The sequence below is a fragment of the Balaenoptera physalus genome (genome assembly GCF_965194825.1).
Source record: "Balaenoptera physalus genome assembly, chromosome: 16".
Taxonomy (NCBI): domain Eukaryota; kingdom Metazoa; phylum Chordata; class Mammalia; order Artiodactyla; family Balaenopteridae; genus Balaenoptera; species Balaenoptera physalus.
Window position 1 is genome coordinate 20,634,083 of NC_138898.1, and position 984,996 is coordinate 21,619,078.

The 984,996-nt window shown below is 45.7% G+C and overlaps 12 protein-coding genes, 4 long non-coding RNA genes and 1 pseudogene across 33 annotated transcripts; 4 read left to right on the forward strand and 13 right to left on the reverse strand.

Moving 5' to 3' along the window:
* Positions 1–230,682: 230,682 nt before the first annotated feature.
* On the reverse strand, positions 230,683–232,859 carry LOC309644984. The gene is made up of 2 exons (XR_014254690.1): positions 231,736–232,859; positions 230,683–231,235 (listed from the first exon to the last, which is right to left on the reverse strand). It is a non-coding gene; the product is annotated as an uncharacterized lncRNA (long non-coding RNA).
* Positions 232,860–237,671: 4,812 nt separating this feature from the next.
* On the reverse strand, positions 237,672–311,115 carry DHX35 (DEAH-box helicase 35). Of its 2 annotated transcripts, XM_082430173.1 has the most exons (22): positions 310,242–311,114; positions 302,680–302,813; positions 297,868–297,960; positions 292,207–292,284; positions 286,066–286,170; positions 282,519–282,580; positions 281,556–281,625; positions 279,565–279,624; positions 271,968–272,080; positions 270,916–271,012; positions 269,875–270,033; positions 267,227–267,437; positions 262,399–262,523; positions 258,810–258,864; positions 255,751–255,846; positions 253,609–253,703; positions 251,877–251,954; positions 250,224–250,353; positions 246,240–246,321; positions 244,159–244,230; positions 242,861–242,972; positions 237,672–238,893 (listed from the first exon to the last, which is right to left on the reverse strand). In XM_082430173.1, exons 1-22 carry the CDS (start codon positions 310,279–310,281, stop codon positions 238,849–238,851), a joined length of 2,112 nt encoding a protein of 703 aa, XP_082286299.1. In that variant the 5' UTR covers positions 310,282–311,114; the 3' UTR covers positions 237,672–238,848. The 2 variants fall into 2 exon arrangements, with proteins under 2 accessions (XP_082286299.1, XP_082286300.1); XM_082430174.1 differs by lacking the exon at positions 255,751–255,846 and having other exon boundaries at positions 310,242–311,115.
* Positions 246,332–624,040, forward strand: LOC309645411. Its single transcript, XR_014254879.1, has 2 exons — positions 246,332–249,182; positions 623,746–624,040. It is a non-coding gene; the product is annotated as an uncharacterized lncRNA (long non-coding RNA).
* Positions 319,055–338,923, reverse strand: FAM83D (family with sequence similarity 83 member D). The gene is made up of 4 exons (XM_082431969.1): positions 338,397–338,923; positions 327,076–327,243; positions 322,996–323,120; positions 319,055–320,606 (listed from the first exon to the last, which is right to left on the reverse strand). The coding sequence occupies exons 1-4, from the start codon at positions 338,871–338,873 to the stop codon at positions 319,631–319,633; spliced, it is 1,746 nt and encodes a 581-aa protein (XP_082288095.1). The 5' UTR covers positions 338,874–338,923; the 3' UTR covers positions 319,055–319,630.
* On the reverse strand, positions 342,459–444,328 carry PPP1R16B (protein phosphatase 1 regulatory subunit 16B). 4 transcript variants are annotated; one of them, XM_082430195.1, is made up of 12 exons: positions 444,021–444,325; positions 417,558–417,908; positions 368,499–368,569; positions 364,333–364,478; positions 361,063–361,166; positions 359,241–359,365; positions 355,090–355,215; positions 354,475–354,550; positions 353,673–353,802; positions 353,403–353,571; positions 350,464–350,499; positions 342,459–347,180 (listed from the first exon to the last, which is right to left on the reverse strand). In XM_082430195.1, the coding sequence occupies exons 2-12, from the start codon at positions 417,805–417,807 to the stop codon at positions 346,671–346,673; spliced, it is 1,743 nt and encodes a 580-aa protein (XP_082286321.1). In that variant the 5' UTR covers positions 417,808–417,908; positions 444,021–444,325; the 3' UTR covers positions 342,459–346,670. The 4 variants fall into 4 exon arrangements, with proteins under 4 accessions (XP_082286321.1, XP_082286323.1, XP_082286322.1 ...); XM_082430197.1 differs by lacking the exon at positions 355,090–355,215 and having other exon boundaries at positions 444,021–444,328; XM_082430196.1 differs by lacking the exon at positions 350,464–350,499 and having other exon boundaries at positions 444,021–444,319.
* ACTR5 (actin related protein 5) lies at positions 471,892–493,132 on the reverse strand. The gene is made up of 9 exons (XM_082430182.1): positions 492,696–493,132; positions 491,272–491,501; positions 489,175–489,344; positions 485,178–485,395; positions 484,319–484,501; positions 478,540–478,656; positions 477,674–477,813; positions 476,459–476,591; positions 471,892–474,007 (listed from the first exon to the last, which is right to left on the reverse strand). The coding sequence occupies exons 1-9, from the start codon at positions 493,092–493,094 to the stop codon at positions 473,750–473,752; spliced, it is 1,848 nt and encodes a 615-aa protein (XP_082286308.1). The 5' UTR covers positions 493,095–493,132; the 3' UTR covers positions 471,892–473,749.
* On the reverse strand, positions 506,955–512,387 carry SLC32A1 (solute carrier family 32 member 1). Its single transcript, XM_082429886.1, has 3 exons — positions 512,365–512,387; positions 511,226–511,873; positions 506,955–508,871 (listed from the first exon to the last, which is right to left on the reverse strand). The coding sequence occupies exons 2-3, from the start codon at positions 511,616–511,618 to the stop codon at positions 507,684–507,686; spliced, it is 1,581 nt and encodes a 526-aa protein (XP_082286012.1). The 5' UTR covers positions 511,619–511,873; positions 512,365–512,387; the 3' UTR covers positions 506,955–507,683.
* Positions 572,006–595,333, reverse strand: ARHGAP40 (Rho GTPase activating protein 40; the record flags this gene model as incomplete). The annotated part of the gene is given in 15 exon segments (XM_082432064.1): positions 572,006–572,099; positions 572,546–572,673; positions 572,798–572,869; positions 572,873–572,908; positions 572,912–572,930; positions 572,932–572,936; positions 574,902–575,126; positions 578,890–579,045; positions 579,366–579,485; positions 580,077–580,168; positions 581,695–581,793; positions 581,796–581,859; positions 584,212–584,329; positions 584,331–584,451; positions 594,940–595,333. Coding segments are annotated over 15 exon segments (1,533 nt in total). The 5' UTR covers positions 595,124–595,333.
* Positions 595,579–605,627, reverse strand: ADIG (adipogenin). The gene is made up of 2 exons (XM_082430418.1): positions 603,197–605,627; positions 595,579–599,421 (listed from the first exon to the last, which is right to left on the reverse strand). The coding sequence occupies exons 1-2, from the start codon at positions 603,321–603,323 to the stop codon at positions 599,309–599,311; spliced, it is 240 nt and encodes a 79-aa protein (XP_082286544.1). The 5' UTR covers positions 603,324–605,627; the 3' UTR covers positions 595,579–599,308.
* On the reverse strand, positions 605,768–711,372 carry RALGAPB (Ral GTPase activating protein non-catalytic subunit beta). 7 transcript variants are annotated; one of them, XM_082430066.1, is made up of 32 exons: positions 711,093–711,372; positions 707,194–707,296; positions 692,220–692,435; positions 688,504–688,706; positions 681,280–681,443; positions 679,518–679,704; positions 676,851–676,982; positions 666,281–666,459; positions 665,082–665,230; positions 664,739–664,955; positions 662,460–662,495; positions 661,019–661,220; positions 658,054–658,221; positions 657,418–657,532; positions 656,888–657,035; positions 648,386–648,450; positions 647,055–647,184; positions 645,105–645,238; positions 640,514–640,696; positions 639,107–639,258; positions 633,371–633,558; positions 630,938–631,044; positions 629,223–629,375; positions 626,861–627,070; positions 621,520–621,678; positions 619,744–619,909; positions 616,960–617,082; positions 615,569–615,705; positions 613,763–613,871; positions 612,909–612,987; positions 610,515–610,663; positions 605,768–609,704 (listed from the first exon to the last, which is right to left on the reverse strand). In XM_082430066.1, exons 3-32 carry the CDS (start codon positions 692,403–692,405, stop codon positions 609,511–609,513), a joined length of 4,524 nt encoding a protein of 1,507 aa, XP_082286192.1. In that variant the 5' UTR covers positions 692,406–692,435; positions 707,194–707,296; positions 711,093–711,372; the 3' UTR covers positions 605,768–609,510. The 7 variants fall into 7 exon arrangements, with proteins under 7 accessions (XP_082286192.1, XP_082286191.1, XP_082286194.1 ...); XM_082430065.1 differs by having other exon boundaries at positions 707,135–707,296; XM_082430068.1 differs by lacking the exon at positions 707,194–707,296 and having other exon boundaries at positions 645,105–645,226.
* Positions 640,744–645,096, reverse strand: LOC309645319 (small ribosomal subunit protein uS3 pseudogene; annotated as a pseudogene). Its single transcript has one exon. The product of its transcript is annotated as a small ribosomal subunit protein uS3 pseudogene (transcript).
* Positions 692,825–973,572, forward strand: LOC309645412. The gene is made up of 2 exons (XR_014254880.1): positions 692,825–694,908; positions 970,803–973,572. It is a non-coding gene; the product is annotated as an uncharacterized lncRNA (long non-coding RNA).
* LOC309645366 lies at positions 751,034–759,375 on the forward strand. 5 transcript variants are annotated; one of them, XR_014254819.1, is made up of 7 exons: positions 751,034–752,463; positions 754,280–754,522; positions 755,860–756,119; positions 757,204–757,356; positions 757,536–757,720; positions 758,830–758,929; positions 759,036–759,375. It is a non-coding gene; the product is annotated as an uncharacterized lncRNA (long non-coding RNA). The 5 variants fall into 5 exon arrangements; XR_014254820.1 differs by having other exon boundaries at positions 751,035–752,463; positions 754,275–754,522; XR_014254823.1 differs by lacking the exon at positions 751,034–752,463 and adding an exon at positions 752,474–753,355 and having other exon boundaries at positions 754,275–754,522.
* Positions 763,904–779,125, reverse strand: LOC309646074 (lipopolysaccharide-binding protein-like; the record flags this gene model as incomplete). Its single annotated transcript, XM_082432065.1, has 7 exons — positions 763,904–765,909; positions 767,387–767,454; positions 770,894–771,061; positions 771,958–772,290; positions 773,981–774,059; positions 778,207–778,362; positions 778,968–779,125. Coding segments are annotated over 7 exons (1,206 nt in total), but the record flags the coding sequence as incomplete, so codon positions are not given.
* LOC309645278 (lipopolysaccharide-binding protein-like) lies at positions 798,492–840,800 on the reverse strand. Of its 3 annotated transcripts, none has more exons than XM_082430235.1 (15): positions 840,613–840,800; positions 836,661–836,775; positions 835,373–835,501; positions 832,460–832,615; positions 831,789–831,852; positions 827,989–828,052; positions 825,584–825,675; positions 824,275–824,451; positions 822,842–822,901; positions 820,692–820,859; positions 818,865–818,932; positions 818,288–818,330; positions 816,253–816,316; positions 815,366–815,442; positions 798,492–801,632 (listed from the first exon to the last, which is right to left on the reverse strand). In XM_082430235.1, exons 1-15 carry the CDS (start codon positions 840,734–840,736, stop codon positions 801,525–801,527), a joined length of 1,509 nt encoding a protein of 502 aa, XP_082286361.1. In that variant the 5' UTR covers positions 840,737–840,800; the 3' UTR covers positions 798,492–801,524. The 3 variants fall into 3 exon arrangements, with proteins under 3 accessions (XP_082286361.1, XP_082286363.1, XP_082286362.1); XM_082430237.1 differs by lacking the exon at positions 798,492–801,632 and adding an exon at positions 804,165–805,151 and having other exon boundaries at positions 840,613–840,799; XM_082430236.1 differs by lacking the exon at positions 798,492–801,632 and adding an exon at positions 812,481–813,324 and having other exon boundaries at positions 840,613–840,798.
* On the reverse strand, positions 849,310–883,653 carry LOC309645273 (bactericidal permeability-increasing protein-like). The gene is made up of 16 exons (XM_082430215.1): positions 881,620–883,653; positions 878,960–879,159; positions 876,362–876,476; positions 874,962–875,090; positions 873,311–873,472; positions 871,709–871,772; positions 866,102–866,165; positions 864,638–864,729; positions 861,247–861,423; positions 860,166–860,225; positions 858,583–858,750; positions 857,407–857,474; positions 855,211–855,253; positions 852,335–852,398; positions 851,184–851,260; positions 849,310–849,703 (listed from the first exon to the last, which is right to left on the reverse strand). The coding sequence occupies exons 1-16, from the start codon at positions 881,688–881,690 to the stop codon at positions 849,665–849,667; spliced, it is 1,593 nt and encodes a 530-aa protein (XP_082286341.1). The 5' UTR covers positions 881,691–883,653; the 3' UTR covers positions 849,310–849,664.
* KIAA1755 lies at positions 914,737–960,712 on the forward strand (the record flags this gene model as incomplete). Its single annotated transcript, XM_082432066.1, has 14 exons — positions 914,737–914,967; positions 926,283–926,558; positions 930,221–931,544; positions 932,034–932,231; positions 939,944–940,067; positions 942,607–942,700; positions 943,617–943,703; positions 945,056–945,172; positions 947,079–947,177; positions 948,020–948,168; positions 950,886–951,024; positions 952,100–952,222; positions 952,874–953,092; positions 956,567–960,712. The coding sequence occupies 14 exons, from the start codon at positions 914,737–914,739 to the stop codon at positions 957,266–957,268; spliced, it is 3,882 nt and encodes a 1,293-aa protein (XP_082288192.1). The 3' UTR covers positions 957,269–960,712.
* Positions 973,573–984,996: the final 11,424 nt, after the last annotated feature.

Consider the following 984,996-nt stretch of genomic DNA (forward strand, 5'->3'; position numbering starts at 1 on the left):
TTCATCTTGCAAAACTGAAACTTTATACCCATTAAGCAGCAGCTCCCCATTGCCCACCTCCCCCCCAACTTCTGGCAACCACTGTTCTACTCTCCATTTCTATGGGTTTTACTATTTTAGATACTTCATATAAGTGGACTTATGCAGTATTTGTCCTTCTGAGTTTGGCTTCTTCACTTAACATGATGTCCTTAAGGTTCATCCATGTTGTCACATCCTGTCACATGGCAGGATTTCCCTCTTTTTTAAAGCTGAATAACACTCTGTTGTATGTATAGACCACACTTTTTTTTTTTTAAAGGTTTGCATTTTTTTTTTTTTAATTTATTTATTTATGGCTGTGTTGGGTCTTCGTTTCTGTGCGAGGGCTTTCTCTAGTTGTGGCAAGCAGGGGCCACTCTTCGTCGCGCTGCGCAGGCCTCTCACTATCGCGGCCTCTCTTGTTGCGGAGCACAGGCTCCAGACACGCAGGCTCAGTAATTATGGCTCAAGGGCCCAGTTGCTCCGCGGCATGTGGGATCTTCCCAGACCAGGGCTCGAACCCGTGTCCCCTGCATTGGCAGGAAGACTCTCAACCACTGCGCCACCAGGGAAGCCCTAGACCACACTTTCTTTATCCACTCAGCTGTTGGTGGACATTTAGGTGGTTTCCATAGCTTGGCTATTGTGAATAATGCTGCAATGAACATGAGAGTGCAGATATGTCTTTGAGATCCTGATTTTAATTCTTTTAGATAAACACCCAGTAGTGGGATTGCTGGATCATATGGTAATTTTATTTTTAAATTTTTGATGAAATGCCATACCATTTTGCATAGCAGCTATGCCATTTTGCATTCCCACCAACAGTGTGCAAGTGTTCCAGTTTCTCTATATCCTCACTAATGTTTATCTTTGTTTTGTTTTGTTTTTTTATAATAGCCATAGGTATGAGGTGATATCTCATTATGGTTGTACATTTCCCTGATGATTAGTGATGCTGAGCATATTTTCTTATGCCTATTGGCCATCTGTATGTCTTCTTTGAAGAAGTGTCTATTCAAATTATTTGCCTATTTTTAAATCAGGTTATTTGGATTTTTTGGCTATTGAGTTGTAGGAGTTTCTTATATTTTTTGAATATTAATCTCTTAACATGTATGGTTTGAAAATATGTTCTCACATTTAAAACAGTATGGTACTGTCATAAAAACAGACACATAGACCAATGGAACAGAATAGAGAGCCCAGAAATAAACCCAAGCACATACAGTCAAATGGTCTTCAACAATTGTGCCAAGAATAGGGAAAAGTCAGTCTCTTGAACAAAGAGTGTTGGGAAAACTGGATATCCACATGCCAAAGAATGAAATTGGACCCTGTCTTACACCATACACAAAAAATCAACTCAAAATGGATTAAATATTTAAACATAAGACCCAGAACTGTAAAACTCCTAGAAGAAAACATAGGGGAAACGTTTCATGACATTGGGCTTGGCAATGATTTCTTGGATATGACACCAAAAGCACAAACAACAAAAGCAAAATTACACAAGTGGGTCTACATCAGACTAACTAAAGAGCTTCTGTACTCAAGGGAAATAATCAACAGAGTGAAAAGACAACCTACTGAATGAGCAAGTATTTCTTATAGTAGAAACTCTTTCTGTCCATAAAACATTTATTTAAAACATGTCGCCCTCTGCCAAAGATTTCATACCTTTGGGTGGAAGTGCCAGACCAAAGACCCACTGATCTATAAAAGGGATCAGCACACTATGGCTTGCAGGTCAAATCTGGCCCACCACCTGATTTTAAATAAAGTTTTATTGGAACATGGCCATGCATATTTGTTTACATACTGTCTATGGCTGTTTGTGCACTGCGATGACAGAATTGTGTAGTAATGACAGAGCCTAAATATTTACTATCTGGCCCTTTACCAGAAAGGTGTGCCATCCTCTGATCAGTATCCCAAGGATTCTCACTCACCTCCCACACTAACTGATGTACCCATTCAGCAGAAATTTCATAAGCTCCTACATGCCAGGCAGTATCCTTGGACTTCGGAGAGAGCAGAAACAAATAAGATTGGAGACCCTGCATTTAAGGGATTGGATTGATTTTCTATTGTTAAATAACAAATTATCACAAACTTAGTGGTTCAAATAGTACCATTTATTATTTCACAATTGTGTGGGTCAAAAACCCAAGTGGGCTCATCTGAGCTCGCCGCTGAGTTTCAAGGCAGAAATCAAGGTGTTGGCCAGGCTGGACTCCTATCTGGAGGCTCAGGGGAAGAATTTGATTCTAAGCTCATTCAGGCTGTTGGCAGAATCCAGTTCTTTGCAGCTGCTCTAGATCTGAGGTCCTTTCTGAATGTCAGGCTGGAACCACTCTCTGCTGCTAGAGGCCACCCACATTCCCTCTCACATCACCCTCTCCATCTTCAATCCAGCCATGGCATATCAAGTTCCTCTTCTTTGAATCTCTCTGGCTTCCCCTTCTGCCAACTGCCAGAGAAAGTGTTTCTGCTTTTAAGAGCTCATGTGATTACATTGAATCCACTTGGATAACGCAGGGTAATCTCCCTGTTTTAAGGTCAACTTGCTATATAACATAACATAATCATGGGAGTGATATTCCACCTTATTCATTCATAGGCTTTGGGTATTAGGGTGGGACATTTTAAGGGCTATTTTAGAAATTATGCCTTCCATGGGGTATAAGTAATGTACTTGGTAGGATAAACTAACTAGCTATAACAAACAGACCCCTAAATTTTGGTGGCTCAAAAAATAAAAGGTATATTTATTCTCACATAACTTTCCAGAGGAGAGGTTCCAGGTCAGTGGAATTCTGTTCCAGTAGTCATTCAAATACCCAGGCTGATAGTGGCCTTGTCATCTTCAACACTCCAAGCTCACCCTACTTGCTGCCGTCACAATGGACCAAAAAGGGAATCGACACAGAGGTGCACATGTAGGGGGGTTATGAGTTAGGTCTGGACATGGTCGAAAGTACTTCTGCTCATATTCTATCCAAAATAAATTATTCACATTATCACATCTAATTTGAAGGGGAAATAAAAGAGGGTGTCTCAATGAGGAACCATGTATCTACCACTTTTATTACAAAGGAGGAAAGGATGGATTTTGATGGTCAGTAGGCTGTCACCTATCCAAGTAGGAATGAAGGTGCTGATAGCTATGAATTGACAACTGATTACAGCTGTGGCCGCTGAGACCATACATGTCAGTATATCCTAACTTTCTAAATACATAGTTCTTATTGCATTTTAAAATGTCAGTATCCAGGCCAGAGACATTGCCAGCGAGGCAGGTCTGGGGGCCCCTGGAGCTGGACTTGGGAGGGCTCTCTCTCCCTCTACTTTGTCCAAAATGTGTGGCAGCAGATGTCGGAGCAGAGAAACTCATCCATGGGCAGAAAGATCTGGCCTTGCTCTCAGAAGCTCCTAGTCTGAGGGGAAGAAGAGGAGGAGATGCAGGTAGTCCCCTACCCCCAGGAAGTTACCTTCTGGGGAAGAGAGGAACATGGAATAGGGCATGGCCCTAGGACCAATTAAAGCAGCGTTCCAGGTGGCCAGCTGAGGACAAAGCCTAGGAAAGCTTCCAAGATGAAGTGGGGGGACATCAGACCCCAAGAAGAGGAGTGACAAAGGGGGAAGGGAGCCTCCCTTAGGCCAGAACCCAGAGATGGTGAAGCCCAAGTGAGGTAGCCTATTCTAGGAGAATGGGAGAGTGAACTGAGAGGGTCCCGTGAGGGAGCGAGAGGAGAGAGGGAGGGAGGAAGAAGGCTGGTCGACTGGGTGCCGATTAGGGCAGCCTGTGGCCAAGACATCTTCTTACTCCATGACCACGTCCAGTGCTTTGTTTGATGTCTCCATCAGTGTCTGCTGGCTAGTCTTTGGAGGAGGACAGTGCTCTAAGGGGACCTGCACATCGAGAAGCTATCAAACATCTCTTTCATTTTCTCCAGTGTTGGCTCGGGGCAGGATGTCTCCTCTGGTCTGCAGCATGCTGTCTTCATAACTGCTCTTTCACTGCCCTGTTTCTCCCAAGTGCTTTGGCCATGGCAGCCTGTTTCTTTTAAAGGATCGCGGAGGCCTGAGGCCTGGGGAGAGTCCGCGCAGCAGGGGGACTCACACTGGTGGCTTGCCCAGCATCCCAGGAGCCAGCCCGCCCAGGTGAGAACAGGCATGGTGTGTCTTTCCCCTCTCAAATACTCCCAGGACAGCATACAGTTTGCCTGAGCCTTGCACACAAGGGAGGTGAATGAAGGTGGGAATCAAGTTCATGCTCCACTCACCAGCAGCACAGCATCCACCCCGAGGAAGAGGCACCTTTTACTGATTCGCCAAAGGTGCTGCCCAGGCAGCAGCCCCGGTTCCTCCCCTCATCCCAAGCCCAAGAGGGGACGGCATTCAGGGTCAGAGCATCCTGCTCCCCAGAGGAACACCCCCACTGGGTACCACTCTTCCTCCCCAGATGCCACAGGCTTGGCTGGTCCCTCTGAGAATAGCTGCATTCTGGTCTCTTAGAGCAATGTTTCTCAAACCTTAGCATGCCTTAGAATGATCTGGAATGCTCATTAAAACACTGGTGCCTGGGCCCTGCCTGCACTGTTTCTGGTTCAGTAGGGCTCGGGGTGAGCCTGAAAATTGGCATCTTTAACATGTTCCCAAGTGATGCTGCTTGGCCAGGGTCCACACTTGGAGAACCACCATCTTAGCTCCTCCTCCTGGTTCAGCAAGAGGATGAAACCAGCTTAGCGGCAGCTTCAGGGCTCCACGCAGCCTTGGTGTTCAATGCATGCACATTGGGCTTCAATGGTGGTGCAGCGGTTGAGAATCTGCCTGCCAATGCAGGGGACACGGGTTCGAGCCCTGGTCTGGGAAGATCCCACATGCCGCGGAGCAACTGGGCCCGTGAGCCACAACTACTGAGCCTGCGCGTCTGGAGCCTGTGCTCCACAACAAGAGAGGCCGCGATGGTTGAGAGGCCCACGCACCGCGATGAAGAGTGGCCCCCGTTTGCCGCAGCTAGAGGAAGCCCTCGCACAGAAACGAAGACCCAACACAGCCAAAAATAAATAAATAAATAAATAAATAAATAAACAAACAAACAAACAAATAAATAAATATAATTTTTAAAAAAATACATGCACATCAATTTTAGTGAATGGGAACAGTGAAGGGGAGATTGTTGATTGAATTTGGGATTCCATGAACAACTGGCTCCCTTATGTCCAGACCTATTAAGTTAATGGGAAGCTCAAGGGCTCGAGCAGCATAAAATGTGGAGAGAGGTAGGGCCTGAGAGTCTGCAGTGTTGAACTCTGGAGAACCTCCTGCCAAACCATCAGAAATAATAAAAATAAATAAGTTAATTTTTATCATTTTTTTAGATTCCATATATAAGTGATATCATATGATATTTGTCTTCCTCTGCCTGACTTACTTCACTTACTAGTATGATAATCTCTGGGTCCATCCATGTTGCTTCAAATGGCATTATTTCATTCTTGTTTATGGCTGAGTAATATTCCAAAACAGAAACAATCTCACAGACATAGAATACAAACTTATAATTACCAAAGGGGAAACGAGAGGAAGGAATAAATTAGGAGTTTGGCATTAGCAGATACAAACTACTATATATAAGATAAACAACAAGGTCCTACTGTATAGCACAGGGAACTAAATTTAATATCTTATAATAAACTATGACAGAAAAGAATATGACAAGGAATAGATATATGTATGTATAGACACATATATACATATATGTATAACTGAATCACATTGCTGTACACCAAAACACAACACTATAAATCAACTATACTTCAATTAAAAATAAATAAATAATAAAATTAATTTTTTTTAAAGAAATAATAAAACTAATAATGGGAACCACCATTTATTAAGCCTCTGCTCTGTGCCAGGCTCCGAGCTGAACGCCTTATGCCAGCATCCCAACACGGTTATGAAATGGGGACAGTGGGAATCCCTATTCTACATGGGAAGATAAAGGGGATCTCAGCCCCAGGTCCCATGATTGATGGAACAGCCCCGGGCTTCAGGCCACTTTCATTTGTCTTCAGACCCCGTGAGCTTCACCACCTTGTCAAGCTGCCTCCGCAGAGAGACTGAGAAAGTTGGAGGTCTGAAGCAGCTACACTCGGGGGAACAGTAGACCCGGCCCAGGGAGAGAAAGTGGTGTATGGAATCAAGCAGCCTGATTCCTAGACCTCAGCCTGCCAGGTACTAAGTGCATGGCCTCAGGCGATTCCTTTACCCTCTGTGCCTGAGTTCCCTGAGCTATAAAATGGAGATAAAAATTCCAGGCCTTTGAGATGTTGTTGGATCAGATGAGCATATATACAAAACATCTGGTGCAGTGTCGAGCTCTTAGTAAGAGCTCAATAACGTTATTCCCTCTCCAAATGGGCACCTACCTCCTCAAGTATCTATTTCAGAGTGACAGCTCAGAGGCATGTTTAGAAATTCTGCCTTGGGGAGTGGGGTAGGGGAGGGAATGGAGAGGCAGAACAGAGACTGACCTTCGAAAAGGTTGTTGCTACAGTTCCCGTGAGGCCAGCAGGAGTGGGCAGGAAGATGGGTTGACAGAACTCACAGAACCCATAACCACTTGCAGAATTCACTCAAGGACCGATGCCAGGTACCATGTCACTGGTAGTGGAGAGGGCTGTCTGTCCTGGAAGCCCTTATTCAGTGAGTGGCCATACCAAATTGGACACCCAGGGGCAGGAGTTGTATTGAGAGGATACCACGCTTCGCTCGGTGACTCCAATACCCAGAAGCCCACTGCTTAGGTCTCCTCAGATCATCCAGAAGAAAAGAACTTGGGGATCCCCTCATTGTCAGGCCAAAACAGTGGGCACTGGCGGGGAGACACCCCTGTATTCTGAATCACAGCTCTAGAACCAACTCACAATAGCCCTCACTTCTGTGAGCCTCAGTTTTCTCACCTGTAAAAGTGGGAATGATAAAAATGATGCCTATCTGAGGACGTGGAGAAAAGAGAACACTTGTACACTGTTGGTGGGGATGTAAATTTGTGCAGCCACTGTGGGAAACAGTATGGAGGTTCCTCAAAAAACTAAAAATAGAACTACCATATGACCCAGGAATTCCACTCCTGGGTATATATCTGAAACAAAAACAAAAGCACGAATTTGAAAAGATACATGCACCCCAAAGTTCATAGCAGCATTATTTACAGTTGCCAAGATATGGAAGCAACCTAAGTGTCCATCAACAGACGAATGGATTAAGAAGATGTGGTATGTGTATACAATAGAATGTTACTCAGCCATAAAAAAAAGGAAATCTTGCCATTTGCAACAACACGGATGACTTGGAGGGTATTACGCTAAGTGAAATAAGTCAGACAGAGAAAGACAAATACCGTATGATATCACTTGTATGTGGAATCTAAAACATACCACAAACTAGTGAATATAACAAAAAAGAGGACTTCCATGGTGGCACAGTGGTTAAGAATCCGCCTGCCAGTGCAGGAGACACGGGTTCGACCCCTGGTCCGGGAAGATCCCACATGCCGCGGAGCAACTAAGCCCTTGCGCCACAACAACTGAGCCTGCGCTCTAGAGCCCGCAAGCCACAACTACTGAAGCCCGGGCGCCTAGAGCCCGTGCTCCACAACAAGAGAAGCCACCGCAATGAGAAGCCCGCGCACCGCAACGAAGAGTAGCCCCTCCTCGCCGCAACTAGAGAAAGCCTGCGCGCAGCAACGAAGACCCAAAGCAGCCAAATAAATAAATTAAATAAATAAATAAATAAATTTTTAAAAATATATATATAAAACCAAAAAGAAACTGACTCACAGATACAGAGAACAAACTAGTGGTTACCAGTGGGGAGAGGGAAGGCTGGAGGGGCATGTTAGGGGTAGGGGATTAAGAGGTACAAACTAGTATGTATAAAATAAGCTACAAGGATATAGCGTACAACACAGGGAATATAGCCATTTTATAATAACTATAAATGAAGTATAACCTTTAAAATTGTACTGTACACCTGTAACTTATATAGCATTGTACAACTATACTTCAATAAAAAAGTAAAATTAAATTTTAAAAAAGTAAAGGAAATGATGTATGACCACCCAAAAATGGTGCCTATCTTCAAGGTTGCTGTGGGGATGTAGGTTGAGCCTTTAACATAAGTGCTTATTGCAAAGCAAGCTCTTATAAATATTAGCTGTTATTACCCTTGTTGTTATATTTACACCTGTGAGATCTTAGATAAGGTTAAAAACAACTGAGTCTCAGTTTTCTCATTTTAAATGAGTATGTTCATAACATTGAGCCCCATAAAATTGTTTCAAACTTAAATGAGATCATGTATGTCAAGCTCCTAGCATACAGTAAGCACTCAATAAATGTTAAGGATGATTTCTATCTGGAGGTACAGATGGCCCCACAGCTAGGGTGAGGCGCTGTCCCCATTTGCCAGAGACTGTTTAGTTTTAGCACTGGCAATTCCATGTCCTGTAGATCCCTCCGTCCCTGGCAAACTGGGACAGTTGGTCACCCCCCAACAACATGCCCGGCTGGGCCTTCTTTGCTCCCCCAAGCAGTACATGGGGAATTTCTGGCCCATGTCAACCTGCTTCTGGAAGCTACGGCCAGGCTCCGGATTGCCCTTGGAGTCTCAGTGGCCAGCGTTCTCAGGATGAAGGGGTTCAGCAAGGCTCAGAGAGGGCCAGAGTCAGAGTCTGGTCCACATATTAAGACTCCTGGGGTGACAGACCCCCCCCGCGCAGAGTGCAAACAGAGCAGCAGAAGCAAGGAAAAAAGGAGAGGGTCTCTGAGGGTACTGCTGGAATCAGAGAAGGCAGGGAACAGTGTGTTCCCGGAGATGAATAATGCAAGGCGAGGAGGAAAGGGTGGGAGGAGAAGCCCCTGGGCGCCCAGCCTTTTCCCAGCCAGGCTGCCGCGGAGCAGGAAGCCTCCCAGCTAAGCCTGGGAAGCAGTTATCACTGGTAGGTGATTAAGTTACTAATCCTTCAGGGAGAAGACATTTAGAGGCCCATATTAAAGCAGTGCGCGGCAAAATTACATTCCGTTTCAATTTAGTTTAGCAATTCCCGTGATTTAGTTAAATGAAAAGCAATTGTTCCAATTAATAGTATTGAATGTTATTCATCAAAAGTGTCAAAACAGCTCTGTGGCTGCATTAGTAACCCATTCTCTTGTCAGAGATATGGATAATTCCCCAGGATAGGATGGGGCAATGGTGGAGTATGGGGGCTCTGGGGAAAGGTCAGAGTCAGAGGGGGTATTTACATGCACATGTATGTACATGTGAAGGTCCATGTGCATGTGGCCTGTGTGCATAGATGAGTGTATATGTGGGTATACATGTCCAGCATACATACAGAGCCAAACTGTATCCAAGTATTCATATTTATATTTGGTATGTGCATACACCAGTGTGCTTAAGTGACAGGGCACACGTGTGTGTGCGCATGTGCTTGTCTGTTCCTGGGCATGCATGTATATAGGTAAAAATATGTGCAAATGCCTCATGTGTCCATGTATGTGTGCATGTGTGGGCTTGTGTACACAAGTATCTAGATAGTTGTGCATTCCAGTATATATGTGTGTGTGTGCAAGTGACCTTGCAGATATGTTGGTTTCCAAGGGGGTGCATTGTGAGCATGCGTGGGCATGCGCATCTTGAGGTACCTTCATATATATTGTAAGTGTGCTTGTATGTATCAGGGCAGGAGGTGAAGGGAGCTCGCTGCCTTGGTAGCTTAAGAGAAGACCCATCTCTTTCCATCCTTGTGTCATATGAGTGATCTGGCTTGTCTCTGGGATGCTGCCATTCAAATGCAGTTCCCATGAGGTCAGAGACTGTTTCTGCCATGCTCATGGTCATATTCTTAGGACTTAGAAGATAGCCTGGCACAGAGTAAGCTTCAATGACATATAGTCGTTGAATGGATTGGTGGATAGATGGTGAATGAGTAGATGGATAGATGGATGGATGGACGACGGATGGATGGATGGATGGATGGATAGATGGATAGATGGATGGATGGCTGCAGGCCCCTGGCTCTATCAGTAGTGGGTGGGTTTCCCGGTCTTCACTCTTCAGTGTGAATCCCAACCCCTCTGGCTTCCAGCTTCAGCCCTACAGCACATCCTTGGAAAACTCCATCCTGGGCAGGCAGCAGGCTCAGAAAGCCCCCAAGATGCCAGATTCAGCCAAAGCTAAGAGCAGAAAGGGCAGGGTCTTCTTTGGAGAAGCTGAGAAAAAGCTAAGCTCAGCACCACAGGGCTAACAGGAAGCTGGCCTGGCCAGACAGGCCCAAGGCCAAGAGGACACAGGCCAACAAGGGCCCTTCGGGGCTTGTACACCCTCAAGCCAGGGTTCTTATATCTGGCTTGTGTCCCTGGGCTGCAGCCACCAACTCCTGACTATGCCAGGCGAGTCCTTCCCTATCCCTGATTTCCTTCCTGCCCAGGACACCTGCAGGGGAAGCCACTTCCGCATCCCCGGCCAGATGCTGGTGAAGCTCATCGTTAGCCCATTCCCACAGACTAAGAAGATACAAGGAATCTACAAATGGCCTCCTAGCTCCGTCATCCTTACGTCCCAGACTTCCCTGGGCCTTGCTTCTCTCTGCAGCTGATCAGATTCTGGAAGGGCCCCAAGACCCAGAATGACCCATTTTCTGTGATGGTCAATCATCTTACCGTCAGTTTTGAGCTTTGACAGAGTTTAGCCTGGTCCACCTGCTGTCGGGGCCCGCCCCCTAGTGGCTGGCTCCAGCCCACATGCTGCCCCCACCCCCTGGCATCAACTCAGACTGGTCCCCCCCACCCTCCACCGGCCTCAGCCAAAAAGGACCTCTAAGTCCTTACAAAGGCTCCACGAAAGCCCCATTTCCCCCTTCGCAGACACAGACGCAGGGATGCCAGATCACCCCCCATGCACACAATGGAGGCCTGGCTGCCCAGAGTCTGCATAGCCCCCGACAGCCCCCGGGCTATCTGTGCAAGTGTCCATCCATCAGGATGGTGATTAAGCACCAAGAGGAAGCGTTAGGATGTGATCCCTGAACCCGCAAGGCTCATAAAGACAATAGCTGGGACCTCGGTGAGAGGCACCAGGCGTCCTGTCTATTTTGGGGCAGCCCCGAGCATAGCTGGCCAACACCAAGGGCATCCTGGGGCTCGTTAATCTGTGTGGGAGTGACTGAGACAGGATGGAGGGTCTGGGAGGCCTTCCGCCAGCCGTTTCCTCCCAGCCTGCTAGCTCTTCTCTGTACTCCACTCCTGGAGCCCCTGGCCCCGGCCTCCGGAGGCCCCTCCTTGCCCGCTCCCTGGGGTAGACCCAGCCACCTTCCTCTCCTTTCAAAGGCTTTCACTGAGAGCTTAGAGGCCCTGGCCTTTCTGGGATCCACTCTTTGTTTTCTCCCCGAGGGAGGCAAAGGAAGAAGTAAAACGCCATCAGCCTCATCCAGGCTGAGGCAACGGAGAATCTGCCTCGAAATAGCCTTCTAGCGCTCTGTTCCCACGGCCTGGGCTCGGTTGAGCCCGGGAGTAGCAAAAGGTTAATTGCTGGGGCCTTGGGCTCTACGGTGGGCTGGAGCCAGAGAACCAAGTGTTAAATATGCAATTGTTAGATATGCCTCTCCCCCAACCCCTTCTCTCCCAGTCCTTAAACCTTTGGTAGCTTGAAATTGACCACAGTGTAACTATTTACACCCCAGAAACTGGCAGACACTCTCAGACAAGCAGTATGAACAGGGGAGACATGGGCCCCTTTCACATCCCCTGGCTAGAAGTTCCACACCCAGATGACCTGGTTGGAAAGTATTGCTTGGGACAACATTAGGGCCACACAGACTTGGACTGCACACCGGGCGTGTAGTTCCTGGCACCTCAACCCCACACCGTTCGTCTTTGCAACCTCTAACCTTGGATGGGACGAGGATAGGAAATCAGTCTTCAGAGTCAGACTAGATCCTACCTGCAGCCTTGTTCATGTCACTTCACCTCATTGATCTTTCATTTCTCAACAGTAAAATAGGAGCCATAATATCACGTTCTAGGACCAGAACTTTATAGGGTTCCTGTGAGACTTGAATATACTGTGGCATGTGAAGCATTTAGCACCTTGAGGCCATTGTCGGACTGGCTGGTTGTAACTATGTAATAACCATCATCTGTTATTACCATGATTGCTATTATTACTTCCCTCATCGGGTATTTTTAGGCTAAAATAAAAGAAGAGTTGGAAAAACACTTGTATTACTTTTTTTTCTTTAAAATCCTTCCGATAACGCAAACCGAAAGTGGCCTGGTGCCTTCTTCAACTTTGCCTGTGCCCAGGTCCAAGCATAACGGTTGGCTGAGACTAAGTGGCCAATGACTGGCAGGTGACCAACCACACAACTTGGTAACTTTTAGGGAATGTGACATTTCTAACACCACAAAAGAGTCCTGCTGCTTTTCCTTCTCACTCGGGATACGTGTCTTAGTGCCGATTGTTCTAAACCCTATTTTCTTTCTTTTTTTTAATTTTTGAATTTTATTTATTTTTTATACAGCAGGTTCTTATTAGTTTTCCATTTTATACATACTGGTGTATATATGTAAATCCCAATCTCCCAATTCATCCCACCACACACCCCCACCCCCGCCACTTTCCCCCCTTGGTGTCCATACGTTTGTTCTCTACATCTGTGTCTCTATTTCTGCCCTGCAAACAGGTTCATCTGTGCCATTTTTCTAGGTTCCACATGTATGCGTTAATATACGATATTTGTTTTTCTCTTTCCGACTTACTTCACTCTGTATGACAGTCTCTAGACCCATCCACGTCTCTACAAATGACCCAATTTCATTTCTTTTTACTGCTGAGTAATATTCTACTGTATATATGTGCCACATCTTCTTTATCCATTCATCTATCGATGGACACTTAGGTTGCTTCCATGTCCTGGCTATTGTAAATAGTGCTGCAGTGAACATTGTGGTACATGACTCTTTTTTTTTTTTTTTTCACACACACACAGTGTATTTTATTTTTACAGGAGATAAATAGACTGACACGAAGCATTGTACATGGATGAGTGGTACATGACTCTTTTTGAATTATGGTTTTCTCAGGGTATATGCCCAGTAGTGGGATTGCTGGGTCATATGGTAGTTCTATTTTTAGTTTTTTAAGGAACCTCCATACTGTTCTCCATAGTGGCTGTATCAATTTACATTCCCACCAACAGTGCAAGAGGGTTCTCTTTTCTCCACACCCTCTCCAGCATTTGTTGTTTGTAGATGTTCTGATGATGCCCATTCTAACTGGTGTGAGGTGATACCTCATCGTAGTTTTGATTTGCATTTCTCTAATAATTAGTGATGTTGAGCAGCTTTTCCTGTGATTCTTGGCCACCTGTAAGTCTTCTTTGGAGAAATGTCTATTTAGGTCTTCTGCCTATTTTTTGATTGGGTTCTTTGTTTTTTTAATATTGAGCTGCATGAGCTGTTTATATATTTTAGAGATTAATCCTTTGTCCGTTGATTTGTTTGCAAATAATTTTTTCGCATTCTGAGGGTTGTCTTTTCATCCTCTTTATAGTTTCCTTTGCTGTGCAAAAGCCTTTAAGTTTAATTAGGTCCAGTTTCTTTATTTTTGTCTTTATTTCCATTACTCTAGGAGGTGGGTCAAAAAACATCTTGCCGTGATTTATGTCAAAGAGTGTTCTTCCTATGTTTTCCTCTAAGAGTTTTATAGTGTCCAGTCTTACGTTTAGGTCTCTAATCCATCTTGAGTTTACTTTTGTGTATGGTATTAGGGAGTGTTCTAATTTCATTCTTTTACATGTAGCTGTCCAGTTTTCCCAGCACCACTTATTGAAGACACTGTCTTTTGTCCATTGTATATCCTTGCCTCCTTTGCCATAGATTAGTTGACCATAGGTGTGTGGGTTTATCTCTGGGCTTTCGATCCTGTTCCATTGATCTATATTTCTGTTTTTGTGCCAGTACCATATTGTCTTGATTACTATAACTTTGTAGTGTAGTCTGAAGTCAGGGAGTCTGATTCCTCCAGCTCCATTTTTTTCCCTCAAGACTGCTTTGGCTATTTGGGGTCTTTTTTGTCTCCATACAAATTTTAAGATTTTTTGTTCTAGTTCTGTAAAAAATGCCACTGGTAATTTGATAGGGATTGCATTGAATCTGTAGATTGCTTTGGGTAGTATAGTCATTTCCACAATACTGATTCTTCCAATCCAAGAACATGGTATATCTCTCCATCAGTTTGTGTCATCTTTGATTTCTTTCATCAGTGTCTTATAGTTTTCTGAGTACAGGTCTTTGACCTCCTTAGGTAGGTTTATTCCTAGGTATTTTATTCTTTTTGTTGCGATGGTGAATGGGATTGTTTCCTTAATTTCTCTTTCTGATCTTTCATTGTTAGTGTATAGGAATGCAAGAAATGTCTGTGCACTAATTTTGTATCCTGCTACTTTACCAAATTCACTGATTAGCTCTAGTAGCTTTCTGGTAGCATCTTTAGGATTCTCTATGTATAGTATCATGTCATCTGCAAACAGTGACAGTTTTTCTTCTTCTTTGTCAACTTGTATTCCTTTCATTTCTTTTTCTTCTCTGATTGCCATGGCTAGGACTTCCAAAACTATGTTGAATAATAGTGGCGAGAGTGGACATTCTTGTCTCGTTCCTGATCTTAGAGGAAATGCTTTCAGTTTTTCACCATTGAGAATGATGTTTGCTGTGGGTTTGTCATATATGGCCTTTATTATGTTGTGGTAGGTTCCCTCTATGCCCACTTTCTAGACAGTTTTTATCATAAATGGGTGTTGAATTTTGTCAAAAGCTTTTTCTGCATCTATTGAGATGATCATATGGTTTTTATTCTTCAATTTGTTAATATGGTATATCACATTGATTGATTTGCATATATTGAAGAATCCTTGCATCCCTGAGATAAATCCCACTTGATCATGGTGTATGATCCTTTTACTGTGTCGTTGGATTCTGTTTGCTAGTATTTTGTTGAGGAATTTTGCATCTATATTCATCAGTGATATTGATAATTTTCTTTTTTTGTAGTATATTTGTCTGGTTTTGGTATCAGGGTGATGGTGGCCTCATAGGGTGAGTTTGGGAGTGTTCCTGCCCCTGCAATTTTTTGAAACAGTTTGAGAAGGATAGATGTTAGCTCCTCTCTAAATGTTTGATAGAACTCACCTGTGAAGCCATCTGGTCCTGGACTTTTGTTTGTTGGAACATTTTTAATCACAGTTTCAATTTCATTACTTGTGATTGGTCTATTCATATTTTCTATTTCTTCCTGGTTCAGTCTCGGAAGGTTAGACCTTTCTAAGAATTTGTCCATTTCTTCCAGGTTGTCCATTTTATTGTCATAGAGTTGCTTGTAGTAGTCTCTTATGATGTTTTGTATTTCTGTGATGTCCATTGTAACTTCTCCTTTTTCATTTCTAATTTTATTGATTTGAGTCCTCTCCCTCTTTTTCTTGATGAGTCTTTCTAAAGGTTTATCAATTTTGTTTATCTTCCCAAAGAACCAGCTTTTAGTTTTATTGATCTTTGCTATTGTTTTCTTTGTTTCTATTTCATTTATTTCTGCTCTGATCTTTATGATTTCTTTCCTTCTACTAACTTTGTATTTTGTTTGTTCTTCTTCTCTAGTTCCTCTAGGTGTAAGGTTAGATTGTTTATTTGAGATTTTTCTTGTTTCTTGAGGTAGGATTGTATTGCTATTAACTTCCCTATTAGAATTGCTTTTGCTGCATCCCATAGGTTTTGCATCATCGTGTTTTTGTTGTAATTTATCTCCAGGTATTTTTTGATTTTCTCTTTGATTTCTTCAGTGATCTCTTGGTTATTTAGTAACGTATTGTTTAGCCTCCACGTGTTTGTGGTTTTTACATTATTTTCCCTGTAATGATTTCTAATCTCATAGCGTTGTGGTCAGAAAAGATGCTCGATATGATTTCAATTTTCTTAAATTTATTGAGGCTTGATTTGTGATCCAAGATGTGATCTATCCTGGAGAATGTTCTGTGTGCACTTAAGAAGAAAGTGTAATCTGCTGTTTTGGGATGGAATGTCCTATAAATATCAATTAAATCTATCTGGTCTAGTGTGTCATTTAAAGCTTGTGTTTCCTTATTAATTTTCTGTCTGGATGATCTGTCCATTGGTGTAAGTGAGGTGTTAAAGTCCCCCACTATTATTGTGTTACTGTCGATTTCCTCTTTTATAGCTGTTAGCAGTTGCCTTATGTATTGAGGTGCTCCTATGTTGGGTGCATATATATTTATAATTGTTATATCTTCTTCTTGGATTGATCCCTTGATCATTATGTAGTGTCCTTCCTTGTCTCTTGTAACATTCTTTATTTTAAAGTCTATTTTATCTGATATGGGTATTGCTACTACAGCTTTCTTTTGATTTCCATTTGCATGGAATATCTTTCCCCATCCCCTCACTTTCAGTCTGTATGTGTCCCTAGGTCTGAAGTGGGTCTCTTGTAGACAGCATATATATGGGTCTTATTTTTTATCCATTCAGTGATCCTGTGTCTTTTGGTTGGAGCATTAATCCATTCACATTTAAGGTAATTATCAATATGTGTGTTCCTATTACCATTTTCTTAATTGTTACGGGTTTCTTTTTCTTTTTTTAATTTATTTATTTAATTTATTTATTTTTGGCTGCATTGGGTCTTTGTTGCTGCATGTGGGTTTTCTCTAGTTGTGGCGAGTGGGGGCTACTCTTCGTTGCGGTGTGCAGGCTTCTCTTTGCGGTGGCTTCTCTTGTTGCAGAGCACAGGGTCTAGGGGCGCAGGCTTCAGTAGTTGTGGCTCACGGGTTCTAGAGCACAGGCTCAGTAGTTGTGGCGCCCAGGCCTAGTTGCTCCACAGCATGTGGGATCTTCCCGCACTAGGGCTCAAACCCATGTCCCCTGCATTGGCAGGCAGATTCTTAACCACTGTGCCACCAGGGAAGCCCTATGGGTTTCTTTTTGTAGGTCCTTTTCTTCTCTTGTGTTTCCCACTTAGAGAAGTTCCTTTAGCATTTGTTGTAGAGCTGGTTTGGTGGTGCTGAATTCTCTTAGCTTTTGCTTGTCTGTAAAGCTTTTGATTTCTCCATCGAATCTGAATGAGATCCTTGCTGGGTAGAGTAATCTTGGTTGTAGGTTCTTCCTTTTCATCACTTTAAATATATTGTGGCACTCCCTTCTGGCTTGTAGAGTTTCTGCTGAGAAATCAGCTATTAACCTTATGGGAGTTCCCTTGTATGTTATGTGTCGTTTTTCACTTGCTGCTTTTAATAATTTTTCTTTGTCTTTAATTTTTGTCAATTTGATTACTACGTGTCTCGGCATGTTTCTCTTTGGGTTTTTCCTTGCCTGGGACTCTCTGTACTTCCTGGACTTGGGTGGCTCTTTCCTTTCCCATGTTAGGGAAGTTTTCGATTATAATCTCTTCAAATATTTTCTCTGGTCCTTTCTCTCTCTCTTCTCCTTCTGGGACCCCTATAATGCGAATGTTGTTGCGTTTAATGTTGTCCCAGAGGTCTCTTTGGCTGTCTTCATTTGTTTTCATTCTTTTTTCTTTATTCTGTTCTGTGGCAGTGAATTCCACCATTCTGTCTTCCAGGTCACTTATCCGTTCCTCTGCCTCAGTTTTCTGCTATTGATTCCTTCTAGTGTATTTTTCATTTCAGTTATTGTATTGTTCATCTCTGTTTGTTTTTTTCTTTAATTCTTCTAAGTGTTGTTCTTTAATTCTTCTAGGTCTTTGTTTAGCATTTCTTGCACCTTCTCGATCTTTGCCTCCATTCTTTTTCTGAGGTCCTGGATCATCTTCATTATCATAATTCTGAATTCTTTTTCTGGAAGGTTGCCTATCTTCACTTCATTTAGTTGTTTTTCTGGGGTTTTACCTTGTTCCTTCATCTCGTATAAAGTCCTCTGCCTTTTCATTTTGTCTATCTCTGTGAATGTGGTTTTCCTTCCACAGGCTGCAGAATTGTAGTTCTCCTTGCTTCTGCTGTCTGCCCTCTGGTGGATGAGGCTATCTAAGAGGCTTGTGCAAGCTTCCTGATGGGAGGGACTGGTGGTGGGTAGAGCTGTGTGTTGCTCTCCCAAACCCTATTTTCTTGATTTTAGGAGCACAGCTCCCAGTGAGAACCTGAGGAATGACGTCTACTCAGAGCCTCAGAGAAAAGAAGACTTTACCAGCTGCTTCTCTGGGGTCACATCAAAAGCAAACCTCAAAATCAGAAAAGGTTAGTTTTCCCCTGGAAGGAGCATCTCTGGCCCTTGGGTGAATGGAACACCCCATCTTTGCTCTTTAGCCCATCAATGGGATGCCTTGTGGCAGGTCAGAGGTACCAAGGACCATAGCCAGCTCCGTCATCCTCTCATATCTGCTCCAGCAGGCCCTGTTTTGGGGGGACCAGTGGGGCAGAGGATGGTTTACTGAGGAGAAGCAGAGATTAAATAGTGTAAGGGACTCATCTGGTCTCAAGCCCACTTCTGTGCAGCCTGTGCAGCAAATGCTTTCATTTCTTTGAGCTTCTGTTTCCATGTCTGCAAAAACAAGAATAATAATGCCATCCTCAAAATCCTGGTAGAAAGAGTCTGTGTGGTAAAGTTTATGGAAAGCCCTGGTGCATAATTAGTGCTCAGAACGTATCTGTTTGGTATCTTCCTGATCATTGTGCAGAGATTTTGCCTGAGAGCCAAAAACCATGTATTAAGTACGACTGTTTATTGCTTGTTGCCCAAGCAGAGCCCTGGGCCCAAGGAGGCAAAAGTCTACTTTCTGACCTGTTGCTATGGTACAGGTAGGATCTCTGTTTCACACAACTTTCCTAAGCCCAGCTAGCCAGGAGCGTAACCAGGAGATAACCTTATTGGCTGCCATGGTAGCTGAGCCTCGCAAGGGCAAGATGCCATGAGCAAGAAGGTAAAGACTCAAAATCTCAACTCTTTGGACTAGACCAAAAGGATGAAGGTCTGATAGCATCAATACTTAAGGAGAGAAGGACCACTTGAATCCCTGACCCTTCCCAGCACATATGTTAAGTACCCGCCTAAACACGTGGGCATATAGACCTGTGTGTACGCACATGCATGTGCTTGGGCAGAGTTATGGATGCACGCTTGCCCTGTGGACTTCTTATGAGTATACATGTTCTATGTACATGTACTTCCCGGGCATGTATGCACAGGGAATGGGTGCATGTGGATATATGTGCATGCACACACTTATGTGTAGGCATGAGTGTTTGGGTCCCTGTGTCATGCCAGCATGGGGTAACACTTATGAAAGAGTGAACGAGGTGACTGCACACTCCTGTGTGTGCCACTCTGGCCGCAGACCATGGCAGACCACTGCAGATGAATGAATGTGCAAACGTGTGCCTATGTACTTGCATGTATTTTTAGCAACAAAGAATACAAATAAACAGCATAAACAAGATGGTTGGGAGGAGGAGGGGTTTAAATACTTAGGAAGACAAACAACCCTCACAAGGACTTTGGAAGCACCCATTATGTACAAATAATATACATGCTAATTACAAATTACTCTTTTCTGCTCATTAAAGTGAAACCACTGTGCTTTATTGGTTCAGTTCGGGTTGCTTTACACACTGGGAAGTAATAAAAATGGCTTTTGGGTCAGGAAGACACCTGCGTGGGGCTGAGGAAACCATCTCAGGCTATACGAATGGTGACCCAGACCAGGGGCCAGGGCACTGACACTGACTCCTCTGTTCCCCCTGAGGCCCACGTTCAATCAGTCACCAAATTCAGTGGAACCCACCTCCTTTCCTCCATCTTCATTGACACCATTAGCTCAGGTGGCCGTCTCTCTTCTCTGACAGCCCCTGGACAGCAGCCCATACTGCTTCCAACTGGTCTCCCTGACTTCAGTCAGGCTCCTCTCCAACCCATCCCCTAAGATGCTGCTGGCAAATCTGCCCACCCCACTCCCACACTTAAAATCCTCCACTGCTTTCCCATCACTACCCAGTAAATCTCAACCCCAGAGCTTGTCCAACCGTTACAGGGGCGCTGAATACCTCTGCAGCCTCATTCCCAGCACTTCGCATCCAGTAAGATGGAGTGACTCTCAGACCGTTTCCCGAGCCCATCCTCCATCTAGTTGAGACTCCCAGGTCTGAGCACACATTTTTTCTCAATCCCCAGTGCCCTCTCCTTTCTATTCCTGTTCCACTGGCTGGATCTGCATGTTGGGCTCCTATTCCATCTTGGAAACCCCTGTTCTGGGAAACCATCCCCTGGTGCCTCTTGTTTCTTCCTAAATACTCCTCTTGTCTCCTCTATGCTTTGTACCCAAGCACCTGTTTATCTGTTTATTGTCTATCATCTCCCCAGCTAGACTGCAGGCAGGGGTTTTATTTATTTATTTATTTTTGACTGTTATGTGCATGTCTAGCACCTAGAACACTTTCTGACACATAGTAGACATTTAATAAACACGTGCTGAATGAAAAATTAATTAATATCTTTATTATACTGCTCAACCCTCCATATTATCACTGCAACTGATATATCTGCTTTACCCCCTTGAGATTAGGGTTTTTTAATTATGATTAAACACTGAATTGAGCTTCCCCTCCCCCCCCCCATGTATTCTCAGGATGTCCTTCTTGTCTCACCAGGATCACTGCTTTTTGATAACGGCTAGTTTTGAGTCAGTTCTGCTCTTTTCACAGACTAGAATTGCTAGGGTTCAGGTGCACCACCTAGAGGCTGAAAGGTGAAACACCTCAGAAAAGAAAGCCCCAGAAGAAGCCTTCTTGGTGGCAAGCAGGATGCAGTTACCCTAATCATTATTTCCAACACACTTACACTTGAGGATGGGTCAAAAGAGGCTCCCAGTCTCAGCTTCAGTGATCTGTCCAGAATCGGTCTTTGTCACACGTTCTGGGTCCTGGTCAAAAGTCCAGGCTCCTCTCATTCTTCCTACTATGTTCTCCCTTTGCACCCTTTCTGCTCTACTGACTTCTGTCCTGCCCATCTTGTTCAATCAAAGAAGTTCTCATAACTTAGAAACTCAAACAATTGTGTTACTTCTCTCATGCTCCATAGACCCATGTGAATATTGTTCATCCTCTACCTAATAGCTTTCTAGTTCCAGGCACCAAGAAGTAGGGACTTGGTAAACCATAACAATTTTCTGCTTACAACTCTTCCAAAGCCACTGGTTGACGCCACACTTTAATCTTCCTTATGTCCCTCTTCCCAGAGATACTTTTCACCATGACTTCTTATCCCTCCCTATAACACAGAAGCAGTGGTCAACTTTTAAAAGGCAACTTCTTTCACCAAAACCAAAATACTTCACTTATCTGGAAACTAACCATATAATCATTTGTTAATACATTAGCATCCTTCAAGACATGTCAAGAGTTTCTGAAGGCAAGATTCATCCTATCAATTTCTATATTCTAAGTTCCAACCCAGGCTTTTTTTCTGTAAATATGGAACATTTTGATGGAATGTTCTTCCAAGCTCAGGGGTCTGGGAGCACTTGGAGTTTCCTAAAATGCTAAAATGTGAATATGAAGATATCAGAGAGTACATGAGAAGGAAAAGTAACTGTTAAACCAACATAAGGAAAATGGGGATACCGGTAAATTGACCCAGTGCTTCAACCCTAGGAAAGGGTTTGCAAAGTTATTCACATAACTGAACAGCAGTGAATTTCTCCATAAGAGAGTGCAGATGAAGACTGTCAGAATACACCATAATGAAGATCCAAACAAAGGGAGAGATATACCATGTTCATAGATGCAGAGACAATAATCTGAAGATGGCAGTTCTCTCCCAAAGCAATCTATCTCTTAATTCAATGAAAAATCTGCCAAAACAATATATATATAGAGAGAGAGAGAGAGTGACATACAGCAAGTTGATCCTAAGATTCATAAAGATGAGGGGAGAGCAAAGGACAACCATGATAATTTTGAAGGATGAGGAGGAAGAAAAGAAAGAAGAGAATGAGGGTGAGAGGAACAACTTACCTTACTAGATATAAACAGTAATCATTCTTACAACTCAACAATAAAAAGACTCAGTTTAAAAATGGGTAAATGATCTAAACAGATATTTCTCCAAAGATGATTCATAGTAACCAATAAGCACAAGAAAAAAAAAAATGCTAACGTCATTAGTCATCAGCAAAATGCAAAAAAAACCACAATGAGATAGCACTTCATACCTATTAGGATGGCTATAATCAAAAAATTGTAAATTAACAAGTATCAGTGAGGATGTGGAAAAATTAGAATCCTCATACAGTGCTGGTGGGAATATAAAATAGTGCAGCCAACTTAAAAAATAGTGTAGTGGTTCCTCAAAAAGTTAAACAGAGTTACCATATGACCCAGCAATTCCACGCCTAAGTATATAGTCAAGAGAATTAAAAACATATGCTCATACAAAAACTTGTACACGAAAATTCATAGCAGCATTATTCTTAACAGCCAAAAAGTGGGAAATTCGAAGTGTCCATCAACTAATGGATGTATAAATAAATTATCATATAGATATACAATGGACTATTATCCAGCCATAAAAAACAAAATGGTACTCTTACATACTACACATGGAGGAACCTTGAAAACATTATACCACATGTATAAAATATCCAGAATAGACAAATCTATAAAGATAAAACATAGATTAGTGGTTGCCTAGGGCTGAGGGGGGGTGGGGAATTTGGAAGTGATAGTTAAAGAGTACAGGGTTTCTTTTGGGGGTGATAGAAATGTTCTAATATTGATTGGGGTGATTGTTGCACAACTCTGGGAATATTAAAAGAGAAAAAAAAACCAAATAGTACACTTTGAAAGAATGAACTTTATGATATGTAAATTATATCTTCATTTTTTAAAACAGTAACTATAAAGCTGTAGCAATTAAAGTATGCAGTGCTGGTGTAAGGATAAACAAATCAAAGACAAAGAATAAAAAGCTCCAAAGCCTACCCACACAAAAAGGAACTCAGTATGGGCAGAGTTGACATTATAGATTTGTGGAGAAATGGTTTAGTCAATAAGTGGTGTTGTCCATCTGGCTATGTATATGAAAAATAAAATAAAGTTTAATCCCACAGCCATGCCACTCACACATAGGAATTGCAAATAAATTGAAGAACCTAAGTGTAAAAAAAAATTAAGAACTGTAAAACTTTCAGAGGAAAACATAGCAACACAACCTTAAGACATCGTGAGAGTGAGATTTTTAAACAAAACCAAAGCACAAACCAAAATGAAAAAGATGTTATTTTTGTATATTAAAATTTAAAATTCTGAATGGATATGGATTTTAATAATGGAATAAAACTCACAGATAGAGAAAACAAACTTGTGGTTACCAAAGGGGAGAGGGAAGGGGAGGAACAAATTAGGGGTATGGCATTAACAGACACAAACTACTATATATAAAATAGATAAGCAACAATGATCTACTGTATAGCACAGGGAATTATACCCATTATCTTGTAATAACGTATAATGTAGTATAATCTGCAAAAATACTGAATCAGTATGCTGTACACCTGCAACTAACATAATATTGTAAATCAACTATACTTCAATAAAAAAAAGTTTAAATTTTGGAAGAACATATCATACTATAAAGTAAAAAGCAAGTACACAGTCAACAAAAGCTTGGTTTCTGGAATGTATAAAGAACTTTTAAAATTAATTTTAAAAAACAAACAATATAAAAATATGCAGAAGATAGGAACAATTTACAGAAAACACCAATGACAAATACGTGAAAAATCTCAAAATCAGTAGCAATGAGGGAAACACAAAACAATGATGTACTATTTCTCAGTCTTCATATTTTATTTGTTTATGAATTGCAGTGAGGATATGTGGAAATGGAAATTCTGATAAACTCTTGGTGGAGATATAAACTGGTACAACCATTGTGGAAAAAAACTGGCAGGATCTGGTAAAGATGCTCACACCATAACGCTTGGCTACTCTCATTTTAGATCCCCACCTTGGAGGGGAGACGAACAAAAATATACAGGGATCTATGAATAAGGACGCACTGTAGCACTCTTTATATAGTGAAACCCTGGACACAACCAAAGACATAAGGAAATGGATAAGGAAAGCGCAGCATGTAGCTGAAGTTCAATGTAGCAGTTTAAATGAATGAATCAGATCTCTGTATCAACGTGGATAAATCTCAAAGACATGACATTTATTAAGATTTTCAGAATTGTACATGCAGTATGATACAATTTGTGTAAATTTTAAATAATCAAAACAATATGCCATTTGTGGATACATATTTACATGTTAACTTTTAAAACATGGAAAGAAAGGATATACACCAACTTAGTTGGTAATTACCTCTGGGGTAGAAGGTGGTGGAGAAAGAAATTGTGTGTCCTTTTCTTTAACTATATCTGTAACATTTTATTTTTCAGCTAATTAATCCAAATATGGCAAAACATGAGTGTTTGTCACATCTAAGTGGTAGATTAATGGTTCTGTTCTATCATTCTCTATAACTGTCTGTATACTTTAAATAGTTCATAATCAATTTTAAAGAGATTATAGGGGCCCACAAGACTGAGGTCAGGAGACCAGTTAGAAATCTGTAGCAACAATGCAGGAAGGAGATGGCAGGAGCATGGACCAGGGTGGTTTCAGGAGCAGTGTCAAAAGTAGATGGAGTTGAGAGTGGGGACAATTCAGTAGGTAGAATTGAGAGAACTTGATGACTGATTAGATAGAGTGGATAAGAAAGCGAGAGAGAAGACTCAAAATTGTCATGCAAATTTCAGCTAGCTCAGTTGGATGAAGGCACGGTAACCGTTGACTGAGTTAGGAAAGAGACAAAGTGGAGATGATTTGGGCAAAATAATGAATTAAGTTAGGGAAATGTCTGATTTGAGATATCAGGCAAATAAATAGTCCTCTGGTCCAGTGATCAGAACCAAGACTTGGAGGTTGGACTTAGAATGTGGTTGGCAAACGAAGACCTGGAACAGTGTGCCGGGTGGAAAGAGGGCAAAGAATGAAACCCTGGAGCACCCCACAATGTAAGATCGTGGGCTAAGAAGAAGCTTGAAAATGTGACTGAGATGTGACCAAAGAGGAGAAAGGAAGACAAGGAGAAGGTGGGGGGCCCCAGAACAAAAACAAAGTGAGGGTTCCAAAAATGAATGCAGAGGTCAGTGCTATCTGGTGCTCCGTCATGTGAAATCAGGTCCCAAAATTCCTACTGGATATAACAATGCAGAGGCCATTGCTGACCTGGGAGTAGGAATCAAATTGTTGGGGAGGGACTGAAGAGGAGAGAACTTTGTCAGCCGGTGTAGACACTTGCTTTGAAGTAAGATTGCCTGGGATCCACTCCCACAGCAGTGAGTGCATCTGGGCAAGTTACTTAATCTCCTAATGCTTTAATTACATGTTAACTCACCTAGTATTCATTTATCATAGGGTTATTGTGAGGATTGAATAAATTACTACTAGGTGAGTTAGCACATTCACTATATATCATCACTATGTTGACAATAGTCACTAGATACACGCCACCATGAAATATGGTTGGGACAGGGAAAAAGGTAGAGTAGTAGCCACAAGCAGCATTGGGCCAAATGATAGTGGTTGGGTGAAAGATATTGAATATATTTACAAGCTGATAGAAAATTGATATGAAAAGAATTTGGGTAGTCAGGAGAAAGAGAAGAGATGGTTAATGGAGAGGGCTGCGTGGGGTTGGGTCCAGTGCACAAGTAGGGGAATCACAGTAATGTCAGAGGCAGTAAACCTCTACTATGGCGGGAAGGAAGACACACAGGATGGATGCAGGCAGAGATATGGTTGAAGGCGGGCAGACAGAGCGGAGAACAGAAAGTTGAGGGTGTCCATCCCTCTGACGGCTTCTATTTTTTCAGTGGCCCAGTATATGAGGTTGCCTTTTTATTGTAAAAGAGGGGAGAGGGCTTCCCTGGTGGTGCAGTGGTTAAGAATCCACCTGCCAATGCAGGAGACACGGGTTCAAGCCCTGGTCCGGGAAGATCCCACATGCCGTGGAGCAACTAAGCCCATGAGCCACAACTGCTGAGCCCATGTGCCGCAATTACTGAAGTCTGCGCACCCTAGAGCCCGTGCTCCACAACAAGAGAAGCCACCGCAATGAGAGGCCCATGCACCGCAACGAAGAGCAGCCCCCGCTCTCTGCAACTAGAGAAAGCCCACACACAGCAACGAAGACCCAACGCAGCCAATAAATAAATAAACAAATTTATTAAAAAAAAAAAAAAAAAGGAGAGAGATTGGAGATCTGAAGACCCCGGATACCAATGAGACACTTTGGAAACAGGAGAAGGAGCCAAAAGAGAGGCATATTTCTGGGTAGCACTGGGAGCCGGGGTCAGGCTGGAGACCAGGAATTTGCAAGGCACCACAGGCATAGGCATCCAAGCATCCAAGCAAACACCAGTCTCCTGTGGTTTGTCCATAATTTCCTGCCATCTGATAAGGGAGATACGGGAGCAGGCAAGGCTCAAGAGATCAGGTAGTTGCCAGTTGGCACCAAGGGGGTCAGCTGGGCCCTGACACACAGTTGGCACTCAGTGGCAGGAGGGATGTGGGTGCTGGGCAGGTGAGCAAGACCTGGAACTGAGGCACAAGACCAACTCACAGTCTTCACAAGGTTGACTTGCTCTGAGTCCCAGCGAGATGAGCTGGCAATGCCTACTAGCCCATTCCTGCTACAAGTGAAGACTAACCCAAGAGCACTCATTTACCTGTCTTAGAATCTATAAGAGAGCTGTTTAGACATGGAAATTTTCTCTCCCTGTGCTTTGAGATTCCAAATCAGTAGATTGAAGATGAGAAACTTGCATCTGGACTCCTACCAAAGTTTGGAAATCACTACTCCAGATACCAGGACCAACCTTGTCCTGTTGATGGTTGTCAAGAGGCTCAGCTGTGCAGAAGCCAGGACCCAGGCAAGGCCTTGGCAGATGGCACCATTCCCAAGCCCTGAAGGACAGAGGAAGCTGGTAGACCCACTGCATCTTCCAAGACATCAAGGGGTTAAAAAAAAGCACTGGGAACCTGCATACTTTTATTACATTATAGGGACGTTATTGCATTATAAATAATGCCACAGGATGCATTATTTATACATTTAATATCAGGCTTACTTATAAGTCAGATCTCTTCACTTTTAGATAAATACTCTGTCTGCAGCCCACCTCCAGCAGCCAGGAGCAGACAGAGTAGAAAGCACACTCTTGCTCTTTCAGACGGTGGAGGGAGGGCAGACACATGTCAGAGACAGCAAAAGCCCTGTGATGGGAAGCAGATAATGTCTTTATGAAAACTAACAGATGGCTCTTTTGAAAGCCCTTTCAGTTCTCCTTTATTCTGATAAGCACAGGGAAGCAAGATACACGGGAGAGAGCTTTATGGGTTTGTACTTATTGTCCTAAGAGCCCAGAGAGTTGGAGACAGAGAGGCGAAGAGTGCATGGGTGGGGTGGGGGGACCGAGAGGGGAGGATGCTTGGCTCCCCAATCCACTTGCTGCTGGTGTGGATCGGGGCACCGAACTAAAGCAACAGGAGCAATGATAGCAGCTCTTTCTCAAGCATCCAAACGTCCGTTCATTCAGAATATTCACCGTGACAGCTTTCCACATGCCAACTCCTAGACTAGGAGCTAAAGGAGACCCAGAGATGAGTGAGATGAGGTTGTCAAGGGTTTCTCGTATGAAGATACACCCACACAAAGGTAACCATGATCATGACATCGAGTGATCTACATCAAAAGCCAAGACAAAGAGTTGTAGAGTTCAAAGGAGAGCAAGGCTACCCCAGTTGTAAAACTTTGTTATTATTGTCATTATCGTTATCATTATTTTAACTAAAAATGACTCCTACATGTGTGTGTCAACCAGTGTGTCACAAATACCGCTTACTCAGTGCCTCGCTCTGTTCCAGGTGCTGGGGTGACAGCAGAGACCAAGACAAACGGAATCCCAGCCTCTCAGAACTCTCATGCCGCTGGGAAGACAGAAAACGAGTAAACCAACAGAGTCCTTCCAGACACTGAGAGCGTAACGAGGAAATAAGCAAGGACAAAGAGGAGTGGAGTTGGAGTAGGAAGACTTCTCTTAGGGGAACAATTGAGCTACAACCTGAATGATTTCACACTTTAGGAAAAAGGGGGAGACTGTACTGAGACCCCGAAGGTGGGTAAGATTTGCACATATAGAATTGGAGAAAAGGAGTTTTCCAGATGGAGGAAAACAGAGGAACACAGACACCAGTGGTAGAATGTGTAACAGTGGAGCTGGAAAGGAAGACACAGGAATGACGCGGGTGATCAGGTTGGCTGGGGGTCATACTAGACATCTGACCTGAGATGCCTACACTTCACTTTTCCGGGTGGGGTGGGGAGAGGGACACCAAGAGTCTCATAGAACAACTGAATATGGACCATAAGCAAATCTGGCAGCTATAGCTGGGAATGGATTGAAGAGCCGTGGGAAAGAATGGAGATGGGATTCATCAGAAAGCTGCCCAATCATCCAAGGGAAAGACACTAAAGGGTGCCCTAGACTGTCCTTTTTGGAGCAAAGCCTTACCTCTAACTCCCACGATTTCTCTGTAATCTTCTCTCCAACCCAGGAGCTCTTTGTGCATTTGGGATAGAAGGCACTGGCTTGGCAAGGACATTTCCTAAACATTTTTGTCTTACACCTTTCAGAACTTAAAAGTCAATCAATTGGGGCTTCCCTGGTGGTGCAGTGGTTGAGAATCTGCCTGCCAATACAGGGGACACGGGTTCGAGCCCTGGTCTGGGAAGATCCCACATGCCGCGGAGCAACTGGGCCCGTGAGCCACAACTACTGAGCCTGCGCGTCTGGAGCCTGTGCTCCGCAACAAGAGAGGCCGCGATAGTGAGAGGCCCGCGCACCGCGATGAAGAGTGGCCCCCACTTGCTGCAACTAGAGAAAGCCCTCGCACAGAAATGAAGACCCAACACAGCCATAAATAAATATATAAATAAATAAAATTTAAAAAAAAAAAAGTCAATCATTTGGAACTACATACACGCACACACACATGCATGCACGCGCATATAAACTGGTAAAATCCAAATAAGGTCTGTAGTTTACTTAATAGTATGTTACCAGTGTCAGTTACCTGGTTTTAATGATTAGACTACAGCTTTATAAGATGAGATCACTGGGGGATGCAGTATGAGAACATGGCCCACCTCAGAAGGTTCCAGTTTTGCGTCTACCTCTGCTGTAGGTGTCTGGTTTGGGCTCACCATAGAATCCAGCACCGAGCACCATGCCCAGCATGGAGCAGGTGTACAGAGACTGGCAGATGAGGAAGGTCAAGAGAAAGGAAGAAAAAAGGAGGGAGGGAAAGAGAGAGAGAAAAATAATGAAAGGAAAGAAAGAGGGAGTGAAGGAAGGACACAGTCAGCCATGGGGAGGTGGCAGAGATAAAAAGCAAAACACCACACTAGAGAAGCAGAAGCATCCCGGGCCAGAAGATTCCAGCTACGCCTACTAGCACATCTTCAAGGGTCAATAGCAGGAAGAGTGCGAAGGAAGGGGTAACTATGGGGGCAAGAGTGCCCTGGAGCGGAGGAGAAGCCCCTGCCTTGGAAATCCTAGATGGTTCCTGCCCTTCTGACAATGCAGTTCTGAAGTGGAACCAACATGACCTTGGTTCCAGCAGGGGAGGCCTGGGGGATGGGCAGCTCTCAGGGAAAATGGAAGCCAGTTGCTGGTGGTGCCTCCATTGTAGAACTACACAGATGCTCTACGATGACCCGAGAGAACTTCAGATGCCAGGAAGTTGTCCTTGAACCCTGTTATGGGCTGAACTGTGTTTCCCTCAAAATTCACATGTTGAAATTCTAACCCCCCAGTACCTTAGAATGTGGCCCTATTTGGAGAAAGGGTCTTAAAGAGGTGATTAAGGTTAAATAAGGTCATTAGGAGAGGTCCTAATCCAATATGACAGTGTCCTTATAAGAGGAGGAGGTTAGGACACAGACACACAATGGGAAGGCCACCTGAGGACACAGGGAGAAGATGGCCATCTACAAGCCAAGGTGAGAGGCCTCAGAAGGAACCAGCCCTGCCAACACCTTGATCTTGGACTTCTAGTCTCTAGAACTGTGAGAAAATAAATATCTGTTGTTGAAGCCCCCCAGTCTCTGGTAATTTGTTATGGCAGCCCGAGTAAACTAATATAAATCCCAACCAGCTGGCCAGGTGTGCATAATGAGAATATTCCAGAGGAAGGACTCTGAGAGAGACAAAGCCTGGACCCAAAGGAACAGTTACGAGAAAAGACGGTGTCCACGTGTGTGAACACAACCCTCCACTGGCCTCTGAAAATGGGGACAACGGGAAGAAAGAAGGTGATGTATTATCAGGAATAAGAACACACTTTGGAATCAGACAAAACTGGCTTCAAGTCCCAGCTGGCCCACTTCCTCCCTGGGTGGGTTTAGACGCGTACTCTCATCTCTCCGGTTCTCAATTTCCTCATCTGTAACATGAGGACAGTAAAAATATCCACGTGAGAATGTTGTGAGAATTCAAACATGTTAATGAATAGAAATCTCTTAGCTTATTGAGGTAGGAGTGGTGGTGGTGCTATCACTGTGGATTTCTTTTTCTGATGTTAAACAGTTTGTTATATAGTATTGCGAAAAAAGAGGAAGAGAGATCCAAATAAAGTTAGATCAGATTTTTATAGAAAAACGAGCCCATGACTTTGGGGGCCACCACTGCTCCCACTTGACCACTAGCTCTGTGACCTTGGGGACTCCCGTGGCTTCTTGCTGTCCTTGTGTGCATATTGAGACCAACAATGCCTGCCTCACCTGCCCCCTGGGGTGCACCCCCAGAGGACACCAGGTGCCCTGGACAGCACCCTACACGTACACAGAGAAGGGATGGCCGCTGTGTTAAGCCCCAAACTCCCCGCCTGCCCTGTGAGTCCTAATCTAATCGGGAGAGAGAGAAAGCGTGTCCCCCGCTGACCTCCCGGCGAGGTGAGCCCAGACCTTTCCTCTCAGCAACAACACATCCTCTCCCCCAGTTGCCCCAGCCCCAGGATCAGAGCCTCCCCTCTGCAAATCATGGTAATAAATATGATCTGAAGCAACTCCGGCTCTTACAGCCTTAATAAATGGGTTGCCATAGTGGCAAATTCAGACGCAGAGAGCATCTTTTCAATAAAGGCTGAGAGGGTTATTAATAACGTTAATGTAGTGCGTTACGGAGCTCAGGCACATGGAGAGGGTCTCTCACTCTCCTCCCCCAGCCCGTCTTTTCCAGGACTGGCCAGCAAAGACCACCCGGCTACGAGCACTGTGGGGTCGAGACGAAACCCCAGGATGGAGTCAAGCGGCTGGAGTTCACAAGGGGACACACTCCCTGATCTGACTATCCAGTGCCCTTCCCAGCACCCACTTTCCACGGGCTATGGAGGGTGCAGCCACAGAGCACAGAGGTTGAGAAAACTTTCTCTCAAGCTGTACAGACCTGGGCTCAAAGGCCAGCTGAGTTCTCTGCCGTGCCCTCCAGGTTGTGTTATTTAGAAGTGACTCACAAACATAGAGAACAGACTTGTGGTTGCCAAGGGTTGGGGTGGGGGTGATGGATTGGGAGTTTGGGATTAGCAGAGGCAAACTATTGTATATAGGATGGATAAACAACAAGGTCCTACTGTATAGCACAGGGAACTATATTCAATGTCCTGTGACTGACAAACCATAATGGAAAAGAATATGAAAGAGAATATATATATATATAACTGAGTCACTTTGCTGTACAGAAGAAATTGTAAATCAACTATACTTCAATAATTTTTTTCAAAAAAGAAGTGAGGGCTTCCCTGGTGGCGCAGTGGTTGAGAATCTGCCTGCCAATGCAGGGGACACGGGTTCGAGCCCTGGTCTGGGAAGATCCCACATGCCGTGGAGCAACTGGGCCCGTGAGCCACAATTACTGAGCCTGCGCGTCTGGAGCCTGTGCTCCGCAACAAGAGAGGCCGCAGTAGTGAGAGGCCCGCGCACCGTGATGAAGAGTGGTGCCCGCTTTCCACAACTAGAGAAAGCCCTCGCACAGAAACGAAGACCCAACACAGCCATAAATAAAATAAATAAATAAATAAAATTAAAAAAAAAAAAAAAAAAAGAAGTGAAAGGCCCCAGGTACTCCCCTCCATCTTACCCTGATCATTGATTTCCCATCACACTTGTGGTCAGGGCAGCTGACCAAACATCTCCAGTTCTCCACCTCCCGGGCCTATGCCCAAGCTGGACTCCTTCTGTTGGGCGGGGCCGGTAAATTTTGAGCAGAAATAACAAGTGTCACATCTGAGCCAGGCATTTAATTGTTCACACAAGACCTTCCAGAACCCTCTCTTCCCTTACGTACACTCAAAATTGTGGGTGCCCCCTGGCCTGGGTCCCTGAATGACTGATAAGCAGTGCTCCCAGGCTGACCCAGAAGGACACAAAGCATGGGCAAGAAATAAAACTTTGTTGTTTTAAGCCAGGGGTCACAAACTTTTGGGGCTTTGAGAGCTGGATGGTTCTATTGCAGCTACTGGACTCAGCCACTGTAGCATGAAAGTAGCACAGACAGGACATAAACAGACAGACATGACGCTGATGCAGTAAAAGCCGATTTACGAAAACAGACAATGGGCAGCCTTTGGACCATGGGCCACAGTCTGCTAAACCTTGCTTGAAGCCATTAAGCTTTGTAGCTTTGAGCCTGTCCTGACTGATAGGTTCTTATCCCCTCTAATCTCCTGTATTGTTTATTCACTTAGTACACGTTTTATCCACCATTCTCAAGTATAATGGAAGCACACTGAGGTCAGGAGTCTGCTGTATCCCCAGCTCCAGAAGAGTCTGAAATAGAATGGATACTCAAGAAATCTTCTTAAATAAAGATATGTTAAATCCTTAGCTGGGTGACCTTAGGTAAGTCACTGAACCTCCTTGAGCCTCGGTTTATTCAACTTGCAAAGTGGGGAAGTGTAATAGGCCCTGCATCCCTGGGTCACTGAGGATGCCCCATGGAATAATGCATGTTAAGTGTGACACATCTAAGTGTCCCATAAGTGGTGACTGATATTTTTTGTTACATCTGGAACAACAGCTTCCAAAGTCCAGCTCTAGAGCAGATTCTGCCTACCCACCGGTCTTCTCTGTACAATGGGGTTGCAGCGGCTGAGAATCAAGGTTCATTAATTTGAGCATGAAGCTGCACGCAGAAAGATTACTTCCTGGGGATACACCCTCTAAATCAGGCGTGGGTGAACAACTGCCATGGGCCAAAGCCGCTGGCTGTCTGTTTTTATAGAGTTTTATTGGAAACAGCCACGTTCATTTGCTTATATATTGTCTACGGATGTCCTCAGACTGCAGTGGCAGAGTTGAGTAGTTGCAATGGAGATAGTAGGGTCCTCAAAGCCTAAAATATTGACCATCTGGCCCTTTACCGAAAATGTTACCTACCTTTAGTCCACGTGACTATGGAATCAAGAAGGGCAAGTTGTCTTTCTCACCCAAGCTTGTGTTCGTATAGCTAATTTTCAGAACCCAAGTGCCATGGCTGACATTTTTATGTGTCACATTTTATTTTGGAAGACTCAACCCTGTACTGCCCCTTGAAGAGAGCTTTTGAAGTCCTAGCATGCAAAAACTCTCCACTGCCCGTCCATAATGGGACCACAAGGCCATCTCTCTCACTCATCCATCCATTTCTTTAGTCATCTGACAAACGTTTGCTGAGAACCTATTATACTACTGTGAACAAAACTGACTCAAGAAATAGAGACACAGATGTAGAGAACAAACATATGGACACCAAGGGGGGAAAGTGGCAGGGGGAGGGGGGTGAGGTGGGATGAATCGGTAGATTGGGATTGACATGTATACACTAATATGTATAAAATGGACAACTAATAAGAACCTGCTGTATAAAAAAATAAATAAAATAATATTCAAAAATTCAAAAAAAAAAAAATTGACTCCAACCAGCAAGGATTCCAACCCAGAGTTTGTCATTTCTCTTTCCAACTCTATTGTGTTGCCGATTAGGACTCCAGCTAACAGGAAAATCATATAATTCACATTTCTCCACTCTCTCCTCAAGGGTACTGAGGATCTGGCACAGTGCACCATTCATTCATTCATTCATTCATTCTACAAATAGACGTTAAGTGATTACTCAGCAGCAGTGACCGTGGCATGTGATTCCTGACTTCGCAGGCTTGTAGTACACGGCACATAATAAGTGCTGAACAAACATATGTTGAGCGAACTTACTTCCCAAATGCCCTGCTGGAGTTTAGATTCACTTGGCCAGGCCATTTGCTGTCAAAATCAGCACTGCGGGAAGAAAGGCCTTTAGAAGCAGCTATTTAGAAATCAAGGCAAAAGTCTCATCCCTATCATACCCAGCTATGTGATCTTGGACAAGTCATTGAAACTCTCTGAACTTCAACTTTTCACCTGTTCAATCAGCACCACATCACTTTCAAAAAGTGATAATAGCCAGTAATAATCATAGCTAATATTTCCCAAAGGCCTGGGCCATGCCACTCACAGTTCTGGGCAGTTTACATATGTCAACTCACGCGATGCTTGCCACCAGCCTGTGAGGTCAGAGCCATGAACACCCCTGGGTTACAACCGAGGAGACTGGCAGAGGAAGGTTGAGTAATCTACCCCAAGTCCCACAGCTACTGAGTAAGTAGTCAGCCAGTAGGTGTCCAACAAACCTTACCTCACTCCCCCTCCTCCTGCCCGTAGCTGTTGAAGAAGAACGTTCTGTAAACCAGCCTGTCTGCTGGTTCCAATGGTCCCTGCTTCCTCCAGTGTCGTTCCTCCAGTTCCCTCTAGAACTTCAGCAGACCCCACGCCCAGCTCACTCCCAGCTCCAATGGTTTCTGCTTGGTTCTCGGGACCCCCAGGTCCTGCCCAGATGCCTCTGGGGACACTGTGGGACCAAAAAGAAGCCACCCGACTGCTCGTTTCCATTTTACCCCTGTCTCCCTCAGGGACCATGGGCTTCTTCACCTTCCAGAAAACCTGTGGTGTACCGACCCATCCCTGGAGTCTCCCGGTCTCCATCATTCTGTAAAGACCACTGGCCTAGCTTTGGGCATATTTCTACAATTTGCTCAGTAACTGGAATGTATTCTGTTGAGATCGAGGGCCCTTCGGGTACATTTAGAGGTGCCACCCTTCTCCTCGTGACCTCAGCATTCGTGAAATTCAGTCCCACTGAACTCTGCCGTGTCAGCGGGGAGGTGAGTGCCCATGACAGGAAAGGCCCAAGTGTTGATTCTGGAGCCTCTGATGCTGTGTGACACTGGGCAGGCTGTTTACCTCTCTGTGCCTCAGTGCCCTCCTCTTTACCTGCAGGCAGTGGCACCAATCCTGGAAAACTACTTTTAGTAGTAGAGAGGGGCCCTAGCATGATGTTTGGAGTATAAAGTAAGCGCTGACTAAACAGAGGTTTTGGTGGAGGTGGCGGCTAAAGTATGTGCCTCTGTTAAAATTTTACCTCTGGTGACATTTATGACAATATTAGAAATAAAGATAATAATAACAATAACAGTAGCTAACCTTGAGTGAATGTCCACACTATGCCACACACCATGCTAAACCCTCGGCCTGCTATTTTCTCTTTTTCTCTTCATGGAGCCCTTGGGGGTGCCCACAATTGTGGTTCTGCAGGAAATTGCAGCAGAGAGAGCAAGCGATGTGCCCCAGATCACACAGCCCACAGTCACAAAGCCAGCTTGCAAACCCAGACCCCTCCCACTCCAGGATTGGAGGGCTGACCACCACCCTACACCTCCCAGGGCCCACCCAGCCCCACCCTCCCACGGGCCCAGACTGTCCTGTCCAGCCTGGCACCCTTCCACCTCCTCCCCCTGTTTCCTGAGCTGATGCCCGAGAAGTGACCCACGCCTTGCAGAGCCCCTGCAAAGCCCTCGGCCTGACCTCCATGTAATGAAGGGAATTAATACGGCCGAGCCTGCAGCCCAGCCGAGCCGCTTCCCAGCAGCCCCAGCCAGGCCTCTAATTGATTAGGCCATAAAGCCTGGGCACTAAATTGAAAGGAGCTGCACTAATTCTCTTTTATGTTAAATTTCTGTCTTTCCCCTTTATCGAATCCCCCGCCCAATGTCCCTTTCCCTCCCCATCACGGGCTTGCTGTGGGCCTGTTTTTTCCATGCACAGATTAAGTACCTAATCAAAATCTTGTCTCCCCTAATGGCATAAAATTGAAAGATAGATATTGCACTTTACACAGCTGATTAAACACTCGAATGTGGCTAAATGCTTAAAGGGCTTGTTACATTAACTAACTCTGTCATCTGCCCACTGTCTTGTAATTGCGTGTGCTTGGGCTGCTTGGGGGAAGCACAGCATGATGGCTTCCAGCCACCTCCTCTTTGGTGGCCTCTCCCGCCCCCCTCCCTGGGGCCCCCTGCGCCATAGCTGTGCCAGGGTACAGGGAGTCAGACCAGGAGTGGCCGCCATGCTCCCCACTGGCCTTGGGTGGTGGGGAACAGGGAGGCAGGACCTCCCCCATGCCCACACAGCAAGTGCCCTCCCCTGCTACTAACCTCCAGGCCAGTGTACCAAGGCACCAGACCCTCCCACCCCTCACTTCCCACACCCATCCAGTGCCTGATCTCTGGCCTCCAAGAATATAAATTTCCCCCAGCCCAATTCCAGAGGGAGATGTCCTGGGTGCATAAGGCCAGTGGTGTCCTAATCATCTGTTTTGCTTCACCTCTGGCCTTTGACATCCTTCCCCATCATCTCAGGTGCTCAAACCCACCTGTTTTTTGCAAACAAGGAACCTTGATAGTTATGACAGTGGAAGATGGTGGCTGAGAGGGGAGGCGGTGAGGAGCTCATTGGACACCTGGACGCCCCTGACACTTAGTCTCTGTCTTAACTCAGCACAGAGCGCTCTGGGGCCTCAGCCACGTGACCGGCAGGGTATATTAGTCAGGGCTCTCCAGAGAGATGCAGCCCATAGGATGTGAGGACACATACAGAAAGAGATTTATTATAAGGAATTGGCTCATGCAATCATGGAGGCTGGCAAGTCTGAATCTGCAGCGTGGGTGGGCCAGCAGGCTGAAGCCCTGGGAGAGCCGATGACGCAGATGAAGTTCACAGGCTGTCTGCTGGAGAATTCCCCCTTGCTCAGGAAAGCAGCTCCTTTTGTTCTAGTCAGGCCTTCAACTGATTAGATGAGACCCACCCATAGTATGGAGGGCAATCTGCTTTACCCAAAATTCCCCTATTTAAATGTAAATCTCATGTAAGCACACACTTCAAGTCAACACATAAAATTAATCATTACACAAGGAAGCGAGATCACACAGGAAATTGACCTACCTAAGTTCCCACAGCAAATGAGTGCAGGGCTGGGTCTTGATTCCAGTTGTCCTGACCCCTGGCCTTGCTTCTCACCACTGTGGCTCATGGCAGAGGGTAAAGGGCAGGGACAGGCTCACAGCTCAAGCCGACAAGAGGCAACCTTTTCTGCCACAGCTTCCAGCCCAGAGAAAAGACACGTTTCACAAAGGAGTAATCAGTTTTGTAGCATGATAGTTAAGGAAAAGCATGCACTTAACTGGATCAGAACCTGGTTCGATCCCTGCCCCAACTATTTGTCTTCTCAGAAACCTTGGCAAATTTCTTAATCTTTTCATACTTCCATTTCTTCATAGGAAAAATGAAGACTCCAGCAGGCATTCAACAAGTATTTATCAAACACCACCTCTATGCCAAGTTCTGAGCCAGGCATGGGCATTTCACAGTGAAAATGCAGGCCACTCCTGTCTTCATGGAGCTTACAGTTGAGAAGAGAAAGAAGGCATGAATGATAGAATCATTGCACAAATTAGAAAATTACAAGTTGTGATAAATGCGATGCCGACAAAATTAACAAACAAATAAACACCAGCCATGGCAACCGCAAGGGGCTCAACTACAGGGTAATGGGGTGGAGTGGCTACTTTAGACTGGGTGGCCAGGAGAGCTTGCTCAAGGAAGTGGCACTAAGCTGAGAGCTAAAGGATCAGAAGCAGCCAGCCATGTGGACGTCAGGAGAAAGTGTCCTGACAAAGGGACAAAGCAAAGGAACAGCAAGTCCAAGGATTCCAAGGCAGGACTGGGATGTCACAGGCCAATGTGGTTACAGAGTGGGGAGCCAGGAAAGTGGAGCTCAGCCTTGCCTCTGCATCCTCCCAAGTGTGTGCCCGGGCACTTGTCACCCATGGGAGCCTCAGTTTCCTCAACTATAAAACAGAAACCGTAACACAGGACTGTGGGGAGGATCCAAAGACAGAATGTCTGTCCTGTGCCCGCCTCAGCAACGACTGGGTGCCCGAGAGCCAGAAGCTCAGCACTGGAAGGACCCTGAACGTCAAACCAGCTCCAGGTAACGGAGGAGGGAAATCTTCATCCCTGTTCTCTATTTCTCTGTCTCTTTCTGTCTCTGACCTCAAGCTCCACTTTGCTCTGCAGTCTGCTTTATCCTCCTCTTTCAGACTGGCTTCCTCCACTGTATGTCTTCTGCCACCCAGCCCCCACCTGCCACCTAATAATTCGAATAAGTTAGGTTGTCAAGACACTGACTCCCGCCCCAACTGCACGTGAACTTTCAACTCAAACGCCTGGCACCACCAAAACCTGCCTCTACATCTCCAAGTTAAATTTGTCAGAGAGGCCACAACTGGTCGTCTTATCTGCAACCAAGGGGCAAGCCTTAGCAGGTGCTCCCTGATCCAATGAATATGGCAGCAGGAAAAACAGACCTGGGCACCTTGGGCAGCCAGTGGGGGGAGATTCTGCAGGGACAGCTTGCAGGCAGCCAGTCTACAACTTGAGCGAAGGGAGCCACAGGGCTTCGGCTCCAAGAAAACCATTCCAGTCCAACTATGTGTCATACCTCCCAGGGCATCCCACCTCGTCATGCCAACCTGACCAGATGCCAGGAAAGCACAGGGATCCTCTCTCTTTTCAGTGTCAACCTCTTCACAAGAGTAACACCTGAACCAGACCCTGCAGCCTCGATAGCTTGTAACCATCCACTCCCCATGGTTCTGTGGGAACTGCAGCCCTCCGTCTGTGAGAACCTCCTCCCTCCGTCTGTGGGAACCTCCCTCCCTCCGTCTGTAGAACCTCCTCCCTCCGTCTGTAGAACCTCCTTCCCTCCGTCTGTGGGAACCTCCTCCCTCCATCTGTGGGAACCTCCTCCCTCCGTCTGTGGGAACCTCCCTCCCTCCGTCTGTGGGAACCTCCCTACCTCTGTCTGTGGGAACCTTCCACTCCGGCCCCCCAGTAGCCCCTCCTTGCTGCAGCCTCTGAGGAAAGCGTTCATCTCTCCAACGGCCTCCTTTACACAGCTCAGTTGAGAGGATTATGGACTCCTCACTAAGTGCTTCACATTAAAGATTCATAGAGACACAATATCTATCTAATACGGCAGGTTGTACAACACAGAATCCAACGCAACGCAAAGCACATCGCTGAGAACTGGAGCCAAAGCGCCTCTGGTTGCTGAGGGCATCACGGCCGGTGCAAAGGGATGTGGTGGTTTCAGGAGCATCCTCTCCTCACCCCCCAACCTCTCCCCAGCTCACCCTCTTGACTCAGGGGCCACCCTGAAAGTTCCCTCATGCTGTGCACAAGAAGATACACTCATGTACATGCCCTCTCACACACGTGTGCGTGCACACTGAGTCACATGCACAGAATTACATACACTTACACATATCCACACACGCATGCACAAACGCTCATGCATCACATGCATGGTCACACGCATGCACATTTATATACACACACTCACATACATGCTCAAGCACATGCGTGTACACCCACATTCACACACTTGTACACACACTTCATAAGAGTGCACTCAGTCACACACACCAAACCAACAAAAACAATGATAGTAATGACACCATTGACTGAGAGCTTACCATGTGGCAGTCCCTCTAGATGTCTCATTTATGCTCCTGTTAAAGGGTCCTTATATCCATTTGACGTTAAGAAAAATGATCCAGAAAGACCTTGGCCAGGTTGCTTGTCCAAGGTCACACAGCCAATAGTGGCAGAAGCGGCATTTGAGCCTAGATGCACCATGCTCTCAACCACTGAAACACTGCCTCTTAGCAGAGAGACCATCACGCAGAGCCTCCTCAGATCCTTTCCGCAAGTGCAGAAGGGAATGGGGGAAGGGACAAATCAATCCGCATTTAGATATCCACAAAGTCCCAGAGACACCTCACCTGTGGATTCACACACTTGACAGATCCTGCTTCAGGTAGCTCTACCCACTTGCACAGATGCAAGAACTCACATACACACACACAGACATGTGCACGTGCGTGCACATACACACACACACATCCATGCACACAGGAAGGGTGAAAACCTTCCACATTTTCCAGGGCTGAGAGGTTTCCTGGAATAAAACCCAGATGGCCCCAGGCAAACCTGAATGAGTTGGTTAGCCTGCACAGGCACACACAGGGACACTCCTGGGTACCACACCCACACCCCCAAGTGCACACACTCACAAAGCTCAGGGTCTGGTGGGTGGAGCAGGGTTTGAGGTTGGGGAGGGGGAAGAGGGTCCTTAAGACTCTACCTTCAACATTTCAGGCCTGCAATGAGTTTATCTACTTGATTCATCTGCTCAGTCCCCCTCCTCGCCTTCCCCAGCCCGTCTTGCCTTCTCCCAAGGATCCAAGGAAGCTCAGTATGAATCAGGGCCACAGGGCCCACACCTTTCAAGAAAGCAGGAGCCTTCAGTGCCAGATTCACTCATAGCTGAGAGCAAGACACAGGATGAAACTCCCAGACCCCTGCCTGGTCCTGGAAAGATGTGCTTCTGCCCATCACACCCACACAGACACACATGCACCCCACACACTTCTCCCATAGCTTTCAGTCAAGGTGTGAACCCCACTCTCTGTCCCTCCTCACCCCAGGAATCACAGATAGAGAAAAGGGAGGGAACCCTCACTCTCCAGGACCTCCCATGGAGCTTGGTCAATGTGGGCTTCATTCCTGGCACAGTCCCCTGTTGGCAGCATGACAGGGAAATTTATTTCAGCTCCCAAAGCCATCTTCATCACAGGAAATGGCAACCCAAGCTTTGATATCTTTTACCCTGGCAGCTCACATCCAACAGATCTGGAATTTTATCTCTGCTCAAATAACCACATTCCCCACTAAAAGCCTGGTCCAAACCACCATCATCTCTCACCTGTACTATTGCAGTAGCCTCCTAATAGGTTTCTTTGATGGTTGTCACCTATAGTCTCTTCCCAAACAAGCAGCCAGAGTTCCTATGCTTAATGGCTTTACTAACATATAATTGGCATACAATAAACTGCATATATTCATATTTAAAATGTACAATTTGGTAAGTTTTGACATCTGTATATACCTGTGAAAGCATCACCTCAATCAAATGAACATATCCATCTCCCCAAAACGTTTCTTTATGCCCCTTTGTAATCCTTCCTCTTGCATCTTTCTGCTTCTCTTCTGCTTCTATCACTAGGCAACCACAGATCTACTTTCCTTTCTATAGACTAGCCTGCATTTTTTAGAATTTTATATAAATGGAATTATACTGTATGACTCTTTTGGGGTCTGGCTTCTTTAACTCATAAATATTTTGAGATTCATTCTTGTTGTCATACATAACAATAATTCATTCCTTTTTATTGCTGAGCAGTATTCCACATATGGCTATATCATGATTTGTTATTCATTCACCTGTTGATGAATACTTGAATTGCTTCCGGTTTGAGACTTCTATGAATAAAGCAGCTATGAATATTTCTGTACAAGTCTTGGTTAAATACCTAGGAATAGAATATCTAGATCATATGGTAGGTGTTTGTTTAATTTTTTAAGAAACTGCCAAATAGTTATTTAAAGTAGACGTACCATTTTCACTAACACAAGCAATGTATGAGCATTCCAGTTGCTCTGCGTTCTTACCAACACTTATGTTATCAGTCTTTTTAATTTTAAACACTCTCATTGGTATGTAGCTGTATCCTCTTATGGTTTTAAATTGCATTTTCCTAATGACTGATGATGTTGAGCATCTTTTCATGTGCTTATCTGCCATCCATGTATCTTCCTTGGTGAAGTCTCTATTCAAGCCTTTTGCTCATCCTTTGTTGGGTGTTAGCGTTCTTAATGTAAAGGTTAGAGAGTTTTTATATATTCTGCATGCAAGTCCTTTAGCAGATACATGGTTTGCAAAGCTGTTATCTTCATTTGTGGCTTGTCTTTTCATTCCCTTGACAGTGTCTTTTGAAGATTAGATGTTTTTAATTTTGAGGAAGTGCCATTTATCCATTTGCTCTTCTATGGATCATGTTTTTGGTGTCTTATCTAAGAAATCTTTGCCTAACTCATAGTCACAAAGATTTTCTCCTGTTTCCCTCTAGAAGTTTTAGTGTTTCACGTTTTATATTTAGATCCATAATCCACTTTGATAAAAATTTCGTGTATGATAGAGATATGGATCAAGGTTTGTAATTTTTGCATATGGATATGCCTTATCACCATTTGTTTAAAAAACTATCCTTTCTCCATTGAATTACCTACACCTTTGTCAAAAATCAGTTGTCCATATATGTACATGTGTGTATTTCTGGACTCTCACATTGTGTTACCTTTATGTATTTATCTATCTTGATGTCAGGACTTACTAGTTTGATTACTATAGCACTATAATAAATCTTGAAATCAGGTAGTTGTAAGCCCTCAAATTTTGTTCTTCTTTTTCAAAGTTATTTTGGCTATACTATATCCTTAGCATTTCCATGTAAATTTTAGAGTCATTATGTCCATTTTGATCAGCATTGTGTTAGTCTATAGATTAATTTGGGGGAAATTCACTTTTAAATAATATTGAGCCTTCTGACCCATGAACAAGTTATATCACTCCTTTTATTTAGATTTTATTTTATTTCTCTGAGCAATATTTTGTAGTTCAATATATAGATCCTCCACATATTTTATCAGATTTATCCATAAATATTTCATATTTTCAGGCTTTTGTAGATGATACTGTTTTTTAATTTCAATGTACAATTATTCATTGCTAATATATACAAATACAATTGATTTTTAGATATTGATCTTGTATCCTGAAAACTTACTAAATGAATGTGTTAGTTCTAATAGTTTTTAGATTTCATGATATTTTCTATATAAACAACATGTCATCTGTGCATAAAGACCATTTTATGCCTCCCTTTCCAATTCAGATGCCTTATATTCCTTCTTGCCTAATTGCACTGGCCAGAACCCTCAGTACAATGTTAAGTGATGAGAGCAGATATCTTGAGGAAAATATACAAGTCCTTCAATTTTCTGGAAAAGTTTGTGTAGAATTGGTATTATTTCTTCTTTAAATGCTCAATAAAATTTACCTGTGAAGCCATCTGGGCCTGGAGTTTTCTTTATGGAAAAGTTTTTAAATACAAATTCAATTTCTTTAATAAATATAGGGCTATTCAGGTTTCAGCATTCTCCTATTTGTTTTTCTGTTTTCTATTTAATTGATGCCCACTCTGAACTTTATTATTTCTTTTCATCTGCTTCCTTTGGGTTAAATTTGCTCTTTCTTTTCTAGTTTCTTAAGGTGGAAACTGAGGTCATTGATTTGAGTTGTTTCTTCTTTCCTAATATACATTTTTAGTACTGTAAATGTCCCCCCAAATACAGCTTTAACCTCGTTGCTCAAGTTTCTAGGTGTCGTGTTTTCATTTTCATTTTGTTAAAAATATTTTCTTACTTCATTCTTCAATCCATGGTTTAAGAAGTACAGTATTTACTAAAAATATTTGGGGATTTTGCAAAGATCTTTCTGTTAGAGATTTCTAATTAATTCCATTGTGGTCAGAGACAATATTATGTATGACTTGAATTCTTTTAAATTTATTGAGATTTTTAGATTAGTTTAATGGCTCAAAATATAGTCTATCTTGGTAAATATTCCATGTGTACTTGAAAAGAATGTGATTTCTGCTATTATTGGATAGAGTGTTCTATAAATAAATGTCAGTTAGTTCAAATTGGTTGATAATGTTAAGAAAGGTAGCGTCTGAAAATAGCAGGATCTTGAGTCCCTGAGTCATACTTCAAAGAAAGCTGCTTAGGAAATACACAGACCAGGAACTCCATCACTGGACTTTGCATAAATCAGAAATAAACCTTTATTACATTACATTGAGATCTGGGGTTTTACTTATCACTGAGGTACAGCCTAGACTACTCTCATATAGGGCCTCACTCATGAAAGGCATTATTCTAGTACCTCCCTTCCTCCAGTGGAAGATGCAATGAAACATGGAAGGGGAGAAAAATGTCTTTCCCCACTGGTATCCTATAAAATTAGCAGTGGTCAAATTACCTTATTTAAGCATCTATCCAGTCATCTCACACAATCTTGTCTTTCACTGTCATGTTTATACAAAATATATTTTATCAATAATTTGCTTATGATAATGACAGTATGTTGGATTCAACACTTGGCCCAGGGAGAAGTTTGTGAAGGGACATACTGATACCTTGAATCCTTCAGGGGAGACTTATTAATATGCGAGCTGGGGGCTTTGCTGGTGGTGCAGTGGTTGAGAATCCGCCTGCCAATGCAGGGGACACGGGTTCGAGCCCTGGTCTGGGACGATCCCACATGCCGCGGAGCAACTGGGCCCGTGAGCCACAACTACTGAGCCTGCGCATCTGGAGCCTGTGCTCTGCAACAAGAGAGGCCACGATAGTGAGAGGCCCGTGCACCGCGATGAAGAGTGGCCCCCGCTTGCCGCAACTAGAGAAAGCCCTCGCACAGAAACGAAGACCCAACACAGCCAAAAATAAAAATAAATAAATTAAAAAACAACAACAACAACAACAAAAAACCTGGGTCATCTTTAACTTTAAAAAAATATATATATATATATGTGAGCTGTCCCCTTTTAGTTTCCTCTTTGAGTTTGTCTCAAAAAGGGCTTCTACTATGGTCCATTTGTCCTATGGATGGATGGATGGGTGAATGAATGAATTGGGGGTGGCTGAGTTGTCCATGGAAATCCTCCTAAATGCAAGTAGAATAGAAAAGGTCCAGTCAACCCCTGGGAGATAGGGTAGCACTTTCCATACCAACCCTATCTCACATTAAGAAAGAATTGGAAACTCCTTTGTTCCCAGAGTAAGGAAGGCAGAGCTAACAAATAGTGAGCCATCACAGAATACTTTCACTAAATCAGGACTTCAGCCCTCTTTTCTAAGACAAATCAAACTTGTTCCAATCCCTGTTTATCCACGGGACAAGGGTATGTGACCCCCTGACCGGCTGATCTTTCTTTGGTTTCATGTAAATGGGGTCACCAGCAGACTAATGTCCAAAGCTGCGATGGGTGAGGTAGGTTTAGAGACCCCATACCCTTACATTCGAGAATCTTCTCCAAGTAATGGTTCCTGAGAGCAGCTCTATGGAAAATCCTTGGGGCAAAAATCAATTTCTTGTAATATAGCTGAGTATTGTAATTGGCCTCCCTGTTAACAATAACTGGGTCAATATATTTTGGCCTAGTATATAATATAATATATTTTGTAAATCTTCCTAAAATTGTGAAAGGAACTATCAGGCCGAAATCTAAGGGAAGGTTGGGCTGCATACTGGTATGGAATGCCTAAGAGGCTTTTGCCCTGAGGGTAAGTGCCAAACCTGGACAATTCGAGCTTCCATTTTCACAGCCTCACAGAATATATGAGGCAGAATACAAAGCCCAAAGTTCACTCAAAGTTGTGAGTCTATTAGGAGACCCTCCTCCATCACTTTGAGACCCCAAAGGTCTACATTGTCCACGAAAGGGTGAAGCAAAAGTAAACTCTCCCCTCTGCCAAGCCCCCACTACCCCCAGAAGACCTGAATAAAAAGTCGATCAGCACTGAGCAGAGCAGGAGTGGTTAAAGAGTCCTAGAAAAGTGGTACCACGAGCCAGCCCCCCAGTGATTTTGCAACTCAAAGTAAATCTTCCAGTAGTCAAAAAAAAGCTATAAGCCGTACATTTAGAGCACAGCGACCCCAAATTGGTAGTGTCTCCAGGGACATGGCAGAATCATACACAAATATTCTCTGGAGGAATGCACCTACAGTCTAGGCCACAAATATTCTCCAAAAATAATTTCCAACAGAATACCTAGGACAACACTTGAACTCCTCACATGCTAGGCCAGAAGCTCCAACTAATCCCCAAGATCTGGAATGTGTCCCTCCTCCCCCTCGGCTAACGTGGAGTCAACAGAACCAGGCTGGGGCTGGACTCCAGTGCATCTTGGTTTGATCCATGAAGAAGAGGTTTGATAGCAAGTTACGGTGGCAGCAAGATTGGGGGCAGATGTTTAAAACCACCCAAGATAGCACCATTCCGAATCTCCCTCAAGGATTTCAGAAGCACCAATTACTTAAACACAATTAATATGCTGATTACAAATCGTTCTTATTTATTGATTAAAATAATAAGCAAATCTTGGTTAGCCTAGTTCCAGTTACTATATATACTCAAAGGTAAGGAAACTATATCCATGAAAATATCACCAATAATTATGTTTCTGCACCGTCAGATTTTGATGCAAATCTGTCTTATGCGCACGTGTCCTAGAATATGTACCACGTTTTACACCATCCACAATAGACACCTGTCCTAGTTTCACTTTCCCTCTATGAAAATGCCTTAGGTTTGCTTTTAAGCAAATGTTTTTTCCTTTTTTTTTTTTTTAGCAAAATTATATTTTATTGCTATAAGAATGTACAATACTCACATCTCAGGGCTCGTTCTACAAATGCTAGATAAAATATTTTACATATTAATGCATTTAATCGATATTTAATACTCTAGTTATTGTTTTCTGATAAAAATCAATCTCAGGGGTCTGTGGGTATTAAACTTTGTAAGTCCTTTCATGTACAAATATTATTTTGGCCTCATGAACGATTGATACTTTGGGTAGATCTTGAACTATGGTTACAAAATCATTGATGCTTGCAAGGTTCTGCAGTGCTTCCCCAGTCTTCTAGGGACCAATATTAATGATAAGATAGCTGAATCTTTTTCCTTCACAGAGACTTTTATTTTCCTCACTTGGTTCTTTTTTTTTTTTTTAATATCTTTATTGGAGTATAATTGCTTTACAATGGTGTGTTAGGTTCTGCTGGATAACAAAGTGAATCAGCTATACATATACATATATCCCCTTTTCTCCTCCTTCTGTGTCTCCCTCCCACCCTCCCTATCCCACACCTCCAGGTGGACACAAAGCACCGAGCTGATCTCCCTGTGCCATGCGGCTGCTTCCCACTAGCTATCTATTTTACATTTGGTAGTGTATATATGTCCATGCCACTCTCTCACTTCTTCCCAGCTTACCCTTCCCCCTCCCCATGTCCTCAAGTCCATTCTCTACATCTGTGTCTTTATTCCTGTCCTGCCCCTAAGTTCTTCAGAACCATTTCTTTTTTAGATTCCATATATATGTGTTAGCATACAGTATTTGTTTTTCTCTTTCTGACTTACTTCACTCTGTATGACAGTCTCTAGGTCCATCCACCTCACTACAAATAACTCAATTTCATTTCTTTTTATGGCTGAGTAATATTCCATTGTATATATGTGCCACATCTTCTTTATCCATTCATCTGTTGATGGACACTCAGGTTGCTTCCATGTCCTGGCTAGTGTAAATAGTGTTTTAAGCAAATCTTAAGACTAGGACTTGGGTGCAAGTTATCAATTTGGGAGGTGATTTCCAAAAATACTGTGAGAGTTGGGAAAGTAAGATAAAAAGGGAGGGAAGGCAACAAAGGTTGTGCTGATGAACAATACAAATGCGGCTTATCCCATTGGGGGCCCTAGGAGAGACTGCTGTGAGCACAGCTCAGAGCTGGTCCTACTAGGGTGGGGTATTTATCCACCAGCTCCCGTCTCTCATTGGTTGAGGGTTGTTCCTGGGGCATTGACTCCCCTGCACTTCTGACCAGCCCCAATTTCAAGCCAAGTCACTACTTCAGGCAGAGAGAAACAGGAAGCTGGAGTAGACCAAGGGGATAGGAACAGGACACCAGCCATCTCTATACAACATTCATTCACTGGAGTAAATGGTCTACCAGAAGACATCCTCCACTCAGCCCAGCTGGATCTGACATCAACCAAAAGAGAAAGCTAACGTGTGCTAGTTACCCACTCACTCATTCACCCAACCAAAAATTACTGTGCGACCACTGTGCCCCAGGACCTCTGCAAGGCACTGGGAGTGGAGTAAGTACTGGTAAACTGTGACCTCCAGATCAAGTGTCTTTACTATCTAGTGGATGCTTCTCAAGCATTTTTACTTCTATTTCATACAACAAATATTAAGGTGAAATGACTTTATGGTTAAAATCCTGGACCCTGGAATTGAGACGACCATGATTCCAAGTGACCTTGGATAATTTACTAACGTAATGGAGACTCGTTCTGTTTATCTGTAAAACAAAGATGCAATACTATTGGGAAGACCAAAGATGACAATTCCGGTAAAGTATTTGACACAACTCCTAGCACTCAGTACTAGGTCTGTTGAAGAAGAGGAGAAGGAAGAAGAGTAATAAGATTGGGTATCTACCTTTGAGGGGCTCGGAAGCTAGAAGGAGACACAGTAACAGATAATTATAAAATAATGTAGATGTGCACTGATCCAGGTACTATTGCTACGTACAAACCATCCCAAAAACGTTGCAACAGAAAGCAACAATTTCATTATGCTTGTGGATTCTGTGGGTCAGGAATTCCAGCAGGAGCTCAACTGGGAGAGCTAAAAGGATGAGAGTGATTCAACGTCTGGGGTAAAACTCATCTAGATCTGGGTTGGCAAATTATAGTCCACGAGCCAAATCCGGCCCTGTCCATCTACTTATGTATTGTCTACAGCTGTTTTTGAATGGCAGCAGAAAAATTAAGTAGGTGCAACAGAAACTGTATGGCCGTCAAAGCCAAAAATATTTACTATCCAGCCTTTTACAGAAAGCCTTTGCTGACCTCTCCTTTGGAGGCATTTCCTTCACAAGACTGGTTGTTGCTATTTACTGTCCCTTTGGACCCCAGCTGGGCTGTTGGCTGGAACCCCTCCATGTGGCCTCTCACCACGACACTCCTTTGGGCTCCCTCTCAGCACAGCAGCTGGGTTCTTAGACTGAGCGTCCCAAGAGAGCAAGGCAGAAGCTTCACGGCATCTTTATAGTTCAGTCTCAGAAGCCACACAGCACCACTTCCTCGCTATTCTCTTGGCCAAGATCATCACAAAGGTCCACCCAGGTTCAAGAAGAGAGGACACAAACCCCACCACTAGGAAGAGTGACAAAGTCACATTGTAAAGGAACATTAGGGATGGGAAATGTTGTTGCTGTCCTCTTTGGCAAATACAATATTCCATATGCCAGGGCTTTTAAAAAATGGCTTGAAGCAGAAAGGAGGGTGCTTCTCAGGAATGCTTCCTGGAAGAGGTGAAGCTTAAGCTGAGGCTAAGAGAATAGATGAGAATCAGCCAGGCAAATGTATTCTTTGGTGATATTCAAACCTTCCCCATAGGGGCACAGGTGGGGTACCTACCCTAAATACGGGCAAGGGAGGGAGTATGTGTGGATGGATGATTCCTGAGCTGCTATGCAAGACAGCAAAGAAAAATGGACCAGGGCAGATGCCCGCAATATGGATTTAGGCTGGCATGGGATGGGAAGAATGATGGCACTGTGCCTGAAATATATATGGCAAAATGATTTACTAGGAATAACATCTAATGTTTGTTGAGCCCTTAATGTGGATTGAGCCCTATGCTAAGTAAGTTCTGTTCATGCAGTGTTTGACTTAACACTCCCAAAATCTGGTAGGGATTTTGGTATTTTTGGTTTTTTCTTTTCTGGGTTTTGTTTGGTTTTGTTCTGTTTAATATTGAATGATTTTTTTAAGACATTTGTTTCAAGGCAAACATATCACAGGTCAAGACTGACTCCAGCCTTTTCTGCATTTCCAGACAGGGGGCCTCCCACTTACAAGAGTCAGGGGACCACTCTGACAGTGCCATGGTATATTTTCTCCTGCGGCCATTAGACACAGCTCACAAAGCCGGGCACGGCCAGAGATAAAGCGTGTTGTTTTTCATGCCTGGAGAACTAAAGTGCTTGACTTACAGGCTGAGTTTCCCTTGTAGCAACTCTTCTGAAATACAACCCAGCCTATAAGCTGGTAGCACGTCAGGAGAACTACGCAGACCAAGGAAGCCCTCCTTTTTCCAGCTACAGAGAGCAGAAGTGGACAGGATAAAGCAAGGAGTCAGGCTCAGGCTGCTAGAGAGGGACCCCGCTAGCCAGGCCTCCCACAGCCCTCAGAACCTTGAATGTTTGCCCTTCACCCTCTCCGTACAGCCTTCCTGCAGCTCCTGGCTTGAGCCAGCCAGCCCTGGAACACCTGGAGAACTCATCATGTGTGGACCTAAACATGAGGACTGCCTGGCACTGTTAATGAACTTCTTCAAGGAGGGGGGGCTCTGTGGGTCCCAGTAAGGCTGTCATCATGGACCCCCTAAGCCTCCCTATGCCTGTCACTAGGTCAGAACTAGCCCCTCCTCCATCAGTGATGGGTAAGTCAACAGATGAAAGACTCCTTTACAACCTGCCCTTATCACACTGCTAAGCGTATGATCAAAGCGTTGGCCTCAAACCTTTGAGAAACTCGGACAGTCTTTGCCACATGTGGTGTCTATCGCTACCATTTGTGTTGGAGTACTAATGCCATTCATCTCATTTCAGTAAAAAAGCAATCTGGAAAAAGAATCAAAGATTCTGTGTTCCTTTCAGTACAGCCACCCATCAGCGGAGGCCCATGTGCAGCTGGACATCTGCCCACACCTGGCACTTGGAACCCAGAGTTCTCTGCCCAGGTGAGTCTTAGGCAGGTGAGTCAAGGGCATGGCAGCCAGTCAGAATCATCAAGCTCAGCATCTAGGATGCAGACCTCTGGGCCAGTTCAGACATTTTATTAGTGAAGCTTTTCTGAGAACCAAGCCTAATATAGATGAGATTCCATCCAAGATCACTTTGTGGACATCGAACCTAGACGTCTTTCTGTAGTAGAGGGGTCAGTCATGTCCTCCCTGCTCGTTCTCCATGCTGGGCTAGCACGGTCCATCCACAGCCTGGCCACGCGCAGGTGCCTCTCCCCCTCAGCCATCACTGATTGGACCAGGTCTTCCTGGCTGGACCAATCATGTTCTCCAACCAAGATTGTGAAAACCATGTCACGGAGAATGATACAGTTGCCTGTAGAACACCACACATAATCCTTCGCTTCATAGGAGCTGCCTCCATTTGTAATATACGTACTTCTGTGTGACTATTTGATAGATTAATGAGTCAATGAATTAATAAATGAATGGGCAGTTGAAGTGCAAGTTCAGGTAGAGTTGAGTCTAGATCAGCACTGAGAACTGGGAAAGAGATCCACGGGGCAGCAGAAATTGAGAGCCTTGCAAAGGAAGCAGGTCTCCAGAGGGGAATGGAGCAGGTAGACAAGAAGCCCATCCGTTGTTCCTGCAGATGAGTCATGCCAGAGTCCTTGGATAGCTCCAGAAATTTCTCTATCTGGGCTAGTTTGACTCGGCTCCTTGTCCTTGAAGTCACGTATTTCCTAAGTTTCTACACTCTAAACTTCTCTCTTCAAAACAAGATTGAGAGAGACACAACCTCCTCTCTAGAAGATCCAGTGGCCGCCCATGAGTACACCACAGCTGAATCTACACTGGTCCAACGTCCAAGAAAAAAAAATGCAAATACAGCCCCCAGACAGCTGATCGACCTTTAAATACACTGATGTTGTAAAACATCCTGACAACTGAATGAACAGTTTGTCTCACAAGACAACTCAGGCCTGGAGGAAAGATAGTCTGGCCTCCACAGTGTGTCCTGGGTGCCCCAGTTCTCCAGGATGAGCCGGGAGCTACATCTCTCTTCCAGGCAAGCCTGAAAGCAGGTGGAAGGGTGGTACCGGAAGCTGCCCCCTGAATCTCATTAGCTAAGTGTACCTGCTGACAGGTGTCGGCTGGCACTCCTCAGGAGAAACTCAGGCTGCATCCTTCACTGCCAGGACAAGTCATTCACACCAGATCCATCTCCTGGCACCACCCTGCCACTCCATGATGGGGCCGCTGACAAGTGAAGTAGGAAGACGTTCACACTTGTGTTTGCAAACTGTCACCTTTATAAAGCAGGCAGCATTTTTCTATTACAATTAAAAACACTTATGTCAAGTTTTACTTTTAATTAAATCCTGTGCCTTCGACTTGCTAAAGAGCAGCAGGGGACAAGTGGCCTGCGATGGTGCCAGAGGAAAATGTGAAAATCCAAAGGAAGCTTCCAAGGAGACTGAAGACATCTTTGAGAGCTGCTGACCCTAGTTGGAGTCAAAATTTAAAATTCTGTGGCCTTCATTCAGGGAGGTAGGTGGGAATATGTGGCATGTGGCAATCACTATAGTTCCCAACCCCACACTTCTTTCCTGCAAAAAAAAACCCCAACTTTGTTCAAATACCAGAGGAAGGTCCTTTGACCCCAGGATATCACTCCACACTAAACAATATGACATAGGGAACTCTGCTGGGGTTAAAGTCAAAGCTTTCTCTGACCTTATGAAAAAGAGGTGCTTGAAGAGGAACTGTCTGCTCTCACACTGCCCCCTGCTTCTTGCCTCTAAACATAGTGTGAGGATGCAATGCTTGGAGCTGTGGCAACCATTACGTGACCATGAGGCAAAAGCCAAGAAAATCACAGGGAGGACATGACTGTTGACCAGCATCTTCATATCTCTAAAGATATTATGTGAGAAAATCACACTCTTGCTTATTGAAGACAAGTTAGTTATATTTCCGTTATTTGCAGCTAAACATTCTTAACTGGTAAAAGTATGAATCAAGCAGCTGAGTTCATAGAATGGAAGAGGAAAAGTAGAATTAACTCTGATCCAACTTTCAACTGCACTAAGAATAGAATATAAACCCCTTTCCTTATCTACTGACTTCATCTTATGTCATAGCATTCTTTCATATCTTCCAATACACCATACTTGCCCCTGCCTCAGGGCCTTTGCACAGGCTGCTCTCACCATCTGAAATGCTCATCCTCTGCTTTGTGCCTGTCTGTCTTCTTCACGTATTCTCACCATCTGGGTCTCAGATCAAATGCTACCTCCTCCCAGAAGTTTTCCTGATAATCCAATCTAGAATATCACCAACTTCCCTCTTGGCATATATTACTCTGAGACTATTTGCTGACTTTTTATTTTCGGTCTCCCCCAGTGAACTCTAAGATCTGTGACGATAGCAACCCTGTGGGCCTTGCTCCCATTATATTTTCCATGTTTAACACAAGCCTGACCCATTGTAGTCCCTCACATTTTTTAAATAAATGAATGACCATGCTGATCACTGTACTGTTCATTCTATATATGTTAGCACATTGCATCCCATCCATCAGATGTGGTGAAGGTGCTTATCCCCATTTCAGATGAAAAAAACCAAGCCTCAGAGAGTTTAAGTAACTTATCCAAGATCGCACAGCCAGTAAGTAATGGGCCATGATTCAAATACAGGTCTTCTGGCCCTACAGTCCCTCTTCCACATTGCTTCTGGCTGAGTTTTGTCAACCAGACAAAAGAGAGAATTGGGCAAAACTTCCAAACTTGGCATTGAGGATTCTCAGGGTTATTAGCAGTTTCAGAGACAGATAGTAGAATACAAATCTTCCATGAGTTGCTGAATTCAAACTGCAAGCCCAGCAGTGACTCAGGGCCAGGATGCCAGAGAGCTCAAAACACAGAGGAAGTCCACAGCACCAGTAGCTAACATAATACCCCAAAACTCCATATGGTCGAGGAAGTCACTGCTGGGAGAAGTTTAACTTCAATTTGGAATTTTGTTTCCATAGCTCTATGTGTGTCTAATGCTATGTTAAAATAAAATTCAAAATTCTGCATAATCAAAATGGGTTAATTCACTCGTTTTCTAGAAACTGAGGTCTTGGGAGATTATGAGTCAGAGTCTAGCTGTGACTATAGATTATGACATTGAAGTCCAGTCTATGAGTCAGGATTTATAGGATAAAATCCCATTAACAGAAATTCTAGGCAAAGGGGAAAGAGATTGAAACTAACATTTATTAAATATCTAATATGTGCCAGGCCCTGGGCAACAGTATTTGATAAGCATTAACACATTTCATTTACCATTTCACTACCAAAACGCCTAAATCTACCTGATCGTTTGCTGCAGAGGAAGACTCTGACTGGGTCTTCCTTTGGAGAATGAGGCTTGTGCAAGGTCTCGGTGGCCGCTCTACTCTGGGCGCAGAGATCGCCGACCTGGCGTATAGATGGAGAGGGAGAATGAGTTGGTTTGGACTTGATACGTGCCAACCCCCATCAGAGTGATTCTGCAGTGTAATGTGCCTTGAACGGCTGTGCAGTTTCTGCACTGCACAAATCTAGGGAGTGCCTGTCCCACTGACTCTGGTGTGGATGGCACCCCCAGTGCCATGCAAGGCAAACCTGCCCAATCATGCATGGCATTCCTGTGCTTTAGAATTTCTGAGTAGTTTTGTTGTATTTTTTGTTAATACAGATTTCTGGGCCCCATTCCCAGAGATTTGAATCTTATTGTTCTTAAGAGGGGCCTAGGAATCTATTTCCATAAATACCCCAGGTGATTATGACGCAGGTCACCTGCAGACCACCCAATAAGAAACCCTCCCCTAGAAATGGCCATAATTTTTTGGCTTTTATAGTAAAGTCCGGACAGAAGATGGTATTCTTGACCTTCATTCCTTTCTCCAAAAAAGAGAGAACAGAAAGAATTCTCAGGAATTCGGAGTTGTAGTGAGCTGGCTTTCAGGGCAATATCCTGGCAAAAGATGAAACTAATTTCTGGGTCTTGCAAATATGAAGTCAAAAGTTTCCTGAATATCAACGAAACTATTGTCCAAGGCAATAGGTGGTGACCTTTGCTCAGGAAAAACCCGAGAGTTGGCAAAATCCCTATAAAATGATACCACGGGCAGGTGACAGTTAAGGGACCCACCCACCCCAGGGAGCAGAGATGGCGGCTGTTTCCAATCGCCAGGATTAACTGCTTGCTTCCTCTGCTTCTTTCTCGTAAATATGCTTCAGTATCATCTGCTGGAGGAATTTTTCCTCCCTCCCACGGATATATATCTTTGACTTTCTAATGGAAGCCAAGTGCAACTAAAAATTTTTTCACAGTCATTTTGCTTAATGCATTCTTATCCACACAGGGGGAGAAACTGCATCATTACGTTTATCCCTACAAGAAGGAAGGATAAACTCAAAGGGTTTCTCTCTAATTTTCCAGTCATTCAAGTTATATGTCCCTTACATACACGGTATGTTTCCATACCACTTCCATATCACTATGTCTCTGTTTACAACACCCCTGAATAGAATGTCCTCAGACCCATCTCTGCTTCTCGAAATATTTTTTTTATCTTTCCAAGCCCAGCACAATTGATGCCTGACCAGAAAAAGTCTCCAGTGAGAGTTAACTGGTCTCTTGCCAGCTTTCCAATCACAAGCCATCCTTCCATCTCATCACAATCTGCCTTTGTGCATGGCCAGCTGTGTACACACCTCTCTCTTTTGCTAGAACAGAAACTCCTTCTGGGTAGGGCCAGTGACCAGGTAGGTGCCAAGGAAATGTGTGTGGAAGGCAAGTTTGCTGTATATGAGTTTACGCAACTTTTGGTGATGTGGCAGTACAGTAGGGTCCTATTAATTCATATTAATTTGGGAGGATCTGACTTAATGAGAAACGGGGGTAATGTAAAAGAACAATACCTTATTTACTCTGAAAGTCATGTGGAAAATCAAATTAGTCCAAGAATATTGTTGAAGAGAGGCCTTGTCTTCTGCTTTAATGATTAAGCAAGACTACCTTGAACAGAGCACATCAGTTCAATAGCAGTAGTTTTCCTGGGTTGCTGTATCTAAAAAGCTAAGTGGCTACGAGTCAAGGTCTGAAGTCAAGTAGTCCTGGGCTTTATTTTTACTGCACTGCTTACCAGATGCAGTGACTTTAGCCAGTTGCTTAAACTCTCTAAGCCTCCTCAGTTTCCTTGTCTGTAAAATGGGAATAATAATAACAATAATATCTTCCTCCCAGGGTCTTTGTGAGAAAAGACTGCATCTGTAATGCATATCCCACTGTACCTGGCACATTGTAAGTGCTCAATAAATGTTGCCTGACATTATGAAAATTATTATTTAATCTGGGAGCAAGGGGTTTCCTAAATTTGAAGACAGTCTTGGCTCTGCACTGGGCCTGTCCTCAACTATAGAGAAAAAATTCTTTAGGCCTCCAGAGGTCTTCCAGCATCAGGATCCTGGATGTGGAGGTCTCCACCCCGGGGTGTCCTATTATGACCTCCCCAGCCAGGGGAGCAGGATTGCAAAGTGACAGCTGGCAGAATAGCCCCCATACCTCACTGCCCCATCGTCCAATCACGAGTACCCTTCAGGAATCAAGGAGATCAGCCCTCTTCCTCCAATGTCCTCGTGAGTGAAAACCCAAAGAATGCGAGTGGGTGTTACCAAATACAGGCTACAAATATGCAAAAACCCAGCAAGCTAGGCTCAATTTGATGGAAACCCAAGCCTCCCACCTTCCTGGCCAGCACATTTAAAGACACAAAACCAATCAATAGTGAGCTTTCAGAGGGTTGCTGCCAGTGGCTAGAAGAGAACAGATACGGAGAAAGTCCTAACGATGATAAATCCGGGCTCTGCTCCTCTCTGACTAATGTAGGCACTAAAACACGCCATGAATATCCTGCATTGAAATGTGTCACGCTTCTGAGGGACCAATCAATCTCTGGCTCTCAGTGGACCACATTAAAATAAATTTGTCACTGTGAGTTTATGAAATATTGATGGTGTTTTTTAGTCAGGGTGTTAGGAGGTGGAAAGGTGTATCAGAAGAGGGAGGCAAGGAGTGGGAGATTTGCTTTCATGAATTATCTCCAGCCTAGGAAAGGAAACATACACAGAGGCTAGAGGAAGAGGAAGCACAGAAGAAAATACATTGGCGTGGAGAGCAAAAAGCTTCCAGAATGAGGAAGCCCGGAGCCGTGACGTCTAAACTGTGCTATAAAGAATGCTGGGGACATATGTATACATATGGCTGACTCACTCTGTTATAAAGCAGGAACTAACACACCATTGTAAAGCAATTATACTCCAATAAAGATGTTAAAAAAAAAAAAAAACAATGCTAATGAATAGGTACTCCTGGCTGGGGGAGGGTTGGGTGAAGATGAGGGTTTCTTGGTAAAATAAGGTTGGGAAAATGCATATGCAAATCAACATCTTGAAGAGACAGGTACACATTAACATAATAAAGGTTCTGACAAGTCCTGCAGCCAAGAAGCTCATTTACATTTGTTTAACCTAACATTTCCCACTCACTTGGCTTGGTAAAACAGCATCTCGATGAACACTAGGGTTCATAGGAGATCAATATGGAAATGCTGGCCTAAACCTTGTTATGCAAAGTGTGGTACATGGACCCAGCATCAGTATCACTGGAGAGCTTGTTAGTAAGCCAGATCAACTGAATCAGAATCTGCATTGTAACAAGATCCTGGTGATTTATGCACAGTGAAGTATGAAAAGGCCCTGTGTAAGTGATTCACCAGAGAAAGAAGACCATGTAGGACAAACTGAGATATGCCTGGTGATGAAGGGCTTCTGCTTGTAATTCTGCCCATGGCCTGCACTGGCGACCCAGAGACTATCCAGTCTCATCTGGTTCTGGGGCTGTTTGTCAGCTAAGCATTCACTCACAGTGGCATAAACTCAGAAGACATTTCTTTTTCTTTTAATTTAGGCTGCACCAGGTCTTAAGTTGCGGCATGCGGACTCAAAGTTGCGGCATGCGTGCGGGATCTAGTTCCCCGACCAGGGATCAAACCCGGGCCCCCTGCTTTGAGAGCACAGAGTCATACCCACTGGACCATCAGGGAAGTCCCTCAGAAGACATTTTTAAAATCAGGTGTGCAGTGACCTCTCTTGAAACAAGTAGAAATGATGGAGACCCAGTGGTCTTTTGGCATTTGCAAAGCCAAGAGCCAGGAACACTTCCACCAGCACCAGGAAAGCTGAATCAAGGTCATCAGCCTTCTCAAACCCCCTCAGCCATCTCAGATTTGTCACTTGGCCTCCAAAGACTCTGCTGGTGTCTACCTGTGGAACCTGGAGTGGACAAAGGACAGGCGGCCCCGTTAGACCACGTCTGATGCATGGTGGGTGAGAGCTCAGACTCCAGAGGGTCACAGACCACTTCTACTACTTACTAAGCTGTGTGATCTTAGCAAGTGACTTCACCTCTCAGAATCTCAAGGCCCTGGCTGTCATGTTCACCACAGTTCCTAGCTCCTAGGGTTATTGGGTTATTGAGAGAATTCAGGAAATTGGGTCAGGAAAAAGCAAGGCACATAATGGACACTAAATATGGGTCTTCGCTTTATTTCTGTATTGGGTGGACCCACATGGACAACTGAGTGAATTGTTTTGCTTTTCTGCTCCCGCTTTGCCAGCATGAAGAGTCAGTCTGGCTCTGGGCTTTGTTAATTACCGATCAGTTGTCTGGTTGATTGAGGAGGCAGAACAAGATTCTGCTCCCTCTGGTGGCTCCTGAACTTCTTTGTCCCTTAGAATTGCCCTCCCCCTTCCCAGAAGGGAAGTGATGCTCAAGAGTCATGTCACACTCTGCAGACCAGCTCCCAAAGCTTCTTGACCTTGGTCCACTGACCCTCAGGAACTCCCCACTTCCCTGGAGAGTCACTTGGGAAAATATCTTGTTCTTTTCCTTAAACAGCTAAAATAGAGTAAAGAAAACACCAGCCCCTGGTACCCAGGGGGGTGGCCCTCTTCCTTCCTCTTCTGAGGATGACACAGCAAGGACAGGCTACACTGGGGTTCTCTGCTTCCACCCCCAGATATCTGAGCATACCCTGCTTCCCCTAAATCCCTCAGTTAATTATCCACTCTGAGTCTCAGTGTTCTCTTCTGTAAAATGGGGAGAAAGAGGTCCGCCTAACACAGCTGTGATAAAGATTAAATGACATAATGTATGTAATTGATTACTGTTTGATGCTTTATTGATGCTGACCAATGGATGAGGCGTGAAATGAACCAGGCACTCGAGAAGTGATATTAATCATGCAGTTGTTACTGTTATTTTAAGGATTCTTTGTGACATCAGCACATGGTAGAGAAGACCCGCCACAAAGTTTGTTGAATAAAGGAAGGACCTGACACATCAAGACAAAATAGAATATACTATGTTTGAGAAGTAGAAATAACAATTATTTAGTGTTTACTACATGCCTGGCAATGTGCTAAAATCTTTTACATACATTATTTCACGTAATCCTTAAAAATAACCTAACGAGTTGGGTACTATTATGATTTCTATTTCACAAATGAAGAAACTGGGGCACAAAGCGGTTAAGTAACTCACCTAAAGCCACACAGTTAATATGGAAGAACTGGGATTCACACCTCGGTCTTTCTGACACCAGAAACTGAGTTCTTGTTCACAGTTGTATCACCCAGGGCTTTACAACAGCTAAAACTGCATCCAGCCGCTGTCTCCTGTAAAAGGCTAAAATCACCCCCTAAATGACTCAAGCTTACCTAGAAAAGCAAAAGGAAAACCAAGTGCCCTGAGATTCCATATCCACCATCACCCCACACACTGATGGTCAGTCCCCCAGACATTGATGCAGAGGAAAGAAGTGGTCATGAGGATAGATGAGTTTATGTCCTTGACATCTCTCGGCAGCTGTGAGACTTGCGGCAAGTGAATAAATTTCTCTAAATCCCCATTTCCTTGTATAGTCATAAGAATTAAAGCAAGCTGTCCAGTAAACCAGCCACATTCCTATGTGCATGCCCAGTGCGAGGCAACATGGCGAGTTCCTGGGATACAAAGACTAGCAGAGCAATCCCTTTGCCTTGTGAATTCACAGACCATTAGAAGAGGGAGTTATTGGAAGAACACAGAGGATGGAGCAAACAGTTCTATATTGTAGAGGGGCAGTCAGGGAAAGACCACAGAGTTCACATCTGAATGGGCTCTTGAAGGATGAATAGGAGTTCTCTAGGTGGAGAGAGAGGAAGAAGCACTTCCAGGGAAGACTGTAGACAACTAAATGCTTCGTAAATCATAAAATGTGACTGTGTTTGCCCCAATATCTGACCAATGCCATGTCATGAAGAGGCCAATTTAGCTCATGCATCCAGGTTTGGGAACCCACAGTTGCCATGTAATGTGACACTCAGCCCCACTGTGAGGTTCATTTCTGTAGTCCCACTACGAGGGAGATGCGATGTCTTACACATTCCATCTGTGCCACTGGGGAGACAGGTAATGCTGGATGGCTAAGCAGTAGACAGTCTCCATCAGTTAAGTGACAAAATCAGCCCACCCAGGTGACTGTCATTATATTAACACACCAAGTAAATGACTAACCTGCTGCTTGACTTTTCAACAAGGCATGCTGTAAAACTCTGCAGATTGCAGATCGCTTTAGCCCCCTCTGTGCCTGAAACCCTTAGAAGGCTTCCTCAGTGAAGTTCCCACAGGAGCCATAAATGTGAGCAAAAGCAAAGAGGATTCAAAGTAACCCTTGGTTATCAGCTGCACACATGCCTAACTCCCAATGTGGTAGATTATATTATTCTTCAAAATATTCACTGCCCTTCCTAGGGGAGAATTATATATCCCCCTCCCACTGTGATTGTATTTGGTCATGTAACCTGTGCTGCCCCTCCCTGGGAGGAGATTATTTAACCCTGTGTTGTTGAAATCAAGAGTGGCCATTTGACTTCCCTTGGCCAATGAAATATGGGCAGGAGTAATCAGTGTCACTTCTGAATAGAATCTGTAGGAGCCAGTTCATGATTCACCATGTCTTTCCTTTCCCTCTGGCACAGACTGACAATGTCACATTGCCCCATGATGGCTTCTTCATCAGCCTGGATCCCAAAGTGTAGACAATGTGGAAGAGAACCATATCTAACATGAAATGTACATTCAGGGTGAACAAGAAATAAAGAGTTGCTATTTTAAGCTACTGAGATTGTGGGGAGTGTTTGTTACCACAGTGTAACCTATACTGAGCTGACATACATCCACCCAGCAGCATGGAATAAAAGAGAACTGAAAAGAATGGCTGCAGGTGTTTTTAACGTATAGAGATGCCACCGACTAGTAAAGAAGCAAGGTCGAAAGAATTTCCAGGAACTATACAGCACTTCCTCTACTCTCAGAGCAGTGGTCCTCAACCAAGGCCTATTTTGTCCCCCTCGGACATATGGCAATGTCTAGAGAAATGTTTGGTTGTCATGACCAAGATGACGCTACTGGAATCTAGTGGATAGAGACCAGGGATGCTGCTGGACATCCTACAATGCACAGGACACCTTTCACAACAACGTTATCCATCTCCAAATGTCAATAGTGCTGAGGTTGAGAAATCCTGCCTTAGAGAAAAACTGGGAAGAGGGAGGGGGGTAGTAGGCTATAGATCATATTTAACAACAAAAGTATGTAACATCTACATACCATTATTGAATTTACAAAATGTTTGCTCATGCATTATCTCATTTCACCTTTACAGTTCTCCTGAAGGATGGGTATTACTACCCCATCTCATCAACGCAGAAACCCAAGCCCACGAGCTTACTTGAAGGCACATTTATAAAGAGAGGATTAGAATTCTAACCCAGTTTTGCTGCCCCACTTCCCCACCATGTTTCATTAAACCATGGCTGTTTACAATGTCACTTCCTCCAGGACATAGATCAATATTCAGTCACTCATTCAGGGGCAGTGTCTAAAGACAGATTTGGTTAATTTCTAAGTCTTTCTAATCCCTTTGAACATGGGGTTCAGCAAAACAGGCACACTGCTTGGTGCATTTGTTTTGATAAATGTAGCTTTGTTTTAATTATTTATGATAATACCAAGTGCACACTAGTTAATTACCCTGGTATATCTTGTCAAAGTAACAATGCCTTGGAGAAGTCTCTAAACCAATGACCTCTTAAATCTTTGCTGAGAAGGGGAGCAAAACCATGGTGGAGTTTCTTGGTGGAAAAATCATCTATCGTCCTACCAATTAGCCAAGCCACGATGCTGAATGCTCTCTACTGGAGTATTCCAGTGATGCAAGAGGTTTTTGTTGCAAGAGGCTAATCAACAAAGGCTAACAAAGAAAAAGGCAAAGGCATGTCGACTATGGGAAAACAGTTATCCAAAAACACCAGTGCAAGTCAAACAATTCCTCACTGACAAAAACATGTTGTGCAGTTCCTATCAAAATCCCTTAACGCATATATAGAGAGCACAAAACTAAACTCTATTCACATTAGTCATCTGTGCCCACCCATCGCCAAGCCTCAGGCAAACTCTCCAAGACTATCCAAAGACTTCTAACTACTAATCCTGACAATTAGCCACAGCCTGAATGCCAGTAGGAGACATGAAATGTTAATAGTAACAGTAGACAGAAATCAATAAGTATTCTTATGTTGGTATATAGCTAAAAATAATTTTTTATCAATATAATTATCTATTATATGTTGCAGTTATTTTATGATTATTATTGCATTTGAAAGCTGCTTTTATGGCAATATATTAATCTGACAGAAGCTAAAATAAAGAATTGAGCGAGTATGGAAAACAGTATAAAGACTCTTAAAAAATTAAGAACAGAACTATTATATGATCCAGCTATCTCACTTCTGAGTATATATCCAAAGGTAACAAAATCATTATCTTAAAGAGATACCTGCAGTCTTCTCCCAGACTTCAGACTACACTACAGAGTTACAGTAATCAAGACAGTATGGTACTGGCACAAAAACAGAAATATAGATAAATGGAACAGGATAGAAAGCCCAGAGATAAACCCACGCACATATGGTCACCTTATCTTTGATAAAGGAGGCAAGAATATACAATGGAGAAAAGACAGCCTCTTCAATAAGTGGTGCTGGGAAAACTGGACAGCTACATGTAAAAGAATGAAATTAGAACACTCCCTAACACCATACACAAAAATAAACTCAAAATGGATTAGAGACCTAAATGTAAGGCCAGACACTATCAAACTCTTAGAGGAAAACATAGGCAGAACACTCTATGACATAAATCACAGCAAGGTCCTTTTTGACCCACCTCCTAGAGAAATGGAAATAAAAACAAAAATAAGCAAATGGGACCTAATGAAACTTAAAAGCTTTTGTACAGCAAAGGAAACCATAAACAAGATGAAAGACAACCCTCAGACTGGGAGAAAATATTTGCAAATGAAGCAACTGACAAAGGATTAATCTGCAAAATGTATAAGCAGCTCATGCAGCTCAATATCAAAAAAACAAACAACCCAATCTAAAAATGGGCAAAAGACCTAAACAGACATTTCTCCAAAGAAGATATACAGATTGCCAACAAATATGAAAGAATGCTCAACATCATTAATCATTAGAGAAATGCAAATCAAAACTACAATGCAATATCATCTCACACTGGTGAGAATGGCCATCATTAAAAAATCTACAAACAATAAATGGTGGAGAGGGTGTGGAGAAAAGGGAACCCTCATACACTGTTGGTGGGAATGTAAATTGATACAGCCACTATTGAGAACAGTATAGCGGTTCCTTAAAAATCTAAAAATAGAACTACCATACGACCCAGCAATCCCACTACTAGGCATATACCCTGAGAAAACCATAATTCAAAAAGAGTCATGTACCACAATGTTCATTGCAGCTCTATTTACAATAGCCAGGACATGGAAGCAACCTAAGTGTCCATCGACAGATGAATGGATAAAGAAGATGTGGCACATATATACAATGGAATATTACTCAGCCATAAAAAGAAACGAAATTGAGTTATTTGTAGTGAGGTGGATGGACCTAGAGTCTGTCATACAGAGTGAAGTAAGTCAGAAAGAGAAAAACAAATACCGTATGCTAACACATATATATGGAATCTTAAAAAAATGGTCATGAAGAACCTAGGGGTAAGACAGGAATAAAGATGCAGACCTACTAGAGAATGGATTTGAGGACACGGGGAGGGGGAAGAGTAAGCTGGGACAAAGTGAGAGAGTGGTAGTGTATGTATGGACCTATATACACTACCAAATGTAAAATAGCTAGCTAGTGGGAAACAGCCACATAGCACAGGGAGATCAGCTCGGTGCTTTGTGACCAGCTAGAAGGGTGGGATAGGGAGGGTGGGAGGGAGGGAGACGCAAGAAGGAAGAGATATGGGGATATATGTATATGTATAACTGATTCACTTTGTTATAAAGCAGAAACTAACACACGATTGTAAAGCAATTATACTCCAATAGAAATGTTAAAAAAAAAAATAGATACCTGCAGTCCTATGTTTATTGCAGCATTATTTATAATAGCCAAGATATGGAAACAACTTAAGTGTCTGTGGATGGATGAATGGATAAAGAAAATGTGATAGATACAGATATAGGTATAGATATAGATTCAACATATCTATAAATATATTGCCATATAATTCAGCCTTAAAAAGAAGGCAATCCTGCCATTTGAGACAACATGGAAGAAACCGGAGGACACTATGCTGAGTGAAATAAGCCAGACAGAGAAAGACAAATACTGCATGTTATCACTTACATGTGAAATCTAACAACAACAAAAAAAAATCCAACTCATAGAAACAGAGAGTGGAATGATGGTTGCCAGTGGTGGGGGATAGGGGAAATGGGGGAGATTGGTAAAAGGGTACAAACTTCCAGTTATAAGATGAATAAGGTCTGAGGATCTAATGTATAATATGATAACTATAGTTAATAATACTGCAAAAAAGAATTGAGTGAGAAATGCGTGGCATATGTGTGACTCCAGGAATATCTGTGAACTTTTTAAGCTACCTATTTCTGACCTTGACTTCTGACAGAGATTTTGACACAGGTAATAAAAAAGGGAAAAGGTGGAGTAGGCAGAGTCCATTGGAACTAAAAGATATTGATATTGATAAGATATTGGAGTCTTCCATCAATTTTCTGTAACAGTATTTAGGCAGCTTCCCGCAGTGATGAAGCCACTAATTTGCATAGTGGATGAAGAGCTTCCTCTTTAACAGATACTGTTGATGCCCTGCCCCACATCCCCTCGGCCTACCTGGCTTACCTACAGTGGCAGATGGAGATGTTTCCAGGACCCTGGCACTCCCCACCTGCAGTGCCTGTTCCTGCATCTCTTTTCTCTGCTGCCTAAGGACTTTATCTAACGGTCCTTGAATTCATTCACCTCTTGCAAGCACAAATGCCCCCATGTACAACCTACAACCGATGGGGTATAGAAGTCAGTGGATAAATATCCCAGCCTCCCACCATCCAGTGGGAGGATTTTAAGGTACATACCACACAGTATCTCAGCAGGTCCCCAGCAGGTTGAGCCCCAGTCGCCCATAGCTATCACCTTACACTCACTAGCATGCCATTTATTTGGCTTTTCTTCCTTCCCTGTCCTGCTTCCCCTACTTCTTCACTTGTGCTTTCCGGGATCACGAGCTAGATAAATAAAGGAGCCCACATCCAAGTCCTTGTCTCAAGAGGATGTGAATTAGGATCCTACCCTCCAGTGAAATCAGAACCAAGACTCCAACCCTCCTTGAGGCTCAAGGATATAAAAACATGGACAATGGACAAGGGTGAATGAGAATAAAGCCAGATGGCAGGGAGGAACCATGAGTTGGAGAGTGAATGCTGGGAAGGAAGAGAAACACTAGAGTGAGGAGGTCAATGCAGCCTTGAAGGTCTAAGGGTTGGAGAAAGTCTGCTTCCATGTACAGGTATGAGGCTGATTCCAGCTTCTCCCTTGACTAGAGCAGTACCTGCCCAGTGCCCATTACTCTTTTCTAGTTTCCTTTGAGGGAATTGCCTCTCGCTGTGTACATTCTTGGTGGAAGGGTGGTTAGACGTGACCACTTTCCATGTGGGAAGCGAAAAGAAATGATCCTATTTCTTCCTGCCCCTGTATAGTCAGGAGTAGGGGCAGGCTAATGCCTTAAGGTTAGAAGTCTGACACCCTCTCTGAGGACTTTAAGTCTTGGAAGAAGAAGGAAGGGGTGGAAGGGAATAAATAGAATCCACTCAGTACTGCAGAGCGCGGGGGCTCCAGACCAGCGTTCTTGCCATGAGATAGCTACCGAGCTTCCTGATTCATTTAACCACTGAGCTCTTGTCCGGTCTGGTCCGCTGGACTCTATCAATCCTGAGGTCCCAAATATCCCTCCATCAGATTTCCTATTGCCTGAATTGGGGCAAAATTGATTTATGTTGTTTAAAACGTGGAACCCTCAGCCAAATATGTGCAATACGTAGATTGAATCCTAGTCTAGAAAAACAGCTATAAAAGACCTTTTGGGGAATTTAAATATTAGATGATATTAGAGATTTATTGTTGACTTTCTTAGGTATGATAAAGACTTTAAAGGTAAAAAAAAAAAATCTGAAATCTGAATTGTTGTTTGCAATGTATGAGCACCTTGGTTGGGAAATGTGTGTGTGGGAGAGAGAGAGAGAAAGAGGAAGAAAAGGAGGAATACCCCTGAAAAAGTTCTACATCTAAGAACTATAAACTATTTGGATCCCAGGCAGTTTTGCTTTGCAATACCCATTGGATGAGCGTAAATGAGCAAGAGGAAGTGTTCTTTTGTCCCTTTCACCTCTTGGAACCATTATTACCTGGGCGGTTAAAGAAAATGCACTCTAAGTCAGTAGGAACAGGTAGGTCCAATAGAGCAATTAGTTTGCAAAGTCCTGGTACAACGAACCAAAGCATCCAGCTGGGGTTCGCATAGCACAAGAATGTCCTTCTCCTCACTTCAGAGAAGTGGCAATAGCACCAGGACTAGGTAAAAGAATCCAGCGTTAGAGTCCAAGCATGGAACAGCTACTCGGGGGGATGCCGTTGATGGTGACACCCTCAGGGAGATAGGACAAGATGCTCTAAAGTCAAGGTTTGTCAGTTTGTCTGGCGACAGAGAGAATGGCTACAGAGATGATGTATGAACACATGTAAGTGTCTCTAGAAATCCCCCCAAGCCATTTGGAAAACTGGAGCACAGAAGAGACTGACCTCCCCACAATCAAGCAGGCTGGGGTTTGGAGCATCTCAGATCCTTACTGAGACTGTACCCAGTAGACTAGCAAATGCAGAAGCATTCTGGGTCAATCCCAAAGTCAGAGTTCTTTTTTTTTTTAATTTTTATTGGAGTATAGTTGATTTACAATGCTGTGTTAATTTCAGGTGTACATAAAGCAAAGTGAAGCTTGAGTAAATTACCTTGCCCCTCTGAGCTTCAGTTTCCTGTTCTATAAATTATTTCACTAACTGCCTCATTAGGCTATTGTGAAGCTTAAAGTAGACAAAATATATGTTATGTTATATTATGTTATGTTACGTTACATTACGTTATATATGTGTGTGTTACTTATATAACCTACGTGTAAAGCCAGTGGTAAGGGTCTGGCACACATATTTGTAGAGCTTCATTGCAAATATGCACTGAACTCTTAAATAGATTCAAGATTTACATTTTTATTGAAGTGTAGTTGATTTACAATGTTGTGTTAGTTTCAGGTATACAGCAAAGTGATTCAGTTACACAAATATATATATATATATATTTTAGAATCTTTTCCATGATAGGTTATTACAAGATATTGCATACAGTTCCCTGTGCTATACAGTAGGTCCTTGTTGTTTATCTATTTTATATATTAGTGGTGTGTATCTGTTAATCTCAAGCTCCTAATTTACCCCTTCCTCCTCCCTTTCCCCTTTGGTAATCATAAGTTTGTTTTCTACATCTGCAAGTGTATTTCTGTTTTGTAAATAAGTTCATCTGTATCATTTTTTGAGATTCCACATATAAGTGATATCATATGATATTTGTCTTTCTCTTTCTGACTTACTTCACTTAGCATGATAATCTCTAGGTCCATGTATGTTGCAGCAAATGGCATTATTTCATTCTTTTTTATGGCTGAGTAATATTCCATTGTATAAATATACACCACAGCTTCTTTATCCATTCATCTGCCAGTGGACAGTTAGGTTGCTTCTATATCTTGGCTACTGTAAATAGTGCTGCTATGAACATTTAAATTAATGAAACTATAAGCTCAGAAGGACAGAGTATGACACACACCACCCCAAGATCACCAGACTGAGCCAGATGACTGGATGAGCTTGACAATTAACTATCCTCCATTGCTGCTCAATTTCCCTCCTTCCCTAAGTTGTGGTCTCATCCAAAGAGGATGCCCTGTTCCAATAAATGAGGCCTCTTCTTTCCTTGAAGGTAGGTAAGGAGCTCTGTGTCAAAGCCACCAAAAAGCCCTAAATTCAATCTGTAGGAGAAAACTGAAATCAGTATTTATCTGATCACAGAATTCACTAGGAATAAATGCAAATAAATCAATCTCAAAAAACTGATAGACCTAACTAGAGAAATTTAAAAATCAACAGCAAATTGAGAAAAATATTTCCAGCGTAAGTGACAAACAGTTAATACCCTTAAGTTTCTTAAGGGTTGGAGCATACTTAAGAGCAATGAGAAGACAAATGCTGAGATAGGGGAAACAGAGTCCAAGGACAGACAGAGAAAGTTCACATAAGAAGAACTATAAATGGCAAACAAAGAAGATTTAAAATGTTCAGCCTACCCATAATCAAAGAAATGTAAATCAAGACATAATGTGATTTCATTTGTAATCTATTACATTTGCAAAGCTTAAAGAAAAACTCAACGTTGGTGACAGCGGAACACGTTAGGCTCTCACAGACTGCAGGTGGGAGTATAAATCTGTTCAAATTCCTAAAGGGTAATTTGGCAATATGTATCAAGGATGCTGAAATTATTCATACCCACTTAAGGATTTCGTCCTAAGGAAATAATTGGAAATGTGAACAAATATTTATTTACAAAAGCGTTCATCATAAAATTACTTCTGGTGGCAAACAAATGGAAAAACCTAACTATAAAGCAACAGGGAAGTGAGGAAACAGCATATGGTTCACCCATATTGCAGAATATTAGGAAGTCATTAAGGAACATAGTGAACAAAACAGGTTACAAAACAATATGTAATATGATCCCAACTGTGTAAAAATAAAACTGTATTTGCGCATATTGTATGTGAAGAGGAAAAGAACTGACACCTAGGGTAAAGTGTCCTCATGAAAGCCTGAAAAGAAGGGAAATCACTCCAGACTCCTCTCTTCTCCTGGTGAAGGTATTTTGGCATGTCCAAAGAATGCGTTAAGCTTCCAGAGTGTCTGCCTAAACTTTGGAGCAACTTTCTCCATCAGAGACTCCCCTTATCCCAGATGACTCAAGAATTCCTTCTATCTGATCTTTCTAGTAGAACTTCTGAACCAGTCCCCAGTTCTGATAAGTAGATCAGTCTTGTGACTTGCTTTATCCTCAATCTCAGTTACACCCCCCAGCGATGAACATATAAGTAAGTGAATATCAAGTCAGGTCACTTGCAGAAAACTGAATAGGAGAAAAGGTTAAAAGCCCTGGAAGACTTAACATGCAGGCTACGGGGAGGGAGGGTGTAGAGGAATCTTCATTTGACACTTAAGATATGCAGGCCTTGTCCTTTGTGTTTTGTGTATATTCTCTCATTTAATTCATCCCATAACCCCACATGATAAGATATCACCACCCCCATTTTACAGGTGGGGAAATTGAGGTTCATAGCCTCTCTTACTCAACTACATACCCCACGGAGGCAAGGACCATGACTATTTTGCATACCAGTCTATCTACAGGGTTTAGCATGGAGTTGACACACAGTAGGTAGTCCACGACTAATTACGAAATCAATTATCGCAAAATACGAACACCAACTGACAAATGGCAAGGCCAAGACTCCCACCCAGCTCTGCTCTACCTATGCTACTGTTACAGTACACTGCTGAGGCTTTTCTCGGGTTTTCAAAGGGAATTTTTAAGTCAAGTCAAAACTTTTCTGGTTTCCTGTTCCCTCTGGAAGCATCCTGGTACGTTTTGAGGGGAGAGGCACATGGGGAAGATGAAACTGAAGAGCAGGAATAGCTCCAGACATGACTGAGGTCCCCACAAATATTCCCCATGGGCCTCATTACACATTTGAGCAAACATTACCTTCACTCACGGCTAAATTTCCTGTTTGCTTGGCTGATCAATTCCTCATCAAATTTTAATGCGGGGTTCAAACCGTCCGTGGTGTTTTAATTAGGCCTAAGATTGCAAAGTGTCTGAGGCAGGGCTGAGCCTTATCCAAATCCCCACTGACCGCTGGGGTGTTGCTAGGAGAAGTGGGAGGCGGGGCTGAGCAGAGCTGGGCTGGGCCAGCGCCAGGGCTCGGCAGACCCTCTGCCTAGGTGCGCTGTGCTCTCTAGCGGTGACCATCTGGAGAGAAACGGCTGTGCAGCCCCAAGAGCTTCGAACCCTCTCCTGATTCCCTCCAGCCCCTGAGAATTTGCCAGCTGCTTTGCCTCTCAAGAGTTCTTTCTTCCCTGCCTGCTTCCTTTCTCTTCCCTTCCTACAAAAGGAACAGGCAAGGAAACACTGACGGACACAAGCTGTGTGCCTGGCACTGTGATAGCGGGTTGGAAGAAAGAAAAATAAGACATAGGACCTGCCCTCAAGTGGTTCATAATGGAGGAGACAGATGTACACGCAATTCAACACGGTGGGAGGTGCGGCTCAGTCATCTATGTGGCACTGGAGGCAGGTGACACGGTGGCAGCCCCAGTGCCCAGGTCATTAGAAGGTCTGGCATGCCTTCATCAGAAGCCAAAGTAGCTCTTTTCAGAGCCAGAGAATGCGACATAGTCAGGGCATAAGGATATTGATGGATATTGATCAAAATGGATCAATGGGTAGATCTCCATGCTCAGTGTCCAATATCCCCTCATTACCACCATCACTTCCCCATGTTGACCCCTTCCTCATCACAGAGCCTCAGGAAAGCTTCCTCTAAGTTTTAAGAGATCAGGCTGTTGAAACTAACCACCCAGAAACTCTTCCATTTGGGAAGCCTGTCTCCTGTCTAGCCTGGGTCACTTGAAGTTGTAGATCAATTTGCACATTAGGATACCCAGCGCTCATTACCATATTCAAGGCTCTGAGAAGTCCTGCAGTAAAGGAACCTGGGTCACTGTGTTTAACCCTGTGTTCTCCAAGCTCATTTGCACATGAAACACTTTTTTTTCCCTTGAAACCCTAGTTAACATCTCCCTCTGTCCCTAATGTTTTCTGAATCTAGGCTCTGCACAATAAAACCTATGATGAGTCAGGACCAGCAGCGCTTTCCAAAGGACAGTGCGAGGTGAGTCACAAAGTACTCAGCATTATAGCCAATGGTATGTCAAAGAGAATGAAGTCATTGTTCATCTAATATCCAGACACTTTCAGCCCTGACAGCAAAGACACAACTTGATAAAAGACAACTCTAGTGGGGGACAGGTAGGGAAGGTTGCCCAAGATCAACAGAAGCAGTGAGAAGAAATTGAGACCTATTTGAAGGTTCATGGATTGATGCTTTTATTAGATTCAGGGAGGGAAACGGTGAAATTTATGTTTGATTGAAATGAATCTGTTTTTAAGGCATTTGCTACTAACAGAATATAATTAGCTGAATGCATTGGTTTCCAAACTTGGCCAAGCATCAAAATTACCTGGGGCATTCGTTAACTGCACCGATTCCTGGGCTTCACCCCTCAGTATTCTGATTCCATAGAACTGAGGTATTGCTGATGCTGCATTGTTAAAGTTCACCGTTTCCCTCAACTGCGTTCCTTTAGACACCATTTCCACGGGATGCTAACACATCTCACCCAAAAAGTGTTCAAAGTCATAATAACATGTGTTGAGCTCACAGCGTGTGCCAGACACCTTGCTGAGAGAGAGACAGAGACAGAAACAGAGACAAACACAGAGAGATCTTACTTGATTCTCACACAGCGCAATGAGATTACCTCCCACTTTCTGGACAAGGAAACCAGGTATAGCGAGATTGATAACTTGTCCACAGTCACACAGTTAATAATCATCCCATCCCTTAAGAGGCCAAAGGTGATGGCCAAGTGATGGGGTGGTGGTGTCACTCACTGAGATGGGAAATAGGAAATTGAGCTCTTCTGGGGATGAGGGAAAGGAGATGGTGTGTTCCATTTCAGACACACTGCACTTGAGGTGCTGTGAGATATCCAGGTAGAAGTGTCCACCAGGCATCATATGTATGAGTGTAAAGACCATGGAGGACACTTAGGCAGGAGTTAAAGAGCTGAGAATTGACAATGTACAGATGATAGTTAAGGTCACTCTGGGCCTCCATTTCCTCCTCTCTAAAATGGGAGCCTACACTTATCTTCAAAATGCCTTGTACAGATTCCTCAATAAGTTAAACATAGAATTACCATATGACCCAGTGTTTCCACCCTTAGGTATATACCAAAAGAACTGAAAACAGATATCCAAACCAAAATTTGTACACAAACGACCACAGAAGCTCTGTTCATAATAACCAAAAGGAAAAACAATCCAAATGATCAAAAACTGATGAATGGATAAACAAAATGTGGTATCTACATACAATGGAATATTATTCAGCTATAAAAAGGAATGAAGTATTGATACATGCCACAACATTGATCAGCAGATGATACATCTTGATGAGCCTTGAAAACATTAAGGTAAGTGAAAAAGCCAGACACAAAAGGCCACATAGTATATGATTCTATTTGTATGAAATGTCCAGAATAGGTAAATCTATAGAGACAGAAGGCATATGCGTGGTTGCCAGATGTTATGGGGAGTGGGGAGTGACTGCTTAATGGGTAGGGTTTCCTTTCGGGGTGATTGAAAGTTCTGAAACTAGGGGAATTTCCTGGTGGTCCAGTAGTTAGGACTCTGTGCTCTCACTGCCAGGGGCCCGGGTTCTGTCCTTGGTGGGGGAACTAAGATCCCACAAGCTGTGCAGTGCCCAAAAAAATGTTCTGAAACTAGATGTTGATAGTTGTACAACATTATGAATGTACTTAATGCCACTGCATTGTACACCTTAGAAGGGTTTAAGTGATAAATTTTATGTTATAAATATTATACAAGAAAATATATGCCTTATACAGAAGTTACAAGACCAAATGTAGATTTCAAAGGCATACGTGGAGGGGGAGAACTAGCGATAGGGCTTTGAAGAGGACTTGGGAAATTTGATGTCACCCTTGACAAACTACAGTCTAGTTCTGATGTAGAAAAAGCAACCACATAATTTCTGGTTCATACAAAAGTCATCTGTGGGCAAGAGGTGTGGGGAAAGGACTGAATAGATTCCTACAACCTTCATTCAATAAATTTACACTCTCCAAAGGAGAGCTCACTTAAAGCAAGTGACCATCTGCCACTCAGTTGATTTCTCTTCTTGCTTTCCCTCCTGGTAAATAGCTCCTGCAAAGACCCACTTGCTCAAGCCAGAAACCAGAGCACCATCCTTGTCAACTCCTTCCCTCTCACCTCCACTCTCAATCCATCAGCAAATTCTGTCAGTTCCATCTCAAAATCTATTTCAAATCGGTCCACCCCTTTCATTCTCCATTGCCATCACTCTCGGTCAAGCGCCGTCTTGCCTGGCGTGCAGAGCCCCCTCTGTCGCCTTGCTCTGCTCTTCCATCCTCCCATCCGTTCTCCCTGCACGGTAACCTGAGTGGTCTTTTCCTTCAAAAGGCAAATCTGATCATGTCAGAGGAATAGCATGTGGACCCCTCCTCCAATAACTGTTGCTTTGGGTCCAGGCTTTGCCACTCTCAGAGCCCTTCCTCTGCGATACTCTCAACCTGTACTCTTGGCCAACTGTTTGGAATTTGTATTAGTTGGCTCAGGCTGCCATGAAGTACCACACATTGGGTGGCTTAGATGAAGGAAATTGATTTTCTCACACTTCAGGAAGCCAGGAGTCTCAGATCAAAGTGTCAACAGAGTTGATTTCTTCTGTCACCTCTCTCCTTGGTGTGTAGGTGGCTATCTTCTCCCTGTGTCTTCCCTCTGTGTGTGTCTGTGTCCTAACCTCCTCCTCTTATAAGGACACTGTCATATTGGATTAGGAACTCTCCTCATGACCTCATTTAACCTTAATCACCTCTTTAAAGACCCTTTCTCCATTCTAAAGTATTGGAGGTTAGGACTTCAATATATGAATGAGGGTGGGGGACACAATTGAGCCCATAACAGTCTGCAACGTGCTAGTTGTGATAACTAGACTTTCACTCAGCTTCTCTGAGCCTAGGCTGCCCCTTCCATACAGATGGGCACTACCTACCTCTCCACGTGGCAAGCATCAGAGAAAACTCCCGGAAAGCTCACAGCTCCCTGCCCGGCGTGGGGTCAGCATTGATCCTGCGGGATTTTCCTTCAAGACCACTGTGGGTGGAGGCTGCCCTGTGAAGAGGCATTTGGATAAGCCAGCCCTACAGACCCCACCACCAGCTTCAAAGTGTTAAGGCAGCAGGCAGACTTATCGACTGGTGCTTCTTGGCGGGGCCCAGGGAAGCGTGACTGATTGGAAGCCTGTTCAGAGGAGGAGCCCGCTTTGCGGGCCTGAAATAAATAAGAGCCTGTCGATAGCTCAGATCCCCACGCATCGACAAAGTCTGCAGTCTCAATAGGCAATTAACACTTTACAGGGGCCATTACCCAGCGGCCTCCCCGCGTTTTACTGCACATTTTCTGCCATCAGCTCTGGTATTGAAGCTTCTAAATAAAAACATAAAAGTGAGCTAGAGCAGGCCAGCGCTTTGCCTGACTGCAATCACGGGGCCCACACACAGCAAAGAGATCATATTTCCTCTCTCCTGCTTGTGCTCCAACCCCCCTGCGTTCTCGATCCTGCACACATGCGTGTACGCACACACATACCTGTCCACACACGTGCGTGCAGGCCGTCTCCTGAGTGTGTCTGGGAAGACACCAGAGCATGCTTCCTAGAGGAGGGGGTGGTCTGGAGTCAGACTGCCTGGGTTTTAACTGCCTCCAACATATTAGCTATGAGGTCTTGTACAAACTGTTAAGCCTCGGTTTCTTCATCTGTAAAATGGGAATGAGAATAGAACCTACTTCCCAGGGCAGTTGTGAAGATTAGATGCTTTTAGCGCAATGCCTGGCACATAATAAGGCCCCCAATAAATGTAAAAGGGATCAATAATATTGTCATCATCATCAGGAGAAGAATGTGGGTCATCTTAATGCCAAACAAACTCAGCGCCTGCTCCTTCCCTTCCATTTCTCCCACAACCAATATCTTGACTGAGTGAGACACGTGTTCACTCTGGCCAGCTGAGTAGACCCCTCTTATGCCTCTTTGGGTTGCCCCAACTGATTCACATCCGGGGACCCAGACCCTGAAGGTCCACTCCAAAGATGCTTGTCTTTGGATCATCAGGAGTTAAATCCATGGACATAAATCTGGGGGCACAAATTCGAAACAATAATCAGGAACTCTGTGGGGCCCCAGTTTGTGGAAACCTCCTTGCACACTTGGGGTCTCAGAGAAGAATGTGGGGCTGTAGGATTGGCCAGAAGCTTTGCCTTCCAGGAGGACACTGCCAGTGGGGTAAAGCCCCAGTGAGGACAGTGGTAACCCCGTCAGAGGCACCCTGGGCTCGGGAGCATGCGGCCACTCCTGGCCTGAAACTGCTGTAACAATTACCAGCACTGATGCCAAGGAAATCATGGAACCAGAGCTGAGGGGCAGTACCGTCCAGGCCAGAGCTCTCACACTGCGTCCATGGAACCCCAAGGGGATGGGAATGGGGTGCAGCATCCACAGGGCAGTTCAGGGGCTGCTTCCAAACTCGAGAAAGCAGGTGGAAATAGTGGGAGAGGCCAAAGAGCCTCTACCCGACTCCGACTTCAGCAGCTCCACTTCTGTCTGTTAGGCCTTCTGGATTCTTCATAGAACTTCATGCATAGAAAGGGATCTGTGGTCAAAGCAAAGTGTTAAAAGTAATGATCTATTCAAAGGCATGGATGGGAAACTGTGGCTGTCTTAGGTGGTGTTCTTCTGGAAGCAGAGCTTGAGCTAAGGATTTGCATGTAGGGGGTTTGTTTAAAAGATGCTCTGACCGAAGTAATCTTCAGATTCAATGCAATCCCTATCAAAAAGGCCAATGGCATATTTCACAGAACTAAAACAATAATTCTAAAACCTGTAAGGAACCACAAAAGACCCCAAATAGCCAAAATAATCTTGAGAAAGAAGAACAAACCTGGAGGTATCACACACCTTGATTTCAAACTATATTATGAAGCTATAGTAATCAAAACAGTATGGTACTGGTACAGAAACAGACATAGATCAATACAACAGAACTGAGAGCCCAGAAATAAACCCACCCATATATGGACAATTAATCTATGACAAAGGAGCAAAGAACATACGATGGAGAAAGATGACTCTGTAGTGTATACACATGTTGAACTATAATGCTGTACACCTGAAACTTTATTATTAACTTCAATAAAAGTTAATGGGAAAACTGGAGGGCCACATGCAAAAGAATGAAGCTAGACCACTATCTTAGACCATACACAAAAATTAACTCAAAATGGATTAAAGACTTGAATGTAGGGCCTGAAGCCATAAAATTCCTAGAAGGAAACATAGGTGGTAACTTCACTGACATTGTCTTAGTGATGTTTTTGTGGATCTGACTCCAAAGGCAAGAGAAACAGAAGCAAAAATAAACAAGTGGGACTACATCAAACTAAAAAGTTTCTGCACAGCAAAGGAAACAATCATCAAAATGAAAATGCAACTTATTGAATAGGAGAATATATTTGCAAATCAGGTATTTGATAAGGGGTTAATATCCAAAATATATAAAGAACTCATACAACTCAACAACAACAACAAAAAATAAACAAACTGATTGAAAAATGGGCAGAGGATCTAAATAGACATTTTACCAAAGAAGACATGTACCTGGCCAACAGGTACACGAAAAGATGCTCAACATCACTAATTATAAGGGAAATGCAAGTTAAAAACACAATGAGATACCACCTCACACCTCTCAGGATGGCTATCATCAAAAAGACAAGGGACAACAAACGTTGGAGAGGGTGTGGGGAAAAGGGATCCCTCATGCACTGTTAGTGCAAATGTAAAATGGTGCAGCCACTTTGGAATACAGTATGGAGGTTCCTCAAAAAATTAAGTATACAAATACCACATGACCCAGCTCTTCTACTTGTGGATATTTATCCAAAGAAAATGAAAACACTAATTCAAAAAGATATATGCACCCCTATGTCCATAGCAGCATTATTTATAATAGCCAGGGTATGGAAACCATATAAGGACCCATCAATGGATGAACAGATAAAGATGTGGTATATATGTGTGTGTGAGTCTTTTTTGTAAGCCACAGAAAAGAATGAAACCCCACCATTTGCAACAACTTAGATGGACCTTGAAGGCATTATGCTAAGTGAAATAAGTCAGACAGAAAAAGACAAATACCAAATGATTTTGTCATACATGGAATCTAAAAACAGAAACAAGCAAAAAATAACAATGAACAAACAAAATAAGACAAAAACAAATTCATAGATACAGAGAACAGTTAAAGGGTTACCAGAGGGGAAGGACATTGGGGATCAACCGTATGGTGATGGATGGTAACTAGATTTGTGACAGTGATGACTCTGTAATGTATACACATGTTGAACTATAATGCTGTACACCTGAAACTTATATAATAAAAAAGAGGATGATTTTTATATATCAAATATTTGTGGCATTATCTTTCCATTTTTAAATGATTTTTATCGGACATTTATATTAATGTTCACTTAATTCAATGTTTTCTATTATTAGATGTCCATTTGAGGTATAGATCATTTTTACATGTTATTGAAATATACAATCTTGTCACAATATATTGTTTGATAATAATAATAAACCATGCCTTTATTCTTAAATCTCTTGTGTTACAGAAAACCTCTGAAATGTTCAGTATCACCCTAAAGTAGAAAATTTATTCACTGTATATATAATTACTGTCACTCATTATTTTAAAGTATAAATAAACGTATGAAAAATACAAAAAAAACCCTCTCATACTATAGACCACATCAAAAAAAAAATTGCAATAAAAAAATAAAAGGCGCTCCGAGAAAAACCGGTAAGGACGTGGGACAAGAAGGATAGAAGAGGAAAAAACAAAAGTACAATTTCTGGTGAAGTCTCAGCCTCCACCTGATCCTGCAGGGAACTCTGGGGCATAAGTTACCCCTAGATCACATCCAGCTTTGGGTATAGGAGCTGGGCTTTTGTACTTGCAGGCCATTCAGTCACCTGCTATGGGCCCCAATGAGGGGCAGGGGACATACACCCCCAGGCACTTCTGGCTGTGGGATGGAACACCACCCCGCACCCCACGCGCTTCTGCACCCCAGGTAATCCCCTGAGAAAGGTCGCAGGTGTGAGCAGTCATCAGCAAAGCCCTCAGAAGCACACAGAGTTGGTGAAAGGGGTCCATCAGAATCTGGTGACAATGCTGAACTTCACCTGAGCCCTGTGATCTTGGAAAACAGTGAAGGTTAAGAAATCCCCCTCAGCCTTTTGTGTCCCAGGAAACAGAGTACCGCAAAGAACAACCTGTCCCCATGTGACTTAGGGAAGAGTCACAGGTACCCCCCCTTGTTTTACCTTTGACAAGCCAGACACAGACCTTCCACATTCCTATTCTTTGCCTCATAAATGATTCGTTGAATAAAGTTTCTCCTTACTTGCAAATTCAGATTTATTTTGTATTGGACAGGGCACAACGGTGCCCACGACTGGGGCCATACAGACAGTAGCCGGGCCAGAACTCAGGCCTCCACTCCCAGATTCATCACCTCCCCTAGGACTGCAGTCCTCTGCGGTCTCACCCCCATGCCTTTATGTATGGCATCGCTCCCTTCCCAGGCTCTTATCCCCCCCTTAAAAATCCTGTCCATCCTCCCAAGCTCACCTCTTCCCTATGTCTTCCTCAGTACACGTGGACTCAGTAGAAACTTGTATTTATTGAATAAACATCACTCCACTTATTCACTTGGACAGGAAATAGCTCTAGGCTGTGTCTGAGATCCCAGGAGCAGCTTCATGGGCGTCCACAGGGTGATCAATAACATATCATCTCATAAAGACATACAGTCAGTTCAGGTATAAGGGGTTGCTTGGTAAGGCAGAAATTTAATCCTTTCACAAGAGTGGCTAGGGACTCATCTGGTTCAAAGTGAACCAGCAAACCACTCTGCCTTCTAAGCTCTGAGAAGAGCCACTTAGAGGACTCTCTCAGTTATGCAAATTATGTAGGAGGAGACATTTCACCCAGGGGAAAAGTATAATGCGGACCTTCCTCACCTGACACAGGGTACTTCTCCCAATGCACCTGGGGATGCAAAAATGTCTTGGAAGAAATGAGTCAATCTTTCTAGGAGCCAAGAATTTCCTGGGAAGGAAAGGATTGAAATCCCAAACCTGAGCCCAAGCATGTAGTGCAACATTACTGGAACATCCTTAAGTTGATTGGATGCTCTGCCCATTTTCAGAACAAAAGGACAATAAGGGTTCCAATAGAAGATTAACCAGAAGGAAGAGGGAGCTTGGACTGGTAACCCATGTTTGCCACCAGGCTGGAGGTTTTGCAGCTCTGGGACATGTAACCAAGGCTGTAACTCCTCTGAGCCCAGCCACTCTGACCCAACTTCAGAACCAGAGAACATGTGACTGTGAAATAGGATATCCAATGCCTTCCTCAATTCCATGTGCCCGCCCCAACTCTCTGAGCTTCTGACTGAGAAAAACAAAAATGGGTGCTGCTTCATTTCCACCATCTAAATCTTGCCTGAAGCTGTACTTTGTGATCCGCCCTAACAGGAAACATACAGGAAAGGGAATTCTGGACAATGCAGTTTAACTTAGCCAAGTTGACACATCATAAAACAAACCCAGATAAAACCAACCCAGTGAGACATAGCCAACACCCTGATCAAACCAGGCCTAAAGCCTGGATTCTCTGAACTAGTCAATTACAGCCAACAAATTTCCTCTGTCATTTAAGCTAGTGTAAAACTGGCTCTTTTAAAATTTGCAGACAAAAAGTATCATAACTGTTAGAGCCAGAGAATAATATCAGGGTCCAGCCCTGAGCCAGGAAGAAGAATGCGGAGTCTAAATATCCCAGAGAAGGAAAAGGAGTGCAGGATAAGAAAGACTGAGTTAGCTCTTACTGTACTAAGCTAAGCTAAAGAATCCTGTCCTAGAGAAACTTAAAGGAAACTTGTAGTCTGACACTAAGTGTTCCAGTCCAAAGAGCTAACCCCAAACTTTGGAGAAAGGAACAAATATTATATGATCCACTCCTGGGGCACTCAGGACTCTCCTCCACGTCATTTCTTGTAACTCTGTTCTCTGTGGTTGTTAAAGTGGTTCATCATCATTTAACTTTTCACATCAGGCTCTTGTCACTCTCATCACTGAATGTGACTCAGTGACTTCTACTGACTCAGATAAAGAGTAGGTCTCGGGCTTCCCTGGTGGCGCAGTGGTTGAGAATCTGCCTTCCAATGCAGGGGACATGGGTTCGAGCCCTGGTCTGGGAAGATCCCACGTGCTGTGGAGCAATTAGGCCTGTGAGCCACAACTACTGAGCCTGCGCGTCTGGAGCCTGTGCTCTGCAACAAGAGAGGCTGCGATAGTGAGAGGCCCGTGCACCGCGATGAAGAGTGGCTCCCACTTGCCGCAACTAGAGAAAGCCCTTTCACAGAAACGAAGACCCAACACAGCCAAAACTAAATAAATAAATTAATTAAAATTTTTTTAAAAAGCTACTTCCTTAAAAATCGAATATTAAGGTCCAAAATATGCAGCTATTTGAGATTTAAAAAAAAAAAGAATAGGTCTCTCCTAAAAAAAAGAAAAAAAATGGTCTCTCCTAGAAGAGAACATAGGCAAAACATTCTGTGGCACAAATCGTAGCAATGTTTTCTTAGGTCGGTCTCCCAAGGTAAAATAAATAAAAGCGAAAATAAACAAATGGGACCTAATCAAACTTATAAGCTTTTACACAGCAAAGGAAACCATAAACAAAACAAAAAGACAACCTACAGAATGGGACAAAATATTCGCAAATGCTGTGACTGATAAGGGCTGAATTTCCAAAATATACAAACAGCTCATACAGCTCAATATCAAAAAAACAAACAACCCAATCAAAAAATGGGCAGAAGACATAAAGAGACATTTCTCCAAAGAAGACATGCAGATGGCTAAAAGGCACGTGAAAAGATGCTCAACATCACTAGTTATTAGAGAAATGCAAATCAAAACTACAATGAGGTATCACCTCACTCCAGTCAGAATGGCCATCATCAAAAAGTCTACAAATAATAAATGCTGGAGAGGGTGTGGAGAAAAGGGAACCCTCCCACACTGTTGATGGGAATGTAAATTGGTGCAGCCAATACGGAGAACAATATGGAGGTTACTCAAAAAACTAAAAATAGAGTTACCATATGATCCAGCAATCCCGCTCCTGGGCATATATCTAGAAAAGATGAAAACTCTAATTCAAAAAGATACATGCACCCCAATATTCATAGCAGCACTATTTACAATAGCCAGGACATGGAAGCAACTAAATGTCCATAGACAGACAAATGGATAAAGAAGATGTGGTATATATATATATATATATATATATACACACACACACACACACAATGGAATATTACTCAGCCTTAAAAAGGAATGAAATAATGTCATGTGCAGCATCATGGATGGACTTAGAGATTATCATAATAAGTGAAGTACGTCAGACAGAGAAAGACAAATATATGATACCACTTATTTGTGGAATCTTAAAAAATGATATAAATGAACTTATTTACAAAACTGAAACAGACTCATAGACATAGAAAACAAACTTATGGTTACCAAAGGGGAAGGCGGGGGAGGGATAAACAGGAGTAAATTTGGGATTATCAGATATACACTGCTATATATAAAATAGATAAACCACAAGGACCTACTGTACAGCATAGGGAACAACAACAAAAAAGAATAGGTCTTAATAAATACTTACAAACATTAAGGAGTAATGATTAAAAGAATAGTCTTTGAAGGAAGTTAAATCTATATTCAAATCCTGGCTCTACCACCTACTGAATATAATATATTGAGCCAAGTTTCTTAATCCATCTAAGCCTCGATTTCCTCATCTGTAAAGTACAATAAGTCCTATCCCACACAGTTACCAAGAGGATTAAAAAAGATAATGCACAAAGACTCACATAGTGCTGGCACTTAATAAATTGTCCATCAGTAAATTGCTATTGTGACTATTCTTTCCACTACTATTTCAAGTGTTCGATTATTACTACTATAGAAGAAATATGACTTCATTACAAATGAGTAGGAAAATTTAAGGAAGTGGGAACTCTAAGATGTATTAAAAAGCATGATCTCAATCTACATTTTAATCTTTTGGAACAATCTCTAAGACACTGAATGAGGCGGAAAAGCCAGTTGCGGAATAGAGTATAGTAAGCTCACTTTTGTGTAAAACTGATATATAACACAGTATACACTCGTATTTACAGATACATCTTTCTAAGTGCATAGAATATGACTTGAGTAACACACAAGAACCTGGTACCAGAGGCTGCCTCTGACAAGAATGATGAAGACAGGGTGGGGCAGGTCGAGGAAGTGAAGGGACATTCACTTTTACATACTCTGATTTTTTTACCATGAACGTGTGCCCTGAATATTTATATCACAGTTACAAGTTTCATAAATGTCAACATTTGGTCATCTTTATTCTCTATAATCAGTAGTTCTCCAAGTGCAGCCCTCAAACCACCAGCCTCATCATCCTGTGGGAACTTGTTAGAAATGCAGATTTCCAGGCTCTGCCATAGATCTAGGGAATCAGAAACTCTGGGGATGGGGTTCAGCTATTTGTGTTTTAATCAGCCCTCCAGGTCATTCTGATGCACCTGAAGTCCAAGAATACGACTTAAATGACATTGGTTTGCTAATGAGTCTCCTTTCTTAGTAGAAAAATCTGTTCTTACTGGTTCGAACCTTAGCCTCTCTGGAGCAACTACTCCATCGCCTTGTTGCCTTCTCCCTGATTGGACCTGGGCATGGGGGGCTCACCTGGCAACATGGTGTAGGAGGGAAGCAGGGGGGTGCAAGTCCATGTCCTTCTTCTGTGCTCACATCCAAGAGGATCACTCATGCCCTCCCCACCCTAACTTCATGCTCTCTCCACAACAGTGACCCAAGCTCACCCACTCCCATGCCCTCCAGACCCCGGAGGACTTCAGGATGGTTTCCCACCTCACGTCAATGTGCGAAATAGGTGAAGCTGCCCTCAGATGCCTCCACCTAGAACCTCCCATACACATTGCCACTTTACTGCCAAGGGGCCTCTTGGCCACAGGGCTGCTTCCTGAAATTTGTCACTTCCCAAGGTACATCCCAGAAAGCCTGAAAGTGGTCTCTGCTACGCTGAAACTCTCCACATTTCATTTGGGTACTCTATGAGGAATTTGATCATTCTGGCAAGTTTTCCCAAAACTCATTCTATGAAGTACAGTATTAGGCACCTTCTCAGGGACCTACCAGTATAGAAACCCCTGATCTCACCATTGAGATCCACTCTTTCTTGGACACAGGTGAAACTTTGATCTCCTTTGGGCAGAAGAATGACTTTTGTGCCATCACCAGTCTTCCTTCCTCCTTGTTTCAAGGCATAAAGTCTATGTTGTAAGTTCTTCAGACTTTGGCTCTTGGGGATTCAAAAAATTCTTTTCTTTCTTAAGTTCCTGGCCCTTGCAATTGAAAGCTATGGCCAATACTATGGCCTTTGCTAAAGACCTGAAAATGCATGTTAGCTCAAGCAAACTTTGTTTTTCTATACCGTTCCTTCTCTGTACTCCCCATGGTAGTTCACAGTGACAGCCTGTAAAGGAGCAGGAAAAGAAAGCAGAAAAGAATTTAACACACACACATACACACACACAACTAGGGAAAAAAACATATATCTGATAAGAGTCTAGTATCCAGAATATATAAGAATTCTTACAACTCGACAACAGGAAGACTGACAGTCCAATTTAAAAATGAGCAAAGGACTTGAACAGACACTTTTCCAAAGAAGAGATACAAATGGCCAGCAAGCACATGTCATTAGTCATTAGGGAAATGCAAAACAGGTGTTCAAATAAAAACTTGTACAAAAATGTTCATAGCAGCACTACTTGTAAGAGCCAAAAGGTGAAACAATACAAATGTCCATCTGCTGATGAATGGACAAACAAAATGTGGTATATCCATACAACAGACTATTATTTAGCCATTAAAAATAATGAGGTGCTGACACATGCTACAGTGTGGATGAACCTTGAAAACATTCTGCTGAGTGAAAGAAGCCAGGCACCAAAGGCCACATATTATATGATTCCATTTATTTGAAATGTCCAGAATAGGAAACAGAAAGCAGATTAATAGCTGTCAGGGGCTGGATGTGAGGGAGGAATGAGGAGTGACTGATAATGGGTATGGGGTCTCCTTTTTGGAGTGACCAAAATGTCCTGGAACTAGATAGTGGTGATGGTTGCACAACATTGTGAATGTACTAAATGCCACTAGATTGCACACTTTTATTTATTTATTTTTATTGAAGTATAGTTGCTTTACAATATTGTGTTAGTTTCAGGTATACAGCAAAGTGATTCAGTTATACATAGATATGTATATATCTATATTCTTTTTCTTATTCTTTTCCATTAAAGGTTATTACAAGATATTGAATATAGTTCCCTGTGTTATGCAGTAAATCCTTGCTGTTTATCTAGATTGTACACTTTTTTTTTTATTTTTATTTATTTATTTTATTTTTGGCTGTGTTGGGTCTTCGTTTCTGCGCGAGGGCTTTCTCTAGTTGTGGCAAGCGGGGGCCACTCTTCATCGCGGTGCGCGGGCCTCTCACTGTCGCAGCCTCTCTTGTTGCAGAACACAGGCTCCAGACGCGCAGGCTCAGTAGTTGTAGCTCACGGGCCTAGTTGCTCTGCGGCATGTGGGATCTTCCCAGACTCGGGCTCGAACCCGTGTCTCCTGCATTGGCAGGCAGATTCTCAACCACTGCACCACCAGGGAAGCCCATAGATTGTACACTTTTTTTTTTTTTTTTTTAATAATGACTCTTAGGTGCTGCCTTTGGGTTAGGTTTGTTTTTTTTTTTTTTTAAAGGAACCTTACTTTGTGTGGTCAAAGTTGGCTAAGATTGGACAGATTTATTTATAAGGTTTATTTATTTATTTATTTATTTTGGCTGTGTTGGGTCTTCGTTTCTGTGCGAGGGCTTTCTCTAGTTGTGGCAAGTGGGGGCCACTCTTCATCGCGGTGCGCGGGCCTCTCACTATCGCGGCCTCTCTTGTTGCAGAGCACAGGCTCCAGACGCGCAGGCTCAGTAGTTGTGGCTCACGGGCCCAGTTGCTCCGCGGCATGTGGGATCTTCCCAGACCAGGGCTCGAACCCGTGTCCCCTGCATTGGCAGGCAGATTCTCAACCACTGCGCCACCAGGGAAGCCCTGTACACTTTTTAAATGTACACATTTTTTTAAGTGGCAAATATGTTAAATTATGTCGTGTGTATTTTACCACAATAAAACCCCATAGTCAAATTACTACTCCACTCTATGTGCATTACTTTTAAAATTCTATTTATCGCACACAACCACTCAGACAGCTCTCAACGGCTATCAGCAGAGGAGCAGAGATAAAGCACTGTCCTCAGACAGCTCCTCTCAGAACGTGGAGTCAGAATCCCTGGTTTGAGTTCACGCTCAGCCACTTCCTAGGGGCACCTACCAGAAGCAGTGTTATGTGTCTGTCACACTATTTCCTCTCCCTCTGAACACAGAAAGACTACTTTTTCCAGACTCCCTCATGTTCAGGATGGGGGGCATGTGACAAAGTTCTTACCAATGGGAATGTGAGCCAAAGTGAAGTGTCACTTCCAGTCCAAGGCTGTTCTTAACTCACAGGCGGGAGTTCTCCACACTCTCTCTGTCTGATCTTCACGGCTGGACATAAGAACCTTGAGAAGACAGAGTTACAAGATGGGAACATCCAGGGTCCCTAAGTCACCTTTCAAGTAGAACCATCAAGAAGAGCCACCTGAGCCACATCAGACCGTGACATGAGTGAGAGGTAAGCTTTCACTTTGTAAGATCACTGAGACCTGGGATTTTGTTACCACAGCATACCTTACCTTATACCGACTAATACATCAGCTGCGTGGCTTTGAGGAAACCAGGGAACCTCTCTCAGGCAATTTCTTCATCCTCGTTCCCCACTGAGCACCTACCTCATAGGGTTATTATGAAGTTTAAATAAGATAATCCACATAAAATGCGGAATACAATGCCAGGCACATGCTAAATGCTCAATAAAGTTTAGCTGTTTTTCTTTTTATTATCAAACACATTAACCATGATCCCGCTATGCTAACATGACCACCATCCATATTTTTCCTAGGCAGATTTTTACACAAACATAAAAAATCATTTACACTATTCCATATATTGCTTTGATTTCCACTTGGGATTTGATAATAAGGATTTTTTCATGTAACTGTATAGTCTTCCTGACCACCATTATCATTTATTACAAGCATTCTACTGGGAAGCTGTAGAATTGAAGAACACTTCATGCTTCTGGGTTTAGGACTCCCAGAAACCCTTTCTTAATCCACGGATTTGCCTACTAACAGTTCTCAAGCTCTCCCTGCACAATAAGAAATTTAGGTCTTTCTAAAAGTTATCCAGGACCCTCTGGCTGCAAGCAAATCAGGTGCCATTTCATCAGTCAATTTAAATCTAATGTCAGGTTCTTTTAACAGCTAAATGCTTCTCTAGGATCGGGCCCATCCCCTGTGAAGCTAGCATGGCATGTTTCCAGAAGGTAAAACGTGCTCTGACTGCTTTACTTGCAATATAACTTGGCTTCCGTCAAACTCCAGTTATTCTTCCATGTTAATAAATGCCACATGGGAAGGTGGAAACCAAAGGTCATATGTGTATGTATGTATATTTATATGCAGGTATTAAACATGCATGGAACATATGTAATCCTTCAACCACTTATTCATTTAATAGCTGTGCTGAAAATTTTACTGTACCAAGAGCTGGAAATATACAAATATTTCATTCTCCCCGAAGAGGATGAGGAGATGGGGACCAATGACATCTCATGGATCTCAGAATAAATGCCAAAATTCTTACCATGTTTTCTAATGCCCTACATACTCTGCCCCCTTGCTGACTCCCCTCAGCTTCAGCTCTGACCAAGTGATGGTTAATTTCATGTGTCAACTTGACTGGGCTAAGAGATGCCCAGATAGCTGGTAAAACATTATTTCTGCATGTGTCCGTGAGGGTGTCTCCAGAAAGGATTAGCATTTGAATCAGTAGTCTGAGTAAAAAAGACACCCTCACCAATGCAGGTAAAATAATATCAACTCCATTGGCACATTTGACGAGAGCAAAAGATTTACATGTTATGGTAGAGAGAACAATGCCTGCCCCCCCCAAAAAAAATGTCCATGTCCTAATCCTCAGAACCTGTGAATGTGTTAAGGGTACATGTCAAGGGTTGCAGATGGAATTGAGGTTGCTAATCAGTTTACCTCAAGATAAAGAGATTATCCTGGATTATCCAGATGGGCTCAATGTAATACAAGGGTCCTTAAATCGGGGAAAGGAGGCAGAAGAGTGGAAACCAAAGAAATGACTTCATGAGAAATATTTGACCAGCCATTCATTGTTGGTTTTGATGATGGAAGGAGGCCATGAGTCAAGGAATGTGGACAGCTTCTAGAAGGATGAAAAGCCCGGAAATGGGTTCTCCTTTAGAGCCTCTAGAAGGAATTCAACCTTGTCAACACCTTGCTTTTGGCCCCATAAGACCCATTTCAGACTCTGACTTCTAGAACTATAAGGTAATAAATCCGTACTGTTTTCAGCAACTAAGTGTGTGGCAATTTGTTACAGCAGCAATGGGAAACTAATGCAGATTTTGATACCTAGAATTTGGATGTTGCTCTAACAAGTACCTTAAAATGTAGAAGTATCGCTTCCAAGAGAAGGATACAGAGTTTGAAGACACGGAGGTGTAGAGGGTGAGGGAAAGGAAGTACAGCTCCTAGCATGAGAAACTGGAAGGCCACAGTTAGAGCTGGTTTGGAGCAAGTTACACTCACCCCTGGTAGTCATCCAGGGCAAAGCTTCCTAAGAGCTAGAATCCTCAAAATAGCCTCTCTACTGAGCACAGAGAGTTCACACTCTCTGATTTCAGGGTTTGCTGCTTCCGTACAAAGCAAGACAATCTCAACTCTGTTTACCCATTAAACATGACCCGGGAGGCATTTGTGTAGCCTTCCTCAGTGACAGGAAGAAAAGGGTTAACCTCCTCGCTGGCTAATGCGACTGTCCTCCTAGCTCTCTATGGGGCAGAAATCAATGAAAGCTGTTTTCATCCAAGTAAAAATAAATCTTCATCACCTTTGTAAAGAAAGAGAAGATAAACAGGCAGCGTTCTAAAAATGAACTCCCCTATTTAACAACTGTTAAGTGCTATTTCTTGAACAATACCAAAGATGACATCACATTCAGGTTATAAGGTGGGTATCATCAGCTGCTGATTAGGGAGCAATTGAAAAGGGGGAGGAAAGTAAATGAAGATATATAAATAGATTCAAAAAAGTTTGTGCAGAGAGCTCTCTGAATGTGTAAGGCATTTGGAAATGAGCAAGCCAGCAGCACATTTCTGACATCAGGGGCTGGTATCAAAGAGGATATCCAGGTACCACCACATTCCACTTGATGCCTCCAGCATCATATCCTAGGCTGGGTGGCCTCTGTTACTGACCTGTGAGGCAACGTGAAACCATAAAAACCTTCAGCCCACATGCCTTCTGTTTTCTGCCACTCTCACATCTCCCATCTTTTCCCTAAAGCCTTTATAGTACAACTTCCAATTTCCCTCCTTCTACTACTGAAGATGCCTGCTTGAGGGCTCTCAATGGCTCCATTTTCCATATTGTTGGAAGTATTTACTCCTTCATGACCTGTAAAGAGAACATACATTCTCATTGACTTTGGGCTTGACCATGTGACATGCTTTGACCAGTGGCCAGTGAACAGATGTGACATATGCTATGTCCATGCAGAAGTTAAGATGCATTCCAAGTTTCTACCTCTTAAGATCTCTTAATCTTCCCTTCTGTCATAAGAATAGAGTGTCCTAGATTAGGATGTCTCCTTGACTCCCTCAACCTGAATCCCAAAATGAAAGTCACTGAACAGAGCTTCAGCCAAACCGCAGCTGCTAAAATGTAGTATAAGAGAGAAATAAATTTGTGTTGTTATAAGGTACAGATATTTGAGGGACTGTTCGTTACCACACCAATCGAAATCTGACTATTACACAGCCCACTTCAATGACTTCTCCTCAATTTTTATCCTGCTCAGTCCCTGCAAGAGCATTTCCCAAAGTGTATCTTCAGAGCCAAAGTATATCTTCAAAGTATATACTGGAGTAGGATAAAATCCTGCATAACCACTCTTGGAGATTCACGATGCCCATCAGCATATTAAAGGCTCTGAGAAGTCCTGCAGTATATGGTAGTGGTTAAAAGTATGAGATCTGGAATTGCCTGGATTTGAATCCTGGGTCTACTACTGCTTACTAGGTGAGTGGCTTTGACAGATCACTTCACCTATTTGAGCCTCAGTGTTCTCATTTGAAAACTGAAGATAATGAGAGTACCTTCACAGGGTTATTGTGAGGATTAAAGGAAATAATGAAAATGAAGTACTAATGGACTTTTGTCCAGGTCACAGAGTGACCCATCCTTCTCCAAACTCATATAAACGGCATATGAAGTATTTTAAAGTATTAAAAACATATGTATAATCATGCTCAGAAACAATATTCAAATCTCTTTGGACTAGGAATGGGATGAAATTCCACAGTTCGGTGGGGAACAGGGAAAGGGAGGTTGAGGGTTCACCAGGCACTGAAGCTAGAATCAGGTAGTGAGGTTGAAGAGCCCAATTCCCACAGAAGAATGGGACTGGACATTCTTCGTGCACGGCAGGGAAAAAGAGACAGTTTCACAAATGAGGCCAGGGACATGACTGTGCCTCCCCATGCCCTGCAAACAGAGGTTGAAATTTTCCATCATTTACCCAAGAATTTGAAGCTATAACTGAGATGTGGATGCATGGTGGAAGGAGAAAGCAGGACACGTAAGTATTGATGAACCTGGTACATGTATCCTGTGACTCAGGGGCTGGAGCTGTTCTATCCCCAGGGAGTGAGAGCTCTGAGCTGCTAGTGTAAGACCAGTTTCTGAATTGTGGACAGTTGAGGCCAGGCAGAGACAACCATGATTCCATGGTGAGTGAAGGGAAAGCAGCGTAGGAGCTCACAATCAAGACAGACACACAAACAAAAATTACAAATCAAATTAGAGAAATGAACATCTTGATAGGGATCCAATAAATAAACAATGGGAGAATTCATATCTGAAGAAAAATAAATAATATAAAACATTTTTAAAGATGTGTAAAATTTAAAAAGAAATATAAGCATAGCATGTTATCAATTTTTATCATGTTTGTGCATAACACTCCTACATCAGTAGCTGCAGCTACAATTACTCTTTTGCACTCCAGTTCTATATTTTCAACCTCTAGATAGCTATCTGGGGAAAGTTGTTCAACTTCTTTAGGCCTCAAGTTTCCTATTCTGTAAAACTAGGTTGTTGCTGGGATCACAAGATAATCTATGTAAAGTGTTCTGTATAATGCCTGGTACTTAAGTCAATTTTCAATAAATGTGAATTACCATAATTATTACTAATCTTCCAAAAACAATAAAAAATATTGAACAAGACAAGACTCAAAGCCTGATGGGCCTCCACTGAGGACCTGCTTCTGGGCTAGCACTGAACTATATGTCCAAGCTTGAACAAGAAATTCCACCGACTGGGACCACTTCTGAAAGAGATTTGGATGACCCAGATATATGGTTTATTCAAGACTGCATCATGCAAAAGCAGAATTAATCTGTTTGAGTCTGTTTTCTACAGAAAGAAAAAAAAAAAAAGACTCTCATGTTATAATATTTCTCCTGTTTAACAGTTTGGACTAATTACTGAGGTATCACTTTACTGGACTCACACTGCAAACCAAACCCAATGGGCTTCCCTGGTGGCGCAGTGGTTGAGAATCTGCCTGCCAATGCAGGGCACACGGGTTCGAGCCCTGGTCTGGGAAGATCCCACATGCCGCGGAGCGACTAGGCCCGTGAGCCACAACTACTGAGCCTGCGCGTCTGGAGCCTGTGCTCCGCAACAAGAGAGGCTGCGATAGGGAAAGGCCCGCGCACCACGATGAAGAGTGGCCCCTGCACTGTGATGAAGAGTGGCCCCCACTTGCCACAACTAGAGAAAGCCCTCGCACAGAAACGAAGACCCAACACAGCCATAAATAAATAAATTAATTAATTTTTTTAAAAAAACCAAACACAAATTGTAAACTTCTACATGGAGAAAATGCAAATAATTTGTGCAATTACACAAAAAACTTAAGTCATGTTTAAAAGAAACCTCAATGAAGAAAAATGTGACTCTGACTCCTGTTCTAGACTCTAATGAGACTTTTATGAGACCATAAAGAAGGCAAATTAGATACCGATATAAAGCATTTTACATCACAATAGATAAATCTGTCCTCTTGAGAAGTCATCCTAGGCCATGTTTCCTACATACTCTTGGTCTTCCAAGGACATGGGATTCCTGATTCCTACATCTGAGGCACATTTCCAAACCCCAGTGGGCCGCTTTCTTCACATCTGAGATCTCAAGGACTTTGCATAGTATTTACCACTTTCTACCCTATATAAATCATCTATTGCTATGTCATAAATTGCCCTAAAACTTTTCAATTTAAAACGGCAATAAACATTTATTATCTCACGTAGTTTCTATGGCTCAGGAGTTTGGAAGCAGCTTAGCTAAGCGGTTATGGCTCAAGATGTTTCATGAGGTGGCAGTCAAGATGTGGGCCAGGAAAGCAGACTTGACTGGAGTGGAGGATTCACTTCCAAAACAGCTCACTAACGTAACTGGAAAGCCATGCTGGCTTTAACTTTGCCACATCCTTGCCTTACAGACCTCTCCATAGGCCTGGTTGAGTGTCATCATGCCATGACAGCTGGCTTCCACCAGAGTGAGTAATCCCAGACAGAGCAAGATGATGACTCTCATATCTTTTGGACGTAGCCTCAGAAGCCACACTCCATCATTTCTGAAATACCTGTTTATTACGGGCCAGGCTTATTCAATTTGCGAGGGGATTGAACAAGGAATTTCCTCCCACAAGGGGGTTACACAATGAATATTAACTAGTAAGAGTCATAAAAGACCATCTTGGAGCCTGGTTGCCACAATGCACCCTCTGCTCCCCAGTGATTTATGCTACTTTCAGGTAGCTCCCCACATGCAAAATGCATTCTCGCCTTCCAGAAGCCCCTAAACAGTTTTATCCCATTACAGTATCAGCTAGAAATCTAGGACATCTTCATGTAAATGAGATCAAGGTGCAGGTGAAGTTCTTCAGGTCTGATTCATTACAGTTCTCAATCTGAAAATCTGTGAAATAAAAGGACAAGAAAAGAACTTAAACATGAGTCACTTGTCCGTTTTGGTTCTAAAATCCAACAGGGCACATGTTGCCAGTTCCCTGATTAAGAATCAAGGCCTAGGAAAAATTCCTCGAAGCTCCTGGCTTCACCCTCTGGGCTCTTGATCATCTAAGTATCCTTCCTTTACTATAAAATGTAGCCCACGTTTGAAACTGCATAGTTTTCTCATCCTGTGTCCTACCTGTAGAAGCTTCAGTGTCCAAAGTCCTCTTTTCACTTTGCACTACCTCTGTCCCTTTCAGTTCCAGCCGGCAATGTTTCTTCAGTACATTTCTCTTATTTTGTGGTTCTCCTGTTAAATTAATTGAAGTTAACACCATTAGACAAAAGGCACACTTAGAAACTTCATCAAGTTAAGCTCAGCTAGATGCTCTGTGAAGACTTAAATGGGTGGGATGGGGGAGGGAGGGCGGTCCGAGAGGGAGAGGATATATGTATACATATAGCTGATTCACTTCACTGTACAGCGGAAACTAACACAACATTGTAAAGCAACTATACTCCAATAAAATAAATAAATAAAAAGATAAGCCTTTGTCTATCTTGAGTTTCTGCTGAGACTTGAGAGACAACACTCTTAAGCTTCTTATTAGCACTTTTTATTTACTAAATAGTTCTCTTAAGTACCACTTTAGAATTTCCTGAGGTCTTTGCAAAAGACTTAATCACCACGCCATAAATTTCATCTTTAGACCATGTTTTCCCAGAAGTGCCTCAAATTTTATATTTGTCTATTCCTTAATTTTAGCATCAGTTGCCACCCAAAGAGGCTGGAAACTTTCAAAACTACATAGCCCTGGTCCCTTCTTATTTTACAGTCCTTCCTTTAGCTTATCTCTCTCCCCTCACATTATACTAAAAGGAACAAGAAGAAACCAGGTGGCTCCTTCAACCCTCTGGATATCTCCTTAGCTAGAACACCCAATTCAGTAGGTACCTTTTCTACTTCTCACATTTCTGTAGGCAACAATGTTGCTAAACTCCAGCGCTGCAACTAACAAGGATCCCCTTTCTTCCAGTTTCAAGTAACATTTCCTCAGTTTCGTGTAAGTTTCATCAACATCCTCCTCTGAGCCCATCAGCCTTCTGTTAACAGTCTGTTCAAGGCACTTTAGTTTTATACTCACACTCTCCTCAAAGTCCTTCCATCTTCTGCCACTAACAATTTCCAAAGTCACTCCCATAGATGGGCTATAGAAGCACCTACTTCCGGGTACAAAAATCTGTACTAGTCATCTATTGCTGCATGACAAATCAATCAAAAACTTAGTGACTTAGCACAATACACCTGTATTATCTCACACAGTTTCTGTGTGCCAGGAATTCAGGAGTGGTTCAGCTGGGTGGTTCTAGCTCAGGGTCTCTTCTGAGGTCTCAGTCAAATATTGGATAAGACTACAGTTATAAGAAGACTTCACTGAATCTAGAAGATACAATTCCAAGATGTCTCACTCATATGGCTGTCGCATTTATGCTGGATGGTAGCAGGACCCCTTCGTTTCTCACCACATAGACCCCTAAGTATCTCCCCAAAATTCATATGTTGAAGCCCCAACCCCAATGTAATGGTATTTGGAAGTGGGGCTTTAGGGAGATAGATAACTAGGTTTAAATGAGGTCATGAGGGTGGGGACCCCATGATGTGATAAGTGTCCTTACAAGGAAAGGAGAAGACCAACGCTCTCTTTCTCCACCATGTGAAGACACAGTAAGAGGCAGCTGTCTACAAGACAGCTTTGTGTAGAGGGATACAGGCTCTACAAACAACAAAAACCAAATGACTGAAGCCAAACCACAAGGAAGAGACAGCCCCACAGTCCAAACCCAGGCTTTCATACTCCACATACCTGAGTTTTCCCACAACACCATGGCCTTATCATGCAGTGGAGGTGGAGAGTGTGATGTCAGAAGTTAGGCAGTGTGAAAGTGGCGATAAAAGGAAAAGAATCCAAGGCAAAGCTTACTAAGGTCACCATCCTGTAGCTCAAGTCTACCAGGCCCCACTACCCAGAAACACAAAGACCCCAGGCCTTAGCCAATATTCTTCCCGAACCTATATCTGGAGCAGTCACATCCCACCATCCCCACTGGGGGCCAGGGCCCTTCTGCTCAGAATCCTGTAGGTTAGCTGAACCCTCAGAGTCAGACACATGGGTTCAAATCCCAGCTCTGATTTTTATGAGCTGTGAAGCTTTGGATAAGTTACTTCACCTCTCTGAACTTTGTTCTCTTTTAAGATAATAGGAGTTCCTGCCTTATAGGGGTAAAAGCAGTTAACATACCAGCACAGAGCTTAGCATAGAGCTTGGCACATAGTAAGGACTCAATAAATGGCAGCCCTCGTTGTTCTTTTGTCTGCCTGGTCCCTAAATCTCTGGTTTGGCTGGCTTAATTCAAATAATCACGCCAACTCTCTGTGCCTTCTCAGAGGGCCTTCACACAAGCAGATGTCAGAAATCCCAGCCCAGGACTGCCTATGTCATCTGGATGAAGCCCAACATCTGGCATGAATGCTTTCCCCCAGAATGTTTTCATGGCCTCCTGTGGACCTGGGGGGTCTTCAGCCCCCTCCATCTGCCAGGCCAGCTTAGTACTCCCAAAGCAGCCCAAAGATGCTCCACCCCTGGGCCGCTGTAGTGGAAGCTGGCCTCTCTCTGCCCCAGCACACAGCAGCTGAGCTATCTGCTCACACCAAGGACACAGCAGTTCATTCTGAGGGCCACCTCCTCTGTGCTCCAACTAATTCACTCATTCCACATGTAACTATCAAGCACCTACTAAGTGCCAGATCCTGAACTAGGCACTAGGAATACAAGTTTTGCCCTAAAGAAGCTCACGGTTTTGTAGTAGGGATAGATTTTTTAAAAAGAAGAAGAAAGATAATACTGTACATCAACTATAGATCAATTAAAAAAAAAAATCGAAGAGCCCATCTTAGCAGGTTTTTAAAAAAGAAAAGGAAGAAAGAAATTATGAGCTACTGTAATTAGTACTGGAATTAAGGTATGCATAGAGGTCTTTGGGAATGAGAGAAGTAAACACCGAACCCAGCCTTGCAGCAGGGGTAAAGGAAGAGAAGGCTTCCTGGAGGAAGCGTTTCCTGAGGCAAGAGTGAAAGACAAAGAAGAATGAACAGGCTAGAGAGGAGCAAGAAAAGGTGCTCCAGGGAGAAGGCACGGTGTGAGCAAATGTGTGGAGGTACTACGTACCGATCTTGGAGCCACAAACAGTCGGTCGACTGTCTGCCTGGCACCAGTCCCATTCTGAGACCTGCCACACACATCCACACAAGGGAGCCGCCATGTTTCTAGGACACACTAGTCCCTTAGTCCGAGTTCACTGGGCTTGGGTCGTGTGACATAAAATGGGCACAGGGACCCCCACCCCTACCCCGAGGGATTTTACCTTGAGGCAAAAGCGTGGCTGAATCTGTAAGACGACAAGCCCAAGAATTGTCACAAATCAGGTTTCCAGCAGCCAAATATGGTGATTTTCAAACATGATGTTCCTCTTATCAAGAGATGGATCTGTGGTCCCTCCCCTTGAACCTGGAGGAGACTTTTTTACTAAATTGATGCATAGACTGTGGCAGAAGCAACTTCCAAGGTTCTGTTAGAAGAGGCCATGCATCTTCTACTAATCTCTTTTGGGACACCAGCCTTTGGAGCTCTGAGCTGCCATGTAAGAATTCTGGCTACCCTAAGGTTGCTACACTAGAAAGACCACACAGAAAGACCATAGAGTGGTAGAGAAAAATGCTGTAGGAGCACCAGCTATTCCAGCCCCCAACCCAGGGGTCAGATATGTGAGTAAGGAAGATGACTTTAACCTCAACCGACCTCGGACTGCAACAACATGAAAGAACCTGGACATGAACCAACCAGTTGGGTCAAGTTAACTATTAGAACAATGAGAGACAGTAATAAATGTTGTTGTTTCATGCCGCTAAGATTAAGATGGTTTGTTATGCTATGGTAGTTAAACAGAGCATCAGGAAAGCCCTTATGTGGTGAGAAAGGATGAAGCTGGTGAAAGCCCTTACGTGGTGAGAAAGGATGAAGCTGACGTGTTAGAATAGATGGAGAGATGGAGGAATTGCTTGACAACTTGGTCTAGCTGTTTGGGAACTCTTGTCCCTGCTCTCCCTGAAACAATCCTTAGATTTCTTGAGCCAGTAAGTCTTCTTATAACCTAAGTTAGCTCAAGTTGGATTTATGTCACTCGCAACCAAATTAATACAGGTGATTTGGGATAAGCCCAAAGAGCTTGATGTGTTTAAAGCACGTATCTGGAACTGGGGGTCAGTGGGAGGTGGCCAAGAGTGAGAGATGAAGGAGAGGACGGAATCCCAGGAGACATCATTCAGGAACTGTAGGACACCACAAGGAGTTTTGTTGTGTTTAATTTATATCTCATCTATCTCCACAAATGATATGGGGAGACTACCAAGGACGTTGGACTTTATTATAAAGACAATGTCTAGCTGGTGAACAAATTTCATCCAAAGTATGAAAGGTTCAGATATGCATTGTGGAAAGGTCAACCTATCACTTTAGATGATGTGTTGGAGAGAAGTGAACTGGTCAAGAGTCTATTGATGTAATGGAGGGAAGAAATGATGAGGGACTGAACCAAAGTGGGGCAATGGGAGAAGAATGAGAAAGTAGTAAGCATTAAGGTAGAATGGACAGATCTGGAGTCCTTTATGAGAAGGAGGAAGGGAAAAGTTTAAGATGATTTCCAAGTTTGTGGCCTGAGTATCTGAAGAGGTAATGATGTCTTTGCCAAAATGCAAGAGGAGGATCAAGTCAGGAGGTAAGGATGATGGCTTGAGCTTGTATATGCAGAGCTTGAAGTGTCTGTGAGTATGAAGGGCAAAAGGTCATGCATTAGTTCATCCATTTAACACATTTATTAAGCACATGTTTTATGCCAAGCTCTGGCAAAGTGTTGGTGAGCAAAATGGGTATATCGCTTGCCCTCATAAATTTTAGAGTCTAGAAGAGTAGATAGAAATTAATTGAACATGTACATATATAATTACAAACTCTCAAAGAATGCTATGAAGAAAAAGTAACAGAAACTATAATGGCACATTACAAGGAAACCTGATGGAGTCTGGGGATATATTAGTTCCTGTGATTGCCTAACAAATAGCCACAAAATTCAGGGGCATAAAACAACTATAATCATTTATTACCTCTGATGGCTTCTGAATTCCTAAGAGGCACAGTGAGAACAACTTATCTTTGCTCCATGATATCTGGTGTCTCAGCTGAAAGACCCAAAAACTGGGGGCTGGAACCATGTGAAGTTTCACTCATTCACATGTTTGATGGGCTATGTTGGCTTTCCAAGTGGTCCCTCTGCATGGGCTAGTTGGGCTTCCTCACAAAATGGTGGCTGAGTACCAAGGACAAGTGGAGAGGGGGAAAGAGACAGAGAAAGATGCTGCCTTTTATGACTTAATCTTCAAAGTCATGCAGCATCTCTTCTGCCACATTCCATTCATCAAGGCAGTAACCGAAGTCCACCCAAGTTCTAAATGAGGGAACACAAACCCACCTCTTGACGTCAATGTCACATTGTAAGAAGAGCATGTGGGATGGGATATATATATATATTACTGTGGCCATTTTTGGAAAAGACAATCTACCACAGAAGAGGTCAGCAAAGACTACTCAAGAAAATAACATTTGAGCTAATATCTCAATGATAAACATGAGTCAACTAGTGATGGGATGAAGATGGCATATTAGGGGCAGTATACCTAGCAGAGGGAACAGCATGTACAGAGGCACTGAAGTATAAAAGAGAATGATATACTCAAGAAGCTGATGGAAGGCCGGAGTAATTGGAGTGAATTTGACATAGAAATCGAAATCTCTAAGAAAGGCTAATGTTGGAAGCAAAAATGTGGAAGCCCAGAGTAGATGGCAGTAGATGAGACCACATGGGATAGTGAGCAAAGAGAGAGAACAGGTCTCATAGAAGCTTGAGTTTGCTTGGACCTAATGCCCTCTGCCAACTTCCTGCTGCTAAAATATGATTAAGCTCAGAACTTGTCTTAATTCTCCAGACCAGTAGAAGCTGGCTGCCTTGCTTTGCTACCTAGCTGTGATAGCCAGCCTCCAAGATGGCCCCTGAGGAGCCTTGCCTCTTGGTGTTCACATCCTTGTGTAGTCCCCTCTCACACTGAATCACCTTGACTTCTATCACTTAGAAGTGAAAGTGTATGACTTCCAAAGGTAAGTCACAAAAGAATTGCAGCTTCTGCCTTGGATTGTTCACTCTGAAAAGACAGGCCATCATGTCATGAAGCCGCAAACAGCTCTCTGAAGAGGCCCATGTGGTGAGAAACTGAGGCGTCCTGCCAATAGCCGGCACCAACTTGCCAGCCATTTGAATGAACCACCTTGGAAGTGCGTCCTCATCCCTAGTCAAACCTTCAGATAATTCCAGCCCTCTAGTCCTTAAGACCTCAAGATGGGGCCTCAGACATCATAAAGCGGAGACAAGGTATCCCTGCTGTACCCTGTCTGAATTAATGACCAACAAAAGCCATGTGAGAAAATAAATTATTATTGCTGTTTCAAAACATTGAAATGCTGAGGCGATTTGTTAACACAGTGATAAATGACTACTACACTAGCCCTGACCCTTTGATTATCCTTCTTTACCTCATATTTCCCTAGTATAACCAATTCCATGAGACTCTTTGAGCTAGAAGAGATCACCCAGTCAAAGCTTGAATCCATTTAGGGCCTTCCAAGCAAGTAAACAAAATCATCTCCATTTACACACCTCTAGTGACAGACAACTCACTACCTCCCAAGGCAACTCATTCCACTTAACGTCAGGCTCCTTGTAAATTAGAATCAAAGGTGAGTCGTCCATCCCAGTCACCACTCCTTATGGTCCCTTCTTTCCCGGGAGCAGTTCCTGACCCGGTGCTGAAACCAGACCCCCCTCAACTAAAAGATCAAATTACAATTCCAAAAGGCATGCTTGCATTGGAAACATCAGCAAGAAAGTTCCATTTCCCTGTATCTCTAAATGAAAAAAGACTCGTCAGTTTGGAGCAATTAGCCGTGGGAGATGATGACGGAGCAGTGAGAGTTGCTGCGAGGGGGCAGAGTAGCAGCGGAAGCCCCAACTCAGACAGACACACCGCAGATGGCACGACGAGATAACGCCTTTCAAGTTTCAGAAATCACCTTGTCAACAATGTTTCCAGACTTGGAAATTAGCTGAAGTCATCAGGAGTTCCTGGCAGCAAGCCGCAGGCGCCTTGGTGGGGGCCCCTCATTTGATGTTATGCATTGGTGTGAAAAGAAACTAGCAAGGTCCATGGAAAAGGTTGGTGGGCCTGCTGTCTCCTGAGGCTGCAGGAAGGGCAATCCTAGAGCATGTTAAGGCATTTATTTGGGGTCAACATTCAAAAGCCCCAAGCTTCTATCTCCTGTCCCAGTAGTAGGGGATTCACTCCAAGTTTCAGACCCTGACCTCCTCCTACTCCATGCCTTGTAGATTGATGTTTCCTCTTTAGAGGGTAACAGAAAGCAAAAGTGATAAAGTCAATCACCCATGTCTTAAGTAAGAATTACATTATTTTTGACAAAATCATGCTTGTTAAAATAAAAAATGCTCTCTTTGCTGAAGATAAAGCCCCATCAGACGCAGTCTATACCAACTGTCTGACCTTTCCATTACAGTCACCCTGCTCCGGCATCCCCACCCTAGAAGAGCCGAGAAACAAAATCAGAAGCTGGTACCTTGCTGTCCAGGACATCCAAGACTTCGGCAAATTACAGTGATTGCAGGCGGGCAGGGTGGGGGGCCGGGGGAGGTGGGAGTTAACTATTGTTACAGCCCTGGTTGGTGCTGTAAGCAAGCATGAGATGCAGCATGGAGTTAAGATTACATATCTCATGGAAGGAATGTATAGTCTAGGAGAAAAACCATCTTTATCCCTGCTGCTGAAGCACCTTCTCAATGTTTTTTCCTGGAGGGAATCAGGTCTATTTCCCAAATCGCAAAGTGGTACTTACTAGAGCAAAGGAAAGAGGTAAATGATTCTCCCTGGGAATTCAAAAGGACAACAGCTAAACTTGAACATGTGCCTGTGTGTGGCATTGGAAACAAGGTTTGCAGAGAGTAAAGGTGGGAGGTAGGGGGTAGAAGCGCTCTAGTGGTTATGGTAATTGAGATCATTGAGACTCAGCTGGAGACTTCCAACCAAATCTACCAATCCTGCAGCAAGTTTGAGTCCCAGAAGATATCCGAGACCCTTGCCTTTCTCTCAAGACCCTGAAAAATTGGGGGACATTTGCCATTGTAGGACACCCAGCAGCTGGTAGACTGCTCTGGACAGATGGATGAAACCCCAAGAGGTGAGATGAAAGGGAAAGGTGAAGTTAAGGATCTTGTCTAAAGAATGTGATGTGAGCAACCTAGGGTCTTTATGAAGGTCAGTCTGCTGGGACCCATTACCAGGCCAGCTCCTGGCACTGAGAAAAGGTGAGAGGAGCAAAATCCAGGAGAAGACAGCCCTGCCTCTGGGGACATGTGGCGTTAAGGACTCCAGAGAGAAAGTCTCTTATCTTCAGCCAAATGTGGGCTGCAAGAGGAGGGGAAGCCTGCTGAATTATTCCCAAGACTCTCCCTTCTGCATACTTCTTCTGGGGGTCAATTGCAGCCAAATCTGTCTCTCCTCATGGGTCAGAGATGGAAGGGGGGAAACTAGCCTTGACTGCGCACCCTCCGTAAGCCAGATCTTTTGCATATATCGTCTCAGGTTATCCTCTCAAGACTCTCGGCCAAAGGACAGCTAAGACAACATCTGAATGGAGTCTGTATCGCGCTGGTAGAGACCCTGTTCTGGCTGCCCCAACCATCACCAAAGTCGGCTGACCACACCTTAAAGAGCTCCTGTCAGTCACAGGAAGGGACTGAGCTTTATCTCTGATTCCAGGTCTAGAACAACCTGGGCAGGCTGGCCATCAGAAAATTAAGCAGGAACTAACAGCCCAAAGAAACCAGGAGAGTTTGGATTTCTGCAAATCCCTAGGGGACTTAAGGAAGGCTTCGATTGGCCTTTCTCTAAACCGACATCACCTGGGAACCTGTTAGAAATGCAAATATCACTATCTTTTTTTTAAAGATATTTACATTCCCATATTCGCTGCAGCACTATTTACAACAACCAAGACATGGAAGCAAACTGAGTGTCCATCAACAGATGAATGGATAAGAAGATGTAAAATAGACAGGTATAGATGTAGATACACACACACAATGGAATATTATTCAGCCATAAAAAAAAAGAAGAAAATCTTGCTATTTGCAACATAATGAATTGGACCTTGAGGGCATTATGCTGTTAAATAAGTCAGACAGAGAAAGAGAAACACTGTATAATCTCACTTACATGTGGAATCTTAAAAAAAAAAACAAAACTGAACTTACAGATACAGAGAACAGATTGGAGGTTGCCAGAGATGGAGGATGGGGGATGAGCAAAATAGATGAAGGTGGTAAAAAGGCACAAACTTCCAATTATAAGATAAGTCCTGGAGATGCAGATGTATTTAAAAAAAAAAAGAAATGCAAAGTCTTGAACCCCACCCTAGACCTAGGTAATCAGACGTTCTGAGGGCGGGGCCCGGCAGTCTGCATTTTAACAAGCCCTGTAGGTGATCTGACACATGAGCACGTTTAAGAACCACTGCTGTAAACCTAGGAGCTCAAGTTAACGGCACCTATTTCTTGGGGAGGGGACACAGGCCCCCGGAGCTGGAATGGCAGGAGCCCTTTGAATGTAGGCAGCACCCTCCAACCTCCCCTTCCACACGATCCACACACTGGTCTGGCTGAGCCACATCCCGGCCCTGCCTGGCCCTCCAGCCTCATCTCAGCTGGGACACACGGGGACACTCTGGTCTCTGGAACTCTGGGAGGACACAGAGGATGGCTGTGCTCTTCCTGGGTGCTGACAGCAAAAGAAAACAGGGACTCTGTTCGAGAGATATTCGGACTCCAGGCTGCTGTTTCCCCCAAGACCCCCCAAGAGTGAAAGGCTCAATCAGACAAGGTTCCCATACTCCCCAAAGCACTGCAGGAGGCAGACACAGGGGCCCAACCCAGAGGCACCGAGCCGAGAGGCCTGGCACCCCTGAGGAGGCCCAGAGGTGCCAGCTCGGCAGCTGGCCCTGGATGGCAGCGTGCTGCCTGGTGACGGATGGCTTTCAGATGAGGGTGCTGTGCAGGCTGCCAGCGGTGCCCGTGCAGGCCAGCGATCAGCAGGGCTGCTTTGCTCCCCTCCCTTCCCACACATACCTGGAAACATCACACCTCCAACGAGCGGCAATTATTCTGTGCGGGAGACAAGCCGGGACGGGACAGGACCGGGGAGCTGCCAGCAAGCTGCTGTGCCCTGTCTGCCTTCCCTGGAGGGTCGGCCAGGCCCTCACAGTCTACCAGCCAGAGATGCACCAGCTCGCCTCCACCAACAGCCCTCGGGGGAGGTAAACGCAGGGACTCTGGTGCATGGCAAAGGGCACTGGACTGAGGGCCGGAAATACGGGTTCAAATCCCAGCTCTGCACTGACAGGCTGTGAGGCCTTTAGCAAATCTTGTCACTTCTCTGGGCTTCATTTGCCACCACTGGAAACCTGCAACTACTCAGAGTTAGGGTGAGAAGAGAATGAAATGGCTCGTGTGAAGTGCCTGGCACACGGCAGACACACGACAAATAGCGATTTCTTTCCCCTGTCCTCAGCTGTCCACCTAGACCCTGGGCTTCCCCCAGGGAAACCCCACGTATGATTACTAAACAGGCACAGAGCACCTCCCCCAGGCCAACGAGGTCCCCCCGAAAATGGGTAAGTATGGGGGAGCAAGTATCTTTCCATGAATCATTCAATCTGGAAACAGCCTAATGGTGGCAAAGAAAGGAGACCCGTGCCGGCGACTTGGGTCCAGGTGGTCGCCTGTCCCCTGTCTCACCCCTGCCCAGTCCACAAACTCCAGAATGCCAAGAGACGACCTCTAGAAGAAATTTCAGATCACATCCCTGTCCTATTTTTAAAGCCCCAGGTGGCTCCTTAGTGCCGACAAAGTAAAAATGCCTCCTCGTGGCATTCAATGTCAGTTTCAAATCTGCTGAGTCTCACCCCTCATCATGAACCTCCCTCTTCCAACCACCCAGAAAGCGTGCCTTTCCCAGAATGCACCAGGACGTTCCAAGACTGGGCCTTTGCACGTGCTGTCCCCCTACCTGGAAAACCCACCTTGAGCTCTTATCCATTTAAGGCACTGACCCTCTATGGCCCAGCTTTAGAAAGACATCCTTCAATGCCCCTGCCCCAGGCATAGGTAGTTACATGGGCTTTCTTACACCCAACATAACTGTCTATCAAGATCTTCCACCCATAAACATCTGTTTGATTTTTGGTCCTCTCCATCACTGAGCTGTGAGCCCCTCCAGCCCAGGACCATATTTGAGTTCTCTCACATCTCTGACTCCTGCAGGGTGTCTGGCACATAACAGGTACTCTATAAATGTTTCAGTAACTTCAGCCGAGTGTTCACTTACACCCCTATAATCATACCCATCACACCGTGGGCTAATTATGAAGCCACAGATGACTGACCCACAATGAGGAGAGGGATAAACAAAGGTCCTGACCACACCTGGTCATCTCCAGCCCTGAGCAAGTTCTTCTCAAGGTTCAAGATGGCTCAAGATTAGAGGGTAGTGTGCTGACCTCTCATCCCCCTGCTGTGTTAGCTAATGTCCAATTCTGACTCAGTTTATCCTTCTATGGTCAAACCTAAAGACCACTTGGAAACAGTACATTTCATCCTGGGGGCTTAAATCAGTGCTTCGGCCCCTCTGGGAAGGCTCAGAGCTTCATCAACTTCCTGAGAGCCTTAGGCCAGCAGCTACTCTATTTCCATGACCAGCCCCTCGCCTGATCCAGGTGGCCCCAGGGGTCACCGGGAAACTTGGAGAATCAAAGAGCCCCGTGAACGGAAGAGAATTTTATTAGGGTGCAACTCATCTGTCTACTCACTCAGTGTTTAATTTACCTCGATAGCCTCTTTCCCCAGCTTGAATGCTTCTAGTGACAGGAAACTCACTATCTCCAATGACATCTTATTCCATCCTTCATCAATCAGCCTCTTGGATGTCTCCAGGTCCTACAGTTTTCCATAGATCAATGGTTCTCATCTCCTCAGGCCTCCTTCTTTCATAAAACGAGGAACAAAACATCCTTCCCCAAATCTTGACAGATTTTTGAGGGAAGTGAAGAGACTTACATTTCACCTGGATACCTCTGGGTCTGACACTCTCCTTCCATTGAATTCTCATTCTCTGCCCTGCATCTCAGTTCTTGTGATATTTCTATTAACACTGTGTGAGAGCACGTTGATTTGGGGGTCTGTATCATCCTGATTATTTATATGAAGTCAAGCATCAACTAAAATCCCCAAGACATTAAAGACCTGCTAGGCTAAGCCAGAGTTTCCCTAGCCAGGACTGGGGTCATTGCTTCTGCATCCCAACACAGGACACTCCATTATTCCTCCACTGATTCACTTTTTAAGATTTGGCCCCAACCTGGCCCCACGGGTAGCCAAGACCTTTTCAGATACAGATTCTTTCATCTAGCCTCTCTTCACACTTTTTCTTTTTCATCTTTATTTCATCTGTGAGTCTCATCAGTGGATTTTCTATCTCTTCATCCAAACCATTCATTAAAAATACTAAATAAGATCACAGCTGAGATAGAGCCCATAGGCACTCCAATCAAGACCTCTCTGCAGGATGATATCAACTCCTTAATCTGCTCTAAATAGGTAAGCTAGTCATTAATCTACTGGGATCCCCTAAAATCCAGTCCATATTCTCAGTCTTCTCCCTAGGAATAGCTGAAGATTCTATCACAAGTTCTGCTGAAACTCTGCTGAAACCCAGATCAACAATCTACATCATTGAACAGACATTACTAGAGATTACTGGTTTGCCACCCAACACTCATTCTTCCTGACTTTTGCAGGGAGGCAGTATGCCAAGATACTAACTACTTTTCCCAGTTTCCCTTGAAAATAACAGTGGCCATGTGACATATTCTGGCCAAAGAGATCAAGGTGGAAATTATTAGGTGGACCTTCCAGGAAAGCCACTTAAAAGAGGAAAGACTCAGAGGACACAGGTCATTTGCTCTTTGCCCTTCCTGCCTGGAATATTGATGTGACACTGCAGATGGAGCAGCCATCTTGTTACCATGAGGGAAAAGCCAAGACAATCACAAACTCACCTCAGCTCTAAAAGTCTCTGAAACTGATGCTAAAGACCATCTGCCTCAACTAAAACAAGTTGAGTTTTATGTGTCAACTTTACTGGGATGCCCAGATATTTGGTTATACATTATTTCTGAATATTCCTAAGAGAGCATTTTTGGATGAGATTAATATTTGAGTTGGCAGGCTGAGTAAAGTAGATTTTGGGTGGGCCTCATCCAATCAGTTGAAGGCCTGGGTAAGAGAAAATGGCCGACCCTCCCTCAACTAACAGAGCATTCCTCCTGCCTGATTGCCTTCAAGCCGGGGCATCAGATTTTCCTGACTTTGAATTTGAACTGAAACATCAGCTCTTCCTAGGTCTTGAGACTGCTGGTCTTCGGTTTGGAACTATACCATCGGCTCTCCTGGGTCTCCAGCTTGCTGACTCGATAGATGATAGCTAGATAGATAGATAGATAGATAGATAGATAGATAGATAGATAGATAATAGATAGATAGATAGATAGATAGATAGATAGATAATAGATAGATAGATAGATAGATAAAGTCCCATTAGTTCTGTTTCTCCGGAAAACCCACCTCTGAAAGATAAAGTAAGGAATCTGAGGAGGCAGGGAGAGCCTTCTGACAGCAACGAAGGTCTGTCCCTATGAGGGAGAAGGAGATGGAAGAAGGATTAGGTATAAAGGGTCTTGGATTACAGTGTTGTGCCCAGTCGCCAGGAGCATGGGGAGTCCTAAAGGCAAAGTTGCCTGGTGGAGGAGCCTGGCATCCTGCAGGAGTAGCTCTGCTTTAGTAGCCCTGCTGTGGTCAGTACTGCTGGGAGCAGCCCATGGGAAGCACAGCTCTGACCCAATCATGGTGAAGCATCCAGAAAGGAAGCAGCCAGGCCATCAGTCAGTTGTGTTCCCACAGCAGGAGATCTGATGATGCTTTTTTGGCGGGGGGGCACACCACACAGCTTGTGGGATCTTAATTCCCCAACCAGGGACTGGGATTGAACCTGCGGCCATGGCAGTGAAAGCGCCGAGTCCTAACCACTGGACTGCCAGGGAACTCCCCTGATGATGCAATTTTTACGGCCATCACAGAAGACCTTTTGTATGTCTTGGCGGGTTTCTTACTCACCCTTCTCCCCGGGTTGCAATATGCTTTAGGGTACTTGACATCTCTTTGACTATATCTTTGGGTTCTTTTCACATCTTTCAGGGCATCAGCAAAAGTCCCTTTCAATATCTTGTTAAAAACTTTTGAAATATACCAAATCTGCACTCAAAAGAAAATCAATATTTCTAGCTGCTTTCACAATTTAGTAAGAGATAATAAAAGCAAACAAACCAAATATTATTTTGGTAAGTTAGAATAAACTTTTAAAGTATAATTCATAAACATAAAAGTCACAAGCAATGAATTAGTAGAAAGAGAAAACATTAGTAGAATTTTTTTTTTAATCCAATAGTTGGTTCTTAAAGGAAAGGCAACAACTGAAGAGGTAAAATCATTAGCTAGTCTAAATTTTAAATAATCCCCAGACAAAACACAAATACTCCAAAACAGGAATGAGAAAGATGATATAACCACCGATTAAAAAAGAAGCTAGGGCTTCCCTGGTGGCGCAATGGTTAAGAATCCGCCTGCCAATGCAGGGGACACAGGTTCCACCCCCTGGTCCGGGAAGATCCCACACGTGCAGAGCAGCTAAGCCTGTGCGCTACAACTACTGAGCTTGTTCCCTAGAGCCCGCGAGCCACAACTACTGAGCCTGCGCCCCTAGATCCTGTGCTCCACAACAAGAGAAGCCACCACAATGAGAAGCCCGCGCACCGCAACAAAGAGTAGCCCCCGCTCACTGCACTAGAGAAAGCCCACGCGCAGCAACGAAGACCCAACACGGCCAAAATAAATTAATTTAAAAAAAAAAAAGCTAAAAGAAAATTACAAGTCAAAGAGATGTCAAGTACCTCATTTAGGTAGTGTTGCCTGGGGAGGCCTCTCCAAAGAGAGGTGACATTTGACCTGAGACTTGAATGGGGTGAAGAAAGAAAGTCCTGCAAAGACCTTGGAGAAGTCTTCTTCAGGTGCAAACAAATTTTTATACTTGAGGAACAGAAAGAAGGCCACTTCCAGATGAGAAACCAAGATGCTGAAGTATTAAACATCTTGCCTAAGGTCGCTCTGCTGGTAAATGGTGAAGCTGGGGCCTGAACCCAGAAGTTCAAACCCAAGAGCCTGAACTTGTCACCAGCACACTGGGGGGTTTCTCTTACCCGCTTCCATTTGTGTCTTGAGAGTTTACAGGGACGCTGACCAGTTATTATCAGCTGTCCTTTCCTGAGTGAACTCTGGGCTTCCAGAAGAGCCTCCAGGTCAGTCCCTGGAGAACCAGGGGCCCGGAAGTGACATCCACTGACCTGCCCAGGCCCCAGGGTAGGATATCAAGGAGGAGTCACCATCCAGCCCTTCTGATGCAGCCACGCAAGTGTGATGGGCTGAACTAAGGTGAGACACTCAGGGCACAAAAATTAAGGAGATACTCACTCTTTTCTTTTTTTTTTTTTTTTAGTTGAAGTATAGTTGATTTACAATGTTGTGTTAATTTCTGCTCTACAGCAAAATGATTCAGTTTTACATATATATACTTTTGTTTTTTACATATTCTTTTCCATTATGGTTTATCATAAGATACTGAATATAGTTCTCTGTGCTGTACCCACTCTTAATGTTACTCCTGCATTTGTGTTGTTGAACCCAAGTCCGCGTGCCCGACGCACAGTGAGGCCAAACAAACTGAAACGGCAGAGTTTGGAGCAGAGAAAGGTTTATCGCAGGGCCATGCAAGGAGAACAGGAGGCTCGTGCTCAAAAGACCTGAATTCCTCCATGGTTTGGGGAGAAGAGTTTTTATAGGCAAAATCTGGGGGGAGGGCTGCAGGGTGTGTGACCTTCCTCTGATCTGTTGGTGGTGAGGTGACAGGGCGGTGCTCCAGGAATTTCAATCATCTGCCTCTGGTTCCAACCAGCCTGGGGTCCGTGTGCCTGTGCTCAGCCTGAAGTTACCATCCTCCACCTGGGTGGGGGCCTTAGGTCCTGTAGGAGAACTCAGAGATACGTATCAAGTTGTTCTGTATCCCTTGAGGAGCCAGGAGCCTGCCCGATTGCTGCATTATCATTTCTGCACTGCCTCTCCTTTGTTTCTGCATTCCCTCACTCCTCTAATTAGTAACTCTTTGAATCTGCCCTTTGGAACTCAGGGAAGGTCTAGGAGGCTGAAGCCTTTTTCCTACAAACAAGAAATGGGTACACAGAAAGGCTTTTGTATCAGGGAGGACCCCGCTGGGTCCTGCTCTGTTTCATTTACACAGCCTGAGAGTGGAGCCTCCTTAACTTCTGCACACTGGGCCCCTCACTTGCCTCACCGTAGTGCCAGCCCTGTACTTGTGCCAGAAGCAGGATGTTACCCAGAGACCTTCAGGTACAGGACGTTGTCATTCTGGCGGCCTCCCGCTGGCTTCCACTCTATCCCTTAGGCTGCATCTATTAATCCCAGGTCACCTGGGCTCAGCCAGGTCTGTCTTCAATACTCTGGGGCTGAGGTCACAGCATACCCAGTGTCCCGACCATCCCAACCAGGACCATGTGTCAGCTTAGCAACTCCGCCATCAAAGTGGCTCCCCCTGGCCATGAGCTCACAAGGACTGTGTGTGTCCCTCCAGATGACAGCTCTTTTACTTCTGGGTGTCACAGCAAGAGCCAGAGAAGGAGGCAGGTGATAAGACTGTAAAGTCGTGTTTCCAGAAATGCCAACCAACTTTTTCTGACACCGCACCTGGACCTCCAGCCCCTTTGCCAACTTCCCCATTGTTTTATTATAATGAGCAACAAGCTCATTAATAACCCCTCCCCCTGAGTCCCAGCCACAAGGGGAACCAGCAGGTGCAAGGGGCTCACAATTAGTCCTTTATAATGCGTGGCTGGCAGTAAACCCACTCTGAAGCTGGAACAGCAAGGACCTGGCTCCTGGTAATGTCTGCAGCCACTGGAGTAATTAATGGCACAGGCACAGAATGGAGAGAGAGTATGTTAACTCTTGAGCAGCCACTGAGCCCAGAATTCTTGGAAAATTGAGGGGGAAGGATTTCGCATGCACTGGAAGAAAATGTCCGACTTCTGTCTCAGTCTCCCTGCCTGTGTCTCTGGTGTTTCTCCTCAATAAATCAGGCCCCTATCATCACCTCTGTGAAGACAACCCAAAACTTTGTGTTCTACCCTGTCTTCTCACTCCTACATTTCCAACGGGTCCTGGGATATTCTATTGGCATCAGTCCAGAACTGAGACATCTGAATGTAGGTACTGGGACCTTTCCCAGGAAAGAGCAACCTGGGGCTCAAGGGACAGTAGTGAGGTTAGGAGTAGTACTATGGGGGAACAGGGAAGTTCTCAAACTACAGCTGAGCAGAGGGGACTTTCCAGGGGCATTAAACAGGTATGAAAATCATAAATGTATAATGAACCCAACCTCCACAGTTGTATGGTTTTCTCCAGCAAAGAACGCTGAAGGTAAAGTAGGACTGGCCAGGGAGTGTATCACAAAAGTCATGGAGTCGTGTATCACCATGGGGCCCAGATTGGGCATGGAGGAGAGTAGATTCAGGAAGAGCTGGTGGTCTGATAAGACCATGAACGTAAATACTCATGGAGTAAGGTCAAAGAGGAAAGTCAATGAGAGTGAAGGAAAGGAAAAGGAAGGAGAACAGAGAAGGAACTCTGAGAAGCTAAAATTTCAGAGGCCAAGAGTTCAGATATAATGACCAGATCCAGACTATAGCCATGGTTAGCTGTCAACAGAGCCATCGCATTGTATAACTCCAGGGAACACCAATCATATAGAATTCAATGAAGTTGTGCAATATGGTGGCCCTGGTGGCTGAAGAAGAGTTAAAGTGAAGGTCTTTGTCAATGAAGAGGCCAAGGAATGGTGTGGCAAGGGCACTGGATGGGTGGCCCACATGAGGACTGAAGATGCCCTGGATGATGGTGGGATTCAAGACAGAGAGAGACTGTGCTGGAGGAAAAGTATGACCTTGACCCCAAGCAAGCCTGACCTCGACCCCAAGCAAGCCTGACCTCAAATACAATTCCACCAATTGCTTATTGTATGTCCTTGTAGTAAATCTCTTAGCTCCTCAGGGTTTCTGATGCCTCATATTTAAAATAGAATCAAGTACTTAACTTCAGGGTGGTAATGAGAATTTTATTTTATTTATTTTTTATTTTTTGGCTGCACCATGTGGCTTGCGGGATCTTAGTTCCCAGACCAGGGATCAAACCCGGCCCCCCGGCAGTAGAAGCACAGAGCCCTAACCACTAGACCACCAGGGAATTCCCCGAGAATGTTCAAAGACGTTTTATGTGCAGTAGGGGGCTGTTCTTGGACTTGTTTGCTGTCAGATAAGTTCCCTATTCCCCTGCTTTGCTCTCTAACATAAAGAGAGCTGACCTCTGACTCAGATCCAAGGTCAGCTGGTTTCCAGCAGGGTTGGGCCAATGGGAAGTATGGATGGGAGATTGAAAGGCAGAAGGAAAGCAAAAGAGGTATTTCTTCATCACTTCCTTCCTCCCTCCTCAAGCAACATCTCTAGCAAAGGCTGAATCTCCTCCATGGTTTTAGCTCCTGTGAAACAGATCATTTTAGGTTCTAACTTCTGCCCCAAGCTCTGATAACCCCATCTCCTTTTCTCTCCAGCCCTGGCAGTTGTAGTGGCTTTCTACTATTGCATAAACTCTTGGTGACCTCGCCATTTCCTGTTTAGCTTCTCAACTTTTCCATCACTTGTGTAATCAACTCCCTAATTAAATTCCTTCTGTTTTAAATATTTAGAGAGGTTTCTGATTTTCTTCCTGGATCTAACAATTACAAGTGCCTGGTGTCATGTTGGCACATAGGGGGCACTTAAATACTTTGTACTTATTTTAATTATGTTTTGACCGTTGTTAATACTTAGTTGTCCAAGACCTTTGTATGTATTCACTCCACCAAAGATGGCAGTCAGGATGGGAACAGGGGTGGCTAATGGACAATTACAGGGCATATTATTTACTTGGACCTCTGAATCTTACCACTGGAACAGTGACTGAGGGCTTTGACTTTAAATCCCTGGTGCCTAACGCAGGGGCTGGCACAGAGTAATTCCCCATAATTGTTATTAGACTGACTTGAAGTCTTTCCAGTTATGTAGTCAGAACAGCATCTTTTATTAAGTCGGGAGACCCCTGAGTTCAGGTTGCAGGATCTCACCTGTGTGTGCACTGAAATTTTTTAAATTAGGGCTATATCAGGAGATCCAGGATTAAAAGGGCAAGATGACAGAGGCACTCATCTGTGGCATAAAATCTAAAGTTATGCCAAGAAAACTCAGCAATCAAGATACCTAATATTATAATGTAGTATTTTTAAAAGATCATCATTAATGCAAAAATCCATGATGAACAAAATAGCAAAATTTGAATAAAGATAGGATTAGTATTTCTTTTTTTTTTTTCACACACACACACTGTATTTTATTTTTACAAGAGATAAATAAACTGGCACCAAGCATTGTAAGTGGATGACCACAACAAAAGCAACAATGATTGCAATTACCAAACACGAAACACACTCATACTATGTTATAATATTGACATTCAGTCCAGTAGGATCAGTATTTCTGATTTTTCCTTCTGCATCAGGCTCCAATACGGTTCAGCACAGCACTGACTGTGACTGACTCACTGCTTCTTGTGGTTCCTTCACTGCTGCTTCAGGCACCTGATGTCTCTAGAGCTAAGATCCAATCCTCCCCCACCAGCCACACACCACCCCTGCCAGACACACACACTGCTGTCTGTGGACTCTGGAGCAGGGGCGGTGTCTGTCCTATTCCCTGCTGAAACTGCCTGGCACATACTAGATGCAAATTCATGTGTCTAATGAATGAATGCACAAATCCTCTTCTCTGCATTGTGGAGATTCCATCAGGGTCACCACTAAGATATTCTAGCAATGCACTTCTAAAAGAACAAAATCCAAACTCACTAGGAATCAAAGAAATGTAAATTGCAACAAGAAAGTGCAATTTTTCACTGCTAGAATTAGCAAAGATTTAAGAGATTGACAATACCCAGTATTGACGTGGAAATCAAGAAAAAGGCATTCCTATGCATTACTGCTAGGGCTGCAAATTAATATAGTGGTTCTGGAAAACAATTTAGCAATATGTAACAAAAGCCCTTCAAAAGTACATTTCTTTTGACCTAGCAATCCCACTTCAAAGAATTTATTCTAAGGAAATAATTAGGCAGGTGCCAGAAGATGTATCTTCCAGGGTGTTTCATCCCAGTATTGTTTATAAACAGCAAGAGCATTCAAGCAGCCTAAAGATCAAGTATTGGGCTTACTATTAACATTAGGAAATAGTAATAAATAAATAAAGGTATCATATGATGGAATATTATGCAGCCATTTAAAATGGTGATGTGGCTCTGTATGTACTTAAAACAGAAGGATGTTCATGATGTATTAAACAGAATAACAGATTATAAAATATATACATAATGTAACCACCACTTTTAAAGTATATATGGAGAAAGTCTGGAAGGCTGAATACTAATGGTGATTATCTCTAGGTAGAGAATATTAGATAATTTTAAGTTTTTTAAGACTTTATTTTTCAGAGCAGTTTTAGGTTCACATTGAAATTGAGAGGAAAGTAAAGAGATTTCCCATATACCCCCTGTCCCCACACATGCATAGCCTCCTGCATTAACAACAGCCCTCACTAAAGTGATACTTTTGTTTCCATTGATGAAGATATATTGACATGTCATAATCACCCAAAGTCCATAGTCTACATTATGGTCTTGTTCATTCTACAAGTTTGGACAAATGTATAATGACATGTATCCATCATTATAGTATCATACAGAGTATTTTTACTGTCCTAAAAAGCTTCTATGCTCATCCCTCCCCAACCCCAACCCCTGGCAACAACTCATCTGTTTACTCTCTCCATAGTTTTGCCTTTCCTGGAATGTCAAATAGAACTCCCTGAAAATAACATAGGGGATAACCTAGATGACCTTGGATGTGGTGAAGACTTATTAGGTACCACACCAAGGGCATGTCCCATGAAAGCAATAATTGATAAGCTGGACTTCATTAAAATTTAAAACTTCTGCTTTGCAAAGACAATGTCAAGATAATGAGAAGACAGGCCATGGGCTGGGAGAAAATGTTTGCAAAAGATAGATTTGACAAAGGACTACTATCCAAAATATACAAAGAACTCTGAAATCTCAACAATGACAAGACAAACAACCTGATCTTAAAATTGGTCAAAGAACTTAACAGATACCTCACCAGAGAAGATCTGCAGATGAAAAGCGTACAAAAAAATGCTCCACACCATATGTCATCAGGGAAATGGAAATTAAAACCACAATGAGATATCATTATATACCTAATAAAATGGCCAAAATTCAGAACACTGACACCACCAAATGCTGGCAAGGAGGTGGAGCAACAGGAGCTCTCATCCATTGCTGGTGGGGATGCAAAATGGTACAGCTGCTTTGGAAGATGGTTTGGTGGTTACAAAACTAAACGTCCTCTTACCACACAACCCATCAATTGTGCCCAAAATATATGAAAACTGATGTCCACACAAAAACTTGCATCTTTTTTGCAAGCAGTTATATCCATAGATGCTTCATTTATATTTGCCAAAACTTGGTAGCAACCAAGATGTCTTTGGCAGGTGGATAGATAAATAAAACATGGGATATCCAGACAGTGGAATATTACTCAACACTAAAAAGAAATGAGCTATCAACCCATGAAAAGACATAGAGGAAACTTAAAGGCATATTACCAAATGAAAGAAGCCAAACAGAAAAGGCTACATACAGTGTGATTCCAACTGTATGACATTCCAATTTTAATTTTTTTAACCTTTCATTTTTCCGAATTCTCTAAATTTAACACAATGATCATTTATAACTTGTGTAATTCTAAAAGTGAAAGTAACGTATTCAGTGTTACTATCCTATTCTGCACGTTGTGGGGTGAATTTCCCAGCAGGGTATGGGCAAGTTGAAACCTCCATTATCACCTTCATCTACATGGAGCTTCCTTTGTTGTCGAATCAGATCAGATAATATGGTGCAGATTCTTCTCCACATAGGACAGCCCATTTGTTCTTCCTTGGCCAATGCCCCATGATTTTCCAGAGGTGTTTCTGAGACTGGGTCACCATTCTTGAATATCCAGATCTCTCTTGTACCAAAGATCCCAAAGGTCACTTTTTTTTCATTGAAAGGCTCATCCTGTTTGCTATCTCAAGTAAACCTTGCAGGTCCCAAGCCTGTTTTATCATTTAGGAAATAAGGATAAGTATTTACCTCACAGGTAGACTAAAAGACAAAATTGTGGAAAGGTCTCAGTGTACATTAAGTATATCAGGCAGGATAAGCTGAGTAACAAACAATCACCAAATCTCTGGGTTGAAACCAAACAAATTTATTTCTTACTACACAACACATCTATCATAGGTCAGTTGGGACCTCTGCTCCACATGATTCTCCCTCAAGGATCCTGGCTGAGGAAGACTCCATCTCCATGATTTCACTTTGCCAAAGCAGGGGAAAGAAAGCAATGGCACCTAGTGCACTAGCTCTTAAAGCTCCTACCCAGGAAATGTCCATGTCATGCCACTCTCCTCTCATTGGCCAAAACAAGTTACATGACATCTGAATTCAAAGGGGATAGCGAAATACATTCCTACTATACATCTAAGAGGCTGGAAGCCAGAAATATTGGTGAATGGCAAAAGTAACTCCCACAGTAGGCATTCATGAATGTTTTTTGAATAAAAGGAAGTATTTATTTCAAACCCAGCTCTGTGGCAGAGAGGTCTATGATGTGTCAGGCGTTGTGATACGTCACGTTTACCGTGTGAAATGAATTTGAGTGATTCTTACCAAAGCCACACAGCTAGTAAAGGCTAGAACTGGATTTGACTCCACAGATTGTACCCTACCCATCATGTCTATGCCTGTTTGCACCGTGCCAGGGTTTCTTAACTTCTGCAAGCCTGTTTCCTCCTCATCTTTCAGAAGCAAATGATATTGACTGCTTTGGGTTCATTCTACAGGAGGGATGAAACGCCCTGCTGTGGTTGGCACAAAGGCTCTGTGAGATGGGGCAGCGTGTATTGTCCAATGTCTGGTCAAAATGGTGCCTCAAACATCACCAATCATCAGAGAAATGCAAATCAAAACCACAATGAGATATCATCTCACACCTGCCAGAATGGCTATCATCAAAAAGACCACAAATAACAAATGTTAACGAGGATGTGGAAAAAAAGGAATACTTGTACACTGTTGGTGAGAATGTAAATTGGTGTTGCTACTATGGAAAACAATGTGGAGGTTCCTTCAAAAACTAAAAATAGAACTATCATATGATCCAGCAATTCCACTGCTGGATATATAGCTGAAGAAAATGAAAACACTAATTCAAAAAGATACATGAATCCCAATGTTCATAGCAGTATTATTTTCAATTGTCAAGATATGGAACAACCTAAGTGTCCATCAACAGATGAATGGGTAAAGAAGATGTGATATATATACACAACGGAATACTACTCAGCCATAAAAAAGAATGAAATTTTGTCATTTGCAACAAAAGGGATGGACTTGAAAGGTATTATGCTAAGTGAAATAAGTCAAAGAAAGACAAACACTGTATGTTATCACTTATATGTGGAATCTAAAAAATAAAACACACTAGTGCATATAACAAAAAAGAAACAGACTCACAGATATAGAAAACAAACTAGTGGTTACCAGTGGGGAGAGGGAAGAGAGGGAGGCACAATAGGGGTAGGAATTAAGAGGTACAAACAACCATATATAAAGTAAATAAGCTACAAGGATATGTTGTGCAGCACAGGGAATATAGCCAATATTTTATGGTAACTATAACCGGAGTATAACCTTTAAAATTGTGAATCACTATGTGGTACACCTGAAACTTAGATAATATTGTAAATCAACTACACTTCAATAAAAAGGGAGGGAAATCTTCTGTGTACATAATAGGTATAAACTTTATTACCATTAAGTTTAAAGATTGTGGAAAGTCATTAAAACTTTCTGAGTCTCATTTACCCTATCTCTAGTAAATGGAAAATACAATACAGATCTTACAGGTCACTGTAGGGAAAATAAAAAACAACGTATATTAAAATTCTTTTAAAATGTTAACCAAAATAATGGTACCCAGAGCGGCCCTGGAATTTCTCTCTGTGTTCACAAGTTGGGGAGAAGGGTGGTGAGAGAGAGGATATCCGGTATATTCTATAGTACACAGCCGATCCCTGGGCCACGCAGTTACTGAAGGATACATGTGTCCTCACTCAGTCATTGGACTGAATGTGTCATCATCTAAGAGCATCACACAAGTCCTGACACGTGAATCCGGCTGTCCTCACCATCACACATATACACACACGCACACTCATGCACAATCGCCTCTAGACAGCTCATGTTCACTTGCACTCACATCATAAATACCATACTGAGTCTCTGCCACATGCAGCGTGAACTCATGCAGTAACATGTACATTCAACCCTTTAACCTGATTTATTGCCATCCACGTGTGCATGCATTCTGCGGAACCCTATGGAGTTGCCATTCTGTCGGCAATTCCTTTGGCTGCGCACACAACCCTGGAAAGTCACACACGTGCACACAACCATACGTGCACCCATACCCGTCACGTGCACGTGTGCGCACGCACACACACACACACACACACACACATACACACACACATACAGCATGTAGGCATGCGCCACCACTCATACAACTTGCTACTGGTCCCCCACCCATCGCCTGACCCAGGCCATGGGCTTCGTAGCAGTGAATTCAATTGCTGTCGCTGCCAAGGCTGCTATTAAAACTCAGTTCTAACCATCCAGGAAATCCGTCACCAGGGCTTGGTCCCTGCGGCCCTGGCTTCACCCAGCAGCTGTGCTCAACGTCTGCTCCACTCCCACTCCATCCATCTGCTCGGCTGGTCTTTAGCCCCAAACACTCCACTTTCCCACTGCCCTCGCCCTCCTGCACGGCCTGCTGCCCACCAGCTGAAAGGCTGCCCGGATGTCATGAAGCCCCGCTCTCTGCCTGTACTCCTGCCCCACCATAAATCTCCGCACACAAGGAGACTGCTACTGGGAGGTAGGGGCCCATGGGGCTCAGAGCTGCCAAAGGGCTCCGTGGAAATATTTATTGAGCACTAACTGTTTATCTTGCCTTCTACTAGGCACTAAGGCTATGGTGATAAAAACAGATGCAGTCCCTGCTTGTATGGGTCTCACCATCTGGATGGGGGAAATTTTTTTTTTTTTAAGTACAAAATAAACATAAAATTCCAGCTCTGTGAAGTGCTATGAAGCAGAAGTGCATGGGAATGTAGCATATACCACAGGCTACTCACCTGTAAATGGGATCAGAGTACCAACTCACAGTGCTGATGTGAAGATTCAATGAAATAATATGTACAAAGTACTTATGAACAGTACTTTTCATAAGTACTATGAACACTTTTCTTGACGCAAAGTAAGTGCTATGTGTTGTTTGCTCTTTTATTATAGTTATATCTCCCATATAGAGGGAATTAACATAATCAGAGAGATTATGAAAGTGGCAGCTAAGGTGATAACTGAAGGATGAATAGGAAGGAATTAAGGAGATGAAGGGAGATGGGCAATAGGAACATCATGTGCAAAGGTCCTGTGGCAGGCCATTCCAGCGGCTGGTAGAGGCTCAGGTGGGCTTCAGTGCCAACAGTGAGGAGGCAGTTGTCCAGCCTGGGGCTGGAGAAGCTGACAGACACCAAATTTGCTGGGCCTTGAAAGCCATGGTAAGAAGCTGGCATTTATGACACATTGTAAATCAACTATACTTCAATAAAATAATTTTTTTTTAGAGTTGGCATTTATGGAACTTAAGCTAAGTGCAGTAGAAACCCAGTGCAGAGTTATAAGCAGTTATATGGTCTCAGTAACAGTGTGAAAGACCAACCTGTCTGAAACAGGGACAGTAGATTAAAAGGGGGCTATGTCAGCCTTCAATGTGACACCTTGAGGGTGGTGACCATCGTCAGAAATTCATTGACGTAATCTGGGGAAAGAGTAGAAAACATGAGGGAACAAGCCCAGGGTGGGATTAACTCACTGGCAGGGGGCTTCCCCAGCGCATGAAGAAACACAGCAGGGCTGTGTCAGTGACCATCTGGGGACTGGAGGTCCGGGGTGGGGGCATGAGGGCAGAGGGGACCTTAGGTCCATCAAGTAGGCGGCAGATTGATAGTCCCAAGACTTTAGTAAATGTGGAGCAGGATTCAGGCAGCAGACAGAAATGAAGGCCTGGGTCCTTGTTCCTGGGGAAAAGGTTGCTGGTAAAAACAGAGCTGATAAAGCTCAGCAAGTATCAAGCCTCCAGGACGAGATCAGGAAACTAAGGCAGAAACCCAAGTCATGAGGTGTTCCCCTGAGAATAAGTCTCTCTTCATATGATTTCATCTTATTGGGTGGGAGAAGCTGCCTGGAACTCTGTGTTGAGAAGGATTCTGAAGCCAAATTTAAGCTTGGTGAGAAAGAGTGTTGAGATTTATTGACATGCTCATTATGGGCGTGGAAGGTAGGAACAGGTGGTGTGTGTATATACCATGAATTTACTACCCCTGGCTTATGAGTGTATTCATCCAAACTTCTGTGGTTGAGTGATAGAAACCCAATTCAAAATCGCTTAAGCCAAAAAAAATAGGAACATATTGGTTCATAAAACTGGGAAGTCTAAGATGTAGAACTGGTCTGAAACGCAGCAGAATTCAAGTGATTCCGTTGTCAGAACTCTGTCCCTCTCTCTCAGTCTCTTGACTTGGCTCACTTGTTCTTTGTTATGTCCTCAGGTAGGCTGCCCCCTCCTAAGGATGAGCAAGGTAGCTTATGGTAGCCCCAGCTCTGTCCTATCCTTAAGGCTCATAGTCAAAGAAGTCACTATCATCTTTCATGATACAGCCAGAACAAGTACCAGCAAAGACTCTGGTTGGCCTGGCCTGGGTCACATGCCCACCCCTAAGCAGGAGTGGTGTCAGCTATATGGGCAGAGCAGGACATCTGTAAACAAAAGTTAGGTAGTTTCCTAAAAGATTGGGAGCTGGGCAACAAGTTTTATGTTGCCAGCCCATGATGTCACATGTGTGTCAATGAGGCTAATTCCGGGCTTACTTATTGAATGTGTCCACATGTTCCTCCCTCCAGAACCTGCTCAGCCAGTGGAAGCTTTGCAAAGCTTGGGCCAATGAAGAGAGCAACTCTCACCGAAGCTGTAGGCACCATAGTCAAAGGTACAGAGCTGAGGAGCTGAAAGAAAGAGACTCTCCAGAAAAGAGAATCCAAGCATGTCACCAAACCAAGGGGACCAGAAGCAGGAATGGCAAGGCTAGCTTGGAAAAGGTACAAGAGAGAGAAGAAAGCAGAGGCCAGTGGGTCAAGGGAAGAAGCAGGTGGGCAGTCCTGGTGCCGCCTGGGAGAGAGGCATGACGGGCTTTTACCTCCCTGTCCTTCCTCCTAATTGACACCAGCCTCATTCCTGTCCCTGGAATTTTGTTTGTCCATTGGGGCTTCTCCAAGGCATTATTCATCAGTCTACCTGTTTCCCTAGATTTTCAACCTCTCCTACAACACTGGCTCCTTTCTCTCAACATATAAAACAGACTCAAGTCTCTCTCATTCGAAAAAATACAATTAAAATTCATTAATAAAATAAAATAAAATGCCTTCCCCCACCCCTGCATTACCTTTTACCTACAGTAGCATCTCCTGTGGTGTGTTAGATATGTGAGGTGTACTCTAGAGCAACGCTGCTCAAATTCTGGTCCACAGACAGGTGCTGTCTGTAAATTGGTTATGATCTGTAATAGGTAAGAACAGCAATTGATAGCAAGTATTTTTAAAACATAATAACAATTTGACAGAGTAACTCTATGTTCGTTGAACCTAATAAAAATCATGTCTTTTGATTTCATGTTTCCAGTAATTCATTTTCATTGTATTTTACAAAAGTATCAATGTGCAACAGGTTGAAAACTAAAAAGAAAAAAATACTGTTCCTCCTACACAGGTGGTTTGAGAAACACTGTTCTATAGACTCCTTGTTCTATGATATATTCAATGTAAAAATAAAATTAGAATGGGTTACTTAAGAGTAAGTAAGGGAACCAAGTGGGTACCAAGGAAAAAATGTTTAAGTTTCATAATCCAAAAGAATCAGGGTATTCCTCTCTGAGACTGTCAAAGCACACCAATTTATTAAAGGCATTCTCTGTAGCATTATCTTAGAACCCCAAGGTTTGAAGAGAACCATGCTAGATTTCAAGACCAACATTCTCTATTTTATTCTCCAAGCATTGTTCCTGGCATTCAGAAGGTATTTAGTAAATATTGGTCTGAATAAACCCACTATACAGATTGGCTCCTGTTCCAGCTATCTATTGCTGCGTAATAAACCACCTCAAAACTTAGTAGCTTAAAATAATTATGTATCCTTCTCTCTCAGGTTTCTGTGGATTGACTGGGCTCAGCTGGGCGGTTCTCACTTAGGGTCTTTTGTGCAGATGTAGTTACATGGTGGATGATGGTATAGTCATCTGAAGGCTCAACTGGGCTGAACATCCATGATGACTCCTTCACCCATATATTTGGCACCTAAACTGGGATGGCTGGAAGAGATGGGGGCTGGCCAGCCATCTCTCCCCACGTGGCCTCTCCAGGTGGGTAGCTTGAGCTTCCTCACAGCATGGCAGTCTCAAGGCACCTGGACTTCTTGTATAGCCGCTGGCTTCCCCTAATGCAAATGTTCCAGGAAAAAGGAAGTAGAAGGGTTCAATTCTTTTAAAGGCTCACTAGGCCCAGAAATGGCACAGCATCACTTCTTCCATATTCTATTGGTTGAAGCAACCATGAGGCTAGTCATTCCACCTCTCAGTGGGGGAGTAACAATTTGCAGCCGTCATTTTCTACTGCTGCCTCCCTGGCAATATTTCAACCACTAAGTACCAAAGATCAGGGAGAACAATTTTGGAGTTTTTAATTATAATTATTATCATCACCATCATCATCACTTACTGTATACCAGGGTTACTATGCTTGGCACTGAGAGAGAAAGAGACAGAGAGACAGAGAGATTCCCATTTAACCCTCACAACCATTATTCTCATTGTATAGAAAGTGAAACTGAAGTTCAGAGAGGTTGAATCATTTGCCCAAGGTCACACAGCGAGGAAGTGACAGAAATAGGACACAAACCCACGTCTACGTGACTGCAGAGTTCACAGTCTCGACCACTGACTGATCCACTGACCCAACACCTCTGATCCTTCTCAATTATTCCTCTTCCCAATATTGTTTGGTTCACACTTCACTCTTCCCCAGAAGACTCACCTAGCCTGCTTGGCTTTGCATCATGAAGCAAATCTGCTAATAGCTCCTCCTTACATTTTTTTTTCTTCAAATAATGCTCTGTTCATCAGCAATGAGTTGCGAATGACCTGATAGCTCAAACTGCAAGTCATATTTCTGCAGGGAGCCCAAGAGGGGCTGCCAAAGTACCTCTCAGCCCAGCCAGGTTGAGCAGGTAATTAGATTGAATCCTCCCTTTGGCTCAGTTGCCTTCCCAAGCAGACTGGCTATTGAGCAATCCATTCTCCAGGCACTAATACATCACCTGGGAGCGCTCGGCCGTGATGCATGAGCTGGGCCATCAGCGGAGCCCACGACGGTTGGGTGTCATTCATCACTGCAGGAAGCCGATGGAGCCACGAGTTACGCAGGCTGTAGTACCTTCCAGCCCCACTGGGGCCAGAGCCAGGAGGACTGAGGCTGGAGGAGGGAGGTACAGAGCTAAGAGGACTTCTCTGGGAGATGTGCCAGCAACCATGGGTGCATTCTGTCTGAACCACTTCAAAGCAGGGAGATGTCTAATGGAGTCTGCAGCTGGGACAAGGAGCATATAAGGAAAGGAGAATGTAATAGATAAGATCACGGGTTTTGGAAATCATACTTGCCTGGCATGTGCCCTTGTCCTGTCTTTTCCCTGCTCTGTAAGCTCAAGCAAGGCATTCACCTCTCCGGAGCTCAGATTCCCCGTCTCATTTCAGGTGCTCCTTTACAGTTCTCATGGTGGTTAGGCAGGGCCACGTGACAAGTTCCAGTTAGTGAAATATACATGCAAGGAGCAAGAGTCACATCTGACTGAGGCAATGAAAGGCCCCCATGAGATTCTCACCCTCTCTTCCCCTGCCGTTAACAACCAAGGAGCCTTGTGTTAAGATATCAGAACCACGGGATCAGAAGAGCCCGGATGGCTGATCACCTGGAAGATCGATGCCCTGGAGGGTTGCACAGACCCTCTCTGGCTTGAGTCAGCAAGAGATAAACCTTCGTTAGGCTAAGTCATTGAGGTTGCGGGCTGTTTGTTACCACAGCATAACCTAGCCTATCCTGACAAATACTCTGTATCAGAGGTCGGCAGAGAGCAAGATGATAAATATTCTAGACCTTGTGGGCCAGATGGTCTCTTACGTTCTTTGGGTTTTTTGTTTGTTTATTTGTTTGCTTGGGTTTCTTGTTTGTTTATTTGGGTTTGGGGTTTGTTTGTTTATTTCTTTGCTTGTTTGTTTACAATTCTTGAAAAATATAAAAAACATTGTTAGCTTGTGGGCCTACAAAATAAGCTACAGGCTGGATTTGGCATATGGTGATAGTTCACCAACCCCTTGTCTTAAATCATAAGATTGCTGTGAGAATTAAATGAGATGTCAACATAAACATTATTTAAATGTTAGCTGCTACTACTGTAATAGTGGTAATTATAATTGTCTATAAATAGTAGATATTTACGCCAGACACTGCTCTAGACCCTGGTGAGTCTCAGTGACAAGATAATAAGGAGCTTCCTTTGGGGTTGTTGCTGTTATTTGTTGTTATGGTGGTGGCAGTGGTGGTGGTGATTGTAATGGGACGGGGGAGGTGTAAAAATTTGAATCCAATCCACAGGGCCTAAGTCCTTGTTTCTGCTATGATTTGGGACAACTATCAGGTCAGGGGTCTGAAAGATGCACCCTCTTGTCCAAATCCTGTGGTTTCCAGGGACAAAATTATCTGGCCTTTCCATGTGACCCCCATACCGCTAATAACATTTAAATAGCCCAGGTTCACATGGCATCCCGCCCAATGTTAACTCCCTCCTCACCGCACACAGCCCAAACCAATGTTCCTAGGCCCCCTGTAGCTGTGGGAGGCTCAAAGCTGCCTTGCTCACCCCGGTGCAGACAGGTGTAGACCCCTGGACTAGATGGTGTTTGCGCCCAGGTTTTTCTTGGATCAGGAGAAACCCTCCTTCACGTCTATGGCTTCGGATGTGGTTTCTATAGTAGTCCACAACCTGCATTTACCAAAGGCCTACTATGTGCCAGAAACAATCCCAAGTAATCCTCATGACTCATCAGCCATGGGTTGCGTTATTCCCATTTTTCAGATGAGGAAGCTGAGGCTCAGAGAGGTGATGAAACTTGCCCAAGGCTACATGGTACATAAGCGGTGACCAGGGCATGCAAACACAGACCAGCATTTACTCACTCCAGAGTCCATGTGTTCTTCCTACAAAACCACGCTGCCTCTACAGAGGAAAGACTTATGCCCCAGAGAAACCTGCCCCAAAGAGGCACTGATTCTGAGAGCCATGCCCACTTTGTGGGGTGTGTGGGAATTTACCTTAAAATACTAGCTAGCCAGGCACAGTGATCAACACGTCCTCCATCCTGTGACCATGGCAGACGTGGCTAATTGATCATAACACTCTTTCCCATTAAGGCCAGATTTAAGTTTCACAGAGAGCACCAACCATTACAGTGGACCAGGGTTAGGACACAAAGCTGAGCTAGACTGTGAGCTTCTTGAACGTAGGGATGTTTGATTCCTTTCTGAAACTCCGCCACCTGTGCAAAGCCTGGAACCAATAGCTGCTCACCCAGCATGGGGCCTGGCAAGCTCTAGATGCTTCCTGATTGCAAAATAAAGGCAGACAGACTTCTCTTTGGGATTCTGGTGATGGGAGGATGTGGTCACACCTGTGGTGACTTGGAAAGTTGATAGCTCATTACGCACTTCTAAGAGCATCCGTGGATAAGCATGTTCCTCCTACAAATAGCACCGCCATCCATCCAGATGCTCAAACTGGCAACTAGAATCATCCCTGCCTCCTCCTTAACCTCATCCCCTTATCCAATCCATCAGCAAGTCCTTCTGACCCAAACTCCCAAACACACCTGAGATCCAACCATTTCCCTCCATCTCATCCACCTCCTCACAGCCCAGGCCACCATCCTTTCTTCCAGAACAACTTTAGCAGCCCACCTCTCATCTCCCTGCTTTTCCTCTTGCCCCTCTTCCATCTGCCCTCCATGCTGTAGCCACAGGGATATTTGCAAAAGGAAAATAAAACGATGCTATTCCCCAAAACGCTTCTCATTGCTCTTAGCAGAAATCCCAATTCCCTCTCATCACCTTCACAGCCCTGTACGGTCTGAGCCCTGCCTACCCTTCCCACACCACAGGGTACCACTCTCCCACTTTCCCACACAACACCCTGGTCTCCTCTCGGTGTCTATGACACACCAAGCCCTTCCCACCTTGGGGCCTCTGCTAATGCCTGAAATGACCTTCCTTCATTCTCCACAGCCAGCTCCTTGGAGGTCTTTGGAGAGGCCTTCACTGACCCTCCCCATCTAAATAATTCTTCTCACCCCAACTTGAACCTCATCACCACATTCATTTCCTCCTTAGCACTTACCACAAGCAAAACATTCCTTTCATTTATTTGTTTACTTGTAGATGTATTACCCTTACTGGGCTGTGAGCTCCATAAGGACAGAATCTGTGTCCACATCACGACAGTGTCCCCAGGGCTCAGCACAGGGCCTGCCACATAGCAGAAGCTCAATAAATATTTGTTGAATATTTATAATCCACAGCAAGGAAACCTCCCACCAGGGTCCACAGCTCCCCGGTCCCTGACATATCCCTGTGCCACCATGCTCCCAGCCCTCACAGTCACCTGCTTTCGCCAGCCACTGTCACTTTACCTGCAGCTCTCTCCCCACACGGACTTCTGAGAAAGGTCCAGAAGCAGAAAAAGTGTCCTCTGTGCCTTTGTGTCCTCAAAGCCCAGGACAGTGGGCAGGTGCACAGGAAAGGTCGATGATGAAGCAAAAACCCCGCTGTGAAGCAGCATCGCAGGCCAGGTGGGGGGAGGAGGAGAAGCGGCAGAATCTCGCTGATGTCATCTGAGAGTCCCCTGAAGGATCTTCGAGAAATCAAGAAGAATGTTAGAGAAGCCAGAAGATAAATAATGTATTGATCTTCCAAGAAAAGGAAACCGTCAGATTCAATCCCAAGAAAAATTGTAGACCTTCTTATTAACTGGTCCGTTGGTAACTAATTTACCAAAAATGAGGCAATTACTGAGATCTAAGGTCCATCCCTGGAGAATGTCAAGTGAAACTATTCTAATTTCCTTTTTGACAAGGTGCCCATGCTTGGGACAGATAATAGCTGTATTTTAGACAAGTATTCACTCAACAAATATTTATGGAGGGGCCACACTATGCAGGCTCTGTGCTTGCAGTGAGGACGCAGTGTGAATAAAAAGGGCAGAACCCAGGTCCTGGTGGCGGATGCACGAGGTGTGAGGCAGGGCCAGCACACAGCCAGGTAGCATATACGGTCTGACCAACGGCAATGAGCTCACGGAGAAAAACCGGGCAAGTGAAGGGGATAGATTGATGGGGAGGGAGGCCAGAGCATCCAGTAGGGTGGTTGGGGAAGGTCTCACAAAGGGGACGTCTTGGCTGAGATTGAAGAAGGTGGGAGAGGGAGCCAGGAAGATACCTGGGGCTTGAGCATCCCAAGGAGAGAGAAAAGCCTGCACTGAGGCCAAGGTGTGTGTGCTAGGTTGTATGCGGAACAGCATACCGGTGTGGCCAGAGCAGAGGGAGAGGCGGGGGGGAGTGGGGGGAGTGGATGGTATGGGACGGGGATGCAGAACAAGGGCGTTGTAAGGATCTGGCTTTGACTGAGAGTATATAAGGCAGGTAGCTGGTTCAGTACAGCAACTCAGACTCAACCAAGATAGAAGAACATGCCCCTTAAATGTTTCTTGGAAACGTTAATGAAATAAACAAGTGAATGGGAGAATATGTTCAAAGAGGGCTTTTGCAATCCAAGACCCAGGTCTGGTACACAATTCCTATGACCCACCAATTTCACTCCTAGGTATATACACAACAGAAGAATGAACCAGGTTCACCAAAAAGCCATGTTCCAGAATGTTCACAGCAGAGCTGTTCACAATTGCCAGAAATGCCCAACAACAGAAGAACGGAGAAGTACCTTGCCGTGTGCTCACACCATGGGATATGCCACAGCGGAGAATGAATGTTACACAACTTCATGCCATAACATGTGTGAATCTCACAAAAACGATGTGAAAGAAAGAAGCCAGAAACAAGAGTTTTATACGGTATGATTCCATCTACAAAAAGTTCAAAAATGGGCAAAACCAATCTATACTCTTAGAAGTTAGGACAGGAGGACTTAGCTCTTGATCTGGGTGCTGGTCGCACAAGAATGTTCGGTTTGTGAAAATCCGTCAAGCTGCACATGTATAATCTGTGTACTTTTCTCTTTGATGCAACGCTTCCAAAAAATTGCTAATGAAAATAGTTTAGTTTAGGTAAAACCAATAAATTAGCCTGACTGATTTTAAAAAAAAGACCTGGGTTGATTCAAGTTCTATTACTTATTAGCAGAGTAACTGGGCAAATCACACAGTCTCAGTTTTCTTGTCTCTAAAAGGGAGGCCCCAAATAAAACCTACAGAGTCTATCATAGCGATACTGTGAGGGTCAAATGAAAAGCACACATAAAAGTCCTTTAGAAAATATCTCTCACGGTACTGATGTTAGTTGTTACTAATGAAACCTCATGTTGGGAATGCTCAGGATTGTACAAGTCTCTGGAGGTGGACCATGGACTTCATTCTTGCCATGCTATCTTACAGCTTTGTAAATTACTTGTGTGAGGACTTAGAAGGTGAACACTGCCCTTCAGGCTGAGAAATAACTGATTTGGCAGAATCAAAAGGAGCTCAGCAAACAGGAAGATTGGAACAAAACCAACAGTAAAAATTCAACAAGGATAATTCTAGGGTCACACATTGGGGTCCAAAGCATGCATCGCCTAAGCATAGCTCCGGCTCAGGGAAGGAGAATTCGGAACCCTGTTGAGCCTCCCGTAAATTACAGGATTGTTTTGACAGCAATAGGAGCGTGGCACGTGAGAAGGGGTTCCTCTTCAGTGCTTCATGCTGCGCAGAGCACATCTAGAGCCCCAAGTCCCCTTCGGGGTCTGCCCTTCCCTGTCCCAACCCAAACCAATGAGGATGAGACCTGTATGTGGCAGAACATCAGCAAGGTTCTAGCAAGTGACTGTGGACATGGTTTACACTGCCCTTCCCCACAGACCTGGACTCCTGAAGGTGGTAATGAGGACTTCGGGCCTCCCTACCTCCACTCAGCATGAGGGTCCATCACCGATGCCTCAGTTTCCTTCAGCAGAGATGGGGCTGCAGTGAGTGAGCCCCATGGCAGACAGAAGGTATTTGGCACTATTATCAGCCCCTGGTTCCAGTCGAAAGAAAGGTCCAGAGACTCAGGACCAATGGGGGGGGGGCAAGACAGGAGACACTGGTGGCCAATACCTGGGACAACCAGTCACAACCCAAAACCCCTCCCTTGGACCCTGTCTTCTGCCATTTTCAGTCACCGCCATGTCTTTAGGGAAAGGTGAGCCGGGAGTCTGCCTTTGGGACACACCTGCTGGAGGTCATCCCCAGACCCAGGGACTCACACGAGAGTCATAGCTGGGGTGGGTTCAGGCTTGTAGCTCCCTGAACCTCAGCAGGAGGCAGATAGAGAAGAAGAGGAAGCTGGGACTGGATGGGTGGAGGCTGACCGCCCAGCTGTGGGCCTGGCTCCGAGGTGGGGAGGTCAGCCATCCAGGATCCAATGTCCAAACAGAGATAAAGCAAATTCAGCTCTACTCAGCCTAGATCAACATCCAGATGGGTCTGACCCAGAGCAAGACACAAGACAGTGCCTGGGGATAGAGCAACAGGGTCCAGGGGGGTGGGGAAGTGTCAAGAGAGGGCCAGGAGTCAGGGCCCCAGCCAAGCAAAATAGAATGAGAACAGGAACTTGCAGACCTGAGAAACCATGAGAGCTGGTCACTCCATCAATTGGTAAGTTTTGAGTATAACCACATGACCAGAGCCAGAGAAATCGTGCAGTTTCAGGTAGCTGAGGAAGTCTAGTACTTGGTGGACATTAGGTCTCCACCAGCATTGAGGCCAGCAGGCTTAAGGGCCAGGAGTAAAGGCAGGCCCCCTGCCCTGCTAGCCCCATCCACATGGAGCCACAGTCTTTAATGGGATCTGCCAGGTATGGCAGGGCTTCTGGAAATGATAGTGACCCATCTCAGGCCAGGGACCTGGCCCTGCCCTGCAAACCCTGTCACCAGCTGTGCACATTGGATATTGAAACCTCCCTCCAGGAAGCTGGCCGTTGCAGAAGAAAGCCAAGTCACATCTGTTTGCCAAGCGGAAGAATTCCTTTAGCAGAAATCTTGGAAAAGCCACTCTTGGAGGCAGGGGTCACACAGGCCTTTCCACCATCCTCCAGAGCCACCCTCCACTGGCTCCCAGAGTCCGATCCTTCTGTCCAACTCCAGCACTCTGTCTCCTCAGCAAATGGTCACCTTGCGGATGATCCCAGGGAAGCCAGAACTCTCCCACTGCTTGTTCTTTACTGAAGCCCACGAGCCTAGAGCCTATGCTCTGCAACAAGAGAAGCCACTGCAATGAGAAGCCCATGCACCGAAACGAAGAGCAGCCCCCGCTCGCCGCAACTAGAGAAAGCCCGCGTGCAGCAACAAAGACCCAGTGCAGCCAAAAATAAATAAATACATCCACTCCTATTGTTGTTGTTCTGTTCCGACTCTAGGGCATTTCCAAAACTCAGAGAGACTTTTCCACATCGGCTGCTTTGGACCATGGTTTCCACTTGTCCATTCCCAAGGGAAAACTCAACACCCACGATTACCCCTGGCCATCAGAATCTGGGTCCCAGGCTGCTCTCCATGGTGGCGGATGTTGCTGTTGTGTTACTTCTGTGCATGTGTTAAAATTTTAAAAATCATAACAAAGGTTGGCTTCTGGAGTTGCACAAGCTGAGGCCTCACAATGCTTGCTGTCGTAGAGGAGCTGATTGCCCAACTCCATTTATCAAAGTGTCACTTCTCTGACAGGCCCTAATAAATATCCTGCCAGAGACCCCGCACCTGGCAGCCGTGCCACTCGGCAACACGCCGCTAACCTAATTTGCTAATTGCTGCTTTCCCCATTAATTTTAGTCCTGTCTTGTTTGGTGTTGACATGGAGGAAAAAGAAATAGGGTGGAAAAAACAGACAGGAAAGAAAATATCTCGGGGTCCCCCAGCATCCACCCCATCGCTCACACTCACACCTAAATACCAACTTCCTTCCCCTCTCTTTTTCTCATCATGGCTGGTGGAGATTGAACATTTAAAGGTGCAGGGGCCAGATTTCCCAAACCAGAAATCAAGACACATGCCTGATAGTGGGATTTAAGGTTTGACACCAGGGCAGTGGTAGAAATGCAGGGGATCGATGGTTACTGTAGCTAAAGTCATTCTAATCAACATCATTGCATTTTGAGAAGAGATCAAATAGGTCATCAAGGGGTTAACAAGTCCAGCTTATCAGTCATCAAATATGGCCACATCCCAGAACCCTCCAGCCCCAGGTCCCTCATCCCAGCCCCTCTCCCTGTCACAGGGGAACTCTGCCTACCTTTTGGTCTCATTCTAAGCATTGATGTCCAAAATAATGGCACAGGATAATGACTTAGGGCAGAACTTCCCAGCCAGGACTGACTCTCTCAGTCACTTGGATTAGCCACAGCCCTATTCCTTTAGCTCTTCAACTCCCACCAAAAGCCCCCAGGGATGGAAAGGTTTCACTGTGGGTTGTTTGATTATAGATCATTACAAATGAGATAATGGGTTCAAAGTCCAGTTGGAGAGGAAAAGGCAGGAGTGGAGGGAACTCCAGCCACAAGCAAAGAGGAAGGAAGACACTCTCTTCTCAGAGATGAACAAAAGTTCCCATGTGAAAAAGGGGGATAGCTGTCTCACTCACCCAGGGGTCTGAAGAAGACCTCCTTTGCCATCTTGGTCCATGTGAGCCTTGGGTAGCCAGCTGGGGTCCGACAGTGGAGAGGTAGAAGCTCTGGTGCTAGAGGCAGAAGCACCAGCTTAAATGGTACATACATTTAAAATTTAGATAAACTTTCCACAGACTCCATTTATCATGTGTCCTTCCTTATTACAGATTTCATTAGGGGCAAACCAACAACAGCAAACAAGACAACTTATGGCACTGCAATTTTTTATTCTTAAGTTGACAAAGATAATGCATGCTTGTTGTAGAAAAATCGACACCTTCAGAAAGGTCCAAAGAAGAAACCAAAACTTCCTCGGTGTCCTGGCGCTCAGAGACCACAACCCATCAACATCCAACCCTTTTATCACTGGTGTACACCCACAGGAGTGTGAGTTATTTTACACATGGATCACGCTATTTCACCACCTGTTCTTGCTTTTGTACTCACATATCAAGGAGCTCTTCCTGTGCCACTGAAAAATATATCTCCATCCTCCTATTTAACCATTTATCAAAATGTATTTAGCTAGTCCCATATAGATGGACATTTAAGTTAGTTTCTTTTTTTTCCTATCCATAACGTGGTGGTGATTCTCCTTATATCTACAGCTTTGTGCATTTGTTCTGTTATTACCTTAGGATAAACGGCTAGAGGTAGAAGCACCAACTTAAATGGTACATACATTTAAAATTTATATAAACTTTCTCACATTGTGTCTCCAGGTGAGGTGCATGAATTTACATTGATCCCCTACCATGCATGAGTTTCACTTCCCTACAACCTTGAAGAAATTAGTTATTTTTAATGTTTAGTCATTGTCAAACTTCTGAGTAAAACATGACCTGGTTCTTTCTGCATTTCTTGGATTCTTTGTGAAGTTCAGTATGTTTTCATGTTTGCAGAACATTCAGATTTATTTTGTGAATTACCTTTTCTTTGCTTTTACTTATTTTTGGTTTTATTGTTTTCTTTTGTTTTTGAATTTTTGAATTTTATTTTACTTATTTTTTTATACAGCAGGTTCTTATTAGTTATCTATTTCATACATATTAGTGTGTATATGTCAATCCCAATCTCCCAATTCATCACACCACCACCACCCCCCACTGCTTTCCCCCCTTGGTGTCCATACGTTTGTTCTCTATATCTGTGTCTATTTCTGCCCTACAAACCGGTTCATCTCTACCATTTTTCTAGGTTCCACATATATGGGTTAATATATAATATTTGTTTTTCTCTTTCTGACTTACTTCACTCTGTATGACAGTCTCTAGATCCATCCATGTCTCTACAAATGACCCAATTTCATTCCTTTTTATGGCTGAATAATATTCCATTGTATATATGTACCACATCTTCTTTATCCATTCATCTGTCAATGGGCATTTAGGTTGCTTCCATGACCTGGCTATTGTAAATAGTGCTGCAATGAACATTGGGGTGCATATGTCTTTTTGAATTACTGTTTTCTCTGCATATATGCCCATTAGTGGGATTGTTGGGTCATATGGTAATTCTGAGTTTTTTAAGGAACCTCCATAATGTTCTCCATAGTGGCTGTATCAATTTACATTCCCACCAACAGTGCAAGAAGGTTCCCTTTTCTCCACACCCTCTCCAGCATTTGTTGTTTGCAGATTTTCTGATGATGCCCATTCTAACTGGTGTGAGGTGATACCTCATTGTAGTTTTGATTTGCGTTTCTCTAATAATTAGTGATGTTGAGCAGCTTTTCCTGTGCTTCCTGGCCATCTGTATGTCTTCTTTGGAGAAATGTCTATTTAGGTCTTCTGCCTATTTTTTGATTGGGTTGTTTGTTTTTTCAATATTGAGCTGCATGAGCTGTTTACATATTTTGGAGATTAATCCTTTGTTGTTTCGTTTGCAAATATTTTCTCCCATTCTGAGGGTTGTCTTTTCGTCTTGTTTGCAGTTTCCTTTCCTTTCAAAAGCTTTTATGTTTCATTAGGTCCCATTTGTTTATTTTTGTTTTTACTTCCATTACTCTAGGAGGTGGATCAAAAAAGATCTTGCTGTGATTTATGTCAAAGAGTGTTCTTCCTATGTTTTCCTCTAAGAGTTTTATAGTGTCCACTCTTACATTTAGGTCTCTAATCCATTTTGAGTTTACTTTTGTGTATGATGTTAAGGAGTGCTCTAATTTCATTCCTTTACATGTATCTGTCCAGTTTTCCCAGCACCACTAATTGAAGACACTGTCTTTTCTCCATTGTATATCCTTGCCTCCTTTGTCATAGATTAGTTGACCATAGGTGCATGGGTTTATCTCTGGGCTTTCTATCCTGTTCCATTGATCTATATTTCTGTTTTTGTGCCAGTACCATATTGCCTTAATTACTATAGCTTTGTAGTATACTCTGAAGTCAAGGAGTCTGATTCCTCCAGCTCCGTTTTTTTCCCTCAAGACTGCTTTGGCTATTTGGGGTCTTTTGTGTCTCCATACAAATTTTAAGATTTTTTGTTCTAGTTCTGTAAAAAATGTCACTGGTAATTTGATAGGGATTGCATTGAATCTGTAGATTGTTTTGGGTAGTATAGTCATTTCCACAATACTGATTCTTCCAATCCAAGAACATGGTATATCTCTCCACCATTCTGTGTCATCTTTGATTTCTTTCATCAGTGTTTTATAGTTTTCTGAGTACAGGTCTTTGACCTCCTTAGGTAGGTATATTCCTAGGTATTTTATTATTTTTGTTGCAATGGTGAATGGGATTGTTTCCTTAATTTCTCTTTCTGATCTTTTGTTGTTAGTGTATAGGAATGCAAGAGACTTCTGTGCATTAATTTTGTATTCTGCGACTTTACCAAATTCATTGATTAGTTCTAGTAGTTTTCTGGTGGCATCTTTAGGATTCCTTATGTATAGTATCATGTCACCTGCAAACAGTGACAGTTTTACTTCTTCTCTTCCAATTTGTATTCCTTTTACTTCTTTTCCTTCTCTGATTGCCGTGGCTAGGACTTCCAAAACTATGTTGAATAATAGTGGCGAGAGTGGACATCCTTGACTTGTTCCTGATTTTAGAGGAAATGCTTTCAGTTTTTCACCATTGAGAATGATGTTTGCTGTGGGTTTGTCATATATGGCCTTTATTATGTTGAGGTAGGTTCCCTCTATGCCCACTTACCGGAGAGTTTTTATCATAAATGGGTGTTGAATTTTGTCAAAAGCTTTTTCTGCATCTATCGAGATGATCATATGGCTTTTATTCTTCAATTTGTTAATATGGTATATCACATTGATTGATTTGCGTATACTGAAGAATCCTTGCATCCCTGGGATAAATCCCACTTGATCATGGTGTATGATCCTTTTAATATGTTGTTGGGTTCTGTTTGCTAGTATTTTGTTGAGGATTTTTGCATCTATGTTCATCAGTGATATTGGTCTGTAATTTTCTTTTTTTGTAGTATCTTTGTCAGGTTTTGGTATCAGTGTGATGGTGGCCTCATAGAATGAGTTTGGGAGTGTTCTTTCCTCTGCAAATTTTTAGAAGAGTTTGAGAAGGATGGGTGCTAGCTCTTCTCTAAATGTTTGATAGAATTCACCTGTGAAGCCATCTGGTCCTGGACTTTTGTTTGTTGGAAGATTTTTAATCAGAGTTTCAATTTCATTACTTGTGATTGGTCTGTTCATATTTTCTATTTCTTCCTGGTTCTGTCTTGGAAGGTTATACCTTTCTACGAATTTGTCTGTTTCTTCCAGGTTGTCCATTTTATTGGCATAGAGCTGCTTGTGGTCATCTCTTAGGATGCTTTGTATTTCTGCGGTGTCTGTTGTAACTTCTCCTTTTTCATTTCTAATTTTATTGATTTGAGTCCTCTCCCTCTTCTTCTTGATGAGTCTGACTAAAGGTTTATCAGTTTTGTTTATCTTCTCAAAGAACCAGCTTTTAGTTTTATTGATCTTTGCTATTGTTTTCTTTGTTTCTATTTCATTTATTTCTGCTCTGATCTTTATGATTTCTTTCCTTCTACTAACTTTGTGTTTTGTTTGTTCTTCTTCTCTAGTTCCTTTAGGTGTAAGGTTAGATTGTTTATTTGAGAGTTTTCTTGTTCCTTGAGGTAGGCTTGTATTGCTATAAACTTCCCTCTTAGAACTGCTTTTGCTACATCCCATAGGTTTTGGATCATCGTGGGTTTTTTGTAATTTGTCTCTAGGTATTTTTTGATTTCCTCTTAGATTTCTTTGGTGATTTCTTGGTTATTTAGTAACGTATTGTTTAGCCTCCATGTGTTTGTGTTTTTTTACATTCTTTTCCCTGTAATTGATTTCTAATCTCATAGCATTGTGGTCAGAAAAGATGCTTGATATGATTTCAATTTTCTTAAATTTACCAAGGCATGATTTGTGACCCAAGATGTGATCTATCCTGGAGAATGTTCTGTGTGCACTTGAGAAGACAGTGTAATCTGCTGTTTTGGGATGGAATGTCCTATAAATATCAATTAAATCTATCTGGTCTATTGTGTCATTTAAAGCTTGTGTTTCCTTATTAATTTTCTGTTTGGATGATCTGTCCATTGGTTAAGTGAGGTGTTAAAGTCCCCCACTATTATTGTGTTACTGTCAATTTCCTCTTTTATAGCTGTTAGTAGTTGCTTTATGTATTGAGGTGCTCCTATGTTAAGTGCATATATATTTATAATTGTTATATCTTCTTCTTGGATTGAGCCCTTGATCATTATGTAGTGTCCTTCCTTGTCTCTTGTAACATTCTTTATTTTAAAGTCTGTTTTATCTGATATGAGTATTGCTACTCCAGCTTTCTTTTGATTTCCATTTGCATGAAATATCTTTTTCCATCCCCTCACTTTCAGTCTGTATGTGTCCCTAGGTCTGAAGTGGGTCTCTTGTAAGCAGCATATATATGGGTCTTATTTTTGTATCCATTCAGCAAGCCCGTGTCTTTTGGTTGGAACATTTAATCCATTCACGTTTAAGGTAATTATTGATATGTATGTTCCTATTACCATTTTCTTAATTGTTATGGGTTTGTTTTTGTAGGTCCTTTTCTTCTCTTGTGTTTCTCACTTAGAGAAGTTCCTTTAGCATTTTTTGTAGAGCAGGTTTGGTGGTGCTGAATTCTCTTAGCTTTTGCTTGTCTGTAAAGCTTTTGATTTCTCTGTCAAATCTGAATGAGATCCTTGCCAGGTAGAGTACTCTTGGTTGTAGGTTCTTCCCTTTCATCACTTGAAATATATCATGCCACTCCCTTCTGGCTTGTAGAGTTTCTGCTGAGAAACAAGCTGTTAACCTTATGGGAATTCCCTTGTATGTTAATTGTCGTTTTTCCCTTGTTACTTTCAATAATTTTTCTTTGTCTTTAATTTTTGTCAATTTGATTACTATGTGTCTTGGTGTGTTTCTCCTTGGGTTTATCCTGCCTGGGACTCCCTGCACTTCCCCGACTTGGGTGGCTATTTCCTTTCCCATGTTAGGGAAGTTTTCAACTATAATCTCTTCAAATATTTTCTCGGGTCTTCTCTCTCTCTTCTCCTTCTGGGACCCCTATAATGTGAATGTTGTTGTGTTTAATGTTGTCCCAGAGGTCTCTTAGGCTGTCTTCATTTCTTTTCATTCTTTTTTCTTTATTCTGTTCCATGGCAGTGAATTCCACCATTCTGTCTTCCAGGTCACTTATCCATTCTTCTGCTTCAGTTATTCTGCTATTGATTCCTTCTAGTGTATTTTTCATTTCAGTTATTTTGTTGTTCATCTCTGTTTGTTTGTTCTTTAATTCTTCTAGGTCTTTGTTAAACATTTCTTGCATCTTCTCCATCTTTGCCTCCATTCTTTTTCTGAAGTCCTGGATCATCTTCCTATAATTATTCTGAATTCTTTTTCTGGAAGGTTGCCTATCTCCACTTCATTTAGTTGTTTTTCTGGGGTTTTATCTTGTTCCTTCATCTGATACAAAGTCCTCTGCCTTTTCATTTTGTCTATCTTTCTGTGAATGTGGTTTTCCTTCCACAGGCTGCAAAATTGTAGTTCTTCTTTTTGTCTTAGAGTATTTTTTTTCCTAATAATTTACAGGAGTTTTTTTAGAAATTAGGTATGCTTTTTCTCTACCATGTACAAATTTTTCATTTTTTTTCCTACCACATAGTTTATTATTTCAAGTTTTTCTATAGTGCTTATTATATGATGGTGGAAAATCAAGAACATTTGCTCATAATGAAATCTACAATAAGGAAGTACGTGAGATAAATGGAATCTATGGACGTATTCACTCTGTCCAGTATGGGATACCAGCTGACTACCCAAAGTTCACATGAACCAAGATGGAGAAGGGGATCATTTCAGACCTCTGGGTGAGACAGCCCTAAAATCTATCATTTCCCTGTCTCTGGTTTCATGTTCATCTTCTCCTTCCCTAGGTGGATTAGACATTTCCTGGTGACCTGACTTCCAGGAAGTAGCTGCTAGAGCCAATCGCAGAATTGTGCTCAAATGCAAGGCTATGTGAATAACCCCACCTCCAGGGTTCTCAGCTCAACAAAAGTCAGCTCTCTGAGAGTTTGTGTATGGTTCCAGGCTGGACAGAGCCCCCAATTCTTTGTCCCCAGATCACAACACAGACTGTGTATTCTCACCAAGAAGGGAGGTTTGACTGGGAGAGGGGAATGTAGCAGGGGGAGGAAACAACTAAGGAGGGACCACAACATGTGAGTAAGTCAAGTCCTTTATTGATGGTGGAGAATGAAGTATAGGTGGTCACATACACTGGAGGCAGAAGACTAAGGACAATACCCACCCATGCAGGGGTGTGTGTGTGTGCACTTCAGCCTCAGAGTGTCCACAGATGTGTGCACAAAGCTATGCACCAGGCACATGGGGGGATGAACGAGGCTGATGTGAACATGTCCCAGAACATCTCTGTCCAAGGATGCCCATGGAACCATCTAACTGCATGAAGACCAGTGTGCCTGGACAAAGATTGGAGACATGTATGCTATACATGTGCAGGGTTGTAAAATCAGACATTAGACCCAAGGAAATAACTCTTATGAATATATTCCAGATTCCCACTCTCAGTCCTAGAGGGACCGAGACTACATCAGGACTGAGACCATCCTCCTTTATACACCTAGAAAACTTCTATTCTTACTGTAAGGCCCAACTCATTTGTCCCCCTCTTCCCCTACTAGCCTCCATGGAAGAGACTACCACAGGACCTCTGTTCTATAATACTTCCCAGAGCATATTCCAGTTATTTGTGTGCCTATATTTTCCCCCTGACTAATCCATGACATCCTCCATGTCGGGACTCACAGGCTTGCATTTTATTTCTCTCTGTTCCACAGGATCAGGTTCCCGACACTCAGCAGGTAGAATAAACATTTGCAGAATGAGCTCTTGAATACGGTCATGCCCTCATAGGGGGCTGGGGTCATATGTTCTTGAATCAGATGTCAGCTATAATGCAAAACAAAGATATATGGACACTCCCAGTTCTACTAAGTCAGTGACAGCAAGAAAAGAGGTATATATGCCTGGGCTTGCTTGATCAAAACAGCCAATAAAAGCTCCCGGGGCCTCCAGATATGTCAAGCAGGTGAGCACTGAGAAGCCATCTTTCCTTTCGCCAAGTCTAGAATAGGGGTAGCAAGCTGTTTCTTCAAAGACCAGATAGTAAATCAACTATAGTTCAATAAAATAATTTTTTTTAAAAAGACAATACAGTAAATCATTTGGGCTTTGAGTGTCATATGATCTCTGTGGCTTCTACTCAACACTGCAGTTTGAAAGCAATAATAGACAATATGTGAACAGGTGAGCATGTCCAGTAAAACTCCAGAGTCTGCCAACCTCTGATCTAGAATTCTGAAGAAGAGAAAAGAGAGCCTCAGACCCACACCAGTGACAGCAATATCCCAGGATATCAAGATGGTCTAACCCATCAGCACCTTTTCTGAGACCACACAGTCAGACCCCACCCTAGCATTCAACATCATGCCAAAGTAGACACCTGCTGGAGACTGAGGACAGGGCTGTGGAGTGTGGTTGCCCAAGCTGTGCATAAATCCAGGAGGTGTTGTTCAGCTAGACTGTAATATGAATGGTACCCTCCGTGGGCTGGACAAGGTGTCAACCCTGCCTGAGGGTCACCAAGGAGCCCTGTGTTTGTGAGAAAAGTTCACGGGCTGGTGGGGGGGTCCATTTGCTAGTTCAGATACTTGAAGGACAAGGGTGTCTCCCCCAAGATAGGGGCTGCGAGCTACTGCTTATTTGGAAACAGTTTGATGGGGACTTTCACATTGCATAGAGAGTTCAAGGATAAGGGTGGTCAGGGCTGGAAGGTCCCTGAAAGCAGTGGGTCAGAGACTGTGTGGTGGCAGGGAACCAGGGGATGCAGCAGAGGGGAGCTAAGTAAAAGCTATTCCTGTTGAAGCTGAAAGGGCATGTGACTTGGGGACAGAGGACTGCCTGGCTTCCTTATGCCTCTGCTGTGAGCCTCCTGTTCTTGGCCTCAGGTTTTTCAAGACCCAAGGGTCAATAGGAGCCTCTGGAATATCCAGCCCCTCACCCCACCTAGTGAGCATGGGATGACCCTGGGGTGGAGGCGGGATACACCTGCATCCTCATAGGTCACAGGGTCCAGCCCCTCAGAGGCAGCACAGGAACCACCTCAGGACTCACCCCACCCCAAACCACCTCAGGACTCACCCCACCCCAAACCACCTCAGGACTCACCCCACCCCAAACCACCTCAGGACTCACCCCACCCCAAACCACCTCAGGACTCACCCCACCCCAGCACCCCAGAGCCTGCCACAGATGCCCCTCATCCCGCCCAGGATAAGCCGGCTGCCCGGATCTCCATTAAGCGCCGCTGAGCTTCTTTCCAATAGCTACAGATGAACAAAATATTGTCCTGTTCCCAGTTACGTTAAAAGGGCCTAGTAAAGAATAATGGCAAAGATGCTCACAGAGCCAAAAGCTGCTCTTGATGGCCCTTTAAGCGAGATTTACAGCAGGCATTTAGCAGTGTCCCTGGAATGTTTGCTGGCTCCGATCGGTAGGAAGTATGTGCAGGGCACCTCCCCGGATCAGCAGGCAGGGCCATCCTTCATCCCCGGCAGTTCTGCCTGCCCCCTGCACAGTGCCGATTCCCCCATGGGCCCTGCCCAAGTCCATTAGGCCCCTCTCTGGGCTGCCCACTAATAATCCCAGCTGTCAGGTGCCTCAGGATGAGGCCAGCGAAAAGCCCGTCCTGACAGGGGGGCTGGGCGGCAGTGAGAGTTACTGGGATCAGAGAAACTGAGGCAGGGATGGGGGGTAGCAGAGAAGACAGAAGTCGCAGGGTGTCCCTGGACAACAGAGGGCCCTGTTCATTTGTTTATTTAATATGTATTTATTGAGCGCCTGCTATATGTCAGGCAAGCTGGGTTGAGAGGTGCCCAAAACTAGCATGTTTGCTCCCTGCCCTTAGCAAACATTATCCAGAAGCGAAGGGACATATTAAACTACGAAGAACAGTAAAATACAGAAATTGTTTTGATAAGAAGAGCCCAAGGTGGGGGCAAATAGGTCCAGGCTTGACACCATCCCTGAGGACACGGGACTTTCCTAAGATACGGATAGATACAGATCTATCCATGGCAGTCTATCTATTGCTATCCAATATGGCAGCCACCGGTCACATTCCGCTGAATGCTCGAAGTGTGACTCGTGACAACTGAAACTGAGCTGCAAGTATAAAATGCACACCTAACACATATACATGGAATCTAAAAAAAAAAAAAAAAATGGTCATGAAGAACCTAGGGGCAGGAAAGGAATAAAGACGCAGACCTACTAGAGAATGGACTTGAGCACACGGGGAAGAGGAAGGGGAAGCTGGGACGAAGTGAGAGAGTGGCATGGACATATACACACTACCAAATGTAAAATAGATAGCTAGTGGGACACAGCCACATAGCACAGGGAGATCAGCTCGGTGCTTTGTGACCACCTAGAGGGGTGGGATAGGAAGGATGCGAGGGAGACGCAAGAGGGAGGAGATATGGGGATATATGTATACGTATAGCTGATTCACTTTGTTATAAAGCAGAAACTAATACACCATTGTAAAGCAATTATACTCCAATAAAGATGTTAATAAATAAATAAATAAATAAATAAATAAATAATAAAATGCCCACCTAATTCCAAAGAAAGAATGCAAAATGTCTCATGGGTGATTTTTCTGTTGATTACATGTTGAAATAATAAGATTTGGGATACTTTGGGTTAAGTAAAATGTATTATCAAAATTAATGTCACCTGTTTCTTTTTATGCTTTTTTAATACTGCTACTAGAACATTTGAAAGTACAAGATGTGGTACATATCTACAATGGAATATTACTCAGCCACTAAAAAGAATGAAATAATGCCATTTGCAGCAATGTGGTTGGACCTAGAGATTATCATACTAAGTGAAGTAAGAGAAAGACAAATATCATATGATATCACTCATATGTGGAGTCTAATTTTAAAATAATGCAAATGAACTTATTTACAAAACAGAAACAGACTCACAGATTTCGAAAATAAACCTATGGTTACTAAAGTGGAAATGTGGGTGAGAGGGATAAATTAGGAGCTTGGGATTAACATACACACACCACTATATATAAAATAGATAACCAACAGGGACCTACTATATAGCACAGGGATCTCTACTCAATATTCTGTAATAACCTATATGGGTAAAGAATCTGAAAAAGAATGAATATATGTATATGTATAACTGAATCACTCTGCTGTACACCTGAAACTAACACACAGTAAATCAACTATACTTCAATAAAATAAAATTTAAAAAAAGAAAGTACATGGCTGAATCCCATTTGTGGCTGGCATCATATTTCTATTGGACAGCATGATCTAAAGGATGAATAGGAATCAGCCAAGTGAAGGGGATGAAGTGCAGCAGTTGAAGGTTTAGGAAGACAATCCACCTTACTAAAAGAAAGCCAAAGTCTGGCTCCAACCAATAAGCTGGGCTCCAGGCAGAGACGTCGAGGCAGAAGTGCCTCTGCTAGACTGTGCAAGCACGTTGGGTGTCTGAGGCAGGCTGTAACTCCGTAGGTAAACTGATGCCTAAAGCCCACACCAGGATGGTGGGTCTCTGGCTGCACAATCCCAGTCCCATCTAATTGTTCTGCCTCAGTTTCCTCCTACCTTCCAGCTTCAGCATTCTGATTTTCCCTCTGCCCTATGAGGTGCAGACTTGCTCTCGCTTGGAATTCCCTCAGTTCTGCCCAGCACCTACCATGTGCCCATGCGTGTGGCTTACCTTCCCTGCCAAAGAGGATGAGCAATGCAGCGTATTGGATGAACAGTTACCTTTTCAAACCAGAGCAATCTGAGGAATTACCATGAGCCTAGCACTGTGCTCTGTCCCTCACTTGAATCCTTGTTTAAGCTTCACAAAGATCCCATTAAGTAGATGCTCAGTGGTTAAACACAATAGAAACTCTTTTTTTCCCCACAAAGATATTTGAGTTTCTACTTCCCAAATACAAAGAACATCAAGAACAAAAATGTCAAATAGGTTTTATTTCATATGCCACCTCCAACAGATTGGTGGTAGTGATTGCCTAAAGCACTGTGTTCAAAAGGATTCAGTGGTGCAACAAAACAGAGTGACTGATTGATTAATAATGTCTGCCATGGAAGTATGCATGCTTGGTATAGTATAGGTGATTCTTGATCTAGGTTTAGGTCAAATCCCATAATCACAAATAAGAAAGTGTTCCAAGCAGACCCGTATTCTGGAATTGAATTTACATCCTCAGGAGCTCGTGGGAGTGTGTAAGGATTTCACTTAACATCAAAGAGACATCATGACATATCCTCAAAAAATATACCTAGACCCTAGAGATCACACTCCACTCTGTGTCCTATTGTCTCTGCATAACCCAGCAAACATTTATTTCCCAAACATTTGCTTTTCCATCTCCATGTGAATTGCCCTCCTCGCCTTTAAAGTCTCAAAACACTACCCCCAACATCCTCTTTTGTCTTTAGTTGAAGATGGTATTTAAGGCGAGGGTTTTGGTAATTTTGGTGAGTTACTCAGTTCTCCTGGGTCTCTTCCATGTATACATGTTATCAAACTTTTGTTTAACTTTCTTCTGTTAGTGTGTATATAGGTATATATACATATATATGCACTGATATATATACCTAGATCTCAGGCTGTATTAAGAGTAGTTACAGGGAGAGAATCCTACTGAGCTATACCAATCAGATTACCTCTAGACCACACACTTTAGAGGGACATAGTTATCCTGAGTACATTCAGAAGAAAGGGACTAACTTGGAGAGGGATCACAGAACTGCATTATGTGGAGATCAATAGAATGATCTGGAGACCCAGTGGCATGGCCATTCTCTTCAATATACAATAGACTTGACTAGTTCAACAAACATTAGGTATGTGTAAGGCATGGTGCTAGATGCTGGACATAAAACAATAAAAGTGGGGTATCTTCCATCGGCCCCTCCAGATTCACTTGCTCCCTCCCTTCCCACCCTGCTCTGCACCCCAAGGGCACAACCTTAATGAAAAGCAACAACAGACTCCCCTCCCTCTGGCTTCCAGTTGGGCTCAGCCAATAGGAGGTCTGAGGGTGGGAGGAGAGTGAAGTCATGCTATTTGTCAAGTTGCTGCAGGTTGGCTAGACCAAAGGCCTCCACTCCTGTCAGGTGGCCCCCATGTCGCTGCTTCCTCCGAGTTCTGGTACCATTCTCTTCCTCTGACCTTTAGTCATTGGGTTAGTAACAGCTTCTTGAGTGCACCATTCCTTATTGTTTCCCTTAAATCTGCCCGCTCCCTTGTAAATGGTCCCTTTATTAAACTCAAACTATGAAATTCAAGTGTGACATCTATTTCTTACCAGGAATAAAACAGGCTTGGTCCCCAGCCTAGTGGAGCTTACAGTCTAGTGGGAAAGACAGGCCACAAATAGGGAAACAAGCAAATATAATTACCAATTATGGTAAGTGTAATAAAGATAACAACTTGACACAGTATGCAGCAGGGGGTCGGGTGTGCCAAATACAATGGGGGCTTCAGGAAGGTTCCTGAGGATGTGGTGTTTAAGCTGAGATCTGAAGGATAAGAATTACCTGAGTGAAGGGCTGATCAAATATCATCTAAGACCAAGGAGGGAGGGATGAATCTGGCCCCTAAATTCTCCAATCTAGAGTAAACTGCCTTAGGAGATAGAGACACTCTTGTGGAGGCTGGTAGTTTCCTTGGTAGTAGCAACACCAGCACAAGGATTTATTTGCTGGAGACAGGGTGGGCCAATGGTGTGCTAGAGCCAGCTGGTCCTGGGAGGGTCTCCCCATCCCTCTCGTCCCCAACCTGAATCTTGATACAATACCACACTCCTACCAATCACATGGGTTGGGAGAACAGAGATGTAAGAGTACTAAGCTGTGTGTGACAAAAGAAGATGAGCAAAATAACCCCCTTTCTATGCCAATTCCATGGAGGCAAGAGGAAGAAATGAATGCCAAGTCTGTGAGTACAAAGGGTTTTTAACACACAGTAACTCTGTCCACTGTATGTGAGGGCAGGTGTCTAGAATCTGCCCCAGTCTCTAAAACATAAGAGGGAAGAACCAGGCGAATTCTGCTTCTCCTGAAATAAGGAATGGACCAAGGATTCCCTTCTTCTTCCAAAGCTGGAATCTCAGGGATCAGGTTCTCAGCCCTGGCTGCCCTTTTGAATCATCTAGAAGGGTTTTTAGAAGCACCAATGCCAGAGCTCCAACCCCAGAACTTCTGGTGTAATTGATCAGGGGTCTAATGTAGTGCAGATTGAGAGCCACAGCTAAAAAGAGTTGAAAACACAGAAGCCAGCAAAGAGAAACACCAGGGCATCCCAAGACACCATTGGAATGGGGGCTATCTGAAGGAAGATTCTCTAAGCTACTGTCAAACTTTAAAATGAGTCAGGATCACATGGGTGCTTGAAACGCATGGATTCCTAGGCTGCACTCCAAAAAGGGTCTGATTCCACACATCTTAGATGGGGTCTAGGAATCTGCACACTTAATAAGCTCTCAAGTGGATTGGGGAAAACAAATGGAATGGGAGAAAGTGCTAAATACCCAGATGACCACCAGAGATCACCTCTAACACTTACACCCCCAATAGAGAGTTTGGGGGAAGTCAGCACCAGGACAGAGGGAACTGCTGGGCAGGCGACATCCTGGAATCTTCAGTTTTGGAAAGTAAAACTGTAGGGATAGAGTATATACAGCTAGGTTGAGGAGAAGCTTGAAAAGTGGAACGATTGATTCCTGGCAGGTAGAAAAACGTGAGGGAGGCATTAGCAGCTTGGGAGGTGGAGCGTGAGGACGTTAGATTGAAGAAGTGAGGTCAAGAGGAGGAGGATGTAAACAGTCACGCCTTCATCCTTTGCAGTCGTACATGGAGGGGGAGGGAGGAAGAGTGGACTTTGGTCCTTGAAATTCAGAAGTGGACACTGAGCATTTACATCTTCTCGGCATTTTAGATTCATTTAATCATGTAATTATCAAGATAATAGGTGAGGAAATTAGTATCATCCCCATACGATATAGAAGACAACTGAGGCTCAGAGTGGGGAACTGACTTGCCCAGCCCCACGCTGCCGGGGCATCGTGGTACCCGGAGGACTTAGCACGGAGGTACCTGACTGCAGGACCAGCACTCACTTGGTCACTCCAGCCCCTGACAAGATGAACTGAGGGAATATGACACCATCACTGTCATTACTGAAGGAGACAAGGAATCTGAGCTCCATAAAAAGAATTGCTCAGGGGAAGAAAGGACCCAGTAAAGGATGGACTAGGAAAAATCAAGGGAATTATAACTAGAAGGACTTTCTTCCATCCACAAACATTTGAGTGCTTCGTATGTACCAGCCTCTCTCCTAAATACTGAGGACACAAAAGTAAACAAGAAAAACACAGTCCTTAACTTCATAAAGTTTACATCTAGACCAGGATGGCAAATTAATGACGTTCATCCATCACTTCCCATTCCCATATCCCTGACAGACATCACTAATCAACCGCAGCATCCTGGGATTCAAATTCCCTTTAGGTGACTGCTGTCAATCAACTGAGGGCAGGCAGGTGGGATGAAAACTCTTGGTTTGCCATCCCTGATTTGGACTTTAGGGTTTAGACAAGGATTTTCTGAGTACCTCCTACATGTCAAACATGCTGGGGATTTGTAGAGTGTGATGTCCCCATGTTACAGATGCGGGCACTGCCACCCAGATAGGACTTACAAACAGGACTCTGTAATGATCTGCGTCAGTGGGTCCTCATACTTAATCCTCAGAATACAGGAGCAAAGGTTTTGGTGGGGTTTTTTTCAGCTTTATCAAAGTATAATTGACAAATAAAATTGTAAGCTATTTAAAGTGTGTATCATGGTGATTTGATATACCTATCCATTGTGAAAGGATTCTCATGACCATCTAGTTAGTTAATACATCCATCACCTCATATATTTATCTTTTTTTTCCTGCCTGTAGTGAGAACATGTAAGTTCAACTCTCTTAGCAGATTTCAAGGACACAATACCGTCACCACGTTTAACATTAGATCCTCAGACATTATTCACCTTATAGCTGAAAGTTTGCACCCCTTTACCAGCCTCTCCTTGTTTCCCCACCCCACAAAGGAGCAGGAGTTTAAAAGTCATGTCAGAGATCTGCTGGGGGGAATCACTACACTGCAGGCTCAGCAGGAGCCCTAGGACCATGGCCTCCTGTGCTGGGCTGTGCTTTCTCCCACTCTCCAGGCTGCCCACCAGCCTCTGTGCTGAGCTCCTGCTTCTCTGGTCAGATACTCCTCTGAGCATCTTCTGGGGTGTGGAGTGAGAAGGAAACGGCGGGTTCCATTGCTGCTGGGTCCACCCAACATGGAGGAGGGAGGAGGGCCGCTCATCTGCCTGGGTCTCTGGCATTCAGCCCGGATCCTGGTGCAGCCTCAGGACCTTCCACCAAGCCCACATCCCCCAGCCGTGCTTCTCATATTGTGCTGTGTATTAGGATCGCCTGCAAAGCTCTGAAAACTCCCACTTCCCCATCCCATCCCAGACCAGTCACATCAGGACCACAGGAGACCCTGCCCCGATGTTTCTAAAGGTCCTCCAGTGATTCTAGCGTGAGGTCAAGTTTTGAGACCGCTGTCCTAGAGTGTCCAGCTTTTACCATCTCCCCTCTGTGGGCCATGGGAGGACAGAGCTGCCAGCAACTTGCTCGGAGTCGAGTCAGCTCTGCGAGGTGATGTCCGAGGCGGAGGCAGGCGGCCAGACTACCAGCTGCTCGCCCTCCAAACCCCACCCCCTGCCGGGCTCAGCGCCCAGCCATGCCAGGCCCGCTCCCCAAGGCGCCAGGTCCTCCAAATGAAAACAGGCGGCCAGAGTTCAGGGCTCGCTGGCATTCTCCTGGTAAGCACCTTTGGTTCCAGGCTCAGAGCTGCTAATTAAAGAGCTGTGATTAATGAGGAAGCACTCCTGGTCCCCATCTAGGATGAGAGGTCCTGGGGATGCTGACTTTGCTGGAGAAATCTGCAGTCAGATTCCAACGAGAGCTATTTATAGTTCAAGCCTGGGAGGACGGTGCCTCTCCTCCTCCTCGCCTTCCCTCCTTCCTCCCCTCCCTCCCCACCACACACCACGATGGAACAGAGAGGTGGAAATATTTACTGAGGAAGAATTTTTGAAGGAGTAAATCTTAGCACGGAGGCATCCATATTAATCCATCTGAACACACATTCCATCGACATATATTTATGGAATGCCTACTAAGCGCCAGGCTGCAGGCCAGCTAAGAAGGTTGCAAGCTCTCATTAAGAGCAGCCTGGCCCTTGTTCTGGTGGAGATTGCACTGCAGGAGAAGAGTCATTACCAAGGGCATCTACAGGTACGCGGAAAATTGTAAATAGAGGCAAGCAGTCCATGGGAGAGGACCACGGCTCCGTGAAGGGGCTGAAGAAAGAGACCCTCACCATGCTGACAGCAGACCACCCTCCATCGTTACCTTTAATGAGGAAACAGGGAGTCAAGGTCCCACAGATAGTCTGTGGCAGGGTCCAAATTCAAGACCAAGGGCGGCTTCCCAAACCCATTCATTCTTCTTCCCGGCCACATAGCTGGATGACATTTGGTATCTCCAGTCTCTGTAACCTCGGTCTCCCTTTGGGTTACACAGAGTCCCGGCCCATGGAATCAGAGGAGTGACAGGCGCCGCTCCCAGCATGGCCCTCAATGTGCATCCTCCAGGCTCTGGATGATGAAATCCAAGTTGACCTTGGAAGCCACGTATTGAAGGCCCAGAGTCTCCATCAGCCTGGACCCCTGAATGGCTTTGCAGAGCAGACTTGGACTTGATGTGAGCAAGAAATAAACTTCATTATCCTGAGTCCCTGAGATGTCAGGGTTTACCTGTTATGGCAGCTAGCGTCACCCAAACTAATAAAGCAGATCTGCCTGCTCTAAACATGATGTCTACCGCCCCTTAGGAAGAGTCAGTGACTCCCTAGCACATTCTATAAATAGGCACCTCTGGGAGTGAAGGGCAAGGATGCTCGGCATCTTTCATGGACACTTTCTCAGCAGGCCTTGCTCACAGAGTCTCTGTGAATCAGCCCTGAAACACCCTCCGGTCCTGGTCCTGCTCTCCACCCCCTCTTGCAGCTGGAACCAAGGTGGTCCATCCCCAAACCATCTGGGGATGGAGGAGACAGAGGGTGAGAGGGCAGAAGAGGTGTCTTCCTGGAACCAGATCAGAACCGTGGCGTGAGTTCTCCCACAGAGGTGATACCCTCGCACTGTGCTTGGGCAGCACGTGGTTGGAAGGAGCCCTGGAATTCGAGGAAGAAGACCTGGCACGCATCTTGGGGAGGCCGTTGGGGGAGTGGCTCGGTCTCAACTGCCTCCTCCATAAAGTGGGCACAATATCTGACCCACGAATGACAAAAAGCTTCAACCTACCTGCAAACAGGCAAGTATTGTAGTTCAGAGAGGGAAGAATGTGCAGAAGGACCAGAGCTGACGAGTAGCTGTCAGCTTGCTGATCAGCCAACCCCAAAACCGCTCTATGTCCAGCCTCCTCAGTATCCAAGCTCCTAAATTGTCCTCCTTGTTGAAGACAATTCCAACTGAGGTTTGTGTAACTTGTAGCCAAAGGCATTCTGACCCATCTATTATAAGACAAAATATTTAACATCTCTGTGATTCTATTTACTCAGCTGTAAAATGGGAACATCATTCACTTTTTTCAGTGAAGATTTCTAATGGGACAGTCATCATAATCATACCTACCTTGCCAGACTTTTGCAGAGGCTACTTGAGCCTGTCCTTTAAAGAGCTATTCACATTCAAGATCAGTCTGCAAAGCTACTGCCCTGACAGAGCTGTCAGTGTCCGTACAGTTTATTTTCCTCAAGGGTTTTCACAGCTTTTATAGACTCCAAGCTCTCTGTTTAGGTGAAATGTTACTCAAAAGCCCAGCATCCCATGTGGACCTAACAGGATGACAGTTTTGCTGTTTCTAAGCTCAGCAAGTTTCTCAGGATGTTGGTCAACAGGCAGGCTCGTCCAGCTCCTCTCTGCTTGCTCGCAAGGGGTTGGTTACCTGAGTCTCTGGGAGTGAACGGCCTGTCCTATTCAAGGAGAGGAATTCACAGGACTTGAGACCAGAGAAGAGGAAAGAGCGAGGCCTGGGTTTGGTCAAAGGCTGTGATGGTGAATTTAACATGTCAACTTGACTGGGCTGAGGGATGCCTGATACCTGATAAAACATTACTTCTAGGTGTGTCTGGAGGGGTGTTTCTGGAAGAGATTAGCATTTGTATCAGTAGACTGAGTAAAGCACATCGCCCTCGCCCTTACCGGCATCATCCAATCTGTTGAGGGCCACTGAATAGAACAAAAAGGCAGAGGAAAGACGAATGTGCTCTGTGTTTGTGCTGGACGTCCATCTTCTCCTCCTCTTGGACATCGTGCTCCTGGGTCTCAGGGTTTCTGACGTGAACCAGGTTTTACATCACTGGCTCCCCTGGTTCTCAGCTTTCCTGGGCCTCTAGCGTGTGGACAGTAGATCATGGGGCTTGGTCTCCATAATCCTGTGAGCCAAACCCTCAGAATAAATCTCTTTCTGTACATCTATCTATCTATCTGTCTGTCTATCTAACCTCCTATCCATCTATCTACATAACTAGATACACAGCTAGATAGATAGATACATAGATACGTAGATAGACGATAGATAGATAGATAGATAGATAGATAGATAGATAGATAGATAGATATTCTACTGTTTCTGTTTCTCTGGAGAACCCTGACTAATACACTAGTACCCCAAAACTTCAGTAAAATGCACGTATCTCCTCAATTCTTGGTATGAGTGCTAAAGAAGGGGCTGACTTTCAGACTGTCACGCAGGGAGGCCATGTGTAAAGGCGGCTGCAGAGCCCAAAAGAACCAGAGTGTCAGAGGTAGGGGAGGCCCAGAGAGGAGCAATGACTTCCCCAAGGTCACACAGCGCTCAGGGGCAGAGCTGGGTCTCAAACGCAGGTGTGCTTGCTCCCAATGCAACGCCCTTCATGCTCCACAGCTGCTGTGTCCTCAGTCACCCCCACGCCCCTGCCAGTTTCCTTCCCTGCTGCCCAGCCTTGTCCCCAGGGAGACGTCATGTTTGGGAACGGAGAGTCCTCAGGACCACGAGACTAGGTGAGGCTGAGCCCTGCTTGGTGTTGGAAACTGGTGTGTGCACAGTGTACATGCATACACACACACACACACACACACACACACAGGTGCACTCCTCCCCGACTGCTCTTCCCTGACCCCCTTGAAACTGCACAGGTGCTGGTCCAGCCCTGGGAACCTCTGGTGAAATAAGCCACCCTGAGTTGACTACACTGCTCAGGTACAGAGATTTCCCGTGACCGTTCCCTTGGCTCCTGAAGCAGTTCCAGGTCCTGTTTTCTGGGCAGGTGAGGTGGCCACGGCCTTGAGAAAGGTAGCCATAGGGCTCCTGTCTTAGGCCAGGATTCCCCGGAAGCAAATCCTGAGACCAGATCTGAGAACACGTGGTTTGTCTGGGAGGTGAGCCCAGGTAAGTTGCCAGGTGTGGAGAGAGAGACAGGGAAGGGAAGATGGTGTCCATTCATGACCCTATGGGCCACGAGGTGCAATCCACTGGGAGCCTCGAGGAGATGGGGTAGGACAAGCCTCCGAGTTGTCCCAGTGGAGGGGCAAGGGAGCTGGGGAGCTGGGGTACTTTCCACCAAGTCCCATCCTCAGTGGCCAGGGTGGCTCCCCGGGACATTACCCGTCAGCATCCCAGGCCGCCCTGCGTGCAGTCAGAGGAATCATCTTGGCCGCATACAGAATAAGACTCCACGGGCGGAACCAGGATCAGGGAGGGCACACGGGGGCACCAACAGCATCTCCCGAGCACCCGTCCTCCACGCCAGCCATCCTGGACCTCCCTCAGATCACCCACCCCATCCTCTTATCTCCCCAGGGCCCTACCTTTAACTTCATAACTAAGACCCTGAACCTGGCGTCACATTGCCTGGGTTCAAACACAGCACTTAGAGGTCGTGTGGCCTCCCACAGTCTGCAGAAACTCCCGAAGCCTCATTTTCCTGCTCTGTCGTATGGGTTCATTGTGCCCGGTCACACAGCTGCTGTGAGGGTTGAATAAGATGATGTATGTATCTTTTTCAGCAGCGGTGCCTAGCACACAGGGAGCAGTTGGGAAATATTTCCTGTCACCCATGCATGCTGCGGAGGGTGACCCCTGTACCTGGGCACCTTGCCCGCAGGGTGTCACGTGCAGCCGGAGTCCAGCCTGGGTCCTCTTCCCTCGGCCACACACCTCAGGGGAGCTGCACCTGCTCACAGGGAGATCTGCCCTTCCGCATTGCCCACCCAACGAGGCCACCTTTTAGTCACATTTTGGCCTTGAGACGGTGCCTTTTTCTAACTCTCACAAAGGTGCTACCTTATGCACTACCGGTGGCCCTAGTTATTATTGTTGTTATTATTACTGCTGCCGTTATAAGCTAATTAATTCATAGGAGGTGTCCCTTGCTCAACATTCTATAATAACCTAAATGGGAAAAGAATTTGAAAAAGAATAGAGGCGTGTATATGTATCACCGAATCACTGCGCTGTACACCTGAAACTAACACAACATTGTTAATCAACTGTACTCCAATATAAAATAAAATTTTTTAAAAGTAAATAAATGAAGTGCAGGGGAACGGAGGCCAGTGTTTCAATAACTGCTTCGCCTGACCAGAAGCGTGTCTCTCGTAGGTTAGGACAACTTAAGAAATTATTTTGGTCAAGGATCCTCCAGCCCGCTACATGGGAAGGATCACAGCAGATTCACTTGCTTCAGGGCCTTGAAGGAGCTGAGGGGGCGGGGCGTCCAGGAGCACCTGGGGCTGTGAGCTCTGTCCATCATCCACAATTCCCAACACACCAGTTGGACAGTCGAAGAAAAGTGTTATTGAATGAGCTGCCAAGGAAATAACTTTACCCAGGACTTCTGGGGAATTATCTGTTCTCTTCCAGCCCTGCATCCTTAGTCCCCAGTGCGAGCTGGATGGGGTCTTACAGACTCCTTGGGAAATGATCTATATGATGGAAGAGATAGAAGGGAAGATAAAAGATTGAACTGATCAATGTTTTCATTGTGTCAGTTCCCCCCCAGCCCCGTTCCAGCTCACCCTCCAGGGGGCTCTGGCCGAACCCCCTCACGCTCTGGAAGATCCCAGCCAGCCCCAGGCACACAGCCCGTCTCCTCTACGTGGTTGTCAAGGGCTCTCCAGCCCTTTCTCACAGACCTGGGAGCCCCGCTCTGTCCCTCCAATTTCTTTACGTCTTCCCCGAGCCTCCTCCAAACCCCTCATGTTCATCATTCAAACAGACCACACTACCTCTGCAAACATCACACGTTTCTTTTTTGCCAGCCGGGGGCCCTGAGCTCATCTGGAGTTTAATACTTCTCAATTCTGTTTTGCACTTGAAAGAGATATTTTCAGTTTTCTTCCCCCAGCCCCCAAAAGTTTTCATAAAGCCATCTCCCCGAAATCCCACCATAAGAGTTCCCTGGAACTCCCCTCCCTGTTTAACATGGAGGTGCAGGTCCCTTGCCCTCCAGCACCCAGCCCCAGCTCTGCATCCCCAGGGAGACCAGAGGCAAAGCAGGAACTCAGAGCTCCCCCTGGGAGGACTCAGGCTGTCCCCAGGGAACTACCTGCCCACACCCGTCCTGAGCCCACCCTCCTGCTCTGTCCCTGGCAGGTTGGCCAGAACAGCTTCTCCCTTCAGTCCAGCACAACTAAGTAGGGCACCAGGGCAGGGCTGAGCCCCTCACTGCAAACCACCCATCCCCTGAAGTCTCTACATTCTTCCCTCCCTTGGGCGAAGCCCACAAGAGCCCAGTTCAAACACCTATGCTACCTGACTGGAAACCTGTTTATACACACATGCTCACACACACTGTACACACGTACAATGACCAGGAACACACAAACACACATACACACAGAATCCCCAAAGCTCTAATGATAAATAAGGGAAAAGAATTATCAGAGCTTGCACACATACACAGCACTTGCACACATGTGTATTTCCCCCCACACCCATGCACATACACACGACCATGACTACACACGTCTGTGAGTATGGTCCCAGATACCCACCTGCACACACAGAGACTCACAAGTACAAATGCACGACGCACACGTGGTAACTCATCCACACCTGTGCACATGCACACACAGGGCTGCACACACATCCACATAGCACATGTGTACAAGCACGTGCACACACACCCAGGTGCATACATCCTGGGCGTGCACATACCCAGCCACACTCAAGCGCTGCTCTGAAAGCCCAGATGAAGGGGGAGTCCTGCTCCAGACCGGCTGGGAGGCAGCGGATGTTCCAGTCGAGTCGTAGTCATTAGCTCTCTAATTAAAGTCCTCTCACCACTCACTGGCCACGAGGACCTGCACACCAACACCTGGCGTGGATCCTGGGCATCTCTGAGGCTGCAGATGGGCCAGGCCACTGTCGCCACCCGGAGGCTCAGCCTGGGTGTAATTAGAGATGGGGACTCAGCTGAAGAAGTCACAGCCAACCAGACGTTTCTTTTTCCTCTTCCAGGAGAGATGGTCTTGCCAGCCCCACAGCACTTCTTATGTCCTAATTATACCTCTAGCTCTGGTTCCCGTCCTTGCCCTGCCACACCCTGCATCCCTATCTCACACACACACACACACACACACACACACACAGGCAGAGCTGGGGGTGGGGGCCCCAGGCCAGCACAGGCCTGCAGCTTCCATCACTGCCTAGCCCAGAGCCAAAATGGGAAGAAGCGTAAAAGCCTCTACCCCACCCTCAGCCACCTCCCCAGGCCCAGCCCTGGGCCACTCCCCACCCAAACAGTGTCCCTTATAGCCCCTCCAGGCAGGCCCTTTGCCTCCAGCTGGTCAGTATTAGTTTGCTAGGGCTGCCATAGCAAAGTATCACACACTGGGCAGCTTAAGCAACAGAAATTCATTGTCTCCTGGTTCTAGAGGCCAGAAGTCCAAGGTCAAGATGTCTGCAGGGGAGGGCTCTGAGGCAGCATCTGGTCCAGGCTTCTCCCTTAGCTGCTGGTGGTCTGCCAGCAATGTTTGATGTTCCTCGGTTTCCTGGTAGATGAATCACCCCCATCTTTGCCTTGATCTTCACATGGCATTCTCCGTAAGTGTGTGTCTGTCTCCGAATTCCCCCTTTTTATATGGACAACAGTCGTTTTGGATTAGGGCCCATTCTAATGACTTCATTTTAACTTGATTCCCTCTGTAAAGACCCTCCAAATAAATCACATTCTGAAGCACTGTGGGCTAGGACTTCAACACATGAATGGGGGAGGGGAGACACAATTCAGCCCACAACACTGCCCTGTTGTTGGTCCTACATATACTCTCACACCTTGTGACCCAGCCGCATGGCCTTCCTGCCTCTCACTATGGCTCTGATCCATGGTTCTGGCCAGCAATGGGTTAATGCATTTTTCATCAGTTTTCATCTGTTCACTCACCCAGGCAGTCGGTGGGTATTTACTGAGCACCATCCAGGTGCCAGGCACCATCCTGGGTGACCAAGAAAAGACAAGGACAATTAACAAGTACAGGGAGAAGAGTCCCAACGTGGGTCGAATGCCATGGAGGACGTGAACTGGGCAGAGAATGGAGAATAATGGGGCGAGGGGGGCAATTTGGGGGGGGGGGTGGAGAAGGTTTTTCCAAGGAAGAGATGTTTCAGCGGAGGCCCGAAGGATGGACGAGAGCCCACTGTGCAAAAATATTCAAAGAACATTCCAGGCCAAGGGGACAGCAAGCCTGCAGACACTGAGTCCAAAGAGAGCTCATCACATCCTGGGCTGGTCTGTCCCAGGCGCCAGGAGGAGGCCTGTTCTGAGCAGGAAAAGTATGACCTACCCTCGAGGTGCCCAGAGCCTGAGGGATGGGATGAGGTGGGAGGAGCTGGTGAGGACCAGATCACAAGGGCCCACAGGGCCACAGTGAGGAGTTTGGATTTTATCCTGAGAGCAGAGCAGGGGCAAAATCACCCCAAATCTGCTGTGGATTCGGGTGCTCATAGTAAAATATTTGAATTCCATTACTTCCAACGCTGATCAACATTCAGCCCTGCACCTGTAAGAAATGGATTAAACATGGCCTTGAGGCAACTTCCCGGCCTTAAAACTGGACCCTAAGGAGCCCCTGAGACTTGGGTCCACAGGAATTTCCAGGAGTTCCACGATGCAGAGGTGGGACATGATGCAAATCGGTCAGCAAACTCCAGCCCCAGGACAGAGAGGGCAGGATTCGCCCACAGATTTCCTGCATCAGACAGGGGCCCCCCCGCTCTGGGCCCCGGAACACACCAAGCTTCTTCCCACCTGGCACCTCTGCACTTGCTGTTCTCAAAGCCAGAACACTCTCCCATCAGCTCACCCGTGGCTGGTTCTTTCTCCTCCTTAGGCCTTCACTTAAGTGCCAGCCACTCAGAGATGCCTTCCCTGATCACCCCGTCTAAAGGTGGTCCCCTCAGTCATCCTCTGTTACAGCCACCTGCATAGCATTTATCATCATTCCATCACTGGTTCACACCTACATGTCTGAGTTACCCACTCAATATAAATTCCCTGAGGGCTGGCTATATATCTATCTTGCTCAGGATGGAGGGAAGGAGGGAGAGAGTAGGAAAAGAAGAAGGGGGGGGAAGGAGGGAAAGAAAAAAAGGAGGAAGGAAGGGAGGAAAGAGGAGAGGGGCTGGACATTCACATGGTCTAGAGCAGGTTCTCAACTTCACCGCTACTGTCATTTTGAATTCAGTTAATTGTTGTAGGGAACTGTCTGGATGTCCAGAAGCATCCCTCCTCTCTACCCATTCGATCCCACTGCTCCTGGGCTACACCCAACCAAAACTGTCTCCAGATACTGCCAAATGTCCCCTGGGGGGCAGAATCACCTCCGTCTCAGAACCACTGGTCTAGATGTTTTCATCTGCTTTCCACAGTTAAACTCTCATTTCAATTAATTTTATGTAGAAGCCCAATACTATGTGAAACACATTCCAGTGGAGCTGCCCTAAGGCTTTGTATTTGTCAGCAATGCCACACCAATGCTGCGGTAACAGCTGCCCCACAACGCAAAGGTTTCCAACAACCAGCCTTCGTTCTCACGTGCCCAGGTCCACAGGCTGACTGGGTTCAGCTTTTCTAGGTTCCGCCTGCAACAGAAAGTTATCTGCACTTGGCTTCCGGCTGCAAACTGGGTTCAGGTCTGCTCCAGCCACAGTCATGCTGGGACTAATGGGTCTTCATGACAGTGGATCTCCAGCAATGTAGAGGGTAGGGCAGACCACACGAGCATGTTCACAGCTTCTTCCTGTGTCAAGTCTGCTGATGCTTTGGTGTCACCTGAGCAAGACTAACATCCCAGTGGGACAGGGAAATGTGACTCCACCCACTGAGAGAGGTGAGTGAATATTTGCTGAACAATAATCCGTCTATTCTAAGCTTAAGAACATGCTGATCCAGAGAGCTGGGGCTCGTGGGCAAGACCAAGCCATGGCCCTGCACTGACTTCTCCCCAGCACCAGTGCCTCCCCGACCTCTTCTCAAGGCTCCCGAGAGCATCACAGGCCTCCAAACACAGGGACAGTCCACCAGCTCCCAGCTCACAGTCACAGGTCTGTGTGCTCGGCCGCATTCCACGTCCTGGCTGTCCTGAGCACTTGAAAGTGCAGCTTTCATTCAGCCAATACTTTTCCAGTATCTCCTCTGTGCTGGACGCTGTCCAAGGCACTGGAGATCAAGTGGTGACCCTGGAGCACACAGCCAAGTGGGGTGAATGACCCCCTCCCCATGGGGGCAGCCTCAACAGTCCACACCAAGGGTGCTGTCGTGAGCCACCCTCTCTTCCCTCTCTCATGAACGCTCCTGGCATCAATCTCTTCTGAATCTGCCTCTGGGGCTCAGAAGGGCCCTTTTCCTGCCGCAGCTCCGACCCCTCAAACAGGGATCTTTCTGATATGGCAACGTGTCTCGTCAAGATATCACCATGTCTAAATCGAGGCTGTGTCAGCAGCCCCATGAAAATGAATAATGGCCGCAATTATGACCCATATAACAGCCCAATAAAACCTAATTAAAATGATCCACATCCCATCTGCCAAGTGCAGGGCGAAGCAGCCAGGGAAGGGTGGAGGCCCAGCCAGTTCAAGGAGAGCCAGAAACTGAATAATAATAATAATATTTATATTATAATAAATACATTATATAATATTAGCATATATAAGACAATATACTCATAATAATAACACGATCACTGCCACTAATATTTATGGTGTGTTTACATTGTGCCAGCCCCTGTGCTAATAGGAGGTGTCGTGATACATTGGATATATATCATCCCATTTAATTATCACTAACTTGCCATAAATAAGTGCTAGAATTATTCCCAGTTACAGATGAGGAAACTGAGGCACAGTGAGGTTAAGAACTTGCTCAAAGTTAAATTGCCAATAGGTAGTGGAACTAAAAGTTCAGGCTCTAGCAGTGCCTGGCATGTAATAGGTGTTCAGTACTTATGTGCTGAATGCGTGAATGGGTTTGGCCAAGATTCATGTCAGATGTCAGGTAACCCAAGATGCCACACAAACAGCCAACATACGTTTATTCAGCACCACCTCAATCTAGGACTTGTACTGGAAACAAAGTGAGGAGAAAGAAAAGCCAATCATTGAAATCTGATATGATTACGGCTATAAGGGAGGTATGTACAAACACAGTGAGTACATGGATATGGCAGGGAGGACTTAATTCTGCCCAGGAAATCAAGGAAGACTTCCCATAGGAGGCAGAGTCAAAGCTGGGTCTTAAAAGATGGGTGAGAATTTGCCGGACAGATAAGTAGAGGAAGGCATTCTAGGCTGAAGGGACCATGTGTACAAAGTTATAAAAGGAGCCCAGCAAATTCCAGGAGTTGCAAAGTTACACAGCATGACAGTTACAATGGCCTGGTCTGGCTGGCACGGGGCATGAGAGCCAGGTGTGTAACAAGAGGGCTGGCAAGGTCAGTGGGTCAAGATTATCATTCACCTTTTAGGGCAGGCTCAGGGATTAAGATTTTGCCCCATGAGCAATGGGGAGCCTTAAAAGACTTCAAAGCAGAGGAGTGACTTGGTCAGATTTGCTCGCTAGAAGGAGTCCTTGGGTTGCTGGGCTAGGAATGTCTTGGGGACAGCAGGAAAGCACAAATCCTGCACCTCACGTGGGGGCACAAACCTTTTTATTAGAGATGAACCTTAAAACAGGCCCAGCATGGGCATCTGGGCAGCGCCAGCACCTACCCCTACCTGCCATGACAGCCAGAATTGGACCAAAGCCTACATAAGGAGTGAAATGCGCAGATTGTCTCTAAGTGGTTTTCCACGAGCCTCCTCTGTCCCAACCCCTGGGGGAAATGACTCTTGTAGCCTGGGTACCATCACAGGTCCCCACCTGCCCCAAAAATGGCGGGAGATGGTACCCACTGTCTCCTGCCTGGAAGCCTGAAGTTCAGGAAAGGGCTGACTCCTTCAAATGGACGGGTCTTTAAAAAACCAAGAAGTCCTAGTTCGCAGGCGCGTGAGACAAATTGGTTAAAAAAAACGATTTCTGTCGTTGCCTTTGTCATTTCAAATGATTCTGCCCCTTGACCCAGGAAGAGGTTCCAAATGCATAAATAGAGCAATAATCTTCAGCATCAATGTTTTGATAATATGAAAGCAGGGGGGGAGGGGGAATACATATTATAAACACCACCTCTGGGAAGCACGGACAGAAAAAGTTATTAAACATTCCATCACAACCTTGGAAGACAGTACTGTACACCCCACCCGGCACGGAGTTCCTAATAAAGGCGGCATCTTGGAATTTGTCACTCTTCAATGCATAATTCACTCATCAAAAAGCAGCGGTAATACATTGCATTTTCATAAGGGTCTCTGAAGCTGTCTAATTTCCCTGAGCCGCAGGACGGCGGGAGGCTGTGGCCACTCACTGAGGACCCTTTATGCATTATGGATAGAAACTTTGCAATTCAAAGTGACAACTCAGCCTCCCCATCACCAGCCCCACATCACATTAGAAGGCCTAGAACTAAAGGACAGGTCTGCTCCCAAACCTTAAAGCCATTTGGTATCTAGACGTGTGTGTGTGTGTGTGTTAAAGTGGGGAAGGAAGCAGAAATCATTGTCTAGGTCTCACCAAACGTAATCAGAAACCCAGCCAGACCTGTCACTTGATAGCATACTTGTGGGATGTAGGCAATGAATAGATGGGACCAACTAGCCCTGGGCCCCATACATGCCTCCAACACCCTCCTCAGGTCCTGAAATATGGATCACAAAGTTTGCAGGTACACAACACCGTCGGGCCACTGGAAAATGGATTGAAATGTCTTCACCTGGCCACCGCACAGAGGATGCAAAAGCAAAGAAGGAAAATCAGGCAAAGAGATGGACAGTCTTGGGTAGAGACAGGTCAGTGTGGTAGAAGAGCACTAGACCAGGACGCAGAAGACCTCAAGTCTGGTCTCACCTCTCACAATAAAATCAGGACACCCAAGTCAAGTCACTCAGCCTTACCTGGTATAAAAAGTGAAAGCAGGATGAGTAGAGAGAATTGGGCTCGAACACTGGTTCTACCACTGATTCATCTGCTGCATGGCCTCTAGAGCACCCAGGTCATCCCCTCCTCATACACATTTGGCCCCAGTGGTCAGCGTGGACAATTGTCCTTTCTCCAAGGCTCCAGTCCTTCCCTGTCCTACATTTTATGCAGAGGATGCAGAGCTGAACTGCTTGGATTTGAGCCCCAGTTCGGCCCTAACATCTCTAGGCCTCAATTTCTCCATCTCCCAAATGGGAATAAAAATATTACCCACCTCAAAGAGAGGATGACACCCTATCAATCTAAGGCAGAGGTACTGGAGGAAAAAAATGTGGCACAGAGATGGAGCTCAGAAATGACAGGCAAAGGAAGGGATCAGGGATGGTGCCATGTATGGGCTGCTTCAGGTCAGGGCAAAACAGCTCCTGGGAGGATGCCTTCACTGGCAGGTGCTAGCCAAGCCCTGCAATGTTGAAGGGTGCCATGCCCCACTTCTGCTCCCAAATACACTGGCATCCAGGCTCTCTGATCGCTTTCCTTGAGGACCAGTTGTCAGTAGACAAGACCACAAGAGCCAGAGAAGCGTTCAGACACATAGGGAGCTGGGTCTACATAATGACCAGTGTGGAATATCAATAACAAGTTCTAATAAGAAGAAGAAGGAAAATATCCCATTTCTTCCTCATAACCATCCCTGAAACTATGGAGCTAGTTCTTCTCAACACCCCTGTCCTCAAGGGGTCCCCAGTGCCTTGGTGGTAATAAACGAGCATCCAAGGGTAACAGAGGTGAGCCCCTTTTACCAGCCAGCACCTCTGGAGGCAGGAGGCAGACTGTCTTGGTGAAGACTTCAACAGCCACTTGAGATCGACAGGGAGGACCCAAGGGCCTGACGGGGAGTCAGCAGAGGAAAATAACTGAACTTCTCTGCATGTGACAAGGAAGAGTATTTTTTTTAACATTGAGAGGAAAGCGCACGGGAGAGTGAAAAAGGGAAATGGTTGAGAAGGGAGGGAAGAGAAAGTTGGGGGAAATGTTGCCCTGTGACATCGGGTAAAGCCCTGATGATGGAGGAGTTTGACGTTATTTAAGAAGAGGATATTTTCCAGTGGTGTTAACCCATCATCCCTAAAATACATCCTGAGTTCTACTACACATGGCACTCCATGAACGCTTAGGAGGAGTGGGGTTTGGGCTGAATGTTCCAATTGGGTTTGCAAGTGTTCTTCGAAGATGAGAGGCCCAAGGAAGAGGGGTCACTGAGAATGTAAGACCCAGAGGGAGAGGCAGAGAACTTGGGTGGGTTTTGAATAAACTTTAGACATAAAATGGAAGCTCTAATCAATCTTATCTAGAACTCAAAGGACCAGGAGAAGCCAGTTGATATCTGGTGTCCACAAATAATCTCCATCCAGAGTGTAGTCCTATGATGTATGCAAGGTTCAATGGGATCACCAAGGAAAGAGAAGGTAACTGTGGACCTTGCCAGATGAATGAAAGTTTTTCAGTCCGTGAGCCCATTTATTCCAAGAAAAGGAAATGGCGTAATCAAAAGCACGCAGTTGTAAACGGGCGCCATGTTTGAGAATGGAGGCTGGTGCAGAGGACCCGGAAGGTTGGGAGAAGACAACGGAGGGGAGAAAGTTGGACATGGGGTGGCAGAGGGCCAGACCAGGACATATCAACAGAAGCCTCACTAAGGAGTTAGAACTCGGTCTAGAAGAAAGGGAGGCATCCTTGAAGCGCTCTCAGGAGTGGCCTGTCATGGCCAGATCTGTGTTACACGAAGTTTGGAAAAGAGGAGGGACTGGGGACTGCAGAGGCCTGCCCTAGGGTTGTAGCATTTTAACAAGCAAACAGCAATAACAGCAAAAATAGAGAAAGGACCTGAACACCCAATGTGCAGCACAGAGAGTGCAAGTGGGTAATAAGCATCTGGAAACATACTCAAGGTCACTAGCCATCACAGAAATGTGAGTGACAACAACCACAGGTATCCAGTGAGGATATAAACACCACACTTGGAGTGATAAGCTCCAACTCCACACTGGCGTTTGCTCTTGGGATAAAAAAAAAGAGCAAGGGCATCAGGGAGAGTTCAGGGAGCTGCAAATGTGTCCACAGTGTTTTATGGCGAAAAGGAAGCTGAAGCAAAAATGAAAAACAGTAGTCGGCCAAGTGCAAGGTATGTAAACCTTCATTTTATTAATTTCCATATCTTTCTGAAGGTTCATAATAAAATATTTTTTAAATAAGGACTCATTTTTCTGTCCATGTCAAAGGTTAAAATAAAAGAATTCCTAGTGATGGGGAAGCAGTGGGGAAATGGCAAATTCCATGTCCTGCTGGTAAAATAGACATTGGTATATTTCCAAAAGACAGTTTAGCAAAATCTAGCAAGTGTTGAATGTTTGTGAACCCTTTGATGTATCAATTCCACAAATGGGAATTTTTCTCAAGGAACTTATTATGGATATGCCCAGAATTGAGCTTTATAAGAGAAAAATTTTAAATAATATAAATGTACAGCAATACTCTATAGCCATAGAAGAAGTTGTAGAAAGACATCTAATGATATGGAGGGATGTATGTTATATGTTAATTAACAAAAGAAAAGCTTGACATGTCAGTATGTACATACAATTCCCTTTTTGAAAAAACAGGTGCAGAAACATAGATAAGACACTGGGAGGATACACAATGAAATGTCAGGAGTGGCCCTTTCTGGGTGGAGTAATCATGAATGATATTTCTTTCTTTCTACTCCCTATCTTTTTCCCTATATACTCCTTATATAAGTTAAATTAATAATAACTATATAAATTAAAATAGCATATTTCTTTATCAAAAATTTTTAAAATACTATCTCTGTCCCTGTATCAATCAGCTCAGACTGCCATAGCAAATGCTATAGACTGGGTAGCTTAACAACAGAAATTTATTTCTCATGATTCTGGAGATGGGGAAGTCCAAGGTCAAGGTGCTGGCAGATTCAGTTTCTGGTGAGAGCTCTCTTCCCAGCTGGCAGATGGCCACCTTCTCCCTGTGCGCCCACGTGGCCTTTCCTCGGTGCTGCACATGGAGAGGTCTCTGGTATCCCTACTTATGAGAGCACTAATCTCATCATGAGGGCCCCACCCCTATGACCTCATCTAACCCTAATTATCTGCCGAAGGCCCATCTCAAAAATAATCACAGTAGGTGTTAGGGCTTCAACATATGAATGGGGGGGGCGGGGGAGGACATAAACATTCAGCCCATAACATCCCCCATATACATAATCTGAATCTAATCTTCAGGGGAAAATAAAAACAAATTAAAGAACATTCTACAAAACTTTCCTAGACTTTTCAAAAAATGTCAATGCCATGAAAGACAAGGAAAGTATGAGGAAATAATTCCAGGTTAAAGGAGAGAAAAGAAACAGGACAAAGAAATGTGATATTGATCTTGGATCAGGAAAATGTGTGTGTGTGTGTGTGTGTGATTATAGTTATAAAGGACATTATTAAGGTAATTGGTGAAATTTAAATACAGGCTACAGATCAGATGATAATATAGTGCCAATGTGGTTCCATAATATAAGTGTTTTGGGAGATAATGATGAAGTACTTAGGAATAAAGGGTCATATGCCTGAACCTTACATTGAACTGGGTCAGCAATAATAATATAACAACAATAACAAATGTACTTAGAAAGAGAAACAAAGCAAATATGACAAAATATTAATGCTTGGTGAGTCAAGGTAAAGGGTATACAGGAGTCTATTTTACTAGTCTAGGAATTTTCCTGTAAGTTTGAAATGAAAATAAAATTTAACAAAAATTCTTTCCAACAAATAAAATAAAAATCCAATTTAAAAAAATAAGATGAAATAAAGGACTGGGTCATGACATGATGGAGCCAGCTCATACTGGCTTACAAGAGCAGATCGTTAAAGTTTCAGGAATTTGTCAAGCCAGTAGCTTGAAATTGGCCAAGGTGGGAGTATTGACACCACAGAAATTGGCAACTGTTACAAATCAGGGCTTTTTTTTTTTTTTTTTCAGAGAGCCAGTTGCTGTCCAAAACCCCAGTCAGTGGAGGGCCCGTTCTCCTCCGTGGCTGATGGAGGCAGGGTCATGCCCTAGTTCTCTTAACCTCATTCAGTCCTACGCCCTTCCACCATGTGATATTTCTTTTTCTAAGCAGCTGTCGGATTTAACATCCCCTGCAAGCTTCCTGGCTTAACGAGGGCCTCTGTTTCCCCAGTATCTGGGGAAGGTCAAATCTCTGAGTCAAAGAGATTATGGTGGCTGTGGTGGAACCTCTATTCTTCACATCTCACCACGAGTCCTGCTTCACTGTGACATGTTGGGATGGATACAGACGGGACGCCGTCCCTTTGATGAATGAAATCTGCTTCGAGAGGATGCGGTACAACCCTGCTGTGTGGGAGGATCTATAATCATTGACAGAGTGGTCATGGACCCAGCCTACTTCATTCTCAAGCCCAAGCACTGTGTCCACAGGGCTCAGACACCTGGATTCTTGGAGTTTGAAGGATAATTGATGGAATTTATTGCCTTTGCTGTGGATGGTTGGTGATCGATGGGTTTCTTAGGTTAGGTCCCCCAGGAGCAAACCCAAAGAGGAAGATGCAAGGCCAAGGTGGGGATCCCAGAAGGCACCGGGTAGAGGAATGTCAAGGTGAGGCAGAGAAGGGAGGAAGCCAACAGAGTGTGTTACTGAGCTGTGCATTGCTGTGACCAGTGAGGGTACAATCTCACTGCCCCGTCCGGGGGCTCCAGGAGACCCTGGGGAACGAGCCTCAGTGCTATCTAACCCCAGGGGCAAGAAGCTGGGTGTTTAACCTCCAGCCCCCAGGCTGCAGGCTGGCCCCCAACATATCAGGTCCTAACCCCAGGAACCCGCAAATGTTATTTTATATGGCAACAAAATAACAGATATGATTAAGTTAAGGATTTTGAGATGAGATTTTCCTGGAGTACCCAGGTGGGCCCTAAATGCAGTCACAGGTATCCTCATAAAGAAAGTCTGAGGGAGATGTGACCAACAGAAGAGAAGGCAATATGACCACAGAGACAGAGCTGAGGGTGCTGTGGCCACAAGCCGAGGAACGCCGGCAGCCACCAGACGCTGGAAGAGGCAAGGCATACATTCTTCCCTAGAGCCTCCAGAGGGAGCATGGTCCTTCTTGATTTCAGCCCAGTGATATCGATTTTGGACTTCTGGCCTCCAGAACTGTGAGAGAATAAATTTCTGTTGTTTAAGCCATCAAGTTTGTTTACGGCAGCCATGGAAAACTAATACGCCCCCATCAGGCACTAGCTGAGGGCTCGTCCCAGGGCATGAACTGTCTACACTTCCAGCCTTCCCCAGAAATGGCAGAGCCAAATCCTTCTGGCAGAGCCACAGATGCGTACAGCAGGATGCTCGTTGGCACCTCCCGGAATGATGAGTGCCGGGGGAACGGGGGCAGGTCACGGACAACATCAGTCTCGGGCACGTGGCCTGGGTTGGACTGGATCACTGCAGTAACCCCTGAAACCGAACAGAGCAGGGGGTTCTGGTTGGGCTTATCTGTGTGGCTGCCAGGTTAAGTCCTCACCTTTCTCTGCAATGCAAGGGGACAGCCTAAAATGCCCAGGTATTGGAAGCTAAAGCCACAGGGAATCATGGGGTCAAAAGCTCAGGAGAAAAGAACAGGACAGAAATGCCTGCACAGCACTATTTACAATAGCCAGGTCATGGAAGCAACCTAAATGCCCATCGACAGACGAATGGTTAAAGAAGTTGTGGTACATATATACAATGGAATATTACTCAGCCATAAAAAGGAACGAAATTGAGTCATTTGCTGAGACGTGGATGGATCTAGAGACTGTCATACAGAGTGAAGTAAGTCAGAAAGAGAAAAACAAATATCGTATATTAACGCATGTACGTGGAACCTAGAAAAATGGTACAGATGAGCCGGTTTGCAGGGCAGAAGTTGAGACACAGATGTAGAGAATGGACATATGGACCCCAAGGGGGGAAAACTGCGGTGGGGTGGGGATGGTGGTGTGCTGAATTGGGCGATTGGGATTGACATGTATACACTGATGTGTATAAAATTGATGACTAATAACCTGCAGTATAAAACAAACAAACAAAACAACTAATACTAAACTTTCATTGGGTTATTTGTATGGAAATATGTTAATATAAATGTTTCAGACATTACATGAAATTTCTAAAAATCTTATATGTTCTGGTATAATGTTATGTCATAATTCTAGTTATTACTTTAAAATGTACATCTCAGAAATAACTAAAAAAAAACAAAGTTATTATAAAAAAAAAGAAATGCCTGCACATATGACTGGGGTGGGAAAAAGCCTGTACGCAGCCTCCCCAGGTGCCAGACCTGCCCCTGGATGCCACCACCCATGTCTTTGAGTGAAGGCTTTGGAGGAGAAGATTGTCAGCTGTTCCCATCTTCTGACACCCAGTTGTTGATAAGCGTTATATTAAAAAACTTTCCAGGGCTTCCCTGGTGGCGCAGTGGTTGAGAATCTGCCTGCCAATGCAGGGGACACGGGTTCGAGCCCTGGTCTGGGAGGATCCCACGTGCCGCGGAGCAGCTGGGCCCGTGAGCCACAACTACTGAGGCTGTGCATCTGGAGCCTGTGCTCCGCAACAAGAGAGGCCGCGATAGTGAGAGGCCCGTGCACCGCGATGAAGAGTGGCCCCCGCTCGCCACAACCAAAGAAAGCCCTCGCACAGAAACGAAGACCCAACACAGCCAAAAATAAATAAATAAATAAATAAATTTAAGAACAGTTTTTAAAAAAAAAAAAAAAAACTTTCCATAGTCAAACACGTTTGGGCAAAGCAGAATCAACCAAGGTTAAATCGATGTACTCTTCAAGAGAGAAATGGTATGCTTCCCAATTTTTTTTTTTTTTTGCAAAGCATCTCATGGGATTTGTTTCATGAAACACATCTGTGAGAAGTGATGGCCGGTTAGCTGATCAGATAGGGCCCAGCAGGGCCCCGGGGAAAGGGGCATGGGTGGTACGGGTGGGAAGAAGAGGCTGCCCAGGTCGGGGGTGGTTATGATGCTCTGAGACCCTGGCCCAGGCACCTTAAAGTGTTGTTTCCTCTCCCCTCCCCCATCCCAGGAGGAAGGTGTCATGGTCCCTGTTTCAGAGATGAGCAAACCCAGGTTCTGAGGAATCAATGGGATGGTGAAGGCCAAGCAGACCGGGCAGGGGCCCCAGGGCAGAGTGGGATGGGTAGCAGCTGCCTCTGGCTGGACCGGGATCATCTGAGGCTGATCCAAGGAGTAGGAAGGTGAGCTGCCCTGGGGTGATTCGTAACCCGGCCTGGGGGCTTTCACAGGCCAGGAGTCAAGGACAAGGATGTGTGGGACATCCTGGCTGAGTGACGAGAAAGAGCAAGAAGTCAGCCCCCGCGGAGCAGCTGGGCCCGTTAGCCACAATTACTGAGCCTGCGCGTCTGGAGCCTGTGCTCCGCAACAAGAGAGGCCACGATAGTGAGAGGCCCGCGCACCGCGATGAAGTGGCCCCCACTCGCCGCAACTAGAGAAAGCCCTCGCACAGAAACGGAGACCCAACACAGCCATAAATAAATAAATAAACAAATACTTTAAAAAATAATGACTCCCTTCTTTAAAAAAAAAAGGAAGTCAGCCCAGTCTGCTCCCTTCCCCATTGTGTGGGCAAAGGCCCCCCTGCCCCCCCTGAATGTTGCTTGGTTTCCTTGGACCAAATCTGATTGAGTCAGAAGGACCATGAATGGGGGGAATGTCTGGTGCTGGGGGGCTTCCTGTCTCTATTTTTGCGGGACTGGTCTCGCTTCTGCTTCATCATCAAAGAGAATGAAGTGAGCTGACAGGTACCAGGGCTGGCAGGTTAAGATCAATGACTGGTGCATGTGCATTTTGGCCCCCGAACTTCTGGCTTCACAGAGGACCCCAGCTCACAGCCCCTCCAGCATCACTACCCTTGACCCCCAGCGTCTGGTCAGCCCAACCAAGGCGTGCAGGTGCCATCATGGCCTCTGAGCCTGCCTGCCCCTCAACCAGGTCACCCCGCGCAGCACCTTCCTATCCAAAGGCTGATCTTGTTAAAGACGCAGTGACCGAGAGAGGCAACAGGACTTTAAAATGCAGCCTGTGAAGGTCAGAATTCTCCATGCCTGCTTCAGAGAGGATGTGCTGGCTGGTTTTGGCTGGGGTGCCTGGGAATAATTAGGCCCAGAGAGTCAGCTGAGGTTGGAGAACAAGATAACAGCCAAGCTCCAGGGACGGAAGGAAGGGGAATGACTCTGTCCTGCAGCCTCAGACAAGAGCCACAGAGGAGGGGACATGGTCTGAACTGCTGTCCTGTCCCTGGCATCTTGCTGCCCTAACTGTAGTCCCTGGGCCGGCCGCATCAGCGTCACCTGGGAGCTTGTTGGAAATGATGAATCTCAGCCCCAGCCCAGACCTGCGAGATCAGAATCTGCATTGTAACAAGATGTCCAGGAAATTTGTGTACATACTCAAGTTTGAGAAGTCTTACCCACGCCGTCTGAGCCTCTCTTTCACAGGAACTGGAAACAAGAAGGAAGCTGATGAGACCTCACACTTCCTCCCATCCAGTAAGTGGGGACCACTGCTGAGACCCCGGAGGGGTCACTTTGCCACCCTCTTCATCATCACTTGACTCAGTGGTCCCTGGCCTAAGAGGGTCCGGGTGGGAAATCGGCCCCTTCTAATCACCAGCCCCACTTGGCGTGTGGGCTTTTCGGGCCCCTTGCCTCCGTCTGCCAAGAGTATGGGGGCAATCCCTCCACCCCAAACTTTTGTGTCTTTGTAAAATGTTTAGCGAAAAACTGCCGACTATGTAAATCAGAGATCATTAGAGGTTGGGTTTTTCCTTAAAGAATGGATTCAGCAAAATGCTGTTTTCTCCCCGGCTCTGGGTCTCTATTTAGGGGATTGGAGCTCTGTTTATTTATTTATTTATTTATTCATTAGCTGGGCCCACAGTCAAGGAGAAGGGAACAGGGCTATTAATCTTTCCTGTCATCCATTCACAGATGTGGAGTTCACACCACAGCAAATGTGAAGTCAGCAGTACACAACCACAAGGTGGAAATTTCAAGAGAAACAAGCTTGGAGGAATAAAAAAATAAAAAAATAAAATAAAAAGGGAGTGGGGGCAGGGTTGGGGAGAGAGGGATACAGGGAGAGAGCACATTTCAAATACAGCGTCTGTGACTCCCTGGGCGCTTGTGTGTGCCTGAGAGTAATCTTGTTCCCAGCATGGAAGTGCCATTGATATGTTAATAGTAATTTTCTTTTCTCTTCATCCTAAAGAAATGAAGTTTGCAAACGGATTCTGATGAAGTAGATCTGGGTGTGAGTCTGGGTGGGGGTGTGTGTGTGTGGTACATAGAGCCTGAGACAGACACACACACTCGCACACACTTATTCCCTTCTCTGCCTACTTATGGCACCTACTTAGTAGATTCTGGAAACCTCCATGGAAAGGCAAGTAGTTGAAGGCTGTGACAAGGTCTGAGAAGGCATTGGTATCCCTTTTGGGAATGAGGTGACTGCCAGCTCTCGGGGTGGGGAGACGGTGTCTAGGCTGCAATGGCCATGTGTTTCGCTGCAGTGGAAACCCAGCAAGGGCTCCCATGGGGAGCTCTAAACACAGGGAGACCCCACTGCCCAGTGTTCTTGAACCAGTGCTGGGAATGAGGCAGTAAACCAGAAGAATCAGCCCTCAAGCTTCCAAGAGCAGACACCTTTCTAGAGCCGGCAGGGCTCCTGACTCCATTTCCTTCTTGCTATGTTCCTATCTGGGGGGCCTGATACTTCAGCTCCTTGCTTGTCAGCTCTTTCCCACACTGGGCCTGGAGTGGGTGGGTGGCAGATTCCCAGAGCACACTGCCTTCTTAGAACATTCCAGGGACCCCAGTGCTATACCCATCACTCAGGCCAGATGCACTGTTCATTGATCCCAGCCTGGCCCAAACCTGATTTCATCTTTTACCGTGAGCTGCTGCCACTCCCCCTGGGGTCCTTCCCAGCTCCCCACCTGCATTTCTCCTTCCCACTGGTCTGAGATGCTGAGTTCCGGGCCACACAGCCACATCCAGAGACGGTCCCATCTCCGATGCGAAAGGCTGAGTCCAGTTTTGCATGGCGCGTGCCCAGTACCACACTGAACAACAGCAGGGGAAGGTTGCCTTCCGAGGTAGCTGAAATTAACGTCTCGCATCAGCATGTGAGCGCCTTAGGGCAGGGGAACCATGTTTATTCATCCCTGCTCCTTGACACTTGGTGGATTCTCAGAGAACATTTGCTGAATTGCATTGAATTCTGGTTCAAAAGCAAACCTGATGAAAAGGCAGGCTGCCTGGGGAGAATGGTTAGGTTTGTGCCGAAAGTACTGTATGAGCTCAACATTCTCCCTGGATTGAGAAAAGGATAAGTATGTTGGCTGATCAATGGAGGGCTGTGTTGAGCAGGATTTTGAGGCTGTGTCTGGACTCAGTGGGGAAGTTTGGTGATCCCCTGGCAAGGCTGCCCTGGGTACAGGAAGGGGAGTGACAATGCTGTGGCTCGCACTCAAGTAATGAAGGGCGGCTGCCTTGAGTCATGGAGTTTTTACCATGAGTACAGATGTGCAGATCATATTGGCCCCAAAGAGGTAGGGCCTGATGACAAAGGGCCTAGGTTTGATGCATGAAAAGGGGAAGAATGGCCAGACATAGAGCTGAGGCCCACAGCCCAGGGAGCCCTGTCCCAAGCAGTGGCCCCAGTGGGAAGGCTGAGTGTGGGCACAGGATGCTCTGGGGCTGGAATAAGTCTTAAAATGCCTATCACGGAGATCACCAGTTAATCTTGGTCACTTGACAGCCCAGAGACAAGGCCAGGGAGTGGCCCCAACTTTCTAACCAGAACTCACCCCCAGCACTCAAAGGATGTGCAAGCACACTTGATTCACGCTTCTGTCCATCCCTGTCTCCATAAATGCCAATTTCTTTACTGCCACATCCATCTTCACATGTGTAAATCAGAAACAGTAAAATCCGGTCCTGAAAAAGGAATAAAGAGCAAACAATATTCATATCATTTGCATAGTGCAAAGCATACCCCCTCCTCCCAATGATAAATATCAACTTCCTCAATAGCGATCAGAGCCCCAACATGCTGCCAGCACTACCTACAGCCTCTTCTTTTGGCTCCTTACTCACCCTAGACTCCAGCTACTCTAAGCTCCAAACCCCATGTTCACTCTTACCTCTTGCCTTTTTTCATGCTTTCCTCTGTCAGCGATCTCTCCCCACCTTTTGCTGAAATTACTAAACTCATCCTTTAGGTCTCAGATTAGACATTGCCTCCTCCAGGAAGCCTTCCCTGATCCCACCCCACTTCCAAAGCCATACACTTACTTCGGTCACAGGGCTATCACGCTATATTGTCATTGCCTATTTATCTCTTTGCCTTTTTCAATGGACTACTGATTGGCATTTTTTTTCTGTAAACAGTCATTAGTAAATAGTTTAGTCATAAGAGGCCACATGGTCTCTGTCCCAACCACTCAACTCTGCCCTTGTCACCAAAGCAACTAGAAACAACATATAAACAAATGAGCATGGCTGTGTTCCAATAAAACTTTACTTACAAAAAAAGATGATGGGCCACAGGCCAAAGTTTGCCCTACACTAGATGATGAGCTTCTCAAAGCAGGAAGTGTTTTTTTGTTCAACTGTCCCCACCACAGTGACTGTCACAGAGAAGATACTTAATGAACAAAAGAATGTTGTTGAAAAAAATCATTTGCAACCCCTGTCGTCACCTGATAGGATTGAATTAACCCGTCGTATCCCTGAAGTTTGGGGAGGGCTGCTTAGACATCGGACCTAAGTCTGAGTGTGGCTGGGACCATTTCTTCTGCTGGAGAGTGACACCAAGACTGGTGAATGCACTGTCTCCAAGGCTAGACCCCAGGAGGCCATGCTCACCTGTTCCTCACTCTCCCATCTTGCCTCTCCCCACCCATTAGGAACCTGTCATTCAGGCAGGTGGGCACCAACGCCACTTCCCGTGGGTACATATGCTTCTCTAGGACACGGTTTCCACTGTCACTGGGCAATTCCATGCCCTGCCCCGTGCCAAGCACAGCCATTGCAGATGCTCTGGGGCCAGTAGGGTTTCCAAGTCCCACAATGAGGGGCTGTGATTTGGGGGAGAAAACCCGTCTCCCCCCCTCATATTAACTTCCCCACAGGAGACTCACAGTAATTAATGCTGCTTAGTCCCAATAATTCACAGAGTTTTACTGAAATAATAACTCTCCCCAGGAACCAGTCATGAGTCAAAGGTGAGGAAGGGGGCCAGGCAGGGGATGAACCCAGAGAACTCAACTCATGCAGTAATCAGGATTACTGCTTCTTTCAAGGAGTGAGGTTTTGTTACTTGGATAAGCTCCTTGACCTGGCTCTGTATTATCTCAGAAGGAGCTCACATAAGAATCCTCGGTTTCGGGCTTCCCTGGTGGCGCAGCGGTTGAGAATCTGCCTGCCAATGCAGGGCACACGGGTTCGAGCCCTGGTCTGGGAAGATCCCATATGCCGCGGAGCAACTGGGCCCGTGAGCCACAACTACTGAGCCTGCGCGTCTGGAGCCTGTGCTCCGCAACAAGAGAGGCCGCGACAGTGAGAGGCCCGCGCACCGCGATGAAGAGTGGCCCCCGCTTGCCGCAACTAGAGAAAGCCCTCACACAGAAACGAAGACCCAACACAGCCATAAATAAATAAAAATAAATAAAAAAATAAAAATTAAAAAAAAAAAAAAGAAAACTGGGATAAAGTCACTGACATACTACAACATAGCTGACTACCCCAGAAGGTCCCTAGGTCTTTTTTAAAAAAAAAAAAAAGAATCCTCGGTTTCTCCTGTAACTAGCCTCCTGCCCATCCAGCCCAAAAGTCTATCAGACACTCCCAAATACATATGAAACTTGACCTGCACACAACTTAGATTTAAGCGCAATACGTCAATCTCCAAACCCCTCTAGGTAAATACAGTTGACTGCATCGTTGGTCCCAATTCTTACTTCACCATGTTAAGATTGTGCATCTCACCCTTTGCCATGTAACTTGCAGGCCTTCCTACTGAGGGAGAAGCTTATGCCTCTGCCCCGTTGTTGTTTGGCTTGGTAACATGACTCACTTTGGCCAGTAGAAGGATAGCAGGCCTGACCAAACAGAAACTCAAATGTGCAAGGACTGTTTGCTTGCCCTGTAAGCTCCTCCCATTCTCTGTTTGAAGACCATGCTTTCGGGAGCTGCTGGTCCAAGGAGAATAAAGTTTGGTGGAGCAGATCTGAACCCAACCCACTTCCTGGAGTTCAGCCTGGCCCAGCCAAGACCAGCTGAACCCCAGCCAACCCACAGACAGACTCATGAGGAAGAAAAGTAAATGATTGTTCTTTTTTGCCACTGAGTCTGGGGTGATTTGTTATGCAGCATTATTGTAGCAGTAACCAAATAATAAAGTAGGAAACTCTCTGCAAATCTTCCAGATTAGTCTCTAGGGACTGATTTACAAGGTGACCAGAATGCTTGGGGATACCTGCTGCCCCGTGCTTCCCCAGTAACAGCTCTGACCATTTGAATCTAGCTCTATATTCATCCGGTTACTGGGAAGGCACTGAGCTTTGGAAGCCTTTGGTCTTCGTTCAGTTTTGGCTTTCTTTAATCAGGTCTGGAGCTCTGCAGAGGCTCCCTTGTCACTGCCGGCTTTGAGGAGGGGGTCTGAGTTAGCATCTTTTAAAGCTGATGGTAAAGCCACTTGCCTTAACAGACAGCCCTTATGCAGGGCCACAGGGACAGAGCTAACCTTGAGTCAACTGCTTATGGCAAATGAATGAGGAATTACTGTAATTGGCCTTGATTCCATGATTCCCAGCAGAGTGTAGTCCTATAGGTGAATCAGAATCTCTGAACCTTATGAATTGGGTGAGCCCATCAGAGTGAATCCGAAATGCAAATTTTTGTCATGATAGGAAAACGTATTGAAAAGTTATGATCGATTTGGGGGAAATGGTGGTAATTGTTCACTTCCCCCTATCCATGTCCCTTTGCAATTTGACTTTGCAGGTCCTCCCATCAAGACAGAGAGTAAATTTCCCCACCCCTTGAATCTGGCTGGGCCAGTGATTTGCTCTGACCCATGGAATTTAGAGAAAGCATGTTGTGCCACATCTAAGCCCAGGTCTCAAGAGACATTGCCTGCTTTGTTCTCTTGGAACCTAGCCCAGCCTTTATGAGAACAAACCTGGGTTAGACTGCTGGATGAGAGATGGCCTAAAGCTCCAATGAGTCATCTCAGTTGAAGTAATCCTAGACCAGTCAACGCTTTAGACACCTGACTGAGTCTGGCCAAGACCAGAAGAACCACTCAACTGAGCTCAGCCCATTTTGCCTATTTGGAGAATCGGGAGCTCAGATAGTCGTTGTTTTAAGTCAGATTTTAGGGTGGTTTTTATGTTGCAAAACTGTTACAGATGCCATTATTAAAAATGCATTGAGAATTCCCTGGCAGTCCAGTGGTTAGTACTCCGCACTCTCACTGCTGAGGGCCCGGGTTCAATCCCTTATTGGGGAACTAAGATCCCACAAGCTGTGCAGCACAGCCAAAAGGGAAAAAAAAAAATGCATTAAGACCACCTCACACCCATCAGGATGCCTACTACAAAAAAAAAAAAAAAGAGAGAGTATAATAAATGTTGGCAAGGATGTGGAAAAATTGGAACCCTTGTGTACTGTTGGTGGGAATGCAAAATGGTGCAGCTACTATGGAAAATGGTATGTGGTTCCTCAAAAAATTAAAAACAGAAGTGCCATATGATTCAGCAATTCCACTTCCAGATACATACCCAAAAGAATTGAAAGCAGGGTCTGGAACAGATATTTGTACATTCATGTTCGTAGCAGCATTATTTACAAAAGCCAAAAGGTGGAAGCACCCTAAATGTCCATTGATGGATAAATGGATAAGCAAAATGTGCTATATAAACACAATGGAATATTTTTCAGCCTTAAAAAGGAAGGAAATCCTGTCTTATGCTACAACATGGATGAACCTTGAGGACATTATGCTAAGTGAAATTAGCTAATGACAAAAAAAGACAAATATTGTATGATTCCACTTATACAAGATAACTAGAGTAGTCAAATTCATGGAGGCAGAAAGTAGAATGGTGGTTGCCAGAGGCTGGGAAAGGGAATTATTATTTAATGGGCATAGAGTTTCAGTTTTGCAAGATGAAAAGAGTTCTGGAGGTGGATGGCAGTGATGGTTGCACAAGAATGTGAATGTCCTTAATACCACCACAGTGTACACTTTAAAAATGTTTAGATGGTAAATTTTATGTTATGCATATTTTACCACAATTACGAATAAAAAATGCATTCGGCCACTGGTGGGATGTCAGGTGGTTTGGAGAGGGCTCAAAAGGGAGGGCCTATGATGTCAACATTGGATGTTGAATTAGTCAGGATTCTTTGGGTTGCAAGTGACAGAATACCAATTCATATTAGCCTAAAGCAAAAGATAAAATTTTCTGATGTAGCTGAGAAGACCACATGCCCAGGCAACTCATAGAACTGGAGACAGATCTTAGCAGCAAGACTCGGTCACCAGGTCTGGCTTCCTCTCCTCTTATCTCTGTCTTCATTCTCTCCTAGCGCTCTGGCTGTCAGCAGTCCCTCACCTCCCTCCAGCACAGTGACTCCCAAGGAAGACAGCTTCTCTCCCAGTTCCTAACTGAAAAATACTGGGGAAGGCATGTGATTGGTTTGGCTTGAGTCCCACATCCACCTCTGGACCAATCCCAGTGTCCAAGGGAATGGGGGATTCTTACTGGCCCAGCCTGGGTCATGTGACCTCTGTGGTCAGGGTTGGGGTGAGATTTGCTTCAGGGAAAGCAGATGGGGTTGCTCGCAGGGGACACGTACACAGTTACTACAGACCATAACAGGGGCCATTCTATTAGAGTGAAGGTCATTTGGAGCCATCATCTCCACGACTGACCAAAGTCCATATACCCAGATTCTCAATACAACATAAAGGTAAAGATCCCAAGCTTTGGGGAATGTTAGACATGATTATGAGGCTCAGCTCCCTCACCAAATAGCAGTGTGAACTTGGATGAGACCTTAGCCTTTCAAAACCTCAGCTTCCCCATTGACAACATGGGTTTAATATCACACGGTTGGTATGAGGGGGAAACTGGGGATGTTTGTAAATCGTCTCTCACTGTGTCTTGTACCTCATAAGCATCAAAAATTAAATTTAGAATAACTGTGATAAAAATTATTACGAATATTGCCACCAGCCTGTTCTCTTTGCCATGTGCTGCATGGAGAACCAGGAAGCAGCTCTCTATGGCAGGCCGAATAGCTTTCACTCACTCAACCCCCATCTGAGCACCTCTGTAGGTAGGTACACCCCATAGCGTGGTGGGTGGTGGCTTTTGTAAGCTTACTGCCAGGGCCAGGACTGGGTTCAGGAGAGTGAGGGATCTAGGGTGTCACGTTTAAGGAGGCACCCACCCTCGAGGTTGTGCAGGTACAAGCTGAGCCCCAGAGAGTGAGCGTCTCTGTAAATGCCGTGCCCTAGGCACCTCCCTTGGCCTCACCCTCACTCATACCAGTGCTGCGAACTGCATTAGAATCATTTGGGGATCTTGTTTAAAGGATACTCTTGAGCCAAATCCAGCCCTAGAGAACCAGGGGGGCCTGGGACTTTGAGAAGAAGCTCTCATCCCCAGTGATTTTTCTGTGGTCAGCCCAGGCCTGCACCTGGAACTGGCTTTGAGACTGGGGGCAGCTGTGTACTGATGCGGGGTTTGCGGAGCCAGAGGGTTTCTGCAGAGATGCCCTGGGACACCATGGGGTGGAGGGCTGAGTTGGCAAGTGAGTCGCACCCCACCCCCAATGCTTCAATTAGGCTTGAGCTTTTTACATATTGGACTTTCACATGGGATGTCATTTGGCAAAAGAGTGCTATTGCTTAAAAAAAAAAAAAGCTTGAAAACTTCTGGGCTGGAAGTGGGAGAGAAGAACTTGGGAAACTGTTCAATAAGCAAATGACCAGCCTCTCCGAGCAGGTCACTCGCTCCCCACCCCTCTCCTCAGCACCCTCATCTTTCTTTCTCTCTTTCATCCTGGAATAAACCCCTCCCTGGAGTCCAAGGCCTGCCCCTCCACAGCTGGCGGGGAGTGGCTGAGCCTTGCGGGCCTGCCAGCTCCCATGTGGCTGCCATCAGAGACTGGCCGGGCACGCTGCCCTCTGCCCAGCATGCCGCCCCCGTAGGACTGACCCAGGGCAGCCTCGCTCAGCAGCCTCTTTGAATGGGGCTGGGGGGTCAGGGCAGGGAGAAGGCTCAGTCACGTGCACTTGGCCTCGGGTTCCCACCCCAGAAGACCTGGGTCCCCAGGTTCCCATGGGGAGTCCTACTTCTGCCAACCCAGTGATTACAGCAGAAGAAGGACAAATTCTGGGGATGAGGGAGGTTCCATTCTGATCCAACGGCGCCCAATCCAGCCGGGATTTCTCCTTCCAGTCCTTTCTCCTCTGACTTAAAAAGCCAAGAACATTTCCATGGGATCTCATTTTTTTTAAGCATTTTTCCTATAAACTTAGAAATTTCTTTAAGTTTTCCTTTGAATTATTTTTAAAAAGCTGTTTTTAAAAAAAGAAGCAGGCTCACAGATATAAAGAACAAACTAGCGGCTACCAGTGGGGAGGGAGGAGAGGCCATGAAGGGGTAGAGGAGCGGGAGGTACAAAGTATTGGGTGTAAGATAGGCTCAGGGATGTATTGTACAGCACGGGGGATAGAGTCAATATTTTGTAATAACTGTAAATGGAAAGTAACCTTTAAAAATTGTTAAATAAAAAAAAATTTCAAAGAATAAAGAAAGGAAAAGAATGCCGTTAAAATATGTTATTTCGATGCTTCTGAACTCAGAGACTAGGAAAACTATATCTTCTTTCCAGTGCGTCATCCTTGATCTCAATGCTGCTGATTTCAATGCTGATTTCGGAGAACTTAGTTTCATTTCTGCAACTTAATTCTGCAACCTTGGAGATAAATATCTAAGGGTTTTGTGATAGGAGGGTTATTGTTTTGTTCTGTGTTTTAAGAAATTAACTAAAAAAAAAGCAAAGAATCACAATGGGGAAAAGGCACCTCCACGAATAACCACTAATGAATGAATGCCATTGTCACCCCGTTCCAGGTTGCAGACACCAAAAAAGGAAAGATCAGCTCTAGAAATGCACAGAAACCACCTTGTTGTGCCAACCAGGAACAGCCTCTAATGCTTCGATCAGACCGTATTTTAGTATTAAAACAGAAATGGATTATATCTACGAAAGAGACACGAAAATGACTTGACACTATGTACGCAATCTAATTCAAATCATGGGCCCCTAATCGACATTTAATTGATGCAATAATGCTTGTTCATGATGGTAAATAAACAAAATATATAAATGGAAACATCTCCTTTTATGTTTAATGACTGCTTAGCAGCTATTTGGGTCAGAGCTACTGAGCCCTAATAAACTAATACTTAATAATCAATTGAAATGCATTTCTCTGGTTATTGCGTTATTAAATCGGGATCCAACTCCAACTGTGGAGTGTTCCTTCCACTGGGAAGAAAATGGTTCAAAAGGGAAGAGGCTGCAATGACAGGTCCCCGTGTACACTGTGAGTTAAAAGGAGAGGTTTTTCTCTCTCCCCTCCAACAATTAGATGCAGCTCAACAGGAAGGCTCATGCCCAGCTTGCGTGTACCCTGGGCCTTATTGCCCTAAAAGAGAGTCTGTCTCCTTTCCAGGCTTGATTTTCATTAGAAATCCTCTCCTATTCCCTATTTTACAGGGTAATCCATGTAAATAAAATAAGCCATGAAAAGTGCTTACAGCAATGCCTGGCATGTAGTAAGTACACACAATTGATTTTCATTATTATTATAGTTATTATAATCTTAACTTGTCACTGCTCTCTGAGCACGTGTAAAATTCTCTCTCGGTCACCTCACCTGAGTTATTTTCTATTTTTCTTTTTTTTCATAAAAGCAAGCCTCGTTTTCAGACCACACCCTGCCGTCCCAGCCAGCAGCTCCCGCAGCTTCCAAACCATTGCCCAGAGGAGGGTCACAGCTGGCTACGGCTGGGTCTGACTTCAGGGCCACCTCCAGCTGGAGCTCTGAGCCTCCTGATGGCTGATGGCATCCTTTTCTGTGTCACTTCTGGCCCTCACGCTTCCAGGAGGTGAGACCTGTGTTTCAGGCCCCAAACTGGGCTGCCAGATGTCCCCTGGGACTGACATGCCAGCTCTGTTTCCCGTCCCTAAAGCTTTCCCAGAGCCCAGCTCCAGGTGGCTGGGTGCACAGAGGGCCAAGCCCATAAGACATTCCTTCCTTATCAAGGCAGCCTCTAGCTCCTTGGCCAGCCTCTAATCCCTCTCCTCTCCCTTCCCCTCCTCTCTAGCACAGCCAGCGTGACTGGAGTCGGCCTGCCCAGGGTAAACAGGAGACCCCGAGGTCAGCTGCATAGGTACAGAGATGAGGAAGAGGAGAGTTGGGGGTGGGGGCAGGCAGAGGAGGATGACAATGATGAGATAAAGCAGAGACCATTTGGAGCCAGTGGAACATTTAAGGAAGAGACTAGCCGAGTGACAGTGGACCTGAAGCCCATTGGAGACGCTGGGCATGTGCTTGATGGTCCCAACGCGCCATCGTGTGGCCAGTCTATGTAATGACCAAGGGGGGGCCCCTCTAGCAACCATGTAGTCTCGTCTTCTTCTAAGTCCCTGGCCTGGGACCAGAGTTGTGCCCAAGCCCCTCCTTTAGACCTCAGAAGCCCCACTACTCGCCCACTGGGAGTGCAGAGAGGAGAAATAGAAGACAGAGGCCAGAGGAAGGGCTCAGAAAGTGTGCCCAGGGAGTCTGAGAGGCCTCATAGACAAAAGCTGACTTGAAAAGACCAGGAGCTCCTGGAAAAAAGGGTGTCAAGAGAAAGTCCCATGTGAATAGAAAAAGCACAGCTACAAGGATGAAACCCAGAGGGTCTCTACTGGAACTTTGGATTCCCAAGATACCTTGGTGCTGGGCATCTGGAGGGAGGGAGAGAGCCAGAACCAGGGAAGAGAAGGGTCCAGACCTCTCTGGGGTCAAAGAGCTCCTCCCCATCCTCCTCTTCCTCCACCTTTTCCCCTCCTCCCCCTCCTCCTCCTCCTCCCCCTCCTCTTCTCCCAGCAACCCAACACAGGCTAGGAGAGTACCCTCGATGGGATGGTGAGAAGCCTTAGAAATAGAAAGAGCATCCCCATGGCCCTCTTCAGCTCTGAAGAGCCATCACCCCTGCATTTATCCCCATGATCTTGCCAGCTTTGCACAACCCCATTTCACTGATGTATTTGTTTTGTTCCAAGTCCATATGCTTCCTTTGGGGAGGTTGTTATTAAACACTCAGGTTTGGGAGTCAGACTGCCTAAATTTTTATCTCCACACTATACCTTTACTGGCTGTGTGGCCTTAAGCAGGTCACTCAACCTCTCTGAGCTACCATTTCCAGATCTGTAAAATGGAGAAATTATAGTACCTTCCTTCCAAGGTTGTCATGAAGGTAAAATGAGATAACATACATAGTGCTAAATACTTTCACATACAAAAGCTAATTCAGCTCCCAAAACATCCCACAGTGACATGGGTACTACCATCTCCCATTTTACAGATGAGAAAACTGAGGCTCAGAAAAGCTGAAATGATTGGCTGGAGGTCACACTAACAGTAAGGGGCAGGGATGGAAGTTGAGCCCGGGTTTGTCCAATTTTAAAGTTTGCGTGAGTGTTCATTGACTATCTGCCCTTCTAGACTCTGAGCTTGTTGAAGGCAGATATTTCATCGCGACTGTCTCTATTCTCCCCTGAACTAGGCTCGGTGACTGGTACGTGGAAGGGGCTCAATGCATGTGTATTTATTGATTACCCACATTAGCACGGAGTCACCAAGTACACCAGGCTTGCTCAGGCTGCTCTAAACCTCACAGCTTCCTCAAACACCCCAAGTCCTTTCCCATCTCCCAACCACTGTAGGAGCTGTTCCACCTGCTGAGAATTCCCTTCCCTCTTGACTCCGCCTGAAAAACAGAGACCCAGGCCAAACTTCCCTTCTTCTGCAAGGGCTTTCTCTGCCCCTCCAGGCACAGCGAGGCTCCCAGGAGAACTGCAGAACATTATTAGCGCATGAATCATATGGCAGCATCGTAACCTGTCCACCCACTGGGTGCTCCACTAGGCAGAGGGCTCCTGGGGGGCTGGAGCAGTCTCTCCCTGCAGGTGCATCCAGCTTGGAGCACTGAGAAGTATGGTGGGTCCTTAGTGAATGTGGGAGGGAGGCTGGAGGAAAGGAAGGGGAAAGGGAATAAGGGGAGAAGGGAAGGGTAAAGAGAGGGAATAAGGAACTGAAAAAGGAGGGAAGAAAGGATGGAGAGTGTGAGCGAAAGAAGGAAGGAAGGGAGGGAGGGAGGGATACAGCTGCCCTACTTCTCACAGTCACCTTATGGGGGCTTCTTTCCTTGGCAGAGGAAAGGGGCTCACCTAGCGAGGACGCACGTGCGCAGCACACTGTGTGCCAGCCACCTGGCCCTATCCCAGCGCATCCCTCCCACCAATTCTCTCCTGTACCCGAGGCTAGTGCCTGCACGCCTGACTCCAGATTCTCTCCGAGTCGGCATTTTTCTTCCCATGCTGGGGCACAGGCGCAGTCTCGGGGAGCAAGCACGCCTGCCACGCCTGTGCTGACACACAACTTTTTAGAGGAAGGGAAAACGAGCCTGGATGATGCTGGGGGTGGGACTGGGTCCTGCCAGCTCCCCCAGGCTGGGCAAGAGGGTTCTAGGGTTTCTCTAAGGGTGGCTCCCCCTGAGGACCCAGAGAGCTCTTCTCCCACTGGTCCCCACCTACTCACTCATTTTCCCCTGCTCCTCCTGAACGCTGAATACGGTGAAGATGTTTGGGGCATGCGTGCTGGAAGGAGCAGACACACAGAGCGAGGGGTGCACAGGAAAGAAACCCTTGGTCCCCTCCCTTAGACAAATGTCGGGGCAACACTTTCTCATTACCTGCAAACAAACCCTCCAGAAATACTGCAAAGATATGGCATCCAAAGTTCAGCAGCACTAAAACAATTTGACAAAATAAAATGTCCTTTTAAGAACATTCTATTAGCCTGCTGGTCCCTCTGTGGATGATTTATTTGGGTTTTGTTCTGCTAAAACAAAGTTGGTGTCCTATCTTCCTTGAGGAGATGAGGGCAAGCTTAGTTCCCACAGCTCTGGGGGAGGAAAAAGAGAATGTCCAAGTCCCCAACCTGGGTCCAAGCTGGACCCTGAAACCTCAGCCCCAATCAGCAAGAATGGAAGTAACAAGAAGCAATAGCAGCCTTCACATACTGCGGGCTTAGTACACGCCACACACTACTGAGCCAAATGTTTAAGTCATTTAATCCTCCCAAAAATCTCAGCAAGAGGCTGTTATCCTCATTTTGCAGAAGACAACTCAGAGAAGTGAAGCAACTTGCCCAAGGTCACACAGCCAATAAGTGATGACTCGGGTTATAAACTTTGCCCACACCCTGATTCTGAACGCTTCTTGCCTTTTTCACGTTTCCTCTGCAAAACGTCCATTGGTGGGAATTGCCAAAGATAAGCCTAGTGACAGGGGCTTAATAGTAATTAGGAAGGCTGGGAGGAACCGGGTGGAAAAGGAAACCAATTAACTTCACCTGGAGGCCACATTAGGACAATCAACGCTGGCTGGAATAGCTCTGCCTTTTCCTGGGTCTGATCCCAGCTCCCTCTCCACCTGGCCAGATGGGCAGCCCTCTGATTCTACAGCCCTGGACCTGATGGGAAACAAGAGGTGGGCATGAAGCTAGCAAATAATTGCCTTTGGGACAGAACCATGAGGTCAGAACCCATGTGATGTCAGAACAAAGTAGAGGCCACAGACTGGGGTGGTGGGGCTGGAGGAGGTAAGCTCAGGCCTCCCCAGATGGAGAAAGGGTCAGGAGAAAGGTGAGACCCCCACCGGGAACTATCCTCCTGGATTTCCTTAGAGACACCACCCAAGAATCAATGGCACCACAGATAAATGGTGACCTCTGAGCTTCAGCAGATCAGAAGCAGTGGCACCCAGATAAGCAACCCTTCACCCCTAGGGCATGAAATCCTGGCTCTTTGGACTAAGACCGTGACAATCTCACTTAAATCGCACACACTGTGCTTTGGAAGGGGATGTCATATTAACCCTGGAATAGAAATAAATTTTATTCTATGTGTCATCTGTGATCTATTGGTAATGACTGCCTGGGCCTAGGGCCACAAGAACGTGCACCAAGATCAATTAGTGATGTCTGCTAAGGATGCAGAGGAGGGGCCGTCCATTCAACAACCGTGAATCAATCTGCTCTTGTCCATTATCTTATCAGAGTGATAGAAGGAAAGGAACATTTTGAAGAGATGGCACATGTGGGTGTGTCTAAGGCCAGCCACATCCACCCAGTGGTTGAAGGGTGACTCCTATGAGTCCCTGTGCCAGAGTGTCACCAACTTACCCAATATTCTCTCAATAAATTCCTTTGCTGCTTAAATTAGAATTCAATTTTTCCTTCCTGAACCTAAATAAGAACTCTAACTTATATACTTTCTCATTCCTTCATTCCTTTAAGACACCATTAATACAAGAATACAAGGCAGTTTATATAGGAGTCTTATTAAAGGCTCATAGATAAGAGAACAATTATAGAACAAGGAACAACTTCAAATTTAATGCTGCACGCGGTGGTCCCTAAGAGTATATTATGCTCGCTCGCTCTCTCTCTCCCTCTCTCTCTCTCCTCTCCCTCCCATCCCAGCTCCCATCTTCCTTCTACTCTTTAACATGGAAGGAACACCTGTCTTTTCTTCCTCACATTGTTTCCTGGGACTCTCAGAGTTCTACCCAAGCTGAGCATATAATCATCGTTTTTTCTTGCCCTCACCCAACCAAATCTGCCTTCACCTATGTCAACCATGAGGACCATGAAAGTAGCTGTCCACAGCCTCCCACATTTGAGATGAAGGCAGCCCCTTCCCTAAAATGCAGAATTGCAACCATTTTATTTCTAAATAGCTCCTCTTCCTTTCCATCCTGCCACCTTAGCCTGTCACCTGGGATGAGCAATATTATTATTATTATTAAGCAAGTGGAAATGTGGGCCCAGGTGTGACCACTGTCCCAGAAGCTCCTCTCTCCACACTGGTGGTTCGAATCTCAGTTACAAGCTGCAATCTCCCAGAGTACTTTAAACAATACAGATGCCTGGGCCCCATTCCCAGAGATCCCAATATAAATGGTTGGGGTAGGGACCTGGCCGCTACCCAGGTAGGTCTAATGTGAAGTCACAGTACAGGGCCTCTGCTCTTTACTGTCGTTGTCACTCAGAGTAGCAGACTATGGCACCTGGACCCATTTCCTCCACCTGGAGAGCATTCAGGTAGACCATATTTCCCAGCATTCCTTGCAATTGGGTGTGGCCAAGTAACCAAATTCTGGCCAATAGAATGTGAGTAGAAGTAACTTACACATCTAAGCCTGGCCCATGAAAACCTTCTGTGGAATGCTCTACACTCACTTTTTGCTGGTTGCCAAGATCCTACAAGATGGCGGAGCTCCTAAGTAGAAGACACCTGGATACCTGCATCACCATGTAGAAAACTACCTGCCAAACTCCCAGCTGGACTTAATGTGAGAATTAGACATTACCTTGCTAAGGTATTGATATTTGGAGGGTTCTCTGTTACAGGACCTAGAATCACTTTAACTCATGTTAAGGAAGTACTCTGTGTGGATTATTCCCTTGGAGACTGGGCCAAGAATTTCATTGGCTCGATGGGAGATATTTGGTTATTCCTTGGATGTGTTAAGAGACTTCACCCCCAGGGCCCCCATCCTAACACTCTCTCCATTGATGGGAATTCAGACATGGAGCATGATAGCTGGTCTGGACACTTCACCCACCTGAGTGGAGCCTCTTTGGGCTGTTTTCTTAAGCTTCAGGCCCCTCCTGCCCATGACCCTCCAATTCCAATGGCATTCCCCTGGTTTCTTGGACACAAGGTGTTCTTTCCTGCCCCTGGGCCTTTGCATCACTGTTCCTTCTTTTAGGACTCTCTTACACTCTTCCCATGGCCATCACCTCCTCCCTCAAGTCTCAGCTCAAATGTCACCTCCTGAGATGCCTCCCCTCTCTCCCTCATCTCAGTTGACACCTTAGTCATTATTTCTGTGACAGCATCCTATTTATTTCTTCATGGCACTGGTCTCAATTTTTAATCACACATGGATTTGTTTTCTTCCCCATGGTCTGTCTCTCCCAGTAGACTAAAGGTTCCTCCAGGAGAGAGGGATCTTTTCTTCTCATGACAAGCACAGCACCTGGCACAGAGTAAGGTGTTCAGTAATTATTTATTGAATGGATGATGAATGAAGAGATGAACATCTCCAAGTCAGCCTAGGGATGCAGGCTTCACAACACCTGCTCCCAGTTCTGGAACTCATGATGAAGTCACAAGGTCAAGAGTTTACAGACCACAGCTAACCTCCCACTGGCTAGGGCACCAAAGCCAGAGCTGGGGCTCATGGTCAAAGCCAGAGGCAGACCCAGGAGCAGTGTAGTGCACACCTCTCAGGGATTCAGTTCACATCGCTGACCGTGTGAAGGGTCCCTGGGGCTGTGCAGGGCACCACCTGTATATCACACAAATCCCAGCTCTACGTGCAGTCAGGCAGGGCAAACAAAATACTCTCAGACAGATCACTGTTGTGCACTGCTCTGGAAAACTTTGTTCAGCCTTTTTCCCAAACAAAATCATGAAAACCAGCACATAAAAATGGAGCTGCTTCAGATGAAGTAGAAGAATCTGTAAGTCTGCCCTGGAGGACTTCAGAACAGTTGAGAGTAGGAGGATGAGGCAGATATGTCGCATGGAAGGGGTGACTATACCGCATGGAGAGGGGGCCTATGACCCAGGGACAGGGCACCTATGCCCCATGGAAAGGGCACACATGCACCGTGGACACGGTGACTTTGCCCATGGAGCCGGGCATCTTACTTCCCCACAGGCTGAGTTGGGTCTCTGGAGAAGATGTTCTCAGACACTAATAGGAGACCACACCTGCCCTGGGCCCAAGGCAAGTAGCATGGACTCCTTGTTGCACCATCACAGGCCTTATGTACCCAGCCTTCTCCTCCCTTCCCCAAGCTGGGATCTCCAACCCCCAAAGGCCCATGCCTGGACCATCTCCAGCACATCTGAGTCCACTCCAGCCCTCACCCCCACTGGGTCTCAGAAGGAACAGGCAAGAATTTGCAGGAAGCTACTGTGAATAAAGGGGGAATATTGAATCCACTGTCTTTTACTGTTATGATCACTATCATCATTTTCATTACCATCATTACCATCCTCATCTTCATCTTCATCTTTGTCATTACTACCATCCTCATCCTTATCCTCATCATTGTCATAATTACCATCATCATCATTGGCATCTTCATTCCTGCACCCACTGAAAATCTCTTTCTCCATAAATTCTATTTGGGGGCATTTGGTCTTTCTCTGTAGAAGACTTTACCAATTTCCCTTTCGCTCTAACATCTTCCCCATTATATAGGAGATATTTATATTTGTGTACCAATGCTATCTCTCCTTTCTTGAGAAGATTCTGCTTAATTCTGAGATCATATCCTTCCCCCAGTTTTTGCTATTGAAATGTTCTTTCTTTTGTAAACTGATAAAGATCATGATGATAGTTTTTTATAAATGTCCTCACTTAGAAAAGACACGGCTTGGGCTTCCCTGGTGGCGCAGTGGTTGAGAATCTGCCTGCCAATGCAGGGGACACGGGTTCAAGCCCTGGTCTGGGAAGATCCCACATGCCGCGGAGCAACTAAGCCTGTGAGCCACAACTACTGAGCCTGCGCGTCTGGAGCCTGTGCCCTGCAACAACAGAGGCCGCGGCAGTGAAAGGCCCACGCACCGCGATGAAGAGTGGCCCCCGCTCGCCACAACTAGAGAAAGCCCTCGCACAGAAACGAAGACCCAACACAGCCAAAAATAAATAAATAAATAAAAATAAAATTTAAAAAAAAAAAAAAAAAGAAAAGACACGGCTTCCCTATGTCTGTCTCCCACAGATGTTCTGTTTGTTTGCTTAATTTTTTTGGTCTGTGGAAAGCAGAAGTCTAGAAACCAAGGCTCTCCTGTCTTTTGATGTCCCCCAAAACACAATATGGTACATGAGTGTCACTGAGGGATGCAGGGAACTGGGGACCCCAGAGGCAGGGCTGATACCTGCTTGGGATGCTCAGCGAAAGGAAATAACGTTCATCCAGCTTCAAGCCAGACAAGAAACGAGTCAGGATGGAATCCGGACCAGAGCTGAGGTCTCTGTGCTACTGCCCCTTCCCAAGCTGCCTATAAAGAGCCTGAGCTCCCAGGAAACCCCAGGTCAGCATCCCCCCTCCTCCCCAGAGCCCCACTGTCCTCTGATCCTGCTCTCCCCTCCCCTCCCACAGGGCGGACGTCCAGCATGTCTCACCTGCCCCCATCCTGCAGACACACCCTGGGAGTCAGGACTGGGATGATTACACCGAAAAGCCCCATGCCATGACAGGTATGTAATTATGCACTGAGCAGCTTAGCCAGCAGAATCCGTTCCTCTTCCCTTGGTGAGCGACACATCAAATCTAAGTATGAGAGGAAGAGAGAGAGGGTGGTGGATTCTGCGTCTCCTGCTAAAAACTCTGGCGAGAACCAGAAAGGTCAACTGGTCCTCCCAAGCCCCACCCCAGGCCTGAAGACAGTGAATGGATAACATTGCAGCCTGGCTGGGGTGGAGCACAGAGGTGTTCTCGTACCCAGCACCTACTTCAGGATGCTCGGGGGAAAGAGGTGACATCTGGGTGCAGGATCCAAGGGTTCCATAGAAGCACGTCAGGGTGCTTCTATATACAATAACTCGCTTAGTCCTCACAACAATTCTATTCGGCAAGGCTACAATCATCCTCCCTTTGATGAGGAAGGTGGTTCCCTCACAAAGAGGGAACCACCTCGGCCGTGGCCTGGAGTCACACTAATGCACGTGGAGCGAGTGTCCCGCTCTTGGGCAGGCTGGAGGTGGCTGCCAGGAAAAGAGTTGGGCTTTTCCTGATTCTCAGGCTGGGTGATCTTTGTTGCTACCTGAGTGAAGTGTGGAGGAAGGAGTTTACCTTAAGAAATGGGTACTGAGGCAAAAAATGACCTACCCAGGATTCCACAGCCAGCAAATGGAAGAGCCAGGATTTGAACCCAGAGTCTGGGGCCCCCACTCTTGACCCCTAAGCCTCATACTGGCTAGTGACAGGAGTGGTTCCAGACCCTGAGCTGCCATGACAATAAGCCTACCATGGGCTGAGCCAGAGGTCATGGAAATACAAATGCAAGGCCCCTGTATTTATCAGATTTCTGCTGTATTCATGCTGCCTAACAAACAACCCCAGTTGCTCAGTGCAAAGGTCTGTGGTCAGCAGGGCTACTTTTGCTCCTGACCTCAGGATGCCTCCAGGTCTGCTCCACGTGGCTCACATTCTGGGACCAGGGACTAACTGAATTAGCTTCTTTTCACGGTGAATGGAAGATGCACAGATGCACAGCTGAGCAGGATAATACAATTACCACAGTCCTGAACCCCAACTCTACCTCTAAATGGTCCACTCTGCTCCTTCCTCTCAGCCACCCAGTTCCTCCTATAATATATGCCCAGTGCCCCAGGAAATATGTCCTCTGCCCTTGACACAGATCCTCCTTCATTGCCCCTTCCCTTGGACCTTGGCCTTCTTCCTAAACTAAAATCCTGCCTCACAGGCCACCTCAGGAGAAAGCAAAGCCCAATAGGCTGGCTCTGCTAAATGAAACACATGGGTCCAGGTGACAGAAATGAGAAAACACAGTTTTACTTACTCCCCTAAAACTCAATGACATCTCAAGCGTGCCTGAGCTCTGAAGGGGAGGGTGGCCCCCACCCGCAGATCCTGACCCTGGTCCCCAAGCCCCATGAACCAGTCCTTCTCAGAATTAGGGCTCCAGGACAGGGCAAGGGATGCACAAAGCTGAGAAGCCACACTCAAGAAATTATCAAGCCGGAAATCTTCTTCTTGATCTGGGTACAATGCAGGGAGGGGAGGAGGAGAGAGGGCCCTGCTGGCTTCCCGGGTCCTTAATTTGAGGCTCCAAAAGAAAGAAATAATAACAACAATAACCATCCCTGCTGCAGCCACAGCATTTCCCGCCCATGAAGGCGTCCGAGAAAGTGCTGACGGGGACGGCTGACAAGCCGTGTGCATTGTAATTCACACCATAACAGCATCTCCAGGGCTCAGGGATTTCTCATTGAAAAATTATGTGATGTCTTTTTGGAAACCCAATACTGAGTTATTGATATCGTGAAGGCAGCCGGCTCACCACTTCCAGCTTATTAGCTATATACTTTCTGAAGGGCTTTTTTCTCCTCTAATTTTCAACTTGTTTTCCCCTTTTCAGTTTAAATTGGATTATTGTGCTTGAGTGAGTGTCTTGAGTGTGTACCTGGGGAGCGGGTGTTCTGTACCCCTGGGAGTACGTGTCCTTATAAGCATGTCAAGATGTGTGTGTCTAAGTGTGGTTTTCCGCTAGGGTGTAAGTGAGAGTGTGTAGCTGGGTGTGCACACATCTCTATATGCTTGGCTGTGTAAGGAGTGAGGGAACTTCCAACTCTGCACATCTGTGGGCATACGCATGTGCAAACGTGTGCATGTGTGTGTACCTTCATGACTGGTAGCCATGTGTCTGTTGTGTATCTACATGTAGAGTTGTAGGTGTACCATATAGACGTGTGTGTAGGTGTGTGTGTAAGTACGGATGTGGTGTATGTGTAGGTATATGTGGGTGTGTGTCGATATATCTTTGTATCTGAGTAGCCACGTGTATATCGGTGTATGTGTCTATATAGCTGCAGGTGTATGTGTAGGTATGTGTCTAAGGACATATATAGGGGTAGGCGTAGGTGTTTGTGGGTGTACGTGTAGGTGTATCTATCTGCGTAGCCATGTGAATGGGGGTGTGTCTGTATTCTGTCCACATGTCCAGGTGGATCTCTGTGTTTTGATACGCATGTTCATATATGTATACCTATGTGACTTCACATCTCTATGTGTCTTTGGGCCTGTACACGCATGTCTGCGAGAGGCAGAATTGCCGTGTGTTCTAGGGTCATGCAGCCTGGGGACGAATACTAGTTTTGCCTCTTGCTTTGTATGATCTTGGGCAGTTTTCTTAACCTCTCAGGAACTCAGTTCCTCATCAAAGGGAGGATGATTGTAGCCTCGCCGAATAGAATTGTTGTGAGGACTAAGCGAGTTATTGTATATAAAGCGTCCAGCACAGAGCCCAGCAGCGCTCAAATAACAATTTATCACATCAGCATGTGTGTCAGAGGGGGCAGCCCTACACTGAGAAACGGAAACTTCTCTTACCAGCTCTTACCTGCTCGAGCTCCAGGATGTGATTGAAATCAGTTTTGTGCCTAGCGGCCCCATGCAGAGCCTTTGCAAAGATGCGTCTGTGGAACTGACAGCCTCTGTTGACTTTGAATCACACTGCTGGGTGTTGGACACACACCTGGCCTGGCAGAGGGCTACAGAGGTGAGTCAGGTAGTGTGTGGCTGCCCAGGAGCTTAAGCCAAGAAGGGTATAGTAGGCGAGAGGTCTAGAATGAACTATACAGGGTACAGAAAGAGCTCTGAGATCCCACAGAAGAAGACTTCCACCCCAATTTTAGGAGGGGAGTAACTTCATACAAGTGCTAGCTCTCCAGCTGGGCCTTGGGAGATGAGAAGGATTTCTGCAAAAATCCTGGGAGCCTAGGAAGAGGGAGGTGCTTGTAAGTTTCCCCTGAAAGCTCCTCTCTTGAGTTCCCAGAGGTGGGCAGGATCTGGGTACTCAAGGGCAGGCGGTCAGAATCCCAACTTTGGGAGTTTGGTGGGGCTGTATCTGAGTTTAAAGATGTATGTGACCCAGAGAGGGGAAAGGAAGATCCTACCTGACTGAGGATGGATTTCTCACCAGCCTGGTGTGGAGCCGCGCCAATTAAATCCGGAAAAACGAAGAGGTGTGCCATTCAGCTGCTTGCACTCAAGGGCACCACGTCTCCAAAATCTGGTGTATATTTTAGACCAGCAGCGCATCTCAATTCGCATTTCATGTGCTCAACAGCCACGTGTGGCTACTGGCCACCATATTGGACACCACAGTTCCAGACTTCCAAAAGCACAGAGGCCTGGCAACGTCTCTCCACAGCCCCCAAATGCCAAGTTCCAGTGCTGGGGGTTGGTACAGCAGAGGGGCGGGCACCCAAAGGGCTGAGCTGCTTTCCTGGGAGATAACTTTCCTTTCCTCTTGCTGATGCTGCAGCAGCCGGGCAGGACCCAAGTTCAGGTCTCAGGAATGGGGCCCATGGGTGGAACAGCAGAACAAAAAGGGCTGCTGAGCAGTGGCTGCGGCCAGATGCAGGCCTGGTGGGGAGGGGGAGGGGGAGGGGAGGGGAAGGGGGGAGGGGAAGGGGAGGGGCGGGGGAGGGGAGGGGGAGGGGGAGGGAGGGCAGGAGGAGAGAGCTGACGGCCTGGACCGGACAGCAGCAGGGTCAAGGACTTGAGATGGTGTTCAGAGCAGATTTGCGGGGCTGGAGGAAGGAGAAGGGAGATGACAAAGTAACGTGTGAAATACCTACCGTGTGCCAGGCTGTTGAAAGTTCCTTCGTATGGGTCACCTCATTTTGTCCTCCCAGCATCCCTGTGAATCTGTTATTTTCAGTTGAAGGCGGGTGTTTGGGGATCACCATGGGCGTGGAGGGTAGGGAAGCATCCCTGCTGGACAAAAGAATAAAACAGATTGTCCCACTTAGGACACCAAAAATGCACCCTGTTGAGAAACACTTAGAGGGATTAACCTCATTTTGTAGGTGAGGAAACTGAGACTCAAACAGGTCAGGTAAGTTCTAGGCACACGGCAGATGTTCCATAAGCAAGTGTAAGATGAAAAAATAAAAATGACTTGAACACTTACTTGATCCCTGGGACAGCTCTGTATTCCACCCCTGGTCATCTCCACAGGAACCCCCAGGATCCAGAGGAAACATGAGCCTGTGTGTCCCTTGGCCCCCTCTACACTAATCATCTCCACCCCACCCCATGATCACAACTGAACCCCAAACTCCCTTCTCTGTCTACAGCCATCTTGCTCCTGCTGAGGGTTGCTTGAGTGGAGGAAAGAGGTTTTCAATTTGGAATCAGAAAACCTGGGTTCAAAGCCCAGCTCTTTAGTCAACTGGCCTTGGGAAAAGCCATCCATCTTTCATTCATGCTTTCATTCATTCATTCACTGCAAACTTGGGTGTGGTTAAGAGCCAGTGCTCTGGACTGAGAGAGTACTGCTCTGCCACTTACTAGCTGGGGGGGTGAACTTGACAAAGTTTCCGGACTTTTCTGAGCCAAATGTGTCGTCTTTCAGAAAACAGGGTAATAACATGACCTACTGCTCACTGCACTGGACCAAGGGTCAGCCGGCAGGTCAGACGTTATCCAGTGAAGGCTGCGACGTACTGTGGGCTGGGATGCAGCATGAACCCACCCTCAAGGAGCCATCACTCTAGCATGTGGCGGGGCAATGAAACAGCCACCACAGTGCCCGACTCATGGTAGAAATGTCACTGCCCACCTGCCCCCTCCCTCCTTCCTCTCGTCCTTTCCTGTTTATCTCCCAGGGATCCTGTGCATTACAGAGGGACCTCCATTGCCTTAACCCCTAATGGGACCAATGGCAAGTGGAAATCAGGCTCTTTGACACGAACGTGGGAGAGATGTGTTGGAGCCAGGAGGCCAACAGGACCCAGAATTCCCAAGTGTGGTCAATCCTTTAGGATGGACGCCCAGACCACACTCTGCCCACAACCTGCTCAGAACCCAGGAGGGAAGGACCCCGACACAGCTCTGGGCCGTTTTCTTCTTCCCACTCGCCAGGGTCTTAGCATCAGGGCTTACTTAGCAAGCTGGGGCAGCCAACAGCCCACACGTTCCAGAATCAGCAACTGATCTTATACTCAGATAACACAGCACAAACACCAAGTTGAAAAAAAAAGTCCTTACTTTGGATTCCCACTGATACCCCAGATGAGAGCACACACACACACACGCACACGCACCATTTTTCTTTTTGCATCTTACAGAGAAAGGGAAAGGCCCCAAGCATTCCATTCCAACTCCTTTCCATGGGAAAGGTGTTCCATGCTGTGCCCCAGTGGGTCTGTGTGACTGAGTTAAAATGTGCTGTATTTTTTTTATTATTAGATGAATTGCATCATTAAATTACATTATAAAAGCTAAAAATGCACCATTAATTTTCAAAAACAATAGTAAATATATCTCATTTCTAATACATGATTCTGCATTTAATTTTTGCCCCGGGGCCTTGCCTTTTTTTTTTCCCAGCCTCACTGTCTCCCTTTATGTAGACGATATAAATGGAGCTAAATTGCCAAAGAAATTTTTGCCAAATGTCTGTAATGTGAAAATAAATGAATTTCTAATTGGCTGTTGCAAAAAGAAAAATTACTTTTTGATCTCAGCTCAGCCAAGCAAAAATCTACCTAGCTGGAGTAATAAGATGCGGGCACATTGCAGGCAGTGAACAGAGAGACAAAAGGCCAGCAAAGTGACTCTCAGAATGAAATTTCTTCTCTCTCCTCCCTGTCTCCCTCCAGCGTGCCAGGAAGTTTGCTCTGGAGCAAGCCCACAGGAGGGGCCAGGCAGGGGATCCAGCCCCGCAGGAGGCCAGCTCTCTTCCTCATCAGGGACCTAGGACCCGGCTGTAGCATCACTCAGTACCCTCCTGTTCCTCCGCTGGCTCTGCAACCCTAAGCAAGTTACTTGACCTCTCTCAATCCCCAATTCCCCATCTGTAAATAGTAGTCCTTTCTACCTTTTGTGGGCTTGTCAGGAGGTGTGATGGGTTGAATTGTGTTCCCCCCAAAATTCATATGTTGAAGTCCTAGCCCCAGTATCTCAGAATGTGACCTTGTTTGGAGTTAGGGTCTTTACAGAGGTCATCCAGTTACAATGAGGTCATTAGGGTGGGGCCCTAATCCAATATGACTGGTGTCCTTATAAGAAGAGGAAATTTAGACACAGAGACACACACACAGAGGGAAGATGGTATGAAGAGACACAGGGAGAACACAGCCATCTACACACTGAGGAGAGAGTCTCGGAACAGATCCTTCCCTCATGGCCTTTAGAAGGAACCAACCCTGCCACCACCTTGATTTTGAATTCCAGAATTGCAAGAAAATACATTTCTGTTACTTAAGCCACTAGTCTTTGGTACTTTGCTACAGCAGCCCTAGCAGATTAATCCTGTTTTCTCCACATCTGAATTTCTGCTGCAAGCTTCAAAACAACCTGCCCCTCTAGGGCCACCCCTTAATTTCTTGTCCACTGAACACACAGTTAGTTCTTTCCCTCCTACTTTGTACAGACTGTTCTCTCTGCCTGGAATAATATCCTTCTCCTTGGCTCCATTTGAAGGACTCTTATTCTGCCATGAAGCCCCATCTCCAATGTCCTCTTTTCTGTGAATGCTTCTCTAGCTGCCCCAGGCTGAGTCAGCCACTCTCCAGACTTCCCAAGGAGCTTCTAGAAGGAAGGGCTGAGTTCAAGTGACCCAGTTATCCTGCCTTTCCACTAAGGCTTTGAGGATCAGCAAGGCTCCCCACTTCTACTCCCTCACCCTTCCCTTCATCTTCCTGGGCACAGTCAGAAACTTTATCTCATTTACATTTGGAGAGGAAAGAAAAAGACAGGCAATCTGGACACTACTGTCAGACTTATTTTACAGAGGAAAAAAATCAAGGCTCAGAGCAGTGAAAGGATTTGGCTAGGATTGCACAGCCAGGAAGTGATGAGTTAGGGTTCAAACCCATGCAGTGTGGCTCCCGAGCCCAAGTTCGCAGCTGATACGCTTTCACTGCCTCTCAGGAACATACCATGATCCAATCTGCATTTGGACAGACGGCTCCACTGCTTTCCCACAAAGACCCAGGGAGGATCCCCCTGGACCCTTATCTTGCCCAGACCAGGGAGGGGAGGGGAGGGAGGAGAGCTGGAGACCAGACAAGACCTAAATGGACAGAGGTAACCAGAACAGAACTTGTTCCCAACCAAAATCCCAGGGTCCAAACTCCCCTCCCGAGAAGCTCCCACCTGGGACTATGGCTCAGATCACAAGATTTGGGGGGGGGGGGGGGACCTTGTTGGGAGCAATAATACAGGCAGTGGCTTGAGTTGTAGGCTCAGAGTTCCTAGGATCTGACCGGGGCTGGGCAGGGGTCCCAGACAGTGGCTCTCCAGCTGAAAAACGTGTGTAAGCAGAAAGCAGGTCAGCTAGGCATGGGGGCAAAATGGTTAGCAGTGGTGTCAGACAGGGTACAGGGTCCGTGCAAGATGGAAAACATTCCTGGACATCTGCAGACCTCTTCTGGCCAGGATGGGCTTAAGGTGGGGTTTAGAAAGACAAGCCCCCCAAGAAACCTCAGGAATAACTATCACCCCCTCCACTGCTGCACGAGAGCTATTGAGGGGAAAGCAAGTGGAGTTCGCACATTGCTCTTCCATTTATGAGGACTTTGGCTTCTTCCGGAGAGGGATCTTAGCAGGGCCAGCTGTAAAGGAGCAGACAGGGGCGGGGCTGAGAGGCAAACAGAGAGAGAAAGAAGTCATGATCCTGAGTCTCCATCCCAGTCCCTAGAGCTGCGTTCCTGCAGCATCTCCTTCAGTCCTGCCAGCTCTGTTGTCTTGAGTTTCTGTCACTTGCAACCAATGAGTTCTGTCCATTTCTCCTACACATGAGTTTCATATGCGTCCTGCCCTTATAACTGCCCCCACACTACTCAGGCTGCCTGGAGGGGCTCTGTTGCTTGCAATAAAGAGCATCAGGTCAGACCCCAGACTGCCCACTGCCTCCAGCCCCTTCCCGACAGCTCCCAGCCCGCAGACTTGAAACAGGCTGGCCGCTGACCTGAGGACGCCACAGTGGCCGAATTTTGAGCCACAAGCCAGGCAGTCTGTAAAAACAACCTCTTTTCCCTTTTGTGTGCATATTAATTACCCTGAAACAAGTGCAAAACCAACCTCATTTATTATGATTGTTTTGAGTCCGTAATGGCAGTCGCTGCGAATAAATCCCGTTAACCCAGGAAAAGGATTTATGGCCCCAAATTTACACCAGCCGTTTAATCATAGCACCTTTGCCGCAGACAGACTTTCTCGAGAACAATTTGCCCCACGATTTGTCAGTGGGAAAATGGCCTCATATAAACGTTTGGAGGAAATAAATGCTAATCCACAGCTCACTCTTTCATTCTCCTAATTGCCCAGGGAATTTTAAGGAGACAAACTTATTTACTCACAGCAGGAAGTGAGCTGTAATAAACCATCACCACTGTGGGCTGCAATCGGTCCCGACAGGGAAGGGGGAGGAGGCCTGGGGATTTACACAGAGCGGGGTGGCTGGGCGAGGCCACTGCGCCAGGAGATGGCCCGCTGGCTCAAACTCTCCTGCATTTTAAAGAGTAAAAGTCCTTACGAAGTGAGAGAGTGGCATGGACATATGTACACTACCAAATGTAAAATCGATAGCTAGTGGGAAGCAGCCGCATAGCACAGGGAGATCAGCTTGGTGCTTTGTGACCACCTAGAGGGGTGGGGTAGGGAGGGTGGGAGGGAGACGCAAGAGGGAGGGGATGTGGGGATATATGTATACGTATAGCTGATTCACTTTGTTATAAGTCCTTAGAGCTGAGTCAGATAAATGGCTGGGCCGATACATCTGTCCCTCCCTCAACCCACCCTGGGCCTCCCTAAACCCCAAGTTGGCTACAGGAAGGATTCCTGGGAAAGGGGGTCTCCCCACAAGCTATGCTGAGGAAAGGAGGAAGGAAACCCAAAGCCAACCAAGAGAGCTTGCAGGGAGAGGTACCCACTGGGTTGGAGGCAAGGCAAGGAGGCCAAGCTCCCACTCCCACGGTTCTAGGACTGGGCATCTGGGGACCTCTGCCTCGTGCACTGGGCAGTGGAGGGTGAGACCACCAGGCGATTCCAAGCTGGCACCATGGTGGAGGAGAGGCCCAGGACAGCTTGCTGGGGGAGACAGGGCTCACACCTCCACAACACTCTTCCTAGGAGACTCAGTGGCCTGCTGTGGGCTGTCCCTCTCTGATCCCTCTCCTCTGCAGGGGCCCAGGGGCCCTATTCCAGGATGAGAAAGGCTCTCCCTGCCCCCATGGCATCAGAGCCAGAACTGCTGAGAAGTCTTCCTATAACATAGGATGTGACCCACATATCCCTACGTGGTGCCATTCTCAGGAACCCCAGTGGGAATGATGCCACCTAGAGTTGTACAGCGTGCAACCTGTGCAACTGCTCATGGTGGACTTGTCAGATACTGTCTAGGGACCAAAATATTCAAAATATTCAAAATATTCTCGTCTTCATCCCCTCCTGTCTTCCCCTGGGCATGAATGTAACTTGCCAAAGAACAGGGAAGCCAGGGTCCCACCTCCAGACTTATACCCTTCCTACCCCGCCTCTCGACTTCTCTCCCTTGCCCTCACCTCATCCCCACTCTCCCCAACTCTGATTTGATCATATTCCTGCAGATAATCCTCAGAAGGGCATAGAGTGCCTGGGTTTGAATTCAAACACAGCCAGTAACCGGCTGTGTGGCCATGGGTGCGCTAATCAAACTTTCTGTGCCTCCTTTTCCTCCTCTGTAAAAAGGGGATTATGATATCACCCAGGGTGTCTGTGAGATTAAGGGAGATAATACACAAAGTGCCCTGGCATGGCATGATGGTCCATGGATGGTTATTCTGTAGGCAAGGATGAGGGGTCCCTGGCAACCTCTCTGCACTCTTTGCACTGATAACAACTCTCTTAAAAATTTTGTGGGTTTCCAATGCATCTGGTTGAAGTTCACTTCTGTTGAAACAGCCTTCTTTCTTCTCTTCTCTCTTGCCTTCTCTCTCTCTTTTCCCCCCTTTCCTCCCCCCATCCCTTTACTCACTTCCTCCTCCCCTCTCCTTTGGACCCTTAAGAGTCTTCAAAGCAGTTTTGTCTGGCTGAGATGGTCTATTTGTGCCCCTTAAATCTTTAAGAAGTCTTAACAAGGGGTCTTACAGCCACATCACTGATTTGATCTTTAGCCTCAGGTCTCATCTCATTTTAAGAATTTTTAACTTGCTGGGGAGATGAGAAACAGTTTTGTTTCCTGACCCCTGCAAGTCTTGGACCTTCTATACTTGTCTAAAATCTGTTTACAAACCAAACCTCTCCTTATTTAGCTCATATTTCGCTTCTCACATTTTATCATATGCAGCTAGGAGAAGGCAATTAACCTTCCGTGGTTTTGACATTCTGTCTAAATATCTTCTTGATAGATCCACGTTTATAAGTAATATTTTCTATCTTCCAAGCTACCACAGGCAACAGATTTGCCAATTGTTCCACCCCTACATAACACAAGTCGCTGTTTCTCTAGCCTCTAACAATCTCTCACCATTTCCCCAGCTTTTGCCTACCACCCAGCCCCTAAGCCAATGCCAAATGCTTAAGGTTTTTGTTACAACAACATCCTATTCCCTGTACCAAGTTCTGTATGAATTATCCAACGTTGTGTAAGAAATCATCTCAAAATTGAGTGGTCTAAAATAATAATGACTTATTATTTCTCACAACTGTACAGTTTTACAGGTTCTTTTGCCAGTGCTCTTGTCTGGGATGATAGAATCTGACTTCATAACAACCCTAACAGTTTGGAGCTCTAAGCTTCATCATCAGTCTACCAACATGGGCTGAGCACATGAGAAGCTCTGCCTTTGGGACCAAATATAACAGAGCAAGAAAAGAAGATCAGTGCTGTAAGCCTCCTCTTTAATGCAGTAGGAACCACTGAAGGTAATGGGATCTGACGTTGGGAGATTCATTAACAGAGGCATTCATCAACAGAGGTGTAAAGCAAGGAGGTGACACTCTAGCTCTACATTGCCCTTGACCCACCTTGAACATAGATTCCACATTTGAAGAGGGGCTTGGCCAGACCCAGAGATGCTGAAGATTCAGCCATTATGGTGAGAGAAAAGAAAACATCATCAGAAAAGATCAAATGGCAGAGATTGGTTAGAAACAGTTCAACCAGCAGAGAGAAAGACTGAGGGGAAAGGATCTCATTGCTCTGGACCTTAGCTGCCTTTGTTTTGGGAATCTGTGAGTTAGTTATTTTGCTTTAAGCTTTGTACACAAGCCAGGCTCTGTGCTTTGTGCCCACATCTTTTCATAACAAGCTGCATTAGTCAGGGTTCTCCAGAGAAGCTACCAATGGGATATGTATATATACAGAGGTTTATTATGAGGAATTGGCTCACACAGTTATGGAGGCTGAGAAGTCCCACAATCTAGATGTCACAATCTAGGTGTCCACAAGCTAGAGGCAGTGGTGTAATTCAATCTGAGCTGGAAGGTCTGAGAAATAGGAGAATGAATGGTATAAATCCCAATTCAAGGTCAAGAGAAAATGAGGTAAGATGTCCCAGGTGAGACAGCGAGGCAGGAAAAAAGAGGAAATTCCTCTTCCCTCCACTTTTTGTTTCATTCAGGCTCTCAATGGATTGAATGATGCCCACTTACATTAGAGAGGGCCAGTTACAAGTCCACCAATTCAAGTGCTAATCTCATCCAGAAACAACCTCACAGACACAGCCAGAAATCATGTTTAATCTGGGTACTCCAAGGCCAGTCAAGTTGACACATAAAATTAACCATCACACAGACCTAGGAAGTTGGAACTTTATTACCTTCATTTTAAGGGTGAGGGAGCTGCAGTATTTATCCACCAACTGTCTGCCATCAGTTGAGGGCTGCTTCCAGGAACATTAAGTCTCCAGTACTTTTGGCTCCCCCTATACCCTGAAAATGTCCCCAAGGCCAGAAAAGTGCCCAGGCAATGTCAGGTGTTTGCAGAAAGTAGCCTTTGGCCTCTTGAGGTGGATCTTATTAAGAGGTTATGGGCAAGGAACCAAGAGCGTCCACTGCACTCAGGGAAGTGACTTGTACATATCACTCGGCTAGGATGCAACTGAGACGTATCGGAATACAGTTCTGCCAGACTCCAAAGTGCTCCATCTCGACCGAACTGTCAGGATGTGGAGGTTTCCAGACTGGGGGTGAGGCAATGAGAGCCACCAGGACCAAGGCCAACCCTCAGTGGAGGCTGTGATTTGAGGCGTGAGGTCAGAGCATCTCCTTTGGAGCTGGTTCAGGGAGCAAAGGAGGCCAGCTTTCTGGGGGGATCTGAGGTGAGGGCAGAGACTTGGGATGGACAGACAGAGGGGACGACCTCATGATCAGAGTTCGTGGAAGATGCTGGTAAAAACAGCTCCAGATTATGGGTGCTGGCCATTACCAGGCCCTATGTGGATGCAACCGCCTTGTGGAATCTTCACAGGGGCTCTGGAATAAGGACGGTCACATCCTCTTGCAGCTGAGAACCCTGAGGCTCGAGAGATGGTCCCAACTCACAAAGCCAGCAAGTGTCAGAGCTGGAGTTTGAACCCTTCCGTTCATAGTGGCAAGAAATATTCGTGGAGCCCCTTCTGAGTGCTATTCTAAGCATCAGGAACACAGCAGCAAACAGGAGTCCAGAGTCTGGTGGAGAAGACAGACCCGAGAAGTAAACAAATAGACAGTGTGCCAGATGATGACTGGTGTTACTAATAATGATAAGCCTGGGTAAGGGTGATAGTGTGTGCCAGGCAGAGGCAAGGTCCTGGGGAGCAGCACCACTGCTGCTTTATGCGGAGTGCCCAGGGAAGGCCTCTCTGACATCTGGCCACAGGAAGTGAGAGCGCCAGGCAGATGTCTGGGGAAAGGGCATTTGGGATGCGTGTACAGCTGGGGCAAAGGCCCAGAGGCCTTTAAGGAAGAACAAGCTTCAGTGAATTGACCAGAGTGGGTCATGAGCAGGGGACAGCAGTAGGAGGTGAGGAAGATAGTGTGCGCCCTTAAAGGAAAATCCATCGTGCAGGGATTTGACTTACCCTGAATGAGAGCGAGACAAGGGCAAGACCATTTTCACAGGATTCCCCTGGATCTTCCACACTGCCTGGCAGGGTCCCCTGAGCCAAGGCTGGGCGCTCTGGTTGAAGGCAGGAAACCTTCCTCTCTGCCCCACCCCCACCTTGGGCACCCTTGCCCCCAGCTCCCCAGCCCGCTGGGCTCCCAGCTCTCTCCCCACGCTCTTAGCCCATTGGCCACCCTCCCTTCCCCTCCTCCCCGGAGTCACTCACTTCCCCAAGACAAATGGCAGTTTCTTCCTGCCCATCTATCACTGCTCCCGGGCCCATCCATTAGCGGCCGCTCCCCCATCCTGCCCCCAGCCCCGCCGTCCTTGCTCGGGGACGGGGTCCATTGATCAGAGGCCCATCTGCCGCTTGTCACATCCAGGCAGCCCTGACAGCGGGAGACAGAGCTGTTGTTGGCCAGGCCAGCCTGAGGCTAAGGGAGAGATGAAACTGCCCCAGCCAGGCCTGGGACCAAGGCCAGGACCCCGACTGGGAGTGGGGGGCTGGAGGGGTCAGGGTAAGCCCTCCCCAGTCAGAGGCTGCAACCTGGGGTCCTGCAGGGCAAAGTGGAAAGCAAGCTTCACAGGACAGGCTTGCAAAGGCTCCCACACCCCCTCCACGTCCAGGTCTGCTCCAATCTGGATGTGCAAGGCTGGGCGGGGCGCCGATCAAAATGTTGAGGGCCCTCCCCTCCTGAATCCAGCTCTCCCCAGACTTCTCCATCGGCCTCAAATCCCAGGCCAGACTGAACCTGGCACATTCCCTCACCCTGACCCTCTTCTGGGTTTCTCACCAGTAACCCCCTGGCCTGGATGTATCCACTGACACCCCCCACCCCCGCCAAGGTCCTCTCGCCAGGCTCCTCCCCCACCAGTGACCCAGGAGGATGCCCTCTGGCTTCTGGCTGGATTCAGACGATGGGAGGCCCTGCAGGAGATCTGGAGGACGGAGGAGAGAGGTTGGGGTATTTATCCCCTGGCTTCTGCCCTGCAAGGTCCCCGCAGGTAACAGTGGGCTGGACATGTCCTTCAACCCAAGGCCCCAGCTCTGCCAAGGAGCCCTCTCCACACGGCTCCACCGTTGGGTAATCACCCTCCTTGGCCATTTGCCTACAGGTTGTAAAGGCTCCCCACGGCGGCCATCCTGGGACTCTGAACCATCCTGCTTACATGAGAGTAAACAGTCCCTCCATTAAACTGCTCTCGATGAACTGGTTTGGAAGTGCATCGGTTTTTTGCTCAGACCGGGATTTGTACACCTGCCCTCCACTCCATTCCTAAACCAAAATCCCAGGCTGTGTCCTGGACACTCCCCACCCCTCACCCCGACTCCGCAGACCTGCCTAGACGCCTCCCTAATGCCCCCATCATCCCTCGCTTCCTCCCCATCATCCATCGCTTCCTCCCCAAGTCTAGGCATCTCTCCGCGCGTTACGCCCACAGCCTCCTCACCCGGACATCACCCCCACGACCCCCACGATGATCCATCACTCGCCATCGCCCACCCGGCAGAGGAAGACCTTCTCCCTGGGGCCAGCAGTCCCCCACCCTTCTCTCCATCACCTCCTCTTTTTGCCCACATATTCTCCTTTGCTCATGCTGTTCCCTCTACTTGGAATGCGTTGCCCCCATTTTAATATGGTTAAAGGTATATATACCTGGTCCCATTAGAAGATGAGATGCCAAGGAAGAAAAGGAGATTCTGCTGGAGGAGAACAAGGAAAGCCCCTCAGGAAAGGAAAAGGGGAGGCTGCAGTGCCCCCCATCTTCCAGGCTTCGTAGCCCCCACCCCAGACCCATTCCTTGAGCACATTAGACCGGCCACTGCCCTTTCTCCACACCCCATGTCCTTGGCATCAGTTCCACTCCTGGATGGGACCCCTGCCTGGGTCTTGTCCAGTCTCACCTTCCACATGGGGAGTCCATGGGACCAAGGGTCATGCCCTCCGGGAGCCCACACTCTTCCCCCCAGACCATGGTCCAGGTACCTGCACCCCAGAATTCCCTGCTGGGATGGCCCCAAGCTCACTTCCAGGGTCCGCAGGTCCATCCCCTTCCCCAGGTCCATTCTATTCCTCAGGTCCATCACCCCAAGATGGACCGCACCTGGCCTGGGGGGTGGCCCAAGAACAGCAGTTTGGTGGGTGTAGACGGAGGTCAGATACAGGGCTGGGGAATCCACACGCATGCACACACCACCCTTCACTGAGCGGGACAGAGCCCAGAGGAGAGGGACAAGCCAAGAGCCTGCAGTTCTCTTTGGACTCTTGCCCCAGGCCCTACGGATACTCAGGGTGAATCTGTCCGGGGTCATAGATTGGGGTCAGCATCCTCCTTGCCCCACAGAGCTGCTCCCAACTCTATCCCTCTTCAGCCCTCGTATAAAAATCCCCACACACTTGCAGCTCTCTGTACCCAACTGGCTGGCTATGTAACTTGCAGGGCCCAGCAAAATGAAAGTGTGGAACCCCGTGTTCAAAAAGCAAGAAAAATGTGCCATTAAAATATAAAACGTTTTCCTTTCTGCCAAGATCTCTCTCTCTCTCTCTTTCTCTCTTGACCTGCATGGTGTTTTTGTCTGCGAGGTAACATCACACTCCTTCAGGGATGGGGACCCTAGCTAGGCAAGTACAGACCCTCATACAGACCTGGGACCCCACACCTTGATGTGACTCCTGCACACATGCACGACCCACTGGCTACCAGGGTCCCCGTCCCGCCAGCTGCTGGATCAATGCAATGAGCTCCAGCTGGAAGTGGGGGGGGGGGTCAATCACCCCTCCCCAAAGGCCTGCTGCTTAAACCCACAGTGGATGCGTGACCCCCAAAGTACAGCAACATCTGCTCCAGGACATACTCAACCCCTAGACGGGGAGTTAGAGAGGCGCCAAATCATCTGCCACTGCCAGCCTGGGGTGTTCATGGCGGCCGCTAAGCCCACCCTGATGCTCCCCAGGACCGGGACCCCGGTACCGGGGGAGGTGAAGAGGCAGCGGGAGACAGGTCTGGGTGTGAGCAGAGGCCCCAAGCCCCCAGTACACATTCAATTGTCCCATCACACTTCACTTACAAAACGCAAATCCAAAACCAAAATTATGAAGAATTTCAAGACAGCAACCACAGAGCATGGGGCCACTCTTAGCACAGAGCCCTGTGTGAGATCATGCACAACCAGCCCTGCCCATCACCCTTCTCTTCTGTGGCCCAGTCTCTGCCCTCCTGGCCACATCCCCTTACGTCCTGAAGACTTTGGCCCTGGTTCAGGCTCCTGTTCCCTCAAACTCTGCCATCATCCCCAGAGAGTCACCTCCCACGTGGACAACCCATCCATCACCCTGGCCCCCAGTGACCGACACCATCGCCCCACTCCCTCCCATGGTCAGATCCCTGCACAGCTCAGCCCAGAGCTGGACAGAGAGGCTTTGCAGAAATCTCTGCTTGATGACTCGCTAATATCTGCCTCCTGTAAGTTCCTCGGATTTTCCCAGCAAAGCTCTCCAGGCTCCAGGGAACAGGTTGGCTCCCTCAGACACCTGGCCTTACACAGGATGTGACTACCCTGAGAAAACCATAATTCAAAAGAGTCATGTACCAAAATGTTCATTGCAGCTCTATTTACAATAGCCAGGACATGGAAGCAACCTAAGTGTCCATCATCGGATGAATGGATAAAGAAGATGTGGCACATATATACAATAGAATATTACTCAGCCATAAAAAGAAACAAAACTGAGTTATTTGTAGTGAGGTGGATGGAGTTAGAGTCTGTCATACAGAGTGAAGTAAGTCAGAAAGAGAAAAACAAATACAGTATGCTAACACATATATATGGAATCCAAGGGGAAAAAAAAAAGGTCATGAAGAACCCAGTGTCAAGACGGGAATAAAGACACAGACCTACTAGAGAATGGACTTGAGGACACAGGGAGGGGGAAGGGTAAGCTGGGACAAAGTGAGAGAGTGGCATGGACATATATACACTACCAAACGTAAAATAGATAGCTAGTGGGAAGCAGCCGCATAGCACAGGGAGATCAGCTCTGTGCTTTGTGACCACCTAGAGGGGTGGAATAGGGAGGGTAGGAAGGAGGGAGATGCAAGAGGGAAGAGATATGGGAACATATGTATATGTGTAACTGATTCACTTTGTTATAAAGCAGAAACTAATACACCATTGTAAAGCAATTATACTCCAATAAAGATGTTTAAAAACAAAAGTCATGTACCAAAATGTTCATTGCAAAAAAAAAAAAAAAAAAAGAAGCAGAGTTTGGAGTGATGCTCTTTGAAGTTGGAGGAAGGAGCCACGGGTCAAGGAATGTTCTAGATGCCAAACAAGATAAAGAAACATTCTCCCCTAGAGCCTCCTGAAGAAACAAAGTCCTATGGACACCTTGATTTTAGCCCATAAGACCCATCTCAGACTTCTGACCTCCAGAACTGTAAAAAGATACAGTTGTGTTGTTTTAAACCACTAATTTTATGGTGATTTGTTAGAGCAGCAAGAGGAAACTAATATAGATGACAGTCTTCAGACACCCTCTTCTCCAGACTAAACTCACTCAACTGCTATAAACCAGGGAGTGTGATCCCAGCAAAGGTGCTGGAAATACTAAGCTCTCAAAAACTGTTAGCAGATATTATTATTACTGTTGTTGTTTGCTGTTTCCAGCCTGGGTTGATGCTGCCCCTAGAGAGACATTTGGCAAAGTCTGGAAACATTTTTGGTTGTCACACCTGCAGGGACACTACCTAGTGGGTAGAGGCTATGAATGCTGCTAAACATCCTACTTTGAAAAATACAACTCCCCCCCACAAAGAATGATGCTGCCCAAAGAGTCAGTAGGGCAGAGATTGAAAAGCTACTGGAGCTGATACTATTTAAGCCCATCTATTCATCGGTTCAAAAAAGCTTTCAGCTCCTACTCCTGCAACTCGCATTTCTACCACAAGGTGGCGCTTGGGCTAGCGCGTCTCTTTCCTATACCCGCGGATAATTCAGAGCCTAGATTAACAAATTATTCTTCCATTACGCTTTTCTATCAAAAGCCGTGCACGGTAAAATAGCAAACCGTGTTCAAAGAGCTACATGGAGCTTCCTCTTTATACAGAATATCATAGAGCACATCTTCCCACAATCTCCTCCTTTGTTCCTCAAAACATTTCTAAGGCACCGGGATTGTTCTTCCCATTTTATAGAAGAGGAAACTGAGGCCCACAGAAGCAGTTCTCCTCTCATACGAAAGGCCTCTCTCATGGTGTTATCACCTGGTTGTTGTCTGGGGCCCTCCTGGGCTTGGGGTTCTGGCTCACTTGATTTAAAGCCCTGATTTCACAAACTCCGAGAATCCAGAACCCTCACTGCGTTTGGGGAATCCCCCAGAACTGACCCACCCTGGCTTCTGTGTGCCCTGTATTCATCCCCCTGAGCCGCTAGAGGCTCAATACCTGAACCCAGTGGTTCCCAAACATGTCTGTGTGTTAAAATCCCGTGGTGAGCTTCAGAACGTTCTGGTGCCTGTGTCCCACCCCGATGGTGAATTAATCTGGAATGTTTTAAAGATTCCCCAAGTGATCCCACTGTGCAGATAAGCCTGGGAACCACTGCCTTCACTGGCATACTCTAAAATAAATGCCGTTCTTTTCGAGCATCCCACTACTTACTAACTGTTCTGGAGAGTTGAGGGGAAGGAGCAGGAGGTCTTCCTCCAGCTCTGGGACCCACGCACTCACACCCCCTCCTTGGGCAGGCAATGGCCCCATCTCTGCCTTTAAAAGTTTGTCATAGTCACACTTGTCAAGGAAGTTTCTGCTTCCGTAAAAATGCAGTGCTTTTCCCGGAAAGAATTACGATGAATCAGATTTCTTTACTTTGTTGCAATTATTTATAAGGTAAAACACCATCCAGGACAGAGGTCCTCAAACCAGGCTGTATGTGAACATCACCTGGTTTTAAGAAAACCCCAGTGCCTAGGCCACGCCCCAGACCAATTACATCAGCACCTCTAGGTATTGATAAAGCCGCTCCAGGTGGTTCAACATGCGGCCAGGCTTGGGAACCAGTGGTCAAGACCCTGATACTTCGAGTGTGATCCTGGGGCCCCCAGCATCAGCATTGCCTGGGAGCTGGTTAGAAAAGCTGAATCTCAGGCCCTACCCCAGACCTACTGCGTTTTAACAAGATGATTCCTGTGCAAATTACAGTTCCAAAAGCATCACTGTACAACCAAAAGGAAGTCGATGGACACACCTGGGTACGACCTTCAGCCACTGGCCATCCCTGCCAGTTCAAGTTCACCTCCTGTTGTCCTCGCATGCCAGCCCCCTCCTGGAAACAGTGCTGTTTGAGGACTGCTTGTTCATGAGAGCCCAAGGGGGTGGGGGGGGTGCTTTTCATAAACCACTGTGTTTACCACCCATTTTATCTCATTCATTTAATCTCGGTCAATGTGTCGAGAAATTTGTGTCCAGTGTTTTCTGTGTACCAAGCACCGTGGACGTGCCACGGGGAACAGGAGAGGTGCTCCGGTCCTTGTGGACTTTACCTTCTGATGGACACGAGTAAACCACCAAATGGACTCTAAAAATTTCAAGTTGTGCTGAGTCTGAAGAGGAAACCAACAAAGACCGGGCTAGAGAGTAAATAGGGGCGCTCACAGCCCCTTAGGCAGTGGCTGGGCAGCCGCTCTGACAAGGTGAAGGCAATCTGGAGCCCAGGCATGGGAGGGAACCAGCCGTCCGAAGCACAGGGAATTGGGCAGTAGAAGCAGAAGTCGTGACATGGCAAGTGATGGCTGTTCTGGAAACATAAATGAGGCCGATGTGGCTGAACCAGAGTGATCCAGGTGACAAGGTGGCACAGAAAGATTGGAGAGATGGGCAAGGAGCACACAAGACCTGGCAAGGAGTCAGAATTTATCACATATGCACGTGGAAGCCTTTGAAGTCTTCTAAGTAGGGGGTGTAATGGGATCAGTAATGGCTTAGAAAGCTCCTTTTGGCTGAGGCCACCAGTGTCCAAGGAAGAAATGACAAACTTTGAATCCAGGAGACCAGGGTTCAAGTGGAGGGGCATGACCTTCCTACGCACCCGATGCTGTGATGTGCACATCAGCCGAGGTGAGCCGCAGGGTAGGGGAGGGCTAGGAATATGTGTTCACACCTTCAAAGGGTTACCTGAATGTCTGCTATGCTTTTTAAATGCAAAGTTAAACAAATCCTAATGAAAAGGCTGATTCCCTGGAGCCTCTGTTTCCAACCTGAGACAGCCAGCCAGAAATTGCCTTTTGGAAGACACAGACCCATGTACCTGCAAACAGTGGGACAAAAATGCCAGTTAAAAGCTAGTTGAAGGGTCTTTGTCTCAGGCCCTCTTCTCTCCTCTCTATGGCACCTCACCCCTCCCCTGCCTCTAGACAAAGGCGCCTGAAAACTCTAATAAGGAGAGGGCTGCAAGTTCCCACGGGTTTCTAGCAGGGCGGCTGCATTAAACAGCATGGCATCATTCACATCGAAGTCCATGAGGATGGCGCACCCCGGAGTTGTGTTACTCTACACAGAGATACGGGCTAGGACGTGGGGTCCTAGTGGAAGAAGGGAGGCAGGGGAGCTTAAAGTGTTTGCTGATTGGATGGCAAAGAAGAGATGATGCACATCTCGAGGGCAGACTAAAGAAACTGGACTGTCAGAGGGACAGAGAGGCTAGTGGTTTGAGAGAGGGCTGTGAGACTAGAGAGAGACTTTCATTAAGTTGGGAGAGTCTTGATGGGAAGGACCCAAGAGAATCCTCAAGAAATCAGGAAGTATGAGAGAAACTATTATCTCATCAGGATTTTATAATTTGTTGATGACTAGTTTATGAGTCAAGGTTCTCTAGAGAAACAGAGCCAATAGGTTCTATCTAAGAAGATATAGATATATATAAAACAAGATTTATTATAAGGAATTGGCTCACATGATTATGTAGGCTGACAAATCCCAAGATCTGCTAGTTGGAGACCCAAGAGAGCCGATGGTATAGTTCCAGCCTGAAAACCAGGCTCAAGCCTCAAGAAGAGCCAATATTTCAGTTCAAGTCCAAAAGCAGAGGGAAAAATTATGTCCCAGTTCAAAGGCAGTCAAACAGAAGGAGTTTTCCCCTACTTGCTGGAAGGGCAAACTTTTTATTCTATTCAAACCTTCAACTGATTGGATGAGGCCCACCCACACTGAGGAGGGCAATCTGCTTCACTCAGTCTACCAATTCATGTATTAATCTCATCCAGAAGCACCCTCACAGACACACCCAGAATAATGTTTGACCATGTCTGGACACCCCATGGCCCAGTCAAGTTGACACATAAAATTAACCATCACAGTTATTATGGTTGGAAATGTTTTCCTGTGCTTCAGAGATATTTATGTTCATTCTTTGATGAATTATAGGGTTTTAGCCTTTGGCCATTCTATTAAGCACCAGTGATTTTCTTTATCAACTTATAGACATTAACCTTTTGCCAGGATGGATGCCAAAAAGGTTTTTTCAATTTGACCTTCGACCTTTGCTTGGTTGATATGTCTTAAAATTCAGGCATGTAAACATTTTGCAAACTAAATCTGTCCATTGTTTTCCTTGGTGGTTCTATCCAAGGTCATGGATAAAACCCTCCTGTTCCAGAGATCAAATAACTCTCTTTTTATTCCTTCTCCTAGCCTTTTACTGTTTTATTTTTTTAACTTTCAACTGTTTCACCCATCTCTTTTTTATTTGTTGGACTCTAGAATGAGATGAAGATCTAAATTGACTGTTTTCCAAATAACCAGATTTACAGACAGCTTTACTGAATAATCCATCCCTATTCTGTTGATATGTGACCCTTCATTTCCCATGAGTTCTTATTCAGGACTATCTATTTCACTCGATCGATTTGTCCGCCCAGTCTTATGCCAGTAACATACTGGTTTTATTATTGTAGCTTTATAATGCATTTTAATACTTGGTAAGGCAAGCCTTTCTCCAAATCGATTTAGGTGATCTCATCTTGGGTTTTTTTCTCACATGCGCTTTAGAATCCGTTTTTACCCTTTTTTCACTTGTCATCACAGGGATATGACTTTGACATCCATGGGGGGTGGTGTTTGTGAGGACACCCCAACAAGCTCAGCTTCCTGAGGTCCCTAACTTAGGGGCTGCCCTTCCCAATGAGAGCAGGTGGCCTGTGGCTCACAGACTCATTGGGAAATACAGGCTATTGTGGCCAAGAAAGCAGGGGTAGACCTGTGTGTTCTTTCCCCCAACTACTTTAGTGTTTCTCCTAAATAAAAGTCCATTTTTACTCTTATAGGAGCTGAGCTGGGAGATGTTTTACACCCCAGTTCTCACCCGCCATGATCTATGTCCCTTTTACAAACTTATCTCTGGGTTTTTGCTCAGTTTATAAGCAAGGGGCAATCCTTCTTCCCTAAAGCCTCCTTCCACCACAGTCTGGAGGAACCTTGAGATTTCCTGCCGATGATTTAAAGGGCTATAACACTCGCAGGCTAGATTTGTTTTAGTGTCCATAAAACTCAAAAATTTCATAAAACAATTGGTGAAAATAAAATTACCAAAAAATGATATAGTGCCAGCAGACTGTATAATAGTTATGGGAGAAATGGAGACTGTGATTCACTGGGGGATAAAAATGACAATGTATTTATTGCAGTGCACTGACAAGAAACTAATTTGTCCCTTTTACTTTTGAGACAGGGCAAGAATTCCAATTTTTCTCTTCTTGCTGTGACTCTGACAGGGGAGCAGAAGTTGGTAACAAATGGTTCTCGGCTTCGGGGGCTGTGTGTGTGTTTGTGTGTGTCTGTGTGTTTGTGTGTGGACTAACATGAAGGGTTTCAATAAAAACAAAACTGTGTTTCTTGCCTTACCTTGGCCTATGTCTATCTGAGCCTCAAAAATACTTCCTTGGGACTTCCCTGGTGGTGCAGTGGTTAAGAATCCTCCTGCCAATGCAGGGGACACGGGTTCAATCCCTGGTCCGGGAAGATCCCACATGTCACGGAGCAACTAAGCCCGTGCACCACAACTACTGAACCTGTGCTCTAGAGCCCACGAGCCACAACTACTGAGCCTGCGTGCCACAACTACTGAAGCCCACGTGCCTAGAGCCCGTGTTCCGCAACAAGAGAAGCCACTGCAATGAGAAGTCTGTGCACCACAACGAAGGGTAGCCCCCGCTCACCACAACTAGAGGAAGCCCACACGCAGCAACGAAGACCCAACACAACCAAATAAATTAAAGAAATAAATAAATTTATTATAAAATAAGTCCTATAAGAAAAAAGTTTCCTTAACCTAAAATATATGTGTAAGTTTGTGTATTGCATGTATGTGTGTGAGTGTATTGTGTATGTGTGAATACGTGGGTGTGTGTGTGTGCATGTGTTTGTGTGCACATGTTGTATCGGGCCATTATCTGCAACGGTTGAAGAAGGTAGGTGGTAGAAAAATGAATATTGTTTTACCAAGGAGATGTGTGCTCTAAAGAAAAAAGGAAAAAAGAAATGTGCCAGCAAAAATAAAATAAATGAAAACTTAGGCTGAGGGAAAAGGATAGAAATCAGACCAATGGCTGTTTAATGGTGGGGGGGTGTGTGGGAGGTTAATCACAAGGGAACTCAAGGGAACCTTCCAGAGTCAATGGAAATGTTCTGTGTCTTAATTGGGGTGGGGTTCCATAGGTGTATACATTTGTCAACAGTCATTGACCCATAAACCTAAAATGTATGGATTTTATTTTATATAAATTATACCTCAATAAAGTTGAATTTTTTTTAAAAGTCCTTAGACTAGAAGACAGGAGTAAAGGGAAGGAAGTTGCTTCTAACCTGATGGATAATGATTGTGGAGCCCAGAAGTCAGTCCCTGAGTGAATGAGTGAATGAGTGAATGAATGAATGAATGAAGGGCCAAACTTAATTCTCCCCAAAGACAGAGTCCCCTGTTCAGGATGAAGTAATCTATGGACTGTGGCCTCTGGGAAGGTGTTATTACACCCACTTTACAGATGAGGCAATTGAGGCTTAGAAAGGTCACCTGACTTGGCAGGTCACGCAACTAATGAGAGGCAGCAGAGAAAGTGACCCAGCTCAGCTCGGCCCAAATTCCTCATCCCAGTGAAGAGAGGTGGGGTTAGCTTAGGGTGACCCCTGCCAGGCCGATTGGAGTCTTCTCAGATCACAAGGTGTTGCTCACACCTGCTGGTGCCTGGGGGGTGGGGGACAGCCCACCTAGACTCTCAGGACTCGGATACCTTCTTGCCTACCACCCCGCAAGTTGGCTCCCTGCAGGAAGCCCTCTCAGCACACTCCCCTGGGATTCTGAGGAGACATAATGAGGGGACTGTAGGCAGAGGTGCGGACAAGACAGAGGTGAGGGCACTGGGTGGGAGGGGGCGTTGCTGCAACTATACACCTGAGCTAACCCTAATCTCTGCACCTGAGGGGCGAGAGAAGGTTAGGAACAGTGCACTGGAATGCATCCCCCCAGGAGGGCTGCCTCCATGGAAGAGGAGCATGGCTGCAGGGAGGAGCAGGGGACAGGAGGATGGACCCCGGCTCTCTCTCCTCCTCCCCTCCAATCCTGCTGGGGCTCCTTGAACACCCACCCCCCATTTTGGAAGCAAGAGCACAAGTAGCCTAAGAGACACAGTTCTAGGGGGCAGCCTCCCAGGGCCCAGAAGAGGATGGAGTTGGATGGGTGGGGGCAGAGCCCTGACGGAGCTGGGGCCTGTGCAGGGAATCTGGGAACAGGCCTTCCTTGGATCCCCCAGCTCCTCACTTAAGCCCTGATGAAAAAATAAAAGACAATATTTTGGGGTGAGATACAGGCAGGCAAGCCACATAACCTACTCAGAGGTAGGCATAAAGTCATTCAGGGCGCAGAGAGGATGTCCAGTCAGGGTTCCGCCTCAGCCCAGCATGCTCACCTGAGAGAGGGTCAGAGCTGATCTGCTTGGTACCTGCAGAACTTAATTTTATGTGTCAACTTGACTGAGACCCAGAGTGCCCAGATATTTGGCCAAACATTTTTCTGGGCATTTCTGTGAAGGCTGTTTCTGGATGAGATGAACATTTAAATCAGTAGACTGAGTAGGGCAGATTGCCCTCCCTAATGTGGTGGGCCTTGTCCAATCAGGTGAAGACTTGAATAGAACAAAAAGGCTGACCTTCCGCCAAGTAAGAGAGAATTCCTTCTGCCCGATGACCTTTGGATTGAACATGAGCTTGTTTCCTGCCTCAGACTCAAACTGAAATACTGGCTCTTCCGGGATCTTCAGACTGGAAAAACACCACTGTCTCTCCTGGGTCTCCAGTTTACAGACTCACTCTGTGGATATTGGGACTTGTCACCTCCATAATAGTGTGAGCTGGTTCTTTTTAATAAATCTCCTCATATATTATATGCTTACAACATATGTAAATTTTACACGAACACGCACACACATCCTTTTTCTGGAGAACCCTAATACAGTGCTCCTTGGTAATGAGGATGGGAAAAGGGCTGGATAAGGTTAGGGCAAAATTTTCTACTCCAGGCAACCAAAAAAATGGTGTCAGGGCCAAACCTGAGGCTGGATTAGTGAGTAAGCTCCCGATATTAGAAGTCAAAGAGTCAGTGAGGAGGCAGAGATGAGATGGGATCTGTGGTCCACATCTACGGGTCCTGCCTGCCCCACTTCCATTGCTCTTTACTCTGGTTCCAGCACCCGATTTTATTCTGAGCACCAGCCCTCTCTCACTCTCAGGTCGTGTGGTTTGTGTGACTCAAAGCTCAGCGTGACCGCAACGAGAAGCCCGCGCACCGCAACGAAGAGTAGCCCCCGCTCACCGCAACTAGAGAAAGCCCACGCGCAGCAACAAAACCCAACGCAGCCATAAATAAATAAATAAATAAATGTAAAAAAAAGATACAGACACATTTGCTAGCTATGTAGTCAATGTGCACACATGCAGACAGGCAGACACACGCGGGTATCCCTCGCTTTGTTTGCAATGTGTACACCCAAGGTTATCACACGAATGCACACAAGCAGACACACCTAGGTTAGATTGCTCGGTAGAAAAGGTGCCCACACATGCAGACATACACAGACGTGGGCACACAGCTTTGGGATCTGTATACAGTGAGCCCACAGTAACCACTCACACACGCACAGGTGTCCTGGCTGGGAGAGGTCTGCTTGCTGGACACGCATTGTACGCTCATTCCCACACCGTGAGTCCACACGCACACACGTTCCAGGTAGGTGACTCCCTACCAGTGTGTGAACACCCAAACAGATCCACACGGGAACCGTGGAATCGTCTCCACTGGGCGGTTTTCTGCTTCCAGAAAGATAAATGTCATCCTCTCATAGATGAGTTGCCGACCCCACAAATCACTGCTCCTCGGCTCCGGTGCCCTCCCACCCCCCGACCCTCCCCCATTACTCATCCAAAGAGGAAATGCAAAGAGTAATAATAATGAGACAAGGACAAATCACCGGGCTGGGTTGGGGATGGCTCCACTCAATAAAGGGCCGTTTCCTTGGCAACCAGGGCAGGTCCTGGGAGGCAGGGGTCTCTGGGGGCCCCCGCAATGGGTGAGTGAGGGGAGCTGCAGGTCAGGACTCCATCCCTGCACCGTGTCCAGCAGAAGTTTAGGGAACCCTGGATCTAGGGGAGCAGGCAAGTCCAACCTCAATCCCAGGCACACTCATAAATTCAGCTTTCAAAGCACACATGCAGTGAAACGGAGATTGATGACCATCTGTCACATTCTGTATTCTACATTAAATGGTGCAAATCTTATCTTTTTTTTTTTGGCAAAAGCATATGTTTTGCTTCTAAAGAGTTAACATTTCTAAGAAAAATATTTTAAGATATTATTACATGTGCTAGATGCTTGTTTTTCAAATTTTAAATGATATGAAAGTATACAAAATAAAAAGTGAAAGTCCCTCTCTTTTAAGCCCAGCTCTACTCTCCAGGTAGCACTATTACTCTAGAACTTTCTATGGGCACATACAAATATAGATACGCCCAGCAGGGTAATAATACATCTACCCCTTCCATAGAACTGACTACGTGCCAGGCACTGTTTAAGCACTTTATATCCATTAGCTCTTTGAAGACTCCTAATAACCCCATAAAGTAGATACTATTATATCCCATTTCCAGATAAGAAATCTGCAGCCCAGAGTCCAGTGAGTAGCAGAACCAGGATTCAAACCCAGGCACTCTGGCCTGGAACCCAAACTCTTATCTACTGCGCTCTCCTGCCTCTTGTAACCCCTAAGATGCTCATTTCCATCTGGGCTTTTTGACTTTCTGTATAGACGCCTGGAGATGATAAAGCTGGAGGGTTTGGAGGGGGTAGGGTTCCAAGGCTTGTAGTAGAGAAGGGAGGCAGGGGAAGAGGGACGGGGAGCTACAACCTGGGAGGGAGGGCTGGAGGGTGCCCAGGGATGCTGGCATCGACTGCCACAACCTCACGAAGAGACCCGGCTTGGCCCAGAGGAAGTGGAGCTGCCCATCTTCAGATAAGCGTGTGGTTCAGGAACACCAGCAGAGGCCACCTGGATGGAAAAGCAACCTTCCTTCCCGTTTTGCTGGGCCACGTCAGCCTTGGGGGTTCTCATCCATTTCCAGCGGAGGAAGGATGCCCCCCTGCAGTACCAGCAGGGACTTTGAGCCAAGCATGTCTGTGAGCTGGTGGTTGTCCGTGTGTAGCCACCCCCATCCATTCTCTGCCCGGCTCTGCCCCAGGAGCCGACGTCAATGGACAGCACCCGCGCCAATTGGTTTCCGGAGGAGAGATGTGAAAGGCATCCATCCCCAGCTCCTTCTCTGCCGACCCTCAGTCCATCTGTCCCCTCTAGTCTGTACACTCTCAACGGGAGCGATTTTTCCCCCAAGGGGGTGACCACTGGTTTTCAGGGAGTGAAAGCCTCACATATTATGATGGCTTGTGACCTTCCAAAGAGCCTCAGCACAAAACCAGATATTCAGAACATCCGTGATATTGACATTTTATGGGGCAAGGAGGGAAAAAGTCTCCAAAGGCTCCTCCCTGGGAGGGGTGTATTTGTTTCCCAGGGTTGCCGTAACAAAGTAGCACAAACTGATGGCTTGGAACAACTAAATTTGTTCTCTTGCAGTTCTGGAGGCAAGAAGTCTAGAATCAAGGTGTCAGTGGGACTGAGCTTCCTCTGAAGCCTCTAGGGAAGAACCCGTTCTCGCCTCTTCCAGCTTCACGTGGTTGCTGAGATCCTTGGTGTACCTTGGCTTGTGGCAGCAACACTCCAATCTCTGCTCCCTTCTTCATGTGGCCCCCTTCCCTGTGTCTCTGTGTCCAAATTCCCCTCTTCTTATAATGACCAGTCACTGGGTGAGGGCCCACCCTAACCCAGCATGATCTTGTTGTGGACTGAATGTTTGTGTCCCCTCCACCCACCGCCAAAATTCATATGTTGAAGCCTAACCTTCAATGTGATGGTTTTAAGAGGTGGGGGCTTTGGGAGGTAATTAGGTCTAGATTAGGTCATGCAGGTAGGACACTCATGATGGGAGTAGTGCCCTTATTAGGAGAAAACAGAGCAATCTCTCTCACTCTTCATGAGGAAAGGCCATATGAATGCACATCGAGAAGGCAGCCGTCTGCAAGCCAGGAAGAGAGCCCTCACCAGACACCAAATCTGCCAGCACCTTGATCTTGGTCTTCCCAGCCCCCAGAACTGTGAGAAATAAATGTCTGCTGTTTAAGCCCCCTAGTCTATGGTATTTTGTTAGAGCAGCCTGAGCTACCTAAGATAGAACTCATCTTAACTTGATTACCTCTGCAAAGACCCTATTTCTAAATAAAGTCACATTCCTAGGCATTGGGGGTTAGGACTTAGACATATCCTGGGTGGGAAACAAATCAACCTACAATGGGACAATGTTGAATAGTGGTTGAGAAGCACGATTCTGTGCCTACAGCTCCTTCGAGGAGCCCCACTTCCTGTCCTCTCTGCTCTCCTCTCCCTGCTGTTGCCAGTGCCTGGATGCCTTCACAGCCCTTCCGGGCTCCTTTAATCCCGCCCACCCTCTCTAAATAGTCTCTCCATTAGATTCTCTTAAATTAAACCCTAACACTGTTCTAAGCCCTTTATATACATCACTTTCTTGCCAGGACTTGACTGATCCAATTCAATTTCCAAAAATGGTGATGTGGCACTTTGGAAACTCTCAGACATGGCAAGTGGAGCTGTTCATTGGTGCAACCACTTTGGAAAATAGTCTGGCAGTATCTGGTCCAGTTGAAGATATACATGCACTGTGACCCAGATCTCCTTTCCTGGAAATTTGCCCTAGAGAAAAGGGGCCCATTGACTTCAGGAGACATGGAATAAAAATGCACCTGGCAGCATTGTTTGCAATAGCCCAAAACTGGAAATAATCCAAAAGTCTGTCAAGTGGAAAATGGTTCAATTATAGCCATTGTCCTGTTATTATTATAAGATAGTCGAGCCATACAATGGAATAATACTCAGCCAGGAAATGAACTGCAACAACACACAAAAATACAGATGAATCCCCAAAAAACATAACATTACATTTTAAAAAGTAATATGCAAAAGAATATATATGATATTATTCCACTTATATAAAATTCAAAACAGGCAAAACTAAAGTATATTATTCAGGGATACATACTTAGGAGAGGAAAATTATAAAGAAAAGCAAGGATAATGCAAAATTTCTCATCAGGACTCTTCAAAAGTTTCAAGGTGATGAAAAACAAGGAAAGATTTCCTTGTCGCAGACCCAAGGAAACTAAGATGACGTGACAACTAAATGCAATGTAGGATTCTAGACTGGCTCCTGGAACAACAACAAAAAAAAAGAACTTGAGTAGAAAAACTAGTAAAATCCAAATAAAGTCTATAGTTTGGTTCACAGTATTGTACCAATATGACTTTCTTTGTTTGGTAAACATACCACAGTTATGGAAGATGTTTTTATTAGAGGAAGCTGGGTGAGACATACACAGTAACTCTCGGTATTTTTTTTGTAGTTATTTTATCCACCTAAAATTGTTTAAAAATGAAAAGATTTTTTAAAGCAATAATGATTCTTGTAAAATTAAGGATAATAGTTACCTCTTGGCAGGGTTGACTCTGGAGGAGAATACGGAGGGCAGGCGCTCTTCAATTCCTTGACCTGGATGGTAGGTGCACACGTGTTTGATTTAAACTGGACATTTATGTTTTATGCACTTTTCTGTATATTAGTTATTTCTCACAACATTTTAATGTTAAAAAAAGACAAAAGAATGATATCACTTCTATGTGGAATCTAAAATATGACACAAATGAACTTATCTACGAAACAGAAACAGACGCACAGACATAGAGAACAGACTTGTGGTTGCCAAGGGGGAGGGGGTGGCAGAGGGAAGGATTGGGGGTTTGGGATTAGCAGATGCAAACTATTATAGAGAGAATGAATAAACAACAAGGTGCTACTGTATAGCACAGGGAACTATATTCAATAGCCTGTGATAAACCATAATGGAAAAGAATATGAAAAAGAATGCATATATACGTATAACTGAATCACTTTGCTGTACAGCAGAAACTAACACAACCTTATGAATCAACTATACTTCAATAAGATAAATTATTTAAAAAAGAAAAGAAAGTTTTTAAAAACTACTATTAAACAAAAAAAAAAGACAAAAGAGATTATCGCTCACAGCAGAGATGTGGATTAGAAACCCACAGCTAGTGAAAGAGGAAAGAATGGTGATGAAGGCAAATAAAAACCTCTGTCTGGTAAAGAGAGAGAGAAGGGGACTTCCCTGGTGGCGCAGTGGATTAGACTCCACACTTCCAATGCAGGGGGCCTGGGTTCAATCCCTCGTCAGGGAACTAGATCCCACATGCATGCTGCAGCTAAGAGTTCACGTGCCCCAACTAAGGAGCCCACCTGCTGCAACTAAGGAGCCCACCTGCTGCAACTAAGGAGCCCACCTGCCGCAACTAAGACCCGGTGCAACCAAATAAATAATTTTTTTTTTTTAAAAAAAGAGAGATCGAGGGAAGGAGGGAGAGTGGGAGGGAGGCAACATTGCCTTTACCACAAATGTCCAGCATATTCACACCCACTCTATACATACAGGTGTTTGTACACAAACAGTGCAACCGCTCATTATTCTGCTCCCACGACAATAACTCATCAATATCTTCCAAGTCAGCGCATGCTCGGAACAGGGCTCATTGTTAATCCCACCCCACCCCCATCCCCAGATGGATACTCAGGTTGTCCCCCGTGTCTCTCTGAGGCACACCAGGCTGCTACCTGCCTCCTCGCACACAACCCTGTACACCTCGGCGAGGCTTTCCAGAGACTCGGTTTCCCCAGGTGGAGGGTCTGTTCATGGTCAGAAAGCTGTTGTCAAGAATTCATCAATATGGGACTTTTCTGCCCTGTTGCTTTTTTTAAACTATTTTTTATTGGGGTGAAATATATATATAACATTTGCCATCTTGACTGTTTTTAAGTGTACAATTCAGTGGCATTGATAACATTCATACTGTTGTGTAACCATCCCCACTTTCCATCTCCAAAGCTTTCTCCCCCCAAAACTAAACTCCCATCAGAAGTAGCTCCTCATTCGCCCCTCTCCCCAGCCCTGCTCACCTCTAGCCCACCTTCTGTCTCTAGGAATTTGCCTGTTGTAGATATTTCCTAAGAGTGAAACACAAAGGGCAAATATTATGTGAACCTTGTTGCTTTTTATCTCCCCCTCCCCAGACACTCTCCCCATCTAGTCACCAGCCTGCCAGAGGGGGCTGAGTGGAAGAAAACCAAGAGGGGAAATTCTGGCTTTTAGGTTCAAGAGGGAAGATGCAGAAGAGTGTCTATTGAAGGAGTATTTCTTCCTGCACCCAGGGAATTAAAACAAGGAAAATGGTCTGAACTAGGAGGAGGGGAGGGGTCAGAGAGTGGAAGAGAAAGTTAGAAGTGGATGAAAGCCTCCAGGAAAAGACACATGTGTTGCAGACTGCTCGGGGTTAGCACTAAGTATGGGACCTCTGGTGAGATTTGGGATCTGAAAGCAAAGGCGACCTGGGCCCCATTTCCAGTCCGCAATCCTCAGTCACGCTAGCAGAGTTGGCAGAAGGCAACATATATCAGCCTGTATATCACTCTAAGGCCACAACTTTTCATGGCTCTGGAGGAGCCATGAGTAGCATGGAGGAACAGTCCAGTGTTTCTGTGCTTCTCAGAACAGAGCAGTGAGTTGTCAGACAGAGCGGGGGTCTCAACGCCACAGACAAATCCATCACTGGCCGCAGACACCGCCACAGACACCATCCTGAGGGGAGGGGTGACGACCCAGCCGAAACTGACTACATAAGCACCCAGCAACCCCAAATACAGTGCCTCCCAAGGAAGAAGGGGGTTAGAGAAGAAATTTTAATTGGCTGAGGACCCCCTCGAGTGGTGAGTTTATCTTGAATTAACTGGAAATAATTTTCCGTCCAACTGGTTAATTTTCTGCATAACTGGGAGGGAGGGGGCGGTATTGCGACAGAAACCAGATTCAGTTACAGAATAACAAAAACTTGCATTTCTTGCCCAGCTGAGTTTTGAGGGCTAAGAAACCCAAAGCCATCGCTCAGATTTTAAATCTCAATGGCATTTCTGAATTTTTCTCCATAAGCGTTGTAACGATTTGTGCTCCCCTAACGGACATGCAAATATGACATTTCCCCACACCCACGCCAACACCCATTGCCAATCTGAAAGGTACATGTCAAAAAAAAAAAAAGTTCACTTCTTTCTGCCCGAACAATCAGTTACATGCACCTGTCCATGGCACGATGAATTCTGTCCACACCAGCTCTTGGTGCAGAAGTGGGAAAAGAATATCAAACCAATGTTGATGGATTTGGAACGGCAAGTTTCTGGTTGGGAAAATATCGTGGTTCAGGGAGAGGTGTTGTTCCTTCGGGGGTTGTGAAGATCGTGTCCAAGGCAACAACCACATGGAGATGACTTTACTGGAAGAGAGCTGGGATGCTCTAGGACAGAGCCCAGGAGATGCTCCACCCGCCCAGCAGCCAAGCTTTCAGCATCCTTCTCTCTTGCAGACCCATTTTTCTACCAAGGATCATCACCATTGATCAGGATACCTACCTGGGCACCCACTCTAGGTCCTCTGCCATCAGTCGAGACCTTTACCTCTTTCTTTGCACCAGTGCACAGACTCTCAAGGTTGGAGGAGGCACAAGTTCAACTATGTAACAGATGTTTAAACTCCTCTATGGCCGTATCAGTGATGGAGTGCTCCTTCCTTCCCAACACAGCCCATCCCAGCCCTGAAGCCCTGACTGTAGAAAGTCCTCGTCACTAAGAGCTGGAGGCTGGGTGTCTGTAGGTTTCACATTCCTCCAGGGACACAGAGTGAGTGGAAGCCCCTTTCACACATCAATTCTCATTTCTTCAAGAACGGCATTCTACCCACATATATGTTATAAGTTTCCTAGGGCTGGCATAGTAAAGTACCACACACTTGATGGTTTAAAACAACAAGAAAGTATTGTCTCACAGTTCTGGAGGCCAGTCCAAAATCAAGGTGTCAGGAGGATTGGTTCCTCCTGGAGGGTCTGAGGGAGAATTTGTCCCACGCCTCTCTTTGAGCTTCTGGGAGCCACTGGCAATACTTAGCATCCCTTGGCATGAAGATATGTCACCCCAATCTCTGCCTCTGTCTTCACATCCCCTTCTCCTCTGTGTTTCTCCTCCTTTTCTTATAAGGTCACAAGTCATTGGATTTCGGGCTCACCCAGGTAATCCAGAATGATCTCATCCTGAGATCCTTAATTACATCTGCAAAGGCCCTTTTTCCAAATAAGTTTATATATTAGTCTGTTTGGGCTGCTATAAGGAAATGCTACAGATAGGGTAGCTTATAAACAACAGAAATTTCTTTCTCACAGTTCTGGAGGGTGGAAGTCTGAGATCAGAGTGCCAGCATGGTTGTGTGTGGGTCCTCTTCCTGATTCATAGCCATCACCTTTTCTGATGTCCTCACATGGTAGAAGGGGCTAAGGAGCTCTGTGGGATCTCTTTTATAAGGGCACTAATCCCATTCATAAGGGCTCCATCCTCATGACCTAATCACCTCCCAAAGGCTCCACCTCCAAATACCATCAATTTTGGGGGTTAGGATTTCAGCGTGAATTTGAGGGGAGACACAAACATTCAGACCATAGCAGGTCACATTCACAAGTTCCTGGTAGACATATCATTTGGGGTTCCATCATTCAACCCAGTACACACTCCAAGCTCTTTATTCTGCCAACAGAGCAGCCTCTGTCTTCCTGCTGTTCCTCAAGTTGCAAAATGTCAAGTCCATTCTAATCCCATTGGTACTGGTATGGTCCACCTAATTGCTCCATATACCAGTAGACTTTTTCTCTTCACTTTTTCTCTCCCCTCCTCCTTGCTTTCCACATCTACATTTTTTCTCTATTTTGTACATCTGGACTTTTTAGATACGGTTTTCCAGTCTCCATTTCTCTCTCCATTCCCCCCACAATAATCATAACTGTCATTACAAATGTTGCATCTTTGGGGCTATAGGCAGAAGAAGTGACGTTAGTGAAAAATGCAGAAGAAAGAGTTTAACCCACAAGCACACATGCTCCTCCCTCAAATGCACACAGTGTGTGTTATTGCAGGTGCACATACATGTAGCAGGTGTATGGCCACATGTGTGCGCACATAAGTGTTGTAATATGCATACATGTGCATGCATGCCATGTCGCCATGATACATGCTTGGCACTTGCACATGCATGCACAAACATGCAGGATGCCTGGGTATGTATATGTGCTGTAACATGTCTGTGCATGCATGTTGTGTGGACGTTATACATGCTATAGTATTGCACATGCATGCACAAACATGCCCAGGCACATTTGTACACATATGTGCTGTAGTGCGTGCATGTCTGTGCACACACATGCCGTGTGTAAATGGTGTGTGCCATAGCCAGCGCTCACGCCCACACACACACAGGCTATGTGGGCCCCGGGGTTCCATGGTCCAGGCCCACATCAAGCCAAGAGATGTGGGTCAAACAGCAGCCAAGCCAGGCCTCCTCCCGGCCAGTCCTCCCTCCCACTGGCCTCAAGAAACAAAGACAGTTTAGCAAGAACTCCCCAGCTAAGCGGTTTTTTTTTAAGACCTTCAGCCAGCAGCTGCCTGGCTGAGCTGAACGTCTCACTTTATTAGTGAGTTTGGCCTTGGGTGTCTGGCTGTTTGATCAATCCTGCCGGGGGTCAGTGATATTTCCTCCGGACCCCCCGCCCCCGCCCCTGCATCCCTGCGCACCCGATGAACAGCGGTGCCCCTGGACTGCTGATCACCTATTGATTTTCCAGCTGGAGGCTGCATCCGCCGCCAGCTGCCATCTCCAGCCCTGTCACCCGGACCCCTTGGTGACTAACGGATCCCCCGGGCCCCTCCCCAACCCCCCCTCACTTCAGACCCAGCTCCCCTCCCCGCAGGCCCACCCTGCCCAGCTCGCTTTCTCTGTGTTCAGGCTCTGCCCTGTCTCTCAGGGCTGAGTACTAGGGCCACAGACACCAAAGTCAAGGTCTTTTCCCAGTGACTCCCCCTGACCAACCCAAGCAACCTGGCTTTGAATCTCAACTGTGTGACCTTGGGCAAGTCACTTTAAGCCCTGTGTGCCTCAGTTTCCTCATCTGTAAAGCTGGGGCATATTAGGACCTACCCATCATGTGTATAAGCCAGCAGTTTCTAAAGTATGTCCTGTGGACCTCTGGGGGTCCCCTCCCAGAATGTCCCTAATAGTTAAAACAGTGTTCGTAATAATACTAAGATGCTACTTATTTTTTTCTGCTCTCAATTAAAGATTTTTTTTTTACTCTTAGTGTAGTGTTCCAGCAACTACATGAAATGTGATATCACAAATCTTGAAGGCAGAAGCAGGTATGAAAACCCAGCTGTTTTCTATTAAGCCTGACATTATAGAGATTTGCAAAAATGTAAAACAATGCCATTGCTTCCTTCTCCCTAAAATGTTTGTGTTGGGAAATATAGTTATTTTTCATAAAATATTTATGTTAATATGTAATGTGTTTATTATGGTGATTTTAAATAAATAATGAACAAATATTATTACAGTTTCTCAGTTTAACTCCTCGAATGGTAAATAGTGACAGATACAGCCCACATTAACAAAAGCTCTGAGATCCTCAATAATTTTTAAGAGTGTAAAGAGTTCTTGAGGCCAGAAAGTTTGAGAACTGCTGATACAAGATGCCAGCACAGCACCTGGTCACTGCAGTATTATTATGATTATGATTGAGTAATTATCATTGGGGGTAAATATCAAGGGGCGATTTCCCCCCCTGAACTGGGGGTTCTCAGGGGTGTGGGATGGGGAGGGGGGTTGCTGGAGACCCTGATTAGGGATTTAGTCCCTGCAGCCAAATGGCAAATGTGGGTCCCCTCTTCTGGCTCCGAGAGCTCTCCGTCCTCACCTGGCACTCACTGTCAGCTTGGGTTGCTCGGCCCTACTGCCATGGGAAGGGAACACCTGGCTGGCCTGTGACCAGGCCCCTGGTGTTGCCTGTACCACGTGCTGCAGCCGTGCTCAAAGTCACCCAGAGGGTGGAAGTTGGTGCCAACAGGGCAGAGGAGGGTAATAATAATAGCTCCTCCTTGCTTAGCATCCAGGTGTGTCAGGCACTGTCGTAAGCATTTTAGAAAAGTTAAGTCATTTGATCCCTGCAACAATCTTATGCGGTTGTTTTAAAATGTGCCTGGGATTTTGTTGTAATCAGGTATGCTAGCTTGACAGACAAGGAGACAATGTCTTAAGAAGAGTTTACTAATCACAGTTTCCAAGAGGAGGGGGCACGTCCCACTATGCAGGGCCACATGGAGAAGCACCAGAGTCAGTCTGGAGGCAGAGGAGGGAGGGGAAAGCATGGGCCAGAGCCTTTATTGTGGTTTGCACAGGAAGGAATGGGCGAGACAAGGTAAGCAGTTCAGGGTTGGCTGGTTTGAATAATTTAGTGGGCTCCAGGCTACCGGGGCTGTCACTAACTGTCTGATACCTGTACCTGGCCCTGGGGTGATGGAGGGCAGGGAGAATATCAGCTTGGTGTGTAAGATAAAGGAGACGATTGGGGTGTGGGCTCTGGATTGATGTACTTGCAGGTGAAAAGTGCGCTCCGGCTAGTTGTTTACTAGGAATTACCTAGACCTGGGAGAGGCAGTCCCTCCCTGGGCTGCAAGGTACCCAAGATGCCAAAGCATCATAAAACACACACACACACAAAGGCATGAATAATACAGAGATGTACTATTATTATCTTCTTTTTAAAGCAAGGGGCTAAGTGTCCTGCCCAAGACCCACAGCTGGGAGGTGGTGACAGCAGGTCTTGAACCATTGCACTGTGGCTCAAAGGCCAACACTGCTCACTGGCTGGTCGCCAACAGACCGGGGCCTGGACTGGGCCGGAGCCAGGTCCCAAGAGCCCTTGGCTGTGGCCATGGCCTCAACCTCCTGGCCCTGGCACAGACGGGCACCGTTCTGTGGTCAGGCTGTAGATCTGAGCACCATGACCTTGGGCAATGCTCCCTGGTGGGTGCCATTCCTCCTGTACCTGGGCCACTACACAGGCACTTTGGCCACTTCAGGCTGCAGGAAGGATGGCCACAATGAACAAAAATGCAGACAAGGGATGCTTTGCACATCCCACTGGCCCCTCAGATTTACTACTGCCCACCTGCTCCCCATACCACGTCCCCAGGTCTGCAAGGACCCTGACGGTGGGGCAGGGGGCTGTGAGGGTGGCCACCTCCCAGAGGCGGGCCTTACACCCTTCCTCTGCCCGCCCCAACTCGACTCTGAAGGATCCTGGCAGGCCCCATCAATAATTAGAACTCCATAAAGGTTAGCTGGTACTGTCTGATTTCTGTTGTTGTTTGTAGCATCATGAACTGTAAACTGGGGAGAGTCATGTCTTACTCCGGGAGGTGGTCAAGATTCAAGGACCTGCGCAGGGCAAGTCCAGCTCTGAGCAGAGTGGGCAGAACAGGGTCTCAGTCGTGGGCGGTGCGGGCGAGGCTCCTTCCTTTCCGAGGCGCTTAGGCCGGGACCAGGGCAGCGGGAAGCGGGCCCGGTGGGCAGGTGGCCAGAGTGGGCCGGGCAAGGACAGGGGTCTGGCCCGCTCTGGGCACTCCCCGCCTCAGGACCCAGAGCAGGACTGGGGAGTCCCGGCCGCGGAAACGCGGGGCGCCAGCGCCCCCTGCCGGCGGCAGCGTGCAGCACCGGCCCGAGCGTCCCGCCGCCTCCGCCTGCGCTGGGGGCGCGCGAGGTACACTAGGCTCAGCAACCGGGGCCGGGACTCGGGGCGGGCACCAGCCTCGCCCTGCGCAGGGACCGTGGCTCTGCAGGCTGGCCCACTGCCGAGAGCACGGGCAAGCCCGGGGGGTGGGGACCCAGAGCGATAAGCATCCGCCTTGGCTAAGGCCCCTGGCCACTGAGCCTCAATTCTTCCTTGCAAGGAACAAAGGAGCGGGGGATTATCTTCCCCCAAGGCAGTGTCCTTGCAACCTTGTCCTTGACGGTGTCCCTGCCTTCCCTCCAGTCCAGTCCCGACCCTGCCGATCCCCTGCCCCACGTGCGTGACACTTTCTGTAATTCCAAATCTCAGTATGTCATTCCTCCACTTAAGACCCTTCAGACGAAATGGTTGTCACATAAAACCTTGCTTTCCTGTTAGAATGAACACGGGTCAAACAGACCCAATTTGGCGGAAAATGGAGCTGACCAGCTCAGGGCCACCAACCCCTTAGGAATCACGGGGGCTGGAGGCCCCCAGAGCTTCAGGCTGCTTGGCCAGAAGGGGACCCATTCTCCCAAGGAAATAGCCTTACCAAGGTGGGTTCCATTTCCAGACCAGGCTTCAGAAGCCCATTTAGCCCGTCATGGCCTGGATCTAATGTGGAAGACTGTCGTGTTCTGGGGGCTGCATAGCCATCACCCCAAAACTTGGTGGCACAAAACTACCACTTTATTATGCCCACAGGTTCTGTGGGTTGGGAATCCGGACAGGGCACAGTGGGGATGTCTTGTCTCTGCTATCTGGGGCCTCAGATGATGGTGATTCAAAAGGGGCTTGGACGATTTGGGGCTGGAGGATCCACTTCCAAGATGATGTCCTCACGGTCAGCCTGGCCCCGGGCCGGGAGGGCTGAGGCTGGGTTCCACCTGTGCCTGCTGGCTGCCCTCTCCAGCGTCCTGGCCTCAAGTAGTCGGCCTCCTCGGGTGTCGGCTAGATTCCACCTCAAATTCGGGAGATGGGTCCCATCATCCCAGCTGGAGGGAAGATGGCTGAGAAGGAATTCCCTGGACAAGTTACGGCAGCTGGGGGGCCATGAGGATGGTGCCGTGGGAAGATGTGCAGGAGACGGCTCAGAAAAACATCATGAGTTGGTTCAACTCTCACTTTTCAAATCCAGGCACTTACAGGGAATAGAGGGACATGCAGGAAATGACAAGGAGATCAGGGCACTGGGGCAGAGCTCTTCACACTGCCCTGCCCCTCCATGTTTGCTCTGCCAGGGTGAGGGAAGCAAGGTACCAAAACACATCCCTTTCCCCTCCGCCCACTGCAAGGCTGGGACCGCCAGGTCTGGGGAGTCACTGCCTCCATGTGGCCAGCAGAGGGCAGCACAGCCCCACTCTGCGGCGACAGACGCTGAGCAGATTGACAGGACCAACTGCGGGATGGAACTGAGGGCCACACTGAGGACCCTCCACATCTCTGGCTAAGGATGGGGTGCAGCCTGAATGTGCAATCATCTTCCAGCATGTGAGCTCCAGGCAGCAGAGACTGGGATGTGTTCACTGCCATACCTCCCAGGGCCCCATCTGAAGAAGACGATCAGTACCTAGTAGAATGTAGGGGTGAGTGGGGTGAGTGTGTGTGCAGGTCTGGGTGGGTCTGTCCCTGATGCCACCGCTCACCTGAAGTGTCCAGCAGCCCCACACAGCTCCTGCTCACACTTGCTCCCCGCGGGAAGACCCAGGGTCCCGAGCCCCAAGGTCAGGGAGGCTCCACTCCAGGCCTCCGTGGACGCCTCACACTCCCACATCCCTCCCCTTTGCTCAGACTCTGGCCACCTCTGCCCATCTGGGCGGCCCTCATCACTGCATGCCCTCCTTTCCTGGGGTGTCTTTGCACCTCTCTTATTTAATGAAATGAGGCCTCCTTGACGAGGGTGTGGGAACCTGCAGATCATGGCAGACTGGGGAGGCTAGGATAGGTATGCAGGGAGGGGGCAGCAGAAAGCCTTCTGGGACACAGTCTCCCTGAGAAGAGCAGAGGCCCCAGGTCACTGAGCAGCTCCTGGCCCGGGACCTTTCTAGAGCCCCACGATGGCGCACGCCCCAGCAGCACCACACACTTGATTGACTGATGTTCTAACTTATTATCCTCATTGGACAGATAAGGAAACTGGGACGAAGACAGAAATTGTATCTTACCAAGGGTCACAGAGTTGTCTGATTGTGAGACTGGGGGTCTTCTCCAGACACAAATGAGTATATTTTGAATTATTCTATTTGTATGAAATTCTAGAAAAGGCAAAGCTAATTGATAGTGGCAGAAAGCAGACTAGTGATGCTTGAGGCCAGTGGGGTGGGGGTGGGGAATTATCTAGAAAAGATCAGGAGGGAAGTCTTTGGATAGAAGTGTTTATACTTGCTTTGGGTGGTCATTTGGGGTTTGTATATTTGTCAAAACTCACTGAACTATCCAAATAAAATGAGTGCCTTTATTATATGTAAATTATACTTCAGTAAAAGTTCTTCTTTTTTTGTTTTCTGGGGTTTTTTAAAATTTTTTAATTTATTTTTTTATTGAAGTATAGTTGACTTACAATGTGTTAATTTCTGCTGTACAGCAAAGTGACTCGGTTATACAAATACATACATTCTTTTTAATATTCTTTTCCATTATGGTTTATCCCAGGATACTGAATATAGTTCCCTGTGCTATACAGTAGGACCTTGTTGTTTATCCATTCTATATGTAATAGTTGTTTATTCTATATGTAATAGTTTGCATCTACTAACTCCAAACTCCCAATCCATCCCTCCCCCACCCCTCCCCTCCCTTGGCAACCACAAGTCTGTTCTCTGTGTCTGTCTGTTTCTGTTTTATAGGTAGGTTCATTTGTGCCATATTTTAGATTCCACATATAAGTGATACCATATGGTATTTGTCTTTCTCTGTCTGACTTACTTCACCTAGAATGATAATCCTTAGTTGCATCCATGTCGCTGCAAATGGTGTTGTTTCGTTCTTTTTTATGGCTGAGTTGTTTTCTGTTTTTAATCCAGGTCTTCTGACTCAGATTTCAGTCCACTTGCCCCCCACCACTCAGGAGACATCCAGTTGTGCTATCACGGATCTGTGTCGTCGTGGCCTGCAAGAGTTATTCATGGGTGTCAGAATGCCATCTGGGCACAGACCAGGAGAGCAGTCAGGAGAGAGTCAGGATGAAAGCAGGACCCTCTCATCCTAATTCTGGCTGGAACAGACTAATCAATTGGCAAAGATCAAATGTCAAAATTTTACACCATCTTTGTCCCCTCAGAACTGGGCCAGGCATTGTCATAGCTCAGGATGGCTGACCTTGGTTAATAAAGCTGGGAACAGGAAACCTGCCCTGTTTCCTTGGCAGATGGGTTTCCATGACCCTCCCTTCCCCCCTCACCCCCCACCTCCCCACCCCGTGCCTCCACCCACCCTCCCCCTCTACCCACCCCCGCCCCGTCGCCACCAGGACAGGTAACTGTTCCAGAATCTCAGTAATTGGGATGAGTAACCGTTCGTCCTTCTGAGTCTGCAGCCCAAGTCAGGAACACCCAGGATGATTGATAACATCCTTTCTCCAAGCAATGAAAAGTTTAGAGTAAGACTTACATTTAATAAGTTCCCTGGTGGCCTCTTCGAATTTGCATGTTGCCTCGTTAACCTGGCCCAGATTTCTCCCCCTACAAGGCAATTCTCAGAAAACCAGGCATCGGTGCTCATTAAACTGGTTCTAAATGTCCAGCAAGCCAATAACAAGGAGAGAGGGAGCCCCACCTCGGGTCAGCAAACACAGCTGAAGCTCACAAGCTCCTCAGATGATCAAAGATCATCAAAGGATTTTCAAAGCCTTGGCGTATCCTGTTATTTTGGCCTCCAGGCTGACTCGGGCAAGAAGGCTCCAGAAGCACAGTGCCAAGAGCTGAAATGGAGGATAACGGTCCCTGTGGGCTGAGAGCATCAATTCCATCTTAAGGATGCTGATCAAAAGGAAGGACTCACAAGGATATAATGTGTCTTGGAAATATGGCTAAGCTCTGCCCAGATAAATCCCATGAGCTACCATCCACTCTGGCGTCTGTCTATTCATAAATTTGGGGAGGGTTTTTCCAGTGAATTCATTTGCCTCTCCTGAGAGGGACCACAGGGGCTGCATGCCTTTCCTTCCTTGGTGGTCATCCAAGGCCCGCTGCTGTTGCAGGTTTTCAGATGGCCAGTGAAAACTAACTCCACAGTGGAGGTATGTAGAGTTTTCGTTAAAAGGGTGTCACAACGAGAACAACAGCTGAGTAGGAAATCGCTGTGATGGAGAATGTAAGCATTAAGGCAGGTCATGTGGTCCTTGGAGCATCACATCCAGGGTAGAAGAGGTTCCAGCACAGATCTGAGCTGGAAGGCCAGCAGCAGGCCCACTGAGGTCAACACTGGTAAGGGTGGCCAACACTGCATACCCGCCGTCTGCCTGGGCCCTTGAATAAGAAGGGACACATGTCAGGACTTCCCTGGTGGTGCAGTGGTTAAGAATCCACCTGCCAATGCAGGGGACACGGGTTCAAGCCCTGGTCTGGGAAGATCCCACATGCCGCGGAGCAACTAAGCCCATGCGCCACAACTACTGAGCCTGCGCTCTAGAGCCCACGAGCCACAACTACTGAGCCTGCATGCCGCTACTGAAGCCCGTGCGCCTAGAGCCCGTGCTCCGCAACGAGAAGCCACTGCAATGAGAAGCCCGCACACCGCAACAAAGAGCAGCCCGCCTCACCGCAACTAGAGAAAGCCCGTGTGCAGCAATGAAGACCCAACACAGCCATAAATGAATGAAAAAAAGAAAGAAAGAGAAAGAGAGAGAAAGAAAGAAAGAAAGAAAGAAAGAAAGAAAGAAAGAAAGAAAGAAAGAAAGAAAGAAAGAAAGAAAGAAAGGAAGGAAGAGAGAAAGAGAGAGAGAAAGGAAGGAAGGGAGGGAGGGATGGAGGAAGGAAGGAAGGAAGGAAGGAGAGAAGGAAGGAAGGGATGGATACATGGCCTAAAACCCAGGTCTCTTGCAGATGAACACCTGAGGTGACTTCTTCCATCCTATCTTGCTTCATTTTGCTTTTCATTTTCTTTTGTCCCCATTCCTCACTCCAATCCTCCCCTCACCCCCCCCACAGGCAACCCTTCTAATGTGCATCTTTTCGTTTATACAGGTTTTTGCAAACGCTTTATTGTTTCTTGTGCGCATGTATTTTCAGCGTCTGTACATGGTACTACAGCATCTGTTTCTTACTTTTCTCACTCAGCTGCTTTGCAGGTCTGTGCTATATGCTGTCTGTGGCTTGAAACGGCTCCGTATACTCCATGACTCCACGCTGCCATCCACCGAGTTTTCCCGCACATTCTCCTGGCGATGGGCATTCCTCCTCCCCACCCCACCCCCGCCATCTCCACCGCTACCACCCTCCCACCACAACCACCCTGGGCGAGCCTCATTACACACGTCTCCTCATGGATCCAGGTGAGGATTCTGTTGGGAACATTTACCCAGACATGGGATTTCTGGATTGGGGGACAGGCACACACTTCACTTGATGAGTTGTGCCAGATGGCTCTCCATCGGTCCTCAAATCCCTGCCAACACTTGGCATTACCCACCTCTGCAAGTTTTGCTAAACTGACGGGTGCAAAGTGATAACTGAATTGTTGCTTTAGTTTTGTGTTTCTCTGATGATTAATTTGAACAGCTTTTCATAGGCTTGGTAGACTTTGGGGTCTGCTTCTATAAATTGTTCATTCCCTTTTGCCCATTTTTTCCAGTTGGGTTGTCTTTTTCTTATTGTATATTGCTTGTACATTCTTGACAGTGAATCTTTTGCTGGTTTCAACCATTGCAAACATCCTCTCTCCCGCTCTCACACCTACTGTGAGGCCTTTTGCCAACCACAGACACAAATTAAGCAAACTAAGATATAAAGGAAGAAAGTAACTGAAGTAAAATGAAATGGGAAGTAAATTGTTAAGGTGAGTTTAAAACTAATAAGTTAAAATGAAAAAAATGAAAAGAGTTGAAGAAAATATTTATAGAACAAAAACAAAAAAGTGAATGAGATTTTTTGAACCTAAAAGTACAAAATAAAAGTTAGAAACAAATAAGTAGAGTGTAAAGAAGACCAAGAAGTTAAAATAAATGTGAAGGTAAAAATGCTTTTTAAAACAGTTTAAACATGAAGCAAATCACATACATCTATATATTTTTTTAAACTTCATGGCAAAAAGGAAAATAATGCAGAAGCCAGAGAAATAAAGGTTAAAGGGACAAAGCATACACACACATGAAAACAAAAAACAAAGAGCTAAGAGTAAACACAGGGCAGGTACTAAGAAAACCTGACTGTACTTCAGAATTGAAAACAAAGCAAGTGGAAATGGAGAGAAAAAGGCTCAAAGGAACCAACTGAAGGCAGACTGGTAATTCCTTACCAGCCAAATCCTGCCCTTGGGGGCCCTGGGGTCCAGGTGCAGTGGGCCGGAAGCAGGGTCCTGGGCTGCCTTTGGATCATGTAATGGTTCTACCCATCAGTCTGGGGCCAGGGAAAATCCTGGCCAGGACCTTTGTATTCAAAGCCACTGCCTAGACCATGGTCCACGGACAAGCTGCAGGCAGCAGCCCATGCTGGGCCTTCGCCTGGCTACGGAGATTCTGGGGCATTCTCCCCAGCGAGCCCCTCACCACCTCACCAACTCCTTCGTGCATCTCCCAGCCTCTCTGGCTCACTCCCTGCCTTCAGCTGAGCCCACAAGTGAGGCTGAGGCCACAGATGCCATAGGGCCAGGGAAAATGATGCCCTGGAATCTCTGGCAGGCGAGAAGACAGCCTGTTCGAACAAGTTCAATACCACCCAAGAACACAGCAGGCAACATCTCCGTGATTCACCAGAGGTGCCAGAACATCCCCCTGGCTTGCCAGACAGAGCAGTGACCGTGAGGATCCAGGGCCAAGCCCTCTCCAGGGCACCTCCACCCAGACTAGCTACTCGCCCCCAAGTGGCCGGCTTGAGTATGAAATGATTTGATTGGCTATTTCCAGTTCCAATGACAGGAAAAAAGAGATTAAACAGATAGGAAATCCAGAGTTCCATCATCCTGTTTCAGCACAAGTTGAAAGGCTGAGGACACATCCAGGTGATTCATTGGAGAGTGGAAAGTGTCTGATCTTACCTAAAGGTGAAGTAAGGGATCTGCGGGCTGGTCCTGCTGCCTTGAATCCTTCCAATTATGTAAAGACAGGTAGTCCTCCTGATGCTCCAGAAGTTCACTTGCAATTCAGCTGCTTGGCAAGGCGGCCCATCTCCCCAGAGCTATGATGCTTGGTGCCGATGTTGCCAGCTGGCCCACATGGTCCACTTAGCCCACAGTCCAGTGGTTCCTGGACTTGGGGATTTCATCAACCAGTTTTTGTTTTTATTTTGAATTGGTTTTTAATTGGGAGACTGATGTAAGATTGTTGATGTTTTATTTTTCCAAGGAAAACATCTTTTTAAACTACCATCTAATATCACCATCATTTTCTAAAAGAAAGAACATTTTGGCACACACACAAAAACTAAAGGATGGGACGATCTTTTATATAGAATAACTTTAAGCTTTACGAAATGCTTGTTATTACATTTGTCACTTGGAGAGGGCAGTCAGGAAAACTCATCGTGGGCCGACATTGGGGCCCACCATCACAACCTGCCTGGAGTTGAATTCCAACCCCCCTGATCAGAGCTTTAGGGGAACAGGCCAGTGGTCTTGGGGTGGATCCTGGTATCACTTAGAGTAGCACCTGTATAAAAACTGTCACTCAAGTCTGATGCTCCTTCTGACTGCCCAGCTGGCGGCTCACCTCCCTCCCTGGGTTGATGTCCTCACGATATCTGTCTCCTCTATCAGTGGTTCCCAATCCACCACATGACTAGAATCATCTGGACTGGAGCTTTTCCAACTGCAGACTCCCTGGTCCCACAGTCAGAGATCTGGTTCAATAGTTCCAGGATGGGGTCTCTCTCAGTCATCCGAATTTAGGCACCTCAGACCTGTGCCGCACCACTCAACCCCAAGAAATGAGTGACCAGAAGCCGTCAGCACTGCGTCCTGAAAAACGGAGCTGGGAACAGGGACAGAAGGCAAGGGAACCCAGACTGAATGGAAGCACGTGGGCCACCAAGGGAAAACAGCACTGGTCGCAGGCTGTGCTGATGCCAGAGCGTGGAGCTGGGGGACTGGGGGACTCTCCACGTTCATGGCACGTTCATGGCCAAAGTGAAAGGCTCAACTGGGAGGGGACAGACAGGGCAGCAGAACGTGAGCACGATCTGTATGTTCACAAGGAAGGGTCTTGTCGTGGGGAAGCTTCTTTTGGATGCTGCCTGGCTTCTAACTACCGCCGTGGCCTCTGCAATCTCTCAACGCAGTCATCCTCGTCCCCTGCCTCCGTGCTGGTCCCCTCACCCAGTCACTCGTCATCAAAGGCCTCCACCCCCGTCCCTGTGCCGTGCACGCAGCCCAGGTGCGCAGCCAGCACCTGATGACTGTACTGAGACAGGCAGGAGCACTGGCTGGACCAGGGGCTCCTCGTGATGGCTCCATCCAGCCCTCAGGGAGACCAGCTGCAAGAAGGAACCAGCGGAGTGTGAACAAGCACAGAAAGCGCCCATCCCTGCGCCTCCGGGACACCACTCCCCTCCACCGCCTCACCCGAGCAGCTCGCTTCAGAAGGAAGACACTGCAGTACTGTGGAAATTCCACTAACGATATCCTAAAACCCATGTGGGGCTTGAGGGGACTCATTCTTGTCGAATGACTTGGGGACAAAGTCTTGTGAGCTTGCTAGGCCATCGGGCCCTGCTGGCCTCTCTCAGCCAGGCTGGGTCATTGCTCTCTGATGAGGTCACGTGGTCCTGCAGATACATGTAAGGAAGGCCCCAGGCCAAGGCCGTGATTTCGTGGTTGCAAGCCTCTGATGGTGATGGTTCCTCTCCACACACGAGGCTGCGACGTGAAACAGGGTACAGAGCTCAGAGGCGTGCCCTGGTGTGGGTACAGGGGCACAGATGTGCTTGGGCTCAGGGACGCACAGGCAGAGGCGGCCAGTGACGCCGCGCTGGCTCCGGGCTGCACCCAGGACTGCTGTATTTGATCTCCTGTTTTGATCTGCGGTCTCACCCACCAGAGGATGTGGATTCTCCACCTTTCCTCCTTCCACCCCAACAGAAGCTCTTTAGGATCAGCCCTGGTCCTAAATTCAGACTTTATAAAAGTATTTCTGACCTTTCTCCACAAGGATCCCAATCGGAAACCGGGAGGAATTGGCACTTCCTTGGGACTTCATTTAAACAACATCCCATGTTTGCTCTAACAAGCTCTGGAGGGCATTTGGCCACATGATCTTGCTTTATGGGGCTTCCTGTGGTCATGTGACCCCCCCAAAGCTGCTGTGTGCCAAGCATCTGGTTTCTTAGCTAATGTCAAGCCCTCACTGGGAAGAATTAATTGGACCATCTTAAAATACAGACCACGAGAACCATGGATGGGAGGGAATACATTTACTTTAAGTATAAAGGTTTACTATTATTAACAAGTTATCACTATTATTTACATGTTTATAAAACAGAAATAAAAATGACATACACACTTGGTGCCAAAAGTGGCTCATCCAAACTAACATCAGTACAAAAATAAACTTTCGAGCTACTTGTTTTTAAAATAAATGTCATTGAAACAGTAAGGGGAAAACAATCTGTATCAGTCATGGGTTGAAATGCAAACATCATCACAGCAAAGCAGCCCGGGGGACAATGACACCAGTGCCTGCTGGAAGAGCCCCTGACCCCATCTGGCATTCTCACAAGAACCCAAGGAAACAAAAGGCAAACGTACAAGTTATGTTCCTGAGCTACAGAAGCTTAGGGCCTCTAAACTGTTGTGAATTTCTGCTACAGAGGATCCGGGATGGGCTTTGAGCTGAAGAGCTTTCACTAATGGCATCAGGACATGGTACCGTGCACGGATGGGAAGCTAAGCCCGCTTGTGAAGCAGAGAAATCCTGTGTTAACAAAGCACAGCACACGTGGGTCCTCTCTGTCAATCGCCAAGCCTTGCAAGTCTCCTGACCGCTGGCAAATAGTGACACGGGCAGAGGGAAAACAGAAGCTGCTTGGTTTGGGGTCCCCTGTGCCCACCAGACACGCCCCTGGGTGATTCTGACAGAAATCCACCATGTTTCCAGGGTCTCAGGCCTTCATAGATACACGCTTGTTCACACCTGGCCGCGGACCTCAGTGGTCAACGGAGCTGGGACCCCAGCAGGGAAAGCAAAGCCAGCCCAGCAAACCCTCTGCCCGCCTCCACGTGGTGCTCCAGCCCGCGGCAGCCCGCTTTCCTCCTCGTTCCCCACGAAGCTGGGCCAGGGCTGCACGCCTGGTGGCAGTGGCACACTGGGCCAGGGAGGGTGCTGGGTGAGCAAAGAGCGCGGGCCTTCCAGCCCCGGAGAGGCAGGATGCCCTCCCAGGCACAAACTCCTCTGGGATCCCAGCGAGGAATGCAGATGCTGAGGGGCGGGAAGGGGCTGTGAACGGGCTGCAGCCCACTTAAGAGCCGATGAAGGGTCCACAGGAGCCGACACCAGCTCCCCAACCCTGGGGCGGGGGGGCGGCAGAGTGGAGGAGAGGGCACCAAGCAGCCCCTGCAGCGCCAGCCCAGCTCTGCTCACTGGTCCTGGACCTTGGCCCTCTTGGCTTTTAGGGACAGGTGCTACAAGAGAAGAGAAAATGTCATCGCTGGGGTCGGTCAGACAAAGGAAGCAGACTTCAACATGGTTCCCACGGAAGTGACCAAATCAAAGCTTCCATCTGGCCCACACCTTCTCAGTAAATGCCCTGCCCCTCAGGCAATAGAGGAAAAAAGCCCAAGCGACCAACAAAGGAAACGGGCCTTCAGTAAGCCACACAGCCCGAGGTCAGGCCACCCTGGCTCAACCTGGGCCCCCAGGGCTCTGCGGGCAGCTGTCAGTGAGACACGGCTCTCCCTCCAACCCAGGCCCCCCGGACAGCACTGCAGCCCAATATCCGTGCTGCTCTGGGGCCTGGGCTCGGGCCACAGATCACCGCGCGTTTCCTAGAATTTCTTGAGAACGGTCAAGGGAAGGTCTTCTCCCCTTAGGAACAAAGAGGTCAGCCAACTAAAGTCAGGTACCTGAGCTCAAGGCCCTACTCTCATAGAGCCCTGCGCAAGAGTGGGGAAGACACACAGGAAAAGGACACTTCCTGGTGACACGTTTTTCTTTTGGAAATGTCACTCTATACCAGTATAAATAACCCAGGAAGCATAACATTATAATCATGGGCATCAGATAATAGGACTGGGGGAGACAAGTATTCTTTACACTCTAAAGTAAAGCCAAAAGTGCTAGAAATCCTAAAATATGCATTTGAGGCAGGGAGTATAAACGGAAGATTTCAATAAAGGTCCTCTGTTCACCAACTGAGGTATCCCTGATACCCCCTTAATAATCATAAACCAACAACCAGGAGATACCCCAGATGTGCTGCCCTAACACGCAGCAGGATCTTCACACGAGGAATCCCCAACCCCCCGACTGGCAGCAGAGCAGGCCCGCCAACCCCCAGCATACTCCATGCCCAAACCCCATTCTTAGTGCACCTACAATGGCCTCAAGACAGCCATCCCCCTCGCCGACAGAGAACTGCAGGCCCTGAAAGAATGCAGGTGCAAAAGAAGATGAAGCACCCCACCAAGCACGACAGGATGGTGGCCGAGTGAACAGGACACAGGGGTAAACGAGCTGCAAGAAGCCACACTTTCTAACTGCTTATGCCCAAGAAAGGACCAGTATGGATTCTTGCAAAGGCCCTGGTGAAGAGCGATTTCCCTAGATTCCAAAGGTATCTCAGAATCAGGAGAAAAAATTTAAGGACTTGAAAGGCAAATCTCTGAACAGGAGGCCCCCCTGGCCTTCCCCTCTCCAGCTGTGGGTCTTCCTGAATTTCTCCAAATTCCCTCCTCTGTGCACTTCACCTGACGTGACCCCTCCCACTAATGGTAGACACCCACAGCCTTAGCTTGGGAATGGGGGGTGAGGTCATCATGCCTATAGGACCATTTCTGGTGCTCATTTCTGAGGAGAATGTTGAGTATAAACAAAGCTGACTCTGGACCATTTCAGGCCTCTTTACAGGGTGAGGGCAACACTCTGAAAAACAGTGGTAATGGAAAGTCACCAAAGATGCCAGGCACAGAGCCGGGGAGGATCTGGGGGCTGTGCACGGCTGCGAGGTGCTACACTGTGCTCAGCAAGGGACCGTCCACCGTGCATGGGCAGCCACTGGAGAGCGGCAGGGCTCTCGGAGAAATCAATCCATTTTGGACAAGTTAATAGCAGAAGTGCCTTTGGACTGTTTAGTTAGGGAGGGACCAAGTTTCTTGGGGTGTGGGAAGGGTTAGGGCCCTCGCCTGTAAAATGAGGTCGTCGACCTAGGTGATTTCTGAGGTCCCGGCCTCTCTAAAAATACTCTGATCACAGGCAGTCATCAGAGCGGAGCGGAGGAGCTGAAAAACAGGCATTTGGAGAAAAAAGGCAAACTTGGCATTGTCATTTTCTCCCAAGTTCTGGGGCAATCTGCTCTTTAACTTTGTGTGTTTGACTGAGAGGAACTGTCATTTTGACTCCGCTTCTAGGTTAATTCTGTTCTCCAAGAGTCTAACTGAACCTGAGGCCACTTCAGAATCACCCTTCTCTAAGTCCCTGATTCCTGCTACTCTAACAAGCACCCTCACGGTGCACCCTTCTCCTTAACCTCTCATCTGCATGTCTAACAGCTGCTCTTGGACTTCTGAAGTCTGCTGCTTTCCACCTGAGTTGTTTGCAGGAAAAAGATTTTCTTTCACTTCAGGTTTACTCTTATCAGCCCAGTACAGCAGAGACAACACACCGCGTTTTTCTCAGTCCCTGCAGTTGATCTCATTTCTAGCTGAAATATCTGGATGAGGATATGTGAAGAATGATACAGGTTTGAAAGGTTTTTTTGTCATATTGTTTCAGATTTAAATATCATAAGATTTTAAAAGGACAATTTCCCTTAACATTGCTGGAGGGAGAGGGATGAGAAGGTCTTTCCATTTATAGGATCACAACTCAAATGTTTTGAAGAGTTGAGCAAGTGAAATAAACAAGTGAGGCAGGACCTGGAGAGAGTCACTCACCCACCGCAGGCAGCCAGCCATTCCTCAGCCCCTGCTGACTGCTGCCAGGCAGCAGCTCAGGCTCAGAAACTCAGCAAATTTAACATTTCTCTCAAGAGAATCCTGAAATCCATATTTAATGTGAAATCTCCCAATTTTAAAATATACCGATCAAGCCAAATTTTGGTTTGAAAACACGGTAGTCTGGTTACAGCCTTGATGAAGTAACAGGTTTTGGTTTCCCTTCTGTGGTAAGCAATGGTGAAACTGGACAAAATGTCTGAAGCAATCACTTTCAGGCACTGGGTAACAGCACAGGGCTGCGATCCTTGACAGGAAGGAAACGCTCGAGGTGAGCTTTATAGTCATCCCAGGTCTCTGCATGGCCCCCCAAACCTTGTCATAGGGAAGCGAACCCTAAATAGAGAACAGCGTAGCTGGGCAGAGGCAACACAGATCAGAGTTCAGAGCTGCTGAGCTAGCTGGAATCTGCAGGACAGGCCATCAGAAAGGAGGAGCTCCAGAACCCTACATAGAGCTACCACCCTTAAGTCTTTGGCTGAAAGCTAAGCTGCACATGTGAAGGCCAAGGTTCCATGAGGCTGGCAGAGACTAGTTACTGGGGAGTTGTGACCTGATATGGAGATTTGGAGGTTTGTACAGTGCTGGAGACACTGGAGCTCTGACCAGCCAGAGTGCAAAGACCTCAATGAACATCCTAGGCATTCAGTTGAGGCATCAAAAAGCCCATGTCTTAGGAGTAGGGCTACTCTAGACCTGCCTGAAAAAGACTAAAATCAGGCCTTGGTGGAATTAAACTGATCTGCCAGTACTGTCTACTAGGAAAAAACTCAATATTCTATAAAAACAACAAAATCAACTTTTCACAACAAAGCACCTATAATGTCCAGCATACAACAACAAATTACTAGACAAGAGAAGCAGGAAAATGTGACCCATAACGAGGTAGAAAAACAGTCTAAAAGCAAAATAGATCAGAGATGACAAAGATGCTGAATTAATGCGCACGTCTGCCGTGGAAGAAGAGCATATACTATATACACAGCGATGCCGGCGCTCGGCATCTCCCACCATGCGTTTAAACCGCCTCGGGTTTAAGCTTGCACATGTGTTTACCACCTTGGCGAGGCAATCCTCATCAGAAAATATTTGTGCTGCTTCCTGTGAACACAGTCCAGTGTGACAGAACTTCTTTGGAAATGGTTTAGAAGAGCAGAGGGAGAGAGGAAGAGCTGAAGATACATTCTCTTTTTTTGTCATGTAAGTTGGAGGGATTTATGTTTAAATGCACTTCACCATGAGCAATGGTACGGTGCTTTCACCCAGAACGGTCTGGGACCATGGTGATGGCCTTTCACCCTATGTACCATTGTGGGGTGGGGGGAGGGGACAGCAAGTTTAGGACATTAAACTGGAAAATAAATGTGTATTTAAAAATACAAAGAGGCAGGTGGCAGGTAACAGGTGGTTCTGGGGGACAGGCTCGGCTCATTCCTACCGTTCCTTGTTGATAAAAGTGAGGGGCCAGCTCCAATAACCAAGCAGATTCAATGGCGGTCACATCTCTCATGTAATACTTGGAGGTTTGGATAACTTCATTGTAGATAACCCTGAAACAAGAAGAAAACATGAGCTAATTTCCTATATCTTACGATGAGAGTCAGAACCACAACAATTAGAGATGACGAGTTTTTTCCCCTTTACCTTTAATGCGTTTCTATCTATTCTGTGTGCCAGGCACTACACTAAACAAATGCATTCGTGCTGCTCACTTAAGCCTCATGACCTGAGTGGTGGGTACCAGTGTGTCCATTTTACAGAGGAGACTCTTAAGTCCTACGTGATTTCCAGGACATCTCAGTTATCAGCACAGGACCCTCTGGATCCTTATGCTTTTATTTACAGAACTCTGAACAGCGCCTAATGTATTAGAAAATGCAGAAATAGAAGCAAAGCCTCACTGATTCTGAAAGGAGCTGGGAATTAACTGTAAAGAGACACAAGGGAACTTTCTAGAGAGATGAAAGTATTCTATATCTTACTGGGAGTATGGGTTATGTGGGGAACACAGTTGTCAATACTCTTCCAATCTATATAAATTATACTTCTATTAAAAAAGGCTTGCCTGAGGCTGAGGTAACAGACACCAAAGAGCCAAGAAGGTAATTTAAATCCCCAGATTTTAGGAGTGCATACATTAATATAGATATCAGTTTCCAGGGACTTCCCCGGCGGTCCAGTAGTTAAGACTCTGCACTTCCACTGCAGGGGGCATGGGTTCAATCCCTGGTCGGAGAACTAAGATCCCGCATGCCACGCCATACGGCGTGGTATGGCCAAAAAAAAAAGATATCAGTTTCCAGAGCAAGTATTATCTCCTCCCTGAAGCAGCCAGCCCTGACTCCCTGGCACATGAAGTGCCAACCTCAGCCACCTATCAAATACACCCCTCTATCAAAGCCTTTCTCCCCAGGTACTGGAACCCATCTGTGTCTGTCAGGCTGTGGGCTGGGACCTGAATTCCTCTCTGCACAACTGTGCCCAGCGCAAGGACAGAGCACCTAGTCCGTGGGTGAACATGAATGTTTGCCGAGTGGATGAGTGAACAGAGGAATAAGACCACTGGCTTAAAAGGATCCTTGATAGAGCAGAAATTCTATAGCCGATCACAGTAGAACAAAGTCAGCAAACGTGTACTGGGCGCCTGTACTCCAGGCGCTGGGGACCCAGAGACGAACAAGAACTAGGCCTTGCCTTCAACACACTTACAAGGCAGAGGAGCAGGAGGGGGCTTACCAGCGGGGCGGCTTCTCTGCGTAGAGGACCGATGCAGGGTGGATGTGCAATTCATGATCGTCACGGATGGTCCTTGGGAAGCAGAACAATTTTGTCTCAAGTACATTTTAAACACTTACAGCAAGACCTTCCCACAGACGCGTTTAACGTCATCAAAAATGCATGCAGGTTGTACTTCACACATACAAAACTATTCTCTCCATCTTCTCTTGTGCCCTTTATGATCCCTCCCCCGCTGTCACTCTAGAAATCAAGAATAAATCACGCAAAAAAGGGAGAAGAAAAGCAACACATGGACATTCAAAAAAATAACCGAGAAATACATTGCTCTGCCTATGTTTATGTTTATCTTCTGTAGGTTCTCTTTCAAAAATTTCCTTGAGGACAGAAATAATATATACGATTACGTCTATAAACTTTTCTGTTAAACAAGGTTAAACAGTAAAGATAAATAGTAAAGATTGTCTAATGGGGGAGATTATAATAGGAGAAAAAAAGAAAGCTCAATATTGGACTATCCACTTCTCTGAGATAATATTTCAAATTCCAACTCAGACTTGATTCGATTTAACTCAAAAAATATTTACCACGCACACAACTATCGGTAAGATGAGCTCACAAGAGAACCGTAACGGATTAGGATGCTGCTGCCGAAACCATAACTACAGAGCGCTTCTGCGGGTGCCCGGGACCTATGTGTCAGGCAAGTGCCTCAAGGCCATGACCCAGCTCATCTCTGGCGCTGAAATAAAGCCAGCGCCTGGGGTCCTGGCTGTCCTATCAGATGACTGCCACTGAATTTTGTCTCAAAGGGACCAACCACCGCGAAGCCTATTATGTAGCCTGTATTTTTGTTGAGGACACTGGCGAAAGAATTCTGTAAATGCTCGTAGAAATTGCTAATTAATACTCTTGAGGAGAGCGGGGCAATCAAATGACAACAAAATAACGGCACTCACTGGAGAAGATCACAGGCCTCTCCAGAGCTGCCTCAAACAGGGACAACCCATTGCTGGGAGGGGAGCTCGTACAATGGGCAACAGAATCATGATATGATAGGCTAGACTACTTGGCCTGGAGTAACAAACAGAACACACTAGAGAAAAATGTAAAGTGCTAAACTGAGGATCAAACAGTCAGCTACTAGGATACTAGATGGAGGAGACCTGGCTGCCAAAAAAAACAAAGAAGCCCAATGCAACTCTGGGCTCATTAACAAAGCCCAGTGTCCGGGACGGGACATCATGGTGACTGCAGGATCACAGGCCCGTCACACGTTCTGAGGGGAAAAAGCTAATGACAATATATGGAGGAAATCCAAAGACAAGCTGGGAGAAAGCCTTTTGACTGCTCCCTTATTAAAGAAGAGATCGTCATGATCACCGTGCTTTAAACCGGCTACAGTGAAGTTATGGGACTAAAACGAGCTCAGAAAAGACAGACTAAAAATAACAATTCCAAGAACTGGAATGATTCAGTTAGAGAAAAGAGGCCTAAACTATGTGTTAGCTTTTACCACATTTGAATATACTAGAGGTTATCGGAGGGCATCAATGCTCAGTGATTTTTCTATGCCTAGAAAATGGAACTGGAAGAGACAGGCTGAAGTCTGTAGCAGTGCAAGGGGTGGCCAGCACATGAAGAAACACTTGCCAACATTGAAATGTGGCCACTATCTATCTGGGTAGCTGCAGTTCTGCAGATCTCTAAAAACATTAGGAACTGCCCAAGGGCAAAAGTAACTTCTCTAGGAAAGATCATCTTTAATGGTTCCCTCTGGTCCTATTATTCTCTGATTAGAATGGAAATATTACCAGCTTCCAGACTTGTAACTGTCATCCTCCTACAACATGTAGATGGGCTGAGTATTTGAGAATCATTTCCATAAAGTTAAGACATGTCACTTAAAGCTATACAGCTAACCTCAATGCATCTTCAGAAAGAGGCATGATACAAATAAAGAAAAATGATTTAATTTCTCTACTTTCCCTGCATGTCACCTTGCTGTGGGGTTTGGATTATTTTTAAGATTTCAATGACTTAAGTGACTTCACAAATGACTTCACAAAGTATCATGTTACCTATAAGCTCCAGTAGAATGAAACCTCGCGGCATTTGCAAAAAATCCAGAAACAATGCACCTCAGAACCGGATCTGGATCACCTACACAAGGTAGCAAACAGAGTGATGGATGAGATTTCTTCTGCCCTATGCTCTGTGCGCTCAGGCCTGTGCCGTGAGGCCCACCCCAGGCTGCTTCGAGCCACCTCGCAACCATCTCCTGAACGGGTCCCAGCCCCACGCTTCCCAGTGCTGGACACCTGCCCTGGCACCATCTATGGAGGTCCCCACCCTCCCACAATGGCTGCTGAGGGAAATACGCTGGACTGTTCCCTTAACCTGGGGCCCCCAACCCCTCCCCGGGCCACAGACGACAAGACCAAGGCTGAGCACCAGAACCTACAGAGCGCTCCACAGGCTGGCCAGTGACCTCGGAACTCCTTTTTAGGAGAGCATTTTGCAGGAATGATGCTCCTTCCATAAGACACAACCTGGGACACTAACACTACAATATTATTTCTGTGATTATAGCTACAGTTTGTAATTCTTCAAAATTTTCAAACATCTCATTTTAATTGGTGGCTGTGTTGCTATAGTAAACATCTTCCAAGGATAAAGCCTGCCCATTTATTAGATGATTTCCACAGGATATATCCAAATTGTTGTGCAAAATGATAATGTCATCTCTATGGCTTATGATATATATTGCATCAATTCTAAGACCCACTCTTTTTTACACTTTAACTCACTGAAATCAGGACAGCAATTGTATTATAATCGGCAGCATTTTTTTCTTTCTTAATAATACATAAAATAATGGTGTGTCTTACAAATGATGGTGTCTTGGATCCAATAAAATATAGTATGTTGGTAAATAAGTTCCCAAAAGGTGGTATAATTTACAAAGCCATCAACAATGTATGAGAATGTCCGTTTCACTGCATTCTTACCAGCAACGTTCTAGCAAAAAGGTACCCCTTCTTTTATTGCACATTTATTTGATTACTGTCTATATTTCTTCTTTTGTGAATTTTCCATTCCATTCCTTTGCCCATTTATCAACTTGGAAACTAGTGGGGGTTTTTTTTTTCTTAATATGTTAAACAGGGAATTCCCTGGCGGTCCAGTGGTTAGGACTCTGTGCTTTCACTGCCGAGGGTGCAGGTTCGATCCCTGGTCGGGGAACTAAGATCCCGCAAGCCAAGCAGCACGGCCAAAAAAAAAAAAAAAAGCTAAAACATTATTAAAAAATATGTTAAATAAACTCATTCTGTCATAAAGTTTTTAATTTTTTATCTCATATCTGCTGGAAATATTTTTCACTGTTTGCTTTCTTTAACATCTAGAAGTTTTAAATTTGCATGTAATTTATTGAATTTCCATGATTTTCTCTATTGTTCTTCAGCACAGAACTGATAAATCTCAAACCTACATTTCTAACCACAATTTGATCCTAGATTCAGTCCCTTCTCTCCAATTGCCCAAAATAAATTTCTATGTAGAACGTGCATTGTTATCAGGACGATATCACTTCCAAGGGGTAAAAATGGGCTCTTGAGGGCAGGGTAGTAGGGAATCTTAGATCTTACAATGATTGTGGCCCTCCAGAGCTCAACCCTACCTTACAAAATCTTATTCCTTAGTATTTAATTTCTCTCGTTAGGAAGAGTTGAAATTCAATGTAACTTTTCTCCTGGCTGAGGGGTTCGATAGGGACAGAGTAAAGGGACAAAGGAGGTGATTAAATAGTTAATCCTACTAGGGGATTGTAAGTAGAGAAAAAGTATGGGAGACCCCTGTAAGTTAATGATCACTCAAGAAAGCAGGTTTGCTTAACCACAAAACCAAGCCGGCTTGCTTAGCAACAAAACCGTGCAACAGAAGCATGAGACATGCCCCGAAACAATAAAACAATGGTGGAATGAGACCCACATCCTGCCCAGTGAGCTCAGTACGTTAGTGATTCTCAGGACATGCTTCTCTGCGCACACTAAAAGCAAAAATGTAAGGACAGGTGACATTATACTGAAACCTGAGATGATTTACCCTATTTTAGTATACGTTACCACCTTTTTGCTCATTTCCACTGTGCCATGACAGTCCCAGTTCCACCACGTAGGGACAAGAAAACTCCCCCGCCTGACGTGGAGGAGGAGCTGATGATGGAAGCTTGACGTCTACTCAAGAATGAGGAAGAAGGTGGTCTCCTCCCCCTCCCCGCTTTTCCTTTGATTATAAAACTGTAGCCCACTAAGTTCTCGGCGTGGCACCCTCTCGCCCGCCTGCTTGTAAGCCTCACAAGCGTCCTATTCTAATAAATCACTTCTTATCTATCACTTTGCCTCTCACTGAATTCTTTCTGCACTGAGACATAAAGAACTGGAGCTCCTCAGAGCCCCCCAAGACACACTTCTGCTGTTTCAGGTTGACAATGAAAAGCAGGTTAAGAAACAAAGATGCAGACGCACGTTGTCCTCTCTCTGCTGGGCGACAGGTGCTTGACCAGCTTCTCCCCAGTTAGTTGCCCCTGTGAGCTTCCTGTTTCTATTGATGACACCAACGTTACCCAGTCACCCAGGTTTCAACTCTTCCCTCTCTTGTGAGCTTGGTCATCCATCAGTACTTTCTGGGCATCTTATATGCTCCTCTCTCCCAGCACGTGTCTCCACAGTCCTCCCTGCCTAGCAAGCCCTGTGCCACTGGTTTCTAATTCAACCAGTAAGCTCAACTGGACTTCCGCCACCACTCACGGCCCGCTGTGAAGGCTCCCAGGCCAGAGCCCCAAGCTGGATTCCTTCTTCCCTGCATTCCTACTAGAGCCCCCATTGCTGTCCGCCACGATCGCTCAAACGTCTACTCCTGTAGCTTCTAAGACAACTGATCATCTCATACTGCAGTAGTGGGTCTCTGTAGGAATCTCTCCCTTCACTGCACTGTTTCCTGAGAGTAAGAACCATGTCTTCGTCATCATGTAATTAGTTGCTCTTAATATAAAGGCAAAATAAAGCTCTGGAATAAAACTGCCTGAGTTCTGATTCCACTGTACACTCACTGCGTGGGACCTTCGTGCAGCAAGTCACTCGTCGCCTGAGCCCACTTTTCTCATCTGTAGAACGGGGATAACAGCAGCGCGTGTTTCACTGGAGTGCTGTCAGCACTAAATGAATTCACGTATGGAAACACTCGCAACACCGCCAGGCCTATTACAGGCGCTTCAGAAATGTTAGTGAGCGCTAGTGGTGCTGAGAGCGTAGCTGGGGGCCTGGCACCCCGGAGGTGCTCGAAAGACAACCGCTGAATGGCTGAGCAGACACATCTCCCCCTCAGAAGCCTGAGCCACACAGACCTGGCTTCGCTGGTTACCAGCTGTGCTGTCCTGAACTTAAGTTAACTTCTCCCTGGGACCTAACAACTCCTCTGTAAAATAAGGATAACATCACCCACACCTCAGAGTAGGAGATTAAGTAGAGAATATTAAGTAGAACCCCTGCCATGGTGTAACCTAGTGTGTCCTCAGTAGTCACTGTCACTACCGGAGGCCAGAAACTGTGTCTTACACAACACTTCCATCTCACCCCAGTGCCTGCCTAGGCTAAACACACGGCACTTGCTTTAGTCATACCTGTAACTGAAAATAAAATGCAGTTTATGTGAAATGGCCATAAATGTTGTCCACTTAAAAGTCATTTTTCTTACAAAGCCTACATGGGAGAATTAACCACGTAATGTACAATGATGTGAATGTTTATGATTCTTAAGTGTTGTCAGGGCTTGTGAAATTTTTTCCCAAGAACAGCCCTCAGAAATAAAAATGGACCTCTTTGGGGGGAAATATGCTACTTTCACATACAGCTTTTCACCAACACAGGCAATTCAAAACATGAACGCGGTGTGGGTCCAGAGTACACTGTGCTGCCTCGCACCAGCCCAGCCTAAGAACTCCAAGAATGCAACTACACAGAGCAGAGAAAGGGGCGTCACTGGTGGTGGCAGTGTATTCTTACCTTCACTGGATTTCTTGGGCACTTGAAACTTGACGAGAAGCTTTTTCAATTGCTCCCTCACTGTCACGGCTCTGACGAGACCCTTGTAATTCAGGAAATGCTCCTGACACCACTGGGAGTTCTTATTGTGCTACAGGACAACCCAGATAGAAGGAGAGTGAGAAGAGCACAGGAAAGTTCTCAACTGAGGCTACGTGGCGGAGGTCATTCATCTCTCTGCCCCCGTTTGCTTGCTCAATGGGACAAGATCTTCAGATCGTAACGGGCCCTTGTTTGCCCCATCTCTCTAAACAGACGTTGACCACCCTGCTCACCATCTGACTGCTCTCTGATCTCACTCTCTGTGCTAAAGGGCAAGTGAGAACTTAGTGACAAGCAGAACTGTTTTCAATCTTAAATACCCACGGGAGTGGCCAACTATCAGACAGAACCCCTTCCCTGCAGTTCTTTGCAAATCAACGTTCCCTCTCTGGCAGGCTTGAATTTATCACTTTGACAACAGGCAAGTAATACGACACTTGCTAATTTAGAAATAATTTGCAAATTACTATTATTTAATCCCCAAAGTATGATTTTTCTATCAACAGTACTTAGTTTTGTTCTATATTCTGAAGTATGATCACTATATCCTAAATTATTGCTGTGGGAATGTAGCTCTGAAATTATACGCCAGGGAGGAAGGTGTTTTTACGTAAGAAAATATAATTCAAAGAGCACTTTCCCAGAAGGCAACTACAGAGTAAGGCACTGTAGCCCTGGCCCCACTCTCTACTGGTAGAGGACGCTGGAAATGGTGCACTGTTTTTGCACAAGCGAATTTTAAGCGACTTAATCCACAATTAATAATCTCAATAAGAGATTCGGTTTTCTTAAAACTGTTCATTAATGTTCATCAATAATCTCACTTCAAATCTCTGGGAAAACAAAAACTTAGTATTTCTCCCCTTCTAAAAGAAATTATTTAAGAAGTAAAGACAAGATACTGAATATCTGAAATGTCTCATTTCCCCCTTAACATCCTTTCCTTTATATAAGAAGTTTATATATTGTTTTCTTTTCTCATTGTTTTCATCATCATTAGATCTCTCTTTTCAGCTATTTTTAGTGAGGACTTTAAGCTGTATTATTTGCTCCTAGTTTTACAGACTATTAAGAACAACAAAAATTACCATCACCATGGCTAAATCTGGGTAGGGTATGTAAGTATATGTGGATCCCCGACTAAATGTCTTCTCACAGCTTGTCTGGCAGCCGGAGGAGTGGTGGCTGTGTGAAATCTCAAACTCACGTAAACAGCTTTGAAGATTCAAGACCACAAGTTACTCTCAGCCTCATTCATTTGCAGAAAATACATCAGAACTTCCTATTCAAATGTCAGACAGTGTTGTCCAGGAACATGGGGTGGGTGTGAGACGGAGTGAGGAAAGCGTGAGCCAAGGAAGGCCGAGCCTCTGACCCACTGCTGGGGGCCACATCGCTATGCAGGGGAAGCAAGAAACCACCACGGATTAGAAGTTCTGGCAATAATCTAATAGGAAAATAGAGGCCTGCTGGCCCTTCTTTTATAAACTACACTTCCGGAATCCCCGGCCCTAGATCACTTCCAGTGGCCGGGTGCGTGGAGGGGGCCTTCTGAGCGGCAGCTGTGCTTACCTTGATGAACGCTTCATACACATTGAGCGTGGTAAGATGATCACCCTCCTCCACAGCGAATTTTCGGTGCACTCGAATCTGGAGAGAATAAACGCGACGTTTAGAAGCTGACTCTTCTGAGCCTCTTGTCCTGGAGGCAACATTACACGATGAATAGCTCATGGCTTGTAGAGTCAGAAAGACCTGGTCTGCACCCATCCTGACTCTGCCGTTTCCTGAAAGACCTCAGATTGGTCACTTAACCTTTCTCAGCCTGAATTTCCTTATCTAGAAAATTGGAATATTAAACTTGTGTATCAAGACTGCTATGGGATTAAGATAATCCACCATAAAGTACCCGGCACAGGTGTCCGATAAATATTAGTGCTCTTGTCCCTCTCCTCCTCTATCCAGTCAATATCTTCTCTTTCAGAAGAACTCCTCCCAGCCCCTGATAGAAAGAAGGTAAGCTCCAGAAGGGCAAGGGGCCGGCTGTCTGGAGCATGGAAGACACTCTATATTCCTAAGCCACCACTAGCTGTGCAATCCTTTCAAACCCTAACTTTTTCTTTCTGTGAGATCCTGGGCAATGCCATCTGCTCCCATGGGTTCAAGGAACGGCGTATCCAATATATATACAAGTACACAAATACACTTATTGTCTTCAGAATTTGCTCCCTGTATCAAGTAACACATAATTCACCTTCCTTCCTTCCTTCCATTTATTCAATAACAGATATTTCCTGAGCACCTACTATAGGCCAGGCACTGTTCTATGCATTTGGGATATAACAGTGAATACAACAGTGGTGGGAGAAAAACAACAAACAGGATAAATAAGCAAAATATATAGTATGGTAGGTGGTAAGAACAGCTAGAGGAGAGAAATAAAGCAGGGGCAGGGGATGGAGACGGGAGGGGTGTATGTTGCAATTTTAGACACAGTGCTTAGAACTTCACTGTCCTCGTCTTGAAAATGAATTTGCCTGTCCTGAAGTAGGATTGTTAAAAAGGCTAACAGAAGAGCAAACAAACAACAGAACCATCCAGGCACGAAAACTTCGTAACCTGCAGCTATGCAACTGTCAGGGAAGATGGTAACGGTCCATAAGGAAGTTTCTCTCTTCCCTGCTACATTCAGCCCTCTGCTTCTGCTTCTCGACTCTTCCAGCAGGAACCGGCTCTGAGCTCATCTTGGGCCTCCCTCCATCAGGATGCCTCACTTCCCCGGTGCTCTTCAATAGTGTAATTTCTCCTTCACAGTCTTTCCAGCGTTCACCCTTCTAGTTGCCACAGATGCCTGGGCCTTTGGGAGGGCCCTGTCAGCAGCTTGACTTGCCCAGCCTGCTGTGCCCCCGCACTGACTCCTTATATCACTAACGTGCCCACCAAGGTTGCTCTCAGAGCAGCCTTTAAAAAAAAAAAAAAAACTTCCCTTAGGAAGTCAGTAGGACAATGGTTAAGATTTGGGGCTTTGGACTGTGAAAGGCAACTCCATCAATTCTGGCTGTGCAACCATGCATAAGTTACCTAACTTCTCTGTGCCTCCGTCTCTAAAACTGATGATAGTAGTACCTCCCTCCCAGGTCCACGGTGAAGATAAAATGACATGACGCACGTAAAATGTTTGGCACAAGGTCAGGCACACAGTTAACCCTCAAAACATAAGCTGCTCTGTCACCAGCAGTTCCTGGGCAGTTTTAACAGAAGAAAGCCCAAAGTGAGCGAGACTCATATGAACAGTCAGACTTACAGCCTGAGACTTCTGGTTTGAGGGGACCACAAAGACATTCTGGATCTGCATCATGGCGGCAATGCTTAGAATTTCCTGAGAACAGCCGAAATTTCCTATAAACCAAAAAGCATCTTTGATTTCAAACATACAATGTGTCAGTGAGAAGTAAAAGACGTTTCCTGACATTTTCCTTACAGCACATTGTAAACTAAGATCATCTATTTACACGTAGCTTGATTTTTAAAGCTTGTAACATATAAACACTTCACCCTGCCAAATGGGATATCCTATACATGGTCCAGATGGAAGGAGGCCTGGAGGGACCCCACTCCGCGGTGGCCACACCGAGGGACTCTGCCGTGAGGCTCAGTGGGGGCCAGCTTGGCCCCATCACTAGGGCAGGTCAGCTCCACACCTGCTCCCTACTCAATGTGGACACCTAGAATCCTGGCACAAAGCCTGAGAGGGAGAGGGGGCAGGGCATACGGGGGCTGTGTCCCTCGTGCTGTCCCTCGGCTCCTGGACCCTTCTACGAGGCGGCCTCCCTCTCGGCAGGGCTCATTTCACCCGGCAAGCCCGAGGCATCACTAGACCAGGGAAGCACGCTGTGGGCTGCAGCTGCTGCCACCTGGACACAGAGTCTGCGGCAATCAGCCCCCCAGGGCATCAGACAGAGAGCCGAATGGCACCGCATGCTCCCCACAGCTTCTGGCCTCGTGAGTGACCTACTTCCCCAGCCCCAGGCTTAGAATCCTGTTTCTCAGTGTAAGCCTGGTTACTCCAAAACACAATTACAGCTAACTTTCACCACGCTTAGTCTGACATACAGCTTCGTCTATTGCCAGTGAATATAAAGTTAGACAAAAGCAAGAAACAATGAGTATTTCCCTTCTCTAGGTTACTGGGGGGTGGGGAGCACAGGGAAGCGTGTGACAAACCACAGTCTCTAGAGCAGCGGTCCCCAACCTTTTTGGCACCAGGGACAAGTTTCATGGAAGACAATTTTCCACGGACCGGGGAGGGGGATGGGATGGCTCAGGTGGGAACGCGAGCGATGGGCAGCGGCAGACGAAGCTTCGCTCGCTCGCCCGCCGCTCACCTCCTCCTGTGCGGCCCGGTTCCTAATGGCCTCAGACGGGTACCAGTCCGCGGCCCGGGGGCTGGGGACCCCTGCTCTAGATGATTTTGATTTCTAAGTATTAGAAGATCTCCAGGTTATACACTTTTATCCCTTAACTCATATTCTCACAAAAATCTGAAGGTGTCAGAGAAGCTGGGACCCTTGTGCCTTGGTGGTGGGAATACAACATGGTGCAGCCACTGTGGAAGACGGTGCGGTGATTCCTCCAAAAATTAACCATAGAATTATCAGATGATCCAGCGATTCCACTCTAAGTGTACACCTCGAAGAAGTGAAAGCAGGGACTCAAACACATACTTGCACACCCACGTTCACAGCAGCATTATTCACACTAGTCAAAAGGTGGCGGCTCCCTGGGTGTCCACCAACAGAGCAATGGTCTATCCATACAATGGAATATTATTCAGCCTTTAAAAAGAAATGCTGACGCATGCTACAGCGTAAATGAACCTTGAAGACATTATTATACCAAGTGAAAAAGTCAGTCACAAAAGGACAAATATTGTATGATTCTCCTTCTATGAGGTTCCTAGAACAGTCAAATTTCATAGAGACAGAAGGCAGAATGGTGGCTGCAGGAGCTGGGGGAGGACAGAATGGGGAGTTAGTGCTCAATGGGTACAGAGCTCCAGTTTGAAAAAAAATGCAGAAGTTCCAGAGACAGATGGTGGTGGTGGTTGAACAACAACGTGAATGTACTTAATGCTACAGAACTGTACACTCAAAAATGATTAACATGGTAAATTTTATGTTCTGTATGTTATACCACAAATTTTTTAAAATCCCTGTTAAAAAAAAAAATCAGGTGTCAGTACTAGACCCACAGGAAACAAACAAAAGTGTTTACTGAATTAATGACGACTGACCTTGAATCACAAGTTAGCCTCATGCCCCAAACCTTAGATGAAAGCTCCTTCACTGCTCAAAATGTATTGTGCTCTCTTCCCCAGGGTGCACAGAATTTGGGAAACAACTCCCAGACAAAATAAAATCAATGAGGACTGTTGGTCTCCACCTACCTGATTCAAGCAGCATTTTTGCAAACATGGGATTCAAAGGAAACTCTGCTATTCTCATGCCAAGCGGCTCAGTTAGGCGACAGTCTTTGTCCAGCCCTGCCGTAAGAACAGCAACAAAAAGCAGAAGGCATGTACCATGGTGCTGGAAGATGTACAGTTGTTGGGAGAATAAAAGATGATGTATGCTAAACAAAGGTATCCGACCTCAACCTGACCCAGAGTGCTGTTACAATAAAAGAAGAAAAGGTTTCCTCAGTGCTCTTGAATGCTCAATTCTGAAAAACTGATACTTCCGATGGCCTCCATGCGAGGACTTAATTATAAGGAGATAGCCTCACAGCCTCCTCCTGCTCCCACCCTCCCCAGAGACTGCTCTTTCCAAGGGACCGACAACCAGACAGTGCCAAACACAAAGGGCACTTTCCGTAGGGTCCCCAGCAGCCTTTGACTCTGCTGACCACAGCTCCCTGGAAACACTCTTCACCAGCTTCCATGATCCCCCACTCCCCTGCTTCTCTGCCACCTCTCCTGCTCTTCTCTCTGCATCACCTCTGGACCTTTTTCCATGGCCAATTTCTGAGAGGCCACAGATGTCCCAGGCCTCTCAGAAATCTGTGAGCAATTACAAAGCTGATGACTATGAGTCTAAACACACGCCCGGCTCTCTCTTTGGTGCCAACACCAGAGCTGTTTACCCAATTGCCTCCTGGGCTGTTTGCTGAACTGGGCTGACTCCTTCAATTCCTCACATCCCTCCTTGCCTCTTTACCAATAGCCAATTTTCAGGTAGTGGATTCCCAAGATAGAGACTCTCGTTTTACTACGGTTTAGACTAGTCCCAAGATGGAGCATTAAAACACCTGCTGCAGACCTCAGGGCAAGACAGAAAAGGTCATTTCTCTTCTGTTCCCATATAATCATCTCTTTGAAGGTGATAATTCAGCTTATAAATAAATTTAAGTTGGGTGTTTCCCTCTACCTCTTCCAGCTTAGTTACAGCAGTGAAGACATTTAAAATATTTTAAATTTCATTCTGTTTGGAGGAAAATCAGTCCAAATGAAAAACTTCTAAATAGGGGATATTCTCTCATACACATTTCAGATTATCCCAGGAGCCTTTGCTTTCAAGTTCCTATCACATGCTTGAGAACAGAGGATGGAAACCTTTTCTGGCATATGCTCACTCAGGGCTGATGTGATGTAGACCCTAAAGGCCTTTTAAATCATTGAAGATTTTTTTAATCAATAATTGGCTATTCCTTCACAGGAAGGTATCATAAATATAATGAAGATGGACCCCTACCTCACCCTATACAAAAAAATTAACTCAAAATGGATCACAGATCTACTAAATGTAAGAACTAAAACTATAAAAACTCTTCAAAGAAAACCTAGGAGAGATCTTCATGCCCAAGGATTAGGAAATGATTTCTTAGGTAAGACACCAAAAGCACAAGCAATGAAAGAAAAAATACATAAACTGAACCACATAAAAACTTAAGACTTTTGTATTACCAACAATACCATCAAGAAAGTGAAAAGCCAACCCACAGAATGGGAGGAATATTTACAATCACAGATCTGATGAGAAACGTGTATCCGGTATATATAAAGAACTCCTCCAACTCGATAATAAAAAGACAACACCCCAAGTAAAAATGAACAAAGGATCTGAATAGACATTTCTCCAAAAAAGATATACAAATAGCCAATAAGCATACGAAAAAGAGCCCAGCGTCATCAGTCATTAGGGAAATACAAACCAAAATGGCGAGACACCACTTTATACCCACCACGGTGGCTACAGTACATAAAACAGATAAATAACAAGCATTGGCAACCCGTCATTATGTGGAGAAACTGGAACCCTCACACACTGCTGGTAGAAGGTCCACCAAAAACTTGTATGTGGACACTTACAGCAGCATTATTTATATTAGTCAAAAAGGGGAAACAATCCAAATGTTCATCAACTGATAAATGGATAAGAATAATAAGTGGTATATCGATACAATGGAATATTATTCAGCAATAAAAAGAAATGAAGTATCAATACTGCTACAACATAGATAAATCTTGAAAACATCATGCTGAATGAAAAAAGCCAATCACAAAAGACCACATACTATTTGATTCCATTTATATAAAATGTCCAGAATAGGCAAATCTATAGAGACAGGAAGTATATTAGCGGTTGCTTAGGCTGGGATGGGGGAGAGGGAATGGGGAGGGAGGGCTATTGGGTTCAGGTTTTCTTTTTTGGGTGATGAAAATGTTCTAAATGTTCTAAACTTGTAGTGATGGTTGCACAACCCTGTAAATATACTAAAAAGCACTGAACTGTACATTTTAAATGGGTAAATTATACAGCATATGAATTACACCTCAATAAAGACGTTGAGAACCAAAAAAAGAAAAGAGAAAGAATCTCAAAGAACAAAACCTCCACTGAAATTTAATACTGAACTGGATATAACATTCACCTGAGGCAACATTCACAGAAAAGACACAAACTTCCTGAAGAGGTAAATTCAGGCCACAGTTTTCTCTATCTTAAGGTAAATACCGCATTTTCAAACAAAAGAATAGAAGTTCCTCCATAACATGCTGTTTCCTTGCCCAAACAATACCACAGCCTGGTATTCTACCCAATTCTCCACAGGGAACTCCAGGAGTGGAAGGAAGGGGAGTTAGGGAGAGAACACAGAGCCAGATTTCAGAATGGGGTCGAGGGACACAGAAAAAGGCCCAGAGAGGTAACATGTGAAATACTGGTAGAGAATCTTCCAGATGTCTCTTGGAAGTGTAGCTGTGGCGATGGTTATTAATAGCTTCTGATGTACTGACAGGCTTTATAAATTCATTGTCATGACTGGACCTCATTAATCACAGTCCCACCTTCTTCTTTGGATGAGCTTACGTGTCACTAAGAGGATCATACATATGGGGAGAATCAATCCCAGCCTTGAAGATACTAAGAGCCCTAGAGTGAATACAACCTAACTAATATCACATATTAATAAACAGATAAGAAAACACAGAATAAGAGACGGGCATACCTCCCAGAGCATAGAGTAACTCCAACGCCTGAACCATCGACTGTGCTGGAGGGGGCTGTAAAAAACATAAAAACCCTCCTAAGTTAACTTCATCAGGTAACAGCCATAATAATGTGACTTTCCTGGTCAATCCACTCTTCTCTCTAACATGCCCCAGACTTCCCAACCTCCACGCTTCTACTCTTGAAATGTCCTTCCTCTCCCTCTCAGCACCCTTAGTACTACTTGGTCTTTTATCTCAGCTTGACTAAACATTTCCTTTGAAGCTTTCCCTCATGCTCCCCTCCATCAGAAGCGATGGGTTCTTACCTTGAACTACCTCTTTGCTTTCCCTAAACTCTCATCAAACATTTCTAGTTTTTACTTCGTGTCTCAGCCTTCTAAGAAGCCCCGTGACACTGCAGTATTGGTGGATGATTCATCTTTGCATCACCCACAGCCCTGCCCCAGGCCCTGCCTATAGGGGTAACTGACATAGGTTAAATTTGAATTCCTGAAAATAAAAGAGAATGCTAGAAATCTGAAGCTAAGCAAAGCTGATATTGTGACCTTCAGTCTGAGTCTCCGGATCCTTACTATGTTCTTTCCTTCCACGCACCTTTACTGAGCATCTACTAAGTACCAAGCATCATTACTATCATCTTCTAAATTATTTCATCTATCAGCCACATAATAAAATTATAGTCCTTTCACAAACTGCGCAGTTTTTTTTTCTTAAATGCATTCACAACAAATGTATTTTAAGTATCACGCTGTTTTAGTTCAATTTTACAGATGAGGAGAGTGAATAACAAAAAGTAAAAGACATTTGAACAAGATCCTAGAGGCAGTTGGTGGCAAAGCCAGAGACTGAATTCAGGTCTCATTCTTTCCACTCTACCCCACCCACTGACTGCCAAGGAACAAAGCTGTACTTCTCAAAGTTGCGCTGACTGCACGCACACACAGATGAGGGTAGGAACTAGACCTGATTAACTATACACTGGGGATTCAACAAGTCACTGTTGACTAAATCATGTAACTGATTCACTAGCCTTTCCTCAGCGCCCACGACATCCTACTTTACAAAGAGGCAACATACACAGAGCACCTAAATGGAGGAGCTTAACCCCTCTGGGATCTTTTATTACACTGAGATTACATGAATAATGGATAGCTCAAGCACTGAATGTGGTTCTGAATAATTACAGAACAAAACGGACAGGAGTCTCTTCGACTCCTTTCAATCTCTGAAGAGACAGGAGTCTCTTCGACTCCTTTCAATCTTTGGCCCTGTTTCCAGTCAATCACCAAGCCCGATGAATTCTGCTCTTAGAATTCATCATCAATTAAAAAAACCCACACCTTTACCCGCCCCCTTCTCCAATCACATCCGGAGTATTTTCACCTCAACACACATTTACTAGTATTTCTCTATGGCTTCATCTGATTCAGGATCATATGCAAACGCTGTTTCAATGTAGTTGGAAGGACTGTGTGTGTATAATTTTAGCTTGTTTTTCTCACTGCCTGCTTTTCTGTTCCCTCTGTTTCTTGTACCCACGGACACTTCACAGAAAATACCCTGGGACAACAGCATACTATTCTGACAAGGTCATACACTGAAATAAGCAACTTTCTTACCACTGGGCAACTGAGTTCTTTTAGTTCTTTGCTACTGTAATCATCACTGCTAAATATACAAAATTATATGCATCCTGTGATTTCAACTGTGAAAAAACACAATTTCAGGAGGAAATAACCAGAAGGGAATATATGAAGATGAACTTATATGTATTTTCCTCATTTTTCAGTTGTCTGAAAGTTTATAATTTTCATTATTATATTTTTAATTTAATATAAAATGATACTATAAACATTATCCTACATGTAAGTTCTTTGTTTCTTTTGAATTATTTTTTTCAGGAGAAAATTCCCTGAGAAGAAATACCAGGCATTTCTACAGCTCATAAAATAATGTCAGAAAGTCCTCCATGAGGACTGAAACAGAATATAAAACCACTTTCCCCAAACTGTGTCAGCTTTGGATTTTATCATTTTTCTTTATGTTTGATCATTCAATTAATGTACAGTGGTACAGCTATTTCAATTTGCATTTATCTCTCCTAGAGAAGCCAAACATGTTCTAACGTTAGTTACTATTTGTGCTGTTCCCTTTCCTTTAGCGGGTATTCGATGTATTCACAAGGACGTCTGAAAACTCTATAGTTTTTGAGACACTGATCTGTCCTTTTTGCCCTTATGTTTTCCTTTAATCTGAGACGTGGAGCTTTTCATGAGCTTTTGATTTGCATATACTGTTCACTTTTCTGTATAATTTCTTGTACTATATACCAACATTCAAAGCGTATATTTTCTCCATACTTATGAGAAATAAGTATGTTTTCTTTGGGAGAGCAGATGATATTGTTACATTTTCTTCTTTCATTTGCCCAGTTTATCATGACATGCTACATTAGGGACTTAGCATCCAGGAATCTAGCCTTGTTACACATCATATACCAACAGAGTTGGGATATAATAAGGAGTTAAAAATGCAAGCTTTCAAATCATAAAAATTCAAGAAGAAAACATGAGTGAATATTTATTAACTGACCTAGATGTGGGGAAATGCTTCAAAGGCACAAGAATAACAGAAGAAATCACAGAGGTAAAGATAGAAAGATATTACTATCTTTGCTTAGAATGGCTGCACATAAACAAATAAACAAACAATAAAATACAATACAATCAGAAGAACTGTTTGCAAGAAATACTATAGACAAAGGTTAATGTGTTCAATAGTTAACGGACTCTTAATCACTAATAAACACTAATTCTAACAGATAAATGGCTTATCTGTTAGATAAGATTATGTAGATTTCTTCTTATATTTCAGAAGAAATATAAAGTGGCCAATAATTTTTTTTTAATCTTATGAGAAATCAAAAAAGATAGATACAGATAATATTTTTCCTCCTTCCCCCCCACCAAATCAAATTAGCAAAACTCTAAAAGAAAATAACAGGGCATGATAGGGGTATAGTGAGTCAGGCATTCATGCACTGCTGGAGTTTATGCCTGTAAAGGAATTCGGCCTTGTATCAAGGATCTATGAAATGACCATGGCCCTTTGACCCAATAATCCCACTCCTGGAAACTGACCTTGGGAAATAATCAGAAATGCAATCAGCCATAAGGACTTTCCCTGCAGCTCTATCAGAGCCCTCTTGGCTCCCCCAGTCATGACACTTGGGCACCTAGGCCTACACACACACTCCTGCCCTGGATAACTCCACCTCTCCCGACCTGCTGAGATCCCACTTGGGTTTCAGGTCTCGCCTCAGACATGACTAAGTGGGCTGCGGGCCTTTCCTTTGTCTCTCAGAGCACTGGGCACAGGCACTGTCATTACCCACTTACTTGTCTCTCTCCCCCAACAGACAAGAACAGAATTGTGTCAGCCTTGTCTGGCTGTATTCCCCTGAACCCTGCACACAACACACAAGCTAAGTGAAAAAACCCAGAAAGGCAGCATGCTCTGTATCAATGTCCTGACACTCCCCTGGGAGCACTCTGGCCTCCCAGACGGACAGAAGGCAGGACTTACCGACATGAAGTGGAACCTGAGGATGTTGTCGATCCCCAGCGCCTTCAGCTGCAGGATGACGGGGGCCAGATTGCTCCGCTGCATCTCAGGAACGGTGGATTGAGGCAGCTGGTCAAAGGCTTCCTCTGAGGATAAGAAATCAGAACTGTTTGGGATCAAATGTCACAATCAAATGCAATCATTATGCCAAAGAACAGTTCTCCTTCTCTAACTTTAATGAGAGGCTCTAGGAGTCTAGGCTCAGATGCATATGATATTGTGATATAAAGTTGTTTCCTATTTAGGAAAGATCCTTCTATTTTTTAAATACCTTAGATAAATACATTTGAACAATATTATCTTTATAAAAGTTTCTCCTTTTACTTTAGAATGCTTTTTAAAATGTGCTTCTTGGACTTCCCTGGTGGCGCAGTGGTTAAGAATCCGCCTGCCTATGCAGGGGACACGGGTTCGAGCCCTGGTCTGGGAAGATCCCACATGCCGCGGAGCAACTAAGCCCATGCACCACAACTACTGAGCCTGCGCTCTACAGCCCACGAGCCACAACTACTGAGCCCGCATGCCACAACTACGGAAGCTGGCGTGCCTAGAGCCTGTGCTCCGCAACAAGATAAGCCACCGCAATGAGAAGCCCGCGCACCGCAATGAGAAGCCCGCGCAACGAAGAGTAGCCCCCGCTCGCCACAACTAGAGAAGGCCCGCACACAGCAACGAAGACCCAATGCAGCCAAAAATAAATAAATTAATTAATTAATAAAAATAAAATAAAATGTGCTTCTTGTTAGCAAAACATTAAATCAAAGCAACAAGTATTTGCTGAATCACTATGGGTGGCCAATTCCCATTCCCTCTGCTTGGGATGGAGTAAGTCAAGCAGGCCAGAACTACACATAAAAGCAAAGAACAATTTCAAGATAAATCACCAAATATAACCAGAACATAACCAAAGTATCTCCAAAATATAAAACAAATGACCAATCCTTATAAAGAGCAAAATTTGTCCAAATCTAACTTTCTAAATTGAGCCAGGCACACACGTCACTCCCAGAATCTGATGCTGGCCCAAACAGATTAATGAATGCTTACATGTGCCATCAGGAACAAAAGGTGTCCTCAAACAGGAAAAAGCACCACTAGGTTCAGAGGTGCCAAGATGGGAGGGGCAGGAGAGGGGAGAGGGAGGAAAGGGATTCTGGGAAGCCTTTTTATAAAAGCTAGATAAAAAGGGTGGGGAAAAAACAGGTAGGAAGAGATTAAATCCTTTTTGTGTATATTCAGAAAGCTTAAGGATCATATAGAGGAGGATTACATACAAAATCCTCCCACATCAGTCAACACTTTAACTGTGCACACCCTCTTTCACACAAAGGTGGCTCAACTTCCATTCAGATCATAAGTCTTTAGTTAACTAGAGAAAAATCAGAACAAAACAAAAGGTGTCGTGAAGAAATAGCACTACCACTGAAGGACTTCAGAAAGCTTTAATTTGAGAAAACAGACAATAAATACTCTGTGAACTGACTGATACAACTTGCCAGATGCTTGGGTCTACTTGGAAGGTTCTGGGTAACAGGCAACAGCAGGAAGTTCCAAATGGGATATTCCCTTCAGGTTTCAAGAGTGTTTGGGGGATAGCCTTTTGGTAGGATAACCACATTTGCCAAGCACACTGCTGACCAAGGCAGAAACAAAGTTATCAGATAAGAGGACGATCCTGCTGAGAAGACGCTCACAGGATGTAGGTGTTTCCTAAGAGTTCAATGACGCTCAATTAAACTCTACTGAGACCTCAAGTACACAAGGCATTGGGCCAAGAGCTGCAGGAGCTGTAGGCCAATGGCTCTTGAGAAGTCTCAGTGATTCAAAGGGGCCTGGGACCAAGATGAGGAACAGGCTAGGTCCCAGTGAGGGGTCCTCCCAAAGAGAAATGGAGGCAGAGGGAAGAAGGAAGGACAGATGGTGGGAGAAGGCATTTGAGGGCACTGACACGTGAGAGAGGACTTCAAGGATAAGGAGGATCTGTTGGGCAGAGGAAACAGCCCATGAAAAGGTATCAAAGGTTTGAGAGGTGGATGTGGGAAAACAGAAGGTATGTCCAAGAAGAGTGCAGCTCAGCAGGGATGCAGTGTAGGGAGGGTGCTGGTGGACAACAGGAGAAGACAAGCTAGAAATAGTCCCGTAAGGCCCTGGGAAACTGTTAAGGGTCTGAGCAGGTAGCACCCTGCTCAGAGCTGCGTTTTCTGGAAGCAGGCTAGCGGAGAAAGCCTAGAGGCTGGATCTAACGTAGCCCATTACATGGCCTCTCCTCAACCTCACCTCCACTAAAACTGCTCATGCTAAGGACTCCAGTGACCTTTTAACCAAATCCACTTGCCAATCTTTAGTCCACAGTCTACTGTTTGATTTCTTTGGAGCATGAGACGATGCTGGCCATTTCCTCTTTAAAAGTAACTTGAGTTCCTCAAGTTAAACAAAGAATTACCATATGACCCTGCAATTCCACTCACTCCTAGGTGTATACCCAAAGGAATTAAAAACAGGTACTCAAACAAGTACACGTACATGCTTGTTCATAGCAGCACTATCCACAATAGCCAGAAGGTGTAAACACCATCAACTAATGAATAAACAAATTGTGGTACATCCATACAATAGAATATTATTCAGCCACAAAAAGGAATGAAGTACTAATACAATGTAAGTGAACCTGGAAAACATTACGCTGAATGAAAGAAACCAGATGCAAAACATCATATTATATGATTTAATTTATATGAAATATCCAAAACAGATACAGTCTTCCCTTGGTATCCACAGGAGATTGGTTCCAGGACACCCCTCTCCCCCACTGCAGACACCAAAATCTGAGGATGCTCAAGTCCCTTATATAAAATGGCACGGTATTTGCATATAACCTACACACATCCTCCTGAATACTTTAAATCATCTCTAGATGACTTATAGTACCTAATACAATGTAAACGCTATGTAAACAGTTGCTGGTGTGCGGGCAAATTCAAGTTTTGCTTTCTGGAACTTTCTGGGATTTTCTTCCCAAATATTTTCAATCTGTAGTTGGTTGAATCTGCAGATACGAAGGGCTGACTGTCAATCCAGAAAGACAGAACAAAGACTGTTGGTTGTTGGTTGTCAGCGGCTGGGGGCAGGGAGAAATGGAGGAAAAACTGCTTAATGGGTTAGGAGTTTTACTTTGGAGTGACGAAAATGTTTTGAAACCAGATAAAGGTGGTGGTTGCACACTGTGAACCGTAATAAATGTCACTGAACTGTTCAAGTTAAAATGGTTAATTTCGTGTTATGTAAATTTCACCTTAATAAATTTTTTGTTTGTTTGTTTGTTTGTTTTCTTAAAACTTCGTCCTCCCCGTATTTCAGTTCGTCTTTTAGCCCTGGTTCTCCTCTTTGCACTTCTGTCATTCCTTCTTAGCACCTTCAGTAGAAGACCCTCACCTCTCTGGTTTCAGGCTCTGCCTTCCCCCTCCCTCCCATGACTCCTCCTTACCCGCTTCCTCCCCTCCAAGCACTGGTACATTCCACTCCCTCTGCCTGGTGTGCTGGAATCTAATCTCCACTGCTATCCCTTCACCTGGATTTACTAATGGGCTGCCAATAAGATTGGGCTCAATTACCGACTGTGGAGCCCTCTCCAACAGGATAACTCCCTGCTCTCTGCTTCCAAGGCTCACTCCATTAAGGTGACCCTATCACACCATAATATGCTGATCTGCTCATGAGCCTGTCTCCACCACCAAGCTGTCAGCCATGTGGCCACAGACCATGTCTCACCTGGCCCTAGATTTCCAAGCCTTGTCTCCATGCATGGCACAGAGCAGGTGCTCTGTAAACATTTGCTAAAAGAATAAATGATGTCAAGGACTGAACAAGGACGACAGTAACCAGAAAGCAAAGAAGAGATAAGTGGTAAACCCCCCCGGATCTGGTACATGATGGCAGACGGATATTAGACAGAGGAGGGAATGAAAAATGATTTGAAAATTAAGTCTGGACAATTGAGAGAAACCTTGATACCATCGCCCACAAAAGAGAAGTACAAAGAAGGAAAGAGCAGCTCTGGGGACATCATTTTCTGTAGGTAAGGCTGTCATCTAGTTGGAGAGAAAGCTCCTTAAGAGCTGGGACAGTCTTTATTGTCATTTCATTTTGCTCCCTCAGAGCCTAGCATGGTGCATGGCACAGAGCAGGAGTTGACCAACTAATTGCTTTCTATCAATGAGTCTCAGGAGAGATCCTGTCAGTTTAGCTCTGCAAAGATGCTCTGAACCAGAGGTAAAGATGGAACCCAGCGGCGGGGGGCGATGAATTGGGAGATTGGGACTGACATGTATACACTAATGTGTATAAAATGGATGACTAATAGGAAAATAAATAAACATTAAAAAAAAAAGATGGAACCCAATGCGAGGACCCACAGGATTCAAGGATCCCAGAACCAGAAAATGGCACACAAAGCTAAGGGAAAGGTAAGAAAGACAGGACCTGAGCCGCAGGGCCCAAGTTACATGTCACATGGCTACAGAGAGGCTGAGGCACAGACATTAGGTTAGAAAGGAGATGTCAAATAACCGGTGATTCGTGGTCCAGCTTTGGCCAGCAGGGAGCAGTAGCAAAGAAGTGCCACATTTGGAGTGAGGAAGGTGGCGGAGGCCAGATTACCGAAGGCCTTGTGAGGGAAGTCTGGATCTTATATTAAGTTCTGCCTATTACGGTAGATATCTGTAATATTCTCTGATGCCCAGGCTGAGTATTAGAAAGTCAAAACCCTTTTAAAAAAAAAAGCCAAACTTACCTGTATAAAGGCGGTAACATTTTCCTGAGCGGCTGCGGCCACCACGTCCTGCTCGCTGGCTGGCTGATGCCTGGGACACTGGGACCACCACCAAGCACTCAATAGCTGTCCTGGGGTTGTAGGCTCGGAGTTTCACAAAGCCACAGTCAATCACATACACAATCCCACTGATTGTGATGGAGGTTTCTGCTACATTGGTGGCCACTATCACCTAGGCTCCCCACAGGAAGGAGAGTAAGGATAAAAGTTATTTGGTTCTTTTCACTCAGAATAAACTAATCAAAATCCTAAAAGATTTTAAGATATTTCTGACAGTGCAGAACCTGTGAGAGGCAGTTTGGTATCCTGGATAGAGCATGATGAGTTTTAGGGTCAGGGCGCCCTGGGTTTGAATTCTCCCTAAGTGTGGGACCTTGAACAAATTACTTAACCTCCTGAGCATGTTTCCTTGTCTCCATAATAATATTTACCCTCTCCCGGGGCTCTTAAGGGGATTGAATGTGAAATATACATGAAGTGATTACAGCCTGGTACCTGGAGTACTTGGCCCAGAGTGACATTCAACAAATGTTAGTTTTTACCTTTTGTACAACTTAAGTAAATCACCACCTTGTACATGTCTGGTCATTTGCTCACTCACATTCTAACTGCTTTCTGAGGGTCTGCACGTTGCCAGGCACTCTTCAAGCTGCCAGGAATGTATGATGGACAAGAGTCTACATTCCAGTATGAGTGTTTGGGTACAGAAATAATGAACATAAACAAGAGAGTGACTGGGAAGAAAATGCAACAGGGTAATACTCTAATATTATGTAGCATTCAATGTATACATCACATATTATAATATTATAATAATGGAGTGTGCTACTTCAGGTTAGATGGCCAGGGAAAGCCTCTCTAAAAGATGATTTGGGGCTGAGACCTGAGTACTAAGCAGCAGCCAGCCCTACAGGGATCCAGGCAGAGGAAGCAGAAACAGCCCATGCAGCCAGAGACCAGAGTAAATAAACACAAGACGAGCTTCGGCGGGAGGCGGGGACCAGATCATGCACAGTCTCTGGGCCACGTGAGGGGTTTGCATTTTATTCTAAGGGCACTGGGCGCTGCCCCCGGAAGGTGTGAAGCAGCAGGAGACGTACAGATAGCACTTAGAACTTTTTTCGGGCACTTTTACATCAATCATTTTATAAAAAATCTTCCTACCGTTTTTATGTACTAGAGTCAGGATATGAAACCATCTATCTAAAAGTTACTGTTATTCATGCTTTACAGCTGAGAAAACTGGGCCTCAGGGTTGAGTAACTCATCCCAGGGCACACGGTAACCCAGGCCTCCTGACTAGTTGGCTGCGGGTCACGTTTGACCGGACAGACTTGAGCTGCTCCGTCCCAGTGGCCAGGAGGCAGGGTGCCCTCTTGCAAGTGGCCTGAAGTTGGGAGGGGATCCTCAGACCTGTCGTCCCTCACCTGCTGTGTTCTCTGCCACCTGCTGATAAACAGCTACTCTAAGCTGACTTCGGGCCAGTTCTGTACCTTCCTCATCTGACGGAAGGGAAAACAGAGCAAGGCCCAGGGAGGCGATGAACAGGAAGCAGACTGGCTGCCTGTTGGCTCCTTTAAACCGATGCTTCTCACCACGCCCTTCCCCACCCCAATTTCAAGGCCAAGGATGTTTAAGCCACACCTTGAATTAACTGACTCAAACTTGGCTCTATAGGCAAACTGATGCTTCAAACAAATGGTTTAGAAACCATTTTGTAGGAACTAATCTAGTGTTCTTGACAGAGCACGATCCACCGAGACAGTCCTTTAAAGTCCTTCTGTGGGGCAGGTTTAGAAATCTTTGCAACACATTATTTATTGTGCACTTTTAGATCTCCTGCACAGAAACATGGACTTTAAGTTCTTAAAGAGACCTTCCTATTTAGCAAGTTTTACTTCAATTTAAAATAAATCTTTCCATATACCCGGACAAAACTGTAATTCAAAAAGATACATGCACCCCTACGTTCACAGCAGCACTGTTCACAACAGCCAAAACATGGAAACAACCTGAATGTCCATCGACAGATGAATGGATAAAGAGGATGTGGTACATATATACAATGGAATACTACTCGGCCATAAAAAAAGAGTAAAATAATGCCATTTGCAGCAACATGGATGCAACTTGAGATTATCATACTAAGTGAAGTCAGTCAGAAAGAGAAAGACAAATACCGTATGATATCACTTATATGTGGAATCTAAAATATGGCACAAATGAACTTATCTAGGAAACAGAAACAGACTCATAGATATAGAGATCAGACTTGTGGTTGCCAAGGGGGTGGGGGGAGGGAGAGGGATGGACTGGGAGTTTTGGGTTGGTAGATACAAACTATTACATTTAGAATGGATAAACAACAAGGTTCTAATGCATAGCACAGGGAACTATGTCCAGTCTCCTGGGATAAACCATAATGGAAAAGAATGTATGTATGTGTGTGGCTGAGTCACCTTGCTGTACAGCAGAGACTGGCACAACATTGTACATCAACTCTACTTCCATAAAAAAAATTTTTTTTAATAAAATAAAATAAATCTTTCTAGTGGATAGCAAAGGAGCACCAACGTGATTATAGTCCTTGGTCCTCGGGTTAGACTCACCTTTCTGACAGTGCGTGACACCCTTTCAAACACTTTCATTTGCTCAAAGGAAGGCAGTCCCGCATACATGGGGAGAACCCGGAGGTGCCTCTTCATCCCGGTCCGACCCAGTGCTCGAGCCTGCTCTATCAGCATAGACACAACAGTTTCTACCTCTTCCTAAAATCATCGAACCAGGAACCAAAGAAAATGAGATCAATTTGAAGCATGTCATTTTATCATACTGCAAGAAAATGAAAGTTGGGATGAGGATTTCAAATGTGGTCAGATTCATGACTGTCGGAGCCATCACGTTCCACGCTGGGGTGGTATTTAATCAAATGCTACCGAACAATGGTGCCGACGGGGGTGAAAATTTGCAACTGTCAGGTTAATCACTGAAATCTACACTATCTGCGGTCAATAGAAGAATTCCTGATACACCAAAACTATGACTTTCACTGAGTTTTTTTTTTTATGCTCTGTGGCAAACAGCGTGGCATACATATGGACAAGTTGTGGCATACAAAATCACTATAAGCTTTCCCTAGAAAAGATCACTGAACCATGGAAAACGTTTGACAGTGGAAATGATTACAACTAGAAGGTAGCTCTGAACAGAGCTACAACCCTGCGTGAGCATTCGGGCTTGTTCAGTTGTTTCTCCAGTGATGTGCCTACTTGTCCCCTCCAGGATGAGCTGCAAAGGTATCACTGGGAAAAGGGGCTGCAGCGACAACAAGCATGCACGAAATGTACCTCATGCAGGATTCAATTCTGGTATCACAACGGCCCACTGAACTCTCTAATTTACTCTGGAATTGGCTAATAAATTTAAAATACATTTAACCCTCTGCAGACAGAACAGGCAGGAACTAATGACTCTCTGGCAATTGAGTTAATAGATGAATGACATCAAACAATTTTTTATGCAATCAAGTAACCACCAAAATACAATAAAACATGAAATCAGTGGGTAAGTAAAGTAACAGCCCTCTGTATAAATTTTGGTGCTGCCTTAACGTGTCTGCTCACCACAGAGAAAAGGTCCGATGGAATTACCTGGCCAGTGAGAAATGCTAATATGTCTCCATCTCCCTCTGTCTGGTGAATTTTCATCACAGTTTCTACAGTTGATTTGATATAATCTGGAACAGGACTGAAAAGATGTGTGAGATAAATTCATCACTAGAATATGCTCATTAATTATAGATCAATTACCCTAGTAATCTGGCAGCGAAGCCTCGTGAAAGTTAAGTTTGGGCCTGCCCAGCAGGTAATCAATTTATGAATAATTATTGATAAAAAAAACATTCATTCTTTTTTTTTCTTTTTTTAAATGCGGCATTCAAAAACAATCCGTAATTACATGTAAACTATGATTTTTGGCTTTATTTGCAGAGACATAAAAGCAATAAACCCATGCAAACAGATGTCCCATCTTTAGCATGCAAGGATGCCTGGCCAGGGAAACTGGATCTATGGTCCCAGTGCTGAATTCCACACTCTATTTCCCCTCCTGACCACTGGCAGCATGTCTGACAGGAGCTAATGGGTGTCCTGTCCCACTAGAATCACTCAGAAGTCAAGCCCACAACTCTCTGCATTCATCTGCCACTGGCCCAGGCTCCTGGTCTTTGTCTGTCCAGTGAGTAGGGGAAGGAATTAGGATGACTCCTTCCTGTCCAAGGAGGCTCCTCCCGAAAATGTCAACCAGGCCTTCTTGCTAAGATGTAAAGAGCTGAGAAGCAAATGATTCAAATCACTAATACTGCCCAAGCTGACAGACAGCCTAGTAAAGCCCAGTTCTGACAACTATAGAACCCTCCTCCCTGCGACACTGTTACCATTTTGCTCTTTCCAGCTGAGCCCACGGACCACAGAGTCATAGAAACCTGCACATCAGTATGGAGAGTTTAAACTAAATCCAGCAGTGATACTGAGCAGGGTTCCAGAACACCCTATCGATGATGGGAGGTGCAAAACACGCCCGCCCCTCCTCAGCAGTCTGGCACATCGCCCTCAGAGCCGCAAGCAGATGCAACTGCTTCTCATCCCACAGAACAGGCCTAGTTTTCTAATCGCCCTCATTAAAAATGCAAGGATCATCAAACCTTTGTAGATAAAAGATATCCACTGGAAATGTTCGTCCTTCTACTGTAAGGATCACGCACGTATCCCTGGCTGGGTCACTGGTGTCATTTTGATTAAAGAAATCCCAAAATTTCTAAAAGAAAAAAAAAAATCAATTCTTCATTCCTCTCAAAAAAAAAAAAAGAGGGGCTTCCCTGGTGGCGCAGTGGTTGAGAGTCCACCTGCCAATGCAGGGCACACGGGTTTGAGCCCTGGTCTGGGAAAATCCCACATGCCGCGGAGCAACTAGGCCCGTGAGCCACAACTACTGAGCCTGCGCGTCTGGAGCCTGTGCTCCGCAACGAGAGGCCGCGATAGTGAGAGGCCCGCGCATCGCGATGAAGAGTGGCCCCCGCTTGCCACAACTAGAGAAAGCCCTCGCACAGAAATGAAGACCCAACACAGCCAAAAATAAATAAATAAATAAATTTATAAAAAAGAAAAAAGAAACCAGGAGCAAGGTGACAAGTCCAGGCTGTGGGGAAGAGGGTTTAAAAACAAAAAAAAAAAAAAAAAGGTTCATAGTAACTCATGGAAAGTAAGAAAACAATATAAAACTGGTAGAGCAGGGGGTGGGGAGTAGGGATTGGATATATATAATACAAACTAGGGGTTACAAAATAATTATTAAAAATCATATTTTTATTATTGCAATTTTGGAGAATCGCATGTCAATGACAGACTCTTTACTGAAGACTTGATAGAAATGATAAAAGTTAGATTTCCAAACTGCATTCAGCAGTGCATCTGAGTCAACATGCAGCTGTGCTATTGATCTTAACCCACCCACACCCGCCCCCCGAACCCCCATATTTTGTTTAACAGAAAATTAGGTCAGAAGGTGTAACTGAAGTTAAATATGGATTAAATCAGGTTGATGTGTAGCTCTGATCTGGAAAGCACAGCTCTGATCACACAAGTTATCAGGGTATAGAGGAAGCGTGTACGTCTATGAACAGTAGATGTGTCCCTGGTAGCACAGTTACAGATCTGCATGTACTCTATATGTACGGGGACAGAGTCCTCCCCATCTTTACATGCCCCACAGGAAGCAGCACAACACTTTGTATGGGGCAGGTCGGCAAGCATTCACTTCTCCGATGCTCCCACAGGACCCTGTTGAGAAGAGTGGCTCTTGGCAATTCCTCCCGAATAGGTGGCCACGTCCTCTTCAATGGCACTTGACCACCAGACCTGCAGTCTATAGGGAGGCCTGACGTGAGAGCGCTGGCCAACGATGGGGGAGGGAGACTCCACCGAAGATGCCGTCTTGGGGCATGTGACCCAAGACACACAGAGAAGTTGAGACCGAGAAGAACCAAGTGACCAAGCCAGCAGGCACGGAGTGCTGGAGGGGGGCTGCTGTCTAGCTGCAGGGGCACAGACATCCAATAAGGTGGAGCACGCCATTATCTGACTCTCAGTGACCTTCCCGTTCCCCTGAGGCCTGGCCCGGCATCACTTTCTCTTCTCCTAGGAGGCCTGGCCATGTGATCCCAAGGCCTGTCTTCTTTAGTTCCCAGGTATCTTCCCTAAACACACCCACGCCTGCTCCTGGGAACTGGGAGCCCAGGGGTGCCCTGAGGACCTGCATCGAGCACAGTGTGAAAGGGCTTGGAGGAGCACTTCTAAAAGAGTCCACTGGATTGAACTACAAAATAGCTGGATGCTACACGTTAACCTCAAAGTTGTGTTTGAAAAGAGTAATAAGCACAGGCATAAAAAAACAAGCCTCAGGCGAAAACAAAAGAACTGCGCTGTGCTATGAAGAACCACACGGCACCACTCTCCACGCTTCTTTCGGGTAAATTCTCTGCAAGTGACTTCAGCCTTCCTGTGTCCTGTGGTGTGCACAGCATGGGCACGCTACAAGTGATGCACAAACAAGGGAGAAGAAACTCCACCCCACTCCCCCAAAGAGTGAATAAGCCAGGGAGGAAGGCATGCAAAGGACCAATCATAACATAAACCGAGGCCCAATGACTGGATGACCAGAAAAGAGCTGCGAGTTACAATTTGGGGAGGAAAAAGACCAATAATGACTGGCTGTAGGGAGGGCTTCCTGGAGGCAGCAGTATCCCCTGGCTAAGCCTGAAAGGATGAGGACGATTATTACCAGCTAGGAAGGAGAAGAGGTACCCCCTTCCTAGGATGACAGCAGAGTGTAGACTAAGATGTAAAGGGGCCCCTGATGGAGGAGACAGCTCAAGGTCTAGGGCAGGCCCGTCTCATCTCTGAGTTGGTCGTCTTGTTGACAAAACGGATGAACTGCTCTCTACACCCTGCAAGGCTGTTGCTCCTATAAAGTGTGTCTGACTGCACTTGGCACAGGTCTGGCCTCGAACAGTACTCAGTAAGTGATTGTAGTGATCATTCTGAAGTGGTCCAAATGTCATACTGCACAGGCACTTTATTAGATGGGCAAGACAAGGGCAGCGAAGATGGGTGTGAGGTGATCAGACCTGTTCTGCATCCCTGACTCTGGAGGCCATTCTGGAGAAGGGCAGGGGCGATCAGAGGTTGGAGCCCAGACGACTGACTAAGGAAGCTATTACAACAGCTCAGAGGAGAAAGAATGAAAGCATGAACGGGGGCAGTGCGAAAGCCATGCATTCCAGAGGTGTGACAGATGGGACCTGGCCACTGTGAGTGTGAGGGCACACGTGCATGCTGGGGACAATGGAATTACTTCTTACTCCATCAGGGGCAAAAACTTCCTAAAGCTAAAAAAAAAAAAAACACACACACACAAAAACACAGAAGAAGCAACTTCCTAAAGCAATGGATGTCCTGAGCCCAGATGACTATGACAATGAGAAAGGGACCGCCGTAGAGCCGCTGAGAGCCACGAGTTTGCAGCAGTCGCGGGTCTATGAGTTTCATGGTCTGTGACTAGCCCGCTGCCGGCAGCCCAGGCTGGAGTGAAGGAGCCCAGTTACGAGGCCAAAAGTGGAAGCATCCGCTGAACCAGGGGCCGTGAAGACGGACAGCCTGGAGAAGGAAGAGCAGCCAGCAAAGGCGCCTGGGGAAGCCATCAAGGAGGCGGAGAGAGGGGAGAAGGCGGAGCTCCAGAAGCTGCAGGCGGAAGAGGAAGATCTTAAAAAAAGGCTTGGCAGACAGGCTTTCTGGACCAAAAAGGCAAGCAGAACGGGGAGGAGGATGAAGGCTTAACGCTGTTGTGAGAGGAGACGGCTACACCTTCTCTGTTAAGGAATCTGTGGTGCTGAGGGGTAAAGACAGGGAGTTACTCCTTCAAGAAATCAAACTCAGCATTAAGTGAGAAGGCATGAGATTTTTATCCTTAAGATCTTTATCTTTTATCTTTATTTGGAAATACAAAATATGGATTAAAAGCAAATAAATATAGTATCAACAGTGTATGCATCTTGAGGCAGAATGAAAGACCAGGAGGAGTGAAATGGGTTCAACCCACCTAGAAAATAAAGAGTTTAAGTCAAGTTTCAAAGACATGGATCACACTGACACAGACACACGGTGAGAAACATAAAATGACATACAGGAAGAGGCTCGTCTATGAAATGGAACGTAAACGACGTGGACGTCTGGTGCACTGCCTTCCCAGATCACCAGCTTCCTCCCGGCAGCGGCTCTGATCTGACCCACAGGACTGGACCCCAACAACCACGCCGACATGACCTGCCCACCCCCGGCCCATGCAGAATGGTCCCAAGTGGATTCCTGACCCCAGCAGACCCCAAATTCCTTCTCGAGGAATCTGAAAAGAGAAATTATTCTCTCTTCAAGCTGGACCTGTGACAAAAAACTGTGGGAGTTGTCAGTGATCCTATTTTCTGCCATGTGAATGGAAGCCAATAAAAGAAAAACAATACCATGTGATACAATGGTCAATAACTACTTCGTAATTATACCCGGTCATATTCTGTAACTGCTGACTTAATTAGGCTTACAAACAGCTAAACCAATCAAGGCGACTGTTTGATCAGCTCCCGTCAAACTCCACTTGCCTCTGCCTCCCAGCCGCCCTCACTGGTGTCCTCACCTGCAGGCTAGGCCACCCCAGACCCTGAGCAAAACCAGAGCGGGTGGTATCTATCCCTCCAGGCAGTGGAGCTTGGAATGAGTCCGTTGCCCACAGACCCAGTGGCCGGGGGACCGGGGATGAGCTCTGGCCCCCCTGGGCCTCCAGGGCAAAATGTTACCTGAGCCACACCCACTCCCATGCCCACGCCCACACACCCCTCCTCTCTCATCCGCTTCAGCCCATTCCTTCCTCTTCCTCACTCTCTCTCACCTGGGAACACATTCCACGCCCCACATGTACCCACACCCACCTGGGTCCCCCCTCACTCACACACAGACCTCACTCCCCCTCACTGGCTGAGCCAGGAAGGGATGAAGAAAAGGACGGCCCGAACCCACCCAAGGACCCCGTGAATGCTGCTGACATCCCGGCAACCCCTGCGTCCTAGCGCACTCAAGGTGTGACACAACTCCTACATTCCACTTCCCCACCTAAAAAAATCACTTCCAGGAAGTCCGTCTCTATCAACGACAGTAGGCAGAAAAGAAAGAAGCTATGTTTTTAAATCTCCATGCCACACCAAAGGCAAAAAAAAAGTAAGCAAGAAATAAGTATTAACAATGATTCTAAAAAAAGACTTGGATGTTATAGATTTCAAGCACAATAAAAACTATTGGGAATAACTTTTAAAAGCGGGGTGGTGACGAACATAAGAGGTAAAATAGAGAAGATGTTCTGGGCAACTTAGTCATGGAGGAGATAACAGGAGATGAGGTCAGGTACAGCCCTCAAAACAGCATTCCAGCCAGTATCATGGGTGAAGGGCGTAAGAATTCATTAAAGAGGGCAACAGAGAGCTTTAACCCAAGAGTTATGGTGGGCAGGCCTAAGACAACAGACTCCTACAGCCCGTGAGAAGGTCCGAGAAACCGGCCAGGGCACGTGCAGGCATCTCTCTCAGCCATGCTGAGTTTTTTCTCCCTCCAAGTTGTTCTGCATCCCGGAAGCCACAGGGATACCAAGAGCCAGGCCCTTTTCATCTCAGCTGCATTACAGAACTGCCCTCCTGACTGGGATCTCCACATCTGTTCTTATCTCTTCTACACAGCACCCAGAGAGATCTTTCTAGAACCCAAATACAATCAGGTCACTGCTATGCCTCATACTCTGCTGGGGCTCCTGACCAGCAGGGCGAGTCCTTCCTCCTTCACGTGGCCTGTAAGGCCTCCCATCATCTGACCCCTACCAGCCTCTCCATTTGAATCTCCCATCGCTTTCCATTCAACTAAGATTCATTCAACCCAAAGTCCCTGCTCTGTTGTGCCAGACACTGCTTTAGATGAAAGGGGATAACATAGAGTAAGTCAGAGTCCCAGTCTTCATGGTGCTTACATTTTAGTGACGGGAGACATACGATAAACAAACACCCGGATATGCATATGTTAGCTAGTGAGAAGTGCTAAACAGAAAAAACGAGGAGAGTAAGAGAATGGAGAGCGACAGGGACACTGTTTTAGACGGTGGTCAGGAAAGGCTCTCTGGGAGCCAATATCTGATCAAGACTGGAATGAAATGAGTGCAAAGCCATGAGAACGTCTGGGGTAAGAGTGGTCTAGAAAGAGGGTTCCCCCCCACCAAGAGCAGAAGCATGCTTAAGTTTTTCTGAGGAACAGCAAGGTGAGGCAGGAGTGTAAGGAGCACTGAAGAAGCTGGAAGGAGACAGAGAGGTGACTGGGGGCACATCACCCCCCGCAGGGGACCACGGGCGAGGTATGACTCCCAGCCCCTTGAACACATGGTTTCATGCCCCTGTGGTTCTGTGCATGTTTAGGATGCACTGCCCCACCCCTGCCCTTCTGGTGAACTTCTGTGCATCTTTCCAACCCAGGTGGGATGTCCCTCCTCTGCGAAAGCCTCTGGACAACCTCCAGATGACTAGCGAGTGAGCACCCCCTCCTTGGCTGTCTCAGCACCTTGAACAAAGTGAACCGCAAATATCTATTCATGTGTCTGCTTCCCGGAGAAGTCAGGAGTGTATGAATCACCTGTAGCCAGAACTGTGCTTCTGTGCTGTGTGTGTGTGTGTATGTGTGTGTGTGTGTAGCAAATGGTCAAAATTATGTGTTGAGTTGAACTGCTGTCTGAACTAAAATATTAGTCATTAAGAGAAAAATGGGGGGGGGGGGCGGTTTGAGGAGGGATGGAGTGGGAGGTTGGGGTTAGCAGATATAAATTTTTATATATAGAATGGATAAACACCACCTGCCAACGCAGGGGACACGGGTTCGAGCCCTGGTCCGGGAAGATCCCACATGCTGCAGAGCAACCAAGCCCGTGCACCACAACTACTGAGCCTGCGCTCTAGAGCCTGCAAGCCACAACTACTGAGCCCACGTGCCACAACTACTGAAGCCCACGTGCCTAGAGCCCGTGCCTGGCAACAAGAGAAGCCACCACAATGAGAAGCCCGCGCACCACAACAAAGAGGAGCCCCTGCTTGCCGCAACTAGAGAAAGCCCGTGCACAGCAACGAAGATGCAATGCAGCCAAAAATAAGTAAATAAATAAATTTATTTAAAAAAAAAGAACGGATAAACAACAAGGACCTACTGCATAGCACAGAGAACTATATTCAATATCCCATGATAAACCATAATGGGAAAGAATATTAAAAAGAAGAATATATATATATAACTGAATCACTTTGCTGTACAGCAGAAATTAACACAACAGGGGCTTCCCTGGTGGCGCAGTGGTTGGGAATCTGCCTGCCAATGCTGGGGACACAGGTTCGAGCCCTGGTCTGGGAGGATCCCACGTGCCGTGGAGCAACTAGGCCCGTGCGCCACAATTGCTGAGCCTGCACTCTGAAGCCCATGAGCCACAACTACCGAGCCCGCGTGCCACAACTACTGAAACCTGTGCGCCTGGAGCCCGTGCTCTGCAACGGGGGAGGCCACCGCGGTGAGGGGCCCACGCGCCGCAGCGAGGAGTGGCCCCTGCTCACCGTGGCTAGAGGGAGCCCACGTGCAGCGGCGAGGACCCAATGCAGCCAAAAACAAATACATAAATAATTTATTTTTAAAAAATCTTTAAAAAAAAAAGAAATTAACACAACATTGTGAATCAATTATACTTCAATTAAAATTTTTTTTAAAAAAAGAGAAAAATAATGTAAACTTAGCCATAAAAAATTATAGCATGGAAATTATTATATGTACAGGGAAAACTTCAACTGTACCCCCAGTATAAATGCTAAAGTCATAAATTCAAGAAATATAGCCTCCTACTAGAGTAATAAAAAGAAATTGCCTTTGTAGGGGAAAACATAGTATGTAGAGAAACAAGGCAAATAGGTATAATTATGAACTCAATTAATTACAGGCTAGTTTCCACCCACAAGCTGAAAAGGAGTTTCCTCTAATCACATGGAATCTAGGACATCGGATGGTCCCATAAAGAAAGTAGGCCATCCTGCCAAAGATAAGCTCTTGCTGCAGGTAGCTTCCCAAGGACATGTCCAACAATCCCAGTGCTAACCGGGGACAGAGGGCGAGAGGGGGAAATGCTCATACCTCTGCATCCAAGGTGGCTGAAGCCACAATCAATCGAAGATCCCCTCGCTTTTTCTGAATCTAAAAAAGAAGACATAAAAAAAGACAATGATAATAGTGCGATACTTACAGATGAGATAATCTGATATCTGAAATTTATTACAAATAATCCAGTGTGTGTACTTTTTTGCGGGGGGTGGGGGGGGAGCTTAAGGATGAAACAAGACCAACCACAAATTGATAACTGTTAAGTCATAGGTGAAAAGGTGGCTCATTAGACTATTCTTTTTAACTGTGTAAGTGACAAAATTTTCCAAGATAAAAAGCTAAAAAAAAAAAATTGGATAGAGAGTATAAAGGAGCTTTAAAACCTGAATCTGAATTTACCAGAAGTAAAACCATTTTTTCCTGACACCTGGGTCTCTGGATAGTCAGAATCTATGTATATACAGTTAAAGTATGAAAAAATACATCAAAAGCAAACAAACAATAAATGATAACACCAAGACAGAAATATGGACAAAAGATACTAACAGTTATTCAAAGAAACAGATGATCAACAGGCATAGGAGAAATGATCAAATAAATTATAGCAAAAATGTGTAACAACGAGATTATTTTTTCATCCTTCACATTGGCAAAGATTTATTTTCAGTGTTAGCAAAGATTCAGTGAAATAGGCCCCCTTGTTATACCATTCCTCAGAAGGCAATAACCTGGTGGGATAATTCCTCATAAGTATCAAAAAGTCTAAATCTTTGGCCAAGGAATAAATTAATAATGAAAATAACAATAACAACAGCAGCTAGCATATACTAAATTATGTGCCATTCCAGGGTCTCGGAGTACAGTTGTAGAGCATACGCACTGCACAAAGAGGCTAGGGGCCTCTGAAATCCAGCCCACCTTCCCCTCACCCAGCTGTGGACATCCTCCCAATGGGAAAGTTACCTCATAGTCTATTTGTGGCCCTGTGTCAGGTGCCATCCTAATAATTTTACATTTTCTGAGTTTAACCTCACAACAGATTATGTCATAGGGCAGCTCTAAGAGAACACTCTTCAAAGACAGAGAGGTTCTGCCCAATGCAGTAGCCACTAGCTACATGTGGCTATAGAGCCCTTGGAATATAGCCAGTGTGACTAAAGAATTGAATTTTTTATTTTATTCTATTTCAACTAATTAAAATCTAAGGTGGCTAGTGGCTATCAGATAGGAAAGTAAACCAGCACAGAGAGGGAAACTTGTATCTGTCCCATTTTAGAGATGAATAAACTCAGCACAGTCAGATTTGAAGCCAGGCAGTCTGACCCAGAGTCCATGCTCTATCACCTCTTTCTAGACTCCTGTGATTGGGAATTTGTCCAAAGAAAACAACCAGAAAATACAGGAAGGGAGTAGAGGATGCAGGTAAGGTTGAAACAAAATTGGCTGTGGGCTATAACTGTTGAAGCCAGATGATGGGCACATGGGGGTCATTAAATCCTTCTCTCTACCCTGGGGTATGCTTGAAATCTTTTATAATAAATAGCGAAAGAATGAAAAGAAACAGAAATGCAACATATTTAACTACAGGGTGCTCCTTGCAACATCATTTAAAATAACTTCAAACCTGGGAGCCATATAAATGCCTAACAGTAACGGACGAGTCAAATACTTTATGGTAGAGACGTGATTATAGAGCCACTAAAAATAATGTCTTCAAAGAATATTTAATCACACAGGAAAATGATCTTGATGTAACGTTAAGAGAAATACGCAAGAGACAACTTAGAACATACAATCCAATCCCCACTTTGCCAAAACAGACGCATGTACACACACAAAAAGATGCACAAATTAAAAAGAAGAGAAGGAAACATACCAACATTGTACCGGTGACTGTCTCTGAATGAACAGGATGACAGATGATTTTCATTTTTTTCCTCCGTATTTTGTTGGATTTTCTAAATTGCTACAATGACTTTCCTAATCAAACAACAAACGAAACAAAAACAAAAGCAAAGCTATACCTTTTTCAGCAGGCCAATGGCAATGTCGGTGTACAAGGTCCTCTCGTGGGCTTCATCCAGCATGATGGCACTAGAATCAGAGGAACAATCTCAGTAAGCATCAAACCAACCACTGCACAAGCCCGTCCAGACCATCAGAGGGACTGCTGGGTATTCAGACCATCAAAGGGACTGCTGGGTATTCAAACCATCAAAGGGACTGCTGGGTAGTTAGCCCCCATGCGATCACCTTGTAGCAAAAGTAACGCTAAATAACTCCTCTTTGACAAGGAGGTAACTCTTAAGCTAATAAAAATGATGACATCAACATATCTTGGTGAAGAAAATGGTGTATTTATTGCTACTTCTAAAGAGTTTTACCACCCACGCTGGATTCCAACAGGATCTAATACATGATTTTAAATTCCAATATAACATGTAACCCCACAGAGCACATAAAAATCGGGACACAGCCCACCCATCCAAAGGCTGTTAAACTGCAGAAAACAGCACGAAGAGGCACATGGTCTCAGCTGTGCCACGTGTGTACCAGTGAGTCAAATGTGATATCCTTTCCCAGAATACCACAGGGCCTGAGTGGGACCACTTTAACACCATGAGCAATGGACAGAGACACACAAGGAAAGGGAAAGTATAAATAATTATTTGGACTCTGCATTCAGGCATTTGTTACATTCAACAAAATGCTGCCAGGTTCTGTGCTGTGCCTCTGCTGTCACCCTCCAGCAAGATAAAAACAAGTCAACAGACTGTTCAAATAACGACAGGGATTTTAACGAGCCCAGTTTTGACTGTCTGTAAATTCTGAAAAGAACATCAAGGGTGGTAACAGCCAAAGTAAGGAGAAAAGCTTTGGGAAAGCTGAGCATGGTCGCGAATCCCATCTATTAACACAAATGCTTCTCAATCTACTTGTGTACTTTTGAAACTTTAGGAAACTTATCACAGGAAAAACACATTTACCTGTATTTTGTTAGCAATGGATCAACCATCATTTCCCTGACCAGCATTCCATCGGTCAGAAACTAAAACACAGAAACACAAAGGTTTAGAAATAATTCAAGAAGTTCAAGTACAACCAAAACACACACAACCTCATCACCAGTGTGTGTACAAGACAATTCCCACCAAGGACTGTGAGAAAATGCCCCAACATTTTGGTTATCAAGCAATGGAATGGTTCACAAACAAGATTTCAAAGATGGGATCCTCAGCTGGGGCTTGCAAATCTTTTAGCAAAATTTCACATGCATTCACTCTGTGAGCATTGGCTAAGCCCCACTTCCTCTGAGCCTGTACCACTGGTACTGCTGCTGATGAACAGGCAGTGAAGACAAACCTGTGTGTGCCCAGGGGGATGCTGTGAGTCTGAGATCACCGTTCCTACAACATCCCCAAAGACCGTAGACTTGCAGCTCTTGAGGTTATTAACCTCAACTTCATTTGATATTATTTTAGGGAAGCTGGATGGGGTTGTGGTTAGGAACACAAGCTATTGTGTCAGGCTGCTGGGAGTTCCAATCTCGGCTCTACATCTTATTAGCTGTGTGAACCTTGGGCAAGTTACTTACCCACTCTGAGCCTGATTCCTCATTTGTAAAATGGAGAGAATAAAAGAATCCACCTCACAGGGTTATTGTGAGAATTGAGTGAGACAGTACATGTACAGCGCTTAGCACAGGCCCTAGCACACAGAGAGAGCTCAAGAATGGCAGCTATTACCATTTAAGCTTAATGAATGTTTATAAAATGCTTCAGAAAAATGCAGTAACAATTAGATGCTGTTATTCTCACCCAAAAACAGTTCAGTACTTTAACAAAGTTAAACATTTCCCTCACACACTGTATCTTCGCATTTTTACTTTTTGTTTTGTTTTTCAAAGCAGGGTGCATTTCCATCATATTTTTCTTGGACCTGATACGAGCTGCCACATACACACATAGGAGTGAAAATGAGAACTTGCCACCAATGACAGACCACCAGTCAAGAATTGGGTGCCCTGAAATTACTACCCAATGGAATACAAAACTTTTCATGAAAGACCCTCTAGAAAGAATCATTTGGTTATGCAGTCCACTGAAACTTATCTAAAAATTAGCTCGTGTAAATATATTTGATGGTATAGAAGAATAACCCCTTTACCTAGCAAAATGAATGTCAAAGGTAACAAAATACAGAAACTTAGAAAACAAGGCCCACATTTTTACAAATCACTACATTTAGATCATCTATTTTCAGCTTTCCTCTGTTGCAAGCTGAGGTAACTGAGTTTCTAACAACCAATATTCATTTCATCAGAGCATTTTCATTCATTGTTTACAGTACTGGGGAGACGCTGATTCGCACAGTGGTATACACAGTGGACACTGCTGAGTTGATTTACACTGATTACTATTGGTGCTAATTATTTTACTAGTAGCAATGAGGTCAAAGAACACACATATAAAATCCATGATCATGTGAAAATGGGAAAGTTCTAATTAGTACAAATAACATTTGTGAATTCTACACTTTATCAATTTATACTATTGGGTGGGCCAAAAAGTGCCTTCGGTTTTTTAATAAAAATAAAAGACATATTTTTCATTTTCACCAAGAACTTTATTGAACAATGTATTCACCGTTTTGTTCCACTACCTTCTGCCATTTTTCAGGCAACTTCATAATTCCATCTTCCCAAAACTTTTTATCTTTTTGAGCAAAGAACTATTCCAGGTGCCTTTTACAGTCTTTCAGGGAATTGAAATGTTTTCCATTAAGAGAATTTTGTAGGGACTTCCCTGGTGGCGCAGTGGTTAAGAGTCCACCTGCCAATGCAGGGGACACGGGTTCTAGCCCTGGTCAGGGGAGATCCCACATGCTGCAGAGCAACTAAGCCTACAAGCCACAGCTACTGAAGCCTGCATGCCTAGAGCCCATGCTCCTCAATGAGAAGCCTGCGTGCCACAACAGAGTAGCCCCCGCTCACCACAACTAGAGAAAGCCCGCGCCTAGTAACCAAGACCCAACGCAGCCAAAAATAAATAAATAAATAAATAAATTTATTAAAAAAGAACGAATTTTGTAAAGACCGAAATAAATGGAAATCCAAAGGTGCAATGTCTGGTGAATATGGCGGATGAATCAGAACTTCCCAGCCAAGCTGTAACAGTTTTTGCCTGGTCATCAAAGAAACACGCGGTCTTGCAGTATCCTGATGGAAGATTATGCGTTTTCTGTTGCCTAATTCCAGATGCTTTTCATAGAGTGCCGCTTTCAGTCGGTCTAATTGGGAGCAGTGCTTGTTGGAATTAATCGTTTGGTTTTCTGGAAGGAGCTCATAATAGAGGACTCCCTTCCAGTCCCACCATATACACAACATCACCTTCTTTGGATGAAGACCGGCCTTTGGTGTGGTTGGTGGTGGTTCATTTTGCTTGCCCCACGATCTCTTCCATTCCACACTGTTGTACAATATCCACTCTTCATTGTCTGTCACAATTTGTTCTAAAACCGCAACATTTTCATTACATTTAGGTAGAGAATCACATGCGGAAATATGGTCAAGAAGGTTTTTTTCGCTTAACTTATGTGGAACCCAAACATCAAAGCTAGTCACATAACCAAGCTGGTGCAAATGATTTTCAACGCTTGATTTGGATATTTTGGGTATGTTGGCTATCTCCCGCGTGGTATAACGTTGATTGTTCTCAATTATTGTTTCAATTTAATCGCTATCAACTTCGACCGTCTACCCGACCGTGGAGCATCGTCCAGCAAGAAATGTCCAGCACGAAACTTCGCAAACCACTTTTGACACATTCGATCAGTCACAGCACCTTCTCCATACACTGCACAAATCTTTTTTTTTACGTTTTTACCTTTCTTGAAATAATAAAGCATAATATGCCAAAAGTGCTGCTTTTTTTTCTTCCATCTTCAATGTTAAAATGGCTATACAAAAATTCACCAATTTTGATGTCTTTTTAACACACGCTGATTATGATAGCTGTCACATACAATTTATCAAAACTGTCTCGAGTGAAGTTAAGGACAACTAAGTGCTACTAGAGCCATCTTGCGGAAAAAAATGAACAAACCTTTTGGCCCACCCAATATTTGTTCCTGTTTTTAAGTCTTTTACAGGTAAGTTTCTATATTTAGTGAGCTAGGTGGATTGGTGGGAAAACAATAAAACAAACATGAGAAAGGTCAGTTTTGAGTTCTGGTTCCATCACCAATGCACACGTAATGTCAGGTAGGTCATTCAGCCTCCCAGGTCCTCAGCCTCTTCATCTGGAGAACCAAGGGGACTTAACTCTACTTCCAAGGTCCTTTCTGGGCTAAGATGCGAGGACTCGGAAAGAGCTCTGCACCTCCCAGCAGATTAACTTCCCTGAGGGCCAGGATGCTCTCATACACTTTCTGCCACAGTATCAGTGCCTCAGTCAGCAGCGATGGCTGCATGTTTTTATCTCCCCCCAAAGAATCTTCCTTATTCACAATAGGAAAAGCAGCTCCGCACCTCACCTTAATTCTCGTAGCCAGTGGGTTGGTGCAGTCATCAAAGCGGATGCAGTAGCCCACCTCGTGGCCCAGCACCGCACCCCTTTCCTCAGCCACTCTCCCTGCAACCTTTGGGAAGAAAGATCATGCTGAAAATAGAGACACAGAAATTACTGCCCAGAGCACATACTATGGAAAATCTAAAGGTCACTTATTCTTTAAATAGTATGTTGAACACAGTGGGAAATGAGAAGAGAAGGGGCAGGTTATTAGAAAACTAGTGTGATAAACTTTGCAGCTCTCAACTTTATGTATCTCACCTCATTCTATAATTGACTTGAGGCAACTGATAAGAATAAAAATGGAATCATGTAAATATGTTACAGATCAGGATCAAAGAAATTACAGACAAAATTCAAAAGATCAAAGTCAATGAGAAAATTTTTAAAACACAGATATGCCTAAGTTATTTAAGTTGAGCCACAAATTCAGCTCTAGATTTCCTGGTGGGTGAAGCAAAAAGGGAAAAAGAAATTTCAAGATCCACCCTATTCCTAAAGCTTTCTTTAGCACACCAACTAGGGACAAATTTCCATGTCTTCATGCCTTGACATAAAACAACTTCCACTAGACCATGAAGGCAAGGGAACAAGAACGATCAAATTCAATACTTGGCCATGTTCATTTCTCTTTGGAAGCAAAAGAATAACGTTTCCAGAGCAAGATAATCTAAAACAATTTGCAACAGTGTCCCAGCTACCGAAACTATTAAAAGGGGAAATAGAGACAAGAATGCAGGTTGAAAACTTTTCAAAAGGCAGATGAGAAGATTAACAAAGGATCCAAGTTAACGTAATAAAGTAAAAGTAGAAAACAAAATACATAATGTATTATGAAGACCATAAACTACAGATATATTTTTCACTTACCAATAGATGACAAATAAAAAGTGAGGGTAGGAAAGAGAAAAAAGAATCCAACCGCAAGATCTCCTACTACTCCAGGAGGCCATTCAAAGGCTATTAACTTATTAATAGAAAATATCCGAAATACTGAACAAACATAAAAGTGGAAGAACAATAATGCTTATAACTTAGTTTAGCTTGAAAGAAAAGAGAGTTTAATGCTCATTATGTAAACTATCTAACTAATAAAGAACGAAAGGGAAACAAAATTATAGAAGTTTCCTGGGGACCTCGCCCACCAACCAACCCCCATGCATCTCATCTCCTCCTTTCACAGGTGAGGCAACCTCCCCATGGAGTCCCTGCATCCTGAGTTTGGAACATGAGCTGACACAGGAGGTGTCCTGAGGCAGAGCTTCCAGCTACAGCCACCGGGCCGCAGCAGCCCCAGGCTCAGGAGCCCAGAGGCTCCCTGCACGCAGCTCTGCGAGCCTCGCACACTGGGCGTTATCTGACCATTGGTGTTTACGAAACTGAAGAGGAGATGAAGATCGGAAGTGGTTCTGCCGGATGACTTGAAATTACAGATCTAAGAGGCCAAGACAGAATCCGTCATCGAGCAGCTGGTGAACACCATGCAATCTTTCAGAATATCTTATGAAACCAGAAATTCATCCTACACTGCTCTCCCTCTGGAGGTTATAGCTCCCAATAACCAGTGTTTCACAGGGACAGTTTTGTTATTGTTATTGTTTCAATTTCAACCCTACAGAACATTAAACTATCAATCTTGAAAAATGGTACAAACAGCGAATGTGTGCATAGAGATACTGGAGCTTATGGGGGAAACCGGCTCGTAAGAATGAGCATAAATGAACCAACCTCTCCATAAAAATGTAATCATTTTATGAAGCCAAACATATTTATTCTTATTACTTCACTATTTGTATACATTTGCTACAAAATGGATTTTAATTTCAAATTCCTTTTTAGAAATTTTATCAAGTATGATCACACCACTGGACATTTGAAAGGCCATATTCTGTTGGCTCTTTAATAGATTTTACCTCTACTGTTTAAGTTCTAGTCCCAGTAACCTCATCAATTAGACTGGATAAACATATCTTTTTAATAGAAACAAACAGAAATAGGAAAAGGAGGTCAAAAGAAAAACGAGTCACCAATCACTGAGCACCTCCTATGTGCAGGTGCTGTGCTCCAAGCCTTCACAAATTTTATCTCATTAAACATGTACACAGTCCGTGAGGTGGGCAAGAGACCCTCTTTTTTACAAAGAAAGAAACTGAAATAAGACAGGCTTATAGCTTGTCCTGAATCATAGATCAAGGCAGGACCTGGTCTTGAAGTCAAACCCAGACTATATGAGTCCAATGAACATACTCATTAAGGAACTGCCTCTCGCAGAGATCCGCCAATGGCTTGTGTAATCTGTTCTTAGGCTCTGAGACTGTTTCCAGATTTTAGTCTGCACACAAAGTACTTTCTGAGATGTAGCATTTCAAACTGGACAGCTCTATTAATACCGCACAGCTAATTTATATACTCTTTGTTCTTTAAGAGAGAGCATGTGGTTTCTTGGAAATTATCCATGGCTACAAATTTGGAGGAAAAATGCAAATTGATTAAGAGCTGGGATTCCAAACCACAAACAGAAAAAATTGTTCAAATGTTTTAAGTAAGTGAATCACCTTTCATGACATAAAAGGTTACGTCTAACATTGCAACCTAGCTGCCGAAACGTTATCTCCATTTTTACACACACACAGAAGACTTGGGAAATGTTTACCAATAATGTCTAACTTTGAAGACAATTAAAATGAACTTTGGGGAAAAAGAATTACACAATAACTAAAACTCAATAAGGAGTAAAAATAACTCAAGGAAATAGAATTAATTTCTTGTCCAGGTAGAGATGGCAAAATAAAGGCATCTTTGCCCCCATTTCCCTAAGAGCTAATTTAAAACAAAAAAATAAATAAATAAAACATATTACCAACCAAAACCTGCATCTCCAATGAAAGAAGGAAACTGGCACAAGCCCAAACAATAAACTAGGAAACACAGCTGCCAAATACTGGGAGGTCTGAATCTAGACGAGAGGCCCAGGCCTCCTCACAACCAGAGCGGGCTGCTGGCTTCCTTAATGTAAGTGTCACCTCCTTAAAAGGCAGGGCTGACAAGCCTTGTATTAGGAAGACAAGAAGCAGTAGCGTGTTCAGACCCAGGAGACACAGGAAATGTCTCAGTGGAGACCCACTTTGACAGCAAAGAATCACAAAGGAGGGGGAGTTGAAGGAGAAGGTAGGCAATCCAACAGCAAGTATCAATCCCAAATCAGAGAGCCCAAAGAATCTTATCATGAGCTGCAACAGACCTCTCAAATCACTAAGGAGTGCTGGACCAGATCCTCATCCTCATCCCCCACCAGCAAAGGACAATAAGAGATTTGGTGACAGGCCAGACCAGAACCTCACAATTCTGCAGCTAGCAAATGAGCCCACTCAAAGATAAGTAGTTATCATAAAAATATCAACACAGCCCACTGCATTAAAGCCAACTAAGAAAGAAGGAAAGAAAGGAACATGAGCAAAAAAGCTGTTTAAAAAAGAAATTGCAGGGCTTCCCTGGTGGCGCAGTGGTTGAGAATCTGCCTGCCAATGCAGGGGACACGGGTTCGAGCCCTGGTCTGGGAAGATCCCACATGCCACGGAGCAACTGGGCCCGTGAGCCACAATTACTGAGCCTGCGCGTCTGGAGCCTGTGCTCCGCAACAAGAGAGGCTGTGATGGTGAGAGGCCCGCGCACCGCGATGAAGAGTGGTCCCCACTTGCCGCAACTAGAGAAAGCCCTCGCACAGAAACGAAGACTCAACACAGTCATAAATAAATAAATAAATAAATAAAAGACCGTGAATTTCTATAAAAAAAGAAAAGAAAGAAATTGCAAAAGTATTACCCAAAGAAACAGAAGTAGAATTCAGCCAAAGAAATCCAGTTTCAAAGAAGTCACAAGCTTAAGCTAAAGCAACTTAAAGAAGAGACAAAGTCAAAGCATAGTTGAGGAGAAACAAGGTCTCAAATGTACAGGTCAGAAACCAATCTGTGGACATCCTCCAAATCTCACAGCCTGAACATGAAAGAAGTTACAGAGAGGCTTTTCCCAAATGTGAGAATAATCCCCCAAATTTACACAATGCTACAAATGCTACAAAGCCAAAGGAGCTTCTCCACAGTATCAATAATAAAAAGCAAATCTAAATCACCCATGCTAGAGAAACATTAAAATACTGCTCTACCCTCTCTGAAGGAAAATAATGGGAAATCGTTGTCAAGTGAAGAGGTGGTCAGTGGGGACAGAGCCAAAAATTGCAGGAAAAAAGATTTAGAGAAATGTGTCAGTTAATAAAAATACTATGTTATTTTCTGGATTTTTAAAAAATGCTTGTGGTATTATCAGCTTTCAAAATTTGTAATGTATTGTAATATCTCCGCCCATTCTAAATATTCACTTCTCTAGCTAGTAAAGAAACAAAAAAGCATTCAAAGAAGTGATTATGAGACCCAGATAAAGATACAAAGGAATCAAAGTAGAATAAATTTGTTTATTGTTAAATAAACAATCATGAACATTGTGGACAGGCTTGAAGAAATATCACAAAACAAACTGGAAAACAGATGATTCCAGAGAGGGTGATAAATACTAAAAAGAGACAAAGGGGATCTAATATACACTTAATTGGTGCTCTTAGAACAGAGAAAAAAATAAATGGAACAGAAAAGTGTGCCAAGAAATAATGGATGAAAACCTGCCTGATATAATGAGATTGAGCCTGAAGATTAAAAGTTCTTCCACATTTAAGAAAAAATGAGACAGAACAATCAGCATCAAGACATATCCTGGTACAAAAACAAGCATGTTACAAGCATTCAAGCAGAAAAAGTAGGCCAGGAAGGTAGGGAGTGGAAAAACTCCACTGGACCTCAGACTATTTCTATACAGTGATCCTCCAGGCCAAAAGACAGTGGAGCAGTGTCTGCACAGCTCCTAGAGAGGATGAATCAAGAATTGTATATCAACAAAGACCACAATCAAACATTCTCAGGCATATAAAATTCAGCCAAGGGCTTCCCTGGTGGCGCAGTGGTTGAGAATCTGCCTGCCGATGCAGGAGACATGGGTTCGAGCCCTGGTCTGGGAGGATCCCACATGCCGCGGAGCAACTAGGCCCGTGAGCCACAGCTGCTGAGCCTGCACGTCTGGAGCCTGTGCTCCGCAACAAGAGAGGCCGCATTAGTGAGAGGCCCGCGCACCGCGAGGAAGAGTGGCCCCCACTTGCCGCAACTAGAGGAAGCCCTCGCACAGAAACGAAGACCCAACACAGCCAAAAATAAAAAAATTAAATTAAAAAAAAAAAAAAAGAATTAGATTTAGAAAGGAAGTATTTAAAAAAAAAAAATTCAGCCAATCAAGAAATAAAGTGAAATGAGCAATTCAAAGTTGGCAAAACCTTGGAAAATTATTAGTGATTATTAAACTAGGATTAAAGTTAAATACCTGTGGGAGTTATGATTACAGAAAAGAATATATATTTATAAATCTTGAAATAAAAATTATAGCACTGCATTTATCACAAATGGAGGGAGGAACAGTAGAAAGAATCAGTGCGCTAATTTACTCTTGTGATAGGCAACTACCTATAACGTAGTTCCAAAAATAAGTAACACCCTAAAGCTTTTTGTAATCCTTTTTCTTAATTTTCAAGCTTTAATAAATTCTCTTGTAGAGAAAAATTATTTATCCAAAGTTCAGTAATTACTCCTATTTCACTGAAGTTTCCTCTTTTGTTAAATTCAACAAAAGCAAATATATGTCTATGAACCCATTTTTATAAAATCATTTCTATCCATCCAGCCAACCATTCATTTTTATGTGAACATAGAAGAGAAACTTGAAATGATGTTCACAAATGTTCACACTGTTTTTGCTGGGTGGTGAGATTCGGGTTTTGTTTTGTTTTGTTTTTAATTACTTTTTTCATTTTGACTTCTGTACTTTATTACTACATAAAAATTCATAATGTACAGGTATCAATTTTACAAAAATAATCATAGTTCTTTTTCAAGTGAAGAATTAAATTCTTGAGGAGCTGCAAATCATATTCATTTGCAGCTTTTAGGAAACAAGGAAAAAGTCACTGAAATAGAAGACACAGAGTCTTTACAACAAAAGAGAAACTCACTGTAACAGCAGCCACTCTTCGGGGCTGGGTCACTCCCACCACTCTTCCTTCGGCTGTCCAGCCAGCTTCTGCGAGGTACTACAAATAAAATCACGTTTCAGTATACACCTGACACCACTTCTCCAGAAACAATCTCCCCCAAGATGACCCTGGATTGTGTTAAAATCACTGAGAAAAGAATTAACAGATGGTTCTTCTCCCAGCAGAGATTTAAAAAACTATTTTGCAAATGAGGCATCTGAGGTTTTGAAATGTTAGGTCATGTGCTTAAGTTCACAACAGAGGTGATAATCAGAAGAACTAAGGCATAAATTCAACATTCTGACTCCCCAGTCTTACAAAATTTCCCCGTACTACAGCTCTCTCAAGGAATAAAAAAACTATCCACGGGTCACTCAGAACAGTGCTAAATCTGTAGAACAAAGAATTTTAAAGTACACACAGAGACAACTCAATAAATATCAACCATACAAAATATTTTAGTCAGAGTAAATAAAAATAATTAGATTCTTTTAAAAAGACCAATAAAACAATATTTGTTATTGCAAAAAAAAATCAGACTTTATATACATGTATATATCCCATTACATTTTATTAGTATACATTAAATTTGATTATATGTATTATCTGATTTATCTCTGTATTTATTTGCCACATATACTTATTTCTTACGTATTTATTTGATTATATGCTTTTTAAAATCCAAAATGGATAACAGGGGCTATCAGAGTTACCTGTTTTCATAATGTCTAAATTGTTTTACAATCAATATGTATTACTTCTATAACAGAAAAAAGATTTAAAATGCTGTTACATACATGTATCTGCTCACTTGTTCAAAAGAAATAAAGGAAGGACAAACTAGAAACTAAAGAGAAGAGAATGGTTGACTACGGAGGCTTGGTAGGAAAGGGGTGGAAAAAGGGAGGAATGAAAACATGGCAGCAGGGACGAAGAGGGAGGGGCAATGCTTTAAGGAGAGCTTTTTGTGTAGCTCTGACTCTCAGAACCACAGTCATGTTGCACGTACTCTTCAAGAACCCAAATGAATACACAAAAACAACCAGGATGTGGAGGGAAACCAAAAGAAATGCAAACACTATCAAATGACCCTTTCTGTATTACAAGCGAATAACTGATCGCACTGAAGGGGGTGGAGAAGAACCAACCTAAGTAACTGAAAACAGTCTTATCTTGACTGAAGGCCAGAGATGGAAAGAACTGTACCTAAATGCTGTAATCTACTCAGTAAATGTTAGGGGTATGGGTTAGCAATTCTGAAGCTATTTTATATGTCCGTTAGAATTTAACAAATAAATAAATACATTGTAGACAATGGAGTTTCTCACTGTTGAAGAAGAGTTACAAATAAGGAAAGGCTAGAATGAGCCCTATGATGTGGGATTGGAATCAACGAAGTATCAGCATAAATTCATGATTTTTAATATATATACAGATTGATACAGATATATAAGAGGGATTATGTAGGGATTTAGTATTCATATATATATTTCCTAAACCTGCCCACTGAGACTTATAGCAATGACACCTCAGTAACAATGAGCACGCTAGCGCCCAAATCTTGACTTTTAAACACCGTTCTCCAATAAAAGGAACCAGGGCTCCTTGGAGAAGTGGTTGATCCCAAGGCTAGTGCAGGAAAAACGTAAGACAAGCCTGAAACAGTTTGTGTTACTAGAAAGTAAGGAAGTGTTCAAAAAAAATGAATGGAGGCTTTTAGAAAGAACACAGGAGCCAAACTGAAAGAGCTCCTAAATGACCAAAGGTGGACCATTCTGACCAACAAAATAAATAATGGTAATATTGGATTTTAACCCATAGAACAAAATAAATATCCATGAATCCATACCGATACACATAAATAATTGAATAAATAAATAAATGAGGGAGAAAGGACAGTTCCTCCTTACAGAAGATTCCATTTAATAAATGTAAAAGGAAATAGGAATAGAGAAAATCATTCATTAGGGAAACACCTGAGTAACTGCTGCAGACAAGATCTACTGAGGGATGCTAAAATTAGTAGGTGATAGTTTGAAAAGCAGATTATTTGCAGTCTAAAAATATCTCCTCCAAGATATTTATCAACTACAAAGGGAAAGACAGTAACTTTACAGACGAAACCTGGCACCTTAACAAAGTGATCAAATTATCCTCACCAGTGGTAAGACCACCATGTCAACCCTCTTGATACGATGCACTAAGAAGGACACATCATTTCTATGGGATTCTTGCCAAAAATGCATGAGCTCATTCTAGTCATGAGAAAACGTCACACGAACCCAAACTGAGGGACATTCTATAAAATAAATGCCTGGTACTCTTCAAAAATGTCAAGGTCATAAAAGATGAAGAAAGAATGGGGAACTTTCATAGACTGGAGGAGACCAGGGAGAAGGATCCTGGATCTTCTGGGAAGTAACTTTGGTGGGGAAACTGATGAGCTTTAAATAAGATCTGTAGTCTGATTACTGGTATTGTTACTGTCCTGCTTTCGATTATTGTAGTAGGGGAAGCGGGGTAAGGGGTATACGGGAATTCTGTATTATTTTTGCAACTTTCCTGTTAGTCTAAAACTAGCTAAAAATAATAATTTAAAAAATGCCTGTAAGGAACAGAGTGTTTTAGATAATGTAGGTTTTTTGCTATCAAAACTGTGAAATTTCTCTCTTGCACTGAATACATACACAAAATACTACCAACCACCCCAATCAACACAAATGCAGAAACAGAACTACAAGAATAATGGCTAAGATTCACCGAGTACATCACTAAGTGCCAGGAACTGTCTGGTATGCATAACCCTATTTAATCCTCACAACAAATCCAATGCGGAAGGTAACAGCATCAGCAGCAATTTAGAGATAAGGAAACAAAGAAGTCATATGCTTTGTCCGAGGACACAGGTAAAAATCTAAGAGCTAGGATTCAAGCTCAGCAAACCAAAGCCATATAACCAGAACACAGTTCTACCATCCAAAATAAAACACACACACTCTTATAGTCAATTTCTTAGTACTAGTGTTAAGGGGAAGAAAAGCAATTTGCATAATAATAAATCTGTCCATGAAGCCAGACTCTCAATACACCTGGGATTTAGACTTCTGCCTGCTTATGGTTGCTTACAGGTGGAAATTTAAAGATGCTGCAAAAGCAGGTATAGTGTTGACATCAAGAGTCAGTGGATGTGGCTTCCCTGGTGGCACAGTGGTTAAGAACCTGCCTGCCAATGCAGGGGACAAGGGTTCGATCCCTGGTCCGGGAAGATCCCACATGCCACAGAGCAACTAAGCCCGTGTGCCACAACTACTGAGCCTGTGCTCTAGAGCCCATGAGCCACAACTACTGAACCTGTGTGCCACAACTACTGAAGCCTGCATGCCTAGAGCCCATGCTCTGCAACGAGAAAAGCCACCGCAATGAGACGGCTGCGCACCTCAACGAAGAGTAGCCCCCACTCGCCGCAACTAGAGAAAGACCACGCGCAGCAACGAAGACCCAACACAGCCAAAAATAAATTAATTAAATTAATTAATTTTTTTTAAAAAAAAGTAATTGTGATGGTTGCACAAATCTGTGACCATACTAAAAACCAATGATGGGTGGTTTTAAAAAATATTTTAAAAAAGGAGGCAGTGGATGTCACAGAGGGAGGTTATTGAATTCCATCTCAGTTCCCTCCACTCTTTTTAAGGGTTACCAAATCTGGTCTTCTTGTTAGAGTGGGATTAGGAAGAACTCCACCCACTAGAAAATGGTACTAATAAAAATTGTTATAAAGAGCTTGTTTTCACAGTCCATTGTTTTGACAGAGCTCTAGGCAAAAATATCACCTAACTTCCACATATAGTTTGTGAAATTTCAAAACAGTTTGTTGACAAAAACCTGCTCATATTCTTGCCATGACCTTTAGTTCCTCAGCCTTTCCAGTTTTCCTAGGCCGTAACTCATATTTAGCTCCACAAGAAGCTGGAAACTGTGACTGTCTCAGAGAAGTGGAACTGAGTGGTAAGGAAGAGAAATAATCCTACCACGGGAGGGAGAGCAGATATTTGGGCCAATAACATAATCTATTTTCACCAGCAAAGCTTAGGAGATTCACTTTTTACCACTTATTCCTTTGTGCTTTTTACATTTTGTACCATGACTGTATTTCCTATTCAAAAAACACAATGCTTATTTTTAAAATACAGTTCCTTAAAAATAATTAGGGGCTTCCCTGGTGGCACAGTGGTTGAGAATCTGCCTGCCAATGCAGGGGACACGGGTTCGAGCCCTGGTCTGGGAAGATCCCATATGCCGTGGAGCAACTAGGCCTGTGAGCCACAACTACTGAGCCTGCGCGACTAGAGCCTGTGCTCCACAACAAGAGAGGCCGCGATAGTGAGAGGCCCGCGCACCGCGATGAAGAGTGGCCCCCGCTTGCCACAACTAGAGAAAGTCCTTGCACAGAAACGAAGACCCAACACAGCCATAAATAAATAAATAAATAAATAAATAAATAAAAATTTAAAAAATAATACAATAAAATAATTAAATTCAGGGACTTCCCTGGTGGCGCAGTGGTTAAGAATCCGCCTGCCAATACAGGGGACACGGGTTCGAGCCCTGGTCCGGGAAGATCCCACATGCCGCGGAGCCACTAAGCCCATGTGCCACAGCTACTGAGCCTGTGCTCTAGAGCCCACGAGCCACAACTACTGAAGCCCGCACGCCTGGAGCCTGTGCTCTGCAACAAGAGAAGCCACTGCAATGAGAAGCCCGCGCACCACAACGAAGAGTAGCCCCCACTCGCCGCGACTAGAGAAAGCCCACGTGCAGCAGTGACCAACACAGCCAAAAATAAATAAATAAAATAAATTAATTTTTTTTAAAAATCTATATTAAAAAAGGAAAGAAAAACCTGCAAGGACTCTTATCCCTGACCACTTAAATACCATTCTTCACCCTCCAAGTCGAAACTCTTAAGACACACTTTGACTTCACCCTATCTTTCCACTCTTGATCTTACCGGTCCACTCTGTTGAGCCCCAAGCACTTCTCCACCCCAATATCTCTAACCACAATATTCACTGGATGAGGACACCTTCCCAGCCAACTCCCACTGATCATTCAAGGTCTATTTCTTTGTCTTTTTTTAATATTTTTTCCCCAATTTCAAATGTCATTTCTTTTATGAGGCCTTTCCTGATCCTTCTTTCCACTTCTATCCACACCAGATAAAATTTTGTCCTGTAAGAGAGGTTTCTTCCATAGCACTGCATAATTCTATAACAGTCAATCTTTATTCACAACTATAGCGGCATCCATCTTACACCACCTCTTCAACTGCAATTATTTGAGAACAAAAACTATGCATTACACCTCTTCAAATGAGTTCCCGTTGTTCCTTTCAGAGTATGGCTATTCTATTATTATTTTAGAATTATAATAAATTGAAGATTACCATTACTTCTTCTAATCAAAGAAATTAAAAGTTTAATAAAAGTTCAAAAGTTTAATAAAAAACATCTAGTTGGGTTGACTATTTCCTCTCTGAGAGGAGATCTTAAAAATGCAAAAACATGGTAAAGAGAGTTCTCAAGTTACAAAATCCTTCCAATCAAATCTAAGTACAAAGACACATTTAAATGTACTCACCTGTGGAATCTGCGTGCTTTTCCCACATCCTGTTTCTCCAACAATCACCACTGTTTGATAGTTTTCTATCAAGTACAATATATGATTCCTAAGCTGAAAAAATATAACCAAACATTGTAAATAGATATACATTTTCTCAAAAGACCTAAACAAAGATATTTAAACATTATGAAATGAGCTGTTTGCCAAAGGGAAGGAAATTTTAAAAAGAACTATCAAAATATATTTCTAATATACATCAAAATACATTGCAGGTACTGTTGGTGTCAGTACAAGGTGATACAACTGCAACTGAGTGTAATAACTTATCAAAATATATAACACACATACCCTTTGATTCAAGATTTCCACTTATAAGAAGTTATACTACAGACATCCTAATACACATGAACAAAGATGTATGTACAAGCATACTCACTGCGTACTGTTTATAAGAGCCAAAAATTCAAACAGCCTAAATGTTCATCAACAAGGGAGTGGTTACACAGCTGTGAAACACTTCAATAATGGAATAATATACAGTTGTTAAAAAAAACAAATGTCTATTTGTACTGATGTGGAATGGTCAATGAGGTCTGCTATGGTAAGAAAGCAAAGTGCAGAAGAGTGTGAATGATACACTACTATTTGTGTTTTTAAAGAAAGGGTAGGGACTTGCCTCGTGGTGCAATGGTTAAGAATCCGCCTGCTGCTTCAGGGGACGCGGGTTCAAGCCCCGGTCTGGGAAGATCCCACATGCCGCGGGGCAACTGGGCCCATGTGCCACAACTACTGAGCCTGTGCTCTACAGCCTGCAAGCCACAACTACTGAGCCCGCATGCCACAACTACTGAAGCCTACCCGCCTGAATCCCATGCTCCGCAACGAGAAGCTACCACAATGAGAAGCCCGCGCACCGCAATGAAGAGTAGCCTCTGCTCGCCGCATCTAGAAAAAGCCCACACGCAGCAACAAAGACCCAATGCAGCCAAAAATAAATAAATTAAAATTTAAAAAAAGAGAAAGGGTAAATACATATATGCTTCTTTATGTATAAGCTACTTTAAGGAAAAACAAAACAGGAAACTGGTAACTATACTGTCTCCAGTGAGCAGAAGAAAGTGGCCGGGGAGCAGGGGCGTGAAGGAGACCTCTGAATTTTGTTCAACATGCATGTATTACTTAATTTAATTTTTTTTCATTTATTAACTTGTGAAAACAAACAAAAAGAATATGCTTTCATCTCTACCTCTATGGCCAAGTTCACAATATAGCAACCATAGGTTACAACTATATTTCAACTGGGCCTTCCTTAACCCATTCAGTGGGAGCAGAAACACTGATTTGGCCACTGAAAAGTCACAGATAATTCCAAGATCCCATGTACTTAGCTTCAGAATGTATTTCTGTACCCACATTTGATTACAGACACACCCGACGATCTGGAAAGTCATAAAGGTATTCCATAAATTCCTGGTTTGGAATGAAGTAAAAACCTGCCAAATTCTCCCACTCTGATCACTGCTCAGCTCATCCGACTCCACACCAACAATGTGTTTGGTGAAGACTGGGAGAGACAGGATGCTGCCTTCCCAGCTAAATAAGGTATTGACTGTTTGGGGTTTTGAATTTAGCATTATTTAGGGTCTAAATATGTAGTTCTCAAATCTTAGTATAAAAATCTTTTAGGATATTTGTTAAAAATGAAGATTCCTAGCCCTACCCTCAGGGTTTCTGACTCAGTAGGGCTAGGGTGAAGCCCAGGAATCTGCATTTCTACAAACACCCAAAGGAGATTCTGCTGCAGGTACTCTGGGACTCATCTAGATGCTTTCCTGTCGATTGCTTGGACTCTGTGCTTTCTCTTGTTTTGGGCAGGGAAAGGGGAAAGGTTTGGGCTCTTCACAGGTATTTTGTAAATGATATTTTGTAAATCCATCTGCTGGATGGATGGTTGAATGGATGGATGGATGGGTGGGTGTTCAGGGAAAACTTGAAAGAAAATTTGAATACAGAGAGAGACACACATGGTATTCCAGGAAAGGGAAATGACATAAGTAAAGGAAAGAAGATGGAAATAGGCAAACTATATGAACTCTATTCGAGGTGTGCTAGAAAATGCTCACGAAAGGCTCCAGGTTTGACTTGGAAATGAATTACAATAGGTGTAGTTAGGGCCGCACTGTGAAAGCCTTGAACGTAGAGCTAGCATCTGGACTTTAGCCAGGAGGCAGTCCATGCTATAAGTGTTCCGAGAAAATTGGGCAGCAATATACAAGATTGATTTAAGCATGAAGAAACTGAAGGCATTAACTCATACTTCATGTGCTAAATACAAAGCATTGCAAATGGAGTCTGACGTGTGACATTCAAGAGAGAGATGACAAAACTATTTCCAGTTTGGAGACTGGGAGAATGACGGTACCCCCGACAGGCACAGGCAGGGAAATCAAGGAGAGCTGGTGCAGAGGACCAGACTGAGCTTCAGCGAGGTTGAGGTTAAGGAAGTAAGAGGACAACCTTGCACAGCACTGTTCAGGGCCCAAAGAGAACGCCGGCCTACAGGAGGTAGCCAAGGGGAAGGCTGCCTTGAAATGGCATTGGGGTAAAGGGGGGTGAGCCTTCAATTTACTGCTGCTTTAGTTTCAACTTCTATTTTTAAAGCTATTTTCACTGGGACTTCCCTGGCGGTCCAGTGGTCAAGACTTCGCCTTCCGATGCAGGGGGTGCAGGTTCGATCCCTGGTCGGGGAGCTAAGATCCCACATGCCTCAAAACATAAAACAGAAGCAATATTGTAACAAATTCAATAAAGACTTTAAGAATGGTCCACATCAAATAAAATCTTTAAAAAAATTTTAAAAAGGAATTTTCACTTTTAGTTTTAATGGGGGCAGCGGTGGTGAATGGGTAACTTTTTATCCTTTTGGTCTCCTAGCTTTATCTTTAACATTTTATGAGATTGTAACTATGCTTAAGCTCTGCTTTGATTTTTATCAGTAACTTATACCCTTTTTCTTACCATTTTAATTTCAATGTTATTAATACCTTCTTGCTTTCTTTTTTTTAATGTTATTTCATTTATTATAAGTACAGCTGGAGGATGAAGAAGAGTCAAGAAAATTAAATACTCAGTAAACAATAATCATCCTTGTACTTCAACGTTTACTACATGTCAGGTATCTTACTAAATGCTCTATGTGGATTATCTCATCTGGTCCTCGTAACAATCCTATGAGGAAGGTACCATTAGTCCCATATGACAGATAAGTAAACAGAAGCTCAGGCAGTGAGCAAGGCCACACAGCACACAAATGATGAAGCCTGGGTTTGAACTCTGAAGTCTAGCTCGAGTCCAGACACTTCATCACAGCTCAAACTGTGTCCCTCAATGGTGAACCTATGATCTTATCTCCTGAGGGTCAAACTGGTTTACATTCACACGAAATGGATGAGGTTAATCTCCTGCAGAAGAAACCCAGCATCTATCAGTACAGGAGTAACTAAAACGTTTGGGGCCACAGAAAAGTCTGATCGAGGTGACTTGGTGAAATTCAGAAGGCGGCTGTTTCATATCCATTTGGAGAAAGAACGTATTAATAGAAGAGGCATTATTAGCACAGTCTAGACAAAAAAACTCCCGAAGTGCAAGGACTCGGGCAGCTTTCACCCAACACTGTCCGGAAGAAAGAGAGACACAGGTGCTGGTGGCCCCACTTACTCGGGTCATTCCAGAGACATCATACAAGGCAGGGACAGTTCATCACCCTTCATCAGAGGCTACAGGAAATAAATATCCTTCAACTACATCTAAACCATCCTTGGCTCTGAGCCCACTTCCTAATTACAATTTGGCTTCCCATGTGGACTTGGCAACGGGGAGAAAAGTGTATCCATGGACTGTATTATCTGTACTGGAGAACCACGGCTCACTGTAAACAAATATACTCTTAATTCTAGTTTACACTTTGGTCTCTTATATGTCCATTTCATGAGATTAATAAAATCACGTGTCTGGATGTGCACATGGTATGTAATAACCATACCAAAATCCCATCACTATCTCAGTGGGAGTTAATCTCTTCAACAGAAACAACCTCGTATTTCTAATTAATCTTGGGTAAAGAAATATGCCTTTAAAAAGAAAGCTAAAATTGGCCACATGTTGGTAATTTGTTGAAGATGGATGCATAAAGAGTTCACTGTGCTGTTTTCTCTACTTTTCTGTATGTTTGAACTTGTCCATAACTGAAAGCAAAGAGGGGGAAAAAAGAATGTCATTTCATTTCTTCCAGTTTTTCCAATATGTTAGATCTAACCAAAAAAAAACTGTAAGGACTTTCCAGACTTACAAAGTTAACTAACACACACATATTTTGAACAGACGATCCCTTCAGATAAGGGTATCTCTGAGCTCGCTGCATTCTAAAGGATCATTAAGAGTAAGAAGAGATTATTCACTTCAGTGCCAAGTATAAAGCTACTGCCGGGCACTTCCCTGCTGGTGCAGTGGTTGAGAATCTGCCTGCCAATGCAGGGGACACGGATTCGATCCCTGGTCCGGGAAGATCCCACATGCCATGGGGCAACTAAGCCCGTGCACCACAACTACTGAGCCTGTGCGCCTAGAGCCCATGCTCCACAACAAGAGAAGCCACCGCAATGAGAAGCCCGCGCGCCGCAATGAAGAGCAGCCCCCGCTCACCGCAACTAGAGAAAGCCTGCGCACAGCAACGAAGACCCAACCCAGCCAAAAAAATAATTAATTTAAAAAAAAAAAAAAGCTACTGCAGGCTGCTTCAGGCCGATGACTGAACATACTTATTTAATGTACCTTGAACACCGGCAGCTTCTGCCTCTGCTGCTCTATAGAAAGGGCGGCATAAGGATTGTAAACAACAGTCGTTGCAGAGTTTTCAGCTAGACTTTGTCTCTCTTCAGAGATGCTGACACCCGGTCCCTCTGTACCTGCAACAGAAATGTTTTTTTCAGATTCTCTGGTATAAGGAACAGAAAAATTGTGTGAAAGTTACAAATTCAGGGCTTCCCTGGTGGCGCAGTGGTTGGGAATCTGCCTGCCAATGCAGGGGACACGGGTTCGAGCCCTGGTCTGGGAAGATCCCACATGCCGCGGAGCAACTGGGCCCGTGAGCCACAATTACTGAGCCTGCGCATCTGGAGCCTGTGCTCCGCAACAAGAGAGGCCGCGATAGTGAGAGGCCCGCGCACCATGATGAAGAGTGGCCCCCGCTTGCCACAGCTGGAGAAAGCCCTCGCACAGAAACGAACACCCAACACAGCCATAAAATAAAAAATAAATTAATTAATTAATTTAAAAAAAAATTAAAAAAAAAAAAAGTTACAAATTCAAAGATGAAGATATACAACAGAAGCACTGCATTTTAATCTCAAACTACCAAAAGGTATTAAACTGTAATTTCAGGAAAGCATCTAGAAAGGCGCCTACGAGACTACAGAAGAGCCTCACTGCGGTGTCAAGAACAAAGGAGATGGCACACCTATTGGGCTCCAAACTGGCCACACGCAACTGTACATTACAGAGGACAATGTATTGAGTTCTGGCCACCATGCTGCTATTATTACCAAACTCTTAATAAAAGTGGCAGAAACCTAGTGGGAATTAGCTGAGGCAAACGATGAATCCTATCACCGTAGGATGGCAGCAAGGTTCAGGGTCAACAGGCACCGACCGGGGACTCAAATGCTGCCTGGCCTTTTTCCTTCTCTCTCTGTCCCTCTCGACAAGCTCCTTTCAGTCCCTGGGGCTGGCTTCTCTACAGGAGCTGGAATTAAGGCTGCTTCCAGGGTCAGAGCTCAGGCTCACAGTTTCTCCACCAATCACTCACTCACTCACCCAGCAAGGATGGACGTGCCAGAGATACAGCAGTGAACACTACAGATGCCGGTCTTACCCTGGTGCAGCTTACTTGCTTCTCTTATTCTTCCTCCCAAAGGAACATAACTTAGTGCATAAAGTGGTAATGAAGAAAGACCCAGTGAGGGGAACCGGGAGTCCCAGGTGTGTGTTGTCTGTTTGGGAGATGAGGAAGGCTCTTTTTCCCCCAGCTTAGGGCCGCTGCCCAGCCTGATCCAATCAACCACGGCCCTGGACTGGGGTACAATAAGTGGCAGCGCCTATCTGAATCACAGAATTGCAGTGGTTGGTTGGGAAGTGCTGGGCCAAGAAGCCACCGTGCTGAGCAGATTAAACACCAGATACCCACCGTGGCTTCTTGGTAAAAACAACGAAAAACTGGGCCTCAGGGTGGTGAAGAATAGGGAAGCCATATCCTCCCATGAAAAGCTGTTCAACGTACAACTTTTAGCCTGAAAAGGAAAATGCCTTAGGAGGAACATGGGTTCAATTTTTATCATCAGCCTCTGTAACTTTTCACACCAAATTGTTCGTGCAGCCCAAGACAGAACTCAGAGTAATAAGTAAATGATACAGGGTTCAGAATTCAACTCAACATAAGGAAGTTATCTCTAAAAGTTAGACTTGTTCAGTACAGGGGTATGCCACCTTTGTGAATCAATAACCACCCCCGCCAGAAGTTCACAGCCTTCTGTTAGGGGTGCTACAGGGATAATTACCCAATACTATCACCTCCCGGGTTTTCTGAACTCAGAATCTGTGATGCTATGTGAAAGTACAGAGGCTTTGTGATAAGAATATTTAGCCCAGTGATTTATTTTTACATTTTTGAGGGGTCCCAGATCCCTTCGACAATCTAATAAAGGCTATGAACTCCATCTCCTGAAAAACACACCAGAATGTAATTTATCAGAACACAAAATGCTGGAGGTCCAGAAACCCCCTAGAGCTAAATTTAGAATCACTGCTGTAGATCTCTGATCCCTTTTCCTTTCGTTTCTAGGAACATAGTTGTGTTCCGGAGGTCCAAGGTTGCCAAAAATCAGGTAAGTGGGGCACTGCTGTATTGTTTTGCCAAAATGTTGACCTTCCTTTCAACAAGATAAAAGATAGAACAGGACCTGGAATAAAGCCTGTGCTCAAAGAGGTGAGTTTCCTTTCCTTTCTACCCTTATTATCACTACCTCTGATTAACTCCTTGTAATCTTCACCCAAGAGAACTAGCGCAAAGAAATAGCTTATCCTCATCAGCTCTGTTTTTGTCCTGAATTCCCTCCTTTTCCAAACATTCTAAACCTTTACAGCATGTCTAGAATCTTTTATTTTTTTTTTAATTTATATTTATTTTTGACTGCATTGGGTCTTCGCTGCTGCGCGCGGGCTTTCTCTAGTTGCGGCGAGCGGGGGCTACTCTTCATTGTGGTGCGCGGGCTTCAGTAGTTGTGGCTCACAGGCTCTAGAGCACAGGCGCAGTAGTTGTGGCGCACGGGCTTAGTGGCTCCGCGGCATGTGGGATCTTCCCGGACCAGGGCTCGAACCCGTGTCACCTGCATTGGCAGATGGATTCTTAACCACTGCGCCACCAGGGAAGCCCCTACAGCATGTCTAGAATCTTTTAACATTGCTCCCGCAACGTCTCTTACTTCCTCCCACAGCAAGGTTTAATCCATCCAGGTGTCTTCCTGACTACCCCATCCCTCCTGTCTCTAACCTACAGCCAAGTTCACCTCAGTACATTCAGTTATGAGGTCTTTTACGAGAACAGCTACTGTCAGTCAATGAGGAGCATGTCTCCTCCATACAGAAGACTTCATTCAACCAAACCAGGCTGACTTCCCCGCCATATATACATCCCACGGGCCATGCTGGCTGCCTATGGTTTGTTTTTTCCCTTGGGAACATTCTCAGTGGTTAAGCAAGTAACAAGTTTCTAATTCTTGTAATTCTTATAAACCATTTCCCCATCTATCAAACAAGGCTGATAACAGCACCGCCCCCCACCAATCCAGCAGTCCCTCTAACCCAATTTTTCAGTTTGAGTGGTGACCCATTAACGGGTTAGGAAACTCATGTAGTGGGTCATGGCTAGCACTTTCTAAAGATGAACCAGAAATAGAATAGAAAGTACCAGAGTGCACCCCAAGAAGCAATATTGTTTTTGTACAACTCTTTTTAGTTGTGTGTGTGTGTGTGTGTGTATGCACACACATGTGCATGCATGCTGAATCACAACACAATACATTATGTGCACCCACGCTGGGTCACAACACATTTCTTACTGTATTATCAGGTCAAAAAATCTTCAAAGCTGTTGTTATAAAGCGTTTGCCAGGCACGTTGTCAAACATTGATTTTATCATTAAATATTTGTTGAATGAAGGAAGGAAAAAGGCCAGGCCCTTCTGATCCACTTGTACTAGCAAATCAAGTCAAACTTTTTTCTACAAAAAACTCAGGCAGCTCATACAAAGATCTTAAGGCAGAGATCACAAACTGGTAGAGATCACAAACTAGTTACTCAAGGACCCCGAATATGCCACTGTTAAAATGTTTGAAATCATTCATTTAAAACATGTAAAAATTTCCCATTCTAATCTGGATATTGAGCCCGTATGACACCAACTGGGTGGAACCATGTACAGCTTCCTGCTTTAGATAGCATGTGTACGCTTCAGTGTAATCAATACTGTACACATATCAGTGTACACATGCTCTAGTTTGCCACAGTTCCCACCACTCCCTATTATTTCCACCCAGCACCTTCACTTATTTAGATTGTCCCAGGGCTTCCCTGGTGGCGCAGTGGTTGAGAATCTGCCTGCCAATGCAGGGGACACGGGTTCGAGCCCTGCTGGGAAGATCCCACATGCCGCGTAGCAACTAAGCCCGTGTGCCACAATTACTGAGCCTGCGCGTCTGGAGCCTGTGCTCCGCAACAAGAGAGGCCACGATAGTGAGAGGCCCGCGCACCACGATGAAGAGTGGCCCCCGCTCGCCGCAACTAGAGAAAGCCCTCGCACAGAAACAAAGACCCAACACAGCCAAAAATAAATAAATAAGTAAATAAAAGTGAAATTCTAGATTGTCCCAGAGGCCCCCTGTAGCTACCTGAGCTTGTGACTCCCAGCCTATAGGACATATTCATCTAGCCTTACACCCAGTCTCACTCACTTCCCTGACCTTTACCGTGTATTTCCCACATCCTATTTTAATATCTTCAACTTCAGTTTCCTAATCTGTAAAATGAGAGTAATACCTCCATCACAAAATACTGTGACCAGGACTTCCCTGGTGGCGCAGTGGTTAAGAATCTGCCTGCCAATGCAGGGGACACGGGTTCGATCCCTGGTCCGGGAAGATCCCACATGCCGTGGAGCAACTAAGCCCATGCGCCACTACTACTGAGCATGCGCTCCAGGGCCCACGAGACACAGCTACTGAAGCCCGCACGCCTGGAGCCCGTGCTCTGCAACAAGAGAAGCCACCACAATGAGAACCCATGCACCGCAACAAAAAGTAGCCCCCGCTCGCCGCAACTAGAGAAGGCCCACACACAGCAACGAAGACCCAACGCACCCAAAAATAAATAATAAAAAAAAAATTTTTTTTCAAAGATATTGTTACTGCTTAATAAGATGACATAAGTAAAAGTGACTAGCACAAAGGGCCCAGTAAGCGTGCACTAAATCCATTCCCATCTCAGTGAATGACAACAGTTTACCTACAACAGTGGTTCCCAAACTTTGATGCACACTTGAATTACCTGGGGATCTTTAAAAAATACTGACACCTGGTTCTTAGCCCCTCCGGACTTCTGATTTATTACCATAGGGTATGACTGAACAGCAGGAGTTTTAAAAGCTTCCCAAGTGATTCAACTATACAGCAAAATTTGAGAACCACTTACCAAGATAGTCACCGAACCCAGAAATCTGAGTCATTACCGACTTTACCTTCCCCTACATCTGCCTCTAAAATCTCTCCCATTAAGGTCCCTCCCTACTGCTCACATGCCAGAATTGAGGTTTTCAATATCCCTTCTCGATTTTAGTAGCACCTTCTCTTAAGGGTGTCCCTGACTCTAATTTCCTCCCGCAAGCATTCTGCTCACCAAGGTCAGAGTTATCTTCCAAAAATAAACCTCATTGTGTTACCTCCTGTTTAAAAACAGTGAAACCCAAATTCTTTAACTTGCATGGAGACTTCTCACGATGAGGCCCCTACTTACCTTTCTGGCTTCATCTCCTACTACGCCCCAAAATACACCCTGCCACTAAACACCACGCTACTCAATTATTTTGGTGTTTTGGACACTGCTGAGGCACCATCCCACTTTGCCTCTGTTCATGCTACACCCTTTAGAGCTCCATTCTCCTACCTCTCTGCAGAACAAAGCCTCATTTGTGCTTCAACGTTCACCTCAAAAATATCACTGTCTTGATGAAGTATTTCTTTTTTTTTTTTTTAAACTGACTTTTTTGGTTTTTATTTATTTATTTATCTTTGGCTGTGTTGGGTCTTCGTTTCTGTGCGAGGGCTTTCTCCAGTTGCGGCAAGTGGGGGCCACTCTTCATAGCGGTGCGCGGGCCTCTCACTATCGCGGCCTCTCTTGTTGCGGAGCACAGGCTCCAGACGCGCAGGCTCAGTAACTGTGGCTCACAGGCCCAGTTGCTCCGCGGCATGTGGGATCCTCCCAGACCAGGGCTCGAACCCGCGTCCCCTGCACCAGCAGGCAGACTCTCAACCACTGCGCCACCAGGGAAGCCCTTGATGAAGTATTTCTTATCCACACACTCAAACTTTTCCCCTCTTCTATACTTCCAAGTAATTATAGTAGTTAATATGTATCTAGTGCTAAGAGCTTGATGTGTATTATCATTTAATCCTCAAAACAATCCTTTGGGTAGGTGTCATTCCCAATTTACAGATAGGGTAACCGTGATTTTCCCAAATCACCAAGTTAGTAAATGGCAGTCAGGATGGTCTCTACAGTCTGACCCTAGTAGAACTCATCTTCCTTACCACCGCCTTTTTCTGCCTCACTTTAAAATCTCTTAAAGAGGATATCCGACTTCATATTATAATTGCGAGAGACAGAGTATAAATCTTGAGAGCAGAGCAGAGCCCTAGTCATCCTATTTGTCTCCTAACCACAAGGCGAGGTGTTCAGTAAGTATAACTTCAGTGAATGAACTAAATAATGGAATAGAACTCTTAGAATAATCCCATGTTCTTTAACCAAAAGATTAGCTGGTCTGATTTTCAACAATTCATTTAGGCCTTTATTGTACTTAACACTTCGACCTGTTATTAAAGGCTTGAATAAATAAAATAGAGGATATCTCATTACCTAATGGGATCTTAGCTTTGGCTGCAAATAAAACTCAGGATGGATAATTGGCTGATGACTTAAATGCTGAATCATAAAATTATCGTTAGGGGACAAGCTACAGATTTTAAAAAAAGAATTAACACAACCCTTGCTTAGGTTTATCTTCATCATCTTTGATAGGCACGTTCAGAATTTCTGGGAACCACTCTAAAATACCCCTTAAAAGCTTCCCTTATATTACCTTCTCTGTCTTATTTCATTTTTGCTGCAATATACAATACTGTGCACATCCAGACCTGCGGAGGTGCAAGTGGTGGGGAAAAAACAAGCTGGTAACCCTTTAAGAAACTTTTGTTTTTCACAGGAAACTGATGGAAGAGGAGGAAGGGTCTGGCACGTAAACATTCAATAAAATCCTGACTAATGAGTAAATTCAAACAAAACAAGCAAATCAATTTGCGGCTGACAATGGTGTTAGCCTGCAAGAGGGGGAGTGGGTGACAGCCAATACGAAGGGGAGTGTTCACTTTCTGGCAGACACGTGGGGCGGACAGAAACCCAAAAACAGACTAAGATACTTTCCCTTTTAATGATCACTTCCTCTACATCAAACAATGCGTCGTGCTCGTTATTCCAGCCCACAGGATAGATGTTACTATTCTGCCCATCTCAGAGATAAGAAGACTAAGGCTAAGAAGGGTTAAATGACTTGCCCAAAGGAACTCTGCTACTCTACGGCAGAGCCGAGAATTCGAACCCAGGCAGTCTGATTTCCTAACATGAACTCCTAAACCCCGAGCAGCAGCCCCTGTCCGGCCCCAGCGTAGCCCCAGGGCGGTAACAGAACACGCGTGGGCGCTTTAGCGTTTCCCCATCGCACGGGTTGGGCAAGACAGGCATCAGGAGTGAGGAAAACGAGGCCTGGGGAGGCTGAGAGACTGGAACGAGATCACACAGTAAACTTCTGCCCCAGCTGGGGGCGGATCCCTGAATCCCTCGGGACCACTGTGGGCGCCTAAGCCGCGGAGCCCACCAGCTCGGAGGCAGCGGTGGCCAGCTCGCTGAGGTCAGGCCTGCGAGCAGGGCCGCAGGCGCCAGGACGCCGGCCGCGGGGCCAAGACCGAAGTCAAGCTGCCGCATCTGCCCAGCGTTCCGCCAAGGGCCTTACCGGGTCTCCAGAACTTCACCGGTCCCACGGGCGCAGCCATGCTGAGGTGAAAGGTCCCGAGGAAGGCTCCACCCCTCCTTTGCGCACAAGGCCCCGAAGGGGCCGCGGGGCGTGGCCCGCGAGGAGCCCGGGCCCGGGAGGTTCCGTGGTGTTACGGCCACGCCCCCGTGACTACCGCCCCCTCCGAGCCACGTGATGTGCGTTTCAGCCCCGCCGCGGGGCCCATGTGACCCGACCCGCCATATTGGAGAAAAGGGCGCGCTTCTCCGCCTCTTTAGCGTGAGGGACCTGGGTTTTAAGTGGCCTCCCTAGGAGCATGGCGGTCCTTGGGTGGCGGCCGCACATCTCGGGAAGGGCGAGCTTCGGGAAGGGACCGCTGGCACGAGAGTTTGTCGCCGCCTGCGTCACTCGGTGGGCAAGGAGGCAGTGTATCCCAAATTAATGTTACGTTACAAGCTATCACAGCTGTACTATTTCTTTTTTTTTTTTTCAAGAGTTGTCATATGCAAGAGTAACTATAACTAAGGGAGTTCAGCACAGCCTTAAGGGGCAGAATTAGAACCAGAGGGTGGCAACGTATTTTGGAGCTGCCTCCAGCAGTGAGTTTTCTAGCTCTGCAGGTGCGTGAGCATAGGCTGCAGACTACCTCTCAGGGCACTGGAGGCAGGATTCAAGCTATGTTTGCAGAGTTAGAATAAATGTTGTCATTTTCAAACTTGAGACACTTATATACTTACTAAATTTATTTTATTTATTTATTTATTTCTGGCTGCTTTGGGTCTTTGCTGTGCGCGGGCTTTCTCTAGTTGTGGCGAGCGGGGGCTACTCTTCGTTGAGGTACGCGGGCTTCTCATTGTGGTGGCTTCTCGTTGCGGAGCACGGGCTCTAGGTGTGCAGACTTAAGTAGTTGTGGCGCGCAGGCTCAGTAGTTGTGGCGCACGGGCTTAGCTGCTCCGCGGCATGTGGGATCTTCCCAGAGCAGGGCTCAAACCCGTGTTCCGTTCATTGGCAGCCGGATCCTTAACCACTGCGCCACCAGCGAAGCCCTGTACTATTTCTTTTAGTCTCCAGATTTTCAGATTGGAGGATAATAATAGTAACTACCCCTAGGGTTTTCTGGTTCAGTAGATATTGGGCGCCTACCGTGCGCCCAGGTACTGCAGTTTCAGCCTCTTCTTTCACAGAGCTTGTGTCCAAGGCGGCGGGGTGTGGGGGGAGGATGTCGTGGGAGTAAATGAGTAAATGCTCGATAAACAGTAGTGTCTATTATTATCAGTAAATAAAACAGTGGAAACAGTATGCAAGTCTTTAGGGACCTTGAGAGTAATGCTGAAAAGGGGAAGGGGGAATGGATTAAAATAAGAAACTTAGAAATGGGTAGAATTGTTAGGCTAGGACACTAGCCCAATGTTTCCTCTAGTTTGACTACTCATGATTCAAATGCTTGTGAAAAATACAGATTCTAGACCCCAATAAATCCCGAATCAGAATTTCCAGGGGCATGGCCTGGGAACCTGCATTTCGAGCCACTCCACAGATGATTCTTTCCAGCAACCAGTTTGAGAAAGATTCTACTAATCCAAATGAGAGCTAATAAGCTCGAGTAATAGGAAATGTTTAATGGATAGGCAACTAATTGGAAGGAAGTGAGAGGCTTCAGAATCTATGCACTTTAGAGCTGTGAAGAAAATTCTGCATTCTTTTGAGAGCAATGGCATAGTCATGGAAATATCAAGGGTTTTGGAGACAAGTAGACATGATTTGGAATCCTAACTTTGCCATTTCCTAGCTCCTGGCTGTCATCCAATCTAAGTTGTAAAATGAGGTTTAAAAAGGTTGTATTAAATGAGAGAACACGTAAAGCCTTACTGTGTAAGACACAGCAGGCATTCAATGTTAGCTCCTGATAACTCAAATAGAGCAAATCCACCAGGGGAAAAATCAGACTTTACATACATACACCCATTTCCAAATATCCCTTTTGATTTAGTTCCATAATAATGAAAATAGGGTTCACTATTTTCAGTGATCATCACTGTGCCTAGAATTCTCCATCAATCCTTTAATATCCTTCTAAGAGTCAGCTCTAAGAAGACTTCTCTAAATTCACAATCCAACTTAAGTATTCTCCCTCTGCAGACCTGTGTGCTCACTTTTGTGATTTAACACTTATTTAGCTGAACTCTACTTAATCTGCCTGCACTATTAACACTGGGAGCTTCTTGAGAACAAGCATCATATCATATTCTTATTATAGCCCAATAATAAAGTGACTATTGAGTAATGTATACATGAACACCATGCTTTATACTTAATTTTAATTCTTAATGACATTGATTCTTCCTTGTTTTATTTTTGTCTGATTTTCACTAAGGGCCCAAGTATACAAAACAGGGTTTATACATAAATACAAGGGAAAATGAAATAAATGCCACTTTTTACGATTCCTGTATTTTATAAATTACTCTATGACTTATATGAAGACTTCCTATTTACAAAGAGATCGTATAGTAAGACATGCCCAAATTACTGGATCATAATCTTAAAGCTGGAGGAGACTTTAATTGTCTAGTCTAAATTCTCTGTTTTATAGAAGAAAAAACTGAGGCCCATGGAGGTTAAAAGACTTCATCAGAATCAATGAGCTCACTTAGTATCAGAACTGAAACTAGAATTCAGGCTTTCTAATTCCCAGGCCAGTGGTTTTCAACCACATGGACCATTTAAAACCATTAGAGCTTAGCTCTCCTCAATGAGAATTAGTTCATCTCCCTCAGAAAGTTCTGAGCCCAGCAGTCTCGAATGGATTGTTTTGCTTTTGAAGACTTCTACTAGGGAAAATACCTAAGTAATAACCTAGATGTTGATGATGTGGTTTTATTGCCACAAACTAGGAATGGTCTCAGTGGACACTCTTACCTTTCCTAATTAACTATTTTCAGAAAGAATGGCCTAAAATAACTACTCTAAAAATTAAAACCATTATTTCTTGAGATGGCATCCAGAATTTATTTAGCTTATTGCCAACAATTACATGAAAGTTTGATCATTGTGTTACATTTTGCAACTTCCAAATGATAGATTTTCCACAAAGATACTCCTCAAAATGTTCCATAGGTACATTTTAGAAGTTTTTCTCTGCCTATGGTGGTTAACTGGTACTTTCTGCTTTGAAGTATTTCCCATCCAACCGTCTTGGCCATGTTTAGGAGACATAGGATTTAGGAGTTTTCATCTTTGCACCAGTTAAGGCTTTTATGTAACAAGTAGTAAAAAACCCAATCCATTCTCTCATAGGCAAAAATGGCTCTTGTAATCTAAAAAGTCAAAGTAGTTCTGATTTGAGACACGGCTGCATTGGGACACATAGGACATAATCAGGGCTTGCTTCTGATCATCACATTCTGCCTTCTGCTGACCCAGGTGTCACATAGTAACTAGATGGCCATGTCAACTCATGTCACATCCTCTCAGCATCAAGACTCTTTCCAAAAATTCCCGGCAAAAGTATCTGGCTGGTCACATATCTATCCCTGAATCAATCACTAGGGCCAGGGAATATGGCATACTGACTAGCTTAAACCTGGGTCATACGCTCCTCCCCAAATCAGGTGTGCTCAGCTTCCAGAACCACATGGACTGAGAGCTGGAAACAGAATGGTTCCTCAGAGGGATTTCTGAGAGTGAGATTATCAGAGGTCGAATGAATGAAGCAAAAATAATAGGTAGCCATCCATGTACTCACATACAGTAAATCCCCTACATACGAACCTTCAAGTTGCAAACTTTCAAAGATGCGAACATGCGTTCACATATCCAATCTTAAGTTAGTTCACGTGTCTGGCATACATTGTCAAGTGCATGCATCCTCTACAAGTGGTTGTGCTTTTGTGTACTTTACAGTACTGTTGCTGTGCAACACGAGGAGCTTACTAATGAAGACCTGATGGAATTGGAAGCCCAGAGAAAAGGACGAAGAGAGACAAGAGGAAGAAGTAACTGAAGAACTGAAGAGATTCACGACGCAGGAAATGGCAAGGGGATTTTCTTTATTTGAGGAGGCACTGTTAGTTTTTGAGGCACAGGACCTGAACATAGAACAGTACACAAAGGTTGCAGCAGCTGTTCAGAATGCAATACAGTGCTACCGTGTCATCAATGACAAGAAAAAAAGAGCTACTACCCAGACATCACTGGATCGTTTTTTCAAGAGGGTAGATAGAATTGAATCCAGCAAGGACCAGAACCTGAGCCATCAACGTCAGGCGTGAGTGAAATTGCAGCTTGCCCTCCGTCTCCTATTGCTGACGATCCTTCAGCTCTACCATCTCCCACCTCCTCTCCCTCCAGTCAGTAACTCTTCTTGCCTGTTCACTCAATTCCAGCCCAGCCCCTGTATGCCAGCTGTTGTACTGTACTACCGTACTTTTCAAGGTACTGTACTGTAAGATTAAAAATGGTTTTATTTTTTGTTTTTTTATGTATTATTTCTGTGAAAAATATTATAAACCTATTACAGTACTGTACTATATAGCCGATTGTGTTAGTTGGGTACCTAGGCTAACTCTGTTGGACTTACAAATTGGACTTACGAACGCGCTCTAGGAATGGAACTCGTTCGTATGTAGGGGACTTACTCTTAACACTAGAACTCTTGGCTTCCTAAGAAAAATCCTAACTGCCCTTGGGTCTCCTCCATGAAGCAGATCAGAGAGAGCTAGCTATCCCCCAGCCCGAAAAGAGGTAGTTCTTTGCAGAATTGCCTTTCCTGAATTGTACTACACGGGGATTTTCCACTGCATCTAAGGTGTAGCCCTCAGCAACTTGTACCATATGTAAACCTGTCTGGTTTTTTCACTTGCATACAAATGATCGGGTTCACACAAGTATTAGCATAAGCAAAAGTGTTTACTCAGCTCCAAGGATTTGGGTACAGAGGTGTGGAGAATCCACTAGAAGAGACTCAGCTAAATACTAGGAGAGTCTCTATGATGTTGGCTTGAGGAATTTTGCGCGTCTATGGAACTGGACAAGTTGGGGAGGGCAAGGTCTGCCAGGTGCTTTCTAGATAGGATGACTGTATGCTTGCTTTATTGTTCAAATTGGGATGCTTCGGAGAGTGAAAGCGGGGAGTTCACGGGCATAAACTGGAACTCTGCCAGGCAAACTGGGGTATATTTCCAGGTCATGTGGCACCAGGGAACCTAGAATAACAATGCCTCTGTGAACATACTCAACATAAGGTACGTATTCCATGCTCACGGAATACATCTGAATACATTCAACTCCTTTATAGCTTTAGACAACTGCCCTTGTGGGGTCTGGTGTTTGGGCACACCCCAGAACATCTGTCATTGTGTTTATTATCTGAACACTTCACAGTATCAATTTTATGAGAATCCTTGTGAGAAATTCTTACCTGATCTCAGAATTGTTCTTCCTGTACCTGGAGTTACTTTAATCTTATGGACACTGTGGATGGTGGATCTGACCAGTTTTCTCTTTCTGCCTTGGCTACTGAGAAGCTTAAGTGTGTGGCCTGCCCAAAGTGAGTGTGTCGGTCATGGTGGCATGCACTGATAGCCTCCTTCCTGATTCTTTTTTTCATCCCTGCTCTCTGGTTTCTTTCACGTTAACTTTTCACTTACGTGATCTTGTACCTTAGGTTTTCTTGTTAGTTGCTTGAAGTCCTGTAAGTAGAAAACAGATACTCCCCAACCCAATGGCCCACAGAGGTGGGGTGGCCATCTCTTCAGCTGACTCCTTCAGTTTTTCAAGCATGTCGACCTGCCATCTGATTGGGTTGAACTTCAAACTGTATGGCTCTCTAATTCAAACTCATCAGGGAGAAAACCATGAGACAGCAGAGTCTGAACACTGACTATTTGATGATACCGAGAAATTTTTATCAAAGTTGTTTAGGTGTGATGGAGGTATTGTGGTTATGTTTTTTTTATCTTTCAGACATATATACTGAAATCTTTACAGCCAAGTCTGTAATGGCCAAGTCTGACATTAAACAGATATGGACATATAATTCTCTCCCAGGGAGGGGCAACACATTTTTTTTTTTAATGTAGGAGAAATACACTACTACTCAACCTCTACTGTAAGGCTGGCAGCCCTGAGAACTCCTTTTTTAATGTAGCATGTTATGCTGGAGCCCTGAGAACTCCTTTTTTAATGTAGCATGTTATGCTGGAGCCCTGAGAACTCCTTTTTTAATGTAGCATGTTATGCTGGAGCCCTGAGAGCTCCTTTTTTAATGTAGCATGTTATGGATGTATTCCTGCTTCCAAAGGAATGAGGAGCAGACCTTTCCGCATGCAAGACAATAACATATTTTTGAACCAAACAGTCTGCCATACTCACCCTCCCCTCCCCTGGAAGTAGGGCCAATAAGTCAACATTTTAAACAAGGACCCCAGCTGACTCTGAGGTAGGTGGTCCTCAGATCTCACCTTGAGAAATTCCACCCTATAATGATATTCTTTCCACACTCCAGAGCCAGAAAAGCTTTGCTTACTCTGAGAGACCAGGCCATTTTCTTAGGATTCCATATACCTCTTTTTCTTATTTCTAATCGCTGGCAACACTTTCAGAAAATAATGGCTTTGCATCCTATTCCACAAAAAGAGGGCTCTGTAGTCGAGTCAGTTTGTAATAGGCCATATACCTGGCCTCCTCTTGAGAAAGCCACCGTGATAATTACCTCATTCCAAAGTCTGAGTAGTCCTGCAACAAAGAATCCTGTTTAAATTTATTTGATCCATTTCCCAAACTGAACGCAGAGACTTTTTTATGAATGCCTATTAAAAGCTCCACAGAAGCCAAAAAAAGGAACGAAATTGAGTCATTTGTTGAGACGTGGATGGATCTAGAGACTGTCATACAGAGTGAAGTAAGTCAGAAAGAGAAAAACAAATATCGTATATTAACGCATGTATGTGGAACCTAGAAAAATGGTACAGATGAACCGGTTTGCAGGGCAGAAGTTGAGACACAGATGTAGAGAACAAACGTATGGACACCAAGGGGGGAAAACCGCGGTGGGGTGGGGATGGTGGTATGCTGAATTGGGCGATTGGGATTGACATGTATACACTGATGTGTATAAAACTGATGACTGATTAAAAAAAAAAAAACTCCACACAACACACTGAGTTGAAATTTCAAACGTACCTATATTTGTTAATGAGCTTAAGTTTTAATGTTTTCAATTCACCATTGCATTAACTGCCATCTCTCAAGGTACACCCAGGAATCTCCTGGCGGTCCAGTGGTTACAACTCCACGCTTTCACTGTCGAGGGTGCAGGTTCAATCCCTATTCGGGGAACTAAGATCCTACAAGCCACGTGGCATGGCCAAAAAAAGTTTTTTAATTTAAAAAAAGGTACGCCCTCTAATGCCTCCATACTCCCTGTAGAGAAATAGTCATATCACAGAGCACTGAACTCAGAATCTGAAAACCTGTGGGTAAATGCTTGTGTCACCATTTACCAATCATGTGACCTTGAATATGCAACTTAATCTGAGCTTCAGTTCCTTCACCTGAAAACTGAAAATAACAGCTGTCCAATCACTGCATTGATGAGAGGGTCACAGATAGCACATAGGAAATTATCTAAAACTGTAAATGGTTTCAAATAACAATATGTTTATTTGAGGCTTGGGCCAGAATTGTTCACAACCAGACAGGAACCAGTTGTCCTGCCTGCTTCCCAGTCCAAATTATGGCATTAACCCAGCAAATAACCTGGTGACTGGAAGGGAATCCTGGCACACACATGGAAACCCACAGGCGGGCTCAGGATCTGGATGCATTAGCACGTGTCTATGTGGCAGACAACACCCTCCCCTATTACAATCTCTTCTACTCCAGTCAAATCAGAAGAAGGAGGAAGCCATCACCTCTCTTCCTTTCATCTGCACACACAAAGGAGACTAAACAAAAACAGGATTCCATAGGCATACCAATCCTGATTAGCAGGGTGTAGAAACCAGTCGCATTGCCTGCCACTGGACTAGGAATCTGGGATAATTGTCAGTGCCCTCTTTCGCCCCTACTCCAGGATATTAGATTGTTAAATCATGGTCAATACACCCATCTGATGAAATTAGGCTCATGGGGCCACTACAGTTAATATCAGGGTGAATCCAGGAATGAACACTGAGGCCTCCTTCTCTGCAGAGAAGAACAGAACTAAGGTCCTTGTCTAAATAGCTCAAGCTTCTTCTTTGAAAAAGACAAGCTAGAGCACGTGAAGAAACCTGCGATTTCTGGCAAGTTTCCTCATTCAAACTATAGAGCTAGTGACATCAATATTCATATCGCTAAGGAAGGTATGACCCTGACGCTTGTTTTCTGTCATCTCTTATTTATTTATTTATTTATTTATTTATTTAAAATTTATGGCTGTGTTGGGTCTTCATTGCTGTGCGCGGGCTTTCTCTAGTTGCGGTGAGAGGGGGCTACTCTTCGTCGTGGTTTCTCTTGTTGCGGAGCACGGGCTCTAGGCGCACAGGCTTCAGTAGTTGCGGCATGTGGGCTCAGAAGCTGTGGCTTGCGGGCTCTAGACCACAGGCTCACTAGTAGTGGCACATGGACTTAGTTGCTCTGCGGCATGTGGGATCTTCCTGGACCAGGGCTCGAACCCGCGTCCCCTGCATTGGCAGGCAGATTCCTAAACACTGCACCGCCAGGGAAGCCCCCATCTAACTTTTAAATGGATATTTTCTCTTTTATAATTTGGATCATCTACTTCTACACCCCAAGACTATTTAAAAAAAAACAAACAAAAACTGCACAAATAGATATTAGGTGCATTTACTTGTAACACACTCCTACAGTTAAACAGAAAAGTGCCAGAGAAAAGAAAAAAACAAAAAAACGGACATGAGCAACCACCAAACAAGAGTTGTTTACATCTGTTTAATGCTAAGAACACAGATATCCTAAAGAAGAGATAAACACTTAAGAAACAGAGTTTTGAGTTTTTTCCTAAACAGGATTTTGATCATGAAAACTAGAGTTCCAAACCTCAAAAACAATAGGGCATACAAACCTAGAAAAATGCAACACATATTTTATCTCTTATCTGAATTACCTGAGAACCCTGAAACATTCTCTCGAAGAGAGATCAGTATTAAAATCGTGCAAAGAAACTGTACCGATAGTGTTGAAACCATAAAACCAAGACCTGGCTTATACATGATAAGAACAAAATAAAAATAAAGCATGTAAAATAATGTGCGGTTTACAGAATTCAAAGAAAATCAGGGTGAAAGAAAGGCAATTAGGACAGGAGACATTCTATAAAGCGGGAAGCTCCGACGATGTCTACTGCAAGCCTGGGTGAAGCCAGGCGCCCTGAACGTGTGGAGCAGTCACTGATAGGAGGGATAAAGCGTGATTTCTCTAACAGCCAGCAAATTAGCTGATGATCTGGCAAAACTTCCAGAATTAAAACTGAGGTAGTTTTCAGTAAGGAACGTTCTCCTGGAAAGCATGGCCAGCACGTGGTTGAGCCGGGACCTGATTCCGGCAAAGTGAAACTGCCGCTCTTTATTCAACTTTCTGAATGAGTCCCTAGAGCACAGATCCAAGTGGGGGGTGCTCCAGTACTTGGGGTGTCCAGGTGTGACATCATTGGCTCTGAGGGAAGTCTGGGAGCCAGTGGAACTGGCCACAGAGCCTTGGGAGGACAGAGAGGCGGAAGACCTCAAACTGGAGGATCGCGACACAGACACCTTTGATACTGCTGACGCCTCTTTAGCCTGGGTTCCCAGAAAGGAGAGAACATTCTCGTCCATGTCAGTCTGGGTGGTGGCTGACGCGGTCTGGACCGCGGTTTGGGAGCTCACCACCCTGGTAGCAACTGCAGTCTGGGTGCCAGTGCACGCCGTGGCCATGCTGGCCTGTGTCCCCACGTCACTCATGCTCACGGCGGGCGTCTCCTCTCCTGGCTCCGTCTGAGTGGTGGCATCGGTCGCCCTCCCGCCCTCCGGCCTGTCTCTGCGGCTGCTGAAGCCGTCCTCCTCACTGATGGTGGAGGCCTCGGAGTCCTCGCGCCCGGCCTCTGCCTGGCCCTCCTCACAGCCCGGCTCGGCCTTCCTGGGGGTGCTCGAGAGCCTGGCCAGCCGTAGCCGCAGCAGGTTGCCCAACGTGAGCTCCTTGCACAGTGGTTTCTGGTCGATGAGATGGTCAAACCTACCGCTGATCCGGAAGCTGGACAGGAGTTTGGAGCTGATGGGCTTTGACTGTGCGTACAGGATTCGGAACTCCAGGTCAAAATGTTCAACCACTTGGCCGGACAGAATGACCAGGTTGCTGCTGTTTAATTTGCCGTCCGTCCACGTAAAACTTGAGGATTAAAAACAAACAAACAGAAGCAGGTAAGGATGAGCGATCTTCATTTACTTATTGTCAACCTGAATATAAAGCCCAGATATCCTGAGACATAAGTCACAACTCTGGTGACAGCATACCTGCCATGTAGTGTGACTGCAAGTTGCCTTAACACAGTACATAACCTAGGAATGCGTTAACACAAGAGTAAAAAGGCCACTGTTCAACCAACAGGCTAAAATTTACACTCCTCAGCCTCAGAGTTGCTAAAAACTAGAAAGGGTTCCTAAAGCACTTAGGCCAGCGCCCTTACTGTGAGAAGCGAGGAAGGTGCCTAGCGACGTCACAGGGGGAAGCTAGTGGCAGAGCCTAGACTGGGCCCCGGTCCCTCCTCCACGCTGCCGTTTTCACAAAGGGAGACAGGACTGTCATTCTAACGACACTGTTGCTCAGTGCACGTTTAGAGCTGACAAGTGGCCGTGCGCCCCTGCCTGTCCAGCGTACCTCCTCCTTCCCATGGTAACAGAGCCCTGCCCGCTCCCAGCCCAGACAGCTTCATGTATGCACCCTCTCCAGTCACAACAGAGGTGGGCAGGTGAGCCAGGCCGGCCGGAGTATCCTATCCCCTGGGATGCGGGGACCTATGCAGGGTGGGCATGTGAGCTAGCGAGAGCCAGGGAATTTTGCCAGGACTGATACCAGTGCAGAGAGAAAAAGTCTCCCTCTTTGAGAAACAGCTACTAAAAGGCCACGTGAGGAAGCCTGGATCTTTGCCTGCAAATGGAGAGCCTGACAGAGCAAAAAGATCAACTAGAGAAAAGCAGAACCAGGAGACAGTGTTCTGATGAATGCATGGCCCCTACGTCAAGGTGAGCTGAAAACAAACGGTACCTTTCTACACTTTCAAGTTATGTGAGCCAGTAAATTCCGTTTTGCATACAGTAGTTTGAGTTAGCTTTCTGCACTTGAAGTCACCGCACTGATACAGAAATTCGTATCAGGAGTAGGGTGTTTTACGTAAGAAATCATAAAACATAGTAGCAACTCTGTCTCTTGCAACCGAGAACCTAGGCTAATGCAAATTCACCTTGACAGCTGCCTTCAGAGCCTGAGAAGAAAGAAACCCTCAGTGAAATCATGTAAACAGGACACCTAACACCAGGATTTTAAAATGTCCTCAACAAATAGAAGCCATCCTCATCCTCATCCTCAATGGTAGCATATTTCATTTGTAGGGGGTAATTTTTATATTTTAGAACAGCCAAAAAACCATTTGGAGCTAAGTTTGGGTAATACAGATAAATCTTACTTTGGGTGAAAATCTAGTTTCCTCCTGTTATTTCCAAACATCTTATGAAAGAAAGTCTCCAAGAAGAGTTCAAATTTTATTCCAAGCAATGACAGTACTGTTTGAAAAGAAAGACACCAAGAGTTCCTTGATCTGCTGGCCTCACCTTGTACAAGCCTTTGCACACCCACCTTTACCCAGGGCTGACACATAGTTATCACTCAGGAATGCGTGCTTCTTCAAAAATATGTTTTTCTATCCTTCTTTTTTTGGGGGGTGGGGGGGACGTGCAGCATGCAGGATCTTAGCTCCCCAACCAGGGATCAAACCCATGATCCCTGCAGGGGAAGTGCAGAGTCTTAACCACTGGACCGCCAGGGAAGTCCCCGTTTTTCTTTTTTAAACTGTAGAGACACACTTCACGTATAACATCAGAGTCTAACACAGAGGTGGCAAAACACACCACCATCAGAGAGACCTAAGTAAAAATGGTGTATCTTAACCTCTGGAGATCGGTGTTTAGCACCCTTTATCTCCACCCTCCATTCAACTTCCCTGCTCTCTACCCTCAGATGCCAACGTGAGACTTCAAAGGTGGAGCCAGAAGCATGGATCGGTACTTTCTAGACTAAAGCACCAAATCACAAGGCTTGAAGCAAGGTGAAGGATTAAAGTAAGGAGGCAGCTTCAGCTGTGCCCTCCGCACTGAGGCTGATGCCTGCAACTGCCCTTCTCTTCAAGTGGGCAGGGACGAGGGGGGTCAAAGGCCCCAAGGAACAGGAGTTGAGACTGTTCCTGTCTCTGTTAAGCCCCAGTTCATCCACTGTAGCCCTGGCTGAGCCTTGAATCTAGGACTCCCTCACTGTTGGGTCTCCAGGCAAGTTTCAACCTCTGTACTTTAGGTTTGTGGACCACGAGGCAGGGGAGGGGATCCCAGCCCGACCACCTTCCAGAGGAGGAGGCTTTGATTAATAGGCTCACACACACAGATGCACACATAGCAAAAGGCTTGCCCATAGAGGCTCACGCTGAGAGGAAAAAGCAGCTTTTACCTTTATATAGCACACTTCCTCTAAAAAGTTCAGATTACTAAGCATGGACGAGTCAGAAACTCACCTGTAGGAGCCTGTAGCCACACGAATGCCATCAATCAGTGTGAACTTTTCATGAACCTTCCCAACAATTTTAGTTCCTGACCTCGTATAGTAAATATTTCCTGTAATCGTCCGAACTGTCATCAGCTGTTGGTGGGGGAAGTGGGAGAAGGAGAAATGAATGATCTGGTGAGCACATGATAAAAGAAGCCTTAGTTTACAATTTCCAAACAGACAAGCTTACTAGCAGATCAGCGGTTCACGGTTACCATTCGGTAACAACACCCACAGCACACAAGCCAGATGATTCTCAGGACTCAAGTAATGCTACTTCACATTTAGTTCATCTTCTTGCATGCTTTTTTATGCATGCATACTTATTTTTGAGACCTTCGGTTCATGTGGACACATGCTCTAGAAGATTCACTTTTTGGAGACACTAAACAATAGAATCCAAGAAATGACTTTGAAACAAAATGTGGGGGGATAAAATCATCAAAGAAAACATGCCAGTGATAGATAACATTTTAACAAGGGTTTAAAGAAGCTAAGCTGATGTTTCTCCTCCTCTTTAGTTTAATAGCATTGCTAATAAATAATAGCCCAGGACTCCCCTGTGGCGCAGTGGTTAAGAATCCACCTGTCAATGCAGGGGACACGGGTTCAATCCCTGGTCCGGGAAGATCCCACATGCTGTGGAGCAACTAAGCCCATGCACCACAACTACTGAGCCCCCATGCCACAACTACTGAAGCCCGCACACCTAGAGCCAGAGCTCTGCAACAAGAGAAGCCACCACAGTGAGAAGCCCGTGCACCACAACAAAGAGTAGCCCCTGCTCGACACAACTAGAGGAAGCCCGCGTGCAGCAACGAAGACCCAACACAGTCATAAATTAATTAATTAATTAATTTTTAAAAAAAGTAATGATTAAACACTATAGCAAGACATAACAACATCCAAAGAAGTGAAAACCTACATCTACACAAAAACCTGTACACAAATATTCATAGTAACTTTATTCATAACAGTAAAAAACTGGAAACTACCCTAATGTCCTTCAATGGGTGAATGGTTAAACAAACTATGGTTCAACCATACCATATGATACAGTTCAGCAATAAAAAGGAACAATCTATTGATACACACAACAATTTGGACAGATCTCAAGGGCATGAAAAAAAGCCAGCCTCAAAAGGTCACACACTGTATAATTCCATTTACATAACATTCTCTAAATGACAAAATTACAGAGATGGGGAACAAATCAGTGGTTGCCAGGGGTGAAAGATGCAGGGGAGGGCACGGAGAGGGGAGTGAATGTGACTATAAAGATGCAGCATGAGGGAGATCTTTGTGCTGATTGAATAGCTCTGTATTCTGCTGGCAGTGGTGGGTACACATATGTATACATGTGATAAAATGGCACAAAACAATAGACACACATGGTACCCATGTCAATTTCCAGGTTCTGATATTATGCTGTAAGTTACATAAGGTATAACTATTGGGGGAAACTGGGTGAAGGATACATGGAAACCTCTATGTACTATCTTTGCAACTTCTGTGAATCTATCATTACTTCTAAATAAAAACAAAAGACAAAACAAAAAAATTAGGGCATAGCATAACATTGTTTCTGCGATATTCTTACCAAAATGCGTAATATGAATTTAACCATGGGGAAACATCAGATAAACCCAAATTCTACAGAAAACTGGCTAGTATTCTTCAAAAGCATCAAGACTCTAAAAGACAAAGAAAGAGAGGAACAGCTCCAGATGAGAGGAAGCTAAGGAGAAATGACAACTAAATGCAAGATATGGTCCCAGATTGGATCCTAGATAAGAAAACCAGCATTCATGGAATGATGAGTGAAATTTATCATGTCTACAGAGTAGATGATAGTACTATATCAAGTTTATTTCCTGATTTTGAAATTTGTACTGAGGTTTGTAAGATGTAAACATTTAGAAAATTTGGGCAAAGAGTATTCAGGGATGCCTTATATTATTTTTCTAACTCCTTTGTAAATCAAATTATTTCAAATGAAAATTAAGACACACAAAAAAATCTAGAAACTTCCATAGAGGTGCACATGGAGCTGGCAGGGGAGGGCTTCCCGGACAATCCCTGAGCAGAGCTTCAAAGGGTCAACATATAATAACAAGCATAAAGAATATCACTGTGGGCAGATTTCAGTGTGGTTTTGTGCATCTTTCCCTTTGGAATTTATCTGAATGCTATGTAGGCCTCCGTGATTGTGGTCAAAGCGCTTTTTTTTTTTTTTAATTTAAAAAAATTTTTATTTTACATTGGAGTATAGTTGATTTACAATCAAAGCGCTTTTGAGTGCCTGCACACAAACGTGTGACCAAGCTCCTGCAGGCAGGACACCCAACATTCTGGACCAGCCGCAGCACCAGGGCAGAAGAAGTCACCCCCACTTCTTCTGGTGAGGGGCAGATTCACCAGCACACACAGGCCCTGGTGAGAGAAGCCACCATGGCAAAGAGGTGCTTCCCGAGGAAGAAGTTAAGACGTGATGAACATGGGTGAGGCCAGAAAGACAGATCTCCTTTTGACCCTTCCTAGAGGATCCAGACACCCACGAAGGCAGCAACCAAGTCAGCAGGCAACTGAGTCAGCAAATACTCCTAGATTTCTGCTGAGTGGATGAATGAGAGCCAGTCACTCGATCAAAGCCGTGGCCGGGCTATTCCGTGATGTTCCTGCTGCACACACACCGCCTCAATTACAGCAAGAGCACCTTGATATTAAACATCGACACCTTCAATTTCTTCACCAGGCTCTGTGGCAGAGCAGGCATGGACTGAACATCTGGTTAGATGACGATGCGCTTTCCAGGCCTGACTTGCATTTCCCTTGGGTCCACCTGACACATTTTTAAATTGACTATCAGGTCACAGGGCTGACTGTTTCATTCCGTCTCCAAGCTCCAAGCCTTACCTCCATCATGGATTTGCTTTGAAGCACTCGTGACAAGTTAGTAGCTACCTAATTAAACCCAATCCTGTTTCCTCTTGAGGGAGAACAACGAACAAGAGCTCTCAAGAGAAGTTAAACAGTCAAAATTGTGTAAACCAAATTGCTTGATAATAACAAGGTGGTAAAAGTTCACGTCCCCTACGCGGTAGCCTATAGAACCAAAGTCCAACCTCTTCATTCACTTTGCTCACCGCTTTGTTTCCAGTACCTGGAACAATGAGTAGCTCAGAGTAGGTACTCACATAGGTGAGAAACTAAGTTGATGAATTAAGGTGATGAACCAAGTTGATGAATTAAGTTCCGAAGCTCTTAAGTTGCTTAATTTTGAAAAAGTGAATGCGGTAATAAATGATTATTTTTCTTGCCTCTTTCTACTGAAGAGAACAAGCTTGCTAAGTTACATAACCTTACATTTAAATACTTAAGCTCAAATTACTTTCATGCTCAGAGCAAAGGACATAAGTCTAATTTTATAATAATGAGAAACGAGAGGCAGCATGTGACAGTGATTTAAGAACACTGGGGCTACAGGCAGGCCGACAGATGGGGAAACTCCATCCCACTACTTTCTAGGTGTAGACACTGGGCTCTTGGTGTCACCACTTCCCAATATGAAACACAGGCATAATGCCGCTCACCTGATGGGGCTGCTGTGAGGATTTAAGTTGCATAACACTGTCAAGAGCCTAGGACGGCGCCAAGGACCCAGCAGGACTCCGTAAACGGTGGTCCTTACAGTTAAAATTGGAGCCTACAAGTGCTGCAGTCAAAAGCAGCAGCTTCACATCTATAAAGTGATGTGTATAAAATTGATGACTGATTAAAAAAAAAAAAAAAAAAAAGCAGCAGCTTCCAAGGCAGCCTCGTGCCATCAACAGACAAGCTCCCCATTAACAGGCATCGTGACGTGAGGGAGAGGCCAAGGTCTGAACCTGACTCTGTCTTTCTTTCCTGTGAGGCTTCAGGAGAACGACTTTTCTCACGGCCTCAGGTCCCTCCCTTACAACGGGGAGACCACCACCAACGGGGAGATCACGGATGCTCAGTCATTATTTGCTGATTGTGGTGAAACTAGAAACAGTGTAACACAAACCTTTTCCTCTTCAGGATGAACTTTCATATCCATGCACATATCCAAAAACTGAGAGAGCAGAGCCTGGTCCAGAAGGATGTAGACAGCAACTCCCTGTTTCCGACAGATTTCCTGCAGGTCTCGGAAGATGTCGATGTCCGTGAAAACATCCATAACCACTGCAATCACCTAGGGCGCGGGGCAGAGAGAAGAGCCAGCAGTCAACCCACAAGGACACCACCTTACAGCTCGTTGTCTGGACTCTGGACCCCGTCTCAGAGCTGGGAAAGGATCCCTGTCCTACAATACCCTTCCTTCCTTCTCCTTCTGCGGTATCAGTTTTCCTCTCACCGTGGACTCTCGTCCGTCTCCAAAGACGCTCAGGCCACTGTATGCTACAAATCTGGACTTGACCCAGCCACTCGCCTCCACACTGCAAATTTCTCAAAACTATAGATTCATCCACTACTTTGACCTCCTATGAATTTGTTCCATTCAACTCTCTTCCTTTACTAAAACCCCCGTCTCACAAGCTCAGCTCAGACCAGCAAGATATCTAGGTTCTGCAGCTAACCCACCATTTTTAGACACGTGACTTGTTGTCTATATCTGTAAAACAGGTATGTAAAAACTTAGAGTCTCTCTGAGGCCCCCCTTCTGGGTAGACCAGTCTCCAAGTCTGATTTTATTGTCTGATTTTGGATCGTAATATGATTTTCTATTATAATCTAGAAAGGGTCACCTCATCCACCACCAACTCATGGCTTGAAACTGATGGAACCAGGCGAGTCGATTCTCCCTCCTCCTGCCTCTGTCGCTGCACATCACCTCTTCATGACGTCTGCTCCCTACACCTGTCAGGATCGAACCAAATGGCTTCCAGAGCGCCAGCCCCTCCTCTGTAAAAGGTGGTCTCTGAAGTTCTCTGGTGTCTGTCCGCAGCGCAAGCCCGCAACAAGAGCACAGAAATATGTCCTAAGGATGCTGCCCTGCACCTTGGACCAGTCCTTTCTGCTCCCCAACGACCCGGCTCCATTTGTGCCTCCTAATCAATTTTCCCCGCTCAGCACACACTACAGTTAAGGGCCACCTCAGCCACGTGGCCTTGGGCAGATTACAGCTGCTTCGAAAGTCTGTTTCCTCCGCTGCAAAATAGATTTGTCGTGAGCATTAAATGACTATGCTACATCAAGTGCCCAGTACAAGAGATCCCTCTGGTATCTGTTCATTGATTCACTTGACCAGTCCAGAGCTTAAGCCGTCCAGACAGTTCAGTGCAGGGAAACATCTCCCAGCTCCTGGCTTTCCTGCTTAAAGAAAGGCCGCTCCAGCAGCAAAGCCTCTAATCACACCCTCTGCAGGTTTGAAAGCATGGCCATCAGCTAATTCCTGGCAGGTCTGCGGGGAAACCAAAACATGCAGGTCTCATACAAGCCCCTGCTGGTCAGAGCCAGGACTGTCACCTTAGGAAACCGCTCCCCGAAGCCAAGGTTTGGAGCTCTGCTGCAGGCTGGAGCTGCAATGTACCGCCCTCCTCGGAACCTCATCAGTAAAAACATGAGTCTCTTCCAATTACATTAACTCCTTTCCTGAACGTTAAGGTGACTGACTTACAGGTCTGTGAGAGCAGAGGCCCCTCAATGGGACTGATTAATCTCTGTGGGCCCAGAGGACTCAGGCCAGTACCCGAGAGTCATTACCCCTTAAGTATCTGGGTATCAAAGAAGTGCAGAGGGGCTTCGCTGGTGGCGCAGTGGTTAAGAATCCGCCTGCCAGTGCAGGGGACACGGGTTCGAGCCCTGGTCCAGGAAGATCCCACATGCCACGGAGCACCTGGGCCCGTGAGCCACAACTACTGAGCCTGCGCTCTAGAGACCACGAGCCACAACTACCGAGCCCACATGCCACAGCTACTGAGGTCTGCGCACCTAGAGCCCGTGCTCCACAAGAGAAGCCACCGCAATGAGAAGCCCGCGCACCGCAACGAAGAGTAGCCCCTGCTCGTCGCAACTAGAGAAAGCCTGCGTGCAGCCACAAAGACCCAATGCAGCCCCCCTAAATAAATAAATAAATAAATTTATTTTAAATTTATTTTAAAAAAAGAAGTGCAGAGACAAAGAGATGATTTTACTGTCCATCTCTAACACCTCAGAGTCTTGTCCACCAGGAGGAGGGACCCAGAAATGCCAGCTCCCAGGAAGTCATTGCTGTGAGGGAGTCTGGGAAAGACAATTTATCTCTCTGGTTCCCTTTCTCCAATGTTGCCAAAGCCCCAGCTGTGAGCTATTCTTGGCAAAGGGTATAGCTAAACCCCACTGGAGACAGTGATTTAGAAAATAAAAAGTGTTCCTTCTAAATTGGTGGCATCTTCAGAAGTTTATATCCTCCAATGCATTTTTATACATCCTATTTGGAGATGTATCTATCCCACTAATTCAGGCCAAACAACTTACTGGTTAAAAGCCAGAAAGGCGTGGGCACAGATCCCAGCTCTGTGGCTTACTGCTGTGTGACTCTGGGCAAGTTGCTTAATCTCTCTGAGTCTCAGTTTCCTCCTCTGGAAGATACGGATGATATCATCTAGCATCTACATCAGAGGGCTGTTGTGAGGATTAAATGAGACTAAGCATGGAAAGGGCTTGGCTCAGGCATGAAACAGGTGTTCAAATGCAGCCAGCACCTCAGAGTCTACTGTGGGCTGAACCCTGTGCTAGGTAGAAAGATGGCTATAAAGGATTTGACATGCACCTGACTTACCCACAAAGAGAGGACACGGGCTGCAGGGAAGGAAAATGATACGTACTGTAACAGGCAAGGAAATCAGGGGAACACTTTGGGGGAGGGGGAGACAGTATAGCATCTCCCTTGCAGGCGTAGACACAACACAGGCCCTCAGATGTTTACCAAAGGAGAGCAAAGGAGGATTCCTGGAGGAGATGGCCTTTGAGTCGAATCACAAATCAGGACGATTTGGACAGGGGAGAAGCAAAGGGGAGGGCATCCGGCAGGAAGACACATGATGACAGAGGAAGATGTAGGAAATGGTGGGGTACGTCCCAGTCTGGCTGGAACGCAGAGTATGCATGAGAGGGAGCGACAGGACGTGACTGAGAGACAGGTGAGTGTGCAGGACGCCAACCAAGGTGTCAGGATCATACAGGCCACGGAGGGGAGGAGGTTTAGGATGAGTGATGAGTTCAGTGATGAACCCAACAGGACAGAAGAAGCTGATGCTGGAAGTGTTGGTTGGAGATGTGGCCCCCCTCCTGCAACACAGGGCCACGTACCTAAGTACCTGAAACACAGCAGGCACTTAGGTAGCTTTTTAGGTTCAGCGAATGTTTAGGAGGACTAAAGACTGAAAGAATAAAAATCAGCGATAGAGGTTTCGACGGTGGGCCAGGCGGGAAGCCGTGAGGGTCACAGAGAAGGGAAAGGGGCCCGTGGGAGAGGTAAGCAATGTTCTCCCTGGGCTGAGGGAGGAGAGATGGGGGTGGAGGGAGGGTGATTCCGGTCCACACAAACAGGAAACAGAAACAGAAACTATCTTGACAGAGAGAGAGGTTTTGAAACTGATTTTGAGGTGGCAGTAAAACCTCATAAAGGGGTTCTGAATACACACATGTGAGAATGAGAGTCGAGCTCATAAGAGAAAGTGAGAGAAAATCAATCCGGGGTCAGTCCCCGTCCTCAGGAGAGACAGGAGGTGAGCGCGACGGGGCCGATGGATGTGCACCCAGGTGCCACTGGGACAGAGCCGAGGAAGCGGGCCCAGCTGGCCAGGCTAGAGAGGGCTGGAGGGTTGCTGGAAGTAGGGCCCCAGGAGCGGGGCCCACAGCATAAGGCACCTGCCAAACTGAATTTTGATTTATCATTTAACAAAACAATTGTGTGAACACCACCTTTGTTAGGTAGTGAGTCAGTATCTAATATGCTGTTAGTTTCATTGTTTGGTTTTGAAGCTTCAACCTTTCCTGTGTGTTGAAAATAATTGGGTTTGAACGCCCACAGGGTACTTAGAGGGTAGATGGAGATGCTTCTCCTCTGACTCCCCCTGCACCCAACATCCCCTCCTCTTTCTAGAGCAGGACCCTTAAAAGACTTCTGGAGGAAGAACAGCCCTATGGGTGGAAGCAGTCAGCAGGAAGGCCCTCCTTCCTTCCAGACCCCATCCCCGCCCCCATGCAACCAAGCCCGGCGCAGCTGAACTAGACCTGGGGCTTCTCAAGTCTGTGAAGGGACAGACTCTTCTCTGAACTGAGCAATGACCTGGGCTCATTCGCTAGCCAGCTGAGTGTCTGCTTTGCAGGGCTGGCCACATCTCCTAGGTGTTGGCGTCCATGCTGCAGGCTGCTGGGCCCTAGAAGTGCACCTGGACTTGAAAGCGGTCATCACTCCCACTCTCCGAGTCATACTGCGGGATGGACAAAGGAGAGACACGTGGGCAGGCGGGCATCCCATGCCCATCAAGTGCCCACATGGTCACGGTGGGTATTGCCCTGTCCCAGCCTATGCTACAAAGAGCCTACCCGCTCTCTTAGAGCTGGAAAGCTCTGCAAGTGGTGGCTTTTGAGTGTCCGATCCAGGGTCAAAAGCCCATCTGCAACTCAGTGCACGTTGGTCCTAACATGACTCCTAAAGAGGAAACACCCAGCTGTCGGAGGCTGGATGGCTGGTCTGCCGCCAGTCCCCACGCTGTTCCTCCTCTTCTCCAGCCACATCTACAGCAGCCACTCCTGCATCAAGTCCCATGTCATCATCGCAGGTGACAAAACCTCAGGCCTTACCTCCCTCAGTCACTCCCAACTGTCCCTCGATGATTTATACCATGGGACCCGGTGATCCACGTGGTTACGGGTAGCAGTCCCTGGGGTATTCTGCACAGACCCTGTTTATGTTACTTTTCACGCAGAACTGGAATCTTTTCTGTTTGCCAGAAGCTCTAAAGAGGTATCTTGAGATTTGAAAACCCCATTAATTGTTATCTCCAATTTACTGATAAGAAAAATAAAGCGTGCAGAGGTTCGGTGACTTGTTCGAGGTGACACACTTAGGCAAACGCAGGAGCTGGAATTTCAGCCCAGCTGACCCCAGAGCTACCTATTAAAAAGTGTTAGATTGGGACTTCCCTGGCAGTCCAGTGGCTAAGACTCCATGCTTCCAATGCAGGGGGCACAGGTTCGATCCCTGGTCAGGGAACTAAGACCCCACATGCTGCACGGTGCGGCCAAAAAAGAAAATAAAAGTGTTAGATTAAACATTATTGCAAACAAATCTAACGTTCAGTCTTCAAATGATTGAAAGCTTAGACTAAATCCTGGAAGGATCAGTAGAGTATTCCATAAAGTATGTGAGATTGAGCCCATCACAAAGGATGATCACTAAGAACACAAAATAACTTGCAGAGCAAACGTCAGGCAACTTGAAGTGCCCTAGGACAGCAGGCACTTCTTTCTGCAGGCGGTTTTGCTGATTAACTCCGAATTGACTAAATCGGGAAACCTTGGGAGGCAGAGATGCTACATGAACAGGCTACAGAGTTAGACCTGGACGTGGATGCAGGCTTCTCCACTTCTGATCACCGTGTACCCTCTAGCAAGTTACTTCCGTTCTGTTGGCTTCTACAACATGCAAATAATGCTACCCGCCTTGTAGTGTTTGCAGTGGGTTTGGTCAAGAGAGAACACTTGACAGTTCCTGGCACACAGAAAGCCCTTATACGGCAGCTGTCATAGTCTTAGTCCTAATTCCGCCACCGACCCTGCCTATTCATATTTTTCGCCAGTGTATCTTTGGGACAGATACACAGACATGGAATTGCTAGGTCAATGGGTAAATACAACTGAAATTGTGCTGAATATTGCCAGATTCCCCTCCACAGGTTCTATCATTTGCATCCAAACTTTAAAAAAGCCAGGAGGCCTACTACTTTTCTTCCTGAGAGAACTTATCCTTTATCCATAAAGGAACCAGAGAATAATTCTGCAGCTTCTCTACTGCCCAATGGATGCCAGGTGAAAAGAATAAAGAAATGAAATGGCAGACAGAAAACAGAACAGTGGTTGCCGGGGGCTGAGAGGAGGAGGGAATGGGGAGTTATTGTTCAGTGGGAACAGAGGTTCCTCTTGGGAAGATGAACAAGTTCTGGACCTGGATGGTGGTGATGGTTGCATGTGGTGATGGTGAATGTCCTTAATCCACTGATCTGTACCCTCTAAAAAAGTGCTAAATTTTGTTACATATATTTTGCCACAATTAAAAAGAAGAAAGAACTGAAATGGCGAAAGACTCCGAAATCCTTAACCTGACACATAGAACCAAAAGGAAGGGCTAAAAAGCAGCCACACTTAGCCTGGCGGGCAGCATCTCACACATCGGTGAGATTTCCTAGGACAGTGGTTCTGAACCAAGGGCAATTTTGCCCCTCAGAGGACATCTGGCAATGTCTGGGGACACTTTTTAAAATTGTAAAATATATAACATATATAATATTGCCATCTTAACAATTCCTAAGCATACAATTCAGTGGCCTTAATTACATTTGCAATGTCGTCAGCCCTCACCACTATCTGTTTCCAAAACTTTTTTATCACCCCCAACTGAAACTCTAACCGTTAAAGCAGTAACTCCTTCTTCCCCCGACCCCCTCCCCAGGGGAGACATTTTTGAACGTGATGACTGTTTTTTGGCGGGGCCAGTGCTTCTGGCATCCACTGGATGGAGGCCAGGGATACTACTCAGCATCCTACAATGCACAGGACAAACCCTCAGAACAAACAGCGTTATCCTGTCCGAAACGTCAAGAGTGATGAGGCTGAGAAAGCCTGCCCTGGATTCCGAATAGGAACTGATCACACTGCACAGGTTCAATTGCAACTCAGAGGAGGACTGTGCAAGATCAGGAGGGCCTTAATTTGGATACATCCACGCGCACACGGCGGGGCCTCCAACAGAATCCTCAGTTGTTACTCCTCCTAGGAGGCAGGACTCTTTGTCAACACGATGACAGCTTTTTACAAATGCTCAGGTTATCAAAAGGATGCCCAAGGGTGAGGTCATAGCAAAAGTGCCCCTTTGGAACAAAAGCTCGTAGGGGATGGGCGGCTGCTAAGAGCGATGGCTCTGGAGAGTGCAGGACCTCCTAACAGGGTGAGCTTTGTCTGTGAGCTCCCATCCGGACACGAGGAATATCCCAAGAGCCTCGGCAACGGCACATCACCAAGGGAGGGCACACAGCACTTCCAGGCAAGGTCTCCACTCCCACCCAATTTGTGGGGGCCAGAGCCCAGCCCAACGCTGATTCACGTGGCAACAGAGACAAAGAAATGAATGACTCATCAACAAATACAGTAGCACAGGGATAGATTCTAGAGTACGTGTGTGAGGGAGAAATCCTGTGTAGTTCAAAATTCTCCTAAGAGCAAACAGCTCAGCTCTCAAGAAGTCCAGAGGGGGGAAAAAAAAAAAAAAAAAAAAGTCCAAAACAGTACTTCCTCCAGCTTTGGTGAAGCTCAACTGAGCACCAAGTCAGCTTGTACTCAGAAGCCACGCTGTACATAAACCGTGTGCTTCCAGGTGCTGTACCTCCCTCAGCGCAGCAGACCCACGCTTTGAAAGGTGCGCAGGAACTGAGCCAACGGCAGAACTGGCATGTTCACAGCCCTGGTCCCACCCGCCCTGGGACAAGTCCTTGCAGAGCAGACAGGCAGGCAAACTCACTTGCTGAATGATCAAAGGTGCACGTGAGAGGTCTCCGCTGTACCCACTGAGCACTCCTCAGTGCCAGAGGCCCTACAAGCCTAAACGGCTCCGACAGCAACATGAGTCCTGGACGAGGACCCACCCCAGAACCGGCCGTTGAGGCCGCAGAGCCAGGATGAGACCCCACCATTTACCAGGTGAGCCTGGCTTCTTGTGCCTGTACCCTGCCCACGCCAGTCTCCCTCGCGCCAAGGGTAGATCTAGTCCTGTCATCGTCATTTTCCTTTTTCTTCAATATGCAACATGGAAATTAAAAGTTCAGGTCTTAAGAAACCCTTAAAAACCCCCCAGCTTATTGAAAACTACCAAAGCACCAACCCTCCCTCATGGCAGGGGACCCTGCGGAGTGGTGAGTGGTCGAGAGCCCGGGCTCAGGGGCCAGGCAGACGGGCTCACGCCCAGCTCTGTCCCACACTAGCCGTATCTTGGGGAAGCTACTTATCGTCTCTGTGCCTGGTCTCTGAATTGTGGCCTCCTGTTAGGTTGGGGAGGGTTAACTGAGAGAGTCCAGGTAAAGGGCTTAGCACAGAAACTGACCCTTTAAAAGTGCTCAATCACACCGTCAAGCGCTTTCGCCATCTGAACACAGACGCAGAATGGCTTCTCATCTCATCCGGAAACAGCCTGAGACCTACATCTCCACAGTCCTCGCCATCATAGGTACTGGACGTCAAAGGATGTATTCGGAGTGACACAGCCACTCCTGTGTACACAACCCACACCTCTACCTGGCGCAGCAGCGCTGGACCAGCCACCAGATTAGCTCTCTAACACCTGTCTCCTCCATAGATCTCCGTCCACCTGGGGACAGTGACGCCTCCTTATCTCCACATGGCACAAGGCAGAGCGTGGTGGCCGACAGCGGTTAAGAGATGCTGTGCCTCGGTTTGAGTCCCGGCTCTGTCATTCCCTGGCTGTGTGACCTCGGGGCAACTTAACTTCTCTATGCCTCAATTTCATCAGCCGCAAAATGGAGCTAATAATCGCACCTACCTTAGGGTTACTTGGAACAGTGCCTGGCAGAGAAAGCATTATGTTTTGGGTTTTTGGTTGTTTTTTTTTTTTACATAAAAGAGATAGATGGTGTCTGAGACCTCAAGTTTAGCGTGTCTCAAATCCCACTCATCTCCCCATCCCTACCCTCAGCCTCATTCTTCTCCTGTATTCTAATTTCGTAGCATCACCACTCACCCAAGCTAAAAAAACTCAATTCTTCCTATACCTTCTCCTTGGCCTTGCCTACTCTCCTGCCCCTTCACTCACTACCCTTCCGGTCCATCGAATGACCAAGTCCTGTCGATTCTACCTAAAATTCTTCCCCTGCCTAAGCCCCAGCACTGCCTTAGCACAGACCCTCTTCTCATATGCAGATCCCTATGCCCCTCCTTACAACCACCTCAACACCAGTCTCACCCCTCTCGAACCCATCCTCCTTCCTGCTCTCGCCAGCATTTACTGCTCAGGAACACCAATCTGATCAGCTCCTCTCCTCCCTCTAAACCTTCAATGGCTCCCCACTGCTCCTTCCAGTAGCGTGCGAAGCCCTCGACGGTCTGGCATCAGTCTTTCCCTTCAGCCTTCTCTCCTACCGTTAAACCCCCACATACTCTCTGCTCCAGCTGTGAGGAACTTGGCTGCCTCCAAAAATGCCAGGTGTTTTCACACTTCTGGGCCAGTCCCTATCCTCTGGTCCGGCAAGCCCCACCCATCCTCTTGGACCCAGCTCCAAGGTCACCATCACTCCTAAAGCTTTCTTTCTTCAGCCTGCAGCAACTTCCTCACTGCTTCCCACCAGCAGACTGTCAACTCTCAAGTGCAAGCAAGGATCATGTCCTTCACCTGTGGCCCCAGCCCCTGGGGCACATTGTCCAATACACAGTAGGCTCTGAATAAGCAAGCAATCTGGCATATGGCAGAGACATTGAAAATACTCATCAGATTTAAAGGTAACATACCACCTTTCTCAGTTAAAACTGCCCAGGTTCCAAATGCAGAATCTTGAACATATAAGTGTGTAGCTGGACTAGGGCACAGAGCAAGGCAGGAGGTTCTACCCAGGAATGCATTACAGAATGCCTACAAGACAAAGGTGTCCGAGCATCAGCCTTGAGCCCCTTCTAAGGCCGGCGTGAGTTGATGGACAGTCTTCCCTCTGGTCTTAGCTCCAGTGCCCCTCCACTACCACTAAAAATTGGATGTAAGCAAGAGGCTAGGGCAATTCCTCTCTCTTTCATGGAGACCCGTTCATTACTTTTCTCAAGTTCCAAGTGCCCAAGTTCTCCCCCTAGACGTGATCGTTGGGAATGCACACTTATCCTAAAATGGTGTCTTTTTCCATCTTTTCAATCTTCCCGCTGAACCCACAAGTGTCTGTTGCATCAAAAGGACCCTCAGCACACCCAAAGCACCGCAGGACTGATAATAGCCCAGCTGGAGCCCACACCTACTCCCACAAAGGCAAGGCACTAGCCTACTGTACCCCCTACCCACTGCAACCCCACCACCGGGCAAAGGGCACCCGGCGCAGTAACACTGGTAAGTCAGGGCTTGTCCCTTCTTGGCTCCTTCAACTGCCTTGATGCACAGGTATCATAACCACAGTCAGACACACTCAGGTACGAGCCCTACCAAGTCTTACCGTGGCCTGGGGCTTTACCTGCCATGTCTCCGGCACAGGCAGACAGCCAGGAAGCTGGGCACTGCCAGTCAGCAAGCGAGGTGGCAGTTGATCATGGCTCTGGAGAAAGGTGTCTGCTGCCACACCCTACCCGCCCCTCCCACCTTCTGGGCCGCATTCTTCCTCCCAGACCCCTAGTACCCAGCACCCTGCTGCAGTCTCATCCTGGCTGGCGGGGAGACAAAACCTCCCACTGCACCCCAATACCTTGTCACACTAAGAGTCAGACAACTGCACCAAAACCCACTGTGAAGAGAGAGATGACTTAACGCAGGGGTATCTGCATTTTCTTTTTTCCAGCCTATGGAAATGCAAACTCCCTTCCCCACCCATTCACTGAAGGAGCAACTTCCCCTCCAGGCCGGCAGGAGGGAAAAGGGTCGGGGCTCACTTTGCCACTCTGGTATGTATCTGCTTTCTACAACAAAAGACACGTGCAGGTGACTAGCAATGATAGATTTCTAATGCCCCGCAGTTGTCTCTGGGGACAACTTTCAGGAATTTTCCCCTAGGTTATGCGCTTCTAAGGTATTGCATCTCCTAAGAAGCTCCTGAAAGTGGGATCTAGAGTTGGCTGACAGCCAGTCTGACAACTGGTTTTAACTGAAAGCTGGAACTAGCAGGATTTCTGATCACCCTCCCAGGGAATGTGAATGTTAGGAGTTGGAACTTGGGCACAATCCGCATTCTTGGGGACCGAGACTCCTCCCACTCTCCCCTGCCACGAGGAGCGGCCAGGGAGGAGATCGGGGATCCGAGGGGATACACGCAGAGTGGGGCGAGTCGGGGACCCCGGGACCACCCGGCTCGCGCTCCTAGCAGACCTCAGTTTCCCATTTTTGAAGGGAGTGTCCCGTCCGACCGGGGACCGAGGTGACCCGAGGAGCCGGGCCGCGGCGCTCACCTCTCGCGCCGAGCGGAGCTGCTGGCGCAGCGCGTCCTTGCAGCCATAGGGGCCGCGGGCGCCCGTGCCGCGGGGCTGGAAGTGCGCCTCGACGCGCGTGGCCCCGCGGTAGGCGCCCTGATAGAAGGAGGGCCAGCCGAGCTCCAGCAGCGGCGGCTCCAGGTCCGACTGCTCAGGGAAGTAGGTGCCGGAGGAGCAGTCGTGCGACGAGCCGAAGGAGTCCTCGGCCCCCGCTGCCGCGCCCTCCTCGCCGGGCCGCTCGGCCGCGCTTAGGATGGCGCGCACCTCGTCGGGGTTTAGGAAGCGGCCGAGGCGCTCGCGTCGCAGGAAGGCCGCGAAAGCGTCGGGGCCGCCCGCCACCAGCTCCTCGACCGCCAAGCGCCGCTCCTCGCTGTACAGCTCGGCCGGGTTGGGCGGCCCGCACGGCGACAGGCAGGCTGCGGGCAGCTCGTCCAGGCCATCGGACCGCAGAGCCATGGCGGCGCTCGGACACAAGCCGACTCGGGCCAGTATGGGCGTAGAGGACACTTTATAGGCACCTTTGAATCTAACCGGCCCGCGCCATTGGCCGCGCCGCCCCGCCCCGGCTCTCCCATTGGCTGCCTTGTTGTAACGGCAGTGTCCGGACGCAGTGCACGCCTCTGTGACTCCGCCCCCTGACGTGCTATTGGCTGCCCCGCGGCCCGGCCCCGCCCCGCCCCACAGCCCTGCCCCACCCAGCGCCTCCGCAGAGGCGCAGGACTGCGGCCGAGACCACGTTCTTGCTCCGTGGTTGCTCAGCGGAACTTTATCTTGGCGACTAAGTTCCTGTTCCGAGGTAGCGTTCCTGCTCTGGTCCTGCGGGGAGCCGAGTTCATCAAGATCAACTAGAGAGCGGATGTCAGGCCTGAGTGGCCGTGGTACCCGGGGCGGTGGGGCAGGCAGGGAGCCCGAACTGAAGCCGGAGAGCCCGACCACAGCCATCCTCGCGCTCCCCACGCCGGCCGCCCCACAGCGCGGCCCTACAAGGCCCAGGGAGGTCAGGAATGTGAACTGGGAGGAGAGGCTGGGACCTGCTCGAGGCACACTGACCCACTGACCGTGCTTCTCCGGGTCTCTCAGAGCTTGGGTGAGGCCAGCTACTCCCCAGCATTGAAATCATTCATTCATTCGTTCAAAAATACCGGTCCGTCATAATAGCTACTCCTTTGATTACACTTTCAGGTAGCTTTCTCTTCTCTCACCTGATCGTTTTCTTTTAAGATTTTTTTTTTTTTTGATGTGGACCATTTTTAAAGTCTTTATTGAATTTGTTACAATATTGCTTCTGTTTTATGCTTTGGCTTTTTGGCCGCCAGGCATGTGGGATATTAGCTCCCCAACCAGGGATCAAACCCGCACCCCCTGCATTGGAAGGCGAAGTCTTAACCACAGGACTGCCAGGGAAGTCCCTCGCCTCCTCGTTTTTTTTTTTTTTGTTTTTTTTTTTTAAATGACCCAAAGAACCAGATGCGGTAGATGTTTTTTTAAACTTTTTAAAAAATTTTATTTATTATTTATTTATTATTTATTTTTGGCTGTGTTGGGTCTTCGTTTCTGTGCGAGGGCTTTCTCTAGTTGTGGCAAGCGGGGGCCACTCTTCATCGCGGTGCGTGGGCCTCTCACTATCGCGGCCTCTCTTGTTGCGGAGCACAGGCTCCAGACGCGCAGGCTCAGTAGTTGTGGCTCACGGGCCTAGTTGCCCCGCGGCATGTGGGATCTTCCACAGGGCTCGAACCCGTGTCCCCTGCATTGGCAGGCAGATTCTCAACCACTGCGCCACCAGGGAAGCCCGTCTCCTCGTTTTTTGCCTGGCAAAACCCCAAACCTGGTTAAACCCCACTCTCCACCTACTTTCCTCCTGCACCCAGGCCGCCATACAGTGCAGGGGAAAAGAAAGACACAATCACGCCCACCAGTTGTGCCTGAAATTCATGGTCTCAAGTGGGCCCTTAAGGTTGCCTGCTAGCCTCTATTTCCCTACTTCTCTCTACCTTTTCCTCTCTCATTCTTACTCTTAGAGTTTGCTTTCTATTTCACTGAGAAAATAATAGCAGTCAGAGAAGATAGTTCCACATGCTCCCACCACATCTTCCTACCTGTCTGTATCTCTGCCCACATACTGGGCCTCCCGTTGCTATGGATGAACTGTGTGTGAGCCTATCTAACGCCAGTCCTTCCATTTGGGCAGTAGTTGCCAATCCCCCTGCTACTAACCTATGTCTCTCCAGCAATTCCCTCCTCTTTCCTGGATCATCAATTTCCCTGCTTTACTGGTTCATTCCTATCAGCATACAAACATGCTGTAATATTTTTCATCCTGCAAACAACACTCTCATGACCCTACATCCCTCTAGAGCTTCCTCCCCATTTCTGTCACTTTTATAGCATAAAGCCTCAAACAAGTTGTCTATACTTGCCATCTCCAGCCTTCCTCCCATTCTGTCTTGAATCCTGTCCAATCAGGCTGATTCCTACACTGGCCAACCAAAACCACTTGTCAAGATCATCGTGAGGGACCTCCCTGGCAGTCCAGTGGTTAAGACTTTGCCTTCCAATGCAGGGGTTGCAGGTTTGATCCCTGGTCGGGGAGCTAGGAACCCACATGCCTCATGGCCAAAAAACCAAAACATAAAAAACAGAAGCAGTATTATAACAAGTTCAATAAAGACTTTAAAAATGGTCCACATCAAAAAAAAAATCTTAAAAAAATAAAAATATTGTCATGAGCTCCACGGTGTTAAATCTAATAGCCAATTTTCAGGCCTCATTTTCTTTGTGTAAATGAGAAGACATATATACAACTGTAAAGTGCTTCATAAATGTGGGACGTTACCATTATCATGTATCAATATACTTTTTTAAAATAAATTTATTTATTTTATTTATTTTATTTTTGGCTGCATTGGGTCTTCATTGCTGCGTGTGTGTGGGCTTTCTCTAGTTGGGGTGAGTAGGGGCTACTCTTTGTTGCGGTGCGCGGGCTTCTCATTGCAGTGGCTTCTCTTGTTGCAGAGCACGGGCTGTAGGCACACGGGCTTCAGTAGTTGTGGCATGTGGGCTCCGTAGTTGTGGCTCGCGGGCTCTAGAGCACAGGCTCAGTAGTTGTGGCGCACGGGCTTAGTTGCTCTGTGGCGTGTGGGATCTTCGTGGACCAGGGCTCGAACCTGTGTCCCCTGCATTGGCAGGCGGATTCTTAAGCACTGCGCCACCAGGGAAGTCCTCAATATACTTTTTTAAATGGATGAATGTCCCCTGCTACAAAGATACTTCTGTTCTTCCCCTCTCTCCCGATACCCAGCCTGTTTATGAAATTTTTCAAGCCCAAGTGTGGAGATTTCTGTGTGTCCCTGCTCTGGCAGCCAGCATCCAGAAGGGTCCGAGACAGCATCCTTTTTCATCCTCTTCCAAGACACCAACAAACTTCTGTATGTGATGAAAACAATGACCACTGTCTGGGGCTGTGCAACCATAGAGTTTGTCAATCTCTCTATTGCTTAAGGTCAGAAGTGAGAATAACCACGGTCTCACCTGCTGAATTGTTGTAATAATGTGAAGTAGTATGTAGTATTTTACTTCCCCACTATAAACTGTATGAGGAGAAGGACTGGGGTGGAGTGGGGAGAAGAGGATAGGACAGGTCAGTGCACTCCAAGAAGAGAACAGAAGAGAAGGGCAGCCCTGTTACATATAAATGTGTCATCAGACAACCATTTGAAAGTGTGGGGGAAAATGTTATATGAGCTTATAGGGCTCCATGTTAATTTCAAAAGAAGCATTTGACAGAGTGAAGCTCATTTTCAACCACCCTTCTTTTCTTGACTTCAGCAGGTTTCACCTTCTTGCAGTCTAGAAAGATACCTCTCTGTATCTGAGCCCTCAGAGCTCCCTCTGATTCAGGGGCCAACTGGGAGAGCCCTCTGTGGCGGGATCAGGGACCTGGAACCCTCCCCTGCCCTTTATCCCGGGCACTACCGTTTTATGAATTCAAATCATTAGGGTTCAAGCAAGCTCATAGCAATGACCACAGCCACACTAAACAGGTGTTATTAAAAGGAATTTAATAATCTTAATTAAAAACTCTTAACAGCGAATTCTGTCACAGGCCTTGGCAGCTGGGAGCAACTCCAGGGGTGTGCCCCTCTGGGATGTGGTCGAGTCACAGTCTCGAACACGGGACTCACCACTGCCGCATGGCGTGGTGCTACCTGGAAGTTACTTCAATACAATATCAAAGATCCACGAGGATTTTTTTTTAAAAAAGTTTTAAATATATTAGACTCTCTTGATTGCCATTTTTACACAAAGCTGCTGATACAGTATACAGAGTTTTAACTTTTTTTTTTCACATAAAATACATTTTTCTTAAATGTTCTCTGTACATCAGTGGCTTCTGGTCTGGTGAATTATTGCGGAGGGCTGTGGGTCTGCAGACTTTTCCTGGTTGCACAGAGCCAGGCCCCGCACTGTGGCACTTGCAATGCCCATGGGAAGCAGGCCCTCCGGCCAACTGGCTAACAAGAGACTGTCAAGGAAAGCTTCTAGCAGAGGCGGTCACTTCTGCGGAGTCACCCACTGACCACATGACTCTTTGCTCTTATGTGCCCTGGGGGAGGGGAGGCTGTCCCCAGGCCACAATAGCAAGAGTTAAATACAGTCCTTCTGGGCATCCTGTAAGGAGCGCCCTCCTGGAAAGTGTCCCAGTATTCTGCTCTGGGAAAGCAAGTGGGAGGGAGAACTCAAGATCAAAAGATATCTGACACCAACAACCAAAATGGTCTCATGTTATTACAAGGCCAGCAAACTGGTGGGTAGGACAGGGGACACAGCTTTGTTAACTTTTCTAAGCCTATTGAAATTGATCAAACAGTACAGAGCAGTTTCACCAATGCTGCATATTTGATGGAGAATTACATCCTGAAGTCTTCAGAAGACCTGGGCTTAGGGTGCACTCAACTTCCTGGAGCTACTCTCAGGCCAGAAACTCACTCTCTGGTGATAGCCACCAATTTTCAGTTGTTTGGGGCATAAGGTGGGAGCAAGGGCCAGAGCTTACAGGGAGCCATGTGGCACATGCTTTAGAAGTAGCCTCCTTTAATCTGCCAGGAACTGCCACCAGACCTGGGTCTAAGCGGGAGCTGGGCATCTGGTCGACCTTGCCAGCTTTCTCCCTGCTCCTTGATTCACACCTGCCAGGAATAGAGGCAGACTCCTGAGGAAAGTTTTCTATATTAAAGGAGAAGCTCCTTTTCCTCCCAATATCCGTTGGTGGGGCAGGAGGACTAGGTAATACATGAGCAAAAATGAGGAAGAGACGATGAGCTCAAGAACCTGAGATGCGTTTGGCAACAAATTCCAGACTCCTTGTTCTTCTAGACACTGACTTCAAACTGGTATTATACAGTGGCTGAAAGATGCTGGCCTAAAGGCAGTTATCCTTGAAAGTCCCAGGTGGACTTGGGATGGTATCTGCCTGGAACCCAAGATCCAGCATCTCCATTTAGGGGCATCCCGGGGTGGCGATGTCAGCAGCTTCCCAGCTAAAGGAATTCATACTCTAGGGATTCTAGGAGCGGAAAAGCAAAGGGTTGCTGGACTAGGACGCAGCCTTTCTGTCTCAGGTGAATTGAATGGGGCTGCTGGTGCTCATGGTCCTCAAAGGATGGAAATGCAAAGAGCGATCTCCTCACTCCCTCATTCCTCCTTCATCCCCGGAACCTAATATAGTGCCTGGTGAGTCACAGCTACTCAATAAACTACATGAGTGAATAAATGAACGACCTTGGCCCCAGCTTGTCCCTCGACACCGAGGAGACCCACAGGGAAAGTTCCCCCGGGTGCTTGAAGGGAATGGTTTAATCCCTGACTGAAAACATGAGCTAAAGCCCAAGAGTCTGCAGTTCGCTCCTGTTAGGGGACCAGCTGGGATTCCCAGCCTTCTGGGTGGGAGAGGAATGGCCCAGGAGGCAGGAAGCAAAGGAGGAAGGAGGGAATAGCCAGAAGGGCTCAGAGCGGGTAATAAATACCTTCAGTCTCTGGCCCCCGAGCAAACAGATCTGAAAACGTAACACAGCTCTCTCCTAGGAGCGTGTGTCTTCCCTCAGCACCTCCCAGCTCGCAGCTCAAGTCGGCTCAAGAGGAATTTCAGTGTCAGTCTGATCTGAACACTATTTTAAAGCCTAAAAGGTACGTGTGTTTTGCATCATCCCTGCCCTGCTCCAGCCATAGGATGAGATGACGGAGAGTCAGCCCCAAACCCCAGGGATGTGGCAGGCGTCACGCACACGACCTGCCTTTCCACCCTGGCCTGGATCTGTCCTGGAGCTGGGGTGGGAGTGGCCTGGTGCTGTGACTCTCCCTGCATCCAGGAGCACCGTTCTCTGACCCAGCTGCCCTGCTCCTGGTAAAGCATCAGCAAGGCCCTTGGGATCCAGCTCTGCCTCTGGGCTATGGGAGCCGTGGCGGCCACAGTGGAGGACTGGGACAGACAGGCGACCTCATTACTAGGACTGTGGCACAAGGGGGCTCCTCCAGCCCCAGCCTCTGGCCCAGAGTCTCTCGGTGAGAATTTCTCATAAGCTCAGAAAGAAAAGGGTTAAAGGAAACCCAGATTTGTCCCCCAAATTCCAGAATCTGGACCTCAGGGGCCCCTTCAGAGCTCTAAAGAGGTAGTTTGAGACAAGTAAAGGGTGCACAGAGCAGGAAACCAACCTGCAGTTAGTTATACCAGAAGGTTTTGGCTGAGCCCGTGGACAGCGCCCAACTCATGGGCAACAATTTCAAAGGGGCTCATGAGAGAATGCAGTGGAGAGATGGCAGGCAGCCTGTCCCTCTCCAGCATCAGAAAGATTGGGGCTATGAAATAGTAGAGCTGGGGCAAGACCCAACTCCAGCCCCAGCACCGCTCTCCTGAATGCAGTGCAGGGTGTTGGACCATGTGCACCTTGGATTTTCAGCCTTGGGCTGTCACCACTCTGGCAGGAGCAGGATGGGAGCCCCCGAGCCAGACAGGAACTCACAAGGGCCAACTGGCAAACCCGTCTCACCAAGCATTCCAGAAAAAGCAAAGCTGGGCTGGGAGTGCTGAGCATTCACTCTGGGAGAGGCAGGGGCCCCAGCAGCCCCCCCACTGCTCACTCTGATGGCTTAGTCTGAGGAGGGCCGGCTGAGACAGGCTGGACTGAAATCAGCCGAATATTCACAAAGGTTGGCCAGGGCGCTGGGCTCTGTCATGGTTACCAGAGATGTCTGCAGAAATTAACAACATGAACTCGCCTCTCTCCCTGGAAAAGCCCTTCCAACTGAAGTTTCTCGCTTAGCTTCATTTGTCCAACACCAGTCAGTAAAACCTAGTGATCTTGATACTGTTCAGGAAAGAAAGCTAATTCAGTGGACCCCCTTCCCAACCTGGAGCTTTGTAGCCTAAAAGAATTCTTTTATCAAATGCACTTTTGGAAACGCTACCTTTGTTCTCTCTCCCCTCCATTTTTTTGATGCTTCTATCCAAGAGCAAAATATGATTTGGATTATTCCAGGATTGGAATAGCCGGGTTTTCCATCTCGGCCCCTGGGCACTCACACAGCTGGCATTTGGCACAAGCAAGGCTGTGGGGAGCAGGCCTACGCCCATCTCATCCACGCCATGTGGGTGCATAGCTCCCTCTGGACGCAGAGAGGACCTCCTGCTCCTGCCGGATGTGGATGACGATACAAAACCCTGGAGGGCTCCGGGCAGGATGACAGGTATCAGCTTAGCAGCCCTCCTCCCCTGCTAAAGCCATGTTGGCAGTGGCGACAAAACTCCTGAGTCTTAACTTCAATCCTCTTGGGAAGAGCCCACAAATTCTCAGTCCCACCTGCTTCCCATGAGCCCAGCTGTGTCATCCCTACACATGTTGATTGTGTGTGCGTGTGTGTGTGTATTGATATGTCACATGTGAGTACTGGTCCAGAGAAGCCTTTACCAACAACAGAACTGGAATCCCAGCCCGCCCTCCCGAAATCTGACAGCAGGATGAGTCAGGAAGCCACTAGGGGCCTTGTATTTTGATGGCAGACAATGCGGCAAGAAGCAGAACGGTGGGAAGTGGTGGTGCTATGGGCAGCTGGCTGAGAGGGGAGGTTAGCCTTCCTCTGGAAAGCAGAGCCCACCTCCCCCCAGCTGCCCTCTGAAGCCTCCCCAGCCAGGGCTGCTGGGCTGGCCTGGATTCCAGGGACCCTCTCCCCAAAGCATCCCTCTCCTCCATCCCTCAGGGTCTAGGAGATGCGGCAGCAGCCGTGGACCTTCTCCTCCATCTCCTCCATGGGGGCCTTGAACTTCAAGAGTGGGGGGTCTCCACTGGTGACTGTGTAATACACCGAGGTCCCATTGCTGCTGTACGGGGAAGTTCTGCCTCCGATCAAGGGGGCCTTGCCTTCGCTGCTGCCCTCACCCGTCCTGGCCGTGCCGCTACCCAGATGGGTGCTCAGGAAGGGGTGGCTGAGCAGCTTGGCTGCAGCCCGCTGCCGCTTCAGCTCCAGAAGCGTCTGGGGGCTCTGTTCCTTGTAGCCACTCCAGGGCGGGGTGGCATCGGCCATGCCAGGGTTGCCATAGGCCATGTTGTAGTCCGGCACCTCATGCACTTTCCAGACGTCCCCGTTGGACAGCGCATACTGGTAGGTGCTGACCGGAGCCCGGAGACCGTTCTCAACAGGCACGTCCATTTCACTTCGTGGGATCTTGGTAGGAAACTCAGAGAGCAGCACGGGCTTCTCCAGCCTGGGGTTCTTGAGGGTGAGAAGGACAACGTTACCAGCTGGCTGGAAGATCTGAACCCATACCCCACGTGCGCCTCTGCTGAAAGCAGATTGTTTGGGTCTGTCCTCATCCGTTTTCCCTACCTGGGTAATAAGACCTCTATTTTCCTCTGGGGAACTCACCAGTCTATGGGTTTACATAGAGTTGACCAACTCCCATCTTTGCTCCCGGCGAAAGACCATGACCCCAGGCCTGGCCAATCAATAAACTCACTACAGGAATTGGTTCAGAGGTGGGTTCCCAGTTACATAAGCCAATGCATCTCTTTTTTGTGTCAGTCGATTTTAGTTGGGTTTTTGGTCACTTGTAATCCTTCCTCTTATCCCCTGGTAGATCTCCACTACAAATGGAAGAGGCTCTTACCCAGAGATCTTTTATACCCAGAAATCCCTGGGTAATAAGGACTTTAAAAGTAGCTGCAGCCTAAAAACTATGACTGAAAGGTAGATTCATCTGACAGTGACAAAAATATAAAGCATAGCAAAAATCACAAAGTCAAAAGACACATGAAAAACTAGAAATATATTTACAACCTATAAGAGAGAAAAGGGACTAATTTCCAAATGTATAAAGAGCTCTTAAAAGTCCATTTGAAAAAGCCCAACTACCCAACAGAAAACACAGGCAAAGGACATTAATATGCAGATCACAGCAAAATGTAGATCTATATAGCATATAAATATAGGAAAAATATTCAATCTCACAAATAGTTAATGACATAAAAATTTAAACAACAAAATATCATTTTTACCCAGCACATTGACAAATTTTTTAAAAATATTTATTTATTTATTTATTTATTATTTATTTTTGGCTGCGTTGGGTCTTAGTTGCGGTACGCGGGCTCAGTAGTTGTGGCGCGCGGGCTTAGTTGCCCGGATCCTGACCAGGGATCGAACCTCTGTCCCCTGCATTGGAAGGTGGATTCTTAACCAATGGACCATCATGGAAGTCTCAACAAATTTTTTTTTTTTGGTTGGCGGGGAAGTGCACTGAGTGGCTTGTGGAATCTCAGTTCCCTGACCAGGGATCAAACCCGGGCCTTCGGCAGTGAAAGCGCAGAGTCCTAACCACTGGACTGCCAGAGAATTCCCGACAAATATTTTTAAAGTTTGTTATTATTCAGTGCTTGCAAGGGTGTGCAAAGTACACAGGAGTGTCAACTGCCACAACTTCTTTGGAGGACAATGTCACACCATCCACCAAAAAAAAAAATTTTTTTTGTTTTAAGAAAAATATATACTTTGCACAAGCAAGCCCATTTCTAGGACTTTGTTTCACAGATAGATTCCCTCAGGGGAGCATGGAAACCATCATTAGGCAGGTGGGAAATTATGGCAAGTACTTGTATTAGACTGTTCTGGAGCTGGTAGGAAAAAATGAAGGAAGTCTCTATGTGCTGACTTGTGATTCCAAGAATCTGATTTCTTGGAAAGATCTCCAAGAAATATATAATTAGATTAAAATATGGTAAGGAGAGGAATGCATCCCATAGAAAGTTTCCATTTATGTGTGTGTTTCTTCTGTTTATTCAGTGGCTTCTTCTGAACTATGCAGGCACACTGATGACATACGGGATGGGGGGATGCAGATTCTTGATGGTCTAAATCAGTGCTTCTCATACTTTCATGTGCATATGAGTCACCTGGGGCTTTTGTTAAAATGTATATTCTGATTCACTAGGTCTGGGTTGGGACCCAAATTTCAGCATTTCTAACAAGTTCCTGCGAATAATTTGAGTAGCAGGGATGGAAGACACACGTTCTCAGCCTTGAGTGCATATTGGAATCATCTCGGAGATTTTAAACACTTATACAATGCCGATCTGAAAAGCAACATACTGTGTGATTCAATCAACATACTGTATGATTTTGGAAAAGGCAAAACTTTGGAGACGGTAAAAAGATCAGTGATTGCCTGGGGTTGGGAAGGGATGAATAGGGAGCATCAGGGATTTTTAGGGCAATGAAAATATTCTGTATGACACTTTAATAATGGACACATGACATTATATATTTGTTAAAATCCATAGAACGTACAACCAGAAAAGTGAACCCTAATGGAAACTATGGACTTTAGTTAATATAATGTATCAATACTGGCTCATCAATGATAACGTGTATACTACACTAAAGCAAGAGGTTAATAATAGTGGAAACAGGGGGGCATGATAACGAGGGTATATTGGAACTGTCTGTACTTCCCACTTATTTTTCTTATTTTTTTTTTGGCTGCATCGCAGCGTGTGGGATCTTAGTTACCTGACCAGGAATCAAACCCATACCCCTGCAGTGGAAGCGTGGAGTCTTAACCATTGGACCACCAGGGAAGTCCCCCCGAACTTATTTTTCTGTAAACCTAAAACTACTCAAAAAATAAATAAATACATAAAGTCTATTCATTAAATAGATAAATAGGGACTTCCCTGGTGGCGCAGTGGTTAAGAATCCGCCTGCCAATGCAGGGGACAAGCGTTCAATCTTTGGTCCAGGAAGATCCCACATGCCGCAGAGCAACTAAGCCCGTGCACCACAACTACTGAGCCTGCGCCCTAGAGCCCGTGAGCCACAACTACTGAGCCCGCGTGCCACAACTACTGAAGCCCGCATGCCCATGCTCCACAACAAGAGAAGCCACCGCAATGAGAAGCCCACGCACTGCAGCCAAGAGTAGCCCCCGCTTGCCGCAACTAGAGAAAGCCTGCGCGCAACAATGAAGACCCAATGCAGCCAAAGATAAATAGATAAATAAATAAATTAATTAATTAATACAATGCCTGAGTCCCAAGCCTGGAGATTCTGATTTAATCAGTTGGGACTGCAGCCTGGACATCAGGTTTTTTAAAAACAAATACAAAACACCACCCCAAGGTGATTTTCTTGTACAGTTAAGATTGTGAACCACTGGTTGAAGAGACGGGGTTGTCTTATCACTGCTGTGCCTGCTATCAGTGAAGCAGCTCTGCCAAAACTATGTACCCAAGCCAGCCCTGGGGGTTAACAGCACAGAGCCTTGGCAGCAACCTGACTTGGGAGTCAGGCTGAGAAAATACACCCTTAGATCAGTGGTTCTCAAATTCGTGCATGCACCATAATCCTCTGGAGGGCTGGTTAAAACACAGAGTGCTGGGCCCCAGCCCCAGGGATTATGATTTGGTACATCTGGGGTGGGGCCTGAGAATGTGCATTTCTAACAAGTTCCCAGGTGACACTGACACTGCTGGTCCAGGGACCACACTTTGAGAATCCCTACCTTATAGACTATCACGTCCTTGACAGCACCTAAGACCTTGAAAGGTAGTAGGAACAAAAAAGGAAGGAGCTTTGAGCTTTGTAGCTGTATCCTGTGATCTCCTTGTTCCCTCTGGGGCTGGGACAGGGACCCTGGACCCTGACAGTTTCCCTGGGACAGGACTTCTGAGCACCTGGGAGAGGACTGCCTGCTTCTGGCTATGCCATCTCTGTACCCACTCTTCTCCTCCCCGGTCTGAAACCCCAGCCCCTGAGGCCAAGTGGCCCATCTAATTGCCTTCACTCAACCCCAAACAAACCTGAGCCTTGATGAGGAATCCCCAGAAATTAACAACAACAAAAAACTCAGGCCTAACTCAGGCTGGTCTCCACCATCTATATCCCCCCACCCTATTCCCTACAGGGCTAATGGTTTATGAAACTACATCAATGAGCACTTCTGAGAGAATCCTGGGGCCTGTGAGATCTAAATAAACACAAGGAAAGAAGCAGGTGTGGAGAAGGAGGGGCGGTTGCTTCCCTGAGGGTTTCTTTAGGAATCTCAGTCTCTCCTATGAATCAATAAGGAAAAGATAAACAACCCATCAAAAAAGGGCTAAAGAACAGATGAAGCACAAAGAGATAACCAGTTGGCCAATAAGCACAAGAAAAGGTTCAACAGCATCCACCATCAGGGAAAATCAAATTAAAAATTTGAGCTACACAGCAACCCCACCAGGATGGCTCACACGAAAAGAACTAACTATACCAACAGTTGGCAAGAAAGGTGCACTCACTGCTGAAGGGAGAGCAGACAGGTACAACTGCTTTGGAAAACTGCTTGGCAGGATCTATGAAAGGTACATATAGCCTACTCCGTGACTCATACCGCATTCCTGGGTAAATACCCTACAGAAAACAGTGCTTGTGTCCACCAAAAGACACATACAAGGATGTTTGGAGCAGCTTTATTCAAAATAGCCCAAGCTGGAAACAACCCAAATGTCCACCAACGGACGAATGGGCACATAAATTGTAGAATATGTAAATTACAGAATTTACGGAGCAATGAAAAAGAATGAACTGCTGCTGAATGCCACCACGCGGAGGAATCTCGGAGACACAAAAAAACCAAACACAAAGGACCATAGACTGCCTGGGTCCATTCATATGCAGATGCAGGTGCAAAACTAATCTTTAGTGCTCCAAGTTAAATAGTGGCTACCTTTGGGGCGGGAGAAGTCCTTGGAAAAGGGAACATGGGAGCCTTCTGGGATGACAAAAATGCTCTATACTTTCATCGGAAGGTATGCGTTTGTAAGTTTATTGAAAAATTCATTTAAGATTTGTGTACTTTACACAAGTTACACATCAATCACAAAGAAAAAATAATTAAAGCATAGCTGGGAGGCATTTGAAATGTGATTCGATTTTGATCTACAACTCTTTTCTCTCCCAACCCCCAAGCTTAGGGAAGAGGGAAGACAAAAGCTCCACGTGTACCGGCTCCATCCCAGCCAGTGCTTTGATGGGGATTCTCTTGAGTAGGTGCCTTCTCTCCAGCTGGCAAGACAAGCCTTCATGTGACCTCCCTGTTCATGCAGGGAAGCAGGGTCCCACTGAGACGTTTTGCATCCCTCCAAAGCAACACTTGCTAGAAATGTTTTCAGCCGCTCATCGTGTAATGGAAGAACCACAAAGGCAGACCCCTACTGGTATGGTCAGCCTCTTCCTTCTTGTCCCCAGCAATTCTGCTCTGGTCCCAAACCTGCTCACTCCTCGCAGCAAGGCTGCAGCCATGCATGGACCTGAGTGTATCGGTACTGAGTCGAATAGTGTCCCCCCAAAACTCATACCCACCCCACATCTCTGAGTGTAACCTTATTTGGAAGTAGGGTCTTTGCAGGTGTAATCAGTTAAATTAAGATGAGGTCACATTGGATGAGACCTAGAGGGGTGGGATAGGGAGGGTGGGAGGGAGACGCAAGAGGGAGGAGATATGGGGATATATGTATACGTATAGCTGATTCACTTTGTTATACAGCAGAAACTAACACAACATTGTAAAGCAATTATACTCCAATAAAGATGTTAGGGAAAAAAAAAAAAGATGAGGTCATACTGGATGAGAGTGGGCCCTAATCCAATGACTGGTATCTTTCTAAGAGAAAACAGAGATACACACACATATACAAGGAAGGCCATGTGAAGACAGAGGCAGTGACTGGAGGCCTGCTAGCAAAAAGCCAAGGAATGCCTGAGCCGTCAAAAGCTAGGAGACAGGCATGGAACAGATTTCCCTTCTGAGACCCCAGAAGGAGCCAACCCTGTTGACACCTTTATTTTTAGACTTCTGGCCTCCAGAACTGGGAGAGAATACATTTCTGTTGCTTCAAGCCACGAAGTTTGCAGTAGTTCGTTACAGCAGTTCTCAGAAACTAATACAGCATCCTCTTAGGAAAGTGCTTTAATGCCCAGACCATTGGCTCCTCCTGGAGCCGGCTTCCTAGACGTCCTGCCAGCCCCTTACTATTTTTCCAAAATTTTCTTCCAACCTGATGTCTCAACACAATTCTCAACATCTTGTTATATTTCCCCCGAAGAAGTTGTAGTGCCCTCTCTCCCAGGGTGGCTGCCTTACTAAATCTCTCTTCTGGGAAGCCCAGAACTAAATCTCTCTTCTGCTGGAGCCCAAGCAGGCACATGGTGATCACTCACTCCCTGGCAATTATGAGTCCCTACTGTGTGCAAGTCTCCCAGCTCCGACACGAACACACCCTACGCTTGCCACATTAACCACGGTAGCTGCCCACATCAGACAGGATCCAGCTGGTTTAAGGGCACTGGCCAGCTGACCTCCCTCTGAAGGCTCTGAGATGAAGAAGCAACACCAGGCTGGGACCCTGTCCCCCTCCCATGGCAGTGACCAAGACGGGGGCCGGGCAGGAGGCAGGCACTCACCGGGTCCTTATTCTCTTGGTCTGTCCTGGTCTCCCTGATGTCCCCATTGTAGGTGGAGGTCCGCTGATCCTCGGCTGCGCTCCTCTGCTGCCATAGTATGGCCTCTCCCTCATACTCCTTCCTGTACAGGTTGGTTCTGTCCGACAGGCTGGCTCGACGCACCACCTTCCTAAGGGGAGTTGGGGGTGGGGGGAGATGCTGAGAGGTTGCATCCAGGCGCCATGGGTGGGAGCATCCTCGGGTGCCCCAGCTGCCCTGCCCCTGACTCACCCGCGGCTGCCCGCACTGGACGTCCTCCTGCTCAAGGATGACTTGTGCCTCAACTGCGACTTCATGATCACGTCATGCTTGTGTTTCAGCTCCAACAGCAGTACCTTGAACTCTTCCTCTTCACACAGGTCTGAAGGGGCAAAGGAGCCCATGGTGGGGGATAGTGCAGGGGGCTGTGGCCCCTGAGGGCCCTCCAGACCAGAGGAGCTGCCACGCCAACCCACTGAAAACTCCCAGCATCTTTTGGGACATGGGAGGAGGGGAGAAAACAGTGCCAGCCTTATTTCCTGGGCTACGACTCAGTCCTTAGAGGAGTGTAAGAAGAGGAAACTCACGTCCCATGTACAGTCCCAATTCCCAGTTATGACAGAAGGATTCAGACACCTTTGATAGCTTCCAAGAGGAGTCATTAATTCTCCACAAAAAGTATCAAGAGAAACAAGCAGGTACCCCACGTAGCCCAAGCAAGAACTTATGAAAAGATACTGAAATCATACATCCCTACCCACTCAATCCACTTCATCCTTTAATTCAGCCGTCTACCTATTCGCTGAAGCAGTCATCCATCCATAGACTCATCCTCTACCCACCCATCCTCTTATTCATTCATACATACATTCATCCACTTATCCATCCATCCATCCATCCATCCATCTACCACCCATTAATTTATTCATTCATCCAACTATCCATCCACACACCAACCCACCATCTATCCAACCATATATTTAACCATTTATCCTCTATTCATCAAAAAATCGATGAATGCTTATGTATGCACCAAGTGTTGTCCTGAACTTACCTATTGGCATCTCATCCATGGACGTCCTAGCACTGAGACTGGCCCCATGGGACACCAATAGCTCTGCCATCTGCATCTGAAACACAGGAAGAAGCCCAGGTTCCCCCCTGCCCAGGGCTCAGAAAGCCTAGGAGGTGGAAAGAGTGTTCAAAGCTTCTTAGGATGTGATCCAAAGAATGGTGGGGCAAAGTTGACTCCCAGGGAAGCCTCTGCCCCCTAAAGCCAGGAATCCCGGCAAATGCAATTGGCTTGACACCTCCTCCAGCATGTCTGGGCCATACCAAGGGACAGAAGAAGGAGTCAGCTATAACTCCAGAGCTGTCAGGTGTTTAAAGAGGAATGGTGAAAGCCACAGAGATTTCTATCTGGGAAACAAATGGAGAAACTATTCAAGGCAGAAATGTGGGGAATTTTCTAGCAAATTGGATTGTCGTCTTGTTAGGACACAACTCGTCAATCATTTTTGCAAACTCCCTAGGTCTTTTCATATCCCACATACTAGCCGTAGCCAACACCCTAAGTGGGTCTTGTGTTCTTTTGAACCAACTTCCAGCCCAAAGGACAGCAGGTTGACCCTGTGCTGGCCTCCTTCACAGCCCTGTGGGTGACAACTACCTGTCCCCAGAAGGCGGCCGCGTGCAGGGGCTCCCAGCCATCCCAGTCCTTCACATCCACGCGCACCCCGTGGTCCAGGAGGAGCTCGGCTGCCCGCAGGTATCCATTGGCTCCAGCTATGTGCAGCTGAAGGAGAGGAAAGACATGAGCATTCCCCATGGGGCTGGTCCCTCATTTGGAGGCAGGAGAGCCCGTTCCCTGACCCAAGTCCCAGATCATACTTGGGGCCAGCAGAATGGAATAGAATGAGGTGGAAATACCAGCCACGTTACAGAGCATTAGTAAGTCTGCAACATGGAACTAGAAGGTAAGGCAGACAGGCAAGCCTTTCTCCCCTGTCTTCCAGCCCTATAGTTAAGGCAACAGCATTTACTGAGTCCCTACTCTGCATTGAGCCCTGTAGAAGGGGTCTCAGAGGTCCAATAGGGTGGTTTTAAAGTATGTCTACAAATTCTTTGACACATCTCTCTTTAAAAGATGAAGCTTAGGGAATTCCCTGTGGTCCAGTGGTTAGGACTCCGCGCTTTCACTGCCGAGGGCCTGGGTTCAATCCCTGGTCGGGGAACTAAGATCCCGCAAGCCATGCAGTGCAGCCAAAAACAAAATTTTAAAAATTAAAAAAAAAAAAAAAGATGAAGCTTAATGCCTCCCTTCTTGAATGTGGGCCAGAACAAGTGACTCACTTCTAACAAATAGGATGTGGTGAAGTGGTGGAGTGTGATTTCTGAGGTTATAAAAGTCATTGCTGCTTCCACCTGAGGCTCTCTTGCATCAGTCACTCTAGAGGGAGGCAGCCATCATGTTGTGAGGACCCTTAAGCAGCCCTAAGGAGAGAGCCTAAGAGATGAGAAACTGAGGCCTTCTGCCGACAGCCAGTGCTAACTTGCAGCCATGTGAGTGCACCATTTTGGAAGTGAGTCCTCCAGCCCCGGTCAAGCCTTCAGATGACTGCAGCCCTGGTTGACATCTTGACTGTAACCTCATGAGAGATTCCATGCCAGGGCCACCCAGCTAAGCTGCTCCCAGTTCCCTGACCTACAGAAACGATGTGAGATAATAAATATTTATTGTTGTTTTGAGATGCTACATGTTGTGTTAGTATGTTATGCAGCAATAGATACCCAATATATCCAATAAGGGAAAGCTCATGTTGAGGCCCCATCGTTCCTACCTGGCACCATTTAAGGTCTCTGGTGATGGATACCACCTTGCAGACCTCAGTTGTCCACTTGCCCAATCTCCCAGAAAACACATAAAGTGCTTAGCACGTAACGAACCCTCAGTAAGTGATGAACATCCTTAGAGAGCCATAAGTGACAACAAGATGCACTGTGGGAATGGATGGAGGAGCGAGAAGGAGACGAGGCAAAGAGAAACCAAATGCCCAGCCAAGGTGGGAGACAGGTGAGAGCCCAAGGAGGCCAGCAGAAGCCAGGCTGGGAGGAAATCAGAGCACTCTCCGGGGGGGCCAAGATCTGGGGCAACAGAGCCCCAGCCAGTGGGATGGGGAAAGCATGGCCTTCAGAACAGAGCCCTGATGGCCAGATGCTGCATCATCCTGGGGTCAGGGTGCTGCAAGGTTCTGGCAAATGGAGGTTTTCCTTTATTTTTTAATTTGTAGAAAAAACTCAGGGTGTGATCTGGTAGAGGCACACGTGAAAGTTGGTATCATTATCTGATTTATAAATATCTGCTGCTCGCCAGTGGTTGAGAATGACACACAGTTGGCCAGCCAGACACTACAAGCTGTGGGGTCACATACATGGCTAGGAATAAAAAGGTATGACTGGGAGAGCAATATTGGTGGTTTTTTGTTTTATTAAAGTACAGTTGATTTACAATGCTTCAGGTGTACAGCAAAGTCATTCAATTATACATATATATATATATATATATATATATATATATATATATATATATATATATTCTTTTTCAGATTCTTCTCCATTATAGGTTATTACAAGATATTGAATATAGTTCCCTGTGCTATACAGTAGATCCTTGTTGTTTATCTATTTTATATACAGTAGAGTGATAATGTTAATAATAATAATGTGTTAATCATTAGCATCTATTGAGAGTTTACAGACTCTGTGCTGAGCGCCTACATGCAGAATCTCATTTAGTCCTCCCAACAATGCTTAAGGAAGGTACTATTCATCTCCCCACTCTACTGGGAAGACCTGAGACCTAGTATGTGCCCGGCCCATGTGGGTGAGCCACTATGAGGCTAGCCCAAGCGGAGCAGACCCCTGTATCTAGAGGGCTAAGCCACAGACCCAGAGGAGCTCCAGCTATGGTGGGCAACTCCCTGATACAGCCTGGCCATGATTTCATACAGCGTTCATGCAGCAGTGTTCAATCCAACTACCTGACTCTATCCTTGAGTTCTGGGCTGAACAGGTGATCTGAGCAGGGACCTTGTTCATAGAAAAGGGCATGAGGTACATAAACCTAAAAATAGAACTACCATACCATATGATACAGCAATTCCACTGCTGGGTATATATGTAAAGAAAATGAAAACACTAATTTGAAAAGATCCATGCACCCCAGTGTTCATAGCAGCATTATTTACAATTGCCAAGATATGGAAGCAACCTAAGTGTCCATCAAAGATGAATGAATAAAGAAGGTGTGGTATATAGAGACAATGGAATATTACTCAGCCATAAAAAAGAATGAAATTCTGCCATTTGCAGCAACGTGGATGGACCTAGAGGGTATTATGCTTAAGTGACACAAGTCAGACAGAGAAAGACAAATATGTTATCACTTATATGTGGAATCTAAAAACTAAAACAAATGAATGTATATAACAAAACAGAAACAGACTCACAGATATAGAGAGGGACGGGGGAGGGGCAAGATGGGGTAGAGGATTGAGAGATACAAACTATTATGTATAAAATAAATAAGCAACAAAGATATATTGTACAATACAGGGAATATTGGCTATTGTTTTCTCAGAACTTTAAATGGAGTATAATCTATAAAAATATTGAATCACTATGTTATACACCCAAAACTAATATAATATTGTAAATCAACTATAAAATAAATAAATAAATAAATAAATAATTTTTAAATAAAAAAAACTTTAATTAAAAAAAAAAAAGAAAAGGGCATGAGGCAGAGGGTAGGGCTCAGGAACAGGCAGGAGAAGCCCAGTTGTCACACCTGGGCCACCAGGTCAGGCCTGAGGGATGGTGAGGGAACTTGGTACTGCTGAGCTCTACCTGGTGAGCTGAAGATTCTGAAAGCCCTGAGTGCTCACGATCACACAGACCACAAGCCTAGGGCAGGGCCCAGCCATGGGCAAGGTTGTGGGTGGTGGGGTGGGCTTCCAAGGCCATGCTCCAATTTTCAGTTTAGAGGCTGCAGAAGCAGACCTTCCGCAATACTGCGCTGTATCATGCTATGAAAGCCTATGAAGAAAGATCAAGAAGGTTTCCCAAGTCACTGACACTTGAGCTGAAAGGGTGAGTGGAGCTAACAAGGCAGATTCGAGAGAGAGAAGGTTCCATTGTTCTCCATCTCCAGGGTCTAGTACCGCATGCGGCATAGAGGACGTGGATGGGTTGGCGAACCGATGGATGGATGGGTGAACCGGTGATGAATGGGTGCCTGGGGGTGTCTGGGCTCTGAAGTCAGGGAACCCAGAGGAGAGGCTGTTGCAGCAACATCAGGGACAGCCAACGAGGCAAAGCACTGGGGTGGGAGAGGGGACACTAAGGCAGGGGAATGAACAGGGCAAAGCAAGATGACCTGGGTGAACAGATGAACATGGCACCAGTGCTTAAGCGGGAGACATCACAGGAGGAGGCGGAAATAATGAACTCAGGATGGACACCTGGAGCTTGAGGTAAAGGAGAAACTTAGAGACAGAAGAGGCGAATGGCAGAGCCAAGCCTCCCACCCAGGGCTCCCGACTCCCAGCCCCAGCTTCTCAAAGTGGCTGAGCCCCACTCTACTAACTTCCCACATTCCAGGGGCACCCCTGGCCCCAAGAGGTGGGGGAGGTCCAAAGCCATGGACAGGCCCCAACTGTATAGGCTTGGCCTCCACCGGCACTGGCCCAGTTCAGTTCTAGCTGGTCTGGGTTCTGGTCCTGACCCCCCAGCCCAATCCAGCCTGGCCCCTCTCCTCACCAGTGTGGCACCCTGGGCATCTATCCAGTCAAGGTCCTGGCCGGCTGCGATCATACAGTGAATGTCCGAAATCATCTGCTGCTCAGGAGCTGCCCGCTTCTCATTGATTTTCTCTTGGGTGATGCCTGCAGTGGGGAAGGGGGGATCGAGTCAGCATTCCCAGGCAGAGAACCCCAGGGGGAGCGGAGGGGGGGCAGATTGGGGAGGCATGGCTCCTGTCCCCCAGGGTCTGCCAGTCAAGGGGGTAGATAGATATGCTCAGAGATCATTTCTCCCAGGCCCAGTGAATACAAACACCACGTGTTGGGCCACAAACAACGTCCATTCCTGCCTGGTACCCAGTTGGCATTGTAGTAATATTGATTACTGTTACACACACAGTTCTTCTACCCCTACCATCCACCTACCTGCCTCCAACTGCTCAAATACCTGGCTCCATCTCATCCTTTAGGTCCAGCCTGGACCACCTCCTCAGCTGGCCTCCCCTGACCACTCTATTTGACCAGGTCTCTGTTAATTTCTTCTATTTTGTCTACAGCTGTGTTTGCAGCACCAGGCATGATGCTCAATGAATCTTTATTACGGCAATGACTGAATTACTGAACATATAACTTTTGAATGGAGAGCTGAATAAATGTGTCCCTCGAGATTGAGGGACACAGAAGCACATTTCAAGCCTGAATCTCTGGCTAAAAATTTAAGTATTACTAGCAGCTGCTAATGGTATTTAAGGAGAGAGTGATTTACTCTGAAAAAAAGGTCCATGAGATCAAGCATTCTTGGATAGAATTCAGGGGAGGTCTATAAACTTGAAAGGAGAAAAAGAATGACCTGTTTATTTTCATTAACGTTTAAATGAAATGTAGCATTTCCTTCCATTAGAACGTATGCCAAATTCACAGTAGAACTGGCAGCGCCTGTGACTTTGTCACCAACAGAAACTGTAGGTATTTTCATATCATGTTATCTTATTGTTTCATGAATCAATAACGTTTCTATTTCACACATTTAAAAATATTTCGGAAGCTCTACTTTAATAGAAGTGGTTTCCTTTATAATCCTATGGCTTTGATAACTGCATTTAAAAATATTATTCTGAGAAGGGTCCATAGATTCACCAGACTGGCACAAAAATTGTTAGGAAGTTCTGCAGGTGAACAAGGAAAGTGCCAGGGCCAGGGAATGGGCAGGCCAAAAGGGCAGTTCCCGCAGCCATCTGGGAAGAAACACCAGCGCAGAGCCCGGGCAGGACTTTGGACTGCAGTCCAGGGTCTGGATTTGAGATTTATTTCTAAAGAGGAGGTCCTTCAGGGGTATGCACTGGGGTGGCGGGTGTGGGCAGATCTCTCTGATTGCTGCATTCATTTCCTCTCTGAAGCTCACTTGTAAGCTGAGAACAGCCCACATCTTGTTTATCTAGGGTCCCTGGCAGCCCGCGTGGTGCCTGGCACAGAGCAGGCAGCTGCGAATGTTCTTGACTTTGTATTATTTTTCCCAAATGGGAATATATCTTTATTGTGAATGTTTATGGAATTGAAATTGTCACAGCTGACGAAGAGACCCAGCCAGCTGAGGCCACCCGTGTGTGTGGTTGACACAGATGAGAGCAACGCCCCCCTTGTGCACAGCACGTTTTCCAGGGTTGTTCTGTGTCCGCATCTTGCCCATCACATGGGTAACAACCATCGTGGGACCCCATCCCAGTTCCTGAGCACTGAGCAGGCGGTGGGCACATTGCTAGGTAACTCGTTCACCTGCATTGATGTGAGAGAGCCGCAGCCCCGCACTAAGCCCACTTCACGGCAGGCGGCCCCGCCCTTACCCTGGTACGCCATGCACGTCTCGATGACATCCAGGGTGGGCTCATCCTCGCAGAGGTCATAGGGCATGTTCCCATCAGAGTTGACGGCAAGCAAGTCAGCCCCACTGCAGAGAGAGGGCCAGGGTGAGGGCCAGGTATGTGCGCAGAGGGTTGGTCTGGCTGCCTCTACCATCCAGCCTCTCACTCCCACCCCACTATGCACCCCAACATCCACAGCCCGACTGCGCTGCAGCCCAGCAAGGATCGCATCTCCAGGATCTCAGGGGCCCCAGGTGGGAAGGGGCCAAAATCCCAGGAGAGCTGTGCCAGCAGACTTCCCCCAGCTTCCCACTCTGTTGAACCAGCAGGCAGGCACTTGGGCACAGATGTCAAATAGAAAATACAACATTAATGGCGGCAGCACTGCTTCCCAGGCATCTGCTTAGAGCCAGGCTTGATCTAAGCCCTTTACACTCATCATTTGATATAATCCTCGTAATAGTCTTCTTGGTTCAGTATTATTGGCCCCATCTCACGCAAGGGAAGCAAAGACTCAGACAGCTTCAGTCACTTGTCTGAGGTCACACAGCCAGGACGTGGGAGGGTCAAGACTCAAACCTGGCCCAGCTCTTTTCACTTCTCCTTGTCCTAGTTCAGTCTTGGACCAAGTGCAGAAGTACCCTCAGCTATCCCCTACCTCTTCCTCTAAGTAAGTCCCTGCCCAAAAGGCTGACCAGGGTAGGGACAGGACAGAGCCTTGGGGCTCCATGGCAGAATCTGCCTTTTGGGCCACTGGTTCCTACGTGCGTGGTTCTGGGATGCCCTGCGGCAGCATCACCCGGGCACCACTGAAATAAAATGCAGCTTCCTGGGCTCCACTCTGGACCTCCTGAAACAGAGTCTCTCGGGGGTGGGGTGGGTGGGGTTGAGGATTACGTATTTTAAACCCATGATTCTGGTACACATCGGTGCTGGGCACCCACTGTGCCAGGCTGGCACCACCCCATTCTCCTCTCGCACCATCCCAGATTGGACTGTGGCCACCTGATGCTCCGGCAGACTTAACCACACCCAGGCTCTCATCGGAGGTGTGGGCATGGGCCACCTGCCAGTCCTTTGGCCTAACAGCCCTCCACTGTGACCTCTCTGAGCTCCTGTGCACCGTTGGGTAAGCTAATCCACCTCTCTGAGCCAGGGCAGCATCTCTATCCCCCCAGTAGCCACCTGATGGGCCCTGGCTGCTCTGCTGAGACCTCTGCCAAAGGTCTCCTGCCCTCGGCCACTATTCCTGAATCCCTGCACTCAGATGCTCTCCTGGGACCCCAGCCCATGGGTCTCTCTCCGTCTTGGCTCTGGTACTGAAATCACCTGATTTCCTGTGTGGTTCCTCAGGACTTTAGCTTCCCTGAGTGCTCAGTGCCCAGCACAGGGCTTGGCCCAGCTTGAGTGCCCTCCAATCATTAGATGAATTCAATTAAATACGCTTGAAATTGAATGGTGCCTTTCCTGTGTGTTTATAGAAACTAAGCAGACTAGAAGGAATTTCAGCATGGGAGAAGACTGTCAGAGCTCTATAGAGGGAAACGGCCTTACTCCTGGCAAAGGGATTGTTACGTGGTGTCCCCCAAAGCACGTTCTGCCCCAAAGAAATGCAGGTGGGCATGATTTGGGGGGACAGGGGCAGAGCCAAGGAAGTATGCTTGCTTTTTCTTTTTATAGCAAGCAAAACAACAATGGCAACCACAGGGCTTCCCTGGTGGCGCAGTGGTTGAGAATCTGCCTGCCAATGCAGGGGACACGGGTTCGAGCCCTGGTCTGGGAAGATCCCACATGCCGCGGAGCAACTAGGCCCGTGAGCCACAACTACTGAGCCTGCGCGTCTGGAGCTTGTGCTCCGCAACAAGAGAGGCCGCGACAGTGAGAGGCCCGCGCACCATGATGAAGAGTGGCCCCCGCTCGCCACAACTAGAGAAAGCCCACGCACAGAAACAAAGACCCAACACAGCCAAAAATAAATAAATAAATAAATAAATAAATAAAATTAAAAAAAAAAAATGGCAACAACACATAAGCACGGAGGAAATGAATTCAGACTCATGGCGACAGACAGAGAAAAAGAGATTGAAAAAAGAAAATGATACCCTGATACAAAGACAGACGAAGACACTACAAGAAAACTACAGACTGATATCCCTTATGAACACTGATGCAAAAGTCCTCAAGAAGATACTAGCAGGGACTTCCCAGGTGGTGCAGTGGTTAAGAATCTGCCTGCCAATGTAGGGGACACAGTTTCGTTCCCTGGTCCAGGAAGATCCTACATGCCTCGGAGCAACTAAGCCTGCTAGCCACAACTACTGAGCCCACGTGCCACAACTACTGAGCCCATGTCCTGCAATTACTGAAGCCCGCGCGCCTAGAGCCCATGCTCCGCAACAAGAGAAGCCACTGCAATGAGAAGCCCGCGCACCACAACGAAGAGTAGCCCCCGCTCGCCGCAACTAGAGAAAGCCTGCACGCAGCAATGAAGACCCAACACAGCCAAAAAAAACCAAAAAAAACAAAAAAACAGCAAACCAAATTCAGCAGCCTATTGGAAGGATTATACACTGTGACTAAACGGGATGTATGCCTGTAACACAAGGATGGTGAAATTAAAAAAAAAATAAATTTATTTATTTATTTTTGGCTCCATTGGGTCTTCGTTGCTGCACACAGGCTTTCTCTAGTTGCAGCGAGCAGGGGCTATTCTTCGTTGCGGTGCGCGGGCTTCTCACTGCGGTGGCTTCTCTTGTTGAGGAGCACAGGCTCTAGGCGTGCAGGCTCAGTAGTTGTGGCCCACGGGCTTAGTTGCTCCGTGGCATGTGGGATCTTCCCGGACTAGGGCTCGAACCCATGTCCCCTGAATTGGCAGGAGGATTCTTAGCCACCGCACCACCAGGGAAGTCCCAAGGATGGTAAATTTTATGTTAGGTGTATTTTACCCAATAATATCGGGAGAAAGAAAGAGAATGAAAGGAGAGAGAGAGAGAATTAAAAGAGACACAGTGGAAAAGACAGAGTGAGACCAAGGAGGAAAGAGACAGAGATGGAGAGAAAACGAGAGAGAAAGACACAGGGATGGAAAGGAAATGTGGTGAGAAAGAGAAAGAGTGGCAGGCACCAAACGAGACAGAAAAAAAAAAGAGAGAGAGAGGAGATGAAAGTAAAAAAAAAAAAAAAAAAAAATAGAAGTTGGAAAAAACCAAAGGCAGAGGGAAGGCTGTTCCTGGGGGAGAGAGGGGCACGTACTACTGAACGAGGATTTTCACCAGGTTGATGTGGCCGCAGGTGGCCGCGGCATGCAGGGGCGTCCACAGCTCGTTGTCCTTGGCGTTCACATTGGCACCGTGGGAAAGGAGCAACTTGACAATTTCCTCAAAGTTGTCAATGCAGCACTGCAAGGTGGACACAGGCAGGGTCAGCTCCCGGCAGGGCCCTGGGTCGTGACGAGGGCACACCAAGTTCCCCCCCCGAGAGGCCACAAGAAGGACAGCAGAGCCAAGCTGCCTGAGTTTGAATCCAGCTCCATTACGTACATGCTGCGTGATCTTGGGCAAGCCACTTAACCTTTCTGAGTCTGTTTCCTTGTGAGTAAGTTAATAATATACAAGATAAAAATATAAATACAATCAAAAAATAAAGTCGGCTATAAGATGTTTTGCAAATGTGGGTGGAATGGGATGAAATTTGGAATGAGGCTTTAAAACCTTTTCTTTTTAATTTCAGAAGGCTTCCTTCGAACAGAACTGTATGGAGAACTCTTAGATAACCAATCAATTCAAGCAGGGCTGCTCGGGCTGAAGCAGGGGCATGTGCTGGTTGGGTGGGGATGGGGGTGATGGGGGAGATCCCCCTTGACAGCAGTGACTTCCTAGATCACAGTTTGGAATCTCTGACTTAGGAATTTCTGACCCAGAAGCTAGTTCTTGGGGAAGTCCCAAGTGACCAAGCCTCGCCCCCCAAAACCAAGCACTGTGTGAGGCTCTAAGGGGCCCTAATACAGTCCCTGCGAGGAGACAGCCGTGTCTGTGCTCCTGCTTGTCCACACGTGGGGCAGCCCCAGGGAGAAGGCAGCCCCCGGAGAGATGCAGGGCTCCAACGGCCATTGGGGCTCCCAAACTCCAGGGACGGAGGGTGAAAGATTCCAAGGGGACAGAGGGGCCTCAAGCCAGGGCCATGAGCAGCGAAAAGTGAGGACAGAGGAAGTAGAAGACAGGAAACCACTTTACAGACTACAGGATGCATCCCAGGTGACCTCTGGAGAAGCCAGCAGGGGACAAAGTGTTCGGCACTGCCCATCCAGGGAAGCGCTTACCCCTCGGTGCAATGGGAGATGTTGCAGAGTTATACTCAGAGGAGCAGAACAGTCAAGCTTGTTTTTTAAAAAATCCCTCCTCAAAAAAAAAAAAAAAAAAAAAAAAAAATCCCTCCTCTGGCTGCATGTGGAGAAGAGATTGTGATCACAAGCTTTGCAGGGGAGAAGAGGCATAGTGAGGAGCTATGTTGAAATCACCCATTTAAGAGATGATGGTGGTCCAACCTACAGAAGTGACCGTAGGCCTGTGGAGGAGTGACTGGATGCCAACAGAAGGAGCGGGGGCACCTGTGGGAGCCCACAGCCCCAGGTAGGTGTGGGGATGGGGATGAGGCTGGGGTGGTACCACGGCCTCCACCCCCATTCTCAGCAGAACCAGGGGTCAGTGCCAGAGGGACAGATGGGAAAGAAGCAGCCATTTGCACGGATGGTGCCAGGGACCCAGGTTCTCTTTCTGCACCAGCCGATCTGGGGTTGGCTGGCTCTGGGGGCACCTCTCCGGACAGCAGGGGCACGTGTGACCCAGTGGAGCTGGGTGGTGCCGCAGGTAGTTGGGAGAACCATGCAGTGACACAGCAACGCCGGCAGAGGGCACCAAACGCACCAGAGTGAGGCAGTGGGGAAAAGCGAGGGTCCCCAGGCTGTCACCGGGAGATGGGTTCGGGATGGCCCGGTCCATAGGCGGAGAAGCAGCCCAGCCCCTGGGATCAGGGGACAGGAGGGCCAGAGATCCCACCCTGAGGGCTGCAGGAAAACATGAGGATGGGCGGGGCGGTGGGTGGGTGGGAGGATTATGCACCCAGAATTGTAGTCGTGTGAGAAGGATGCCCATGGGCTGGACCAGTCTGTACCTGAGCAAGGGCTGGGTTGGGACCTGGATGCAGGAGTGCAATGGGGGCTGGTACGTGATGGAGTGGGCCGGCCTCCTCTCCTGCATTCCCCAAGGTGGGCAATGACACCTGGCATTGGATGACTCCTCCCACCCCGTCACTTCCCACGTCCAATCTATCACCAGGTGTGGATTCCATCTCCTGCATCGCTGTCCCCATCCCCACTGCCTTGGCTGAGGCTTCATCACCTCTCTCTGCCTCCCTGTCACTCTCCTTCCACACACCTCAGCCAGAGAGAGCTTCTTTGTTAATCCAGCCACGTTGCTCTCAGTTTACAAACCTCTGAAAGGCTCCCTGTTGCCAAGAGCAGAAAATCCACAGAAAGCTCTCCTTACCGTGCTCCTTCGTTGTATTGGAGCAGTAGTGACAATAATGATGACACCAATAACAACAGCCCCAGCAAGAGCAGTAAAAATATGTCACATTGTCAATAATAAGAGCTAATGCTTTTTGCGGAGTTACTAGGGCCACGCATCTTGCTAGCCATGCATTGCCTCATTTGATCCTCAGAACAACACTTCCAGGGCTCCATAGCCATGTGGGGCTAGAGGCTACCGTACGGGACAGTGTCGATACACAGAACATTCCATCACCATAAAGGTTCTATTGGATAGTGCTGCCCTGAACTCAGTTTCCTGAGCTGTAAAATGGGGATAATAATATTTCAAAGACTTGCTGTGATGATCAAACCACACTTCACATAAGTGAAGAGGCTTTGCCAAGAAGTGAACATGTGACAAATTCTAATAATAATAATAACTAATATTTACCCAGCGTCAAGTGATGCTTATAGGGTTTTTATGTGTATTTATTTAATCCTCACAACAACCCAACGAGATGGATACTTGTTGTTCCTCTTCTACAGATGAGGAAAGTGAGGCACAGAGAGCTTAAGTAACTTGCCCAAGGTCACACAGCTAGAATTTGTGGCTGCATGAAGCCCTGCGGGACAGGAAGAGAAGCCAAGAGGACACATGGGGAGCCCCTGGGCTGATGGCTGAGGGTGGAGACTTGTCCCCAGGGCTTATGGGTAGGAGGGTGGCCAGTCTCTCCTGCCCTCAGAGGGAGATGGAGAGGCTCTCCCCAGCCCAGGGTTCCAGTAGCCTGGCCTCCCACCCGCCAGGCTGCATTCAAGTCCACCTGATCAAAAACTTGGTCCAGAGCACAGGGAAGTTCCGTGTGTTCACTCGTTAACTCAGCACACACATATTGAGCACCTACTGTATGCCAGCATGGGGCGCAAGACTGGGATACACCGATGAGAAAGAGACATGGGCTCTGCTCTTGTGCAGCGCAGAGTCTGGGTAACGGGAGACCAGCATTAAACAGTCACGCTAATGGATGAAATGACAAAGGGATGCTCAGAAGAAAGGATATGGATATAACGGCAGAGCTCTCAGGCTCTTGCTGAGCACGCACCCGAGCGCTGGGTGAAGTGCGACGGGGAGCAGTACCTTGTGTGTGCAAGGGACCGAAAAGTCAAGTGGCTGGAGGCCAGGCAGCCAGAAAACATGGTGGGCTCAGCAGGGGCACAGGGGAGTTCCTTACCCCCAGCGTCATGGAAAGACACCAGAGCACTTTGAGTAGCATCAGCAGATGTTGGGTCTGAGCATCCCTGTAGCCACTGCTTGGAGGATGAATCAGGGCAGGGCTGCCTGAACGCTGGGGACTAGTTAGGGGGCTGTTGCAGCATCCAGGTGACAAATGACAGCCAGAGCAGCCCCTCCCCAGACAAAGGGGCCTGGGCCCATCTCGCTGCCCTAAAAAGGATGTGTGTTTTGATAGCACATGATTCCTGGCCAGAGTTCATGGCTGTGTGACCTTAGGAAGGTCACATAAGCCCCCTGTCAATCACTTTTGTCACGGGGGTGGATGGATGCCTTGGTGGGTGTGAATAAATGTGCTTCGTAAACTGTCAAGCTCCAGACAAACTTGCTTTGTTTGTCAAACCCTTTGCCAGGCAGTGAGGATGCAGTGTACAAAGGCTCCCTGTCCGCGGAGGCTGTGTGTGCCACACATGTGGGCATGGGGCTCTGTGGGCGTGTCTGTAACAGACACACTCGTCTCCAAAGCAGACAAGAGCCTTTCAGATGTGGCAGCTGCGGCTCCCCTCCCCCTCCTCCCTGAGGGCTCTGGGAAGGAAAAAGCAGGGAGATGGGGCACCTGTCCAGGTGGAGAGCAGGGAAGCAGGGGCCCCAGCGGGTCCTTACCTGGTGCAGGGCTGTGAGTCCATCCTCGTTGCACAAATCAGGGCTGATCTTATTCTTCAGGAAGTAGCGCACTGCAACAGAGGGGACAGGAGTGACTGTCCTGTCACACTTCAGGTGTGCAGGGATGCGGGGGACCCAGATAAGACCCACTCTCCCCCAGGTCCTGACACAAACAGTCTTGTTTACTCCTTACAACAAGGGTGAGAGGTAAGTGTCAAAACCTCCCCATTTCACAGATGAGGAAACTGAGGCACAGAACACAGATCTCTTGTCCAGGATTTCCAAGAGGTGGAGAGCATTGTCTGTCTTACTCTGCATAATAATGACAGGAGCTAACGGTTATTGAGCACTTCCTGTGCGCCAGGCACAGAGCTAAGCGATTTACATTTGTTGTCCAGAGGGAGCACATTCTAGTCGCTGAAAGCATACACTCTGGTGTCCAATGGCTTGGGTTCAAATTAAGTGCCGTTTTTATTGGCTGTGCAACCTCAGTCAAGACACTTCCCTCTCTGTGCCTCAGTTTTCTATTTTATAAAATGGGGATGATGTTAATCCCACCTCACCAGGACATCATGTGGAATAACTGAGGTGAGCTGTGGCAGGGTCTTAGCACGGTGTCTGGCACATGGTTTGAACGTCAGCACTTGTTATGGAGGTTGTTATTATTTTTATTAACACTGCAGGTCCTTGCACCCATAAGTGCCAAATGCCCCTTCTTTGGCCCTACTGAGCCTTGAGGCTTTAAAGCAGAGGCTTTAACTGCCCTCCATCCTGAGACCTTTGTCTAGTGTGTGTGTGTGTGTGTGTGTGTGTGTGTGTGTGTGTGTGAGTGTGTGTGTGTGTTTGTGTTTTCAGGGATGGCGGGAGGGGGGAGGGAGCTGGGGCGTGGGAGGGCAAAGTGAACTCTAGCCACAGCCTCCAATCCTTCTTGCTTAGGACCAGTTCCTCCCCTTTTCCACGGGGACCCTCCCTCCTTCTCCATCCTCCCCAACCCATTCAAGCCCTAGTTCCCATCCTGGACCCAAGGGCAAAGGGAAAGAGGGAGGGTCAGCACACACATACTGGTAGTACATCATCGTATCAATACATTCAAGTCCACCTGCCCAGAAACTTGGGCCAGAGCACAGGGAGTCTTCAGTGCGTTCATTCATTAAGTCAGTACACACATATTAAGCACCTACTGTATGCCAGCATGTGGAATGACGCTGGGATACACCAAGGAGCAAGAGACATGGGCTCTGCCCTCGTGTGGCTCAGAGTCTGGGTAGCAGGAGACTGACATCAAACGAGCGAACCCACCAGCCCTGCAGGCCCCTTCCCAGCCAGCAACAGGAGCCCCTGCCATGGCCTCCAAGCTTTAGGATATCCATCTCTGGCCAGCCTCCAGCTGCACAGCTCCCATGGGGCCAATGGGATGAGTCCATTGAAGCCCATGGTTCCTCTTCCGGCCCATCGTACCCTTCCCTGTTCAAATGGCTCCAAGCCCGAAGGTAGGGCCTGCACAGGCCTCTTCCCCAGATCCACCTTCCCAAGGGTGGACCATGCAGTGGGAAAATACACCTCTAGGCTGAAGGGGTGACAAAGGGGTGGCCATTTGCAGAGCAAATGGAGGAACTTGACTACACAAGCTGGCTTGTGTGTGAGGCCCTCATGATGCCAGGGACTGAGGCCTGGGTCCTGCAAATGGGAGGAGCAGGCTGGGCCTGGCCCCTCTGAGCCCCCTCCCACTCCCACCCAGTTTGGCTTCCTCAAAACACGAGCCAAACTGCACAGCCCCTAATGCCCGCTGGGGGTGCTATCTCCACACTACAGCCCACCACCCGCGTGATGGGGCAGGGACACAGTGGTTTCCTCCTAGATTTGCCTCTGCTGTGCAGTAACAAGCTCGAGGGACCTGTGAAGGGCGGAGGGAAGGCCATCCATTCTGCAGGCTGAATACCTGCTCGGCAGCCCCAGCGGGTGCTGGGGAAGAAGATGAGGTCTCTGGAGCAGCGGGGATGGGGGCCGCCTTCATTAGTCCCAGCTCCCGGACCCAAAGCCCCAGTGGCACCCTTAGCCTGAGTGTGAACAGAGACCCCTGTGAAGGGGAGGTTGAGGCCTCCACCCAGCCTCCTGGAAAGAGGTGACATCTCCGGCAGACTTGCCCTAGATGCTTTCATTGCTGCTGGGGGTCAGAGTGACAGGAGTTTATACCAAATACAGCCAGGTCCTCTGGAACCACCAGCCACATCTAGCTCATATGGCTTTCAAATGTTAACTCATAAAAATTCAAAATTCACTTCCTCAGTCGCTCTGGCCACATTTCAAGTGGTCAACAGACACAGGTGGCTACCATATTAGAAAGTGCAGAAATAGAACATTTCCATCTTCACAGCAAGTTCTATTGGACAGTGCTGCTTTGGGGCATTATACATGGAAATTAGCCCCATCACCAAGAACTAAAACCCTTCTGTGGCTCCCCATTGCTCTGGGAACAACGTCCAAAACTCTTACTATGGCATAGAAGGTCTGCACGATGTCTTCCCTGCCTGCAGGCCTCCATCTTGCACAATTCCAGGGGGAACCATTCACACTGTGGTCTGTGAGACTGGCACCTCCCAGCCCAGGGCAGAGCAGTGCACAGCTTGCTCAGCTGTACACAGGACTCCTAACCTACCTGCCTCTCCAGTCTCACTTCTTAAACTCCAAACACCTTCCACAATGGTCTTTTGTCAGCTACAGAGTCACCATACTTCCTTTGGCCTCTGAGTTTTGCATAGCCTGTTCCCATTGCCTGGAAGATGCAATCATCCACCCATCCATCCACCCATCCGTCCATCCATCCACCCATCCATCCATCCATCCATCCACCCTCATCCATGTATCCATACATCCATCCACCCATCTACCATCCATCTACTCACCCTCATCCAATCATCCATCCACTCACCCACCCATCCACCAACCATCTATCCACCCACATCCATGCATACACACACACACACACACACACACACACACCTGTCTCACTCCTCATCCTGTGCATCCCACCTCAAACTCTCCAGACGAAGGCACTCCCCCTAGTCTGCACGCCCAGAGCTTCTCTACATCTCATACATAGCCTTATCACAACCATAATTACGTAACAATTTGGGTAATCATGGTAGACTTTGGGTCTGCCTCTGTAGGGCAGGACAGTGACCTGGCACTTGCTGCTCTTTCCTTAAGGCCTGGCACGTGGTAAATCCTCAACAACCTCTCCAGGACCCTGACCTAATTGGTAGCCCCTTAGCTCAGTCCAAGTTCACGGCTTCTCCATCTCCGAGCACAGCAGACCACCCTGTATGCAGTGCTGACCCGTACGGCTCGCATCTGGAGTAGGCAGTGCTGCCCGCAGGGTCCTCCTACCAGGATGGTCGGTAGCTGCTCTCAGCCTCAAGTCCACGTTTGAAGACTATGGCAAAGCCACTGACCACCGTGGCCCAGCCTGTCCACGGGCTGGTGGGGTTGTCCTGGGCCTGACAGCTGGCCTTTGGGAGAGTAGAAGTGACCATGATGTCCCTGTGCAGGATGGGTTTCTGGAAGGTTCTCCTTTGGGAGTGGGGGGTGGACCAGGCTTCCGGTCCAGGAGACACTCTTTGAGGCAAAAATTAAGCATCAGCTTCCAAAAGCAGCCTTTGTGTGCAGTAATTATTAGGGTGTTCTCTGTGTGGCACGGGAGCCTAAGACATGTAATTAGTCCAATGTTGGGCAGTTATATTCAGCCCAAGAAGTGGGACAAGTCATCCTCATCTCTAAGGAGCTGTCGACAGTCATGAGCCAAGGCCCCCTCCGTGGTTCTACTAACGCTTTAGCTGGGAGCCTGGCTCTGGACACAACTCACTGGAGCAAAGACCCCACCACCCAGGGCCTGGCCAGGTTTTCCTGCCTCTGGGGTTCAGCAAGAAAAATGATTCTTCTATCAACAGTGTCTTCTTACTGGACGCCTCCTATGAGCCCAGGTCAATGCAGAACCACTTTCTTTCATGGGTTCATGTCTAATTATTCCTCTTATGGAGAACAGGAGACAGAGGAGACAGAGGGTCAGGGAAGTGCAGCTCACAGCCACGTGCAACCGAGTGGAGGAAATCAGACCCTCTGATTTCTAAGCCCAGGCTCTTAGCCACAAGGCTGCTCTGTTCTGCCCCTGAGGCCAGGAATGTGAACCAGCATTGCTGGAGTAACCAGAGCCGGGCTGAGAGCTGGCATGGGGAGGAGGGGGAAAGGAGAGTGGACAGAGTGACCTCTGCTCTGCAAGCATCAGAGGCCCTCGAGTCCCAGGCCAAGCCTCTTCTTGCAGACAGAAGGGCTCAGTGATCCACAACCAGGACAGAAGAAACATGGCAGCCCCGGGGTCATGGTCAGACATCTCAGGGGCCAAATTAAACACAAGGTTGCCTTCTCTCATTCCCTCCTTAAAACCCTCTGGTGGTTCCACATTGCTCTTAGAATAGAGTTCAAAATCCTTCCTTGGCCTTCATTGGGGTCAGCAAACTATGGTGCAAGGGCCATATCTGGCAGGCAGCCTGTTTCCATAAATTAAAATTTCTTGGAACACATCCGCACTCATTGATTTACATACTGCCTGTGAATGCTTTTACCCTACAACACCAGAGTTGAGTAGTTACAGCAGAGATGTATGGCCCGCACAACCTAAAATATTTACTATCTGGCCCTTTACAGAAAAGATTTGATGACCCTGGTCTTCACGGTCCTGCATGGTGTGGTCCACCTACAGGGCTACCACCTTGTACAATTCCGGGGGGCACTGTTCTCAGCATAGTCTATGGGAATGGCTAGCTCTGGAGTTGTGCAGTGTGCAGCCTGGTCAACCTGACCTAGCCATCTTGTGTCCCTAGCCCTCCAGGCTCTTCTCTTGCTCTCCAAGCACCTTGCACAATGGAGGTAACTGGCTTGGGGGAATCTGAGGGGTTGGCTGGGGCTCAGGGAGGACAAAGACAAGAAAGGCATGCTCTCCTCTCCAGCTGGGCATGTCCACCACTTCTCCTGATCGCCCACCCTCAGGTCTGCCCCCAAAGCACCAACACCAGGCTTGCCCATCAGTTTGTCCAAGTGACCCTCTGTCCTCACGCATTTCTTTAGCTGTGGCTTTAGGCAAGTTATTCCTTCACTCTGTGCCTCTGCGTCCTCATCTGTAAAATGGGGATCACAACAGCATCTTTTTTGTGGGGTTGCTGTGAGGATTAAGTAAGACAATGCCCGAAAGCTACTACTATCATTTGTATTAAAAATAAAAATAAAAAACAATCACTGAGCTCCAGCCTGGTCCCACCCTGTGCTGGGTGCTGGACATGTAATCATGGATATCTGGCATTTCTCAAGAGCCCTTGACCTGGTCCTAAAAGACAGAGGTCATCTCTCTCCAGGGAGCTCCGAGCATCTGCTGGTTCAAGGACCACAGTGAGGCCACAGCCAATATCCCCACCACCCCCCGTGAAGGCAAGACCCCACTGAGATGGCAAAGAGGTGGCTCCCGCCCTCCCCTAATGTATTCCTGCTCCTGGCGCCAACCCCGTCGCTCCACCCACACCTCCCTGGCAATCTGGCTGGAATCTGGGCCAAGCAGGGCCATCTGTTCCCCTCCGTCTCCAGCTGTAGCGAGCGAGGCTGAACCAGCCCATCTCGGCAGGAAGCTGGTGGCGGCTGCCTTTGGGGAGAAATCACTGCTGACAAGCTTGTGTTTTCTTTGCCACCTGACCCACTCCACCCCACAGAGCAGACCTCCTGACCTCGGGCTGGTCAGTGACGTGCAACCACAGGTGTGGGTCCTGCTCCTGCCCTGGGGGATCAGGGACAGCAAGGCAGAGGTGTCTGCTTACTGGAGGTGGACCTTGGACAATCTACATCTGCTGGGGGCGCCCTGGGGCTGAGCTGCTGTCGCCTGGCCACATGACTTCCACTATCACGTTCACGGGACACCCACTCACCAAGCCCTCCTCCCTTCCCGTCTCGCTTCCTTTCCCACCCAACACCCAGGAACGAAGCATCATCCTCCCACTCCCTCCTAGGCGCTGACCTAGGAGGTCAGATCTAGTTTCTGACTCTCCACACCCCTACTTTCTCCCACCCCCTCAACCCCCCTCCCCGAAACCCTCACCAATTCAGTCACACTGGTTTCTTCCATTTCTTAAAGCAAAGCAAAACAAAAACTGAGCTCCTCAAGGCCTTTACACACACAGTTTCCTGCACCTGGAGCCCTCTTTCTTCCCATACTTGGGCCAGCAAACTCCTCTTCTTCCTTCCAATTCCAGCTGAAATGTCACCTCCTCTGAGAGGCCTTCCGTGATCACCCCGATCTCAATCGAGTTGCCTGAGTTATTCTCTCCCATAATACCCTGCATTTCTGCTTCACAGTAGCTCCTACGGCAATTTATAATTATAGGGTCATTAGTTAGCATATATTAATTATATAATTCTTTGTTTAGTTTTGGGGGCTCTATGAGGGCAGGGAACCCCATTGACTGGTGTCCCCAGTGTCTAGCATGGAGCCTGGCTCAGAGCAGGGGCTCAAGAAATATCTATTGCAGTGAGAGCACCTGAAATCTACTCTCTTAGCAAATTTCTAGTACTCAATACAGCACCATTATTAACTGTAATCATCATGCTTCACATTAGGTCTATAGATGTATTCATCCTACATAATGGCAACTTTGTACCCTTTAACCAATATCTCCCCCCCCAAAAAAGTATCTATATGAGGAGATGGATATGTTAATTAGCTTGACTATACTAATCTTTCTCTCTCTCTCTCTCTCTCTCTCTACATATATATATATATAAATAAACATCACATTGTGTACCTTAAATATATACAATTTTTTTAAAATTTATTTTTATTTATTTATTTTTGCCTGCGTTGCGTCTTCGTTGCTGTGTGGGCTTTCTCTAGTTGCGGAGAGCGGGGGCTACTCTTTGTTGCGGTGCGTGGGCTTCTCATTGCAGTGGCTTCTCTTGTTGCGGAGCACGGGCTCTAGGCGCGGGCTTCAGTAGTTGTGGCTCGCGGGCTCTAGAGCGCAGGCCCAGTAGTTGTGGCGCACGGGATTAGTTGCTCCACGGCATGTGGGATCTTTCCGGACCAGGGCTCGAACCCGTGTCCCCTGCATTGGCAGGCGGATTCCCAACCACTGTGCCACCAGGGAAGCCCAAATATATACAATTTTTATTTAAAAAAACCTATTGTGTGAATGAACAAAGGCAGGAAGGAATGGAGGGAGTGTGCAATGCTCTGGGGGTCCACAAAGCTGCTTGTTCAGGGGGGCCTTGGGACGGTGGGACATGGTCTCCCCCTGGGGACACGTGCATAGTCCTGCAGACACAACACAAAGAGTGTGACTTGAGGACGGAAAAGCAACAGGCATGGATTTTGCATAGAAATGAAGCAGCGAATACCCCTCCCCAAGCCTCCGGTGGCAATACAGCCAGACATGGCAGCTGACCGTAGAAGTCCATCAGCCCACCTCCAGGCCAGGCCCCAGGCACCATCATGACCCTCCCACCCAGGATCCCTGTCCTCACTCCCTCTGTCCTGCACCTTTGGTGTTCTTTCTACAATCCAGCACTGACTGTACACCAGGCACTTTGTCTATCAAATCCATTAGTCTTCCTAAGCCAGTTATGAGGACTAATGACCTGCTATTATAAATTAACTGCCTGGTATCATCACCCCGATTTACAAATGGGAAAACTGAGGCTCAGGCTTGAACATGTGAAATGACTTGCACCAGGGCACGTGTCTGGGAATGGCAGAGCTGGGATTTTAACCCGGATCTGGCCACCTCCAAAGGCTGAACACTTAACCACTTTGCTAAAATTGCGCCAAACAAGGACCCGGGGAAGGGAAGGTGGGCAGCAAAGAGATGTGTAAGATGGATGCAGACATTAGCGTGAAGAAAGCCATTGACAAAAAGCTAGACGAAAGGTCAAGACCACTGCCAATAGTTCAGTGTTCAGTACATGATAATAAAGACAATGATCGCTAACAGTCATCCCAGAACCTTCTTGTTAGAGCAGTTTGCAGACAGGACACTGGGGCAGGAGGTTAACACTTAGCCTGAGGTCCCGTGACAAATGAGTGGCAACTCGGGGGCTGACTCGAGCCTGAGCTGCACCACTTCCTCTGTTTGTCTTCCTGCTGCCTCTCCATTCTAGGCAGACCCACCCCATCCCTGATGCCAAGCATCCTCATGGCCGGCCTCCGGCTGCTGCACCCCACCCACTAGGCTGCACCTCCTCCATGGAAAATCGTGCCCCCCGCTGGCCCTGTTTCCTCCCCTTCCTCACATCCCAGGTCTGCTTTGCTCAGTCTCATGGGGTCCAGCACCTGGGGCCTGGTCAAACCAGCTCCTCTGGCCCTCCCTCCCCCTCTGTCCCTCCTCAGGGTGCTGTCAGGGCTGCAAGGGGCCCAGCCTACTGCTTTAACCATGCCAGAAGGGCCAGCACTCTCAGCCTCTTTCCTCTCCTCCCAAGTCAAGGTTGTCTCGGGTCCTCCCTCAGTGCACTGCACCTCCCAAATCGTTCCACCGAGCAGCTTCAACCTTTCTACCCACCACTGCTCATCCCTGGAGCAGAAAGAGCCAGAAATAGCTGCTTCTAGGGAAGCCCAGCCGCCTTGGGCTGGGGGTGGAGTCAAGTCTAATGGTTTCTGCAGGGACTGGTGCAGCCCATCCCACAGGCAGGAAGTTCACCCCTGGATCCCGGGCGATGACTCAGCCATGGTGGAGGGTGGGCTCAAAGTCACAGCCCCAGGCCCAGGCCCCAGGAGCCAGGCCTTGCTCTCCCTTAGGCAGCCACCCTCCAGGGCCCATTCGAGAAGAGGGGTCAGACAATAACAAGTGTTGGCAAGGATGTGGGGACATCGGAACTCTCATACATTGCTGGTGGGAATGTAAAATGGGGCAGCTGCTGTGGAAAACAGTCTGGTGGTTCCTCAGAATGTAAACATGGAGTTACCATATGACCCAGTGATTCCACGACTAGGTATAGACCCAAGAGGAATGAACACGTATGTCCACACAGAAACTTGCACACAGATTTTATAGTAGCATTATTTACAATAGCCCCAAAGTGGAAACAAGCCAAATATCCGTCAATGGAGGAATGGATAAATGAAATGTGGCATAGTCACACAGTGGAATATTATGTAGCCATAAAAAGGAATGAAATGCTGATATGTGCTACACCCTGGATGTACCTTTGAAACATCATGCTAACTGAAAGAGGCCAGTAATGAAAGACCACATATTGTGTGATTCCATTTATAGGAAATGTTCGGAATAGGCAAATCCATAAAGATAGAAAGTAGATGAGAGGTTGTCAGGGGCTGAAGGGAGCAGGGAATGAGGAATGACTGCTCATGAATACAGGGTATCCTTTTGATGAAATTTTTCTGGAATTAGTTAGTGGTGATTATTGTACAACCTTGTGAATGTACTAAAGACCACAAATTGCACACTTTTAAGAGGGAATTTTGTAGTATGTGAATGATACCTCAGTTTTAAAAGGAAAGCAAGGGGCTCCAAGCTGACCTTGAGCATCCTGCTGTAAGCTCATTCCCCTGCCAGCCTGGGAGATCTGTGAGGTCAGTACAGCACCTGTTGCACTCATCGCTGTACCATAGGGCCGAGGATGGTAGCCAGTACACAGTAGGTATTCAATCTTTGCTTAATGGAAGGGAAGGAAGGAGGAGGCCACTGGCCACTTGCGCTGTATATGATCTGGCCTCTGTTCACGTCTCCTGGCATCATCCGTCCTCACCACCATGGACCCTTTCAGGACCACCCATGCACCACCCTCTCTCTTGCATTTGTAAACCTTCTTGTGTGCTATTCCCTCTGTCTGTCTTTTTCTGCCTTCACTTCACTTGGCTAATTCTTAACCAGGTTTCAGCTTAAATGTCACTTCCTCCATGAAGCCTCCCCAGGCTAGGCCAGGTACCCTTCTCATGCGCTTTCTGTTCCCTCCACAAGAACACTTAACACCATAATGTAGTTGTGTATGGATTTGTCTGTGTCTTTACTAGACTATCAGCTCTGGAGGGGTAGAGGAGTAGGAACCACAAACTTTCTAGCTATTGTGACATAGGCTCCTGGTCAATATGTGATGATTTCAGGGGTCAGGAGAGCCTGCCTGGCTTATACTCAATCCTCAGAACTGGCCAGAGCATCCTCCCTTGGGATATTTTATGCTTTGTCCTCTGGACAACAAGGCTCCCAGGCTGGGCTAGGCCACAGACTTTTCCATCTCAGAGAGAATCTTCATCCCTTGGCTTATATAATACAAAGAGGCCAGCTTCTCTCTTAGCATCTCTGATGTCCACATGACTGTGAGGACAAGATGGCCAAGAGTGCACCAGACATGAAGCTATAATCTTCGCTTTTCTAGAGGCTCCATGCCCAGGGCACATGGCTGAGCTGGGCAGGAGTTTTTGACAGAGACTCGTATCAGCTACCCAGATGTCTCTGGACATATGTAACTTATATCTAGTACTAGGTGTGTGCCAGAAAAATGATTTCAGACCCTTTAGAATATAAACTCTATGTGGGCAAATCTTGTCCGTCTTCTTATCTGGGGTATCCAGCACCTAGAGTAAGAGCTCAACAAATATTTGTTGAGAGAATGAACAAGAAAAATTGTTTTTCTTCTGTAAGAAGATAAAACTGAAGATACCAGGGAAATTTAACAAAATATGTACAAGATCTATATGAAGAAAACTACAAAACTCATATGGATGAAATTTTAAAAATTAAATAAAAGGAGAGGTATTCCATTTTCATGGATAGGAAGACTCAATATTGCCAAGATGTCAGTTTTTCCCAACTGGATCTATAGATTCAATGCAACCCCAATCAAAAATGGGTTATTTTATGAATACTGACAAACTGATTCTAAAGTTTATATGGAGAGGCAAAAGATCCAGGATAGTCAACACAATATTGAAGGAGAAAAATAAAGTTGAAGGACTGACATACCTGACTTTAAGACTTAGTATAAAGCTATAGTAATCAAGGCAGTGTGATATTGGTGAAATAATAGATAAATAGATCAGTGGAATAGTATAGAGAGCCCAGAAATAGACCCACATCAATATAGACAACTCTCATCCATTGCTGGTGGGAATGCAAAATGGTGTAGCCACTTTCGATGGCTTCTTACAAAACTAAACATACTCTTACCATACAATCCAACAATCACACTCCTTGGTATTTACCCAAAGGAGTTGAAAACTATGTCCACACAAAAACCCACATACAGATATTTATGGCAGCTTTATTTATAATCACCAAAACTGGGAAGTAACCAAGATGTCCTTCAGTAAGTAAATAGATAAACTGTGGTACATCCAGACAATGGAATATTATTCAGTGCTAAAAATAAATAAGCAATCAAGTTTAAATGCCTATTACTAAGTGAAAGTGAAAAGCTACATACTGTATGATTCTAACTATATGACATTCTGGAAAAAGCAAAACTACGGAGACAGTAAAAGGATCTGTGGTTGCCAGGAGTTGGGGAGGGGGGAGGGATGAAGAGGCAGAGCACAGAGGATTTGGGAGGCACTGAAAATACTCTGTATGATACCTTTATGATGGATACATGTCATTATATATCTGTCCAAATCCATAGAACATACAACATAAGAGTGAACCCTAATGTAAACTATGGTCTTTGGATGATTGTGATGTGTCCTTGTAGGCTCATCAATGGTAACGAATGTACCACTGTGATGGGTGTTGTTGATAATGGGGGTGGGCTATGCATGTATGGGGCCAGGGGGTGTATGGGAAACCTCTGTACCTTCCCTCAATTTTGCTGTGAAACTACAACTGCTCTAAAAAGTGAAGAATAAGTAAATAACTAAGCAAACAAAAAGAAACCAGGGATAAGCTACAGTTAATCCTCTTGAAAAATGCATAGTCTTTCTGAAACATGAGGGTGGGAAAGGAATCTCTTCATCATGTAGGAGCAGACATTTATGTACTAGATTTCCTCCAAGGGATGGAGAACTACATTTACCTCATCTAATGTGAAGAAGACATGGGTCTGCAAGGTTCCTCCATCGAAGCTCCAGACTGTGCCTGTGTACACTGCCCTCTGTCCCTGTCCCTTCCTCCCCTTCTGTCAGCTCCCTCACCCCATAGGTATCTTGTGGGCTCCCTGCCCTCCCATCCCCATAGTAATTTATCTCAGGGACTCAAGGCAAGGATACTGCTGGTCCAGAAGCACGACCCTGAACTTCCCCATTGCATTCATGAACACATCAGACCCCAGCTGTGCCAGGTCCCTGTTCTTCATTAATTCTGCTTCCAGAATTCTCCCAGCAGCTCCTCTTGCAGCTTCCCTGCAGACCCAGGAACCCCATCTCCCTTCCACCCTGCAGAGCCTGGCCGCCCAGGAACTCTCCAAGGTATTAGCTTTTATCCCAATTCCCCTCTCCCCAAACGCCCTGCACTCCTCTTCTTGAATTCCTGTTGCTTCCCCAACTCCATCTCTCTCACCTCATTGCTCTTTCTGCTTCTCGCTCCTTAATTTTTTTAAATAGCCCAATTATATCGTATCTCCAGGGAAGCAATAGATAAAAAATATTCCCAGGCCTGCAGGTAGGCGCTGCATACACAGAAACACTAAAATGGCTTCACAGCCATCATAACAATATCTAGCGTTTGTTGACTATTTTCCACGTGCGAGGCACTATGCTGAGACGTTACATGTCTCATCCCAGTTAATCCCCACAACAACCCTATGACTTAGGTGCTATTATCAACTGATTCAAAAGAAAACTGTGATTTGCTCAAGCTCACTTAGCTAATAAGTGTTGAAACTCATTTCTGGTCTGGGTGATTCCAGGCACAACTGGTGGCTCTGGCATAACTAGTGACAAAAGATCCTCACCCAAATATAACCAAGAATAAAATCCATTCCTATCAATATTTAGGCAGAGAAAACAAGTTTCCTATGAAGGGGGAAATTCCTTTAGCTCCCATCTGCCCACTTTGAACCTTCCGTCTGGTTTCCCTGATCCCCCTCTGCTGTCCCAAAGCCCCCCACTTCCCATGCCTGTCTGCCCAGTTCCCAATTTCTTCCTAAAGATGCCATGTCTTGCTTCTCTCCCTCAACACAGAGTTATACAGGACAGGGACAAATCCCAATCTGGGCTTCCTTCCGCCTGTCTGACCGAGGAAATTAAACAAGATCTTTGAACATTTTAAAGGTAACCACCGGAGAAATTAAAATCAAGATTTATATCTTCCAGATCAATGGAAAAGATAAAAGCAAATAAACATAGTATTCCTGAAAGTCACAAAATGAAAGAAACAACAGAAACACAAATGCCACAAAGCATGAAACTAGATGACCAAAACACAAACGTTGTAACAATAAACAAAATCATTTATCCTCCTCTACAAAGCAGTAGAGATTCAGTTGCCTAAAAGAAAAAAATTCAACTATGTGCTAACCAGAGATACATCCCAACAAAATAACAGACTGAAAATAAAAGGATGCTCAAATATAAAACAGGCAAATGCAAACACAAGGAATGAGGGGGTGGCGACATCACTGTGATACAGAATAGAATTCAGGGCAAGAAGAGGAGGTAATTAACTTTAGGTTGATTTTTAAAAAATAGTTCAAAATAAAATCATAAACAGAAAGCAGATCAGTGGTTGCCCGGGGCTATTGATGAGGTGGGGAAAGCGAAGTTGTTAGCAGTTAGGAAAACTTATGAAATCATAATCAGTAAAGCAAAACTCAGTGCAACACAAATTATCAGTACATAAGTCAAAACCACAATTTTGACACCCTAAAGAAAAGATCAGGTGGGGGGCGGAAGGGGAAGACTTATTGACAAGGATGTTCACAGTAGCATTGTTTATATACACTGCTTATAATTGAGAAATATTGGAAGCAACCCGAATGTTTAAACATTTGAGACTGCTTAGGTAAAATATGGAACATCCATATAATGGAATATTCTGCAGCTGGTATCGTAAAGAATTTTTAATGACATAGGAAAATGCTTGATATATAACATAGAATGGAAAGACAAAAACCCAAAACTATACATTCAATGCAATCTCGATTGGAAAGGAAAAATGCATTGTGTCCACACAGACCCACACTTCTCATTGGGAAAAAAATTAAGATATTAACTGTGGCTATCAGTGACTTTTATTTTATGGTTGCCGGAATTTTCCAAACATTTAAAACCATGTATGCACTACCTTTATAATTAGGATTTTCTAATTTCACTATAAAACTAAAACCATACACAGAATGGTCGCCAAATGGTAAGCACTCTATTTTTGCTAAGAGTTTCTAGGGCAGAAATGAGGTCTCAAGCTGGCTGACCCCATGAAGGAAATGCTGAAGCTGGGATTCCCGCGTTGGGTAGGAAGTTAAACAGCAGCCAACAATAATAATAACCCCTTTGTTGGTATTGCAAAGAGGTTCACAAACTATGGTCCAATGGCCAAATCTTGCCACTTTGAACAGTTTGCATGTTAGGAATGCTTTCTGTGTTTTTTAATAGTTGGGGGAAAAAAAATCAAAGAAGAATATTTTTTGACTCATGAAAATTACATGACAGTCAAATATCAGGGTCCATAAGTGAAATGTAACTGAAACACATACTCTATATATTGCCTATGGCTGCTTTCTCTGTGGTAACAGACTGTACCACCCACAGAACCTACAATATTTCTTATCTGGCCCTTTGCAAAAGAAGTTTGCTGATCTCTGGTGCAGCGCTTTTCCGCTAACAAAGCATGTTGAAAACCACAGTCACTTAATTCTCACAATAAAAGTCTCCGGTAGGAGAGGAAGAAATCAATGAATGTCCAAGGCGGACCGTGGGATTGTGGCCAGGAGGCACGTGAGCAGCTCAGGCTCAACATCTTCACCTGCCAAGGAATGAAGGGGGCACAAGCCCCCAAGAGCCAGCTGTCACTCACCTTTCTCCCCACCGTCTCACCTCCCAGCCCCAACTCAGTCGCCTCTGCCCTCCAAAAGCAGTCGCGTTTCCTGTCAAGAGCGTGACCTTCTGAAACCTGCAGAGTGGAGGCTGCAGCTGCAAAAAAGATGGTATTTTTATCCGGACCCTGCTTCCTGTTTGCTGGCTGGGGGTTTTATTTGCTGGTGTTCTGTTTTGTCATTTCTGATACAGACTCTCTCCCTTGTCACATCAGAACAGAGATGTCTGTCCTCAATAGGGTATGCTGCCTTTCACCAGGCCCACCTGCCCCCGGGTCCCTGGTCCTTTGTCCTCTCCCCTCCTGCTGCACCATCTCCTGTGATGTTGAGATACCCATCTTCTGCCTGCTCAGGAGCAGAAATCAGGGCAGCTGGATGGGCAGGGGGGAAACAGGAGCATTTCTGCTGCAGGAAATGGAAAAATCCACTCTCTTATCAGAGAAGAGCTGGCTGGGCTAGGAGGGGAACAAGTTTGCAGGTTTTCCAGAGTTTCTGGAACCCACTTCTGGAACCCATAATTTTTTTAGCAAGGTCTGGTTGGGGAAGGACCAGGGCAGCTGCTGGAGGTAGTTAAGTTTGGGACTTGGGAGTCGTTTGCTGGGAATGTCCTCCCCTGGGACCTGGGGATCATTTGCTGGAACTCCCAGCAATAGATAAAAAGGGACTGCCTTCAACCCTCCTGCCCCCGGGACTCAGCCAGATGGGGGAACAGAGAGCAGATACATCAGTGTCTAACAAGTCGGTGATGGCAGGAGCTCACATTATTGAGCCCTTACTGTGTGCCTAGCACCGTGCAGGAATTAGCTCACTGAAGCCCTACCACTGCCCTGGGCAGGAGGGAGGCAGCCGCTCTGATTGATGCTATTTTACAAACAGGGATACTGAGGCACAGTGAGTTTAATTACCTTGCCCCGAGCCACTCATCTGGTAAGAGACTCCAGTAGCTCCCCACTTGAACTCTGGGCTTGCTCTGCCATGATGATTTCATGTCTTAGAACTAAACCTGACCCTAGGTCTCAAGAGCTGGGGATCTGCAGCCTGGAGCATTCCTGTTCTGCCATCACACCCAGCACCAGGCTCTGAGCCAGACAGATAAAAGGGCTAGTCTGTCCTTTGCTACAATCACTCCTACCCCTGGAGAGAAGCCACCAAAATGTACCGCTGAGGGACAGGCAATCTACCTAAGCATTGCGCCTGGCATGAAAACACAGGTGGAGTGGCTAAGAATTCAGACCCCTTTTCCCAGTGATCTGACCTCAGGCATGTCACTGCCTCTATCTGAGCCTCAGTTCCCTCACCTGTAAAAGAGGAATTATAACCTCATAAGGTTATCTGAGAAGTAGATTATAGAGTACTGATATAAATAACAATAGTAGTAGTAGTAGTATTTAGCTAGTTGGCTCTCCCCATCCCAGCAGTCATCCCATAGGAATGTGGAGCCCAGCCTTCAAGCTCCAAGGCACTGAATGGTGGCTCCAGGTGGTGGACATCTTTGGAGATCTTGTGAGCTGACCACAAGGTAGAGCCAAAGGGCATCCTGGGTGTGGCATTCAGTCTCCAAGATGCATCCCTTCCTCCTAAGATTTCACACGCTTGTGCAGTTGCTTCCCACACTGAACAGGACTGACTGACATGGGTCATCATAGGATGGCGTGTGACATAGGTCATCATAGGATGGCATGTGACCTGTGAGGCTGGGTCACAGAAGACATTGCAGGTCCCATCTTGCTCCTTGGACCACTCACTCTAGAGAAGAAGCTGCCATGTTGTGAAGACACGTAAGCGGCCTTGGAAAGACCTCATCATGAGGAACTGAGTCCTCCTGCCAACAGCCTTGTTGGAGCCATTGTGGAATCAGAGCTTCAAGCCACAGACAAGCCCTCAGATGATGGGAACCTCGGTTACATGTTGAAGACAACTTCGGGAGAGACCCTGAGTGGGAAACACTCAGCTACCAGCCCGGGCCTCCTAGATGCCCTAGAACCTGCGCCCTCTCCCCTCGGAGTCAGTCAAATTTCTGTTAACCAGGGAAATTCTTCGCTAAACCCTACAGCTGACTAAGGGTTTCTATTTCCGCCCACAGTGCTGAAAACACGTCAGTCATCACCTGGGTCTCCTTCCTGTCCTAGGGGCACAACCCCATCTTCCCCACTGCGTGAGGATGGGACCAGGTCTCGAGGCACCTTCCTGAGCTGAGGGTACCAGGGACCTGGCTGGAGAGAGGTGGGGGAGGAGACAGCGGCCACATACAGCTCCCTAACTCACAGACCTGAATGTGCTTCTCTCCTGCTCAGAAACCTCTCACGGCTCCCCACTGCCTCCACGCTGTCAGAAGCCAGCCCAGTGGTTCTCACGGTGCGGTCCCAGCAGGAACAGCAGCACCTGGGAATTTGCTAGAAGCATAAATCCTGTGGCTCTACCTCAGAAATACTGAATCAGGAGTTGGAGGGGAAGGCCTGACAATCAATGGTTTAACACATGCTCGCGGTGATCCCGACGCCCCTTCTCCTCTCCCCTCATTCCTTTCTGTGTCTTCTGTGCTCTAGAAACACCCAACTTCTCTTCCCCCTCCCCCCCCCAAATATTCACTGGGTCCCAACTCTGTGCCAGGTGTGAGTACACAGCAGTGAACAAGGCAGACACCAGCTCTGCTCTCCTCAAGCCGGCACTCTGCCCTGCTCTCAGTCTGGAATATTCTTCCCTTCTTCCCACCAGCCAGATCCCCACCCAGGCCCTCACGCCAGTGCAGGAGACGCTCAACAATCACGAGGCAAACATTAAATGAGCCGATGAATACGTGACTGAATGCACCACCTCCTTGACCCTGAATTAAGTGCCCTCAGCAGGCCGTGTGCACCTCAACCGGAGCGCCCGTCACCCTTCACGGTGGCCCACGGAGCACTCGAGATGTGCACAACCCGGACTGAAATATTTGTGCTGCGAGTGTAACACGCGCACTGGACTTGGAAGATTCAGTACCAAAAAAAGATGGGGAAAATGTCTCAATAATTTTTTGGACTGATTATATGTTGAAAGAATAGATTGAGTTAAAGAAAGTATACAAATTAATTTCACCGGTTTCTTTTCTACTTGAAGGTGCTACTAGAACATTTGAAATTAAGTATGTGGCTCACATTTTTGTTTTCTATCGACCAGCACTGAGCGGGTTGTAAATATTTAGTCCCAGGACTACGGGCTCCTGGGGCATTTCTGTCCATCTATCTTTCCTCCCTTCCTTCTGTCCGCCCTCCCTCCCTCCCTCTCTCCCTTCCTTCCTTCCTCGAATTCTAACCTCCACCTCCTCCTTTCCACAAACATTTATTGGACATCTGCTCTAGACTCCCACCATGAGACCTGCCACAAAGTAGGTGCCAAGCCGTCTGCTGAATGAATAAGTCAATGCTCAGAATGCAGACTGACCAACAGGTGACCCTGGGGGAATTTCTCTCCCATTTAATTCCCATACCTGCTTGTTTGGGTGTAGTTTTCCCATCTCATTTCAAAAGCAGCCAAATTCCAAAGATGTCGTTACGTAACTCGGGGCTGGGGTCAGCTTTCCTCTTGCATTTGGGGCTCAGGTGCCCTCATGTCCCAGCGCCAGGACTCTGAGTGCAATACACTTTGTTCTTGAAGCTCCAGGAGGCTGGCCAGGGCAGGGATCTGGGCTTGGAGCTTTAGTGCCAAGTTCTCCAGTGAGGGGAGGGCAGCAGGCGGAGCCATGCACTGCGCCCTGCCCAACCTCCACCGGCCCCCAGGGGCCTGGGAGGATGAGGGTACACGTGGGTCAGTGAGACCCAGGCTTCAAGCCTGCTTTGGACCCTGGACAAGAGTCACTGTGGAGGAGCTGCTCCTTGGAGCTGGGAAGGCGGCAAGAAGGCTGGCACGGTGCGTGGCCTTTCCTGTCCCCGGGACCCACTCGCAGCTAACACAAGGTCATGGCCACTGCACCATGGCCCAGCAGCCAGCAGCAACCTCCCTGACGCCTTCCCACTGGTTTCACACCCTTCCCAACCTCGCACTGAACCACTGGAGGCGTTCCCTGCCCCAGGGCCCTTGCTTATGCTATGATTTCTGCCTAGAATGCTCTCCTCTGGCTCAACCTCGATCTTTCCACATGGCTGGCTCCTTCTCATCCTTCAGGTCTCCTAAAGGTCGTCTCCTTGGAGAGAACTTCCCTGACTGTCCTTACTAAACACGTCACAGTCCTTTTTTCTTTACCAGAGCAACCTTACCTGTTCCTTCATAGCAGGGAATTTCACAGTAGGGGAGTGAATTGCCACCTTGACCTTAAAGAATCTTATCTTCCCTTTTAATATACTCCATAGATCATGACAGGAATTTTCAGGCACTTAAACCGCACACCTCACATCTCCTCATGTATAGGCTGAGAGCAAGAAGTCTCATATGCAAGAGTCCAGGCTGTGATTCCGTTTGCATGATGTTCTAGAACAAGCAAAACTAACCGTATACTTCACACCCACTAGGGTGGCTATAATCAAAAAGCAGACAGTAATAAGTGTTGACGAGGATGTGGAGGAATTGGAACCCTCATACAGTGCTGGTAGGAACATGAAATGGTACAGCTGCTATGGAAAACAGTCTGGCGGTTCCCCAAAAAGTTAAACATAGAATTACCATGTGACCTAGCTATTCCACTCCTAGGTATATACCCCAAATAATATAAACCCCAAGAACTCAGACATATATATGTACACTCATGTTCATAGCAGCACTATTCGCAGTAGCCCAAAAAATAGCCAAAAGGTAGAAACAACCCCAGTGTGTATATACATTAGGTCACAGAAAGGAGTGAAGTACTGACACATGCTACAATGTGGATGAACCCTGAAAACAGGATGCTAAGTGAAAGACACCAGACTCGAAAGGTTACATATGGCATGACTCTACTTAGATGAAGTTTCCAGAATAGGTAAGCCCATAGAGACAGAACGCAGATTTGTGGTTGCCAGGGGCTAGAAGGAGGGGAGAATGAGTGGTGACTGCTTCATGGGCACGGAGTTTCCTTATGGGGGGATGAAAAGGGTTTGGAAGTGGATAGAAGTGGCTGCAAAGCACAGTGAATGTACTAAATGCCACTGAATTGTTGACCTTAAAATGGTTCATTTTATGTTATGTGGATTTCACTTCAAAAAACCCCAAACCAAAACCAAAAATACAACTAACCTGTAGTGGTTAAAAAAAAATCAGAACAGTACTTGCCTGGGAGGAGGTAGAGAACCAGCTGGGAACGGGCATGAGAGAATTTTCTGGAGTGATGGTAATGTTCTAGACCACCACTGCCCAGTAGAAATACAAGATGTGGGTCACATATGTAATTTTAAATTTTCTGGTAGCAACATTAAAAAAGAAACAAGTGAAATTTTGATAATATATTTTATTTAACCCAGTCACTCCAAAATATTATCATTTCAACGTGTCATCAATATTTTAAAATTCTGTATCTTGACTGTGTGTGTAGCGGTCACACAAGTCTACATCGGTGATTTTAAGAGATTGCAGAGAGCTAAATACACACACAAACGCACGCACACACACACGCACACACACACACACATCAATGAGGGTATGAAAACTGGCAAAAACTGAGTCCGGTTGACTAATTGTATCAATGTTAATTTCCTGCTTGTGCTATTATAGTTTTTGTAAGATGTAGTTACCATTGGGGTCAACTGGGTGAAGGGTAGAAGGGATCTCTTTGTTTTTGTTTGTTTTTTTTCTTCTTTGTTATTTTTTCAGTCTGCATGTGAATTTAAAATTATTTCAGAATAACAAGACATGGGATTCACCCACTGGGGTGGGACCTTGGACTCCTGAGATCAGGGGCAGAAGTGCCTGGTCACAGGCACTTGCCAGATGTACATACTGGGCTGAGCCAAACCAGACCCAGCCCTTGCCTTGCTGAGGGTCACCAGGATGCATGGTAACCAGACAACCACTCAAATAGAGGGAACCATGCCATGAGGGTGCATGGCAGGGACCCAGCCCAGTCAGGGGATCAGTATGGCCACAGGCCTGCGACTTTAGGGCTTAAAGTCTCCCGATATAATCGAACAATGATGACAGCTGAGAGCTGACATGTATTGGAGTCTTCCTCTTTGGTGGACATGTGCTAAAGCCAGGCTTTATTTAGCTCTCAGTACAACCCTTTTAAGTAGGTATTATTATTTCCATTTAACCAAAGGAAAAACTGAGGCACAAGAGGTTGAGTGATTTGCCCAAGGTCACCCAGAAAGCAGAGGAGACAGGATTTGAGCCCAGAACGTCTCGGTCCAGAGCCCCGCATCTGACCCATGCACTTCGGTGACTCTCAGGCTGGACCACACAGGAAGCTGGTCCTCTGTGCCTGGTGGATCTTTAACCATCCCCACCCCCCGGAACCACTTCCTCTGTCATCCCCATCAGCACCAGGTTGAATGTTTGAGCATTAATGCGCTGACGAGGCCAGAGGAGCTGTGACCACAGTGCACTTTGACCATCAGCCTTAGGGTGGGCTACAGCCTGTGTGTGTGCATGCTTGTGTGTGTGTGTGCATGTGTGTGTGTGTGTGTGTGTCTGGGCCCAGCCTTGCTCTCTCCTCAAGTCCCTTTTAAAAACAGCACTTTCTCCATCAAGTGATGAACAGATAAACAAAATATGGCCTATCCATTCAATGCACTACTATCCAAAGATAAAATGGAATGAAATGCTGACACACACTGCAACATGGACGCGCCCTGAAAAGGTTATGCTAAGTGAATAAAGTCAGACACAAAAGCTCACGTTATCGTATGACTCCATTTACACGAAATGTCCAGTATAGGCAAATCCATAGAGACAGAACGCAGATTGGTGTTTGCCAGGGGCTGGGGGGAGGGGGGCGCAGAGGAGTAACTACTAACGGGTATGGGGTTTTGAGGTGATGAAAATGTTCTGGAACTAGGTAGCACAACATTGTGACTGCACTAGATGCCACTGACTTGTACACTTTAAAATGGTTCATTTTAGGGGCTTCCCTAAAGAAGTCCAGTGGTTAAGACTCCGCGCTTCCACTGCAGGGGGCCTGCATTCGATCCCTGGTCTCGGAACTAAGATCCCACATGCCGCGTGGCATGGCTCCACAAAAATTTAAAAATAAAAATGGTTAATTTTATGTTATATGAATTTTACTTCAATTTTTTAAAAAAGAAAAACAGTCGTTTCCAGACTGTGGGGAGCTATAACTCCACAGCTTGTGCCCCGACTTCTGACATAACCAGGCAGAGCTGGGCTCTGGGTCGGGGAGGCCCACCCTCCATGCCAGGCCGCCCCCTGCATGCCCAGCTGTGCCCTCCCTGTGGGGAAAAGATGAGCCTTGGCCTGCACCTCAGACGTCCGTGGCGTGAGGTGAAAGCAGGCGGCTCCGCTTTGTGCCAGGTCCCCAGAAGCTCAGCATAAGAGCACTGGTGAGCCACTGCCTGTTTTGGGGACACTTACTAAGCGCAAGGCGCTGGGTATGTCACCTTGGTTAATCGTCACCAGAAGCCTGAGATATGTGCTGCTCTTACTCCGTTTTACAGAGGAGGGAGAGAGGCTCAGAGGAATCAAGTTCACTGCTGAAGTTCACCTAGCAAGGAAGTACTAGAACCCGCGGGCCCCTCCCTTCCCACCGCACACGCACTCGGCCGACAGAGGACCGCACACCCAGGATCTGAGACTTCCTCTCTTCCCCAGCGGCCCATAGCCTGAGTGATCCCCCTCCCTCCAAAACCAGAAGCAGGAATCAAGCCTTCACAAGCTTCTGAAACACGAGTGCTGCTCTCACAATACAGACAGGCTCTGCAGGGGCAGGTTGGGATTGCACTAGAAGCCAGGAGCCCTGGAGGGAAGAACACAGGCCCTGACTTCTGGCTGTGTGAATTCTGGGCAACGGACACCCTCTCTGATGAGTCTCAGTCTCCTGATCTGCGAAGTCAAAGGGCTTTGGTACACAGGTGGTGCTGCAAAGGATGCAGCAGCGTGCAGGGTGTGGGGTAGGTGTCTGTCAGAGGTCAGAGATCTGTGTCCCAGGGCAGGGAGCAGGCTGAGGGGCCTGGGGAGACAGGGTGTGCTGGGGCGAAGCTCCTACTTCTTCCCCCGGTCCCCTCACACCCCAGGACCCACGGCTGTCTCACACTTGCCGGGTTCAAGTAGGTGTTTCTCTGGGGTCATACAAGGGTAGAATTTGTCTCACGCTCCAAATCGGAAACTCGGGCCGTCCTGAATTCCAGCCTGGCTAAGGGGACAGAGCCTGAGAGACAGAGAGCCCCGAGGGACTGGGGCTGAGGCCACCGGCATGATTTCAGGCCAACCCAGCCCATTAAATGGTGCTTTCCCAGCCAGAAGGAGGCCAGGCTAATTAAGTGGAATGTGCCAGTCTGTAAATCGATTTCTGCGTGCCAGGAGCTCCCAAAGTGGGTCAGAGACTGTTAGTCCCTCAGAATCACTCGGAAACGCCCACTTCCTACCTGCATCTCAGAGGCTGGCTCTCTGCAGACACATCTAGGCGCCACACCCTCCCCACCCTGGTACCCGGGTTCAGGTCACTGACCGAGGTCTGACTCTCCAACTGCCCAGCCCACCCCAGTGGGCACTGCTTTCCTCTCCAGAGAGGCCGATCCCCCGGTTCTCCCCAAAAGGCTGGGCTCAGAGGTTCAGAGCGAGCTGTTTTTTTTGTTTGTTTGTTTAATTTATTTTTATTTTTGGCTGTGTTGGATCTTCGTTGCTGCGCATGGGCTTTTCTCTAGATGCGGCGAGCGGGGGCTACTCTTCATTGTGGTGCGCGGGCTTCTCATTGGGTGGCTTCTCTTGTTGCGGAGCACAGGCTCCAGGCGCATGGGCTTCAGTAGTTGTGGCACTCGGGCTCAGTAGTTGTGGCTCGCAGGCTTAGTTGCTCCGCGGCATGTGGGATCTTCCCGGAACAGGGCTCGAACCCGTGTCCCCTGCGTTGGCAGGCAGATTCTTAACCACTGCGCCACCAGGGAAGCCCTCAGGGTGAGTTTAAAGTCACAGCTGGTGGGGGGGCAGGGTAAGGTTTGGGGGGACATGGCCATGTGTCATGGACAGTTCAGGGTCAAGGCCTCTGGGGCTTCGAGCCCAGCTCATGGACAGGGCCCAGCAGAACCCACTGAGTTCACCAATGAGAAGAGAACAAACCAGCCTGAAACAAAGTCCAAAAGTGGCATCTTGGGGGCTAAAAATTACCAGCTGGAAGGTCCAGGCTGAGGGGCAAGAGCTACACAAGACCTTCAACAGAAGCCATCAACCATGGCCCAGATAAATGCTGGGGACATCCTAATAGTAATAAAAAATTCTGTTTATCAGGGATTGCTGTATGCCAGGAAGTGTGCCCACGCACATGACATACATTTCCTTCTTCAAACCTCACAGCTTCCTGTTAGTGTCCCCATTTTACAGATGGTGAAACTGAGGCTCAGAGAGATGGAGTGACTTGCCTGAGGCCACGGCAAAATCAGGGTTGGACCCCAAGCCTGGCTGAATCGCAAATCCTCCCTCCATGTGCTGTCCTGCCTCTTGGCTCATGGGAAAATCTCACAGTGCATCCTCGGTGGCCAACCAGGCTGCGGGGGCTTCACTAAGCCTTGGAGTCTGATGTGACTCTGAATTGAGTCGGTGTGGCGAGCCTCTGGGGTCAGCACTCAACACAGTCACGCTGCGGGAGCCTGTGGACATACCCTAAGGCTCAGGGCCCTGACCAGCGGGGATGCAACGAGGGTGGGCCTCATGGGCGTGGGCATGTCCAAAGGAGACAGTGACAAGGAGTCAGGCTCCAAGGGGACTTGGAGGGCTTCATAAGTCAAAGGAACCTGGCTAAGCTGGAACTTTCAGTAGAGGGCAACCATCTGACCCGGGGGCAATGGTGGCTGTTTGGCCTGAGGGGGGTTGCGAGCTGAGGGTACAGTCTGGCTCTTCTTGGCCAGTTGGGGAGATTCTAAGAGGCTGCAGGTGGGAGGGGTGAGAACAAAAGTGAGAGCTGACAGCGAAGTCTGGGAGAGCGGAAAGGGAAACTGGAGATGAATAACGGGCATCGCTCTGCTCAGGTGCTGCCTCCCCACCTCCCCACAAAACCAGCAGTACAATCTGCATGTCTTCCCACCGAGAAAGCACAACAGCCACGGCAAAATGAGTGCAAGCTGATAGCCCCCCCGTACTGCTCCCAGGCCACAGCCCACCCAGAAGGTCCCTTGTGAGAGATGTGCAGGAACCTGGAGGTCTTTCCAGCCTGAGGAGGGCCTGTGAACCCCTCTGTCATGCACAGTCTGACCTGGGATTGCTGCAAGAGGGGGGCAGCTTGGTGTGGCAATGAGGGCACACATCAGAATGCTTGCATTCAGTCCCCAGATGTGCCACTACCTAGCTGTGTGACGTTGAGCAAGTTACTTTACCTCTCTGTGCTGCTGTTTCCACAACTGTGGAAACGGGGTGACGATACCTCTCCTAGATCATTATGAGGATTCAATGGGTGAATAGTTATGAAGCACTTTAAGTTTCTGGCACAGAGCGAGTGCTGGTAAGTTTCTTTTTTCACCCCAACTTTTCATATTTAAATAGCTTTCTTGAGGTATAATTCACAGCCATACAATCCACCTATTTAGAAGGTACAATTCAATGATTTTTCCCCCTGTATCTACAGGGTTGTACAACCATCACCACAATCAATCTTAGAACATTTTATCACCCCAAAACGAAACCCCATACCCATTACAGACACTCCCCATTCCCCACTGCCACCCCAAGCCCCAGGTAACCACTAATCTGCTTTCTGTCACTATAGACTTGCTTCTTCTGGGCATTTCCTACAAGTAGAATCATACAATATATGGCCTTTTGTGTCTGGCTTCTTTCACTTAGCATGTTTTCAAGGTTCATCCACGTGATAGCATGTATCATTTCTTTTTACGGCAGAATATTCCATTGTGTGCATAGGCCACATTTTGTTTATTCACTCATCAGTTGATAGACATTTGGCTTATTTCCACTTTGGGGCTATTATAAATACTGTGGCTATGAACGTTCATGCACAAGTATTAGTGTGGACATATGTTTTCAATTTTCTTGGGTAAATACCTGAGAGTAGAATTACTGGTTCTTTATGGAAGAACAGCTGGATTTAACTCTCACAATTTCACTGAGAGAAACTTTATTATTATTATTATTATTATAGCCACTGTCTAGATGCAAAAACTGAGGTGTAGACAGGAAAGGCAACTTGCCCAGAGTCACGCACATAATGTATCGAGGAGACAGAACACGACAGAACGTGGAAAGCGTCTGGTTCTTTCCATCATCAGAGTCAAAGGGGGCATGGGGAAGGGGCCAGGGCTAGGGGGTGGGCAGGGAGACAGAAATGGAAGCGTGAGAAGCCCACGCCCTCACCTTCACCTGGAGCAGTGGGGCCTGCTCTGCAGGAGCCCACAGTCATGCAGGGAGTTGAACCTATCAACAGGGATCTTTGGGCTGAGGCAGAAGGAAACCAGCCAAGGTCATGCTCTACAGACCAGAGGGGAAATAAGAGGCACATCGTTGCTCTGTGGTCAGACCAGGGTTGTCTCAGGACCAGGAAGTCAGGGAACTTCTCCTTTTCCACACCTTTTGTATTCTGTGCTGCGGTGGGGAAGGCCAAGAGGGGCAACTCACATCCAGGGAGACCCCTTGGTGGTGTGCCTTCCAGGGGGCCTCCATGGCTAGCAGGCTCTAGTCCTCGGCTTCTTGGAGAGTCCAGAAACAGTCTCTACTTCATGACCCAGAGCCACGGCAGTCTCTAAGCCCCAGGGGACCAATGAGAGCCAGACACCCCTCTGGGTAAGTTCAGAGATTTGATGAACAAGCCCACTGCCCTCTCCATGGTCTTGTGGACCTGAATCATATCCCCCTCCTCAAAATCTCATGACCCAAAGAGGGTGTCAGCCACCAGGCCCATTCATTTGCCCAAGAAATTGGGTTTAAGTCTTTCCCTCTGACTGGGATTCTCCCCTCAAAATGGTACATCCTGAGTCTGCCAGGATCTAGGGACCCCAGAGCTCTCCCCATCAGCAGTGAGCTTTCTCCCAACATGGCCAGCCCTCTGGAATACCCACCGCCCAGCCTTGGGTGACTCCTGTGTCCCCGCCTTGGGAAATCCCTACCAGCTTCTCCAGCATTGCACGAATCCTCGGCAGCACCAAAGAAGCCAGCCCTCTGGCCTGACAACTTGAAAGTGCTGCTATGGACTGAACTGTGTCCCCCCATCAAAGTCATACGTTGAAGCCCCAAGCCCCAACGTGATAGTGTTTGGAGGTGGTGCCCTTGGGAGATGATTAGGTTTAGATGAGGTCATGTCATGATGAGATTAGTGCCCTTCCAAGAAGACACACCAGAGAGCTTGCTGTCTCCCTCTCCCTGCCATGTGAGGACACAGTGAGAAGGCAGCCGTCTGCAAGCCAGGAGGAGGATTCTCATCAGAAACCAACCATGCCGGCACCTTGATCTTGGACTTCCAAGCCTCTAGAACTTTGAGAAAATAAACTTTTGGTGTTTAAGCCATCCAGTCTATGGTATTGTGCTGTGGCATCCTGAGCTGACAAGACAGAGTCCCCAAGCCATGGCCACCAGCAGACTGGGCTCAAATGACTTGGGGGATTTGAGACCCCCATCCACTATGCCCTGGGAGACACCCAGGTCAATGCCATGATCAGTCACTGAGTGCCATTAGTCAGAACACACCAAGGCCAGAAACGGAGTTTGAAGAAATCTACAGAGTTATGTGGGCTTTATGAATATATTTTCAGCTACAGAGACAAAGATGGTAATATTTGACGTGTCCCCAAACTTACCTACCGATCTATCTGTAGAAAATCCAACCCCTTCCATTAATTAGAGCTTAACCTTAAGCTTTTTTTTAGTGAAAAACAGTTTTACCAACGAAGAGCTTCCCAGAGTGAGTGGCCTATCTCGGAGACAGCAACAGGACACCACGTCATACATGACATGATTGCATTCTTTCATGAAATAAGAACAGGCTCTTTAGGACCCAAATGTAGATTTTGAATTAAAGTTTTTTTCTGAGGCCTGGAATTATTGCCATATAATCTTTCCCAGGCACCTGGTGTCACAAAATGCTTTTGAAAACATCAGCTAGGTATGACCCTTGACAAGGTGTCTGTCTCGAGGTGTGCTAGAAAGGACAGAAGAGAGGACAAGCTTTCCACGCCCAGGAGCTTTCTCTTCCTATGTCTCATCCTATACAGATGATGGAAATTCACCATGGACTATAAATGTCTCAGTGCAAATGAGGTCTGATTGCCAGTGGTGGGTGCGCCCTGGGAAAGACTGGTTCTTTTTTTTTTTTTTTAATTAATTAATTAACTAATTTATTTATTTATTTATCTATGGCTGAGTTGGGTCTTCGTTGCTGCGCGTGGCCTCCCTCCAGTTGCGGCAAGCAGGGGCCACTCCCCATTGCGGTGCAGGGGCCTCTCATTGCGGGGGCCTCTCTTGTTGTGCAGCACGGGCTCTAGGCGCGCGGGCTTCAGCACCTGCAGCACACAGGCTCAGTAGTTGCGGCGTGCGGACTCTAGGGCATGCGGGCTTCAGCAGTTGTCGGGAGCAGGTTCTAGAGCACAGGCTCAGCAGTTGTGGCAGACGGGCCCAGTTGCTCCGTGGCATGTGGGATCCCCCCGGACCAGAGATCGAACCTGTGTCCCCTGCATTGGCAGGAGGACTCTCAACCACTGTGCCACCAGGGAAGTCCCAAGACTGGTTCTTAATTGTGCCTTTATCTGACAGACCTTGTTAGGAATGAGTTTGGAACATGGCTGCTAGGCAGCTGCATCCACCCGCGGGTAGGGGCCATGGGCACTTGTTTTGTTTCTCAGTTTCCTTCCTCAAGCAGGGCGCTCTCCCTGAGGCCTCATTCCTGGCCCAGACCTTGCTAAGTGCTGTTAAATGGTGAAATGAGAGGACTAGCCTCTTGAAGAGGGATAAACGCTCCACAGGGGTGTGATCCATGATTGCAGGATAAGGCTTAGAGTGCAGGTGCTGATGTCAGACAGTCCTGGCTCTGCCTCTTACCCGGGCAAGTTACTAGACCTTTTTAAGCCTCAGTTTATCCATCTGTAAAATGGAACTACCAATAGTACTTGCTCCCACTCCAGGTCTGGGACTCTTCTATTGTCCCACTGCAGTAACTCCCACTTTGTACCTCACCTTCATTATCTACTTACATCCTCCAGCTACTCCCTCATCACTCAGTTACTCCCCTTCTCTCCCGCTACTTCCCCATTCCCTTAGCTGCTCCTTCATTATTCAACTCTCTGTCACTCACTCACATGGTCACTCATCCCACAGTTACTTTGCCACTCCCCAGCTTCTCTCTCACCCTCTTATTATCTAGAGTTATATTTTTCTAACTTAACACAAGCTTGGAACAATCAAGGGAATCTTGGCTTTTGTTGGGACAAATCTGTCCTAGTCTATATATACTTATCTCTGCAGGAAACTGTCTCTTCCTGGACCAAGCAGCTGATGTTTAGAGATGGAATGTTTCCTGCCTATTATCTTAGAGGCCTTTGGTCTGGGTGACAGGGAGTGGGAAAGCAGAGCCCACATGGTACAAAGGCATGGAACATTGCCAGGCAGAGCCAGGAGTCTCCACCACACAGGAGGAACCTGGCGGGTTGGTTGGCATAGCCTTGGAGCAGCTCTGCTGGTTCCAGGTGGGATGCTGAGGCAAGAGGCTCCTCCCCGTCACCAGGGCCTTGCCCCTAACCACCCCTGCAGCTCAGGATGCTCTCTCCTAAAAGCTGGGAGAGCTTCATTATGGATCTGATTAAATCATAAGGAATCTCATCCCAAGCTTGCCAGAAAACAAGCTATTTTCAGCATCCGTGGGCAGCAAATGGAGAAGAGAGTCATGAGCTGGAAGAAATGACTGTGTAGAAACCGAGCCCATTCAGATGAAGATTGGCCACCATGCCTCCTTGACAAAACATTAGATGCCAAATAACTCGGGAGAACTTTTGTGACATAATCTACAGGTTTTCGTCTTGTTTTGTTTTGTTTTAATGACAAGGGAACAGATCATGTTAACTCCTAAGGGTTAGGGAAAGCAATGTATAGAAGCCAATTAAGGCCCCTCCAAAGAGCTTTGTAATTATAGATGGGTTTTAAACATTTAAATGGCTCAAGCAAAACGAATTAAGAGATGACACACGGAAACCAGGAAATCCTGGGCACCTTGAGTCCTATGGTTTCAGTCAATGGTCTGACAGAAGTTCTTCAGGGGGCAGGTCCTTTCGTTTTAGGGACTCTGAAAGGGCTCCCTCATGTAGGCAGTTTTTAAGTGTTACATTATGTGGGGTGGCCAAAGCCTTTCACTTTCCACTGGCTTACGATGAAAATTGATGTAAAAAAAAGTTTTAAACTCTTTTACACTAAAGTGTAAATGACTACAACCAGAATATTCTCATGTAAATCACTGATAAGAGGCTGGCACTGAGTAAACAGAGTTAGAGAAAATGAGAGTAATTATGGCAGTAAGGGTGAGCAGAAGAAAGATTAGAAAGAAAAGGGAAGAGATATTAACCTTGCCTCTGGTCCACTGTGAATGAAGCTAGTGGCAGATGATAGTAACAGCAACATTGACTACGTTCACTGTCCAACCTTTAACCTTCACAGCCCCATCACCACAGTCACTATTCTCTCCACTTTACAGATGTGGAATTTGAGCACAAAGAGATTAAGTAACTCACCCAAGGTCACAAAATGGAGATTAAAACTTAGTTTTGTCTGACTCCTTGTTCTTAAGCTCCAAAAGCTCCAAAGTCTACCTACCTCTCTGCAAAACTTCCCAACTTTTCCACCAAGGCCCCCCATTTGATTCAGTTCCCCTGTGCCATCCACGTTTTGAAAGATTTTATCTACTGAGCACACTGTATTTGTGAACTAATAATTTGTTCCATCTGGTTGATGATTATTTTTCTGTTCCTGTTTCTGTTTCAACATTGATCCAAACTTTAATCCCAATTACTGGGGATTCAACATAATATTATGAAATCACATAAATCAGTCATGGCTATGCAGCTAATAAGCAATAAAATTAAATAAGCATAAGCACTGTTCCCCAGCACTGAATTCTGACTGCCACATGGTTTTAGAGTCAATGTCAATCACATACTTGGCATACTCAACCCAGGACCCAGGGTTCCCAGATAGAGGACTCTGGTAACAGTGTTTGGTCCACCCAAAACATCCCAGACATTTCCAGGGAAATCAACAGCCAATCACAGTGTTTGATCCATGTCCAGGGTAATCACATTGTGTTGCTAGAATTCCAGTCTAGGGCAAAGCAAAGTCTAGAATGTGTATAGATTGTAACAATAATGGCCCCCAATGAATCATGCCTTTTAGTACCCACATGCTGTATAGACTCCTCCCACAGTGACTCTGCGCTTGGCCATGTGACTTACTTTGGCCAATGAGACATCAGCAAACACGATGCAGGCAAAGGCTTGATAAATGCTTGTGTATCAGAGCTTGCCTTCTTGAAACCCTGACCCCACCATGCTAGATGAAGTCCAGGATGAAGCACCACATGGAGAGAGAAGCCCAGCCATCCCAGCTAAGCCCAAACACTGGTTTACCTGGCAGCTAACTGCAGCCTCATGAGTGAACCCAGCCAAGACTGGTGGAAGAACTGCCCAGTCAATCCAAAGAATCATTGAAAAATAAGAAGCTGTTTTAAGCCACTAGGTGGTTTGTTTCAGGATTTGTTATACAATAATAGGCAACCAACCAGTACAGCATAGTTCTTGATGATGACTCACCCAGAGGACTGCCATTACTATCTTCATGGTGCCCAGGGACCCGAAAGAGTCATTAAGCCCAAAAGCCTGTATCCTAGGGTTTCTCTTGAGGGACTGGGAACCCTCACTCCTCCATCAAGATTTAGGTTTCATTTGGCTTTTCCCGTGTAAATGACAAAAGTTCCATTTCCCTCTCCTGGACTTAGTGGGTTCCATATCTATCCTTTCTTAGTCTTCCCCTCTGCTCTGGACACAAATTCCTCCATCAAATATGGTAGACAGGATGGGCAGTGAGACCAGCTCTATTTGTTGGCACAATCATGGGATGAAGGCACTGGACAATGCAATACTCTGAGCAGATTCTGGAACATTCTTCTATTGTTCAAACCCCAACCTGCTTCCCCATGGTTGATGACTTTGGCTTTGGTGATTGTTGAGAGGAGGGCTTAGGGTTTGTGCATTTAAAGAGTCTCTGAGTTTCTTTGACAGAAATACTGACCATTTTCTCACTCCATTAGAAGAGAAACAGTGGTTCCTAGAAGCCAAGCAAGAATAAATCATGCTAAAAATACCTCATTTATCTCCTCCACAGGGTCCCTAGACTGACAAATGCCAACGTTAGGAAATGTCTACACTTCAGTGAGCATTTGACAAGCCTCTCATATATCTCCATATCAACACCCAGCGAAATGCTGGTGTCATGGTGTGTCAGGTTTAAGAAGGTTCCAGGAGAGCACCAAATTGGTTGAATCCCCCAGAATGGCATCACCGTGGTTTATCAGTCTATTACAAGTGGTTTCTTCTCCCAAGAGTAATCTCACACTATCCAAGCATATAAGGCTATTGAATAAAACCACAATGCCAGTTTCACGTGAGAAAGAGAATTGTCTTGCACGTCAGAAATTCATTTAAGCGTGATCGACTCATTCTGCATCTGTAGGCAGACCTGACTGGCACACCAAATTATAATCAGAGGGTTGCAAGGAGATACATAATCATCACATTTAACGGCATTACGTCAACATGGGTTGAAGTCTCCTTTTCCATAATCAGATTGTCCTTAGCAACGGGATAGTAATCGTCAAAGTTGTTGGTCACACTCTCCTCTCCCTTGGACAGTATTTAGATCTCACTGCTCATAAATGATCCCCTAGCCTCCTTTTTCTAGGCATCTGGTTTTTTTTTTAAATCCTAATGTTTATAATTGGATTCAATAGACATAGAATTACACTTGAATAAATATAATCAAACTAACAATGGAGGGAAAAAGGAAAAAAGTACAAAACTGTACACATTGTTGAAAGTGTGTATATATGTTGATTTAAAAGATTCACTGTTATACTTAGAATTCGAGAAAGAATAGATAAATGTACATGTATAACTGAATCACTTTGCTGTATACCTGAAACTAACACATTATTAATCAACGATACCCCAGTATAAAATTAAAATTTAAAAAAAGGATTCACTGTTATACTTAGAACTTTCTGTCTTTTTGCAATTATAATAAAACAAAAAGTTATGAGCAGAATACTGATTCCCCATATTAAATGCCTATATACACTCTTTGAAAAAATAAACACTATTATATCTGTATTTAAAGCTTTTAATGTAAAAAATGAGCTTGCTTCTTGCTTATTAATATATCTACTTAAGTTGAATTGACAACAACAGTACTTGCAGGGCATAACTTTTACGTATGATGCTTCCTTGTTTTGTTTTAATGACATGCAGTATAGAAATCAGTTTAACAGCGGTATGTTGAAGGGAATGGAATAAGAGCTTTCAAACTGGCTTCAGCAAACTCAGAAGCATATCAAGATCATAACCTTTTTCATAATTGTTGTAAAACTAAGGGAATATATTGTAACAATCTGTAGAAACTTCAGTTTTTACGCTTCAATTTTTTTCTACCATTGAAAAACACATTGCATTCTCTCTTTGCATAGAAGTATTGATATTATTAAAAATCAGACAAATAAGCAAGTCTGTCTATCAAAGTGTACAAATTACACTTTTTAAAAGGTGAGAGACGGACTTCCCTGGTGGTCCAGTGGTTAAGAATCCGCCTTCCAATTCAGGGGACATGGGTTCGATCCCTAGTCTGGGAACTAAGATCCCACATGCTGCAGGGCAACAAAGCCCACGCACTGCAACTACTGAGCCCATGCACCACAACTAGACAGGCCGCGTGCTGCAACTACAGAGCCCATGTGCTCTGGAGCCCCCATGCCACAACTAGAGAGGAGCCCGTGCATCGCAACAAAGAGCCCATGCACTGCAACGAAAAGATCCCGCATGCCGCAACTAAGACCCAACGTAGCCGAAAAGAAAAAGAAAGGAAGGAAGGAGAAAGGAAGGGAGGGAGGAAGGGAGGGAGACAAACAGGGAGGAAGGAGGGGAGGAAGAAAGGAAGGGAGGGATGGAGGGAGGGAGGGAGAAATTCTGTAATTAAAAACAAAAAACCTCTATAATCCTAATTCCTTGAGATAAATACCATACAAAAAATTTAAAAATAAATAAATAAAAGGTGAGAGAAAACTGGTTTCTTTTTTTTTCTTCCCCCCATTTTCCCCATCTCACAGTCCTTAGTAATCACTCTTCTAGTCTTTGTTTCTATGAGTTTGGTTGTTTTAGATTCCACATATAAGTGATATCATACTGTATTTATCTTTCTCTGTCTGACTTATTTCACTTAGAATAATCTAGGCATCTGTTCTTGACAAAGCTCTTTTTATAACATTATCTACTGTGAAGCATGTGAATACTGTGCTTTCTCCAAAATGACTTTGCTAGACTCAGCTCCAGCTTGGCCTGGCCTGGTCTCTTATTCACTATTGAACCACCAGTGCGGGTCTGAAGATGTCCAGACTGTGTTCCATGAATGTCTGTGCAAGAGTCTCTACTCTGATTCATGACATGTTTTGTTATAAGTTAATCCTCAGAGAGAACTCTTCTTTCAAGTTTCTGTAGAAAAGGAAGGTGTTCCCACATACCAACTACAAATAACAGTACAGTTAAGTTCATTTCAGTTGAACAAATATCCCCAGTGGGTAATGATTGCCTGTGATACCTTAATATGAAGGCGGTCTCTGGAGTTGTGCTCCCAAGCTCTTGTCTTTGGCCATATTCAACATTTTTGTCAAGGATTTGAATAATGGTCAAGGCCTGTGGTGTCCTATACAGTAGCCTCCAGCCTAACCACATTTACTACTTGAATTATTTTAAATTAAATAAAATTGAAATATTGGTTCCTTAGTCACCCTAGTCACATTTTAAGTGCTCAATAGCCACATGTGACTAGCAGCTACCATACTGGACAATGCATTTCCATAATCAGAAAAAGTTCTATTGGACAATTCTGAACTAGAAGGCAAATGTTCATTGCATTTATGAACAACATGGAGTAGAAACTGTTGATGAATTTTTCATTTGAAGTAGACATATTTAACTATGGCCTGGCCAGCATCCATTTTCCCTCCTTCTGGTAATAGCATCCCAATTTTCCTTGGGGTAGGTACAACATACTTGCAAGCACCAGTCCATGTATTTTGGGAGGAGCTGACTCCAAGGGTGGACATATGACTCAGATCAGACCAATCATAGCTTTGTACTCACGCTCTAGCCACTGTGATTGGCTGAGAGGTAAGTATATAGCCAATCTCAGCCAATGAGATTCAGTTCTGGGATTGTTGAACCTATGACATGATTGAGAGGAGAAATAATTCCTATTGGTGTTGCAAAAAAGATAGGATATATACTTCAAACTGCTGACAGTCATCTACTCAGAGACATTTTTTGGTAGTCCCCTGTATACACGTGTTAGTTTGAGTTGGATTTCCTGTCACCAGTCTTAATTTATCATTCAAGACATCCAAATTATTTGAGCAGGGGGATAATGGGCTCAAAACTCAACAAGATTGCGACTTCCCTGGCAGTCCAGTGGTTAGGACCCTGCACTTTCACTGCTGAGGGCCTGGGTTCAATCCCTGGTCTGGGAACTAACATCCCACAAGCCGCACAACACAGCCAAAAAAACAAAACAAACAAAACAAAACTCAACAAGATAAATTTAGAGCCTCAGCTTCAATGTTGAAAATCACCTGTGTGTCCAGGAAGGCTGCTGGGGTGCTGCTGATGTTGTGCCTCTTGATCTGAGTGCTGGTTGCATGGGGACCCTCAGCATATGAAAGTGCAACCAGTTTTTCCCCTTTCTGTATGAATAATACACTTCAACAGATAGTTATTTTTAAAAAAAGATCAACTGCATTAGGACCAGATGGGGAAGATGTAACTCCACTAATGGGACACTGACCCGAGAGCTTTAGTTCCTTATAAACTCAATATGAGTCAACAGTGGCTGCCCAAAAAGCCAATGGAAACTTAGTCATACTAATAGACACACTCAACCTGAACGAGGAAACTGACAGCGCCATTCACCCTAGGGTGGGCCAGATCAGACTTTGGGGAAAGATATAGACAAAGTAGAGCATGTTCACAAATCTCAAAGTCACATCTCATAAGAGTCAGTGGGAGAAGAGATGGGAGGAGATGATACAGGCAGGACAGGCTGAATGAAACCCTGGAATGAACAGGGTTTGAATAAACAGACAACCCTACGATCTGCAAATAATGTTATTTTCTACACAGAAAACCCCCAAGGAACCTACTGAAAAGCTGAGACTCAGGCGCTCAGTGGCCTGATACAAAGTTAATATACAAAAACTTAAAGCCCGCCTTTCGAGAACTAAACAGAACTTACATGAAAATAAAAAACAAACCCTATGGCTTCCCTGGTGGTGCAGTGGTTGAGAATCTGCCTGCCAATGCAGTGGACATGGGTTCGAGCCCTGGTCTGGGAAGATCCCACATGCCACGGAGCAACTAGGCCCATGAGCCACAATTACTGAGCCTGCGCGTCTGGAGCCTGTGCCCTGCAACAAGAGAGGCCGCGACAGCGAAAGGCCCGCACACCGCGATGAAGAGTGGCCCCCGCTCGCCACAACTAGAGAAAGCCCTCGCACAGAAACGAAGACCTAACACAGCCAAAAATAGATAAATAAATAAGTCAATAAAAATTAACAAAACAAAACAAAAACAAACCCTAGAGCTTTCCTAAAGGACATAAAAGAATATTTTCCCAATAGAGACATGTACTACTCACCTACTCAGAAAAACTCACTATGACAAAGATCAGTTTAGCCCAAATTAACTTTTTAAATTGTGGTAAAATATACATAACATAAAATTTACCATTTTAACAACTTTTAGTGTCCAGTTCAGTGGTATTATGTACATTCACATTGTTGTGCAACCATCACCACCATCCTCCATCTTCAGAACTTTTTTCATCTTCCCGAACTGATACTCTGTACCCATTAGACAATAATGTCTCTTTCTCCCTTCCCATCAGTCCCTGGTTAAATTTTTTTTCAATTTTTCTTATCGTGGTAAAACACACATAACATAAAACTTACCATCTCAACTATTTTAAAGTGTACAGTTCATTGGTATTAAATACATTCACCACCATCACCACCATCCACCTCCAGAACTCCTTTCATTTTGAAAAGCTGAAACCCTGTGTCCGTTTATAATACTGATCAATTTTGGAGGAATCTATTTTTGAGCTTTGCAGGGAAAACTAACCCAAAAGGTCTTAAATATTATGTGAACAGCCGAAAATAACCAGGAACATTTTGAAAAGGAAGAGCCATATGAAGAAGGACTTTTCTAACATACATTAAGCCACAATATAGAACTACAAGGATCAAAACAGTGCAAAACTGGCACAAAAACAGATTGTTAGAACAGAATAAACAGCTTGGAAAGTTACCCTTCTTCCCAGATAAGGGTCTAAAGTATGAGGGTGGCATCACAAACTCACGGGGAAGGGAAAGATGCTGAACAATTGATAATTCTTTGGAAACAATGTAGAGATAGACAGTTTTTTCAGTTATTACTTTGTACTCAAATGAATTCCAGAAGGATTACATATTTAATTTATTTAAATAAGGCCCCAAAAATCTAGAACATAAAGGGTAATATACATCACTGGATGAGGAAACACTTTAGAGCAAGAGTCAGCAAACTTTTTCTGTAAAGGGCCAGAGAGTAAATATTTTCATCTTTGCAGGCCTTATGGTCTCTGTTGCACCTACTCAGCTCTGCCATTATGCTGTGAAAGCAGAGACAGTATGTCAACAAATGGCTGTGGCTGTGTGTCAATAAGACTTTATTTACAAAAACAGATGGTGGGAAGATCTGGCTTTCCAGCCATAGTTTTCTGACCCCTGTTTTAGAGGGATAAAAGCAAAGAACAAAATAATTGGGAAAAAAAGCAAATATCATTAGGCTTGGCTACATAAAAATTAAGGACTCCAGGGCATAAAATATATATATGATAAACAAAATGTTAAAGCAAACACACACACACACACACACACACACACACACACACACACACATAATGCAGGAAATATCTGCACCATACATGACAAGAGAGTTAACATCTCCCCCTCTGTTTTCATTCTTCCCCTTTCCTTCTCCCCCTCACACACAAACATATACAATCATTGAAATCAATAAGAAAAAGAAACACAGTAGTAGAAAAAATGGACAAAAATCTAAACAGAGAAAGAAATGACCAGTAAGCTTATAAATAGGTATTCAACCTCAAACATCTCAATTGTATGCATATTAGGACCACAGAACTATTTTTCATATATCAAATATATCAGCAAAGTGTGTTTTTAGTGCCACTGACCCGTGTTGATGGGGAAGGCAGAGGTCAGGCAGGCCTGGTACCCACTGCTGATTGGGGTGTAAACTGATGTAACCTTTCTGGTGACCAAATAAGCAGTTTATATTGAAGCTTTGCATATGTTATATCCTTGAGTCTATTGAGCCTCTGAGAAGCTACTCTAAGTAAATCATCAAAGCTGTGGCCAAATACTTTTATACAATGATAATCACGATGGCATAATTTATAGTAGCAAAAATTAGAAACAACCTCAAATCCAATAATATGGAAAGTGGTTCCATAAATTATGGTACACTCAGACAGAGCTGTATGAGGTTGTCATTTAAAATCTCTTTTCCAAAGACTATATAAAGACAATAAAATAGTCAACCTCTAAGCAACATTTGACTCAGCAGACAGACTTTTCTTCTAAAATCACCTCCTTCCCTAGGCTTCTGAGATGCCACACCATCCTAGTTTTCTTTCTTCCTCCCTGGCAGATGGCTCTTGGTCCCTTTTGTTCTCTTCTTCTTGGCTTAACATGTAGCTATTAAGGTGTCCCAGGGCTTTCTCTTGGGGCCCCTTCTTTGCTCTATCTTACTTCCTACATGATCTCAGACAGTCCCTTCACTTTAAAAAGGTTGCATTTGTAAGCTGATGACTCCCAAATTTTTAAATCCATCCCTGAGACCACCCCTTGGATGTTAAAAAGGCATGTCAACTTGGATGGCCCTGCAGAACTCTCGATTCTCTTCAAATTCCCACCTCCCTCCCACCCCAGTCTTTCCAGTCTCAAAATACGGCACCATCATCCACTTAGGTGCTCAAGTCAAAAACCAAGGGTCATCTCCAAGTCCTTCCCTTTGTCACCTGACACACAAGCCCTGGCGGCTCTACCTCTTCGTTTCTCCATCTCCACGGCCAACACTCAGGCTGTCACCTAAGCCTCTGAGATAGCTTGTGATAAGGCCTCCCTGTTCCCACTCATGCTCCCATAGGAATAGACTCCTACTGTCTCTTCTCCACTCAGCAGCCAGCAAAGGCTTTTCACAATCTATGTCTCACCACATGCTTCCCCCTCTCAAAACCCACCAGTGGCTTTTCATCTCAACCCAATTAAATGTACACGTCCTACCACAGTCTTCAGGGGTCAATGTCCCCCAGGCTACCTCTCTGCCTCCATCTTCTTTCCGTCCTCAAGTTCATTCCCATCCCATGCCTTCATCCCGTTCCTCCAGATTCCCACGTGGCTGCCTCTTTCTCCACATTCAAAGGTCAGCCCAAGTCACCCCCTCAGAGGCACTCTCCCTGGTGTCATAGCTTACAAATGGTCTCCCACCCCAGTCCTTATTTATACCACTACTTGGCTTAGGTTCTTCAAAGTACAGAGTAGATGACTAATTTTGTTGAACTGACAAATGTTAGGGTGAAAGTTATTTTGTAAATACACAGTCACTCTGTGTTTGAATGCGGATACCAAGAGTGGAGACAACTGGCATGAGTACACCCCGTGTGTGCCCCCCAGAACATGGACAAACAATGGTTATCAGTCTTTTTCTCTAAAAAGGACAAAGAGATCCTCTCACTGATAATGTTTATTGCCAATGATAGAATTTGAGCTTTCAGGCAAAAACTTGTATCACCACCATGACCTTATAGTTTCCCAGTACTTGGAAGAATTTTCTGGTGAGATTAGTGTTGAAAATATAAATTTTTTATTGAAGTATAGTTTATTTACTATATTGTATTAGTTTCTGGTGTACAGCACAGTGATTTAGTTTTGGGTTTTTTTTGCAGATTATATTCCATATAGGTTAGAAAGTATAAATTTTTTATATTGTATAATGAAATGTGTCAACATTTAGAAGATCTGTATAACTCAGTCAACCAATACTTTATTTTTTCCTCCAGGTTTACTGTGATATAATTGACATATAACATTGTGAAAGTTTAAGGTGTATAACGTGTTGATTTGATACGTATATATTGCAAAATAATTACCACAGTAAGGTTAGTTAACACCTCCATTGTCTCTGGTAATTAACCTTTTTGCATATGTGTGGTGAGAACATTTAAGATCTACTCTCCTAGCAATTCCAAATATATAATATAGTATTGTTAACTATAGTCAGCCTGCTGTATGTTAGATCTCCAGAACTTATTCGTCTTATAACTGGAAGTTTATACCCTTTGACCCCCACCCTTACCAGGCCCTAGCAATAACCATTCTACTCTTTTTCTATGAGTTTGGCTATTTTACTTCTACATGTAAAGTGGTATCATACAATATTTGTCTTTCTCTGACATTTTGCTTAGCATAATGCCCTCGAGTTTCATCCATGTTGTCCTAAATGGCAGTATTTCCTTCTCTTTTATGGCCAAATAATATTCCATTTTGTGTGTGTGTGTGTGTGTGTGTGTGTGTGTGTGTATATATGTATGTGTATATATATATATATATATATATATATACCACATTTTTTTTATCCATTCATTCGTTGATGGACATTTAGGTTGTAGTGAATAATGCTACAATGAATATTGCAATGCAGATATCTCTACAAGGTAGTGATTTCATTTCCTTTGGATATATACTCAAAAGTGGGATTGCTGGATCATATGGTAGTTCTATTTTTAATTCTTAAAGGAATCTCCATACTATTTTCCACAGTGGCTTCACCAATTTACATTCCCACCAACAGTGCACAGAGTTCCCTTTTCTCCACACCCTCACTAACACTTATTATCTCATCTTTTTGATTAATAGACAATCTAAAAGGTATGAGGTGATATCCCATTGTGGTTTTGACTGGCATTTCCCTGATGATTAGGATGTTGAGCATCTTTTCATGTTCCTGTTGGCTATTTGTATATCTTCTTTGGAAAAATGTCTATTCAGGTCCTCTGCCCATTTTTTAATTGGATTATTTAGCTTTTTTGCTATTGAGTTGTATAAGTTCTTTATATACTTTGGATATCAACTCCTTATCTGATATATGGTTTTCAAATATTATCTCCCACTCTGTAGGTTGCCTCTTCATTTTATTAGTTGTTTCTTTAGCTGCACAGAAGCCTTTTAGTTTGATGTAGTCCTACTTGTTTACTTTTGCTTTTGTCGCTTTTGTCTGCTTTTGGTGTCATATCCAAAAAAGTGAACTAATATTTTCTAACAGACCAATACATTATGTTGAAAAAGTATGCATGTATAAAAGAGCCATTCAGAATGTAAGACAAACCAATGGATTTTAACGTAATAGCATAAGAAAGGCTAAAAATTGATCTAGTTTCAGATTCCACATTGCAATTAACCTTCAAGAAACTAATACCTGTTGCATTTGATTGAGATTTCAAAGAATATCCACATTTATCTGAAAAAGCAATTAAAATATTTCCTCCCTTTTCCAACTATATATCTGTGTGAGGTAAGATTTTCTTCATTTACTTCAACCAAAATAACATATCACAACAGATTGAATTCAGAAGTGGATGAGAGAATCCAGCTGTCTTCTATTAAGCCAGACCTTTAAAAGATTTGCAAAAGCATAAAACAAGGCTACTCTCCTCACTATTTTTTTTCATTTTGAAAATATCATATCTTGATTATTTGTGAAAAAGTCTAATTTACTTTCCTATATGAATATTTAGTAGAATTTTTAAAATATTTTGATTAAAATTATATATTCAAAGTCTGAGTCAGTTTTAAGAAAACTTTGCCTTAAAATAAATGGATAATCCAGAAAAAAAAAAGGAAAAAGAAAATATCATTTCTCATAAAAAGATTTACGTCAACATGTGTGGTGGTTTTCAAACATGTCCACAAATTCTCCTCCCTTCAAGAGGTAGAGCCTAATTCCCTTCCCCTTGAGTGTAGGTTGGACTCAGTGAATCACTTCTAATGGACAGAATATGGCAGAAGCAATGGTATGTGACTTAGAAGGCTAGGTCGTAAAAGGCACTGTGGTTCCCTCCTCGCTCTATCTCTTGGGTCACTGGCTCTGCAGGAGGCCAGCTGCCATGTTGAGAGGATGCTCAAGCAGCCCTAGGGAGAGGCTCGTATGGCAAGAAACTGAGGCCTCCTGCCAAGAGCCATGTGGGTGAGGCATCTTGGAAGTGGATTCTCCAGCCCCAGTTAAACCTTGAGGTGATTGCAAACTTATGAGAGACCCTGAGTTAGAATCACCCAAGCTAAGCTGCTCCAGGGTTCTTGACTCACAGAAATTGTGTAAGACAGTAAATATTTATTGTTTTAAGTTTCTAAATTCTGAGCTCATCTGCTATGCAACAACAGATAACTAGTACAACAGTTAATGAATTTATATTTATGTTTTAGTCAGTGAATACACATTTATTTTAATTCCTCAGTTTTAATTTCCAATATGGTAAATACTGATATAGAACCCAGTTAAACAAAAGTTCTTAGGGGTTCTCAGTTTTTAATAATATAAAGGGCCTTTGAGACCAAAAAGTGTGAAGACTATTGTCCTAAACTCTGCAAATTGCTCCTTTATTAAGCTTTTCTCAAATTATCCCACGTGAGAGCAATTTCTGTTTCCGATCAGAGCTCTGACTGACAGAACGACACCAAAATATTATCAATGATTGTGGCTCTTCAGTAGGAGGACATGATTTTATCTTCTTCTTAATGTTTTCTTTTCTGTACTTTACATTTTTTCTACAAATGAGGATGCATTATTTTTATAATTAGGAGAAAAGAAACTTCCCTTTTCAAAATCATCAAAAGTGAAAGTTAGAGCTGTGTTTTCTTTAGATGAGTCAATGGTTGAAGCTTGGCTTGCAGAGCCCAGGTGTCCGCCAACGCACCTGGGAGTTGGGGAGAAGTTTATGGGGGTGGGGTGGGGGAGGGGAGATGGCTGAGGAGCCAGCACCCCCCGCCTACCTCAGCCAGAATAGTTCCTTCATGTGCTTTACATATTGGGTTTCTGCATAATATTGCATTTAAAGAAAAGTTTCCACTTAAAAAAAAAAAGTTTGAAAACCTTTACCACGAGAATAACAGCTGAAGAGTTAAAATCAGGCTATAGAAGAATCACTCAAACTTCTTCCTCAATGTGAACACAGTTTCCACAAAGGAAACCCTGCATATTCTGAGGGAAGAACAGAAGCCCTGACAACTTAATAAATGTTTGGTGGTGTCAAGAGAGGCTGGCTCATGTGGCCATGGAAAGAAGTTACAGGGATGAAGAGCTTATCCAGGGACCCCCCAGCACTAAGGGCCCAAGAGGCCAGCAGAAACATCAGGGTCCTTAAGGCCCACAGAGACACAGATCAGAACCACAAGTGAATGGTTCTCTTATTTTCTTTAAAAAAAAAAAGCAGGAGGTACCAGGACCACCTGGTGGTTAAAAGCATGGGCTTCAGGGACAACAGATCTGGGTTCAAGTCCCAGGTCTGACACTTAAAACCTATGAGATCTTGGCAAGTGACATAGCCTCTCACAGCTTCAATGTAAGGGTACAATGTACAATTTCACCTGTAAAATGAAGTCTGAGAACGTAAAATTGTGAAGCCATTTTGCAAAACAGTTTAGCAGTTTCTTAAAAGTTAAACATAAATTTACCACGTGACCCAACAATTCCATTCCTAGGTAACTGCCCAAGACAAATGAAAACATATGTCCCCAAAAGGACTTGCATACAAATGTTCTTAGCAGCATTACTCATCATAATCCCAAATGGAAACCATCCAAATGTTCATCAACTGGTGAATTGGTCCCCAAAATGTGGCACATCAATACTGCAGAATACTATAGGGCAATAAAAAGGAATAAAGTCCTGATGCATGCCACAGCCTAGATGCACCTTGAAAACATTATTCTAAATGAAAGTAGCCAATCACAAAAGATCACATAGTATATAAGTCCATGTAAATGAGATGTCCAGAAAAGGCAAATATATAGAGGCAAAAAATAGATTTGTGGTTGCCTGGGGCAGGGGCTGGAGTAGAAACTGGGAATGACTACAAATGGACTCAAAGTTTCTTTTTGGGGTGATGGAATATTCTACAACTAGGCTGTGGTGATGGATTCCCAACGTTGTAAATTTATTGAAAATCATTGAACTGTACACTTAAAATGGGCAAATTTGATGATATGTAAATTAAACCTCAATAGAGCTGTTTTTTAAAAATGGAGTTTGACTCTCTGCCTCAGAGGGTTGCTGGAAAGATTAACTGAGATAATGCCTGTAAAGCAGGCAGCCTGGTACAAAGCAAGCACTTGGTAAATAACAATAATGATGACAATTAGAATATACACTAATAATAGATTATGTAAGTGTAGAATAATAGATAATGCAGGATAACAACAATTTATATCATATGTACTTCTCATTTAAATTTTTTAAATTAAAGTATAGTTAATTTACAATGTTGTGTTAGTTTCCGGTGTAGAGCAAAGTGATTCAGTTATACATATATATGTTTTCATATTCTTTTCCATTATAGTTTATTACAAGATATTGAATATAGTTCCCTGTGCTATACAGTAAGACCTTGATGTTTATCTATTTTATATACAGTAGTTTGCATCTGCTAATCCTAAACTCCTAATTTATCCCTCCGCCTCCCTTTTCCCCTTTGGCAACGATAAGTTTGTTTTCTATGTCTGTGGGTCTGTTTCTGTTCTGTAAATAAGTTCATCTGTGTCATATTTTAGATTCCACATAGAAGTGATATCATATGTATAGCATATGTACTTCTTACCATACCACTCCCACATGTGTCAACCCAATTTAATCCTACAGGATTAAATTAAGGCAAGTGTACTATATCATCCTTGTTTTTACAGATGGGGGAAACCGAGGCACCAAGAAATTAATGAACTTTCCCAGGTTGCGCAGCTAGTATATGGCAGAGCTGGGATGGGGAGTCCTGGATAACTAGCTCTGGAGACTATGCTTCTCTCCACGACACTGCACTGCCAAGGCCCCTGGACCTTGGACCCAAGTCAGCTGTGTACTGAGTTACTGCTCTACCTAGTGATAGGGGAAAGGGTACAGAAAAGGATCAGAGACAGCTCCCCAAGAAGGTACCACAGGACTTAAACCTGAAGGGTGTAGGACTTAGTCAGGGGAAGAGTGTTCCAGACAGAGGGAACCGCATATGCAAAGGTGGAAAGGTAAGAGAACGCAGGGCTTGGGCAGGAAGCCAGAGGAGGTGGAAGTGGCTGGAACTGATACCCAGCAGTGGGAACATGGGGCTCAGGCAAGTCCAAGGCCATGCAGGGTCCCTGGTGCCCGGACATTAGCCTGAGGCGATGCGGAGCCAGAGAAGGAAAGTCAGTGAGTTCCCCAGCACTGCCTTACTCCAGGAATGACTCACATCACCCTGGCAGGTGGAGGAGGTTGACTCAGCCACTGCTGTGAGCTCAGGGGAGCGGGGGAGCTGCTACCCCACGTTCCCATCCCACTGTCAGCTAACGCCCCAGCAGCTGCCCCGGCACCAGCTCCCCAGCATGCAGAAGCCGTCCTAGCCAGCTGGGAGCACCGGGCTTGGTCATGCTGCCAGGAAGCTGAACATAGTCTGGTGACAGCGCCTGCTGGCGGCTGGCAGCTTCCACACCCCCGCTCAAAACCCAGATAACTGTGGACCCCAGGGGCACCTCTCACCGCACTCCAACTGCCTGCCATGGGGCGCAGTGCTCTGGCCCTCCACTCTCACTTGGCTGTCAGGGGAACAGCCTGGGGGATCTATCACTTTTCTTATTCAGATTTAATATACAGATAAACATTTGCATGTGTGCACAAAACATTCACTGTGGCAAAAGCAAAACTACTGAAAACTTATATGCCTAACAAAAAGGAAGTAGTTCAAAAATGCTGGTGAATCCATACTGCAGAATACTACGAAGCAATTAAAAAGGAGAATGCAGATCTATTATCCCATTGTACTGGCATGAAAACACCTCCAAGATACACTGCTGGGTAAAAATAAAAACCTACAGAATAATGTATCGAGTATATTATCACTTACATAAAAACCAAAACAAACAAAAATCACAAACTAGCTCTTTATTTCGCCAAGTCTACAAATACGTAAGTAAGAAAAATGCCCAGAAGGAAGCACATCAAACTAAGAGCAGCAGTAATCACAGAAGGAAGGGAGGGAGGGAGGGAGGGAGGAAGGAAGGAAGGAAAGAAGGAAGGAAGGAAGGAAGGAAGGAAGGAAGGAATGAAGGGAGGGAGGAAGGAAGGGAAGAGGGATGGACGGGACTTTTTACTCTTTACATTTCTATGTAGTTTGATTTTTACCGGAAGCATGTATTTGGGTTCTTAAAAACATTAAAGTCTTAAAAAATAAAAATAAAAAAAACATAGGGAAAAGTGTGTTAAAATGATCACCATGCTGGTGCAGGGTTCAGGGTCACTTTTCAAAGAGCTGTGACATCCAGGATCTTGTCTAATTCTTGCTACACCCCCTTGAGGGCAAGCGTTCAAAACCCCTTTTACAGATTAAGAAACTGGAGCCGGAGAGGTGAAACAAGCCGTTGAAGGTCACATGCAGGGCCGAGGGGCCCCTGGACCTTGGACCCAAGCCCAGCACTCTTTCTAACCTGTACCCGTGGGAGCGCGCCGCGGTGCGGGCCAGGGGGCGGGGGCCGGGCCTGGGGAAGCGGAAGGCTGGGGGGAGGCACGAATGCTCCGAAGCAGCCGGTCATCCGGCTCACAGAGCCTCTGAAAAGCCCCTTCAGCGAGGGGAAAGGGGCCTCAGGCAGGGGAGAAGGGGGTGGAAGATGAGTGTGAAACGAGGGCTGATGCAGCGCCGCCCACGACAAAATCAGACGTCATGACGTGCCGCCCACTGAGTGGGAGGTACCCGACGCGTCACCCGGCAAATGACACGTGGGAAGTAGCCTCGCAGGGCCACGTCCCTGGAGCCTGAGATTTCACGCCTCTCTCACAGGGGCTGCTCACCCCGGCTCTGGCTGCGCTTTTTGCAGCTGACTGGTTCCGGGAATGCCTCCCTACTCAGTTCCCAGAGCTCTCTGTAACCAGGGCAGAAAGGGAAGTGTGCTTCTCAGAGGGTTCTAGAACCTGAGGACCCTAATACTCTTGTAAACCCTAATACTCTTTGGAGTGGTAAATGCCTCCACCCTTCAGTTCTTTTATTGGCTGCTTTAGCACCAAGTGTCTGGGGGCGGGGGGGCGTGTGGAGACAGGAGGCCAGAGGGACCCAGGAAACATGGCTAGGTCCCTCCAAGGACAGGCAGAAGGGATTCATATACAGGGAGGGACCAGAGCCTGCTGAGGGGAACACGGGATGCATGGACACATCTCAGCTGCACAGTGAGCAGGCGTGACCCCCTCAGAGCATGCTCAGAGAAGAGGGCTTTGGCCAAATCACCGATCCTCTGTTCACTCTTATAATGGGGAGCAAACCCACGAGGCCATGAAGCCAGGAACAAGAGCCTGGATCCTAGGAGTTCTGATTCCAGCTCTCCTCCCTTGGTCAAGTTCCTGAACCTTGCTGGGTCTCAGTTTCCCCATCTGTAAAATGGGTATTATTGTACCTGCCTCTTTGGTATCATGATATCTGGATCATAAAACACATAATGACAATAACTGAATAAAATATAACAAGTACAGGGTATCCATAAAATCTGGAAACAGATTATAGGAATGCATATATGTGTTCATATTTATTTATTCATCCGTTTTACAGAGTGAAAATGTCCTAGACAACACTGTGTACATTCGTCTCTGTTTCTAGACTTGCTGGACACTCTTTAAATAAATGTAATTTTATACAAGTATAATTTTATATAAATGTATATAAATATAATGTAATAAAATATAGTAACAATATAATAAACTAAAACATACTAATCACTTACACAGTAGGAGGGACCATGTCAAGGACTTGCAGGTATTCTCTATTTTAGTGTTCACAGCAAGCCCTGGAGGTGGATACTATTATTATCCCCATTTTACAGAGGCAGAAACTAAGGTACAGGGAGCTGAAGAGGCTTGGCAGGGTCACCCAGGGGATAATTCCCAAAACCAGCTTGAGACCTGGGTCATCTAACCTCAGAGCCTATGCTGTTCTCCACCCCTCTAAACCATCTACCTCTAAAGTGAAGACCGAATAAAAGGGACCAGCAGACAGTTCTGCCGTACAGAGGAGGAGCTTAGGAAATGCAAAGTCCTGTGAGTACTGAGCTCCTGGAGGAGAGAAACCAAATCCAACTGGTTCACCACCATATCTGGAATAGTAATGCGCAAGATGTAGGTTGACCGTCAATATTAGTGGGAGGGAAGGAAAATGAGTATTCATTAGCCAAAGGCTGGTATTCTTGTTTTCAAAAAGAAGTCTCAGATTTCAGAGCCCTTCCTAGGAGCTTCCATCTCCTAAGATGTGTGGGGCTGCGCAAACGTGGGCGAGGGCCAGACCCACCCAGCTCTCCCCTCCACTGGCACAGAACCCAGAATCCAAGAGGCCCAGGGGGCCACCCACCAACCAGGACCAGGAGTGACCTACCTTCCTCAGCGTCGTTCCTAAGCGAGGCCTCCAGCAGGGCCACGCTGGCCTCGAAGGACACCTTCTTTCGCCGGCCGCCCGTGCTGCGCTTCCGTTCGTGCTTGCGCTTGCGATGCTGCAGGTCCTGCTCATACTGCGCCCACTTCTTCAGCTGCTGGGCCCGGCGCTTCTGGGCGGCGCGCAGCCGCTCCAACGTGGGCACCTTCTCCAGCAGCTGCAGCTCGGTCAGCAGGTCCACGTGGCTGGCCATGGCCTCCGCGCCTCCCCGTGCCCTGGCTGGAGGCTAGCACAGCGCGCCGGGGGCCGGGGCGGCATGGGGGCTCCTGCGGGGCTGGGGCCGCATGCTGGAGCCTGTGGCGGGGAAGGGGAGAGACACACATGGACAAGCTTGTCAGGCTCAAAACTCCGATCTGATGATGTCACCCGGCCCCACGTTCCAAACGCTTTTTTCCCCCTATCTTATTGTTTTTCTTTTTTTTAAATTGAGATACAAATGACCTATGACATTATGTAAGTTTCAAGTGTACAACATGTTGATTTGATACACTGCAATACGATTACCACTGTTAGCTAACACCTCCATCACGGTCACATAATAATCCTTACTTTCGGGTGGTCATATTGTAATTTCATATAAGGTTGTTCTATTGTTATAACACATACGGGGGTTCTTTTTATAACACAGAAGGGGTTTATTGTTAGTTTTAAAGGAATGAGGATTATATTTTGAATGTCTCTGTATTAATGACAAAATAGGTTAATATTGACAGATATAATCCACATAAACGAAAGCTCTTTGGGAACCTTAATCTTAAGAGTATAAAGGTGTCCTAAGACCCACAAATAGCTGCTGAACTATTGGGACCTAGAGAACCTTAGTTGAAGTTTTCCTCTTTGGATGACTTTTTAAAAAAAATTCACACCTCTTGCTCTCATCAGTTCTTGGGCAACATGAAGTCAACAAAATTTCAGTGTGAAGCCAAGTGGGTGCTGTCTTCCTGTAAGCACAGACCCTATGGGCTCTCAGATGCAGAAGGAAAAGGTCTTGCAACAACTTGAGCCTTTCTAAGCCTGTTTTCCCACCTGTAAAATTTTGTATCCACCTCCCAGAATTTACAGGATGTTCAAGGAAGAAAGAGCTGACCAAAAAAGTTATACCAAAGAGAAACAAGTTATAGCAAAGAGAAACAAGCTTGGAGGAAGAAAAGCAGGGACACGTAAACACAGCACATCTGGGAACCCATGGGGGCAAGGCTGGTGGAAGACTGCAGGATGCTGGGTACAGGTCTACATTTATGTGCTGTGGAAATGCTCACTATCACAAAGGGGATCAGCATAGCACTGGGCTTCAGCAAGTGATTGTTAATCTCCTGGGTTCCCTGCTTCACTCTGGAGCTGCTGGTCCTCAGGAGGCTAAAGACCAGGATGCAGCCTTCGGCTGGACCCTCAGGAGCTCAGAATGTTCTTCAGGTCTCTCCCTGAAGAGACTGGAGCATACACAGGAGGAATGGGGAAGGGGTTGGCTTGGCAATATTCAGAGGGCAAAGGCTCCTGGGGTCTGAGTGGACCTGATCTCAAGGGTAAACATAAGCCAGGGACTTCCCTGGTGGCACAGTGGTTAAGAATCCGCCTGCCAATGCAGGGGACATGGGTTCGAGCCCTGGTCCAGGAAGATCCCACAAGCCACGGAGCAACGAAGCCCGCACGCCACAACTACTGAAGCCCTCGCGCCTAAAGCCCGAGCTCCACAACAAGAGAAGCCACTGCAATGAGAAGCCCGCACACTGCAGCAAAGAGTAGCCCCCGTGTAGCAGTGAAGACCCAATGCAGCCAAAAATAAACAAGTAAATAAATTTATTTTAAAAAAAAAAAAAAAGGATAAACATAAGCCAATGGCAAGGCTCAGCAGGAAACAAGCAAACTGCCCTTGGTTGCCTTTTGTTTTGTTCTGAGTATCTTGCAATGCTTTTTCAATTAAACTTTATATTTTGAGATAATTATAAATTTACATACGGTTGTAACAAATAATGTGGAACGATCCCGTGCAAACTTTACCTAGTTTATCCCAAAGGTAACATCTTGCAAAACTACAGTACAGTGTCGAAACCAAGAACCTGACATTGATACAACCTATCAATCTATTCAGATGTCCCCAGTTTTATATGTACTCATTTGTATGTGTGTGTGTTGAGTTTTAAGCAATTTTGTCACAAGTGTAGGTTTGTGTATCCACCACCACAGTCAAGATACAAACAGTTCTATCACACAAGGATCCCGCATCTCCCTCTCCCAATGCACTCCTGTCCTTGCCCTTGTCAATCACTAATCTATTCCCCATCTCTTGAATTTTGTCACTTCAAAAATGTTATATAAAAGAATCAGACAGTGGGTAACCTTTTGGGATTGACTTTTTTCACTCAACATCCCTTGAGATTCATCCAAGTTGTTTTGCATAACAGTAGTTCATTCCTTTTTGGTTGCTGAGTGGTACCTCCACTTTATGGATGTGCCCCAGTTTGTTTATCCATTCACTCATTGAAGAGCATCAGGGTTGTTTCTAGTTTGGGGCTAATATATTCATGTACAGGTTTTTGTGTGAACATAAGTTTTCAATTCTCTGGAGTAAATACCCAAGAGTACAAGTTTCATAAGAAATTGTCAAACTATTTTCCAAAGTGGCTGTACCATTTTTTCATTCCCACCAGCCATGTGTGAGTGATCCAGTTTCTCTGCCAGAATTTGGCGTGCTCACTGTTTTTTAGTCATTTAGATAGACATTCCTTTTTAAAAGTAAGGAGCTCAGAAGAGTTGAATTCACAACCATGCTGTATCATCATGATGGTCAGAACTCACTGGGAGCTAGTGGACCACATATTTACTTTCCCCCACTTCTTCAAGGAATCAAACAATGAAACCTGCCCTGCGATGTGTTCTGGTTCAGAGATGGATTGAGGATCAGCTCTGCCTTCTAGGAAACCCAAGTCTGCCTGTCTGTCATCTATCTGTAAACTAATCTAATCCTTCTGATGACCTAATGAGATAGGTACTATTATCATCCCCATTTCACAGATAAGAAAACTGAGGCACAGAGAGATTAAGTAAACTACCCTACATCACACAGCTAGAAAATGGAAGACCTTTTCTGCCTAAGGTTATCAGAAAAGGCTCTCCAGAGTAGAAGGCAACTGATTTGAAACTCCAAGGATGAGTAGTCCACCAGGTGAAGAGGGCAGACATGGGAGCTTGGCAATGTACAAAGGCATGGAGAGGGGCTGAACACCATGGAGGAAATTCTGGGAACCAACACGCACAAACATGGCTGGAAGTGGATGGGACTGCCCAGCCCAATGGGAACAGAAGTCTTGTGGGAAGCAGTGAGCAACCTGTGGTACAAGGCCAGACAACCAGAAAGTCCCCTGTGGTCCACATCATGTTTGTGTGTTTGCTTGGTTGGTTTTTGGCCCACACCATGATTTACAGTATTGTCATTCATTGCTAACTTTTAAAACTTGAAGATTTTATATCCAAAATCAGATTTTCAGCTTTTCTTAGAACATCTCCGTACCTGGCCACACTGGGCTTACGTGGCAATCATCAGCAGGTTTGGAGTAGGACTGTCCCCTTTAGATGGGGCCCATCTAATTTCCCATAGTCCCCACTACTTCCCCCCCCATTACTCCTACCTGACCTCCTTCACTAATTGGCATCACTTGCTAGCGCCTATGGTCATTTCAGTTTGCAAGCCCTGCCTTAGGCGGAATGAGACAGCAGTCTCCAAATATCCACAAGTCCAATCTGCACAAGAAAGAGAAGATAGTCTGTGAGTCTCCCCAGTGCAGAACAGGACCAAGGCATAGGGGAACAGTGGTGTGCACCAAAAAAAACAGGCACCTGGCCTCCAGAGCTGTCCAACAAGCAACTGAACAAGGGCTTGTGGTCCAGTGGCTGTCTCTGGAGGTGGCAAATTCTCCGTCACTCACCGGAGAATACAATTTCTACTGATAACAGATCAGCCTAAGTGTTCTGTACAATTTCGTTCAGCCCTAAGATTCTGTACACAGATGGTTACTCATTTCTTCATTATTAAGTATTCACTGATCACCTACTAAGTGGTAGGTACCAAAAACATGCTAAGACTGAAGATAAGAATAATCATATCAATCACCCTGTTAAAGCCCTTAATCCTTTTCCAAGAACTTCCTCAGCCATCATCCCAGCCAGGTGTTTCCCTAAGTGTAGAAAGAGAACCCATACCGAGGGAATTTTCAAAAGTTCAGGACAAGACTTAATATAACATGGAATCAGAGACACCAAGTTACCTCCTTTTCATTTCTTTTTCAGTCTATCAGATTGTCTCCAGAAGAAAGTGCTAATAGTTCGTTGGTAATAGACATCTTTATAACCATGTTTATAACCATGTCAATTTCCCTCCTAAACAAAGAGAAAGCAGGCCTCAGGCTAATAGCCTTGGGCAAGAAATGGTATCTAAGACAGAATGTAATAACAATGATTTTTTTTTCCCCTGTGGATTTGGTTTCACAGTTAGTGTTTATTTATGGTAGTGAAATAAAATTTCCTTTAAAAATAAATCTACTTCAGTGGAAATCTTACAAGGTGATAGCAAAGAAAAATTAAATAATGATGGTATTTCGTCCTGGCAAAAATCGTGATTGACATTTGGGAAACCGTCCTGGTCACTGATCTTCAGTGACAACAATCTTATAAAAGAAGCACTCATAGGAGCTCATTACTTCATCTGACAAACATTTATTGGGCGTCTATCACATGGCCAGGACTGCACTGAGAGCTAGGTATACAGCAGGGTAAAGACAGGTACAGTCCCTACCCATTGGATGGATGACAAAACAGAGGCACAAGGGAGTGGAGGACACACTCACGGGATACAGAGACTGAGCAGTAACTTGAACCCTGGGCCTGACTCCCAGTATAGTGCTCCCTCCTTGGGCCTCAGGGTGGTGGGCCCCATGCAGACAGAAGGTACTCACTGCTGTGCCTTCCCTGGCTTGGACAGTTTGCTTGGGTAAAGGAATTAAGGGCAGTTGCCCAGCCCCCTGGAGAAAGGTGAGAACAATGCCTCCCAAGGGCCAAAAAAGGGGGCCAGAGCACATTTTCTCTGACTTTGCTCTCTCTGCCAGCTCCCACCCGGCTCGCCCCTCTGGGTTCCCTGGAGCTGGGGCTCCAGGACAGCTCCCTCTTGACTGCTGGTTTTCAGGTGACCTAGTTTCCCCCAATAGACCCACACACCTCCTCCCACCCCCGTCCAAGAAAACCCTGCTTGGTCTAATTAAAGAATTGCCATCAGTGCTGTTAACACAGCAGCTGGGCAGCCCCCAAGACAGGGCACTGGCCTGGGTGCTGGGGCAGCCCACAGAAGTCCTGGCTCCTATGAGCTGTGGACTGGCTCTGTCGTGAGAACCGGTGCCCCTGCCCATACTTCCAGGGATAGCCCTGGTTGGTGATGGGGACACAGCCCAAAATGCCAGGACCCAGGAGAGCAATGGCATTATCAACTCTTTTTTTTTTTCTCTCTCTCTCTCTTTTAAGGGTAGGGGAGTTTTTATTTATTTATTATTTATTGGCCGCTGCGCATGGCATGCGAGATCTTAGTTCCCCCACCAGGGATTGAACCCATGCCCCCTGCAGTGGAAGCGTCCTGGAGCCCTAACCACAGGACCACCAGAGAATTCCAGGCATCATTAACTCTTAAAGGAGATCCCCAAGGAGGACCTCACTGGAGGAAAACCAGCTCCACGGAGACATACTGAGCCCAGTGTGTTGTGGGAGCATCCGAATGGACCATCTTGAAGAGAACTGGGCACGATGTGGGCACGCGAGCTAATGGAATGGCTAGGCTAGAGACGCGGGTGGGGGAGGGGTCCGCAGAGGCCAGGTTGGGCTGAGGTTATCCAGGAAGTGTGTGCGCTGTGAAAAGAGGAATCAGAAGCAAGGGGAAAACAAAGTACGGTACTTGATAATTTTTCCAACCAGTGGCTGTGTCAGGTCTGGGTGGATGAACCAAAGTAGCCCGATTCTGGGCAGCCCCAAGTCTGAGGCCAACGCCCTTGACCCTCAGTGAGGCAGGAACAGGCAGTTGGAGTAAGCCTTGATTCAGCCTCTGACTGCTGTCTGACAAAGCCGAACTGGATTCCTGTTGGTGTATCCACTAACCCTCGCTGCCGCAGAAAAGGAAAAACAAGCAGCGTAGGGAAGCAGGGGCTGCGCTTGGGGACGAGGTGGAGGAGGGCTGGACAGCGTGCACTGCAGAATCCCTCCCCTCCCCCCAAAATGAAAAGAAGGCTATTATAAGAGTGTTGTTTGGGGGATGATATGTCTCTGAGGAAACGAGAAGAAGAAGAAAGGCATGGGCCCATTGAAATACACAGCTTGGTGATGGTCTGTGTAGTTCCCTATCACTCCGTGCTGATTGGCCAGAGTCCATGAGCCACAGCCTAAGCCCAGCCAGAGTGATTGGCTGGGGGGAGGCACATGACCTAAGCTGGACCAATCAGAAGCTGTCTCTTCCCATGCCTATGAACGGGAAGCATGAACCCCAGTTGCTGCTGGAAGCCGGGCTTTGGATAAGGCCAATACTCGGGAGTCAGAGGAGGGAAACAGGGTCCTTTAATTTAGGGACCTCTGGACTTTATCTCCTTTATTATTTAAGCCAGTTGAATTGATTTTGTTACTTGTAGCCAAGAGTACCCTAACAGACATTTACGCTACTTTTAGGGATGCAGGAATGGGAGCCCCAGAAGGAGATGTTGCCTGAATCAGAATGAGTGGTCTCTTGCTGGGGCATATCACCAGATACCTCCACTTCCCCTAGAATGGCCATCTTATGGCCCTCCAGGCCCAAGCTGGGGGCCAGCCTTGAAGAAGGGTGGGAAGGCCAAAGCCAGGTTTCCACGGCAGCCCCGCCCCCTGAGGTGGGGGAAGGGGACCCAGGCCTTGCGACGCCTCCATCCCAGAGGAGCGGCTGGTTGACACATCTTTGGACTCGAGCCCAGTGCCTTGAGAAAAACAACACGAAGGAAGGTGAATTCAAATTGAAGAGACTTTAAAACATGAGTCAGACAGTGCCTCAAAGTTCACACTGTTAACAGAAAACGTTAAGTTTTTTTTCTTGTTCTTCAGCTATTCTTCTCCAGGGAACCTTGGCAGCTCCCTGGAGGAAGGCCGTGAGTGCTTGCGCCTCGTGCTTCCTGTACCATTGAGCACGAGGGAAAAAGCAAAACAAAACGCTGCACCGGCTTTCCCTGCTCCGAGCTCACTTGGGACCCACTTTCTCTCCTAAAGGATGCACACCTCCGCCCTCCCACAGCACGTTCCTTTGAATAATAGCGTCATTTCCCCCTTCCTGCTCACTCCCCACCCCCCAGTATAAAGATGCTTTACTCATGAACAAAGAGACTTCTGGGGCCCTTGGTGCTCCAAAATCTGAATTAGAAATTAGCCTTGTCCCCCCACCAACTCCATTCTCATGGGATTCTGTAGACTTTCTGTTCTACCCTTGCTGTAATGAACCTTCTAGATTTCATGCACAGGCATCCTAGACAGACATCCTGGTTTTAAATCTGTTGTGGGACTCGGGTCCCTGAGGGTCTGCTCCTTAACTCTGCCTCTCCCAGCTGTGCTCCTTCATTCAGACCTCTGAGTGGTGGCCCTGGGCTTGGCCTTGATTTGTCACTGTTCTCTGAAGCCCACTAACTATAACCTAATTTGGCAAGACCTTGGGGGGTGGGGGGCAGGGATGGAGGAGAGGGGAGGGTGGCAGGACTCGAAAACCACAAGTTCAACAAGAACAGAGCGATCGATCAAGTAACTAAAGCATCTTGAGCTCTCTCAGGAAAAGAATCATGTCCAACATTGAGATAATAGCCCAGTTGACCTCTGTCTGAACTGGCTGGGCCATTTTGGTAATATAAGACCAGGCTTTAATGAAAGCCATGAATGAAAGGATTAGATTTGTTCTCTAGAGGGCAGAGTTGGGATCATAAACAGGCAAAATGAAGAAGTAGGATCAGCCCCGCACTTTCCTGGCGGAAAGTGGTTAAGACTCCATGCTTCCACTGCAGGGGGCGTGGGTTCGATCCATGGTCAGGGAACTAAAGATCCTGCATGCTGCGTGGCGCAGGGAGAAAAAAAAAAAAAGTAGGATCAGCCTGGAATGAGGAAGAACTGTCTAACACTGGTGATTCAAAGCCCAGCCATGGTGTGATGCTGGGGTCCCCACCACCAGGAACTCCATGGTCACTCATGAGGGTGCAGAGAGAGAAGGTCCATATCGGGTTGGAGGTGGGACTGGCTCAGTGAACCCCAGTCCCAACCTGGCAGACAGATCATCTGTATCAGCAGTAAGACTCTATCATGTATATTTGCAGCCCAGCACTTGGTAACCACCAGGCTAGACAGTGTGGAAGAACCATTGCAAGTAGATATCGATTGACGATGTTTTAGATTCATTTCTACTTGTGAAGGTGAGGCAGCTGTCTCAGACTCAGCTCTGAGAAAACTTCCCAGGAAGCCACAGCTCGAAGGGGTGAAGGAAAACCCGTGAACACAACCATCTTCCATGCTGAGCTTCTCTCCTTGGACCTGAACCCACAGAGAGGCCCACCTACTTATGGGTAAGAATGCCACTGTGGAGGCGGCTGCAGGGGACAGAACAAAGGTGCCAAGGATGGGGCACATGCGAAGATGACATGATGTCTACGAACGCATTAGTCAGTCACAGTCACGGTGCTAAGCCAGCCAGTCTTCTAAAGAAGCTTATGTAATAGCTAAGCACGGGGAAACGGGAGTCAAATTACACATACTGCTTCTCCAGGCTTGGGGGAGTGTGGTCCACCCCCTCCCTTGCAGAGAGATAAAAACTCCCTTTGCAGCTAGAGGGATCATTTTCCAAAGGAGGCCACGTGTGGCCACAGAATGCCCTCCTGGTTTACGCATTTATTAAATAGGGGATGGCTATTCACACTGACTAAGGCTGGAGTGGCCTCTGCCACCTCTGCCACCTCTGCCTCCCTCTCTCAGCATGACATCCTTGGACGAGCTTTCCTCTGTTGTGCCAACTCTTAGGTTGGTGGTGGCTTCTTGGAGCACTTTGAGGACAGAGGTTATGAGGCCACATGTGATAACAGGAGGAATGAGGGCTGTGATTGATTAGTAATGTCTGCCACAGATAAAGGCGTGGGAATTGGCTGCATGCATACTGAGCATGCAACTCTGTTCTACGTCACGCTTGCCTACTTGGATTTCAATACTTGCCTTTGCCCCGCAGTTCAAAATCCTCTAGTCTCAAACACAGACATCTGGAAAGTTATCAGATTGAGTGGAAGGGCCCCTCAATATCAATATATCATTCAACCAAGAACAAAAGTCACTGTGGCCTCAGCGGTAGACAGGAATCAAGAATATCTTAGGTTCTAGTAAGAATTTCTCCAATAACTTGCCCTAGGGGGTAGAATGAAGACCTGTCCTCCATGACTCCATCCCCTTAAATTGACTGGATCCTGGTTCTAGGAGGCAGTATGCTGAGCCAACTCAAGCAAAGGTTGGCAGCCCCTGTGCAATTGCCACCCCTCCCAACCCTGACCCTGGAAAGTAGGGAGGTAAGTGTCCTGCTGGTAACTGGATGGGGTTAAAGAGGGAGGGGCAGGGATCACTATCAGCCAGGGATCACTCTCTCATCCATCCTAGGCATCCTGGGTTTCAGAGCATTACCAACATAAAGGAGGAAGGGGACTGCGGTCTGCGGAAGCCCCTCTCTCCACTTCAGAGACCTCAAAGATATCCCTAGCGAGCTATCTCCTTCCCTTTAGCCAGGGGTGCTCTTAGCCAATTAGGAAGTAGCTGGGATGGGAATTTTAAAAAGCTTTTCACATAGTTTGTTCATGGAGGTTTGGAGAATAATTCCAAGGAAACAAGGACAATAAAAAACAGAGAGTTGGACTCAAAGGAGAAAGTCCTACGCTGGAGGAAGAAAGAATGAGGAGACAAAGGGCTAAAGCAATGCAGACAATGGGTACCAATTAACTGCACAGCCAGTAAGTGGTGGAGCTGGGATCCGAACCCAGGTCTGTCTAATTCCATTGTCTACATATATTAAAGGAGAAGGAACCAGGAAAAAACTCTAAAAGAAGCACAAGTGCTTTAAAACATCTTCCTCATGAAACACAAGAAGATTTCAGAAAATCCAAGGTATTAATCATCAAGGAGATAAGAGGACATTTCGACTAACAAACCAGACAGATCAACTGGTAATAAAGCAAATACTTGCTGACATCAGTAGAGAGTAAAAACATATGCTTAATGAAACTAAACATAAGTGGGACTTCCCTGGCAGTCCAGTGGTTAAGACTCCTCGTTTCTAATGCAGGGGGCGCGGGTTTGATCCCTGGTCAGGGAACTAAGCTCGCACATGCTGCATAGTGTAGGCCAAAAAAAAAAAAAAAAAAGTAAAATAAGACCGATCCACTTAAAAAAAAAAACCAAAACTAAAACATAAGCATCTCAGAACTTATAAAATATGTAGATGAAAGGAACCCAGAGATAAAGAATGCAGGGTAAAAATGGCAGCTTCTGTGCACAGCACATCTTCCACGGGTCAAATTCTTTACATGTAACATCTCTTGGAATCATTGTGCCAACTCTGCGGTAGGTGTTGTTCCCATTTCAAAGAGGAGAAAACTGAGACTTAGAGAGGTTAAGGAACCCATAAGTAGGGCTATTCCAGTTGTCTATAGCTGGCATCTTTTCTGATTGCTCAATCATATGCCATGATGGTTAAGTATTTTTTATTATCTCCCCTGCTTGAAAATAGAGAAAATGTCAGACAGGAAAGATGGCCCACAAAAGCACGACTAGAAGCAAGAAGAGAACTCTTTGCAGGAAAATAAATGAAATCTATGCAGAGTGAGGATAATTGATTACAGTCATAACTTCCCTTACTATTGGAGCTGTCATCACCTTTGGAGGCTTAGGCAGGAAATATATGTATCTCATCCTAAATTTCATAAAACTGCCTTCCAAACCCTATGAGCTCAGCCCCCTATGACTACTGTTCCCTTTCTTGGTGAGTGCTTTCTCATTTTCACTTTACCCAACAGCTCCCAAACCAGATTCATAACAGCAACTGTCTTCTCTCCTCTACTCTCTGGGAGATGAAGCTGTCAGTAGAATAAATCAGGAAGTTTCCAGACACTCAGCATTTGGGTAAATGAAGTTTCCATCCAATACACAGGCTTTGAAGTCTCTCTGTATGGGATTTGTGACCTTCCAGGTCACCATGCAGAGAGAAGCAAGCCGTAGTAACCTGCCTTTACATTACTTTCGTTCCTCCCCTCTTTGATCTCCAGCCAAAGTCCCTTCACTTTGATTCCCTCCTCTTGGCTCCTCTTGGGTGCACAGAACTCCAAGCATACCTCTGCTTCCCCTCTGACCCCTTATTTCCATTGAAAATTCTCCATAAGCCATAGATTCAATCCCTTGAAAGTGATGTTACTGTCACAATTGAACTTATCTCCTTGTGTTGAAATCTCAGGTTCACTTTGTTAGAGACTTTGGTCTACACTCAGAGCCCTGATATAATTTCAGTCCTCTCACTCATCATTTTCTCCAGCAAATTGCTAAACACTCTTTCTATTTTATGCCTGATGTCATCAACAAGTAACTAATTTCAGAATTTTCTTCTGGCAGTTTTCTCCTCTAATTCACTTCCACTTTTAATTTAAAGCTGCATTCATTTAACCAATCAACAAATATTTATTACCATCTACTATGTGCTAAGCCATAAAGCATGGGGGTCCTAAGGGTCCCTTAATGAACAAAACTATTGATCAGAAAAGTTCTGCTCTGGTAAAGGCAGAGTAGCTCTTATTGGACCCACCCCCTCACATATAACTATTGTGAACTCCACACCACACACACACACACACACACACACACACACACACACACACACACACACACAACCTATTGGAAGGCACTAAATTTGTTCAACCACAAGCAGACAGAAACCGGAGGGGAGTCAACACATGAAAGAAAGAAATTTGCACTAGGTGAATTCCATGTTTTTGTAGCTTTTTATCCGAGGGGAGGCCCCAGTCAGTGTTGTACCTGTTGGCTACAACCTGGATGAGAACCTTTGCTCTTACCGTTTGAGGAATTAAAGGACAGAGTCAGGTAACTACAGTTGGGAAGTGAAGAGAAAGCATCCCAGAAAAGAGTCACAGATGGTAGCCCCAAATGCTGAGTATAGATTCCGTCCAAATCTCTCTGAATGATGCATGTGCAGGGCAGGTTCCAAGCAGCCCAACTAAGGCTAAAAGAACTGAAGAAAGATTTCAGCTGCTGCCTACCCAGGGGGAAACTGAATTTAGAGTTTGTTTGGTCAAGTTAACTGACTGATTTTTTTTTAAAGTCATTACTGTTCTGAGGAACATAATAGAACCAAGAGTCTCTTCAAGTCTCATTCACGATGTTCAAGATGTAACCTAAAATTACTAGAAAAAAAAAATTTTTTTAAAGCAAACAGGAAAGGGACTTCCCTGGAGGTCCAGTGGTTAGGACTCCATGCTTCCACTGTATGGGGTGTGGGTTCAGTCCCTGGTCGGGGAACTACGCTCCACATGCCTCAGCGTGGCCAAAAAAAAAAAAAAAAAAAAAAAAAACGGAAAATATGACTCAAACTCAAGAGGAAAGGCACAATAGAGATCTACCCGCAAAATGACCCCTTATTTCCTTTAAGGGTATAAAGGAAAGTATGCTTGTAATAAATGCACAAATAGGAAATACCAGCCACAACACAGAAACCACAAAGAAGAGACGTGAAACTATTAATCAGATTAGCTAAATCCACGCCAACACCTTTCTCTGCATCCATGTGAGTTGTGCTTTTCACTAGAGCCAGTTACATAGTTCTAATATTGACTTCAATGACTTTTTTTTTTTTGGAACACCTTCCAAGTGCCAGGTCTTGGGCAAGCTTTGGGGAGCAAAAATACAACATAAAATATTAAATCCTGATCCCAAAGACCAGATAATTTCATCTGATGACATCTGTATAGACTACTTGTCACTTCTCATGTCCTCCCTTCTCTTTCAGGTCTTAAATTGGAAGAAGAGATTGAAGTCCTGTCATGGGCTCTTCCCAGCTTCCAGATCACTCCTGATGGAACCATTTGCCCACATAAAGCACACATGAATGAGGCACAGGCTGTCAGGTTTAATACACCTCTACATTCTCCTTCCACAGCAAAATCATCCTCCCCTGCTGATTAGACAGATCAGATCTATAAAAAACTCTGGGTACAGACGTCAAAGAGAGTCAATGGGGAGGCACTTGCCATTATAACACCTCTTTATACAGTTCCATTAATGCGTGTTTTGCTTTTTCAAAACCTGGCAGGAAAGAGGTTCTCAAACTTGGCTACAAAGTTGGAATCACCTGGAGATGCTGGGAGCTTATATTAAGATCGCAGAGCATGACTACTATATATCCACCAGAGTGGCCTTTTTTTTTTAAAGACAGAAAGTACCAGTGGTTGGCAAGAATTCTTATAAACTGAGTGGGAATATAAATTGGTACAGCCACTTTAAAAAACTGCTCAAGCAATATCTTCTAAAGCTGAACATATGATGCCCTATAATCTAGCAATTTCATTCCTAGGAATATACTCAACAGAAATTTCTATATACATTTACCAAAAGGCATTTACAAGAATGTTGACAGCACTATTCGTAATAATCCCAAAGTGTAAACTATCCAAAATGCCCACCAAGAGTAGTTTGAAAAAAAAAATTTTGGTGTACTCACACAATGGAACGGATGAGTAATATACAATTACACTTGACAATCTGGATCTCTCACATTGTTAACCAAAATAAGCCAAACACAAAAATGCATACTATATGATTCCACTTATGTAAAATTAAACAACAGGCAAAAGGAATCTATGTTGTTATCAATCAGAATGGTGGTTTTGGAGTGGGGGTGACTGGGAAGGGACTGAAGAAGGGCTTCTCAAGTGCTGATAATATTCAGTTTTTTGAGCAGGATATGGCTTACCTGGGCATGTTCAATCTGTGACAATTCATTCACTTAGGATGTGGGTACTTTTCTGTGTTTGCTTTACCTTAATAAACCATTAAAATTTTTAAAATACGGGGTCCCATCTCAAGAGATTCCAGTTTAGTTGGGCTGGGGTGCAGCCAGGCATTGAAATTTTTAAAAAGCTCCCCAGGTGGGTCAAATATGCATCCAAGAACCACTGTGTTAGAACTTGGCAACCCTCTTGACTATTTATTTCTTGGAGCAGAAAGAGCTGCTGCTTCTCCAGAAAGTTTAAAGCAGGATGTTTTCTGTGGATCACTTGTAGCTCCAGAGGAGGTTAACAGGTGTTACAAGGAAAAAGGGTTCCGTGGTGAAATAAACAATTTTACAATTTTTAATGATTAACTCTTATTGAACACTTACTACATTCCTGGAGCTAAGCTAGCTGCTTTATCTACACTATCTCATTTAATCCCACAATAAGCCTATGAGAAAGGTACTATTAATCCTCATATTACAGAAGAGTAAACTAAAGTTCAGTGAAGTTAAGTAATTGCCCAAGTTCACACAGCCAGTAAGTGACAGGGTTAGGATTCAGATCCACATTGGCCTTGACGCTGAAGCCCATGCTCTGAACCACTGCCCTGATTTGCCTCTCCAGGCAGCACTTGTCTGCAGGACTTAACAGAGCTTCCACTTGGCTAATGCGAGCTGTGGGTTGTCAAGGCAGGAACGTGGGAGGCAACACTTCCCAAAATGGTCTCCTTGCCTCCATCTCTTACCTTCCAACCCACAATCCACACCACTGGCAGAGTTTTCATTCTGCACCCAAGTCTGATCCTGTATTTCCCTTGTAGGGAAGCATATAATGTCTCCCCAGTGCCTGTAAAGTCTAAACTTTTTAGCCTCAGAGACCAGACCATCCAGTATCTGGCCTTGACGTGTTTAGCTTTACCTCTGGTCGTCCTAACCTCCCTCCCACCCGCCTCCCCCCCCCGCCAAGTCCACTAAACACTCAATTTTCCAGCTACACTTAATAGGTCTGGTGGATTCACACTCCGACAATGGTACCCACCATTTGCTGAGACTCTGCTACGTGTCAGGTACTGCCCATAAATTAAGTTTAATCCCTACAAGGAGCCTTTAAAAACAGGTCTCATTATCTCCAGTAGATAGAGTAGGAAATGGAGGCTCATCTTGACATGCCCAAAGTCACAACTAGGGAGTGGCAGGCAGAACTAGGATTTGAACACAGATTTAGATTTCTCCTCTACAAAGCCCATGGAGTTTTCTCTCCGCCTCACTCCCCACCTCACCTTCATTCATGCTGTTCCAAGGAGTGGTAGTACCCTTCTTTCCCTCCACCTGGCAAGCTTTTCCTTGTTCTTTGAGAGCTAGCCCAAGTGCTGTAATGATAATATCTATCATCTCTTAAGTGCTTTCCAGGCACCGTGCTCAGCACTTGACTTGCCGCGTCTCATTTACACGATATTGTCTCCATGCTCCTTTTATTCCCTCCGAGTTGTTCTTTATCGGCCTTGTGCCAAACGGGTTTCTCTCTCCTCTTTAGTTCCAAAGCATTTGACCACCTCTCTGTTGTGGCTCTCAACTAGTAATTGTTAGTTTCAGATCTGCCTCTTCCATTGGACTAGACGCTCTCGAAAGACAAGGAATAGATGTTACTCACCTTTTCATCCCACCCTAGAGTCACCCAGCATGTGGTAGATTTTCAATAAATGGGAGAGGGTAGACAGGAGGGTGGGAGACCAAGAGACTGAAATTCACTGACATTATTCCATCAGTCGTATCATAGGGAGTGGTCCTCTGGCTTGGAACCAGAGCTATAGAATCAAACCAGACAAAACAGACCTGGCTGTTGGAGGAACGTGGGGGCCAGACCCAGGATGTACCTTACCTGGCCCCTGCCTTGCAATCCATGGAAGGATGAGTTAGGACTGTCTCTGGCTCCACAGTCTTTTTTCAACTCTGCATGCTTTGCAATTGGCTCCAGAGATCCTGGCTTAGAAGCTTTGCTGTAAAGTGATGGTTAGTTTCATTCCACAGCACTGTTTCAGATATTCTCAGCTGCTCCTTGCCGTGTGTTGTTCTTAAGGTACTGCAGTGAATGAAGAGCTATCCAAGACAGGTAGCCCAAAGAAAATGCATAGCTAAGGCGTGGCTCCCGCAGGTGGGAAGATCAGGTGGTCATAACCCCTTTCTAAATGGATCTATTCTTTTTGAGTAGGCGGCCCTTTTACAAGACACAGACATCTCTGATGCTTACTCATTCATTGAACGCCCATTCTGTGCACCCAATCTACAGTGGGCACCGTTCAGAGCACACGTCCTTGTAACCCTTGGAGTAACCGCCAATTCATGCCACCCACGTCCAACTTCTATGAGCTCCAAGGCTGTGGATTTTTTTTTTTTTTAATTTATTTTTGGCTGTGTTGGGTCTTCGTTTCTGTGCGAGGGCTTTCTCTAGTTGCGGCAAGCGGGGGCCACTCTTCATCGCGGTGCGCGGGCCTCTCACTATCGTGGCCTCGCTTGTTGCGGAGCACAAGCTCCAGACGCGCAGGCTCAGTAGTTGTGGCTCACGGGCCTAGTCGCTCCACGGCATGTGGGATCTTCCCAGACCAGGGCTCGAACCCGTGTCCCCTGCATTGGCAGGCAGATTCTCAACCACTGCGCCACCAGGGAAGCCCAAGGCTGTGGATTTTTAAAGCCAGCCTTCTGTTCCTTTGCTCTTGCTCTTTCTGGACTAACATACACATTTGCCCAGGTAAGAGTGATTGGTAATCAGCACCAGCTGCAAACTCAGCTGGGTTTCTGCACAGCCTCCCTCAAACAAACCTCATTAGTAAATATGGAAACCACCAAAAAGTCTATTTCAAAATTACTTATCCTTTCCTAGCTGCCCACCTCTTCTGCTGCCACCACTAGGGGTAAGCAGCATGATTTTTCTGCTTCTAACAAGTCATTTTCTTCTGAGGATTTCAAGTATCCCCCCTCCCACCAGGACATAGTGTATGCTGTATTTTACAAATTCGTTTATGATAGTCATGAAGAGTTTATCAAACAGAACTTAGCTTATACATTTCTATAGCACAGCTTTGTTCTTATGTTATTTGCCCACGTGTCTACTTCCTTCAGGAGACAGGGACCAACCTAAGGGCAGGAGCTGGTTTAATTTAATTTTATGTCTCTAATTCCAAGCATCAAGCCAAGTAAAATGTAGTTCTTGAATATTTAACAATCTTTATGTAGCCATGGTCTAAAGGGTCATAAAATCTGAAGTATTGTGGAACTTGACCTAGAAACATTCTTTCTATTTTATTCCTATCTGACTGGCAAAAATTAGTCACTCAGTGTTGGAGAAGGGGCTGGGGCAATAGGCATTCACACACATGGTCGAGGGAATAGAAATTGGTTTTCGGGACTTCCCTGGCGGTCCAGTTGTTAAGACGCCGTGCTTCCACTGCAGGGGGCATGGGTTTGATCCCTGGTCAGGGAACTAAGATCTTGCATGCCGTGCCAAGGAAAAAAAAAAAGAAAAAAGAAATTGGTTTGGCCTCTTGGGAGGACAGTTTGACAATGTCATAGTTCAAACTGCAGGGAATTTTCCTTACAGATAAAATCATACCAGTGTACAAAGATACATGCTGGGTAAGCAAGGATGTCATAGCATCATACACTTGTAGCAGGAAAAAAACCAAAATAATCTTCACTGCCAGCAAGCGACTAGAAAACAAATTATGGTAAATTTTTATTACAGGAATATCATGTAGCCTTTAGGACTGAGGTATATCTATATGTGTTGACATATGCTAAGGTAAATTAGCTGAAAAGGGAAGTTTCAGAAAAGGGTTGTACAGATGTGTTAAAAGAAAAAAGGATAAACATGTAAATGCATGTGGATTTGTATATGCATAAGAAATTTATGGAAAGACATAAAACATTCAGGGATTTCTTCTGGGGAAAAAGAAATGAGTGTATGATGACTGGGGAAATTTCCCTTTCCATTTTCCACATTTCTGTACGGTTTGAATTTTAATAATGAGTTTGTCTTCTTTTTATAATTAAAAAGCATAAAATACAGCAATAAGAAAACAAAAGCTTGATTTCATACGTTAAAAAAAAAATGAAATTCTGGAGAAACTCTTCCCTGTTTCTTTATAAGGCAATAGGCAATGACTCTAAAGCGTATTTTCTCTGCCCAGTTCATGGGGGGGGCCGATGATGACTACAGAGTTCCAGAAAAGAATCTGGGGACAGGAAAAGTCACCAAGAAGATCCAACAGCCCTGAAGAAAGTAAGTGTGAGAAGGTGTGCCTTTTACTTGCTCTTGGATGACAGGAAATAAAGCCAGTTCTGACTGAGACTCTGAAATATTCTGGGAGCCAAGAAATTCTGAGAACTCACCAGGCTGGCATGGACACTGGGACCTGTAACCAGAGCCAAGAAGCAAAGGCTAGGAATACCTAGGTAAGTAATAGACATAAGTAACCAGGGTGAACAAAACAACAGACCCAGTCCCCTGGGATGTAAGTGACACAGGGCTCTGTTCGCCTATCCCCTCTGCTCTGAAGCTATGACTCCCAGGGACTGACTTCACTGACACTAATGTAATAATTATTGTTAGTATGTATCGAGTACATCCTATGTGCCAGACACAGGCTAAATAATCATAGTCTCTCATACGATTATTATTCCTATTTTACACATTGGTAAATTGAGGCTCAGCAAAGTTAGCAAATAGCTTCTCAAGGTTACAGTTAAGTGGCAGAGGCAGGGATCCAGCCGAGGTCTGACTCCAGAGCCAGCCAAGGTCACTGCTAGCCTTTCCCCCATCTGGGGAAGAACTAGAGAAAGGCACTCCCTCAGGGCAGGGACAGCTTACGAAGTGCAACAGCATTTTTTGCCCAGAGTCAGAGAGCATCATGATTAAGTTCAAGGACTTGGAAGCTAGATGTCCTGGATTCAAATCCTGACTCCACCACTTACTGGCTGTGTGACAAGGGCAAGTCATTGAACCTCACTTTCCTCAGCGGTAAAATCAGGGTCGTGGTGAGGTCACCTCTTAGAGTTGCTAGGAGGACTAAAAGTTAAATAGTGCTCGGCTCATAATAAGTGCTAAATGTTAACCATCATTATTAGTATTAAGAAAAAGATGCCCTTCCTTCCAGGTAGATGCAACCCTGCAGGGTACAGAGCTAGGCAAGAGGAGCGGGCTAGCTTTAAATTTTATTTATTTATTTATTTATGGCTGTGTTGGGTCTTCGTTTCTGTGCGAGGGCTTTCTCTAGTTGCAGCAAGCGGGGGCCACTCTTCATCGCGATGCGCTGGCCTCTCACCATCACGGCCCCTCTTGTTGCGTAGCACAGGCTCCAGACGCGCAGGCTCAGTAGTTGTGGCTCACGGGCCTAGTCGGGCTAGCTTTAGGTCCCTCCCTCAGCCATGTGCCATCAGGCTATACACAATGCTACGACTTTACACCGGGCCTCCTGAGCAATTAACTTCCACGTGCTGCCAGCTCTTCCTCTTGGCTTCCCCTCTGCCAGCCTGGCTGTGAATCAGAATCACCTGGCACACTTTTTAAAAATACAGACTACCAGGGTCCCACCTTGGCCGGTTCTGACTCAGGTTGGCTGGGCTAGGGCCAAGGGATCTGTGTGTTTAACAAGCCCTGGGTGACCAGGTGGCCCAGGGGTAGTGTGTCCCCCGACACACGTTTCTAGAAGCCCCTCACACCTGTTCTGGCTGTTTCCGTTGCTCCTTGCGGGCAAGCAGCCTTTCCTTCAGGCTTGGTCCCAGGTCTGGGCACACAGAGAAGGGGAGCAGTAAGTCCGCTCCCCTGCAAACCAGCCTGCAGAGCGGATGGCTGGGCGAACAGGCGCGACAGGCTGACTTTGCTTGAGTGGGTGATACCAGGGACCCCTCACCTGTAGACTTGGGGTTCCCCAGACCCTTGCTCCCCAAAGTGCAGTTCACAGACCAGCAGAATGGCTCCCCCTGGGAGCTTGTTATAAATGCAGATGCTCAGGCCCCAGACCTAATGCATCGGATTCTGCATTTTACAGAAACCCGAAGACTGTGAGCAAGTTTGAGGCCTGTGCTCAAGATCCCCTCCCCCATCAGAATAAGCTCTAATCCATGTGCACCTCTAACCTGTCCCAACACCCTCTGGGGACAATCTTTTCTTTCAAACTCCCAGAGAGCCCTGGAAAAACAGCCTGGTCCTTTCAATAGCCCAGATCCAGGCTCAGCAGCCGGCCTGGGGCTCATGATGAACCTTTGCTTTAATGAATTATTTCAAAGTTCACATGAAAATAAACCTTCCCACTAAATTGAAAAAGAGACAACAACTCTGGCCTCTATGATTCTGGGGCGTAAAACAGTCCCTTCTTTTGTACAGAGTCGTGACCCCTACTTCCCTGGCCAAAGCCATCCAAAGACATCAAATGCCCAAAGAAAACAAGCCATGTCTTCCTGTTGGCCAAGCTTCAAGTTATCGGGCAGATTTCACACTGGAGCTTGACCTCATTAATCCAAGGCCTATCACATTGCTGTAAATGTCAGTGGAAAAATAGCCATTCAGTGGGTTTCCTTCATTCCACCAGAAAGGGAAAAAAACAGGAAACTGACAGCAGCTGCGCCCCAGCTTGGCAAATCCCAAGGGCCCAGCTGACAGGGCGTTCCTTATGAGCACCTACATTCCCCTGCCCCAGCCTGCTTGTCCAGATAAAGGTGGGTCCTGTGTCTGTATGAGCAAAATGCAGCAGTGATTGTAGCAACCATGCTGATAATTCGGGCCCCCTAGCACCTGCTCGGGAAGGAAAATAGCTTGGTCTGAATTTCTTTGGCCTGAATGACCAGTTGGCTGTTCATCATTCAAGTTCATCTGAATCATTTCTGTCCATTCAAAATGTCCTGCAAGCCAAACCTCTGGGACTCCAAGGGACAGACATAAGGGCTTCCAAATACTCATTCATCCCTTCAATGCGTACTGATTGTCTCCTGTGTGCCGGCCATCATGCTGGGCAACTGCGGACACTGGGCTGAATGAATCAGACACAGTCACTGACCTTAGGGGCCTCATGTCCAGTGTAAGCTTTCTCAATTTTGGCACTATTGACATTTGGGATGGGACAATTCTTTGTTTCGGGGGTCTGCCCTGGGCACTGTAGGATATCTTGCAGCATTCCTGGCCTCGACCCACCAGATGCCAGTAGCTCCCCGCCCCCTCTGCACTTTCCCACTTGTGACAACCAGAAATGTCTCCAGACATTGCCAAATGTCCCCTGGGAGGCCAAACTGCCCCCAGTTGAGAACCACTGGCCTAGTGGGAGGAGACAGAGTAAAAGAATAATGGCCACAAATAACCATATAATCACAATTATGATAAGTACCATGGAGGAAAATTTTGTGGATATTATACCAATATATTATGATGTGGAAGTCAGTTTTATGCATGATTACAAATCCTTATGACAACTCTGAATTGTATATATATACATATACATATATATGTATATGTGTGTGTGTGTGTGTGTGTGTGTATGATCTGTATCTCCGGTTGAAGAAATTGAGGTGCAAGGAAGTGAATAGACTGGCCAACGCCCAAAAGCTAGTGAAAGGCAGAGGCAGGATTTGAACCGTGGCCCTGAACTTTGCCTCCTGTAGAAAAGGAAATTCGAGCCTTTGTTTTGATGTCTTCTGTAAACAGGTAGGGTGTGTGGTCACGTGATGCTCTACCCAGCCATCCTAAAAGACTCATTCCTTCCTGGGGTCACCGTGGAGCTCAACTGCCACCTGCTACATCAATCGAGCTGCAAACTGCCTGCATCAAGGCACGTCTGTGGGACCTAGCGGGCCAAGGAAGGACGTCCTGAATTCTGAGACATCCAAGAACAGCCCCCCATCGCCAAGTGCCTGCACTCAGGGCCTTCCCAAAAATCAGGGTTGGGAGAGAATGGGGCAGTCCCCAGGTACCCAGAGCACACCCCACTGTGATCCATCTCCAAGATGCCTACAGCCCAGCATCCAGGGGTACTGCCAGACATCCTACAGTCAGCTTTAGATATTTACCAAGGGCACGCGTGAGGTGGTACACATAGCACAGAGCAACTTCGGAGACCTCTAGACATGAGTTCCTGCCACTTATAAGCTGAGTGCCCTTTAGCAAATCACCTCATCCTCTGTGCCTCAGTTTTCCTTTCTGTTCAATGGGGATAAATGCATCTACTTCAATAAATCAGTATGAGGATTCGATGGCAATACGAGCAAAGACCTTGGGCAGTGACCAGCATCCAGAAAAGTACTTGGTACCTTATTATGGTCAATAAGGGAACGAGATCGTGATGCTTCCTCCACCCACGTCCCCTTCCTTCAAGTGAGAAACGTCCCAGGAAGAGAGAAACAGGCGCAGAAGTAGCAAAAGCATCTCTGGAAGAAGGAGGGGACCTCTGTGCTTTCCAGGTAGAAGGAAGAGGAAAGAACAGTTAATGTACTGGCAAACGTGCACAGACCAGCCCTTCCTCGCCTGCAGAAGTTAATTCTAGACTGCAATCAGACAGCTCCGTTAGTTGCAGGGCGCCTGCTTCGGGTGAGCAAGCGTTTATCATTCGGGGCCCCTTGGCAGGATGGCCTTGCTCCCTGGCCTTGCCTCCTGCCCCTCCCTAAGTCACACCCTACGGTGACGGTGCTCCAGCTGTAACTCCTGCTCACTGCTCTCCGAGACACCAAGCACTTTTAAGCCTCTGTGCCTTTGCACAAGCTGTTCTCTTGGCTCAGGCTGCCCACCCCCCTATTAGCCACCACCTGGAAAACTGTCTCTGAAGGGCTCAAATGTGCCCCTACTGCAAAATTTGCCCACCTGCAATTGGTCGCTGCAGACTAATAATAATAGCAGCCAACATTTGCAAGCACTGATTAATATCTAGAAGGTTCTGAGCCGAGGTTTTTGCCCATGTGGTCTCACTTTTCTCCTCACATCACCACCCTAGAGGTAATGCATCTGTCCATCACCACCCAGCTACAAGGTGGCAGATTCAGGAATGAAACCTGGGTTCGTTAGCTGAGCCCCCCTGTTCATCCATCCCTCTACTCTTCATTCCTCTTCTTGCCAGTGAAGCTGGGTCCTCACTATCACCTTTTGCCCGTAGATTGAGAAGCCTGAGAGCTGCCTGATTCATCTTGAAATCCCTCGCTAAGCACAATAGCTAGAATGGAGTAAACATCTGTTGAATGAATCAACAGATCCTGCAAAATGGCAGCCAGATGAGAAAAGCTAAATGACAGACTTCCTAGAGACAGGCCCATGCTGGACTTGAATTCCCAGAAATCAGCACCACCCCCTCCAGGCTGAGGGGCTTTCCCTGTCCTGTTAGCTAGAGGCAGAAGAGTTCTGACTTCCCCCAGACTCGGGGGGTGGGGGAGTGAGGGTGAGAGGGGGGGAACCTGTGAGAGCCCAATGCAAAGGAGGAAATGGTGGTGATGGTGATGATAATCATTTCCTGCATTCCTGCCCATACCAGGTGCTGCACTAAGCACTTTCTGTGCATCACGGGCTCACAGAATCCTCACAACCCCACAGAGCAGGCATTACTATTACACCCATTTTACAGATGAGAAAACCAGGAGTCAGAGAGAGTAAATAATTTACCTAGGTCACAGAGCTTTTAAGTAGAGACTTGTAATTTGAACTAGGCCTATCTGACTCCCTTGCTCTTTAAATTTTGTGGCTTTCTGTAGGAGGCAGGTTTGTCCAAGTCCTCCTTAAATCCCAGTGTCTAGGATATACTCAGGATAAAGAAGGTCATCCTAGCCTCTGCTGGAAGAATGCCACTTGGGACCCACTGTACACCAAGTGCTTCAAGTCCTGGGTGCAGAGGGCATGGGGGTGGGGGTGGCTAGATTGGCAGAGGGGTCAAGGTTGAGTGAGGTTCCTGATGGTCCAAACACAGCACAGGAATCCGGGTATGTGCATTCCGTGATCCATAAAACCATTCTGGCTGCAGTCTCTGTTGGTTAGAGAATGTTGACGCTGGGTATGGAGCAGGTTTTGAGAAGAACCTGGGGCCCTAGTTTCCAAAGAGTCCACATGAATTCTGCAGAAGGTTACTGCCTTGGGGAAAAAACCACCTTTCTGCGTCAGCATCCTCTTAGCCCTGTGGCTCAGGCTGCCGAACAGACTTAACAGCTGGATTAGAAATTTAACCTCCCCTCCAGCATCAATTACCAAAGAGAACGAAGTCTGAGCACGCACTGGGTCTTGCCTGCCATGTCCCTCCCCGCCAGGGAAGATTCAGAGGGTGCAAGGATGCAAGGAGCCCCAACCCAGAGCCCGCCAATGAATGGCACAGAGGGAGGAGACCAAAAGAGGGCTAAGCAGGATCAAGCGGTCTTCCTGAAGGAAGACATTTCAGAGGCTGGCAAGAGCTGGGACCAGGAGAGGGGTCAGGAATGTTCCAGGGAGGAGGACACTGTTGGGTAGACTCCAGTTCACAGAAGAGTACGAAGTTGAAGGTCCAAAGTGTCTGGTTGACATCTTGCCTCCAAAATCCTGGCAGCAGGTGGGAGATGAGGGGCTGGGGGTTGTGTGGGAAAGCCCGGGAGCAGGCTGAGAGCTGAAAGAACTCACCAGCGCCCACCAGCCGCCCGCAAGCTGCCTCTTTATGACAGAGCGGAGGGAGGAAGATGTGGAAACTCCCCCAGCCCCTGCAGAACCACCCACCAGGGCTCCACTTCAGCTCCTGCCTAAAAAGAGACACGCCCCACTCCAAACCGTTCTGAGAGGCGCTGGTATTAACATAGGAACGTTCCCGCTGCCGAGCTCCGCTGCACCCAGCACCTCACACCGTCCTCTCGCCATCCTCCCACGGCCTGATTAGCCCCATTTCCTAGAGGCAACTGAGGCTCCGAGGCCAAGGGCCTCGCTCTCGGGCAGAGAGCTAGTCACTGGCTGAGCTAAGAAGCTTTATGACCCGTCTCGGAGGAGGCCTCCCTGATGGAGGGTTTTCCTCCGGTGCTTCACCAGACACAGGAAATGGCAGGGCCCACAGGGAAGTACCCCCGCTGGCCGAGGTGGCTAACGGCAGGCCCCTTCCCGGGGGCGCCCTGCGGGCAAGGGCGCCTGATACCTCGGGGGTCCGGGTCCTCCACAGAGGGCGATTCAGAGGCGGCACCTGGTGCCCGGGGCCGCTGAGAGCTGGTGGGCGCTTCTGACAGTGAGAACAGGGGCCCATTATGTGGAATCCAGTCACATGGGCGCGCAAGCAGCTCGGTTTTCGGTTCTGAGAAGCGCTTATGGAGCCGCGTCTCTCTCCTTGGGCTCCAGAGATGCCCGGGAGCACCGGGTCTCGGGCTTTTCGCGCCGCCCTCCCGGGAGGGCCACATTCAAAGCTCCAATTATCCGCCCGAGGCTGGGAGCTGCACCATCAGCATCTCCCGCTAAGCCAGTCCGGACTGGAGAAGCGGGGGGCGGGGAGTCGGCCTCAGGGAAGGAGGCGGGCAGAGAACGCCCCCCCACCCCTGGCTCTCCACTCGGGACGGTCTGGGCAGTTCAGCCTGGGCGCTCCGGGTGACCTTGGGGAGACCCCTCTGCGCGACCTCTCCGGGGAGGGCTGCACAGTTTCTGCCCATCCTAGGCGCTCGGGGGCGCTCCTCCGGCAGGAGTCGATGCGCGGGACTCGGGAGGAGAGGAGCGCTCCAGGTGCGGGGGACCGAGCCGCGGGCGCACGGCTGCCCTTCGGAGAGGCCGGGAACAACCACGCGCGGGGTCTCCCCGGGGCCGCGGGGCGCTGTCAGCTGGATCCCGCAGGAGGCGGGTCTGCACGCGGGGTCGCCGGCCCTGGGGACCTTTCCCGCCCAGGCAGGAGTCCTCCCGGCGCCCTGCCACCGCCTGCGGGCACCAAGCGCCGCCACGCGAGGGGGCGGCGCCCCCGTGCCGGGCCCGAGGCTGGGCGCCGGGGCTGTCTGGTGCTGGTTGTGGCTCCTTCTGCCCGGCATTGCGCCCCCCGGCAGACGGCGGCCCAAGAGCCCAGAACCCGCGGAGGAGCCCCCTGCCCGCCCCAAGATCCGGCCACGGCGGCCCCAGCCAACAACCTGCCACTGCGCCCCGTACCCCGGCCTCATCTCTGGCGCGCAAGACCCGGGAGAACGCCCCCACCCCAGCCCGACTCTCGGGTCCTGCGCTCCCGGTACCCGCCTTTCCAGGCTCCCCCCACACCCCCCAAATTACCTTCTGCCGCCAGCCCTGAGCCAGAGCTCCCCACACACCCCCAGCCAGACCCTCAGAGGCAGGGGCCGCCTCCTCACCGCGATCCTCATCCCCCGCCCTGTCGAGCTGCAGAACGCAGGGAAGCAGGCGGCGCCGCCGGGGAACTCACCCGCTCTCCCGAGCCCTGGCCCGGGCGGCTCCCGGCCGTGGCTCGGTCCGTCCGTCCCCGAGCCGCAGCTGCCAGTGCGGCGACAGAAGCCTGCTCCGCACGACCGCGAGCCTCCAGCCCGCCCCTCGGCTCCTCCCCCGAGGCGGGGCCTGAGCTCGTGGGAAGGGAGTGGGCACGCTCTACTCTGCCTGGCCGACGAGGCAGCTCCGGGAAGGGTCCTCGCGTCTCCGGGTGCTCCCCACGCCTTCACCACCCTACCCTTTGAGCAGTTGCAAATTGAAGGCGGATGAGACGCGACCAGGGTTCGGAAGAGTTTTCCTTACGGGCTTCCTCCCACCCTGCAACACTACTAGCTTGGAAAGGGGGAAGCCCAGGACTGGATTCTTGCTCCCTTTTGATGGAAGGGCATCAGGAAGCCCAGAGAGCCGCAGTAAACCACCCAAGGTCACACAGCATTAGTCCAAGTGCCAGCAATTCAAGTCTCCTACCTTGAAGCCTGAGTCAGAAGGCTTCCTAGGACGTCAAGGAGCCCAACTAGGCCTTGCCCTGGGGGCAGGTTTGTGGGATCAGGTCCCCCAACTGAGGGGTGGGAGACGAGAGCCACACTAGTGGGAACATGGGGGCTGTGGCCTGCGACGTAGAATCGCATCATTTACTCTTTCCGGGAAGAAAGGAAGTGAAGTGAAGGAGGAAGGAAGTGGTTGTACCTCCACTGACGTCTGCCACTGTTTGGGAGGTACAGGATCTAGAAAGGGGCTGCCTCCCTGAGATAAAAAGTAATACACACCCGGTGGCTTCTATCATTGAATTCAATCTTCTTTCCTGGGCTGAAGACCCCTCCACTCAGCACCATCTTTTCTTTACAGGACAATGGATTTAACTATCTTTAAGTTGCCGTTGAGAAGACCCTTCTCTCCACCCCACCTCCACCCCCCAGGAAGAGGAGAGAAAGTTAACAAACAAAAGGGAAAAAAATCCATCCCCAAACATTCTCTGGAATCCACACTCACTGAACACGGGCTTTAGAACAATAGAGTTCTCTTCTGCACAAAGGGCCTTGTTTCCTGAGCTTTCTCAGCCTCCAGACTAGAACCCTAGGCACCCCAGGGCCAGCCAGTGGGGCACAGAGAAGGTTTAAGTTTGGGGAGTTTGGGGGTGATACCCAATTAATTCAATTCAATTTCTTGTTCAAAGAAATCCCTTACTCATTATTATATGGCAACGTTCTTCTGAGGCTGACAGTATAACCTGAGTTTAGTGATTTCCTGTTTGCTGAGGAGACTCCGTGACCTTTCTTGGGGAAGTGAAAGCCTCTGGATTGGGCTTATTCTGGGCCCCAACCTCCCCAGTTTCTCTGAAAGCTCCTCCCCAATTTGACCCCTGGCTTCCTCTCAGTTCATTAATAATCCAGTTGTGAATGACACCGTTTCAGAAGAGCAATTAGAGAGCAGGACAGGTAGGGAAGACTTAAAGTGATGTTTAAAACAACCCAAGGGGACCATTGTTCGCTGCAGAATGTTTCCATTGATTTATCATGAAGAGCTGTGGGCTGAGAGGGCGGGAATCCGTCTCTCCAAGGCATGTGCAGAACTTGGAGCCTGCTTCCTGAAATGATGCCTTGAGTATGGGCCCAAATCCCCATGCTGTGCTGTTCATTTACACTGCTCGCAATGTTTGATATCCAAAGTTCAAGTATACTCAGAATCAGGTGGAAGACTTACATTTCCTGATTTCAAAACAAAGCTACAATAATCAAGACAGTGCAGTACGGTATAAGGATAGACATGGATCAATGGAATAAAACTGAGATTCCAGATATAAACCCTTATTTTTATGACTAATTGATTTTCAACAAAAGTGACAAGACAATTTAAAGAATAGTCTTTTCAACCAATGGTGCTGGGACAACTGGATTTTCATATGCAAAAGAAAGAGGTTGGACCCCCTACCTCACACCATATACAAAAATTAAAACAGATAAGGCTGAAACATAAGAGCTAAAACCATGAAACTCGCAGAAGAAAACATAGACATAAGTTGTGACCCTGGATTAAGTTGTGGTTTCTTAACTATGACACCTAAAGCACCAGCAACAAAGGAAAAAATAGACAAGTCGGACTTCATTAAAATTAAAAACTTTTGTGTATGAAAGGACACCATCAAGAAAGTGAAAAGATAACTGTAATGGGCTGAATTGTGTTCCCCCCAAATTCACATGCTGAAGTCCTAACCCTCAGTACCTCAGACTGTATCAATAATTCTGTTTGGAGATAAGGTCTTTAAAGAAGTGATTAAGTCAAACTAAGGCCCTGAGGGTGGGGCCCTAATCCAATATACCTAGTGTCCTTATAAGAAGAGGAAGAGACACAAGGGATGCTTGCACAGGGGAAAGGCCATGTGAGGACCCAGGAAGAAGACGGTCATCTACAAGTCCAAGAGAGAGGCCTCGGGAGAAACCAAATCTGCAGACACCTTGATCTTGGACTTCTAGCCTCCAGAACTGTGAGAAATAAATTTCTGTTGTTTAAGCCACCCAGTTTGTGGCATTTTGATATGGCAGCCTTAGCAAACAAATACAATAACCCACAGAATGGGAGGAAATATTTGCAAAGCATTTATCTGACTTGTATCTAGAATATATGAGGAACTCTTACAATTCAGTAATAAAGAGGCAAATAACAATTTAAAAAATGAGCAAGGAATCAGAATAAACATTTCTCCAAAGCAGATGTACAAATGGCCAATAAGTACATGAGAAGATGCTCAACATCATTAGCAATCAAGGAAATTCACATCAAAACTGCAATGAGGGAATTCCCTGGGGGTCCAGTAGTTAGGATTTGGCACTTCCACTGCCGGGGCCGGGTTCAATCCCTGGTCAGGGAACTAAAATACCACAAGCCACGCGGCCAAACAAAAACAAAAACAAAATAAAACCAAAAAAAGCACAATGAGATACAATTTCACACTCATCAGGATGGCTATAATCAAAAAGACAGGTAATAACAAATGTTGACAAGGATGTGGAGAAATTGGAAACTTCATACATTGCTGGTGGGAATCTAAAATAGTATAGTTGCTTTGAAAAACAGTCTGGCAGTTCCCCCCAAATGTTAAACATAGAGTTTCTGGCTGACCCAGCAATTCCATTCCTAGGTATATACCCAAGAGAAGTGAAAACAATGTCCACACAAACTTGTACACAAATGTTCATGACAGCATTATTCATAATAGCCAAAAAAGGGAGACAGTCCAAATCTCCATCAAATGATAAATGGATCTGGAAAACATAGTGTATCCATACAATGCAATGTTATTTGACAATCAAAAGGAGTGAAGTACCAATACGTGCCACAACATGAACCTCGAAAACATGCCAAGTGAAGGAAGCCAGTCACAAGACCACATATTGTATGATACCATTTCTATGAAATGTCTAGAAGAGGCAAACCTATAAAGACAGAAAGTAGATTAGTAGTTGTCTAGAGTTGGGAGGGGGTACTGGGGACAAATGGAGAGTGACTGATAATGAGCACTGGTTTTCTTTTTTTTTTTAAGTGAAATATAATTGACATATAACCAGTTTCTTTTTGGTGTGATGAAAATGTACTAAAATTGACTGGAGTGATAGTTACATGACTATGAATGTACTAAAAACCATTAAATTGTATACTTTAAATGGGTGAATTATATGGTATGTGAATTACATCTCAATAAAGTCAACACTGACCATGTCTAAACCTCTCTATTCTGCCCCAGGCAGGAAAGTCCCTCCTTTTATTTTGAGGCCATCTTTGGTCCATTAGACATTAGGGTACGGTCTAATGCCAACGAACATTCTAATAGACTGTGGAAAATGTTGGAGGACCTGAAAATAAATGGATTGGCTCCAACATATAAAATCTGAAACATTGATGTTTACAAATATAGAATTAAATATCTACACAACTTTGGGTCAACCAGTCAACTGCAACTCATGCCAACTCATAGTTACATATAAATTATACGGAAGGTAGAATTGGGGTGAATTATATGGTTGCTGTGATGTGATGCAAAGTCTCCAGAAGAAGGAAGGTCTAGAGATTTCTGAGTGTGAAAAAATGAGCTAATCCAGCCTCAAAGGGATTCACTTTAGTAGTTATTTGATCCACTGGTTCTTAATGTCAGCCGCTGGGCAGGTGCTGGGCTGGCTGCATTCATTCACTCAACAAATACTTAATCCAGTGGAGAACAGTATAGAGTTTCCTTCAAAAACTAAAAATAGAGTTACCATATGATCCAGCAATCCCACTCCTGGGCGTATATCTGGAAAAGACAAAAACTCTAATTCAAAAGATACATACGCCCCAGTATTCACAGCAGCACTATTTATTATAGCCAAGACGTGGAAGTAACCTAAATGTCCATCAGCAGATGAATGGATAGAGAAGATGTAGTACATATATACAATGGAATATTACTCAGCCATTAAAAAGAATGAAATAATGCCATTTGCAGCAACATGGATGGACCTAGAGATTATCATACTAAGTGAAGACAGAGAAAGACAAATATCTTATGCTATCACTTTTATGTGGAATCTAAAACAATGATACATTGAACTTATTTACAAAACAGAAATAGACTGACAGACATAGAAAACAAACTTATGGTTACCAAAGGGGAAAAGGGAAAGTGGGGGAGGGATAAATTAGGAGTTTGGGATTAACAGATACAAACCGCTCTATATAAAATCAATAAACAACAAGGACCTACGGTATAGCACAGGGAACTATATTCAATATCTTGTAATAACCTATAATGGAAAAGAATCTAAAAAGCACAATGGGGACTTCCCTGGTGTCACAGTGGTTAAGAAGCCTCCTGCCAATGCAGGGGACACGGGTTCGAGCCCTGGTCCGGGAAGATCCCACATGCCACGGAGCAACTAAGCCGGTGCGCCACAACTCCTGAGCCTGCGCTCTAGAGCCCACACGCTGCAACTACTGAAGCCTGCGTGCCTAGGGCCCGTGCTCAGCAACAAGAGAAGCCACCGCAATGAGAAGCCCGCACACTGCAACTAGAGAAAGCCCCCGCGCACCGCGCAGAAACGAAGACCCAACGCAGCGAAAGATAATAAATAAATAAAAAGCAAAATGATTCTCATATACACACACACACACACACACACACACACACACACAACACTGTAAATCAACTATGCCTCAATCGTCCAGCGCCTGGCCCAGAGTAAGCCTGGATAAGTGGCTGATTCTGCTGGTGAAGATGTTGTCTCCAGGCCAGGCCCAACCAACAGAAGTGCAGGAAGTGCAGAGGATGCCCCATGGGCTCAAGCGAAGATGACCAGGTGGAAGAAAGGCATCCCGGGTAGGAGTCCGGGCTCTGCCGTGAACTCGCTGGGCAGTCATTTCCCCTTCCAGAGTGTCGGTTTCCTGGTCTGTGAAACTCCGATTGTACAATACTCGCTTGTCTTTGTGTGTGTCTTTTTTCCCATGTCCCCGTGCTTTTGAGGGAAGTGACCTTTCTTTGACCTGTTTTGTAAGCGCCCCAAAGAAAGAGCGCATAAGTGGCGTAGAGAGAACACCAGATGTTTTCGGCTGGCAGGTGAGCTCAGTCCTGTGTTGCTGTGTGTTCAAGCGGAATGAGGAGCAGGGGAAGTAGGGTTTTCCTTTTTATATTCCGTTTAGAGAGAACCGTCTTAGCCCGGCGGCTCTCAACTTGACAGCACGTTGGAATCACTAAGGAAGCTTTTTTTTTTTCTTAAGAAATTTGTTTACTTAGCTTTAAAGTTAGGTTAACAATTCACACAGAATCAATTTCTTATATCACAGTGTGCAATTGTTTTTTTCTATAATGGCTAATGATTTACATTTATTCTTTTTTTTAATTCAATTTTTTATTCTATATTAGAGTATAGTTGATTTCCAATGTTATATCAGTTTCAGGTGTACAGCAAAGTGATTCAGTTATCCATATATAAGGAAGCTTTTTAAAAATTTCGATGCCCAGGCTCTCCCCCAGGGGGTTTGAATCAGATTCTGGAGGTGGGGCTCTTACTTTTAAACATACACACAGATCACAAATACTCCCCAGTGTTGTTAAAAATGCAATGTGCAGCCAGGCTAAGGGTCACCCTCTAGGCCTGTGCTTCTCAAACTTTGGGGAGCACAGAATCACCCCACGGAAGGAAAGGAAGAGGGTGTTAAATGCTGATTCCTAGGCCTGTCCTTTGCACCCCTCTCTCCCTCTTGAGTTTAGGATGGGGCCTAGGAATGGTATTTGATGGATTCTCATGACCAATTTGTCTTAGTCAAAGCCTCCAGTTGCCATGATAGCAACACCCCAGGGTTTCCCAAACTCCCTGAGTAGAATAGTTGCCTGGGGCACTTATTAAAAATACAGATGCGGGCTTCCCTGGTGGCGCAGTGGTTGAGAATCTGCCTGCCAATGCAGGGGACACGGGTTCGAGCCCTGGTCTGGGAAGATCCCACATGCCGCGGAGCAACTAGGCCCGTGAACCACAACTACTGAGCCTGCGCGTCTGGAGCCTGTGCTCCGCAACAAGAGAGGCCACGATAGTGAGAGGCCTGCGCACCGTGATGAAGAGTGGCCCCCGCTCGCCGCAACTAGAGAAAGCCCTCGCATGAAACGAAGACCCAACACAGCCAAAAATTAAAAAAAAAAAAAAAATACAGATGCCATTTTACAACCACTTAATCATTGATTGAGGAGGCAATTCATCCACAAATGCTAGAGCCATTGGGTAGAAAGTTGGGTAACAGAATATTCACATGGTTCCAAAAATCAGATCATTTACTGATTAAAAAGGGGGAAAGTGTACCTTCACAATAGAAACACCCAGCAGTCTCCCCCTTAGCCAGTGATCAAACCCAGCACCGACCTGACATTGTGTGCCCCTTTGCGATGCAATAAGATGTACTTGACATCTTCTATGTCATATTCTTGCCAAAAATACTTAACCTGATTTTAATCATGAGGAAAATTTAGACAAATCTAGAATGTGGGGCATTCCACAAGCCTGGACTCTCTCTTAAAAAGCTAATATTTTCTAAGGTGGGGAGTTCGTCTAGATTAAAAGAGATGAAAGGGACATAACCAAAAACAGATATATAATGTGTGGACCTTGATTAGATCCTGGATTGAAAAAGTAAATAGCTATAAAAGAAATTTTCTGGACCATGGAGAATTGAACTGTTGTTTGTAGATTAGATGACATTTCTGAATTAATGTTAATATTCTGAGACATGATAATGGTATTGTGGTGACGGAGGAAAAGGTCCTTATCTTATTCTTAGGGGATGCCTGCTGAGGAGAGGGCAAAGGAGGGAGAAAGAAAAGCCTAAATGGGCCAAGATGTTAACAATTGGTGAATCTAGGTGAAGGGTATTCAAGGGTTCCTTGTGCTTTTCTTTCAATTTCTCTGCAAGTGGGGTATCTTTTCAAAATAAAAAAATTCAGGATATGGGAAGGAATGCAGGTTCCTGAGCCCCTCCCCTTGGAGATTCTGGTTTAGTATCAATAGATCCAGTGTGAGGCCTGGGATCTGTATTTTTTAAGGCGGGCTGGGTGTCGGGGTTGGGGGGCGGATTTTTATCTGGCCCAAGGATTCACCATCCCAAGAGGTGCCCCCAGCAACCTCCTCTTCTAGCCGCCTTTCAGTTCCTCCAATGCCCCACCGGGTGCTACCATCTCTTGGCACATTCTGTTCCCTCTGCCTGGCCTGCTGTCCCCTCGTTCTCTGCTTAACCTCCACCCTTTTTTCAGATCTCAGCCCAAATGTCACTTCCTCAGAGGAGGCTTCCTAGAAGCCCCTCAGTCAAACCCCCTGGTTTTGGTTCTCACGGTCCCAGAAGCCACAGCTGTAATTGTTCACGTGGTTGTGACTGTTGGATTCCTGTCTGCTTCTCCCATCTGACAGTGTTATAGGCTGAATTGTGTCCCCACCCCATATGCAATCCATATGTTGCAGTCCTAACCCCCTGTACCTCAGCATGTGACCGTATTTGGAGATGGGGCCTTTAAAGAGGTGATGAAAGGGAAATAAAGTCCTCGAGTTGGGCTCTCACCCAGTATGACTGGTGTCCTTATAAGAAGAGGAGACTTGGGAGTTCCCTGGTGGCCTAGTGGTTAGGATTCAGGGCTTTCACTGCCGGCACCTGGGTTCAATCCCTGGTCGGGGGAACTGAGATCCCTCAAGCCATGTGGTGAGGCCAAAAAAAAAAAAAAAAAAAGATACTAGACACAGAGAAAAGACCACGTGAAGACAGTGGAAGAAGACGGTCATCTACAAGCCAAGAAAAAAGGCCTTAGAAAAAATCAACCCTGCTGATACCTTGATCTCAGACTTCTAACCTGCAGAATCATGAGAAAATAAGTTTCTGTTGTTGAAGCCCCCCAGGGTGTGGTCTTCCGTCATGGCAGCCCTAACAAGCTCATACATAGATGGTGAGCATCTCTGATCAGGAGCCATGTCTGTTTTGTTTACCGCTGAATTTCCGGGGCCTAACAAAGCTTGGCACACGGGAGGAGCACAGGAAGGACTTGTTGAATGAATGACGTGACCTTTTACAAGGCTGTTGAGGGAAAACATATTACGGGTTCTGGCTTACACTAGGGCTTCAGTAAACAGCGCCTGAAAATGCAGCTAGATAATATTTTGTAAATTATAAACTCAGGTTTAGTTTGTCTTCCCTCAATTGTTGTTTTGTTACTCTTTGCCTCTGGGGAAGGACAGACACCACCCAAAGGGAAAAAAGTGGTTCCTCAGTACTGAATTGCAAAGAGAGTCTGTAATATTCACAACCCAGGTAGTCACTGGAAAGCCAATGCGCTTTTCACATGTTGCTGCCTCCGACAAGAGAGGAAAGGTCTTTTGGAATTCTAGAAATCTAGGCTTGGAAGATAAAGACACAAAACCTGAGGAAGAAGGCAAGATGTTTATCCCCAAATGACAGATTGGTTGAAGAGATGCTCAACTTTAGAACGATTATGGAAATGCAAAGACAACATCCAGGAGAGAAAAGCTGACAGCTGTCAGAAATGGCCACAAAAAAGATCTTTCCATACTGGGACAAGTTAGGACTATGAAACAGGAACCTCTGGGGTTAGGAGACCAAACACTGGTACCACTGCCTTGGAGAGGAACTTAGCATTATTTAGGAAGTTTGGCCCAGCAACTCCACTTTTAGGGTACTTGGCCTGGAGAAAGCCTCCCACCTGTGTAAGAACAGGTATTTCTTGGCAGCTTTGTCTGAAATCGCAAATGACTGGCAACGTTCTAAATGCCTGCCGATAAGGAAGTGGACACCAATGAATTAAGGGGTATTTTAATATGATGGAATTCTAAACAACAGAGAAAATGAACTGAAATAAAGCTACCTGTATCAACATAGACAAATCTGGAAAACAAAATGTGAGTGGGAAAAAAAAAAGCAAGTTGCAAATGGATACTTTCAGTGTGATACTTTTATATTTTCAAAACAAAATAGCATCCAATTATGAAACTTACACAGGCGGTAGAATGGCCGCTGCAGATCCATTCTCCATCCTTCACTCTGCTCTGCATCACTGGGGGTTAAGCTGTAGGGATCCCCTTGTATTCTGGCTTCTTTCAGGGTTTGGCCAAAGGGAGGCACCAGCAGGAGATCAGTGGGCAGAAGAAACGAGACCATCTGAGTTGGCTGTGTCCCTCTACTGAAGACCATGGCTCCCGGTGGTGGCCCCCTCCAAGCTTTGGTAATTGCTCACTCCCCTTGTCTCAGTTTTTGCATTCATAAAGTGGGCATGATAAAAAAATACCTACCTCCTAAGGTCATCGTGTGGGGTTGGTGAGGGTAGGCTTCTGGCACAGTGCCTGGTAGGTTATAAACACTCAGCAAAAGTTAGCTTGGATTATTATTAATCACACCCTTTGTCCATTCCTTCAAAGAACATCTTCCCTCTTTCTTTCTTTTTCCCCCTCTTTTTTAAACATAAAATTCTCATGGCTTCCTTTAATATGACTTGAAATTTCAAAATACAGGTCCACAAGAAATCTCTCATCTGAAACCAAGGGAGCCAAATGTGCTTTGGAATTCAGAACTTTGGGGTTTTATAAATGTAATGTGTTATATGTACTTTATATCAGTGATTCACATACTTGAACATGAATCAGAATCACCAGGAGAGTTCGGTGAAGCACAGAAGTCCGGGGCCCATCCCAGAAGTTTTTTTTTTTGTTTTTTTTTTTTTTTTTTAGATTGATTGATTGATTGATTGATTGATTGATTGCTATGTTGGGTCTTCGTTTCTGTGCTAGGACTTTCTCTAGCTGTGGCGGTGCGCGGGCCTCTCACTGTCCCGGCCTCTCTTGTTGCGGAGCACAGGCTCCAGACGCGCAGGCTCAGTAGTTGTGGCTCACGGGCCTAGTTGCTCCGCGGCATGTGGGATCTTCCCAGACCAGGACGCGAACCCGTGTCCCCTGCATTAGCAGGCAGATTCTCAACCACTGCGCCACCAGGGAAGCCCCATCCCAGAAGTTTTGATTCCATAGGTCCGGGGTGGAGCCTGAGAATTCCTGTGTTTTACAAGTTCCCAGGTGATGCTGCTGCTGGCCTGGGGACCACACTTTGAGAACTAATGCGGTCTACTATATACCATCCCCGGGTCAGCACCCCATAACCAAACATTAATATTTCTGCTGTGAAATGTTAATGAAAGAATATAAATAGCCTTATGTCCGTTCAGATTAGGTTTAGTTACTCAGTGAGCTTTTGTAAACCGATGAAAAACCTTTCAGTTTTCAGAGAATTTTGGATTTTGGAAGAGAATATAAGGAATTGTGGAGTTATAAATGAAATCTCATGACCAAAGATGAAAGCATACAAAAAACAGTAATGTTAGATTACGCTCTTTTTAAAAACTACACTTGACCCACCGCCAGCAGGAATTGTGAAATGTTTGTAGAATGAATGAAGGAAGGAAAATGTTTCTCTTTAAAAGAGAAAACAGTGCATGTTTTCTATTGGCCACCAGGTGGCAGCAATAGCTCTCTAGCACAGTTGGTGGCGGGGCTGGGGCGGTGGGTTGGCTTGTACTGGATGGAGAATGGTGCTTTTTGCTTTTATATGAGAAAGCCGGGCTGGTGGTAGCTGCTCTGGAAGAGTGTTTGGGAATTGCTGTTGCTGTGTTACACACTATCCCAAAATTTAGGGGGGTAAACAACCATTTTATCATACTCATGAATTCTGTGCCAAATTCCAAATTTGGAAAGGGCATGGCAGGGACAGCCTGTCTCTGTTCCACGTGTCTGGGGCATCAGCTGGAAGAACTCAACAGTTGGGAGCTGGAATCATCTGGAGGCATCTTCACTCACATGTCTCACGATTGGTGCTGGCTGTGAGCTAGGACCTCCGCTAGATGGTCAGCAGGAGCCCCTACATAGGCTCTCTCGATGCGGTCCCTCTGTGTGGGCTAGCTTGGGCTTCCTCACAGCATGACAGCTGGGTTCAAGCATGAATGTCTCCACCCAGCTTCAAGGGGTGAGGACATAGACCTCCACTGGATGGGAGGAATGTCAAGGTCACTGTATTAGTTTGCTAAGGCTGCCATTACAAAATACCGCTTAAACAATAGAAATTTATTTCTCACAGTTCTGGAGACTAAAAGTCCAAGAAAAGTTGCCGGCAGGTTTGCTTTCTCCTGAGGCCTCTCTCCTTGGCTTGCAGACGACTGCCCTCTTGCTGTGTCCTCACGTGGTCTCTCCCTTGTGCTCACACACCCTGTGTCTCTGTCTGTCCAAATTTCCTCCTCTTATAAGCACAACAGTCAGATGGGTTTAGGGCTCTAATCCTCAATGGCCTCATTTTAACTTAATCACCTCTTTAAAACCCTATCTTCAATGCAGTCACTGAGGTACTGGGGTTAGGACTTCAGCATATGAATTTGGGGGACACAGTTCAGCCCATAACAGTCACACTGCCAGAAGATTATGTGGGGTCGGAGATGTTACTACGGGTGTCTTGGGGAAACGCAGTGTGCCCTGACACCCCTCCTTCAGTTGCCCCATGCACTCCAATGGCATCAGAGTTTGTTAATCACATTGTACTCATCCTACCCCTATGCCTTTGAATACACTGTGTTCTTTGCCTGGGACACCCTTACCTGCCATTCTCTAATGGGCACTCTTATTCACCCATCCAGAGCATCCCTGACCCTGTCCCCAGTTGACCACCATTATCGTTACCACCAGCCTTGTCACACTGGTCACAACCACTGCCATTTATGGACTGCTTCTTTGTGCCAGGCTAAGTTCTACTGATCTTATTTAATTCTTGCAACCATCTGTGAGGTTGGTTTTACAGATGAAGAAACCAATGGCCGGAGTGAGGAAGTTATTAGCCCAGTGCCACAGAACAAGTAAGTGGCAGAGTCAAGAGTCAAACCCAGTTCTGCCTGCTCCAGAGCCTGTGTTTGTCACCTCTTTCCTTATTGGGCCTTTGATTACCTCCTCTGTGCCGCTCCCACCCCTGGTTCAACCCTCTCATCAAAGCATCAGTCCCCTGCAATAATTCACATCGCACCAGCTCTGGTCCCATCTGCTGGTCTCACCTGCTTATGCCTGGGCTGCTCCAGGGAAGGTCTGACCTGAGCTTATGAACAGGCTGAGGGCCAAGCATGCCTTGCACGTTACAGTGTATTTACATTACATGGTAACGCCATCACGCTAATGGTTCCCAAGGAACCACACCTCCCGATATCCACACTTTTGTGTAGCTCCCTCCCACGTTGACTTGGGGTTTGTCTGTGTGACTCGCTGTGGTCAGTGGGACATCAGCAAATGTGATGAAAGCAGGAGCTTGAAAAGTGCTGTGTACTGAGCCTGGCTCTCTTGGAACACTGCCACCTTGTGGACAAAACTGGGGTAGATTGAGGATGAGCGACCAAGCCCACCGTGGCCACGCCTCCTGGTCCAGGAATCCCAGCTGAGGCCTAGATGTCCCATGGTCTTAAGCCAGTGTGCATGCTTTGTCTTGTTTTTACAAGCCTGTGTTTTTATCACAGATTTGTCTTCTTCACTGGCCTCCCAATCTCACGGATTGCCTTCCTTTGCCCAAATTCATACAGCTTGTGAGTGGAAGCTCCAGAATTTCAACCCAGATCTGTCTAGAAAGCTATAATAATAACAACTACAACAACAATAATATTGTCATTATTAAATAATGTTATTTATTAATTATTATAAAATAATTATTATTATTATTTTACATTCTTGCTCTAATCCTGTACTGTATATCAAGGACGTTATAGATTTTAACTTTATTTTAATGTATTTTATAATTTTATCACCAAATTCTTTTCTATGTTTTTCATGATCGTAAACTATTCTTTAATTTCCTGGTTTTTCTCTTTTTGTTGGAATGGCCATGATGTTGCTTCTCTGCAGTCCAGTTCTCTGCTCTATTATATCAATATAGTATTTTGCATGTTTTCTTTTTTCTCTTGTTCTTTTGCTCTAGAGCCAGTCTTATGGTTGGTCTGTGCATGTTTGTAGCAGGTATAAGCCAGATCCATGAGGTCCAGCCTCAAAACACTGCTGTCATCATGCAAGCACGGTCCAGCCCACTCCACCCCCAAATGTTACAACTCGACTTTTTTTCAAACACCATGAAGGGAAATACAAAATTCCCAGAAACTTACTTAAACCCTCTTTTCTGCCCTATCCACTTACTTCACATGCCCAAAGTCCTTGCCCCCTGCCCAGCTCCTGCCTCTCTCTCCTCTGACTCTCTCTCTGTCTCTCTCTTTTCCTTCCAACGTCTTCCACTTTCTTCCAGTGTCTGCACTTCTGTCTCCCTCTCCCCATTTCCTGCGTCACAAGACTTGCTTAATTACTTGTTGACCACATGACACTACACATGTCTGTGATTTTATACATTAAAAAATCCAGAGCTTCCCTGGTGGCGCAGTGGTTGGGAATCCGCCTGCCGATGCAGAGGACACGGGTTCGAGCTCTGGTCCAGGAAGATCCCACATGCCGCGGAGCAACTAAGCCTGTGAGCAACTACTGAGCCTGCGCTCTAGAGCCAGTGAGCACAACTACTGAGCCCATGCGCCACAACTACTGAAGCCTGCGTGCCTAGAGCCTGTGCTCTGAAACAAGAGAAGCCACCGCAATGAGAAGCCCACGCACAGCAACAAAGACCCAACACAGCCAAAAAGAATAAGTGAATTAAAAAAAAAAAATCCAGTAGTGGGGCTTCTCTGGTGTTCCAGTGTGTAAGACTCTGCGCTCCCAATTCAGGGAGCCTGGGTTCAATCCCTGGTTGGGGAACTAGATCCCACATGCATGTCACAACTAAGAGTCTGCATGCCGCAACTAAGAAGTCCGCATGCCGCAACTAAGAAGTCCACATGCCGCAACTGAGTCCACATGCCACAACTAAGAAGTCTGCATGCCACAACTAAAAAGATCCCACAAGCTGCAACTTAACATGCCACAGTGAAGATCCCATGTGATGCAACTAAGACCTGGCACAGCTAAAATAAATTTGAAAAAAATATTTTTAAAAAATCCAATAGATTCTCCATTCAGGTCATTAGAACTAATAAGAGTTCTTCAAGGTTGTTAGATACAACATCAATAAACAAACACCAATGATAAAAATCAATTATGTTCTTATATACCAGTAACAAACAATTAGAAAATGTCCTTTTACAAAAGATGCCATTTACAATAACAATAAAAGCTTACAAGGTGTCTAGGAATAAACCTGCATGATATCTTTATGGGGAAAATTAGAAAACTGTAATGTGAGACATTAAAAGAAACTTAAATGTTTCATAATTTAATAAAAGGAAAGTACACAAAATAAAGAACATATACAAAATCCATGTGAAGAAGATGTATATCCCATTATCAAACCAGGCAAAGGATGTGAATGGGGAATGTTCAAAAGAAATATAAATGACCAGAAATCAAAGAAGTATTCACTAAAGCCACAGTGTGATATAATTTACTGATTATTAGAAAGAGCACTTAAAATTGTAAATATGTAGGATTGGTCAAAGTGTGAAAAAATGGGTGGATACCTTTAGGGAGATTATAAATTGATATTGTTTTTGGACAGTGATTTGACAATATTTGTCGACATTTAAAATCTCCTTTGGTCTGGCAGTTTCACTTGTGGTAGTGTATCCTTCCTGAATATGTGTGTATGCAGGGATGTTTGTTGCAGCACTATTTGTAAGAGAATCATCTTGGAAACATTTATTAATATGCCTTCAAAAGTGGAATCATTAAATAAATTATGGCATGAAACATAATGGAATACTATTCAAATGTTTAAATGAATGGGTTGCTTCACAAAGAATGGAAACATATGAATGCAACTTTCGAAGTCTATTATGTGAATGAAGGAAAAAGGCACATTCCCATTTTTGGTTCGAAGAGTCAATAAAGAAAAGATATCATCTTTCATCTTTCAATCTATAATTTTAATGGGATGCAAATAAGTATTCCAACAGGATTATTTTGGAACTTAACAAACTGACTCCAAAGATTATGCAGGAAAATCAAGAAAAGTCCTGGAGAGAGAGAGAGAAATTTGAAAAGATAAACTCTGCCACATCTCAAAATGTGTTACAAAGTGAGAGTAATAGTTCATTATGAATTCAGGAATAGACAGAGAGATGAATGGGACAGATGTGTGAGTCTGAAAGTAGACCGAAAAAATAAGGTCATTTAATAAATAATAAAGATGGCATTTAAATCAGTGGAGAAAAGATGGATTACTCAATAAATACTGTTAGTACAATTGACTAGTCATCTGAAAAGAAATTCCACTGGAGCCCTACCACAAACCTGCACAAAGATGAATTCCAACCGGATAAATAAATCATGGTACAAGCACACAACAAAATACTATACAGCAATGGGAATGAATGAACCATGGCTATGTGCAACATGGATGCATAGTAAAGACAATGTTTAGAGATGCATAATTGGGTGGTCAAACTATAAAGGGCATGGAAAGGAATACTATAGAAATTGGTATAGTGGTTTCCTACAAGGGGAAAGGAGATTTTGATCGAGAAAGATCATACTGGAGTGTCCTGGTGGGGAAGGCGAGTAGCAGTGTTCTGTTTCTTGACCATTGTGACTGCACAACTGTTCATTTTACAACTTGTTAGATTGTCCATTTATGTTTATGCCATTATGTAGTTTATTATTTACATAAAAATGTTTACAGTAACTAAGTATATAGGAAGAAAAAGTAGGGCTTTGTCTTTGTTTTTGTTTTGTTTTTCGTTTTCTCAGTGTGAGCAAGGCTTTTCTAAGGATAACATGAAACCCAAAAGCAATTTTAAAAGATTGCTTGATTTGAGCCCATAACAAATTCTGCGTGGAAAAACACCTCCACAAAGTCAAACAACAAACACCCATTATGGGAAAACGTTTGCAATTATATCATATTTCTTAGTATAGAAGAGCAGAGACTTAGAGGGTGGTTTTTCAGAATCTTGTGAATGCATTATTCATTAAACAGAATATAAAAATCAAGACAGGAAAAAGAATGTGGCAGCTGTTTTTGTATTGATGTAGGGTAATCTCCAAGGTATACTGTTATGTAGTGTGCTAATATCTGTGTAAAAAGTGTACGTATATGTGGATATCCTGGATGCATTCTCCTGGTGTTTTTTATCATCTTTGTGGCAGATATACACACATTTTTTTTTTGCACATATGTTTTTAAAGGATGGAAGAGAAGCAACTCCACATGCAGTGATATTGAGTGATGTCTACAACAAACCGCTACAGGACAAACAAAAGAAGCTAGACAAGAGTAGTGTTACTTTTGTTTCTTTTAATGGAAAACTTCAAGCACATACAAAAAGTAGAGAGAGAAGTATATAGTGCACCATTATGTACCTATCCCCCCTATTCATGATAAAAACCACATGGCTATTCTTGTTTCATCTACACCTCCCTCCCACTCCCCTCCACCCCACTTGATTATATTGGAGCAAATCCCAGACATACCATTTCATCTGCAGATACTTCAGTATGTACCTCCATAAGCTCACTCTCTCTCTCTCTCCATACCACTGTCATATCTAAAAATTAAAACCTATCAATAATTCTTTCATACAATCAACTATCCAGACACTATTCAGCCTTCCCAGATTTTGCCAGGAGTTGATCTTCTTTACCAGTTGATTTATTAGCACTGGGGTCTGCAGGTCTACACTTTGTATCTGTGTTACGGTTCAAATGTCTTTTAATACACAGGTCCCCTTCTTTTTATCCCCTTTGCAATTTATTTGTTAAGGGGAAAAATGTTTAATTTATAGGTTCTCCCACTTTGTCCCTTTCCTCCCTTCTGTGCAAGTAATTTGATGGAAGAAAAAAGAAGAAGAAGAGGAAGGTTGTTTATCCTGGCGAGTTCTCTGCATTCTGGATTTTGCTGATGGCAACCCTATGGTGTTATCATGTTTGTGACAGATTTTGCTCACTTGCCCCATTCAGGTCCACCTTCCACTCTTCTTCACATTGCTCTGCCCCAGTAGGCTTCATCATCCAGGCTTTCTTGTCCTCTGGTTTCAGTTGGCTTTGGCCAATAGGGAGCCCTGGTAGGAGTGGGAGGGAGGGAGAAGAATGAGGTCAGAGTGTTTATTTCCCCGACTCCCTCTGTGCAAGGCCACCTTGGGTTGGCTGTGCTTCTTGACTGAAGGTAACTGTTCCTCTCAAGACAGCTGTTCCACACAACTGCCTCCCCTTCCAGGTTCTGGTAATTCCTCCCTCCTACTGGCAAAGGCTTCTCTGTCCCTCATTCCAGGATCCTGCGCTATCCTTCACGTTCTGCCTTCACCTTTGCAATAAACCCACTTCTCATTTTCCTAACCTGAGTGCACCGTCTGCATCCTGTTGGGACTCTAATTTATACAAGGTTTCTCTGTCTCCAGTATTTCCAATAAACTGGCAGTTAAGTCTGAAGCTTGATCAGATTCAGACTAAACATTTTTTTTGTAAGAATACTTCAGGGATGATGTTCAATATGCTACATCGTATCACATCGGAAGGCACACAATATCCATCCATTACAAAGATCCCCATCAGCTTTTTGCCAAATGGTTTTCAGCTGTCGTTGATCTCTGTCTCTTGCCATTATCAGGAGTTAGAAAATAATGGTATTCTATCAGTCTTTCTTCATTCATTAGCTGGAAAAACTCTATAATGAAAAACTCCCTTACCATCTACTTGGTTACCACGGGGTCCAGTTTGTACAGGAAAGGCAGGATCCACGCCTGCTTCTTCCCCTTCTTTCTCTTTATCAGTTTTCAAATGATGAGCTGCATCCTCCAAATGTAACCAATGATGAATTCATGGATTTCGATATTTGATGTTCTAACCCTTCATTTTTGTTCTTCCTGATGTTCAAGTTGTCCCATTTTTTGGCCAGTGGGTGGGAGCCACTGAGTTCTTTTGACGTGATCCCAGGAGTCTTCAGGAGTCTTTGATCATTTCCTCACTTTCTGATGCAACAAGATATTCCAGGCTCATCTTGTATATTTCCTGCCCCAGAACTGGAATCAGCCATTTCTCCAAGGAGCCCTGGTTCCTTTTAATGAGAAATGGTATTTGAGAAGCCACATGAGGGATATTCCTTGATACTGGGCCGTTCATTATTTCTAGATCATATTTCAGCTAAGAAATTAATACTTTTAGAGAGAAAATACATCATGTGCTCTTACTGATATTCGTGATTCAAATTTAGGATTACAGGACTTGAATTTTTTGATTTTATATTTTTATGCCTTGTAACTTATGCTGAAAATCTTGGTTCCTAAACACATTCACATAATTACTTACATATATATACATAAATATTTATATCTTCACAGTATACCAATGCTATTACTAACAACATAATTACTGAAAACAGTAAGATTTCTTTGCAGTTCTTTTTTGTTCTTAGAATATATCCCACTAAAGAGGTACATTCAACTACTGGGTTTTTTCTCTTTTTTCTAAAAGTCACTTAAAGTCACCTAATTAAAGTCACCTAATTAAAGACTTAAAATAAGACCTCTCTGTGTGAGTAAGCTACCAACTTGATATCTAATAATTAACTTCATTTTTTTTACTTTGCTTCTGATTTTTAAGGCTTGTGCTTTTATCTCGATTGAAATTGGTTTGTTTCACAATTGTGTATAACATATACATGATTACAGAGCCAACTATAGAAAGCATGCACTGTTCATTTAAAATCATAGTCATAGGAGAAAGAAGGAAATTGCAAAGCTCTTCTAGCCAATACAGACAACTTAAAAACAGCTGTACCTTCATTTTTAAAAACAGAGCTGTCAAATAAAATGTTATTACTAGGGCAACATATAATTAAGCAAGGCTGCCAATTTTTTTTAAGATTTAAAAAATTTTATAGATATCAATTTTTTTAGGATTTTTTAAAAACAGTACATGATTACATTTCTCTAAAACCCAAGTGACTTAAAAGAATCCTTTGTTACATTTAACATTTGCAACCAAATTCAGAACAGGATGAGAGCCCATATTTTATCAGAACAGGTTCTTTGGGCCAGTTTTCTACGGCTCTCAGGAGACTGCTTTTCCAAGCTGGCAGGGGAAGAGGGAACATCTTTCTCATCTGAGATACTCTTCACTAGGAATTGTCAATAAGGAGGACCTCCAGTCTCAAGGCCAAGCCCTGGAATCCCATTAAATAGCAGGAAGTGAAAAGAGCAAACTCAAACTCAGAATATGTGAAAGAAAAGGGCAGTGAGAAGTTTTAAGATTCTGCCTCCAGAATTCACAAAGAGCTAAAACCAAGTTATTTCAGGTTCCCAAGATACACCTCTGCTCTGACTTTCTTCATCCAACCAGATTTCTCTGGAAACACTTTAAAATTTGGTCCTTCTCCAAAATCAGCCCCAATTCAGAAAAGAACCTTTGGGAAATTTTGCATGTATGTCATCATTCATGCTCCCCAGAAAGCTGCTAGGTGGTACCAAAGAATCTGTCCCATAACCCGTGCCTTGGCACACACAGAGGGGATGCTGGGATTAACTGGGTGTAGTTGGTAGGTCCCCAAATTTCCCAGTGTATCTCAATAATCTTGTAAGAGATTTCTACTGTCAGATCCAGAATGTGGGAAAAGCTGCCAAGAAAAGGGGAAGATCGTCCTGCCCCGCACCCCGCCTGTCTTAGCATTTGGGCGAACCTTCTCACCATGGCTAAAGGACTGTCTATGACAAAAGCTGACAGGATCGCTATCAACAAAAGGATTAGTTCATACTCTTGGAATGCCCTTTACTATGAATAATGATCAGGGCACGGATACTGCTGGACTATAAAGCCTTACAGATATAAAACAATGATGAAATCCAATCCAAATTACTGCTGAAGTGTCCCAAGCTGGGGAATGATCCAGCACGGAAAGAGGAGCTTTACCTCCCTCCACCATTAAAAGTAAAGAGTTTCCAGAAGTCCGTCCAGGCTGGGGAATGCCCATCAACCCGACTCCCAGGCAATCCCCAGATGGTTGCCCCGGCTGGGAAAGGTCTGGCATGATAAGATATAGCCCACCCTCAGTCAGATGTTTATCAAAACGTTATGCAGGCTGGAGAGTGCCAAGGAGCTGAATTCATCCCCCAATTCTTGTTGTTCAGGTTGGGGAATGGCTGTCAGGAGAATCCCACTGCATTTCCTCTGGAACAGCTAGGCACCAGCCAGAGGCGAAGCCCCCTCCCCCATCCTGTTCCGCATTCCTGAGAAGAATGTGCAGGCTGAGATTAGTGGCCAAGGAAATGTCCTCCTCCTGTCCCAACTTTCCTGTCCCAGGAAGAGCTGACAAGGAGGTAAACGTAAAAGACCATCTTTTTAGATTTCTCCAAGACTATTGACTAAATAAAACAATATTAACAATGTAATTTGGAACATAAGTAATAGTAAGTAATATAAATGATTGTAAAACATTAGTAATAGTAATAAGAACATAAGTAACAGTAAAACATAAGTAGAACATAAGTAATAGTAAAACACATGATACCGAAGGCAAATTCCCAAAGCGGCAAAAGGAGTTATACATGGTAACATTCTTACATTGTATGTGAAGTGTTACACATTAATTCATGGCAGACTGTAACAAATTAAGAATGTAGACTGTAATCTTTGGAACAACTACCAAAAAAATAATATAGAGAGGCACAATTAGATAGAGATGAAATGGAATACTGAGAAATTACACGTGGCTAAATGATGTGCCTTGGTCAATGAAAGTTGAGTAGGTGTGACATGTGTTACTTCTGGGTGGAAGCATTTCGGAGCTGATACTTGACTCTGGAAGTTCTATTTTCTTGCTTTGTGTTGAGATGGCAGGATCCTAAGATGGTGTGTGCAGTGATTGTGCACAACAATTCCCCCCAACCTACACACACGCTGACATTCACTGAACACACAACATAGGAAATAAACCTTGTGTTAAGCCTCTGAGATTTTTGATATTTGATGGATACACTTGCATTCCTGGAATAAAATCCATTTGGTCACCATATAGTATTTTTTTAATGTGCTGGTAGATTCTGTTTGTAGATAATTTACTTGTGTTTACTTCATTGATATCTTTAAGTGAGATTGGGCTATGATTTTCTTTGTGTGTGTTTGTGGAACAGGGCCGGGGTGGGGGGAGGTGGTAATCTATCAGATTTTGATAACAATGTTATACTCATTACATCAAAATAATTTAGATGGTTTCTTCTGTTTCCTGTGTTCTGAAAAAGTTTAAAGAACATTGGAAATATCTAGTCTTTAAAGGTTAATAGAATTCTGTGAACTTAATTGGACTTGGAGTTTTCTTTGAGGGGATAGCTTTGGGGTACCTTTCTTTAGTTCATCTACGGAAATAGGTCTGTTTGGACTTTATGTATCTCTATTAGGACCAACTACATTTTTCTAAAAAATTAACTATTTCACCTAGATTTTCAAATGTATTTGCTGAGACTTGTGCAAGGTAGTTATACTTTTTTTCCTATTTTGATAATTGTTTCTTTTTTATTTTGTGTATTTGTGCTTTCTCTATTCTCTCTAGTAGTTTTAAAATTTTGTTGGTCTTTTCCTAGTAGGTTTTCTAGTAGTTCTTAAACTCTGTTGAATTACAAAAAATAATAACAGCTGATTTATTTTACCATTTTTGTTTTTTAATTATTCGGTTTCTTTTATCAACTTTCTGGTCTTATACATTTCTGTTAGAGTTGGATGCCATTTAATTTTTCTTTATTGTGTAAGTCATCTTGTCTTTTTCTTCCTAGAGGCCAGAGGGTTTCTTTTTTTACCAGCACTTAGAGTTTGACATAATAATTTTGCTAGGATCTTTCTTAGAGTTAACACTTCTGAGTCAGTTTTCCCAACCATGCACATGGTGTGTCTTTACAGTATTTATATTCAGGGAGTTTTCCTTTCAGAGGGAGGAAAGTTTTACTGAATTACCATTTTATTTATTTTGATTTATTTAATTATTTATTTTTGGCTGCGTTGGGTCTTTGTTGCTGAGCGCGGGCTTTCTCTAGTTGCAGCGAGCGGGGGCTACTCTTCGTTGTGGTGCACGGGCTTCTCACTGAGGTGGCTTCTCTTGCTGCGGAGCACGGGCTCTAGGCTCACAGGCTTCGGTAGTTGTGGCACGGGGGCTCAGTAGTTGTGGCTCTCGGGCTTAGGTGCTCCATGGCATGTGGGATCTTCCTGGACCAGGGATCGAACCTGTGTCCCCTGCATTGGCAGGTGGATTCTTTTTTTTTTTTTTTAATTAATTAATTAATTTATTTATGCCTGTGTTGGGTCTTCGTTTCTGTGAGAGGGCTTTCTCTAGTTGTGGCAAGCGGGGGCCACTCTTCATCGCGGTGTGCGGGCCTCTCACTGTCGCGGCCTCTCTTGTTGCGGAGCACAGGCTCCAGACGCACAGGCTCAGTAATTGTGGCTCACGGGCTCAGTTGCTCCGCGGCATGTGGGATCTTCCCAGACCAGGGCTCGAACCCGTGTCCCCTGCATTGACAGGCAGATTCTCAACCACTGCGCCACCAGGGAAGCCCGGCAGGTGGATTCTTAACCACTGTGCCACCAGGAAAGTCCCTGAATTACCATTTTAAATATTAATTTTTTCCACTGTTTTCCTTCAATTCCTCTTCAATACAGGTCAATATAGTTGAATTTTCTTCTTCGACTATATTCAGTTTGACTCGATTTCCATTGCCTCTTTTCCTTACCTATAACTTTCTCTGATTTTCTTTCATTTTTTCCTTTCTTTTCAGTTGGATATCTTCACCCTTGTGCATCTTGAATCTAGGTTTATGAGATAATTTTTCCTTTTTATTCAGTTTCTTTGCTGAGTCCTGCCAGTTCCTGTTCCACATCTACCTCTGCTCAAAGTTTTTCACTTGCTTTGTGACTTCACTTGCATTGGCTTGTCTAATTTTTTTTTTAAGATTTTTTTTGATGTGGACCATTTTTAAAGTCTTTATTGAATTTATTACAATATTGCCTCTTTTCTATGTTTTGGTTTTTTTGGCCGCAAGACATGGGGGATCTTAGCTCCCTGACCAGGGATCAAACCCACACCCCCTGCATTGGACGGCAAAGGCTTAACCACTGAACCGCCGAGGAATTCCCTGGCTTGTCTAATTTTAATTCATGCTGGAATGCCGCATTACAGTTTTCTTTTGCCTGTAGTGGCTATTTCTTTTTTTTTTTTTTTTGGTTCTATCTACTAAAAAGTATTGGTCTTTTCTTACTGTATCCCCATAAGAGTGCCGCAGTTTTATTAATGTTCATATTTGGGCATGTTAAATTTACCTAAACGGCTATTAGCAGGAGGATGTGGACGAGGAGCGGGGCAGGGAGAGGGTTTGGGTTTTCTCAAGGGCTCCCCCTCCTGGTGCTATAGGGAGAGACAAATTCTTTACTATTGGGCACCTTTTTGTGGTCAGGCTTCCTCTGATCCAAACTTGCTTTAGTAAGTCTCGAATTGCCAGCCCCTTCTGTGCTTCCCTTCACGCCACCTCTGGCTTCCACGGTGCCTCCCTCACCCCCAGAAGGGGTGCCTTTCCAAGACTGTCAGCTCTGGTCCTGTGTACTTTCCAAGCCCCTCCCTTTCTTCTCCATCACTGCCAGTGCTTACTGGGGAATAAACCTTTGTTGTTATCCAGATTCTGATATTGTTAGGACTCCTCCCTCTTATGGGCAACTTATTTGCTTCTTTATGGCTTAACAACTTCCCATCCATACTCAGATTCTTTCCCAGACTCAACTTGGCCATCTGTTAGTTTCCCAGGGAGGCCATAACAAATTATCACAAGCTTGGTACCTAAAACAACAGAGACTTATGCTCTCACAGTTCTGGATACCAAATCAGGTGTCATCGGGCCACACTCTATGAAGGCTCTAGGGGAGAAGCCATCCTCACCTCTCCCAGGCTCCTGGTATTCTTTGACTTGTGACAGCGTTAACTCCCATCTCTGCCTCTGTCTTCACATGGCCTTTGTCCCTTTGTTGTCAAATCTCCCCCTCCTTCCTCTTATAAGGACACCATTCATTGTATCTGGGGCCCACCCTATATCCAGGATATCGTTATCAAGATCCTTAACTTAATTACATTTGCAAAGAGTCTATTTCCAAATAAGGTCACATTCACAGGCTTAGGGCCTGGACGTATCATCTGGGGGAAGAGGGGACACAGTTCAAACCACTACACACACCACCCTGACTTTCCCCATAGCACAGACTCATCTTGAGCTCATGGTGACTTTGGTCAATGAAAATGTGGGAGACGTCTCCTGAGTCACCAGGACAATTGGATTCCACGGGGGTCCCTGGGCCTGAAAGGAAAAGGGGCAGATGGGCGAGCGGCAGTGAGAAGAGTGCCTGGGCCACGGTGGGTGCTCAGAACCAGAAGCTGAATTGGAGAATAGAGGAGAGGACTTTATGGAAGGAAGGGAACAGAAAGGGAAACACCAGAGTCTGTCTGTGTGACTTCCCAGGGCTCAGCTGTCTTAGTCGAGTTCTGATGCTCACCTGGCCTCCCTGACCTTGGCTTCTCCCCAAGGTGAGGCTCCTAGCCACCAAGCAGAGTGACAAGAGGACAGAGGTTTGCTGGGCAAGGGGAAATCCTGGGGCTGCCCTGGTTGCCAGGGGCTGCAGGAGGCTGAATGAGGGGAAGCAATGCAAAGAATGAAGTGGGGGGAAGGGGAAGGCTCAAGTCCCAGAAATCCCCAAGTTACCAGAATGCACTTGGGGGAATTATTTGCCTGTTTTTCCTATTGGGTTTTATCCAGCAGCCTCTGCATATGCCTGCTTCTATAGGAATGGCCCACAGGGTTTTGAGGGCCAGAGGGGCCAGCAGAGAGGCCAGAGGGAGAAGAGGAGGTAAACCTGTTGCTAGAGGATGAAAGGATCTGGCTTCCAGCTCAGGGTCCTCCCTTCCTCCTGAGCACAGCCATTCCGAAGACCATCAACCCCCATCCCAGCATTTCAGTGAGGCCAGTCCTTGGGAGGGCCCTAGGGAGAGGCTAGGAGTCCAGGTACGGCTGCCTAGCCTAACGTTCTCCTTTGCTCTGCCAAGGTACTGGACTTAGCCCAGAGCCTAGAAGTACCAGACCCAACCCATTCCTGGATCTCATCTTCATCACAGCTCCTAAATAATGATCTCCCAAAAGCCAGGCACTGTTTGTCAATTTCACTTCATGATTCTGTCGATTTGTGCTTTATACACTTTGAGGCTATTTTATCAGGGGCATATAGGTTAGGTTCAGGCTCATTCTTTTTGTGAATTGTTTATTACTAAGTAAAGTTTCTCTTTCTAATAATACTTTTTGCTCTAAAGACTATTTTCCTGATGTTACTATTGCTGTAGCAGATAAGCTGCTCAGTGTTCATTTGCCTGGTTTACCTTCCATTCCTTTACCTTTTATCTTTGTATCAAGTTTTCAAAGCATCTTTTGCAAACAGCTTACAACTATATGTGTATTTTAAAACCAATCTATTTCTTTTGTTTCTTTTGATAGGCCCATTTATAATTAATACTTGAACTCATTTATACCATTTTATTTTATACTTTTTATTAACTAGGCTACCTCTTCTCCCCACCCCACCCACTCCCAAACTTTCCTTCTACTACTGGATTTGGCTTTCCCTAATGTTTATATTTACTTGCTCTGTTTCTAGTCTCGCTCAGGTTACCCTTGCTGCATTAGTATTATTTATTCAGGGAGTTTATCCCTGGTTCCTCATTTCATGAGGGCCCAGGCTACATATCTGGTCCCTGGTTAGGCATTTCAAAACTCGTGGTCCCTACCTACCCTTAGGGCTTATTTCTCAAATAAGCCCTGAAACCTCAGGCTTGCCTCAGTGCCAACTTTTGGTTACCAATCTGGCTATGATTTTTTGTACTCATTTCTGATTTCCAAGGTTTTCTGTGATATCTATGATTCTAAGTTCAGCATTACAACTTTTTAAGTTCTACTTTATCCCCTTTTTGCATAACTTTGTAGCAGGTGCAAGGGGGTCTTTCTGGGTCAGCTTAGTCTGCCATTTTCCTGAAATCCTTAAGTGATTTCATTCATTATCTCATTTACTCTTACTACAGGATAAAAGGAATTATTCCCATTTCCTAAATGAGGGGATAACTATCTGTCACACTGTTCTCTTTATTTCATATTATTTAAAAAATTTTCCTCCTTAACAAATCCCCAATTAACAAGAAGTTAATGGGTTTTATTTTTATTTATTTTTAACCTACACTTTTAGTTAGAATAATGCTAGCTGCTGTAACAGATTAGGCCAAAGTTCTCAGTGGCTTAACACAGTAAGTTTATTTCTCACGCACTGAAGAATCTGCAGGGTCTCTGCTCTAAGAAGTCACTTAAGGATTCAGCTCCCTCCATCTTGTGGCCCCGTGCTCCTCTTGGGCCTTAGACGGTTCTCTATTCAGCCACACAACATGGAAAGAGAGGCTCTTGTGGGAGGTTCATGGAAGCCAGCCCTGGAAATGGTGTATATCTCTTCTGTCCATAACCTAGTGGCCGGAAGTCAAGCGGCTACCTGTTTGACGGCAAGGGAGGCTGGGAAATGTAGTGCAGCTGTGCGCCCAAAGGAAAGGGAGATGGATTTAGTGATCAGCCAGTCTCTCTGCCTACATTTTTTAATCCTCTGTTCTACCGTTTTCTAATTATCTGGAAATGATTTAATTACAAAGTTCTCTAATGATAAACTTCATCATATTCATTTAATCCCTTAGGTAGGCATGAAATAATCTTTGCATATGGTATTTGTATGAATTCAGTTTCTCCATTTCTTGGTTTAGTGTTCTCTGCCTATATTTTAACACTTATATTACTCTTAACTTCTATTTTCTTACCTTTTCGCCTTCTTTGTTGCTTTAGTAAAACTTTTTATTTCCAGAAATGCCAATGGAAGGCAGTGGGGGCAGAAGGAGGGACACCCCTACCACATCTTAGCCGGGGAGAGCGGCCCTAATCGCCCTAGGTGGCCACCCAACCTTCAGGGATGCTCTGACTCAAACCCAGAGCCGGGCTGAGCCCCCACGCCAGACTCTCCCTCCCCTGGGCTATCTCCCCCTCCCACAACCCAGACAGAAGCCCGAAGCTGGGCTATGGGAATCTATTCCTTCACGGCTGCCTTCAGATCATTCAGCTACAGTCACACCCACCTTCTCTCCACGAACAGTCCTGGCAGGGTCACAGAGAAGACTTGAGATGTCTCAATAAGTAGGGCTCCCCAGCTAAGGCGAAAGCCCTCAGTGTGGACCCGATTTGTTCCTCTCAACAGAGCGCACGAGTTAGTCACAAATTGTCTTTGTTCACAGATTTAGTCATTCACTTATCTACACAACCAGTTGGTCATTCATTCAAAATCCTGTGAGCCCACAGCACCCTCCAGGCCCAGCATTGGGCTGTGGATACTCCAAGCTGAATGAAACCCTCTTCCTGATCTTGGGGAATGCTTTACAGTCTATAAGAGACCATCTGGGGGCAGAGAAAAAGCTCTCGGTACCGTGATGAGTGCTGCCGGTGGTCTGTGTGAGGAAGGGCTGAGAGGTGTCAGCAGAGGTCAGTGTGAGGGCTTAGAGATAAAGCGGGAGAGCTCAAGGTCCAGCCTCACCGCAGCCCCAAACCTCCTCAGTTCCAGGCTACGGGCACCCCGACTAGGCCCGGCTTCACACTTGTTGTTGGACGACGCTGTAGCCCAGCTCACCTGCCCACACAGGGTCTTTCCCCACCAAGGCTGGACTTCCAGGGCAATCCTTCCACCTCACCACTGCTGTTCGGGCTGTTCAAAATGTTGACTGTGGGAGAAAGACCCCTGTCTCCCCAGGCCTACGACAGTTAGCTCAACTCCTCTTCCCAGAAACGTGATATGGAAACCTCTCCCACGAGGCGGGTCCTGCCTTCTTCGCATCTGTCCTTTCTTGGCAGCTCACGTTCACTCTCACCATCTCATCCGGCCTTGGGCCCAGCTGTGGACGGCCTGTGGCTCCCCGGCAGGGACGTGGGGGGTCCTGAGTCGGCCTGGATCTTCCGCTTCCTCCTCCACCACCACTGGCCCTTCCCGGTCTTCGGTATCGAAGCCCCGGAGAGCTGGCGACGCAGGTGACCATCCTTGGTGAACTGCAGCAGCAGACTGGTTCTGAGGTGGCCTCCTCAGAGGGGTGGGCCAGACATCCCATGGGATTTAAACGTACGGATTCTGTGACAAGGACGCTAGCAGCTCTGGAGGCTTCTGGGCTCAAGTACTGGGTGTGTGTGAGAGTTAAAATTCTCACCAAGCAATCTCTGTATAAGAGAGGGGTTATCTGTCTGTTTACGATGAGGCTGCAAAGGTCCAGGGGATGTGAGGCTGCGGCGAAACTGAAAAGGCTCCACGGCTCAGCTTTTCCAGTCTGTTTCTTTCTTCGGAAAGACCTGAAAAGTTAAGCAGCCAACACACTCACAGGAAGAGAAGTTTTAAAAACTGTAGGAAGACCTCATATCGTGGAAAAGTTTCCAGCAAAGAAAGTACGAACAAGAGTCGGGCCACTAGCCCCACACCTGACCATTCAGAAGTGGGCACCGGGCAGGCCCTGACGGAGTGACTTCGTACTATCTGGTTCCCCTCTTTGGGGCCCCTTATCCTTATTTCTAAGCAGAAATAGAAGAAGGAGGGAAATATTTCTAGCCCCTGAGAGTTCGTGGTTGATTGTTCTTAGGATATAAATGTTACCTTTTTACCTGTATGTGAAAGAACTCCACCTGCTGGGCATTCGCACAATTTTGGAATAAATTTAGAAGACTATCTACACTGACAATATAAAATTTAAAGGATTTTTTTAAAAAAAACAAGGCTTTAAAATGTGGTAAGAAGGAAGCCTGTGCAGACTGCACACCTCCGTCCCCCACCCTGTCTTCATTCACCGCGGAGGGAAGTGAAGGCCACGGCTCATCCACGGCTCAGCAAAGACAGCAGGCCACCTAAAGTCCCTTCACCGCCAACGCCCCCAAAAGAACACAGTTGCAGAGGGTAACTCCCAGTGGCACTAAACTGTTCTCCCCAGGAGAAATCCATCTTGCAGCCAAATGTTCCCAGCAGACTCGGGATGGACACAGCTGGCAGAGTCACCGTCCTGTCACACTGGCCGACGTGGCCCAAGGTCCCTGGAGGGGCCCCTGTGCTACGCCTGCTCGCCGGGCCCGCCCCCGCTGGCCGCCGAGCCTTTGCCGGATGCCTGGGCTTCCGTGGCGCGTGAGGCCTGCTTGGGCAGACGGATGGGGACGTACACGTTGGAAGCACAGTGCTCCTTGAGGTAGCCTCCTCCCTTCTCTTCATATTCCTTCCTGGTGATCCAGACGTCCTCGTTGTCCAGGTGGTCCAAGGCCCAGTCGCGAGCACCGTACCAGGCGTCCAGCACAGGGTTCGAGGCCAGCTGAACCTGAAACATGAGCAGAGCAGTCACTGGACGGGCGTCTCCCATCAGGGTCCGAGGACTGAATGTTCAGCAAGGCCAGCGACAGCCCCTACATTTTGTCCCCAGAAATACACACGCAGGAGGGCCCCCTTTAATTCCAAGACGGGGCAGGACTACCTCTGCACCCCTTAAACAGAGCTGAGTGAAATGCCCCAGACTCTTCAAGAAATCACGCAAACACGCAGAGCCCACCAGACACGACCTCACCGGATACGTGGTTATCAGCGACTTTACCAACACCAGACCTGCCACTCTGGGTGGGAGAGGCACCAGCTGCCCCGCCTCCTGCCCCATGCTGTAGACCACAAGCTGTCAGGTGGAGAGACCTGGAGGGAAGGCCTTCCTGGACCTGATCCCCTCTCTGCCAGCAGAAGGAAGCAGAGCCCGATGCGAGGTGGCTCTGGCCACGGGGGCAAAGGAGCCTCAGGGGAAATGAGAGCAGAGAGGCTGACCTGGGCTCCCCATGATGCTGCCAGCCCTCGGTTTCCACTGCTTATTAGGGGAGCGAGGCCGGGGCCAGCAGCCCTGTGAGCGCCCCTCAACTAGGCGGAGCTGAGCACCGGGCGGACCACTCTGCAACTCAGATCGGGCCTCCTCTTCTCTGCAGTCGCCCGTCTGACCTCCCACCTCCCTCTTACCTGCCCCACCCATAGAAGTCCCAGGATGGAATGGTGGTTTGAGAACTTTCTGGAGTAAAGGGCAGGTGGAATCAGCACAGCTGGAGGAGGATGAGGTGAGACTTGCGAGAAGGAACCATCAACAAAATCAGGGTCACAAAAGCCCCGACCGCTCTGGCTTAGAAAGTGTGGGTGACGTGACGAGTGTAAGGCGCTCACTCTACTCCCTGCACGGGGGAAGGGCTCACTGCGATAAATCACGAGGAGGACTACATGTTGAATCCTGTGAGTTCTTCTAGCGAATCGTGGAACCTGGAGTGTTCTTAGGGACCCTCAGCACAACAGCTGACGTCTGTTTATCACACGCAGGCTCTGTGCTGAGCACCTGGCAGGCGAGGCGCGCTGCATGCTGGTAACAGGCACCAGGACGACCCCCTCCGTACTGCGGAGAAAACTGAGGCCTGGCAAAATTCAGCGACGGCGGTGGCGGAGTCAGGACCGAAGCCCAGAGACCACCCCCTGAACGCACAACATATCGTGCGGCACAGGGGGCCACAGCTGAGCCCCCAGCAGGACACAGAAGCTCTGCACCACGCGTGCCGTGCACACGGCCCTCCCCCGCTCCCCTGCACAGTCACGAGCTCCAGCCACACTCAGCTGCTCACCAACAAGCTTCCGGCCCGCGAGCCTTTGCTCCTGCTGGTCCCCGTCCGAAATGTTCTCTCCACCCCGCTCCCCTCCACGCTATCTACCTGGCAAACACCTCCTCACGCTCAGAAGACCCACCTCCAAGAAGCCTGCCCTAGGTGCCTACGTCTGTATGCCCCTCGCGCTGTGGGCTATCCCGGCCTATTCATCTGACTGCTGCCCCCTCAGGCAGCAAGCTCCTTGGGGCCGGGGCATCTGGTGTCTAGGACGTCTCAGCATCCCAAGGTGCCTGGTCCACAACAGGAGCTCAGACTTGGCGATCGGGAATTTGGTAGATAAATTGTGGGGTTTCTTGGTGATCAGGAATTTGGTAGATAAATTGTGGGACATCCACATCATACAGTCATTTTTTAAAGTATTTTAGAAGAATAATGACACGGGAAAACATTCACGACAGGTTAAGAAATTCAGGTTACAAAGCAGTATACACTCAAGTGTGCAGAAAATATGTGAAAGAAAAATCTCCCCAGCCAGTCTCCTAGAGAATGCCTTATTCTCAGTGTACACTCTTGTACTCTCTGAATTTTTACTATATGCAGGCTTTCGTCAATTAAAACAAAGAAGTACGTAAAATACGATTTCCATTCTGCTTTAAAAATTAAACATAGGGCTTCCCTGGTGGCTCAGTGGTTAAGAATCTGCCTGCCAATGCAGGGGACACGGTTTTGATCCCTGGTCCGGGAAGATCCCACATGCCGCAGAGCAACTAAGCCCATCGCCACAACTACTGAAGCCCATGAGCCTAGAGCCCATGCTCCATAACAAGAGAAGCCACGGCAATGAGAAGCCTGCACACCGCAACGAAGAGCAGGCCCCACTCACCACAACTAGAGAAAGCCCGCAAACAGCAACGAAGACCCAACGCAGCCAAAATTAAATAAATAAATACATAAATAAAAGTAAAAAGAAAAAAGAAAATTAAACATAGATTGAAGACCAGAAGGAAAGCCACAAACGTGTTAATAGTGGCTATCTCTGGATGATGGAATTATCAAGTAATTTTTCTCATTTACACTTTACTACTTTTGTAACCAGAAAACAAATAATTAAGGCTATTTTCAAAACAGCTGGTTACAAGGACAATTGGTACCTGAAAGGAAGACTGAAAGGGTCTCATCTCCAACAGCTCCTTCTCGATTCTGACCTTCATCCCAGGATACATCATGTTCCCGCCAGTGAGGAAAACGTTCTGAACCAGCAACTCCTGAACATCCTTTGGGTACCTGGGGACAATACGATTCCTCTGCTCTAGTCCCTCCAACTTGAATATTTGAAGAGAATATGGATGTGGAAATGCAAGCTCTCAGTACAAAACAGAAAAGGTCTACGCAAAAAGTTAAAAAAAAAAAAAAAAGCCTTCCATTTTTCATTTGTGTCTTTACAGAATGCCAAATAGCTAGCCAAAACCTTAATTTGAATGGTCAATCCATTTCCTTAGCATGATTAAAATATTATGCCTTTCCAATACATGTTTTTGTAAAAAATTGACTTTATTGAGGATTACTTTAAATACATTTGGATGAAGTCTGACAAATTTATATACCCATCAACAGCAGTAACCATTACACAGTAACCATCACCACAACCAAGATACAGAACATTTCTATCACCCCCAGAAGTTCTGCCTCTCCTTTTGAGGACCCATCTCTCCATTTGTGCTTTTTTTTTTTTTTTACTACTAGTTTTATCTTATTTGTGTTTGCTCACTTTCCCACCCACTGCTAGACAAAACTCAAAGCCACTCTTAAGTAGCTGCAATGGCTTTTCTTCCTTGCTAGGTGTAAGTTTCCACCCTGTTTTAACCAATAGCAACCACCGTACCACAAAATTGTGTTCCCTACTTGTCCAACTTGTATTAGGAAAACTCACACTGCAGGAAAATACCTGTATACACGGATGTGGGGGAGGCATGTTCTTGTAGAAATGCAAACTCTTAAATACATAAAATGCAAGGTGGGGAAAAAAACTAAGTTCTGCACGTTTCTAGGGTGATTTAGAATCACTAGTCTGCAATAATGTGAAGATTTATAGGAAAGCCAATGCACATATATCATGTTGCCCAAATTTTTGAAAGAAACTCTTAAAGCTCCTCAAATCAAGCATTTACACGTTGAGCATTTACACGTTCAGAAATGAATTAGAGAGCCCTAACTCTGTGCCACGCTTGGTGAGAGAGAAAGAATACCATCTGAGTGCTGCAAGTCAATGAAAAGGAGATGTCTGGCCATCAAATCCACTGTTCAATTCAAAATTCAAGGAAATGGTTCAGGAAAATAGAAGTAAAAGAAAGAAGTTTCAGTCTCACCTGTCCAGAATGTACTGGAGGGTCTCAGCTATGCCGGCCTGCTCCTCCCCGATGAGAGACGGCTGGAAGATAATTTCTGGAGCTCGAATTCTTTCTGTCCCAACAAACAGCTGATGATATGCTGCCAAGTTAAACACGGGCTTTAAAAACCCAAGGTTTAGAAGATATTTTTAGGCCACGAGAACAAACATCCCAGTTGCCAGTTTCTTCTAACTGCATTTCTTATTCCAACATAGCTTCTGTCCTTTGTGCTGGAATAACCTCTCCCCAACTCTCTTGATTTGATAATTCAATTTTCTACCTTCTTCAACCTTTGGATTATAAACCGCTACACATCTGCTTCATGAAATGGTCCCTGAGATGCAGGGAAAGAGACTTGGTGAAGAGCAGCTGAGAAATGCTGGTACTGGAAGACCAAGTGCCTGGCTCAGTCCCCAGTGCCCGCAGAGCCAGGAAGGGCTTCTCCCAGGTGTGTCTCAGCCTCACACCAGTCTACCTGGCTGCCATTGTAATGACAGAAACACAGACCCAAATGAGAATGAAGCATTATAACACTGGCTTAAATTTAAATAAAATCATTAAAAGCTGGTCTTCAGGTCTAAAGTCCCCAGTTAGTTGCCCAAATGCTTCCACCCAGGAGACTGTTTCTCACAGATGCACAGAGCTTAGTGCTGGAACCCCAAACAATCACCATGGGGGGGAAAAAAAACCCTGACTTTGGAAGTTTTCGGTACTAGTACTCTCCCTTCTAGAAAATACAACTGGTATTTTAGGGAAAAGTATTCCTAAAGAAGCAGACTAAACCTGACTGGTCATTTATGTTAAGCTTCAAAGCATAAGCAAGGTGGAGGCTACGGGAGGCCAACCTGGACCGTGGTCACCGGCTTCTCCACTTCGGGCGTTTCCTCCGAAAACAAGGGCTCGAAATCGTTGATGTTTTCCACGTCTTCCAGAGATGGTTCGAGCTGCCCCAGGTCAGGGGTCTGAGAAGAGAAGAAACACAAGTGGACAGAACCTGTAATTCAGCGAGCCTTAGTTCTATGAGTTCACTGTCACCAAAAAGAACTGGGATCTTGCCTAATGTCCTAAAAGTACATCCACACATAAAAACTATGAAAAAGTTTCTAAACTGTTAAAAAAAGGAACACACGTGAACACAAGATTAAAAGACTAAAAAGCCAGGGATGAGCTTCGCTCTTATCCCCTACCCTTCCCACTGAGACAAGCCTCATCAACTCCCACCTTCTCTGAAGGCTTCTGAGGGGCAGCTCCAGCCTGGCGCCCCGGGGAGGACTGGCTGCCTGCACCTGTCACACCGCCACGCACAGAGCTCTGGGGGAGAGGGTGTGAGAGCCGGTGTCCTACAAAGCAGCTTAGACTACGGGTAAAATCAAGTCAATCTCTTAATAATTAATAAACATATGTGCCAACACTAACAGGCTTAGCAATCAGTCCCCTTGAGCGCAGGTCCACTGGGCTGGAGATGTGACTGAAGGCTCCAAGGCGGCCAAATGCCTCCCATCCATGGAGGCCTGCAGAACAGGCTTTCCTCTTCCACGACAATGACCCTGGGCGGGGCCTAGACACGCCGGCAAGGTTCCCAATTGAGGGTTTAGGACACCTTTAATTTTGACCTGAACAAATGAAGTTGGGAGGGTGGGGGGATAGTTCTGGATGATGTCCTTGGGCATCTGTCATCCTCCCACATGAAAGGCAGATGAGTTGTACCTTCCGGACTCAAAGGGGAGAAGTTTCAGGAAGGAACTCTGTTGCATTCCCTGGAAGGAGGCTCTAACAGTGACAGCTATTGTAGAAAGGACTATCTGATGAGACGGCGTCCTGGGAGGGTTCGAGCAGATTCAACACCAACCGCCAAGGCTGCCTGAGAGGAGAGCCCTCCTCACTCTCAGAATCTATGACGTACGTAAATTACCGACATAATTCAGAGTACTTAACTGCACTTCTCTAGAACCTATTCATATCAGCTGCAAAGGTAAAATGCAAAGTCACTCTTAAACAAGGCAATGTCCCTTGACATACGCTCTCTGGCTCCTCCCTCTCGGGAGCTCCCTCCTGGAAGTCAGTGGCTGCGCTGAGAAGCCCCAAGCGCACGGGGAGGCCGCACGTGGGTGCTCAGGTCTGCGGAGTCCAGCCTCTGAGTCATCCCAGCCCAGATGCCAGGGAAGTGAAAAAACCCTCCAGAGAGTTCAGTTCCCAACTGTCCAAGTCCTCCCAGCTGAGGTCCCAGAGACCCCCGCTCCACTCTGTCTGAACTCCTGACCCGTCACATTCATGAGCACAGTAACACGGTTGTTGCCTCACACTGCCGAGTGTGGAGTGTTTTTTATGAAGCAGCAGATACGTGAAACAAGCTTCTGGTGAGGCAGGAGTAGAGCGAGCCCCAGACCGCTACCAGGCCATCCCTTTGTCCCCGGTCAGCAGGTGTCTTAAACCTCTCCTTACACGCTTCCCTTCGGTTCCACCCAACCCCTCAGCAGTGGCCTTCCCCAGGCATTCTTCTCTTCCCACTCCCTGTGTGATTCTAGGTCCTTCCACAGCTGGGTCCTGGACAGTCCTGCCTGGTGTCCCACAGAGACTCCAGAGATGGGGGGCTCAGAACCCAGCTCATCGTCTCCCTAAGCTCGGTCCCCAGCGCCACCTCCCCCTGCTGCCTTTCAACCCAGCCTCAGTGACCGGAGACAATCTAGACCCGGACTGCTCGGGTCTCTCAGCTGTGCTGCTCCTAGCTGTGCAACCTTGGGCACGTTTCTTTCCTCGCCTCAGTGTCAGTTTCCTTATTCATAAAATGGGAATGAAGACAGTACTCACGGAATTGTGAAAATTAATCAAGATGATACTTGCCCAAGTGCCCAGCACAGGGTCTGGCACATGTTCTGTTATCATCAGCAACTGCCACTCCTGAACGACACCAGGATCTTTGGCTCCTTCCTTGGAAGTGTGTCCTCCTCCACCTTCCACCCCAACAGCCACTGACAAACTTCAGGCCACTGACAAAAATCAGCTCTCTTCTGGATGACTACACACATTTTAATCTTGTCTTCCCGCCTCCAGCCTTGCCTCTCCCTAAAGCCATCATCCTAACTGCCACCAGTTATTTTCCTAAAATAAAATCTCATCAGGTTATTGCCTTGCTCAGCACACTCTGAAGGCTCTGTCTGAAGGATAATATCCGGGCCGCTGGATAAAGACCTTAATAGGTGGCCATGGCCTCCCTTCCAGCTTCATCTCCCACGCTCTCTGTGCCCGATGTGCCCTGCTCCCTGCACGTGTGCTTCTTTCCATCTAAAATGTCCTTCCTTCCTCATTTGCTATCTGCTGAAATCAAATAATCTTTCAGGGCCCAGCTCAAACACCCCAATCCTTTCTCAAAACTCCTTCTGTATTCCCACACGCATCTACCACCACACTTGATAAGTTTTATTACAGCCTGAGTATGGTTCTATAGCCCTATTTTTTGAGGTACCAAGGAGGACAGGGATTGCGTCTTAGTCACATCTGTACCCCTAGTCCCTGGCAACCCTCAAATTTCTCTAGAATAAAGAGGATTGCAGAATGTCTGGGCTTCAAAAGGCTTCTTCAGCTGTGACAAAACTATTATTATCCACCTTCATATCTAGCTATATTCAAAAGCAGGTTTTTTAAGGTGAGAACCTTAAAAATAAGATAATTTCTAGCTCCACTAAAAATGATAAAAAGATACTTTCCTTATCCCAATTCATACGATTCACAGAGAGGAACAAAGCTGGTAATTTCAATGCCGACAATACGCATCTAAGACAGAACATATTTCTCTACCATGGCTGCTTTCTCTCCCCCTAGGGTTTGCCAGGGTCTCCACGTGTACTGGGTGGCATGCGGGAACGTAAATATGACTGTTCTTTTGGAACTGAACAGGGCAACAGTTTGCCAGAGTCCCTCAGGGAAGATGCAGCATGGTTCCCTGGAACAGCCTGGAGCAGCATGAAAACAAGCAAAGGGCAGCTCTGATCTCGGCTCGTCAGGCCAGGGCACGCTCTGTATTTGGCCCATTGTCTTCTCCAACAAACACGGGTGCTTGCAAGCAGTGCTCCCGCCTCCCATCCCCTTACGCTGCGCTCGTAGTGACGCAAAATCAGCATCTTTTAGTTTAAATACTTCATTAGGAGGTATTTTAAAGTATATTAGAAGTGTTTAAAATTTTAAAAGTGTTTAAAATATTCTAAAAGTATATTAAAAGTATTCAAAAGGAAGCCTACTCATTTACAACATCCTCGTCGAACACCTGCAGAATACCGAGGGCTGGCATGGATTGGTCTGTAGGAAAAAGTGGATTTTATTTTTATTTATGTATTTTTTTGGCCGCGCTGTGCATCACGTGGGATCTTAGTTCCCCAACCAGGGATCGAACCAATGCCCCTTGCATTGGAAGCGCGGCATCTTAACCACTGGACCGCCAGTAAAGTCCCGAAAAAATGGATTTTAAAAAACACTGGAAGTTAAAAAATGTAGCTGTTATTAATCCAGTGCAGCCATTACTGCTTAGATTGCATTTCAATATGAACTGTGGTCCACATAAATCTGTTCTCTCCATTCTAAAAGAATTATATTGTTGGAAAATATAACAAATACTTTTTGAAAGGTAGAACTGGCTGGCCAGTGTCATGGCCAAATTTATTCCATGAATGTTACTGTAATGGATCTAATCTCTAACAATCACCCTGACTATTAAAGCTTTGGGGACAGATCGATTCATCAAATTTGTTGTACGTAGGGAAACCTTTTAAAGTACAACATTTCAAAGTCACCCCAAGCCCAGAGAAATCTGAATATGTACCCTTAGAACACAGAACAAAGTAGGGACTTAATAAGTATCTGCTGAATGAATAAACAGAGTGATTGAATCAGGGCATGTAACAAATGCAGAAAAATGAAACAAGAAAAGGAAAAACTGGTTCCCTGACTGTTTGGGAATCACATCTTCACAGTTGCTTGTTTTTTTCTTTTTAAATCTGAACTCTCCCATGTGCATGTGGCTTAGTGGTCCATTTCTGATATAAAGATGCTGACGTCCTGTGGACATGTTGATAAGCATGATAAAACTGAGTACAGATGAATAAACAACAAAGGCAATGTGGACCTGGATCCTAGGAAACAACAGCTCAAATCTGAAACACAGAGCTGAAAAGGAGCAAACTAGACAAGGCACATTAGTTCTCTGGAAGCTGATCTGGGACGCTGTGCGAGAATAAGATGGTGGTCAAGGCACTTCTACCCTGGATCTCAGTGATCCAGCACGCTGTGCCGAGGAAGCCTGACTCAGGATCCGCTTCATCAGTCACGCATGCTCAGTCACTGTCCTCACGTGGTCTACAGCCTGTCGGAGAGGTGGGGAAGGTGAGGCTGAGAGCAGGAACCGAGAGCCAGCCTCCAGCTGAGACAGTCACTGCAAAGCAGGCTGCCTGCCGAGCCAAGGACGGCCCTGAGGTCCCTGGTAAGCACCACACTACACCCGGCAGCAAACTGGAGTCTTCCACAAGACTGTTTCTCTCTAAAACTACAGGTAAAGTTGATTTAAAAACAAAAATCAACAGTTGGACTGGCTAATCTTGCCCCACAAGTGTCAGAAGGCAATGAACTAGTTCCTTTGTTTTAGCACTCTAGAGATGACAGATTCAGCAACAATGTGTCCACTTATTAACACTTTCGTCCAGTTCTAGAGACAGGAGCGCCAACCAGTGACTTGGGGCCGAGGTGTGACCTGCAGGCAGCCCCTTCACCATGCGGGGCCCAGTGCGACGGTATGAATTACCCAGGATCCTATTTCAGCCCCGCCACCTGCCCTTTTGGCCACATCAACACTAACAGCCCACTGGAAGGGAAACGAAAAGGAGAGAGAAGATCAAAGAGTCAATGTTTAGTAACTAACAAAAGGCTGATCTTAAATCAACCCACAAATATCTTAGTGAGCATGTCTATTAGCGGCTGTAAAAAATTCCTAACTATACATGAAGCACGATCCCCTGTCCTTAGGGAGCACGGAGATGGAAAGGAGGTGCATGAAAGAGCAACCACGATATATTTAATAGAAGATCAGAAGAAAGTTAAGGGGGCATATGACTAACTTTCCAGGAACCATCAGAGGGGCAGGTTCAGGTTCAAGATGGGCCACATGATAGGTGTGTGTATGTCCTGCCTACTCTACTTGCACACATCCCCTTCCCAGGGGCCAGAGCTCTACCAGCTGAAACACCTTGGGTCAGAACTTCACTTGGTACAAGGTCAGTGCCATCCCTGCCCCCACCCATGTCCCCGTGGATATCACACACCACTCTGCTCTCTTTCCCCCGAGTCTGGTCACAACCCCTTTGATGTCAGCCTTCTCCGGCCACTCCTCCCGCCCTCCGAAAGGGCTGTTCTCTCTACACCAGTGATCACCAACCTTTCTGGCACCAGGGACCGGTTTCATGGAAGACAATTTTTCCACGGACGGTGGGGGGATGGTTCCAGTGGTAAGGCGAGCTACGGGGAGCGGCAGATGAAGCTTCACCCTCTCGCCCACTGCTCACCTCCTGCTCTGCGGCCCGGGGGCTGGGGACCCTTGCTCTGCAGCACCCCGCGGGACCTCCCTCCCGAGGCCCACAGTACCTCTGGCTTGCTGTCCACCACGTCCACCTCGAGGCTGGCTTCCGCTTGAAGGATCTTCTGCTTCGCCTGCTCCACTGCGGCACTGAGCTTCTGTATGTAGGACTGCAGCTCTTCCGGGGAGTCCATGTTCAGCTCTATCAGGGCCTTGTGAAACTGATCCATCTGGCCGTCCTCTAGGAGCTCCTGCAAGCCGAGCAGTCACAATCCATCCTCAAAGATGTGCGTCGGGGAAATCGCGCACGGGAAGGAGAGATGGAACTTAGACACTGGACAGAGAACGATGGCGGGAGAGGGCTCCCCGAGCTCCCTGAGCCTGCCCCCCCATAGAACCACCCACCCACCGCCACCAAAGCTTCGCAACGAAGCCCTCCTCCCCAGCCATCTCTGGGCTCCCGTGCGGCACCATCTCAGCACCACCGGAGCAGGCAAAACTCATCTATGGGGACAGACGTCAGAAATGTTAGCTTCTGGGTGAGAAGAGATGGGAAAGTTACTAAGAGGAGGCTGAGGGAGGCTTCTGGGCTGCTGGTAATGCTCTGTTTCTTGGCCTGGATACATCATGTGTTTCAGTGGTGAAAATTCATTGAGCTGGACACTTAGGATTTGTGCGCTTTGCATCACGTGTGCTACATTTAAACCAGAAGTTAAAAATCAAACAAAGGGGACCACAAGGATAAAATAAATCAACAAGGCCAGGTCCACAGCTCTCAGGTCCTGCTGCTACACCGTCCTCTACACGCACGATCTCTACATGGATGACCCCCCCCCACCAGACCCCTTCTTGACCCCAGGTCAAAAAGATGCATGACGCATTTTATGGAGCGAGGCTGAGGTCCCGCCCTGGGGGGTCCGCTGTCACCTGCACGTAGAGCAGCCGGTCCAGCCGCTCCTGATCCAGCTGCAGCTTCTCCTCCCGCCGCCGCGCGTTCAGCTCCTGCAGCCGCCGCAGTTGCTGCTGCCGCCTCTCCTGCTTCTCCTCGGACGTCAGGGTGCTGCCCAGGAGCTTGCTGGAAAACGGGAGCTGCATCTTGTGGACATTGTTCTCATAGTAATCGGGGCACCGCCATTTCTGCAATTCTTCAACAGAATGATTTTGGAAGTTAGGAAACGGAAACACTATTAGCACTGATATTAGAAAGTCGGCACCAGGGTTCCAGGTGCGGGTAAGATGGAGGAAGCACACTCCATCCCACCTCTGAAGCCACCCAATCGGCGAAACGCAGCTATAAGACCTGGACACGATGCCAACACACCTGCTCTGAGCGAATTGCTAAATAAAGTTCTTCCGACAGAAAGGATACCATCTAGAGCACCAGGAATGAAGGGAAAGCAACAGAAATGATGAAAATCTGATTAAACATAGTAATTAACCTCCTCTTGAGCTCCTTAAAATACATTGACAATTGGAAGTAAAAACCATGACGACGTCTGATGGGTTTCCAGTGTATGTAGATGCGACACAGAAGACAAGTCCAACATAAAGGAGAAAGGATAAAGGGGCCTCTGGGGACTTCCCTGGTGGCACAGTGGTTAAGAATCCGCCTGCCAATGCAGGGGACATGGGTTTGAGCCCTGGTCCGGGAAGATCCCACATGCCGCAGAGCAACTGAGCCCGTGAGCCACAACTACTGAGCCTGTGCTCTGGAGCCCGTGAGCCACAACTACTGAGCCCGCGCACCACAACTACTGAAGCCCACGCGCCTAGAGCCTGTGCTCCATGACAGGAGAAGCCATCGCAATGAAAAGCCCGCGCACCGCAATGAAGAGTAGCCCCCGCTCGCCGCAACTAGAGAAAGCCTGCAAGCAGCAACGAAGACCCAACACAGCCAAAAATAAATAAAATAAATAAATTAAAAAAAAAAAACGGGGTCTCTGGCGTGCTGACATCTCCACGTTCCACTTGAACTGGTAAAACAGAGATTCTAAGAAGACTGTGAAAAGCCTATTTACTGTCATCTCTAGAGCAACAGCTAAAAAAACCTACACGAGAAATATACAGTGAAAAACACAATAGACAAATTAAAATGGAATACCAAAAAAAAATTTTCAAACGTTCAAATAACCCAAAGAAGGCAAGAGAGAGCAATAAGAACAACAAAGAGAAGGAATAACAGAAAACAAATAATCAAATGGTGGACCTAAACCCAAACATAAGAAGAATTAAATTAATTGGAAATGGTCTTAACATATCGATTAAAAGATAGAGACTGACAGAAGGGATCTTTTTTTAAAAAAAAGGACCCAACTATTAAGACACTTACTTTGAGTATAATGATACAGGTAGATTAAAAGGCCGGAAAGACACACCAATCAAAAGAAAGTTGGAGTGGCTATGTTAATGTTCAAGCAGACTTCAAAGCAAAGAAAACTGCAAGGGATAAAAAGGACACTATATAATGGTCAAAGAGCAATTGCCAAGAAGACGTAAGAATCCTAAATGTTTACCTAACAAAAGAGCTTCAGACACTTGAAAGCAAAAACTGACAGAACTGAGAGGAGAAATAGGAAAATTCACAATTATCCCTGGAGATTTCAACACCCTTAATAATCAATATGGCTTGATGGAAAATGAAGAGGGGTATAGAAGAACTGAACAACACCATCAACCAACAGAACCTAAATGGCATCACAGAATACTCCACCCAACAACAGCAGGATACACATTCTTTGCAAGTGTATATGGAATATTCGCCAAAGCAGATCGTGCCTGGGTCCTAAAACAAATCTTCACAAGTTTAACTGATACCAGACAACATAAGTTCTTTGACCATAATGAAATTAAACTAGAAATCAACCACAGAAAGATAACAAGGAAGTCTCCAAACACTTGGATATAAAACAATATATTTCTAAATAATCAATGGTTCCAAATAAAAAAGGCTTGAGCGAAATTGGAAAATATGTGAACTCAGTAAAAAAGAAAACATAACATACCAAAATCTGTGAAATGTAGATAAAGCACTGCTGAGAGGGAAATTCAAGCTTTAAATGCCTATATTAAAAAGAAGTTATCGGGCTTCCCTGGTGGCGCAGTGGTTGAGAATCTGCCTGCCAATGCAGGAGACACGGGTTTGAGCCCTGGTCTGGGAGGATCCCAGATGCCGCGGTGCAACTAGGCCCGTGAGCCACAATTACTGAGCCTGCGCGTCTGTAGCCTGTGCTCTGCAACAAGAGAGGCCGCGATAGTGAGAGGCCCGCGCACCGCGATGAAGAGCGGCCCCCACTTGCCGCAACTAGAGAAAGCCCTTGCACAGAAACGAAGACCCAACACAGCCAAAAATAAATAAATAAATAAATTTAAAAAAAAAAAGCTCCCAACTATGTTAAAAAAAAAAAAAAAGAAGTTATCATAATAATCTAAGCTTCTACCTTAAGAAACTAGAAAAAAAGAGCAAAATAAACCTAAAGCAAAAAAGAAGACACCAATGCAATCACCTAAATAGTCCTACTTCTATTAAAGGAACTGAATTCATTCAGAAAAAGAAATCCCCAGGCTCAAATGGTTCTACTGGAGAATTCTATCAAACATTTAAAGAAAAAAATAATATCAATTATTTACACAGTCTTTTCCAGAAAGTAGACGAGAACACTTTCTAGCTCATTTAATAAGACCAGCATTGCCATGATACCATAACAAGACAAAGACAGTACAAAAAGTATAGATTAATATTCCTCACGAATATACACAAAAACCTCATAAAATTTACCAAATTGAATCCAGCAATATATTAAAAAATAATATACATGAATAAGTGGGGTTTATCTCCCCAAATCAAGGCTAGTTCAAATTTGAAAAGCAATCATGATACTCTCCTATATGAACAGTCCAAAGCACAAACACCATAGGATCATATCAGATGCAGAAAAAGCATTTCACAAAATTCAAAATCCATTCATGATAAAAATGACCAGCAAAACTAGGCACAGAAAGGAACTTCCTCAATTTGATAAAGGACATCTGTAAAAAAAACTAGAGGTTAAAAAAAAAAAACTAGAGGTAACATCATATAATTAATAAGGAAAGACTAAAGGCTTTCCCCACCACAAGATCAGCAATTAGGAACAAGGCAAAAATGTCCACTCTTACCACTCCTAAAGAAACAAAGGCAAACAGACTGGAAAGGAAGAAATAAAAATGTCCCTATTCCCAGATGACATGTCTACCTAGAAATTCCCAAGGAATCTACAAAAAAGTAGAACTAGTAAATTTCACAAGGTCACAGGATACAAGGTAAACACATAAAAATTAATTGCATTTCTATACAATAGCAATGAGCAACTGAAAACTGAAATGAAAAAAACAAGGAAAGAAATAATTAGGCATAAATCTAATAAACCATGTACAGGTCTATACACTGAAAATTATAAAATGCTGATGAAAGAAATCAATAAAGACCTAGATAAATGGAAAGACATACTATGTTCATGGATTAGAAGCCTCAACATAGTAAAAAAAAAAAAAAAGTCAATTCTCCCCAATCTGGATTTAACATTATATCTGAATCTACATTTAGAATGTTGTAGTTCTATATACAAACTGATCTACAGATTTAATGTTCTTTCAATCACAATCCTGACAGAACTTTTTTTGTAGATATGGACAAACTGATCCTAATATTTATATGGAAAGGCAAAGGAACCAGAGTAGCCAAAACGATGTTGAAAAAGAACCTACATATGCAAGTTATCAATTAATTGAAAAAGTCTGTTAGGAAAGCAAATACCAAAAAGGGAAGGGAATGCTAAAAAGTACTAAGAGTAAAAAAGTGAGCGAAAGAGTCACCCTGGGAACAATTTAAGGAACACCCCAAAGGCAGACAACATTCAAAAGCTTCAAGCAAACATCCTCTTTGTACCTTCCACATAATCCTCAGCGATGTAGCTGTGCTCGTGCAGGATCTCCTCCATGCGGCTGAGAGTGATGGCTGCCAGGTGCCCAGGATACTTCAGCTGCAGGAGACGCTGGAGGTAGCCAGCTGCTTGGCTTCCTCCCAGGTTGATGCGTTTGCAGTTTTTAGCATCCAACCTACAACCAAGGGATGGAAACAGCACTGAAATTTTTGGCAATGTGGAGGAGAAAATATGGAGCACGTGCACTAGGGCGGAGGATAGTTTGATGTAGACTAATAAGGAAGCAACTGACCAGCTGGGGGAAATAAAACCTAACAGTTGGAAGGAACTTTAAAGTTGCCTTAGTGCAACCTCTTACCCAATGCAGGCATTCCTAGACCACATCCAAACAGACACATGAACATTTAACTTCTGGCAAGCATCTCGGAAGGTAACTTCTGGCAAGCATCTTGGAAGAACTCATCTGCTCTAGGAAGGGCCTAGAAATATGCATTTTTCCCCAGGAATATGCATTTTGACAAGCTTCCCAAGTCCCTCTAGTGTAGGCCAGAGTTTGAGTACCCCTCCCCTAGACACTCCACTTCTACTTATGCAAACACATTAAGTAATCACATACACATTGGCTTATTGTAATCTCCTAAGAGAACCACGTCCCTCTGACATGAAGTGAAGGGGAGGAGAACCAGAGTACCTTTATTTTCTCAGTGTGAGAAAGTTAGAGGAGCAGAGCACTAGGAACTTGCTGTGTACTAAAATGTCACTGCTATATCACACCTCACCAGCAGATGCCAGCATAGAACGTGATATGCCCCAATCTGATCATTTCTTAGCCTTTGAGTAAAATCATTCTCTCAATATAACATAACATAAAATAACAATATTATTTTTAATTTCTGCATATTCTGGTTATATAAGATAGAAAACTCTATAGCAGGAGTGTTTGGTAATGTCTAAGAATTACTTTTTTCTTCATAAATTTTTGTAAGAACTTCAAGAGAAATTCCCACTATAGGGCTCAATAAATTCAACAGCATTTATTTTCACTTAAATATTCAGACTGTTTTACAAAGTGCCATCACCTACATTATCTCGTTTCGTTCTCAAGGTAACCCTGAGAAACCAGTTTTTCCCAAGTTTATATGTTAGGAAACTAAGTAAAGAAGTTAAGTACTTCATCCTCAGCAGAGCTGCAAACCCAGGCTTTCAATTCCAAAGCCAGGCCTTCTCTCACTACTTACACACCCTCTCTATCTCTATGCAAAGAGAAACCTTCTCAGGAGAGCATGATGCTGGCCTAGTCTCTTTTTTTTTAATTTTTAATTTTTTATTGAAGTATAGTTAATTTACAGTGTTTCAGGTGTACAGCAAAGTGATTCAGTTATATATACCTTCTTTTTCAGTTTCTTTTCCATTATAGATTATTACAAGATATTGAATTCTGTGTGTATATAGTAAATCCTTGTTGTTTCTCTGTTTTATATATAGTAGTGTGCATCTGTTAATCCCAAATTCTCAATTTATCCCTCCCTCCCCGGCCTAGTCTCTTTATCAGACAACGAAAACCCAGCTATAAAACAAGACTTTAAACATGACAGAAACTACCCTCACTTTTTATAGAACTTGAAAACATCTACGAAGTACCTATTATGTACTAGGTACAGTAGTTAAAAAGAAAGGTCTAAATAATTGTCATTAAATAGCTTTAAATAAAAAAATAAAAAATCTCTTATTAAAAAGTGACTCCAGAACACAACAGTCTAAATTAAATCTATTTAAATAATTTACTCAGAACATTTTTATTGAGCACCTACTACCTACAGGTACGGTGTTAGCCATCTCACCATTAAGTCAGAATCATAAAGTTCTAGAATTATGGATTTGGACTTCAGGGACCATCTACCCCAACTCGATCCAGGAGGTCACAAAGGATGGACGATGAAGTGACATCTATACTCACACAGTGAGGGAGGTCAGAACTAAGCCCAGAGGCCAATTCATGGTCCTGTCCTTGCTCTTTCCACTCCACCTTTAAATCAGGTGCCCAATAAATGTTTTCTGAATGCTTCTCAAAACAGCACCCAAATGCCATAAGTGCAACTCACCTCCCTTCTAAGATGGGTAAAATATGTGTACACTGGTATCCAGATGAAATGATGAGCCCGCTGGAAATCAAGTTCTTTGGATTATTGTGGTAGAAACTGAAGAGGCTGTCTACTCCATAGGCAACCGTAGGAATCCCATAGCACTCAAAGAGAAGCTCGGACATCATCTGTCGTGAATACAATGGGTTGCACACGGCTTCTGTCAAAACTATGGGATGATCGACACAGCCCTACTTGGAAAGAAAAGAGTAAATTGGTAGGTGCTAAGAGAATACTCCTTTTAAAGCCTAAAAAGAAACAGAAATCCTTATTGCAAGGGCTCAACTGGCTTTTGGTCTCCAATCAAAAAACTGAATCAGAAGCAACTGTAAAACATCCATCTTTCCTGGAAGTTGCTTTGGAAAATATGAAAGTAGGGTCAACTTAAGTCAAGCCCCATCCAAACTGTCAGCCAATCATCTGGCTCCATCTTCAAAATATCTCCAGAATCCAACTGCTTCTTATCACATCCTCAACTCCTCCCTCATCTAAGTCACCATCATCCCTCACCTCCTAACTGCAACAGCCTTCTAACTGGTCTCCCTGTTTCTACCCTATGACCCCGGCCAGTCCATTCTCCATACAGCAGCTATGGTGATCCTTTTGGAACATAAGCCACGTCCCTCTTTTGTTCAACACCCTGCAACGGCTCCCCATTTCACTCAGCGTAGAAGCCTATAAGGTGTGTGACTTGTCCCCTCATTACCTCTCCGACTTCCTCTTCCACTGACTACCCTCCCCCTCACTCTGGCTGCCCTCAGTTAGGATTAGGGTACACTCCTGCCTCAGGGCCTTTTTACTGGCTGTGCCCTCTCTCCGGAATACTATTCCCTCAGATATTCACAAGGACCGCTCCCTCAATCATCTCCTTTAGTTCTTGCTCAAACAACACCTTGTTCCCGAGTCCTCCCCCAACCATCTTATTGAAAACATGCAACCCTCTCCTGTCCTTCTATCATGCGACAGAATATATTACTTAATTCTATCGTTTATTGTTTGTCTTTTCATACTAGAGCGACTTTCCACACCCGCTCCATAAGCACAGGAGATTTCGTGTCACGTTCACGGACGTATTTCAAACACCTAGAAAAGTGCCTGACACAGAGTAGATGCTCAATACATATCTGATAATAAATTAATGTATTAACAAACGAGCCCGAATATGTGCTCCAAGAGAAAAGGGCGTTGTTTTTGCTCACTGCCATACCCCAAGCGCCTAGCACAGGACTTACACACGTTAGGCACCTAATATTTGATCGACTGACTAAATCAATGACTAAATGACAATCAGAACTACTGGAATGACTATTATCCCTCGGAGAGCGGAGTGAGCGGGGACACGACCTCACCCCTCCCCTCAAGCCTAACCCCACCCCACCCTTCACCTGTGAGGAGACACCCAGATGCTGGAAGCTGTAGTCAAGCAGCAGCTCCTGCAGCTCCAGGTTCACCGGCACGTTGCGGTCGAAGGGCGATCGCAGCATCCAGCGCAGCGGCTCCAGGCTGCCCAGCGCGTTGCCTACCTGCGGACCCGCCCCGCCCCGAGCCCCGCCCCGCCCGCGGGCGCACACGGCGCGGAACTGCAGCCGGGGCTCGGGGCCCGGGTCCGGCCCGGGGCAAGCCCAGCCTGCGCGGGCCTGGAACGACCCGTTGTCCAGCACCAGAGGCACCGGCAGTGGCCCGTGCGCCACCGGACCGGCCTCCAACACCGGATCCGGCGCGGCGCGGGCATCGCGGAATGGGAACACGTTCGTAGGCGGCCCTGCTGCACTGGCCGCCGCCATCTTGGAGTGCGCGCGCTGGCCCCGCCCCTCGCCGCAGCGTCCGCCCAAACGCCGCGAAGCCCCGCCCCCGACGCAGCGCCCGCCCAGACCGCGCGAGACTCCGCCCCCGCACATCAGAGGGGGTTCTCCAAGCCTCCTCTCCTCTCTAAGCCCGGCCGGCCTTTCCACGTAACTCGCCACTGGTGGCCCAGGCCGCCTTCGGGATCGCTAGGCCCCGCCCTCCCTGGCTGTGGCTTAACCTCGCCCCCACCATCCAACCTGACCACGCCCCTTCGCTGTAGCCGGGACTCTGGGCCAGCAAGCCCCGCCCCGAGTGCGTAACGCCAAGGGCCCAGCCCCTTCCTGGCCTCCAGAACTGAGCTCCGCGGGGCTCCCTTTTCCGCTTAGCCACGCCCTATTGGCCGGGTATCATCTTCAACCGCCCTTGGCTCCGCCCCCACATGATTACGTCGCCGTTAGCCTTGCTGTCAAGGAACCAAACTCGGGGGCACCGACCGCTCAATTTCTTGACCAAGGAGCTCGCTACTCAGGCGTGTTCACTTTGTGAAAATTCATCAAACCGTCCTCTTTACGATTTGTGCACTTCTCTGCACGTGTGTTATATTTTATAATACAATATAAAGTTTTAAAATAGATTTATTTATTAAGACCTACAGACTGTACCCTCTCACAGACCTCAAACGCTGAGAAAAGGACTAATTGTTACCTACTACGTGCGTATTCTCTTTCTTCCTTTTTGTGGTATAATTCCCCTGCACGGTCATCTAGTTTGTTGTGATCATGTGACTCAGTTCTGGCCAATGAGGGTGGGAGTGGAGGTAATTTGACCGAGACCCGCCCTCTCCCCCCCCACCCCCGACCCCCGCCTTAGTTTTAGCTCTAAGAGGACTGGGCACGTTCTCCCCTGCCCTATTTCCCCCTTTCCATCAGCCAAGGGGGTTGCAAGAATTAGAGCAGCTGCCTTGCCTCTACCCTCCCAGCTCTGGAACACTTTGAGAGATAAAAGCAGGTTAATTATAAAAGGTGGTTGTAAATAAACATCCTTAGCAAGAGATGAGACCCCAAAACGTTCTCAAGAAACTCTAGGAGCACTTCTAGGCCAAATAGGGAGCCAGTTAGTGGCAAAACCAGATTAAAGATGTTGCCTTGCAACACAAGCCATTTTCGCAGACATCTGAAGGAATCCATCATTAAACTGAGAAAGTGGGAAGGAGCAGAACACAGTAAAAATAAGTGAATGTAAGTTTAAGAACTACACCTAAGTATACTGATACGGAAAAATCTCCAAGATAAATATTTAAAAGAAATAAGGCAGTGCAGTTTATAGGAAACTCCCTTTAAGAAAGGGGGTGGGGAGAAAATATATATGTTTTTGCTTGTATTTTCATGCAGATGGACAAGAAACTAAGAAAAGAGTTCGCCTGTAAAGGAAAGGGACAAGGTGAGTGTGTCAGGTGTGGGAGACTTTTTCACTGCATACTTTTTCATGTACTTTTTATTTTTTAACCATGTGAAAGTATTACCTTTTAAGGGGGGGAAAAAGCACTATGTATAGGCGATGTAGATTGGATTATTGTTCCCAGTTCTTCACTCCTCTATAATAGGATTATAGAGGAGTGAACATCCGTACCATCTGCCATGTAACTTTGTTGGACCTCTCTCACCGTAGACACTGATATTGGGCTTGGCCATGGGACTCACTTTTAGCCAGTGGACTGTTAGCCAGATGTGATCTGAGCAGAGGCTTCAAATGTGCTTGTGTGGCTTAGACTGCCCTCTTACTCTCCTGCTGTTAGTCATGAGAAGAACATGCCCTGAGTCTAAAGAGGATGAGAGACACATGGAGAAAACCCAACACAAACTGTAGCCTGGAGCCAAGTCCAGCCAACCTGCCACCTAAAGCTGGGCTGTTCCATGGATACCAGAAATGTTTGTTTTTATAATCCACTGAAATTCTGGGGTTGCTATGCAACATTATTGCAGGAAAAAACTGACTGATACACTCGACCAATGGTGTTCAGTAGTTCTTTCTGTTTTGATGGGAATGTTCTACGATCTGCAATGTCTAATGCAGTAGCCACTAACCACATGTGACCACAGAGCACTTGAAATATGAGCAGTGCGACTGAGGAATGGAATTTTTATTTAATTTTAATTTACGTTTAAGCTTAAATAGCCATATATGGCTAGTGGCTACTCTGTTGCACAATGTAGCACCAGACGAAATCCATGTTTGTATTTATTTGCCCATGGAAATGGCTAGAAGATAGATCAGAAGCCTACTGTGTTAGTTTCCTAGGGCTGCCATAACAAAGTACCACAAAGTGAAATGGCTGAAAACAACAGAAATTTATTCTCTCACGGTCCTGGATGCTAGAAGTCCAAAATCAAGGTATCAGCAAGCCCATGCTCTTTCTGAAAGCTCCAGGGGAGAATCTGTTCCTTGCCTTGCTCTCAGCTTCTGGTATTGCTGGCAGTCTTTGGCTTGTAGACCCAACCCTGCACTCTCTGCCTGCATTGTCATGTGGTGTTCTCCCTGTGTCTCTCTCTGTGTGTATCTCTTTTCCTCTTCTGATAAAGATACCAGTCATATTGGATTAAGGACCCACCCTACTTCAGTATGACCTCATCCTAACTAATTACATCTGTACCTCTGCAACAGTCTTATTTCCAGATAAGATTACATTCACAGGTACAAGACATTAGGACTTCAACATATCTTTTTGAGGGGCACAATTGAACCTACAGGGTCAACACTAAGTTTTGAGGGAATTGTATTGTCAAGAAACCACAAGCCTGGGCTCCAAAATTCTATATATATTTGACTTGTAAGGTAACGCTAGGATCCCAAACCTGCACCAGGAGGAAGCTGAGTGTGAAAGCTGTGCCACCCCAAGGAGGGCATACTCTCTGAGATCCCCAGGAGGTTCATGGACATGAAAGAACTTCTCAGAGGGCAAAGCCAAGAGCACTGAGAACAGTGGACAATGGAGTTCCCCCAGGAAAGGAGAGGCAGAGAGAGCTCTAACCCAGAAGTTACTCCACTGCCAGGGAAGGAAATCCATAAATTCCTGACCAGCACATTTTGATCATTGCTATCAACCTATGACTGCTGTGTGGGGAGCTTGCAAAAGTGCTAATGCCTGGGTCCCACCCCTAGAGATTCTGCTTTCATCCTATGTGGTGAGACCTGGGCATGGGGAGCTTTCTAATCTCCCCAGATAATGGTAGAAAGAAGCAAAATTTGAGAATCAGTGCTCCAGGGCCTTGCACCTCCAAGTGTGGATTGCAGCCCAGCAGCCTCACCATTACCTGGGAGCTTGTTAGAAATGCAAAACCTCCAGCTCCACCAGAGATCCAGTGAATCAGGAACATGAATTTTAAGAAGATTCCCAAATGATTCACATGCATATTAAAATTTGAGAAGCATGGGTCTGGACCTCTTACCAGCTCTGATTTTTATGTGAGAAGGAAATACAACTTCTGTTTTGCTTAAGGCACTCTCATGTTGGTCTCTGAACTCACACACACACACACACACACACACACACACACACACACCACTACATATACACACTGCACATTTAGGTGATCAGACAATGCATATGCTCTTATTCCTGAGGGAGTCTGCACAGCAGGACTCAGATGATAGAGCCATTAGAAAACTGTTCCAAGGAGATATGTGCTTCCCAGTCTGCCTGATGCTTGGCCAGGAGGGTGTGACGGGAACGGGCATCAAATTTGGCTGTTGAAGCTCAATATCAAAAAAACAAACAACCCAATCAAAAAATGGGCAGAAGGTCTAAAAAGACATTTCTCCAAAGAAGACAGATGGCCAAGAGGCACATGAAAAGATGCTCAACACCGCTAATTATTAGAGAAATACAAATCAAAATTACAATGAGGTGTCACCTCACACCAGTCAGAATGACCATCATCAAAAAGTCTACAAACAGTAAATGCTGGAGAGTGTGTGGAGAAAAAGGAATCCTCCTACAGTGTTGGTGGGAATGTAAATTGGTGCATCCACGATGGAGAATGGTATGGAGGTTCCTTAAAAATAGAGCTACCATATGATCCTGCCATCCCACTCTTGGGCATATTTCTGGAGAAAAACATAATTTGAAAAGATACACGCACCCCAATGTTCATTGAAGCACAATTTACAATAGTCAAGACATGGAAGCTACCTAAGTGTCCATCGACAGATGAATGGATAAAGATGTGTTTTGTATATATATATATATATTACTCAACCATTAAAAAAGAATGAAATGATGCCATTTGCAGCAACATGGATGGACCTAGAGATTATCATACTACGTGAAGTAAGCCAGGCAGAGAAAGACACATATATGATATCGCCTATATCTGGAATCTAAAAAAAGGATACAAATGAACTTATTTACAAAACAGAAATAGACTCACAGACATAGAAAACAAACTTATGGTTACCAAAGGAAAGGTGGGGAAAGGGATAAGTTAGGAGTTTGGGATTAAAATATACACACTACTATATATAAAATAGATAACCAACAAGGGCCTACTGTATAGCACAGGGAATTATACTCAATATCTTGTAATAACCTATAATGGAATAGAATGTAAAAAAAATACATATATTTATATATATGTATAACTGAATCACTTTACTGTACACCTGTAACTAACACAACATTGTATATCAACTATATTTCAATAAAAATTTTTTTAAAAAAGGAAAAAAATTTGGCTGTTGAGCTGTGATTCATCATGGTGGACTAAGACCTTGTGCTCAGCCTGGCTCAGGGCTCCTTGAGCCCACTGCCTGGGAAAAGGAAGAGATATTATGTAGCTAAGGAGGCAAGCAGCAGACTTGGGCTAGAGACAAGGAACTTAGCACAGGGTTTGCAGCTTCTCCCCAGATGCTGCCAACGCACCAATAGGCTCATTGGATAGAGGGGATGCTGTGGCTTTTTTTTTTTTTTTTTTTTTGGCCGCTGCACAGCTTGCAGGATCCTAGCTCCCTGACCAGGGATGGAACCCAGGCCCTCGGCAGTGAAAGCATGGCGTACCAACCACTGGGCTGCGGGGGAATTCCCTGCTGTGGCCTTTTAGTAGCCTGTCCCTTTGCACATACTGTTGACACAGCCTGAGATGCTCTACCCTGTATCACCTGCCCCTAGAATCCCACTCATTCTTCAAGGCCCAGTTCAAATGTTACCTTGGTCTTTCTTTGCTAGGGGACCGAGCAGAGCGTCCCATAAGATGCTTGCCATGGGCAGGTTCCCTTCACCACAGATGAGTGAGAGCCCTGATTGGTGGAAATGTGATAGGTAAGTCAGTGCTCTGTCTTCCACTCAGCCCTCAGAACAAGACATTTGCTCCAGCTGAAATCCCTGGTAAAATGACAAAGCCCAGAAGAGAGAAATAGATAATAGGGTCTGGGAGATCAGCAGTCCCTTCAAGAGTTTCACAAGGGCTCAGGCAGCTTTGAGATTTTGAGGCTCCTTTCCATTACATAGGTCCTCTCACACTTAGATTTATCTGGTCTTGGGAAAACAGAGTTTAATCAAGATCAACATTTTTATTGAGGGTGCCCTTGACCCTCAGCTAACATTGGAAGTCTCTTGAACTTGAGGCTTGGGCCAAATAACATTATTCTCATTTAAGTCTCCAAGACTTAAGACAAGGGCCCTGCAAAAGATACTGTTGGAGCCCTGGGCACTCCCAGCACCCATGCACACCAGCCCACTGGCTTTTATGTAAGCTCTGTGCCTTGCTGTATGAGGGCTTTCTATGACTGTAGGAACATGCTGGGGTTGGCACAGAGCAGCCTAGAAATGCTTGTGAGTTGCCCCCATGAGCCGCCCTCCACCAGTAACTGATGGAAATTGGGGAAAAAAATACCAATTAATTGAATTGAATTGAATTGATTATCCAATTACGCACAGGGGCTTACTTGCCCATAAAGTTCCCTTAATTTGCTTTCTTCCTTTCCTTCTCTTCCCCCACTTCTCCACTGTGCTTCAGTACTTCCTGGTATCAGTTCCCACGTGAACTACTTGCATTCAAATTCTTGTGTCAGGGTCTGTCGCTGGGGAGACTCAACCCAAGGCCGCCGTCTTTCGGTCCTCATCTTCATTGACCTGTTGTTGAGCTTCCTCTTTCTTCAGCTTCCCTTGGTCTGCCTTACTTACTGGTGTTCTTAGACATCCCTCTTTATACATCCCCCTTTAGAGTGGATCCTTCATTAGAACTGTTTCTCAGTCCTGGTCTCACTTTTCTTTGAAAAGCTTCTAGGTATGTTTCTTCTACTCCAAGCTCTGAGATTTAGAGACAAAAGATACCCACATCCCCATTCCTGGTCCAAATCAGATGCTATTTGTCCAGAGAAAGGAAACAAATTTTTGTCCTTTCCTGCTTCTTACAACCTGTCCTTCTTCAACCCCAGAACATCATTGTCTTTATTCTTCCCCTACCTCTCTGACTATTCTTTATCAGACTTGAATTCTCCTCTTCCTTACCCTCCTTTGCCTGAACTTGAAATATTGCTGTTCCCCAAGGTCCTTGACCCAGTGCTTTTCTTATTTTCATCCATCCTCCTGGTTGACCTCAGTTGGGCTGTATCCCGCAGGCCTGCAAGCCTTGTAAATGCCCCAGCCTTGAGACTAAAGAAAGAGTGCAGAGACAGCAACAGAGACAACAGTGTTTTATTGGATAGGGGATCTTACACATCTGAAGCAAAAGGTCCTGGAGTGATACCCCACCCCTTGTATGACAGACAGCAGGTAGGACATGGCAGCAATCTTCACTACTCGGGGGTGGGGTGTGAGGGCAGAGAGAAGGAGGCTACGATTTTTTTTAATTCAATTTTTATTTTATATTGGGGTATAGTTGATTTACATTGTTTTGTTAGCTTCAGGTGTACAGCAAAGTGGTTCAGTTAGACATATACATATATCCATTCTTTTTCAGATTCTTTTCCCATATAGGTTATTACAGAATATTGAGTAGAGTTCCCTGTGCTATACAGTAGGTCTTTGTTGACTATCTATTTTATATATATTAGTATATATTAGTAGGGTGTATATTTTAATCCCAAACTCATAATTTATCCCTCCCTGCTACCTTTCCTCTTTGGTAACCATAAGTTTGTTTTCGAAGTCTGTGAGTCTGTTTCTGTTTTGTAAATAAGTTCATTTGTATCATCTTTTTAGATTTCACATGTAAGTGATATCATATGATATTTGTCTTTGCCTGACTTACTTCACTTAGCATGATCATCTCTAGGTCCATGTTGCTGCAAAGGGCATTATTTCATTCTTTTTTATGGCTGAGTAATATTCCATTGTATATATGTACCACTTCTTTATCCATTCCTCTGTTGATGGACATTTATGTTGCTTCCATGTGTTGGCTGTTGTAAATAGTGCTGCTGTGAACATTTGGGTGCATGTATCTTTTCGAATTATGTTTTTCTCTGGATATATGCCCAGAAGAGGGATTGCAGAATCATATGGCAGCTCTACTTTTAGTTTTTTTAAGGAATCTCCATACTGTTCTCCATAGTGACTGTATCAGTTTACATTCCCACCAACACTGTAGGAGGGTTCTTTTTTCTCCACACCCTCTCCAGCATTTATTGTTTGTAGACTTTTTGATGATGGTCATTCTGACTGGTGTGAGGTGATACCTCATTGTATTTTTGATTTGCATTTCTCTAATAATTAGTGATGTTGAGCATTTTTTCATGCATGTTTTGCCCATCCATATGTCTTCTTTAGAGAAATGCCCTTTTAGATCTTCTGCCCATTTTTTGATGGGATTGTTCTTTTTTTTTTTTATATTGAGCTGCATGAGTTTTTTGTATATTTTGGAGATTAATCCCTTGTTGATCGCTTCATTTGCAAATATTTTCTCCCATTCTGTGGGTTGTCTTTTTGTTTGTTTATGGTTTCCTTTGCTATGCAAAAGCTTTTAAGTTTAATTAGGTCCCATTTTTGTATTTTTGTTTTTATTTTCATTACTCTAGGAAGTGGATTAAAAAAATACTGCTGCAATTTATCTCGAAGAGTTTTCTGCCTGTTTTCCTTTAAGAGTTTTATAGAATCCGGTCTTACATTTAGGTCTTTAATCCATTTTGAGTTTACTTTTGTGTATGGTGTTAGAGAATGTTCTAATTTCATTCTTGTACACGTAGCTGTTCAGTTTTCCCAGCACCACGTATTGAAGAGACTGTCTTTTCTCCATTGTATATTCTTGCCTCCATTGGTGTAGATTAATTGACCACAGATGCAAGAGTTTATTTCTGAGCTTTCTATCCTATTCCCTTGATCTATACTTCTGTTTTTGTGCCAGTACCATATTGTTTTGATTACTGTAGCTTTGTAGTATAGTCTGAAGTCAGGGAGCCTGATTCCTCCAGCTCCGTTTTTCTTTCTCTGGATTGCTTTAGCTATTTGGGGTCTTTTGTGTTTCCATACAAATTAAAAAATTTTTGTTCTAGTTCTGTGAAAAATGTCACTGGTAATTTGATAGGAATTGCACTGAATCTGTACATTGCCTTGGGTAGTATAGTCATTTTGACAACATTGGTTCTCCCAATCCAAGGACATGGTATATCTTTCCATCTGTTTGTGTCATCTTCGATTTCTTTCATCAGCATCTTATAGTTTTCAGAGCACAGGTCTTTTGCCTCCTTAGGTAGGTTTATTCCTAGGTATTTTATTATTTTTGATGCAATTGTAAATGGGATTGTTTCCTTAAGGAGGCTACCATTTATAGGGGAAATTAACATCAGGTTGGCTCATCAGTTACCAGGGAAACTAGCGGCTGGGGCAGGGAGCAAGCACATAGGTAGTTACTGATTAAGCCCTATGATTAGGGTACAGGTGAAGCAAGGACTGGTCAAGCAGGGGATGTACAGAGAGCAAAAGAACAGCCATCTTGAATGGCATGACCATACAACCTCATACTTTCCTGTGACTCCAAAACTATTTATGTGTTGATGATCCTTTTGAAAAGAAATTACTTATTTACTTATTCATTTATTTGTTTGTTGAACAAAATGTATTAAGTACATTCTGCATATCAGATCCTGTGTTAGATAGTGGTGATACAGTAGGGAGCCCAGCAGAGACTATGCCCGCTCTTGTGGAGCTTACTGTGCTTAAAGTTTGTTGCCATAGACCCATTTATCCTTCCCTCTTTTCTTCCTTTCACCTATTGATCCATCCACTGATCCACCTTTTCATCTGTTCATCCCCCGACCCATTCTTCTGTCTATCCATCTTTTCCTTCATCCACTGATCCATCTATTAGTCAATGGCTCATCTACCAACCATTGACCTTCAAAGCACATACCCACTGACCCATCCATCTACTTGTTCATCCATCAATCCATTGACCTAACTTTCTCTATATTAGTGATCCCAAACCAGTGGCACATCAGGAACTTAAAAATCTGAATCTAGGGGTGAAGGCAGGGATCAGCAATCTCTGAAAACCTCCCTATTTGATTCTATTCACCTTGCCTGGCACCTAAGGATGTATATTTGGGAATCACTGTCCAAGATTAAAAGCACTGTGAATACAGGAGCTGTCTTAGTTTAGCTTTCTTGGAAAGCAGACACTGAGACAAGGACTCAGTTGTAGTTAATCATTTGGAAGGTGATCCCAGAAAGGACAAGTGAGGTAGTAGGGAAAGGGAGACAGGGAAGGGGAGGGGAAGCCAAATAAAAGGTGCTTTGATGAGCTTGTGGACACATGAGGTTCAATCCTGCTGGGAACCATCTGAGATACCTTGAGGAATAGACCACAAATAATCCCAATATAGGACAGGAGCCATTCATTTTTTGCCAGTTGACTGGGTGTTTGGGAGCTTTTAACTCCCCAGCAATTCCAAGTTGTTCTTCCAAGGTATTCTAGAAAGCCCTCGGGCAGAGGAGAGAGAGACAGATGGAGAGAGGCACTTTGTCATGGTTCGCTGTCAGGTTCCTGAGAAGTGTCCACAACTTCTGGTGAACTCAGATGCACCTAAGGACATAGGATAGGGCATTGACCCCTACCACAGAGGCCATGTCTATCTTGTTTATTGCTGCATCCCTAGGGACTAGAACAGTCCTTAGTCCAGTGGCCTATAGTAGGTGCTCAACAAATATTTGATAAATAAATCCTGTGCACCTACCAGAATTTGTGCCAGGTACTTGGAAACAATTCCTTTAATTGTGCTCTCCCTTTGGACTGTACTTCCTTCTCCAATCTAGAGTCTGTACCATCCCCTCTGCATCCTCAATCTCTCTACCCTGTTTTCACCCCATCCACAGAAGGTTGCTGGGAGCTGCTGGAAGCTCATATGGTTGGGCCCTCAGCACTGCTGGATCATCCCGCTGGGTGTCCCTGGCCAGAGGACCCTCCTCGCCTGGCCCCTCCTGGACCCCATAACTGTCAGAGGTGGTACCCACAGCATCACTGTAGCATCAACTGTAGCCAGACTCTTGAAAAGTCTCAGTCCAAACTTCCAGGGAGTAGAACTCATTTCCCAAGCCCTACCTCACACCCAGTGCTGACACTAGTGTGAGAAAGTGAAGCATTTGTTTAGAGAGCAAAATATAAAAGGATGCCAAAAAATTCAATAATCAAGATCAAATTTTATGCAATCTTTTTAAAAATCAAAATTCAAAAGTGAACCAGGTGTTCAAAATAACACGATGAACAGATAATAAAATTTAAAGACAGGATTGTATTGCTGATATTTCCTTTTGCCTCAGACTCCATATGGCCGAGCATTGTGCCACTACTGGACCTGTGCTTATCTCAATGTCACGCTTACTGACCCTGCCTGCCTAAGTATTTGGGAGGGAAATAGTCTGAGGTCTTCAATTCTTCAGTTACATTAAAAAATGGATTATTGAATGGATTGATGGATAGATATAGGATAGATAATCCAGCACCATAAAATGTTAATTGTTCAAGTTAAGCTGTGGAATTCTTTCACCTTTTCTGTATGTTTGAACTTTTTTTTTTTTTTTTTGTAATTTTGGAGAAGAAAAAATAAAGAGCAGTGGGAAGGACCCCCCCGAGGCTGGCTCCCTGGGGTTAAACCAGCTCCACCCCCTTAACCCCTGGATGTCCAGGCCTGGCTTCCCCACCACACCTTAGCTTGCAGTGAGGACATAGTGGTCCAGCCAGCCTACCCCTCCTTGACCTGAGCCTGTCTCTGGCCCTGCGTTTGAGATCCCTACTCCCCACCAATAGAAAGGCCTGGATCCTCTCCACTTCCTGACTGGTGCCCGTGGAGTCCGGTTGACTCCCTCCTTCCCTCCAAGGCCCCTAGGTGGGGAACATATTAGTCCCTGGGGTAGGGTTTGTCATTTAACAAAACATGTCTTTTGATATAGCATCCTTCTATGTTTTGGGGGGAAAAAAACCCATCGAAATGTCACTTGAAATATGGAGGACCTAAAAGTAAAGCACTAGAGATAAGCAATCATTATCAACTGGGCGGGGAGGTGAGAGTGCGGGGTGGCAGGGAGGGAAGAAGCATTTAGAAATCTAAAAGTGGAGAACCTTCTCTCACCGCTGGGGAGCGAAGCAGGGCTGGCTCGGGACAGGGTGGAGGCTTCCTCCGGGATCTTGGTGGTTCCCAAAGCACAGAACTGTGTCAGGGTCCGAAGGGCGTGGAGCCAGGATTCGTCGTATGAACCGATGGGAACTGAGGGAACCCTGGTGGGGGGGGGGAGGGAGGGGAAGGGGCGGGTCCTAAGGTGGATTCCCTCCCTCCTCAATTCCTTCACTGAATGAACCTTGCCGGCCCTATCTGCCTCCCTCGAATTCGGATTGCGAACTCACAGCGGACCCGAGGAGAGCTCAGGAGTTCTTTTCAACTTCTAGCCATGCACTTTGGTGTTGGGGGGTAGGGGTGGGAGATGCAGAGATGGGTCGCATCTTCTCCTGCTGCCTATTTCTCCCGTCGGCCTGAATGCGAGTCTGGGGATGGGTGTATTGCCCACGAGGGGGCAGGGTTTCCCTTGGGGCGCCTAGGAGCTTGGCTCTCCCGCCTCTGCCTTTCTGGGCCCGCGCAGGGTGACGGGTGGGGGACCCGGGCTCCAGGGAGCTGAGCACAAAGCCGGGAGCTACGATGCAGTGCAGCGGCTCCAGGCGAGTCCGCGGAGATGGCAGCCGCTGTCCGGGGCCTGCCTGGTGTCTCATTTGTCCTTTTAAAGACGGGAAGGACGGAGCTGGTGCAGCGTGACGCTCCGTCCTTCCCTTCCACTGCAGAAGTCAGGGCTTTTTCTGAAGGCTACAGACCGAGCTCCGACTCAGATCGTACCCGAGGCTGGGTGGACCTGCCGAGGAGCAGCGCAGGCGGGGCAAGGGCGATGAACGGTCAGTTCTCCCGGCCTGGGAGGCATCAGAGGGCGTAGAGGGGTGGGAAACTGAGAATCCTCTGGTCAGCTCTGGATCCTGACTCGAGACAATAGTGACAAAGGGGCATCAGGTGGATGACAGCGGACATCTCAAATGGCCCGTTCAAATCGTCAGAGCCGCAGGCGGCCGAGGGGACCGAACTTTATCCCCCTTGCGCTTCCACACTTGTTGGATGGCTGCAGAAGCAGGGCGGTGCGAGGTCACCTCTGTCGCAGGCACGCGCTCAGGGATGGTCTGCACACACAGGCAAGCACACGCATTCATCAAAGCTCGCACAAGACACAGATACAGCCTCCCACCCCCAGCCCCGCACATCTTCGTGTAGGCGCTCTCTCTCACACAAGCACACACTCACCCACGCCGTGGCAGCGGGCAGGGAGAAATGGCCACCGTGCATAGGCATTCTCCCCGTTCTTTCCTGTGCGCCCATTGCACCTGGAGAAATCGTTCCAAACGAGGCCTCTGCCTTGGTGGGAGAGATCAAGAACCTCCCACCGTGGCTTCTCTCCCAGTGAGAACGGCCTAGCCTTCCTGAGCTCCCAGATTCCATCTGGAGAGTCTGACCGTGATCCATTCCACTGGACCCAGGACTGGCGCCCCTGGAAGCAACAGGAGGGCTGCCCTTGCAGTAGGATCTGCATAAAAAAGGACAGGGTCCTCTGGGTAATTTAAGCAAACACATTCTCAAATAGGCTGCCCAAGAAAAGGGGAGGCTGGGGCATAAACGGCTCTGCCTGGTGAATCTAAACAGCCAGATCTCTTCACTGTGGCTGTGTAAACCCCACCTTGGACTTGAGCGGGGTTCTCCAGGGTGAGAGATGACTGGAATGCTAGGTTGGCAAACCCTGGGAAATACACAAGGCCCTGCTGACTTCCTTTATAGCTCTCTTCACAGCCGGCAGTCATACTGTGGATTTCAGAGTCCCGATCTATTGCCTGTCTCTCCTCTACTAGACTGTAAGCTCCAGGAGGGCAGGGCTGAGTTTGTTTCTCCTGGCAGCCAGCAAGGTCCCAGCCCTGGTGGGCTGTCTATAAATATTTGTTGAACAACTCTGTAGGGCTTTTGTACATAAGCAAAACTTTGTTTTCCTTCTTTATTTTAGGATTGGAGTTCGAGAGCGTCCACCAAATTCTCAGATGGCTCCAACCCCTGGGGAAAGATTTGGGAAAAAAAAAAAAAAGCCTAGTCCTGGCGGCTGGGGAGCCAAGGCCACACTGAAACCGTGGGCGCACCACATGCTCCTTTGCCTGAGTCCCCCAAGCACTCAGAAAGCCTCCCCTTGGTGCTGACCACCCCTCACGTTCCCCGGAGCTCTGCAGGGACCCTTTAACTACAGCTGCTTCTCCATCCCCACTTGCTTCACGGGGCGGGCCAGAGTCGGTTCCCTCGCCAACCAGCGCCAGGATTCCGGCGGGTGCGAAAATGCAGAACTGAGACAGGGCCGCGAGCGCCTTTGTTTCTTCTTTATTTGCGGATATAATTATGCACCGCACTCTAAATTAGAGATAGTTTTTTTTTCTGATATACATTTCATCTTATTCACCACGAGCACACCACACGCACAGTAGAACAGTTCCACAACCTGATAAATTGCACGAGATGAGTTTGGATTCCTGAAAAGCGGCAGGCAAGCCGGCCCCGCCGGGGCTTCTCGCCTCCCCGCTTCGGCGAAGGAAATCGCCCATCCGAAACGGATTTCCCGGCCAGCCTTTCCCGCTGAAGGGTTGAAATGTCTCCGGAATGGGAATCGTTCTTGCTGGAAATGGCTAGACGCTGCAGATTCCAAGCACTGATGGCTGTGAAATGTGCCCGCAAGGTCAAGTTTCTGCGCCTGCGAGTTGCGCCCCCTCTCCCTCCCTTCCCTCCCCCCCCCCGTGACAGGGACCAAAGTGTCGGGGCCCCTCCTGAAAGGACAGAAAACCCTGCCCACAGATGCGCCCCCGCCTCCCCCGAAACCAGGGTGTTGTGGAAAAGAAAGGACAACAGAAACGCAGACGCGATGGATTGTGGATCCCTATCCCCTCCCGCCCCCAACCCCCAAAATCAGAGACGGGGAACCAGAGATGTTTAAAGCTTGGCTTCCCAAGCGCGGCGGCAGGGCGCACGGGTTTGTTGGGGGAGGGGTGAATGGGGAGGGGGGAGAGCGCGGGAGGGCGGCCGGGGCTGGCCCTAGCGCCCTAGTCCTCCGCGTTGGTTCGGTAGGCCTCAATGAGGCCCTCCAGCGAGTGCACGAAGCCGGACACGCTGCAGATGCCGCCGATGACGAAGATGGCGACGTCGAAGAAGACCTGGTGCCACAGCAGCTTGCGCCAGAGCAGGCGCAGGTGGAAGAGGCTGGGCAGCAGGAAGCAGAGGCCGGCGCCCGTGAGGCTGCCGGTGAGGCCCATAAGCAGCGCGAAGTGCGGCACGTAGATGGCCATGAGCAGCGTGAAGACGACCAGCGCGCAGCGCAGCGTCAGGCCCCACGACTTGAGGCGCCCGTCGCCGCCGTAGCAGGCGGGAAAGAAGGCGCGGCTGCCTTCCTGGAAGAGCGACTTCTCCAGCACCTCGACAGCAGCGAAGAAGGGCAACGGGTAGGACAACAGTGCCTTGGCCACCAGGAAGATGTTGACCACGGCGCGGATGGAACCGGGCAGGTTATCCGTGATGACCTCCTTGGTCTCATCGGCCCAGGTGAGGTAGGCGACGAGCGCGAAGAGGCCTTTGAGCACGCAGGCGGCGATGTGCGTCCAGTTCATCATGCAGTGGAACTCGCTGGGCTGCTGCATATTGCCCTCCAGCGAAGGCAGGAAGATCTGCGACGTGTAGCTGAACACGATGATGCCAATGGAGATGGGAAACTTCTTGACGTCGATATAGAACTTGACCTTCTCCCAGGCCCAATCGCGCGCCCTCGATAAGCAGTAGGCAATGACCAGAATGTTGATGACGAAGTGGGCCAAAGTGCACAACAGGCTGAACTTGGACACCGCCTTGAGGTTCTTAAGGAAGGCGCAGGGCAGCAGCACCGCCGTGGCGATGATGGACCAGGACTTCTGCGACACGGGCAGCCCTGGGAAGCTGTTGTACATGAGGTTGCCGCTCACCACCACATACAGGATGCAAGTCATCACCAGCTCGATGATCTGCGCCACGTTCACTACGCGGCCGCCCAGCGTGGGGAAGCGCGGAGCGCAGCAAGCGTTGGCGATGGCCACATACGAGTCCCGCACGCGTACCACCTCGCCGTCCTCGTTCTCCTCGTACAGGCATGCGATGAGGATCTTGCCAGTGTAGCAGCACACCACGGCGGCGAAGATGATGAGGAACAATCCCAGGTAGCCGCCGTGCAGGATGGCGTAGGGCAGGCCCAGCACGAACATGCCCTGCGGGACGAAAAGGCAACCAGACCCAGGAGCTCAGTGGATGCGGTATCGGAATACGGGGTCTGGGGGAGTGACTTAAGGGTGTAGCCGGAAGGGGGCGCTAAGTGCGAACTGGGCCTAAGCCACTGGGAGGAGAGGGTAAGGATAGGCTGGAGTGGAGGTGTAGAGCGGTCTAATGGGGAGCCTGGGTATTGAGTCAGAGGTGGAGAGGGGGGTGTTGAAGGACAAAACTGAGAAGGAGAGGTGTGCTTAATGGCTGGGAGGTAGGGAGGGGGCTGAGTAAGGGGTCAAGCCGCAAAGAGGGAAGGGGTACGAGGAGATACCTGGGGGTGGTTCGGAAAAAGATGAGAAGGGGCTGGAGGGGGTTGACCGGAAAAGGACGAGGAGAAAGGTAGAGAGCTGGGCCTGAGCCACTAGGAAAAGGGGACACAGAATCTAAGATGGGGCTGGAATGGGGTGCAAGGAAGCCAATGAGGGAAACGCAGGTGCCTAAGGGCCGAACTGGAGAAGGAAACCGTTGTAAGCGGCAGCGGGAGAGAAAGGAGACAGGGTAGGGAGGAAGGGGGGCTGAGCGTGGGGCAAGCGGCAGGGAGGCAAGAACAGAGGGAACGTGGGGTTTGCTGGCGAAGTGCTTTGGGTGGGGTGAGGCCAGAGGCGTGGGCACGGGGAGACAGGGTTGGGCAGTCTTAGGGCCAGGCCGAAACTGGGGCGGAGAGACCAATCCCTAAGGAAGGGGACTAAGTGGTAGAGGCGAGCAGGATTAGGGGCCTACGGGGAAAGCGCAAGCGCTTTGTGAATGGCGAACTCAAGCGGGAGTCAACAACCAGAACCTGCGGGATCGGGCGGGCAGAGCTGTGGAAGAAGGGTTTAGAATCCACATAGGGAAGCAAAGCTAACGAAATCCAGGGTTCCCGAGGCTTGCAGGCCTCCAGCCTTCCACCCTGGCCTCCATCAAGGCCTACGGAACGGGGCCTTTAAAGATGCCCCAGGTGAAGGCAGGGGCAGCAACCGAAGCTGGTGCGCTCCCCCCCGGTCCCTGGTTGCGCTTGGCCATCCGGCCCGGCCCTGGAGCGGAAGGCGCCTCGGGTCTGGTCACTTACTGAGCAGGGCCCCGAGGAGCCCAGCGGAGCCCGGGTCCCGGGACAACCCCATCTCGGCCTCCAGCTCCCGGGAAACCCACGTTCTGCGCCCCAACGACCTGTGCGCTCCAGGGACGCCGAGGGTGGGAGATGGGATGCAAGCCGCAGGGCCCGGGGACGCGTGGGGCGGAGGCCCTCTCTGCCCCTCGAGCTGCGGCCTGCTCGCCTTCTCCAGCTCCCGGGGTCGTTGTGCAGGTTCCAAACCCGCTCCCGGCGGAGTCCGGCGCCGCCTGGTGGGGACTGAGGGTTGAAGTAGGGGTGACGGGGTGGCGGGCCTGGAGACCAGAGGCTGTTCAGAGCATCTGGAGGCGGCTTCGCCAGGGTCACACGCGGAGGAGCTTTTTGCGATGTAGCTGGGATTTTGAGCAAGAGTGGTGTCTGTGCGCAGGTAGCGCTGAGGTACCAGGGACCATATTGTGCTTGTGTGGTCATACGTATGTCTGTGTGTGTGTGCATGTTTGTCTATACCTGTTTGTCCCCAACAGGGCTGCACCTGAGAGAGCGGGTGGATCCTGTGTGCATGAGTCTGTGCATGTGTGCGTGTGTTACGTTCAGACGGGTTTATGTGTGTGCCCTTGGTATGTACAGGTGTTTCTGTGTGGGGGAGGTGTAGGAGTGTATGAAGGTGCATTTGAGGATAATTCTGTGGTCTATATATAGATGTATGTCATGTGCAACTGTGACCGGCGTTTCTTCGGGGGAGGGGGGCTGTGGGCATGTGTGCCTGCCTATGTACATGCGCGCTGTCTATGCGTGTGTGTCTTGTGTGTCGGGGGAGAAGACTCCCAACTCAGTTCTTTCCCCCTCTCCTTTTCTGCCGAAAATGCAGCTGTGAATCCATTCCGGAGCCCCAGGCCATACTGTTCCCTCCAATCCTGATTTTCTTTCTCCCTCACCCCTCCCCACTCCCCCTCCTCCTGTTTCCCTCGCTTCGGCAGGGTCTCCGGGAAAGCGTCTCTGACCGAACCTCAGCCTAGCTGTCCGGCGGCCGGGGATGCGGGAGGGGGCCGGATGGGGTGGGGGGAGACACCACATGGGGACGTAGATCCCCGCGCAGGGCTGGAAGGGATGGGGGCAGGCGAGATTCCTGGTACAGGAAGGGGTCTTGAGGCTGAGATCTCCAGGGGACTCTACTGCGAGTAGAGTAGAGCCTGGTGCGCAGATCTGGGGCCGGGTGGGGGGGGGGAGAGGCAGAGCTGGGAATCCCGCGCTCACCTGGATAGCGTTGGTCACGTTCCAGCCCGCCTCCCACGCCGTGATCTTGGGCTTGTCGTGGCCCCCGAACTCGCCACCAGCTCCCAGGGCCTGGTCCTTGGAGCCCGAGGGCGGCAGGGGCGCGCCGCCACCTCGCTGATAATGGATGTCTCCCTCGACGGGCGGTTCAGCGCCCTCGTCCCCGCAGGACTCGCCCTCGGTTTTCAGGATGTCCATCTGCAGGCCCTGACGGTGCTCAAAGTCGAGGTCGTCGCAGTGCGCGAAGCCCACCGCCTCCTCGTCGGTGGCCGCCTGAAAACCCATCCTGGCGAACATGCCGCTCACCTTGGCCTGGGACTTGTTGGACACGGACGTGGCCACGTTGGACAGCTTGCTGCGGAGCAGGGTGGCCATGGCGGCAGCGGGGCCCGAGAAAAGGACGGAAGGAGCTGGGGACGCGGGGGACGCACGGCAAGGCGGTGAGGGCCACGGGGGCGTGAGACCGCTATCTTCGCTCACTTTCCCCGCGGTGCCCCGGGGCGCTCTGTCTCATGACCCCCTCGGCTGGCGTCTGAGGCTCGCTCAAGGCCGACCCGGAGGGCGGGCAGCGGGGCTGGCGGAGCGGCGGTGGCGAGTGCACTGCGGAGCTGCCGCGGGGCGCGGGCTGGGCTGCGGAGGGCGGCGGCGGCGGCGTCAGAGCAGCTACGCGAAGCTGGCGCGGCGCCCCCAACAGCGCGCAGCCCAAAGCGCTCCCGCCCCTCGGAATCAGGCGGGGGCGGAGGGGCTGGGGAGGGAGAAACTCCGGGAGGTAGGAGGAGTGAGGAGAGGGCAAGGAGAAGAGAAAGGGGGCACCAAGGGACTCCGGAGAACCGAGATGGGGACAGGAGAAGGGCGCCCACGGAAGGGAGCAGGAGGGAGCGCGCGAAGGAGGGGTGTGGAGGGCGGGGTGGGGGCCGGAGTGCTGCATTTCTGGAGGAGGTGCTAAACTCCGATCCTGGCCCTTCCCACCTCGCCGCCGCAGGAAGGGAGGGGGCCAGAGCGGGCAGATCCTCTTGGTCCCCTGTCCCTGGCTACCCCCTCCAGAGTTCGCGAGCCTTTCAGCCCCAGATCCTCTGGCCAAGGACTGGTCTAGACGCCCAGAAAGGCAGCAGGACAGTTACCTGTCTCCGGCGGCCCAGGCCGTCTGGGCATCGCTCTGTCTCCCTGGCACCCATCACCAGCACTTCAACCTGGTTGCGAGCCCCCCTTGAAGGCAGAAGTGTCCGGCAGAAGTGGAGGAACGCTCTCAAGAAGGCTCAGCCCCGGTCTCGGTCACTGGGGCTGTCTCCTCCCGTCCAGGGACGCCGAGATGGAAGTGATTCTGCGGGATGTTCGCCACCAACCGTTCTCCAAACGTGTGCATAATGAGGGCGAAAGGTTGGCTGTTCGCTTTCTTTTCGTTTGGGGGTCTGGAAGGAGGAAGGACTGAAGGCACCTGTCAACAGCCTCGAGGCGGGTCTGCGAGTGCCCGCGCCGCGGAGGGGCGCAGCTGGTGCCTGGCACAGAGGAAGGAAGGGCTCGCGGCGGGCCCAGGGTGGGGAGGCGCGCTGTGCGCTCCGGCCCTGCTAGCCCGGCGGCTGCCGGGGGCTGTGCAAACCTACACTGTTTCTGTTGAGTGGGTTGCGTGTAGCTCGAGAGCAGGAGAAAGACCCAGAGACAAAGACCGACACTGTACCAGGTATTGCTACGGGCTGGAGCTGAGCGGACTCCGAGGGTGAGATTTGGTAACCATGTTTATTCTGTAAATGCATAGTTTTGCGCGCATTTGTGCCTGTGTGTGCGCAGAGCTTGTGTGCTGGATTGGATGTGTATATGTATTCCTGAATGGGTTGCTTGCGGTTTTGCCTGTAGGAGTCCTTTTGTAGTTGTGTCTCCGTGCGGGTCCGCGGTTCGGTGTGTTCCCAGCTGGACTCCTGCCCCGGGCTCTTAGGCAGTAAACAGCAGCGTCGGCGACCTGGCCGTCCCAGCCTAGGTGCAGGAGGACTAATGGCTGTGACTGGGGGTGGAATGGGGAGAATCTGAAGGAAAGGGAAAGAAAGGGGCTCCCAGTGACCCCCTTCCCAAGACCCAGTCTCTCTGAGAACCCCAGTCTCCTCCTCCCCTGCTGTATTTCTAGATTAGCTCAGGTCAGCGCACAAGTAGGACGGCCTGAGGGCTTTGACCATCGAGTTGGAGCTGCCAGGAGAAGACAGGCTTCCCCTCTACCTCCTACCCCTCCCTGCCCACCCCCCCAGCGCCTCACAGTCTCTGAGAAACTCCTCTCCGGATACGGAACCTCCACCACACTGGGCAGAGATGCTAGTAATCGCTCCCAGATACCCCCTTAAATTCCCCCAAGAGCCTGCCTGGCAGAAACGAAAACAGAAACCCTCTGCCCTAGCGTGAAGCATTCCCCACCACCACTATGACAAGAAAACCTCTCCATAGAGCCTTCTCCCAAACACAGACCCTCCAAATCATGATAGGACTCAGAACAAAGACAGGACAGAGATCCTTCCCCCAAACACAGAGATTCACTCCTCCAAAGAGGCTTTGAAAAAAACAAAACAAAACAAAATAACTGATCTCCCATCCCGGAGATTTGCCCTAGAGACAGACCCTCCCCACCCCAAACCCCAGATGCTAGGGAGAGAGAGCCTTTTCCCTACAGATTTCTATAGACAAAGATCTCTGTCTCCTAATCTTCATCCCTCCCCTTCTGTTCTTGGTGAAATTCTTTAGTTGCACAGGAGATAATCTGGGCAGAGACAAGAGTTCCCTAGGGCTCCCTTCTACCCTGTACATACCCAGACCTGAAGATGGTCATTGATGCCTTCTTTGACAAGTGATTCAATAACACATATGTATCAGTTGGTCATTGCCAATTCGTGTGTGGATTTTATGAGGGTCCGGAGTGCTTATCCTCTCTTTCCTTTTCCCTACTGGTGTTCACTGTTGTAGGACCCAAGGTGGGCTGTGAAGTTCTTGTAGTATTGAGAAATGAGGTCATTCATTCACTCATTTATTCATTCATTCAGCAAAATTTCTCAAAGCTTATTCTGTGTGTGACTCTCTTTTGGCTGAAGATGACACAAGCACGGTCCCTGTTTCTGCTTCTCACCCCAGTTCTTGGGACTGCGGGTGGGGACCCCAAAGATCACTCAGGCCAATCACCCTCTCTGCAATGCTTCAACCATCCCTAAAACATCCCAACAGAGCCTCACTTTCATTCCCATTGCACAGAGAAGCAAACCCAGGCCCAGCGGGAAGGTGTCCTGCGCAAGGTCACGCAGAGTCCAGGGTAGAGCTGGGCTACCCTGAAGGAACCTTGATGCTCCTCCAGTGTGCCTTCGCCTCCATGACCTCATCTTGCAAAGTCCTGCTCCATCATGTACTAGCGGTGTGCCATCGGATGACTCACTTAACATGTCCTAGCTTCCATTTCCTCATCACTAAAATGTGAAAATAACAACAGACTCCTGGAGTTCTTGAGGGGATTCAACGAGATTGTGTATATCAAATTCTTAGCATGGGCTAAGGGTCCCAATACGTGGTAGCAATTATTTTTTTATTATTGTTGTTATCGCTGTAACCCAATGGCCATTTTTCATTGTTTGGGGGAAAGTGAGTGGACGAGAAAAAGCCTGTGATCGGGGCTGAGAGTCGAAGTGAGTTGAATGCACACTCTCTGGCTTTGCCACATCTCCCTGTCCTCACCCCTTCCAGTCCTGGGCTGACCTGGAGGGAAAAGAATGAAGGGCAGGAGGAGCGCAGAGGGCAGGGGGCCTGGCAGGCAGCCCCAGGAGATGACCAGGACAACCTATCTATCTGGGATCGAGCTGGGCTGTGCTCTAGTGAAGCCATCAACTTCTGAATTCTCCTGCTTGCTCCTCTAGGGGCACCCTCGGGAGGGGAATTTGCAGCTGCTTGGCCCCCTGAGTTGAAACACAACATGAGCATACACACATCCACTCACACACAGATAATGACAAGCCAGTTGACAGATGCACAAAGAAATGAGGACCAACGCACAGATTCAAGTACATTAGCAGATTCACACAGCTTAACAGAGCAACACACACAGGTCAGAGACAGGCCAGCACATACACACACTGACAGACACCCAGACACAGGAACACACACACACACACACACACACAGATTCACAATGAGACCAATCATCAGGCACCCACAAAAGCAAGAATACCCCTATGTGATCATGAAAGGGAAAAGAGGAGAGAACAAAGAGAGGAAAGGGGCAGAGGAGACATAAAAATGAACATGCTAGAAGAGGCAGCAGGGAGACAGAGCAGGACGTGCTAGACAGAGACAGCAGCCGGGGGGCACAGAAGAGACAGAGCTGCCACAGCCTTACACTTGGCCGATGTCAGAACCCAGAGCTGTGACTAAGATAATGTGGATGGCGGGTGAGGGAGCAGGAGCTGCCCCTGCTGCCTGTCCTGGGAGTGGGGACGGGGGTTCTCCTCCCAGGGCCACACAAAGTCCCACCCTCCTGGGGGACCTGGGCTGCCTGAGAGGGAGCAGTGAAGGACTCCCAGGACTCCTGCCAAGTCCCATGAAGCTAAACCCGTATTCTGGATTGGTCCTGCCACCCGGACCAGGGTCGGGGGGGTGGGGTGCCGTGGGTGTCCCTCTTCCAAATGAGATTATTCTATTTTTGATGGCTTCAGTAGCCAAAGGGTTAAACACCTGGCTAGCAGAGATGGAGGACACTTTGGGGGAATAAATAGGGTTAAATAGAACTGGGCTTATCTCCCAGAGCAGGCAGCACCATGGGGGTGGGGCATGGAGCCCTTGAATTAATGGCCTGGAAAGCCAACATCATGAGCATCGTTTCGGGGCTGAATGATCACAGACAGAGCCCCCCCCCTCCTCTTCCTTTTCCCAAGCATATTCTGTCCATGAGCCTTTTCCTGCTACAGGGACAGGCACTGGCTCTATAAATCACTCTTCCCCCATCAAGCTAGTGCATTGGCTTGACAAAGTCATGCCCATGTTGCCTCAAACCAGAACCCAATTTCCTGATGCTGAGTCCACGGGCACAAGGGCGGGGAGGGGGCAGCAATCCATGCCCGGAACAAAGACCCTGGTCCTTTTCCCTTTGGTGAGACAAATCAGGGGGCACCATGGATGGCGAAGACGCTGCCTCTGCTAGCTCAGGGTGAAACATATTAAAATGTATTAATGACTTTGTAAATATTAGCAGTTTCCCTTGTTGAAATAGAGAGCTTGCCATCTCTGGAGGCATCCAGGCAAAGGCTGGATGTCCTCTCAGAGATCATGTGGAGTCCTGCCTCAGGGCAAGGGAGGCTGGATTTCACGAGTTCTGGGCTTCTAGGCTCACGCCTTTGTGTGCATGGCTCTGAGAAGAGACCAGGGAGCGGGGGACATTGGGGACCCAGGCCTGGCCCTTGGCAGCCTTTGAAACCAGAGGAAGCTGCCTGGAACTGAAGCAAGAGCCCTGGACTGAACCCTTAGACCAAGGGTTCCTGCCTTTATGAGAACACAGCCTCCTATTACACTGGGAAGCAGGGAGAATGACGACCTCATTCCCCACTGGGTCCCTAGCACACAGTAGACACTGAATAAACATTTGTGGGTTGGATTAAATCCATATCACAAAACCATTTCCCCCCATGAATTTTTATTATAATTGGTTGAGGAAACACACATAGGCAATGGCCAGAATTTAGCTCTGAATTCTGAATTCTGTAGCTCTTCTAAACAGATTCATCTTTAATGCTCACATTACCTTCGACATAGTAGGAAGCCAGTCATACATACATGTGTGAGATGTGATTTTTGTTCAGAGAGGGCTTGGGGTACACACCCAGATTCAAAGACTCCTTGCAAGACCTCTCAGCAACCCTTAGGAATCTGTGGGTCACCAGTTATAACTGGGAGAGACAGCTGTGGTGGAGGCTCTGACTCCAATGAGCCCTGCTGCAAGGCCCCTGAACTCCAGGAGTGCAAAGGTGCTGTGGGTCTGACCTCCTGGACCTTCAAACCTGTTGGTGCAGAGCTAACCTTTATTGAGTGCTCTTTGTGTGCCAGGCATTGTTGAAAGCACTCTGGGGATTGCCTCCTTAAATGCCCACAATCCTTAGGTTAGGCTACTGTCACCTTCAGAGGCTGCAGGCAGGGACTGGGGGAGATGGTGCTGGATGGGCACAAGCAGGGAAAAGGGGAAGGTTGGAAGGATTATGCAAAGTGAGAGATGTTAGATTTGGAGGGCCAGGGGAACTGGAGGTGATCCTTGCTTAGAAGGGTTAAGGGCTAGCCTCTGCTGGTCAAAACTTTCACTCACCCAGATAGCCTACCTTCCTGAGTGATATGGATCAAATTGTGTCCACTCAAAATTCACTATGTTGAAGCCCTAACCCCCAATGTGACTATTTGGAGATAGACCCTCTATGGAAGTAACTAAGGTTAAGTGAGGTCATAAGGGAGGGGCCCTGATCCAATAGGATTAGTGTCCTTATAAGAGGCACCAGATCTTGCTTGCTCTCTCCGCTATGTGAGTACACAGGGAGAAGGTGGCCATCTATGGACCAGGAAGAGAGTCCTCACCAGAAATCTTAATCTGGGACTTCTAGCATCCAGTACTGTGAGAAAATAAATGCCTGTTGTGTAAGCCACCCAGTCTGTTGTATTTTGTTATGTCGCTCAAGCTAAGACACTGAGTGATCTGCCAACCCCTGACCAGCACTACCTCAGTGGCCTAAGATTTTTCTAGGTCACAACCTCTTTGAACATCTAATGAGGCTGAAGATCCTCCTTCCACAAACACACACAAAATGTCACACAGAGTTTCAAATCCTCTATTGTCCACTCATGATAACTCTATGGCCTCCAGTCTAAGGGCTAACTCTAGAAGTTTCTTTCTCTTCCAATTCTGCTGAGAGCTGGAGTCAGGTGAGATATCAATCAGGTGAGATATCAACATTAATATTTAACAAATGCTTATTCTATGCCGGGTTCTAGAGTAAGTGCTTTGTCTGTGTTCTCTCACTATTGCCTTAGAGCATCTCTCTGAGCTTGCGTTGGTTTCATGTCCATTACAGATGAGGACTCTGGCATACAGAGAAGTTAAGTAACTTGTCCAAGATCTCACAGCTAGGAAGTGGAGGATCCAGGATTCAAACCCAGGATCAGAGCTGACCTTATAACCTCCACACTCTAGGTGAGTCTGCCAGGAAGAGCTTAGGCCTTGGACTCCAGGGAGGGGCTGAAGTCCAGATCTGGCTCCCACTGGCGAAACAGATCTCCATGTGTGCTCTTGAGCATTCTTCCTGCACTGAGAGGTATATATGTTTACTCTGGTCACCCTCATCTTCCTCCTGACCACACAGGCAACTCCTCTGGGACAGGAGGTTGGGAGGCACAGGGACAGGCATACAGTAGGTGCTCAGAAGAGCTTGTGGATTTCACTAAAGTCTGAGTGGCCTTTGAGGGCCAGGCCCTGTATCCTGGGCTTTCCAGCCTCAAGAGCACATGGCTCTTCCCCATGGGATGGCTTAGCCTAGTACAGCTGATAAAGGCTCCTGGGACATTGACTGTTTCTTAACTTGGGGTGTATGAACTCTCGCCCAGAACTGGTTAATTTTATGTTGTATCATTTTATATCTAAAGTATCTACCAGCAAATTCTAGATCCCCTGGATGACCAAATACTGCTTTAATTGTTGTGGGCCTTATGACAAAAGAACAGAGGGGGGCTAAGTGCTGAAGCATACAGCACAATACTCACTGTGCAAGTGGCGATTTAATTTCAGCGACACATCATCCATCACATTAAATTAATCGTGTCATTTTGAAATTTCTGATTTTGTAGCTTTGTTTGTATCATGTGGGTACATTGTGTTTGCTTTTCCAGTTGTATAAAGCTAAAAGGATACGGATTTATACTTAGCTTTATGTTTGTACATATTTCAGTAAAATCATAATAAAGATAATTTGTCAGTTGTAGGGAGGGGGCTGTGATTTTTTCCCCTTTGAAAAGCAGCTCGTGTATTAGTCAAGTGTGAGAAGCACGCGTTTAATTCATTCTGACCAAGTAGAAAATAAGCTTCACACGTTGGTGCCCCCCACACACAGCCCCGGCCACCTGCATGGGTCCCCATCCTCCGTTCGGCTCCCCCACTGCTGCCTTGGAGGGGGAATATGACAGCGTAATGAACAGTTGTACGACGTGCTATAAAAAGGCAATTAAGGGAACTATTGGACTGGGACAAGCCAGCGTGACCTGGTTAATAGCTCTGAGCAGAGCTGGGCCGTGGGGAGGGGGAGGGGAAGGGGGGGAAGGGGGCTTGCTGCTTTACAGTGAGGAGTTGAGCTGATCCGCCGCCCACTGCCTGCTAGGTACTGAGGGCACCCGGGCTGGCCTCACGACTAACGGGTCCAGGGACAGCCTGAGGGGGATGTTGGTTCAGAGCTCAGCTCCAGAGTCTACTCTGCCACTCCTGGTTGAGTGACCCGGGCCGGTGACTCAGGGTCTCTTAGTTTTAGTTTACTCATCTGTTAAATGGGAATAAAAATGATTGTCCTAGAATGATGTCCTGGCAGTGGGAGGAAGGAGTGGGTCATTCATTATTTAACTGGTCAGTGCTCAGAGCTGCCTAGGGAGTCCAAAGGAAGATTTGGAAGAGGCTTTTGCTTTGTGTTTAAGTAGGATATTCGATACAACACAGTCCGTGTGTGTGTGTGTGTGTGGGGTGTGTGTGTGTGTGTGTGTGTGTGTGTGTGTGTGTACTGTGGTCAGCTCACCCAGGCTCTCCACCCTACACGGGATGTGAGTTCTTTGATTGGATCTCCTGGAGTCACCCATGTGGTCATGCATTGTGAGGTCACCCCTCCCCTTTGGACCCTCTCTCATCTCCTCAGCCCTTCAGTCTCTGTGCTCCCCACATGCCCCTATTTGTGAACCATCTTTGGCATATACCAACCTTTAGGATGGAGACAGAAACACTTCCTGCCCCATCCAAGCACATCCTTGACCCTACTTCACTGTGTTGGTGGAAGGATTAATGAGACAGCACTTGAAAAGTAGGTAGCGAAGCACCTGGCACATAGTACGTGCTCAATAAAAGCAAGCTACTCTCATAAATTAACTATATTTCAATAAGAATTAAAAAGAAAAGCTTATCTATAAAAAGCGAGCTATTTTTGTGGTCACAATGAGAAAAGCTCTGGGTTTATATTTAACACTTAGTGCAGTGCCTGACACATAGTAGGTGCTGAATAAATGTTTGTAGACTGAATTAATGAATGAAACCCCACTTGGTCCCATTATCTACTATCTATGATTGTACATTAACCCCTCTCTGAGCCTGTTACTCATTAGTCAAATAGGGATGTGATCCTGCCCCCTGGTCAGAGAGATGCCTTGCAAACTGTAAAGTCCTGCCCACTGTTGGAACCGGTTCTATTCACCTCCACACCCACCCCCACTCATCTGTGCCTGGCACCTGGATTTCTGAGAGCCCGGGGGCTCAGCCCCACAGCACACGCATTTATCCTAAAATAGGAAACCAGCACACACATTGGCTGCATGGCCCCCTCCCCCTCCCCACAGCCTCAAATGGAAGTGAAGCTGACAGGCAGCCAGCGACAAAGGAGCAATCAGGAGTCATTATGGCTTATTTAGGGTGGGCTTGGTGATTGGCTGAGAAGGCCCGCTCGCTCCTCACTCAAGAGGAAGAGGGTCTGAGCAAGGCAGCTGGAAACCAGTCCCTCGGCTACTTCTCTCCAGCGCCCAACCCCAAGGGGGGCTGTGAGAGGCAGGTGAGTCTCAGAAAGAGACCCTGTCCTCCAGGGAGGTGGTGGCACTCCAGGCCTAGGCACCGACGTCCCCAGCCACTGAAGGCTAATCTGTGGGCCTGATGCTGACTTGGTAGAGTTCTGAAGCCAAGTCTGGCCATCTCTGTCACCCAACTGCACTCACGATGAAGTGCAAACTCCCTCCCCTGCCCGTGCAGCTTATAGGACCCCGTCTGTCCTGACCCCCGCCTGCCTCAACAGCTTCCTGTCCAGCAGTAAAACTGGATCTTCGTTTTCAGAGAGTGACCTTCTTCCTACCCCCACTCCCACTTACTCTCATTTCTGTGGCTGAGAACCCACACTGAAAGGCAGGCAGGGCCGCCTTCAAATAGAATTTCCACCACTTTGTAACTGTGTGGTCAGGAGACTCACTCCACCTAACAGGACCTCAGTAACCTTATCTGTCAATGAGGATAATCAGATCTCCCTCCCAGGGTGGCAGAGAGGATTACATTAAAGGAGATAAAGCAGCTAAAATATCTCACATGGGGACTTCCCTGGTGGTCCAGTGGTAAAGAATCTGCCTTACAATGCAGGGGACGCAGGTTTGATCCCTGATCTGGGAACCACGATCCTACAGATCCCACATGTCGCAGGGCAACTAAGCCTGTGCGTGCCACACCTACTGAGCTCGTGCGCCTCAAGTAGAGAGCCCGTGTGCAGCAACTACAGAGCCCACATGCTCTGGAACCTGCACGCCACAACTAGAGAGAAACCCGCGCACCGCAACTAAGACCCAATACAGTCAAAGACAAAAATAAATAAATAAAATTAAAATATCTCACATGTAATACACCCTTCACGAATATTAGCTTGTATTATTATGCATTCTTAGGTCACTGCTTAGATGCCACCTCCTCCAGGAAGCCTTCTTCGATTCCCCAAGTCTGGGGTTTGCCCCTCCTAAGTATTCCAACCACCCTCTGTGCTTTGCCCTGCCCTGTGGCAGGTACAGACAGGTGTGGCCTGTGTCTTACTCGTCCTTGTATTCTGGAGCTCAGCACAGAGCCTGCCACGGAGGAGGCTCTCCGTGGGCCTCTGGACAAACTACTGTCCTGACAGCCAGGACCAGGTGGGGGGATGCCAAGAACCCCTGGCCCCCAAGCCCTGAGCCAGGGGGAGGTGGGGCTGAGTCCGCAAGCCACCAGTCTATGCTTCAGTGGGACCTGTCTCCTCATCCCAGCCCCTGGACCATTATCCAGACTGTACTCCCTGCTGGGATGCCTTTCACCCTCCTCTTGGCCTCCAAAGCCTGTCTTGCCCAAGGGACTTTCCAGGACCACCGACCACAAAGTACTGCGTAGAAAATAGAATTTGCCTGTCTGCCCCACACAGATGGATTGCCTCTCAGGGTGTGTATTTGAGCTAGGTCTGTGCTCTTTTCATAATAGTAATAGCAGCTACCACTTACTGAAGTCTTACTTTATCCATCTAATGTGCTAAATGCATTATCTCATTAAATGTAGCATCCCATTAAATGTAGTATCTCATTTATCCTCAACCTCAGCCACTAGCTTAGTCTAAAGGGGTGTTGCTGGAAGGATGCTGGGGTCTCAGGTAATTATGGGAGGACAGGAAGCAGCATGGCCCCAGGGGATCTGGGACCAGGGACCCCACCCCCCCGCCCCCATTCCTTACTTCTGTTTCCTTAATATGTCACCTTTGTTTTCTTCTGCTGCAAACTGACTGTTTCCATGTCGAGGGAACATGACTGCCCAATAGCTCCCAAGCGTCCAATGTCATAGCTGTCATCACCAGCGGGAGACTAGCTGTCTGCCAGCTCAAGTCGAGTGTCTGCCCTGCTGGCAGGGTTGTTGCGAGGATTAAATGAGATCATGTGCATTAAAGTCTCGTGCCTTGTAGTAAACGCTCAGTAAATGGTGGCTGTGATTAATATTGTGGTTGTTGTTATTATTATTACCAGCTTTGATCATATTCAGCTTAGGAGGATGTGACACTCATAGGCAGGGATGTGAGGTTGGAACCCATGAGATTTGGGTCTGTTCATCCTTGAAACAGACCCTGTTCTGAAAAGGGCATTTGCTCACACTAGAGACCATGCCCCAGACCCAGCCTGTCGCCTCACCAGGGGGGTGACCAGGCCCTAGGGCAGGGCTCAATGGACGGGGCTCTCTCCAAGCCTGCTGGAAGTCTCCCTTTGACCTTGATCCTGGCAGCTGCAGACCAAAACTGGGGCTGTCCTCTTAGGGACTCGCAGCCTGGGCTACTTTGTCTGTTAAATGAAAGTCACCGAAAGGCAAGGAGGCCTCTTCCATGCAAAGATGTAAAAGCCAAATGAATGCGCTCTCCAAAGGGCCTCCTATAGAGGGTGTCCCTCGATGTCAGAAATTCACAGGCCATAGGCCTGCTTGAGGCAGGAGGTCCTCTCTGTGGGGTCTCTGGGTCTAGATCCCATAGACAGGGAGAAATCCTTGTACCTGAACAGCACCCAAGGCCCTCGGAGTGGGACCAGTCAGATCCAGCCCTGGCCTCCTCTCTCTGACTCCAGAATCAACTCTGCCCTCAGGTGCAGGTGCTGCAGGCTATGCCCCGTCCCACCCTCCCACCCTCCCTTCCCCCCACCAACATCCCACCACCACTCTGTTCTCCCAGCTGGGCCTTCAATGTTCAATGCTGGGTAAAAGCATTGGTGCAACCTCCATATTGGGCTATTATAAATGTAACCCTGATTTCAGGGGACGCTCCCTGACCCTGGAGATCGGAGAGGGTGCCCACCTGATTCCACGGCTGGCAGAAGTCTCTCTCCAAGATATTGAATCTTCCGATGTTTCTCAGCAGGTGGGTCTGGGGGGAGGGTCAATGAGGCAAGGACGACAAGGTTTCCTTCTTTTTGCTCCTTGGCCCTTTGTATTTATGCTCTTCTCCTCTTCCCCTCTCTCCCCACCTCCAAGAGGGCCTCTGATTCCCCCCAAGAGTTCTCTCCTGCCATCCGTAGCTACTACCATCATGTTGGGTGCAGAGGCTACAACAAGAGAGATGTGGAATTTAGGGAAACAATTCTGGAAAGCTCAGGGCTCCTGGGAATTCGCCTAATGCTATCTGGCCGAAGATCGATAGGTGAGGAGATCTCCAAACCCTTAAGTAAGCTAAGTCCTTGAGAAGATGAGCTGTAACTAGGTATTAACTAAGCATTCTTTTCCGTCCAAACAAGGGAGTGACTTATTCAGCATTTTCTTGGAGCAGATATTTCCTCTTTCTGTTGTTTTGCTCTCCTTTTTTGATTTACTTTTCATTTTACATGGTTGCGAAGAAATATATATAAAATGTATATAGTGAAAAGTCTCCCTCTGACTTCTATTTCCCATCCGCCTACCTTCTGATTCTCCCCAGCCGCTGTTACTGGCTTCTTTCCATTTGCCTATACAACAAATATAAATATGCCAACAAGTACAAATATATATTCTTATTGTCCTTTTCCTTTTTTAGTCACACAAAAGGTGGCACATTCTACTCCCTGTTATGCTTTTGGGGTTAATTTTTTGCCCAATTTATCTTTGGAGATCTTTCACATCAGAATATAGAAATTACTCAGCATTCTAAAGGAGCTGAGAATAGCATTCTCTAATTATTTTTCCTTCCTTCTTTTCTTTATATTCTACCGCTTCCCCCAAATAGATATGCCATTCATTCATTCATCCGTTTATTCAGCGTTCACCAATCGTCTGCTCTGTGCAGGGTGCTGGGGCAGCAGAAATGAATTAGCCCAGGTCCACTTCCTCAGGGCTCAGAGGCTGGTGGGAGCCAAGTCACCCCCAGCAAGCTGTGAGTGGGGAGGGGGCAGTCCCGGGTTTACTCTAGTCGTGAGTGACTTGTCTTTTGTAGGCCACTGGTCTGGACTGGGTTTTTCTCTTTCTTACCTTTACTACACCATGGCCACACACCCGCCAATCTGGCTTTCTGGATGGCCAGAGGAGTCAATTTCTCCTATTCTGGGGCAAGGATTTTTCAACTAGGTTTGGGGCGGGGCGGGTATTTCTAAGAATCTCTAGCAAGGGTGTGTGTGTCTGAGTTTTAAATTTATTTATTTATTTATTTATTTATTTTTGGCTGCGTTGGGTCTTCACTGCTGCACGCAGGCTTTCTCTAGTTGCAGTGAGCGGGGGCTACTCTTTGTTGTGGTGTGCGGGCTTCTCATTGTGGTGGCTTCTCTTAGAGCACGGGCTGTAGGTGTGCGGGCTTCAGTAGTTGTGGTGCGCAGGCTTCACAGCACAGGCGCAGTAGTGCACGGGCTTAGCTGCTCCGTGGCATGTGGGATCTTCCTGGACCAGGGATCGAACCCGTGTCCCCTGCACTGGCAGGCGGATTCTTAACCACAGCACCACCAGGGAAGTCCCTGCCTGAGTTTTAGAAAAGCAAATTCATCATCAGCATTTACATGGCTCCTCTGGAAACAAACAAAAATTCCCATAATGTTCTTAACACAAAGCACAGAAAATAATACCTGACTGTGGTGTTGGCAGGTGAGGGATACAGAAGGCAGAGTGTGAAGATTCAGAATGTGCCTGAAATTTTGTGAATGAACAGTTCCTTAGTTCCTTGTGGTGTTTGTCATGAGCCTGGGGTGCAAATCGTATGTATTATGACCCACTTTATGCCTCTGGTGCATTTACTATTTTAAAGTTATTATAGAACGAGGATATAATAGCAGCTACCTTCTAAAGTCACATGGCTGCCGTTTATTATTAAATGCTTCACATGGCACACTGTCCTAGCAACCCTGTGAGGTGAATATAACCATCATCGCCGTATCATAGATGAGGAAACTGAGGAACAGAGAAGTTAAGTAACTTCCCTGGACTGAATGAGTAGTAAGGGACATAAGTGGGTCTGTACTCCAACCACTACATTATCCCATTCCCTGAGAGCCCATTTCACTTCTCTGGGCCTCACCTTTTCTCATCTGTAAAATGGGGATTAAAAAATTACATCAAAGGACTGACCTGAGGATTTTAAGGGATCATGTCTGTAAAGTATGTAGGACACACTGCCGTGAATATCACCTTAGATGAATGTCTACGGTACTCCTCTACTCAGGCTGCCAGGAAGGGCTTACTTCTGAGCAGGGCCCTGAGAAGATGGTATTGCAGCCAAGAGTCAGAGAAAGGTGAGGGATGAGGTGCCCAACGAAGCTCATTGATTTAATAAACTCACCTCTGCATCTCAGCCCTGTTCCCCGGGTCCCCTGGAGCTCATCCTCTGCTGAGAGGGCCAGGGTCCCTCTGGGCAGGGAAGTCTGTTTTGGTCCCATTTCCATTACACACTTGGCTGAGCAGAGGGGGAGAGGAGCCAGCGGCTGCCAGGCAGTAATTAATTGCCTATTTGGACTCCTGCTGTCACCTAGATGGAGGATACAGGACAGCTCTTGCCTGGGCCTGGGCCTGGGCTGGCTGATGGCTGGGAGGGGAGTGTCCCTCCACGTCTTGCCTCCACTGTCCCCTCTGAATCCATGCCCAGGCCATCTGGGGAGGAACTATGGCAGAATAAAGGCACCTTCTGTCCACTTTGACAAAAAGACCTTGTGGTTCTGGCCAGGGTACTTGAGACCACTGCAGGGTGCTCTGTCTTGGGTACTTTCTCGAAGGCATTAAGGGTCACTTTGCTTTAGCCTCTGAGAAGCGGCTCTTGTGAAGGGAAGAGCATCCAAGACCCAGAGTTTTAGGACCCTGTGTTCTCATCCTGGCCTTTCCATCCACTGGCTGTGTGACTTTGGACAAGGCACTTGCCGTCTCTGAGCAACCACTTTCCTCCTCTGGAAAAAGGAGTGGGGGAGGAGGCAATCATACTCCTGTGGGCTTGTGCTTTTTTCTGCCTCCAGAATCCATTCTCTTGGAGAATCACCTGCCCCGCTCCCATTTCATAATAATCCTCCTTGGTGCCTATGGTATGGGTGGGGTCAACGCTGCAGGTCCCAGGGACAGAGATGTGACCCAGGGGATTTTCTTCGAGCACGTTTGAGAAAAAAATCCTCTTCCTTACAACCTAAAGAGGCCTGAATAATACAATTACCTATCCTTGAGGGTTACAGGGGTAAACTGTGGAAGTAATGTAGTTGATGGTACTTTGCAAGCCTCAAGGCACAAGGTGCATCTGCGAATAAAATCATTATCATCACCATTGTCAACATCATCGACATCATTGTCATTAACATCATTATCATTGCTATCACTTGGGCCCAAAGACCTTTGCTAGAATGAAATGGGTTTCCTAATCATTTGGCAGTGGCTTGCAGGAGACTTGGATTCGGAGGCTCACTGGATCTCAGTGGGAAGGATTATCTGATCAATTAGTGTTGTCTGCCCTGAGTGTAGCAGGGGATAGTGCTATGTGTTTGGTCATTCTTTATTCACCTCTCCTGGGTTGGAGATGAACACTCAAGGTTAAGTGACATTTCTGGAATTATAAGCAAAAGCAGGTCCTCAAACTAGAGACCAGACAGGGGCCAATAGGTACAGGGGTGAGTTCACCCAGTCAAAGCCAGAGCTTATTTATGGGAGACCTTCCTGCACCAAAAGTTTGGAGATTGGCCTGCACATGAGAAGAGAATTAAAGGAGTGATCCTAGGCAGAAGAAGTGGCAGGAAGCTCAAAGCGGACAAGGGGAGGTATGTAGGCTGGGGGTCTGCAGTTGAGCCCCCTCTGGCCTGGGTACTACTCTGCCTACCTGGCCACTGTTGGTTGGTGGATGTCTCATCCTGCATCCTCATTTTGGAGTTTGTGTTTGGGTCAAGACTTATGGACTAAACATTCTGCCTCTAAGAAGAGCTCTGATGAGGACACCCATGGGAAAGGCTACAGCTGGAGGCTTCCCCTCTGCAACCCTGCAGCTAAGATTCCCATGACCCCCTCAGCCTCATCACCTCCAGGGTTTCCATGACCCAGGTCCTCAACACAAATTCCTGAACTGGCTTGTCCTGAGCCCCCCATGGCTGGATCTTGCAGGATCCTGAGTCTTTACAAATCAAGCACAGTCAGGTCTGAGCAAAAAGTCCACTCCTGGCCACTGCTCTGGCTGGAAAAGTGGCAGAGGTTTTCTAATTGATTTGTCTCATGGTAATTATGTTTACAATGCTCTGACTATATATATCAGGCATAAGCAAAGCATTTCCTGCTCATTACTTCAATGGACTCTCACAGCAGCCCTGCCAAGCAGGTATTAATACTTCCATTTTACAAAGGAGACAGCGAAGACTTAGAAAGTTGAAGTGCTTTGCCCAAGGTCACAGAGCTAGTATGTGGCAAATCTGAGTTTCCACCCCAGGACTGTCAAACCCCACATTTCTAAGGAGCCCAGGGGCAGTGCCAGCCTCACCTCGCTCCCGTGCATGTGCCTCAGTTCTCATCCCCCAGCGTCTGAACGTCCAGCCACCCTTCTCTGTACCGGGCACATGCTGAGATGGCAATCGGGGGCATGCTGGGCCACTTCTTGTTCACTGACCTGGGAAAGCTCCGGGCAAGGTCTAGGAACAGGGAATGTCAAGTGTGGAGGGAGTTAGGGAGCAGAGAAAACAAATTGGAAAGATAGAGCTGCAAGGCGGGATGTGATCACATTGTGTTCTAAATACCAGGAATCAGGAAACCATTGACCGTGACCTGCAACAAGGTCATAGAGTGGGGCTCACGTTAAGTAGCTTAGCTGTAGAGTAATGTGGGGGAGAGGTCCCCCGAAGAAACAGTCTCGTGACCAGAAGAACAAGGTGGGAAAAGGGACGTCCTAGCTTAAGGGTGCTTTCAGAAGCGTTCCGGAAAGAGGTGACACCTGGATTGAGCCCTGCGGGCCTAGAAGGAGTTGTCCAGGTGAAGAGGGCGTGGGGAGGGCGATATAACAAGGCTCAGAGGTGGCAATAGGTGCGTTTGGGAAATTGCAAGTATTTCATTGGCTGGACCAGGGAACACACAAGGAAAGGACACAGGGCCTTCAGTACATAAGGGAGGGTCAAGCAGCTTAGGCTGGTGAAGAAGAGGAGGGATTGGGGAGCTGACCTGGTACAGAGCCAGACGCCTCCAGTCAGAGGGGACTGATGGGCTGGGGCTCGGGGCGGGGTGAGGATGACAGCAGGGAGGGGCAATGTTGTGACCCCACCACATGGGGTGGGCCAGAGCTGGGGGCCAAAGGAAGCAGCCTCTAGGGAAAGAGGGGACCTGGAGAGGGCTGGGCTGATGGGCTTCTGGGCAAGGAACCAGACCCAGTAGCGTCCTGGAGGGCAGATGCCGGAGGGAAGCACGGGGGACCGAGGGAATACCTAACACAGCCCAAGGCGAGAGGGTTGTGGAAGACTTCCTGGAGAAGGAGAGATCCAAGAGTTTTGCAAGATTAAAAGTTGAGGGCTCTCTGGTACAAGTTTACCAACTTGTATACTGGAGCACTCTCGGGGCAAGGCTGTGGCTCAGTGGGTAGGTGTGAACAATTCAGGCAGTAGATATAATGCCTTTCCATCGCGGTCAGAATTAGCCCCTTGCCCGGGGGAGGGGGACTGACTACAGCCGCTGGGACCTGGGGGAAGCAGGGGTTGACACCAGCGGTTGGGCAGGGTGGCTTTGAGGAGGAAAAGAGACCAGTGAGGAGGCAGGTACAAGAATTGAGAGGCAATGAAGTCGGACCTTGGGAGATGGCAGAGGGCAAGGGAAGGAGGTGCCCTCCATGCTGGAGACTGTCCCATCACCAAAACCGGTCTGCTTTCATGGAACTTGTGATCTAACGGGGGAGCCAGACGTTTGGTCAGAAAATCAAACAAATAGCCCTGGGCTGTGGTGTGCGATGAAAGAGAGATTCCGGAGCTGTAACAGCCGTTGGGAAGGGGATGTAACTCATTCCAGGAAGTAGGAGGTGAAGACAGTGCTCCCGGAAGAAGAGCTGACCCTACATCATGGGTGTGGAGTACAAGGAATCATGCGCATCCTTAAAGCTCAGCCCATCATGTTAGCTTTTCCAGAAAGCCTTCGCTGGCCTCCTCGTGCAGAGACACATGCTTCCCTCCCCACGCTCCCCCTGTCCTGCATTACTTAGGACATCACTGACACTTAGGTGTCCACCAGCCCCAACAGACTGGGCCCTTCCAAGGCTGTGATTCTGACCCATTTGCCTTTGTCCGCCTTCCCATCCCCAGCTCCTGGCGCTGGCAGAGAGTTGATGCCACTAAGTGTAGGTGTCACAGCCCCATTACAGGTTGGGGCGGGGGATGCATTTGTCATCACTCTTGTCTTAGTTCGGGTTCCCCCCAAAGCGAGAACTTGGGTGCAAGTGGTTGAGTTGTGAGGTGATCCTAGGAAACTCAGTGAGGGAGTGGGAAGGGAGAGAGCCGAGGAAGGAAAGATGTACTGACAAGTGGGTTGCCGCTGTGGACCACTGGGGTGCCATCCCATTGGAGACCCTCAGAGGAAGCGTGTGGAATGTGTCTCAGAATTTTCCCACCAAGAGACAAAGTGGAGTATTAGTCCATTGATACCCAGCACCACCCTTGCAACCCCCAGTACTTCCAAGGTGCCCTGTGAGTGGGCTGGACCAACTCTTATGGCACCAGAGAAAGCCTTCAGGCTGAGGACAAAAGTGAACCAGCACTTGAGATGGGAAGCCGCCAGGGAGCCCTGGAACTGTCCACCAAGGCTGGAAATGAGCTTGGAGGTGGCCAAGGGAATGTAGGGCGGGGGACATCAACAGTCTGCTACCATTGTCCACTCCAGGCTCCAAGCCATCACCAAGCCACTCCGCAGTCATCTTCTGAGTTCAGACACAGCTTTGGAATCCTCACCATGGTGCCCTCGGCAGCCATCCATTCATCAGGGGAGCATTCGAAATGAAACATATTTGCTGTTCTAGGGAAGATGCATGGACCCACGGATCAGACCCAGAGCCCCCAGTTTCCAGCACTGTGGGAAAGGCTGGAAAGGGGCTGTGTAGACTGAGAAGTACTGGGAGTTTGTCAGCGAGTGTCATTGAAATGACCTCAGAACAAAGTCCAAAGTCTCTGCTCACTGGGGCTGACCTTTGGGCAGCTGGGTCTCATCCTAGAGTGGTCTTTTTTTTCATGCAGTACATTCCGGCAGGAAATTTCCAAAGCAGATGGTGGGGCTACCCAAGGGAGACAGGCTGGGTCTACCAGAGAGCGGCAGCATCTGACAGCACAGGCAGCGCTTCTGAACCGTCTGAGCAGAGACATTCCATCCAGATGGAGCAGGGAGGAGGCCTCCAGAACTGGAGCTGCTGGAGGTTTCAGCAGATCCTGCCCAGGCCTCCTGCTGCCTCCCCAGGCCAGGAGCTAAGAGGGTGGCTCTGGAAGATGTCTCTGAGTGGAACTGCCAGGCCTGGGGATCTTACCCTGTGGCCTCAAGAACAACGTTTTGGAGGTGGAAACTTCTAAGTATCCACCAAATTGACCAGAAACCGCAAAGACCAGATCGGAAACAGGTATAACGACATAACCTTCTCTACTTAGTCCTTGGGATCGTGAGCAGGCCACTGTAGCCCCTCCCTCCAAAGCAGGGGAGGGTCTAAAACAGCCAGTGGGAGGGGAAGCCTGGGACTCCCCACCCCACTTGTTTTTCCAGTGGGTCAGCTCCACCCAGCACCCCTTGACTCTTCACACTGAGGAGATTTGGGGTTCCTTTCTCTTACCTGTCTTTGGCTGGGCCCCCGAGAGGCCAACTCTGAGACAAGGATGTGGGTGCTGGGAGTTTAGATGGCGGGTGATTCCAGGAACCTCAGTAGGAGAGCAAGCAAGAGAGAGAAGGGAAGAGAGCTAAGAAACAAATGGGAAGGGGTTACTGAGCAGGTTTTGCTGAGGGCAGCTGGGGACCCCTGGGAGACAGTACAGAACACACCTGTGCTGCCCGAGGAAAGAGGGATCAGGACATTTATTCCCCATCATCCGCTGAGGGCAGCTCGGTGCAGGGGATGGACTCCCAGGCATTCCGGGCTGCCCCAGGCACCAGCTCAGGGGAAGAGCCCATAGGACACAGCGCAAACTGGGATGGGGATTTCTCATGAGATGTGGGCAGGTACCGATGACACCTGCTATATCACCCTTCTCCGTCTTTCCTCCCCTTTCTCCTTTTTTCCTTCTCTTCTTTCCTCCTTTCACCTTGAGATCCTTACCGTGCCTCATGTTCTCAGCACCTTTTCCAAGAGTTCCTGGAATCTAATGTTTCTTAAAGTGTGGTCCCCTCGATACCTGGGATTTTTTTGTTAAAAATGCAGATAGCAGGGCCTCAGCCCTACTAAACCAGTACCTTTGATTACAGGCCTAGGAACCTGCATTTAAACAAATATCCCAAGGGAATCTGATACATGTGGACGTTGCTAGCCTAACCCCATTACAGCAAGGTGACAGCAGGGAATTTCCGGTCAGTTATGGAATCTCCAGGCCCTGCCTTTGCCCCCACCCGACCACCTGACTTCTTGGGCTTGGATTCCACTGTCTTGACTCCCTCCTTCTCTCCAGGCTCCTTCTCTCGACCAGCCATTGGGATGGCTGCATCTTGGGTGTTGCCTCTGCCCTTGATGGGTCCTTTGTAGGATTTAGGGCTTGGACCTTCATTCAGCAGTCGAGAGGTGGTGCCCCACCCCATCTACCATCCAGTCACATCTGCCACATCTGGCCAGATGCTCCTGAGGGTATCCCTGGTCCACGGGGAAAGAAATCAGATGGAGGTCGTTCTGTTCACACCAGCAGTCACAACAAGGCGTCCTACTAAAACACACTGTGCCCCAGAGTGGCGCACGACTTCAATGTATGTAGCACAATCCCCAATTCCAGGAGTGTCACACAGGCTGACCGCTGTTCTTGTACCTTTGTACACAACCAGATGGCATAATATAGCCATGTACAAACTCAGGGACAATTTTACACTGTGTGTGCACACAACACACACAGAGGAGAAATCTCACAGCAAACCACCAAATCACCCATAGTAGCACACCATCTCACAATAACATGTGGCACGCAAATGGTCACAGCATGAAAAAAACACTTTAGAGTCTGTGGTGACATAGCCACACACCACATAATATAGTGGCACAGCAAGATGGTGTCACAAACACACACACACACAAACACACACACACAGAGTAACTCAGGCACAGCAGCAAACACAGACACTTACATACAGGCAAAAAGAAACCCACACAGAGCACAGCCTCAGAGAAGCACATGGTCACGGTCATGGTCTTAATGTAACATCACACTCTGTTGAAAGAATAGACCATCTTACAGCCTGGGGCACAGAGAGGCAGCAACACACAACCCGACTCGACTGACTCGGCCACAGTCAGACGGAGCAGGGCAGACACGGGGTGCAGTGGAGACTGATGGTGAGGGGAAAGGTTGCCTTTATTTGAACAGATGTCTACTAAAGGAGCAGGGGTTTTATTTAGCTGCTTTGATGAGCTAATGGATTCCAGTAGCTGTGAGCCTGGGGGATTCATTACTGGCCCCAGGAGCAATTGCTGCGCCTACACACGCTTCCACCCTCACTGATTTCTCACTTCCTTGCTAGCGTAGCCAGCCTCAATCCCCAAAGCCAAAGCCCTATTTGAACAAGAAGGGCAGAAGCCGAGCAAATATTTGTGTCTTCAGGCCTCGCTTGGCACTCACTGGGATGAGGTTTCCTTCTGGGATCAAGAACAAATTTTGCCAGACAGATTCTGCTCGACTTGGCCTGGGTGGGAGGCCAGGGGCTCAGGCTGAGCTCTGTCCTGCACCCCTCAGGTCATGCTGGGATGGCTCATTTCCCTCTCTCCCTGCACTCACCTTGCTGCCTCTCTCTTCATTCACAGCCAGCCTCCCTCCCCTAGAGGGGTCTATATCCACTGCTTTACCTCCCATCCACTCCCAGCCCACTGTAATCTGGGACCCACTCACCATTCTTCCAAACTGCTGCATCTGGAGCCTCTAACATCATCCTCATTCTCCTTGACAACTCGGTGGCCTGTGCAGCTTTTGGCCAAATTCTATCCCCTCACATCTGATTCCCAGTGAACACCCATCTCCTGCTTCTTTCTTACCTCTTACTTTGCCCCTTCCCATCTCCTTCCCAAGCTCTTCCTTGGCTGCTGCCCTTATGTGTTGGTGCTTTCAAGCTCCCAGTCACTGAACCCCTCTGAATGCTCCCAGGGGAACTTGGAAACCGACCATGTCTCATGCAATCTATTACCCCTTCTGCTAGCGGTCAAGTGTGCAATGGTTAAGAGCACTACCCCCTAGATTTCCTTGGTTCAAATCCTTGCTTTGACACTTGATGGCTATGTGGCCTTGGGGAAGTTACTTTGCTTTTCTGTGCCTCAGTTTTCTCATCTGTAAAATGGGGACAATGATAACTTCTGCCTCATAGAGTTTTCTGATGGTCAAACGAGTTAATATATGTAAATTGCTTAGGACGCACCCAGCACATAGTAACTGCTACATCAGGGTTGGCTGTTATCATTACCTGCGACATGGTGATAATTTACACACCTGCATTTGTAACGAAAGAGAAATATGTTTTGTTAGTTGGTCTCACGGAGCTTGAATGCAAAGGGAGATAAACAATGAAAGACTAACAGTTATCCCCCAAAGCACAGGCAGATATGACTGAGAGTCTCTGAATTTATGAACAAGCAGGTGGTTTCACCCTTGGGAACATCTCCCACTGTGGAAGCCAGCTTCCAGGATGGCCCCTAGTGATTCTCACCTCCTAGAATTCATGCCCTGGTGCAGTTCCCTTTTATAGTGGGTAGGGCAGTTAAACCATCTGGAGGAAACTCTGTCCCTCTGCCACCCCACACACACTCCACTCCCTCAGCAGCCTCTGTGGGGCAGGGAGGTGAGAAGGAAACCTCTATTCTGTTATCATCCTTTAACACTTGTGCTCTAGAAATAACATGATTAAGTCCAGAGAACAAGGATTGGAAAAGTGGGTGCATAATGGGGGCCAAGGATCCCTGGGTGACAGGAGGGAACTCTGGGGGCCTGCTGAGAGGAGTGAGCTGTGGCGAGGCGTAGGGGTCAGAGACAAGCTTCACTTGCTGCTGCTTTGCCCTGTAGGCTCTCTGAGGACCCCTCCCTAGGTGGAGAGGTTGCTCATATTTCCCTTATCTCTGTGAGCCAGTGACAGCCTGTCCGCCAAGGCCACTGATCTCATGGCGTTGTTATCATCCTGTGCCTGTCACCAGCCAGGGCTGTGGGGCTGTCGATTTCTGATGAACAGCACCTGAGCGCCAAAGGGACTCTGTTCTTGGCCTTATCTCCGGCCTGTGTATCCTGCTTGGGCTCCACGTTCACGGTCCCAGTGGAGCCATCACTGTACCAGTAGCAGCCCCTGGGGTACCCAGATAAGGCACTAGCTGTCTGTACCCTGAGCTCTGAAGTCAATGGCTGTGAGGAGGGGGTAACACCCAGACTGGCGTCTCCAGGCCAGGTCAGTATCTCCAGGCATCTTTCTGGGGGCACTGTGGCAGTTCTGGCCATGCCAAAGGCACAGAACTAAGCTTGGGGAATGTCCCCAGTTTCAGCATTCACTAGCTGTGTGGAATTACACATCTTTTCACTTAGGTACAGTTTCCTTCCCCAGCTGAGCAAGGGAGGAAAAAGAGTCAGCACCAAGGACAGCGCATCGCAAGGCTTTCCACGAAAAGGTGGAAGGAAGAAAAGGGGGGAGGGAGGGAGGGAGGGAAGGAGGAAAGGAAAGAGGGAAGGGGGAGGGAGGAGACAGAGAATGGTGAGGGAAGGGGAAGGAGAATTCTTTTGCAGGTCAAATAATGGTGTGTTATTTTGGGGTCTGTACTTTTCAACTTGCTCAGTGGTTGAAGAAAAGGTTGACTGTTTGGCCAAGGCAGAATGAGTGAGGCTAAGTCTTTCCGATGTTAGACAGGAAGGACTTGGGGCAGTTAGAGATTCCACATCAATATCGGCCAAAGAAGGAACTTGAGGGAAATGACAACAATAATCAGTTAGTTTACTGTGTCATGCTCTCTGCTAAGTTCTTTATGTGCTGCAACTCATGTAATCCACCCACCAACCTTGTGATATAGGTGCTATCATATCCCTCGTATTACAAATGAGGAAACAGAATATGAGTGAGGCTTAATAACTAGACTGAAGTCACACTATAGAAGATGGCAATGCCTGGGACTAGGGGAGAAATTCCTGCTTATCTTCCCCTCCATTCCACCCCTTCCTGATCACCCCCCACCCTCTTTGAGTGTCTTGTATCTCTTTGAACTTTCAATACAAAACTGGTCTCTCCTTAACTCATTGGCTCACGTATCCTCATGTTTGCAGAAGGGGAGTTATGTTTTCCATCGTGTAACTTAAAAAGCTCTTTTAGATTTTCCTGGGCTGGAATCAGCCAGTGCATTGTTTGGTTCCCTATGTTCTGCAGCAGGGAGGTTGCTGATCAGGGAAGGCCCCAAGGTCTGACTTGCAGTCACTCTGTGGCTGATTCCCAAGGAGGGGTGATGTAAATGGACCTTTGACAGCATCAAATATAAGGTTATCTCAGGAAAGCTCCATGTGCCTTTGGCTGATCCAATGTGAAAGGAATAGCTAGGTGAAAAGCAGTATATACCCAAGGTCAAACTTTAGCTTTGCTGTCAACCTTCAGTGATTTTGAGCAAAACACCGCTTCTCTTCATAAATCATGGAGGCCCCACAATTTCAAACAGGGAAGATACTTGGCACATGCTACTGAATAGGTGTGAGTTTTCTCCATCTAATTTTCTTTGTAAAGTCAAGAAGGGCTTCACTGCCTTGTAGCATAGCCCCATCTCTGTGTCTGAGGCTGTGTTCTACACTGAGGATGAAACTGGAGGTGGAGATGTGAGGGGGAGCACCTGCTAGTGGGAGATTAACCTTGGGCAAGTTGGGAGTAGGTGAACAGCAGATGGAAAAAGGTTTGGGTAGCCTGGATAAATGAGAGTTGTCACACACTCTAACTCTTTGGGGAAGCTCAGAAATCCTCCCTCATGCACATAGGAATCTCCAGGGACATAATTCCTGGTGATCTGGTAGATCTGACTTATAAAACTTCTAAGATCTTATCTGATATCTGGCTTAGTAAGCCAGAGAATGTAGAGGGATATCTTGAAGGGTGAATCAGTTAATAGACAGATAATGCATGCCCAAGAATTCAAGCTTTGCAGACAAAGATCCAGGTTCAGATTCTGGCTCGGTGACTCCATAGCTGTTTGACCTTGGGAAAGTCACTTAGTGTCTTCATCTGTCTGAGGACAGTTAAATTCAAGAGATCTGTTTAACCCCTAAGTTGACAGGTCAAGTAGACCATTGGATAAATAGGGCTGGACCTCAGAAGCGAGGACGGGGCTGGAAAAATTAACATGGCAGCCATTGTCTAAAGATGATATTAAAAGCTATGAGAATGAGTGAATTCCCTGCAGGAGGTTGGGAGAGAGATGAGTTACTTTGAACAAGTTGCTCAACCTTTCTGTGTCTGTTTCTTCATCATCAAAATGGGGATGATATTAGTACCTTCCTCATTGGATTGTTCTGAGGGTAGGATTTAGAAAACTCTTGGTCAAGCATTTAGGGTCTGGTATATGTTCAATATGGAGACTAATGTTATTAATCTTCACCCACCCCTTCAAGACAGGTGTAATCATCCCCATTTTACAGACAAGGAGACTGAGGCTCAGAGAGTCTAAGGTTTCATGGCAAGTGTGCAACAAATCAATGTCTACATGCAAAGTCCATGCCACACTGCTTCTAGCCTTTGGGGGAATAACCTATGAACACATTAAAAAAACTGAAGGTGTGAGTTTATGAGTCTTGTCAGAAAGGACAAAGCTGACCCTCCAAGTGGCAGTGGTAGGAGACTCTGGGCTTGGAAGAAGGTGTGATTGGGTGGAAACTACCATAGTCTTTAGGATGAATTCCCAAGACAAAACCCCAAGTTATGTGCACACTCAGTTTCCCATTTCACACGTGTGAATGCTTCCTTGGCAGTCAGTGTTTTCAGTGATTCCAGCTCCTCCCAGTTCCAGAAGCCAATGAAGCAATGTCCCTGCAAGGAGTGACTTAAAGCCAGTCCCATTTGCCTTCTCAGATGAGTCAGTGAGGCAAAAAATTTAGACAATAAAGAGAGTTAATGACAGGCCTCCCCAGCTGGCTGAGCTGGCCCTTGGGGAGAAGGAGTCAATGAGCTCCTGTCGCAGCTGTGCTGGCTCCTCAATTTCTCCATCTTCTCGCTCCTGCACAGCCCCTTTCCCTGCCTTGCTTGCTGCCTTGGATACTGATTGCAGCAACTCAAGCAGCGAAATGAGACCATGCAGGCTCTGGGGCATCTCTAGGTCAGTGGCGTGAGAGGAGGGGTGGAGGGAGGAGGCAACTTGGTTCTCTTCGCAAATGATTGCACAACTTTCCTAGCTCCTCAAAAGAGGAACTTCCTCGGGAATACCATGGAGATGACATACAAACAGGATCCCTGGAACTCACGGTTAATAATACCATTAACAATAACTAACACTGGGGGGGGGTGTTATTATGTCAGGCACTGGACCAAGTGTATTACATGCAGTACCTCATTTAGTTCTTACAACAGCCTTCCAATGCTGGTACTATTAGTATTCCCATTTTGCAGATGAGGAGACTGAGCTCAGAGAAGTGACATTTTCCTAAGGTTATACAACATGTACTTGGTAGATTTGGCTTTCTTTTTTTTTAATTAATTAATTAATTAATTTATTTTTGGCTGCATTGGGTCTTCGTTGCTGTGCACGGGCTTTCTCTAGTTGCGGTGAGGGGGGCTGCTCTTTGTTGCAGTGCGCGGGCTTCTCATCGCGGTGGCTTCTCTTGTTGCAGAGCACGGGCTCTAGCCGCGCGGGCTTCAGTAGTTGAGGCACACGGGCTCAGTAGTTGTGGCTCACGGGCTCTATCTAGAGCACAGGCTCAGTAGTTGTGGCACACAGGCTTAGTTGCTTCGAGGCATGTGAGATCTTCCCGCACCAAGGATTGAACCCATGTCCCCTGCATTGGCAGGGGGGATTCTTAACCACTGAGCCACCAGGGAACTCCTTGGTATTCCTTTTTTAAATTTATTTTTTATTGAAGTATAGTTGAATTACAATGTTGTGTTATTACTGCTATACAGTATCAGTTATATATATTCTTTTTCATATTCTTTTCCATTATGGCTTATCACAGGATATTGAATATAGTTCCCTGTGCTATACAGTAGGACCTTGTTGTCTAACCATTCTGTATATACTAGTTTGCATTTGCTAATCCCAAACTCCCATCCCAACCCTCTCCCACCCCCTTCCCCCTTGGCAACCACCAGTCTATTCTCTATGTCCCTGATTCTGTTTCTTTTTCATAGATACGTTCATTTGTGTCATATTTTAGATTCCACATATAAGTGATATCCTATGGTATTTGTCTTTCTCTTTGTGACTTACTTCACTTGTACTTGGTATATTTGGGATTCAAACTCCAAAGTTCAGGCTGGATTGCCTCTCTCCTTACACTTTGTCATGTAGAACAATAAGTCAGTTTCACTAATTTATTCAAAAATTAGCCAGTCTGGTGTGGTAATGGTCACTAAACCAGGTGTCTATTATTCCCTTATTGGCCCTATGTTTTTACCAGTAAAACCTTGGGTTGTGCATTTTCTTGATACTGGCTCAACCACCTGGTTGACATTCTTGTGTTTGCGGTCAACTAGAACCTTCAAATCTTTCTCATATGAACTGGGACTGAGTCAGTATTGTCCGGCCTGAATTCATACAAAACACAATGATCTCAAGAGATTTTACTGCCATAGGGAATTGGTTTCCTTCCCCTAAGTAGTCCAAAACAGGGGTATTACATTTAGATTGGATTTTACTTTTTCCTGTTTTTTTTTTTTAATCAAGGTATAACTAACACACAATAAAGTGTTCTAATCTCAAGTATACATCCTGCTTGGTGAATTTTCACCCAGATCAAAATAGAGAATATTTCCCCTATAGGATTCCCAGTCAATACCTCTACCCCAGAAGTGATCACTATGGGTTTCACTTTTAAATTTAAAACATCCACAATTACAAATTACAGCTTTTGCAAAATGAGATTTAAAAGTGTAATAGAATCCTTCTATCCTGGAAATTAAAATTGTTCAACTTTCCTTTTCCTCAACTGTTTCTAAGCTTTGAAAATCTATTTTCCTCCTGAGATTTGACAACTTTTCAATGTCATGTCTTCTATTTAAAACGTACTTTATATGTTTGTATAGTTTGTATTTAAGTATTTAATTCATTTGGAATTTATTTGATTAGTCCTCTGATGTGAAGGTCGAAACATATTTTTTTTCCTAACCAATTAACCTTAGGCTATTTATTGACTGTTTCTCTCTAAATTGATCTTTGAAAGTTCTTTTATTATAAATTAAATAATTATATGTAACACATTTCCCATCCCCAAATTAGAATGCTAATGATACCCCCCTCACAAAATGAGAGTGAACATCAGATTATGTGGAGTAAATTAAGTATAGGATCTGGCACAGTCACAGTTCTGGCACATAGTGGGTTCTCAACAAGTGGTAATTCCATCGCCTCCCACCCACTCCCGTAGACACTCTCCTCCTCCATGTTTAAGGCTCTGTAACTATGGAAAGAGGAAAAAATTTCTTACAAGACTGCCCAACAGGCTAACCTGGAGGTCAGATGTGCACCTAGAAGGTAGAAGACCTCTGATTTGGATGTTTATAGAGATACTATTTATTTCCTGAGGGCCTAGCTGTTGACCTGATTTGGATGTTTATAGAGATGTTATTTATTTCCTGAGGGCCTAGATGTTGGATCAATTACTCCCAACTGACAGTTTTGAAAATGATGCCAGTGCATGATAAAATTTTCTGTGGCTCTTAGTGAAATGATTAAGATAAGTACAATGAAGGGAGTTTTTATAAATTCATTTTAACTAACTGTATTTTAGTCTGAGATTATGACCCTCCTACCTTTTCAGTTTTTAAATGTGCTGATTTTTATTAAAAGATGGAGAGAGTAGGTGATAGTTGATGTTCTTAAATGTCTTGTACTTGGAATTGTCCTTGATCATTTTTAACTTTACTGGTTCACAAAATCCTTAAATCTTGGAATAACATCAACTTTGAGGTTCATTGCCACATCTGCAAAACAGAATTCAGTGATTCTGGGTTGACATTTTTTCCATTCCTCAGAGCACCACCCACTATACATAGTAGGTAATCAGTAACTTTTGCAGACCTACTGAATGAATAATATTGTAGTATAACATCTGGCTGTGTGTTTATCATTGACTGGAAAGAAACTGTTGAAAGAGGCCAAACTTGGTGGACTGAGAAGTATGCACCAGGCATTTACCTCTGACAAGCTTTCCTCTCATATCCAGCCGTCAGCACCTCGGACAGCTCAGCTACAATTACACGGGTCTCCGAGGAAACCTATCTAAACACAGACAAAGGCATTTTTACATCATCTTTTCTCTACTTCATTATTTAAACAAGAACCTCTTGTTCATACACAAGCTTTCCTCTTTGCTCGTTTAAACCTCCCTCTCAGATTGTTTGCCTCATGATCTGCAATTCCCCAGCAAAACGGCCAGCTTCAACTCTGAGCTTCAGAAATGCCAATTTTAATTAAAAGTGCAATTTTCAAATCCACCTAGAGCTCAGATAGATACGGCACACTTGCTGCCCTGTGATCTTTCTGGCTTCTTTGTTGATTAAAATGGGTGCTGCTCTAAGTGCTTTGTCAAATCTTCACAAAAACGAGAAGAAATTGACACTTACACCTTTATACCAGCAAGAAAGTGATATATTAGATTCACCCCTATTGCCACAAAAGCTTGCTTTTGGCTTAAAGACAGCAAGAGGCCAAGAGGTCCCTAGTGATAACTCTGTTTCGATGCTTCAGCCTTAAAGGCTTTCTCTCCAGCTGGTGGTGGTGTAGGGAAGAGTTACTATGCCATTTTCCCATTGACTTCTCCACCCCTGTCTTCCTAGACAGTTCCCTTTGTGCCTATGCAAGGACTTTGAGCTTTTAGGGTAATGGTTCTCTAACTTTAGTGAATATAAGAAAAGCATTAAAAGCTCTCTTAGCAGATTCATTGGCTCTACTTCCTAGAGATTCTGATTCAATAGGATTTGGGTATGACTCCAGAATCTGAATTTTAATGAAGCACCAGATGATTCTGATGAAGGAAGATCATACTCTGAGAAAATTTGTTCTAGCAATTCCCAGAAAATTTACCACAAGGATCTAAGCTGTAGAGTGGGTGAGAAACCCTGTGTAGGGAATCTAGAGGTGTGACCCTGTCCAGCTCTGATATTTGCATTCTGGTGTGCTTGAGCAACTCATTTCCCCTCTGTGTTACTATTTCTCTATCTTTATAGATGAAGGATGCTGGCTTCAGTTCCTGAGACCACCTCCAGCCCTCCCATCAGCATGCTGGGCTTCTCATGGACATGACCAGCGTAGAGACCCCTCATTGAGGCTACAATGATATTTTCTTTTTCTGCCCTTTTTTAACAAAAATTATGAAATATGCCACACATCTAGAAAAACTTATGACATAAATGTACACGGTTATTTAATAATTCTAAAGTAGACATCGGTGTAACTACCACTCAAATTAAAGAATGGAAAATTGCCTGAAACCACCCATGTGATCCTTTACAATCATGCCCCCATCCTTCCCGTAGAATAAGTCACTATTCCATATGCTACGGTCATTTATTTCCTTGCTTTCTTTTATAGTTTTACCACATTTGCATGCATCCCAAAACAGTATCTTAGTTTTGCCTACTATGAATTTAATAAAAATGGACTCCTGTTGTATGTATTCTTTGGTGTCAATATAAGAAAGATTTATCCATGTTGCTATGCATGGCTATAGTTCATTCATTTTCACTGATGTATAGTATTCTATTGTATGATTACACCACAATTAATTATTCTACTGTTGATGGGTATTTGGGTTGGTTCCAGTTACTAGCCATTACAAACCATGCTGCTATGATCATTGTGTATGAATCTTCTAATGTTATGTACATAACTGTCTCTGGAAAGTAATGGAATTGCTGGGTGATAGGGCTTGCATATCTCCAGCTTTTCTAGATAATGCCCAACTGTTTTATAAAATGTACCAACTTGCACTCCCACTAGCAATGACTGAGAATTTGTGGTACTCCTCCTTCTCTCCAGAATTCTATGGATACTCTCTCTTTTCAGAGTCTTTGAACATGCTGATCCTTCTTTTTAGAGCATTCTCTTTCCCTATTTTCTTATTTATCTTGCTAAGTCTAGGCAGTCATTAAGGACTCTTAATCCTGGCAGCCTTCTCTGACTCCTCAGATCTGGGTTATGTGCCCCCCATACTCCCATAGCCCCCTCCACTGTCCTCTCCATAGTATGCATCACATGTATTGTAACTTCCTATTCACTCGCCTGTCTTAACCAACCCCCCCACCCTCCCACTCATACACCAGACTGAAGGATCCATGAAGGCAGGGGGTGTATCTTGATCTAATGCAGTGCCTAGCACACAGCTCAATACATGACTGTTGAATGAGTAGAATCCATTTCTGCCCTCAACTCACGGCTCCCCTCAACCATTGAGAAGCCAGGTGAGCATTAAGGCTTTTCATAGAATTGTTGCCAAAACAACATAATAACTCTGGGGAAATTAATTGTTAGATCTGGCTCTTTCATTAGTAGCTCATCAAAGGACTGTGAGCCCCCAGGGGGACTCTTAAAAATAAGTAACCGATCAGCATGGAAGAAAGGGCATCCTCTTCCCAGCACATCCCCCCACTGCCACCACCACGAACACACAAACAGACACACCTCCTGCGAATTGCTGGGCCTGGCCATTTAACACAGTTATTACCAACACCCACTTAGTGAATTATGAGAAACAGCCTCGAGAGAGCTTTCAAAGATCTTCAAATGGATGTTTAAAAGCCTGCGGTTTCTCAGACAGGCTCAGCTAATGGCATTTATTACTTGGAGGATAGGGTATTTACATAAAGCTGGATTTTTATTATAACGGTCAGGTGGTTCCCGAGAGGGAGGGTGGAAGGGAGAAGGGAAGGTGAAGACACAAACCTTCCACTTAAATTTGATTTGGACAGATGCTGTCAAACTTAGGGCAGGGGTTGAGTGGGGTGATCCTGGGGCAGGAGAGGCCAGCTGTGGGGAACAAGAGAGTCAGCACGCTGGACAGCTCAAGGTGTTTGCCATTGATCTATTGGCACACGCTCAGACAGTTCTTTCCTACTAGGGTCCTTCCATGGATGATTTATGGATGTCCCTCATTTATCCCAGCTGTAGTCTGGAGTGAAGATAATCCAGGGTATTCACTATCTCCTGGCTTCACCAGCGGTTCTAGGGATTCCTATGTACTCGTCTGCATGACAGTGGTGATGAAGACGAATTAAAGCCAGCTGTTGCTGACTTCAAGGAGCTTGAATTAATTGTCTATTTCTGGGCAATAAACCACCCCCAAAACTTTGAGGCATAACACAACAATTATTTATTGTGATTCTGCTGATTGGGTGATTCTTCTACTGGCCTTTCCTGGGTAACTTACACAACTGTAACGAGCAAGTGGATCCTTTGGGGCTGGGGGATAAGACAGCGAGTACAAATTTAATGAAGGTGATTCCAGGAATGAGTCTGGAAGATGTGTCTTCCAGGTGGCCAGCACTGAGAAGAACATTTTAGGAAGAAGAATCGGCATGTAAGCAAAGGCCTGAACTGGCTGGGGGCTGTTTGGGAGCCATAGAGATTGGGAAGTGGTTCTGAACGGCCAGGTCATAAAAGGGAGAATGATTTCAGATGACTCTGGGGAGGTGAGTAAGGCACTGGATACCATGTAAGGAACTTGGCCATTATCTTGTAGATTTTGAGGAGACCTGGAGTGACAAATATTATTTAAAAGAATAATTACCAAATATCAGGCACATTACTGAGCATTGGAAATACAGCATTTAATCCTTGCTATTATCGTCATTTTACACATGAATAAAGCGAGTCTTACCCAGGGTCGCATAGCTAATAAGTGGTGAGGATGTGATTCAGAACCAAGAACCTGGCTTTAGAACTGGGTATTTTCATCGCTATATTCCATAGTTCTTCTGGGGGACCTTGGAGTTTGGAGTGTGACAGGTAATGAGAAATGAGGCAAAATTAAATTTTCATTTCAGCAAAATGGGGGAAGATTCCATAATTAAATAAATATGGAGGGCTTCCCTGGTGGCACAGTGATTAAGAATCTACCTGCCAACACAGGGGACACGGGTTCGAGCCCTGGTCCGGGAAGATCCCACATGCCGCGGAGCAACTAAGCCCGTGCTCCACAACTACTGAGTCTGTGCTCTAGGGCCCGCAAGCCACAGCTACTGAGCTCCTGTGCCACAACTATTGAAGCCCGCGTGCCTAGAGCCTGTGCTCCGCAACAAGAGAAGCCACCGCAATGAGAAGCCCATGCACCCCAACGAAGAGTAGCCTCCCCTCGCCACAACTAGAGAAAGCTCGCATGGAGCAACAAAGACCCAACGCAGCCAAAAAATAATAAAATAAAAATAAATAAATAAATATGGAGAACGCTGGATCAAACAAAATTTATCAAGTTTCTTTACTGCTGGCCTCAGAGCCTAACGTGAGATACAAATATGCGCTAGACAGTAAGCTCCATGAGTGCAGGGATTTTTTCCCTCTCTTATTGACAGCTCTTTCAATCCCCAACACCCAGAGTGGTGGCAGACATATAGTAGACGCTCAATAAATGTGCACTGAATTAATTAATATTGGGACTCTCCAAGGGCTTCCATATTCCAAAATTATTTAACTGTAGAATAGTCCTTTACCATGACTTATTTTTTCTATTGAGTCTTCAAGGAACAATAATGCTTTTAGAACACAATTGAGAAATTTAGCCTGAGAGTACATGAAAATTAAATCTAATTTTTATTGTGTACCCACTGTGTTTCAGACACTTTCCTTTTTTCATCCACTCATCCATGCCTCCAGGAAACACAAACTAAGAGCTTGCCACTCATCAAGTCCCCTACAAAGTACTAGGGGACAAAGATAAGAAGACATGTCTCATGCCCTCAGGAAGAATCCAGTCAGAGGGCATTTTCTCATTTTACATAGGATTTAATTTTATGGAATTTGCAACAATCTTGTGCAGTTTTCTAACTAATTAAGAGACCTGAGGCTCAGAGAGGTGAAATGACTTTCCTAAGGTCTTAGCACAGCCAGGTGAAAATGGCTGGCCCTTGCATGATGGACATCCCTCTCTTACTCACTGGTGGAGGAGAGAAGCAGTGGATGGCTTGGACGATACCACTCCATCTACACCATAGAATCCTGGACAGTCTGGGGCCAGGGCTGCACTGTTTCTTCAAACAGGTGAACTGAGGTTGTCACTGTTTTTTCCTGATGTGGGAATAACCTGCTTCTCAGTGGTTGGACCATGAAGGAGAATTCTGAGGCAGAGAAGCAGCTGACCCCAGATTGTGACTAGGACCTCCTGGGCCACCCAGTAGGTGAATCCTTGCTGCAGAAGCCCATTCCTTAGCCAACACACATCTTCTTGCTGTGGAAGCAGGTGAGGTATGAGGAAGTTCCTCCCATCACCAAAGGTTCCCACCTCCTGTGGTCACACAGGCACACACATATATGACTGTGCACACATATGCAGAGACAGGCACAAACATGTGCATAAAGACTAAAGCACAGAGGCACATGCACATGCACACCCATAACAGGGCACAAAAGTGCATGCACACAAAGAGCACACCCATATAGATGCACACACGGGGGTCTGCACATGCATGCACAGTCACGTACCTAACAGCCATCTCTCCCTCTGGGGGACTCCATGCTGAAGTCCCTCCCTGGAAAGAGGAGGTGACGGGGGATGAGATGAGGCAGGGAAGCAAGGCAGAGTGGGCCCATGGGAGTAGGTGACATGCTGTCCCTAGACAAGGCAGCTCTAGCCCAGGCTGGCTGCTTTCAAAAGTCTCTCCTTTCAGCCACAGGTTGCCCACTGGTTGTGAGGCCTCAGGACACCTGGCCTCTTGGAGATGCCAGCTCTTATAACAAAGCAATCACCTTGACAGGGGGAAGAACTTAAAAGAGGTTCCCAGGATCAGGGGTACTTGTGCAACCCCATTTAACAACCCTGAAATAAGTTGAATTAACTCCATCATTTTGGGAGTCAGAATTGCCACATCACTTATTTCCTAAAATTAAATGTGATCAGTTTCAAATCCGCATCCAGCTGGCCAAGAAGAAAATTCAACTAGTCATATTGAGCTTTCTCCACCTCACCTCTGCCTCTGCCAGTTGAATTGAGGTCATAAGGGTTTACTCAGAGCAGGTCGCTTGGGGAGAATCCTCTTATTCTCCATTCCCACTGGTTGCTATTGAAATGCTCATTGTTCAAACTCATATACAGTCATCTCTCTGTGTCTGTGGCGGACTGGTTCCAGGACCACCACCACCCTGGTCCACCCCAGGATAACAAAATCTGCAGATGCTCAACTGCCTTGTATAAAATGGTGTAGTACAGTCGGCCTTCTGTATCCACAGGTTCTGTATCCGCGGGTTCTGCATCCGCGGACTCAAACAACCTGTGGATACCGAGGGCTGACTGTAGTCCTTGAAGACATGTGGTTCTGAGGTCTGAATGTCAACCATGTACACAGGGACCCTTGCTGGGTCTGAAAACCCTGATGCCCTTCGTAGAGACAGGCTCCCAGGTGGCCTTCCTTAGCATTCTAGAGCTCTAGAAGTCGGTATGCAAATTGTCACATACAAAAACTCCCTGAATGAGACTCACAATAGTGTCCTGGAGAACAATCAGTTAAAAGGAAGGGAACCACTGAAATATGTCTTCCTTTATCAGCCCGATTCTCCAACAAAATTGATCGACTCCACCACGCTTAATTCAAATGAAATGCACGTTCTCAGCGCTATAAAAATAACTTTATCACAGTCAAGAAGAGAACGATTAAACGAAATGAATATGTGGGTGATTGAATACAGGATGTCCAGTGACAGGGGATGGAGGATGAGGATTGCTATCTCGGTTCAGCCTCAGCTGGGCTTATGATGCTCCCAGGGGCTGCCCCATCCCTGAGCAGAGACAGGATGGCCACAGGGTAAATGCTGCCCCAGACATACCTGGCAGCCATCACCTGGCACACCGACTGGTTGGCTGGGCTGGCCCGGCCACACCCGGCCTCCCACTGCTGTCAGCGCAGAGAAAGCAAGATTGTGGTACCTGGGGTCAGACTGACAGGGTTTGGACGCCAGCTCTCCCACGTGATAGCTGTGCAGCCTTAGGTAAGCTGGCTAACCCCACTATGCCCCCCTTTCTCCTTCTGGAAAACTGGGATAATGATAACAATGGGGGCTTCATTGAGTTTGCTGTGAAGATTAAATGTTGTAACACACCTAAAGTAGAGTGACAGTCCCAGTGGAGGCCAGGGTCAGCTGACTCAGTGCTGGTGTTTCCACTCACTCAGATCTGTGCGGCACTGGGCCTGGCTGGGGGCAACGTGGAGCCTCTGATCCCTTGGGAAGGGGATCATCTTAGCTGGGAAGAGCCTTGCATGTGGCTGGGAGGATGCTTTCACCCTTTCCAACAAGCCAGAGCATTTACCTACTGTGCTGTGACGTGGTAATAGTTCAGCTTCTGGAGACAACTTCTTGGGTTCAGATCCTGGTCCTGCCACTTACTAGCTATGTGAATTTGGACATGTTATTCCACCTCTCTGAGCCTCAGTTTCCTCATCTGCATAATGGGGGCACCAACAATCCTTGGTTCATGGGGTTGATGCAAGGACTAAATGAGGTAACTCATTGCCCTGGGGTGAAGGAGGCACTCAATAAACATAGCTATTACTCATCTATTATTGCGGTGGTATCTCATGGCACCACTTCTCACATTCTGCCTCTAGAGTTTATCTGCTAGGTGTTGAAGTGACCATTTATTCATTCATGGATTTCTAGAAGAAACTGCTATTGAGGGCTGGGCCTGGGATTCAGTGATAAACCAGCAAGGCCTGGTCCCTGCACTGCCTCTTTCATTCATTCAACAAATATCAGCCAGTGCTGCTCCAAGACCTGGGAATGCCGCAGAGAACAGAAGGAAACCCCTGCCCTTAAGGAGTTCACAGCCTAGTGGGGGAGACAGACAAGAAACCAATGGACAAATCCAAATACAACTTCAGGTGGTCATTACTGTGGATAAAGAGTGGGCAGGGGCAGGGCAGGGGGAGCCATGGGGAAGGTTCTGCTGAATCCAGCAACATTCCCTCCTTCCCTGCTTCTCAGGAGTGGTGCCACCTTCCACGCGGTCACCGAAGTCACAATCCGGAGGTGTCCTCAGCTCCTCCTCCCTCTCTCCCTAAATATAACCAGTCACTAGCTCGGTAGATTTTACTTCCTAAATAGCTCTTCATGTCTTCTCTCTGTCCCCGTGACCCACCTCTCCCAGGTTTCACAACACCCTCTCCTGCCAGAACAACAGCAGCGTCCTGGTTCCTGGTGCCCTGGACTCCAGTCTCCCCGCCCCATCCCTCCAGCCCCCAAAGCCAGAGGGATCTTTCTAGAACACAAATGTGATCAAGACCCACTACCCACCCCAACCTCGTTTCCCTGCAGATCCTGTTGCCCTCAGTTACAGCCCCATGTCCTTTGCCTGGAATTCAAGGCCCTCCAAGACAAAACCCCATCCACCCCGGCTCCGGGGATGTGGACTCGCCTCCTCCAGGAGGCCTTCCCAGATCTCATAGGTGAGTTTGGGGTCCCTGCTCTGGCGCTCCCAGAGTGCCTAAGAATACCTCCCAGATCTTAAATAGGGATATCCGCGCTGAATGAAGAAGCGGGAGAGCTCTGGGCTAGGAGTGCGGAGACCCGGGTCCCGCGACTTGGCGTAGGACTGATCAGAACTCACCCCCAAACTCCCTTCCGACCCGCCACCCCAGTCTGAATAATGGGCTGGGCGGGGGGCGGGGGCGCTCCCAGTCGGCGACCACGTGCCGCCCCCAGTGCAGCGCTCGCCCTGGGCGCCCGGGAGCCGGAGAACAAAGAGGCGGACGCCCGCGCGCTTGCCGGAGCCGCAGCGCCTCCACCCCGGCCCCTAACGCCGAGGCTGGCGCGCTCTGCGCCTGCGCGGGGCGGGCGCTCGCCACAGGCCGGACTACGGAGGTCGGAGGTCGGGTCCGGCGCTGGTTCTCCAGTCCAGAAGTGGGATCTGGGGGAGGACCGGGGGCGGGCCTGGACGCGAGATAAGGAGGTGCTCACTCGCTCGCTCGCTCCGCCGCCATCCGTGGACGAGTAAAAAGCCCTGCTTTGCTTTTGCTGTTCCGCTTGGAGCCGTGCGGAAAATTGTTTGTTGCCGGGAAAATGAGAGCCCTGTGATTAAACAACGGCAGAAGGGGCAAGGACGCCGGTCGGGGGGGCCTTTAGCGTCCCCTCCCTCCCCGCCCTGGGAGAATTGGGGGCGGAGAGAGAGAGAGAAGCTAAGCCTGGGGCCCCCCGCGGCTGCAGGACCTGCCAGACTGGGCCCAACCTCAAGTGTTTCCGGACATACAGCGTCCTATCAGGGCACTGGGGTGGACCATCCTTTCTGACTCGCAGGGTTGAGTAAATCCTGACTCCTCACCATGGCGACGAGACCGTGTGGGATCGGGCCCCGCCCCTGCTGCAGCCCATGCCCACCATGGTGCCCTTTAATGTGCCCCACACATCAGTGTCCTTTCTGTTTCCTGGACAAGCCAATCGCTTTCGTGTCCTCGGGTCTTTGCACGTGTTCTTCCCTCTGCCTGGAAAGCTGTTGACCCACTCTGCTTGACGGGCTCCTTCCCTCTCGGCTAACTGTCACCTCCTCCAGAAGCCCTCCCTGAACATCCTTTAGGAAGTAGAATCCCACACTTCTGTTAGTCCCTATACCACCCTGTTGATTTTCTTCACTTTCAAGGCATGGCAAATTTTGTAATTAGACACTGATTGATTTAAAGCTTCATCAAAGCGGGACAGTCTCTTTCTCCCTCACTACCCCTCTCTCAAGTACCCAGCTGAGTGCCTGGCCTGTCTTAGGTTCTTCTCTTTTTCCTTCTCCTCCTCTTCTCGCCTTTCTCCTCCCCCTCCCCCACCTTCTTCCTGAGAAGTGAAGGCTCAAGGGAGCTATGATGGAAGAGAAGGTGGCAGGGTGGACAGATCAAAGAGCGCATCTCCTTGGCAGGTCAGGTCAGGAAAGGCGGCTGCTCATGGTGGGCGGGGCCTTCTCTGACCTGACTCCCGAGGCCCCCATGGCCAATCCAGCCTCAGACTCTGAGAACCTGGCGCTGAAAGGCTGCACTGCCCCATACAGGAGCCGCAAGCCACATGGCTACTGGCCACATGAAAGGTGATGAGTTCCACTGGAGATGTGGAGCAAACATAAAATGCAGACGGAACTTTGAAGCCTTAGTGTGAAGGAAAGTATGTAAAATAGCTCATTAATAACTTTTTATATTGATTCTATGTTGAAATGATACTATTTTGGATCCATTAAGTTAAATGAAATATATTCCTAAAATTAACTTCACCTGTCTTGTTATTTTTTAAAAATATGGCTACTAAAACATGTAAAATGATATATGTGGCTTACATTGATGGCTTGCAGTATATTTCCTTTGGACAGTGCTGGACAGAGTGTCTGATTTACTCCGTAGGCCTGCGCCTCGGCCCCTAGCCAGCAATATTCAAGGGGAGGGGAATAAACTCTACCTCTTGACAGTGAGTGTGCAAGAGTTTGGGGGCAAGTTTTAAAGCCACCACAGTATCCTTTGGCTCTCTACTAGCCAAGTAAAAACACTCTGGGATCAGGAAGATCTGGGTCCAGTTGGCTCCACCATGCATCTACTCGGTGCCCCTGGACAAGTCACTTCACCTCTCTGAACCTCAGTTTCCCCATCTGTGAAACATGGGTAATATTATTTGTCTCACAGTTTTTTGGAGGATTAAATGACGTATGGATGGCTCTTGACACAGTGAGCCCTCATAGATAGCTGTTGGCATCATTATATTATTTAAAACACTCTGAATGTCATCTCGGGAGAGGACCTCTGTCCCCTCCCACCCCCTCCCACCCTCAATCTCTGGGCTCCCAGCGGAACTTCAACAAACACAATGGAAACTGAATGAGGACAAATGGGAGCTGGGGACAACGCCTGCACCCACAAACCCCAAGCAGAGCACAGGTGGTGTCTTGGCTAGCCTGAGACCCTCTCAGAAGCGACAAAGATTCTCTCCTTGACCGAACTCCAGCTGCTTTCCTGAGCCCTCTTCTCAGCCAGGCCGCAACCTTGGCCTATAAAGACTTGAACAAACACTAACATAGTTTCTAACAGCTCAAGGCCACTTCCCTAGGATACCTTAAGCCCCCCCTTAAAGTGCCTGCCTGAGAAAACTCAAGGCTGCCTAATGAATTGACCGTTTCTTCCAACCAACACCTAAAAATGGGCCGCTGTCTCCCTGCCTCTGCGGGAGGGTGGGAGCAAACCCAGATGGGTTTCACATGGACCAACCCCCAATTCCCACTTCTTGTAAGTTTTCACTGACTCCACTGAGCCCCTGTTCACCACCCCCATCCCCTCATTCTCCCTTTGACACGACCAGTCACCTCTGTACAAATCAGGGTTGAGTTCAGTTCACACTGGACCCTTTTCCTTATTGCAGTAGTACGTTACTGATTAAAAAACATCCTTACCACGTTCAGCCAGCGTCCAGCTTTGTTTATCTTTGACAGATGACACTAGGGGAAGTATGCAGTGGCCTGGTTGATCCCAGTTCTGGGTTCCATGGCTCCAAGGGCTACCCACAGCCCCCAGTCTCCTCCAGGCCTCTTTCTGAATGCTCAGGCTTCTTACCCTCCGGATTAAGGCAGAGTTGCCTGCTTTATTTATTTATTTTTTAATATTTTATTTATTTATTTTTGGCTGTGTCGGGTCTTAGTTGTGGCATGAGGGCTCTTCATTGCGGCGTGTGGGCTCAGTAGTTGCTGCGCACAGGCTTAGTTGCCCTGAGGCATGTGGGATCTTAGTTCCCTGACCAGGGATTGAACCCGCGTCCCCTACATTGGAAGCCAGATTCTTAACCACTGGACCACCAGGGAAGTCCCAGAGTTCCCTGTTTTAATCATCTACAACTCACCACCAAAAGTTATGCTTTATCTGTATGCCATCTGTACTATTAATTATTTACTTAATATTTTTCTTTAAATTGACTCAACTGGTACTATTTTCAACTATTTTACTAAATTTCAACTATTGCTGTTTGCTATTTTTACATTTATTTAATAGGGAATTCATATTACTGCCATAAATGGAAAACCAGTATCTCTGGCCATAAATGTAAAATACCTATAAATACAATGAAGCACCACAATGCTACAAATCTCAAATCAGACAAGGCTGCTTGCTTTCCCCTTAAAAAAAGGAGATTGGAAGTGCTAGGCTGATGTTAAAGACACACCAGCACCAAGCTGCTACTTTCTTCTCTGCCCAAGCAAAATTGAAATATGACTAATGAGGGCATGTCCTTCTCACAACAGGATTTACCTATTTGAAGCCAGGACATAGCACTAAACTGTGCAGGTGGTTTAAAATCCAGGCGTGGAAGTGGCGTATCGGGTGAGTTCATTAAGGGCTGATCTTCAGAGCTAAATAATAACAGGACTAGTCACAATAATAGAGATTACTCATTGTACACTTATGTGCCTTACACCGTGCTGGTCACTATAAATATTAGTTTGTTTAATCCTCGCATCAACCTCAGTTTATCAGTGCTTTTAACCACTGCGTGGTATCTTGCCTCTCACATTGAAGAAGGATCTAGCATTTGCATCCAACATGGAGATGCTGGTGACAGGGGCTGCCGGGAGGGCTGAGAAGATGCAGGGCCTGCTGTGGGCCATGGCCTCTTGGCTCCCAGCACCAGTGGCTTGATTGCCTTCAAAACCAGGCTTCCCATTTACAAGTTGTGTGACCTCGGGTAAGTCATTTAACCTTCCTGAGCCTCAGTTTTCCCATCTGTTAATGGCGCCAGCTTGAGGGTCTCCCCTCCTGGCCTGACTCAGATTCAAGTGGAAACTAAAGGCAAGAAAGCCCTTTGTCTGTGGTCCATGTGTTGGTGACTGGCCTAAGAACATCTTGCTGAAGATCACTGCAGAAACTCCCTCCCCAAAAATGCAATATAGAAGCCATACAAGCGAGTAAAAAAAAAGACGCCTAATAAGTAATAAGGGCAAGCACCTAGTACTTACTATATCTTAGCACTGTTCTAGGTACTGCACACATATTGACCGATTGCTACCTCACAACAATCCTACAGGGGACGTGTTTCTTATTTTCATCCTCGTTTTGTAGAGTGGGAAACTGAAGCACGGAGAGGTTAAGCAACTGGCCCAAGGTCACCCTGTGGGAAGTGGCAGAACTGGATTTGAACCCAGGCAGCTGGGCTTCAGGATCAATCCCCTTAACCACGACTCTGCTGCATCTTCACATTTACAGTAGACAAACTAGATGATCCGGTAGCCAACACAGTTGGGGTAAATCCCCTGTCTTAATTAAGCCCTGATTGGTTTATAGTAAAAAAAATCTTCTAATTATGATGAGAAAGGGGAATATCTTTAGGCAAGTCTTGTTGACTCTCCGTTCATGTGATTGCAAGTCCTCTAGTCGTGGTTGGCAGGGAATGATGAAGACTGATAACAGCGGCGCAGGAAGAGCCCTGAGCTCGTTGCAGAGAAAACCTGAGTGCTACCGATTTGCAAATGTTTGCCCTCCCTGGGTCTCCAAACACAACAACAACAGCGACAACAAGCGTTCCCAGGTGTCAGGAACTGTGCCAGGCATTTTCCATGCCTCACAATGGGCTTCTGAGGTTTGGATCATCACCTTCACTTAGGGGCTGGAGCAACTGAAGCTCCCTTCTTGGGAGGGTGGGCAGGGGGTGTTCCTGGCCAGAGAGGGAGGCCCAGGCATTCTCTGGGTAGGGAGGGGGAGGGGCGGGGCCAGCCTGGTCTCTTTCACATCTATGAATAGTTAAAAGGCAATTACGATGCTAATTTGCAGAGCTAATGGCTACAGTCCCCAGTGAGGGGGAGCTGGGAGGTACTATCTGCCAGAGCTGCCAGCCAGCGCCCTGCAGGGACAGTTCCCTTGAGATCCCTGGACCATGGCCGAGTCTAGGCAGAGACACTGGCTCCTTGTCCCCAAAATGTAGTGGCCCCTGGTCCCAGACAAGACTCAGCTCTGCCAGGTCCTTCCTCAGTGTCCCTCAGAATGAAAGCAGTGCTGCTTGGACTTCAGGCCAGCAGTCAGGAGGGGGTTGCAGATTCCAGGGGCCATGAAGATGCTCAGGAAATTTTTTTCATCTTCCCCCTCCCTGGAACGAAAACAAAAAGAACAATAATACTCACAAAACAAGATGTCGTTATCTATTGGAGGCAGGCTGCCTGTGACTCACTAGCCGTATGACTTTGGGCAATGTATTTTATTCCTGTTCCTCGGTTTCCTCATCTGTAAAATGGGGATGAAAAAAATGCCCATCTCATTAGGCAGGTATCAAGTTTAAATGACACAATGCCCATAAAGCCCTTGGCGTGACACTGGAACTGGAATGGAGGTGACTGTGGACAGGGTCCTGGGGATGTCACGTTGAGTAAGATGCACAAGATCCCAGCCTTGTGGTGGAGAAAGAGACAGTTAAACAAGTGATCAGAGAACAGCATGAAAGGTGCTACAGCGGGGAAGGTCGAGGGGGCTGTAGGCTCATAGTGATGGAGGGGCATAATCCAGATGGTGGTGGGGAGTGGCAGGCAGGGAGGGCTTCATGGAAGAGGGGGCATCCCAGGAAGGCCAGGTGTGGGAATCAGTTAGTAGGTCAAAGACTGGGGTGAAGGAGTGGAGGATGCTTCCAGGGGATTCCTTCTCCATCACTATCCCATCAGCAAATCCATCAGTGCTTGGCGGAGCCCTCTCCAGGCCTCACACACATGAAGTTGGCTCAGAAGTCACATTTCACTTGGAAGTCAGGGCTCGAGGACTGAACTGTAGGAGTGGTTGATATGATACTTGCACACATCATGGACATATCAGAGTAAGGGAATTACCCACAGTTACCCGTGATGACATCATTGTGACTGATGCTGGAATACATGGCAAAAGTGTCCCTCGAGTGGGAGAGAGAGACAAGGACAGGGGCTGCCAAAAGAGAGTGAGGAAATTGCTTCTTCCACTGAGCTCTTGTCAAGGGGTGTCCAAGAAGGAGGAAAACTCTGGAGGCAGCAAGGGGGAAGCCCTAGACCTGCAAACCACCCGGAATCCCTCCATGTCACACAGAAGACCCTCCATGGCTCTTCCCTCTGCTCTTCCTAACCCAGGGCTTCTCAAAGGTAAGCGTGCACCAGAACCATCTGAAGGGGTTGTTAAAACAGCCTCTGGCCCCAGCCCCAGAGTTTCTGATTTAGTAGGTTTGGGGAAAGGCCTAAGAATTTGCATTTCCAAGTTCCCAGGCTGCCGATGCTGCTGGTCAGTGGATCACACTTTGAGAACCCATTCCATCCCACACCCTCTACACACCACAGCTTTGCCCCACCCCATGCCTGTTGGCCATGATCAGCGGCTTTTGTTTTGTTTTGTTTTGTTTTTTAATCTTTTGGCTGTGTGGCATGTAGGATCTTAATTCCCTGACCAGGGATCAAACCCATGCCCCCTGCATTGGAAGCGCAGAGTCTTAACCACTGGACTGCCAGGGATGTCCCAGTCAGTGGTTTTGATGTGTGGTAGGGGTCAAGAAAATCTGACCCAACCTCACAGAATGAGACAATGGAATTTTGAAATGAATTGAATACAAGACATGAACAAGACAAAACAAAAACTAAGCTAAAATGAACCCTCTGAAGCTGCCCTGCTAATTTATGTGGAGCTCTGAAACTCCGGGTCTCAAAGTATGAGTGCACACGTGGGGTCCTCTGCTCCAGCCCTCCTGAAACCTGCCTGAACACCCTGTTTTCCAGCCTCTCTCCACACCCAAGCAGGCCAAGGAGAGTTAGTCACTGAGGCCAGCAGACAGTGTGGGCTCAAGAGGCATATGTATGACACATATGTCTATACTCTCCTTGCCTACCCACTGCAGACATCACTAATCAATCACAGCTCTCTGGAACTGACTTAGCTTCAGAATGTTTCCCAATATGGTCCAGACACCCATTTCCAAATAAGCAGAGCTGGTACCCAAATTTAAAACTATGTGGTCTGGTCAGGAACCAAGATTGCCTTCCTCACCTCCTTTTTTGACCCCTCTAATTACAAATGACTTCTAGTCATTATCTGCTTCTGTCTCAGCTCCTGGTTCTATTCTCTTGTGTCTCTGCCATCTCTTGATACCCCTCAGCCCTCCAGCATTTTGGACTTCAGCTCTTTTGGGTGGCATTTTGCTTTGGCGCTTAGCACAGGGCCCAGCAACATCAGGTACCTAAGCCATGTTGTTGATATCTGGGAATCTATGAATGAAAAAAGTAAGTTTTCCTGGTGTCTCGGTTATTATTGCCTAACAAGCTGCTCCAAAACTTACTAGCTTTCGGAGAAAACCATACTCTGAAAAGATACGTGCTCCCCAATGTTCACTGCAGCACTATTTACAATAGCCAAGACATGGAAGCAACCTAGATGTCTATCAACAGAAGATATGGTACATATATACAATGGAATACTACTCAGCCATAAAAAAATGAAATAATGCCATTTGCAGCAATGTGGATGGACCTAGAGATGATCATACTAAGTGAAGTAAGTCAGGCAAAGACAAATATCATATGATATCACTTATATGTGGAATCTAAAAAGATGATACAAATGAACTTCTTTACAGAACAGAAACAGACTCACAGACTTCAAAAACAAACTTATGGTTACCAAAGGGGAAAAGTAGGGGGGAGGGATAAATTACAAGTTTGGGATTAACAGATACACACTACTATATATAAGATAGATAATCAACAGTAGATAGGACCTATGTATAGCACAGGGAACTCTACTCAATATTCTGTAATAACCTATATGGGAAAAGAATCTGAAAAAGAATGGATATATGTATATGTATAACTGAATCACTTTTCTGTACACCTGAAATTAACCCAACATTGTAAATCAACTACACCCCAATATAAAATAAAAATTAATTTAAAAAAACTTACTAGCTTAAAGCGAGAATAATTTTATTTGCTTGTGAGTCTGTGGGTCAAGGATTTGGCAGGGTTCAACTGGATGATTTTTCTGCTTCACATGCCATCATGTGACTTTCTCATATGGCAAATGATACAGATTTCAGGAGAGCCTTTCCACATGGCTGCTTGAGCTTCCTCACATCATGGTGGCTGGGTTCCAGGAAGGGGTATTTCAAGTGACAAAGGCAGAAGCTGCTGATCTCTTAGGACCCAGTTTCAGAGTTACACAGTGTCACTACTGTCCCATTCTACTGGTCAAACAGGCCACAGAACCAGCCCTGATTTAAGAGGAAGGGAAATAGACTACACTTGTCCATGAGAGGGGTGGCAAAGAATTTGCAGCCACCTTTAAGCCACCAAATCTGGGGAGTTTAGGGTTATGGCATCCGGTATGTGCTCAATAAATATTTCTTCATGAATGAAGAAATCAATGCCATTGCCAGCACTGGCCGGGGCTCCCACAGTTCACACCCTATCACCCAGATCCCCGGCCTGCCCAGCATTCCTCTGCACAAACCCAGACTCAGCTCCTGGCCCAGCTGCATGCTACTGTGATTGGTGGATTCCTACACCCAGCCTGGTACGTGGGAGGCAAGAGGGAGGTGCAGGCCTTAAGAGTGGGAACCCCACCAAGGGGTATGGGTAGAAGCTCCCTGGAAATTAGTCACACTCGGGGGCAGGGAGTCAGAGCTGCCCCGGGTCCGTTTCCATCTCACTGATGTGGAATTGGAGAAAATGCTGATTTTTTTTTTTTTCTTTTTGAGCACTGGAGACGGAGAGCAATCTGGGTTGCTATGCAACCAGCGCCTGTGCCCAGCTGATAACACCAGAGGAATTAACTGTCCTTGTCCTGCTCAGGCTCTGGAGGAGGGGACTGATGCTGCTTCCCAGCGCGTCGGCCTCAGCCCCGCCAGCTCAGTGTCCGGCCCAGCTATGGACGGGGGAGTCCGGAGCCAGGTCCCGGCCTCTCTCTTGCTTCACGAAGAGCACCCAAGGGAGAGTCCCTTGCCTTGTGCCAAGGGCGGCACCTCACAGAGTATGAGGAGGGGGCTGCCTGAGGGACTCTTGGACACAGGGTATCTCTACTTCTTTCATCTGCTAACGAGCTGTGAATTAAAGACAAACAGAAACTCAGAGGGAGGCTGGAAAGAGGGCAAGGCTGGTGAGGGGTTGGCCCAGAGTGAGGGTAAGATGGGCAGAATGAGGCCAAATCCTGGGGCAGCAGAAGAGCACGGATGCTGCCGCAGCGGGGCCCAGCCAGCTCTGCCCGTACAGCAAGCCCCCCAAGGCCTAAGGAGGCAGGCCAGGCAGGGGTAGGATGTCCTGGTGGGCAAGGGAGCCGGGGTCAGGCGTGGTAGGGCCTCGGCATCCTCAGAAGACCAAGGACTCTCATATCCAGGGTCTAAAGAGCAGAGGGCAGCCTGTCTGGGGACTCAGGGGAGATCCTCAGGGGGACCCAGGGAGGCATACTTAATGTGTTCATCTCCCCACTAGACTGGCTCTTTTTTTTTTTTTAATTTTATTTATTTATTTATTTTTGGTTGTGTCGGGTCTTCAATTCTGTGCGAGGACTTTCTCTAGTTGCGGCAAGCGGGGGCCACTCTTCATCGCGGTGCGCGGGCCTCTCACTGTCGTGGCCTCTCTTGTTGCGGAGCACAGGCTCCAGACGCGCAGGCTCAGTAGTTGTGGCTCACGGGCCCAGTTGCTCCGCGGCATGTGGGATCTTCCCGGACCAGGGCTCGAACCCGTGTCCCCTGCACTGGCAGGCAGATTCTCAACCACTGCGCCACCAGGGAAGCCCCTAGAATGGCTCTCTAAGGGCAAGGAACATGTAATATAAGGGTTTCAGAGTCAGACCTGCATTCAAATCCAGTCACTTATAGCTGTGGGGCCTTGCGCCAGCCACTTCACCTTCCCAAACATCACTCTTCTCAGCCACAAAAAGGAGAATAACAATATCTCCTCTACAGAGGATGGAACGTGATCATGTATCTGGTTGAACCACAGTAAAGCTGCTGTTTCGGGGAGTGAAAACCTGTCAAACATCTGCTCTTCCGTTTGGTTCAACCTAAAGTGTCCAGCGCTGAGCAGTGTCCCGCACCCAAAACGCACTCAGTAAATACAAGCAGCTATTGATGCCTTTTGATGTACTGGGTAGTGGTCCAGTGTGTATGTTCAGTGGAGGAATGAATGAATGAATGAATGAAGAAAAGCAGGCTGGGGACAGAGCAGGGGCTGAGTTGTGGGTGGCTGGTCCCCGGGGCCCAGAAGATGCTGACAGGTGATGGGGGTTCCTTCCCTGGGTCAGCAGGGAGCGATGATCCCAGGGAACCAAGTTCACAGCCCCTGCTTGTCTGCTCTTCCTCGCCCCTCATCCCCCTCCCCCGCCCCTCCCATGTGTGCCCTCTGTGTTTATTTCTCTCTCTTGCCCCACTTATTGAGCAAAAGTTTTGTTTTCCGGTTACCACGGTTACCATTTACTTACTCTGTGCCAGACTCCAATCTAAGCATTTTGCAGGCATTAGCTCATCTGCTCTGAACAACCACCTAACTTGAACCTTATTTTTAACCCTTTGAGGTAGGGTTTTTAATTTGTTGTTTTATTGAGGCATAATTGTACATAGAATAAAACGCACCCATTTTCAGTGTACAGTTCAGTGAGTTTTGGCAAATGTATACATCCATACAGACACCACCCCAATCAAGAGGCAACATTTTCATCACCCAGAAGGTTCCCTCTTGCCCCTTTGCAGTCAAACCCCTCACTGACTCTCCCACCCATCCCTCCAGCCCCAGCTGCCACAGATGTGCTTTCCATGACTATAGACTTGTTTTGACCTTTCTAGCATTTCGTATCATGGGAATCACACAGTGTATACATTTTGTGTCTGGCTTCTCTTATTTATCATTAATTTCTTCCTTTTAATTTCTGAGTAGTTGTTATGGATTAAATTGTGTCCACAAGCGTTGCCCCCAAATTTCAGAGGTTGAAGCCCTAACCCCCAATGTGATTGGATTTGGAGATAGGGTCTCTAAGGGGGTAATTAAGGTTAAATTAGATCATAAAGGTCTGAGGTCCTTATAAGAAGAGGAAGAGACACCGGGGATGCACACGCACGGAGGAAAGGCCGTGTGAGGACGCAGCAAAAAGGCAGCCTTCTGCAAGGCAAGGAGAGAGACCTCAGGAGGAACCAAACCTGCCTCATCTTGATCTTGGACTTCCAACTTCCAGAACTGTGGGAACTGATGCCTCAGCTGGAGCCCAGTGGTCCATGCCAGGTGGAAGGAAGCAAGTCAGGGGGAAGTGCCCTGGGAGGTTCCTGCAAAGCCCCAGTGTCTTTGCCCTCAGACACCAGGATGCACTGACCTTCAGCAGGAGCCCAGCTGGAGGAGTGGTCAGTGCCCCACAGGCTGAGGAAAACTGGGGACTGGAGAGAAGATCCACAGAGGGAGACTGTCCAGTGAAAGACCTTGCTGAGAACTCAGTAGGGCTGGCACGGGACTGGCTCTGCCTCACTAAACCTCAGTCTGCTTGTCAGTAAAATGGGCATGATAATTCTCTTACTGATCTCACACATAGGGAAGGAAAATGAGAGGAAGAGAGTCCCATCTTGCCATGCCAATGAAGTGGGGAGGGGGGACTGATCATCCCCATTTCACAAATGAGAAGCCTGAGACTTAGGGAAGAGAAGGGACACCAGGGTCTGGGCCAGCCCACCAAGAAGCATCCCTGCTGCGGGCTGAGACACTGCGTCTAGGTCTGGGCTCTGAGAATGGCTCTGGGCCTTTAATGCCTCCGAGGCCTGCCTCCCCTCCAGGCTGTAAGCCCTGGAGTCTGGGATTGTGTCCAGTTTCCTCATCATTATATCCCCGGAATCTAGTAGGATCCCTGACACAGGGTACCCAGCCAATATTTGCAGAATTAGTAAATAAATGAATGAACGATAGCCATGCTTTTCAAAGGGGTATATGAGTAGTCTGGCAGAGTACCAGAGGGTGCCCCTTCTTGGAATGTCCATTTTATTCAGCATCTGGGGGAAATAATCATGTAACAGTTAACATCATTTTGGGGGGTATTTTAAAATTGTGGTAAAATATATATATACCAGTATGATGGTTTCTTAAAAAATTAAACATAGAATAACTGTATGATTCAGCAATTCCACTTCTGGGTCTATACCCAAAAGAATTGAAAGCAGGGACTCAAACAGATACTTTACACCCCTGTTCATTGCAGCATTATTCACAATAACCGAAAGGCGGAAACAACCAAATGTCCATCAATGGACGAACAAATAAACAAAATGTGGTCTATACATACCAGGGAACATTATTCAGCCTTTAAAAGGAATGAAATTCTGACACATGCTACAACATGGATGAACCTTGAAGACATCCTGCTAAGTGAAATAAGCCAGACACAAAAGAACAAATGTTGTATGATTCCACTTACACGAGGTACCTAGAGTAGTCAAATTCATAGAGACGAAAATAGAACGGTGGTTACTGGTAGAGGCTGGAGGGAGAGGGGAATGGGGAGTTACTATTTAATAGGTACGGAGTTTCTGTTTGGGAAGATGAAAACATTCTGAAGATGGATGGTGGCAATGGTTGTACAACAATGTGAATGTGCTTAATGCCACTGAACTGCACACCTAAAAACGGTTAAAATGGCAAATTTTATGTTATGTATACATTTTGAGTAGTGGTAAAATATACACAACTCCACAGCATTGAAATCATCTTCATGAGTGATCAGGGTCACCCTTCTGTCTAAGTGGGTGGGCCCGGGGGTCATGGTCATCTTGCACTCTGAGTGAGCTCTACCAGGAGCTCCAGGCCCCAAAGTCCAGGCTGTAAGCTGGATGGAGAAGGGAGGGAGGAGATGGGGTGATTTAAGGGGGCCTGACCAGTAAGGTGATTTTCCCACTAACCCACCAAACCTGCCAGCCTCATACTTCATTTCCTTCACCAAATATCTCTTATGTGCCAAGAGCAGATTTACCAGGTGCGACAGGGCTGAGGGGCACAGAAGCAAACCACGCCCAGGGTCTGGCGTCTGGAGCATCTAAGCCAAGAGGAAAGGCACAACGCCCACATCTGTAAAACTGGAGTAAACTTGCTCCATGAGGTTGGAAGGGATGAAAGTTGAAAAGCTCTTTGCACAGGGCTTGGCCCACAACAAGAGCGTATGAGATGCCAGCTGCTTTTTTTGTTGTTGTTGTTTTGTTTCTTTTAACTCTCATAGGAGGTAAAGACAAACAAAGTCATTTGGCCATGGGGTGCAGGGTTCTGTGAAAGGAGAAGCCAGAGAGAGGGTTTTTTTTTTTATATTAATCAGTCATCAATTTTATACACATCACTGTATACATGTCAATCCCAATCGCCCAATTCAGCACACCACCAACCCCACCCCACCGCAGTTTTCCCCCCTTGGTGTCCATACATTTGTAAGAGAGGGTTTTTTTGAAAAATTTCTTTCCAATATAGGAGAAAAATCTCACTGAGGCAGCAAAGCAGGGTCTTGGCTAATCATGATTTCTCTGCATTTCCCCACCCCCACCCCAATCAAGAGCCTGGTCTAACATCAACCGCTGCCCCCTCCTACACTTTGTGCCCCCAACCCCATGACTCACACTCCTCAGAAGTGATTGTTCACCGGCCTCCTCAGTCCAAAGCTCTTGATGGATTTGGTAATTGGAGTAATTACGGTAATTTTACCTTAAAGACAGGCAGCTGCAGATTCCCTATTGAGGACCCCCCCTCCCTGGGCCTCCTGCCAGCCAACGTTCAGGGACAATGAAAGTGGCTCCCCTTCCCCTCTCCCAGAACGCAAAGTGGCTGGTGTGGAAAGAGGGGTTCTCAATAGAAGGCATCTCCCACCCTCTGAGCAGCCCGCGGAGGGGGCAGGGGGCAGCAGGATGGGTTTGCCAGGAATCTTTTTTCGTTTCTACCACCCTAGCTGTGGTTCCAGTGACTTGCAAAGCACAGCAGTGGACCTTGGCTTGTTCCCCATCTAGACTTGAAAATCAGGACAGGAGACCACCCTTCCCGCCACCCGCAGTCTATGGACGAAGTCCCTTATAGATCGCAATTGCACGTATCCTACAGAATCCAGGTGTGAGGAGCAGGCAGCGGTGTGGATCCCGGGACGTGCAGGGGGAGAGTCACCTGCCCACAGCCAGGTACCAGGCAGCACCCTCCTGCCCTCACCCCCCGCAGAGCCTGGGCTGCCCTTCCCCCAGCGGCAGCCAGAGGAATGTTCACCTTCACACCAGTGTCCCTAAGAGCCAAGGGCCAAGTGCGGGGAGGACTTGGGAGGCGAGAGCTCTTCTGATTTCAAGGTTAGAAGGCTTCTCCGAGAGGAGGGACTTGAATGAAGGCCTCGAAGAATATACGAGACCCCTTGGGAGGGCCTGGGGCAGTGAGGGGCACCAACCAGAGCCCAGAGCAGACCAACAGTCAGTCCCATGCGAGGGCGTTTGGGGCCATATTTAGTTTTGCTAAGAGCAAACCTGGGGGCAGTCTCAGAATTCCCAGGCCGGTGGTTTGGTAGATTTAAACCCTTCCAGTCTTCCCAAACTTCTTTGGATCCATTTCCAGCCCCTGCCCAGTCTGCCCACTGCCCCCTTGCCCCCTCTCAACTCCAGCCACGCCAGCCTTTCAGTGTCTCCTCCACGCTCTGTTCCTCCGCTCAGAGGCTTAACACGCTCTGTTCCTCCTGCCCAGAGGGCCCTTCCACCTCTCACCTGTTCATCTTTCAAGTTCAGCCTCCTGGGAAACTTCAGACCTAGTCCACTTCCCCTCTCTTTCGTTTCACGCCCCACAACTGTAATTAGCAATACAATGGTAAGTAGCAAATAGCAATTTGTGGGATGAGTTATTTTAACATCATTCTTCCTTCCCTAGATGGTAAACTCTGAAAGGAAGGTCTGTGTTGATTCAACGCTCCATCCCCAGTGCCTGGCTCTCAGTAGAAATTTTTGCTGATTGCATGTTGGAAATTTTCAGCAGGCAGAAATGGGGTGGAAGTGCATTCTCAGAAGAGGGAAAAGCACAAGCTAAGGCTCTGAGGCCAGAGAAGACAGAGTAAGTTCAGAAAATGTGGTGCCAACATGGGGAGCAGAGGAGGAGCAAGGGGACAGGTGTGGAGTGACTCTGCTGTAGGTGGGGACAAAGGGTGGGAGGAGCCTGGATGAAGTGGGGGAGGGTTGGGGAATCTCAGGGAGGGAGCCTGATCCATCCCATAGCCCAGCTGCCCCAGACCACCTCTCTGCCCCGGCACGTGATGCTCCAGCAACTACGCCATGGCTGAGTCTTTTCTGTTCCCTCTATCTGCAAACCTCTTCTCCCAGCTCTTCTGATGGCTGGCCCCTTCTCCTCATTTCGGTGTCAGTTCCATTGTCACCTCCTCAGAGAGGTGTTCAGTAGCAGACACTCCGTGCACATTGGCTCCACGCACGCCCCTTCGCACCTACCACCATAACAAAACAAGGCTCCTTAAAAGAAACATGATCTCGGCCCAAGTCCAGACGGCAAAGAGCCTGCAGAAGCTGGGCACCCACTGTGAGCTGTGCTAACCCAGCAGCAGGGCTGGTGTGAGATCATCCGTCACCATGACGCCACAGGGTGGGAAAAGGTGAGCCCTCGGATAGCGCTGAAGATTAATGGGGAAACCAACATGCGATTAAACTCGGCTCCTCCGCTGATGGCTGACGGCCCTCTGTGAGTACAAAGTTAGCACAGCCAGGCCTGGGCTCCCGGCACCCACCAAGGCACATGCTCCTCCTCCTGCTAAGGTTAAAGGATTGTCCCTCCAACCACAGAGCTCCCTGGGATCCCAGCCCTGCTAATGAGGGGGTGAGGCATGCCATGGGACCAGAGCAGGTGCTGAGAACCATGGGGGAGATAATATCGTTACTCACCATTTCAGGCCGCCTGGCTCTTGTTGATAATTAATAATAATAATGACAGCCCTGAATGAGCACTTGCTATAGGTCATTTCCTCATTTTCACACATCAAACCAGGGAGGTAAAGTCAGGTAGTGAGGACAACAGTTTCTGGAGGAAATAGAGGAGCAGACAGGGATTCATGTATCTGTTCATTCATCCAGTGGATTTTTACTGAGCACCTACTATGCACCATTATATCCACAAAGGTGAGCAAAGTCCCACATGGTCTCTGCTTTCATGGGGTTACATATTAGTCAGGGTCACAGATGGGAAAAACTAATTAAATATGATAATTTCAGGTAATGATAAATTCTAGGAAGAAAATTAATTAAGGTGATGAGAGAGAGAGAGGAAGAGAGGAAGCAACTTCAAACAGTTCAAAGAGGATGGTCAGAGAAGGCCTCTGGAAGGAAGGGACATGTGAGCTGAGACCAGGAGGTGAAAGAAGCTGGCTGTGAGAGTAGCTGAGGGGGGAATGTTCTGGGCAGAGAGAACAGCACGTGCAAATGCCCCAAAGCAGGAATGAACCTGGTATGTCTGAGGAATGGAAAGGAGGCTCATGTGGCTGGCTCTGCAAAGCGACAGGCAGGGTGGGTGAAGTGTCATCAGAGACAGTGGATGGACCTCATAGGCCAGGGTAAGGAGTTGGGATACTACTTTAAGTGGTGTGGGATCCCTCTGGAAGGTTTTCAGTAAGAGGGCTTTTAATAGAATTGAATTTTTGTTTTACAAGGGTCACTATGGCTGCCGTACAGAGGATAGATAGGAGGGCAAGGAGAGAGAGTAGTTAAAAGGCATGGAAGCCACTGAGACTTTGTACCATCACCACCACCACCACCACTGCCATCAACATCACCACCATCATCATCACCACCACCATCATCATCACCACCATCACCACCACCATCATCACCACCATCACCATCACCACCACCATCATCACCACCATCACCACCACCATCATCACCACCACCATCACCACCACCATCATCATCACCACCATCATCATCATCATCACCATCACCACCATCATCATCACCATCATCATCATCATCATCATCGTCAAAGGCATCTAGATGACAGAGGCTTGGACTAGGATGACAGTAGGAGCAAAGGAGTGAAGTGGGGGGATTGGGATATATTTTGGTGGGAGGTCCAGCAGGGCTTGGAGGTGGTCTGTAGGGGGCAGGGAGGAATTGGGGAACAGAAGCAGCAACTCTAGCTGAACCCAATATGGAAAATCTACCCAATCTCCCTACTTCTGCTCTCGACTGTCCTCTCTCACTAGCGCCTACCAGGTCCTTTTCCTGCTTCAGGCAATCGTGGTGTGGCTGAAGGAGCACTGGATTTGGAATCGGGCATCCAAGATTCTCATTCTCAGTGTGACTTTAGACACACGGTTTAGCCTCTCTGAACTTCAGTTCCTTCATATGTAAAATGGGACCATGGTAATACCTATTTCATAGGACTTTGGGGCTACTGCTGGGCTAAACTCATGCTTCATCCAGTCTATGCGCTTCGGATGGGACTTCTGGGGAAACTGAGACCGCTTAAAGGCTTGTAACCTGCTACAATCTCCACATGCCCCGCCAGGCAGTTCTAGGATTAATGTCGATCCCTCCTCACTAAGTTTTCTTGGTTCCCTCTTTCTGCTTCTGAGGGTGTTTGCATTGTGGGAGGTGGGGAGAGAGAAGGGGAGACTGACAAAGTGATTATCATGGAAATATTTTAAAATATAGATATTTAAGGCAAAATAGTGTGGATTTGTAGTCTAAAATAGTTAAGAGCTTGCATCTTGACACCAGACTAACCTGCATTGGTATTGAATCCTGTCATTTATTGGCCATAATAATATTGTGTTTCAGAAGATTGTTGTGAGGATTAAAGGAGTTAACATATGTAAAGTACCTGGTACGTACTTAGTGCTTAGTGACCATTAGCTGCCGTCATCACATCCTCACTCAAACTAAAACACTGGATTATGGTGAAGATTAAGTTTATAAAACTCTCGGTATCGTCACTATCATCAGCATCACCATCATCATCGTTATCATCATCACTACTATCCGCAGCTGCAGCAGAAGTACCAGCATCACCATCATCACCATCACCATCGCCATGATGATCACCAACATCACCATCACACTCATTCTCATCACCATCATCATCATCACCTTACAGGGTCAAGCAGGTACTATCAATGCACCAGCAATATCCTTTCATCACCTACCATTTCAGTGTCCAGTGGTTAACTTCTAATTGCCAGCATCTACATCCCTTTACCTGAGGGCTATCTCTGGCTACCAGAGCAAACTATGCCTGTGCTCATGCTGGCTGGAAGTGCCAGGGAACGAAATGCCCACCCTTGTCAGGAGGAGCCCTCAGCCAATCACTCACAGGAGCTGATGAATAAATACCCAGCTTCCTTGCCCTCTGGGTGTGGATAACTGACGAGTATCTTCTCCATTGTTTCTCAGAGTTCTCCAGGAGAATTAAGCTCTGGTGCCCACAGTGGTAACTTGCTTGATGATGCATCCTTTTATGGGCTGCCTCCCCTTCTTAACTTCCCACTCCCTTGTGTTTCCTGGGATCACTTCGTGCACTTGAATCATTGTTTCAGGGTCTGCTTCTGGGGGAACACAAATGAAGACCTGGATTAGTGTGAAGATTAAACTTATAAAGCTCTTGGCATATATTAAGGGCTTAATAAATTCATTGTTGAATGAATGAGGCTTCACCTGTCCCAAGGAGACAGACCCAGGATAGGGGAAAGAGGAAGAAGAGACCTGGGACCATAGGAGAGGGGTGGGACAGGATCCCAGAGAAGCTGCCCCTGAAGCCCCCCACCCTTCAACAATTGTCGTCATGACTCCATCCCTCCTCCTCTGATTCTCTTCCTGGCCCCTCTGTGTGGCTGCAGGTTCAAGGTGTGGACAGACCACGTTGAGAAACACAGCAAGACATCCTCATCACCAAGCTCCCATGTTAGCTCACTGGAAGGACAACACCCACTGAGAGCTAGACTGGGGAGAAAAAAACTTGAATGAAGTAAAAGTGACATTTAACTTATGCCCTTAATGTTCAAACAGAACTTAAATACCATTTTACAAAATGACATGATTGTCCAAAGCAATATTTAAAATATGGGCACTGTGAAGGGAAAGGTTTTTCCTCTTTCCAGTCCCCTCTGGGGCTGTTCCTGGCCACAGTGCCTGCTCCCCTTCACTGAGGCCCAATCCTCTCATCTTTCACAAGGGCTCAGAAAGGGCAAGAGGCTTGCCCAAGGCCACAGAGCTCTCCTGGCTTCTTCTCCAGTTCTGTCCACTATACATCATAGGGCCACTCTCAAAGCAATTTTTTCCTGGAAAAAAAGAAAAACCTGCCCCTTGATAGGGGTGCTATATTTTTTATTCTCCTCAGGGCTGGGAATCACAGACAAAAATCCATGCAGGTCTAAGTCCCCAAGAGGTGTTGGCATACAGCAAGCGTGGTGTAGGAGCCCACCCTGGAGTGAGGGCTCAATGTGTGTGGTTCTACGGGGTCCTTTGTGGGTTCTGAGAGGCATTTCAGAGACGAAGGTCACCTTGGAGGACAACCTAGACCTTCTCCCTAAGTAGCTGTGCTCCCACGCCGAGTACACCCAGCCCGTAGCGGCAGGGATGTGGTATCCAGGCTGCTCCTTTGAGTCCAGGGGCTTAGGTGGGGTTCTGTTTGATGACCCCCACTCGCCATGGAGGTTGGTGCAGTACAGATCTAAAAGGTGGGCATCTGGGTCCAGGCGATGCTCACCTGTGGGAAGCAGGGGTGAAGGAGGTTGAGGTAGGAAAGACCAGCCTCCCTCCCCGCAGCCAAAGGGAACCGCTCTGATGCAATTTGTGCTCCAGAGCCCCCTTGTGGCCATGGCTGGACATCACCCCTTCTCCTCCTTCCCGCCCTCCCTCCCTTGGAAGGCTTTGCCTGAGGACACTCCCTCAAAGCATCACTACACCCTAAGCCTTGTCTTAGCCTCTGCTCCTTAGCTGGTGGCTCTCAAAGTGTGGTCCTTGCGTTAGCAGGACCTGGAAACTTGTTAGAAATGCAGATTCTCAGGGCCCAGCCACCTGTGTCTTAATAGCCCTCTAGGTGATTCTGATGCACCACTCAAGTTTGAGAATCACTGCTCCAGAGAATGCAACTGAGGACAGATGCCCATCCTCGGTCCCCACAAAGCTGGGGACTCTCAGAGCTGGACACATGTTTACAGAATTCCTTAAGGAATCCATGGTCACTGGCCCGGGAGGAGGTCCACTTCAGCTAGGCTGGCCCAGAAGCATCAATTTCACTGGAGGTACTGACAACTGTCACACTAAACAAAAAATTCTGCCCGCTCCGTGTCTGATGCCAGCTCCAGGCAAAACTCCAAACTCCAGGACGGAATCCTAAGGCGTGCACAAGCTGACCCTTGACCTCACAGCAGGGTTCCACTTGGTTTCACGGGAGGCAGAGGCCTGAGGGGGAGATTCATCCCAGGGTGGACTCTGGCCTCCCCCAGAGGGGTCCAGTGAGCCCTCAAGGTCAAAGAGCTCCCAGTGACCCGGGCTCAGACTCATTCCCCACAGGGAAACTCACTGATATTCCCTCTGACTTCGTGGAGGAGGATGTCGGCTGACTTCGTGGACCTGTTGCTGTAAGACAGAGAGAAGCAAGCCACTGGCTCTTCTAGAGGCAGCAAGACCAACCACAGCGTATGGAGCCCAGGACTGGAAGGGGCGGCCTCACTGATTCTTGGTCACAGGTGGGAGATGAGACATATGGACCCTCCTGAGAGAGCCGGAGCCCAGCACCCAGAGGCAGGGAAGAGGCAGCTGGACGGCACTAGGAGAGGGCCAGCCATGGGTCCCCTGCCACAAGGCCCCTTCCTGCTGGGCATCAGAATGGAAGCTATGGGAGTGGTGGGATGAGGGGTGACAGATGAGGACAAGAGCCTGCAGTGAGGGGCAAATTCCGAGTCAAGATGGATTATGAATGTTGTAGGAGTATGTATGTTAATTATAATTAGTATATAAGTATCATATAATTATCATATGATAATTATGGATATCCTGAGGTCAATTCCAAAGTCTGTCCCCAGTTTGCTGTGAGGCTCTGAGCAAGGCCCTTTCCCTCTCTGGGCCTCAGTGTTCCCATCTGTACAAGGAGGAACTGGACTAGACACTTGCTAAGGACCAACAGTCCAAGAGTCCTTTGTGCCAATTCCATCAAGGAGGCTCCTGAGAGCTCAAGCTGTTTCTTACCTCCTGGAGTGACAGCGGCAGATCATCCCCATAGATCCTCTTCCAGCTCTTTGGCCACACTGACTCAGGACCTTTACACATGCAGTTTTTGGTGCCTAGATGCCTTACCTCATTTCCCACACTATACCAGGTGCCTTGTTTTACATTCACATTATTCCCTGTATTTCTTATACAACCTAATACAGCTTGTAACTTGATATTTACTTTGTGGCTATTTGACTCATGTCTATGTCTTCCACAGGGCTGTGAGCTTGTAGGTCCAGGGCCCCTGTCTGTTCTTTTTCTTGTGATTCTAGCATTCCACATTGTACCTGGTCTAGAGTAGGCATTCATTAAATACCTGTGAAATGAATGAATGAATAAATGAATGAATCATGGCTATTACCATTACGATTTGGAGCCAAGAAGTTCTCTGAGAAGGCTGGAGAACCCAGCTCTGACCACCCCAGAAAGGGAAAGGTCAACAGCAGGCACAGCTCCCCTCAGTGGCCTTCAGCTCCGAGGGGCTGACCTCTCCCTGCACCAGCACCCTGTTTCCTGCAGGGGAGAGGCTCCTGTAACGGGGGGAGGTGGCCTGCACTCAGAATACAGGGTGTACACACACAACACACCCACACCAGCTGCTTGTGCACGGATCATATGTCCACATACACAATGTCCCCTAAAGCGTGCATACATAAACACAGGCTATAGAAACATGTGTGCACATGCGTTCACCCTCACACACAACAGAAGTGCGTGCAGGGCACTTCCAGACGCACCTCCTCTAGGTTTACATAAATACACATGATGCACAAGGCGACACTGCCAACTTCCCCATTCTGGACTCCTCCTGGAAACACTCAGTATTCTTAGAAGTCCCTTCTCTTCTACTGCCCCCCTCCCCACCCCAATCACTCGACACCCCACAAAGCAAACCCCACTTTCCCAACCCTTGGCAAAGCACACAAGTGCTGCCTAAAAATGAGGCAGGGGTGATAGCTTCCAGAAGACCCCGCACCGCCCCACCGTTTCCTCCTTGCTCAGCCGCGTCACCTCCCTCGTTTCTGAGACCCCGCCTCCTCGCTCGCTGCGACGGGCCCGGGACGCCCCCTGGTGGCCACAGTCGGCAGCGCCGTTCCTGGCAGCCTGGTCGTGAGTCCCGGCTGATGCAGAGGATGTGAAGGCACGGCCACCAGGTGCCCTCCCGCCACCCCTTGCCCCTTTCTTCTTCCACCTGTGGGGGCGGGGCGGTGGTGCAGGGCTCACTTACCAACTCGGGGCCGTCCATCGCCTCGTTCCTGTCTGCGTGCATCCTTCGCAGCCAGGTCTTGAGTCCCTCATCTCAGAGCTGGGGGCACCGGCGAATGCTGTCGTTCAGTTTTCACACCTGGGCCACCAAGAAAGGCAACCTGGCCAGAAAGAATCAAGTCTTAGCAGGGGGGTCGGGCTGCTGGGGTGAGAAGCAGAGCCGCCAGGGTCACTGGGGCCTCTTCCCTGTCCCAGCGTCCCAAACAGAGCTTGGCAATATGTATCTGTTGAACTTGGGGCTGAAGCACTAGTTTGATGGGAGGAGGGGGGCCATTTAGTCCCTAAAGGGGGCCATGGAGTAGGGGACTCTGAGAGAAGAGCCCACCCTTGGGCTTCCTGACAGGGATCTCCCAAGACAGAGGCTGGAGGGTACTGCACCTGCTGTGGGACAGGTGCTCATTGTCTTACCCAAGCAGGGGTGTCCCCAAGAACACACCTGCAGTGGACTAAGGCTTTGAGAACCCCAGCCAGCCCTCACTGGCGGATCCCCAAAGACCCCCGGATCGACCCATACCCCTCTGTCGAATCAGAACCCAACAGACAGTCAGGAGAATCCAGACTCCATGGACCCTGATAATAAAGGGCATGTGCCCTGGGCTCTGACAGAACTGGGTTCCACTCTGGGCTCCTCTGTTTACTGGCTGTGTGACACCCAAACAAGGTGACACATATGAGAGGGCGAGGAAGAGGATTCTTCTATTTTACTTTATCTACATCTGTGTTGCCTGAAAGTTTTACAAGAAGTCATGAAGGTATTTCTTGAATTTAAAAAACTGCATACAATAAGAAGTGTTTTAGTAGTCCCATCAGGCCAGATAGCTGAAAGATCACAGAGAAGAAAGGCACTCTGGGCATGTAGGAGGGTACCTGTGTGGGGGAAGGGTGGGAGTTCTCAGCAGAAGAGTTGACTCTTGAACTGGGTCTTGAAGAATCAGAAGAGGGTACCAGCTTTCTGCTCTTTCTAAAATGGAAGGGAATTCCAGGCAGAGTGAACTACCTAAGCAAAAACGCAGAGGCATGCAGTGCAGGATGAGTTTGGAGAATGAGCTGGCATTTGGTGCATTTAGAACAGAAAAGATTGCCTGAGTTTGGAGGGGGGAGAAACTGGAAACTGTCAGAAAGCTTCACTTGTGGGTTTCTGGAATTAAAAAAAAAAAACTATCTTATGACTTTACAGATGAAGGGAAGGGTAGGAGGGAGGAAGGGAGAGAGGGAGAGAGTGAGAGAGGGAAGGTGAGAGAGAGAAAGGGAGGGGGGAAAGGTGAGTGGATGGATGGATGGATGGATGGATGAATGCGTGGAGGGGTGGATGGATGGGTGGGTGGATGGATGCCTGGATTGGGGGGTGGCTGGGTGGGTGGATGGACTGATGGATGGAGGTGTATGGATGGGTGACTAGATGAAAGGACGAATGGAGAGATGGATGGAGGAGGCTGCATGTCTAAGTGAAGTGGCCTGACAAGCAGCGGTGGCGGTGCTACCTTGCGCTCATGGGAGTGCCGGCCGGGTCTTCTCTGTGCTCCCGCTCCACCCTCAACTTCCACGGGCCTTGGCATGTGACCACAGATAGACCACAGAGGGGTCTCTCTCCCTACTCTTGCCCCTCCCTCTTGCTCTGGATTGTCACTCAGGGCAAGGCTCATGGTGGGGCGGGGGTGTCCTGGTCCTCTGACTCCGGCCTCGGCAGCCCCTGTGCTCCTGAGCCTCAGGGGTGGGGCTTTCTCAGCATCATTAACGCTTTGATGTGAAGGAATCTTTGCGGGGGCTCAGAGAACACCCATAACCTGGGGTACATCAGACGGCAGTGGACTGAGGTGTGGCAGTGGAGACAGAAAGTGTCGACCCCTCTTGGATGCGAAGGCAGGGGGAGGAAGAAGACTCTGGCCTACACATAGGATCCAGCAAAGGTCCCACAAGAGACACAACTAGGGATTTGAAAGGACAGCACCCACAGTCCTGGAGGGCAGGGGCATCAGGACAGCTGTACCTGGAGGAAGACGGGGCCTGTCCCTGCTACCTGGGTGGACGAGCCATCCCCTCCATTCGTGGTTGACCACAGCACTCACCGTCCAGGGCAGATCCTGGTATTGCGCTATCATCCGCACCACCTCAGCTGCCCCCTCTGCCAGCTGCTTCTCTCTGCCCCTGGGGAGTTTGGGGGGCCCCCCTCGGTGCTGGAAGAGATGAGGGGCCATCTCCGTGGAAACGCTCCACAACATCATCTTGTTGCTCGGCTCCCGGGCCACTGGGAAGAATTCCAGGAGTGCCTGGAGGGGGACACAGAGCCTCCCTCAAATCTCAGCACATCCCTGGTGCTCCCTACCTTCCCCAGAACGTCATGCTGCACGACCTGGGGACACCTGGGAAGAGCCAGGGACTGGAATAGGGGTTTGGGTTTCAGCTTTGCCATCAGCCCATCCCACAACCCGTGTCTCAGTTTCCTGCTCCTCAAAAAGTGGCCCAAACCCTCCCACTTCCCTGCTCCCCCAGATGTTACTGAGACATCTGGGTCAGACCACAGCTCCCAGGCAGGAAAGGACCACAACTCCAGGAAGTGGGTCTTTTCCTGGAGAGCCTCACGTCAGCTCCTTCTTCTGAAGTCTGGATCTGCCCAGGATGCAAAGGAAAGAATAGGGAAGCAGAGACAATGGGAAGAAAGGGGGAAGATGAAAAGAGCTACAATGTATTAAGTATTCTTTGCACTCATGGCCCCTTTGTTAGCACCTTACATACTTTTATCTTCTCACTTAATCCTCACAACAGCTCTATAAAGTGGATTCTATTATTGTACCCATTTTGCAGAGAAGGAAACTGTGGTTTGGAGAATGTGCCCAAGGCCACATAGCCAGTAAGGCTGAAGGGAAGGAGGAAGGAATGGAAGGATGGAAAGATGGATGGATGGATGGATGGATGGTGGATGAGGATGGATGATGGAAGGCTGAAAGGATGGAAAGAAGGAAGGGCAAATACTGAAAAGTATTACATCTTCTACTCTATGATTCCTCATATGTTAGCTCTTGTAATTCCCCAATCACACAAGATGCTATTATTATCCTCAGTTTACTGAAAAAGGAACAGAAATTCTAAGAGGCTGTCTCTGTAACCAAAGCTAAGACATAAGGAGAGGAGGTCCCTTGAGCCCAGCACTACCTGGTTACAAAGACCTCTCGGGGGCGCCTATGTTTACATCAGACAAGGATTCCAGTAGACCTGGTGTCTCCTCACAGCCTCACGCTCGAGGTGCATCTTGAGTTCGACCCAAGGACAGCCAGGAGAGCGCGGGGAGCTAAGTGAAGCCTACATCCAGCCCCAGCCCCCAGTGCTGAGCGCCCACTCTCATAACACACAGTGGGAGCTCCCTAAGAGTGTTTCCCAAACAGGTGCCCCAGAGAATACCGTCTGTGAACAACTAAGTTTGGAAAATGCTATATTCTCTAGTCCCACTTGGACTTTCAGGAAGTCTTAGCATATCAAAGGCTCTGAGAAGTCTTGTAGGAAAGAATGATCCTTAACTTTGTTTCATTAACTCAATGTTTACCCATCTTATTTGGATACAGAGCCCCTTTTTCCAGTGACACCTGTTAACACCACATAACACTAATGTTCGCAGTGCCCACTCCGGGAAGCACCATTTCCTTCCAAGACCCATCTGCTTTCTTTAGGGAAAAAGTCTCAGGAAAGACTTGGCGGGACTTCCCTGGTGGCGCAGTGGTTAAGAATCCGCCTGCCAGTGCAGGGGACATGGGTTCGAGCCCTGGTCCGGGAAGATCCCACATGCTGCGGAGCAACTAATCCCGTGTGCCACAACTACTCAGCCTGCACTCTAGAGCCTACGTGCCACAACTACTGAAGCCTGCACACCTAGAACCTGTGCTCCTCGCCAAGAGAAGCCACCGCAATGAGAAGCCCACACACCGCAGCAAAGAGTAGCCCCCACTCGCCGCAACTAGAGAAAGCCTGCGCGCAGCAACGAAGACCCAACGCAGCCAAAAATAAATAAATAAATACATTTATTTTAAAAAAATGTCTTGGCCATCATGGTTGGTGACCATTGCACCCCAGCACCTGGCATAGTTGTGGAATGAATGAATGAGCACATTTGGAGCCGTTATTTTGGGTGTAGGCCGACGTGGTAGAGGGAAGGCAGCTGGTGGTAACTTTTCCTTCAGGATGTTTCTGCTGGGTTCCGGGAGGATCAGGACGAGCAGGTGAGGGCCTGCAGGCGCTGGGTCAGGTCCGGGATGTCTGCGGGAAGAGGGAGGGCTTGGTCTCCCGTCCCTGTGGGAGGTTCAGGACCCACCCCTCCCTGGGGTTGGAGGCCCCTTCTCGAGGAGGGGAGATTCTAGAGCTGGAAAGAACAGGAATGGCCAGGAAACCTTTCCTCCTAAGGCCTGGAACTGTTTCCCGGGCTAGTGTAGCTCAGACAGAGGCCCGGCCAGTGCTGGTCTCGAGGTTCACTCTCTGTACTGTGTGAATAAAAAGTAACACACATGTGTGCATGCACACACACATTCACATGCACTCACAGACATGTGCACACACACAAACACATGCCCAGATGTGCAGCCTCAGACCTATGGCCCAGAGTCAGAAAGGCAAGGAACCAGCCATCACCTCTAGGAAGTGAATAGCTCCTGGAGACAAGGTTTAATGAAAACCTTCGTGTTTTGAGGGTTGGAAAGGAAAAGCTGTCCCACGCCTGAGGTCAGGATCTCTGGGGTGCAGAGGAGGTGGAGCTGTAGAATTCAGAGGAACAGTTCACCAGAGCCAGACCAAACCCATCAGTGGAGAGCCAGCTGGAGCCTGGAGAACAGCTGTGTGGGGGACACAGAGGCTGAGTGCCTAGGGTTTCGTCCCTCAGATCCTGTGTGGCCTTCATTCATTCATTCACTCACTCAGCAAATACCATTAAGCATCTTTTAGGTGCCAGGCTCCAGTCCGAGGACCCAGGACATTGTGGTGAAGGAAACGAAGAGGCAGGTTTGTGGAATGTATGTTTCAGGGGAGAAGACAGACAATATCAAGCAAAGAAATAACTAAGTAGCTTCAGACACTGATTCATACTAAGAAGAAAATAAGCAGAGAATTATAACAAGTGGTGCCTGGGTGGGCAGGCTTGCCAGGACAGGAGGGTCTCTTTCCAGCCCTGACATTGAGCTGACATATGAATGCCGAGATGCAGTCAGCCTAATAAAGGGTGAATTTCCAGGCAGAAAGAGCAGCAAGTGCAGGCACTCAGAAGAAGGAAAGAGAAACGGGCACGTCGAAGCAGGGGAGCCTGGACGGGTGGTGGCGACAGAGAGGGGCATGAGATGGGTACGGAGTCAGAGTTTATTCCCAGTGGGTTTCAGAGGGTTTGAAGCTGTCGAGTGACCGGCTCTGATTCCATCTATATGAGAAGCAAATGTTGGAGAGGATTTCTCAGGGTCCCTGCCCTCTGCTTGGGAGTGGAGATCAGACTGCCTGAGCTCTGAAGCTTTTTGGAGAATCACAGAGAGAGAGAAAGAGAGCGTATCCTTGGGTTTCCCGCAAGGTCAAACGCTTTATTCTTCTGTGAAAACCAGAAGTGACTGTGTTTACTCTCTATGGATTGGGAGGAAGTCCAGGCAGGAACTTATACATGTGGGATGTAAACAGAGAGGGATCCATGTGATTCATGCCGGTCTGCAGACGGGCACACAGACGGACGGATGTGCACACATGTGCCCACAGACACACAACTAGACAAACCCAATAGGCTCAACCCCGTGGATATCGTGAAGGGAAGAAAACCGGTCCAGTGGAGACTGATAGGGACTGTGGTGGGCAAACCCTTACCCTCCTCTCCTCCCCTGTCACACTACACACACACACACACGTGCATACACACACAGCACATGCATGGACACACATCCACACCATACACATGCACACACGTGCGTGCATGCACACATGCACATGTACTTAGCATGCACACACATAGTCAAATGTGCATGCACTCACAGCTCGAGGTCACAGGGACAGTCCTGTCTTCCCACCACTTCCCCTCTCCAGCCAAGGCCAGTGCCATCAGACACTCTTCCCCCCAAACACAAAGGGCTGGGCATGCTCGCTGGGCACCACAGGGAAGGCCTGGAGGTACTCCGCAGTGAGCAGAGGAGCCGGCAGTGCCTGGATGGACATTTGGAGCAAATCAGATGCGTCGTTGTGATTCAGCTTGTGTTCCAGCCCCTGAAGGAAGGAGGGGCGCTGATGAGAAGTTGGCTCAAGGCTCCAGTAAAAGTCACTCTGCCACTCCTCTGGGCCTCAGTTTCCTCATCTGCAAAGTGGTGATGAGAGGATTAAATGGCCTAATGTGTGTAAGTCACTCAGCACAGGGTTTTGCTCAATAAATGTGAGTGGTCTGACTCCAGGACCCGCACTCTCAACCCCTCTGCTGTATTCTGCCACCTTCACCCTTCCAAACCCTCCTGGAATTCCATGACCCAAACAGATACCAAAGACAGAACACTGATAAACCATGAAATGGATTCTCTCCTGGCTTAACGCACAGAGGAGGGTGCTGGGAGACGCAGCCTCAAAGAAGTGGGGAAGCCAAACCATAACTTTGACCCTGGCACCCTGAGAATGCCCGACGTGTCCAGCCCTCTCTCTCCCAAACAGGACAGCAGCTGTGGGAGAAAGAAACCAATGTTTAAACCAGCAACCATTGGAAAGCGGGATTCAAACATGTGTGTTTGTCTCCCATGAAAACCAGAAAGAAGAGAGAGTTTGGAGGAGGTTTCCCTCAAAATGAGAAGAACAGCTTTCTTGGCCGCTGCCATGAGCCAGGGATTGTTCTGAGAGCTTTACGTGCATTTATCTCATTTCATCCGTAATAAAAGGAGCATACTGAAAGAAAGGCTCATAGAGGTTTAAAAATTCATCCCAAGGGTGACTATAAGTTACACGTGGACTAACCTCCGTGCTGTTCAAGGGTCAACCGTAATAATTTGACTCTCTTCCAATTGAATGTTACATTCTGTTATTTGATTGTGCACAAAATTTTTAAAGTTTAAGACATTATTAAAGACTCCTATGTTAAAAATTCAAAAAAAATTCATCCCAAGTTTCTCAGCTACCAAATGTCAGAGACCGAATTTGAACCCAAGTCTCCCGATTCTATAGTCCACACTCTTATCTCCCAGGCTAGACGTCTCCCAATAATGGCTCCAGAGCCAGCCTCTCAGGGGCTAAATGAGCCCAATCTGGGGGTAACTTCCGGCTTGAAGGACCAGCGGGATCTGGGTGCTGGGGAGGGATCTGCGGTCGGCTTCCAGCAAGGTGTCGAGGGACACGCTGAAAAGGCAAGTTTCTGCAGAAGTCAAAGAGCAGAAGGGGCATTTCACTTCCTGGAATGACGGCTGGGCTCCAACCTGCGAGATCTCGTGGGTAACTAGAATCAGACTCTTTTCCCTGCGTGAGGACTGAGCTCTCTGGAGGATGGTTGAGCTCAAAATTCTCCACATCTCTCCAACAGAACCTTTGGCCTCAATGATCATGAAAACGTTAGGCGCACCACAGAGCAGAAAATCTCAGCTGGATAAAGAGGTGTTCAAAGGAAAACGTGCTGCAGCCCCAGGGAGTGCTGGGTATGACATGTGACAATGGCCTGGGGTAGAGGGTCTAGGTCTGCAAGGACAGGCTGAGTTCTGAAGAAATGTATTTCCCATCCTGCCTTGCAGTCTTCTTGGGCAAATTCCTCCTTCCCAATCTTCTCTAATTTCCTTCCTTCTCCCTTCAACCACCTACGTGTTTCTCTGCGAAACCCCTACCCCTGGCCTTTCTTATCCCCCATCCTCTTGTCTTTGAAGAAGCAAACAAAAAAAATCACAGTGTGTAATGTTGACGGTGATGCAGTGAGATGAACACTCTCATACACTACTGAAGGCTAATATATACCAAGAACCGAATAAGTATATTCTAAAATAATCTAAGATGCATTCAAAGTTGTGTGTGCGGCCATAGTGATTGTGTTTTATAATAGAAAATCATGAAATAATAAATGTCCACTAATAAGAAATGGTTAAATAAATCACATCCACAAGGAGGGAAATAGTGCCCTGATTAAAAATCATGTTTTCAAAGAATGTTTAATAGTTGTGGTAAATGATAATACTGTTCCAAGTTCATTACCCCTCCTTGTATCCATATCCTTTGCCATGTGAATTTGCAATCCTTCCCATAAAAGAAGCAGGAGGTACTTTCCCACTCCTTGCTGGTCAGTCAGCTGATAGCTTTGGCCAGTGGAACAGTAGATGCCGTGATGCACACAGAGGTTTAAAATGCGTGGTGTCGTAGGCTTTGCCCTCTCGTGCCCTCTTGCCCTAAGGACAGGCTCCAGATAGCCTCCTGGTCCCAGGAGAATGAGAGAAATATGAAGCAGACCCAGACCCTGCCAACAGCCTAGATCAGCCAACTGACCCCCAGTTCACCCCCAAACAGAGTAAATAATTGTTTTAAGTCATGAGTTTGGGGGTTCTTATTATGTAGCATTACTGTGACAATAGCTGAATGATACAGTGACTGGAAAGTGTCCATAATTCTAGAATATTTAGTGAAAAAAGGCTATACACACACATGAAAAACAAAAAGGAAGATGATACCCTGAAAGTTAATAGAGCTTATATCTGAATTGCATTTTTCGTTTTTGTATTTTTGCTCTATTTCCCAAATGTCCTACAACGAGCAGGAATTGTTTCACATGCAAAATTTTATATATATATATTAAAAGAAATATCGCAGCTAAGCATGTTTTGGTGGAACATTCCCCAGGCAGCTCCCTCGATGAGAAAGCTGGGACTTTAGCCTCGGGGTTTTTGATGCGCTGGGACCGCTGACCTGTCGCCTTCCGTTTGCCGGCCTTGCTCTTTTTCAGGTCCAAGCCCAGGACGTCACAGAGCGTGGTCAGCTCGATGAGGGCTAAGGCAGGGACCTTCTGATATCCTGTAAGGACAAGTCTCCTACCCTAGTCAGGCCAAGTCTGCCCTTGGGGATCCTAAATTTCTAGGGAGAAAAGGAAAAACACTCGTTCAAGCCATGCAGCAGTATGTGCGTTGAGGCTCCCCCGTCCGCCCAGGCAACCAGGAAGAGGAAGCGCAGAGTGGAGAAGAGCAGGGGCTCAGGACTCCATCCCAGGTTCAAGTCCAAGCTCTACCTCTGACTGATGGGGTCACATTCTGAGCCTCTAATTCCCCGTTTGTAATCATAAAATCGTGCCTACCTTGTGAGGTTTTTGAGATGGTAAAATGGGCTAAGGGGTGTAAAGAGCTTCGGGTGCCGGAGGCCCCAGTGAATGGAAGATGCTTTTACTACCTGCATTCCAACAGGAGGGGCGGGAGGAAAGGGGTCACCCCACAGGCCTCTCCTCATTGTGTCTATTCAGGTCCTTTGTTGCTCTCTCTCACCGAATCTGTCCCTACGCTTGGCCGTGCCACGCACAGCTCCAATGCTTCTCTTCCGCACTCTGCGTAACGACAGAATATTAATTGAAAAATAAATGATGTTAGACTGCGCCACCTAGAGGCAATGGTGGGGATCTGCAGGCATTCCTGCTATCAGAGGTGAAAAATGCCGAGAGAGGGGGGGACAGATTTCTTTAGTATTACCAGAAGACTTAACCAGAATATTCCCCAGTGCCCCATTAGAGTGCTAAGAAGGGGAAGGAATCATGCTGTGGTTGTCGGTGATAATGCTGTGGCTATAATACAGCCTAATGCTCGTTGTATGGGCTATGGAGTCACACTCTCTGGGCTCGGATTCTGACATTACCTGTGAGTTTGGGTAATTTTACCCTTTTGTGTGTCAAGTTTCTCATCTGTAAAATGGGGCTAATAATAGCATCTACTTCACAAGGTTGTTGGGGATATTAAATTAGATAAAGCATATAAAACACAGTTCCTGAGGGAATTCCCTCATGGTCCAGTGGTTGGGACTCTGCACTTTTGCTGCTGAGGGCCAGGGTTCAATTCCTGGTGGAGGAACTAAGATCCCCAAAGCCACGCGGCCAAAAAACACAGCACCTGACATATACTGAGTACTCAGTCATTATAACTATTACTATTTCTTAGTTTATTTATAGATAATTACTGTCAACATAACAGAATGAAATTCAATCATGTATATAAAGTACTTGGTCTAATAACTGATCCACGGTAAAAGGTCAGCAATATGTGGTATCCTTTAGCATTAATTATTATCATCATTCATAGCTGAGTGGGGAAAATCAAATTACCAAGATGAGAAGATAAGATAATGTTGAACATTAATTATCTCCGATGCTTTAGGAATAGAAAGTCATTATTTAAAAATTTTATTTGATGAACTATGGTTACATAAGATATTAACACTGGAAGAAAGTAGGTGAAGAATACATGGGAACTCTGTACTATTTTTGCAACTTCTTGTGAGTCTAAGATTATTTCAAAACAAAAGGTCTAAAAGAAGCTTCCATTCGAGGGAAAGACAGTGCTTTCACATTGGAGTGGGGTTCTTGTGGGGATGGAGGGCAAATTTCTTAAGCAAGAGGGAGTAATGGTCAATCTGCAAGGCTGTGGGTCAGGCTGCTGGGGGCTCAGTTAGCTCCATCACTTCCCTCTGAGCTTCACTTCTCTTTTTTCTGTCTATAAAGTGGGAGTACAATGACAGCACCCATCTCGTAGGGTGAGGTAAGGAAACAAGCCAGTGTGTGTGAATGATGCCTCTGGAGCAACTCCTGGGGCAGGGAAGCCCTCAGTAAAATGTTACCTAGGATTATCCAGCCACATCAAAATATGATCAACGAAGAACCTCTTCCTTCAGCAGCATGAGGACCTGGGAAAGACTCTTCCTGATGAGAGATCAGAAGCCTGGTTACCCTGGGGGGAGGGGGGATTAACTGGGAAAGGACATGGGGGAGCCTTGGGGTGATGGGAGTGTCTCATATCTTGATCTGGCGGTAGTTACCCAGATACCCACATCAAGATGTGCAAGGTAAATATCTGTGCACTTTACTGGGAGTCTGGGACTGTACTGGGACAACTGAACATTTGGAAAAGAAAAAAACTAAGAAGTTGGGTCTCTCACACCAGACACCAAAATTAATTTTTAAAACACAACTAGAAAAACACATGTAGGTAGATAGTTAGTTTGCTGGATGAGGGAGGACTTTCAATGCATAAAAGCAAAGAAGAAAAGGATAAATGAAAATAAAGAAGAGCATAACTGAGTGTAGTTCCCTGCTTCCCAGTAAATATTTGTGGAATGAACTAAAATAATGCGCGATTCAACAACTGTCTGCTGGGTGCCCGGCAGCATGGAAAGGGTGAGGAGGGAGGGACGTGATGTGCTGGTGCGTAAAGGCAGGGCCTAGCCACCAGCCCTCTGGGCAGCAACATCACCGGCACAGGTGCAGGTGCCTTCCGGGGGCCCCCTGCCTCTCTGCAGAAGCAGCACAGCTTGTTCGGAGTAAGCGGAGTCCATGATGAAGGTTTCCCCCGCCAGCCTGCACCTGCAGCCCTTCAGACTCTGCTGCTGTGGGGAAACAGAACAGAGAGGCTGTCAGGACCGCTGGCTCCCTACCTCCTCCAAGCCCAGAGCCCCAGGAAGTGATTTCCCAGGCTTGTGCCCATGCTCAGGCCCAGGAACCTCAGTAACAGTTGCCTAGGATACGGGGGCTGAGATCGTGACTCAGGGAAGCAAGTTCTTAGGCTGAGGACTGAGGCCTTTTGGCCCAAGAAGTGATTTCCAGGCTCAAGCTCAAAGCCCCAGGATGGAATTAAAAAGCTTAGAGCTCAGACCCACTGCCCCAGGAAGTCGTTTCCTAGCTAAGGCCCTTGCCCCAGGAAGTAATTTCTTAGCTAAGTCCCTTGCCCCAGGATGTGGTTTCCTAGCTAAGGCTCAATGCCCAGGAAGTGATTTTCCGGGCTGAAGCCCATGGGCCTGATGGGAAAAGTCCACTCAAGGGCCCAAGTTTTCCCCTCAGGGTCCCTTCCTACTGCCCTCAAGCTGGAAAGGCAGACAGACAGAAATGCCCAGAAGTATGCACATTCTCTCACTTCACAGAGCAGCCCCTCTGTGGAGCCAGGAGGATTCCCAGGGCCCTGGAGAGTGAAGGTCCCTTATGTGGAGGAGACTCAAAAGCCCCGGAACTGAGGTGGTTCCGTTTCACACCCAAGTCCCCATTCTCTGGAGACATCTCCTTTGCAAATTACAGACAGCTTCCAGTTAGTCACGTGGGAAGCAGATGGTACTCACACACCCCAGGGAAATAGGAACCACTCACTACCCTTTCTTCATAGATGGAGCGGCTGAAGCTCAGAGATCTTCCCAAGATCCCGTTACTGCTAAGTGGGAAGGTGGGCATTGGGACCCAGGACTTTCTGCTTTCAGTGGCTATCATTTCAATCGCTGGGTTATGCCACGTCAGATCTATTCCAAGAAAGAAGATGCCCACAACCTATCAGGTTTCAAGTGCCAGCAGGATATATAAATGACAATAAAAAGTATGAGAGTTGCACTGATAATGGCTATAGAGAGAGAGAACCTAAGCTTTCAGGCCACCCAAGGATGCACAGTGGCAACGGGCATATACATATTGGCCTACACAGCTGACGAAGACCTAATGTAAAATGGGGACATAGCGCATGCAAGCTATGCAGTTAAAGAAACCTCAGCTAGAATTGGAGTCGGAACAGGCCTGTAGGGGGAGCTCTCACACCCTGCCATGCATCACCAATTGCTCCGAACAGGAAGAGACCTATGCCTACAACTCCAACAGGAAGGGGCCTCTACTTAATATCCGTCAGGAAGAAGAAAATTTCTCTCAGCTCAGCCAAAGACTGTAGCAGCCCAACCAATAAGAAGCCTCCATACTTTGGTCTTCCGGCTTCCTCTGAGGGGCTCTTTGGTTATCACACCCTTTCCCAATTTCCAACTTTTCCCTATGAAAGCCATTTTCCTTTCCTTGTTCTCTGGATTTGCCTGTGGTCCCCCATAGTTGTGTATGCTTGGTCTGTTCTAGGCACTGAGGTTACAGCAGTGAGAAGGACAGGCAATGTCCCTGGCCTCATGACTTTACATTCTAGTGGAGGACATCAACAAATGCACAAATAAATGCACTATGTGATGTCAGGTGGTGATAAATGCTCTAACAATAAATAAAGCAGGTCAAGGGGCTAGTGAGTGACAGGGCAGGGGTGCTGTTGGTGACAGCTTTCCAAGGAGGTGACGTTTGAGCCCAGTTCTGGTTGGAGAGAAGACGCCAGGCAGATCCCCAGCGGAAGAGCATTCCAGGCAGCAGCAGCAGTGAGGACAAAGGTCCTGAGGCAGGAGTGGTCCAGGAACCACTTCGTGGTCCAGGAACGGCAAGGAGGCCAGAGTGGCAGAAGTGGGGAGATGGGAAGGGGGGGTGGGAGGAGGGGAGGCAGAGCGGGGCACAGGGCCAATTCTGCAAAGCCTGGTAAGCTGTGATGTGGTGGTTTTACATGTCCCCAAATTCTTTGACTCTCACCCCATTAAGAGATGGGGGTCTAATTCCCCTCCCCTCGAATATGGGCTGGACATAGGGAAATAGGATGTGGTAGAGTGATGTTGTCTTTCTTCCAAAGCTGGGTCATACATGGCAAGACATCTTCTGTCTGGTTCTCTCTCTCTCCTCCTGCCCGCCCCCTCCCCCAAACTCTTGTTCTTAGAACCCAGTCACCACGCTGTGAGGAAACTCAGGCCACACACAGAGGCCTAGAGTAGGCTTTCCAGGCGATGGTTCCAGGTGAGGCTCAGCTGATGGTCACATCCCCCACTAGACACAAGAGTGAGAAATCCTTTGAGGCGACTCCAGCCTCAGCCACCATCTGACTAACTGCATGAGGGTCCCGGAGTGAGAACTGCCTAGCTGAGCCCTGTCAACCCCCATAACAGTGAGATATAATAATAATAATAATAGTCGCTTTACACTGCTAAGTTGCTAAATTTGGGGTGCTTTGTTACGCATAATACATAATGGGAAGCTACAGTTGTCTATTATTCTGAAAGAGATGGAGACACATTTGGAAATTTGAGCCTAGGACTGAGAATTCCACTGGCATGTTCGCTCCACAGGGGAGACTTTGGTTTGTGTTCATACACACAGGAACATTATTCAACCATAAAAAAGAAGGAAATCCTGCCATTTGTGACAACATGGGTGGACCTTAAGGGTATTATGCTAAGTGAAATAATTCAGACAAAGCCAAATACCGTATGATGGAATCTAAAACAGCTCACAGAAACAGAACTCATAGAAACAGAGAGTGGAACGGTGGTTGCTAGGGGTTGGTGGGGGCAATGGGGAGATGCTGGTCAAAGGGTAACTCCTAGTTGTACAACACGTAAGTTCTGGGGATCCAATGATTAGCATGGCGACTACAGTTAAAATACTTACACATTGCTAACAGAGTAGATCTTAAATGTTCTCACCACACACAAGTGCTAACTCTGTGAGGTGATAAAGATCTTAATAACCTTTTGTGGTAATCATCTCACAAAATATATGTGTATCAAGTCATCACATTGAATACCTTAAACTTACACAATGTTATATGTCAATTATATCTCAATAAAGCTGGGGAAAACACACGTAATGTAAAAGAACAAAAGTTAAAAGTAAAAAAGATGGGCCAAATATTGGGTAAATGTTAACACAACGGACGAGATATCAATAGCACTTTCAGATCGAGAAGCATTCTAAGGAGGGAAAAAGAGTAAATCCACAAAGAACCTATGACCGTGAGGAACCTTTATGCGCTTCATAGCAAGGAAAATAAGAACGGCTAGAAATGTGAGATTGACAGAAACACGTGGGCCTCATCATCTGCCATTTCCCCACGTGAACGTTGCTTTCCAGTTATGAGTTGTCGAGTTCTCCAGTTTCTCTTAGACCTCCGTGTCTTTGCATAATTTGTCCCCCCAGCCAGGTCTGGGTTTCCCCAATCCTGGCCACCATATCCCTTTTACTTGAGATCTGGCCCACTCTTACTGCACTAAAGGCAGTCTTACAACAAGACCTTGGCGAGGTAAGGAAGGCATATTGCAGGAGGCCGTCAGCATCTCGGGGCCAGACGAGGACAAAGGGACATCACAACGTCACAGGTGAGTGGAGCACAGATGTGGTGGGCCTTGTGGCTACCTCCCCAGCATCTTTTCCACGCATCCCCCATTATAGCAGCTGTGACCCCCCCCCCAAGCCTAGTCACAGACACAGGTCCAGGTAAGCTTGAATTAAGAACTGTTGTGTGAGTGCCTGCCGATAGGTACAGCGTTTTTTTAAGGGGATGAAAATGTTCTAAGATCGATTGTGATGAGGATTACACAACTCTAGGAGTAGACTGAAGACTGTTGGATTGTGTACTTTATAATGGGTGAATTACATGATATGTGAATTATAGTTCAATAAAGCTATTGTTTAAACAAAAAAAAAAAAACAGAAAAGAACCATTGCGTGCATTCCTCCAGCCACAGGAATTGTTTCAAGAAGATAAAGCTCAGGACTTCCGTTGGGAATTCTGAGATGTAGACAACTTGCTGAAGACATGTGCGAAAAATAAGCCGCCTCCAGGTGCTGGCAGTCACCCAGCGGGGATCTGGGCTTAGAACAAAGTGGATATCATGCACAGCTATAAAAAGAAATTTTAGAAGCGGGGCCTTAGATAATATCTTGAGCAGTCGAATCATAAGAAGTTCACACACAGAGTGCATTTTATTTGAAATATCCTTACCTGGGGAGGTAGCTTGTTTTTTTTTTTTTAATATATATAAATTTATTTATTTATTTATTTATTTTTGGCTGTGTTGGGTCTTCGTTTCTGTGCGAGGGCTTTCTCCAGTTGCAGCAAGCGGGGGCCATTCTTCATCGCGGTGCGCGGGCCTCTCACTATCGCGGCCTCTCTTGTTGCAGAGCATGGGCTCCAGATGCGCAGGCTCAGTAGTTGTGGCTCACGGGCCCAGCCGCTCCGCAGCATGTGGGATCCTCCCAGACCAGGGCTCGAACCCGTGTCCCCCACATTGGCAGGCAGACTCTCAACCACTGAGCCACCAGGGAAGCCCAGTAGCTTGGTTTTTTAATCCATGCCCTTTTGACAGATGCTTGGATTGCTTCCATTGGGTCCAGATCATGAATAAAAAGCATCCTCATATTTATTACCTTGTACCTTTGCACAGAGGTAACAGTGGAAGAGAGTCGAAAGTGGAATTGCTGAATCAAAGGGTTTGTATAAAATTTTGACACTTCCTGCCAAATTGCCTCCACCCCAGAATTGTTCTATTGGATTTGTCTCTGTTTGTTGTTGTAGTTGTTATAACCTGGAACAGGGGGCCAATTTTGCTCCTGCTGTCTACCTGGCCTCTGCCTCGTGGGGTCCTGTGCCCTGGAGTCTCTGAGGCTGTATTTTGCCCTCAGCCTGACACCCCACCCATGGATGTCCCCCCAACTTCTGGAGGTGTGATCCAGTACCTAGGACCAGCATCACAGGTGTGTGACCTGGGTAGTCCCACAGGATCCCAGGCTTAGGAGGAGCCCATGCTGGGTTTAGTGCTCTGCTATCACCATCTTGAAATTCTTAATAATTTTTTAACAAGGGCCCCCATGCTCATTTTGCACATGGCCTGTCCCGCCAGCACCTTACCCACAGGCCCTGGCTTGTGCCTTTCCCCCAAGTGTCCTGTCTACACGCTGAGCTCCACCCTCCCATCCTGAAACATCCTTGAAAGTGGTAAAGCAAAGCAATCTCAGGTCTGCCAGTGCCTGAAGGAAGAGGCAGGGCACCAGCTCTCCCTGGGCAACCTCTTGGCCAATTTCACCAAGCAGAAGCTTAACTGGAGACTGATTCCCAGTTAATTATAAAATTGGCCGTTTAGCTTGATTTATGCTTTTCGAGACAACTGCCAGTCCGGGAACCTCCTGTGTCCGTTTGGAAACCCCTGCTGGTGCACAGCACGATTTCTTTAGTTGCTTTGTGATTTGCTTGGAAATTATCGGCCTCTGGGTGTTTTCGTGACAATTTGAAAACTGTGGTGACTAAACCAAAACAAAAGTCGTTACCTTTGTCCCTGTTTTGACAGCTAAGCAGGGAGAGGGGAGTGATCATTTCTTTGGGTGAACTTTTTGAGGAGGGCAGATGGGACGCAGGAAGGGACAGAAATGAAATAAAACCCTAACAGTTCCAATGGCATCACTGTCCCAAGGTCACATGACGCAGTGCTGCAGTGAGTCCCCCGTTTCACCAGAGAACAAGGGCACTCAGCACATCCACAAAATATGTTCTGAACATCACTAACAGCCGATTTTTTGTTTGTTTTATTTTCAGTGTTTTACTGATGTACAGTATATGCAGAAAAGTGCACAGATCCTCCGTGTACAGCATGAATAACTGTCTCCTGTTGTCATTTTGTTTCCAGTGTTTCCTGAGCACTTACTACATGCCCAGCACCAGACATGCCCAGGCATCAGTTTAATATTCACAGGTGGGTGCTATTGTCCCCAGTTTACAGATGAGGAAACAGACCCAGGAGTAGATGGCCCACCCATACATACCCAGCTGGCAAGCAGCAGAGCCAGGATTCGAACCCACGTTGCAAGCCCCAGCTCCAGTGCTCTCAACTGGTATGCGCTGTGGTTTCAGGAAGCCCTTAGGTATGAAGGAAGTGATCTGAACCCATTCTTTCCCCACCATAAACTCTGATTCCCCTTCTGAATTCCTGGTCTCACCAGGTGTTCCCTTCAAGTGCGCTGAGGGCCACTCCTGAAAATGCTTTCTTGTAATTCCCCACATTCAATTAACCACTAATTAATTCGGCCCTTCATACATCTCTTGCATCCACCCACTTCCCCCCATTCCCACAGCCGCCATCTTGGTTCAGGCTACCCTCCCCTCTTGCCTGGACCACAGCCTCATCACAGTCTCCCTACATGGCTTCTAGGTACCCTTATCTGGTTCAGAAAGATCTCCCAAGCTCTCGAAGCTGACCTATCAGTCTCCTGCTTGAGAGTACCCTGAGGATAAAATCCAGATACCTTAAGATGGCATGGGTCTGGCCTGACTCCATTTCCAACCTCATCCCCCGTCCTCTCTTCCTCCCTCTGCCTGGAGTGGCCTTCCCTCATCTGCCAGTTCTTCCTCAGGTCCCTGCCTGAAAGTCACTTTCTCAAAAAGACCTTCTCAGATCCCTTACCTGGATTAGGTCTCTGCTATTTTGCTTTTGGATAACACTCATTCATTCTTCCTGGAAATATCGATGGATTGTCTTCTCTAGTCACTGCTGTCTCCCCAGTGCCTAGAACACTGCTGGCAAGTAGTAGGTGTAGTGTATATAGTATACGGTCCCCGAGTTCTTTGACACCCTGCCTATGGAGAGGTGGGGTCTACATCTGCTCCCTTCAAACCTGGCAGACTTGCAACCGCTGCAACCGACAGAACACAGCAGAAGTCAAGCTCTGTGACCTCTGAGTCGGGTCATAAAAGCCCCTACCTGGCTCTCTCCCTCTACTTGCTCATTCTCGGTGGTGATGCTGAGAAGCCCAGGTCAGGTATCAGGTCACCCCTAAGCGCTCCGGGTAACAGAGCCAGTTGAACCATACCTTTGAGTCATTTTGGTCTAGGTTTCTGACATATGAGTAGAGAAGCTTCTAGATGTTTCCAGTCCCCAGCTGTGAAGTCACCTGCAGCTGTTCAGTCTTCCCAGCCAAGGCCCCGGAAATCATGGAGCTGAGACCAGCCATCCCCACTTGCCCTGCCCCAATCCTGACCCACGAAATCCATGAACAGAATCACATATTTGTTGTTTTATGCCACTAAACATATTTTACAGTGTTTGAAAAGTTCTCCCAACAGAGTCCTAGGTGTGCAGCTTGTGTTGTCCCTCTGTCATTTAAGTTAATACCGGATAAACCAAATTATTGTTATCAATTCATTACCCCTCCCTCTAATTAAGGCATCTGCCATTCCTCCAACAGAGGCAGGGGCTACTGTCCCCCTGGCCCATCCACTGACTTGGGCTTTGGGTGCATGACGTGCCTTGGTCAGTGGAATGGTAGCAGACTTGAGGCTGTGTGGTGGGGCTGGCCCTCTTGCACCTCCCATCACCATGGGAAGCGCTATCCCTGGATGGCTGCAGCCTGGGTCCCAGAATGAACTCACGTGGCACAGGCCAGAGCCCAGTGAGCACTCACAGCTTGAGCCTAGGGCCAGATCAGCCAACCCTCAGCCGACCATCGACACATGGCGTGAATAAGTGTTGCTTTAATAAATGGTTGCTGGTGAGTTTGGGATCATTTGTTACACTGTCATAGCTGACACATACAGTGTATTATTGAACAACCCTAACAGTTTGCCCAGAGGAGCAGAGGGCCCACTCTCTCCCACTCACACACATTCCTAGATGCTAGATGCACATGACACACACCCACACCATGTCCCACCCTATCCCCAACCCCCAGATGAAATTACACATCAGGTTCTGAGTCATGTGAAGGGTGAGAATCAAGCCTCTGAGAGCAGAGGTTGAAAAGTCAGTCTCAGGGCAGGGCATAGCCAAGTGCACATGCGTGTGCCAGGGAATGTGTAGGTCCATACTCTCCCATGAACGTGTATGTGGTCATGTGTGCCAATAGGAGCTTCTGAAGGAGGATCTCTCCTCTGCTGCTTTAGGACTTTCCAGGAAGTCTGGATTCTCCATGCCCACACAGGTTCTCTCACATAACTTAGTATATGACTATGATGTGGATGGTGCCCCTTTGGATGGAACATCTTTATGCAGTACACAACCTGAACAACAGTACACAGCAACACTGCCATCTATGAAGCAATCCTTGTGGGGACCGTGTGGGGGCCAGACAGGAATGAGATCTTATAAAAGGCAAATCCTCAGTTAACATCTTGAGTATCATCTTAACTGAGCCCCTAAAACCCCTATAAGGCAACAACTTTCCCCTTAAGACAAGAAGGTTTATTCCAAGCAGTGTGCTCATTCTTTGAATTGTCCAGTGATGCTCTCCACCTTTCTTCCACGAAGTAATTCTGCTAGAGCTGATGTCTGGGTTGTAAAATTTTCAAACATGACTATTTTGTGTTATAGAAAACAAGAATGAAAACATCTTGAAATAGAATCAATATAATTTAGCTTCTTGAATCCGATCTGAGGCTGGGCCAGGAGACAGAGAAAGGCACAGCTGTGGGTGTTCCCTTCAGCTGGTCAAGGCAGGTGAGAGCCAGAGAAATAGGAGACCTGCCGGGCCAAGAAGCCGCATTCTAGGTGTGAAGACCAGACCCACAGACCAGTGGTTCTCAACCCTGACTGTGCACTGGAATCACCCAGGCAGGCTTTCAAAGTCCCAATGCCCAGGCAACACTCCAGACCAATTGCACCAAAGCCACTGGAAATGGGACATGGGCACCTGTATTATTTGAAGCTGCCCACTTGATTCCATTCTGCAGCCAAGGCTGGGGAGCAGTGCTCGAAGCATCATTATGCCACTTGGGTTCAGAGAATTGCACAGAAGTTTTCAAGAGTCGGTTGAAACGGATGGATTGCATCAAAATTCTCACATAGCACTTCTGGGAGGAGCCACCTGCATTTCTGAGATGGCTGAGGGAGATTACGGTACTGCCTGTGACCTCTGAGATGACAAATGTTCCCAAGCAGAAGATCAGGATCAAACAATCTCCATTTGAAGTAGCAGAGTGGCTACTACCCCCACTGGATGTTAACACATTTAATATAGCTTGCCCTTGTTTGAACATAGGGAGGTCTCTCATTTAAAAATCCTCTAGCTCCAATCCTCTCCAAAAAAAATCAAAAGAGAGGATAATCCTGGGGCCCCATCCCTGAGGGACAACAATTTGCTAAAGCTGAGCAGTGGCTGTCCCTTCAATGGGCTTCCCTGCAGGGCTTGTCAGAGAGGTTCTGGAAGTTCCCAGGGGGTTGGGGCTTGCCCTGATCCTTGCTTTGACCAAGGTCATAGACACGAGTCTGTCCCTGCCTGAGTCACTTAATCAGGCTATTTTCTATGCTGTGTTGGCCAGTGCAGTAGCCACTAGCCACGTGTGACTACTGAGCTCTTGAAATGTGGTTGGTATGACTGAGAAAATGAATTTTTATTTAATCTTAACTAATTTAAATTTAAAACTGGATGCTTGAAAACTTGGATATGTGAATCTACTCTGCCAATTCTCAGTCTTTGCCCGAGAATTATTGAATTAGAAACTCTGGTCGGGGGCAGCAATCTGGTCCTCAGGTGGAAATGAGGAGAGCAATGGGGCTCCCTTGCTGCAGGCATGTTCTGAGCTACAGCATTTTTTGGAGGGCAATTGGGCAGGAACTATCAAGATTCTAACTGTTCCTTTAAAACCTACAATTACCCTTCTAGGAATGAGTTTTACCCACACAAATCCCCAAAGAGGTTCATTACAGTATTGCTTAGAATGGTTAAAAATTGGAGCCAATCTATATGTCTAAATTAGCCAGGAACTAATTAACGAAAGGATACCCATAAAAGTGGATTCTGGGAGACCATTAAAATGAATGAGTTAGATCGTTATGTTACTGACATGTAAAGATGTCCATAACATTAATTAAGGGTTGAAGGGAAGCGTAAAGGCACAACCACTACCATGATCGTATTTGCGTAGAACTATATAGGTACAGCTTTATATATGTCACAACATTCTCCCAAGGTATATGTCTAAACCTTAACAGTAGTAGGTTCTGGGAAATAGGCGCATATACTTCTGTACTGTTTGAATTTCTGTTAGAAACACATTGTTTGTAATATGCTGTAATCACAGTCGAGGAGAAAGGACGTTTTAGAAACTCTGATCTGGGCAATTCCCTAGTGGTCCGGTGGTTAAGACACCGTGCTTCCATTGCAGCGGGCATGGATTCAACATGCAGTCAAAAAAAAAAAAAAAAAAAAATGAAACCCACTCCACCCCTTGGCGGTAACCTTGGGCCATTTACTTGACTTCCCAGAGCGTCTGTTTCCTCATCTGTAGGATGAGAGGGGAACTCTTGCTTCACAAGTGTGTGGTGAGGATGAAGTGAGATGAAGCACGCCCCCAGCACATATGGGTCCTCAACTTGGTCCCCTCGCCCCTCGGGCTTGGCCCTGAGACGCCAGTGGCCCAAACCTTCCCTCTCCTCTCCTGGGATTCCTGTACCTGCAGCCCAGGTCTGCCCAGCGCCAGGCACAGCGCCCCAGGCGCCTGGCGATGAGGGCCCGTGGGATCTGGGGACACGGTGAAGCCAGGGCCACCAGGGTCATCTGGGCAGCAGGGAGAAGGACACACACACACACACACACACACACACACACACACACCCTCCTCCTGCCTTACCAGACAAAATGCCAGAAAGGGGGCCTCAATCCATCCCCTCAGAGGCCTGGGGTCTCAGCCTCCCACCCAAGCAGGGAGGGCATCTTTCCACAGACAACCCGTACACACACAGCCAACAATCCTCCGGAGCTGCTAGCCTTCCAGGGGCCCCAGGGAGCTGTCTGCCCCGCCTTCTGCTGCGGGCGCCCCCGCTCCCGCTCCCTCCCGCTCCCGGGAGCACGAGCAGACGTTCTTCCCCCAGAGCCAGGCTGCGCCCGCCCCAGGAAGCTCCTCCAGAATGGCTGGGGGCGGGTGGCAGACGGGGTGGGGCTTGGTGGCTTTTCTGGGTCAGCAGGAAGCCGAACAATGCCCCAGTAGCCCCTACAGACAGCAAAGGGGCAGTGGCACTAAACGGTACGTGGCACTCCACGGAGCAGGGCAGTTGGAGAAAATGTCAGACAAAGCCGGGGGGAAGCTTCAGCCAAAGGGGAGGTTTGTTATTAAAAGTGTTTATTCGATGCCAGGAGAGTCTCCAGAAAGCACAGCACTGACAGAAGCTCGTGACAAAGCATGTGTGGAGAAAGGGGCATGTGTGTGTGTGTGTGTGTGTGTGTGTGTGAGACACACACACACACACACATACACACACAGAGACAGAGAGAGAGAGGGAGAAAGATAGGGGTGGTGGGGAGAGACATGCTCCGATTTGTGTTTTGGATGGATTGTTCTAATAGGGCAGAAAAAAGCAGAGCCAGAGAGAACAAAGTCCAGGAGACCAGCTAATAATTCAGGTGCTAATAATTCAGACTCATTCTCTTGCCTTTGTTTAGAAGTCTTAATGGTGGCTGGTGGCATGTGGGGTGAGAGAGAAAGAGGGGACACAAAGATGACACCCAGGTGATCCCTGAGAGGGCCTGTCCCCTTCTCCAGCCCATCAACCCTGCTGCTTGCCCGTAGCCAGCAGGGGTACAAGGACAGGGGGTTTCTTGAAAGGTCAGAACATTGTGTCTCCTCCATATTCTCCTCCAACACCCCAACCTAGAGAAGAACTGGCACAGTGGATCGGGGACCAGGCGCTAGAGTCACGGTCCAGGTTCAAATCCCAACCCGACCCGTGTGACGCTGAGCAAGTTGCTTGACCACACTGTGTCTCAGTTTCCCCATCTGTAAACCAGGAATAACCAAAGATCCTACCTCACAGAATGCTTGTGAGGGTTAAAAACCATCATGTGGGACTTCCCTGGTGGCACAGTGGTTAAGAATCCGCCTGCCAATGCAGGGGACATGGGTTCGAGCCCTGGTCTGGGAAGATCCCACATGCTGCGGAGCAACTAAGCCCGTATGCCACAACTACTGAGCCTGCGCTCTAGAGCCCGTGAGCCACAACTACTGAGCCCACGTGCCACAACTACTGAAGCCCACGCGCCTAGAGCCTGTGCTCCACAACAAGAGAAGCCACTGCAATGAGAAGCCCGTGCACCACAACGAAGTGTAGCCTGCACTCGCCGCAACTAGAGAAAGCCCGTGCGGAGCAATGAAGACCCAACGCGGCAAAAAAGAAAAAAAAAAATCGTGTGTATAAAAAATGCATAGTGAAGCACCTGGCACACAGTTAGCACCCACTAAAGGTGAGCTCTTCCTATTGTAACTAGGCAAATGGTAGACAATGTACATAGTTATAAAATGAACATTTGTTATTAAAATCAACCTGAAGACTAATCAAGGAGTGAGTTTGAGGGAATTCCCTGGTGGTCCTGTGGTTAGGACTCGGCACTTTCACTGCCGGGGACCCGGGGTTCAATCCCTGGTCAGGGAACTAAGATCCCGCAAGTTGCGTGGCATGCAAAAAAAAAAAAAAAAAAAAAAAGGTTGAGTGATTTTGAGGTTGATTTCACATACAGTGAGTTTGAAATTAGAGAACAGAAGTTCAGAGCAAGATCCCCAGCCCTTTGAACAGGTGGGAAAGAGATTCCCAAAGGTCAGGATGGCTCAAGGTGGTGCCAGGGCTGGGCCCGGGCTGCACAGCTTGTCAGAAGAGTGGACTTGGTCAGGCCCAGCAGGTTTCTCAGGGGCCTGTCCTCACAGGCCTCTGAGTTCAGTCGGCAGCTTCTCCCCAAGGGCCGGCTTACACTGTCTTCACGGGCTCAGGCTCCTCCCTGGGGGGACTGGGAGGTGGTCTGTAACAGAGAAGAGCCGGGTCTCTGGAGGCGTTCGTGCGCCCATCAGTGGAGGAGACGAGTCGGGGGTCCCTGGGGAGCACCTCACTCGCCAAAGTCCTCTCCCCTCCCCAGCGAGTCTCCCATCCACCTCGGCCGCTGCCGCAGCCCCGCTGACTCTGGGAAAACCAGGCTGGGAAGCAGTGGAACATTGGACCTAGGGTGACAATGAGATGAAAGAGTAAGAGGGAGACAGACCCACGATGGGGCAGGAAGGGCTCTATATCAGCGTCCGAATATCTCCTTTTCTTACCCCATTAATTGTACGCAAACAGGATGGGCTATGTGATTTGTGGGGCCCACTAAAAAAAATGAACAATGTGGGTCCCCTTGTTCAAAAACTAAGAATTTCAAGAGAATTCCCTTGTGGTTCAGTGGTTAGGACTCTGGGCTTTCACTGCCGAGGGCCAGGGTTCGATCCCTGGTCATGGAACTAAGCTCCCACAAACCACGTGGCACAGCCAAAAGAAAAAAAATAAATTAAGAATTTCAAGACAGTGACAGCAGAACATTAAATGAAGCACGAGGCTCTTCTGAACATGTGACCTTGTGGGACTGCACAGGTGACAACCTGTGAACCTGGCCCTGAGCACAAAACTCTGAGTGCGTGTCCAAGCGTGTGTTTTCTGGGGAAAGGGCTCTTAACTGTCAAGGTCATGACCTGACAAGGTCAGTGTGACTGAGGTTAAGTGAGGGTCCTTGCTTCTCGCCACCACCTCCTTTCTCCACTCGGACAGGCAGGGGCTCCAAGAGTGAGACGTACGGGCAGACCTTGGGGTAGGGCAGGCCATGGTGGCCCTGGGGACAGAGAGAAGTGGATGCATGAGAGATGGCATTTAGGACTTGCTGATGGACTGGACGTGGGTGGGAGGAAAAGAAAAGCATGACGGCTGACTCCCGGGCTTGCGGCTCAAGCAACTAGACCAACCAACGGCAGTGATGTTCATGGAGATGGGGACCAGCTGGCAGAAGATCGGGTGCTGTGTTTTGCTTTGTTGGGTAGCAAAGGGAATTAAGAATCCCATTCTAGCCATGGAAAGGCTTCAAGGGGACAGATAATAGAGCTCAGAAGGGAGATTAGAGTGAGATACATTTGGAGTCACTGGCATAGAAATGGCATTTAATCCCGTTGGGATGGATGAGGTGTCCTCGCTGTTCAGTGAGGGTAGAGCTCTGATACTTGGGCACATTATTTAACTGCACTGACGCTCTGAATTCCCATTTGTAAAATGAAGATAAGAATAATATCTTCTCCGTAGGACTTCCGTAAATGAGCTTGTGAATGTTTGGCGCGGGCTCTGGTACCTATTAAACACTCAATGGATATCAGCCATTATTATTACTATTACTACTGTTATCATGTCTTTCTCCTTCCTTTTACAAATATCTGTGGAGCCTCCATTGTGTGTCAGGCATTGCTATGGATGCTTTGGAGACATCAATTATCGAGCATGTCAGGGGTAATAAGTGCTATGGTAAAAGAAAACATAGAGCAGAGTCAGAGTGGGGAAGAGATTACAGTATTAAGGAGGGTGGCTGTCACTGAAAAAGTGACATCTGAGCAGAACCCTTTGAGGTGAGGCATGTGTGGGGAGAAGAGTTTCAGGCAGAGGGAACAGCCAGTGCAAAGACCCTAAGGAGGGTGATGGGAGGTGAGGTCCTAGAGATAATGGGTAGGGGGGCCTTTGTAAAGAAACTCTTCACGGCAGAGGTGACTGGTCCTCTAACGTGGCAAAAACAGGTCTCCCACACAGTAAGGCAGAAGGTTCTCTGACATGGCAGAGACAGCAAGATTTCCAACATGGTAGAGGGAGCAGAGCTCCAACATGGCAGCCGCCCTAGGCTTTGGGCAGCCCTGAGGCTCCTGTTCCCAGCCCCCCACCTCTTAGAGGGGCCTCACCTGGCAGAATAGGCTCACTAGCAGGGCCTCTCCTCCTCTTGGCTATGGCGCGTCTTCTGGCAAAACTTGGCGGGGCCTTTGCTCCAGGGCTCCCAATCAAAGCAAACATCTGAGTCATTTTCCTCTGAATCTGTGGAGGGACAAGACAAGGCCTCTTCGGTGGTCACATCCTAGCTCCTATTTTCGATGCTAAAGGAGTCCCCTGCCGGGCCTGGGCATCCCCTGCAGCCTTATCTGAGGCCAGGGTGCCAAGGCAGAATCCTGGCAGGTGAGACAGCCCCAAGACCTCAGGAAGACTTTAGGGCCTTGAATGGTGACCAGGGACCAAGAAAGAAGGTTGGCCCATGACACATCCACCTTCTAGAAGAGGAAGGACCCTAGGGGTGAGCAAATGACCTACCTGTATTGAGCATGGTCCAGGAGGGGACACTGAGGAGACACAAGCCCACCCACCCACCTGTTCATCCATCCGTCCACCAGTTCATTCATTAACAAATGTCTGAGTATATGTGTCCAATGGTTTCCCGTACAGCACTGTTTTATGGTGAAACACACACACACGCACACACACACTAAAATACCCTGGAAACCGTGTGTGTGTTTCCACACGAGAGGTCTGGGTGATGAAGTGTGGCACACTCACGTGTGGCATGTCATGAGACTTTTAAAACACTCGCATTAGATCTGTATCTTTTAACTTGCTGGATGTCTATGGTATATTACAAGAAAGTTGCAGAGAAGTATATGGTAGAATCCCTTTTTTAAAAAAAAGAACGCCCCCTTCCCCACCCCAAACCCCCCCCACCAGGGATCAAACCCAGGACCCGGTGGTGAAAGCACCGAATCCTAACCACTAGACCACCAGGAAACTCCCTCGGCCTTTTCTTGGTCTGAAATCTGAGGGGCTGTCTTCAACCTCCTCTACTTCTCTGTAACCAGTGCAAGAACTTGAGTATACTCAGAAAAATAAGAATCTCCCCCTTCCCCCTCTTTTCTCACCTTGCCTTCCCGAGATATGCCGTGTTAGCAAGCTCAGGTACCCATCTAATAACATGTGTAGGTTTTCCTGCCGCTGGGAGGTGGCAGCGCTGGACGCAAAAGCAGGTCCCAGCTCCACAGTCCCGTGCGGTTCCATGGGGGCCCTTGTCCAAAGGCAGGGAATTCGGAGGCTTCATCCTACCTTCCTATGTCAGGCTGGGGACCAGCATCGCCCTCCCTGGCCGGCTTCTCCAGGGCTCAGCTGCCAACCATCTTTTCTTGCCTCTGCACCCATCTCACCAGGCAGCTCCCTCCTCCTCCCCACTTGCTCCAGCCTCCACTTGGAAAAGCTCATTGGCATCCCCACATCCTCATGGGCCACGTGGCACTTGCTGCTCAACCTTCTGCCTTCTGGGCTCTGAAACCGCCCTGCTGAGCCAGGCCAGGTGGGGGTGGGGAGAGGGGAATCAGAGCTCCTCTTGACGGCTGTTCATACTGGATTCCAGGCCAGACTGATTCCAATCAAGAGATCCACGGCAGAATAGAAAACCCCAGGCCAGGGTGTCCCGAGCCCCAGCCCCGCAAACCCTGGCAGGTCCAGACCCTGGGTTTGAGCCAATTCTCAGCACAAAGACAGAACACAGTAATACTGAGATTTCCAAGAAGACGGGGACCCTGAGGGAGGGCTGCTTGCCTCACTTCAGGGACAGTTTCTCTTCAATGCAAAATCAACAAAAGGACCTGTTTCAAACCACCGCGTGAGACGTCGGTGGGTAAACAGCCTCTCAGGAGAAAGTCTGAGAGGGGGGTCGGACAGGGCAGGTTGTGGATGGCTTAGAGATGGGCCTCCAAGGAGAACGAATTGCTGGAGGAGATTAGTGCCTTGGACCTCAGGGAAGGTGTCCCACCTTCCGGAAAAGACATCCAAAGCCACGCCTACACTTCCTCCTACCTTGATAAAACCGACACTGCCTGAATTATTTCTCAGCTTCCAAGCACCTGCTATGTGCCATGTGTGTACAGGTACTCTGCCCCTGACATGCATCTCTCCACGGCCCCAAAGGGTAGGGACCATTATTATCTCCATTTTGTAGGTGAGAAAACTGGGGCTCAGAGAGGATTTGCCCCAAGTCACACAGCTGGTAGGTGTCAGAGCCCAGGTGAGACACTGGACAGTCGGCACTCTTAAGGGTGTGGCCCTGGACAGGTAACTTCTCTCCAAACCTCAGTTTCCTCACTTGTACGATAAGGATTATTTCACAGGGTTAGTCTGAGGATTAAATGAAATAAGGTACACCAAGTGTTTAGCACAAGGCCTAGCACAGTGTTCAAAAAAGCTATTGTTATGAATGATTAAGGGGCAAAGCTGAAACCCGGCCCACATCCCCTAGACTCTGGAGAAACGGGATTTTATAGCCACTGCAGGCAAGGGCTCTGCCTCCTACCCAACACTGGCCCTCAGGGAGGGCTGCCGTCCACCCTGGGAACAGAAGGAGAACACACTTTAAACAAACATTTTCTGGAAGCTCTCGCCAGGAACGCCTAAGAATTGCACAATTGCCAGCCCCTACATGTGAGATCATGGGGCAAGTGGGGGTGAACTGCTCAGCTTGTCTGAGCACCATCTGAGCAGAGCTGGCAGCACACTCAGTGCCCTCCCTGCCCAGGTGGTCAAAGGTCATGGGGCTGCTGAGCAGGAGGTGGGAGGTCAAGCAGTCCCCAGGAAGAGGGCCCTAGGTGACGGGAGTGCTGGGGGAGACGGGACACCTGAGGAGCAGAGTGTCATTCCTGCCACGTGGCCAGGCTGTCCCCCGTCCCCACCGGCCCACCGCTTCCAGCCTCTCTCAGGCCTGCTTCGCCCTGCCTCCCACTCCTCTGGGTGGCATGCTGAGCTCAGGACAGATGTCGGTCAGCTTCCGTGATCCTGTGTCCCACAGAAACCCAGATCCTCCCTGATGTGTGGTCTGGCAGGAAACTGTGTGAGTGGTCTCTGGGCACCTGCTAAATGCTGAAGGCTGCTGTACCCATCGAACTGGTTGTTGACTGCAAAAGCACAGGGCTGAGGGCCGAGAGGGGCTGAAAGCCAGCCCATGCTCTGCTCACTGAGCCTTGTGCCCTGGCTGCATTCACAGGAAGGGACATCTTTTACTAATTCATCTGCCCAGAGGGGCCACCTCTTTCTGATTTGTACCAAAGACCTTATGTGCTAGCTGTGGCCCTGAAGGGACACCTTTTTGTGTGTGTATTTATTTATTTGTTTATTTATTTATTATAAAGATTCAATTCCTTCTAAATTAATGATTGGTCACAAAAACAGAAAGCATTTACTGCCATGCTGAAACATACATTTTACATTTGACACCATATTTCACACAAAAATTAGAGTTCCATTATTCTGTGTATATATATATAGTTTACATACACATTTTGATAATAATAGCTTCTATTACCGGTGGTACATGACTACTGCTTCTTCAGAAATAATATGAATTCTGTATACACGATAACCAATTCCAAGTACATTTCTGCTCCAAGTTTATTTTACCACAAATATATTTATATTATAGCGCAAAAGTAATAAATTGTTTTATTTTCTATCTAGAATATCTTAACTAAATTCGCAATCACATTCACAATAATTTCATATGTACCAAAGACCTTATATGCTAGCAGTGGCCCTGAAGGGACAGATGTGCACACATACATATTGTTTTCCAAACTCAGGATTCACTCTGGGACTCCAGGTTAAGAAACGCTAAACTACCAAGTCAATGCTTTCTCTTGCAGGTGACTGCTTGTCAACTCGGAGCCAGCAGGAAACCCCTCTGACTGAAGGACAACCCTCTCTCGGCAGTTGTTTTGGGACTCCCACCCTATCCCACGTCCTGCCCAGCCTCCAGGATTAGGGCCCGACCTGGGCAGCTCACCTTGGCTGAGTAAGAAGTGTAGCCAGACGATCAGCAAGAACAACAGCAAAGCCACGGGCAGACAGAGCCAGAACACCAGGAAAGAAAACGTCAGCTCGTTCACCAGCGGCACCAGAGGGTACTTCATGGTGTGTGTGTGTGGCTAGGCCAGGCCGGCCTGGGCTGGGCTGGCAGAGATGCCCTGGGGACCTGGTGGGCCGAGCCACGCTCCGCTCTCAGCCCAATTGTGACTGAACGGGTGATGTAATAAGGAAACCACAAGGTCCTTCAGGCAGCTGAAGAGAGAGCTGTTTTGGACGAGTGGGCAGAAGCAGGGGTAGTGGGACAATCTGACTGAGAACAAAAGCCCAGCCTTCCAGGCCTGGGTTTGAATCCTCATAAGATGCTGTGGGTTCACGTGACACCTCCCCGACCCTCTTGCAGAATGGAAATAATCCTTACCTCACCAAGCTGCTAAAAGTTAGAAAAGTGGATACAAATTGCCCCCAGGTGGGTGTTCATATATCTGAGGTCACATGTTCCTTCTGGAGCCAGCAAGGCCCTCAGTAAATGACTGTTATTTAATCTGGAAGCTTCTGCATCTCTCTTTATTACGGTTTTCAGTGAAGAGCTTCTAAGACTTTAACCTTGTTCCTTTATCTCCGAAGTGGGCAAGACACCCCCAAATGCTAAGCTTCTCTCTCCCCCTCGCCTCTGTCATTCCTTCATTATGGAGTAGTCAGTAAATCTCCACGTCAGGTCCCACGACAGGAAGGAGGCGCTGGACCTCCCAGGGCCTGAGAGCCCCTAAGCTGGAGGGAGACTCTGGCCAGGCTGGGAGCCTGGTGGGTGCGGGAAGTCCACACGAAGAGTGGCTGCTGCTTGTGGAGGGCAGGAAGGCAGAAGCGTGGTATTCTCCAGCTGGCCCACCTGCCTCAGCCACTGCCAGCAGAGGGGCGGAGGGGGCTGGACGGTACTTATGAGACATGCCGATTGGCATGCTCACCCTGCTCTGCTGAGTCAGAACCTCCAGGGGGTGAGGCTCGGACTCCACACATCAATGGGCAACCAGTCTGAGGCCGACTTGCTTTTGAGACCACGGCATCTCGTGGAGCATAGGTTGGAAAGTCAGGCAGACCCCGTTCCAGGCTGGGGGAGCAGCTGTAGGAAGTGGGTGGTAGACCTAGGGGAGACATGGAGTGGAAGGACCCCCTTAGAGGAAGACACTGGCCCAGGGAGAAGGGTAAGAGGGGTCCAGCCACAGTAAAAATGGGGGCGGGGACAGCTGGGGTTTGCAGGGCCAGTGTGTTTAAAGGGAGTCTTAGCCCAGCTGTGGAATGACCTGAGTCCCCAGCAGAGGAGGGTCAGGGCAGATGGTATTAGAATGTGCATCCATGAAACACGGTAGCCTGGCAAGCTGTGCCACTCAGGGCCCAGGGGCCAAGACCAAGAGCTGGGTGGTCTGGGTTGGGGTGATTTCTTGGCACTGTTGTTTGTTTGTTCGTTTTTGGCTGTGCCAGTCGTAAATGTGGCCCGCAGGATCTTTAGTTGCAGCATGCGAACTCTTCGTTGGGGCATGCAGGATCCAGTTCCCTGACCAGGGATCGAACCTGAGCCCATGCATTGGGAGCACGGAGTCTTAGCCACTGGACCACCAGGGAAGTCCCTTGGCACTGGGTTCTGAAGGGGCTGGGGTCAGAAAGAGCTGAGCAGCACAGCTGAGAAAGGCTCGAACACACATATCCTTGCCAGACCCCAAAACAGGGCCACCGTGCAGTCAGCCCAGGGCTAAGCCCCCCTGGCCACCAGAACCCAGCAGCAGGTCCTGTGGTGAGGAGGCAAGCAGGTGTGGACACACACCTGCAGGGGAGGCAACTCGCAGCCCTGGCTTCCAGTTGCAGTTTGGGGGGTCACGCATTGTCACGTGGAGTCAGTGCCAGGCTGGAGGGGTGGCTCTTGGCAGAGTCATGCACCACAGCTGTTTGCTCAAGTGGTACCACGCCCCCCCACGTGTGACCTAGGCATTAGGTGTTAATCTGGCCCCATGGAACCTTCTGCAGCCAAGACCCTACTCAAAGGGCCAGTGGGCAGCGGGAGGACCTCCCCCTGCATCTCTGCTTTCCTGACTGGCCAGCCCTGGCAGAGCTCAGATCTTCTGCAGGCAGGGAGCTCAGCTGGCATTTCTGTTCCCAGGACACAGAGAGCCAGCCAGCCGCTCAGCAATTGCTAGCCTCTGTAAGGTGGGTCTCTGCTGGCAGTGCTTTAGTTACACAAGCTCCTTCCAGCCTAGAAGGCCAAATAATTTTCTTTTTAAATTTATCAAATTTTGAGTATTTCATGATACTCTACAAAACCAGGGTGAAAACCTACTGATCTAAATTATGAAGCACACCCATGCCAGAGGCAAACCAAAAGCACACATGACATTTTTAGATAAGAATCTCCTTAAAATTTAATTGACTAAATGTATTACATTCAATATTCCATGGGTTTCTTCTGGACAAAGGGGCTGCATAAATACAAACAAGCCTCTGGGCCTTCTTCCCTAACTGACGAAAAGGAAACACAGGAGGCGAGGGTACACAGGACACCTTCATATTTACATTTCGCCTTTACTTTACAGTTCAGTGCCAGAAATATTTACAGAAAATACAATAAGAAAAAGATCATGTCTTGGCAACATACCAAAATTCATACAAATTGTGTATATGATTTCAAGCAAATAATGATACTGCTTATTTTTTAGCCACAACTGCCAAGCCCTTCAGAGGAGAAAGATGTTCTTGGTCACTGCAAGAGATAAGGACTTGGGAAACTTGGTTTGCTTCAACAAATATTTATTGGGCGCCTACTGTATGCAAGGCACTGTGGAATCCCAAATTATACCTTTCCCTCACCATTAAAAAAAGAAAAGCATCTGAAAAACATGAGTTGATACTCCGAGAAAAACACTATACAGTACATGGCTTCTTTAGCTACTGAGAACCCACAGTTTGATTCCACATTGAACGGGTGGATTACCTCCAATCTCTCCATCTCGGGAAAAGAGGCTGTCATGGAAATCCCTAAAACAGACCACCTAACGCAACTTACCATTTCATGTAAACATATAAATCAATTCTTTTTAGGAAGATATAACCTGAATGGGTTTTAAAATGCTGAATGGAGAACTACCAGCAGGAGTGTCAAATTACCTCCGATACATTTTTTACCATCTACATGTCTTTGAGCAAGGCTGACTCCCACTTTCTTTGGGTAAAATTCCACCTTCCAATATAAATAAATACTCTTGAAGACACTGCTTCTCTAAAAATCACTCCGCAGAGTCTGACAAATGCTTCCTCAGTGTATACAGGAAGTAACCACTCATGAAGGCCTCACACACACAACCTGTAGGGAACTGACATTACTGGCCAAAGATGTAGGTATTTTGTTTTTATAAATGAGTCCAGAGGAGAATGGGCGGCCTCAGGGGACCTGAAGACCTGGAAATGGAGGACAGCATGCATGCACGTTGTGTATACATTGCCAGGACGGGAGGGGGTCAAACCACCATGTAACTATCCAGGTCAAAGGGCCAACGGACAGGAGGGGGTCTTAGGAGGAAGCACTGGACAAAAGAGAGCCGGCTGAACAGGAAAAGGCAAAAGCCCTCCTCTCTGTCCTCAGTGCTCCCAGTCAGAGAGGGGGAGACAGCCCCTACCCCCCAAATGTGAGAAGGGACTACGAGGGGCTACCTGCCTCTGTCCCCTGGGTAACGCTTTCCTTGTCAACAAATGTCACACTCATCCACACCCTGGTGCACCTGTCACATGCAGCAACTAAACTGTTTAAGCCAAAGACCAAAGTGGTCCTGGCTTCCCCCCAAAGGTTCTGAACCTATGTTAGCAAATTTATCAAGTGGACTACTAAAGATTATTATTAGGGACTAAATATGCTCCTCTGGCATTACTGTACTCAACGTGACTTTTACAAAGGCAGTTGAGAGAACTTAGTGACCATGAACTCAAACCCACACTAGTGAAAGGTCCAAGGGTCCTCACCACACTCCCTTTTTAGGTAGATGTGGTTTTGAGCAGAAGGAGTCAGCACCTGACGAGGTACGTGTACCCCACACTCTGTGCCGTACACACTGGGGTTTCATGCCTTTGGGAGCAGCACAGTCCTAAGTCCATCCCTCCTTCCCTGGGGGACCACAAAGTCTCCCAGATCATAAATGCATTCAACATGGTTGTTCACTGACTTATCAAAGCCATTAGAATTACAAAGAGTTGTCAGAAATTAGAGCAAACTGAAGCAACAGGAAGGCCACCCCAACACGCACACCACTGTACATTTTGCTGACAGCAGAACTATGCCAAAGGTAAAAGTGTTATCTGAAGAGTCACACTGAAGAGGTACACCTACATCAGTTATTTTTAACCTCTGGAATGTTATAAGTTGCACATTAATTTATAGCCTTCTTTGTCCACATCCATCAGAACAAGGGCCTATTTTTTCCCATGAAATGTCAATCCTGAATTTCCAAGAAAGTTGTTAAACCTCACTTTACACCTGCTGAGCTACTAAAACATTTTTAGGGTAGAACGTGCTAATCATACAACCCCCTCCCCCATGCTACCATCTGGAAACATCAATTTATTGCCCAGATTAAAAAGAAAATCAATTACTGAATAATATTATACCCTGAATGGAAACTGGAGTCATAGAAGGAGGAGGTTACTTTTACCTGAGCTTAAAACAAACATGAAGAAAAAGGTACGGCAAACTTAAAACCAAGAGCTGCTATGCCGTTTCTTGCTCACAGATATCAACATGTACTTCTGGAATAGAAATATCTGCACAGGGAATTAGGTCCTATACTATTCCCCACCCTCTAATTAAACTACCAAAACATCAAACCAAACAGACCATTGTAGGCCTGACCTACAGAATCTACTGACATCAGAGTTCAAGTGGGAAATCACCCCTTATACAACTGTGATCACTCCTCTTTGGACTTTTAAATGTCACTTATTTTCTTAACATAAAATAATCTTAATAAAGAAGAAAGCACACAAGAATAGGAGAAATGAGCAGTGTATACGCTAGCACTGTAACAGGAATCCTTGTAAGGAGGTTCTGGGTCTGGCCACCTCAAAACATTTATCCCTGGCAGAAAAGTAGCAGCGAGGTAACAGAAGTATTTCAAAAACCCGGGCAGGGATTTGTTGTGCCTTCAGCCAGCAAAGTCCAGAAAATATGACAACAGCCATTTCTAAAAGCAAGCCACCCAAGGAGGTGGTCACTAATGTTTGTCAATTATGATGAAATCTAGTAGCTCTCTGGGAGAGATCTGAATTAGTAGCGTTGAGAGGCTATTTCCTGAACCCCAAATTAGAATCCTTCATAAACTACTGCAGTTTCCTGCTTGGTCCTGAAATAAGAGACAATGGATGAAACCAAATAATGTTTAACCTTTGCTGTGAATTTATATTTCTTAATATTTAACCAAGAAATTACCAAGGAATTACAAATGGTTAACCTGTCATAATGTCACGGAGCTAGACAATAACGGAGAGAGTGGAGGCATCAAAGCTGTCTTCTAACTTAACTCCACAAACTCCATTTGTATCCTCATTAAAGGACTGGGCCATGCTTCCATTTTAGATCTGTTCCTGGGCCGCCCAGAAACTGAGGCCTTCAGACAGACCTTTGCAGTGATGAGAGTAACTTTTTGAAATGTGGAGAGAGACTATGAAATATTTTAATCTCAGACTTCTTATCTGAGCAAAAAACACTTAAGTTCTTTCCCGTCAGTATGACATTTGGATGACAGCTGGATGACAAATGGACCTACGAGTGAGCAGAAAGTTGAGGTTTCCTTCCTTCTCCTCCATGCTATCAACACGAGTCTTTAAATGTCCTGGAAGATTCTGAGACAGATTTTACTTTTGAGCACAACCTCCTAAAAAGTGAGGTATAAAACTATCTTCAACTTCTAATTTGCAAATTTGAAACTACCAATGCACATGTTTAACTGAGATGCATAAAAGCCTTTCTCCTCAAAAGGCTTATATTTAACTAAAATTGCCACTTTTAGAAGAAAGTTTATGGCTAAAACGTATATCATCATTACCAGCAGGAATATGATTGTGTCTGGGAGCCCATTTCACTAAAAAGCCGAAAAGTCTTCTCTCAGATGGGTTTATAATGTGTCTCTTCTATTCTGGTGATTAAACAGTAAGCTCTTGGGGAGTGATTTGTTTTATTGTTACAGTGATCACCTATCAAATTGTTTTGCTTTGATATTATAGCTCCAAACTAGAGTTCAATAGTCCTAGACAGACAGTGGTCTAAGAACTACAGTTCTTGAGTCCAACCTCCTGAAAAAGTGAAGTATAAAACTCTGGCTCCAACTGCTTGTTCCGGTACTTGTTGACAATGTCGGTGATCTTCTGTTTCCGGCGGACATGTGGTGGACTGTAGGAGTCACTTTCCAGTCTCTTTCTTCTACAAATGTTAATTACAGTCTGCCTCACCAGAAAACCTTGAAAACAGAGGGTTTTAGTCAGCTAGGTGAACTATCAGTATTCAAGTGAACTATTCTCTGCAAACTCAAACTATTTCATTCCATTTTCAAAACTCCTTGTCCCCAGAGAGACAGAGCTCTACTAAGATACATGGAAAAACAAAATCAAAATCTAGCCTGACAACCCATTTCCTGCCCTGGACTGTAAACAACTATGCTCGTTTTCCAGGACTGGAAGTTTGTGAATTATAGTTGTGCTCGTACTTAGCAGATTAAGCACACTTCAAAACAGAACCAAACATGCTTCCTTTTAACAAGAGCCACAGGATTTTCTACACGTGGGACCTACTAAGTAATATCACCATTTCCTTATTTATACTTCTTTTTGGTTCATGAAAATGTTAAATAAAAAAAAAAAAAAAAGAAAAAAAAATAGAAAACTCAATGGGACTTCCCTGGTGGCGTAGTGGTTAAGAATACGCCTGCCAATGCAGGGGACACGAGTTTGATCCCTGGTCCGGGAAGATCCCACATGCCGCGGAGCAACTAAGCCCGTGCGCCACAACTACTGAGCCTGTGCTCTAGAGCCCGTGTGCCACAACTACTGAAGCCCGCGCGCCTATAGCCTGTGCTCCGCAACAAGAGAAGCCACTGCAGTGAGAAACCCACTCACCACAACAAAGAGTGGCCCCTGCTTGCTGCAACTAGAGAAAGCCCACGCACAGCAACGAAGACCCAACACAGCCAAAAATAAATAAATAAATAAATTTATTTTAAAAAAAAGAAATGAAAAGAAAATTCAATCCTTCAGCCACATATGAAGCTTACCGAGCGCTCGCCTACTGACAATCATCCCATCCACAAGAGGGATGACCATGTTAAATTTTCCAGTGGCTCCTTGAATTTTAATCCGGAATAATCCAGTGTTTAAAGGGTGGATGAAGATGACAGGAACTTCTTTTTCAAGAGCAGTAGATCTTAAGAAAAGAAAAAACTCTTTTTACCCCAGATATTCAAGAGCTGAAGTCCCCCATGTGTAATATAAGAATACCAAGGGGACTTACTGCCAGGCAGTATTTGAGAAGAGACAAGTGATCAGTCTGCTCAGAACCTTCTTTCTGGGAGCCCATGGTGAAGCTCCCCACACCAACACCTGACCCTAATTACCTATCACTGGGGTTGGCCTTTTGAAGCTGACCAAAAAAGGGGCTAAAAATTGTGCTTAGAAAACCACTGGGGACACGGGGTGGAAGGAAAGGCCAGAAAACGTATGGTGGGAACCATCAATAGCAACCAGCCATGGGACTTTTACTTAGTTCCTCCTTCTTGTGGGGACAAAAGCGCGGCTGGCCAGAGGGCAGGGAATTCCGCCACAGTCAATGCTGGCACCTCAGAGCAGGAGTGGGAATACAGCTTAGGCTCACTATGGGAATCCCTGATACGATCTTTTCAGGGGCTGGGGAAAGAGGTCGGGAGGACCTTAGTCTGGGTCAGTTGCAAGTGTCCTCCTCAGCAGAGGTGATAAATGGCTGAATCCTATCACAGTCAAAGCCCTCAAAGTCTCTGAACAGGTAACACAGCTGCCAAGGTCAGCAACCGTACCTTTAGAAGACTGAATTACACATCATGTGTCGGGGCTATGCCAATGCATCTAGAGGTACCCATGTTACTCTTCGATGCTATATGCCAGGGTTTTGGTTTGTTTTTGTTTTGCAACACAGTGAGCTTTCTTTCTAAAGTGATTTTGGCCAAAGGGACAGTGAGTCAATATTTTAAGACATTTAATAAAAATCAATCCTATACTAATTCTGTCCCCAAGACAAATTCTAAACTTTGCTAAACTACTAGTAAAACACAAATTTTACAGTCCAATCATATTACAACTTTTGACCTAAAAAGATTAAAACAACAACAAACAGTACAAGAGACTTAAAAGTTCTCTTCCAAACTAGTTCTAGAAAAGTACCCCTCATGAAATCTATCCTGGTCTCTTCAGCAAGTCACTGTCATGGATGAAAAAAAGAAAAACAGGACTGTTCTGTATTAAGAGAGACTGCAGGAATTAACACCAGATGGATGAAATGGATGCTGGTTTAAACAAACCAGCTATAAAGACTATTTTAGGGAAAATAGAGAAATTTGAATGTGAGCTGGCTACTAGATGAAATTAAGGAATTGCTACTAACTTTATTACTGTGATAATGTTATCTTTATCTATTTGAAAAGTGTTCTTAATCTTCAGAGGTGCATATTTAGAATGTTAGAAAATCTGTAATTTGCTTTAAAATACTTTAGCATAAAAAACATGGGGACTTCCCTGGCAGTCCAGTGGTTAAGACTCCGTGCTTCCACTGCAGGGAGCACGGGTTCCGATCCTTGGTCGGGGAACTGTCAATAAGATCCCGCATGCCACACGGTGTGGCCAAAAAAAACCAAAACAAACATGGAAGTTTTAAGAATGACTTGCCCTATTCTAGAAATTTAATATGATAATGTTAAAATAAACCACCTTTACTGACTTCATTTCTACAACAGTAATCTAAATTCATCTCACATGCAATACAAACCAGATCATGGAAACAGAAGGAACTTATTCAAAGTTAAAATATCAAGTTTAGCTTGATATAAATTATTTGTTTAAACCAAAGACAAGCAAGCAAAAAGCTTTAAATGGTAAAAGCTGCACAGATACATTCTTACTATTCTTAGAATCATATTATTCTGTTTTTATCCTTTTTGTGCATGAAAAGTTAAAATAAAAATCTTAATATTATAATAAAGTTAGTATTATGTTTTACTTAGAAATATTTTTCCATTAAATAGCTCCTATGTGATGAGGATATTTTAACTGCTATCTATCCAGAATGTTTTGACCAATTTAATTCCATTATTTCTATCTAATATTGCTACTCTATTATCAGCCTTCATTAATACTTAATTGCCTCCACTTCTCCGTCTTTCTTTTTGCCTCAGATAAATTTAAACAGCAATTAATTATGCCATTTAAAAATCCTTGCTAATTTGATCACCTTGTGCATTAATCTACAAACTTCTCTCTTTGATTCTTTTCCCCTAATTATGTTTACTTCTTACTGCCTTCATCCCTTTTGTTTCATTAAAGTCTTTATCTGTTAATTAAACTGCAATCAACATATTGTAAAAAATAGGTTTCTCTACGCTTAAACACAATGCTGATAAACTTCAAGCAAGTAAAGAGTGTACCTCAGAGAAGTGCTACTATTTGCAGTAGTTTCCACACCAGTACTGATTTCTGTCATCAGGTCTGAGAGGGGAAAGTTTTCTGGAAGAAAATCATAGCATTACAATTAATATCTCCCTCCTAGGAAACCTATTTTCCTAATCTCTTCACATAGTGGGCAACAAATATATGGACTGCGCTATCCTAAAATACATAATCCTAACTATTCTTCACAAATTAAAAAAAAAAATTCTCCCTTAAGACATATTTTAGATAAGTTCATCTAAAGCAGAGAGTTTTTACAGAACATAATCTATAGTCTTGGAGGGCTTGGAAATAGCTTTAGAAGTTCTGGAAAGCAACTATCACACTTTCTTATAAACTCTGAGCTGGATGAGATTCTAGGATAAATACACATTTCTAATATTCTTATGCAGCTTACATAAAAATCATGAGAAACATATCCATAGCAGAATCCCTAAGGACAAATTAATCTTTACACTAAAATAAGACAGTAGGGTCTGTGGAACGAGGGTGAGGGAGGTGTTCCCCCTTCTCCTTTCCAGAGGTTCTGGGGTAACTGGGGGCTACATGCAGTGGGACCAAGTGGCCACAAACCAGTAACTGTCATACCAAGAAGAGCTAAAGGCTTTTTGTAACCATGAGTCTCATCAAATCTTCACAACTATGAAATAAGTGCTGGATCACTCATTTAACAGATGAGTGACCTAAGGTTTAATGAAATCCAGGCTTGCTGAACTCCAGTCCCAGCTCTTGGCCACCATATAGGGCCTATGCTGCCACTCACTTTAGACATTTAACAAGTCATCATCATCCTATTATAATCTTATTTATGGACAAAGTCCTTACACAGTACCTATATCATCATAGCGTTCCACCCAGACTACAGAAACTCTTGTCTCAGGTCCAAGGGGAGGCACAGGGCGCCCCTGAGGCAGCTTCTTCATTCTGGAACTGGGACTGAGCTATATGAGGCAGAGAAAAGCAGAAGAGGGGAAGAAAAACAAACAAATAAAAAACACTGGCTTAACAAAACTACAACCATACATTCATCAAGCTACCCAGTGAAATAAGGATCATGTCATGGGAAGTCACTTCTGGAAAAAAGTATAAAATACGTTTGCAGAAAAGCCCTTCTTTGGTTCCTCTGTTTATCAAGTCTCAAACTAGAACAAGGAAATGAAGGTCTAGAAACTTCAAATGAAAAAAAGATAAGGAACACTAAACAATTATAGTTATAAAAATAAAATTTGATGCAACGTCTTAATGAGTGCTTAAAAAGGATCTGAGTCTATCTCTATGGTCAGAAAGCAGTACGATTTTTCCATCATAGCAACATCACTGATTTGCCTGGGGATCCTTTCAGTGTTGAATTCTTGTCAACAGCTTTTCCTGTATCTACTGATATAATGATATGATTTTTCTTTCCTTAAGTTTGTTAGTAGTCTGCAAAGTATGTGGTATATAAAAACATGGTGCTTTAAGAGTTGTCATTCTTTGGATTTTAAGAAATAACCAAGCTTTATGTGTTTTATTTCTTTTTCTTATTTCCCTGCATAAAACCTCTACTATCTTGTGAAGAGAAGTAGTGAGAGCAAACATCCTTGCCTCCATTTGGGGGAAAAGCTTTCAGAATAATGTGTAAGTATAATGTTAGCTGCAGGTTTCTAGTAGAGTTCTGTTTCAGGTTGAGGAAGTTCCCTTCTGATCGTAACCACGTTGGCATTCAGAAAATGAGTAGCAATCCCTGACTATTAGATCTGACTAAAATTCTGCATTACCTGACTTGTTCTTCTCCAAACTGTGTTCTGTGAAACCTTTTTAAAGGTAGCAACTCATGATTTTCAAAATCAGTCTACTTCAGAGAGTTTTATATAAGTTAACTTTTTTTCCTAAATCAATTTTAAAGGTGAACCTCTCCCATATTCTTTTAAGCAAATACTTACGTTAAAAATAATTGTAATTGTAGAAAGAGCCAAATTAAACCCCTTTACAATGGAAGAAGGGCTTCAGAAAAGTTTACACTACACTTCGTCTTTTTTATTATTTGTTCTAAATCAATTTTCTTACACCTGTAAACTGATCCTGTACTCTTGTTATCACTTACTCGGTCACTTTCCAGTAAGGATTAAGACATAACATGAGGGGAGAACACAGATAAGACATAACATCTGATTAAGGTAAGAAAAAAGGATAAAAGTAAAATGCTGTCTTCTTGTAGTAGCTGCTGTGTTGCCTCACTCAGTGCATTTATTCAAACACTGGGCGATTCTTCAAAATGCTATCATCTGTGTGTTGTCAGACTTAAGTTGAATTTTGCATGATTAATGCTATGAAATGTATAGTAACAGTTGTACCATTAGTGGATATTTTAGGGACCAAATAAAAACCTAGGCTTGAGACGGAATGGGTGAAAGAACCGAGCATGGAACTGAAATGGCTAAATCAAGGAAAACAACAAAGGCTGAATTAGAATTAAATATTTGTTGCAAGCTGAAAAAAAGAAAATCATAAGAATTTGATTAAAAAAAATTAAGATACTAATGAATCAGTACTGCTATAATTACTCTCTGGGTTAAAGTTAAAAGCTTTTCAGGTGCGATTCTATAATTACTTCCATTTCACTACAAATTTTTGGAGGTTTATCAACAAAGTGACTTACCCTCTGTGAGGAATTAAGATTGTCTGTGTGATTAGGGAAAAGCTCAAGCGTCAGGGATGGCTGTTTCAGAATTCCTGGCATAAGATCCATATTTGAATCACTATCTTGCTCTGAGATGTTACTTTCCAACGAATCAGCTATAGCGTAAAGAAAAAAAATAATTATAATCCCTACTACTTCTTTAGAGCAAACGTGTTTATTAAACTAGTTATGCTAACACTCCAACCTAAGTCACTTAAGCAAAGCATTGCTTCTACAGCAAGGGCTGGCAAAGTTTTTCTGCAAAGGATCAGGTAATAAATATTTCAGGCTTTGCTGGCTATACAGGTCACTACTGCATATTCTTCTTTGTATTTTATTTACAACCCTTTAAAAATGTAAATACCATTCTTAGTGTTCTGAATTTTGCCTGTGTGCCGTAATTTGCTGGCTCTGGCTCTACTGAGCTGGTGCAAACAGGCTGGGCCAGAGACACCAGGCAGGGACTCAGTTCATAGAGGACAGATGGCGCCTGGCTTCTGGAATTCAGGTGGTAGATCACAGCCTTGACATGAAGGCAAACAGCTGCTAAGGCACTGACCTAGACCATGGAAGGCCCCTCCTGCCAGGGACACAACTGGCCCCAGAGTAAGAGACAGAGAGGGGCCTAGAGTGCAAAATTAAGGGTCCAAATACAAAGGTTAGGAGGCCGCTAGGTAGGCTAGGGTACAACAAGTCATTAGCCTAGAGATGAGATCATCCAAGTGTGGTGTGCAGCATCCTATCCTATGGATGGTCTCAATGAAGAAGCTGAAGTTTTCCACCTACTGCCTGGTCAGGCACAAAGAAATGAGTTTAATTTGCAGGAAGCAAAGGTTCTAGGCAAAATAAGACTAAGAATTCAGACTGAGAAGTAATGATCACTCCTGATCCTTGAGAAGAACAGGCTTAATCACCACCTTTTCTAGGCTGAAGTTTCTCCTCCTCAGTGTTAGAAGATCAGCCAGATGCCATCATGAGAGCCTTCCAATTGCAGTATTCTCTGGGGTTCCATATAAAGGCTCTCACATGGAAACAAGGAAGCAGGTGAGGGCTTACTCATAATTAGAGAAAGAAATGAATAAACTGGAAAATAGGGCTTCTATGTATTAATCAGATTAAAAAAAGTTAAAAAATGGGCCAAAGTGGATCTCCTTTATTTAAAAATTATTATTAGAGGGTCAGTCTTCTTGTTTTTAACTACTTTCCTTTAGTTAAGAGGGGATAACATCCTGTACCTCTGCATAATCTAAAAGCTATCATGCCTTCGAAGCTGAAGAATGTCTTAGATGACTTCAGAATCTCCCCCAATGCAATACTACTGCACAAACCAGTGAATACAAAAATAGTTCCATACAAAAAAATGCCCTTACTTAAGGACTCCACAGAAGAAGGAACCACAAAAGCTATTTCCGTAAGGGCATCAGCATAATACAGCACCTTCTTCTGTCCGTTGAAAATGCTAGCCCCAGCATCTTCAGAGGAAATCACTTCATCTAGGAATGAGAAACACTACATTACTGCTCTAAAAAGTGGGGAAAACCAATATCATCCTGCTTCATGAAATTTTAACTGGTTAATAAAGTGATAATAAATAGAAGGTACATTTTCAACATGAACCAATTAATGTGTAAGAAGAATAAACCATAAATGTTCATTAAATGTCTTTATACTAACTTTATTTTTTAAATTAGAAGTCGTATTTTTTAAAAATTTATTTTATTTATTCATTTTTGGCTGTGCTGGGTCTTCGTTGCTGCGTGCGGGCTTTCTCTAGTTGCAGCGAGCGGGGGATACTCTTCATTGCAGTGCACGGGCTTCTCATTGTGGTGGCTTCCCTTTGTTGTGGAGCACAGGCTCTAGGCATACGGGCTTCAGTAGTTGCGGCACACGGGCTCAGTAGTTGTGGCGTGCAGGCTCAGTAGTTGTGGTGCACGTACACTAACTTTAAATCATAAAATCTTAATTTCATACTTTCTGAAACTACTCTAAATCAGACCACTTTTGATTAGCAGGACCTTTAGCTCATCTGTATAAGGCGGATTTAGGGAACAGTCTTTTTGGAAGAGGTAACAGTAATCAAAAGGGAGAAGACTACCACAGTCCCTCTGAAGGGAAGGGGGACAGATGCCTGCGTGTGTGTACTCTTGCTTTCAAGGCATTTCCTGTCCCTGGTCTCTCTCTACTGCTCCTCAGCTTTGCTTCTGTTCCACTTTCTCCAGTGATCAGTGATATAATATGAAAGTGTACAGGCAGTTTAGTAATAGTATCTGCTCTAAGCCAGCAAGATTGAATTAACAAAAGTAACACTCCTGAGAGCTAGTATAGTTTTCAATTAAAATGAACACAAAGCCCTGCCCTTAATACATAAAAGATCAACAACCTGACAAAAAACTGGGAAGAGGAAATGAACAAGTAGTTCTCAGGTAAGAAATAAAAATATGAGAAGATGCTGAAACTCAATCATAATTAAAAATAGAAAATTCCTCATCTAACAGACCGGAAGACACCTGAATTGGTGAGGATGTGGCAAACAGAAGTTTAGACCAGAGGTTAGCAAACTTTTTCTGTGAAGGATCAGATAGTAAATAAGGCTTTGCATGCCATATGGTCTCTGTCATGACTACTTAAGTCTGCCGTTGTAGCATGAAAGCAGTCAGATAATACATGAAGAAGCGTGGCTGAGATCCAATAAAACTTTATTTACAAAAACAGGCATGGGCTGTAGTTGCTGACTCCCGGTTTAGATGCTGGGCAGGCACTTGTGTCTACTGCAGTACACACTGTGGTTACTGCCCCAACATCCACTCCACCCTCCCCTCCTCTACCTTGTTTATCTCTATCAGGATCATTCCATCTCTCTTGCCACAGAGACAGGCTCAGGGTGGTCCAATCACTGCGTATCTCAGGATTTGGGGAGAAGGGAGGTTCTGAGACTCAGCTAATCTTTCCTCTTCAGACTAGTGTGGTATGTGAATGTAAAGCCTAGAACTGCCTTATTTGCACTATGAGGAAAGCCAGGCTGGGACAAAGCCAACACATGGAAAACAGAGCTAAAGGAAAACTGCAGAGAAATAGAACAGGACTGCTGATCAAATGGCAACAAAAAATGTACACTAATCTCTGGAATTTTCAGTTATATGAGGCAATAAATGACCTTCAAAATCTAAGCCAATTTGGGTCGGGTTTTCTATTACCTGCAACCTTAAGCATCCAACTGATACATTTATCAAACTAAATCCTTTATCAATTCTACTTATGAGAACTTAGTCTATAAATACACTCAAGCACATATTAAAGGTTATGTGGCAACTAAAATTAGAGCATATCCTCAAATACTTTGATTCAATCTTGGTTGAAAGTAGAAAAAATTACAAGTCTCAAGTCACAATGATATTCAATGGGAAACCTTGAGAGAGTATAATCTTGTTGACAGAAAAACTCTGCTAATTCAAAGCACGGACATAGGCATTACCCACTTGAGAAAGGTATTATTAACTTTCCAGTGATTTCAGGAGCCCCCAGAACAAAAAGCACTAGCCAGGTGGGGGAAAGGCCTTAAGTTTAAACTTATACTTGCTCTGGTACTTGTTATCCTGATTACAGTTCCTCAGGAGGATTTGCAGAGATGGGCATGAATCTCTCAGAGATAGTCAGCTGTTTACTACAAAGATTTTTATATAATATCTCAAGAATGTAACTTAAATGACAGCCACAAAGTCTAAACAACACACCTGTTAATAGAAAACTATATTTATTAGACAAAATACACTTGTTAGGAAACTGTATTGTTTGCTATAATCTATTATAATATTGTTATAGAAAATGGAATTTGTTCACTCACACTCCAAAAAAGGAACTTATTAACCTTGTGATAATTAGGCCATTAATTTTATATTAATTAACTCTGTCATTATATATGTATATAACATATACATTCATTTATATATACATATACATAAGTATTCCCCATATTAACAGAAAATGTCTGGAAGACTATACAATTATTAAGTGACCTCCTGTGAGGATTAGAGGAAAGAGGCTTTTCCATTCTATACCTCTGCTTGTTTTTTTTAATAAGACTACAAACTAACAGTAAAGGGGGAAAAGTCAAGAGTAACAAAACAAGAAAAAACAGATGAACATATGAGGTTTACCTTGTTCAGGTCCTTCACCATCATCGCAACTGTTAATAGACCAACTGGTGGAAACATGCCCAGTCCAGCCAGGGTGTCTGCCCACATCTACCGCCCAGCCAAGGGAGAGCAAAAATTCTAGGAAATGTGGCTGAACATTTCTGGAAGACTCCACATTCTTTAAAATCTGAAATACATAACAATCATCAGATATAATGAAGGAAACAAAAGAGCGTATCAAAATAAGCTTCATAAAAATCGATTCACTTTGAAGTGTCTGATAAATCAAGCCCAAGCTTAGAATAAACTGGGGACTATATATATCACTGTAGTTAAAAACGCATGCTTCCAAGTTAGATAGATTTGGGTTCAAATCCTGGCTGGGCCTTGGGCAAGTTTCTTAACCCCACTGCTTCAGTTTCTTCATCTATAAAGTGAGTAATAATGATGGTTGTGAAGATTAGGTGAGATAATACAAGAAAGTCCTTTAGCTCCCTCCCTAGCAAAATAATTATTGAGCTAGACATGTTTACTAAAAGTAAACAAAAAACACTAAGTCCCCACCTTCACAGAGTCTGATTAGTGAAAAACATTACATAGGTATGTGATTATTTACTTACAAATCTTGACAAATGCTATAAAAAGTATAAACCTATTAAAAATTCAATAATTAATGAGTGGGAAAACATCCTTCTCTTAGTCCAAAGAAGAGAATGCAACCATTCCAGAAAAAAATGAAGTGACCAGAAGGGTCTCTCCTCTTTACCAAGTACCAAACTTAATTCCTGGGCTTCAGAAAGAAAAGTCCCTTGTTCTAAAACAGTGGTTCTCATGGGGGTGATTTTGCTCTCCAGGGGACATGTGGCAATGTCTGGAGACATTTTTGATATCACAACTGGTGGGGCACTGCTGGGACCTAGTGAGTAGAGGCCAAAGATGCTGCTGTATGTCCTATTCTATAGAACAGCTCCCATAACAAGGAATTATCCGGCCCAAAATAGCAACAATGCTTCTGTTGAAAACCCAATGCTAGAGGAAGAAAAAGGAGAAATCCTCTACAAATTAAAAATGAGATGGGGAGAGGGGTAGTGTATCAACATCACCTGGGGAATCTCTTAAAACATAAGATTCTCTTAGCCTACTCCAGAACTTCTCTATCAGATCAGCAGAGATAAGATCCTGGAATTACTACTTTTAAAAGCTCTCCCAAGTAACTTTTGATGCAGCCAGTCCATAGATCACTGATGTAGTTCATACAATGTTAATCAATGGCAAGACCATCTGGAGGCCTAATAAAGTTAAAATATGTGGTGTGTTACGTCGAATACTTCTCAATCCACTGGGCATCGTTGCCAGGCCATTATCTCTTAAACATATCATCTCTTAAACACATCATCTCCTTAGAAGTGTACCTGTTTAGTTCACCCATATCCCTTCATGTTCTTCTAAGTGCCAGGAAACTGATTTGACATCCAGTTCTCCTTTTCTTCCAATTAAAAATTTTTTTCAGAAGTGAAACTTTTAAATAAACAACTTGAAAATTTAGTCAAGATGCAATAAGTAAGCCAAATTCAACTTGCAGGCCACTGGCTGGCAGCTGGAAATTAATCTAAATCTTCCCTGTGGCTAGGGAAGGCAGGTCTCAGCCATTCTAAAGGAGGCCTCAGAGAATCTTATTGTTTTCTAGTCACACTCAGTCCCTAGAAAGCTAAGGAAACTCAACCGGTGTAAGAATTACCTCAAGGGTTTATAAAATTTACAGCATAAAAATTTACCCCCAAAATCCAGAAATCTTACCTCCTGGTTTGTTTTCTGACCTGGCTTCATATAGAAAATAAAAACTGTGTCGAAGGGACGACATGGCAAGAGATCCAGATACCCAATGTCATCAAAAAATCCAGGTATCATGGAGTCAAGTGCGATAAGGTGAGGAGGTAGACGACTATTTGCAGGTTCCTATCGCCAAAGGAAGAAGGGAGAAATTATTATCTCTCTTCATCATTCTAATTATAAAAGCAATACTTGCTCATGTTTTAATAAACATTAAGTTAAAAAAAAATTATAAAGTGGCAGCAATAAGCACAACTATAATCCCAAACTACAGAAACTATTTAACATGCTTGTGTACTTCCTTCCAGTTCTCTTATTTGCCTTTTTCTGTTGAAAGACAGTTGAAATCTTAATATGTATATAATTTAAAATCCTATTTTCTCTATAAAATATCAAGCTTTCTAGAAAAAAATTTTATATGTATTTTATTCTTATTCATTGCCCGTGTTAATGCAAAATGGTACAGCCATGCTGGGAGGCAATTTGGCAGTTTCTTGCAAAGCTAAACATAGTCTTACCATACAGTGAAGCAATTACATAACTTGGTATTTTCCCATATGAATTAAAAACATGTCTACACAAAAACCTGCACACAAATGTTTACAGCAGCTTTATTCATAATGGCCAAAACTTGCAAGCAACCAAGGTGTCTTTCTGTAGGTGAATGGATACGTAGACTGTGATACATCCACACAATGGAATATTATTCAATGATAAAAAGAAATGTGCTATCAAGTCACAAAAAGACATGGAGGAAACATAAATGCAAATTGCTAAGTGAAAGAAGCCAATCTGAAGAGGCTACATACTATATGATTCCAACTATATGACATTCTGGAAAAGGCAAAACTGTAGAGACAGTAAAAAATCAGGGGTTGGGTGGGGGAAGGAGGAGGAAATATGTCTAAGAAGATTACACTGGACTTTTAGGGCAGTGAAACTATTCTGTATAATGCTATAATGATGGACACATGTTATTACGCATTTGTCAAAACCCACAGAATTGTACAACACAGAGTGAACTCTAATGTAAACTATGGACTTCAGTTAATAATCCATCCCATACTGGTTCATCACTTGTTACAGATGTGTCACAACAATGCAAGATGTTACAATACGAGAAACTATGTGTGTGGAGGAAGAGAGGTTATATGGGAGGTCTCTCTACTTTCTACTCAATTGTTCTGCAAACCTAAAACTGCTTTAAAAAATAGTCTATTAATTTTTTAAGGCATTTTTTGTTTTGTTTCCCCCCATCCCTTATCTTCTTTGAGACCCTGATCTTGCCCAGCAGGTTGGGCCATGCACGGTATTTTTCAGGAAAGCATCCCCCAGAGACGGCAAGGATTACTCTCTTCTACAATAGCAAGGATCGTGAGCCTGGTCTTCTAGTCCATTATGTAACATTCCTAACAGGGGTTGAGGCAACACCCTATCATCAAAAACATTACTATTTTTGCAGTCAAACAGAAGAGTATTCACACTATGAAATAAGTAAGACTACAAATAGCCTCGCATCAATTCAGGTCAGATTTTTCCACTAAGTGAATTTTATACAAACATACAAAAGAACTTCTAGTTTTCATTTTTCACTTTGAAATCATGGATAAGGAACTGTAGACCTGCAGCATGCTATGATACACCTTATAGGACAAAGGCTCCTCATTCTTTCTTTTTTAAATAAGCTATCTCATCAGCTTGTTCTTCTGGATGATCTTCTGATTCAGGAATATAACATGCATATGTTTTATATCTCTTAACTCTTAATAACTTTATTTAAAGTTTTTCCCTCTAGGTCTGTGTTTTAATACATTTTCTTAGAATAACTTTTGTCAATATCGCAGTTTTACAACTGCGCAAACTGAGGTATTTTGGCATCATATTTCTAACTGGATATTAGAGCCACAGTCATTAATATCTGTACTTTGTGTGTAGTGATCTTAATTCTCATTTACTTTAAACATTCTATTGATTCTCTTATGGCTGTCTAATTAGAAATCATATTACCTGGGAACTGTCTTTTCCTTTCCAATGGTTTTTTTCCTCTTATTTAGTTTCTTTTAATATTTCACTGACTTTCCTGGTTTTGATACTATACTGTAGTTATGTAAGATGTTACCCGTTGGGCGAACCTCCCTGCACATTTTAAAAAAATGTTTCTGTTAATCTATAATTATTTAAAAATTAAAATAGGGACTTCCCTGGTGGTGCAGTGGTTGAGAATCTGCCTGCCAATGCAGGGGACACGGGTTCGAGCCCTGGTCTGGGAAGATCCCACATGCCGCGGAGCAACTGGGCCCGTGAGCCACAACTACTAAGCCTGCGCGTCTGGAGCCTGTGCTCCGCAACAAGAGAGGCCGCGATAGTGAGAGGCCCGCACACCGCGATGAAGAGTGGCCCCCGTTTGCCGCAACTAGAGAAAGCCCTCACACAGAAACGAAGACCCAGCACAGCCAAAAATAAAATAAATAAATAAATAAATAAATAATTTTTTAAAAAAGAGTTACTTCTTCTCCAGTTATTAAAAAAAAAAAAAAAAGAATTCGCCTGCATATGCAGGGGAGACGGGTTCAATCCCTGGTCCGGGAAGACCCCACATGCCACGGAGCAACTAAGCCCACTCGCTGCAACTACTGAGCCCACGTGCCTCAACTACTGAAGCCTGCGTGCTCTAGGGCCCGCATACCACAACTACTGAGCCCGCATACTGCAACAACTGAAGCCCATGCGCCTAGAGCCCGTGCTCCACAACAAGAGAAGCCACCGCAATGAGAAACCCGCGCACCTCAATGAAGAGTAGCCCCCACTCGCCACAACTAGAAAAAGCCCACGTGCAGCAATGAAGACTCAACACAGCCAAAAAAAAATTTTTTTTTAAATTAAAAATAAAATAAAAATAACTTTCCATTAACTAAAAAACTCTCAGTGTTAAACAGTGGCCAAGGTAGATATCCTTTACCTCTGATTTTTAACAAAGGGTGGTTCTAGTTTCCTCATTCCCCATCTCGCTTCCTAAAGAGGCTGCCATTTACTGAGATCTACATTACTGGCCGTGGCTAAGTTTTTGGTTTTTTGTTTATTCATTTTTTTAAAAATCAGACTGAATATTATTCTACTGAATACTGACTGTTTTATTGACTGATCTGCTAAAATAGGATCAAATTATTTTCTTAATAACTTTACTAATATTTACCAATAACTGACTCTCCTTGAGTTCCTAGGATAAACCTTACTTGGTTGTAGAAGTTAATTTGTTTAACACGCTGCTGAATTCAGTTTTACTAGCATTCTCCTTAACACTTTTGCACATATATTCATAAGTAAAGACTGGTTTATAGCTTTTTCGTATGTGTGTGCTGTCCGGTTTAAGTTATTAGAGATAAGCTAAGATTCATAAAATAAACCAGTTTACTTTCTGACTTTTTCCTATGTTCTGTCTCTCTTTTTTTTTTAATATTTATTTGGCTGTGCTGGGTCTTAGTTGCAGCACGCGGGATCTTCATCGCAGCATGCAGGCTCTTAGTTGCGGCATGCAGGCTCTTAGTTGTGGCATGTGGGATCTAATTCCCGGGATCGAACCTGGGCCCCCTGCATTGGAAGTGCGGAGTCTTAACCACTGGACCACCAGGGAAGTCCCTTTTTCCTATGTTCTGAACCAGGTGAGAAAGCATGAGAATTATTTCCTTGAAAGCTTAAAAATTTCAAGCAGAATAGATAACATGAAAGGAAAACTGCAATCTCAGAGACAGGGCTGTTAAGGCTCTTCTTGTCTCCCTTCAGTCCACAGAATGTAATATTTTCTTCCAGTATATTTTTATTTACTGCTTCTACTCTGTTCAATTTTCTCCACTAGGAATACCACTAATCATTTGTAGACTGTATCTTTGTTCCTGGCCTTCCATAGTTACCGCTGTATTTCTCATTATTTTCCTCTTTCTGTTGTTTTCTTCTGTGTTTTAAGAGATTTTTACTTTTTACTTTCCACCACTAACTCAATTTTCTACAACATAAAATATTTTTCATCTACATGCTGAAATCCAAACTCAGTCAGCAATGTTCCCCTCTGCTTTCCTTAAAAGTTAAATGGCCTTTAACCAAGTAGCTGCTGGAGAGTAAGGGCAGGGGGCAACTTATGCAATAAGCAACTTCTTGCCTGGCAATCTTCAGTTGTGCTTTTCAAAACAAACAGGCCTTAGTACAAACTCTAAATCCACATTCAGGGAAGCCATTTCACATTTTTGAGGCCCTGTTTCCACATCTGTGAAATAGAGATACCATTACTTTCCTTGTAAAATTGTTTTAATGGAATTAAGAATAATGACACTATTTACCTTACAGGCTGGTTGACTTTGTACTACGTACTACATGAAGCACCTGACACGATCATAATGAGATGGATACCCTTATCACCCCTATTTTATTTATTTATTTTTGGCTGCATTGGGTCTTCGTTGCTGTGTGCGAGCTTTCTCTAGTTGCGGCGAGCGGGGGCTACTCTTTGTTGCCATGCGCGGGCTTTTCATTGCAGTGACTTCTCTTGTTGCGGAGCACAGGCTCTAGGTGCACGGGTTTCAGTAGCTGTGGCTCGCAGGCTCAGCAGTTGCAGCGCACGAGCTCTAGAACGCAGGCTCTGTAGTTGTGGTGCAAGGGCTTAGTTGCTCCGCGGCATGTGGGATCCTCCAGACCAGGGCTCGAACCCGTGTCCCCTGCATTGGCAGGAGGATTCTTAACCACTGCACCACCAGGGAAGCCCACCCCTATTTTATAGATGAGGAACTAAGACTCAGAAAAGTTGGGCAACTTGCCCAAGATCACATAGCTGGCAAGTAGTGATGCCAGGACATAAACCTAGACAGTCTGATCTCAGGAACTGCACAACATAAGAAGTGCTTATACTTGTTCCTTTTTAAAAGTGGCATAAAAGAGCAGAGTAAATTGTAGCCCATACTTTCAGTAATAAAGTTTACTGGGGAAGAGTTTTAACATTCTTTTTTCTAATTATCTATAGATTTCATTAATATGTGTGATATGAGTCCTACATTACCTAGGAAAATTCAGAGGCGCATATATTATTATATTATAAGCAGTCCCCTCAGACAGAACTCTAAATACATTCATGGGAAAACTGTCTTGGAGCTCATATTATAACCTACAGCATCACAGAATTTCATTTCCTTGTATGAAAGTTAAGATTTTAAACAGTTTTTGGTTTTTAAAATTCCTTCTATCTTCATAAAAATGCTTTAGCTATCAGTAGCTGATTGTTAATTTATGAATATATTTACTCATAAAAGTTTATAGAGATTACCTTCAATGCTTCTAAGGACAAAAATCCAAAGTGTGAAAGGAAAAGGCGTGCTGTTTGGAATTCCTGGGCAGGAGGTGGGGGCTTACAATCTGTAATCGGATCAGGAAAACTTCTCTTCTGCAATTCCTCCTCACTTTGTTGTTCAAGGTGTATTTCATAAGCAATCTGCTGGGCCATGCCATTCCTTAATTTTTCATGTCTCTCTTCTAACTGAAATAAACCAAACATTTCATTTTTTTGGAATTATCATAAAAGTAATAGAATTAATCTTAAGTTTTAAATGAAAATAAAGGTACAAGCAACAAAATAAATGAAGACAATTTTCAGTGATCAACACTGAGTTTCAATTCAGTACAACCAAGAGCATACAATCAAGCAAATACGTTACAAGGTTAAAACAAATACCCGAAACATGTCCCTACAGCCTCGAAAACTGCTCCTTCATCTCCTCGCTGTAAGTGAAACCACTCTGTCTCTGCTTCCCTTCACAGTGGCAAGACAGGGGGCAGAGCTGCTGCTCTCTGCCAGATACCTGTCCATCTTCATCCTGCAGTGATCCCCTCATGTTCTGAAGTCCACAACCATATGCATTAGTTGCTATACTCTTGGAGTTATCTCTGCTTCCCTTCTGATCCATCCTATTTAAAATTCCATCCTCTGTGGCGAACAGCCTGGCTTATATTCCTACAATCTCCTCAACCTTCACAACTCTGGCCATCCATGACACACTTTGTACCTCAGATGCGCTGTACTTTCAAGAGCTACAATCCTGAAATTCCTTTCCTACAGCTCACCCATACCCCTACTCCCCCTTTACTATCACTGAGAGGCAAACAACCCCTCCCCATATTTCCCCAAGCCATTAGCATCCTTCTGGCTTCATCTACCTCCCAACCAAAACTAAATCCCCAAATGTGACATCTTAATACCCTCTTCTAAGCATATAACACGGCTATGTTGTTCCTTATTCTTCCTTATTCACCCAGCCAATCTCCACACCATTCAAATTTTTTACTTATGCCTCTGGATACCAAGGACTTTTGAAGAAAGTCAGCAGAGTGCATTAAGTAACTTCACTACAGATGATGCTACTTAAACCTAGCTGGGCTGCCTGGAAATTTTAAGAATCATCTTTGTTCCCCTATTTCATTGCTAAGAACTAAGATTAAAATTTACATAAGCTGCTTCAATTTTCCTCCTTTCCACCTCTAAATGTCTCTGAACCTTCACTGACCCTCTGCTCTCCTGTCTTACCAGAAGTGTCCCTTTTCTAGACTCAATCACAGACTCTTGACCCTACTGCCTCCAGGGCTTTACTCTGTTACTTATCACTTCCCCAGCCCACCTTACAGTGTTAGCAGGTGCAGACCCTTTTCCACTGGCTCCTTCCACCTCTAATTCTTCTTAAATTAAAAAAAAGAAAGAAAAAGAAAAACTAGCCTTGCCTTTCCTTAGCTAAGGCTATTTCCTCACATTATTTTTCACTCTGTACCCTTCCCTTTACTGCTAACAGTAACAGTGTAGTTTATATTCACTGCCTTTTCTTTCCTCTTTAACCATTCATTCCCCAGACCCTTACACTTTAATACTCCTTTGAACTTGCTCTCAAAGGTCACCAACATTTCATGACAAAATCCAGGGGCCTCTTCTTAGTGCTCCTTCTCCTTGATCTCTCTAGCATTTGAAACTGCAGGCAGCCTCCACTCCTACCCTATATTCTCTCATGCCCTGACATACCTGCCTTCCATTTCTTAAAATTCTTCTCTCTTGACCTAAGCGACCAATTACTTAATCTAGTTAAGTATCTAAATTAATATAAAACCAAATAAATTTTTCCCATTTTCCCAAACCTGTCCTCTTCCTAATGTCTACATTTCTATAAATGGCACTGTTATCTTTGTCACTCAAGCCTGAAATCTAAAGTTCTTCGGCTCTTTTCCTTCCCTCGTCAATCCAAGACTGTCTGGATCTACCTCTACAAGACATGCCATATATTTAAACTTCCACTATCAATGAGGTAGTCCTTCCCATCCCCTGCCTAGATTGTCATAACTGTCTCTGAATTGGGCTCCCTTCTCCAAATATCCTCCACTAGGGTCTGATCATATCAGAACACTATTGAAACCACAGACCAGCCCAGGCAGCCCAGTGCCACCCCTCTATAAGATATGTCCAGTTCCTTTCAATCAGCCACAATCTATATTTGTCTTACTACATGGTAACCTCCTGGATGACAAATACCCAGGTCATCTTATCAATCACCTCCAGGAATACCAAAGAAAGGCAGTGTCTTGACCACAGAAGCTGTTGAAGAATGTTAATAGTCATTCTCTTAACAACAGCTGATAATAATTTATCTTACTTCTTCAGTGACGATTTCATGCAAATCTGGAATGCTCAGATCTGCTTTCACAAAAGGAATCTTGTCCACCTCTTCAGGAAATGGTCGATGTTTCACAGTATATTTAAATCCAACATCATTTTTAGGAACTGGACGAGGTTCAGGCACAAAAAGCTGTTAAAATAAAACAAATAACATTATGTTTATTACATTTGGGTGCCATCTGAAATGACATGTATTTCCTTGGTCTCTTAGATGCCTGTGTTTCTCTAGGATTGCATAACACAGAAATTCAGTAAGAATCTGCAAATACTACTGCTAATGGTAAAGGTACCAATGTACTCTATTTTATTTTTATAAAAATGTTCATCAACTTATGACAGATTTTTGCGACTGATAAATGGGTTACGGACCTCCACGGCACCAGGCCTGAATCTTCCATATTCAGTGGTAAGCCAATAGGTAAGCCATTTCAGAGCTTAAGGCTCGAACTTCCTTCTTCCCTAAGGGCTCTCAAATCATTCCATACAATAAGGTACAAGTTTACATCCACTGGGCATCTCTAGACAGTGAGTTCAATAATTAGAACCTTAGCATGGCTTAATTGAAAAGATATGGCACCGAATCTAGGTCTTCATGGCGCCAAATCCCTGCTTTAATATATATTAGCTGTGACTTCCGTTTTCACACCTGAAAAATGGAAATGATCCACCACAAGACTGTCATAAGCATTAAACAAAAAAATATATGGCACATATTAAACTATCAATCAGTTTTAGTGCCTTTCCTGATCTCCTTCTTCCTCAGTCTTTAATGGCATTCAGTGGCTTATATAGTGCTGCTGACAGAGTGTGATTGGCGTGACGCCACCAGGAGCAAATAGGGGTGTGCTCCTCACAGCAAACACATCTCATCTAACAGAGACATCTGGAATGTTCAATTGTTTTAGGCATTTGCTCCAATTTTGTGAGCGTCTCTCTTAAATGCTGGTAAAATTTTATTAAGTTATGTTTTAAAGAATTTTTAGTAACATAAGTAAAAGCTTACAGTGTGATAAGTGAAAAGAGCAGTATACAAAAATGACTAAAATTCTATTTAAGTGTTATGTACAGAAAGGAACAAAAAGATCGGAAGGAAATCCACTAAAATATTAACAGTGGCTATCTACTTCTGGAGAGTAAGAGTACAGGTGATTTAAAATTTCTTCTTTATTATCTGAATTTTCCAACTTTCTCCCGTGAGCAAATTTTATTCACATAATTACAACTGTTATAAAGAAAATAAACTGTGCCACTGCAAAGAAAGATTTCATTAAATTATACAGCACATTAAAAAATTATAGAGCTGTTGCCAGAGACATCAAGGCTCTGGCAAAATTTTTTTCATAATGGCATGTACCTAAATTTTATTATATTAAATACTGCATGAAAAAAATTTGGGCCACTGTTCAGAACAGTAGTTCTTAATCATAAGTGGATGTCAGGGTCACCCGGAAAGCTTTCTGAAAATACACCTGGCCTTGAAGACGTCTTTAAAGAGTATTTCAGTGGACCTGGAATTCTAGGCTGCTAAGATGATTCTGATGTGAACTCACTGACTGAGAATCTGGCTAGGGTCAAAAATATTTATCTGTGATTTTTGTTGTAATATTATTTAACCTTTAAATCACAACACACACAAACACGTGCACACACACACTCACTCCTAGTCACTTCCCTGTAACTTCTGATGGATACCTTCTGATTTGCTTTTGCTCCTCTGGGTAAAAGGCAAAGTTGTTGTGCCCAAGCAAGTCTTCCAGACATTCCCCGGACCAGCACAGTGACAGAGGGGAAAAAATCATCTAGAATAAAATGTTGGTGGAAAAGTTTTTATTTCTGACAACATATAAAATACACCTATTGTCAATTTTAGAGCCTCTAATAATCAAAGCCCTAGCACAGTGCTTCCCTAACTTATATCCTTTGTGAACCATCTCTGTGGATTCTGCCATATTCAAGTACCGTTATTACTGTTTAAATTTAAACTTAAAATTTTTGAAGGAAATGATATATTTCTACCTTAAAAGGAAAACCATGAATTTTGGTGTGCTAATTATATATTTTTAAAACACATGTTTAAAAATACATAAAATAATGTTCACCGATGTATCAACCAACATCATCTCACATACCTCCAGCAATAAACATACTCATTTTTGGGTAACACTATCCTAGCAAATACTCTTAACTTTCAGTGTTGGGAATGACCTAAGTGCAGAAGACAGGCTGGGTGCCTGCGGTGCTGATGTTACATTCACCCATGCCTTTGTGCACCACGGCCCACCACAGGCAGGCACTGTTTCATCCCAACACAAGTTCAGGGGCAGGAAGAAGGGAGGTAAAGAACTCAGGATGGACTTCCTGAGTACCCAGATCCTTCTTCCTATTCCCTTCTTTTGTCTCTGGTGTAGGAGTCAAACTTGTTCAAACTTCTCTCTCTTACTTCTGTTATTAACTATTACAATGAACCATTAAAATATCCTGTACTTCTATAAAATCCCAATTGTTTATATTTTTGGTAGACTTCTAATGCAATGAAATTGCTTAGAATGAGAGTAATAGAAACCTAAAAAATCTGGAAAAGGGTTGACATTTACCCCTCAGGCCAGGAAACCTGGAGAGGATACTGGGATTTTATAGACTCTTTAGCAGGTGGCTTGGGAGTGGGAAACTGGAGGAATCACGAATAATTGGCACAAACCAGGGAAGAAAGTCAAGCAACACCCAGGTCTGAGGTAGAGAAGGATGAGGTGCCTTAAGAAGGAAAGACTTGGGACCAGTGCTTCTGGAGTTGGGCAACGATTAAAGGCTCCATCCACTTCATATTAAAGTCATTGTATCTTACCACAAGAGGAAGGAAACCTGTGATGGTATTCACTTGTCCCTGAACTACTGGGAAACGTCTCATTTCATTTTATGGATTTATGAGATCCTACCTATATATACTCAACAGAATTTGCATGGGACTCTAAGATCCTTTTCACATTTGCAAAAGTAAGAAGGTAAGTGTTTAATCACTGAGGAAATCCTATCACTGTGGGGCAACAATAACAAAGAGACAGTATGAGGTTCAGAAAATTTGGACTCTAGTCCTGGTCATACCATACACTTCTCAAGTAACCCTGGACAAGTCACATATCCTCTCTGAGCCTCAGTTCCTTAACCTGTAAATGAGGGAATTGCCCGCTAGGTGATTCCCTGTATGCCCAACGATTCTGTAACCTTCACTTTCCTTTACCTTCCCAGCAATAAGGGTCTCTCTAAGAACATGCTTCCTTTACATACTGGCTGATTCCAATTACCATCAGAAAAAAATGTACTTTGAGTAGTCTGCGTTGCAGTGGTAATCACACACCTTGAGATGGTTTATAATTGGGGGAAAGAGGGGAAGAAAACAGTGCATGTTTTGTCAATGGAAAATCACTGAAGAATTTTCAGGAGGGCACTGGCATGGTCAGATCTGCATTTGAGGATGAATGCAATGGTGGCAGCAAGTAGGATGGAGGTAACGGTAACAAATTTTGGAACTGGAAGGAGGAAGAATCAGATCAGGTAGGAAGCAACTGCAATAATCCAGGTAAGAAATAATAAAGTCCTGCATTTGGCTGTACTGGGAGGAATGCAGAGAAAAGAAGATTGCAAAGTCACTAGGGGGGTAGAAACTTGGAAACCAACTACATAAGGGAGTAACAGGAAGGAGCAGGCAAAGATGACTCCTTCAATTTCCAGCCTGTTTGGGTGGCACCAATAACTGAAAAAGAACAATGTGGAGTGAAGGGCGGGAAAGGAGAGGGGCAGGGTCCAAAGTTCAAGAAGGACGGAAGAGTAATAATGATATTTATACACAGTAAACAACAGAAATATCCCACTAAAGTAAACTTTTTATAAAATTATGGAGCTCTTTTCTAATAGATATAAAGAGCCTCTAAAAGATTCTATTTAATATGTATAGTGTATTTTCTGACCCTCTATTTTTTAGTTGCTATTATCTCATCAGCTAGGCTTTCTGACAAATGCAAAATTACTTAGAATTTGCAGTCTTTCCTTCCCCGATCCTGGAAACAGCTTGCTAATACTGATGAACATGTTGATTTAGCAGTGGAAAAAGCCCAAAGTGCTGAAACTTACTCTGTTCATTTCCAAGAGGTTGCTCCAGCATTGCCAGGATGACACTGTTATCCAAGACAAAGTACCGGAAACTATGCTTGTTTATGGTTGGCAGTCTGGAGTATTTAATCAAAGTGGTCTCATTCACCAGACTACAAGGAGAGGCAGGACCACTGGGTGAAGGAAATGCGCCAAGCAACTGCATAATACTACGGAGAATGCAAAAGATAACAGTTAATCCCCAAAGGGAAATCTTAAGTTCACCTCATGCATCAATCTGTCCTTCTGTTCTTTTGGATTTATTGGACCACAGCCACGTTTCCTCTTTGAGAGTCAGATTTACTCCCTGTGGCGGATGCTGTGGTGTACTGTCCAGATTTCCCTCTCCAAGACTGAAAGACCCAGTCCCCCAGATGCAGGGAGATGGTGGCCATCGCTTTCAGCTGAGTCCTGGAGAGGCCAATGAGAACCACTTCACTCAAGATCACAGCTTCCTCCTGGGACAGTTCTCGTCCAATGAACTGTTAATGCAGGGGTATAAAGTCCCAGCCCCCTGGCCCCAACATGAGAGAATCCTGAAGGGCCAGGCCAGCTCCAGAGCTCTTTGTTGCAAATGCATCACAGTTTGTCTTCCCTCTGCTCAATCCTACTTCCTTCGTTCCCTCATAAGGGTTGATCCTGAGAGCACTTTCCAATAAACTTCCTGCAAGCAAATTTCTCTCTCTCGAAGTCTGCTACCCAGGGAACCTGACTAATCATACTTCCAAATCATGAAGCTCCTAAAGATATATTTTAAAAAATGTGTGTGCTCCAGGTTTCAGAATAATGCTAAAGCATTCTAGACCTAGAAAAGGATCCAAAGATCAGCCAAGCCCCCTCAATTTTTCAGACGGGGAAACCCAGGCTCAGAAGAGATAAGTGATCATCAAGAGACCAGAAACCAGGGCCTACTGCCTTCTCACTGTGTGGCCATGAATAGATAACATCATTTTACAGATAAGGAACTTGATGCACTAGTAGTTACATCTCACAGAACCACTGTAATGATTAAATTAGAATATATAAGAAAAAATGCTTTATAAACTGGAATTCAACTGATCAAGTCTTACCATTCTGAAATGTTTATATCCACAGAGATTTCTGCATACCTTCAATGCATAATAGTAATAACTTACATATACCACTTACCATGTGCCAGGCACTGGGTCTAAGTACTTTACACATTTTATTTAGTTATCATAACAACCCTATGAGATAGGTATCATTATTATTACCATTTTATAATTAAGAAACTGAAACACAGAAAGAATCTTGTTAAGAAAACTTAAAGATTTTATCTTGTGGTCCTAATATCACCTGATCCTTCATATGTAACTCATTTGAAAATTAGTATTCCCCAACACCATTGCAATCCTCTCCCTTTCTCTTTCATTCTAATGCTTGAACCCAAATCTCTCTGATAATAGAAGGCAACACTGCTCAACAGATAATTTCCTTCCATTTCCTCTCCTCCTAGGAGGAGGACTATCTAAGAATTTCAAGGACCAGGAGAATTTCATGATGAGTTCAGACCTAAGGATTTATGGAAAACCAAGAGACGAGTAATGGGAAAATGTGGGTTTTCTAATATGGGACACAGATGGTTGTCACAAAGCATATGGACCATGTGAGCTTATGTTCCATGCAAGATTCTAAGACATTATCAAATAGGTTGCTGGCAAGGGTACAGGTCACACCAGCCTAACCACATTTTCTCTTCTTGATGATTACTAGACTGGAAAGGCAGAGAAATATCTCTGAAATCAAGACATGCAAGTATTTGGCAGTGTATCATTATAAACTTATAGACAAGATTTAAAAACCTCTGTGAACCTGAAGGGAAACCTCTTATCATGTGCTTTGTGAGTCGTTCTCTGTTCAATATATATATATATTTTTTAAAGAACTAACCATTTATTTATTTTTTTGGCCACGCCGTGTGGCACGCAGGATCTTCCCCGACCGACCAGGGATAGAACCTGTGCCCCCTGCAATGGAAGCGGAGTCTTAACCACTGGACCACCAGGGAAGTCCCTGTTCAATATTTTTCTCAGTATCTATGATTAGGACACACAGGGCAGGCTCATTAAATCTGCAGTTGGGGACTTTCCTGGTGGCACAGTGGCTAAGAATCCGCCTACCAATGCAGGGGACACGGGTTCGAGCCCTGGTCCAGGAAGATCCTACATGCCGCAGAGCAATTAAACCCGTGCACCACAACTACGGAGCCTGCGCTCTAGAGCCGCGAGCCACAACTACTGAGCCCGTTCGCCTAGAGCCCGTGCTCTGCAACAAGAGAAGCCACCGCAATGAGAAGCCTGCGCACCACAACGAAGAGTAGCCCCCGCTCGCTGCAACTAAAAGAAAGCCCGCACACAGCAACAAAGACCGAACACAGCCAAAAATAAATAATAAATAAATAAATAAATTTTAAAATAATAAATAAATAAAATAAATCTGCAGTTGACCAAAAGTTGAGCTGCAGAGTTAATATATCAGAGTAAGAGCTGGGATCCAAAAGAATCTTAAAAGATTAATAATAATGAGGTAAATCTTACATAAAGAAATTTCAAGTTTAAATGTAAAACTCTGTACATTACATATTACATCCAAATACCCCCCAAAAAATAAGTATAGGATGAGAAAGACAAAAGGTAAATGCGTTAAAAAAAGCCTCTTAGATTTTAGTTGACTTAGTACAAATCACCAGGTTCTCAAAAACCCAATGCAGTCTCTAAGTACACTTTAATGAAAATATAATATTCTACAATTTAAAGGTCACTGACCTTTAAAGAGGTACACAGCCAAACCTGCGCCATTGAAAGGAAAAAGATGAGGATGATAAAGGCACTCTAAATCCCTGTCATATGAGAAACAGTTGAAGGTACTGGCAGAAACGAATCAGAAAGAACATGAGCATTGTCTTCGGATATCACCACTCCTCGGAAAAAAGGGTTTCATTATTAAAAGTCTGAATCAGAACCAATGGGTAGAAGTTAAAGTGGGAGAGATTTCAGCTCAGTGTAAACTTCAAGGTTTTAACAATTAAAATGAAATGGGCAAACTTGGGGGTTAAAGTATCCCAAAATTAGAGGCTAAATAACTTGCTAAATAAGTCTTAAAGGTGACTAAGCAGAGGGGCCGCTGAAATGTCTTCCAAGAGTCCTAATGTATATTATACAACAAGGGGAAAAACACCAACCAGCTGATCTGCATTCCGTAACTATCTCGTGTGTGCTCAGCACTGTGAGGGGTGTGAAGAGGGAAATGTGGCCTTTACCCAGGTTGGGGAGGTAACACTAGCATGTTATCAAATATAACCAGGTGTGATCATGATGCTGTAGAATTCATGCAGTGTGGTAAGGTCAGACTAATTGAGCACAGAGGTGTGGAAAAGAAGCAGAATGACCAAAGAAGGTCCATGGAAGTAGTGGATATGATGTGAGCACCGAACAATGGAGGATGTGGCCAAGAGGAGAAGAGGGAAGTCCTGAAACCCAGGGGAAGTATACAGACAGGTATGAACATGTGCACTTCACGGCCACAAGTGGCCTGCCAGCTGTAGCAGAAGGGATGTGCTGGGAAAGATCAGACAGTTTGAGTGGGGGACTCAAGGAGGGCCTTGAAAACGAGAACAAAAATTTCACACCATATGGCAGTAAACAGCAATCTATTCAGTTTTCAATCACTCAAGCAGCAGAATAAGCACAGTACCTAAGATGATGAGTTCAGCAACAGGATGCAAAATGAAAAGTGTGAGAGACTGAAAACAGGGAAATCAGGCAAGAAGTGATAAGGGCCTGGACTGGGAATGCTATCTGAGGTCAGAGCAAATGGAGGAAATACTTTCAAAAGTAAAGTCTATTGGACTCAGTCACTGGCTTCATATGGGGAATAATAGATAAAGCAGAGATAAATCAGAAAATGAGTCAAAGTTTTGTGTTTGCATAACTGGAAAACAGCAATGATACTGACATAAAGCTGTAATTGTGAGGGAACAGAGAAAACGTGATTTGGATATGTTTCATGATGACTCTTCAGGGCCCTCTTCAAGACTTAAAACTGAAGATGCCTTTTGTAGAGCTGCCAGCAGAGATAAGACAGATGAGCCACCTGGATAACTGCTGGCTAGTCCTGGAAGCATCCCAGGACTCTCTACTTATTCCGAGCTCATATCCAATCCTCACTGCCAATCATATTCTCAATGGAATGTCCCATCCAGCCTAGGATGGAGCAAACTTATTTTTATATAATGCAGAGTCCCAGTGAGAAATGTCCTTCCCCCTTTCTCCATATTCCTTACTCTTCAAGGTACACACATCAAGTCTTAGTTTTTTAATAATGCTTTTAAGTCCGCCCCAGCCCACACATGGTCTTCTCTCTGGAATTTTATTATTTCTAGTACTCAATCGCGTTTTTCTAATTTTCTAGTTATTAGCCAAACCTCCACAAAGTCAATGAAAGCCCATCATTAGCATAGTGAGCAGGACTGAACTAAAGCAAGTGCGCTTCTAAAACTTTACTGAATGACCTAAGCCTGTGAGGAACTGAAATAAACCCAACTTTATTGTGCACACTTTACTGTGAAGCTTTCAACGGGTCACAGAACTCAGAAAAGATTCTGGGATCTTGGTAAGGGCTGATTTACATACAAATCTACAAGCTGTCTTACCTACCACTTTACCAAGAAGACCAAGATGAGCCAACCCAGACTGACTTGACATTCCTCCTTCCTGTTTTTATGTTGTTCTGGGGTCTCATCCACATTTACCCTTTCATAAGCCTCATCTTTCCATCTGTACCAATTCCACCTAATCTTCTCCACCTACCTCTTCCTTTCAGTTGATAAACTGCCTTTCTTCCCTCTTTCTACTCTGCTCACTAACTGGCCAAACACACTCTTTCAATTCTCTAATACTTTTTCAAGATACCAACCTGTCTCTGTCCCTTCACTACCAAACTGCTCGACACAGGAGTCTTCTCTTGCTGCCTAACCACCCTGCAACCTGACTTACAGCTCAAACTTTATCCATTCTCTAAGAGTCAGGTCAATGTCATTTTCCTTAGGAATCTTATTTTGATTTCCCCGAATCTGCAAGTATTCATTTCCTCCTTCCAACACCCCGGCATTTCATTTGTACCTCTTCTCTTGGAGCATTTAATCTAACTAGCATTATAGATATTTGTGTTCACATCTTATCTTCCCTACTGGACAAGAAGCTCTTTGAGGGTGATAACTGAATCTGATTTATCTTTACAATCCTATTACCAGTTCATAGGAGGAAGTTTATAAATCTTGCTGAATGAACCTATAACATGTAATATAAATGGTATAGCAGAGAATACAAACCACTGAGCTGGCAAGTAGGAGACCTAATGGTGTGACCACGGACATACCCTGTCTCTGGACTCAGCCATCAAAGTGAGGGGGTGGGTAAGGCTCTCCAAGATCCTTTCCAGCTCTAAAATGATATGACTTGAATTAACTGACAACCAGTATAGAAGAACAAGGACCCAAAGTCTCAGCCCCAAGTTCCTGGTTTCCTTTGGTCCAAAAAACAAGACATTTTCTTTTCCATTTTATTTCTGGAGAAAAAGTATCCTAAACGGGGTTGTGTCACTTAATGCTGAACAACTGGGGAGGAGATGAAACAACACAGGATCACATCTAATCCCATCTAACTCTTAGGCATAATCCCTGTGCAGTCACTTTCATACCATGTTAGGGTGGCTTCAGCAGCATCCTTTACCCTCATAGATGCAGGGTTTGGCTCCTTATCTCCTTTGTACTTGACCTCTTGCTCACTGTTCTTGGACTTGCTTCCTGAAATACCCAGTTCCACAATCTCCAGCACTTCCTTAAGACAGTCCTAGAAAAAGGAAAAGCAGATTAGCTTTTGTAATACACCTATCTTATGAGACGACAAGGAAATACATGAAAGTGTCAATATGGGTGTGTTTTGGTGGTGGGACTCTAATTTCTCATTTTCTTGAATAGGTATATATTAACTTCATAATAATTTATTAAAATAAACTTGTCCCCCCCCAATTTCTCTTTAAAACACTAAATTTGAGTGTAAAGAGATTTAGATAATAAGTAATGATAAATTCAATTCAATTTTATGAGTCACAATTCTTGTAAAATTACCATGGACTGTAAATCGTGAAAGGCCGAGTGAAAGAGATGTAACAGTAATTCAGTTAAACCTAGATGGTGTAAAACATGTTACATTATCCAAAGGGAAGCTCATAGGTTATTGACATTTTAAAGCAATTTCTGGTATGATAACTTTACAAGTCATCATGAAAATGACTAAGAATTAATCAACAGTATTATTTTTTAAAAACTATATAAAGCTCTCTATAATTTTCCAATAAACCTGTTATCTCTTCTTTTATTTACACTGTGAATTCTTTATAACTGTCTGCCTTCCCATAAGAAAAGTATTACATGGAACAATGGTAGAGAAAGCAGCCTAGATATCTGTGTCTACTTGAAAAGAAAGACACGTGTGTGAAATGAAATTTTTAGATACAAGCAACCTTTATGAACAAGCAGTGCTCTAGGTTTGCAGCCTGGCTATCACCTGCCCTTCTTGGTTTGATGACAGGTGACCAAAGTACCTTGGCCATCTCTTGACAGTTCACAGATAAATTATTCAAAGCCCCATCTTTGAAAAGAACTTCTCTATGGGTTAATTTGCAACCAAATACAGCGGACCCTTGAACAACACGGGGGTTAGAGGCGTTGACCCTCAGTTCAGTCGAAACTCCACATGTATAGTCAGCCATCCATATATGCGGTTCCTCCTTACCCGCAGTTCCACATTCACGGGTTCAACCAATCAGGAATCATGTAATAGTGTAGTATTTACTATTTTTAAAAATTTGCATATAAGTGGACCCACACAGTTCAACCTCATATTGTTCAAGGGTCAACTATATAAGTACGATGACAGTTTTTGAATTATGCTCACTAGGACAAGTGTTCTCCTGAAATATAAAAAGTATATTCAGTTTAAAGTATGCAATGTTGTATTTACATTTAGATATTCTCTTTCAAAAGACATTTTCCCAACATACATTTTTGTTTCTATTTACTGGCTTAAGATCTAGTAGACTAACCTTTTCATCAAGCATATCAGGGTGCTCTGTCAGCCAGACACAGAGACACTGAAAAGCTGCCACGATCATGGAGTGAAGATCCCGGGAGTGAAGAGGAGCTGGCCGACTACACTGGTACACAATGTAGCTGCACACGGAACTGATGGCTCGCTTCCGGTCACCTGAGTCAACCATCACCTTCACCTGAGCGTATTCGTACGGTGAACACAGTTAGCCAGGAACCACTGTACCAATGTCAAAGCCTCAATACTGAGGCCCAGCCTTTCTGAGAATATGACACACCACAGGAAGCCTTGCTTTTTAAAGTATTATTTATATAGAAGAACATAACATTTCAGATGTATTATCATATACTACTCTATAAAAACAGAGGGCATTTTTCAAACCCTAAAACAGTATTTCACTTTAGCATACTTTTTCATGCTCTAAAACCTAAACTCCTGGGGTGCAGCTACTCATCACTGCCACAAATCACAAGAATAGCTGGCAATGGAACATGTGTACATTTTTTAAGCCCCCTAACCCAACCCCACAGCAATGCTCTATGGGCTACAAAGTTCTGTGCAGCTGCCCAGAGGTATAATTAACATATAGTAAACTACACATATTTAAAGTGTAAAATTTGATAAATTTTAGCCTAAGTATACACCTGTGAACTATCACAACAATCAAGACGGTGGATATATTCATCACCCCTCAAAATCTCATGCACCTTTGTAATCCTACCTCTCACTCCTTTCTGCCCCCTCCCTAGGTTACTGCTGATTTGCTGTCACTATAGGTTAACTTGCATTTTCTAGAGTTCTATATAAATAAAATCATAGAGTACTGCACTATTTGGTGGGGGTCGGGGAGAGTCTGGCTTCTTTTACTCAGCACAATTATTTTGACATTCATCCACATTTTTGTGTGTATCAGTTGTTCATTCCTTTTTATTGCTGAGTAGTATTCCATTATATGTATTATACCACAATTAATTTATAGTCACCTGTTGCATTTGGATTGTTTCCAGCTTCTGAATATTACAAATAAAGCTGCTATAAACATTCATGTACAAGTCTTTGTACATGTATATGCTCTTTTATTTTCTAGGAGTGGACTGATTGAATCATATGATAGATGCATGTTTATTTTTTTAAGGACCTGCCAAGCTGTTTTCTAAAATGGTTGCACCATTTAACATTCCCTTCAACAGTATATGAGAGCTCCAATTCTTCTATATCAACACCAAACATTTGGTATGGTCAGTCTTTTAAATTTTAACCATCCTAAAAGGTATGGAGTGGTATCTCACTGTGATTTTAATTACATTTCCCTAGTAAGTAATGATAATGAGCATCTTTTCATGTGCTTATTTGCCATCAGTATATCTTCTTTGGTAAAATATTTGTCCAATCTTTTGCCCATTTTAAAATTGGGTTGTTTGTTGTATTATTGAGGGCTTTTGCTGTCATTGTTATACTGTCTTTTTAAAAGATTGTATTAAAGGTCTTTACAAAGCAACATCCAGACTCCAGATCCAGGTGCCAAGAAGACCATGTTATGCAGTGGGGACTGGCTCGAGCATGGCAGGTAGCTCTGGCTTCCTATCCTTCTGTCCCAAGATGGAAATGGTGGATAATATCTCATCCTTAGAGTCCACAATGTTCATGTGGTCAGAAAGGGGCTTCTTAGGGCCAGTCTTACCACTTGGATCCCAGGACAAGATGATCTTCACTCTGATGCCCAGCACAACACTGACACACAGGGGTATCAATATAGTAGTTAACGGGGTCCCCACTGTGGATCATCACACCATCCAGAAACTTCATGGATTCAGCCCTCTGTTCTTGGAGTTTCCCTGACATCCATGACCCTGTAGCCCTTGGCCCCCCTCTCCATGATGAACTGCAGCACCCCACAGCAGGCTCTCTGCAGAGCAAGCCCTCCTAGCAGTTTGTAATGCAGAGATTCTGTCTGGGCAATGGCACACAGACCTCGTGTGGCCACCTCTTCAGCACAAAGCTCTACATAGCCCTCAGGGAATCCACACTTCTTCTGAACTACATCAGTCAATTCCTGGATTCTTCTCACCAAGAACATTCTGCTCCTGAAGGCCAAGGTAATGATTTCTGTCCTGGTTGGTATAATTCAGACCTCAATTCCAGAGCAGTCATCTTCAGCCAGCCTCTGAGTGAGGAACTCATTCAGTTTAATTCTAAAAAAGCCATCAGCAACAAATGTCCTGTTCTTGGAAATTTTCACCACCATATTACTACTGCACACACCAAAACGAAAGGCTATTACTGAGTTTTGAGAATTCTTTATATGATCTGGATACAGGTCCCTCACCACATACATACTCTGTAAAGATTTTCTCCCAATCTGTGACTTGTCAGCTCATTCTCTTAACAGTATTTTTTGAAGAATGGTAGTTTTTAATTTTAATAAAGTCCAATTTAATAGTTTGTTCCTCTATGGTGTAATATCTAAGAAATCTTTGTATAACCCAAATCTCTGTACAACCAATAAAGATTTTTCTCCCATTATTTCTTCTAGAAGTTTAGAGTTTAGGTTTTATATTTAGGTCTACAATCCATTATGAGGTAATTTTTGTACATAGTACAAAGTATGAATCAAAGTTCTTTTTTTTTTTTGGTATATGAATATCTGATTGTTCCAGCACCATTTGTTGAAAACACTATCCTTTCTCCTTTGAATTATCATGGCACCTTTGTCAAAAATCAGATGTCCATACATGCGTGGATCTATTTCTGGACTCCCTATATACTACGCTGTTGATCTAGTTGTCTAACCCCATACCAATACCAGACTGTTTTGATTACCATAGCTTTATACAGCAAGTCGTGAAATCACATAGTGTTAGCCCTTTATGGTTTGTTAGGGCCAGAGAGCACTCCATCTAGGACTAATTATTCCTTACCACTGCAAGTGTACTGAAGGTCACAGGCAACAGTACCTTGCTCTCAAAGACAGTGTGGTCCTGCATGTCTCACAAATGGCTATTCTTACCTTCTGCATCAATACTGCTCCTCACAAAACTATGGCCATTTCATCTATCCTTGAGAATCTCTGAGGTAAAGGTAAGCTCTAAGTGGTGGTGAGAACATCTCAGGTTTTATTGCCTATTTTGTCTCTCATAACTTAGGTAAGTCACACCCTCTGTTTACCTGTCCCCTCATCTGTAAAACGAGGGCTTAAATTTTATCTCAGACAATATCACCTTATGTGTGTACATCACCTTTGTGTTTACAAAGTGTTCTATATATTTCATTTCATTTCATCCTCACATCACCAGGTGTTATACAGAAGATAATCCTGCCCATTTTACAGATAAGAAAACATTTAGATGTTAGTGAAGATGTGGAGAAATTGGAACCCTCCTATATCACTGGCGGAAACGTAAAGTGATTCAGTCGCTGTGGACAACAGTTTGGCAGCTCCTCAAAAAGTTAAATATAGAATTACCATACGACCCAGCAATTCCACTCCTAGGTATATACCCAAAACAACTGAAAATTGGTATTCAAATAAACACATGTATGTCCATGTTCATAGCAGTACTATTCACAATAGCCAAAAGGTAGAAACAGCCCAAATGTGCAACAGAGGAACGGACAAATTGGTACATAAATATAATGGAATATCATTCAACCATAAAATGGAATGAAGTTGTGACAGACTCTACAACATAAATCAACCTCAAAAACATATTAGGTGAAGGAAGCCATACATAAAAGGTCATAGGTTGTATGATTTAATTTATAAGAAATATCCAAAATAGGTAAATCCATAGAGACAGAATGCAGATTGGTGGTTGTTAGGGATTACGGGAAACGGAGACCAGGAAACAACCACTTAATGGGTACAGGGTTCTTTTTGGGGTTATAAATAAAACTCTGTCTAGTTTTGGAACTAGATAGAGGTGGTGGTTGCACAACACGGTGAAAGTACTAACAGGCACTGAATTGTTCACTTTAAAAGGATAATTTTATGTTATGTGAATTTTACCTCAGTAAAAAAAAAAGAAAATACTTAGAGAAATGCAAATGGACACCCAGCTCTAAGGTTCCACAAAACTGAAAAAGAGCTATGAAAGAAATTTGAAAATATAGCCAATTTTCACTTATCTCTGATAATGGAAGATGGAAGAATCACAGGTAGTCCCAAATGGCATATTTTAGGATAAGCTTTTCTTTTGTTGCCAAATCTGCATTTGTTCATTGAAGTTAGATGATCTTATAATGGCACAAAATGTTGTTGAAAATTTAAGGGTATTATAAGCAAATACAAAATCAACAGGTATAAATCAACAGGTATTCTATTATTATGTACAAATGAATAGCAAGTATCGAAATGTTTCCAGTAATTTAACAGCAAAAAATATCATTCACACTCTTTGAACCTATTAAACAAAATACTAAAGATCATTTTGTAAAATCTCACTTGGAGGCTCATTTCTGCACACCTTGATATCAACTGCATTGAATATAACCAACACCGCAACACCCCAAGAAGGGGTCAGGAGGTACAGAAAAAAGAGCCATAGTCCAAGGCCGCTGGGCTAAAATAAAAGGATTGTCCTTCTCACCTTCGCCAGGCCAGAGAGGAGCTCCAGAGCTGCCAGTGATATGCTCATGTCTTGCCGCCACTGGGAATTGAGTCTTTGGGTGACGAGATGAATGCTGCGAATCAGGAGCCCGGCAGCTGAATCTGTATTAAGAGCTAGGATATAACCCCAATGCCACATCCCACAGGGAGGGAAAACAACTAAGCATTAGTAACGAGAAGCACAGCATTCCACTAGGCACAGACCACAGCAGCCACAGTGAGCACGACGGGCACCCACACAGCGCTATGCTCCCCGCCCCACTGGCCTGAGCGTCAAGCCTGACTGAACAACAGTGCACAGGGCATACACACTGGACCAGAGCAGCTTCTAGCTCCCAGCTCAGGTACTTTCATACAGACATCCACTGGGATTTGAAAGTTTCAATATCATTCTTATAACAATGTAAATCTTAAAACTTCTAAATTAAATCACAGAGTTACATTTAAAAAACAAAAAAGCAAAACAATGAAAAGGCTATCAATTATTTCCTTGGAATTTTATAGAGGAAAGAATTCAAATTTTAGAATCTCCTCAGATGCTGGGAATTACCCTAGAGCATCTATTGAAATTATTTTCAGGGTTTAAACCACCAAAAGTTACATGCAATCCCTTTTCAAACAAATTTTAACACTGAATTCTCTAAGACAACTTTAATACTTCTAAAAAAGTTAAATAACCAAGTTATTGTGTTTTTATTTAGCCTCCAATTCTATATTTAAAAGTAATTACTACTTAGTTAATAATAAATTAGGACAAATTAAATTGAATTTATAAAGGAAGCTTTAGGGACATTATACCTGTCGATCCTATCAGAAAGAGGGCAGTGACAACAAAAAAAGGAATGATCATTAAAGAGAGACATTCATGCAACACTAACACAAATCTGGATTTCTTAGGAAAAATACTTTATGACATTACAAGCAGAACTCACTAACACCAGTTCAAAATACTGAAACAAACAATAACCACTTCAAACATTTATATTAGAATACATATAATAATGCGAAAATTTCTTTAGTTTAGAAGTGTCTTAGAAACATGAAAAATAAAACAAATTTTCACCTACACTTAAATCCACAAGCATAATGAGTAAGACAGCAATTTAAATAACTTCTTCATAAATGCAATATTTAAATGTGTTTAATAGCCACATAATGACCTTATGTATCTGACATGCTGAAGGATACTTAAAACAAACTTAAATCACTGAAATATGCCTGGACTCCTGGGCTCATGAACTCTCCAAATGATTAAAAAAATTAAGCTCATATCTAAGGAGCTAGATTTCATCCCAATCTAGCTGGATTAATACTCACAGATTCAATACACCATTAGTATTTATGTGTAAAAACATAAAGGCACCCATAAACTCACAGAACCCATAAAGTAACTGCCCAGGATAAAGGACATTATTGAATAGGATGCTCTAATGGCAAGTGTTTCCTTACTCTTTCTTACATTTTGTGACTGAAGAATCTAACCAGATACAGTAGGGTATACAGCCTTCAAACACAAAGACAGACTCTCCTCTGGGTTGCCATCTAATGCATAAACCATCACCCACCCTTACCACACTGCAAAAACTGATATACTGGCTGACTCTGCCATTAGACTCTGAGGCAGAGCGTAAATCCTATTTGACTCTGTACTACTAGTGCCTGGTACAGACTTCAGAAATGTTTCCTAATCACACATTATAATCACTTATAAAATCTAAGAAACCACCCCAAATCTAACTACTAAAAGCTACAGAGCTAAATGTTTTCTTGTTCTTAATGTTTTGGACTAATAGCCTCTCTGTTACACTTAGATACATAAAAGTCCTGAACTTAAAATCTGGTTTAAAATTTCTTTGCCTGTTTTGTATATCTGAGCATTAAAAGTTATTCTATAAACTTTAGATTTCAAAAAAAACCAAACATGGATTACCATAATCTCTTAGGAGAGCCTGAGCAGGTCTTTCACTGTCAGGAGTTGTGGGCTCCGTGCTTCCACCACTTGCTGAACTAATACCACTATTCGTGCGACTATGACTCTTCAAGTTATTTTCTCCACCACCCTAGTCAAATAAAAATGAATCAAATATTTGACAGCTAGACCCATAGTTTACAAGTATAGACAGAAGCCAATCACTAAAGCCATGTTGATAAAATGGAATGTGCCAGCTAAACAGCACAAACTGATACATAGATAAAAATTGACAAAGGATTAAAACTGCTGTGGTGTTTTCACATAAACAACACCTATTGGAGGTATCAAGGGTCTGATGATTAGAGGGTGCCCATTCTGGGGTTTTCTTTGCTGCTGTTTAAAAAGGCCAGACCTTTTCCATCTTCACTAGACTTCACTAGCTAATGACTCTGGGTCCTTAAAGAAATACCCTAGTGCCTCCCAAGCAAAACATCAGAACAGGAATACAATCTTAAAAAAACAAAACACAAATAAACAAACAACTTTCAAATGTAATTATATGATAAAACACAAACAATAAAACATATGATTAACTCCTGTATGTATAGGGGCTAACAAAGGTATCTGTTAAAGACATTCCTCATTTTCTTCCCCTACAAACACAATTCCTTTTATCCAGATAAGGTGACTGTTATTAGCCACCTACTGGGACATGAACATAATTTCCTTAATAATAACTTGACCACCCATCCAACATCCACCCATCTCACTCCAGTATACTCTATTAATTCCCCACCCACCCACCTCCCCACCTCTACTCCAGGTAGAGGGATCACATATCTTGAAGACAGAAGCAGGGGGAACTGGGAGTCTCCGGAAAGTTTTTTTGATTTAGAAGCATTGGTGCTTTGGGGGGATCTTCAAACTTTGGTCTAGAGGGGCCAGAAAGAGCTGATGAGATAGAAAAGAATAAACTAGATGCTGTTTACAGCCAACACTAGATCTACAAGGGATACAAGGAATTATGCAGTAGGGGGCTTTTTCTAGATTATTCAAGCCAATTCACCAACACAGCAAAAGAAGTAAGAGCTTTAAGTAAACACTGTCCAGGAACAAAGACAGTGTTTAGCTGGAATTTCTCTCATGCAGAATCTCTCAGGGACCTGATGAGGCACTGAAAGGTAAGAAACCTCAAAATAGATATTTTAAAAAGGATCCTTTCTGAATCAATGAGCTGAATTTACAAACAAATGCCTTTAAAAAACACAAGGACAGACATTTTGGAATATAATTTACATAAAAACAGAAGTTGATATTCTCTGACAAATTACATGTTGTATGCTTCTTACCATCTCCATCTGGCAACCAATGGCTTCTAAAAGTGCTGAATCTTGAACAATATTTAACATTGCCCCTGAAACAACAAAAAAATACATTTAAATACATGACAAGAATACTAAAATGGCTAAAACATCTCCATTAATACAGAGATAAGAATATTACTTTAGCTGAGTATTCCTGAAAGTTCCATAAAATTACTAATAAATCCATTGGTTGGTCAGAAAAGATATTCTTTAGAAATGACCTAATCTCCTGATCTCACCCCCAAATTTTAAAATGACGTTTTCCTAAAATAAATCTGAAGGTCAAAAAAAAAAAAAAAAAACTCTGAAGGTCAAGCTTTGCTTTATATAAAAAAATGACCGTTTTCAGAGGAGGAACCAACATGGCGGAGTAGAAGGACGTGCTCTCACTCCCTCTTGCGAGAACACCAGAATCACAACTAGCTGCTGGACAATCATCGACAGGAAGACACTGGAACTCACCAAAAAAGATACCCCACATCCAAAGACAAAGGAGAAGCCACAATGAGACGGTAGGAGGGGCGCAATCAGAGTAAAATCAAATCACATAACTGGTGGGTGGGTGACTCACAGACTGGCGAACACTTATACCACAGAAGTCCACCCACTGGAGTGAAGGTTCTGAGTCCCACGTCAGGCTTCCCAACCTGGGGGTCTGACAACGGGAGGAGGAATTCATAGAGAACAGACTTTGAAGCCTAGTGGGAATTGATTGCAGGACTTCGACAGGATTGGGGGAAACAGAGACCCCACTCTTGGAGGGCGCACACAAAATAGTGTGCGCATCGGGACCCAGGGGAAGGAGCAGTGATCCCGGGGGAGACTGAACTAGACCTACCTGCTAGTGTTGGAAGGTCTTCTGCAGAGGCGGGAGCAGGGGGTGGGGGGGGTGGCCGTTTCACCGTGGGGACAAGGACACTGGCAGCAGAAGTTCTGGAAAGTACTCCTTGGCGTGAGCCCTCCCAGAGTCTGTCATTAGCCCTACCAAAGAGCCCAGGTAGGCTCCAGTGCTGGGTTGCCTCAGGCAAAACAACCAACAGGGAGGGAACCCAGTCAAGTGGATTAAAGTTTTACTGAGCTCTGGCCGCCACAGAAACAGTCAGCTCTACCCACCACCAGAGCCTCCCATCAAGCCTCTTAGATAGCCTCAACCAACAGAGGGCAGACAGCAGAAGCAAGAAAAACTACAATCCTGCAGCCTGTGGAACAAAAACCACATTCACAGAAAGACAGACAAGATGAAAAGGCAGAGGGCTATATACCAGATGAAGGAACAAGAAAAAACCCCAGAAAAACAACTAAATGAAGCGGAAATAGGCAACCTTCCAGAAAAAGAATTCAGAATAATGATAGTGAAGATGATCCAGGACCTTGGAATAAGAATGGAGGCAAAGATCGAGAAGATGCAAGAAATGATTAAAAAAGACCTAGAAGAATTAAAGAACAAACAGAGATGACCAATACAATAACTGAAATGAAAACTACACTAGGGGCTTCCCTGGTGGCGCAGTGGTTGAGAGTCTGCCTGCCAATGCAGGGGACACGGGTTCGAGCCCTGGTCTGGGAGGATCCCACATGCCACGGAGTAACTGGGCCCATGAGCCACAATTGCTGAGACTGCGCGTCTGGAGCCTGTGCTCCGCAACAGGAGGGGCCACGATGGTGAGAGGCCCGCGCACCGCGATGAAGAGTGGTCCCCACTTGCCGCAACTGGAGAAAGCCCTTGCACAGAAACGAAGACTCAACACAGTCATAAATAAATAAATAAAAGAACGTGAATTTCTTTTAAAAAAAAAAAAAAAGAAGAAGAAGAGGGAATGGGGTAAGACAATGATTTGAAAAAAAAAAAAAACAAAAAAACTACACTAGAAGGAATCGATAGCAGAATAACTGAGGCAGAAGAACGGATAAGTGACCTGGAAGACAGAATGGTGGAATTCACTGCGGTGGAACAGACTAAAGAAAAAAGAATGAAAAGAAATGAAGACAGCCTAAGAGACCTCTGGGACAACATTAAATGCGAAAACATTCGCATTATAGGGATCCCAGAAGGAGAAGAGAGAGAGAAAGGACCAGAGAAAATATTTGAAGAGATTATAGTCAAAAACTTTTCTAACATGGGAAAGGAAATAGTCACCCAAGTCCTGGAAGCAGAGAGAGTCCCATACAGGATAAACCTAAGGAGAAACACACCGAGACACACAGTAATCAAATTGGCAAAAATTAAAGACAAAGAAAAATTATTGAAAGCAGCAAGGGAAAAACGACAAATAACATACAACGGAACTCCCATAAGGTTAACAGCTGATTCCTCAGCAGAAACTCTACAAGCCAGAGGGGAGTAGCATGATATACTTAAAGTGATGAAAGGAAAGAACGTACAACCAAGATTACTCTAACCAGCAAGGATCTCATTCAGATTCCATGGAGAAATCAAAAGCTTTACAGACAAGCAAAAGCTAAGAGAATTCAGCACCACCAAACCAGCTCTACAACAAATGCTAAAGGAACTTCTCTAAGTGGGAAACACAAGAGAAGAAAAGGACCTACAAAAACAAACCCAAAACAATTAAGAAAATGGTCATAGGAACATACATATCGATAATTACTTTAAATGTGAATGGATTAAATGCTCCAACCAAAAGACACAGGCTGGCTGAATGGATACAAAAACAGGACCCATATATATGCTGTCTACAAGAGACCCACTTCAGACCTAGGGACACATACAGACTGAAAGTGAGGGGATGGAAAAAGATATTCCATGCAAAGGGAAATCAAAAGAAAGCTGGAGTAGCTATACTCATATCAGATAAAATAGACTTTAAAATAAAGAATGTTACAAGAGACAAGGAAGGACACTACATAATGATCAAAGGATCAATCCAAGAAGAAGATATAACAATTATAAATATATATGCACCCAACATAGGAGCACCTCAATACATAAGGCAACTGCTAACAGCTATAAAAGACGAAAAGCTTTAAATGACACAATAGACCAGATAGATTTAATTGATATTTATAGGATATTCCACCCAAAAACAGCAGATTACACGTTCTTCTCAAGTGCGCACGGAACATTCTCCAGGATAGATCACATCTTGGGTCACAAATCAAGCCTCAGTAAATTTAAGAAAATCGAAATCATATCAAGCATCTTTTCTGACCACAACGCTATGAGATTAGAAATCAATTACAGGGAAAAAAATGTAAAAAACACAAACACATGGAGGCTAAACAATACGTTACTAAATAACCAAGAGATCACTGAAGAAATCAAAGAGGAAATCAAAAAATACTTAGAGACAAATGACAATGAAAATACGATGATCCAAAACCTATGGGATGCAGCAAAAGCAGTTCTAAGAGGGAAGTTTATAGCTATACAAGCCTACCTAAAGAAACAAGAAAAATCTCAAGTAAACAATCTAACCTTACACCTAAAGGAACTAGAGAAAGAAGAACAAACAAAACCCAAAGTTAGCAGAAGGAAAGAAATCATAAAGATCAGAGCAGAAATAAATGAAATAGAAACAAAGAAAACAATAGCAAAGATCAATAAAACTAAAAGCTGGTTCTTTGAGAAGATAAACAAAATTGATAAGCCATTAGCCAGACTCATCAAGAAAAAGAGGGAGAGGACTCAAATCAATAAAATCAGAAATGAAAAAGGAGAAGTTACAACAGACACTGCAGAAATACAAAGCATCCTAAGAGACTACTACAAGCAACTCTATGCCAATAAAATGGACAACCTGGAAGAAATGGACAAATTCTTAGAAAGGTATAACCTTCCAAGACTGAACCAGGAAGAAACAGAAAATATGAACAGACCAATCACAAGTAATGAAATTGAAACTGTGATTAAAAATCTTCCAACAAACAAAAGTCCAGGACCAGATGGCTTCACAGGTGAATTCTATCAAACATTTAGAGAAGAGCTAACACCCATCCTTCTCAAACTCTTCCAAAAAATTGCAGAGGAAGGAACACTCCCAAACTCATTCTATGAGGCCACCATCACCCTGATACCAAAACCAGACACAGACACTACAAAGAAAGAAAATTACAGACTAATATCACTGATGAATATAGATGCAAAACTCCTCAACAAAATACTAGCAAACAGAATCCAACAACACATTAAAAGGATCATACACCACGATCAAGTGGGATTTATCCCAGGGATGCAAGGATTCTTCAATATACGCAAATCAATCAATGTGATACACCATATTAACAAATTGAAGAAGAAAAACCATATGATCATCTCAATAGATGCAGAAAAAGCTTTTGACAAAATTCAACACCCATTTATGATAAAAACTCTCCAGAGAGTGGGCATAGAGGGAACCTACCTCAACATAATAAAGGCCATATATGACAAACCAACAGCAAACATCATTCTCAATGGTGAAAAACTGAAAGCATTTCCTCTAAGATCAGGAACGAGACAAGGATGTCCACTCTCACCACTATTATTCAACATAGTTTTGGAAGTCCTAGCCACAGCAATCAGAGAAGAAAAAGAAATAAAAGGAATACAAATTGGAAAAGAAGAAGTAAAACTGTCACTGTTTGCAGATGACACAGAGAATCCTAAAGATGCTACCAGAAAACTACTAGAGCTAATTAATGAATTTGGTAAAGTTGCAGGATACAAAATTAATGCACAGAAATCTCTTGCATTCCTATACACTAATGATGAAAAATCTGAAAGAGAAATTATGGAAACACTCCCATTTACCATTGCAACAAAAAGAATAAAATACCTAGGAATAAACCTACCTAGGGAGACAAAAGACCTGTATGCAGAAAACTATAAGACACTGATGAAAGAAATTAAAGATGATACCAACAGATGGAGAGATATACCATGATCTTGGATTGGAAGAATCAATATTGCGAAAATGACTATACTACCCCAAGCAATCTACAGATTCAATGCAATCCCTTTCAAATTACCAATGGCATTTTTTACGGAACTAGAACAAATCATCTTAAAATTTGTATGGAGACACAAAAGACCCCGAATAGCCAAAGCAGTTTTGAGGGAAAAAAACGGAGCTGGAAGAATCAGACTCCCTGACTTCAGACTCTACTACAAAGCTACAGTAATCAAGACAATATGGTACTGGCACAAAAACAGAAACATAGATCAATGGAACAAGATAGAAAGCCCAGAGATAAACCCACGCACCTATGGTCATCTAATCTATGACAAAGGAGGCAAAGATATACAATGGAGAAAAGACAGTGTCTTCAATAAGTGGTGCTGGGAAAACTGGACAGCTACATGTAAAAGAATGAAATTAGAATACTCCCTAACACCATACACAAAAATAAACTCAAAATGGATTAGAGACCTAAATGTAAGACCGGACACTATAAAACTCTTAGAGGAAAACATAGGAAGAACACTCCATGACATAAATCACAGCAAGATCTTTTTTGATCCACCTCCTAGAGTAATAGAAATAAAAACAAAAATAAACAAATAGGACCTAAAGAAACTTCAAAGCTTTTGCACAGCAAAGGAAACCATAAACAAGACGAAAAGACAACCCTCAGAATGTGAGAAGATATTTGCAAACGCATCAATGGACAAAGGATTAATCTCTAAAATATATAAACAGCTCATTCAGCTCAATATTAAAGAAACAAACAACCCAATCCAAAAATGGGCAGAAGACCTAAACAGACATTTCTACAAAGAAGACATACAGATGGCCATGAAGCACATGAACAGATGCTCAACATCACTAATTATTAGAGAAATGCAAATCAAAACTACAATAAGGTATCACCTCACACCAGTTAGAATGGGCATCATCAGAAAATCTACAAACAACAAATGCTGGAGAGGGTGTGGAGAAAAGGGAACCCTCTTGCACTGTTGGTGGGAATGTAAATTGATACAGCCACTATGGAGAACAATATGGAGGTTCCTTAAAAAACTAAAAGTAGAATTACCATATGACCCAGCAATCCCACTACTGGGCATATACCCAGAGAAAACCGTAATTCAAAAAGACACATGCACCCCAATGTTCAATGCAGCACTATTTACAATAGCCAGGTCATGGAAGCAACCTGAATGCCCACTGACAGATGAATGGATAAAGAAGTTGTGGTACATATATACAATGGAATATTACTCAGCCATAAAAAGGAACGAAACTGAGTCATTTGTTGAGACGTGGATGGATCTAGAGACTGTCATACAGAGTAAAGTAAGTCAGAAAGAGAAAAACAAATATCGTATATTAACACATGTATGTGGAACCTAGAAAAATGGTACAGATGAACCGGGTTGCAGGGCAGAAGTTGAGACACAGATGTAGAGAACCAACGTATGGACACCAAGGGGGAAAACTGCGGTGGGGTGGGGATGGTGGTGTGCTGAATTGGGCGATTGGGATTGACATGTATACAGTGATGTGTACAAAATTGATGACTGATTAAAAGAAAAAAGAAGAAAAAAAAAATAGTTAAAATGGTAAAAAAAAAAAAAAAAAAAGACCGTTTTCAGGTATTTTTTAATTGGTGTGAAAGACCAGATGTAAACATCTCAATTTCGAGGGTAATATAAACTAAGAAAAATATTATGTAATACTTTCAAAACCAGATTCTGATCTTTCCTTTCTCTTTTTTAAATAGATTTATTTATTTTTTAAATTTATTTTTGGCTGCACTGGGTCTTTGTTGCTGTGCGCGGGCCTTCTCTAGTTGCGGCGAGTGGGGGACACTCTTCCTTGCGGTGCGCGGGCTTCTCATTGCGGTGGCTTCTCTTGTGGCAGAGCACGGGCTCTAGGCATGCAGCCTTCAGTAGCTGTAGCACGCGGGCTCAGTAGTTGTGGTGCGCAGGCTCAGTAGTTATGGCACACGGGCTTAGTTGCTCTGTGGCATGTGGGATCTTCCCGGATCAGGGCTTGAACCCATGTCCCCTGAGTTGGCAGGCAGATTCTTAACCACTGTGCCACCAGGGAAGCCCTGATCTTTTCAATATAAAATAACAAAATAGAAATCACAGCTATATCTTTCTGACCAACTGCTTTTTACGAATGGTTTAGGGCTCGCCCATGGCTGCATATTCTGAAGGCAAGCTGTATGTATTTATTACCAAGGAACTCATAGCCCTAGAAAGACTAGGACAGAAACAAGATAGTGAGCCTAGCACACTGCTTCTCATCCCAGTGGGGGAGTGCTCTTGTGCACTATGGATAAAGAGAGGACAGACACAGCTTTGCCAATCTGTGGCAAGACCGACAATTGATTCTTCCTTGGAACACACATAGGGAGCTTCTTCAGAAAAAGGATAAAGTGGAACTAAATACTCTATCAACTGTAGAAATTATCTGATTTCAAGTGATGTTATTTGAATAACCTAAAAAAGTATAATTTGGAGGCTCTCTCACATTGAGATTTAACCTCTGTTTCTTCAACTCCTTTCCAAAATGAAAGGATTTACTCTTCCCTGTTTATTCCCCTCTCTTGCTGCATAACATACTATACTTCCTGAGTACCCACTCCAACCACTACTGCCACCACCAATTCTCTGGCCTTGTCATCTCCTCTCCTGGAATGAAATCCTAACCTCACTGGCACCTATTCAAATCTTGCCCTACAAAATGCAATTTAACTTCCACTTCCCTCTATGAAGTTTCCTTGCTCTTTTGGTTTCTTCTTTCTCAACCCTGAAGACACTCAACACGACACGCAATCAGCACTGCCTTCTGCTGTTATCTGAGTACTCTGTGAAGGTGTTCCAATCTCTGCAATGAGACTTGCTCAAGGATAAAAGCCATGCCATTCTCTTCTTTCTCCTTGGAGTACCTGCACATAGGACCATGCCCTTGGCTTTGATAAAAAACCAGAAGTACAGTAAGAGACAGCTGCAGTAACCAAGCTGAGAGGTGATAAGGGTTTAAAATATGTAAGTGGCAATAATAATAAGGAGCCACTTAAGACAGAGAGTCAGTATGATTAGAAAACCAACAGGAAATACGAAGGAAAAAGGGAGGAGGCACAGCAACAGCTACTCCTCAATCTCCTCTTGGCTGTTCAAACATGGCTTCCAGAATTACACCCAACTCCAAACATTTTCACATGTACGTAATAGGCAGGAGGAAGAGGCAGAGGCAGAAGTAATGAGGGCAGAAAGGAAAGAGAAGAGAGGGAAGGGGAGAAGAAGGGGAGGAAAGGGGAGAGAAGGAGAGAGGAAGGGCAAGAGGGAACGAGAAAAATAAAGAACACAAATAAAACTAAGCCAACATGACCTACCAAGGCAACTAGGATGCTTTCCTTCCCTCATCTCACCCCTTCAAAATTTTTCACATATAAAAGCAAACAAATTCTGCCTCTGATTCAGAATAAGTAGGGCTATATTATGCTTAGGTTCCCATCCCTGACCCCTGCCTCCTCAACATGCCTGAGGTCAACATACCTGGGTTTTCACTTACAAAAAAACGTGTGAACACAAACCTAGTATCATTTGAGTGTTGTTGGGGTCTGTCTCCGTTTGCAAGGCACCTATTAGTATATTCACAAGTCTCAACTTCAGTGACAAAAAAGTTATTGGTTTATCATAAGAAGAGCTGTCATCATTACTAAATTTTCCTTCCAGGACCACCTACGGAAGAAACAAATAACATTTAACATCGTCTGCTGTGGTACGCTATGCCCATGTAGGAACTGCTACAGTGGACACACAGATCAGTCTAACAAGTAAGGCTTTCAGTCTGACTAATATTAGCCACTGTGCTAAGTGTGTCACTAACTCACACAACATATGAGATCAGACATCACTAGCTCATCACCGCTTGAAATGGTAGGCCAAGGGTGTGCTGGCTCACTGACAGAAGAAATACCTCAACAAATCAACTTTGTTGATTCACTTGAAATAATTTGAAAAATTTTTTAAAAGCTCCTGTTCCATTTTAAAAAATTCAATTTGACTTGAATTAACACACAAAAGAGAATACAGAATATAAAAAACTTTAATAAAACTTTACCTCGGATTTGACTGTGCCAAAGTGATGTGGGAGGGGCAACAAAGAAAGCAGGATATTAATGGAAGATCTTCTTAATTCTGTTGGATTTACATAGCTTTTGAATTTTGAGAGTTCTCTGCCAAAAAAAAAAAATAATAAAGACAGCTATTAGTATTTCTGAAATAAACTATGTTTTTAGCTATTGCCAAATATACATTATGCCAATTTTTCACAATACACGTACTGGGTTTGGTTTTATAAAGAATGCAGTAATTACTTTCCACTGAGTTTATATTCTGCAATTTGTGTGTGTGTGAGAGAGAATCTCTATGTTAAACTGTTATGGAATTAAACTAGAATCTGATTGATTGATTGATTTTAAATGTAAGGCCTATTCCACAAAAGACCTCTGGGCTGGGGCTGTTCTTACCCCTCTAGACCAGACCAAGAAGGATTCAACACGCCCGTGGACAAAGAGAACTGAAAGAGTTCAGGGATGAGATAGGCCTGGATGTTCTGCACTCAATTAATATGGCCTGAGTCCCCTTGGGCCATGAAGACAACTGGACAGGATAAATTGGGAAACTGGGGAGGAAGCACCAAAACAGACCAGGCCAAAACCGACAACTGACATACTAGTACAGAATGAAAGCTTACCTGTCAGGCAAAATGGTTTCAAGAGCTGAAATAAAGTAAGGAACCACAACATCAATCCCTTTCAAGTCACAGCAGAACAAAGGAGGGGAGTTTAGAATAACGCTGGCCAAGACAGGATGGCACACATAATCATTTATCTGCAAACCTTGAATTAAAAGCATGTAAAATCTAGGAAAGCAAGAAAAAAATTTTAAACAAACTGCTGATCAATTATTTTCATAATTATTAATATTTTCTACACAGTCATCTTAAAGTCTATTTCCAATCTTCACTACTTCTATCCTTTAAAAGGTATTACTGGAGTTAGAACAATTCAGAATCAAATACACTAAGAACCAAGTTATATTTCCTAATCAAAAGAAAAAAAAGATTCATGTCTATTACACTTTCTTGACGTTTTAAGCCTTGCAACTCAGTTACAGGTGCCTGCAAATGAAGTAAGTATGATAAAAACAAAAGGCTGCAGTAATTATCAATAAACTGGAGGAATTACTGAATTGATTTCCATGTCAGTAAAATTTTGTAGCGTTTCACAATTCCTGAAAAAAAGTGTGTTGTGTCCCTTTCCCCCTCCCCCATTATTTTTGGGGGCACAATGAAAGAAAGAAACCTCATTCGACCCTGTATTCCCCACGACATGAAGGTCACTCTGAATAAGAAGCCTTTTAGGAATGTACTTGAACATACCTTACTTTCAACATCCTCCCCTAACCCCCAATGAACTAAGCATTCAATCTTCCATCATTCAAGAGCAACTACACTAGTATACTCTTCTGCTACTGTAAGGTACCTTTCCCCACAAACCTCCTCAGAAACAACTTCCTCACCGCCTGGTCACTGCTCAACCCATTTCAATCTATCTTCTCTTTCTAGAACTCAACTAAAACCATGTTATAGCAAATAACCAATGGCCTCTCAATTGCTAAATCCAAAAGACATGTCTAAGTCTTAACTTTGCCTTTTTAAAGCATTCAACCCTTTGATTACTCCCTTCTGCTCTTAATTCTTCTCTGGCTTCTATGGCTAGTTCCTTTAACAGATCTTCTTACTCCACGTGCCTCCTAACACTGGTGTTCCTCAGGCTGCCAACCTCAGTTCTCTAAGCTATCTCTTCTACTAGCCTGGTTTTAAACACTACTTAAGCCACCAAACATAATCAGATCAGTCTCTAGCTCCAGATCTACTAGCCAAAAGCATACTGGAGACCTGAGGGCAGGACATGTCTACTGATTACTCTAGTACTCCCTGTGCACAGCGACTGGCACAAAGTAGGAACTTAATAAATATTTGTTGATAAATAGCCCGCAGGCACCTCAAATTCAACAGGTTCAACACTAACCCCATCCTTGGCCCCCTCACAAATCCCTTCTTCGGTCACACTACCACCTACCCAATCTTATGGGCCAGATGGAAGGCTCGTGTTCACAGCCTTCTCCCTTACTGCTATTGATACCGTTTGGAGTATCGCCCCAACCCATCATCTCCCTCCTAAGAAATGTACCCCCACCACATGGGGTGCCAGTATCCAATGTGACCCACATTCACAGCTGTAGCTGATTAGACCAGAGGTAGACACCTGATTAATCAGATCCTCTTTCTCAGGAATCTGAAATTAGGATTCAGAATGCTAATTGGCCCTGCTGGTCACCTAGACAAAGGTCACGGAAATTTGAACTTAGAAGCATACTACAATATAAAAACATGATCTGCAGGTAAGAGAAGAATGAAGCAGTTCTGGGAGGCCATGATGACAGAGAAACAAAAAGGAGGAAAGTTGTTTTGGTCCCTGAACACTTTCTAGCTCCTGGTTCCTGCCCTTCGTGAGACCGTGCTGCATGTCCTGACCTTAGAAAGTATTCAATAGCGTGAGTTTCTCATAACTCATTCCCCTTTTGCTTAAGTCACATTGAAAGAGTTTTCTGTTACTTAAAGTCAAGTGCCTATTAAGATACTGCTTACTTCCTTGCATGTACCATTCTGTTTCATATCTGTATTCTTCTACACTTTTTCCTTCTGAGTCAGTTTAATCCTCTCTCCTGAGAACCTAGTATGTACAGACACCTGAATGTTCTTATTAATATAAGTATCACTTCAGCAGCTGTGTGAATGATCAGTTGAGGAGGGCAAAAGACAGTCAAGAAAAATAGGAGGCCATTACAAGTTAATTTAGCAAAAAAGTGACAAGGCCTGAAGTGTCATGGCGGGGACACAGTGGAGAGATTTTCGAGGGTTAAGTAGCAGAAAGGCAAGAGTCGGCTGACCATCTAAAGATACAGAGGGAGAGAAGAGAAGCCTAAAGACTCCTAGTTTCTGGCATGAGCAACTGAATGGATGGCAGAGCCATTCAAAAAGACTGGTTGAAGTCATAAATTTGGATAGGATGACCCTACCCAACTTGCTAACATAGTCTAAATACTAGTCATCTTTTATAAGTCCAGCACAATCATCCAATCCTCTGTAACTCTCTCCTGAACCCCCAGGGCAAGTGTATGCTGCTGCTTCCTCTGAATGCCTATAGCACTTTTTCTGTGTCTCTCTCTTACCAGCTTCCTATTGCTATTGGATTGGTGTTACTTGTGTACATGGCTTTGCTCACTTGAGAAAATAAGCTCCTTAGAGGCAGGACTGACAGCTAACATTTCTGGACCATCTACAGTGTCTAGTACTGTGGTAAAAATGTATTAAAAATTTAGTGTGGCCCTTCAAATCTCTCTGTAATTAACAAACGTCACGTAAGATGGAATTAACAACACATCTAAAATAAAAAGGGTGTTAGGGGTCCTCACCAAATCTGGTAAGGCAGGTAAAAAGGAAGAATTCAAGCAAAAAATTTCAGTTACTTACATACATTTGCAGGTATTTCAAACCAACGTTTACTTAACAATTCAACCTACTACGCCATGCTATAATAGTTTCACTATCACAACTATATAAATGGAAAAATAAACAAAAAAAATTCTAAGACCTGGATAAATAAGCTGGCAGAATCTCTTCTCCAGTCTTCTTGCTACAAAAAATCCTACACAGTGTCCCACAAGCCTCAGCTCTTCCTGCTTCATAGTTATCAGGAAATTCACTTGCATCAAACATAGGATTGGAAACCATGGTGTCTGTGGACATTTGTGACCCTTTCCGTCGAAACTCCATGCTAGCTTGTGTTGTAATGGCTGGGGAGAAAAAAGGAGGGTTTTATTATATTTGTTGATATGTAAATAGGCTCATGGGACCCTGGACACAAAGATCAAATGTTGGTGTCATTAAATAGCTACTTGAATAGAATCCAATAATGCTTTTGTTTAGCAATTATGTCTTAATTTTTTTTTTTTTTTTTTAAAAGAGGGCTCTCTGAAATCTTCTTTGAAAAGGGGTAACAATTTACAGTGGTACTGTCAGTTTAACAGATTCTACAAGATGCATTTTTCAACTGAATTTCTGATTAGCAGAGTACATTTGTATATATCTGTATTCACATACATACAGATATATAACACAGAATTTGGCTTTTCTATTATTTATTCTGTTTTTTTCCTCTCCCTAAAAAATGATGCTTAAACATTAAGAAAAATAGGTACTGCAAATTTACACATTACCCCAGACAGACATCATAATTGAATGGGTAATCCCATGCCAGGTTGTATACTTTAGGGAGAGGGCAAGGTAAGGATAAGAAATGGGTAGGGAGGAAGAGAGAGCATTCCCACCACCCACCCAACTCCAAAACACACACCAAAGAATCGCCCAACCAAGCAAAATGAGAATGAATTTTAACAACCACAGACAGCAGCTAACTTGAGGTTGATAAATCAGAAAATTGGATTGGTAAGGAAGATTATCATGGTCATTCGTTGTCACTGAAACAGAAGCCCTTCGAAAGTTGCTTTTATTTTTAACTAAAGATTTCACAGTGTATTGAAAATCACTCTGAAATCTTTTATCACTCTACATGAAATGTTTAAATTATTTGTAATAACAGATTTAACAGAATGCAGAGTCAAGCATAAATCTTTATGCAACTTCCCATGAGCCATTTTTAGTCCTGAATAAGCTATCCAGCAATAATACATTTGAAAAACACTACATGCAGAATGCATACAAATCAAACACTAAATCTGTATAAAAATACGCTTAAAGCTTTAAATTAAAAAAAAAAAAAAAAGCCAAAACACAGTTAGTGCAAAATCCTGGAATTCATGACATGACCAGACTAGTGTACGAAAATAATGGGACTGATTCAGGCAGATTAATTTGCTTTTGCCAACAATCTTCCCCATTCAAAACACAGAAAAGTATTTTTCTTCCCAAGTGCAAAAACTACAAGAGACAATGACAATCAAAATTTTTAATGGAATTATGAAAAAAATAAAAACATGACTGCAATTAAGGAGAAGCTTCTGGTTCCTACTTACAAGATTTATAAGAAAGAAGAATTTGGATAAAAGATGCTGCAAGATAATAGAAATAAATGGAAACAAATCAAAGGACAGTAGTAATTATAAAATACTTTAAAGATGGTGAAATTTTACAATAAGTTAAGAAGCTTTTTAGCTTTTTAAAAGTTAGATTAAAAGCTTTATGATACCACAAGCTAGTTCAAAAACAGGAAATTGTGCATTCAGATCCAAAATTATGATTTTTGTATCATGCAAAACAATGAACGAAGAAAATTACACAACTACAAAAAATTGAGGTTTTGAACTGCCCATAACGTGCATTAAAATTTTAGTTCATTAACCCTTCCCAGCTCAATGTTACAATTACAAAGCACAGTGTACTGTCATGTAACTCTAAAGCTAACCAGTTCACAGAAGCAAACATTTTAAGTTAGAGGTGAACTACATGGCAGAATTCCTTGATGGCAGCCAGTACTTAGAGAACAGACTAACAGAGTCAGTATTCTCAAACTTCCCACCACCCCCAAGACCTCAAGAGTAGCATCCAACAGCACTCTAACCCATTCAGCTATCTGGACACCTCCTATCTCCTGGGTAATACAACAGCCTTTCTCATCTCTGAACACAAGGTGGGGGAAGAAGAGCTTCTATCCTTTCCCCACCAAAGAAAATGGTAAGAGTTAAAAGTAGGAATTTGTAGCCCACACGATTTGAATTCTAGTTTCTATCTTTCGGCACAAGAGGGTGAGAAAAGCTGTTAAAAACTCCCTAGAGAGTGGGAAGATCTATAAATTCCCTTTAAGCAAGCCCACCAAGGAAGCAGCAGGTTGAACCACTCTGGATTCAGGGATTTTAGTGTCAACAGCTTGATACCCAAAAGTTACACTGTAAAGAATTGTATCTTAATAAAAATAAAAAATAAAAATATGACTAACTCAATCTAGAATATACAATACAAATTAATAAATATAAACATGGGTCATAAAACTCAAAATATAAGGCACATGAACATAAGAAAACATAAGCCAAAATGTTTTTTAAATGTTTTCATTTAGTCATCAAATAAGTACATTTACTTATCCATAAGTCAAACTTGCAAATAAAATATGGAAATGGTAGAATATAAAGTGTCTGAATTTGAAGAAAATAAACAAAGGAATCCTTAAACTCAATCATGCAATCTCAAATTATATTCCTGAAAATGCCTTTATATGCACTACTTTTCTAAATTATTTAAAGATTTGTAAGAACAACCAAAATAATTTACATGTATATAATGCTAACAGTCATAGACCCTTAGTTCCGAGATGATACATAATAAGAATGCATTTCTGAGAGAAAGCAGAGACCCTTATGACCATTTTATTAGTTTTATCCTTGAAATTAACACTCTCCCTAGAGATGCATAATCTAATGCAATTAGGCATCCTTTTATCTCAAGTTATTTCCAACCCCAGTGGAAAAGTGCTTCTCTTACCAACCAACCAATATTAATTATATTATTACATAAAGCACAGTTAATTCATAAAGCATAGTGCCTGGCACAGAGTAACTGCAGATCAATAAGTGCTAGCCATTTTTATTGTTCAGCTCTATAAAACAGTCATAAATATTCAGTATATTCTGCAGTACCCCAGCCTTCCATCCTGCACCCTATGCCACTACTTCCATGTATAATGGTAAGATGACAAATATCAATCAGATTTAGATAGAATTTCATTTCTGTAATAAAATCTAAATGAAGATATCAGGGTTGAGTTATTAATTCTTCACCAGTCTTATTTATTTACAGAGAAAATATATTTTTCAAAGTGTGCCCTTGAAATAAAGTTCTCTAGACTAAAACCTAAAAGGTTAGAGTCTTCTGTGAAGCAGAAATTTTCTGATATTTATATGTAGTAATGAGTGAATGGCTGTCAAAATCTAAGAAAACACTTCTTATGAATAAATTTCTGGTCAATTATGTTTAATTCTTTATATCAATATTATTATCCTGGCTGACATGAAGGGAACTTCCAGGTCACCTACTGAAAGGAATCTGGTTTAACAAAAAGTGGCTAACCTGAAGTGTTAGACAAAAGCCAGACAAAAGCCAAACCTCATAGAACAAACATAAAAAGGACAAGTAGGGAAACTTTCAAAATTACTTCAGCTGGAAGGGGTTAAGCACAAGACACTGCTTGGTCAGAGACAGAGAGCTTTTTAAGATACATATTAATCTTGCAGGTAGGAAAGATTAAAAAGAAAAAAAAGAAAAGAAGAAAATGACAACGTATTTCTTGAGCAATATTTACCAGTCATGCTGCTGTCTCTGTTTATCCCATTATGAAGTTTACAGTGAACAAATGCTGCATCAAATAACCATGATCCAAAGAGATTCAAGATGCTGTTAACCTTTGGTCTCTGTGGGGCAGGCAGTGGCCGGGGTTCTGAACTAGTCTGATTTGGACTTGACAGAGGAGAGGTGGAGGATGTCTGGTGCTGAACTTTTGAGGCGTGAGCAGTACTAACCTATTAGAAGAACACAAGAATATAGCCACACTCATGAAAAGTTTGAGAAAACAGCAGGATTTTTTAAAAGGAGGGCAGATTAAAAAGCCCATTTTATACAGTGTAACAATGGTCATGAAAACTTACTGTGCTTGTCTTCATGGTGGCCTTATTCACAGTAACAGCCCGGTGCCTCCGGTTATGTGGTGGGGTGGTATTGACAGCAGTGCTTTGAGGCATACTCAATCTATTCACGGGTGTTGGAGGAGCACTGTCTGATCGGGGTCTAGAAATGCCTTTAAAGAAAGACAAATGGAGTTATTCTTCATAGTTCAAAATATGTGGTCAGTAAATCTTCCTCAAGCAACACCAGTGAAGGCTCACAACAGACTACAGCAGAGACTGCTAGCTGCCTCCCAATATCAATTTGTCCTTTCTTCCTGAGTTACAAAACACAAATTTTAGCTAGACATGGCTACCCAGAATAAACAACTGCCTTTTGAAGGCTCCCTTACAGCCAGATGTGGCCATGTTCTGACCATAGAGAAGTGGGCAATTATTGGGTGGGTCTTCCCCAAGAAATCTCCTTAAAAGAACCAATCAAAGGTAGATGCTCCTTCCTTCCCAATTCCTGAACAGGATAGCTGGAACTCTTTCAGCCATCATGGCCCATGAGAGTGTGTACAACGGATGAAGAGCCAGAAGATGGAAGGGCCTTGGGTCTCTGACAATGGTGGAACTGCTATAGCAGCCCTGTATACAGCTTAGTCCTGCACTTAACACGTGTGAAAGTAAACCACCTTGTTTAAACCACTAGTACTTTTGGCTAGGGGGCAGCCAAAGTTAACTGAACTAATATATTACTTCTGTAATATATTAATTGCACATAACAAAATGTTTTTGAAAATGGTAGGTATTAAATATCGCTGCCTTTTAACAGGTTAAAAAAATACTGACTTTTCATGTGAAAAACAGTTTAAAACAACGGTTCACAAAAAGTATAAACTGCTTCCTAATGATTCACATAAGAATGATACCTAATGCATTTTAATCTGTATTTTCTTGGATTACTAGTGAGAATGAACACTTTTCTCTTTTGCAAATTATTTATTCATAGTCTTTGTCCATTTATCTACCAGGTCTTATTCTTTTTCTTTGCATTATTTGATCTATTTATATAATAATAACAAAAACCCTCTAGCTATCACACTCGTTGCAAATAATTTTTCCCAGGTTATTATTTGTAATCAACTCTGTTCATCTTTTGCTTTGGGCTGTCCACAAAAGTTTCTAAAACTAGACTCTAGAGTTATCTTCAAACATCTAGCAACATACACAAAATTCACCTAAGAATGCATCCACCAGACAGCTGATTCCACGCATGGCACGAAAAAATATTTGAGGCAGATGTTTAAGGCAGGGATACTGATTCAATTCTTGCGGCATTCCGCTCACGTTTAAGAACTGTTCCTGAAATTTGGGAGTAGAGCTTATAATGGCTGGGTTACTCAAATCCACGGGATTACTATCAAAAGAGAGAGCAAGAATTAATTATACATTTAGAAATTTCTTTAGCAATAAAATGCATGCAATCTAATTTAAGAACAGGCTGTTTGTGCCTATTTCTTTGATTCAGAGAGGAGATTAATCTGTATTTAATAAGCTAGGGACTCAAACATCAACACTACTTTACAGAAGACCTGCAGTGTGCTTACATGAACCTACTTTGCCTATTCAGAGAATGAGAATCAAAATAAGACTAGTTTTTTTTAATTTTTTTAACGTATACATGGATATTTTGTAATATGTTTGGAATTAAGCAATGGAATGATAAAACTATAAATAAATCAACAAGAAACCCAAGGAGAAAATCTTACTTTAATATTAATATTTCCAAATTTTTAAAAACTATGTGAAAATTGGGATTAGTGTTTGTGTTCACGTGCACATACTAAAGCCATACATTTCAATGTATTTTTTTTTCTGTTCCATATTTTTTTAATTAATTTATGTATTTTAACATCTTTATTGGAGTATAATTGCTTTACAATGTTGTGTTAGTTTCTGCTGTACAACAAACTGAATCAGTCCCATGCCTCTAGGTGGTTACAAAACACCAAGCTGATCTCCCTGTGCTATGCAGCTGCTTCTCACTAGCTATCTATTTTACATTTGGTAGTGTATATATGTCCATGCTACTCTCTCACTTCATCCCAGCTTACCCTTCCCTCCCCACCCCCGTGTCCTCAAGTCCATTCTCTATGTCTGCATCTTTATTCCTGTCCTGCCCCTAGGTTCATCATATCCACATTTTTTAGATTCCAAATATATGTGTCAGCATATGGTATTTGTTTTCCTCTTTCTGACTTACTTCATTCACTCTGTATTACAGACTCTAGGTCCATCAACCTCACTACAAATAACTCAATTTCGTTTCTTTTATGGCTGTGTATATATGCCACATCTTCTTTATCCATTCACCTGTCGATGGACACTTAGGTTGCTTCCATGTCCTGGCTATTGTAAATAGTGCTGCAATGAACATTGTGGGACATGGCTCTCTTGGAATTATGGTTTTCTCAGGGTATATGCCCAGTAGTGGGATTGCTGGGTCATATGGTAGTTCCATTTTTAGTTTTTTAAGGAACCTCCATACTGTTCTCCATAGTGGCTGTATCAATTTACATTCCCAATAACAGTGCAAGAGGGTTCCCTTTTCTCCACACCCTCTCCAGCATTTATTGTTTCTAGATTTTTTGATGATGGCCATTCTGACCAGTGTAAAGTGATACCTCATTGTAGTTTTGACTTGCATTTCTCTAATGATTAGTGATGTTGAGCATCCTTTTATGTGTTTGTTGACAATCTGTACATCTTCTTTGGAGAAATGTCTATTTAGGTCTTCCACCCATTTTTGGATTGGGTTGTTTGTTTTTTTGATATTGAGTTGCATGAACTGCTTGTATATTTTAGAGATTAAGCCTTTGTCAGTTGCTTCGTTTGCAAATATTTTCTCCCATTCTGAGTGTTGTCTTTTCATCTTGTTTATGGTTTCCTTTGCTGTGCAAAAGCTTTTAAGTTTCATTAGGTCCCATTTGTTTATTTTCTTTTTATTTCCATTTCTCCAGGAGGTGGATCAAAAATGATCTTGCTGTGATTTATGTCATGGAGTGTTCTGCCTATGTTTTCCTCTAAGAGTTTTATAGTATCTGGCCTTACATTTAAGTCTTTAATCCATTTTGAGTTTATTTTTGTGTATGGTGTTAGGAAGTGTTCTAATTTCATTCTTTTACATGTAGCTGTCCAGTTTTCCCAGTACCACTTGTTGAAGAGGCTGTCTTTTCTCCATTGTATATTCTTGCCTCCTTTATCAAAGATGAGGTGACCATATGTGTGTGGGTTTATCTCTGGGCTTTCTATCCTGTTCCAGTCATCTATATGTCTGTTTTTTGTGCCAGTACCATACTGTCTTGATTACTGTAGCTTCATAGTAGAGTCTGAAGTCAGGGAGCCTGATTCCTCCAGCTCCGTTTTTCTTTCTCAAGATTGCTTTGGCTATTTGGGGTCTTTGTGTTTCCATACAAATTGCAAAACTTTTTGTTCTAGTTCTGTGAAAAATGCCATTGATAGTTTGATAAGTATTGCATTGAATCTGTAGATTGCTTTGGGTAGTACAGTCATTTTCACAATGTTGATTCTTCCAGTCCAAGAATATGGTATAACTCTCCACCTGTTTATATTGTCTTTAATTTCTTTCATCAGTGTCTTATAGTTTTCTACATTCAGGTCTTTTGTCTCCTTAGGTAGGTTTATTCCTAAGTATTTTATTCTTTTTGTTGCAATGGTAAATGGGAGTGTTTTCTTAACTTCTCTTTCAGATTTTTCATCATTAGTGTACAGGAATGCAAGAGATTTCTGTGCATTAATTTTGTATCCTGCTACTTTACCAAATTCACTGATTAGCTCTAGTAGTTTTCTGGTAGCATCATTAGGAATCTCTATGTATAGTATCATGTCATCTGCAAAGAGTGACAGTTTTACTTCTTTTCCGATTTGGATTCCTTTTATTTCTTTTTCTTCTCTGACTGCTGTGGCTAAAACTTCCAAAACTATGTTGAATAATAGTGGTGAGAGTGGGCAACCTTGTCTTGTTCCTGATCTTAGAGGAAATGGTTTCAGTTTTTCACCATTGAGAACGATGTTGGCTGTGGGTTTGTCATATAAGGCCTTTATCATGTTGAGGTAGGTTCCCTCTATGCCTGCTTTCTGGAGAGTTTTTATCATAAATGGGTGTTGATTTTGTCGAAAGCTTTTTCTGCATCTGTTGAGATGATCGTATGGTTTTTACCCTTCAATCTGTTAGTATGGTATATCACATTGATTGATTTGCATATACTGAAGAATCCTTGCATTCCTGGGATAAACCCCACTTGATCATGGTGTATGATCCTTTTAATGTGCTGTTGGATTCTGTTTGTTAGTATTTTGTTGAGGATGTTTGCATCTATGTTCATCAGTAATACTGGCATGTAGTTTTCTTTTTTTGTGACATCTTTGGTTTTGGCATCAGGGTGATGGTGGCCTCGTAGAATGAGTTTGGGAGCACTCCTCCCTCTGCTATATTTTGGAAGGGTTTGAGAAGGATAGGTGTTAGCTCTTCTCTAAATGTCTGATAGAATTCACCTGTGAAGCCATCTGGTCCTGGGCTTTTGTTTGTTGGAAGATTTTTAATCACAGTTTCAATTTCAGTGCTTGTGAATGGTCTGTTTATATTTTCAATTTCTTCCTGGTTCAGTCTTGGAAGGTTGTGCTTTTCTAAGAATTTGTCCATTCCTTCCAGGTTGTCCATTTTATTGGCATACAGTTGCTTGTAGTAATCTCTCATGGTCATTTGCATTTCTGCAGTGTCAGTTGTTACTTCTCCTTTTTCATTTCTAATTCTGTTGATTTGAGTTTTCTCCCTTTTTTTCTTGATGAGTCTGGCAGGTGGTTTATCAATTTTGTTTATCTTCTCAAAGAACCAGCTTTTTGTTTTATTGACCTTTGCTATTGTTTCCTTCATTTCTTTTTCATTTATTTCTGATCTGATCTTTATGATTTCTTTCCTTCTGCTAACTTTGGGGTTTATTTTGTTCTTCTTTCTCTAACTGCTTTAGGTGTAAGGTTAGGTTGTTTATTTGAGATTTGTCTTGTTTCTTGAGGTAGGACTGTATTGCTATAAACTTCCCTTTTAGAACTGCTTTTGCTGCATTCCATAGGTTTGGGTTGTCGTGTTTTCATTGTCATTTGTTTCTAGGTATTTTTTGATTTCCTCTTTGATTTCTTCAGTGATCTGTTGGTTATTTAGTAACGTATTGTTTAGCCTCCATGTGTTTGTATTTTTTAGTTTTTTTCCTGTAAATGATATCTAGTCTCATAGCGTTGTGGTCAGAAAAGATACTTGATACAATTCCAACTTTCTTAAATTTACCAAGGCTTGATTTGTGACCCAAGATATGATCTATCCTGGAGAATGTTCTATGAGCACTTGAGAAGAAAGTGTCTTCTGTTGTTTTTGGATGGAATGTCCTATAAATATCAATTAAGTCCATCTTGCCTAATGTGTCATTTCAAGCTTGTGTTTCCTTATTTATTTTCATTTTGGATGATCTGTCCATTTGTGAAAGTGGGGTGTTCAAGTCCCCTACTATGATTGTGTTACTGTCAATTTCCTCTTTTATGGCTGTTAGCATTTGCCTTATGTATTGAGGTACTCCTATGTTGGGTGCATAAATATTTACAACTGTTATATCTTCTTCTTGGATTGATCCCTTGATCATTATGTAGTGTCATTCTTTGTCTCTTGTAACAGTCTTTATTTTAAAGTCTATTTTGTCTGATATGAGAATTGCTACTCCAGTTTTCTTTTGATTTCCATTTGCATGGAACATCTTTTTCCACCCCCTCACTTTCAGTCTGTATGTGTCCCTAGGTCTGAAGTGGGTCTCTTGTAGACAGCATATATATGGGTCTTGTTTTTGTATCCATTCAGCCAGTTTATGTCTTTTGGTTGGAGTATTTAATCCACTTACATTTAAGGTAATTATCGATATGTATGTTCCTATTACCATTTTCTTTGTTGTTTTGGGTTTGTTTTTGTAGGTCTCTTCCTTCTCTTGTGTTTCCTGCCTAGAGAAGTTCCTTTAGCATTTGTTGTAGAGCTGGTTTGGTGGTGCTGAATTCTCTTAACTTTTGCTTGTCTATAAAAGTTTTAGGGGCTTCCCTGGTGGCGCAGTGGTTGAGAATCTGCCTGCTAATGCAGGGGACACGGGTTCAAGCCATGGTCTGGGAAGATCCCATATGCCGCGGAGCAACTAGACCCGTGAGCCACAATTACTGAGCCTGCGTGTCTGGAGCCTGTGCTCTGCAACAAGAGAGGCCGTGATAATGAGAGGCCCGCGCACCGCGATGAAGAGTGGCCCCCACTTGCCGCAACTAGAGAAAGCCCTCACACAGAAACGAAGACCTAACATAGCAATCAATCAATGAATGAATCAATAAATAAATCTTAAAAAAAAAAAGTTTTAATTTCTCTGTCGAATCTGAATGAGATCCTTGCTGGGTAATCTTGGTTGTAGGTTTTTCTCTTTCATCACTTTAAATATGTCCTGCCACTCCCTTCTGGCTTGCAGAGTTTCTGCTGAAAGATCAGTTGTTAAATCTTATGGGGATTCCCTTGTATGTTATTTGTTGCTTTTCCCTTGCTGCTTTTAATATTTTTTCTTTGTATTTAATTTTTGATAGTTTGATTAATATGTGTCTTGGCATGTTTCTCCTTGGATTTATCCTGTATGGGACTCTGCACTTCTGGACTTGACTGACTCTTTCCTTTCCCATATTAGGGAAGTTTTCAACTATTATCTCTTCAAAGATTTTCTCAGACCCTTTCTTTTTCTCTTCTTCTTCTGGGACCCATATAATTCAAATGTTGGTGTGTTTAATGTTGTCCCAGAGGTCTCTGAGACTGTCTTCAATTCTTTTCATTCTTTTTTCCTTATTCTGCTCTGCAGTAGTTATTTCCACTATTTTATCTTCTAGGTCACTTATCCGTTCTTCTGCCTCAGTTATTCTGCTATTGATTCCTTCTAGAGAATTTTTAATTTCATTTATTGTGTTATTCATCATTGTTTATTTGCTCTTCAGTTCTTCTAGGTCCTTGTTAAACATTTCTTGTATTTTCTCCATTCTATTTTCAAGATTTTGTATCCTCTTTACTATCATTACTCTGAATTCTTTTTCAGGTAGACTGTCTATTTCCTCTTCATTTGTTTGGTCTGGTGGGTTTTTACCTTGCTCCTTCACCTGGTGCATATTTCTCTGTCTTCTCATTTTGTTTAACTCACTGTGTTTGGGGTCTCCTTTTCGCAGGCTGCAGGTTCGTAGTTCCCATTGTTTTTGGTGTCTGCCCCCAGTGGGTGAGGTTGGTTCAGTGGCTTGTGTAGGATTCCTAGTGGAGGGAACTGGTGCCTGTGTTCTGGTGGGTGGGGCTGGATCTTGTCTTTCTGGTGGGCAGGGCTGCGTCCGGTGGTGGGTGTGTTTTGGGGTGTCTGTGAACTTAGTATGATTTTAGGCAGCCTCTCTGCTAATGCATGGGGTTGTGTTCCTGTCTTGCTAGTTGTTTGGTATGGCGTCCAGCCAAGCTGGAGCTTGCTGGCCATTGGGTGGAGCTGGGTCTTAGCACTGAGACGGAGATCTCTGGGAGAGCTCTTGCCGACTGATATTACATGGGACCGGGAGGTCTCTGGTGGTCCAATGTCCTGGACTTGGTTTTCCCACCTTGGAGGCTCAGGCCTGACACCAGGCCGGAGCACCACGACCCTGTCAGCCACACGGATGTCTGAAGTAAGGTCCTGGAGCAACACCCCAGCATGTTTGGCAGAGGTAGGATAGGGCAGCAGACCCATTTCAATGTATTTAAAACAATGGGCTTGAGGTATATTTTATATATAAATAATTTTAAACATTTCCATTAAAAAATAGATTTAGGCTTCCACTCAAAATAGTCTGCTTAACTGTCCATTAAACAGCCTTTCCAACCCAAAGTAATATTGTTAGTCAACCTACAGCCAGCACCTGGAAAGAACTTCCACTAGCTTCAAGATGAAAAGAGCTAGGCTGAGAAACATAAATCAGTGGTTTATAGATGCCCTGAGCCTTTGAAACCTTTCTCCATCTACTCAGACTCTGAATTTCACGTAACTGCAAATGGGGACAGGGGCGTGTGTGTGCACGTATGGAAAAGGGGCTTCTAGTGTTAGTACACTGTATCCAAAGAACTGTGGTCCACTATGTGGCACTGAGAAGATAAGAAGTCTCTGGAAGCAGTACCTACTGGGGATTATAGTTCTATGTTCAAAAATTAGAAAAATAAGCAATAAGCTTGGAATGGACTACACCTCAGTCCAGCAGAGCTCTGCTAAATTCGTATCTGTTTGATACTGAAAACTGGGGAGGAAGAAACAGGGGTTCAGGGGGAGCCTGCCAGAGGAGGATAGCAGTGCATATGCCCAAGAGGAGCAAAAATGCCAAGAGACAGACAATAGAGCAGCCTGTCCCAAGGCTGCCTTGATCCCTCCCTATCATGATTGAATGTTCACTGCTTCTTGGAGCCCAGTGAGACCTCTCTATCATCACACAATAACCCCTCTTTTTCACCTACATTTGTTTAAGTAAGTTCCTATTCTGTATATCAAAAAAAACTCTGACTAAAATACTAAAATCTTTCAGCTCAAGAAGAAAGATAGAGCCTGAAGAGATCAATTAATAGTGAAGGAATAGGAAAAGATTATCCAAGAACTACAAACTCTTAAGAAATATATAACTTTCATGCAACAGAGCATACAAAAAGATAGGTAGTTTCCTATTTAAGTTACCAAAATATAAATTAGTCAAAAAATAGAAACGGAGATAATCTGGGAAAACATTAAAATAGCATTCCATAACCAAGCAGAAGTTTTCTCTAAAGAGTGAAGGATGATTCAATAGAACAGCATTCCATAACCAAGCAGAATTTTTCTCTAAACAATGAAGGATGATTCAGTACTGGGGGAAAATTAACATACTATCAATAGGTAAAAGAAGAAAAAACATTTAATTGTTTAAATGGATGCCAAAATATGATTTGAAAATAATTCAGTACTATTTCTGATTTTACTTATATTTTTAAATTTAAATTTTTTTAATTGCTTAGGAAATCAGGAACGTAAAAAAGAATAACTATCTAATATCAACAACCAATATCCCACTCAAAGTTTCACGCAATAGAGGCATTCCAATGAAAATCAGAATGAAAGAAGGATGCCAAAACAGTATCATTTTAACTCAACAATGTACTAGAAATTCTGCCTAATGTAGTAAAACACATACAAAAATAATTATAACAATGGCAACTTTTCAAGCATTAGACGTACTGTTTTACATACTTTATCTTCAATACTTATAACAAGATGGATACTATTATTATCCCCATTGTATAGATTAAAGAGACTGAGACTCAGAGAGACTAAACTGCTTGCTAAAAGTAGCAGAACATGAACTCATATACAGATCTTACTGCAATCAAAGCACTTATAATTAATTACCACAGATTCGAGTATGAATTACTAGAAAGGAGACATTTATTTGCTGATATGTGTTCATTATATCTAGAAATTTAAAAAGAATTAGTGAAATACTCACAGCATTTTAAAATCCCAAACATATAAAAAATATACAAAAATAAAATAAGTAAAACACTTTCTTCACAGCAGCAATAGCCACTTACAAGATTTAACAGTAGAAAAAAAGTTAGCCTTTCACAACATCAGCAATAAATACATAGGAATAATGGTAAAAAGAAAAAAAATTATGCAGATCTCTGTGAAGAAAACTACAAAACACTTCTGCAAGATATTTAAGATTCTAGGGGCTTCCCTGGTGGTGCAGTGGTTAAGAATCCGCCTGCCAATGTAGGGGACATGGGTTCGATCCCTGGCCCGGGAAGATCCCACATGCTGCAGAGCAACTAAGCCCATGTGCCACAACTACTGAGCCTGCGCTCTAGAGCCTGTGCTCTGTAACAAGAGAAGCCATGACAATGAGAAGCCTGCACACTGCAATGAAGAGTAGCCCCCGCTTGCCTCAATTAGAGAAAGCCCGTGCACAGCAACAAAGACCCAACACAACCTAAATAAATAAATTAATTAATTAAATAAATAAGATTCTAAAAAAGAAAAATACCTACTCTTAGAAAAGCAAACACAATATATTAAGATGTCAGCTGTTCCTAAATATAAATACAAGCTTAATGCAATTCTCATCTTTGGCAGAGTCTGGTTAGATGTTCACTAGCTTCTCTTTTCCTCCTATGTTCTCTTGCAATTAAGTGTGGCATATGTCTGAGTTCCAGCCAATGGAATATGGGTAGCAGTGATTTACATCACACTTCAGGAGCTGGTCCATGAAAACCTTCCACACAATTTTCCTGCTCTCTCTCTTTTCCATCTTCTAGCCAGATACAGAGGCACCTGCCTACAAAGTTAAGGCCCTAATAAAGCCACATGTTGAAGATGGCAGAGACTCTGCCAGCCTGGGTCCCTGAACAACTACCTAAGCAGAGCTGCTCCTTACCCAAGACTTTATGAAACATACTGTACTAAGCCACTAAGATTTTCAGGTTCATCTGCTAAAGGAGGACATGTTCCTTACCCTAATTAACACACACTCCAAACCCCAAAAGGTTTTGTGAGGTTCTTCTGTTCACTTGTGTTTTGTAACATGTCAAACGGATTCTAAAATTCATCTAAAATGTTAAACAGGCAAGAAGAGATTTTTAAAAATATTCCAAGAAATGTTTTAGGGAAAAAGATATTAGTCCCACCAAATATCAATAACTATTATAAGGTTAAAATAATTAAAAGTGTTAATCTCCTATAAGAATGAATTAAAAGATCAATGGAATAATATGTGACCCAAAGACAAAACCCATATATATAAAGGAACTTAATGGCACAAAGGAAACAAAGTCAGAAGAAATCATAGGTGAATATCTATCTGATCAAAGAACACAAAGACTTTCTAATCTTAAAGGAAACAGAAAATAATCACAGAAAAAGACATATTTAAAAAATAAACTAAAATCACTGAAAGATGAAAAACACACAATACCAACTGAAAAAAAATGATAGAAAGTGGTTAAGATCCCTAACTTATAAACAGGTCATACAGAGTAATTTAGAATCACTAATACACAAATAGAAAAATGAGGCTCGTCAAACCAGAAAGAAAAGATATGCAAGGAAAAAGTTTACAAATCAAGACAGTATACAACAGAACCAAAGTTCCACAGAGCACAAGGATGGGGCTAGTAGAGAGAAAGGTAGGAAGCAATGAAATTGAATTGAATAGAATTACTATAAAAAAAGAAAGAGCATGAAGTATTACTTTTAGCAATTTGTCACTCTGTGAAATTTTATGGTGTACCCTCAGTGAAATTTTAAACAACGCTGCTGGAGGAGAGGTCCTGAGAGCCAGACTGACCAGTCAGTGCTGGTCATAGAGAGGAACAAGTTAGTCTCCAGTCCCCACAGAACGTGACAAAGTCCTGGGAGAGAGATCATCATCCAAGCTGCACCAACAGGCAAGAGAACAAATGCTGCAACTACTGTAGGGAACAAGCCTCTAGAGAGTGTGGCCCAAGAGCAGCTGAGGACAGCCTGACCCTGCTGGGACGGGGAGAGCAGGGGCACATGATGTAGATGTGTGTGCTGTCCAATTTGGCTCCATCTGATGACTGGGCTTAACAGCCACACTGTGAACTCCAACAAGGAATTATAGCACCGTTCCTGCCCTAAGACACTCACTGCGTAAAGACCACATGAAATACAACAACAACAGTACCTTAACATATGTAAAAAGCGAAACCATGTCTGTGCAACACACTCATTATCCATTTCAGGAGGGATCAGACTGGCATCTTCATCGGGAACTTTAAATGGAGGAAATGAAGGACCATATGTAAAGCGTAGCAATCTAGAAAATAAAAAAAAATCACACCAAGTTCATTTTGTAACAGAATGGAAAATACATTCAAGCATTAAAATATACTAAGAGAAATATGATGAGAAAATAGATGAAACTTGTATTATACCTCATTGAAGTGAATACAATAAATGAAAACCCTTGTTTATAAAATAGATAAACTGGAAGAGGATTTCCAGTTTTGTAAAGGATTTTTTAAAACATGTATTTCTTTTTTTAAATAATTAATGTTATTTATAATTTAGTTCATATATTTTTAAGTTATAAAATTATAAGTTTATTTTATTTACTTATAAAATTTCTTTATAATTTTATAAATTTATGTATTTAATTGTAAGTTTATTTTACTTATATGATTTTATTATAATTATCAAATAAGTGATTTTATAAATTAAATATTATATCTCATATAAATTTTATAATACATCTTGTATATAACATTATAATATGTATAACATGTAACATACAATGGTGTATATAATTATACATAATTTTATAATATATACTATAACATAAATTACAAATTAAATATTACTTTATAAAATTAAAAATTACCTAAAAGTTTACTTTATAATTGCAAATAAATCATATAATCATAAACACAATTATGCTTATGTTGATTATATAATTAGTCATGTAATATAAATAATAAATTCTTTAAATTACTTTTAAAAGATTCATCGCACTGCAAATGCCTTCAACACAACTAAGCTATAATTTATTCATAATAACTGCTACATAACTTTAAATGAAGTTTAGAATTTATGGTCTGTGTGCCATAAAATGAATCTGACAATTCAATTACTTAACTAAATAGTAATATTCCAAATGTATTAAAACTGTTCAAAGCCCTCTGACCCAATTATTAACCTATTATAATTAGAATAGATTATAATCTATTATAGTTATATAATCTAAAGATTGTCTTAATAAAATAACCAGAATATACACAAAGACTATGTATAAAGTACTCACATATCAACAATATTTTTAAAATAAAACACAGAGAAAAACTTAAATATCAAAACAGCAAGGAAATTATTAAATGAATTATAATTCCATTTATAAAAATGAAAAACTATAAAGCCATTAAAAAATGATCTTGAGATCTATTTAAGAAGAAAAAAGGCACATGTAATTACTGGGACAAGAATCAGACAACAGATAAAAAAAGCAGATAATACTATATCAAATAATCTCAAATTGATTTTTTAAAAAAGAGAAAACACAAAAAATACATTCAAACTTTGGTTATTTGTAAGTAATGGATATTTCCCCCTACATCTTCTAAATTTTCTATTATAAGCATGTATTGCTTTTATAATCAAGATAAAAGGATGTATTATTTAAAAATAGATTCATAATATTGACATTCACAAAGATATACCAGAATCAATAGAATATTCCAAACCTTCATCTTAGTTTAAACGATGATAAAGAGATAAACATTTATTAACTCTCAAAACGACCAGTCTACCTTCTGATACATGACACCACCTACGAATGATATGTTCTCACCTCCACCACTACCCCACCCCCAATCAAATCTGAATCAGATCAAGTCTCTAGATCTAACCACCAGTGGACAGGAAACACAGGGGACAGAGGAACATGCTAATTAACACAACTAGGACATAATCAGAAAAATCCAAAATGTGAAGCATTCTGTAAGACAACCAATCCAGTTCAACAAAAAAACTGCAAGGAAATAAAAATGAGAGAACAGTAACCTACAGTTTAAAATAGGCTTAAGAAACATGTCAACTAAATACAATGTCCAAACCTTGTTTGTGTTCTGATTCAATGGAATCAACTATAAAAAAAATTGAGACATTCAGGGACATCTGAACACGCAACAGCTAACCAATATTAACAAACTATTAACATTTTGTTTAGGTGTGGTAAGTGGTATTGTGATTATGTTTAAAAAAGAATGCTCAGCTTTTAGAGTCATATTAAAAGAAATGAAAAAACAAGTCTGAAAAAAATGAAGCCTAACAGTTTACTCACAGAATAGTGATGGCATTACATATAAATGGTAAAAAAAAAAAAAAAGTTAAATTATTATAATAAAATACTGCCTACTTTGGTTACACAGGAGAACATTATAGTATGGTCCTATTTCTGTAAAATTATGTATAAACATATATAATAAGACTTCTGGTGAACTTAACTCTTTCTGTTATACCTTTCTTTGGTTTGTTTTTTTAAAATAATGATCATGAATATTTTAATAATCAAAATAAGAGTGGGATTTTGGGGGTGGGAGTGGTAGGGCTCAGAATTTATCTGCCTCTCCAAAATACTTGCTTAATCTAAAATGTTTTGGATTAGACAGGCACTAGCCAAACTGACACATCTATTTTTAAAAAGTGGTTTGATTCTCTATCTAAAGTACAGTAATAAGAGACACAGAATAGAGACTTTTTACCATGTACTCTGTGACTCCCAGAAAGACACAGAACTAGGGGAAAGCTACCCAAGGCCAGACGGATGAAGGAAGGCAAGTGGATGATGGTAACTTACCTGGAAGTGAGCGCACAGATGACCTTGCTCCACTGCTCCACCACTGCCGGGTGGTGCCTCCAGTTAGCCACCATCTCCTTGGCTGTTTTCCAGTAAGGAGGTGTTGGGAAGCACCGAGTACAAGCTAGTAACCAAACCTCAAAGAGAACACCAATCAACTTCTCTGCTAGATTCTCAGCAATGCCACCTTACCAACAAAAAGAAAACATCTTTGGCATACTTATTTGTAGAGCAGAATCTTTAATTCACTGACTTGGGAGAACTGGTCAAAAAATTAAAATAACTGCAATGTTAAGTTTTGACTTTCAAATAACCACTTAACAGTGAGAACAAAAAACTATTCTTAGAAGCTCCTATGAAGGAAATCATGGATACATCAACCCATTATCACTTTGAAAGTTTTCAAGTGGCCCTGCTCGATTCGTACTGAAGATCTTAATCTTCCAGCAGTGGGACAAGGAGTACAGAGGGAAGAAGGGAAAGGATGAGTGTCTATAATGAACGACTGCTATAAGTCAGTTTCTGTGCACACAGCTCATACACATTAATTCTGCAGGATAGGTGTTTATAGTATCTCTTACCAATTATCGATTATACCCATTTTGAAGATGAGAAAACAGGTTCAGGAAATTTAAGTAACTTGCCCAAGTTCACACAGCCAATAAGTAAAGGAATCAGAACAAATACCCAAGACTTTTTACCTCTAAACTTTGCTATAAAATGCTTCAGGTGTTTGAAAGCTACCCTTCAAGGGAGAGCGAGACAAAGAAGGGAGCCGAAGGACTGGTGCTGGGCAGGACAGAGCCTCAACCATGAAAACAGAGCTGCTCCTCTGTTCCAAGCCCTGGAACTAGGAAGAACAGCAGTGGTCTGTACTCTGCATAGCTCCAAAGGCAAACTTGGGACGAGAAGGAAAAGTTCTAAGGATTCCTATTTCAAATGTGCAAAAATGAAGTTTCAACAATAATAAGCCCCAGAAGTGGATGGATTGCCTGCCTCATGGTGCTGAAATCCCTGGCATGGGGAGTGTGTAGCAGAGAGACACACTATCTGTGTCTGGCCAGCTATCATCAATACCAGACAGGGCATTCCTATTATGGGGTCCTTTGCAACACTAAAATTCTAGTTTTTTTTTAAGATATCTTCCTGGACACTGCATTTGTGTGAGAGCACAAACACACTCACATGTGTTAGTAAAGAGACTGCACAGATGAATAAGCAACAAGGGAACTTGGATCTAGATATCAACTTATTGTCTGTGTATACTGTGCATACAAAGCAGGATGTCTAAAATACACTCTAAAATCTTATAAAATTGGAGGCTTTTTAATGGCTAGGCAATGAATGACATACTGTCATACTTCCAAATAGAACACTTTAAGATTCTGTAGGGTTCATTTGCTAAACAAAATATCTTCTAGCTATCAAGTTTTCAGAGTCTACCTGGATAACTACTTTGTAATCAGGTACATTAGTTGTTTCGTATATAGGCTCTATCCTAATATACTGAACAAGCTACTGTTACTGTCATTATCAAACATGCATTAATTCACTGAGTCCCTCCCTATATTAGCAAAATCATCACTGAAGGTAACATAACTTTGCATTGTGCCTTTGAGGGTTTTCCATTCTAAGAACTGTTCATCTTGGTTTGTCAACTGTAGTGCCAAAATTTAAATCCCCACAGAGTCTACTACTCATTGAGACTAAAAGTAAACAGCATTTGGAGCTCAGAAATAAATTAGAAAAAAAATTAACAAACCTGGAACGGTTGGTGGTGCTAGAAGTATGTCATTAATCTGCAGAAGAAACAACAGTAAGACTTCCCAGGTTTCTCGGGCCATAATGGATGACTCACGGGCCAGTTTCTGAATGGCTCTCAGGACCTGTAAGCATAGTCGGATCTGACTGGAGCCCTGTTCCTGTCTGAAGAAGACAGACAGACATCACTGACAAGCCTTGAGGAGAGAATGCAACAGTTAAGGACAGGCGACTTTTGGACACAGCAAGCAATGATCCAATGATACTCCCTAACAGCATCAGCAGACAGAATTAGGTGCACCCTCTTCAGTTCAAAGCTACTTCCTCGTCATACAGTTTGGCCCTCTGGGATCTCAGCCTACCACTCTTAAAGAGCTTGAAGAGCTCCTGGGGAGATAGAGGATAATACAAAATAAACTTCACCTCTAGATTTTCTAAGTCTGAAATGTGCCTGGCACATACAACAGATACACAATAGGTTTCTGCTGAATGAATGAGTAAATACCCACAGCCACTTCTGCTGCTCACACAGCAGAATGGCCTTTGTATTCTTTTTAAAAATTTTAAACATACATTTACAAGAATCCTGAACGTGATTTCATAGTGCTCACAGTCCCTCTGAAGCTAATGTCTGCTAGAGAAGAGCCTACAGAACGGAATATCCTAACAGGTCCCCAAAACTGATGAGATATAGAGGCAATTGCCTCAGAAATGAGCACCTGCTACTGCTGCTCTACAAAAAAAAGGCAACATAACCCAAGATGGGGGCTCCAAAGGTCCCCAAGATACTCCCGAAGAACAGTTTTATAACGCTTTTTAGTCCACAGGACCATTTTTCCCCAACAGAATTAGATCAATATATCAGGTCCAAGCTCCAGCCCTTATCCCCACTGTCCAAAGTGGATCACCGTGAGAATTTCAAGAATCGTAGTAAACCCACTGCATCAGCAAATGCTGAACTGCCCTCTGGAGTTCCCATGTGAAACCCAAGACAAGTAACTAATACTACTGAAATAAATCTTGAGGCCAAGTTTCTATATATTATGACTCATGTTACAAATTCATAAAACATGTCTGAATCAGAGTGGGGAATCGCAGAGCTGCCTCAAGAAATCCAGAAAATGAAGTGAGTGCCCTTAGAACTCCCATTACAACCTTAGAATAAAGATTCTCAGATTCTGGGCCATGACCCAGAAAACCAGAAACTTACACCGGAGTTGCCAAAAAATTACAACCTTAAGTTTTCCCTAAAGAAGTCAGATCTAAAGTAAAATGATAAGACATTCACTTAGGCAAAGCCAAGAGTCCCCAAGAGCAGGAAGATGTCCCATGTTCAGTTTGATCTGAATCCAGTCCATGGGAAGCCATGAGGCTCAAGTTTGTGTCTGTTGCTCTGGCTACTAAAGAAGAGTAAGAAATACATAACAGCCCCAAACCTCATGTAGCCATGTTAAGAGGAAACCCAGAATAAGAAAAATACCACTAGCAGTCCTGGGGGTGACACTCTTGCAAGATAGCAATGACACTAGAAGCCTTCCAAATGGTAACCCAGGCCTACCCACCCTTTCTAGGTACTACCTGCCCAGTGGCAGAAAAGGAAACATCTGCTCCTTAGGTACTGTAGCCTCACTCAGACAGCCTAAATTTAAGAGCAGTGTCCAAGTTTCTACAGCTAAGAGAAACAAGGTAATCTTTACTGAAAAATAAACAGAAAGGTCTAAACACCAAAGATGTTCCTTTCCCCTTAATATTTTCAAAAGCAACTTGTGAACTTCAGAAAACTGTTCTAGAACATGGGGTGGTGAACTATGTATGGCCAATGGGTCAAATCTGGCCTGCTATCTGTTTTTGTAAATAAAGTTTTATTGGAACACAACCATGCTCATTTATTTATATATCATCTATGGCTGCTTCTCTACACCAGCAGAGTTGAATAGTTGTGACAGACACCGTATGGCCCACAAAGGCTAAAATATTTGCTATATGATTCTTCACAAAAAGTTTGCCGACCACTGCTTTAGAAGAACATCACATTTTCTAAAGAAGTTTATTTGAGCAATGAAAACACTAAACAATTTTAAACGATGGGTCACTCTTCACTCAATTATGCAAAAAAAAAAAACCCAAAAAACTGATAGGCAAAAGAGAAAGGTTACATCCACTCTGACTTAATCTCTAGCAAAGTAGTAGAGGTTGTTTCCTCTAGTCTGAGTGTTAGTTTTCATAAAAACAACTAATTAAGTAAACTTGACGACAATTTTGTGAACTATCTGAATCAAAAAAAAAAAAATGAAACTTCCAGTAATAGGAGATGAGATCACAACTCCCAATATTTAGCACTGAAAATATTCAGCTCCCTAAGACATTACTGGCCATGAGAACTCTAATACTCAGTTCAGCACCCACTCAGAAGTATGCACACACACACACTTTTGAGAAAATAAGCTAATTACCAAACAGTAAGATGATCAATTTATAAGGTAGTCATGTTTCTCAAAAGAGAAAAGCCAAAGCAAAATCCTAATTAACTCAAATGCCATTGATTTTTCTCATCAATACAAACTAACTGAGCACTGAGAGTTGCTAAGAGTACAAAGAGGAAAGAAACACACTGACTGTACTATCCATGAGGCTGTCCCACGCACTAAGAAAAAGCCTAGTAAATTAGTCTCCTAAATGGGATGACAAGAAAGCATTAGAAGTATTATATTATTTTAGAAGAACCTGCTTAGCCACAAACAATATGCCACTTACTTCCCATCATTTCCTGTTATAATTCTATTTGAAATCAATAAATATAAGCAACCAGCATTTTATTCACCCTAATGTAATACCAGTACTGCTCTAGGTACTGTGGAAGTCCAAACTACATATAACCTAGTTCCTACCCTCAAGTTGGTTAGATGGGGAAATGAGACATACACATTTTAAAAGATAAGCAATAAAACTGGAGAGATACAAGAAGTACACAGGAAGTACCCTACAGGGTCAAAGAAGGTGTGATCACTATGGGCCTGGATGATCAGGTAAGGCTGAATTTAAGATGAACCATCAAGAGAGAGATGTGAACAACTAGGACAGGGAGAGGAGGATGAGGATGGCAAAAGAGTAGGTAATGATGGGGAAGATCTTTTAGGAGTCTTGGGAGAATGTTTAATTTATGAGTCTGACCAAAGAGCAGGGCTCACGCAGAATTAGCAGCAGCTAACCTGGTTAGGGGCCAGATTACAGCAGGCATTTCACACAAGATAAGGAGTTTACAGGCATACCTCATTGTAGTGCACTTCATTCCGTTGCACTTCACAGATATTGCAGTTTGTTTTACAAATTGAAGACTTGTGGCAATCCTGCACTGACTGAGCAAGTCTATCAGCACCATTTTTCCAACTGCATTTGCTCACTTTGTGTCTCTGTGCCACATTTGGATAATTCTCGCAATATTTTCATTATTATATCTGTTATGGTGATCTATGATCAGTGATCTTTGATGTTACTATTGTAATTGTTTTGGGGCACTACAAACCACGCCCATATAAGACAGCGAACTTAACTGATAAATGTTGTGTGTGTTCTGACTGCTCCACCAACCGGCCATTTTCCTGCTCTCTCCCTCTCCTCAGGCCTCCCTATTACCTGAGAGACAGCAATATTAAAATTAGGCCATTTAATAACCCTACAATGGCCTCTAAGTGTTCAAGTGAAAGGAGAATCATATGTCTCTCACTTTAAATCAAAAGCTAGAAACAACAAGGACCTACCTTATAGCACAGGGAACCATATTCAGTACCCTGTAATAACCTATAACGGAAAAGAATCTGAAAAAGAATATACATATATATGTGTGTGTTTATATATGTATGTGTGTGTACATATATATATATATATATATATATATATATATATATATATATATACACAAACAAAAAACTGAATCACTTTGCTGTACACCAGAATCTAACACAACATTGTAAAAAGGTAGAAATGATTAAGCTTAGTGAGGAAGGCAAGTCAAAAGCCAGGACAGGCTGGAAGCTAGACCTCTTGCACCAATTAGCCAAATTGTGAATGCAAAGGAAAAGTTCTTGAAGGAAATCAAAAGTGCTACTCCAGTGAACACACAAATGATAAAAAGAGAAACAGGCTTACTACTGATATGAAGAAAGTTTTAGTGTCTGGATAGAAGATCAAACCAGCCACAACATTGCATTAAGCCAAAGCCTAACCCAGAGCAGGCCCCTAACTCTATTCAGTTCTATGAAGGCTGAGAGCACTGAGGAAGCTGCAGAAGGAAAGTCTGAAGCCAGCAGAGGTTGGTTCATGACGTTTAAGGGAATGTCTCTATTTAAAAAAAAAAAAAAAAAAGTGCAAGATGAAGCGGTAATTGCTAATGTAAAAGCTGTAGCAAGTTATCCAGAAGATCTAGCCAAGATAAAGTGGCCACACTAAACAACAGATTTTCAATGGAGACAAAATAGCCTACAGCCTTCTATTGGAAGAAGATGCCATCTAGGACTTTCATAGCTATAGAGAAGTCAACTCCTGGCTTCAAAGCTTCAAAGGTCAGGCTGACTCTCTTGTTAGGGGCTAATGCAGCTGGTGACTTCAAGTTGAAGCCAATGCTCATTCACCATTCTGAAAATCCTAGGGCCCCTAAGAATTATGCTAAGTCTACTCTGCCTGTGCCATATAAATGAAACAATAAAGCCTGGATGCCAGCACATCTGTTTACAACATTTTAAGCCCACTGCTGAGACCTACAGTAGCTCAGAAAAAAAGATGCCTTTCAAAATATTACTGCTCATTAACAATGTACCTGGGTCATCCAAGAGCTCTAATGGATGTGGACAAAGAATGTCACCTGCCATTTCAGTAAACAAACAATATTGTGGCCATAGCCATCAGCTGCTGCAGCTGCCCCCCCCACCCCCATGGTGCACCCTGAGGGGACTTCAGGACAGAGGGAAACAAAATAGTGGCCCTAGATAGTTAAGATGCATACCAAAGGAATAATTTCAATGAGCCCAAACTCTTGCACCTTCCCATACACAGCAAGGCACTAAAATCATTAACTTGAGATGTCTGTTTTTTGATTAGCAGTAATCTTCTGATGTTCCACTACACAGTTTTGTTTTTTTGTTTTTTTCCCAGCAAAAGTCCTATACATCCTCGCTCCTCCCTTACCTCTTTGGAACAGCCCCTCAGAGCTGAGAAACAGTATCCGGGCTATAGTCTTCAGTAAGTCCGCCGAATAAAACATAATTCTCAACTTTTCGACTGTGCAGTTTTTTCAGTCAACACTGAGATGTACAACAAGATTAATGTTTGCCTGCTAACCCAAAATCCATTCTGCTGCCCACAGATCAAGGAGCAATTTCGACTTTCAAGTTTTATTATTTAAGAAATACATTTCTTAAGACTATAGCTGCCACAGATAGCAATTCCTCTGATGGATCTGGGCAAAGGAAATTGAAAACCCTCTGGAAAGGATTCACCATTCTAAATGGCATTAAGAATATTTATGTCATGGGAAGAGATCAAAACATCAATATTAATAAGAGTCTGGAAGAAGCTGATTTCAACCCTCACGGATGACTTTGAGGGGCTCAAGACTTCAGTGGTGGAAGTAAATGCAGATGTGGTAGAAATAATAAGAGAACTAAAATTAGAAGTGGAGCCCGAAGACGTGACTGAATTGCTGCAATCTCATAATAAAACTTTAATGGAAGAGGAGTTGCTTCTTATGGATGAGCAGAGAAAGTGGTTTCCTGAGCTGGAATTCTACTCCTGGTGAAGATGCTGTGAAAATTATTGAAATGACAACAAAGAATTTAGAATATTACATAAACTTAGTTGATAAAGCAGCAGCAGGGTCTGAGAGGATTAACTCCAATTTTGAAAGAACTACTGTAGGCAAAATGCTATCAAACAACATTGCACGCTACAGACAAATGGTTCATGAACTGAAGAGTCAATGAATGTGGCAGACTTCACTGCTGTCTTATTTTAACACATCGCCACAGCCACCCAAGCTTCAGCAACCACCACCCTGATCAGTCAGCAGCCATCGCACTGAGGCAGGACCCTCCACCAGCAAAAAGATTTCAGTTCACTAAAGGCTCAGATGGTTAGCATTTTTCAGCAATGCTAGTATTTTTTAATCAAGATATGTAATTGTTTTTTTAGACATAATGCTATTGCATATTTACAGACTACAGTATAGTATAAAAACTTTTACGCATTGGGAAACCAAAAAATTCATGTGACTTGCTTTATTTCAATGATCGCTTTATTGTGGTGGTCTGCAACCAAACCTGCAATATCTTGAGGTATGTTTGTACAACTGATCCTATAGACCAGAGCTCTTAAAGGAGATTCCTCTTTTTTAATTCAGATTTTCCAAAGTAATCTCCCTTCTAAATTTAAAAAGTTAAAATCTACAGGGCTGGTTTTTGGATGATTCAAAGTCCTCATCATCTGACAGACCAAAAGCCCTAACCAAAACTTTTGCAAAAGGAGGGAAGCCCACTTGCCCCTTCCACAGACATAAAAAACAGCTGAAAACAGATTTTTCTCAAAGGACATCCCTACAAATAGGTAGGCAACTAATGCTTTCTTCTCCATTATTTTCTGTATTTCCAAAATCCTTTATAGTGACATATAATTCTTTTAGAATGGGAAAAAAAGGTTTTAGGCACAAGTAAGGCAATCTTACATTACAATATTTAAGGTCTCTGCTGCAGAGATAGGGGAAAAACTCAGTAACAAACTGTCAAAAGTATTCTTTTGGCCTACTACAAATGTGCCTATAATTTCAAATCTGCTTACTTCAATGTCTTCATTTTCTCATAAGAAAGATTCATTTTAAGGTAGATGGCTTAGTCGCCTTTAGCTTAAGTGGAGACAAGAATTACGTTAGGCAAAAGTATGTTTTTTTTTTGACTGGAAGGGAAAGGGGTCACAGTATTTTAACCTCTAATAGCTATCAGATCTTAGAAGCAAAGCCAAAAGCCGTTAAAATGAACACACACTTGTTAAAGAGTCCTAGTAAACATTATATAAGCCCATCTCTCTCATTCATATTAACACACTCTTTAACTGAACAAGTAATGAAAGTTACTGTTCAAAGGTCTAACAATGAAATTAGTTCCTATAATATAAAAAAGTAACATTGATGAGTAGTTTATTATGATCCTGACAACAGGCCAGATAGACTAGTATAGCTTACCTTGGTACAAAAAGATTCTGCAGGTGTTTTAGTATACTTTGAACATATAGATTAGGCTCTTTAATAACTGGCAATGGAATAGAATCTTTCGGCAACACTAAAGCCATGATCCAGTCAGTATATACATCAACACAATATTTTACAGTCTCTCCGTCCAATGGAAGGGTCAGTCCATAGCAAATTACTTCCATGGTCCATTTTACCTAAACAAAAGAAAATATACATATAGAATTATTATACATTCCTATCTGTATATCAGTAGACTGATATAAAATGTTAACCTTTTTATTGTCAAAAACCTCTCAACTGAAGTATATTCATCTCAACATACATCAGATTAATTCTACAGAATGTACTTTCCATGTATAAGACATACTCAGACAACGTTTCCTAAGCAAAAGATTTAAGAAGAAAATAAATTACTTATTTCTAATTATTAAGCCTATGTTGGCTTTCACCCCTTAAACATTATTATTGTTTGCTCTGTAAAATAAAAAGTAAGTACAGGTCATCTTTATTTTCCATAGAGGTTGGAGGCACAGAAATAGAAAATTTTAGATATTTTTCTCCACTTAATTTGCATGCGGGTATGTGTGTCATTTAGGAAATCACTTACATAAATTTCATTATATTCCATTTCCAGATTACGCAACTTTAACAAACAACAGGAAGGAAGATGAACTGCCCAACTCTTATTTTGTGACTATTTTCATTGGCAAAGAAAACGATATTTTAAATGGAAGGGCAAGAACAAACACAGGTCAGAAGGGACTGAAGCTGGGTAAGATCTTAAAAAGGCACTTAGCTGCACTAAACGAGTTCCAGCCTCCTGACCTGTCTGAATCATAGGGGCCGAGAGAAGTTGCCTAAGAGACTGCTGAACCACTGCTTGCAGTCATGAACGAATAAGGCACAATGAGAAAGGGGAAATGGCCTAATTTGCAAAAGAGGATGAAACTATATTCCAGATAATGTAGACTGGAAAGTTTAAGTGAATTCCAGACAAAACTCCGGGACAAATTATTAAGCAGATGATCAGTGAGCACTTACGAAAGGGAAGCAGGGTCACTGAGAACCAGCCTGCTCAAAAAGAACAAGTCATGCCAGACAAGCTTCATTCCTTTATTAAGAGGGTTACTATGAAAGCAGCTGACAAATGTAGAAACCTGGCACTGATTTAAAACCAGTTTCTGAGGTACTTTCATAAATATTATCTAAACATCAAAATAACCGGTGTGAAAGGGTAAACTATCCTCATTTTATTTTTATATTTTATTTTTATTTTCTGGCCACACTGCATGGCTCGTGGGATCTTAGTCCCCCAACTAGGGATCAAACGTGTACCCCCTGCAGTGGAAACATGGAGTCTTAACCACTGGACTGCCAGGGAAGTCCCCATCCTCATTTCATACATAAGAAAACTGAAGTTTAGCAAATTAAGCAATTTGGCCCATGGCACTCGTTTGAAAATGCTGGAGCTGAAAACTTGATCCCTGGTCTTCCAACTAGAAATCTAAAGCTATTCTCACCATGCCATTAACAGCCTTCTCTGGCAAAAGGGGATCTGGGCTTTAACAAGAAATTTGGTCCTTGTGGACAAGATGGAAAGATACAGTCCAGAAGGAGGTAGAATGGTTGGATTTGTAACTGGTCAAAATAACATAGGAGAATAGCAGTGGATTACTGTAACAAGATCATTTTGGAAGAAGATGCCCAATGGCATGCCAAAGGCTCTGCCAAGATTTTAACTTAGAGAAAAACAGATTACATACTGACCATTTGTAGATACCACAAAGCTAAAAAAAAAAAAAACTAACCTGTTAAATAGAAATTCAGGATTCAAAAAGATTATAACAGCCTTGGGCTGCCCTGGTGGCTCAGTGGTTAAGAATCCGCCTGCCAATGCAGGGGACACGGGTTCAAGCCCTGGTCCCGGAAGATCCCACATGCCGTGGAGCAATTACGTGCACCACAACTACTGAGCCTGCGCTCTAGAGCCTGCGAGCCACAACTACTGAAGCCCGTGTGCCACAACTACTGAAGCCCGTGCGCCTAGAACCTGTGCTCCACAACAAGAGGAGCCACCCCAATGAGAAGCCCGTGAACCGCAATGAAGAGTAGCCCCTGCTCGCCGCAACTAGAGAAAGCCCGTGCGCAGCAACAAAGACCCAACGCAGCCAAACATAAATAAATAAAAAGTAATAATTTTAAAAAAAGATTATAACAGCTTAAAACTAAAGCTGAATCTAACAAGATAAATACATGTACTGAAATTTTTAACCTCAGAACTACAAAGGCTAAGGGTAGAAAATACATAACAACAATATAATATAATAGAAAGTAACATATAACAGCAATAAATGTTAAAAGTGACTATAAAAACATAGTGAAGCTGTGACAAATGAGGTGGGAAGGCGTATGGAGGGGGTGGGATTTAGCTGAACAAGAGAAAGAATTTTAAAAGAGGTTGCAAGTCCCTAATTATCACAGGAAAGACCAAGGAGAAGATATCTTTGGTAATATCGTCACACAATAGTTCAATTGTATAATTCGAGAGGACACTGGATTCAAGACCTATTCTCTCATATCCTTTTGAGGGTAGAAAAGGAGGAAAAACAAGGGCTGCACTGAGCACCTTTATCTACTCACATGCCATCTCTTCCCAGGAGAGGGCAGCAAGGAATTACAGACACACCAAGAAGAGAGTGCGCCAGGACAAGCGCTGGTCCTCGGGGTAAGTCTCTGCCAGGGCACTCTGGGAAGAAAATGCTCCTCAGTATGAGGGGCTTCCCCTTCGGCAACCCAGGCTCTTTGGCCTACAGAGGGTAAATAAAATGCTTCCTGAGCTATAAACCTTAGTCTCCTATCTAGAGTTGTCTTATATCTAGATTAAGTCTAATCTCTCCTTCACAAGAAATCAAAATGTAAGTGAAAAACGGTGTGGGGGGCGGGGGCGGTGTCTGAGAAACAGGTAAACTCAAAGCCTAAAGGTTGTATGAATGTCCTCAAGCACAGGGGACAAGTTCTAATCCCGATCTTAGCCAGACCTCATACTAGCAAGCTCTGTATCACTCCATTCTCAGGGCCCCTTCATGACTCCCCACTGGCAACTTAACTTCAGCCCCGTCCCCTGAACCCAAGAACAGAGGACCAGCTCTAGGCCAAGCCACTCCAAAAGCTCCTCATCTTTAGAAACAGCAAACACAACCCCCATTCCAACCACGTGGGCTCACAGCCATACAGATTTAGCTGCTCTGTAGCACTCTTAAACCTAGAAGTCAGACAAGGGTAGACTGGGATGGAGACAGCGGGAGAGCCTCAAGCGCAGCGCACATGTGTAGCTTGAAGACAACACAAGATAGGCCTTCAGTCAGAGGCTATCTAGAGGTAGGAATGAAGACCTTCCAAACACAACCTCTGAATGGAAATCTGAAGACTAAGCCTAAGACTTAGGGAAAGGGACCTGACAGGCAAGTCTCTGTCTCAGCTCACAGCTCAAGTGGAGAACTGGGTCCGGCTAGCAGGACAGCACAATGGTACAACCTATTCCTCATAACTCCCACAGACTCTGGGCCCCAACCCTCAACCCAAATACGGTCAAATTAAGACATCACACTACACTGAGCAGAAATCCACTTAAAAAGACAATGTTAAACAAATTATTCTGTAACAAACTTATATTTTCACAGAGTACAATGAAATGAGAAAACACTTACTTCTTTGTCAGTTTTCAACAAACTCTCACTACCAGCCGCTGAAAGGGTACCTAAGGCCTGCCCTAGAGGATGAACCACCGCATTGGCCACCTCTCGCCCAACGCTCTCTGGATAGCTGTGTAGCACACTGGTGTGGCCCTGATCATTCTGAATCACCAAATGCAGCGACCTCCACTCAGAGTACATCGTGCCGCTAAAGGACTATCCAAATGGCACCTGAAAAGACAAAAGAGAATTACAAGTCAAACTATATTGCTGCAAACTAATAAAACTTAGTAAAATACATATTTACCCTACATAGCAAGATAAAGAAGTTGTAAATATATTGCCTCGAGAAGACTGAGGAAAAAAAAACATTTAAATGTCTTGAGGATGTCCTAAATAGCCTCTTAGTGAGATCAGGTAGGAAAGGCAGACCCTGGGAAGCAGCTGTCTGAGCACCTCCCCAAAAGAGCCCTCAGAAGCCCAGAGTAGAGCTGGGGCAGATGGCCACCATGCAAGGGGATAAAATAATCAAATTTGGTACACTCACAGCATGAGGGAACCTTCTACATTCTATGTTCCAGGATAGAAAAAGATACAAGAAGGGTATGCTCTAAGTAAGAAAGGGAGACAAAGGAAAGGGTTTACTCTAGGCCCCAGATTTTTCAGTCAACAGTTTCCAAGCACCTATTACTTGCTAGAAACATACCCCTGCAATTTCCCACCAATGCCCTCAAATCAGACATAAAATTCTTTGAGAATATTTCATTCTCTACAGCAGTGGCATACATTCTTCTGGTAATGGAACCCCTGGAAGTCAATGTCCTTCAGAAAACATATAAAGACCTGCCACTTACTGAGCATTTACTACATACTACTCATGAAATCACATAACAACTCTATGAAAATTAAGTAATGCTATCCCTAATTCACAGATGAAAAAACTGAGGCATAGAGAGGTCTGCTGCTTCCCTGAGGCTTCAGAACTATAACATGGTAGAGGTGGGTTTTGAGTCCACATCTGTTGGGCTCCAGGGACCATGCTCTTAAGCACAGCATGTACTGCCCCTCCCTAACCTATATATTCTCCATGACATGTCCTACTTTTCCCTATGCTGTATATTCTCCATGTAAAGATATCTAAGTCTACCATACAAATGAGAAACTTTAGCCACAGAAAACATATCTATATGAATGCAATGTAAATATTACAATCATAAATGCCATACCTATGAGGAGAATCAAGGATGGTTAGTCCTTTCCAATTAATTTCTATTAACTTTCATTTTCTACTTGCTCTGAAATCTGTTTGCCCAGCCAGCAGAGTTTAAGGATACACTTAAGCTTTAAAAAGTTCTATCCCTTAAACTAGCTTTTCTTCAAACTGGTAGCTTTGTTTAATTTTATCTTACAAAACCTCATTCCAGATCAGTAAGTATCAGTGTTTTTCAAGAGGATATGGTCCTCCTCTGAACCAAGAGGCCCTGAAAATGGGAAGGCAGAAAGGATGAACCAGAATCGAACAAGGTACCTACAATGTGAAGGATGGGTGGATGCGACTGACTGTTAAAGTTGCCTCAATTTCCTTAGGATTTATAAGGAACCCTCCTAAGGATATCCTGATGCTCCCCCCGCCCCCGGCAACACCGCCCTAAAATAAGCACTCTCAAACACGGAAGGGGAAATTTGTGGCCCTGAACCAAGATGGTGGAGTAGAAGGACGTGCTCTCACTCTCTCTTGCGAGAACACCAGAATCACAACTAGCTGCTGGACACTCATCAACACAAACACACTGGAACTCACCAAAAAAGATACCCCACATCCAAAGACAAAGAAGCTGCAATGAGACGGTAGGAGGGGCACAATCACAGTAAAATCAAATCCTATAACTGCTGGGTGGGTGACTCACAGACTGGAGAACACTTATACCACAGAAGTCCACCCACTGGAGTGAAGGTTCTGAGCCCCACGTCAGGCTTCCCAACCTGGGGGTCCGGCAATGGGAGGAGGAATTCCTAGAGAATCAGACTTTAAAGGCTAGTGGGATTTGATTGCAGGACTTCGACAGGACTGGGGGAAACAGAGACTCCACTCTTGGAGGGCACACACAAAGTAGTGTGCACACTGGGACCCAGGGGAAGGAGCAGTGACCCCAGGGGAGACTGAACCAGACCTACCTGCTAATGTTGGAGGGTCTCCTGCAGAGGCAGGGGGTGGCTGTGGCTCACTGTGGGGACAAGGACACTGGCAGCAGAAGTTCTGGGAAGTACTCCTTGGCGTGAGCCCTCCCAGAGTCCACCATTAGCCCCACCAAAGAGCCCAGGTAGGCTCCAGTGTTAGGTTGTCTCAGGCCAAACAACCACAGGGAGGGAATCCAGCCCCACCCATCAGCAGTCAAGTGGATTAAAGTTTTACTGAGCTCTGCCCACCAGAGCAACAATCAGCTCTACCCACCACCAGTCCCTTCCATCAGGAAACTTGCACAAGCCTCTTAGATAGCCTCATCCACCAGAGGGCAGACGGCAGAAGCAAGAAGAACTACAATCCTGCAGCCTGTGGAACAAAAACCACATTCACAGAAAGATGGACAAGATGAAAAGGCAGAGGGCTATGTACCAGATGAAGGAACAAGATAAAACCCCAGAAAAACAACTAAATGAAGTGGAGATAGGCAACCTTCCAGAAAAAGAATTCAGAATAATGATAGTGAAGATGATCCAGGACCTCGGAATAAGAATGGAGGCAAAGATCAAGAAGGTGCAAGAAATGTTTAACAAAGACCTAGAAGAATTAAAGAACAAACAAACAGAGATAAACAATACAATAACTGAAATGAAAAATACACCAGAAGGAATCAATAGCAGAATAACTGAGGCAGAAGAACAGATAAGTGACCTGGAACACAGAATGGTGGAATTCACTGCTGCGGAACAGAATAAAGAAAAAAGAATGAAAAGAAATGAAGACAGCCTAAGAGACCTCTGGGACAATATTAAATGCAAAAACATTCGCATTATAGGGGTCCCAGAAGGAGGAGAGAGAGAAAGGACCAGAGAAAATATTTGAAGAGATTATAGTCAAAAACTTCCCTAACATGGGAAAGGAAAGAGGCACCCAAGTCCAGGAAGCACATCTAGTCCCATACAGGATAAACCCAAGGAGAAACACGCCAAGACACAGAGTAATCAAACTGGCAAAAATTAAAGACAAAGAAAAATTATTGAAAGCAGCAAGAGAAAAACGACAAATAACATACAACGGAACTCCCATAAGGTTAACAGCTGATTTCTCAGCAGAAACTCTACAAGCCAGAGGGGAGTGGCATGATATACTTAAAGTGATGAAAGGAAAGAACGTACCACCAAGATTACTCTACCCAGCAAGGATCTCATTCAGATTCCATGGCGAAATCAAAAGCTTTACAGACAAGCAAAAGCTAAGAGAATTCAGCACCACCAAACCAGCTCTACAACAAATGCTAAAGGAACTTCTCTAAGTGGGAAACACAAGAGAAGAAAAGGACCTACAAAAACAAACCCAAAACAATTAAGAAAATGGTCATAGGAACATACATATCGATAATTACCTTAAATGTGAATGGATTAAATGCTCCAACCAAAAGACACAGGCTTATTGAATGGATACAAAAACAAGACCCATATATATGCTGTCTACAAGAGACCCACTTCAGACCTAGGGACACATATAAACTGAACGTGAGGGGATGGAAAAAGATATTCCATGCAAATGGAAATCAAAAGAAAGCTGGAGTAGCAATACTCATATCAGATAAAATAGACTTTAAAATAATGTTACAAGAGACAAGGAAGGACACTACATAATGATCAAGGGATCAATCCAAGAAGAAGATATAACAATTATAAATATATATGCACCCAACATAGGAGCACCTCAATACATAAGGCAACTGCTAACAGCTATAAAAGAGAAAATAGACAGTGACACAATAATAGTGGGGGACTTTAACACCTCACTTACACCAATGGACAGATCATCCAAATAAAAATAAATAAGGAAACAGAAGCTTTAAATGACACAATAGACCAGATAGATTTAATTGATATTTATAGGACATTCCATCCAAAAACAGCAGATTACACGTTCTTCTCAAGTGTGCACGGAACATTCTCCAGGATAGATCACATCTTGGGTCACAAATCAAGCCTCAGTAAATTTAAGAAAATCGAAATCATATCAAGCATCTTTTCTGACCACAACGCTATGAGATTAGAAATCAAATACAGGAAAAAAATGTAAAAAACACAAACACATGGAGGCTAAACAATACGTTACTAAATAACCAAGAGATCACTGAAGAAATCAAAGAGGAAATCAAAAAATGCCTAGAGACAAATGACAATGAACACATGACGATCCAAAACCGTTGGGATGCAGCAAAAGCAGTTCTAAGAGGGAACTTTATAGCTATACAAGCCTACCTCAAGACACAAGAAAAATCTCAAACAATCTAACCTTACACCTAAAGGAACTACAGAAAGAAGAACAAACAAAACACAAAGTTAGCAGAAGGAAAGAAATCATAAAGATCAGAGCAGAAATAAATGAAATAGAAACAAAGGAGACAATAGCAAAGATCAATAAAACTAAAAGCTGGTTCTTTGAGAAGATAAACAAAATTGATAAACCATTAGCCAGACTCATCAAGAAAAAGAGGGAGAGGACTCAAATCAATAAAATCAGAAATGAAAAAGGAGAAGTTACAACAGACAACACAGAAATACAAAGCATCCTAAGAGACTACTACAAGCAACTCTATGCCAATGAAATGGACAACCTGGGAGAAATGGACAAATTCTTAGAAAGGTGTAACCTTCCAAGACTGAACCAGGAAGAAATAGAAAATATGAACAGACCAATCACAAGTAATGAAATTGAAACTGTGATTAAAACTCTTCCAACAAACAAAAGTCCAGGACCAGATGGCTTCACAGGTGAATTCTATCAAACATTTAAAGAAGAACCAACCCCCATCCTTCTCAAACTCTTCCAAAAACTTGCAGAGGAAGGAACACTCCCAAACTCATTCTATGAGGCCACCATCACCCTGATACCAAAACCAGACAAAGATACTACAAAAAAAGAAAATTACAGACCAATATCACTCATGAATATAGATGCAAAACTCCTCAACAAAATACTAGCAAACAGAATCCAACAACACATTAAAAGGATCATACACCACGATCAAGTGGGATTTATCCCAGGGATGCAAGGATTCTTCAATATACACAAAGCAATCAATGTGATACACCATATTAACAAATTGAAGAAGAAAAACCATCATCTCAATAGATGCAGCAAAAGCTTTTGACAAAATTCAGCACCCATTTATGATAAAAACTCTCCAGAAAGTGGGCACAGAGGGAACCTACCTCAACATAATAAAGGCCATATACGACAAACCCACAGCAAACATCATTCTCAATGGTGAAAAACTGAAAGCATTTCCTCTAAGATCAGGAACAAGACAAGGATGTCCACTCTCGCCACTATTATTCAACATAGTTTTGGAAGTCCTAGCCATGGCAATCAGAGAAGAAAAAGAAATAAAAGGAATATAAATTGGAAAGGAAGAAGTGAAACTGTCACTCTTTGCAGATGACATGATACTATACATAGAGAATCCTAAAGATGCCACCAGAAAACTACTAGAGCTAATCAATGAATCTGGTAAAGTTGCAGGATACAAAATTAATGCACAGAAATCTCTTGCATTCCTATACACTAATGATGAAAAATCTGAAAGAGAAATTAAGGAAACACTCCCATTTACCATTGCAACAAAAAGAATAAAATACCTAGGAATAAACCTACCTAGGGAGACAAAAGACCGGTATGCAAAAAACCATAAGACACTGATGAAAGAAATTAAAGATGATACCAAGAGATGGAGAGATATACCATGTTCTTGGTTTGGAAGAATCAATATTGTGAAAATGACTATACTACTCAAAGCAATCTACAGATTCAATGCAATCCCTATCAAATTACCAATGGCATTTTTTACAGAACTAGAACAAAAAATCTTATAATTTGTATGGAGACACAAAAGACCCCGAATAGCCAAAGCAGTCTTGAGGGAAAAAAACAGAGCTGGAGGAATCAGACTCCCTGACTTCAAACTCTACTACAAAGCTACAGTCATCAAGACAATATGGTACTGGCACAAAAACAGAAACATAGATCAATGGAACAAGATAGAAAGCCCAGAGATAAACCCACGCACCTATGGTCAACTAATCTATGACAAAGGAGGCAAGGATATACAATGGAGAAAAGACAGTCTCTTCAATAAGTGGTGCTGGGAAAACTGGACAGCTACATGTAAAAGAATGAAATTAGAACATTCCCTAACACCATACACAAAAATAAACTCAAAATGGATTCGAGACCTAAATGTAAGACTGGACACTATAAAACTCTTAGAGGAAAACTTAGGAAGAACACTCTTTGACATAAATCACAGCAAGATCTTTTTTGATCCACCTCCTACAGTAATGGAAATAAAAACAAAAATAAACAAATGGGACCTAATGAAACTTAAAAGCTTTTGCACAGCAAAGGAAACCATAAACAAGACGAAAAGACAACCCTCAGAATGGGAGAAAATATTTGCAAACGAATCAACGGACAAAGGATAAATCTCCAAAATATATAAACAGCTCATGCAGCTCAATATTAAAGAAACAAATAACCCAATCCAAAAATGGACAGAAGACCTAAATAGACATTTCTCCAAAGAAGATATACAGATGGCCAAGAAGCACATGAAAAGCTGCTCAACATCACTAATTATTAGAGAAATGCAAATCAAAACTACAATGAGGTATCATCTCACACCAGTTAGAATGGGCATCATCAGAAAATCTAGAAACAACAAATGCTGGAGAGGGTGTGGAGAAAAGGGAACCCTCTTGCACTGTTGGTGGGAATGTAAATTGATACAGCCACTATGGAGAACAGTATGGAGGTTCCTTAAAAAACTAAAAATAGAATTACCATATGATCCAGCAATCCCACTACTGGGCATATACCCTGAGAAAACCATAATTCAAAAAGACACATGCACCCCAATGTTCAATACAGCACTATTTACAATAGCCAGGTCATGGAAGCAACCTAAATGCCCATCGACAGATGAATGGATAAAGAAGATGTGGTACATATATACAATGGAATATTACTCAGCCATAAAAAGGAACGAAATTGGGTCATTTGTTGAGACGTGGATGGATCTAGAGACTGTCATACAGAGTGAAGTAAGTCAGAAAGAGAAAAACAAATATCGTATATTAACGCATATATGTGGAACCTAGAAAAATGGGACAGATGAACTGGTTTGCAGGGCAGAATTTGAGACACAGATGTAGAGAACAAACGTATGGACACCAAGGCAGGAAAGCCATGGGGATGGTGGGGGTGGTGGTGTGATGAATTCGGCGATTGGGAATGACATGTATACACTGATGTGTATAAAACTGATGACTAATAAGAATTAAAAAAAAAATGGAAGGGTAAAAAGGGGAGACTCTGATAGGTTGCCATTCTCATCAGAGGATAACTTATACCCACACAATATTTTTTCTCACCTTTTTTTTATAAACATATATATAAACGCACACACACACACACACATATACATATAGTATATAGTATAATATATATACACACACTATAATCTCTTCAATAAATGCGCAAGAACATTATACTACAAGGTTTTTTGTTTTTAGTGTGATTTTTTACCCTTTATATTTGTCTTCATTCCCTATCCAAATAATTCACTTCCCTGAATAGATAATCCATTTAACCAACCTAACACTTCCTTGTGTATTTTGCTCCACCCTAAATCAATCATATTAAAATAATTTATATACACACATAGCTAGGGACTATATACTCTTCTACATCTTTTTTCCATTCACCAGTACCTTATGAATATCCTTCCAATAAGATTCTTTTTAATGGCTGTGTAATATTCCATGATATGATACAATTTATTCAGTCTCCCAATGATTTACATTTACTTCATTTCCCATATCTTGTCACCAGGAAATAATGATGCAATAAATATGCTTGCTTATATATCCTTCAGTAGTGGCCTTTTAATTTCTATGGAACAAGTTTCCAAGAGTGAAACCATTGGATCAAGGAGTATATGTATTTTTAATGTTAATAGGTCTTGCCAGATAGATTCCCAAAAAGCTGTAACAACTCCCATTTACATTAGGAATGGATGAGAGCCCTTCCCTCCTCTCACTCCCAATCTTTTGCCAAGAATCAGATTTATTTACATATTTATTTATTTGCCAATTTAGTAGGTATGAAGTGAAATTTCATTATTCTAGCCAAATATTTTTTTTTTATTTTATAACTTCTAGTTTTGAGTCTGGCTTAGGTGATTTCTCCCTCCTATCCCCTGTATCAGTGTTTTTCAAACTGTGGGTCATAAAATAAATGAAATATCTAATACTTTTTAATTATATGGAATAGAATATACAATAAAGGCACCACACACAGTAAAGGTAAGCAATGTTCTGAGACTTGTTTCATTTTTTATATATGCATATGTTCTGGGTCATAATGTAAAATACATAAAATACTTACTATGCGTCTAGGTCCAGAAGTTTAAAGACATAACCCTGAAGTGTATAATGTAGTTACTAGATTTCCATGCAAGATAATTAATTCTTCACATTTAAGTTTTATATCATCTGGAATTTACTTCTACAAGTGGTATAGGAAAGATCCAATTTTATTTTCTTAGAGATGTATAGTAAGTTGTGTCAACATCATCTATTAAAAACACATCCTTGCAACTAAGCCCATGCACTGCAACTACTGAGACTGCATGCTGCAACTACTGAAGCCCATGCACCTAGAGCCCGTGTTCCACAACAAGAGAAGCCACCGCAATGAGAAACCCACGCACCTCAATGAAGAGTAGACCCCACTCGCCGCAACTAGAGAAAGCCCATGCACAGCAACGAAGACCCAATGCAGCCAAAAAACAAAAAAATAAAAGTACGCCCCTTCCCACTGACCTGAAATACCAATTTTGTCATATATTAAACTCTCATTTATATAGGAATCTATTTACAAATCTGTTCAGTTCAACTATTTGTCTATTCTTATACTAATGCCATAACGATTTTTAAAAATTAATTTATTTATTTTTATTTTTGGCTGCATTGGGTCTTTGTTGCTGCGTGCGGGCTTTCTCTAGTTGTGTCGAGCGGGGGCTACTCTTCGTTACGGTGCACAGGCTTCTCATTGCGGTGGCTTCTCTTGTTGCGGAGCACGGGATCTAGGCGCACGGGCTTCAGTAGTTGTGGCACGCAGGCTCCGTAGTTGTGGCTCGTGGGCTGTAGAGTGCAGCCTCAGTAGTTGCGGCACACGGGCTTGGTTGCTCTGCAGCATGTGGGATCTTCCCGGACCTGGGTTAGAACCCACGTCCCCTGCACTGGCAGATTCTTAACCACTACGCCACCAGGGAAGTCCAGCCATAATGATTTAAATTCAGTGACTTTACAGAATGTTTTAACATCTGAAAAGGAAGCCCCCTTTACTTTGACTACTCTTTTTCAAAACTTTATCAGTTATTTTCAGGCATTTACTCTTTTATATAAAATTTAAGATGATTTTATCCAATTAAAGAAAAAAACCTTGCTAAAATTCTAATTAAAATTGCTTATCCACATTCCCAGTTTTATCTTCTACGGCCACTTTCCCACCCCATCCTCCAAGCTATGACCCAAAGTACTACTGATGATTGCTCAAAACCGACAAGTTTGTTCATACCCTATATTACTGCTCATGCTGTTCCCCACCTCTATCCACCTTATGAAGTCTTCACACTTCATAGCACAGCTCAAATGTCCTCTTTGGTAAAACTTTTTTTGACTCCTCCCATCACCCCTCTTCACCAGCTCTGAGTGCCTACAGGCTATTCATATTAAGCTTCACATTTGGTTATTCATTAGCTTTGTAAAGATATCTTCACCACAACTGTGTCAACCTTTTTTGAGGGGAAACCTCACTTCCTGAATCTTTGAGAAGTCCTTGGCACACAGTGAATACTGAATGTTTCAGAATGCCAAGGTTTATCAATGGGAAAAAGGAAGATGTTAGAAGGTGTTCCCTTTATGCCACTGAAGGAAGTCCAAAATTTTGCATGTTGTATACATATAAAAATTGAAAATGTCCATTTGCTTTAAGCTATTTATTAGTATAAAAAAAGTAGTTGGATGGTTTTCAAATATTCAAGGAATATTTAAATAATATTCAGCGGCCATTTCGGATAATACATTGTTAGAGGGAAAAAAATGTTTTAAGAAAAAAAAAAAAAAAGACAAGCTAGCTCTCAAACTCCACTGTATACATAAGAATCATTGAGGGGGGGGGGCCCTCTGGTTTAAAATGTAGATTTCAAAACTCCATCCCTAAAAAGCTCAATTCTGTAGGTTTGGGTTAGGGCCTGGGAATTTGCATTTTTAAGAAACAGCTACCACCCTTCCCAATTCTGAAGACAGGAGTATCTTTCTTGAAAAAACACTATGAAAGACCAATCAAAACAGGATTAATAGCTCTTAAATTCTTCTTAAAATTTTTAAAAAGTTTTTAAATGTAAGAAATTTAAATTCTTCAAATCTATTAATGTTTAAATGATTACATGGAAGAAAATGAAATAAATGCTTTAAGAAACATGTAAGGTAGGGACTTCCCTGGTGGCCCAGTGGGTAAGACTCTGCGCTCCCAATGCAGGGGGCCTGGTTTCAAACCCCGGTCCAGGAATCAGATCCTGCATGCATGCCGCAACTAAGAAGTCCGCATGCCGCAACTAAAGACCCCACGTGCCCCAACTAAAGATCCCACGTACTGCAACTAAGACCGAGAGAGAGAAAAAGTTGAACTAAAATATTTAACGCATGTAATAGAAAAATACAGCTGCTAAATTTCAACAAAATGCATAAAAGACAAAAAATAATAAGACAAAGATGTACCTTATAATTACAGTTGTCCCTTGGTATCCATGGGGGACTGGTTCGAGGACCCTCCGACAATACCAAAATCACAGATGCTCAAGTCCCTTATATAAAAGTATGTGGCATATAACCTATGCACATCCTCCCATATACTGTAAATCATCTCTAGATTACTTATAATACCTAATACAATGTAAATGCTATGTAAATAGTTGTAAGTACAATACAAATGCTGTGTAAATAGCTGCCTACATAGAGCAAATTCAGGTTTTTCTTTTTGGAACTTTCTGGATTTTTTTTCCCCAAGTATCTTTGATTCATGGTTGGTTGAATCTGCAAATGCAGAACCCACCAACAGAAAGGGCCAACTGCACAGGCAAATTAAACAATGAAGAGAAAATAAACATTGGAAACAAACATTAAAAAAAAATCAAAGAAACACAAAGTAAAGTAACTAAGGCATCATTTTGTAAATATTAAACTAGCAAAATGAGTGATAAAAACTCACTCTGATTTAGGAGGTAAGGCCAACAGGACACACTCAAGAGTTTAGGGCAATGATTTTCAATTAAAAAAAAAAAAAAAGACTACTCCCCCCAGGGTATTTTGGAAATATTAAGTGCACTTTTGGTTAACGCAATGATTGGGGCATGTTACTGGTATTTATGGTATTTATGGGCAGATCCAGGATATCTAGACATCCTGTAACACAGGTGACAGTCCTGCACAATGAATAATTTTGCTACATTTCACCTGACTTTCTAATGTCTGCCAGAAAATCATTCTGTTCTTAATTGTCTAAGGCTAAAAATCTAACTTCATTTTACTCATAAATACAAAATATTTTGTGCTATTTTAATATACACTTAATTTTCCAGTAACACAATTCACCATGCAAACCGAGGAAAGATTCAACTTTTTTATGTTTGGAACCTTAACCATACCAAGAATTGTTCACCATTTCAGAACAATCACATCACCTAAGGCCATACCTTTTGTGGTGTCTGAGTTGCTAATACCACACACTGCTGTCAGGAACACAATCACAAGAACTACATGCTACTTACTTAGCCCTTATTTCAAAATGTCAAATATAAAGTGCCATATTACTGTCTTACTTCTCAAGTTATAAGTAGACACAAGCATCTGACCACTTTGTTATGTCCTCTAGTATAGCTCTACCTGAGCATTTTTACCGAAATACCAATTTTATTGGAAGGATAGTAATTTATGGTTTTCATTTGTTACTGTTAGTTTCAAAGATTTTTTAAAAATTCTACGTGTTGGTAGGTTATATATTATCTGTTAATTTCAGGATAGTGAAGCGGTCATTAGGTCTGGGAAGGATGAAAACCTCCAGTCTAGGAAACCAAACATGGGGTGAAGTGGGTAGGGTGCACATTGGGGCAAATTAGAGAATTAAGGTTCTCTTTAAAGGACACAATCACTACTCAGCCCTAGCCAACTATTACCTTGAAGGAATGTAGACCCAGTGTTGCCTGATAATCCAGTTTTTCAAGAGACACAGAAAATCTGGACATCTCTGTGAAGTCCACTCTTTAAATGTTGGCAACTAATTCAAGTTTAAAAAAAAAACAAAACAGGATGTAAGCTAAGAAGAACTCATCTATGGGTCAACTTACGCCTCTGATCAAAGATAAAGGCATATGCTAGTTTTGGTAACTGAATTAGCATGATTCTTGTGGAGGCAAGGTAGGGAGGCATACACTATGAATGAGCCATTGCTGCCCTGAAAGTCACCCTATCCCACCTCTGCTCCAGGGTCTGGGCTTATAACCCAACTATGGAAGTCCTATAACTTCATTTTGTTTCATGTTTGTTGCTGTTAGGAAAAAAAAAAAAAAAAAGATGAGGGCAGAGTGTACTGTCACAGATTTGGCAGGGTAAGTCCTGTTGGGTCCAGTTTTGTCAGTGGCCAGCCTAGTCTTAAACACACAAATAAGAACCTCCTCTTGCTGTTGCAGCTCAGGCAGTCCAAAGCAACCCAGAGATCTCAGAGAACATCTGTAGTTTCAAGAACCAGAATTGATTCACAGCCTAGGTCCTCCCGGGCAAAGATGTTCATATGTGCATCAACCTTTCAGGATAGCACCATGGCAAAACCCTGCTGAGCCCTGACTGCCTAGTTCACTTGCCATGGAATTGTTTGTAGCTCTATCCTGCCGATAAATTGACACACTTGTAAGGCACCTCAGGCTAATGCCATTTTTCTAACCATTCACCCAAGGATAGCACGAATGTTTTGCCAATACATAGTGGGAGACATAGTAATATCAGGTGCTTTGACCCAGTAATACCACTTAATTTATCATGATAAACAACTCAATAGAAAAATGCACAAGGCATTCATTCACTGTAGTATTGCACATAAGATGGGGAAGTGATCAGAATTTAACTGTCCATCAATAATGGAATACCTTCGCAATTAGGGCATATTAACTCTATATACTATAATGTAGACATTAAACACAGAGATGAGAAGCATGGAAACAAACAGGAGACTGGTTAAGAGCCAGGACTCTGGAACTAGACTTCTTAGATTCAAATCCCAGTTCCACCACCTGCAAGTTGGAAAATCCTGCAGAAGTTGCTCTACCTCTGTGCCTGAGCATCCTCATCTGTTAAATGGAGATAACAGTAGGATAACAGCCTACTCTGGAGTTGTGATTAGAGAATCAAGACATGCAAGATGTTTGGAACATGTCCTATCTAGTCCATAGTAAGCAATCAACAAACGATAGCTCTTATGGAGGAAGAATACTATGAATCCTCAGATTGGAGATTTGAAATTAACTTAGTAAAAACTGAGGGCAGAGAATGAGAGAAAGTTTAACTTTATCATAGGAATAATACAACAGGAACTGAATTCCTATTAAGGAAATTTGACTGAAGTATCTAAGACAGGCTGAAGGGACAGCAGGAAAGCAGACTCCAGTGTCTCTAATATATTGAGGAAGGGGAGGGCAGGAAGGATGGGAACATTGCAGGGAGGGTTGGGCACTGTGGTGAGATACTGAAGTCAGACGGTTGAGGGCTTTGACTGCTGTGTTAGGATCGTATGAGTCTCCTTCCCAGCTAGGCTCTGTTGGCTATCAACTTGAGCTGCGAGCAGAGAAGTCTCCACTTTCAAACTTCAGAAGTGATAGGAGGAAAGCAAAGATGACAGTGCTACCCTGCAGATCACTTAATCTCCTTCCCAACTCTGCATGTATCCATTTTCTAGGTAATCTCTGTATGTTTCTGCTATCAGGTCACTGTGTGCTGGGTAACAGTTTATGACTTGTAGGTACTACCACAAAGTAACATGAAGGTTTGGTCTAATTGACAAACTACCAAAATGATCAATACAGTGGTAGACACACTAAGACCACAGCTTGGCATTAATTACATCAATTAACTCAGCCAATATTTATTACATGCCTTCTATACACCAAACACAGGGACTATAATAATGAATAAACATCATCCTTGCTCCCAAGGAGCTTCAAATCTAATTACAGAGAACAGTTTTTTTTAACTTTGTAAATTTGTACATCAGTCATTTCATTAAACAAACATTTATTAAACACCTGCTATGTGTCAGGTATTGTCCTAACATGTAGGGAGGCAGGTATGAATAGGACACAATGGCTGCCCAAGAGAAAGTTTCATAGTGAAGAAGACAAGAGAAATCCATGATAAATAAATCCATGTTACAGCAGTATTCAACATGGTAACTGACGTGATGAGTTACGAAGGTGGCATCCTACAACAGAAAAACTATTGCAGATCTTGCTTGATAACAATGTACCTTCGCATAATTGATCATTTTCAAAGAGCTTTCACATGTTACTTCATTTCAGTTCAATAACAAGCCTAGAAATTTAAGCAAGACAGATGTCACTAGCCTCTACAACTTGCTCAGGGTCACATCAAGTAACAGTAGAGCTGGGACAAGAAACTCCACCTCTTGCCTCGAAGTCCAATGCTCCTTCTTTTGTTCTGACTCCGTACCTCACCATATGACCTTGGACAAGTCACTTGGCATTTCTTTGTCATAGTTTCCTCACCTGTAAAACAGGGAGAATACCTGCAGTACCTAGCTAAAGTGACTTGGGAAAAGGATCAAATAAAACAACGTAAGTCAACATACTTTGAGCTGTACAAATGCAAGGTACACACTATCAGGCATGCCTTGTTTCTCTTAGGAAAAATAGGGTACAGGGTGCCAAAACACTGAATAAATGAACTGAGTAAATAAATGCTGGATTTTAAGGTGCATAAGTGCATTCAAGGTCATCCATATAACCTTTACAACTAATAAAGGCAAAAGGAACATATTTCATATTTCTGTTGTAGTCCTATTGACCCCCAAGGCAAATATCAATCAAGCTTGGCCAAAAAGGAATGTATTCACCTGTGCACCAGATTCTGTTAAGGATCCTATCAAACACCTGAATTACAAGAAAGGGAGACAGATTCTGCCTGCATTCCTCCCCAAAAGTGAAAACAGGTAGTTTTTGCTAATCTGTCCAAAAAAGTATGGATACCCTGCCTGCTCCCACCCCCACCACAGTTCTCATCTTTTATGCCCCAGACTTGCTCTAACACAGCAGCCATAACCACATATTACTTAAATTTAAATTAAATTATAAATTCAGTTCCTAAGGTAAACTAGTCACATTTCAAGTCCTCAATATCACATGTGGTTAACTGCTACCATACTGGACAGTGCAGATATAGAACAGTTCCATCACTGCAGAAATTTCTATTTGACAGAGGTGCCTTAGATACTATACTTTTACTTTTACTACAACCCTGACTAGACTATAGATTCCTGAAGGAAAGGGGTTGTGTCTTATTTATCTTAGTATCCCCAGTTTATATAGCAAAGTACATGTCATACTACAAGCACTCATTATATATCTAACTTAATATCGCAAACATAGCAGACTACTCTGTCCACTTCCCCCATCCCCAACACACACACACACACACACACACACACACACACACAACAACAACAACAAGAAACAAGACATCCTCTCACATGAGGGGCATGAGGGTGGAAGGGGATACTGAGTCCAGAGGAAGGAGACCTGCATTCTATTCTTAGATGTGCTACAGCCAACCAAGTAGTCTTGGGCAAGTTACCTATTTTCTGCATCTAAAGCTTAAACTCCATGTACCTTAATTCTAAAACGTTTAATCGTCTTGCACCAAAGAAAATCATGTATTCTATCGAAAAGGCCTTTACACATGTCAGGGAACACATCCGCTAACACTGATGGGTACCTCAAATTAAAAAGAATCCATTTCTAGGTCTCAGGCTATCATGATTAGAGTCATTTTTGGTCTTTAACTGAGCAGGCGTAGTTTTTCACCTTTTCTGGGGGATCAAACTAGAGACTTAAACCTCAGGCTTGAAGATTGAGTTTCTTCCATGTGCTGAGGCCAGAACTGGATACTCTGCCCATATCTGATCCGAGAAACAAGGGCAAGTTTCTTGAGTATCTGAATTTAACATAAATTATCCCATCAGTTTCTACATTAGCCTTAGCCTAAAATTTGAGTAAACAGTACAAAACAGAACCAAGAAAACTCTTTCTATAACAATCGGTATGATGTAAAGAATGTCATTACGTGAAATGTGTTTCTTATTCAGTCCACATACTTTACCATATTTAACTACTATAAAAAACTTTATTGTCCAAAAACCTCTTCATAATGACCTTCACACACATACTCACTCACTCACTTTTATAAACCTTACATGGTTTTAAGACCAGCCAAGAACAAATATAATCTGAATTACCGGGCTGCCTTCCTTTATAATTTGTAAATATGCTGGGCAACAGCAGTTCAGGCATTCTGTAATAAATATATACTAAGTTTGTCAATTCCTCTGACATCAAGGTTTTAATCTAAGTACTTCTTAAGTCATCTCTCCTGGTAACAGGATGAACTACTACCAACAGCATTTCCATCTACTAGTATTTACCAAGTACCAGAAAGGTAACAACATTTAGTGGATGACAACTAAACACTAGTTTGGACAGCACAGTGTTTAGTAGGGAACACACGCAAAGGCCTAAGGGCAATAAAAGGGTTTCCACTACAGAACTGATTGTATCTGACTGTGATAAAACTAGATATTAAAAATCAACCAATGTTGACTGCACATAGTTAGTCTTCCCTAGTGTCTCACCAGTTGTAAGAACTCAATGTGTTTATTTAACTGCTGGATGGAAAAGTTAACAGATCTAACTAGAGTATTTTCAAGCAAAAAGAACAAAACTCTGTAGAGCAAGAACTACCAAACACCTTTTGCAAAACTGGAAATAGAGAAGAATCGGTTTGCAGCATGCAGTCTGTGACATAAAAGGGACACAAACATTCCATTCAGTAAAACTTTTGTGAGTCTGTATGTCAAAGAACTGGGAGGAATACAGAGATGAGGAAACATGGTTCAAGTCGCTCACAATCTAATAAAACAGACATAAATACAACACAGAAAAATCACTGGTAAATTCCATTATGACGATGCTAAAGAGCAAACAGGAAAGACCCAAGGTGGTTGGGAGTGAGAGGTGTGAGGGTCACAGAGGCTTCTTGAATGCTGGGAGTTACACAGCCAGAGATGGGAAGAAAAGACTACGTGCATGTGTGTAAGAAACAGCAGAAGTGTGTGTGTCTGGGCGGAGCAGGGAGAAAGCACAGAGGACAGACTAGGCAGAGAACAGCATATTCAAACAAGACCCAGAGATCAGAGATGCTGTAACCACGAGTACTGTGTATCCAGGAAAATTGCAAACTAACAGTTTTGTATGAGATGCACGCACTTTAAAAGGTCCAGCTGACTCACAAATCCTGCAGAGAAAGTTACTTCCGACCCCCAACAGGCTCTCACAAGGTGTAGTAGTCCGTGGGCCTAATGAAAAGATCTCTGCGGGTGGAAACTGCATTTTAAACAAACTCCCAGAAAATTCTCTTACACACTTAAACTGGAGAAACACCGAAACGTTTTTACTGAGATGCATAATTATCTATGGTAGCAGTTCCCAAACTTTGCTGCACACTGAATTCATGTGGGGATCTTTAAGAAATACTGCTGTCTGGCTTCCCCCACCGACCCCACTCCCAAATACGGTGATTTAATTGGCCTGGCTCTGCTACCTGGGCATCAGGAATCTTTAAAAGCTGCCCCAGGTGATTTCTACGTGCAGCGAAGTTGGAGAGCCACTGACCTAATTGTTAAGAACTTGAATCTCGAGTCAAATTTACCAGCTCCGTGACCTTGGGCAAGGAAGTCACCTAACCATTCAGGGCCTCAGTTGCCTCGTCAGTAAGATGGGGATAATCATTCTCCCTTACCGGGTTGCTGTGAAGTTAGATGGGGTGAACGTAATGGTCTGGCACAATGGCCGGCGTACAGTAAGCGCTTAACAAGGGCTAGCTGTTTATTCTCATTATTAACTCTTCCTCGTCCGACAGTCACCGTGCAATGGGCAGCATCGTCCCCACAGGGAGACAGCCACTCGACCAACCTTGCTGCTGGACCAGATTCTTCGCCAGAGTTGTCTAGCTCCGCTCCAGACCCGCCCCCTCCCCCAGGCTGCCAGGAAAGAGCTTCGCCCGGCCGGGGCAGCTCTCAAGGGCCACCCCGGGTTTGAAAAGACCCGACAGAAGCCGCCGACTCCACGGCCAAGCTCCCCCGGACCCCGTGGGTCCCCCCCAAAATGAGATGCGCTTCCGAAGGGCCCTTGGAGCCACCGGGGCCGAGAAACAAGGCTTAGCCATCCCTAGACCACCCGGAGGGGAGGAGAAGGGAGGGTCCGGTCGCGACGGGGAGGGCCGCCCGGTTACCTGAGGCGACGGGCGGGGCCCGCATTGCTGGGGCGGGCGCCGCCGCCGCCGCCGCCGCCGGCCGCACTCGGCCTTCCGCCTCACGCCACCCGCGCCATAGGCCCGGCGCTTTCGCTGCCCCGGCCGGCTGTCCTCAGGCGGTCGCTCCGTCCACCCGTCAGCGACTCTCCCAGGGCGCCCGGGTCGACGAAGGCCACTCGGGCCGGCCGGCTGGGCTCTGCTCAGGCAACTTCCGACTGCCAGGGGCGGCAGCGTCAAATAACTCCCCGAGCCTAGTGGATCACTGCGCGTGCGCGGCGCGCCTGATCTGAGACTTGTGTGGGGGGCCGAAGCGGCGGCGTCAAATAATTCCCCAGACACGGAGCCGGAAGCTGCGCGTGCGCAGCTATCCCAGATCGCCGCGCGCGGGGTATAGTCCCGCCTCCCTTTCCGGAGGAGCAGGAGGGATAAGGTGACGGACGCTCCTACCTCATCGCAATACAGGCGTGGAGGCGGTCCACATGCTTCCCTACGAAATAGTTGGGATTCTGCGTGTTTTTGATACGGACGGAGTAAGGGTCTTCTCTGCAAGATTCTGGCTCCCACTCAGGTTCTAGGAATTTCTCACACCATTACAGCACCCTTCCTTTGAAATGTTGTCCTTTACCCCCCCCCCCGTTATATTGATAGCATTATGAGCAATGTTCAATTCCAGGCCAGATGTGTGTCACAAAGATGAATCGGACATCAGATTCAGAGCCTGTCATTAAGGAGCTGAGTCTGATATAGGCGATAAGACATTATTCATAGTAGTAATAATAGCAAGAGCTACCGGTTTGAGCACCTACAATGCACCACACATTTCGTAAACAGTACCACTTCCAATCATTTGGTTTCAGCTTCAACGAAGAAAATGATAAATACCATTAGAGAGATACAGCTCAAGTCCCTTGGGAGTGTAAAGGAGGAAACTTGGGCTGAGAAAGAAGAGGAGGGAGAACCTGGCCTTGAGACTCCCCTTGATATTCAGAGAGGAAGGGATCAGGGTAGAAGTGCTGAAGTCACGGTGTGTGAAAAGAGCAGAATGGAGCAAAGAAGATGCTGACTCGTCCTCCTTACCCTCAGTTAGAAGAGACCATGGAGGAAGGAGAGACAAGGGAGCTGGTATCTTCACGGAAAAAAAAAAAAAAAGAGTGTTTCCTCAATATTTTGTCTCCTCCCACACACACACACATACATACCCAGGAAAGTAACTAGAGGAGAGAAAAGGAAGACTGTTCCAGGACAAGAACAGGCTATATCCAGGATACTTTGTGGATCGAAGCAATACATTTCGATTAAACGCAGTGTGGCACATGTTGTAAGAGGCTCTCAATATTTATTCCAACCACTTATCCCTTGCCTTTCCAAACTACAGAGGCTGGAAAGCAAAGCACACAGTTCCCAACTTCCCTTGCAGCTACAAGTGGCAATAAGACAAAGTCCTGGCCAATAAGATGTAGGCAGCAGTCCCAAGGGACAGCTTCCCTTCCAGAATAAAAAGGAACTCTTTGGAGAAGTTTGTGACCTTCACCCTTCCCCTACTTCATGCTTGGAACTAAGGCACAACACCAGGAGGTGCAACAATCATCTTGAGACCATGAGGAGGATTGTGCTAAGGAAGATAAAATAAAAGGACAAAAGAAGCCTGGTACTTTAGGACATACTCAAGTAGCTGCGCAAACCCTGTACTGCCTTCCTGTTTTATGAGGGGGAAAAAAATATTTTTTAGACCACAGTTTGTCAAGTTACCTGTTACTTTCAACCAGACTCATTCCTAACGTAATAAATATGGAACATCTGTAATGTATCAGACAGGTAAGGAGCTGATAATGGAGGTGATGGCTTAGAAGAGCAATGGGTGATGGGAACTGGAAAAATGACAGACACAGAGGACTGGGAGGCTGACAAAGCTTTTAGGGAGATGATGAAAGTACATCTATCTCCCACCTGATGACTTTAATTCATTGCTGAAAATTCTGCCTCTAAGTGAAAAGCTGATAAATGAAAAAAATATATATTTCCATTAATTTTTTAAATTTTTATTTATTTAATTTATTTATTTTTGGCTGCATTGGGTCTTCGTTGCTGTGCGCAGGCTTTCTCTAGTTGCAGAGAGCGGGGGCTACTCTTTGTTGCGGTGCGCAGGCTTCTCATTGTGGTGGCTTCTCTTGTCGCGCAGCACGGGCTCTAGGCGCTTGGGCTTCAGTAGTTGTAGCAAGTGGGCTCAGTAGTTGTGGCTCATGGGCTCTAGTGCACAGGCTCAGTAGTTGTGGCACACGGGCTTAGTTGCTCCGCGGCATGTGGGATCTTCCCGGACCAGGGCTCGAACCCGTGTCCCCTGCATTGGCAGGCGGATTCTCAACCACTGCACCACCAGGGAAGCCCTTCCATTAATTTTAATGGGAAAAAGATAGGTGTTCAATTCCAACCTAAGACACCTAAATATTTTTAACAGACAAAAATGTAGCAATGGAACAATGGAAACAAAAATCATATAAGCAATAAATAAATAATTTTAAATTAAGAATATGGCTTCTACGGGGGTGGGGGGAAGGATAGTTAGGGGGTTTGGGATTGATATGTACACACTGCTATATTTAAAATGGATAACCAACAAGGACCTACTGTATAGCTCAGGGAGCTCTGCTCAATAATATGTAACAACCTAAATGGGAAAAGAATTTGAAAAAGAATAGATACATGTATACGTGTAACTGAATCACTTTGTGGGACTTCCCTGGCGGTCCAGTGGTTAAGACTCTGTGCTCCCAATGCAGGGGGCACGGGTTCGATCCTCGGTCGGGGAACTAAGATCCCACAGGCCACACGGTGTGGCCAAAAGATAAATAAATAAATGAAACTGAATCACTTTGCTGTAAACCTGAAAATAGCACAACACTGTTAATCAACTATACTCCAATATAAAATAAAATGCTAAAAAAAAAGAATGTGGCTTCTACATAAAAATGTAACGTATAAGGACTAATGTACTGACCAAGAAGACAAGATTTAATATTAGGTGAGGGGTCGTGGGTGGAGGAAAGATACAAGTGAGCAGTCATTTTTTAAAGGTGATATTATATTTCTGCATCTTTTTCTTTTACAATTTAAAAAAAATTTTTCAGGGTTTCTCTTAAACCAACATAAAAATAAAGTTATAACACACACAAAACACCTTGAGGGAAAATTAAACATCAGAACACTTTGAAACATATGCGAAAAGTGTGCATGCACAATGGACTGAAGAGACATATGAAATGCTATACAGAATAAAACATTTGGATTCTCCAAACAGGGCACAATTCAAATCTGTTCTACATCGTAAATTCTAACTATAAAAGTAGAATGAATTGGGGAATTGTCTTCATCTGAAACTGTACTGTCAGAATAATCACTTTGTATCATGTACTTAATTACTGTGTATTAAAAGGTATTGCATTTGAAAAAGGAAAAAAAATGGAGCAGTTGTATCAGCCTTATGTGGCACCTTTTTCCTGAATTGACCTCACCAATATATATAATCCATCCCCCAGTTCTTCTTACAATGTAACCAACATCTTGCCACTGAGAGATGGATCCATAGTCCCTCTCCTTGAGTCTGGTTGGCTGCTGTGACTGTTCTGGCCAATAGGGCAGAAGTAATGCTTGGTGACTTCTGGGGCTAGGTCATAAAGAGGATTCAGCTTCCACCTGGCTTACCCACTTTTGCAATGCTCACCCTCAGTACCCAGTCACCATACTGGGAGGAAGCTCAGACCACATGAAGAGAGCATGTGGAGATGTTCCAGCTGACAACCTGAGACAACCTGTCTCAGCTGACAACACCAATGGCCAGACATGTGAGTAAGGAAGGCTTCAGATGATTCCAGTCCCCAGGCTTCAAGCCAACTCACCTGAAAGCAAGCAAAGCAGAGACAAGATAACCCCAGCCCAAAGAGCAGATTCATGAGCAAAATAAATATTGTCATTGTTTTAAGCCACTAAGTTTTGGGGTAAATTGTGTGGAACCATAGTAACTGGAACAGTTTTCAAAAGCCGTAATTGAGAAAAGTGTTTAACTGAACAGATGTATGAGAGGTATGTCATCTGTAGCCAGTTTTTTTTTCCTTTTCTTCCTTTTTCAGTTGTACAGAACTAGCTTGGTGTGGATAATGGTTAAGAAGATCCACTTCTATTTCTCCTGAACCTAACGCAACACTAGCACAGTGTTATGTGCTCAACGAACATTTGTTGGATGGATGGGTGGGTGGTTGGAAGATTCATTGGCTCAGCGTTGAACCCAGTTTCTTGCTGGACCGTTAAGTCTTACTGAATAATATCCAGTGGTAGAGGTAGAAAATATCATTAGATCTAGGTAAGAGGTCCCCTGCCCCAGACCTTGTGCCTCAAGTGGTACTGCATTTTGGATTGGTATTCCCCAAAATTTTCTGAGTGCCCCTCCAAGACCACCAATGACATCTTGGCCAGGTGCCCCAATCCAGACCAAGCCCCATGTGGGTCCTGTTGGCCAGAAATTTCTACCTTGAAATCTTCTAAGTCTCACTTCAGTGGTTGGGGCTGGCCAGAGGTGCCGTCCAGGAACAGCTACCCCGTCCCAGACCATGTCCATCCCCGGTGGGTCTCATTCCCCATTTCTTTTCTTTGAAGAACTCTTCAACCCTCTATCTTACCCCCAGCCCTCTCTCACTCATGTGTGGGGTTGACCAGATGCCCTGAGATACTCCAGGACTCATATCATGGAGCCCCATAGCCAGCTCTGGTTCCAAGAGGACAGCCAGGCAAGGACCTCACTCTTGCTATCTGATACAGTAGTTCTTTCACCATTTGTGCAAGACTGGGCTGCCAAAATAGTTTTATTAGGATGCTGATTTTGATGATTCTCACTCACTTTGGAACCAGGCTGGGTTTAAGATTGTGAGCCACCAACAATCCATTGCAGACGCTTGAGCTGCAAGCGTGGACCCAGGTATTGGCTTGCACCTCTCTGTTCAGACCACAGTGCCCCTCTGACCTACTGCAGCCAGGGAAATGGGAGAAAAGGGCAGCAGATGTCCTTTACTCTGTGTGTTCTGCTGTCCCTTCCCCAGCTATCCCCCAGGGTGGTCACCTCACTCCCTTTGGCAGAAGCGGCCATGCCTGTTTCCTCCAAGGACTTTTGAGATGCTGATCTGCAATGCCGACGTGCTCTTTCCATTTATGTACTTTTCATGCCTCCAATCAGTGTGATGACATGGTGCTCTCATCTGTCTTAAACCATGGAGAACAAGGGATGGATGTATCTTGTATGAAGGGGGCCGCTCTTCTCACTCTGCTCACAGGCCCCTTTCCTGTGCTCCCCGCTGGTGTGGTGTGTGGAAGGCAGGACTGTGGTCAGCATTGAAAGCAATCATAATTCAGGAATGCAGTGATTATGGCCTAAAGAGTTCAAGACATGTAGTCGAAAGGAAAGCTTCATTAGTGTTAGCTTAGTCTGAGTGAAGAGAAGACAAGAACCCAAAGTTGAGGTGAGGGTTCTTTTGCCCCTCAAGAGATCTGTCTGGGCAAAGGGGAGCTCCGGGCAGAGCTCTGGCCCCTGAGGCTTCTGAGGAGGGGCTGCTACCATCATGACAAGCATGGATTTCTGTACATGAGCCCCTTTGGCAAACTGGTGACACCTACAGACCTCTTCTCAGAGTCGTATTTTTAAATGCATCAAATGAAATATGTCAGATTGCAAGGGAGGCCGATTATATTAAAATAAAGCTATTAGAATATTTTTTAAACCTGCAATATGGTAATATACGTGCCTCTTTAGTAATGCATTAAATAACAAGATCTAGCAGCAGGTCTTATAAGTACCACAATTTTGAAGTAGTTTTGAACTTGAAAGGTGTTTTGAAATGTCTACGACTCCAGCGTGATGTAAAAAATCCATGATTTGTATTGGCGACAAAGTCAAGGTCATGCTAACTAATATTACTGTGATTTGTTGCTTACATTAACAATTAGAAAACATGCGAAATTTCAGTTAGAGATTAGTGAAATAAAGATGTAATTTATTCCCATGCAAGTTCACAAACCCTAGGTTAAGAAGCCCTTCAATAAATTCTGATAGACCTGACAAACTGTGCGGCAAATTCTAGCTCACTCAAAACTATAATCGAGGGGCTTCCCTGGTGGCGCAGTGATTAAGAATCCGCCTGCCACTGCAGGGGACACGGATTCAATCCCTGGTCTGGGAAGATCCCGCATGCCGTGGAGCAACTAAGCCCATGCGCCACAACTACTGAGCCTGCGCTCTAGAGCCTGCAAGCCAAAACTACTGAAGCCCACATGCCTAGAGCCCGTGCTCCGCAACAATAGAAGCCATCGCAATGAGAAGCCTGTGCACCACACCGAAGAGTGGCCCCCGCTTGCCACAACTAGAGAAAGCCGTGCACAGCAACGAAGAACCAAAGCAGCCAAAAATAAATAAATAAAATAAATAAATTTATTTAAAAAAACAAACAAACTATAATTGTTCCCAAATAGGTAGTATGTAGACCCTTAGAGAGGGACCAATGAGCTCTAGGAGCCAGTAAAGGATTCCCAAGAATAAGTTATAGCAAGTAATCCTATTTGGTTTTTGTGATAGAATCAGAGACTAATAGGTTGGGAAGGCCTGTGTGTAACCATATTATGCCTGAAAGGCCCTTGACCCAAACCCTCATGATATCTTTTTAACTGAGATAAAGAGATGTAAGCTGGACAGTAACGCAGTTGGTTGACTGCCTAGCGAGTTCAGCCAGTCTCCAAAGGGTCAAAGCCAAGCTGGAGAGTGTGTTCCAATAGCATCCTAGAGGACTCAGCCCTAGGCTCTGGCTGACCCAACAGTTTCTTGCAGAGACTTGGATGAGAACCTAGAAAACCAGCTGAGCCGATTCTCAAAAGACATGAAGCCCCGAGGCTTGGTGAATACTCTGGATAGCAGAGTCCAAATCCAAAACGATGCTAGCTTCTCAATGCTAGCGATACTATGTATAAAATAGATAACTAATGAGAACATACTGTATAGCACAGGGAACTACTTAATGCACTGTGTTGACCTAAACGGGAAGGAAATCTGAAAAAGAGGGAATATATGTATACGTATAGCTGATTCATTTTGCTGTACAGTAGAAACTAACACAACATTGTAAAGAAACTATACTCCAATAAAAATTAATTTAAATAAATAAAACCAGAATTGGAATAAAAAGAATAAAATTAGTTAGAGAGAAAATATATATTACCAAGAAACAGAATGAAATATTGACTTCAGAGAAAAGACTTGTAATAAAAAGAGAAATACGGTGTTCTCAGCAAATCTAGGCTTTTGTACAGTAGATATGTAAGCATCTCTTTTGTCCCTTTTCTGTTTGTTCATCTCTGTTTTCCTCAGACCTTAATCATAAAAATGATATCACTAGGTAACATTTAACCTAACTCCTGATTTTTGCTTTACTGAATGTACACAATGCCTTGCCTAACCTGTTGATTCCTTTCCTGGATTAGAAGGAGTAATAATGAAGAATTAAGTAGTTAAAGAATGATTTACTATCTACCCCTAGCTTCCCCTTGGTAAATTTGCAGGCAGACCACACGGGCAGGAGAGCATCCAAAGGAAGATCAGGAGAAGTCAGCAGGTCTGCACGCAATGGAAAAATGACAAAGAATATGACCTTCTTAATATTTAACTGAGATTATTTCCCCTTTTTCCCTTTAAAAATTGTCATGGCTGAGCAGAATCTTTGGAGTTGTTCTTAGGACATGAGTCTACTTTCTCCGCAGATTGCTGACTTTCTGATTAAAGCAACTTTCCTTTCTACCAAAAAAAAAAGAGAGTTCAAGTCATGATTGGAAGATGTATTACTCCACATTTACAAAACAATATTGCAAATGATAAATTTAACATGACCAGAAAATAGATCATCATTCTCATTTTCCTGCATACTCTGGGTAAGATTTATATTCGTAGTTCTCATCAATGAGGCACAGTAAAAATCTTTGAGAGAGTCCTTGGAAGCCAGTACGTAGGGACCACCACCATGGATGCTGCAGCATCATGAGTAATGTATGAATTGTAATGTAATATATAAGTAAAGAAACGTATTAGAGAAATACGAAGTTAAGAAGATCTATATTGCTTCAATACTAACAGGTTCCAAACGGCATACCTTTTTTTGCAGTGGGAAATAAGAAACTAAGCAAGAATGGCACATTTCACAATAAATAACATGAAGAGATGGTTCTTGGGGTTGAAGAGGAAGAGATGGTGTCTGGATAGTACCAAGAATCTTCACGTGCACTGACAGGACAAGAAATAAAGTCTCAGCACCTCTTCTCTACCCATTATCTAAATCTTCATCAGTAAATCACAATGCTCCACATGGGGCCCATGAATTTTTTTTTTTTTTTTTTTTTTTGTCGCGCAGCGTGACTTGTGGGATCTTAGTTCCCCCACCAGGGATGGAACCCAGGCCCTCGGCAGTGAGGGCACGGAGTCCTAACCACTGGACCTCCAGGGAATTCCCTGTAATACATTTTTAAAAAAATATTTATTTATTTATTTATTCAGCTGCACTGGGTCTTAGTTGCAGGATGCAGGATCTTTAGTTGCACCATGCAGAATCTTTTCATTGAGGCATGTGCGATCTAGTTCCCTGACCAGGGATCGAACCCGGGCCCCCTGCATTGGGAGTGCAGAGCCTTTGCCACTGGACCATCAGGGAATTCCCCTCTGTAATACATTTTTAAGAAAATTGTTTATATAGACAGGGGCTATACAAAAAATATTTGCCAAGGCCTTGCACATACTAGGACTGCCTTGGCTGGTGTCCTCCTCTTCTCCCTATAGGCCCCTTGAGCTCCTCTGAGCTCACTTCCCCCACTCTTGAAAGCACCATTTTCCAGGCAGTCTTAATTGCCAACTTGGGCCCCCACTGGAGTGGCTGCCCCAGAACATCCCCTCCAGTCAAAAGGTCCAAATCACACATACATCTCCCACATGGACGGAGTGAGCCTACTCTTTTATTTTTAATACCAGGAAGTAAATTTAGTGACCAACAAATAAGGACAAGCCACTGAGAATGGACGGATGTCTGAATGCCAGGAGCAAAGGCTGTCACTACATGTTTATTCTGAGACCTCAACACACTGCCCTGTTTGCTGGAATCCCCGTTAGGTAGGCAAGGTCAACCTGGATAAGCAAACCCTCCATAGAACACCTTAACAACTGGCCATTTGGGGCAAGTTAAGGGGAAAACTCGGGCTTTTAGCGAGGATGCATTGGCGATGGAAATCTAACTTATACTTTAAAAAGAAATATTTATTGGAAAGCTTATGTCGTCAAATAAGGGGAGGGCAGAGGTCAAGTTGGGCCTTCCAGACAACAAGCACGGGGGACTGGAATTCCTCTGGGACTCCCTGTCCTGCAGCTCTGCCTCTCCCTGTGTGTGGACTTCTGACTCCACACTCACTCTGGTTTTTTTTTTTTTTTTTTCACACACACACACTGTATTTTATTTTTACAAGAGATAAATAGACTGACTCACTCTGGTTTTTTGCATACAGTTAGAGACATAGTCTAGGTTTATCCCAGGCATGTCTCCATCCACCTTCCACTGAAGGTAGGCAGGTTTGCCACATATGGATGTACACTGTACACCTCCTGGGAGCCATTCACATCACACTTCATAGCTGAGAAGCAGAGATGCTGGGGATGCTTGGTTGAGCCCATGCCATAGAAAATGCTTGACTGAAAGAGAAGGGTAGGTTTTCTTAGTACATTCTTCTCTGGTGGGGAAGGGTGGTCCTCGACAAGCCCATTCCAAGGGAGCTCAAGGAATCCCACCCTAACCGTTAATGATCTCCCTGGTAGAGCTGCCAGGGAATAGCTCAAAGAATTGGCACTTTGAAGCTTTGTATTCCCAGGCTTGATCACCTCAAGCAGAAGACAGCTAAACCTATGAGAGCAGAACCCGTACAGGGTCTATCAGAAGTGGCGAGAGTTTTACAAGGAGGTGGCACATTCTGAAAAAGGTAGCACTTAAAGGCAATACCTGTGACGTCGGAGCAAACTTCGTTACTTAGAATTTTTTATTTTAAGAAGAGGTTAAACCTATATTCTTGTGTACTTTTTTCACTGTTGAGAAGCTGTCTTTCTTGCATTTGGAAAGGACAGCTTTTTAAAAAAATTATAAAACTCTTGCTCCCAACAAAACAATGTCTTTAGCAGATCTAAATCAAAGATCACGTAAACTCTGGTTTCCCTCAACACCTCTGATGGATATCACAACTGCAACTTATTTCACAAAGCTAGGGTGGGGAAAATATCTCATCCCTTTTCTTTTCTTTTTTTTTTTTTTTTGTTTGTTTTTTTATACTGCAGGTTCTTATTAGGCATCAATTTTATACATATCAGTGTATACATGTCAATCCCAATCACCCAATTCAGCACACCACCATCCCCACCTCACCGCAGTTTTCCCCCCTTGGTGTCCATATGTCCATTCTCTACATCTGTGTCTCAACTTCTGCCCTGCAAACTGGCTCATCTGTACCATTTTTCTAGGTTCCACATACATGCATTAATATATGATATTTGTTTTTCTCTTTCTGACTTACTTCACTCTGTATGACAGTCTCTAGATCCATCCACGTCTCAACAAATGACTCAATTTCGTTCCTTTTTATGGCTGAGTAATATTCCATTGTATATATGTACCACATCTTCTTTATCCATTCGTCTGTTGATGGGCATTTAGGTTGCTTCCATGACCTGGCTATTGTAAATAGTGCTGCAATGAACATTCGGGTGCATGTGTCTTTTTGAATTACGGTTTTCTCTGGGTATATGCCCAGTAGTGGGATTGCTGGGTCATATGGTAATTCTATTTTTAGTTTTTTAAGGAACCTCCATATTGTTCTCCAGAGTGGCTGTATCAATTTACATTCCCACCAACAGTGCAAGAGGGTTCCCTTTTCTCCACACCCTCTCCAGCATTTGTTGTTTGTAGATTTTCTGATGATCCCCATTCTAACAGGAGTGAGGTGATACCTCATTGTAGTTTTGATTTGCATTTCTCTAATAATTAGTGATGTTGAGCAGCTTTTCATGTGCTTCGTTGCCGTCTGTATGTCTTCTTTGGAGAAATGTCTATTTAGGTCTTCTGCCCATTTTTGGATTGGGGTGTTTGTTTCTTTGATATTGAGCTGAATGAGCTGTTTATATATTTTGGAGATTAATCCTTTGTCCGTTGATTCATTTGCAAATATTTTCTCCCATTCTGAGGGTTGTCTTTTCGTCTTGTTTATGGTTTCCTTTGCTGTGCAAAAGCTTTGAAGTTTCATTAGGTCCCACTTGTTTATTTTTGTTTTTATTTCCATTACTCTAGGAGGTGGATCAAAAAAGATCTTGCTGTGATTTATGTCAAAGAGTGTTCTTCCTATGTTTTCCTCTAAGAGTTTTATAGTGTCCAGTCTTATATTAAGGTCTCTAATCCATTTTGAGTTTATTTTTGTGTATGGTGTTAGGGAGTATTCTAATTTCATTCTTTTACATGTAGCTGTCCAGTTTTCCCAGCACCACTTATTGAAGAGACTGTCTTTTCTCCATTGTATATCTTTGCCTCCTGTGTCATAGATTAGTTGACCATAGGTGCGTGGGTTAATCTCTGGGCTTTCTATCTTGTTCCATTGATCTATGTTTCTGTTTTTGTGCCAGTACCATATTGTCTTGATTACTGTAGCTTTGTAGTATAGTCTGAAGTCAGGGAGTCTGATTCCTCCAGCTCCATTTTTTTGCCTCAAGACTGCTTTGGCTATTCGGGGTCTTTTGTGTCTCCATACAAATTTTAAGATGATTTGTTCTAGCTCTGTAAAAAATGCCATTGGTAATTTGATAGGGATTGCATTGAATCTGTAGATTGCTTTGGGTAGTATACTCATTTTCACAATGTTGATTCTTCCAATCCAAGAACATGGTATATCTCTCCATCTGTTGGTATCATCTTTAATTTCTTTCATCAGTGTCTTATAGTTTTCTGCATACAGGTCTTTTGTCTCCCTAGGTAGGTTTATTCCTAGGTATTTTATTCTTTTTGTTGCAATGGTAAATTGGAGTGTTTCCATAATTTCTCTTTCAGATTTTTCATCATTAGTGTATAGGAATGCAAGAGATTTCTGTGCATTAATTTTGTATCCTGCAACTTTACCATATTCATTAATTAGCTCTAGCAGTTTTCTGGTGGCAGTTTTAGGATTCTCTATGTATAGTATCATGTCATCCGCAAACAGTGACAGTTTTACTTCCTCTTTTCCAATTTGTATTCCTTTTATTTCTTTTTCTTCTCTGATTGCCGTGGCTAGGACTTCCAGAACTATGTTGAATAATAGTGGTGAGAGTGGACATCCTTGTCTCGTTCCTGATCTTAGAGGAAATGCTTTCAGTTTTTCACCATTGAGAATGATGTTTGCTGTGGGTTTGTCATATATGGCCCTTATTATGTTGAGGTAGGTTCCCTCTATGCCCACTTTCTGGAGAGTTTTTATCATAAATGGGTGTTGAATTTTGTCAAAAGCTTTTTCTGCATCTATTGAGATGATCATATGGTTTTTCTTCTTCAATTTGTTAATATGGTGTATCACATTGATTGATTTGCGTATATTGAAGAATCCTTGCATCCCTGGGATAAATCCCACTTGATCGTGGTGTATGATCCTTTTAATGTGTTGTTGGATTCTGTTTGCTAGTATTTTGTTGAGGATTTTTGCATCTATATTCATCAGTGATATTGGTCTGTAATTTTCTTTTTTTGTAGTGTCTTTGTCTGGTTTTGGTATCAGGGTGATGGTGGCCTCATAGAATGAGTTTGGGAGTGTTCCTTCCTCTGCAATTTTTTGGAAGAGTTTGAGAAGGATGGGTGTTAGCTCTTCTCTAAATGTTTGATAGAATTCACCTGTGAAGCCATCTGGTCCTGGACTTTTGTTTGTTGGAAGATTTTTAATCACAGTTTCAATTTCATTACTTGTGATTGGTCTGTTCATATTTTCTGTTTCTTCCTGATTCAGTCTTGGAAGGTTATACCTTTCTAAGAATTTGTCCATTTCTTCCAGGTTGTCCATTTTATTGGCATAAAGTTGCTTATAGTAGTCTCTTAGGATGTTTTGTATTTCTGCAGTGTCTGTTGTAACTTCTCCTTTTTCATTTCTGATTTTATTGATTTGAGTCCTCTCCCTCTTTTTCTTGATGAGTCTGGCTAATGGCTTATCAATTTTGTTTATCTTCTCAAAGAACCAGCTTTTAGTTTTATTGATCTTTGCTATTGTTTTCTTTGTTTCTATCTCATTTATTTCTGCTCTGATCTTTATGATTTCTTTCCTTCTGCTAACTTTGGGTTTTGTTTGTTCTTCTTTCTCTAGTTTCTTTAGGTGTAAGGTTAGATTGTTTACTTGAGATTTTTCTTGTTTCTTTAGGTAGGCTTGTATAGCTATAAACTTCCCTCTTAGAACCGCTTTTGCTGCATCCCATAGGTTTTGGGTCGTCGTGTTTTCATTGTCATTTGTCTCTAGGTATTTTTTGATTTCCTCTTTGATTTCTTCAGTGATCTTTTGGTTATTTAGTAACGTATTGTTTAGCCTCCATGTGTTTGTCTTTTTTACGTTTTTTTCCCTGTAATTCATTTCTAATCTCATAGCGTTGTGGTCAGAAAAGATGCTTGGTATGATTTCAATTTTCTTAAATTTACTGAGGCTTGATTTGTGACCCAAGATGTGATCTGTCCTGGAGAATGTTCCGTGCGCACTTGAGAAGAATGTGTAATCTGCTGTTTTTGGATGGAATGTCCTATATGTATCAATTAAATCTATCTGGTCTATTGTGTCATTTAAAGCTTCTGTTTCCTTATTTATTTTCATTTTGGATGATCTGTCCATTGGTGTAAGTGAAGTGTTAAAGTCCCCCACTATTATTGTGTTACTGTCGATTTCCTCTTTTATAGCTGTTAGCAGTTGCCTTATGTATTGAGGTGCTCCTATGTTGGGTGCATATATATTTATAATTGTTATATCTTCTTCTTGGATTGATCCCTGGATCATTATGTAGTGTCCTTCCTTGTCTCTTGTAACATTCTTTATTTTAAAGTCTATTTTATCTGATATGAGTATAGCTACTCCAGCTTTCTTTTGATTTCCATTTGCATGGAATATCTTTTTCCATCCCCTAACTTTCAGTCTGTATGTGTCCCTAGGTCTGAAGTGGGTCTCTTGTAGACAGCATATATATGGGTCCTGTTTTTGTATCCATTCAGCCAGTCTATGTCTTTTGGTTGGGGCGTTTAATCCATTCACGTTTAAGGTAATTATCGATATGTATGTTCCTATGACCATTTTCTTAATTGTTTTGGGTTTGTTTTTGTAGGTCCTTTTCTTCTCTTGTGTTTCCCACTTAGAGAAGTTCCTTTAGCATTTGTTGTAGAGCTGGTTTGGTGGTGCTGAATTCTCTTAGCTTTTGCTTGTCTGTAAAGCTTTTGATTTCTCCATCAAATCTAAATGAGATCCTTGCCGGGTAGAGTAATCTTGGTTGTAGGTTCTTCCCTTTCATCACTTTAAGTATATCATGCCACTCCCTTCTGGCTTGCAGAGTTTCTGCTGAGAAATCAGCTGTTAACCTTATGGGAGTTCCCTTGTATGTTATTTGTCGTTTTTCCCTTGCTGCTTTCAATAATTTTTCTTTGTCTTTAATTTTTGCCACTTTGATTACTATGTGTCTCGGCGTGTTTCTCCTTGGGTTTATTCTGTATGGGACTCTCTGCGCTTCCTGGACTTGGGTGGCTATCTCCTTTCCCATGTTAGGGAAGTTTTCGACTATAATCTCTTCAAATATTTTCTCTGGTCCTTTCTCTCTCTCTTCTCCTTCTGGGACCCCTATAATGCGAATGTTGTTGCGTTTAATGTTGTCCCAGAGGTCTCTTAGGCTGTCTTCATTTCTTTTCATTCTTTTTTCTTTAGTCTGTTCCGCAGCAGTGAATTCCACCATTCTGTCTTCCAGGTCACTTATCCGTTCTTCTGCCTCAGTTATTCTGCTATTGATTCCTTCTAGTGTAGTTTTCATTTCAGTTATTGTATTGGTCATCTCTGTTTGTTTGTTCTTTAATTCTTCTAGGTCTTTGTTAATCATTTCTTGCATCTTCTCAATCTTTGCCTCCATTCTTATTCCGAGGTCCTGGATCATCTTCACTATCATTATTCTGAATTCTTTCTCTGGAAGGTTGCCTATCTCCACTTCATTTAGTTGTTTTTCTGGGGTTTTTTCTTGTTCCTTCATCTGGTATATAGCCCTCTGCCTTTTCATCTTCTCTATCTTTCTGTAACTGTGGTTTTTGGTCCGCAGGCTGCAGGATTGTAGTTGTTCTTGCTTCTGCTCTCTGCCCTCTGGTGGTTGAGCGCTTTTTTTTTTTTTTTTAATTGAAGTATAGTTGATTTACAGTGCTGTGCCAACCTCTGCTGTACAGCATAGTGACTCAGTTATATACATATATATATTCTTTTTTATATTCTTTTCCTTTATGGTTTACCACAGGATTTTAAAAAAATATTTATTTATTTATTTGGTTGAGTTGGGTCTTATTGCGGCAGGTGGGCTCCTTAGTTGTGGCATGCGAACTCTTAGTTACGGCATGCATGTGGGATCTTAGTCCCCTGACCAGGGATCGAACCTGCGCCCCCTGCATTGGAAGCGCAGAGTCTTAACCACTGGACCACCAGGGAAGTCCCTATCACAGCATATTGAACATAGTTCCCTTTATCCTTTTTCTTTGTAGAATCGAATAGGAACTGTTCTGTGCCTCCATTTTTTGGAACTGGTGGGCCATTCAATCTCAGTGGTTCACTGTGGTTCTGATTCCCTCAGGGTTTTGCTAAAGTGCTGGAGGAGAGCCCAAGACCATAACACTGGGGAGAAACCCTCTGAACTCCTGTCCACACTGGTCAGTGGAGGTAAGTCTCCTATGTGATGAGTCACACGCTCCCTTTACTATAGGGAATTTCTAAATGAAGGCCTTCGAAGTTACAAACTTCTCCTTATGTACTGTTTTAGCTGCATTCCACAAGTTTTGATATATGGTATATTCGTAATAGTTCAAGTCTAAGTATTGTCTAAAGTTTTGTTTTTACGTATCTTTATGTTGTAGTCATATTGTAATCTATGTGATACTGATGCATTGGTATTTGAGACTCGCTTTGCAGCAGATAATGTGGTCATTATTTGTAAATACTCCAAATGTGCTTGAGAAAGAGATATACTCTCTCACTGTTGGGCAATGATTTCCAAATATGTTTTCTTAAATATCTATTAAAATCAAGCCTATATTCCAAAGCCTAGAGTATGGAAAGGGAAAAATAGTAACTTCATAGTGGGGAAGTCTGGCAGCCACCACCTTAACCAAGTAATCAAGGTTAATATCACTGGTGATAAGTCATGTTATATACTCCCTGATAGGATGTGATTAGACGGGCTTTTCACCTCTGTGATATTCTTCCCCCAAACCCATAACTCCAGTCTAATCATGAGAAAACATCAGAAAAGCCCAAATTGAGAGACATTCTACAAAATATCTTACCAACCCATTTCAAAACTGTCAAGGTTGGGACTTCCCTGGTGGCCCAGTGGTTAAGAACCTGCCTGCCAATGCAGCCATGGGTTCGATCCCTGATCCAGGAAGATCCCACATGCCACAGAGCACCTAGGCCCGTGTGCCACAACTACCGAGCCTGCGCTCTAGGGCCCACGAGCCACAACTACTGAGCCCACGTGCCTAGAGCCCGTGCTCCGCAACAAGAGAAGTCACCGCAATGAGAAGCCTGCGCACAGCAACGAAGAGTAGCCCCCCACTCGCCGCAACTAGAGAAAGCCCGCGCGCAGCAACAAAGACCCAACACAGCCAAAAAAAAAAAAAAAAAAAAATCCTTTCAGCCTCTTATTCCAACCACCACTGCAGTGACCTTAAAAAAAAAAAGACTCCGTGCTCCCAATGCAAGCGGCACAGGTTCGATCCCTGGTCGGGGAGCTAAGATCCCACATACTTAGCAGCCAAAAACAAAAACAAAAGACTGTCAAGGTCGTGAAAAATAAGGAAAGACTGAGAAACTGTTGCAGATTGGAGGAGATTAAGGAAACATAATGACTAAATGTAATGTGGTATTCTGGATTGGATCCTGGCACAGAAAATGGACATGAGTGGGGAAACTGGTGAAATCCAAACTGAGCTTGGAGTTCAGTTAATGGTAAGGTACCAGTATTAACTTCTTAATTTTGACAAATTTGCTTATTAGGGGCACCTGGGTGAAGGATACATGGGAACTCTTTGTACTAGGTTTTAAACTTTTCTGCAAATCTAAAACTATTCCAAAATAAAGGGTTTATTTTTAAAAGTCGTCTATTACTTGTACTGTTCAAATTTTCTAGTAAAAATAAAGCAAGGGAAAAAATAAAGGGTGGGGGAGGTTTCTGTCTCCACTTCTCCAAACACTTCTACTTTGGAGCCTTCTGAAGTCCCCAAGAGAAGGAAACAAACACAAAACTTGGCCATCTTCTTGATATGGTGCAGAAGAACCTTCAATAAATAATAACAAAGGTCAATAATTTAACAATGAGGTAGGGCATCTGCTATATCAAGAGTTTTCATTCATCACTCTGTTTAACCTTCACCACGTCCCTCTAAAGGAGGTAACTGGGGCCCAGACAGGTTGAAACTTGTCACCCAAGTTTCTGGCTGGGTTGGACCAGATCTGTGCGACTCCAAAGCTAGCGCTCTCCCAGCCACTCCAGGCTGCTGTCCTAATCCTCAGTGGTGCATGCCATCCCCACTGGCTGTCTTAGAGCTCCTCCCTACATCCCCCACGCTGCTTTTGCACGTGGACCACTCCTCCTTTGCCCAGTTAATTCTACTTCCTCCAGGAGAACTTCTCTGACCCCCAAAGAGGTCAGGTGGCCCTGTTGAATCTCACAGCACCTGTCATTTGTTCTCCATAGCATTTCTTACAGTCTTTAATGATTTCTTCATTTATGGGTTACTTGTTTATCATGATGGAACTGTGAGCTACCAACTGTCTATGTTCACTGGTGTGTGTTCCCAGTGCTTACTTAGCACTGAGGCTGGCACTTAGTAGGTGCTCAGTAACAAGTAGTAACTGACTGAATGAACGCACTCCCAGCACACTAAGGTTAACTCTAGGAGGTGTGGCTTATGCTGGGCGAGCACTACGGAACTTGGCATCCTGCCTCCAGAAGGTTCTGGAACATGATGCAGGGATTCCATCCGGCACACCTGATATATACCTGGCCCTGCTCTGCCAAGATGGGGAAGAGGGATTCCAGGGGATGGGGAACCCAGGCTGGAGGAACTTCTTTACCAGATGCAGCAGCCTTCCTGTAAAGGAGGCATCCTTTACAGGCACTCTTCTTTCATGGAATTAGCCTCGAACCCCTCATCATCTAGATCTGTGTGCTGTCCAATAAGGTAGCCACCAGCCACATGTGCTACAAGCATAACCAAGATGTGCTATAAGCATGAAATGTACACCAGATTTCAAAGATTTCGTTTGGGGGAAAAATATAAAACATCTCAATCATTTTTATATTGATTATATGTTGAAATGACAATATTTTTTGATGTAGTGAATCAAATAAAACCATATTACTAAAATGTATTTCATCTGCTTTTTATTTCCTTAATGCAGCTAGTAGGAAAATTTTAAATTACATGTATGGGTTTATATTGGACAGTGCTGTTCTAGACTGTACTCTCCATGAGGCCCCTCCTCAGCTTAGTTCAGGATTGTGTGCACAGCTTAGAGCAAGGCCCGCACATAGTGACTGTTCCATAATTATATCTGGAAATAGAACTTATTATCTATATACCTGTATGTGAACCCCATGAGGGCAGATCCTGCTTCTCAGCACAATGCCTGACAAATCTTTTTTGCATGGACAAATAAACCTTCATTCTCCCAGATGTCCGTTCTCCTGGTTTGATTATACTGTATATAAAACTCCCACCAGCTGCCTCACCTCTGGTACCAGGCACCAACTTGTTGATAGGATCATGGCCCTTCTTGACCCTAATCCTGGTTCTTGGGCCACCTTGGTCATACCCTGCCAAGGTTTTTTCAAGCTTAGAAGACCTAGGATGACACCTGCCTCAGACACAACCGTAATGAGATGCGCACTTGATACTTTGACGTTGGCTGAAACATGCCTATCGTCTCTGTACATGTCAGGTTCACAAGTTCAGTCCTCAAGACTGGTGATTTAGATGGGGACTATTTTAGGAAGATTGGATAATAGGCCATAATTTGAAACAGATGGAGGGAATAGTAAAATATCCTAATTTCCAGTCTCCCAGTACAAACAAGCATCTGACAGCCTCGTATGCTTGTGCTATTTATGAAATCAGCCTGCAACATTTTTCACTACTTGATACACCAGGCAATGGAAAACCAGCTGAACCGTTCATTGGAAGGGAGACGGGTCCCTTCATTTCTCTGAGCCTTGGTTTCCTCATTTATAAAACGGAGGATAATTAAGTCTACCTCACCGGTTGTTGTGAAGATTAAGTGAAGTAATTATATATACAGGTTCACTTAGTACGGTGCATGGAATTTAATAAAAGTTCAATCAATGGTAGGGATGATTAACACCAGCCCCACTGGGACGTCTGCAAATTTGCAAAGAAGTAAGTATTTATGGTGTCACGTTAATAGATGAGTTTGTCATAATGACATTTTATATTTGTTCTTCATTTTAACTATCAACAAGCTAGACGTGCTCATCGAATAAAAATAGCTGATGTGTACAGAGCACTTAGTGCGAGGCACGTACTGTGTTATGCATCTAACAAGCATCATCTTATTTCATCATTACTATTTGTGGTAGGTCCTATTCTGATGGTCAAACTACAGAGCCAGAAACTGAGGCTCAAGGAGGCAAATGAATGTGCTCCAGGCCCCACAGCAATTAAGGGACAACATCAGAATTCAACAGGCTCTTAATGATTTCTCTAGGTCGCTTCCTAATGCAGGCCGAGTTAGGTATCCTGGTGACATGGCACTTGTAGTCATGGGGGCAGAGGGGCCTCAGTGAACTATTCCTGGTACCCATGGTCGAGGCCACCACTGGCTTCATCCCTCATCCTTAAACGCAGATTGAGCTCCTCGCCTGTGTCAGCCACTACACTGGTAAGTAACACCTTGTAGGCTGTTATGAGCAGAGACTCATTTAGCTCCCTCTACTAATGGTACAGCGATGGTGAATGTAACGTCTCTTAGAAAGAAAAGGAAGACGGGAATTTTGGTCACGTGGCCACGCCTTATAAGAATTCAGGGAAAACTGAACCCCAGGCCTTGTAGCAAGTGCTGCTCAGACTCCATAGCCAGGCCTCGTACAGCAGCACAAACATGGTTTGGAAATTGGAATCTCATCCTCTCCCTGTAAAAATTCTAGAAATGGTTCTCTTGCCTACAACAGGAGCTCAATGCTCTGCACCTCTGGACTCTGTTGTTAAAGGGACTTAATTCTTCCATCTCTTCCTGTTTTTGTTCCTACAACCGATCACTCAGGCTCTTGACACGTGAAGAACTCCTCCCCAAGAGGAAAACATGCCTGGCTTGGTTAGCACTGTTCTTGGTCCTAGACCAGGGTCGTGGGTTAGGCCTTCCCATGGGTGATGGCACCGAGTCCACCGAGCCGTGGTCAGGGGGTGGGGCGAGGGGCTGCACGCTGACAATGCGGAGCCTGCCCTCCAGACGTGCACAGCCTGGTCTGACTAGCTAATCCCAACTTGATTCGGCTGCCGCCCTCACCACACGGCAGACGTTGCTAATTAGCCGTCGCCCTGCAGAGGCCTCAGAGGTGTCTCGTCCCCCCAGTTCCCTGGGCCTGGTATCCCAGGGGAAAGATTCCTCCCATCGCTGGTCCGTGCTGTGATGGAGACTGCACAGGCTGCCATGAACGCCCAGAGGGGAGAGCTCCTCACTCTACTCCAATCACACGTCCTAGGTGAGGCCTTCTCCATCTACAGATTCAAAGGCCATGCCCCCTGCTTGCCCCCAGACTTCCTGTCCTGTTTCTCTGCTTGATTATTTTTCTTCTCAGTCCTTCTCTAGCACACTAGACATTTCAGTACTTTGTTTATGGTATGTCCCTGTCCTCTAAAATGGAAGCACCATAAAGGCAGGGGTTTTCGCTCTTTTGCCTTCTTTTATTTATCATTTCCTAGAATTATGCCTACCCAAAATTGAACTTGATGTGAATGAAAGGAAGGGCAGGGGATCCAGTCTGGGTGGAGGTTTAGCCAGTGAAGGCTTCCCACAGGAAGTGACACAAGCTGAGTCAGGCGAGCATCTGAAATGGAAGGGGAGTTCCAGGCACACAAAACGCAGGCCAGGAAAAGGGCAGCATGGTCAGGAACCTTACGTGGTAGCATGGCTGGGGCCTGTGGTGCTCGTGGGGCGTGATGTGTGAGATGCAGGTGGACAGTAGACCACGGTCACAGGGGAGGGCCCTGCGTGTCTACCCTGGCGAGTGGGAAGCCTAAGCTGGGGCTGAGGGTAGCAGGGGGCAGGGGAGGGCAGACTTAAGAGGCTGGGTCAGGGGTGAGCATCACTTATAATCTGAAAGTGAACAGGTTAACGATCAGGAAGCGCTGTCCTCTGTTGAGTGCTACGTGCGGGGCGGGCAGGCGGGGTGGTGCAACCTGCACTTCTAATGCATTACTTCACCCACCCCCACCTCCAGTCATTACACCAGGATGCCACGGAAACAGGGCGAGGAATGAGTGACGCCTCCGGAAAGTGACCAGTCTGGCGAATTACGAAGGAAATTTTGGTTCCCTTGGGCCCAGCCACGGTCAGAGATCACACCTCCGGTCAGAGATCACACCTCCGTAGGCCTGTGACTCCCCTCCCCTCCCCCATTTCACCAACCACAGCACCTCGCGCCTCTCCCCTCTCCAGTGCTCCATCGCTGCCCCTTCCTACAGAACACAGACAAAACGGCATCAGGGGCCCCCAGGCTATAGGATTGAGGTAGGGGGTCCAGAAAACCACGAAAGAATAAACAGAATAAAGGGGAGGGGAATGGGGCATAGACACTGGTACCAAAAGCTGACAGGAAGTTGCTTAGCAATGAGGGGACAGTCGGTGTTAAAGAAAGAGGGCTCCAAGTGTCAAGGCAACAACCAGCAGTGAAATCTCGCTGGCAAGGAAGGGGCTTTGGCTAAGTGGGCGGACATGTGCTCCTTTTTCACTAGAGGACTAGGGCCACGGTGGGATGAAACTGGCCCAGAGAGGAGTTGGAGCAGGTGGGGGGTGGGTCTTCAAGAGAGCAAATGGGACACTTCACATGACCCTTGGGCAGGTACCGAGGAGAGGGGAACGGCAGAAACAAGGACCTCTGCCGCGGCTGCCTGGCAGCGTGGACCCTCCAGGCCCAAGAATGCCTCCCACTGACAGAAGTCATCAATTTGCTGACCTCACAAAGGTGGGCCTGACCACCTGGTTTCTACCTCAGCCCCAGTCTAGGTGATTCAACGTCACTGGAAGGAATGGACAGCGAACTCCTCCGTTCTCACCAGGGCCTTTGGCAGAGTTCCCCTGTGTGGACGACACCTGAAAAGTGAGCAGAGTACCATGTACCCACAGGGTGGTGAAGCGCACCACTGCCGTTATTGTTACTGTACCAGTAACCCCAACACCTGGCCTTTGCCCACCACACCCCCAGAGTTCTCCCAAGGGCAGCTGTTCCTCATACATCCCTCTCCCAGCCCTGCTCAAAACCATCTCCCCAAATTCACCCCGTGTACTTTCACCCCCAGAGCCCAAGGCTCTCCTGCCTTCCTCGAGGACTTCAGCCCCTGACTGTCTCTACGTCCACCCCGCCCTCATCCTCTCTTCCAAAGCCCTGGAGCAAACATTCCTCCGCCAACAATTCCCGTCTCTGCTAAACCTGAGCCCCCAGAAGCACTTGGGATTATTCAACCCCATGTCAATTCTACATCCCATCCCCCATCCCTAGGTCAGGCCTCAGGAGTGTGCTAAGTGGAAAGTCTCAGTGACTGAAACCTGGAAGACCTGCCCCTGTGACCCACTGTCTCTATACCCAGCTGTGCACATGGAAGCAAGTATTAAAAAAAGAAAACAAAACCATAAAAAGCGGCAAGGCAGTTTCAAGATTTATTGAAGTGGGTGAGAGGACACGATGCCCAGCACAGAAGACTCCAATGGGAACTCCTGTTTCTAAAAAGTTACACCAGGAGCAGACAAGGGGACATGGAGGCCACTGGATGACCTGGTCCAGACGGAAGGAAAGCAGTCTTCTGGGTCCGCGGTGCTCTGTGGCAGCTGCTGGGAAGGGCAGAGCCAGCTGAAGGTCTCCAGTTCTGAATCCCAAGTCCCCAGAGTCCCAGGACTTTCCCTCTGCCCCGCTCACAGGGGAAAAGTCCTTCCATACTGTGCTAAGGCAACAGGAGAAGAAGGTCTGGTGACGATCAGCGGCAACATCCCTCTTCACTCTGCTATGCCAGCATCAGTGAACAGCCCCAAAACAACCTAAAGGAGGAAGTCACATGAGGCTGGCAGCTTGGAATTTCTATTTCAGAAACACAGGCTGACTTAGCCCCTTGGCAGTTACTCACCATGAGGAGGCCCTTCCAGGGGAGCTGGGACCCAGGTCACCATCCTGAGAGGCCAGAGCTTCCATCCCTTGAGGCTTCCTCCAAGGCAGCACCCCAGAGTGATGAGGAGGCCACGGGGCAGGAGGTCAGGACCAGGGATAACTCTCCAACGTTACCTCGTCTTCCTTCAAGCTGACACATGTGAGAGTGCCCCCAATTAGTCAGGCATGAGCTGAGGGCTTTTCACACCAAACTCGGCTCAAAAAGGAATCTCAAAACTCCCAGAGAAGAGTCAAAATGAACACTGTCTTTAAAAAATGGGTCTTCTCAGGTGACAGAGCAAATGTAGTAACTGGCAGAGAGACGGCTGGCGAGCTTGCTCTCAGGAGCTCTTCCCACTCGGCCCCACCCCCTGTGGCAGGAGTGGGGACCGCCACCCCCAGCAGCTGTCCCCCGCACTGTCACTACCTGCCTGTACACCGGACTCCCAGGTGCTCACGCTCACCCCCGCCTCAAATCGTTCTCGTGTCCCTCCCTTCCCCCCGAAGACCTTCCTACGGCCTATCACATCCCACTCCTCCAAAGGCCAGGTCCACCACCTCCAACAAGCTGCTTCCCTCTGAAAATCTTATGGCAACCACTATACACCACCCAACATCATGCTTATTCATTATGTGTAATTCATCCTGGTTCCTTACACCCCTAAAGTATCTAAACCTGACACAGACGTAGCCTGGCTCTGCTAACAGGAGGCCAAGCTGAGACAGGCCAAGCTCGGAAGTCTCCTGTCACTGCCTGTCACACAGCAGCCCCCAGTGCCTGAGGGCTGGAAAGCACGGGCTGGAGAGAAGCAGGAGTGTGTGAAAGCGCCAGCATTTGAAAGGGACAGGTGTGGACCCTCCAAACACGGGAAATTGCTTTCCACAATTCCTCTCCCTGCATTATCAACGACCAGAGCACGGAGAGCCCATGGTCACTTTTGAATGCAGGTGCGTACAAGGCAGAGAGAGCTCCAGGAAGAGAAGGGAGTGCCAGTGGCCTACAGGGTAGACTGAGTCTGGGAAAACCACCCAGCCAAGCACAGGACCCATGGAGTGGCCATTCTTTCCTGCAAAAGCCCAACAGAAACCTTCTCCCAAGGGGGATCAAAGAGAAGTCACTTTGGGGCTTCCCTGGTGGTGCAGTGGTTAAGAATCTGCCTGCCAATGCAAGGGACACAGGTTTGAGCCCTGGCCGGGGAAGATCCCACATGCCGCGGAGCAACTAAGCCCGTGCACCACAACTACTGAGCCTGTGCTCTAGAGCCCGCAAGCCACAACTACTGAAGCGTGTGTGCCTAGAGCCCGTGCTCCGCAACAAGAGAAGCCACGACAATGAGAAGCCCACGCACCACAACGAAGAGTAGTCCCTGCTCACCGCAACTAGAGAAAGCCTGCACACAGCAACAAAGACCCAACACAGCCAAAAATAAAAAAAAAAAGCACAGTAAAAGATCCACTCAAAAAAAAAAAAAAAAGAGAAGTCACTTTGGACAAAAACGGGAAAATATTATGGTTGGAAACTACAGAAATCATGTGGTCTTAAGAACCACAAAGTCACCTCTAACACAGCTTTGGTTTTTCAAATGAAGAAAACAAGGTTCTGAATAGGACACTGACTAAGACGGCAGCAGAAGGGGATTCAAAGCCAGGGGAGGAATCTCTGATGCCCAGGTCCACCCATTTTCCATCACAACATGCTTCTGCCCACACTCCAGGGAAGGACAGATACCCCACAACTCTCATTGCCCCAGTGGAACTCTAGAGGCTCCACCCCTGCAGCAGCCACTGCAGGGCCAGATGTGGTCCAGGATGCCCAGGGCTGGGGTGGCGAGCAGACCTGGGGACTCGTGGATGCTGCCTTCAGCTCACCTCTCGGCTCCCCTACATCTTCACCCAAAGCCCCTGGGAACACACACACGACTACCGGATGAGAGGACCCAACACTCCAGAGAATGGACCAGAGACCTTACCTCAAGGACACCGGGGCCTAGACCACTCCTGACATGACAACTTCCATGACACCTCTGCACACAGTGGACTCATCTGCAACAGACAAGAAGCCAAGGATGAGCACCCGACTTGCCCCTGCTCACAGCACAGCATGTCAGGCACCAGGAAGGGACTTAGTGCAAGAGTTACCAGACAGCAAACGTTCTGCATATGTTGGCTGTTATTATTTCCTGAGCAGACACACTATTTCTTCATACAAAAAACAGTAGTTAACTCTAAAAAGGGAGACAGTGGATGGCCTATGGCAGGGTGGCCAGCGCTGATCAATGTGTGATTGATCAGTGATAGGCGGAAAAGGATGCCACTGCCAGGTTTACAGGAACGTGCCATGGCCGGCTGACAGCAACTGGGCATCAAGGGGAACTTAAGCAGCACACAGGGCCTGGTTCCCAACAGCAGGGGCAGGAAGCGAATGCCCCAACAATGACACTAATGCACGCATGACAGACCCCAAGGCCCCGGAGGCCCGAGGTGTGGCAGGGAAGAAGCAGGAGTGTGTGGGAAAGCTCCCGGAACTGGAGGGTGAGGATGGGAACCCTCCAAGTGCAGGACAACCCTACCACGTTTCCTCTGCCTGCACTACCAAAGTGCAGGCCACGGGCAGCCCGTGATCACTTCCAAGTGCAGGGGCAGGAAAGGACAAAGGGCTTGCTGAAAAGGGAGGCCAATGGCAGAGGCCTGGAGCAGTCAGCCTAACGGAGCACAAGGGCCCAGTATCTGCTTCTAATCCTGCAAAAAAGCCTTCCACGTGGCCCGGAAGGGAGAGACAAAGAGAGGACACCTCTGAAAGGAAAGTGACAGAGTTCTTAGGTTGTAAAAGACAGGGACTAGGTGGTCGGAAGACAAATGGCCTCACTGTAGTCCTGCTTTATGGAGGATGAAACCAGCGATAAGAGAAGGTCCCAAAGTTAGGAGGAGGCAGAGAAGTGACTGACACCTGGGTACAGGTGGACACACCGAAATCCTTTCCCTGCCTCCGTTCACACATTCTGCTGCCAACATAACAAACAGTCTGAGGAAGGGCTCCCCAGGGGCTCTCAGAAACAAGCACATAAAGAGGAACCAGGTGTGTTCTCAAAGGCCCCAGAGAGAGTAAAGCTGAGGGCCGGGTCGAAGCCACTCTTGTCTCTCCTCTAGCTGCTTCCCAGACCACGGCGGGACCTGCGTGCACCTTGAGGGAGGCAAAGCCCCAGATCTCCAGGGAACAAAGCTCACCTCAGCAGCACGTGGTCCAGCCGCTTCTTGACAGGATGGGGTCACCTCTCAAGGGTCTCCTCTGCAACAATCGAGAAGCACTGGATGAGTAACCTAGATCCCACCTGGTCACAGCATGTCCTGGGAAGCCCAGGCAGAGTACGTGGCATAGCGGCTAGCCACTTCACAAACGTGGGCTGTTGTTACCAACCCACGAGCCACGCCACCTACTCATGAACAGGACGGAAGTTATTACTCCACGTGGGACAACAGCTCGTGTGCATCTGAGGCAGAGGCCTTTTCAGATCGTCTTTTGTGCAAACTCTAATGACACTGTACAGTTTCTGGAAACTGGATCTTGAACAGGATAAAAGTCCAGGACAGGTCTAGGAGCGTGCAGCACCTGACAGGCCGTGCCTGGCCTGGTCTGGCCTTGACCCGGGGGTTGGGTAGGAGGGGTGAAGGCACCTCAGGCTGCCTGCAGAGGTGAGGTCTGGTGTCTATTTAAGCCTTGTCCAATTACAATACTGCTCTGGTTCCTGCCACCATAACCACAGGCCAGGGGGAAAGTCTCCCCTGGCGGACTGGGCTCCATCTCATGCCGAGGGACCTCCAAGGGATAAATACTGGTCAATAGGAAGAACAATTCCAAGAAAAGGAAACACAGGAAGTGCCCTCACCTCTCCCCCGGCTGGCTGGCTCACAAGCAGTCTTTCCCTGATTCTCCATGACATGATGGGCCATGCCACCTCACCGGGATGCATCTGTCCTTTCCTTCTTTCCTGCTGGGCAGCTGTTCCACAGTTGCTGAGCACCGGACACCTGCCAGGCACTGAGCCTGCGGAGAGGCAAAACTCAGACACTGACCTTGAGATCAGAGCAGAGAGAGGCAAAAAAAACAAGAAAACCAACGATTTCCATGAAGTACGATTAGTGGCCTCATCTCACATCAAGCCACTTCCCACACTACATCACACCAGGAAACATGCTTGACTAAGGACCTGGAAAGGGGAGAGGGGGGAGGCAGACCTGGCTTCCTGGAGGGAAGCCCTTGGTGAAAATTACCCGAACAGGGGCTCCACAGCCAGCCCATAGCTCCTTAGACACAGCCCATGCTTTATCTTCCCTTTTTTTGTTAATTACTTAATTAATTAATTAATTAATTTTTGGCTGTGTTGGGTCTTCGTTTCTGTGTGAGGGCTTTCTCTAGTTGCGGCAAGCGGGTGCCACTCTTCATCACGGTGCGCGGGCCTCTCACTATCGCGGCCTCTCTTGTTGCGGAGCACAGGCTCCAGACGCGCAGGCTCAGTAGTTGTGGCTCATGGACCTAGCTGCTCCGCGGCATGTGGGATCTTCCCAGACCAAGGCTCGAACCCGTGTCCCCTGCATCGGCAGGCAGATTCTCAACCACTGCGCCACCAGGGAAGCCCTATCTTCCTTTTTTAAAAGCTTCTCTGAAACTAGCACTGGGCCTCGCATAGGGAGCACTCAGTAAGCCGGACACCAGGGGCCAGGAGGCAGATGTAAAAGGCGGCGGGAGGAAGGCCGTGTGGGACAGCTCCAGAGTTCGGAAGGGACAGGAGTGAACCCTCCAAACACGGAGAAATGCCTTCAGCAACTCCTCTGCCGGCACTACCAGTGACCAGGGCACAGCCAGCCCACGATCAGTTCCCAATGCAGGGGCAACAAAGGGCAGAAGAAGAGCCAGGCAGAGGAGCCCATGTTAGCAGCCGGCTCTCCGCCCAGGCAGGGGAAAGCTGCCCAGCCAAGCCCGGGACCCCAACGCTATCCTCACTTCATGGAAAGACTCCATCTCCCCTCATCAACAGAGGCCACAGGAAGACCAGCTTCTCGTAAAAATGCCTCAAGTACTCATCCACCCACAAAATACCAACTAAGTACCTACTAACCACTTGCCAGGCACTGGGGGTTCAAAGACACAGACCAGGCCTCTGCCCTCCCGGACTGCTTGCTGTTTCCCCTGTGGAAGGAGAGGAAAGCTCAGGAGGATGAAGTAACTCACCCAAGGTTCCACGGCTAACGAGGGGCTGCGTCAGCATCTGAACTCAGGCCTTTCTGGCCCCCAAACCCAGCCCAGCCTCCTGCACAAGGCTTTGCAAGACAGTTCCCAGACCCCCCCCCCCACCCCCGAGTCCAGGGACCATCCCCTCTGCGGCGGGGCAGGAAGGCCACGGCCCCCAGTTCAAGGCCCTCAGGAGCAGTACGTGCCCAAGGGACAGCTCAGCCCCTGGACACAGTGGGGCGCAGCAGGCAGTGCGGCTCAGGGTCCTGCAGGAGAGGAGGGGGCGCTGGCAGAGGCAGGCGCAGCAAAGCCCTTCGAGGGAGGGTCTTCAGCAGCGCGGGGCCCGGCCAGGGAACGGGTGCGGAAGGACTTCGGTGCGAAGCAGGGACAGGAAGCCAGACTCTGCCCCTCAGGGGCCCTGCGGCGCCCTCACTTTAGAGCTCAAACACCCGTTTGGAAAATGGAGGTTTCAACACTTTCCCTTAAAGCTTATTAAGGGGAAATGGGCTAACGGTCACCAGAGTATTTGGCCGGTAACCGACGAGCGGCTTTGGGGCATGAAACGCTGGAGTCGGAGGTGATGGGCAGTGAATCAGGGGCTCTGGCGCCCCTCGGGCCAGGTTCACACGGGCTCTGCACGACCCCCTGCGGGACCTCGGGCCCACGCGTCACCCGACCGGTCTCTCGACATCAGCGGGCACAAGTCTCCCCACGCGGCGGGTGAGGCCAGGGGACCCGACGCTCCGAGACGGTGCCGGCCGGTGGCGCGGTGACCCGAGGCCTCTTTGTCGAGGACACGAGTCCCGAAAGGTCCACACGCGGCGGAGGGGACGGGCTCAGAACAGGGAGCGGACAAGGGCTCCGAGGTGACCTGCGGCCGGAGCTCCCCGCCCTCTCGGGCCTCAGTTTCCCCTCCTGTCGGTGGCGGGGAGACGGAGCACCGGCCTTGGAGGCCGCCGGGGGTCCCTGGGCAGCGCGGCCCCGCAGTGACTCACCCAGTGCGCCTGGACTGTCGGCTGCCGGTCACAGGTGACGACGTGAGAATATGCTGCTCGGTTCCCAGCGACTAGGACGCAGGGCCCAGCGTCCAGCGGTTGAGCGCCAGCGGAAATGCAGGCGAGGTGCGGGATGCCGCCTAGAGAGGCAGCTCCCAGGGCGGAATCCGCGCAAGCGGTTCCTTCGCGCCCCCTTGTGGATAAGAACTGAAACTGACCTCCCAAGACTCCAAGCATCCTTTCCTCTTCCCAACCACCCATCTGAATATTAAATGGCTAGGACATCTGTAGTTTTGACCTGTCTACTCCTTCTCCCTGATTTTCTTGTGGCATTCACTTTTCCTGTTGAATTCAGTCTTGTTGGGAATATCAATTATGGTGTCCTGCCCTCTCCTGAGAAAGGGTTGGGCGTGGGACCCAAGCTGGGAAAATTATACTTTCTTCCTTAATTATGTATCTCGAGTGTGAGAGAGCAGGGATCCTAAAGGAGCTTGGAGGCTAGTTGTGGAGCTATGAGTGGAGTCATACTTCAATCAATTTCCAGACTAAGGTGGTTTCTTGTAGGTGGTGTACCTTAGCAGGGATTTGAAGGACTCAAACAGAAAGGGGGAAGGGGAAGATGTTCAGAAAAGGGAGGAAAAGGAAGACGCACAAGCTGATGTGGGGGAAGGGATGGGGGAGTGGATACATGTGTTGGGATGTGAAGAAGTTAGAAACTGGATAGGGCATCTCATTGCATGGCCTGTAAAAGATGAATCTTTAAATGTTATAAGAGAAGAAAGAAATTCTCATTGTTGCAATGGGAGAGGCACTCACTTGATTCTGAAATGTAAGAAAAATTCCGTGTGCCTCAGTCTGCTCTTGGTTCCTGAGGGCTTAAAAAAATGAGGAAAAGGACAATTGAAATGATCCAAATAAAGTAACATCAATAAAACAATGAGTAGAAATCAAAATGGCAGAAAATGAGCATAACCATATTTAGAGCAACATAGCCAAACAACTTTAGGAATGGGAAAAGGGGCTTTGTACAGTCAGCAGAGGGTAAAAAGTTAAGAGAACAATATGTTTGACTTTTTGCCCATAAAATTTTAAATTTAGGTAAAATGAACACATTCCTGGAATATATTTAACAGAATTGCCTTAAGGAAAAATAGAAAACCTAAATAATTTCATAACACTTTAAAAAATTGAATCAGTTAACAATCTTCCCACAAAGAAAACATCATACCCAGGTGTCTTTTTTAAAAAATAAATTTATTTATTTATTTATTATTATTTTTAAATTTTATTTATTTTATCGATTTGTTTTTTTGGCTGCATTGGGTCTTCGTTGCTGTGCGTGGGCTTTCTCTAGTTGCGGCGAGCAGGGAATACTCTTCATTGCGGTGAGTGGGCTTCTCATTGCAGTGGCTTCTCTTGTTGCAGAGTACAGGCTCTAGGTGCGCAGGCTTCAGTAGTTGCAGCACGCAGGCTCAGTAGTTGTGGCTCACGGGCTCTAGAGCATGGGCTCAGTAGTTGTGGCGCACGGGCTTAGTTGCTCCGCGGCATGTGGGATCCTCCCGGACCAGGGCTCGAACCCATGTCCCCTGCACTGGCAGGCGGATTCTTAACCACTGCGCCACCAGGGAAGCCCCCAGTTGTCTTAACAGGTAAATTCTACAAAGATTTGTAGCCTTACACAGTCTCCCAGATTATAAAGAGAGAACAGTTCTCAGTTCACATAATCCCCAAATTAGAAAAGGTTAATAAAAGAAAAGTAAATTACAGGTTAATTTATTCAGTAATGTAGACCTAAACATCCTAAAAGTATATTGGTAAGTTTCAGGCGGAAGCAGCCTTGGTTAGTGATGACAGGTTAATAGAGGACCCAGCTCAGATTCGATCACCTACAGGCTCCTCTTCCTTTCACCGTTGTTGCCCACCCTCCGCCCACTGCATCACTGGGTAGGGCCTGCCCAGTGAGCTCATCCAGGAAGGAGCTGGGTCTTGGCCAAGCATCCCAAGCAGGGCAAACCACAGAGACTCTGAGGTCTATGCATGCTTAACACCTATGCACCTATGCGCGCTCAACACCTCCCAACCCACCCATGAGATGAGAGACCTCTGAGATGGGTGACTCCTCCCACACCTATGAAAAGGTAGAAGGACCTATCCTTTGGCCTGGAAAGTAACTTTGAGGATTGAGAGTTCCAAGATTGTGGTGTTAAGGGCTGCATTTCTCAGAAGGCCCCTCTACTTCTTGCAAACCTTTCTCTTATTCTAATGGACCTGCACGGGTTACACTGTCACAGGTTTAATTATCATCTGCTTGTCCTCATGAAGCTTGTGGGAAAATTCCCCCAAAGTGTTGCCCTTTAAAGATATTCCCAAGAGTCTTCATTAGAAGGGCCCACCATTTAAGGATTAGAATGGAGATTTTTGAACCCCTCCCTTCAGGATGGTAGAACGTAGGGTGACTCTGCTGGATGAGAGAAGGATGTGCTAGGAAAACATCAAGTGTTTTCTATGTTCATCCAAGTATCCCTAACATCTCTGCTTTTCAGCCAAAGTCTATGATGTGAATGGCACGTCCATGAGTTGGGCAGTACACAACCTGCACAACCATATGTGGCAATCCTGCCTACCTACAGTGGAAGATGTATGGAGATGTACTTCAGGGCAAATGTAGCATATGTCCCCCCCACTCCATATACAGGAAACGGAGTAAATGTAAAGTCAGAAATCCACACACAGAGAGAGGGGGAGATGCAGGACAGAGAGTACTGGTGGAATTTCAGTCCCTGGTGTTTGTCATCTTGGAAGCCCAGTTCCACCTCTGCCTTTCCTTTTGTTCGGTTACATAAGCTTTCTAAGAATGTAATTCTTTTTTTTTTTTTTTTTTAGCGTAAGTTAGGCTTCTGTCACCAACACTCCTGGCTAAATGCCCAAGTCTTTTCCTTAACTTATCCTAAATGGCCAGTTATTAAGGTATTCCATCAGTGGGGGTTGGGGTGGGGGGAGATTGGCATTTGCACGAGGCACTGCATGCTTATCTCAGATGACTTTCCCATCTGCGACACTGGCCTACCTAACTGGAGATTCCAGCAAACAGGGCAGCATGTTGAGGTCTTGAAATAAATGTGTTACGACAACCTTTGCTCTTGGCGTTCAGACAACAGCCCATGCTCAGTGGCTTGTCCTTATTTGTCAGTCAGCAATGTGTCTGCAGACGTTAAAAACAAAACAAAACTGCAGTGCACTCTCTGCAAGCTCCAGAAGGGATGGATGTTTCAAGTGGGTCTTTTGCCAGAAGGGGATGTGCTGGGGACCTACCCAGGCTGGTAGGCTGGTGATTAGGTCTGCCTGGACCAAGGCTCTTTCAGGAGTGGACACAGGGGGCTTAAGGAGGCTGTAGGGGGAGGAGGAGCCAGCAGCCACTTGGAGCCACTGGTCATCAAGACAGAACAGTAGCAGCAAAAAGGGGGCAGGGGCATTGCTGAGCCAATGAACCTTCTATTCATTCATTCATTCATTCAATACATGGTAAATAAGCGCTTCCGCTCTATGGGGCACTATGCTGGTGGATGTGTCCAACAGATGTCAACAACAGCCTGATTGGCAGGAAATTGAGAAAGGAACAACAAAAACTACCACCTAAATAATTCCCCAAACAACTGTTCAAATGATTTTTCCCCATAAAGGCACTGGAAAAGATATACCACTTTTCCAGTACTGTTTTTTGTTTTTGTTTTTGTATAATGACTGGAGGCAAAGGGATGAATGAAAGAAGCCTATTGTGTCTGCCTTCCTCCAAGCTTAGAGTCTAATAATCCACTAATATCAAATAAGTTCTGTCCCATAAATGCAAGCATGGCTTTCTATTGGGAAGTCTGGTAGTTTATCACATTAAGAGGTCAAAAGTATGGTAAATATCACAGAATTTGGAGGAAGACAGATATTATGGATTAAGTTATGTACCCCCAAAAGGTGTTATGTTGAAGTCCTAACACCTGGTACCTGGGAATGTGACCTGATGTGGAAATAGTATTTGCAGATGTAACGAAGATGTAAATTAAGATGAGGTCATGTTGCAGGAGGGAGGACCATTAATCCAACATGACTGGTGCCCTTATAAGTGAGGAGAAAGACACCCCAGGAGAATGCCAGACATTGGAGTGACACAGCTGCAGGATTGATGGACACCACCAAACACTAGGAAAAGGAAGACTCCTACCCAGAGTTTTAGAGGGAGCATGGCCCTGCTGACACGTTGATTTCAGACTTCTAACCTCCAGAATAGTGAGAGAATAAATTTCTGTTTTAAGCCACCCGGTTTGCGGTAATTTCTTCTCTTTTTTTTTTTTTTAAACAGTGGTAAATTTTTTTTAAATTAATTAATTAATTTATTTATTTATTTTTGGCTGTGTTGGGTCTTTGTTTCGTGCGAGGGCTTTCTCTAGTTGTGGCAAGCGGGGGCCACTCTTCATCGCGGTGTGCGGGCCTCTCACTATCGCGGCCTCTCTTGTTGCGGAGCACAGGCTCCAGACGCGCAGGCTCAGTAGTTGTGGCTCACGGGCCTAGTTGCTCCGCGGCATGTGGGATCTTCCCAGACCAGGGCTCGAACCCGTGTCCCCTGCATTAGCAGGCAGATTCTCAACCACTGAGCCACCAGGGAAGCCCTGTGGTAATTTCTTATGGCAGCCCTAGGAAACTAATTCAATAGACATACTTGAAATTTTTCTCTACCACAATTTACACATTAGCAAGCTACTTAATCCTTCTGAACCTCAAGTTTTCAACTTCAAAGTAGATAAAATATGCAAAATGGTGTGCCACTATGGAAAATAGTATGGTGGTTGCTCAAAAAATTAAAAATAGAATTGCCATAGGATCCAACAATTCCACTTATCCTCGAAACAAATGAACGCAGGGTCTTAAAGGGATATTTGTCCACCCATGTGCATGGCAGTACTATTCACGATAGCCAAAAGGTAGAAGCTACTCAAGTGTCCATTGATGGATGAATGGATAAACAAAATGTGGTCTATACATACAATGGAATATTATTCAGCCTTAAAAAGGAAGGAAATTCTGACAAATGGTACAACATGGATGAACCTTAATAACATTACGTTAAGTAAAATAAGCCAGTTATAAAAGGACAAATACTATATGACTCCACTTATGTGAGGTACCCAGAGTAGTCAGATTCAGAGACAGAAAGTAGAATGGTGGTGGCCAGGGGCTGGGGATAGTGGGGAATAGGGAGTTAGTGTTTAATAGGTACAGCGTTTCAGCTTGAAAGATGAAAAGAGTTCTGGAGATTGATTGTACAACGATGCGAATGTACTTGACACTACTGAACTGAGTATTTAAAAATGACTGGGGCTTCCCTGGTGGTGCAGTGGTTGAGAATCCGCCTGCCAATGCAGGGGACTCGGGTTCAAGCACTGGTCCAGGGAGATCCCACATGCCACGGAGCCACTAAGGCCATGCACCACAACTACTGAGCCTGCACTCTAGAGCCCGCAAGCCACAACTACTGAGCCCTCGTGCCGCAACTACTGAAGCCCATGCGCCTACAGCCCATGCTCCGCAACAAGAGAAGCCACCGCAATGAGAAGCCTGCGCACCACAACGAAGAGTAGCCCCTGCTCACCACAACTAGGGAAAGCCCACACGCAGCAACGAAGACCCAATGCAGCCAAAAATAAATAAATAAAATAAAATGATTAAGATGGTAAATTTTATGTTATGTGTACTTTACAATTCAAAAATTTAAAAATAGGTAAAATAATGCATTGAAATACATGAATACCATAAGTGCTTTTTTTTTTTTTGCTTTTGGCTTATCGTCAGCTAGTAATACATTTTAGCTATCACCATCATCATCACGATTATCATAATTTGATAAAAATTACTATTCATTCATAACTTTGAAAGACTCTTAGAATTCTAAAAATAGAATATACATCATAAACCATCGGTCAATATCACATGTAATGGTGAAATCATAGAAGAATTCTTCTATTTTTATCCTAGAAGTCCCAGAAAAATAGTCAGGGATGTCTGCTGCCCTTGGCCAGGACAACCCAAGGTCTTAAGAGTAAAGAATTGATATAGTCAGCTAGCATGGTGAGAGATAACGACCCAAAGTCAAATATTGTTATCCCGGAAGGCCCAGGTATTCAGGCAAGAAAGTTCATGATTCTCAAGCCAGGAAAGCTTAAGTATAATTAGTCACAAACATCTCAGTTATTTAGTTAGCAAAGGAGGTCCAAAGTTGTTGTTCAGGGAAACCCAAGTTAATTAGCTAAGACCATCCAGATTCATTAGTCAAGAAGGTCGTTTTCAAGGATTGTCCACCACAGATAGAAGGAAAGTCTGATGTCACCAGCGAAGGTTATCAGTCTTTTGCTTGGACTCCGGTCCCCCAGGGCCCAGCCCTGCCTGTTTGGGAAGGGAGTGGGCCACCTCTTCTCCTGTCTGTCCCCATGTCAGAGGCCTGAGCCATTTAGACTTTCACTGAGCCCACATTGACTCCCCTCTCCAGAACCAGTGGCCTTCAGCCCAGGACAAAAATGAACCAGAAGCGGAACTAGTGACAAAGAGGCTGTGGGGGTCAGAGGACCAGCGAGGGGACACAGGGAGGAGGGGATGCTGACACCTCGGTGGTAACTGACCCTGCTGGGGAGACCCTCTGTCTCATCTCAGTGTGTCTGAGCATCCAGTGAGGGCCTGGGGGCTGCTGGAGGCTCCCAAACAGGCCCAGACCCAGGCCATGGGGCAGCAGAGGCCCTGGGTGGCTGGACTGGCCAAGGCTACCAATGGGCCTCAGTCCCAGCCTGCAGGAGCCCAAGCCTATTCCTCCCGAAAGATGCAGTAACAGATGATCAGTAAGACGGCGAGGAGGAAGATGAACAGAATTAGCAAGACCGCCAGCATGCTGATCATTCTTAGTGCGGGGACAGGGCTTGGAGATCCTGCGGGGCTCACCGGGCCAGCTGCTGACTTCCAGCCTAGACCGTGGACATCACCTCCTTGGCACAATCTGTCTAGCCAGCCGAGACCCCATCTCCCCACTCCCCCCCCATCTCCAGGCTCCAGGAATCTCTCAGCCACTGTGAGGTCACAAACTCCAAGATGATGGAAGGTTGGCCTCCTAGACACAGCCCAATCCTTTATAAATGTGACCAGTATGTTGAAAGAGGGACTTCTGGTATGTCATCATAAAAACATTTTTTTTTTGCCTGTCTCTTTAAGCTTTCTAAGTGGAAGTGTCTTTTCCCTGCCCCTAGAAAAATATCAGGCAGCCATCAGTCTTCTGATCATTCTTAGGTAACAAGTCTTGTATTACTAAAAATGGGGAACATAGTTTTCATTCAATTATTTTAAATGTCCATCTCATGTATTAATCATGTTTTCAATGATCTTTCATAGGTCAGACTTCTCTGCTCTCCACCAACTGGGGCCAAGCATAGGGTGGGTTGCTGTCTGCTGGGAGGGGATGGGAACCTTCTCCCCTTACTTATGCAAATGTGTTTCTCTTCACCAGGTTTCTGCCCACTCTCCCCAGCCCACCCCCACTCTCAATACCTCCAGGATCAGATGGAATGACGAGTGAGATGGGGGAACATTTCTCTCCAGGCTGGGCATGAAATTAACGCTGAGTATTCTCCCTCAGCCCCTATTTCAGGGGTTCTTCAGAGACCCCCCCCTCCTGGTGCCCTTTGACTGTACCCCCAGTGATGTGAACAGGCCCTCTCCTTGGGGTCCCCTCCCCCTAGCAGGCTCCCTGTAGGGCAGAACCTCTTGGGCAGCAGGTGGACAGTCCTATCCCAGATTTTACACCTGTTGAAGGAGACAATGAACTTTTGACTGAGGAGCGGGTTGGGCACGGGTCACCTGTGCTCCCCAACTCCAGGTGACATTTATCAAGTTCCCATGTGTTCCTGCTGAAGTTCCTGGTATGAGGATCACCAGAGAAAGGGGAAATTCCTCCTACTCTCCCTCTTGGGGGCAAGGTGGGGGGGGGGACTATTTTAAGACACAGAGTCCATAATTCCCTCTCTTTTTCATGTCTAACACTGTACTGTTAAGATCCTCAAATTAGAAGAGAGAACTGAGTCACAAGTAACCATTTTCCAGTTATTTTCTTCCTAAATTCTGCATCTGGTCCAATGCCTTCTTTAGAAGGCCGCTGCCATGATAGCAGGTGGAACCTTCAAAAACCGCCAAGACTGAACCACCTTTTACCTACCACAACTGTGATTTGTTGTTGTTACGCGGTTCATTCCGCTATCTTGGTGCCGCCTTGGTGCTTTGGCTGAAATGTCCATTTTAATAGCCTGTTACGCTAACAGCAAACATCAGGCACGCCTCTTAGATGCCCAGCCTCCTCGAGGCACTGGGGATGCAGAAATGAACCAGCCTAGATCCCCTCCCTAGCATCATGGGTGCACAGGGTACAGGAGATCATCTAGGTTGGAATTGTGGCTCTGCCCCTTCCCAGCTTTTGGAAGGCACCTTTCCCTTAATCTCCAGCTCAGAACAATGAGGCTTCCAACCTGAGTGTTGCAGGAGGCCCAGACCCCCCTAGGATGTCCCAGGCTCATGGGTGGCGGGGGCCTGTGGTAGGGACATGCTCTCAGCCTCCTGCTTGCTGCTTTTCTCCTCTGGCTCTGAAGGGCTGATCAAAGCCAGGTGGCCCTAGACGTGTGCTGATATACAGCAGCCACGAGACACGTGCAGCCACATGCGGCACAGAGCACTGGAAACGTAGCCGGTCCCAACTGCAATGCGTTGTCGGTATAAAACAAGCACCGATTCCAAAGACTTTGAACAAAGGAAAAGAAATCGTAAATATCTTATTAATAAGTTAAAAATATTGATTACACACTGAAATGTAATATTTCGGTTATCTTGGGTTAAATAAAATATACTATTAAAATTAATTTCACCTTTTTGGGTACCTTTTTATTTTTTTTTAATTTTTAAAAAAATTTTTGGCCGTACCGCATGCGGCATGTGGGATCTCAGTTCCCTGACCAGGGATGGAACTTGTGCCCCCTGCAGTGGAAGCATGGAGTCTTAACCACTGGACCGCCAGGGAAGTCCCTAAATTTTTTATTTTTAATTTGTTTATTTTTATTGAAGTAGAGTTGATTTACAATGTTGTGTTAATTTCTGCTGTACAGCAAAGTGAATCAGTTATACACATATATACCTTGTTTTTTATAGTCTTTTCCATTATGGTTTATCCTAGGATACTGAATATAGTTCCCTGTGCTATGCAGTAGGACCTTGTTGTTTATATGTTCTGTACATTTGGTACCTTTTTAATGTGGCTCCTGGAAGGTTTAAAATTACACATGCGGCCGGCCGGCATTATGTTTCTACTGGATAGTGCTGCCTTAGGCTCTTCAAATACAGGACACTGTCTCTGCCTCATAAATAATTTCACAGTGTCCTCACAGTGACAGAAGCTCTGGGCTTTCGCAGAAATACCAGAGTATAGCAACTACCGTGCCTGGCCATCTGCTCTGTGCTGTGTTCCCGGTGTGCACTGTTTCACTTAATTCTCACAGCAACACTATTGGGGGAGGGGGGACCATGACTCTGCCCATTTCCAGAAAAGGAAAACTAAGGCCGGGCAAAGTTAGGTCACTTAGCCAAAGCCACAGGGAGAGTAAGGGCAAGAGCAGGAGGCAGCAGAGGACACTGGGGCTGTGTGCACACCTGACCCCTTTGTCCAGTGTCCTTCCCGCCACAGCATCCCACGGCCCCTCCTCATCACGGAGATCCCCAGTGTTCTCACCGTGTTAGAATCCCACGGGCTCCTCCCAGGTACAGAAGATGCAGTGTTCTCACCCTCAGAGACACTCCCACCATTTCCTTCTCGGTTGCATCGGTCAGGCCTGGATTTCCACACTGTGCTGACTTAGTGAAGTGCCAGGAATCTGAAGTGGGGAGACGCTTGCTCGGACACAAGGGTGGGCTGTTTGCACTTGAGAATGTGGACCAAGTCAGTGTCAGGGTTGCCTCAGGTCTGAGAGATACACCCGGCCCAGGATGCAGGCAGTGTTAGTGCTTGTGGGATTAGGGGCTGTGAGCCCACCTCTCAAGCAAGCCTCTCTGCAGTGCCATCGGGAGTATGGGACCTCTGTCTGTCTTCTCTGGCACAATGCAAATCTGACCAGGTCCCTGAAATGCAAATTTGATCAAGTCCCTCTGCTTCAAGACTGCTTTTACTTTTAGGATGACGTTTTAGCAGAGTACTTGCCCACCTCTGTAGGCTTATCTCCTTGTCACCCTCATGTTCCAGTTTCAGGTCATCTGAACAATATTTTAGTCTGGTGATGTGTCCAAATAAGTATACGGCCATAATTCATTCATTTGGTCAACTGTGCCAGCCACTAAACTGAATACAATGGTCAATCGGACAAGATCCCTATTGTCTAAACTCAACACAATACATGAGCTCTTCAACCTAAATATCCATCAACAAGTGAATGAATAAAGAAGATGTGGTACAGATATACAATGGAATACTACTCAGCCATTAAAAAGAATGAAATAGTGCCATTTGCAGCAACATGGATGGACCTGGAGATTGTCATACTGAGCGAAGTAAGTCAAAGACAAAGACAAATATCACAGGATATTGCTTACATGCGGAATCTTTAAAAAAATGCTCAAACAAACTTATTTACAAAACAGAAACACACTCACAGACTTAGCGAACGAATTTATGGTTACCAGCAGGAAAGGGTGGCAGGGGAGGTATAGATTGGGAGATTGGGATTGACATGTACACACTGCTATATTTAAAATGGATAACCAACAAGGACCTACTGTATAGCAGGGGTAACTCTGCTCAATACTCTGTAATAACCTAAATGGGAAAAGAATTTGAAAAGGAATAGATATAAATATCTGTATAACTGAATCACTCCGCTGTACACCTGAAGCTAACACAATATTATTAATCAGCTATACTCGGATATTAAAAAAAAAAAAAGAACTTTTGCTAATTAAAGCTCTTCATGTGGAAGAGTCACCATTCCTACAAATGACAAATCAGTGACAACAAACAGAACACACAGAAAAGCAAAACAGGTGAGGGAATGTTATTTTCAAAATTTCAGACTGCTTCTGGAAATTACCAAGTCATCCCGACGCAGAACTCGGGCTCCGCTCCACCAGAGGTCGCTGCAGGACCGCGCGCAAGGGATCCGCTCCCGGCGACGCCGCTCTAGGCCGCAGGCCTGGCCTCTGCTGCAGTTCCGCCGCCGCTGCGCGGGTGGAGAAGGTTCCCGGCTCTGGTGGTTTCTGTTTCTCTTGGATCCACGCCATCTCCCAGCACCCGCGGACATCCGCACCTTCCCGCACTGTCTGCTGTGTCTCCGCCTCTGTCCCGCGCCATCTCTCACGGCGCCCCGGGTGCGTTACTGCGGGGAGCGCTGGGCACGTGGTCTGCTCCGCCCCCACCCCACCCTAAGGGGAAACTGAGGCCCGAGGGGGCGGGGAGCGCCGCATGTCGACTTCTCGGCCCTCGTGTCTTCGACAAAGAGGCCTCGGGTCACCGCGCCACCGGCCGGCGCCGTCTCGGAGCCTCACCCGCCCCGTGGGGAGACTTGTGCCCGCTGATGTCGAGAGACCGGTCGGGTGACGCGTGGGCCCGAGGTCCCGCAGGGGGTCGTGCAGAGCCCGTGTGAACCTGGCCCGAGGGGCGCCAGAGCCCCTGATTCACTGCCCATCACCTCCGACTCCAGCGTTTCATGCCCCAAAGCCGCTCGTCGGTTACCGGCCAAATACTCTGGTGACCGTTAGCCCATTTCCCCTTAATAAGCTTTAAGGGAAAGTGTTGAAACGTCCATTTTCCAAACGGGTGTTTGAGCTTTAAAGTGAGGGCGCCCCAGGGCCCCCGAGGGGCAGAGTCTGGCTTCCTGTCCCTGCTTCGCACTAAAGCCCTTCCGCACCCGTTCCCTGGCCGGGCCCCGCGCTGCTGAAGACCCTCCCTCGAAGGGCTTTGCTGCGCCTGCCTCTGCCAGCGCCCCCTCCTCTCCTGCAGGACCCTGAGCGCACTGCCTCTGCGCCCCACTGTGTCCAGGGGCTGAGCTGTTCCTTGGGCACGTACTGCTCTTGAGGGCCTTGAACTGGGGGCCGTGGCCTTCCTGCCCCGCTGCAGAGGGGGTGGTCCCTGGGCTCAGGGGGGGGGGGGTCTGGGAACTGACTTGCAAAGCCTTGTGCAGGAGGCTGGGGCTGGGTTTGGGGGCCAGAAAGGCCTGAGTTCAGATCCTGATGCAGCCCCTCCTTAGCCGTGGAACCTTGGGTGAGTTACTTCATTCTCCTGAGCTTTCCTCTCCTTCCACGGCGGAAACAGCAAGCAGTCCGGGAGGGCAGAGGCCTGGTCTGTGTCTTTGAACCCCCAGTGCCTGGCAAGTGGTTAGTAGGTACTTAGTTGGTATTTTGTGGGTGGATGAGTACTTGAGGCATTTTTACGAGAAGCTGGTCTTCCTGTGGCCTCTGTTGATGAGGGGAGATGGAGTCTTTCCATGAAGTGAGGATAGCGTTGGGGTCCCGGGCTTGGCTGGGCAGCTTTCCCCTGCCTGGGCGGAGAGCCGGCTGCTAACATGGGCTCCTCTGCCTGGCTCTTCTTCTGCCCTTTGTTGCCCCTGCATTGGGAACTGATCGTGGGCTGGCTGTGCCCTGGTCACTGGTAGTGCCGGCAGAGGAGTTGCTGAAAGCGTTTCCCCGTGTTTGGAGGGTTCACTCCTGTCCCTTCCGAACTCTGGAGCTGTCCCACACGGCCTTCCTCCTGCCGCCTTTTTATTATTTTACTTATGTATTATTACACACCACACGGCTTGCTGGATCTTAGTTCCCTGACCAGGGATTGAACCAAGGCCATGGCAGTGAAAGCGCACGGAGTCCTAACCACTGGACCGCCAGGGAACTCCCCCCACCACCTCTTTAGATGTCTCCTGGCACCTGGCGTCTGTTGAGTGCCCTCTGCCTGGCTTAGTGCTGGTTTCTCTGAGGCTTTAAAAAAGGAGAGTGGGAATGGGTCTTGCCACAGCTGTGGTCTTCTGACCCTGGTCTCCAGTCTCAGCAGCCCTGTGTTCTTTTCTGCCTCTGGATTTGAAGTGGTTACAGGCTACCTGTGTCCTGGTCATTGGTAATATGGGCCGAGGAAAAGTTGCAAGATTTTCCCCATGTTCAGGGGACCCATACTTGTCCCTTCCATGCAGGACAGGCTTCAGTGACTAGCAGTGACCAAGCATGAGGCAGTCTGAGGGTGGAGGGAGTCGGGCTGTAGTGCGTTCATTGCCTGAGACCCGAATCCCCCCAGCACACGCGCTGTGTTTTCCTGTCGATGAGCATGATGGTGTCCTGCCAGCTGGGCAGATCCCGGGACGGCTTCTTGTCCCCTGCAGGAGTGTCACGTGGCTCTTGTTGCACGAAACGCGTCGTCAGGGAGAGCGGGACTGAGTCCCGGGTGAGTGGTGTCCCGCCGGTTCTCTAGTACTTGGGTTGTGTGCAGGCTGTGAGGCCAGAGGTGCTGGGTGCTGAGGTGCGGAGAGTGAGGGTGCAATGGAGGCTTGGGCCCCCTTCTGCTCCTGAGAGCCTGGATGGAGGCTGCTGTGATGTTGAGAGGACAGAGATTCACATCCAGTGACCAGCCAAGTGCCCTTCTGTGAGCCTGAGCGAGAATTCTGTCAGGTGTTCAATCCTGGTGCCACTTACACACATTCCTTCAGTACCTAAGAGTTCTCAGTATTTCTGCCGTTAGTCTTCTCTTCAGCTCTTGGCAGGGACTGGTGAATCATCGGGTGGTTCTGTCATCTCAGGCTGTACGTCTGGTCAGTGACCTGTCTGCTGGTCTGTTCCTAGGCCAGGCCGTTTCCCAGGATGCTGGCAGTGGCCTCCCTTCTCAGCTCCCTCACTGCCCTTTTCTGCCCCTGCATTCGAAAGTGATCGTGGGCTGCCCGTGCCCTGGTCATTGATAGTGCAGGGAGAGGAATTGCTGAAAGCCTTTCCCCGTGTTTGGAGGGTTCACTCCTGTCCCTTGCAAACTCTGGAGCTTTCGTACATGTCTTTCTTCCCACTGATTTGTGTTGCTTCCTGGTCCCTGGCGCTGTGTGCTCACTGAGTGCCCCTTTTACCGAACAGGGCCCTGCCTCAGCAGTTCACGGGCTGGCAGTGGAGGGCTCCCCTCCAGAAGTTTTCTCTGATTCCCCATCGCACCCCTTCCTCATCCCACATCCTCAGCCCCGCCCCTCAGCATTGATCACACCTAGAAAGCGTTGATTTGCTGATCGTGCCCCTTATGCTGTAATCTTGAGGGCAGTGCCTCCTTGTTTTGCGTTGCGTCTGGTGCCTGATGCATAGCACCTGGACCAAAAAAACCCCCGAAGAGGTGGAGATGACCCACCTGTTGTGAGGTGACAGGGCTCCTCCCATTGCAGAGTGTCAGGGAACCAAGCCCTCCAGCAAGCCAGCCTGCTGGGTCAGCCTCCTTTTGTCCACTGGAATTGTTGTTTCTGTAATGAACGGTAGACTTACTGTAATCTGCCTTTAATGCTGGTCATGAGCAGGGCCCGTGGTCCGCTGTGGGTGATTTTCTAGTGACCGACCTGGACAAAGCCCAGTATAGTTGAGGATGCATGTGTAAGTCGCCCTTATACTACGTAGCAGTCACGGGGCCCTCCCCCTACCTGTTACCCCTCCCGGTCCATTCTAGTCATTGCCAGGCAGCCACAGCCTGCAGACTGGTTAGCAGCAAATTGCTCACAGTTGGCACACACGGTAACGTGGGTGTTATTCCTGTTGCAGATGACCTGCAGACCCCTTCCTAGGGCCAAATCGTCCTTGTTCCTGATACCGTAGTGTGGCCGTTCAGGTCCTGCAGTAACAGCCTGCCTTCGTGGGTGCTAGAAACTGCCAGCTGCTGTGCCAAGTGTTCCGTGTGTCCCCCAGGGCCTGCTGTGAGTGCCTGTTCACCGATTTTCCTTTGCAGCTGGGTCTGTGTGCACAGAGGCTCCATGGGAGGCGTCATCTTCGTGTCAGCCAGGCGCTAGGCCCTGGGGCCCCAGGTAAGGCTTTTGGACCTTTCTCTGGAATTTTGTGTTTTTTGTAAAGTCACGTGCGTGTTTTCTGGGGCTTGGGTGATCATGTAAGGGGAAGTGCGGTGACAGTAGCATCCTGCTGTGGGGCAGTCCCCCACATGCCTAGGGGAGGGCCCTGTAGAAACCTGCTTGGGTGAAGGGCTTCCCGGGGCATCTCCCTTCCGAGCCCTGGGGTGTCAGTGCAAGTACTGTTGTGATGGAGACCGGTCCCGCCTCTCAACCTGTCTAGCGCTGTGACCCCATCTCAGACTCCACATCTTCATCTGAAGAGCAAAGCTGGGATAGCAGCAAAAGTCCTAAAAAATTTTTCATGGTGGTGCCATGACCACATGATCCTGATCTTTTTCAGCCCGAAAGCATTTCCAGTTTTTTATGCTGGAAGTGTCTTGACTCCCCCTGGCAGGGAGGTTTTGTGGGGTCTTGGCAGGACACGACAGAAGCTGCTGGGACTCGGCTGGGTTGGGCTGCTCTCCCTGACCCAGGCCCCTGGCTCCAGCCTCCCGTCCTTCCTGGCTCTTTCTGTCCTTTTCTGCTCCTGCATCGAAAGTGATCGTGGGCTGCCCGTGCCCTGGTCATCGATAGGGCAGGGACAGGAGTCGCTGAAAGACCTTCCCCGTGTTTGAAGGGCCCAGTTGTCCCTTCCAAACCCTGGAACTTTCACACACTAGCTTTTTGGTCCTGCCATTTCCTTCAGAGCACAGGCCTTTGCCGGCCCACATGTGATATGGTGACCGGGCTGGGCCCCGGGCTTGTGGAGGTTCACTTTGTCTTTGAAGTAAAGGAGCCTCCGGACAGAAACCAGTGCATACATTTGTATTTGGACCTCACACTGGAATAAGTTCAGACGATGCTGAAGGGCACATGGGAGAACTGTACATCGTGGGTTCTGCTCTATGAACGTCACAGGAATGGAGGACAACCCTTAATAATAGATTACTCAAGGCAGCCCATGACCGACATGCTTGTTTGTGTGTTGACTTTGCTCCTTTACTCTTTTTTTGGTTTTTTTCCCTTTACTGTTTCTTGAGCACAATGTGTATCGCTTCTCCAGGAGCCGCCAGTAGTGTCGAATATGTGGAGAAAGAAAAATAAAGGTGGGCCAGATGTAGGAGCAAAGAGGGGTCCTACCAATTCTGAATCATTCAGGAATGTTCCGTTCGTCACGGTCTGCCAGAAGCCCGAGGAGTTTTCTTGTCAGTCACTGGTGAGAGAAGAGTGCCTTGACTCACCAACCTCTTTGTAGCCCCCGCTTTTAACCTGTGCTTTTGTGGGTTCTCTTTTAAAAAGGGTGACCCCAGGTGTTCACTGGAGAAGAAATCCCAGGCCTGTGGATCTGTGAGTCTGTATCTGTAGACTCAAGGCTTGCTTTCTGGTTCATGTTAGGATGTTGTGAGGCAGGAGGTGTCTCCCGCCATGTAGTCAGCCGTCAGCAGGGGCTGCCCTTCTGCCTTTCTGCGCTGCAGATGTGTCGGGTGGAGGCCGCAACCCTGCACCGGCGCCTTCGCTTAGTAGACTCCGCAGGGGCAACGTGGTGCTCCCAAGAGGCGTGTCTGGCTCCCAGACAACAGGTGAGGTGGGGTCCCACTCACCCCCCACTTTTGGCCTGAGGGCTCCTTTTCTTCCATCTACATTCGAGTTTCTCCGGTTTGATCCTGTTTTGCCAGATGTTTTTGTTCTCATTTCATGATGACGTGAAGGTAGTGAGACTAATATATGTGAACCACCTGGTCCTCGGTAGCCGTCTAACAAATCTGAGACTTCCCTTGTCTTTCAAACCTGCCCTCTGCCCCTTCGCATCAGAGGCTTGTCCTGTCCCACAGCCTAGTCCCTGGTCCTGGGGCTCCTCAGCCAGCCTGGAGGATTTAATGGCTGATGGTGACCATTTTGAAAAGACTTTATCTCCACCCCATCCCCCCCATCCCAGACCTGGCACTTTAAACCTCTGGGTGCAAAGTCCCACACGTTGAGTTGGGGGTCACTTGTGTAGTGTCCTCAAGCGTTAATGATATTTTCTCATTTATCCTTCAAATGGGCCTGGCAGTCTTGATTTTCACCCATCTGGGCACCTAATGAGTCTTTCCGGAAGTTTCTCTTTCATTTGCCTTTCTTGGGTGGGCATATTAAGTGGGTCTTTGCAGAATAGGATGACAGCTACTGGGGCCTTGGGACGGACTGGGCAGAGAAGTAATGACGGTGGTGGGAGAACTGCTGAGGACGGTGGTCCATCCTTTGATCAAGATGCAGTGGGAACTTGGTGTCAAAGTCTCTGACAGTGAGCTCAGACTGAGCTCTGGTGTATCTGGCCAGTTGCCTTGATCGGGAACTGCTTGAAAGAAAATTGTTTATTCTAAAAACCGAAACTTTGAGGTGTTTTCCTTTATTATCCCGTCTATTCTGGTGATATCTAAGGTCAGTTTTTTTTGTTTGTTTTTAATATTTATTTATTTGGCTGTGCTGGGTCTTAGTTGGCAGCATGTGGGATCTAGTTCCCTGACCAGGGATCGAACCCAGGCCCTCTGCTTTGGGAAGCATGGAGTCTTAGCCTCTGGACCACCAGGGAAGTCCTATTCTGGTGATACCTAGTAGGGCCTAGTCGATTGGGACCCTCTCAGTGATGTTACTTGGGGAGAAGATGGTGCTGGAGATTAAATGCTTGTATGGTTCTTCTCCCTCCTAGGTCAGCGTTATATCTGGAGATCGTTGAGGAAGTCCCAAGGCCATGAGTCAGTGACTTTGGGGTGACTTGGGATCTGGCATTGCTGGTATTTCTCCCCAGGGTGAGTTAATGCCACGGGCTGGGAACCCACCGCCAGAGGGTTGGCTGGTTTGAGTTTATGCAAATGGGAACTCCCAGCCGTTGGTCTCGCCTGTCCTTTCTTGTAGATTCCTTTTGTTCGTGGACACCAGCGGGGCAGAGAGTGGAGAGTGCAGTCCACACATGAAGAGCTCCCCGCCGCCTGCTCGGAGTGTCATGGGAGAACTGTTCACTCAGCACGAGAAATCAGGGCAAAGCGCTGGGACTGGGGGGCTTGGGGTCCCCTTCAGCTGGCTCTGAGTCCCAACAGTAGTGCGCTTGGACGCCGTGGACGGGGAAGGCCGGCCCCCGTCCCTCTGCCGTGCCTGCGTGGCTTCAGTGACCGAGAGTTTTTCTCTTGAGTTGGCAGCTGTTCATCTTCATCACTTTTCTCTCCACGCATCCGTTCAATAAACCGTATGCACCCCCCGCCCCCGCCTGTGTTTTAAGTCAGTAACGAGCCACGTGCCAGCGAGGCTGGGCAGGGAGAAAGTGGGTCACAGGCCAAATCCTGTTTTCACTCCGAGCCTTTCTGTCCTGCTCCTGAGGCTTGGCACACGGGCTGTTGTTTGAGGTGTTCTGTTAGGACGGGGGTGAACAAACGCTGGTGGTTGGCTCAGGTTAGGACCTGTGAGAGTTGAGGGCGTCGAGGAACAGTCAGGCCAGGGCTTGGGAAGGGTGATGGGGACCAGAGTGAGACAGGTGCTGATGGCATTGGGGAAGCTGTGGGTGCCTGTCTCATGAGTATGTACCTGCTTGTGTGACCAACTGGCCTAGTTTGCCTGGAATTGAGAGGTTTCTCAGACATGGGACTTCTATTGCCAAAACCAGGAAAGTCCTGGGCAAACTGGAACAAGTTGATCAGCTTATCTGGGTGTAAAATACATGGTGTCAACTTGAGAGGACAGGTTACTGAGTAAAGGTGAGAATGGTAAACGTGGAGCTGCCATTGGTGGACTCAGTCTTTTGGAGATAATTGGGGTAAAATCAACAGTTGCACTGAGGACATGTATGTGAACTTTTTAATCTCTATTTTATAGATGGAGGAGTCTACATGAGGAAGTATGTCCCAAAGGCTGTGATGAAAGGCTGGACTTAATTGTCCAGTTTCTGCATTTGGAATTGAAACCACCTTGGCTGAGCTGAGGCAGGATTCAGGCTGTCAGGCCTGCCTGGTGGCTTTGACACCCTGAAGGTCTGTGCAGGGGCAGGCATTCTTCATGGCTGAAATGTTCTGCCCTGCTAGCTAGTTCCTGGTAGAGGCATCCAGAAGCAGGAAGTCCTTTTTCTGTCTCACTCCAAGGACTATCCCCTGACTTCTGTTTGCCACCTTTATTCAGCTGGTTGTAGCTGCCTGGAAAGATGCGAAGAGAAGGAGTCTGGGTCCACTGGAGATAGCTGTGACTGAGCGTGATGTTTGCTGCCGTGCAGGCCAGTCCTTGACAGGTGTTCCTGGGGACACCGGGCACTGGTCATCATGCCTGCCCTGTTCTACTGCGGTGTGTGAAGCAGGAGCCATCCCAGGTCTGGAGGGCCTGAGGAGATCTGGGGAGGGCATTCATCCAAGGTGACCCAGGAGCCAGGCTTAAGGTCAGTAAGGCACAAACCTTGGCTGGGAAACTAGGCCTCACTGGAGCAGCTGGTGGGAGATTAACCAGACATCATACTAGACATAGGGGTACAATGGTGAATAAGACAGTTTGTGCCCTAAAAGGGGTCACCAATAAATATATAGATAATGTCTCCACACACCAAACGTTACAGGACACGCACTGCTGGGCACTGTAGGTATTGGGGATGCAGCTTTAAACAAAACGGGGTGCCTCCTGGAGCTTGTTTAGAACTGCTGTCCATTATGGCAAGCCACCAGACACTTGTGGCTGTTTTAATGGATTTAAATAAAACTTTTAAAATTCAGGTCTTCAGTTTTATCAGCCACATTTCAAGTGCTCAGTAGCCACAAGTAGCTGCGGGGTTGGACAGTGCAGATACATAGAATATTCCCATCACTGCAGGAGGTTCAGACAGCACCAGTCTAGAAAATAGGGAGTTGAATTCCGTGAAAGTAGTTGCTGGGACACCTTTACAGAAAGGCTGTCATTTGAGGAGCCCAAAGAGGGCTGCTGTGCCTGGTGCTGCATTCCTGTGATTATGAGTGGGGGGGGGTTGGGTAAATCGGGGGCATCAGCCTGGAGGGGGTGTGAGAGCACTGGCTTCCGAGTCACCAACCTGGGGTCTAACCCAGCAGGGTGACATGATGTGAGTTTCCATCACCTGACCTCCGTTTCCCCTTGTGAAATGAGAACCACACCTCCACAGGAACATGGTGAGGTAAGGATTAAACAGACTTGTATGTGGAAGCCTCTGTAGGGTGTGGCTTCAGAAAGTGTTCAATAACTGATAGCTATTATTATTTATTGAAGTTTCCTCTTCAAGTTTTTTTGGTCTTTTTTCGGCCTTGAGGCTTTCAGGGTATAGCCTGTAATGCTGAAGTTTCCAGGAAAGCAAAAATAGTTCCCCTCCTTTTACAACTTAAGATATGTATAATGCAATGATTAATAAATATCTAGAAACATATACCCCCAAATTAGAGGATATATGCTTTTCTCAAGCACCTACATTTACAAATACTTTTTATGTTCCAGGTTACAAAACAAGTCACAAATAACAAAGAATCAGTTATGCAGATTACATTTGTATCGTACTACAATATAATTAAGGACAATAACAACAAAAATGGGTTTGGAAAAATCCATATATTTGGAAAATTTAAAACGTTTAAAAATAACTCATCAAAGATGAAACCATAGGGGAATTAGAAAATACTTAGAACTGAATGATAATGAAAATTTCTACATACCAGTACTTGTGAGATGTAGCTAAAATAATTCTGAAGAAGTTTATGCCTCACGTGCTTATATTAGAAGAAAGGCTGAGTAATTTTTATTAATAAGTAATAAACAATAGAAGTAATGAGCATAAAAATTAGAGCAGAAACTAAAGCAGAAGGCAAAAATACAACAACGATCAACATGGCTAAGAGTTGGTTCTTTGAAAAGTCATGAAACTGATGAAGAAAAATAATTTCAGGAAGGGAAAAGGACATAGGACAGAACTGGGATTAAAAAAAATACAGATTACTTTTTGCCTATAAAAATTTAAACTTTGGAAATTCCCTGGCGGTCCAGTGGTTAGGACTCGGCACTTTCACTGCTGAGGGCCGGGGTTCAATCCTTGGTCGGGGAACTAAGATCCCGCAAGCTGCATGGCGCGGCCAAAAAAAAAAAATTAAACTTTGACAAAATGAGCACATTTCTAGAAAACATCCAAAAAAATTGCCTCAAGGAGAAAGAAAACTTGAATAGTCTGATAAAACCCATCTGATAAAGACCACAAGGGAACAATAAAGTCAGATTTATTCGCCTGTTGCAACATAAACTTTTTTGGTCACTGTTAAAGCTGTGACTTTCTCACAAGAGGAATTTTTGATCCTTTCTTGAATAGACATATAATGACCAAAACATATGTCCCATTGTTAAGGGACAATTGAATGCAGTCCATTTGGAGGAGGTTGAAGGGACCCTGAGGCTCTGGCTTCAGACTGTCCGTTGTTTTGTCAGAATTTGGTTGTAGACAGGACATGCATGAGAAGCATCTTTGGTCAGGCCTTTAAAATCTTCCCACCAATGTTGGCTTTTGCTTGCAAGAACTTTCTGATCAAGTCTATTTTCTGCATAACCCCAGTCAAGCTGGATGTCTGTCAACTATAATCCAAAGCATCGTCGATTCTTTTTCTAAGCTTGTCAGGTATGATGCTTCTTATTAGGGTATCCTATGATGGGCCCAGCCCTGGCATGAGGCCCAGCAGGTGTTGTACTTCTTCAGGAAGACTTGCCCGCTTGTGGTGCTGGCCTAGCTAACCCAGGAGTCCAGAAGGCAAGGGGACCAGCTGAACCGTTTAAATAAGTGTGTGTCAGCCGTCACTCCCATCTCCCAGACAACGATCCGTTCTCAGAGACTCAGCCTTGTTTGTCAATCTGCCTACATGTCTGCTGACATTAAAAATAAAACAGCAGGCATGCCTCCTGCCAGTGGGAGAAGTGTGTGTGTGTGGGGGGGGTGTGTGTGTGTGTGGTGTGTGAAGTGGGCCTTTGTGGTTGGAGGGGACATGTTTCTACCCTGAAAATCCAGGAAAGTAGGCAGGGTTGTCCAATGACCTTGGTCAGGAAAACCCATGAGAAACTGGGGAGCCTATTGCTGCCAAAAGATGCAGAAACAGAGAAGAAGGGGCCAAGGAGACTGGAAAGTTTTTATAATAAGTTTTTTTCAAACAGCCCATGATTAGAACAGTAGATTGGATAGAGTAATCTGCAGGAAAAATCGTAACTTTCTTTGCTAACTAACCAAGCATTCCAGGATACTATTTGGCGTTGGTTCATTATCTTTCACCATCCTTGCCAAAAATCTCACGTCTTTACTCTTAGGTACCTCGGGTTTTCCTGGCCAAGGTCATCAGACGTCCCTGGCTAATTCCCTAGGCCTTCCAAGATAAAAACAGAACACCTGTATGATTTCACCAGAAGAATGACATTGGTTGATGGTTTAAGATAGATTTTTTTTTTAAATTAAAAAGTGTCGGGCTTCCCTGGTGGCGCAGTGCTTGAGAGTCTGCCTGCCAATGCAGAGGATACGGGTTCGAGCCCTGGTCTGGGAAGATCCCACGTGCTGTGGAGCAACTGGGCCCGTGAGCCACAGTTACTGAGCCTGCGCGTCTGGAGCCTGTGCTCCGTAACGAGAGAGGCCGCGATAGTGAGAGGCCCGCGCACCGCGATGAAGAATGGCCCCCACTTGCCGCAACTAGAGAAAGCCCTCACACAGAAACGAAGACCCAACACAGCCATAAAAATAAATAAATAAATAAACCCAAAGTTTAAAAAAAAAAAAAAAAGGGTCATCCTAATAGTATATTAAGGAATTTTTAATAAGTAAGAATGGATGATGACAACTATAATTTATCGATCTAGCTTAGTGTGAGCCAAGAATTGCCCTGAGCAGTTTATATACCTTATTTCAATATATTTGCAGATATAGATGCAGAACGTTGCATTCCCAGCTGGCCAATGAGAGAGCGGGCTACTTTGACAGGTGGCAGGCTACTGGATGCAGGGCACATAGAGACACAGGCCTCTTCAGGGGTGGACAGATGTGACAGACTCTTGAGCTTCTATTGGCCCCTTCGAGAGCCCTCTTTCATCCACCATCCAAAGAAGCCTGGGCTGGGACATGCAGTGTTTATATCCAAGGACTCATCCCCGAGGACCACCATCTCCCCCACTTTCTCTTTTCCCAGCCAGTTTCGCTGCTCTTATCTCTTGGTCATAAAAGGCAGATGGTGAGGCCAGTTGGAGAAGGCCCTGGCATCAGAGGAACCCGCTAGGTTCACAAGCAGCGACTGTCCCAAGCCCTCCTTCCATCAAGGTCACCCAGCAAGTCAGTGACCTAACCTGACCAGGACCCAAATATGCTAACTCCAGGTGCTCTCCACGGTGCCGCCCGGAATGCTCCTCCTCCCTTGGCCTAACTCCTTGTGCTTTGGGAGTCAAGATAGCCCTCACCTCCTGCAAGTCTAGACTGACCTCTAAGTCAGGTTCAGTGCCGCCTCCTAGCTCCTGCAGCCCTCGAGTCCCCACAGTTTTCTGCCGCTGTGGCATTTATCTAACTATGTTGTAATTTACATGTCTGCCTTCCCAACAAAGTGTGAACTCCATGAGGGCAAGCATCATGCATTGCCAGTCCCCCAGCCACCACAGAAGAGAAGCTCACCTAGTCGAAGGAATGAAGGAATGAATGAATAAATGAACAAATCATGAATCCTACAGAAAGCGTAGAATTCAGCTTTTGCATGGGGCAGTCAGTAGCAGCTATTCTTACCATCGAGAGAGGGGTATATGATGTGGAGCGCATAGTAATTGTGGATGGATTCCATCAAATTCATCTGGAGCAGAGGAGGGGCCAGAGCAAAGGAATCAAGTAAGACATGAATAAAAACAAATCCAAGGGAAGAACATCTGACTCCCCACTCTGGAAACATCAACCTGTCATCCCATTTAAAAAACAGGTTGACAATGACCATCACCATGACACAATAAACAGCTCCTTACTCACAATCCCCAAATCCCAAATCTCTGAACTTCATTCCCCATAAGGGCCTGCAAGCTTATTTTATGGCAAACATGACCTGAACTGTCATGGGACTATTTAGTGGTTTTTTTTTATTCTACTTTATGTGAATGTTTTAACATTTTGCTGCAAAATTATGAAATGTGTTTTGATTATAGAATGCTGCCCCAGGTCCTGCTGGAAGTGTTTTATAACACAGGGGCCATGCCTCATATTACCTCTCAAAAATTTCCAATTCTGAAACCAATCAGTCCCAAGGGCTTTAGAGAAGGGATTGTGCACCTGGGCACTATTATTACAATAGTGACATATATTGAGAGCTTAATATGTGTGAGGCACTTGATCAAAGGGTCTTACTGAATTCATTGCTCATCTCAAATTACAGCTCCCATTTGAGGTAGATGCTATTATCATTCCCACTTTATAGTCAAGGAAGCTGAGGCTCAGGAAGGTTAAGGGATTTGCCCAAGGTCACACAGCTAGCAAGTGGCAGAGCTGATAGAAGAGCCCAGACCTATTTTCCTCCAAAGCTCATGCTCTTAATCTTCATGTCCTGTTGCCCCTTTAGCCCTTCTTGGATGGTTAACTTTCAGACATGGTATCCCATTTCCTGCAAGACTACAGTGCGTCTTTATCTGGGACCACGTCGCTTCTCCTGGAACCCTTCCATGAAGCTTCTTCCCATGAAGCCCTGCTTGGAGAGGACATTCAAGAAATGCTGAAGGAAAACAACTCACATTGAAGAAACCGATGTTGGAGTGCTTCAGTTCCAATTTCAGCTCACTGTGCAGAGAAAGAAAGAAGCACTTGTCACTACGGACCATGGCTGATACTTTCTCCAAGGTCACCCCAGTGGGGTGTGTGGTGCTTAAGGGCACAGGCATTTCTGGGGGCTGGATACCCAAGGGTTCCTCTGCAATGTGGTGCTTGTGGATTTAAGGCTTTAAGCATGCATTGTGATTTAAGAAGTGACATTGTTAAAAATAATGTTTGCTGAGCCTCTTTGATAAATTGAAGAAGTTAGGATGCTATAAATACTACCTGGAAAAAGTGGAATACAAAAAGTAATGTACGCCTCCAATGATATAAAAATGTATTAAAAAAGACTGGGGACTTCCCTGGTGGCACAGTGGTTAAGAATCCGCCTGCCAATGCAGGGGACACAGGTTTGAGCCCTGGTCTGGGAAGATCCTACATGCCACAGAGGAACTAAGCCCATGCGCCACAACTACTGAGCCTGTGCTCTAGAGCCCGCGAGCCACAACTACTGAGCCTGCGTGCCTCAACTACTGAAGCCCACGTGCCTAGAGCCCGTGCTCTTCAACAAGAGAAGCCACAGCAATGAGAAGCCCGTGCACTACAACAAAGAGTAGCCCCCGCTCACCATAACTAGAGAAAGCCCATGCGCAGCAATGAAGACCCAACACAGCCAAAAATAAATAAATAAATAAATAAATAAATAAATAAATAAATAAATTAAAAAAAAAAGACTGGAAGAAAACATGAAACAATTAATGGTGATAATCTCCGTGTGGCAAAGTGATGGGTGATTTTGTTTGTTTTTCAATACTTTTGTAATTTCCAATTTTTTCTTGCCATGAGCATGCAATACTTTTATAATATGGCAATAGACAATAAAAATGGAAAAAAGAGGCACCACAAATGATGCTGGCATGCCAATTGCTGTCACTATAAAAGCCGAGTCCCAATTCCCCCCATTGATCTCCTTCCTGATGGACTTTCACTTGGTTGCTGACCTGGTTCCCTTGTTCAGGAATTCTAATTACCCTGGACAGATCTCTTGGCTTTCCGCTCATGGGGCAGAGGAGTATCATTGATTCCCTGGTAAAATCATTGTGTGAGATTTCTCACAAATCCTTCTTACTTTGTGGTCTCCTCATAATCTAAGCCCTTGGCTGTCTTCCCTAACACTGCAGAGACCCCCAAGCCACATGCATAAACTCAAATTCCAGGACCTCCAAAAGCCCCAAATGCTCATAATTACCTTTTCTTTTTTAAAGATCCCTTAAGGAGATGTTTGTTTTAACAGGATCCAGGCATTCTATTAGCCAACAGCATCTAACCCTGAGACCAGGAATTCATTCCTCTGGTCAACCCATTGCACCTGTACCTCAGCAGGGAGCAGCGCCCAGAGTGGATGAGATGTGGGGCACAGGTAAAGGCTCTGGACAGAGGACACCGCTAGGACAAGTGCCAAACCGTCCCATCCTCTCCCCTCCCCCCACCCATGGCCTCTTACCTTACTGTGGTCAATGAACCAACGATCCTGCTGGAGTTCACATTGATGGTGATGGAGATGTTGGTTCTCTAGAAAAGCAAAAGAGGATGACCCAGGCTCTCAGCCCATGAAGGCATCCTGTTGGGTCCAAGTCCAGGAGACAAATCTCCAGAAATATTGGAGATACATACTACAGCCAGATGTGGGACAGATGCATGAAGAGCAGCTACCCAAGGATTATGGACTGAGGATGCAGGATGTTGGTGGCTCCACAGCTGACGTTATGAGAGGTGAGCTGAGGTTTCAGAGGTCTCCACTTTCATGGAAGCATCAAGAAAGGAGAAGAAGTCCAAACTAAAGATACAGAGCATTTGAATGGGGAGATCATCCACTTATAAGCAGGCTACCAAGGGAAGTTCAGAGAGTCCCCAAGCCCTAAGGACATTTAAAGACACCAGTAATTGACATCTGTGTTTAATGATGAAGCTTGACCTGTTACAGGGGTGGGGTTGAACCAGGTGATTGGATTTGGAGGCCCCGTAAAGCCTGTCCCATCTATGATGGTTAGCTGTTCTACCTGAGTCCACTTCCTCTTTCCAGGAGGTGAGAGCTTACCTGCAACACTTGAATGAATGCCTGTGGCAGCATCACTGAACAGCTCCACTCTGAAACCTAATTGATGTCCCAAAGGCTTGTGGAAGGAAAAAGGGAACATTATTTGTGTTCCAGCCAAAGGACAGAAAAAGGCTGGCTTCTGCTCAAGTATAGACAAGGTCATTATCAGTTTGAACAGTGGCCAAGAATTATTGAAGATGAACAAGGAAGGTCCTGTGGCAGAGCCTGCTGCATGTTTTCTAAGACACTGAGCTGGACTACATTTCCCAACCGCTTTTGAAGTTAGGTATGGCCACGTGACTGAGTTCTGGCCAGTGGAATGTGGGCATAAATGTGTGCGTTACTTCCAGACTTGGTCTTCGATTTCCCAGTCTCCAGAACCGTGAGAAATAAATTTCTGTTGTTTAAGCCACCCAGTCTATGATATTTTGTTATGGGAGCCTGAGCACTTGAAAAATATTGTGTCACTTTCTTTTGGCCCCCATGGTTTCTGATGAAAAACATACTGCCATTGGAAGAGTTTTTCCCTTATAGATAAGGTGTCATTTTTCTCTGGCTGCTTTCAAGATTTTTTCTTTACCCTTAATTTTCATAAATTTAATTATTATGTGTCTTGGCATAGATTTCTTTGGGTTTATCCAGTTTGGAATGTGCTCAGCTTCTTGAATCTGTAGATTTGTGTCTCTTGCTAAATTTGGGAAGTTTTCAGCCATTATTTCTTTGAGGACTTTTTCAGCCCCTCCTACTTTCTCCTCTCCTGAGACTCTGATGACCTGATCCTGTTAGATCTTTTGTTATAGTCCCACAGGTCTCTGAGGCTCTTTCCATTTTTTCCCTTCAGTCTATTTTTCCTTTGTAGTTCAGATTAAGTGATTTCTACTTTTCTATCTTCTAGTTCACTTATTCCTTCTCTGTTCCACTGACCCCACCCCACCCCAGGAGGGGTGTCGGGGCACTTGTTACAGCTTCATGAGAGTGGAGGTCTAGGCTTTCCAATCAGTCTTTGCTGGCATGGGTGGGGTTAGGGCTACATTTCTTTTTCTCTGGTGTTTGGCTGCAGTAGAGGAATTATTGTCTAAAAGTTTTCTATCTTACTAGGCTTCCCTTTTTCTGGTTCTTTGGGTGGAGAAAGGAGGTGGTGTTGTTGTCATTGTTGTTATTGTTTTTGTCTGTGCCTGTTGGCATTTCTGGGTTGCTGACTTCTTCAGCCCCAAATTGGGATATGCAGGAGGGCAAAAATAAAACTCAGAGAGCTCATGATTACGTTGTTGCATAAGTCCTGAGGTCCCTAGCTAATCTGCCTTCTTATTTCTGCCTTTCAGAGTCTTCTTATGTTTGTTTTATACATAATGAGTTTTTAGTTGTACTTAGCAGGGGGAATAGGGAAATGTACATCTCCTCCATCTTCCCAGAAGTGCTCTGCCCATTTTTAAATTGGGCTGTCTTTTTTTATTACTGAGTTGTAAGAATTCTTTAACTACTTCGGATAGAAATCCCTTATCAGATATATGATTTGCAAGTATTTTCTCCATTCTGTGGGTTGCCTTTTCACTTTCTCAAATGGTGCCCTTTGAAGCACAAGTTTTTCATTTTGATGAAGTCCAATTTAGCTATTTTTTATCTTGTTGCTTGTGGTTTTGAGTCGTATCTAAGAAGGCTTTGCCTAACCCAGGGTCATGAAAATTTACTATCTTTTTTCTAAGAGTTTTATAGTTTTAGCTCTCACATTTATTTCTATGATCCATTTGGAGTTAATTTTTGTGTATTGTATAAGGAAGGGGTCCAGTTTCATTCTTTTGCATGTGAATATCCAGTTGCCCCAGCACCATTTCTTAAATGTTCATTCTTCCACATTTAACTGTCTTGGTCTCCTTATTGAAAATCAATTGATTTATAATTATGATAATTTATTTCTGGATTCTCAATTCTATTCCATCAATTTATACCAGTACCACATTGTCTTGATTACTATAGCCTTATAGTAAGTTTTGAAATAGGGAAGTATGAGTTCTACAACTTCATTTTTCATATTCAAGATTGTTTTGGCTGGGACTTCCCTGGTGGCGCAGCAGTTAAAATCTGCCTTTCAATGCAGGGGACACGGGTTCGAGCCCTGATCTGGGAAGATCCCACATGCCGCAGAGCAACTAAGCCCGTGCGCCACAACTACTGAACCTGTGCTCTAGAGCCCACGAGCCACAACTACTTAGCCCACGTGCCATAACTACTGAAGCCCGTGCACCTAGAGCCCGTGCTCCACAACAAGAGAAGCCACTGCAATGAGAAGCCCGCACACCACAGCCAAGAGTACCGCAGCTAGGGAAAGCCCACGTGCAGCAATGAAGACTCAACGCAGCCAAAAATAAATAAATTAATTAATAAATTAATTTTTTTAAAAAAATGATTGTTTTAGCTATTCTGGGCCCCTTGAATTTACAAATGAATTTTAGGATCAGCTGGCAAAAAACCCAGCTGGGATTTTGATAGGGATTGTGTCGAATCTGTAAATAAATTTGAAGAGTATTGCTATTTTACAAGTTCTTTAAATTTTATACCTTCTTTAAAAAGGTAATTTGATGATTTTTATTTATAACAATTTAAATAAGTTTATGCCTGAAATTAAACAAATTTTTATAGTAAATGTAACAGTGAGAAAGCTAAAATTTTCCACCTCAGCTGGAGTAAATGACTTTTAAGGTTTCTTGCAACTCTGCCAGTGTATGATTTGATTACCTATGGCCTCAGGAAGGCCGGCTGTTCAGACCAGGAATGCAAGACCCACTCACCACGCTCCAGAAACAAATAGCCTCCAGAATCTATCAGCTGCGTAGTCTCCCAGTCCTTCAGCTGAGCGAGAGGCTTCCACCCATGGCAAACGTGACCCTTTATTGCCCTGGCCAGGTTCAGACTTACCACCCTGAGTTGGAAGAGGGACTTGCGGCCAGAGGAGTTGGGCAGGAGAGCGAAGGCCTGGATGTCCATCACCGGCATGAGGTCACATTTCCTCATGAACATCAGGAATGGAGCTGATTGAGGTGACGTCTCAAACTCTAGCTCCATATTGGGGTACAATCTGGCCAGCTGGAAAAAGAGGGCAGAGACTTGGGGAGGATAGGAGATGGACAGAGGGACCCTGAGCTATATAGGAGAGGTCAGATGGGCAGAGCCCCAAGACTCAAATCTTCAAGGGCCCTAAAATGGTAGTGGAAAATCACAGGATGGTGGGAATTATATTTTTCAGAACTCCTTTTCAGTGGATGGATGGCTTTATGGTTGGAAAGGGCACTTTGATAAAGTATCTGGGATGGTTGAGACACCCCGGTGGGCATCCTCCAATAACAGTGGATGGTCACCATACTGCATCCTACGTAGGCCAGCTTGTGTTGACTAGTGTGAAAGTTTGGGGCCAGAGCTGAATTGCCTGGCTCAAAAAAGAGGAGGCTGAGAGCTCTTCTCCACTTTGCTCCTGCCACTTTTCAGCTCTGCTCTACATAAACATCAAACAAATATCAATTATTGGTCTAGCCCCCAATTATTAGCCTGCCCAATGTACCCCTATTTGCATCCTGGAAGGAGCCTGTATATTTGCACTGGTTGAGTGTTACCTCCCACTTGACCTCCCAGCAACCCAGTGGGGCAGGTAGTAAAGTCGTTCCCATTTGACAGATGAAGAAACTGAGGCCCAACAAGATCAAGTTCCCAAGACAGGAAACAGCAGATCCTGGATTCAAATCCAGGTGATCTGAATCCAGATCCTGTGTCTTTATGCCACAAGGACTCAGAGAATGATGGGAATTTTGTACCAAAAAAAAAAAAATCACTTAATAACTTCTGTTTTTATCCACTATGCTAGTAAGTAAGCTGTTTGTCTGGAGAAAGTTTATGCACCATTCATAGATGTCCACATACAATCTCCACATTTGGCCCACGTCAGTAGGCTTGTCTTGTCCTCTGTGATGAGCGGGCAGAGGTCTTACCTGAGGAATGATGGCCCGGAATGAGCTGGTGTGCAGCTGGATTGGAAAGTAGAAGGGAATCTGCAGCAGATGAAGCAGGAAGCTACTTGAGAAGCAGGACAGCAGAGTAGTTAAAGGTGTGGACTTGGAGGTCAGGCAGCTTGGGCTCAGATACTGCTTCTGCCATTTTTTGGCTGACTGATGGTTGATAAACTTTGTTAGGTTCTGTACCTGGAAAACAAGGATGAATGCAATAGCAATTGTACAGGGTGTGTGAGGAATGAATGAGATATTATAAAGGTAAAGTGCTACGTGCAGGGCCTGGAACATAGGAAGGGCTTGATAAATGTCTGTTATTGTTATTTACCACTTCTCAGGATGCTCCCCTAAAGGGTCAACAAGAGCTGATAACCACCGCAATCTGAATTTAATGTGCTTCCAGATATGGCTTTCTTTTCTGGCCAGAAATCTCTCCTGGTGCTATTCTCTACCCAGGCCTCTGACTTGCTCCTCTTTCAGCTTGGTGAGCGCTGCCTACACCCGTCCACAGCGCACCTTCCTCCATCTCTTGCCCCCCCAAGATCCCCACTCTTCACCGGGGCTGCTCCTTATCACAGAGCTCGGCTGGGGGCTGTGTGTGTGCGCTGCTCAGACCTCCCTTCAGGGGATCAGCTGTGAGGAGGGCAGCGGCTGACAGCTTCCCCCCAGCACCCCGCATCCCCCGTGTCACACTCAGAGCCCACATCGTTCACGCGGGGGCCACCCTCTTCCAGACAGCTCCCAGCTCCAGACTGGGCACAGTCCGGGTGGTAGAGCTGAAGAATTTTGTCAGATTTCAGGATTCGAGGTGATTGGTTAAGACAATGAGCCACACTGAACGTCACAATTAAGGCTTAATTCGCTTACTGCGAGAGTGCAAGCAGGAGGCTAAACCGGAAAGGACGTTGGCCCCCGCTGTGTTCTGTACTTTTCCCTGTGGCAGGACACAGGATATCATTGTGGACCCAGGGGGAGGAGGTGGAGGACATGGGGAAGGACCAGGAGGAGAAAAGTATTGACTGTTGAGTCAAACTGGAGAAAACTGTCTTCAAGGCCTCCAGTAAGGGGTCTCAGCTAAAGTTCCCCCCTCCCCATCCATAAATCGGCCTCTAAACGGAGGTGTCTAAGCTAGGAACGCAGATTGGCATAAGAGCATGGCCAGCCCCGGGTGGGAGCAGGGCGGGGGCTTGCGTCCTTAAGGGCAGCTCCCTCTGGAAACTAGCGAACGCTGGCCATGAACCAAGTCTGGTCTGCCAGGTGAGACCTGTCAGGTAAAGCTTATGTAATTGCCTATGGTCAGACCTAAACGATCACGCATAGGATTTCACCTTGGAGCCAGACTCCTTTGGTTTCTGCCTGATATGCACTCCTCTAATGAACAAGCTTTGTGCTGTGGCTCCCCGTCAGTTTAGCTGAGACTTAGCGCTACAGCAGCACTTCCTCTACCCCATCCGCCTGCCTTCCCTCTGCTTCTCGGGCATCCCAGTCTGAGGGCTCTCCCCGCCTGCTCCATCCTCCAATCCCCATTATCTCTCTCGGCTGTTTCCCTAATAAATCTCTTACAAGTCTAAAGCTGTCTTGGCATCTGCTGCTTGGAGTACCTGATACGACACACCAGAGTCTGTCTTATTTTTAGAAATACTGCTAATAATAGCTAACATGTACATACGTGCATCAGACACCAAGCTCTTTACAGACTGTCTTTCATATAATCCCTGGGGAATAAGAATGCTTAGGAACCATACACACAGACAGGGAAACTGAAGCACAGCCTGGATTTGAACCCCTATTTGGCAGGCTCCAAATTCCACGTTCTTCCCCTGGATCCTGAGAGCACCTACAATAGGTCTACCGTCCCATCTGATGCTCTCTCCTTGGGCCCCCACCCTCCTCCCTCCCCTACTCACATGCTTATTTTAGATGATGAATTTCATGTGCCCAGACTGCTGGTAAACCCTGCTGGCTGCGTTGATGGCATATTCGGAGACTGCAAAGTAGATCATGCGGTTGTGTTTTGGGGGCAGACTGATGGGCGGAGCATCACAGGGGACTGGGGAGCTCCAGTTTCAGCCAAATAATTCACCCTGAAGACAGAAGGACATATCAACCACCAAGGTTCCTACCAGAGAGGTTGTCGGGCAGAGGCATCCAACGCCTGCCTGGATGGTGGCTGGGTTGGAGATTCCTCTCTAGATTGTGGATCAGGGTCCTGGAAGGTTCCTCTGGCTCCACAATATGTAGGCCCTGATAGCTGCCTGAAATTCCCCTGTCACAGAATCTTCTCTTTGGGTGGGGAGCTGTGTCCTGTGTTCTTCCAGGCTCAGGATGCAGGGGAGGGAGCACAGCCCAGTGAAAAGTATGGACTCTGGAGCTTAACTATATGGTTTGGGATCCTGGCCTGCCACTTACTAGCTCTGGGACCTGGGGTAAGTCTCCAACTTCTTTGTGCCTCAACTTCCTCACCTATAAAATGGGGATGATGTTAATGGTTTCTACTTTATAGAGGTGGTATGAAATTTAAATACATTAACATTTGTACAAATACTTAAAACAGCATCTGGGGGACTTCCCTGGTGGTGCAGTGGTTAAGAATCTGCCTGCCAATGCAGGGGACACAGGTTCGAGCCCTGGTCCAGGAAGATCCCACATGCTGCGCAGCACCTAAGCCCGTGCACCACAATTACTGATCCTGTGCTCTAGAGCCTGCAAGCCACAGCTACTGAGCCCGTGTGCCGCCACAACTACTGGAGCCCGTGCTCCTAGAGCCCGTGCTCTTCAACAAGAGAAGCCACCGCAATGAGAAGCCCGCACACCGCAACAAAGAGTAGCCCCCGCTCGCCGCAACTAGAGAAAGCCCTCGCACAGAAACGAAGACCCAACACAGCCAAAAAACTAACTAAATAAATTAATTTAAAAAAAAAAGTTTAAAAAAAACCCCAAACATTTGCCGACCTCATTTACATGCTAAGCACTGTTAGGTGTTGAGGGGACCTCATGAAACTCACATGAGGAACCTCACAGAGCTCACATGTGAGTCTAACCCACTTCCAGCCACAGACCACTGTGAGAATCGTGGTCCAGAACGGGGCATGTCACGCTATATACTCACCTGGGGGTGAGTCTAAGGGGTTGTGGGAAAAAAGTGAACTAAGTTTGTGGAATCACTTCCGATAAAATTTTTTCTCCCGTAAAGTTTCCTTTCCCATTTGATGCTTGCTGATTGAATGATTAGTTATGCGTGTTATTTTAAATGTACATGTATTATAAACCCATGTGGTAAAATCGGACACAAGTATTTCTTGGGGTTCTGCAGAAAGCATCTTGAACTTTCTGGGGCTCTGTCCCCTGAGCAAGCCTGGGACTCACAGCCTGGCTGACCCTTGGCCCCTGGATGGGCCTGAGTGACCTTGGCCATAGAGACTGTGGCTGGGTTCCCAGGCAGCTGTGGTTGGGGTGTTGCTTCTGGAAAAGCTTGCCTCCCATGACACCTATGGGTACCTCTCCAGTGCTGAGTCAAAGTATAAAAGATTGAAGCACTAAGAGACTTTCCGTGGATCACAGACTAAAAGTCATCCTGGACTGGTTCTTCCTCTTGCCATCACCTGTCTGGGGTATCACCATCTCTCACCTGGACTACTGCCTCCATCTCCTCTCTGGTCTCCCTCCCTCCACTCTGCCCTACTCTAATCTCTTCTAAAGGAAGTGCTCTTTTTAAAAAGCAATTCTGATTATGTCACTGCCCTTCTTAAAATCCTCCAATGGCTTCCCACTGCCTACTATTAGGGTAAAGACCAAAATTTGACTCCTGCCTGTTCCCTTCAATTCTCCTAATTAATTGCTCCCCCTCCAAGTACACTGATCTCCTTATACTTCCTGGAAAGCACAGGCTATTTCATGCCTCAGGATCTTTGCACATGCTTCTTCCTCTGCTAGAAAAGCTCTCCCTCCTCCGCTTTTGCTGGAATTCAAGGCTTGATTCAGATATCCTTTCCATGAAGAAACTATCCCTGCTCCAGAAGCTGGAAAATCCTTCTGCGTCCATAGCATCTGGACTTTCCTGATGAGTATGTTATCACAGCTATGTTGAAGGTAATTCAATGTATATTAAAATATTTTATGTCTTTTTCTCCCACTAGAGTATACACTGCACCAAGATGAGGACCTTGTCTATTTTGCATCATCTTGTATTCCTGGCATTTATCTCAGGATCTGACAAATAATAGGGTATCAAGATATCTTTGTTGAACGAATGATTAAGTAAAGCTACTAAGTCCCCATTTTGGTCAAGAGCATGTGTGTCCATGTTTTCTGTGTCCATATCAATAGCACTGCAACCATGTAGCTATCACCACCATAATGAAGTAGCTAAAACATTTTGCTGGCTCTACTCTGTCCATTTCCACTTTGTGTGTGTGTGTGTGTGTGTGTGTGTGTGTGTGTGTGTGTAAACCATATAAAATTTCATGGATTTGCTCCTGAGAAATGGGGTATTATGCCCATCCAATTAAAACAATATAGTGGGGACTTCCCTGGTGGCACAGTGGTTAAGAATCCGCCTGCCAATGCAGGGGACATGGGTTCGAGCCCTGGTCCGGGAAGATCCCATATGCCGCGGAGCAACTAAGCCTGTGTGCCACAACTACTGAGCCTGCGAGCCACAGCTACTGAGCCCGTGTGCCACAGCTACTGAAGCCCGCGTGCCTAGCGTCCATGCTCCGCACACACACAATGAAGAGTAGCCCCCGCTCGCTGCAACTAGGGAAAGCCCGTGCACAGCAGTGAAGACCCAACGCAGCCAAAAATAAAACAAAACACCAAATACAATACAGTGGTTTGAAGCTATACAGGCTCAGCTAAAAGTTTTCTTTCCCAAATGGCAGCCTCAGGTTTAAAGCCTCTAGTATTTGTGCAGAAAACATTTGTCAGTTGAATAAATGAACAATGAACAGTCTCTGGGTTCCCCAAAATAGAAATTCCCCCAAAACTGACAGGATTAAGAAACATTTTTTCAACTCAACATGGTCACCCAACACATACATCTCAAGCAAAAAGTTAATTCACAGTTTATTTTATTTGCCACTGCTCCCCCTGCCAGCTCCATTCTGTTCTCTGTGTCCTGGAGGGCTGACAGCAGATTCATCTCCCAAGCTCTCTTGTTCCCTGGCTGCTGGTTGTTTTGGCTAATGGGAGACACAGGCAGGAAGGAGAGAGGAGATGGGGTATTTACACCCAGGTGCCTCCCTGCTGGACCACTATACTCCTGTCCCCTGGCTCCTTCTCCAAGAGTCCAGTTCTTTCTAGGCTCTGGTAACCCCCTTCCCTCCCCTTGTTGAACACCCCTTAATCTTAACCACACTCCAGTTAATATTCTCTTCATTAGACTCTTGTCAGTTAAGCCTTTTGAGTTGCCCTCTGTGTCCTGCCAGGATCTGAGTGATGCAGTGCCAACCCAAACTGAGTGCGAGGCAGTCACCCCAGAGACCACCATCGTTCATTCCATAGTCACTGAGCAGCCCCTCCAAGGAAGTCACTTTGAAATGCTGGCTTGCCATTAAAGACAATCTTGCCTGTTTCTTTTTTCTTAGAAATTTATTATTTATTTATTTTGGGCTGCGTTGGGTCTTCGTTGCTGCGCACGGGCTTTCTCTAGTTGCGGTGAACGGGGGCTACTCTTCGTTGCGGTGCGCGGGCTTCTCATTGTGGTGGCTTCTCTTTGTTGCGAAGCACCAGCTCTAGGCGCGCGGGCTTCAGTAGCTGTGGCTCGTGGGCTCTAGAGCACAGGCTCAGTAGTTGTGGCGCACGGGCTTAGCTGCTCCACGGCATGTGGGATCTTCCTGGACCAGGGATGGAACCCATGTCCCCTGCATTGGCAGGCGGATTCTTAACCACTGCGCCACCAGGGAAGTCCCCAAACTGTTTCTTAAAGGGCCAGATAGTCAACATTTTCGGCAATGCCTGCCGTATGGTCTCTGCCAACTACTCAGCACTGCTGTTGTCAGACTAAAGCAGCCCCGGACAAAATGTAAACAAATGGGTGTGGCTGTGTTCCGGTGAAATATTGCTTACAAAAATGGGTGGCAGGTGGATTTGGCCCACAGGCCTTGGTTCACTGACCTCTGATCTTAATGAATCTTCAGTCTTAACTCTGATGTCCCATCAGAGGCATCCCCTGGGTGAGCTGGATGCTGAGGCCATTCTGACAATCTCCAGCAAGTGTGTGGGGTCACTTACCTTAGGTGTCCAGAAATTTCAATGCTGACATGGCCAGTGGAGTTGCTGCAGTGGGTCATGGAGGCAGTGGGTCGCCCAGACTGGTCCTTGCCCAAGTTCAGAGAAATCGAGATGGAAGTGCCATCCACACTCAGATCAAAAGTACCATATAAGGTGCTGGGTGGGAGAAATGAGAAGCAAAGGGTGTAGAACCAGTCACCTCCCAGAAGAGAAGCCAAACGTATGAAGACCCAGGTTTGTCTCCCAGTCCCCACTAACCAGCTGTGTGTCCTGTCTGAGCCTCAATTTTTAAAAAAAAATTTATTTATTTATTTGGTTGCACCAGGTCTTAGTTGTGGCAGGCGGGCCCCTTAGTTGTGGCATGTGAAGTCTTAGTTGCGGCATGCATGTGGGATCTAATTCCCTAACCAGGGATCGAACCCAGGCCCCCTGCACTGGGACTGCGGAGTCTTAACCACTGCGCCACCAGAGAAGTCCCTGAGCCTCAACTTTTAAATTAAAACCGCCGGTGTTGATTATTTGCTACGTGCCAGGCACACTGCTAAATGCCTTACATCTGTTATTTTATTTAAGCCGCAATTGCATCTATGAGGTGGGTTATTATTGACCCCATTTTACAGATAATAAAACTGAGGCTTAGAGATGGTCAGATCTGTGTCCTTTATAGACTGGACGTTTCAGAACCCAGAAAGGGAATTCCAGTGGAAGAGGACATGCCCTTGCCCAAAGCCGAGAAACAGTCTAACGCCAGTACTACTCACGTGAAAAACACCTTCCAGTTCCCACTGACAGACACATAGTTATTGGACAGGGAGGCTCTGACACCCTGCCCTGAGTGTAGACTCAGATTAGAGTTCCGGAGTAAGAAGCGACGTATCCTCAATCTAGGGAAGGAAGACAGATCATCAAACTCAGAAAAACCAAGGGCACATCAGTCCTCTGAATGAATCTTGAGAGTCCCCATCAGCCTCTCACGCTGTCTCAAATTTATTGACTTAAACCGCAAAGGACAATTAAATCATCTCATTCACATCCTTCAAGGTGTGCTCAGGCTCTACCTCCTCCAGGAGGCCTTCCCCAGCGTTCCAAGACTAAAGACCTTCCTCTCGCCTCGGACACTCACCCCCATTAGCTGCCCTTGTCCATCCTACTCATTGGGCTCTCACCACCACAAGGACCCTGTTGATGGTCCTCCACGCCAGCCCCACACATGTCCTCCGCCTGCCTGCCTGTAGAAGAACTTTAGTCAAAGAATACATTTAATCAGAGAAGTGAGAACATGTAGAAACAAAGGAAAACAGTCAAACGAGACCAAATAATAATATAGTCATTCAATAAAGTCAAGGACCTTAAGTTCCTCCTCAAGGGCTATAGATAATATTCTGAGCCATATCCTTTGAGCTGTTTTGTATATACGGAAACCCACACCTTGTAGAAGAAGTTAACTATCGATACATGATGACCAGACTGTAGCCATGACATAGGCTGCCACAATTCTGAGAACTGGTCTCCAAGAAATGGGAACAAACCGACCCTGGAACTGAAGACTAACTGTACTTAAAACAATCAAGATGACTCTGATCAGACCACTGCATGCCCAATTTCAAGATGACGGTCAGAGCTGACTGTGCTGTTTCTGCATGTAGCCCCCTCCCTCCACCTATACACCCCTGAAACTCTTGCCCACTGATTGTCAGTGCGGAGTTGGCCTTTGGACATGAGCCCACCCTCTCCCCTGGTTGCCAGCCTCCGAAATAAAGAAAACTTTCCTTTCTATCAACCTTACCTCTCAAGTACTGGCTTTCAAGCTGCAAGGAGCCGGACCCCACTTTTGGTAACACTGCGAGCTGGCTTTGCATTATGTGTCCTGCAGCTTCCCTAAGCAGAAGCTTAGGTGCTTATAAAGCCAGGGGCCAGATGAGGAACTGAGCCAGTTGAGAGGAGCTGAGAAAGTTCAAGGCTTTCGGGCAGCCCAAGTTCCAGCAATTTGCGATGAAGGAAAAGGTTGCTTGAAGGGCTGCTGGACTGTGCTTTCTTGGTTGGATTTCCCCAGCCGACTATCATGGTTGCCAGGAAGTTGTTGCTTGTATGTGTCATCGAGTTCTGTTGTAGTTCCTCCTCGGAGGGATAGATGGAGCTCTGTCCTCTCACTGCCCTGCAGTCCAAGGAGGGGCTTTTGAACGGGAAAGTGCTTCCTCTTCTACCCAGCAGTGTTGGATGTCACCCAGGGCAGATGTAAGAAACAGTGGCCCCAAGGCAGCTGCAGGACAAGGGAACTGGAGCAGGAGTTCACAGCTGGGCTGGACATCTGCTTTTCCAAAGAACTCCTTAGGAACTTCTGGGTCCCGTCATGGGATAGTTCAGTGGGGCTGGGGCTGATCTTGAACAAAAAAAAAATTTTAAAGCTGAACAATGTGGTGCCATATGCACACACTGTTGCTGGAGTATAAATTCATGCATTTCAGAGGGGTGTGGTGGATAGAAGAGTGTGCCCCCAAATTCCTGTTGAAACCTCAGACTGTGATGTTATTTGGAAACAGTGTCTGTGCATGTGATTAAGGTCAGGATTGAGATGAGGTCATACTGGACTTGGGTGAGCCCTAGATCCAATGAGTGTGTCCTTATAAGAAGAGAGGATACACAGAGAGACACATAGGGAAGAAGGCCGTGTGAAGATGGAGGCAGAGATTGGAGTGATGCAGTCACAAGCTAAGGAACACCAGGAGCCACCAGAAGCTGAGAAAGGCAAGGAAGGATCCTCCCTGAAGTCTTTGGAAGGATTGCTGCCCTGCTATCACCTTGATTTTGGACTCTGATTTTCAGAACTGAGAGAGAATAAATTTCTGTTGTTGTAGGCCACCAAATTTCTGGTAATTTGTTACAGCAGCTCTAGGGAGCTAATACAGAGGGCAATGGGATAATATTTGAGTTTAAGACACTTTGACCCATTAATTTCACTGCCAAGAAATTATTGTAAGAATATGCTTTTGTATCTAAGCCAGCATATATGTATAAGGAGATGTTGGTCGGGAAATGGGGTTGGAATTTTCATATTACAATTCAACTATGCAAAACTTTATGTTTTGGTAGCTAAACTAAATATAGTGAAACCATTAACAATTGGGGAATTTTGGTGAATTGTATACAGGAGATCTTTGTTCTGTTTTTGCAACTTTCCTGTAGGTTTTAAATTATTTATAATAAAAAGCTACCAAACATAAAGTTACAAATTGACTTTCTACTGTAAGGAAGTCTAATTGACTTTCTACTGTAAGGAAGAGTGTTTCCTTCGTATTTACTTATATATTTATCTGTTTACATTAGTGTGGACTCATGGATCTTTATTTTGTTCCCTGAGTTATAATTCATTAATATCATTATTTATTTTGATACTCAAATTATCCCAGATTTGGGACTTCCCTGGTGGCACAGTGGTTAAGAATCTGCCTGACAATGCAGGGGACACGGGTTTGATCCCTGGTCCGGGAAGATCCCACATGCCGCGGAGCAGCTAAGCCCTTGTGCTGCAATTACTGAAGTCCGCGCACCTAGAGCCTGCGCTCTTCAACAAGAGAAGCCACCGACTGCAATGAGAAGGCCACGCACCACAACAAAGAGTAGCCCCTGCTAGCCACAACTAGAGAAAGCCCGCGCGCAGCAAAGAAGACCCAACGCAGCCCTAAATAAATAAATAAATAAATAAATAATTAATTAAAAAAAAAATTTATCTCAGATTTGTCCAGTGAGAGTCCATTCAAGCTGGCTCGCATGTCCTTTTGATGTGTCTCCATCTTTCTTTGAGCACTTACTTACTTTCCGAAGGAAGAAGATATTTCACGCTTATCTTATATTTTGTTTGCCCCCAACTTGGCATCTGTCATTTCTCCAAGGAGCCTGGTTCCTTTTAGGGAAGAAAGGTATTTAGAAATCAAGATCTGGACAGTAGGTGTGCTCATTGCACTCGAAAGATATTATGTAAATCCTGATTTGATGCTAATAAGGGTACCCAGAGACATCTATGAGTATTTTTGCCACAAACTCAAATCTGAACCTGGCCAGCCTCTAAATTTTAGTAGTTAACCGAAAATACACGGGAATGAAAATATGTTCAATGACTCCATAGGGATGCAATTAGAAAAATTTTTAAATGTGGGAAATTCCACGGGACAAATGATCTGGTTTCGTCAACCAAAAAAATGGCAAAGAAAAAAAGTAAATAAAAGGGACATTTTGAAACTTAAGAGAACTTGTTTGAATCCTGGTATACAAACAAACTGTGCAGGAAAAAAAACATTTATGAGACAATTAGGGAAATGTGAACACCGACTATATATTTCGATGGAATTAGTCTTAAATTTTAAGGTGTGATAATGGTATTGTGGTAATGTAAAAAATTCTTACTTTTTACATCCATACTGAACTATTCACGGATGAATGTCCAGGGTGTCCAAGATCTTTAAAATAATCCAGTGGCAGGGGTGGGGAGTGGGCAGGCAGGGGTTAGATGCAATGAGAGTGGCCATGAGTTAGGTGCTAAGGCTGGGTAATGGGTCCATGGGGGTTTATTACAACAATTCTCTCTAATATATCTTGAAATTTTCCGTAGTAAATGTTTTTAACAAAAGGTTCCCAGGTACCTGCTCAATTCTTGGATTATAACTTGTATAAGTCAATATCTCAACAGGAAATGGAGGACATATTTAAATAAGGATGATTCAAAGAGAATTTATTTACAAAGAGACTGTTTTCAAAGGTATGGGCAAAGTTTAGGGGATCCACAGGGATAGTTCAAGAACTTGAAGTTAGTGACAGCTGAACTCATACCCCAGGCACAAAAGGAGAAGGGAGGAAGCACTTACCAGAGCTGGAAGAAGAGAGTTGTATAGAGGCCTCCTGTAGAGGACACCCCAACTCACTTCCTTCCTCCCTCCCATCTCCTGCCAGACACACTTGGAAGCCAGAGGATAAGGAGCCCACTGGTGTGGTCCATACAGGTTGGCCTCCCTGGGCACAGAGCAAAATGGAGAAGAGTGGAATGTGCACCAGGAAAGGGGTATAGAAAATTAGTGGCTCCTTTGTTGATTTGGTTGCATAGGCTCACTATCTCTCTCTTGTTCTTTTTAAAAAATTAATTAATTTATTTTTGCCTGCATTGGGTCTTCGTTGCTGTGCACGGGCTTTCTCTAGTTGCAGCGAGCAGGGGCTACTCTTCGTTGCGGTGCGCGGGCTTCTCATTGTGGTGGCTTCTCTTGTTGCAGAGCACAGGCTTCAGTACGCGGGCTTCAGTAGTTGCGGCGCACGGGTTTAGTTGCTCCGAGGCATGGGATCTTCCCGGACCAGGAATCAAACCTGTGTCCCCTGCATTGGCAGGTGGATTCTTAACCACTGTGCCACCAGGGAAGTCCCCTTGTTCTTTTCTAAACTCATGGTAATCAGGTTTCACCCCCGCTACTCCACCAAAACTATTCTTGTTGAGGCCACCATTGGTCAACTATCATTCCTCATCTTGGCCAAACTCATCAGTAGCATTTGACAGAGTTGATTCCTCCCTTCTTGAAACATTTTCTTCACCTGCCTTCTGGGACAATACGTTTTCCTGGATATCCTCCTATCTCGTTTACCATTTCTTCTCAGGGCCCTTTGCTCACACCTGCTCCTCTTTCCAGGCTTTACATGTTGGAGTGTCCTGGGCTCCAACCTTGGCCTTCCTCTCTTCTTTCACTTCCTAGGTGACCTCATTCAGTCTCTTGGCTTTAAACATCTTCTATCTGTATAAGACCTCACATTACATTTCCAGTGCCTACTACTTCCATGAGTTCCAGACTCATAGACCCAAATTTCTAACTAACATCTCCACTTGGATGTCTAGTAGGTGTCTCAAATGGCTCCATCACACATCCATTCAGAAATTCAGCCAAATACCTAGGAGTCTTCTTCCTGTTAAGATTGGCATTGCTCTAAGGAGAGGTGAGCAAGAGTCATCACATACTCTTCGAAGAGAAAACTAGATTTTTCCCCTAATTTTTAATAAAAGTCTGTCCTTTTTGGTGGTTACTTCCTTAATGTGTGTACTTACAACACTTAATACAGTATTTCATAATCCCCAAATAACCTTAGCAAGGCCTAGAATGGTAGGGGTGGGCTCGGTGGGAAGAGGGCCATGTTTGGTTGGGTCTCTCCTTCTCAAAGGGTCTGTTGATTTAGACTCTCAGGAGGTTAATCCTCAAACATAAATTTGTGTCTCTTTCCAGGACCAATATTGCCTCTGGTGCACAGTGAGTTAATGTTTTGTTTATTTATTTATTTATTTTGGCTGTGCCGCTCGGCTTGGCTTGTGGGGATCTTAGTTCCCTGACCCGGGATTGAACCTGCGCCCTTGGCAGTGAAAGCGAGGAGTCCTAACCACTGGACGGCGAGGGAATTCCCTGAATTAATGTTTTAGAAAACATACCCTATACTTATTTTGTGAATGGCACAGTTATTTTTCATGGTATTTTTATGTATTTTAATAGTGTTTATTTGTTAAATGTAAATACCTAAATTTTAATAAATTTTGTAAATTGAGCCTGTAAACCTATTTAGGAGTTCTTCAGTTTTTAATAGTCTAGGAGCCCCCAAATGGGAAAGGTCTGAACTTGTCAGAAGGCTCAGAATCGTTGCAGGTTATACCCATTTATGGGTATTTTTTGGTGGGTGATGCAATCGTTTAGGAATGGCATGGTGGTGATGGCTGTGCCACTATGGGAATATACTAAAAATCACTGAATTGTACACTTTAAAAGGGTGAATTTTATAGTATGTGACTCACATCTCAATAAAGCTGTTATAAAACAATGAACATAGAGCCTCTCACATGACTGGCACTCTCTAATATGTGAAGCCTCATACGGTCCTTGTCTTCCAAACCTCACAACTTTTGTTTAGCTCAGTGCTGGGCCAAAAAATAAAGTAATTCGAGCCACATGTGTAACTTAAAACTTTCTGTTAACCCCATTAAAAAAGTAAAAAGAAACAGGTGAAGCCAATTTTAATAATGTTTTATTTAACCTAATATGTATATCTGAAATATCATTTAAACATATAATCACTATAAAATTAATGGGATATTTTACATTTTTCCATACTAAGTCATCAAAACCCAGTGTGTAATTTACACATACAGTTCTCAATTAGAACAACTCAGTTCTCCCTCCTTCCCTCTCTCCCTTCACATATGTCAGACCAAAATTGTAGTCTGAAGACTGTCTATTCCTGCTTCCTTTCCTCTCTATCATTCACAGGCATTTTCTCTCATAAATCTCTTGCATTTCAGTTTCATCTTGGTATCTGCTTCCTGGAGGGCCCGAGCTGACAGAGTGCATATCGGCAAAGAAGTCACATCCTTGTCAGGGACATAATGAACAACTGAATAAACACGATAATTTTAAGTAGTGTCTTTGCCTGGATTTCCCCAGAAGCGGGTCCCGAGACAAGGATTTGAGTGTAAGTGGTTTATTTTGAAGATGGAGGGGACATGGTAGTGGGATGGGGAATCCATATAGGAAGGGAAAGCAGCTGACAAAAGGTGAGATATTAAGCCAGAGACCACAGTGGGAGACTGGGGCTTAATCCTGGAGGGAAACTCTAAGAAACGGTGCAAAACACATGCCTTGGAACTACGCCCCCCAACGTGTGGTGAGACTGTTCCCAGGGTGAGGGGGTGTTGATTCCCCAGCAGCTGGAAACACACAGAAAGATCTGAGATATCTAGAGAATTCCCTGGCGGTCTAGTGGTTAGGACTCTGTGCTTTCACTGCCAGGGCCCAGGTTCAATCCCTGGTCGGGGAACTAGGATCCCCTAAGCTGTGCGGTACGGCCAAAAAAAAAAAAAAAACAGATCTGAGGGCTCTGGGAGGATGCTGACAATGTCTGCTATAGATCGTGCAGATTCTGCAAAAGAAATAGGGTGACAAGCTAGGACCTGAGCTGGAGGGAGGTCTACTTTGGATAAGGTGGTCAGGGAAGGTGTCTCGGAGGAGACTGAAGGGTAAGGAGGGTCTAGCTGGGGAAAGATTACTACAGGCACAGAGAACAGCAAGTGCAAATGTGCAAGGGCTCACGGTGTTTGAATAAGAGCGAGGATGAGGAAGAGTAAGATGAGAAGGGCCAGGGAGGTAGGAGATGGAGTCAGAAAGATCAGCAGGGGCCAGCTCCTATAGGGCTCTGGGGCCATGATGAAGAGTTTGGATATTGTTCTGTGAATGAAGAGTTTAAAGCAGGTGAGCCTGATGATCCGGTTAACATTTTTAAACAAACGCCCTGGCCACTGAGAAGAGAATAGATTGGAGGAGACTGAGAGTGAAAGCAGGAAGCCCTATTAAGAGGGTATTAGATCTGGGGAGGGGCGATTGTGCCTTGGATTAAGGTGGCAGTGTACGTAGCTGGGGATTTCTGATGTGTTGGATACGGGTGAAGAGGGAGGGGAATCAACAATAATTCTTGCTTTTCTTGGCTTAGGCAATGCATGTTTAGTGGGTCCATTCATTGGGGTGGATAAGATCAGGGAGCCACCAGTTATGAAATCAAGATCTCTATTTTGGACATATTTGGATTGGCAGGCCTATGGTTCAGTGGGGTGAGGCTGTCAAGCAGGCATTTGGATATATGCGGGCAGGGAAGTGATCTGGGCTGAAAATATATATACTTTTTAAAAAAACATTATTTGGCCACGCCATGCATCACGTGGGATCTTAGTTCCCCGTGCCCCCTGCCTTGCGAGCGCCAGAGTCTTAACCACTGGACCGCCAGGGAAGTCCCTGGGCTGAAGATATAAATATGGGAATCTTCTGTATTTGGATGGCGTTGAAAACCTGCTGGAGTAAAGTGGCTGGATAGTGTCCACTGGCCTCTCTATATCTACCCTCCGTCCTTCTTCACCCTAACTGTGCCCTGGGAGGTTGACCTCTGCAGCTGCAGACTCTGTTGTTGAGGACGTTCCCTACAGGTTTCTTCTTCTTTCTAAAGAAATATGAGATGAGATAATGAACCATTGGGCTGGTGGAGTTGAGGAAAAATTATTTTTGTTTTTTAGTTCATTGGCCGTCTGAACCCCAATGCTTGAGCCCAGTGTTCACTTGACATATAGAGCCACTGGGAGGAGAGAGGAGAAAATGGAGTTGAGAGAGGTAATTATCAATAAAACAGAATCTCAAAGAGAGTAAGCGTTCTGGTGGAGGCGTTTGCCTTGGAAAGACAGAATGATCTATCTGGTTCTTGTAGGCTATTTCATTTGGAGCAGGTCTTTATGCTGACGGGTTGACCATCCCCTTACCTGTACTATGCGGGCTGTGAAGTGAGTTGACCTTTTGTTCAGCCACTCATATCCTTGAACACTTACATTCAAGTTCAACCTGATCTGGTCCCCAGGAGATAATGGCACATACAACCACATCAGCCTTCCAAGGAGATGGCTTCCATTCAATGGAAGGCACTGATTATGTAAGTATGTAGACGCTGGTGACAACCGAACTTATATACATAGTTAAGGAGGGGGGATTGGAATTTTAGAACAGTAGGAGGTGAAATGAAGAGGAGTGGAGGGACCAGAGAGGAACCAAAATGAAGAGGGAGATGAGTGTGGTGAAAATGTCAAAGAAAACTCAGGCTGCAAAGTGGCCACAAGGGACCTTTCAGAATGGCAATGCTGAATGTAGGTTAGAACATCTTTTTTCTGGGTGGTGCATTACACGATCTCCTCTTTACCTCCCTTAACTCTTTGGTAAGGTCTGAGATATTTAGGAATCTTTATTTTAGTGTATCCCTTTGATGGAAAGTGGTGAAGGAGCTGCATTAAACATTTAAAAAAATTTTTTTATTGGAGTATAGTTGATTTACAATGTTGTGTTAGTTTCAGGTGTACAGCAAAGTGAATCAGTTATACATATACATATATCAACTCTTTTTTAGATTCTTTTCCCGTTCAGGTCATCACAGCGTATTGTGTAGAGTTCCCTGTGCTATACAGTAGATCCTTATTAGCTATCTATTTTATATACAGTAGTGTGTATATATCAATCCCAATCTCCCAATTTATCCTTCTGCCCCTAACACCCTGGTAACCATAAGATTGTTTTCTACATCTGTGACTCTATTTCTGTATTGTAGATAAGTTCATTTGTACCATTTTTTAGATTCCACATATAAGTGATATCATACAATATTTGTCCTTCTCTGTCTGACTTACTTTAAACATTTTTTATTGCAGTAAAGTATATGTTTTATATAACATGAAATTTACCACTTTAACATTTAAATGTGCCACTTATACATTTTTAAGTGTACAGTTCTGTGGCATTAAGTACATTCACATCGTTGTGCAACCATCACTGCCATCCTTCTCCAGAACCTTTTCATCTTCCCAAACTGAAACTCTGTACCCATCAAGCACCTCCTTCCCATTTTCCCCTCCTCCCAGCCCCTGGTAACCACTGTTCTACTTTCTGTCTTATGCATGTAACTACTCTAGGTACCTCATATAAGTGGAATCATGAAATATTTTTCCTTTTGTTACTGGTTTCATTCACCTATCATACTGCCTTCAAGGTTCATCCTTTTATAGCATATGTCAGTTGTATTCACTGAATAATATTCCATTGTTTTTATATATCACATCTTGTTTATACATTCATCTGTTGATGGACATTTGTGTGGTTTCCACCTTTTGGCTATTGTGAATAATGCTGCTATGAACATCAGTGTACAAATAGCCATTTATGTTCCTACTTTCAATTCTTTTGGATGCATACCCCAAAGTGGAATTGCTGAATGACATGGCAATTCTATGTTTAATTTTTTTTTGGATCCAAGGAGTTGCATTTATGTTTAGGATTGAGGCTATATGTGTGGCATCACTGGATACAGAGGGAGCAGGTTACATGCTCACGAAATGTAAGTTGAGTGAATAAGTGAGAATGTAAGCCCACCAGGATTTCTCCAAAATTGTAGGGAGGAGATTCTGCTTCCAAAGACACAGACATCTGTGGTCAGATGTATTCAAGTCAATTTTTCCAGGTGCCCCAGATGAATTCCGGGCAATAACACACACCAGGCTCAAAGTATTTTTGTGTCTATAATCAATTCACTTAAATAGGCTTTAAAGCAACTTACAGAAGGAATAACACTACGATAAGCTGAAAACGGATAAAGAAATCAAGGCTGATGGAAAATAAGGTTAGAAGAGTGAGGTGAGATTGGAAGAAAAGTTCACATGTAGGTTATTAGAGGTAGATGCTGAGCTTCCCTGCAGCCAAAGCAAAGTGGCAAACAAGACTTATGGCATAGAAAAAAAAATACCAATTGCTCATAAGAAGCAAAGCATTCCCTGGCTGCAGGCTTGAGGGACTTTTTCCCCTGGCACTCACAAGGGGAAACAACAGGTGTAGGGGGTGATCTCTTCCATTACTTCACTACTAGACTGAAGACTTTCCCCATATGCTTCTGCGGGCGGACTGTAGGCATATGCTCAATGAAACTTAGCAGGAAAGGGAACTGCAGGAGGGCCAATTACTCCCTTTTATTCGGGCTACCTGTATAACTTGCTTGCCTGGAAGTGAGGGGAGATTTAAAAAAATGTAAGAAAAAAATCTCTAAGGACTTCCCACATATAGGCTGAAGTTTCCCCCAAGGATGCTTGGGGGAAAGTGTAGATGTCCTTTCCCTTAAAGAAGGAGGAAATAGAACGGAAATGAGAAGTGTGGGAACATTTGGACACATGTAGCCTCCCGCTTCTCAGAGTATTTCCAGAGACTCTGGCACTCAGAATCCTGGGCAGTGATTTCTCATCCAGCTTTTATAAGGAATTTTCCCAAACCCACGAACTTGGAAATGTTTCCACTGTCTCCATCCAACTTTCCTTCACAGAGTATCTGAAATTTAAGTACTGGGTTGGCCAAAAAGTTCATTACGGAAAAACCCAAATGAACGTTTTTCTTCTATTGGCCACCCCAATAGAAGACTGTGGGAAGAGAACTCAAGAAAAGATTAAGCAAGTGTTTGTTGAGAAGACTCCAGGCCAGGTACTGGCCTGGTGAGGGGGAGATAGAGCTGGGAATGAGATGAGTCCTGCTGTGTGGTCCAGTGGGAAAGGCAGACAAGCAGTACAGAGAACACACATATGTGTTTCTTCATGTGAATAGCTACGGGTCCTACCAGAAGAATGGGGACAGCCCCGGTGAGGAAGGAGGGCTGTGGGTGGAGGGAGGAAGCGTGTTGCAGGTAGAGGTGATAATACTTACTGTCTTTCAGGGGAATCTATCTCCTGAGCAATTACTCACACATATATCTTATTTATGGCTTACCGAGAGCTTCTCTGTGTACGTGATTGTGTTCAATTCTCATGACCATCTGATGAGGTCACAGCCTCTTCATTTCACAGATGAATCCACTGAGACTTAGAAAATATGTGTCTGCTTGAGATCACACAACTAGTAAATGGCAGAGCAGAGGTTTGAAATCAAATTCCCTGATCCCCAAAACAACATTTTGTCCACTCTATTCTTGCTATCCAAATCTGACCTGCCAACCTGATGATATCTAAGTTGGCTCTAGACCTGGGGTTGGCAAACTATGACTTGTGGGCCAAAGCTGGCCCACCATCTCTTTTTTTTAATAAATTTTTATTTATTTATTTATTTATTTTTGGCTATGTTGGGTCTTCATTGCTTCACGTGGGCTTTTCTCTGGTTGCGGCGAGCGGGGGCTACTCTTCGTTGTGGTGTGCAGGCTTCTCATTGTGGTGGCTTCTCTTGTTGGGAGCTCAGGCTCTAGGCATGCGGGCTTCAGTAGTTGTGGCACACGGGCTTAGTTGTTCCATGGCATGTGGGATCTTCCCGGACCAGGGCTCAAACCCATGTCCCCTGCATTGGCAGGTGGATTCTTAACCACTGCTTCACCAGGGAAGCCCAGCCTGCCTGTAAAACTTTTGATCTCTCCATCAAGTCTGAATGAAAAGAGCCTTGCTGGGTAGAGTATTTTTGGTTGTAGGCTTTCCCCTTTCATCACTTTGAATATATCATGCCATTCCCTTCTGGTCTGCAGAGTTTCTGCTGAAAAGTCAGCTGGTATTCTTATTGGAGTTCCCCTGTATGTAACTAGTTGTTTTTCTCTTGCTGCTTTAAATATTCTCCCTTTAATTTTTTCCATTTTAATTACAATGTGTCTTGGTGTGGTCCTCTTAGTGTTGATCCTGTTTGGGACTCTCTGTGCTTCCTGGACAGATGGCTGAGGGGTCCAAGGTGTCTCTTCTGTGGACTTTGGCTTGCAGGGGGAAAGGTGCATTAGAGGGAACACTGAGGACAGGAGGGAAATCATTTACTCTGCTTCCCATTTAGCAATCTGAAAGAAGCCACTTCTTGAACTATCCCCTGTCCTACCCTGTAGTATATCCAGGACAACTGGACAGCCTGGTGGGATCAGACAGAGGGAGCTATCTTCATTATCTTGGGCTGTCAAAACAAAATACCATAGACTGGGTGACTTAAATAAAATAATTTATCTTCTCACAGTTCTAGAGGCCAGGAAGTCTAAGATTATGGTGCCAGTCAATATGGTTTCCAGTGGGGTCTCTCTTCCTGACTTGCAGATGGCCGCCTTCTCACCATGTCCTCACATAGCAGAGACAGAGAGAGACAGAGTGGCCTCCCTGGTGTCTCTTTTTGTTGTTGTTATTGTATTCATTCACCTGTTTTATATTTTAGGTTTCACTTATAAGTGATAACATACAGTATTTGACTTTCTCTGTCTAACTTATTTCACTTAGCATAATACCCTCCAGGTCCATCCATGATGTTGCAAATGGCAAAAGTTCATTCTTTTTTATGGCTTAGTAATAGTCCATTGTATATATGCCTGGTGTCTCTTATAAGGACACTCATTTTACCAGATTAGGGCTTCACTCTTATGACTTCATTTAACCTTAATTAGTTCCTTACTCCAAATACCAGTACACTGGGGGTTAGGCTTCAACATATGAATTTTGGGGTTACATAACTCTGTCCATAGCAGGAGGCTTTGAAATTTAGTTTCCCTGAGCTGCCTGGGATCCTGAGTGGTCTAAGTAGACCTAGAGATGGCTGTGGAGCTGGCTGGAGAGCCTGCTAGAAGGGACCACATTACCAGAGTGAGGTACCAGATCTGCCCTCTGCCTAAAATTCAGCATGTGCCATGGTGAATTGCAAATGTTTATTAAAAGAATCAGTTGACTGTGCCTTCTTTTTGTAGGTGTCACATGAGTGTCCCAAGTTCTCCAGCCTTCAGGAGTCACCCTTTCCTTGAACATCCACTGAATATCAGCTCCCAGATCTGCAGGAAATACATTCAAGAGCCCAGTACATGCTCTTGTGTTTCCATAGATCCATCGATCCTGTAGCCGTTGCATTTTTCTCTGAATGGTTCCATTGTGCCAGGCCTCTTTGTGGTCACCTACAGCCATTTCTTCACCTCTTCTCCCAGTTGCTGTTCTTTCCCTGAGCTATTTTGCTCTGAACATCTTCTGAGCAGCCATGGCTGGCTCCAGGACAGCACAGACTCCAAACTCTGGCCTGATTTTGTTTCTGCCTCAGAAGCATGTGGTGCTGTGGCCTCAGATGCCACCGAGGTGTCTTCTAGCTCATCCAGGCAGGCCTGTTCTCAAACGTTCAGCTGGGAGAATGTGACAATTTTCTGGAGTTTGATAATCTTCCACTTTTCTTGGTGATCCACGGATGGTCTCACAACCCAGCTGAGTACTTATATTCAATCCCAGGAGATTCTGAGAAGGTGTTGGTTTGTGGAGGAGAAAGGATGGGAGATGATGGGGAGGAAGAGAAGATGTGGGGAAGCCAGAGAAGACAGAAAGAGGAAAACATATTACAACTTAACCCAATTTAACTCAAACTTGAATGTGCATCCAAATCACCTAGAAGGCTTGTTAAAGCACAGAGTGCTGGATCCCACCTCAGAGTTTCTGATTCAGTAAGTTTGGGGTGGGGACCAAGACTTCGCATTTCTAAGAAATTCCCAGGTGATACTGATGCTGCTGGTCAGGGGACCACACTTTGAAGACCACTGACTTCATCCCAAAACCATATGGGAGGTAGTGCACCCCCTTCAGACACAGCGTTTTGCTTCTCACAATGGGTAGGCAGATCTGTTCCTTATTAAATATCCTTGTGGCCAACAGCCAAGTCCATCTGTTTGTTCACATAGTAGCAAGATGTCCAACAAATCCCTAAAGAAACTAATGAGCAACTTGGATCCAACTCTTTATTGTCTGCCAGAGGAAAGGCATCCATGCTTGGTAATGAGTCTTTGGTCTCTCTGCCAGGTTCTGTGGCCAGAATTAAGCACTTTGTCATCTAGCCGGTAAAGGACTTTCTTGACAGTATTGAACAAGAAAGCCTAACCAAGTCATGTACTTACATCCCATTATATTGGGGGAACAGTGGATGGTTTCTACTCTGAGAAACCTGTTTGTTTCCATCTTGGTGGTGTGCAGGACAGGAGAGGGTGTGTGTCCCACATCACGCAAAGTCCTGGGACGTGATGGTCGCTACTCCCGTTCACACATTCCACCAGCATTTTGTAGCCTCCTGCATAGTCTGACTCTGAACTAAGTCAGAACAGGGCACAATGACAAAAAAACATCCAGGATCTCCTTCAAGGCTAGGCCTGTGACACAGCTCCATGCTGGGTGTATAGTGAACCCTCACGAAATGTCAGCCTTGATTATTATGAGTTTGATTAAGAGAAAAGTGTTCCCATCACGATCTGGTATAGAACTCTCTTGCTTGATGCAATTCACAATCTCCTTCTGGGAGGAAATTAGCATTCTTGATAAATGCTTAAGCAATTTTCTGATAAACTCTAACAAGATTAAAACCTCCTTGGAGAAATCAGCTACCCAAACACTCAGCTGATTATCAGACATTCTTTATCTTGTATTCAGTTTAACAATGCTTATCCAATCATTCTCTTTTCCTGGGAAATGTCCTTAACAAAAGGGAACTCTGACTTGGCTTTGTGGCATGATCAAAATAAAACTTTGACACATGCTTATAACTAAATTATCTGAAAAAATTTAGAACAGTCATTATGGAGGTAGGACACAGGAATAGTAATTAACATTTTTAAGTACTTGCTGCTTGCCAGATATTATAGGAAATGTCTTGTATAGCTCATCTTTCTTTCTCTTTATAATGAGTTGGGTTATCATAGCTCTGTTTTACTTATAAGATGTTCAGAGAGGTGAAGTGACTTGCCCAAGATCACACAGCCAGTAAATGGCAGAGCCAGGTTTCGAATCCAGGTCTGTCTGAGTGCAGAGCTGGAGCCAGCAATAGCTTGCTTCTTCTGCCTCTGCCAAAGGGTTATAGTGGGAGATGGAGAATAGGATATTCTCTGAGAGAAGGACAAGTATAGGGCTGTGGGACTGCAGAGCGGGGACAGGTCCCTCCTAGGTACAGGGCTTGGGAAGGAACTATGGGGGAAGAGGTTTCTCAGCCCAGAAGAGGATGTAGGGGAGGGACATTGAAGACAGCAAAAAAGGCAGTCAGGAGCAATGGTCTGGACAGAGGCAGACCATGTTTGGAGGATATGGTAGAGTTCAATCTGGCAACTGCAGGAGTGGTCCCCAGTCCTTTCAAAAATGAGAACCATGTCTTCTAGTGTTGTGGACCCTACGTGCTGCTAGTTGGATTCTTATGACTCTGGATTGAGAGAGCCCATCCCAGTTCTATCACCTACTGGCTGTGTGATCTTGGGCAGATTACTTCACCTCTCTGAGGTGAAGTTTTCTTCATGTGAAAATTGGAGGGTAATAGTAGCATTTCTCTTATAGGATTGCTGTGAGCATTTAATGAGATAAACCATGAAAAGCACATGTCCAGCACCTACTAAGGGCTCTGTAAAAAGGTGAGGTTTTTAATGTGTAACTGATTTATGGTGGCATTATGTCACTATTTTCTCAGTAGGGCTGTGAAAAAATTTTTCTTATTTTAGTATAATTTCAGACTGCTAAAAAAGTTGCAAAAGAGTACAAAGAATTCCTGAACACCCTTCATCAAGATTATACATATACATACCTAAATTTCCCTCCTGAACTGTTTGCAAGTCAGATGCAAACCTGTTGGCCTTTTACCCCTAAACACTTAAGTGTGTATTCCCTAAAAGCAAGGACATTCTCTTATATAGTCATAGTACAATGATTAAAATCATGAAATTGACACTTATACAATACTATTTTCAGCAGACTATATTCAGATTTTGTCAACTGTCCCATAACATCCTACATAACAAAAGAAAATCTTGGATCATATATTACATTCAGTTTTCCTTTCTCTTTAGTCTCCTTGGGTTGGTAACAGTTTCCCAGTCTTCTTGTCTCTCATGACCTTGACATTTTTGAAGAGTATAGGCCAGTCACTCTCTTTAGGTTTGTCTGATGTTTCCTCATAATTAGATTCAGGTTAGGTGTTTTGGGCAAGAGTGCATTTCAGTGCATCACATCATTGTGAATATTTTTGTTCATGACTTAAAATAGGGTCCCCTCATGGGAAGAGGTGGGGGGCACTGGACCACCTGCACAAGAATCCACTGAAAGACTCGATAAACATGCAGACACCCCAGTACCCCTGAGAGTGTGGGCCAGGAATCTATGTGATTAACCAGCAGCAGTGTGACCAGTTGTCTACTTGTCTACGTTCCTTCCAAGACATGGCCAGTAGATGGCGGTGCAGTCTGCACTTTCAATGCAGCTTCTGCATTTCTGGAAAGATCTCCCTGTGAAACTTCCTGTGAATTCAAGTTAACATCCACCAGGAGAGCTTGGCTGTTTAAGCTGCTCTCCCCTCCTGTTCCTTCAGAGTAATTTCTCTTGATGCCCCAGGACCTCAAAGTGGTCAGAACTCACTTGGAGGTTCCTAAACTCCTCGAGGTGAGAGACCCCTCTTTCTGAAGAGCTAGCCAGCAACTGTAAAATAATAATACCCCAGCTAGCATTTACTGAGAACTTACTGTGTGACTAGCAAGACTCTCGCTTTCTCATTTAACGCTCACAGCTACCCCTGAGAAGGAGATTGTTAACCTTCCCACAGTCACACAGCAAGTTCCCATCACTACCTCCTGTTTCCATCTTGGCTGGAACTTGTGCTTGAGTCAGAGGAGCAGACGGGGAACAATAATGTCTGCGTCTCAGGCCCAGGCTCTGAGAGCTTGGGGAGCGTCCTGAGAAAGGAGAGGATGCCCTTCCCTGCCTTGGGGGCCAGGGTGACTGGCAGGGAGCTGCAAGGGACAGACACAAGGTCAGTCCCCCTGTGAAGGGGGCTTCAATTGTTTAGGGAAGCAGACACGACATGGGTCACAGCACATGGAGGGCCAGTGGGCAGGCTGTCTAGAGACTCTGAGAGGCTGGAGGGACTGGGGGGCTTTCAAAGACTGGGGGTGAAACCGCACAACTCAGATTGGGATTTGAACCCATGGGCTGGAACTCGAACCTGGTCAAAACCCAGATGGGGACTTGAATCCACTGTCTTTTAATTAAAATCACATATCTGGTCTCAGGACCTACTGAAGTTCAGGGTCTTTATGTCTCAGCAATTCAGTGAGAGACAAAGCAATAGGTAAAAAGTGGATTTACTTAGAGGGATACACATTCCATACACGGAGCATGGTGTGTCTCAAAAGGCGAGAGTGGCCCTGGGAGAAACACCCTCCACAGACAGAGTGTGGGCTATCTCAGAAGGCGAGAGACCCCGAAATATGGTATGGTTAGTTTTTATGGGCTGGGTAATTTCATAGGCTAATGAGTGGGAGGATTATTCCAACTATCTTGGAGGAGGGGTGGAGATTTCCAAGAATTGGGCCACCGCCCACTTTTTGGCCTTTTATGGTTAGCCTCAGAACTGTCATGGCCCTGGTGTCATTTAGCATATGCTAATGTATTACAATGAGCATAAAATGAAGCTCAAGGTCTACTGGAAGTCGAATCTTCTGCCATCTTGGACCTAGTTGGTTCTAACCAGTTTATGTCATATCCAAAGGCTATGTCATTCTTTTAAAGTTTGTGCCCTGCCCCCTTCCCACCTGTTTCAGGGGGACACTGTGGGACATTCAGTCTGTGTAATGCTCATAATAGAGCAAATCATACTTGTTGAATTTGTTTCTGCTTATGTAATCCTTTTCTAGGAGGACTGAGGGGATTTTCAAGGGAAGGGATCCATGGTATCGGGGAGGATGGTGTGAAATGAGCCTGGAGACGTGGACAGGTAAGAATGTTCACCTGGAGATGTGGGCAGGTGGGGATTTTCACCAATGGGTGTGGTCAAGGGAATTGTCCTAGAAAGCAGAGAAGTTTGACTGGAGATCTGGAAGGCATCCTTATCAATATGTACTTTTGTTGAGGTCAACGCTGCACATTGTTTATGTAAGACCTCAACTCCTTCTTCGTTGTTAGCAGAACCCTGGATTAGTTGAAGTGGCCACCTGCCCAGCTAAAGAGCTACATTTCCCAGCACTGGCAGCTAGTCCTGGCCAATGAGATGTGACCCAACAAAGCTGGGCTGGTGTATTAGTCTGGATTCAATCGGGAGAGAAAAACCACATGGTAATTTGAATAGGGAAAGTGTAATATAAAGAATTATTGACTATAACAGAGGATTGAAGTAATGAGGGGTTGCCTAGTAAGAGGTAAAGAGAACTCTGAAGAACACAGGTGAAGTAGCAGTTATAAGGAGCAGTCATGACTCTCAGGGCTGAGACAGAGCTTCCCCTCCCCTATGCCCTCCAGTGCTGAGGTCCAGACTTTGTTGGATTGGGCACAGCTGTGGTTCACTGAACAGCAGAGAAGTTACTGAGGTCTGCCCTGGTGGAACTTGCCAGAAAACTGCCCTCTATCATACCAGGGAAAGCTATCCTGATACCATTGAGGTATCTCAATGGAAGCACTTGAATACAAAATTGCCAAAGGTGGGGATGCTGGGGGAAGCTACTGGCCTTTCAGTGCTTCTGGCTGCTGTAGACTGTAGGAACGGGTGCTGGAGCAGCTGCCTGCGCTGTAGGAGGCTGCTGAGTGACCCACCTGAACCAAGAAAGGGCGGACTCCTGGAAAAGCCCTCTAAAAGGGATTAGATTTGGCTAGTTTGTCCCTTTTGCCCTTTGATCTTCCCTTTCTTCCTGCATCCTGGATCCAGAATGAAGAGGACTTGGCACAGAGCTGTAACTGACATGTCATGTGAGTGAGAAATAAACCACTGTGTCATGTGAGTGAGAATAAACCACTGTGGTGGTCAGCCGCTAAGATCTTGGGGTTGTTTGTTCTGCAGCACAACCTGCTGAAACCTGACCAATACACATGAAGAATGTTTATAGAATAATTGCCAGTTACAGTAAATAGAAATTTCCTGTTTTGTAAAATACTACTATGAGGAGGTGAGAATTATGGTTAAAGAAAGAGCCAATAAGGTCTAAAGCAAAGAAAAAGAGTCGTAAAAATACTTCCTGGACATTAGAAACACTGATGCTTTCAAATTTATTGCAGGAACAGGAGAAGAAAGAAAAAAGAACAAAATGGGAAGGAGAAAGAGAAAGGTAAAACAGTAAAGAAAAAGCAAAGAAAATTTGAGAATACTGTGTTTATAGACAGCTCAACTGACTCCTTGGTATTGCTCAGGAAAATAAGAGGAATATTATTAAACCAGAGCAGCCTGGTTGCTGCTTATCTAGAAGCCACTTCGAACTGCCTGTGGGAGATACAGTAGGGAGCATCTCTCCGTCCTCAAGACATGTGATTGAAGCCATTGTGCTCTCTCTCAAAGGCACCTTAACACGCCTTGTCTGTCCTCATCAGCAAGCACATGGGCTTCCCGCTGAACTCTAGTTTCAGAATGACCTTTGAGGTATTCCCAAGGATCCATAAAGTTAATAGCTTTTATTTTGAGTCAGACACTTCAGCACACAGTCTCTCAATTTAGTGAGGATCCAGCTATTGGCTTTCATAGAACGTGGCAAGAGACAGAAGCAATTGGCTTTGATGGGTATGAGGAGGAAAAGGTGGCAGAGTGAAAGCCCCGCTGACCCTCTCCAACACCTTTCAGGTGAACAACAGCAGCAGCAGAGACAAATTGACGGAGCAAGTAACAGAAGAACGTGTCATCTGAAATGAATGTGGCAGAGTTGAGCAAATTGGCAAGAGTACCCTTCCAGACGCACAGAGATATCTGTAACACATTTAAGGAAGACATGGAGACTCCCTGCCTATCTCCCGGATATTAAGTAGGTACAGGTTTCCTAAAAGTAAGTAAGAGGGTCTGGAAGGGTCTGGCCAACATCTTTACTTGGAAAGATGAGAACTCAGAGCAAAAGAGGACTCAAGAGTGTTAGGGAAGGTCACACCTTGCGACTGTCTTCAAGCCCCGGGGTGATGGGAATCAGGGCTGTAAGGATGACCCTGTAACTTTACCACGCTTGTAATTCTCTGAGCTGGGCTCCTATATCAAACCAACAAGCTAAGGGCAAGGTGAGGAGAGAGAGGTGAGAATCACACTCTGATATCACCTTTGTACAATGCCAGCTGAACAGAGGTGAATCAGCTCAACCACACTGGCTAAAGGGCTTTACCAAGAGCCACAGGTCACAAAGGGATACAGAGGATCCGAATCAAACAATGAATCAGGTTGATATTAGTGATAATATGGCATTGTGCAAACAAATGAATATGTAAACAGCGAATATGTCTTCCATTGAAACACCCATGAGAATATTTACAAAACTTGACCATGGCTATAAAGAAAATACCAGTAATTCTCCCCCAAATAGAAATAGTAGAGACTTCTTTGACCACCAAGTAATAAAACCAGAAATTAAAACAAAAAGTAGAAATGAGGGGTTTCCCTGGTGGCGCAGTGGTTGAGAATCTGCCTGCCAATGCAGGGGACATGGGTTCGAGCCCTGGTCTGGCAAGATCCCACATGCCACGGAGCAACTAGGCCAGTGAGCCACAATTACTGAGCCTGGGCGTCTGGAGCCTGTGCTCTGCAACAAGAGAGGCCGCGATGGTGAGAGGCCCGCTCATCGCGATGAAGAGTGGCCCCCACTTGACGCAACTAGAGAAAGCCCTCGCACAGAAACGAAGACCCAACACAACCATAAATAAATAAATAAATAAATAATTTAAAAACAAAAAACAAAAAAACTAGTATATACATTTAAAAAAAAAAAGTAAAAATGAGACAAAAACCGAACCACATGGAAAAATTAAACCCCCTCCTTGGGACTTCCCTGGTGGTGCAGTGGTTAAGACTCTGCACTCCCAATGCAGGGGGTCTGGGTTCGATTCCTGGTCAGGGAAGTAGATCCCACATGCATGCGGCAGCTAAGGGTTTGCATGCCACAACGAAGGAGCCAGGGAACTGCAACTAAGGGGCCCGCATGCCGCAACTAAGACCCAGTGCAACCAAATAAATAAATGAAAAAAAATCTTTTAAAACCCTCCTCAAAATTTATTTACTTATTTTAAAATTGAAGTATAGTTGATTTACAGTGTTGTGTTTATTACTGCTATACAACAAAATGATTCAGTTATACACATGTATACATTCTTTTTTAAAATATTCTTTTCCATTATGGTTTATCATAGGATATTGACTATAGTTCTCTGTGCTATACAGTAAGACCTTGTTGTTTATCCATTCTCTATATAAAAGCTTACATCTGCTAACCCTAACCTCCCACTCCATCCCTCCCCCAACCCCCTCCCCTTGGCAACCACCAGTCTGTTCTCTATGTCCATGATTCTGTTTCTGTTTCATAGATAAGTTCATTTGTGTCATATTTTAGATTCCACATATAGGTGATATGATATAGTTTTTGTCTTTCTCTTTCTGACTTACTTCACTTAGTATGATAATCTCTAGTTGCATCCCCTCCTCAAAATTTAAAACTCCATTTGAGAACAAAAGAAAGTCAAAACTGTAAGTTCAAACAAGATTGGAAAACAAAGATGAAAACACTATGTGTCTAAAGCAATGAGATACAGCTAAAACCATTATGAGAGGGACTTCCCTTGTGGCCCAGTGCATAAGAATCTGCCTGCCAATGCAGGGGACACGGGTTCGATCCCTGGTCTGGAAGATCCCACATGCCACAGAGCAACTAAGCCCGTGTGCCACAACTACTGAGCCTACGCTCTAGAGCCCTTGAGCCGCAGCTACTGAGGCCCGTGCGCCTAGAGCCGGTGCTCTGCAACAAGAGAAGCCACCTCAATGAGAAGCCCATGCACTGGAACAAAGAGTAGCCCCTGCTCGCTGCAACTAGAGAAAGCCTGCGCACAGCAATGGAGACACAACGCAGCCAAAACTAAATAAAACTAAAAAAAAAAAAATTATGAGAGGGAAATTTCTTCTTAAACACTTATATGTCTGAAAAAGAAAAAAGAAAGACAAATATAAATGAATCAAGCATTCAAAGCTGGAAGATACAAAATGAGCAACAAAATACATCTAAGGAAAGAAGGGCAGAATGAAGACAAGCAGAAATTAATGAATTAAAGTATGAAACAAAGGTAGAATTGGTAAATGGAAGAGCTGATTCATTGTGGAAAAAATCCCTACACAGTAAAATAGAGAAGCCACTAGCCAGCCTAATCAAGAGGAAAAAGACCACATATAGAGAACACATAATTAGGATGAGAAATGAAAGACAAGCATGATAAGAGAACATTTTAATATGTATTTTTTAATTACATAAATAATGCATGGATACAGAGGCATTAGAAATAAAAGTCAAAGAAGAAGAAAAAAATAGAGTAAAAAGTTAAAGTCAGTTCAGGCTGCCAGAACAAAATACCACAGGCTGGGTGGCTTAAACAACAGAAATTTATTTTCTTATAGTTCTGGAGGCTGGAAGTTCAAAATCAAGGTGCCCACACAGTTGGTTTCCTCTGAGGCCTCTCTCCTTGGGGTGCAGACAGTTTCCCTCTTTACACGTTCGCCCCTCTGTACATGAGCCTCTGGTGTCTCTTTGTGTGTCCAAGTTTCCTCTTCTTATAAGGATACCAGTCAGTTTGATTAGGGCCCAGCCTAATTTTAAGTTCATCACCACATTAAAAGGCCCCATCTCCAAATAGAGTCACATTCTTAGGTACAGGGTTGGAGTGGGTTTTGCAGGACACAGTTCTGCCCATAACACCCTCTCTCCCTTTTCCCCCCTCAAGTTCCACGTCTCTCCCAGAAGTAATATGATTAACCCCATGACATTTGCGGGGCCCAGGACAAGAGTCAAACCAAGGCCAACATACCATATATCTACATATTTTTTGTAAGTCCAGCTAACAAACTGTTAAATAGAAACGTTCTATCCTCCTACCTGGACAAATATACCTTCATATTGACCTGAGAAACCACGTTTGGATTTAGAATTCCTGGACTCTCCAAAGTTTCTTCCTAGAATGTGGTGTAGGGCCTCCCTTCTCTTCCCTTGCCCGGCTCCATCTACACCACCAGGGCCTCATGCATACATAGATGGAGACTGCAACCTGCACATCCAGGTTTCTCCACACACCCCTCAAACAGGACCTAGCAGTGGTCACAGCAGTGGTACACTCCATCCTCAGGAAGACATACCTGAGGCAAGGTCCCCACAGACTCTGGAAGGAATGCTGGGGTCCCAGGAATAGGAAGGCTGGTCTAGAAGGAAGGTTCAGACTCTAGATGGGCATGTCCTCTGTGGATGTGGTGCATCTGGAAGGAGGATGAGCAGCCCCTCTAAAGAGCAAGCCCAAGGGAGAGGTCCCTCTTGCTCGGGTCTAAGGGGAATACTGCTACAACTAGATATTAGTGGGTATCTTTTTAGACCATTTTACATCCATTTAATGTATAAAAAGGAGATTCTAATTCCATGATAAAAGCTTATTTTAAAAAATGGATTCTCTCTTTTTCTGAGACTTGCTTTTTTCCCCCATTCTATCTTGTAGATCTTTCCATGTCAGCATATATAGATCTGCTTTATTCTCTTTAACTGTTGCATGATATTATACAGTATAAAGGTAAGGGGGAAATAATGAAGGCCCATTTAACACAGTGCAATGTTAATCCTCTTGAAAATTTGGATGATTTAAAACCAAAATAAATTTAAAAAATGAAAATCCCCAAGACTGGCTTAAGAAGAAATAGAAAACCTGAACAGACTAATAACTATGGAAGTAGCTGAGGAAGTTGTCCAAGACAACCCCATGGTTTCTTTCAAATATACAAGTGACAGGTAATTCCAAAGCTCACCAAACTCTTCCAGAGCAAAAAGAAAGAAGGAAACTGCCCAGTGATTTTTTTTGGAAGGGTATTAATATTGATACGGATTGTATTGTGTCCTCTCCCCAAATTCATATGTTGAAGCCCTAACACCCAATGTGATGGTATTGGGAAGTGCGGCCTTCCAACTGGGAGGTGGTTAGGTTTGGATGAGGTCATGAGGATGGAGCCCTCATGATGGGATTAGTGTCCTTATAAAAAGTGTCCTGAGAGACATCTCCCTTTCTCTTTGCTATGTTAAGACAGCCAGAAGATGACCATCTGTAAGCCAGGAATTAGACTCTAACCAGGAAGCAAATTGGTGGGACTTTGATCTTAGACTTCTCAGCCTCCAGAACTGTGAGACATAAGTTTCTGTTGTTAAAGCCACCCCAGTGTTTTGGTATAGCAGCCTGAGTTGACTAAGATAAATATCGAAACCTGACAAAGCAACAAAAAGAAATTCACAGACTAATTTAATCTATGAATATTGAAGCAGAACTTCTTCATGAAAGATAAAGAGGTAGAATCTAGTAATATAGTTAAAGAATAAAAAACTATAGTCAAGGGACTTCCCTGGTGGCACAGTGGTTAAGAATCCTCCTGCCAATGCAGGGGACACGGGTTTGAGCCCTGGTCTGGGAAGATCCCACATGCCGTCCCGTGAGCCACAACTACTGAGCCTGCATGCTCCAACTACTGAAGCCCACGCACCTAGAGCCTGTGCTCTGCAACAAGAGAAGCAACCGCAATGAGAAACCCACGCACTGCAAGGAAGAGTAGCCCCTGCTCACCACAACTAAAGAAAGTCCGCATGCAACAATGAAGACCCAACACAGCCAAAAAAAAAAAAAGCATACTTGGAACACCTGTGCTTATTTTGCAAACTCAGTGAGAAGCTGACTTTTGCATAACTAATTAAAAACCCATTGGTGGGACTTCCCTGGTGGTCCAGTGGCTAAGACTCTGCACTCCCAATGCCTGGGTTCGATCCCTGGTCAGGGAACTAGATCTCACATGCCTTGAATAAGAGTTCACATGCTGCAACTAAAGATCCTGCATGCCACAATGAAGATCGAAGATCCCGTGTGCCGCAACTAAGACCCGGCACAGTCAAATAAATAAATAAATGTTTAAAAAATAAAAATCCACTGGTATTTTTATCTCAGCAAAAAGCCTCCCACTCTCGTGAGGTTGACATTAGGTGCCCATTTTATGGATAGGGGGAAGGAAGCATGGAGAAGATAAGTGTGTTAGTTTCCTAGGGCTGCTGCAAAAAAGTACCACAAACTGGGTGGCTTAAAACAACAGAAATTTATTGTCTCACAGTTCTGGAGGCCAGAATTCTGAAATCAAGATATCCATGGGGCAATGCTTCCTCAGAGATTCTGGGTAGAATCCTTCTTTACCTCTTCTTAGCTTCTGGTAGCCTCAAGCATTTTTTGACTTGAAACTGCATGTCTGATCTCTGCCTCTGTCATCATCTTGTCTCTCTGTGGGTGTCTGTCTCTATGTCCAAATTTATGAGGACACCAGTCATATTGGATTAGGGACCACCTGAATGACCTCATTTTAACTTGATTATCTCTATCAAGATCCTATTTCCAAATAAAGTCACATTTTGAAGTACTGGAAGTTAGGACTTCATCGTATCTGTTTTGGAGGACACAATTCAACACATAATGGTAAGTAATTTTGAATCATGGAGTATTAGATCTAAAAGGGACTTTTTCTATGAAGCCACCCTACTCTATACTCCCTCTCTGCATGACCTTAACCATGCCCAGGCTCTCCTAAAATGGAAAGTCACCAAGGAAATTCACCAAAATATTAACTACGCTAATCCCTGCAACACTTGATGACCCTTTAAAATGTAGGTCTTTCAGATCCTCTCTTGTTTCCTGCTGGCCTGGGTTTCCACCCTCCTGACTTAACATTTCATGGCTCATCTACCTCCCGAATACCCTCTGGAGCCCCAACAGAGGGCTTAGACCCGTCAGAAAGAGTGAGAACCGGGTGAGATATCCTTGGGGAGCTCTGTGATCTGAACAGGAGTGATATGAAAGTCAAACGCAGGGGCACTGAGCATGTGCAGCACAGCAGAGGCAAAGATATGGAGACAATTAACAGCAGACTCTGAATTGGAGGAGCTATGTGAAAAGGGCCTGGGGCAGCCCATAGCTGGGGAAAAGACTGGAAAATTAGGTTAAGTGACAAGAGACTTCAAATCAAATCACCAGATACATATTAAGTGCCCAACTCAGTACTGCAATGAGGCATGGGTGATACAAAGACATATAATATCTGTTTCCTGCCCTCAAGGAAAGTATAATCTACTTACAGAGGTTAGACATAAGACTCAGGAGAAGCAAGATAACAAAATATTTAAATAGCAATTCACAGTGCCACACAATCATTTGCTAAGTGAACTGTAGAGCTGATGACAAGCTTTTAGAATTCTGAACCAGGAGAGATTATCTGGTTATTTATGGTGTAGATATTTATGGTGTAGATAGGCTGCATATTTTCTTGCTGGGGGGAAAAGGCTGAAGGGTTAACTGAGCAGGGCAAATCAATGAAACTAAGAGCTGCTTTTTTACAGAGATCAATGAAATTGATAAACTTTTAGCTAGACTTAAAAAAAAAAGAAGATCCAAATAAAATCAGAAATGAAAGAGGAGACATTACAACTGATTACACGGAAATAAAAAGGATGATAAGAGACTACTATAAACAATATATGCCAACAAATTGGGTAAGCCCGAAGAAATGGAAGCATTCCTAGAAACGTAGAACCAAGCAAGGTTGAATCATGAAGAAGTAGAAAATCTGAGCAGACCTGTAACTAGTAAGGAGATTGAATCAGTAATCAAAAATCTCCCCCAAAAGAAAAGCCCAGGACCAGATGGATTCACTGAGAATTCTACCAAACATTTAAAGAAGAATTAATGCCAATACCTCTCAAACTCTTCCAAAATACGAAAGAGGAGGGAATACTTCCATACTCATTTTACAAGGTCATTGTTACCCGGATGTCAAAACCAAAGTCAGTACAAGAAAAGAAAACTACAGGCCAATATCTCTGATGACTATAGATGTAAAAATCCTCAACAAAATACTAGCAAATCAAATTCAACAGCACATTAAAATTATCATACAACACGACCAATTGGGATTTACCTGTGTGGGGCAAGGACGGTTCAACATATGCAAATTACACACCACATTAACAGAATGAAGGATAAAAATCACATGGTCATCTCAATAGATGCAGAAAAAGCATCTGACAAAATTCAACACCCTTTCATGATAAAAACACTCAACAAACTAGGAGAAGAAGGAAACGACCTCAACCTAACAAAGCCCATATGTGACAAGCCCACCACAAACATCATACTCATTAGTGAAACATTGAAAGCTTTTCCTCTAAGATTAGGAATAAGGGAAGGATGCCCACTATTATCACTTCTGTTCAACATAGTACTGGAAGTCCGTGACACAGAATGATTACGGGATCCAGACTGCTGGAGGCTCTGTCATCGTCAGTACATTTATCTCAAGTTACCTTGGGTGTCAAATCCGGATGGGGGAGGGGAGAGAAAGAGAGAGAGAGAGAGAATGAGACTCAAATAGGGGTGTTTATGGGCTACACCCAGAGTGGCACACATCACTTCTGCCCACATTCCACTTGCCAAAGCTCAACTACATGGTCACATCTAACTGCAAGGGAGGCTGGGAAACAGCTGTGAGCCCAGGAAGAAAGAGAAATGGTTTTGTGACTAGCTATCTAGTCAGACTCTTTCATACCTGCTCTTTTTCAGGTGAGGGAACTTAGGCTCAGAGAGGTGCTAGGTCACAGTGAGTAGAGAAATTGAGAGACCCCAGCTACATATAGTTGATGGAGCAAAAAACAAATATGCGAACATAGTATCTGAAATTATAAACTGACCAACAGAGAAGCCAAAAATGTGAAGTTACATAACTATTTTGAGAGAGGGACTGTAAGTGGGGCGGGTTAATGAAGTCAGTAATTTTGTTTAATATTGGTAAATAAAAAGAGAGAGAGAGAGAGAGAAATAAGAACATTACTTAATATTTGGAGGTATCCAGAACTAAAAACAGAAACATTTAAGGAATTAAAAGTTGCTCCCTCTGAGATCATTGCTGCTTATTATGGACCCTTTTGTACATTGATGTTTTTGTTCTTTTTTTTAATTTAATTTTTATTTTATATTGGAGTATAGTTGATTTACAATGTTGTGTTAATTTCAAGTGTACAGCAAAGTGCTTCAGTTATACATATGCATATATCCATTCTTTTTCAGATTCTTTTCTCATATAGGTTATTAGAGAATATTTTTTAAAAATATTTATTTATTTATTTGGCTGTGCCGGGTCTCAGTTGATGCATGTGGGATCTTCGTTGCCACGTGTGGGATCTTTAGTTGTGGCATGCGGACTTCTTAGTTGCAGCATGTGGGATCTAGTTCCCTGACCAGGAATCAAACCGGGGCCCCCTGCATTGGGAGCGGGGAGCCCTAGCTGCTGGATCACCAGGGAAGTCCTTATTACAGAATACTGAGTAGAGTTCCCTGTGCTACACAGTAGGTCCTTGTTGATTATCCATTTTGTACATTGATTTTTTTTAAAGCATGTGCCTAAATTTGCTTTGATTGACATCTTAAAATTTTTATTTTTAAAAAGTAATATTTGCTTTTGTAAAAAATATCCAAACTACAAAATGGCACAACAAGGAAAATGAAAACTTCCCAACCTAATGAACCCTTTATTTCCACTATTCAGAGGTAACCTCTGTTTCCAGTAATGGGTAACCTCCTAGAAATTTCCTGTGTACATATAAGCATTCATATGTCCATATCATCTTAAATAAAAGGAGATGATACTGTACCTACTGTTCTATAGCTTAGGCTTTCTACTTAATTACGCCTTGACGTCTCTTCATGTCTGCATATATAGTCATTCTTCTCAATGACTGCATAGTATTCCTTTGTGAGGATGCACAATAATTTATCTGTTAGTCTTTATCGAGGGCCACAGGGGTTGCCTTCAGTTTTTGTTTTGTTGGGTTTGGTTATTGTTTTGCGATCACAAACAATGTCACAATAAACAGCCCATACAGCTCTGGTATAGTAGATGAATAAACCCAGAACAATTGAACTTTGTTTATGGGGAGCCTACATAATAAAAGACACTATAAGAAGTCTCATAAATACAGACTGACTCATTTTATGTATACTTCTTTGAATACGTGCAGAAAAGTGTACAAATAATACGTGTGCAGTTAGATTGATGTTCACAAAGTGAACTCACCCATGTAACCAGCACACAGATCAAGAAGTAGAACGCTATCGAACCCCCTTAGGAGCTCCTTGTGTCCTTTTCTGGTCAGTCCTCCTGCCAGCCAGCATGGGCACTCTCCTGACTTTTGCTTCCAGGAATTAGACTCGCCTGCTTTTGAACTTTGTGTCAAAGGACTCATACAGCAGGTACTCTTTTGTGTCAGGTTTCTTTAACTCGGCATTCTGTTTGTGGGAGGTATCCATGTTACTGTATGCAGTTGAAGTTCTTTTGTGCTCATGGCTGCTCAATATTCTGTTGTGCGAATATTCCACCACATATCCATCCACTACTGGTGGACATTTGGGTTATTTTCAGTTGGGGGTTATGATGAAGAGTGTATATGAACACACCAGTAGGTGTCTTTGGTGAACATAGGTGGGCATTTCAGTTGGGTGTCTGATTGCTGGGTGATGGGGCACATCCATGTTCAACTGTAGCAGATCCTTCCAATGGCTGTACCAATTTACATTCCCACCAGCAGTGGACAAGTGTTCCAGTTACTCCACATTCTTGATAACACCTGGATTTTGTCGGGGGAGTTCTTAGAGAGGCACTCTTGATTGAACTGCAGGTCCTAGAAAGCTAGCTGGGGGTGGAGGGGTAGGGCTGAAAGCAAGCTGGGCTTGATTGGGTCTGAGGGATGCCAGTGATGGCTCTGGGACTAGCCCTGCACCCCGAGATGAGATGGCAGTGGTGAGAGCATCCTTTTAAAAACAGCCTAACTGTCCCTGGGGTTTGTGATGATAGGTCTGCACTAAGGGCCCCATGAAATCACTTGAGGTGGGAGGAAAGCCTTCTCTAAGGGATGGAGAGAATCCAGCTCTGGGTTCTTTAGTGGCCATAAAGCAGCCATCTATTCTGCTGTGTTTTAATCCTCTGTGGGCTGGGAGAAGCAGGTCTACGTAGATGTGCTGTGAGAGAGGTTATGTACCAGACTCCAAGGGAAATCCTCAGGACACCTTGACAGATTCCTTTGTCACATGAGCCAGGTGCAGCCCCCTAATCCAGTCAGCTGGAGGTGAATGTCAAGCCTATAGTTATGGGACAGGTCGGAATCTCAGAAGAGAGGTCTGGACCAAAGGCATATACTCGGGGCTCATGGCAACCACTGATGGTCTTCAAATCTTTGGAGACTGAAACCTCCTTCTTGCTTATATTAACCAGAGTGGATTCTGAAGTTTGCAGTTAGGGATCCTGACCAGTACAGGACTTGTAGCACCAAAAAGAGCAGAGCTGGGGATGAGTCAGTGGGCCAGGAGATGGGGGCCCTCCAGGCTTGGTCAGACCACAGAGAACAGATATCAGTGTCACTGGCCTCGTGCTCTGTGTCTGAGGCCAGCAGTGTTTCGGAGCCGGAGAATACAAGACCCCTTGTGAAGTTAGAGGTAGCACAGTCACAAGACCACCCTCACTTCTGATATCCATTGCAAGTTTGAGGGTCCCCAAGACCACCCATAAGTTCTATAATTGGCTAAAAGGACTCTAGAACTCACGGAAATCTGTTACACTCCTGGTTACAGATTGTTAAAGGGAAAGGATACCAATTAAAGTCAGCCAGTGGAAGAGGGGCAGAGAACAGAATCCAGGAAAGTTCCAAATACCGAGCTTCCAGTTGTCCTTTCCCTGTGGATCCGTGGATGGCCTTACTTTCTTAGCAACACAGTGTGACAATATGCACGGTGTTGCCATCTGGGGAAGCTCACCCAAGCCTTGGTGTCCAGTCTTTACTGGGGCTCCATCTGTAGACATGGTTGATCACCCACGTGGTTGACCCCCATCTGCAGCCCCTTTGGAGGTCCAGATGGTACCATGTCACCCAAAGGCCCCACCATAGATCACACCGTTAACTGTCGGGCATGTCCAGTGCCCCCAGCTAGACAAGACACTCTGATCAGGCAGGACTTCCCAAGGGCCTAGAGATGACTTCTCAGGGGCTGAGGGCAAAGACCAGCCCCCTCTCTGAGCCAAGCTGAATTCTTTACTACATAACCCTCCCCCACGCCACTGCCGTGATACCACATGAGCCCCCTCCCCTGTATACTCAGGAGGAGGCGGGAGGGTGAAAGAGGAGCGACTGAGAGCAAATACCCCATCGCTAAATTGATGGAAGGGTCTCTTTAAATGATTGGATTCCATTTCTGGACATTTATTTCACAGATGTACCTGCTCCTATGTTTGTATGGATGCATGAATAAGAAATGATGTATGGGTAAAGTTTTTCAAATATGCAGAGGAGACCAACCCACAGCTTTTCCAGGCAATGTGGCAAACAGTCTCATATCACATCCAGAATTTTGAGTTGGTGAACTCCTACCCCATTGTACAGCCACGCGCGGGCCCTGCCCATCTTACCAGTCAGCGCACGCCAACCTGAGTTCTACTTGCTGGCACTTGCGTTTCTTTGCCTGAGAGGTTTCTACAGCTGCTAGAGCCTGCCCTGCCCAGAGTAGAAGAACCAAAGAACTAATGTCCCCAGGAGCTCCCCTCAAACAGTGGCTGATGGGAGATGATGTACAAGCATCCCGGCAATCTTAGCCCTTGCGTGGACACTCTGAGTGTCCTACACTGGCTCCCAGAGTTTCCCGAGTGGGATTAGGGTGGTAATTGGTTTGATCATGAACACTTTAAAGGCTGCCTTCCCTTCCGCATCACATTTTCTCTCCTCTACTCGTTATTTCCCTGGGATCCTCTTCCCAGTAAACTACTTGTACCCACCTCCTTGTTTCAGAGTCTGCTTCTGGGGAGCCCAAAGGAAGGCAGGTGATAATCGCATCAGCTGTTTACCAGGACCTGGTTATGCCCTATCCTCCCCTCACCCCAAGAAGCTGGACGTGAACCCACTGAGTCCCTAGTCACCCTGCAAGGAGGTATTCCCAGCAAATTTGACAAGGGAGGACACTTAGGCTTTAGAGAGGCCTTTCCCAGAGGCCCAAAGCAAGTAAGTTGGAATCAAGACTGGCTCTTTCCACGGTGAGGCAACGTTTTGAAAAACAGACATAGGAATTGGGTCTGTGCTGCCTCTAGTTCCCCTGTGCTGACCAACTCAGTGCCTGCAAACAAGAGGATGCTCAGTAAGCACGTCCAGCCAGTAAATATTGAATCCCCACTAGGGTTAAATAAATCCTTTTACATGGGTTACCTAATATCATCATTATAAGAGTCCTAGGACATGACTACTATTATTACCATCCTTATTTTATAGGATAAAGTGGGGGAAAGGGGGAAAGGGACCCGTCCGAGGCCACGTGGCCAGTGCTGGATGAAGCCGAGCCCTTCACAGTCCATCACAGGATGGATGATGGTGGCGGACAAGTGAACAAAAGGGACGCGGCGAAGCCACGGCTCACCCCGCCTCCAGCTGGGGGACAGTGCATCGTCCCATCTTGGAATGCATCTCTGTCACACACAGGGTAAATGGGTCTATTCCCTGTGAGTTATCTGCTAGCTGCAGCTCCATCCATCCGCTCATTAACACAATTAAGAAAGCATCCAATGAGCCTTCTGATTCCCAGTCCCTGGGGGCCCAACCACATAACTTGGAAATGATTGTTTGGTAAAGTCTTATCAAAGGCTGGTTGTTCACTAATTAGAGATCACGGCCTCTTCCTCCAGGCTTGGGGCTCATAAACAACAGTTGGATGAGTTTTTTATTCGGGTCGGACCCAAAACCTAGACAGATCCATTTCCTCCTAATTTACACCCGTTTCAATGGGGAGAGCAGCCGGAGGCTGAGTTTTTGCTCCCGGAGACCCGCTGGCTCCTGTGTCTGCAGCAGACAGAGAGGGAGGGAGAGAGGAAGCATGTACTGAAATGAACCCATGAACTACCCATGAACTGCCCCCAAACTGAGATGGACAATTGTCTTAGAGAGCCAGCGTCAGCACCAGGTCCAGGGCTGAGCAGGGAGTGGAATCCCACGTTCTCTCATTGAGGTTCCCACAGCAGCAGTGCTGAGAAATGAGAATGTGGTCAGAGTTCATCCTTGAAGACCACAGATGGAGCTGACCATCCAAGGACCCCTTAAGTAAGAGAGGGTTGGCAGTGGGGAGGTTCAGCTAGAGTACCAGATGGTTCCTTCATTGAGCCATTCAATAAATATTTATTGAGGACCTACTAAGTGCAAGCACTCTGCTAGGCACAGGGATCCGATGGTGAATAAAAAAGACAGTGCCTGCCCTTAAAGATAGTACAGGCTAGTGGGGGAGGACGGTCCGTCCTGGTGGGAAAGTAAAGTCCAGAGTTAGAGGGGGTGTGGGTGTATGTGCTGAAAAGGAGGAGTGTGGGGACCGAGGCCAGGCCCCCAGAGCTGATAACAGAAATGGTCTTCATCCTCCCAGAATCTCCAGGAATATGCTGCACATCTGGAAATGCAACTTGGCAATCCAGCTGTGGCCCCCAAGCCCTGTCTTTCGCCCTGTCCTCAAACTCTCAGGTACCGGACGTTGGTGCCCAAAAACAGGAAGTCCTAGGAGAGACAAGACAGGACAGGATGGTAAAAGCATCCTCTACTCCAGAAAGATGCATCTCTGATTTAAAGGGAGGCCCACGTCTGGGGAAGCACAAGCTCTGCCAGAAACCAGGTCAGTGCATAAATCGAGCGTGTGCCTCTGTCCCCAAGGTCTCCATAAAGCACAGCTTTTGCCAGCTACCTTCTCTAAGGTGGAAATTTATCTGTCAGTTCCCAAGCTGTTGCTTCCTGGCAGACCTCATAAATGTCCCCTGTGTCACCTAAATTCTCTCTCCTTGGTGAACAAGACAAAACTGTGAGCTGCTGGGGTTTATTCTCCTACTTCCTCATAAGTTTCCATCACCAAAGGGGTGGGAATTCTGAACTCAGAGCAAAATCCAATTCTTTCCTACAGCAACCCATCCCCTGCCTTTGGGGGTCAAACACATGGGCAGAGTTGACCTCAACATTTTAATGAATATGATAGTATATACAGTTGACCATTGAACAACTGCGGGGTCAGGGGCGCCAATGGGTGGAAAAATCCACGTATAATTTATAGTCGGTCCTCCATATCCGCAGTTCCTCGTGGCCGCAGTTCCTCATACACAGATTCAACCAACTGCGGAGATGGTGTAGTACCACAGTGTTGTATTTATTATTGAAAAAACTCTGTGTATACATGGACATGGGGCCATTCAAACCCGTGTTGTTCAAGGGTCAATCTAACAAATCTTCTAATGACTTCCATTGTGCCCAACTGAGCTAGAAGCTCTAATCTTCACAACTGCCCAGTGAGGTTTGGGCTACACCCCACTTTACACAGGAGAAAACTGAGGCCAGCTGCATGAATTGTCACTCAGTCCTTGCTTTGAACAGTGATCTGTCTCACTCCTTATAAACTCTCAACAATAGCTGGGTGTTGAGTATCTCTGGACGCAAAAGGGCTCTGGATATTTGTTTTCAAATGTCTCAGCTGATCTCTGTTTCAATGTCCCTGACCACTCTGCTGCCTGGCCCTCTCTTTAGTAGCTGTTGTTTGCTGGATGTTGACTAGGTACCAGGCACAAAGCAGCATCTCCTTTAATGCTCACAAGCCTGCCAACCCAGTCATCCCACCTTACGGATGCTCTTCTAGAAAGGTAACCTGAACCGTGGGGCACAGATGGCGCATAAAATGCTTGGTCAGAAGAGTGGAGAGTCTGGTGAAGAATCAGATATATTCCCTGGTATTCAAATAGTTAAGTAAATTATGGTCCCTTGCATGCTTGGGACAGAACTTAACATTGGTGGGGGGGAAGGGAGACTAGATTGCAACCAAAAGAAAAGAAAGAAAACAGGTCTGAGCGCTAGCAAGGCAACTATTCAGAACAAGAAAACAATTTCAAAAAATGCTTAGAGGAGACAAAAGGCTGGAAGGAAGTACACCAGAAGTCAAGCTATGAGTGTGGTGGGGCAATGGGTCTATGAGGGACGGCACAGCAAACATGTATCTATTAATACATCAAAGCTCTTCCACTTAAGAAATTAGAAGAAATTTTATTTTACTTAATTAATTAATTAATTTTGGCCTCACCACACGGCTTGTGGGATCTCAGTTCCCAGACCAGGTATTGAACCCGGGCCCTCCGCAGTGAAAGTGCCGAGTCCTAACCACTGGGCCACCAGGGAATTCCCAAGAAATTAGAAGAAATTTTAAAAACTTACAAATGGCTTTCAGAACCTGAGCTGTTGGCATGGCTAGGATTGCTGTATTTTTACAACGAGCTGGTCTTGAGGTTCTCCCAGGTCACCCACGGTCGGGGGGCAGGGGGGCAGGGGGTGGAAAGTTGTGACACAGGTTGTGTCAAATCCCTCCTGCCCCCATAGAGGTGCCACTTCTAAAGGACACGTGGACGGCTTCATGGCATCCAGCTGACCCTGAACCATCCCACCCCCGTCGAGGCTTTCCCAGCTGCAGGGTTGGGCTGGGTCCCACCCACTGGGTTATAGCCTGCAAACCAGGAAAGCTAACCAACCCCCCTCCCCAATTCCTCAGAACCCCGCTGAATCCACTGACCTTGTGGATCTGAAGAACAGGGTCATAGAGCTGAATACGCTTTAGCAGAGGGAGGGGGAAGCCTTCTGTCAACTTCTCTGGAGGTTGAGGCAGAACATCGAGAGAGATTTGTTAATGCATAATTACAGAGAAAATTTTACACCAAAATGTTCCTCTCTGGAAACTCTATACACAGTATATTCCCATTTAATTATCACCAAAGATTGGGATTATTATTCCCATGTTACAGATAAGGAAATTGAGGCACAGAGTGGCCAAGTAACCTGTCCTAGGTTACATAGCTAGAAAGTGGAAGAACTGGGATTTGATGCCAGGCAGACTGACAGGGGAGCCTGAGCCCTCAGCCATGGTGCTCTGTGGAGACAGTGGCAGGGATGGGGCAGCGTCTACTCATGATAAGAATCCAGTGGGCATTTGCTCTCTGCCCCCCACCTGCATCCTGCTTTCTACTGTAGCCAAATGAAGCAGGGTCTCATGGAAAGAGGGTTTAGGTCTTTAAGCTTTATTTTTTGACCAGGGAGATGGCAACTAACTGGGGAATGGGATTTTAGAGGTGGGCTGCCTTGTACCCTGTATATTAACTTGGTTCTCAGTCTCACCTGTCACTTCAGGGTGTGTGTGGGCACTTCTGTGAGCCCCTCTTTCTCTCTTAGGAGGAGGTTTACTGTGTTCCAAAAACTGCCCCTATTCTCAACCCTCCTTAGAGGCCTGGAATGAGGTGAGGCCAACTTTAACACTCCCATCTCACAGACAGGCCACTGAAGCTCAGAGAAGATAAGTGACTCGCCCAAGGTCACACAGCCTGCAGGAGAGTCCTGGTCCCAGCTTTCTTTCCCCCAAAGAGCAGTGTCCACTCTTGACTTGGAAAAATCCATAGTGATACTTACCATTGACCTTGGGGTAGAGGGTGTTGAGAAGGTAGTAATTGAGCAGTGCCTCCAACAGCTCCACCTGGTGGAGAATAGGAGAGGTACACCATAACCACATGTACCATCTTGCCCACCAACAAACCTCCACAGAGGCCACCCCGTGGGTGGGGTGGTTTTGTATGTGCTGACATGGCAAAAGGTTTGAAAAAAAGCAAATTTCAGGTAGATACCTACATCATGCTACTACTTTATAAAACTATTTTGAGATGCACATTTATATGTGTACGAAGGGATAGAAAAATTTGGAAGACTACACGCCCAACTATCTATCCTCCAGGAAGAACATCAAGGTTTGGCTTAGCCTTATCTTTAGTATTTAATTTGTCTTTTTACAGTGGAAATGTTTTCCCAAGTTACTTATATAATAAAACAGATTTTTAAGTCAAAACAAAAATTATGAAACCCAACTTTTAACACTCACAATGTGCCAGGTATAGGGCTCAGAGCATTACATCTACACCTGATTCAATCTTCACTATAACACTTCGAAGTTAATATTAATGTCCCCATTTCACAGATAAGAAAACTGAGGCCCACAGAATGAAAGTGACTTGCTAGAAATCGGGCAGCAGGGTCTGAATTTGAAACCAGATTTATCTGATTCTACAGGTCTTATTTTTTACAGCCGCTGGTCTGAAAACATGATAGGATGTGTTTTTGTGACTCTTTACATATGAATAATTTACTTCATAGAACATTTTTACATGCCATGCACAGATACAATATTAGTGTGTCATTATTCACTTTAGCCTTCGTTCTCTGAATGGAGTCATCCTTCAGGGTCCCTGTGGGCAATGTTTCTCCCCACACTTGATGTATTTTTTCCACTTCTACTTGAGGGAAAGTCTGGGAAGTGGAGGGCCGGTAAAGTGTGGTCAGAGGGAACCAGTATCCATAGGATGGTAAAAAGGAAGCCAACTACTATAGATTAAAGTCTTTCCATCTCCTCCTTGGCTTGTGAGCAGCTGCCATCACCCCACCTTCCCTTTTTTCAGAAATCTCTCCTTGATTGTTTCAGCCCACATAAAACTTCCCATTCTTTTTCCTCCTTTAATATGGCACCATTTATTTCACCACTTTTTCCTCTTTGTGGAAATCATCTCTTGGTTTTGGCTGCCCAGCACTCAATTCCTTTTGTTTTAATAATAGTTCCTATTTTCTCCTGGGGAACACTCCTCAGTCCATGTGGTTTGGGACTGCAAATCCTGGCTCTGGGAGTGTAGATTAAACCCATGCTCAGCCAACTGACCTTGTCCAATTTCCGACCACGTGATTGGCTAAAGAATGGGCACATGACTAAGATTAATCCAACGAGGGCTTTTTTTGTGTGTGTGTGTGGGTTAAAAAAAAAAGAAACTACAGGAAATTTGTGAGTTTTCCACCAGTGGGAAGAACCTGCCTGAGAATGAAGCCAACACAGATGAAAGCAGAATGGAGAGATAGAGATTCTTTTCTTTTTGGAATATATTCTTTTTTAAAAATTGAATGAAAGATTCTTTAAATTCTGTAGTGCTCCACAATTTTCAAAAGTTTCACACACATGATTTTATACAATCCCATAATAACCGTTTCCCCCCTATCCCTATATCGCCCCTCTCCCTCTCCCTTGGAGAGAGATTCTTGATGTACTAATTTGAACACCTGGATCCAGCTATGCCTGAAACCTCTAGCCTTAGCTTTTTTGTTTTTGTTTTTTGGTTATGATCCTATACATTCCTTCTGTTTGCTTAAGACACTTTTAGTTGGCTTTCTATTCTTTGCAGTTAAAAGAATTCTGTCCAATAGATGATTTAAATATATTGTCTTATATTGGGAGGTAACTGCTCCTCTGCCCTATGGTTCCTGTCCTCAAGAACTTCTATGCTTTTCTAGGGCAGAGAGTAACTCTTCTCCTTTTCTATTTTCTATTATAAGTACCAAAGCATTGCTTAGTAAATACTCTAAATTAATTATTACCCTAATCATTTCATAAATAAAAACAATAATAACTTACATTGACTACTCCAACTTTAGATTCTTTCAGTTCCACTTGCATCCTATAACAAATCAGAGAAGATTCAGAGATGTGGGCATTATGTTCAAGGGAAACCTAAGCAATGTAGGGATCCCCAGAAAGGAGGAGACACCAGCTTGAGAAGGCACAGGGCCAAGGGTGTGGTAGCAGTGAGAGTGAAAAAGATGATTGAGGAACCAAAAACAATGATACAACCTTATTGGGAAGACTTGCAGAGGGGAAGTGTGTAGCATAAAAGAACTCAGTCTCTATAATTTCAGGAAGTCAATATTGCTGATGTCTAAAATTCATAGATTAAGAAAAAGCAGTATTAGTAAATTCTTTAGAAACTTGGAAGTAATGGGGGTTAGGTGAAAGGAAGTTTATGGAGGCAGATCCAGTTGGCCAAAGGAATTGGGCCAACTGGGGTAAAATTTAAGTTTCCTTCCCAAACCGTGGGCCCCTAACATTGACAGGGGGCTCTGGTTACATCCCACCTCCAGCTACAGGGAATCAGCTGAAGTGTCAGATGGAGCCCAGTTGAGCAGCCCCCATGTAAGTCACGAGGCTGACTTACTTTGCTGGCTTCAGGAATCCAGTGATCTTGCTGGTGTTGAAGGTCAACATGACAGACACATTAGTGGCCTGGTAATTCCAGTAGAAAGAAACAGGTCTAAATGAAGGAGGTTGCCATGTACAGAATGGATAACTATGAGGACTGGCTGTCTCCTCTAAGCAAACATCTCACTGAGTTAAAGCAGGAACTTGCCCACTAGATTAGACTCCCAGGAAGCTCATCATGGGTGCTCAATAAACATTTGAACTTGGACTTGAACATTTTTACTTGAAATTGCTGACTGTGATAGCAATTAAACTTTGAACATACTACCAAGAGAAGGTATAGAGGCCTATCCCTGGAGATCTCTAAAGGGATCATTTCTAGCTACCTCAGGGCCAAGATTCAGCCCTAGTAAATAATAATAGTAATAATAATAGCTTATGCTTTAATTTAAAATATATCGGAGACACGTAGTTTTTCAAGGCAGAAGTCTGGTGTGTTCCCCTTTGCCTGGCAAAGCAATAAAGCTATCCTTTTCTACTTTACCAAAATAATAAAAATAAAAATAATAAATAATAAAATATATTGACAACAATTTTGATAACAATAACAACAATATCAAATTGCAGATATAACATCTGGGAGCAATTACTCTTCTAGAAATTTGTCTTGCTGAGTTTCAAACCTGGAACAAGAGAGCAAAGTTCTCCATCCTGTGAGCAGGACCCCCAAAAAACTCAGAATCCCTTCTCTGTTTGACAGGGTCCATTGAGAAAGGAGACATAGCTCTCAATATTTAACCAAGAGGGAATTTCATACAGGGGATTGGTTATACAAATGATGGAATTGCTAAGAAGTTAAAAAAGAGTTGGAGAGGCAACTCAGAGATTAGCAGAGGTGGGAAGCTGCTTCCACCCCAGGACTGGAGGAACAGAGGGAGGAATTGGGGAGGCACCATGGAGGAGACACAGTCAGTGCCTGAGTCTCTGTCCAAGATAAAGAGAGAAGAAGAAATACTCTGGCTTCTTCCTTCCTCCCACCCTCCATTCTCCTGACAGTGTCTTCCATTGGCTGACCTAGCTGGAAGTCAGTGCAAGGAAGCCTGGGAAATGTAGTCTTCAGGGGTCAGATATAGATACAGAGCAGAGCAACAGGTCAAAGATCCCCTATGACTTCCTCCCCACAATAGCCCAGACTCACTTAGTTGGGCAAACATACACTAAGCAAATAAACCTGCAAACAGCTACATTGGTATCTTTACAATAAGTCCTATGAAGAAAAATAATAGGGTGCCACAAGAAAAAAAAATGACAAGTGGGGCTTCCCTGGTGGTGCAGTGGTTGAGAATCCGCCTGCCAAGGCAGGGGACATGAGTTCGATCCCTGGTCCGGGAAGATCCCACATGCCGCGGAGCAACTAAGCCCGTGCGCCACAACTACTGAGCCTGTGCTCTAGAGCCTGTGAGCCACAACTACTGAGCCTGCGTGCTGCAACTACTGAAGCCGTGTGCCTAGAGCCTGTGCTCCACAACGAGAGAAGCCACCGCAATGAGAAGCCCACACACTGCAATGAAGAGTAGCCCCCGCTCACCGCAACTAGAGAAAGCCCGCGCGCAGCAACGAAGACCCAACACAGCCAAAAATAAATAAACAAAATAAATAAATTTATAAAAAAAAAAAATGACAAGGGGCCTAAGGTAGATCAGGGGTAAGGTCAACCAAGAAAGACCTATCTGAGGAAGTGATACTTAAGTTGAGATCTATCTTAAGGAATTAGCCAGCTGGGGAGTGGGGGAAAAAGCATGTAGGAAAAGAGAACAATGTTTGCCAAGCCTTTGAACCTTACCACACCAAGCCGGAAGACAGGCTCCTTGACAGAGTTGGGCAGGAGTACAAAGGCCTCAATCTCCAACTGGGCAGCTGAGGACAGATTCCCAGGGCTGAAGTTCAGGAACGGGGCAGAGACCACTGTGCCTTGGAGCTCTAAGTTCATGTTGGGGTACAGTCTGGCTAACTGAGGGCAGAATGAAGAAATTATGTCAAGAGAAGGAAACATGCAGGTTTGCTGGGAGAACCTTGAGGGAGTCAGATCAAGCTGAGAACACTTCTTGGTTGGTTTAATTCCCACAAAATGCTCTGTGCCTTTTTCTCTTGAAGGTATAACTGGACATCCTTCCACGTCAGACATATGGAGTCTGTGTCATTTATCTCATGGCTGCATTGTATTCCACTGTGCATGGGTACTGCAATTGATCTAACATTATTGCACATCAAGTTGTCTCCAAGGTTTTGCCATTTTAAAGACCACTCTCCTGTGTACCCTTGGCTATTATTTTGGGGGATACATTCTTAGACATGGAATTGCTGAGTCCAAGGGCAGGGATATTTTTAAAGCTTCTGCCACTTACTGATTGCCAAACTGTCCTCCAGAAAGATTAGGCTGATTTTTTTTTCACTCCACACCCCTCCCTGGGCAATGGGTGAGAGCTTTTTTTTTCTCTATACCCCCATCACACTCAGGTAACTGCACATGCAAAGACCAGACACCAATGTTTTTGAAGCACAACACACCTAGATCCCACCATTTCAAAGAGCTGGCAATTTTCCTTTTAATTAGAATTTAATTCGGGGTCAAGACTGTTCCTTTTACGGGGTAAGTTGGTGGAGGAATGACAGTCCCATGAGCCTTTTGGTTATGCAAATATAAAATCTACATTCAGTTGTAAAAGGGAGATCTTTAGAAGGTTGAGGAGGTAAGCCACTTGACTAAGAAGGTGACCTGAGCTGCTTCTGTGTCAGGCTGATTATGATGTGAGCAGGAAGGGAGAGGGAGAGTTTCCTCCTCTTTCTGGGCAAAAGGGATGTTGGAACCAGGATGAAGCCAAGGTCCCTCTAAAGCTAGCGCCGACAACATGGTGGCAGGTTGGGCTTTTGTGGGGCTCTAGGGAGAGAAAGGGCCTGCTGTGAGGGTATGTTATGGAAGGTACCCAGGTACCGCAGTATTTAAAGTTCAACCATTTTCCCACCGTTATAATTCCTCTCAGCCATCATCAAGCCTTCTGCAAGGAACTTTAAACACTACCACCTGTCTGAGCTGTGTCTTGGGGGGACTCAGGAGGTAGGGGAGAGGGGACAGGACAGGTGGATTTCCGTGGGATTAAATGAGATATTGAACATGAAGAGCTTAGTCCAACAAAGACCAAGCTACAGGGTTATTCACTGCAACACTGATGTAGCAAAAGACTGGAAACAACGTAAATGTCCTTCCATGGGGGACTGATTAACCCAAACTATGGTCCATTCATAATACAATGGCAGACTGCATTCCCAAGAAAACAAGAGTGAGGAAGCTCTTTATCTACCTACATGGAATCATCTCCTGGTATACTAAGGGAAAAAGTAAGGTACAAAATGGAGTGTAAAATATACCTCCATTTTTGTACAAAAATGGAGGAAAGACATACATTTGTTCACCTATACATAGAATAGCCCCAGAAAGATGTGTACGATCTGATAATATTGATAGACTCGGGGTGTGAACTGGATGTTTAGGGGACAGGAGTGGATGGGACTTTCCACCCTATAACCTTTTATGTCTTTTGAATCTTGAACAATGAGAATTTATTATCCATTCAAAAAATAATTTTTTAAAGCACCAAGAACAGTGCCTGACCCCTAGTACGCCCTCTGTAATTGCTTGGTGTTATTAATTAGGACACATTTTGTGGGACATGTCGGCATTCCCTGGTATTGTCAGAGATCAGCAGCAAAAGACTGGGCAGCCTGTGGTCCCACGAGACACAGGGCTCAGGCCTCTGTTATCTGGGCCTTGAAGGGAAGGGAGTTCCCAAACCTGCAGCACCACGGCCTTCACTGGGGGCCCCGCTGCTGGCCTCCTGACTCTTGGTCAAGCTGAGAGGAGTGTGGAGGTTTTAAAGAAGACCCCTGAAATATTGGGGGCTCAGCCTGCACCCTGAGGGCTGAGGGAAGCCTTACCCGGGGGAAGAAGGCACGGAAGGACTTGGTGGTCAGTCGGATGTTAGAAGTAGGCGGAACCTGCGGCAAAGGGACACAAAGAAGTTTTAGGTGCTCCGGCCAGAGCCGAAGTTCTGAAGAGAGATGGGGAAGTGGGGGGATATTCAACAACGTAGCTTCTTGACGGCTCAGGGTTACCATGGCAATGGCGAGATGCCCATTCTGCATTCACCATGGGCACACGAGTCCTTGGGATCCTGACTGCTCTCCTTGGGCCGTAAGCGACAATTCAGGACTCAATCAGAGGATCCACAAGGGTGAGATTTGCAATCATGCAGGTCTAGGTTTGACTCTTGGCTTCGTGACTATGTGACCTCAGGTGAGTGCCTTTACCTCTCTGAGCCCCAACTTCCTCACCTATAAAATGGAGATAATTATAGTCCCCACTTGTTGGGTCACTGTGAGGGCTAAGCGAAATGGTGGGTACAAAGCATCTAGCCCAAGGCCTAGCACATAGTGAGCGCTGAATAAAACACAGCTACCGTGATCCCACCCACTGAAAGAAAGGACTGTACCACAGGTGGGAAGGGTGACTCAAACATGGCAATAGAAGCAAAAGGCCTGGGTGTGGGTGAGTCAAAGGACAAATGACACTCCATCCATCACTGCTGGTCCTCAATTTATTACCAGGGTAGGCTGGACCATCCAATTTGGACTGCACTGTGTTTCCCCCACCATCCGTACATTGTTCATGAGGCCTCCTCAGCTTTTACAAAGAGCTACAAGAAACATCCATCTAAACCCCAGAAATATTAAAGAAACTGAAAGAAATATTAACCACGTGATCCACTCTAAAATTTAGTAACCTCTATACGAAGCCACATCTGAGACAGTTATTTTAGAGCTAAGTGCTCGGAAGACTTCGTCTCTCCTTTTTGCTGTGAATCACTAAATCATGTACCCTTTCCATTTTGGCTACAGGAAGCTCCTGCACAGATTCGCGATTTTAAAAAAAATCAATTTTGGGGCCCAGTGTCTTTATAAAATTGTGCTTTACTTTTAACTTGGTCTTTATTTTCTATTCTATGTAACTTTACGCATTTATCAGTGTATCTATTGTCCTGCCTAATTCACTAAAATCTTTTTTTAAACCTCCACAGACCATCAGGATGAAAGAAAGTATGAATTAGAATAACAGATCGAGTCTGGAAGGAATAGTAAAAGACAGACAAGCAAGCCACAAAGTCTTCCACAATTGTTCTAAGGGAGAAAGAACTTTGACTTTGAGCTTTCTGGCAGCCAAAGTGAAAAGGGAAATCGTACTAACTTATATTTTCCTGCTCTTGATCTTTCTTCTTAGTCATAATTTACTATTTCACTGATATAAATGTGTGGAAAGGAAAGAAGGAAGGAGACAGTGTCATTTGTGGGAGCTATTGTGCTATGATTCTCACCATGTCATCTGTGATGGAAAAGTTCAGGTATCCCACTTTGTGATAAACTAGGCTGGCGGTGTTGAAGGCATAATTAGAGATGGCAAAGTAGACCATTCGGCTGTGTTCCTCAGGAAGGTTCATGACAGGAGCAAGGAAGGCAACCGGGGAGCGGTGATCACGGCTAAAAATTTCCCCCTGGAGAGAGAGATAGAATCCATTTGAACTTTTCTAAGTCTATCCCAGGGCTGGACACCTGAGCTAGGTAGTTGCCTATAGAGTCTGATGAGGGAACATGGACGGGAGGCACTGCCTGAAACGCCACCATTAAATAAGTTTTCCTTGGAATCTAAAAAAAAGGGTACAAATGAACTTATTTACAAAACAGAAGTAGAGTCACAGATGTAGGAAACTTATGGTTACCAGGGGATAAGGGGGGGGGAGGGATAAATTGGGAGATTGGGACTGACATATACACACTACTATATATAAAATAGATAACTAATAAGAACCTGCTGTATAGCACAGGGAACTCTACTCAATGCTCTGTAATGACCTATATGGGAAAAGAATCTTAAAAAAAAAAAGAGAGAGGATATATGTATATGTATAACTGATACACTTTGCTGTGCACCTGAAACTAACACAACATTGTAAATCAACTATACTCCAATAAAAATCAAAGAATAAAAAGGATGTTTTCCTTTGGATCAAAGTGTGTATCCAGAATCCCTTAATGAAACGATCCTCAGAAGCTTTAGTCTATTAACCTATAGGACCTCCTGGCCGGCTCCTCTACACCACTGAGGGCCAGCTCTGGTTGACCTCACCTGCATGGTGGGAAAGGTGAAAGAGGGGAGGAAGGGGGAAGGGAAGTTTCAAGGCCTAAGTGATGTAAGACAGCCTGGGAGGGGCTTCCCTCGTGGCGCAGTGATTAAAAATCCACCTGCCAATGCAGGGGACACAGGTTCGAGCCCTGGTCCGGGAAGATCCCACACGTCGCGGAGCAACTAAGCCCAGGCACCACAGCTACTGAGCCTGCACTCTAGAGCCCATGCTGCGCAACAAGAGAAGCCAACGCAATGAGAAGCCCGCGCACCGCAACGAAGACCCGGCACAACAACAACAAAAAAAGACACCGTGGGAGGATTCTGGCTCTGGGAACACCCCGCAGCAATCCATATCGCCCTGCCCTTGACACAGTGGGAACCACGGGGAGATGAGGACAGATCTGAAGCCAGGAGAACAAGAGGCCCCAGGAAGGGTTGACCCTGAGGCGATGCCACACCGGGCCTAGACCCGCCCAAGCCCCCGCCCCAGACCCTTTTACCTTAAACTTCACGTCCAGTATTTCCGCTGTTGCCTGAGGGGCCTCCATTAAGCTGTAGTCAATTCCAGCGAAAATGTCCATCTCCATGGTGACTGTGAACGGGGGAAGGGCAGAATTAGGAGGCAGGCAAGGGAGAAGGGGTGAGGGCTCTGGCTGACCCACACTCTCTGTGACTTTCTTCAGAGCCCCCTGCCCCTCCACCTTAAGCCCCTCCACCCAGCCCAGTGCTGGGGGCAAAGAGCTCCTTTGCCAAGAAAGAGATGACATGGGTTCTTCGGTTCCACTGGTGATTTAGCCACAAGGGGGCTGGTATGCTTAGCCCAGAGCCTGAGCAGTTTCCAGAGTCTCACATACTCAGACACACAGTCACACACACACACAGACACGTAGACACACACACACATACCCTGAGGGCAGGAGGAACTCAGGTCTGGCAGCCCTTCCACACCTAGGAAGCCACACAATAGGAAAAACTCTCCAGCCGAAGCTATTGCTCCCCAAGTTTACAACCGAGACCTTGATCTTCCGGGAAACCAGCCTCCTACCAGAACGAACCAAATAAGGCTGGGCCATGTCGAAAGGGCCCAGAGACTCTCCTCCAAGGCCCTGGAGGGACCGGAGTTTTCTGTCCCAAGCACTTGAGTGTCTGTGCCTGCCTGGGTCTCTGCTGAAGGGGAATGTCAACAGGTGAGTGTGGAGGACTTGGGGGCCAAGGCACGAGAGGACACCTCAACAATTTGCCAGGGCCTGTTTCTGCCAACTTTATGTGTGTAGCCAAGATCCGGGGCCTCCACTTGCTACACGTGAAGGGGAAGAGGTGGTGTGAGGCGATCCCTGCCCCACTGTTGGCAATAGCAAAGGACGGCAGCAAACCTACCTATCCAGCAGCTGGGGACTTATTAAATAAATGGAGACATCCGTTAAGATAGAACACTATGCAGCTATTAAAATGAATTCCCTGGTGGTCCAGTAGTTAGGACTCTGTGCTTCCACTGCAGGGGGCACGGGTTCAATCCCTGGTCAGGGAACTAAGATCCTGCAAGGCACGTGGCGTGGCCAAAAAATGAGGTCTATTAAAACCACTTTGGAAAACTGTTTGGCAGGATCTGGTAAGGCTGAACCTACGAGCACCACAAGAACCTGTAATTTCTCTCCTGGGTATGTACCCAAAGACGTGCATCCACAGGAGCTAGAATGTTCACAGCACCTACCCACAATGGTCTAAAACTGAAACTACCCAAATGGCCTTCAATAGTACAATAGATAAATAAATGGAGAGACGTGGACACAGTGGATTACACAGCAGGAGAATGAATGAACTCACGATATGCAACAATATGGACTGACCTCATATTTTAAAGTTGAATAGGGCTTCGCTGGTGGTGCAGTGGTTAAGAATCCGCCTGCCAGCGCAGGGGACATGGGTTTGATCCCTGGTCTGGGAAGATCCCACATGTCGCGGAGCAACTAAGCCCGTGCGGCACAACTACTGAGCCCACGTGCCACAACTACTGAAACCCGTGTGCCTAGAGCCCGTGTTCCGCAACAAGAGGAGCCACCGCAATAAGAAGCCCGCGCACGGCAACGAAGAGTAGCCCCTGCTCGCTGCAACTAGAGAAAGCCCGCGCGCAGCAACAAAGATCCAACGCAGCCAAAAATAAATAAATAAAATAAAAATTAAAAAATAAATAAGTAAATAAATAAAATGTGTATCCTTTAAAAAAAAAGTTGAATAGAGAAAGCCTCCAACTCTTGATAAAAGACTCTACTGTATGGTTCCATTGGTGTACAAAGTGCAAAACTAATCTTTGCTGGGAGAAGCTGGGTTAGTGGTCACCCTGAGGGGTGGGTAGTGTCAGAAGGAGACACGAGAGGACTCTGAAAGGCCAGTCGTCTTCTGTATATTGATCTGGAAGCTGGTACATGCGTGTGATCAGTTCATGAACAATTTCTAAAAACTCTTCACTTATGATTTGAGCACTTTTCTCTCTGTATTAACTTCTACACAAAAGTTTTAAAAAATGAGGTCAATTTGTATGTGCTGATGTAAAAAGATCTCCAAAGTATACAAGTTATAAAAGAACAATGTCTCTATTATTATAGACTAATATATATATTCATAATTATGCATATTCACATATATCCATGAACAAAAGGAATACATATGTGAATGTATAGTCATATGCTTATGTATGTGTATATTTATATTTGTACATTCAAAGGAAATATCTGAGAGTATACACCCAAAACAGAGGTTACCTCTTGGAAGAAAAATTGGGGAGAAAAGGGGATTTTAATTTTAACTTTCAACACTTCTATTCCATGTAAGGTTTTATAAGGTACATGTACACACTTATAAAAATTAGTAAAAATCAAGTATCCCAGGGATGGGTGGGGTGTCCTACCTGGCAGAGTTTGGAGATACGGCTGTAGGTCAGAGGTCACCGACTCCTGGATTATTTTGCAAATCTGAAAAATATGGGAAGAGAAAGCCTGAGTGAGTTCCCTGGCTTTGGTCTGGCCCTGTGCTAATTGCTTTAGTTCCATTATTTCACTTATTTGCTAATTGGTCATTGATTCTACAAAAATGTATAAGTGCTTATGATGTGCCAGGTACTGAGAAAGTAGAAATGATCAACAACATGTCGGCCCCCATATAGACCCCAATAGGGTCCAGTTGGACCTGTCAAAGTCCATCCCAGGACTGGAAATCGGAGCTAGGTAGTCACCTAAGCAGCGGATGAGGGGACATGGCTAGAGGCACCACCTGAAACTCCATCATGAAGGACATTTTCCTTTGGGATGCCCTGGTGTCCCAGGGTCTAGAGTTGAAATAGCAGAACTAGACAATAAGTAGCAATAACCACACAAATAAGTGTATACTTAACGCAGATACTTCTTAAATGTCATCACTTAACAGGTTAGCTGGATTGATCATTAGTCCGCATGTCCCCTGCTGCCCATGGAAGACTGAACCCTCCCATCCAGCAGACTACCACACACACTAAGCACTCAGAATTTTTTGTCCCAGTTGAGCTGCGTGCTTCTCAAGAAAAGGAAATGTGTGTTCTCTAACCTGTTTGCTTTCCTTGTTATTGCAATCACTCAAATTATTTCTTATGTAAACCCATGAAATACGACTGAGACAAGAGTTGTTTCTATGAAAACCTATGTTTTCTTTCCTTCTTTTTTTTTTTTTTTGGCCATGCCTCATGGCTTGAGGAATCTTAGTGCCCTGACCAGGGATCAAATCTACACCCTCGGCAGTGAAAGCACGGAGTTCAAACCACTGGACCACCAGGGAATTCCCAAAAACCTATGGTAAGTGTTTTGGAAAGGTGAGTTGCTTAAAGAAAATGCTGGTAAATTGGTGTGGACCAGAAAAGCTTACAAGGAAGACAATCATAAAAATCTAGAAGGATTCTGCATTGGGATTGCTTTGCAAATGTCTTTCGATTCTCATTGTGGTTAAAGAAGTCTGAGCTGGAATTTGTAGCAGATGCATGTTGAATGAAAGAGGGACAGTGCAATGCCAATCAAGAGACTGTTTACAAAGAACAGTTCTGGGCCTAGGTCAACTGAATTTACATTTACTGTATCTTAAAACATTTGGATTCATATGTAAATATTTTCTTTGTTCAGGTGTGTGTGAGTGAGTCCTCACTTTAAACAGTTTTTTTGATTAACCGTCTATCACCTATGGTGCAAACGGATGCACAGATACAGCGGAGGGAGGGGCATGTGGGCAGGGGGCTCCAAGAGCATGGATGGGGCCCTGGCCTAGTGAGGGGGTCACCGACGGCTCCTTTGAAGAGGTGGCATTTTAAGGGCAAGCTAAAGGGTGAGCAGGCATAAACCAGGCACAGGGTTGTGGGGAAGGACTAAGCTGGGGGTTGGGCAGACAAGGGGTGAAATCTTCACCTCCCTTTGCAGCTGGCCCAGTTTCTGGGAGAAGAGTTTGGTAGTGGGGAGCTGCCAGAAATAAAGCAAAGAGGTGGTGAGGAACCTTCATGGTTGGTTTCAAAGGAGCCAGGAAACTCTGTCGACCTCACCCAATGGGGGAAGGGAGGCCTTCAGGTGCTTCAGCTCCAGACACGCAGTAAGGTCTCCCAGAGAGGCAGGTTGGGGCAGTGGTTAAGGGTGTAGTAGGGAAGTCTGAAAACCTGGGTTGAAATCCTGCTAAGTCTCCACTGGCTGTGTGACCTTTGCAGAATCTCTCTCTGCTTTGGGGTCCTCACCTCAGGATACAGTGACAAGGCCCAGTGCTTTCCAGGGTGTTTGGCGGTGGGTGGGGTGAGGTTATAAGATGATGAGTGTATATGGCCCAGAGAGTAAGCACTCAGCAAGGACTCATTATTCTTAGCCCTGCCAGTCAGATACCACATCCCTCCCTGAATGGGGAATCCGAGCGGTACTGCACCAGGCTCTTAGTTGTCCTGGGAGAAGATTTCTGAAGCCCTATAAAGATCAGGAGTCAGGACTTCCCTGGTGGCGCAGTGGTTAAGAATCTGCCTGCCAATGCAGGGGACATGGGTTCGAGCCCTGGTCTGGGAACATCCCACATGCGGCTGAGCAACTAAGCCCGTGCGCCACAACTACTGAGCCTGCGCGCTAGAGCCCGCGAGCCACAACTAATGAGCCCATGTGCCACAACTACTGAAGCCCGTGCGCCTAGAGCCCGTGCTCTGCAACAAGTGAAACCACTGCAATGAGAAGCCCGCGCACCACAACGAAGAGTAGCCCCCGCTCACCGCAACTAGAGAAAGCCCACGCACAGCAACAAAGACCCAACGCAGCTAAAATAAATAAATTTAAAAAAAAAAGATCAGGGGTCAGGGGAGATCTCCATCTTTCCTGAGACACCAGCCCCTGCAAGGCCTTTGGTACAAGCTGCTCCAAGCTCCAGGAAATTCAAATCCTGATCTAGCCTCTTGTCAACAAGGTGACCACTGAACAAGTTACTCCACGCTCAGAGCCTTCTCTGTCAAATGTGGGAAACGGTATCTCCTTCAGAGGCTGTGGTTAAGATCAGCGGCATTGCCTATGTGAAGTGATTAGTACAGTATTCTTAGCCAAACCACAGGCTCAACAAATAGCCACCATTATTATTACAAATAAGAATAGTTATACAGTGACACATTCTGTATAACATTAATTATATTAATTTATCAAAATAATATATCAGGGTAACTTATTATCCTGATAATTATTATATTATTATTAATTGTAATATGGTACTATTTTTATACATTATTATTATTAATCATTATTATCTCCATCATCAACAGGGGAGTATAAATCTAAACCACTGAAGAATATTATGTCCCACTCAGAAAGGCATGGCAACGTGGCAATTGGCGATGGGGTGCTTGAGAAGGAGGCTGGCATATTTCCCAAGCTCACCTAGACCCCAGGACACCAGGATAAGACAAGGAACAGAAGGCAGCTTGCTGCATCCAATCTGTGGGGTCTGCATGCTATTCTCTCTTCAACCACCAGGAGGCACTCAAACCCAAACCAGATGTTGAACCAAGAGCGGTGTGTGCGCGTGTTTTATCCTCCTTTGTTACTTTCTCCTTCCCAAGCACAGTCATTGCTACAGACACAGCTCCAGGTATATGATACCCCAGAAATGGGATCTTGGGGTGAAGTGAGTGAGTGGGAGAACTGAAAGTTAACATGAAACCTCTTTCTTTGAGCCAGAGATTCCAAAATTTGGAGATTTCGCATAATTTTTTAATGGGAAGAACTGACACTCTGTTGCTGCTTCCACGCGTACAAAGCAGGTGCTCATCGCCCAGGTAGGAACCAGAACTCCCACCTGGTCCACACACTCCCAAAGTTTCCTGCTTGGTCTCTGCAGGCACCTAAGTGTTGATTTTCTTTTTTGCGTTTGTGGCCTGCAGGGCTGGGGCGGGCGGTGAGCAAGGCCAAGCAGGCGTCTCCATTTGGCCCCTGCTGCTTTACCCTTGGCCAAGCATCTAACCATTTTCTGTCTAACTGGATAGACTCGGAGTCCAGAGACCTACATTTTGCCCCCAGCTTTGCCACACACCAGCTTCATGACCTTGATTTGTCCTCTCTGGGCCTTGAGCCCAAGTGTGCCTGGGCCAGCCCCTGGGGCTGTTCAAGGCCAGAGCCCATTAAGGACTTAGGCCCAGCCCCTTGAGTGGCTCGGCAGTGCCAGCCCCTTGGACATTCTTACCTTGCTCTCCAATACTCTTCGGAACTTGGACTCGATCTGATGGTGGAAGAGATTCAGCAACCACCTGGGGAGAGAAGCACGGTGGACGATCAGCTGTGTGCCACTGAGTGCAGGGACAGTGGGGCAGTAGGGAGAGCCAGGCCAGTCCCCAAGGGAGCCCTCCCCACCCCATTCTGGTCCCCTGCTGGGTCCCAGAATCCTGGATGGGACGAATATGCAGATTCCCACTTCCAGCACACTCACTGATTCAGTGCATCTGGCATCCCAGCCCCCTGCTGTGCCCCAAAGTCAGTAGATTTGGGGCAGGGGCTGGAGAATCCATGTTTTTCTAATCAACAAAACTGAGACTTGAAGAGACTTGCTCAAGGGTTTATATATTTTCCACAAACTCTCCTTTGGCCAAAAGTCTTTGTGTTCCTTCAGTAGCCAAATTGCACTTGCCTGTTGGTGGTGAAGTTTGTTTTTTGGTGGAAATGGCACACCAGTACTCCGAGCTTATATCTGCTTCTGTTAATTTCAGCAGGTCCCCCAAAGAATTACCTCCAAGTGCACGTGATATACCCATGCATTACGCCTGGACCCTCATGCTTATCGGTGGCCAGGCCTTGGGCTGGATGGGCCTCTGGCTGCAGCCAGGGGTCAAGCTGGTCAGTGTCCCGATGGTGACCTACCCCAAATCTCCCGACATGTGCACCTCCACATCACCGATGGCGCTGCTGCAGCTAGAAACAGCGACCTTGGGTCTCCCAGAGGGCTCGCTGCCCAAGAGGAGATTGACTGAAATGGTGATGCCCTTGACCTTCACGTCAAAGGAGCCGTCTAGTTTCCTAAAGGAGATAAGAGAAGTAGTAATTGATTCCTAGACTAGGGTCGGCCACCATTTGGGGGGAAAATATAAATCTCAATTCTTACCCCCAAATAAGTGAAGCTGCAGTAAAAATTTAATTACAAAAATTATTACAAATATTTATTACAAAGCAAAGATTTATTACAAATAAGACCATAAAAGATCAAGAAGAAAGCTTGGGTTCATTTACTTATGGTCAGGGATGGGCAAAAGCCTTTCTAGGTTAGATCCAAGTCTCAGAAGCCATAAAGGAAATGGTGGATAAACTTGACAGCACTGAAAATTAAAACTTTAGTGAACAACAACAAAAAAATGCCATATGCAAAGTAAAAAAAAAATTGCATCTTGATCCAGGCAAAGAGCTAATTTCCGTAACATGTGAGCTAATATATGAGTTAATTTCCTTAATACACAAAGAACAAGCCTATACAAAGAAATAAGGAGAGGACAAAAGGAAAAAAAAGAGATCAAAGATATGAACAGGAAGTTCAATTGCAAATAAGCACATGAGAAGTTATTAAAAATGAAAATAACAATGATGCCAGTTTTCACCTAACAGGTTGTTAAAAAGTTGAGAAGTTTTCATACCCAGTGCTTGTGAAGATATGGGAAAACAAAACACTGGTTGGGAAAGCACATCTAGAACACAAACTGGTGGGATCTATCCTGATTTTAACCACAAATCTTTGGCCCAGTAATTTTACTTCTAAGTCTTTACTCTGTGGCTCGTCCAGTCAAGATATATGTGTGAGGCAGCTCACTGAAGTATCATGGCTAATAGCAAGAAATGAGGAAACAACCTTAAATGTCAACTAGTTGGGATAGGTTCAATAAGTTGTGGGCATCTATGCTATGCAGCCTTTAAAAAGAATGAAGCCAAATGTGGTCTAGTTATACAGTGAAATATTACCCATCCATACAAAAGAATAAAGCACTGATGCATGCTGTAGTGTGGATGAACCTCAAAAATATTATGCTACATGACAAAAGTCAAAAACAAAATGTCACATACTATACGATTTCATTTATATGTCCTGGATTGGCAAATCCATAGAGACAGAGGTGGGTCGGTGGTGGCCCAGGGCTGGGGGAGGGGGAAATGGGGAGTTAGTGCTTAATAGGTATGGAACGTCTTTTGGGGTGATGGAAATATTGTAGGACTAGGTAGAGGTGGTGGTTGCACAACACTGTGAATGTACTAGATGCCACTGAATTGTATTCTTTAAAATGGTTAATTTCATGTTATGTGAATTTCACCTCAATAAAAATATTACAAGGACTTCCCTGGAGGTCCAGTGGTTAAGACTACCCCTTCCAATGCAGAGGGTGCGGGTTTGATCCCTGGTCGGGGAGTTAAGATCCCACATGCCTCGTGGCCAAAAAACCAAAACATAAAACAGAAGCAATATTGTAACAAATTCAATAAAGACTTCAAAAATGGTCCACATCGAAAAAAAAATCTTAAAAAAAAGTTACATTAAAAAAAAGTTTAAAAAAAAGAATGAGGTAGATATTCATATGCTCATATAAGAGATCTTGAAGAGTATGGCCTGATTCCTGTCATGTAAATTGAATAAATATGCAAATATAGGTGACCTATATACTGAGCATCTTTCTAAAGCAGTGTTGTCCAACAGAAATATAACGTGAACTACATGGGTAATTTAAAATTTTCTAGTAGCCACATTAAAAAAAGCAAAAGGAAAAAGGTGAGAATCATTTTAATAGTGATTAAAATGAATCATTTTAATGATTCATTAAAAGTGAATCATCATTTAATATGATTATCATTTCAACATGTGATCAATGTAAAAATTATTAATGAGATTTCTTATGTTCTTTTTTTGTGCTGAATCTTCAACTCTGGTGTTTTACACTTACGACAGATCCCCATTTGTTCCAGCCACTTTTCATGTATTCAGTAAGGACATGTGGCCAGAGGCTACTGTGTAGGACAGGGCAGGTCGCCCATAGTTGCCCTCCTGTTATGGGCTGAATTGTGTCCCCCCAGATTCAAATGTTGAAGGTCCCTCAGTAACCAGAATGTGACTGTGTTTGAGACAGTGATTCAGTTAAAATGAGACCATTAGGGTGGGCTAGAGTCCAATCTGTCATTCTAAGAAGAGGAGATTTGGACACACAGAGAAGCACCAGGGATGCAGGCTCATGGAGGGATGACCATGTGCAGACATGGCAACAGAGCAGCCATCTGCAAGCCCAGGAAAGAAGTCTCAGAAGAAACTAAACCTGCCCACATCTTGATCTTGGACTTCCAGCCTCCAGAAGTGTGAGAAAATAAATTTCAGTTGTTGAACCCCCTAGTCTGTGACATTTCATTATGGCAGCCCAAGGAGACTAACCCACCTTCCATCCCAGGACCTCAGAGGTCAGAGAACAGTTCAAAGTGCTGGAGAGGTCATGCCCCTGAGAGCTACCCCTGACCAATGGCAAACAGGAGGTTGGGGTACCACCTCAGAGGTGTGCTCTGCCTACACTGTCCCCAGGGGTCCCGGGAGGGTTGAGCTCCAGTAGCTGCCAAGCCGACCTCCTTCTTCCCCACCTCACTTCTGCACACCCCCTCTATGTTTCCTTAGGTCGCTCCCCAGATAAAGTACTTGCACTTGAATTCTTGCCTTGGGGTCTGCCATGGGGGAAGCTAGGAACACCTTGGACCCAAGAAGGGTGGAATGAAAGCCAAAGCCAAGGTTCCGAGGGCCTGGAAGCAGAGTCAACTTACAGTATCCGCTTGCGCACCTTCCACTTGCCCTTGACTCTGATGAAGGAGTCGGAGATGGAGAAATGCAGGCCGTGGCTGGGGAGGGGCTTCAGAGCAGAGCCGAGCAGCTCACAGCTGTGGATGTCCAGGCTGGAGAGAGACCCACAGAAGTGGCATCAGCCCGGAGGCAGAGGCGGGTCCAGCCTCAGCAGGGGTCTGGCTCTCGCCCCCATCCTACGGGGACTAGGCCAGCTGAGCCTGCATCAGACAGGCTTCTGGCTCCCCACACTTACCTGCTGTGTGCCCTGCACTGACCAGGCAGCCATGTCAAGTATTTTACATGCATTATGTCAGTTTGTCTCACAGAGGGGTTCAGCACTGTTCAGGTTCCCTTTTTACAGAGGGGGACATAGAACCTCTCAGAAGGGATGCATTTGCCCAGAGCTGCGCAGTCAGGATCAGAGCTCATGTGCCCCTGGCTGGGGTCCTGAGTAGGGTGCATAGATGCACCCCATCATCCCTTTCCTCCACACCTCCAGGTGGGGGAATCAGATTCAGAGAAGGCCGAAGGCAGCCTCAAGAAGAGACACAGAAGGGCTGGGAGAAGCAAACCAAGATGACATGTATTGTGGAGCCATCAGTGGGAAAAGAATGGTCAAGTACCATCTTCTTTGCCCGGTACACAGTAGGTGCCCAATAGATGTTTACTGATGGACTGAATAAAAAAAGGACTGAATGAAGCCATCAGTGGTGAGCAGAGAAGTGCGTGACGAGCTGTGGGCTCAATTGCCCCCGCTCCATTGTCAATCCTTCAAAAAAGTGTTTGATGCCTTTTTTTAAAAAAGCATCAGCTGCTCAGGTCTAAATATCCTTTGAAGACTCAGCTCAAATGCCACCGCGTCCAGGAAACTTTAGCTGACTCCTCCAGATGTGCCAACCTCAGGGCTAAGAGGGCTACTACATCTAAAATTTAAGGTTTATTTAAAACAATGTTTAAGGTCTATTTTCCCTTCCAGGCTACATCCAGTGGCCAGGCCAGAGCCTGGATTATCCCTCCAAAGAGGTAGCAAGTTATCCCCATTTTACAGATAAGGAAGCTGAGGCTCAGGTCACACAGCTAGTGGGTCTTCATTAATATTTGTTGTATGAATGAATGAAGGGGCCCAAGTTCCTCCCAGAACTTCCCTCTGAATTCTGCGAGGAACCATCCCACCGTCTGCCCCAGAGAAGTCCCGAGCCAGTCCTGGGGCTCTCCCTCCCTTCCTCTCCGGACCCCCTCGGCCCCTGCCCAGTCACCTCAGAGCCCCACCTGTGGAATTCATAGTGCGCATTGCCGATGTATTTGATCTTGACGTCCCCACTGAAGTCGGGCAGTGTGATATCATGCAGTTTACTCTGCAGAGCCACCAGCTCCTCTTGGGCCACTGTGGATGGGAAAAAGCTGGGAGTCAGCTTAGTCAGCCTGCCTCCCTCTAAACCCTTCAGTGGCTCACACCTGCCCTGGGGAAAGAGGTCGACTTCCTGATTAGCATTAATTACAGTTGCAGGTTATTGAGCCCCTCTAGAGCACCAAGTAGCAAGAGAAACACTCAGGAGCATCACTGCATTTCTGGTGGGGTAGTTATGTTCATGCCCATGTTATGGATGAGGAAACAATGCCTTTGTCAGCAGCTCCGAGAGGGAGGAGTGCTGTGTGCTTGGTGGGTGGCCCTCTTTCCTGTCCTTCATGGCATCTAGCCTGTGTAGAAGCGACTGTAAGGATTTTAGGGCTAGGATTCTGGTGTTGGCAACCTTTCTAGGTGGGTGACCTTGAGCAAGTTTTCAACCTTGGTGTTCTCTGTCTGTCAAATAGCAATGATAATAATACTTTCCTCACTGGGGTGGCATGAGGGTTAAAAGAGATCATTGCAAAGCAAAAAGGGGCTGACAGGATAAAAAGCACCCTTGCTTATCCTTTTTGACCCACCTCCTAGAGAAATGGAAATAAAAACAAAAATAAACAAATGGGACCTAATGAAACTTAAAAGCTTTTGCACAGCAAAGGAAACCATAAACAAGATGAAAAGACAACACTCAGAATGGGAGAAAATATTTGCAAATGAAGCCACTGACAAAGGATTAATCTCTAAAATATACAAGCAGCTCATGCAGCTCAATATCAAAAAAACAAACAACCCAGTCCAAAAATGGGCAGAAGACCTAAACAGACATTTCTCCAAAGAAGATATACAGATTGCCAACAAACACCTGAAAGGATGCTCAACATCACTAATCATTACAGAAATGCAAATCAAAACTACGATGAGGTATCACCTCACACCGGTCAGAATGGCCATCATCAAAATATCTACAAACAATAAATGCTGGAGAGGGTGTGGAGAAAAGGGAACCCTCCTGCACTGTTGGTGGGAATGTAAATTGATACAGCCACTATTGAGAACAGTATAGAGGTTCCTTAAAAAACTAAAAATAGAACTACCATATGACCCAGCAATCCCACTGCTGGGCATATACCCTGAGAAAACCATAATTCAAAAAGAGTCATGTACCACAATATTCACTGCAGTTCTATTTACAATAGCCAGGACATGGAAGCAACCTAAGTGTCCATTGACAGATGAATGGATAAAGATGTGGCACATATATACACTGAAACATTACTCAGCCATAAAAAGAAACGAAATTGAGTTATTTGTAGTGAGGTGGATGGACCTAGAGTCTGTCATACAGAGTGAAGTAAGTCAGAAAGAGAAAAACAAATACCGTATGCTAACATATGTATGGAATCTAAAAAAAAAAAAATGATTCTGAAGAACCTAGGGGCAGGACAGGAATAAAGACGCAGTCGTAGAGAATGGATTTGAGGACACGGGGAGGGGGAAGGGTAAGCTGGGACGAAGTGAGAGAGTGGCATGGACATATATACACTACCAAATGTAAAATAGCTAGCTAGTGGGAAGGAGCCGCATAGCACAGGGAGATCAGCTCCATGCTTTGTGACCACCTAGAGGGGTGGGATAAGGAGGATGGGAGGGAGACGCAAGAGGGAGGGGATGTGGGGATATATGTATATGTATAGCTGGTTCACTTTGTTATACAGCAGAAATTAACACAGCAATGTAAAGCAATTATACTCCAATAAAGATGTTAAAAATAAATAAATTAGTTAATTAATTTAATTTAATTTTTTAAAAAAAGCACCCTTGCTTGGTGCCTGACACATCAGGTACTCAGTAAATGCAGGGTTTATGTCATTAAAAATATGGAAAGGATCAAAATGTCCAACTCTGGAGGATTGGTTACATTTACACAGTGGAAAGGAGCAAAAGGCAAATTTTGCCTGATCTAGGGTTTAAATATAAACAGCATTCGCTAGGACTTTCTGTTTATTTGAGGTATGAGAGACCCAGGATTCTGCCCTCAGGGAGGGTGTGTGTACACAGATGACCAGGGGTCTCCCTGACTCCGCCTCATACCACTTTGCAGTCCTCCCTCCAGCAAATGCATGAGCCAGTCTCTCTGCCAAAATGCTATCTCTTGTCCCTGGTTAACGTATCTTTTCTACCTCACCTCCTCCAAGAACCCTTCCTTGATTTCCCTCTCTGTCCCCAGCCAATCTGGGCTCCCAACGACTCTACCCGAGGGAATGTTATTACCCCAGTAAACAGATAAGGCAATTGAGCCTCCATAAATGTGAGGAGCAGCCCTCCATCTAGTACTGAGGGGAGCGGTGTATAAATACCCTAGATCCCTTGCCCCTTGGACAGATTATTTCTGAGGCTTTGTTTTAGCATCTTTTAAAAAAATACTACAAATGAATCAATATACAAAACAGAAACAAACTCACAGACATAGAAAACAAACATGGTTATGAAAGGTGTGGGGGGAGGGATAAATAAGGAGTATGGGATTAACAAATACAAACTGCTGCACATAAAATAGATACGCAACAAGGATTTACTGTATAGCACAGGGAACTATATTCAGTATCTTGTAATAACCTATAATAGAATATAATCTGCAAAAAAAAAAAGCCTGAATCAGTTTGCTGTATACCTGAAACTAACACAATATTGTAAATCATCTATATTCCAATAAAAAATAAAATATAGTCCTACTTTTGCCCATTCTTTAAAACTGAGGTATAACATCCATAGAGGTATAACCTAAAGGGCACTAATCTTAAAGGTATTGCCAGGTAATTTTTACATGTTTATGCACCCATGTAGCCGCCGCCCAGAGCAAGATGCAGGGCATTCCCAGCACCCCTTCAGGCTCCCTGTGCCCCTTCTGGGTGGTAACCACCATTCTGACATCAGTTTTTAAAAATTAATTAATTAATTTATTTATTTATTTATTGGCTGCATTGGGTCTTCGTTGCTGCACGCAGGCTTTCTCTAGTTGCGGTGAGCGGGGGCTACTCTTCGTCGCAGTACGCGGGCTTCTCATTGCGGTGGCTTCTCTTGCTGCGGAGCACGGGCTCTAGGCGCGCGGGCTTCAGTAGTTGTGGCGTGCGGGCTCAGTAGTTGTGGCTAGTGGGCTCTGGAGCGCAGGCTCAGTAGTTGTGGCGCACAGGCTTAGTTGCTCTGCAGCATGTGGGATCTTCCGGGACCAGGGCCCAAACCCGTATCCCCTGCATTGGCAGGCGGATTCTTAACCACTGCGCCACCAGGGAAGTCCCTAGTGTTTTTTTGTTGTTTTTTTTTAATATATATTTTTTTGTTTTTTGTTTATTTTTTGGCTGTGCTGCACAGCATGTGGGATCTTTGTTCCCTGACCAGGGATCAAACCCGTGCCCCCTGCATTGGAAGTGCAGAGTCTTAACCACTGGACGGCCAGGGAAGTCCCTGACATCTAGTTTTAAGGCATATGTTTTCAAACTTGAGCAAAAATTTTCCAGTGGAACTGTTCCCATCACTGAGGCGGTAGCTGGTTTAATCATATGCCTCTCCTGGCCACCTTGCCTTTCCCATCTCACATCGCTACTCTCCTACGGTGTTTCCTGGAACCATCTCCCAAATCAACTACTCTCACCCAAATCTTTATCTCTGTTGGCTAGTGGGGAACCCAGCTAAGACAAGTAACATGCCCAAGTGGCCCAGGGGTTGGGTGACGAGGCTAGAACCCGAGCCAGGTTTGCCTGACCGGGAAGTCTGCATTACCCGAAGGGAGAGAGTCCCCCTCTGTGTCCCCCACCGTACCCAGAGCAGCCTGGGGCCAAGCGGGTCAGCCAAGTCCAGCCAACAACCTCAGATCCTTACCATACTCCAAGCCCTTGTCGGTGATCCTGGCGACCAGGCCAGGGTTGGCACCCAGGGCCCCGGGGGTGTATGTGAGCATCATTCCCAGCAGGAGGGAGGACAGGGCCCCAGCCAAGGTCCCCATCCTGGGTTCCCAGAGGGCTGGGCCAGGTCTGTCGCAGCCTCAGGCTGGGCCCAGCTCCCTTAAGTAACTGAGGCCTGAGGCCTGGGGCGGCTCCTGAGTGGGGCGGGTTCCTGGAATCCGAAGGGGAGGCCTAGTGACTGGAACCTGCTTGCGACACTGTTGGGGTCATGGGTCATACTTAAAAGCCTGTTGTCGCCGCCCCGGGTGAGAGGATGGGTTGGCCTGGGCCCAGGTGACACTCTCTGTCCCCCGTTCCCACAAAGAGACCCCACGTTCATTTCCAGGAAGGCCCGGTTTTATAGACAAGGAAGCTGAGGCTCAGAGAGGCCAGGTCACCGGCTCAAGCTCACACACCCGGCAGGTGGCAGAGCTGGGAGTCCAAGCCAGCTGAGTTATACTCACCTCAGTTTATGTAAAAAAGAAATCTCCGTCCCACCCCCGCTCCCCAACCCCGATGGGAAAACAGGCTTCTCAAGCCTTGCTAGTGGTAAAATTTTCTGGAAGGCAACTTGGCAAATCCTTAAACACCTGCATGCCCAGTGACCCAGTAATTCTACTTCTGGAACTTGACTCTAAGTACAGGATTAAGTCAGTGTGGAAATATGTCACAGCAGTAGGATGCCCTTTGCTGCTCCGTGTGACGTCGGCAAGGTCGGAGTGGGACCCAACCTAAGGTGTTCAACAAAAGCTCACTGGGTATACTAACTATCATACATTTAAAGTGAGACTGCAGAAATAAATGTATCTCTTGATATTTCAGAAAGATGCTTATGAGGGTCTCATTGTCAATGGCATCATAGGGTGGAGTTCTATTTCTTTGTTCTATTCTCACGTTTGCCAGTCTAGAAAATTCTTAGCAAGGAGTTATGAGGGATTGTTTCTGGTTGGATGGGCAGGACTATGGGTGTTTTGAAAACCTTTTTGTTTGCTGGTATTTCAATTTTTATTTTCTTGGGATATATTGTATTTGCAGTAAGTAAAGAAAATAAAATTTTATTTTGGGAAACAAAATTTATAGTAGGGATTGTGCTTAATATGTAGGGATCTCTCACCTCCCAAGGACTCCCTATATTCGTGAGTTTTGTCTTGCCCCCACCTCCAGGAAGCCTTCCCCGATCACCTCCATATTTCCCTGGATTAGAGGAAGGTCCTCCTCTGAGATCCCAGAAACCTTTGCACTTTCTCCATCATAGTATTAACCGCTCTCTGCTTTTCTGTAATTGTGGTACTTTAAAAATATGTCCACAAATTCTTTGATACTCTTTCCATCGAAAAGTAGGGTCTCTGTGTCTTCACCTCGAAATTGGGTGGGTCTTTGGACTGCCTCAACACACTGACTGTGGCAGGAGTAACAGGGTTTCTTCCCAGTGGGTCATAAAAGGCACTGGATTTGGGGCTGGGATCAGAACTTCCCACGCTGAGCGCAGGGAAGCCCACACTGGGGCCTCTCTGCTCCTCTGTGTCCTATTGTTTCTGTCCATCAGGCTGAGGTTTTTCGGGTCCTGTGTCCCAACCCCCAATCCCCCTGCAAGTAGCCTGAGTGCTCCTGAGGGCAGGGCTGAGCCTTGTGAATCCTGTGATCCTTCCAGCTTTGGGTGGGAACTGGCAGGAAAGCAGCATTTATTGAGCACCTACTATGTGCGGGGCACCATGCTGGTTACGCCACACCCCCTCTCGGCCCTGCAGCAGCCTTTTATGGTGAGTATTGAAGTCTCGTTTTGAGCTGAAGAAACTGAGGCTCAGAGGGGTGAAGTGATTAAGCCATAGTCACCCAGCAGGGGTTTGAACCCGGATCTGTGAGATGCCATTACAAAGCGATGGTCAGAGAAGGCTTCTCTGAGGTGACATGCTGAGCTGGGACCCTAAGGATGAGGAGGAGGTGGCCTTTGGAAGAGCCATTCCAGGCCAGCAAAGAACAAGGACAAAAGCCTGGCAGCAGTGTGCCTGGCGGCATCTGCTCCCTGGACTCTGCCTGCGGAGGTGGGGAGGGGCGCTGGGCTGGGAGCCGGGAAACCAAGTTTCCGATCTGGCTTCTGCCTGGCCATGGGGCCCTCAGCAAGCCTTGTTTCCTCCTGTGCCTAAGTTTCCCTCTGTAAAATGAGGGGGACAGAGCAGGTGACTCCCATGGGCCCTTCCAGCTTGGAGACGAGGGAGGACAGTCTAGAGAGTGGGGATCTCATGGGGACACAGATGTCACTCTTCCTCTGGCAGAGTTCTGAGAATGTCCAGGCTGGGGGCTGTTTACAGGGGCAGGAGTTCCCATAGCAGTGAGCTTTGGACCTTAGAACTTCCCCGGCTGGCCAGCGTGCCCCATGGGCCCAGGCCCGGCCTCCACCGCCACAGGTGCCCACCCCCAGGTCAAGGTCCCTGCTCGTGACCCAGGACCCAGCAGAGGCCCCTGGGAGCAGCATGAATCCAACACTGGTCAGAACCCCTGGACTTTTCTCCTACCACTCTGTCCATCCACCTCCACGAAAGTCAAAGCCGCTGTCACTCCCTCACCAGCAAGTCCTACAGCAGAGAAAACGCTCTCCCTTTTAACAGGAACGGTGTTTACTGTGTTCTGATTACAAAAGTCTAGAAAAGAATTTGGAAAACCCAGAATTTGGAAACCACAGTGCCTGGAATACGGAGCAGCACATAGTAGATAATTGAGTGAATGAACATAAATCGGAAAAGTGAAAGGTTAAGGGCATGGATGCTGGGACCAGGTGGCCTGGGTTTGAATCCTGGCTCACCCACTGGGTGACCTTGGGCACGCTGACTCAGTTTTCTCATCTGTAGTTGGGCTCAGCCAAAGGCCAGCACGGCAGAAGGTCGGAGGTCAGGAAGAGAGGAGGGTCAGGGCACTTCTCCCTGCTTCCTCCTTGCTTTGGATTTTAGGTCTGGCCGTGGTTGCATCACTCTTGACACTCCTCTCGCCCTTGGCTCCAGCCTCCCCATCTCCCCCCGAGGCTGGGACACCCCGACTGCTTTCTTTGTGGCTTCAAGCCTAGGGAGGCTGGTTCCTGGGGGCCTCCCATCCTTCACAGGTTTCCTTAAGCCTATCCCCCAGCTCTATAAATAGCCCCTTCATTCGAATCCCAAGAACCATCTGAGCTGGATTCTGATTTCCTGCCTAGACCCTGATTGACACAGTTGGTACACTGAGTATTTCTTCTGTTATTGACCTTTTGTAGCAAATGCCTTCCTCTCCTGGAGAGCTCTGAATTCTTTTCCAAAGTCTGAACAGGTCTTGTGCGGGAACAGTAGCCTGTGAGACAGAACTAAAAGTACACAGCAACCCTCACTCTGCCACCAAGGATGTCTCTGGGGGCCACCTTCCATAGGGAGGTGACATCCTCTTGGATCTTGAAGGTCACACGTGGTTTTGCAGAGGAGAGAGCCAAGAGCCGTCCAAGAGAAGGAAGCAGGGTGTGTCGAAACACAGAGCCAGAACACGTGATACACTGGCAGCAAGGAAGCCTGGGTCCCTGTCTAGGCTCTGCTCCTGATGGGCTGTGTGACACGGGGTAAGCCATGCCCCCCTCTGATCCTCACTTTGCCTCCAAATGCAGATGAAGGTGTTGGACAAGGACAGTGTTCCTCGGATCCCAGGGATCTCATTTATTTATTTTATTTTAAAATTTATTTTCATTGACACATAATTGACAGGTAAGTTTAAGCTGTACAACGTGTTGACTTGATGTATTTATATATTGTAGTATGATCACCACTGTAGCGTTAGCTGACACCTCTATCACAGCACGCAATTATCATTTCTTTTTTGTGGTGGGAATAATTAAGATCTAGTTTCTTAGCAACTTGGAAGTTTATGATACAGTATTGTTGTCTGTAATCACGATGCTGTGCATTAGACCTACAGGACTTATTTATCTACTATTTCCAAGTTTGGACTCTTAAATATCATCTCCCCAGTTCCTCCCCACCCCAGGCTCCCAGTAATCACCATTCTACTCTCATTTTTATGAGCTCAGCTCTTTTAGATTCCACATATAAACGATATCATACAGTATTTATCTTTTTTTTTTGCTTAGCATAATGCCCTCAAGGGCCATGTTGTTGCAAATGACAGGATTTCCTCCTTTTTCATGGCTGAATAATATTCCATTGGGTATAGATATACAAATGCCAGATGTGGAGATAAGGGAATGCTTGTAGACTGCTGGTGGGAATGTAAATTGGTACAGCCACTAGGGAAAGAGTATGGAAGTCCCTCAAAAGATTAAAAATAGAACTGCTGTATGATCCAGCAATTCCACTTCTGGATATATATGCAAAGGAAATGAAAACAGGATGTTGAAGAGATATCTGCACCCCTGTGTTTATTGCAGCATTATTCACAATAGTCAATACGGGAAACAACCCAAGAGTCTGTCGATGGATGAATGGATAAGGAAGTTGTGGTATGTATATATACACCAGGGATCTTGTTAAATACAAATTCTGATTCATCACGTTCCTTTGGGAGCTGAGACTCTGCTTTTCTAACAAGCTCCAGGTGGTGCCAATCTTGGACCGTACTTTGAGAACAATGGACTAAGTGGGCTCCAAGTTCCCTCCAAGCTCAGTGATTTTATACCTCTGTTCACTCTTATTTTCGGGGCAGTTTTCTATGATGGTGCCTGCACTCCAGAGCACATCGGCTCTAGTTGAAGAGAAGGATGTCGTGAAGACCTGCCTTTTTGGAGCTCTGTAGGCATTTTGGAGTTTGATGTCTATGGCTGCCCCCTCTCCCAACCCAGTCACCTGCAGATCTGTGATGTGTGTGCATGAACACACACACACACACACACACACACATGCGTGAGCCCTGAGGCATGTGGATTTACAGAAAAAAAAAATAGTACCGTCGGTGCCGATCTAATGTGGTTTGAGATTGTGTCACCTACTTGGGATGCCAGGAGATGTCACCTACTGAAGCAGGGCTGGCCACGAGGGCACACAGCCTCTCACCCCAGGGAAACTCTAAGGAACTTGAAAACCCTCCCATGTCTCCCTCCACCCCTTCTCCGCCTCTGCAATTGGCAGCATCTAAAATCCGAGCCATAGCCTCATTTCACCAGGTCTTAATAGCTTTGGGGACCCTAAGGAGCTTCTGTTAAAATGAAAATGTCTCAGCAAGAAAAGATTCTTTAATATTTGCCAGAGTTCACTTTATTGGATTCCTTTCCTGGAAGTCCAGAGGGCCTTTGCTTTTACAGAAGGGGAGGCTGAGACGGAGGGAGGGAAGACCAGCCACACAGTGAATCCATCACTGAACCCAGATTTCCAGCCAGGCAGTGGTTCTGATTCTTGGGGTCAGGCCCAACCAGGCAGGCAGCCCTGGATCAGACTTTGAAAATCATGACAAAGTGGTTTTCGATTCAAATCCTAGATCATTTAAAAAATAACTATTTATTGAGTGTCACCCGTACGGCAGGCACTGGGAAGAGAACTGTGGCAAGCCAGATATAGTCCGTACAGTAGAGTGAGAATTAGTGGGTTTATTAATATTTAGTGCCAACTTTGATTACTGCCTGTCAGATACTGTACCACAGATTTCACATAGATGTGATTCTCATAACAACGCTTTGAGATGGGTATTATTATCCTAATTTTACAGATGAGAAGACTGAAGGCCAGAGGCTTAATGGCTCAAGGTCACACAGCTGGTAAACAGCAGAGCAGGGATTTGAATCCACGGTGTCTGGGACCACAGCTTCTGCTTTTAACCACCATGGCATGAGCTCATCAATGGTACCACTCATTCCTCACAACAACCTCGCACCACAGAGGAGGGCAAGGTTTTACCTCTACTTTTCAGAGGAGGAAAAAGAGGATTAGAGAGGTTAAGTACCATTTGGAAAGTTGTGCAGCCCAAGAGCGGTTGGGTTGACACCTCTTCTTCTCTTCCCCTGTAGGGTACCCCTCCTTCATATTTAAGTCAGCATTGCCAAAAGGAGCCCCAAGCGGGCAATGCTTAACCAGAAGTGAAGCTGCTCTGATGATGAGATTTTAGGCAGTCCAGAGTGGACAGTTCAATTCTTTTTTCTTTAACACCTTTATCAACATATTTCATGTATCATAACATCCACCCATTTCAAGTGTACAGTTCAGTGGGTTTTAGTATAGGGTTGGCCAAAAAATTCGCTCAGGTTTTTAATGGGAAAACCCGAACGAACTTTTTGGCCAGCCCTATATATTCACAGGGTTGTGCAACTCTCACCATAATCTAATTTCAGAAGATTTTCTGCACCCCCCCCCCCCGACAAAGAAACCCTGTACCCATTAGCCATCATTTGGAGTGAGCAGTGCTTAGCCTGAAGGGAGAAGCCGCTCCAAAAGTGGTTTTGTACGCAGCGCGGCAGATAATTGGGAGTGTGTTGGGGGGATGTTCCTCACATCAGACCTCCAAACAACTGCCTATTTCTCAGCCATTAGTAAGAGGTCTCCAGGGCACACTGTGTTCCACTCACCAGTCTTTTTTTTTCTTTTCGTTGCTGTGCATGGGCTTTCTCTAGTTGCGGCGAGCGGGGACTACTCTTTGCTGTGGTGTGCGGGCTTTTCATTGCGGTGGCTTCTCTTTGTTGTGGAGCACGGGCTCTAGAGCACAGGCTCAGTAGTTGTGGCATGCGGGCTTAGTTGCTCCGCAGCATGTGGGATCTTCCCGGACCTGGGCTCGAACCCGTGTCCCCTATATTGGCAGGTGGATTCTTAACCACTGAACCACCAGGGAAGTCCCACTCACCAGTCTTTAGATCCAAGAAATAATTGCACTTTTTTCTATAGAAAGTGGGGCAGGGGCTGCCTGAATGTTTTGGAAAGTAGAGGGTAGGTGTGGGAAGGCCTGACCATCTCCAAAGAGAGGAAGTGAGGGTGGGAAAAAGCAGGGTTATGTGCCCTTACTTATCTGTTATGCTCCCACCCCAGCCAGAGGGGTCTTTAAAAATTGTGAATTAGATTGTGTCCTTCTCCTGCTCAAAACTCTCCAATGGCTTCCCTTATTTTCTGGAACAAAATCCAGAGTCCTTAACAGTCTTCAAGGCCTCCCAGCCTCATCCCATGCTGTGCTCCATTCGCCCTCTTCCAGCCTAACAAGCTGCTTTTTTCTGTTCCTATTCAGTGCCTCCATTAGTCTTTGGCAAACAGAAGAAGTGCACCCTCTTGGAGGACAAATTAGAGAAAGGGTTTTGTTCCCTCAGCCTGGTGCCTTTTTACAGTGCACGGCCTAGGCAACTGAAACCATTAGTCCTGCCTTCAATATGCCAAGCCCCAAACAGGCAAGATTTGGACATCTGGGAGCAGTGGAAAGAGCATCGGCTCTGACGACATAAAAGGCAGGAATCCCAGCTCTGCCACTGACCAGATGTGTAATCCAGGGAGTGACTCAATCTACAAGGACTGAACAAATCTCACCCTGGGGGATGGAAAGTGCTGTGAGGATTAAATGAAATCATTAGTGTGCTGTGCTTGATCAATGTCCCTCCCTTCCCCTGTGTGGCCCCAGAGTCTCTACCTCCATTTAACAGAGAATCAATGATCTTAGCAGAAGCATGTACATTTTTCTTTTAAAATTAAAACAAGTTTTTTATCTGCTTTTCCTCACTGCAATATTTCTCTCCATTTTTACTAGCACCAGCCTGGATGAAGTCTGAAGGACAACAGACTCCTAATTTGTGCCTACCCACTTCCACTCTTGCCCTTCTAATGTTTGCAGAAGTCACATAAAAATTATTTTAAAACAAAATCTGGTCATGTCATCCGTACACCACTGCCTGCTTCAAGCTCTTCTTCATTCTTCTGGTCTCAGACCAAATGTCAACAGCTAAGGAGGCTTTCCAGGAATGTTCAACCAGTTTCAAGTACAGCGCTATTAGGACCCATCTAATGGCCTGAGATAGCCACACCTGATGTTCCATGACAGGAAATGGCCCAAAGTCCCCAGGGAAACTCACCAAGAGTCCAGCAACAGTCTGGGCTGGTGATCGGGCTTCCACACCAGCCTGGAGAGTCCTGGGGAAGTGTTAATTGCAGCTGAGAATGTGACTGACTAAAAACTCCAAAGGGCTCTGTCCCCTGGCTAAGTGCTCTGCTTTGAGCCCAATGGCTGGGCAGGAAAGCATGACTAAAAGAGCCATCAAGGTGGAGCCCAAGTGTGGGGCAGAGAAAACGGGCTGTGCAGGATAAGCGCTCAATAGCGACCCCGCGTGGTGGTGACAGGAGCAACAGCCGCGGTAGATGACTACACAGGAAGACAATGGGCGGTGCGGAATCACTGTTCAACAGCGACAGCATGTGGCAGTGGCAGGAACAACAGCCCAATGGACAGAGCCACTCTACAGACCTCTGCCTGACGTTAGGAAGACCCACTCCCTTTGGACTAAGTAAACCCCGATTATTCTTGGGAATTGTGGAACGAAGGATGCCCTCAAAAAGGGACAGTGGGAGTTTCTGCTAAGGAAGGCATGTGGGGGACTCAAGAAATTAATTAGAGAACTAAAAAGAGGTGATTGTATCTTGGCCACACTGGGTACAGCCAATGAACGAATGAATGGGCATAAAACAAGAAGAAACCATACCATCACACAGAATTCCACAGAAAAAACAGGGTTTTTGTTTTTTTAATGTTGTGTGAAGCACAAAGAGAAATATTGTGATTACAATTGAAATGCAATTCCTGGAGGAAATGTCCATGCAGCCTTAGCCCTTGAAAGAAATTCATAATCCCTAAAATACACACCACACACTTTTCCAAGGAACAAGGTTCCCATGTTTAGAACATTTCTGAATCTGAGTTCAGGGAAGTTTGCAAGAGTCTCTGAGTCAAGAGCTAGAGAGGGAAGCCTGGAGGGAGGCAGCCCGTGCCCCATGGGGCCTGTCAGGAGCGGATGCTGACAGCCCCTCACTTCGCGATGTGATTGACAGCCCCCAGCACCCATGGGGACTTCAGCCGTAGCGGACATCTGCACCGAACAGCAGGAAATCCTGGGGGAGAGATGAGAAGGCCGTCATCAGCCAGAAGAGTACTCCTCATTTGTGAATGTGGGTATGCTGGGTTTTTAGAAGGAAACTTTGGGAGCCTGTCTGTTGGGAAGGAGAGAGCGGAGCAGGCCTGTCTGCTGACAGAAAGGCAGGAGTGAGTGGGGCAGGGGGCACCTGGCATCCCACCCCTGGGGTCTGCCCATCAGTGGCTGCCAAGGCCCGTGAATCTGTCAGCAGCTTCTCTGCCAGCTGTTCTCTTCTCAGACGTGGAGACCCCCGGGCTGCTGGGAAGGCCTCCACTTGTCATCCCTGCCTCTTGGCAGCTCCAGGGAGCCCTCCTTGCAATCAAAGTTGCAAAACCACTTCTCTTTTGCTCCTTCCTGCCCTTCACTCAGGATTTTCAGAAATGAAGGAATTAAATTGTGCCTATGGGGTCATTTTTTTATTTTAAGGATGAACTTGGTAAAACATGGGGAACGTGGGGATGCGTTTCCTCTGCTCGCTCAGCTATTTCTCTACTGTCTCTTAGCCCTGGTAGTTCTCCCATTAAGTTTAAAGAATCAGGGATTGATGGGCTGGATGTTGGGGGTGAGGGAGAGGGAGGAAGCTGGGTGGAGGTTTCCCAGGAGGGCCACCGGGTCATCAGGAAGCCATGGACAGCGGTAAGGAATGTAAGAGTGGGGGATGCTTTCCTTGCAGAGTTATCAGCTTTGTTGGGACATAGTGGGTTTAAGGATGGAGGCACCGAGGAAACCAGCGTAGGTACACTTCGGGCACGTAGAAGACACTGGAAGCACGGCCGGGTCACTGGGCGGCACAAAGGTGGCTGTTGAGCCTGAGTTGATGAAAGTGACCAGGGAAAGCAATAGTGGGGGAAGGGCGGAGGCCGGGGCAGGAACCCTGGAGAACTCCCACTGGTAGGGGAAGGAGAAACCAGCAAAGGAGACCAAACAGCCCAGTGAGAGGTGGCTGGAAAACCAGGAGAGGGAATCTTCAAAGCTAAGAGAAGAAAGCATTCCATGGATGGGGAAAATAGTGTCAGATGCTGTTGGGGGTCAGGCTGAGGGAAAGGGAAGAGGAGGCCGTCCATTCCGGTATCTTAATCTGCCAGACCCTGCACTTTATACCCCAGGGCCTTGAAGGATGCTGGATGCAAAGGAAGGCATGTGACACCTATTTGTCAAGTATTTAAGTGCATCCACCTTATAAAAGAGGCTTTGGGGCCACCACATGAGTTCCATTTTTACCAAGTGGAGGTTGGGAGTGGTGCAGCCCATGGTTAAAAGCAGGGACCTGGCTTTGACTTTGGACTTCATGTAATGGCCGTGTGGCTTTTCTGAGTCTTAGCATCTGTTCTCTGTTTAGTAACAGCGCCCACCCTCTGGGATTGTTGTAAGGGTAGAAAGCGCTTGATCCAGAGCTGACATGGAGGAAGGTGGCTATTGTGATGGGAGATTTGGCGAAGGAGAGCTTGGGGACTCACCTGGTGAGGCTGAAACACCAGGTTGAAGAGCTGGATGGAGGCGGGCAGCGGGAGAGGGAAGCCTTTCTGCAGCTTCTCTGCATTGGAGGTTAAGGTAGAGGTTAAGGTTAAGGTACCTCCTCTGTAGGGAAGAGGGAGGTAGAGGGAGGGAGGGGCAGGGATCCGAGACAGCCAGCCCGGCCTGCCGGCAGCTCCCCTGGCCCGGCATGCCTGGCTCTGGGAAGAAACCTGTGAAGAGGCTGCCTGGAGTCTCCCACTCTCTCCTCCACCGCGCTCCAAGCACCCAGGACAGGTGAATTCCCGCCCCCTCAGCCCCAAGACCACCCTCCTGAGGGTGGCCGGCACTGCTGGTGCACGCCCAGCCCAAGTGACAGCCAGAGCGGCTGCTTGCTGGGCTGTGGAGGCCCCCCGGGGACATATGATGGATATGCACATGAAGCCCCTCGATGTTTAGGATGAAACCAGAAACGGGCTGTGGTCAGGGGCCAGCTCCCCCATCCCACCACATTCTGGTGTGAAACTCTGGAGAATTCTAAACTCCAACCTGGTCCCTCAGGTCATTAGGAAGCTGCATTTGTCAAGGTAGGAGGAGAAGCCAGAGTCTATATGTAATAATTTGTTGTCTTCATTTACAATTTCTAAGTGTTCTAGTTACACAGCATGTGGGCCTCTATTTGTGCCCTTGCCCCTGGCTCTGCAAAGGTCAGGGGTTTCACCAGTGAGTGAGCTGAGTGGAAGCGTTAGCCCAGGTTCGTCCTTCTTCCTTGGTCCTTCTCTCTCGGAGTTGGAAAAGGACCTAGGGCTCTGGCTTCAGGGCTGGGATCCAATCCCAGTTCCATCTCTCACCTTCTCTGTGACCTGGAACAATCACTTAACTTCTCTGATCTCCCATTTCCTCCTACAAAAACTGATGACGTTGCTATCCCCTGTCTCTAGGGGCTGTCTCAGAGGCTGGATGGGCACATAGGAGGAACTCAACCCTTTTTCCCGTCCCTTTTCTGGGTCAGGTGCCATTTGAGGTTCATTTGAGGGCAACACCTCCAGCTACCACAACTGGGGCTGGGTATTCAGTGGCTTCAGGACCGAACCCCACCCCCCGCCCCGCCTCTTCCCCAGGACTGAAAATCAATCCTTTCTCCAAAGCTCCTTACTGTTAATCTTGGGAATCACGACAGTGGGCACAACGTAGTCCATGACATTCTGCAGCAATTCAACCTGGGGATCCGGAGGAGGATGGGACGCACATCAGGGCACTGTAGCATCAGCTGTCCTCCGTCACCCTCCCTCCCACCCAGAGCAACCTCGCAGCTGGGAAAACCGCTGAGAGATGGACACAAGGGTGACGCGAAAACTCTGCAGCTTGATCAAGGTCACCAAAGTGATCCCTTTTGCTTTAAAGGTTCCAGATGCAAATCACATTCTAGACTGTAGGGGGCAAGGCTGAGGTAAGGAAGGTCATCACAGAGTATTTAAATGTGAAAAACTTTGCATAAGAAAATGCACCCGCTCAGACACTGTGGGCTAGAGAGCAAATTAGTTCAAACTTTTGGAGGGCTATTCGGCAATGTTCATCCAAAGCCTTAAAACTGTGTGTGCATGGTGGGCCAGCAAACATGCCTCTAAGGCATTTATCCTAAGGAAATGAAGTAGTGCAATAAATAGGACCAAAACAATAAATTAACAGCAACCTACACGTCCAACAATTGGGGAATCATCTGGGGAACATGGTGGCACTTTGATACTAAGAGATACTATGCACCTATTAAAAATGATATTGTAGCTATATAATTATCAGCACAAATTTTTCGTGATATATTTTTGAGTAAGAAAAAGCAGGCTAATGTATAACTGATTCACTTTGCTGTACAGCAGAAACTAATACAGCATTGTAAATCAACTATACTCCAATAAAAATTTTTTAAAAAAGAAAAAGTAGGCTACAGAAACCATGTAATTCCATTCTGTTATTAAATACTCATAGAAAAAAGTCAGGAAGGATGTACTCCAAATTATTAATTAAGTGGTGAAAACAGGAATGGTTTTTATTTTTATTTTTTTTTTGTTTTGCAAATCTGTAGGTTCTGACTCTTCTATAATGTGTATGTTTTGCTTTTGCTATAATAAAAAAATTCAGAAATAATGTAACACCCTCAAGATGATTGCCTGTAGTGGTGACATTTACAACTTGTAAATATGTACATTTTTGTTTCTAGAACAATTGAGTTTCCTTCCCCAGACTGTAATTCCCTGGGCTCATCAAATGTGGTGCCCTTTTTCTCATGAATCTGGGAACTTTAAATTTTTATTTTCTGTGGAAGCAGAAGTTAGTTACTGACTGGGTCCAGCTGCCACCATGAGAGCCTTGGCACCGGTAAATCCATGAAAATACAATGAAGGTGCTTTGGGCCCTTCTGTTTGTTGTAATCTTATCAGATGGAAATGGCTGGCTGGATTTCCATTGGATTTGGAGGGGATGTTGGGACTGACTTCAGGGCTGGGTGGCTTATAAGGCACCCACTCGGTAGAAATCTTGGGGGGCATTTCAGAGATCTAAGGAAATGTTCTCCAGAGGTTTAGCAAGAGGCTCTCTGGAAGATTCGGGCCATGTGCAGTAAAACACTGTGGACAGAATTCGCACACTGTGGCTTCTAATGGAAGTCACAAGAGCGATGCTCATTCAGGTCGGCTGTTGAAGTACACTTGACCTGCTATCTACAGGGGCAACTCCCCACCAGTGCCAGAGGGTGGTGATGGGGGAGCAGCAGGGGTGAGTCTATTTGATGACAGTCTGTGATTCCGGGTAGTGGAATCATCTACTTGGGCTGGCAAGACACCTGCCATCTCCCTCCCACCTGCCCTACTCAATCTCTAAGTGACTCTGCCATTCATTCACCCAGCTGCTCAAGCCAAAAATCTAGGAGTCATTCTTCATTGCCTTTTCCCCCACCACACACATCAAATCTCTCACCAAGCTGTAATTCTACTTCCAAAGTGTGTCTCCAATCCACCATCTTTCTCCTTCTTCCTGGCCTAGACCCAGCCTCCATCATCTCTCACATGGGCAAATGCACCTGCCTCCCCAACGATCCACATGGTCTGACTCTCATCCCCCGTAATCCGTTCCCCCCATCCCAGCCAGAGGCATCTTTTATAAAGTATAAATCAGATCATGTCACTCCATGCATGAAACGTTCAGCAGCTTCTTGCTGCCCTTTGAACACAACCTATTCTAGTCCAGAAGGCTCAGGTGAGCCAGCCCCTGCCTGCCTCTCTACACTCCCTACTTGCTTTTTCCAGCCACACTGTTTCTCTGCATTCCCCAAACATTCCAAGCTTGTTTCACCACAGGGCCTTTGCTCCTGCTATTCCCTCTGCCTGCAACAGATCTTCACCTTGCAGGCTCCTTCAGCCCAAATATCACCTCCCCAGAGAGGCTTTCCCTGATCACATGGTCTAACCCTTAACCTCCCCCATCACTTTCTACCCCACCTCCACTTAGTTTTTCATAGCATTGATCTTGACTGAAATGATCTTCTTCATTTCTTATTGTCTGTTTCTCTACTACAATGTAGGCTCTAGAAGAAGTCACTTTCTTGTCTAATTCATCAGCACATTCCCACACCTGGGGAACAGTGCCTGCCACATAGTAGGTACTCAATAAAGTAATTAACTTGTTCATTCAACAAACATCTGTTGAGCAGATTTTCTGTACCTGACCATGCACATTTAAGCCCATTTAAAACTCACCACACTAACTCAGGTGGAAAGGATTATCCCTGATTTGTGGGGAAGATATAAAGTTCACAGAGGGGGAGTGACTTGCCCAAGGCCCACAGTTAGTAAGCTTGGAGCAGCAATTCCAGCTCGGGTCTCTGTGCCCACAAAGCTCCCCACATCATTACTTCACAGGCAAATTATATGCAATGAACCAGTGGTCTGTTGAAATGATGCTATGAGCCCAGGTGCCCTCAGGACAGTTATCTCAAGATCAGAGGAAGGAAGGAGCCATCAACGGCCTCAGACTCACCGGGAAGTGGGCGATGTTTGAGTGCTTCAGTTTCAGGAGCAGCCTGTGAGAAGAGGAGGGGGAAGTTGAGACCACCATTAGCCTGACTCATATTAGAGTTCAGTTGCTGGGGAGAAGGGGCCCACTCTGGTGGATGCTGTCTGGTTTTCCCATCCTGTATCCATTCCCCCTTTCTATGGTGACAGCGCCCTGATTTTTCCTTTTGGATGGTCACCCATTCCCTACATTATTAATGCTGGGTTCTGGGGTGGGATGGCCAAAGGGCAGAGTCTATCTCCCCTGCCATGGTGATTGCTTCAAGGATTGACCTCTAGCCCATGCTGGTCCAATGAGAGCTGGTCCCAGGACTTCTGCTGGAAATATTGGAAGTGAGGTATTCTCTTTTCTCCAGCAAAATTAGGGAGATGCTGGTAACAATTTTTGCCGTCACTTGGTGACAGCCTGCTGGGAAATGAAGCCAGAATAAGGGATAGTAAAGCTAAGAGATCAAGGGAGTCAGAGTTGTAAGGATATCATTTGAGCACTTGGATCCACCCTTGCCTGAAACCCTTGGACTTTTCAATTATTTGAGCCAATAAACAATCCCATATTTACAGACTTTATGGCATCTTAACAATGATCTAGGAGATAGGTAAATAAATGACTATTTATTGAACCCCTATCATTCACTATGTTGGTTGCTTTATCCCATTGAATTCCTGTAATACCCAAGAGCCAAGGGCCATCACACTCCCATTTTACAGATGAGGTCCTTGACACTCAGAAAAGTCAAGCAATCTGCCCAAGGTCATACAGCTAGCAATCAGCCAAGTAGAATTTCAGACAGGTCTCCCTGATGCCAAAGCTTTTGTTGTCTCCAATACCCTACAAAGTTTGAAAACTCTTGCCCTATGGACTCTCACCACCCCCATCCCTGCATATTTTAGAAAGTCTGTGTTCAGCCATCACCCAGCTCTATTTTCCCCGGCTCCTCTACTTGAGAGGCCCATGGGTGTTTCCAGGAAAATTAAATCCACATGTTTCTAAAGCAGTAACACTTGCCAAAATGATGCCAGGAGAATTAAGCAGCACGTGAACCTCAGGAGCCAAACTCAAGGTTAAGAAGGACAGCTCTGTGCCAGAGAGAAGGCAGAAATGGGGAGGAATGCGGGGCAAGACTCAGTTTAAACAGTGTGAAAGTGATGAAGATGTAGACGCCAGGTTGGAATGCGGGGGTCACCGTATCGACTCTGTGCGTCTCCCTCACTCCTGATCTCTGTGTATCTCCTTGTCTCTCTCTCCTCTTTCCTCCTTTTGTGTCTCTCTGTCTCTCCTGTTAATGTGTCTCTCCATCTGTCTGTCTGTCTTGCTCTCACTCTCTCTTTCTCTGCGTCTCTCCCTCCCTCCCTTTGTCTCTCTCTGTCTCTCTGTCTCTTTCTGACTCTCCCTCATTTCTGGTTTTTCTTTTTTTTCTTTTTCTGTGTGCCCCTCTGTCTTTCTCTTTTCCTCTTGCTTACTGAGTGCTTATTGTATCCCTCGAAGTGTTCTAAGCACTGCAACACATATTAATACCTCATGTCACCCTCAAAATGATGCTGTTGGCAAAGAACAGTTATTGGGCTTATTTTACCAGCCAGGGAAACTGGCTGAAGTTTGGAGAGTTCAGTGCTTGCCAAAGGTGACTGTGTTTCCAAGGCAACAGGCTCAACCTCAGAGCCCACATCCCTAACCACAACCTCCTCTGCTGGGATTCCAACCCAGGCACGGATTCCAGGGTCTCCCAGCAGGAGATGGCTGATGAAGTCCCAAGGAAGGGTGTGAAGAAGTTGAAGTGTTCTCCAAGTGCCAAGGAAGGCCAGGGACGTGGAGTGGCTGGGGGCTGGAGCACGTTCATCAGCTGGCACTGCCCAGCCATGAGTGGACCTAGGATGGGGCGGGGGGTGACCTGGGCTGCAGGGCTTTCAGTGCTAAAACTGGGACACTGCAGACTAACCGAGATGGTCGGTCACCCTATAATGTGTGGTCTCAGGTCACTTCATCTCTGAGCATCAGTTTCACTGCTTGCAAAATGCGGATATTGTGCCCACCATGCGCTGTTTGAGACTTAAATGGGATGGATGAACAGGAAAGCTTGGCACACTGTAAGGTCATTGCTAGCCCACGGGCACCAAGAACAGATGGGCAGCCCCCTCCTCGCTTGCCCACAGGCCCACTTACTTGTCCAGCTTGAGCTCTCCAACAAGTCTGTTGGACCTGGCACGAATATCCACAGAAATGTTCATGTTCTGCAAAGAAACAATCCAGGAAGTGAAGGCCCCTGACCCAGGGGCTGGGGATTCTGCGAAGCCTCCAAGACCGGAAGGTAAGCTTCACAAAGGCTCGGCAGCGGAGCCCTCATTGTTGGGTCAGACCTGAGGGACCCACGGAGGAGAGGACTCTTCCTTTTGCAAACTTTGTGCTTGTTGATGAGTCCTGGCCTGTCAACCAATTACCATTTTCTCCCCCTGCTTCTGAGACCATTTCAGCGTTCCCAGGCCACTCCCGTGGACTGTGGGAGACAGGCTGTGGGGCTGGAGTCCAGGCCAGTCCTATTCTCACAGACATTCATTCATTCATTCATACAACGAATGTTTACTGAGTCAGGAAACCAAGACTCCCAACCTCAGCTTTCCTGCCTACTGTCTGTGTGGCCTTGGGCAACCCCCTCAGAACCCACTGAATCTGCAAAGTGGGGAAAATGGGCCTCAGCCTGAGACTGGGCAGACCTGAGTACCTCCTGGTGGGGAGAATCTGGCCCTCACCTTCAGTTGCCAGAGTGGGTGCCACCAAATGTTTGCGGTGTGACAGAGTGATCAAATGAATGAATGCACGAGTCAATCATGGAATAAATACTTGAATAAGTGAAGGATTAAACTCACAAAGGACAGAATAAAGATATGCATGGATGAATAAATGATAAAGGAATGAATGAACAAACAAATATACAAATGAATGATCAATTGAACAAAGGTATAAGTAAATGAATAATGGAATAGATGAATGTATGTATGAACCAGCAAAGATATAGTATATTTCAAGATAGCAGTCAAATGAATAATTGAATGAATAAATGAATGAACAAATCCACAAATACATAATTGAATGACCAAAGATACAAGTGAATGAATTGGAAATAGTACGCATATTTCAAGCCAACAACGGAACGAACAACGGAATGAATGAATGCCGGTAGAAGTCAGAAGCAGTAGGACAGTGGCTCCAGTCTCAGGCCCTGGAAACACACAGTCCAGGTTTGAGTCTGGGCAGGACTCACACTGGTCCCTCTGACTCTGAGGGCCATGCTCTTGGCCCTGTCCAGGGCTCCCCATCTGCTCTCACCCGGGAGCAGCTTACCATCCCAAGCAGGAAGAGGGGGGCCAAGGAGGAGTCTGGGAGGACAGCAACGGCCTGGGTATCCAGGGAAAAAGTGAGGTCAAGGCCAGTGGGGCACACGGCGACGTTCGGTGGGGAGGGGGCCCAGATGAGGAGCTGCATCTTCATGTCAGGGAACATCTTAGCCACCTGCAGCCCCCAGCGGGGACAACCAAAAAAAGGGGCAATTTTATTAAAATGTTTCTAAATCCAATCTTGTCCTGGTCCTGCATAAACACCACCAATGGCTTCCCATTGCTTTTGGAATAAATCGTAAAGACTGCATAATTCAGCACTTGGTACCCTGCCAACCTCACGCCCCATGCTTCTACCTCTTGCCCTTTAACTCCAGCCACAAGGGACTTCTCTTCCTCAAATATGACCTGCTCTCTTCCCATCTGAAACCCTTTCACTCTCTGTTCCCTCTCCCTGAATGCTTGTCCTGTATTCTTCCCTAGCTTCGCTCTTTTCCTTCCTTCAAGTCTAGAGAGCAGTGGTGGCTTCAAGGGGGAGCAGAGGAGAGCTTTGGCAACACCCCCATCTCAGCTAGCCTCCAATCCTCCCCCAGGTAAACTCACAGTCTGAGTAAAAGGAATGCTATTGTTATGCAAATGAAGCTTCAAGACAATTCCCCTGGCTCCCTACCAGTCACTCCTCTACACCAGTACCTCTTGTATAGAAATTTCTGGAAGTGCCACCACCGAAGAGGCCATTATGGACGGAAAGTTTGTGTCTCCCCGGCCCCCCCACTGCCCCCTGCAAATTCATATACTGAAGCCCTAACCCCCAGTGTGGCTGTATTTGGAGATGGGGCCCTAAGGAAGTAATTAAGGTTAAATGAGGTTATCAGACTGGGGCCTGGTCCAACAGGATTACTGTTCTAATAAGAAGAGACACCAGAGCTTTCTTGCTCTTTCTCCATGTGCTCAGAGGAAAGGCCGTCTGAGGACACAGCAAGAAGGCAGCCATCTACAAGCCAGCAAGAGAGCCCTCACCAAAAACTGAATCTGCTGGCACCTTGATCTTGGACTTCTTGGCCTCCAAAACTGTGAGAAATAAATTTCTGTTGTTTAAGCCAGCTGGTCTGTGGCATTTCCTTATGGCAGCCCAAGCAGACTGAGAGGCCTTCCTCCGCTGCCTTGTCTGAAGTGACCTCATCAACTTCAGCCAATAAGTGCTGGCTTCACTTATCACAGTCTGCATTTTCTTTTTTATTGTTCTGGGTGTCTGACAATAATGTTCTCTCTCCACTGGACTGGAGCTCCAGGAAGGCAGGGATATGGTCTGTTTTGCTGGATGCCCAGCACAGGGCCGCAGAAATGTGGTGGGCCCTCAATGAATATTTGCTGAATGGATGAACCCTCAGCATCTACCCTCGCACCTGGTCACGTGGGTGCTTGGAGCCTTTCTCTGTACTGGGGATGGGCTGCACAAAGCTATTTCCATACTCTCGGGCTGGGTTGCCTCTGGATCTGGAGAGGGGCGCTCTCGGCAGGCCACTCAGCAGAGGCCTGTCCTCCTCAGCTCCCCCAGGCCTGCCTAAAGGGGAGCAGATCCTTTCTTACCTGGGGTAGGAGGGTTCCAAAGAATGTTGTCGTCAGGAAGAACTTGGATTTCTTTGGAAACTGTAGCGAGAGAAGAAGAGAAAAGGATCTTGGAAGATTATGTCATAGATTCGGGGGCAAATTCCATATGAGGGGTGAGAGGCTGAATATACAAACAGACCATGGCCAGACCACATATGACAATAGAATGCCGACCCAGAATGGTCAGGGCATGATCAATGACCACCAGCTTCCCTATTTTTTGTATTGAAAAAGTCAAATATGCTCCTCAAACCAATCACATAGGATGCCCGGCTTCCGTTAGCCCACCTCCAGCTTCCCTGCACCGACAACCTCCATAAGAGCCTACCTGAAGCCCTCCCTTTTTTTCACTATAAAGCTTTCCTGCCCCCTGTCTGCCTTTGAGTCTCTGCCAAACGCAGTTGATAGAAGTTGACTCCCTTGCCCTGAAGAGTTCTCATTCGGGTGGTCTCTCTTTATTTCCACAGGGGGGACATGTGGGGGTCAGCATCCCTTTGGTGCCTCTACAGAGAGGGAGGATCTGGCATCCCTTCAGGGAGCAGCGTAGGAGGAACCCAGTGTGGGTGGTGACCAGGGTGGGATCAGGTTGCCCCTAGACTCTGGAGAAGATGGTCATTTCCTCATTTTACAGATGGGTAAACTGAGGCCCAGAGCAGGACTCAGCCACAAATATACAATGAGGATGATGACGATAACGGCGATATGATGATAAGGCTGGATTACAGACCGACACCTGGCAAGTACTCAGTCAACGCTGGCTGTTACTGTTAGTATTCAGAGGACTTCCTCCATGCTGATAAACCTGTGCTGGGGCTGCACCAGCATTCATATCTCATTTAACCCCTTTGGAGGAAATAGAGGAAACCTAGGCTCTGAGAGGCTGAATAACCACCTAAGGTCACCAGCTGGAAAAGAGGGGAGCCGGGATTTGAACTCAGGTCTGGTTGACTCTAGAGTCGAGACCTTGATCTCCCCAACTGTGAACCAAGACTCAGATCCAGACCGTCTACTGCACTCTGAGCCCAGAGCGCTTCACACATCTACCTCCACCTGGCCTTACCATGTCGTTGCTGAGGGTCAGATTCAGGACTCCAGCCTCTTGATACACGAGCCCGGCCGTGTTGAAAAGATATTCGGAGATGCCCAGGTACACCATGCGGTTGTGGTTGGTGGGAAGGGTCAGCGCCGGCGGGGCAAAGGGAGGGGGCCTGCGGTGGGCCAGCCTGAAAAACTCCCCCTGGGGGTGGAGGCGGCAGAGTGAGCCTGGGCATCCTTCAGGAATTACAATTCGATGTCTCCATTTCAAGAAAAAACGAGCTAAGGATACCAATCACGTATTCACAAAGGAGAAAGCCACGGCCAGAAACTAACAATAGCATCTCTCCTGGGGCTACTTTCTAAGTGCTTTTCCCACCAACCCTGTGAGGTAGGTGAGATTATACTCATTTTACAGGAGGGGACACTGAGGCTCAGGGAGGTGAAGTGACTTGCCCAAGGTCACTCAGAAGGGTAGTGGCAGAGTCAGGAACTGAACCTGGGCAGCCAGGGTCCGGCAAGCACACTCCCAACCACGCCGTTGGCTCTGCCTCAACCTTGCAAAGAAGCGCAGAAATTCTCCTAAGAGAACAAGGAGGTTCTGTTTGTTTGTTTCCATCTATCAAATTAGCAAAAATTTCAAGAGAGAGGTAAACTGTTTTAAGTGTGTGTGTATTTTAAGCTCATACGACCCAGTTTTTGGTGAAAGTATTCACATGCTGCTGGGGATTATATGTTTATGTTTCTGAAGAGCAATTTGGCAACACATTGCAAAAACAGATCACTTATTTAGCTAAAAAAATAAGAATGTTGAGTTATAAAAAAGCAAATTGTAGATGGATACATATGTCAGAATACCATTTATGGAAAATTTAAAGGCCTATAAAACATACTATATAAGAATTATTGACACACACAGGCAAGAAGGACACACAGGGACGTCATCCGTGTGATTCCCTGGAGGGTAGAGAGTCCCCAAGGGGGGCCTCAGCTATTTATTTCTACAATGTTTCATTTCAAAAAAATCAGAGGTGAGTATGACAAAATGTGTAACATGTCTGAAATCTGGGTGGTGGGTACGTGAGAATGTGCAATATTCTCTGTACTTTTGGATCATTTCATTATTTACAATGAATGACTGTGACACCCATACCATAGAATAAATACCATATGCAACTCTTAAAAATATCAGGTGTAAAAAGAAGACAAAAAAAGAAAACATAAAAGACAAAAATAAAAAAAACAGGTGGACCTATGTACCAAACAGGAACCAGCTCTAATATACATCATTAGGTGAGAAAAGCAAGTGAAGAACAGTGTGTATTCATACGTGCGAACAGATTCTCAGCAAAACTCGATGGGCTTTCACATATGTATATGTGAATGCTTAGGACCAGGAGACTGGAGGGCTAAGACCCTCCACGGCTGACGGCCATTACCTCTGGGCAGGAGCCCCGAGTGGGGATAGGGGGCAATAAACAGGACATTCTCATTCGCTAGGGATAAATAGGAATGGTTTTAATCTTTTATTCCATCGTATCACTTAGATTTTTAAAAACTATACTATTTGGTCCAGCAATTTCACTTCTAGGAAATAGTCAAAGATGGGCAGAGATCCAGCTATAAGGATATTCGAGGCAGCTCTGGTTAAACTTGTGGGAAAACTGGAAAGAGCACAGATACCCCAGGAGGGGGCACTGTCCACGTACCTTACCACAAGCTGTCCACTGAGAGACCCAAGAGCCAGTAAAAGGGCTACGGGAGGACATTTCATTGATAGATGTTCACATTATACTGTTCTGGTTTTAAAAGTTGTAAAACAGAATGTAAAATATGACTTGTATACATGCATGTGCGTGTATGTACTTCTATGTCTATATATGTGGTTTTTATGCGTATTTGTTTCTGCCTCTGTTACATGTGTCTGTGTGTGTGTGTGTGTGTGTAATTTCCTGTGTCTCAGCAGAGACAAGGATTGGAGGGTTGGAAAACTGTAACTTGTGTGTCAACAGTGCATGTCTCTGAGTTGTAATATTAGGGTAATCTCTCTTTCCTTCTTCCCTTCCTTCCTCCCTTCCTTCCCTCCTGTTTATTTCTCTGCTCCTTTGTGGTTTCTACATTTTCTTTTTGACATCAAATGTGCTTTAGAACAAACAAGTAAATAGTAAACAAACAAGCCAATCACCGATTGTGGAGGGACTGAGGTACATCCAGAGGGGATTCAGGGAGTGGGACTTATTCCAGCTGAGGAGGTCCGAGAAGGCTGCTTGGGGAGTGACAACCCAGCCCACATCCACTGGAAGATAAGAAGAAGCCAGTGGGGTAGAGGAGGGCATGGGAGGGAGGGGAGTCCAGGCAGAGGGAATGCACAGGACGAAGGCCCTGAGGTGGGAACTAGCTGGATATGTTGAGGAAGTGCAAGGCCAGTGAGTTTGGTTGGAGGGTGGGGAGTGAGGGGGAAAGTGGCATGAAATGAAACTAACTCCATCTATCCATCCATCCATCCATCCATCCAATACATATTTACTGAGCACCTATTATATGCCAAGCATAGTTTTAGGTGCTACACATACAGTAAAGAACAAAGTGGGCTTCCCTGGTGGCACGGTGGTTAAGAATCCGCCTACCAATGCAGGAGACACAGGTTTGAGCCCTGGCCCGGGAAGATCCCACATACCGCAGAGCAATTAAGCCCGTGTGCTACAACTACTGAGCCTGTGCTCTAGAGCCCACGAGCCACAACTACCGAGCCCGCATGCCACAACTACTGAAGCCCACGTGCCTAGAGCCCATGCTCCGCAACAAGAGAAGCCACCGCAAAGAGAAGCCTGCGCACCGCAATGAAGAGTAGCCCCCGCTCACCGCAGCTAGAGAAAGCCCGTGTGCGGCAACGAAGACCCAACACAGCCAAAAATAAATAAATAAATAAATAAAAAATAAAAGAACAAAGCAATCACAGCCCCTTTTCTTTCATCACATTGAGGGAGACAAGCTTGAGACCGTGTGTACTAAGTGCTGCTGAGAAAAATAAAGCAGGATATAGGGGAAGAGGAGGGCGCTATTTTAGCAACAGTGGTCTGGGAGGACCTCTTTAGGGAGAGGATATTTGAGCAAAGACTTGAAGGAGGAAAGGGAGAGCTTCTGTGGATATCTGGGCCAGAGCCTCCTGTTTAGAAGGAGCAGCAAGTGCAAAGGCCCTGGGGAGGGAGCAGTCGTAGTGCATTTCAGGAATAGCTGGAAGGCCAGTGTGACTGCAACCGGGAGAAGATGAGGAGAGTGGACAGGGGAGAGCAGTGAGGATGGATAGGAAAGGGGTGGAGTCATAAGCTCTGTCTCCAGGGATGATGGGGAGTCTGGGGGGGGAGGTGGTCTGAGGCAAAGGTGTGAGGGTGTATGATTCTTGGTGTAAGTCTTACCTTCAACAACCCATCCAGCCTATCAGCTGTGGCTTTTGGAGGTGCAACCAGAGAGTAATCGATCCCAGCCACGTTGTCTATTTTGGTTGTCACTAGGGGGAGAGAAGATGGACCATGAACTGGCTCCCCACGGCAGCATCTTTGGGGCCTGGGATGCAGGGGCAGCATCCCCTAAAGTTGAATCAAGACCTGCAGTGCTAATTCCGTTCCTACCTCCTCCAGGGAGCCCTCCCTGAGCTCTCCTTAAAGGAAAATGAGCCCACACCCCACATTCACAGATATCATCTCTCTCCCTTCTTCCAACAGCCCGGAGACGTGGCTGAAACACAGAGTCAAGGAACAGAAAGACCTGGGCTTGAATTGAAATCTATGTGACCTTGGACAAGTCCTTTCATTTCCTCTGAGCCACATTTTTTCATCTGTAAAATGGGGTACTACTAGTGACCTTGATGATGCCCTGTACCTGGTAGGAACTCAAAAGCCAGAAGGGATCATTATTAGCAGTGATAACATCCCAGGCTGAGCCCAGACTGGCTTCAGGTCTGAACGGTTTCTCTGTTTTCCAGCAGTAATCAATGAGGATTAAATAAATATTGGTTCCTCCTTTAGCCCTTCCTTCCCATGTTAGAGGGGAATAAACCGAGTCTCAGAAAAGGTAACTAGTCTAAGATGGCAAAGCTGGTGAGTGACAAGGCTGGGACTCAAGCCAAAATCTTTTTCCTGCCTGGTGAGGCCAAACCTTGGACACTGCAACTGCACTGAACACGCCCAGGAGGGGCCCTGCGCCTGGAGGGGCTGAGGCGATGCCTGGGGAAGGGAATGTATCTGAAATGGACATGTGCCATGTGCCAGCCAAACCAGGCTCCACAGGGAGGCAGCCCAGGCAGCAGTTTGGGGCACAGGCTTGCGATCCTGTTTCTGCATCTTACTGCCTCTTGACCTCAGGTAAGTCTCGGCTCCTTTCTGAGCCTCCGTTTCCTGGTGGTAAAATTGGGACAAAACAGTGATGTCAGCGGGGTGTTAGGAGGCCGAGAGGAAACCGTTCTGCTGGGTACATGACACATGGTGAGCACTCGGCCATACAGGTCCTCCCCCACCTACTGCAGCCCTTCACCGTTTACCAAGCATTTGGGGAAAGAGAAGATTGTCCCCATTTTAAAGATATGGGAACTGAGGCCCTGAGAGGGGAAGCGATCAGCCTCAGATCTCAGGCCAGCTATGTATCTCTGGCTCCAGAGAGCTGCAGGTATTTGTTGTTTGGCCCCTTCAGAGATGCTTTTCCATTAAACTTCTGGACCTGCCACAAGGACCTGGCCCAATAGGGGATCTGATGCCAATTGCCATTTGAAAATAATCGTGCTACCCATTCCCACCCAAGCCCAGGCCTGCCTAGGAAAATTGCTGGCTCCATCACACTCTCCCTGTGTCCCTCACCCCCTCCCCCTTCTACCCCAGCCTCCTTACCTGGCAGTGTCTGGAAATAAGGTTGCAGCTTGGAGGATACGGCACTGGTCACTATCTCGCAAATCTGGGGAGAACAAAAGAACTGATCAGCAAAGCTTTCCTATAGTGGAAAATGTCCTCTGAGAATAATTATCCGGACATGTTTCGCTCTTCCTGAATGTTTCCTTGAAAATCATGTAACTACTCAAGTTTCCCTTTTCTCTTTGGCCACCAGGAAGCTCAGAGTTCAACATGTAACTTTATATGACTGTATGACTGGCATGTCTGCATTTTATTTCCTACTCTGGCATGGAGCTTTCCTGATGGGTATTTATGTTTTCTATTTTTTAATGTGAGATTTTGTTTGTTTGTTTGTTTTTGTTTGCACTCAGACCCTTTGTGGAATGAGGTGGTGAAAAAACGAACAGGAGGTGGTCAGATGTCAGCCTTCCCCTGTGTGTGCTTCTAGGAGCAAGGGGCAGGCCCTCTGCTCAAGCCTGGGTGGGCACCCTCATCTTTGCCTTGTGTGGCCAGAGAAGACTTCCCAGCCGTCCCCCTCCCATAACTCATAGGGGAACAAGCACTGGTCTGAGAAGCCCTGGATCACATGCTGATTTTGTCACTGAGGAAGTTACTCCATTTCTATGAGAAAAGAGACCCTTATTTTCTCATCTGTAAAATGGAGCGCTGTGGGTTATATTTTCCATTCCATTTGCTCTTCTGGAATGTGGCCCTGTCACACCCATTGAGAGGTGGAGTCTGTGAACTCTCCCCCACAATCTGGGTGGGTGGGGTGGCTACTTGCTTCTAACCAATAGAACACAGTGGAAGTGACATTGTGTAACTTCCCAGGTGAGGTCATAAAAGGCTGTGCAGCTTCCACTTTGGTCTCTTGAGATGCTCCCTCTGGAACCCACTGATGAACTGTGCAAAGCCCCAGCCCCATGGAGGGGACACGGGTAGATGCTCCAGTCAACAGCCCCGGCTGAGCCGAGCATCACGTCTTCCCAGCCCAGGCACCACGGACATGAGAGGAGATCCCGCTGGATGACTCTAGCCCCAAGCTTTGGAGTTTTCCCAGATGAGGCATAGACATCATGGAGCAGAGACAAGCTACGCTGGTCCCACTGTGCCTGTTGATTTCCTGATCCACAGAATCCGTGAACATTATCAAATGGTTGTTGCTGGATGACACTGTATTTGGGGCTATTTGTTTCGAAGCAATAGCTGGAATAGAGGATTAAAATCACAGGCTTCCTTAATTTGACCCATTGGGGCTGATGGGGTAGGTGGTGCAGTAGGTGGTGGTGGTCAGATAAGCCCTGCCTTCACGATGTTGCTCTCCCCACGTCCTGAATGACCTCATTCATCCAACGGAGTCTCTCCTTGCCTTTCTTGACTGTTGGGCGGCCCCTGGCATGATGTGCCACTCTCTCTGACTGAGGACCCTCCCTGCTCTCCACCTGGCCCTCTACTTCCTCTTCCTCGGACACCCTGTGAGCTCCTCTTCCCTCGTGAAGATGTTGATCTCCTGGGGCTCCCCGCTCCTTCCACCCACGAGCCCCTCTGGAGCCTGCCATACATGCCCATGGCCCCTGTGGGACATTGTTGGTCCACCCCGGGCGTCCCCTGGGCTTGGTGTGACAGCTCCCTACACACCCAGCGACTCTCCCTGCCTGAGGACTTTAATACCTGGACCTCGCTCCGAAGTGCCAAGGAGTTACAGCAGCCGGAAAGAGGGGTGAGAGCTGGTGGATAAGTACACAGCTTTCCCCACCCCTTTGGGGCAGTTCCGCGGTGTGTGCCCCGAAGTCCCGCAGGACTGGGCCCTAGCTGTCCAGAGCAGTAGCTCATTCAATAATGTTCCTGTCCCCAGCTCCCTTCCCCACCCCTCGCCCGGGATCCCCGCCCAATAAACCACTAGCACCTGAATCTTTGTCTCAGCCATGCCTGGGGGCGTGGGGGCACCCTGCTTGGGTGCCCCGCTCCACGTTCCCAACCTGCGGCCAGCACCCAGACCTTGGTTTGCAGCCAGACATCTCCCCTGAGCTCCAGCCTGAGGGTCCAGCTGCCTCCTGGACCAAGTCCCTGGATATCCCACAGGCCCCCAAGGCCGGCACATCTCAACCAAACCTGTCAGGTTCCCACTCCTCCGCAGTGCTGGTCCCCCATCTGCCCAGAGGGCAGATAGGGCACCTCCACAATTCCCTCCCGCCTGCCCCACTGTCAATCAAGTTATTTTATCTAGGGGGTGGGAGGGAGGAAGGAGGGAGAAATTTTGGTTTTCCTGGAGTGTGTTTCTATCACATAAAACTCTGGTTGTCCCAAGGAGACTAAGAATGTCACTCCCAGAGAAACCCGTGCTTCTGCTCCAAGTGGCCCAAAGGTGAGAGCGGGCAGCACATCTGCAGCGAGGGGCCAGCTGGACACCTGGGCTGCCTGCCCTCCACTACTGCCCTCCAATGCCACTTACTAATGAGGGCCACCAGGGGGCTCCAAATCACAGCAAATCACACAGCAGCCTGGCGCCTGCCTGTCTGCTGCCACCCTCCTCCGCCCCCACCCCCATCCACACCCTATATAGACCCTTCCTTCCCTCAGACCCCCACTCTTCTCTCTGTATTACTGGGGAGTAGACTCCCAAACTCACTCCTCGCCATTTCCAGGCTTTCCTAACATCATGGACACTCTGATACTTCATTTATTCATTCATTCATCCATCCATCCATCCATCCATCCATCCATCCATCCATTCATTCAGGCCCATACTCTCTTCTAAACAATATCTTGGACTGATTAAGAGCTTCACCTCTGAGGTGGGGCGGCCTGGGTTTGAAGCCCAGCACTATCACTTCCTCTATCTGTGTCTCAGAGTTATTATTGTTCAGCTTGGCTGCTCTCAAGGGGTCACTCTTAAGGCATTAACAAGAAATAATCTGTTTTAATAGTCCTTTATGTTAAATACATGCTAACACTCCCCACATACTATTACTTAATTACAAAGATGGTTGAGTTATGGTTGAGCCAGCCTGGTGGGGAGCCTTCACTATTTTAGTAATCCTTACAATGGCTTGGTGAAGAAGGTATCAATGTCCCCATTTTACAGACGGTGAAACTGAGGTTTGGAAAAGTCAAGTGATTTTCTCAACATCACACAGCTAAGCCCTGGAGCCACAATCAAAACCCAGAGACTCTGACTCTGAAACCTGTTTTATAATCTCCTCTGTTATGCATTTTGACCACCAGGCATGGATTTTTTTTTTTTTTAAACTTTTGACAGAGTGCCTTCAGATAGATGATCTCATTTGATCGATGTCTCCCTACCCATGTTGTCAGTGCCTTTCACTGGGAGACCAAGGTCTCCCACCTGGAAGGCTGCACAAGCCTCCTCAGTGTCCCCAAGACTCCTGCCCCTGCTCTTGGTCCCTCCAGCCATTCTCACGGCAGCCAGAGAAATTGTTCTAAAGCACAGATCTGGCCAGGCCACCCCTTTGCCTAATACCTTCAATGGCTCCCCATTGCCCTTTGAGAAAACTCAGGCTCACTTGTCTTGGGAGACAGGCTCAGGGGTTTCCTGGAGACTGATAGTTTATTAATGGAAAACTAGCCCAAGGAACGGCCCCTTTTCTCAGCTGAAGAGGTTGGCTTGTGTGGGGAGGGGGTTAGGGTGAAGGTAGGGTTGGGAAGCGCTGGTCCGTGTCTGTCTTTCGTACCAGTTCCAGCCTCCAGCCTCAGGACATAGTTTGACCACACTCTAGTCTAGCAGCTTCCTCAGCTGCATGTTTTCTGGGTGGGTATCACCACCAAGGGGGTTCGGTGGGGGGGATGGGGAAGGAGGCTGGAGGGCTATGAGGAGAGGGGCTCAGTGTGAGAGAACGGTAGTTTCTCTGCAGGGAAGAATGATGGGGGAAGAGCAGAGGTGGTCCAAGCACGGGGGAGTTTGCTGTGGGTGTATCACATGACCCTTTCTTAGTTTCTCACTGGATCCCCAGGAAAATTGACATGACTGATTTTTAGAGCTGGACATGTGCTTTCCAAGGGCTGTGGGGGACTGCTGAAGAGGTCTGGGTGAGAGCAGAGATAAACCCACGCACATATGGTCACCTTATCTTTGACGAAGGAGGCAAGAATATACGATAGAGAAAAGACAGCCTCTTCAATAAGTGGTGCTGGGAATACTGGACAGCTACATGTAAAAGAATGAAATTAGAACACTTCCTAACACCATACACAAAAATAAACTCAAAATGGTTTAAAGACTAAATGTAAGGCCAGACACTATAAAACTTTTAGAGGAAAACATAGGCAGGACACTCTATGACATAAATCACAGAAAGATCCTTTTTGACCCACCTCCTAGAGTAATGGAAATAAAATAAAAAAGAAACAAGTGGGACCTAAGGAAACTTAAAAGCTTTTGCACAGCAAAGGAAACCATAAACAAGATGAAAAGACAGCCCTCAGAATGGGAGAAAATATTTGCAAATGAAGCAACTGACAAAGGATTAATCTCCAATATATACAAGCAGCTCATGTAGCTCAATATCAAAAAAACAAACAACCCAATCCAAAAATGGGTGGAAGACCTAAATAGACATTTCTCCAAAGTAGACATACAGATTGCCAACAAACACATGAAAAGATGCTTAACATCACTAATCATTAGAGAAATGCAAATCAAAACCACAATGAGGTATCACCTCACACCAGGCAGAATGGCCATCATCAAAAAATCTAGAAACAACAAATGCTGGAGAGGGTGTGGAGAAAAGGAACCCTCCTGCACTGCTGGTAGAAATGTAAATTGATACAGCCATTATGGAGAACAGTATGGAGGTTCCTTAAAAAACTAAAAATATAATTACCATACGACCTAGCAATCCCACTACTGGGCATATACCCTGAGAAAACCATAATTCAAAAAGATAAATGTACCACACTGTTCACTGCAGCACTATTTACAATAGCCAGGACATAGAAGCAACCTCAATGTCCATCGACAGATGAATGGATAAAGATGTGGCACATATATACAAGGGAACTCAGCCATAAAAAGGAACGAAATTGAGTTATTTGTAGTGAGGTGGATGGACCTAGAGTCTGTCATACAGAGTGAAGTAGGTCAGAAGGAGAAAAACAAATAACACACATATGTGGAATCTAAAAAAATGGTGCTGATGAACCTAGTTGCAGGGCAGGAATAAAGACGCAGACATAGAGAACGGACTTGAGGACACAGGGGGCGAAGGGGAAGCTCTGACGAAGTGCGAGAGTAGCACTGACATATATACGCTACCAAATGTAAAATGAATGGCTAGTGGGAAGCTGCTGCACAGCACAGGGAGATCAGCTCGACGCTTTGTGATGACCTAGAGGGGTGGGATAGGGAGGCTGGGAGGGAGGCTTGAGAGGGAGGGGATATGGGGACACATGTATACATATAGCTGATTCACTTTGTTGTACAGCAGAAACTAACACAACACTGTAAAGCAATTATACACCAATAAAGATATATATTAAAAAAAGAGGTCTGGGTGAGAGCAGAAGTGTCCGGCGATGCGTGAGGTATGTGGACACAGAAGGCCCCACCCGCTCTGACAGGAGGTGAGACTCTTGAGCCCCTCATACCTTGCGGTTCATGCTGTTTCGGAGCGAAGACTCGATTTTTTTGTGGAAGAGTTGGATCAGCCACCTGGAGATTGACACGTGGGGACACGCATGAGGCTTCCCAGGTGTCCCTGGGATGCATTCCGAAGGCTGCCTCATCTGGGAAGCCTTCCTCCCTTTTCCAAATAAACCTAAACTCCCTCATCCCTGGGCTCCAACTCTGTACACCCCCATCAGACAATTCTTCCCCTGTGTGCAGTGACCTGTTTCTGAGGTTATTTCTTCAATAGGTGCACGGCTGGACCCCCATCCCATCTCAGCCTCATTCCTCACCACTCCCTCTCTCTGTACTCCAGCCACACTGCTTTGCCGTATCCTCCTGTGTCCTGTGCTTCCTCTCACCATAGGGCCTTTGCACATGCTGTTCGCTCTGCTTAAAACACCCATTGTCCCCAAGTTAATTAACTCCTACTTATTCTTTTCATCTCAACTGAAATGTCATTTCATCAAAGAAAATGAAATGGCCAGCCCCCAGACTAGGTCAGATCCTCCAGTTCTATGTGTTCATCGCACTTTGTACCTCTTTTTCTCAGTTGTTATAGCCTTTTGTAATTCTTTGGGAGCCATTCATTAATGTAATGATTTGATTAATATTTGTCTTCCCCACAGGCTGGAAGCTTCAAAAGAGCGGGGACTGTGTAGCTAAAACTCTGGGGCCAGCAAGTCCTGGGCTGAATCCCAATACTTTCTCAATACTCACTAGGTATGAAAACTCAGGTTATTTCCTATTCTTTCTGTGCCTTGATCTTCTCCTCTGAATATGGGGTAATAATTGACTAACTGCACAGAGTCATTGTGTGGATTGAATGAGACAAGGAACATGCTTGAAACAGTGCCAGGCATGCAGTAAGCCTCCAATCGCTGTTAGCAAGGCCAAAATTTTTAGTGACCACTGCTATTTCCTGAGTACAATGCACAAGCCTGGTGCATAGCAGATTCTTAGTCGATATTCGTTGGATGGATGGAGAGATGAATGCTTGCAGGCTTGTGGTAAGGATTGTATAACTTGGTGCACTTAAAGTGTTTAGTGCACAGCCTGGAGCATAATAAGTGCTCAGTAAAGTTTGCTGAATGAATATTGAATGAGCAAGTGACTCTTCAAGGCAGGGATGTTGTGTGTTCCATCTGTAGACCCCTGTCCCCTTACACCTGAGGCCTGGCATAGAAGTGGCATTTGGGATGTGTTTTCTGAATACAAGAATAATTAGGACAGGGACTGCCCTGGTTGGCACAGTGGTTAAGAATCCACCGTGCCAATACAGGGGACACGGGTTTGAGCCCTGGTCCGGGAAGATCTCACATGCCGCGGAGCAAGTAAGCCCGTGCACCACAACTACTGAAGTCCGCGCGCCTAGAGCCCGTGCTCTGCAACAAGGGAAGCCACCGCAATGAGAAACCCGCGCACCGCAGCTGAGTAGCCCCCGCTCGCTGCAACTAGAGAAAGCCCATGCGCAGCAACGAAGACCCAACGCAGCCAAAAATAAATAAATAAATTTATAAAAAGAAAAGAATAACTAGGACAATCCTGTCCCTCCTCCCATCCACAGCCCCAGGAGATCATACCCCAGGCTGCTGCGCGAGATGCGTACACGGACACTGTTGATGTGGCTGCTGCAGCTGGAGCAGGCGACGGTGGCGTGGCCCGAGGTGGGGTCATAACCCAGCTTGAGAGTAGCCAAAATGGAGATGCCCTCCACACTCAGGTCAAAGTTGCCGCTGACTTTGCTGAAGGGAAACAGAAAGAAAAGACTTGGAGCAAGCATTTTCTTCTCGCTGCCATTCAGACTTCACACCAATGCTGGAAGGCAGGTTTTGCTATTATCTCCACTCTGGGTGAGGAGATGGAGTTCAGAGAGGGAAGGCAGCTTGCCCAAGGTCACACAGCAGCTGAGTGAAAGAGCCAGGATTCCAACCTGAAGTTTGAACCCATGTCTGCCTGGCAGAACCCTGCTCTTACCCACTGCCTCAGCCTCTGCCTGTGTGCTGTGTGGCACTGAGAGTGTTTCTCAACCTCTCTGAGCTTCAGTTTCCTTACCCAGACCCTGGACCAGCAGTGGGTCACCAACTTTGCCACTAGAAAGCTGAGTTTGGGGGACCAATGACTTTAATAAATGCCCTCATTCATTAAATGGGGTTAATAACTCCTCCCTCAGGGATGAAATGAGTTTGGGATAAGACAGTGGGTGTGAATGTAGTTTGTCAACTCTTCTATAATGTGAGGAAGCATTGTTATTATTTTGTGTGTGTGTGTGATCAGTAAGTGAAATGATAGATGTGAAAGAGCCCAAGTGAAGAATTAAGCAATTCTTGTTGTGGGGAATGGACAGACCCAGCAGTCCTTGTAACGGAAGGCAGACTCACGCCCCTCTCCTCACCAAAGTGTCTGTTTTCTCCCTGGATTCACCACAAAGGAGAAGTTGATAAACTGACAGGTCAGTCTGAGCCACTGTCACTGCTGCACAGAGTCACTGCAGTGAGAGCCCAATATTTAGATTCAGAGCTGTAGTTTGGATGATCTGCCCCAATTTTCACCCCTCCCTGCATCCATACCCTCACCATTGCCTATCTTGGGGGGATATGTGTGTATTTCCATGTTCTTGACCTTGGACTTGACCACATGACTTGCTTTGGCCAATGGCATATGAATAGAAGTGACCATGGGCCAGTTCAGTCCCCCCCAGGCCTTAAGGGGACCTGCATGTTTCTGGTTGCCCTTTTTGCACCTCCACCATCACTAAGAATATGCTCTGGGTAGCCCACTGGTCCAGGGAGGAGGAGGAGATACATGTATAGCAGGGCTACCTCAGCTGAGGTCAACCTACAATCAGGGAACCCCAGCCAACACATAGATATGTAAGTGATGATATATGACTTGTTTTAGGTCACTGAATTTCGGTCACTGATGGTTTGTTACAGAGCGATAGCTAACTGATAAAGGGGTAAACTAAAGGTCCCACTTAGCCTTCCATCCTAAGCCACATGCACCAACTCAGCCTTGCCCATGCCCTGCATTGAGATGTGGGAAAATTCTCAGCTATTAACCAAGGGTTATGTTGAAAATTCTTTTGTGAAAAGTTCCCCCAGGAACTCTGAGGGGGCAAATGGTAATGAACCAGGCAAAAATTGGGCATTCGTGAGACCTTGGCTCTCATCTCCTCCAAATATCACCAAGAGCTCACCCACACACTCAACAACACTGAGCTTGGAAACGCACATGAAACTCTTTCGTGCCTTCCATTTTCCACTCATCTTGATACTGGCATCTTTGATGGAGAGAGCAAGGCCTTGATTGGGCAACGGTCTTATCTGGGAATTGGGAAGCTTGAATCCATGAATAACCAAGCTGCAAAGAAGAAATGATCAGTTAGTCTCTAAGTGTCCCCACAAGGACTCAGTCAATGGTCAGTACAGACTCATTCCCCTCCATCCTGGCCCTTTACCCCAGTTATTCCAAAAGAACCCAGAAGTTATGAGAGCAGCCTGGGGAACTCTGTGACTAGGCTTTGAAGTCAGACAAATCTGCATTTGAACCCTGCTCTTCAGTTTACTATTGTGTGACCCTGGGCACATCACTTGATCATCCTGAGCCTCAGTTTCCTCATGTTGTAAAATGAGCACAGTAACCTCTGTCTTGAAGGGTGTGTGATGATCAGTGAAGATAACAAATGTTATCCCAGTGACTACAAGTTCTGTAAAGGGTGGAATGTGTCTGCCTTTTTTTCACTATTGTAGCGTAGCCTGATGAGTCAGACACATAGTAGGTGCTCAAAAATATTTGTTGAATGAGTGAATGCATAAAATTCTTTAGAGGACATTTATGGATTTTTCTCCCCAGCACCCGCAACCCTCTCTTGTGATAACAGAACTGCCATTTTACTTTGGAGGAACCCTTCCCCACATCTAGTCCTTGTTGCTCCAAAGAAAGTTGACTTCACCGCCATCTTCAGGGGGTGGAGCTTGAGACTTCAGCACAAGCTCATTCGTGTCTTCTATCCCCCTGACCACAGTGATTGGTCCAGGAGTGTGTACATAACCTAAGACGGACCAATCAGAGTGAATCTTAGGAGTTTTGCTTGAGCTGTAAGGAGAAGGTGCCCTCCTCCCACAGGGCTGGGAGTGCTGCGAAGATGCTGGTGGCTGCTTCGCGGGGAGGCCCTACCCAAGAATTAGCCCTCCCGAGGGACGCGGTGCTGAGAGGTGGCAGGAGAGAAACAGGGTTCAGTGACATTTGAGCCTTCCTTCAAGCTGAACCTGAAGCCAGACAATTCCAGGGACTTGTGAGCCAATACCTTCTGGTTTAGGCCATTTTGAATTAGGTTTTCTGTCCTTGAAACCTCACCCCCACCCCTAATCCTAATTAACATGTGGGCTTGGCACAGAGTTTGGGGGTTCGTGACATCCCTGCAGGAGTCATGGTGAGTGCCTGAAAGACCGTTTGTGTGGTTTCCTCCACATGCAGCTTGGGGGATTGGCTCCCCTCGGGATGGTGTAAACATTAGCTTTGGGATCCTAATGTCTCTGAGTTTAGGAGTCAGTGGCTCTGTGAGTCTAGGTCTTGGTGGCCCCAACACACTACAGTCCAGCACACTGAGGACTGAGCTTGACGGACCTTACCTGTAGAAGCTGTACTTCCCTTTCCCAAGGTGCTTCACCTTAAAGCTTCCGGAGAGAGTGGGAATTGTGATCTTCTCCAACTCCTTCTGCAGAGTAGCCACTCCCTGCTGGCAGGCTGAGGGGAAAGAGCGGAGTCAGTGGTCAGAGGTGTGCAGTCTGTTCATGGCAGGGACGTTGGGAATGGAAAGATCTAAAGCAGGGCTCAAGCTAAGGTTTTTGTCAAGGGCCCCAGAGCAAATATTTTCTGCTTTGTGGGTCTTACTGTCTCTGTCACAACCACTCAGCTTTGCTTTTATTGCACAAAAGCAGCCGTAGACAATACGTCAATGAGTAGGTACGGTTGTGTTCCAATAACACTTTATTGATGGACACTGAAATTTGAATTTCGTATCATTTTCACATGGTGTGAGATAGGATTCTTCTTTTGATTTTTTCCAGCTGTAAAAGCCATGCTTAGTTCCTGGGCCATGCAAAAACATGTGTTGGTCCAGATTTGGCCTATAGGCTGTCATTTGCCAACCCCTAGTTTAAAATATCACCCCCTCCAAATACCAGTCATGCATCCTGCGGGTGTTATTGAACATCTGCTCTGTGCTCTGCCCTCACAGATACTCTATCTCTCTGGCTTTTGGACTCTCTCGCCACAGGACCTTTGCATGTACCATTCCTGTTGCCTAGGAAACCCTTTCCTCTCATCTTCACCTGGTTGCTCTAGTCATCACTTCCTCTAGGAACTTTCTCTGACTCATCAGATGAGAGCGAGCCCCCTTGTTATCATTCTCATGATGCTGTGGGCATCTCTTTTGGAGCTCCCATTGCCGTTTGTAATTATGCATTTATTCATGTGACTTTTTTATTACTATCTCTCTTCCCTACTAGATGTAAGCCCCCCAAGCTCAGTGGTAGATGTCACAGATGTCCCCTATCTTTACCACAGTGACTGGAACTTAATACCTGTTGGAGGAATAAATGAATGAATGTTCCAGGGTCAGGAATTCTGCCATCAGTTGTTACGTGGTTAACAGCATCGAAAAACCAGTTAAAAGGCAAACACGTTAAATGAGAAGAGAAGTAGTAGGATGAGGGATCCCAGGAGCCAGTTAGGAAGTAGTAAGAATAATAATAGTAATAATAATAATAACAGTTATCAAGCTCTTACTCTGTTCCAGGCACAGTTCTGGGCTCTATACACGTATTAAGTTACTGAATCTGAACAATCCTGGGTAGTAGGTCCTGTTACAACTCCCAGTTCACAGATGAGGAAGCTGAGACTCAGAAAGGTGACCACACAGCTGGCAGGTGATGGAGGCAGGATTTGAATCCAGGCCTTCTGGTCCCAGAGCCTGTGCCTTGGGATAGGCCTTCTGGGGGTTCAAAAGTAAACAATGCATAGATTGTCACTGCCCGGAGGGAAAAGAAAATGTGGGATGGCCACGATCTGTGGGTCTGCAGCGGCCAGGTCTTGAAGGGTCTCTAATGCCAAGCCCAAGACATCCACTGAGGGCACTAGGGAACCACTGAACAGTGTAAGTAAAGAGGGGGAATGAGCAGCTTTGCTGTATTTCACAACTCTCACATGGGGTGTGAGTAGAAGGGAGAACCGAGGCTGCTGTGACAGAACATGAAGACTTCCGGGCTTAAAGGCCGAGCCCAAGCCTCTGCTCTCTGGAAGACTTCAGGACCACCCCAGCTCTGGGTATAGAGCAGCGACATAATCCTTTCTCCTAGCTCATGGGGAACCTTCCGTCTGCACCCCTGGGATTCAGAAGTGTCCTGCCTGGGCTGGGGTAGGAATTCAGGGGTGGGATACCAGGTCCCTTTGGTCCTGTCCTGATTCCCCAGGGGTCCACCACGGCTGTGGTTCTGCCTTCTGGGTCTGATTTCTCTGGCACTGGCTGTCCCCCACTGTTCTGCAGTTCATCTCTCTGCCACTGAGAGGCAGCATTGAGCAGCCCCACCCTGGTACATCTGACAAGACCAGAGCTCAGATCCAGGCTGCCCTCTTCCCAGTCCCTCCTCCAAGTTTGTCTGCTCATCTGTAAAGGTCGCTAGTAACAGTACGTCCTTTCAGCGCAGTGCCTGGCACCGATCTGAGCAGGTCAGGGGGCTGCCTCATGCCAGTCTCTCCTCTGTCTGGGCCTGGATGCGTGGCCTGGGGGACCCTCTCTGGGTCACCCAGATGGCTAGTGTGCACAATATGGCTGCCAAGCCCCTGCCCTGGGGGAGGGCCTCCCCACACTGAAGACCGAGCCAGGGACCCTGAGACAAAAATCGGGACTGAGAACCAGCTTGGAAGGAAGTGAAAGGCCTAGAAGCCCGAGTTGGGTATTGCATAGAGGGAGGGGACCGTGAGGGACCTGAGCACTGGACTCGGGGTCCTCCAGGCCAGGGCTCCAACCCCAGCGCTGCCGCTTCCCAGCCCTGTGACCTTGGGCAGCTCACCTTACCTCAGCTTCTTCATATTAACACAGGGGTAAGAGGGCCTCCTTGGAGGAGCTGTGAGCAGGCCATACACTGGATTTAAAGGGCTGCACACAGCAGGTGCTCAATCAGTGCTCCTCAGAGGTTGGAGGGGAGAAAAGGAAGGCATCCAATTACCGTAGTCCAGGCCCTTCTGGGTGATCCTGGCCACGACGCCGGGGTTGGTGGTCGCTGTCACAGCTGTGCCCAGGGCAGCCAGCACCACCAGGGTCGCCCACCTCCACGTGTCATCAGGGCCCCTGGCCATGTCTTCGTCCTGCAGAGCTGCCAAAACCTCGAGGCCTTGGAGGGGAACCCGGGACCTATAAATGAGGCAACTGGGGAAGCACAAGTCAGTGGAATGTAGAAAAGAGGAAGGAACACGAGCAGGGGCGGGAGAGGGGGTGGACGGCTGCCTGCCTGCGGTCCCCCACCATGGTGGGGGCCACAGCCCCAGGGCAGCCAGCAGTGGAGCCCGGGAGCCCTGTGTCTGTGTGTGCGGTGTGGTATGCTGTGTGTGTATGTATGTGTGGTGTAGTGTGTGGTGTGTGTAGGTTGAGACTTCTGGCTCTGGGCATCATTCTCCTCTCTAAGCACCCCTTCTCCCTCCCTGAACCCTCACCCCAATCCCTTTATCTAAGGACTTCCTGGAAGCTGGGTGGTAGGTACATCAGTGTTCATTATATTTTTCTTTTCTTTTTTTTTAATGCTTTATTGAGGTATAGTTGACAAAATTGTATACAGTTGGCCCTTGAACAACACAAGTTTGAACTGCGCAGGTGCACTTATGTGGGGATTTTCTTCAATAAATACATAACTACAGTACTACACCATCTGTGGTTGGTTGAATCCACAGATGTGGAACCTCGGATATGGTGGAACCGCGTATATGGAGGGCCGACTCTAAGTTATACGTGGATTTTCAGCTGCTGTTGCGGGGGTCAGTGCCCCAACCTCTGCATTGTTCAAGGGTCTAGTGTACATTTAAAGGGTACCAAGGTGATAATTCGATAAATGTGTGTATTGTCAAGTGACTGTCACAGCCACGCTAGTTAACTCATCCATCACCTCACGTAGTTATCATTCTGTGTGTGTAGTGAGAAGGTTGAAGATTTACTCTCTTAGCAAATCCCAAGTGTGCAATAGAGTACTCTTAGCTATAGTCACCATGCTGTGCATTAGATCCCCAGAACTCATTCATTTTATAACTGAAAATTATATTTGTCTTTCTACTTTTGATTTCCTTGATGTTTTCCATAGTAAAACATTTAAGGAAACAGAACCTTTAGCATTTTCTTGTCCTGAGAGGCAAAAATGGTAATAATTAAATGCTTGAATTTTGGAGTCTGGTATCTTAACTGTGGTTTTAAATCTCAACTCTGCCACTCTGTGGTGGTTTGACCTTGGTCAAGCCCCTTAACCTCTCTGAACCTCAATTTCCTCTCTGTAAAGTGGGGATAAACAGAATACCCTCCCTCCCTGGGTTTTTGTGAAGACATAAAGGGCTTTAAACCACGTAAAGCACCTAGCACAACACCCCTGCATGATAAGCCCACAAATGGTAGCTATTAATGTCACTCTGGCTTTAAAAGTAATCCATGTTCATTGACCAAAATTTGAGAAAGAACCAAAAAAATAAAAATTACCTGCAATCCCTAATTCCAGAGAGGACAAGCAGAAGTGTATTTTAGAGTATTTCTCTCCCCTCTCCCCTCTTTTGGTAAGTGTAGATAGAGTGTGTTTTTCAACAAAGAAATACGGGATCACGCTGGTCAGTTCTGTAAAGTTCCCTTTTTTCAATGAATAGTATGTAGTGTTCTGTCTCCTTCTACCTGCACTGCACGGTATTTCATTGCTTCTTCATCCCACAGTTTTCTTCACCAAGCTTCTGTTTTTATTCCTTTTTACCGCTTCCTTTGACAGATGTGGAACCTGAGGGTTCGAGAGGGGAAGTGTTCTTCCCACAGTCACGCAGCTAGCTGCTAGCAGAGCTGGGATTCAAACGCAGATGCATCCCACACCATCCTGAGTCCTTCAGTGTCTTGGGGGTTGAGGGGGGCGGTGACCAGCACACCCTCCCCATCTCCACACCAGCTTTCCAGAAGGATCTCTGTCTGCTCGGCCCCTGCCCCTCCCTTTGCAGCAGCCTCAGGCCCAGTGTGGGCGGGAATCCCGCTGGGCAGCCGCACCATCTCCATGGTGATTAGAGGAGGGGCGGGGCTGCAGAGGGGGAGGAAGGCTTCTCTGCCGCTGAGTCCTCATCAGCCCCCTGGCGCCCTGTCTCCCCGACTCTAATTTCATGAAAGCCTAATGAAGCCCATTGAGCCAGGAGGACATGAGACCTCCTGAGTTTTTTTTTTCTTTCTTTCTTCTCTTCCTCTGTATCTAAAAGGGTCTCCCTTCCTGCCCCAACCCGCCACAACAAGAATCCTTCTGGCTTGCTTAAGAATGAAAACAGTGACCATGTACAGAGCATCTACTATGTGGCAGACACTTTACATATATTGTCTCCAAGCCTAAAAACAACCTGTGAGGGTGGGATATTATTCTCCATTTTGGAGTTGAGGAAACTGAGTCACAGAGCAATTATGTCCCTATCAAGGTCACACTGCCTTTCATGGAGAGAAGAATTCTCCCCTCTACCTTTCCAAGAGGACTTGTCACCCTGGGTCCTCACCCTAGCTCTACCTTCCTGGGCCCCCAGACTCACATGTCTGTATCTGTACAAGGAAGATAGACGCCAAAACACATAGATCCATGACTTGTCAGAAAATTAGATTTTTGAAGAGTTATCTTACACAGTTTTGAACACCTGCAGCTCTAACTGCCCCAAATTCCTGAGTCCCCTGGGTCCAGGCAGATGTTGCATCTGTGAGGGTGTCAGACAGGAAAGAAGGATTAAGAGGAAACTCACATGACGATGACTTACACTGCCACTACATCAGAATCTTAAAACCAACAGGCAAGTTTTTGAAGCAGCCAGCCCCACACTGGCTTCCCTCTGATGCTCGTGTTCAGTCAAATCCAGATGAGTCCATCAGCGACCCTCTGGCCTCCTTTTCAGCTCTGCCACTGGCCATGGAGGTGTCCTACTGCTTCAGGCCTGACTCTCTACACGGTATGAGTGACAATGTCTTCAACCCAAGGAACAGAAATCCCCAGCTCACGTTGGCTTCAACAATAAACACAAATAATATCTCAGAGACCAAGTCCAGAGAGAGGGCAGGTTTGAGGTTCTGATTAATTCAACAGCTAACAGGACTTCCCAGAGGTCCAGTGGCTAAGACTCTGTGCTTCCACTGAAGGGGGTGTGGGTTGGATCCCTGGTTGGGGAACTAAGATCCCACATGCCGTGCAGCCAAGAAAAACAAAAACAAACAAATTTGCAATAAAAATGGGAATTAAAAAAAAAAATTCAACAGCTAACAGATATGTACCATCTCTCCACACCTGTCTGCTCTGCCATCCTAGTGTCTCAGATTTACCCTCACACTAGCTTCTTTCATGGTTGTGTGAAATCAAATTCACATTTAATGGCAAGACAAGAGAATTTAAACGTAAAAAATTTTCTCTGCCCTTTGGCCTCCTCTCTCCCCTCTACTGTGCATTGTGCATCCGCGTTAGGCATTGACCAAAACTTCGCCGTTGGCAGAAATACCTGCTCAACCCTAAAGAGTAAAATACTCCTAGCATCACCAAGACAACTCCTTAAACATAACATTCCTTGTTGATCTTGTAAGGGGATCACATGGCCCATCACCTTGTACTTGCATATCTGGATTGTGTAAAATGTCAATAATACGTCATCTAATGTACAGCCCTCTGTCTCAAAAAACTTATGTAACTGTGTTTTGACTTCTGATGGGTGGAACAGTTCTCAGAGCTTTCTGAGATGCTGTTCCTGGGCTTTTTTTATGTTTTTTCATTTTGTTTTGTTTTGTTTTAGACTGAAACAATACAAGCTTTATTCAGTGGCCAGAGGATGGAGAAGCAGGAACTAAGTTCACAGATTAACTTCTCTGGTTCCTGGGTTATAATCCTCAATTTGGCGTGAATAAAATGTTTCATTTCTTTCTTAGAGCTACTGATTAATTTTTCATTGACAGTTGCAAGATGGTTGCAGCAGCTCCAGCCATTGCATCTAAACGGCTTCTTCCAATGTCTCCTCCTCCTTTTCCTCCTCTTCTTCTTCTTCCTCCTCTTTTTTTGGTCTTTTTATCATTATTGTAAAATACTTCAAACATATAGATAAGAATAGACTACCCAGGTTTATAAAATCTTAACATTATGCCATATTTACTTCTTATAGTTTCTTTTAGTTCTATGAATTGTAATGCATGTATAGCTGTGTGTATGTAACCAGGATCACAATAAGAATATAGAAAAATTCTGTCATCCACTCAAATTCTCTCCTGCTATACCAACTCAACATGGCTTAAATCATAGGAAAATATATTACCTCAGCAGGAGTTTAGAGGTGGGATGGGTCAAGAGTGGTTAATTCGGGGGCTGGCTCTGTCCACCTTTCTAATCCGTGCTCCTTATGATGTCGAGTTTTTCCAGAGGAAAGTCCATTGGGCTTGGAGCCCTGGGTTCATAGTTCCAGCCAGGCTACTTGCTCTAGTCAAGTTATTTGACCCTTCTGAAATTTGGGTTCCTCATTTAAATATGGGGAAACAATGCCCATCATGGGGATTGTTCTGAGGATTAAATGAGATAATAGGTGTGGATCAATTTGCATAGAGAAGGTGCTCAACAAAGAGTCATAACTTAACCTTCACGGCTAGCTGGCTGGAGAGTCCTGGAGCCCCCAGGAAAACACACTAGGGGCACAACATACTGAGTGCTCGGTCCTCGGGTCTTTGGGTTTGGGCTGGACGTGTGCAGAGGGAGAGGAATCCAGGGATCCCATGGCCTCTGTGAGCCGCCACTCCTCGGCCAGGCGCTCTGGGGAGAAACACCCACTCCCAGCACAGCAAGGCAGTTAGGAGCGGGAGCTGAAACCTTACTGATCTGGGTGCAAATTCCAGCTTGCCACTTACTCACTCTGTGAGTTTGACCTTGTCACTTAACCTTGCTGAACCTGTTTCCTCATTTGTCCCCACACTCCATCCTCAGGGGCAGCTCTTCATCAGGCCTCGATGCTCAGGTGTTACCATGAGGTCATCCTTGCGGTCAGTGGAGGCCCCATAAACTTCTCCCTCCCTCTCAGCCCCTGATCCTCCAGCTCTTTCCCACTTGGTCCCAACTTCTCTGTGTGTCTGGCTTCTGGTGTATGTTGTCAGTTATTTTCTGATCTTGGATTGGGGATGCAGGAACAGGAAGGGGCTCGTGGTGGGTCCGAGGGGTGGAGGGGAGGAGAAGAATAGGACCTCGTGGAGATCAGGCCTCAAGGTGTGTAGTATCTAAACGGCAATCAGACTTTTTGTACCATGGAGAAAACCTCTTGAGAGGGTGTCTCCCCTACCTTGTTATTCTAAAAAAAATGTCTCTTTCTGAGCCTTAAATCTCAGAAAAAGACCCCTTTGGGTACCCTGGTGTTGGACATGAGGGCAGGTCTTTCTCATGGTGCTGTTATTATTTTTTTTTTTATTATTACTAGTGCAGTCCTGGAGTAGATCATAAGATATATTCAGTAGTGAATAAATGAATACAACAAACTAGTGAATATAATATAAAAGAAGCAGACTCATGAGAACAAACTAGTGGTTACCAGTGGGGGGGTGGGGAGACAATATAGGGAAGGAGGAGTGGGAGGTACAAACTATTGGGTGTAATGTAGGCTCAAGGATGTATTGTACAGCACAGGGAACATAGCCAGTATTTTATAATAATTGTAAATGGAAAGTAACCTTTAAAATTTTAAAAAAATTAAACATTTAAAAAAATCAATGAATAAATGAAAGAAGGGTCAGATCCCAGAGCATAAATTCCAGACAATAAATGTATGTAGACTGAGAAGGACAAGCTCAGCCTGACAATTCCCCGAGGCTTCCAGGAGGAGGTGAGAATTGACCTTGGCCCTGGGGTGGCAGTCTTGGGGTTGAGAGAAGGAGGGCCACTTCTGAGTCTGAAGGCATTAGCTTTGCAGGAAGGACAGTTTCTGGGGAGAGCTGAAGGCCGAGGGAAAGGGAAACAGAAAGCAATGTTGTTCTCCCAGGGGGCAGAGGGGAGAGAGAGTGTCACTCTTGCTTCTCCGTTCTCTCTGGAAGCTGAGAGTGTTGGCTCCAGCAGGCTGGGCCTCCTCCAGCCGCACGGCGGATCACAGGAAGTAAAGCAACACACAGTTGCCAAATGTCCAAGGAGCACCCAGAACCATTTTCCCTCAGCCACATTAGGAACTAGGCGTGTGCTCAGCCAGCCCCGGGGGACTGTGGCTGGTAAAGAGCAAACCGCTGCCAGCCTGGCCCTGCCCAACAGTGGTAAGAGCACGGAGATGGAGACACAGGCGGGCTGGGACCACGGAAGGCCAGTGAGGAGCGGCCTGGCTTTGAGCCCTGGCTCGCCTCTACACGGCTATGTGAACTTGGGCGAGTCTTTGCTCCTCTCTGGGCCCAGGGTCCTCATCTATAAGAGCAGCCCCCTCTTTGGAGGGTTTAAACCACACTGGCAACCAAGCCAAACCCTTGGCTAACATTCCCCTTTAATAATCCTCACCCATCCCTGAAAGTAGGTAGCACTGGCTCCATTTCACAGGTGAGAAAATTGAGGCTCAGAGAAGTTAAGTAGCTTGCCCGAGGCCACACAACTGAGGAATGGCACATGGGTGTTGAGGGCTTCAAAAAGAGGGAAGAGGGGAGGGAGCACTTCCTGTTGGGTTGCATGATGGAGTTGACTCTGCAATGTCAGGACACCCTGAGAAACACATCCCCTTAGCCCCCTGAGCGTCTTCCATGGACCGTGTGGGGGGAGGCCAGGTGGAGGGAACAGGTAAGCAAAGGCATGTTGCGGTCTTGTTCTCAAAGCCCACTGACTCCCAAGTTTTTCAAGTATGAAGGTCCTCCGTGATAATAGTTAACGTTTGCAACCAGGAGGTTGAGGAAAAGCCAATGCAAATTTAGCCACTCTTTTAAATGAATTTGCATTTTTCGAGCTCAGGGTTTACAGACATTTGAGATGAGGAGCCAGAGGCACATTCAGATGATATTTGATAGTTTGGCAAAGGGACCTCTAAACGCCTAAAACTTCTGCTGCCAGCTCCCCGCCCCCTGGCCCCCACTACACCTGGGGAGCTGAACTCAGAGACTGTCAAGCTCAGAAACAAAGTACTGATTCACTGTCAGCTGGGCCAGTGGCCACTGGCTGAGCCTGGCCAGGAGCACGGAAGCCGGGGGGAGGGGTCTCTTCCCGTGGCTCATCCTGTCCCCTCCCAGCCTTTGACTGACCATATGGGGGAGAAATCCCAACAATGGCTGGCTTGCGTGGAGAGAGAGGGGGGAGAAAGCCAGAGTGAGCTTGGGTTTGGCTTACTGGTCACAAGGCACAGAGCAAAAGAACAGAGAAAGGACACTTGGGTGTGTGGCCCTGTAGCCCCAGAGACTCCTGCCCACCAGCAAACAAGAACCCATCAGCGTCCTGGAATCCAGCCAATTGGAGTAGCAATTCCAAATTCCTAGGGGAGGGGGAAAGATGGCGAGAGCAGGGAAGCTGGTGGGGTTGAGAGCATTTCTTACCCTCCTTGGGGATGTGAGCTGGCTTCCAGACAGCGCTTCCTGACTATCTGGGTTCACAGATCCTTTGAAAGAATTCAGATCCTCCATCCCCACCTGCACCGCAGCCCGAGGCCAGGACTACCTTGGTGACGGTAGGAGCCATTAAAGGATTTTGAGCAGAGGTGTAACATAAGATTATTCTTATCTTAGATAACATTTATGGGGCACTAACTCTGCGAAAGGCACAATGTTATGTGTACCTCTCAATTCATTTTAATGAAGTTCACTCTGCCTTCACGGTAAAGGCCTGGAGATTCCTGTGATTCTGTGAAGCAAATTTTTTTAAATTATTAGCACCTTTAATTTTTATTTATTCATTTATTTATTTTATGGCTGTGTTGGGTCTTCGTTTCTGTGCGAGGGCTCTCTCTAGTTGCGGCAAGCGGGGGCCACTCTTCATCGCGGTGCGCGGGCCTCTCACTATCGCGGCCTCTCTTGTTGCGGAGCACAGGCTCCAGACGCGCAGGCTCAGCAATTGTGGCTCACGGGCCCAGTTGCTCCGCGGCATGTGGGATCCCCCCAGACCAGGGCTCGAACCCGTGTCCCCTGCATCGGCAGGCAGACTCTCAACCACTGCGCCACCAGGGAAGCCCTGTGAAGCAAATTTTTATCCTTTCCGTACATTTCTTTTCCTGCTCAAATCAGCCACAGTTGCCTTCTGTTGCTGTTAGGATCCCTGGTTAGAACAATATCCATGATTGCCTCGTGTGTGTGTGTGTGTGTGTGTGTGTGTGTGTGTGTGTGTGTGTGTGGTGTACACAAGCTTGCATGTATGGATCTGCAGTGACCGCAGTGATAAGAACCACGAGAAGCAGTGTACTGGGTTCTGTTCCCGCATGTCTGATAGCCTGAAGGTGGAGGCTTTTTCTGAGAGAAAAGGGCAGACAAACATTAACAAAATGCTTCTGTGTACCACCTTTCACTGAATCCTGTCCACCCAGGAAGGGGTTAACATTTGTATTTTTTTATAGAAGAAGACACTGAGGGTCAGGAAGGTTGTCAAGGCTACAGCGCTACTAAGGGTGGAGCTGAGGACAAGTCCAAACCCTGGCCTCCTCCCACCGTCCCCTGGAGCTCACAGGTGTATCTTGAGGACTAAACGTGTGGCAGACTGGCCAGGTGGGGTCTTCAAAAGGGGCAGAGTGCTCTGCCAGCGTGGGGCACTGTGATTTCTGTAAGTGCACAGAAGACCCTGGCTGGGCTGGTGAGTCCCACCCCCTGCCCCCCACACACCTCCCCAGCATATCAGTAGATTCTGACGTGGGCCGTCCATGGCCTCTGAAAGACATCTGTCCATGGGGTGCCCTACGGGGCCCCGCTGGCCACCAAGAGCCTACTGCGTGCCTTGCCCTGTGGTGTACCTTCCCCGAGGAGTGAACAGCAGTGGGACCTGTCCTGGAAGTTGCTGTCAGTCCAATTGGGGTTGAGATGACTGCTGTAAAATGAGGCCACCCTGGCTAAGCCTTTCCTGTGTGCCCGGCCAGAGCTGGAAATCTCCATCTGTAATGGACGTGGCTGTCGGTGACTGGAGGTGCCCGGGCTCTGCTTGAGCCCTGCCTGCTAAAGAGAGGCTGGCTCAGTTTTTTCCTGTCCTCCGCCCTCTGAAGAGGGAGCTGCAGGGATCTGGGGGTTCTGAGTGGCAAAATGATGAAGCAAGGATGGGGGAAGAAAGAAGGAAAAGACCAGGTTCCAGGGCTAGCTCTGGGGGATGGCTCTGTAATCTACATATGGATAAAAGGATTCTTATCTGTTTTGCTCCTAAGTACCTAGACTGGCTTCTGGCACACAGTAGGTGCCCGTTGGCTGAATTCAGGGAGTTTGGAGAAGGGAGACCTCCAAAGAGATGATAGTGATGGTGGTGAGGGATGTGAACCGTTGAGGAGAGGGAAATATTACGAAGTATCTCAGGAGATTGTGCCTATTCCTTTCTAGGTGCTCTAAATCACAATGAGTTGTTTAAAAATTATTTGGGGGATATCAGGACAGTGACCCTGTGAGCACCACGTGCCCTGAGATGGGGCCAGTAGGCTCATACATCTATCAGCGGGATTTTCACAGCAATCCTCCTAATCATTTGCCGAGCACTTAAATGGTGCCAGGCATTGTTCAAAGCCCTTTGCACATGTGTGCCTGCTCATATACACATACGACATCCTGATGAAGGAGGCACCATCTTTATCCTCACGTTACAGAGGAGGACAGAGAAGCTGAGTACCTGGCCCAGGGACACACAGTTGATAAGTGATTAATTGGGAGTCGATCCAGGGGGCACCAGAGCCCACCCTCTTGACCTTATCCTCATGTACTAGAGCCCAGGGTGTAGGGCCCCTGCCTGGGAGACGGTCAGGCTGCCTTGTGGCAACTGAAGGGGGCTTCTGGGTCTGAAGTTCTGCCCCCCTGTCCCAGTCTCCTGCCTTGTCTGCTCAGGGAGGAAAAATAAACATTGACAGGACGGGGCTCAGGGTTCCTGTGAGGGCTGCTGTTTTCCCAGCTGTGGAATGGCCGCATCCTCCCAGCCTCCTGGAGCCAGCCCTGGACTCCAGTGGTTCCAAGGAGCCAGGACAAAGCGTGGTCATCGTGGGAAAATCAGCAAAAAGAGGAGCAAAAGAAAATAAAGATCAGCTGTGACCCCTCCACTCGGAGAGACGTGGACACCATTTCTGGTGTTGAGCCAGCAGTGTGTCTTCCTACCAGTGTGTGCGTGTATGTGTGCATTTGTGTGTCTACACATTTGTGTAGACACACATATACACACAAGCAGATGGAAGTCTATTACTTAGTTGTGTGCCATGGATATTCATTTGACAATGTTGGAAATGTTTTTCCATATCATTAAATGTTCTTATACAGCGTATTTTTTCTAGCTTTCACGTGGTTGGCTTGTTTTAATTTATAAAGGTATTATACGCATCACATTATACGCATCACCTTTTATACTTAGCATTTTTTAAATTGAGGTGTAATTTGCATAGTTAAGAGTCACCCTTTTTAGTGTTTATGTCTGAGTTTTGACAAACCCATAGCTGTCTAATCACCACATAATCAACATACAGAACAGTTCCTTCACCCCCAAAAGTTTCTTTGTACCTTTTTGCAGTCAGCCCCTCCCACCAGCCCTACCCTGGCAACCTCTGCTATTTTCTTTTTCTGTACACTTGCCTCTTCCCAAATGTCATAAATGGAGCGTATAGCCTTTTGAGCCTTGCTTCTTTTACAGAATGGAGCGTGGAGGTATATCCATCTAATAGCAGTGTTTTGTTTTTTTTTAATTTCTGTGTAATATTCCATTGTATGGATGTATTGCAGTTTGTCCATTCACCAGATGAAGGAATCTGTTTGTAGTTTTTGGTGATTATGAGTGGATCCGCTACAAATATTCACATACAGGCTTTTGTGTTTAATTTTTTATTTCTCTTGGATAAGAACCTAGGAGTAGGATTTCTGGGTCCTACTAACATATGAAACATTATTTATTTTTTAACATAGGAAAAGCTAATTGTGTGTTATTTATGTTTGTCTGATAGCACTGTGAAAAACTCGAACAATACACATAAACTGCTGGTATTTTAACAGAAATTCTTCCCCTTCTTTGAAATGTATCTATGAACAGATTATATAAAGAGAATTATACTATATATGTGGTTCTACAGTCTGCTTTTCTCAGTATTTCTTTCCATGTGTGAACGAAAAATGTCACCTGCCATATCAGTGAACAAAGGAGGTTGTGGCCAGCAAGCCATCAGCTACTGCAGCGCCCCCAGCTGTGTATCCTGAGGGGCTTCAGGATGGAGAAAAACAGGATACTGGCCCTAGATGGATAAGGTGCGTATCAAAGGAATGATTTCAATGAACCCAGACTCTTGCATCTTCCCATACATACGAAAGCACTAAATTCATTAAGTTGAGATGTTTGTTTTTTCTTTAATTAACAGTAATCTTTTGATGTTCTGACTACCTGGTTTTTGTTGCAAAATCTCCTATATATCCTGGCTTCTCCCTTACCTCTTCAGAGCAGTCCCTCAGAGCTATCTGAGAGGCTGTCTCCCGGGCTTAAGTCCTCAGCAAGTCTGCCAAATAAAACATAATTCTCAACTCTTAGGTGGTGCATTTTTTTTCAGTCAACATATGTCACCACATTAAAACCTACCACATCTTTTTAGATTACTATACAGTGTTCCAATGCATGGATGTACCATAATATATTTAAACAATCCCCTCTTGTTGGATATGCAAGTAGATAGTTTTCTTTTTCTTTTTTTTTTTTTAGGTCTTATGAACAACATCCTTGAGCTACGTGTTCTTTTGCATTTATAGTTGTTCCTTTAGGATAAATTCCTAGACGTGGACTTGCTGGGACAAAGACTTGCATGCCACTTTATTTCATTCCACTTTTTCCTTAACACTTTTTTTTCCTCATGCATATATGAAAAGTTGGTATACAACACAACCTGCATTGCAAATGCAGAAGGAAATATTGGTCTTTCCAATAAAGTGCCAGAATAACTGGCTATTCATAAGGAAGAAAATGAAAACGATTCCCTACCTCATGCCATATATTAAAAACCCATTCCAGATGAATTAAGAATTTAAATGTAAGTGGTAAAGCTTACAACTTTAGAATAAAATGTAGGAGAGCATCTTTATGGAAAGATCCTTTAACTAAAGCTTTTAAAAACAAGATACAAAAGGTTTAAACCGTAAAGGAAATATATGATACGTTTGACTACATGAAAATTGAGAACTTCCATTCATCAAAAGACCCCATTAAGAGAATGAAAAGACAAGTCACAACCTCCTATATTTGCAACACACATAACTAACCAAAGAGTAGCAACTATAATATGTAAAAACACCTATGAATCAATAAGAAAGAGACTAATAAATAACACAATAGAAAATGAGCAAAAATATGAACAGAAATTTCAAAAAAGAAGCAGAAATGATCTATAAACATGAGAAAAGACACTCCACCTGTTTTGTGCTCATCTCAGTCTAACAATAAGCAATGTGGTTGGACCGGCCTTTGTGGTTCTTATTATGATTACAAGATGTCCTTCAGAAATAGCCATCAGGAAACTTTGAGAAAATAAAGGTTTATTACTTACGGGATCTGAAAGTACACAGCACACCTGGGGCCACACAGCAAGGCTGCAAGTAGCAGGAGAGAGAACACATGTGAGGGCCTGGGGTTCTGCTTTTATTGGGGTAGAGGGTGGGGGCTTTGGGTTTCCTGGGCTCTCTCTCTATTGGTGAATTTAAAACATAAAAGCGGGAATGTAAAGTGCAGGAAGAGAAAAAACAAGTGGTCCGTATGGTCAATTATTGAAATTAACCAGGATCTCTAAAACAAAGGAGCCTCAGTAGGGGATGTGGGCCTTGCTCTTTATCTAGTTGTTTATTCAAGATAGCCCTCTTTGAAGTGGATGCTTGGGCAGTCACAGCTTGTCAGGCACTTCCATTACAAAAAGAAAAGCCAGCTGTCAAGGTTTACACTACAATGTACCCTGTGATGTGGAGGCAACAGAGTCAACAATGAGTCAACTAACTGCCTGGACAGCTGGATGCTATAAGTCAGGGGTAGGGCATGTTTCAACCTAGAAATTACACACCTAAATAGGATTATAGTACCAAATCCTACAATAATTATACAACCAATAGTCTGAAATCCAGTTCGTGGCCATTGTCTCAAACTTGAAGGGCCTCATGATGGAACTAAGTCAGTGATCTAGGAGGCCTAGCAATCCGTTCAAAGATTTGAGTAGTATTATGAAATATTTTAACATCTTGGGCCATTTGATATAAGTAGGTTTGAACCTGTCCTGATTTGGTAGATTGCTCCATATCTAATTGAATCAGTCTCTTAGTCCTGACAAAAGGTCGCTTCAGTTAAAGGGTTGTGTCTTCAGTTGGCTGTGATGCAGGTGAGTTCTCCAAGTTAGGCCAACAATGTGCAAGTACTTGCATAAGAGGCATTTCTATGGAAACAAAAGATTCTAAGTTTTGAAGGCAACCAGTTGAGAAGATTTCTAGATGCTGAGCTTGAAGCATCTACAGATGGAGTGAGGGCAGGCCGTGGTGGTCTGACAGATTTTCCTAGTTTGCAGTTTGAATGCCCCTGGTGATCTTTCTAAGGGGCCCACATAGCAACAGGCCTGAAGGTCATCCATACGTGAGCTGGTGCGGTGATTTCTCTGAAGTGTATTTCAAGTTGTTCCACTTTAGCTTTTGCGACTTTGGGAAAGGGCAGTTTTAGTTCTCAGTGGTTCCAAGTCAGAAAGGGTGAGAAAAATTGGAAACATTAGTTTGGAGAGTTGGAGCCAGATAGCAGAGGAAATGAAAAGGGTTCAGTATCCATTCCAGTTTACAGGTAGAAAACAAAACCACAAAGACCACTAACAGAACTAGAATCTAGTATCCACAAGTGTGTATTATAGTTTCTACTGAAACATAATTTTTTTCTCTACGGTCACCCCTTTTTCTATCAGAGACAATCAAAGTAAGACTAATTTGTTCACAAAAGAAATCTAGTCTCATTAAACTTGGCCTTATTATTCACATAAGTGCAGCAAGAATAGTGATGGACCATACAGACTCTTTTATGTCTGATTTGCTGGAACTTTTCATAAGGAATCTCAGATTGAACTCTTAAAGGCTAGGAAGCCAAGCCAAACATTTACCATCAGACTTTGCCTGCAATACCTATAGATTTAGATGAATTCCTCTCTTCTCAAGGTCTCCCAAATATCGTGAGGTTCCTGGGCCTGCCAGGAAGTGACCTTTCTTACCCACTTGGTAAGGCCGCCAGAAACCCTATAAGAAAGGTGCCAGGCTGATTTTCCAAGGGGCTGTTACTGGGCAAGGGCTCATGTGCCCCTGGTGCAGAAAGCCAAACTCTAACAGTGAGTGTTTGCAACAAAATAAGGGTTTATTTGTCAGGCACCAAGCAAGGGAGTGGGAGACAAGTCTCAGATCCACTCCAAATTGGTCTTTGAGTTAGGGATGTATTAAAGGGGAAGAACAAAGAAACGGATTAACCATCATGTTGGGACATTTCTGTGACATTTCTTAATCATGGTTTTGGAAGTCAGGATGTCTTTGGTTTACAATTCTCAGGTCAGGTGGTCCATGGCTTGGGGGTCTGTTAGTTCATCTTGCCCTGGAGAAACAAACTGAATTTGTATATTAATGATGATACTATAATGGCAATTTTAGTACATTAATGAAGTTATTGACCACAGCAATCTTAGTCATCTGACTCTTGTTGATTAGTGTTTGGTTAACACCGGATTGAAGTCAGAGGGGACGAGAAAGGGGTTGAGGTCAAAGGAGACAAGCAGGGGAATAAAGTTTTGGATAGAGAGGTTAATCATACACTCAGTAAGGGCACTCAGTTTTAGGGAGACTTGGTATCGGGCTTTACTGGCTCAATATGGTCAGCCTTAGTTCCTTAAACCTGGTCGCGTGTATTTTTTTTTTTTTTAAATTGTATTTATTTATTTTTTGGCTGTGTTGGGTCTTCGCTTCTGTGCGAGGGCTTTCTCTAGTTGCGGCAAGCGGGGGCCACTCTTCATCGCGATGAGCGGGCCTCTCACCATCGCGGCCTCTCTTGTTGTGGAGCACAGGCTCCAGACGCGCAGGCTCAGTAATTGTGGCTCACGGGCCCAGTTGCTCCGCGGCATGTGGGATCTTCCCAGACCACGGCTCGAACCCGTGTCCCCTGCATCGGCAGGCAGACTCTCAATCACTGCGCCACCAGGGAAGCCCCGGTCGCGTGTATTTTTATGCACATTCTCAAACACGATGTTCCAGCCAAAGCCTTGGTAATACAACCGATGATTCCAATTGTATCCTGTCACAAGGAGAACAGATTCTTATTGAACTTATGCAAATAATTATACTGCTATGAATGTAAGAATACTCAATGAGACTTTCTAAATTCTGGAGGGATCAGGTAGTGAGAAAAAAAAGTACAGTTGACCCTTGAACAACACGGCTTTGAACTGTGTGGATCCACTTATAATCTTAAATTACCTCCTGGGGTTTTAAATTTCAAAGACATGGGGAGATTTATATCTTCAAGAGACAGAGAAAGAATGTAAGTTTTCTTCTAGAAGTTTTAGCGTCCTTTGGATGGTTTTGACAGTTCCAAAAAAAGGTAGTAGCATTGCCCTGCAATTAGGGAAGGCCCCTGTAAAAATAATTCCTTGGATTCAAGGTCAAATGGGGCCTCTTCACGGTTGGAAGTGAAGAGGGGGTCTTTTGGCTCACAGTGGTCATGGAAATGATAAACCCATTGGACCAGGTCAACTTTGTGCACCAGGAGGTAGGTCTCATCTTAATGTTTTTCATTCACTGTGAGCCTTAGCAGTGATCCTCACTGGAGGCCTCAATAACCCTGCCAGCTTTTCCCTTGGTGGCAGGGACTCCTAGTGAGGCGTGTTTTTTAGTTTTGTCCCATTCAAGGGAAAGCCGAGAGGACTTAGGATCTGTGGTATCTTGAAGACAATGAGCATGTAGCCTGGATGGATCTTTAAGAAAATTATGGAATTTAGGGTCCTCAGAGATACAAACCAGTTGATGCATTTTGGCAGCCATGAATAATAATCCAGAGCCCGTTTCAGACAAACAAACAAATAAAAACCTACAATAGCCAAGTAGTTCCTCTCTCTACTTCCTGTTGCATAAAATCTTTAAGAAAGGTTTGAATTTTGATTAAGGTACAGTTTCTGATCTCAGTTTCTACCTCTTGATTTCTCCTGTTACCTTAATCTTTTGTGTTGTTACTGGCAAATTTTGGATGACATCACTGTGAGCCCTCTTTCACTTCTTTTTTTCCCCCCTAGGGTATCCCAAGAGACCTCTTAGGGATTAGCTTTTGCCAGCAACATCCTGCCAGGGATTGAATCCATAGTAAACTGAAGAGCAACAGTTGTGAGTGAAGTGGCGACACAGAGGCCATAGGCCTCTGTTGTATGTTCCCTCTGGTGTTACCATTGGTTTCCAGTTGCAAGGCTATTTGACTCCTGGAGTAGGACACGTAGTCCAGGCACAACCCACTGACTCAGTGGTTGCAGGCTGAGGTCTCCCACCCTCTTTGTCCTCCTTACTTTTTCTTGGTGCCTTTAGCCCAGAGCATCTCCCTGGGCAGTGACAATAGCCTTGTGATCCAATCCACCCTCCTTAGCTCCCCTTAGTCTTGAGACATGGAGGACCCTTATGCACATTTTTAGCCAATTAAAGCCTTTATAATTAGTTGTCTAATTGTCTCTTTAAACCATATGTCCTTGATCACGCTGCTCTAGGGAGATCTTCGGATTATTATGGCGGCCGTCACCTTTTGGGTTGGATACTGCAGGCAACACACCACAGAGGCAATATGCAAAAGCACATAGCAGTGCAACAAGCCCAGCAAGCGGTGCTCTTTCCCAGATGGAGTCCCCACCTGAGTTAGGTGGTTAGTAAGAAGGTTGCAGGTAAAAGGGACATTCCCCTTGATTAATTGCAAGGGCAATCATAGAATCCAGCCAACTTTACTAACTGCTGTGTGCTGGTCTCAGCCCATCAGTTAACTATGTTTGGGATGGACCGGCCCTTGTGGTTCATATGATTTGCAAGATGCCCTTCAGCATGAAAAAGTAAAGGTTTATTACTTACAGGAACCAGAAATTACACAGCACACCTGGGGCCACACAGCAAGGTTCGAGCAGAGAGAGAGGGTGAGGACCTGGGGTCCTGCTTTAATTGGGGTCAAGGGTGGGGACCTAGGGTTTCTCAGGCTCTCTCTTTATTGGAAAATTTGAAGCGTAAGAGTGGGAATTTAAAGCACAGGAAGAGGAAACAACCAAAACCAAGTAGCCCAAAATGTCAATTACTGAAATCAACCAAGATCTCTAAAACAAAAGAGCCTCAGTTGGGGCAGGTGGCCAGGTTCTTTACCTAGTCCTGTGGCCAGCAATGTGTTTATTTGAGATAGCCCTCTTGGAAGTGGATGCCCGGGCAATCAAAGCTTAAGTCAGGCACTTCCATTACAAAAAGAAAAGCCAACAGTCAGGACTGACACCTGATTATCAATCAAAGAAGCAGAGATTAAGACCCAATCAGATTTCCTTACATACCCACTAGATTGGCAAAATTTTGAAAGTCAGACGGCACCAAGAGATGATGAGGGTCTGAAGGGAGCTGGCAGGCATGTAAACTTTGGAAAACAGTTTTCCATTATCTTCGGTAACGCTGAAGGTGCTGTGCTTTGATGTGAACGTATTTGTACGTTCCCTTCCACTCTGCTAGGTCTACCCAAAAGAAGCACATCTGTATATCAGCAATATCTGTGGGAATACTCAGAGAAACGTTGTTCACAACAGAAAAACAACAACAGCGAAAACCTGGAGAAGATGCAAGTATCCATCCACAATAGAACATACATACATTGTAATTTGCATTGTACAATATACATTGTAATATGCAGACAATGAAGTACTATACAGCAGTGAAGGCAAATGAAACTGTCTGCTGCTTGTGTTCACATGGATGAATCTTAAAAGCAGAAGGTCCGGGGGGATTGGGAGGAAGCAACTCACAGAGGAATGTATTCAGAATGACTCCATTTATATAAAGTTTGAAAACAGACAAAGCAAAAGAATATTTTGTCTAGGAAATTATATATAAAGAGTAAAACTATAGCGAAAAACAAGGGAATGGGTTTTCTGAGGTGAGGCAGCAGGAGCATGGAGGGCGGGGGGCATATTAATCGTTTTGCTTTCGTTTTGTTTTGGCCACGCGGCACAGCTTGTGGCTTGTGGGATCTCAGTTCCCGACCAGGGAATTGAACCTGGGCCACAGCAGTGAAAGCCCAGAATCCTAACCACTAGACCACCAGGGAACTCTCTTAATTGTGTTTTTTATTTTCTGTTATCTTATGGTGTTTTGACATTTTGAAAATCTTGCTGGCCCAAAAGAGAGGGCACTGCAGGGTAGCCAATTCTTAGAAATAGCAAAGGGTTTCTCCAGGAGTGTGCTTTTTACATGCAAACCAACGCATCCAGAGTCCATACCCACTACTACCCACTTTATCTAACTCTCACACACCAAACCAATACTTCCCTGCCCTAAATCATCCAGCTAATCAGGCAACTAGAGACCACCCCTACAGCCATGGAAACCCCAGTAAAGGACCTTAAACTCCCTACATCCTTGCTTCTGCCTCCAATTCACCCAGATGTCTTTCTCATGTGACCCTGAGTGGCCTGGGGCAACCCCCTTCCCTTGGAAAGTGTAAGTAATCAATTCTTTTTTCAGTGACATTAGCCTCTCTGAGTCATCACTCAGTCACCTCCATAAACTAAAATCTGTGGGTACAATCATTGAGACCGGGGGATTTGATCGGGGAGAGGCATACAGAGATCATCAAGGTAACAGTAAGGTTCTATTTCTTAAATGGACTTGTGGGTTCAAGGGCATTATCATTATTCTTCAAACTGCACATATACGCCTTTGTATTTGTGGTATATTCCACAATAAAAATGAAAAAATCCATAAGCATTTTTATTTATTATACAAGTAATGCATCGTTGCACCAACATTAATTTCTTAGTTTTGATAAATGTACTATAGTGAGGTAGGATGGCAACATTAGGGGAACTTAGGCAAAGGGTATGTTGGAATTCTTTATATTGTCTTTGCAAGTCTTCTGCAAACCTGAAATTACTTCAAAATGAAAAAGTTTTTATAAAGTACTACAGAGGGACTTTCCTGGTGGTCCAGTGGTTAAGAATCCGCCTGCCAATGCAGGGGACACAGGTTCGAGCCCTGGTCCGGGAAGATCCCACATGCCGCGGAGCAACTAAGCCCGTGCGCCACAACTACTGAGCCTGCGCTCTAGAACCCGCGTACCACAACGACTGAAGCCCACGCACCACAACTACTGAAGCCCACCCGCCTAGAGCCCGTGCTCCACAATAAGAGAAGCCACCGCAATGAGAAGCCTGCGCACCGCAACGAAGAGTAGCCCCCGCTCGCCGCAACTAGAGAAAGGCTGCACGCAGCAACGAAAACCCAACACAGCCAAAAATAAATAAATAAAATAAATAAATGTTTTAAAAAAAGACTCTGCACTTCCGTTTCAGGGGACGCGGGTTCAATCCCTGGTCGTGGAATTAAGATCCCGCATGCGCGATGTGGAAAAAAAGTACTGAAGAAGCCAAACCATGCAGGGCCTTCCTTGGAGGCCACTCTGAAGTGTTTGGATTCTGTCCTCTGAGCAACAGGGCGTCACTGGAGGGTTTTCAAAAGGTGGGGCAGAGTCCAATGGATGTGAAAAGACAAAACACAGCTTCTCATAAAAATTGAAGACAAAAAAACCCAAAAACAAACCACCGCACAGCTTCTTAAGAATTTCTGAATTGTCATAATGTGGAGGCAGAGCTTCCCCGCCGCCAGATGAAGATGGCCTTGACTGACCCTGGGCCATGTGGTCCCTGTGACGGTGGACACATGGTGGGGGGAACGCCAGAGAGAACACAGCATCTATTGATGGAGTGGACAGCGGTGGGGAGGGAGTGTCCCACAGCCGTGTCATAGGAGGGTCCTGGGGGAGATGGGGAGGAAATGGGAAGGACAGAGGCTGCCGGGGCTGGTGGGGGATTGGGAGGGAGGCCTGTGAACAGAGAGGGCTGGGGAGCCACCACCCTCAAGCCTCCTGTGTCCCTCAGCCAAGCCCTCAGCCTTCTCATACCCACCCTGCAGCTCCATCGGCTGTTCTCCTGCTTCAGCTCCCTTCCTCCCCTCCCTGACACTCATGCTGATACACCCGCCTCTTCACTCCCTCCCTCCCTTCCTCATAGCTCCCAGAAGAGGCCCAGCTCTCCACCTGGGGTCCCGCCCCCCTTTCCTGAATTTCCTTGAGTCTTCTCAGCTCATGAAATTCTTCCTCGTAAAATTAGATGAAACTTCCCTTTGATCCCAGGCCTCCCTCCAGCTATCACCCTCCACCCCCTCCCCACTCAGCCCCTGGAACCTTCCATCCCACAGATAAGAGCCACACCTTTCCTTTGGCCTACTCATCCCCTAGTGCTGCTGTCTCTCTCTCCATTACACCCCTCACCTCCTGAGGAATCATATGCTTATTGGCTTATCATCTGTCTCTCTCACTAGATCATAAGGTGATGTCATGAGCTGAATAGTTCTCCCTCCAAATTCGTATGTTGGAGTCCTAACTCCCGGTACCTCGCAGTGTGGCCTTATTTGGGGATACAGTCTTTAGAGACTTTAATCATGTTAAAATAAAGTCATGAGAGGGGGCCCTAATCCAATAGGATGGGTGTCCTTATAAAAAGGGGGAAATCTGGACACACATATACACAGGGAGAAGGCTTTGGAACATGAAGATGGCCATTCATAAAGCAGGGAGAGAGGCCTGGAATGGATTCTTCTCTCAGAGCCCTTGGGAGGAACCAACCTTGCTGACACCTTGATTTTGGATGTCCAGCTTCCAGAGCTGTGAGGAAATAAATTTCTGTTGTTTTAGCTCCGCAGTCTGTAGTATTTTGTTATGGTGGCCCTAGCAAACGAATCAGCTGACGACAGCAAGAACTTTGTTTTTCTCACTTCACTGTTTCTGGTGCCAAGAACAATGCCTGGCACACAGTAGGAACTCAATACAAGTGTCTGTTGTTTGAAGGAATGAAAGAACTCCTTTCCAAACTCAATGGACACTTCTTCCAGTCACCTGATAATTATTGTTTAAAATATATTTATTAGAATAGGGGAAACATGGAAAAGATACAAAGGGATTAAACAGTGAAAAGCATATCTGCCCAGAGATGTTCTATGAAATAAGCATCACATGCTTATGTAGATGGGTGGCCTTTGAAAGACTTCCACAAATCATTGTGTACCAAACACGCTGCTGGGCACTTGATGGTCTTACTGTCTTCACCTTGTGAAGCCAGCCTCCAAGATGACCCCCAGTGACCCCTGCCTTTATGTAAAGTCCCCTCCCACACTGAATAGGACTGACTATGATAGGATATTGTGGAAGTAACAGTGTGTGACTTCTGAGGTGAGGTCATAAGATATTGTGGCTTCCACGTGCTCTCTTGGATCACTTGCTGGGGGAGGAAGCCCATCGTCACGTTGTGAGGCTGCTCAAGCAGCGCTGTGGAGAGGCCTGCTGGGTGAGGGACTGAGGTCTCCTGACAGTAGCCAGCACCAAAGCATCAGCCATGTAAGTGCGCCAACTTGGAAGCAGGTCTGTCAGCCCCAGTCAAGCCTTCAGATAACTGTAGCCCTGGCCGCCATCTCGACTGCAACCTCGTGAGAGACTCTGAGCCAGAACAGGGCAGCTAAACCTTCCCAAATTCCTGATCCACAGCAACTGTGAGACCCAATAAATGTTCACTGTTGCTTTAAGCCCCTGAGTTGTCAGTCATTTGTTACCCAGCAGTAGATAATGAATACAGCCTTGAAGACAGCTCCACATCAGCCCATTGAGAGCAGTGTCATTCTGTTTACTGCCTGACAAAGATCCCATGGGCATATTTTAGTCCCTGATTGAATGTGTCTCTGAGCGCCCTTAACATAGCCTATCTTTCTCCCAATGAAGCATCCCCTGGCTTTACCCAAAAGACTCTCTCCTCACTTCCTTGGGTCCCAGCCCTCTGGTTCTTATTCCCTTGTGGGTGTCTATTCCACCCCTTAAACGCTGGGGCTTCCTGGGGTTCTATTCTGGGCCCTCTTTCCTTCCCATTCAACATTCATGAACCATCTCAAATGACCAATCTGTCCAGCCTCTCCCCAGCCCCTCATTATGCTGCCAACTCCCCAACCCCCTCTCTGTCTCAGATCTCTCTAGAGCCCTAGATCATCCTCCCTCTGGACAGGGGCATCCCACAGGAACGCCAGGCTCAGGAGTTAAAAAATTAAATGTATCTTTTTCCCCAGTCCTGCTCATCCAGGTCCAAGTATGCCTCCAACTAAGAGATGGTCATGCCTCCCACCTATAACCTGATGCCATCCCGGACACCTCCTTCTCTCCCAACAATAGCAACCAATCCAGCCTTGTGGATTTTGCTTCTTGGAGAGTTAGTTTAGCATTTCTTTTCTCTTCCTCATCAACCCCCTCAGTCCAGGCCACCGTCTCCTCCCACCTGGACAGCGATAGCAGCCTCCTCACTGGTCTTCCTGCTGCCATCTGCTCCATTCTCTAAATGACAGTCAAAAGGACCTTTAAAGTCTACATTTGACTTTGTCCCCTCCTCTGCTCAAATCTTTTGCTGACTTATACTTTCCATAACGAAGAAAAACAAAATTCTTAACATGTTGCATAAGTTCCTCCTTGAATTGGCCTGCACCAACATTTCTCCATCTCACTCCTGCCTCAGGACATTTGCACTTGCTACTCCCTCTTCCTAGAACACATTCCACTCAGATACTTTATGAGTCACTGCCTTGTTTCCTTTAAGTCTCCACTAATGGCCATTTTCTCCAGGAGGCCTTCCTGTCTGCCCCTCATGAAACAGGAACCCCCAGCCTCTTACCCTACTTTATATTCCTCCTCAGCACTTATCACCTCATGCATGTTATTTGCTTGTTTGCTTACCAGTTTGTGTTTTTCCCTCCTTCCCACTAGAATGTAAGTCCCATGAGCGCAAAGATTTTGTCCACTTTGTTCACTGTGCCCAAACCCAGTGCCTGAAAAAGATCCAGCATACAGCAAGCACTCAATAGATATAATCAGTGAGTGAAATTCCTACTTCTTCCTCCCTCAGATTTTGGGCTTCAGCAACACTGAACTGCTTTTGGCTGCCCAAGCACACCATGCTGTTTATCACCTCCAAGCCTTTACTCATGCTGATCCACCTTCCTGGAGGGCCCTTCCTCCGCTACATAGATATTTCATAGGATTCCTTGAAGAGTCTGCTTGGGTTATCACCTCCTCCAGGCAGCCTTCCCTGATTACTGCTCCTTTGCCTGGTTAAGTATCCTTTCCTGGGCTCCTGCAGTATCTTGGACATCTCAATGGTCAGACTTATCATTGTGCTTTTGAAGGACCCGTTTGTTGCTTGTTTGGTTATTGTGAGCATCTTGTTAGCAAACCTTCTTTCTGGTAAATTCTTAACATACAGTCTGGTAGAGTCAGCGCTGAGTGAATGCTTTTATGACTGACTGAATGCTTTTATGACTGACTGAATGAGTTGGCTTGGGTCTAGCCATAAAAATCACTGTGTGACTGTGAGCAAGTCCACGGCTCTCTGTGGACCTCAGTTTTTCTCAGTCTGTGAAACCAGGTGTCTCACCAACCAGCTGTGTTTATGAAAATATACAATTTCCAGTCCCAGCCCTGGAGGTCCTGATTCTGGAGAAGAAAGGGACTTCTGCGTGTAATATACCCCATGGGTCATTCTGCTGTGGTGACAGCTGGACACCATGGCTTCTGAGACCCCCTTCTCACTCTGCAGACCTGAGATTCTGCTTTGACAAGAAACCAGAAAGGGAAAGTGGCACTTGATAGCCCCTGTAGAATAGTCCTGGGGGATTCCCTGGGGGTGGGGGGTAGAATACAGGCAGGAAGAAAGCGACCTTCCCCCCGACCCTATTAGCACTGCAGATTGAAAGAGGAGGAAAAAAACAAGCACAGCTGCACAGGACAATTTAGCCCTTTCATTAGGAGCTAAGTTCTTGGCTGGCTGGTGGGAAGAGGCCGCAGTATGACCCTGGCCCCCTTCCTGTCGCCATTGCCATAGCACCATCTGCCCAGTTTTTTCGCACTGCCCAGGCTGTTTTACCCTAGCAAGAGGCCTGGGGTGTCCTTGGGTGGCCCTAGAGCCGTGAAGTGGGGCCACAAGGGGAAGGGGTGTTCTCATGAGAAAAGAGGGAGAAAGACCTAGAGATTTGGGGAAGGAGACATTTTAGGGCTGAGAATTCCAGGGATGAAGGTAAATCAGGCTAAGCTGTGGCTGTTGGGGGCATACATAACTTGGGAAGCCCCGTATCCTATGTTTTTGCAGCTCTGCCACTCCAAGGTGATGCGGGAGAAATTCTACCAGCCCCTCGAGCCCCACTTACCTTCTCTGTGAAATGGGTGTCCCCATAGTGGCAGCTTGGGTAATATTGTAAATAGGCCTGTTGTGTGCCTCCCATTTCCAGCACTCTGGAATTTGGGGGTAGATTCCTGGGTTAGAGGCCAGGGTAGAGGGTTTGAATCTTGACCTGCCATGGACACTCTGTGTGTCCTTGGAGAAGACTATTGCCCTCTCTGGGTATTTTTGCAAGGTAGGTGGGAGCAGAATCGAGGCTGTCTAAGGCAGTTTGTACCTCAATTACCTTATCCTTGCCCACATATCAAGAGTATTTACTATCAACAGAATTTATCACTGTTGTTGTTGACCTTAATCACCTGGCTGAGGTAGTGTTTGTCAGGTTTCTCCATGTAAAGTTACTCTTATTTTTCCTCTCCACACTGTGCTCTTTGGAAGGAAGTCACTATGTGCAGCGCACACTTTAGGAGTGACAAGTTACGCTCCATCTCCTTGAAGGTGATGGATCTACATAAATAATTTGGAATTCTTCTGCAAGGAGATTTATCTACTTTCTCCCACTTGTTTATCCACTCATTTATTTACATCAGTATAATGCTTTATTTTCTTGCTCAAACTGTCCCAGCTTTGGTCATTAGAAGCTCTTTCATTTGTTTCCTGTGTCCCTTTGACATGCTGCCATCATTGCGGGTTTTGTTTGTTTTTTAGCACTTCCTTACTTTCTGGCACTGCAAGATGATCCAGGCTCATCTTGTGTATTCCTATCCCAGTCCTAGAATAAGCCACTTTTCCAAGGAGCCCTGGTTCTTTTATTGGAGAATGGTATTAGAAACCAAGTTGTGGATGCTAGATGGGCTCATTGCTACTGGGGTGTTGTTGTTTCTAAGCCCTCTCCGCTGATGGAGCAAGGAAATAAGTGTGTATAGGCTAAATTCTGTGTACACACATATCCATACATATTTTTATATGTATCTATCAATCTACCAATCTATCTACATCTGTATCTACGTTAAGCTAAGCATGATGAGTTCATACTGTCTCCAGCTCTAACCCATTACCACATGGACCAGTCTAGTCCCTTGCTTGTCTGTAACTTCTCACTCCAGTAGTGAGAGACCTGCACCATTCTTCTTCTGATGGTCAAATTGTCTGAACTTTGGCTGATGGAAGATCTTTTAAGCTGGCTTCTTTCACTTGGCTTCACCATTCTTTGAAGGCTTTCTTGCTTCCTGACACAAGACAATTCAGGTTCACCTCGCACCTTCCCCGCACAATCCTGGAATCAGCCATTTCTCTAAGAATGTGGGTCTCCTTCAGTGGGGAATGGTATTTAGGAGCCAAGATCTGAGCAATGGGTATGCTAATTGCTATGGGAGTATTCCCTAGCCCTCTCAGTGGGCAGAGCTAGAGAATATGTGTGTGTGTGTAAAGCATGAGCTCACACTGATGTCTCCAAATAAAACTCATAGCCACAGACCCTTCCTCTGTTCCATATTTTAAACTTTCATTTCCCATAGTGAGAACCCAGGTTCCCAAATCATCAATATATTTACTCATTTCTTCTATCAGACAACAGAGATACTAGTTTCAGAATTATAACACCAATACCTTTGCCAAGTACTGCTAATTAAAGTTTCTTTGTAGTTCTCTTTGTTCTTAGAATATATCCCACTAAGAGTCTAGGAATAAGAGTTCTGTGGCCAAACTTACTTAAATTAATTGTTTTCTTTGTGTGGTTATATTATGAATTTGACATACAATTAAGCTCATTTTTTTCTCTTTGTTTTCAAGTTTACGGTCTAGGTTTTCATCTTCTCATTTAATTATATTTTTGAAAATGTAAAATGTCTACATGGTTAAAAAATCAAAACTGTATAAAAATATATTCAGAGAAGTCTCACTCCCATCTCTTTATTCTCTACTGCATTGCCGCAAACTCCTTACGAGTAACCTTTTGGGGTTGGCCAAAAAGTTCGTTTGGGTTTTTCCAAAAAACCCAAACGAACTTTTTGGCCAACCCAATAATAAGTTTCTGATTTATCCTTCCTGGGTTTCTTTTATATGATCAAATAAATAAATACATGCGGAAATATATAATTAAAAAATTTTTTCTTACATGAAATGTAGCATACTATACCTAATTGTTTACACTTGTTTTTATTTTATCTTTTGGTTTAACAATGTATGTTTTAAATCACTCCATACAGGTTCATAGAGGTCTTCCTCCCAGCTTTTATGGCTGCGTAACATTCGTTGTATGGTACCAAAATTCATTTTGCTATTACAAATAATACCTCAGTGAATAATCTTGTATGTAAGTTTTAAAATATTTGTGTAATTATAGCTTTAGAATAAATCCTAGAAGTAAGAATCCTGGGTCAGAGGGTACAGCATGTCATTCTGCTGATATTACCAAATTCCCACCAATGATGTATGAGAGTGTTTATTTGCTCAAAGGCTCATCAACATGTGTTGTCAAGCTTTTGAACTTTTGCCAGTTTGATGGATGAGAAATGGCATCTCAGTGCAGTCTGATTTGCATTGAAACTTCTCATATGTGTCAGTCCCATTCGTATATACATTTCCCCAGAAGGGCTGGGCCATTTCAAACAACCCCAGTAAACTAGATTTCAGGGTTGACCTAACCCCATGTTTGGTTGGTGGCCATGGCTGCCATCATGCCCAGGGCCAGTGGGGTCTCCACAGAGGATCGCAGCTCCTCACTCCCCCTCTCTGGTTCCTGAAGGCCACTGACCCTACCCTCAGCCCCCCACCAGGCAAGGGAGAAACTGCTTCCTCCACACAAAGAAGACTCTGAGTGAGAAGGATGACGAGGCCTCTGAGAAATGCTGACGTCTTGACCTCCTCCACAACTCAGAGGGCCAGCTGGGGCCGAGGAATGACGAAGCCAGGACCTCAGGGTGCAAAAGACTGGGGTGGGACTGCTTTTCGAGGAAGTTGGATTTGGAGACACAGGGCACCCAGTCTCCCCAGGATGATTGACACAGCCTCTTGCTTACCTCTCAGACTCAAGGCTCTCCCACTCCATCCTCCCCTACCTGGCTGCCTGTGTGACATGCCTAAAACTTAGAGATGACTACGGCACTCCTGTATTACAAACTTTTTTCGGCTTTCTAGTTCGGATCTGACCTCTACTCACTTTCTGAATAGAATCTCCCTCTCTACCTACATACCCTATATCCATCCATCCTCTCATCCATCCATCCAACCATTTATCCCTTCATCCATTCATCCATCCATCCATCTATATTAGTTATTAGTTAGATGCACAACAAATTACCTCCAACTCAGCATTTGAAACAAAAATAAATACTTATTTTTTTACACAGTTTCTGTGGATTAGGTGTTTGGAAGCAGCTTAGCTGGGTAGTTCTAGCTCAGGGTCTCTCATGAGGTTGCAATCAAGTTGTCAGCTGGGGCTGCAGCCACCCAAAGGCTTGTCGGGCTGGAAGGTCCACTTCCAAGACGGCTTGCTTGCATGGCTGCTAAGTTGAGCAACATGGTTATTGACCGAAGTCCTCAGTCCCTCGACACATGGGCGTTTCTGTAGAGCCTCCTGAGTGTCCTAACAACATGGTGGCTAGCTTCCCCCACAGCAAATGATCCAAGAGACAGCAAGGTGGAAGCCACAATGTCTTTTATGACCTAGTCTCAGAAATCACACACCGTCACTTCCTCCACATTTGATTCTTTCAAGGTAAGTCTCTAGATCCAGCCCACACTGAAGGGGGCTCCATTTTAGGAAAGGAGGAGTGTTAAGAAATTCGTGGAGACTTCCCTGGTGGTTCAGTGGTTAAGAATCCGCCTGCCAATGCAGGGGACACGGGCTCGAGCCCTGGTCCAGGAAGATCCCGCGTGCCGCGGAGCAACTAAGCCCGTGCGCCACAGCTACTGAGCCTGCACCCTAGAGTCCGCGAGCCGCAACTACTGAGCCCGCGTGCCACAACTACTGAAGCCTGCACGCCTAGAGCCCATGCTCCGCAACAAGAGAAGCCACTGCAATGAGAAGCCCACGCACGGCAACCAAGAGTAGTCCCCGCTCGCCGCAACTAGAGAAAGCCCATGCACAGCAACGAAGACCCAATGCAGCCAAAAATTAATTAATTAATTAATTAATTATTTTTAAAAAGAAAGAAATTCGTGGGCATGTTTTAGAATCACCATGCTATCCATCCACCTAGCTAACAAACATTAATTGAGCACCTGTCGTGTGCCTGGCCTTGTGAGCAACTCATAGTCCAGAACCTTGAAAAAAGCATATTATCTGGATCAGGGGTGCAAACGCAGAAGTCTGCAGGGTCCAGGAAGTAGCATGAACAAGTGAAGTGAACCAGGTGGGGACTCTGGTGAGCTGGCTACCAAGTGCCTCAGTGAAGGGAGAGGCTGCCGCCCAGCTTCAGAAGTTTATGTAAAGCCTCCTTATTTTTAGACATTGACAACTGATTTGCTTTGGTTTTTTTTAAACCTTCTATTTGCCTGGTTTGGCTCATATGCCACCAGTTTGCAGCCACATTGAATTTTCTCAGTGTTCTTCCCAAACATTCATTTATTCATCACAAACATTTGTATGCACGGGGCCCCTTTCACACATTACAGATATTACCTGCCATCAGCCCCTGCACACCTTGTTTCTTTCTCCCCACAGTGAACTCCTATTCTTCCTTCACAACCCCGGTGCCAGTGTCCCTCCTCTGGGAAAACTCCTTGGACCCCACCTCTAGGGGGTGTTACTGGTTCCCTCCTCTAGGCTCCTAGCATATTTGTGTCCACAGCTCCATTCTAGCACTTTCCTGCTTCCTTTACCAGAAAGTGAGCTCCTGAGGGATGAATGAAAAGACAGGTGCTGCTGAGCAGAGCGGGGAAGATCGCCTGGGGCCACCAGGCAGGGCTTCCCGGAGGAGGTGGTCCTGGGAGGACGAACAGGACTTGCAAAAAGGGGATCCCCTGGTGAGGGGAAGAGGATGAGCAAAACGACAGAGGCAGGAAGGCGTAGGTCATGCCTGAGGCTGACAGAGGCCCAGCTCCTTCCTCCTTGGACCTCCCCTCAGCTGGGGGGCTCTTGGCTGCCTCCCCAGATGGTGAGGTGCGAGGTCTGCAGGCCCTGAGGAGCTCCAAGTGGCCAGGGACGGGGGGAGATGGCTGGAACGAGAAACCCAACTCCTGGATGAGTCATCCATGGAGCCAATCCTACAATAACAAGAAAGGGCTGGACTAGGAGGAAAAGAGATGGGGGGTGGGGGGCTAATGGATGGACTGAGGGAAGCAGGATGGCCCTCGGTGCCCCCTGCCTTGGGGTCTCCAGCCTCAAGTTCCCCTGGGGCCTTGGCTCCTGGTTTCCACTACCCTTGGAGCTAGACACTTCTCCAGCCCTCCATAGCCCCCTTGCTGGTGGGTGTCCCTTCAGCCCCTGCCTTCCTTCTACTGTGTTCTCTACCCAGCAGCTAGAGGAATCTTGGGAAAAAAAAGCTGATCACATTACTCCCTCCTCAATTCCCTCCATGGTTTTTCAGGACTCTAAGGAGGCAATTCATACTCTCTGTGATCTGCAGAACCCTGCCCACCTCTCCCACTTCCCGTGTCCCTGTCCCCCTCACTCTGCCTCTTTTGTGCCTTCAACCCGCTCTCCTGCCACAGGACTTCTGCATGTGCTGTTCCCTCTGACTGTAATGCTCTTCCCTGCCTTCTTTCATTAGTTAATGCTTCCTCTCTTGTCAGATATCAGCTTAAGCATCCAGGGCACCTCTCCCAGACCCCTAGAATCTACTGGGTTCCTTTGATATGTACTCTTTTTTCTCTTTAACAACAATACCCCCATTTGTATGAAGTGTTCATTATTAAGATTTGATCCCTTACCACACTGTGTGCTACACGAGGGCAGGGACTCTCTGTTATGTTCACCCTGCTACTCCAGCTCCCAGTACACACGCTGTCCCTGGAATAGAGTGGGCAATCAATCAGTGCATCTCAGGAACCACTATCCCGTGCAGGACATGAAAAGTGCTTGTGGCTATTGCCTCACAACAGGCAAGGGAGGGAGCCAAAGCAGAGGCTACTGGTTCCATTGTACAGCCAAGAAAACTGAGGTTCAGAGAATTTAGGCAAACCCCCATGATCCCCCAGGGAGGTAGTGGGCAACCAGGGACTTGAACTCAGGGCCCTTACATATATATCATGGGCTCCTCTACCATGGAGCAGTTTTAAGAGCAGACCAAGTAAGAAAGATAGTAGTCCTGGCTGGGCAGTGTGACACTGTGTGAGTCACCCCTCTCTGGGTGGATCTCCCTGCTGTAAATTAGGACAGTTAAACAAGTTAAGTTTTAAGTTTCATGGGCCCTGAGAGGTTTTGTTCTCATGGATTTCCTTCTCTGTCCCTGCTACCAGATTGTGGGCATCCTAGGAGAAGTTGGGACAGTGTCTAGGGTACCTGTGTGTCCACAGGCGTCCTCCACTCCCAAAGCAAGACCTGGTATCAGGGAGCTCACTTAAACATCATGTTTTCCCCTGCAAGAAGAGAAGGTCATTGAGGGAGAAAACCATGTCTTTTCTGTCTTTTTTCTTCCTACTATTTATGAAGTGGGCAATGATCATCAAAGCTTTTGTTGGCTTAACCTGCATTTCCATCTCCCTCCTTCTGGTTTCTTTGAGAAGTTCTCCCCACTCCATGCAGTCCTGGTAGAGCTACCACCATGTGTTCCCACCTGAGGAGTGGGCACAAAATCTATTCTGACCAATCAGATTACCCTTGTTACCCTGACCATAGTGATTGGTTCAGGAATTGACATGTGACCCAAGCAAGGCCAATCAGGATCTTCCCTAGAATTAGTATATAGATGTAGGGGAAAAAATTTGTTGTCATTGTACTAGGACCTGAGTAAGCCTGGAGTTCCTGGAGGCCTTCTTCCTTGGCCACAGGAAAAAAACCACCAGAAGAATGATGACAGAGCTCTGGCACCAGTTCTCACTTTTAAGACCCTAAATCCCTTTTTTATTTAAACTAGGTTGAGTTGAACTTCTGTCATTTACAATCAAGAGTCCTTGATGGGTAAGGCCAATTTCATCCAAGGGAGGCAATGGGTTATGTTACTGTGCCCTTCAGCCTCCCTGTTCTGAGTCGCTCTTGGCCCCCAGCCCTCACAATCATCTCTGTGCCACCCGCTACTGTCAGCGTCAGAGAAGAGGAGCAAACCACTCCTTTCCAACCCAGACTTACGCAGCTCAGTGCTGTGTTAGTTGCAGCCTCTGAGAAACAGAAGCCAGAAACAGAGTTAGAAGTGCAAGGGATTCATTGGGGGTGGTGCTTGTGAGGAGGATAAAGGGGAGAGGGAGCAGGGAGAGTCAAGGAAGAGCCTTCAAACCATGCCACAGGTTCGACATCTGTGAAACGAAAGGGGGAGGAAAGAAGGACTGGCTAGAAAGAACTTCGGCCTGTGCTAGAGCACTGAGGAAGTCTCAGCCAGCCCAATGGGGAGCTCTGGAACAGAGGCTGTTTACAGAAGAGTCCCATATCAGGCGGAAGGGGTAAACCCGTGTACACAGTGTGCTCAACCAGGGGCTGCCTAGGAAGCATATGGCCTCAGTCACAAGCTGTATCCTGAGTCATCCACAACTCACCGAACTTCCTGCAGCAGGCTTTCTGTTGAAGGGACATGTGAGTGGCACACTCCATGGCTGATACAATACCTTGGAACCTACTCATTTTAGTAAGGGTGTGTAGGGGGCAAGATTCAAACCCAAGCCTTCTGTCTGCAGAGCCTGTGTCTTCTCCAGTGTCAATCTTCCTTGTACATTAGGGACCACAGATGGTAAATAAGCCTTGTCTGTAGTGCCAGCTCATATTGATTGGTAGCAGCTGCCTGAGTTCTGTGTTGAGGAGGATTCTGAGGATGCTTTTAGGTTCAGCAGCAAGTTCCATGATTGATTAATGATGTCTGCTGTGGGTAGGAGAGGGGTGAATGTACACACGTGTGCCAAGTATTTGCTATCCTGATAGTAGTAACAAATAAATATTTATTGAATGAATAAATTCTGAATCCCATGACATTTTAAAGAAATTAGGAAACTGTCTTCCCCCAAGTAAGACTGTCCCTTGATGAGATGTCCTGGTATCTGGCCCTGGGAATCTCAGAATCATAGGTAGAGCTGCCACTTGCCAGGGACCTATTATACGCCAGGCACTGTGTGAAGCCCTTTCAATGCATTATCTCATTGGATTCTCACTAAAATCTCATGAGGAGAGGATTATAACCTCCATTTTATGCTGAGGGTACTGTGGCCTCAATCTGTGCAAGGCTACTCAGCACATCAGTAGCAGAGCCCATTTTCACATCCCTTCCCGGTTTTCTCCACTCTACCATACGTAAGACTGGTGATGGATTTTGTTATTTCTCCAAATTCAGTGTAGCAAGTAGAGCAAGATTCAGTTATTCATTTACCAAAGAGAGAGGAAATGAATACTTGAATAGTCTTTGGAAAATCCTTTGGAAATTTCCTGAGAGATGAATCAAATCCAATCCAGCAGTTAAGCCCGTGTATTTAGAGGCTGATTTCACAGCCATTCGTCCCTAACATAAACATCACCATTTTATGTGTTGTATATTAATTCTGCTGTGTACCAGACACAATGCAAAGCACCTTACACTCGTTAATTTACTTAATCCCCAGCATGATCCTATGAGGAAGTAAATATTATTCTCTCTGGCTTACAAAGGATGAAGTTGAGACTCAGGAAGGTGAACTTATTTGAGGTCACACACAATATGAGGCCAAGGGTGTATGGATATGTATGTGTGTGTACATTTTTGGTTGGATGTGGACTTGAACCATCTAAGTAGAAAGTATTTTTGGAAGAACATGTGATAGTAATAAAGTTGCAAAGAATGTCAAGAGACCCAAGGAATGGACTTTATAATGAGCACTTGTGGTTTATATGCAATTTCAGATCCATTCCCACCCTTCATATGCAACCTAATTTCCTTTTGGATGACCAGCTGTTCCTGGTATGTTCAGGGTTAGTGGAACCTTGGGCACGTGGCCCAATGAGCATCTCTCTTTTAAGTCTTTGAACCTGTCAAGGAGAGACGCATAGCTTGGGATTCATTGTGGTAGCACAGGAAGGTAGTTCGTACCATCATTTCTAGAAATGGATAGCCTTGTCCAATTTTGGACTCCACAGTTAACTCCTATCCAACTTTAGGCAAGCTACATAACCTCTCTGTGCCCCAGTTTTTTTTTCTTCATCTGTAAAATGAGGACAATAATAGAATCTTCATCATAATTCTGTATTACACACTTAGAGAAGTACCTGACACAAGGAAAGTTCTACCTTGGTGTGTTTGTCTGTCTTGATGTAATTCCATCGTTCATCAAGGGTTTACAACTCATTCCTGCCAATGAGACTCCTGGAGCATCTCACTTATCTTGTGCTTTTCAGAGGATGGACCCTAGCCTTCTCGCTGATTCTGTGAGCACCTGATACTCCACTAGTCCTTCATTTCTCTGCCTAACTAACTCACACTCAGTCCTGCTGCCGGCAAACCCAGAACACTAGATGTCATGTCAATTCTGTCTCACTGCAAAGCTGGAACTCTAGAACCTCCAAGTTACGATCCCCCCAACTCCCAGCGGAATTCTGCACCTGACATCAACAAGTCTGTTCTCTCGAAAACTCGGGTCTGGAGTAGTGATACCAAAACCATCCAGACTGGCTCTTGCAGGTTGGAGAGGGTTTATTTGATTGCTGAATACATACCATCGAGGGATTCCCCCAGGCTGAATGGCACGGTGGAGCTAGTGGGGATTCTTAGTTCCGAATTAACAATGAACAAATGGAGGTCCAGGGATGTGAAGGGACTTGTTAAAAGTTACCTAGCAGGGGACACGGGTTCGAGCCCTGGTCTGGGAGGATCCCACATGCCGCGGAGCAACTAGGCCCGTGAGCCACAACTACTGAGCTTGCGCGTCTGGAGCTTGTGCTCCGCAATAGGAGAGGCCGCGACGGTGAGAGGCCCACGCATCGTGATGAAGAGTGGCCCCCCACTCGCCACAACTAGAGAAGGCCCTCGCACAGAAACGAAGACCCAACACAGCCAAAATAAATAAATAAATAAATAGCGTTCCCTTTAAAAAAAAAAAAAGTTACCTAGCAAGATGGAATGGCTCCTAGCTCGGGTTCTATCTGCTAAAAGACTGGTTAACCTATGTGGGTTGGGAGGTGGGCTGTGAAGGTTGCTTGGACTTTGAACTTAAACCCTTACTACTATACTCTGCTTTCAGTTCTTCACTTACTCCCAATTTTTTTAAGCTTAGTACCACCTCAGGGCCTTTGTACATGCTTTTTTTTTTGCCTGGAACTCTGATTCTCCCCCCCACCCCATCCCCCACTCTTCACCTAATTCCTTCCCCCTTTAGATCTAGGCTTCTCTCTTCCTTCCTAGACCACCAGCTCTAGGCTGATCCCCCTACTGTGCCCAATGCTAACATTTGTCTGTTTCCTTATTAGCAGTTCCCACACTCAGGTATTACTTTTTTCTGTTTTTCCGTTTCTTGCCAATCTTCTCCACTAGGTTGTACATTACCTGAGGGCAGGGGCTCTGTCTTGCCCTGGCTCAGTGCTTGGTACAATGTTTGATAAAGTAATGGGTGAATCCGAGAGTCATCCAACCAGAAATAACTTTAGTTATCGTCTAGTTTCCCAGTCTCCCTCCAAAGCTGAGGCCTAGCAGGGAACAATGGCTTGGCCACAGTCACACAGCCAGTCACTATTTGAAAGAAACAAGACCAGAGCTCACAAACAGCCACCATCATCTCTAAGCCACGAGTTGGGTGGTCATGGTGGGGTGTAGGTGGGCTTCACAGGGGAAGGGCTTTGGGACATATGCTTACTCCTCGCCACCAAATCTAAGAGGCAGGTACTATCATCACCATCGTCACCACCATCATCATCACCATCATCACCATCACCATCAGCATCCCCATCTTACAGATGAGGAAACTGAGACTTATAAGAGTTGGTGACTTGCTGGAATGCCCCAACAGGCAAGTGCATGAGGAAGAGATTCGACCCCTGTTCTGAATCCGAAGTCAGTACGCGCTTCACCCAGTGTCTGGACTGCGCTGGAGCCTCGTTCTGTAAAATGGGCGCTTCCCGGGGATGGGCGGGCTACGAGACAAGGGAGGCGGGAGCGCGGGGAAGGAGAGAGGAGCAGCGCTGGCTCGAGTTCCCCTTGGCAGCCGCGCGGCCCTAGGCCGGGAGGGGGGCGTCTGGTTCTCATCACACGCCGCGGCGGGCGGGGTGGGGGAAAGGCGCCAGCTCCGAGGGGCGACCATTGGCCGCCGCCGGGTCCCACGCGGGGAGCAGCCCCCGCCCCTGCGGCCGCCCTCGGTGATGGCCCAGCCGGCGCCGCCCGCGGCTCTTCCCGTCTCTCCCTGTCTCCAGTCTCGGTCTCCGCGCGTCTCTCCCGCACCCCTTCTCTCTGTCTCTCTCACCGTCTCCCCAGCTCCTCTCGGAGATGAGGCAGGGGTCGGCGCCCAGGGCCAGCCCGCTCCGCCCGCTCCAGGGCTAGGCGGGGGGCCGGGGGCTGCACCGGACAGACCGACGCGCGGACCGGACCCAGTGAGCCGTCGCCCAGGAGAGGAGCAGCCGCCGCCGCCACCGCTTGCACCCCGTCACCATGGTAACGCCTGCCAAGGCCTGGACCACCTGGCTCTGTCCCCTTTTGATGGGGCACAGCCCTCGAGGGGCTGTCCAGGGCAGATCCCCTACCTTTGACACTGAGACAACCCTCAATTCCTGGCTAGGGGTCTGTGCTTAACTGCCTCCACCAGCAGGGGAAGGGTGGAGGGTGCAGGAATCCGTCTCTGGCAACGATGTCCTCGCCATCTGTCCATGTGTGAAGTGGATGGAGTAAGATTGGATGTCTGGTAAACTTTGATACTGCCCCATCCCATAGCACAGATCAGAGCTGGAAACCTACCTCTGGTCCTTGGACAAACTTGGGGTGGTGTTGCATTTCAGACTTGGGGCTGAGGGTCAGATATGCCCACTGTTGCCACACGAGTTTGGATGGGGATGGGGGTTAAAGTCCTCTCTCAGCCCAGTCAGGCAGCACAGGGCAAGGAGGGTTAGGGTACAGAGTGGAGAGGAGGGAATTGCTCACCAAAACTTGGGGTGGTGTTGCTCCTTTAGACTCAGGGCAGCAGTGTCAGATCTGCACATGGGCCCGACATGAGGTGCTCCCATGGGAACTGGGTGGGGAGGTAGGCCTAGGAGAGGGGGAGGACAGAGGGCAATACCCCGCACCGTGTCTTCCTAGGCTGGCACCTCAAGAAGGTTGCGGTGTTGTGTGTTTGTGTTTGTGTTTGTGTCAATATCTGGTAACAGAAAATGAAAGAAAAGCCTGTTAGCAGGGAATCTCAGCCCAGCTCCAGCCAGGCCGAGGAGCCCCAGGCCGGTTCACAGGAACAGTAGGGATTTGGAAAAGGACTGTGGGGACAGGTCATGGCTTTAGCCCCTGGACTGTGATCGACCAGGTTGAATTTGTGTCGTTTGAATTTGTGCACACGCAGAATTCTATACAGACATGTTCACACATACACACAGAGAGCATCCAAACATGCTCCCACTGACTCACACGGCTGAATACATGTGCCCTCTCACACACGAGCCGTGTCCACTTGCTCTCCCAGATTGCTGGAATATGAGCATACACCTGCATACATACTACAGACATAACTGCAAAACCAGGCTCCTAAATCCGTGTACCGCAGGGCAGGTGTACACACACGTTACTCTTGGAGCTGTTTGGCAGTAATCATCATAAGCTAATGGTTATTCACGTCTCACCACAGGCAAGGCTCTGAGCTGGGCAGTTTACCTGCGGGAGATCACGTAACTCACACCTACTCTAACAGTAAACCTGCTGGTGTCTCCATCCAACAGATGGAGACCCAAGGCTCTGGGAACTTAACTGGCTGCCCAGGGTCACTCTACCAGGAAGTGGCAGTTAGGACAGCCTGAATTCTGAACCTGACTCGGCTGTCATGGCCACCCCAGAGCCACCTGCACCAAGTGGTGTTTGCCAAATTTGCCTGGCTTCAGACTTAACCCAATTATTAGCTTTCGAATCCAGAAATTCCTCGCTGAACTCCAGACCCCTCAGATCAAGGGTCAGGCACTGGGTGGCTCCTCTCAAAGGGTGAACAACTCTTTTCTGAATGGGAGTGAGGGACAAGTTTTCCTCCCACCTTTGTCTTTAAATATTAAAGGTTGTCACCTGCCCATCTCTCTGGCATCACCTCTATACTCCAGCCACTCTGACTTTGGTTCAGAGCCTCTTGTGTTTCGTGCTCCCTCCTGCCACAGGGCCTTTGCACATCCTGTTCCTGCTAAGTGGAACACCTTCCCCTAATGAATTCCTATTCATCCTGTGAATCTCCACCCAAATGTCACCTCCTCAGGAAAGCCTTTCCCGATTCCCCTGACTTTCACGCTAGCATGCTGTATATCTCTCCTTCATGGTACCCAGCACAGTTGTAATGCTTGTGGGGCAATTTGATTAATGGCTATTTAGTGTTCTGGGGCAGCCCAAGGTCAGAGCATCTTATGACAGGGATGTAGGGTTTATCCCATCCCACATTTCTGAAATTTCAGTATCATCATAACAAATTTTGCATATCCACTTACTGGATAAGGTATTATAAAAAAATTATAAAATTTACTACTTATTATTTGCTTAATATTTTTCTTTAAATCAACTTACTTTATAAACTGAAAAATATATTTAAATAGGAAATTTTATATCATGACCAGGAAAAATCAGTATTCATTGTCATAAATAGAAAGTAACTGTAAAAATACATACAATGAAGGCAAATATATGTTAGAAAATTCTGGCTCAATCAAGTTGGCTATGGATGATTCTAAGCCTAAGGACGATTTTCTTTTTCTTAAAAGGAGTAATAACTAAGTGTCTGAGAGGTGTTCAAGATATACTGGCACTGAACTTTCTCTTTGATGTCATCAAGAGGACTAGGAGAGAATTGGAGTAACTTTCTTACTGCGATTTCACGTCAAGTTCGTGGCCTCCCCACATCGTCTTATGGGCCACCTGTGATCCCATCGCATGCTTTGAGAAAAACTGATTGAGTCCAATTCAGTTCATTCAACATTGCCAAAGTACTTACCTCATGGTGGTCCCCCAAAGTACCTACTGTGTGCCACGCCCTGTGTAAGGATCAGGGCCTGGAGATGAGTCAGCCCTGCTCCCTGCCTGGGGGGCTTGCAGTCCCTGGTGAAGGCAGACCATTCCCTGAGAATTCTGTGCTGTATGATGGGTAGTGGGAGTCTGTGCCTTTGCCTAGAAGCACATGTATCATGAAAAAGAGATGCGGGTCGAGCAGGGCTCTGAAGGGTGGGAAAGAGCTCACCCAGTCTGGAGAGGGGTGAGTGGGAGTTCAGGCAGTGCTTCCCAAAGTGAGGAACCCACCATGGGTCCTAGGAGGGGAGACTTTTGATGGCACTTAGATGCGCACTTTTTATATAGCTTTTCATCTTAATGGGTGTTAGGAAGTGGTTTAAACAGCACAATCACATGATAATAAATACAAATAAATTTAAGTTGAAAATGAAGTGACAAAAAGACTAACATGAAGTAAAGAATTAATATTAAGGAAACAATAAATTAGGTTAGGTGAACAGCAAGAAAAACTCATGAATGCGACGTATGGGTCTTTGGGAAGCCCCAAGCTACAGTGTTGTGTGTATTAGACATAGGAAGGGTATGCTGGGTGTAGATTGATGGGCCACTAATGCCAGGCTGAGTTGCTCAGGCAATGGGGAGCCACTCAAGATCGTTGAGCAGTAGAGGGTCACAGTTGGATCTGTGTGTTAGAAAGGCTATTGTCGTGGCCAAAGGGGAGCCTGGCCTGGTGGCAGGGAGCCCGGGGAAGAGGCAGAGGAACTGGGAGTTATGTGGGCAGGTTTATACTCCAGCTCTACCACTTACTTGGGCTCAGTTTCTTAATCTGTAAAATGGGAATAAATATACCCATTCCCGTAGAGTTGTTGGGAAGATGAAATAAAAGAATGTACAAAAAGTTCTTAGGATAAGGCATGCCACAGAAGCCTTGCTCAGTAAAAAAGAAGCTCTAGTAAAATTGTTATTATCCTTATGTGGTTTAGGTGGGGGATGGTGAGCCCCAGGGCAGAGGCAAAAGGGATAAGAGGGAAAGGAACAAACACAAAACTAAGGCCCAGAGAGGTGAACTGACTTGCTCAAGGTCACACAGATGATACATAACAAAGCTGGACTTGAATGTGGGTCTTCTAACGCCCACTTGCTTCTCAGTTCACTGCATCTGGGTTGTTTTTCCAGTTTCTGAAAGGTTTTATTAAGGAGCCAATTCTCACTCATACTTCCACCCACACAAAAAAGGATTTAAAGCAGGAGAAGCTTTAGTTGGATGTGAGCAATAACTTCCTGGCAGCCAGAGCAACAGAACGCTGGGTTTAGACTTTCCATCCTGGAGAAGTTCAAGAGGAGGGCCCCCAGTAGTTGAGCCTGGTGGTCGCAGCTTGACACCCACTGGGCTGCATCTGGCTCACAGATGTGTTTGGTTTGGCCAACCTTTAAAATTTTGGGAGGTTTTACTAAAATTTCAATAGACCTGGCAATGCTGGGCAAAGGCAACTCTTGGCTGGAGCTGATGAGATGCGGTGTGCGCCCCAGGCCCCACCACTCCCTATTGTTTCCCTGACACTGAGGCCGACTGTCAGGGGCCACTTACCAAGAGGCTAGAGGGGTTATTTTCTCACACTTGGACCAATTCCGTCTTCCATGTCAACTCTCAGGCCCCCGTAGGCATTTGTATTTGTGGCTGCTGGTTTAGACCCTCCCTGGACCTGAGTAGGGAGATGGATGAGACAGACCTTTGTAACCTTTCTCACCAACTGTGAGTTAACTGATCCCATTTGGGAACCATCCCAGCTCCAAACCTTCCTGAACCTGATTGTACCTTGAATTCTAGAAAGGCCCCGCTTGGAAGGGCCCTTAGAGATAGATAAGCCCAATGGTCCCATTTTACAAATGGGGAAACTGAGGCTAAGATAACCCAGTGAGTCAAGGGTGGAATCTCACCTTCCCTAGGCGTTTCTGCCACGGAGGAGAGCAGGGGTTGAAGGTAGTAGCCCTAGGACACTGCCTACCTCAGATTTCCTCAGTTCTCTCTCTTCCCAAGCTAGGAGGTGTCGATGCTAAGTGATGCTAAAATCTTTGCCTGTTGGAGAAAATGGATAAATCTGGACCTTTAAGAAGAGTTCAGCCCACCTCTCAGAAGGCCCAGCTAACAACATCTGGTGAGACCATTTAAAAAGGGAATCAGACTTAAAAACACACACACACAATCACACTTTTATATCCCCACTCCCAATTATAAGAGCTCTACAGTCTGGTAACAGAACGTTTGGAAAATCCAGCAACTATGAGGAAAATTAAAACTGTGACTTACAAGGCCCCTGTCCCTCACAGCCCTCAGGGGTAACTGCAGTTAACACTTTATTTCATGGCCTCTCGGCTTACACACATTTTTACACAGTGGAGATCACACTGCATGGGAATTTTTTAAAAAATTCCAGTGGTCAGAAGAGTAGTTACTGCTGGACTGGGGGCTTGGCCTGGGAGGGGGCTTCTTTCTGGGGTGGCGGAAATCTTGTCTGCCCATCTGGGTAGTGGTTCCAAGGGTACATACAGAGGTAAAAATGCATCAACCTATGCTCTTTATACTTGTTTATTTTACTTGATAAGACTTAAGATCACAATAATAATAGAGGCTCATTGCAAAGACATTGATCAGAAATTTACAAACACCTGCACTCCCACTCCTCCCCTGCCCAGACAGGATTGCTGGGAACAGACACTCTTCTGTGTCCTTTGGCACCATACAAGGTTCCTTGGGTCAGTCCAGAAGGTCTGTGAGCATCATATAGGTGCCAGCACCCTTGGTGGGCTCCATCTCTGGCCCTGAGCCACAGGGGAGGGGGCTGAAGGGCTTCAGACTGGCTCTGGCCTGTGGCACCCTCTTCCTTCTCAGCTTCACACCATCTCCTGCCTCAGGTCCTGTCGAGGAACAGTTAAAGTCCCGGCCTGGCTGCGCTCATGTGGGAGGAATGGAAACATGTCGATTAAGTTTCACGGAAATCATTTTGAGGGGCCCACGTCTGGCCGATGGTGTTTGGGTTCCTGTGGTCCCAGGCTGGGCTGCCCGTTTGATTTTGAGTGGAGAGTAGCCAGCTCTCCTCCCTGCAGCCGCCTGGACCTCGTCACCGTGTGCTTCCCCCAATACTTGGACAGCTTATGAGCCCCTGGGGCTCAGGCCTGTAGCAGCAGGTAATGCTCTGGCCAAGAGCTCGGAGTCCCGTTGACCTGGAACATTCTTCCTTTTTACTGGCTGCCCCTTATATGGTTACAGTGTGCGGCCAGCTGAGCCAGTGTGCGAAAGCCAAGACGTTCCAGGCTGCAAGCCTTGGTCTGTGAGAGGTAAACATCATTATTGGGCCCCACTTGAAACAGTGCAGGATAGACAGCTGGGAAGGCCGCCTCCAAGGCTGATGGCTGGTGGTGGCCCCAAGGCAGACACCCAGGGACAGAGGCAGAGGGTAGGCTTGACCCGTCCAGACCTGCGTTGGATCCTGGCTCTGTCTTTCTCCCCTTCTCTGTGATCCTGGACCAGATAAAGAGTCTTAGTTTCTTTATCTGCAGAATGGGATGTTCCTACTTTGCCCCTAGGATGGTTGTGTGGCCAAGAAAGAGAATGTGAGTAGAGGGCCTGGTGAATAGCAGGCACCTAGAAACTGTCATTATTATGGGGGTGACCCTTGTGGATTCAGGAAGGGACCAGGAGGGGAAAGATGTCTTCAAACAGAGGCTGAGACTTGAGCTTTGTCCGACAGGATGAGTAAAAATAAATAACAACAGCAAAAACAACAGCAGCAACAACTTTACTTTTCTTAAGACTCCTATATCTGTTATCCCCTTCTATCTCCAGAATAGTCATCTGAGCAAGGCAGGATGGGAACTAGAATCCCCATTTACAGATGGGGAAACTGAGGCAGGTCACTGTTTTCCAGAAGTTGGAATGCAGACCAAAGTTGAGACACAGGTGGTCACAGACCAAAACTAAATAACATGGAATCGTGTGGTAAGAATCGGTCTCTTTTGAACTCTCCTCTGACCTTCTGAGGACCCAGGGAGAAAGTCTCCCTCTGGTGAAAAGATGTCTTTAACACCTTTCTAGGGTGTGGCAATCTCCTTTTGGAAGAAAGAGAGATGTCTTCACTTTCAGGAGATCACCAGATGTCCCTAGAATTTAATGACAGTATTTCTTTTCATTGTTTAGTTTATCTTGTCAATATTTTTTTTACTGAAGTATAGTTGATTTACAATGTTGTGTTAATTTCTGCTGTACAACAGAGTGGTTCAGTTATACATATATACACATCTTTGGTATTCTTTTCCATTATGGTTTACCATAGGATATTGAATATAGTTCTCTGTGCTATACAGTAGGACCTTGTTATTTATCCATTACTTTTTCTTTTAAAAATAGTTTATTTTTCTAGAAATTGAATGGTAAAAATAGATTTTATATAATAAATGTGTAATTATTTTATAGTTCTATATTAAATTATTTATATAAATATATACTTACATAAGATATATACATAGCTATTATAATCATACATATAAATATACTTATGAATAAATATAAAAATATATATTTAAATAAATTTTTAAAATATAAATATATATATTTAAATAAATAAAAACCACCCAATGCATCACTGATTTATTTTTGGAGTTACATTCTATTTATGCCAATTGATACTGATTTTTCCATTTAAAGTAGTGATATCCATATAATAGTAACTATAATCTGACTACAAAAATAGAAGTGATGGCTGTTGTTTAAAGAGCACCTACTAAGTGCTAGTCCTGTGCAGAGAATCTACATGTATTCTCTCATTCAACCTCACTCAACTCTTTAAGACAGGTACAATGACAGTCTCCAGGTTTTTCTTTGTTTTGTTTTATTTATTTATTTGGCTGTGCCGGGTCTTAGTTGCAGCGTGCAGGATCTAGTTCCCTGACCAGGGATCAAACCTGGGCCCCCTGCATTGGGAGTGTGGAGTCTTAACTGCTGGACCACCAGGGAAGTCCCAATCTCCACGTTTAAAGATAAGGAAACTGAAGCAGAGAGGGGCAAGTAACTTGCCAGATCACATGACCAGTAAGTGGCAGAGCCAGAATTTGAACTCAGGCAGTCTGGCCACATTCTCATAACCAGTATGGTGACATAGAGTCTCCATTTAAAATACAATTATGTACATTTTTTAAAGTAAGTGGATTTGGGGAAAAACAGTAAGTGATAATAGTACAAAAGGTATTCAGCTATGCTAACATTCATGTAGGTGACAGTGAATGATTAAATTTCCAAAAACAAAACAAAATACAGCTAGCCCAACTCCATGTACACACGAGGAAAGAGGCCCAGAGAGGGAAAGCGCTACTCAAGGCAGCACAGTGAAGTAGAACCTAGGTGAGGGGAGGGATGTGGCAGGGGAGGGGTATTGGCCTAACCGACTTAGTGTGTCTATGTGTTCACGGATGTCAGAGATGTGAGATAGGGTCCCCCAGCTTCCTGTTCTCACTGCTGTCCTCAGTATTACATGGTCAGGGAGGTGGGGTGGTATTGGGCACGCTTGGGGTTTGGCCTTGCTTGGAGGGAGGTGAGGCATTGGAAGAGGTCACGAGGCCAGATGAGCCTTTCCCTGTTCCGCCAAATTGAACCCGCACCCCGACTTCAATGTGAAAGTAGCCCCTCCTGGACTTGTACACTTGTGTGTGTGTGTGTGTGTGTGTGTGTGTGTGTGTGTGTGTCCCCTCTGGGCTTACAAATGACAGTGCCAGGACCCTCTTTCCTTCAGAATGGGGGCTGTAGACATTCATTCATTCCTTCATTCATATATTCATTCTATAGATAGCGATGGAGGGCCTACCTTGTGCTCAGCTCTGTATGGGTGCTGGGAACACAGCAGTGACACCAACATCTGTCTAAATGCCCTGGGCTAGCGTCTCCTATTTTACAGCCTCCTGGCATTAGAATCTTTCTGGGATGGAGACATGCTCTCTTCCTCTCCCTCAAAGTCTTTATTTCCCTGTCTCCAGGGGCCTCATTTATAAAAGTGATTTTCCTGTTCTAAATAAGCTCCCTTTATGCTGGATTCTTGTTTATTCTCATCTTCCTTTACATCCTTCAGCGATAGATAGACTCAGAACTTGCAGCCAGTCTGGGGCAACCAGAATGGCTTTCATCAGGCTTTTTTTTTTTTTTTTAATTTTATAGCTACTTTTATTTTATTTATTTATTTATTTTTGGCTGTGTTGGGTCCTCGGTTCGCGCGAGGGCTTTCTCTAGTTGCGGCAAGCGGGGGCCACTCTTCATCGCGGTGCGGGGACCGCTCTTCATCGCGGTGCGCGGGCCTCTCACTATCGCGGCCCCTCCCGCTGCGGGGCACAGGCTCCAGACGCGCAGGCTCAGCAGTTGTGGCTCACGGGCCCAGCTGCTCCGCGGCATGTGGGATCCTCCCAGACCAGGGCCCGAACCCGTGTCCCCTGCATTAGCAGGCAGATTCTCAACCACTGCGCCACCAGGGAAGCCCCATCAGGCTTTTTTAAGAGTCGAAAATCACAACCCTCGGATCCTAGTATTATACCTGGTTGGGACCCTCTGGCCTTGTCCCACTTGCCTATTTTACAGATAGAAAAGGTGTGATTCAGAGAGGGACACTTTATTTATCCCTCCACATTTACTGAGCACCTATATTGTGCCAGGCACTGAAAACCCTAGAAGAATAGGAGTCAGTGCCGGCTGTGTTAGTTTCCATTGCTGCTGAAATTAATGACCACAAATTTAGTAGCTTACAGCAGCATAAATGTGTCATCTTGCAGCTCTATAGATCAGCTGTCCAACATGGGCCTTGCTGGGCTCAAATCAAGGTGTTGATGGGCTGCATTCTTTTCTGGAGACTCTCAGTGAGAATCTGTTTGCCTTTCCCAGCTTCCAGGAGTCGCCCACATTCCTTGGCTTTGCCTCCGTTTTCAAAGCCAGCAGCATTGCCTCTCTCTGATACTTCTTCCACAGTCACCTTTCCTTCTGACTCTCGCCCCTTCTGCATTCTCTTCTACTTTTGAGGACCCTTGTGATTGGATTGGACTCACTTGGATAATCCAGAATAATCTCCCTACTTTAAGGCCAGCTGACTAGCAAATTTTATTCCATCTGCAACCTTAATTCTTCTTTGCCATGTAAGGTTCCAGAGATTAGGATGTGGGCATTGGGCTGGGCGAGCATTATTTTGCTTACCACTCCTGTCCTCAGGGAGCCCGGGGTCCACTGAGGGAGACAAAAATCAGCGTGGGATTTGCCATGGGAGCCCAGAAATGGGGACACCTGACCCAGCTAGGGTGAGAGTGGGAGATCAGAGAAAGTCTCCTAGAAGAGACGAGGGCTGACCTGGATCTTGCAGAACGAGGAGTTAGCCTGGTGGGAATGGAAGTAGAAGGCATCCCTGGAGGAAGGAACAGCATGTGCAAAGTCCTGGAGACAAGGGAGGGAACGTGTGTGTCATAGTGGCAGAAGCCTAGGGAGAGCAGTGAGGCTGGAGGTGAGGCCAGGTGCTTTCTGAAGGCAGTGGCGAACCTTTGAGCAGGAGACTAACAAGGCCAGGTTTGCATTTGAGAAAGAGCACCCTGGGGTACTGGTGGAGAAATGCTGGAGAGGAGGGAAACTAGAGATGGGAAACCAGTGAGGAGGTGATTCAGTGGAAGAGGTGATGGGGGCCTGGATCTGGGCAGAGCAGGCGAACAGAGCGGAGAGAGTGGGTTGGTGAGCTGATGGAGGCGAGAAGACTGTATAGGATGTGGCTGAGGGTTGTCTGTGGAGGCAGGAGGAAGGGGCGGGATGATGAGCAGATTTCTGGTTTAGGAGTCTGACTGGATGGGGAGGCAATCACTAAGGTAGGGATGTGGGGGGAGGAGTAGGCTTAGGAGAGTATTGAGTTAGATTTACGTATTGATGGTCTGTGCCCCATAAACATCTAGAGGAGGCATCCTGGATAGATGAAGATGGAGCTCGTATCAATCATATCAACTTGTATCAGTTAGTTACTGCTGTGTAACAAACCACCCCAACTGAGTGGTATAAAACAGCAATCACTCATTATCACTCATGCGTCTGCATGTGGACTGGGGCTTGTCTCATCTAGGGTGGGCTTCGCTGGTGGCTCAGCTTCAAACTGCAGGTCTGCAGGTCTGCAGGTCAGCCAGGTGGTGAGATTTGGGCATGCTGACCTCTCCTTTCCCTCTGGCCCTGACCTGGATGCCTTCGCCTGTTCCTCTACTCCACCTTGGATCAGCAGATGACGTTTGAGCAAAGATCTGCAGGAGGTGAGGGAATGAGGATGTCTTAAGGAGGAGTATTCTAGGCAGAGGGAACAGCCAGTGCAAAGGCCCTGAGATGGGATTGTTCCTGGTATGTTTGAAGAACAGGAAAGAAGGCCAGTGTGGCTGAAGGGGGTGTGTGAGTGGTAGGGTGTAGCAGAGGAGTTCAGAGTTAGCAGGAGCCTTAGTTATCTGAGGCCAGGAAGATCAGGGGAAGTGGCCCCTACCCTTATTATTATTGCTACTATCACTTTTCATCCTCTCCTCCTTTCCCCCACAGGACCCTCCATCCTTGGATGCAGCCATCCAGCATGCCCTGGCGGGCCTCTATCCCCCTTTTGAGGCCACAGCACCCACCATCCTGGGTCAGGTGTTCCGTCTCCTTGATTCTGACTTCGGGGGCGATGGACTGAACTTCCTCCTGGATTTCCTGATCCCTGCCAAGCGCCTGTGTGAACAAGTGCGCGAAGCAGCTTGTGTAAGTCAGAAGGGATGTGGGACCGGGGGACAAGCTCTCCCAGAAGGCCAGGGGCTGGAGGTGAGCAGAGAAGGAGGTGGGCTGGTGAGTGTGTTGTTGAAGAGCATGAACTGAGGACGTGGGATGGCTTTCAGGTATCATTGCTTGCTCCAAAAAAGACTTCAGCCCCACAAATGGACAGGAAGGTCACTTGGCCCTTTACCCTCTGACATCTAGGAGTCAATCACGTTTGCACTTTGACTAACAGGGAGGGAGGCCAGCCTTGTGGGTTCTCTGGCCCCCCAGGAACTGGCATTGTGGGCATCATCTGGCTGTCTTGGCTGAAGTGGTGCAGCTTCAATGGAAACAGTAGAGAATGTCCCAGACCTTCCCTGGAGCCCTCGTGGCATCAGGACTCTCACTCTCTTCCCTGGAGACTCCTTCAACCCAGATCTCAGGGAGGCCTCTCCTGAGGCAAAGAGGAAAGAAAAGTGTTTTAGGCAGGACTCACTGGCTGCAAATGACAGATCCTTACTCAGACCAGGACAGGGTGATTCAGACCAAGGCCCGAGATGTTCCACTGATCAAACTCCTCGAGGACTCTTTCTGTCTCTTGTCTCTGCTTCTACTGCTTGCCAGAATCATTCTTACAGGCTAGGTGTTTCTCAAGGCTGGAGCCCAGGGCAGCACTAGGATCAAAATCCTACTCTGGAGAGGAAAATGAACTCCTCCCCATCAGTTGCAGATAGAAAATCACAAGGAAGGATCCTGATTGGCCAGGCTCGGGTCCTGTGTCCCTGCTTGGACCAATCCCTGTGGCAAAAGGAATGGGGTACCAGGATCGGCCAGGCTTGGATCCTGTGTCCATGCTTGGACCAAGTATTGCAGCCAGAGAAATGGGATACCAGGATTGACCAGGCTTGAGTCATATGCCTACCTCTAAGCTCAGAGGGTGGAGACTGTTTTAAGAAAGGGTGGGGAGAGGCCTTTGGAGACCAAAGCCTCAGATGCCCACTGCTAGAACTTACCCACACCCTTCACAGAGTTGCTGACTCTGCCCTACTCTTCTGTTATTCAGTGCCCACCCCTACTGCCCCAGCGTCAAGCATCGCTAACAGCATCTTAGGTCCTACTAGCCTTTCCTGAGTTGGTCATGCCTGTCGGGGACCTGGCACATCAGGAGGACAAATAAGCAGAGGGACCATGTGCATCATTTCAGTGATAGAAAGAAATTGAATGTAGCAGCTAAAAGTTCAGGCTTAGGAGCCAGAATTAGAGATGGTTGGAACTGGAAGGAAATAGATCATTCATTTAAGCTACTTAGCACAGTGCCTGACACACAGAAATAGCTCCATACACATTTGCTGTTCTTTTAGGAGAAGGAAGAGTCTCACTGAAACATTGCAGCCAATTTCCACACATCCATGTTGACATTATTTAACCCATATCCTCCCCATCCTTATTTCTTCTCCCTGACAAGCTGTACAACTTCCTGCTTCCTTTATTTGGCCATTAAAACTGCATTTGCACTGTCTCTTTCCCCATTTCTTCCAGGGACAAGGGTGACAACATTTAGATTTCTTTATTTTCAATTATCTTTAACTTTAATCATAATTATAGGTGAATTCGTGTCGTCTCAGAGCAGGGGGTAGTAGCGTGGGATTAATGTATGCCCTCAGGAGTCAGGTGCCCCAGGTTCAGATCCAGGCTCCATCACTATGAAGTTGGGGGATCTATGTCACCTCTCTGAGCTTCAGTTTTCTTATGTAGGAAGTGGGAATGTTAATAACACAGGATGTATGTACCTCACTGAGATGATACACACAGCTTAGCCCAGAGCCTGGCATGAAGTAATTGCTCAGTAGCTCCTGGCTTTTACTTTCCCACTGTCTCCTTTCTCCCTCTGAAATAAGAATGTGCCAGCCTCAAAGTCTGCCTTTATAACCACCAGCACCCAGAAAGACAGCCACCATCAATGAAGTCTAGAGGGACTAAGGACAGATACAGCCGACTCCAAATGTGAAAGTCTAGGCACAAGTCCTGCTTTTGCTACTTTTCAGCTGTGTGACTATGAGGCAATTCTTTAGCCTCGGTTTCCTCATCTGTAAAGTTGAGGAACTTTCCTGAACTGCCTGCACCACTGAGTTACTGAGAGTCAAATAAGGTGATCTCAACAGTCATTTCTATGGTGCTTTGCTATTTGCAAAATACCTCTGGGCTGTTTCGTCTCGTTCACTGAGAAGGTGATGGAAAAGATGTTGTAAACAGCAGAAGGCTATGTGAAAAGGCTGGAGTTACACAGACTCGTGGGGTTTATGGATATGAAGCTTGGAGACAGCCGAATCTGCAGTGTAACTGAAATGAACTGGTTTATCAACATGGTAGGTACAAGTATGGTCAGATCACATTATTTCCCCAATTAATAATTCCAGGAAACACCTGCTTAATTAACAGGAAGTTTAGTGTCACCCTCTGGAGGTCTCCTGTATACACATCCAAATTATATGAGATTATCCAGGGCTTATTCGATCTGTAGGAATCAGATCAGACTCTTTTCCAAAAGTCAGGTAGAGAAAGACCTGTTGTCAGTCCGGTGGAGCTGTTGTTTCTGTTGTTGCCACATGGTGTCACTGTTGAACACTGGATCTGCACAGCCCTGACAGCCCCCTGGAGAGGCCCCAGGATGACTTGCTGTGTCTACCTATATAGAGAATTGCTGGCACCTTCTGTTTAAATTTTTTTTTCTTGTTTAGCCTCACCTGCCGTGTTGTTAACTGCTAATGGGAAATAAATAAATAATAAACAAACAGATAAACATTCTGGGTCTGACTTTCAGACCCAGAAGAGCGGAATGATTTTTCAGGGCCAGCCAGCAAGTTCGTGGCAGGGTCAGATTTCCTAACTTCTCACTTAGTAGCGTTTCTACTTCACTCTGTAATCTCTCTCTATTTTACAAATTAGAGAATGGAATAAAGGCAGTAAGTAACCTTTTTTAAAAATTGGAAATCCTACAATTTTTCAAAAGGTAAATATTGTCAAAGGGAGAGGGAAATAATATTTATTGAACATCTACTTATTCTAGGTTATGCATTGTGTTGGTTTTTAAAAAAACATAAATGTATTTATAATCGAACTTAATCCTCATACCAACCCAATAATACCACTACGTATCATTATTCCTATTTGCAAATAGGGAAATGGAGACTCAAAGAAGTTAAGTCATTTGCACAAATTAGTGATTCAGACCTTGGAAGCCATGTCTCCCTGGCTAAAGGGGAGGGTTTAGCTTGAGCTGGGTTGAGAGAAGTTTTGATAGGTGGAGAGGAGAAGGGAGCCAGCAGGATGATCCTCATGGGAAAGGCGCTTGCTAACTGGTGCGTGGCACTCAGAGCTTTTCTCCTTTGGCCCAGTAGGCTAGCAAGTATTTTCAAGGTCAGGGCCAGGACTAGGGTGAGCCAGAGGCGTGGAAGGCACAACATTTAAGGAGGCGCTCCCCCTTGGGGCTGTGTGACTTGCAGGATGCTGAGAGTGGGGCCTCCTTGGATGCTGTGTCCTAGGCACCTTTCTTGCCTCACCTGAGTCCCCGACCTGTTCAGGGTTCCTTCTGGGAGAGGGAAGGAAGCAAACCCGTGGGCGGGGTTTTCAGGGCCAGATTCTCTGATGCCATCCCCTTCTCTTTGCAGACCCCCTACTCACACCACCTCTTCCTGCATGAAGGCTGGCCGCTGTGCCTGCGCGATGAGGTTGTGGTCCACCTGGCATCCCTCAATCCCCTCTTATTGCGCCAAGGTGACTTCTACCTCCAAGTTGAGCCCCGGGAGGAGCAGTCCGTCTGCATCATGATCAAGTGCCTCTCTGTGGACCTCCACACAGTGGACACGAAGCCTGTTCCCGAGTCATCCTACCCTATACTTTTCACCCAAGCCTGGCTGGAGGCCATCAACAGTGACTTTGAGGGCAGTCCCCTACACAACTGCCTGGTAGCTTCAGAAGGTGGGATTGCCCCTGTGCCCTGGACCAAAATAACCAGCCCAGAGTTTGTGGATGACAGACCCCAAGCAGTAAATGTCCTCTCCCCAGCCTGGAGATCCCTTCAATTAGAGGCACTGGATTTGAGCAGCCCCCAAGAGCTGCACCAGGCCAGGTCCCCAGGCAGCCAGGTGCTACTTGCCCAGAGTTTGGCCAAGGGCAAGGGCAGGACACATGGGGACAAGTATCCAGGACTCATCAAAGTGGAGCAAGCTGGGCCTGGGCAGGTGGGCTTCAGGATGGACCAAGTGGCCAGCCAGGACTTGGAGGGAGATTATGTGTCTCTCCTGGACTTTTCCCAAGAGAACCGAGGAGGGTCTCCCAGTAAGGAGGTGGAGACATCCAGTGCGTATCCTTTTGGGGCACAGGAGGAGGAAATCCCTTTCTCTCAAAGGATACTGCCTCTCTCAGGGGCCAATGGGGGGCCTTCTTTGGAAAAATGGACTGGTGAGAAGCCAGCAGGTTTGGGGGAGAAACCCTGTGTTTGGGACTTGAGGAGAAAGGTTAATCATAAAGTTCCCACCCAAGACTCAGAACACCAGCCCCAAGAGCCCTACCTCAGCGTCCTTGTAAACCCACTGCATTGTGCCTCTGGCCTCGGGCCAGGTGTCTCAGAAGAGCCAGCTCCCTCCGAGACACAGGGACCTCTGGGAGACTCAGAGAATATAGTCCAGTTCAATCCGGGACCAAAACAAGCATACTCTGCCCGGCTGCGCCCAGCTTCCCCTCCTGCTCCTCCAGCCCCTGAAACCAAGATGGAAGAGAGGACCCAACAGGAAAATGGGAGACTTCCCAAGCCTGTGGCCAAGCCCCGTCAAAACACTTCCCCCACTCCTGGGCTCAAATTCTCTTTCTTAAAGTGGCAGAGGCAAGGCCCTGTGACCCAGGAGAAAGCCTCGTTCCAGCATGACGGGCCCTGGAAAGTCCTGTGTTCACTCTACTCTCCCAAACCCAACCGAGACAAGTGCTTGGGGAAAGGTAAGTTGCCCACTCGCTCAGCTGGACAGGGGAACTGTTCTCTGCATGTGATCAGGTGACAAGGTGGCACAGGCTGTCAGGGACAGAGACCCACCTGGCCTGGCTCAGTCTCAGGGATTTAGAGCATGGGGTGGCATGTCAAAAGACTTGAGGTCTCATGGGCCTGGAACTGAGCAAGGTTCTGTGATTGTGTTGAGATGGCCTGAGTCTACACCCCAGCTTGGCCACGCACTGGCTGGGTGACCTTGATCAAGGACGTAACCTCTGTAAGTCCAGATCTCCCTGTCTATACAATGGGGATCTCGTCTGCCTCCTCAAGTTGTTTTCAGGGTCAAAGACACACCAGAAGTAAGGAGCTTAGCACAATGCCTGCCCCATAGAAGGAGATCAATCTTGTAAGCTGTTACTATTAGAATGTGAAAGAGAAAACATTTTCCCTGGGAAAATCCATCTTCTGCTTAACACTCTTTGTTGTTTTTTTTTCCCCAGCTGGAACAACTCAGACCAAAACTTCTGGTCCAGACGCTGACTCAGACCCACTGACCGAGGAAAAGGCTGGCTTCCCAGAAGCTTCTGCAGGCCCTCCAGAAAAAGGCCCCACTCTGAATGCGGAGCCCCCAGGGCCTGAGCCCAGGTTTGGGGCTCTGAGCATGGAGATCTTCCATTCCAGGATAGCATGCCTGCCAGGTCCTCAGGGATTGTAGGGGCAAGTGGAGGTGGAGGGGAGAGAGCTGTGGGGATGGGGAATGGGGCTGGGGTCCCTGAGTACCCTCAGATGCGGGTGGGTATAGGGGAGGCAGGGAAAGTCCTAGAGGCCTGTGTTCTGGATCAAGCCTCCCTGGGACTCAGATTCCATAAGTTTCCAATGAAGGAGGTTAAAGCAATTTCTAGCAATCCATCCATCCATCCATCCATCCTTCCATCTTACTTTCAGCGAGGCCATCAAGGTTGATGTCTTAGGTCAGGTTCCCTAGAAGCAGCGCCTAAGACAGGGATCCTTGAAAAAGTGATTTATTTTACTGAGGGTTGCCCTCAGGGGAAGGGGAGTAACGGAAGCAGGGCAGGGCAAGGGAGGAGCTAAGCCTGGATGTGGCCTGATTCCCCGGGGCGGGGGATGGGGGATGGGGGGCGGTTCCTGGAGCATGAATTCCATCACAGAGATGGTTCCATCTTAAGGTTCAGGGGCTGACTTTTGTACCCCTGGATCTGTCAGTCATCAACTGCAGGCTGATCCTGGGATGGGGATGCAGGTGAGCCCATGATCCAGTTCAGCCGAGGGCAATTCTTCAGACAAGGGGACGTCTCTAAGCCAATTTACAGCCAATAATTACAGTCTCTGGGGGACGGGTGCTCTGGCCTGATGAAGGGGTCTGGTTGGGCACTAACATCATCCAATACTGAGAGCATTATCACTCCTGTTTAATATTTATTCATCTTTGCAATTAATATTTGCTGAGCACCGCTGTGTGCCACGCCCTGGGCTTAGCACTGAGGATTCAGCAGGGAACCAAGCCTGCCCTCAGGAAGCCTATATTCTACTGGTGGAGAAAATTCAACAGGTTATTACAATACGGTGTAAAAAAATTGTGACTGTGGGGCAGTACAGGGGGCTGTGGGAGGACAGATGAGGCCCCTGGCCCGGGCTTGGGGTGGAGGAAGTAATGTGAAGCTCAGTCCTGTAGTATGAGTAGGTGTTATCCATGTAAAGTGGTGGGAACGGTGTTCCAAGCTGAAGGAACAGCATGTGCAAAGTTCTGGCAGCAAGAGAAACCACCGTGCTTTCTGGGAACTGACTGTTCTGCAATTCTGTTTTACTTCATAGACTTCTAAATCTCTGCAGGACACGTCTGTGGGGACATTGCTCTGTCATTTTGAAGCTCCTGGGGAGCATTGTCTGTCACCTTCTTGGTCATCATTGTTGAAGTTCATGCTGTTTATTCCCATATTAATGTACACAGAATCTCACGATCCTTTTAGGGCTGTCATGTTACAAGAACTCAGATTTTATACATCCAAGTCCCTGTTCTTAGAGGCTGGAGACCTTCATTCTAGTTCCAGCTCTACCCCGAGCTCCCTGTGTGACCTTGGAAGAGTCACTTGCCCTCTCTGAGCCTCACGCTCCTCCTTGTGTAAGAGGAGAAGGAGAGGAAGCACATTGGACCTGACTCGCTGTCACTCTTTCCACAATTACTCTCTTGTAATTTGTTTGGCTTGCAACATATACTGATGGGTCCCAAGTGCCCAAACAGTGCCTGGCACATAGTCGGTGCTCAAAACTATTGGAGTGAATGAACATTCTCCACATGGACGTTCTTTCCATTCCCTTCCTTGACCTCCTCTTCATCAGCGATCTTGTCCTCATTACTCCAGCTACTCCTCCCATGGCCGTCCCCCATAACTCACTGCTCTCTCCCTCATTACAGTGTCTCTCTTCCCAGATCACACATTACCTCAATTTCAATAGCCCTTTTGTCCCCAGAACTCTCAACCCATTGATCCAACCACCTTTCCACTGTCCCTCCCCACCCTCCATCATGTCCCCACTTCCTCCTTCCCAGCCTCCATTCCATGGCTCATCGACGTGATCACTTCCTTTTAAACACTCTCATGTCCCTTGCCTTTCTCTTCTGCCTTCGTACTTTCCTGGAGAAATCCCAACCTCAGTTAAATCCAACTCTCTGCCTGCTTTCCCCCCTTGCACCTTTACAGCTGAACAAAGCCAGAAAATCCACATAGCCACACCGACTGGTTGCCCAAACTCAGTGATTCCTGACCACTGGCCTCCAGTCGGTACCACTGGTGCCCATGGATCCTGTTAGTCTTCCAGAGTCTTGAAAGGTGCCCCCACTGTCCTTGCTGAATGACGATTTCACACCTGCTCCCTCCTCTGACCTTCACCACCATCTCCCTCAGCCTTACTCTCAGCTGATGACCTTCCTTCTTGTTTCACTGAGCAAGTAGAAGCAATCAAAAGGAAAGTCCACAAACTCCTGCCACCCCATTTAGCTACCTACCTGCATCGGTACCCACCCCCTCAGCATTCTATTACAGATACAGGGAACAGTCCCTTCACTGGTGCACTGCACCTCCCCACCTACTCAAAGACATCCCTCTGGCAAGATTCTCCTCTCTTCCCTACATAATCACCTTTCCTCCTCTCCATTGGACCATTTCCATCAGCATAAGAGCATGCCCAGCTTGGAATGACCCATTCTAGGCCCCTATTCTCATCTTTCTTTTACATCAAAACCCCACATAGGAGTTGTCTGTGCTCCTTATCTCAGTACCTCCTCTCCTCTTATTCTCTCTTCAACTCACTCTAATCAGAGTATTTCCTCCACCTTGACATTGGAGCAGGTCTTTTCAAGGTCACCAATGACTTCCATGTTTCTAGATCCAATCGTCAATTCTCAGTCCTCATCCTCCTTGACCCATCAGCAGCATTTGACACAGATGACTGCTCCCTCCTTACTGAAAGGCCTTCTCAACTTGTTTTTCAGTCTTTACTCTCACCTGGGTTTCTTCCTATTTCACCGGCCACACCTTCTCAGCCTCCTTTGCTGCCGCCTCCTCATCTCTCAACCTGGAAACCTTGGAGGCTCCCCAGAGCTCAGTCCTTGGACCCCTTCTCCTCTCCCCCTAGACTCACTTCCTTGGCGATCTCATCCCATCTCACTGGTGAATATTTGTTTTAAATGTTGTCTCTACGCTGATAACCCCCACATTTATTTTTCCAGCCTGGTCTCTGTCCATGAACTCCATACTGATCCATCCGTCTGTGTACTTGACGTTCCTACTTAGATGTCTAACAGGCATCTCTAACTTAACATGACCAAAGATGGACTCCTGATTTCACTCCCCCCTGCACCCTTCCCAGGCTTCTAGTCTCTCCTAGAACACTAGATCCTGGAGAACATTCTCTTACACCCTACATCCAGTTTGTTAGCAAGTCCTGTCAACTCTTCCATCAAATTATATACAGAATTTGATGACTTCACACCACCCAGGGCCAAACCAGCATAGTTGCTTGCCTATTACAGTAGTATCCTCACTGGTCTCTTTGCTTCCATTGGCGTTTCCTTGTAGCTGAAACAGTCCCCAAAGTCTGTGCTCCAAGATCAAGATCTGCTCCAGGCCAGCCCGTGTGAAGCAGGCATCCCAGGCTCCCCATTAGGATCTTTCCCTCACCTCCTTGCCTCCTTTCTTCTCCTCAGGTCCTTTCAGCTCCAAACTTTCCACAAAGATCTGTTCTCAGGAAAGAGACTACTCAACACTAAGGTGTGAATGACTGCTCCCATTCTGAGGGTGGGAGTTACATATTCATTTCCAATGGTGGTCATAGCAAATTACCAGAAACTCAGTGGCTTTAAAAAACATAAATGTAATATCTTACAGTTCTATAGGTTAGAAAGCCCAGATCTCGCTGGGCTGAGATCAAGGTGTCAGTGGGCTGTGTTCTTTTCTGGACACTCTAGGGGAGAATCCATACCTTGTCTTTTCCAGCTTTTAGAAGCTGCCTACCTTCCTTGGCTTGTGGTCCCTTCCTTCACCTTCACATCCAGCAACAGCACAGCCCTCTGACCCTTCATCTTTCTTGATATCTTTCTCTGACTGGCTGAAGCCAGGAAAGGGTCTCTGCTTTTAAGGATCATGTGATTAGATTGGGCCCACTTAGATAATCTAGGCCTAGATTATCTCCCCATCTCAAGGTCCTACCTTAGTGATATCTGCGAAGTCCCTTTGCCAGGTAAGCTAGCACATCCACAGGCTCTGGGGATTCCAGAATGGATATCTTTGGAGCCATGAGTCTGCCAACCACAGGCACAGAGCCTCTGGAGAGGACTTTTCACAAAAAGCCCCTGATGCAGAAGAGAGGGAACAGGGTCCCAGGGGTTGAGACCTCACCCTGAGCTTTCAGTTGCTCTGTACATATCTTTAAAATCTTTGTCTTTATAATTTCTATACATTATTATAATTCTTATAATTAAGAATTATATTTACACTTTCATATAAAAATATATATTTCAATATTTTAAAAATGCTTTAAATTGCTTGCCAGTTAAATTACTAGCATCCCCCCCACCCCCGCCAAGACTTGGAGTGAGTGCTTCAGAAGGTACAACAAGTTTTTCAGTGCCTTTGGGTAACACCACCCACCCACCACCTCCCAACCTGCCATCTGCATTTCTTCCTGAGATCATAACCCAATGTGAACAGCGCAGCTTCCAGCCAGGCTCTGAGATGCTAACGATGGTATTCCTGGCACCAGCTGTCAGATGAGGGCCGCATCTGGGGCAAGGGGGCCTCCCAGGTGAAAGCAGGTCAGGTGGACAGCTGTCCATCACTCCAGTGCACTCAGCCAGCATCTGTGTGCTCAGCCGGCCCTGGCTGTGTGCAGAGCCCTGTGCCAGGCAGAGCTTGGCGGGGGGACCAGACACTTGAACTGGTCACTGTGTCCCAGTATGGAATGTCCCTGAGTGCTTGAACCCTTTGCTACTCAAAGTGTGGTCCGGGGACCAGATACATCAGCATCACGTGGAGCTAGAGAGAGATGAAGAATCTCAGGCTTGCTGGACCACAGCCTGCATTGTAGCAAGATCCCTAGCACACCAAAGTTTGAGAGGCCCTACTCTGACCATTTATTCATTGGTCAATTCCTGACATTGATTATTGGCTCCCGTCCTGTGCTGAGCACTGGCATATAAAGAGTTTGAGCCAGTGAACAGCCTTAAGGAGCCCTCAGTCTTGCAGGCTCTAAAAGAGGCCTAGGTTTGCTGGGGGAACCTGGGGTGGGAGAAAGGTCTCTATAGAGGGCAGGGAGGATGTCTTCCTGGAGGAGGTGGCATCTCAGCCGGACTTTGAAAGCTGAGGAGAGTTTCACCAGATGGAGAGGGGAGAGGGAAGGGAGCCTCTGGCAGAAGGAACAGTGTGAACAAAGGTGGGGAGGTGGGAAAGGGTCAGGCTCATTTATGCGATGACGGATGACCCAGTCCAGCTGGGCCATTGGTGACAAGGAGAGACATAGTGTATTAGTCTGCTAGAGCCGCCCTAACAAAGTGTCATAGACTGGGGGGCTTAAACAACAGGAATTTATTTTCTCACAGTTCTGGAGGCTAGAGGTCCAAGATCAAGGTGTTGGCAGGGCTGGTTTCTTCTGAACCTCTCTCCTTGGCTTGTAGATGGCCATCTTCTCCCTGTGTCTTCACATGGTCTTCCCAATGTGTGTCTGTGTCCAAATTTCCTCTTCTTACAAGGACACCAGTCAGATTAGATTAGGGCTCACCCTAATGGCCTCATTTTAATGTAATCACCTCTTTAAAGACCTTATCTCCACATGCAGTCACATTTTGAGGTATTAGGGGGTTAAGACTTTGACATGTGAATTTGGGGGGAGAGGACACAATTCAGGTCATAACCTAAAGTATACGAAATGAGGCTGGAAGAGTGTGCAGATCTTGGGGAGACTTAAGTGCCAGGTTGAGAAATTTGTGCTTTCTGCATGAGGCCATGAGGAGCCATGGAAGGTTCTAGAGCAGGGGAGTAGCACCACTGGAGCTGTGATTGAGCTCCAATACAGCAGACAAAAGCTCATCTCTTGGTGTGGTCCAGGGTCAAGGACTGAATCAGGCATGACCTTCACCTTAACTGGCAAGTTGGGTACTGTGGCAGATGGGGAAGCTGCTTCCTCTCTCCAGGCCTCAGTCTCCTCATCAATAAAATGGGCTCAGGGACATAAAGTAGCATTTCCTGACCTGAGGGACCCAATGGCTCTGAGAGGATTTCAGAGGGATATGTACAAACATCTCTAACTTTGCAAGTTATGTATTTTCTTCATGATTTAATTATTTCACTTTTTAAAAACTTTCTTTTATGAATAATTTCAAACATAGAGAAAAGTAGAGACTATAGAATAATGAAAACCCATATACCCATTACTCAGATTTAATAAATCTTAACATTTTGGCATGTTTCATCTTTTTTTTTTCTGAAGTATTTTAAAGTAAATTACAGATCTTCATATTTTACCTGTAAATATTTTAATGCGCATCTCTTAACTACAAGGACATTTTCCCTAATAACCACAATGTCACTAAGCACACCTAAAAAAATTAAAAATAATTCCTAATACTACTCAATACCCAGCTCATATTCAAATTTCCCATATTGTCCCCAACAAAATGTTTTCCTTTTGGAATTTAGTATAAATGAATATTAGGAAAAATCAAACCCATGATATCAAGAGGATATAAAAATATATATATACATATATATGCACATATATGTACAAATATATATATTTGTGTGTATGTACAAATGTATATATTAATGTATATATTTTTGCATAAAATGTATATACAAATGTAGATTTTTAAATTTTTAAATTTTAAAATTTTCAAACATATGTGAAAGAAAGAATGCTCTCGATGGTTGCACCCCTGTGTAAGGCAGCACTTGTGAAGGTGGTTAAGTTTGTCCAAGGCTTCATGAGCTACAAAGGGTCTCACACACTTATACACTGTGGAGGGTTGTACCCGCATGCAGTAGATCTTGCTCATTGCAGGGTGGCCTTGAATGAGTTGACTCTGGGGGGCAGGGCTCCGAGCCCAGGGTGCAGGACAGGCTCAGTTTCCAGAGGCCTGGGACTCTTTCCCCCTGTACTTCCCCTTCCCCGCAGCATAGACAGTCTGTGCTGACCCCCTGGGACTCAGACTCTTGACCCCTGTGGGGAGCACGGGGCACCCTGTCCTGATTCCTAGAACAGGAAATAGTCGGTGCAGAACTCATGGCTGGCAGTTAGCAAGAATAAATAGTGAGCTGGAAGCCATGGGCTGCACACTCACCACACGGGGGGCTGAGATGAGGACAGAAATGATGATTGTTATAACGACTGCTGTTTATTAGGCCCTTGCCCTGTGTCAAGTGCTTCTCAGGAACTGTTTCATTTAGTCTTCAAAATACCTTCATAAGTTCAGTATTGTATTCTCCCCACTTAACAGATGACGAAACTGAGACTCAGAGACACACTGACTTGCCTAAGGACACACAGCAAGTCAGTGTGTCCCTTAAACATGGGTTTAAGCTGGGACTTAAACCCATGTCTGTGTGACCCCAAAGCTCATTCCATGAGCTTCGTTTCCCAGGTTGCCCAGTACAGAGGGTGCCCAGAGGAGGGTGAGGCTGCCTCTGCATGGAGGAGTGTTTCAGGGATGACTTTTCTGAGGAAGTGGCTTTTGAGCTGGGTCTTGAGGGATGAATAAGAGTTCAGAGTTCACAGGGGGAGGAGAGAAAGCGTATTCCAGGCAGAGGGACCGGTACAGGCAGAGGCTTGGAGGCCACAGAGCAGGTTCCCGTAGAGGGGGCTCCACCAGAATTCTCAATGTGTGTGCTTTCTCCTGTAGGAGGTCGGGACAGGGCAGGGCGGCCCCTGCTTCTGGTGTCAACCACCAAGGGGCCCTGGGAGGCACCATGGTGCACAGCCTCAGAGGTCACCAAGCTGTTCTCCTACCTGTGCACCATCCCCAGGTAAGGGGCTGGGCCAGCCTGACCACCCCATCCTACCTCGACCTCTCAGCCCAGAGCCCAGCACCAGGTAGCAGATGGAGGGATCCTTCCATCCAGTCATCTGTTTCCAGAGCTGGTCCTGAGCCAGATGCTGGGGGGAAAGCAGGACAGACTTGGTGCCTGCCATCAGGGCGTTCACAGGCTGGCGGGGGAGGTGGATGGTGTGCAAGAAACAGACATGGACAAGCAGCTCTCAGGGGTGTTAATGTGGTGAAGAAAACAGGGATGTTGTAGATCAGTGGTTCTCAAACTCAACAGGCATCAGAATCATCCAGAGGTCTGTAAAAACAGATGGCTGGGCCCTACCCCCAGAGTTTCTGATTCACTAAGTCTGGATAAGGACTGAGAACATCTATTTCTAACAAGTTTCCTGGTGATACTGATGCTGCTGGGCTGAGGACACATTTTGAGAGCCACTGGTGTAGAGTGAGAAGGGGGTGGGGGGCAGCTAATTTCAATTGAGAAATCAGGGAAGGCTTCTCTGAGGAGGTGATAATTGAGCTGGCATATGAATTATAAATATTTGTTGAACAAATGAAGGAAAAGGTGAATGGGTGAATGAATGAATAAGTGAGAGAGTAAAAGAATGCATGAGTGATGAGTGACCAGGCTGATTTCTAACACCTCCCCTTCCCTCCACACCCCCCCATTCAGACTTCATGTTGGACTGGCTGGGGAAGAGGCACCATCTTTCCTCTGAGTCCCAGCCCCCAGCCAGAGCGGTCTCAGAGGTGGTGTTTGCTTGGGACTGTGGCTATAGATCCCAACCTAGAGGTTCTGCTGCTGGGGTAGGGGGTGGAGGGACTGATGGAACCCTTTGGAACCTTCTCCACCCAACAGGAGCCATCACCACCACCTGCTGGCCACTGAGATTTTTCTTCTTGTCCAAAGTGAAGTGGCTTTTCTGGTCTGAGGAGGAGATGGAAACCCCCATTCTGTGCTAAGTGGCATGGTAGACAGAATGCTGGAATCCCACCAACTTGCTGTGTTACCTGTAGGTGGTAACCTCCCCTCTCTGAGGCTTCCCTGAAAAAGGGGGATGACTAAGTGGGCTCTGAGGACCAAGCATGGTCACAAGAGGTGGGGGTGAGGTGCAGTGTGAACTATGCATGGGGTTCTCATACGCTGGGCTGGCTTCTCCACTCCATTGCTGGGCACCTGCCCTGGGCCAGGCTTCATGCTGGGCCATGCTAGGGACCCAGATACTCCTATATTGGGCCTTGACCTCTAGGGGCATCCAGGCTGGTAGTGGAGGCAGGTGTAGAAATAGACCTCTCTCCCAGCATGGGCATAGCTAGAGGCAGGTGAGGTGTGGGGCACGAAGTCAGAGCCCTGGCCTCACCTTCGAGAGCCTCCTCTCACTGTCTGCTATGGCACCGCCGTGTACCTCAGTTTCCCCCCCTAGGATAGTGATGACAGCAGACATTGACATGCCTGTTACTCTGCGCAGCCCCTGAGTAATGAATTTACAGTAATGAATCCGTCAGTCCTCAGCACAGCCCCCTGAAGCCCACACGATTATTATCCTCCCAGAGAGGTGAAACAGCGTGCCCGGGTGACTGCCATAGCTCCACCCCGCCACTGGCCACCTCTGGTTTCATCTATGAACTGGGTGCTTGTAAGGCTTGGAGGCGGTTGGGGGTTATTTTCCCAGTTTGGCTGAATGGTCAGGGCACTTGGAAGCATAGACTCCCTGGCTCCAACCCCAGCCTGCTGGACAGATTTCTTGGGGGATGGAGCGGGGGTGGGGGTGAGGAATTGGTATTTTAACAAGTCCTGCAATTGGGCCACTTTGGAAAATCCTAAGGTAATCACTGAAAAGTGCACTGTGAACCCATGAGGGTGTTTTGGCTGCAAGTAACAAATTCCAATTCAAAATGTCTTACCTGCTAAGGAAATGTATCAGTCTATGTCTCTGCCTTATATCTCTTTGTAAGAACCTTTTAAAGGAGAGAATATCTTTCCCAAAAGCCCCCAGCAAACATCCCCTCACATCTCATTGGCCAGAAAATGTCACATGCTCCCTATCTAACCCAATCATTGGCCAGGGTAATTGGGTCTACTGTGGGCCTCAACCAATCAGAAACCAGCCCCTGGCAGAGGGGGGACATGATTATATGGAGGGAATTGGATTCTTGAACAAAGTGAACCTTCTGACCACACAAAAGGGGTGGATGAAGGTTAGGTGACTCCTACTGCAACTGGGATAGTAGCTTATAGTTCATGATTATTAGGGTGTAAGAGAGAGCTGTGTGAGGTACTGTGGGAGCACTGAAGAGGGAATAACGGACTCTGCCTGGAGAAGAATCATGGAGGGCTTCCTGGAAGTGGTGTGTGTCAGGGGCACAGGGAGGCACTGGAACTTTGTCCCATGGGATGAAGCGTTCACCAGTAAATCCAGGCTTCTAGCAGACAGTTTCCCTCAGCTTCCACTAGGTCCTTCCCCCTCGAGGGCCCTAGTTCATCCAGCAAGACTGCCAATTCTGTTTACCACCCACAGGCCTGAAGATAAAACCAAGGGGCTGGCGGTCGTGATTGATGCCAGGAAACAGCCTCCACATCCTGGTCTGGTCAGTGCCTTGCAGGCCACCCAGGTGAGTGGGAGGTGGACAGCCTCAGCCTTGCAAGTCTTGGGAGCACTGGGGGCCTTAGGATATTCACAGATCCTGAGGGGCTCAGAGCTGGGACCAGGAGCCCAGGTAGGGAGTCTTAGCTGCACATAACAGAAACCCCAGCCCAGCCATGCTTAAAGACAAAGGTCATTCATTGGTTTATCTGACTTGACTGTCCAGGAGTTAAATCCAACTTCAAGTATGGCTTGATTCAGGGGCTCAAATATTGCCACCAAGATCGGGTTTCTGTCTCCCTATTTCTGGCCCCATTCTCCTGGGAGAGTACCATTCTCAGCCAGGTCCCCCTCTTGGTGGCAGTGTGGTTCCTGGCAGCTCTAACTTCATATGGGCTTTCATTTAAGTCCAGTAGGAAAGAGTGATTCTTTTCCCAGAAGTCTCAGCAAAAGTTTCTTTGTGTCTCCTTAGCCCAGGTTCGCTCAGCTGCCCATCCATCAGCCAATCTCTGTGTCAGGGGAATGTGACATGCTGATTGGCTTAGGCTTAGCTCATGCACTGAGAATGGGGGAGGGAAGAGATTGCTGACTCACCAGTATGGGCAGCAGCATATAATGGAAGTTTGGCATATGCTCACCTCATGACCTCCACCCCCTCTTCCTCTTCCTTCTCCCTTTACAGATGGGGAAACTGAGACCCAGAGGGGGTGGGGCACCTGGGAAGTTTGCAGTCCAGCTTGAACCTGCTGTTCTCTTGACTTCCAATGACTCCCAATAAGTCATTTGACTCACCCTCCAAATAAGGATCCGAGCCCTCCATACCACATAAGGGTCCCAGCCATGGGAACCCTCACCCCATCCCTGTGGCCCATTTGCCTACACCTTAGCCGGGAGGCTCAGTGAAAGCCTAGGCAGATCAGCTCTGAAATGATTCTCTCTGACAGGCTCTGGTCCCAACCTCCATCCGTGCTATGCTCTTCCTGGGGGAGCAGGAGGCCGCTCTCCAGCTGGAGGCATTATCTGACATCCAGGTGAGGGGGAGGCAGCATCGGCTGAGGCGGAGGGGAGGTGGGCTGGAGCTGAGCTGCGGTGAAGAATGGCAGAATTCACGAGCTAGGAGAGGCCCTGAAATAATCAAGTGTAGGTCCATTAGATACGAGTCCAGGATGCTACAACTCTTCTGCCCAGCCCCCATGGCAAGCATTGCCAAATCAGTCCCAGAATTATTTCTCCCTCGCAACCCTAGCAGCTCCCGGTGGGCACTACCACGTGATTGAGAGCTGCGCACAGCATGAAACCCACTTGAAAGCTTCATCTTGTCAACCCCTCCCCCCTTCTTCTCAGATGGGGAAACTGAGGTCCAAGGCCACACAGCAAGCTAGAGGGGCCGTTTCCACACCTTACCTGGTTCTTCCTGTATCTCTCTCCCTAGTTTCTCTCAGCATCTCCAACTTATATGCTAAGTTGATTCGGGACTTCACAGGAAAGAGCACTGCAGCTCCCTTTAATCAGTGCCATGTACCACAGTCACGAGCGTGGGCACCCTGCCCTCTGCCCTGTTTCAGAAAATGATTTTAAAGGTCCCACTTCTACCTCCTGGTTAGCAAAGAGGCACATTGTAAACTAGAGATGTACTTTTCAAGCTTTTAGGTGCCTATGAATTTCTTGGGGATTGTCAAAGGGCAGGTTCTGATTAAGTAGTTCTGGATGGGAGCTGGGATTCTGCATTCTAACGTGCTCCTAAGTCATGCTGGTGCTGCTGGTCCATGGACCACACTTTAAATACCAGGCATGAAAAATGGGCTCCAAAACGCCACAGAATTCTCCCCATCCCAAGCTTAGGTATCTGGAGCCACTCATAGCATAAGCCTCAAGCATCACTGCCTGGGACATGCGGTCACCTAGTCCCTGCTCCATATCTTAGGGGATACTGTTAGGATTTGGTGACCTTTCTCAACAGCCCCAAGAAGATAGTACCTTGATGGGTCTCCAGAGAACAGTACAATGATTACAAAGAAGTTACATGACATGGGCCAGCTTCAGTCGGTTTGTTTGATTGCCTGGACAACTGAGCTGGGAAAGAGCCCAGCTCAGAAGGAAGGAATTCCGTGATTGATTAATATCTGCCTCGGGCACAGGCTAGGAGAGTGGCAATACAAATGCTGTTTATTTGCCATTCCTTACCCAGGGTCTGGTTCTCAATTTTGATTTGTCAGAGTTTCCAGAGAAGATCCCTTGCCCAGAAAGCAGCTCTTAAAGCCAGGGCCAGCCTTACCCATGGGAAGTGGAGTGGCGCTGGGGCGTGGGTCTGGGCAGGACCTTCTCAAACATCTGTCTCTACACTGAGTCCCCTGGTCCTTCTGACCTGCTTCTTTTTCTGCAGGTAGAGGTGCTGACCTCACTGAAGGCCCTCAGCCACCACGTGGACCCCAGCCAGCTGCCCATGGCCCTGGAAGGCCCCTTCCCCTACTGCCACGGTGAATGGGTGCAATTCTTCCAGGTGTCTACCATCACAGCCTTCACCCCACACCCTCACCCCTTCTGTTTCTCCCTTCACCGTCCTGCCCCATGGATCCACTGAACTTATCAGGTTCAAAGACAGTCATTCAACAAGTGTTTATAATGAGGGTGCAGAGTGGAGTGACTAAGAGCTCAAGCTCTGGGGCCAGAAGGCCTGGGTTTCAATCCCAGCTCTGCTGTGTGACCTTGGGTAAGTTATACACCTTCTCAGAGCCCTCTTCCTCAATGACAAAATGGGGCTGATGTGAGGCTTGAGTTAAGGTGTGTAAAGAGCTTAGAAGAGTGTCTGGCACATGCTAAGAGTGATGCTAGTGTTAACTGCAAATAAATTTACAGACATCTGCTTTGTGGACACACAGAACTCGGGGAGCTTGGGGTCTGGTGAGGGAGGCAGATGTGCTCCCTCCTGTAAGAGGGAGGAAGTAAGGAAACTTCCAGGGCTGGGCTCCTTTCCTGTGTGACCTCAATCCTTCCTCACCGCAACCCTGCGAGGGGGCACCTCATGCCCAATTTAACACGTGAGGATGCATAGGATGGGCACAACTTCCACGGCCACACACAGGAGCTTATGGGCTTAAACCGCACCAGGACCAGTGCCCATAGTTGCTGGCCCAGGGCTTTCTCTAGACCAGGGCAGCTCGACTTCAGCACTGTTCACATTTGGGATCAGATAATTCTTTTCTGGGGGGCGTTGTTTGTGCACTTTCATGTGATTAGCACCATCCTTGGCCCCTACCCACTCTGACAATAACATCCTCCAAATTATGACAACCAAAAGTGTCTCCAGACATTGCCGAATGTCCCCTGGGGTACGAAACCATCACCCACGGAGAACCACTGGTCTATAGTCTAACGTGGCTGTTTGCTTATTTGCTTTCGGCCTGGTGCTCTTCTTTTTAAGATTGGGTCTATTTTTTTTTTAATCAGTCATCAATTTTATACACATCAGTGCATACATGTCAATCCCAATCTCCCAATTCAGCACACCACCATCCCCACCCCACCGCGGTTTTCCCCCCTTGGTGTCCATACGTTTGTTCTCTACATCTGTGTCTCAACTTCTTCCCTGCAAACTGGTTCATCTGTACCATTTTTCTATTTTTGAATAGACCCTATGTTCAAAATTCAAATGGTACAAAAGGGTATATACTGAAAAAATCTCTTTTCCTATTTGTCCCACAGGCCCCCAGTTCCCCTCTCCAGAGGCCTCCAATTAATCCAGGGGCTTTTGAACTATATTTTTGCTTTAAAACCTTCTCTTTAAATGAAATCTTACCTATAGAGCCAGCATATAAAACTGATAATGAGGATGAGAATTGGTGCTATTCTAAGTGCCTGGCACAAATAAACCCATTTAGTCTTCCCACAAGCCTCTAAGGCAGGAAATGGGGAAATGATCCCATTTTACAGAAGAGGAAGTAGAGGCACTGAGAGGTTAAGAAACTTGCCCAAGGCCTCAGAGCTAGTAAGTGGTGGAGCTGGGCTGAAGTGGGACCCGGAGAGGATGTCCTCTACCCCTGCCCTCTCACCCCCTCCTACCATTCCCTCTCCCACAGGCCTGGGAGTAGGTCAGGCCTGTCTTCTCTCTTTTTCTCTCTCATTCCCAGCATGAGTGGTTCTCAAACTGTGGTCCCTGGGCCAGCAGCATCAGCGTCACCTGGGAACCTGTTAGAAATGCACACTCTCAGGACCCACCCCAGAGAAACTAAACCAGAAACTCAGTAGGAAGGCTCAGCAGCCTGCTTTTTAATTGACTTTCCAGGTGATTCTGATGCAGCTAAAGTTTGAGAACCACCACCCCGCGTGTCCTCCTGTTGGGAAGAGGGGAGAGGCACCCTCTTCACTGGCCCAGGCTAACATCCCCACTCTGGCCTGCTTTCCTGCAGAAGCTGGACCCTTTCCTTGCTGACCTCCGCCAGGCCTCCTCGCTGCTAAAGGCTTCCATCAAGGAGTTTGAGAAGGGTGAGCCCCCTGGAGGGATGCAGGTGAGACAAGAGCCTGAAGTGGGGAAACCACACCACATCCCTTATTTCATGGACCAAGGGCTCAGCGAAGGGGCTCTGTTTTCATTCAATCATTCAACCGATATTTACTGGACAGTCACCATGTGTCACGGCCTGGAGACCCAGCCTGGGGCAAATCGACTTGTCCCTGCCCTCATGGGGCTCATGGTACAGTGCGAGAGGTCATAATTTAAAAACTAAACAGAAATGGACATGTCATTACAAGTGATGCTGAATGCTGTGAAAGTAAGTTTGAGAAAAATGGGGAAGGAGGGTATAGAAGTTGAGCCTTGAAGGATGAGACGGAGCCATGGGACTTGGTCTGTGCTTGGTCTGTTCAGGAAGAGCAAGGAGGCCAGTGTGGAACAGAGTGGGGGAGGGGAGGATAGAACGAGAGGATCTTCTGGATCCACGGGGCTGTATCAGGGCGGAGTTGGGTTGGGATTTGATTCTAAATGGGCAGAGAAGCCGCTGGAGAGTTCTAAGCAGCGGCACTGGGATGATCAGATTGGCACTTTGAGATCCATCCGGTTGTCATTCAGAGAACAGACTGCAGGGGGAGCCAGAGTGCCACAGACAGATCAGTGAAGAGGCTGGGATGGGCGTCCCAGCAAGAGATGATGGTGCTTGGACCAGTGAGGTTGCCACAGTGATGAGAGGAAGCTCGGCTTGAGGAAATGTTTTAGAGATGGAAAGGAGAGACTTTCTGTAGAACCTTGAACGCCAAACTGGGGGAGTCAGGCGTGATTGGGGTGTGGGGAGCCCTGGAAGGTTATAGAAGGAAAGTGGGGATTGAGCCTCAGGCTACCTCCCTACCGTGGCAGGAGGCCTCCAGGTGTCTGAGCAAGTCCAAGGAGCTGATGGAGGCTGTGCTCAGGGACCCAGGCCTGTTGGGCCTCCAGCGGGAAGGCGGAGCCACCCTGGCCAGGCTGCGACAGGAAGGCAGCAGGCTGAACTTCAACCCGGACGTCAGGTACGGACACCAGGCTTTTCCTTTCCCACCCCATCCTGTTCCCCAGGCTGGGACTCGGAGCTGGGGTCACTTCGCTGAGGGGACACATAGGGTGGGCATCTGAAGATGCCCAGGATGGGGTGTTTGCCGGGCCCACATCCTGGGCTGAGGCCTGATCACGGGCCCCCAGCCTATACCTTGGCAAGTCCCTTCCCTGCTGCCCCTCCTCAGCCCAGGCATCAGAGGACAGCACCCCCATTTCTGGTCACTGTCATGGACCAAGGACGCTCTCTGACCCAGACACTGGGCTGAGCCCCTTTAAGAGCCCACCTCTTATTCCTCAAAAGACCATGTGAGGCTCACATCCTCCTATTTGGCTGATGGACACCTGAGGCTAAGCGAAGGGAAGTAACAGCCAGACCAGCTGAGCACTAACCCCTGCACTGCCCTACCCTTCATGGCAGGGGCTAGGGGAACCTCGTGGTGTTCCAGGGTCACAGAACCACGGAGCAAGAAATACGCATTCCTAGAAAGAACCAATTTTCTTAAATTTAGGGGTGGGGTGGAGGAGGGGTGCAAATCAGTAATTAAATCAGCCGGTAGTTGTATGTATTTTATCTCTGTTAGAATGAGCACAATTACAAAGTTTGCATAAGCTTCCAAGAACATTTTATTTATTTGACCTCCTCCTCCTACTCCTCCCAATAGCACTTAGTATGAACACAGCATTGTTCTGAGGGCTTTAAGAATATTAACGTGGTTAATTCCCACCCACGAAGGGGATCCTAGTATTATCCTCATTTTACAGTGGAGGAGCCTGAGGTTCAGAGAGAGGTTAAGTGACTTGCCCAGGGCCACACAGCTGGGATGTGGTGGGGCTGAGACTTGAACCCAGGCAGCCTAGCCCAGAGTCTTGAACACACCACCCTGAGCTCTGCCCACAGAGAGATTCATGCTGATGTGAGCGCTGGGCAGCAGTGGACCCTGGTGCTCGGTGTGGAGTCGTCCTCACTGCCCCTCACACAGCCTGGTGAGGCTGGCACTGCCTTTCCCAGCATGCCCCTGCCTCACTGACTGGGCCCCCAACCCCTTTGGTTCAACATAGGCCCCTCCAGACCGTTGGCCACCAGCAGCTCCACCAGGGGGCGCTGTGGTCCCACGTGAGCCGCTGCGTTTCTTGGGCAGCTCCTGCCTGCCCGCCCGTTTCTCCCTCCCTTTGCCAGACAGACTGGCATTTTCCATCCCGTTCACGCACCCTGGGTGCTCACCCCTTCCATGGAAGGGCAGTGACCTGTGAGAAGCTACAGTCAGATAAGGAGGCTTAGGGCAAGGCTCCCTCCAGGAAAACGGGCTCTCCTTCCATCTCCTCTTTTTCCTTTTCCTTCTAAATGACCCCAAGGGCAGAGGAGGGTGGGGTGGGATGTGAGGGGTGTTGGGAAAGCCCTGAGATTCCTCCCTTCACCCAAGTTTCTCCTGAAATCCCATCCTCACCCCCTCATTTATGTCTTGCTGGCTTTGATCATTTTTTTAAATCATGTGCAGAAAAGGCCGTGGACTGAGTTCCAATTCAGACTGCCATGCTTGTGAGTCAGAACCTCTCTCTGCAGGATCAGTTTTCCTACGTGTAAATGTTTTCCTATCTGTAAAATAGAGGCCAGAGTGGAGAGGTGTGTTACAGCCATTTGTCATCATTACAATAGAAATAACAAGCGCTTTGTAAATAAGTTCATTTGTACCATTTTTTTAGATTCCACATATAAGCAAATGAACTTATTTACAAAACAGAAATAGAGTCACAGAAGTAGAAAATAAACCTGTGGTTACCAGGGGGAAGGGGGAGGGAGGGATAAATTGGGAGATCGGGCTTAACATATACACACTATTGTATATAAAATAGATAACTAGTAAGAACCTACTCTATAGCACAGGGAACTCTACTCAATACTCTGTAATGGCCTATATGGGAAAAGAATCTAAAAAAGAGTGGATCTATGTATATGTATAATTGATTCACTTTGCTGTACAGCAGAAACTAATGCAACATTGTAAATCAACTATACTCCAATAAAAATTAATTAAAAAAAAAAAAAAAGAAATAACAAGCGCTAACAGCACCGCGGGCCAGGCACTGTGTTAAGTGTTTTGAGTGCGTGAGGGCGGGTTTGCCTGAGGAGCTCTGGAAAGCGCTGAGGTCCATGCCACACTCTGAGCAGGACTCCGGTGGGTCAGGGAGGGGCCTGGACATTGAGATTTTTAAAGCTCCCAGAGCAGGTTCTAATTGTGTTGCCAGGGTTGAGAGCCAAGGAGTTAGATCATTTAATTCTCACAACCCCCCTGTGAAATGCGTTCTGTTATCCCCATTTTTTATAGCTAAAGAAATGGAGACACAGAAAGGTTGAGAAATTTGCACAAGGTTCTGTTACTGGAAGGTAGCAGGGCTGGGATTTGAACCCAGATCTCTCCAGCTCGGTTCATACCCTCCTGGGGAAAAGGAGGGTCATTTGGTTTCTCGCTGTGTCCTCTGGTCCTCCCAGTCCCACGGAAGGCCAAGGCTGAGGCCCAGAGAGGTGTAGGGACCTGCCCAAGCTCACACAGCAAGTCAGCAGCTGAAATACCCAGGCCAGGGCCACAGAGCTGGTAGGAGCCAGGGAGGCATGCCTGTGCTGGGCGGGAGTGCTGGGGCTCCAGGGCAGGGGGTCAGCATCTTGGGTTTTCTCTCACACTCCTCGGCCTCCCAGGAGCCATCTGGCCGAAGCTGCTGCCCTGTACAGCCTCGTGGATGAACAGCTGCATGTCCTCGTCACTGTGTCCAACCACCTCCTGAGGAGGCTGGAGCTCCGCGTCCACCTGGGCCGCCTGGAAGCTGCCATCCACCAGGTGAGAGAGGAGGAGGAGGCTGGCCCTGGGACGTGAGGGGGGGTGGGCGGCTCCTGCCTCTCCAGGCCCCACCCCAGCCAGGCGCTTTGCTCTGGTATAATGACACCAGGCTGGCACTTCTTGGAGCACATGACAGGCACTCCATAGTGCCTGATAGGTGAAGACATAACTCCAGAAGCTGCATTTCTTAAACACCAACTTTGCGCCAAGCCCTGGGCCAGAGCCTTTGTGTCCATCGCCGCTTTCCAACCTCATCCCTTACCAGTGATGTGGGGAAGATGCTAGGATTTCTCCTACTCATCGATAAGGATACTGAGACTGGGAGACATTATGTCATCTGCCTGTAGTCGCACACCTGGGGGTCTGATCCTGGAGCCCACACCTGGCACCACTCTGTCCAACTGTTGATGCCTAGAACCAACGCATCCCTTCATGCTCTGGGCCGTGGAGCACAGTGTGCCTGGAGCCAGATGGCCTTGTTCCAATGCTGGCTCTAGCACTTACTAGCGGTGTGACCCTAGACAAGGTATTTAACTATTCAGTGCCTCGGTTTCCTCACCTGTTAAATGGGGGATAATATTAGTGTCTGCCGCATGGGGCTTTGTGAGGATAAAGTGGGTGATGCTCTTTTAAGACACCCCAGAATACGAAGAAGACTTCTGCTCATGGGATCGAGAGCCATCTTACCCCCTCTGTCCTTCCTTGAATCAATCACGTCTACCCCATTTTGCCACTGAATAAACTGAAGCCCAGAAAGGGGAAGTGACTTGTGCAGTTCACACAGGGAGTTCATGGCAGGTCCGTGCACCTTCCTCTGGCACTGTTTGGATGCCCCCAGGGACGGGGACCCCTTTGGATACTTGAAGAACATGACGGTGTGACCCCCACCCCACCCCCACCCCAAGCTGTCTCCTCTCCTCCCCAGAATTGGGAGGGTTTCAGTCTAGGCCGGTGGCATAGGCCCAGCCCCCAGATGACTGAGGACAAGACTTCAGCTTCCCAGGAAGGCAGCGAACTGGCCTAAGGATGTCTCCTCAGCAACCCCTCATGTCCATACCTCCCTCCCCTGCCCCAGGTCAGCAACTGGATGGAGCAGGAAGGAAGCCAGTGCCTGCAAGTGCTGACCCCCAAGGACGGAAGCTTGGAGACAGTGGAGAAAGCCCACGCAGAGTTTGAGGACTTCTTCCTTCAGGCTGCGGTGTGTTTCTAAAACTGAGGGTTGGGGGTGGGAGCAGATAGAGAGGGCAGGAGACAGGGGTGGCACTGCTGGGGAAAAGTTGTGGAGGCGGGAAAGTGCAAGAAAGCTTCCCAAGACAGTGAGGAGAGCAACTTGGATCACAAAGCATTCAGCTTAGATATTGTCTCCTCCAGGAAGCCTTCCCTGACCACCAAGTCCAAAGATGACACATCTCAGAATGCCTGGAGGGTTTCTTAAAATACACATTCCAGGGTCCTACCGTAGCCCTACTGAGTCAGCCTCAGAGAGCTGGGGTTGGGGGAGAGAATCTGCATCCTTGATGTGCTGGGCCCTAGGGCACAGGGTGATTCAGCCTCTGTTTCAGCCCTCGGGGAACTTCCAGGCCAGTGGAGGGCGGAGACAAGATGGGGGGCTGGGGGCAACAGGGAAATAGCCAGAAAGGGAGAACTGTGGGGACACAGATGAGGAGCCTGTAACCCAGACTCTGGGGTTGGAGAATTTTGCCGGAAGAGGGTGACGCTAAGCAGAATCCCAGCAGGCAAAGTAAACCCTGGGTTCCCATTTTATAGATGAGGAAACTGAGGCTCAGGAAGTCTCATAACCCGGTAGTAAGGCTGGAGCTGAGTAGACACCCCTCCCCTCCCTGCTCAGGCCCAGTACCGCCGTGGCCTGGAGCTGTGCAAGCAGGCGGCCCAGCTGGGAGCTGCAGCCAGGGCCAGGGAGGCGGGAGGAACAGAGCTCCCGGAGCTGGCAGGCTTCACCTTCACCCAGCGGGCCTTCCAGGCTAAGCTGACCCACTTCTACATGGCAGCCGAGCGGCAACGCACAGACCTGGAGACGCTGCTCCACCTCCACCACTTCTGCAAGAAGGTGAGCCTGGCGGCCCACCTGCATAGACTGCCCCCCCGCCAACACCTAGGACGTAGGGTGGGGGCAAGGAGCAGCCTAGACACAGCACTAGGCTGTTTTCATTCCATAGTCCCGTGAGGGGGAAAACGCATTACCTGCATTTTCCAGAAGGGAAACAAGGTTTGCAAGGTTAAGTTACCCTCCTTAAACCAGGTCCGGCTAATCCCTGACCCCAGCTTGTCCCACTACACAGGCAGTCTCCCAGTGACCCGGATATCATCTCTCAAAGGAAATCACCTGCTTCTTAAACGTTGGGATTAGGGGAAGGATCCTGGGGATTTCTGAGAATCTGATCAAAGCCATAGACTTTCCCTCCACACATAGACCTCTGCAGGCAACTTCACAGGGTCAAGACCAGGCTCAGAACCTTGATCTCGTCCCACCCCTCTATTGCAGTGTTAGGGAAACAGGATCAGAGAAGTGCCATCACTTAGCCAAGGTCACACAGCAAGCCATGGCACCATTCTTGTGCTCTTTCCCATGCCCCACCTTGCCCTGCACAGATGGGTTGGAGGGGGACACTGGGGAAGGAAGGAGGGGACAGTTGGCTGAGGGTGGGCCCAGAGGCTGCTCTGAGCATCCTCGGAACAGAGGCCTCAGTCCTCACCAGGAACCCAGCGTTTGGCCAGGAGGGAGGAGGAGGGGGTAGGGCTACTGGGGCAAGGGTCGGGGGCATGGGCAGAGGTGAGTTAGGAAGCAAGAATAACTCCATAACTTTGCATCTGTCATCTCTTGGAACCCAATGTGGCAAGGTTGACCAACTCCATTGTACAGATGAGGAAACTGAGGGCCCAGAGAGGGGCAGTACCTTGCCCAAGGCCACACAGCTAGAGAAAAGAAGAGCTGGAATTTGAACCCAGATGTGTCCATGTGCTATGTTCTTCTCCAAAGGGGAGGGAAATAACAAGCAGTTCTTGTGTCCAAGCAGACCTGATGACGATGGTGATGAGGGTTAGATGACTATTATGGGGTAGCCCACATTATTGACTGTGTTCTCCCCGCCAGACCCTCCTAAAGCACTTTGCAAACCTTGCCCGATTTAATTCTCATCATATCTTTGTGAGGGAGGGGCACCAACATTGATTCCATTTTACAGATGAGGAAACTAAGGTCCAAAGAGGAAAGTGGCTTTCTCAACATCCCCTAGCCTGGTTGGTCAAGCAGGATTTGACTTCAGAGCCCCCGCCCCTCCTAAATCCATTTAGCCAAATCCTTCATTTTTCTGATGGGGAAACTGAGGCCTAGGGGGAGCAAGGGAGCAGCCTGAGAGAGCTGTAACCCAGATGAGACAAGAACCCACACCTCTGGCCTGGGCCCAGTGCCCTCAGCTGCCCCCGCACTGGCCACTGAGGATGGAGCATGGGAAGAGCCTGACCCCAGCCTCCCAGCTGTCAGGCCAGCCCAGCACACAGGGCACCAAGAACGCAGATGCTTCGGGGGCAGCGGGAGGGACTCGGTCAACTCACACCTGGGGCACTGGGAGGACAGGCCACTCTGTCTCCCTCAGGCAAGGGAGGTAGATGTGGGCAGAGGCAGCGAAGGGATCCCCCGCGCCCAGCTGTTCAGAAGTTAGAGAGCGAGACAGCAGCAGGATCTGAGACTTCGAGTCAGGGCTACACCTGCATGGGCTCTGTGATCTCAACAGTGGCCTTCACTGCTCTGGGCCTCAGCTCCTTGTCAAGAATAATGATGATAATAATAATAACCAATGCTTACGTACGGAGTTCTTATTGTCTGCAGGCCCTGTTCTAGTCATTTCACATATGGTTTTATTGTCACACCAACCCTGTGAGGCAGGAAACACAGAGAAATCAAGTCACTCACCCAGGGTCACACAGCTAGGAAGTGGCGTAGTTGAGATTCAAACCCAGGTCATCTGGCTCTAGTGCAGAGAAGTGAGAATTAAATTAAACGTAAGTAACCCCTCCCCCTGCCCCTAATAATTCCAGATTTGAGCCCCGACTTTGCTCAAATCTGGAATTATTATTTTTAACACGGATATTATTATTATCATTAGTAGTAGTGGTAGGAGTAATGCCTCATGGATTAAGGGGATCTGGAAGCTTCTCTCCCTTGTTTACTAATTTTAGCTGATTTTAGCCCCATCGGCCTTCCCTGGAGAAAGCAAACTGGCTCCAGCACTGAGGCCTTTGCACTGGCTGTTCCCTCAGCCTGGAAAGCTCTTCCCCTCGACAGCCCCTTCTCCTCTCTGGCCCTGAATTTTAATCTGCAAAACAAGGGGTGGGGCAAGATGATTTCCGAGGTGTTCTCCACCTCTGTCCAGCTTGGCCTGGAATATCTGGTCCCAGACAGACAGACGGACAGACAAGACGGCTCAGCGCTGGGCTCAGCCCCAGGTGGAGAGCAGGCATGCGGCAGCTTTGGCACTAAATAATAATAACACGATTGTGTCGCTAACGGAGATTTATGGAGCCCTTTCCCAGCCATGAGCTCAGTGTGCTTCTGCAAATATGAAGCCATTTATCTAAAGACAAGTTCCCTTAATCCGCAGAAAGATGGTTTCCTCGGAGAAAATGGTTCTCCAATCCCCACCGCCTAACAGCTTGCTGTTGGCTTCTAAATTAATGGAGAGAAAGATTATGTTTTTCACGAGCTGCTGGGAACATGTTGGCTCCTTTGCAGCCTGCAGACATTTTGTGGGTGAAGTGGGGACAGGCAGGATCCTAAAATGCGGCAGAGGCCCAGCCAGAGTGAGGGGGCCTCCAGGCCTGGGCTGGCTGACAGTCTCACTGTGTGACTGCAAGGGCAGGGCCCTGCCTGGGCCAGTTTCTCCTGTGCAAGGAGGTGCTTGGAAGATACCCTCTTGAGGGCTGGACAGAGCTGAGTTTGAATCCCAGCTCCTCCCTGACTTGCAGCGTGACCTGGGACAAGTGATTTCACGTGTGTGAGCCTCAGTTTCCTCCTCTGTAAAATGGGCTGCTGGTTCAGTGTGATCCTACATGAGATGCACAGAGCCTGGCAAATAGTCAGTGTTCAATAAATATTAGCCAGACTCCTCCCTCAGCACCACTTATGAGGGGTTCATACAATCTGAGAATCCAAACTTTCAGCACTCAAATTTTCATGATTATGTATCACAACCTCTACTTTACTGAGGGGGAAACTGAGCCCCAGAGAGGGGTGAGTCCTTGCTGGCCCCTAGGTCTGTAAGACTGTGCCTGAAGATCCCAAGGGTGCTGGGGACTGTTTCCCGGTGGGTAACGGAGGGTGGTGTTCCCTGGGGAAGAAAGGGAAATATTGTCGTCATCAGCAGTGGAGAAAATCACAGCTGTGCTAAGAGAGGCCCTAACACTGATTGGACATTTTTGTATTAATTCAGTCTAGCTATATTTATTCTTTAAGCCTCCTCTTGGCTCAGAGAGGCATATCCCTGCCCTCATGGAACCCCCATCTCCCTCTCTTCTTGTCTCCCAGATGACCTGGTTCCACATGGACTGCCAGGACCTGATGACCCAGCTCAGGCTGGGCAAGGCCCAAAGGGCCAGTCCTGGGGACCAGCGCCGCCTCCACCGCTACCTGCAGCGCCTGGCTTCGGAGTTCCCTGCTGAGAAGCTCACGGCCATGCGGCTGCAGGTGGCCTCTTTGAGCTGGGAGGCCCTGGGCCAGGACCTGTGGGAGGAGGCCCGGGAGAGGCACGAGGAGATCCAGACCCTCCTGAAGAAGGCACTGGCCCACTGTCCATGCCCGGCAGGTCCCCCTTCCCACCCGGCGGGCCGGGAACTCAGAGGGGCGGCCGCCAAGGGCCAGGGCCTGAATGGAGAAGTCACTTACAAGGGAAGACGGGACCTGCCCCTCCAGGACTCACTGGGTCTGGATCATTCGCCAAAATCCTGTTGGCCTCCTTGGGCCCCCAGACGCGTACAGAACAGAAATTTCCAAGCAGCCCGTCCACCCCAGGAAGCTGGCCAGGCTTTTGAGGCTGATGAAGGCAGAAGCCCGCATGGGCCCCTGGATCCTGCCCCTGAGCGTTTTCTCACCACCCTCTTCTCCTGGCAGCGGCTCCCCAGGCAGAGTCAGATCCCCCGGCCCACTGGGGGCAGCTTCTCCTCAGAGGGGACAGACTCACAGACGTCTCTGGAGGACTCACCCCACACAAGTCCCCCTGCATCCCTCTAGCTGGGAGTTCCCGTCCATCACACCAGGCTCCGGCAGGGATGGGTATGGCTCGGGTGGGGCCCAGCTAAAGACAGAGCTGGGGAGCCCTGGACCATCCGTCAGGACGTGGCTACTGAGTTTGGCCCGTGCTCGGTGGACAAGAACGCACGCCTGCTCCCGGCCCCAGGAAGCTCTGGGAAGACGCGACTCACACATCCAGAATAGTGAGAGTGGAGGGCAGGGCACGACGCGGAAGAGCGTGAGATTGGCTCCAAAACCCTGCAGTCTCATCGTGGAAAGAGCTGTTGGTACCGATCCTTCCAGAGATCTCCGACTTAGGCAGGCCAGATGCCCACCTGGGGTTCAGGGGTATGTAAGCTTCCCCTTGGAGCACAAGGGGCAAAGTTGCCCTCATAATAGAACCCAGGGTGGGGAGATTGGGGGAGTGGCTTCTTGTCTTAGGGTCCTACGAAACAGATCCCACAAGGATTCGAGTGCGCATTTATTTGGCAGTGATCCCAGGAAACACTGGCGGAGGAGCAGGGGAGCGAGTCTGGGAAGGGAATAAACGGGGTGCTGTCAAGTGAATTACCACATGTAATTTATCCACTGACGCCACTGGCCTCGGGCAAAGAGAATCACCTGCTGGAGGCCAGTTAGTGCACAAGGAAGGGGTAAGGGAGGGGGACTGTCTGCTGCACCTCTACTCTGTCACTTGGCTCCTCCAACAGACATGAGCATCAGTCTCAAGTTCAAGGAACCCCAGAGAGGACCACCTTCCTCTCCCATGATCTCTGCCTTCTTCCCCTCCCCCCCACAGCTCCTCAGACCCACCCCCAAGCCCAGCCTCTCTTTGGGCACAGCCTCTGGGGCCTGGCGTCATCGGGTTCTGCTATGGTTGGGGCTGGAGGGTAGGGAGCCTTGTCCCCATCCAGCAGGTGGTGCGGGAGGACAGTGGGAAGAGGCTTGAGATGCTCTGATTTCAGATAGAGCATCTAGAAGACAGCCCAGAGTGACCATGGCTAGCGCCTCCCCTGAATGTCATTATCCTGAGAAAGTGCGCCCGTCTCTGCCCTGAGATGCATCACCAAGATGGCCTCTGGTAGCCCAGCCCTGGAATTTTCCTGCCTCCAGGAAGAGGGTGGGGTGCACATCCTCTCACAAGATGAGGCTGTGGAAGGAGAGGGAGGCAGGACCGGAGCGGGCCTGGGAGGACAAACAGGGTTTCTCAAGAGTAACCTCGGGCTTCCCTGGTGGCTCAGTGGTTAAGCATCTGCCTGCCAATGCAGGGGACACGGGTTCGAGCCCTGGTCCGGGAAGACCCCACATGCCGCGGAGCAACTAAGCCCATGCGCCACAACTACTGAGCCTGCGCTCTAGAGCCTGTGAGCCACAACCACTGAGCCCACATGCCACAACTACTGAAGCCCGGGCGCCTAGAGCCCGTGCTCCGCCACAAGAGAGGCCACCGCAATGAGAAGCCCGCGCACTGCAACGAAGAGTAGCCCCCATTCGCCGCAACTAGAGAAAGCCCGCGCGCAGCAACGAAGACCCAACGCAGCCAAAAATAAATAAATAAAATAGTAAATTTTAAAAAAATTATTAAAAAAAAAAGGAGTAATCTCAGCAGAGAGAGCCACACAAACCTCAATGCCCAAAATGTCTTCAGGAATCTTCCAGGACTTAAGATTTCGTCAAGAGTGGTCTGGGGCCTGTCTGCCTCAGCACCACGAGCAGAGCTGATCAAAGGCAACGTCTTAGGGGATCCCACCCCAGATAGTTAAAACCAGACCCTTGGGGCAGGGGTGGCTGGAGTCTGCACGTGTTACCAAGTGTTCATGCAACACAGTGAGGTGGGGTGCTGTTGGGAAACCCTTGTGGCTGAGAACTGAGCCGCCCCCAACCCCCACCTCAAGCCAGCTCTGATTCTTGCATTCCAGTCTCCTGCCTTCTGTCCAGACAGGCCTGAGGATGCAGGAGGCATTTGATCAGTCCATCTCCATCCAGGCCTGTTGACTCAGAGGGGGGCCGAAGGCTCTTAAAATGCTGTTGCCATAGCAACAGCATCTAGCCAGTAGGGACCACAGGCAGGGAGCCAGGGTACCCGGGGTGCAAGGATGAAAACTGACTTCTGAGAGACTACAGCTACTGCTAGTGCTCAGGGGGGCTGAGGAGGGGTATGGATAATCCAAGAATCCTTGGGAGGGAGGGGCCCCCAAAGCCATCTTGTACATCCCTCTGTCTCCAGAAAGAGCCGAACGCCCACAACTTGTCTACTCACAGCAGCCCAAAGGGGAGAAGGGGATGCAGAAATGAAATATAATAATGAATAATAATATTACTAGCCAACATTTATTCTGCATTTTCTTTGTGTCTGACTTGGTGCTAAGCCCTTTAAAAGCTTTGCGGGGCTTGTTGAAATGTTCACAACAATCCAATGAAGCCAATACTAGTTTCACCCCATTTTACTGAGGAGGAAACTGCTTTTCAAGCTCCAGGGGTTGGTGGGCAAGAGGTGATAGGAGGAGCATGGCCTGGGAGTCAGGGACCTCACGTGACACTTCCGCCCTGCTGCCAGCTGCCTGTGTGACCCTGGGCAGGTTGCTTCCCCTTTCTGGCCCTTGGTTTACCCTATCTGTACAATCAGGTCATTGAATGGATAAGGATCTTTCTTGTCTTTGGAATCAGAGAGCCCAGCCTTTGAATCCAGGCTTAATAACCTGGTGACTCTGAGCAGACGGCCGCCTCTCAGTTTTCCCATCTGTCCAATGGGTTTGTCAAGCCTGCTGGGCCAGGATAATAAGATCCTGGGATCCCTGAGTTCCACACCAGGCCTCTTCCTCTCCAGAGGGGTGGCCATCTTGTAAAGTCTGAGAAACCCACTGGGGCAGTTGTAGGACTGAACCCAAATTGTAGTCTAGGCACTTTACAGACTACGGTGTATTTTTTGTCCATCCATTTCTTCATCCAATATTCCCTACAACCCTGAGGGCACAAAAGTCACACTATAGGATGTCTCCATTTTACAGATGAGAAGACTGAGGACTGGAGAGGGGAGGTGACTGGCCCAAGGTCACACAGCAAGGAAAGGAAGGACTAGAGAAGGGGAAACCTCAGAATCTGGACCTAGTTCTTGTCCATGCCTAATCCAGGAGAGCAGATGTCAGCCACTCTGAGGTGGGGACCCCACACCCTCATGCCTTCAAGTTACCCACATCAGACCCTGACAGGACAGCAGGCAACACAGGCTGCCCTCCTGAAACAGAGATGTTCTGTTCTCTGCGAGCTGTGAACTGGCTTCCAGCCCAGGACAAACCCATCAGGCCCGAAACCTCCCAGCTGCAAAATAGCTCTCTGAGGCCAGAGCCAGTGGGCCTCCTGGAGAATAAACAAGCCCTCTGGCTGGGTGGCAGGATCCTTGGATCCCACCCACTTCAGTCTGGGGCATGACGGGGACCTGGGTGAACCACCGCACTTCCTCAGGCCTCATTTTCTCCATCTGTGAAGTGGGGGGATTGGGCAAGACCAGGGATGGCAAACGGGTGTCGTCTGGCCTGTGGAACTCCTGATCTGCCCTCCCAATCCTGCCTCCCTCTCTGTGTATTGACCATGCATCCAGGCACCCAGGCTGAAAACCTACAAGTTGTCCTTGAACTTCCCCAGAGCTCCCAGATCCACCCCCCTCATCTCTCTCTAATCTTCTTCTTCTTTCTCCCTCCACCTTCCCATCCTCATCCCAGTCTCCATCCTCTCTCCCCCTGGACAGTTGTAACAGTATCCTCAGTGGTCCTCTTGCAGCCACTTGGGCCCTTTTATCCATCCTCCACAGAGAGGTTAGAGGGACCTTTGCAAAATGTAAAATAATGCCACTCCCTGCTTAACAGAGCCCAGTGGCATCCCATGGCTCTCCAGATAACCCCCATCCTGCCCATCGCTGTAATCTACAAAGCTCTGTGGGGTCAGGCCTCTGCCCACCACTCTAGCCTCACCTTACTCCCCAGTCTCCATGTTCTCTGAGTTCCAACAACACTGACTTCCTTTTAGTTCCTCAGCCATTCCAAGCTCTTTCAAGTTCCCCTAGAAGCACACCTGGCAACAAGGATTCAGGTACAGGTGATTTGCTGAAGAGGAGATCATGAGAGAAACCACAGGAAGGGGAAACAGGACAGAGAAGGGAAGGAAACCAATGTACAATTTCAGATCAAGGCTCAGCTTCTGCCTGATCACATGGGGAATGCTGGAGGGTATTTTTACACCTCCCGAGGCACTGCAGGCCTCTGCAAAAGCCTGCCACACAAAGCAGGGTCCAGGAACCCTAGGGCAGTGCTTGCTTGGAGGAGGGTTGCTGGTGTGGGCCCATAGAAGATAATATTCTGTATTACAAATATATAGAATGCTCTCACGACTAAATTATAAATTTTTAAAACTCCAACTTAAAAATAGGTAAAGGATCTGAATGAGCATTTCTCCAAATAAGACGCACAAAATTCTAATAAGGACATGAAAAAGTGCTCAACCTCATTAGCCATCAAGGAAATGCAACTCAAAACCACAATGAGATATCACTACACATTTACTAGGATGGCTAAAATTTAAAAGTCCAATAATAAACGTTGGAAGGATGTGGAGAAATTGGAACCCTCATACATTGCTGGGGGAATGTAAAATAACGCAGCTGCTTTGGGAAACAGTTGGGCAGACTTTCAAATGGTTAAACATCCAGTTACAATATGACCCAGCAATTCCACTCCTAGGTATACACCCAAAAGAAACAAAACCATATGTCCACACAAGAATTTCTACATAAAGGTTTATAGCAGAATTTTCATCATAGTTGAAAGGAAGAAGCAACCCAAATATTGGTCAACCAATGAATGAATAAATGAAATGTAGCATATCCATACAATAGGATGTTATTCAGCCATTAAAAGGAATGAAGTCACTTCCTAACTTATTCTGTGAAGCAAGCATTATCTTGATACCAAAGCCAGATAAATATATCACAAGAAAAGAAAATTACAGGTCAATATACCTTGTGAGTATAGATGTAAAAATCCTCAACAAGATACTAGCAAACCAAAGACAATAGCACATTAAAAGAATTATACAGTGTGACCAAGTGGGATTTATCCCAGGTATGCAAGGGTAATTAAAGATAAGAAAATCAATCAATGTAATGTACCACATTAATAGCATGAAGGGAGAAAAACGCGATCATCTCTGTTGTCTCAGAAAAGACATTTGATAAAATCCAACAGCTTTCATGATTAAAAACAAAACAAACAAAACAAAACAAAAAAAACAAGAACAACAGGAAAAAGTACTACTCTGAAAACAAGGAATAAAAGGGAGCTTATTCAATGTGATAAATGGCATTCATGAAAAACCCACAACTAAGATCAAACTCAATGGTGAAAGGCTGAAAGCTTTCTCCCTAAGGTCAGGAGCAAAACAGGATGCCTATTTTCACCACTGCTATTCAACATTGTACTGGAAGTTCTAGACAAGAAAATTAGATAAGAAAAACAAATAAAAGGAATCCGATTAGACAAGAAAAAGAGCAGTTACCCTGCAAAAGAAAGAAAAGGCATCCAAACTGGAAAGGAAGGAATAAAGTTGTTTCTATTCACAGATGGCACGATTCTGTGTATAGAAAATACGAAATAATCCACAAGAAAGATACTAGAGCTAATAAACAAATTCAGCAAAGTTGTGGGTTACAAGATCAACACACAGAAATCTGTGTTTTTACACACCAGCAATGAACAATCTGAAAAGGAAATTAAGAAAGCAATTTCATTTCCAAAAGCATCTGAAAGAATAAAATACTTAGTAATAAATTTAACCAAGGAGGTGAAAGACATTGTATTCATAGGTAGGAAGACTTAACATTGTTAAAATGTCAATACTATCCAAAGGGATCCTCAGATTCAACATAATCCCTATCAAAATTCCAGCAGCCTTTTTTGGGGCAGAAATAGAAAAGCTGATCCTCAAATTCTTATAGAATTTCAAGGGGCCCCCCAAGTAGCCAAAACAACTTGAAAAAGAAGAACAAACTTGGAGGACTCTCAGTTTCCAATTTCAAAACTTACTACAAACCTACAGTAATCAAAAGAGTGTGGTACTGCCATGAGAATGGACATCTAGACACATGGAATCAAAATAAACCCATAGGTCTACAGTCAATTGATTTTCAACAAGGCTGCCAAGTCCATTCAATGGGGAAAGAGTAAGTTCTTAAACAAATGGTGCTGGAACAACTGGATTTCTTCATGTAAAAGAATGAAGTTGGACCTCTGCTTCACGCCATATACAAAAATTAACTCAAAACAGATCAACAACCTAGATTTAAGAGATAAAACTATAAAACTCTTAGAAGAAAACATAAGGGTAGATCTTCATGAGCTTAGATTTGGCAGTGAGTTCTTAGATATGATACCAAAAGCATGAGCAACAAAAGTAAAAGTTGATAAACAGGACTTCATCAAAATTAAAAACTGTACATCAAAGGACATTATCAAGAAAATGAAAAGGCAACCTACAGAATGGGAGAAAATATTTACATATCTTATATTTGATGAGGGCTTAATATCCAGAATATATAAAGCACTGCTACAACTCAGCAAAAAAAGACAAGCAAACCAATTTTAAAATGGGTAAAGAAATTGAATAGACATTGCCCCAAAGAAGATATACAAATGGCTAACAAGCACATAAAAAGATGCTCAACATAATTAGTCATTAGGGAAATGCAAGTCAAAACCACAATGAGACACCACCTCACACCTACTAGGATGGGTATAATCAAAAAAGCAGAAAATAACAAATATTGGTGAGGATGCAGAGATTTGGAACCCTTGTACATTGCTGGTGGGAATGTAAAATGGTGCAGCCCCTGTGGAAAACATTTTGGTGGTTCCTCAAAAAGGTAAACATAGAATGACCCAGCAATTCCACTCCTAGGTATATACCCAAAAGAATTGAAAACAGAGACTCAAACATATACTTGTACACCAATGTTCACAGCAGCATTATTCATAATAGCCAAAAGGTGGAAATAATCCAAATGCATATCAAAATGTGGTATATACATACAATGGAATATTATCCAGCTATAAAAAGAATGATGTTCTGGTACGTGCTACAGTATGGATGATCCTTGAAAACATTCTGCTAAATGAAATAAATCAGACAAAAAGACCAATATTGTATGATTCCATGAAATATCTAGAATAGGCAAATTCATAGAGACATAAGTAGGTTAGAGTATATCAGGGGCTGGGAGGAGGGAGGAATAAAGAATTAGTATTTAATGGGTCCAGAACAGGCAAATCTATAGAAACAGAAATTAGATTAGTGGTTGCTTAGGGCTGGGAGTGTGGCGTGGGAGATGAATCCCTAAAGAGCAAAGGGTTTCTTTTTGAGGTCATGAAAATGTTCCGAAATTGACTATGGTAAAGGTTGCACGTATCTGAGAATATAGTAAAAGCTATTGATTTGTATACTTTATTTTTTATTTTTTTTTAATTTATATATTTTATTTCGGCTGCATTGGGTCTTCGTTGCTGCACACGGGCTTTCTCTAGTTGTGGTGAGTGGGGGGCTACTCTTCGTTGCGGTGTGAGCGCTTCTCATTGTGGTGGCTTCTCTTGTTGCGGAGCACGGCCTCTAGGAGAGCAGGCTTCAGTAGTTGTGGTGCACGGGCTTAGTTGCTCCACGGCATGTGGGATCTTCCTGGACCGGGGCCCGAACCCGTGTCCCCTGCATTGGCAGGCAGATTCTCAACCACTGCGCCACCAGGGCAGCCCTGATTTATATACTTTAAATGGGTGAATTGTATGGTATGTGAACTATATCTCAATAAAGCTTTTTCTTTTCTTTAAACAAACAAACAAACAAAAACAGATAGAAGCCAGAGGAGGGATGCACAGAAACAAAAAATCGTCATAGGGAATCTAGCGTAGCGCTGACAATTTCTGCTTACAAGCTCTTTCTTGTCTCAATACCTGGAATGTCCTTCCCCTATCTTTTCAATTAGTTAAGCCCTCTTTATCCTTCAGATATCATCAACAGGGTCAGGCTTTCCTGGTTACTCTGAAGGAGTCAAAATCCCCCTTTATAAAGACCATGTAGTTCTTTCATAGCACTTATCTCAATTGCCATTTTGCAATATTTTATTAATGCTCATATCCCCCACTAAACTGTGAGTTTCACAAGAGCAGGAACTGAACCTGCCTGTTCAATGTATCCTTGGCACAGGGAAGAAAATCGACAAAATTTGTTAGACGAATTGATGAATGAATAAATACCAACTTTGATTGATTAGTAGGGACTGCCTAGAGCACCTGGCTGGCTCAGTAAGAAGGAATTCTATGACTGATTAATGATCTCTGCCATGGAGGAGGGCCGCTATAGAGATACTAGCCTTGTCCCAAATTTGCCATCCCTGAATTACAGAGGGCCATCCCTCAGGGTCCGCCATCAGAGGGCGCTCTACAAACAGTCTCATCTCTGCCAGCTCCCAGGAAGAGAGTGCAGTTGTCATCCCAGCTGGCCTTGATAATCAATCACACAGCCATGCGGCGCCATTAGGATTTGTCACTGAGCAACATCCAGGTGCACCAGGCAGGAGCAAGCAAGCTCATTTGCATTTCATCTGCATGGAAATTTGCATACGCCTCCACAGCTCTGTCTCCTTGCAATTTTCAAGTTAAAATGTCATTATCACTCCTGTGAAGCCTCTTATTTCTTGATTTCATTCTCCCTGCTCCTCTAACCTGACTCCCTCCTAAGCCTCAGACACTCAAGCTTGGGCTGGGAGAAGGAAATGGTTTGAGCTTTGGTTCTGCTGCTGATTCACTTGTGATTTCCCTCTCTGGGCCATGTCTGTGCCACTAGGCACAGAGACAGGGATGGTCCTATGAGAGCTGCCCTTTAAGCAGTCACAGGAGGGCTGCCACAAACTTAGCCACTCAGGACTGTCCCCATGAAGCCTCCAATTCCCCATCTCTAAGACTTTGACCTTGCTGTGCCCTCCTCCTGGAAAAGCCTTCTCCCTTTCCTACAGGGTGAATGTCCAACATCCGCCCCTTTCGTTCTCTGCTTATACCGTGCCACAGCCCCTCAGTCATAAACCGGTTGGATGAAAAGATAGACCTGTGACCCAAGCTCACCAATAAGATTCCTTTTCCAGGATTTGGATTTGGGAATCAGAGATGCTAGGCAGTTTCTGAACTGAGCATGTGTAAACTTGAGTTCAGAGGGCCACTGTGTCCAGCTGTGTACATAGAAAGCAGAAAAGTAGTCCTGGGGGTGGACCAAAACTGATGCACCCAGAGCCAGCCTCAAGAGACCGAGAGGTAGCAAAGGCCCTGGCTCCCGGTCTAGCCCCCATCCCCAAGCCCCAACCCTGAGGCCTGGCTGCCCTGCTCAGTACTGCTTCCAGCACTCACCACCTCTGCTCCCTGTCTCTTTTCATGCTTCAGCAAGCCCTAGGGCCTTGTGTTCCTTGCAACTGGGATGAAACAATAGAAGATGAAATGTGAGCTCAAGGATCCCAAAAGGAAGTTTTTTAAAAAATATTTATTTATTTATTAATTTGGCCTGCGCCAGGTCTTAGTTGCGGCATGCGGACTCTTAGTTGCCACGTGCAGGATCTAGTTTCCTGACCGGAGATCGAACCTGGACCCCCTGCATTGACAGCGCAGAGTCTTACCCACTGGACCACCAGGGAAGTCCCCCAAAAGGAAAAGGGAAAAGAATTTGATACTTGACGTCTCAAAAAGAGCATGGAAGTTGTTGTGAAGCTAGAAAGCAGAACTTAAATGAACTTTCTTTTTTGGTGTTTATACCGAGAAAAGGGGGCATCATTAAGTTCTTTAGAAACAGGAGCTATGACTTTTTCTTTCTTTTTTAAAATTTTTTATTGAGGTATCATTGATTTACAATATTATATGTTTCAGGTGTATAACATAGCTGTCCACAATTTTTAAAGATTATACTGCATTTATAGTTATAAAATATTGGCTATATACCCTGTGCTGTACAATATATCCTTGTAGCTTATTTATTTTATACATAGTAGTTTGTACCTCTTAATCCTCTATGCCTATCTTGCCCCTCACCCTTTCCCTCTTCCCACTGGTAACTGCTTGTTCTCTATATCTGTTAGCCTGTTTCTTTTTTGTTATATCACTAGTTCATTACATCTTTTAGATTCCACTTAAGTAATATCATACAGTATTTGTCCTCTGTCTGACATATTTCACTTGCATAATACCCTCCAAGTCCATCCATGTTGTTGCAAATGGCAAAATTTCATTTTATTTATGGCTGAGTAGTATTCCAGAGATGCATGTAACGCTCAGCATTGGAGCGCTATAAATGGGAGGTGGCATCATTATTGATGACCCATTTGCAAGGGACTCTGAACCCTAAGAGACCTCTGCTGGACCACCTCAGTGGAAGGAGATGGGGCCCCAGGTTCAAGTCCCAGCTTGGCCACTGGTTTACCGTGAGACCCCAGGCAAGTCCCTCCCCTTCTCTAGGCCCCAGATTCTCCTCTGGTTACTGGGGAGAGTATCAGATGGTGGAGGAGGTGGAAGTCTGGAATCATCTGGATCAGGGAGCTGTTGTTAATCTACCTGGGGGCTGGCCTGGTTCTCACACCTTGCCCCTGAATCTCAGCAACCCTGATCTCAGTGATTCTTTCTCTGAAATCTGTTCATGACCATGTAACCCAGGGGTGCCCTTGGCCTCTTAAAGGGGCCCTATTTCTACCATCTGCTCTTCAAGGGTCTCTGCTCTGTGGGTCCAGGCCAGGATCCCAGCTCCATCCTCCAGCCCTCAACACATAACCACGTCCTGTGGCTCAAGGAAGCATTTCCCAGCTGGTTTTGTCTCAGCATTTCCCTACCTGCTTGGCCGACCATCCTGCAAAGCTGGGGTCACCAGGGCTGTTGTGTGCGTGGAGGTGGCTGCTCTTGTTTCCTTCGTTGTTTGTAAGAAAAAGGCTTAGCAGCTCTGGCTGTTAATATGTTCCCGCTGAGGAAGAGACCCAGGATTAGCTCTGGAAGAAGATATAAGACTGAGCATGAGCTGGGTTTGACCAGAAAAGGCATGATGTGGTCTGAGGGAGGGGTCTGAGCCATACGGGCTCCCAGTGACGGCGCCGATGCTGCCTTGAACCAGGAGATCTTGGGCCCAGACCCCACTCGGGGGCCCTCACACCACGTGTATGGGGTGGGATGCATTTCCCAGAGGCGGCCGCGAGAGCCCCTACCATCTCATATGCTTTTCTTTTCTTTTTTTTTTTTTAGATATGGAAATTTTTTTTTTTTTATAGATTTATTTATTTTTGGCTGTGTTGGGTCTTCGTTGCTGCGCGCGGGCTTTCTCTAGTTGCGGCGAGCGGGGGCTACTCTTCGTTGTGGTGCATGGGCTTCTCATTGCGGTGGCTTCTCTTGTTGTGGAGCATGGGCTCTAGGCGGGCAGGCTTCAGTAGTTGTGGCTCGTGGGCTCTAGAGCACAGGTTCAGTAGTTGTGGCTCGTGGGCTTAGTTGTTCCACGGCATGTGGGATCTTCCCGGACCAGGGCTCAAACCCGTGTCCCCTGCATTGGCAGGCGGATTCTTAACCATTGCACCACCAGTGATGCAAAGTTTACTCTAGGTTGACAAAATCCAGGCATTTAGTTGAGTGAAATCACGAGGGTCAGCAAAGGTCAGTATCTTCATTCCTTAGGCTCCAGTTAGTCTGGTGGTTGAGTGCTCAAGGGAGGTTGGATCCTGCAAAACAACTCAAAAATGTGCTTCAAGCTGATCTCTACCTTTGAAACAAAACTGGGAGTCTTCACGATTGACTTATTACCTTTGCTATAGTTACTTCTCTTGCCTGATCACTGTCGTTTGTTCCTGCATTATTTGTTCTTTTTAAAATCATTAATTACTGAGACCTATTTTTGTTTCCACGTGAAGACCTATAGGAGGCTATAGTTCACCTTTCTCCCAATCATCAGTAAAGAGAACACAGAGAGGTTCTGAAATTCACACTCTGGTTCTTAATTTAAGCTTGTCCAGCGCATGTTACACTTTCTCTTATTGCCTTGTATTCTACTTCCGCAAAATGCAATGTAGTCTGGTTTAACCCCATCCTTTCCTTATAACTGTCTTGCTAACATCTTGGAACTCAGCCACCAGACTGTAATGCAGTCCAAAATTGTCCACATAGAAGGGACCACCAGGAGGGGCCTTTTGTAGGTGTTTTGGCAATAGCCCCGCTGAGCCCCTAGCTGACAGCCTGCATCAATCTCCAGACGTGCAAGTGAGGATGCTTCCGTGTGATTCCAGCATCCAGCCACTGAATCACCCTTTGAGTGTTCCCAGCTGATAACATGGATCAGGGAAAACTGTCCCTAATTGTGCCATATCCAAATTCCTGGCCACAGAACCAGGGAGCATCATAAAATGCTTGTCTTGGGCTTCCCTGGTGGCGCAGTGTTTGAGAGTCTGCCTGCCAATGCAGGGGACACGGGTTCAAGCCCTGGTCTGGGAGGATCCCACATGCGGTGGAGCAACTGAACCCATGAGCCACAACTGCTGAGCCTGCACATCTGGAGCCTGTGCTCCGCAACGGGAGAGGCCGCGACAGAGACAGGCCCGCGCACCACGATGAAGAGTGGCCCCCGCTCGCCGCAACTGGAGAAAGCCCTCACACAGAAACGAAGACCCAACACAGCCAAAAATAAATATTAATTAATTAATTAATTAAAGAAACGTTTAAAAAAAAAAAATCAACATTCATTAAAAAAAATAATAATAAAATAAAATGCTTGTCTTAGACCATGAAGTTTTGGGTGGTTTGTAATGCTGAGAGTGTACGAGAGCAGTGGCCTTGCTAGAGGGTGCCCACCCAAAGTCCTGAGCCCCCCCCCACCGTGTGGGTCTCATCTCCCTCTCCTTACTGAACCTCACCCAGAACATCCCCTCTTATTCAGGTGAAGAAACAGGTTCAGGAGGACCAGGGACTTGCCTAGGGTACCACAGACTTCAGTGGCTAGCTGCCCTGCTGCAGGGAAGCTCTGATTAAACAAGATCTCTTAGAGCAATTGCAAATGACAGCCATGGGGTTGGCCCACTGCCTGTTTTTATAAATAAAGTTTTATTGTAACACAGCCATGTCCATTTATTTACATATCTCCTGTGGCTGCTTTAACACTACAAGGGCACAATCAAGTATGGGCCACAAAACATGAAATATTGACTGAGCTCTGCCCACCAAAGCAACAGCCAGCTGAACCCACCACCAGTCCCTCCCATCAGGAAACTTGCACAAGCCACATAGATAGCCTCACCCACCAGAGGGCAGACAGCAGAAGCAAGAAGAACTACCATCCTGCAGCCTGTGGAACTAAAACCACATTCACAGAAAGATGGGCAAGATGAAAAGGCAGAGGGCTATGTACCAGATGAAGGAACAAGATAAAACCCCAGAAAAACAACTAAATGAAGTGGAGATAGGCAACCTTCCAGAAAAAGAATTCAGGATAATGATAGTGAAGATGATCCAGAACGTCAGAATAAGAATGGAGGCAAAGATTGAGAAGATGCAAGAAATGATTAACAAAGATCTAGAAGAATTAAAGAACAAACAAACAGAGATGAACAACAAAATAACTGAAATGAAAAATACACTAGAAGGAATCAATAGCAGAATAACTGAGGCATAAGAACGGATAAGTGACCTAGACGACAGAATGGTGGAATTCACTGCTGCAGAACAGAATAAAGAAAAAAGAATGAAAAAAAATGAAGACAACCTAAGAGACCTCAGGGACAACATTAAACGCAAAAACATTTGCATTATAGTGGTCCCAGAAGGAGAAGAGGGAGAGAAAGGACCCGAGAAAATATTTGAAGAGATTATAGTCGATAAACTTCCCTAACATGGGAAAGGAAATAGCTACCCAAGTCCAGAAAGCGCAGAGAGTCCCAGGCAGGATAAACCCAAAGAGAAACACGCCGAGACACATAGTAATCAAATTGGCAAAAATTAAAGACAAAGAAAAATTATTGAAAGCAACAAGGGAAAATCAACAAATAACATACAAGGGAACTCCCATAAGGTTAACAGCTGATTTCTCAGCAGAAACTCTACAAGCCAGAAGGGAGTGGCATGATATACTTAAAGTGATGAAAGGGAAGAACCTACAACCAAGAGTACTCTACCCGGCAAGGATCTCATTCAGATTCGATGGAGAAATCAAAAGCTTTACAGACAAGCAAAAGCTAAGAGAATTCAGCACCACCAAACCAGCTCTACAACAAATGCTAAAGGAACTTCTCTAAGTGGGAAACACAAGAGAAGAAAAGGACCTACAAAAACAAACCCCAAACAATTAAGAAAATGGTAATAGGAACATACATATCAATAATTACCTTAAACGTGAATGGATTAAATGCTCCAACCAAAAGACACAGGCTTGCTGGATGGATACAAAAACAAGACCCATATATATGCTGGCTACAAGAGACCCACTTCAGACCTAGGGACACATTCAGATTGGAAATAAAGGGATGGAAAAAGATATTCCATAAAATGGAAATCAAAAGAAAGCTGGAGTAGCAATAAAATACTCTCAGATAAAATAGACTTTAAAATAAAGAACATTACAAGAGACAAGGAAGGACACTACATAATGATCAAGGGATCAATCCAAGAAGAAGATATAACAATTATAAATATATATGCACCCAACATAGGAGCACCTCAATACATAAGGCAACTACTAACAGCTATAAAAGAGGAAATCGACAGTAACACAATAATAGTGGGGGACTTTAACACCTCACTTACACCAATGGACAGATCATCCAAACAGAAAAGTAATAAGTAACACAAGCTTTAAATGACACAATAGGCCAGATAGATTTAATTGATATTTATAGGACATTCCATCCAAAAAACAGCAGATTACACTTTCTTCTCAAGTGCACACGGAACATTCTCCAGAACAGATCACATCTTGGGTCACAAATCAAGCCTCAGTAAATTTAAGAAAATTGAAATCATATCAAGCATCTTTTCTGACCACAACGCTATGAGATTTTTTTTCCCTGTAATTGATTTCTAAATCAATTACAGGGGAAAAAAATGTAAAAAACACAAACACATGGAGGCTAAACAATTCATTACTAAATAACCAAGAGATCACTGAAGAAATCAAAGAGGAAATCAAAAAATACCTAGAGATAAATTACAACGAAAACATGACGATCCAAAACTTATGGGATGCAGCAAAAGCAGTTCTAAGAGGGAAGTTTATAGCTATACAAGCCTACCTAAAGAAACAAGAAAAATCTCAAATAAACAATCTAACCTTACACCTAAAGGAACTAGAGAAAGAAGAACAAACAAAACCCAAAGTTAGCAGAAGGAAAAAAATCATAAAGATCAGAGCAGAAATAAATGAAATAGAAACAAAGAAAACAATAGCAAAGATCAATAAAACTAAAAGGTGGTTCTTTGAGAAAATAAACAAAATTGATAAACCATTAGCCAAACTCATTAAGAAAAAGAGGGAGAGGACTCAAATCAATAAAATTAGAAATGAAAAAGGAGAAGTCACAACAGACACCGCAGAGATACAAAGTATCCTAAGAGACTACTACAAGCAACTCTATGCCAATAAAATGGACAACCTGGAAGAAATGGACACATTCTTAGAAAGGTATAACCTTCCAAGACTGAACCAGGAAGAAATAGAAAATATGAACAGACCAATCACAAGTAATGAAATTGAAACTGTGATTAAAAATCTTCCAACAAACAAAAGTCCAGGACCAGATGGCTTCACAGGTGAATTCTATCAAACATTTAGAGAAGAGCTAACACCCATCCTTCTCAAACTCTTCCAAAAAACTGCAGAGGAAGGAACACACCCAAACTCATTCTATGAGGCCACCATCACCCTGATAAGAAAACCAGACAAAGACACTACAAAAAAACAAAATTACAGACCAACATCACTGATGAATAGAGATGCAAAAATCCTCAACAAAATACTAACAAACAGAATCCAACAACACATTAAAAGGATCATACACCATGATCAAGTGGGATTTATCCCAGGGATGCAAGCATTCTTCAATATACACAAATCAATCAATGTGATACACCATATTAACAAATTGAAGAAGAAAAACCATATGATCATCTCAATAGATGCAGAAAAAGCTTTTGACAAAATTCAACACCAATTTCTGATAAAAACTCTCCAGAAAGTGGGCATAGAGGGAACCTACCTCAACATAATAAAGGTCATATATGACAAACCCACAGCAAACATCATTCTCAATGGTGAAAAATGGAAAGCATTTCCTCTAAGATCAGGAACAAGACAAGGATGTCCACTCTCGCCACTCTTACTCAACATAGTTTTGGAAGTCCTAGCCACAGCAATCAGAGAAGAAAAAGAAATAAAAAGAATACAAATTGGAAAAGAAGAAGTAAAACGGTCACTGTTTGCAGATGACATGATACTATACATAGAGGATCCTAAAGATGCCACCAGAAAACGACTAGAGCTAATCAATGAATTTGGTAACGTTGCAGGATACAAAATTAATGCACAGAAATCTCTTGCGTTCCTATACACTAACGATGAAAAATCTGAAAGAGGAATTAAGGAAACACTCCCATTTACCATTACAATGAAAAGAATAAAATACCTAGGAATAAACCTACCTAGGGAGACAAAAGGCCTGTATGCAGAAAACTATAAGACACTGATGAAAGAAATTAAAGATGATACCAACAGATGGAGAGATATACCATGTTCTTGGATTGGAAGAATCAAAATTGTGAAAATGACTATACTACCCAAAGCAATGTACAGATTCAATGCAATCCCTATCAAATTACCAGTGGCATTTTTTACAGAACTAGAACAAAAAATCTTAAAATTTGTATGGAGACACAAAAGACCCCGAATAGCCAAAGCAGTCTTGAGGGAAAAAACAGAGCTGGAGGAATCAGATTCCCTGACTTCAGACTCTACTACAAAGCTACAGTAATCAAGACAGTATGGTACTGGCACAAAAACAGAAATAGAGATCAACGGAACAGGATAGAAAGCCCAGAGATAAACTCACGCACCTATGGTCAACTAATCTATGACAAAGGAGGCAAGGATATACAATGGAGAAAAGACAGTCTCTTCAATAAGTGGTGCTGGGGAAACTGGACAGCTACATGTAAAAGAATGAAATTAGAGCACTCCCTAACACCATACACAAAAATAAACTCAAAATGGATTAGAGACCTAAATGTAAGACCAGAACTATAAAACTCTTAGAGGAAAACACTGGAAGAACACTCTTTGACATAAATCACAGCAAGATCTTTTTTGATCCACCTCCTAGAGTAATGGAAATAAAAACAAAAATAAACAAATGGGACCTAATGAAACTTAAAACCTTTTGCAAAGCAAAGGTAACTACAAACAAGATGAAAAGAGAACCCTCAGAATGGGAAAAAATATTTGCAAATGAATCAACGGACAAAGGATTAATCTCCAAAATATATAAACAGCTCATGCAGCTCAATATTAAAAAAAACAAACAACCCAATCCAAAAATGGGCAGAAGACCTAAATAGACATTTCTCCAAAGAGGACATACATATGGCCAAGAAACACATAAAAAGCTGCTCAACATCACTAATTATTAGAGAAATGCAAATCAGAACTACAATGAGGTATCACCTCACACCAGTTAGAATGGCCATCATCAGAAAATCTACAAACAGCAAATGCTGGAGAGGGTATGGAGAAAAGGGAACCCTCTTGCACTGTTGGTGGGAATGTAAATTGATACAGCCACTATGGAGAACAGTATGGAGGTTCCTTAAAAAACTAAAAATAGAATTACCATATGACCCAGCAATCCCACTACTGGGCATATACCCAGAGAAAACCATAATTCAAAAAGACACATGCACCCCAATGTTCATTGCAACACTATTTACAATAACCAGGTCATGGAAGCAACCTAAATGCCCATCGACAGGTGAATGGATAAAGAAGATGTGGTACATATATTACAATGGAATATTACTCAGCCATAAAAAAGAACGAAATTGGGTCATTTGTAGAGACATGGATGAATCTAGAGACTGTCATACAGAGTGAAGTAAGTCAGAAAGTGAAAAACAAATATCGCATATTAACACATATATGTGGAACCTAGAAAAATGGTACAGATGAACTGGTCTGCAGGGCAGAAATTGAGACACAGATGTAGAGAACAAACCTATGGTCACCAAGGGGGGAAAGCGGCGGGGGGTGGGGGGGGTGGTGTGATGAATTGGGAGATTGGGATTGACATGTATACACTGATGTGTATAAAATGGATGACAAATAAGAACCTGCTGTATAAAAAAATAAATAAAATAAGATTCAAAAATTCAAAAAAACCCCCAAAAAACCTGAAATATTTACTAACTGGTCCTTTACCGAATGTTTGCCTTCCTTAAAGGCCTGAGGAAACTGCAGCCCCTCCCAGAAGCTCAAACCTCCCCAAGGGATGAAACGGAAAATTTTCAGCAAAAAGCTCTAAGTTTAACCCCAGGAGACCTGGGTTCTAATCTCCTCCTTCTCTGCAGACCTCACTTTTTTCTTTTACAACATAGAGCAATAACTGTTCCTGCTCCTGACAGGTGCAGGGAGGATGGAGGAAAAGGGAGGGTAAAGACCCTTTGCCTACAAGCCCAGCACACGGCGCTCGGCAGGCCCTCAGTCCTGTGAGCGGCTGCCCATCCTCTTCCCTTCCACCCTGAGAAGTTTCTGGCTTGCAGGGAGGGGCAAGAATGGAGTTGGAGCTCCCAGAGAAATTAGTTCCTTGGCCCCCGTGGCTTCACCTCATTTGTGATGTTAATCGCATAGATTTGCATAATGTGCTCACTGAGGTGTTATTTTACTTGCACATTTAAATCATTTAATCATCTGTCTTTTCCCCCCTCTTAATCTTGAGATGCTAAGACGAGGAGGGGGAGGTGAAAGAAAGACAGGAGACTGTGAGTCTCTAGGTTTCTCTTTCTCTGACTGCATCTCTGTCTCTGTCTCTGTCTCTCTCTCTCTCTCTCACACACACACACACACAGACAGACAAAGTGAACTCCCAGATGCAACCCTGATGTTTAACACTCTTTATCTCCATCACTGGACTCCAGCCACACTGGCTCTTGCCCTTCCTCATACACTAAGTACATTCCAGCCTCAGGACCTTTGCACTTGCCTTCTCCTCTGCTTGGAGGAGATATCCTTTCTCCAGATATCCACACAGTTCCCTCTCTCACTTTATTCACATCTTGCCACTTCAGGTAATACTTCCTTGACCTCCTTGTCTTATTTAGTAGCTTCTATCCTTTTTGCATTTTTCTGCAAAGCACTTGTTACCACTCAACATTGTGGTCCATTTTTTGTCAACTCCTTTAACAGAATGTGAGCTTCACAAGGGCAAGGGTTTTATTTGTTTGTTTGTTTTGGCCCTGCAGCGAGGTATGTGGGATCCTAGTTCCCTGACCAGAGATTGAACCCATGCCCCCTGCAGTGGAAGCATGGAATCTTAACCACTGGACTGCCAGGGAAGTCCCAGGGCAAGCGTTTTGTTTTTGTTTTTCTGCTTGGTTTTTGTTTACTGCTGTCTCTCCAAGTGCCTAGAACAGTGCCTGGCACATAGTAGGTACGCAGTAAATATTTGTCAAATTAAGAAACTTACACTGAAGGTTTAAAAGCCCTAAAAGGATAAGATGTGATGACTGTATAGTCACAGGTTTCCAGGCCGTTGTCGGCTCTGAGTCCAGGACCCAGGTTTGCTAGCACTGAGCCCAGGCTTTCTCCAGAAATGGAGCTGTTTCTGGAAGGTCCCTTAAAGCAATGACCCCAGGTCAGCCTCCCCTGGGGGCTGACATTTCCTGGGCAGTAAGAACAGCTGTCTGGGGTCTGGGCAGAGTGAATCTGAACTGGCAGCCTTCCAGAGAACTGGGCAGTTGTTTCACAACTCCAGGCGTCATATGTGGCGGAACTCAGCGGTCAGACTGATAAGTCCAGAGGTCACGGTCTAACCATAGAGGGCACAGGGAGGAAGGAAAGAGGTCACTGAGAGTCCTGAGAAGGCTGCTATTCCCACTTCCCAGTGGATGTTTTGAGCCAAGGATCAGAGCTGGATATCCAAGCCTCCTCTGCACCATTGTACAGATGAGGAAACTGAGGCTCAGCCTAGGGAATTGGCTTGCCCAAGTGTCCTGAGCAGGGCCCATCTCCCACAGGAGCTCCTGGGTGGAAAGACCCTGGTCTGGGAAGTGCCAGGCACGGTTCCCACTGCCTGTATTGTGCCCCTTCCTCCTCCAGATCCTCCTCAGATGTCACTTCCTCCAGAAAGCCCTCACTGATACCCTCAGTTTAGGTCAAGTTCCTCTGTTCTCAGAGAGTCACACACTCTCCCTTCAGAGCCCACATCTATTTGCAGTCATGGTCTGGTGTCTGTGTCCCCAGCCAGTCTTTAACCTCCACCAGGCAGGGACCATGAGGTACTATTCCAGTCACCTCCGTTTTCAGAGCCTAGCACATGGCGGGTATGTTACAGGGACTCGATGCCCATTGGTTGACTGAACACACACAACACACTTAGACGCTTAGACAGTGCAGGAGCATATTATAGACGACAAGGCGGCCACAGGGGCTGGCCCAGGGACTGGGACCGTGGCTCTGCTCCCTCAGAAGCTCTCGGGCTGTGCTCTGCCCATATCCTTGGATCTCTTTCCTGTTTCCTTCACACCAGCTTCTGGTGCGCGCTCATTTCCGCAGCCTGAACCTGGGTCTCTGTCCTGGGCTGCCTTGGGCTGCCAGAAGCCCCATCTCCTATGCCGGGGGGGAGCTGGGAGTACCTGGGAACTGAGGCCCCCTGCCCACTCCTGGGGTGTGCCTCCTGCGTACAGGGTAATAAAGTCTCCAGCTCTCTGCCCCATCTGCCCGGCAGGGCACTTACCTGGTTGGTGCACCTTTGCTTGACCTCCTACCTTGCCCTGTCCCACTTCCCCACTCAGCCTCTGGTGTTTCCTGGAGACACTCCCTAATAAACCACCTGCACGCAATCCTGTCCCGGGCTCTGCTTCCTCTCACTCAGGACCCCGTTCACACCTGGCAGAAGCTCGAGTCAGACACTCCTGGGTCCAGCCCCGACTCTGCTTCTGACCAACTGTGCAACCCTGGGCACCTTCCTCCGCCTCCCCAGCCTCCTCTGTAATACGCAACAGCAAGAATTAGAAACGGTGTTTGTGGGGTGCCTGACCCAGGCCAAGTCCATGTTGGGTCTCAGTGACAGTAAGTGTCCATCTCTGTCACCAGCAAGTTCTAACTCTAAACATCCTGGATCCCACCACCTGTTGAAGCCTCAAATGGGATATACAAGTTCAGAAAAGCAGCCACCCTGGCCCTGAGCTGTGCATGTGTCAGGAGCTCAGGGGTCTGTTCTATAAATTTCCAAAGAAACTGCCTGGCCTGCAGCTTCCTGTCCCTGCTGAGTGTCGTTGGCCCAGTCTCCAGCACGCCCACAGCATCCTCCTGCCCCTTGTCTGGGTCAGAGCAGGTCTTGAAGTACTCAGAGACCTAAGCATCAGGGATCTGCATGGGTTCCCCAAGCCTCACTTCAGGATGCCTGGCCTCCTACCTGTTCTTTAAAAAGCTGCACTCTCCTGCTCCTCCAGGTCTTTGCACCTACTGTTATCATTTGCCTGTCCAGTGAACTCCTAAACATCCTTTAAAGCCCAGCTCCGATGCCACCTCCTGCTGGAAGCCTTCCCTGACCATGCTGTTCCCCAGGTGGGGTTTAACGCCTTCTCTGGGCACCCACATCTCCAGTTCCTTACCCAATACAGAGCTGGCCACATATGTGCCTTTTTATAATTGCCTCTTGACTTGTCTGCCTCCAGGAGAATTGGGACTGGTTTGCTCATTACTGAATCCCAAACGCCCAGCACAGGGCCTGGAATACAGTAGGAGGTCAAACAAATGTTTGGTGAATGAATGAATGAAGACATCAAGCCACCGCCAGATTTATCATCTAAGTTTGTAGCTCAGATGTCAGGGCTGGGGGTGGGTCTAACTGCTCATTGTGGGTTTGTCTGGTTTTGGATTTCATTTCATTTCACTTTTGGTTTTTCCTTTTCTAAGGAAACGGTTTCAGTCCCGAGGGGCCCTGTCTTAACTCTCTCGTTTCCAGGAAATCGTGGGCCCTGGCATCACGGGAGCATCTGGCAAGTCCAGGGGTAGCAACTGACGCCTTCCCCTTTGGGGGTTCCCACACACACTGTACCCGCCCAGCCTCTTCCCACCTCCTCTGGGAGGCCCTGCGGTGTGTGGAGAGCTGGACTGCAGAGTCAGACAGACAGATGTCTGGCTCCTTTGCTAGCTAACTGACCTTGGGGAAGTCACTTCCACACTCACTGCCTCAATCTCCCCAGTTGTAGAAGTCCTAGTGGGAGTTCTGGGGCTCCTCTCCCTGTCTCTTGGCCCTGGGGAAAATGAAGGGCCAAAACATGTGCTCAGGGAGGGAACAGGAGTCTGTTTTCAGAAGAGGAAGCCAGAGCTCAGGGCAGGGCTGGGAGCCTCAAACTCTTGGGGCTGAAAGTCCCACCAAGCACAGCCTCAGCCCAGGCGAGGGCAGCTTTGCCACCAGGCCCCCAGCAGGGCTGGGAAGGCTGAGCTGGCAGAGGGAGGAGGCTTGTTTTTCAGGGCCTGGCCTTCCCTGGGGGTGGCCTGTCCTTAGCCTCAGGGCTCAGCCCAGCCCCTGGCACAGCCAGGCCTCAGCTGGGGAGGGAGGTACCAGGGGGCAACGCTGGCCTGGCCCCACATCGGCATTTCCTGCTTTTCAGCCTGGGCATATCTCCCCTGGAAGCCACCCTCAGGGGCCTGGCTCTCCCACACCAGAGACCAGCAGCAGTGAGGGCCAAGGGGGCTGCCTGTAGCAGTGACCATAGGGCTCGACCACGGTGAGATTTCTGGACAAGCAGAGCATGGTGGTTAAGTGCCTGATGGCTGCTTTTTAAAATCCCAGCTCTGCCTTCTAACTTTGCTAGGCCTCAGTTTACTCATCTGTAAAATGGGACTAAGAATAGTTTCCATCTCTTGGTGTTGCTAAGAAGATTGGATAAGCGATATTATATTCGCTTGGCACACACCATAATAAGTTTGTACTTAGATTCAGGGACCTGTGGGAGACCCGAAGTTCAGACCCTTCCCTGAAAGTCTAGTCCCTGGAGACCTGAGCAAGGCCAAACAGATGGGCAGCAGGACAGACAGGGAGAGTGTCCAGGGAGGGAGGGAGGAGAAGAGAGGGAGGCTCCAGGGCAAGGTAGAACGTGTGGCAGGTGGAACCCATCTTTCTTTGACTGGGAGGATGGACTGCTCTACTTTAGGTTAAGAGACCCTGAGGGTGTGTGCATGTTGGGGGGGCGGGTAGGCTGGGGTAAGGACAATGCCCTGGACTGGGGTCAGGAGAGCCGGGGGTCCCAGCTCCAGTTCAGGCCTGTGCTGCTGGGTGACATAAGAAAGCCACTGCCCATTTGTAGGTCCTAGATTTCTTAGAGGCTGGGAGCTAGAACCATATGGTCTTGAGGGGTTGCTTCCAGTGCAATTGATGGTTGGGGCTGAATCCCAGAATCCTAACTCAGGAGGCTGTCTAACCCTGAGCTAGTGACAGGAAGACACGGTTCTGAACCTCACTGGGATTATTTCTTCCCTTCCACCCAGGAAAGGACATTATGGCCATTTTACAGATGAGGAAACAGGTTCAGAGACTCAGCAGCTCACTAATAATTCCTCACCTTTCAGCAGCAGGAATGGGTTCCAGAGCCCTTCTGCATGCACTACAGCCCACTTACATAAACTGTCTGTTACCATATCACACGAAAACAACTGAGTGGATTTTCACACGCCAGGGAGGGTATGTTTGGGACAGTCTGATGTTAAATATAGGCCGCGCTAGAGTATTCAGAACTCACGTTGGGGTTTCCAGGTCTACTCGGGGCATCTCAGGGAGAAAGCAGCTACCATCTAGCAGAGCTGGACCTGAGGCACAAAAAGAGACTGGTGGGAATTGAGGCAAGTATATCCAGGCGCAAGCAGAGAGAGCAAACAAGCAGGGGTGGAGGGGTGGATGTTCCAGATACAGACACCGATTTTTGACCAAGCCACCATCACAAAATCAAGTGCACACTGTCAGAGTCAAGTGTCTCTCTGGGAGAAGCATCACGGCTTACTTATGTAATGGTGATCAACTTGATATTCCCACTCGAAGCAACTCAAACTTCCCACGTCCCAAATCAAACTTCTGGCCAGCTCCTCCCACAGCCGTCCCATCGCAGACAGTGAAAACTTCCTCCTTCCTTAGGTCAGAACCTTTGGAATCATCTTTTCTTTTTTGTTTGGCTGCACCAGGTGGCATGTAGGATTTTAGCTCCCTCCGACCAGCGATTGAACCCATGCCCCCTGCAGTGGAAGCGTCTTAACCACTGGACCGCCAGGGAAGTCCCCCTTGGAATCATCTTTGATGCCTGTCTCTCACAATCTGTTAGCAAATCCTACTGGCACTACTTCAAGTTATATCCAGATAGGGACTTCCCTGGTGGTCCAGTGGTTAGGACGCCACACTTCCATTGCAGGGGTCACAGGTTCGATCCCTGGTCGGGGGACTAAGATCCCGTAAGCTGCATGGTGCGGCCAAAAAAAAAAAAAAGATATATCCGAATATATCCAAGATATATCCAGATATATCACCACCTCCCGGACTACCACCATCATTTCTCACCCAGATGTTGCGGTAGCCCCCTCAGCGTCTATCGACTTCAAGCTTTCACCCCTGCAGAATCCAGAACACCTGTTAAAACCTAAGTCAGATCTCTTGTCTCCTCTGCTCAAATTCCTTCAATGGCTCCCATCAAACCCCGGGTAAAAGACAGTGTCTTTGGAATGTTCTAGAAGGCCTAAACAGTCTGGTCCTCCTTGTTGGCTCCTTATAATACCCCTGGGAGGTAAGCAAGGGAGGAGGGATTGCTCTCACTTTACAGATAGGGAGGTAGAGGACTGAAGGATGGAGACTCAGCTTGGGTCAGCTGTCCTGGGACTCTGTCCACCACTCTGTCCCGGATGCCTGAGCTGGCGGCTGCTGGTGTCTGTAATCTGATGAGTGCTCACCCCACACTCTCCATGGAGCGCTGGCTCCCTGCCCATTCTCCAGAGACAAGCCAGATGCCAAAATAGACTTGTGGACACGGTGCCCTTGGCTGGGAGAGGCCCCTGGATTCCACCCCTTTTTAGGCCAGATCAGAGCAGTGCATGGTCCACCCTGGGCTGCTTAGTAGCCATTAGAGGAATGTAAATCTTCTGGAGCCTGGAGTGTGTCAGCCCTGGGGCAGCCAGCTGTACCCCGTCTCTGACCCTCATTTGCCAAGTGACCTTGGGCAAGTCAATTCTCTGTTCTGAGTTGTGCTCTTTCCACTCCTAGGAAGTTGTAAAATGTAAACATTCTAAGAAGAAACTGATGCAATGTGGGTTGCATCCTGTGAGACCACAAATAACCAGCAGCCAGATGTTAAATATCAGCTCACCTCTGGCCCGAGGTCTAGAGTAGATTGTCACAGGGTTCTGTCCCAGCCCCATCCTGTTCAACTATCTATCCATCATTTTAAGATGGAAAGATGGCCCTTTACAGTGTGGCTGGGAAGGGCAATAGGACATTGAGTATCAGAACCAGAGTGTCCAAAGACCTTGACAAGCAGGACCAATGGGCTGAATATAAGAAGATGAAATATAATAAGGGTGAATGTCAAACCCTGTACTTGAACCCAAATACCAACAAATGAGTTTGGGATGAAGAGGACAGGATTGAGATGAAGCAGATTTAAGCCAGTAGTTCTCTAGGGGGCATTTTACAAATTCATGGGGTCATTTTGGGCTGTCACTAACAATTGGGGGGCCCTTGTGACATTTAGGGGCAAGGGCCAGGGATCCTGGGCATCTCACAACGCACAGAATAGTCTCACCCTGTTGGTAATTGCCCTGCATCCTACACAACTTTCAAATGTCCACCCGATGAAAACACAAGACACATATAAATAGGTCAGGCTTTAGTGCATCACAGTACTGAAAGGTTTTCATGAGACATCATGTGAAAAACTCAGTAACTTAGGAGAAGGTTGTTATTGACAGGGAAGCATAAATGGAATAAGGACAGCAACTCAGTTATTGAATAATTTTCTCTTTCGGCAGTCTGTCTAGTCAATGTATTAGACTATCACATATTGAGAGGAAAAGTTTCCAGGGCATGGATGCAATTACAGCAAAGACAGTGAAACCAACTGTAAATATTGAATAGAAGAGATATGTAGCTCTTTTTTTTTTTTTTTTACAGGTTTAGAGCCAAATATTACTAAATTAGAGATGCAAGAAATCTGAGTTTCTTTAGGGACAGTTGCTTTGAATCTATGTTGTGAAAACTACACATTGAGATGCTTTATTTGGGGGTTACCTGTTGTTTTTCAGTCTTACTCAGGAACTATCCCCATGGATGCACCACATGGTTTCTCGATAACATTGAATGGAAAGCTTCCTCTTGTGATCCATCTGCTAATCCTTAATGAGGGATGTGGTAGTAAAAGGCTTTTTTTTTTTTTTAAAGTTCTGAAGGCAGAAAGCACCCCTCTGTTGAGGAGTGAGATTCTAAGGAAGATGTGTTTTCTGCGTGGTCACACCACTCACCTGTCGTGTGCCATAAAATGGGAATTATTTATCACTACACTTAGATGTTCACCCTCCTTTTTCTCTCCACCTGACAGGTTGCAATGTGTCTTGGTGTGTTCTCCCTACTTCAATTAAGGTTATTTCTCTCTTTCTCTTATCGTATACAAATGAGTTGGGTCTGTTGTGTCTTGCCCTAACATCCGTTTTTATTTTAATTTCCACCTGCACCTCCTGCCCTGTCATTTTTCTGCACTTCTTGCGTTTATGGGTGTCTGATCTGCTTACATCTTTGGAATCCAAACTTACTCATTATGAATAGATATGGGTTATTATGTCTTTTTGGGTAGTTGTGCCCAAGAACATATGGAGATACACATGATTTTATTATAAATGACTTACCTTTTATACCTCCTTTATATTACAGACTGGGCATCGTATTGATATACCTGTGTTTCGGTAGATTATCCCTTGTGAATTTCATTTCAGAAAATTAAAATGAAAGGAAGCATAAACTATTTGCTATGAAAAAGAGGCTTTGGCAATTATACTTTTGGGTTTATATCCTACTAGAATATTACAAGTTTTCACCAAAAGACATGTGCAAGAATGTTGGCAATAGCACATTCTTAATAATCCCTAACTGGAAACAACAGAATATCCATCAAAGCTGGATGGATACATAAACTGAGGTGAGCCACACAATGGAATCCTCCAGAGCAAAAAGAACGAGCTATTTACAAGTACACGCAACACTGCAGATGAATCTTACCTGAACATGCAGTTGGGTGAGAGAAGCCAGACATAAAAGAGGTTGTCCTGAGCAATGCCGTTTCTATAAAGTCCTCAAACCAGCACTAATTGATGCTATTAGAAATCAACATACTATATATATAATATAGACTAATCTATGCTATTAAAAGTCAGGATAACGGTTACCTCTGGGGGATTAGTGA

Excerpts from the sequence above, each read along its gene's own strand:
- DHX35 (XM_082430173.1), bottom strand. The coding sequence starts at position 310,281 with ATGGCTGCGCCCGTGGGACCGGTGAAGTTCTGGAGACCCG. Across the intron at positions 286,171-292,206 it reads GAAGAGTGGCTGCTGTTACA|GTTGCAGGGAGAGTGGCTGA; the intron begins GTGAGTTTCTCT and ends TTCTTCCCAAAG. Across the intron at positions 258,865-262,398 it reads TCAGGTTCCACTTCATGTCG|CCCCCTCCAGCACAGTCGAT; the intron begins GTAAGTCCTGCC and ends TGTTTTTTACAG.
- FAM83D (XM_082431969.1), bottom strand. The coding sequence starts at position 338,873 with ATGGCTCTGCGGTCCGATGGCCTGGACGAGCTGCCCGCAGCCTGCCTG. Across the intron at positions 327,244-338,396 it reads AGCTCCGCTCGGCGCGAGAG|GTGATTGCAGTGGTTATGGA; the intron begins GTGAGCGCCGCG and ends CCCGCGCCCTAG. Across the intron at positions 323,121-327,075 it reads TTCATCCTGAAGAGGAAAAG|CTGATGACAGTTCGGACGAT; the intron begins GTTTGTGTTACA and ends CCCCACCAACAG.
- PPP1R16B (XM_082430195.1), bottom strand. The coding sequence starts at position 417,807 with ATGGCCAGCCACGTGGACCTGCTGACCGAGCTGCAGCTGCTGGAGAAG. Across the intron at positions 368,570-417,557 it reads TAGGAACGACGCTGAGGAAG|TGCGCTACTTCCTGAAGAAT; the intron begins GTAGGTCACTCC and ends CCTCTGTTGCAG. Across the intron at positions 347,181-350,463 it reads AGGACGTGATAGTCTATAAG|AACCCCAGGCTGGAGAAGCC; the intron begins GTAGGGATTCTC and ends CTCACCCTCAAG.
- ACTR5 (XM_082430182.1), bottom strand. The coding sequence starts at position 493,094 with ATGGCGGCGGCCAGTGCAGCAGGGCCGCCTACGAACGTGTTCCCATTC. Across the intron at positions 489,345-491,271 it reads TTACCCATCTTAGAAGGGAG|GTTGGATGCTAAAAACTGCA; the intron begins GTGAGTTGCACT and ends CCTTGGTTGTAG. Across the intron at positions 485,396-489,174 it reads CGCTGAGGATTATGTGGAAG|AATTGCAGAAATGGCGGTGC; the intron begins GTACAAAGAGGA and ends ATTCTGTTGAAG.
- SLC32A1 (XM_082429886.1), bottom strand. The coding sequence starts at position 511,618 with ATGGCCACCCTGCTCCGCAGCAAGCTGTCCAACGTGGCCACGTCCGTG. Across the intron at positions 508,872-511,225 it reads ACGTGACCAACGCTATCCAG|GGCATGTTCGTGCTGGGCCT; the intron begins GTGAGCGCGGGA and ends TTCGTCCCGCAG.
- ADIG (XM_082430418.1), bottom strand. The coding sequence starts at position 603,323 with ATGAAGTACCCTCTGGTGCCGCTGGTGAACGAGCTGACGTTTTCTTTC. Across the intron at positions 599,422-603,196 it reads ACACTTCTTACTCAGCCAAG|ATTCAGAGGAAAATGACTCA; the intron begins GTGAGCTGCCCA and ends GTCCCTCCACAG.
- RALGAPB (XM_082430064.1), bottom strand. The coding sequence starts at position 692,405 with ATGTACTCTGAGTGGAGGTCGCTGCATTTGGTGATTCAGAATGATCAG. Across the intron at positions 661,221-662,459 it reads TCTTCTTTCTTATAAATCTT|CCATTACAACACAAGCTAGC; the intron begins GTAAGTAGGAAC and ends TTTTCTCCCCAG. Across the intron at positions 657,036-657,417 it reads TTGGCACAGTCAAATCCGAG|GTGGTCCTGGAAGGAAAATT; the intron begins GTAAAGTTTTAT and ends TTTCTTCCGTAG.
- LOC309645278 (XM_082430235.1), bottom strand. The coding sequence starts at position 840,736 with ATGGGGACCTTGGCTGGGGCCCTGTCCTCCCTCCTGCTGGGAATGATG. Across the intron at positions 836,776-840,612 it reads CGACAAGGGCTTGGAGTATG|TGGCCCAAGAGGAGCTGGTG; the intron begins GTAAGGATCTGA and ends TCCCATCCACAG. Across the intron at positions 822,902-824,274 it reads TTTCCATCACAGATGACATG|GTTCCGCCTACTTCTAACAT; the intron begins GTGAGAATCATA and ends CCTTTGCCGCAG.
- LOC309645273 (XM_082430215.1), bottom strand. The coding sequence starts at position 881,690 with ATGCAACATCTGCCTGGACCCAGGGGACTCAGGAATTTGGGGCAGTTA. Across the intron at positions 861,424-864,637 it reads GGCTGGATGGGTTGTTGAAG|GGGGAGTTTTTCAGGCTGGC; the intron begins GTAAGACTTACA and ends CTCCACCCCCAG. Across the intron at positions 851,261-852,334 it reads CGTGATTCCCAAGATTAACA|AGAAGCTGCAGAAAGGCTTC; the intron begins GTAAGGAGCTTT and ends CCTCCAATGCAG.